The 1,008,821-nt window shown below is 42.1% G+C and overlaps 6 protein-coding genes and 1 long non-coding RNA gene across 10 annotated transcripts; 2 read left to right on the plus strand and 5 right to left on the minus strand.

Moving 5' to 3' along the window:
- Positions 1-68,001: 68,001 nt before the first annotated feature.
- On the plus strand, positions 68,002-95,799 carry rgmd (RGM domain family, member D). Its single transcript, XM_059992399.1, has 4 exons — positions 68,002-68,064; positions 70,665-70,908; positions 71,163-71,692; positions 94,890-95,799. The coding sequence occupies exons 1-4, from the start codon at positions 68,002-68,004 to the stop codon at positions 95,547-95,549; spliced, it is 1,497 nt and encodes a 498-aa protein (XP_059848382.1). The 3' UTR covers positions 95,550-95,799.
- Positions 95,800-141,285: 45,486 nt separating this feature from the next.
- Positions 141,286-709,385, minus strand: LOC132406058 (CUGBP Elav-like family member 4). The gene is made up of 13 exons (XM_059991245.1): positions 709,074-709,385; positions 665,434-665,516; positions 395,510-395,558; positions 206,909-207,037; positions 206,186-206,265; positions 193,449-193,595; positions 161,779-161,926; positions 160,796-160,945; positions 159,829-159,891; positions 156,130-156,207; positions 152,041-152,184; positions 148,209-148,374; positions 141,286-145,336 (listed from the first exon to the last, which is right to left on the minus strand). Exons 1-12 carry the CDS (start codon positions 709,348-709,350, stop codon positions 148,247-148,249), a joined length of 1,476 nt encoding a protein of 491 aa, XP_059847228.1. The 5' UTR covers positions 709,351-709,385; the 3' UTR covers positions 141,286-145,336; positions 148,209-148,246.
- A 56,763-nt stretch (positions 709,386-766,148) lies between these two features.
- On the minus strand, positions 766,149-837,567 carry haus8 (HAUS augmin like complex subunit 8). The gene is made up of 15 exons (XM_059991246.1): positions 837,460-837,567; positions 828,585-828,772; positions 818,606-818,636; positions 817,550-817,734; positions 815,128-815,158; positions 807,523-807,560; positions 806,707-806,771; positions 805,169-805,202; positions 802,979-803,077; positions 802,206-802,261; positions 795,106-795,201; positions 791,891-792,049; positions 784,018-784,159; positions 774,671-774,812; positions 766,149-767,187 (listed from the first exon to the last, which is right to left on the minus strand). The coding sequence occupies exons 1-15, from the start codon at positions 837,477-837,479 to the stop codon at positions 767,067-767,069; spliced, it is 1,407 nt and encodes a 468-aa protein (XP_059847229.1). The 5' UTR covers positions 837,480-837,567; the 3' UTR covers positions 766,149-767,066.
- A 475-nt stretch (positions 837,568-838,042) lies between these two features.
- ncln (nicalin) lies at positions 838,043-887,258 on the plus strand. Of its 2 annotated transcripts, none has more exons than XM_059991247.1 (15): positions 838,043-838,326; positions 846,695-846,885; positions 848,132-848,279; positions 856,639-856,733; positions 860,384-860,464; positions 863,077-863,180; positions 867,918-868,006; positions 870,180-870,322; positions 871,504-871,682; positions 877,464-877,551; positions 878,839-878,877; positions 880,318-880,481; positions 883,691-883,744; positions 884,999-885,077; positions 885,337-887,258. In XM_059991247.1, exons 1-15 carry the CDS (start codon positions 838,152-838,154, stop codon positions 885,394-885,396), a joined length of 1,689 nt encoding a protein of 562 aa, XP_059847230.1. In that variant the 5' UTR covers positions 838,043-838,151; the 3' UTR covers positions 885,397-887,258. The 2 variants fall into 2 exon arrangements, with proteins under 2 accessions (XP_059847230.1, XP_059847231.1); XM_059991248.1 differs by having other exon boundaries at positions 848,135-848,279.
- Positions 871,689-877,457, minus strand: LOC132406062 (general transcription factor II-I repeat domain-containing protein 2A-like). Its single transcript, XM_059991249.1, has 2 exons — positions 873,333-877,457; positions 871,689-873,247 (listed from the first exon to the last, which is right to left on the minus strand). Exon 1 carries the CDS (start codon positions 874,492-874,494, stop codon positions 873,337-873,339), a length of 1,158 nt encoding a protein of 385 aa, XP_059847232.1. The 5' UTR covers positions 874,495-877,457; the 3' UTR covers positions 871,689-873,247; positions 873,333-873,336.
- Positions 887,259-933,869: 46,611 nt separating the features above from the next.
- LOC132406064 (uncharacterized) lies at positions 933,870-947,970 on the minus strand. The gene is made up of 3 exons (XR_009516049.1): positions 947,837-947,970; positions 946,228-946,299; positions 933,870-934,112 (listed from the first exon to the last, which is right to left on the minus strand). It is a non-coding gene; the product is annotated as an uncharacterized LOC132406064 (long non-coding RNA).
- Positions 947,971-963,795: 15,825 nt separating this feature from the next.
- s1pr4 (sphingosine-1-phosphate receptor 4) lies at positions 963,796-985,832 on the minus strand. Of its 3 annotated transcripts, none has more exons than XM_059991252.1 (2): positions 985,674-985,832; positions 963,796-965,049 (listed from the first exon to the last, which is right to left on the minus strand). In XM_059991252.1, exon 2 carries the CDS (start codon positions 964,954-964,956, stop codon positions 963,808-963,810), a length of 1,149 nt encoding a protein of 382 aa, XP_059847235.1. In that variant the 5' UTR covers positions 964,957-965,049; positions 985,674-985,832; the 3' UTR covers positions 963,796-963,807. The 3 variants fall into 3 exon arrangements, with proteins under 3 accessions (XP_059847235.1, XP_059847233.1, XP_059847236.1); XM_059991250.1 differs by lacking the exon at positions 985,674-985,832 and adding an exon at positions 970,415-970,515; XM_059991253.1 differs by lacking the exon at positions 985,674-985,832 and adding an exon at positions 967,429-967,597.
- Between the last annotated feature and the right edge of the window lie 22,989 nt (positions 985,833-1,008,821).

Genomic DNA, 1,008,821 nt, shown 5'->3' on the forward strand with positions numbered 1-1,008,821 from the left:
AATTTCTTCCTCCATTTTGTTCAGTCTTGGGATTACCAGGAATCAGTGTGAATACTGAACTTTTACAGAGAGGCTTTAAGAATGTCTTAAACCTTTTCCTCGAACCCAAGTGCAAAGTAAATTTATTATCAAAGTGCATATACTGTATGTCACCATATATTACCCTAAGATTCATTGTCCTGCAGGCATTCATAGTAGAACAAAGAAATACAACAGAATCATTGAAAAACTGCACATGAAGACTGTCAAACAATCAATGTGCAAAAGAAGACAAATGGTGCAAATAGTACTACTAATAATAAATAAATAAGTAAATAAATAATACTGAGAACATGAGCCACAGTGTCCTTGAAAGTGAGTCCATAGGTTGTGGAATCAGTTCGGTGTTGAGTGAAGTCCTCCACGCTGGTTCAGGAGCCTGATGGTTGAAGGGTAATAATGGTCCTGAATCAGGTGGTGTGGGACCTAGGGCTTCTGTACCTCTTTCCTGACGGCAACCGCGAGAAGAGAGCATGGCCTGAATGGTTGGGGTCCTTGATAATGGGTGCTGGTTTCCTGTGGCAGCACTCCATGTCGACGTGATGCCAAACCCACGACTGCGATTGTTTCTTAAACACCCTCTGGAACTAGCCCGATATGCCAGTCAGTGGTTCCAAAGCATGGCAGTGACACATCTGTAAACAATCCAATTGCAATTGGTAGCATAGTGGATAGCATGGTGCTATTACAGCCAGGACGTCGAAGTTCGGAGTTTAGTTCCGGCGATCTCTGTAAAGAAGAAGAAGAATAGCCCTTAACTCGGCAGTGGAGTTATCGGGGTACCGTCATGACAGTGTTTCCGTAGCAAGCTCTTCTTGTTTTTAGCTAGCTCGACGCTCAACCCGACTTGGATTCGAACTCGGGAGCCTTTGCTCCAGAGCCCGGCGCTGATATTATTGTACCACCAAGCGGGGATCTCTGTATGTCCTCCCGTGGAACGTGTGGGTTTTTCTCTGGGACCTCCGGTTTCTTCACACAGTCTAAAGATGTACCGGGTAGGTTAATTGGTCATTGTAAATTGACCCTTGATTAGGTTAGCGCTAAATCACAGTTTTCAGGATTACTTTGTGGTGTGACTGGAAGGGCCTATTCCATGCTGTATCTCTGTAACTAAATAAATTATAACACGTCAAGAAAGTTACTCAGCTTTTCAAAATTAATCTGAAATGATCACGCCTCACATTATCTTCTGTATGAATAATTTTCTGTCTCATAGGATAAAATCCGCAATTCCATTATCCCTCTCAAGAGCTGAAAGCACCCAAGCCAGTGAGGTAATTTTTTTCCAGCTCTCTTGTTATTTTGCTATGGTAGGCCCCACATCTATTTGCATACAGCAAGCTTTTGCAAAAACCAAGGAGTTGAATAATCACAAAAGGTGAGCTTTCCCAGTAGCCACTCATTTTAACCCCACGTCCCATTCCCACCCTGACATGTCAGTCCATAATCTCCTCTACTGACATGAAGAGGCATCCTTAGGTTGGAAGACTAACACCTTATATTCCATCTGGGTAGCCTCCAGTATCGACTTCTCTAACTTCTGGTAAATTTTCGCACCTCTCTTTTTCTCATCCCCATTCTGGATCCCCTCTTCCGCCTGCCCATCCCTTTCCTCTTGCTCTCTCTCCTTCCCTTTCTCCCATGGTCCACTTCCCTCTCCTATCAAATTCCTTCTTCTTCAGCCAGGTACCTTTTCCACCTATCAGTCCCCAGCTTTTTGCTTCATTCCCTCCTCCCCCATCAACCTACTTTTCCCCCTTATCTGGCTTCACCAATCACTTGCCAGCTTTTGCTACTTCCCCTACCCACCCCCCAACCCCCACAACCTTCTTATTCTGGCTTCTTCCTTTCTCTCCAGTCCCGATGAAGGGACTCAGCCCAAAACTTCAACTCTTCATTTACCTCCATAGATGCTGCATGACCTGCTGAGTTCCTCCAGCATTTTGTGTGTGTGTGTTGCTCCTTCAGCTGAGATCTTTTCATCCAGCACAGAGCAGGAATCAGAACTCAGATCCATGCCTGACTCAGCTCCACCTGGGAAGTGAGACTAACAAATGAGCCATTGGGGAAGAATTTTGATTTAATCCAGATGGCCGGAACCCTCCAAATCCAAACCTCCTGGTTAGGAAAATCCCAATTTTAGCCCCATCAGATTCCAATTGTCTGATTTCATTCGTAACCAACAAATCCATAAGGATGTAGATAAATCCAAATGGACTGAGTTTTAGTATGGAAATAGTTTTTTTTAATTCCAAGCATGTCGAACAGGACATCTACATTCAGGACTAAGCCCTGTGAAACCTTCACCCTGGTATTTATAAGTCACTAGTGACCATGCTACAACTTGCTTACACCACCAAATGGGAGTTCCAGCTGTGGCCAACTCAAAACACATGTCAGCCTCTGCAGAACACATTCAAATTAATTCTGCCAATACTGACAGGGGAGCTTGCTTACAGTTCTTCCATTGGAGTGCAGGTTCGATGGACAACGTAAAGATCAACTGATTCCATTAAATGCGACACTGTCCTTACACCTTACAGGTATCTTCAACCCCAATTTGGCCTTCTGCCCCCAACAGCCAAACAACTTCCAAATCTTTACTCTTTAATTCAGGCCTCAAATGTAATTCCCCATCATGGACTGCTGCCAAGGCCTTAAGCTATGGAATTCCTTCTCCTTATTGTCTGCAAGAGTATTTCCCTCTTTCAAGACACCCCTTAAAGCCTGCCAACATTTTGGTCATATACTCTATTATCTCTTTATGTTGCTGATTATTTGTAATTACATGCTAATACACTCGTCTGTTTGTTTAAGTTGCTATATAATTGAGTAAACGTTATCTCACCCCAAAGATAAGACCTCCAACAATGTGGCACCCTGGCAGGGCAGTACGGCACTTAAATCCACAGTATGTAATTAAATCCACAGAGAGGAATCTGAACTCACAACATTCTGACCCTGAGACAAGCATGTCTACCCATCTACCCATGATTGGTATGGTACCTTGAGACTACCTGAAGGGTGAGTTACTGGTGGTGAAGGCATTAACAGGAGAGTTTGGCAAGGGCTGAAGGGACAGGAACCTGGGGTGATGGTGAAGGTTATGAAGGCTTGGCACAACAGCAGGATTTAAACTCAACTATTAATAAACTGAGGCACTGTGGCACTGTTTCACCAGGGACAAAAGTAGCTTGCAAAATCAGGAGGATGCACAACTAGGAAATAATGGCAAGATCTTCTTCTTCGGTTGTCCATCGGAATCCAATGACGATGTCCACTCCTTTAACGGTGAGATCTTTGATGACTATGGAGTCCTATCCTGGACCCACAAGTTCTATTGCAGGTGGGACATGTATATGTGGTAGTGGTGGCAACCATGGCTGCATTTCTCCTGGCTCTCTTCTGCTGTCTTCTGGTTGTTCTTTCCATCTCCAGAGAACGAACCCCGTCCCTACATAGCTGTCACCAAGTGTTACGGTCAGCAGCAACATCCTCCAGGTCCTCAGGTCTGATCTTGCACTTCCTTAAAACATTCTTCATCTGATCCTTATAGCGCTTCTTCAACCCTACAGCTGAGCGTCGACCAAGATGCAACTGGCCGTATAACACTCTGCGGGGTAGCCGACATGGGGGCATCCTTATCATGTGCCCCAGTCACTGCAGCTGACGCTGTGTGATTATGGCCTCAGTACTTCTGCAGTTGATCTTTACAAGTATTTCAGTGTGAGGCACCCGTTCACACCAAGTAATTCCCAGGATTAGATGATACTCAAGAGTTTTGATTCTAACTTCAGTTCATTATGGAATGCAATAAGCTGGACTTTACTGGGATAATAGTTGATGAAACAGTCTCACTTTCTATCAGCCTGCACGGTAGCATAGTGGTTAGCACAACGCTTTACAGTCCCAGTGATCCAGGTTCAATTCCCATTGCTAACTGTAAGGAGTTCGTACATTCTTCCCGTGACCACGTGGGTGTCCTCAAGCTACTCTGGTTTCCTCCCACAGTCCAAAGACATACTGGTTGATAGATTAATTGGTCATTGTAAATTATCCCGTGATTAGTCTAGGGTTAAATTGGGGGGTTGCTGGCCAGCATGGCTCGAGGAGCCAGAAGGGCCTATTCCATCTCAATAAATAAAAATGCCAAGCATAATATGGGAGCACCTCATCTTCATCATCCTAATCCTGGTGGAAAAAGAAAAGTGCCAAGTAATTCATTCCATTCAATAACATGACATATAATGTATGATGGCTTCTGTGTGTTGCAGCCTGTCTCAAAAATTCAATCCATTGAACTTGACAGAATGATTTTCAGGAGCAGTGTATTGTGTATTGATGTGACTATGCTGACCAGAGATGAATTTCTAAACAAAACCGCCAGAAAGCTGAGTCTGGATTCATTGGATTATAGAGGATTAACGAGAGATTTGGTGGAGATTACTTGACAGGAAGTGTAGGGAGAACACCCTTGCGATTCTCCCTCAAAATAAAACGGAGGATGCCAACTCAATGAATAATTCTAAAACTGAGTCACTACTAGCCAAAGGTGGATGGAGGGAGTTGGAATATGGAACCATTTCATTGAATGTTAGGATAGAATCTGGGGTTGAATAGCCTTTGTTCCAACCACTCGTTCACAAGCATTTCAAAGTTTGTTAGAAAGGCACTTGTTTACTTTCCTATAGCTCCTTAATAAAATTCCTAGTGACCTACTGATCTCCAAGCATTTGATGAGTTTAAAAAGATGGCAGGAAAGTAAGTTTTGAATGCGAGGATTAAGGAGGACCTCTTTGCAGAGGGAGCTTGAACTCTGACCTAGTTGTCATTTGTACACTGCTTGTAAACCAATCCTTATCTTATCTTTTCAAGCCCACCAATACCCAAAGGAACGCTCTGTACCTGAGCTCAGGTGCAGGTCATTGAGGTTGGCCTTCTCAGCCTTAGTAAAGCTTGGAGCAAAAGGCTTTATTTTGGCTTTGTTGAATGCAAGTCAGCTTTTGGGGCTTTAGTTACATCTGGAGAGCAAATGTAAAGCCTGTTTGTTATGCTTTGAAAAACCGGAGACTTTCTGCTGTTACAAAACTGCTGACTGACACTTCAACATAAGTTTTACATTTTTAACTGACTCTTTGAAAAGGAGAAGTAAAAATTAAGCCAAAAAGAAAATGTTTTTCAGAATTTAACAAAAAAAAATCTAAGTTTCCGGATGCTGAAACCTTTGTTGAACAATACCTTTGGTCTAAAAATTACAGACACATGCCAAGAGAAGCCAAGTGCCAGCACAGAGACGAAGAGCAGCCTGACAGATTGCAAACTCATTCAAAGTGAAGAGTGCTGCTGAGATTTAACTTACACAGAGAGACAGACTGCAGACACATCAGAATGTTGTGTTTTTTTTCATTTAGAACAAGAAAGGATTAATTTCTCTATGAATTAAGTATGCTCCACTCAGAAATCTATTCCAACACGTGCAAAGCAATCTGTGGTCCTGCCGCCAAACAGCGTGAAGATTTTTTTGGCTCCTCTTATTTTCCAGGGAAATCTGGCTTAGCCCTGACCCTTGGGAGAGAATAGTGCATTTATAGACGTTCTGCCCAGCTCCACCATCCCAGTGAGCACCTCATTTGTTGGTCTGTCACAGGCAAGCACAGTGCAAGGGTCGCAGGTCAGAGCAAGCAGCTTGAGATTTCTTGCTTTGCACTGGCTGCCATTTCCCAAATGGAGACCAGGAGTTTTCCCTCAGTGAAACTGGGGACAGAAGTATGTGTGGTGTTGAATCTTGCAGTTTAATTGCAGCCTGTGCTGCTGGTGCATGGAACGTAGCACAGCCCTGTGCCCCCAACACCCACAGCCAGACTCACTTGCAGAGGCTGCTGGTTCAAGTTTTCTGGCTCAGAAAATGCTATTTGGATGGAAGTGCTGCCTTGCCATTTCATCCCTTAAGTGCTTTCTTAAAGAATGCAAAAAGCCTTTTTTCCAAAAGAGAGCAAATCCATTCCAGACAACAAGAGTACAGTCAGCCCTCCTTATCCACAGGGGAATTGTTTCCAGAGCCCCCCCCCCCACACAGATACCAGAAAACACGGATGCTCAAGTCCCTTATTTAACCTGTTTCAGTGCAGTGGACTTTAGGACCCAGGGGGGTTCTGGACCTTATTTAACATATCTCAGTGTGGTGGACTTTAGGACTCAGGGGAGCTCTGGACCTTAATTAACCTGTCTCAGTGCAGTGGACTTTAGGACCCAGGGGAGCTCTGGACCTTAATTAACCTGTCTCAGTGCAGTGGACTTTAGGACCTGGCAGCACTTGGGACCTGCCACCCGCTGTGTTTCTGTTCCATTTTGAAAATAAAGTGGAAATAATAAAGCGATCGGAAAGAGGTGAAATGCCAGCGATGAAAAACATTAGGCTACAGTCAGTCAACGATCAGAACAATTTTAAAGGATAAAGTGAGAATAAGAGAGCATGTGAAAGGCCCAGACCCAATGAAAGCTCCAATTATTATGAAACAACACAGTGGTTTAATTACTGAAATACATACATTTCTTAAGTGTTTTATATGCATAGAAAGATAAAATAAATACTATATACTAAGACAAACTTTTGACCAACTGACGCTAAATAATACTGGATGTACCTGTTCCAACTTACTTATAATACCTACTGTACTGTTTAGGGAATAAAAACAAGAAAAAAAAGTCTGTACATGCTCAAACAACGAGTGCTGGAGGGAGAACTTCTGGGTTTTCCCGATCCGCGGTTGGTTCAATCCACGCATGTGGAACCCGCAGATAAGGAGGGCCAACTGTATAAGACCATAAGACATAGGAGCAGAATTAGGCCATTCAGCCCATTGAGTTTTCTCCACCATTCCATCATGGCTGATTTATTATCCTCCTCAACTCCATTCTGCTGTCTTCTCACTGTAACCTTTGATGCACTTACTAATCAAGAACCAATCAACCTCCACTTTAAATATAGCCAATGACTTGGCCTCCACAGCCATCTGTGGCAATGAATTCCACAGATTCACCACCCCCGGCTAGAGAAATTACTCCTCATAAAGGGATTCTGAGACTGTACCCTCTGGTCCTAGACCTCCCCACTATAGGAAACATCTCCACATCCACTTTATCTAGACCTTTCAATAGTCGGTAGGGTTCAAAAAGTTCCTAACTCAGTCTTCTAATCTCCAGCGAGTACAGGCCCAGGGCATATTTTAACCTTTTCATTCCAGGATCATTCTCCTGAAACACCCCTGGGCACACTCCTATGCTAGAACATCCTTTCCTAGACATGGATCCCAGAATTGCTAACAATATTCCAAATACAATATTTATCCTTCAACCAATATGACCAGAAATCATAGTCAAATTTGTTGCACAAGTACCTGTATGCATAGGTGAAATGAGAAGCTTATTTGCAGCAGAATCACAAGCACATGGCATCATATAAGTGGCATTCACAAGAATTAAAAACATAAATTATACACAATTTTTATAAGTAAATATGATTATCCATTTTAGTGCAAAGTGGTCAAGTGTTCACAGTGTAGCTGAACTACGATGATTGGGGTTTTGTTGGTTGTTTCGATATATTTATGGAAGCTTGTCGTGCACCATGTTACTTTGTTGTTTTCTGTGTTACATTAGTGGCTGCAGCACGACCGGAAACTCATTGGTGGTTGAAAGTTTTGGCATTGCCAGAAGTTATGGCAGGCTCTGTGGAAATGCAAGTCTTGCTTTTTGCAAAGAACAGAAGCCTAGGGAGGAAAACGGTTCCTTTTTCCTCCTTCCTAACTGTTGGGGTTGAAGGATTGTGAGACTATTTAGTAAAACAGTGCATTTCAACATGTCAGATTGGGCTGGGGCGAAGATGATAAAGTGGCAGTGTGGTTAACTCATCAGAGACTCATGCAAAGGCCCGAGCCATTGATCCAGTGACACAGATTGAATCCCAATACAGTGATGGAAAAATTTATATTCAAGCAACTTAATGAAGCTGGAGTTTCAAAGAGTTTCAGTAATAGTGACCGCAAAACAAATATAACAAACTATCTCTCCATTGTTTAGAAGGATAGAGGTCATGATTTGATTGAGGTTATTAGCATCCTCTTGGGTTCCATTCACAGAAACTTTCCTATTGAAGGAAGTCTCAGCCAGCAAGATGTAAAATTAAAATCAGGGACCGAGGTTTTCAGGAAACACTTCTTCACTCAATTGACGGAAAAAATGTGAAACTCTCTCCCACACAAAGCTGTGGATGCTAACTCAATTAATCATTTTAAATCTGAGACCGATGGAATTTTGCTGGCCCAGGGAATTAAGGCATATGAAGCAAAAGCAGGTGGATGGAATTAGGATACAAATCAGCCGTGATCTCATTTAATGGCAGAAAAGACTCAAGAGTTGATGGGGAGAGGGGGAGGAGTGGATGCAACTTAAGCCCCAAGGACAGGTGGGCTGCATGTGAGAAGATAAGGATTTTAAAATTCCCAAACCTGGCTCTAATTATCCCAGTAACAGAAGCGGGCAGGGGGCGACTTATCATTCTCACACTCATCACACTGCCACTACTCACCCTTCCCTGGTCCTTCACACTAGCACCGACCCCTCGGCCTCCCTCCACTCCTCAGAACCATCCTCTTCTGACCACCTCAACTTCATGGGCCCTCTAACCCACTGCCCACCTCTGATGCCATGCTTTTTCAGTCCCTTGTCACTTATACCTATCACCTCCCAGCATCTGATGCTGTTCCCGTTCTCTCCTTCCCACCTGTCTGTCACTTTTCACCCCTCACCTGCATCCACCTGTCACCTGCCAGCTCTCACTCCATCCCTCCCCTCCACCCTTTATGCACTGGTTATCTCCCAGTCCAGATAAGGGCCTCAACCCTCATTGACTTCCTCACACAAATGCTCCCTGACTCGCTGGGTTCCTCCAGCTGACAGCTCGTTGCTCCAGATTCCAGCATCCACAGTCTCTTGTGTTCCCACTGGAATGTGAAGGATTAGTCCAATGTCAGTCAAAAACCACTTCTGCCGTGCCAATAATCGATGGGCCCATTCGAAGGACTTTCTCATTGGTTGCCGTGTGTGCCACGGCACCGGTGTCCAGTTCCTGTCACCTCAGGACTTTCCCTTGTCTCAAGCCGCTCATCTTCACAATGATCATGGCCACTGCGGAAGAACCAATAGGAAAGTGTGCCGGAGGGCCAATGCGCACTCTTAGCTAAGTATCTGTTAAATGTTTAGTTTTGTAGTTGTGTAACATGGAGAGACTTAATGAGGCACCTGTTGAGTTTGAAATGAATATTTAGTACTATAATTTGTGTACTTAGGGTGGCTTAGAAGTTTGGTTGAGTGTTTCACTGTTTTTCTGTAAAAAAATTATTAATGTGCTTTTTGTAATCAGTGTCTTCTGTCTCAATTACCAAACCTATAAACTTGCTTCTTGAAACACCCCTTCTCCAGAGGTGTTTTGGAGCAACCGGTCACTCTCAGGAGGAGGGTCAGACCAACAATTCGCTTTAAGGATTTGGGTTAGTATCACAGTGGTTGCTGGCAGGACTAGACCCAGGTGCAGAGGAACGGCAGACTCTTTCACAATAAGCGCTGGCAATGACTCAACCCAGGAGTGGAGGAACAGCAGATGCTGTCATGGCGACCGCCAGCAATGGTTTGGACCATGAGCAGAAGAACGACAGACTCCCATGCAGAGAAGAAAACAAGACATAGGAATACCGACAGAGCACTGGAGGCACAACTGAGAAATACCACAAGACAAATCGTTCTCCACAAACACAAGGACTCCGCGCCAGTGCAGAACGAGAGTCCCCATTTAAATATTCATAGAAAGTGGAAAACCCATGCCAGTCACAGTTAACTTAGCAGATTAAGCAGACAGCACCTGGGCCTAACAGCTCTAGTTAAGCTAACATTTAATAAATACAGGTGCTTGAGAAACCCCGAAGTCCAATGCTCTACAGGTTGCCTGAGGAACTCATGGCAGTTAGAGTAATAACCTTCTCAGGATATTAGTCAGAGCAATCAACCAGCTCACTGGTAGTAGTCAACACATACAAACAAGCTGGATGAACTCAGCAGGTCGGGCAGCATCCGTTGAGTTGAGTTGTCCTGAGTTCATCCAGCTTGTTTGTATGTGTTGATTTGATCATAGCATCTGCAGTGTACTTTGTGTTCTCCAGTCGTAGACTGGAGCTCTTCAGGAGGCAGGCTACGAAGGCCAATTGCTATCAAGACAGAAAAATCAATCAACTCTTGGGATATTGGTGCAGCGAGTGACTTCTTACAGCGAAGTTGGGTGTGTCTACCTGAATCTGTTGGGGCATATGGAAATGAGAAGGGACAGATTGAAGAAGTAATCCATTGGCCAGTGAAGGCAGTGGTGTTTACTCAAGAGTGACCCTGACATGACTGAATGCCACAATATCTGTTCAATACCCATGATGGTAGGCCCAGGTCCTTTCCACTTCCCCCTCTTCCACCCCATCCTCAAAGTTTACCCCATCCTCCAATGCCATATTCAAACTCCCTACACCAGGTTATTGATATTTTTGAGCAATGTTCTGATTCCCTCCCAACTCACTGAATCTTACAGCATAGAACTTGGTCATTCAGAACAACTGCTCCATGCCAACCAAGATACCAATTTCAGGTAGTCCCATTTGTCCACATTTGGCCTATGTCCCTCTAAACCTATCCTATCTATGTACCAGTCCGTGTATTTTAAGTGTTGTCAAACACTCTGTCTGGCAGTGAATTCCATATTATGACCATTCTCTTGGGGAAAATAATTCCCCTCGGGTGCCTATTAAGTCTCCTCTCACACCAAGCCTATGTTCTCTACTTCTTAATACCCCAACCGTGGGAAAAGACTGTTCACATTCACCCCTATTTATGTCTCTCAAGATGTTATACACTTCTATAATATCACCCCACATTTTCCTAGGCTCCAATGAATATAAATCAAACCCACTCATCCTTCCTCTAACTCCTCGAATCTCGGCAACATCCTTCTAAATCTCACCTGTACTCTTTCCATCTTAATAGTATTTATCTCAGGATAAGCAAAAATGAACACAATATTCCAAATGTGGTTTCACCAACATCTAGTATGACTGCAACACAGCATCCTAACTTCTATATTCAGTGCCCTGACTGACGCAGGTCAGTGCGCCAAAAGCCTTCTTCACCAACTTCTCTACTTATGCCACTCTTTTCAAAGAGCCATGTACTTGCATTTCTAAATCCCTCTGTTCTTATACAGTCCCTAACATTCACTGTGAAAGTCTTACCCTGCTTTGTCATCCTAACTCCTCACACATCCGAATAAAACTCTATTTGCCAATCGTTGGGCCACTTGCCCAGCTGATCAAGATCTCTCTGTAATTCCAGATGTCCACCCTTACTGTCAGTGACACCAGCTCTTTCAGTCAGTGTTCCTTTCCGTGCCTTGTGGCGCATCAGGCAGCAGCCTTGCTGTTTCTTTAGCATTTGTCTGTCTTTTTTTACGAGTCCGAGTTGCTAGCTTGACGTTCAACCCAGCACCAACAGAAAGAGTACAAGGAGCCAGCCAGATTCAAACCTGGAGTCACTCGCCTCAAAGTCCAGGGCAGATGCCACTTAATGTTGTCCACCTATTTATGATTCATGATGACAAGGAAAAGTCGATGAATAGAGCAGGAGCAATGATACATGTCAATAACCACCTCTCAGTCCCAGAAGGAATTTAGAGAGATAACGGTAATCGATGACAGCCATCGACAGCCATTGCCAGCAGCATTGTGGTGCCATCACGACAGACCATTTCCCTGGATAAATACAGCACCCACTCTCCAAGAAACTCAACACTATCTAACACAGAGTTTCCCAACCTGAGGACCATGGATCCCTTGCTTAGTGGGATGAGTCCATGGCATAATAAAGGTTGAGACCTGATAAAGTAGTTTGTTTGATTGGCATTCTATCAGTATCAGCCTTCATTTCCTCCACCACCATTATACAGGAGTGTGTACCATCTACAAATTATAATGTAGTTGTTCACCTAAACCGCCCCTATGGTATTTCACTGCTGCTTGCATGTTACACAGCAGGTCTCACCATTCCATCCTGGAATTATATCACTTTTCCTTCATCGTCATTCATTCCCTACCCCGTTGCATTGTGGGAAAATCTTTGTCAGGAGGCCACCATCAACACAAGAAGGGAAATAACCCTAACCATTTCAAAGACTGTCAGGGAAGGGCAAAAAAACGCTGGCAAATACCAGCAAAGTGAACCTCACAGTTACAAAAATGCTTGAAGGTAGTGATGATCCCAGAAAAGACGATAGGAAAAGGAGGAAACCCCAAAATACAGACAAAATGCCGGAGGAACTCAGCAGGCCAGGCAGCATCCATGGAAAAGAGTACAGTCGATGTTTCAGGCTGAGACCCTTTAGCAGAATTGGAGGAAAAAAAAGATGAGGACTAGATTTAAAAGGTGGGGGAAGGGGAGGGAGAAACACAAGGTGATAGGCAAAACCAGGAGGGTGGGGTGAAGTAAGAGAGGGGAAGTTGATTGGTGAAAGAGATCCAGGGCCAGAGAAGGAGGAACCTCAATGAAGAGGCAGAAGGCCATGAAAGAAAGAAAAGGGGGAGGGGGTGATGGGCGGGCAAGTTGATAAGGTGAGAGAGGGAAAAGGGGATGGGGAACGGTGAAGGGGGGGGGGGTCATTACCAGAAGTTTGAGTAATCAACATTCATGCCATCAGGTTGGAGGCTACCCAGACAGAATATAAGGTATTGTTCTTCCAACCTGAGTGTGACCTCATTACAACAGTGGGGGAATTGAAAGTGGAATTAAAATGGGTGGCCACTGGGAGATCCCACTTCTTCTGGCGGACGGAGTGCTCAGTGAAGCTCCATTGATGACCGCTCCTTTGATTGCTGGTCCCTTATTCAAGGAAGGGTGTAGAGATAGCCCACAAAATTATAGACCAATGAGGCTTACTTCAGTGGTTGGTAAGTTGATGGAGAAGATCCTGAGAGGCAGGATTTATGAACATTTGGAGAGGTATAATATGATTAGGAATAGTCAGTATGGCTTTGTCAAAGGCAGGCTGTGCCTTACGAGCCTGATTGAATTTTTTGAGGATTTGACTAAACACATGGATGAAGGTACGGCAGTAAATGTTAGTGTATATGGATTTCAGCAAGTCTTTTGATAAGGTACTCCATGCAAGGTTTATTGAGAAAGTAAGGAGGCATGGGATCCAAGGGGACCTTCCTTTTTGGATACAGAATTGGCTTGCCCACAGAAGGCAAAGAGTGGTTGTAGATGAGTCATATTCTGCGTGGAGGTTGGTGACAAGTGGTATGCCTCAGAGATTTGTTCTGGGACTGTTTCTCTTCATGACTTTTTTATAAATAACCTGGATGAGGAAGTGGAGGGATGGGTTAGTAAATTTGCTGATGATGCAAAGTTTGGGGGTGTTGTGGATAGTGTGGAGGGCTGACAGAGGCTACAGCGGAACATCGATAGGATGCAAAACTGGGCTGAGAAGTGGCAGATGGAGTTCAACCCAGATAACTGTGAGATCGTTCATTTTGGTAGGTCAAATATGATGGAAGATCAGAGGGATCTTGGGGTCCAAGTCCATAGGACACTCAAAACTGCTGCACAGGTTGACTCTGTGGTTAAGAGGGCAACCATAGTGGAAACTATAGAAAGGGTGAAGAGGAGATTTACAAGGATGTTGTCTGGATTGGGGAGCATGCGTTATGAGAACAGGTTGAGTGAACTTGGCCTTTTCTCCTTGGAGCGATGGAGGATGAGAGGTGACCAGATAGGGGTGTATAAGATGATGAGAGGCATTGATCATGTGGATGGTCAGAGGCTTTTCCCCAGGGCTGAAATGGCTAACACGGGAGGGCACAGTTTTAAGGTGCTTGGAAGTAGGTACAGAGGGGATGTCAGGGGTAATGTTTTTACACAGAGAGTGGTGAGTGTGTGGAATGGGCTGCCAGTGACAGTAGTGGAGGCAGATACAATAGGTTTTTTTAAGAAACTCTTGAATAGGTACATGGAACTTAGGAAAATAGAGGGCTATGGGCAACCCCAGGTAATTTCTTAAGTAAGTACATGTTCAGCACAGCATCGTGGGCCGAAAGGCCTGTATTGTGCTGTAGTTTTCTATGTTTCTACGTTTCTAAGCAGTCTACCAATCCACATCGGTGGGTAGGTAACAGGAGTGAGAAAGTGAGCAAGGTTTATTGTGCAAGGTAAAAAAAAGGCTTGATTATTGTACCATTATCCTCATTTATTATGTGTTTGCAAGTTTCTGTTTTTATCTTTGAGAACTAATACAGAAAGATGAAATCTCATAGAGTTATCAGGTAATGACATAGTTTTCCTCTGAACTTATGTTTGGGCAGATGACTAAAAGTAAACAGTTTATAAAAAGTAAATGTTATCTCAGTCTAAACTATCCCCCTGCCCTATTTGCTGGTGGGAATTTTCACTCCTCTGGGGAGTTATCAGTGAGATAGATCTGCTTTATTGTACGCCCGCATGAACTTCGAGCAAAACAAGGCCCTTATCTCTGCAATATAGGTAAGCAGATACACTATACCTCAGATAAGACACAGCAGCGGAATGTCTCACTTATTAAGGTGCACCGGACAATACAATTATTGTTGTCTTAACGGTCATGAAACCCTGTCAGAATTACATCTTATTTGCTGGGCACAATACAGTATTTGATCAAGATTTAATCCTGACTGATCCCATATCTACTTATCTCATCATTTGTATATTGGCAGAAAAACAGTAGCCTCTTCTCTGTAGCAGTAGTGACTTCTTTAACCCTTAAGATTCCATCAAAATCCCTAAGGTATTCATTACTCAGAAACTGCACCAGCATCACAGAAGATTAGTATTAGTATATTCCACACTAGCCTCTGACTCCCCAAAACCATGCTAATATCCAATCCTGATGAAGGGTCTCAGCCCGAAACATTGACTGTTCATGGACGCTGCCTGACCTGCTGATCTCTCGCACATTGTGTGTTTTGCTCTAGATTTCCAGCATCTGCAGTACCCCTGGTGTCTTGCTAATATCCTTCACCTGACTGAATGTAGCTCCACAAAAAATCTTGATACCAAAGAGCACATTGGATCACGATCCAACCCACCACAGTCACGTTACGGCTGCAGTGCGCAACATGCACAAAGTGTGCTGCTGTAATTCTCCAAGGCCACTCTGACAGCATGTCCTAATAACACTTCCTATTACAAGGGAAAACAGGAGCAATGAGCATATGAAAATACCACCACCAGTAGTTTTCCCTCAAAGCATCTTGACTTAGAAATGCTTCCCAATCCCTCACTATCACCTGGTGTAAATCTTTGAGTTCCATGTCCAGTAACACTCTGGGAGGACCTGTTCCAGAGGGCTATTTATTTATTTATTGAGATTCTGCATATGATAGGCCCTTGTCAATCCCCTGATTTAACCCGAGCCTAATCACCAGACAATTTACAGTGACCAATTAACCTACCAACAGGTACATCCTTGGACTGTGGGAGGAAATCGGAGCAATCTAAGGAAACACACGCGGTGAACGTACAAACCCCTTACAGGCAATGGTGGGAATTGAACCCAGGTCACTCGTACAAACGCTACATTACCATACTGCCCCAATCACACAGTATTGCTCACCAATCCCTCACTACTGCCTGGTGTAAATCCTGCAATTCCCTTTCCAGTAGCACTCTGGGAGCACCTGTGGGGCGGCATGGTAGTGTAGTAGTTAGCACAACACTTTACAGTACTAGCAACCCACGTTCAATTCCTGCCACTGTCTATAAGGAGTTTGTATGTTCTTCCTGTGACCGCATGGGTTTCCTCCAGGTGCTCCAGTTTCCACAATCCAAGGACATACCAGTTGGTAGTTTAATTGTTCATTGCAAATTGTACTGTCGGCTGAATTGGGGGTTGCTGGGCAGCACAGCTCGAAGGACTGGATGGTCCTGTTCTGAACAATATTTCTCACCCCCTGCATGCTACCTTGACTGAACAGAGGAGCACTTTTAGTAATAGATGAGGACAACTGTACTGCTCCAAAGAGCACTTTTGAGGCCATTCTTACCATCGGCCAATGGGCTTTTCAATGAATAAAGGGAAGTGATTACCACCCCGCCTCCTGTTAGACTGTTTGAGGCAACTTATTTTTTATTCTTTCTTACTTCTCTTCTGATATTTATATATCTGTGCACTTGTAATGCTACTGTGACACTATAATTTCCTTTGGGATCAATAAAGTATCTATCTTCTGTGCTGCATCTCAATGAATAAATAAAAGGACTGCAGCAGCTTAAGAAAGGGGCTCAACACCATCTTCTCAGAAGTAATTCAGGGAAAGGCAATAAATGCTGATCTAGACACTCACTGACCTGGATCCATACTCGCAGATATGCATATGGACACACACAGTTATGCACATACTAACACACTTATGCACACGCATTCATGGTCACACTCAAACACATGTACTTGCAAACACACATACACACACGTACAATCAGGCTGAAATGCACACACACATACAGTATATAATCCCAAACACACATCCGCACTGCCAGACACACACACACACACACACACACACACACACACACACACACACACACACACACACATTCACACACATGCACAAACACAACTCAGCAATATTAACATAGTTCTTTGTCTTTAAAGTGTCAATAATTCATGAAAATAATAAAGATTAACTCTATGCTTGTAACACACAAACGTTGACGGTAGTTTTTTCCATGGACACTGCCTGGCCTTCTGAGTTCCTCCAGCATTTTGTGTGTGTTGCTCGGATTTCCAGCATCTGCAGACTTTCTCGTCTCTATGCTTGTATATGGAATAGGCATTGGTCTTGGAGTTTTCTAGCTTCAAGGTGATCAGCAGATGTTGGTGATTGCCAGAATGAGTGAGTTGTCTGAGGATTGTTGAGTAGCTGAACCCCAGTAGAATATTCTTCAGAAATTATCTAGAATCTTATAAATGAGCGGAGGAAACTGATTTCACCAGGACTTTGGAAAATTGCCAGCCAACCACAAAAATATGTACAAATGAATAAACAGAGTACAAATCTCTGTACGTTCTTAGTGTCATTTGGTCAATACATTCAGAAGTGCTCAAGGATTTTGTTCTCCATAGCATTTGTGCCCCCCCTGGAGTAGTACAGATTTGTGATGTTTGAGGGGCTTTCCCACCAGACTCAGTTCTTCCACATCCAGTAGCAAAGGAGCTTAGATGGTGATGTGTCCCACTGGGTCTTTGCATTAGCTGCACCTGGCTTCAGTGCATCCCTCAGCATGTACTCTACAGCTAGTCAGCAGTATTCCCTTGCAGAAATCTCACTGTACTTACTAGAAGATCACTAAAGTTCAGGCTGAACAAAGAGCATCTTTCATCTAGTTGATAATCTTCCTGCAGCACTTGACATCCATCTGTGCATGTATCACGAGGAACAAGCCACTGTCATGCAACACTGTCATGTGATGAGGACCCTTGCATCCTTCTCCACTGGTTCTGACAGGTCACATCATGGTTTAGTACGGCTAATAAAATGTTCAGGAATGTGGGAATCTGCAAAGAGACAGGGACTGAGCCCAATACATCACAGTATTGTAATTACTAATTACATCAGTAATACTTACAAAAGGTGCTACCTCAGGAAGGCAACAGCTATCATCAAAGAAACTCATATTTTGGGCCATGCCTTCTTGTTGCACCTATCAGCAGGCAGATAGCACAATAGCATGAAGTTGAACCTCAATGATGCGACCACAGCAAATGATGTTTGGCTTAAAGGATGCACGTTCATCACAATGAACTCTGAGCTTAGTATCTTAAAATCTTTCTAACGCTGTCTTGAAATTTTGGAGTTGTCCCTTGTCTTCCTTATTGGTAACAATGGTGTCATCCGGGTAACACTAAGTGCCTGGGTAACTTTGCAGCACCTGGTTCATAAACAATTGAGGCTGGTTCATTGGCTATATTGAAGAGGAAGTTAGATATGGCCCTTGTGGCTAAAGAGATCGGGAGGTATGGAGAGAAAGCAGGTACAGGGTTCTGAGTTGGATGATCAGCCATGATCATACTGAATGGTGGTGCAGGCTTGAAGGGCCGAATGGCCTACGCCTGCACCTATTTTCTATGTTTCTATGTTTCTATAGCTTTCTACCAGAGTGCAGGTGCAGACACTACTCAAAAAATAAGCCTGTTATAGTGATAAAGCCCTTTGTGAGTGTTGATGGTGAGAAACACTTTGGACTCTTATCCCATCTCCATCTATAGGTGAGCCTCACCATCCACTGTTAAAGTGTTTTCCTCCAGCGAGGCTTGCAAAGGTATTCTCTATTCTGCGTATTGATCTACTTTCAGCACTGGGGTTGATGGTGACCTTCAAACACCACAGACCCTGACAGGCCTATTCTTCAAGTCTACTGGAATCACTGGCATTGCCCATGGGCTGCACTCAACCTTGGAAAGAATTCCTTCGGTCTCCATGCGATCTAGCTCACTGGCTATTTTATCACAGGTGGTATAAGGAACCAGACAAGCTTAGTAAAACTTAGGTGTGGCATTTTTATTTACAATAATTTGTCCTTGATATGTTTGTGTTTTCCAATGCCATCCTTGAACACTGCTGTGGCATCTTCCTATACCATTCTTAATTCACATTCAATTGACTCTATTTCAGGGAGTGTGCCATGTATATGGTGGATAGATCTCCAATTACGCAATAGTTGTCTCAGCCAATCATGGCCCCATAATGCTGGCCCTCCTGTTTTTTTTCCACTATGTGGCTTGTTGGTTGTTATATTTCGCTGTTTCAAATATCTTTCCCACAGGAGTTATCTTTTCTCCAGTACAAGGTCTTTTTTGGATATCTGCAGGCTTCAGTTCAGTATACATGAAATGCCATTCAAACTCATTTTGTGGAATAATGAAACAGCCGAACCAGTGTCCAATTCCATTTTAATTAATTTTCCATTCACTTCTGGTGTAAGCCATATTGCTTGTCTATTGCCTGTTTTCGCATTGTAAATCTCAAGGCTACGCAGTCCTGTTTCACTCTCATCATTATCGGATTTTTCATCAACAGCATGCAGATTAGGGCTCTTTTTGAAAGTGCAGCTTGACTTTTTATGTTTACTCTTCCCTGTGCAGTCCATTTATTTTTGTCTGCCCCACATGCTCTTTGTATGTGTCCTACTTTGTTACATTTTCTGCAAGTTTCGCCTTTAAATTTGAATTGGTTAGTTGTATGTGAACCCCTGGCACAATTTGGTCAGCCATCTGCTTTCTCTTTAGACATTGCAAATTATTCCCACTCACTTCAATTTTTGACTGCAACTCAATTGTGTCTTCGTCTGCTCTTTCTATTGATACAGCAATTTCTATTCCACTTTTATATGTAAGTTGTGCTTCAGTTAGGTGCTGAATTGAATGCTTTCTGTAAGATTCCACAAACTAAACAATTTCTCAGTGCATCATTAAGCCCATTACAGAACTGACAATGCTCAGATTTTTTTTCAAATCAGCCAATAAGCTGAAACAGACTCCCCTTCTTTTTGTTTCCCCCTATGAAACCTAAAGCATTCTGCATTCAACAGTGGTTTCAATTCTAAGTGTTCCTGCATTACTTTCACAACATTAGCAAAGTTCATTTCGGCTGGTTTGTTTGGAGCTGTCAAACTTCTAAGCAAACTTCTCAGCCAATGAATTTAACAAAATCGGCACTTTCTTCTCATTGGCTACTTAATTTGCTTCAAAATACTGCTCAAACTTTTCATATACAGCAGCCAGTTATGTTTTGCACAATTTAACACATCCATCTCTCTGATGAAGCCAGCCATTTCTCTGATATTTAAATTTATTATTATCTCCTGGTACTCGCTGTTTATAAACCTGTGACTTTGACCGTCTTTTGCCTCCTTTTTTACTCAACTGTCTTCAACAAGTAGGTAGTTGTCTCAGGTTCATTTAAAACTTCCTTGTCGCCATTGTTATGTCCAAAACATAAAAACTAATTGACAGAAAAACACGGAGCCAGGATGACTCGTGCACATTTTTAGTTTTACTTTAAACAAGACACTCATTTTTGATGTAGTGGCATGATGATGTATGTCATTCACGTACTTTTACATACATCTCATAATGAATTATTTAAAAAAACAAAGAATGCTTTATCAAACAATATATTTACAATATGACTCAAATATTACTGAAATGATAAACACAACTACCTCATTATTTACAAAATGCTGGTGGAAGGCAGCAGGCCAGGCAGCATCTATAATGTTACCTATAATATTATAGATGCTGCCTGGCCTGCTGCGTTCCACCAGCATTTTGTGTGGGTTGCTTGAATTTCCAGCATCTGCATATTTCCTCGTGTTTACCTTATTATTTTTTTTCTTTTTGCACAATTCATTTATTTTTGTAATTTATATGTTTTCATGTCATATGTCAGTGATAATACATCTAACTCTTAAATCTTCAATCATATACATATATATATATATAAATTATGTGAGCTTCATGCGAGTGAGCAAGGAATTCATTACACTGATGTATATAAATTAAACTAATCTTATCAGATTTGATCTGAAGTGAGTGAGCCCGAGCCTGTGGGATTGCATATGGGCTTATGGATTGTGCCTAAACTCCATCAAGAGAAGAGGAGAGAAGAGTTTGATGGGGAGGAGGGAAGTAACAGGACTTACTGATTGGCCTGATAGAAGATTGTCATTAGCCAGAATTCAGTAGACTTTCTTCAATGGTGTCAGCTAGCAAGTTAAGCATTTATACATAGAACTGACATCCTGAGATCAATGAACAAACACGATACTCAAGTACAAACAAAGTGATTTCATCTCCGTGTAATCATGTCAAGCCATGGGGAGTTAAGCTATGAAGAGAGCAGCTTCAGGTCAGATCATTGCAGGCTGACTAACAGCCCTGCATTTGAAGGGTATTAATGTAGATAAGCAGTTGTCTGGTCAATTGAAATGAGTTTGTTACTTTTATTAGAGGGATTCCGAGAGGTAAAAAGCAGGTGGAATGATAAATAGGATACTTCAATGTCAACGACTTGCACTTGGGCTTGTCCTGTGAATGTGTTACAGTGAATAAAGTCACCCTGATGTTTGTTGACTATAATTTAGCATTTAACACCATCATTCCTACAGTCATGATTGATAAACTACGGAACCTGGGCCTCTGTACCTCCCTCTGGGATTGGATCCTCGACTTCCTAACCAGAAGATCACAATCTGTGCTGATTGTTATTGGTATCTCCTCCTCGCTGATGATCAACACTGGCGCACCTCAGGGGTGTGTGCTTAGCCCACTGCTCTACTCTCTCTATACCCATAACTTTATGGTTCAATTTCAGAAAGAGCTGATGGTGGACTTTGTGGAAAGGTAAGATGAGGGATCACAAGCCGATCCTTGTAGAAGGATCAGAAGTAAAGAGAGTGAGCAATTTCAAGTTCTTGGGTGTCAAGATCTTTGAGGATCTAACCTGGCCCCAACACATTGATGCAGCTATAAAGAAGGCAAGAGAGCAGTTATATTGCATTAGGAGTTTCAGGAGATTTGGTTTGTCACCTAAGACACTCGAAAACCTCAACAGATTCTGACAGGCTGAATCACTGTTTGCTATGGAGGGGGGACCTATTTCAGACAGACAGACAGACATACTTTATTGATCCTGAGGGAAATTGGGTTTTGTTACAGTCACACCAACCAAGAATAGTGGAGAAATGCAGCAATATAAAACCATAAATAATTAAATACTAATAGGTAAATTATGCCAAGTGGAAATAAGTCCAGGACCAGCCTATTGGCTCAGGGTGTCTGACACTCCGAGGGAGGAGTTGTAAAGTTTGATGGCCGCAGGCAGGAATGACTTCCTATGCCGCTCAGTGTTACATCTCAGTGGAATGAGTCTCTGGCTGAATGTACTCCTGTGCCTAACCAGTACATTATGGAGTGGATGGGAGTCATTGTTCAAGATGGCATGCAACCTGGACAGTATCCTCTTTTCAGACACCACCGTCAGAGAGCCCAGTTCCACCCCCACAACATCACTGGCCTTACGAATGAGTTTGTTGATTCTGTTGGTGTCTGCTACAGGATCAAAGAAGCTACAGAAAGTTGTAAAATTAGTCAGCTCCATCTTGGGTACTAGCCTCCATAGTATCCAAGACATCTGCAAGTAGTGGTGCCTCAGAAAGTCAGTGTTCATCATTAAAGACCCCCATCACCCAGGACATGCCCTCTTCTCATAGTTACCATTAGGGAGGAGATACGGAATCCCTAAGGCACACACTCAATGATTCAGGAACAGCTTCTTTCCCTCTGCCATCCGATTCCAAAATGGACTTTGAACCCATGAACACTACTTCACTTTTATTATTTCTGGTTTTGCACTATTTTTAATTTAACTATTTAATATACATATATATACTTACTGAAATTGATTTACATATTTATTTTACTCTCTGTTATCATGTATTGCATTGCACTGCCACCGCTAAGTTAATAAATTTCACAACATTTGCCAGTGATATTTAACCTGATTCTGATTCTGATTCCAGTTCCACTACCCAGAGAAGCATTTTGCTGATAGCCAAGGAATACAATGCAAGAAGATGTTAATAATGCTACTCTTAGGCTACATCCACACTAAACCGGATAATTTTGAAAATGCCGGTTTCGCGTAAAAATGGTAGGCGTCCATACTAGGCATTTTTTTTTAAATATCTCTGTCCACATTGAATTGGAGATTTCGGCAAATCTCTTCCTACTGTGCATGTGCAGGATGCATCTACCAAAAACAAGCGACGTGTTTGGTTCGAATCTTGTCGTGAAAGTGCGCGTTTGTGTAGTTACGGACTAGAAAAACTTAAAACGATGGACAGCTGTTGGCTCTCACACAGGAGAACTTAAAACTAAAAAAAAACAAATACTGGAGCGTATGAAGGCAACCAATAGGGAGTTCACGGACAGATTGACCTGGGTGATGACAAACATTGAAAAACTGACTAACTCTGTTGCATTAATAAAGCACCTTGTTAAATGTATAAAACATGTCTGCATCAGTGTTATCTTGTATTTCCATACAATGTTACATTAGGCTGTTAGACATCTATTGTCAGAGAAGTACTTGCATAAATAGGTAAACCACCTTCATACAAGCAAAAACAGAAAACAAGGCAAAGTGAGTATACTTATTTATTCAGTAAGTTATGGGTCAAAGTATTTGGTGAGTACATTTCTAACTCTTCTGGCTTCAGTCTCTTTGCCGTCTGTTCTGAAATTGTTAGGTTGCGTTCAAGAAAACAATGAAATAGCGCACTGCCATCTGACAGCGTTTTCAGATTTCTCCGGTTACCCCATCCACACTGCTCCGGCCAATCTGGTGTTTTCAAAATTACATACTTTGGAGAGTGTTTCTGAAAAGCTCCGGTTTCGGGGGGACGAAAACGCCGTTTTAGTATGGACAGAGGGTAAAAACGAGGAGAAAAAGTTTTGGTTACGGATTTATCCGGTGTAGTGTGGACGTAGCCTCAAATATAAACCACTCAATAGCCTTTCAACAGGCTATTCAAAGTTCAAAGTAAATATTTATCAAAGTACGTATATGTCACTTAACTGCTCTTTGACCTGGTGGTGTGGAACTTAACTTTCCTTTATCTCCATCTTGAAGGTCTGGATGGTGGGGGTCCTTGATGGTGGATGTTACCTTCCTGTGGCAGAGCCCCTTGTAGATGTGCTCAATGATGGGGAAGGCTTTGCCTGTGACGGACTGGGCTGTGTCCAACACTTTTTGTGTCTTTTTTCCATTCATTGGCATTGGTGTTTCCATACCAGGCCATGATACATCCAGTCACTGCATCTATAGAAATTTGACAAAATTTTAGATGACATGTGATATCTGCGCAACACTCGAAGCATTATCATACCTTTTTTGTGACGGCACTTACATGCTGGTCCCAGGACAGATCTTCTGATATGATAATGCCATGGAATTTAAGGTTACCAACCCTTTCCACTTCTCTGTCTCTGATTAATAATAATATTAATAGCAATCCTCATTTATTTAACAAAAAATTCCCAAGAAGCATTCTATGAAATATTTAATGGTGATCCATGTATAGAGATAAGATAGATGATCAAGTCTTTGGCCAAAGAGGTAGATGCTAAAAAGTTAGTAGTATCAGAAAGAAAGTTGGAGAAAGTGTCTTCAGATCATGTTGACCACTTTATACAAAATTGTATTCTTTCTTATATAATTTTGTATGATCAATGCTTAATTTACGTTTTTTCTTGTGAAAGCTGTGTCTGATTCTGTGTGCCTGTGAAGTTTCTGCAAGTAAGCTTTTCATTGTACCTATGCATACACATAAGCAATTGTGCATATGACTTCAACTTCAACCTAAAAGTCATCTGAGCACTTTGTGTTCCTCCAAATGGAATCTTTGATTATCTCCAGATATAAGCACTTCACCACTGGTGGTGGTGGATTCAGCTGTCAAACTCTGAAGAGTTAACCTTCCCTTAACCTCTTTGCATCTGTAAATATCTTTCTAAATGTCTTTCGTAGAGTCATGAAATTGTTAGTGAACAGTAAGTGACCTTTCAGCCCATTGATTCTGTCTGGCATTTTATCGACTAACCCAATCAGTCCCATTTCCCTGCTTGTTCTTCTTAGCTCTGCAACTTCTTGCCTTCATGTATTTATCCATTTCCCATTTGTCCTATTTTGTCCTATTTTATTTATTTATGACCCGCTATTATTTGCCTTTCGCCACAAGTCTACCACATTGCAATCCCACTGGCACTCCACTCAGGCTGTTGGTTATTGAATTCAGCTCAGCATTCAACACAATTGTACCCTCAGTTCTAATCGAAAACTTGGGCCTCCATACCTCCCTCTACGACTGGATCCTAGACTTTCTCACTGGGAGACCACGGTCAGAAATAACATCTCCTCTTCATTGACAATCAACACTGGCACACCTCAAGGATGCGTGCTTAGCCCACTGCTCTACTCTTCCTACATCCATGACTCTGTGGATTGGCACAGCTCAAACACCATCTATAAGTTTTTTGATGGTAAAATTATTGTTGGCGGAATCTCAGATGGTGACGATAGATAGATCAGCTATTTGAGTGGTGTCACAACAACAACCCTGCACTCAACAATTGATTGTGGGCTTCTGGAATTGGGAGTTGATGGGAACACACACCTGTCCTCAGTGAGGGATCAGAAATGGACAGGGTGAGTAGATTCAAGTTCTTGAGTGTCAATGTCTCTGGGACCTATCCTGGGCCCAACACATTGATGCATGACAGTGGCTATATTTCATTAGGAGTTTAAGGAGAAAAGACACTCACAAATTTTTACAGATGTACTGTGGTGAGCATTCTAACTGGATACATCACTATCTGGTATGAAGGGGCACAGATCGAAAAAAGCTACATAAAGTTGTAAACATAGCCAGCTCCCTCATGGGCACTAGCCTCCCCAGCATCCAGGACATCTTCAAAAGGTGATGCCTCAGAAAGGCGATATCCATCATTAAGGACCCCCATTACCCAGGATGTGCCTTCTTCTCATTGCTACCATCAAGGAGGAGGTACAAGTGCCTGAAGGCACACAATCAACAATTTAGGAACAGCTTCTTCCACTCTGCCATCAGACTTCTGAATGGATAATGAACCCATGCACATTACCTCAACATTTTTCCCTCTCTTTTTGCACTGCATATTTAATTTAATTTTCATTTTTATATGTACTTCTTATTGTAATTTATAGTTTTATTATTATTTATTGCAATGTATTGCTGCCACAAAACAATAATTTTCAAGACATATTCTTATGATATTGAACCTGATTTTGATTCTGAAAGGTACACTTTGAATGAGCATCCACCACTCTTTTGAGCACTGCAATCAAATCAAACCTGTTAAAAAGATTTTGATCACGTCATTCCCTAGATTCATTGTCGGCCATTGTAAATCAACGTCCTCTGCTTCTTGAGCCTCTACCAATTGTAATAATGTGTCTTAATTTACACCATTTTGTATAATGCTGTACACAATCAATCAAACAATCAAGCACCCTGCTGAACCATTCCTAAAAAGCTGCTTAAAATTCTTTTACAAAGCTTCTACTCATTTCCCTAATCTGTGGCTTGGTGTTAATTTTGGTTTGATAACACTTCTGTGAAGTATCTTTGAAATCTTTGTCACAGTAATGACACCATGTAAATGCAAGATGCTATCAAAAAGAATTTAATTGTCCTTGAGGTTCTTTGAGATGTCCTGAGTTCATGAATAAAGATTATTTCACCGCATGTCTTTGTTCCTTCATAAGCAGCACTGATTACTCGCTTTCTTTCATGCCTTCACCAAAGGAACTATTGTCTCCGTGGATTTCAATTCCCTTTCCTTATCTTCATAGCATCCCCACAGTTGAAGGAGGTTACAACTTTGCCTATCATGCCTCCATGCTTCTATGAACAAACTGTCCCATCAGTCCTTCTAATCTTTTCTTTCCAGAGACATGTGCATATTTCAAGCGTCCTCACCTCTAAAATTGCTGCTCAATCTATTTCGAATGCAAGGTCTAGTTTACTGTCATATGCACAAGTACATTCATGCGCTGGTGCAGTAAAAGCATGCAGCAACATCACAACATCAAATAATCAGCATTCATAAGAATAACCAAATTCATGACAAATAATTTTTACAAGATTGAAAGAGAAAAAAAATGAAAGTCTATGTTAATGTAAACTGATCATCATGGTCATAGTATTGCTTAAACTCAAGTGATTACTATTATTTAGATTTTAGGAAAGAATAAACAGGGTGTAATATTTCTAACGATGAGAGACTTCGGTATTACACATAGACTGGAGTACTTTTCTCCTTGGAATAGTTAGGAGCAGATCTAATAGAGGCATTTAAAGTCGTGAACAACCAGGATGAAGAAGAATTGTTCACAATAGAGGAGAGCTCAAAACCAGAGAACCGGAATGAAGGCTATTGGCAAATAAATCAAAACTGTTGAGAATTTTTTTAAATGCAGGGAGTGGTTTGAATCTTGAGTGTACTGTTGAAATAGTGAATTATAACGTTCTCCAGGGAACTGGAAAAGCACTTCAAAACTTTTTTTACATTGCAGGGGAATAGGCAGAGAGGTAGGATTAGCTGGGCAGCTCTGGCGGTGAAGCTGGTGTGGAGCTTGTGGGTCAAATATCGCATCCTGGGGTTGGAGGCCTGTGAGTGTGGAGGTGGGGGAGGGGGGAGAGAGGGAAAAAGGTTACTGCCTGTGTTGTTCTATATGTGGCTAATAAATCCTCGGGTCCAGATGGTCTGCATCCGAGGGTTCTAAAAGAGGTGGCTCAGGAAATTGCGGATGCATTGGTAATCATTTTCCAATGTTCCTTAGATTCAGGATCAGTTCCTGATGATTGGAGAGTGGCTAATGTTATCCCACTTTTCAAGAAGGGAGGGAAGGAGAAAACAGAGAACTATCGCCCTGTTAGCCTAACGTCAGTCGTGGGGAAGATGCCTGAGTCCATTATTAAGGACGAAATAGTGGCATATCTTGATGGCAATAATAGGATTAGGCTGAGACAGCATGGATTTACCAAGGGCAAATCATGCTTGACTAATCTGTTGGAGTTTTTTGAGGGTGTAACAAGGATGTTAGACGAGGGTAAGCCAGTGGATGTAGTGTACCTAGATTTTCAGAAGGCATTCGATAAGGTGCCACATAGGAGATTGGTGAGTAAAATCAGAGCTCATGGCATTGGGGGCAGGGTTTCAACATGGATAGAAAACCGGTTGGCAGATAGAAAGCAAAGGGTAGCAGTGAATGGGTGTTTCTCGGACTGGCTGGAGGTGACTAGTGGGGTACCACAGAGCTCTGTATTGGGACCACAGCTCTTTACGATTTATGTCAACGATTTAGATGAGGGCATTGAAAACTATATCAGCAAGTTTGCTGATGATACTAAACTGGGTGGCAGTGTGACATGCGAAGAGGACGTTAGGAGAATACAGGGAGACTTGGATAGGCTGGGTGAGTGGGCAGATACTTGGCAGATGTCATTCAATGTGAATAAATGTGAAGTTATCCACTTTGGAAGCAGGAACAAGAGGGCAGAGTATTGTCTGAACGGTGTAGAGTTAGGTAAGGGCGAAATGCAAAGAGACCTAGGAGTCCTAGTTCATCAGTCAATGAAGGTGAATGAGCAAGTGCAACAGGCAGTGAAGAGGGCAAATGGAATGTTGGCCTTTATTACAAGGGGAATTGAGTACAAGAGCAAGGATGTCCTTTTGCATTTGTACAGGGCCCTGGTGAGACCACACCTGGAATATTGTGTACAGTTTTGGTCTCCAGGTTTAAGGAAGGACATTCTGGCAATTGAGGAAGTGCAGCGTAGATTCACTAGGTTGATTCCTGGGTTGGCAGGGCTGTCTTACGCAGAGAGATTGGAGAGATTGGGCTTGTACACACTGGAATTGAGGAGATTGAGAGGGGATCTGATTGAAACGTTTAAGATAATTAAAGGATTTGATAGGATTGAGGCAGGAAATATGTTCCAGATGTTGGGAGAGTCCAGTACCAGAGGGCGTGGATTGAGAATAAGAGGTCAGTTATTTAAAACAGAGTTGAAGAAAAACCTCTTCTCCCAGAGAGTTGTGGAGGTGTGGAATGCACTGCCTCAGAAGACGGTGGAGGCCAATTCTCTGGATGCTTTCAAGAAGGAGCTAGATAGATATCTGATGGATAGGGGAATCAAGGGATATGGGGACAAGGCAGGGACTGGGTATTGATAGTGAATGATCAGCCATGATCTCAGAATGGCGGTGCAGACTCGAGGGGCCGAATGGTCTACTTCTGCACCTATTGTCTATTGTCTATGTTGTTCTGTTGTTGTTGTTGTGTTGAACACTATGGGCATCCTATGTTGATGTAGGAATGTGTGGCACCAATTGTGAGCTGCCTCCAGCAAACCCTTGGGTGTGTTGATTGCTAACTTGAATGACCCTTTTCACTGTATGTTTCAATGTCGATGTCATGACTCTGAATCGGAATCCGAAGTCGCCTTCGTCCATTTGTGACATTGCAGTGATCCTCTGATCTCGTTACCACAACCTTCAGAAAGGGTCTTCCGCAGTATCACAACTTGCTGCTTAAAATGTCTCCATCTTGTCTACACACTGCCTGTCTTCAACCTTGTCCCAGGGCTCCTGACAATCAGCTCAATCTTCAGTCAGAAAAAATCAACAGTCTGAAATTAGGTAGCCAAGGTCAAACCCCAGTGCGTGGTTCCGAAAGGATACCACTTTTCCCCTGCATTGTTCCCCCCACCCACACAACCCCCAGCTTAGGATAAATTTTCCTTTTGGGATAAACTTTTACTACTTGAAGCAAAACAGCGGCTGTATTCGATTAGGACGCTTGAAAACTTCTACAGATGTACAGTGGAGAGCATTCCGATAGGCTGCATCACTGTCCAGAATGGGGGTGGGGGGGGGCCTACTGCATAGGATCGAAAGAATCTGCAGAAAGTTGTAACATCAATCAGCTCCATCATGGATAGTATCCAGGACATCGTCAAGGAGCGGTGCCTCAGAAAGGTGATGTTCATTATTATCCAGTCACCCGGGACATGCCCTCTTCTCTCTGTTACCATCAGAAAGGAGGTATAGAAGCTTGAAGGCACACACTCATGATTCAGGACCAGCTGCTTCCCCTCTACCATCCGATTTCTAAATGATCTTGAACACTACCTCACACTATTTTCAATTGAACTATTCGATTGACATGTATTTAATTACTGTAATTCATTTACTGTATTTCATCTTTCTATATTATCATGTATTGAATTGTACTGCTGCTGCTAAGTTAACAAATTTCACAACGTGTTCAAAGATTCAAGGGTTCAAAGGTCCAATTGAATGTCAGAGAAATATATACAATAAACATCCTGAAATGCAAGAGCAGGTGATATGAAACCTGATTTTGTTTCTGATTCTGATATTGTAAGACTGTGCTGCCGTTGATTTCTTCTGCATTATACAGCAATCCTCTTGCTGCACAATATCAGGTTGCACAATGAGCAGGTATAGCAAAGCGTTTAATTAGAATGCAAGAGATGCGTGGAATGTTTTAGTCTCTCACCCGCACCTGCAGATGCTGTGTGGCCTGGCATGACGTGGATAAATGGACTGGAGCAGGGACAGAATTAGTCATCTGTCTTCAACACCATTGACAGTGGTTGTCAAGGGCTCTTATGTCCATCTTCCAAGGAGAGACCCTGCCTTCTTCTTAACCCCTGCCTCAGTCTATTTGCTACTGACCCTCATCCATGCCTTTGTTATCTCCAGATTGAAGAACTATCCTTCAACCATCGGACTCCTGATTCAGCGTCACTCACCTCAACTCTGAACTGATTCCACAACTTATTGAGTCACTTTCAAAGACTCTACAAATCACATTTGTTTTCTTTATTTACTTACTTATTATTATTATTGTATTTGCACAGTTTGTCTTCTTTTACATGTTGATTGTTTTTGCGCCATCTTTCATTGATTCTGTTGTAATTCTTTGTTCTACTGTGAATGCCTACAAGAAAATGAATCTTAGGGTAGTATACTTCGATAATAAATTTAATTTGTACTTTCTACTTTGAATATCATTAGCTTTTTCCTTGTTTTCCATTTATTCACTTGTTTTTGGGATTCAAGTTTCACTGGTAAGCACCAGAACCGATTCCCTAAGCATAAATATCCTTGAGAATGTTGTATTGGAGCTAGTTTGGTGAATACTGCAGTCCTTCTGGTGAAAACACACCAAATGTGCAGTTGGAAGCAGAGTTTCATGGCAGACCAAGAGCAATAAATATAAGGGCATAGAAAATGGGAATGGAACGAGGCCATTCAACAAAATGATGGCTACTCTTCGTCACATGCTGAAAACCAAAGAAACATGCACACAACATGCTGGAGGAACTCTGTAGGTCAGGCTAACATCCATGGAGGAACATAAACAGTCAACGAAGTGGGCCATGAACCAGCAACAGGACTTCCTTCTACCTCGTCCTTCTCTGTTCCATATCATCTGATTGTCCAAAAATCTACCAACCTCTGTTTTTGAATTAAATCAAATGACTGAACACTGAAAACTTCCATGGTAAAGAATTCAAATGATACATCGACCTCCGGAATGAGGAAAGCATCTCCACAGACCTATCTGGCTGCCCTTAAGAATTCAGCCATTAATGGTACATTGTGATGGACATTGCATTCTCCCACTCAGAGTGCATTCTGTAGCCTTGTTCTCTGCCGTTTTTTCCAAGTATTCTTCAACATCAGGGAGACCTGAGTCATCGGTCTAGTGAAGATGATAGATGCCACATGAACTCATGGGAAATGGAGTTAACACATTGACTACTCTCTCTCACTTGTATGTCACTGCTGCACTCTCTGATGGAACAGGACATGCCACCGAACTCTGGAGCAGAATACTATCTGAATGGTTAACCCTGTTAGGTTGCTTCTTGACCAGTCACTCCCTCCCACTTTAGACACCAATCTCTAGACATCTGTGAAGAGAACATTTTGTAAAGTTAGCTGAACTATAAACACTTCAGTTTTGATCCTAATTTGGTGCCAGGCAATCCATTCATTTTAATCGTTTTTCCTATCTCAGCACTGCAGTTGGCATACAACTCAGCAATCAGTCAGCCACACTGTTTCATCAGCAGTCACTCATTGACTAGATGACGTAAAGAGGGCAATTTTGTCCTTTGAACAGTGAAAACAAATGTTTTTTTTAAAAGATCTGTACTTTTCTGCTCATCTTTACTGATACCTAGCTGGGGTTTCCCTCAGAATTTTAGATTATTGACTGAATTTAAAGTCACAGGTGCCATGAAATTTTAAATCACGAGTCTATCATTGAAATGTTCTTACAGTCTGTGGACTCACTTTTAAGGACTCTTCATCTCACATTCTTGGTATTTATTAGTAATTTCTGAGGTAGGGAAATGTTTGGCACAACTTTGTGGGCCGAAGGGCCTGTTTGTGCTGTAGGTTTTCTATGTTTCTATTATTATTTTTTTTTCTTTTTTGTATTGGCACTATTTGTTGTGTTTTGCACACCGTTGATGCGGTCTTTTGATGATTTTATTGTGGATATTATTCTATTATGGATTTATTGAGCCACCCTGTAAAAAAAATTAATCTCAGGATTGTATATGGTGACATATATGTACTTTGATAATAAATTTACATTGAACTGATTACTAACCTGGTAACATCGCTGCTGAACTGCCATTAGTTCTACATTCCTCTATCTTGTTCTATTGTCTGTAAATTTTACGTAATCTCAGATATTCTACCTTTAGTTGATCTGTGTCCATCAATGCAATTTGCTTCCACACTAATTTGCCGTACAATTACTTCGAGGTAGCATTCATTTACTCAGCAAGATCCCAGAAAGTTTAGTAATCTCATCCACATTTAACATGCGCAGGACACATCTACCGAAAACAAGCGACATGTTTGGTGTCGAATCTCACCGTAAAAGTGCGCGTTTGTGTAGTTACAGACTAGAAAAACTTAAAACGACGGACAGCTGTTGACTCTCGCGCAGGAGAACTTAAAACTAAAAATACAAATACTGGAGCGTCCGACGGCAACCGACAGGGAGTTCACGGACAGATTGACCCGGCTGACGACGAACATTGAAAACTGACTAACTCTGGTACATTAATAAAGCACCCTGTTAAATGTATAAAACATGTCTGCATCAGTATTATCGTGTATTTCCATACAATGTTACATTCGGCTGTTACACATCTATTGTCAGAGAAGTACTTGCATAAATAGGTAAACCACCTTCATACGAGCAAGGACAGAAAACAGAGCAAAGTGAGTACAGTATACTTATTTATTCAGTAAGTTATGGGTCAAAGTATTTGGTGAGTACATTTCTAACTCTTCTGGCTTCAGTCTCCTTGCCGTCTGTTCTGAAATTGTTAGGTTGCGTTCAAGAAAACAATGAAATGGCGCGCTGCCGTCTGACAGCGTTTTCAAAAGTCTCCAGTTACCCCGTCCACACTGATCTGCCCGAGCAGCATTTTCAATAATACCCACCCTGGAAAGCGTTTCTGAAAAGCTCCGGTTTTGGGGGACGAAAACGTCATTTTAGTGTGGACGGAGGGTAAAAACGAAGAGAAAAAGCTTTGGTTACGGATTTATCTGGCGCAATGTGGATGTAGCCGTACTAAACTGTACACCTGGAGAACTGACCCTCGATGAATATTGCCAGAGGCACTTCAATTATCCTCTGAAATGTGTATGGGTAGAGAGAGTGTTGGTATCACGCGTCACTAAGGACAGTAGATCTGAATGTGCATCTCCTTCTCAACATGGCTAGTGGCTGAGTCAGCCGACAAGCTGACAAAAAAAGCCACACACTCCCTTCACACCAAACAGTAAGCCTATTATTTCCTTCTTATTTCCTGGACGTGTTACTATGGTCTTTACCTTAGGGCTGAGTTTATGAGCAGCTGTCTATGGGACTTAAACCCCCAGTTTTCTGTTACATAGATGATACCAGCTGAACAAAGCAAAGAACCAATAATTTGGTTCATTATGCAAAGCTAGAAAATAATGAAGAAATTCAGTAGTGCCAATTCTTTGTTTGAAAATGCTCCTGGCAAGCTTGGTTCACGTTGCTGCCATGTCAAGTTAAGTTATGAATTGTTGTTGTAACAATATGAAGGCCAAATAATCTTCTTTAGTACAGTTGGTCAAGGGACAAATTTTGGACATGGTGCTAGAGAACATCCTCTGTTCTTGATACAGTGTTTTGGGGGTTTTATTTCCTTTGCTGATCACAATTCCACAAAAATTAAATAAACATGTATGGAAATAGAAAAGAGGTCAAAGAAAAATCCTAGCAACACACACAAAATGCTGGAGGAACTCAACAGGCCAGGCAGTGTTAAGAAAACTCAGCACTGCTGGAACCAGAAATAATTTTTTTCAGTGAACTCAAATGGAGAGGAAGTTAAAATATGTCTAAGTGACATTCTCACAGAAGCCTTTTCTCTTTTCCATTTAGGCAATGAAGAGCTTGGCAAGGACCCAGAGGTTCTCACTGGTGTAAGTTCTCTTTATCTCCTTGAAGTTCTGCTTTACTCTCGGTGTCAACGTGAGATCTTCAGAGGGTTCAAGCAAATTTGATTGATTCATTTACTAGATGTAGGAGTTGCCAGGCCAACATTAATTGCCTTTGATCTTATTGTCTTATTGACTATTTCAGAGAGCAATTAGATATTAACCACATATCTGTAAGTCTGGAGTGCATGTGGGCAAGTGTGTGTGTGGACTCACTTCACCTGAAGAATCAAGGTTCAATGTTCAAGACTGCTTAATGTCATTTTCAGTAACACAAAAGAAAGGGGAACTAAATAATTGTAAATCTGGATCTGATGCAGCACAAAAAAACTACAATATATATTAATACATAAGATAGTATATGTACATTGATTGTGATGCTAGGCTTAGGAATTTCTGCAGATAAGGTGATTCTGGTATGGTGGTGCTGGCTAGAAGGGCCAAATGGCCTACTCCTGCACCTACTGTCTATTGTCTATTGATAGGAAACAATAAACGAGTGGTGGTGGGTGGGTTAGTGGGAGGAGGTGTTGGTTGGTCTTTCTGTTAAAGGAAAGCAACTGTTCTGCAGTCTGGTGGTCCTGGTGTAGGTGTGGGTCAAATAGCCCATGAGCAGGGTCAGTGGGATCTTTCATGATATTGCTGGTCTTTATCTGGCACCTTTCTGTACATACAGTACTGCAAAAAAAGTCTTAGGCACATATATAGAGCTAGAGTACCTTAGACGTTTGCACGGTGCTGTAGTAACTTTATGTATTGCGCTATACTGCTGCCACAAATAAAAACAAATTTCATGACATATCTGAGTGATGATAAACCTGATTCTGATGTGGGTCTCTATTGTGGACTGAGAGTGGGAAGAGGGGAGGGAGCAGGAAGCACCAGAGAGACATTCTGTAATGATCATTAAGCCAAGAGTTTGGAATCAAATGACCAGGATTGGATGTATCTGCACCCATACCACACACCCCTCGCCCGCCCTTGTCTGCCACCTGTCCCACACCCCTCCCGCAGCGCTCCATTCCCAACATCCTTTCCTCCCACCAGATTTACAAACAAACTCTCCATTCCATGTAGACAAATACAGTACTGTGCAAATGTTTTAGGCACCCGATATATATATGTGCCTAAGACTTTTGCACAGCACTCTATGTCCTTGATGGTGGGTAGGCTGATGCCAGTGATGCATTGGGCAGTTTTTGACTCCATGTTGTACAGCCCTCCTGTCTGCTGCACTGCACTGTCTTTACGCTGCAGTGATGCTGCACATTCGGATGCTCTCTGGCTGCGTATCTAATGATGGTGTTGAGTATTGGTGTGCATAGTCCAGCTCTCTTCATCCTCCTCGGGAATTAAAGGAAGGCACTGGTGAGCTTTCCTGATTGTGTAGGGTGTGTTCAGGCCCCCCCCCCCCCCCCCGTGAGAGGTTGTGTGAGATATGCACAGCCAGGAGTCCGACACTGCTTTGCCACCGACATAAAGAAGGATGTGAGTGGTGCGAATTCTTCCGACGTCAGTAACCATCTCCTTTGTCTTATTGACATTGAGGAAGAGGTTATTTGCTTGGCATTAAAAATATTTGGGAATCATATGGGTGTTTATCAGTTTCTTGGCATGCTTATGCTGTTGTTTAATTCCAGATTTATTTATTTCACTGAATTTAAATCCAAAGTGGAGTTTAAACGTTATCTCATTATCATTAGTCTCTGCCTTTGAACTGCTAGCACAATAACATGATTACTATGCCACCGCAATATCGAAATAACAATATATAAAATCACACCAAGCATACCTAAGTGCCCTTCCTCCACTCACATGTAATTTATATTCATGGAGTCAGATGCCATCAGAGCTTACATTATACCTACATACTCACACACCCAACACCGGTATATCATCACACATTCTTCATTCATGTACACACTCTCACAAGATACATAAACTCACACACACTCACTCCACACATATACAAAACAGTGGACCTGCTATTTCCCTCTCATTTCCTGGTCTCGGTAACGTGGACCTTCCCCTCTAAGGGCAGACTTTACAACAGCTGTCATTTACCAAAACTTCCCTCAGCAATCACTGATCTCAGGATGTGACTAAGCAGAGGTTCCCAAACGTTTTCTTTCACTGCAGCCTACTCCAGAGGGACTTGTATTTTTGTATTTCACATCCCTAATCCACCGTGCCTTTCATCACTCGAAGCACACACACTGAAATTAAACTTACTGAATCTGCATTTGCCTACCGCTTTCAGAATCACATCTGAACTCCCAGTGAGCCGCTGTTGCACAAGTGCCTCCTTGCATCTCACACACATAATTCAATTTAAACATGAATCCAACAGTCCTGGCTATGCCACACCCACAGATGTGCCTGGGAGACCAGATACCATTCTGTTCAAAGTCAAAGTAAAGGTATTGACAATGTACATATATGTCATCATATACTGCCTTGAGATTAATTTTCTTGCAGGCATTTACAGGAAAATAAAGAACTACAATAGAATTTTAGAAAACTATACATAAATAAAGACAGTCAAACAAGAAATATGCAAAAGAAGACAACTTGTGTAATTTAAAATTATTGTATATATATTATTATATTGATGTTGAAAATTATTATACTGATGTAAAATGGTGTTTGGTGATCAGCGAGAAGGGCTGATTTCTGTTCTGTATGACCCAATGACTACAATCTTTGTTTTTGATATGTATGGCAAAATAATTAAAATTTTGAAGCAGATCTCTGTCGAAGAGACAACAGAAACTAAAGGGTGAACAAGGTCCCCGAATTTCATTGTTCCATTTATTGTGCTCTAATACTTTCAGTAAGAGTGTGAACAGGAGAAATGCTTCCATTTAAAAGAGTGCACTCAGGTGATGTAAAAATGATATTCAGAGAGATAGAGAGAAAAAGAGTGAAAGGGAAAAAAGTTAGCTCTAATTAAGCAACACACAACAATTTTCACGACATATGCCGGTGATATTAAACCTGATTCTGATTCTGATGCTGGAGGAACTCAGCAGGTCAGACAGCGTCTATGGAAGGAAATAAACAGTCGACATTTTGGGACAAGAGGGGAGTATCTACTCTTAAAATGGTGAGATTGTGGAATTGATCTCAGAGGGACCTCAGTTTGTGAGCTCTGAAAGCCGGTACCTCTGAGAGGCTGATGCTCCCTCGGCTTTACACGGGTGATCTGGATGTGTCAGGAGTAGGGTCTGGCTCCTCTGTGGCTCCGAGGCAGGAGAGCCACCAACTGAGACACAGCTGGCTCACTGAATACAGGCAGCAAACCAGCAGCAAATGTGCGGGTGTCTTCAGCATGAAAAGCAGACAGAATCCAAATGACAAAAGAGGCTGTGAATAAACCAAATGTCCCACACACATGGAAAAGGAGATGGTGATAATAGGAGGAGGGAGAATGGAGGTTGCACTGCGATTAAAGAAACTATGCGCAATCTTCTCTGCACCTGTTTTTTCTTAACAATCACTTCCTTATTAAGTTTCAAAAAAGTCCGACTTCCTGTGAAGTGTTTCCATATGGCAGTATCCTGAGATCTCATTGTGAAGCCAAGGGAAGCAGCTTTATCAGTATAAATGGGCTTTTTCGTGCTGTATGCTAGGAAGTAACTGCTTAAAGGGGCCTCTCCTTCCCTTTGAAAGAGTTAGACCTCTACTTTTAATGCTGGTTATGCTGATGAGACCGCACAATCACCACCCTGCCAGTCCCTTCTCAGTTCAAGCATGTGTGTCTGAGGCCTGCTTGAATTTTGTTGAAGTAACTCTGCCATATGGACTTTTGTGACCCTCTGGTATCCAGTGCTTGGTGACTGACCATCCCCATCAATTATCTTTCAATGGAACCAATCCGGTGTGTGATCAGAAAAGAAATCTGGCTTATCTGGGTTAGTCCTTTCAGCTGTGCCCGCAGATCCCCCAGCAAGTTTACCCAAGGAGTAGCCAAACTTTAAAGACCAAATTAGAGTCTGCAAAATTTCTGCAAAAATAGAGGAAGGGAATAAAAGTCTGCGTCTGTGTGGGATGGGTTAATACTGTGTGGGAAAGTTATTCCCGCACTATCTGTCTCACCCCAGGCATCTGATCTATCTTTCTTTTTCCTTTTATCAGAATCAGAATCAGATTTATTATCACTGACATATGTCGCAAAATTAGTTCTTTCCTGGCAGAAGTACTGCGCAATATATAATTTATACTATAAATTACAACAAGAAATATAAAAAATACATACAGTGGCCACTTTATTAGATACCTCAAGCACCTAATAAAATGGCCACTGAGTGTGTGTTCATGGTCTTCTGCTGTGGTAGCCAATCTCCTTCAAGGAGATTGAGCCAATCTCCTTCAAGGAGATTGAGCGTGTTGAGCTTTCAGAAATGCTCTTCTGAACATCAATGTATGATTCTTTGAGTTATTGTTGCATTTCTGTCAGTTTGAACCAGTCTGGCCATTCTCCTCTGACCTCTCTCGTTAATAAGGTGCTTTCTCCCACAAAAACTACCACTCAATGGATTTTTTTTGTTATTGCACCATTCTCTGTAACCTTTAGAGACACAAAGTGCACTACAGATGCTGTGGTCAAATCAAGAAGTACAAAAAAGCTGGATGAACTCAGCAGGTCGGGCAGCATCTGTTGGAACGAGCAGTCAACATTTCGGGTCGAGACCCTTTGTCAGGACTAAAGAAGGAGGGGGCAGGGGCCCTATAAAGAAGGTGGGGAGAGGGTGGAAAGATCAGAGGAAAGATCAAGGGGTGGGGGAGGGGAAGCAGGGAGGGGATAGGCAGGAGAGGTGAAGAAGGAATCTAAGGGGAAAGCACTATGGGTAGTAGAAGAAGGCAGAATCATGAGAGGTGATAGGCAGCTAGAAGAGGAGACAGAGTGAATGTGGGATAGGGGAAGGGAGAGGGAAGGAATTACCGGAAGTTGGAGAATTCGATGTTCATACCAAGGGGCTGGAGACTACCCAGACGGTAGATGAGATGTTGTTCCTCCAACCGAAGTTTGGCCTCATCATGGCAGTAGAGGAGGCCATGTATGGACATATCCCAATGGGAATGAGAGGGAGAGTTGAAGTGGGTGGCAACAGGGAGATCCTATCCGACTGTGGCGGACAGAGCGTAGGTACTCAACGAAGTGGTCCCCCAATCTGCGTCGGGTCAACTTTAGAGACAGCTGTGTGTGGAAATCCCAGGAGATCAGAGGTTTCTGAGATACTCAAACCATCTCGTCTAGCACCAACAAATATTCCACAGTCAAAGTCACTTAGATCACATTTCTTCCTCATTTTGATGTTTGGTCTGAGCAACAACTAAACCTCCTAACCATACTTTTATGCATTGAGTTACTGCCACATGATTGCCTATTTGGATATTTGCATCAACATGCAAGTATACTGGTGTACCTAATAAACTGGCCACTGACTGTAAATAAGCAGTGCAGAATGTGAGAAAATAAGTGAGATAGTATTCATGGAATGTTCAGACACCTGCTGCTGGTGGGGAAGAAGCTATTCCTAAAATGTTGAGGTCTTTTTCATGTACTCATCCACCCTGGACCTGAAGATTAATTTGCAGAGAATTTAAACAGAGTAAAATGATGTTGAGGTCAATGAATACAGAAAGCAGAAGAGGAGGATAGGGTATCTGTGCCAAGAGTCCTTGATGAGGGTGAATTGGACCCAACTGCTGGGATATCTGAAGAAAGGTCTGAGACATGGTATTACACTGGATCTGAGCTCAAAGCAAGCACCAGGCGATATCACAAGTAGGCTTACAATTAAGCACCGAACCACAGTTCAGGTGTTGTTTAAATACTTGATTCCTGGCGCTCATAACATGATTAACAATTAGCGGGACCATTCTGGACCCTTAAAGGGGCCGCTTCAGCTATCCGTACTCCAGAGAGTTTGAGCGTCTAAATCCCAGAAGCTACCACAATTGGGAGGGTCTCCTAACAGGACCCTTTCCCCAACGGTCGACTCCTGACAGCCCTGGCTGCTGGGAGAGGCAGTGATGGTAATCATGGATGAGAGCTGGATCCAGGTTGTCTCTTCCGGGCACCCAGAACTCCTCCTCGGTCTGAATTCTTCCCAGTCCACAAGGTATTGCCAAACCCCTCGAACAATACATGAGTCCAAGAGTCTTTTCACCCTGAAGACCTGTTTCCCGATTGATAAACCTGGGTGGCAAGCAGGGCTGATTGTGGTGGGGCTAAGGGGGTGGTGCAGACAGGTTTTAATTTAGAGATGTAGAAGGTGGGGTTGATCTTTAGGGTCTTGAGGAGCTGCAAGGTGTAAGCCACCAGGTTACTTTCCTCAGGATCTTGAAGGGATCCAATGAACTTGGGTGCCAACTTTCTAGATTCCACTCAGAGAGGCAGATCATGAGTGGACAGCCAGTCCTGTTGCCCAGGCTGTAAAGCAGGTCCCCAACTTCTCTTTCGGTTTGCCTTGGCCTTCACTTCCTGAGTAGAGTCTAGCAAAATCTCTCCTGCCCTAATCCATCTTTGATTGTAGCTTTGGACAAGATCTATGGCCGTAGGAACTGCAACCTCGGCCTCATGTTCTGGAAAGAGAGGCAGAGGATAACCGACTGGCACTCAAATATTGACATCCTGTGCACCGAATGCTGCAAGTTGTTGTGTGCGACCTCTGCCCACGTCAAATGGTCACACCACTTGACCGATCTTTCCGAATCGGGCATCTTAGGGTGTGTTCTTAATCCCGATCGGTCCACTCCCTCTAGCTGTTGGACTGTGGGTGAAACCCAGAGGAAAGGCTTGTTATTGCCCCTATCAGTTTGCAGAATGGCCTCCAGAAATGTGGTGAGAATTGTGGACCATGATCCGCCACAATGTCTAGTGGAAATTCATAGTTCCTGAAGACCTGGTCCAGGACAATCTCAGCCATCTTCACCAGAAAGATGAAAAACCGATCAACGACTACCATGAAGATTGACTTCTCCTTGGATGGCGGGAGACCCATGGTAAGGTCTGTGGAGATGTGTGCCCAAGATCTTTCCAGAACAGGTAGGGAATAGAGGAGCCCTTGAGGTTGGGTATGGGCATTCCTTGTTCTATGCGCACACCTGAACTTCTTTCATCATTCCGGGCCACCAATATCTCCTCTTGGTACACTCGAGGGTCCTGACAATCCCAGGGTATGTGGTCATTCTTGACAAATGTCCTTGGAGTCTTCCAGGTCGAACAGCCGACCTGGAGGACTGTTCTTAGGAATCTCCCCTTGTGCTTGGGCCTTGTGAACAAGAGAGTCAATACCCCAATGAATTGGCGCTACCACCCTGGCCTGGGGCAAAATTGCTGTAGGCTGCTCTTCTCATTTCGGTTCATCAAACTGATGGGGCAGGGCTTCTGCTTCTGGTTTTTCAAACCCCGGTCAGTAGGTCAGGATGACTTCAAAGCAGTTATGAACAAAGCCGACCTGGCCTACCTGGAATACAGCCTCTTGACCTCCTGAATTTAGGCCGGGTTCTTTGGTCAGTACAAATTGCCATGGGAGATGATGAAACCCAAAAATAAAACAACTTGAAGCCCCTGGTCTAGAAGTTTCTTTTAAAAGCCCCTGCTCCTCCGTGGACCTTGAGAAGATTATGTAACCCCCTGGGTGGCCTCAGGCTCGCTCAGCTCGTTCTCGTCTAGGGGGAGCAGCCTTCGGCCCCGCCAAACTTGGTAATCAGCTTGTGTGGATGCTGTGTGATGTCCCCGCCTCGCCCAAAAACAGACAGTACACCATAAGCGATTAAATGATTACAGTTTATAAAGATTACTATAACTAAGTGATTAATAACCATACAGTATATATGAAGGAAAAGAAAATAAAGAAAAGGCGCCAGACTTATCAAAGTCCAAACCACTTTGTGCAGAACCGTTGGAGCTCAATTACTGAAGTCTTCTGGCCACCATTCGATCCCCTCCGAACTCCTCGACTCGCAGCTCAAGACCACCCGAAGTGGTCAACCAAACACATCTATCTTCGTCTCCTCTCCTCAGGGTACCTCCTGGCCTCGGACCCCCGCTTGGGGTCCGTTCCTCGCCCAGTTTACAGCATCGCTTCCTCTCTCTCTCACCCCCTCGCGCCGATCTCCCCAAAAGCCCGCCAACAATAGCTTACAGACTCAGAAGAAAGAACAACATTAATCCCAATTGGTTTACAAAGGAATACAGTTCTCGTTATCAGTAAATTTTAACCCAAACAAGCTTCCAGCACTCTCTCGCAACAAAGAAGCATTCCTACTTTTAACAAAACAAAGAAGCCATTTTGATTAACATACGCAGTAACAAAGAAAAGAAGAAACCCCCTTTACAATTAGGATACCATCCAGACAGACAAAGGCATACCTATGGAGAGTATCCCGGAGCACATCATATATAAAGTCTTGGAAAGTGGTTGGAGTGTTTGCAAGGCCAAAGGGCATAACCTGTTGATGTATTGAACTCAGTCTTCCACTCATTGCCTTCCTTAATAAGGACCTGATAATGTACACTCCATAGGTCTACTTTTATGAGTACCCTTGCTTCTTGGAGTATGTCAAAAACCATATCCAGGAGTGGAAAGGGTTAGTGATTCTTGGCTATTATGCAGTTTAATCCCTTATAACCTATGCACGGCCAGGGGCTCCCATCTTTCTTCTGTATGAAGAAGAAGCCTGCACTGGCAGGTGAGGGACAAATGAAGCCTGTGGCAAGAGTTTCCTTTAAATATTCCTCCATTGCTCTTCTTCTTTCTGGGCGTACAATCGACACCACAGGGAACACGTACCTGACAGAAGATCTATTGCACAGTTGTAGGGCCGCTGTGGTGGAAGAATCAAGGCTTTTCCTTTACTAAAGACCACTTCCAAATTCCTTTAAATGGAAGGGATTTCTACCAGCTTGGGTGCAGCAGTTACCTACGAGCCTTCCTCTGAGGATGACTTCTCAGACTCAGTCGGTAGCAGGGGCGCTTCAGCAGACCCCAGAGTTTCCCCCATAAGTTCATGAGAGTCCTTAGTGAAAACAGAAGCCAAATCGCAGTTCAAATCCTTATCAGTCTCCTCAGACATTGACTGTGAGGTTCGACAATGGTCCTTATTCTCCTGGGACTAAGTTTCAAGGATCTCCATCTTAGTGTCCTGCAGTTTGTACTGCCAGGTTGTAGGATGCACAGGCAGAATATGAGGCGCTGTTCCAACCATCACAGTCCTCCCGACACTGGATAGCCTTCACCAGGTGGCTGCAGCTTCAGACATTCGGCCCGCAGGTGACTGCTTCCTCCCAGTAAAAGCAGCAACCTTGACTCTGGCGCTGGGACCTTTCATCGGCGGAGAGTCTAATGCAACCAGTCTACACAGGTTCAGCTGGATCTTGAGCAGGTGACAGGCTGTTCCTGGTCCAAGGTTGGGGAGTGGACCAACGAGGCATTGAACCTGGGCTCGGGCTAGCCCTCCTCGACCTCATGACGTAGTCCCATTTACGCTCAGCCAGATGATTATCGAGACAGATAGAGTGGTCGATGAGAACCTCTAAATTCTCTGCTGGGTCTCCCAAGGCAAGGGCATCCTTCAGTCTGTGGTGGTATAGCATGGCCAAGGCCTCCCCATTCCCACCGCTCTCCAATTCCAACTAATTTCACTTGCCCCATCATTGAAATGTTCCCACAAGCAATGGATTCACTTTCAAAGACTCTTCATCTAATGTTCCCAATATTTATAGCTTGTTTACTTATTATTATTATTATTATTATTATGTCTTCTGTTTATATTTGCAGTTTGAACACCCTAGATAGGCGGTCTTTCATTGATTTTGTTATGGTTATTAGTGTGTAGATTTATTGAGTATGCCTGCAAGAAAACAAACCTCAGGGCTGTATATGGTGACATATATGTACTTTGAAAATAAAATTTACTTTGAACTTTGAGCTTTTGAACTTTAGTAATCATCTTTTATTCATGAGCTGTAGTTCCCATTTGCCCCTTATATGGAAAAGTTATCTCTACGTCTACCCTGTCCAATTCATTCATGATTTCAAAGACCCCTATCTCATCGTTAACAGGTTTTCTCTTTTCTAAAGTAAAAGCTCCAGTCACTTCAACCTTTTCCAGTAACCGTGTTCTATCATTTCTGGTGCCAACCACAATTCAACGGTGGAACAGAGAAATGGTTAATTATGGTACGCAACAGAATGTCTTCTGTATCTATGTGGACCACTCTTCAATTTCTAGATTCAATGCCTATCATCCATCAACTGTGTAAAACTCAGCTCACCAACAACCCATGTATCATAATGATACACATCTACATACAGAAGACCAGAAGACCATAAGACATAGAAGCACAATTGAGCCATCCGACCCTCGAGTCTGCTCCACCGTTTGATTTATTTTCCCTCTCGACTCCATTTCTTGCCTTCTACCCATAACCTTTTATGCCCTTCTAATCAAGAGCCAATCAATTTCCACTGTAAATTTATGCAATGAGTTGGCTTCAACAGCCATCTGTGGCAACAATTACACAGATTCGCCATCCTCTAGCTAAAGAAATTCCTCCTCATCTCTGTTCTAAAGGGACATCCTTCTATTCTGAGGCTCCCTCATGTCCTAGACACTCCCATTATTGTAAACATCCACTATCAAGGCTTTCTCCAACAGCAAAAAATATTTTGTATTTCATATCCAGGGTAACATATTAAATAACTGAAAGGAAGTCAGCCTGATGCCACCTTAGTTGAAGAGTGCATAAAGTTTAAAGTACAGTTATTATCAAAGTATACAACCTTGAGATTTATCTTCTTCCAGGCACCTACAAAACAAAGAAATACAACAGAATCTATGAGAAAATTCCACACAACAAAGACCATCAAACATCCAATGCGAAAAAAGAACAAATTCTGCACACAGAAGAAAGGTAAACCAACAGCTGTTTTTAAAAAGAGCTCATGTAGTATTTTTAAAACTTCATCACATTCTGGTTACGAAAGAACATAATAAATAGGACCAGGAATTTTCACTGAATTCATGGCTGATCCGATCTATGTCTCAGTTCCACTTTCCTGCCAGTTCTCCATAAACCTTGATTCCTCTGTGGAATAAATACTTTCCATCTCTACCTTAAATATTTTCAGTGATTCATCCTCTACAGCTCTCTAGGGTTGAGAAAGCCAAAGATTCTCTGTTCAGAATCAGAATCCAGTTTAATATCACTGGTATATGTCGTGAAATTTGCTGTTATGTGGCAGCAGTACATTGCAATACATGATAACAAAAACTGTACAGTAAGACGTGTGTGTATATAAAACAAAATATATAATGTTAAATTAAACAAATAGTGAAAAAAAGTATTGAGGTAGTGTTCATGAGTTCAATGTTCATTCAGAAATCGGATGGCAGTGAGGAAGAAGCCAATCCTGAATCATTGAGTGTTTGCCTTCAGGTTCCTGTACCTCCTCCCTGATGATATCAATAAGAAGAGGGCATGTCCTCAATGATGGGGGTCCTTAGTGATGGATGCTGGCTTATTGAGGTATCACTCCTTGAAGACATCCTGGACGCTGGGGACGCTATTGTCCCTGATGGAGCTGACTGAGTCTACAACTTTCTGCAGCTTATTTCGATCCTGTGCAGTGTCCCCCGCCCATACCAGATGATGATGCAGCCAGTTAGAAAACTCTCCACAGTATATCTGTAGAAATTTGCAACTGTCTTTGGTGACATCCTAAGACTCCTCAAGCTCCTAATGAAATGTAGCCACTGAGAGACGAAATTCCTCCTCATCCCTATCTTAAATATGAGGGTCCTTATCCTAAAACAATGCTCCCTAGTTCCAGATCCCCATATCTACTCAGTGTCTGTCAAGTTCCAATCACCTCTTATTCTCCTAAGCGATAGCAGATGATCAGTAGTTGGGGGTTTTCTTTATATTTGCTCTTAGGATTCAGATTCCTCAGGAAAAGCTATATTTATTGTCCATTCCCATTTCCATTAAGAATGGGTGAAACTACATTCACCAGCATCTTGCATGGCACCTCAGAAGCCCTTACTTTTATAATCCATCCAATAAATCCAATAAAGCCCAACATTCCATTTGACATCGCCGATCAACTGGACTCTGGCCACTTGCACTCGTTTCTCAATCGTACTTTATTTACTTGTGCACAAGGAGGCTGGTTCAGCCCGTCGCCAGGACAGTCTGAAACTACAGCTGAGAATTCACAATTTTTATGCAACTATTGGGTCAAACATTTTTCACTGTCTGAGTCCTCCTTTGCATATATGAGTACCAATCACAATACAATGTTCTGGTTCAGCATTCCATTCGCTTTCTTGAGTATTGGTGTACTTGTGTGCTAATATTCTATAGTCCCTTTATGAAGGCATCCAGCATATAGTACAATCTGTTGTCTCTTGTAATTTCAACAACATTGTGCTTTCTTTACTTCGTTCAACATTCTTTGATTCAATGTTTTCCACTGAAGTAGATAAATTAACATTTTTTCATAATACTTCATCTGCCAAATACATAATCCTATCACTGATTTAGGCTAAGTGTATATTCCAATGCTGGTGTGTTTTCTGCATTACTTCACATATGGTATTGACATATTTGACTACAATGCATTCAATTCCTTTACTTAAGCCATTAATGCAATTGAGGCTCGTAGCACAGATCCCTGTGGCACCACATTAGTTACAGCTTGCCAGTTGAAAATGACCCATTTATTACATCACTCTGTTTTCTGTTAGTTTGGCTATCCTCTGTTCATGCTAATATATTACCCCAATGCTATGAATTTAAATGCAGTAAACTTGCAACCAAAGCACTTTTGAATCACAGCCACTTTCGCACATACATACGGTGGCCACTTTATTAGGTACACTTGTACGCTTGCTTGTTAATGCAAATATTTAATCAGCCAATCATATTGCAGCAACTCAATGCATAAGAACATGCAGACATGGTCAAGACAAACAGACAGACAGACATACTTTATTGATCCCGAGGGAAACTGGGTTTCGTTACAGTCGCACCAACCAAGAATGGTGTAGAAATATAGCAATATAAAACCATAAATAATTAAATAATAATAAGTAAATTATGCCAAGTGGAAATAAGTCCAGGACCAGCCTATTGGCTCAGGGTGTCTGACACTCCCAGGGAGGAGTTGTAAAGTTTGATGGCCGCAGGCAGGAATGACTTCCTATGACACTCAGTGTTGCATCTCGGTGGAATGAGTCTCTGGCTGAATGTACTCCTGTGCCTAACCAGTACATTATGGAGTGGATGGGAGACATTGTCCAAGATGGCATGCAACTTGGACAGCATCCTCTTTTCAGACACCACCGTCAGAGAGTCCAGTTCCACCCTCACAACATCACTGGCCTTACGAATGAGTTTGTAGATTCTGTTGGTGTCTGCTACCCTCAGCCTGCTGCCCCAGCACACAACAGCAAATATGATACCACTGGCCACCCACAGACTCGTAGAAGATCCTCAGCATCGTCTGGCAGATGTTAAAGGATCTCAGTCTCCTCAGGAAATAGAGACGGCTCTGCCCCTTCTTGTAGACAGCATCAGTGTTCTTTGACCAGTCCAGTTTGTTGTCAAGAGGTACAGATGTTGTTGAGACTAAATATCAGAATGGGGAAGAAACATGATTTAAGTGACTTTGTATGTAGAATGATTGTTGGTGTTATATGGGGTAGTTTGATTATCTCAGAAACTACTGATCTCCTGGGATTTTCACACACAGCAGTCTCTAGTTTTTCAAGTCAAGTCAAGTCTCCTTTTATTGTCATTTCGACCATAACTGCTGGTACAGTCCACAGTAAAAATGAGACAACGTTTTTCAGGACCATGGTGTTACATGACACAGTACAAAAACTAGACTGAACTACGTAAAAAACAACACAGAAAAAAAGCTACTCTAGACTACAGACCTACCCAGGACTAAATAAAGTGCACACAACAGTGCAGGCATTACAATAAATAATAAACAAGACAATAGGGTAGTAAGGTGTCAGTCCAGGCTCTAGGTATTAAGGAGTCTGATAGCTTTGGGGAAGAAACTGTTACATAGTGTGGTCGTGGGAGCCCGAATGCTTCGGTGCCTTTTCCCAGATGGCAGGAGGGAGAAAAGTTTGTATTAGGGGTGCGTGGGGCCCTTCATAATGCGGTTTGCTTTGCAGATGCAGCATGCAGTATAGATGTCCCTAATGGTAGGAAGAGAGACCCCGATGATCTTCTCAGCCGATCTCACTATCCGCTACAGGGTCTTGTGATCCGAGATGGTGCAATTTCCGAACCAGGCAGTGCTGCAGCTGCTCAGGATGCTCTCAATTCAACCCCTGTAGAATGTGGTGCGGATGGGGGGTGGGAGATGGACTTTCCTCAACCTTTGCAGAAAGTAGAGATGCTGCTGGGCTTTCTTTGCTATGGAGCTGGTGTTGAGGGACCAGGTGAGATTCTTCGCCAGGTGAACACCAAGAAATTTGGTGCACTTAACGATCTCTACCAAGGAGCCGTCGATGTTCAGCAGAGAGTGGTCGCTCCGTGCCCTCCTGAAGTCAGCAACCATCTCTTTTGTTTTGTTCACATTCAGGGACAGGTTGTTGGCTCTGCACCAGTCCGTTAGCCGCTGCACCTCCTCTCTGTAAGCTGACTCATCGTTCTTGCTGATGAGACCCACCACGGTCGTGTCATCGGCGAACTTGACAGAGAATGCAATGAGAAACAAACAAAAACGTCCAGTGAGCAGCAGTCCTGAGGGTGAAAATGCCTTGTTAATGAGGGAGGTCGGAGAATGAGGGAGGTATTGGTTCACGCTAACCAGAAGGCAAAAGTACCTCAAATAGCTACGTGTTACAACAGTGGTGTTCAGAAGAGCATCTCTGAACACTCAACATATTGGACCTTAAAATGGATGAGATACAGCAGGTAAACACCATGAATGTACAGAAATGCACTCAGTGGCCACTTTATTAGGTACAGGAGGAACCTAATAAAGTGGCCACTGAGTGTAGGCAACATGGAAAATAATTTGTTCGCAGAAAGTTTCCGCAAACAACAAAGACCAGATATTCTGTTTCCATTATATTTATTGGAGGAGAAATGTTGGGCAGGACACAGAGTATAACTCCCTTGATCATCAGAATGATTGCCAAGGGACTTCCCAGTCCTATACTGACATGTCTGTCCATGGCCTCCTCTTCTGCCACGGGTGGAGGAGCAATGCCTCATATTCTGTTTGGGTAGTCTCCAAACTAATGCTACGAACATCGATCTGTCTAACTTCCAGTAACCACTTGCCTCTGCTCAATCCTGTCCCCTACACACCCATTTCTGGTGGCCTCACACCCATTCTCTTCTCTCCTCCTGCCTGCATGACTGACCTGCCCATCACCTCCCTCAGCTTCACCACCTCCTTCCCTTTATTCCACTGTCCCCTCCAATCAAATTCCTCCTTCTTCATCCCTTTACCTCGACCATTGATCACCTCTAGCTTCTGACATCATCCCACACTTACCCATCTTTCCCCTCACCTGGTTTCACCTACCAACTTGTACTCCACCCTCCCTCACTTTATTCTGGCCCCCCCCCCCCTTTCTAGACCTGATGAAAGGCCTCAGCCTGAAGCGTCAACTGTTTATTTCCCTCCACAGGTGCTGCCAGCAGTGAAAGCTGTGACAGGATTCCTAGATTTCTCACACCTTTTTATTCATGAGTTCCTCCAGCATTTTTATGTGTTGCTATGGGATCCTTTGTAGTAACATACCTTCAGACTGAACTGTTATTCAAAAGATTACATCTCCTGCAATCCTCCGTCAGTGCTGAGCAGGAGAAGATTCAAGATGTCATTTCCAATACACAAGTGCAAAGGAGAATGAAATAATTGTTACCCTGACTCCAATAAGATTGCAGCACAAAAGAAACACAATAAGATTAGAGCACAATAATAATTTAAAAAACACATTTAAGTACCCAAGATCGCTTATAAGCATAAATTGATTGTGTGTCCATAAAGTGACACTAGGCACAAGAATGATTATACATAAAGTGACTGACAGGAAATGATAAAGTAATGGTGGTTGGGGATGTCAATGGGTGGGTTAGTGCGTTGTGGTGTTGATTAGCCTTACAGTTTGGGGAAAGTATCTTGTTTTTGAGTCTGGTGGTCCGAGTGTAGATGCTATGTAGCCTCCTCCCTGATGGGAGAGGGACAAATAGTCCATGGCCAGGGTGGGTGAGATCTTTTGAAGGTTCAACAGTTCATTAATTATCAAGGCATGCATCCATATACAGCTCTGAAATTTGTCTTCTCTAGATAGCCATGAAACAAGAAAAAACACGAAAGTCATTCAGAAGGAAATATCAAACCCATCAACCCCCAAAACCCCTCCCTTTGCTCAAAACGGAACAGGAACATTGAATCCCCCCCAAAAAACAACCCCTCCCCGCCTAAAAAACCTTAACAGATCCCAATAGAACGTCAACCCCCAAAACCCCTCCCCTTAATAAAGCGGAAAAGGAACGGGCAATAAAAAACACAGAATATAAAAACCATGGTCTGAAAAAGTCCACAGCCCAATAGTCCAATCCATAAACAAAGAACCATGATACCATCCAACAATAATACCGACACTTCTTGAAAGACAGGGACACCACACGAGGCGGAGAGGCCTACCCGCCTGCCACAGTGTGCCACACAGTGATAGGCCACTCACAGAACCCTTCTCTGGCAATTACTGGCCCTTTTCCTGCACCTTTCTGTATATATGTCTTAGATGGTGTGTAGACTGCTGCCGGTGATGATTTGGGCACTTTCGGCTACCTATCGTAGAGGCTTCCTGTCTGACACATTGCTTTTTCCAAACCATGCAGTGATGCACCTTGTTAAGGTACTCTCTACTACACATCTGAGGAATGACTGGACTATTACATGTGCATAGTCCAGCTCTCTTCAGCCTCCTCAGAAAGTAGCGGGATTACAAGCTTTCCTGATTGTGTAGAATATGTTCTGGGACCATGCCTTGTGCTTCATTTTCTTGAGAATCAGAATTAGAATCAAAATGGACTTAATTTCACAACCATTTGACCTTGAACTAAGCATGTTACTCATCAAACCAAACACTTCTTTTCTAACTGATTCAAGAACATCTTAGCAACAACGAATGTCTGATTCAAGTGTAAGAACAAATCTATGAAATGTCGATCGGAAAAGTCTTTGAAATTTTATTATCTAAGGTGGGCACTGGTGGTGGGTCCTCGAGCACTGAAAAGGCTAGGGAGTTCTCACTATCCTGGCAAATCCTTACGCCTCACTCAGAATAATTAAGATAGATCATTTGTTTGTGATTTTTGTGACGGGGTGGTGGGGGTTGCTCAGAGAGCTTGAGTTTACTGATTGCCACATTTCCTATTCTTCCAAGTACTTAAGAATCCATAAACATAACGACTTGAGAGAATAGAAGGAGGAGGAGGAAGAGGCCACAGTGTTGAGTCCGCTTCGCACTCAGTGTCGATACAGCTGTCCTTCTTCATTCTCATCTCCACTTCCCTGTTAATTCCCTAGTGCCCCAGAAAAACTTAAGAAATAATTCATCACTGTGAAGAGATTTGGAACTTTTTCAAGTTGCTCAATTGCGGCAAGTCTTTGTTCTCTTCTATATATTGTCCTATTGCCTGTAAGTGATGCGTTGTTAACTTTCCAAGTGTGATTAATAAATCTGGTGTTTCTAACCACCTTTCAGTTACGTTTCCTCCCTCACTCTGTCAGAGGACGAGGGGTTAATACCATCCAGCGTGCTATAAATGATTAGCTTAGGGTTTGTACCGTGAAATCTAAGGTTTCATTTCCTAGAGCAGGGGAGAATTCCAAGAGGAACAGCTGGTGCTGAGGGCATCTGTTCCACTTGGGTTTCCTTCGTTCCCTGGGACCCTGTTTCTTTGGTTACATCCAGATGCAAATGAAGCTCCTGTCTTCATGAGAATCCCTTAATTCTGTTACCATCTTGTGCTGATGTGTTCGACAGTGCACCACGATATGTTCTCTGGAGAGTTGGGTGAACAAATGGCATGAAGGAATGGTACAGGTTTCTTTTATTCAATTTTATTGTACTAAGAAAGGTCAATGTGAATTCAAGGCTGGGTGTTAGAATAAAGGCATAAAAAACTGTGGGATGTGAGACAACAGAAATATCTGGGGCAGGTACAAGCTGCCTGCTTTTATATCGGTGGCCAGATCTTATGCTGGAATAGCACCATCCATAAATATTACAGATCGTCCAGGAGTTCCCTGTGGTGACACAGTGGCAAAGCTAGCAGAGTGGCAGACTCTTATCTTGGGCCACCCAGGTTCAGCCCTCACCCTCTGAAGCTTTCCATGTGGTGTTGGCATGTTTTCACTGTGACCATATGGGATTCTTCTAGATCAGAAGTTCCCAACCTGGGGTCCATGGACCCCTCAGTTAATTGGAAGGCTCCATGACATGAAAGAGGCTGGGAACCCCTGCCCTAGATTCTCCGGTTTCCTTCCACATCCCAAAGATGCACATTTTAATAAGGTAATTGGTCATTGTAAGTAGGATCTAGGAGGAGTTGAGGAGAATGTAATTCAGTTCAATTCAAGTTTAATCATCATTCACCCACAGATGAGTACTCATGAATACAGCCAAATGAGACAGCGTCACTCTGGAGTCAATGGGCACAACACAGTACCAACAGTCACACACAGCACAAGGCATACACAGAAAAGGGGACTAAAGTAAAATTAGTGTAGAAACAATCAGCTTGGTTTAAAAAGGGCAGTGATGCTTCAGTCAGAGATTACATGAACTCCTTGCATTACTTTTAAAGATTCCAGATTTCAATGAATCGCAGAATGATTTAGCACAGAAGGTGTCTATTCAGTCCACTATAGCTGGACTGGCTCTTTAAATAGGCTATCAATCAGTTCCCCACACCTCAATCGTCATAGCAGCATAAACTTTCCCACCACAAGTAATTATCCAGTTTTCTTTCGGAAGGGTTATTGCATCTGCACAGAGAACCTGAACCCACTGCTGATATTGACTGAAATCACTAGCAAAGACACAGACGCAAAGAATAAAATTCACAAATTTAATAGTTTATAAATTACATAAAGCCTGGATGTGCAATTGACATTCAGAAGAACAGCAATATCCAAGATTCAATCTTCAAGTTTATTTGTCATGCACACATAAAAAGATTACGGTGAAATGTGTCATTGGCGTTAGTAACCAACACACCTGAGGGTGTACTGGGGGCAGGATACACGTGTCGCCACGCATTCTGGTACCAAGCGCAGCACAGTAGCGTAGTGGTTAGCACAATGCTTTTCAGTACCAGCAACCTGGGTTCAAGTCCTGCCGCTGTCTGTAAGGATTTTGTACGTTCTCCCCATATTCTCCTCTAAGGGTTTCTTCAAGGTGCTCCGGTTTCCTCCTACAGTCCAAAGACTTGCCGGTTGATAGGTTAATTGGTCATTGTAAACTATTATTGGGCTAGGGTTAAATGGTGGGGGGGGGGGGGGGGAGAGGTTAAGGATTGCAGGGCCGGAAGGGCCTATTCTGAACTGTATCTCAATAAGTAAATAAATAAATTAGCATGGCCATAATGCTTGGCAGAACAACACAGAGCACAAAAAGCATCAGCAAAACAAGCTCCGTTCATCCCTCCTCATGCATACGAACAGTTCTTTAACCCCAAGATGGGCTTCCAGCCACCAGTCTCCAATAGCCCGTAGACACTGGGCTTTGATTTCCCCAGCAGACTCACTGAGATTCAGATACTTGGTTCCGGCCAACTTCTGATTTGATCCTCAGGCCTTGATCCTCAGCATTGATCCCACAACACTAGGCCTCAAACACCCGGTCTCAACGATTCATAATTCCGGGGGGTCACGGGAACTCGTTCCTCCTGCCCATACGGAAGTCTGACTCCAGAATCCATTGACAAATCACTTACCTGGAGGGAGGGGAGCCTCATCCACTCTCTGCCAGCCTGACATCCAACACTCAACCACAGTAGTAATCAACTGTAAATTGACTTAGATGGGCTAGCAGAAAATGGACAAACAAGTGGGAGATAAATTTTTAATACAAAACTGTGTGAAATTAAGGAAATTACGTACACTAAATGGCACGCTCCTGAAAGCTATGCAGAGACAGAAGGGTCTGGATACACATGCGAATAAATCCTTGAACGTGGCGGAGCACCTTGGGAGATTCATTAGTGGTCCACACAGGGTTTTAGGATTCATAAATGGAAACAAAGACTACAAGAACAAGAAGGTTATATTGAACATGTGTGTAACATTGGTGAAGCTAAAAATGCATCCATGTTCCTTCACTTTAGGAAGGATGCAAAGATCTATAGAAGAGACAGAAATGGTGGTTACTATAATGGTTGCAGGGTTTTAGCCATACTCTGAAGATGCAGGGGGTGTTCTGCCTGGACGAAAATCATTGAATACATATTTATCATTTAACTATCTATCTACCTATTGATATTTTTTAGGGATAGAGTGCTGAACACCCCTTTCCAGACCAACAAGCCACACTGCTCAGCAACCCACCTTTTGAACCCTAGCCTAATGACAGGATAATTCACAATGACCAATTAATCTACTGACCTGTACATTTTTGGAATGTGGGAGGGTGCCTGAGCACCCAGAGAAAACTCACACACTCATGAGAAGGACTTGCAAACTTCTTGCAGAGAGCATCAGAATTGAACTCTGAACGCTGACGCACTGAGCTTTTCATAAAGGCTTGCGAGATCACGATGGGTTAAGTAGAGGGAAGATGTTCCTATTAGCAATAGTTCAAAGACTGGAAGAAGAAACAAACATTTGGGGGGATAAAAAGGGGAGATGAGTCTTTATTACATGGGGAATAATGATCTGGAAAACAAAAAGAACTGCTGATGATGAAAGCCTATGAAGAGAAAAACACGGAAGCATTCAGTAGATCAGGCAGCATCTGTGGAAACAGAAACAGAAATAATATTTTGGCATGAGGTTCCTTTACCAAGACCCTTTGACCTGAGACATTAACTCTGTTTGTCTTTCCATGATTCTGGTCTGAAATTAACTGTGTAGAGCAGTGATGGAAACAAAATCAATCAGAGCCTTCCAAAGGAAATTGGAATAGTGCTTGAGTGGAAAGAACCTGCAGGGTATGGGAAAAGGAACTGACTGGATTACTGCTGAGGGCTGGCACAGATTCCATCAGACACATGGCCTCTTGCTAGGCCATAATCATTCTACAAATTCATTAGCACCCTTTAGGTTACATATCATTCTGAGAATTCCCAAGATCATGACCTTCACTATGTTCGAAATGTCCTTGATGAACTATTACTGCTTTCATTGACATCTGATATAATTCACATGATATGGTGATGTAGGGAAGAAAGTGAATGAGGAAAAGGGCAGGAGCTAAGGGAGCTGACCCAAAACACAGCCAGCAAGGAGTAGAGATAGATAGATAGTGAGAGAGAAATGTGTCCTGCCAAAAGGTTTAGCCTGAAACATCGACTGTACTCTTTTCCACAGATGCGGCCTGGCCTGTTGAGTTCCTCCAGTATTTTGTGTGTGTTGCTTGGATTTTCAGCATCTGCAGATTTTCTCTTGTTTGAGAGAGAGGTGGATGGATTGATAGAGAAAGATAGAGCAATAGATAAATACAAAAGGAGAGAAAGAGATAGAATAGTGATAGAGAAAAAGAGAGATAGAGACAGAAATGGATAGATAAAGTTAGAGAGAAATAAAGAGATAGATAGAGAGAGAGAGAGAGAGAGAGAGAGAGAGAGACAGTGAGAATAAATGAACCACAGTCAGGCAGGCAGCCAGCCAAAGGGTTAAGGAGGTGAAACTGACCACGTTTCAGAGGCCGGTGATTCTCTTGCAGTACTAGAACATCTGTGCTTTACAGCCTTCAGCAGATGGCTGTCGAGAAGTTTAAAGAGACAGTATCGCTTTTGTTTGGCCTACAGTGGCTGTTTGTTCCGTCTCATAAAAAACAATCTCTGTGACAGCCCCTCCCCTTAGCATGATCATATGCTTTATTTTATATTTTAAAGGAAAGTAATTGAATATTTAAAACTTCAATTTGAAAATCATGCCCCATTAAAAGTAACACAGTTTTATTTGTGGTGAAGGCCAGTTCTCATCAGTTAGCATTAATGTGATAAAAGTATAATGAGATTAATAGGACAATCCCAGGGATACTGTGCCTTTAATTAGAGTCCTTTCCCTGAAGGAGCAGATTTACCACAGTTACAGATTTAAACAAACTACAGGAGAGCAGGATGATATTTTTTCACGCAAAGTCTATTGAAAGGTACTTAATAAAATGGCTTCTGAGTGTATGTTCATGGTCTTCTGCTGCTGTAGCCCATCAGCGTTCAATGTGTTGTGCATTCAGGGTTGGTCTTCTATACACCACTGTTCTAACACATGATTATTTCAGTTACTATCAGCTTCCTGTAAGCTTGAACCAGCTTGGTCATTCTCCTCTGACCTCTCTTTTCAATAAGGCATTTTCACCCACAGAACTTCCACTTCACTGGATGTTCTTATCGGTTTTTCACACCATTCTCTGTAAACAGTAGAGACTGTTCCATGTGAAAATCCCAGAAGATCAGCAATTTCTGAGATACTCAAACCACCCCATCTGGCACCAACAATCGTTCCACAGTCAAAGTCACTTAGATCACATTTCTTTCCCATTCTGACATTTGGTCTGAACAACAACTGAAGCTCTTAAGCGCGTCTGCATGCTTTTATGCATTGAGCTGCTTTCATATGATTGGCTGATTAGATATTTGCATAAATGACCAGGTATGCAGGTGTAGCTAATGAAGTGGGCACTGAGTGTAGATCTGTTTATCCATCCACAATCCGTACCTAAAACTTTCAGCATCAGCCCTTCCTTTCCCACAGCCCCTCGGAATAATGAGCCAATGTAGCTGTGAATAATTTGCAGATAGTCACGCAGACTATGGATTCAGCTAGAGTGAAGATAACCACACTGTATAAAATTAAACTGATCCGCATCAGGTGCATTCCAGCTGCGCAAGAATTAGTACTTTTGTCTCCCCCCCCACCCCCTGCCGACACTTGTTGAAGAAAGTTTCACACACAAAATGCTGGAGGAACTCAGCAGGCCAGGCAGCATTCTATGAGCGTCTTCAGGGTAGGCATCACTGGACAAGACTTCGCAGTGAGGCTGAATTTGGAGTATTGTGTGCAGTTTTGGTCACTGAGTTACAGGAGGGATATTAATAAGGTTGAAATAGTGCAGAGAAGGTTTACAAGGATGTTGCCGGGACTTGAGAAACTGAGTTACAGAGAAAGGTTGAATAGGTTAGGATTTTATTCCCTGGAGCGCAGAAGAATGAGGGGAGATTTGGTAGAGGTATGTAAAATTATGATGGGTATAGATAGAGTGAATGCAAGCAGGCTTTTTCCACTGAGGCTAGCGGAGAAAAAACCAGAGGACATGGGTTAAGGGTGAAGGGGAAAAAGTTTAAAGGGAACATTGGGGGGGGGGGGGCTTGTTCGCACAGAGAGTGGTGGGAGTGTGGAATGAGCTGCCAGATTAAGTGGTGAATGCATGCTCACTTTTACCATTTAGGAAAAACTTGGACAGGTACATGGATGCAAGGAGTATGGAGTATGAGAGGGATATGGTCCAGGTGCAGGTCAGTGGAACTAGGCAGAAAAATGGTTCGGCACAGCCAAGAAGGGCCAAAAGGCCTGTTTCTGTGCTGTAATGTTCTATGGTTCTATAGACCAATCACAAACAAGAGAAAACCTGCAGATGCTGGAAATCCAAGCAGCACACACAAAATGCTGGAGGAACTCAGCCAGGTAGGCAGCATTCTATATAAAAAAAAAGTACAGTCAACGTTTCGGGCCGAGACCCTTCATCAGAATTAAGAAAGTTTCCTCCTGTTTCCCTTTTTAATGGCTCGTGATACTAGAACCCACCTGCAGAGGGCGTTTTCAAATCTGCACAATTCTTCCATGTTCTGCCCAGTGTTTGCATGCATTCCTGGGCGGAGGATGGCAGAGGAATCACCAGATCTGTGCAACCAAAAAGATGAGCTTTTACACTAGATTTGCAATACCATGCTGAAGTTAATGACCTCCTTTAAGCATTGCAAATGAATTTTATTCTTCAAGAATGTAATTGATAGGAAGTGTAAGATGCATTTACATCAATATGTTAAAGTCTTAGGCACATCTACTGTATATAGCTAGGCTGCCTAAGACTTTTGCACAGTATTCTAGTAATTTTAGTACTGCTTTGCACTGCTGCCGCAAACAAAAAACATGCGATGTGAGTGATGATAAACCTGATTCTGATTTGGGTCTGTTTTATGGACTGAGAGAGGGACAGGGACAGCATGGATTTGTGCGTGGAAGGTCATGTTTGACAAACCTTATTCAATTTTTTGAAGAAGTTACGAGGAATGTTGATGAGGGTAAGGCAGTGGATGTAGTCTATATGGACTTCAGCAAAGCCTTTGACAAAGTTCCACATGGAAGGTTAGTTAAGAAGGTTCAGTCGTTAGGTGTTAATGCTGGAGTAATAAAATGGATTCAACAGTGGCTAGATGGGAGATGGCAGAGAGTAGTGGTGGATAATTGTTTATCGGGATGGAGGCCGGCGACTAGCGGGGTGCCTCAGGGATCTGTTTTGGGCCCAATGTTGTTTGTAATATACATAAATGATCTGGATGATGGGGTGGTAAATTGGATTAGTAAGTATGCCGATGACACTAAGGTAGGAGGTGTTGTGGGTAATGAGGTGGGTTTTCAAAGCTTGCACGGAGATTTATGCCGGTTAGAAGAATGGGCTAAACGTTGGCAGATGGAGTTTAATGCTGAGAAGTGTGAGGTTCTACATTTTGGCAGGAATAATCCAAATAGAACATACAGGGTAAATGGTAGGGCATTGAGGAATGCAGTGGAACAGAGAGATCTAGGAATAACAATGCATAGTTCCCTGAAGGTGGAGTCTCATGTAGATAGGGTGGTGAAGAAGGCTTTTGGAACGCTGGCCTTTATAAATCAAAGCATTGAGTATAGAAGTTGGGATGTAATGTTAAAATTGTACAAGGCATTGGTAAGGCCAAATTTGGAATATTGTGTGCAGTTCTGGTCACCGAATTATAGGAAAGATATCAATAAATTAGAGAGAGTGCAGAGACGATTTACTAGGATGTTACCTGGGTTTCAGCACTTAAGTTACAGAGAAAGGTTGAACAAGTTAGGTCTCTATTCATTGGAGCGTAGAAGGTTGAGGGGGGATTTGATCGAGGTATTTAAAATTTTGAGAGGGATAGATAGAGTTGACGTGAATAGGCTGTTTCCATTGAGAGTAGGGGAGATTCAAATGAGAGGACATGATTTGAGAGTTAGGGGACAGAAGTTTAAGGGAAACATGAGGGGGTATTTCTTTACTCAGAGAGTGATAGCTGTGTGGAATGAGCTTCCTGTAGAAGTAGTAGAGGCCAGTTCAGTTGTGTCTTTTAAGGTAAAATTGGAAAGGTATATGGACAGGAAAGGAGTGGAGGGTTATGGGCTGAGTGCAGGTAGGTGGGACTAGGTGAGATTAAGAGTTCGGCACGGACTAGGAGGGCCAAGATGGCCTGTTTCCGTGCTGTGATTGTTATATGTTATATGTAATATGAGAGGGGAGGGAGTGGGAAGCACCAGAGAGACATTCTGTAATAATCAATAAAGCAATTGTTTGGAATTAAATGACCTTGCCTGGTGTCTCAGGGCTGGGTGCGTCTGGACTCACACCACCCACCACCATGTTGACAAATACAGTACTGTGCAAAAGTCTTAGACACCCTAGCTATATATATTTCTAAGACTTCTGTATGGTACTTAGATTAAGCTATTCCCAACAGACCAGAAAACATTACTTTCCATTAATACCTTTGGTATTTGGAAACATGGCTATCCTGAAGCCAATGTTTAACATCAAATCAACATCTCTGTAAGAAACACAATCTAGATATTAAATCACTGTTTTTTGTGAGATCTTGCTATAAAACAACAATCCTTCAAAATAGCTTAGATTGCTGTAAAATATTTTGGGAAGATTCAGAAAAAGCGTTGTGAGTGGGGTATAAGTGCAAGTCTTGTGATAAAACCGAGGCAGATAGTAGGGTTCGGCTAGCCGTAATCCAACAGAACAGCACAAGCTTGTTCTTCCTTCAGGAAATAATGTTTACAAACTCATCCAGTAAGTCACAAAGACAGTGGTTGCCTTTCAGACTGCTTTGGTTGTTAGTGGAATTTTTCACCGATCTACAGCACCTCAGTTCCAAAACGCACTTCATTTTAGGTGATATTCTTCCTCTCTCTCCCTCTCGACTGCCCTTGTATCCTGATGTTCCTTGTGTTATTTCAGAATCAGAATCAGGTTTATTATCACCGGCATGTGACGTGAAATTTGTTAACTTAGCAGAAGCAGTTCAATGCAATACACAATCTAGCAGAGAAAAAAAGAAATAAAATAATAATAATAATAATAATAAATGAACATGTAAATCAATGACGTATATTGAATAGATTTTTTTTAATGTGCAAAAACAGAATACTGTACATTAAAAAAAGTGAGGTAGTGTCCAAAGATTCAATGTCCATTTAGGAATTCGATGGCAGGGGGGAAGAAGCTGTTCTTGAATCGCTGAGTGTGCGCCTTCAGGCTTCAGTACCTCCATCCTGATGGTAACAGTGAGAAAAGGGCATGCCCTGGGTGCTGGAGGTCCTTAATATTGGATGCTGCCTTTCTGAGACACTGCTCCCTAAAGATGTCCTGGATACTTTGTAGGCTAGTGCCCAAGATTGAGCTGACTAGATTTACAACCTTCTGCAGCTTCTTTCCATCCTGTGCAGTAGCCTCTCCATACCAGACAATGATACAGCCTGTCAGAATGCTCGCAACAGTATAACTATAGAAGTTTTTGAATGTATTTGTTGACATCCCAAATCTCTTCAAATTCCTAATGAAGTGTAACCACTCTTTGCCTTCTTTATAACTGCATCAATACGTTGTGACCAGATTAGATCCTCAGCGATCTTGACACCCAGGAACTTGAAGCTGCTCACTCTCTCCACTTCTGATCCCTCTATGAGGATTGGTATGTGTTCCTTTGTCTTACCCTCCCTGAAGTCCACAATCAGTTCTTTCGTCTTACTGACGTTGAGCGCCAGGTTGTTGCTGCGGCACCACTCCACTAGTTGGCATATCTCACTCCTGTATGCCCTTTCTTTCATCACCACCTGAAATTCTACTAACAATGGTTGTATCGTCAGCAAACTTATAGATGTGTCAGTACCTCCAGTTGAACTCTGTCTTTTTGTGTGTTTCCCCCGGCTGTCAGTCTGTGGTTTTGTATTGCTATTTGATCCTATCTCCGCTCCTGCTTTACTCCGACCCCTGTATCACTGAGTACTCCGTGCCTCATCTGTTTCTCATTATTACCTGTATTGCTGCCACTTGTGTCTCATTGTGTTCCACCTATCATCTGCCTCTCTGTTTATTGCTCAGTGTATTTCAGTCCTGTGTGTTACCAGATTGTGCCAGTGAATTTTCCTGAGCATTCATATTTGTACTCTATCCATCTGAATATCAATTCTGCCTGATTCTGGTTTTTGTATTTCTCTGGATGTTTTGATCTCTGCCTGAACTTTGATGCCAACTTTGTTTGTGCTTCGGGATTATACCACTGTGTACACAGTCCTGGGTCTGCGATTGGATCCCTGCTCTAGTGCCCTGACAAGATGATATTTGAGCCATGTGTAGCCACACAGTCATGTGTATATAAGACAGGAAAGCAGAGGGATAAGCACACACCCCTGAGGTGCACCAGTGTTGATTGTCAGCAAGGAGATATGTTATCACCAATCCGCATAGATTGTGGTCTTCTGGTTAGGAAGTCGAGGATCCAATTGCAGAGGGAGGTACAGAGGTCCAGGCTCTGCAACTTCTCAATCAGGATTGTGGGAATGATAGTATTAAATACTGAGCTACAGTCGATGAACACCATCCTGACGTAGGTGTTTGTGTTGTCCAGGTGGTCTAAAGCCGTGTGGAGAGCCATTGTGATTGTGTCTGCCGTTGACCTATTGTAGCGATGGGCAAATTGCAATGGGTCCAGGTCCTCGCTGAGGCAGGAGCTCAGTCTAGTCATGACCAACCTCTCAAAGCATTTCATCACTGTCAACCTGAGTGCTACTGGGTGATAGACAAGAGGCTGGAATTCCTAAGCCATTGAAAGAGCAGAAATTTTCACTGCCACCTCAAAAGAGATAGTGCACTGGGATCTTTGATCCAGTCCTTTGTCTTCAGGATCAAGACTGCTAACTCCTACTCCTACTGGTAGTTAATAAGGGCAATGAGGTTTCCACAGACATTATCACACATCAGGTCTGAGCATGCATGATGGAGCAGTTGGCAGGGTGCCTTTCTGACACTTAAACTTACTCCCAAAAGAGAGACAGGGCTTATGTCCACCAAGTACCAGAAAACACTCCCTCAGTCTATCACTACAGTGATAGACTTCTTCCGTTGAAAGAAGCAGGGCCCCTGTCCCCTCCTTCTTTAGTCCTGACGAAGGGTCTCGACCCGAAGCATTGACTGCTTCTTTCAACGGACCTGATGAGTTCATCCAGCATTTTTGTACATCTTGATTTGACCACAGCATCTGCAGTGTACTTTGTGTTCATTGAAGTTAGGTTCAAGTCCACTCCGGAGACCTGAGCATGAAATCTATGCTGAAACAGTGGTGATACACTAAGAGGTTGCTTGAGTAGATATGAGGAATCTCTAGTCTTTCTACTGGGAGCATCTATAATAGGTAGAGAAACAGACTATTTGCCCCATTAAGCACCTTCTTTCCCACCTGTGGTACTGCATGTGGACCCCACACCTGGCCCTCACAGAAATGGAATGGAAAGAAGCCTTCTTTGACCTGAATTATTGGCTAAGAAAATCAAAAGTTCGATCCTCAGACTGAACTAATGCTTGAAATCATGAAAGAATTTGCTGTGCAGAAGTTGTCCATGTTACAACAGGGACGTTGCTTCAAAAATATTTCATTGCAGAGTTTGGATGTCCTTCAGTTGTCTCTTAATGCAGACTCTGTGATACAAACTATTTTTCCTTAATCTATTCTCTTTGGTAATCTTCTATTTTCTGTTGTAGCACGATCTTTGATTGAAATATTCCAAAGTTCAAAGTCAATTTTATTATCAGAATACATAAAGGCCATCTCTTGCAACCATGAGATTCATTTTCCTGCAGGCATACTTAGCAAAGCTATAGAATGGTAACTATAACCAGATCAATAAAAGATGCTGCCTACAATGGTCAGGATCTGGCCAGGAAAGATCAGCCCACATTGATTGCTGCTATCAATGTGAGTACCAATGAACCTGGACATCAGCCTACTGCGCAATTTCCATCTCCAATGCCAGCCTGGACCTTGACCGACAGCACCTCTAGGCCAGGACCTTCATGCTGCCACATAAACCCCCATCTCCCCTTCGCACCCCCCCCCATCACTTTACCATCTTGTTTCTCTCAGATTCCACCGCCAGCTCCAGGGTCCTCAGAGACTCCACCTCCTCTCAGCCCACCTTCCCTGAATACTCCAATCCACCCCTCTACTCAGACACTATCATCCCACTTCACCCCTCCGCTCCCCCGATCCCAGCTCTCATCCATGCTGGGTCTTCACAATTGCCTATGACCTTCCCCTCTCTGAGGTGGAATGTTCTGTCCTCAGTATCAGACTCACCTTTGTCCTCCTGCACCCACACCTCAGTGAGCTCCACGCCCATCATGACGCTGATCTCTTCTTCCACTGCCTCTGTCTCTGCGTCTTCTTCTTTGACAAGGACTCTCCACCCTGTACTGATGACCCCTTCTCCTGTCTCCAACCCTCTTTCTGGACACCCCACCCTGGTCTTCCGCCTGCTCTGGATCTTTTCATTGCAACTGCCCACAGGACATCAAAATCGTCTCGAATTTACTACTCCTCTCTCCAATCCTAACCTCACTCCTATGGAAAGGGCTGCTCTCCACTCTCTCTGCACTAATCCTAACCTGACCATCAAACCTGCAGATAATGAAGGGTGGTGTAGAGTCTGGTGGACTGACTTTTACCTTGTTGAGGCCAGGTGACAAGTCTCAGACACCTCCTCTCATTTAACCCCTTCAAAAGGACCTCACTAAGGAGCACCAGGCCATTGTCATACGACCGTCACTGACCTTATTAACTCTGGGGATCTCCCATCCATTGCAACCAAGCTCATAGATCCCTTACCCCACACCTCCCATTTTTACCTCCTTCCCAAGATCTATAATCCTGCCTGTCCAGGTAGACCCATTGTTTCGGCTTCTTTCTGCCCCACCAGACTTATGTCTGCATACTTTGACTTGTTTTAACCCCCCTGCTGACTCAGTTCCTTCCTACCTACATCTGTGACACTTCACACACTCTTTATCTTTTTCAATGACTTCAGGTACCCTGGCCCTAATCGTCTCATTTTCACTGTGGATGTCCAGTCCCTATACTCTTCCACCCCCTATCAGGAAGGACTAAAAGCTGTCTGCTTCTTTCTGAAGACCAGCACCAACCAGTTTCCCTCCACCCCCACTCTCCATCGTCTGGCAGAAATGGTCCTCATTCTCAAAATTTCTCCGTTCGCTCCACCCGCTTCCTTCAAACTCGCACAGGTCCCACCTATGCCTGCCATTTTGTCAGCTACAAAACAATCGCTCCCCAACTTTTCCTACGCTACATCGACAGCTGCACTGGTGCGGCTTCCTACATCGATGCCGAGCTTGTCGACTTCATCAACTTTGCCTCCAATCTCTACCCTGCCCTCATATTTTTCCAGGTCCATTTATGACTCCTCCCTCCCCTTTCTCAACATCTTTGTCTCTATCCCTGGAGACAGTTTATCCACTGGTATCTTTTAGCAACCCACTGATTCTCACAGCTATCTGGACTATCCCTCTTCCCACCCTGCCACTTGAAAAACTGCCATCTTCTTCTCCCAATTCCTCCAAGTCCACTGCATCTGCTCTAGGATGAGGCTTTTCATTCCAGAACTAACAAAATGTCCTCCTTCTTCAAAGAAAGGGTTTTTTTCTTCTTCCACCATCAATACTGCCCTGACCTGCATCTCTTCCATTGCACGCACATCTGCTCTCCACCCTCACCGCATCCACCCACCATCACCAAGAGGGATAAAGTTCCTCTTGTCCTACCACCCCATCAGCCTCCATGACCAGCACATAATTTTCTATAATTTCCACTGTCTCCAACGGGATCCCACCACCAAGAACATTTTTCCCTCCCCCCCCCCCACAAACTGTCTGCTTTCTGCAGGGATCACTCCTTCTGCAACTCCCTTGTCGATTCATCCCTCCCCACTGATCTCTCTCCCAGCACTTACCCTCGCAAGCACAAGTGCCACACTTGCCCCTCCACCTCCTCCCTCATTGCCAGTCAGGGCCCCAAACAGTCCTTCCAGGTGAGGCAACACTTCGCCTGTGAACCTGTTGGAGTCATACTGTTTCTTGTGCTCCCAGTTAGGTTCCTGTATGTCAGTGAGACGTGACGTAGATCGGACGCTGCCCGACCTGCTGAGTTCACCCAGCTTGTTTGTACGTGTTTATTTGACCGCAGCATCTGCAGTGTACTTTGTGTTTACATAGATTGGGAGACTGCTTTACCGAGCACCTACACCAGAAAAAGTGGGATCTCCCGGTGGCCACCTGTTTCAATTCCGACATATCAGTCCATGGCCTCTGTACTACTACGATGAGGCCACACTCAAGTTGGAGGAGCAGCACCTTCTATTCCCTTTGGGTAGCCTCCAACCTGATGACAGGAACATTGATTTCTTGAACTTCCAGTAATTGCCACCCCCCCCCAATTCTCCTTCACTATTCCCCATTCCCATTTCCCTCTGTCACCTAAATTCCTTACCTTCCTCTGGTGCTCCTCCCCTTCCATGTCCTTCTAACCTCTACGATCAACTTCCCCTGTCTCCAGCCCTTTATCTCTTACACCACTCGACTTCCCAGGTCTACATCACTCCTTCCCCTGTTTCACTTATCACCTAGTACCTTGGACTTCTTCTTCTCCTCGCCAACCTTCTTACTCTAACTTCTAATCTCTTTTTTTCCAGTCCTCATGAAAGGTGTCGGCATAAAACATCGTCTGTTTTGCTATTTTCCATAGATGCTGCCCAGCCTGCTGAGTTCCTCCAGCATTGTGTGTGTATTACTTTGATTTCCAGCATCTGCATTCCAGCAATCTTTCATCTAGTCAATGAAAGATTAACTAAGGTGCAGAAGACAAATATACATAATTAGCAATAAATAATGAGAACATGAAATAACAAGATGAAGAGTCCCTAAAGTGAGATCATTGGTTGTTGGAACATCTCAATGGATGAGCAAATGAGCATAGATTTTTCCTTTTGTTGAAGAGCCTGACGGTTGAGGGGTAGTAACGGTTCTTGAACCTGGTGGTGTGAGTCCTAAAGTTCTTGTACCTTCTACCTGATGGCAACAGCAAGTGTAAGAACAATACTTGCTATTTTACAAGTCGTAGAAGAAATTTTGGACTTCTAAATGAATAACTTCATGTGACACGTCATAGGATTAGCATGTTTGCGATGCTGGAAATCTTGAGCAATGCACACAAGATGGAGGAGCTTGGCAGGAGCTTGGAGGGAGGTGGGCAGTTGGTGATTTGGGACAAAACACTGGTGAAAGTTTTGATGAAGGATTTTGGCTCATGAAGTTGACTACTTGCTTCCCTCCGTGGATGCTGCCTGGCCTGCTGCGTCCCTCTAGCATTTTGTGTGTTGCTAAGGTCTTACTGTGTAGGCTGGTCTACTGGAAAGAGCTGCCATTATCTTGGTGGGAGTAATGCCTAGGGAACTCCTCCATTTCGTCTTCCAAGTAGATGCAGCATCAGCTTAATATCTCATCAGGTCGTTCATTAGTAAGAACATAAATGGTAACAGGGAGAAGGCAGGAGAATGGGGTTGTTAGGGAGAATAAATTAGCCACGATTGACTGGTGGAACAGACTCGATGGGCTGAATGGCTTCATTTTGCTGCTGTGTCTTCTGGTTTGGGAAGACAGGTACCTTTGGACCAGAGTTCTCCTCTAGAAATTAGCTTGCTTTACATCTGGACTTTCAGGTGGGAATACCATAATATTTGTACTATATAAACATGAGATGGTGATTGGCAAAATAGACAAGTTCATTTGGCAATTACTCTGGACAGTCTTCTGTCTTACCAGAGAAAATCCTTCATCTTCACTGTGTGAATATTTGAATCGTCTCTTGCAAATTACGACACTCTCCATAAGTCAGAATTCGAAATTCTAGAACTATAAGACATAGGAGCAGAATTCGGCCGTTCGGCTCAACTGCTCTACCGTTCCGTAATGGCTGATATACTATCCCTCTCATCACCATTCTTCAGCCTTCTCCCTGTAACCTTTGATCTCCTTACCCATCAAGAACCTGTCAAACTTCGCTTTAAGTACTCGCAATGGCTTGCCCTGCAGAGCGGAGCGGCCCATCACTGGACACCGTTAAACTTCCAAAAATGATGGTGAGGTGATTTACAACTTCAGTTTGTATAGCGCCTTTAACATAGCAAGTGCTTTCCATGGTGCCTTTTCGAAGTTTAATGAAATAAAACTGCTGCCAAGCTATATAAGGAAACACTGGGGCAGTTGCTGTATTTAAACAGAGTTCAGAGTTTTCTACAGCCCTGTCTAGAGACCTCGTTGCATTCTGATAAAGGGTGTCGGCCCGAAATGTCGACTGTTTACTCTTTTCCATAGATGCTGCTTGGCCTGCTGAGTTCCTCCAGCATCGTGTGTGTGTGTTGCTTTGGATTTCCAGCATCTGCAGATTTTCTCCTGTTTGCTGCATTCTTTCCCGCGCACATACTTCGTCGAACTGAGCTGGTCCAAAAAAAATGCCATTGCCCTAGTAACCGTTTAGCAACAGAAAATTCAACAAGATAACACCAAACAAGTATTACAGTTGCCGGATGCTAAAATAAAAGAGAACGCTGAAACTTCTTTGCAGGTCGGACTGCATATACAGAGAGAGGGGTCGCTCTGGAGATTACTCTGCATCAGAATTTATCCAAGATGCTGCACTAGTAACTACTTCTCCCGTCACAGTTGTTCTCTAACGTGCCGAGAATTCATACCATTTCCTGTTTTTATTTTCGAATGTAACTACACTTGCTGTTAATTTGTGTGTGTGTGTGTGTGTGTGTGTGTGTGAATCCCATCATCGAGCAAGTAAACAACGCAAGCAATATCCAGCCGGGAGAAAGGTCCACATTGCCAAGAATTCACACCATTGCAAAACAACGAGGGTGTGTGTGTGGGGGGGGGGAAATAGGGAGCTTTGAACCCATTGCTGACAACAGTTCTGCGACCACTATTGTACGAATACAGGGAAAATATATCTTTCCATTCAATTATGCTAACAAAAACCTCTCATTTAAAATGCGGGAAGTCTGCAACGGGAACAAAGAACAATATTTCATCGCCAAGCAAACTTTACACCTCGGAGGCCACCAATGCCTTTGAAGACAAGATTGGCTTGATGATTGCCTCTAACTAACAACCTTCCTTCACTGATCTCAACCCTGATAAAGGGGTTGCAGATTATGCGCTTGTAAATACTCGTCAGTACTGTTGATTGCACTTATTATAGGCTGCCGTGCGCCAATAGCGCCGACTGCAAGGCGGAGACTGAACGAGGCAAAGAGAAGCACCGGCTTCCCAGATCTTGCAACCTCAAACTAACATGTTGCATCCCCGCCCATTTCACATGGACAGGGCTAACCAGGCATTTAAAGGGGAGGTGGGGAATGAAACCTACGAAGACGGCAAAAAAATATTTAGAGCACCTTTCACCTCTTTTTTTTGGGGAATAACATTTTTTTGCTGCTTTCTTGACACGAAATTTACAGAAAACGCGGAGATTACGAAATCCCACAGCCAACGGCAATGGCGAGATAAATGTTCTCTTTTATTTACACTGGCCGGAACATCGACGAGAACTCCCCCACCTTTCTTCGAAATAGTGCACGCTGTTTAACATCGTCTAAGCTTTAACCGAAATTCAGGACTTCTGACGATGCAGCACAACCCCCGTAAATCCACTGGACAGTGAGACATGGCAGCAGCTCAGCGACCCACTGCCCATAGCCAACAATATTTAACACATATTTCACGTATAGCTAGGTTTTTTGTCGAATAATTAGTTTACATTTAACGTCAATTGTAATTCACACTGCTTTTATTGGCATACCATCATAGACGTTTTATGACACACTTTCAGTTCACTTTGACCATGCGAGGCGAACAAAAATGGTCAACCCCAATTCTCTGGCTTGCAGTCCACAACCTTCCGGGTCTTCACAAAGTTGTGAATTCTGTACGTTTCCACCAGTCCACACTTTCCAAGTACCCATCTTGTTTTTTTCAGCGTGGGCTCCTACCTCCACCACCCTCACGGGTACGGAATATTCCTCACCGCTTTCTGAGTGGCATTTCTCTCACCAATGAACTTAAACCTCCCTGGTTACCGATGTCTGCAATAGGAACCAGGACCTTGCTGTTCGCCCTATATAAGCTACTCGTGATTTTCTTCACCTTACCTAACTTTTCACTGAGCCTTCAAAAGAAAACACCAACCTAGACCGTCTTCCCATTTTCTGGAAGTGTTAATACATATCATCATATCTTATTGGCAATTGATTAGTTGTATTCCTCTCGGTTCTCTCTGGTTTCTGCGGAGACCACCCACCAAAGGGCGACGAACAAAATGGTTCAGGCAGCATCCGTGGAGGGGAATTGACAGTCGACGTCCCAGTGTAGAAGAAGGGTGCCGAACCGAAACGTCGACATCCTCCACGGACATTGCCTGACCTGCTGAATTCCTACAGCAGCTTGCTGCTACAGATTCCAGCATCTACAGTATCTTGTATCTCTAAGGGCATTGGGGAGTTAAATGAACGCTCTTAGTATAGACGTTTCAATACCGCAGAATAGCTAGAATTCGCAATAAGCAGTGGTTTAAGGGACAATGTGGTGGGATATGTGGCCTTTTAGTTTCCCGCTTTTTAAATCGGACGACTCACCCCTTTAATTGTAAAGGATCTAGTCGTTCGTGATTGGCCAGAGCGGCTGTCAACCAGGTTCGCCCGGCAGTTGGGTTGTCTCAGATGTTTTGAGCGACAGGCTGAGGCTGAAATTCTTGAGCTTTTCTTCCCGCAGAAGGAGGGCCGTTCACTTCGCCGAGCAGTCGACAGACTCAAGCCGCGCTGGATGGATTGGCATGGGGAAAGGCAGCCGTTACCCTTTGGCTAAAAAGCTTTACTCGTCTGTCTTTGCTATGCTTGTTCTCTCAATGTGCCTGAATTCAGGTAAAAAATCGTGTATTTATGAAAGAAACATTTAAACATTTTAAAAATAAGCAACTTTAACTTGCAATGCTTTAGGAGAATATATTCACGTATCACGGAATTTGGAAGCCCTTTTAAAAGTAGCTTGCAAAAGTATCTTGGAGAATATGTAGTTTAAGTTCGCAAAAACTTTTGGTAGTTTGGAAAAAGTATTTTTAAAGTTGTAAAACTGTTCCCTCGCTCTTTTGCTAACTCCTTGCTCTTGTTGCTCGCAGTGCATTGCCAGCAGTGTAGGATCCAGCGATGTAACGCCGAGTTTGTGGCTGCTACTTCTCCAGGGATTGGGTTGCAAGAGGAATCGGAGGGAGGAGGAGGTGGAAACGGCGGCGATTTCTGCATCGCGCTGCGAGCTTACTCGCAATGCACCAAGAAGACGGCCAAGTACTGCCGAGGGGACCTGGTCTATCACTCGGCGGTGCTGGGCATCAACGATCTCATGGCACAGCACAACTGCTCCAAAACGGGACCCACAGCCCCCGTTAAGCCGGCGGGCACGGAGCGGAGCCGGCTGCCGGAGCTGTGTAGCTACCAGGGCAGAGTCAACTCGCTAAGAGACGGTGGGCAAAAGCCCCCGAAGTTTGCACACTGTGGCTTGTTCGGCGACCCCCATCTCAGGACATTCCGGGACGAGTTCCAAACGTGCAAAGTGGAAGGGGCTTGGCCCTTGATCGACAGCGACTACCTGTCTGTTCAAGTCACCAATGTACCTGTGGTGCAGGACTCTAGCGCCACGGCCACTAGTAAGGTAAATGTGCTTTTGCAAAGTCAAGCGAAACCCCTCCACATTGCTCACACATTCAACCCCCTTTCCCTTCCTGCGCTTTTGTTTCCAAGGGACTGAAATGCGAGTGCCCTCTGCCGAATTAATTTGGGATTTAGGAGCCTATCCAAGCAACGTACTGATTTTAATTGTTGAAAGAACCCGAACGAAGGACGAGTTAGATTTTGGTTTACAGTGCACAGATTGTGTCTCGGGAATGAATTGCATTGGAAGCCGGTCATGATAACTTACAAAATGAATTCATGGTTGAGGAGGAGGGAAAAAGGAGTTTTGGGATACATCGGGGTAGTGGGATTAATTGGACTACACTTTCAAAACTTGTAAAGAGTGAACGTAAGGATGGTTGCCTCTCTTGCTTAATGTTTGGATGTGTTTTATGAGTGCTTTTTAAAAAAAATTACCTTTTAGTCTGCCACAGACTTGATTAATCACTGGCCCATAATTATTTCTTTTGTCAAACAACCTCACTCCTCCAAAAGAATCCCTCTGAGCCATAGAATGCTGCCTTTATAGTTGGCTTGTTTACGTAATTTTCCCGAATATATAGATTTAACTCGAATCAGTTATGGATGCACTTTATTGATGAAAATATTATTCTGTTTCTTAAATAAAGATTTAACTTTAAGCACTTCATTTAAATATAAGTATATATAATCCACAGTCATTTATTTCTCCTGGTCAGACATAATGGGTTAAGTGACTAAATTTCCACAATTAATTGTTTTTTACCTTTTTTCTTGTGAATGGATTAAGTTTGCTGCTAGAGCTGTATCTCCTCCATTCTCCTGCTAAGTCTGAAGCGGTAACAAAAACAGAAGTTGTATAAAGGACAGACTGCAGTGAACATTAAAAAGAACACAGCATCCTTGTCCAAAGACGGCAGTGGGCAGCCAGCACAGGCACACTTTGTGACTTTCAAATGACATCGGGTGGCTTGTATCCGACGTTGCTCGGTAGCCATGGCAATGAAACGGTGAAAAATACAACTGCTACTTATCTTCACGCACAGTGTATAGGAATGCTGAGGATCCATTGAATTAGATTTTCTTTTGAGGTTTGAAAAGCTTGAATTTTATTTACCTCCTCCCCTCCCGCCCTTCATTGAACAAATTTTACCATGGACATTGCTTAAAAAGTGTAAATCTGGTCTTGAAAAGAATAATGCATCAGTCCTGAGCATTTCAAACATAATGAGGATTATAATTCCAAGTTTAATTGATGTTGATGGATTGCTACACTTTGAAGGATGCACCCTTTATGTTATAATTGAGTTCTCCTAAGTGTGGTGACTGAAGATTTTCTTTGTATGTCAACATCTTTGTACTGGGGGGGGGGGGGAGATGCATTGAGTTGGCACAGCTCAGTTTCCTTGCCATCAAAGATCACTTGTACAGTTTTGAGAGGCGTTTGTTCCCCTTTCAATTTCCTTGCAAATGCTGAAGATCTGGTGAGATTTTGGGCTGGTGTCCTTTACTCTTTTGAGGGGCTGACTACAGCGGAATTTTCATCATTTACTCCCATTGGCATTGTGGGGCAGCCCGCTCCTGTATCATCTTCTGTTGGAAGTCTATTTGCAGAGGGAGCGTTATGATGAAGCTGAATAAATGCACCCTTTCTACGGTGACTTGTGGCCACCACGTGTTTTGGAAGGTGCTGAGATGTGGTGTATGGTAGGGCAGATATTATTTGAGTTAGGTTTTGTCATAAGAAACAGTGGGGGGGGGGGTGGGACTATAATTTAAAAAATTGCTTCAGGGAAAAATCTGTGATTAAAAATACTTCAGTGCCAATGTGACTATTCATAAACTTTTAACAATAGAGCTTTTACTTCATCTAAAATTAATATGCAGAAAAATCTTACATTCTATAACAAAAGCCTTGATTACACAAAGGGTTTTGTTTGCTTCCAGAAGGGGTTGGTAATTTAAACCTTTCCTAAAAGAATTCACATTTAATAATTTATTGTAAAAAGTCTGTAACAATTGGAACTGGTCCTCATCAGTTGTGAACCATTGTTGAACTCCAAGTAGCATTCCTAATTTTAATGGTGATTACAGTGGTTGTGGTTTGTTGTGCTTTCGCTGTCTTTTAGTCTCATAAAACAGCAATAGTCATGACAGATTGGAAGAGTGGAGTCTTGCACTGTAATCAGATCCCTCCCGCTCTACCTGGAAAGCCTTAAAGCGCTTTTCACACCAATCCTTCCGGACTTCAGAGTGTTCAGTTAGCACAGCTCTGTTAACCCTTTAGTGGCGAAGGCCTCTTTGCTAATTTCATGTGTACTTTAATGTGTATTCCCTTGTAATGAAATTTTTACAAATTTTTGAACTTAAAATGTTTGTTATTTTCCACTTTCGTCTTGAATAGAAGACTTGATTTTATCCAGTAACTTAATATCCCAAAGCTCTTCACATTAAGTCTGTGTATGTTAGATCTGTGGTTTGCAAGCTGTTATATGCACAAGTGGGAATTACATTGGTGCAACAATTAATTACCATAAAAGGTCAAAGTATTAAAGCCCCTCTGCTCCCTCTTTGGGGACTTCTTATTTTGAGAACACGCCTTTCTGGGACTTCCTAGTATATTTAACTTTTCCATATAAACTTTAAACTTTTTGTAACAATTAATTCCATTCAGAAAGTACTGCTTAGCGATTTTATTTTCGAGGTTTAGGAAAGTACAAGTAATGTATAAAAATATAAGGATTAACAAGGAGAAATTGGAGTGGAAGAGTTTATATTCAGTCAAGCTTAATTCTATTGGACAATTCAATGGTGTATAAATTGCAGTGCTGTACGTGTCACGTTAGCTTACTTGTTCAACAAAATACCCAGCAAGTTCAAAATAGCTTTTTAATTAGCAGATCTCTTTCGAAGTGCTTTCACTATTTTTGTTGTGCCTCCAAAACACTCTGTTTGTACAAAGCAAGGTTACGCGCTCAGCAATCAGATGACAGCCTAGTTGATGAGATTTTGGTGATGTCTGAAGAAGGTATTGGCTGAAAAGGTGAAGGATAGTTCCCCTGTCCCTTCCCTTCCCTTACTGATCTGACCTACATGTAACTCCACTTCTACCAATGTATCTGGGCTGCTCAGTTGAGTGGCAAGTAGAGATAGAAAATAAAATGACAACGTTGCGAGTGAATAAGGAAATTTTTTTTTAAGTCTAAAAGAGAAGAAAGGAGGTTTGGAAAAATACAGAGCTTGGACTAAATTTTATTTCCCTTAATCGTCATGGGATTTCAGAAACCACACCTTTCAGACTCTGACCCTTGAGCTTGCCTGCTGAGCCAAGCCAACACAGAGTCTGAAGAAGGGTGATCAGAAAATGCAAGGGAAATTTGTCAGGAGGCCATTCCCCCCCAGGCATTGCCATTCAAGCTATCTGGGATCTCTAGTCTGCTTGGGTGTGAAATTAGATGCAACCAATCTGAGCCCAAGGGCTTGTTATAATATTTTCCTTACTTTGTTTGACCCAGGGACACTTCTTTAATTTACTCTGTTGGAATCTCGACGTCATTGCTAGGCCAACATTAATACAAGTGACGTAGTTGGCCATTCAAGTGTCACATGTTGATTGGCCTAGTTTCATATTTAAGCCCGATGAGGGAAGGTTGGCTGATCTCTTCCACTGAAAGACAAGGAAGACACAAATACGTACCCACAGGTTTGTGGCCATTATTTGTCACGGCATCCACAGTACTAAGAAGATGTTTATTCTGATCTGAGTGTGATGCTGAACTGGCTGCCTGGCTCGGCATTAGCTTAATTGTCTATCAGAAAATGCGCTCAACCCAAACCCAGTTTTATTTTCAGAATATGTGCCAAACCCAAATCTTTTTCTGAGAAAGGAAGCACTGTCCTCAGAGACAGGCCAGAGGAAGTCCATGAAAATGAAGAGGTTAGCATATGAAGATTGGTTGATGGCTCTGGGCCTGTACGTGCTAGAGAGTGGTGAGGGGGGGGGGTGGAATTTCATTGAAGCCTATTGAATAATGAAAGGCCTAGATAGAGTGGACATGCAGAGGATGTTTCCTATGGTGGGGGAGTATAGAGCCTGAGGACACAGCCTCAGAATGGAATGACAGCCCTTTAGAACAGAGGAGGTGAAATTTCTTTAGCCTGAGGATGATGAATCTGTGGAATTCATTGCCACAGACAGCTGTGGAATCCACGTCATTGGGTATACTTAAAGTGAAGGTTGATAAATTCATGATTAGTAAGGGTGTCAAAGATTATAGGGAGAAGGCAAGAGAATAGGATGGAGAGAGAAAATAAATCAACCATGATGAAATGGTGGAGTGGGCTGAATGGCCTAATTCTGCTCCTATGCAGTTGGTCACAGTTAGAAGTGTTGTGCTTTGCCATTGACCTGTAACATTGGTGATTGACTCTGATGCAGTGATCTTCAGCACCACAAAACTTCATACTTTGAACGCACTTTTACCTAAAGCATGAAGGGAAAATATATATTCAGGGCTTGTTATTATGGGAGAACTGCTGAATTCCCCAAGTGCTTAACATAGAGAATAATCCGAGATGATAATAAGTACAAACCTGCGAGAGTGCTCTCATGGTAGAAGTATTGATTATTTTGTACTGGGCCTGTGATTCTAGCTTCAGTATTTTGCAAGCTTTGCACTGCTTTTCAGAGGGAGCAGTGATTAACAGTCTCCCCAACTCCTGGTGCAGATTTGCAGCTTTCACAGAGCGCTGCCTAGTCGATGAAACAGCTGATATTGTCAGTCCCATTTTTCAACTGAAAATGCTTGAGGCTGGGGTGGGTGGAGTTTGAAGTGAAGGGTGTAAATTTATATAAAATGGGCTGGCCATTCAGCCCATTACTATTCTTTACATGAAGCAAGTTGTCCTCCTTAGCGGAATTTACACATTTTCCCAAATCTTACAAGGGAAGATGAGTGAAAAGTTTCTAATGCAAAATCCTGAATGGAAGTTATTGCTTGTCGAGAAAGTGGAAGCGTAGTTAGTCACCTTTCAAATAGCGGTTTAGGCACTTGAAAGAGAATCATTTGCAAGGTTCTGAGGATACGGTGGAACTGATAGGTTTACAGTGCTAGAAGCTAGCATAGTCGATGGGACGAGTGGCTTCCTGAGGCAGAACAGTTCTGTGGTAGATTAGCTTGGTTGTGGCTGATCCAAATTCTTTTGGTTTAAGTCTGCACTGGAACCAAAGAACCATTTATTTAAACATTAAGGTATGCATCACTATATCCTGGCATGTTATGTGAATGTGGTTTCATTTACACTATGTATTTTGCTGAGAGTGCCAAGGATCGGTGTGTCTGTGTGCAGATTCCAGGAAACGCCAGGACTTTGTACTGCTGCAAGCCCCATTTGGTCTTGGCTTGCATTAAGTGTGTGTGCCCGGCTCTGTGGGTTCAAAGGGGGGAGCGGGCACATGCAGATCTTCCATCAGCAGCTGAAACCAAATTCGGAACAATTACTCCAGGTCCCTCAAGACAGAAGTATTGCGAGGGGCGGGGAAAGGAGTACACTTTGTAAAAGTACATTAGTGTCGCATGTGTTGTTTGAGAGTCCCAGTGCAATTGATGAGGTAGAAGTTATTTGTTTGAAGCCTAGGTCTTAAAAATAGTAGGTGTTGAACAACACTCAATGGATCAGACAGCACCTGCAGAAAGAGTGTGAGAGGTAAAGAGACAGATTTCATTAGCACAATTGAAATGCTGGAGAAACTCAGCAGGTCAGGCAGCATCTATGGAAAGGAATAAACAGTCGACATATCGGAGATCTTTCATCGGGACCTTATTGATCCAGGTTAGTCTGAAGATTCACCAGATTGAATCCTAAGGTTGCAGGCTTGTTAAGTGGGGAAAGGTCAAGAAATGTATAAAAACCTTTTGGGGCTTATGGTTGGTTTTAAGTATGTGATATCAAATGTTAATTTAGTGCATGCGTTCTCTAAAATTGTACACTTTATCACTTACTGAATGCAAGTTTACTTTCCTAAACATTAGTTGGGTAAGTTTCTGTTTACAGAGCAACATTTTACTGAGTGTGCCGCAGCAGAATTACTGAAAATGGGTGGATTTTTACCACCGGCATCATTGGTGACAGAGATGTGCTCTATCAGCCTGTGTGGTCCAGCAGTCTGTGTGCAATGGAGAAGGTCAGCCAAATGAGCTGTAACTTCAAGCACTTGAACTCTGTAGCATTGATGTATTTGACCACTAAATCAATGGAAATTCCCATTGTTTACTGTTTTTTGTTTTGAAATTTTCCTGAAATATTTTTCTTTAGGGGAATCTCAAAACCCAGAGGGGCTGAGGGAGTGCTGCACAGTCTGAGGTGAGCCCCTCAGATGAGGAGCTAAACAGAATCTCCATAGTCTCAACCTGACTGATGTGAATGGCAGCATTTTAGAGAAGAAAAGGGGAATTATCATAAGTATTTTCTTCTCACAGCATTACCCAGCAATACAAGCAGCTGAACTGCATCTTCTCAACAGACTGTGGGCTTCTGCTGGAATCACATTCTGTGTGTCGAGTTCCAAGGTCTGGGGTAGGAAATATTTGGCGTGGGAGGAGATGATGTACAAGTATTTTCCATTTACGTGAAGCAGATCAGACTGTGCCTAGGAGGACAGCACCTCTGTCATCATCTTAGTTGGTGCTTGACAAAATGAGTCAAAAGTTGTGAGTGTCGAAGGTCCAAGCTGTTTATCTCAGGAAAGCAGTCTAGGAGTGGAGTGGGTTGCAGGCTTGTGGTTGTATGGTGCAAACAAACCAAAATCACGGGAGCAATCAACGTCTAGATTGACCAAGATATCTGGTAGTTAATTGCTTCAGGTCCCGCAGGAATGGTTCGGTTCTTGCCTATTTTGTTACAAGCCTCAAGGTGTGTTAACTTCGATTATTAAACAGCAAGTGCCAAATTCATGAGATTTATTCCACAGAGTACGTGATCAGGAATAGGCCACTTGGCACTGAGTGATCTGATTGAGAAAGAAGAATGATGACTCTTACGGCATCTGTTGCAATCATCCAGGATCCCAAAGTGCTTTACGGCTCATTCTTTGAGGTGCCGTCACTGTTGGAAATGAGCTGCCAGTTTGTACTAGGCAAGCTCTCACACACAGAAGGTAATAATCAAATAATCTTTTGGTAGCGTTGGCCAGGAGATAAAGGCAAAATAGACTGCAGATATTTGGAGAACAAGTCATGGCTTACAACTGAGTTTGATATGATTCTTGATTAGTAGGGACATTAAAGGTTTTGTGGAGAAGACAGTAAAATGGGATTGAGAGGGATGATTGAATGGCAGAGCAGACTCAATGGCCTAATTCTGCTCCTGTGTCTTTCAACAGAATGTTGCAAAAGCTGAGCAGATCAAGCAGCATCTATGGAGGCAAAAGGTGTACGTTGACATTTCAGGTTGAGACCCCAATGTAGATTTTTGACCCAAGGTGTCAATGCCTCCTTTTGCCTCCACTGATATTTTTTCTTTAATTCAGGGATTGGTTGGTCTCCTTTTCCTTGAAATAGTACCATGGGATCTCTTGCAGATGGTTTAATAGCTCATCCAAGAAGCTGAAACTCCAGGGACACAGCACTCCCTATGTACTGGACCAGAGTGCTGTACTGGATTTTTTTTTGTGTGTTCTCAGCCCCCAGGAGCGAGATTCAAATCTTTCTGACTGAGGCAGCAACCATAGCTGACTCCTTAAGAATGAACTGCGTAGTGGCTTTACTCTGTGCAAAACTCTGCGTTATGTTTGGTAAATTTCGAGTTGGCCCCTTTAAGAGGCCCACAAGGAACAAACCTAAACAATAGAGGCCAGATTCTGACTGGAGGCCAATCTCCTGTGGGACTTCTATGCAAGGAGACTGGCCTCCCAGTGCAAAGAAGGTAGCCTCTCGATTGCAGGTATTTTATTAAGAATCTTAACTGTGATCCTGAATCATATACTTGATGTTGCTATAATAAAATTCTTTTTTTTTGTTGCCTTGTCAAGCTCTTTAAATTGTTGTTTGTTTTATTAGGGACATTTTACTGAATGAGGGGTTTCATTCTACCTGTCTGTAACCAGTTAGTTCCATCATATTCAGTCAATCCACAAGACAATTCAATCATTAACTGCCGCATTGATAATTAAGAGAACTGGAAAATACAGGCAAATTGTTGCAGCAGTGTTGAAAAGGGAATTTGCAGGAGAAACTCAGCAGCGTATAAAAAGTACTGTAAATTTAGTTAATTGATTAAACGTAAATGGAAAATTGGAATAATAAAAAAAAGTCTGCTTAATAGTCTGGAGTAACACAGAGGTGGGATTGGGAGATCTGCAGTTACTAAAACAAACCCCTAATCTGTTTCTGATGAGAAAACAAGAGAAAAGTGCGGTTTCTGCAGTATATTTAAACCACTCTCTTGTGCATGAACAGAAGCAGCTTTTTTTTACAGTGGTGTCCAGCCAGAAGCTGGATATTTGCCAGTTTTTTTTCTTTCTTGCCAATGGGACAGGCGTCCCTGCGGAACTAAATTGGTAACACAAACGGACTTCCAATTAGTGGTGAATAAGCAGTGTTGTGCTCTGGATTCTAATCCTCTGGGAGCTGGCCCTGCACTCATTCCACTAAGGAGTCCTTCTGTTTCATTGCCCTCAATCCTAGCTGTATTCATTTTTTTGGGGTCTCGGGTACAAAATGGCAGTGCAGTTGAACTCCCAGTCCTTCCCAGATGTTTCTGACCCTTAACAAAACTTTCATTTTAATTTTGCTTTTCATTTTTGTGGGGGGGGGGAAATTACTGCTTTTCGTCTTGTCCCTTTACAAACAAGTATCAGGCACCTTTTTTAAAGGCTTGGAAGATGCTGTCTCAGTGGGCAGTTACTACTAATACAGATTGATCCGATTGAATTCAGCAGCTCTAGCTTCACAACAAACTAGAATTAATACTGTGAGAATTGCTTGTGTTTCTGAGGTTAAGCTGAGAGGACTAAACAAGTTTTTGGCTGCTTTAAAAATAACATCAACATTGGAATCCATGAAGTGGAGGATGTGCATTTCTCTGGACGGTTCAAGTGTCTTTCCGGATACACAAAAGCCCCTTGCAGCTGGACTAGTATGTTTGAACTGTGTTCTCTGTTGTAATTTCTCTGTTGCGGAGTAGGCGCAACGGGCCAAGTGACCTATTTCTGCTCCTATATCTTACTGTAATAGTTTATGTTTGAAAACAACAAGATACCACAATGGACGGTGTAATACAGTGTTTATAAAAAGTATTCACACCCCCTCTTGACAGTTTTCATGTTTTATTGTTTTACAGCATTGACTTTACAGTGGATTTAATTTGGCTTTAATGACACTGATCAATAGAAAGAGACTCTTTCACGTCAAAGTACAAACAGATCTCCACAAAGTTGATTACAAATTTAAAGCAAAATAATTGATTGCATAAGTATCCACCCCCTTCAAGTCGGTATTTAGTAGATGCATCTTTGGCAGCAATTATAGCATTGAGTCTGGACAAGTCTCTAGCTTTGCATATCTGGACACTGTATTTTCCTCCCATTCTTCATTGCAAAACTGCTCAAGCTCTGTCAGATTGCATGGGGATCGTGAGTGAACAGCCCTTTTCAAGTCTAGTCACAAATTCTCAATTGGATTGAGGGCTGGACTCTGGGCCACTCCAGGACATAACTTTGTTATTTTTAAGCCATTCCTGTGTAGCTTTGGCTTTCTGCTTGGGATCATCATTTTGCTGGAAAATAAATCTTCTCCCAGGTTGCAGTTCTGTTGCAGACTGCATCAGCTTTTTACACCAGGATTACCCTGTATTTTGCTGCATTCATTTTACCCTCTACCTCCACAAGCCTTCCAGGGCCTGCTGCAGTGAAGCGTCCCCCCACAGCATGATGCAGCCACCACCATGCTTCATGGTAGGGATGGTGTGTTTTTGATAATGAGCTGTGTTTGGCTTACACCAAACATAGTGTTTTATGACCAAAAAGCTCAATTTCAGTTTCATCAGACCATGGGTCCTTTTTCCAGCTGACTTTGGAGCCTCCCACGTGTCCTCTGGCAAATTCTAGCTGAGATTTCATTTGAGATCAACAGTGGCTTTCTCTTTGCCACTCTTCCATAAAGCTGAGACTGGTGAAGCACCCGGGCAACAGTAGTTGCATGCACAGTCTCTCCCATCTCAGCCACTGAAGCTCGAAACTCCTCCAGAGTTGTCATGGGTCTCTTGGTGGCCTCCCTGCTAGTTTCTTTCTTGCACAGTCACTCAGTTTTTGAGGCAGCCTGCTCTAGGCAGATTTAGAGCTATGCTATATTCATTCAATTTTCTTAATGATTGACTTAACTGTACTCCAAGGGATATTTGGTGACTTAGAAATATTCTTGTATCCAGCTCCTGTCTTTTGCTTTTTAATAACCTTTTCACGGAGTTGCTTGGAGTGTTCTTTTATCTTCATGGTGTAGCTTTTGCCAGGATACTGACTTCCAGATACAGATATATTTTTACTACAATCAATTGAAACACCTTGACTGCACACGGGTCTTCAAAAACATCTCCATTTAACCAATTATATGACTTCTAAAACCAATTGGCTGCACCAGTGATGATTTGGTGTGTCATACTAAAAGGGGTGAATACTTAAGCAATCAATTATTTTGTGTTTTATAATTAATTTAGATCACTTTGTAGAGGTCAATTTTCACTTTGACATGAAATAATCTTTTTATGTTGAAGTGTCAAAAAAGCCAAATTAAATCCACTGTGATTCAATGCTGTAAACAATAAAATATGAACACTTCCAAGATTGGTGAATATCTTTTATAGGCACTGTAACAAGCAAATAATTGGGATTTGAAGTAATATTGAATCAATTTTGAATATTAGCTGAGGCACCAACAGAGTAATTCCATTAAATGCCATCCTGATAGAACTTGAGAGATCAGGAGGAGTCGACCAGTTGGTCCCTCAAACCTTCCCTACTCAATGTGAACATGGTTTGATCTCCAGGCTCCTTGGCTAGTCCCCCATAACCTTGAATCACACAAGTACAAAAATTTGTTTGCCACCTCTCTAGCTACCTCCAGTGACCCAACCTCTGAAGTGCGTAATTCCAACAATTTATCACCATCTGTAACTTGAAATTCCCATGCCTCTTCATCTTAAATGACCACCCCCTCATAAATCAATGATGTCCTCTGATGCTCTTTTGTTTAATGTCTTTACACCAGAGGTGACGTGGCTTGCACTAGATCAGAGTAAAATTTTAAATTTGGAATAGATCACATTTGATTCAGCTAACCCAAGCACATCATGTTTCTGATGCAGCAAGTAGTATTGTGCAGTGTAATCTGAAATGCTAGTTTCTACTTGGTTCGTTGTGCTCTTCTCCCCAGTACAGGTGGTTCAAGTTTCGCTCTTAAACACAAAAATTGAGACTCCTTAGAATCAGGTTTATTTAACTGATGTAGGACATGAAATATGCTTTGTGGCAGCAGTGCCGTGCAAACACACAAAAATCTATAAATTACAAAAAATAGATGTTGCAAAACAACAGGAAAAATGAGGTTGTGTTCATGGGTTCATGCACTGGTCAGAAATCTGGTGCGGAGGGGAAGAAGCTGGTCCCTCCTGTGCAGCAATGTGAGTGAGCTGCACAGTGGACAGAGACGCCTTCTGGTATGAGATGTCCATCGAGTGATCCCATATTACTATTTTCAATGAACGTAAGGAAATTCTTTCTACTGCCCTGGTCAAGGTGAATAAAAGACACTGAAGTAGATTACCTAGTCGGAAGTACTGTTTGTGGGAACTGATAGTGCGAAAAATGCCACTTATGTATAAGACTTAAGGCTGATTTATACTTGTGCATACGGGCTACACCGCAGCCTACGCCATAACCCTGATGTTCACTTCTGCGTCGCTCTACGCCATAGCGAGCATGCGTTGGTGTGCGCCAAAACGCTAGTTGACGGTGGGGTTTCTATGCCACTGTGTTGAATTTCTTCGTTAGAGACATGAAATGCATTTCAAATATTTTTGCATGTCAGCAGATAGATTTGACAATTTGGTTCATCTATTTCTCATCGGCGTATGCACAGCCTACAGACATGGCGGAGAAGAAGCAACCGGAAATGCGATGCTACCAAGTGGACCAATCACGGTTGTGGTCTGCGTCGCCACAACTTGTGAGTAACTTTTCTGCAGAGGTGCACGTCACCTTACGGCGTAGGGTACGCGGTACCTACGAAGCAGATGCAACACACAAGTATAAATCAGCCTTTACTTTGCAAGTAATGCCTCCAAACTTTACGGTGCTATGGAGTTTTCTCTTGGCGTTGGTGACTGCAGTACATTGGGTCACTGGTTTGGCTTCAGGGAAGCTGCCTTCCACCAATGATGATGCAGCAGAGGCCCCCACCCACCTCCCTGTCATTGCCATTGTCCCACCTCTGTTTGGGAATTGATTGCACATAAGCAATGCAAGCTTAGTTGAGACCAGTGAAGTGTTAGTGGATCAGGAATTCTGTTAAGCTATTGGATGAGTCATACTTCGAATTCACAAGGATTCTGTATTTGGATCCGCTGTGGTTACGTTGAGTTGAATTCAAGTGAAAATTTTTCTTAACACCCATCTCAAATTAAAAAAAAAATTTTCCTCTCCAGTCAGAGGCACAGATTTTCATGGCAGCCACGAAAGTCTTGAAATGCTGCAGAAATTTCTAAAGCAATGAACTTTGCCTTTTGGCCATCTTTGTATAGATGCTTATTGCTGGTCTAGACTGCAGTGACAATGAGCAGGAGCTGGGCCCAGTGCTCATGAGTTACACTGAGGCTGCTCACAAAATTTAACTTTGCAGGCTGGGGAAAAATGTGCACACGTGTTTGTGGTCGTGTTGTGTTTACAAACAAACCGCAGACACACACAACTTGTGCAGCAGGCCCTCAGCAACTGTCTGCAACCTCATTTATTCCTCTCTCCCTCATTTGGGACCCCTTCCCATCCAACATGACTTCTTCTGTATTTCTGTGGGGGGAAGGTGGCAGGCATCTGCCCCCAGTCCCTCCCTTGCTCTCCATGGTCTGAGATGCCATGCCAGAAGTGTTGACTGGGAATATTGGTGGAACTTCTTTCATTGTCTCCCTCCTTTCAATTACAGAATAATTGACAAAAATCAAAAGGCAAATTGCAATAGTCCATTTGTAGGCTGGTTTTTTTTTGAAAACTTTTTTAATTGCATTTTTAAGTAGTTACAAAGTAAAGTATGAAAAAAAAATGTATATAACCCTTCCCCCCTCCCCTTAACCCCTCTCCCCTATTTTGTAGATTGGTTGATGTAACTGCAGCTGGGAGTGTTGTGAGGTGGCAGTAGCAGTTTCCTTTGGGGAAAATGGAGATGCTGTAGCGGTGTGCTACACGCAGCGCTAAAATAACGACACGGAGTCGGTAAACTGCAGTTAAAGAAGATTTTATTCGAACTTTGCAGCTTTGCTTTAAAGCCTCCCTGATCCCGCCCTCCCCGGGCGCGGATGCTGTAGGGGGCACGTACTCACAGTCCCGCACAGGCTTTTCCCTTTGTTGGTGAAGCAGACCTGGCGCCCTTTTGGGACTGGCCTTTGTGCCGGCACGCTGGCTATTTGTGAGCCGGTTCGAGTGCACTAGGAAGTGGGTCACCACAATGCCTTAGTTTATATTGATTCCAGATATTCCAATCAATTTACAACTGTTAAAACATTTCCAACTACTTATGCAAAGTGAGAAACGGTTGTCCAGTTTAGATTCCACATCAGTGGGTTCTTCTCCAGAACTTCACTGGTGGTCAGTGAGGAAAGATTTATTGTCCAGCCTGTCCTTATGTGGAGACTCCAAGGGGTGTAGACTTCATACACAAAGCTAGCATTTATTGCCAACTCCTAATTGTCCTTGAACTGAGAAGATAATTTTAGGTCAACTGTTTTCTGTGCTTCTTGAGCGGAAATCTAGATGAGGAAACAGATTACCTTCCCTGAAGAAATACATCGAGTTCCACCGGCAGAGCTGGGCAACTCTGGCAAGTCATTCCAGGTTTTCCCTATGTTCTGTGTAAAGAAGTTACTCCTCAGGGCTCTTTCACACCCCTTCTCCTTTATGTTGTATCTGTGCCCTCTAGTTTTGGACTCCCAACACTGGGGAAAAGTCTGATTGGTCTTACCCATACCTCTCATGATTTTTATCAACTTCTGTGAGGTCTCCTCTCATTCTTCAATGCTATGTTGCCAAGCACTTTTCAAATTTGCAGATTCACAGGTCGTCTCGAAGGAACTTGTGTATGGTATTGCATCCACGCTTTGCTGTGAGCAAGGTGTCATTTTTTAATTCAGTTCATTCGAATCTTGTTTCTTCCTCTGCATCAGCTTTTGAAAGACACCCATCATCACACGACACTTCAATATCATTTTGCTTAGCTCTGACAGTAACTAAATGTACAGTTTAATTTTGTTCTTTCACATACCTTAATTATCTCATTTCCAAGTGTGAAATACGCTAGGTGATGTTAATGAGTAAACTCTCATGTTTAAATCAGAGTTGCATTTATTAGCATTGGCGTATGTTGTGAAGTTCGTTGTTTTGCAGCAGCAGTGCAAGACACGAAAATTACTATAACTTACAAAAACAAATAGTGCAAAAGAGAAATAATGAGATGGTGGTGTTCAGCAGTTCACAGACAATTCAGAAAACAGGTGGTGGAGAGGAAGAAGTTTCCACCAACATCCTCCAAACAGGTTATCTTGTCATTATCATATTCTTTCTTCGTGCTTGCTGGCTGTAGAAAGCTGTAGCATCATTCTAAAAACACTTTACAAGGTGTAGGGAACATCAATACAGTTTAAGATGCACTTAGTAGTCTTGTAGGACAGGAAGTTCAAAAGTAGTTGTGTGATCTTTAAGGTAGCTGATGTCAGCCAGTACTGTTAATTGCCCTGTGCTTTAGAATGGTAGGATGGTAGCTAGGTATTGATTGGGGTTGCGGTCACTTTTGAGACGGATTGGCCTGCATCCAGTTCTCAACTGCTTTTTCCTGTGAGAACCTGTCCCTGGATGAAATGCCAGGTGTTGACGCTGTCCAGAAAGAAGCAACTTAACAAAGTCCCATAACGTGTCTGGAGATTTGGAAAGGGGCATGTTTATTTCAGCACTGGTGAAATCCAAATGCCCCCAGATCTGTTGCTGCATGTAAGTTAGAGAATCTGGGTGTAATTTGCCCTGTTCAGGTCTTTGTGGGTTTAAAACATGGCATTTATGGCTCAAAGAATGGAACTCTCACCACTGAGCCAGGATTCTGTATGCTTGGAGTCAAAATGTGGCAACTTCAGCCTGTAAATCTGTTCACACTGACCATAGGAGATGCCATCTTTCCGATAAAGCACCCTATCCAGTGCATCCTTATAGGCGCACTGTGGAATCATAGAAATACTGTATACAGCACAGGAAAGGACCTTTCTGGCCCAGCTTGTCCACACTGACCACAAAGACTGCCTGCTAAATTCACTTGGGCCCCTATCCCTCTACACCTTTCCTGTCCATCTAAATACCTTTCCAACTTTGCAGTTGTATTTGTCGCCACTGCTTTCTCTGGCAGTTCATTACAAATGTTCACCACTCTCTGTGTGGGGGCGAAGATGGTGGGGGTGGGGGGGGGGGGAAAGCTCAGATCCGCTTGAAAGAGTTAGATCAGGGGTTCCCAACCTTCTTGTGCCATGGACCCCCGAGGGGTCTGTGGACTCCAGGTTGGGAACCTCTGAGTTAGATCAACTTATCGCTTAAATCTCAAAATGACGATCTCATGGAGCCATAGGGAGATACAACGCGGGGACCGATCTTTCTGCCACCATTCCACCTACCATTAAGAACCCACTTTTCATTAACCTTATGCTTATCTATATTATTTTCTTCACATTTCCATCAATGCCTCCTTGATTCTACCATTCATCAATATGCTTGTGGCAATTTACAGTAGCCATTTAACCCCCTGACCCACATGGTTTGGGGATGTGGGAGGAAGCATGAGAACCTGGAAGAAACCCATTTGGTCACAGGAAGGAAGGACATGCACGCTCCACGCGGACAACCAAAGATCAGGATCAAACCTGGGCTTCTGTCGTTGATTTGCTAGCCACCCCCTCATTACTATTAAATGCTTGACAAAGGCTATGGGAGTGAATCCAAACAGGAAATCCAGAGCGGAGCCCCTGGACGTCACTGAACATCCTTCCGGCAGCTCCTGCAACCAAGCTGGTGCTGAATTGCTTCGCTTTCCTTTGGACGACACCGGTGAGGATGAGAAGGGTGACTGGGCATCCCAGGATCTCCATAGCTTCTGCCCTGGAGGGGTCACCCTGGCGCCACTCTCCATTGTCCTTAAAGACAGGTGGATACTAGCATCATCGTCAGTGATGGAGCTTACTGTGATTGGATATTGAATTTTCTTCATTACAACAGACTCTTCTTCAAGAATACTTCATTGGCTGAAATGATCTTTGGGATACAACTCAAATATTTTTTATGCATCACTTGTGATCGCCTCTTCTCCCTGCTGTCCCACCATAAGCTTAGTGCATGTATTGTGCTGTGTGAGAAAGGGTCCCTCATTCAGTTTGCCCCTTGCGTCCCATATCATGGTGTTGTACAGATGTCAGTGAATTGAGGTTCATCGTGAAGGAGCTGCTTGGCTTCTCACCACTTGGACACTTGTTGCCTCCGATTGTCTAATCTGCAACTCTTTAACCCCAGCAGAGTGTTCTCAACCAAGGTCACTCACAAGTTTTCTCTGTCAACTCATTTCCAAGGTAAAGAGCAATTATGTTTGGAGAAGGCCTTTTCTGGTTCACAGATAAATGGGAATCAACTTGTCAAGATCGTAAATTGTGCCCAGAATTAAACTTTCACTCCCTGTGTGACGAGGCCAGTGTGTGGATCATTTGGAGTACACTGTAGTTGCTTTCAAAGTTTGCTTTGTCCAAACCTTGCAAGTCTGCAGTCTTTCTCACCAAGAAGAGTAAAGAGCTGAAGCTTCCCCTTCACCACCTCAGAAATGTCAAAGTTTCAAATTAAATGTATTATCAAAATATGTACATGTCACAATATAGTACCTTGAGATTCAATTTCTTGCAGGCATTCACAATAGAACAAAGAAATCTAGAATCAGTTTAAAAGCTACACACAAGCAATGGCTGACAAACAACCAATGTGCAAAAGACAGAAGTACGCAAACACACAGATACAGTAGATGGGTAGATGGATGGGTGAGCAGATAGTTAATACCAAGAACATGAATTGTAATTGAAAGTGAGTCCATAGGTTGTGGAATCAGTTCAGAGTTGAGGTGAGTGAAGTTGCCCATGCTCATCAGGAGCAAGATGGTGGAAGGGTAACAACTATTCCTGAATCTGGTGATGAGGGACCCAAGGCTCCTCTTGCCTCCTTCCCAATGGCAGCAACGAGAGGAGAGCATAGTCTGGATGGTCGGGGTTCTAGATGGATGTTGCTTTCTCATGGCAGTGCTCCTTGTAGATGTGGACAGTTTCTTTATCAACTCTGGGTCCAAGTCCTAGAATACCCTACCCAGTACCTCTGTAGAAGCTTCTTCATCGGAAGCACTACAGAAGTTCAAGAAGTTAACTCACCCCAAGAAGCTGCTGAAGACAATTTGGGATAAGGAATAAACTGCTAGCCTTACTACCAAAGCTAACATCTCACAAGTTATTAAAGAAGACAATACACTTGTAAATTCTTGAGTCACTGGGAGGGAGTTCGAGGGAGACTTCTTTACCCCTGAGTGTAGTGAGAAAGTGGGAAGCAATCCAATCTGGCTCTGTCCCATAGCCCATAGTGTTTACCTCAAGTTGCCATTCTAATTTCCTTTCGAAATTGCTGGCAATCTGTGCCTCCTATACTCTTGCAAGCAGTCAGCTCTGGGTCATTATCTGTGTTTGTGTGATCAGCTGTGATGGGGTGGAGGAGTCAGTTGTCTAACCCGTCATCCTCCTCGTGTTCCTCTCGATGAGGAAGAAGTAGTGTAGAGGTTAGCCCATCAATATTACAGCTGCATTGGTCCGGGCTCCTTCTGCCGCTGTTCGTAAGGTGTTTGTAAACTCTCCCCATGACCACGTGGGTTTCCTCCAGGTGCTTCGGTTTCTTCCCACATCCCCAAGACGTACAGGTTAGTAGGTTAATTGGTCACGTGCATAATTGGGCTCGTTGGGCCAGAAGGTCCTGTTACCATGCTGTATCTCTAAACAAAGTAAATTACTGAAGTCATTTACCGTATCCATCCCCAGATTTGATGAATTTGAGCTTGTCCTGTTCCATTCACTAGGTCCACATGGACCTTTCCCTTCTCTCTATCCCCTCTCCCCACACAAGCTGAAGGCATCAAAAGAACCCATTAATCCAGGCAACATGAAGGCTTCAATTGATGGCAAGATGGAGTTGCTTTCATGCTGCCTCTGTATTGAATCCTAAGGGATGAAGTCTAGGCCCACACACGCAAAAACTCAGTCATGCATACGCGCGTGGGCGCACAATTTCCCAGAGGTACTTGTAATCATAAAATAAGGTTGTTTTATCGGTCAGTAAATAGAAGTTAGGAGTGGCAGCCGCTCTTGGCAATGGTGAACTGACGTTGGTCTGAAATTAGCTTGGAAGAATGGGAGTCATTGTTAAATTAACAACATGGGCTGCTCCTGTCACCTAAAGATCTTTTAATCAAGTGGGTCTTTTTAAAGTTAGGTTATGTCATTCTTTCTGTAACCTTTTTAAAGCAAGTTAGAAAATCATCCTCTGTGCATTAAATAGGCAGTTTTAGTTCCATACAGGGGTTAGGCGACACGGTAGTGTAGCGTAATGGTTAGCACACTGCTTTACAGTGCCAGTGACCCAGGTTCAATTCCCACCACTGCCTGGAAGGAGTTTGTACCTTCTCCCTGTGATTGCGTGGATTTCCTTTGGGTGCTCCGGTTTCCTCCCACAGTCCAAGGGTGTACTGGTTGGTAGTCGTTGTAAAGTGTCCCATGATTCGGTTAGGATTAAGTCAGATTTCTGTGTGGCGCAGCTAGATTCTGCGCTGTATCTCGATAGATAAATCAATGCACACGGGTTGCCTTGTTACAGCATCGAGTTGTTACATCCTTGTTGCCTATAGCAGTATTCAGCCCCAGACGGACCTGCGGTGATTTCGATTGGAGGGAATGGAAGTGGAGTTGTTTGATCAGTTTGCACATTGAACACCACACATATAAAATGGGTTGCTGGCAGCGTCCACAGAGAGAGAAACGACCTTCGAGAATGAGGAAAGTTGGAGGTATTACTTTTAAAATGCAGGGAATATTGGGTGGGATGGAAAGACAGAAAGGCAATGTCATGGATTAGAAGATGGGAGATTAAATGTTGACGGTGCAGAGAAGTGAGAGCAGAGACGGAATTAACAAATGATTCGGGAGGGGCTGTAAATAGGTTAGATTATCTGAATGACCATGGGAATAACATTGTGAATGCTGTAAATGTGGGAATCTAAGGCATCAATTGCTGTTTTATCTAGAGTTGTTAAACTCAGCTCTAGGTCTCGGAGGGCTCAGAAAATGTGTTCTTGTTGTGTTGTTCTGGAATCCAGTGTTGAGCTTCATTGAAACAATGCAAGGGTGAACGTCAGTGATCAGGATAGGAGTGGAATGGGAAACTAAATTTATGAGCTGCTGGAAGCTCAGGGGCATCTATTAGAGACTGAATAGAGGTGTTCTGTATTTAGATCCCCCAGGGGCAAATAATTAAAGATTCAGGACTCAAAATTGTTGAATGGAATCTCCAGTATGGAATTGTAAAAAAAAGAATGACACCATTGTTATTCCGGATCTGATACAGCATAAAAAATACGCAATAAGAAAAAGAATACGATAATGAAAATAAAGAAGTACAACAAATATAAATACTTAGATTAATTACATGTACATAACAACAAGTGATAAAGTAGTGGTGATGAGGGGTGCTTGGTTAGTGGCTGGAGATATTGATCAGCCTTACTGCTTGCAGGAAGTAACTGTTTTTCAGTCTGGAGGTCCTGGCGTAGCTTCCTCCCTGATGGGAGTGGGACAAACTATGAGCTCCTCTCAGTTTACTGTGTGTACTTGTGTGGCAGGCACTCTGGGGTCAGATATATGCTCTAATTTCCAGGGGAGTGCCAGGAACGAAATTTTTTTAAAAAAGCTAGAAATCTGAAATGGGAACAAAAAAAGTTGGAAACACTCAACACTGCAAGTGGTATCTGTGGAAAATGAAATGGTTAACATTCCAGGCTGAGGTTCCTTGATCAGGGCCTGATGAGGTATCTATTACCTGAAAAGTTAACTCTGTTTTGCTTTGTACTGGAGTGTAGTGGTGGATTGTTTGTTGGTACTTTCCTTTGCAGGATCCATTTTGTCCTGCGAACATCCAGTCCAACCAGTGAAGTTTGCCAACTAAGTAGTGGAAGCCCTTGAGTAAAACAGCCTGGCATTGGAAGCCAAATGCTTTCTGGATAATGATCTGTAAGAGTTTGAGTGCTACACCGCTAGCTGGCTGATCAATGTCTTCATGTTCCGCATAAAGAGTGGGCTGGGGGCAGGAAGCTGTTTTTTTTTTAAAGAGGTCGTTTGGTTTACTGCTTGAAACGTTGGATTACAAAGAATGTTGAAGCTTTCAGCAGGTCAGGCAGCGTGTGTGGAGAGTGATGCACAATCACTGTTTCAGAGCAATGTCGTTTGAGTCATGGGCCCAATTCATTGAGCATCCATGTGAACCTATGGATTCTATTCAACAGGCATTCACTTCCACAAGCAATTTATTGTTTACCAAGCAGAGGGAGGTCTTGTACTTCAAGTTGTTACCCTTTACTTTAACCTACCTACCCACATAGCTTTTCAATGTGGTAGGAAACCAAGGATACCCACACAATCGGTGGAAAACATGCAAACTCCACACAGATAGCACCCTAGAGAGTAGAGTGCTACAGGGTTGCTGTGCCAGTAACTTCACAATGTACATTAATGATTTAGAAAAGGGGACAGAGTGTAGCATATGCAAGTTTGCTGATGACACTAATCTGAGTGTAAAGTAGTGCAGCGGATGCAGAGAGATATAGGCAAGTGTCTGGCAGATGGAGTACCATGTTGGTAAATGTGAGGTCAACCATTTTGGAAGGAAAAGATATTTAAATGGTGAAAGATAGCAGCATCGTGCTATTGTGCAGAAGGAATCGATACTGCTTGTACATGAATGGCATGAGGTTAGTTCTCAGATACAGTGGGCTATCAAGAAAGCAAATGGAGTGTTGGCCTTCATTGCTAGAAGGGTTGAATTTAAGAGCAGGGAGGTTATGCTGCAACAGTACAGGGTACTGGTGAGGCCATACCAGGAGTACTGAGTGCAGTTCTGGTCTCCTTCCTTGAGGAAAAAGATATACTAGCCTTGAGGCAGTGCAGGGGAGAGTCACCAAGTTGATTCCTGAGATGAGGGGATTAAACTACGCGGAGAGATCGAGTTGCCTAGGACTATACTTGCTGGAATTCATAAGAATGAGAGGGGATCTTATAGAAACAAAATCAAAAAAGGGATAGATAAGATGGTGGGAAGAAAGGTTTTTTCCCACCTCTAGGTGAGACTAGAACTAGGGGACATAGCCTCAAGGTTTGTGGTAGTAGATTTAGGACAGAGATGAGGAGGAACGGCATTTCTCAGAGAAAAGCGTATGTGGAATTTTCTGCCCAGAGAAGCAGTGGATGCTGCCTCATGAAATAAATATGAGACACAGAGAGAACAGCTTAGTGGTTAGCACAACGCTTTGCAGTATCAGGGACCCAGGTTCAATTCCTGTTGTTGCCTGTGAGAAACTTGTATGTTCCCCTCTCCCCCGTGACCACATGGGTTTCCTCTGGGTGCTCCGGTTTCTTTCCACAGTCTAAAGACGTGCTGGTTGATAGGTTAATTAGTCATTGCAAACTGACCCATGATTAGACTGGGGTTAAACCAGGGGTTACTGAGTGGCGCGGCTCGAGGGGCCAGAAGGACCTTTTCCAAGCTCTATCTCAATAAATAAATAAAATATAAATAGGTTATTGCATAATGGTGGGATTAAGGATCGGGGGGGGGGAGGGGGAGGTGGGGGAAGGTGGGTAGGTGGAGCCAAATCAGCTTTGGTCTTTATGGTAGAGTAGGCTCGACAGGCCAGCTGGCCTACTCCTGCTTTTATTTCTTGTCCTCATGCAATCAGGATTGAATCTGGGGAGTTGGTGGAGCTGTTGCTCAAGCCGCTTTGCTCCCTGTAGATTGCACAATTAGTTTCCGCCCTTCACCTCTCTTGTTTGGTTCCACAATCATATACCTTGTTGGGTGGGCAAGGTCTGTGCGTGACGGTCAGTCGTGTGTGTGTGTGTATATATATATCACAGAAACAGGCCTTTCAGCCTACTGAGTCTGGGCTGACCATCAAGCAACCAATTACACTAATCCTACATTAATCCCATTTCTATTTGCTTCCCTGAGATTCAGTTATTTACTACTTGCTGCCCATTACGCTGCTGGCGTTTGAGAGCAGCCTTGAAGATCCTCTGTCTCTGTCTGTCCTTCCTCTATTTCGCCCCAGGTATGGCTCAGGGTCCTCAGTTGTACACAGATACAGAAGCATTCTTCATTGCTGTATCCGTAACTTTTTAACCACTCCGAGTGGTTAGTCCCGAGCTGAACCCCCGAACCTGGAGGACCGGTAGACCACTCTTAGTCTGACGTCTAGTCTTTGACCATTTTGGCATGGGTGACTGTACCAAGAGCCAAAGCACGAGGCCCCAACTCCAACCAATGTAGCCCTTCAGGTCATTGAGGCACACAAGCCTCCATACCTTACGACAAGTTTTTGGTCCTCTTGGAGGACTGAGATTCACAACAGAGACTGTTTACAATAGCTAATGAACCTACAAACCTACCTACTAATTCAACCCCAAAGTAGACCCTTTGGTCTATAATGATATACTAGCTGTCAACTAAAAAAAAATCTAAATACTCACATTCCCTCAACATGAATGCCTTTTGTGACTGGCTTCTGGAGATGGGTGAGTTGGCATTGTGAAGGCACTAATCAAGTTTGTCTTGTGCTTCCTTTCAGATCACGATCATTTTCAAGAGCTTTCATGGCTGCACGGAGCAGAAGGTCTACCAGGCAACCACAGACGGCCTCCCGCCAGCGTTTGTGGACGGCACAAAAGTCGGCAGTGAGCGGAACGGAGGGAACAGCCTGAGGATCTTGGAGAAGGTGGGCAGCGATCAGGTGGAGATCCAAGCCAGATACATTGGGACCACCATCATTGTGCGCCAGGTGGGCAAGTACCTGACCTTCGCCATCAGGGTCCCTGAAGAGACCTTGAACTTTGCGGACGAGAGCGTGTGCCTGCAGCTGTGCGTCCACGGCTGCCCCAGGAGCGAGCTCATCCAGGAGCACACCTTGTCCGGGCAGTTGTCTGGTGCCAGGACGCAGGGCCCCAAGCAGGTCTACACGGTGGAGAGCGCCACCTCCAAGTGCCGGGAGATCCTCCAAGTGGAGGACGTCTACTTCCAGTCCTGCGTCTTCGATCTCTTGACGACTGGGGACCCGGCCTTCTCCATGGCTGCACATGGAGCCCTGGAGGACCTCAAAGCACTGCATCTCAATGTTCTCAAGCAGCACAGTTCTCCCAGGACAGGGACAGGGAAAAATGGCACTCCAACCAATCGCCCGCCATACCCCATTTACCTGGCATGTCTTGCCTTCCTCATAATCTTCATGTAGTGAATGTGTATACCTTCAGATTGCAAATTGTCTATATAATAATATATTGAGAAATGTACATATGTGAAAATGAAGTGTAAAGTGCCTGTATATATAGTTGTATTGTATGAATTATTGTATGTTGAGAGGCTTTCTGTTAGTGACTTGTGTTTTCTTTTGTGTACTCTTGATTTTAAGAACCTTGTTATTTTTGGGGATGTGGTTCCAAGCGGCATCTAAACTTTGCCTATTAAATGTCTCCAGCTATAGACCTAAAGAACCGTCTCTACAGCTTCATTTCTGAGATATGATGCTTCATTTATCTGCAAGTTCTCGCACCACCAGCAGTCCGCCCACCCCCTCCAATATGTCCCACAGAAAATCCTTCAGGAACTCAGCAGGTCAGGTGGCATCTGTGGAAAGGAATATAGAATCAGCATTTTGGGCCAAAATGTCGACTCTTTATTTCTTTCCTCAGATGCTGCCTGTCCTGCTGAGTTCCTCCAGCATTTTCTGTGTGTTACTCTGGATTTTAAATATCTGCAGAACCTCTTTGTGTATCTGAGTGTCCTCCAGGTTGGGTGGGCTTAACACTCCACTATCTGTTTAGCAGGCAGATGAGTTATGCTTTAACCTCCTAAAAATGGCCTCACAGTTAGATAGATTGGAAGTGCATTAATGGCTTGTGAGTCCAACCCTTGTGCTTTCCAGATTCAGGTACCTAAAGAAGTTGGGGTGTTAATTTGTGCAACAGGTCTTGTGAAATCCCAGGCTCTAGTTATAACGATGGGCAAAAATTGCTGTTTTAAAAACGAAGCTGCTGATGCTGGAAGCCTGAAATAAAAACAGAACATGCTGCAAAACACTCAGCTGGTCGGACAGCATCTGGTAAAACAGAGCTACTAACTCAGGCTGAAGACGTCAGTCTGCCTGCATTTGTAATTGCCAAGCAGCACAGAATCCGTGCTGACAACGAAGTCCTCATCTAATTAATTTGTCATACTTGGTCTATTGCCTTCCATGTGATGGGGAGTTAACGTTTTCTTTTCCGAGCAGGCCTCCTCTAGTTTTGTTTTGACATCGTTGGTCACCTCTAGCTGACACCATGTGCCTGCTTTTTCTCATAGTTGTCTGCTAGTCTTAATTGGCGTAACTCCTGGCCTCATCTCAGTTACCATTTACCGAAGAGTTTGAGTGCCAGTAACTGCCCTCGTGAAGACAAGAAATTCAGCAGATGCTGGAAATCCAGAACAGACACGCCCAAGATGCTGGAGGAACCCTGTCGACACGCACACCCTCCAGCATTTTGCGAGTAGTTGCCTTCGATCATTTTCTGGACCCTGCCTGTGTTATCTTGAACATAATCTGCTTTTCCCTAACAACTTGGGCAATGAATGCAGGGCCAGGTCAGAATGATTGCAGCAGAAGAGGAAATGCTGGAGCCACTCACTACATTGTGCATATCCTTGCTCAAAGATTAATCCAGTAAAACCAGACCAACTTGATGATCCCTGGTGTTTGAGGATGTTGGGCCGGCACTGGGAGATCTAACATGTAGGGCCCAGCTCCATCAGCTTTGAGAAGCTGCTGGGGAGCGGCTTTCTGAGATCTAGTGTAGTTGTGCCAGGCCAAGTGTGCCAGGGCGGTGAGGTAGGAATTAAAACCCAGCAATGACAAGCCAGGCTTGTGGTAAGAATAGAAACATAGAAAATAGGTGCAGGAGTAGGCCATTCGGCCCGTCGAGCCTGCACCGCCATTCAGTATGATCATCCAACTCAGAACCCTGTACCTGCTTTCTCTCCATACCCCCTTAGCCACAAGGGCCATATCTCACTAATACACCACATGCCGTAAATAAGCCTGGTAGTGTTATTTCCATGTGCATTTTAAGTGAGAGGGAGAGCTTTTAAAAGGGATGTGTTTGGAATGGGGCAGTGAAGGAAGCAGGTACCATGAAGGTTTTTAAGAGCATTTTAGATATGTGAATATGCAGTGAATTGGAGGCTGAAGGGATTTAGTTTAAGTAATCATTTTGCGGCATAAACTAGGGGCCCGTCCTTGTGCTGCGCTATTCTCCGTTCGGTGATTAAAACCATGAAATGTGCAGGCACTGACAGCGTCCCCAGTTCTGGGGGGGGGGGGGGGGTGGTAACATAGAACGAAAGTGACTGGCAAAGGGATCGAGCGTGAGGTGAGGAAAAGTTCTGCCAAGCAGCCAAGTGGGATGTGTGGTCACCAATGGCGACAGACAGATTTGATGGTGGTGTTGGGGGGAGGGGGTGGTTAAGTATCACAGGAACACGTGGAAGAACTGCATGGCCGGGGGAGAGTAAGCAAGGGAGTGCGACAAGTTACATTGCTCCAGTATGGAGCCGGTACTAGATAGACAAAACTGCCTAGCTTTCTTCTGTAATTCTGACAATAATTGCACTGGGGCCCCTTCCTGTGAAGCTTGGGATGCCAAGCTAACGGTTCTCCGGCGTATTTGAATGCATTCCGTTTGTTTCCAGAGTAATCGTGCCTATTGCACAGGGGATGAAGCAGAGGAACAGACTATTCGGCCCAACCATGCTATGCCGGACAGTCTTGTCTCCCTTAAATCTGCAAACAAGTGAAAATCTGCAGGTGATGGAAATCCAGGCAACACACACGGGGGATCTCAGCAGCCCCAGGCAGCATCCATGGAAAAGAGAATGGCCGAGACCTTTCATCGGGACTGGAGAAAACAGATTGCCTTGAATATATTTGCCTGGCTCTCCATAGTAACGTATAGTCATCCTACCTTTATGTGTACCCTGGTGCTAGGCATTCCCCCCGGTTTGGAGGTGAAGACATTTTGTCTGAATTCACTACTGAATTGTCTTTTGGTGACATTCCTGTCTCGATAGTCCCTGCTAAATCCCTTCTCCAGTAATGGAAACATAACGCCTCCCCTCCCCGACGACCATTATTCTATTAAGCTGCTATTCGGCTGCTCCTCAAGGAAATTCAGATGTAGTCTTGAGATCACGAAACTAAAGTTTTTTTCCCCTACGTGATGTACATCGATACAGACAGTGAAGCACGTAGGTTGCGTCAAAGGCCGAGGGCATCCCAGCCAGTGTCGCCATGCTTCCGGCCCCGATATAGTATGCCCACAATTTACCAACCCTGACCAGTTCGTCTTTGGAGTGTGTGAGAACGCACAAACTCCTTAGAGCGGCGGGAATTGAACCCCGATCTTCCGATCGCGGCGCTGTGAAGTGTTACTGTATCTGCTACGTTACCACAAAGATACGGCATCTATAACTTACACCAGCAACATTCTTCAAAAGCACCTCCCAAGCCCACGGCCCCCACTCCATCAGTAGGACACCTTCACCTCAAAACACCCGCAGTCCAGACGCTGAGTTTATCGTCTTTCCTTCATTGATCCCTGATTCAGATGCAGGAACTGCCACCCCAGCCAACACCAGTAGGAATTTCACATACGGCAGCAGAGCAACGTAGTATGTTGCATTTCTTGTGAAATAAAATAATTTTGAAAAAAAAAACTAATCACAACATCACAAACACGAGAAAATCTGCAGATGCTGGAAATTCAAGCCAACACACACAAAATGCTGGTGGAACACAGCAGGCCAGGCAGCATCTATAGGGAGAAGCACTGTCAACGTTTCGAGCCGAGACCCTTCGTCAGGACTAACTGAAAGAAGAGATAGTAAGAGATTTGAAAGTGCGAGGGGGAGGGACACAATTGCCATGACAAACACTCCCATGGCAAGTTGTGCTTGGGTTAAGTATAGAGTAAAGGCTGGTAAAAACATTGGAACAGAACAGCTCACCAAGTTGTTTGAGCCCCTTGCTAAATAGCTGCTGTACCTCGACATTCCTGCTGATGGCGCTGCTGAGGCAGAAAGGGGAAACATTCGCTCAGCAACAGCGGTATCTGCGGGCGGCTGCCGGTACTGCAGCACGGTGAGTCATACTGTATGTATATCTTTCATTAGTTTTATTATATATTTAGCACAGTTACGGGCCCGTTCGGCCCAAAGAGCCCGCGCCGTCCAATTACACCCACGTGTCCAATTAACTTACTAACTGTGCTTTAGAAGAAACCGGAACACTCAGAAGAAACCCAATCAGTCACTGAATGGGACAATAATACTAGGATTGAAATATCTCTAGTACATACTTGAAAGCGCATCCGCCCACCCCGGTTCATCTCACTGGTTACCGTTTCCAGCTATTCTTTTCTTCCCCTCACATTGGGAACAGCTACCTGCTGAGTAACACACACACACACACACACACACACACACACACACACACACACACACACACACACACACACACACACACACACACACACACACACACACACACACACACACACACACACACACACACACACACACACACACACACACACACACTGAAGTTGCTCAAACAAGAGCTGAAGAAACTCAGCCGGCCAGGCAGCATCTATGGAAAAGAGGACAGTCGACGTTTCGGGCTGGGAGCCTTCATGGGTCTTAATGAAGGGTCTTGGCCCGAAGTATAGATGCTGCCTGGCATGCTGAGTTCCTCCAGCTTTTTGTGTGTGTTGCTTGGATTTCCAGCATCTGCAGATTTCCTGGTGTCTGTGATTGAGCTACTGAGTAAAATTCCTCCGCCTGACTGATCTATGTTTAACATGGGGATGCTGATCTCCCCTTTGAAAGAAATAGTTCAGAGCTGAAGGAACAGATTGGGAGAGAGATGAGCAATCACTTAGACAGCGCACTCAGTGATACCGTTAATCATTTCCACCGCTGTTTAATTCTAATTTTCACAGCATATCCTGAGCTTTCCCACTGTTGTGTCAGGAACGGTTATGGGTGAATAACAAAACTGATGATAATTCCATTATGCTTAGTGCAGTTGTTGGAAGAGATAATTGCTGAAAGTGATCAGGAAACACGAGGGATTCTGCAGATGCTGGAAACCTTGAGTGACACGCACAAACTGCCGGAGGAATTCAGCAGGTCAGGCAGGGGAATAAACAGTTGGCAGTTTGTGCCGAGACACTTTACCAGGACTGGAAAGGAAGGGTAAAAAAAATAAGAAGGTAGTGGAAGAGAGGAGTACAAGCTGGAAAGAGATAGGTGAGATCAAGTGAGGGAGAAGGTTGATGGTGATGGGGGGAAGGGGATGAAAGGGAACGATGTGAAAAGTTGGAAGGTGATAGGTAAAAAAAGATAAAAGGCTGAAGAAAATGGAATTTGATAGGAGAGGATCAGTTTGGTGGCTCCCTAACCAAGACTGAATGGTCTTTGTCCCAGGAAAGAATCAGATGGAAAATTGCTTAGACAGTGAGATCTTTTGGCAAAATCCATTTCAGACCATACTTGGAGTATTACGTTCACATCTGGCCCTCCCCCCCCCCCCCCCCACACAATATTGGAAGGATGTGGAAGCTTTAGAGAGGGTGCGGAGGAGAGTTACCAGGATATTGTCCGGAATAAAGAGCATACCTCACAAGGAAAGATTGCGTGAGCTAGTGCTTTTCTTTTTGCAGCAATGAAGGATGAGATGTAACTTGACAGAGGTGTGTAAGGTCATGAGTGCCATAGATAGAATGGACATCCAATGTCTTTTTCCCAGAGCAGAAGTGGCCAATGCTAGAGGCCACGTGGTGTCCACAGACCCCTCGGTTAATGGTAGGGGCCCCTGGCATAAAAAAGGTGGGAACCCCTGGTTTAAGGTGAATGGAGGGAAGTTTAGAAACAAAGAAACATAGAAAACCTACAGCACAATACAGGCCCTTTTGCCCACAATGCTGTGCCGAACATGTCCCTTCCTTAGAAATTACTAGGCTTAACCATAGCCTTCTATTTTTCTAAGCTCCATGTACCCATCCAAAAGTCTCTTAAAATACCCTATCGTATCCACCTCCACCACCGTTGCTGGCAGCCCATTCCACACATTCATCACTCTCTGAGTGAAAAACCTACCCCTGACATCTCCTCCCCAGCACCTGAAACCTGTGTCCTCTTGTGGCAACCATTTCAGCCCTGGGAAAAAGCCTCTGACTATCCACATGATCAATGCCTCTCATCATCTTGTACACCTCTATCAGGTCACCTCTCATCCTCCGTCGCTCCAATGAGAAAAGGCCGAGTTCACTCAACCTAATCTCATAAAGCATGCTCCCCAATCCAGGCAATGTCCTTGTAAATCTCCTCTGCACCCTTTCTATGGCTTCCACATCCTTCCTGTAGTGAGGCAACTGGAAATGAGCACTGGTAATGGTTTTTTTTAAACAGAGAGTATCTGGAACACATTGCCCAGGGATGGTAGTGGAGGTTGATGCAATAGGGATATTTAAAAGACTCCCAGATCAAAATTCAAAGTTCAAAGTAAATTTTATTATTAAAGTACATATATGTCACCACATACAACCCTGAGATTCATTTTCCTGGGAGCATTCTCAGTTAATCTATTGACTAGTAACTATAACAGAATGAATGAAAAGTCAACCAGAGTGCAACATACTGTGCAAATGCAAATACAAATAATTAGCAATAAACAACGAGAACATGAAAGAACAAGATAAAGAGTCCTTAAAGTGAGATCACTGGTTGTGGGAACACCTCAATGAATGGGCAAGTGAGTGTAGTTCTCCCCTGTGGTTCAAGAGCCTGATGGGCGTGGGGTAGTAACTGTTCTTGAACCTGATGGTGTGGGTCCTGAGGTTCTTCTACCTTCTACCTGATGGCAACAGCAAGAACATAGCCTGGGTGGTGAGGATCTCTGATGATGGATGCTATTTTCCTACAACAGCGTTTCATGTAGATGTGCTCGATGGTTGGAAGGGCTTTACCTGTGGTGTACTGAGCCAAATCAACTCCGTGTTGTAGGGTCTTCCTTTCATTGGTGTTTCCATACCAAATCCAGTCCGTCCTGATCAAAATCATACAAGATAGCAACAAAATAAGGAATGACCAGATTCCAGAAACTCATCATAACATGACCTACTGTCTCCAGTCCACAAAGTGCATCAATTAAATCTTGTCCAAGACCCAGGATTCTGGCAGCATCAAATGAGAGCGAGAGACAGTCAAGTGCACACTGTCTTTGAATCCTAGAGCAAACATAAAGAGAAGACGCTCAACGATTGGGGTTCTTTGGGATTTAGCAGGACAGGAGGTGATCTCGTAAGAGCACAGAATATTCTGAGTGTGTATCTGACACAATGGATGCTGAGAAAATACTTCACCACATTGGGGAATCTGGAATGAGTGACCTCACTTCCAGTTTAGAGAATTAGAATCAAAGTCAGATTGATTATTGCTGACCATTAGACTACAAGAAAATTCGACCTTTCAGCCCAGCCAGGCTGCTCAATCATTCTATCATAGTTGATTTATTATCCCTCTCAACCCCTTTCTCCTATCTTCTCCCTGTAACCTTTGACGCCATTACTGATCAAGAACCTATTAATCTCCACTTTAAATACTGTATACCCAATGACTTGGTCTTCACAGCCAAATGATTCACAGATTTACCACCCTCTGGATAAAGAAATTCCTCTCCATCTCTGTTCTAAAGGGACGTCCTGGTCTTCTGAGGCTGTGCTTTCCAGTCCGATATTCCCCCACTATAGGAAATATTCTCTCCGCATCCACTTTATCTAGGCCTTTCAATAATCAATAAGTTTCAATGAAATCCGCCCCCCCCCCCCACATTCTTCTAAACTCTAGCAAATAGAAGCCCGGAGCCATCAAATGCTCTCTATATGTTAACCATTCATTCCCGGGATCGTTCTCGTGAACCTCTTCTGGACCCTCTCCAATGCCAGCATATTCTTCCTTAAATAAAGTGCCCAAAGCTGCTCACAATACTCTAAGTCATGAAATGTGTTGTTTTGTGGCACCACTTCAGCACAAAGACAAGAGTTCAATAAACTACAAAAATAAACAAGTAATACAACAAAAAGGAATGTAAATAGTGTTTATAGGTTCATGCACTATTCAGATATCTGATGACAGAGGGGAAGAAATTGCACATGATCTTTATCCTCCATTCTGATGGTAGTAATATCAGGGGGCATGACCCAGATGGTAAAGGACCTTAAGGAGGCAATAGCCCCTTGAAAATGTCCTCGATGATGGGGAAGGTTATGCCCATGATGGAGCTGGCTGAATCTATAACCTTCTCAGCATCTTATGAACCTGGGCATTGGAGCTTCCACACTAGGTAATGCAGCAACCAGTCAGAATGCTCTCCACCATCCAACTATAGAAATTTGTAAGAGCTTCGGTGACATACCAAACCTCCTCAGATTCCTAACAAATTAGAAGTAGAAGCAGAACTAGAACAAAGGCCAAGATCTCAGTGGAACAGGCTCAAACGGCCCAAAGGCCAACTATTGTTTCTTCTTGAGTAATGGTCTGGGGCTGACTTCACAACACCAATCCAGGTCTCTAGTGGTAGGGAAATACCTAATTTCAACAGACATAAAATGCTGGAGGAACTCGTGAGATCAGACCACATCTATAGAGAGGAATAAATAGTTGAGGTTTTGGGCCAAGACGGTGGGTCTTGATTTCCAGCATCTGCAGTATACCTTATGTTTGAGATAGCTCAATGGCCAGTAAATTCCAATATGGCCATGATTTCATAGTGTGCTTGTGTGGTTTGTTGGTCTAGGATCTACAGCTTCAAGGAGTGGTGCCTCAGGAAGGCAGTGTTCGTCATTAAGGACCCCCATCACCCAGGGCACACCCTCTTCTCATTGTTACCATCAGGTAGGAGATACAGAAGCCTGAAGGCACACACTCAGTGGTTCAGGAACAGCTTCGTCCCCTCTGTCATTCAGTTTCTAAATGGACATTGAACCCATGAACACTAGCTCAATGTTTTTTTTTAATACCTGTTTTTGCATTACTTACTTTAACTTAACTATTTGATATACATATAGATACTACTTGTAATTCAGATTTTTTTTCTGTATTATCACGTTGTAATGCTGCTGCAAAGTTAACAAATTTCTCGACATGTGCCAGTGATATTAAACCTGATTCTGATTCACTATGCTAAAGAGGTCAGCGTTGTGTGCACACAATAAGTCTTGAAGAGAAGAAGTAGGGACAAAATTTAAATAAAAATTTAGTAAATGAGATCAATTGCCTTGCCAAGAATACAGTAGAGGATGGAATATTATAAAAAGATGAAGGCTGTCAAATATTGCCACACAACAATCCCTCTGTAGCACATCAGTGTTGATAGCTCTGCAGTGTATAATCTGATAACTGGCTCAGAACTACCTTGCAACTTTGTCCTGATAATCCTGCTCTAACAATCTTTATGACAGGCCATAAGAACGCTCCTTGGAACAGCTCAGATCATTCAGAGCTGCCAAGTGCTGCTATTTGGATGTGTCTATCACCCATCTTGATTTAAAAGCCAGTTATGATTTAATGTACCTGTCACTTCGCTTGCAAATGAATGGTGCTGCCACACCTTGTTTCCACTCCAGCGGACGAGGTCAGCCGCAAGTCAGCATCTGTTCTTGACGTACTCGGCTCCCAGGAGTGCTCAGAGGGAATACACTGCAAAAATTGAAACACTCGCATATATATAGTGACATAATATATTTATTTTTCAAACCTGGGTAAATGCAAAAGTATTTTCCAGTCGGAGGTTATGGGGAGAAGGCAGAATGGGGTCAAGAGAGATGATAAATAAGCCTGGATCGAATGGCAGAACAGACTCGCTAAGCAGAATGGCTTAAATCTGTTCCTATGGCTTACGTTCTTAATGAATCATTAATTGAGCATAGTCACACAGCAGCCAGACTGTGCACAGCAAGCTTCCATAGACACCAATGACAAGACAATCAGCTGTTGCTGCTGAATCTTCAGAAACAGAGAAGAGGGTGAATTTCTTTAGCCAGAGGGTGAATCTGTCCTATACTTATAGCGGAGGCTGAAAAGTTCTTGATTAGTAAGGGCACAAAGGTTACTGGGAGAAGGCAGGAGAGTGGGATTGAAAGTGAAGATAAATCACCCATGATCGAATGGTGGAACAGTCTTGATGGGCTGAATGGCCTAATTCTGCTCCCATGATTTTATGGTCACCAGTGAGCTCAGGGAAACACAATTTAGACACTATTTACAAAGGAAAGGAACAGTTCCACCTCCAGACTGATCACTGCCTCTCAAATAAAAATGTAATATTTTGATATTTAAATACATCTTCAGTGAACTTGTGGCCTGGCAGGAACTTTGTCCCCTCAAGTTTTGGTCCCCTTATCTTGAAAGGATATGAACTTCTGATGGGATGTACAATGCAATAGTGTGATCATATTGTACTCTTATGTGTAATTTATGTTAATATATGTTAACTTATGTTTGTCATTTTCTTTTAATGTATCATGCTGCTGATGCAAAAGGCTAATTATCATGGCATTTATACTCTGCTTTCCCTTGAAACTTGTGATACGTATCCCGTAACTGGATAACTTACCAGCAAAGATCTGTTGAAGGTCTGTTGAAGTCTGATGTCACTATTTTCAAACGTTTTTATTTGAAAAGGGGCACAAAAGTAAGGTTAATACAAACATTCAGATAATGCACGTCGTCAATACTCAATCTAAAGCGCGGGTATAGTAATAATCATCATTAAGAAGTGAGCTCTACTGTTGTCTAGGGGATAATATATTGTCCGTTGGAACTATAAAAGTCACTCCGAAGTCTGCAGGCTTCAGCCTTTTGGGAATCGCTGGGTTTCACGTGGGGCGACAGAGAGAGAGAGATTGGGGAGAAGAGGAAAGACCTGCCGGGTCTTTATGAAGCTTCCGTTGAATCGGGGGAGTGTGGGTTCCCCCTCCCCGATGGTAGTTAAAAGCGGTTTTCCGTGATTCCAGCCACAAATTCCAATCCCGGAATCTAACACGCGTGGCTTCCTTCAGAATGGCTTCCCGCTACGACGGGATCGCTATCGTGTCTTCTTGGTGCGTCTGAAGGGGCTTCCCCCCCCCCCCGACCCTCCTTTATACTTCCTCACGGGGTCGCAGGTGTCAATCAGGTTGGGATGATGCAATCTCTCTCTCAACCAGCCCACTTTGCCCGAGGGCTTTACACGTGGTCTCCATGAGACAATAGTCACTGTTGCCTTATTTGGTATCCCGGTGGAACGTGCTATTCGGCATGTTTCTCTCTCTCCCACTTCCTGAGTCTATTCAGCACATCTCTCTCTCTCTCTCTCTCCCACTTCCTGTGTCTATTCAGCACGTCTCTCTCTCTCTCTCCCACTTCCTGTGTCTATTCAGCACCTCTCTCTCTCTCTCTCTCTCTCTCTCTCTCTCTCCCACTTCCTGTGTCTATTCAGCATGTCTCTCTCCCTCTCTCTCTCCCACTTCCTGGGTCTATTCAGCACGTCTCTCTCTCTCTCTCTCTCTCCCACTTCCTGGGTCTATTCAGCACGTCTCTCTCTCTCTCTCTCTCTCTCCCACTTCCTGGGTCTATTCAGCACGTCTCTCTCTCTCTCTCTCTCTCTCTCTCTCTCTCTCTCTCTCTCTCTCTCTCTCCCACTTCCTGTGTCTATTCAGCACGTCTCTCTCTCTCTCACTCTCTCCCACTTCCTGGGTCTATTCAGCACGTCTCTTTCTCTCTCTCTCTCTCTCTCCCACTTCCTGTGTCTATTCAGCACGTCGCTCTCTCTCTCTCTCTCTCTCTCCCACTTCCTGGGTCTATTCAGCACGTCTCTTTCTCTCTCTCTCTCTCTCCCACTTCCTGTGTCTATTCAGCACGTCTCTCTCTCTCTCTTTCTCTCTCTCTCTCTCCCACTTCCTGTGACTATTCAGCACGTCGCTCTCTCTCTCTCTCTCTCTCTCTCTCTCTCTCTCTCTCTCCCACTTCCTGGGTCTATTCAGCATGTCTCTCTCTCTCTCTCTCTCTCTCTCTCTCTCTCTCTCTCTCCCACTTCCTGTGTCTATTCAGCACGTGTCTCTCTCTCTCTCTCTCTCTCTCTCTCTCTCTCTCTCTCTCCCTCTCTCTCTCTCTCTCACTTCCTGGGTCTACTGCCCCCCCCCCCCCCAACGTGTGCTCTTGCGATTCTCACAAAGGAGGGGGCTGGGATCATAACACTTGAAACTCTTAGCTCATGTAACTGAGATCAGATTTGTACCTCTTTAGTTCATTTCCTGTCAGAGGGTTCTTGCATTGGGTGCTGTGTTTGCCCACAAGTACAAAAAGAGTTCATTACACTTCAAAAATATTGACTTGCCTGCTGAGTGTGTTGAACACCCAGAGGTAATGGATGGTGCCGGTGCAAGTTCTTTCCCTATGTGCCAAGGGTCCATGTCATGCCCCTCTCGTTGCCACAACTGATGGCAGCCATTTCTACACCTACCATTGGACTGGCATGTGGCACAGCTGGTGGAGTTGCTGCCCTACAGGTGCCACCTGCGACTTGGGTTCAATCCTAACCTCTGTGATGTCTCTCTACATTCTCCAGCTAACTGTATGTGTTTTCTCCCACATCCCAAGGACATGAGGGTGGGAGGCTGATTGGCCACTGTATGTTGTCTCTAGTGTGTAGGTGAGTGATAGAATATTGGAGGAGAGGGTGAGAATTTTGGGGAAGTAAAATGGGACTAGTTTTGGATAGCACAAGTGGGTGGTTGTGATAGGAGTTTATGTTTATGGACTAGTGCTCTAAAGGATTACTTCCTTCCTATGATACCAGGTGCTACACCTGTGCTTTTCCTGGGTCGGTTTGGCCCAGTCAATTGGAACACCAATCAAGCAGCTGATATGAAGTTTAAAGATCTCAGCATATGGGGAGAGGATTAAGGATCATAGGAGAGTCCAGGATTTGATGGCACAGCCTCAGAAGAGAAGGGTGTCCCTTCAGAACAGAGATGAGGAAGAATTTCTTGAGCCAAAAGGTGGAGAATCTGTGGAATTCATTGCCACAGGTGACTGTGGAGCCCAATCATCAAAGTGTTTTTAAAGTGGAGGTTGCTAGGTTCTTAATTAGTAAGGGCGTCAAAGGTTATGGGGAGAAGGCAGAAGAATGGGGTTGGGAAGGATAACATATCAGCCATGATTAAATGGCAGAGTCTGAATGGCCCAATTTTGCTCCCATGTCTTATGTTCTTAGAGTCTTTAGGAAACTGAAGTTATGTGGTTTTGATGCAGTGAATGAGGTTTGGCTCAAGTGTGACACTTCCCTGAGGTAGGCACTTGAGTCTACTCCCATATAATCCCTCCTCTCCCAGGAACTATTGTGGTACATACAGTCAGAACACACTAGAGTCCTTCTGAAGTCTACACTCAAACATACTGCATTTGGTCAACTGCTCATCCTGGAAGAAAGGTTAGCTGACCAAAGCACCAGATGAACAAAGAGGGGATATCAGCCCTCAAAAGACCCCACAAACAGTGTGTTCTACCAGCATCAATGTCTCCAGACAATCCTGTCTTCCTCAATCATTTTATTTGTACCAATAAGTGCTCCTCCAACTTGGATTAGATGTGTCCAAATTACAATTGTTTCTCTGTTGCTGGGCACTCCTGCAGCTGGTTAGAGCTATAGACCTGAATTCCCTCCCTAAATCTCTTCATTTTCTTTAAAACACACCTTAATACCCAGCTCTTTGTCCAAGCTTTCACACCCCTGTCCTAGTATCTACTTACATAGTGTTACACTGTTCTTTTTGCTGCTGCCATCAGACAGAAGGTACAGGAGCCTCAGGACTCACACCACCAGGTTCAGGAACAGTTATTACTCCTCAGCCATCAGGCTCTTGAACCAAAGGAGACAACTTAACTCAACTTCAATTGTTCCATCATTGAAATGCTCCCACAACCAATGGACTCACTTTCAAGGACTCTTCATCTCACATTCTCGATATTTTTTGCTTACTTATTTATTATTATCTCTTTATTTTCATACTTGAACAGTTTGTTTTGCACACTGGTTGAATGCCCAAGTTGGTGCAGCCTGTCATTGATGCTTTTAAGGTTATTACTTTCTTGCCTGCAAGGAAATTACTCTGAACTTTGAACCTTCTCATGGAGAACCTTATTACCTTTTACTGCTTTGCAAAACACTAGGTGAAAAGAACCTGAAAGATCAAAGTAAATTTATTATCAATGTCCATATATGGCACCAAATACAACCCTGAGATTTCTTGCTGGCATACTCAGTAAATCCAAGAAGCTTAATAGAGTCAATGAATGAATGCACCAAACAGAGAAGACGAACAACCCGTGTGCCACAGTCAACAAGTTGTGCAACTACAAATAAAAAAGAAATAATAACAATAAATAAATTGAGAACATGAGATGAAGAGTCCTTGAAAGTGAGCCCATTTGTTGTGGGAACATTTCAATGTTGGGACGAGTGAAGTTGAGCGAAGTTATCCCCTTTGGTTCAAGAGCCTGATGGTTGAGGAGTAATAACTGTACCTGAACCTGGTGGTGCAGGTCCTGAGGCTCTTACATCTTCTTCCTGATAGCAGTAGCATGAAGAGAGCATACCTGGGGTGGTAGGATGCCCTGCTTTCCTGTGACAACACTCTGTGTAGATATGCTCAATGGTGCGGAGGGCTTTACCCAATGTGCTGATGCCCTTCACAACGTATCCAAGCCACTGATGCGTGAGTTTGTTTTGTAAGAACGTCATGTACTTAGAAAGCACAACTAATATCAACATTACACAGGTGCACAGTGTGATCTGGTTTAAATGCAGGAATTGAGAATTTATTCTTAGGCTGATCCAGTGAATAATTAGCTCTCCTGTAGGCTGTCTTCTGCCTACCCTTTCCTCACTAGTTTTGACATAAAACTGGGTCCACCTTCACAAGGGAGCACAGAGTAAACCATTCTTTGGCTGACGGTGATGTATCCTTCTCTCTGTTTAAGGGTGAAAGCAGATAAATTAAGAAGTCACGGGGAAAGAGCGAGACAACAGGACTTGGTCACTGGGTCTCCACGTGCAGATACAATGAACTCCTTTGCAAAACAATTCCTCAGTTTCACATTACATGAAGCACAGCTGCTAAAGGAGATTTGAGAGTGTGCTATGGATGGAGAGGGTTCTCCCAAAGCTTATACCTCTGGCCCAGAGTGTTACAAATGGTACCAGTCTGAGCTTGAAGACCAACAATGGTGACGAAGGACATCAGAATATGTATAAATAGTTATATATATATATAAAAATAGTTAACTACGTAGTGCAAAAATAGAAATAAAAATGTAGTGAGGTAGTGTTTGTGGGTTCAATGTCCATATAGAAATGGGATGGCTGAGGGGAAGAGGCTGCTCCTGAATCGCTGAGTGTGTGCCTTTAGGTTTCTGTACCTCCTTCCTGATGGTGACAGTGAGAACAGAGAAAGAACTGGCTGATGGGGGTCCTTATTGATGGATGCCACCTTTTTGAGACATTGCTTCTGGAAGATGTCCTGGATACCAAGGTGATGTGCCCATGATGGAGCTGACTGATTTTACAACTCTCTGCAGCTTATTTCAATCCTGTTCTGTAGCAAACCACCCCTCACCCCATCCATATCAGACCGTCATGTAGCCAGTTAGAAAACTGCTCATGGTACATCTGTAGAAATTAGCGAGCATGCCAAATCTCCTCAAACTCCTAATGAAATATAGCCACTGTCATACTTCTTTGTAGATGTATTGATATGTTGGGTCCAGGTCAGCTCCTCTGAGATATTGACACCCAAGAATTTGAAATTGCTCACTCTTTCCACTTCTGATCCTCCTATGAGGTCTGGTGTGTGCTCCCTTGTGTTACCCTTTCTGTATCCACAATTAGTTCTTTGGTCTTACTGACACGGAGTGCAAGGTTGTTGCTGTGACACCGTTTAACTAGTTGATATATCTCGCTCCTGTATGGCCCCTCATTGCTATCTGAAAATCTGGCAACTATAGAAGTGTGTCTATGGATGTTTAAGTTTTCTTAGGCCACCGGATCCCAGGATCATGAGTCAATGAGTCGAGAATTCAGGGCCTGGAGTTTGTGGTCCCATCACCGGCCAGTCTGGTGGTTAATATTGAAGATTGAAGCTCAAGGGTCAACTGGAGGTCTGGGAGTCGAAGCCCGACAGCAAAGTCTAGAGACTGGAGGCCTGCCTTGAGAGATGGACGACAGTCTGTGTGGGTGGGTGGGCGGAAGGAAAGGGGCTTGTTTTGTTGTTGTTTTCATGCTCGTTATGTTCTGTGTTGTTCTGCTGCGCATCGTGGGGATGCCTTGTTGGCACCAGAATGTGTGGCCACACCTGCGGGTTGTCCCCAGCACACCCTCTGTATGTGTTGATCATTAACAGAAATGATGCGTTTCAATGTATGTTTCAATGTACATGTGATAAATAAATGAATCTGAATTGCAACAGAGTCTGACCCTTCGAGTGAACCAGCTCAACAGCTAGAGATAAGGAGAGGCAGGAGGATATTCAGTTGCTGAGGACTCTTCTACTTGGCAGTGAGAACATAGCTGACCTGTGACTTGACTCCATCTGCTTTTTCTGATGTTTATTGTGCATCCTTAATCCCTCCTGAACTGGACTGTTCAGAGTCAACTATTGAGTAGGGAGACACATTGCTGAACTGCTGAAGGGATTAGTGAACCACGTGGGTTTTTGTTACAGTCCAAGTATTTCATGAACACCGTTAGCCACAAAGTCTAACAACAGCAACACAGAGTCCACAGCAGCCTCATCTCGAAGCTGAACGATACAAAGAGGAACAATAAGGGAGTCACTAATATCCTTGTAAAAGAGCTTTCTAAATTATAGACTACAGTCCAGACAAACAAACTCTTTCCCCTTAATGTCACAGTAGGTCTAGCTTCAGTCCTGACCCTGAGTGGAGTCACTGTGGTGTTTGTATTCTGACAGCAGGGGTTTCTTCCAAAAATCTGGTTCTGTTACACATCCTAAAGACACCTGGGTTAGTAGGATAATTGCCCCTAGGATGGTGATGTGTGGTAGGATCTGAAGAAGGTTGATGAGAGTGTGGGGGGGAATAAAGGACAGGATTAATGTAGGATTAGTGTAGGGTGGTTGATGGTCAGCACAGATTTGGATGGGCCGATGGGCCTGTTTCAGAGCTGTGTCTCTCTGACTCTATGGCACAACCTATGAACTCACTTTCAAGGACCCTACAACTCATATTCTCAGTATTATTTATTTACTTATTTTTTAATTGGCACAGTTTGTCTTCTTTTGTACTTGGCTTGTTTGTCAGTCTTTGCTTATGTACAGATTTCCATAGATTTGATTGTATTTCTTTATTTTCCTGTGAATCCTGCAAGAAAATAAACCTCAAAGAAGTGAATAGCAACATATACATACTTTGATTATAAATTTACTTTGGACTTTGAACAGAGTACAAAATCCTGAGTCGGGTTACCAGTAGTTTAAACTTAGAGCACTAAAGCATTTGACCAACAGAATTGCTGTTCTGAAGGAGCCAGGATAACATAATCCCTCATATCTTTTTTATATGGAAGATTAGCTGCCTTGACCATAACACCTCAATAAATGACCCAGTTGCTGAAGTGGCTCTTTGCAGTTGTTTTCAGTCACGTGCAATATATCTTGACAAATCTTTTGCGGAAATTTGCATTGGTTGAATGAGTGGAGCTTATCAGACCTGGGGGAGATGGATGGGACCTTTTCCAAAGAGGCTGTCCAGACCCGGGGACCCTTGACTAACTTGCGTGCTGTTCGTGAGATCTGTATCGCAAGGTGCCAGCTCAGTCTGGCATGCGCTGGTTTCCCTGAGTGATCCCCACCTGTGCACAGGCTTCCAGCAATGTGAGAAACTGCGACGAGAGTTGTGGGCGTGGCTGCAATCACTGCAGATTATGGTGCACATGAACCTTGAAATTATTACCTGTTATTCTGCTTTAATGTGAAAAAAATTCACAATTGGTGTTACTAAAGTACATAGCTCACAGAATCTCAGAATGGTTATGTCATAGACGGAAGCCTCTCCGCTTATCAAGGCTAATCTTGATTTGAGGCACATGCATATAAAACTCAGAAGCAAACATCACCGGAACAAATGAACTCAGCTTTCTCTAAGTATCCACCTTTTAGCGTTCAAATTTCAACCATGTTGGGTCATACATTCACCAAACTGGCACCAGTCCTACAGGAAATCGTGTTTGAATTATGACTAACAAGCAGCAATCTGGACCGTTCATCCAGAGAGCAATGAGTTCAAATCCCACCATGGCAAATGAGGAACTTTAATTCCTGTCAGCAAATAAAACCTGAATTAAAAGCTGAAATTAGTAAAGATGACAACAGAATAATTATATTGTCATTAATTTATCTTTTGGTTCACCTGTGTTCTTCAGGAAGAGAATCTGCTGTCCTTACCTGGGTTGATACTGGACCCACTAATGGTTGGGTTTCAGAAGCAATTATGGGTGGGCAATGAATGTTGAAACTAACAGAGATGTCCACCTGTTAATGCAAAATAATATTAAATTATGAGGACTTGTAGCATTGATTTTTAAAATGTTGCCTCCAGTATTTGAAGGTTGTGATCTAGTTGTGAGAAGTCGGAATAAGAAGGTGAGGGGCGGGAGGAAGAAATACAAAGTGGTCGGTGATAGGTGAAATGGGAAAGGGGAGGGGTGAAGTAAAGAGCTGGGAAGCTGATTGGTGAAAGAGATAAAGGGCTGGAGAAGGGGAATCTGATAGGGGAGGACAGAAGACCATGGAAGAAAGGGAAGGGGGAGGAGCACCAGAGGGAGGTGATGGGTAGGTAAGAAGAGAAGGTGTGAGAGGGAAAGACAAATGCAGAATGGTGAAGGACAAGAGGTAGGGGGTGTAATTACCGGAAGTTCTAGAAATCAACGCTTATGCTATGAGGTTGGAGGCTGCTCTGACGGAATATAAAGTGTCATGATATGGCCACACTCAAGTTGGAGGAGCAACATCTTATATTCTGTTGGTATGTGCTATCAGGCTTTTGTATTTTTCTGTCTGATGGAAGACGGGAGAAGTGAGAATGGGTGGGGTGGCTGGGTCTTTGATCATACTGACTGTTTTACTGAAGCAGCGATGATGTTCTTGGATCATCAAGGGACCCGAAATGGAGAAGTTTAGTTAGCCTATCTATCTGGAGGATCTATTACTCAGTAACTGGAAGATTACACAGCTAGTCACAGATCTATAGCATTTAAGCTAGTGGATAATCTTTAGGTAAATAGTCAGCTAAAAATCCAGGCGATTTAGTCAATACTCCACTCAGCTAAAACAGCAATAAAATCTCTAGAATGTGTCAGCAGTTCAGGACAAAACACTTGAGCTCTAGGAAAAGTGCTGTGGTATAGTGGACCCAGCCAAGGCATTGAACCTCCAGATGTAAGAAACAGCAGCAGTAACACCACCCTCAAGACTGCTCTAGCAACCAATAAACTAGTGGCTGGTCTTGTAACTTCCCCATTCCCATCCACTCCTGATATTCCCTGTGAGAAGTGAAACTCTGGCCATTGTTTCAAGTGGTTCTTGAAAAGTTCCTCTTGAGGCCATTGCGCTCTGGATTGGGGACATGCAGAGGAATTTAAATATTTCTTAAGGACTTGCTGAAAGCCCAGGTGGAAATTTCCTTCACACCTTGGTCTTTTCCTTTCCAGCAGAGGCCAGGTAAGGAACAATAGCCTTCTGCCATTCCTGTTGGGAAAACTGACCGGAGGCTCTTCAAAGTTGAGTTATGTCATACACCCAAGTACATGTTGGCATAGTGGAAAAGAAAAAATTACTTGGAACAGCATCATATAAGCAGCATTCACATGAAAACCATAAATTAACCCTTACATACTGTTCATATCCTATACCTTCACAGTATGGTCCAGGTCAATTTTGACCCAGCCCAAGAATCCCCTCATAACAAGTGTCTATACCAAATTTTGAACCACAGATCTATTTAGAATGTATAAACAGCCTATCTGACATTAATAAATTGGTGATTAATCCTTAATTAATGTTTCAGAGATCTAAAATCCATTTCAATAGATACGGGTCAAATTTGAGCTGGAACAGCCTCAATGTACAAAAATTTGTAACACCTGTACAAAAGTGTAAAATTTTAAAATATTTTCATTTTTGCGCATTTTGGGTCACTTTAGGAAAAGTCATCAAACTTCGGCTAAAAAAAAAATAGCATTTAGGGTGTTTTTACTGCTGTCAAATGTCAAAACGGGTCATATTTGACCCAAACAGTATGTAAGGGTTAAACATACAGTAAGTTATAAGAAACAACAATTTTTTTTGAAGGTGTTGCTTCCTCTGAATTTTTATTTTGCTGACAATAGACTGCTTGAAGCTGAACACAAATATAATTTCATACTACTTATATCACGTAGGAATTTTGATAGACGAGAAATTAACTTTATTGAATATAATGCATTTAGCTGCATAACTCTAATGACACTTTGCAATAGTAGTTCAACTAAGCTAAAACATTTCGTTGATGATTTCCATTTGTACTAAGTGTCTGAGGCTTATCAATTAAGTGTCCAACAATAATCTGCCAGCATTGATGGTTTCCAGTTTCCCTGATACCATTTCTCCATGACAACAATGTCCTGATGAAGCTTTTCACTGTGCTCGTCACTGACATTGGCAAGACTTGCACAGAAGAAGTCAAAATGGGAATGCAGAAAATGAGTCTTCAGTGATATGTTGCCATTCATGGTTTTGTATGCTTGAAGCACGTTGTCAACCAGCTGCACATAGCTTGTTGCTCTGTAGTTGCCAAGAAAATTTTCAACGACATCCTTGAATACCTTCCATGCGATTTTCTCCGGTCCCACTAGAAGTTCTTCAAATTGCCTGTCATTGATGGCCTGTTTGATTTATGGACCAACAAAAATGCCTTTATTAACCTTGGCATCAATTATTCTAACTTGAATTATGAATTCACATAACAAATATAGGCAATTTTTTAAAAATGGTGCATGACAGGGAAACTTCATGGCGGTTTTCATGATCAGCCGTCCAAAATCCATAAGATACATCCAAAAGTATTCAGGAAGCAAAATTTTTGTTGTCCAGTGTTATACATGATTTTTACAAAGGACACAATCAGAACAAAAAAATCTAAAGTCTGCTATCGTGTATAATGATCAAAGTGGTCATGGTATGCTGTACTGAGGTACTAGTTGTGTACATTGGTTCAACAATTGAAATGGCCCCAGTGCAAGGTGATCTTTGGCTCTTTACATTTTGTCCACTCAGTTTTTGCTCAAGTACCACAAGTAATGCAAAATACTGGTGTGTGAGTGGAATTACAGGGTGAAATTGAATTTAACAAGCAAGGGTCTCTCTTGCCTCCAAGGACACAGATTGTGGATACAAGAGACTCAAGTGCAAAAATAAGGCTGATGCCCCTCAAGCAATGCCAAGGGCTTGTCACATTGTCGGCAGAGTATTCTTGACGAATACAAGAGATTCTGCAGATGCTGGAAATCCAGAGCAACACATAAAAAATGGTGGAGGAACTCAGCAGGTCAGGCAACATCTGTGGAAATGAATAAGCAGTCAATGTTTTTGGCCAAGACCCTTCATCAGGACTGGAGAGGAAGGGGAGAAGAAGCCAGAATAAGAAGGTGGGGGGGAGGGGAAGGAATACAAGGTAGAAGGTGATAGGTGAAGCCATGTGGGTATGAAGTTATAAGCCAGGAGGTGACAGACAGAAAAGGTAAAGAGCTGGAGAAGAAGGAATCTGATAGGAGAGGAGGGTGGACCATGGGAGAAAGGGAAGGAGGAGGGACACCAGGGGGAAGTGATTGGCAGGTGAGGAAAAGAGGAACCAAAAGATAGGAACCAAAATTGGGAATGGAAGAAGAGGGAATGGGGAGAGGAAAAATTGCTGAAAAGTTAACTTGATGAGATATGATTGAGGATTCCCTGGGATTAACAAACACGATCTTACTGAAGAGCAGAGAAGTTCTCCTCAAGTTCTGGCCATTCTTTTTGTCCCAACTAATGAGGTTTAAATCAGTAATCCAGGTAAAGTTATATAATTTTCCGTGCACAAATAGGTTGCTGTAGTTTTGCACTATGAAGCGCTTGACTGAGGCCAATCAAAGGCAAAACAATGAATGATGAACTACAAAGGGATACAACTGGTAGAGTCATAGCCTTACATCAGCTGTTACCAGGGTACAACCTGATCTCAGGTGCTGATTGTCTGGTTTATACACTCAGTGGCCACTTTATTAGGTACACCTGTACACCTCTTCATTATTGCAAATATCTAATCAACCAATCATGTGGCAGTAACTCAATGCATAAAAGCATGCAGTCATGGTCAAGAGGTTCAGTTCTTGTTCAGACCAAACATCAGAATGGGGAAGAAGTGTAATGTAAGTGATTATGATTGTTGGTGCTAGATGGGGTGGTCTGAGTATCTCAGAAACTGTTTATCTCCTGTGATTTTCACACACAACAGTCTCTAAACTTTCAGAGAATGCTGGGAAAAGCAGAAGAAAAAGCATCCAGTGAAGGGCTGTTCTGTGAGCAAAAATACTTTGTTAATGAGAGAGGTCAGAGGAGAACGGCCAGACTGTTTTAAGCTGACAGGGAGGCAAAAGTTTGTGGCGTGCAGAAGAACATACTTCAATGTACAACACGTTGAAACTTGAACTGGACGGGCTACAGCAGCAGAAGACCATGAACATCCACTCAGTGTCCACTTTACAAGGGGCAGGAGGAGGAGGTACCCAATAAAGTGGACTCTGAGTGTATGTACTCGCTGTGACTGCACGGATATCTTCCCACATCCCAAAGATATGTGGACTGGTTGGTTATTTGACAACTTATAAATTTATGTCTCTCATCATGGAATCGTAAAGTTATACTGCAGGGAAGCAGGCCCTCTGTCCAGCTTGTTCAGTGGGGAGACATGATAGAGTGCAGATGCTGGAATCTGGAGTAACAGACAATCTATTGGAGAAGCTCTGGAAGTCAGACAGCATCTGCGGGACAGAAAGGAATTGTTGCAGGTCGAAATCCTGTATCAGAACTGGTGCAAGGTTTCAACTCTCATTGTCGATAATCCCTTTTCCTCCACAGAGGCTACCTGATCTGCTTGTTCATCCAGAGTGCTGTGAGTAGTAGACTGCGGAGGAGTTGAAGCCATTGTGGACACTATAAACAATAGGATTAATGCAAGACTGGAGTAAAACATGTGTCTGTTAGTCAGTATGGACTTGGTGGGCCTCAGGCCAGTTTCTGGGCTCTGTCTCTCTGACTCTGTAATTGCAATCAGTCATGGCACAAAAACAGAGTGGAACCACACAATGATCTTGGGGAACTGTGAAGACATAAGAGATTGTTGAAACAGCGTGGGACTTGCTCTTTCTTCAATTAATTCCTCCTTTACAGCCTGACTGGTGAAATGAGCTCAGGGACCTAAACCTCCCTGCAGTATTCACTTCATCCAAGAATTTTTCTTCTTATGGTATTGGGCAACTTGAATATCACAACAGCCCCACTCCCCTCTCCTTCCCCTGCCACAGCCTTGTCCCATGACCCTGCGGGTCTGATCAATAATGATTTGGTATGGCGACTGCTCTGCGCATGACAGAAAGAAACTGCAGAGTTTCGACACAGCTCAGGAACCAGCCTACCCTCTGTAGACTCTATCTACGAATCTTGCCGCATCAGTAAAGCAGCCAGAATAATAAAAGGCCCCGGCAGCCCCAGACACTCTCTCTTCTCCACTCTCCCAATGGGCTGAAGATACAACATCCTGAAAGCACGTAGCATGAGGCTCAAGCAGAGCTTCTGTTCCACTGTTAACAGACACTTCAATGGAACGCTCATACGACAAGATTGAAGCCTGACCTCCTAATCTATCTTGCTATGATCTGGCACCTTACTGTTTACTTGAACTGCATCTTATCAGTAGCTTTTACACTTTCTTCTGCTTTATTGTTGTTGTATCTTACTTTAGCTCAATGCATTATGTAATGATTTGATCTTTATAAATAGTATGCACGACAAGCTTTTCACTGTATCTTGGTACAGGTGTCCCCTGCTTTACGAAAGTTCGCTTTACGCCACTTCGCTTTTACGAAAGACCTACATTAGTACCTGTTTTCGCTAACCTAAAGAAATCTGAAGAGGATTTTCGCTTTTACGAAGAAAGGCTAAAAGCGGAAATAGCGCTCAGCACTTGTTTTGCTCTCAGCAAAACAAACACTCAGCACCTCCGCATCAAGCTGCAATAGCTTTGAACTGCGTGAGATCTTCGCTATGATTGACAGTGCTGCATGATTGCACAAAAGTATGACTTTAATTTTGAAAGGGCACGTAGGTGTAGGGCAGGTTTGCAGGATGTTTTGAGCGCTTACAAAGAACTGCATGATAGAAAAATGCGTGAACCTTCCAGTGTGCTCGCTGTCTTCCCGATTCTGGTAAGTGAAACTACACTGTACGTACATTATTTCTACTTTATACAGGCTGTGTATTCCTGCTTTTACTATACATTAGTGTTATTTTAGGTTTTGTGTGTTATTTGATATGATTTGGTAGGCTATTTGTTGGGTCTGGGAATGCTCAAAAATTTTTCCCATATAAATTAATGGTAATTGCTTCTTTGCTTTACGCCATTTCGGCTTACACACGGTTTCATAGGAATGCTCTACTTTCGGGGAAACCTGTGAATGTGACGATAATAAACCAATTCCAATACCAGTCTGAGCCTTTGCTGCTGTAGCTGTCCCTGCAGCAAAGCTGACCACAGGCGGTCAGCAAGGCTCAGTCAGCGGATCTTGGCTCTGCCCTCAGTAAGGCTCGGTGGCCTTCTGATAGCTCACCACTATGAAAAAAAAAATGAATTATTTAAAATTGTCTCTGACAATCAGTGATCATTGGAAACAGTTGATTTGTTAAGAAGATCTCACAGTGCTGGAAGTTAATTCTAAAGTATATAAAAAAAGAAAGAAATCACTCACCTGTACTTGGACTTTCAATGGCCTTATTCAAGTGGACTCCAGTTTGGATCAGCCTGAGACTTCAACGCCATTTCTCTCTCCACAGATGCTGCCTGATACACGGGGTAGTTTGAGGATGTTCTGCCCTTCATGAGTGTGGTTGAACCATATCAGCTTAAATCTGAGGGGTCCTTGGTTCAGAAGATATGTGCTCCACCCCTGAAGCCAATGGCCCATTCTGTGTTGCAGCAGGAAGTCAGATGCACTGGTGGCTGTGGTCCTGCTTACCTCTGAGTTCCCCGTTGCAGTGTGTGGGCATGAGGCAAATTGGCCCGATGGAAAATTTGTTCTCATAAGCATCGGCCTTCTGATGAGTACAGATAAACGTGTCAAATTATGTCAGAAACAAGGAAGAAGGAAAGGCCTCTTTATTCATCATGTCTCCACCTCGAAACAGGGTATGTGCATGTTTAACTTAAAGCAGTTGAAACAAAGTCCCGAAGGAAAATATTTAACGGAAATCCGAGGAAGAACTTCTTTACTGAGAGGATGGTGCAAGTGTGGAAAGAGGTTCCAGCAGAAGTGGTAGATGCAGATTCAATTGTGACATTTAAGAGAAGTTTGGATAGGTATATGGAGGAGAGAGGTATGGACGTATGGTCCTGGTGCAGGTACAGTAGATGGGACTGGGCAGAATATTAGGCTGGCATGGATGAGATAGGCCGAAGACTCTATTTCTGTGCCGTAGAGCTCTGAGACCATGACCTTATGCTTTCCTTGCCTGAAATCAATTCTTATCATTGAGTTTTGCTCTCCTGTGCCAGGGAAGAAAGCAGGCAGGCTGTAAAATGGCAGAAATCCAGTTATCACAATATTCCTGTGCCTTTTCCACCACCATCTGCCACTCCTTTATTCCTGTTTCACTTGGGCATGATTGATGGCTGTTGTCTGCGTGCCAGGATATTGGGATATTATCTATGGGGAGCTTCCTTGGGGGAGATTCTCTGACATGGACCTCCTGCTATTTCCCACTCAACGGATCAGCACCATGAATTTGGATAGAGTCCAGACTTTAGTCTCAGTGATCTCTTCTGGGATACTCACCTGGCATCTTCCCAGCAAGATGATAGAATCACATAACACTGGAAGAGGCCATTCTGCCCATCACAGTCACACTTGACCTCTGAATACTGCCTAATTAATTCCATGATCTTGCATATTTTACATTGCTAATTGTTTTTCATTTTGAAACTGATTATTGATCTGTTGTTCCACATGCACAACTGATCATTCCAAACCAAAACAGAATTGCTCAATAAATCATTCCTTTTTTCCTCCACTCTGTTTGCTTTATTGAGTATTCCCAGTTTTGACCTTCTTGCCAATGGAATCAAGTTTTCTTTAACCTACATATAGAATGGGAATATATATATATACACACACACACATACACCTCTGAATGCACAGAAATAAATTAGACCATTCTGCCCAAATTTTGTTCATGCCCTTTTCCATTTGCCCTATCTCAATCGATCACCATGACCTGCTTTTATGACCCTCTTATACCTTTTCTATGAATGCACTCCTATTAAATGTCCCTCAGAGATACCAGATGAACTGAGGGCGTCTCTGGATGATGCTTTCCTCCCTGGCATAGGAGAGCAAAACCCCATTATACGTTTTGATAGCTGGCAAGGAAAGTGTAAGGTCTGTGTCACATGGTCATAGAACACTACAGCACAGAAACAGGCTCTTCGGCCCGTTTAGTCCATGCCAGCTTGGTCTGCTTAGTCCCATCTACCTGCACCTGGACCAAAGCCTTCCATGCATCTCTCTAGCTATCCAAACTCTAAAATGTTAAAATTGAATCTGCGTCTACTACTTCTGCTGGTAGCTCATCCCACATTTGAGCTCATCCCACATCCCACCCTCTGAGTGAAGAAGTCCCCCCCTCAGATTCACGTTAAATATTTCACCTTTCATCTAAGCCGATCATCTCTAGTTCTAGACTCACCCAACCCAAGAGGAAGAAGCCTGCAAGTATTCACCCTATCCATACCCTTCATATGAGATCCTCTCCTGTTTCCCCGACGTTGAACATGTCATGATCAAATGCAGTCCATCCTATTTACCTAGGGGAGCTTTCATCCATGATCCTCTCCAGAGTTTACATGCCACCATTGGCCAACAATAATCAAAGGCTTGAGATACAGCATGATGTCATCTCCAAACAAGAAACAGTCCATCCTGTAACATTTCAAATCATAGTCGGGGACTTCAGTTGGGCTTGTTTGAAAAAATCCCTGCCCAATTACCATTGGCATATAACCTGTAACCCCAGAGTTCCCAACACACTAGACAACTGTTATACTAAGCTAAGAAATGCCGACCGTTCCATGGCCAGACTGCATTTCGGGAAATCTGATCATTTGACTGTCTGTCTTCTAACTGCATACAGGTAGAGGCTAAAGAGCAAGGCTTCAGAGATTAGGGCAACACAGAGGTGGCCATGGGAGGCAGAAGAGCGGCTATGGGATTGCTTCAAGTTGGTGGACCGGGCTGTGTTCAAGGACTCGTGTGTGGACCTGAATGAATTCCCCACGGTTGTCAGAGACTTCCTAAGAACAGTTGTAGATGAGTGTGTCCCCACAATATCGTTCAGTGTCTTCCTCAATCAGAAGCTCTGGATGAACTTTAAGGTCTGCATTTGCTGAGGGCCAGATCAGGGGCATTCAAGTCTGGTGACCAAGAAAGTTACAAGAGGTCCAGGTACAATCTCCGGAAAGTCATCTCTCGGGCAAAGTGTCAATTCCAGACTAAACTTCAATCAACAAAGGATTCTCGACACTTATGGCAGGTCTTGAATAGTATAGAACTTTATTGTCATTGCTCAAGACAACACAATAGTGGTCACTATCCATGAATGTTATCACCTCTTATAAATCTAACTCAGGTGACATAGGTGACAACAAGGCTTCACTTCCAGATGAGATCAATGCCTTCTACGCTCACTTTGACCGTCAAAACATGGAGGAACCATCACAAACTCCCACAGCCCCCCAGTGACCATGTTATTTCAATCTCTGAGCAGTCTTCAGGAGGATGAACCCACGAAAATAAGAATAAGAGGTCAGTTATTTAAAACAGAGTTGAGGAAGAGCTTCTTCTCCCAGAGAGTTGTGGAGGTGTGGAATGCACTGCCTCGGAAGACGGTGGAGGCCAATTCTCTGGATGCTTTCAAGAAGGAGCTGGATAGATATCTGATGGATAGGGGAATCAAGGGATATGGGGACAAGGCAGGGACTGGGTATTGATAGTGAATGATCAGCCATGATCTCAGAATGGCGGTGCAGACTCGAGGGGCCGAATGGTCTACTTCTGCACCTATTGTCTATTGTCTATTGAAAAGCACCTGGCCCAAAAAGGGTACCTGGCCGAACACTGAAGACCCCTGCTGATCTACTGACTGGAGTGTTCAGAGATCTTTAACCTCTCGCTTCAGCAGTCTGACGTACCCACCTGCTTCAAGCAGGCTTCACTTGTACCATGCCTCTGAAGAACATGGTAACCTGCCTCAATGACGATCATCCAGCAGCAATTATGTTCACAGAGATTATGTGTTTTCAGAGGTTGGTGATGGAACATATCAACTCCTGCCTGAGAAGTGTCTTTGATCTGCTCCAACTTGCCTACAGCGCACAAGTTCCACAGCAGATGCCATCTCATTGGCTCTTCACTCAACCCTGGAACATCTGGAGAGCAAAGATACATATATCAGGATGTTCTTTATCGACGACAGCTCTGCATTCAATATCATCATCCTCTCAAAACTAATCAATAAGCTTCAGAGCTTGGCCTCAATACCTTCCTGTGCACTTAGATCCTCAATTTCCTCACTTGAAGACTGCAGTCAGTTTGGATTGGCAACAACATCTCCTCCACAATCTCCATCAGCACAGGTGCACCACAAGGCTGTGTGCTTAGCCCCCTCCCCTACTCGCTTTACGCTTATGACTGTGGGCTAAACACAGCTCCAAGGCCATGGTCAAGTTTGCTAATAGCAAACCAAATGTGGTGATGAATCAGCATATAGTAGGGAGGTAGGAAACTTAGCTGAGTAACGTGACAACAAGAAACTCTCCCTCAATGTCAGCAAGACCAAGGAGCTTATTGTTGACTTCAAAAGGAGAAAACCAGAGGTTCCTGAGACAATCTTCTTTGAAAGATCAGAGGTTGAGAGGGTCAGTGAATTTAAGTTCTTTGGTGTTATCATTTGAGAGGACCTGTCCTGGACCCAGCACATAAGTATAATTACAAAGAAAGCACGGCAGCACCTCTACTTCCTTCGGTGTTTGCGAAGTTTTGGCATGACAACAAAAACCTTGAAAAATTTCTGTAGATGTGTGGTGTAGAGTGTATCGACTGGCTGAATCACAGCCTGGTATGGAAACACCAATGCCGTTGAACAGAAAATCCTACAAAATGTAATGGATATGGTCCACTCCATCGCGGGTAAAGCCCTCCCCATCATTGAGCACATCTACACAAAGCATTGTCACAGGAAAGCAGCATCAATCATCAGGGAACCCCACCAGCCAAGTCACACTCTCTTCTCACTGCTGCCTTCAGGGGGAATGTAGGGAGCCTCAGGACTCACACCACCAGGTCCAAGAACAGTTACTACCCCTCAACCATCAGACTCTTGAATCAAAGTGGATAACTTCATTCAACATCACTTGCCCCATCACTGAAATGTTCCCACAGCCTGTGGACTCACTTTCAAGGACTCTTCATATCACAGTCTCATTGCTTATTGCTTATTTATTTATTTATTATTATTTATTTCATTTTGTATTTGCACAGTTTGTTGTCTTTTGCACACTGGTTGAACATTCAAGTTGCTGTGGTCTTTCATTTATTCTATTACGGATTTATTGAGTATGCCTACAAGACAATGAATCTCAGGGTTTTATATGCTAGCATATATGTACTTTGATAATAAATTTACTATGAACTTTGACCTCCCCTCACTCTTTGAATAAAGTCCTAACCTTATTCAACTTTCCCCTATAACTTAGGTCTTCAAATCCCGGCAACATCCTTTTAAATTGTCTCTGCGCTCCTTCATGGAACTTCCACCATAATGCTAGTGTCTTCCACAGTAAAGACTGGTACAGAATACTTATTCAGTTCATCCACTATGTCATTGTCTCCCATTACTGTCTCTCCAGCACTGTTTTCCAGCCGTCCAATAACCACTCTCGCTTCTCTTTTACACTTTAAGTATCTGAAGAAACTTTTTTGTATCCTCTTTAATATCATTGGCTAGCTCACTTTCATACTCTATCTTTACCTTCTGAATGACGTTTTTAGTTGCCTTCGGTTGGTTTTTAAAAGCTTCCCAATCCTCCTACTTCCTACTAATCTTTGCTCCATTATATGCCCTCTCTTTGGCTTTTATGCTGGCTTTGACTTGTTAGGTTGTGTCTCCTTTCCTTTATAATATTTCTTCCTCTTTGGAATATGTGTGTGTATGTAAATATTGATGTAATACCTGTGTAGCACCGGTCTCATCACGCGTGACTAGTTGCAACACTTTTTCAGAAAAATCAAATTACACTAGATGCTAGTAGGCCATCAGAAGATTCTAGAATTGGAAGGAGGCAGTGAATAGAAACCACACACTTCTAGAAATAGGTATTGTTTATGAGAAAAAAACAATATGTACAAGATATTTACATGAGTGAGAACAATTCAAAATTCCAACGTTCTGTTAAATCTTACATATCAAACCAAAACAAATTCCTTTGTAATTAGAATCAGTGAGATTCATTAGAACAACCTTTGTTATTCCAATTTCTCTAACTAATTAGATCTTGTGTTATTCCCTTTTTTTAAAGATAACAGACTAAACTTTCCTTTTTACTTATCCCTAGTTAGCTAGAAAGCCAACTATAATTCCAATCTTAAGTATTATTGTAAACATCAGTTTCAGTTCCAGGGAGTATATCTGCAAGTTTAAATTCAAATTCAAAAATTATATACACACAGTTTAACTCCTTTCACAATTCTCCAACATCACAACTTTTAAACCAAGTAAATCTCATTCAGTAACTTATCAAAGTCTTTGGAAAAACAATCAGTTCTTGCAGAAAATCAAATTTGGATTCTTCCAATGAAAATAAACTATACATCCAAGCATATTAAATCATCATTACACATTTCGTTCCCGCGCTGCTTCTTCATCTTGGGTGGCTGGTCATCTTGTTTCTTGGTTCGTTGGATGAAACAGTTGATCATCCATGGCAAGTCAGTTCACAAACTCGTACAAAAACTTGACCAAATGCCTTGGTCTGATTCTACAGAACGAATTCCGACTACACGGTAGGGATGTTGGGCACTCATCTCTGCGGGTATAGTCTTGTTATAACTGCTTTGTGTTATAGCCATAGCTTCAATAAATCTTTCATCATTATTGTCTCCCCTCCAGGGGGTTCAGCCTGAGGTTTTCAAGTTAGTAGGGTTAATTCCCCTCTTAACAGTTCATGTCTTTAGCTTCTAATCATTGCTGTGTTTCTCTTTGTCCACCCTCTCTTTGTCAGCCATGCGTCTTCTCACATAGTTTTTTTTCCAAGTTCTCTTTTTTGTTAAATCAGTAAACCTTGTTTTTATCCCTCCGCAGGTGGAGCTTTCTAACATTACATCTTTGGGTTTAATTAACTTGGGTTACATATATCCTGTGCCTTTCAAATTGCTTCCAGAAATTCCAGCCATTGCTGATCTGCCATTATCCCTGCCAGTGTTCTTTTCCAGTCACTTCTGGCAAACTCCTCTCTCATGCCTCTGTAACTCTCTTTACTCCACGGTAATACCGATACATCTGACTTTAGCTTCTCCTTCTCAAGTTTCAGGGTGAATTCGATCGTATTATGATCACTTTCCCCAAAGGGTTCATTTATCTTAAGCTCTCTAATCAATTCTAGTTCATTGCACAACACCCAATCCAGAATAGCTGATCCCCTAGTGGGCTCAACCATGAGCTGCTCTAAAATTTAATCTCATAGGCACTCTAGAAACTCCCCCTCCTGTAATCCAGCACCAACTTGATTTTCCCAATATACGTGCATATTGAAGGCTCCCATGACTGTTGTAACGTTGCCCTTTTGGCATGCACTTTCTATCTCCCATTGTAATTTGTAGGCCACATGCTTATTACAGTTTGGGGGTCTGTAACAACTCCCATCAGTGTCTTTTTACCCTTGCAGTTCCTTAGCTCTATGCACAATGACTCAACACTGGCAGTTCCTTCACTCTATCCACAATGATTTAACAATTACGAACCTCCTTTGGATCCTTTCCAATGCCAGCACGTATTTTCTTAGATAAGAGGCCCAAAAATTGCTTACAATATTCCTAGTACGGTCTGACCGATGCCTTATAAAACCTCAGCATTGCATCCTTGCTTTTGTATTCCAGTCCTCTCAAAATGAATGCTAACATTGCATTTGCCTTCCTTAACACCGACTCATATTGCAAGTTAAGCTTTGAGCAGTCCTGCACAAGGACTCCCAAGCCCCTTCGCACTTCTGATCTTTGAATTTGTTCCCCATTTAGAAAATAGTCTACGCTATGGTAGCATAGTGGTTAGCACAATGCTTCACAGTACCAGTGACCCAGATCCATTTTCCACCGTAAGGAGCTTGTACCTTCTCCCCATGCCCAAGTGGGCTTCCTCTGGGTGTTCCGGTTTCCTCCCACCATCCAAAGACATACCGATGTCAGGTTAATTGGCCATTGTCAATTGTCCTGTGATTCGGCTAGTGTTAAATTAGGGGTTGCTAGGCAACGTGGATCGAAGGGGAGGAAGGGCCTGTTCTGCACTGTATCTCAATAAATAAATAAATAGATTTATTTATTTATTCCTTCTACCAAAGAGCATGACCATACACCATTAACCTCGAGAATTTTCATGACTGAGATCGACAGATCAGGAAGGAGAGTGGAGATGAGGCATCTTCTCAGACAAGGCCTCACTGAGTGGCAGAAGAACAGCTGCCCCCAGGGACTGCAAGACTTTCTACGCTCTGCACCCATGACTATGTGGATAGGAACAGCTCAAATGCCACCTATAAATTTGCCGATGATACAACCATTGTCGGCAGAATGTCAGATGGTGACGAGAGGGTGTGCAGGAGTGAGATATATCAACTAGTAGAATGGTGTCACAGCAACAATCTTGCACTCAATGTCAGTAAGACCAAAGAACTGAATGTGGACTTCAGAAAGGGTATGATAAGGGAACACACACCAGTCCTCAAAGGGGGATTAGAAGTGCAATGAGTAAGCAATTGCAAATTCCTGGGTATCAAGATCTCTGAGGATCTAACCTGAACCCTCCACGTTGATGCAACTACAAAGAACGTATGGCAGTGCCTATATTTCATTAAGTGTTCGAGAAGATTTGGCATGTCTCCAAAAACACTCAAATGTCCACAGATGCACTGTGGAGAATATTTTAACCAGCTGCACCACCATCTGGTATGAATGAGCGGGGCTACTGCACAGGATCGAAGTAAGCTGCAGACACTTGTAAACTTAGTCAGTCCCATCTTGGGCACTAGCCTCTGTAGTATTCAGGACATCTTCAAGGAGCGATGCCTCAAAAGGGCGGCATCCATCATTAAGAACCCACATCACCCAGAAAGTGGATTCATTCTTAGTCCCACCTGTCATTAAGTACCCTCATCACCCAGGACATGCCCTCTTCTCATTGCTACCATCAGGGTGGAGGCACAGGAGCCTAAAGGCACACACTCAACAATCCAGGAATAACTTCTTCCCCTGTGCCGTCCGATTTCTGAATGGACATTGAACTCATGAAAACTGTCTCACTACTTTTTTTATTCCTATTACATACATACACACACACAAAGGTTCAAATGTCCATTTTGTTATCAAAGTATACATCTCAGAAATTCTTCAATTCTTTGGGTAGCCATGAAGCCAAGAAAGAAAAGATCATCAACCCCCAAATCCCTCCTCCTACACGAAAAAAACGATCAAAATGGATCAGGAACCTCAACTCCAGACCCCTCCACCCACACAAAAAACAGACAAAACAGATCAGGCACATCAACCCACAAATCCCTCTCCCACACAAAAAAACAGACAAAACAGATCAGGCACATTGACCCCCAAATCCCCTTCCCTGGACAAAATATCCAAAGAAGATCAGCCGAAAAAGAACACAGAATATAAAAACTGTAAAACTGAGAAAAGATTTTATACAGTATTTCCTTACTGTAATTCAGTCTTTCTTCTCTATCATCATGTATTGCATTGTATTGCTCTACTAAGTCAAACAAATTTCTCGACGTTTGCTAGTGATATTGAGCCTGATTCTGATTTTGCCCTTAAGTTTCAAGAAATTAAGATTCCCTTCAGCTGTACTTTCAACTTTTAACCAGGAGAGGGCTCTCATGAGCAAGATTACACTTCTGTGAGGAATCTGCTATCAATGGTGGGAGTTGGATGTAAAACAGAATTAACTGCGCACGACGTCCAGGAATTACACTCCCCAGGTGCACTGAATAATCAGCACGGTTAGTCATTAGAGTAGAATTTTGGAATTGACTAAATTCAGCACACAGTAACAGCCATATGTTGTATTCTGCCTCCAAAATTCCATTGACTTTGATGGAGTCCAATGGTGGAAGAAGGGAGGATACAACTGCCATAGATTCTTGTGCTGCACAGGGAGAATTTCTACTGCTTTTCAGTTTTAATAATACTTCTCCAAAGCTTGCTGTTGCTGTTACAGAGTTGTGAAGTACAGAAACAGATGCTTTGGCTCACCAAGTGTGCAAAGAACACTTACACTAATAATAATCCCTTGTTTTACCCCTACTCCAGCATCGCCTCTGATGTTTTTACAGCTGACTGAACCAACCATTGTTCTGAGCAGGAAATTTTTACACCGCCTGAAACTGTGCTGCACTTTATATGTTTTTTTTTTGTAATATGTATACTATGAATATTTAGAATGAAAATTGTGAAAGCACATACTTTCGATTTAATTTATTAATTTAAAATAGAGTACAACAGAGAAAATCTTTATCGTTTCATGAACTTTTTCCAGCTGCATCCAATTCCACCTGTGCGGCAACAAAGGCGATGTGCAAAGCAGCATTTCAGTTACTGCGTGGCCATGCACCCATGCAGCTTAGTGGGAGCAGAGCATCATTCCTGTCAACTCCATACAGATTCTACCACTCAACCTGCACATTAGGATCGATTTACAATGGACAATTAACTTAGAAACCAGCACACCTCTGACATGTGTCTGGAAACCAGAGAGCCCGGTAGAACTGGGGCACTACAGTAGTGTAGCGATTAAATAAAGGTCCTCCCTGCACCTTATTAGGCGTTGGGGATCTGGTTCGGAGGGGCCGAGGCATGCAACAAGAACTGGCAGGAGCGGACTGCCAAGAAACTGGGACTGTGAGAAGGGCGCTCCCTTTCGATAGCGGGCAAGAACCTGGTCATCAGGTGTGAGGTGCTCTCAGGGCTGCTGTACTTGGCGCAGGTGTGGCCAGTCGCCCGCTCCTTCAGCTCGGAAATCAACCGAGCCGTCTTCAGATTCGTCTGGGGATCCAAGATGGAGTGGGTCAGACGGACCACCATGCACAAGTCCCTAGACAACGGGGGCAAAAACGTCCCCAATGTCGCCCTCACCCTGATGGCCAGCATTGTGTGTGGCTGCATCAGGCTGTGTGTGGATCCCAAGTATGTGGGCACCAAGTACCACTACGGGCCCAGGTTCTACCTGTCGCCCTGGCTTTGAAGGATGGGTCTGGCCCCACTACCGCGCAACGCCCCAGTCAGCTGGTCGTTGCCGCCATACCTGCCCTTTGTAGAGAAGTTCTTTCAGCTCAACGCCTTTGACCACAGGGCCATCAGACAGTGATCAGCACGTAAGGTCCTGCAGGAGAAGGACGAGATGGACACGGTGGGGTGGTTCCCTGAGCAGACCGTCCAGTTCATCCGGCAAAATGCCTCATCACCAGACCTCACCAACAGGCACCAAGACCTCAGTTGGCTGGTGGAGAGAGGGGCCCTCCCAGTCCGATCCCTCCTGTATGCCCGGGATGTCATCTCCACACCTCACTGCCCATGGAGGACTGCAGAGAGGAGGAGTCGGTGACCCACCTCTTTGCACACTGTGGGTTCGCGGAGAAGGTGTGGAGGAGGATGGAAGGGGCATTGAGGTTCATCCCCAGCAGCTGCGTGACAGAGGACTCTCTGATCTACGGGCTGTTCCCGGGGACGCACACCGAGACCAACATCCGGTGCTGCTGGCAGATCATCAACTCGGTCAAAGACGCTCTTTGGTCGGCCCGAAACTTGATGGTCTACCAGCACACGGAGATGTCCGTGGGGGAATGCTGCCGACTGGCACGTTCTCGGCTGCAGGAGTTCGTGCTGAGGGACGCACTCAAACCTGGTGCAGCCACCGCAAAGGCCCGGTGGGGAAGGACCACAGTCTAGGGTTCTTCTCCCGCAGAAGTTGAATGGTAGTTGGGGAGTATATGTAAATATGAAACAACAGAGTGCCACATGGGTGGCTAAAAGTGTGGAAATGTAAAGACTGTAAGGGAAACATTTGTAAAGGATTGAGAGACATTGAATGGTTTATTGTACATAATTATATTTTTGAATAAAGTATATTTTGTTTAAAAAAATTTGGTGCATTGGGTGGTGACCTTGTCATTTCGTTACCATTTTGACTGTTTCACGAGGCCGGGTTGCTGGCTCGATGCTCAGTCTAGCGTGGATGGGAGATGTGCAAGGAGCCAGCCAAATTCGAGCCCAGGATCACTCGCTCCGGTGCGGATGCCTCTACACCACCGTCTGGTGATCAATGTGGCGCTATTTTAGCTTGAGGTGTTACAGAGTTTAGAGTTTAATCCTGCCACCACCTGCAAGAAGTTTGTACTTTCTCTCCATGACTGCCTGGGTCTCTAGTTTCCCACAGTCCCAAGGCATACAGTTGGCCCTCCTTATCCGCGGGTTCCGCATGTGCGGATTCAACCAACCGCGGATAGGGAAAACCCGGAAGTTCTCTCTCCAGCACTCGTTGTTTGAGCATAGTTCGCCTCACATCTCGCGTACAGACTTTTTGTTCTTGTCATTATTCCCTAAACAATACAATATAACAACTATTTACATAGCATTTACATTGTATTAGGTATTATAAGTAATCATGAGATGATTTAAAGTACATGGGAGGATGTGCGTAGGTTATATGCAAATACCACGCCATTTCATATAAGGGACTTGAGCATCCGCGTTTCTTGGTATCCATGGGGAGTCCCGGAACCAATCTCCCATGGATAAGGAGGGCCGACTGTATTGGTTAGTAAGCTAATTGGTCATTCTAAATTGTCCTGTGATAAGGCTCGGGTGAAATAGCTGGGTTTTGGGCTGTGCAGCTTGTTGGGCTGGAAGTGCTTGTTCTGTACTGCATCTCTAAGTAAAATAAATAAATGAAAGAATAAATATCCCAGGGAGAAAGCTGGCAAAGAAGTCATGGGGCATGCATGCCTTCATTAAGAGTACAAGAGCTGGGCTGTCTTGTTCCAGCTGTAGAAGATATTTGTGAGACTGCACCTGGAACATTGTCTGCAGTTCTGGTCACTATACTTTAGGGAAGATGAGACTAAGCTAGAAAGCGTTCAGAAAAGATTCAGATGAATATTGCCAGGGTTTAATTTATAAAGAGAGCCTGGATTAGCAGGGACTGTTTTCCCTGAGTAAAAGGATAATAAAATCATAGGGAGCATAGTCAATGCTGCCTTGATTTTTCCCCTAGGAAAGGGAAGTCTAAAGCTAGAGAGCATAGATTTGAAGAGAAACTGAGGGGCAAAATTTTCACACAGAGAGTGATGGGTATTTGGAATGAACTGCCAGAGGAAATGGGATAAATGGAGCAGAGTACAATTCCAATATTTCAATAGCATTTGGATGGGTTAATGGATAGGAAAGGTTTGAAAGGAAATGGGCTAAATGCAGGCAATGCATGGAGTCCTGTGGTGGGAGGCAAACTCCACTTGTCTCACCATTCCCCAACAGCAATGCAGCAAATGCGCAGGGCTGTACTGAGGCACTGGTTTGGACTTCCCCTCCTCCCAATCTTCATGACCCTACTGCATTACAGCTCATTCGGGACTGTCATATGTTGAAAGACTGGAGCGACTGGGCTTGAATACACTGGAATTTAGGATGAGAGGGGATCTGATTGAAACATATAAGATTATTAAGGGATTGGACACGCTAGAGGCAGAAAACATGTTCTCGATGTTGGGGGAGTCCAGAACCAGAGGCCACAATTTAAGAATAAGGGGTAGGCCATTTAGGATGGAGTTGAGGAAAAAACTTTTTCACCCAGAGAGTTGTGGATCTATGGAATGCTCTGCCCGCGAAGGCAGTGGAGGCCAATTCTCTGGATGCTTTCAAGAAAGAGTTAGATAGAGCTCTTAAAGATAGTGGAGTCAAGGGATATGGGGAGAAGGCAGGAACAGGGTACTGATTGTGGATGATCAGCCATGATCAGACTGAATCAGGCTCGAAAGGCCAAAGGGCCTACTCCTGCACCTATTGTCTATTGTGTATTCAAAGTGGCACAGTTCTCTATTCCAGTGGAAACTGATTTGCTTTCAGAATCAGAATCAGGTTTATTATCATCGGCATGTGACATCAAATTTTTTTAACTTAGCAGCAGCAGCTCAATGCAATACATAATCTAGCAGAGAGAATTTAAATAAATAAATAAATAAAAAATAAATATACAAGTAAATCAATTACATATATTGCATAGATTAAAAACGTGCAAAAACAAATATCAAAAAAGTGAGGTAGTGTCCAAAGGTTCAATGTCCATTTAGGAATCAGATGGCAGAGGGGAAGAAGCTGTTCCTGAATTGCTGAGTGTGTGTCTTCAGGCTTCTGTACCTCCTACCAGGCGGTATCTGTGAGAAAAGGACATGCCCTGGGTGCTGGAAGTCCCTAATAATGAACACTGCCTTTCTGAGACACCGCTCCCTGAAGATGTCCCGGGTACATCGTAGGCTAGTGCCCAAGATGGAGCTGACTAGATTTACAACCTTTTGCAGCTTCTTTCGGTTCTGTGTAGCCCCCCCATACCAGACAGTGATGCAGCCTGTCATAATGCTCTCCACGGTACAACTACAGATGTTTTTGAATGTCTTTGTTGACATGCCAAATCTTTTCAAATGCCTAATAAAGTATAGCCACTGTCTTGCCTTCTTTATGACTACATCAATATGTCGGGACCAGGTTAGATCCTCAGAGATCTTGACACCCAAGAACTTGAAGCTGCTCACTCTCTCCACTTCTGATCCCTCTATGAGGATTGGTATGTGTTCCTTCATCTTACCCTTCCTGAAGTCCACAGTCAGCTCTTTCATCTTATTGACGTTGAGTGCCAGGTTGTTGCTGCGGCACCACTCCACTAGTTGGAATATCTCACTCCTGTACACCCTCTCGTCACCACCTGAGATTCTACCAACAATGGTTGGTAGCAAATTTAGCAAATTTATAGGTGGTGTTTGAGCTATGCCTAGCCACACAGTCATGTGTATACAGAGAGTAGAGCAGTGGGCCAGCATTGATTGTCAGCGAGGGGGGATATGTTATCACCAATCCACACAGATTATGGTCTTCCGATTAGGAAGTCAAGGATCCAATTGCAGAGGGAAGTATAGAGGCCCAGTTTCTGCAACTTGTCAATCAGGATTGTGGGAATGATGGTATTAAATGCTGATTAAATTATAGTCGACGAACAGCATCCTGACATAGGTGTTTGTGTTGTCCAGGTGGTCTGAAGCCTCGTGAAGAGCTATTGAGATTGTGTTTGCCATTGGCCTATTCTGGCATTAGGCAAATTCCAATGGGTCCAGGCCCTTGCTGAGGGAGGAGTTCAGTCTAGTAATGACCAACCCCTCAAAGCAATTCATCACTGTCGATGTGAGTGCTGCCGGGCGATCGTCAATAAGGCAGCTCATATTCTTCTTCTTTGGCACTGGTATGATTGTTGCCTTTTTGAACCAAGTGGGAACTCCCGCCCATAGCAGTGAGAGGTTGAAAATGTCCTTGAATACTCCTGCTAGTTGGTTGGCACAAGTTTTCAGAGCCTTACCAGGTACTCCATCTGGTCCGTCTGCCTTGCGAGGGTTCACTCTCTTTAAAGACAGCCTAACATTGGCCTCTGAGACTGAGATCACAGGGTCATCAGGTGCAGCAGGGATCTTCACAGCTGTAGTTGTACTCTCCCTTTCAAAGCGGGCATAGAAGTTCATCTGGCAGTGAAACATTGCTGCCATTCATGCTATTAGGTTTTGCTTTATAGGAAGTAATGTCTTGCAAACCCTGCTGGAGTTGCCATGCATCCGATGTTGCCTCCAACCTCATTCAAAATTGTCCCTCTGCCCTTGAAATAGCCCTCTGCAAATCATACCTGGTTTTCTGGCACAGGCCTGGGTCGCCAGACTTGAATGCCACAGATCCAGGCTTCAGCAGACGACGTACCTCCTGGTTCATCTTTTATATAAAGATTAGCTTTATTTGTCACGTGCACACTGAAACATGGAAACGTACAATCAGGATTGTGACAACAACCAACACGCTCCCAGGTAACACACACCAGATGCTGGAGGAACTCAGCAGGTCACTCAGCATCTATGGGAAGGAATTAAGAATTGACATTTCAAACCAAGGCCCCTCATCAGGACCACGGATGTGCTGGGGCAGCCTGAAATTGTTGCCATGTGTCTGGTGCCAAAATAGCATGGCCACAACTTAGTAATGCTAACAAACCTGTGCTCCTTTAGAATATGGGTGGAAACGTGAGCACCTGGAGGAAACCTGTCATGGGGAGATCATGGACAAGAATTGAACCCTGATTGCTGTTGCTGTAACAGCATTACGTTAAACGTTCCACCACTAATGGAGGAGACAGCAGAGCAAGATTCTTCTGCTCTCTCCAATGGGCATGCATAACTCCCCCAGTCCCATCTGAAAGCAGATTAGGGGTATGTTCCCCAGCTCCAGGCCTGCATTCACTCCTCAATCACCACCTGCTGCCCAGTTCTCTCACTGTGAGATTTTACTGTACACTAATTGGTTGCCATGGTTCCTAAATTACAACAGCCACTGCATTTAAAACGAAACTGCTTTGAGACCCTTTGAAAGGCACCATTGAAATGCAAATCCCTCTTTTTAACTCTGATTATGATTTGAGAGGGTTACACGAGCTTTATTTGCAATACTTATGAAGGACCACTCAGTCTCCTAAATGACTAACAATGGATTTGGCTTTGGTTATTCTGATGGAAATGTTTTCTCTTCTCTATAAAAGGGCAAGGGAAGCACACAGGCTATGAATGGGGTTGAACGCAGGCAGAGAAGGGCACCTTATGGGATATCATGTTGCAGTTGTACAAGATGTCGGTGAGACTGAACCTGGAGTGTTGTGTAAATCTTTGGTCACCCGCTATGGGGAAGATGTTATTAAGCTTGGTACAGTACAGGCGACACAGATGTGTAGCAACTAGCGTAACATTTTACAGTGTCAGTGATCAGGGTTCAATTCCCGGCGCTCTCTGTAAGGAGCTTGTACCTTCTCCCCGCTCCACTGCGTGGGTTTCCTCCGTGTGCTCTGGTGTCCTCCTGCATCCTAAAGACATAGGAGTTAGTCAGTTGTGTATTGGGAAGGTGGGTGCATTTGCAGGTTGTTCCCAGCACAGCCTCGGACTGAGGGAAGGGCATATTTCCTTCCCCATGTCTCAATGTTTTGATATATATGTATCGGATAAAGCCCATCTCGCTTGAGCTGCGGAGAATGCAATGAAGGTTTGCGAGAAGTTGCCTGGATTCGAAGGACCTGAGTTACAGGGAGAGATTGGGCATGCTAAGTAGGAACGTAGGAGACCGAGGAGTGATTTTACAGAAGTGCATAAGATCATGATGGGTGAAGACAATGGAGAGAATTCTGACTGGCTGCACTGGTATGGGGGCTCCAAAGCGATAGAGCAGAAGTTCCCAACCTTTCTCATGCCATGGACCAATACTATTACACAAGGGGTCCGAGGACACCAGGTTGGGAACGCCTGCCCTGGAGCATTGTAAACTCAGCCAGCTCCATCACAGGCACAACCCTCCTCACCACTGAGGGCACTTTCAAGAAACAGTGCCTCCGGAAGGCAGCATCCATCATTGAGGGCTGTCAGGGAATATGCCCTCATCTCATTACGACCATCGAGGAAGAGGGACTGGAGCCTGTATGCCCCCACTGAATGTTTCAGGAACAGCTTCTTCCCCACTGTTAAGATTTCCGAATGATCAATGAACCCATGAACACTACTTGCTATTCCTCATTTGCACTATTTATTCATTATTGTAATTTAAAAAAATCTTGTTCTGTACTGCCGTCACAATATAAGAAATTTCCGTGATAGTAAACATGATTCTGATATGGTTACTGTACACAGTCTTCTTCCCAGGGAAAGTTAATCAAAAATAAAGAGTGCTTAGGTTTAAGGTGAGAGGAGAAAGATTTATATGGGATCTGAAGGGCAGCTTCTTCATGCAGACGATGATGTATAAATGGAACGAGCTGCCAAATGAAGGTCCAGTGGCACAGAGGGTGGCACAATGCTTTACAGTACCAACAACCAGGGCTCAATTACCACCGCTGTCTGTAAGGAGTTTGTACGTTCTCCCTGTGACCGCACGGGTTTCCTCCCCCAGTGCAAAGATGTACTGGTTGGTAGTTTAATTGGTCATTGTAAATTGTCCCGTGATTAGGCCAGGGTTAAATTGGGTTAAATTGGGTTAGGGGTGCAATAAATTTTAAAAACGGACATGGTTGAGGCAGGTACAATAACAACATTTAAAAGCCATAAGGTACTCAAATGAATCGGAAAGGTTTAGAGAGATGGGGCAAAACACAGACAAGCTGGACTAGCTTAGATGGGCACCTAGGCCAGTATGGATAAGTTAGACCAAAGGGCTGGTTTCCATGGTGTGTTATTCTACGACTCTAAGGGGAGAAGTATTAGAGCCATTCTGGGACTGCATGATAGACTCACATTACTGCCGCGAACCCTAATTAAGATTCTCACCTACAGGCTCCTCACAACAACACAGAAGACGCTCAGACTCAATACTTATTGTTATTTAAATTTCTTTAATGTATGATACAGTATTTCTTGTCCGCCTGAGTGAATAGAGCATTGTTTTGCTTATTTTTTTTATATCAGAACCTCATCTGTCATGAATATGTGACACGGAAATGATAACACATTATACAAATAATTCAAATATATTTATATATAAAAAAAGTACTGTACCATTGTCAAGGTCAGCCAAGAAGTACCAATTAAATAAAGCTCTCCAGCAACTAAAACATTACAATAAATATATAAATTATAAAGAGAAGTCAAAATATGTACAGAAATAACCAGAACCTTTCATCACTCAGGTTAAAATATCCAGATAATTACAAATTGAATGACGCAGTTTCGAGTTCGTTGATCAATGGAACAAGTGAAATCTCCACCAGTCTTCCATCTGCAGGAATGGTATTCGAGCAATTTTAAATTGTAAACAATAAACAATGTCAGAAAAGCAGAATTTTCCAGCGCTGTCTTCAGAGAGCTCCAAGTAGGTAAGAACACCAGCATCAGCCTGGCCTTGTTTAAAATACCTGGGCAGTTTCACAGAGAGTGGGCGCTGCCGTTGGGTTGACCAACGGCTGAGCGCAAACGCAGCCCAGGCAGATGGTATGAAACTCTCCACTTTCTCACTTTGCAAGATGGGAGGAGCCAATCATCAAATCAAACACAGCCTGGTTCCCCGCAGATCTTTTTTTAGCACTAGGATTGGAAATCTCACTACACGAGGCTACGTAGAATACAGTTTGGCAGGGGTGGGAGGGGGAATCGAAAATTCCACATGTAGCTTGGCTTGGCATTCACTTCTTGTGCTGCGGCATTAGGCTACACAGAGCAGAAGGGGGTCTTCACCCACGCTGTACTAGGCCTGTGTTTGCTCGACCCCTGATTATCCTTCGTTAGTGTGGCATGCTGCATTTTCAAGTTCAAACCTGGCAATGCAAGTTATGGGTCTATTCGGGAGACTGCCCTACTTCTGGCAATTATGAATGACTCAACTTGCAACTGTTGCTTTCAGCTGGGCAAAACCTTAAAAATTATTCCAGTGGCCCTCTGCATATCACCTCACACAATATTGTGTGAGCACAAATAACTAGGAGGAGTAGGCGATCAGCCCCTCTCAAGCCTGTCCCATCGTTTGATACAGCCATGCCTGATCTATGCTTGCCTCAACTACTCTCCTGTGCAAATTCCCCGTAGCCCTCAATACTTCTCCATCTCCATGCTCAATATATCTAATTCTCTGGCCTCCAAGACCCTCTGGGGCAATGAATTCCAGAGATTCACTACCTCTGAGAGAAGAGATTTCCATGCAACTCAATGTAAACGGCTTGCCCCTCATCTTGTAACAAGTCTGCTCTGACAAACATTCCTAGTTCCACCAAGATTAAGGCCGAGAAACTCGTCGTCAGTCAGGGGCACCAAGCGCGTTAAACGTCAGCTCCTGTCCTCCCAACTCTGCTTCTGAAACTTGTCTCTATTGTCTTCAACAGGACCCGTTTTCGGAAATGGATCTCAATAGACAGCTGTGAACTTATTCAGCGCCAAGTGACGTACATTCCCTCTCGCCCCTTATTCTGCCTCCAACCAAGTGGAGTTACCCTCTCACTACATCTTGAAGCTCTAACCAAGGTCAGGTATGAACTTAAAGGCAGGCCAGGCATTCCCGTTGCCAAGGATGTCACTGAGTGGCTCTACAAAGTTAATTTGAATATCAAACCTTGCTTTTAATAGTCTGACATTTCTTTTTTTTTGTCTTTTTAAAGTGGACTGCATTGTTGCAAATGTCCCGTCATTGCTCATTTGAAGGTCCTCTAAGCTGCCCCTTCCCTCAGCAGTGCTAGTTTTGGGAGAAGGAGGCGGGGACCTGTCAGGTTTCTAGGCATCCGTCTGCCAACGCAGTTGCAGAACGAAACCTCGCAGCTGCTCTTTTTTCAACAACAAGAGTGCAAGGCGATGAGTGGGTGGCATTGTGGAGCTGTGCTAACCCCCGACGTGCCCTTTACTTGTACAGGTCGTGACTGCAGCGGTAAGGGACAGTTCCAGGTCACCAAGTGCCTAATTAGAGCAGTATAATTGTGCTTAAACTCTAACAGTGTCTGTTTGACGATTCCCAATGCAGTGAGGCTGACAGATGAGATGGAAGTGGCTGTCAATGTTTCCAAGTTCCTAATTGTTCATCAGTCGGTTTCCCGAGCCTCTTAAAGTCCAACCTGAATGCCCCCATGTTGAGAGGTGGAAACGGGTAAGTCGGGCCTACAGGGCTCTGGTGAAGCTGTATAAGCCAATCCCCTGTAGAGCGGATGCAATGGATTGCAGAAGCGTTAATGAACTCCAACCATACCACTGGCTCCAGAGGGCAATGGAGGTGGGAGGTCATCGATGGCCCATGCTCCACTGGGAGCAAAGAGCCCAAGTAGGTTTCCCACCTGCTGCCCGTACACCCAAGCTCACATTCAAGCAAGCGTGGCGCAAAAACATGACGCCCGATTTGCGACATGATCAGGGAGATGGCACAAATGTCACAGTCACCCCTCCCCCCCCCCGCTATTTGCCTTCTGCAGATCAGAACACGGACACAAGCACAGAACGCCGGAGGAGCTCAGCAGGTCACGCAGCATCTGCCCTCCAGCATTCTGTGCAAGTCGCTCAAGATTCCCAGCATCTGCAGAATCTCTCGCGTCACGGGTACAAATTGTTCACACACACAAAAAAAGCATCGTCCCTTTATTTATAGAGAGGTCGGTCTGGGTCAAAGTAGTGAGGGAAATGTTTACCTTTGGGAAAGTAAGGCCCCTTCCTGGGAACAATGTCCTTCCACACTGAGAACCCAACAGTGCTTGAAGTTTCAGGTTTAATTCTCAAAGACAAGGGACCAGAACACTGCACTGCTGATGCCGTTGTTGTCAATACATCCCAACCAGTGCCAGTCCCTTTTATACACACAAATAGGTAAAACCACCAAGATGGAACTTACCCTTTCAATGCTAATTCTGTATGACTTAAGCACAAGCCTCTGGTTACAGACACACTTCTACTCAAGGATGCCCCAAACCAGATAACAGGCAATCAAAACAAAAATTGCAGATTCATTTATTAAAATTAACAATAGCCCGCTGGCATAAGATGGTCCTAGAAGCCTGTTGTAGGCCCTTGCATTTACTTAGCACCTGCAATGTAACAAAAACATCCCTAGGTGCTTTGCAGGAGCAGAATCGATGTGCGATATGGAGCTAGCAAGAAGGCTGGAAGTGTTAGAAAGGGGGACAGAGAGAGAGAGTGGGGGAGAGAGAGAGAGAGAGAGATAGAGATGGTCAGGTTTAGTCAGGAATGTCACAGCCTAGAACCCAGGTGGCTGAGTCATGGACTTCAGTGGAGCAAATAGAAGCAAGATTGTACCAGTGGCCAAATATGGGGGTATCCAAAGGTTTACAACGGGAAGATTTGTTTATTTAGCGATTCAGCAGGATAATGGGCTCCTCCCGCCCAATGAGCCCGTGCCACCCAATTACACCCATGTGACAAATTGACCTACGAACCCGTACATCTTTGGGATGTAGGAGGAAACTGGAGCCCCCAGAGGAAACCCACGCGGTCGCGGGGAGAACCTGTGAGGAGTTTTTATGTTTTTGCGACTGCGTGGGTTTCCTCTGGGTGCTCTGGCCTCCTCCCGGCGACGTACGGGTTAGCAGGTTAATTGGTGACATGGGTGTAATTGGGCAGTGTGAGCTGGTTGGTCCAGAAGGGTTTGTCACCGTGCTGTATCTCTAAATAAAATTAAGCGGAGGAGAAGGATCTGAGAGAGAGGCGTTGCCATGGGTGTATCAAAACAGAGATAAAAATTGTAAACATATTCAGTGACTGGGGTTGTTTGTGTGGAATCTGATACATTATAGGAGTACCTTTAGAACAAGGACTGGGGTGATTCTCCAAGGGCAGTTAGAGGTCAGCATGAATCGCTGTCTTTGCCAGTGATGGCGACACCATTTAGTAAGTGGACATACAAAAAGAAGGGAAAATTTAAAAATGGTGAAAACGCTGTAGTCAAGCAGAGTGGAGAAAATGGGGTGAAGTCTCCCTATGAATGAAACATTGTGATCATTCTGCAGTAGGTGACTGAGATTAACAATGCAAATACTTCATCAGTAATTACTCTCCACATGGCACTTTTCTGGAGAAATTCTGGAGAAATGAATCTCCATTCTGAAGGAGGTGGGAAGTATTTATTTGGAGAAGCTGCCGCAGTTTCTGCGAGTTTTCTGAATAAATTGGCTTTGCCAGGTGTGGTTATGTGCCCCCATCTCCTACTCACTGGCTGTGGTGTTGATCGGTACACTTTAGTTCAAAAGGAATCAGAACAACTCTCGTACCAATCTTTCTCTGAATTGTCAAACAGTGGGAACAACACACCTAAAAATCCTGAAGGAACACAGCAGGTTAGGCAGCATCTATGGAAGTTAATAAATATTCGAGTTCCTGGGCTGAGACCCTTCACTGGGACTGGAAGGGAAGGGAGAAGACGCCGGAATAAAAAGATGGGGGGAGGGGAAGCTAAAGGCGATATGTGAAGCCAGGTGGGTGGGAAAGGAAACGGCTGGAGAAGAAGGAATCTGATAGGAGAGGAGAGTGGACTATGGGAGAAGGAAAAGGAAGAGGGGCACCAGGGAGAGGAAAGTGGGGAACAGAGAAACAGGAAAGGGGGAGAGGTTAAGAAAAAAAAAAGGAAGAGAGGGAAAATAGCTTACTGGAAGGAGATATCAGCTATGGGTTTTCGGGCTGCACTCCCAACTCCAGAAGGGCTCAGGGTTGAAGTCCAGCTTTGGGGATGAGACCATAAAATGCCCAGCGCCATACTGAGAGAGTGCTCCACATGAACGACTTGTTGAACTGAAACCCGTGCGCCATTCTGAAGGAGGTGGGAAGGCAGTTCTGTTGCTCAAGCCGAAATTAGCCCCTCTGTCAACAGCTCAGGCAGATGAACTATTTCTGTGGGAGTCTGCCAAACAATCTGGCAGTTGCTTTTTGAAGGGGATTCAGTACAGTTAAGTACACAAGCAATTTGGGAATCCCAGATCTGTGAAATGTACAAAAATAACATATATCAGTCTTGTTTTCCACTAATAATTAGTTTGAAATTAAGGGTGACTTTGTGCTATTAGCTGATTAACTGGGCTGGAGTAGAGTTGTGGAGAAGGGACACAAAAGCCACAAATGAACTTATAATAGGGAACTTGGTGATGAAGGGCTGGAGGGAAAGGAATTTTCCCCAGGTCTGATGAGGGTAGAACCCTCTGCAGTGCCAAACATGGACCAGAGATTGACCTCACGAGGCTCCGCTGTCAACACTTGGGCAGCTGTGAATCCCACCTCACGCAATGAGCTCCTGGCAATGTGACACTGTGCCAATGTTCCCTGACCAAATCCTCCTCTGCCTTTTGGTAATATATAAATATCTTAACGCCTGAGGATTTATATAAAGACCCTCGCCAGTTATCAGAAACAATGTGCTGTTATTCCAGGGATTATTTACAATGTAATTTTTAAGGAAAGCTACACTACAAGGATTTTTGCTTTTTTGACACTTTTTTTTCCTTTAAAACACAGATTTCAGAGCAACATTCTTCCAGGCTTACCCGTTGAACAAAGCTGTCAGACGAGGCAACTCAATTCATCAATGCGGCAATTAAAAAGTCCTCAAATGGTCAAACAAAGCCCACCTTCACTGTGAAAAAGCAAGCAGGCTTCAATTTCTTTCTCTCCCTTTTAAAGCAACCTCTTCAGAAATATAAGGAGCAGAATATCTATATGTATAATATTTTCGGTCACATTTGCATGCAGTACTATCACATCTCCTAAGAAGGACATGAGGTGTAAGGTACATTTTAGTCTTTGTTTTCTTCTTAAAACTAACCCCTGGAAAGCTTCCACTATATTTTGCTCCTTGTTTAAATTTCCCAGTGTATAATACTATTCTAAGACCACTGAAGCATTGATTTTTTTTGTTTAAAACAGTTTAGCTCTTATTTTTCACCCATGTTTCAACTCTCAAGATTAGATAAGGAAAGCTGAACTTGTATATTACATATACAGGCCGCAATAATAAACTTTAAAAAATCTGTTTGGTCCATTTGGTCCCTGAATGTCTAAGAGCTAAAGTTTCAATACGTTCTGCGGTACCATGTCAATCATGTGGATTCACACAAGCCACACGCTCACACACACACACACACAAACATATGTTTGCTCACGCACTCTCACATGCACGCACGCACACTAACACGCACACAGAAACCCTCAGCCATGGCAACTATCACCTAGGAGATCTGGCTGTGTGCTCGATGACACAGAACTGCGCCAAAGCAGCTTCCTCTGCAACCTTTAAGACAGCTGTCCTTCCCTACGTCGTATTACGTCACATCTTCATCACATGTTGTTGCTATGTAAGATCGATTGAGCCTTCTTGAATAGCTGCAATGAATTTTCACATTTTCAGGGTTCTTTAAATGTTTTCTTGAAGTTTGTATTTCTGTTATCTCTCCCTCTCTGCACTGGTAACTCAGAAACAGCCATCTCAAAAGGTACGTGCTCATATTCCTCATCGTCTCTGCCCTGGTGAAAGAGGAAACACAACGTGTTGAATGCATAAAGATTACAGAACATCCTACTCAAAGCTCCCCTGCTGCTAAAGGTGAAGACAGCCACCACTTATTAAAATGAAGTTTTTCTAAGATAAATACAGTGCACTCAGTGGCCACTTTATTAGGTACATCTGTAACCTGCTTATTAATGCAAATATCTAATCATGTGGCAGCAACTCAATGCATAAAAAAGTATGCAGACATGGTCAAGAGGTTCAGTTGTTGTTCAGACCAAACGTCAAAATGGGGAAAAAATGTGACCTAACTGACTTTGACTGTGGAATGATTGTTGGTGCCAGACGGGGTGGTTTGAGTATCTCAGAAACTGCTGATCTCCCGGGATTTTCATGCGAACAGCCACTAGCATTTACAGCGAATAGCGCGAAAAACAGAAAACATCCAGTGACTGGCAGTTCTGTGGGTGAAAATGCCTTGTTAACAGAGGTCAGTAGAGAATGGCCAGACTGGCTCAAGCTGACAGGAAGGCAACAGTAACTCGTGTTACAACAGTGGTGTGCAGAAGAGCATCTCTGAATGCATGACATGTCAAACCTTGAAGAGGATGGGCTATAGTAGTAGAATACTACAAGCATACACTAAGTAGCCACTTTATTAGTTGCTGGAGGTACCCACTAAAGTGGCCAGTGAGTGTACATGATCAGCTTTAGACATTTGTCACAGGGTACTTACATTGATATACTGGGGCCACTGATTATTGGGGAATTTGGCAGAGGGCTCCAAGTTCTGGCTAAGTGAAGCAATTCAAACAGGAAACTTCAAATAGGATCATCAGTGGTGGATATTCCCTCCATTCGGGATCATGTCCTCATTCATGGTTGCACATGCACCTGTCCTATGGGTGTTCAGTTTAGAAATGGGATTACCAGCCATTTGTTTCTTCCAGTGCAGAAACACAGCAGCCAACAGGCTGGATCCTTCCTTTCCTAAGAGTTGGGCTCCATTCTACCTGTTTTCTGCAAAATCACCCTGGAACTTAGCTGCTCTTAATCATTCTAGTCAGCAATATAACTGACTTTGCACCCTGCTTCTCCCACACATATGTTGTGATGACAGCTGAATTTCTTCCTATAGAAGAGATACCTGCTTATCATTTCCCCTGAATCCCTCCTCCTTCCCTTTCTCCTATTGTCCACTCTCATCTCCTATCAGATTCTTTCTTCTCCAGCCCTAGACCTTTCCCATCCACTTGGCTTCACCTATCACCTTCTAGCTAACCTCCTTCCCCTCCCCCCTCCCCTGCCTTTTTATTCTGGCATCTTCCCCCTTCCTTCTCAGTCCTGAGGAAGGGTCTTGACCCAAGCCGTTGATTGGTTATTCATTTCCAGAGATGCTGCCCGACCTGCTGAGATCCCCCAGCATTCTGTGTGTGTTTGGATTTCCAGCATCTGCAGACTTTCCTGTGTCTATACAGGAGATATTTTCTCATTAAGACTGCCAATCAAAGATCTTCTAATTATCCAGCACAATAGCTACATGGCCATCAGAATCTCAAAATTCCTTCAAATGGTGATTTAGTTCATAAAGAGCTATTATGGCCTGATCATTTCTCAGGACACATGTACAGCAAGACACTTCCACTGAATCATCAGTTTACTTGACCAGTACATCGGACTGCGTATGGGAGGAGGCTGCTCAACTCCTCAGTTCATCAGGCCATGGCTGACCTTCATCTTAATCCTATAACTTGTCTTGGTTAAGCACCTCAATGAAAAAGTTCCATCCATCTTGATTTTGAAATTTGGTGGGCCTGCCCGTCCCACCGCCTCCCACTGGTGATGCCCTAAAAAAGAGGAATTCCCCGTTTCTGTGGAAACACAAATTCTTTCTTGGAAAGAATGGTCCCTTGCACCATTTCTGCTTAACATCAACGTGGGCTTGAGAAGCTCACAGTCCCAAAACTACAACAGGGCTCCGTCCCCAAGATTGGTCAGTAACCTGAACCGTTTGTAAGATGGCAATGGACGAAAGCTGTGCGTGGGAGCCGATCACGAACAGCAGCAACGAGAGGGTGGGCAAGCACGGGAGGAGCAGCCGCCAGCCAGACCCACCGGCTCGGTCGGTGAGTGAGTCTCCCCCATACACCCGGCTCCGCTCGGTGTTCCCCAGCCCCTGATTGTTGAGGCATGAGGTTGGGGAGTGGGGAGAGAAGGCACTCACAAATGCCCTTCCCCACCCAGCAGAAGATGCCTGCAGTCCCACAGCGGACAGCAAATCCATCCCCACCCTGCTGGTCTCCCAAACACTTGATCCAAGGTACAGGGCATCTAAAAGTCAGGCATTGATAACTCAAAGTTCAAAGTAAATTTGTATCAAAGTGTGTATATGTCACCATAAACTCCCCTGAAGTTCATTTTCTTGCAGGCATTCATCGTAGATACAACAAAACACAATAGAATTGATGAAAAGCTACACACAAAGACTAACAACCAAACGAAAGCAAACTGCGCAAATACAAAAAAAAACCCTAAGAATAAGTGAATAAATAATACTGAGGACATGAGTTGCAGAGTTCTTGAAAGTGAGTCCTTGTGTGTGCGATCAGTTTAGTGCTGATCTAGGTGAACATGTTCAGTAGTCTGATAGATGCGTCTGTAAAATGGCTGCTCCTGAAGCTGGTGATGTGGGAGCTGAGGCTCCTGAGAGGATCTGTGGTGGAAATAGAATTAATGAGGGCTTCCGAGGGGAAAGGGATAGGAACTTGAGGAATTGTTGTATCAGTATCCAGCATGGACTCAGTGGGATGAATGGGCAATCTCTGCACCATAACAGTTCCATGACTCCTTAAGACCCAAAAGGTCAGAATTTAGCAACTCTCGGCTTACCTAGAAAATCAGAAATTCATGCCCTGAAACACAGTCCGTCAGTATGGGCGACTGGTGTCCTTTGGCCGCTTTAGCTGGACTTTTAACCTCTTCATGCCAATCTGAAAACCGTTCATGGCCTGGATGGCAGCCTGGGCACTAGTGGGGTTATCAAAACTCACAAAACCTTCAGGGAACAGAAAGGGAGCAAGGTTGACAATTTGCACACAAGGCCACATTTCCCAACATATAGGAAGGTCCCAGTCCCATTCACTCTCCCACCCCAATTCTATCCAAAGCACCTCTGCAGCTGCAAGGACTTGTTTGCTCTCTTCCTCCATTCTCAGATACATTGGCAGGATGAAGGTAATTATCTATCAAGAGCTCCTTACAGGCAGGTACCAAGCTGGTTCCTTTCAACGCGGCTGTCTGTAGGGTTGCCCTCAGGTAAAAAATGAGAAATAGCAGATCCTTATGCACTGGGGGGGGAGGAAACTCTGCATGAAGGCAGAGTTCTACCCATTAGATACTCAGATCACTTCTGCTAGTCACCCTGTTAGCATGTTTCACAGCTGGGCCACTTGGTGGTGCTGTTGTCCACTGTATAGCAAAGCCACAGTGGGTGAGAAGATGGAGAAGGGTAGGTGTGAACACCCTGTGGTGGGCTCACCAAGATTGGGACCCCATCACAGCCTGGATACCGTCACATCAGCTTAACTGAATCACTGAAGGAGATTTTGAAAGTCCATACCTTGTAATTTGAGATTAAATGATACAATTAAATGTTTGCTCCCCATTTTAAACAATAAGTAGCACCATGTGACCTCTTGAATCTACTTCACCATTCAAAAACACGGCTGATTCTGTTTCTCAAATATACTTATTCATCCAAATGCTGTACCCCTTGGAGTCCAAAAATCCCAGTGAGTGTTGAATTCACTCAGCATTCACATCATCTGAGATAGTGAATTAGAACCTGCTGAGGGAAGGTATTTGTTCTCATTTCAGACATCAGTACCCAACTCTTTATGCTTCTGCCTGAGGAAATAACCTCTCAGCATCTTTTCCGGAGATCCCACAAAGAGCATATCTTGCATTTTCTTAACAACTTTCTTGCCATCCACTTCAAAGCAACTTTCCCTCCGTTTACAGAACAGGCAAAACAGTGCCCAGGAGTTGACTTAGCTAACAGACTGGATTCCTGGTGACTGCAGGAGGGCAGCTGAGTATATCATCAAACATGGACCAGTACAGCACAATAGAGCCAATACAGCCCATGACGTAGTGCTGACCTTTTAACCTACTCTAAGGTCAACCTGAGCTTTCCTTCCGACATAACCATTTTCCTACCAGGCATGTGCCTATCTCAGAATTTCTTAAATGCTCCTAATACACTTGTTTCTACCACCACCTCTGGCAAGGCATTCCACACACTCACAACTCTGACAACACCCCTATACTTTCCTCATTAAAATGATGACCCCTTGTATTAGCCATTTCAGTGCTGGGACAATTTCTGGCAATTCACTCTGTGTATACACCTTGTACACCGCTATCAGGTCACCTCTCATCCTCCTTCGCTAACTTAATCAATCTTCATAACACATGCTGTCTGGATCAGAAAGAAGCCTGGTATATCTCCTCTGCACGCTCTCTAAAGCTTCCACGTCCTACCAATAATGAGGTGACCAGAACCGAACACAATATTCCAAGTGCGGCCTAACCAGGGTTTTATAGAGCTACAACGTTACCTTGTGACTCTTAAACTCAATCCCCCGACTAATGAAGGTCAACATCTTATGCCTTCTTTATCAACACGTAAGGCAACGTTGATAAAACAAACTACCCGCTGGCATCAGGTCTTTCTTTGGGAAGGACCCAAGCAGGATTTTGTGGGACTGGGTTGGGTCGGGGGAGGAGGGGAGTGTTGGGTGCATTGCTAAGGGAGTCAGTGTAGCTGAGAAAATAAGCCACTCTATTTTAACCGTAAAATACTATAGTGAATAAGGAATTTTGTCCAGTTACATTGTGCAAGGTTGCTCATGCAAGCTTGTTGACTCCAGTTGGGTATATCCCTGGAGATTTTAGCATATGACTGAAAACTTCTTCCCTTTTCCCCCTCCACCAGTGGGTTTCTGAACAGACACTAAACCAACACATGAACACTACCTCACTATTTTTTGCTCTCTTTTTGCATTACTTACTTAAAATTATATATATTGTAATATATAATTTTATAATCATTGTGTTGTACTGCTGATGCAAAACAACTGATATTAAACCTGATTCTGACTCCCCTGGAGCTTCTTTGCTCGTTCAGTCCATCCACTGTCTCATTCTCCACGTCCACAAGGAAGGTGGGGGGGGGGGGAGATGGGGGAGTCTTTAACCATATAACCATGTAACAATTACAGCACAGAAACAGGCCATCTCGGCCCTTCTAGACTGTGCCGAACGCTTACTCCCACCTAGTCCCACCTACCTGCACTCAGCCCTTAACCTTCCATTCCTTTCCTGTCCATATATATCTATCCAATTTTTTTTTAAATGACAAAATCGAACCTGCCTGTACCACTTCTACTGGAAGCTCGTTCCACACAACTACCACTCTCTGAGTAAAGAAATTCCCCCTCGTGTTACCCTTAAACCTTTGCCCCTTAACTCTCAACTCATGTCCACTTGTTTGAATTTCCCCACTCTCAATGGAAAAAGCCTATCCATGTCTGTTCTATCTATCCCCCTCATAATTTTAAATACCTCTATCAAGTCCCCCCTCAACCTGCTACGCTCCAAAGAATAAAGACCTAACTTGTTCAACCTTTCTCTGTAACTTAGGTGCTGAAACCCAGGTAACATTCTAGTAAATCTCCTCTGTACTCTCTATTTTGTTGACATCTTTCCTAAAATTCGGTGACCAGAACTGTACACAATACTCCAAATTAGGCCTCACCAATGCCTTGTACAATTTTAACATTACATCCCAACTCCTATACTCAATGTTCTGATTTATAGAAGTCAGCATACCAAAAGCTTTCTTCACCACCTTATCCACATGAGATTCCGCCTTCAGGGAACTATGCACCATTATTCCTAGATCACTCTGCTCTATACTACATTCCTCAATGCCCTACCATTTACCATGTATGTCCTATTTTGATTAGTCCTACCAAAATGTAGCACCTCACACTTATCAGCATTAAACTCCATCTGCCATCTTTCAACCCAGTCTTCTAACTGCCCTAAATCTCTCTGCAAGCTTTGAAAACCTACTTCATTATCCACAACACCACCTACCTTAGTACCATCTGCATACTTACTAATCCAATTTATCACACCATCATCCAGATCATTAATGTATATGACAAACAACATTGGACCCAGTACAGATCCCTGAGGCACACGACTAGTCACCGGCCTCCAACCTGACAAACAGTTATCCACCACTACTCTCTGGCATCTCCCATCCAGCCACTGTTGAATCCATTTTACTACTTCCATATTAATACCTAAAGATTGAACCTTCCTAACTAACCTTCCATGTGGAACCTTGTCAAAGGCCTTACTGAAGTCCACTTAGGACCCCCAAAGTTCTACTGTTTTGTTAGACTCAAATCTTGATGCACAAAAAAACTTTATTGATCCCATTCTTCCAGATTTCTGCCCGCCTCCAATGCCCTCAATTTTGCATGTGAAGGTTACCCCAGTTTCCCTCCTGCCTGGTGCAGCATTAACTTGTGAAACTCAACCTTTCCAAGGCACCAAACCTTCCATGGATATATCCACCTTCCTTGCCTTAAGAAATTGAACGTAAGCTTTTGGGGAGAGGGGTGCCTTGGACGTCGGCAACACTCACCAAAACATTTACTCTGATTGGTGGCGCGGTCCATGAAAACCTTTGATGAGATGACGGACCCAAAGGGCAGGAACATCTGCATGAGCTCACTGTCTCCAAACTCCTGCGGGAGGTGGTAAATGAAAAGATTGCAGCCTTCCGGTCCTGGATTACAACAAAGCAAAAAGAAATCATCAGGGAGGGGTATCTACAGAGTAACGAAGGAGCGGAGGTGAAGGGCAAACCTGATGCCAGAGTAAAGGTCAGGAGCAGTGACGATAGCTTAAAAGAATTCTAACTCTGCAACTGCGAATGGAGAGGTTGGGGGAGGAGGTCAATGAGATTTAAAACTATATTCATTTGCGTTATCAAATAACCCAACTTACAACCTGAGAGAAATATTTGACAGCACAGATGAGATAGTATTCAAGCAAATAACAGAAAACAGTCTCATATCATGGACTTAAAGGAAAGTTAAGGGAGCAGCCTGCAAGAGGACCACAACCCTATTGTAGAGTTCGGAGGCTTGCGTGCTTCAGTGACCCCGAGAGCTATGTTGGCTTGAGTCAAAGCTCTATGCATTGGCTTCTGGGAGGGTCACCCATGCCAAACAGGTCAAAGGGTAGAGGCCAGACTAAGAGTGGTCCACTGGTCCTCCAGGTTCACGGGTTCAGCTCAGGGCTAACACTGACCGGTAAAACAAAATTGTTACAGAAATTGCGATGAATGCTCCTTCTACATTTGAGTGAGATGGTATTCCAAAGTCTCCACCTGGGCCTTGCATGACTGACAGTAGTGAAAACTGAGAGGAAGCTGCTGACATGATGAAGGAAGCCCTGAACACCGCCAGAGACGGAGGACCTTCACTGTTGCCCTAAACGCCAGTAGTGTAATGAGCACTCGGCTGGAGAGGGACTAGGCAGAGGGGCTTCAGTGGGGGAAATAGGAAGGTACAGGGTTCAGCTCGACTAGGAGAGCTGACATGCAAAGAACGAACTTCAGATACAGGATTAACGTATGGGCTTCGAAGGGGCGGCGGGGGGAGTTCTTGGTGTCACTTCAGCATGGGGTGGGGTACCAGAGAGGTGAGTGCCAGGGAGTGGGTGATGAACTGTATCAGATTAATTGTGAGAGTGTGTCAGTGAGCGTGCGGCCAATTGATCATGCAGTGTACCGATTGACGTCATACGCGTGGAGGGCTTTGTCTTCCTGCGAGGGCTTTCGAGCGCACACGTTTTCATCTCGGCAGACTTGGTTCGTAGCTCTCGCACTGTAAGCTGCCCAGCGTGTACAGTGGCCAACTTGACTTACTAAGAACATTTAATCCTACTGCACCATTGCCGTTCTTGCTCTGCGCATACATAACAAGTTAGGGTACTGGATGGAAGTTTTTCCGGTGAAGATGTTTTGGATGAGTTTCACTGAGCATTTCAGTGGGGAAGTTAGGTACCAGAGGGAGGGTTCAGTAATGGAGGGATGGGTTTCAGTGGGATGGTGAGGGATGGTTCAGTAAAGGGCTTCGGGATGGGTTTAGGCACCAGAGGGATGGGTTCAGTTATGGAGTCCTGGCTTCATTGAAGGAGTACTGATACCAGAGGGATGGGGTTCACTGAGGGAATTAGTACATTAGAGGGGCTTTCACTGGGGAGTAAGACCACTCCTGGGTTGAGCTTTACTTGGTTATTAAAATTTCTTCAACATTCACAATCATGTTATCAGGAAAAAATACTAAGCAAAGGATGCGCGTAAGATACCTGACCAAAAGCTTGGGGGAGGAATCGGTTTTCAGAAAATATCTCAGAGGGTAAGAGCAAGGCACAGGTGGAGGCATAGGGAGGTACAGAGAGATATATAAAGATCTTGAAAGGCAAAAGTATGATTGTCATTTGAGGAGCTGTTAAAACCAGGCATATGGAAGTTTGTATTTTAGTGAAATGGTTTTAAATGCATTGAATCTCGTATGTCAAAAGAACATCTCTCTCATTTCGCATTCCACCACATCCTAAACACCTCACGCACTTCGGGTTATTGTGCCAAACATTTATCACCAATTTTTCATAAAACTGAAGTTGACTGGTAGAGATAGCGTCCTCCTCTCTGAGGGAATGAGTTTGACTCTGGTTCTGACGGTGCTGGTAAATATGGCATATTGGATCGGTCCTTTACACTTTCTGTGTGATTGTGCTGAACCATCAGGACACAGAGGAATGAATTAAGTCAACTGTATTGTCTCAATCCAATTGAAGCAAAAATCCAAAGAACTCAAACTACAGTGATAACCCATCAAGGAAGTTCAAGCAAATATTGAGCAAACTCAAGACTTCAGCAGACAAGGCACCAGGTGGAACCTTGTCAAAGGCCTTACTGAAGTCCATTTAGGACCCCTAAAGTTCTACTGTTTAGTTAGACTCAAATCTTGATGCACAAAAAAACTCCATTGATCCCATTCTTCCAGATTTCTGCCCGCCTCCAATGCCCTCAATTTTGCATGTGAAGGTTACCCCAGTTTCCCTCCTGCCTGGTGCAGCATTAACTTGTGAAACTCAACCTTTCCAAGGCACCAAACCTTCCATGGATATATCCACCTTCCTTGCCTTAAGAAATTGAGCGTAAGCTTTTGGGGAGAGGGAATGCCTTACTTAAAACTTTCTGCCTTTCTTAGCCCTCTGTCCTCCTTTCCTCCCCTCCTCTTGCCCAACTATGCCTCAATGGCAGAGCAACTAAATGTGTTTGGCAGCAGTATTGTGATTCACAGTGACAGGCGACAGGAATGTTTCACCTACCCCTTCAGGAGGCCTTGTCTGATGTGAGACCAGTTGAAGGCACGTGTGGTAAGTCTTTATATTTTGAGCCCTTGGACCACATCTGCATTTTACTGTATGTTTTGATGTACATGTGATAAATACTGTAACTCTGAATCTGATTTTGGCCCAGAACACTCCCGTGAAAAGTCAAGTTGCTAAATAATTTGTAAACTAGATTTCACTGCTACAGCTCCCTCAGAGGAACTAATCTCTCCAGTTCCTGAACTTTATCACTGAATCCCATCCCTCCTGCGCTCTGAGCTTCTGTACCCAAGCCATTTGACCCACCTTCCCGTTGCTCATTCATCCCCTTTCTCAGGCCCAGATTTTATTACCCACCCAAGAGAAAATGATGACAAATCACATGTTTGGAACCATTCCAATCTCTCTGCAGATGGCCTTCCCATTGCGCTGTTGTGGAGAATGTTCTAAAGATGAGCTTTAGTTGTCAATATACATCATAGGGTGGCAGGGTGGAGATATGACTACCAAAAGAGGTGTAAGGCATTGCTTCCATCCACTAGGTTGCAGAGCACTCTTGGTTGGGCAAGGTGCAGCACCTGCTCACGTCAGGGTCACGTGAAACCATAGAAGCAGGTGGCGGACGGTCGTATGAGCAGCCGGTGCAGATCACGTCACCAGGCATACAATCTCTGAAGAGTATTGATAATGGCTGGGGTCATCTGTCTTGTAAAGACACCGCCCGGAAGAAGGCAATGGGAAACTACTGCTATAGAAAAGTTTGCCAAGGACCACCATGGTCATGGAAAGACCACAATCGCCGACGTCATCTGACTACATCGAAATACACAGTGAAGTGCGTTGTTTGTGTCAATCACCAATGCAGTCCGAGGATATGCTGGGGGCAGCCTGCACTGTTGCTATGTTTCTGGCACTGATATAGCATGCCCGCAACTATCTAACCCTAATTCTAACCATACATCTTTGGGATGTAGGAGGAAACCAAAGCACCTGGAAGAAACCCACGCGGTTACAGGGAGAACAAAGAAACTCCTTACAGCGCAAATTGAATCCCGGTTGTGATTGTTTGCATCGTAAAGCATTGTGTTAACCGCCACCATGACTCACCAGGGCTTGGGCACAGCAGTAATGAAGACACAGCGAGGTAGGTTTGAGTCAGGATGGCACGGCAATTGGAGGGCAACCTACAGTGTTGCCAGGTACCAGGGGCCCTCGCCAGACTTGGTGGCAGCGGCCACACATTTAGGAAATGCCGAGCCGGTGCCGAAGAAGGCAAGTTCCGGGGAAGGAGTTGTGACTATGGACATTTGTAGATATAACTCACCTTCTCTTTGCTGTGTTACGACAGGCGGTGGCTGAGGAAACGCTTGGCTGATCTGGGCAATCGCTGTCGGATACATGGCTGCCCATAAAATCACAAGAGAATGAAATTGTCAATTAGGTCATTAGATCTCAGACTGTGATTGGTTCATTCATGTTTATCCCCCAACAGCCATTACCTTACCATTCAGAGATATGGCCAAAAGACATTCAAAGCAGAACTTTAGAACCTTATCCCTGTGGGAAGACATACCATAAAAGCTGAAGTCCATTGTAGTCATTTCTGTATTAGACTGTGACTAACTTTGTACATTAACAGCGTCCGGTGTACTGTATAGATGGACTCAAGCCCATATGACTAGAAAGTGGCCAAAATTTAATACCTCAGCATGCAATTAGTGATTCAAGTGCTCTGTTACAAACAAGATGTAATAAAAGACAGAGAGAGAGAGACATGGAAACATTTTTGCTAGGAGTACCCGTGTGTTTTCTTCTCTGACTCCCAGTGCTAAATAAAGTTATAAGCAGTGTACCAAAATGTCTCTTCTTGAGTTCTAGAGCTTTGGAAATGTTAAAGAATCCAGGATTGTCCAGTTAAAATCTATTAAAGAGCAGAAAAATGATCTAGTGCTTTCCTGCATCTATGAAGAATAAACTCTTCTCCGGCTTTTAGCCAGGTACAGGTATTGATTTTAACCGACTTTTTGATGACAAACTCCACTCACTCTAAGTAAGAACTGGAATTCGATTGTAAACAAAATTGGACCATGGAATCCTGATCGGATGAGAACTAACCAATCAGGAGGGATGGAAGACGGAGGTATATATACCACCAGACTAGACATGCCCAGGCATCATCCCTGATAAAGGTGGCAAAGTTTTACCACCGAAATGTCAGTTTTGATACCATTTGATACCAAAATTGATACCAGTACCCAGCTGAAAGCCAGAGTAGAGTTTATTTTTTTTTAAATTAAGGAGCACTTCAACTATCCAAGTAAAGCTTCTACAATCAAAACTCCAACGTGTGTTTAATGGTAGCTTTGTTAGGGCATTAAAGGGCATTTCAGTAATGCAGTTATTTCAACAAACAACTAAGGAGATGCTGAGACACATCATTAGTGATGTAACCTGGGGTCATCAGGTGTTTTGGGTCTTTCAACATCAGACACTCTTACCCAAGTGATCCAGGCAGGGTTGATCAGGCCCTGGGTTTGTGTCCTAGTAGCTATGGTCCCCAGGTCACACCTCTTGATCCTTAGCCATCTGGAGGCACATTTAGTGGTCTCTGAGATGGTCTCGATCAGTCCCAGTGAAGTTGGGAAAGCAAGTGGTTGAGGGTTGTCTAATTTGTGTTTTCCCGCTGGAAACGTAACCCCACTTTAAATATACAGTTCTGTTGTGATAGTCTTGTCACTTAAAGTGAAGCCTCATAGTAAATGTAATCATCTTATCAATATTAAAATTGTATTTTATCAAATGTCAATTTTGTCAGAAAATACTATCTGAAAGTTGACCCAGATACCAGCCAGAAAAGAGCGGGTCCAAGCTGAAATGCTACTTTCTCCAAAAAGGATTAAGGTTGGGGGGGGGGAGATCAAAGACAAATTTGCAATTATGATATTAGCCATTGGAGTTTGACCATATAAATGACAAACCTCGGCCTTGAAGGGTTTCTGAAGTTACGGAAAGATGACCTAGTCAGTCACCAGAGGTTGTGCCTCATCACATCATCAGTAAATTATGGTGTATTTCAACTTGCAGTAGACTTTCAATTAGATACCACACAATGAAATTAGAGTACAAGGGATTGTGCATAATATTCTTTCACGGATTGAAAATGGGTTAATGGATTGAAATGAATAGAAGGATAAGTTTCCATTTGGGAGGCTATGACGAGTGGGATGCTGTTGGGATAGCTCTGGGACCTGAACCATTCACAATCTATGTCATTGAGATAAGAAAGCACAGTATATTTGAGTTTGCCAATGATACAAACTCATTGTATCACTGAGTTTCATTGGAGGAGGATGCAAGACAGTCTCAGTGATTGGGTAAGAATGTAACGAATGAAACCCAACATGGAATAATTTGAGATTATTGATTCTGGCAAATGTATGGAAAATGCTGGAAACACACAGCAGGCCAGTTACCATCTGTGGAGGGAATTGTGTTGCTCTTCTCTGTGCCTTATGGTGCATTGGACAGAAACCCTGCCATTTCTTTAGTAGTTTGTCTTTCTTTTTTTTTAATGAGGCCAAGTTGCTAGTTTGATGCTCAACCCAGCACGTATGGAAAGTGTGCAAGGAGCCGGCTGGATTCGAATCTGGGACAACTCACCTCGAAGTCTGGTGCAGATGCCACTATACCACAGGCAGGCTCATGGAAAGATTTGGGAAGGAGAAATAAGTGTGGGGAGTGTGGGAGAAGGTGGAATGTCTCTGACAGGCATGGGGATGTAGGCATGTAGGCATGGGGATATCCTACAAACAAGCTTACCTGGTTATTGAGTAAATGACAGTAGTGAAAGAATGAAAGAAAATAGGAATTTTAAAATATAGTGAAGGGAGACATGCCTAGCAGCTCAGGCTGAGCACATCCGCCACTCCCAAAGTAAAGGCTAGTTCATGAACAGGGAAGACTTAGAGGCAAATACTTGCGAAGGAGACGAGCCCAGGAAGACACCTTGACTAGCATGGATGATTTGGGCTGAAGGACCTGTTTCTGTGCCATATAACTGTATGACTATGATTTTAAAAAATGGAGAAAGAAACAAGTTGAGTCAATATCACAGATGAACGACTGACACAGACAGAAAAATCAAGAGTCCACTTCAAGAATCTGAAGGAGTGCAACCTGAGGCTCACTAAAATGTCTCCTGGGATTTGTGTGTGTGTGTGTGTGTGTGTGTGGGTGGAGAGATAGAGCAGATGGGGCCAGCACAAAATGTAAGATGATCTAATTGAAATGTATTAAATTCTTATGCAGCTTGCCATGACGGTGGTGGAGTAATCACTGGGGAGATTGGAAGTAAATGTCACCATCTCAAAAAAAAAGGAACTGGCCATTCAGGTCTAGAATAAGAAGAGATTTCTTCATCTAGAATGTAGAGGATCTTTCTGTTTAACAGACCTCAAAGCAAAAGATTGAATACTTGGTGAATTTTGTGGAGGAAAATGGTACTGAGGTAAAAGGTTAGTTGTGAACTTACTCAATGGTCAAACAGTTTTGAGGTGCCAAATGGCCAAATCTTGTCTTCGTTTCTTATGTGCTTTTCTTAAAACTGAATTTCTCAAAAAAGTCAGTGTGTGTTATTGGTGTAATTCCTACGGTAATGTCTAAGGTCCTTAGGGACCTTCCTCATTCTATCTATATTTTGTAACAAACCACCATTGTCTATTTCAAGGTACATGCACCTTTGGAAGTCAAACTTTTTTTTACAGCTAGGTTACTCTCACTTTTCCACTACATTAAATCATTCAGATCTGATGAACAGCAGTAGATTTAAAAATATCTCAGAAACAGAATTTAAATGTCAAGTATTCCTACCTGCTTTGCAATTTGGCTGTTTTCTGAATGCTCATGCATTGATTAACAGTATCTCTTGTGTATTCAAGATTCCATGTCTCTTGTAGGCAAACAACATTACAAAAGCAGAGCAGGTTTACAGAAAGGCATTGAAAAAGAAATAATTTGAAAATACCTGTGTATTGTTGCACCCCGGTGAAAGCCTGCTGCAAGGCATCAGCTGCAGAAGGGCTTTGAGCTAAAGAGAGATGGGGAGGATGGAAAGAAGTCAGGAGAAAGGAGAGATGGAGGTAAGGTGGGAAAGATTATTGATGTCAGGATGATAAGCAGAAGCGAAAGGGAGAAGGTGAAGTGTGAGAAGTTGAGAGACAGGAATAACTTACAAGGAATGAAAGACAGCAGTGTTAGAGAGACAGAAGCAATGAAGCAAGAGTGGGAGACAGAGGGGATAGAGAGTAGGTGAGAGATGAGGGCAATGCAGAGGAGACGGCAAGAGAGGAGAGAGGACAGCAAGTTAGATTGAAGAAAATGGTCATGGAAGTGTAATAAAAGGAACAAATAAAAATAAGTAAGAAATAATGAAGAAAGGATAGATATTAGAGAAAGAATATTGATATAAGTGATAGGATGAAAAGAGAAAAGGAGCAGAACAATAATTGAATTAAAAACAAGAACGACAGAGGAAGAACAATGGAGAAAGAATGAGAAGGAAATTTTAAACCAATAGAAAGCAAAATAAGTTATCAATTTTGACAGAAGACATTTGAGGAAGACAGAAACACCAGTAAAATGGTGAATATGTCAAGCAAGTGTAAGGAAGGGAAATCATTGGAAAGAAGGGGAGGGAATGAAATATAAATTGAAGAGGAAGGGAAAGAAATTGGAGGGAAAAGATAAAGAAACAAGTTAGTGTATGAACCCGACTCTAACACTGAATCACCTACCATCAATAGTGTTTTGACATACTCAATTAATGAAGACATTACAACTTTTTCATTGACATATCTGGTATTATAAATTCACTTTTAGGTTATGCTACACAGCTGCTAGATGCATTTATACCATGTGGTACCACAGAGAGGTGTTACATTACTACAAGAACGAGGTCAGAAAGGAGGGATTTGCAGTGTAGATTGCAATACCTGGGTACGGGTGAATTCCATTGGTGTAGACGGCCTCCACCGCAGGGTGTCCATTGGGCTGGGCAGATAGTCCAGTGTAGCCATTTACCCCAATCGGAGACACAATACTAGGCACAGCAGGAGCTGCAATTCCTGGAGGAGAGGACAACCCTGTAAGGTACAAAATGTGTGAAAACTCCATGGAGTTAAATCAACACTATCCTCCAACTCTCATCTCTAATTGGCAAACTCCTGAGAAATTAAGGCACATCATCTTCCATCACCAACCACTTTGCTTGTTAAAACATCCTGTCTTAGCCAACTCCCACAATCTCTAACCTAAATGCTCAAACAAAATGAGACAAGAACACATAATCCCTTTTAATTGTCCCATGTGATTTCAGTTCCCGGCTTTGTTGTACAGGTTTTTATGTCCACAGCCTTCAATCACAGAACTAGCCAACAGAAGAGAGCCAACATCCAGAGGAACTTTGCCCCACTGACCCTGCTCAAGTTGCCCTTCTTCAGTATAATTGATGTCGCTCACCATTTGGTTGGCATCCTGAAACAATCAATATGCTTGTCAGAGTATCTTCACCACAAGGATTAGGCCTGTTGGCAAAGACAGTGGTTCACCGCCATCATTAAAGTCCCCAAGGGTTGGGTAATAAATGCTAGCCTTCCCAGTGGTATCCACAACCCAAGACCATAAGGGATGGGAGCACAGTTAGGGCATTTGGCCTACCAAGTCTGCTCTGCCATTCCATCATGGTAAAACCCCACTAAGCTGCCATGATTCTTTCCAAGACCATTGGCTCGGATGTCCAGTGTCCAGTTAAAATACTTCTGTTTTGTTCCTGTGCCATGATGGAATGTCAGAATGCCACCGTGAGCCAAATGGCATATTTCTGCTCTGATACCTTACGGAAGCTGGCTGCCTTCAACTGGTTTCTCGGCTCTTCCTTCCATGTTCAACCGGAGTGGGCGAAGGAGAGAGGCCTCACCTGATGTGGGTGTCAGAGGTGCCGCTGCCAGTCCATTCAGGTTGATGGCTGCCATGTGGTGCATCTGTGCCGCTGGAAAGGCAGCGGTTGGGTTTAAGTATCCGGTGTGCGTGCTGGCCGCCATGATGGCTGCTTGTTGCTGCATCAGCTGCGCAGGCAAAAGGAATGCACAAGTTAATCAGACGTCTCCTCCAGGCTGACCTTCACTGGAATCAAACCACGTGCAGAACCACGGCACGAGACCGCCCCAGCCGCTGCAGCGGAGCTGCGGTCTGAATCAGTCCCCAGATTAGTCCCAGCACCTCGCTTCTTCACACTGGTATTTAACCTGCCTTTACACAGTTATTTTTCAGTTTGTAAAGTCCAAAAACAGTATTTATACAAGGGGTATGACGTTGCAGCTCAGCTGAAGATTTAGAAGATATTTGCCAATCTACATGCGCATGCACGCACACACACACACACACACACACACACACACACACACACACACACACACACACACACACACACACACACACACACACACACACACACACACACACACACACACACACACACACACAGTGTCCCAGAATTCAATTTAACAATAGTTCATCATCAAAACCTTTCAGGCCCAACTTTATTTCTGACCCATTGCTCGCCCTCCCACTTTGCCTGACACCATAACTCCTCCCTGTTTTCCTCCAATCTAGGCCTTCTTTTTCACTTTCTTTTCCTCAGTCCCATCGTCCCCTTATTGAATGGGAGTTCTTGATCTGAGACATGAACTCTACTCTAATACCTGTCCCCTTTCCAAACCAGAGTAATGTTCTCACTTACTGCTGCCCCTTCCTTCCAGCTCCTCTTCAGAGAGTGGTCAGAGCCGTAGAGCTCTGGAGATAATACAGCCTTGCTCCATCACTATCACCTTGTACTGAGGCTGCTGAGTATTTATTCACATAACCCTAACTCTCTCACACACCTACAGCCTTTCCAGCATCACAACAGCAGCTATTTTCCTGCTGTACAGTGGGTTAGGGAATTTGATCCTGGTTGGAAAATAAAGGACTCACAACACAATAGCAGCTATCATAAGCTCAGGACGTCCCAAGGTCTATAGTCAATACTACAGTCAATTCTGGAATTAAATCCTGCTGTAACATAGGAAACATGACAGGTAATCTGTGCACAGGAAGATCCCACAAGCAAAAACGTGCCAATGACTAGATCATCATTCCAAAGTTGCAAGCTGAGCAATAAATGCTCCCCAGAACATTGCCGATAAGCTCTCATGTACCTCCTCATCTTAACTGAATCACAACACTTTCCCCAGGAAGCAGAATTAACTTTTCAAAACCACTGACTTTTTGGCAGAGGCACATTCACATGAAGGGTCCTTGACCTGAAATGTTAACCCTAATTCCTGGTTTTGCTTTCTACAGATGCTGCCTAAACTATGAAGCTTCTAGCTTCTCCTGTTTTTATTTCAGATTTCTAGCATCTGTAAGTTTTTGATTTTCATGTGATGTAAATGCATCTTAATGACAATTACATTGGTTTTGGGCTTCAGAACTGGCCCATTGCTTCATATATCCTTACCTTTGTGATTTATGTTACACAGACATTGAATCCACCCAAATGATAGACTGAGCCTCACCTTTGAGGACCTTAAGATTTCATTAGGCAGTAACCGTCACTCTTCTTGTTGAAATTATTGGTCAGTGACATTTGAAAATCACAGTACACCCACATAAGAAAGCTGTGGATATTCATATTGATGTTGGGGTTTACGCCTATCCTTAAATGCCCATGAATAGTGTAGCTTGATTGGCAATTTGATCAACAATTCAGAGTCGACTGTTATGATTTGTAACTTCAAATCCTAAAATTAATTAAAAGCAAAAATGCAGAGCTGGGAGTGCAAGTCTAACTTTGTTTTTACTTTCAGTGAGACATAGTGGCGTGATAACGTTTGCCATTTACATACTTTTACATATAACCTGTAATGTAAAACTTAAACAAAGAATGCTTAATCAAACAATATATTTTCAATATTACTGAAATAATAAGTACATATGAACCATACTACTGTAGGTCTGGCTTCAATATGGACTGGAATGAAACACCCCAAGACAAAAGAACAGGACAACATTTTGCCTCTTGAACATGCCTTGCCTTTGAACATAAGAATGGCTGATCTTCCACCTCTACACCAATCTATTCTATCTCCATATATTTTGTTTCCTCTAAGAAACTTAATGATCTTATTTCTGAATGCATTAATTTATCATCTGCAACAGAGAATTCCAATGGTTTACCTGTCTTTGATGAAGAAATTTTTCTTGTTTCAGTTCAAAATGGCCCAGCGTTTACTATGGTAACACACACAAAGTGCTGAAGGAACTCAGCAAGCCAGGCAGCATCTACAGAAAGAGTATAGTTGACGTTTCGGGCTGAGACCCTTCAGCAGGTCTCTGGTTCTTGACTTGTCAACTGGGAGAAACATCATTGCTGATTTTATGATCCTGATTCCTCTTCAAAAATTTGCTTGTTTCATAGGGTCACTTCTCATTCTTCCGAATTCTAAGTAACTTACTCTATCCCTCCTCATGTGACCAACATGCCATCCTTCAAACCTTTTTGGTGAAGCCTTTGCTACATTCCCTCTATTATAGCTCCTCTTATAAGCAAATAAGTCAAAGTTGTACATGATAAGACCACATCTTAAAATTTACTTGACACTTCAGATGTGGTCTCACCAAGGCCCTTGTAATTGTACTGAGAGTTAATTATTCTTATACTCAAATACTCTAAAAATAAGAGTGCAAAATATTACTTGTGGTGGAGGTGGATACAATAGGAACATTTAAGAAACATTTAGACAAACATCTGAACAGCAGGGAATAGAGGAATATACTGTAGATGATGTGCTGGGAGATGGAATTATCTGAATTGGTATCACAGTTGGCACAGACATGGGTCAACTGAAAGCCTATTTTTATGCTGCACTGTTCTGTATTCTACGTCCTATATCAATGCATTCTTAGCTACTTGTTACATGTTAACTTTCAGTGACTTGTGTACAAGGACTTTCAGATCTCTTTGAACATAGACACTTCTCAACCTTCCCATCTGGTTAAAGTTGACAGATTTCTTTCACAGAAGGACATGAAAGAACTAACACTCCACTGAAGGATTGAGACAGGACTGCAGCATTGGGTGTGCCTTCTTTTAACTGAGATATAAGACCTCCAGGGACAGACAGCAAAAAAAAAATCCCACAACATTTTGACGAGGAATTGAAGAGCTACTCATGGTGACCTGATTAACATTTATCACTCAAACAACATCACGCAAACATCTGGTTGTTAACCACTATTTGGGGGAACTTGCTGTGCAAAAAAATTGATGAGCTTATTTTATCACAGCAGTGACTACTTTTGGAAAACATTGCATTGACTGTAAAGCATTTTGAAACACATTAAAAAGATCCCAAACTGTCCATGACAACTTGAACCAATTAGACTTTTAATGACAATCCGATAGCTTCAGGCCACCATTTTGAATACTAGTCATTACCAAATTTCATACTTTTTTAATTAATTGAAAGTATTTACCCCCATTGCCAAGGTAGGATTTGAACTCCCTTGGTAGGATTAAATCCAGATCACAGGAAACTTGGAAACTGACCTTAGATATTAACCAGTCTCCTGCCACACCCCACCCTCATTCCCTACACCCTCTCATCCTAAATGATACACAAGTAAGAAGGGCAGTGGAATTGGAGGAAGGAGATCAGAAATTAGAGGAAGAATCGGCCAAGGAATGAAAAAGTAAGACCACTAGGAATAAAAACAGGTGTTAGCAATTTTGGCCCGTGTATCTGCTCTACCATTCAACGAAATCACAGTTGATCTACCTCAGCCTACTTTTCTGTACTAAAGTATCTCACACAAAATGGTGGAGGAACTCAGCAGGTCAGGCAGCATCCATGGAGAAGAATAAAGAGTCTCCATTTCGGGCTGAGACCATCCAGGATCTCAGCCCTTAACGATGACTCTTGATTCCTTTCATATCTAGATAGCTATTGATTACTAACTTAATACTCAAAGACTAAACCTTTAAAGAGCATTAGGGAGCAAATTCCATAGATTCACTGCCATCCAGATGATGAAATTTCCCTCTATCTCAGTTTTGAATGGCTGATTCCTTATTTTGACTTAAGGACCCCTACCACACAGAACATGTCCTCTACTCATTGTTATCATCAGGAAGGAGGTACAGAAGCCTGAAGGCACACACTCAGCGATTCAGGAACAGCTTCTTCGCCTCTGCCATCTGATTTCTAAATGCACATTGAACCCATGAACACTACCTCACTACTTTCTTATTTGTTTTTTTTGCACTACTTATTTAACTTAACTAGTTAATAGACAAATATATACTTAATGTATTACAGATTTTTCTCTATATTTATTTATCATATATTTCATTGTATTGCTGCCATAAAGTTAACAAATTTCAATACATATGTGGGTGATATTAAATCTGATTCTGATTCTGCTCTATATGCAGGGAAGTAGCAACTTCACATTTACCCTGTCAGGCTTTTCAAACCATATACCATCTCAAGCAGTTTAAAGCAGACAAGTTAGGAAAACAGGACGCTGATTTGACAAAAAGCATTGATGTGGGAAAGGACGTAGCTGAGAGATCTGGACAGATTCAAGACCCAACATATTCAACCGCACACAGGGCTAATTAATAAAACCATTTCTACACCAGTATAGTATTCCTATTTGCTACTGCCCAATGCATAAAGCCCCTCTGTTGAACATTGTTCTTTTACCTGGGTTAGGAGCTATCTGGCCCTCTGGACAGTACGCTTCTGCGCCACTGGCAGGTATGGCCAGGGAACACAGCAGCAGGGAGAAAGGTCAGACCCACACCTTGAACTTCGGTTGCCAAGGTACAAGGGAATGAGGCTCAAGTTAACAGCCGCAGTGCTAGTGCTAATTTTCATAATTCTACAAAAGAAGTCTAAAAATAACTTTGAGTGATTAAATGTTAAGAATGTCATGGAAACATAAAAATCTTACAGAACTTGACAGGCAGGCATAGGGATGATGTGTCCTGGATTTCTTTTTGTGCAAAACTATCCCTGAGGGTAAAGGATCAACCATTGAGGATGAGATTTCTTCATGCTGAGGTGAGTGAACCTTTGAAATTCTCTGCTAAGAAGTAACTAGAGTTTCAGTTGAATAGCATGTTGATAGAGTCTTGGACACTAAGGCGAAACACGGAAGCACTGAGATCTGGCAGAGCATTCACCAGGTGCTAAGATACTGTAGCCAGTCCTCTACCTTATTTTCCTCTTTTATGGAAGGAAAATCTTTTGAGGATAATGCTAATGTCACAGAAGCATTAAAATATTGTACACAAAGGGAAATCTTTCATATCGTCATTCCTATGCTGGTTGGGAATAATCTTATTGAGACATATCAGCTATTAAAAGTGTAGGAAATAGTGAGTTGAACAACTCATAAAGAAATGATTTTAGTATGAATATTCAGAAACTTCTCTTCCTACAAGCAGCACTCAATAAGGCAACAATTTTCTAGAGCAGAGGTTCCCAACCCAGGAAACGCAGACCCCTCGGTTAATGGGAGGGGTCCATAGCATAGAAAGGGTTGAGAAGCCCTGTTCTAGAGGGACTCAGCAGGTAGGACAAAATCCACAGCATATTGTTGCTATTCCAGATTATAGCATTTGCACTCTCTTGTGTTTCAGGATTGTAAACAATATAAGCAACAAGAGACTGCTGGGTGATAGAATTGAGCAGGGTGGAGAGTGACGGGTGAAGGGTGGGGGATTAAAACTTTGCTGAATTGGTCCTTCAGGTAGTCAACATGGCATTTCTCATTCAGGGCTGATGAAATCTCCACCCAAGTTGCAGATGGGCATTGATAAAGATTGGGAACACTCCCAGAATATATCCTTTCTCTAGATATTGACGTAACAAATGAACAATATATACTACAACCTTGCATTTCTTTGTCATAAAACACACCTGTTTGTAATAATTGTTTTTCTTTGTTTTTAGTTGCCTTTTCCCACCATAAGCTATCCTAATTTTTTTGATGAAATATAGTTGATGTTTCGGACTGAGACTTTTTTCCATAGATGCTGCCTAACCTGCTGAGTTTCTCCAGCATTTTGTGTGTGTTGCTTTTGATTTCCAGAATCTGCAGGTTTCTTCATGTTTGTGCCAATTTACATCCACCTGGGAAAGGGTAAGGGACCTATCCAGAGTTGGCCTTGAACCCTTAAACTTCTGACTAAGAGCCAAAGTATACTCAAATGACCAAAATAAAATCTCACACACACCAGAGGTCATTCAGTTCATCCTGCCCGTACTAGTTCTTTGGCTGATTCATTCCCTGATCTAATCTCCAAAAAAGTCTTCACTGTATAGCAATGGTTCATTAGTTTCATTTAAGAAATCCATTGCCTCTCAGTGCATTTCATTTTGAAATACTGCTTCTTGTGACAACCTTACATTTTGAAATACCCTAGGTAAAAATTAGATTTAAATCCAATGCCCCCAGCCACATGCATCTGTTCACATCACACATAATTGATGCCAGTGCAGCTCCTACACAGATGGTTGGCAGATAGCATTATTATTGGCAGGATCCAGCCAATGTAAAGCGGGAAGCTTTGCCCAGATTCCAACAGAAACACAATCTAACTGTTTCATGGTGTTTGGCTTTTTTGTGATAGGCTGAACTTGTTCTGTTTTTTTTTTACAAAGGATCTTACTTCCAAGTGCTTTTCAAATATTTCCCACTATTATATATAACACTGGATTTGTCAAGGCTTGTTAGGTAGTGGCTGGCTGGAGTGTACACTGCTTTTGAATAATGGCTTCATGACAATGGTGAAAGGCCCTTTTTTAACTATCCACTCCATTTTCAAATCCCTTGATCTCAAAGGCACTCTGCACTCAAGCTCTGTCCCTGACTGCATGGCACCCACATAGGAATTCCCGCACACTAAATGGCACAGTTTTGAATTCACATCAGCAACAATCCCATGAGCCAGATGTCCACTTCAATGCAATATCTTCGCTTCCTTGCTGAAGGTTTAAATAGTTTTCTTTAAGTATTCAAGTAATTGCAATTGACCAATAATCTCTTGTGACGTTGTGTTCCCCATTCTAATAATGCTTTCTCTGGGAAAAAAAAACATACTTTCTAATTAGTATCTTCTGGAGCACTAATTTGGGATTTCTACAAATAGCCAATTTTTGTTTGTGCTTTGTTCTCTTTTTACTTAGTCATCAGTCAGTGGAAATAATTACGCATCGACTTTCGGGCAAATAAAGTCTGGGTGGTTTAGAGCCAGTTATACAGATGGAGCAGTCTCTATGGCCCAACTCATCCCTGCTGACTAGTGTATCTTCCTGAGCTGAGTCCCATTTGCCTGAATTTGGCTCATATCCCACTAAACATTTTCTACTATCGAATCTGACCAATTGTCTTTCAAACATTGTAATTGTACCTGCCTCTGCAACATCCTCTGGCATCTCATTCCATATATTTGCTATCCTGGTGTAAAATTCATTCCCCTCAGGTTCCCTTTAAACTTGTGCCCTCGAGTTTTGGACATCCCTACTCTAGGGGAAAAATTTGTGACCTTATCTGTGCATAGCTGGAGAAACATGTTTAAAATACCTACTTCCATCCCTCCACCATTGTGCACCTCAACATCTGTGCCACCACCTCAACCACTGAAACCCTTACACGTTCATTCTCAACTACCACAACGATTCCTACTTTAAAGCGGAGGTCGATAGGTTTTTGATTGGTAAGGATGTCAAAGGTTATGGGAAGAAGGCAGGAGAATAGGGTTCAGAGAGATGATAAACCAGCTGTGATAGAATGGCAGAGCAGATTTGAAGGGCCAAATGACCTAATTCAGTTCCTTCTGCTTATGGGTGCCCTTAGTTGGCCTCCTATCATTAAACTCTCCATAAACTTTGAGCTGGATTCTGCTGCCCAAATTCCCATCTGCACCAATACATAGCCATTTAATTTAAGTACACTCAGTTTGCTGGAGGAACTCTGCAGGCCTGGCAGCATCTATGGAAAAGAGTACAGTCAACATTTCAGGCCGAGACCTTCTCAGCCCGAAATGTTGACTGTACTCTTTTCCATAGATGCTGCCTGGCCTGCTGACTTGCTCCAGCATTTTGTGCCTGTCGCTTGGATTTCCAGCGTCTGCAGATTTTTTCTTGTACATGACTGGATAAGTACACTCAGTGGCCATTTTATTATGTACATCTACTTGTTAATGCAAATATCTAATCAGCCAATCAATGGATAAAACATGCAGGCATTGTCAACAGGCCATGTTAACTTTAAAATGTTTGGGCACGATACATACACATGCTTTAAGATTGTGTTGTGGTATAGTAAAGTCTTCCCCTCTTTCAGTGTTACTGGTTGAAATGGGATAATTACCCTTACATCTGCAGAGAGCTAAGTTGATGTTAACATACTGGATTAGCTTGAGGGGTCAAAGATCATCCTGTAAAAAGCCCTGGAGGGCTGTTGGGAACATCACAAGAAGAATGTTGGGTGGCTTATCTTTTTAGGAATATGGGTTTGTTGTGTTATGACCTACTGTAGTTTTTTTTGATACCCTCACCTTGGTTTTTGTTCCAATGACTTTAGTTGATTGTAGCTTACATGATTTAATAAGGTCCAAGGATTCTATTATGCCTGAGAGTCTGTTGGTTCATCAATGCTTTAAGGAAAATTATTATGATATGTTTACCACTTTTATGGATGGATCATATTTTAACTGGGAGTGTTGGTGTGGCTGTTTTTTTGCCTGAATTACAAGTAATGATTAAAAAAAAGTGGCTTACTACCCACTTATCAGTACAGACAGCAGAGCTGGTTGCCATCCATTTAGACCTACAGTGGGAGGAGGACATTTGATCTTACAAAATTGTAATTTGTTCAGTTTCCTTTTCAGTTTTGATCAGTCTTAAAACAGGTCATTCTAGCAGTAGGCTACTGTTGGAAGCTCATCAAACGTCTTTTCACGTACAAAGTACATGTTTTCTTCTCATGGTCCCTGCACATAGAGGTGCTGAGGGGAATGACCAGATTGATTGTTCAGCTAAAAATCTGTTAAAAGTTCTCTACCTTCGACTTAGCAAATCAGAAGCTAAGGGGGTTGGTAGGGTTAAGAATTAGAGTATTATGCCAAGTCTTCTCGGATAATGAGCATAAAGGGAGACACCTTTACTGAATACATAAAACTGTTGGGTTTATGGGAGAAGGGGTTACAATAAGAAGGGAAGGAATTATTTTGATATGATTTAGGATTGGGCATAATATGCTAAATTACTCCTGTTATCTTACTGGGGAACAACATCCTGGGTTGTGTAGGTTTTGTCATCATTTTGAAGCGATTGAGCATATACTATTACAGGGTGAAGAATATAACGTTAAAAAAAATCAAATGCAGCCTTCATTACAATCTTTGGGGATTGATAGTTATCATTTAAAAAATTAAGTTATGCAACTGACTTTAATTTAATTCATAATATCATCTTTCACTACTTACCATCTATAGATCTTTTGAGGGTAATTTAGCTTTCATTTGAAAAAAACAGTAAGGGTATTTTTCCCCAGTTCTCTACTCCAGTCCATTTGGTGGTAATGCACCATTAAGTTGGACTGCCAACCACCATTACAAGTGAAAAGAAGAAGAACAGGTTCAGTTGTTGTTCAGAGCAAACGTCAGAAAGGGGAAGAAATGTGATCTAATAGCATTTGACCGTGGAATGATTGTTGGTGCCAGATAGGGTGGTTTGAGTGTCTCAGGAATGGCTGATCTCCTGGGATTCTCATGCACAACAGTTTCTAGAGACAACAGAGAATGTTGTGAAAAACAAAAAAAAATCCAAAGAGTGGCAGTTCAGAGAGTGAAAATGTCCTTTAACTAAGAAAGATCAGAGGAGAAACCCAGAAGGTTCAAGCTGACAGGAAGGCAGCAGTAACTGTGCATCACAACAGTGGTGTGCAGAAGAGCATCTCTGAATGGACAACACATCAAGCCTTGAAGTGGGTGGGCTACAGCAGAAGACCATGAACATACACTCACTGGCCACTTTATTAGGTACAGAAGGCTACTCAGTGTATATTAAAGATAAAAGAAAAGTCAAAGAAAAGAAGAACCCATTAGGGAAAACAGGGCCAATCTGTAAGTGAAGCCCATGGCCATAGGTGAGGTCCTGATTGGTGTTTTCATTGGTGTTCACAAAGAATCAATTGGACGTTAAGGCTGGAGAACTCATTGCGAGGGAAGGTGGAATTCTAAAGCAAGTCTCCATAATTAAAGAGGGGGTACTCAATGCCTTCACAGTCTTGATTGTGGATAAGATGTCAGGTGGGATGAGATTTCTCCCAGGCAGAAGGCCAGACAGCATCTAGTGTAACCAGGTGACCATCGAGTATAATTTTTTATTGTTAAAGCGCACTTAGATACTCACCTTGGTAATGCTAAATTAGCTACCTGGGCCTTTAAGAAAAAGCAGTAATGTCATTTTGCCTGGGTGGAGTAGAACGAAGAGTTGCCACGTTCTAGAAAGGACGACGTTCAAATGCTTTTCCCAGGTGTTAGTGAGGGAAAGATTTTCGCAGGTAAAATTGATCAATGCTGGAATAGCATGATTGTGAAGCTCCTTAATCGGCCTACTAGCGTGAGTGAGAAAAACTCATTTCAAGGTCCAGCCTATATGTACTTGGAAGTTAAGCACGTGTGTGCCAAATAATTGCCACTACTGTATTGGTTTTGTATATTTTGTTTTAGTTATTTTTGTACTGCATACGTACAAGGGTGGGTCTGAAGTTAAACTGAGATTGTAATGGCAGGAACTGTTTTATAAAATTTATTTGTAGTTTTTATTTTGATAGCCTGTTTCTGCAATAAAACATCTAAAACAGATAAAGGAATTTGAGACCCAAAAAAGTATTTGTTGCCCTGCGTGTGTAATTTTCCCTAAGCTACAAAATTTGGAAAAGAGTTAACAGTCAATATTTTGGGCCGAGACTTTTTATCAGGGTCCTGATGAAGGGTCTCAGCCTGAAACGTCGACTGTTTACTCTTTTCCATGGATGCTGCCTGGCCTGCTGAGTTCCTCTCGCATTTTGTGTGTGTCGCTTGGATCTCCAGCATCTGCAGATTTTCTCCTCCAGCTGCAAGAAGTGATTGCCGATGCTTTAGCTGAGATTTTACATCTTTGTTGGCCACAACTATAGGAACAGATGACTGCAGGATGACAAATGTGGTTCAGTTTTTTTTTCAGAAGGGCAACACAGCTTGGTAATTAAAGACCAACGAGTCTAACATCGGTATTAGAGAAATTATTTGAAAAAACATTCTGAGGGTCGTGATTAATGGGATAACTGGTAAGGATTTTGTGAAGGGCAGATCTTGTCTGAATTTTTTGAGGAGGTAACAAAGTGTTTTGATGAGGACAGTGTAGATGTGATTTTCAGGTCCTATCTGGTACTGAGTAACAGAGGGACTTGGAAATCTGAATCCACACATTCTTGAAGGTGAAAGCACAAATATAGAGGACATTAAGAGGAGGCACGATTAAGGTATAAAAAATTAAGAGGGGTATAGATGGGGTAAAGTGCAAGAATGATTTTCCTCATACCATAGGTGAATAAATTTTGAATCACCTAGTCATTGAAGACATAGGGCCAGGTGCTGGAAGCTGGAATTACTATGGATGAATGCCCACAAGCCAAATAGCCTATTTCTATCTGTACGACACCATGACACTGCTCTACATTCTGTAACTTATATTTGTTCCCCAATCAGCAAATGCATCAACTTTAATATTATTTTCTATGTTCCAGTCACTTCATGGTCACACTCCTTTTCATCTTCAAAGGGCTCTGAATTCTTTCATTTTTAATCCTTTACACATCTCCAATGACCAATTTCTTTATCAGTGGCAGCTATATCATTAACTGTCCCACTCGTAAGATCTTGAATTCCCACCATAAAATTTCCTCCATCTCTCAGTCTCCACTCCTTCAACACTAAATCTCTTTGACTGAATGTTTGGAACCTTATGCAGGATTGTCAAATATTGTCTTGGGACATTTCACCCTCTCACTGGCATTATATTTGTGCAGGCTTTTGACACTCACAGTTCACAATGCACCTTCATCTCACAGCACCACCAATCTTGTGCAATTATCTATTTTGGATTTTCCAAATTAGTTACAGCAAGATCCCATGGGAACAAAACTTGCTTCCTGTGTGAGGATAATATCACATAAGAAATGAGTAGTGATCAGGTGTACCTGTATTGCGCAGAAAGGAATTCAGCTGATCTAATTTTCCACAAAGCAGCCCTCGTTTCTTTTATCATCAGTTTTTCCAGTTATTTAAAGTCCCTGTTCAATTGGTGTCAAAGTTAATGAAGTAAGAAGCTGATGCTGCGTGGAGTTAACTTCGACATTGACTTTGGCAACAGCACTATTTGGAGTATAGGCAGAATATTTCCTTATTTGGCAAGTGGAAATACTTTATCGTTTAAACTTAGCCTACAATGCTGCAGCAAGCTGAGTAGAAATGACTGAGCAATTCCTCTGTTAATTAAGCTTGGTTATCACAGTCAAGAAGTGGCTGAGGGTGATTTTATCCAAAAATGTTTTATGTAGCTGTTCTCCATGTACTGCTTTTGCAGGAAAACGTACTAGGTTAACATACTGTTGTTTCTCATTTCAGAACTCTTTGAAAAGACCGTTGCTTTTCAGGTGAACTGATGTTGTTATCCATAGAGTGCTTGAATTTGCTGCGTTGTATACTCTTCCCTCATTCCAACTCAGTGTTGCCAATAAATACAGTATTGAGGGCTTTTTATAGAGTCAGAGAGTCTACGTTCATGACTCGATGAAAAGTCTTCAATATCGCATTTATCACCTTCAGTGCAACTCGTCCATCCGGACCGAGCTGCCCACCTGCGCTCACCTCACTGGCCTGTGTTTTGCCCCTTACATCTCTAAACTTTCCTGCCCATGTATCCGTAAAAACATTGTAATTGCTACCACTTTTCCAGGTGACTCATTCCACAGACCCACCACCCTATGTGTGGAAAATCTCCCCTCACATCCCCTTTCAATTTTTCCCCTCTTACTTTAAAACTATTCCCTCTAGCTTTAAACTCCCTTATCTTTGGGAAAAATACTACCACCTATAATTTATCTTTGTTTCTAGTATAATACCAATTTTTTTCTCTAGCTGCTGAAACTTTCTTTGAGATGTTTAATAGACGCCAAGCTTTCTGCTGTGTTAGTTAACTTGTCCTCTTCACTTCTGAAAATTGACATTTACCCTTGGTGGGGAATTGGATCCTAGATTGCTTCAAAGCTAAGCTTGATCTTACCCTCACCCAGCTACTAGCAACTTCTTGCTGGCTCAGTGGATGGCTCTTTTGCCTCTGATTTGGAAGGTTCCAGATTTAATTCTTATCTGGAGGCCATGGTAGAAAACCTTAGTACAAAATATGCATGCAGATGGAGCAAGCAATTAAAAAGACAAGTGGCATTTTGGCCTTTATCAGAAGAAATATGAAAGACAGGAGCAAGCCTATCTTGCTACAACTATATAGGGAATTTAGCAAGATCATATTGGGAGTGTTGGGTGTAGACTTGGTCTCCTTATCCAAGAAAGGATATATTTGTCACCGAGGGAGTGCAGCAAATATTCACCAGACTAATTATGGGTTGACTGTTGCACAAGGCAAGATTAAGTCAAAAACACAAGAAAGTCGACAGATGCTGGAAATCCATAGCACACACACAAAATACTGGAGTAACTCAACAAGTCAGGCAGCGTCTATGGAAATGAACTAACAGTCAACATTTCAGGCCAAGACCCTTCTTCAAGAACTCTGTTTTATTCACGAGAGTTTAGAAGAATAACAGTGGATCTAACTCGAAAATTCTAACAGGCCCAGGCAAACCGGATGCAGGAAGACTGTTTCCTCTATCTGGAGCCTGTGGAATCAGCCACTATAGTCTCAGAGCAAAGGGCAAGGAATTTAGAACTGAGATGAGGAGAAATTTCTTCACTCAGTGGGTGCTGAGCCTATGGAATTCACCATCACAAAGGTAGTAAAAACAAAGTCTCTTTTTGAGAAGGAGACAGATGAACATCTAGATGCAAAAGGCATCAAAGATTCTGGGGGAGGAAGGGGAATATGGTTTGAGAAAAATGATCAGCCATGAACAGATTGGATAATGAAACTGACAAGAAGCTGAGTGGCTAACTTCTCCTCCTACTGTTGATATCCCTATGACCTTGAAAGAAGCTGAGGCTATCAACAAATTATCTGATTGCTCTTTGTGGGAGCTTGCTTGGTTTAAATTGGCTATCGTATTTAATTTAATAATTAGTTAATTGACTCTAAAGTACTTAAGTATATCCTGGGACTGTAAAAGGTCCATCTAAATGCATCTTTTCCTTTTCCAGATGTCATTGGACAGTTATTAGAAGCAGCAAACTTAAATAGTTTCTATTTATCCCAATTCAGTAGATATCAAAATCAAATGGTGCTCCTTTGAAGCCAGTTCCACTGATCTAGTTCAGCACAGTCCAATGGCGGAAACTTCCAAAGTGGTAGAGTTCAGAACCGTGCCATGTAGAATATTTTCTCCATCTAAACCACTCATGGGGAAGAGAGACTGAGTTTTAATTTGGGGGGGGGGGGTAGTTCTTTCTCACTTTTAGCAAATTATCTTTTATAATACATTAAAACGTAAGAAACAAGAACAAGTATAGGTTATGGGATCACCTTAACTCTGCTCTGCCATCAAATTTGATCACATCAGCCCCACTTTCCTGTCTGATCCCCTCCCTCAACTGTTGATTCTTCTATAGAACAAAATCTACTTCTTCTTGAATGTACATTCAACATACGTTTTGAAAAAATAAATCGGATTTGAGGAAATCCGTTGAAGAGGATCTATGCTACATGAGAAAGGTCTCTGCTGTCCCAGAGAACAAACAGCAGCTGTGAAAGGAGAGATGGAAAAACCAAAAGACCCAACCATGAAGCACAACCACCACCTACTCTTGCCCACACTACTGTGAAAAAGCCTTAGGCACATATACTGTAATCAGGATACCTAAGAGGTTTCCACAGGATAGTAAGCTGTTTTTTATATGATTTCCCACATGGGAAATTTTGATTTGATTTGAAGCCCAACTGTGGAAAGACATCCATCCTCATCCTCTCTTTATTTGCCCTTGAAACAGCAATAACTGTGAGCCTTTTTTAAAACATTGTTCAAGATTTAGCAGATACAGTGCTGTGCAAAAGTCATAAGCACCCTAGCTATATATATGTGCCCAAATCTCTTTGCACAGTACTGTATGTGGTTCTAGGATCAGCCTCTACAGCCATCTGAAGACTCACCGATAGTCAACCACTTTCGAGAACATTATATTCGACTCAGTAATCCCAGTATATTCAATGTTCAATGACTCAGCCTACAACATTTTGGAGCTAGGAAATTCCAAAGATTAACCCTCTTTTTAAATGGACACCCTTCTGATTCCAGAACCCTGCCCCCCCACCCCCAAGGGAAACATCCTCCAAGGATCTATCCTTTCATAATGTGGTATGCTTCAGATTCTGGTGCACTGCACGCATTCAGATTCCGGCAGATGCTTGAAGTTCAGATCAACACCAGGAGAGAGTAACCGGAAGAAATGAATAGCAAATTAATCCCACAACACAAAACAAAAAGCACAACAAAAAGAAGGCCAGAACAAAGGTTTAGTGAAAAAAAAGGTGATGATAGATCATACACCCGATGATGAAACAAGGCAACTACAAATAGGGAAATACTTGTGCTGGTTAATGAAGGGATTATTTCATAGCTCATAGGAATAGAAAGCATTCTTTGGTAATCACATTTCAACAGCAACAAAGGAATCATTTAGCTTCCAGAGAATGTTCACTCTTTATTGCTGTAAGCCATTTATTTCCAACTAAAACTCAACATTTACAACACAAAAACTGTTCAGTTAACTTATGCCAGTGCTCATAGTCCACAGAAGCTTCCTCCCATCTTGTATCTATCTCCTTTAATTTTACATTTCCACCTTGCATGATTATCTCATTCCTTCTAAACGAATAAAGATCTTGCTCCCTTTTCATGGTTAGGAAGGTGACATTAAACTTCTGGAATCTGGAATGGCACTTGGAATCCTGCTCCAAGATTTTTAACAAACCAGCAAAACCCTAATTAATAAAGTTTGCCAACACTGTTGCCATTCTGATCACTTTGCACTAAAATGGACTTCTTGGTTTCTTATAAAAATTGTATATAATTCATACTTAATTTAGGTTTTTCTTGTGATTAGTGCCATGATTCTTGTAATGTTGCAGGAAGTAACCTTCTCATTACTCCTATGCATATGACAATAAACTCGACTAAACATTTTCAAGGAGTGATGCCTCAAAAAGGCAGTGTCTATCATTAAGGACTCCCATCTCCCAGGGCATGCCTTGTTCTCATTACTACCATCAGGAAAGAGGTACAGAAGTGTGAAGGTACACACTCAATGATACAGGAACGGTTTCTTCCCCTCTGCCATCAGATTTCTGAATGGACATTGAACCCATGAACACTATCTCACTACTTCTTTATTTCTATTTTTGCACTACTTATTTAACTACTTAATATATATATATACACTTACTGTAATACACATTTTTCTGTTATTATGTATTGCATTCTACTGCCTCTGTAAAGTCAACAAACTTCATGACATTTATATCTGTGATATTAAACCTGATTCTGACTCTGATTCTTTGTGAAATTTTAAAGTTTAACAGATTCAGAACTATTCTGAGTGTGGATTAATAGCCATGGTCTCACCCACCATACTTACCTGATCTGGACTCATTTTGGAGTTAGGTGGAAAGGCAAAGGAAGGCCTCAGCTTCAGCTAAACCAGTAACAGCATTGTGCTTAGCACCAGGCTGCTGGAACTTTTTGACAGTCTATAACAGGAGGCAAGGTGAGGAAAGAGCAGTCCCCATTTTCATGCCTGTGAGCCTTTGTAATAGTTGTACTTGTCCTGAATAATTAACAAGGTAAACTTATTAGCATCGGAGTTGGTGTAGTGTACCGTGACAGATTGTCTTGGACATTTCATTTGCAACTGCAAGACTCTGTTGGACAATGATAATGTAAGTTATCATGGGCTTGTTGCCGTTGTCCGGTGGAGGGACAGTCGACCTGGGAGCTGAGTAGCCTCATCTATGATGGGAACTAGATTTCAATCTTCAGGCTTGCCTGCTGCTGCAGACCAGCTGAGAGACGCGGAAGTGCGACAGCGTGGTTGAGCTTGGCTGGGGCCTGGCCTCTCCCGTCAGTGCTGCCCTCCCTTGTTCAAGTGGTGGAATGACAGGCTGGATTGCGTGATCCATCCATCGCTGGATGTTGTCGCTCAGGGTCTTGGACTATATATGTTTTTTTTCTCCCGAGTGAATATGCTTCTTTGTTCATAAACGAGAAAGTCTGCAGATACTGGAAATCTGAACAACACACACAAAATGCTGGAGGAACTCAGAAGGCCAGGCAGCATTTATGGAAAACAGTACAGTCAATGTTTTGTGCTGAAACCCTTTAGCAGGACTGAAGATAAAAAAACTGAGGAGTATATTTGAAAGATGGGGGGAAGGGAGAGAGAAATGCCAGGTGATAGGTGACATGGAGGGGGAGGGATGAAGCAAAGAACTAGGAAGTTGATAGCTAGGACTATGTAGTGCAAAAAGACTGCAATAAAAGAAAACACTTGTGAGATAGTGTACGTGGGTTCACAGTCAATTCAGAAATCTAATGGTAGTGGAGAAGAAGCTGTTCCTAAAACATTGAATGTGTGTCTTTAGGCTCCTGTACCTCCTCCTTGATCATAGCAATAAGAAGAGTGCATGTCCTGGGTCATGGCAGTCCTTAATGATGGATGCCGCCTTTTTGCGACAAAATCTTTTGAAGGTGTCCTCGCTGCCAGGGAAGCTCATGCCCATGATGGAGCTAGCTGAGTTTGCAAACTTCAGCTTTCAACTTTTTTTCCGATCCTGTGCAGTGGTCCTTCCATAGCAGGTGATGATACAACCAGTTAGAATACTCTCCACGGTACATCTGTAGAAATTTGCAAGAGTTTTTGGTGACATATCAATTGTCCTCAGACTCCTAATGAAACATAGCCACTGTTGTGCCTTTTATTGTGACTGCATCAATACATTGGGCCAAGCATTGACCTTCAGAGATGTTGTCTCACAGGAACTTGAAACTACTCACCCTTTCCACTTCCGATCCCTTGATGATGACTGGTGTGTGTTTCTTTGACTTCCCCTTCCCAAAGTCCACAATCAAGTGTTTGGTCTTACTAATGTTGAGTGCAAGGTTGTTTCTGCAGCACTGCTCAACCAGACGATCTATCTCGTTCCTGTACACCACCTCATCATCATCTGAAATTCTGCCAACAATAGTTGCGTCATCGGCAAATCTATAGATGCCATTTGAGCTGGGCCTGGCCACACAGTCATGGGTGTAAAGAGAGCAGAGTAGGAAGTCAAGGACCTAGTTGCAGAGGGAGGTACAAGGGCCCAGGTTTTGAAGCTTGTTGATCGGCACTGAGGGTATGATGGTGTCGAACACTGAGCTATAATCAGTAAACGGCAGCCTTAAGAAGGGAATTTCCAGCAGGTCCAAGGCTGAGTGGAGAGCTAGTCAGAGACCCACTGTGACGATAGACAAATGGCAGTGGGTCCAGGTCCGTGCTTAGGCAGGAGTTGATTCCAGTCATGAACCAATCTCTCAAAGCACTTCATCACAGTGGACGTGAGTGAAACTGGGTGATAGTCTTTGAGGCAGCTCACCCTGCCCTTCTTGGGCACGGGTAGGATTGTTGCCCTTTTGAAGCAGGTGGGAACCTCCAACTGCAGCAATGAGAAATTGAAGATATCCTTGAACATTCATGCCAGTTGGTTGGCACAGGATTTCGGTACCCTACCATATACTATTAGGGCCTGACACCACCCAAGAATTCACCCTTATGACGGATGTTCTGACATCGGCCTCTGAGACCGAGATCACAGTATCATTGGATGCTACAGGGATTCACACAGCTGTAGTCTTATTCTCTGTTTCAAAGTGTACACAAATGGCGTTGAGCCCATCTGCGAGTGAAGCATCACAGTCATTCATGTCAGGTTTCACTTTGTAGGAAGTAATAGCCTGCAAACCCTGCCAGGGCTGACCTGCATCTGATGCCATCTCATTCTGAATTGTTTTTTCACTCCTAAGATAGCCTTCCATAGGTCGTACCTGGACCTCTTGTATAGTTCTAGATCACTGATCTTGAATGCCACAGGTCTAGCCCTCAGCAGACTATGAATTTCCTGGTTTGTCCATGGTTTTTGGTTTGGGTATGGCTGGTATGTTCTTGAAGGCACACGCTCATCCACACAGGTCTTGATGAAGTCAGTGACAACTGTGGTGTACTCATTCAGATTCGCGGATGAATGCCTGAATATTGTCCAGTCTATCCACTCAAAACAGTCCAGTAAGTGCTCCTGTGTTTCCCCCAACCATACCATCCTTGTCCTCACCACCTGTACTGCAATCTTTCGTCTCTGCCTGTACGTCAGGAGTAGAAGTAAAACCAGGTGATTGGACTTTCCAAAGTGCAGGTGTGGGATGGCATGGTAAGCATTCTGGATGGTAGAATAACAGTGGTTAAGTGTATTGGCTCCTTTGGTTCCACAGGTAGTTGCTGTTCAAAGACTTCTTCAAACTAGCCTGGTTGAAATACCCCACAATGATAGGCAAGACATCAGGGTTCGCTCTTTCTTGATTGCTGATCACGGGCTCAGCTTCTCCAGTGCCTGCCTGATGATGGCCCGGTGTGAAATTCACACTTGATGATGGAATACTCCCTTGGCAGATAAAATGGATGGTACTTGACCACGAGATATTCCACACTATCCTGCCTTCTCCCCTTAACCTTTGACACCCTTACTAATCAAGAACCTATCAACCTCCACTTTAAATCTACCCAATGACGTGGCCTCTACAGCCATTTCAGGCAACAAATTCTACAGGTTCACCACCTGCAGGCTAAAGAAATTCCTCCTCATCTCTCTTCTAAATATAATGGACCATAGTCAATAAGTTTAGATGAGTGAGGGAGGAGGTCAACATACAATTTTATTACAGAGTTTTGCAGTGCAGAAGCAGAGTTAAAATTTCACTGGATTGGGTGTGTAGAACAAAGATGAGAAAAACCAAAAAAATTGCACTTACTGAAAATTTAAATTAAAACAAAAAGTACTGAAACACCAAACAGGTCGGACAGCATCTGTGGAATGAGAAACTGAGTACTCTCAAAGGGTGTTCCTCTTTGCACAGATATTGCCTGACCGGCAAAGCGCTCCCAACATTTCTTCGCCCAGAGGAGCTGCTGAATTCCAGTGACCTTGCACAATTCTGCTCAACGTTCCATCGAAGGAACCTCAAGATGCAGGTAGTAATGGTTCTTCGTGTTGTAATCCAGAAACTGTGCACTAACAGAGCAACCTGATTAAAACCGGGCTTTTAGAAAATTTAGATTTATGATCTAGGTAAATAATTTTTAAAAATGGAAGGAGATCTCCATTGCCTTCAGGATGTCCAAAAGTATCATATGGCCAATTACTTTTCTTGGAATGTAGCCGTGGTCACCAAGGTGAGATTTGTTCACCTGTTGCCTGGATGCTACGCCCTCCTCTGTCTGTATTTATCTCTGGTTCAGATACAAAAGACCTTCCCTGCTGGGGTGAGACATGGCAGATGCAGTAGTGCTATGGGCTGAGATGAGATAGGTCTTTCAGTGATGTACTGATAAAGCTCATATCATCAAACCACCAATGAATGGAGCTCAATACCATCATGTTACTAAGTTATAATGCCTGCCTCCATACCATAACAACCCCCACTACCTGACAGGATACAGTCTGGAGAAGCACGCCCTGTTCAATGTTACAACACCTTTACCAAACAGAAACTGTGCAGAGCAGACACGAGGGTTAGGGGATTCTTCCCTCCCCCTATCGTGGTGCTTAAGTTGAGTGACAACTTTCTTCTTCTGTCCACAGCGTGCTAAAAGAAAATTATAAACACACAAAACCAATGCCCAAATTATAGAGCGTTGTCTTCAGTAAACAATTATTTCTGTTTGGTAAGACTGTCACATAAGTGAGAAAAGGAAAAAAGCTGCCTGGGTCATGCCTGACGGAATCATCGTCTGCATTGTATCATCTATTAAAATAAGACACAGCAAAGCTTTCTATAAACTCATTTATCATTTGCATAATTTTATCATCTTGATGAATGAGGGACATCCGTTGTCTATTTACCAAGATAAATTACTGTGGAAATGGAAACTGATGGATCCTTGCTGATATGCATTTTAATTGCTTATTGGGGTGAATATTCCTTGGCTTGTCTCGATGATGTCAGCACCACTCTGTGGATCATTATGAAGTATGGATATTTGTCATTTTTAATATGCATAAATAATGTTGCTTCAAGCTGACAATAGGCAGCTCTCTATTGTCCAAAAGGAACAGATTAATTAATCCTTTCTGCACTGAAATTTCACCTTGGTGTAATATGTGTGACTGCAACTTCTGCCTGCCTACCATGATAACAGAGATATTAACCTACATAAAGGGTTAAAATCAATGCTGAATTTGCTGGAATGATCATCTTGAGGTCACATAATCTGTATCCCAAGGAGGGATTTGAGGCCTCACCACCATTACATTGTATGGGTTCATGGTTTGAAATGCATGTTATGAATAAATGAACTCATTTTCTAATTCCACATTTTGGAAATTGCTTTCCCAGGCCCCACCATGGACATAAATTTGAGCACTTCTGTCAGGCATATTATATCCATGCAAGTTCCTGGGCCTTTGTGAGATACCATACATTGAGATAGCTAAGGTATGCTGAAAGCTCATTTCTCTTTACTGTACATTCAGTCTTACCTGAGTTCCCTTTCTACTGCTCAGTGCAATGTCTATTTTACTATGGTCCCTCATAAATTCACTTTGTGTGAGAAGTTATAGAGTGTTTTAGCATAGAAACAAGCCCTTTAGTCCACATCACCCATGCCAACAGCAATGCCCAGTAAGTCTGCATTTGTCCTTTAGCCTTCTTATTACTACTATCCATGCACTTATTTCGAAAGATTTAAAATTTGGCTAATGTGCCCACTCAAACATCATTCCAAGTTCACACCACCCTTTGTGAAAAGAAGTTGCCCTTGATGTCCCATATACAGGACTGTGCAAAAGTCTTAGGCACATATACGTATATAGCTACGTATATGCCTAAAGACTTTTGTACTTAAGAAATTTTATGTATTGCATTGTACTGCTACTGCTGCAAAAAAAATCTTTTATGACATATGTGAGTGATGATAAACCTGATTCTGATATGGGTCTCTATTGTGGACTGAGAGTGAGAAGGAGGAAGGGAGAGGGGGATCATGGTTGGAAACAGGGGAAGGGAGAGGCGAGGGAGCGGGAAGCACCAGAGAGACATTCTGTAATGATCAGTAAACCCATTGTTTGGAATCAAATGACCTTGCCTGCTATCTCATGGCTGGGTGTATCTGCACTCACCCGCCCCCCCCCAACCTTGGCACTCCTTTTCTGCCACCTGTCCCACTACCCTCCCTTTGTTCCCGCCAGATTTACAAACACACTCTCCGTTTCACATTGACAAATACAGTACTGTGCAAAAGTCTTAGGTACCCTACCTACATATACGCGCCTAAGACTTTTGCACAATACTGTAATTCTGTCTTTGATCTTAAGGCTATTCCTCCTTATTTTGAACACCCCTCCCTGGAAGAAAGGCTATATGCTTCACCCTGATCTCATGATCTCTGTCAGGTCACCCCCCCCCCCCCCCCCAAACTCTTACATTCCCAAGTCCTACTCTATGCAATCTCTCCTTGTAACTCAGGCTCCCAAGTCCAGGCAACATCCTGGTAAATCTTTTCCACATTCTTTCTAACATGTACTCAGGACACGGGCAGATTTTGCTAAGACTCGTAACACAGGACTGGAGCTGCACCTGGTCCAGATTAGGCTTAGGGTGACGAGGCAGATTCTGACTCTGGCCACTACTCAGCACGTTGGATTTGTACAGCACTGTGGCCACGTTCTGATCGCACAGATTCCCTTGTTACTTTTTAAGGCCACAGACTTGGTGTTTCAGGCTGCCAACTTTACCACCAGGCAGCTGGTCCAAATAAAAGGCCAGGTATTTTTATTGGCTCCTTTTGATGCCCTGCTCCAGCATCAAAAATAATTCTTCTGTACTCTGTGAATGTGGCTTGTCACTAACTGCCTCTGCTTGTTGACCCATTCCAACAGGGCAGTTAAGAATCAAGCGCACTCTTGGAGTGTGCACACTCTGCAGTCACACATAGGCAGGGACACTTGAGAATGGCAGATATCCATTCCACAAGGAAATTAACAAACCAGATGAGCTAGTTTTATGGTCACCATTTCTGATACTAACTTCTTTATTCATGATTACTTAATTAGCATTTTAAATTCCCCAAGTTTCTCTGATGACATTTGAACTAATGTCCCTAAATCGTTAATTTTGATAGCTTGATTCCCAGTCTTGTCATATTATGTTTTTAAACAACTCTTACCTGAGAGAAAGATCTAATACCACCATAATCAATATACCTTTCCAGTACCAATCTTCGCTGAACCCTCAGTTGAAGCACCAATTTTGGTGCTGATCTACATATTGCTTGAGCAAAGTTCTTTTAATCTAGATACACCATCAGTTATCGGTATTAGTAAGACTATCAGGCTAGGTAAGCATCTGATCTCACTGTACCATGCTATTTGAAGATCTCCGCCATGTTCTGATACAATGTGTTGTGAGGGTATGGTCTTACATTCTGAGCCAACAGAGTACTGATTCAAAGAGAATCATCCAAAAACCTTCTACCCATCAATTTACTGCAGACTTCACACTGGGTTTGCCAGCGGAATGGGAATACTGGGCTACGGTACGGGACTTGTATCCAGAGTTACGGAGTACCTATCCAGAGATGTGAATTCAAGTGACCACCGTAGCAGCTGAGGAATTTAAATTCAAATAAGTAAATAAAAGTTTTAACTACAATGAAAAGCTTGGCTCAGTAACCATGACCATAAAAATACCAGACACATAAAAACTCATGCAGATCATTAATCTGATCTGGCCTCTACCTGACTCCAATGCGGTGGACTCCAATGCAATGCCTCCACACAATCTCAGTGTGCTTACAGCCAGATTAACAGACACACACACACACACACACCCCACCCCACCCCACCCCACCCGTCATTCTGCTGTCGTTGCGCTGAGTGTGTGCACTCCAATGTCTTCCTCCAATATGTTCTTATAATGGGTTGGCTTTATGGTCCCTTTTCCGCCATTCACTTCAGAGTATTCCATTTCTTTAGTAGTGGGGATATGTAAATGTGTACATGTTGTTTGTATACTGTATTTAAGGTAGACACTTCTGTTTATTTTGTAGTATGACTGTAACTACATTGTGGGGCGCATCATATTTTGAGTCATGTGTAATCTTAAGTTAAATTTGAGGGTAATTAAAGATGGTCTGTCCTGGTGCCTAAAAAATAAAGTGAGGCAGGTCGCTCTCACCAGCAAGGAGAGGGAGAGTGAGCTGCCAGAAGTTCACACTGGACATAGCATATAGCTATAATTTTGTTTTCTGGTAGATATTATTTCATAAATATTGGCAGTTTTTTCACTATTTTGGTAAATTGTTGTAAGTTTGATTTTTGATGCACCTAATAAACCCCCTGACATGAAAGTGCTAAGCAACCCTAGCCATCAATTTTCTTCAGTCATAACCCACGTATCGTAACAAAACAGTACAGTGAAATGCATTGTTTTCATCAGTGACCAATGCAGTCCAAGGATCCCCTGAGTTCCCAGTACCAAGATAGCATACTCACTAACCCTAACTCTAACCGTATGGCTTTGGAATTTGGGGGGGAAATCAGAGCACCCAGAAGAAACCCAAGCAGCTACACGGAGAAAATGCAAACTTCTAACAAACAGCAGCGGGAGTTGAACCTTTCTTGGTGATTGCTGTCACTGTAAAGTGCTGCACTAACTGCTGCACCATGATGCCCAGTCAATTCTGAAGTGTAGCCCTTCTTGTAACTTAAGGAACACACTCTCATTAATAAAAATGAATCCCACGCCGTAAGGGGGGAATGCACTAATGCTTTACGGTGGCAGCAATCACTGTCCAATTCCTGCTGCTATCTGCAAGGAGTTAGTATGTTCTGCCTGTGACCTTGCGCTCCGGGTGCTCGAGTTCCCTCCTGCACCCCAAAGGTATATAGATCAGCAAGGATTAGTAAATTGTGGCTGTGCTATGTCCGCACTGGAAATACGGCAACACTTGCGGGCAGCCCGCAGCACATATTCAGACTGCGTTCGCCATTGACCAAATGACGCAATTTACTGTATATTTTGACGGACATATGACAAATAAAGCTAATCTTTATTTTAGTTTTAAGTAACCAATCAGCCTGCTTTTTATCACATTTGTTGGATAGCCAGGACATCAGGAGGAACTGCCCTGCCCTTCTTTAAATAGTAACATTGGATCCTGCAGATCAAAGGTGGGTTCATGTCTGATTCAAACGGCAGCAGTTCTGAGATCTAGCAATGAAATGCCAGTTTAGAGTTTGTGCTAAAGCCGCTGGAAGGAACCTGAAGCCCTAATTTCCAACTTAGAGACAGACCTGCCTCCATGGGCATGGTAGTGTTGTGGCTAGCACAACGCTTTGCAGTACCAGAGGTCTGGGTTCAATTCCCGCTGCTGCCTGTAAGGAGTTTGTACGTTTTCCCCGTGACCGCGCGGGTTTCCTCCAGGTGCTTCGGTTTCCTCCCACAGTCCAAAGACATACATGTTGGAAGGTTAACTGGTCATTGTAAATTGCCCCGTGATTAGGCTAGGGTTAAGTCGGGGGAGTTGCTGGGCAACATGGCTCAAAGGGCTGGAAGGCCTATTCCATGCTGTATCTCAATAAATAAATACTTCACGGAATCACCGAGCTTATACTTGTTGAGCACACAGTTTGGGCTCCATAATAGGCCACCCTCCCACCACGGAGCCCTGTGCAAAGTCACCTGTGAAAGACACTACTCTGTTCTGTGTTCTGTAGCTTCTTTCAGACAGGCTGCATTGTGTTGTTTATCAATTTTTTCCAACAGATGGGTGTCAAATGGTTGACACCGAATTAACAAATCTGACAAGATAATCTGTTACAAAAGAAAACAGTGACGCCTACTTGTTATAATATTGCTCCAAATCATAATCCATTTATCATTATTAATTACCCAGTGCCAGATTGCACATACTGAAATGCCTCAGACTGATATCTGGAGTACAGGACCCAGCACAATGCATGACCTTGGGTTTAAGATTTGAAAGTTTTCACCCTCATTTCCAATTCCTTCCATGATTTTGTCTCTACCTTTTATTTTATTTAGAGAAACAAGCATGGTAACAGGCCCTTCGAGTTCAATGAGCGCACACCACGGAACCGCACCCATGTGACCAATTAAACTACTAACCCGTATGCCTTTGGTCCCTGGGAGGAAACCCACACGGTCACATGGAGAGAAATCATTAACTCCTTACAGACAGGGGCAGGAATTGAACCAGGCTTGCTGGCACTAAACATCGTAACACTAACTGCTCTGTGTCGCCACAATGTTTGACTTTGTTAATGCTCTGACCTCCAAACCTCTAAAATGTCATTGCTCGTCTTATTCTAGCCTTTCTCTTCCTTGGAATTAATTGACATACAGTACTATTGGAAGCTGTGCATTACAGGATTATTGGCTCTGCAACCCCCTCACTAAACAGTGCCACATCTCCTCTTTTAGGAAGGACTTTAAACTTTTTTCAACGTTATGAGAGCTTCAGCTAAGACAGACAAAGTAAAGCTCCTCCTTTTAGCTGAAGTACAATGATTTGGGAACATTAGGGGATTGGAGGTGGAGACAGCCAGTTACTTTAAATTCCTTTCAGAAGATCAGTCCCGGTACCAGTAGGTGAGTGCCATTACAGCAGCAAACTTCCTTCGAAGTTTGAGCAGGTTCGGCATGACATCTAAAACTTTGACAAGCTTCTATAGATGCACAGTGGAGTGTATCCTGACTGATTGCACCTCAGCCTGGTATGGAAACATCAATACCCAAGAACGGAAAAGCCTACAAAAATTGGTGAATACACCACAAGAATGCAACATCCATCATCAAGGACGCTCACATTCCAGACCATGCTCTCTTATTGTTGCTGCCATCAGGAAGGAGGTGCAGGAGCCTTAGGTCCCTCACCACCAGATTCAGAAACAATTATTACCCCTCAACCATCAGGATCCTGAACTGACATGGATAACTTCACTCACCTCGACACTGAACTGATTCCACAACCTAAGGACTCTACAACTGATGTTCTCAGTATAAATTAATTAATTAATGATCTAGCTATCTATTTATTTATTCATTCTTTTTTTTATTTGCACAGTGCTTCTTCTTTTTCACATTGTTTGTTTGTCAGACTTCCTATGTATTTTTTCATTGGTTCGGTTGTATTTCTTTAGTCTAATGCAAGTATGTGAATGCCTGCAAGAAAATGAATGGCAGAGTATATAGTGACGTACAGTCTATGTACATTGATGATAAACTTATGTTGAACTTAGAACACAGACTTATGGTTTGTCATAAGATTTGCAGAGCTGTTGCGAGGAATAACATAGTTACACACTGTTGGTAATGACCTGGATCTCTCAGCCAACAAGAGTGGTGGAAGGAGAAATGATTAATGATAAAAAAAAAGTTGACACTACTTGAGGGAAATAAATGGCAAGGCTGCCACATTCTAGTGGGAGAATGGGACTGACTGACTACTCTACAGAAATCCAGAAAGGAACTAGATGGGTTAAATCGTTCTTACCTGTGCTTAGTGATGTAAGAGACTGGAATCTAGAGCAACAAACAATCTACTGAAGGAACTCAGCAGGTCAGGCAGCACCTGAAGGAGGACATAAATTGCCAATGGTTTGGGCCAAAATCCTGCATCAGGATTTCGACCCATAATGTCAGCCATTTCTTTCCTCCCTCAGATCCTGCCCGACCCACAGAGCTGCTCCAGCAGATTGGTGTTCCATTCCAGCTTAATTATTTTATGAAGGAACTTCACTGTCTTCCTTCAGAATGATGCCATGCCATTCTACTGCATATGACAGCAGAGAGATCTTTATGTCTGAAAGACAGCTCCTCCAGTTGAGCAGTAGTACTTAGCAACAAAGTTTTACCACAAGGGACCAGCCTAGATTTGTGTTCCTAAGTGTCTAGAGTGATTCTTGAACCCAGAACCTACTGCTTCAGAGGTGAGATGGCCAACCAGAGAGCTGACTGAAAGAGCCATAACTTGTTAATCACCATAGCTTAGCACCAAGGAGCTTTACTGCGTCACCGAGTGGTTTCTGTACTTCTCAATATTCTGCACTTGCAGTGAGTCCTGGTCCACCTCTTGGCTCAGGAGATCTCCTGATTCCAACCACCAGTGGAGCCAGGAGCAATCCCCAGTCTCCTGGCTGGCCTTTGCCCCCCAGTCAACAGCACCAAGAAACTATGACCCTACCAGCTACTCGAAGCAATGCTCTCGACGGGATCTTGCTGTGCACAATCTGTCTTAGCAGCGACTGCCCTTCGGAATTAATTCACTTCACCATATGGTGTTTAGGGATCGTTTCTGAGAAACGGACTAAATCAGCGCACATTCTGTTGCAGTGTTATGCAAGAGCTGCTTGACGTGGGCTAGATCTGCTCTGTCCCTACCCCGTGGTGCTTGTCACAGAGGTGCTATTGCACTTTCACCTCTCACCAATTATTGCAGTGGCTTGATTGGCTGTGGGGTTTTATTTTTGTAACGCTGTATTTTGGTCGTAAAGGCTACAACCTCCAGGCACGAGATTGCCGGTTCCCTACTGGCATTTGAGAAGTGGACATGATAATAAGCCGGCTTCAGATGCCCAGAGTTTAGAAACAAATGTTTGCACAGGGATTAAATGAGGGTTGCCAACAAAAACAGAACAACATCCACGAGGTTCTTAAAGCCGCAGCCCAAGACTTTAACGATAACTGAAGAGCTTTAAACAAACAACAAATGGTTTACCACTCAAAAGCAAATTTAATGATCATAATCTCAAATCTGTTTTCAGAGGGAGCAGAATACGGTTTATAACACAGTGTTCATTTCTTCAAACATCAGTCAGTGAATCCACCGGGCTCTGCAGGGTTGCTGCAGTTCCGTGTTCTCGGTACATTCTGCCACAGAGGAAACAGGGGCAATCCTAAACAATACCCAGTCTATGCAATCACATTAACTTCTTCCCATCCTTCCGCCTTAGGATATGAATTCATTCCACTGCATTTTCCCTTGTGTACATAGTGCATGCACTTTCCCTCAAATGCATTTCTGCAGTTTCTCAGGGCTCTGCTCTGTGGTAGTAAATCCCATATTCTTGACCTTCTCTTTATAATTACCTGTTTGATTTTGTGTATCAACGGCCGCTGATTCTGTTCTCGGCAAACCGGTGCAGAGCTGTGATACTGCAGGAAGTGCGACTGGACAGCAGCTTGAATGACATGGGCTTAATTCTGACTTCCAGTGCTGTCTATACGGTGTTTGCATGGCTATGTGGAGTCTGTGACGGCGGTCTAGGTTTTCTTCAAGTGCTCATGTTTCTCTGCCATCCCAAAACTTTGTTGCTAAGTCAATTAATTACTGTACATTACATTTTGGTGTAAATGGCTGCTGTCATTTGGTTACTGTAATTTACGTTAGGTGTAGGAGGTTGGTGGGAGAATTCAGGGTGTGGGCAGGGGAGTAGGTGTTATAATTTGGAAGTGTTAATGGGCATGTGAGATAGAGTAGGATAATAGGTTTCAGGGAAAAAATGTGGGGAATGGGAATGATAGGATGGCCCTGATAACCGCTGTAAACTTCATGGCCCAAAGGGCCTCCTTCAATGGTAGATGAAAACATGGACATGCCTTTCTTTCTGGTGCCCACCTTTCCCAGAGAGAGCTAGGGAGGTACTTATGACAATTCAGTGGTTTCGTTAAGAAGGTGCATGGCGTGTTGGCCTTCATTATTCGGGGGACTGAGTTCAAGAGTTGCGAGGTAATGTTGGTCTACCAAAGGTCTACCATCCCCTTGGAGTATTGTGTTCAGTTTTGGCTTCTGGGTGTAGAAGCTTTAGAAAAGGTGCAGAGGAGATTTATCAGGATTAGGGAGGATGTCATGAAGACTGGTTGAACGAGCTAGGGCTTTTCCCTTTTGAAAGATGGATGGGAGGTGTCTTGATGGAGGTGTCCAAGATAAGGGACAAAAATCAAACGGATAGCCAGAGACTTTTTCCCAGGGTGGAAATGACTAACATGACAGGGCATAATTTTAAGGTTATTCAATTAAAGTATAGGGGGAATGTCATAGTTATGTTGGTTTACACAGAGAGGGATGGATGGTGGGGGAGCTGTGTTGTCTTGGTCGTAGCAAGGACTAGGCCTCGAGCCACAGTGTCGCCTGTTTACAGCCGCCCAGGAGAGAGAGGTTGGAGAGGCAGTGTGGTGTGGCGTCCAAGCTGGAATCAGTGCTTCCCCCCAGTGTTTACTCATCAGAAGACAAGCTATATTGTGTCCGACTGAAGACTGCTGCAACATTCATGGACTAAATATTTTTTTGTGTGACTGTATTTTACCGATACTTTTTATGTGCTTTATGTGCCTTGTGCTGTGTGTGACCTTTGGTATGGTGTTTTACACCTTGGTCCCAGAGTAGTATGTTTTGTTTGGCTGTGTTCATGGGTATTCATGTACAGTTGAATGACAATTAAACTTGAACTTGAACTTGAAATAGTAGGTGTGTGAAAAGCCCTGCCAGGGTGATGGTAAAGGGCAATGCATTCAGAACCTCTAAAAAACTCTTAGGTAAGCACATGGATGATAGAAGAGTGGAAGAATATGTAGGAGGAAAGGGTTAGATTAATCTTACAGTTAAAAGGTCAGCACAATATTGTGGGGTGAAAGACCTGCACTGTGCTATAATGTTCGTTGCAATACTCTGTTTAAACTCCAGATTATTAACAGACTTTAAATCCTACAACTGGGATAGTGGGATGTAAATTCAGGTCTCTGGCTTGCCAATCTCAGCCTCAGGATTACCAGCCAACATTGCACAATAATTAGTTACCATGTTTCCCCATAGTAAAAGGTGATCACCCTTCCAAAGAACTTTAATTCCAGTGCTTGGGATGTGCTGAAAGACAAAATGGAAATGCAAACCCTTTCCTTGAAACTGTAGGAAGGGTGTGAATTGGGAACTGTGGGAATTAAAGTATACGACAGGAGAGTTTATACACTGCTGTAGGCTTGACATAAGATACGTACCGCGTGAGCGTAAGAGCTGTAGGTGTTGTTAAAGTGGAGTGGTATCGGGTTGAACATCCCGAACTGGCCCACCATGTGCTGCATGCGTCGCAATGTGCGTTCCTTGTCTGTGTCCGCAAACTTCACCACAAGGCTGGACGACGCACCCTGAAAATACACAGAGAACTGCTGACAACCATGGGGAGTAGAGCTTCACGTCCCATCGCAAAATTCAAAGTATTATCGAAGTACATATATGTAACTATATACTACCATGGGACTCGTTTTCTTACAGGCTTTCACAGTAGATACAAAGAAACACAATTGAATCAATGAAAAGCTACACACAAAGTCAAACAAGTAACGTGCAAAGGAGCCAAACTGCAAATACAAAAAGGAAAACCAATAATTAATAAATAAGTAAATGAATGACTATTGAGAAAATGAGTTGTAGAGTCCTTGAAAGTGAGTCCATAGGTTGTGAAATCAGTGCAGTGTTAAGACAAAGTTATCCACTCTGGTTCTGGAGCCCTATGGTCGAAGGGTAGTAACTCTTCCTGAGCCTGATAGTGTGGGACCTAAGACTCCTTCCTGATGACAGCAGCAAGAAGAGAGTGTGGCTTTGATGGTGTGGTGAACTACATATACCTGTCTGGACATGCCCCCCCGCTGACTGCTCCTGTGGCTCCTCCCACAGACCCCGGTATAAAGGCAATTGGGGCCTGAGCCCTGCCCTCAGTCTTCAGGATGTAGTATGGTGGTCAATTACTGCTTGTTCTTTCTTCCAGTCAATAAAAGCCTATATCTTGCCTCACGTCTCAGAGACTTATTGATGGTGCATCAGACGATGGAGGTCCTTGATGATGGATGGTGCTTTCTTATGGCAGCACTCCTTGTAGAAGTGTCCAATGGTGAGCTCACGCTTTAAATAAAAGAGCCAAAGGCTCTCAACAGGTTGAAGACAGGCAAACTTGTCAATGCCCTTTGCTCGTGAACCTTTGATAACAGGTTGCAAGCCTGTCCAGGGTAACAGGGCCATCACTCCACACCATCCAGCCTCAAAGTCCTTGATGTCAGCATGCTGGCCTCTTCACACAACAGAGCCAAAGGTGACTGGAGAGTTGTTTAAACCCAGTATCTGAGCTGGTGAAGCTCAAGGCAGTGTTGGCATTTTTGTGATAATGGGTGGCATACTGTATATCTTGGAGAGGCATAGCACACTGCTAACGTTACCAGTGAGGAGTGTGGTTGTTATGCACCTCAAGGCAGCTACACCCACCCAGGGTCAGGATTCCCACATGGAATTAAAGGTGAGGACTGCTGACTCCAAGAAATGGATGTTTATGGGCTAAGAGGAACTGGTTTCAGCCTCCATAGACTATAAAACCATATGACATAGGAGCAGAATTAGGCCATTTGGACCATCGAGTCTGCTCCACCATTCAATCATGGCTACTTCTTATTTTTCCTCTTCAGCCCTACTTCCTAGCCTTTTCCCAATAACCTTGATGCTGTGTCAAATCAAGAACCTATCAAGCTCTGCCTTAAATACACCCAACAACCTGGTCTCCACAGCTGGCTGTGGTAATAAATTCCACAAATTCACCACCCTCTGGCAATGAAATTTCTCCACATCTCTTTTTTAAATGGATGTCCCTCTATCCTAAGGCTGTGCCTTCTTGTCCTAGACTCCCCCACCATGGGAAATATCCTTTCCACAGCTATTCTGTCTAGGCCTTTCAAAATTTGAAAGGTTTCAATGAGAGCCCCCTCATCCTTCTAAATTCCAATGAGTACAGACCGAGAGCTATCAAACCGTCCTCATTTGATAACCCTTTCATTCCTGGAATCATCCTTGTGAACCTCCTTTGGACCCTCTCCAATGCCAACACATCTTTTCTTAGATGAGGAGCCTAAAACTGTTCTCAATACTCAAGGTGAGGCCTCACCAGTGCCGTATAAAGCTTCAGCATCACATCCCTGCTCTTGTATTCTAGACCTCTTGAAATAAATGCTAACATTGTATTTGCCTTCGTCACCTTTGATTCAACCTGCAATTTAACCTTCTGCACAAGGACTCGCAAGTCCCTTTGCATCTTAGATTTCTGGATTTTCTCCCCATTTAGAAAATAGTCTGCACATTTTTTTTCTTCTACCAAAGTGCATGACCACCCAAACCCTTTGCTGCTGATCCTCCATCCATTGTATCATTTTGAACAAGTGATAGGCATAAAATCAAGTAAATAAATTCTAACACTATTATTGTTAAATCCACTCTGTCTGGTTCCTCCACATGCTATCACACACTCTGACGATTTCTGGGTCACACAAAATTCATCAAGGGTTCTATACACTGGAGCAGAGCCATAGTCCATTCATAGCCCAATGATATTGAGACCAAGTAAAGGTGTCCAGTTCAACTTACTAGAGGCTAGAGGCCCTCTTCAGCATGTTTCATTGCAAGTCAGTTAACTCAGACAACCGATCAAAGAAGAGGCATCACAGAATCAGTCATTGTTATCATGGGTTTGAGGAATCATACAAAATTAATAACATAGAGGTAAGCATTCTGCTCATCTGGTCTATGTTAGTCAATAAAGAGCTGCTAGCCATCAGAATCAGAATCAGAATCAGGTTTATTATCACCGGCATGTGACGTGAAATTTGTTAACTTAGCAGCAGCAGATCAATGCAATACATAATCCAGCAGTGAGAGAGAGGAAAAATAATAAATAAAACATAATAATAAATAAACAAGTAAATCAATTACATATATTGAATAAATTTTTAAAAATGTGCCAAAACAGCAATACTCTATATTATAAAAAATGAGGTAGAGTCCAAAGCTTCAATGTCCATTTAGGAATCAGATGGCAGAGGGGAGGAAGCTGTTCCTGAATCGCTGAGTGTGTGCCTTCAGGCTTCTGTATCTCCTACCTGATGGTAACAGTGAGAAAAGGGCATGCCCTGGGTGCTGGAGGTCCTTAATAATGGACGCTGCCTTTCTGAGACACCACTCCCTAAAGATGTCCCGGGTACTTCGTAGGCTAGTGCCCAAGATGGAGCTGACTAGATTTACAACCTTTTGCAGCTTCTTTCGGTTCTGTGTAGCCCCCCCCCCCCCATACCAGACAGTGATGCAGCCTGTCAGAATGCTCTCCACGGTACAACTACAGATGTTTTTGAGTGTCTTTGTTGACATGCCAAATCTCTTCAAATGCCTAATAAAGTATAGCCACTGTCTTGCCTTCTTTATGACTACATCAATATGTCGGGACCAGGTTAGATTCTCAGAGATCTTGACACCCAAGAACTTGAAGCTGCTCACTCTCTCCACTTCTGATCCCTCTATGAGGATTGGTATGTGTTCCTTTGTGCTACCCTTCCTGAAGTCCACAATCAGCTCTTTCGTCTTACTGACGTTGTTGCTGTGGCACCACTCCACTAGTTGGCATATCTTACTCCTGTACACCCTCTCGTCACCACCTGAGATTCTACCAACAATGGTTGTATTGTCCCCAAATTTGCAGTTGGTATTTGAGCTATGCCTAACCACACAGTCATGTATATAAAGAGTAGAGCAGTGGGCAAAGCACACACCTCTGAGGTGCACCAGTGTTGATCATCAGTGAGGAGGAGATGTTTTCACCAATCCACACAGATTGTGGTCTTCCAGTTAGGAAATCGAGGATCCAATTGCAGGGGGAGATATAGAGGCCCAGGTTCTGCAACTTCTCAATCAGGATTGTGGGAATGATGGTACTAAATGCTGAGCTATAGTCGAAGAACAGCATGCTGACATAGGTGTTTGTGTTGTCTAGGTGGTCTAAAGCTGTGTGGACAGCCATTGAGATTGCGTTGACCTTTTGTGGTGATAGGCAAATTGCAATGGGTCCAGGTCCTCGCTGAGGCAGGAGTTCAGTCTAGTCATGACCAACCCTCTCAAAGCATTTCATCACTGTTGATGTGAGTGCTACCGGGTGATAGTCATCTAGGCAGCTCACCTTATGCTTCTTTGGCACTGGTATAATTGTTGCCTTTTGGAAGCATGACCCTCCTCCTAGCACTACATCAATGGCCCTGAAGGTCATGCCCCTTCCAATATACACACTGGGCCTCACTTTGACACCGAAGATTTCTGCCTTTACCATCCTTTCAGACAATAAGTTCCAAACCTCATCCAGCCTCTCTTCACACTCCCTTTAAGACGTCTACAGATTACTTTAAATCTAGGCCCTTTGGTTTTGATTTTTTCCCTCTGTCAAGGCCCTCACAAATCTCATTGAAAATCACCCACTGAGTGAAGGGAAATAATCCCAGGCCTTTTATTCCCTCATAGTTATATATTTTTTTAACCTGGACACAGTACTTCTAGAATAGGAATAGAAAGAGACCATGCAAACCAGTCAGATATTCTTCTATGCAATGAGATTCTTCTTGCATGGTGTCCTAACTCCATGCACAGTTTATCCGTCTGATGGAAAGCTCCTGACAGGGTCATCCATGGTGATAAGGTCAAGGAGAAGATTTAAGACAAAGAGTGATCCAACTAAGGCCTCAAAGGTGGAGCCGCGGAAAAAGATGACGCATCAGAGCTGCGGTGATGGCAGAGGAAGGCTCCTCAGGGTCCTCAGTTGTCTTGCCTTCCACGCCACTGGACCCTGACCCCGATCTGTCAAGGACTGTGTGGTGGCTGCCAGTGCATCATCTTACCCATGTTAAACAAAAGCAGCAAAAGCATTCGCTATTAAGGGAATCCACCCTAAGTATGCAGATCCCAGATTGGTCTTGTCCACCTGAACACCCACAAACAGACAACCCCTCTGGACAACGTCATACCCAGCTCAACTGATCACATTGCTGTTACTAACACCTTGAACATCAAAGCCATTCATGGCAACACTGGTGAATAGAACCTCAGCAATCAAGTTCTCTTAGCATCTTCTGAATGACTGGCAAATTTCCTCTTCAAATATTTACCCAGTTCCCCATTGAAGAACGCTAATGGATGCACGTAGATAAGACTAATTATTCACCCAATAATCATCTACTGAATTGGGGTGTATAGTGTGTCCAGGGAGGGGTAACACCTCTGGTGAAGGGGCTTGTCATGTCCATTCTGGTGCAGCTCACTCATCTTTCGTTCAGACCAGGTACTCAGCTCTCATCTGCGGCTCCAAGTTGCTGTTTGCATCTGATAGCGGCCACACCTCAGTACTCCGTTTCAACAGATGGGCTAACCAACCCAGGTGAGGGTAGCTAGTGGCCTCATACCCCAGTGAGAGAGGGACACGCCTGTCCTAGCATGCAACGTCAGCTCCAATGGAATGGGTGGATAAGATCTACAGTGAGATCCAATAGTCAGGAAGGCAGTACTGTAACACTCAGACGAGAGCAAAGGACAAGGCACAGAAGATGTCATGATCATTGAAGACCCCAGTTTGTGACACTTATTCGTACCACTGGACCTGATTCCTGAGGACAAGAGAGTGGAAATTTCCCAGTGCAATGGCTTTTCCACTTTAAAAACACTCCTGCGCAGGTTTCCTGCCAATGACAGACACCAGACAACCACCATCTACTGACTTACAACATCTTTCCACTTCCTGCCCTTCCTTCATTGCAATTACTTTCCAGCTGTGTCCTTCAGCCACTGGAAATAATGTCTCACCTTAAACTCCTCAAAATCTTCCAAAGCTGTTTGTGTCTCTTTGACCAGGTCATCTTCCCCAGACTCACTATCCAATAGACACACTCCGGAGAAACTGATGCTTTAATGGCTGAAGGATAGCTTCAAAGAGCCAAATTATTTTCCAGCTAACCAAGCAAGTCTTTCCTCTGGGCAGGAAGAAAATTAAAATCCCAGTGCACATCTTATTCACATTAACCTCCTCACAGATCTATCGATTACGCTGCAACAACTAGTTATCGGGTTATAAATAAGGCTGCTCTGCACATAATATCCAAGTTTATGAGTGGGTGGGTGTCTTTCAGATTAATATGATCATCTCAGTTTTCGGGGAGAAAAAAAGCATTTGTATCTAACTCAGGTGACTTATAGTTTATAGCTTAGCCTGAAGCTCCCAAACAGATTCGTTTCTATTAATGCTGTCACCACACCCATTACTCATAAGGTAAAAGACTGCATGGTACCTAAGGATTGAGACCCAATGTAAAAGAAAACAGTTGATGGGTCACCAGGATTCTTCTGGGAATATGAATCTCTTCGAACTTCAGATCTACCACAGGGGTTGAATCCAATTACACAGGTAGACTGTTTGGCAACCATAGGGCAAGGCTCCATCACTCTGGTCCACACTGAGTGGGGCTATTCCAAACAGGGTAAAAGTTAGTGGTTAAAGTGTGCCTCATTAACTTTGGAAGAAATTTAAATACACAGCTCACCTTGAAAGAGAGTGTGTGTGTTTTGTGTGTGTGTATATATACAGAGGCATGCAAAAGTTTGGGCACCCCTGGTCAAAATTTCTGTTACTGTGAATAGCTAAGTGAGTAAAAGATGACCTGATTTCCAAAAGACATAACGTTAAAGATGACACATTTCTTTAATATTTTAAGCAAGATTACTTTTTTAATTTCCATCTTTTCCAGTTTCAAAATAACAAAACTGGAAAAGGGCCCAAAGCAAAAGTTTGGTCAGTAGTTCGTAACACCCCCTTTGGCAAGTATCAGAGTTTGTAAACGCTTTCTGCACCCAGCTAAAAGTCTTTCAATTCTTGTTTGGGGGATTTTCGCCCATTCTTCCTTGCAAAAGGCTTCTAGTTCTATGAGATTCTCGGGCTGTCTTGCATGCACTGCTCTTTTGAGGTCTATCCACAGATTTTTGATGATGTTTAGGTCAGGGGACTGTGAGGGCCATGGCAAGACCTTCAGCTTGCACCTTTTGAGGAAGTCCATTGTGGATTTTGAGGTGTGTTTAGGATCATTATCCTGTTGTAGAAGCCATCCTCTTTTCATCGTCAGCTTTTTTACAGACAGTGTGATGTTTGCTTCTGGAATTTGCAGGTATTTGTTTGAATTCATTCTTTCCTTTACCAGTGAAATGTTCCACATGCCACTGGCTGCAATACAAGCCCAAAGTATGATCGATTCACCCCCGTGCTTAACAGTTGGAGAGGTGTTATTTTCATGAAATTCTGCACCCTTTTTTCTCCAAGCATACCTTTGCTCATTGCGGCCAAAACGTTCTATTTTAACTTCATCATTCCCCAGGACTTGTTTCCAAAATGCATCAAGCTTGTTTAGATGTTCCTTTGCAAACTTCTGATGCTGAATTTTGTGGTGAGGACGCAGGAAAGGTTTTCTTCTGATGACTCTTCCTTGAAGGTAATATTTGTGCAGGTGTCACTGCACAGTAGAACAGTGCACCACCACTCCAGAGTCTGCTAAATCTTCCTGAAGGTCTTTTGCAGTCAAACTGGGGTTTTGATTTAACTTTCTAGCAATCCTATGAGCAGTTCTCTTGGAAAGTTTTCTTAGTCTTCCAGACCTCAACCGTTCCTGTTAACTGCCATTTCTTAACTACATTATGAACTGAGGAAACGGCTGCCTGAAAACGCTTTGCTATCTTCTTATAGCCTTCTCCTGCTTTGTGGGCATCATTTATTTTAATTTTCAGAGTGCTAGGCAGCTGCTTAGAGGAGCCCATGTCTCCTGATTGTTGGGACAAGGTTTGAGGAGTCAGGGTATTTATGAAGCTTTGAAATCTGCATCACCTGGCCTTTCCTAACGATGACTGTGAACAAGCCATAGCCCTAACAAGCTAATTAAGGTCTGAGACCTTGGTAAAAGTTATCTGAGAGCTCAAATCTCTTGGGGTGCCCAAACTTCTGCATGGTGCTCCTTTCCTTTTTTTCACTCTAAGATTGTACAAAAATAATACACTAATCTTGCCTAAAATGTTGAAAAGAATGTTTCATCTTTAACCTTGAGACCTTTGGAGATCAGTTCATCTTCTACTCACTTAACTATTCACAGTAACAGAAATTTTGACCAGGGGTGCCCAAGCTTTTGCATGCCACTGTATGTATGTATATACATACATACCATTAAAAATATTGATGAATTTGTGTATGTGCACATGCATACACGCACCTGCATGGCTGGATTCACGCCCAACAGAACTTGGTCATTACACCTGTCAGATTTCTTTGCATGGCCAGCACTCAAATATTCCATGGGCAATAGGGTGCCAACTGAGTTGTGGGAAGGGCTTTGTTGTCATGCAAATGGTGAGAATATACTCAGTGGATGGTTGCTATTCTGGCTCAGTGGAAGAGTTCTAGCTCAGTGAGTAGTGTTTGAACTCAAGGACTGTGCTTCATCTAAGGTGGATAGTTTGAACACAGAGGATACAGGGAAGGAATGGGGCAGTTCAAAATCCGACATGCGTGACTGTTCCTTGTCCTTTGACCTCCACACATACACACTGCCACATCAAAGTTTGAAATGTGCTTGGATCAGCTCCAGCACATCCTGACTCCCCACTGGACTCACCAGAGCCTCCAGTGGTAAGTTGGGACCGTAGAGAGTTGGGGGCTGAATGTTCCTCTCATCCCGTCCTTCACCTTCACCTTCGTTGCTACAAGACTTCAGTGTAAGAGTAAAGAAGACTTACTATAATTATATACAAATCCACCCCAGTTTACAAACATCTGATGTATAAACACTGCATACATACAAATTAGCATTTGGGAGACAGGTGGAATGAATGTAGATGGATTTGCTGGCTGTTGTGGGGCTGAAGGTATTTCAGCTGGGTGGGAATGGGGCATTTCCATGTGTCTTCCCTCCCCACCCCTACCCAACCTCAGCCACAACAGTCGGGGTCTCTGATCAGACTCGCCCACTCACTGAATCAGTGAAGCCGGCTGTCAGCTGCTCTTCCCGTGCCTGCTAGTTCTCCTGTAACCACTGTCTCTGTGATCCTCTCCCACAAACAGTTCTTGTTCATTTCCAGTCTAAGAACTGTTTGAACTGCCAACAGTTCTCAAGCACATAACTCTGGAGAAGTTCTGCACTGGCATGGTGCACTGTGTATAACTTTGCTCTACTAACATAGGGAAAGGATAGACTTGCTATAACAGAATTGCAGCAAACATTCACAAAACCAGTTCCATGGAAGGCAGGTGTGTCAAATGCAGAGTTAGTTACTCCTTTAAAATTCAGAAGGATCGCGCGTTACTTCATTTAAATATACAATATTCTCAAAGGGCTAAGAAACGGGGATGATGTTTCCCTTGGCTAAAGTCTTGTATTGGACATTAGAGACAGAAACTGGGGATGGCCATTTAGGACTGAAGTGAGGAGAAATTCCTTTACTCAGAGAGTTGTGAATCCTTGAAGTCTCACTCCTGGAGCACTTTAGGTGAGTTCAGTTATTGATTTTATTCACAACTGAGTCTGAATTCTCTGGGTATTCGAGGAGTTGAAGGATATGGAAATAGGCAAGAAAATATTGCAAGGTAGAAGAACATCCAAATGTCCCATCTGTTCAAATGTCTTCATTTGTTCTTACGTTCACTCCAGGGAGGACAACCAATCGGCATTGCAAGACTGGATTAATTTTGTTTTATTTCCCTTTATGTTTTTGTAATACATTTTCAGTACTTGATGTATTTTTAATTAAATTTATTGTATTACAGTTTCCATTATTTTTTTTTTAAAAAGTTCTTCATTTCTTTTAATTGCCACAATCTCCAAAATTGCTGTCATTTATACCCAGCTAGGTCTGCCTTTGATGACAGTGAGTTGTCCAAGGTCAAAGGTGCAGTCCTGGAGATGACAGGTCCTAGGATTCTGCCACCTGAGACCTGGTTGCTGCCTGTAGCCTACCTTGCTTTATAACGGGGACGTAGAATGATGTCTCCAATACAGAGCAGTCTGCTTAGCTACCAAAGATTAATGCTACCATGGAGATCACACAGCAGCGGTGCGGAAGGTTGTTGTGGGGCAAATGTAAGAGTCAAACATGATTTCAGTGCTTTATTTTTTTTTGGCGATCATGAATACAAATCAGCTGTTTCTCTTGAGAGGCAACACTTAGAAGACAGAGAAATGCAGTCAAATCCTTCTGTTCATGGAAAATTGGATTCAGATCCCAGAGGAAATTAAAGGATTTGCAAGGAACTAATAGGGACTTCCTCAGTTTTTTTCTTGCCCTTTTACTGAGGTAATATCCTTTTCCATTACCTCAAAGTATCATTTTTCCTCATAGAACAATAAAGTACTACAGCATAGAAAGAGGCTATTCAGGCCATTGTCTCCACATTAAATCAAGAAATCTACATCCAAAATTCAGACCTGAGCACAATATTTGGTCACAGGAGGAATCAAAGTAAACTCCCTTTCTGGTTTTGCACAAAAGCTGCAGACGTGAGTGGCTAATGACTGGGAGTACAAAAGACTGATTTCCTAATTTGAGAAGGTTGAGATAAAGAAAATTTCTATCAACCACTGAAACTCCTCATGAAGGGTCTCAGCCCGAAGCATCAACTGTTCATTCATTTCCATAGACACTACCTGACCCCTAAGCTCTTCCTGCATTTTGCATGTGAAACTGCCTTCCTATGCAGGAGCACTTTCCATTGGGAGGTGGATGTCTTGAGATTGCAAGTATTTGTTGCCCTTCTCCAATCACCCTTAAATATTTGTCCTTTCCTGACAACTGATTGTTTGGAATTTTCATAGGTTTCCCCTGGGTGCTCCGGATTCCTCCCACATCCGAAAAGTGTGCAGGCTCTTAAGCTATTCACCGGTTGTAAATTGTGCCTGATGTGTCGGTGAGTTGGGGAGGGGTGAGTTAATGGGAATGTGGGAAGAACAAAATGGGAATAGTATAGGATTTGTGTAATCATGTGTTTGATGACTAGCTTAATGAGCCAAGGGCTTGCTTCTTTCCTCTAAGATGTGACAAACTGATTTCCTGAACCATTGCAATCTATGTGATGAAGAGGCTCCAACGGTACTGTACTCGAGGAAATTTCAGGGCTTAGCTCCAGCGGTGACATATTTCTGAGGCAGGCTGATGTGCTGACTGGGAGAGAGGTTGGAAGAGATGGGGCTCCCATTTCTTACTGACTCTTGTTCTTCTGGGAACAGAGTCTGTAAGGTCGGGAGGTGCTGTTGAAGAAGATTTTGCTGAGGTCTGCAGTGTGGCCACGTGGAGGATGTCTTACACTGAATTGAAACAAGACACTATTCTACTGCACAATATGGCGGGACTGCCTATCTATTGTTGACTTCACAGGTGTGAGCATTTTTTCCTCAGCCAGTGCTCTCAGAGACTCTCATAAAGAGGAGTGTCCTGACCTGAGAAACAGCAGGCTGCCCTCTATCGAAGGTACAAATCACCAACGCAGTCTGACTGAGGTCTGGGGAGCACTAAAAGCAATGATCCAGGCCAGGTAGCTAGCAGCCGACTTAATTACTTAATGGGCTGCCTGCCGGTCTGTGTCTTGGTATCTTTAACAGCCAATTGCTTCCTAATACTTGAGCCATTAAGCTGAATGCACTTATTTCAAAATATTATTCACGGTTTTGTCGATTAATGCTCATGCCTCTGTGAATGAGGACTCTGCTGAAATGCGCACCGTGTGAATAATTACAAACAAAAGGAAAGGTTTATAATTGGTTTTTGCACAGCGAGGTTCCAGGTACAACTGTGATTAGGCTGTGCAAAATGAGTTCATTACAGCTTTCAGATTATCAGTTTTCCACTCATTGTAGGCTTTATCATACCCCCAACCCCCGCCAATTATCAAGAGACATTAGCATCAGAGTCCGGAATATTTCTACTTTGGGTTCTGCACGCCATTCGCAAGCTCTGCCTGTTCCCGGTTTTCTCTCTGTAAAGTGGCTCTCGCTAACAATTAGCATCCAGGCTGCAAAATATTTTCCCGCACTGTGCTGTGCCCTAAACTTGCCATCACATCACAGCCACCAGCCAGAGCCTCTGTGTGGAAGGGTTCTCCAAGTACCTTATCAATTTATGAAAGCAGAGTAAAAGTCACTAAAAGAAAATTGTCTCTTCACCTCGCCCATTTACTTTGCATTTTAAAGTTTGTTTTTTTTTTAAAATCCCCAACTTTTCCCAGTTCTGATGGCATGTCATGACCCTGAAATGGTATCTATCTCTCCCCACAGAAGCTGACTGACCTACTGTGCATTTCCAACACATTATGCTTCTAAGGATTGAAGTTTGGATTTACTTGTTGCATGTACAGTGTGTACTGAAACATCGAAACATACAGTGCAATGTGTCGTTTGTATCAATCACCAAATATCTGAGGATATGCTGGAGGCAAGTGACACCATACTTCCAATGCCAGCATAGCAGACCCACAATTTATTAACCCTTGGTAACCCGTATATATTTGGAATGTAAGAGGAAAGTGGAGCATTTGGAGGAATCCCATGAGGTCAGGGAGAATGTTCAAACTCCTTACAGCCAGCAGTAGAACTGAACCCAGGTTGCTGATGCTGTAAAGCATTATGCCTGCTACTACTCTACCAAGCTGCTCATATTTACTCTATTTTAAATCAAAATATGATTTTGTTTCTTGTCTGTAGAACATAACACTCCCTTGTTAACTTAAGGACATTTACTATGATTTGCAGATAGCAAGAACTGTACCAGTCTTTTTTAAACCACCATCAGTCCATGTAATCCAGACACACACTGCAGCAGCTCTCAGAAACGCAGGGAGTTTACACTCTCTCCCTGACAGGACAAAACTTACCGCCATTGTCTGACTGCCATGTAGTGCGTTAATGGCCGCCTGGGCTTCAGTGTGTGTGGAGAACTTCACAAATGCGCAACCTACGCAGAAATGAAGAGGGGTGGGGAGCACAGAGAACATTAATGGTGCAGAGATAAACCCAATGGTCCAGAAGAGTCTCTTCATGCTTTACTTCACCATGGCCCTTCAGCACCTCCTGCACAAGCCAAACGTCTCGTTAAATATTCTAATTCTATTTGTCCCAGCTACCCCTTTTGGTAATTGGTCCCAGGACTCTAACAATACCTCAGAAAAGGCACTTATTCTGAGATTCCCATTGGATCTACTAGTGACCATATTATATCAATGGTCCCAAAGGATCTTCTCACCCCTTTGCAAGAAAGGAAACGCGGTGACAGGTCGTTCCAGCCCACACTGCCCAATTACACACTTGTGACCAATTAACTTCCTCACCTGTATGCCTTTAGAACGTGTGAAGAAATGGAAGCACATCCCGCGGGTCAAGGAGGGAATGTATAAACTCCTTACCGACAGTGGCGGAAAATAAACTTGTGTCACTGGCACTGTGATAGCATTACACCAGCTGCATGCCACATCCATCTTATTTTCTAAATAAGCTGCTTCCAGTTAAGACAGCCCTGGTCTGATCAAACTCTCCTGACTTCTCAGCTCCGGTATCATTTTAAACTGATGATTTCCCACACCCACAAAGAGTGGACTCACCTTTACTGTTCCCGTCTGGTCCTCGTAGAACTGTGCACTCCTCTATGACGCCAAAAGATTCAAAGAGCCTGTACACGTCGTCTTCTGTTTGCTGCTTGTTTAACATGCCTACAAATAATTTTCTGTCTTCTGAAACAAAAAGACATATTGTTTAGTAAAGCACAGGGTTCACAACTGGGGTCAGGTTGTTTGAGTGGGGCTAAGATTACAGTTTTGTTCAAGCCCTGCTTGGTAAACATTGTCTGTCAGGAGGAAGGTAGTGTGAAGTGGGGTGGAGGTTGAATATTTCTCACCTCCAGATAACACAAACACCTAGTGTTTTTATAATCGGGAAATCAGAAATACTCAAGACCTAGTTAGAGTAGAGTTCAACGCTACCTGTCTATTCAAACAAATGTCCATCCTCTCTGCAAGGCATAGCCTCCTGTTTCAGTGTTACATTTCCTGTCTGCTCCATTGATCTTATAGCAGAGTCTTAAAAAGAGGCTGTCATAGAGTCATAGAAGAGTACTGCACAGAAGCAGGCCTTTCAGCCCATTTAGTCCAAATACCTTAAAATTATCCCCCCTGGTATTAGCCATTTCCACCCTGGGAAAAAGTCTTTGGCTATCCACTAGATCTATGCCTCTTATCATCTTCTATACTTCTATCAAGTCATCTCTCATCTTCCTTCACTCCAGACAGAAAAGCCCTGGCTTGCTCAACCTGTCTTCCATTTCCTATTGAGCTTAGAAAAATAGAGGGCTATGGGTAACCCTAAGTAATTTCTAAGGTAGGGACATGTTTGGCACAGTATTGTGGGCCCAAAGGCCTGTATTGTGCTGTGGGTTTTCTATGTTTCTATCCTCCTACGGCATAAAACAGATTTGACCCGAATTTAGCACACGTGGTCACAAGTTAGGTAGCGGGCTCTACATTTGCAAGAAATTGTCCAACCCAGCTACTGCGATATTGGAGTAACTCCCTCTAATTAAACTTCTGCTTGTTTAGAGGGCAGGTCTGCAAAAATGCTCAAGGGAATTCCCAGTGCCTGGAATTTATGATGTTCTGGTGCCAACCACTGAAGGCAGATGGAAAAGGAACAAAAGGTTTTTGAGGGAAGCTTTAACTGCTCTGATCTTTTCAATTCAACCACATGCACTGTGTGGCCACTTCGTTCGCTACCTCTTGTACCTAATAAAGTGGCCACTGAGTGTATGTTCATGGTCATCTCTACTGTCCCATTATTTTCAAGGTTCGACATATTGTGCGTTCAGAGATGCTCTTCTGTACACCACCTGGTTATTTAAGTTACTGCCACCTTCCTGTCAGCTTGAAGCCAGTCTGGCCATTCTCCTCTGACCTCTCTCATTAATAAGGTGTTTTTGCCCACAGACCTGTTGTTTGCTGGATGATTTTTGTTTCCTGCACCATTCCTATAAATGCTAAAGGTTGTGCATGAAAATCCCAGGAAATCAGCAGCTTCTGAGATACGCAAACCACCCTGCCAGGCACCAAGAATCATTCCACGGTCAAAGTCACTTAGATCACATTTCTTTCCCATTCTGATGTTTGGTCTGAACAACAACTGACCCTCTTGACCATGTCTGCATGCTTTTATGCATTGAGTTGCTGCCACATGATTGGCTGATTAAATATTTGCATTAGCAAACAGGTGTACAGCAGCCCTAATAAAGTGGCCACTGAGTGTAAAATTCAGAAATTATTCTAATATGTACTGAATACATGAATTGTCTGTCACAGAGAAAAGCTAGAAATGCCTACAAGACTGTCACATTGCTTGCTCATAGTATTTCAAGGAACACAGAAATCAGACAGCTGGATGGCCAGCCAGATTTATTTGGATAGACAGCATGGTCTTTTTCATTTACTTTAACTTGTGATCTTGTGAACTGCTCAAAAAAGAGTGAATCATCAAAACAAAACACTGACAACAATAAACCTTCCTCTAATGACATCCCAATATATTCACAAATAATACGATGCGGCAAATGTGACAATATGGTTTTTCATTCCCTTTCTGTCACGCTGCATCAAGACAAGCCTGGGGCCACGGGAGTGTACACATCATAGCTCTGGGAATCTTTCTGACTGCAGCTTCTGCGATCATAATTCAACAAGCAAACTAATAGCATTGTGCATGTCAGTGGAAGGATCTGTGTCATCGGTGAAAGGAATGAAGAAAAACATCACAGAGCCCAGCTACAATGAACTAAAGCTGCTCTGATATATATATTAAAAAATCCACATTGTTTCTGGCCTAATGTCACAGAGGCATTTCACTTAATCACAGAATCTTCACCCCAAAACAGATCACACACGCTATTAATGAAGAAGCCTGTTGGAATTTCACCCAAGAGGATGACAGGTGGCACGGTCGTGTGGTGGTTAGTGTAATGCCATTACAGCACAAGTGACCTCGGGTTCACTCCCCGCCATCTGTAAGGATCTGGTATGCTCTTCCCAGGACTATGGAGGATTTCCTCCGGGTGCTCTGGTTTCTGCACACATTCCAAAGATATATAGGTTAATAGGTAAGTTGGTCACATGGGTTTAATTGGGCCATGCATGGTTGTTGGGCCAGAAGGGCCTGTTAATGTGCTGCATCTCCAGATAAGTAATAAAATAAAAATACCAACTTTGAAACCCAGGAGGAAAAATGTAAAATACGTTAAGAAGCGAAGATTAGAGAGACATAACCAGGCAACATCAACTTTACATCGAAGAAACCTGAAAGATATTAGGAAGGCTGTAACCCAAGCGGGACTGGTGATATAGAGGATGGAAATATCAAGAGGTCTCATGATCTCATCACATTAAATAGGATTGTCCTGACATGTAACAACTGGGAGTATATTGCAGACTGTTGAGGAAATGTAAAGAATTTGCCTGAGATAATTAATAAGTGTGGCAGATAGTGGAGCTAAATAGATTGGTGCTGGCAACTAATTTGGTGAGGAGTAATTCCAAGTCAAAGACAGTGGAATATGATTTAAATGCCATGCGTAGAATTGACATTGGATATGGCTGCGTGATTTTAAAGACAAGTGACACTGGATTTTGTGGGAAAACTGGCTATGAAGAAGATTTATAAATTTAACCTTCTAATTCCATCCGTAAATCTCACAGCACGTGCATGTTAAGTCCAGTTCAAACTTCAGTTGGAATAGTTCATTGCACTTCCCATGGCCGACCACAGGTAGCAAGATTCAGACATTATGTGACCTACTGTTGTACTTGTTGATAAGGCTACTATGAAGTCCCTTTGAATTATATACCAGCTAAAAGGCACTATGTGACTTACATTTGTTTATATTGTTTTGTGAAACACAGCAAAGTGCTTCATAGGACTTCAATCAAACAAGAAATAGAATTGAGAGAAAGGTGTGAAATAGGTTTTGAGTACAAACTTGGAGGAAAGGACAAAGGCAGTGAGCTCTAGGGACAGAATTCCAATCATTATGATTTTAACAGAAGAGGAATAATTATTGAGTCAAGTTGCTAACTTGTCATTGACTGAATGAGAAGTCATTGACTTGAATTGCCAACTGTGACTTTCTCTCCACATTTCTTGACCGACTGAATGTTTACAGCTTTCTCTGTTTGGCTGCCTTTGGCAGAAACTCTCCAATTAGACAGCAAAGAGATGATTGGGTAATTTCCCTCTCCATCTAACTTTAGACCCTGTACTGACTGCAATCAATTCTATTCAAGGAGTTTATGAGTAATAATTCTCTACTCACTGCATATCTCTGGAGAAATTACAGTGCTTTTACTCAAAGAAGTTGCTGTAATTTGTTTTCTCTGCTCTCCGCTAAGTATGCTTGTGGAAAATGTTAAAACCTTTAAGATGTCACTCAAGAGATAAAGTACTGGAGGACTCACTGGGCTAAAGGTAGGCAAGTCACCAGGATGCAACGGACCACACATTTGGATCGTAAAGAAAGTGGATGCAAAGGTACTGGACAAAAATTTTCATACCCTATTAAATACTGGGAGGGTATCAGAAGACAGGAAAATAACCAATGTGATTCCATTGTTCAGAGAAGGGCAAAGGCAGGAAGTAGGAAGCCACATGCCCATTAGCTTAACAGCTATTAATGGCAAGATGCTGCACTCAATAATCAAAGATGAATTAACAAATAATTTAGGAAACCTGATATATAATTAAACATAGCCAAGAAAGTTTTAATGTAAGATAAATCATGCTTGAGAAATTTGCTTAACTTCTTTAAATATATAACAGGGAATGTTGATAGAAAGGAGCCAGTCTCTGTAATGTATTTGACTTTCCAAAAGACATTGACCATTAACTCAAATAACCATGCGTTACAACAGTGGTGTGCAGAGCAGCATCCCTGAACGCACAGCATGTCAAACCTTGAAGACAATGGGCTACAGCAGCAGAAGACCAGGAGGTACCTAACAAAGTGGCCACTGAATGCAGATAAGCCATTTCATTCTGGGGCAAAGTCCACTGAAGGTTACTGAGCTTGTGAAGCCCCAAGCCAGAGGACAAATCATCCCTCCAGGGCTCACAAAATATTAGAGGTCTGGAACTCACTGACTAAAAGTGTGGCGAAACCAGAATTTTCCTCTGCACCTAGAAGATGATTTGAAGATTGCTTGAAGAGCCATTACTCGCAGGCAATGAGCAAAGTGTATTCCCTTTTGACCATCAACAACAGTAGTCTCGCTGTAGTCAACAGTCTGCACATAAAGGAATATGAAGATGCAAAAAGATGAGAAAAAGTTGGAGAGCCATCTTGATAAAGGCTATTTGTTTCAAGGGTTTTACAAAATGGACATGGAGGTGTGTTTCATTTGCATGGGAGCCCACAATAAGGGGTCATAATTTAGGATATAAACCCAGAGATGGTTAGAATATAGAACTTACTGCCACTTGGACACCCAGCAGGTCAGGCAGCATCTGTGGTGAGAAAAACAGAATTAACGCTTCAAATTGATGCTCTGATAAAAGGTCATTGACCTGAAACCTCAACTCTGTTTCTGTCTCCACTGATGCTACCTGACCTATTGAGTGTTTCCAGCAGTTTCAAATTTTATTTCAGACTTCTGGCATCTGCAGGTGTTTGATCTTATTTCACACATTGGGCCAAGCTGCTTTCCCACTATGTGCTGGAATGATATTGATAGAAAGGAGGAGCAGCCAGTGTCCAACTGTATCATGGTGTAACAGAGACCCAGGGTTCGGTGATAGTTTCCCTGCCTGCACCACAAGCTCACACTGCATAACTTGTCTGGTCCCACTTCTGCAACATCCAGTTCGGGGCTTGGCCACTGATCTGACTGGGGTTTTAGGCCAGTGATGGGCTCCTTCGCTGTACTTACTGAGGTGGGTACGTGTTTGTTTCGTGGGGAGAACACTGTTGGTGATGAATGGATGGGAGGGAGGGTGGAACAAGGGGGATTTCATGCTGACAGGAGAGGAGACTGTCTGACTGACTGGCCGTGCGGGGGGTTGAGATTGGGGAAATAGCCAGCCACGATGGGAGGGAGGATATTGAAGAAGCTGGCATTAATGCTGAACTGGCAGGAAGATGAGAGATGAAAGCTGAAGGGGGTGGAGGTATCAGTAGCACTGTGATGGGGAGCCGGAGGGCAGGGATCGGGGGTGATGTTGTGTGAGGTTGGACTGCTAAATTGGAGTATTTGGAGATGGCTTGACAGTTTAGATGAGTCTTTTGCTTACTGGGTGGCTTCCAGAGAAGTTCTGTCATTATGAGACAAGGGTTATGCAGGATAACAAACTCAAAATGCTGGAGGAACTCAGCAGGTGAGCAGAATCCACAGAGAGGAATAACCAAAGGAAGTTTCAGGCTGGGACCCTTCGTCAGGACTGATGAATTCCTGATTAAGAGTCTTGGCCTGAAACATTAACTGTGTACTCCTCTCCAAAGATGCTACCTTACCTACTGAGTTCCTCCAGAATTTTATATGTGCTACTTTGGATTTCCAGCATCTACAGAACCTCTTGTGGTTAGGCTATCTAGGGACTGCCCAGCTACATGTTCCCCAGGAAAAAGTGATCCAAGTTTCCCCACAAAGCCCAAAATCCAAGGAGTGGAGCCTTCACGTGCATTCCCGATGCAGAGTTACAACAGAATCATGAAGATGACTCACAATAAGTAGTGTTTGTCAACTTGAAACATAAAATGACTTGCTTCAGCTTAAACTGATGTTCAAGTGCATCATAGATCAATGTTCAAAGTAAATTTAATGTCAAAGTACATCCACTCAGTGGCCACATTATTAGGTACCTCCAGTACCTACTGAGTGGATGTTTGTGATCTTCTGCTGCCGTACCCATCCACTTCAAAGTTCAACATGTTATGCATTCCGATATGCTCTTCTGCACACACTGTTGTAACGGGTGGTTATTTGAGTTCTTGTCACTTTTCTGTTGCTTTTCAGCTTGAACTAGTCTGGCCAATCTCCTCTGACTTCTCTCATTCATAAGACATTTTCACCCAGATAAGTACCACTCACTGGAAGTGTTTTTGTTTGTCACACCATTCTTTGTAAACTCTAGAGACTGTTGTGCACAAAAATCCCAAGAGATCAGGGATTTCTGAGATATTCAAACCTCCCCATCTGGCACCAACAATTATTCCAGTCAAAGTCATTTAGATCACATTTTTTCCATATTCTGATGTTTGGATGGAACAACAACTCAACCTCATGCTACCCTGAGTTGCTACTACATGATTGGCTGATTGGATATTTGTATTAATGAGCAGGTGTACAAGCATACCTAATAAAGTGGCCACAGTGTACATGTCACCATATATTACCCTGCAATTTATTTTCTTGCATGCCTTCACAGTAGAACAAAGAAAGACACCTGAATCAATGTAAAACTATACACAAATAAAGCCCTACAAACAACCAATGGCAAAATAAGACAAATGGTGCAATACAAACAAAATCAAATGATGATAATAATAAATAAACTAATGATGCTGAGAATATGAGTTGTAGTGTTCTTGAAAGTGAGTCTGGAGTTTGTAGAACCAGTTCAGCGTTGAGGTAAGTGAAGCTATCCACACTGGTTCAGGGCCCTGATGGTAGAAGAATAACAGCGGTTCTTGTACCTGGTGGTGTGGGAACTAATGCTCATGTACTTCCTTCCCAAAGGCAGCAGCATGACGAGAGCGTGGCCTGGATGGTGGAGATTGTTGATGATGGATGATGCTTTCTTATGGCAGCACTCCCTGTAGACTGGCTCAATGGTGGGGAGGGGTTTTTCTGTAATGGACTGAGCTGTATCCACCAAAATGTGCAGGCAATATATGGTGACATTTACAGTATTACTAGTACTTAACACTGAGAGAAATATCACCAGGCAGCTCACTTAGTGGCAGTTGATGTTTTAATCCTCTTAAGAGAAGAACGAAGGGGTTGTCTGAAAGACAACATCTTCATCAATGTTGAAGCACAGCATCAGCCTAACTATGTGTTTGACTCTCAGAAGCACAACACAAAACCATTGCCTCCTGGGACAGAACTAGGGCTGCTTCCCATTGAGCCATGATACTGCTCAATACTGTCTCTGAACAGAATTCATTGTTGTCCTCCGTCTCTCCCTAACTGAGCTAGTTAGGGATGCTTGAAATAGCCAATTCAAGACTAGTTTGTGACAATAGTTGTAGCACTGATTCTGACTGGCTGAAGCTGTTACTGCAGTAAGATACCCATAGCTCAGAAATTTAGAAAACCAATGGTCTGTGCACGTGGCAGGGATATACTGTAAGCTATGTCCAACTGAATAAAGATGATAGGAATTTGGTGAGTGAAGTAAACATGACACACAACTTCCCACCCAGGACTGCTCAAGTCCTTTAACATCTTGTCAACCATCATAGCAGTGGCTGCTGAACAGCTCACAGGAATACACCAAGGCTTTGCTGAAAATAAGTGTTGCTAAGAGCTTCTTGAAGGTGCTAAAAAGTAAAAACAAAATTGCTTATTGTTTGTGACAGCATCCAAGTGGAAGTGTCACAATGCACGTCAGCAATGCCGGGTACTGTCACACAAGATAATCAAGTATTTATGTTATCAGCATCAGGAGCTAAGCTTGGAAACCATAGGTCACCTTACAGAATTAGACTTGGGTGGTTTTATGAATGTTTAGCAAGACAAAGCTCATCATTGTCAAAGGGGGAAGAGGAGCAGAAGGTTTTATTCTACCAAAGTGCATCTCTTTTCAATCTGCTTTTGATCTTGTCATGCTTGCTTAAAAATAATATTGCTCTGTCTGTTCAGTTCATTTCTCTTTCATCTGAAGGCATAAGTTTCTACCTCCCTATTTGTTTTGATTTTGTGGTTCTCTCCACATCTGTTTTTCTGTAATCCTTCCCACTGTACTCATCCAATTATTCCCGAATGAAATTCCTACCATTAGCAACCCTGCCATCAATTACAAAGGCCATGTACTTTGGAATTCCCTAAGCCCCTTTTCCAATTAGATGCTCTTTAAAACCAAAGGTATGTCTTGATCCAAAACATTGATGATCTCTTTGACTCTACAGATGCTGCTTGATGTGCTGAGTTTTTGCTTCAGATTCCAGCATCTAAATTTCCCGAGTCTCCTTCAAACCTCCCTCTACATCAGAAGCTTTGCTCAGCTGCTTAAATGTATCTTTGAATGGTCCAGCATAATTTTTGTTTAGTTACACTACTGTCAAAATGGTTGTTGTGATGCGGCTTGTGTGGTAGTATAGTGGGTAGTGCTTGTCGCTCTCACTTTCAGCTTCCACCGCTGGCTAACAGTCTCGCGAAAAACAGGAGAGCTGAACATCTCCCTGCCAGTACACAGCCTCTCCTACAGCAAGCCTCATGGAGCGCCTCCTTGCTGGCGACACATGAAAACGGAACTACAGAGGACGGAGAGGAGATCTGGCCCCTGCACATGTAACACACAGGCCTGCCGGTGTGCGGACATGCCCCGGTGCTCATGGACCAGGTCCGCAATTATGGGTAAATAGCCCCACTGCCTTGTGAGCAGCCTCAGGAGAGACAAAGGTTATAGGAGTAAACTCAGACAATAAATCCGGACTGGACTCCCTAAGGCGGCTGGATGTCATTGAACATCCTGCCGGCAGCTCCTGCAGCCAAACTGGTGCCAAACATATTGCTTCATAAGCTTTCCTTTGGGTTACACTGATGAGGCTGAGAAGGAGATCTTGACGGCCAGGCAACTCCAGAGCTCTGTACCTCCCACCCAGGCTTGTGATGATGATCATCATTATCCACTGTCCTTCGAGACTGATGGATGCCAACCAACACTATTGTAAAAGACGTGGGGGCAACTTTGCTACAATAAATGAATGCAAATAAGTGCAAGTCATCATCATTGCTAGAGCAACTTGAGGTTGTGAGACTCACTGTAACACAGGGTCTATTTGTCTAGTTTTGCCTCTCCACCAGAACCCACAATAGACGTAGAGTTGTACTGCACAGAAATAGACCATTTGGCCAAACATGCCTATGCTGAACTTTAGACCATCTACACCAAAACCATTTGATCCAATTAAGTCCTTTGCCTTGCCAGGCAAGTGCCTTTCTTAATGTCGCTTAAATGCAGATCTATATATGACCCCACTACCTTCTTTGGCAGCAGGAAACTGATTTCAACAACTCAGTATGTTAAAAACCTCCCCCTTATCCCTTTTAAAACTCCTTAAATTTGTGTCCTTTTGATTTTGCTACCCAAATTGCAGAAAATAGTCTTATTTACCTCATCTATGCCCCATGGTCTCACATACACCTATTAGGTCGCCCCTCAGCCTCCTGCACTCCAGGAAAACAAGCCCATCATATTAAATCTTTCCCCATTGCTAAAACCCACCAGTCCTGGCAACATCCTGGTGAATCTCCTCTGCACTCTCTCCAGTGCAGCCACCTACTTCCTATTGTGTAGAGACTAAAATTGCTCATAATACTCCAAATGCCATCTATCCAGTCTTTTGTAAAGTTGGACAACACAACCCAGCTTTAAGATTGTGAAGCATAGTATCTGCCTGCACCACTGTATCGCCCTGTGTTGCTATTTTCGAGGAACTCTGGACTTGATTCCCTAGATCTCCCTGTTTATCGACATATCTTAGTGTCCTACCATTCACTTAATATGTCTTACCTCTATTTGACTTCTCAAAATGAATCACCTCACACATGTTGAGATTAAATACCATTTTCTAATGCCTTACTGAACTTTATTCTACTGTTGCCTGAGACAACTTTCCTTACTATCCACAACTCCGCCAATCTGGAGTGGTATGGTAGTGTACTGGTTAGTACAACACTATTACAGTGCTAGCAACCTGGATTCAATTCCCACCATTGTCAATAGGTTTATATGTTCTCCCTATAACTACATGGGTTTCCTCCGGATGGTCCAGTTTCCTCCCGTATTTCAAAGAATGGGTTAGTAGGTTAATTGGTCACATGGGTGTAATTGGGTGGCACAGGAACATGGGCTGGTGAAGCCTGTTACCGTGCTGTATCTCTAAATAAATAAATAAATAAACAACATGAAATAATTTCCACGTCATTCAGCAAACTACCAAACATTCAACTCTTTGAGTGATAATGCCAAATGTTTGAAGTTAATAACTCATCTCCTTCTACTTTAGGCCACGAACTTATCAATCACCCCGTCTTTGGACACTTTCTGGAGGTCCAAGATCCGTATGCTCCACGACCGCTGGACTAAGTGTATAAATGTAGGAGGGGACTATGTTGAAAAATAAATGTGCTAGGTTTTCTAAAATTGACTCCTTCTAACGTAGGCCACGAACTTATCAATCACCCCGGTAAAGCTCAATCTGTGCAATGATAGAAATGTCATGTAGCTTTCATGGCTCCTATGTGATTTGCAGATCGGTTTGGAGGGACAGGTAACAAAACTCCTTCCACCTTCCTTCCCTTATCTGCTCACCACTGCTGGTTAAGGATCCCACCTCTCCCTCCCCCTTCCCCCCATCCCAGTCAGCATATTAGTCCAAGGCAGTGGTAAAAATGTTTCAGATGAAAAAAATAATGCAGACAAATATTTTTGGTGTCTTGATCAGGAGTCTGGGGGTCACTCTGAAGAGACCCTGAAGAATGGTGAAAAGGGCAGGAATGAGCTACAGTATGAGGACAAAAGGAAATGAACACAGCTGAGGATAAATATCGATATAAAACAAGGTCAGTATTCACTCAGCCCTTTCTCATATCTCAGAATGATTGTAAACACTTCACATTCAATAACCTGATGATGATTATTGCTTGCTGGATCATCTGGGGAGTTATGTGTGAGGCATGCTGGGCAGTCAAGAGTTAATGGTTGAATTTCAAAATCCTGAAGCAACGAGCTTTCTAAGATTACAGAATGTCTTTGAAGCATACAGAGAGAAAACAGGCTTATCTTCTGGTTTTAGTGCCTGGGTGTTATGTACAAGAACTACTTGTGCAAGGAAATAAGTGGCGATAATGACATCAAGCATGAATGAAGAAGGTGGAACGTTGGTGGCTGAGGTAATAAAACATGGCTGGAAGGATCTAATAACTCTAGCAGAGAAAGATAATGTTTAATGAAAGCAAATGATCAGGGGACAGTTAAATCAGGAAGACTTGGCTGAAAGCAGGAGCTTTGAAGAACATAATTGCAAGACATTGGTGCAGCAGTAAGCGTGATGCTATTACGACTCGGGACGTTTCGGTGTTCAATTCTAGTGCTGCTCGGAATGGAGTCTCTCTGTGTCCACTCCATGGAACGTGTGAGTTTTCCTCTGGTGCTTCAGTTTCCTCCCTCAGTCCCAAGATGTACCGGGTAAGTTAATTGGCCGTTGTAAATTGTCCCGTGATTAGGTTATGGTTAATCAGGTTTGTCGGAGGTTGCGTGGCATGGCTCAAAGGGCCAGAAGGCTCTGTGTTGTATCGGTAAATAAAATAAAATTAAATTAATATATGTGGACCAGAAACAGCATAGGCTGTGCAGCCTAATAAATCTGCCCTGCTATCCAATATCAAACGTGTTCTCTTTTTCAATTCTTCCATGTGTTTTTGCAAACAACGTTTAAGCCTGAAGGTCAACGGGCAAGTTGAGGGGGTCGCCTCCCCGAGGTCGGTGAAGTCCAGAGGAAAAAGCCGACGGTCAAAGTCCAGGGCTCAGCGAGTCTGGAGGTGGAAGCCTAAAGGTTGGAAACCAAAGTCCGGCGGCAGAGGCCCGAAGTTCAAGTCTGTGAGCCTGGCCAAGGACAGGAGGTTGAAGGCCTGAAGTCTGGAAGTCTGAGAGTCCAGGGCCAAGGACTAGAGGCCTGGAGGCAGGGGAATTTGGGAGAACACACTCAATCCTTATCGAGGATCAGCAGCGCAAAGGGTGAGCAGCTTCAAATTCCTGAGCGCCAATGTCTTAGAAGATCTATTCTGGGCCCAACATATTTATGCAATTGTAAAGAAGGCACACCAGAGGCTTCATTAGGGTATTGAGGCGATTTAGCAGGTCACTGAGGATTAGCAAATTTCCACAGATGTACCATGGAGAGCTTTCTGACTGGTTGCATCACTTTCGGATACAGAGGCGTCAATGAACAGGATCAGAAAAAGCTGCAGAGAGCTGTAGGCTCACCACTAGGCTCTGTACCATTGATGACATCATCAAAAGGCAATGCCTCAAGGAGGCAGCATCCATCATAAAGGACCCTCACCATCCACAAGACCCCTCTGTCATCACTACCATCAGCCAGGAGGTATAGGAGCCTGAAAATGTACACCTAACGTATTAGGAACTGTTTCTTCCCCTCCAAAGTCAAATTTCTGAATAGTCCATGTACCCATGAACACTATATCACTATTTTGCTCCCCTTTTACACTATTAATCTATCGATATATATTCTTATTCAAACTGGCTGCATCACCATCTAGTATTGAGGCAGGGTGGTGCTACTGCAAAGTATTGAAACAAACTGTAGAAACTTGCAAAATTAATCAGCTCCATCATGGGCACTAGCTTCCATAGTATCCAGGACATCATCTAGAAGCAATGCCTCATAAAGGCGGCATCCATTATTAAGGACCTCCATCACCAAGGTCATGCCTTGTTCTCATTGTTACCATCAGGAAGGAGGCACAGAAGCACGAAGACACACACTCAGCGATTCAGGAACAGCTTCTTCCCCTCCGTCAATGATTTCTGAATAGATATTGAACCCATGAACACTACCTCACTACTTTTTTATTTCTATTTTTGCACTACTTATTTAATTTAAGTACTTAATATATATATATATTCTTGGTTCCAAGGTTGTCAAGCCGAGGAATGGTAGTGGGGACAAGCTCCCACTACCTAAAAGTGCTCCTCACGGCATGCGCCTCAAATAGCCTCTGACAACCAAGTCCAACTCGTGGCCTTCTCGTGTGGCTTAGCCTCTAAGCCCAGCGGAACTGTTTCTACTGACAGGAGAAGGGGCGAAGGCGGGTCCTGGCACCTTAAAACCAGTGCTTCGTGTAGATGGCGCTCGTCAGCCTGGGAAGGCAGTCCATCTAAGAAAGGGAAAACTTTGATTTCAAACCCCCGCTGCCTTGCAGCCATACCCACTTATGGGAAAGGCTTCGGGAGTAAACCCTGAGGACAAATCCGGAGCTAGAGTCCCTAAGGCCGTCCGATGTTGCCTTCAACCTCACTCTGGCAACTCCTGCGACAACACCAGTGCCAAGCTGTTTCGGCCCTTGCCCTTCCCTTGGACAACATCGGTGTTGTGGAGAAGGGAGACTTGCTGCTTGGGCAACTGCCAGTTCCATACAACCTTGCCCAGGCCTACGCTCTGGAGAGGACACTCCAAGACTTTCCAGGCGCTGATCAATGGTCTCGTGAGACTAACGGATGCCATAATAATAATATATATTCTTACTGCAATTCATGTTTTCTCTCTATTATTATGTAATGCATTGTTCTGCTTCTACAAAGACAACAAATTTCATGACATATACCAGTAATATTAAACCTGATTCTGATTCTGGCACAGATTTGTGTGATTTTAAGCCCGATTCTAATTCTGGTTCTGAAGTTCTGTCACTACCTCAGCTGCCAACCTCGATAATATCATTATGAATGAAGTTCTGCAGTCCTTTGATGGAAGGGGTGCAGACAATATCTCTGATTCCCAGCTGTGAGGGGTGTGTTGCCCTCTCCTGTCACCCATACATTACCTAGAGGAAAATCTGTCCTTAATTTTTTTTACTGTATGAACCACTGCTTTAAGTACTCAAAGCATGGTAGGAGATTACCCAGAAAGATCTTGCTTTAAAGTAATGCATATTGTCTCCATATCGATATTCTCAAAAATTAGGTGAACAACTTATTATGCAACACACACAAAATGCTGGAAAACAAAGCAGGTCAGGCAGCACCTATGGAGATGAATAACCAGGTAATGTTTTGGAATGAGGCGCTCCTCCAGGACTAGAAAGGAAGGGGAAGGAAGGGGAAGACACGAGAATAAAAAGATGAGGGGAGGGGAAATGAGGATAGCCAGAAAGTGACAGGTGATGCCAGATAGGTTGGAAAGGTAAAGGGCTGGAGAGGATAGAATCTGACAGGAGAGGAGAGTGGATCATAGGAGAAAGGGAAGAAGGTGGTGATAGGAGGTGAGAAGGGGTAAGAGGCCAGATAATGGAATAGAAAAAAGGGGAAGGGAAAGAGATTTCTTTTACAGTAAGGAGAAGGGCGTCCATTCGGAACAGAGATGCAAAAAAAGTTTTTTAGCCAGAGGGTGGTGAATCTATGGAATTTTTGCCACGGGCGGCAGTGGAGGCCTAGTCATCGGGTGTATTTAAGGCAGAGATTGATAGGTATCTGAGTAGTCAGGGCATCAAAGGTTGTGGTGAGAAGGCGGGGAATGGGACTAAAGGGGAGTTTCGATCAACTCATGATGAAATGGCGGAGCAGACTCGATGGGCCGAATGACCAACTTCTGCTCCTTTGTCTTATGGTCTTATGGAAATAAATGCTTATGGAATCAGGTTGGAGGGTACCCAGACAGAACCTAAGGTGTTGCTCCTCCACCCTGATAGTGGCCTTATCATCCACAAGAGGTGGCCATGAGCTGACATGTTAGAACGGGAGTGGGGATAGGAAATAAAACAACTGGCCACTGAGAAATTCCGCTTTTAGTGGATGGAGCAGAGGTGCTTGACAAAGCAGTACCCTGATTTAGGACAGACTCACCAATGTAGAGGAGGCTGTTTCAGGAGCATCCAATAGTCCATCTCCCACCCCCCATCCTCAGCACATTCTACAGACGTTGTATCGAGAGCATCCTGAGCAGCTGTATCACTGCCTGGTTCGGGAATTGCACCGTCTTGGATTGCAAGACCCTGCAACGGATAGTGAGGTCAGCTGAGAAGATCATCGGGGTCTCTCCTCCCGCCATTACATACATTTACACCACGTGCTGCATCCACAAAGCTAACAGCATTATGAAGGACCCCATGCACCCCTCATACAAACTCTTCTCCCTCCTTTCGGCAAAAGGTACCGAAGCATTCGGGCTCTCACGACCAGACTGGGTAACAGTTTCTTACCCGACGCTATCAGACTCCTCAATACCCAGAGTCTAGACTGACATCTACATCATTTATTATTATATGGTAATTTGTTCTCTACTGTACCTATTGTCTTGTTTATTAATTATGCTACTGCCCAGCACTGTTTTGTGCTCTTTATGTAGTCCTGTGCAGGTCTGTAGTCAAGTGCAGTTTTTATGTTGTTTTATGTAGTCCAGTGTAACCTTGTGCTGTCTCACATAGTCTAGTGTCATTTTGTGTTGTTTCAAGTAGCACCAGGGTCCTGGAGGAACGTTGTTTTGTTTTTACTGTGTACTGTACCAGCAGTTTATGGTCAAAATGACAATAGACTTGACTTGACTACAATAGATGATGTCAACAGATTCATTTAACCTCTCACTCCCATTAACCAATATTCCTTTCTCATTGTCCAGCACCTCAAGTTATCAGGTTGGCTGATGCATCAGGCAGTGAACTTTACTTGATACATGCTCAATTCTGTGACACAAATGATCCATTTTACTGTATATTTTGATGTACATGTGACAAATAAAGCTAATCTTTATCTTAAAACCTAACTTGACAGTCAGTAGTAAAAGCCAATGGAAAGCAGCATCAGAGTGCAGGAATATCAAACTGAACAAATTCTGGGGGCTAGACACAGGAATCCTCAAAACTATGGAAGATCTATGTACAAACCAAGCACACACACACATCCATAAGCTCATGTTAGACATAAGAAAGCATACTAGAAATACTCAATATTTCAGACAGTACCCGTGGAGAGAGGAACACTTAATATTTCACGTCAATAATCTTCCATCAAAAAGATTAAATGACCATGGCCTATGTAGACGACACGCACCTGAATGGATTCTGAGATAAAGGGTGGATCTAATATGCCACACAGCATTTTTCTTTAGGATTACTCTTGTGGCAGGGGAATGAAGGAAAGGATGTTACCTACGTTGCTAGTAGACAATACACTCAGGACTTGGGGCTGGGTTGACAAGTTTTCTGGGCCGTTGGATGTTATTCCTAAAAACTTATTAAGTTCACTTTTTAAAAATGTTACACACTACTGTATTGTCATAAATTTTCCAGTGACCCTGGTAAAGGGAGTGAAGGAACTGGGCCCTTCAGAATTTCCATGGAGTTCAGAAAGCACTACCACTGAATCAAATGCTGAACCATCAAGTTTCCTCAATCATCAGATAATGGATAATCAGAGTTTTTACTAAGAATGATGTTTCCCATTTGCTATTAATTCTCTTTTATCATTTCTCTCTTCACTTTTAGACACTTAAAGTACAATTACTATAACATAAGTGCACTTGACCTTTAGTCTTGCAGAAACATTTGGGTGAGGTCTTAGTAAGAGACAATGTAGAATATGCCATCAAGTCACACAGAGTAGAGAAATACATTCCCCATCTACACTGAAATTCTGTACATAAAATATAGAACTGCACAATACAGTACAACATAACCCATTTGGCCCATTATAAGATGATGAGAGGCATTGATCGTGTGGATAGTCAGAGGCTTTTTCCCAGGGCTGAAATGGTTGCCACAAGAGGACACAGGTTTAAGGTGCTGGGGAGTAGGTACAGAGGAGATGTCAGGGTTAAGTTTTTTACTCAGAGAGTGGTGAGTGCGTGGAATGGGCTGCCGGCAACGGTGGTGGAGGCGGATATGATAGGATCTTTTAAGAGACTTTTGGATAAGTACATGGAGCTTAGAAAAATGGAGGACTATAGATAAGCTTAGTAATTTCTAAGGTAGGGACATGTTCGGCACAACTTTGTGGGCCGAAGGTCCTGTACTGTGCTGTAGGTTTTCTATGTTTCTATGTACAAATCTACTCCATGATCAATATAACCCTTCCCTCCTACATAGTCCAATGCCCCTATCCCCATTTTTCTTACATCATATGCCTATCTACAAGTCTCTTACATTTCCCTATTGCTTCATCAATTATCAGCAACCCTGGCAGTGCACAGACTCAGGAAATACACTCAGAGTTTAGTTGCAGAACCACTGATTCAAAGGCAAGGAGATCCAACAGCTTTAAGAGCCCCTACTGTATCAACCCCAACCACCTCCCCTGGCAATGCATTGCAGTGACCTCTCTGTATAAAAGACACAAAAAGACCGAAAAGTATTTATATACTCAGACTAGCTGCAGAACCACTGGGATAGGGGCAAAATCTTACAACAGAGGATGTCTGTCCCTGTGTCTGTAAATCTAGGGAAAAATGAGGGAGAGATGAGGTTAAGCTGTGAAGAACACAACAAATATTCTGCTAACTCATACAGGTTGTCCCTCAAGAGGACCACAACCTTGTCGTGGTTTGGAGGCTTACATGCCTCAGTGACCCAGACAGCTATGTTGGCTGGAATCAGGGCTTTATGCTCTCGCTCTTGGTTGGGTCATCCATGCCACACAGGTCAAAGGGTAGAGGACAGACTAAGAGTGGTTCACTGGTCCTCCAGGCTCAGGGGTACAGCTCAGGGCTATCAACCCTGACTGGTAAAACAAAATTGTTACCAAAACAGCAATGCAAAATCCTTCTATATCTGAGTTCGACAGTATTCTTGAGTTTCTACCCAGGACTTGCATGACTGTCAGTAGTGAAAAGCAAGAGGAGGCTACTGACACGATGAAGGAAGCCCTGAACACCGCCAGAGATCGAGGACCTTCATTGTTTCCCTAAACGCCAGTAATGTAACAGTAAGTAAGTAAGTCACACCTGCTGTGCTCAAAAGTGGAGAATGGGTAAGGCATAATTAGTTATCGCACTTTTCCAGCAGTGAAACACCAGGCAGAATTGAGCAAATTCGTATTATCTTGACCTGAGCTTGTGATGGAATTAAGACCAGTGTACGTTTAAGCCAATGTATCCATGCTAAAACTGATTTAATTCTTGTTCGGCAACACTAAATTGGTGATTCTAAGGGTTGTGCAGCCTTCATCGTCTTGGAGCCTTCAAGTGGAGTTGACACGTGAGCCAGGCCTAGGCCTCCCATTTGTCAGTGGCAGTTGCCATGGTAACTCACTACTTTGAGCCTGTCATTCACCAGGTACAATGTGCGAAATAGCATCATCCGTCTATTGCTGACTCATTGTTAAGGAAATTGATCTTTTTTTCTCTCAGACAGATACACATGTAGCAAAAGAATTACCAGCATTAATTGACATGATGAAAGATTACACAATCACATGGATTTGAGCTGCTACAGCACGTACAAAGCAATCAAGGCCCTTGGCACAAAAATGCCACAGCATTTGTGCAGCCTTCAATGAAGCTCTTTTCCTCCCACCTTTTGCATGTTGCAAGTATTTTTTTTAATATTTTTAAATTAGAAATAAGAATCAAAAGAAAGCTCCAGCATCCTAATATCAATAATCCAAGGCCTTATTGCCCCTGGGTATGGGAAAATGGGCTATATAAGAGCACATTCGGTAGCTCTGGAGTCAGATATTCAAGGACAGCAGATCTGCTCTGCCAAATGGACGTTCATGATCTGATCATCCTGCCACAGGGTTTCAAGCCAAAACTTAGAGACTTCCTTCCCCCTGCCTTGCCCTCTGTTGCTGTTTAACCCACTTGAGTCCCTCTAGCATTTTATTATTGTAGTTGGATTGTATATTGACTGGCTGCATCACAGCCTGGTTTGGACACACCAATGCCATTGAATGGAAAATCCTTCAAAGAGTAGTGGATACGGCCCAGTACATCCAACTGTTGAGTATCTACATTGTCACAGGAAAACAGCATCCATCATCAGGGGCCCCCACCACTCAGCACTGCCTTTCTTCTTATTTCTTCCATCAAGTAGAACGTAAAGGAATCTCGGGATTCAAACCACTAGATTCAGGAACAGTTATTACCCCTTAACCATCAGGCTCTTGAACCAAAGGGGATAACTTCTCTCAACTTCACTTGCCCATCACTGAAAAGTTCCTACAACCAATGGATTCACTTTCTAGGACTCTTCATCTCACTTTCTTGATATTTATTGCTTATTTATTTATTTATTTATTATTATTGTTGCTTCATTTTTTATTTGCGCAGTTTGTTGCCTTCTGCACACTGGTTGAACACCCTAGTTAGGTGGTTTTTCATTGATTCTGTTATAGTTATTATTCCAGATTTGTAGGATATGCCCAGAGAAAATGAATCTCAGGGTTGTATATAGTGACATATACATACTTTGATAATAAAATTCACTTTGAACTTTGAATTTTAATCTTTGCATTCCAGCATCTGCAATCCCTTGTGATTCTAATCTGGTGGTTTACTTTTTTATAACAATCTAGTACCCTTCATCTCAAACATAAAAACTTTTACTAATGCTTTTAGAGCTGCCATGTTGGGATTTGAATTTTGTTCTGTGGATTACTAATCCAGTACTTTAAACCTTTCATCATCAAGCACATGGCATGAATTTTTGAAATCAATTGAGTCAGGGAAGGGGAAATGAGAATTAAAAGCATTCCCACAAGGCACTGAAAAGTGAGCTCATACACTTCTTAAGATTCAGACAGTTTTTTTTACTGAATTAATGACAGGCACCTAGAAACTGAAATTCAGACATTTATGGTGTGCTCAATAGGCCACAAAGCCTTAAAACCAAAATGGAAGTTGCCAAAAAAAAAGCTAAATTAGGATATCTACTCTTAATAAATAGCTATTTTTAAATTTAAGAGCATTAGAGTTTATGCAGATTAATAGATGGTGGGAGAATGTGAAGATCAATGGAGAGATAATGGGAGCAGGGGGAAAAAGTGAGGGCATGGCATTAAGTAGCACAGTGCTTTAGAATGGATTACCATTCCACAGTGGTATAGTGTAATCAATGTTTGTCATGGCGATAAGTGAGAACAGAGTTTGGAGCATCCTGTGCAATGACTGGTGATCTTTCTCAGTGCTTCCTATTTGCAAAAGGGCAGGATATGAAAACACGAGGAAATCTGCAGATGCCAGAAATCCAAAGCATCACATACAAAATGCTGGAGGAACTCAGCAGGCCAAGCAGTATCCATGGAAAAGAGTAAACAGTGGATGTTTTGGGCTGAGAAGAAGGGTTTTGGCCCGAAACGTTGACTGTTTACTCTTTTCTGTAGATGCTGCCTGGCCTGCTGAGTTCCTCCAGCATCTTGTGTGTGTTGCTATGGAAACATGAAGCATTCAGCAGAGTACAAAATGTGTCCTCAGGGCAGCTCAAATTCTTGCTGTATGACTTGCTGTTTAATTTGCTTCTTCATTTAATTGTAAGTCAGCTATGAAGGTTACAACCCTTTTATACAATTAATGTTGATCAGTAGGAAAGTTGTGCCACTGATGATGTAATGACATGCTCAGAACGTGAAAGGAAAATAAGATCTGCATTAGGTTAAATTTTAGCTTAAAATCACAATTCAGTTTTTGTGGTGAAAGTGGAATATCTGCCATATGTTTCAAAAGATGTACAAGACACTTTTGTACACATGATATCTACTAACGTTTTATTTTCCAATGTAGTATTAAGGTTACTAAATTTGCAGGACAAAAACAAGCCATTTGGCCATCTGGTTCTTGGTGGAGTATTGCTCCACATTTCATCACCCTCCCACCTAATTTTATTTTGCCTTTATCTCCAATCATCCCTGTCCTGATGTTGACAGTGATAGACTTGGTGATGGTAATTTCATTGATTGCGTTTAGACTGACCCTTAATGGACATAGTCCTTGTCTGATGTTTGTATATTATAAACATTGCTTGTCTAACAGATGATAGGCTATTGAACCGAGAAAGATTGTAGAAAAGATAAAGATCAACTTTGTCATATGTACATTGAACTGTTGAAACATACAGTGACATTATTTGTTTGTGTTAAACAGCCAACACAGTCTAAGAATATGTGGGGGGCAGCCCGCAAGTGTCAGCTTGCTCCTTGTGCCAACATAGCATGTTCACAGCTTACAAACTCCTAAGTAAGTTTTTGGAATGTGGGAGGAAACTCATGTGGTCACAGAGAGAACGTACAAACTCCTTAAAGATAGCAGCGGAAACTGAACCCCAATTGTTGGCAATATAATAGCCTTACACTACCGTGTAATATAGAATCAGAAGTGGGCCATTCAACCTTGTGTCTGATCCAATTATATCATGACTGATCTTTACCCTCAGCACCACTTTCCTGCACTGATGACACATCCCATCATTCCTTCAAAACCGAACATCATACACTGTCTTCATATAATCCTGTAACACAACCTCTACTGCTCGCTTGATTGGTGAGCTCCAGAGCTTTGCTGCATCTGGATAATGAGATTACTTCTTGTCTGTGTCCTGATGGGTCTTCTTTTTGACACTGTAGCCTCTGGCTCTTTGGCTATGACTCCACCAGAGGAAACACTAACTGTGTCCCTTTCCACATTGTGAGAAGTGCAAAATGGGGAACTTACTTTTGGAAAGCATAATTCTCTTACCCAAGTCTCTGATAACCAAACATGACCAACTGGGGCCCAGGCACCCAACCCTGTGGCAGAGCCTCCCAATCCAAAAATGATCTGCTTACTCCCGCTCTCTATTTCCTTTTCATTCAAAAACTCTCCGTCCAGAACAGTATATTAGTTCCAGTACTGTGCGCACAAGATTTGTTTAATATTCCCTTGCATGGCATTTTGTTGAAGACCTTCTGAAAATCTAAATGCACCATATTAACTGGTTCACTGTTGAGTTATTCTGCTGTTAAACATCAATAAACTCCATAAACAGCTCTGTTAAATGTTTTCCATTCCCTTCATAACAAACTTCAGCATCTCCCTTCTACTGACAGTTGATGGTTCTTTATTTGGATGCAGGTCAGCTATCGGCCTTCAGCTCATTCATTCCCTCAGCACTAGTTCTTAATTAATGCTAATATTTCTGTGCTGCTCACTTACTCTGGAGCACACCATTTTGAGAAAACTTTAACAGAAAATATTGGTTTATTTTCTCTGCCATTTCCTTATTATTTCATAATGTCCCCATTCTGGGTAAGGAACCCATAATAACTCTTGATAATTTTTTGTTATATATCTATATATGGCACTGAAGATATTTAGCAGGAGGGCACGATTCTCAGGAAGTCCAGGAACAATGTTCTGATGCCCATATGAGTACCTCCATCTTCCTTTGTGTGAGGAAAGTCTTAAGCCAGCAGGAAGTTTGATCTCCATAGACTGAGGTTCTTTGAAGCACACGCAAGGATCAAAGCTGCAGTGAGATCTGTGGTCAAGATTTTCTGATGAAACCCAAAATGAGCAATTAATTGTGAGTAGGTGATGATGGAACCATCAGCTAAAACTTTCAAAGCAACAATGACTATACTCCAAACTGGATGTACAGGAGTTTAGGACATCCTGAAAAGCATATAGTGTAGTGCTCATAAATACGATATTTTTTTTCTATTCCTTTCTACTCATGTGTTAATTGAGTATCATCATAAATATATCTTTGTTATTTGCTTCAGCCGCACTCAGTGGCTACTACATTAGGTACACCTGTCCAGCTAATCTTAAATAAAAATATCTAATCAGCCAATCATGTGACAACAACTGAATGTATAAAAGGTCAAGTGTTTCAGTTGTTCAGGTCAAACATCAGAATGGGGAAGAGATGTGATCTAAGCGACTTTGAGCATGGAATGATGAATGATGCCAGACAGGTAGCTTGAGTATCTCAGAAACTGCTGATCTCCTGGGATTTTCACACAGAGCAGTCTCTAGAGTTTACAGAGAATGGTGTGAAAAACAAAAAAAAAGACATCCAATAAGTGGCAGTTCTGTGGGTGAAAACTTAGAGGAGAATGGCCAGACTGGTTCCAGCTGACAAGAAGGTGACAGTAACTCAAACAACCAGTGGTGTGCTGAAGATCATCTCTGAATGCCCAACATCTGAAATGTTGAAGTGGATGGGCTACAGCAGCAGAAGACCACGAACATTTTGTCCAATCAATGGGCATTTTATTAGATACAGGAGGTACCAAGTAAAGTGGCCACTGAATGTATTTCACATGCTGGTAAATTCCACATTCTAAACATTCTCTGTGTAAAAGTCTCTCTCTTTTAATAACTTGCTTGATTTATTAGTAACCATTTCTTGTTTATGGCCCTGAATCATGGAGTCTCCAGGTTCAAATATCTCTGCTTCTTTGCTCCATATTTTTAAAGGCCTTCTGGGTTATGGGTCAGACTTCTCTTTTCTGGAGAAAAGAGACTGCACGAACTTTTGTGAAACTTTATTCTGATACCATCCTTGTAAATCATTGATACCCATTCCCCATTCGTATTGAAAGGTTGATTGTAACAAAGTATTGCAGAAGCTGGAGAAAATGAAAACCAAAAATGCTAGAAATAGTCTACAAGTCAGGCAGCATCTGTGGAGAATGAAATGGACCCAATGTTTTAAATTAATAATCTTTTATTAGAGCACCACAAAGCCTTCTTTTATTCTGCTTGCAGCCCCCTAAAACTGTTCTATCTTGCTGCCTTGAAAAAACAAATACCTAAAAATTCTCTTTAAACACCATTTCTTGGCCAATTTATGGTCACCCTTCCTAATTTTGTCTTCATTGTCATTTCTTGTTTTTTGCTCTTTGTTAAATGCAATTATTGTTGATAATAAGAGAGAGAGGCTAGAGTGACACAGGAAAGAGCGGGGAGAAAAACTGACTGATGAAGCATTTCAGTCTATCACCATAAAGTAAAAACAACAGGGAAATAGAAACAATTAAATAGGCTTAAGACACTATAAGAAAGATCAAAGTAGAGGGCAAAAGAGAGGAAAGGAGTGAGAAGAAGCAAGAGTGTGAGGAGTGAGTGAGCATGACACCTCTTTCAAATTTCACTTACGAGTTCCACTGTAGATCTGACAAGATCGAAAAGCACCTGATTTTCACTTTAGTTCAACCCAGGCAAAAAAAATCAATCAATTCCCATAAGCACATCAGGCGAGTATCACAGTTTGAAACTCCATCCAACAGAGACAATGTGTTGAAAGCACTGTGCCTGTCCTGCTGAAGGGTGGAATTTGGAGCGATGCCAGAAAGTCTTAGTCAAAGAGAAGTGCATTTGATTTGGAACAGTTGAGGAAATGAAAAAACACACCATTTCAGGTAATGTTGACTGCTGTGATGACCAGGAGGGGAAGGGATGGGAGAGGGAGATAATTTTTCAGAATGTGTAGCTCATATGGTCTAGAATTGGTCAAAGTGGTTCAAATAGCCATGAGCACAATCTGAATCTTGTTGCAATCATAACCCTGTTGCCACATTTTCCTGAAACATCAACTTTTTATTCCTGTCTATCAAAGCTGCCTGACCTGCTGAAGTCCAGGCAAAAGAAGCACAGAAGCCTAAAGTCACACACTCAGCAATTCAGGAACAGCTTCTTCCCCTCTGCCATCCGATTCCTAAATGGACTTTGAACCCATGAACACCAGCTCGCTTTTATTACTTCTCTTTTGCACTATTTAATATACATATACATACTCTATGTAATTGATTTAGTAATTTTTTCTACATTATCATGTATTGCATTGCACTGCTGCTTCTAAGTTAATAAATTTCATGACACACATTGGTAATATTAAACCTGATTCTGATTCCTCCAGCATTTTGTGTGTGTTACTCTGGATTTTCCAGCATCTGCAGATTCTCCTGCGTTAACACATCTATCCGTGCCTAATATGAATTGCGGCCAGGATGCATTGTGGTTTCATCTCTGCTTTTAGCAAGCTGAGTTATTCATTGGAAGACAATTCTGTGCACAATTCTTTTCTGCAAATTTGAAGAGCAAACTAGAAGCCAGAGAAACAAAAGGAGCAGAAATTAATTGGTTTCCTCCACTCTATTTGTGTTAATTGAAAGATCAATTGATACTTAATTCCAGTACAGTTATCAAAAGATGGAGGGGAAATGGGATGGAGAGAGACAAAGAGGCATTTGGACACAAATCTTGAGCCTTCATGTGATGTAAGAGTAAACTATGTATTACCTTATTAACGGTTTGCAGCAATGCCATAATGTCACTTTGAAAGTTCATTGCAGTGCTTTATGTAACAATGCATCATTAGGATGGTTGTCAAGTTCCTCACTAAAACCACTGCTAAAAATCCATGCAATATGATTTAAAATGATAGGAACTGTGTGTCATTCAGGATATATCAAGGCATAGAATGACACAAAATTGGCCAAATTTGCCCAACCTATTCACATTGGTGTTCATGCTCCACACTACTTTCACTAACCCTGCCACTGAACCTTCTGTTACTTTCTCTGACACATTTGACTACCTAGCCCTCGAATGCAATTCTTCTGTTCACCTCACTGTTCCATGGGGTCCAAAAATAAAACACTCTAGATGCCAGGGATTTGAAAGAAAAACAGCAGGAGAGAGGAAGAGAGATAATGTTTCAGATTAGTGACCTTTCTTCAGCGCACTAGTCTGAAACATTTAGTATTTTCCTTACCACAGATGCTGCCTGACTTGCTGAGCACTCCAAATGGGTATTTAGTTCCACATTCTAATAATCAATTTATATATATCTGAGGTTTATGACTCTATGGACTCTCATACAAGTGAAAACACATCTATTGCATGTAAGTACTATAGTCTGATCTCTATCTTTTCCCTTTTCTAAAGCACCCACCTCCCACCAGCCTCTTCAATGAAGACTGTAATAACCTCTCAGTCTTGGTACATATACATGAATCTTCTCCAGTGCCTTCATTTTTCTTTGCAATGTGAAGTTTTCAGATTACGGCCTGTTCCCTTAAATGATCTGGCCATTTCTCCCACCACCATCCAGTCATGAAATATCCTGCCCAAAATAAAAATTCTGTAGCAGAGTCTTATTGCGAAATTCATTGCGTTTGAACACCATCAGCCTCTTGGAACAGGCCTGATTAATTATCAAGTACCTTACTTCAAAAGAACACATTTTAAAAAAAAACTTATCATTTCAGTTGGATCTTCATTAACAGAAATTGCACTTATCAACTACTAAACTTGTGTATTTTCTTGGCAGGTTACAAGTAGGAAACTGTTACAGCAATATGCACATGGATATATCTGAAGCAGAAGATACAATATTTCCAGCATTTTTTATATATATTGGATTTCCACAACCTGCGATACTTTGCTTTTGGAAATTGGTTTGGAAAAGTTCCTGTTTTACTCAGACAGTTGGGGTCCAGGAATGTGAGCCAACAGAGCAGGTCTTAACTCTTGGGGTAACCCAATAGGAAAATTGATTCATAGTCTTCAACAACACACTTAAGACAAAAATTCATCTTATCAAACTAAGCACAGATTGGCGAAGATGTTTGTTTAATGCAAAGGTAAAATCAATTCAAATATTGAACGCACTTTGAGCTACAGTTAGTAAACCACTGGCATTGGTTTATTGAAGGAAGCTCGACAGTGCGATAACTATTCTTTGCCTTCGATGTCAGCATTAAACATCGTTGCTTGTGGAAAACCTACTTGGAGTAAGTTCTTAATTGTGGTCAATATCTGAATAATAATGAGAGGAAAAGAGTAGAGCCGCTTTCTGGGAGAATGTGATAACAGCTATTATAAATAAGGCAGTATTTCTTCCTGAGTGCCTTTGGACACTAACGCAAGAATCATTTTGTACTTATGCAACGCCTTCAACAATATCAGGACATCCTGATGAAGTACATTTTAAGCATAGGAACTGTTGTACTGCAGGCAGCATGGTGGGTAATGGGTGCACAGCAAGATCCCACAAAGAGTGACAAGATCTTTTGACACATTTTGTTCAGCAAAGTTGGTTGTGGGTGAACCAACCTCGCTCCTCAGATCAGTGCTGTGTAATTTTACATCCACGTGAGAGTGCCGATAGGTTTAACACCTCCGACAGTGCAGCTCTCGCTCAATAATACACAACAGGCTCACGAGTGTGCAGCGAGATTTATTGGTATCAGTTTATTGTTGTCACGTGCGCCCAGATACTTGCATGCTGTTCATACAGATCAAATCAATTCACAGAGAACTTAGCTCAAATAGGGTAAAACAATAGCAATGCAGAATAAAGCGTAATATTACCAAAAAGTGCAATGCAGATAAATGATAAAGAGCAACGTCATAATAATTCTTACAGACAGAGAAATCAGATTTAAAAGAGTAGAACCATTATTGTTTAAGTAATGACTGGATCTGGAGCGAGCAGTTTGCAATGAGTCGCCACACTTCAGCGCCATCTTGGAAGCCCTTCAAACCACCATTTGATTCTGATGTGAATACAACTCATTTTAGAGGTCTCTGCACTAAAACCTCTGTCCCTTTGCTGCTGAATGTGAATTGTGGGGTCACCAATCAGTTGGGCTGAGAGGGGGCATTAGGTGAGACCCCAATAGCCAACAGACATGGCAGGCCTGGAGTCAGAACTGAAACACACAGATGGAGATTATTCCAATTTGCCACAGCAGCATGGAACCACCAACACGGCGACTTCTCCGCTGCAATGTTTGGAACATAAGTGCTAAAGCAGTAGGATGAATGGTGGGGGAGGAAGTGGGGATGGTCGGCTGGGATATCTGCTGTACTATATTTAGCCCAAACAAACCGAGAATCATTCCTGCATTCACTGGACTATTTCCTAGAGAAGAAAGAACTTTAATAAATATAGACTCCTCCTTTTATATATTGGACAGCCAACATTCAGAAAAAATGCACACTCAAATTTTAATGATTAATTGATGATGAAGGCATTATTCCATGGGTGATTAAGTAGAGTGAAGGACTTTGTGGGCTGGATTAAAAGAAATCATTACATCTTGTAATGTGAGTTCAGAAGATAAGGACAAAAACTTAGGATGAATTTCTAGAATATTCCCCTCCATACGAAAGAAGGAACTACAGGGTCAATTGAAAATTTCAAAAGCTGGATAGAGTTCTGTGAGGCAGGGACATAGGACAGTGCAGGGACAGGGAATTGCCCAGTGATTCAGTAACAGTTTCTTCCCCTCTGCCATCCAATTTCTAAATGGGCAATGGACCCTCACTATTTTTTTATTTCTGTTTTTGTTTACACTATTCATTTTAACTTAACTATTTAATATATATATATATATATATATATATATATATATATATATATACATACACACACACATACATACACGCACATACATACATACACATACACATATATACTGAATATAATTCAGTTTTTCCCCCTATATTGACTTCTCATATATTTCATTGTACTGCTGCCATAAAATTAATGAATTTTATGACATATGCCAGTGATAACACAAGATCTGATTCTGATTAACACAAGATCAGGCATGGTCTAGTTGAATGCCTGGATGGGCCCAAGGGGGAGGAAATGGACAACCCTGTTGTTTGTTGTCATAGGGTGGGATGCTGATTATACTACTACATAGGTAGCCCAAGGTTTGAGTGAGAGGCATATTCAAATTTACTTTATTTTTAATTCAAGAAACAGTGCAGAACTAGCCCTTCTGGGCCTTTGAGCTGTGCCACCAGCAAACCGGATTTAACCCGAGCCTAATCACGGGACAATTTACAGTGACCAATTAACCTACAGTGCAGAGGTGATTTACAAGGATGTTGCCTGGATTGGAGAGCATGCCTTATGGGAATAGGTTGAATGAACTCAGTCTTTTCTCCTTGGAGCGATGGAGGATGAGAGGTGGCCTCTAGAGGTGACAAACATAATGAGAGATATTGATCATGAGGATAGCCAGAGGCTTTTTCCCAGGGCTGAAATGGCTAACACAAGTGCTTGGAAGTAGGTACAGGGGAGATGTCAGGGATAAGTTTTTCACACAGAGTGGTGGGTGCGTGGAATGCACTGCCGGTGGTGGTGATGGACGCAGATGCAATAGGGTCTTTTAAGAACTTCTTAGATGTTAAAGAGGATGTTAAGTTTTTCTCATGGAGCTTAGAAAAACAGGGAGCTATGTGACAGGGAAATTCTAGGCAGTTATTAGGTAGGTTACATGGTCAGCACAACATTGTGGGCCAAAGGGCCTGTACTGTGCTGTAGATTTCTACGTTCTATGTTCTAACACGGTACGACTTATGACTGTGGGAGGAAATCAGAACACTCAGAGGAAGCTCACGCATTTCATGGGGAGGACATTCAAAATCTTTACAGATGACACCAGGATTGGACTCCAAACTCCAATGCCCTGTAATAGCTGTAATAGTGTTGCATTAACCACTACGCTATCACGGTACCCCATTCCACCCTAGCAGTAATAACATAAACCTGGAATTAAAGCTAATTTCAGTTGTGTTAGCATGAGACCACTGGGTGGCTGTAAGAAACACATCTACTGCACTAACGTCCTTCAGAGTTGGAGATATGCCATCTTCCTTAGTTTTTCTTGAGTGATTCCAGACCCACCAATGTGGCTGACTCTTAATTCCCTCCACAGTTCCGGGACAATTAGGGATGGACTATAAATACGACATTGCTAGTGACATTCACATCCCCTGAATGAATAATTTAAAATGTAATCAATCTTCTTGTCAACGTGTAATTTAACAAAAATATTAACCAAGTTAAATTTAGTTCATCAGGGTCCCCCACTACCCAGATCATGCTCTCTTCTCACTGCTGTCATCAGGAAGGAAGTACAGGAGCCTCAGGGCCCACACTATCAGTTTCATGACAGTTACTATTCCTCAATCATCAGGCTCTTGAACCAAAGGGGATAACTTTGCTCAACTTCCCTTGCCCACCATTGAATAGTTCCCACAACCTATGGACTCACTTTCAAACACTCTTCATCTCATGTTCAAGATATTTATTGCTTATCAATTTATTATTATTCTTTCTTTCTTTTTGTATTTGCACTGTTAGTTGTCTTTTGTACACTGGTTGGACACCCAAGTTGGTGCCGTCTTTCATTGATTCTATCATGGTTATTATTCTATAATGGATTTATTGACAATGCCCGCAAGAAATTGAATCTCAGTGTTGTATGTAATGACATATATGTACTTTGATAATAAATTTATTTGAACTTTGAAAACTACTGATTTAAAACAGAGTTGTGAGATGATTTCCAGGATGAATGCTTTTTGAGTAAGGCCAGGATTCCGAGCTGTTTTCATTTAATTCACAGATTTCCTGGAAAAGCTACAGTGCCAGGATGAAATATTAATGTTTTCTCTGCAGATTCAGGCTAGTTTTTGAATTTGGGGGCCTAATACTTTCATTTGCCTCTGTTTTGTTTTCCTAATTGAGCTTGTCGCTTGTCACAGTCGAAGGAACAGAGCTCCACAGAAGCTGAGCTAAAGGATTTAACTTGCACTGTGCCAACGTACCCCAAGGGACACAGAGACTGCTCTGGTGTTTAACAAAACCTGAGCTGGCAAGAATACATCATTAATTTCCTGCATGAGCATGTTAGGAGGAGACCTCATTGGAGCAGACAACCCTATGTTTAAGGACCCGGACAAAAAACAGACGGGGTAATTTATTGTGTTGAGATATAGGGCCATGAAGAGATAGGGCATGGCCAACCAATTCACACCAGTCATTAACAAGTCTCTACATTAATCCTGAATTAATCCCATCTTTTTTTTTTGTTCTCCTTACATTCTCATCAGCTCTCCCAGATTTTATCATTCACCTGCACCCGAGGCACAATTTATAGTGGTCAATGAACCCACTAAACTGTACGTCTCTGGGATGTGGAAGGAAACTGGGGCACACCAAAGAAGCCCAAGAGGTCATTCAGAGAACTTGCAAACTCCACACAGAGAGCAGCAGAGGTCAGGATTGCATCCAGGTCTATGGTGCAGTGAGGCTTAGCATTCTTGAATTATAGGAGAGGAAAGCAAGAGGCCATTCAGCCCATTGATTCTGTACCAGCAGCTGGTAGAGCAACCCTGACAAATCTGAAAGTTCAGAGTAAATTGATAATCAAAGTACATATATGTCACCACATACGTACCACCTTGAGATTCACTTTCTTGCAGGTATTTATAGTAGAACAAAGAAATACAAGAGAATCATTGAAAAACTACACACAAAGACTGGCAAACAATCAACGTTAATAAATTATTAATAAATAAGTAAAAAAATAATACTGAGAACATGAGTTGTAGAGTCCTTGAGAGTTGAGTTCACAATGTGTGGGGTCAATTCACAGTTGAGGTGAGTGAAATTATCCACATTGGTCCTCCTGCTCTTTCCCAATAAATATAAAAATTACTTGCCTCTCAACTGCCTTTCCATTCATTCATTCGTTTGTTTGTTTGTTTGTTTATTTATTTATTGAGATGCAATGCGGAATAGGCCCTTCAAGCCACACTGTTCATCAATCCCCGATTTAATCCTAGCCTAATCCCAGGACAGTTTATAACAACCAATTAACTTACCAACTGCACATCTTTGGACTGTGGGAGGAAACCCATACAGTCACAGGGAGAACACACAAACTCCTTACAGGCAGTGGTGGGATTTGAACCAGGTCACCTGTGGTGTAAAGTGTTGTGCTATACGTTATGCTACCATGCTGCCCCAATCACTGGGAGTGGCCAATTGACTCTGCTTCCACCATAGGCAGTGAGTTCCAGATCACTCTCTGTCTTTCTTCATATCCTCCTCTTTTGCCCACTGGCTTAAATCTTAGTCCCCTCATCATCAAATAATGAGAACGGCTTCCTTTTACCTACCCTATCTATTCCCACTATTGTGGTGTCCTGCCTTATATAATCATCCCTCAACTTTCTTTGCCTTCAAAAGAACTACCACAGCTTCTCCAGTATAACACTGCAGCTGAAGTTCTTCATGTCTGAACCATTCCAGTAAGCCTTTCCCACATTTTCTCAAGTATTTCTCACTCTCCTTAAAATATGGTGACTAGAATTAGTTGTAATACAGGCTGCCTAATTAGTGTTATATAACTTTTCAAAGCTTCCCTCCTTTGTCCTCCATGACAGTATATGAATCTTATTACCTCATACAGCAGAATAAAACTCTGATAATCAACCATCTTACTGTCCAGAGGTCCAAAAGGTTCAGCATTCAGACTCGGTAATTTGGTGTGAGAGCAGGGAGTGTGGCTGGAGCTAAAATCAGGAATACCCCCTTACACCCCCAGATCTGGAAGATGGAATAGTTTTTATCTGGATGCAGGGTATATTTCAGGGATAATTCGGCTGAAGCTCAGCAAGTTGTGTTTCCCACACAGGTTCACTGAGCAAATTACGATGTCGTTGTATAGCATGTAGGAAAAGTGAAACAAATGAGTGGTGAGGTATATATAAGAGCAGTTTCCAACAATCCCAAAAAATCTGCTTGCCTGGCATCGCCAGAGCCTTGGATTAGCGGGCTTTTCTTGCACTTCACTTACCACTTCGACTGCCGTTTCCAAGGTTTTATGCACTCAGGTCCCTTTGATCCTTCCCAGCCTTCAAAACAGCACCACTTGTAATGTCTACTCTTGTTCTTTCTGCCAAGCTCTAACACTTCTCTGAATTAAACTTCACCTCGTTCGTCTGCTCATCCATGTCTGCTTGCAGTGTATAACTATCTTCTCCAAATCCCCAAGCCTGGTGTCATTTGGAAATCTTGAAATATTATCCCCCATACCATTTCAAAGTCATTAATTATCATATTAGATAAAACCCAGTCCACCGGCAAGGCTAGAATTTAATTGCCCCTAAACTAAGAGGCTGGTTGGACCATTTCAGAAAGCATTTAGGAGGCAACATTTTAACTAACACCATCTTTTTATTGCAGATTTATTCTATTGAAATTCCCCTGTTGGGATTTCAACTCATACTTCTGAACCATCAGAATGAGCAGATTGATAGACCAGTGACCTAACCACAAAGCTATATGCCTTTAGCACTTAATCCCATTGTTTAGAACCCCTCTTCAATTACCATCTGTGTAGAGAAAATAGAGTACGGTACTTAAACTAATAGTTTGCAACTCCAACAGTATAACTCCACCCTTGGCAAAGCAGTGACCCTGGGAGCAGAAGTGAATCTGAAACACTTGCTCTATGAGCAAAGATATGATGGTGCAATTATGAGGGAATGCCTGGTCAGGATGGTTTAAAACTGTGAAAATTATATAATGAAAATGAAGTTCAAAGTAAAGTGGCTTTGAAAAACATCTATACCAGTGAGTCTGATTGGTTATAAATCTGTAATGCACATATAATTCATGCAAAATGCACACAGTTTTCCCTCAATCTGTGATGCACAGTGGAATCGGAGGTGTGATCTCACTAAGTCATAAACAACTTAAGAGGGACTGATAGGTTAGAGCAGAACTTCCCAACCTCGGGTCCATGGACACCCCTGGTTTAATGGCAGGGGTCCATGGACCTGTGGGATAGAGATTATTTCCTCAGGCTGGAGTTTAGGCACAGAAGCCATGGTCCCAGTATTGTTTCAGCCTCCTCATGTCCCACTGAACATTTCTTCTTATCTTGATTCAATCCTTTTTCTCCAGGTCCAGTCTCTCCTCACTGACATCTGTGACACTTCAGATGCGCTCCAATACAACATTTTCCAATTCCCTGCTGACAATCAGTTCATCTTCAACATGGATGTAGAAGTCCTCTATATGTCCATTCAACATCAGTAGGGTCTGACAGCCCCATACTCCTTCCTTGTACAGAGGCCCAACTACTTCCCCTGCATTAACACACTCATTTATTTTGGCTGAGCTGCCCTCAAGTTGGACAATCTCTCCTTCAACTACACACACTTTCTCCAGATCATAGGCACTCGTCGATGTGTGAAGCAGCACCATTCTTTTAGTGGGACAGTGAAATAGCTGTTGCCTCAACCTTACTCGTGCCCTCTCCCTCTTCTCTTTATCCGCCACATTGACAATGCATGGAAGCTGCTCCTTGCACTCATATTTGACTCAAAAATTTCATCAGTTTCCACCCAACTCTTACCAAACGGTCATCCTTTGACTCTTCCCTGCCTGATGTGACCGAGAGATTTTTAAATAACAAAGGTACCAAGTCTGTCCATCAGTAAGGAACCTCCCTCATTCCCTCCCAGCCCCAAGGACATGCTCTCTTTTCACTGCTGCCAACAGGTAGGATGCATGGGGGCCTAAGGTCCCTCACCACTAGGTTCAGGAACAGTTAGTTATCCCTCAACCATCAGGGTCCTAAACCAAAGTGGATAACTTCACTCACCCCAACACAGAACGGATAACACAACCTATGGACCCAGTTTCAAAGACTCTACAACTCATGTTCTCAATATTTATCATTTCTTTTTATTTCTTTTTATTTCTTTTTTTGTATTTGCACAATGTGTTGTCTTTTGTACATTGATTGTTCATCTGTCTTCGTGAGTGCGCAGATTTTCATTGATTCTATTGTGTCTCCCTGTACTTACTGTGAATGTCTGCAGGAAAATGAATCTCTGTTTAGAATATGGTGACACAAATGGACTTTAATAATAAATTTGCTTTTTGAACTTTTGAACCTTTTTTGAACTTTAGCTCTGTCTCACTCCTACACCAACCTCAACCGCACAGCATTGATCTATACTCACTGTGTGGAACATGTGCTTCTGAATTAGAAAGGACTGGGTTGAAGTTTCCTCTGCAGACCTGAGCACAAAAATTTAAGCTGGGACTCCAGAACAGCAAAGAGACAATGCTACCTTGCCAGGTGGTGCTGCCTTTTGAAGGAGGCAATAAATTGAATTCTTACATGGGGCAAGCATAAGCAATTAGGATTCCTTGGATTTCAAGCCAAGTTACTAGAATATACAAACAAGGATGTAATGTTGAGGCTTCATAAAGCACTGGAGAGGTCTCACTTAAGAGTATTCTGAGCAATTTTGGGTCCCTTATCAAAGAAAGAATGTTCAGACATTGGAGAGGATTCAAAGAAGGTTCACAATTCTGGGATTGAAAGGCTTTTCATAGGAAAAGGGTTTGATGACTCTGGACCTCACACAAAAGAAGGGTGAGCGAATTGAAATCTGTCGAATGTTGAAAGGTCTCAATAGAGTGGATGTGGAGGAAATGTTTTTGCTACAGTGGGGGAGTCTAAGACCAGAGGACACAGCCTCAGAATACAAGGGTGTCCTTTTAGAATGGAGATGAGGAGAAATTTTTTTAGCCAAGGAGTAGTGAATTTGTGGAATACGTTGCCACATGCAGTTGTGGAGGCCAAGTCACTGGGTATATTTAAGGCAGAGGTTGATAGATTCTTGATTGGTCAGGGCGTGAAGGGATATGAGGAGAAGTTGGGAGATTGGGGCTGAGAAAGAAAATAGATTAAGCCATGATGAAATGGTGGAGCGGGCTCCCTGAGCCAAATGGCCTAATTCTGCTCCTATGTTTTATGGTCTTATGCTCTTATAGTTATCTGATGACATTCAGTCACATAGTTATAATAAATGAATTATGGGTTTCATACAAAACTAATCCACACCACCTTCTATGGAAAAGTCATTGAGCCGAAGAATTAAACCTCTCCAATGTACACTTTCTTTCTCCGTAGATGCTACCAACCTACTGAGACTTTAGCTTCTTCCACTTTTATTTCATCTTCAAGGCGATCTTCCAGCTGAGCTGAAATTTTTGACTGTGCTGCAAGGACTGCCTGGGAAATTGTACCATTGGACTTACATTTAGCAGTCTAAAAAAATCTAGAGGCAGATCTAATGAGTTCCAAATGCAAAATGGTATTTCAACATGACATATGGGAAATAAGAGATCAGTGTAAAACAATTGGAATATAATGTAGTTTTAGTACTGTTGTAAAATCCTCACTGGCTCAGTGATGCCCTCCAGAGAAGAAAATCTGCTATTGCATTTGAAAGAGTGAATAGATCACCAGACTGCTTCATGGGATGGTTGGTTTATCATATGACAAGACACAAAAACATCTTACGTAGCTCTAGTGCTTAAGACTTTTGCACAGTGCTGTATTTTTCCAACATGGAGGGGAGAGCAAGTCTGTAACTCTGGCGGGAGCAAAGGATGTTGGCAATGTCAGAGGATGGAGCACCACAGGAGAGATGCAGGAGAGAGGCAGAGAAGGAATGCTGGGGCTGGGGGTGGGGCAGATGCAGACACACTTAGCCCTGAGACACTAGGCAAGGTCACTTGATTCCAAACAATTTGTTTATTGATCATTACAGGATGTCTCTTTGGCACTTCTCTCTCCCTCCGCTCTCCATTCCCCTTTTCCTAACCATGATTCCCTTCTTCCTGCCCTCTTCCCTCTCTCAGTCCACATTCATGACCCATATCAGAAGAAGGTTTATCGTCACACACATATAGTATGTCATGAAATTTGTTTTTTTTGTGATAGTGGTATAGTGCAATGCATAAAATTACTGCAGATTTATGCGTTCCTAAGACTTTTACACAGTATTGTATACTGTCCTTATATTGAGGAGAACAAGAGGAGAGCTCATTGAACTGTTAATGTCTTTACAGATTTTAGACAGGGATTCTGCAGAGTAAATGTATCCTTTGGCCGGAGTATCAGGAGTCATGTTTTCAAAGTAAAGGGTCATTCATTCAGGACAGTGATGAGAAGCAATATCTTCACCCAGTGGTAGTGAATCATTGGAATTCCCTTCTTGGAGGCTCAGGTGCTGAGTAAATTCAAGAGAGCGAGATCAATAGATTTTTAGATATCAAGGAAATCAAGGTATAAAGGGTTAGGGCAGGGAAGTGGCTCTGAAAGAAAAGGTCAGTCATGGCCTCTTTGAATGATGGAACAGAATGGAGGGCCAAATGGCCTTCATCTACACTTCCTGTTCTTTTGCATCCTGGTCTGTCCTTCACATCACTTCAGGCGTGGAGTCTAAACTACCCTGTTAAAACCATTAGACATAGAAGTAGAATTAGGCCATTCAGCCCATTGATTCAGCTCCACCATTCTATCATTCCATTAACTAGGAAGCCTCTCCATCAAGTGCAGAAAGGCCTAGTTAGCAACATTCTGAGTATTAATTACAGCTTTTCAAGACAAATGAGCTTAGCTTCGGGGTTTAGGACCTGAATTCAATCTATACCACCAACAATTAACTTAGATTTATAGAATAACTTTAAGGAGGGTGACCAGAACATGCAGGAAGGATTGGAGCAGTTTGCTGTGCTTTTCATGAGAATAATTGTCTCACAGCTCTTACTGTAAAGTGATCCACTACAACTGAGGTCAACTCATTCTCAGCTGTGGCCAATAATTGATGACTTTGCTTCCTGAAGTAAGCATTCCCTGTAATTTCCTACCAGCGCTCTTTGAGTTAGTTCATTACCTACTACACAACCATAGAAATTCTCCACTTAAGATCAAATTAAAAATTCATCAGTGTTACCAGACATAGTGTTAAGATGCAGATCAAGCAACTAAATATTTATGTGATAAATACTGTTCATCAATCACTGTTGCACTGTATACAGGTATATCATGTATACATACATACAAGCACTCCCTCAATCATAGCAACAGCTTACATTTATCCAGCACCCTTATGACGTAAAGCACTGCCAGGCATTAGCACTCTTGTGAATCTAAAACGCATATTTTTACGGGAAAATTTGGAAAGTTTAAGATTAAGAGTGTGATCAGGAAAAAAACTGTCACCGAAACACAAAAGGATATGCTAAGCTATTACCCAATAGCTGGATAAAAGAGATGAGATATAAAGATTATATAAGATTAATACAAGCCAGATTCATACTGATTAAACACTAAGTATAAGATATTTATAATCTATAGAATTTACATTCTATAATCCAGTCTATAAGCAAAGATTAACTTGAAGAAACTATTGGGTATCTGGGTGGAAACTAAGGATTGAAATCACATCAGCTGGATTGTTACATAGCTCGATCCCATTTGAAGTTGTCAATGCAGTTTTCCATACTTCCTTATGATAATAAAAAGAAGCCATTTATTCATTGGGTTTTTACTAGCTCATAGAAAAATCCCAGGTTCCCACTAAGCTTTCCTAATCTCCTCATGTTCCCTCATCAACTCCCTCATATATCTATTGCATGTTGAGCTGGCAGCCAATAGAGTATTTGCCAGTTCAATTGTCCTCCCAACCTCTTACCCTTCCTTGCAAAAGCAAAGAGAAAGAATTTCATTCAGGTTATCCAGCTTCCACAGAGCAGAGAAAGGACCTTATTAGGTAAATCTTTTTGTCTGATGGTCTTGTATCCCCATTTTATCCAATTTAATCTCAAATCAGCACCTATACCATGAGGTTGCCATTTTAAATTGGATGCATCATCAGAGGTTTGGTCATGTGACTTCCTGGCTTTGCTATCCCCATACCATCGGCTGGCTGACATCTCGTTGTCATGATTCAATGTTTTCCTTCATCCAATGGGAAAGCAAATGAACTTGCCACCGTCCAACTGAGTGGAGCTTCAGTCAAACTTTCTTTGCTTTTTTTTGCTTTTACATCTCTTTTTCTGGTATAAGTATAACCAATAGAAAAGAAGATGAAGAAAAATTTGCACATTTTCTCATAAATTCAGTGATAATAGCAACACGACTGTGGGCCCATCAACTCTTCCCCAGTTGTTGCTGCTCAGCTTTATCTTTCCCCTGGATCTGCCCTTGTGCATAATTTTTTAAAAATCCCTGCCTTCTGCTTGTTCTGATGAATGGGCACCACCTTTAACTTTGTCACACTTCGTGTCAGCTGTGATGCAGTGTTAGCAGTCTTGCCTTTTAGTGAGAGAACTGTGGCTGAAGGCTCATTCCACAGCACAAAATTGGGAGTGGTGCTCCAGTGCAGCGCACAAAATGAAATATTGTTGGCTAAGATGGGTGCAAAAGTACATCTGCACTATTTTGAAGAATAGAAGTGGAATTCTGCCAAATTTCTTGGCCACTTTGAATTTACATCACGTTTGGTTATTCTGGTGATTTGGGAGCTTGCTGTATGTATATTGGCTACGTGACTATGATTGCATTTCAAGAACTGCTTCATTAGCTGGAAAGTGCTTTAGGATTGTCTGAAAGGAACGTGAATGGTACTTAATAAATTCAAGTGAATGGACATAAAGATAATGGAGGTTACTATCCCAGCAGGTCCAGGGACATTGATGTGAATATCTGGAATAGGGAAAGGATGAAGAACCCAGGCACCTAACCCTTTGACAACTAAATGGGCCTATGGAGCACTATTACATACTCAACACAGCTGAATCTATTTCCATTTCAACAACTATTCATTACAGTTTATCTAATGCATTGTTAATTGTGTGAAGGGATTACCAACAACAAATGTAATTATTAAATTATCACTTTATAATTACATTGGTATACATGGAACTTCAATGTATTTTCTTTTGGGTATAATAGAGCACTCCAATACTAGATTATTAATACATTTAATGTCTTCATTAAGTCATGTATTGTTTTAATGGACTCGGCTCTGAATATTCGGTTCCATTGGTCGAGTTTCTCGGAGGCTCATGCCTCATTTCTCTACTCATTTGCAGGCGGAGACAGTGATAAAAGTGAATATTGGAAGGTCGCTTTTACAATAGGGAAGTCAAAAATATGTCCGGTGACTGTATTACTACACCCACATAAACCCAGAGTCATGGCATTATAAAAATTATGGTACAGAAAGAGGCCATTGAGCCTATCAAGTCAATTTCAGTCAATATAGTGATATCTCGTCAAATCTTATTTCTGAACACTTCTGCCATAGTCTTATATATTACAGCAGTAATAGATTAAAAATAAGATGTTTTGCTCTCTTTTATCACTACTTATTTTGTATTTCTATATACTTGTATACATAGTATTTCTTATCGTAAGTTATGTTTTATATATTGCACTGTACTGCTGCCACAAAACAACAACTTTCACGTATGTCACTGATAATAAACCTGACTCTGATTCCGATTGTACGCTCAAGTTCTTCTGTGAACGCCAGCGTTTGCCATTCTCAGATTTTCTGACAGTATCATGGTCCCGTCTGCAGTGTAATAGGTCATTTGCACCAACGACCAAAACATCTGAGGATATAGTGAGGGCAGCCCACTAGTGTCGCCCTGCTTCCCATGCCAACATACCATGTCCGTGACCTACGAACCCAGGAGTGGCCAACCTTTTACATTCCACGCATCAATTTTTTCACACACGAGTTCAGATGCGCCATACAACTCTTGTACCCCCATTCAATTCTTGTAAAAATATGTTAATATAGACATATTTAGCATTTTTACATGATATATTGATTTAATATCTAAACAAGATGAACATTACTTACCTTAATGAGACTTTTAACAAATATATTTTGTCTTCTTTTGATTTCTTCCTTTTTCTTAATCACATATTCTTTCCATAACTCAGACCCAAGCACTAGCTTCAGTTTTCCTTCTATTTCAGTCTGATGTTGTGTTTTATAGTATCTATTAAGATTATGTCTTCTATTATGTGAGAAAGTGTTTTCACAAACAATGCACAATGATTTACCTGACCCACTATAAATAAGAACTCATTTCCCCACTGCTCATTGAATTCACACTTACTATCACTTTCTGCTTTTCTTTTGCTAATTTTCTTTTGCACTGTGATGGGTAACTGAATGTAAAAACAAGGCTTAATTTTCAAAAAAGTACAAAACTGCAAATGCTCACAAAGGACGAACAAAGCACAACTCCATAGCTTGCGAGTATCGGTTGTAAACTGACTGGCAAAATCCTGCGACACGCCAGTGGTGCAGATGCCTGGCGCCTCAGTATCAAATGTTTATTGAACAGTTATGGAACAATTGCAGAACAAAAGTCCTTCTTTTCTATTTTGACTCATTGAATATTTTTTTTAAAATTGAAAACAGATTAATGTGAAAGAAGATAACATTCGCCAAAAGATGAGCATGAAATAATAAAATCACTAAAACTAATTGCTAAGTTTTAGATTTATTCTCAGTAAAACCCATTTCTAGCTCTAAGCTACTTGAATTCCTGTTAATAGATTTTTTTTCTACAAATCGGTTTTTGGTTAATACTTTTTGCATGAGTAGGCTTACTTATTTATTATTATCACTGGGGTGCAATGTGCCAGTTCTAATCATCAAATGCGCCACTTTTGGCACATGCGCCATAGGTTGGCCAACCCTGTATTAACCCATATGTTGGAGGAAACCAGAGTACCTGGAGGAAACCCACACTGTAATGGAGTTAGTGGGGGGAAATCAAACCTGGGTTGCTGGAGTCGTACACTACCATACCACCTGTACTAAGATGCTCTGCTGCCCTATATTGTAAAATTTGCCTTTGGTTGCTATGTTGGCTAATGTTTCAGGTGAAGAATGCTTCACCCGAGAGAAGTTAGAAACCAAACGTGTGCTATGCTTCAAGGAAGGGGAAGGCTGAAGGGAACAAAGAAAGTGTCTGCAGTGGGGTAGAGAGAAATGACACAGATATTCTTGGTGTCAGCTGAGACAGGGCTATGAAAGCTCAGACTATGACCAATCTGAGTGGCTAAGAGTAGCCCTTAACTAATGATGATCTGACTCAAGCAGATGTAAGTAGATAGAAACAGAGGAGAACATGGCAGATGCAAATATCTGAAATAAAATCATAAGATAGCTGGCGGTATCTGGAAACAGATGTAAATCTTCCATTAAGTTACGCCTGATACATTGAAAGTCAGTGAATACAGGCCATTCAACCCCTCATCTGATCTACCATGTGTTAAAACCAGGATGAGTTTTTGCAGTATGATAAGCAATGGAGGAGAGTATGGCTCACTAAATAATCCAGCAACTGATCAACAAACATCTCTTGGAAGCACCTGGTATGAATAACTCCAAGCTCCCTGCAACCTCATTATCTGAAGATAGGGGGGGGAAGGAGCACAAAGGGGGAATGCCCTGCAAAAGGACACCCGCTGGCCACAACATCCTGCATCAACACCTTATGCTCCAGGCCCAAGTACTGTGATCCAACCATCTTCCCTCCACATACCATGGACCTTGGTCCCAGCCTACAGAATCAGGCCTTGATCTTCAGACCGGGCAATGGGTTCTGACCACTGTCAGCTTTACCACAGGCCCAGAAACTGAACATTAGCTGATGGCGCCACTCACATCGCACCATGGATCCAGGTTCCATTCGCTGGACTTCTCTGCACCATAGACTGACTTTCCAGAAACTCACCCAAACTTCCCCCCCCCCCCCCCCACAAACCATCACTCCCCTCACCTCCTTGAGCAACTGCAGCCATTCCATCTTCAGTGACTCTGGTCAACTCTATGGTCCCAGGCTCTGAGCTTTGGAAATCTTCAAGTCTCCATCTCTGGACAGCATCCTGATCTCTGGATACTACCCCACCCTCAGCACCCAAGTGAGGCACCCAAAATCCAGTTAATTTTCTCTGTTCGCAAGTCCCCCAGATCTGATCCTTTTCCAAAACCCACTGGATTTTCCTTTGTCAGGACTTGTTCTTTGATTGAACAGTGGCACAGATGCAGTAGAAATGTTCCCATGCAGGTCCAGAGCAGGAGCTTGAAAATCCTAGTCTCCATACAAGAGAGGAACTGCTTTGTGGAGCAGTCATCATCTGAATAGTCTGAGTCAGAGTAGTAATGCTTTGACTCAACAGGCTTAAGTGAGAACAGGTGGAGATGAGGTAAGTAGGTAAGTATATTTCTTTTTTTTAGCTCATGAAATAATTGGGGGAATTTCTGCAGGGCCAGTGTTGTGTTCTGGGAGTCAGATGTGAAATTTCCAGGAGACTTCCGGCCTCTATGATGGGCCCATCTGCACCAGGTGCATTGAGATGCAGTTCCTTACAGACCATGTTAGGGAACAGGACCTGCAGCTCGATGACCTTTGGCTTGTTAGGGAAAGTGAGGAGGTGATAGACAGAAGCTACAGGGAGGTAATCACCCTAAAGCTACAGAAGACAGATAAATGGGTGACTGTCAGAAGAGGGAAGAGAAAATATCAGATAGTGACGAGCATCCCTGTGGCTATCCCCATCAACAATAAGTTCTCTATTTTGAGTATTGTTTGTTGGGGGAGCAACAGAGGCCGTGTGTCTGGCACTCAGTCTGGCCCTGTGGCTCAATAGAGGACGGCAGCAGTAATAGAGAACTCTATAGTTAGGGGCACAGATAGGTGATTCCATGGATGCAAAAAAAAAACATGGATGGTAGTTTCCCTCGTACGTACCAGAGTCCGCCATTTTTCTGAATGCATCCACATTACCTTGAAAAGGGTGGAACAGCAGACGGAAGTCACGGTACAAATTGGTACCGAAGACATAGGCAGAAAGAGGGAGGAGGTCCTGAAAACAGAATACTGGGAGTTAGGAAGGAAATTGAGAAACAGAATCCCAAGGGTAGTAATCTTAGTATTGCAGCCTGTGCCACGAACAGTAGAGATAGGAATAGAATGAGTTGGCAGATAAATGCATGGCTGAAGAATTGGAGCAAAGGGCAGGGATTCAGATTTCTGGAAAATTGGGACCTCTTCTGTGGCAAGTGTGACCTAAACAAAATGTGACAGGTTGCGCTTCAATTCGAAGGGGACCAATATTCTTGCAGGCAGGTTCGCGAGAACCATTGGGAGTGATTTAAACTAATACTGCAGGGAGATGGGACCCAGGTTGATAGAGCTGAGGATGAGCCAGTAGGTTTACAAATAGATGATGGGTGTAACATGAATATAAGGAAAGACAAGCCAAAGATTGGGTACAAATGCAGACAGAGCAAAGAGTACTACAGAGGCACAATTCAAATGGGTGAAGAATGCAGGACTGAAGGTGCTGTATTTAAATGCACACAGCATTTGGAATAAGGTCGATGAACTCGTGCCGCAGTTAGAGATTGGTCAGTATGATGTTGTGGGCATCACTGAGTCATGGCTGAGAGAAAGCCAGAGTTGGAAGTTTAACATCAAAGGACATACATTGTATCAAAATGACAGGCAGGAAGGCATAGGCGGTGGTGTGGCTCTGTTGGTAAAAGATGGAATTACATCTTTAGAAAGAGGTGACATATGGTTAGAGAATGTTGGATCTTTGTGGGTGGAGTTAAGAAAATGCAAGGGTGAATAAACCATTATGGGAAACATACATAGGCCTCCAAATAGTAGCCAAGTTGTGGGTCTGAGGTTGCAAAGGGAGCTGGAAAAGGCATGTAATAAGGGTAATGTCAGGATTGTATTGGGGGACTTCAATATGCAAGGGGATTGGGAAAATTAGATTGGTTCAGATTGGAAGAGAGGGTATTTGTTGAATACCCATGGGTTTGCTTTTTAGAGCAACATGTGCTTGAGCCTACCAGGGGAAACGGTTTCTCAGATTGGGTGTTGTGTAATAACCCAGATCTTATTACAGAACTTAGCGTAAAGGAACCCGTAGGAGGCAGTGATCATAATATGATTGAATTCATAGTGCAGTTTGCAGAAGCATAATTCACATATATCAGTATCACAGTGGAATAAAGGGAATTACAGAGGCATGAGAGAGGAGCTTGCCCAGGCGGATTGGAGGAGGATACTGGCAGGGATGATGGCAGAGCAGAGGTGGCTGAAATTTCTGGGAATAGTTCACAGGGCACAGGATAGATATACCCCACAGAAGGAAAAGTTCTCAAATGGCAGGGGTAGGCAACCATGGCTTACAAGGGAGGTTAAATACTGTATAAAAGCCAAGGATAGGGCATATAATGAAGCCAAAGTGAGTGGGAAGTTGGATGATTGGGAAGTTTTTAAAATCCAACAAAAGACAACTAAAGAGCCATAATAAGGGAAAAGATGAAAAATGAGGTCAAACTACACAATAATATAAAACAGAATACTAAAAGTTTTTTTCAATTATATAAAAAAGTAAAATGGAGGTGAGAGTTGATAATGGACCACTGGAAAATGGTGCTGATGAGGTGGTAATGAGAGACAAAGAAATGATGGATAAGCTTAATAAGTATTTTGCATTAGTCTTCTCTGTGGAAGACACTAGCAGTGTACCAGAGGTCCGTGAATATTAGGGAGCAGGAGTGAGTGCCATTACCATTACAAAGGAAAAAGTGCCAGGTAAACTAAAAGGTCTTAAGCTGGACAAGTCACCTGAGCCAGATGGACTACATCACAAAGTTCTGAAAGAGGATGCTGAAGAGATAGCAAATGCATTAGTTATGATCTTTCAAGTACTGGAATATTGCAAATGTCACTCCTCTCTTTAAGAAGGGAGGAAGGCAAAAGAAAGAAAACTATAGGCCAGTTAGCCTGACTTCAGTGGTTGGTAAAGAGTTGGAATCCATCATTAAGGATGAGTTTTTTTGGGTAATTGGAGACTAATGATAAAATAAGTCAGTCAGCATGATTTCTGTAATGGGAAATCTTTCTTGCCTGACCTGTTAGAGTTCTTTAAGGAAGTACCAAGGAAGATGAACAAAGGCGAGGCAGTGGATTTTCAGAAGGCATTTGATAAGGTGTCAAACATTAGGCTGCTTAACGAGTTATAATCTAATGGCATTACAGGAAAGATACTGGCATAGATAGAGAAATGGCTGACAGGTAAGAAGCAGTGAGTGGGAATAAAGAGGGTCTGTTCTGGTCGGCTTCCAGTGACTAGTGGTGTTCTTCAGGTGTTAGTATTGGGACCGCTGCTTTTTACATTGTCAATGATTTAGATACTGGAATTGATGGTTTTGTGACAAAGTTTGCAGATGATATGAAGATAGGCAGAGGGGTAGGTAGTGCTGAAGAAGCAATACAATTGCAGAACGTCTTAAGACATATTGGAAGGATGAGCAAAAAGTAGCAGATGGAATACAGTGTTGGGAAATGTATGATAATACACTTTGGTAAAAGGAACAGAAGTGCAGACTATTACCTAAATGGGGAGAAAATTCAAACATCAGAGATGCAAAGGGACTTAGTCCTCAAGCAAAACTCCCAGAAGGTTAATTTACTGATTGAGTTTGTGGTAAAGAAGGCAATGCAATGTTGGCATTTATTTCAAGGGGAATAGAATATAAAAACAAGGAGATGATGCTGAGGCTTTATTAGACTGTGGTCAGGCCATACTTGGAGTATTCTCAACAATTTCAGGCCCTATATCTCAGAAAGAATGTGTTGTAATTGGATGGAGTCCAGGGGAAGTTCACAAGGATGATTCTGGGAATGACGGGGTTAACATATGAGGAACATTTGGCAGCTTTGGGCCTGTACTCACTGGAATTTAGAAGAATGCGAGGGATCTCATTGAAACCTACTGAATGTGGAAAGAACCAGATAAGGTGGATGTGGAGAGGATGTTTCCTATGGTCGGGGTATTCAGAACTAGAGGGCACAGCTTCAGAATTGACGGGCAACCCTTTAGACCAAAGGTAAGAAAGAATTTTTTTTTGCCAAATAGTGGTGAATCTGTGGAATGCTCTGCCACAGACCGTGGTGGAGGCCAAGACCGTGGGTATACTTAAAGCGAAAATTGATAGTTTTCTGATTGGTCTGGACATCAAAGGTTATGTCGAGAAGGCAGGTATATGGGGTTGGGTAGGATCTGGGATCAGCCATGATGGAATGGTGGAGCAAATTCGACTGGCCAGATGGCCTAATTCTGCTCCTATGTGTTATGGTCCTAAGGACTGATTCTGGAGAACAGGAAATTGTTTCTAAGTGTTGAAGTTTGTTGGTATAGCTCTTTATGCTCATTTTAGGCTCTCTACAGAAGTGCATCTCAGCCTATGTTAAGCACTTGGGACATTCTTGGGCTTTAAAAGCTGCTTCAGAAAGGGAAGATTTCCTTCATTGTCAGGAATGACATTTGGGAAAGAGTACTGGTGGTTCCAGTGGTTCGAACCATGCAGAAACCTCGTGATCTTAACTAGTGCAACTCACATTTCAATGCAAGTACAAAATGGCTAGGGAAGAATAAAATGGTACAGTTTATACGGAATTAGAAAAAAGCCATTCAGCACAGTAGTGAATGAGCTAAAAAGACAAAGCAGAAAGCCAAATTGAAACAAAGTCTGTAAAGGGTACTTAAGCTCTTTGCATCATCCTCAGATCTTCAGTGCTGTAAAAATGCTACATTTCTTTAAAAATGGTATTTTTCTTTATTTGTTCACAGATGTTAGGGTTAGTGGCAACACTTGGATATTTTGTCCATCATATGATAATGTTCTCTGTGAAGATCTGGTGCCATGCCCAACATCCAATTCTACTCTTCAGGTTCACACCTCCTTATTGACTAAGGTCCCAATTTTCAGACCCAATCTCCAAAGTCAAGGAATATGATCATATCTATTGTAAGCTAATATGCCCCTCCTCCTGAAATATATACTTCAAGCATCCACACCTCTTTGAATTAGAGAGGGAATTCCTTCTCATCTCTTTCTTAATCAACTGACCACTTACTCTGAGACAAGAACTGGTTTGCCCACAGAAGACAAAGAGTGGCTGTAGACAGGTCATATTCTTCATGGAGGTCGGTCACCAGTGGAGTGCCTCAGTGATCTGTTCTGGGACCTTACTCCTGGTGATTTTTATAAATAACCTGGATGAGGAAGTGGAGGGATGGGTAGTAAGTTTGCTGATGACACAAAAGTTGGAGATGTTGTGGATAGAGTGGAGTGCTGTCAGAGGTTATAGCGGGACATTGATAGGATGCAAAACTGGGATAAGAAGTGGCAGATGGAGTTCAACCCAGATAAGTGTGAAGTGGTTCATTTTGGTAGGTCAAATATGATGGCAGAATATAGTATTAATGGTAAGTCTCATGGCAGTGTGGAGGATCAGAGGGATCTTGGGGTCTGAGTCCATAAGACGCTCAAAGCAGCTGCGCAGGTTGACTCTGCGGTTAAGAAGGCATATGGTGTATTGGCCTTCATCAATTGTGGAATTGAATTTAGGAGCTGAGAGGTAATGTTGCAGCTATATAGGACCCTAGTCAGACCCCACTTGGAGTACTGTGCTCAGTTCTGGTCGCCTCACTACAGGAAGGATGTGGAAACTATAGAAAAGGTGAAGAGGAGATTTACAAGGATGTTGCCTGGATTGGGGAGCATGCCTTATGAGAATAGGTTGAGTGAACTCGGCCTTTTCTCTTTGGAGCGAAGGAGGATGAGAGGTGATCTGATAGAGGTGTACAAGATGATGAGAGGCATTGATCATGTGGATAGTCAGAGGCTTTTTTCCCAGGGCTGAAATGATTGCCACAAGGGGACAGAGATTTAAGGTGCTGGGGAGTAGATACAGAGGAGATGCCAGGGGTAAGTTTTTTACTCAGAGAGTGATGAGTGTGTAGAATGGGCTGCCGGCAACGTTGGTGGAGGCGGATATGATAGGGTCTTTTAAGAGACTCCTGTACAGGTATATGGAGCTCAGAAAAATAGAGGGCTATGGATAAGCCTAGTAATTTCCAAGGTAGGGACATGTTTGGCACAACTTCGAGGGCCGAAGGGCCTGTATTGTGCTGTAGGTTTTCTATGTTTCTAATACTATCTGACTCTAGGCACTGCAACCAGTGGTAAAAGTCCATCTGTATCTACCCCATCACCCTCCTTAGATTCATTCACACTTTATTGAGATCACTATTCAATATTCTCAATCACTGATGTTAGCATTTTTAAGAAACTATAGCCACTCTGAATGTGCAATGATTTGAATCCATTCCTTCAGGTTCTTTTCTTAAATAATTAATTTTATTTTAATAATTCTTCTTTTCTCTTAAAAGAAATGTATGTTTAATATCGCAGAGCTTTCTCTAAGGACAGCAATGGATGTTTCAGGTTGGTTTTTGTCAATGAATTGATCCAGTGTTTTCATACCACAGAATCTGTAATGCAGCCCGACACCTCCAGAAACATGAAAGGAATATTCTGAAATTTTAAAATCAACACTGCACCATCCAGCATATTGGGCCAGATTGCCAAAATCTTAGTCTTAGAAGTAGTTTTAAGGAGTGATTTAGATGAAGAAAGGGTGTGGAGATCTAGAAGGGTCTTGGTAGTGGCTAATTTACTGAACTGGTAACCCAAATACCCTGAACTTAGCGTTACAGTCAATCCAAGTTTGATTAATTTTATTGAGCAATACAATGTGGCGTAGGGTGGCTGGGTGGAGGTACATAGAAACACAGAAAAACTACAGCATAATACAGGCCCTTCAGCCCACAAAGCTGTGCCGAACATATCCTTACCTGAGAAATTACCTAGGGTTACCCATAGCCCTCTATTTTTCTGAGCTCTATATACCTGTCCAGAAGTCTCTTAAAAGACCCTGTTGTATCCACCTCCACCACCATCGCCAACAGCCCATTCCATGCATTCACCACTCTCTGCATAAAAAACTTACCCCTGAAAGCTGCTTCCAAGCAGTTTAAAACTGTGCCCTCTTGTGCTAGCCATTTCAGCCCCCGGAAAAAGCCTCTGACTATCTGAATGATCTCTCATCATCTTATACACCTATACATCTCTATCAAAGGGAATATAAGACTCCACCTTCCCTCCACTAGCCTGCAGGTCACCCTTGGCCAAGGGGTAGAACCTGCTTTGCTCCCATTACCCCCTCCCCCCACCCCAATCAGGGTCACATGAAGCCATGGGAGCAGGTGGATGGTCGTATGAGCAGCTGGTGCATATCACGTCCTGGTTATGTGACCACTGACTCCAGGCGGGCAATCTCTGAAGAGTACTGATAATGGCTGGGGTCACCTGTCTTGTAAAGACACTGCCCAGAAGAGAGCAATGGCAAACCATTTCTGTAGAAAAGTTTGCCAAGAACGAGATCATAGTATGTTCGCCCACGTCACACGCACAACACATAACAACTGAGCACTGTGGAGTAGGCCCTTCTGGCCATTCAAGCCATGCCACCCCCAGCAACTCCCCAAAAAACCCAATTGACCCTAACCTAATCATGGGACAATTTACAATAACCAATAACCCTACCTAGTATGTCTTTGAACTATGGGAGGAAACCGGAGCAGCTGGGGAACATCCATGAATTCCATGGAGAGGAACTACAGACAGTTCTGGAATTGAACTCTGAACTCTGGATCACCCCAAGCTGTAACAGCGTCACACTAACTGCTACACTACTGTGGAATTTAAACATAGTTAATGACAAAATACCATACAATAGTTCAAAATCCATTGCTCTTTGTGAAAGATGTCTATCATCTTTACCCAGCATGGCCTAAATGTGACTCCATACCAACAAGAATGTGGTTGCGTCTTAAATGTCCTCTGAAGCGGATTAGCAACCCATTCTATTCTGGGCTATAAATACTCGCATTGCCAATAGAGCCACATCGCAAAAACAAAACTGAAAAATTGAAGAGGTCTAGAGTGCAAACCCTGGCAGCTGAAGGTTGAAGTGATTTTGAAGATGTATAGAAATCCAGAGAATGCACAAGGTTGAGTTTTGGAAAGGATCACAGTGAGGGGCTAGTCCACAGAAGGATTGAAAACACAGAGAGAATTTTAAAACTGCAACAATGCCTAACGTGGAGAATGTGGAAGTGATAGGAGAATGGGGCTTTCTGTAGTTGTGCTATTGAAATCTCCCTCAGAGGATTTTCCTTCTTCAGGTCGATATTAAAGGTGCCTCTGGAGTGATGCACAGAACTGAACCTAATTTTAGATTTGTCTACATTGACTAATGTGGCTTTCACCTTAAGGCAACCTTTCATTGTGTGAAGTGTTGGAAGAAAGGAGAATAAAAATCTTGTTATTGCCAATTTAAAATGATCCCCTCCCCCCAGTAATTTCCATCTGACCATGCACCAGTTATGTGTTCCTCACTGTTGACAAATGAGTGCTCAACAAGTCAGACCGCTGAGCTCAGTGGAGAAGCTCATGCACTTTGTTAATTCAAGTAGCGCTTAATTTATTCACTTTCATTCCACAGCAGGCCTGCAGACACCTGGCGGTCATGATCAGTGGCAAGTGTGATTGGTTCCCTGAAGTGGTATCCCATACCTTGTTTGAGAACAAAACAGCTTCTCAAAGGAGCACAGCAACAGGAATAGATCCTTAAGTCTTCAGTAAGATAACTATCTTCCTCACAGTCCACATTGTGTGCCCGATGAAAAATACTTCCCTCCTGTTTTCTTTAGTCCTTGTCTTCTGTGGCTCATTTACTGATCAATGTCACTCTGCTTTTCTTAACAGCTAAATATCTATCAGCATTTAAAATTAACAATTCAGTTAGTATTTCAGAGACATCTAAACATTTCATATTGCTTGATATGTTTCCTAACTTTTGAAAGGTCTGATGCCCAATTACACTCCCTATTTATTCAAGACATTCCTTAAATCCTTTCAAAGACTGATGGCTCAAATAGTTCTGGGCTTTTATTCATCTCAAGTTCAAGTTCACTGTCATCCGTCTGTACATATATACACAAACAAATCCAACAATGTTCCTCCAGACCATGGTGCACCCACAAAATATACACTGCTTATAAAAAGTATTCACCCCCTTGGAAGTTTTCAAGTTTTATTATTTTACAATATTGAATCTCAGTGGATTTTATTTGGCTTTTTTGACACTGATCAACAGAAAAGGACTCTTTCATGTCCAGTGAAAACCAATCTCTACAAAGTGATCTAATTAATTTCAAATACAAAACACAAAATAATTGATTGCATAACTATTCACCGCCCTTTAGTATGACACACCAAATCAACACTGGTGAACCCAATTGTTTTTAGAAGTCACATAATTAGTTAAATGGAGATCACCTTCACATCTCCAAATGGAGAGTCAAGGTGTTTCAATTGATTCTGGTAAAAATACATCTGTATCTGGAAGGACCAACTGCTGTTGAGTCAGTGTTCTGGCAAAAACGACATCATGAAGCCAAAAGATCACTCCAAGCAACCCTGTGAAAAGGTAACACAAAATATTAACCTCACGATAGACTGGCCCCCTATCCGGCGGTGTGTGTGTGGGGGGGGGGGGGGGGGTGGAATCTCGTCCCTCTCGATCCCTTCTGTGAAAAGGTTACTGAAAAGCACAAGTCAGGAGATGGATTCAAGAAAATGTCCAAGTCACTGAAAATCCCTTGGAGTACAGATATGTCAATCATCAAGAAATGGAAAGAAAGTGGCACATTTTGCCAAGAGCAGGCTGCCCTCAAAAACTGAGTGACCGTGCAAGAAGGGGACTAGTGAGGGAGGCTACCAAGAGACCTATGACAACTCTGAAGGAGTTACGAGCTTCAGTAGCTGAAATGGGAGAGACTGCGCATATAACAACTGTTCATGAGTCGCAGCTTTTTAGGGAGAGTGGCAAAGAGAAAGCCATTGTTGAAAAAAAACTCAGAAGAACTCTTGGCTAGAGTTTGCCAGAAGGCATATGGGAAACTCTGAAGTCAGCTGGAAGAAAGTTCTATTGTCTGATGAAACCAAAGTCGAGCTTTTTGGCCATCAGATTAAACACTATGTTTGGTGTGAAATAAACACTGCACATCATCAAAAACACACCATCCCCACTATTAAGCATGGTGGTGGCTGCATCATGCTGTGGGGATGCTTCACTCCAGCAGGCCATGGAAGCCTGTGGAGGGTAAAATAAATAGAGCAAAATACAAAAAAAAATCCTGGAGGAAAACCTGATGCAGTCTACAAAAGAACTGTGACTTAGGAGAAGATTTATTTTCCAGCAAGACAAGGACACCAAGCACAAAGCCAAAGCTACACGGGAATGGCGTAAGAACAGCAAAGTTAATGTCCTGGAGTGGCAAAGTCAGAGTCCAAACCTCAATTGAGAATTTGTTGATGGACTTGAAAAGGGGTGTTCTCTCACGATCCCCATGCAATCTGACTGAGCTTGAGCAGTTTTGTAAAGAAGAATGGGGAAAAATTGCAGTGTCCAGATGTGCAAAGCTGATAGAGACCTATCCACAACACACCTGTAATTACTGCCAAAGGTGCATCTACTAAATACTGACTTGTAGGCAATGAGCAATTATGCACTCAATTATTTTGTGTTTAATAATTGTAATAAATTTAGTTCACTTTGTAGAGATCTGTTTTTACTTTGACACAAAAGAATCTTTTTCTGTTGATCAGTGTTGAAAAAAAACCCCCAAATTAAATCCACTGCGATTCAATGGTGTATAACACCAAAACATGAAAACTTCCAAAGGGGGAGCTTGTGTGATGTGTGTTAGTGGGATCTCCAAAAGTAATTATTTTGCCTTTGGTGTAGCAGCTCTAGACTTCTGTAGCCTCATTAGCTATGCCAGCATTCAATGGCCAGAATATAATGGCTTCAGTCCACTTCAGTGAATGTTAAGGATCAACCATATTGTTGTGAGTCTGGAGTCACATATGATATCATATACAGTATATGATAGACATTCTTCCAAAGAACATTATTAAATTGAATGGATGTTACAAAAAATTTATGGTCCTGTGTCATTATTATTAAGACAGGCCACTATTTTGTTTGTAAAATTAATGGGTTAACTGCTGTTATATATTATTTCCAGTATGGGTGAGCAGTAGGAAATCAGAATGGAGTGGACAGAATCACAATTAGAATCAAAGTAGGTACCATATAGTACATTGAGATACATTTCCTTGCAGGCATTACCAGAAAATAAATACATACAATAGAATTTATGAAAATCTAAAGATAAACAAAGACAAACAAACAACCAATGTGCAAAGGAAGACAAATAGTGCAAATTAAAAAAAAAGTATGCTGAGAACATGAATTTGAGAGTCTGTAGGTTGTGTTATCAGTTCAGAGTTCAGGCGAGTGAAGTTATCCACACTGACTCAGGAGCCTTATAGTAACAGTTCCTGAACCGGGTGGTGTGGGATCGAAGGCTCCTGTACCTCCTGACCAATCATAGAAGTGAGGAGAGAGGATGGCATGGAAAGAGCGTTGTTGGGGGGGGGGGGGAAATTCTTTCATATTTGATTATCATATGTTTGTTATCACTGACCTGACATATGCCGTGAAATTTGATGTTTTCTGGCAGCAGTACAGTGCAATATATTAAAAAAATAACAATAAGTTACAGAAGGAAATATTCGAAGATGAATACGAGCAAGCCACTTGGTCCCACCAAACTCTTCTGTCATCCAATATTGATCTCAATTAAACTGACCATAAACTGAACTCTGCATTCCCATCTTACTCCAGTTCATTACGATAATGAAAGTTTAAAGACAGTTGGACAGATACATGGATAGGAAAGGTTTAGAGTAAGGGTTCTCATCCTTTTTTATGCCATGGACCCCAGGTTGGGAGCCTCTGGTTTAGAGGGATATGGCCCCAATGCAGACATATCGCACCAGCTGAAATAGGCATCTTGACAAGCATGGACAAGTTGGGCTGAAGGGCCTGCTTCTATGTCGTATGACTCAGAAACCTTTCGTTCCTCCTTGCTTTTAAAGGATCAATCTAGTTCTGCCTTAAAAATTCCCATTCCACTGCTTTTTACAGGAATTAATTTCAGAACACTCACAAGAGAAAAAATATCACCTCATCTATATTTTAAATGGTGACCCCCTAATTTTAAATAATTGAAGGATAAATATTGGCAAAGCGCTTAAATCAACCCTATATGAAAAGAAATGGAGTTCTGGCTTCCTGCATGCTTTGTTAATGTCGTCATAAGCTACTGTTCGTTTGGGCCATGATACTCTGCCAATATTATGTCAGTAACTCAAGTAATTTACTTGTTAATTGTCAGAGGGGAGCTATTTACATTGAAGCTCAAAACAGCAGCAAAAATTGGCCAGTGGCTGCTCTGTTGATTAATATTTTGTGATTACCACTTAATTCATTATTTAACAGTATCTTGACTAAAGGCTTGTTGTTTGCCATTTGGGCTGCTAGTGCCAGAGTTAAGTGCTGAAGGTTCAACTGAAGGGTTCGGCAAGCATTAAATGGATGGTCGCAATCGAATAGGATTCTCTTGGCAAAAGGGACTCTTCACCCAGGTTAAGCACTGTGACTGACTGCAGAACCTCAGTGATCCCCACCCTCCTTAAACCAGCCACCCCAGAAGCAGAATGATTAAATGTTCGTCCAGGAACAGTTTGGAAAGAAGCTCAATTAAATGTCTTCCCTGTGCACAAAATGGCTCCTGCTTTTATTTTTGCAGCTGCAGGTACTGCACTTAAATTTAACTGATAGTAGAAACAGTTCACTACCAGGGGCTTACAGACGTGCTCCTTTTTATGTTTCTTATTATTCTTAAAAGATGTGCTCAATTTCAGGGAGAGAAGTGTCTCTGTTTTTCAACGAGAAAACAGACTAGCATTCCCTGGGTACTGTACAGAACCCGAGAATGTCCCAAATTGTTTCTCAGGCAATCAGGTATTGCAGTAACATAGCATAAATTGAGGAAGTTCAAAGTTCAAAAATTTATTATCAAAGTACATATAATGTTACCATATACAGCCCTGAGATGAATTTTCTTGTAAGCATACTCAGTAAATCTATGATAGAATAATAACCGTAACAGAATCAATGAAAAACCACACCAGCTTGGGCGTTCAACCAGTGTGCAAAAGAGCATGGTTATATTTCAGTAAGCAGACGTTGAAGGCAGGCGATTAACTAAATGGAGAAAGATTATAGATAAGTGAGATGCATCGTGATCTGGGTCTAATTGTGCAAAAATAACAGGCAGGTTAGCAAGTGGTTAAGAAGGCAAAAAAGATGTGTTAGCCTTAATTAATTGGAGATTTGATATAGGGAAGTATTATTACCATTGTTGAGTCTATAGGTGAGGCTACAACCGGAGTACTGTGCACATATTTGGCTCCCTTATTTAAGAAAGAACAAAGCAACATTACAGGCAGTCCAAGAAAATTCACTAAGCAAATTCCTGCAATAAGTAACTAAAGCAATTAGACCGATGCTCTTTGGAGTTTCGGAGAATGAAGGGTTATCCTACCAAAACATACACCATCCATAAGGGGGCACAACAGAGTAAATACCATGATTTTCCACCAGGAGGAAGAATGTCAACCAAGGGGATAGAGTTACAAGATTAGGAGTCAACTAAAGTGAGATGCACAGCAACTGAACCACAAATTACACTGCAAACAAAGATTCTTTTCATACAGTCTTCCCCTCAGCACTTTCTGTCCTTCAAATGTCAACCGAGGGGCTCCAGAGACCTGATATCGAATGGAAAATCACCCTCCAGAGTCAAGTTATCTAAGCACATTCTCCAGCTCACACACCAGGACATGATGTTAACTAATTTCCTGCCTCCGCAGACTGCGACAAAGGCTAATTCCACCATTCATTCCTCTGTAATGGCTGAGATCACCTAGAGATTACAGTTAATACCAATGCATTGGACCATCTGTTTTTTAAAATTTATTCACTTATGGGATGTGGGAGTTGCCAGGTGAGCCAGCATTTATTGCCCATCCCTACTTGTCAATGCACATGTGATGTTTGGCATTAAGTAACGTTGTGGAGCGTCTGTACAACAGCACATTTGATGCTGTATAGACTGGAGAAGAATGGATAGATATAGACTGGGGAAGATTGTTCTCCTTATGCCAGAAAAGATTAAGGGGAAATTTGATTAAAAGGATCAAATTCACTAAGGGTCTAGAAAGAGTGAATTAACATTAAAAAATATTTCAAACATTAGCATTATTTGTCACATGCAGGTCAAAAAGTTTGAAACACACAGTGAAAAGAGCCATTTGTTCAAACAGCAACACAGTCTGAGGATGTGCTAGATGCACGTTGCCTTGCTTCTACTAAACAGCTTCCTCCCACAGGCAGTCAGACTGCTAAATAGCTGCTCTACCTGACTCTGCTTTGGACACTTTTAACTTGCACTGGACACTTATAACTTGTGGCTGTTGTGTTTTACTATTTATTGTTACGTTTATTATTTAGTGTTGCGTTTGTTATATTATGATTGCACTGCTCCTGGGAAACGCTGTCTCATTCTGCCCTGCAGAGCTAATGTATGGTTAGAACAACAATACAATTTTGAATCTTGAATCTTGAATCTTCTGGTGCCAACATAGCACGTCCACGACTTATGAACCCTAACCTGTAGATCAATGGAATGCAACAGGAAATTGGAGCGCCCCATGACAACATATGCGGTCACAGGGAGAACATACCCATTCCTTACAAACTGCGGGAGGAGCTGAACCCCGGTCATTGGTGCTGTCAAGCATTACGCTGAGCACTACACTTAGCTGGCCAGTGGTGCAGTGACATCCACACTGGACTTTGAAGTGAGTGGTCCCAAGTTCGAGTCGGCCAGCTCCTTGCACGCTTTCCATTCGTGCTGGGTTAAGCGTCGAGCTAGACACTCGGCCTCATAAAAAACAAAGATGCTAAAGAAACACCAAGGAAAGGAACAACATAACCGCTGCATTATCGTGCTGCCCCAGATCCAAAGCTTGCAGACTGAAGCTGATTGGCACAAGGAAGTCGAAGAAGTCATGAGGAAAATATAAAGCAAAGAATAAACTCGTGAAGGAACTCAGCAATAATAAACCATTTCCAGATCCAATAGCAAGGGTCAAGCAGCAAATAGGTGACTGATGTTCGGGATCAAGATCCTGCATCACCACTGAGTGCCTAGAGGGAAGACAGCCCGAAGGTAGAAATGAGGTGGGGCAGAGGCAGATGGGTAGTAGGTGGAATCAGCTGAAGGGACAAAGTGTCCATTAAGGACCCAGTACAGACTGGACAGGCTGAATAGCTTCCTAAGCTGAAGCTATTCTATGATTCTGTTACCTGGAGCTGTGTACCGGAAAAAGCAGTAGAACCAAGTTTGATCATGATTTTCAAAAGTGACTGAACAATTTAAGAAAATGCAGAACTGTTGGGGAAATATACAGTCTGAGGGCTAACTGGTTTTCCCTTACAGAATGCAAGTGCTGTCTTGATGGACTGAATGGCTCTCTTCTGTCCTTTAACATTCCTACGATTTGAACACAGAAAGGTTCCATGTTATCAAGAATCTGAACAATTCATGGACCAGGAAGAGGCAAATTGTCCCTTTTCAGCCACAGATGAACTCTGAGTTAATGACACTGCTTAGCTCACTGTCTGCAGGTTCTCATCCTGACACTTTTTAGATGTGATGTGTTCTGCCTCCACTATACTCCTCACTTTTTCCAGTTTTGGTGTCATCTGCAAATTTACTGATTTTTCCACTTATACTCTTTTCCAATTCATTCATATATTTGACAAACAAAAAAGGACACAGACTGATCTCTGTGACACCCCTCTGGTACAGATCTCCAATCTGAAAAGCAAAACTCCATTACTACCCTTTATCTCCTATTACCAAGTCAATTTTATATCCAGTTTACTGCTTCACTGTGGATCCCATGTACTTGAGGTTTCCAAGAATGATCCCTGGAATGAAAGAGTTAATGAATCAGGAGCATTTGATGGCTCTGGGCCTGTACTCGCTGAAGTCTAGAAGAATGAGGTGGTATCTCATTGAAGCCTGTAAAATACTAAAAGGCCCAGATAGAGTAGAAATGGAGTGATGTTTCCATCATTGGGGGACCAGAGGGCACAGCTTCAGAATAGAGGGATGTTCATTTAGAACAGAGGTGAGGAAGAGTTTCTTAAACCAGAGGCTGGTGAATCTGTGAAATTCATTGCAACAGACGGCAGTGGAGGTCAAGTTATTGGGTGGAGTTTCAAGCAGAGTTTGACAGATTCTTGATTAATAAGAGCATTAAAGGTTATGGAGGAGAAGGAAGGAGGATGGGGTTGAGGGAGATAACAAATCAGCCATGATGGAATCGCAGAGGATACTCAATTGGCTGAATGACCTTATTATGGTCTCACTTGTTGATCAAAGTGTTTTTTTATCAAATCCTGTCTACCCCTTTACCTAACTCTCTTAAATTTGGAGCCTTTATTACTGAGCTCTCGATAATGAGAAACAAATACTTTTTATTTTCATCCTGTTTGTATTATAATTTTATATTTTTCAACTAAATCTTTGCCCATTCTCTTTTGTTTCAAAGAGGGCAACTCAAGATTCTTCTTATAAGTACACGTTTGTACAACCCTCCTGTTCTGCAGACATTCTTTATCTTGCCTGCACCCTCTCCAGTGTTATCACAACATTCCTGTATGAGGCAGCCAAAACTGCACTAAATAATTAAGCTGCGAACGAACTTCATTTTATACAGTTATTACATAATGTCCCTGCTCTTGTAGTTTTAGGCTGGCGCTTGTTGATCTTTGATGGCGGAGCAGAAAAATCTGATATAATTGTTTCAGGAAAAGTTGGGATGCAGGCCTATTTGAGGTATGTGAATGGTGGGGTTTAGGTGGCAGGAAGTAACACTAGCAGTATTTATTGTTTTTAACTGTTATCTGGTAGATTTAGAAAGTATGGTTATAATGATCTTCACTGTGTTGTATGGCCTTACACATCGAGAATGACCACTTAGGTGAGCCAGTGCAGGCTCACAGTAACTTAAACAGGAGCAAGCATTAGAAAGAGAAGAGAAGCAAGACATTTTAGCAGGAAGCATTTCCCTTTTAACAGCCAGGCAGTACGGACATTGAGTAATCCATTTAGTTCTTTAGAAACGTTATGGAGTTCCATCTGAGATTTCGGACAGAGATCTATGTAATTCTGCCATACATGTAACTGCCTGGTAGCCATGCCTCAGGGATCAGTGGTATAATAGTCACGTTGCCATATCTGATTTAAGAACCTTTAATATTGTCACTAGATGTTAAAGTAGAAAATCTTCCACAGCCCATTACAATTGGTTGCCGTTCCCCGGGGACGGGGGTTTGATTCTGTACCAGACAGGGAGGATGGATGTCCCAACTTCCTGGCAGCTATTAAGATTCACAGGTGAAATGATTTGTGATGCTCTCAATCCAGTTCCAAATGGAAATCAGTGCTGGGAGTTTGCTGTTGTAAATTGTACCCAATGTGCCACTAATTCATTGGTTTCAGCCTTGGCAGGTGAAAGCTGGAAGGTGTGACAAATGTAAGTAACACACTGCCTCTCCACCAAGGCTAGATTAAGGTGATCCAGACACCCCACTTTCCTGAAATCTGCTGATAACCTTGGACGTGCGGTGGGAAAGGGAGGCACATTGAGATGAAGGTCAACGGCCAGATGCCAAGTTAGACACCCCTCTGCCCTCACCTCTGCCTCCGGAGGGAGGCTGAAGCACAACAGAAAACAAATAAGATTGCAGATATTGGAAGCCGAAGCAAAGCCAGAAATGCTGGAAGAAGTATTGTGTACGGTTTTAGCCACCCTGCCACAGGAAAGACATTATCAAAATGGAGAAGGTGCAGAAGACATTAACAAAGATATTGCCTGGACCAGAGGGCCTGAGAAATAGGGAGAGGTTGGCCACACTGGATCTTTATTTCCTGGAGCACAGAATAACCTCAGAGAAGTTTATAAAAGTTTATAGAAGTTTATGGATAAAGATGGATGATCATAGTCCTCTCCCCAGGACTGAGGAGACCAAAACTAGAGAGCACAGTTACTAGATAAGAGGGAAGAGATTTAAAGGTGACCCGAAAGGTAACTTCTTTACAAAGGGGGTAGTAAGAACTTGGAAACAGCTGCCAAGGCTGATTGTCACATTCAGAATCAGAACCAGAATGAGGTTTAATATTACTGACGTACATCGTGAACCTTTGTTTTGTGGCAGCAGTACAGTGCAATACATAAAAAATACTTTAACTTAAAATAAATATACAGAAAAAATTAAATTAAATACTGTATGTAGTGCGAAGGGAGAGCAGAAATAGTGAGGTAGTGCTCATTGTTCACTGAGGTAGTGTTCACCCTCCAAACCCCTTCCCTCAGGTAGCTATCCAATGCCTCCTAAAACAAACACACTCAATATTTCAGGAACAACTTCTTCCCTTCTGCCGTCAGATTTGGGTTTGGAGGGTCATGGTCTGAATGTGGGAAATGGAGCAGGGGTGATTTTGCGATTGGCATGGACCAATTGGGCCAAAGGGCCCGTTTCCTTGCTGAATGATTCTATGAGTCTAATTCAGCCAATATCTGATCAACGACGACTGGCTGATAGTCAAGGTTTTGAGGCAATGCTCAGAGGAGCAGCTGCTGACCTGAAATGTCGACTGGCTTCTCTTTATACAGATGCTGCTTAAGTGCTGCTTCCAACCATTTTTTTGTATTGTAAAATTGAATCTGTCAGGTTTGTTCTCTGCACCAGCCTTTCACAGGGTCCCAAACCTTTATACCAACAGTGAAATAGTTGCTGAGCTGCGCTCATGGTTGTAATGTAGAACAGGCAGCAACTAAAATGCTGCTACACTCAGCAATGTGACAATCTCTTTCCATAATGTTGATTAAGGATAAGTATTGGACAGCGGGGATAACTTAAATAAAACACTGAAAGCTGTTAGTGCTCAGCAGGTCTGACAGCATCCACAGAGAGGGGAGATCTGATGAAAGGTCATTATCCTGAAATATTAACTCTCTTTCCCCTTGTCACAAATTGCTGTCTGACCTAATGAGCATTTCCTGTTTAGTATTTTGTATCTAGTTCAAGGATATCTTCCCCCACACTTCTCTGAAACAGAATCTTGTAAGATTTCAAATCTAACTGAGGAGAAGTGGAGGCTTTTCAGTTTAACAATGTGCCACTGTTCCCTCATGACTGGATGAAAGACATAGCCCACATTTTGTGCCCGAGTTACTATACTGAGCCATGAACCCCTCTGACTTCGAAGGAGAACCTCCACCAACTCATCTGCAAGATGGCACCTCAGAGACTGTAGAACACCACGAGAAATCTAGCAACTCTGGTAAAGGTCACTGAGTAACAACCAAGAAGCTACACTTGTTGAACTTCACTTCCTTCATTTTTGAATTGTTTCAACCAATGGTAACATTCCTTGCTGCTTCCCTGCTAAGCTCAGCTCACGCAAATCCATTATTGAAGATGGGGACAAGGAAACGGCAGACAAACTGAATAAGTATTTTGCATCATAGAAGACACTAGCAGTACGGCTGAAGTTCAAGGTGTCAGGGCTCATGAAGTGTGCGAAGTTATCATTACTAGAGAGAAGGTTCTTGGAAAATTGAAAGGTCTAAAGTTATATAAGCAACCTGGACCAGATGGTGGACACCCCAGTGTTCTGAAAAAAGGTGGCTGAAGAGATTGTGGAGGCATTATTAATGATCTTTCAAGAATCACTAGATTCTGGAATGGTTACGGAAGACTGGAAAATTGCAAATATCACTCCACTCTTCAAGAAGGGAGAGAGGCAGAAGAAAGGAATCTATAAGCCAGTTAGTCTGCCCTCAGTGGTTGGGAAGATGTCGGAGTTGATTATTAAGGGTGAGGTCTCAGGGTACTTGGAGGCACCTGATAACTTGGGCCGTAGTCAGCATGTTTTCCTCAAAGGAAAATCTTGCCTGACAAATCTGTTGGGATTCTTTGAAGATATAACAAGCAGGATAGACAAAGGAGAATCAGTTGATGTTATGTACTTGGATTTTCAGAAGGCCTTTGACAAGGTGCCACAGATGAGGCTGCTTAACAAGCTGTAAGCCCATGGTATTACAGGAAAGATTCTAGCATGAATAAAGCATTGGTTGATTGGCAGGAGGCAAAGAGTGGGAATGAAGGGAACGTTTTGCACGGTTTGCAGATGATATGAAGAAAAGTGGAAGGACAGGAAGTTTTGAGGCTACAGAAAGACTTAGAGAGATTAGGAGAATGGCAAAGAAATGGCAAATGGAGTACAGTGTCGGGAAGTGTATGGTTACACATTTTGGTAGAAGAAATGAAGGGGTTGAGTATTTTCTAAATGGAGAGAAAATGCAAAAATCTGAGGCACAAAGGGAATTGGAAATCCTTGTGCAGGATTCCCTAAAGGTTAATTTGCAGGTTGACTCAGCATTGAGGAAGGCAAATGTGATGTTAACATTCATTTCAGGAGGAAATATTAAGTTGAAGCTTTATAAAGCACTGGTGAGGCCTCACATGGATTATTGTGAGCAGTTTTGGCCCTTTATCTTAGAAAGGATGTGCTGAAACTGGAGAGGGTTCAAAGGAGGTTCATGAAAATGAATTCAGAATTGAATGTCTTATCACATGAAGAGCATATGATGGCTCTGGGCCTGTATTCAGTAGAATTCAGAAGAATGAGAGGTGATCTCATTGAAACTTATCGAATGGTGAATGGTGTTGACAGAGTGGATGTGGAGAGGATGTTTCCTATGATGGGAGAGTCTAAGACCAGAGGACACAGCCTCAGAATATAAGGATGTCCTTTCAGAACAGGGATGAGGAGGAATTTATTTAGCCAGGAAATGGTGAATCTGTGGAATTCTTTGCCACAGGCAGTTGTGGAGGCCAAGGCTTTATGTATATTTAAGGCAAAGGTTGATAGATTCTTGATTGATCAGGGCATGAAGGAATATTGGAGAAGGCAGGAGAATGGGGCTGAGGAAAATTGGTTCAGTTCAGCCGTGATGAAAAGGCAGAGCAAACTCAAAGGGCCAAATGGCTTAATTCTGGTATCTTTTAGTCTTCTTGGGTTTTGAAGTACTTGGAGGCGCATGATAAAATAGGCCAAGGTCAGCATGGACTCCTTAAGGGAAAATCTTGTCTTACGAATTTGTTGGAATTCTTTGAGGAAATAACAGGCAGGGTAGACAAAGGAGAGTCAGTGTATGTTGTTTACTTGGATTTTCAGAAGGCTTTTTACAAGGTGCTGCACATGAGGCTGGTAAACAAGAGCCATTTGGCATTACAGGAAAGATACCAGCATGGATAGAAGATCAGCTGACTGGCAAGAGGCAAAGAGTGGCAATAAAGGGAACCTTCTCTGGTTGGCTGCCGGTGACCAGTGATGTTCTGTAGGGGTTAGTGTTGGGTCTGCTTCTTTTCATGTTATATGTCAATGATTTGGATGACAGAATTGATTGATCCTTTGTGGCCAAATTTCTGGACTAGAGAAAGATAGGTGGAGGGGCAGATAATGCTGAGGAAGCAGGGAGTTTGGAGAAGGACTTCGATAGATTAGGAGAATCGGTGAAGAATTTGCAGATGGAATATAGTATAGGGAAATGTATGGTCATGCACTATTGTAGAAGGAATAAAGGCATAGACTATTCTAAACAGGGAGAAAATTCTGAAATAAGTGGTAAAAAGCAACATGGAGTCTTGAGCAGGATTCCCTAAAGGTTACCTAGCAGGCTGAGGTAGTGGTAGCGAAGGCAAGTGCAATATAAGCATTCATCTCAAGAGGACTAGAATATAAAAGAAAAGATATGATGCTGAGGTGTTAAAAGGGCATTAGTCAGACTGCACTTGGAGGATTATGAGCAGTTTTGGCCCATGTGATGGCACTGGAGAGGATCCGGAGGAGGTTTATGAGAATGATCCCAGGAAGGAAAGGGTTAATGTATGAGGACCATTTGAATGCCTGGAGTCTGTACTCCCTGGAGTTTAGAAGAATGAGGGGGTATCTCATTGAAACCTATTGAATATTGAAAGGCCTAGATAGAGTAAATGTGGGGAGGATGTTTCCTGTAGTGGGGGAATCTGGGACCAAAGGGCACAGCCTCAGAATACAAGGACGTCTCCTTAGAACAGAGCTGGGGAGGAATTGCTTTAGCCAGAGGGTGGTGAATCTGTGGAATTCATTGCCAGTGACACCTGTCAGGGCCAAGTCTTAGGGTACATTTAAAGTGAAGGTTGATAAGTTCAAGATTAGTCAAGGCATCATAGATTATGGGGTGAAGATAAGAGAATGGGGTTGACAGAATAATAAATCAGCCATGATGGAATGGCAGAGCAGACTTGATGGGTTTAATAGCCTAATTCTGCTCCTATGTCTTATGGTCTAACCTAAACAACTAAAACACTAGTTGAGTCTAGTCAGTCCGCGAACCATGGTATGTGGATTTCTGAGGGCACAAAATACTTCCTTTACAGGCCGGGGTGTGTAAATAATGCTGCAGGCATGTTAAATAAAAAATTACTCCCCTTTGAAGATTCTTTCTTTATAGTTCCCTACAGTGGGAACTAAGACCATCAAATAAAAGAGAGAAAAGTTAATTTGATTCTAAAAGCATTAGTTTAGGAAGGCCAGAAGCAGGATATCTAAGGAACTTTGAAATTCCTTCAAGCTGTTCCCATATACTCTACATAGTCACCCAGCATATTAGCTCCTCAGTCAGCAGCGCCTCTGTTGGTGGAATCACTGCGTTTGAGGAAAGGAGAGAAGCAGATTGGACAGGCTGGGATTATCTATCAGATCAATATTCGAAATGAGGTTCATTTCTAATTTTCTTGTTTACAATGGGACATCTCATTAGTCTTGATAGACCACAGACTAAGTTCAAAGTATACATTTATTATCAAAGTATGTATGTGTCACCATGTACAACCCTGAGATTCATTTTCTTGTGGGCATTTACAGTAAATACAAGAAACACAATGGAAGGACTGCACCCAAACTGATGGACAAACAACCAATGTGCTAAAGACAATAAACTGTGCAAACACAAAAAGAAAAAAGAAATAATAAATAAAGTAAATAAATAAGCAATAAGTATTGAGAACATGAGATGAAGAGTCCTTGAAAATAAGTCCATAGGTTGTGGGAACAGTTCTATGATATAGTGGGTAAAGATGCGTGAAGTTATTCCCTCTAGTTTAAGAGCTTGATGTGCCTGAATCTTCAGGTGTAGGTCCTGAGGCTCCTGTACTTTCTTCCTGATGGCAGCAGTGAGAAGGAAGCTTTTGATGCTCAGCCGAATGGGCTAATACTTTTTTATCTTACCCTCTTGTCCAATGAACAGCAACATAAAATTACTTTGGTTATAGGCCTTGAACGCCTAGTTGAAGTTGGATACTTCTGTAACTGAGATGGATGGATGGATGGATGGATGCAATATTTATTATCACCGAATGTATGAATTATACAACCTTGGGATTTGTCTGCTCACAGGTAGCTACAAAGCAAGAAATCCGAAAGAACCCAATTAAGGAAAAAGAAGAATAAAAATAAAAGACCAATACTCGGTGCAGAGAGAAAGAAAAAATAGATAAAAATAATAAATCAGCCATGATGGAATCTAATGATGAACCTCATTTCAAATATGGATTTGACAAATAATCCCAGCCTGTCCAATCTGCATCTCTCCTTTCCTCAAACGCAGTGATTCCACAAATAGAGGTGCTGCTGACTGAGGAGCTAATATGCTGGGTGACTATGTAGAGAATATGGGCACAGCTTGAAGGAATTTCAGAGTTCTTCAGATATCCTCCTTCTGTCCTTCCTAAACTAATGCTTTTAGAATCATATTAACTTCTCTCTCTTTTTTATTTGATGGTCTTCGTTCCCACTGTAGGGAACTACAAAGAAAGAATCTTCAAAGGGGAGTAAGTTTTTACTTAACATCCCTGCAGAATTATTTACACGCCCCTTGCCTGTAAAGGTTTCACAGAGACCTGGCTCTCCCCTGCCACCCCCGACTGTGCCATCCGACCAGAGGGATTTTTGATCCATCGGATGGACCGCACGGCGTCTTCGGGCAAGACGAGAGGAGGTGGTGTCTGCCTACTGATCAACACTGCGTGGTGCTTGGAGACAGTGGCACTGACAAGCTCCTGCAGCCCGGACCTGGAACATGTCGGTGAAGTGTCTTCCCTATTATCTGCCACGGGAATTCACCTCGGTCATACTGACAGCGGTCTACATTCCCCCCAGGCGGACGTGGAGTGTGCTGTGAATACACTGTATGCCAATATCAGTGAACTTGAGACCAGGTATCCGGAGGCTTTGCTCATCACAGCCGGGGACTTTAACCAGGCCAACCTCAGAAAAGCGCTGTCAAAGTTATACCAACAAGTCTCCTGCTCCACTAGAGGCCCGAATATACTTAACCACTGCTACACAGCAGTCAAGGATGCCTACTGTTCCATCCAACAACCCCACTTCGGAAAATTGGACCATCAGGCCGTACTCCTCCTCCCGGCTTACAAACAGAAACTGAAGCAGGAGGTCACGGTGTCAAAAGTGGTGTCGCGTTGGACAGAGGAAACGGATGAGGTCCTCCGTGACTGCTTTGGATCGGTGGACTGGTTAGTATTCAAAGACTCGGCAGCTAACCTCAATGAGTATGCCTCAGCTGTCACGGACTTTATCTGGAAATGCACAGAGGACTGTGTGTCTCGCAAGACGATCCGGGTATTCCCTAACTGGAAACCTTGGATGAATTATGAGGTCCAGTCCCTTTTGAAGGCTAGAGCTACAGTTTTTAGGTCCAGGGATACCAATTGCTACACGGAATCCAGGCGTGAACTCCGGAAAGCCATTAAGGGGGCCAAGAGGCAATATCGAGCCAACTTGGAAGCCCAGGCTAACCAGAGGGATGCCAGTAGACTATGGCAGGGTCGAAATGAGATCACTGGGCACAAAGAAAAGGCTAGGAATATCAATAACTGTAGCGCTTCTCTTCCTGATGAACTTAACGAAGAGGAGCGTTGCAACCCCTCTGGATAAACCGGTCCTGGTGGCATCGAGATTCAGCATCACCGAGGAATACGTTAGAAGAGCCTTCCTGATGATAAATCCAAGGAAGGCGATGGGCCCAGATGGCATCCCAGGACAGGTTCTCCGGGCCCGTGCAAGCGAGCTAGCTGGAGTGTTTGCTGACATCTTCAACTGCTCCCTGCTTCAGTCTAAGATCCCCTTGTGTTTTAAGAAGGCAACGATAATCCCAGTGCCGAAGAAAAGCAAGATGGCATGCCTGAATGACTATGGACCTGTGGCTCTGACACCAATTACTATGAAGTGCTTCGAGCGATTGGTTATGGCACACATCAACCATAACCTACCGGTCAACCTCGACACTTCGCAATTCGCCTACCGGAGCAACAGCAGATGCCATCTCTCTGGCACTACATTCCTTCTTAGAACACCTGGAGAATAAAGATGCATATGTAAGGCTCCTTTTCATTGACTACAGCTCTGCCTTTAATATCATCATTCCAAATAAGCTGATTCCTAAGCTCTGGAACCTGGGTCTTAGCACTCAGATCTGCAGCTGGATCTTCAACTTCCTCACAGACAGGACCAAGGCTGTAAAAATAGGGGACAAGCTCTCCTCTACAATCACTCTGAGCACCGGTGCCCCACAAGGCTGTGTACTCAGCCCCCTGCTGTACTCACTGTACACCCATGATTGTGTAGCCAAGTTTCCATCAAACTCAATACATAAGTTTGCTGATGACACCACAATTGTAGGCCGTATCTTGGGTAATGATGAGTCTGAGTACAGAGAGGAAATTAAGAACCTGGTGGCATGGTGCGAAAACAATAACCTATCCCTCAACGTCAGCAAGACGAAGGAATCGGTTGTTGACTTCAGAAGGAGTAGCTGACCGCACGACCCCATCTACATTGGTGGTGCGCATGTGGAACAGGTCAAAAGCCTTAAGTTCCTTGGACTGAATATCACAAATGACCTGACTTTGTCTAACAAAACAGAGTCCATTCCCAAGAAGGCCCACCAGCACCTTTATTCCCTGAGAGAGCTGAAGAAATTTGACCTGTCCCCCAAAACCCTCACTAATTTTAAAAGATGCACCGGAGAAAGCGTTCTTCTAGGGTGCATCACAACCTGGTATGGAAGTTGTCCTGTCCAAGACTGGAAGAAGCTGCAGAAGATTGTGAACATAGCCCAGCACATCACACAAACCAATCTACCATCCTTGGACTCACTTTACACCGCACGCTGTCAGAGCAGTGCTGCCAGGATAATCAAGGACACGACCCACCCAGCCAACACACTTTTTGTCCCACTTCCCTCCGGGAGAAGGTTCAGGAGCATGAAGATTCGTTTGGCCAGATTTGGGAACCACTTCTTCCCAACTGTGATAAGATGGGTGAACGGATCCTGACCCGGATCTGGGCCGTACCTTCCAAATATCCGGACCTGACTTGCGCTACCTTACTTTCCCTTTTCTATTTTCTAATTATGCTTTATAATTTAAATTTTTATTATATTTACTTCGATTTGTACTTCAGAGAGTGCGAAGTGCAGAATCAAATATCGCTGTGATGATTGTATGCTCTAGTTTGGTGACAATAAAGTAAAGTAAATACAAATCATGCAAATACCTGGAAAGACTACATAAAAGGAAATATATAAACATAATAACAGACCTTTAAAATAACAATAACAATAAATACTTCAACACCTAATCAATGACGTATGTTGGGCTGAGTGCAAAGCTGATATCCCATCCATTCTTGTGGCTCTCCTGTGATAATCTTACTCAATGCCATCAACTTGAAATGCTAGCCCTGTTTCTCTCTGCACAGACACTGCCTGACTGGCGTTCTAGTATCTACTGCGTCTTGCTTTTCAATTACCCCCTGCACTGTACCCAGGACATTAATGAAGGCAATGAGTGAAGATGAAGACCAGTAAAGTTCGGGAGTAAGGACAAGGGATCAAAATCAGAATCAGGTTTAATATCACTGACATATGTAAGACTTGTTGTTTTGTGGCAGCAGTATAGAGCAACGCATAAAAATACAATCAATTACAATAATATATATAATTAAATTAAACAAGTAGTGCATGAAGAGGGCAAAAATAGTGCAGTACTGTTCATGGGTTGGTCCATTGTCCGTTCAGAAATCTGATGGTGGAGAGAAAGGAATAAGCTGTTCTTAAAGCATTGTGTGTGTGTGTGTGTGTGTGTGTGTGTGTGTGTGTGTGTGTGTGTGTGTGTGTGTGTGTGTGTGTGTGTGTGTGTGTGTGTGTGTGTGTGTGTGTGTGTGTGTGTGTGTGTCTTCAGGCTCTTGTATATCCTCTCTGATGGCGGTAATAAGACGAGAGCATGCCCTGGATGACAGGGGATGTTAATCAGAGAGGATTTCTTTGATGGTTATCAGGTCCACACATTCTGAGACCACCCTTTCACTGCACGACACCCAAGTTACTCCAAGAGAGAATTCTGACTTCATCAGCACTATGTCATTTTTGATGCAAACAAATGGTGTCTGTAAGTGCTGTGTAATACTCCGGACCTCAGCTGCCAACCCAAATGGTATGTGGCACAGATAAATGATCGTTGAATTATATATGTGATCTTATTATGTTCTAAGCAGTTGTAGAGTATTGGACTGAGCCGCAGGCATACATTGGTATTAGCTGTTCTCTCGTACCGATTATTAATTGCTCAGAATTAGACAAATGCCTGAGGTGAGGGGACAGGACAGCTTCATCTAACAAAAAAAAAGAACTGTCTTTTGCAGCAAATGTTACATGTCAGGTAGCATGACTACTTGTCTGAAACACAATCTTGCTACATCAGGCAGAAGGTGTTTCTTTCCTCACAGTTAGAATTTTCAAAGAAGTTCACCAGAGGCTGTCAAAAGTTTAAGAACTAAAGAACTCATCAAAGTTTCTATCGTCATGTGAGCTGATGCCACCTCTCTGCTGAATAGTCCAGCAAAGCACAGGCTACCACACAAAGATTGGATAAAGAGTAAGTCGTCTCAGTACTCTGCAGCAAGTGATTCAGCTCTAGATGCCCCAGAGCCTAGCTTCTATCTACAATGGCATGAGCCAGCATCGAAAGGCAGGTTCTCAAGCAGGGGTATCCATCATATGGACCCTCACCATCCGGGACATGCCCTATTCTCATCAGGGAGGAGGTACAGGAGCCTGAAGACACACACTCAACATGTTAGGAACAGCTTCTTCCCCTCTGCCATCAGGGAGGAGGTACAGAATCCTGAAGACACACTCAGCGATTCAGGAACAGCTTCTTCCCCTCTGCCATCAAATTTCTGAACGGTCCATGAATGCTTCATCACTACTCCATTTTTGCATTATGCTGTTATTTTATTTCTTACTCAATCTACTTCCCTGGATGAGAGTAGTTCCACAGACCTCAAGAAATTCAGTATCAGCCAGGACCTATGACCCCATAGCAGAGGGGTAAAATATCAAAGGGACAGAGAATTGTAGGAGCGTTAGAGGGGAGTTGAGGAAAATTTTCATTCAGAGGGTGCAAGGTGCTGGAGCTCACTGCTTGTAAAGGAATCAAAATCAGGTTTATATCACTGACTTATGTCATGAAATTTGTTGTTTTGTAGTAGCAGTACAAGACATGACATAAAAAGTTACTATAAGTTCCAATAAGAAATAAAATAAATAAATAGAGTAAAAGAGGGAAAAGGTGCATGGGTTCATGGATGCTGCCTGACTTGCTGAATTCCTCAAGGCCAGGGGAGCCTTTATTATGCCATGGACCAATCCCAGTAAGCAAGGGGTCTGCAAACACCAGGTTGAGAACCCCTGAGCCTTTGTGTGTGTTGATTTCCAGCATCTGCAGAATATTTTATGCTTATGTCCAACTATCACCTTTTCCCCAAGTCCCTTATAAGTTCACATTAGAAAATCTGTTAGCTTGAAATTTAAAATTACCTACTGCCCTGGCATCAATTGTTACTTGCAGACAGCTTCTAACATCAACCTCTCTCTTCATGAATTTGGGGCTGGTGAGGTGCTTTTAGTTGAGCCTTATAATTTCATTGACCCAGGTTCAATGCTGTCTCTGGTGATGCCCACACAGACAATACAGTTCTTTTGATCTCATGGGCTTCTTAGGGTGGTCTGGTTTCCTTCTGTACCTCAAAGGCAGGCAAGTTGGTAGGATAAGCAGCAGACAAGAGAAAGTCTGCAGATGTTTGAATATAAGCAGCACTCACAAAATGCTGGAGGATCTCAGCAGGCCAGGCAGCATCTATGGAAAATTGTACAGTCAACAATTGGGCTGAGCCCCTTCATCGGTACTGGAAAAAAATGAGGATTCAAGAGTAAAAAAGTGAGGGAAGGGAAGGAAGAACCACAAGGTGAAACTGGGAGGTGGGGTGGGAGGGAGAGAAGAGGTGAATAAAGAGCTGGGAAGTTGACTGGTGAATGAGAAACAGGGCTGGAGAAGGGGGAATCTGATAGGAGAGGACAGAAAGGTATGGAAGAAAGAAAAGGGGCAGGAGCACCAGAGGGAGGTGATCAGCAGATAAGGAGATATGGTGAGAGAGGGAAGAGTGGTAATGAACATTGTCCCTGTTGAACAGGTGAGTGAGTGAATCTTGGGGTAGTTTGAGTGGAATATGGGGAGAATAAAATATGAATAGTGTTAATGTATGCTCAGTGGTTAAATGTTTCCATATCATAAGACTATGTCTGTAAAGTGCTTGCTAACTTTACTCCACAAATACCGAACTCTCGGACTCTTCTTCTCTTCTTCCCAGCTACCTGATCAATTCTCTTTGCCATCCTATAAAAAGTCAAATCACTCCTTAACTCTCTCTATCAAAGGGAATAGAACCTTGATTTATGTGGTCTCTTTTATTCTGTTACAGGAGCCCTCAGATATTGCAGGTGTCATAGTAAGAAATAAGATATTAAGCATTAATCTAGAGCACCATCGCAAGTTAAAGGACAGCTTCAAAGCAAGAGAATACATGTAACAAAGCAACGTACCTTCAGGAAGGGATTAACACCAGGAATACTGCCAGAAAATAATACCAGACATTAAGGAGGGGTTAAGTCTGATGGGAAAATTGCAGAATTAATTCAGTGGGATCAATAACCTCCTTCAGCTCTACTTTAACGTTCTGACTGTCACAGTTGCTTCGATACAATGGTATACTATGCCAGTGTTTTGTCCTCAGACGATTCTTGGGAGGATTTTGATCCAGGAAGCATTGGACAAGGAATACAAAATATGACAAAGGCATAAAACTGTTCCAAACTTTCCAAATTTACTTTTGCTTTCCATTCAAGGGTCAAAAGGAAGAATGAAAAAAATGATCCATGAAAAGCAACAGCCCAAAGATAACTAAACCGCACACACAAAATGCTGGTGGAACACAGCAGGCCAGGCAGCATCTATAGGAAGAAGCACTGTCGACGTTTCGGGCCGAGACCCTAACTGAACTAACTGAAAGGAAAGATAGTAAGAGATTTGAAAGTAGGAGGGGGAGGGGGAAATGCAAAATGATAGGAGAAGACCGGAGGGAGTGAGGTGAAGCTGAGAGCTGGAAAGGTGATTGGCAAAAGGGACACAGAGCTGGAGAAGGGAAAGGATCATGGAACGGGAAGCCTAGGGAGAAAGAAAGGGGGAGGGGAGCACCAAAGGGAGATGGAGAATAGGCAGAGTGATGGGCAGAGAGAGAGAAAAAAAACAAACAACTAAATATGTCAGGGATGGGGTAAGAAGGGGAGGAGGGGCATTTGTTTTTTTTCTCACTCTCTGCCCATCACCCGAAACGTTGACAGCACATCTTCCTATAGATGCTGCCTGGCCTGCTATGTTCCACCAGCATTTTGTGTGTGTTGTTTGAAGTTCCAGCATCTGCAGATTTCCTCGTGTTTCCTCTTAAAATAACGAGACCGTTCTGCACTCTGAAGTATAGACGGATACTCGCGCAGTCCCAGTGAATATATCATCGTGAAAGAGTGCCCAGCGCAATATTGACTTGCCAGTGTCCTCTGACTGATAATCTGAGTAATAACACCAAAATGAAATGATGGATTTATTGGTGTGATGCATGCCCAAAAAAGTTGATAATAACAATGATGAAAAAATATACTAACTGTGCATAAAAAGAGAGGGTCCCCATAGAACCATTCATTGTGTGGATCAATACAACCTGACTACTCACCACAGCAACATTTTAATTCTGAGTAGTAGGGCTTTTTTGATTAATTTTTATACTAGATGCTTGAGTCGTAGAGTGCTATAGCAGAGAAACATGCCATTTGGCCTATCATGTCATTACGATCATCTATAACTACCCATGATCATCCCATTTACCTGCTATGCCCTCATATTTTCACATTCAAATGTTTCCTAAATGCTTGGAGTGTACATGACTTCATTGCCCAATCAAGTAGTGTATTTCAGATTCCAACCAGCCTCTAGGTGAAGAAATTCAATTTCTTACTCTTGTTCTAGCCCAGGAGTTCCCAACCTGGGGTCCACGGTCCCCTTGGTTAATAGTAGGACTCCATGGCATTAAAAAGATTGGGAGCCCCTGTTCTCAACTGTGCCGTCTAATTTTGGACACCTTTTCCATGGAAACAAATTTTCTGTTATCTATACAGCCGATGCCTCTCGTGATTTTTTAAAACTTCTATCAAATCTCCACTCAGGAGATTTGCCCCAAGGGGTATCTCCTCATTATTTCCCAGGCAACATGTAAGTCAAACTCCTCTACAATGCTTTCAGTGATATTGTAATATACCTGCAGATTTTTGCAGGAAGGAAAAAGGAAAAGCAAGTCCTAAAGAAGGGTCTTGGCCCGAATTGTCGACTATCTATTAATTTCCATAGACCGGTGATCCGGAACTATACAAGAAATCCAGGTATGAGCAACAGAAGGTTGTTTCAAGAGCAAAAAAAACAATTCTGATTATAGTTTCAGTCGGGTGTACATAGCTCCGACAGAGTTTACAGGCCTTTACCTCCTCCGAGGCAAAACCTAACATCATGAATGGCTATGATGCTTCATTCCCAAATTAACTTAATGCCTTTTATGCTCAGTTTGAAAGAGGAAAAAAAACAACACCTGTATGAATCCCTGCTGCATCTGGTAACCCTGTGATCTCTCTCTCAGAGGCGAATGTCAGAGCATCTTTCCAGAGGGTGAACGCTCGCAAGGCGTCAGGTGTAATGTACCTAGTAGAACTCCCAAAACCTGTGCCAATCAACTAGCGGGACTGTTCAAGGACATATTCAGTCTCTCACTGCTGCAGTCAGAAATTCCAAGCTGCTTCAAAAGGGCGACAACCATACCAGTGCCCAAGAAGAGCAGAGTGAGCTGCCTCAATGACCGTCGCCCAGTGGCACTCACATCTACTCTGATAAAATGCTTTTACAGATTGGTCATGGCGAGAATCAACTTCTGCTTAAGCAAGGATCTAGACCTGCTGCAATTTGTCTATTGCCACAATAGGTCCACAGCAGATGCAATCTTATTGGCTCTGCATTGGGCCTCAGATCATCTGGACAACAGTAATACTTACGTCAGTCTGCTGTCTATTGACTGCAGCACATATCTACATAATCATACTCTCAATTTTAATGAAAAAGCTCCAAAACTTGGGCCTCTGCAGCTGGATCCTTGACTTCCTAACTAGGAGACCAGAGTCTGTGCAATTGGAAATAACCTCACCTCCTTGCTGGCACTCAACGCTGGTCTACTTCAAGGATGCATGCTTAGCCCACTGCTCTGCTCTATTCTACACCCACAACTAGGCACAGCTCAAACTCTGAATCTCTGAATTTGCCAACGACACAACTATTGTTGGCAGAATTTCAGAATGTTACGAGGAGCGAGGTACTGTAGACCAGCAGGTTGAGTGGTGTTGCAACAACAACTTTGCACTCAATGCCAGTAAGACCAAGCGATTGATTATGGGCTTCAGGAAAGGGAAGTCGACAGAACACACACCCGTCCTCATTGGGGGATCAGCAGTGGTAAGGGTGAGCAGTTTTAAGTTCCTGGGTGTCAACATCTCTGAAGGTCTATCCTGGGTCCAATATATTCATACAATTCCAAAGAAGACACAACAGGGCTAACATTCAATAAGAGTTTGAGGAAACTTGGTATGCCACCAAAGACTCTTGCAAATTACTACAGATTGAGAGCTTTCTAACCGATTGCATCACTGTCTGGTATGGAGGGGCCACTGCACGGAATCAGAAAAAGCTACAGAAATTTGTAAACTCAGCTAGCTCCGTCATGGGCGCTAGCCTTTCTAGCATCAAGAACATCTTCAAAGAGCAATGCCTCAAAAAGGTGGTATCCATCATTATGACCTTCAGTCATCCAGAACATGCCCCCTTCTCATTGCTACCATCAAGAGAGAGTTACAGGAGCCTGAAGATACATATTCAATGTTTCAGGAACAGCTCCTTCTTCCCCACCATCGAATTTCTGAATGGACAATGAACCTATCAATACTACATCACTATTTCTGTTTTACTTTCTTTTTGCACTATTTACTTAATTTATATGTATATATTTCTTATTGTATTTTATTATTATGTATTGCAATCTACTGATGCCACAAAACAAATTTCACAATGTATGCCAGTGATATTAAATCAGATTATGAGTTGATTGAAGGGACCATGTGAAGAGTTCAGAGTCCTAATGAAGGGTCTTGAGCTGAAACAAAACTGTCTATTTCCCTCAATAGATGCTGTCCGATTCATTGAGTTCCTCCAGCACTTAGTGAGTTGCTCCAGATTTCAGCACGTGCAGCCACTTTAGTCTGCAGCAATGTGATGATGCTCAGCTAACCCAACTCTGTAACATTAGTTAATGGATAAATATTAGTCAGAACAACTCTCTTGTTCCCTTGCTCACTTTTGAACAGTGCACTGGGATTTCTACACCTTCCCTGGTGCGTTGGTGAGACCCTAGTTTATTTCCCTTCTGAGAACACAAGCCTTCATCAGTACTGTTCTGAAGTCTCAGTCATAGTTATTATGCTTAAGTCTCTCTGGAGTAGGACTTGAACTCTGGAAGTTTTACTTTTCTACCCATCACCATTTTGCAGGCTCTGTGCCCATCACTCTGCTAACCAAGCTCTACAATCAGTGTATAATCTAGCGGAAAGTGTGTCCATGGGCACGAGCAGATCTGCAGGAACAGTGGCACACCTGGTTGGAGTCTGACAGTGAAGCAACTTCAGAAGCAATTGCAATGTTAGTTGAGAAACCGAGACATGCCAGCAATGGTACACTTCTTCAAAAAGTTGCACAAAATCAAAAGTGTTGTCACTCCATCTTGCAGCACAAGTTATTTTAATAAGAAAATAACCAAGACTGGAAACGTGCTCAATAAGGAAATGTTGAAGTCATCATATTCTGTTTGTTTGTTGAAAATCAAAGCAATCGTTTCCCACATGCTTGCCTGAGACCTGTGGTCGGGCATAAACTAGCGAAGGGAGAGGAAGGCTGCAGCTGTGCTAGAGACAGCCCAAGATGAGGAGGCTTTGATAATGGTCTCCTCAGAATTGCAAAGCAACTCTTTTTGACGTGGCTGAGCAACAGATACAGTTCCAGAAACAAGTTATTCACCTTCAAGTTGTTGACCTTCTTTAACCATCATTTTTATCATTCTGTCTTACTGTCCTTTCCCCGATACTCTCTCTACCCTGATTCATCTCCTGCATTTTTTAATCTTCAAATGTCTCATTGAAAAATGTAATCTTAAAACATTAATTCTATTTTTTAATCTCTGTGAATGTTGCCTGACCTGTTCAGCTCTTCCAGAATTTTCTGCTTTATTTTAAGCACTCATCCTCAGCCTGATCTTACCTACCAATCTGCACTCAAACCCACCCCCCGCCCCAGATTGTTTTGTGTAGGAACTTGCTTCAGTGCATGAAGAACATACAGTAAATGCACCATTATGTACCATCTACAAGATATGCGGAAGCAACACATCTAAGTTTCTGCCATAGATTCTTCTGACCCATTAACTTTATCACCTATAAGCTTGTCTCCATGACATACAGCTTACCCAGTGTGTGTACGTACGTGTCTCTAAAATCCAAACCCACAATCTAATCATCTAGTAGCCACATACAAAATTTTCTGGTAGTTTAGTGGCTCTGTATACAGAGCTTGGCAGAGATATTGACGGCTTTAGATGTGTAGACTTAGCTGTGTGCTTATGCATTCTATCTCAAAGTATGTTATCAATCCCTGTCTAACTGGTGTGGTTAGATATTTAATCATTAATCGCCCCACTTTAGCAGTTTCTGCAGTGCGCTCCAGCAATAACGTTGATATTTGCATTCCTTGATATCGCAGGTGAAGGATTGACACTACAACATGGTAAAACAGAATTAATGTTTCTGGGTGATGCTCATTTATTCTTATTTATTGAGATACAGCACACAAGATAGGCCCTCCCAGCCCTTTGAGTTAGGCTGCCCAAAAAATCCCTGATTTAATCCTCGCCTAATCATCAGACACTTTACAATGACCAGTTAACTTCCTAATGTCTGCCATTAGAAACTATCATTGAGCCATGGAGTCATAGAGAGATACGGCACATAAACAGGCCTTTCATCCTGTCGAGGTCAAACTGATCACCAGCCATCCAATTACAGTAATCCCACATTAATCCTGTATTCAACACACATTATTAATTCCCCCGGATTCTACTATTGCCTGGCACTCTAGGAGTAATTTACAGTCTTTGGGATGTGAGAGGAAAAGGGGAGCCCAGAGGAAACCCACACAATCAGAGGAAGGACCTGCAAACTCCACAGAGAAAGCACCTGAGTTCAGAGTTGAACCCACGTCTCTGGCACTGCAAGGCAGCAGCTCTGCCAGCTGTACCACTGTGGCATCCCATAAATATCATTTCCATCTACAGTGTACATATCAGATCTCTCAAAAACTCTCTGGGCTCTTCTTTGTAACATATACCGAAAGGACGGCACTGAACAGGCCGCTGGTCTCTGCTGTGTTTATAGTAACACACAAAATGCTGGAGGAACTCAACAGGTCAGGCAGGATCGATGGAGGGGAATGAACGATCAACATTTCAGTAGCTATTCCTGATGAAGGGTTTTGCCCACCCTTTCTTGTCCTCCTTCAGCTGGTCTGGTCCCACCTATCACCCGACAGCTTGTAATCCTTCCCCTCCTCTCGCCTTATTATTTTGCCTTCTCCTTTCCAGTCCTGACGAAATGCCTTGGCCCAAAACATCAACTGTTTATTTCCCTCCACAGATACTGCCTGACCTGCTGTGTTCCACCAGTATTCTGTGTATGTTATCCAAATCCTGATGAACAACCTCAGCCTGAAACATCAATCACTTATTCCTCTCCATAGATGCTGCCTAACCTGTATTTACACTGTATTCCCTACTGCTTATAAAGATTCTATGCTTATGCTTGGTTAGCAAACTGTAGGCAAATTCTCCTCCATTTACCACTCTAGCCTCCCCCCAGGTGGTTCCATGCTGGCTGCCACATCTGCTCCATTGGATACCTGAGGCCGAAATGCTGAGGACAGTGAGAGAACGTGCAGAAGTCACTTTTGCACCAGCAACATCCACAAGAAGGCGGCCCACATTAATCCGTTTACTTTGTGTGGCTGCCTTGAGGAGACGCGTTGAGCAGTGTGCAGGAGAACCCTTGTTCTTCATGTAGGGCCCCTGGAGCTTTAGTATGTACCTGAATCATTGGGACAGGCAGACAGATGCAAGCTTTAATAGCCTTTCAGCAGAGTGGCATTTTGATTTCTCACCCTCTCTCAATGTTGGAACAGGCTGTCAGCCTGGACTGCAAACTCAGATTCTGGTGTGGAAATGGAACTCACAACCTCCTGACCCAGAAAGGAGCGAGCTAGCAACTGCGTGAAGGAAGGATAAAAAATTGCAGGGCAGATTTGCAGAAAGGCAATAAAGGCACTTGAGTGTGAATTATCTTCTGGTGCACAGAACATGCTCACAGGCATTTAGGAATTCTTCAGGGAATTCATCAAAGTCGGAATCAGTCAAAGTCAGAATGAGAGGAGAAGGCACTATTGATTTATTTCATTTTTATGATTTAGGGTTGTTTGGATACAATGCAATTTTACTTCAAAGGCTATCTGTACCAAGAGTGCTGTGTAGTGGCTTTATCATAGTTCCTGCTTATCCAGACTAAATTGTGTCCGTACACTGGTGATCATCATGACTATTTTCTCCCTTCGCCAATACTGTGATAGGCTTGCCGCTGGTGGAGTAACATCCACACTGGGCTTCGAGGTGAGTGGTCCCAGGTTCGAATCCAGCCAGCTCCTCGCACACTTTCCATCTGTGCAGGGCTGAGCACTGAGCTGGTAATTCAGCATGGTAAAGAACAGACAAATGCTAAAGAAATGGCGAGTTTGCCACCCGAAGCGCCACAAGGCACCATTTAACCCATCCATTCCTTCACAGTATTGAATGAGGTTTTCTGTGACCTAACCTAATGCCCCAGCTTTGTCCTGAAACATATGAGATTATTAAGGGATTGGACACGCTGGAGGCAGGAAGCATGTTCCCGCTGATGGGTGAGTCCAGAACTAGAGGCCACAGTTTAAGAATAAGGGGTAAGCCATTTAGAACAGAGATGCAGAAAAACTTTTTCACCCAGAGAGTGGTGGATATGTGTGTGGTGAACTGCATATACCTTTCTGGACATGCCCCCTGCTGACTGCTCCTGTGGCTCCTCCCACAGACCCCTGTATAAAGGCGATCAAGGCCTGAGCCCGGCCTCTCAGTCTCCAGGATGTAGTATGGTGGTCAACCACTGCTTGCTCCTTCTTCCAGTCAATAAAAGCCGATAAATCGCCTTATGTCTCAGAGTGAGTCATTGATGGTGCATCAATGTGGAATGCTCTGCCCCAGAAGGCAGTGGAGGCCAAGTGTCTGGATGCTTTCAAGAGGGAGTTATATAAGAGAGAGCTCTTATAAATAGCGGGGTCAAGGGATATGGGGAGAGGGCAGGAATGGGGTACTGATTATGTATGATCAGCCATGATCACAGTGAATGGTGGTGCTGATTAGAAGGGCCGAATGGCCAACTCCTGCACCCACTGTCTATTGTCTATTGTCTTACATCTCTTCACTGTTTTGGGTAGCAAATCTAGTAATCACAACTTTGACAGTAAAAAATAGCCACCCATTAAATGCTATTTTCAAAGAAATATCTTCCATCTTTTGTATGTAGATGTGATTTCTAACTTCATTCCTGATAGGCTTGGCTTTAAAATTTTGACTTTTTCTTTCAGTCTTACATGAAAAGAAATAATCTGTTGCTTCTCCTTGGTATCTCGAGAATTTCGATCAGGCCATCCCATAACCTTCTAAATTGTAGGGAATATTACTCTAGTTTCTGGTTGTTCAGACAAGAGTCCAGGGAATAGAAGTTCCTTCTCAGACACATTCACAGAACAGGCAATATGGTAAGAGACACTTTATATTCAATTCCAGTGAAGTCACAGGGTTACATGGAGGGTATAGTGCCAAAATTGGCCATTCTGCCCAGCTAAATGATTCCATATTTCATATTCAGTGCAAATGATTGATAATGAATTTCTTCTCCCTCCCTATCCACTCCTGGTGCCATTCTATTAAAACCCTTTAAGATTAAGACGAATAGGATTATCCGATGGAGCTCTAACGGAATTCTGAGCTTCCTGTCTGCACCACTCACACACACCTGGTCTAGGAGTAAAGGCCGGTGTTCCCATATCCACTCTTGATCATTTTCTGTGCCTGTCTGTGACACTTCAATGGTCGGCTTCAAGACAGCAGAGCTGAGGGAAAGTGGGAGGTGTGCAAAATTGTCCATTTGTTGGGAGGATCTGAATCTTCAGAACAAAGAATCATTATCAATGAGATGACCAATCCCATCTGTTGTGGACACAATAAATCACAGATGCCTTGGGTGAGGTGGGAAGCAGAACAATGGTGATGAAATTAAAAGAATTTTTGTGTAGATTTATGGCACAATGCAGTACCATAGGAACAGGGAGGCTTTGTACAGCTTCTCCCAGAAAATTACACTTCATATACAAGGATCTTGAGTGTCACTTGAACATGTAACTTAAGACACGTCTTCAACAAGGCATATACAGTATTGACTTTGGGACTTCCTGCAATTTCCATCAGGTGCTGCAAGGAGGTGCTCATAAATGGATGCCCCCAGGATCCAACAGACCCCAGTTCCGATTCTTGTGGCATTGCAGTCCAGGCTGTGGAATAAGTTCTTTGAACAGGAGAGGAGAGAAGAGTGTGGTGAGGAAAGAAAAACTGAATTGCACTTGACCGATCCCAATCTATCAACAGACCTGAATGGACGTTCACATTGGTAATCAGTTCGCTTATTCACTCTCCTATTCATTCACCAATGATAGGTGTTTGGAAGATATTCAGAGGTTCCTGAAAACACTTGTATATGAACCACTGAAGATTATCAAGCAAGTACAGCAAGCAATTATGAAGGCAAGTGCTATGTTGGCTGTTATTCCTGAAAGATTTGAGTACAAGAGTAAAGTCATCTTACAGCTATTACATTGAACCCTGGTGAGATGACACATGTTTCTGGTCTCCTTGCCTGAGGAACTATGCAGAAACAACAGAGGGGATGAGGGAATGTACTGTAGGGTTCACCAGAAAGCTTGTCCTCTAAGGCTCGATTGAGCAGTTTAGACCTAATGTATTGTGAGCTTAGGAGAGTGCCAGGCCATCTCATTGAAGATGTACACATTTTAGTTTGCAATTTTTCAGGGAAGATGCAGGGATGATTTTAACCTGGTTCGATATCCATAGGTCTTTATTGCAAAATAAGGAATGAACTATTCAGGGAGTTCTTACCCAAGAGTGATACGGAGGATCAGTCACTGTGTGTTTGCAAGAAAAAAAATTAATAGATTTTTAAATATTAAGGGAATGATGGGGTATGGGGATAGGATGTAAGTGGCACTGAGGTAAAGGGTCTATCACAATCTTACTGCATAGTGGAGCAGGCACAAGGGGCAAATGATTTACTCCTCAACCAAGACTAATCTTCTTTGCTTACATTCTTAAACAGTGGCTGTTCTGAGTTAACCTTTTAGTGTAAAGCAAACTTTGTTCCAGCGGTTTAGTGCCAACTGTGGCTTGGTCAGTAACCTTTTAACTTAAAGGTTAGCAATTCAAGGCACTTCAATGCACTCGAAGAATACCATAAACACTGTGTGGACGAAGTCAACCAATCCACTGGTAGGATAGGTAAATAAATATCAGCGTCTTGTCCCAGGCCACACATGAGCATTTCAAGAGAATGTGCCAGATTATCTATATGTCCAACAACAGCAAGCATTCTTTTCTGAGTTCAATAAGATTTCAATAAGATTCACACAAATAAGATTCCAAGAAAACACTTGAAGAATGTTTACAAAATTCCCTTAAAGCTGTATCATCTTTATCAATCCTCGAGTATCTTTGGCTTGTCACCATTGAACATTGAGAAGAAGTGTTCAAGACAGCACCGAGAGTACCACACGTCTCTATGATAGGATATTCACAGTTTGGACGTATGTAGCACACGATTTGAGGTCTTCCAGTTCTATGCCAGTGCATCAGTCAGATCTAAAGTAAAGTCGTTACCTTCTCAATGATCTGGTTTCCAATCCTGTAGCAAAAGTGCAAGTTCAGTCTTTCCTATCAAAGATCTGATTTGCATGTGATTCAAGATGGGTAAAGAAACAATCACTGCATCAGAATCAGCATCAGGTTTATTGTCACTAACATAATTCACTAAGTTTGTTGTTTTTGTGGCAGCAGTACAGTGCAGCCATAATAAACTACAATATAAAAAAATAAGTCATACAGACAAGGAATAGTAAGGTAATGTTCATGAGTTCATGGACTGTTCAGAAATCTGATTCCAAGGGGGAAGAAACTGTCCCTGAAACATTGAGCCATGTTTCTTCAGGCTCCTGTTTCTCCTCCCTTTTGGTAGTAATCAGAAGGGGGCATGTCCTGGTTGGTGAGGGTCCATCATGAGAGCTACCAACTTCTTGAGGTATCACCTTTTGAAGATGTCCTCAATGTCTTGTTGCTGTAATGGAGCTGGCTGAGTCAACAACCCTCTGAAGCCTCTTATGATCCTTTACATTGGCATCCCCCAAACCGGTCAGAATACTCTCCATGGCACATCTACAGAAATTCGATAAGAGTCTTTGATGACACAACAAATCTACTCAAACACCTAATGAAGTATAGTCGCTGACATGCCTTTGTCATGATGACATCAATATAGTGGACCCAGGATAGATCCTCTAAGATGTTGATGCCCAGGAACTTGAAACTTCTCCTCAGTGAAGATTGGTGTGGTGATTGCATTGATATAGAGACTTGTAAAACACATCAAAGGGTCTTGCAGGAGTATAGTCAGATGAAAAGGATTTCTGAACCAAAATAGTGAGACAGCAAGACAAGTATTGACCAAGGTGATTATATAAATACTGAATATTGAAACGGATCAAGAAATTCCAAAGCTTTAATCATAGAGTCTTAGAAAGATATAGCATTGATTCATGCCCTTTGTCCAACCGAGTCTGTGCCAGCAATCAACATCCACACTAATCCTACACAAATCCCATTTTATTTATTCTCACCATGTTCTCAATATCTTCCCAACTTCTACCTAGACACAAGTGGCAATCTAAAGTACCAAACAATCTACTACTCTGCACACCTTTGGAATCAGGGAGAAAACTGGAGCATCTGAAAGTAACACACATGGTGACAAGGTGAACATGCAAACCCCACACACAACACCCCAAATCGGGTCTCTGGCACTGTGAGGCAATGTGTTGCTATCTTTGGCAATTTACTTGCAAACGTTACATCACCACACGAGGAGGCACTCTCAGTGTGCTGTCATTCGCATGGTGACGAAACATTTGCAAGTAAATTGCTGAGATCGGAAAAACAACTCAACTCAACCATCAACCACTCAAGCTACACATCTTATGAATTATTTCCAACTTTCCAATGGCTGGAAAAGTTTTGGGGGGGGGATAAAGAGGTCTTCGGAAGAAAATGAGGAAAAGACATGATTGAGGACCGTGGTAGATAGAGAAAGACAGCAGAAGGAAGTACCTAGGGATAGGAAAGATGAACTGCTGATCCTATCTCAAGTATTGATGAACACTTCAACACTAGGATAATTAATTCCTCTAACGTTATGTCTCTAAGCAATGCAAACTAGGAGCCATCAGTAATTTGTTCATACAAAATAAATTTTCAGGTTTTAATTCCCCAAACTTTACAGGAACTTGTTAATGTTGGCTACATTGAGGAGCTTCTAGTCTGGTTCATTTGTAAAATATATGACTATGGTGATATATCTCACAACTACAATCTGTCTAAATTCCAGTTCTCTCAATTCAAATCTGGTTCAGTTCCATCCACTGGGCATGAAAATCTTACAGCATTGTGCCATTAAGAATGTTTTGTTCAAATTAGTGGATAATTTGATTTCTTTATCAGGGTAAATGACTGAATCGCTGCTCCTGTTAATAAAGTTAATTGGAGAACAGCTGTTAAACCAACATCTCTAGCAACTCCTGGAGCAGGTACATGGAAAGGCAAGTTTATACACTGGCACCATTCAGCTCTGACTAACCGAACCAGGTCACCTGAGACAAAACAGAAACTGCTGGGAGTAGTTAGCAGTCAGGCCACATCTGTGGAAAGAAAAACAAAGCTAATGTTTCAAGTTGAAGAATCTTTGGTAAAACTGGGAAAAAAGACAAAGAAGCTTGTTAAGCTGCAGTGATGGCAGGGGAGGAGGAATGTTTTTGTAGGTAAAACCATTGTGATCATGGAGATAAACTCTCAACAAGGTCATCTGCAGCTATTAGCCAGAGTTGAAGTATAATAATTAGTCTCCGGGATGAAAGAGGCTAATAATGGACTTTGACTTCTATTGAAATTGACTTCTATTTTGCTGTTCAGTTCAAGAAAGTTTACAGTAAATGTGCCTCATAATTGTTTCTTATTGGTTGGGCATAGTTTCCTACATAACAGCAGACACTGAGTAAGCTTTGTAATGATTCCATCTGAGCTGAAAGTATTTTGCACGATGCACTTTGTATTTATGTACAGGATGTTTTTTGCAAGGTCAGAAATAGGACAGCAGGATAGCTGAATAGCCCCATGGTAGCACAATGCTTTGTAGTGCAGGTGAACCCAGGTTTAGTTGCTGCCACTGCCTGTAAGGCATTTCTATGTTCTCCCCATGACCGCGCAGTTTCCTCCGGGTGCTCCGGTTTCCTTCCACGGTCCAAAGACAGACCAGTTGGTACGTTAATTGGTGATTGCAAATTGTCCCGTGATTGGGGTAGGGGGTGTTGCTGGGTGGTGTGGCTCAAAGTGCCTAAAGGGCCTAATCCGTGCTGTTTCAATAAATAAATTAATTAATACCCACCCCTAAAGAGCTGCTGGGTCACCTTCTCAAGCCACAGTAGTCCATTGATCTAGATATTCTAATACAACAGGATGGCTTACACAGTTGATGCAGAAAGGGGTTTAAGGTCAACCATATTTTTCTACACTTCAATCATATAGTGACCAGATTGGGTATTACGTCCCACAGAGATGGTGGCAATTGCCCCGGCAACTGCTACCTACTTCACTCTCCACCAAGCCTGCTGCCTCTCCTTCCCCAAGGTTTCCGTACCTACCCCCACCCCCCATCATTATCACCATCCCAGCTTTATCTCCCGCTGTTATCTTCTAATATGGGCAGGCCTTAATTCCTGACCAATAGTGTCAGTTATAAGTTGAGGTGGAGGTGTGGCTTTCTCTAAGAATTAAAGATGTCAGCCTGAACAAAGTGGGAAATCTGTTGACAGCTAGAGTTAGGAAAGACAACTTTGACTGGAACAGCAGACAGGACTGATAAGTGACCAGATCGAAGTATCTGTCAGAACGTGATGTCAGTACAGGTGTGTGCCATTCAGACAACGTCCGATCGCATATACGTCCGTAGTCCCAATCGGAGAACATGACGTAGTGGTCGTAACCAATCTCATGTATCGCGCGTCCCTTGAGCGTAGTAGTGTTATCTCTCTGTTCAATTTTGTTTCAAAAATATTACCGTAAAGTGCATCATGGTTTCCAAGTGCAGCAAAACCACTCCTAGTGATAGCAGCAGCAAGAGGCAAAGTATACAATATGGCGTTCGCATGATGTCCAAATCACATAACGTCTGATTTCACAGAACGTATCATGGACATTAAGCGATGCATATACCTGTAGAACAAGTTCTATTGCACTTTCATTCAGTGCAAGAACAGGGTGGTATCTTTGTAAATTGGAATTGTCCACACCATATTAGATTCACCTCCAACCATTTACACGTTCTGTTTCTATATATCAGCCTTCCTCGAAAGGAAAGCAATACAAGCTTTGCCCTGAAACATTAATTTTCTCATGTTAATTAACAAATGAACACAAAACCAACAGCAATGTGCTTTTGAAAAGTCCTGTTTTATTGGAAATAGTGGAAAAACGGCATCTGTCAAAGAGCTTTGATAGAAATAAATCTCATAAAGAACTTCTATTAACTATGGAGTATGCAATATTTGTGGAGAAAGATCCAACTCTAACTACAAACAATCTGGATCAGCATCCAAAGTCAGTCCCAACTAATATTACTGGGAACAGGTACTTGGCAGGAGAGCCAGACAACAACAAATACCTCAAGGATGCAGAATGTCTGCAGAGAATCCACTGCAGGGTGGGTTAGAGGTTCAAAAGTAATATAAAGCATTAAAATTGCTTTTTTGGTTTATCTATTGGCAAAATGGTAAGGGAATAATTTGTTCAAAATTGAAAAGGTTTCTACATTGAGAACATATAGAAGCTCAAAATAAAGTGCCAGAAAGGTGTATCATCACACTGACTCTCCCTCCCTCCAACACGTTCTAATTTTCTCCTGAAAAAATATTTTATTAATGGGGCTGAAAATGTTGTAGAGATTACTGCAGGATGTCACGTGATTGTAGAAATTTGTAGCACGAAAGAAGGCCATTCAACCTATCAAGCCTATCCTGGGCAAAAATAGGATATTCTCACTTCCCAGCTCTTGGTTCATGTTCCAGCAGGGCATGTCCCTTCAAGTGTGCATCTCAGTACTTCACAGACCTCATTACTGTAAGGAGTTGCACACAAAGTACATGAGCAAGTTAGGCAACAATAGCTGAAGTGCAAAGTAAAATTTGTGCTGACAAAATATTTCACTCTGAAGAGTCGGATGAAGGAGGATACGAAAACAAATTATGTTCTTCTTAGATAGTCTCTTGAGGTCAAGAACATCTTGCTTCCACTTTGCTACTATGATTATTGAGGCCAATGTGGGGCTTATTCTGCCACAGGTAGGGCAGGAGGTGATTGTGGGTATCTGTGGAAAGGGGAATAGTCTGGTTGATGACAGTTCATCCTGCCATTGATGCTGAGCTCCTGTACGCTTTCAGTGAAGAAACTTGAGATTTTCAATCACAAACCAATTACTCCTTCACCATCTCGAGCAGCCACGAATCAGAGAATCTCCAACCCATTATACACTATACACCATATTGTATTATGTGTGTAACATCACCATGGAAACATCTCCACCTCTCACGGTACAACCCGTCAAGAATAAGGTTCACTACCACTTCCTCAAGAGCAGCAATGCCTCCAAGATTGATAGCACAATAAATATAGGGCAAAACAATACAATGGCATCATTGGAGACTAATGGGGAGTGAGAGAACCTAACACTTAACTTCTTGATTTTTCATGCTGTTAATTGTACCTATGCTGGTTTTATCTCTCAGCTACAACAGCCAACATTCTCTCCCTCTGTGGCTCCTTTTGTCAATTCTCTTTCTTTCTCTTGGTGCTTCCTCATTCTCTCAACCATCTTCTTTCTCTTTCTGTCTGCATTTCTCTCAATTACTCATTCACACATCAGGATGCATCACGAGTTTCACTCGTCTCTGCACGGAACTGAGGCTGTGGCATGCAACTTCCGGGCCCCTGAAACAACTGCAAGTGAAGACTGGCTTCATGACTGTGGACTTACTTTGACGAATTTCAACTCTGAATGTTATTTGCTTACTTTTATTGTTCACACAGTTTATTACTTTTCTGCACATTAAGCATTTGACAGTCTTCTTCTTTTAACAGGTTCTATTGGGTTTCTTTGTTTTGTGGCTGCCTGTACAGAGATGAATCTCAAGGCTGTATATACCTTGCTAATTCATGTTACCCCTCAACCATCAGGCTCTTGAACCAGCGGGGATAACTTCACTCGCCCCATCACTCACAATCTATGGACTCACCTTCAAAGACTCTTCATCTCATGTTCTTGATATTTATTGCTTATTCATTTTTATCTTTTATATTTGCACAGTTTGTTGCCTTTTGCACATTGGTTGTTTGCCCTCCTGTTGGGTGCAGTCTTTAATTGATTCTATTATGTTTCTTGGATTTATTATAAACACCCACAAGAAAATGAATCTCAGGGTTGTATATGGTGATATATATGTACTTTGATAATAAATTTGCTTTGAACTTAGAACTTTCTGAGTTTAACATTCCCCCCAATCTTCACTGTTTTCCCCTTTGTCTCTCTTGCTTCCACCTTGTCTTCCTCTGCCTCCATCCACCTTCCTGTCTCCCTTCTTCAGTTTTCACTTTTTCTATTATTCCTGTCTCCTTTCTTCTTTATTCTGCCTTTCACGTCCATGTCTTCCCCCTCTACCTGTTTCAGATTTCAGTTGCTCTCTCTTTTCACTTTGCACCTTTTTCCTGACTCTTAAGAAAAGATTTGAGGGTCAGAATCACAATGCTTTCTTTCCTTTCCCAAGTTCTGTTAAACACATTATTTCAATGACAGGCACATTTCCTCTGTCATTTCCAATGCTTCGGATAAATGTAATTATGAAATGTTGCCTGTTAAGACCACTTCCAGTCTTACTACAGGGAAGAAATCTTCCTCCTTCCTTCCATTGAACGACAAAGCATTCCAGTTATTTTCCACACACTTTTCCGTAATCACGGGGATCAGCAATGTGAGGATTGAGCACAAGCTAATTTCCAGTTCAGCCATAATCATTGCTCTGTTATAATTTGTACTTAAACTCAAATCTGTCGCAGAGCCAACCTTAACATTACAATGGCAGTGCAGTTCACAAACTGAACTGATTCCAGTTGGGAAGCTTCTGAAAGCTCCCTCTCTCCTACACTTTCATATTCAGCCGAATGTGATAAAAAGCTAAGGGAGACTTAAAAAACTTCACTTACTTTTTATTTGTGGTTGTGATCATTTAGAAAACTTTATGTGGCCGCTTAAGGTGCTGGGGAGTAGGTACAGAGGAGATGTCAGGGGTAAGTTTTTTACTCAGAGAGTGGTGAGTGCGTGGAATGGACTGTCATCACAGGTGGTGGAGGCGGATACGATAGGGTCTTTTAAGAGACTTTTGGACAGGTACATGGAGCTTAGAAAAATAGAGGGCTATAGGTAAGCCTAGTAATTTCTAGGGTAGGGACATGTTCAGCACAACCTTGTGGGCTAAAAGGCCTGTATTGTGCTGAAGGCTTTCTAGGTTTCTAAAAAAGTGAATAAGGAAGGAAATGATTGAGTTATGTAAGGAGCAAGGGCAGAAGTTTTGTGAGGAATAAAATTTTCAGAATCATCAGAAGTCCAAATGATTCTGTTCGCACCCATAAATTCAATGTAACTGTGCATTCTGATGGTATCCGTTAGCTTCGTGAGACCACGGATCTGCGCCTGGAAAGTCTTGCTTCAGTCTGTGTCGCGGTGAGGCAATGCTGGAGTGTCCGCTCCAGGGCGTAGGCCTGGGCAGGGTTGTATGGAAGACCAGCAGTTGCCTAAGCAGCAAGTCTCCCCTCTCCACGCCACCGATGTTGTCCAAGGGAAGGGCAAGGGCTGATACAGCTTGGCACCGGTGACATCGCACTGAGCAAAGTTGAAGGCAATGTCGGACGGCCTTAGGGTCTCCAGCTCCAGACTTGTCCTCAGGGTTTACTCCCGAAACCTTTCCCATAAGTGGGTATGGCCGCAATGCAACAGACGTTTGAAATCAAAGTTTTCCCTCTCTTAGATGGACTGCCTTCCCAGGCTGATGAGTTCCATCTACACGAAGCACTGGTTTTAAGGTGCCAGGACCCGCCTTCGCCCCTTCTCCTGTCAGTAGAAACAGTTCCGCCGGGCTTAGAGGCTAAGCCACACGAGAAGGCCAGGAGTTGGACTTGGTTGTCAGAGGCTATTTGAGGCGCATGCCGTGAGGAGTACTTTTAGGTAGTGGGAACTTGTCCCCACTACCACTCCTCGGCTTGACAACCATGGAATTGTGCATTAGTTCACTATAATTTACTGTGTGAAATGTTATGAGCATAGTTCTTTCATGTCTTGTTCGTTTCCCTCCTTCAACACTTGAGGGACATACTGAAACGATGCAACCTTCAGATCTTGTCTCCAAAACGAAAGGACTTTTGCAGACAGGATAGGAGTGTGCAGAGAGGCATGGGAAATACATGTAAACCACCCGTAAGGGCTCAGTTCACCGCATTTTGCTGGATTTAAGCAGTGAGATGTCCTTATCATGGTTCTGCTACCATTGCATTATCTCAAATAAGATCTTGATGAACTTCCCCAGGTGACAGTGAGGAAACTCAGACTGATCAACATCTACACTATGCTATGATTATTACCCATTTATTAAAACCTTGGCCTTCCTAAAGTGATCAGAACAAATTAAGGAACCTGGAGATTAATCTGACCAGTTCTGGCATTTTACTGTTTCTCCTGAGCCACTTCTTGATTTAAATGGTGACTGAACCTTTAAGAATGAAGGTTCTTTACACTTAAAGGTGCCTACCAATGCTGACAGAAGCAAAAAAAAAGCAAGAGATTTAAAAAAGTATATTTAATTGGTTATTGTGTTAGAGTGGAGGGCTGTGAGTCAGCATTAAATACACACAGCTTTCTTCCATCTGAAATTCTAGTTAATGCTTTGATTCTCCTACACCTTGACAAACTGCTCCTCAGTTAACAACTTTGCTTCACTTACAACTTGACAAGCCCTCCCATTATCACAGCACCAGCCACCCCCAGCACTTCTGCCCCTAAATAGCCAGAATGCTTGAGTGACATCCAGTACTGTAATAGAAACCTTGTCCTACTGAATTTTGAGGACAGAGAGGCCATTGTCCTTTCTCCCTGTCAAAATCTTCATTCCTTGGCCTCTGGCTCCTTCCTCTCCCTGTCTGCAACCTTGATGTGACATTTAACCGCAAGACAGGCTATAAACCACACTTCATTGATATCCTTGAAGTTACCTTATTTCCATCTCCAAAACACTGCCCTATTCTTTTCCCTCTAAAATTCTTCTGTTGTTCAAATCCTCATCCACTCCCCTCTCACCTTCCAATTTTACTGTCTAGGCCACCCTTGTTCTAAATCCTAACTTGAACTGCTTACCATTTATCCACGGCCCCCGTGCTTGCTGGCCTATAGTAGTTCCTCGTTAACCATTGTTTCAGTCTTTGAACCCTCACCCTGTGTTCATCTCCTTGCACAGTGCTGCCTCTCCCTGTCTCCCCACCAGCTCCACCCTCCTCTGAGCTTGTGCTCAACTCAGAAGTCTGGGGGCTGGAAAGCAAGGAGTGGAGTAAAGAAATGACAGCCCTTTCGAGTGGCAGTCTAGGGCAGTGGCACTTCTGTTGGGTGGCAGTTTCAGGAGTGGACAGTGGCAGCATGAGGGAGGGGAGGCTTAAGAAATGGGAAATGGCTTATCTAGATGTTTCTTAAGAAGTGTTCAAAGTTCAAAATGTTCAAAGGAAATTTATTATATTGTCACTATATACAACCCTGAGAATCTTTTTCTTGCAGGCATGCTCAAAAATCCATAATAGAATAATAACCATAATGGAATCAATGAAAACTTGGTTGTTCAACTAGTGTGCAAAAGACATCAAACTGGGCAAATACAAAAATAAAGAAATAATAATAATAAATAAACAATAAATATCAAGAACATGAGACGAAGAGTCCTTGAAAGAGAGTCCATAGGTGGTGGAAACATTTCATTTCAGTCAAGTTGAGTGAACTTATCCGCTTTGGTTCAAGAGTCTGATGGTTGAAGGGCAATAACTGTTCCTGAACCTGGTGGTGTGAGTCTTGAGGCTCCTGTACCTTCTTCCTGATGGCAGCAGTGAGAAGGGAGCAAGGGGGTCCCAGATGATGGATGCTGCTTTCCTGCAACAACATTCCATGTAGATGCGCTCAGTGGTGGGGAGGGCTTTACCTGTGATGGACTGGGCCGTATCCACTATTTTCTGTAGGAATTTCCATTCAAGGGCATTTGTGCTTCCATACCAGGCTGTGAAGTAGCCAGTCAATATACTCTCCACCACGTCTATAGAAGTTCGTCAAAGTTTTAGATGTCATGCCAAATCTTCACAAACTCTTAAGGAAGTAGAGATGTGTTTTCTTCATAATTGCACTTAGATGATGGGCCCAGGACAGGTCCTCTGAAATGATAACACTGAGGAATTTAAAGTCACTGACTCTCTCCACCTCTGATCCTCCGATGAGGACTGGCTCTTGCAATTTTCGGTATACCAAATGAAGATGGCAATCAGCTTTCCCCTTCAATCAGACGAATGATTGCCTTTGTAACATTAATTGCCAGAAGGTCTATATTACAAAACTGGAAAGAAGTAAATCCTCCTACTACATTTCAGTGGTTCTCCCAAACTATTTCTTATCTGAGTTTGGAAAAAATCAGAAGCACTATCTTTGATTCTTCAATTAAATTTGAAGAAACCTGGGGACCATTTATTCGACACTTTCATATGAATTAATTTGGCTTATTTCAGATCCTTTTCTCTACTTATACTTGTTCAGGTATGGAGTTCTGGAGTTCTTTTCTTGACACCTTTATATATTTATAAAGTGCTATTATTGCCCATGTTAGTTTTAGTTTAGTATTTTTTTTCAATATATATTTTTTCTCATATATAATTTCAATTTTTTTTTCTTCTTTTTTCGACGATTATTTTTGTTTTTTTTTTCATATATATTTATATAGACTTGATTGATTTATGTACCTTTTGTTGATGGATGTTTTAATAGGATATTATTATCCTATTACTAATGTAATCTCAAGTTTATTGAATCTGTAATCTATTCATTATTTTGTGTTGTTTTTTTTTATATATGAAATTTAATAAAAAGATTGAAAAAGAAAGAAGAAGAAAGAGGACTGGCTCATGGACCTCTAGTTCCTTCCTCTTGAAGTCAAAAATCAGCTCCTCGGTCTTCTGATATTGAGTGAGAGCTTGTTGTTGTGGCACCATTTAACCATATAACAATTACAGCCTGGAAACAGGCCATCTCAGCCCTTCTAGTCCGTGCCGAACGCTTACTCTCACCTAGTCCCATCGACCTGCACTCAGCTCATAACCCTCCATTCCTTTCCTGTCCATATACCTATCCAATTTTTTTTTAAATGACAGTATCGAACCTGCCTCTACCACTTCTACTGGAAGCTCGTACCACACAGCTACCACTCTCTGAGTAAAGAAGTTCCCCCTCATGTTACCCCTAAACTTCTGCCCGCTAACTCTCAACTCATGTCCTCTTGTTTGAATCTCCCCTACTCTCAATGGAGTAAGCCTATCCACGTCAACTCTATCTATCCCCCTCATAATTTTAAATACCTCTATCAAGTCCCCCCTCAACCTTCTACACTCCAAAGAATAAAGACTTAACTTGTTCAATCTTTCTCTGTAACTTAGGTGCTGAAACCCAGGTAACATTCTAGTAATTCTCCTCTGTACTCTATTTTGTTGACATCTTTCCTATAATTTAGTGACCAGAACTGTACACAATACTCCAAATTCAGCCTTACCAATGCCTTGTACAATTTTAACATTACATCCCAACTCCTATACTCAATGCTCTGATTTATAAAGGCCAACATACCAAAAGCTTTCTTCACCACCCTATCCACATGAGATTTCACCTTCAGAGAACTATGCACCATTATTCCTACAATCTTGCATAACCAAAATGCTCCAGTCTAGACAACATCTTGGTGAATCCCCTCTGTGCCTTCTTCAGCACATTGAAGTCTTTCCTAATGCATGACAACCCAAACTGCACACAGTATGTTATTTGTATCTGAAACAATATTTTATGAAGTTGTAATGAGACACCTCTGCTCTCGTATTCTGTTCCACCACTGATAAAAGCAAGCACCCCATATGCCTTCTTCACTTGCGTTGCCACTCTCAGGGACTTATGGACTTGCACCACCAAGTCCCTCTGTCTTAAATCAACATCTTTTGGAAATCTTGCTTCTTTCATTTTAGTGGGCTGAAAGCCATGGGCTCCACTCCTAAAATTTGCCGAGATGGCCCGTTGTGAGTCTCTCTCTCTTTTGTGTCTGCTTCAGTGACAGTAATAGAAAAATTCCAAAAGCAGTCATTTCAGTGAAGATGTCACAGACAGTATTCTGCATTGCAGCCCTGAAGCACTGAGTGAACATCATACCATTGTAGGGCTGTCTGCCCACCACAAGGATGAAGTAAGCGAAGGCTAGATGACTCACTCCAGCGACAATCACATGCATTTAATGAACCCCACATTACAACAGAGTCCATGATTCAGAGGTACCTTGTTAAATGTAAAACACTTTCACATATAAACATCAAAGAAGACACCAGGGCCTGGAACTGCAATTCATAATACTGCTTTAATCAATATCACAGTGTTTTAAAGACTACTTGAAGTTAAATGTGAGAATATTTTTCAGCTCATTTTGCATGAATCCAGATGTTCCCAGTGATTCCCTTTTGTGCAACTAATGTAATTTTGGGACACTTATCTATGGGATGATGTCATTCACTGTTCCATGCTTCTGTGCTAGAAATGTGCTAGAAATTGTATCAAAACTGTCCCTGACTACCAGGATAATTAGGTTTTAAATGCACAACACTGGATTGGGACCTCTGAAAGTTGATTAATAAATTTCTTTAATCCATTAGGTCATACCCCACTCCCCTTTGTCACAGACTATACCATCTTCTCCACCCACCACCTTGTCCCAACAGATGCCAATCACTGGTCACATACCTATTAGTAGCTTTGATCTTTCCCACACTATCTCCATCTACCTGTCTGACACCAGACCCCGCCATTGACTACAAACTTGGCTGGCCAGCCTGACTTCAAATCTGATTCTCTAGCCAGAGTCAGCTACTCTCTTTCTCCACCCTGGAACCGCAGACCCAGCTTTAATGCTGGGAACCATATTTCCATCTACAGAACAGTGTAAAGACCTTTTGAACACACAGAACGCTTGCATAGGAATCTGGCAAACTCTGACGAGCCCATGGATGCTCTGGTCACAAGAATATAGAAAATGAGTTCAGGACTGGGCCATTTGTTTCATTCACCTGTTTCTAGTCACATACAAATACAGGGATATCTGGTTCTAACTCAACTTCCAAAGCAAGGACAGTATTAAGCCCCAACTCATGGAATAATGAACATTTCGAGGACTCATGGAGAAATAACACCATTTAAAGAATGGATTGAATTTGGGAAGATTTAGCAGTCTGAATGTAATGAATTGCTAGTCCACTCTCTTTGACCTTTTGTAAATTTGCAGAGCAGAGTGATTTCAGTGAACAGTTTAGTTCGGTGGGTTCTGACGTGAAGTAAGATGCTAATCTCACTTTGCTTGACAAAAATCAGTAAACAGCAGAAGTCACGGGGCTCGCTCCCTTTGATTCCTTTTAAAGATCTCTGCAGGAAGCCTGTGTTTATCATTTGGTGGATCTGCCGAGCTACTCATTTCCACTCAGTGCCCCCTGACTGAGCCATCAGAGTTTGCCTCTGCAGCAGAGGACCCCTGCCAGGCTGAAAATTAATCAGTGGTCGTGCCCTGGTACCTATTTTAGACTAGCGATTTCTAGCATGCATAAGCAGAACGTTTTATGGGAACTAAGCAGGAGAACATGGTCTTGGAGCGATCGAAAAAAACATAGCTGGCAGAAAGTTAGCAGAGAGCAGATAATTTTCTGCTCATTTTCCACTGAACGAAGACTGAAATGCATTAGGAATACTTAAATAATGAGTGGAGGCAGATGAAACAAGGTTATAATATTGAATATTAGCAACAGAATCCAAAGCAGAGAATTCACTGTGCAAAGGTGGGTAACATTTGCAATTTTTGGAGACAACATATACTTAGCCCATTTGAACAATGGTTCAAGATACTTCACAAAAGGTTACCAACAAAAAAATAGACTTCAAGTCCCAACACTGAAAAAGAGCAGATGACCAATTTCAGGGGAAAAGTGTGGGGGCAAGCAAATTTAGAGGGTGAATGGAACCTACACTATGACTGCTGGAGTGACTCAGTTTGAAGAAAGCTCAGTGTTGGAGGAGCACTGTATCTCAAGTCGTCACTTTTATTGTCATTTTGACCATAACTGCTGGTACAGTACATAGTAAAAATGAGACAACGTTTTTCAGGACCATGGTGTTACATGACACAGTACAAAAACTAGACTGAACTACATTAAAAAAAAAACAACACAGAGAAAGCTATACTAGACTGCAGACCTACACTGGACTGTATAAAGTGCACAAGAACAGTGCAGGCATTACAATAAATAATAAACAGGACAATAGGCCAAGGTGTCAGTCCAGGCTCTGGGTATTGAGGAGTCTGATAGCTTGGGGGAAGAAACTGTTACATAGTCTGGTCGTGAGAGCCCGAATGCTTCGGAGCCTTTTCCCAGACGGCAGGAGGGAGAAGAGATTGTATGAGGGGTGCACGGGGTCCTCAGAAGGTTGTTAAAAGGAAATTGTAAACTCATCGAAGAAGAACTAGTGGTTGACACTCCCTCGGAACCGAGTAACCCTCTCCTACTACACACATCATGCAGCGACATGGAAAACTGGGCAGCTGAGGACAATACCACAGTAGCTCATGTGCTTCAGAAGCCACATTCTCTGGAACTTTCCAGATGTATTCTCTGTTACTGCTGTTCCCTGTTGGATGCAGACTTGCTCTGTACAGTCCTCATTTTCCAATTAAAAGTATTTCTTTAATGTTCCCCCAGCTGGTATTTGATAAAATGAGATCAGTTTAGTGGTAGGATGCCTGAAAATTCCCAAGGTACAATGACACCAGAAGCAATTTTATTTCTTATGAATATCTGAAGTCTTCTGCTCTGTACCATCTCTTGTGATTTGAAGATATACTAATAATTATCGCAAATGCTAATCCTGTGTGGTTAAGCTCGGCTCTGAAAAGGTCCTGTGCTGGTGACACATGTTTTGGATGAGATGTTAAATGAGAGTCAATCTGCTGGCTCAAATGAATGTAATAAATCCTAAGATACTATAATAAAGAAGTCTGGAGTTTCCCCTGAATGTGTGACCAGTATCTATACCACAATTAATATCTTAAAACAGGGTATCTGATCTTTTCACACTATTTTTGCAGGATCTTGCCATGCACAGGTTCCCTGTCTCATTTCCTACATTACATGTGGACTGTGATTAAAAATGCATTTGTTGGATCCAAAGAGCTCTGGTGGATCTCAAAGGAATGCAAGTTTTGTTAAGATTCTCAATGGAATCATACTATCAACCAAGCAAACATCAGCTTCGAGATGTAATTTCTTTCCCCCCCAGCATCCCCACTCATTAAACTGCTCCACTCTGCTTTGCTGCTTGAAGCACCATCAGTGGAATGCAGAGACCCAGAAGAATCCAGTCACCTTTCCAGACCATCACAGGAAACCCCTCCCCGTCACTGAGCACAGCTACACGGAGTGCTGCCACGTGAAGACGGCATCCATCATTAAGGACACCTATCATCCAGGCCGTGCTCTCTCCTCACTGCTGTCATTGAGAAAGAGGTACAGAAGCCTTGGATCCCAGTCCAGGTTCAGAAACAGTACAATCCTTCAGTCAGCACGCTCCTGAACCAGTGTGGATAACTCAACACAACATGAAACTTATTCCATAAACTATGGACTCACTTTCAAGAACTCTACAACCCATGTTCTCAATATTATTTATAAGAGAATTAGGCCATTCAAACCATTGAGTTTGCTCTGTCATTCCATTGTGGCTGATCCTGGATCCCACCATTCCATCGTGGCTGATCCTGGATCCCACCATTCCATCGTGGCTGATCCTGGATCCTACTCAACCCCATACACCTACCTTCTTGCCGTATCCTTAGTTTCCTGATTGGTCAGGGCATCAGTCAACCTCCCCTTTAAATATATCCACAGATTTGGCCTCCACAGATTCATTACGCTCTGGTTAAAAAAAAAATCTTCCTTACCTCTGTTCTAAAAGGTCATCCCATCAATTTTGAGGCTGTGCCCTCTAGTTCTGGATACCCCCGTGATAGGAAACATCCTTTCCACATTGCCCTTATCTAGCCCTTTCGACATTCCGTAGGTTTTAATGTGATCCCCCCCGCCCCCAGCATTCTTCTAAATTCCAGAGAGTAGAGACCCAAAGCTGCCAAATGCTTCTCATATGTTAACCCCTTCATTCCTGGAATCAGCATTGTGAACCTCCTGTGGACTCTCCCCAATGACAGCATATCCGTTCTGAGATATGGGGTCCAAAACTGTTGACAACACTCCATGTGCGGCCTGACCAGTGTCTTATAGAGGCTTAGCATTATCTCCTTGCTTTTATATTCTATCCCCCTTGAAATAAATGCCAACATTGCATTTGCCTTCTTTACCACAGACTCAACCTGTAAATTAACCTTCTGGGGTCTTGCAAGAGGACTCCTATGTCCCTCTGCAACTCTGATGCTTGAATTTCTCCCCATTTAGACATTACTCTGCACAAATGTTCCTTTTACCAAAATGCATTATCATACATTTCCCAGCACTGTATTCCATCTACCATGTTTTTGCCCTTTCTTTCAATCTGTCTTAGTCCAGCTGCAATCGCTTTACTTTCTCAGCACTACTTACCCCTTCATCTTCTTTGTATCATCCACAAACTTTACCACAAAGCTATCAATTCCATTATCTAGACTATTGACAAACAACATGAAAGCAGCAGTCCCAATACTGACCCATGAGGAACACAACTAGTCAATGGCAGCCAACCAGAAAAGGCCCCATTATTCCCACTCATTGCCTCACGCCTGTCAACTATTCCTCTATCCATGCCAGTACCTTTCTTCTAATGCCAAAGGATTTTATCTTGCCTTATCAAATGCCTTCTGAAAATCCAGGTAAATGACATCCACTACCTCTCCTTTGTCCACTCTGCTTGGTACTTCCTCGAAGACTCTGAACAGATTTGTCACATAAGATTTCCCTTGACAGAAACAATGCTGACTTTGACTTATTTTATTTTAGTCTCCAAGTACCACAAAGCCTCATCCTTAATAATAGACTTCAACATTTTCCCAGCCACTGAGATGAGGCCTCCCTTCTTAAAGACTGGAGTGACATATGCAATTTTTCAGTCCTCCGAGACCATGTCAGAATCAAGATACTTGAAAGATCATGACCAATGCATCAGTTATCTCTTCAGCAACCTCTCTCAGGACTCTGAGATGTTGTCATCTGGTCCAGGTGACTTATCCACCTTAAAGCCTTTGAGTTTGCCTAGCACTTTATCCCTTGTAATAGGAAAGGTACTCACTTCTGCTCCCTGACACTCACAGACCTCTTTCAGCTTCCACAGTAAAGACTGATGCAAAGTACTTATTAACTTCATCTGCCATTTCTTTGTCCCTCATTACTACTTAACCAGCATCATTTTCCAGTGATCCAATATTCACTATCCTACCTCCCTTTTACTCTTAATATAACTGAAAAATCTTTTGGTATCCTGCTTTATATTATTGGCTAGTCTGCACTCATATTTCATCTTTTCCCTTATGGCTTTTTCAGTTGCCTTTTATTGGACTTTAAAAGTTTCCCAATCGTCCAACTTCCCATAGACTTTTGCCCTTTCCTTGGCTTTTATACAGACTTTGCCTTCTCTCGTCAGCCACAGTTGTCTAACACTGCCACTTGAGAACTTCTTCCCCTGTCCCCTAAGGGTTAATTTACATTAGGCTCCCTAGTAAGATCTGGGTTATTACACAACACCCAGTCTAAGAAAGCCTTTCCCCTAGCAGGCTCAAACACGAGCTGCTCTAAAGGCCATCTCATGGGCAATCAACAAATTCCCTCTCTTGCAAACCAAAACCAACCTGATTTTCCCAATCCCCTTGCATATTAAAGACCTTCATTACAATTGTGACATTACTCTTATTACATGCCTTTTCCAGCTCCTTTTGCAATTTCAACCCCACATCTGGGCTACTATTGGAGGCCAATATATGATTCCCATTATGTTTTTTTTTTACCCTTGCAATTCCTTAGTTCCACCCACAAAGTTGTAACTGCATCTTTTACCAACAGAGCCACACCACTGCCTACTCCTTCCTGCCTGTCCTTTTGTTACAAACTATATCCTTTGATGTTAAGCTCCCAACTACAGCCACGACTCTGTGATGCCCACAATGTCATACCAACCAATCTCTAATTGTGCCATAGGTTTGTCCACCTTATTCCGAATGATTAAAATGCAGCACCTACAGTCCTGCACTCTTTGCCCTTTTGAACGTTACCTCTGTGGTATAATTTAACTCTTTGCTCTGTCTGCAAATCATTGGCTTGTCCTTCCTTACATTCGTGTTACACCAACAGCTGCTTGTAGACCTGCCGGCTCATCCTCAGCTCTGCCATACTGGCTCCCATCCCCCCCCCACCATATTAGTTTTAACCACTCCCAATAGCTCTAGTGAACCTGCCCACAAGAATACTGGTCCCTCTCGGCTTCTAATGCAACCTGTCCCTTTTTTACAGGTCATACCTGCCCCAGAAGAGGTCCCAATTATCCAGAAATCTGAGTCCCTGCCCTGTGCTCCAATTCTTCAGCCACACATTTATCAGCCACCTCAGTCTATTCCTATCCTCACTGTCACATGGCAAAGGCAGCAATCCCAAGATTACTACCCTTGAGGTCCTGCTTCTCAGCTTCCTTCCTAATGCCCTGTATTCTGTTTTCAGGACCTCCTCCATTTTTCTACCTATGTCGTTGGTACCAATATGTACCACAACTTCTGGCTGCTCACCCTCCCTTTTCAGGATATTGTGGATGCGTTCAGAAACATCACGGACCCTGGCACCTGGGAGGCAAGCTACCATCCGTGTTTCTTTTTCACATCCACAGAATCACCTATTTGTCCCTCTAACTATAGAGTCCCCGATTACTGGTGCCATCCTCTTCAGTTCCCTATCTTTCTGAGCCACAGGGCCAGACTCAGTGCCAGAGGCATGGCCACTGTTGCTTCCCCCAGGTAGGTCCCCCGCCAACAGTACTCAAAATGGAGTACTTATTGTTGAAGGGGACAATGACAGGGGTGCTCTTCCCTACCTGACGGTCCCAATTTATCCGTCTTTATACAGTACTGTGCAGAAGTCTTAGGCACCCTAGCTATATATACTATATGTACCTAAAACTTTGGCATAGTACTGCATGTATTTATTTATTATTACTATTATTTTGTACTTGCACGATTTGTCTTCTGTTGCACGTTAGTTGTTTGTTGGTTTGTGTGTAGTTTTTCATTGATTCCATTATATTTTTTATTCTACTGTGAACACCTGAAAGAAAATGAATCTCAGGGTAGACTATAGTGACATATACATTTGTACTTTGCTAATAAATTTACTCTGTGCCAAGTTATCGGATATCCCTGTTGTTTAGGGAGCTGGATATAACCTTACCATTCTCAAGCTAGCACAGGAAGTAGACAATTAATCAGAAAGAATTCCCCTCCCACTTACCAACATCCCTGAAAAGCCCAGGTTACAAATATTTTCAAGTAGTGGCAGTAAGCTGCCACTACTCTCCCCCAAACCTCCAAGGGAAGAAAGACTGAGTGAACAAAATCTCAGCGACACCAAAGCCCATGAACCTGGTTGACATATTCCTTGAAAAGAGCTGGACTGTCTCAGAATAAAAAATAGAAATGTAGCATCCAGTTCCAGTGAGCACTAGAACTAGTCATTCAGCCTAACCGGTCTGCATTCATCACGCTGCGCACAAATTCTTCCCACTCTACCTTCTCTAAGCCCACAATAAAAGCCTTTCACTCTCTCTCTCGTATGCTTATCCGGCTTTCACTTAAGTGGAGAAATTTTAAAACCATTCCAGCTTAACCAAAGTTTCCCTATTGAATAAACCCAGTGATACCCTAGGAGACAGTCCAATAAGAAAGGTCAGCTATTGTTGAAATTTGAGCATTCACTAATATTTATAATGTCAACAGCAAGCTTAATTCTATAACTGAGAAATGGCTTGTACTCACATAGCACTTTAACACTTCCTGAGGATATATCAAAGATCTTCATGGGCAATGGTTTCCTTTCAAAGTGCTGTCAATATTGTGGGACAAATGATTACAAGGCATAGAAGCAAAACAAGACCACTTGACCAATCAAGTCTGCTCCATCATTCCATCATGGCTGATTTATTAACCCTCATAACCTCATTCCCCTATCTTCTCCCTGTAACCTATGAATACCTTACTGATTGAAAACCCATCAACCTCCACTTTAAATATATACAATGACTTGGCCTCCTCAGCCATCAATGGCAATGAATTTCACAAATTCACCACCCCCTGGCTAAAGAAATTAACTTTCATCTCTGTTCTAAAGGGCCTTCCTTCTATTCTGAGAACAGACTCCCCCACTCCACATCCACTCTATCTAGGCCTTTCAATATTTGATAGGTCTCAATGAGATTCCTCCCTCATTCTTCTCAATTTCAGCAATTACAGACCCATAGCCCAAAAGCTCATCATATATTAACTCTTTCATTCCCAGGATCACTTGTGAAACTCTTCTGGACTCTCTCCAATGCCAGTTATAAATAGAGTATGATAAAAAAAAAACTGTGCTCTGCAAGATCTCAGTATGGGCAAAGACGATGAATATGTAGTTAATTAGATTGGATCTTGTGCAGCACCAAGAGACCTCCATGATTTGTGGATATTTGAACGCAACCTCTCAAGTCACTCTGAACCGACATATATCTCAACAAAATTTTATGGAACTTCCAACTTCAGTTCAGAACCAATAAGGCACTGCGGATGACTGAAGAAGCTGAAATGTGTACCACCCAACCTATAACCTTCTGGCTCAGCATATCCCTACTTTACTATTGCTATCAAGCCGAGAAATAAGCCCTGATTCAATGCAGAGTGCAAACAAGGCTAGTGAAGATGCAGTGTATGGGACTACATGATTATTAATAAGCATAAACAGCCTAATACAAACAGCAACTTCACAATCAATGAATCATGTCAAGGCCCTGCTCATCAACCACATCTAGTCATGAATGGTGTTACTTATTAAACAGCTAACAGGAGCAGGTTAAGGCTCCAAGAACATTTCCTTCTTCAGTGATGGCAGGGTCCAGGGTAAGAGTGCTAAAGACAAGGCTGAAGCATTTGGAATCGCATTCAGCCAGAAGTGCTGATTAGAACCTGCCTCTCAGCTTTCTCCTGAGACAGCCACCATCTCAGAAGCCATTCTTCAGCCAATGTGATTCACTCTGCATGATATCAAGAAGTGACTTGAAAAACTGGATACAGCAAAAGGCTGCAGGACCAGACAGGAGCCCAGCTGCAGTACTGGATGATGTGCTCCAAATGCAGAAACATCTCTAGCCAAACTACTCCAGTACAGTTATTACATTGGCACCCACCCGGCAACGTGGAAAATTGCCCAGGTATGTCGAGAAAAAGCAGATCAAATCCAGTCCAACTAATTACCAACTGATCAGTGCTCGTTCAATCATCAGCAAAATAAGATTGTCAATGTACTATGAAGCAGTACTTATTCACCAGTGCTCAGTTTGAGCTTTGCCAGGAACACTCAGCTCCATAACCCATCACTCCCACAGTCTTAACAGGGACCAAAAAGCTGGAATGCTGAAATGATGCTTGAATAACATAAGTTCAAAGCAATATTTGATCAAATGTGACAGAGCTACAGGAAACGCACATGAAAGGAGACTACTGCAGTGATTGGAGTCGCACCTCACACAAGGGAAGATGGGCTTGTCTCTAAACCCATTTCGAGAAAAGTCTCAGCTTTGGTTGTGGACTCAAGACCAGGGCTGCAGCTGGAACTCTTGCCTCAGAGGTAGAACACTGTTGTGCTAACCTTGCACTAACATTCGTGTCGATAGGAAATGAAGGGGAGTTACTTCTTTACTCAATAAACAGTCAACACTCATCGTGGGAGTCCTCACTAGACATCAACAGGAAAAAATTCTGCACAAACACACAAAAAAATTTCCATCACTTTTATCTTTTTTATGCAGGATAGATCTTTAAGGTTAATGTCCTAAGAAACAGTTTCAGCTGAGAGTAAGGGGCCATGAAGAATTCTCTTGGGGCCTGAAAATTCTGTGGGACATTAAACAGATTCACTACGTTCCACTGATGAATTCTCATCCTTCACAATGCAAACTCTAAAAGTTATCAAACTTTCCTGAAGTTCCCACCTTTAGTAAGGTGTTCGATAACACTTCATGTTTCTACATTTCAGGAGATTGACTATCTTCATGAAGAAATTCCATGTAATGGTGCAGAGTCTACTCTCAGACAGCTAACCTCACAGTTAACCCCGTCATCACTTTTATTGACTACCTGCACTGCACTTTATAACTGAAACACTTTATTCTGCATTCTGTTATTGTTTGAAATTGGTTTATTATTGTCACATGTACCAAGATACAGTGAAAAGTTTGTCTTGTATGTTCTTCAAACGGATCAAATCATTATAAAATTTATTGAGGTAGAACAGGGTAAAGAATAACAGAATGCAGAATAAAGTGTAACAGCTACAGAGAAAGTGCAGTGCAGGGAAGTAATAAGGTGCAAGCTCATAACAAGGTAGAGTGTGAGGTCACAAGTCCATTTTATCCTTCTAGGGAACTATTTCATAGTCTTATAACAGCAGGGTAGAAGCTGTTCTTTAATCTGGTGGTATATGCTTTCAGGCATCTGTATTTTCTGCCCAATGGAGAAGAGGAAAAGGATGGATAGAGATGGATAGAGAGGGATGATAACATAGCCAGTGATTCAGAGATCTGGACCAAAATCTAATGACATGAACGACAGTGGAAGTGTTGGACGCGGGTTCAATTTCAACATTTGAGAGAAATTTGGGAAGGTATATGGTTGGGAGGGGTATGGAGGGCTATGGTCCAGGTACAGGTTGATGGGACTAGGCAGAATAATAGTTCGGTATGGACTAGATGGGCAGAAGGGCCTTTCAGTGCTGTAGTGCTCTTTGACTCTATTTCACTATGGTAATTTAAAAGTTCAAAATCAGTTAATTGAATAAAATTTGCATTTAGAAAATATTGAGATTATAACTATGAAAGCCATCACATCTTTGTAAGCATATTTGGTTGACAAATATGCTTTATTGAAGGAAATCATTCTTTTAATGCTATCAAATGTTATGTGACTCCAGATCCACAGCAATGTGATTGCCTCTTAGGTGTTCATGAAAGGACTCAGCAAGTGGATCAAACAAAGGACACTTCAGCACAAGCATCATGATATACACTATCCTCTGAATGAATTTTTAAAAAGGGATGGGCTTTCAAACATTGGCTTACCCAATGAGAACATTCGCTGAGCATGGAGAAAAACTGTGCACTTAGCTGAGTTTTGGAATGAATATCTATACTCCACTTCCAATCTTTTTTATTCATTATCAGAAAGTAACTGATGCTGGAACTGTCCATCTCCAATTGCCCCAGAGCTAAGAAGGTAGTTAAGATTCAACCATGTTCATGGGTCTGGTACACTACCTCATCCTGATCAGGTACATAAGGCAGATTTCCTTCTCTTAAGGTTAAGAATAAACCGGATGGGTTTTTAACAACAGTCCAGTGTTCACTTGGCTGTTATCACTGAGATTATTTTGCTAAATTTCAGACTTATTAGGTTACTAAAATTTAAATGATCTTTTTGTCATGGTGAGATTTGAAATTGGGTCTTTGAATCATTAGTCCAGAACTCAGGGTCTCTCTGAATCTCTCTAGATATTGATAATTATGGGATGCCAAATTGGCTTGGACAAATTGCTAAGGACAGGTATAATCTCTGACACAATCCCAATAGGTTTTCATCAAGATTGCACTGTGCATGTCTAGAGGGAAAGAAACTAGAAAAGAGATGAGGGGAATTCACTTTGCCAAGAGAGTTGCCATGCACTAACATATTATCTCAGTGGGTGGCAAAATCAGATTCTGTAGGAAATTTTCTAAGGCAAACAGATGGGTTTTGGAGAGAACTCTCACCATAGGCCGTTGAAGAACTGATAACATACTGAAGCCCAGCCAGTAACCAATGTGTTAGTATAGCTATTCTGATGAAGCTTCTCAGGCCTAAAAGATTGATTCTTATTTTTTGCTTTCCATGGATGCTGTTAACTAGCTGATTGTTTCGAGCATTTTCTGTTTTTAGCTTATATTTCCAGCATCTGCAGTTTTTTAAAATTCTCATTACCTTAGCAACACCTTCAAAAGAACAAGGATGAAGAGAGACAGCAAGATACAAATCTGAGCAGGTGATGGTGAAACCAGCAGGGAATCAGCAGTCGGAACACATGTTGGAATGCCAGAGGTAGAAATTTACACTTCTAATTCAAGCTCCCAGGTTATATGCCCAATGCAAAAACATATCTGCATTAAACTCCACAAACTTCAAGGGAACCACATCTCAATGCATATACATAAACATCTTGCACGCTTGGTGCAAAGAACAAACTTGCAAGCTTACTCTGGAAATTTTGATCCTCTGGATGCAATGGGCTGCCAAGCCAAAAGTGGACAATATTAAAAAGCAGAAAAATAAAATCATAAAATCATAGGATATAGGAGCAGAATCAGGCCCATTGGATCTGCTCTGCTATCTCATCATGGATAATTTATTGTTGCTCTCCACCCCATTCTCTCATAATGTTTGATATCCTTACTAATCATGAACCTTCAACCTCCACTTTAAATATACCCAATGACTTACACCCATAGCTGACTGGGGCAATGAATTCCACAGATTCACCACCCGCTGGCTAATGAAGTTTTTCCTCATCTTCGTTCTAAACTTTTGAACGTCCTTGTAGTCTGAGACTGTGCCCTCTAGTCCTAGACTACCCCACTATAGGGAATATCCTCTCTATGGCCACTCTGTTAAATGCCTTTTAAGATTTGATAGGCTGCAATGAGATAGCCCTCATTCTTTTGAACTCCAGCAGGTACAGGGCCACAGCCATCAAATGCTCCTCATACATTAACCCTTTCATTCCTGAGATCATTCTCCTGAACCTCCCCTGGACCTTCTCCTATGTCAACATATTCTTTCTTAGAAAAGGGACTCAAAACTGCTCACAATACTCCATGCGCTGTCTTAGGAATGCCTTATAAAGCCTCAGCATTACATCCTTAATTAAAGGTCACAGCATTAAATCTGCAACCAGACTATTTTTCCAGCCAGAGGAGGATTCTGAGTAAGACTTTGATCCCCCACATAGATTCACCCCTTTTGACCTGGATGAGGAAGTGGGGGGATGGGTTAGTAAGTCTGACCTGGATGAGGAAGTGTTAGTGATGCACCATCAATAACTCACACTGAGACGTAAGGCGAGATACCGGCTTTTATTGACTGCAAGAAGGAACCAGGAGTGAGTGTCCATCATACTATGTCCTGGAGACTGAGGCCGAGCGTCAGGCCTCAGATCGCCTTTATACAGGGGCCTGTGGGAGGAGCCACAGGAGCATTCAGCAAGGGGCATGTCCAGACAGGCAGTTCACCACAGTTAGTAAGCTAGTACGTTTGCTGATGACACAAATGTTGGAGGTGGTGTGGATAGTGTGGAGGGCTGTCAGAAGTTACAGCGGGACATTGATAGGATGCAACACTGGGCTGAGAAGTGGCAGAAGGAGTTCAACCCAGATAAGTGTGAAGTGGTTCATTTTGGTAGGTCAAATATGATGGTAGAATATAGTATTAATGGTAAGACTCTTGGCGGTGTGGAGGATCAGAGGGATCTTGGGGTTCGAGTCCACAGGACGCTCAAAGCAGCTACGCAGTTTGACTCTGTGGTTAAGAAGGCATATGGTGTATTGGCCTTCATCAATCGTAGAATTGAGTTTAGGAGCCGAGAGGTAATGTTGCAGCTATATAGGACCCTGGTCAGACCCCACTTGGAGCACTGTGCTCAGTTCTGGTTGCCTCACTACAGGAAGGATGTGGAAACTATAGAAAGGGTGCAGAGGAGATTTACAAGGATGTTGCCTGGATTGGGGAGCATGACTTATGAAAACAGGTTGAGTGAATTCGGCCTTTTCTCCTTGGAGTGACAGAGGATGAAAGGTGATCTGATAGAGGTGTACAAGATGATGAGAGGCACTGATCGTGTGGATAGTCAGAGGCTTTTTCCCAGGGCTGCATTGGTTACCACAAGAGGACACAGGTTTAAGGTGCTGGGGAGTAGGTACAGAGGAAATGTCAGGGGTAAATTTTTTACTCAGAGAGTGGTGAGTGCGTGGAATGGGCTGTCAGCAAAGGTGGTGGAGGCGGATACGATAGGGTCTTTTAAGAGACTTTTGGATAGGTACATGGAGCTTAGAAAAATAGAGGGCTATGGGTAAGCCTAGTAATTCCTGTGGTAGGAACGTGTTTGGCACAACTTTGAGGGCAGAAGGGCTGTAGGTTTCTATGTTTCCTTGTTTTTAATGCAACTTGCCAGCCAGATTGTTAGTTTGAATAGAATGTTTAGTCTAATACCTCAGAAGGGAGAGCTCCCTCCTCCTCCCCCCTCATTTTACTCACAAGCATTTGAAGCACAGAAGATGAATTGTGTACTGCACAAAGTTAAATGAAAGGGCAACCTAAGGTGGAAAGGCTTGTTAAAGACTTGACAAATAGAGGGCAAGTTTTAGAACAAGAAACTAGGGACTCTTTTGTAGAATACGAGCTGAGAAGTGCACCGCCAAGGCACCAACTTACCATTCCTGAGCACCTTTTTGCACATGAATTAATCTTTGATATCAACATGGTAAATGTTGCAACATTTAATTACATTGCCTTGGGAATCTGACCTGGAACAAGATTCAGGTTGAGTATTCAAAAAACTATTAACATTCTGAATTATGAAAAGAAAGACTTCATAGTGAATCATAAAATCATAGAATCGACCAAGTTAATCCCATTTGACTGCATTAGAGCTATATCTCTCTATGTCTCTCCTATCTAAGTACCTGCTCAAATGCCTTTCAACATTGTAATTGCATCTGCTCTACCATATCCTCTGGCAGCTCATTCCAGAGAACCATCAACCTCTGTGTGAAAAACTAAACTCCTGAAAATGGCAACACGGGTGGATAGGGTTGTGAGGAAGGGATTTAACTTGCTTGCTTGCTTCATAGACAGTTATTGAATGTAAGGTTAGGAACATCAGAGCATTGTGTACACTTCTGGTCATTACACTACGGAGGACTCTGGTGGCAATAGAGTGCAGACGAGATTAACAAGAGGTTGCCTGGAATGGAAATCTGTAGTTGGAAGTAGAGATTAGATAGGCTGGACTTATTACATAGGAGACTGAGGGTGGGGGATGTATCTTGCCACAGAAACTGTTGGCTATCTAAAGAAGCTGTAGGGGCAGATACTATTACAATGGTTAATGGCCATTTTATGAGCACGTATCTGCAGCATTTTCTCTTATATATCAGCAAGTGCTTACATATGTCCTGCAGTATGCTGGTGCTCCCAATAATCTCCCGCCAAATGGACCTATGGTTTGAACTTAAGGAAGAGTAACCATGAAGGCAAAAAGCAGAGTGAGCTGCAAATTAGGTTAAGGGATTGGTCAGTCATGATGCAGCAGCAAGTACATAAGGGGATCTTTCAGATGGTGTGAAATAGATACGTTCCCATGAAAAAGAAAATAAAATCCACGGGGAGGACTTACCATCTAGAGTTGACTATTAAAAAAAATTACTTATTTATTATTTATTTGGAGACCTTCCCACCCAATGAGCCCATGCTGCCAAATTACACCCATGTGACCAATCAAGCTGCTAACCAGTGCGTCTTTGGAAAGTGGGAGGAAACCAGAGCGTGTGCAGGAAACCCACACAGTCACGGGAAGGACATACAAACTGCTTACAGGGGGTGGGATCGAACCCCATTCACAGGTGCTGAAATAGCATTACATTAATCTTAATGCTACCCGTGCCACCCCAAATATATCGGACTTAATGCCAAAGTGTTTTGTTGGACATAGCTAGAGGGAGATTGGACAAAACAGAAAAAAAAATCTAAAAAGAGACAAAACGAAAACAAGGGAACAAAAAATAGAGCAGGACACAAAGCTGGCTAGGAAAGTAAAAACATATCAAGTGCTTCTACAGAAATGTGAAAAAGTTAACAGAGTGAGCACTGGTCCTATAGAAAGTAAATCTGGGGGATTAATGCAAGCTGATGTATTAAACCAGTATTTTACATCTGAGTACTATAGAGATATAAGAAAAACCACAGAAATAGCTATACATTGGGAATTGGGAATGAGGAAATCAAGAAATTTACAGGCATCAGCGAAGTGGCACTGTCACATTGCTGGAGATGTGGGCTCATAAATCCCTTGGTCTCAATGGGCTTCAGATTACATCTTAAAAGAAGTAACTAGTGAGATATTGATACATTGATTTTAATTTTTCAAAATTCCTATCTTCAGAGAAGGTTCCTTTAGATTGGAACATAGTGAATGTAATCATAAAGGCAAGATGCCAGAAAGTAGCAGACTACAGGCCAGTGAGATTAACTATTGTCATAGACAAACATTAGAAACTATTACTAAAGATGCTGCAGCAGGGTACTTTGTGAATTCAGGGAAAGTCAACAGCTTTAAAAGGGAAATAATGTTTGATTTTGAGTTCTTCAAAGCAATAAAATGCTAAGCGATAAAGGGAAGCTGGTTGATGTACAATATTTATTTTTCCATTTGCATTTATAAGGTGCCGCATCAAAGGTTACTGCAGATAGGAAAAGCTCATGGTATAGGACATAACCTATTAATTTGGACAGAAAATTGACAAGCTCGGATGGGGAGACAAGAGGGATGATGTGCCACAGGGACTGGTGCTGGGGCATCTACATTTAAGTGAACTGGATGAAGTAACTTAAGGTATTATTGTTAAATTTACTGGTGGCATAAAGAAAATAATTGCAATCAAGCAAGGACACCAGCACTTCATTCGGAGTTTGAAGAGAATTGGTACGACACTGAAGAATCTTATAAATTTCTAAAGATGTACAGTGAAGAGCATTCTATCAAGTTACGTCACAGCTTGGCATGGAGGCTCCAATACACAAGATCACAAGATGTTGTAGAGTTGCAGCTTCAGTCAGCTCCATCACGCGCACAACCCACCCCACCATTGAACACATGAGGCAATGCCTGAAGAAGATAGTATTTGTCATTAAGGACCTTCACCATCCAGGACATGACTACTTCTTGTTATTACCATCAGGCTGTCAGTGAGGAACCTGAAGACTCACATTCAATGAATCAGGAACAACTTCCTCCCCTCCACCACCAGATTTCAGAATTTTCAGTGAACCCATCATTGGGATTCATAGTTCATGTGAAACCCCTTTTTACCGGGTGTCTCTAAAGATGCGGCTCGTTAGCCCTTCGCTGACAGCCACCGGACTTACCTTTATCAGACTCCGTACGTCTAGAGTAAGTATGACTCCGGTTCTGTCAAACCCATGAGTTTGGGATGTCTCACATACCCATACCCCAGTTACTGGGGTAACTGTGCTCCTTACTGCCCCATGCAATCGCATATTGGCAAGAAATCACAGATCATACTGTTACGCCCGTGGCCCCCTCCTTTTTGAAAATCGCAAGATCGCTATTAAGTCAAGTCAGGAGACCCAGGAAATGAGAGAGAGACGTTTGGAATGTCCTGGCCCCAGCGATACAACGCCACGGAGAACAGGTCATTGTCTCTTGGAGACGGAATTGTGTGTTGAATACTGTACTTCATGGAAGCCCTCAGGCAACGTGGGCTGGTTGGGGGATGGCGTCATTCCACCCTGAGTGACATCTGAGACCCTGTGAGTCAGGATAAAAGAGGGTCTGGGGAACAGCCCCTCAGACACACGCACCAGGAGAAGCGCTAGCAGTTCCGTGACGGCGTTTAATAGCGATAGCCGGTGGAGGGTCCACGTGTGTCCTTTACCGTTGCCCCGGGATTGAGGCCCTACCACGGAAGGCGGCTTAGCTAAAGGAGAAATCAGCCCCAACGACTCTCGAAGGATCGACATCATAAAAGGAATGGGCAAGTTTTAATCCGTCTCTCTCTCTCCAACCAAAAGCTGCAGCTTGAATGAACTAAAGTGACTTTTATATTTCCATCAGACAATACATTATCCCCTAGACAATGATAGAGCTATTTCTTATTGATTATTATTATACCCATGCTTTTAGATTTAGTATTGATGACGTATATTATATGTATGTTTGCATTGATATTATTTTTGTGTATTTTTATCAATAAATACCGTTAAAAATAGTACCATCAGACTTCAACGGACCTCTCTATCTTCGCTGGTAAGTGATCCAGTTACGGGGTACGTAACAATACACTACATACAGTTATAAAGAAAGCATATTTATGAATGTTAACCAAAAAGTTATTAAAGAAAAAAAACAAAAGGCTGATTATAATTAAACAGTCAAATGTGCACATAAGTTGGAGTTCCTCTTGAAGTTGTCTTTAGCTGGACCCTCAGTCTGCATGAAAAGACACACCACCTCCCAAATATCACTTGAAATCCATACCAAACAAACGGGGTATCCCATGGGAGTATTAGTCCTGCCTGCTTGAAGGCATTCCTAGTGCAACAGGGCAGCATTCATCCGTCTTCCCTCCTGTCTACTCCCAACTCCTGCCAAAAAGACCTCGACCCCCACCAGTGTCCCTCACAAAACCCTCTCCACCGAGTGTTCTCTAGAACCTTCTCCCAGTTCCACCATCCCGACTGGCTTTCACCACATGCCTAAGTAGAAAGAACAAAATTTGAACAAAGTTCAAACCCAAACAGGCTGAAAGCGGAACAGACTGCTCTTACAGAACTGTTAAAATGAAATACCTACAGCACAGCAGTAAAAATCTTATCAGGGCATTACACATGGAAGGCAATAAACAGTCAAAGTTTGAGTCAAGACACTTCTTTTAAGTGCCTCTTAGACAGCTACATGGAGCTTAGAAAAATAGAGGGCTATGTGCTAGGGAAATTCTAGGCAGTTTCTGGAGTAGGTTACATGGTTAGCACAATATTGTGGGCCAAAGGGCCTGTAATGTGCTATAAATTTCTATGTTCTACATTCATCAGGACTGATAAAGGTTCTCAGCCTGAAAAGTCAACTGTTTATTCCCTTCCACAGATGTTGCTTGACCTGCTGAGCTCCTCCAATAGTTTGTGTGCGTTGCTCTGGATTTCCATCATCTACAGAATTACTTGTGTTTACTACTTCATGATTTCTTTGTTTTTTGCACTATTCATTTATCTTGCAATTTAGAGTAATTTTATGTCATTGCACTGAGCTGCTGCCACAAAACCACATATTTCACATTGTCCAAAACAGTGATAATAAACCCGATTCTTATTCTGAAGACGGGAAGGTAAATTATGAAACAAACATTAGGAGTCCACAAAGAGGTGGGTTAAATGTTTGGGCAAAGATCTGGCAAATGGAGTATGAAGTAGAAAATATAAAATTGTCCATTTTGAAAGGAAAATTTAAAAAGTATCAAATGATCTAAATGGCAACAAATTATAGTGCTCCGAGATGCAGAGGGATCTTTGTTTTTCTACTTTACAATGCAGAATAAGCTAGTATGTTGTGCTAACATATAATTAAGAAAGCTAACAGAAAATGATTGCTTATTGCGCAGTGAATTGAACACAAAAGTTGGGAGAATATGCTTCAGTTATATAGGGCAGTGTTGAGACCTAATCTTGCTTACAGGTCTCCTCAGTGAAGGGAGAATGGTAAAGCACTGGACACAGTTCAAAAATTTACTGGAGCAAAACCTGGAGTGAGTGAGGCGTCTTGTGAGGAGAGGCTTGACAAAGATAAGTTTATACAGTACTTGCCGGCATTTGCAAATGAGAAAAGGGAATTGATTGAAACTTGTAGGACGCTAGGGAAGGGTTTTTTTTTGTTTTTTCGCAGAATGGATGTGGAGTGTCAAAGAGAAAGTCTAGTTTCTTGTCATTTGCACAATCACCTGTAGGCTGGAGTGTAATGAAAAGCTTATTTGTAGCATTATTGCCCAGTGCATAGCATTAAAACACATTCACAAGAAAAGAACTTAATTTGAACAAGTTATGCAAGGAAGAACATGATTAAAACAAACAAACAAAAAACAAAGTCCACTATTTAAAAAAAAATTAGGGTCACCTGTTACAGACAGAGATGGGGTGAAAATATTTTTCGTATAGTGCCAGGCTGAATTGGAAAAGTTGGGTACATGCTGAGTCAAGGCAGCGCTGGTCGGGCCTGAGAGAGGATGAAAGCAGCTGGGCCCAGGTCTGAGAACAAGGAACAACTTGAGATTTGGACAATTTAAGTGCTGGCCAGAATGAAAAGATCAAGGTGTTGGGCCAAAGGCAAAGGACAGGCCAGTTCAGCTGGCGGCTCCGCGATCTGACGCTGTGGCCCACAACTACCGGGCTAACGAATCGGCTGCAGTGATGCCTGGCTACATGTCTGTGACTCCCTTTACTGAACTTCAGTTCTGAATACTATTTGCTTACTTTTATTGTTTGCACAATTTGTTTTTTCTCTCCCTGCACGTTGACTGTGTGACCGTCTGATATTGTGTTTCTTTGCTTAGCCGCTCCCTGTAAGGAGTCTTCGGAACCCTCTTTCACAAAAGGTGGAGGAAGTAGAGTCTTTGAAAAAAATGACGGCGGATATCAATAAAAGAGGGGTGAAAGGTTATCAAAGGTTGTTGAGAGTGTAGATTTGAGGTTATCTTCAATCAACTGTGATTTTAATAAGTAGCAGAGTAGCCAGAGGGCTCAAATGGCCTGCTCCTTCTTCTAATTCATATATTTGTCTTCCTGTATGTAAGCAATGGCACACTCCCAGAGACCTCGTGCAAAGTACTGACTTAATCCTAGCTCTTTTTGCAAAATACTGACACGGTCCCAAGAAATCCCTGTTCTAATTATGAAAGGACAATTGTCAGCAACCCTGAGGAAAAGCACTGACTTTGCAACTTATTTTTAATTATCATCCAGTAATGGAAATAATTAGCTAGCACTTCAAGACACAAAAGGAAGGGAATCAAAACCAAAGAATTGTCACGGAAACAGTAATGATCTTCCCCGGATTTGTCCGTGGTTGAGGTTTGGGATACAGATTTAAGGATATGGGTGATGGAAGATCAGTCTACTTTAAAATCTCATGACTAGGAATAGGATTGGAACATTTCTGATGAGCTAAAACAGCATTACATTCAGCGAAAATTTCAAATCGATTCGTCAAAATATTTGCAAATGGGCCAAGGTCAATGAGAGTGAGAAGTAGTACAGACACTGGAAATCAGAAAATGCTAGAAACACTCAGCTGGTCAGGCAGCATCTGAGAGGTGACATGAAAAGTTAATTGTGTTTCTCTTTCCAGATGCTGCCAGATGTCATAAAGTCTTGGAATAGTGCAGCATGAAAAAGGCCCTTTGGCCCATCTCTCCTCTTCCAACCTTGTTGTCTATCAAGCTAGTCCCATTTACCCAAATTTGGCCCATGCCCTTCTAAATCTTTACTATCCATCTACCAATGCTGTTATTGTACTTGCCATATGTCCTCTGGCAGCTCTTTCCATATACTCACTACCCTCAGAATGAAGCTTGCCCCTCACTTCCTTCTTAAATCTTTTTCCACTCACCTTAAACTTTTGCCCTCTAGTTTGTGATCCTCTCCCCCTTGGGAAAAAAGACTGTGTCCATTCAACTTGTCTAAGCCCCTCATGATTTTGAACACCACAGGAAGGTTGCCCCTTCGTCTATGATGCTCCAAGGAATGAAATCCTGTTTTCTTTTCTCTCAAAAATGGATTTCCCTACAGCGTTTTGCAAATTATTGCTGGAACTAAAGACAAATCAGTTTTTTATGAAGTTAACCATTGTCACCAGTACAATTTTTTTCTGTGAAGTTCACTCTGCAATTTAGTTGCAGCCATATCCAAAGTGAAGGCTGTAGTCCTGGGAAACACATGATTCCTGAGGGAGTCTCCGATGCACGGATATTTTTAGCGGTAAGCACTGCCTTAATGTACAGATTCAGGATCACGAGGAATGCAGCCTACAGCATGGCTTTGCTTCAGTTTATTTTCCCACTACAATAGTGGACATCGGGAAAGGCTTAGATCTGCAGACAGGAATTCCCCAAACAATTCTGGAGTTCCACTCAAAAAAAAAGTTTACTAACAGGATCTATAGTGGGTAAGACCGAATTTGGCTCATGTGATATTGATTATTTTTCAGTAACATTTTGCAACTTATTGTAAAATAAATTAAAAGGAAGCATTCTTTAAGGGTGACACTGTGTACCGGATCCAATTCCTAGGCATCATAGTTCAGCAGAATGTAAACCACTCACTGTGCAAACAGAAAATGTAACAGGATAAAGTATTGTTGACAAAGCCAGGTCATTAAGTCCACTCAGCTGGGACATGTGGGATCAAAATGTTTCCAAAGCATCTCCTGTTATTAGCTCCTTCAACCAACCAAGAAGATGCACTCTAGTGTGTTATGTATTAATCTGTCCCCTCATTCATCTTTCAGAATTACCAATTTTCTATTAATTTACTTGGACTGATTAGATCAGCTGCCTCCCTTACTTCTGTAGACTCGGCAGGCATTGCTCAGAAAGTTCAAGAATGAGAAAAAGCCTTTTGCTTCTTATTTTTTTGGGTCTTAACCTTCACAGTGTGGCACTGAGCAGAATTTTGAATATATTTTTGCTGCTGTTACAATGCACCTATCGATCCCACCCTGGCTTACTATTCAAAAAGAAGGGATCGACCATGCATCCACTCTTTCCCATGTTCTGTAAACCAGTTCAGCTCCTTTCAACACACCTGTTTCCCCACACCATTTACACGTAAAATAGACCATTCAATTCCTGAAGCCTGCTTCACAAAATGACAAAGATTATAGTTGATTTAATTGAACTGAACTGCCTTTTTACTTACATCCTTCATATACACGAGGAGTAAACATCTTTACATTACGTCAGTCTAAGTATGCAATGCGCAATATATAGTAGTTATAATAGATAACAGGACAGTCAATATAACAGTTATATCAGCATGAATTAATCAGTCTGATGGCCTGGTGGAAGAAGCCGACCCTTGCTCCATTCTCCTGCCTAATCTGAATAATCCTTAACCCTCTAAATTCCAAATTCTACCTAGTTAAGCCTTGAATGTATCTGATGAGTTAACCTTATTAGATTCTCTACTCCACTGGGGTAGAGAATCCCAATAATTCACTGTCTTCTGAGGGTAGAAATTCCCTCTCATCACCCTTAAATATGTGAACCCCCTAATCTAAACTGAAGCCCCCGAGTTCTAGGTTCCACCACAATTCCTCCTCTCACCCGTCAAGCCCCTCAGAATCAAAAATATTTCAGCAATATCACCTCCCATTTATCTAAGTTCCAGAGACTATTGTTCTAACCTATTAATCTCTTCTTTTGGTAGCCCCCTCATTCCAGGAGTCAACCTAGTGAATCTCTCCTCAGCTGCTGCAATCACAAGCAGATCTTTTTTTTAAGATTAGAAACCAAAATTTAGGTAGTACTCCAAGTGTGGTCTCAGCAATTATAATCGAAAAAAAAATTGCAGGTGTTGAAAACTTCAGATCTGATGAAAGATCCCATACTGGAAGCTATTTCTCCCTCCAGAGATGCTGCGTGAAAGTGTTTCTCCAGCACCCTTTTTGCATTATTATACAAGTGTCCACTCTTTACAAAGGTAGAGCGTTCCTATGAAACCTTTCTTAAACTGAAATGGCATAAAGCCAAGAAACATTAATTTACAAGGGGAAAAATTTTCGTAAAAGCGAAAATCCTCTTTGTAATGCAAAAACAGGTTACTAACCTAGGTCTTTTGTAAAAGCGAAGAGGCGTAAAGCGAGCATTTGTAAAGCGGGGGACACCTGTAGTCCTAAGCGTATAAACCTCATTAAAATCCCACCAAAATAAAAAAAGCATTGTCCCTGTTGCCTTGTCGTTAGACTTTCCTGTTGATTTTGTCCACACTTCATCCTATTTGTATTGACGATATTTGTCCGTGTTTCCCGGGAAAGCCAGGTCATGAAGCGTTGAAGGCTTGGAGATTTGATGCACATGTGATAAATAAATCTAATCTTTCTTCCTTTCTTGTTATTGTGTACCCTGCCTGCAAAGAAACTGTACAACTGGAACTGGTATACACTTTGTTGCACACTGCACAGACAGGTAATGCTGCTCCAGAGAGAGAGTGCAATCCAGCTTAGTTAAAGATCCCGGCCACCATCTTAGCCGAGGCTCCTCTCTTAGCCAACTCTACAGCAGAACAGACTCTAGCTCTTTGTGGGTTCTTCCTGTGCACACACTGGCCAGCCTCCCTTTCCAAACAGTAGATTAGGAAACTGGCTTCACTTGTATGACGCGTTTGTGAGCATTCCATCCCAGGAATGAGTGGAAAAGTGTAGCTGAATCCTTTTCCTTTTCACTTTGGCTGCATGCTCCCAGAAGCAGAGATATAATTCTGTCAAAGCAGAAACACTAACACACCTTCCCTCTCCATCGAATGATGTTGGAGTGGCTTCTCGTTTCTTACTCAACCATTTTACAACCAGGCGCATTGAGGTGTTTTTTAAATTAGGTTAACATTCTAAGGTAAAAATATTCCTGCGAAAGGATGTGGGCAATTGAAAAGACTACCACAGAATTAAGTGTTTAGTTAAATAGTAAATGGCTCATTTATTTTTCCCCTCTATTAAGAACTGCTAACATGTGGCCCATTTTACGGTGAATATGTAAGCGAGATCAGGGTAGTGGTGAGTCACTTTACAGATTTATATCACTGTCTGCACTCTGTGCTATTTTGTCATACAAATTGAAGCTAATTATGATATGAGTGTTATAAAATGCACTTTGAGCTTGTAATGGTCCTTCCCCTGTTTCTGCAGATGAAGCTTTAATGAAGGTTTCTCAATTACGTGGAGCTGCATGGTCGGCTAATGAGGGCTCATACTGTTCATCCATCTGCCAATGGTCCAGTACATTAGCTGCATGATATGTTTGGATAAGACCTTTCAGAGTGAACTCCACCAACTACCTCACTTGTTTCCTCATTCCATCATTTAACCCTTTGAGTGGTAAAATCAAACAACAGGGAGTCTGCCAGGTTGGATTTGCTGCTCCTTTAAGGGCTGTGACTCACCAGGCACAGGGTCTGCCCCCACTCCACCTCTATTCCTGCACCACACTCTGCATTTTGCTCCTAAATGAAGTGCTCAACCCTGAACAAAATCTGAAGCACGACTTACAAGAGAAAATCTGCAGATGCTGGAAATCAAAGTAATACGCACAAAATGCGGGAGGAATTCAGCAGGCCAGGCAGCATCGATGGAAAAGAGTAAACAGTCAACGTTTTGGGCCGAACCCCTTCACCAGTCCTGATGAAGGGTCTTGTCCCAAAGGGTCGAGTGTTTACTCTTTTCCATAGGTGCTGCCTGGCCTGCTGAGTTCCTCCACCATTTTGACTGAAACATGAGTTTCTCAGCTGTGAGCTACTAACTTTGTAAGAAATTGCATAGTGCCTTTTGCAACCGTAGAATATCCCTGAGCCCTTTGAAGCCAATAAAATACTTTATTGAAGATTTGTCCATTGTTGTAAAAGTAAATAGCATTTTTTGTACAGCAAGATTCCAGAAAGAGGCATTTTGGAATTATCTACTTTAGGAAGGTTAATTGAAGGATAAGTATTGGCAATGTACCAGTGATAATTCACCTGTTTTGCTTCAAACTGTATTACTGTATCCTAAGATGGCTATGGAGGAGATAGTTTAATATGACTTTACCGTGGATCGCAGGACCATTTTCATTTTCTTTCCTCACAGCCTTTTTCAAACTCCATAGCAAAGAACATAGAACATTACAGCACTACATCTGCAAAACAAACCCCTTTCCTCCCTCACACCCACCCAGTCACATACACAGACAGCCCTCCAACCCTAGGCCTCCAGGCCTCAAGTCTCCAGTCTCTTGTCTCTCCTCTTCAATGCTTGTAAAATCTACCAAAACTGAGTCCTTATTTGAGAAGAAAATGGCTTGGAACTCATCCAACTGTAATTGCAACTCCAGCCATGACAATCAAAGAAAGCCAGATGAAAACATTGGCCAATGGCACACAGCCTTTCCTAGAATGGATGGTGAGCAACGGTGAGGACAAAATGGAGTGGACTAGTGTAATGATCAGCAGTTGTGGAAAAAGTAACAGAAGAAATCAGGGAAACAGTTCTCAGCTGGGATAGTTTTAGAAGCAGCAGCATACTCCAAGCCATCTGTTAATCTCTGCGGAGTCATTTTGTTCACTGGTGTACCCAGTTCCCCCTCAGCTCTCCTGATCAAACCACTTGTTTGTGAGATCCCAGTGCTGCCATCTGTTCCTACTTCATGCTGAGGTGCTCAGACAGCTGACCAACCATTATTGGCAGGAATATGTTGTTTCTGTTTGTTTTCTTTCTGCCATTTCTACTGAATCCCAAATTCCAAAGTTATTTATTCTGCTGTGTTTTAACAAGTAAGCTCTGGTCCTATCTATAAAATATGACCATAAGACATAGGAGAAGAATTATGCTAGTTGGCCCATTGAGTTTGTGCCAACGTTCGATCGTGGCTGATTTATTTTCCCTCTCAACCCTTTTCTCCTGCCTTCCTCTTGTAATATTTGACACCCTTACTAATCAAGAAATTATCAAACTCTGCTTTAACTATACCCAGTGACTTGGTCTCCACAGCTGTCTGTTGCAAGGAGTTCCACAGATTCATCACCAGTAAGACCAGAAGATAGAGGAACAGAATTAGGCCATTTGGTCCATTGAGTCTTCTCTGACATTTCATCATGGCTGATCCATTTTCCCTCTCAGCCCCAATCTCCAGTCTTCTTCCTGTATCCCTTCAAAACCTGACCAATCAAGAATCCATTAACCTCCGCCTTAAATATCTGTAAAGACTTGGCCCCCACTGTAGCCCATTGCAACAAATTCCACAGATTCACCACAATAGAAATTACATTTAGATCGCAACTTTTATCAATGCAGAATGCACTGTTTGCTTCTCAGCCAATGGACTGCTTTTTAAAAAGAATGGTCACAATTGTCAGGCAGCAACTCGGCAGCCAGTTGTGTACAGCAGGCCACCAAATTATTCATTAACAATGTTAACTGGTTAATCTCTTGTTTTTATGATGTTGAATGAGAGATAAGTATTGGCCAAGACACTGGAACATCCCTGGTAGAGTGCCCAGAGGATGTGCAGACCAGCTAGCAGATGTTCTCACTGACATCTTCAACATCTCCCTCCCTGAGCAGCGCCACTGTTCCAACGTGCTTCAAAGCCGCCACCATCATCCCCGTACGAGAAGAAGTCTTCAGTGTTCTGCCTAGATGACTACCATCCCGTTGCACTCACATCCAACATCATGAAGTGCTTCGAGAGGCTCGTCATAAGGCATATCAAGACCCTGCTGCCCCCCCTTACTGGATCCCCTGCAGTTTGCGTACCGTCCAAACCGTTCAACAGATGACGCCATTGCCATCACCCTCCACCTGGACAAAAAAGTCACATACGTTCGGATGCTGTTCATAGACTTCAGTTCAGCAATCAACAGAATCATCCCTCAGAAACTGATTGGAAAGCTGAGCCTACCGGGCCTGAACACCTCCCTCTGCAATTGGATCCTAGACTTCCTGACTGGGAGACCTGTCAGTCAGTCTGGAATGGGAGCAGCATCTCCAAAACCATCACACTGAGCACGGGAGCCCCCCAGGGGCTCAGTCCACTGCTGTTCACTCTGCTGACCCACGACTGTGCTGCAACACACAGCTCGAACCATATCATCAAGTTCGCCGATGACATGACCGTGGTGGGTCTCATCAGCAAGAACGACAAGTCGGCTTACAGAGAGGAGGTGCAGCGGCTAACGGACTGGTGCAGAGCCAACAACCTGTCTCTTAATGTGAACAAAACAAAAGAGATGGTTGTTGACTTCAGGAGGGCACGGAGCGACCACTCTCCGTTGAACATAGACGGCTCCTCGGTAGAGATCGTTAAGAACACCAAACTTCTTGGTGTTTACCTGGCAGAGAATCTCACCTGGTCCCTCAACAGCAGCTCTATAGCAAAGAAAGCCCAGCAGCATCTCTACTTTTTGCAAAGGCTGAGGAAAGTCCATCTCCCACCCCCCATCCTCATCACATTCTACAGGGGTTGTATTGAGATTATCCTGAGCAGCTGCATCACTGCCTGGTTTGGAAATTGCACCATCTCGGATCGAAAGGCCCTGCAGCGGATAGTGAGGTCAGCTCAGAAGATCATCGGGGTCTCTCTTCCCGCCATCACGGACATTTACACTACACGCTGCATCCACAAAGCAAACAGCATTATGACGGACCCCATGAACCCCTCATACAATCTCTTCTCCCTCCTGCCGTCTGGAAAAAGGTACCGAAGCATTCGGGCTCTCACAAACAGTTTCTTCCTCCAAGCTATCAGACTCCTCAAAACCCAGCGCCTGCCCTGACACCTTGCTCTATTGTCCTGTTTATTATTTATTGTAATGCCTGCACTGTTTTGTGCACTTTATGCAGTCCTGGGCAGTGTAGTTGTGTGTGTTTTTTTTTCTCTGTGTTGTTTTTTTTTTACATAGTTCAGCTTAGTTTTTGTACTGTGTCATGTAACACCATGGTCCTGAAAAACATTTTCTCATTTTTACTATGTACTGTACCAGCAGTTATGGTTGAAATGACAATAAAAGTGACGACTTCCCAAGCGTCTGAAAGGTAATGGACTCATGATGCAGAAAGTAGTTGGCACCATCTGAATCCCCTGCCATTTCTTATATTTGTTTAATATTTACTTACCACATAGAAGACCATTCAGCCCATCCAGTCTATGCTGAATCTCAGAGCAATTCCTTCAGTCTTAATCTCTTTTCTCTCAGGAACTCCATCAGTTTTTTTCCCAATTCTCCCACCATTCAATTACACTGGGGGTAATTTAGGGTGGCTAATTAACATGTTAACCCCATGTCTTTGGGATGTGGGAGGAAACTGGACTCTCTGAAGAAAACCCATGTTGTTACAGTGAGAAGAGAAAACTCCACAGAGACAATAGTTAAGATTGAACGTAAAACTCTCTGAGCTGTGGGGCAACAGTTCTTACCTGCTGCGTTACCCACACTTGCTCTCCCTTTTATCCCAGAGTGCATTGTCTCTTGTAAGAGGGACTGTTTCTTTAGATATCAGCCTAGACTAGGAACGCCAGCTTTTGTCCATGGATGGCATTAGCCCTACCTTCATGAAATATCAGCACGCAAACACATGGCGGTCACTACAAACCATTTTGGCCTTTATATGCAGTTTGTGTTTATTGTCCAGACTCTCATGCTGACCATCATGTGACTTTAATGCTGCACTCAACTACTGGACATGCTCAAAACTGTACCAAGTCTTCAAAAGAAAACACATGCTTGTTAAAGGGGAAATTCATAACATTGACAATAACAATATTACAGTGGGTGGATAGCGATTAGACTGAATTTACTTCCCCTAAGCCAGGTTGCTTGTTGAGCCGATTGTTGCTAGCAAACAGGGCAAGTCCTGGAATTCAACCCAGAGCATCCTACTAATATGCCCCATTCACTTGGGCATAAATGCATTGACCAGACAAGTCAAACACCACATTTCAAAAAGAATGCTGACTAAAACAAGAACCTAATTCCTGGTATCTATTCTGATTGAAATACCTGAATGCCCCAATGAATACGTTTCAATAGAGGCTGAGGTTGTGGACCTCCTCTAGTTGCTCTGGGCTCTGTGTCTGTGGACTCCATGACATTTACTCTGCTATGTAGTGAACTGAGGCAGAGGCTGCGGCCTGCTCCAGCTAATCCAGGCTCCATGTCTGAGGACTCACTTTCGCTTTAAATGCTATTTGCTTCCTTTTATTGTTTGCACAATTTGTTTTTTTTCTCTTTCTCTCTCTCTCTCTCCCTTTCTCTCTCTTCCTTTCTCTCTCTCTCTCTCCCTTTCTTTCTCTCTCTCTCCCTTTCTCTCCCTTTCTTTCTCTCTCTCCCCCCTCTCCCACTCACTCTCCCTCCCTCTGTCTCCCTCCCTCCACATTGGGTGTTAGTCACTTTTTTTAAGGATTCTTTTCGGTTTCTTGTTGTGTGGCTGCCTGTACGGAGATGAATCTCAAGGTTATATAATGTAAAAACATTTTGATAATAAATATACTTTGAACATTGAACTCATTTGGATCAAAGCACATTAATATGTCATAAAGGCTTTCCCAGTGACGTGTGGTGATATTGAAGATTGGAATCAACGTATTCTTGGAATATCTAGCCAGTGAGAAGGAAAATGTTTTTGTCAGGTTTCAGATAAATTCTGCACAGAGTAGTTGACTTCCATTAGTTATTGCGCTGGAATCTTATCAAGAAGTTTAGTTAGAGTGCAGAATGCGAATTGTAGGCTGGCCCAGTTGAGGATCGAGGATAGTTTATTGCTGGAATAATGGATGGGATTATTCCATGCACTGACCAAAACTTGTACTGATCTTCAAATAGCTCATTAGCTAACAGCAAATTACCAATTGGACGATCATTAATCTTTGCATGTGATTTATCATAACAAAAAGGACAAAAAGCATAAAACGTCGACCAAACAAAATGCGAGGAAAATGGCAAAAAGAAGTATTATCCCTGAATTAGAAACGTGGCATATGGTGACTTCAGAACAGTAATCTTAACAAGGTTCATCATGGCCACACAATTTCTGAGGTCTTCTATTAGATCTCAGACCGTAACTCATTCCTAGGTAACCATATAAATGTTCTGAATCTCAAATTACTTAGTCCGGATATTCAATATTCCGCATACATGGTATTCAAACCCTGGATTCAATTCAAGCCTGCAATTCAATCATGGCCATACGTTATATAAAAATGATCTGAATCCCTGTAATTCATTCCTGAGTAGCTACAATTCTTCCTACAGCTTCACCCACTAGCTCATTCCAAGCTATACATTATTTTGGACATAAATGATCTGAATTAGATTCTAGTCTGAGACCCATTTGCAGATTTTCACTACGCAATATATGAATCATCTAACCTCTCAGTCAGACTCCAGCACATTATCACTTACAGATGTATATTCTCTGTAGCAATTGTTCAAACCCCTTGCTTAGATTTCAGTTTGTAAACACTGCTGAGCCTTCCATTATTCCATATTTAATCTATGTGCGTCTTTCAGTTAAATTCCAGATAGCAATTCATTTCTGGCCAGCTATTATACCTTCAGACAAGTCATCTAAACTCTTTAATTAAGTACCAATTGTCACCTCGTAGTTGGGAATCCAATAACCTACACATTAAGACATCCAATCTATGGTTTAGATTCTGTTCTGTATTCACACCCAAATGTTCGTTATTCTATTGGTAAAACATCCAAAGCCACACTGAAGAATTTATAGTGACACACACAAAATGCTGGAGGAACTCAGCAGGTCAGGCAGCATCCATGGAAATGAATAAATAGTTGACGTTTCAGGCTGAGAACCTTTTTCAAGACTGGAAAGGAAGGGGGGAAGATGCCAGAATGAAAAGGTGAGGGAGAGGAAGGAGGATAGGTGATAGGTGAAGCCAGGTGGATGGGGAAGATAAAGGTCTGGAGATGAAGGAATCTGGTAGGAGAGGAGAGTGGACCATAGGAGAAAGGGAAGGATAGGGGGACCTAGGGAGAGGAGACAGGCAGGAGAGAAGAGATGCTAGAGTGGGGAATAGAAAAAGAGGGGAGGGTAAAGGAATTTTTTTATATCGGAAGGAGAAATCAATATTCATGTCACCAGGTTGAAGGCTACCCAGATGGAATATAAGATGTTGCTCCTCCATCCTGTGAGTGGCCTCATCTTGGCACAAGAGGAGACCATGGACTGACATGTCAGAACAGGAATGGAAATTGGAATTAAAATTTTTTAACCAACTGGAAATTCCACTTTTGGCGGATGGAGGAGAGGTGCTCGACGAAGCAGTCTCCCAACTTACGATGGGTCTCACCACTGTAGATGAGGCCGCTTCAAGAGCACCAGATGCAATAGATGAACCCAGCAGATTTGCAGGTGAAGTGTTGCCTCACCTGCACGGACTGTTCGGGGCCCTGAATGGAGGCGAGGGAGGAGGTGAATGGGCAGGTGTAGCACTTTGGCTGCTTGCAAGGGTAAGTGCCAGGAGGGAGATTTGTGAGGAGGGACAAACGGACAAGGGAATCGCGGAGGGAACAATCCCTGGGTAAAGAACTTATACTTTAATGTTCATCCATTGTTATTGACCTGTCAAAAAGTGAATATTCTGTCACATTGCTTGCCAGTGCTGCCCTGTCTGATAACCTCAGGCATGAAGCATGTACTGTAGCGCAGTACTGCCAGGTTGCAGCTGTGTTTAACCTAACCAATTCCCTCGAGGCCACAATGTCCAACGGGGAAGCGCACGGGGAATTCTCGCGCCCATTAGATGATAATCACTGTTTCAAAAGAGAAGTTTGCAAACTGGTAAATGTTTGAGAGCTTCCCATTCCACGTCGGGGCGAAAGGCCAGCAGCCAATGGATGCCTCTCTCCAGTTTCCAGACACTTCCGAGGCTTTGATCCGTAGTTCGATGGCGGCCAATTTATATATGCAAATTAGCCCTGGGAGCCATTGATGAGATTGCAAATTGTGGTCCATCCCACCCCATGCATTTCCTCCTGTCTGAACCCCTGGAGCTTTGGATTTCACCTTTAAAATGTCTCATTCCAGCTCCCTTGCCTTATACCCTTTGACCACAACCATATGTTTCCCAGACATGAAATCCTACGGGAGCAAAACATTTTTCCAATCTCACTTCAGCGGAATGATATTAATTTTTCTCACACTGTATAAAATAGGAGGCATACAGCTTGATCACACCATTAACTTCAGATTGTAGCACTCTTGAAAAGTAATTTAACAGCTTCAGATGTGCTTTTGTTAACTAATTCTTTTGCAGTGATCTATCATGAGTACCTAGATGTTCTTTGTAATGGTGAAGTAAGCCATACAGAGAAACTCTCTGGTGTTTGACATTCACCTTCTCTTTGATCCATTCTGTAATAGTATGGCTCCAGGGAAGGGGAATCCAGCTGCAAAGTCTAGACTGGAAAAACCGGGGTTATCATCCTCTGAGAAAAAGAGACTGTCAGAAGAGGTAGAAGTTCTGGATTAGATAGAATAAGTGGAGGCAATCTCTTCCCTTTAGAGGATGCTTCAAGGACCAAAGGATAGAGACTTTTTGAAGATAGGTAGGGAGGAATGAGGTTTATTTCATTGATGTTGCTTTGTCATTTGGTATGTTGTGTTCTGCTTTGTTCTCTCGAGCTGTGTTGGCACCAGAATGTACGGCAACTCTTGCAGTCTGCCCCAGCACATCCTTGAGTGTGGTAACTGTTAGTGCAAATGACACATTTCACTGTGTGTTTTGATGTACATGCCATAAATAAGTCTGAATCTGAAGACTGAAAATAATGCGATATATGATGGGGAGAGGGGGATTAGGGGAAATTCTTTTGCTCTCACAAGAATAATAAGGATTTGAAATTTATTACAAGTACATATGGAGAAACCAAAGGTCATCAGGGCTGTCAGGAACTTAACAGATGAGCATTTAAGGAAAATAACTTCCAGGGATGTGGAGAAAGAATGAATGAATGTGAGTATCTAGCACTTGATTAAATGGATCAAATCATGCTGTGACAATTCCACGATCCTGTGGTACCCCTGTAGTTTCTCTTTCCCTTTTAATGAAAAGTAGCCCTGAAACATCCAACAGTATCCAGCTTCTTAAAAATTATTTAAATTCCACCCTCTACCCTGACATGTAAAACATTAATCTGGAGTAGATCTTCCACCTCATATAGAAGAGGAAGTGATTTTATTTCCCTCTCCCTGCAATCTACTTCTCCACAGAAAGGAAAAGGGAATCGATTGGGGAAACAGTTGGGCTTATTCATTATGTTGCTGTATTGATCACAATAACTTATTGATCAGATGGGAAGCTCATGGCTTCTCCTGAACCTCTGACCCTGCAGGAATCAAGGCATCAAGCCAGGTTGGAATCGTCACGTTGCAACCTCAGTGTTGAAGCAGCTTGCGTACTGTACCCACGCTCGATTCACTAGCCGCTCTTCTCGTGACCACGTGCTCATCAGCCATCCGGTTGACCTTTGCATTAAGACTATCTAGTTTATTGTTGCTTTCTAGTGCAAAGGAATAGCTCAGGATTCTGAAACTGGTTGGGTGAAGTATATCAGTTTCAAGTACTAGGCTACTGGAGGACAACTGGTAGGTTAAACTGACAAAGTGTTTTATTAATAAACTAAAACACAGAGAAGGAGGGAGATCACTTCTTTTCTTGCATTGACTCACAGGCAGGCAATAATTTCAAACTCATCCAATACAAACAATAAACCAATGATCACATGGCACACTCCTTAAAGGGCAAACATACTCAATATTACTACGCCACATATGGTATAGCAAAAAACAGTAGTGTGGATCTTTAAGACTGGGAACAGATTATAAAACTTAAGGAAAATATGAGGTTGGAAACCATCACCCCAATATTCCATCTATATCTTCTCCAACTCATGAAAGAAAAAGCTGATATTTATGCATTTTTTTTTACTTCCCTGAAGCACTCACAAGATTCTTCATTACAGATAAGTTACTTTTGATAGCCAAACATTGTGGTCTTGAGAGCAGAGCAAAGTAACAAATTTCTGCCCAAGTAGCAATGTGATAAATGACATTGCAGGCACTGGCTTGGGGATAAGTGGATTGGTTCAAACTCTAGGAGAATTCCTTGCACTTCTTAGATAGTGTTAAAGGATATTTTACATTTCCTTTGAACAGGAACATTGTTCTAAATTATTATCCAACAGACAAATCTGCACTTCATGAGTTCCTTCCCATATAATTATAGAAGGGCTGTTACAGGAATTATACATAAGTGAAAGCTCTTAAGTGAAACTACCAACCATCCAGGAGAGTTAAGGTATAAGAAATACAAAGGCACACAGAATCCTTGGAATGTATGTCTGCAATATTCTTGAAGTTAACAGGTCTAATCGATAAGACAATTACGATAAAGGAATATTGACAAATAAAGAAAATATAAGAACGGGAGTCAGACTAGAATATGGAAGACACTGGCTGGACCACAGCATAACACTCAGTTCAGAAAGCACATTGCAGGGAGGATATTATTGCATTAGAAACAGTGCAGAAGAAATTGACCAGGATGTTGCCAGGGTGGGAGTATTATATCTACGAGGGTTGTGGAAGTATACCTGTAACCCTTAAGTCTTTATGAATTTATAACTTTTGTAAGTTGCAATATGACAAAATGGAACCTGTATAACCCCAGAGTGCTTTGCTAATTTCCTGATGCAGCTGGACAAGAAGCTTGCAGGTGTATGTAATTTAGAGCAGGAAGTGTTTTGTCAGTGCAGGACTAAAAGCAGAAAAACGAGACACAGCTGTTGGGGGGTGGGGAGAGGCCTCAAAATGAAATGGGCTCATTCAAGACAAATGCGACAAAAGTCAGGAATGCAATGAAAGGATGGAATGACCTCAAAGGCAAGAAGTTGATGAATTACTGGACTCTATAAGCATATAAAAATGATCTGTTTTGAACTGTAAGATTGAAGCTGTCTACCAATAACAGTGTACAGAGGTAGTCTTCCCTTGCAGGTAAAAAATGTGCTTATAATTTGATCCACTCTGAGTTTTGTTGTCGTCTGTTACTGCCTACTTAGGAGAGCTAACTGAACAGTACACGACAGAATAAAATCACTAAGCTGCGATTGATTGAAACAGAGGAGACTGGATAAAGATTGAATTGGAGTTTGTAACAATATAAAAGGATGAAGAAAGGTAAACAGATAGGACCAACGTCCTTGCCGGAGAAATTCATAACACAGGTTTGAATTCATTAGTGAAGGACTAAAAAACACCTTAAAGGGTGGTAGACCTCTGCCCATGAGTAATTTTGATAGAACCCTTAAAGAGTATGGAACCATAGCCAACAGACAAAAGATACGGGAAATGAGATAAACCTAAATTGCCCAATTTCTTCTTAGCCAAATGATAATGTAGAATAAATGGCTTCTTCTTGTCCTTTAAATGTACATGATTTTATAACTCTATGATTGTCTTGGAAGCTACAGTGAGACTGGGACACCAGGGAAGGACAACAGGAGTACTACCTATTCTTTTTGAAGCAGCGTCATCCATTCGAATAGAAAGTCAAGTTCTGAGCTTAACATGGCAGCAAGTGTGGGACCTTCCAATTCCCTGAGCATCTGCACTGGGGAAGGGCAAGCCTTATTTCAGATTTCTTAATTATAACTTAGCAGTGTGCCAAACATTGATTCTGAACCTTTTAGGCTTTAAGTACTCGGACAGCCAACTGTTCCAAAGATATTTCTGTCAATCTGGGCCAACTGATTTAGTTTGATCACAGTCACTAATTCAGAAGGGAATTGAGGAGGAACTTCTGTTATCAAAGAGCAGTGAGAATGTGGAATTCAGTGCCAGAAGCAGCCAATGAGAGACTGATGAATAGAACAAGAGGAAGATGTGGTGATAGGTTTGAAAGAAGGGCAAAGAGGAGGCTAGCATAAGCCATAAACTCCAGCACTGATATTCTGGCTAGTGCTTTTGCTATAGATATTTTGGAATACTATGTATTGTGCATTAACCAGAGAATTATTATGCAACTATACTACCATAAAGTATTTTATCAAGACTGGACTATGTTTTAATATTTCAAACAATAATTTTGAATCTTTACAAGAACCTTCACAACTCCAGAACAAACTAATACACTTCACAGCTACTGAATACTGTTGTAATGAAAAATTATGCATAGAGCAAACCCTCGTGAACAACAATTGTAATCCATTTTCACTAAGAGTGATTAGGTATTAATATTGGTAAAGGAGTATAAACCTTGCCAGGAAATGTCTCTAAACAAGACATAGTCAAGAAATTCATTCATAGTTAGTAATACCAAACTAACTTAGCAGTGTTGACAGTGAAAGGTGAGTTAAAGTACACTGATGCTAAAAAGCAGAGTATGCACACAAAATACTGGAGGAACTCAGCAGGTCAGGCAGCATCTATGGAAAAGAGTGACAGTCAACATTTTGGGCTAAGACCTTTCATCAGGACTGGAAAGGAAGGGGGAAGAAGGTGGGGGAGGAGAAGGAGTATAAGCTAGGAAGTGATAGGTGAAGCCAGGTGAGGGGGAAGGTGTGTGAGTGGCGGTGGACGGATGAAGTGAAAAGTTTCCAGAACTATTTAGTCTACAACTCAGGGTAAGCATTTACAAAGCTGCCTCCAATTCTGCAGCAGCTCCTCTGTCCAATTACTGAAGAATTTGTTCCAAGAGGCACTGTGAATCCACAGCCTAAAACCGGGAGGAAGGGCCCTGTCACTAAGCCAGGAATGATGACGAAAGTGGACAGAAGAATGAACAGACAGAAGGACAATAAACCATGGGTGTCTGTGAAACTACTGGACCATCATTAAAATATATTTAGTTCACTACTATGCCTGAAGGGTAGAAAAATGCCATCTTCTCCTGTCTGGTCTTTATGTGAGCTCAGAATCACAGGAATGGCATTAACTTCTGAAATGACCTGGAAAGGCATTCACTTTATGGTGATGACTGAAGATAAAGGCTTCAGCGTTTCCATTATTTAGTTAGTGGGATTTCTAGTTGTCCAGCTCTGAAAGGCATACAGTCAGCAGTCTGGTGACACTTTTTGCCACACAGTTGTGGCGGGGAAGTGTGTGTTTGGAAGGCAGAAGTGAGGAAAACATGAGTGCTGTCAGTGCAGACATGAAAATTTAGTGAGAGGCAAGGTTTAGATGAGAAATAGGTGGAGACAAAGAAGAGATCCATCACAAAAACCAGAGATATTGGTAATGGCACGATGATGGCCTGGAACGTAGATAAAGATTCACCAGTGCATTGTGGGAGAAGCGGCATTGTGCCCTATGCTGGGATTACGGAACACGGCAAAGCATTTTGTTTCGTTAGAGATTCAAAAGCCATAAAGAAATGCTCCCTAGCAAAGTAAAATCACCATTTCTGGTCAATGACCTTTAATTAGAACTGTTCTGACAAAAGGCCATTGATCCACATTTTTCAGTCAGATTTTGTGAGTGACCGACAGCTTTTAAAAGATAACATCCGATCCTTAGCTTTACACTAGGACTGATTAACAAATTCCTAAAAGTTGTTGCTGATCCAGTGAAAAAAATGGTTAATGTAATTCATTTTAACTTAATTATTTAATTGATCATAAGTGATCAACCATCTGATTGATATTTTAAAATACTGTTAATTGCTTCCCCTTTTATTTATATTTATCTAAGTATATTGTATCAGGGATAATTACATACAGCTAAAAGACTTTTGCAAGGCAGTCTATATATTCTTGGGGTAGAGCCTCAGGATCCACCAGCTGGTGTCCAGTCCCTGATAATGGTTGCCCCACTTCTTGGGTGTGGAGTTGGCTGCTCATTGAGCTTTCCATTTCACAAACAACTGTGAGTGGCAACCGCAGGGAGTGGGGTGGATTCAGAATTATTACTCACAGTAAACCTACTCCTCTTTCCACAGATGCTGCCTGCCCTGCAGTGCATTTATGACTGTGCAAGCCCTGCAGCTCCTATGGATGTGCGGCTGAGCAATGCAATATTCAAGTTTGCTGACAACACCACTGTTGTAGGCCAAATCTAAGGTGAAGACGAATCAGCATATCAGAGGGAGATTGAAAATCTGGCTGAGTGGTGCCACAACACCAACCTCTTACTCAATGTTAGCAAGCCTATGAAGCTGATTATTGGCTTCAAGAGGAGGAAGCAGAGATTCATGAGCCAGTCTTAATTGGGGATCAGAGACGGAGAGGGTAAGCAACTTTAAATTCGTCGGAGTTATCTTTGCAGAGGACTTGTCATGGACCCAGCATGTAAGTGCAATTATGAAGTAAGCATGCTCCTATACTTCCTCCGGAGTTTGCAAAGATTTGGGCTGACATCTAAAACTTTGACAAACTTCTATAGATGTGAGGTGGAGAGTATATTGACTGGTATGGAAACACAAATGCTCTTGAATGGAAAAGCCTACAAAAAATGATGAATAGGGCCCAGTCCATCGCAGGTAAAGCCCTCCCCATCATTGAGCACAGCTAAGCAGAACATTGTCGCAGGAAAGGAGCATCCATCATCAGGGACTCCCACCACCCAGGACATGCTCTCTTCTCAGTGTTGCCATCAGGACAAAGCTACAGGAGCCTCAGGGCTCACAATACTGAGTTCAGGAACAGTTATTACTCTTCAAACATCAGGCTCTTGAACCAAATAGATAACTCCACTTGCCCCATCACTGAAATATTCCCACAACCCGTGGACTGAATTTCAAGGACTCTTCATCTCACATTCTCAATATTTATTGCTTATTTATTTACGATTATTATTTTTTTCTTTTTGGATTTACACACAGTTTGTTGTATTTCACACACTGGTTGTGTGGTTGGATGTGGCCTTTCATCGATTCTAATATAGTTATTGGATTTATTGAGTATGCCTGCAATAAAATGAAACCCCAGGGTTATCTATAGTGACATATATGTACTTAAATAATAAATATTTTGAACTTTGATATTTCCTTTTTTATTTGAGACTTACGGCATCCATAGCATTTTGCTTTTGAAGAAATGTTGCTTCAAAGTTCTGTGCTGGCATTGCTCACACTTGGGCGGGCTCCAGCTCCTCACACTGTGCAGAGATAACTCTGCCCCCTTTCATTCTGTCAAGGTTTTATTTTCCTTCAGCAGTCATTAGCACCATTTTCATCAGTGTCCCAGTGGAACAAAAGAAAAAAAATAAAAGGAGACTGAAGCTGTAGAGTGCTCGAATTCAGATCCGCCATTAAGCCAGTGCAGACAAGAATCCTTTATATCTGCACTAATCTAGCTAATGAACCCCTTCCACACAGGACCTGGGGAGAAGACAATTATCTCCTGCAAGCTCATAGATGGAAATAAGATTGACATGACAGATGGATGCATGAGAATTTACACCAATAGTTTCGCATTCATTGTCTTCTCAGTTCAACCAATGTCATTAGCACGGGGCACAGGAGAGAAAGATTTAACTTAAAGACACAGTATTCCTGCTCCCAACCTAGATAAAGTCTTTTTTTTTATGAGAAGTCCAATCAATTTGCTTCCAATCTCAGCCAAAACAGATGGAATAGCTAAATAGCCACATAACTTAGGCAAAGTGATGCATATAGGCAGTCTGAATCTCCTTCTTGACAGCTGGGACTGGGTTGCTGCCAGCAACATTTCCTTCTCTTCCAGCAAAACGAAAAACGATCAGAATTAAGGCCAATGATGGTATTGATGAAACAGCGAATGAAGCATTGGCATGTGAACACAGAGAGAGGTGAACTTTGTCAATAAGTTTGCTGCTAATTAGAGTCTGACATTCGAAATTCCCACTTGCCAACACGGCCTGGTGAAAAGATGACTTTGCTGCATTGACTGTGTGGAGGAGAAATAAATTTTGAGTAGCAGCAAAGAATTAGTTCCTCAGTCTATGATCAAAGCAGTAGCACCATGAGCACACATTTAAATGGGGTGCTTAAGGTTGAAAAGTATATTAAGGTGCTTGCAGAAGCACAATCAAACAAAATGAATTAGTCATGGTGAGTAAGCCTGGTAGAAAAAAGGACTGTTTCAAGGAGGATGTGGGAGGTAGAAGGGTTAAAATGGTGGTGGTGCATAGAGGAGATGGGTTGCACAAGAGGGCAGTTCTACGAGGTATCGTGACATGGGAGATTCATTTGAGAAGGTAAGTGAGAGAGTTTAATTTTTCATCATATTGCCATGAGCTGCCTCATACTGACAGGTATGTGCCTGGATTCTGTCGAGTAAGTTTCAACAGTCAGACTTGAACCCACAGGTAGTCTGAGTTGTAAAAAATGCTACGGAACATCACAGCTGGCACATGGATGAATATAACACTCAACACATTGCTCCAATGTGTTCTCTCCCATCGTCAAGCCCTCTTGAGTTCAATAAATAAAGTGCAGTTCATATCAAGTTCCATAATGGGAAAACTGACCCATCGCACATTGAGATAGAAAAGTGAGAATCATATCAACATCAAGAGGAGAAAATGAGCGATGACAGAGCAGATAGATCGTAAGGACAAGTGAGGAAGTAATCCAGAGAGAACAAGCAACAAGGAGGGAGGAATGAGATACACGTTTGGGGACGTGACAGCGAAAGCCATAAACAAGTAGCAGAAAAAAAGCCCATGAAAAGCAATAACCACCCAGACAGCAACTGTGTGCAAGAGAGAGGAGATAATTTTAACTATGAACAAAGATGTTGAAAATAGCTTTTACTCAATTTTACAACCAATCCAAAAGGGCTTTCTAATGAGGTCAGTGCAAGTAAAAATCAGCACTGTTGGTTTTACCCCAGTGCTGAAATTTAAAATTATCACAGAGACTCTCGACAGGTTAGGGAGAGTCCGAAAGACAGATGGAAAAAAAAGGAAAAGAAAAAGGGGAAGGAGACTGAAAAGAATTATCCTAAAGAAATTTGTAACGTGACAAAGACCGACTGAAGATTTAGGATTAAAAAAGAGGAAAATTAGGAACTTGCCCCTTTACTAGATAAATTCATCACAGAAACAATAAATGACACTCACAAAAAGCAAATAAAGACTGACACTATGAAGGTGGAGAAATGTTCTTTGGAAAAGAGCATTGAGAGAGATGATAAATAATGAATGCATAATTAACACTTCAAAATGGCCCATATTGAAACTCCAGGTCTGAAACTAAGGAGAGGACAGTTCAGGTGGAAATCAAAAAGCAAAGGAACAAAAAGAGCAAGTATATGTGGCGGTATGGTAGTAAACTGGTTAGCACAGTGCTACTATAGCACCAGCAACCAGAGGTCAATTCCTGCCACTGTCTGTAAGGAGTTTGTATCTTCTCCACATGACTGTGGGGGTTCCCACTGCTCTGGTTTCCTCCCACATTCTAAAGACGTACAGGTTAGTAGGTCACTTCATCACATGGGTGTAAATGGGCAGTGTGGGCTCATTGTGCTGGAAGGACCCTGAAACCATGCTGAACCTCTTCATTAATAAATAAAATATTGGCAACGAGCGTTCTACGCACCAAGGTTATGGGGTTACAGGGTAGACAGAGATTTGCAGAATTCTGAGATGATAAGAGATGGAAAAAGAAGAATCAAAGAAAAATAACTTCATAAGGTGTGACAGGGTGTATTGGGCAGGGAAAGGAAGAGTGTTTGAAGTGGTGCATTTCAGTTTAGGAGGAAGGAAAGTTGAGAACATTTGTGGCCCATTGCTGATGTAATATATCACAAATTTTTGGCAGTGCTTTGCCCAGGAGCATGGACTGAACAACAACATTAGTTTATACTAAGTAGCAAGGATTTGAAGTGTTTGTACTGATTTATTTGGTAGATATTTTACACACTCAGCAAACCCATGCATCAGAAGTAGTCTTTGCAAACTGTTTATGAATATCAATTTAATGTCAAACGCACTGTACAAAAAAATCCATCTCTGATTGTATTAATACCTCTTTCTGTGAGTTACAATAAGAGTCCAAATCAAAATGAGATGGGCCCAATTTGCTCAGCTGGCAGTGAACTGACAATCTCACTCACAAAGGCAAACATGAGTTGTTGGCACAGTTACAGAATGTCCTTGTGTCATCAATAGCTGACCACATACTTGGATGGAGGGTCTTCCTTGCCGATGATACAGGAATTTGTGATGATGACAATGCTGTGTAAGGCAGTCCCAATCCCCATCAGAGGCGATTCTCATCCAGGGCAACACACTTTAGTCACTTGACATCCAGTCCACTATCATCAAAAACATTTGCTCCCTTCAACGTTGGTTGTGTTACTGATGTTGGTGACTGTCGTATCTGCCATCTGCTGCTGCACTAAACAACCTATCTGCCAAGATATCTTTTACACCACCTCTCAGACCACAATCTCTCACACCAAAGAGGACAAAGGCAACAATCAAAAGGGAAAATCTCCTTCTGCAGGTTCATCTTTGTAGTAGGGAATAGTAAAATACCTCTGTAGCAATGTGATAGAGAACAGGGGGTGCTCTTAGCAAAAAAATAAAGAGGGAATCTACAGGATTGGTACCAGAAAGAGTCTGGAACTGGTTCAAACCAACCTGAACTATGAACTGCAGGCTAAAGTGAATGATAGCAAGCTCAAATAACCTGGTTATCAACCTAACAACCATCGCATCAACTCCAGGATGGAAGATTGCCATTGTATATATAAGGTAAAAACAGAACTGCACACAGTTCATGAGCATAACTTGAGTTGTTTAAGATTGATTGCTCACATAACAGCATGAGACATAGTAGCAGAATTAAGGCATTTGGCCGATTGAGTCTGCTCTGTCATTTCACCGTTTCTGATTTATAAACCCTCTCAACCATCTTCCCATAACATTTGACACCCTTAATAATCAAGAACCCATCAACTTCCTCTTTAGATGCACCCAAAGTCTAGGCATCCACAGCCATCTATGGCAATGAATTCCACAGATCCACCATCCTCCAGCTAAAGAAATTCCTCCTCATCTCTGTTCCAAATAGCATTTACACACTGAATCTTAATGCTTCAAAAGGCTTACCTCACTCTATGTATACACATCATATAAGGGATAAAGAAAAAGAAGGGAAAAATAAATTAGATATAGTATAACGTATAAGAATAATGAAAATGTTTGATCAGGGAGCAATCTTTCCAGGACAACTAACTCCTCTATTAAAATCAGCTTTTAGCAAAGTTTGTTCTCAGGGTAAAATCTTTACTCCAAATGATTGTAGTAATTATTTGTAGTAAGCACAGGGTTGTGATTGTGGGAGATTTTAATTTCCACACATAGACTGGGAAGCCCATACTGTAAAAGGGGTGGATGGTTTGGAGTTTGTAAAATGTGTGCAGGGTAGTTTTTTGCAGCAATACATACAGGTACTAACTAGAGAAGGGGCAGTGTTGGATCTTCTGTTAGGGAATGAAATAGGTCAGGTGACGGAGGTATGTGTTGGGGAGCACTTCGGGTCCAGCGATCACAATGCCATTAGTTTCAATATAACTATGGAGAAGGGTTGAGATTTTTGATTGGAGAAAGGCTAACTTTGAGGCGATGCAAAAGGATTTAAAAGGAGTGGATTGGGACAATTTGTTTTATGGGAAGGATGTAATAGAGGAATGGCAGTCATTTAAGAGTGAAATTTTGAGGGTACAGAATCTTTATGTTCCTGTTAGATTGAAAGAAAAGGTTACAAGTTTGAGAGACCCATGGTTTTCAAGGGGTATTGGAAACTTGGTTAGGAAAAAGAGAGATATCTATAATAAATATAGGCAGCATGGAGTAAATGAGGTGCTTGAGGAATATAAAGAACGTAAGAACAATTTTAAGAAAGAAATGAAAAGCTAAAAGAAGATATGAGGTTGCTTTGGAAAGTAAGGTGAAAATAAATCCAAAGGGTTTCTACAGTTATATTAATAGCAAAAGGATAGTGAGGGATAAAATTGATCCCTTAGAGAATCAGAGTGGACAGCTATGTGTGGAGCCAAAAGAAATGGGGGAGATTTTGAACAATTTCTTTTCTTCAGTATTCATTAAGGAGAAGGATATTGTATAGTGTAATGTAAGGGAAACAAATAGGGAAGTTATAGGAACTATGACGATTAAAGAGGAGGAAGTACTGGCGCTTTTAAGGAATATAGAAGTGGATAAGTCTCCGGGTCCTGACAGGATATTCCCTAGGTCCTTGAGGGAGGTTAGTGTAGAAATAGCAGGGGCTCTGACAGAAATATTTCAAATGTCATTAGAAACGGGAATGGTGTCAGAGGATTGGCATATTGCTCATGTGGTTCCATTGTTTAAAAAGGGTTCTAAGAGTAAACCGAGCAATTATAGGCCTGTCAGTTTGACGTCAGTGGCGGGTAAATTAATGGAAAGTATTCTTAGAGATGGTATATATAATTATCTGGATAGACAGGGTGTGATTAGGAACACTCAACATGGATTTGTACGTGGAAGGTCATGTTTGACAAATCTTATAAAATTTTTTGAAGAGGTTACAAGGAAAGGTGATGAGGGTAAAGCAGTGGATGTTGTCTATATGGCCTTCAGTAAGGCCGTTGACAAGGTTCCGCATGGAAGGTTAGTTAGGAAGGTTCAGTCATTAGGTATTAATATTGAAGTGGCTGGATGGGAGATGCCAGAGAGTAGTGGTGGATAACTGTTTGTCAGGTTGGAGGCCGGTGACTAGTGGTGTGCCTCAGGGATCTGTACTGGGTCCAATGTTGTTTATCATATACATTAATGATCTGGACGATGGGGTGGTAAATTGGATTAGTAAGTATGCAGGTGATACTAAGGTAGGTGGTGGTGTGGATAATGAAGTAGGTTTTCAAAATTTGCAGAGAGATTTAGGCCAGTTAGAAGAGTGGCAGATGGAGTTTAATGCTGATAAGTGTGAGGTGTTACATTTTGGTAGGAATAATCCAAATAGGACATACATGGTAAATGGTAGGGCATTGAAGAATGCAGTAGAACAGAGTGATCTAGGAATAATGGTGCATAGTTCCCTGAAGTTGGAATCTCATGTGGATAGGGTGGTAAAGAAAGCTTTTGGTATGCTGGCCTTTATAAATCAGAGCATTGAGTATAGGAGTTGGGATGTAATGTACAAGGCATTGGTAAAGCCGAATTTGGAGTATTGTGTACAGTTCTGGTCACTAAATTATAGAAAAGATGTCAACAAAATAGAGAGGGTACAGAGAAGATTTACTAGAATGTTACCTGGGTTTCAGTACCTAAGTTACAGGAAAAGATTGAACAAGTTAGGTCTTTATTCTTTGAAGCATAGAAGGTTGAGGGGGGACTTGATAGAAGTATTTAAAATTATGAGGGGATAGATAGAGTTGACGTGGATAGGCTTTTTCCATTGAGAGTAGGGGAGATTCAAACAAGAGGACATGAGTTGAGACTTAGGGGGCAAAAGTTTAAGGGTAACATGAGGGGGAATTTCTTTACTCAGAGAGTGGTAGCTGTGTGGAATGAGCTCCCAGTAGAAGTGGTAGAGGCAGGTTCGGTATTGTCATTTAAAGCAAAATTGGATAGGTATATGGACAGGAAAGGAGTGGAGGGTTATGGGCTGAGTGCAGGTCAGTGAGACTAGGTAAGAGTAAGTGTTTGGCACGAACTAGAAAGGCCGAGATGACCTGTTTCCGTGCTGTAATAGTTATATGAATTCTTCACATCTACAACCTTCAAGTTATGAACAACCTAATTTGGAAATAGATAATTATTTATTGTCAAATAAATAAAACAACTCCTGGAGCTCCTTACCCAACAACATCTGTGAGAACCACGTTCACCACATGGACTGGAGCAGCTTAAGAAGACAACACACCTTCACCTTCTCAAGAGCAATTGGAGATGGACCTTGGTGGCGAAATCCACAAAATGAGTAAAAGTACAAATCACCAAGGAGACAAAACCTAGAAACAATCATAACTTTTTCAGCTCAGTTCTGATGAAGGGTCTCCGCCCGAAACGTCAATTGTTTACTCTTTTTTCATAGATGCTGCCTGGTTTGCTGAGTTCCTCCAGCATTTTGTGTGTGTTGCTTAGATTAATGTATGAACAGTGTTTGATGACTCTAGGAGTATAGTCACTGGAGTTTAGAAGAATGAGGGGGATCTCAGTGAAAGCTATCAAATATTGAAAGGCCTAGACAGAGTGGACATGATGGGGATGTTTCCAATAGTGGGAATAAGACCAAAGGACACAGTGTCAGAATGCAAATATTTCCCTAGAGGACAGAGATGAGGAGGAATTACTTTTGCCAAGGATGGTGAATCTGTGGAATTCATTGCTATAGATGGCTGTAAAGGCCCAAGTCATTGAATATATTTAAAGCGGAGGCTGATAGGTTCTTGATTAGTAAGGGAGTCAAAGATTATGGGGAGAAGGCAGGAGAATGAGGATGAGATGAATAATAAACAGCCATGGAGGAATTGCAGAGCAGACTCGATGGGCCTAATGGCCTGATTCTACTCCTATGTCTTAAGGTCTAATGCGATTTTAATCTTGCACCAAAAGATTGACTTTTAACTTCCATCTGAAACACCTTGCAAGCCACCAGTTGTTATAACTCCTCAAGAGCAAATAAGGATTTGATAAGTGTTGGGTGTTCCTAGTACATCTATTTAACCCCAAATACAATTTTGCAGATGATACCACTGTAGCGAGTGGCACCTCAAATAACGATGCATCAGAGTAGAGGAAGGAGATTGAGAGCCTAGTGACATGATGCCATAGCAACACCCTTTCCCAAATGTCAACAAAAGAGCTGGTTATTGACTTCAGAAAGGCAGGCAGAGCCCATGCTGCTGCCTATATCAACAGTGCTGAGGTTGAGAGAGTTGATAGCTTCAAATTCCTAGGTATGAGCATCACCAATAGGCTGACCTAGATCAATCATGCAGATGCCACAGTCAAGAAAGCTCGCCAATGCCTGTACTTCTTCAGGAGGCTAAAGAAATTTGGCATGTCCTCGTTGACTCTTACCAATTGTTATCAATGCACCATAGATGACAATCTGTCTGCATGCATAACAGCTGAGTATGGCAACTGCTCTGCATGTGACTGCGAGAAACTGCAGAGAGTTATGGACACAGCTCAGCACTTCACAGGACCCAGCCTCCCCTCTATGGACTCCATCTGAACTTCTCACTGCCTTAATAATGCAGCCAGCATAATCAAAGACCCTACCCACCTTGGACATTCTCTCTCTTCCCCTCTCCCATCGGCCGGCAGATAGAAAAGCCTGAAAGCACCTACCGCCAGGATCAAGGACAGCTTCTATTCCACTGTTATAAGCCTCTTGAATAAGATGGATCTGGCCTCACAATATACCTCGCTATGACAAATTTTTTCATTTACCTGCACCTGCACATTTCCGCAGCTTCTACATTTTATTCTGCATAGTGAATGTTTTACCTTATTCTAGCTCAATGCACTGTGTAATGATTTGCTCTGTATAAACAGTATGCAAGACCAGCTTTTCATTGTGTCTTGGTACCTGTGACAATAATAAACCAATACCAGTACCGATACATACACACGCACAAATGAGTCCAAAAAAATCTATTTCAATTTTTAAAATAACACTCCCATTTTCTGATGGGCATACTCCAAACTAGAAACGAGCGCTAGAATTGGGCAAACCACACTTTCTGTATAAATGGCACATACTTCAGTGTCAATTTTGTCAGCATTTCGCTTTCCTCTGGGTGTGGGAGCTGTCTACAGCAGGGGAGCTGGCCATGGTAGAAAGTGGGAAACCATTTAATGCTGCAGGATTTTAAGTCTTGTATGGGATTAGATATTTTTTAAGCATGCTATAATTTATAAAACCATGCAAAATACATTTTCAGAAAAGTATGAAACAGTTCTGATGACAGTTTGTTTTCTCCAATCCTATCACTCCAAAAGCGAGAGTAACATGTCATCAAGGACAATGAGAATGAAAGAGGTGGCAGAGAAGGTTGAGTGATTTGACTGGGTTATTTAAGGTAAGATAACTATTAAACCGTAAGATATAGGACCAGAATTAGGCTATTTGGCCCCTCAAGCGTGCTCTGCATACTATAACATACCTTAATTACATCCTACTTAAGTATACATAACACTAAATATTACTCTCCGCTCACTATTGTACAGTGTCATGTAACTTAGGTTGTCTTTTAAATCTGTCTTCAGCTGGAGGTGTTCCTTCACTTTCATCCTTGAGTGCTTTCAGTCCAAGAGAATTCTCACATCTAATTAACAGAGTTATGCATGTACATGTTATCACACCAAGTGGAGGCTGCCTGCTAACATTTGGATGTTACGGCATGCCATCTTGACATTTGTAATCTCTCACTGCCTCAATATGGCTGCAAAAAGCAGCCCATCGCAACCGTGGCAACAACTGCAGGATGCGCACAGAGGAACATGTCGCAGTCACCCCTTTGGTAGCTGGTGAAGGGAGAACGAGGGAGAGAGAGGCTCACAGAGGCTCAAGTTTCTAATGAAGAGCGTGGTTAGAAGAGATCAATGGGCCAGTGTTTGTAATAAGGAGAGGGGTTAGGGTGGGTCAGTATTTCTAATAAAAAGAAGGATTAAAGGTTTCATAGCGAGTCAGGGTTTTGAATAAAGCTATGGAAGATCATCGAGGGTCAGTTTGAAGCATTTGAAGCATTTCGTGAAGACAGGGTGGCCACATTATAGGAAGGATGAGGAGATTCTGGAAAGGATGCAGAAGCGGTTTATCAGGATATTGCCTGGATTTACTCAAAGGGATAGAGAGGCCTACTCTGTGTTGTATCACTACCTAACTAGATAGACAGATAAAAAGCAAGAAATATCTGTGGTACTCAGAGACCTGTGCACAGTCTGGGAGCCTTCCCAGCACCTTGTGAATCTTTCCATTTATGACCCCTCAACGCTCAAAAACATTTTGGAGGTTTTCGGATTTTGGATTTCTGGAAAAGGGGTACGCAATCTATATAAAAATTATATACTTATAAATAGGTATAGATAGGGTAGATGGTCAGAATATTTTCCCCAGCAGGGAAATGCCAAGAATTAGAGTGCTTAACTTGAGGGTGAAAGGATGAAAGTTTAGAAGAAATTTATAAGCACACAGAGAATCAGAATTAGATTAAAGATCACTGATATATCTGTAAATTACAAAAATACAAATAGAGTGCTAAAGAAATAATGATTCATGGATTCATGGATCATTCAGAAATCTGATGACGGAAGGGAAAAAGACACTTCTGAACCATTGAGTGCTTGTCTCCAGGTTTCTGTACTTCTCTGATGGTAATAATGAGAAGAGGGCATATCACATTGTTTGAAGCAGTAGGTGAGAGAGTGACATCTTGCAGGGTGGGAGCCATTTGAAACCTGCAAGTCTCATTGGGAGTGAGTATTATTTGAGCCAATAAATAGAAAGGAGATGTAAGCAGAGTAGCCATTGTTGGAGTGGGGTGGAGTTTAGAGTGATCTGACTGGCTCACCAGGCTTTAGCAAGAATAGGTCTGGGCAAGCACAAATGCAGGCTCTATAAGTAAGTTTCAAGTCACTTTTTTTCTGTTAGTACAAAGCTAATGTGCTGGGAATGGGTCCAAATTTAGTGGTACGTTCCTTGTGTGAGGTGTGGGAGCTTTGGGAGACCTCCAGTCTCCTTGATAACTACATCTACATGTGTTGCACTTAACTGAAGTTCCTTAGAGACCACTTTAAGGAACTGGAGCTGCAGCTCAATGACCTTCAGCTCATATGGGAGAATAAAGAGGTGACAGATAGGAGCTTTAGGTTAACTTGCAAATTGAGTCAGTGGTAAGGAAGGCAAATGCAATATCAGTATTCATTTTTGGAGGACTAGAATGTAAAAACAAGGATGTAATGCTATTAAAAGGACTGCACTTGGAGTATTGTGAGTTTTAATCTCCTTATCTGAAAAAAAGATGTGGTACCATTTGAGCGGATCTAGAGGAGGTTCATGAGAATGTTTTCAGGAATGAAAGGGTTAATCCATGAGGAGCATTTGATGGCGCTGGGCCTGTATTCACTAAAGCTTAGAAAAATGAGGGGGATCACATTGAAAACTATTGAACATTGAAAGGTCTGGACAGAGTGGATGTGGAAAGGATGTTTCCAATAGTGGGTGTCTAGGACCAGAGGGTTCAGCGCCACAGACTAGAAGCATGTCCATTTAAATCAGAGATGAGAAGAAATTTCTTTAGCCAGAGGGTAGTGAATCTGTGGAATTCATTGCCACGGACAACTGTGGAGTACAAGTCATGGAGTATATTTAAAGCAGAGTTTGATAGGTCTTGATTAGTCAGGGCTTCAAAGGTTACTGGGAGTAGGCAGGAGAATGGGGTTGACAGGGATAATAAATCAGCCATGATGGAATGGTGGAGCAGACTCGATGGGCCGAATGGCCTAATTCCGCTCCTATGTCTTATGGTCTTACACCCTGGTTGATGAAAGTCCTTTGTGATAGATGCCATCTTCTTGAGGCAAAACCACTGGAAGATGTCCTCTAGAGGGAAGAGTTGTGCCCATGACAGAGAGGGTTGAGTCTATAACCCTCTTCAGCCTCTTGCATTTGGAGGCACAATACCAGGCTGTGGTGCAACAAATGAGAATTCTCTCTACCACGCATCTACGGAAATTTGTAAGAATCTTTGGCACCATATCACATCTCAAACCCCTAATGAGTGGTAGGTACCTGGAAGTCTGTGCATGGTGGAAGCAGATCCAATAGCAATGTTTCAAAGGCATTTAGACACCTGAACAAGCAGAGAATGGAGGGATAAAGACCACGTGCAAGCAGATGGGATTAGATAGCATTGACATCACAGACATGGTGAGCTGAAGGACCGCTCTTGTGCTCTACTGTGTTCTATGTTCTATTTTCAATGTTTAATTTTCTATGTCCTAAATTCAATGTTCTATGTCCTAGCTTCAAAGTTACATTTTCAATGTTCAATTATGTATACTCTATGCTCTATGTAGAGAGCCTGTATTGAAGCTCAAGGCAAAGAGGAATCTACATTGGGCATCAATATCAACACTCAGTAATATCAGTGCATGGGATTAACAAACTAATATTTCCCAAGATATTCAAAAGTAACCTTTGCCTTTCCTTTGGTTTTTATGAAGAATCTTGGCTTTTTAGTCCACCGTGGAACTTCTGAGAGTGGACCTGAGCAGGGAAAATTGACCATCCCTTCAACTAGCTTAAACACTGCAAAGTTTGAGATCAGCAGCTGCTGGTGAATTCACAGCAGCTTGAGCCAAGTGCCAGAACTGTCTCAGCAGAGATTAATGGGCCCTTCACCGCTCAGCTCTCAGAGCAGACAGGCGCTGCTTTCCCATCAAGCACCGGCTCGAAATACAGCTGAGGATTTCGGCCACAATCCAGACAAAATTGGATCTTGTTATAAAAAAACAGACCTGTTTCACATAGATAATTCAAAGATTTTTTTTTAGAAAAAACTCTGCTTGTCCTTCAGAAGGTTTAAAACTTCAAGTCTGTCAATCAAAAGCACAGCAGGCTGACAGCTTATAAATGCTCTGCAACTTAGTCTAGGAGCTTTAAGGAAAATCTGAGAGGTAAAACGCAACTGCATCAGATGTTGGAATGCTTCACGGTGAGAGCAACAGAGCAAATTTCCCCACACCCATATTTGTTAAAGCTGGTACTGTTTCTAACTTTCAGTTCAGGAGATGCATCATTACAAACCCATGAACTCCTGCCACTATCCTGGCCATGCTACCTCCTCACCCTGCCTCCTTGTTCATCTCTATTGTATTTGTTCCAATGAGACTTTCTACAAAGGTGCCTCTGAAATGTTCTCCTTCTCTTCGAACCTGAACTCCCCTCTGCCACTTTGGTCAGAGCCCTTGATCCCATCTCATCCTGATGAAGGGTGTCGGCCCGAAACGTTGACTGCTTATTTCTCTCCATAGCAGCTGCCTGTGTGTGGGTGTGTGTGTGTGTGTGTGTGTGTCTTCCAGCATCAGCCAAATCCTAGTATTCACATTTGATCTATTCCCCAGCTCGCTGCTCCCACCTTATCTCCCCGCAGAACAAAGTAAAGTCAGAACTCCCCGGGTCCATTCCTTTCTTCCTACCTTCCTACCGGCATCAGGATTCAATGGATCATCCTTCATAATTTCTGCCAGTACCAACTAGATTCCAGCATCAGACAACATCTATTCCTCACCTCCTCTTTCAGCTTGTTGAGTGTGTGTCTTCAGACTCCTGTACTGCCTCTCAACATCTTAGCAGCAGCTTTCCCCCCCCCACCATCAGATTTCTGAACAGACAATAAACTCATGACCAAACTCACTACTTTTGCTCTCTTTTTGCACTGTTTATTTGGTAATTTTATATATATTTCTTATTGTAGTCTGTAGTGTATTTTATATATTGCACTGTATTGCTACCTCAAAATAACACATTTCTTGACATATATCAGTAATAACAGAGCTGATTCTGAGAAATTTCAAAGGACCACTCCCTTTGTGGAGTCCAGTTTCCTATCCCCACTGACCACTCCCCATGTAACCACACAAACACTTATCTTTGTATCTCTTCCCTTCCCACCATCCAGAGACCCAACTGTCCTCCTAGGCGAAGTGGTAATTCACTTGCACTTCGTCAAATACAATGAACTCATTTTAGAATCAAAATCAGGTTTAATACCACCGGCATATGTCATGAAATTTGTTACTACATGATATTCAAATGTGCCCTCTTTAAAATATATTCTCCATTAGGTCTAATGGAAGCTTGAGAAACTGCTTCTTTTTCTGTCTGGGTAAGTTACGGCCTTTTGGACACAGTGTTAGATTCACAGACATCTGAAAATTTATTTACTCTGTCTACATCACAACTAGCCTTTGTTGTTGCTTGCTATCTATCTGTGATATTTTCTCAGTTTCCTCCTCCTCTTCATTAGCTCACCCTGACCTGCTATTGCAATACACCACACTTCTCTGTCACCTCTAACTGTTCCCATTAACAGCCCACCACACTAACGCAACATTGGCTTCAGCCTGTTGTAGATATTCACTTTGTCCTACCCATCCCTTTCCTACCCTCTCTGCAAATTAAGACTTTTTCCCCCCATCTTTCCATGGTTGACTGACCTGAAATATCAACCACGGTTATCTCTTCACAGATGCTCTCTGACTTGCTCAGTATTTTAGCATCTCTGGGGTTTTGCTACTTTTTACTCTGTTAAATCCATCTGCAAGACTATTTGTCCAGTGTGAAAATTGTTATATACACATCCCTCGGTTCCCCACACCTGACTGTGATGCTATGGGAACTGAGTACCACCAGGGGTTTCCTCTCCATTACTGGAGGCAATTCAAATCAATCTCTGAGAACAGGGGTTCCAACCTTTTTTATGCCGTGAAGCCATACCATTAACTGAGGGAACCATAGACCCCAGGTTGGGAGCCCCTGTCTTATAAGAATAATGACAATCACCTCATCATCAGTTACAAATTGATCTCCCTAAGTTTACCCTACTGAGAAAATAATTGTTTCCCGATGGATAGGTAACGGCTGTTTTTGACGTGAAGAACATCAGAAATAGGAACTGGAGTAGACCAAAAGTCATGGATGATAAAGTCAGCCTTAACCCCACATTATGGTCCAAAATTCTTTCTGCTTTAGCCTTGTGCATTTGATCTCAGCTTCCATTCCTCTCTGGGGCAGAAGAAATTCACCCTTATCACTGTCAGAAATAGGCCAGCCTTTGTTTTGCAACTGTGCTCCCTGGTTTGAGATTCTCCTCAGAGAGGAAACATCTCAGTCTCTCGGCAGTTAGTAAGGTAACTACAAACATCTGCTGCAGTCACTCAACAGTGCTCCAACACATGAGAAGAATGGTCCAATCCAAGCTTCTGATAAGTTTATTGCTTCCAACGTTGGTTTTGCAAAGACTCCAATTCTATGCAGCTTATTTTCCAACAGAAATCAATTAGATTTGTCTGTCCCACTGCACTGCTGTTAGACCTTACTCATTCTATCTCTGGGAATGTCTAAAACTCCACTCTCTCTCCTGAGTCAGAGAAAGCCCATTCACCTCTCTGCTAATCATTCAACACTGGCTCAGGAACAAGCAAGACTTCAGTCTTAGAATTATCATCCCTCACAATCTTTATAATCTGTTTCAGACCTACAGTACTGTGCAAAAGTCTTAGGCATATATATATATACTTGATTTTACATAATGCACTCTATTGCTGCCGCCAAAAAGACACAAACCTCATGACATATGTGAGTGATGATAAACCTGCTTCTGATATGGGTCTCTATTGTGGAGTGAGAATGGGAAGGGGGAAGAAAGAGGGGAATCATGGTTGGGAAAAGGGGAGGGAGCGGGAAGCACCAGGGAGACATTCTGTAATGATCAATAAACAAATTGTTTGGAATCAAATGACTTCATCTGACTTCTCAGGGCTAGGTCTGTGTGCACCCACGCCATCTCCTGCCCCTGGTATTTACTGTTCCAATGAGGTTCCTTAAGGCTGCTATAGCCAGGAGTGGTAAAGCTTCTAAAACCTAATAAAATTTCTCAGTGGTCTGTATCTCACATCCAGTCCAGCTCCTGGCCTTCACATGTGGCTTAGCTACAAAGCTAGCGAAACCATTTCTACTGCCAGGAGAAGGGGCAAAGGTGGGTTGTTGGCATCTTAAAACCAGTTGCTTCAGGCAGATGGTGTTCATCTGCCGTGCCTGGCAGCTCACTTAAAGAGGAGGAAAACTCTGATTTCAAACTCCACTGCCTTGCAGCTATACCCACACACGGGGAAAGGCTTTGGGAGTGAACCCCAAGGAAAAATCCAGAGCTGCGGTCCCTAAGGCAGTCCAATGTTAAGTTCAACGCTGACTGGCACGCTGCTGATTCTTTTGGATTCATCAGCTGCATGGTGCGGTGGAGCCTGCCGCATGGGCAACAACTTACTCTCCATATCATACTGTCCTGGCTTGCATGTAGACGTTGGCACACAACATCCAAGGTTGACCCTGACCAACTGAGGGCTTCGGAATTCCAGTGACATCTTCCAGCTTCCAAAGTTCCGAAGTTTCCTGATTAAACCTCTCTATCTCTCTCTAATTCACTTCCTAAAGTCTAGATAGCCATTTACTCTGACTGCTGTTCGTGTGGCCTCACATCTAATTTAATTTGATGACCTGCCTGTGAAGAATCTAGGGATGTTTCACTACATCAAAGGCACTATATAAATGGAAATTATTATTATCAGTGTCATCATCAACCCCCTTTGCTTAAGGTTGCTGCTGGAAAACAAGATTTCTGGCTCAACAGGTAGGATCAGACACGAGGCCGTACTTCACACAGAAGCATCCAGAGCTGCAGTAACAGGGTTGTCCTGTCCCTCTGAAAGTGACAAATAAGTCCTTCTAAAATTTGAAGTGGCTGAGCCATGAGTTTACCACAGCGTCCATCTGCTAAACTGGCCCTTTGGAAGCACTCTGACCAGGTTTATAAACTGCAGGACAAGTAAAGTGATGAGCTACAACATGCCTTGATTGTTTCCCGATGAAAAATGTGGCCTAATGCATGGCATCAGTGAGGCAAAATAAATACAAAGTAAGGCACAGAGGAACAGGAAACAGAAAATGTGCACGCAGTGGAAAGGTGCCCATTAGCAAAGGAAATAGATTTAGGTTTAATTACTGTGAAGAATATTCTGCAACATATTTGACTGTATGTAAGCTCAGAGAGTATGTTCAGTTTGGAGATAGAGTTGCTGATTAGGGAGATTATATAAAATGCAATTTTCACTCATCTTGTGGCTTTATTGTTTTTGGCTAGTGAAGAAGTTCTTTTGTGAAAAAATATTCTGTAGGATGTACATAGAATAATAATAATAAGAATAGCCCTGAACTCAGCAGTAGAGTTATCGGGGCACCATCATGTCAGTGTTTCCATAGCAAACTTTTCTTGTTTTTATGAGGCCGAGTTGCTAGTTCGATGCTCAACCCAAACCTGACACATTAACTAGAAGCGTATATTAAGAACAAGAGTTGTACTGTCAAAACTCCATTCTCTCCAACCAATATCGCAAAGGAATTCTGTATCATAATCCCATTTTATAATGATTTTGTCTGAATCGTGATTTTTATTACATTATCTAATTGACAATCCTTCTCTAACATCATCAGTGCCATAGCCTGAGTCTTTCTGCAGGAGTTCTTACTCACTTCCTTCCAACTTGGTTGATAGAACAATGGAGAGGCAGGGAAAGGATACCACACTGTGGTTTCATGGTCTTCCAATGAACGACATTCAACAGAAAGAGAGAAAAAATTTACTGGAGGACCTTAGCCAATCAGGAAGCATCTTCAGAGGGAAATGGACAGTTGACATTCCATGTCAAGATCCTTCATCGAAATCCAAATGTGGAATCTTGATTCAAAATGGTGACTGTCCATTTCCTGTTACAGATGCAGGCTGACCCATTGAGTTCCTCCAGCAAATGATTTTTTTTTCCACTTTTGCTTCTGGTATCTACAATCAACAGAATTGTTTCCAAGTTATATTCATCAATTGGGTGAATGCTGATGAGAAGTGTAATCCCACAGTTTTAATGACACAACTTCATTGTCCTCAATTCTTTCTTTCTTAAAGGTTACTACTAGATGTTGACCATGCTGATAAATACATGCTCACATACTCTCTCTGTATCTCATCTATTTCAATCATAGCAATAATAATCTTTAGACTTCCTAATATGTTTTAAGATACTGAATACTCTAGCCTTCTTGCCAAATGTTTCCATCAATTTGTACACAAAATCCCAAAACAACAAAATGAAATTATGAGTTTTCTCCATTCATTCATTCATAGATATGAACAGCATTAGCAAGGCTAGAATTAATTGACCATCCCTAATTGGCCTTGAAATGAGGGATGTGCTGGATCATTTCAAAGGGTAGTTAAGAGTCATCTACAGTCTGAACTCCACATAATATAAGCCAAGCTAAGTAAGCATGGCAGATTTCCTTCCCTAAACGACATGAATAAACCAGACAGATTTTACACAAAAGTCATTTTAAGATCACTGTTACTAATTTTTTCCATATCTATTCAATTAGCTGTATTTAAATTTGCTGGTTATTACAGTGGGATTTGAATTCACGTCATTGGTCAATGGTCTAGGTGACTCGATAACCCTGATGTAATGATGTAGAAGCAAGAACCCTCCATAGTGGCGACACTCATTGTTTGGTAACTCAGAATGGCCCAGATTTTCCTGAGTTGTCCTGTGAGATTTACATGGAATGGTTGGTATTTAGCCATGAGCGTCTGTAGGTTTGCGACTCTCCGGCATAGGTAGGGGGTTATTCTGCATGGAGTCAGTTGGTCGAGCAGAGGTTGCTGGCAATCCCCAGAGTTCATACTGGTAAATCTGGTCTCCTTCAGTTAAACCAAGCAAAAGGCCTTCCATGTTCCAGTGACGTGTGGGATCAGTGGGTTCATCAGCCGCTGTGAATTGGACATCAATGAAAATGTGTGAAGGCCAACTGTGACTCATGTGATCTCAGCATAAATGGATGCTTGATGAACAGTGCAGACTTGATGGGCCGAAGAGCCTGTTTCCATGGTGACCTCTGAACCCAGCGGTCCGAAAGAACGATGGTAGGCATACAAGGACAATTTTTAAAAATCTAAATCACATTTCTTTTGAATATTTTCACTTACTTGAATGTTTGTACTTACTTTAATCTTCTTTTTATGTGTCTTTCTTTTTAATTTAAAAATTGGTTCATTGTTTATTACAAAGGTTTTTAAGGGAACTTAATGGATTTAACTTATTTTGACTCAAATACCAATATTATTTGAGGCCTGAGCACTGCGGAGAGTTTTGCTGCTTGTGGCCTGAAGGGGTCCCACCAAAATGTTGATCACATGGCAAAGATTTGCTGGTGTACAATATTCAAACCTACTTGAACCAAACCTGACCACAGCTGGAGCCTGAGAGCTTACATTATTTTCAACAGCTAACCCAACCTGATCATTTCTATAAATGTACATAAGGTAAAGATATACAGATATACAGAGGTGCAGGAGGCTCATGAAGAGTATAAATCATCCAGGGCTCTGCTGCAGCCCAACCCTACTCTAAATGAGTAGAGAATGAGCCTACTCAACTTTCCTCATCAGACAACGTAAGTCAGCCTAATTAACCTTCTTTGAACTTCCTCTAATGCAAATATATCCCTCTGTAAATAAGAGAAAAACTGCTTGCAATATCCTAGGCCTGGCCATCTCAATACCTTGTATAGTCCTCCCAATGACAGGTATTAGGTTAACTGGCTATAATTTTTGGCATTCTGTCTTTCTTCATTTTTAAATTAGTCTTTATATGATCAGCATCATGTACCCAAGTCAGTGACCACACAGAGATGTCACTAGAGACACGGCTTCCTTGACTACTTTTTCTTCTCCCCATTCCCTTATCCTACCATGTGATCCTTTCCAGTATAAATTGCCATTCCACTGGGTAGGAGTTTATGTTCCAATGACCTGATGAAAAGAGGGTTCCGCTGAAGGATGGCCAAAGTGAGGAACTTCAGAATAACCCTGGCACTGGGCGAATTGGGAAGGTTAGTACATTTGATTGAGGAGCTGCGATGGGAAAGCTGTGATGGGAAACGTAATTTATTATCTGCTTGAGAGTCTTGGCAACTATTTAACTCATGTGGATGGAACACAAGCCCCTTAGTTTAAGGTCTGACACAAAAGATGGAAATTTAGACAATAGGATTTATGTCATTCTGTTAATATAGTGAAGTATCTCAAGGCATATTTGATACTTCTAAATATTTGAATATTTGATACTTCTAAGAGATATTAGGACAAATGATCAAATATGTGGGTTTTATGAAACATCTTTGAGGAAGAAAGAGGGAATTAAACTGTTGATGGTACAGTATTCAGTAAAATAATTCTCACGTCCCAGGCAATTGAAATCTTACCTCTAATGGTAGAGTAAACACCATTAAACAAAGCACACAAGTTCTGCCATTAAGAGTGAGGGGGCATATTAGACTATGGTAAGAGCAGGTACTCTGTTAAAGGAGCAGAACTGATGCAGGATAAAGCTGAAAGCGAGGCTTTATCATGGTGCACTTTTCTCATTTGTGCTTAGGTCGATGGAGCTAATGATATCTGTAAATTCATTCCGGATTTGATCAAGAACTCTAGAATGCAAATGTGAACGCCTTAAATTAGACAATTCCAAAGAAAGATGTCAGCTAAGGATTTTGTCAAAGGTGGTTGTACTGTGTCAAATATTGTGAATGTCAAATAGCTTGGGAAGTCAATTCAGGTAACAACAAATAAACTCCTCATAAAAATCTGTGAAAACTGATTTTCTTTTTCAACTTAATACTTAAAGTTGAACTAACCAATGCTCCCACAAACTGCATATACCAAAGCATGACAATCTAACATACAGCTTGGTTAATGGCCCTCACTAAATTGATGTCCCTTCTCTTTAATTCCAATCTGAAGTTGTCTCACATTAGGTGAGGGAGTGATGTCTAAAGCCATCATTTCAGGACTGGACATGGGCAGAAACACATACCTCATAATTGTCATAATTATCCTATAATTGTCTCTAATTTTAGATTTATTTATCATTATTTCTGATATACACACAAGATAAAATACTGCAGATGCCAGAACTCTGAAATAAAATCAGAAGTCATTGGAAGTACTCACAGACCAGACGGCATCCTAAACAATTAGGTGTCCTAAGGGAGGGTCTTGGTCTGAAACATCAACTGTTTATTCCCATCCATAGATGCCACCTGACCTGCCTAGCTCCTCCAGCACACTGTTTACATATTGTTCTTGATTTTCAGCATCTGCAGTAACTCTTGGGTCTATCCTAAACACCTGCATATTTTAACTTGCATGCTCTTCTTGTAGAAGTATTGGGTTACTGATATCTGTGAGTAGGTCGTTAGAGTTATCTTCCTATTACAGTGAGTTATTAAAAAAGTTACCGCATACTCTGAAACTTCAATGTTGGTACATTCAGGAATCCCATCCAAGCTGGATCATAAGCTCTGTGTCCTACATGATCTCATGAATTCAGGTAAATAAAATAATTTAATGTTTTTACATGCTTTATATAGTGTATTACTATACGTAAGGTAGAGTACATACTAGTGACATTTAAGAATTAGAAAAGCACAATATAAAGACTAACAAATATCAGTCTACATAATCTGAATATATTCCCACTTAGAACATTGCTTGGCCCCCTTTGAACAAGAGATTTTCTATTGTACTGGTCTGTAGATGAATTTCTTTACTAGATCATTAACTTCCTGACCTTGGATTGTGCAGCTAAAAACAATCATTTTGTGCAAATTAAACGTCTGTATGACACTAAAAGGAAAATTAAAGAACGAAGGACTGAAACAGTGAGGGGAAGTGCCAGCATCAAGGAGTTACATTTGGATGGGTCTTTCAAAAAATTATCACAGTCACAGTGAACTGCGATACATCAAGTTAGGCAGTGATCAAATGTGCTGTCTACAGTGCTATCAAGCAGCCCATGTTCACAATAACCTCACTGAAGTCCAATTTGAATTTTGTCAGCACTATTAAGCACCTGTTGTTATCACAGCCTGGTCCTAGATCTAGTGCAGCATTGAGAAGTCTTATATAATTGAAGTCAAAGGGCATCAGAGGGAAAATATACCAATACTTGGAGATGGCTTTGCATTAAGAAAGATGCAAAGGTCAATTATCCCAGTCCCAGGACATCACAAAAAGAAGTTCTTCAGGGAACTGTCCTAGATCCAATCATCTTCAGCTGCCTCATCAATGATTGTCCTTCCATTATGTTCAGTAGTGGAGGTGATCAATTCCATTCACAATCTTTCGGGAAGTGAAATGGCCTTGTGTCCACCTGCAGCAAGGACTAGAAAGAATTCAAGTTCGGGTTGAGATACAGCAAATAATATTTACACCAAAAAAATGGGAACGACTATATCCAACAGTGACAGTCTGAACACTTACCCTTGACATACATTAATATTGCCATCACCAAGTCTGCAACAACAACATCATGGGTCACCACTGACCAGAAATTCAATTGGGCCATACATATACAGTACTGTGCAAGAGTCGTAGGCACAAATATATAGCTACAGTGCTTAAGACTTTCGCACAGTACTATCATAATTTTATGTATTGCACTGTACTGTTGCCACAAAAAAGGAACAAAGAGTGATGATAAACCTGATTCTGATATGGCTCTCAAATGTGGACTGAGAGTGGGAAAGAGGCCGGGAGAGGAAAATCGTCGTTGGGAAAGGGGAAAGGGAGGAGTGAGTGGGAAGCACCAATTGTGTGGAATCAAATTACCTTGCCTGGTGTCTCAGGGCTGGGTGTGTGTGCATCCACACCATCTCCCACCCCTGGCACTCCTTCCCTGCCACCTGTCCCACACCCCTTCTGCGGCGCTCCACCCTCACCAGACTAAACACCACAGCTATAAGATCTCATAAGACACTACATATCCTACAGCTGCTGATGAACCTCTGAAGCCCCAAAGCTTTTAATCTTCTCAAGACACATGTCTGGAGAAAGATAGAATGCCTTCCACCTGTCTGGATGAGTGCAGCTCCTATAACACTCAAGAAGCTAGTTTCAAAACAATTCACTTGACGGGTAATTCAGGATTATTCTTTCCATCAGTTGTAGCAAAACCATCTAATCAAAATGTACCATGCTTCTTACTTATGCTGCACCATCATCACCTACCTAACCGGCGGTCTCTATCACCAAGAGTTTCTGACATTTAGATACACCACCAACTAGACCCCCACCCCACCTCCCAAGGCCCCTCCAGGTCCATCAGTTCCAAATCATGCTGCCTTGAAAAGGTAAGCACATTTCCTGCACTGTTGTTGAGTTATACTGTGAAGCTCCCTACACAATACTCCAGAAATGATTATCTGTTATTTGTGAAGTGGGGTGCCGTGCGCAATCATAATCGATTGAAAACGGACGTGGGAGCACGGAGGAACATCGGGAAATTCCAGGAAGACCTTCTTCGTTGCTGCTGCTGCTGTGAGGTCCGGGACTCTGCTGGGAAGAACAGGCCCCCGGTCCTCGGGGTTGCGTTGCCGATGGCCGTTGGCGGGGCCGTCTTAATACGCTCGGGAAAGGACGGTGCTCGGAGAAGCTGTGCCAGAGGGGATGGTCGTCGGCTTGGAGGTTCGACGGACTCGGAGTCCTTTCGACGGACTCAGGTCCCTTTCGGCGTGTGCTGCGTCTGCGAGGCTGAGTCGGGCAGCGCCATGGAAGTCCATAGAAGGGGTACTCCCTTCTGCTGCCAGCGTGGGATGGTGAGTCTGTCGGGACCCTGGGGACTTGTGGAAACTGTGGTGATTTCTTTTGTACTTACAGTCCTTTAACATCTTGGACTATTTTTACTGTGCCCATAGTCTGTTTTTTTTTTATCAATTATGCTATTGTTTGCACTGTTGTAAATATATGTTGTAACTATGTGGTTTTGTGCAGGTCTTGTAGCTTTAGTTTTTGGTCTTATTTTTGTCTGGCGGATTTGGAGCTCCTTTCCGGGGAACGCGCTAGACGATATTAATACACAGCAGCCTCTCCGGACTCTGGATTGGGGATTGCCAAACGTTAAGTGGATTTTCTGGTGTAGTCTGTTTTGTCATATGCTTTTGTGATATCATTCTGGAGGAACGTTGTCTCATTTTTTAACTGCATTGCATTTGTGTTTTTTAAATGACAATAAACTGAATCTGATCTGATCTGATCTGATCTGACAGTAGCACTGCAGAGCCTTCAATAAATGAGCTGCAGTTATATAACCATATAACAATACAACAACTACAGCATGGAAACAGGCCATCTCGGCCCTTCTAGTCTGTGCCAAACCTCACTCTCACCTAGTCCCACCGACCTGCACTCAGCCCATAACCCTCCATTCCTTTCCTGTCCATATACCTATCCAATTTTTTAAAAATGACAATATTGAACCTGCCTCTACCACTTCTACTTTAAGCTCGTTCCACACAGCTACCACTCTCTGAGTAAAAAAGTTCCCCCTTGTGTTACCCCTAAACTTTTGCCCCTTAACTCTCAACTCATGTCCTCTTGTTTGAATCTCCCTTACTCTCAATGAAAAAAGCCTATACACGTCAATTCTATCTATCCCCTCATAATTTTAAATACCTCTATCAAGTCCCCCCTCAACCTGCTACGCTCATGAAAGTCGCACACCAACTACCTCCTCAATGGCAATTAAGGATGTGCGATAAATTCTGCCCCTGGTAGTGAGGGCTAGTACACAAAATATAATAAATTGAAAATAAATTCCCAGTTTGGATCCAACTGAGAACCTCCATGATTTTGATGGAGTCAAGTCATCTTCTTAATAACTAGGTAATCAATCATTACAGAAATTGGTTGTGATTTTTCTGGAATACAGAAGTCCTGTTCTTCCTCAAAATAGTACCATAGGTACTTGAAACATTGGCTTAACAACTCATCTGATGACTACCTCCTCAAGAGTCCATGGCCAAGTTGCATTTCCACCATGACCACAACCAGCGATGTTACCAAACTTCACCTTGTTGCAAGCTTTGCCAATAGCCCAGAAACTTTGCCTGTCTGAGAGGGTGTCTGGATGTTGGGTGCTGTGAATGAAGAAATACACACTCCTTCTTCAGCTGTGTTGGGTTAACAGCTGCTGTTGGAGATGAGCAAAGGTTGCAAATTTGTTCTGAAAATGTTGGATCCGGGTGCATAACAGTGAAGGATTTTATTTCCTAGAACTGCTGAAGAAAAGCACTTAAGAAATAGGATCCTAAAATTCATGGACATTAATTTTGGAAAGTATGTGAGCAGAATGAAAAGATTTAAATAATTTATTCCTGCTTCACTTATATATTGTGGCTGATATTATAATCGCTCATTGAAACTCCTCCGTGGTCTTTTCTTCAGGTTGTGAGGACGATGGGCTCCATCACCCTGTGGAGTTGCAGCCACACTGACACTGCACACTGCAATTATTCTTCATTGAAGAGATCTCCAGGGAAACATTTTTCTAGGGGCTGGCCCATATGGAATTCTTTCTTTGAAGAGATTTATTTTAAATGTCACAATAGTGATTTTACAGTCCCCTCGGCAGCCTCAAATCCTATAGTTTTATTGACATTTGCTGTGATCAAATTTATCGAAAAGAGACATTACTCTTTGGAACCTTCAGTCAGTGGAGTTTAAGTTGCTAAGAATCAAAGCCATGTGTCACACCTTCTGACTGCATTTTTCTGAGGAAGTGTGTGGCAAGCATAAGGAGGAACTCACCTGATCACCACAAACATGACCAAAGGATGGAAGTCCCAGCATAGCCAATATGAGTTCACTGAGCACCTACACTCCGTCCGCCACAACAGGCAGGATCTCCACTTCAACTCTCCCTCTCATTCCCATTCGGATATGTCCATACATGGCCTCCTCTACTGCCATGATGAGGCCAAACTTCGGTTGGAGGAACAACATCTCATCTACCGTCTGGGTAGTCTCCAGCCCCTTGGTATGAACATTGAATTCTCCAACTTCCGGTAATTCCCTCCCTCTCCCTTCCCCATCCCACCTCTACTCTGTCTCCTCTTCTAGCTGCCTATCACCTCTCATGACTCTGCCTTCTTCTACTACCCATAGTGCTTTCCCCTTAGATTCCTTCTTCACCTCTCCTGCCTATCCCCTCCCCCACCTCTTGATCTTTCCTCTGATTCATTTTCCACCCTCTCCCCACCTTCTTTATAGGGCCCCTGCCCCCTCCTTCTTTAGTCCTGACAAAGGGTTTCAACCCGAAACGTTGACTGCTTCTTTCAACAGATGCTGCTTGACCTGCTGAGTTCATCCAGCTTTTTTGCACGTCTTGATTTGACCACAGCATCTGCAGTGCACTTTGTGTTTACTATGAGTTACACATTTATGTTTCGGAGGCCACCATGCACGCAAAAAAGACATTGCTGTGGTGAAAAAGTGTGCTTGCACTATACATAGCTACCTTTTCTGTTATGGACATTGGTGTCCAACAGATGAGCTGAAGTGGCCAATGGTTCAGCTTGTCTTTGAACCTCAGAGCAAACTAAGCAGCTACAAAATATCCTCTTCAATTTGCTCTTGAGACTATTTCCATTTCCAAATTGTTCTTCCTTGTTGTCAACACGGCTTTCATTTTCTCCGCTGTTCTAGTCACAATGACCCTTTGTGGAGCACAGTTTCAATGCTACTTTCAAGTGGTCATTCTGCCTCTCATTGCCAATGTACCTCCACTGCCCATTTTCTACACCTGCACTGCGCTTTCTCTGCAGTGTAACACTTTATTTTGCGATGGTATTGTTTTCCCATGAACTACCTCAATGCACCGTAGTGCTGAAATGATCTGTTTTGTTGCTATGCAAGACAAAATGTTTCACTGTACATGTGACAATAATAAACCAATTAACCAATTCTATTCTTGGTGAATGTTTCGGGTCCTGGTGGATTTTCCAAGTTGGGCCCAAAGTAGGTGCAGCATTGGCTTTGCTTTATTGAGAGATCACAAATAGGAAACAGATGGCAAACAAGGGCTCTGTTGCATTTCACTGGGTCGGGGAAGTGGTGAGTTGAGCTGGAACCTGTAAAGATGTAAAATCAAAATGATTGGAGCCTTTTAAAATCCATTGGTTAGGGTGTGCAAGCTCCAGGACTAGAGTCCTGCATGCATTCCTCTGTGAAATCAGGATTCTATAACTGGTGTAAGACCATTATACCATTATATGGTAAGACCATGCCTAAACATGTTAAAAAAGACCATGAGACCATAACACAGAAGAGCAGAATTAGGCCAAATGGACCATCATGTCTGCTCCAACATGCAATCATGGCTGGTTTATTTTCCCATTCAGCCCTATTCCCCTGCTTTCTCCCCTGACTAATCAAGAACCTATCAACCTCCACTTCAAATATACCCAATGACTTGGCCTCCAGCACCATCTGTGACAATGAATTTCACAGATTCGTCAGCCTTTTGTTAAAGACACTCTTTGTCATCTCTGTTCTGAAAAGACATCCTTCCATTCTGTCCTCAGGTCCTCTGGTCCATACTCTCTCACTATTGGAAACATCCTCCACATGGCCACTCTATCCAGGCCTTTCAATATTCGGTAGGCGTATTTCATTTTCCAGTAAGTTACATAAGTTGTTGTAAAAATGCAAAGTACTGAAGTACTGTGTTTGTTTTACTTTCAGGACCTGTGCATTGCTGGCAATGTCACTGTTTATTGGTCATACCAAACAGCCCTTGAGAAAACGGCGATTGACGTCTGCAATGTAGGTAAATGTCCTCCCATGATGGTGTATGTCAAGTTTTTGAAGATCTTGGCCTAGCAGCAACAAAGAAAGGGTGATACTCTTCCAAATTAAGAAGGTGTGTGACTGGCACAAGAACCTGCAAGGTTTGGAGTTAGCCCAAGGCCGAACTTGCACTTTGCACATTGCAGCCACACAGGCTGAGTCTCAGAGAAAGTAGATTGAAAGTTTATAGCAATGGATGACGTGCCAATCTGATTGAATACTAAAGAGGCTGCAAAACCTGCCAATCAAGGAAACTGCTCTTCTCTAATTGTCTCTGATATTCTCTCGGTTGCTGAAACAGCATCTGCCAGTGACGCAGAGGGTAAATATAACACCTAGATTGCAATCAATTGAAGTTCACAGGGAAGCCCATAATTAAATCCTCTGCTGCGCGCCACCTGGGAGGCCCATTCTCAGCAGCGTTATAGGAACACTTGGTGGAAAGTGTGCACGTGTGAGGCCAAGATTTGTGGCGTCTCTCAGGCCAACAACCCTGACTCCATATTCATATAAGAGGGACCATCAAATGCGCAAAGGGCAGGAAATTTTGCGCAGGTGTAACTGGACTCGAGTTTGCTATTGCCTCTGAGCACCATCTCAGGAGGGGGTCTTCTTTGTTAAGGGTGGGGGAGGTGAGTTCAGTGCTGACTCAGCACTTTCAGGGGACAAGAGGAACAGGAGAAATTTATCAAGCAGCAAAAAGTTTCAAGTAACAACCTTGACAATGACCTAACTGCAGGATTGAGCTGCAAAAGGCACGCGCTCTGGAAATGACTTTTCAATCCCAGTGACATGCCCTCATGTCTCAGACCATCTGCTCCACTAGCTCAGCCTGCCCTGGACGATAGACGCACAGAAGCACATCTGCATCGTGCGCTATTCCTGGGGTACTGGATACAGTCCCCTGCAGGTTTGCAACAACTTTCTTCCTCGTTCCCTGGCCTTCTTAAAGCAGCTGACAATCATTGATTCCTGGAATTGATTTTGTTCCTTCTGAAGGAGGGGGAAGATGTAACCATTCCCAAATGCAAGTACCTGTACCCTAGTTACTGAGAAGCAAGTATAACAGATCTTCTGGGCGTTTTACTATTAAAACTAGCTCTGTGCTGATCAATTGGAACATCATATCGATTTCCAGTAATTGCATTAAAAAAAAATCTTTTTGCAATTAAGTCCACTGCAGGTTGCTCTTTAGTAAGATTCCCTCACCTTGCTTCAGTGTTCATTATGGTTATTCAGTTTGCTTGAGTCTGGAACCTCATCAAATTCAGAACTGGAAGAAAGTGAAGCTGAATCCTGAGGGGTTGAACCTTGGTGGAATCCTCCTGATTCCCAGGTCCTAGGTTCAGCGGAAGGCCTAATGTAAATCTTCAATACCTTCACTTGTTCGCCTAATCCTTGGCTTTCACTGCCTCCGTAACCTTCATTTCATCCTACCACCTCACAAGTTCTCTGAGCTTCTCTTAACTCTAGACTTGTATGTATCTTTGATTTTATGCACTCCTGTATTATTATCTGTGCCTTCAAGCCTCAAGACCTTGAACTCTGAAGTTCTCTTCCTAAACCTCTCTAGCACTTCTCTCTGAAAGTTCAAAGCAAATTTAATATCAAAGTATGCATATGTCACCATATACTACCTTGAGATTAATTTGCTTGCAGGCATTTACAGGAAAATAAAGAAATACAATAGAATTTATAAAAACTATGCAGAAGGACAGACAAGCAGCCAATGTGCAAAAGAAGAGAATTCATGCAAGTAGTAAATAAATAAATAGATAAATGATAATAAATAGATAGATAGACAGAGAAATAAATAATACTAAGAACATGAGTTGTAGTCCTTAAAAAGTAAGTCCATAGGTTAGGGAATCTGTTCAGTACTGAGGTGAGTGAAGTTATCCACTCTGATAGATGTAAGGTAACAAAGGTTCCTGAACCCGGTTCTGTAGGACCAAAGGCTCCTTCACCTCCTGCCTGATGATAGTAGTGAGAAGAGAGCATGGCCTGGATGATGGGGTATCTTGATGATGAATGCTGCTTTCTGCTGGCAATGCTCCTTGCAAATTCTTTTAACTTTTAAATAGCTTAAAATCTATCTCTTTCATTGAAAATTTGGCCGAGTGGTGTCATAACAACAGCCTCTCACTCAGTGTGAGGAAGACCAACAAACTGATTGTAGACTTCAGGAGAGGGAAACCAGAGGTCTGTGAGCCAGTACTCATCAGAGGATCAGAGGTGGAGAGGGTCAGTAACTTTAAACTCCTGGGTGTCACTATCTCAGAGGACCTGTCCTGGACCCATCATATAAATGTAATTGCAAAGAAAGCAAGACAGTACTTCTTCTTCCTTAGGAGTTTGTGGAGATTTGCCATGTCATCAAAAGCCTTGACAAGCATCTATAGGTGTGTGGTGGAAAATGCATTATGGCCTGGTATAGGAACACCAATACCTTTGAAAGGAAAATCCTACAAAAAGTAATGGATTTGGCCCAGTACATCTCAGGAAAACCCCTGACAACCACTGAGCACATCTACATGAAACATTGTCATAGAAAAGCAGCGTACATCATCAAAAATTCTCAGAACACAGGCCATGCTGTTTCTCGCTGCTGCCATCAGGTAGAAGGTACAAATGCCTCAGGACTTGCATCACCAGGTTCAAGAACAGTTACCTCTCAACCATCAGGCTCTTGAACAAAAGAGGATAACAACACTCATTCTATTTTTAGTGTTCCTACAACCAATGATCTCCCTTTATGAGCTCAATGATCTCTCTTGTTGTTTCATGCTCTCACTATTTATTGTTATTTATTTGTATTTACATTTGCAGAGTTTGTTATCTATGTTCTTGCTCTTTCATTGATCCTGTTTATACCTTTAAAGAAGGGTAACTTTGAAGGTATGAGACATGAATTAGCTAAGATAGACTGGCAAATGATACTTAAAGGGTTGACAGTGGATATGCAATGGCAAGCATTTAAAGATCGCATGGATAAACTACAACAATTGTTCATCCCAGTTTGGCAAAAGAATAAACCAGGGAAGGTAGTGCACCCATGGCTGACAAAGGAAATTAGGGATAGTATCAAGTCCAAAGAAGAAACATATAAATTAGCAAAAAAAAAGCGGCACACCTGAGGACTGGGAGAAATTAGAGACCAGCAGAGGAGGACAAAGGGCTTAATTAGGAAAGGGAAAAAAGATTATGAGAGAAAGCTGGCAGGGAACATAAAAACTGACTGTAAAAGCTTTTATAGATACGTGAAAAGAAAAAGATTGGTCAAGACAAATGTAGGTCCTTTACAGTCAGAAACAGGTGTATTGATCATAGGGAACAAAGACATGGCAGACCAATTGAATAACTACTTTGGTTCTGTCTTCACTAAGGAGGACATAAATAATCTTCCGGTAATAGTAAGGGACGGAGGGTCTAGTGAGATGGAGGAACTGAGGGAAATACATGTTAGTAGGGAAGTGGTGTTAGGTAAATTGAAGGGATTAAAGGCAGATAAATCTCCAGGGCCAGATGGTCTGCATCCCAGAGTGCTTAAGGAAGTAGCCCAAGAAATAGTGGATGCATTAGTGATAATTTTTCAAAACTCCTTAGATTCTGGATTAGTTCCTGAGGATTGGAGGGTGGCTAATGTAACCCCACTTTTTAAAAAAGGAGGGAAAAAGAAACCGGGGAATTATAGACCGGTTAGTCTGACATTGGTGGTGGGGAAAATGCTAGAGTCAGTTATCAAAGATGTGATAACAGCACATTTGGAAAGAGGGGAAATCATCGGACAAAGTCAGCATGGATTTGTGAAAGGAAAATCATGTCTGACGAATCTTATAGAATTTTTTGAAGATGTAACTAGCAGAGTGGATAGGGGAGAGCCAGTGGATGTGGTATATTTAGATTTTCAAAAGGCTTTTGACAAGGTCCCATGCAGGAGATTAGTGTGCAAACTTAAAGCACACGGTATTGGGGGTATGGTATTGATGTGGATAGAGAATTGGTTGGCAGACAGGAAGCAAGGAGTGGGAGTAAACAGGACCTTTTCAGAATGGCAGGCAGTGATTAGTGGGGTACTGCAAGGCTCAGTGCTGGGACCCCAGTTGTTTACAATATATATTAATGATTTAGACGAGGGAATTAAATGCAGCATCTCCAAGTTTGCGGATGACACGAAGCTGGGCGGCGGTGTTAGCTGTGAGGAGGATACAAAGAGGATGCAGGGTGACTTGGATAGGTTAGGTGAGTGGGCAAATTCATGGCAGATGCAATTTAATGTGAATAAATGTGAGGTTATCCACTTTGGTTGCAAGAACAGGAAAACAAATTATTATCTGAATGGTGGCCGATTAGGAAAAGGGGAGATGCAACGAGACCTGGGTGTCATTGTACACCAGTCATTGAAGGTGGGCATGCAGGTACAGCAGGCGGTGAAAAAGGCAAATGGTATGTTGGCATTCATAGCAAAAGGATTTGAGTACAGGAGCAGGGAGGTTCTACTGCAGTTGTACAAGGCCTTGGTGAGACCGCACCTAGAATATTGTGTGCAGTTTTGGTCCCCTAATCTGAGGAAAGACATTCTTGCCATAGAAGGAGTACAGAGAAGGTTCACCAGATTGATTCCTGGGATGGCAGGACTTTCATATGAAGAAAGACTGGATCGACTGGGCTTGTACTCACTGGAATTTAAAAGATTGAGGGGGGATCTTATTGAAACATATAAAATTCTAAAGGGATTAGACAGCCTAGATGCAGGAAGATTGTTTCTGATGTTCAGAACGAGGGGTCACAGTTTAAGGATAAAGGGGAAGCCTTTTAGGACTGAGATGAGGAAAAATTTCTTCACACAGAGAGTGGTGAATCTGTGGAATTCTCTGACACAGGAAACAGTTGAGGCAGGTTCATTGGCTATATTTAAGAGGAAGTTAGATATGGCCCTTGTGGCTAAAGGGATCAGGGGGTATGGAGAGAAAGCAGGTACAGGGTTCTGAGTTGGATGATCAGCCATGATTATACTGAGTGCAGGCTCGAAGGGCCGAATGGCCTACTCCTTAACCTATTTTCTATGTTTCTATGTTTACGGTTACTGTTCTATAGATTTGTTGAGTATGCGTGCAGGAAAAAGAGTCTCACGGCTGTATGTGGTGACTTACATGTACTCTTGATAATTAATTTTATTTTGAACTTCTGTGTTATCTACCTCAGTGTTTTCTTGGATTCAGAAACTTGTCTGATTATGCTCCTCAAAGATCTTTTACTATATTAAATGGCAATTAAATCCAAGTTGTTGTTGAAATAGCATTCAAAATGTAAAAAGCCAACAGCTTAAAATTTATTTTTGAAACTTCATTAAAATTAACTGGGATTGACACTGACCTTTCATATCTAGAATGATAGGAAAAGTGTTTTTGATGAAGCATCTCAGTGAGATAAATAAAGGTGTCTCAATTTGCTCTCTCTTGGACCCATAGCATAGACTCAATCATAGTGAAAATGTGATGATTAATGAGTTATAAGTTCGAGCTTGGCTACCCAACACAAGCCGGTGGGATCTGGCCATGCATCCAGTTGGCTGAACTCAGGCTGGGAGCATATTCTGCTGAAACATCTGCATGTAGTTTGGGACAGGCCATTCCATACTGGGCCAGCGCTCGATCCAGGCCAGGAAGATTTGGTCATTACACTAAAACTGTGATAATATGCGATCTGACTATTCAGAAAGTCCGATGATTCAGCGTCTGGCTCACCAGGTAATGATTGCTGTACTCACTGTCCGCTCACTGTTTCATATGCTCCCTCAGAGCCCAGTTCACTTCGACCCCTGATTACCCACCAAGGCCAAGGTTTCCACGTTCCTTGTCCTCTTACCAATACTTCAGTCCCCGAACACCTGGCGCAATGCACGCAAAAGACTGGAGGAGCACAGTGGGTCAGTGGAGGGAAATGAACAATTTATTAGGACTGGTCTCTGATAAGGGAATGATGAGCAAAGGGCCTCAGTTCATAACACCGTCTCTTCATTTCCCCTTATGTTAGTCACTTTGATCCAGTCTCTATCTGTCCATTCTATCAATGCTTCTTATCACCATATACACATCTATCAAATCACCTCTCAAACTCCGTCAATCCAAAGAGAAAAGCCGTATTCACAATGAGCTTTGAGATGGAGTGAGGGTGGGGAAGGAGGTTGAAGGCTGGTGTAAACACTGGCAGCTCAGCTCACTCATACACATGTTGCTACTTGGTTATGTAGATATGTGCTACTCTTTCACTGATTTGACCTAAGCATTGCCTACCTAAAGGGAACTTGATGTTGGCTTAAAAAATAAAATAATATGACAACATAAAGTTACAACACCACAAATAGGGAAGATTAAAGTCTCTCGGATAACAAAGCAGTCTACACCCACGTGAATCTGGATCTTGTCAAGGTCTGAGATGGTAAGGGAGAGGAAACATTCATGCCTCACTACAAAGTAAGGAGCTCCAATAAGAGATAGCCTAAATATCTCCTATTGACTAACAATAGCATCAACATTATTGAATATACCACAATGAATGTCAATAATATATATCACATCGACTCACCAAGGCTTCCTTCCAAAGCCTCTACCACAATGAGGACCTGAGCATTGAAGCACCACCACCTACATTTTCCCCACTGAGTCACACACCACCGTGACTTGGAAATCTACCACATCCTTACATCATTACTGCATCAGATTCCTGGAACTGTTGTATCTTCAGTACGTTGGCTGCTGCCTTTCAAGAAAGCAGCTCAAGAGCAATAAAGGGATGGATAATAAACAAGTGCCTTGCCAGGCATGCCCACATCCCATAAAAGGATAAAAGAAAGTTGTTTGGAATCCATTCCAAAAAGCCCTTGCAGTTTCTTTTTCCTATCTTCTTCGTATGATGAGTCCAAGTTTAATTACAGCTTAGGGATGACTTAGCAGAACACACTGAGGGTTAACAACTTGGAACAATATAGTCTCTCTCGCAGCAAACATCCCCAGATGCTCCACAGCAGCACTGAAAGACAAAATCGGGTACCGAGCTGCAAAGGGGTTCATTATATAAACGGCCAAGAGTTGATGGTAGAGGAAGTTTTCAGAGCAAAAGGGTACAGATGTGGGAAAAGAGACATTGCAAGTAAGCTCAATAATTTCTGCCCTTGGCTATGACCTCATCAGTTGAGTAGTCTGTCGACACTCATGTTTCTTGTGAATAATAACTACATAATACTAAGCAGCACTTATGTAACCATAATCTTGTATGTTTGGCACACTTGGGAGAGGGGAGAAGGGAGGGATTGAAAATAGAAGAACATTCTGATTTAATGGGATCCATTTTCCTTTTACAAAAGGAAATGAGCATTTCCAGCTTCTTTTTTTTGTCTATCAGGAGCAGGTAATCTCTGAGCAATATCTTCTGGCAAAGAGCATCGGTTAGTGATCTCCCCAGAGCATTAATGTCATGTGTAAGAAAAACAGCCCATTTTAAAACTTGTTTTTCACAGAGCCGATAAGACAATGAGAGGGAATTTGTGCAAAGAATAAGATGCAGCAGCAGCAATAACACACAGGGCTACTGGGAAAGTGTGTGCAAGTATGTCTGACTAGAAACTGGCATGGACACAATGGGCCAAATGGACTCCTTCTGTGCTGTAACATTTCAATGATGTAACGATTCAATAATTCTGGTACACAAGAAAGAACAAATCGCTGTGACACAGAGCAAGGGAGTAGCGGCCCTTTATGTCTGTTAATTGAGTGGATATTCCTCTCACAAAAGTTAGGAAAAGTAGGGTCGCTATCGCAGAAGGCACTGACAACCGATTTGAGATCCATATCTACAGCAGGTTAGCCCTAGAAGAGGCAAAGAAGAGGTGGATGGATACAGAAGTGAATGCAAAGAATCCAAGTTTTTTCCAAGATCTAAATTCAAGCTACTGGCTGAGTTGGAGGTACTGAGATCCTATAATGGACAGGGGTGTGACCAAGTGGGGGGTCGTGGTACAGGCAGTGTCCCGTTGGAGTTTATGGAGGGTGCTTTCATTGGTGGATATGATGAAGCTACATATACTGGGAACATTAGTGAACAAATGCGATTTGGAGAAAGGGAAATAAAATACTTTGATAATGTAGAAGTTTATGTCTCATTTGAGTAGGAATCAGAATTCTGACAAAACAGCATAGGAGTTGACTGCTTTACTTCCCATGTTTGAGGGAATCTAATGACAACAATCCTTCACAGTGCTGAATCATAAGGTCTGAGCCATAGAACGACTTGGTGGGCCTGAACCCTCAAACCCAATGTAATAACAGGCTAGTAATTCCACCTCCGGGCCACAAGGTGGAGCATGAAGTATTTCAGAGGGGAAGGGGAAACAGCCCTGCCAAGTGAAAGCACATTTGCCTTTTATGGAGAGTTGCTGGAGGCAATACATGTTTCTTATTCTATCTGTGGCATTCCTAAAAAGTAAACAACCATGGTGCTGCCAAAGATGGCATGGACGTACTTTATTCGCCCCCCCCCCCCCCCACCCGAGACCCATCATTAAATCATCAGCCTCTGACTACAAGCTTTGATAAAATGGAGCACCAATTCAGTTGTGTTTGCATCTTCCATCCTGAGCTGACCATCAAGCACACAATGTCAAATACACAATAGTAGAAGCAGGCCAACTGACCCAACAAGTTTATATCAACATTTCTGCTCTGCCTCATCAGAAAGAACGCGTGTCTTGGATTTATGTAGTGTCTCATGCAGCTTCAGGATATCCCGGTGTTTTGACAGCCATTCAAGTACTTTTGTAGTGAGAGGTTATTTCTAATGTATGAAATAGACCAGCCAAGTTGTTTAATACCAGCTTCCACAGCACAGCGTTTCAATAAGGTTCCACCAGCAGTCACACCTTCCACTTCCCTCACCAATCACCATTTCACAGGGACCATTCCCTTCACATCTCCCTAATTCACTTGTCTGCCTTCTCATCTTCATGACTAGTCCGGACTCACCCTTTCAGAGCCATTCCTTTTGTCTTACCCACTCTCCGAATTACAAGCATCTTGTTTTAAGCTCTTCCTCAGTTCTAACAACCTGGACCTGAAAGGTTAATGCTGCATCTTTTCCCAGAGTTTCTGCCTCACCTGGTGCGTGTCTCTGCCATATTCTGTTTTTATTTCCGATTTTCAGCATCTGCAGTTTTTTTTTAAAGTTAAAAAAAAACTGGAGAGGGCACAAAGGGTGTTTACGTTGTCAAGTCTGGAGTCTTACAGTGATGAGAAGAAACTGTAAGAATTGTTTTCCTGAACCATGTCTCCAATGTTCACCTCAACCTCCCTCCATGGACTGAGTTTCATATTATCATCTCCCCTTGGAGGAAGCTTCTTTTGAATTCCCTCGGCAGCCTATATTTTTGCCCTCTCATTTCAAATTAAACATATTTTCTCTGCACCCTACGTTATCAAACCATTATATGGACAATCCTTTCCTTCTCTCTCTCTTCTGTAGTACTGAGTCCAGATCGATAAGCCTTCCCAAAGGCCCTCATTTCCGTAGGATGCACATGTTACCTATTCTGCACCTTTGCCAGACTCCAAGCCCTAATGTGAAAACAGTCAAATCAAGCATTTGAGAAAGATGTCAGAACAGGCAGCTAAAATCATGGACAATGGAGAGCCTGGAAGAGGGAATTCCAGGAATTACGATTAGGAATGTGCAGATAACAATTGTAAAGCACTGGAAATCAGGAAGAAGAGGAAATAGCAGGGTAGAGTGGTGAGGGACAGGAAGTGAAGCAAATTGAGACAATTCACAGAAAACTAAGAACCTGTTACTTGACCACCTGCTACTTGGAGAATATTTTCACCGGAATGCATCCGGGATGAGGAATTTTAGTTATGAGGATAGATTTAGTATTTGGCATTTTTCTCTGTTGGAGAAAGAAGGCTGTGAGGGAATTTGATTTTAAATAAACCGGATGTTTTGGGGATGGAGCTGTTCCCATTTAGACCCGAGGAGAGAGACTTGCAGTATGTGACAAAAGATCCAGGGGTGACATAAGGTCAACCTGTTACATGCAAGGGACAAGTATGAACTGGAATTTACTGTTTGATGGATGCAGGTAAGTCTGGCGTTGCAGCACAGTGGTGCAGCTAAGGGAGCTGTTGATTCACAGCTCCAATGAGCCTGGATCAATTCTGACCTTTGGCCTTGTGTGTGTGGAGTTTGCACATTCTTCCTCTGACTGCATGGCCTTCCTTCAGGAGCTCTTGTTTCATACTGCGTCCCAAAGATATGAGGGCTAGCGGGCTTTTTGCCCTCTGCCATTTGCCCCCAGGTGAGAAGTAACATCAGGCAGAGCTGGTGGGGATGTGAAGAGAACAAAATGGGATCAGAGCAAAATTTGCGTTGATGATCAGTTGAGACAGTGCCCTGAAGTTTTGTGCTTCTTTGCTACAAGGGAATTGGATAAATACCTGGACGGAAAAACCTCAGAATCAGATCAGGTTTAATATCACTGACATATGCCATGAAATTTGTGTTTTTCTGCAACAATATGGTGCCAATACATAAAAATTGCTACCAGTTACAATAAGGAGGTATTTTTTTAAAAGAAAAATAGTGCAGAAAGAGAGCAAAATAGTAAGGTAGTGTTCATGGGTTCATAGGTCATTCAAAATTCTAATGGTAGAGGTGAAGAAACTGTTCCATAAAGGCTGAGTGTCTGTTTTCAAGCTTTTGTACCTCCTCCCTGATGGTAGCAATGAGAAGAGGGCAAGGCCTTAGCATAGAGAATAAGACTGACAGGCTTATTCTACAAAGAGCCAGCATGGATTTGACGGCACGAATAATTGTTTACTGGTCTGTAACTATTCGATGCTTTTGTTAAATCATGATGTAAGATGAACTGCGCAGTGGGTTAGCATCCTGCTCTTTAGTCACTGGATCCAGGCTTGAATCCAGCTCGGCCTGACAGGCCGATGATATCTTCTCACTGTGCCAGCTGTTATCTGCAGCTTGTTGGGTCGGTTTCAGCCAGGTTCTACAGGGAGCGTCCAACTCTGCATATGATATTGAGTGCAGTCATGCCAAGCAGTGGCTGCCACTGTTACCCGAAATAACAAATATTTTCAAACAGGTCAGAGCCAGCACTGGGAGGGCAGAGAGGCAGGAGTGTAATACGTATCCGAGTGTGCAAGCCGGCATCTCTGATAGGAGCTTGTAACGATGGGCTGAGACTCAATCAGAGACCCAAGGTTGTTGATGAGGGAACTGGACAAAAAGTCCGATCATAAACACTAAAAATTCTGCAGATGCTGGAAATCCAAGGCAACACACATAAAATGCTAGAAGAACTCAGCAGGTTAGGCAGCACCTACTGAAATGAATAAACAGTCGATTTTTCAAGCTAAGACTCTCCTTCAGGACTGAGAAGGAAGGGGGCTGATGCCAGAATAAGAAGATGAGGTGGGTACGGAAGGAGACTAGCTGCAAGGTGATACATGAAGCCAGGTGCGTAGGATTGGTAAAGGGCTGGAGAGGAAGGAATGTGAAAGGAGAGGAGAGTGGAGTGTAGGAGAAAGAGAAGGAGGAGGGGACCCGGGGGAGGTGATAAGCAGGTGAGAAGAGGTAAAAAGCCAGAGTGAGGAAGAGGTGAAGACAGATTGTTGGCAAAGGAGGAGCTAGTGGGTGAAGGACAATTACTGAATCAGCTTCCTGGGAAGCTTAATGGTGTCATTGGGAGGATAATCCATGTACAACATCCCAGTGATGAGAACAAACTACACTCAGTGGCCATTTTATTAGGTACAGCTGTATGTCAATACAAATATCTAATCAGCCCATCATGTGGCAGCAACTCAATGCAGACATGGTCAAGAGGTTCAGTTGTTGTCCAGACCAATCATCAGAATGGGGAAGGAGTGTGATCTAAGTGACTTTGACCGTGGAATGATTGTTGGTGTCTGAAGGGGTGGTTTGAGTTCTCAGAAACTGCTGATCTAGAAACACAGAAACATAGAAAACCTACAGCACAATACAGGCCCTTTGGCCCACAAAACTGTGCTGAAAACGTCCTTACCTTAGAAATTACCTAGGGTTACCTATACCATCTATTTTTCTGAGATCCAAGTACCTGTCCAGAAGTCTCTTAAAAGATCCTATCATATCCACCTCCAGCACCATCGCTGGCAGCCATCCCACACACTCAACACTCTCTATGTAAAAAACTTACCCCTGACATCGCCTCTGTACCTCCTTCCAAGCACCTTAAAACTGTGTCCTCTCGTGTTAGCCATTTCAGCCTTAGGAAAAAGCCTCTGACGATCCACATGATCAATGCCCCTCATCATCTTATACACCTCTATCAGGTCACCTCTCATCCTACTTCTCTCCAAGGAGAAAAGGCCAGGTTCACTCAACCTATTCTCATAAGGCGTGCTCCCCAATCCAGGCAACATCCTTGTAAATCTCCTCTGCACCCTTTCTATAGTTTTCACATCCTTCCTGTAGTGAGGTGACCAGAACTGAGCACAGTACACCAAGTGGTGTCTTACCAGAGTCCAAGATAGCTTCAACATTACCTCTCGGCTCCTAAATTCAATTCCACGATTGATGAAGGCCAATGCACCGTAAGCTTTCTTAACTACAGAGTCAACCTGCGGAGCTGCTTTGAGCATCCGATGGACTTGAACACCAAGATCCCACTGATCCTCCACACTGCCAAGAGAGTCTTACCATTAATACTATATTCTGCCATCATATTTGACCTACCTAAATGAACCACCTCACACTTATCTGGGTTGAAATCCATCTGCCACTTCTCAGCCCAGTTTTGCATCCTATCAATGTCCTGCTGTAACCTCTGACAGCCCTCCACACTATCCACAACACCCCCAACCTTTGTGTCATCAGCGGATTTACTAACCCATTCCTCCACTTCCTCATCCAGGTCATTTATAAAAATCACGAAGAGTAGGGGTCCCAGAACAGATCCCTGAGGTACACCAGTGGTCACCGGCCTCCATGCAGAATATGACCCATCTACAACCACTCTTTGCCTTCTGTGGGCAAACCAGTTCTGGATCCATAAAGTAAAGATCCCTTGGATCCCGTGCCTCCTTACTTTCTCAATAAGCCTTGCATGGAGTACCTTATCAAATGCCTTGCTGAAATCCATATACACTACATCTACTGCACTACCTTCATCAATGTGTTTAATCACATCCGCAGAAAATTCAATCAGGCTTGTAATGCACGACCTGTCTTTGACAAAGCCATGCTGACTATTCCTATTCATATTATACCTCTCCAAATGTTCATCAATCCTGCCTCTCAGGATCTTCTCCATCAACTTACCAACCACTGAAGTAAGACTCACTGGTCTTTAACTTCCTGGGCTATCTCTACTCTCTTTCTTGAATAAAGGAACAACGTCCGCAACCCTCCAATCCTTTGGAACCTCTCCTGTCCCCATTGACGAAGCAAAGGTCATTGCCAGAGGCTCAGCAATCTCCTCCCTCACCTCCCACAATAGCCTGGGGTACATCTCATCCAGTCCCGGTGACTTATCCAGCTTGATGCTTTCCAAAAGCTCCAGCACATCCTCTTTCTTAATATCTGCATGCTCAAGCTTTTCAGTCATTCCTACAATCACCAAGATCCTTTTCCATAGTGAATACTGAAGGAAAGTATTCATTAAGTACCTCTGCTATCTCCTCCGGTTCCATACACACTTTTCCACTGTCACACTTGATTGGTCCCATTCTCTCACACCTTATCCTCTTGTTCTTCACATATTTGTAGAATGCCTTGGGGGTTTTTCCTTAATCCTGTTCACCAAGGCCTTCTCGTGGCCTCTTCTGGCTCTCCTAGTTTTTTTAGTAAGTTCCTTCCTGCTAGCCTTATACTTTTCTAGATCTGTCCACTACCTAGTTTTTTGAACCTTTCATAAGCCCTTTTCCTCTTGACTAGATTTACAACAGCCTTTGATCTCCTGGGATTTCTCTGAACAGTCTGTAGAATTCACAAAGAACAGTGGCCATTAATCCTATCCGAACCATGCTGGTATTTATGTTATACATGGTTCCTCCTTTGTGAGTCATCATTACTGACATGAACTTTATAAAAAAAACATATTTTAAAACTGTTAAAATCATGTTCAAATATTATAAAGTTCATGTGGGTGGTAGGGGGATGGTGGGGTCAGCTGCTCATTATCCCAAGCTTCATCTATCTCTATCCCTTCTTTTTCAGATTGTTCTGTCCAATCTCCTCAACTCTCTAGTCTGCAATTTACTATTCCTCCTTGCTCCCTATCCCTCACTCTTCCTCTCTTTCCATGCTCTCTTCACTCTACATTCCACTTCCTCTCTCCCCCAAGCACCACACTCTCTCATCTGCCCCATCCACTCTCTCATTCTCTGTCTGCACCTCTTGCCTTCTGCGTTTTTATCCCTCTCTCTGCAGCCTCGTTCCACCATTTATTTCCTACACAGTTGTCTCAAAGTTCTCTGTAATTGCATCAAGTAGAATATTGGGAATTCAGAGATTCAGCAAAAGGACATGGACAGATTAAGAGCATGGCCAAAGGATTGGCAAGTGAAACAGAGTGTAGGGAAACATATGGTCATGCACTTTGGTAGAAATGTACCAATTCGGGAGCAAATTCAGAAATCAGGAGTCAGACTTGGGAGTCCAAGTACAGGATTCCTTAAAGATTTAGTTGCAGGTTGATTAAGTAGAAAGGAAGGCATTTGCAATGACAGCATTCATTTAGAAAGGATTAAAGACATTGGTCAGACCACATATAAAGCATTGTGAGTATTCTTTGGCCCCTCATCTAAGAAAAGACGTGTAGGTATTGAAGAGGGCCCTGAGGAGGTTCAGGAGAATGATTCCAGGACTGGAAAGATTAACTTATGAGAAGCATTTGATAGCTCTGGGCCTATACTTCTTATACTTGCTGGAATGTAGAAAAGCGATGGTGGGGGTGGGGTGGGGATGGATGGATCTCATTGCATTGTATACAAGATATTGGAAGGCCTGGATAGGGTGGATGTGGAGAGGATGTTTCAAATAGTGGGAGAGCCTAGGACCAGAGGGCATACCTCAGAATAGAAGGGCATACCTTTAGGACAGAGACGAGAATGAATTAGCCAGAGGGCGATGAATCTATAGACTTCATTGCCACAGATGGCTGTGGAGGCTAAGTCACTGGGTATTTTTAATGCAGAGGTCGATAGGTTCTTGATTAGTAAGGGCAGCAAAGATACTGGGGGGGGGGGGGAAGGCAGGAGAATGGTGTTGAGAGGGAAAATAAATCAGTCATAATCGAACGGTGGAGCAGACGTGATGGTCCAAATAGTTTAATTCTGTTCCAATGACTTATGGTCTTGTGGTCTTATTCAGAAAACCACTGTCCAGCAAGCACAAAACAAAAGACCAAGGTGACTGAGCACAGCCGAGAAAAGTTCTTCATGCTGTAATTCCTGCTTTGCATGCATAAAGACTGGACTGGCTGCTTGTTTCTGTATAAGAGCAGCCTAACGTGTAGCAGAAGCCTCCCTGGAACAAGACACAAGGAAATCTCTATCAGTTTTAAGATATAAAGCCTTTGCTGTAGACCCCAAGCAGTCGCTGCTCAAGCTGCGTTTGCCTGCTTCAACCTCACAAAGGAAAATAAAACTAATTTACACTTTCCTCCTGGGGTTTCAACAACAATAAATCATCTCGCTGCTCAAAGGCGACGGGATTAGAAAGAGGTGGAGAAACAGAACCCCATAGTACCAGAGCTTGAACAAAGCTGATGTCATTGGTTCTTCCCTTTCAAACAGTAGCAAATGGGTAAAAAAAACACAAAATGCTGGCAGAGCTCAGCAGGCCAGACAGCACCTATGGGAGGAGGTAACATGGGATGTTACTTCACTCCTGATGAAGGGTTTCAGCCCGAAACATCATCACTACCTCCTCCCATAGATGCTGTCTGGCCTGCTGAGTTCTGCCAACATTTTGTGCTTTTTTATTTATTTCCAGCATCTGCAGATTCACTCGTGTTGCCAGCAAACAGGTAAGTCTTGTGAAACCAACCACTGCCTGGCATCGGAGGGTCCATTGAAAAGGTCACACCCAATTCCATCTTTTGCTGCCCTGTGTACGAGTAACAATATCTTCCTTTTACCCTTTCCTAATTTATAGCCAGTAACTGCAACCACACAACACCTGGCACAGCAACACAATCAAATATACTGCTGCTTGTCAAGGCAAGTGTAAATTGTCACCTTACCTCTACAAGAGAAAAGATCATTTTCCGTAACTGGGCTCCTCATTGCCTCTTTTATCCTTGCATTCAGTTTATAGTGCATGTGCAACCCCTGCGTTACGGCCGTTCAGGCTGTTGAAATTTACCCTTGCAGATTCACAGAAACTTAACTCAAAGAGCTTGTGTGAAGAAAAGTAAATTAATCGACACATCCTCGTAAAATCACTGTACGACTATTTCTGGGACTGGAAACCTCCTCCCCACTCATCCCCCCCGATGTAATGTTCTGGACCAGAAACTTATTGCAATGACCAATTCATCTGTGCTTCAACAACGTGAATCTGGACCGGACGGGCCTTTGGCCATGGTTGTCCAGCAAACAGTTTGAGAATATATCAGGTGTAAGAATCAGAATCAGATTTATTATCACTGACATATGTCGTGAAATTTGTTGTTTTGTGGCAGCGGTACATTGCAATACACTGAAAAAGCTATCAATTACAATATGAAATATTGTACATATATATGTTTTTAAAATTAAATTAAATATGTAGCTCAAAAAGCAAGCAAAAATAGTGAGGTAATGCCAGGGGCTGGCTCCTTGTCCGTTCAGAAATGCAGAGTGATTGCTTAGTTCCTGGACCCAGGTGCACTCAGAGGGAAGTGAGTTTGTTTTTAATACACAGTGTGCAGTAATCTGATTACTTGTCCTCATGACGCTTAGTCTCAAGTTTTTCTGATGAAGTGCCTTGGAAAGTTTGCAAATCTGATGTTGGGAGAGTTCAGAGAGGTGCTTTGGAAAACGCCTATTGGGAAAGGGTTGCAGCACTACAAGCAGTTGAAGTGGAAGCAAACCCGAATATTACAGCAACCAACCTACTTAGAAATAAAATGAAATCAGCAAGTGCTGGGAATATTCCGCAGGCCAAACTGCAACACGTGGTCTGAGAAACAGAAATGACGCTTCACGTTACTCAGGCCCAGCGAAGGGCCTTCAACCTGAAATGTTAATTTGCTCATCTTCCCACAGCTTGACCAAGCAGCTGAGTATTTCTAGGTTTTATTTATATTTTAAATTCCCAGTATCTGCTTTTTTTATTTTTACTTGGAAATACGAAGCAATTTTCTAAAGCTGTCCCTCTACCTATTTGAGTCACAGAACCAGTAATTAATGTGATATTCCTAAAATGGGACCTTTAATATAAACATACCTTACTTTTTCACTGAAATTGAACAAACAGAGATTAAGCAATTGCCCTTACACTTTCTCTGAGGTCTGATCTACTATCCCTAGCAGTATGGGAAAGGTGGTGGAGGATCATTTTTTAAGGGGTGTGTATCAGGTCAGCATAAGGAAGGTGATATCACCAAGCATCTCGGGCATCTAACAGTGGGCAAGTTTCACCCTTTATGGTCCACAAAGTCAAAGGATAACAAAGAAGGTGGAAAGGACTATCTCAATCCCGGAAAGGGACTAAGGCCTACATGTAATCCAGACTAGCATGGAAGCCTGTGACATAGTTCTCGTTTAATCAGCTTTGATGAAGATTAAAGGTCAGCTTTATTTGTCACACGTACATTGAAACATACAGTGAATGGAATCATTTGTGTTCAATTGGTGAAGATTGTGCTGGGAGGCCCACAAGAGTTGCCATGTTTCTAGTGCCTAAAGCTCACTAACCCTACCAAATGTCTTTAGAATGAGGAAGGAAACCGGAGTACATGGGGGAAACCCACGAGGGCACAGGGAAAACTTTAATACTCCCTGCAGAGAGTGGCACAAATTGAACCTCAAACTTACAGCTAGCTGCTGTAAAACATCGTCTTAACCATTAAGCTACAGTGCCTCCCCAGAAGCAGCAAAATTCCCAGCTGTCCCCAAACACTTCAAACCTTCTTGCGTTTCAACTTTCAGCAGAGGAGACCGGCATTGATTTAACTATTAATGCAGAAAATAATATTGAAGTGAGATCACTCACAAGCTGTGATTGGCAGTATTTCTGTGGCCCACAATTTCCATTTGTAATGCAACAATATGTATTCCATCCTGTGTATTAATTACTTCCTTTTTGTAACATTTCATAGGCACTAGATCCCTTTTGTAATACTCTATACTCAGTAGTTCCTCTTTCCCTCCACCTATCATATTGTCCCATCAGGAAACGGGACAACCTCAGTGAGAGAAAAAAAAGGTGATATTTGATATACTGTAAAAGCTTGCAAGGCTGTTTATTTGCTCCAATTAAATGCAACAAGTCTAAAGGTTAAAATGTTTCTTTGAAAAATAAGTCCAAAGCTTAATATGTTTCTATTGAAAATGTTGGTAGGGCTTTCCTATGAAATCCCATCATCAATGTATCGAAACTTATGCAAGAAGTCTTGGCCGTGCCTTTGCTAAAACAACTGAAATGAAATGAGGTAATTTCCTCTGTAATAAGGAAATGTTTTAGTGCCCAGATGTTAATGGGTTGCATCGAGGTGGGGTGTGGCGTTTCCTGGTTTAGAAATCTGCTCAGGTATGAAATTAAAACCATTTCAACTATGGCCAAACTAAGCTCCATCAAAGCCCAAATTCAACACAAATCCAAGTTGTGTTGGGCTTGTTTTAGTAGTCTGACTCTAGGTTATTGCAGAATGATGGCCACTTAGTTAGTTAGTATGTTACTATTGTAGGGAAACTTACAATCAAAGCAACACATTTTGTGAACGGCCTTCTAAAGACAAAATCGTTCGTTAAATTGAAAGGCACATGGTTCCTCCACTCCAAGAAATCTAACAACATTGACGGCTCTCAAGAGGAATTAATCTTCAAGCCTCCTGGTAAGCATAGCCTAACTTTTTACTAGGCAATTCCATAAATTTTCAGAAAAGAGAGATGTTTATGAAGGTTATTATTCAAATCTCCTGATAAGTCTGACTAGTCTACAAACCAATGCAAAGAAGTTTGATTGAAGCCTTAAGGATAAATCACTGGAAACTCAACCCTTCAGTGATGCTCTTTTCTTTATAATTCTCCTTTCTCCAGAGTACAATGTAGTAATGATAACTTCCATGTAGCTGTATGCCATCCCAAAAATTCAATTTTCTTTATGTCTGGAATATCATTCTCTTTGCAATGCTGTTTTTCATTGCCCACCTCGGGGACCACAAGGTCTTCCCGATTCATTGACGACTGGACCCCTTCCAGATCAGTCTTCTACTTCCCTTTAATTGACCCCACTTCACTGACTCACACCACTCATGAGTATTCCACCTGGCCAACCATTCCTCTACAATCTGTAGCATCAGAAATGCCCGTGTTCTGTTGCAACCTTAAACTAATTGCCCATCTGTTCTTTCCAGTGCTCCAGTCAATACTGAACACTCAATCACTAAACTAGATGGCTGATATTGTTGTTCGTGGGACTTGCTGTGTGCTAATTGGCTGCTATTGTTCCTCAAACTGTGACTATACTTCAACAGTACTTCATTGCCTACCTAGGCCTTTGGGGCATTATGCGACCATGAAACTATTATACAGATATACCAGTAGTGGCTAATTGTACACCTGGTTGATAATACACATAACTAATTAGCCAAACAAGTGGCCGAAGTTCAATGCAGACATGGTCAAGAGGTTCAGATCAAACATCAGAATGGGGAAGAAATGTGATCTAAGTGACCTTGACGGTGGAATGATTGTTGGCACCTGATGGGACGGTTTGAGTCTCTCAGAAACTGCTGACCTCCTGGGATTTTCGCGCACAACAGTCTCTGGAGTTTACAGACAATGGGGCGGAAAGCAAGAAAACATCCAGTGAGCAGCTTTTCTGTGGGTGAAAATGCCTCGTTAATGAGAGAGGTCAGAGCAGACTGGTTCAAGCTGACAGGAAGGCAAGAGTAGCACAAATAACCATGTGTTCCAACAGCGCTGTGCAGACGAGCATCTCTGAATGCATAGCATTTTGAACCTTAAACTGGATGGGCTATAGCAGCAGAAGACCATGAACATACTCTTAGTGGCCACTTTATTAGGTAAGGAGATACCTAATAAAGTGGCCACTGTGTGTAATCTTTCTTTCCTTGAAGATAATATTATAACACAGCATAAAAGTAGGCTATTTAGCTTGTCATGCTTGTGGAAATGCTTAAAAGTACTTTATCCTGCTCTTTTCCCATCACCCTGTAATTTGATTTTTCTACTAGTGTTCAATTTTGAAGTTATTATTGAATCTGCTTCCACTAGAACTTTAAGGAACAGCTCACTGGTTTTGAAAAAAGATGCTTCATTAAGCTATTTCTCCTAGTCTTAAATCTGTATCCTTTGTTCATCACTCCTTCAGCCATGTTAATTTTATCAAACCCATTCATCTATTCATGCATGTCCATCCAATTTCCTCTAAACCTGCTTTATTCTAAGAAAACAACAAAGATTAGCTTTATTTGTCGCTCCAATTTGTCCACCGTCACTACAGGTCAACAGCAGATGCCATTTCATTGGCCTTGGAACATCTGGATAGTGAAGGTGCATACAGCAGGATGCTCTTCATTGTCTATAGCTCAGCATTCAATTCTATCGTTCCCTCAGTCTCCACGTCCTGAGCCTCAATACCCCCTTGATCAACTGGATTCTCGATTTCCTCCCTTGCAGACCCCAGTCAGTTCAGGTTGGCAGCATCTCCTCCACAATCACATCAGCACAGGTGCACTACAAGGCACTGTGCTTACCCCTTGATTTTATTGTGTTTTTTTTTACCTACTGTGAATGTCATCAAGAAAGTGAACCTCGTGATGGCGTGGTAATATATACACTTTGATAATAAATTTACTTTGAACATGTGCATCGAAACATGTAGTGAAATGCATCATTTGCGTCAATAACCGACACAGTCTGAGAATGTAGTTGAGGCACCCCACAAATATCACCGTGCTTTCGGTACCAAGACAGCATGCCCAAAACTCACTAACCTGAACCAGCGCACCTAGAGAAAACCCACACAATCACAGGGAAAACATACAAACTTCTAACGACAGCGTAGGAATTGAACCCAGATCGCTGGGGCTGTAAAGTTTTACACTAACCACTATGCTACTGTGCCAACCTGACTTTTCCAGTCATTCCTATATGTAGTGCCTCTTCTCTTTAATTATTAGGCAGCACTTCAAAATATATGTATCTTTGTTAATATGTATGTAATGTTTTTAAGTCAATTTCCTATCATGGTGCAGCCAGTTCTCGTAACTCCCAGACTGAATCCTGAGTGGACAGGTCAAGCCAGGAGTGAAGAGGAGTTAGAAGTCTGACTGGCTGCATCTGCATCTGAATGCACTGCTGGCATTCTCCTCACAACTGAAGTGTGGGCAATATTGCAACCTTTCGCTCTGTGGGCCCCTGGCTTTTTAACACCATTCAACATCCCTGGCTAAGAACCAGCCTGAGGCTCTCTCACATGTCCCAGTCTAATCTGCTTGGCATCTGCCTGGGCACTGGGTGGTAATGCAATTGTGAGACTATTCGATGTGAAGCTCGCAACCAAAAGATCACATGATGAACTTGTGAAATAATAAGAATTTATATCAAAACCTAATCTTTTTAGTGCCCTAAGAATCATACTTGTTGGGAAGGTGGACAGGAACATCAACAAAAATCATGATAAATAAAAGAAAAACTAATAACTTGAGGAACATTAAGTACCAATTTTAACTCCAAGTAGGCATTAGGTGGATGAATGGTAAGGCAACCATCATTGAATTGAAACCCAACTGATTATAATTCCTGCTCTGATTGTGCACAAATCTGATTCTGATTAGGATAATTAACCATAAGAACTCACCTCAGTCACAAAAGTGACCATATCCTCCTCAGACTAGGTGCCAGTAAAAACTGTATTTCACGTTCCTAACACCTTCTTTCCAAGACAACATTGCTCCGTTCTCTGCCCTGGGTGTTGTCTCATTGCTCATCTCAAAGCACAGCAAGAAAACGACAGCAAGCTAACCAAAGAATTTCAACAGTGCACCTCAAGGATATGGAATTTTGAGGTGGTCATTTTATCAAAGAAATGCCATATTAGTAAAATTTTGCACATTGTTAGATCAGAAGTTTAAATCCAGCAAGATCCTAAACAAGCTTTGCATTGTCTGCAACAGTTCATAGATTCTCTTATTGATTTTCAGATCAGTTCATTACTCAAAATAAAGCACACTTAGGGAGAAATTTGTCCTTTGGTTAGCAGTACTGGACAGTGAGGAGGTACTGGCCAGGAGAGGTACTTGTCTCCCAACACTCAGTTCCATTGTCTTGAACTGAAATGGCTGCATGAGAAGAAACTTTAGCTGGGTCTGATATTCTCACATGTTTAGCTTCAACAACCAAACACCTTTCCTGTGCTTAAGTTGTTTTAACAATGTTGTTGCTCATTTAATGAGATCAAATCCATAATACAGTAACACGTACAAACAAGCTGGAGGAACTTAGCAGGTCGGGCAGCATCCGTTGAAATTAGCAGTCAAAGTTTCGGGCCGAGACCCTTCGTCAGGACTGGGTCTTGAAATGTTGACTGCTCGTTTCAATGGATGCTGCCCGACCTGCTGAGTTCCTCCAGCTTGTTTGTACGTTTTGATTTGACCACAGCATCTGCAGTGTACTTTGAGTCCACAACACAGTAATACCTCTCACCAATCAGCCCGACACTCCATAAGACAAAGCTTACTATAAGAATTTGTAGGCAGGATATTAAAACAACTGTTCAAGGACATTCTAGTCTGGTGAAGGTTCTTGTCAGACATCATATTACACAAAGAATGCCATGCCATTGACGCACATCAATATAATTAGACCTTAGAATCATCTCAAAGAAGCAACTCTCCCTTCCCTTAGGACCCAGTTCCATGCCTTCCCAATCCGATTTTGAGTGTGGGCATCTATGTGATCATTATAGGAAGGTGGGATGGGGTTTCATCAGGAAGAAGCTCAATTATATTCATACCCTAGCTCCATACTTGGGCAGTTTCAAGAGAAACTGTAGCAATCATCCCTCAGTACCATACGTTACTTGAGCTTAGTGGCAACAAGATCAGGTAGATCTTCCCAAATATCACTAATCTGAGCCAAATGTCACTATCTTTGTCATAACACTTCTGGAGTAATCACATTGTCAAGTTCGCTGATGACACAACAGTGGTGGGGCTCATCACCAACAACGATGAAACAGCCTACAAAGAGGAGTTGGAAGATCTCGAGGCCTGGTGTCAGGCAAATAACCTCTTCCGCAAAGTCAACAGGACAAAGGAGATAGTTATTGACTTCAAGAGAACTTGCACCATTCGGTGCCACAGAAGTGAAAACTGCAAGCAGTTTCGGACTCCTGAGGGTGTACATCTCATACAACGTCTCTCAGTCCCAGAACATATTCTACACAGTCAGGAATGCTCACCAGCACCTCTACTTCCTGAGGAGGCCAAAGAGAGTTGGACTATGCACATCCATACTCACATCATTCAACTGATGTGCAATGGAGAACATCCTATCAAGTTGCATCATTGCTTGATACAGAACATTGGAAGAAAAGGGCCACTAACATCATGTACGATCTCATCCACCGTGCATAGGGAATGTTTGTTGCACTCCTATCAGGAAGGAGGCTGCATCGCATCTACGCCAGGGCCACCACACTCAAAAACAGTTACTTCGCCAAGCAGTAAAGCTGATCAACATCTCCACCCACTAACCCACCCCTCCACACCCCCAACCACCACAACTTTATCATTTCCTGTCAGTCACCTTATGCACAGACATTCCTGTGCCCAGCATCACTTTATGTTCATACAATCAATCTATGTGTATAAGCAATTTTATGTATTAATATTTATTGTGGGTTTTTTTTTACTATTATTATTGTTTTCTTTCTCTTTTGTGTTTTTTTTTGCTGCATTGGATCCTGAGTAACAATTACTTTGCTATTTTTATACACTTGTATACAGGAAGACATTGAACAACCATGAATCTTGAATTCCAAACCATTTGTGATCTCAGTGAAAACCTGTGGTAAACCTGCAAAACCCTGTGTAGATCAGACTGCCACTAGCCAATAGAAGGAAGAATCAGCAGTTGCCATCAAGCAGAGAATCCCTGTACCCACAAGATGGAGTGATCTATGGAGCAACTATGCCTAAATCACATGTCCCCAAACTGATCCTTTACTCCCAATTGAAGGAAGGTCAGTGAGCCCCTGATGGGGAAAGGAAACGTTTCAAAGACATCTTCAAAATCAGCCTGAAGAAATTCAACATTATGTCTAAAAACGGGGAAGAAATTGCACTCAATAGATGAAGCTGGAGGAAATCTGTTCAAGAGGGGGCTACATTGTGTGAGGCCAACATCCACTGTGCCACAGAGAATAAGTGGCATTCTGTAAAAGGGGAGACTGAACAACGAAAAGACCCAATCACTAATCTCAGCCACCACTTCCATGTGCCCACACTGCACCTGAATACGTGAATCCTGTATCTGCCTCTACTGCCTCTATCTGAAGACCCACCAATAGCCAACTCCTTAAGAAAACATCATACTTGACTCAAGTGATCATGCCACTACTATGGGGAAAGACTGTAGGTTTGAGCAGATGATGCTACACTTTCAATAAATACACCATAAGGATAATGGGACAAATGGTCTCATCATGCAGTATGATTCTACAAGACTTCTTACTGACTAGAGTAAAATCTGTGTTCATTTTCTGAAGAGAACCATATGCCAGAACTCCCCACAGAGGCACAGGGGAAACCTAATGTAAGTTTAATACAAATTAATTATTAAATACATTTGAATATCATTTCAAGAACAGTTAAAGAACAGCATAAATGCAGTCACCATAGCTATATGCCACAAGTACACTTTGTCCCATAACCTCTGCCATCAAAAGTATTGCCCCTTACTTGGGTATTCATTAAGAGAAGTCATTCTTTCTCCATGCCTCAATAAGCTGATTCACTTCCTGTTGTGGTAATGAAATATGCCTGATGGGATGGTTTATGATCAAACTCCAGCCAGTGCTAGGTTATCCAGCTTCAATCAGGGTGAAGCCTGGCATGCAACAATTAGTCCCGGTTAATGATGCATAGCTCTCATGGAAAGAACAGACTCCAGCTGCCCTTCCCTGTTGCTAATGCTGAGCTATATGCCAAGGGTTGGATGTCAAGTAGAAAGAGGGTGGACCCAAGGGATTCTGGGAGCTGCTCAGCTGTGATACTCCCCCTGATCAATGAAGCCAAGAGGAATGACCAGTTGCCTCTGTACTCTTAATCCTCAACAAGCAGCAGTACCTCCAGAGAATGGGTAAAGGAATAGGAAGATAGAAAAGAGTTGTCAATAGGGAGAGCACTTAAATCCACTCAACCAAATGTATTCAGTCATCATTAATTAAAATATTAAGGAAGTCCCATGGCTGATATCTCTAGCTCAATAAAATATCAGTTACAACTACCTCCACGACTCTCGCTGTCCGCAGGCTTCACCTGAATGGGTCGATTCATCTGGAAGATAAAGAAGAGAAAGAGGAATTGTGGATTAGAATGTCTATTGAAAACGGTGTCTTTAGCAAGTCATAAATCACAATGTCACTTCAAGGCACTGGCTGCACATTTGAAATCTTTGACAATGTCTTACATTACAAAAGAAAAAATTAGAATTCACAGTACTTGCAGCAGAATTATTTCCCAGACATGATCACTCCTACTGGAGGGGTTAGAGGTTGGGAGAAAAAAATAGATTTGTTTTGACTTAATAAATGTTTTCTTCAGAGCCTATTATCTGGGTTCTTTTAATAAGCTGCTTCTGGAGTAGTAGGTGACTCACACAACTCTTGGTCATCTCACCAGTATTCTCACTCTGCAGCCCAGTCAACTGCTTCTCAAGGGTTAACACAATGGCTTTACAGTGCCTGCAATCAGCCTTCAGGGTTCGATTCCTGCCACTGTCTGAGAGGAGCTTGTACATTCTCCCCATGACCGTGTGGATTTCCTCTGGGTGCTCCAGTTTTCTCCCACCGTCCAAAGACATACAGAGAGGGTTAGTAAATTGTGGTCATGCTATGTTGACACTTGTGGGCTGCCTCCACCATAATTCTCAGTCTTTTGATTTGATGCAAACTATACATTTCACTGCATGTTTCGATGTACATGATGAACAAAACCAATCTCAAGAATTGGGGCTGTATAAATCCAGTATCCGTCTCATAGACACAAGAGGTACTGCAGATGCTGGACATCCACAGTAATACACACAATGCGTTGGAGGAACTCAGCAGGTCAGGCAACATCTACGGATGGGAGTAGAACAGGAATTCCCATCCATAGATGCTGCCTGACCTGCTGAGTTCCTCCAGCACATTGTGTGTATTGTTCTGTCACCTTATGTTAGACTAGCAATTGACATGAAAAGTATTGTCCCTTTGGAACACCCAGGCTGGGGCTTTCCTGTGGCAGAGTACTCTGTTTGACTGGGGAGTTGCCACTGACTCTCCCAAGTTACAGAAGCCAAAGCATTTCATCTGCGCTGACCTTCCTTAATTCAGGATATCAGAGGGGTAGATGTGGGGTGAGTGGTGACATGGGAGGGGAGGTTCGTTTCTGTGGGAAAGAGATCAAGCAAGGATCTCCCTTCCATACTGTATCTACCCAAGCAATGGTGGTGAATGAGTATGCACAGCAGGATCCCAATGACATTCGCACATTGTGGAAGAAGCTCATCAGGGCAAGACCATAGAGATTTCAACACTGCAGTATTCTGGACTCAACAGAGAGTTTAGAAATTCCAGGTAATGTTTCTGTTATTCCACTTCCCATGGCCTACAAATGATAGTTATTGTTTCCCCATCACAAACTGTACCATTTTGCCTTGAAACCATCATCATTTTATTTACTTCACCAACAGATACCTTTTACCCTGTTCTTCCCCATCACTTACTTCCTCCTCATCATAATTTCTCTGATTTAGACCTGGAACATTGTTAATTTTCAGCTCAGATACAGATTCCTGATCTTGGCCCAAGATGTCGACGGTTCATTCACACAAGAGATACTGCAGATGCTGTAAATCCTGAGGAACACACACAGTATGCTGAAGGTACTCGGCAAGTCAGGCAGCATCTATGGAGGGTAATAAAAGTTTTGGGCCAATCTTTCATCAGGACTGAAAAGGTGAAACCAGTATAAAAAGGTCAGAGGACAGGAAGGAGTATAAGCAGGAAGGCAATAGGTGAGACCGGGTGGGGAGGTAAATGAAGCAAGAAGCTAGGGGATGAAAGATTGAAGAGGTAAGGGGCTGAAGAAGGAACCTCCCCCCACAGATGCTGCCTGACCTGTTGAGTTCCTCCAAAGTTTTACATGCAGTGCTCAGCGACCTGATGTGTTAACACTCCTTTTACCCGCTAATTCAGACTGACCTGCTGAGCATTCCCAGCAGTTGCTGCTTTTATTTGAGAGCACTCTGAGCTCCAACTAGGACTGAGGCATTAATGAGTTTGGACTGGCAAGTGGGAAAACAAAGGTGGTGGGGAAGGAGCGAAGGCAAAACTCTTCTCATCCAATCAGATCATCTTAGGACTGTTTCCACCACTTCCAATTGTCCATTTGGGAATAAGAAGCATTTGTGACTTTAAATTGAACCTCAGATAGGAAATCTCTATCCATATCCATATGCTGTTCTTGGACTACAGTTCAGCATTCAACACCATAATTCCCTCCAGGCTCAACAAGAAGCTCAGAGACCTTGGCCTTATGTAGCTGGATCCTAGACTTCTTGTCAGATCGCCGGCAGGTGGCAAGAGTGGGCCCCTTCACCTCTGCCCCTCTGATTCTCAACACAGGTGCCCCTGAGGACTGTGTACTAAGCCCCCTCCTTTACTCTCTGTATACCCATGAGTGTGTTGCCAGCCATAACTCCAATCTGCTAATTAAATTTGCTGACAACACTACACTCATTGGCCTAATCTCAAATAATAATAAGGCAGCCAACAGAGAAGAAGTCATCACCCTGACACAGTGATGTCAAGAAAACAACCTCTCCCTCAATGTCGCAAAAACAGAGGAGCTGGTTGTGGACTACAGGAGGAATGGAGACAGGCTAACCCCTGTAGACATTAATGAATCTGGGGTTGAGAGGGTGAACAGCTTTAAGTTCCTCGGCATAAACATCACCGAGGATCTCACGTGGTCTGTACACACCAGCTGTGCAGTGAAAAAAGCACAGCAGCACCTCTTTCACCTCAGATGGTTGAAGAAGTTTGTAATGGCCCCCAAATCCTAAAGACTTCCTACAGGGACACAATTGAGAGCATCCTGACTGGCTGAATCACTGCCTGGTATGGGAACTGTAATTCCCTCAATTGCAGGACTCTGCAGACAGTGGTGCAGACACCCCAGTGCATCTGTAAATGTGAGCTTCCCATGATTCAGGACATTTACAAGGACAGGTGTGTAAAGGGGGCCCGAAGGATCATTAGGAACCTGAGTCACCCCATCCATAAACTGTTCCAGCTGCATCCATCCAGGAAATGGTACTGCAGCATAAAAGCCAGGACCAACAGGGTCTGGGTCAGCTTCAGACTGCTTAATTCATGCTGACACAACTGTATTTCTATGTCATATTGACTGTGTTGTTGTAAATACTATTTATTATAAATTATTATAAATTGCATATTGCACATTTAGACGGAGACATAACGTGAAGATTTTTACTCCTCGTGCGTATGAAGGATGTAAGTAATAAAGTCAATTAAATATATGGAGCCAGTAAGGAGAGAGACGTCCTGAGCAAATGAATAAACAGTGGTGGCCTTTACCCCACCGGTACTTCCCTCTATAATAGCTCTATAAAAGAGAAATTTCCATAAGCCTTCCTCTCACCCCCTCCATCAGGCTAGGCTAGTATTGAATACTTACAGCCCAACACCAACATGATGAAAACTCCCTCCCTTTTGACTGAACAACATGCCCCACTTCCATCTTTAAAGAGAGGAGCCTAAACAAGGTGCTGAAAGCTTTCTTTTCTTTTCCCTTTCTCATTCCCTGTGACATCTCTGAATGAAATTTCTATTTAGGCTTGTTGTATTTTCTTGGCAGTAGATAACAGTGTGATCAAACTCATTTTAAATTCAACCCTTAAAGGTAACCGAGAAACAGAATTTACTGGAATGATACGAGGGATATGGGACTTCATTTATATGAGGACTGTGGGGTTGTTCTCTGTAGAGCAAAGGAGGTTTAATAAAAGTGTTTGAAATCATTAAGGGTTTTGATTGAGTAAGTCGGAGAAACAGCTTCCACCAGTAGAAGGGATGGTAACTGGAGGACACATATTTGATTGGCAAAATAACTAGACACGAGGAAATATCTTTTCACATGAGTTGTTGTGATTTAGAACACACTGCTGGAGGGAACCGATTCAATATTAAGTTTTGGAAGGGAATTTGATACATAATTGAAGAAAAATAAAGGATTTACAGACTTTGGGGACAAAGCAGGGGAGTGGGATTACTCGTCTAGATTTAAAGTGGGAGCAAGGGGCTGGTGGCCACCTGTTCTTTATCATGGTTCAATGACTTTATGCGGCATTCGTCCTATTTGCTTTGATTAGGTTTGAACCCAGTTTACTCTGGGAAATCAAAGTATGGTCCAGCTCGCACTCTCTTTGTTGGGGAAGGAGGGGGTGAGCAGCTGCAAGCCTCACACATCAGAGGGAAATAACATTTTCCATTGTGCCTGTCTCTAGGAGGTCTGATAAAAACTGTGCTGAGTCTGAGGCATAGAAACGTTCTTAAAAAGATAACCCAAGCATTGCCATAAATATCTCAAACATGCTACTGCTCCAGTTTCCTCCCACAGTCCAAAGATGTAGCCAGATAGTAGGTTAATTGGTCATCGTGAATTGTTGCTATTGCTTCTTGAGGATAGAATACTAAAGATCGATCAAGAGCAGAGGACATACGCAATAATATCAGGCAATTTCTTTTTACTTGTTTACAATATGGAGCTGGGAAAGCACAACATGGCTACTGCATGACCTAACCTGACTGTTTTGGCAGAATGTACAACTGGTCTTGACTGAAGCGCAGAGAGCTTGACAGGGTCCTGTCAAGCGCAGGTTGGGTTGGAAGGGTCCAAAATTACATCAGACGGAGAAAGCTTCTTTCTGAGTAAGGGTTCAAACCCACTGCATGGTTTCAAGGCATAATCCAGGTCAAAAGAAGAATGAGAGAGTGCCGCAGTGGTGCAGAAGCTGCCTAATGATAGGATTACAAGAGCTCCTTTAACTATCAGACACAGAGGATCCATTCCTTCCCCCTCTTTCCTCAGACTACCATGTCACATCAATCCAAGTGCACAAGCTCGTCAAGCTAAAGTAAACGAATCTTCAGCAAACGTCTAACATTGGTACCATGAAACACCTTGAGGTATTTTCCTACATTAAATCACCATATAAATCCTGGATCTTGCTGTCCTTGCTGTGTGGAGGACTTTGTTGCATGTTAATTAGCTGCTGCATTTGCCAAATAACAGAAGTGACTGCAGTTCAAGAATGATTCATTGGTTGGAAACCACTTTGAAATGATCTTTGAATGTGAAAGGTGTTCTATAATTGTCCATTTTTGCATGCAATCCCATTAGTAGAAGACATTGCGTTAAATATTCACCTTCAGCGATTAGGCAACATATTTTCCCAGACTGAAAGCCCAAGTAACTTCTTCTGTGTAGCCCATTCCGTGAGCTACTTCAGACAGTTAGGATGCAAAGAGGTTCATTGAGGCTTAATATATCAATGCCCTAACTTTCCCATTATGTGTTTTTAGTGTCATTAATGATTGCTTATTGCTGCAAGCCACAAAATTACAAAAGAAATTGAAGATTGAAAAGTTACAAATCAAAAGTTTGTTTTTTTTAAATTCTCTGTCTTGTTCTTGGTTTGCATGCAACACAGAGCATTCAGGACAGAGAATGCAGCAGCTTGCCGTTCACCCTGTCACAGGGTCTCCATTATTTCCAGAGCCTATCCCTCCCTAAGCAGTGGGTGCGTACCAAAGCACAGCTTCTTCCTGCTATTCTACCTCATTCTTAAACCACTAACCCCTATCCATGGCAATTCCAATCCTGATATGCCCAAGATATCGCTCAGTTAGGAATTTCCCAGCTACCTATATCTCTTTGACCAACATAACTTCACAATGAATGTGATTTCACAGTTATATAATAGCATCCTTCAGAAGCCTCCCCTCCAAATCACCAGACGATTTCAGGAAATGTTTGGGTTCACAAACCTCACTTTGTGAATACCAGCAGCGATGATGAATGCAATAAACCTTGGACTGTTAAGCTTGCCAGACACAAGGAACTCATTCTGAACCCAAAAGCAAGGCCCCCTGGCTCACTAGCATCTAAACACATGAGTATTATGGTCAGTTTATGCAAACACAGTTAATCAAACTATCCTCTTCCGTTGAGTGAATCAATAACACCCATGATAATCACTTCACACCCATGTTCCCTCCAAGTTGTGCGCGTGTGCGCACACACACACGTTTTTCAACCAGTGCATAAAGGAAATTAACGTGCACATAAAAGGTTAGTTACCTCAAATAATGTAGTAATTAATAATTATACTTACTGAAAATAATCGTTTAGCTAAATGTTTCTGTTAACTAGTTAGTCAGTTTTTCAAATACCACAACGCATGTCACTAATTTATGTCACCTCACCTTTCCTGTTCCGGTTTGTACAGCTGCATCATGGCGGCAGCCATCTTTGGTGGACAGTGTTCATATCGTAAATTTCACATTTGGCAATGAACAAGTTACTGCCTTACGTCTAAAATATCATGATTTTCTAGCTGAAAATACTGTAATAGTTAGACAGTTTAATGATTTCAAATTTTCCATGCAAGAAAAATATTAAGTCCAAACTGATTTCAAACTTTGCTTAAATGGTGACATTTGTACTTCAAAATGAACAGTTTTGCAACCTTGCACAGTTGATGGACATTGGGGGAACCTTTCTTGCATTTACTGCGGACTGTGAGCGAGGTTTTAGCCTCATGAATTAACTCAAAAACAAGCTGAGAAACCGTTTAGGTGAATGTCATTTGGATACGTTAATGAGAATCAAAAGCTGTTAATTGGATGGAAGTTCTATTAGTCCAGATAGAGTTTACAAAGAATCGATAAATACCAAAGACAGGAGAGAGAAAAAAATAACTGAGTGACTTAAATATGTATGTTATTTTGTTGTTATTCTGTGCAGTTTTATGTCAAATATTTTGTAAACCTACATAAACTGTGCCATGTGTGCATTTAGTGCGCACATACTTTTGTCACAGGAAAAAATTGCACAACGTAAGGTTTTTGCGCACATTGACTACTAAAAATTAGAGGAAACATTGCTTCCCACCGTTCATAAATATTCCATTTTGGAAACTTTTGCTATAAATTTCCTTCCTGAATGGTCCACACAGTGGCCTTACAAGCCTTAGACACCTCTGATCCAATTATAAATGCTGCTCCAAACGTTTCCAAAAAGAAAGATTTAGCAGACTAATTGTAATACTAGTGTATTCTCCAGGAACCTGTTAGAAACACTGACATGCTTCTGGGGACCCTATGTAATACTGCCATATAAAACTAAAATACAGTACAGTACAGCACAGGAAAAAGCCTTTCTACCCACAATGTCTGTGCTAAATATTATGCCAATTACACTAAATCTCTTTCGTCTGTTCATTATCCATATCCCTCCATTTCCTGCATATTCATGGGTCTAACACCCTCTCAGACACTACGCATTTAAGGTGAAAGGGGAAAAGTTTATGGAGATATGTCAGACAGTTTTTTTTACACAGAGACCGGAAGATGTTTCGAGCAGGCAGCCAAGTGTAGTGGTGAAAGCAGATATGAAGGGAAGTGAGTTCCCAATTTCCACTATCATATCTGCTTTCACCAACAAACTTGGCTGCCTGTTCAAGAACATCTCTCACCTTCTGTGTAAGAAGTCTGTCCTGCACATCTCCGTGAACTTTTCCTCTCTCACCTTAAATGCATAGACTCTGACATTTGATATTTCTACCAGAGGAAAATGATTCAAGACCACTTACCCTATCTACGCCTCTCATAATTTTGAGGTCTCTCTTCTGTCTCTGAACCTCCCACAAAAACAACCCAAATCTGTCCAGTCTCTCCTTATAGCTCTTACCATTTAATCCAGGCAGCATCCCAGGACTTCCACACCCATTATGAAAAGTGCAGACTTGTCAAAACCCTCTGTAAACACTATAAAGTTTACTATATATATATATATATATATAAATATAAAATGTGTGTGTGTGTGTGTGTGTGTGTGTGTGTGTATGTATGTATATATATACTATATAATGTATACTATAATGCAAAACTGCCGCCAGCGTGGGATGGTGAGTCTGTCAGAACCCTGGGGACTTGTGGAAACTGTGGTGATTTCTTTTGAACTTACAGTCCTTTAACATCTTAGACTATTTTTACTGTGCCCATAGTCTTTTTTTTATCAATTATGCTATTGTTTACACTGTTGTAACTGTGTGGTTTTGTGCAGGTCTTGTAGCTTTAGTTTTTGGTCTTGTTTTTGTCTGGTGGAATTGGAGCTCCTTTCCGGGGAACGCGCTAGACGGTAACGCGATATTAATACGCAGCAGCCTCTCCGGACTCTGGATTGGGGATTGCCAAATGTTATGTTGATTTTCTATTATAGTCTGTTTTGTCATGTGCTTTTGTGATATCATTCTGGGGGAACGTTGTCTCATTTTTTAACTGCATTGCATTTGCGGTTTCTAAATGACAATAAACTGAATCTGAGTAAGACCCCTCTGATGTTTTTGCTGACAGTGATAAACGTCCAAGGACCAACCAGAAATGATGACACTCTCCAAAGCACCAATGGTAAATCTTAGAGAGTCATAGGTATTTACAACTCAAACGAAGTTGTGTACATTCCAGATAAAAATGGACCATTTTGGTTAATCATATTTCTTTCATCTTTATTTACCACAATAAAGTCTATGACCCTAAGTAAGCACATCCGGATTCTTTTCAAACTTACAGAGGGTATCCTCAATCCCCTCAGGAAATGGGTTCCCAATTTCCAACACTTGTTGGGTAAAAAGGTATTTCCTCAGCTGCCCTCCAACCTATTTACCCATTAACAAAAATTTCCACCCCTTAGATATTGCTCTCTCTACTAAGGAAAACAAATCCTTGCTAGTGAGAGGTCTTTCAGACTGATGCATTAATTCTGTTTCACTGGGAAGTGTGATTAAACATAATATATCCTGCCTGACCTGCCAATTTTTCCAATATTTTTGTTTTTCTATTTCCTTTCTGGTCATCCTGCTTAGACCTCTTATCATTTTATACCACACAATTAAATCTTTTATCAGCACTGATTCCATAAAAACGACCCCAGCCTTACCAATGTCTCTTCATGGCTGTAATTCTCCTGAAAATAATCTTTGTAAATTTCCATTTGTAGTGTTCCTGTAGCATGGTGACGATAAATGTACACTGAACTCCAGCTGTGGTTTAGTTATTGTTTGACACAGTTCACCGTGAGTTCTCTTGCACTTGCAATCTTTGCCTCAGATAATAAATTGCTTCTTGTAAAAGAAGGGATACCTATTCACTGAGATACCTATTATCCAAGCCTAGCAATGCATCCATTCTAAAGGTGTTTGAGCCATTGAAATTTCCTCTCTCCTCGTTTACCATTTCTACAATTTAATATATTTCCTTCTTAATGTCAAATTCTCTGTCAACAGAATCTTTTCCTTAAAGACAAATGCAAAACAGTCATAGAACCATAGAGCACAGAGATTGGCCCTTTGACCAACCATCAAGTATCTGTCTGAACCAATCTCCCATTTACCAGCACTTGGGCTTTCTGAGCCTCGACAATTTCATCCAGGTACTTAAACGTTGGCAGAGTCTCTGCCTCCCCACCCCACCCCCAGCAGTGCACTCGAGAATCCAACCCCCTTCTGGGCAAAAAGATTCTTCCTCCACACCTGTAATACTGACCCAAGTCTAAAGACTGTTGGTAGATACTGGCATGATCCCTGTAAATATTGAGGCATACCCAGGGGTTCGTTGTGGACACAGACGCAATCCGAGGAACTGTCTATAAATACTGTAGGCATTAAATGTAATTTCAAGGAACCTGGTAAATTTGAAGTCCATGGGCAGCAAGAAGGAAACAGTTCAGTAGCTGGAGTCAAACCTTACTTGGTTGTGGTTACTGGAGGTCGATCAGCCCAATCCCAGGAGATCACTGCAGGAGCTCCTAGAGTCAGCGTCCTCAGCCCAACTATCTTCAACAGCTTCATCAATGAACCTCATGAGGTGAGAAGTAGGGGCACTCCCTGATGATTGCATAACATTCAATTCCATTCACAACTTCTCAGCAAATCAAGCAGCCCCTATCTACACAGAGCGAGACAGCTTTCAAACACGAGCTAAAAAGTGGCAAGTAACATAAGAGCCTCAAAAGACCATGTTATGATCAAGAGGAGAGTCCAATTACTTACTTCTGACATTCAGTGTTACTACCATAATACTAATTTCCCACCATTAATGTTCCAGGCTGGACTAACCCACACAAATATCATGGCTACAAGGGTAGCTTAGAATCACTGCAGTTCGTGGGTTAGTAACCTTGCTGATGAGACAAAGCTTGGGGTTGTTGTGGATAGTCTGGAGGGTTGTCAGAGGTTACAGCAAGAAATCGATAGGATGCAGAACTGGGCTGATAAGTGGCAGATGGAGTTCAAACCAGATAAGTGTGAAGTGGTTCATTTTGGTACATTAAATTTGAAGACAGATAAAGTATTAATGGTAAGATTCTTGACAGTGTGGAGGATCAGAGAGATCTTGGGGACTGTGTCCATAGGAAATTCAAAGCTTCAGCCCAGATTGATAGTGTTGTTAAGAAGGCATATGTTGTTTTGGCCTTCATCAACCATGGGATTGAGTTCAAGAGCTGTGAGGTAATGTTACAGCTATATAAGACCTTAGTTAGACCCCACATGAAGTATTGTGTTCAATTCAGGTCTCCTCACTACCAGGAAGGATGTGGCTACAATAGAAATAGAGTGCAGAGGAGATTTACAAGGATGTTGCCTGGATTGGAGAGCATGCCTTATGAGAATACATTGAGTGAACTTAGCCTTTTCTCCTTGGAGCGACAGAGGATGAGAGGTGATCTGATAGAGGTGTATAAGATGATGACAGGCATTGATTGTGTGGATAGCTGAAGGCTTTTTCCCAGGGGTGAAATGGCTAACACAAGGGGTTATAGTTTTAAGGCACTTGGAAGTAGGTACGAGGGGGATGTTAGGGGAAATTTTTTCACACAGAGTGGTGAGTGCGTGGAATGGGCTGCCGGTGACGGTGGTGGAGGCGGATACGATAGGGTTTTTTAAGAGACTCCTGGATAGGTACATGGAGCTTCGAAAAATAGAGGGCTATGCGGTAGGGTAATCCTGGGCAGTTTCTAGAGCAAGTTACATGGTCGGCACAACATTGTGTGCCGCAGGGCTTGTAACGTGCTGTAGGTTTCTATGTTAGAAGCTGAGTATCCTGTGCTGAGTGACTCATCCTCTGACATGCCGAATTCTTCCATTTCTTTTGCGATTGAGTCACACAGCCCAGCAACCTACTTATTTAACGCTAGCCTAATCACAGGACAACTTACAACGACTAATCTACTAATGCCTTTGGATTCTAGGAGGAAACCCGAGCACCCTGGAGAAAACCCACACAGTCCACGGGGAGAACGTACACCAGGCTCTTTACAGATGGCGCTGGAATTGAACTCTGAACTCCAGAATGCCCGAGCTGTAATAGCGTCTTGCTAGCCACCTTGCCACCGTGAAACCCCATACACATTTGCCTGGTTGATGCCTTTTCCCCATCTAACAGGCATCAATCAGGAACATAATGGAATCCATCGCTCTTGCCTAAAGAAGTATAGCTCTGGCAACCATCAAGAAGCTCGACAACATCCAGGCAAAGTTTGCAGTTTGATTGGCACCCTATTCATCACCTTAAGCATTCAGTCCTTATACCATTGGCACACAGTGGCTGCAATGTGCCTAATCTTGAAAATGCACTGCAGGGTAGCCATCAAGGCTGCTCTGCTAGCACCTTCCAAACCTACAACCCCCACCACAAGGGAAGAAGAGGGCAGACACACCGCAAATTGCACTTTGTGTTTAAAGTGAATATAATCAGTCCTGTCACTCTGTGAAGGTCCCGGAACTGTCTCTCTAAATGTACCATGAGACCAACTCCACCAGAAGGAGTAAATATTGACACATTTGTGAGGACCTCTCCTGAAGAGGCACCATAGACGTTTGCGCCTTCCCAGGAATCTCCTATAATCAATGATAAATTCAGGGTAATCCTGCAAAATTAATATTCTCCTGGAAATCCTCAGGACATTAGCTGGATATTATCACATTCTGGAATCCATTTTGGGAAAACAAACCCATAAGTCCTTGAAAGTGGCATCACAGATAGATCAGGTCATAAAAAGAGCTTTTGGTGTATTAGCCTTCATACACTGCAGTACTGAGTGCAGAAGTTGAGATGATATGTATAAGATTTGAGGGCAAATTTGGAGAGCGGTGTACAGTTCTGGCCACCTACCTAATGGAAAGATGTAAATAAGATTGAAAAAGTACAGAGAAAATTTACGAGTATGTTGCTGAGTCATAGGGAATGGTTGACTAGCTTATTTGCTGTTGGTAGGAGAATGAGGAGAGATTTGATAGCGGATTAGAAAATTATGAGGGGTATAGATAGGGGTGAATGCAGGCAATGCACTGAGGTAGACTGAGACAGGAACTAGAGGTCATAAGTTAAGGGTGAAAGGTGAAATATTTAAGGGGCAGCTGAGTGGCATGGAGGGCTAGCGTGCAGGTGCATCTCAATGAGACTAGACACAACAAAAGTTTGGTACAGATTGACGGAACAAAGGGCTTGTTACACTCTATGACTCTATTGGTGAACATTTACAAACTCCTGGCGATCATCTAGAAAATTACCATTTTCTTGAGAACACATTGTAAAGGCTAGTGCATCATGGGAATGTCCTACAAATTATGAAATATTCCTGGCTATCTCTGCTAGCATGTTCCTGTGGGAATGCTCTAAATACTCACGAATTCCTAAATGTGACCTGTAAATGCTTACACTCTCTGGGGAATGCCATCTAAATACAGATATGTTCCAGGGAACATCCTATATATACATTAATACAATCCCTGAGGCACCAAGGTAGCATAGAGGTCAGCACGAAGCTGTTACAGCTCGGGTAGTCAGAGTTCAATTCCGGCATCCTCAGTAAGAAAATCTGTCCATTCTTCAAGTGTGTACATGTGGATTTCCTCCGGGTGCTCTAGCTTCCTCCCACAGACCAAAAGTGTATCAGTTAATAGGTTAATTGGTCATTGTAAATTGTCCAGTACTTAGGCGGAGGTTAATTTGGAGGGTTGCTGGGCTGTATGCCTCAGTGGCCCGAAAGGGCCTGTTCTGCACTGTATCTGAATAAACACTATCCTGAGGTCCCCTGCTACTACTGATTCACTCACAGGACTGTGCTGTAAGCACAGAAATGCTTCAGAAAATGTTACATATATGTACAGCATGTTCCACGGAGCCTTGAAAATAATCACACGTACAGGAGAAAACCTGCAGAGGCTGGAAATCAAAGCAATGCACACAAAATGCTGGAGGAACTCAGCAGAAAAGGGTAAACAGGGTAATCAGCATCTACAGAAAAGGGTAAACAGTCAAGGTTTCGGGTCAATGAAGGGTCTCAGCCCAAGACGTCAACTGTTTACTCTTTTCTATGGATGCTGCCTGGCCTGCTGAGTTCCTTCAGCGTTTTGTGTGTGTTACCCCAAATACTTACATGTAGCTAATTACAAGGGTTCATGGAACATACATATACATAACATTTCTTGAAGCATTAACACACCCCAGACCAGGATACCTGCTATAATTATTCCTTGGAACTATCTATCCATCGTAAAACATATTTTTTTGAACCCCTTTCCAAATCGTGACACATTCCTGGAGATTAGGACTGTGCTGGGAGCTTTCTGTGAATATTAATGCATTCTCAAGTTTAACAGATCCAATGGAAACTAAGCTACATACAGCAACAGAAATAACCTCCAAAAGATCAAAAGATATTGAACGACCAGTATCTTTTTGTGGGCTTTATACAGTACAGTAGGCACAATTATTCTTTTTGTTTATTATTTATTATCTATTTGTAACTGAAGAGATGGTTAGGAGTTGGTGAGATGCGGAGTCATATTTAGGCCAGACTGGGTAGCAACAGTAGAATTTCTTCCTTGAAGACCATGTGTAAATCTGAAATGAGTTTTTATAGCAACCTGATAGTTACATGGCTGGACTTTTATTTATCCCATTCCAGCAATGTAATCTCCAGCTGAGCTGATGGGATTTAGATTCTCATATCTGAACTCTGGTCCAGTAATTTCAATCTCTATCCTCCCAAACCTTAAAAGCACATGTATAGACAAACCTGTGTAAACCATTTTCTAGCAGAATTAACAAACTGGCCTATGGGGTAAGAGCAGGTGAATGGACCTGAATGGAAACTTCTTTACAGGGAATGGCACATGCATGATTCACCATATGGTTTCATTCTGCACTGTAGTTTAAGAAGATAACGATGAGGACCAAATCTTAGTGACACAGCTCATGCAATGTTTTGTTTTATCCATTAATAGCAAGAGCTTCACCTTACACCCCAGGGGAATTGAAAATCCATGTAGCCAAAGGTTTATTTATTTGTTTGTTTGTTTGTTTACTTATTTATTTAGAGACACAACAAGGAACAGGTCCAATGAGCCGCATCGCCCAGCGACCCACCTGTTTAATACTAAGCCTAATCACAGGATAACTTACAATGACCAATTAACCTACTAACTGTTATGCATTTGGACTGTGGGAGGGAGCCAGGGCACCTGGAGAAAACCCACATGGTTTACAGGGAGAACGTACAAACTGCTTACACTGGAATTGAACTCCGAACTCTGGAATGCCCCGAGCTGTCGTGGAGACACGCCACCATGGTGACGTGCTGCTGTGTGGACACAAGCTAATTGCACAAGGTATGGTGCAATGGAATGAGCAAATTAAAATAAACGACCGGTTCATCTGTTTGCTCAGCTCCGCCAGGGAGGAATGTTGACTGGTCAGGTCACTGACAGTAAACTCAGCTTTTTCTTGAGACCTTTAATAACAGGGCCTCAGTTTAAACCTTCATCAAAAATAGATCTAATTTTTCATGCAGAACTCCCTTAATAAAGAAAATTGCATATATATATATAGAATTGCTCAGAGAATACCCCAAGAAACTAGTCCATAATCAACAAAATACTACTGACTGTAGTAGCGTTTAAAAAAAAACATAGCATCCAATTTGTGCACAAACTCCCACAAACAATATGATAGTGCTATTGGTTGAGGGTAAGTACTGGCCAGGGTAACATTTTATTTCCAAATAGTGGCAATGGGATCTTTAACACTCCGCTGAGATGGCAGGCAGAACCTCAGTTTAACGTCTCATCAACAACACAGCATTGCATCAGACCATCGGCCTACATTATGCGCTCAGTTCCTGGCATGAGGCTTGAGTTCTTTGTTAGAAATAAGTGGGTTAATCGCTCCCTTAAAATAGCCGGTGCAAGAGAAGTGCGCTACAAATACATTAACCATGTGGCCACTATTATCTTCATCAATTCTCAGTCTTACCAAGGCTTATACAGTCGTTCAATTTTGTGTTGGACTCTGTAAAGAAAATAAAAACCAGGAGTGTATTTTTAATCGTATTCAGTCACTGTCAGCGGCTGAAAACATAAATTTCCACTTCAAACAGTGCTTAGATATGGATCTCAGAACTCTGAAGGGAGCATCACCTACCCTGCCTGCTGCTGTAACCTCCGAAGAGTCACAACACCGAAGAGGGAAAGATCTGTTTTACTGGCATTACAATCTCATAAACACTTCCTCAAGGAGAGCACCATAATAGGTTTTCAAAACCTCCTAATATATATCTGATATATGGGGAGCAGGCAGGAATGACTTTGTTTAATGCTGATTGTGGCCAGCCAGCCTCACCTTGAGAATGTCTAACCCCAGCGCTGGAACATTAGCCCATAAATTCAGCCGCCGTAAATACTCACTAGAACTGCCTGCGAACACGGCAGACCTGACGTTGCTGCCTAAAGATTCTGCACCTGCAGCGTAAGCCTTGGTGAGGACTCAGTCACGTCCTTCCTGATCGCACTGCTGCATCCCAGCACAGGCTGACAAGAGCTGGTCTGAATCTAGGGCTTGGCACCGTCGTTATTGGCACAGCACTGGTACTGTGAGCCCGATGACCCACATACTGGCAGAGGCAGCTACGCTCCCTGGAAGTGCTTTGTTTACACAGTCCTTTATTCTGTGTGCATTTATTGACTTTGTTTCATGGAAACACTGCACGCTGCTGTACAGAAGGAGACCCTTCAACCCATAATCCCACACGTCACGTAATTAGTCCTGCAGACCTGGCTCTCTCCCCATAGTCCTGAAAATTTATACCCTGCAGCGAAAGGCTTTGGGAAAGTTACTATTGAACGTGCTTGCACTGCTGCGTTCCAGGTATTGATGGGCACAGCTGCCTCCCGCGTTCATCAGCCGTCCATGCGGAACTCTTCCGAGGTGGAGAGCTGACCGAGATGACCCTCTGTTCCCAAGAGGGGTCTCCTGAGGCAGCAAATGTTCCAAGCAGTGACCAGGCCTTAGGCAGAGTACATTGAATAAGCCCTCAAGGCCTTTGAGAGCTTAATGGCTTTTACATACACTTTCCACAGCAGTTCAAATACTTTTAAATAAATATTAAAAACTGTAAAGTGTTAACAATTTAAAGTGCAAAAATATTAAAGTGTAAAAAAATACAATACGAAACATTCATCTGAAGTCATCTTTTTTCTACTGATTGTCAACCTATTTCAATATTTGTTGTCACCATCTATACATCAGCCTTCCCTGCCATGAAGTGAGAGGCATCCCTCGGGCCTCTCCCAACAATTCAGTGTGCTGTCCCCCGCTTCAATGAAAGTTCAGTACTCTTGAGCTAGATCCAGTACAACAGAACCTGTCTCACACACACAAGGAAGTCTACAGATGATGGAAATCCCAAAGCAACGCACACACACGATGCTGGAGGAACACAGCAGGCCAGGCAGCATCTACGGAAGAGAGTGAACAGTCGACGTTTCGGGCCGAGACCTTTCAGCACATCCAGCTGAGTTGAGCTGAGATCACACAAAGGCTGCAAATGAGTTGCACCACAAGTGGCAAAAGGCACTGTCTTCTCACGGAAGCTCAATCCAATCCAACCGCTCGCTCCATTTACAGCAAGAAATGCCTCAACTTTCCTTTAGAGTCATGGAGTCGCAGAGCACAGAAATAGACCCTTGAACTCAGTTCATCCATGCTGACCAAGATGCCTGTCTAAGCTCGGCCCATTTGCCCAGGTTTGGAACCTATCTTATATATCTAAACCTTTCCTATCCATGTACCTGCCCAAATATCTTTTAAATTTTGTGAATATATTTGTCTCAACCACTTTCTCTGGCAGCTCTTTTCATATACCGACCAGCCTCTGGCCCTGAGTTTCTTGTTAAACTTCTCCCCTTTAATCTTAAACCTATGCCTTCTAGTTCTTGACTCCTCAACCCCGGGAAAAATATTGTACATGTTCACCCAATCTATGTCCCTTACATTTATCCTTACAGTAGTGGTTTAACCATATAACAATTACAGCACGGAAACAGGCCATCTTGGCACTTCTAGTCCGTGCCGAACGCTTACTCTCACCTAGTCCCACTGACCTGCACTCAGCCCATACCCATCCAATTTTACTTTAAATGACAAAATTAAACCTGCCTCTACCACTTCTGCTGGAAGCTTGTTCCACACAGCTACCACTCTCTGAGTAAAGAAATTCCCCCTCTGGTTACCCTTAAACTTTTGCCCCCTAAGTCTCAACTCATGTCCTCTTGTTTGAATCTCCCCTACTCTCAATGGAAAAAGCCTATCCGCATCAACTCTATCTATCCCCCTCATAATTTTAAATACCTCTATCAAGTCCCCCCTCAACCTTCTACACTCCAAAGAATAAAGACCTAACTTGTTCAATCTTTCCCTGTAACTTAGGTGCTGAAACCCAGGTAACACTCTAGTAAATCTTCTCTGTAATCTCTCTATTTTGTTGACATCTTTCCTATAATTCGGTGACCAGAACTGTACACAATACTCCAAATTCGGCCTTACCAATGCCTTGTACAATTTTAACATTACATCCCAACTCCTATACTCAATGCTCTGATTTATAAAGGCCAGCATACCAAAAGCTTTCTTCACCACCTTATCCACATGAGATTCCACCTTCAGGGAACTATGCACCATTATTCCTAGATCACTCTGTTCTACTGCATTCTTCAATGCCCTACCATTTACCATGTATGTCCTGTTTTGATTATTCTGACCAAAATGTAGCACCTCACACTTGTCAGCATTAAACTCCATCTGCCATCTTTCAGCTCACTTGTCTAACTGGCCTAAATCTCTCTGCAAGCTTTGAAAACCTACTTCATTATCCACAAAGCCACCTATCTTAGTATCATCTGCATACTTCCTAATCCAATTTACCACCCCATCATCCAGATCATTGATATTAATGACAAACATACATATATTAATACATTAATACATACATACATTACTGTATATTAATGTATATGTTTAAAGGGCAAAGCCCACCAATGAGCTTAATATCCTTCCACCTGCCGAAGGCTATAATTCCACAGCTGTGACCCACTTTTGACATGTTGCTGGCCTGTTTGCACAAGACAGCTTACACTTTGAGAGCCACAATTCTGTAGATGCTGGAAATCCAGAGTAGTGCACACAAAATGCTGGAGGAACTCAGCAGGTCAGGGGGCATCTATGGAAAAGAACAAAGAGTCAGCGTCTTGGAATGACATCCTTCATCAGAACTCTGATGTCAGCAGTTTGGAACAGGAGATGTGAACAAAAAGGCCTGCTGGACGGGCTTGCTTATTCAGCCTGCTAAGCCCTCAGTGTTAAGGATGGTGGCCTTGATGAAGATGCTGACATTTGCTTGCATATCCTTCCAGAGAATTTGGAAGATTTGGCAGTTTTCCCAGCTCCTTCAGATGCCTGCTGAAGCAAGTGCTCCTTTCTGAGCTGTTGTGGAATTATATCAACAGGCAGAGAGAAAAGGATTCAGTGGAGTGCTCCAAGTTTTCTTGAAGAAATCAACCTCTCCACAGGCCAGAAACTGATTCAGGTTTAATGTCACTGCCACGTGTCGTGAAATTTATTGTTATGCGTCAGCAGTACATTGCAATACATAAAGATAAAAAAGTATAAATTACAATATAGCAGTGTTCATGGATTCATTGTCCATTCAGAAATCTGATGGTTTGACTGTGTGTCTTCAGGCTCCTGTAGCTCCTCCTTGATGGTAGCAATCCTTAATAATGGACCCCACCATTTTGAGGCATTGCCTTCTGAAGGTATCTTGGATGCTGGGGAGGCTGGTGCCCATGATTGAGTTGGCTGAGTTGCAGTGGCCCCTCCATACCAGATGGTGATACAACCAGTGAGAATGCTCTCCTTGAGTCTGGAGATTTGTGAGTGCCTTTGGTGACTTTCTAATTCTCCTCAAACTCCGAATGAAATACAGCCATTGCCTCATTTGTAATTGCATCAATATGTTGGGTCCAGGAGAGATCTTCAGAGATGTTGACACCCAGGAATTTGAAACTGCTCTCCTTTCCACTGCTGATCCCTCAATGAGAATTGGTGTGCGTACGCCCTGCCCTCCTTTTCCTGACGTCCATAATCAATTCCTTGATCTTACTGACATTGAGAGAAAGGTCGTTGCAACACCACTCAAAAGCTGGTCTATCTCACTCCTGTACGACTTCTCGTCACCATCTGAAATTCTGCCTGCAACAGTTATACCACTGGCAAATTTATAGATGGTGTTTGAGCTGTACCTAGTCACACAGTCATGGGGGTAGAGAGAGCAGAGCAGTGGGCTAAGCATGCATCCCAGAGGTGTGCCAGTGTCCTTGAGGAGGATGTTATATCCAATCCACACAGACTGTGGTCTCCCAGTGAGGAAGTCAAGGATCCAGTTGTAGAGGGAGGTACAGAGGCTCAGGTTTTGGAGCTTGATGATTAGAACTGAGGGGATGATTGGGATGAACGCTGATCTGTAATCAATAAACAGCAGCCTGATGGAGTGATCCAAGGCTGAGTGAAGATCCAGTGATATTTTATCCACTGTAGACCTATTGTGGCGATAGGCAAATTCCTTAGCCAGAAGATGATTCTAACCACAACTAACCTCTCAAATCACTTCTTTACAGGAAATGTGAGTGCCACCTGGGTGACAGTCATTGAGGTAGATCTTGGGCACTGGTATGATTGTTGCCCTTTTGAAGTGGAAGGAAAGTACCACTTCAAAAACTACCAGCCTCCTAAATTCCATCAGACACCTTCTGCTCCCTATGCAGAGTATACAGTAGCTCCCAAAGGGGCCTCATTAACCATCTCAGAACCAAAAAAAAAAATAGACTGGACGCAAGTCATCCTGAACCCTAAGAGACTGCAAGAGAAGAGGTCAGTAAGGACATGACCCACCTTAGGTGTTTCTCAGTAAGCTCCTCTCTGAATGAAATGTTTAAAACAAACTCCAGAGACTTAAATATTAAGCATTAGGCTGACTTTCCAGTGCAGTTCTGAGGGAATGTTCCAGTGTCCACAGTTGAACTTTGGATGAGAAGTTATAGTTAGATCAGGAACGGGATCTTTTAGGTTTGGACATTTGGATCTGGATTCAGTCCAGATGAACTATTTCAAAGAAGCATTGAGGACTTCTCCCCAGCACTCAAGCCTATATTTCCTCTACAATCAACATTACAAAAAGTGTCATGTATATATGTTTAGAATGCTTTAAGAACTGAACGGTACCATCTGGTGGAACGGATACATTTCAGGACTAGCTTGTAGGATGATACCTTGAATGTGTTAGTTGAGGTCTGCTTGAGCCTAAATCCGTCCTCATCATAGCAACCATGAGGAAAATCACAGACAAAACAAGAAGTACGTTGTCTGGTTGTGATCCCATAGGAGCTTTCTATGCAAACAGCAATCCTGCATCACAATACTGATTGACTACATAGTATTTCACTGGGTGTAAAATACCTTGAGAAATCTTAAAAGGAGCAAGTGGTACCATGGAAATGTAAAATTTTCTCTTAAATCTTTCCAAATCTGGTATCAACAGAGGAAAATATTCCAACTTTAGTCTATCTTCAAAAGAATGGAAGGTGATATCAAAGAAAACTAAAATTATTTTGAGGCCTAACAAGGTAGCTGTGGAGTCGATGTTTCCCCTTGCTGATGTATCTAGAATCAAAGGTTGCAGTGTCAAAGTAAGGGGTCAGACATTAAGGAAAGGTATAAGAAGATATTTCTTCACCAACAGGGTAGTGAATCTTACGAAGTGGCCATGGGGCTCAGTTGCTGAATGTGTTCAAATCAAAGATCGATAAATTTTTAAATATTAAAAGCATCAAGGTATGTGGTGTTAGTGCAGGAAATAAGTGCTTAGGTAAAATAAAAGCCAGGATTTCAGTGAATAGCAGAGCAAGCATGAGGGGCTGAATGGCTTACTCGTGGTCCATTCATCATGTTCTATGGATAGACAATAATGTAAAACAATGAAGGTTCTGTTAAAGAAATAATTAAGGTAAAGTAATCTTTAATTGTTATCATTACAAGGTCTGCCTCTGTTGCACTTTATGGAAAGTGAAAGTTTATGTATTCCTTGCATTTTTAAAAAATCAAATGCACTTTATTTTGCTGAACGACAAGAAAAGCTGGGTATCCACAGAAGAACTGAACCAAAAGTAAAAAATAAAAAGTACAAAGCTCAATCTTTTCTCACACCCCACAGAATGCCACGCACCCTACATTATCTCAGACTGGCAGTTCCTTATTTCATGTCACCCACATGTGCTTATAGTCGGACGAAAGAATAAATTAGGATTATTGCAGAAATAATGTGTGGTTGATGGTCAGTGCGGACTCGTGGAGCTGAAGGGCTTGAATCTTTATGGTAAGTGCATAAATGCTGCTTGGTTTTGCTGGATTAATCTTAACGTCCAGAGAATACAACAGGAGTCAAACCGGCAAACATTGACCCTCTGCTTTTGAGTAAGGTGCAATCAATGCGGATTGTAGATTTGGGCTCTCAAGTCAGTGAAGTGTTCCAGTTCTGGTCGCTCTGTTTTGGTACTACATTCGGGCAATTTTTGAATGGGGGGCATCCTGTAGATAACGACCACTGGCCTAAACTGTACTAAAACATGCCTTTTGATTTTCTGTATTATATTCTGTGTTTTCACTCATTTTTTTTGTTGCTGTTTGCACAATTTTTTGCAGGGAGGTTTTGATGTTTGATGTTTTTTGTTGGTTGGGTTGGTTCCTTGGTTCTTCTTGTTTCATGATTGTCTATGAGGAAGACAAATTTCAGACTTGTATACTGCATACATACTTTGATAAATAAAAGTACTTTGAACGTTGAACATGCCAGTTGAAGTTGGCATCTATAAAGACATAATTGGGCTTCTATTTAGCATATCTCCTGTGTTGAGCTCCATCCCTTGTCCCTGCCTCCAACTACTTCATGCTGACAGCACCATACTCTGCAAGTAAAACTAGGCACATACAACTCAGCTCCAAAACACCAAATTTCCTTAACAAAATACTAACAACATGCTAAAATGTACCAGTGCACTTACAGAAATTTTATCAAACGTTTAAGTCCAAGCTGCTTAATATTAAAGCAGATAGAATCTTAAGGCAGTTCAGGCACAAAAGGAGGCCACTTGGCCCATCAAGCATGGACGGCCCCCTAGCAGGAGCCTGATGCAGGATTTCAAGCCAAAAACATTGACACTTTCCTTCCACTCACAGATTGCTGCTCGATCTGCTGAGCTCTTCCAACAGACTGTTTGTTACATTGAATAAATAAACACAAAGATGGTCGGGGCCAGGCAAGAACATGGCCATCCATCAGCCTATGGATCTTTACAAGCGAGGATCATGAAGAAATGGAAATATAATAAATTCCTGTGTCTCAGGCCTCAGTGCCTGCTCTTCTTCTTGTGTAATGTACGTATCTCGACACATTCTTCTTTAAATCTGGGGTAAAATGCCCAGATGCAAAATATAAACATGGAAAGCTTTGTCAGCCCCTCAAGTTTGTGCATGTCCAAAATGAGCTCACCAGCGTAATTCCACACCCTCATGTTTCTTGTGCACGTTAAACTACTGTTTAAATCTGATGAGGCTTTCCATCATTGTCATCCTGTTGGCACTAAATTCCAGATCCTCAATTCCTCACATTATTCTTCCTTTAGTTAAGTTAAACTTATACCTTCCAGCTTAATGACATAGGTCCTTCCTATTTAATCTGCCTGCTCCACCCATTATTTTATACACATCAATAGTTTATCCACATTTTTCTCCACTCCAATGAAATTTTTGTCCATTCCAATTAAAACAAGTTTAGCCTGTCCAATCTTTCCTCATTGCCCTGGGAATATCCTATAAATATCCTTGGCACTCTCTCAGGTGTAATCACATCCTTCCCATAACGCAGTGACCAGAAATGTGAACATGGAGAAGCAGTAGTCTATCTAGTCTTGCACATAATTCTAAACTCATGCTTTAACCAGAACTCAAGTGACAATAAATCCCTTGTGTAAATAAGAACTGTCTGACATCAGTCCTGAATTTGCCTTTCACCACTCTGAACCTGCTTGTTTGTCCCTTCTGCGCTGTTGTCACAGCCTCCTTTGAATGCGTGATGAGGTTATTCTGGCTGTTGCCATGGGAACGTATTTTTCCCCCAGCGAATCTCCCTCAGGGTCCTATTGCAAAATGTCAGAGATCAGAGAGATTGGAGTGTCACGGAGACAGGAGGCACAAAGTCAGGTGACCTTCACGGGAGGGCTCTGCACATTGAACTTTCTCTTGCTTGGGGGAGTTAACATCAGCTAAGAGTTATGTTCAGAGCTCAGCTCCCTGCACCGTTCTGTGAGGATTCCATGCTTGGGTTTTGTCCAAGTGCTCCAGTTTCCTCCCACAGTCCAAAGACATACCGGTAGGTTAATTGGTCAATGTAAATCGTCCCATAATTAGGTTAGGATTAATCGAGTTTGACATGGGTTTGTTGGGGCAGTGCGTGTTGAAGGGCTGGAAGGGCCTACTCTGCGCTGTATCACTAAATAAATAAATAAAATTAGCACGTGAGTGAAAAGATTAGGAGTCAGTCACATTAGCACCTCTGTCAACAGATGAAGCATCTTTGCCTCAGCTGCACTTTCTGGTCTCCAGTACCCTTGACTTCCCAAGAGATGGACCAAACATTGATCAATTTTAGCTTTGAAGATATTTAATGGTCCAGGTGTCACAACTCTACGGAGTAAAGGATCGCACTGATTCCATACGTAACGCCCCAGGAGCTGAAGATACAGTCAACTACAAAGGAGAACTAACTTTGAGGAGCTCAGAGGGCAAAATTAGAACTTCATGAGGCTTTTGAAGAGTGGTGAGACTGCAGTTTACAGAGATAAACAGGGGCTCAAGCAGGCTGTGAACAGGAATCGAAGATAAGAATTTTGAAAATGAGCTGTCTACCAGGTACACTGTATTAAGAGATTCTCAGTTAGTTTCCCACAGGCTGACAGTGGTCAAAATTAATCATCAAAATATCCCATCCTCTATATTGTGGGTTAGGGGAAAAAAGAGACCCAGGACACAGATTCACAGGGCGTGCCTCCTAAAGGTTAGACATTAACTATTAGTTAACTCTCACTGTGTAATTCCAGTGAACAGATAGCTAGCAAAATCAGCCCAGTGCCTCTAGTCCTGCAGGAGGGTGGGAACCACGGGTATGGATCCTGCATGGGTAGCCCATTTTAATCTATACAAATGGAGTACACCAGCAGAACTGGCTCTCCACTTCCCACTGGGCCAATTAGCAGTGCAGCCCTCAGTACCTTGGGTTCCACACTGCCCACATTCAGTGACAGCACCATCCTCTCCAGCTTACCCTGGTCACCACTTTCAAGACATGCAAATATTAATTTCATCAGCAACCAATCTTCAGACAAGGACATGGATTGTAGATTGAATTTAAAATGCAGCCCTGAAGAATAGTTTTCCTGGAGCTGCAGACTGGCATTGATTGCAAACCAGACAATGCTGGCTGATGCACCATCAATAACTCTCGGAGACGGGAGGCAAAAGATAGGCTTTTATTAGCTGCAAACGTGACCACAACATCTTGGAGACTGAGGGACCGCCTTTATACAGGGGTCTGTGGGAGGAGCCACAGGAGCAGTCAGCAGAGGGGTGTGTCCATACAGGTATACACATAATTTACCACACTGGTTAACATTCATTTTGATAAAATGTCCTCACTTACCCTTGAAGGATTGGGAAAGTAGGAAATTTGAACTAGAGCAGGCCCCTGTCCAATAAACACCTAAATATAGATTTTACATGTGTGCATTTTCAGCCTCTATAATAACGTCACACAAGTGTGCCCCTCCAGAAGTCGGGTAGACAGAAATTCTGAGGAATACCCCTGAAAGTAACTTCCTCATTTGCCCAGCTAATGGTTCACAGTGTGTGGTGCTGCCTCCCATTGGGCATCTTGCGTCAGAGACATTTAGTCGTAGAAGTGCTTGCTGTGATATCTCATCAGTCAATGTGGCTTTGTTGGGTTACGACATCTCCGTTAAGGACAGGATGTGTTTCCCTTTTAAGAACACTGTATATAAGTTAGAGCATGTGCAGTAGATAGGACAAGGTAATAAAGAAGCAGCATGACGTCTCCATTTTACTGAGCAGCAATCTGTGTGTTTAATCACCTCAAGCCCCATTTATTTCCTTCTCTATGCTCTCTGCCTTGTCAACCATTAGCTTGGCTGTATTCAGCATAGGCAAGAGACCAGACTGTGGAAGTTCCTAATCCAGCTGCATGAATTGCACCCCTCTATTATTCATTCATGGGATAGAGGAAAACCAGAACTGTTGCCCAGCTCTCGCTGCTTTGCCGGGACTGGAGTCACGTGTTGGCCAGACTGAGTGTCGCTGGCAGATGAATTTACTGTATACAACCATCTGCTAGTTTCATGGCCGTCATTACTAATACTTCAACTTTTGAGTTTAGTTAATTACGTGAATTTAAATTTCCTACTACTACAATGGGATTTGAACTCCTACCCCCTAGTTCGGTAGACCAGACTCCAGTGATTTAAACACGCTGCTATTTAAATGCACTGTAAAATTTGGTTAATAAGTTGCCATTACATGATACCTCATTCTTAAGCAAACTAGATAATGTTAAAACAGTGTGCAATTTACATCTTCATATGCCAAATATTTGAAACTGCACAAATAATATGTAAACTGTGCACCATATCTTAAACCACACTTTACGTCTATTGTATCATGTATTGTATATTGTATTAATAAAACTTGCCATAATCCACTATATTGCAGTCATGACTTTATTTTAAATTGGATGAAACCAGACAATTAATTCCAGATTTTACTAACCTGCAGTCTGAAATTTGCATGGAGTTTACACAGCTTTAGCTTGATCTCAATAATTTACAAGCAGCCATAGACCTATAAAGAAATTGCCTAAGCAGTAAACCTTAAGGAATACTCCAGCTCCAAATACCACGCCCAGTCTATAACTTGAGTAATGACATGAGAGCTAACAGCGCAGGAGGTGGCTATTTGGGTCCTTACATCTGTGCCAGCTCTTTGAACGAAGCATTCAATTAGTCCCATCTCTCTTCTTCATAATTCTGTCTCCCCTCCAACTTTTCTCCTTCATAGACTTATTTATTTTTCTTTTAAAGGTATTCAGATTGCACAACTTCATCTTTTTAAAATGTTTTTTAAATAAACACTCTCCTAGGACTTCCATCGATTTTCCTGCAAATTAACTCCAACCTGCAATATCCTATCAATGGAGACTATTTCTTTCTCTCTAACAGAAGGACCTAGGTGTACAAGATTATGGTTCTCTCAAAGTGTTGCTGCAGATAGACAGGGTGGTGAAGGAGGCTTTTGGTACACTGGCCTGCATAAGTCAACGCACTGAGTATAGAAATGGGGATGTTATGTTGCAGTTAATACAAGACTTTGGTGAGGCTGCGTTTGGAATAATGTGTTTAATTTTGATTATCCACTATAGGAAGGATGCCATTAAGCAGGAATGAGCGCGAAGGAGACTTATGAGAACATTACTGGGGCTTGAGAGACAAAGGAGAATGGTTGAGCAGACTGGGATTTTCTTCACCAGAGCATAGGAGAATGAGAATTTTATGACAGACAGACAGACATACTTTATTGATCCCGAGGGAAACTGGGTTTCGTTACAGTCGCACCAACCAAGAATGGTGTAGAAATATAGCAATATAAAACCATAAATAATTAAATAATATTAAGTTAATTATGCCAAGTGGAAATAAGTCCAGGACCAGCCTATTGGCTCAGGGTGTCTGACACTCCGAGGGAGGAGTTGTATGGAGGGGTATAACTTCATGAAAGACACCCAGTCTTTTTTCCCAGGGTTGGGGAATCAAAAGATAGAGGGCATAGATTTAAGGTGAGAGGGAAAAGATTTAAAAGGAGCTCGAGGGGCAACATTTACACCTGGAGGATGGTCAGTATGAGCTGCCAGAGTAAGTAGCTGAGGCAGTGATCTCATTAATAACCTTTAAAAGGTACTTGGATAGGAAAGGTTTTGAGGGATATGAGCTTACATTGGGAAAATGGGACTTGCTTTTTGTGTAATCTTAGTTGAATCCTGCCATATGATTCTATGGCTCTATCAAAGTCCTATGCCCCCACCCATACTTTCTTTCAATCAGGTTAAAATTATGCCCCCCAGTATTAGCCATTTCTGCCTTGTTTTGTTTCACCTTTGCATGTTATTTCAGAATTTATTTGTCTTCTTCTAAATAACACATTCTCCAAACCTGGCCCGCCCCCACTTGTTATTCACTGACCTTGACCCAACACCAGTGACAGACCTTCCCTTCTGTGGCATCTGTCAACTACCTGACTTATAAGTTCTCTTCTCTCCTTAGAATCTGCCTGACCTGCTGAGCATTTCTGGCATTCTTCATTTCATTCCACGAGAAGGAGCCTAGGGAAGTGGTCTGGGTGGGGGGGGGGGGGGGGGTGGGGGGAGGTTGAGGGTTCGAGCAGGAAAGAAGCAATAAGCCACTCAGATAATGAGAAACTCTCTCCTTCTCCGTCCTCTGGTCGGGCTGTAGGGATATTGAAACACTGAACTAGAATAGAAGCTGAGAGAGAGTAGATAGATGCACTGATAAAGAGACAGAGATGGATGTGCCATTGGATGGATAGAGAGACAGATAGATAAATTGACCAACATAGTGCCAGAGAGGCAGATAGATGAATATAGATAGATAGATAGACAGACAGATAGATCAGCAATACAAAGATTACATCGAATCTGTGCCTTTATGTTACCAGCATGTCTATGAATTTTGATAGCTAAAATATATCAACCAGAAATGTTTTGTTTGTTAGGCTATGTAAGCAGCATCCCACATTCATGCACTGCTTCCTGATTTGCATTACATGTTACATAAAGGATGCAAATCTGAAAGAGCATGCATGCTGCTTTATAAGCCAAAGGCACAAATGGCCCCCGTCTGCGTCATAACACGTAAGATAAGATGTACAGCGTGCAGAGTGATTAAGTGTGAAAAACAAACAGCCAGAGAGGCTTGAGCATAAATTGTATGTCCTCTCTTTATTAATGTACATTTGTACCTGTAAACCACAGACGATTTATTAACCTCATAAGTTTTTAATCAAACTTTTGGGCTAAAATAAAACTGCCGTTCTGAAATATCCAGGGAACATCTTGGCTGAACTCAAGTATCAATTCCACTGTATCTTACTCAATGTACAGTGTGCTCCTTTAGCAGTCCATATTGAAGGACACTATTATACAGTTCTTGGTCCCAACAATCAGAAATGTCTTAAGTTTCTACACTTAAAATGAAGTGCATTAACTGTGCTATAAGCAAACATGGCTGTCACTTTGCATATGGCAAGATCCCATAAGCAGATGAATGACTAGTTAACTTCCACTAGGTTCCATTAGTTAGGGAGATATATAGGTAAAGAAAATTTCCTGATCTTTTTCTTTAACATCTACCCAAGCCACTAGAACAGCTAAACAATCTAACTAACTCAGAGTGAATTAATTGCTGCATAACTGATGTCACCCTTAACATGTTAATCACGTACTGGATGGAAGGGGGTCCTGCTAAAGAGTCTCTGCCCAAAATGTTGGCTCTTAATTCCTCTCCATAGATGCTGCCTGACCTGCTGAGTTCCTCCAGCATTTTGTGTCTTTGTTACTCTTGACCTAAACATTGGCCCTTCCTTTCCCTCATCAGATACCCGCTGACCACCGACATTCTCCAGCTGTCTGTTGGTTGCTTTATATTCTAGTATCTGTATCTTCTTGTATCCCCTTGAAGAAATGTTAGATGCCAGCTCAATTAATCGCTTTAAATTGGAGATCAATACATTTCTGCTAGCCAAAGGAATTAACGGGCATAGAACCAAAGCATGTAAATAGCATTAAGATACAGAGAGCCAAGAACTCAATAGATGGCAAAATGGCTTCCTCCTCTGCCTGGATTTACCTCAGCCTCAGGATTTTATATTGTGTGAGAATGATGCAATATTCACCTCCTTGGAAAAAAAAGACACTGTTCAGTGTCCAAAGGAGGAACAGAGAGCTCCCATTCCGACCAATCCCCAAAAGGCTATCCCCACAAAGCAACAATAGATTTTTCTGGGGGTAAAGTAAATAAGGAGTCAAGGGCATGAGACAGAGGTCAGTGTGCTCTACAGTCAAAGGCCAGTGATCCCCGAGGACAGAGGTTGAGTTGGCAGGCGCTGAGGATGAAGACCAGCGATCCGCGAACAGTTCACAAGAATCGAGGTTAGTGGGACAGTGACACATCTCCCCCCACCCCAGTCCGCAAGTCCTTTTGGTTGAAGATCTTTGTGAGTCAGGAGGTCATGGCCCCGAGGTCAAAGTCAATGATTGGTGAGTCTGGGGTTGATAGCCAGAGGTCAAAGCCCGAAGGATGAAGAACAAAGTCAGCGATTCCAGAAGTCGAGACTCAAAGATCAAAACGTCTGGGTCGACTTGTTCGAAGGTCAGAGGCCCTAAGTCTGTAAGTCCACGGCAGGGACTAAGGTCCAGGCCTAGAGGCAGCCAGTCCTGGGGCTGGAGGCCTGTCTGTGAGTGTGGGTGGGAGTGGATGGAGCTTGAGAAGGGGTTTGTTTTGCTGTTATTGTTTTGTTGTTGCTGTTGTTTGTGTTGTTTTGATGAACATTGCAGGCAGGCTATATTGCGTGGTGACACTTGCTATCTGCCACCAGCACATCCTTAGGTTGTATTGACATTTAATGACACATGTTTTGATCTACACAAGATAAATAGATAGATCTGAAATCTGAACTGTGTGCTTGAGTACTGAGTGCTGATAGTAACTTCTGCCCAACATAGAATCTAATTGGTGCCAAAATTGGTAGGCAACTGCAGGCCCTTCCTGGGTGACATCAGGGTTCCATTCCTGTAAGCTTGTTAGTAACCCAAACAGTTCACAAGGTGGAAAGGCAGCATGAACCACATTCTCTCAAGGTAGAAGAGGCCTGCAGCCCACAGCAGCCAGCAGCCCATTGCCCCGGTCTCTCAAATGCTCGTTTGTGTGCAATGCCTGTATATCAGTTGGAGGTTTAGATGCTGGTCAGGACCTTTACAACCATTGTTACTGTATCTATGTCAGCCAAACAAAAAATCTCACTCTCCCTGCTTTTCTCCCTCCCTCACACCAGCTGTAAACCCATCCCAGCAAAAAACTGCAATTAAAAGAAAAAATGTTTGGCAAAAATTGATTCCCTAACAGACTGCTTAAAGCAGCATCTGCTGCATTAGGTGACAATGTCTGGCTGGTTAAAGCAACCATCCTTATCTCCAAGGTATCGACCAGCCCTGGGCAGGGAAGAAAACAGTTTGTCATTTTCCCATCTCTGCATGCTTTGCCTTCAGCTATCCACGGAAAGGAGCTTAAGATGGCAGAAGCAAAGCACTCCAGCTAGGAGAAAGAGTAGGAGTGGGAGTGAAGGTAATATAAAAGTTTGACGATGCATTTAGCATTCTCAAAGCCAAATCTGCTTATAAGCTTTTACCTAAAGAAGACTAATTATAGAGTCGTGCCAAAAGGCTTCAATGTGGCTCTGACTTGTCTCCTGACAGCACAGAATGCCAAAGGCTCTTGAATATCTGGATGCAAACAAAAATAAAATCAACTGAAAACATTTCAGCAGAATGTTCATGTAGTGACTGCAGCCCTGTTGTGTATCACGCTGTATTTAATCCGGTAATTTATCTTTACAGAGGAATTCTGGAAGGAACACTGAACTTCCCCCAACCACCTTCCTCTCAGGAATTTAAAAAAATATTCGCTACAGCTTTAATTTTCCCTTATCCTTCCAACCAAGCCCTGCTTCGTTCTGGAAACAGCCATTTTGCAAGAGTTCCACAATTGATTTTATTAGTGATGAGAACAGGTCACACGCACAGTCACAACAAAGGTTCAATTGTGAAAGGAAGGTTTAGTTTTTGTACAGCCCTCAGTCACAGCTCTCAGAAATATCTCAAAGTCCCTTGGCAACGTGTTACTGTGGTTATGCAGCCAAATGACGCAGCCATTTTATGCTCACAGACATCAATGAGATGAATGACCAATTAACCTGCCTGAGGGACAAATATTGATCAGAATAGCCCTTATGATCTTTTAATAGTGTCATGAGATCTTTACCATCTTCCTTAAACAATAGACATGCTCTCATTTTGTTCTATCAGCTAAAGAATGACACTTCTGACAATGTAGGAATCCCTCAACACCACAGCAGGATGTCAGACTAGAAACGTAGATGCTGAAGTTCCCAGTGCAGTGCTTAAACCCAACAATTCTGAACAAAGATTAGCTGAGCCATGAAGTTGGATGGTATAGTGTGTGTACCCTTAAGAATGGAGTGGTATACACTTTCAACACATTGTTGTACCAGCCACTGCTGTTAGAGAGAATCCACCGCCTTCAATTAAGGATTGATAGCATTATCTCTGTTATTTGTCCTTAGTAAGCAGCAATAAGGAAGAGCCGACAGATGCTACACTGGAAACCAGTCTGAGGTGTTTCTATCTGAGAGAGTAGCAGAGCAATACAAAATGGTTGAGGTAGCGACAACTGCATGGTGAGAGGGAAGTAGGCATGTCAGTGAGCATGAGGAAAATGAGGAATTCATTGTCCTATGCATGAAAACAGTGGAAATATTCCTGAGTGTGATGGGCGTTGTCAAAAAGTCCCAGAGGAGGACACTGTACAGAGCATATGTGAAACGAGTTTGGCCATTAGGTTGCTGGTTGAGGGCAAACTGTATATGAAACTTCAGTGCATCTTTAGAACCACAAGCTATGGACAAGATGCTAGGGGGTGTTATAATTTGGAAGCTGGTACCTGCTATCAAGAAGCAGAGCACGCGTGGCCCTGCTAAAGACACTGGAAAAAAAGATGCAGTTACAGGACCTGTTATGTCTGCTGCTGGATCACTCAATGCAGAAGTTGACATATAAGGTGAGCCTGCTTGTCATTCTGGACCTAACATTTCAGGGAGCCTGATGAATAGCCACCGATATGGAGAAGGCTCTTCAAAATATCTACTTGTAAACCAGGATGTGTACTGGAAACAGCAGAGCAAAACCATGTTGGACCCCTATTCAGGAGGGACAGCATAAGTGATGAAGGAAATATGCTGTTGGGTTGCCAATAGGCACTATAGGTATAATTACTCCTTATTGTCATGGAGCAAGATTTCACACTAATGATAATGAGAAGAGGTGGAACTAAGTCACTTGAATGGAAAGGTCATGTGTTTGAGAGAATCGTATAATTGGGCAGTGAAGCTCTCAGGCTTCAGAGTGGGGACGCCCCAGCTAAAAAGATTCCTATTTAAATGGGCATGAGAGGATAAAACTCACAGATGCTACCAGACGAGTGTCACTTGATGTGGCTGCTGTGAAGCGGTCATGGTGATGGAGAGATCAATGACGATGATGCCTCGCTGCCTGTAAAAGGCAGCTTAACTCAGCAAGAAGGTGCAGTGAATGCAGCTTTCTCCACAAGGCCAGGGGTAGTGACCAAGGAATGGATAATGGTCCAGCAGCACCACTGGAGTTAGAATTTGAGGAGAATCTCCCTGAAGAGGAATGTGAAAGGAGAGTAGCTAAACGCAAGAATTTCCAGAGAGGAAATAAGTCCGAGGGTCAATGGATACAAGAGATGAAGACAAAGATTGAATAACATAGAGCCCTAGAGAAGTACAGCACAAAGCAGGCCCTTTGGCCCATCCAGTCCATGCTGAAAACCATTTAAACTGTCTATTCACAATGACCTGCTCCAAGACCATTGCCCTCCACTTCCCTACAATCCATGTACCTATTCAAATTTCTCTTAAATGTTGAAATCGAGCTCTCATGGAGCAGTCGTGCAGGCAGCTCATTTCACACCCTCACGACCCTCTGACTGAAGAAGTTTCCCCTCACGTTCCCCTTAAACTTCCCACCTTTCACCCTTAAGCCATAATCTCCGGTTGTAATCTCACCCAACATCAGTGGAAAAAGCCTGCTTGCACTTACCCTATCCGTACCCCTCATAATTTTGTATACCTCTATCAAATCTCCTCTCAATCTTCTACATCCTAAGGAATACAGTCCTAACCTATTCAATCTTTCCTTATTACTCAGGTCCCCAGATCTGACAAACTGTGACGAAATCGCATGGTAGTGAACGGGAACGTGATATATCCAGAGGCAGGTTTGTAATGTGAGGTGGCATTACTAACCACAAGGAATAAACCTTCAGTTTCAAAAAACAGGGGTTTGCAATGATGAACTGTTAAGTTTTGGCTGGCAAGGCTGAGCACATGACTGCTTCACTGCAGGTCAGCAGGTGACGTAAGTATCATGATGGCAGTGAGGTTCAAGGACAGATGGTGAAGAGCTACCAAGGCAGATGGCAGAGAGCTACCAGGCCAGATGGTGTCCATTACAGAACCATCTGCAAAGAGCACCATATGGTTGAGAGTCAAGTTTTCAATGAGAGGTGATAAGCAGGCCAAAGAATTCTACCAGGGTGAAGGCCAATCCATTAGGTGCAGTCTGAGCCTAGAGCATCAACTGGACAGTGATTCATCATTTTCAGAACAATGGGAGTCTTTGCAGTCCTCAATAGCAAGTACTTCAGAGTTTATATTGTACAGAATAAAAGAGCCACTTTGCTGAAATTTCAGGACAATCATATGGAAGTAAATGCTCAGGAGAGGTGAGCTGGGCAAACTAACCTCAGTTGTGCAGCACACACAAAATGCTGGATGGAAGGTCTTGGCTCGAAACATTGACTGTTTATTCCGCTCCGCGGATGCTGCCTGACCTGCTGTGTTCCTCCAGCATTTTAAGTGGTTGCTGAAGATTTCCAGCATCTGCAGAATCTCTTGTGTCTCTAACTGAGACTGGCTCAGACAATTCAGCTGTGAAACTAAAGGAAGGGAAGAGCTCCAAGTCCACAAACATTCGCTGTGTCCTGATTGAGTTGCATGAGAAGGTTTCATTGCAACTGCAGTTCAAAAACTCTGTCTCATTATGCATGGGCTTACTGATATCTGCTCAATGCAGCATCACCAGGGTGCATCAGGAGAGGCTGGAAATAGTCCTGAAAGAATTGTCAGCCTTGGAGACAATCCAGAGAGGGAAAGAAGAGAGATCTGCTGCCTACAGGGAGTCTGAATGGAAATCAAGATGCAAGACAATATGAAAACAGAGACACAAAGATGGAAAGTCTTTAGAAACAAGCAAAGTTTGTCATGATGGAGTTCATGATATCTAATGATGTATGGAACACAATATATAATTGTAGCTAGTGTAGAACTGATAAACGTGATTAGCTTTGTTCTTTGCCGTATGCTCTTGATGCCAATGGTTGATGTTTAGAAAATAAATAATGCAATATATTTTTGGCTCATTCTAGCTTTCTCCCTCTTCCATTCAATTCCTGATGAAGGGTCTCGGCCCAAAACATTAACTCTATTCCTCTTCATAGAAATTGCACGACTTGCTGAGTTCTTCCAGCATTTTGCCTGTGTTGCTCTGGATTTTCAGAATACAGAAAACTTATTGTTATGCATAATTATGAAGACAATGATGCTGAAATAACAATTATATCAAAGGATATGGAATCAGCAAACGCTACTCGGGAAGTGACCAACCGGAGTTGTCTATACCTGGAGTGGATACCATAAATGTGTTAAATAAGCAACAAGTTTAATCATCGAGAAGAGTAAGAACTGGATGAATTTTGTTTGGTTAAATGTAAAGCTATGTAAATAAATACCTAAAGACATAACTTTAGCAATGTAAATAGTTGATACTATAGTTCATTACAATTTTTAGCAGGAAGCAGTATTGTACTTACCGTGCCTTTAAGAACTGAGTGAACCATATAATAAGGTTTTTGACACACTCTTTCACCAGCCACTACTGTTATATTTATGAGTTGACTGCTTTCAATGAAGAATACTTTGTTGGTGATTCTATCTTTGCTATTTACCTAGCAATCAGTAACATCAAAGAGCATACAAATGCTGCAGAGGGACAAAGAAATATTCAAGAGCATTACTGGTGAATTTCCAATTAAATCTTAGCATGATGTATTGGAGAACTGACAGACTGGACAGAGAGAAGCAGCTTCATTCCTTTGGGAAAATCAAAAACAAGGACAGAGTCTGAAAATTAGAGACAATCTTTTCAGGACTGGAGTTAGGAGCCTTTCCAGACAAAGGGAATGATACCAATCTCTTCTAGAAACAACCACTGATGCAGGAACAGCTGTTAATCTTAAATCAGAGAGTGATAGACTACAGGCGACCCCTGCATTATGGCAGTTTGGGAAATGAAAATTCACCCTTATAGAATTCACAAATCACTGCCAAAAAAAAAAAAATCTGGGGCAGGGTATGGAATAAAAATTTGCTCATGAAATTTATATGGAAAAAATAAATAAAGCTCATTTTTCAACTTGTATTTCTTGACAAACGTGTGGGAAATTGTAATATGGACCACATACTTTGAATGTAGCTCCTCTATAATGCAGGTTCACCTTGTATTGTGAATAGAAGTTATAATGATAAGGGGAATGGATTACCTCTTATCTAGTGAGGCTAAGTTGTTTCCTCCTTTTTCTATGTTTCAATATTCCCATGGAACAGCAAAATGTATGACAAAATTAAAATGAAATACTGTAGTGAGGGGTGTGGTTAAATCAAGGTTTCTCAAAAGCATTCAAATAAACTACTATGTGACTTTCAAGTTATTTTTATTTGTGCTACCGGAGTCCAATCCTAATGTTATTAAATTGGCTGGATACTAAGGATAGCACATGGAAATGAAGACAAATTCTTCTGTCATTTCTTGAATGAACATTAGAACAGAATTAATCCCGGGTTCACAGTATCATGTCCACCACCAATGCTGTCAGACAGAACAATTTAAATTCAGTCCCACAATTTAAATGGGAATATATTGACATGGAACCTGGATATCTCACTGAAATTGTCCCAGGTTAACACTTAGAAATAAAAGCCCAGAATCAGCAATGTCAGGTTCTAGTCTGGGACTGGTCTCCTCAAGACCCTGCACAGCATTCCTCCAATTACCAACCCAATCCAACATTTTACAGATCGTAGCTCCAAATTTTTAAAGACAGACAGCCATACTTTATTGATCCCTAGGGAAATTGGGTTTTGTTACAGCTGCACCAATCAAGAATAGTGAAGAAATATAGCAATATAAAACCATAAATAATTAAATAATAAGTTAATCATGCCGTGGAAATAAGTCCAGGACCAGCCTATTGGCTCAGGGTGTCTGACACTCCGAGGGAGGAGTTGTAAAGTTTGATGGCCACAGGCAGGAATGACTTCCTATGACGTTCAGTGTTGCATCTCGGTGGAATGAGTCTCTGGCTGAATGTACTCCTGTGCCTAACCAGTACGTTATGGAGTGGATGGGAGTCATTGGCCAAGATGGCATGCAACTTGGACAGCATCCTCTCTTCAGACACCACCGTCAGAGAGTCCAGTTCCACCCCCACAACATCATTGGCCTTACGAATGAGTTTGTTGATTCTGTTGGTGTCTGCTACCCTCAGCCTACTGCCCCAGCACACAACAGCAAACATGATAGCACCGGCCACCACAGACTCGTAGAACATCCTCAGCATCGTCCGGCAGATGTTAAAGGACCTCAGTCTCCTCAGGAAATAGAGACGGCTCTGACCCTTCTTGTAGACAGCCTCAGTGTTCTTTGACTAGTCCAGTTTATTGTCAATTAGTATCCCCAGGTATTTGTAATCCTCCATTATGTCCACACTGACCCCTTGGATGGAAACAGGGGTCACTGGTGCCTTAGCCCTCCTCAGGTCCACCACCTGCTCCTTAATCTCCTTAGTCCACAGAGGACCACACTGCGTTCAGGTTGGCTACCCATTAAAGATAAAGGTGGTCTATTATTAAAGTAATTAATTCATTCTGAAGCACCTTATATCAAGGACCCAAATGGAATTATTTACATACAAAGAGTTTGAAAATTATTCCTAATAACACCAAAAAGATTTTGCAGTCAAAAATTCAATTAACCTATAGTAATTTTACACATATTTCTGCCAGACTTGGCAACTGTTGGGAAATTCAGTTCCTCGTTTCTTGGCCAGACTTTTCTCCTCCTTTACAATTTTTTTTGTAATGTAAATTTCCTCCCAAGTTATATCACTGCTTGTGCAACATTGTCTGCAGTAAGGTTTTCAATCAATGATTTGAATGTATTCACAAAACAGTAAGGTTTTCAAAGCTTGTTTACCCTAAAGCTGTGCTTCTTAAAATACCAATACTCAACCCAAGTTCTTCGTCCTCACTAAAATCTCTCACCTCCTATGACCTCAAACGCAGTCTCACATACATGCCTGGGCAGCTCTGCTCACGGATGCCATGGTCACCGTCAACTTCCTAGCTTCAGGATTCTTCCAGAGATGTAGGGTCCTGATGCTGAGTTTCTACAATTCCCTTCCTTCCAAAAATCTAGCAGATCGTTTGCTACTCGGGATTAATCCATGCAGCTTCTGCTAATCTATGCCACTGCCCACTGCTCACAGCTTGTTGCTCTCACGTGCATGAGGGGAAGTCACGAAGAGGAGACTTCATCTACTCTTCTTTCAAGTCAAAAGAGCCAGCAGCAAACGAATGTTTTTTTGTGCCTTTGGTGTAGCCTTCCGAAAGTGTCCAGGGAATCATCGTGGTCAGGATTTAGCTCAGCAGGCTCGGGTGAGAACAGACGCAGACTAGTACTTAAGTTTGAGAAGTTAGAGGCCTATCAAGTGTAGGCAGGATGGTAGTTCAAGCAGAGAGATGCACTTCCTTCAAGGTTTGGGATTTCATGATACCTAACTTTCTCCCTGATAACTACACCCAACTTCAGCTCCTGACTGGCAAGGCCAAGGAACTGGAGCTGGAACTGGATGCACTCAGCACCATCCAGGAGGCCGAGAGCTTCATAGAAGCACAGAAACAGGTCCTTGGGCCTACCTAGTCCGTGTCGAATCATTTAAACTGCCTTCTCCCATCGGTCTGTACTGGGACCATAGCCTGCCGATACCCCTACCATCCATGTACCTATCCAAACTGCTCTTAAGCATTGAAATCAAGCTTGCATGCACCACTTGTAATGGCAGTTCATTCCACACTCTCACGACCTTTTGACTGAAGTTTCCCTTCAAGCCCCCCCTTAAACATTTCACCTTTCACCCTTAACCTATGACCTCTGATTGTAGTCTCACCCAAATTCAGTGGAAAAAGTCTGCTTGCATTTACTCTATCTATACCCCTTATGATTTTGTATATCCCTATCAAATTTACTCTCAATCTTCTGTGTTCCAAGGAATAAAGCCCGAGCCTATTCAATTTTTTCCTCCAGACCCGGCAACATCCTTGTAAATTTTCTCTATATGCTTTCAATCTTATTCACATCTTTCCTGTAGGTAGATGACTAAAACTACACACAATACTCCATATTAGGCCTCACCAATATTTTATACAACTTCAACATAACATCCTGGGCCAGTGAGCCTCTTTCTGAGGTGGTCGCACCCAGAGTGCAGGCTTCAGATAGTGGTTGTAGCTTCCATGAGCAGTAAGGGGAGTAAGCAGTCAGTGTAGGGTTCCCCTGTGGCCATTCCCCTCAGCAACAAGTATACCCCTTTAGATACTGCTGGAGGTGGGGGGGGGGGGAAATGACCTATCAGGGCACAGCAGCAGCAGCCAAGTCAGTGGCACTGTGGCCGGCCCTGAGGCTCTGCAGGGAAGGGTAAAGTCAGGCAGAGCGACAGGGAAAGGAGACTCAATAGTTAGGGGGGTGGACAAGAGATTCTGTGGCCATAAAAGAGAAGCTAGGGTGGTGCATGGCCCCCCGGGTGCTAGGGTCCAGGATGTCTCAGGGCAGCTGCAGAAGATTCTAAAGAGGGATGGTGAGCAGCCAGAGATTGTGGTGAACATTGGCCCCAGTGACATATGAAGAAAGGGGAAAGACGTCCTGTGCAATGAGTTCAGGAAGTTACAGAAAAGGTTGAACAACAGGACCTCCAAGGTTGTGATCTCTGGATTACTCACAGTCAACGCAGGAATAGGATGATGATATGGATGAATGAGTGGCTGAGGAAGTGGTGCAGAGAGCAGGGTTTCAGATTTCCGGATCAATAGGATCATTAGAGTGGAGTAGAGGGAATTACAGAGGCGTGAGAGAGCATCTGACCAAAGTGATCGGAAGGGAACACGAGCAGGGATGACGGCAGAACAGTAATGGCTGGAATTTATGTAGGAAATTTGGAAGGTGCAGGATAGATACATTCCAAAAATAAAGAAGTATTCTAAAAGGAGTTTGAGGCAACCACGGGTGACAAGGAAAGTCAAAGACAGCATTAAAGCAAAAGAGAGGGCATAAAACATAGCAAAATATAATGGGAACTTAGAGGCTTGGGAAGATTTTAAACACTAACAGAGGGCAACTAAAAAAAGCATAAGCAAAGAAAAGATGAAATATGAAGATAAGCTAGCCAAAAAAATAAAGAGGATACCAAAAGATTTTTCATATATATAAAGAATGAAAGACAAGTGGCGGTGGATATTGGGCAGCAGGAAAATTACACTGGAGAGGTAGTAATGGAGGACAAACTTAATGAGTAATGTGCGGAGAGAGGCAGAAGAAAGGTAATTATATGCTAGTTAGTGTTTGGGAAGATGGTGGAGTCTATTATAAAGGATAAGGTATTGGGGTACTTGGAGGAACACAATAAATTAGGCCAGAGTCAGCATGGTTTCCTTAAGGGGAAATCTTGGCTGGCAAACCAGTTGTAGTTCTTTAAGGAAATAACAGGCAGGATAGACAAAGGAGAGTCAGCAGATTTTGTTTACATGGATTGTCAGAAGCCCTTTGACAAGTAGCCATATGTGATGCTGCTTAACAAGATAAGAGCCCATGATATTACAGGAAAGATACTAGTATGGATAGCAGATTGGCTGACTGGCAGAAGATAAAGAGTCGGAATAAAGGGGCCCTATGTTGGTTGGCTACCACTGACAAGTGGGGTTCCACAGGGGTTTGTATTGAGACTGCTTCTATTCAACGATTTGGATGATGGAATTGATGGCTTTGTGGCCAAGTTTGCAGCCAACACCAACATAGGTTTGTAGTGTTGAGGAAGCAGGAGTCTGCAGAAGGATTTAGACAAGATTAGGAGAATTGGCAAAGTTACAGATGGAATATAGTGTAGGGAAGTGTATCGTCATGCACTTTGGTAAAAGGAATAAAAGTGTAGACTATTTTTTAAACAGAGAGAAAATTCAAAAATCAGAGATGCAAGGGGACTTGGGAGTCCTTATGCAGGATTCCCTTAATATTAATTTGCAAGTTGAGTTGATGATATGAAAAGCAAATGTAATGTTAGCATTCATTTCTAGAATGTCAGAGCAATGATGTGAGGCTTACTAAGGCATTGGTCAGAGCACACTTGGAATATTGTGAGTAGTTTTGGGCCGCCTATCTAAGAAAAGATGTGCTGGCATTAGAAAGGGTACAGAGGAAGTTCACGAGAACGATTCCAGGATGAAAGGAATACTATACAATAAGTATTTGATGGCTTTAGGTCTGTACTTGCTGGAGTTTAGAAGATTGATGGGGAATCTCAGTTAATCCTATTGAATATTGAAAGGCCTACACAGAGTGGATGTGGAGAGGATGTTTCTTACAGTGGGTGAATCTAGGATCAGAGCGCACAGCCTCTGAACTGAGAGATGTCCATTTTGAACCAAGGTGAGAAGGAATTTCTTTAGCCAGAGGGTGGTGAATCTGTGGAATTCATTGTCACGGAGGATGGGAGGCCAAGCCATTAAGTATATGTTAATCAGAAGTTGATAGGTTCTTAGTTAGTCAGGGTGTCAAAGGTTACAGGGCAAAGGTAGAAGCATGGCTTTGAGAAGGATAATAAATAGCCATCAGCAGACCTATTCAATTCTGTTCCTTTGTCTTATATTGCTCATGAACCTTGCAATAGGCATTTTCCTTTACACAGGTTTCACAATGAATGATATAGACATTAGTGACCTAACAGCAAAAGAAATGTGAATCAATTTCCAGCTCAAGATCCTACTTCTTGGCTCCACCTGAATTTCAGATAAAATTTTCAGTGAAATAAGTAACCTGAAGTAATTTGAGACCAATGTACCAGGCAATGTTCTGTTCCTTTCAGAGTTTTCATGGTATCATATGATCATAGCTACATGGGATTTGGTTTATCAAGTTTGTTTCACCCTATTCCATTCTCCTTCTCATTTCCTGAAGCTCTGAATATTACTTTCCCTTAAGTGCCTACCCTGTTTCCTTTGGAAAGCTGTGAACTACTCTTTTCCCTTATTTATTCATTCACAGGCTATGGATGGCAATACAAGCATTTATTGTCCACCCTAATTTCTCCTGAATCTGAGACAGTTAAAAGTCAACCACCTGGCTGAGCCTGGGGTCAGATATAGCTGAAAATGGGCAAAGTTACTAATAATAAACATGAGAAAGTCTGCGGAGGTTGGAAATCCAAAGCAACACCACACAAAATGCTGAAGGAACTCAGCTTGTCAGGTGGTATCTACAAAAATGTATCTAGGCACTATCTACAGTTCTATCAGCTGAGACCCTTCTTCAGTACTGAGGACGGGGAAGATGGCAGAATAAAAAGGTGGGGGAGGGGAAGGAGGCTAGCTGGAAGGTGATAGGTGAGGCCAGGTGGATGAGAAAGGTCAAGAGTTGGAGAAGAACTCCCCCCTTCCTTTACTCCCCACTCTGACCATTCACCTCTTCTCATCTACCTGTTACTTTCCCATGGGTTTCCTCATCCTTCTCTTTGACCTATGATCCACGCTCTTCTCCCACCAGGTTCCCGCTTCGCCTGCACTTTACCTTTTCCACCCGCCTGGTTTCACCTATCACTTTCCAGCTATCCTCTTTCCCCTCCCTCCACCTTTTAATTCTGGCATCTTCCCACTTCTTTCTCCATCCTGAAGAAGGGTCTCGCCCCAAAAATTTAACTGTTTATTCATTTTGTTTAAAACATTAATGAGCTTTTTGTAAAAATAAAAATCCAGTAATGTGAAGGTCATTGACACTGAGAATAGCCTTCTTCAAAAGAAAAGCCAGATTTGTTTAACACTTTTGAATGCTGATATTCAAATTTGCATCACAGGTCAATGATTGATGCCTTTAGCTAGTAGTCCAGTTATTACACGACTGTACCACCAGGCAGTGTATGAAAAAGTCTCCTTCCCTATCTCTTGAAATTATTTTACAAATTTTCACTCAAACTCCACACATAAAAGCTGATTTCCTAAGCAAATCGAGACCAGTGCAGGCTCCTTAAAGCTCTGAAGCTGAAGCTCACAGAAACTATCTACTGCCAGCATCGCAGTTTAGTGGGAGGGATATCAGCTGGAGTTCTGGATCCTTGATCCAGGACGTGAGTTTGAATCCCACCATGGCAGCATTCGAATATATCTGGAAGTGAAGCTGATCACTGTCACAGTAACCATATTCATCGAGAAACCATCTGGGAGGGTATGCCTGGCATCCTTACACAATCTGGCATACATCTGACTCCAGACCACCATTGTGCTCGACTCCAACTTTACTCATTGGCTCAGGAGCAATTAGGGATAGAGAAAAGATGTTGGAATTGCCAGCAGCATCCATATCCTATGCATAAACAGAGTCAGCAATCTATAACTAAAATTTCTTTTTGAAAATAAAAAAATACTGTGTAGAGTATTTTTTTATTCTCAAAAATAAATTTTATTCATAAAAATATATAAAAAATACAAGGTTTAACAGTACATGGCTTTCTTTACAGTCTATCCAGTCTATACTTCCACAGCACTGTTAAGTCAATACATGTCACCAAGCTATTACATTTTAATGTGCAAAGTTCAAATGCCAAAGCTGTGGCCTCTTTAAGCAATGCATCCTTCAAGTGTCTGGGGTACTGTTGCATAGGATTCAGTGTTCAGTCACGTCACAAATTTAGATTTCAACCTTTCCCAGCAAAGGCTTTGCACTGGCTGCAGCAAGTTTCAGTACGTCCCTTAGCAACATACTCCTGCAACCTGAACTAGCACTCGCCAACCAGCATCTCTTTCCACTGGAACTCCAACAAGTTTTAAGCAGACCAAAGTGCACCTTTCATTTAGCTGATTATTTTCCAGTAGTTCTTGATATTCATCGCTGCATGCATTTCTGGGAACAGACCACAGATCAAAGAGTCTTCTGCTATGCAACTGTTCAGTACAAACTTGGACAAGGACCTTTGAATCCTTTCCTAGACCTTTTTGCAAACATATAGTCCACCAAGAGTTGGATGATTGCCTTATCCTTGCTGCATCTGTCTGGAGGGCAGTAGGTAATTGCAGAGAGATCCTGATAGTGCTGGAAAATTTTCAGGGCTCCTGTCACTGCCAATCAAGAAAGGTATTAGTGCTTGTCGGTGAGCTTTGGAGATGAGGCATTCTGCCAAATGGTTTTGATGGTCGTCTCGGGAATCTCCAACCAATTTCAGCTGAACTCTATGACATTCAGGTCAAATTCTCCCTTTACATGAAAAATGACACTCTCATCTGCTCAGTCTACAGACATTCTGCAGATGAATTAGTATCTGCAAACTTCGTATAGGCTCATACGAACAGATGCATATTGTTCCCTGTTCTATGGGCTGCACATAGGAATGTATACTGAGATAAACGGCAGCCTTTGCATAACGACCATCGACTGAGCGAGGGACACACTGTGATCTGCCTGAAGCTTGCTGGCTCCCTGGTGTAGGACAATGCCCAGGAATGAATACTGCCAACTGGCACATTCCAGGATGCAGGAGTACCTGCTGAGGCTCGGTGCAGCCAATGCAACACCTCTGTGGGGAAGGACTGCCCTTGACAGAGGGGCTGGGTCTTGTGTAACAGTCCCATAAACACATATTCTCCAAAGTGTGACATGAACATAGCAAGTACTAACTTGATGGCATTGCAAATGTATAAACTGGACTGAGTATGGAAAGAATTTGATGTACTGATATGTATTTCTTGGGTATATTTTTATGAAGAGAATATATTTTTGCCCTTGTGTATTTTGAACTAAGCTTGGCCTGTTGGTGTCCACTGCCTCACAGGGGCCTTCAAGCAGACTCCAATAACCTGGCAACCCACACAGTGATACATCGCCACCTGTCCACTGCCTCATAGGAAACTCAGCAAATCAGCCAAAAAGACATCTTCAAATTCAATAGGACCCCACTAACATACCTCAGCACCATTTGCAGTCATACATCCCTCATTGATGCACTTTCCAAACCTTCAGTAGTGCAACTCATCTCACAGGAAGTTTGGAAAGCCTAGTTTCAATCCAAAACGGTGACAACAGGTTTTGGCACGGTACCAGATCAGAAGATCAGAGTTCAATTCCGGCTGCTGTCGGTAAGGAGCACGAGCATTCCTCCCGTAATTGTGTGGATCTCCCCCGGCTGCTCCAGCTTCCTCCCACATTCCAAGACATAGGCTACGGTTAGCAAATTGTGGCCATATGCGATGTTGGCGCTGGAAACGTGACACCACTAGCAGGCTGCCCCCAACACATCCTTGGAGTGCACTGGTCATTGACATAAGTGGCACATTTCACTGTTATGTCTCTCTCTCTCTCTATATATATATAAAACAAATAAAATTAAATGTTAATCTTTATCTTTTCAATTCCTTTCCTCCAATGGATGCTGCTCGACCTGCTGAGTTTGCTGACCCAATTATCAGCTGTTTGTGGGAGCTTGATGATGATGTCGTTTCCCACATTTCACAACCCTTCATTAGTGAAACCCCGCTGGCTTCCTTGTCTGCATAAGTCTGGGGAACCACTCGGGCCCCACCAAACCCGTGAGACTGAGACGGCTCTCTCACCCAAACCCCGGTTTGTGTGGACGCTGGGTAACCTACAACCCTGTCACAACCCAGTGCCAAGAAACAACAGACAGCACACTGCATAGAATTAAAGAAATTATATTTATGAATCTTAACTAAAGGGTTAGAAAAGAAGGAAAAGACAAAAAGAAAATTATAATTAAACGGTCAAATGTGCCCCATTTGGATCTCAATTCACAGATCCTCAGCCGATCTTGCCTCCTGGCTCCATCGAATTACGATCACCCCACCGAGTCCTTTCCTCCAGCGTCTTCCCTCTTCATCTCCCGCTGAACAAAGGACCCAGCTCACGTTCCAAAGCACTTGTTACCTCTAACCATAACACAAGCACTGCTTCTGCAGTATGACCATTACGGTAGCAATGAAACCTTTCCCAGGGTGTTACACTAGCAATATTCCATCTGGGATAGTTCAAAGTAATTAAGAATGCTATAGAAATACAAGTTTCTCACTGCTTTTCAAGTGCCCATTATAAAACCCCACACCCACATTGCCAAAGGATCGGTAAGTTTGTACGAACAATGTCACTGGCAGCGTTGCTGCATCATCACTAGGAAAGGGTACAGTTGCCATGGAACAATTTTCTTCACAGTCAGTTTCCAGTATGAATGTGGTCACAGAATTGCAATGACATCTGGTTCCCTGTTGCCTTCAGGTGCTATATTATGTAGAGAATGCTGCAGTACACTACTGCAAATGGAAAGGTGGGAGTCCAATCAAGTTTAATTTGCATCAGTGGATAAGCCCAATCAAAAATTAATTTCTAATTGGAGTAGATATCAGATATTTGGTTTCCTTTGTGGGAAAGTCAATTAGGAACACTGCAGACGTTGTGACTCTAGGATTTACTTTTCTTGGAGAGTTTATCCAATTAATCAAATTGTCACTCACCTTGATAGAAAACAAATCATAGACTCAAGAGACACAGGAACCTGAAGGTGCTAGAATCTGCAGCAGAGAAGAAGCTAACTGCTGAAGAGGCTCAATGGCTCAGGCAGCAGATGTGCAGAGAGTGGAATGGTTGATGCTTTGGGTCGAGGCTTTGCATCAAGACTGAGAGAACAGAGAGTGTTGAGCAAGGCCTAGTAGGAAATATGGGATGCCGGATGCCGAGCAGAAGGAGATGTGGGGAGAGAGGAGAGTAAAAATGGATACTGGGGCTGGAGGGTGGTAAGTAGAGATACAGGGGGCTTTAAAGAAGGACTCTGATATGGTAAGGAAAGTGACAAGTAGAACCAGGTAAACGGGGTTGGTGGGAACTGGTACCAGATACACAAGGAGAAAGGTGTGTGGGTGCTAGATGCTGGAACGTTTTTGTGGTAGTGGGAGGACAAATGAGGATGAGGTGGGGGAGCACTGTGGGTGAGAAAGATATTTCTAAAAAGAGAGTGGGAGGAAGGAGACAGAGAGGAATACAGGGGGGTAAAGGTTTACTTGAAGTTGGAAACTTTAGTATTCACTCTACTGTACTTGGCTGTTTCTAACCAGGTGGAATATGAAGTGTTGTTGCTCAAGAATTCAGAGATATAGATAAAAGGGAAGAAGTGTAATGGCATAGTATGAGGGTTAGGAATGGTGATTCTTATAATATTAGCAATAAAATAAGTTTTAAAAAATATTTTCTAGATCAAAGAGTGAGAATTTATTGATATCAATTGAATGACAGTTAATCAGATAGGAAATTCTGATTACATGCAGTTTCGTGGTTTGAAACCAATATCTCAGCATTCAGCTGCAGAAATCCTTCACTCATAAAATCTCCTTTCTCTGTTTCAGCAAATACAATTTTCCAGTATAAGCCTTTATTCTTAATTCCTAACTGATCAAATAATGATAAAGGACGCAGACCAGTAATATTAACCCAAAATGGAACAGCAAAACATCTTAGAACATGTGCTGGGTAGTATTCTACAATTAACTCTTCCGTCCTAAGAAGACCACACATTGTCTTTAGTTACTTTATACTTCAGTTACAAAGTTACAAAGAGTAGGAAAACTCAACGTAGCAAATTGGAAATAAACGTGGCTGGCAAAGGGTATAGTTGTTGATAAACATACAACCTTTTCATACTTCACAATTTTTTTCTAAGTGACTTTGCTGTGCTCATGAACTTGGATGAAAATGCTCAATGAATTTTGCACTCATTAGGATGAAGAGTAGTGATGCTTTATAATACAGAGAACTCTGTATCCTGCCAACTGTTACCTACAGTACATACACCTGACTGTTTGAATATACTACCACCATGAGATTCATTTTCTTGTAGGCAGTTACAGGAAAACAGAAATACAATAGAATTTCATGACAAACTATATATAAACAGATAATGACTGACAATCAATGTGCAAAAGAAGATAAAATGTAAAAATAAAAATATTACCATGAACATCAGTTGTAAAGAGTACTTGAAAGCGAATCTGTAGGTTTAGAGTCAGTCCTGAGTAGTGGTGAACGAAGTTAGCCATGCTAGTTCAGGAACCTGATGTTTGCAGAGTGATAACCATTCCTGAACCTGGTGGTCTAGGACCTAAAGTTTCTATGCCTCCTGCTCCATGGTAGTAGTGAGAAGAGGGCATGGCCTGGATGGTGAGGACCTTCGATGATGGATGCTGCTTTCCTGTGGCTGTGCTCCCTGTGAATGTACTTAATGGTGGGGAGGACTTTCCCTGTGATGGTCTGGGTTGTATCCACCACTTTCTGAAGCCTTTTCTGTTCCTGCACATTGGTGCTTCCATACCAGGCTGTGATGCAAGTTAGGATACTCTCCACTTTTTGATGAGATATTGAGTCTACACAAATGTCTAAAAAAGTAGAGGGGCTATAGTACTTTCTTTGTGGTGAAACTGTCATGGTTCTAATTGGCTGCTCCCCTTTAATGCTCCTTTCTCCCTGATTATGCCCTAATTTCAGTCATTAGACTTCCAATTGCTTCTAGTTTACTTAATTACAGGACACCTGGTTTTCATCAGAGTCTGCGAAATAAGTACGATGGCGTCACTATCACAGGTTGCCAGTTTGTTGATCTATTCTCATGTAATACTTCATTCCCTTGTCTGATTAGAACCATTAGTTCTAAGTTCAGCTCTAATTTCAAGATAGTCCCTGTAAACCCCATCTCCTTGTCAAGATTCCTCCGGTTTGCTGTTCTACGTTCATGTCTACGCCAGCATCCCCAACTCAGTCGACGCGCCGATGTCATGCACTTGGGTTCTCCTCATTCGCCCCATGCAACAGATACTTAAGTTCTGATCCCAGGAGATCCTCTAATATGTTGACACCAAAGAAATTAAAAGTTATTGACCCTCTCCACCTCTAATCCCCTTATAAGTATCGGCTCATGGAGCTCCAGCTTCTTCCTCCTGTAGTCAACAATCAGCTCTTGGCCTTTGCTGACATTGTGAGAGGTTGTAGTGTGGCACCAATCAACCAGATTTTCAGTCTCCCTCCTATGTGCTGATTCATCACCACCTCTAATTTGGCCAACAATAACGATGTCCTCAGCACACTTAAAATACAGCATTGCAGCTGTATTTAACCACACTGTCGTAAGTATAAAGTGAGGAGAGTAGGTCACCTGTTCTGATGGTGACCAGTGGTTCATTGTCATATCATGGGCAATAAATGCTGACTTTGCCATCAATACCTCCAAACGAACAGGTACTGATGTAAATGCACTAAAGGAAACCTCATTGAAAATGATCACCATGACCAAATCTTTGATCACGTACCCATAATTGACTCCAGTCAAGCTTTGTCTGGTAAGGGAGATGACCCCGAGAGATGCTCCAAGGAACCAATGCAAACAACTGCATCATTTGCTCTTCACTGCAGAAATCCATTTAGACATCAAGAGTGATTAAATAAATTTAGACTGGATGTCTTTGCATTATTTACATACGTATGGATAATTATCTCAACTCTCTTACACTGATTAGACTGCAGTCAGAGTGTTGCATTGATATATTCCCAATTCTGGCCACCACATGTTCAAAAGGCCATGAAATGACCAAAAATGTTGAGAGGTTGGCTATAACAGTGACTCCCAATGAGTGAGTTACATGATAGGGGAAATAGAAGTCATTGGGGAGCGTTCAAGATTCTTAGGGAGGAGGGACAGTAAACAGCACCCTAACTTGAGGCATGAGACCTGACTGAATGTTAGTAGAGCCAGCACTTACAAAAAAAAAAGGATGAGGCTCTGGAATACAGGAAGACCCATTGCTCTACAGCAGTGAGCACTCATCGTCACAACGTGTCTGAAACTTGGTAATTCCATTTGACCTTAGCAACCAAATAGGTATCATTGGGGATGCATAAATTAGCAACAAGGGTGCTCAACTGTTCCACATGACCTGCCTCATGGAATGACTTCATGCAATTTATCAGTTGGTCAGTCAAATACACCATCTCAGTTTTCTCTACTGACCCATGGAAAACAAGTCACGTAACGATACGGCGCTGGCTGGAACCAAACGGTGAAATAGGGACAATCAGTGAACCTGCTGACCCTGAGGATTCCTCTTGAGGTGTTCAAAGTTACCTTGGCTTCATATGTGTGGTGTAGAACCATCTTTGAGGATTATGAGACCTTACGTGATTGGTCAATCGCGCTAAATGGAATAGTATAAAGGGCAGCTTGCCGAGCACCAGGTCTATCCCGAGTAATATTCATACTCCAGTCTGACCTTTTGTCAATGTAATTTTAATTTTATCTATCTTCTTTGTTGCCTTGCCATTCCTTTGTGTGCCATTACTATCGTTCCATTCATGTCAACTCTCAGTATTCATCAACATCCGATAGGCATTCCCAGTTTGTGTTAACTTTTTATTTTAATTTAGCCCCGTTAATGATGGATAAATACATACGTGCAATCTTTGAGTCTGAAGGCAGTGAAGCCTTGAATTTTAATCTTGCTAAGAAACAGAATGTACGTCAATACAATATTACATACCTGGAGTATGGTTTTATTCCATTTCTGTCAGATCAATGGTGCCCCATGCATCTTATTTTAATACTGTACTGTCTAATGAAGCCATGAAACCATCAAACTTGCAGGAGCACTCCCATAAAAGACACCCTGAAAAGGCTTCTTATGGTATTACTCAGTTCCAGAAGAAAGAAGCATTTGAAAAGCATTGCACACTTCAGTCATTTGTCAAGAAAGCTAAAAATTACCTTGATAGTGGTCTCATTGCTTCTTATAACATTTCCAAAATGATAGCAAGGTGTGGAAAATCTCATACAATTGGTGAAAGATTAATAATGCCTGCTGTGTCAGAAGTGCTCACCATTGTTCTCAAAATGGATACCTGTATTTTAAAATCAATTCCTCTGAGTAATAACTCTGTAGCTCATTGTACTGACAAAAGGAGTGAAGACATTGAATATCAACTATGCACAGAATTACAAAAAGCAGAATTTGGTTTACAACTGGATGAGTCAACTGTTTGAGACAACAAAACATTGCTGATAAGTATGGTTTTTCAAAAATGGAAAGGTTTATGAAGAAATTCCCTCTTGTAAGAAGTTAAAAACAAGTATCAATGGAGAATCAATCTATGATGAGCTCAAAATGTATATTGATATAAAAGTATTCCAACAGGAACATGATTTCTTTTGCAACAGATGAAGCACCATGTATGACAGGTCACCATGCTGGTTTAGCGGCATTTATGAAAAGCAGAAATTCTAAGACTGTTTGCAATCCATTGTGTAATTTATCATCAATATCTTGCAGCCATAAACCTCAGCCAGGGACTTTTTTCAAGCCTGATTCTTGTAATATCTGCTATCAACAAAATTAACGCTCATCCATTAAATAGCAAAATATTTCACCAGTTATGCAAAACAACAATGAAGAGTTGAATGCTTGCTTCTTCACACTGAAGTGCATTGTCTGTCAAAAGATTGCTGATTAAAACATTTCTTTGATCTTTTTGACACTGTAGTTGAATTTTTGCTCAAATTCGACAAGAGCTTGGGAAACAAGATTGAACTTCTACGTGGAGATGTGGCATACCTAGCCAATCTGTATGTCAAAATGAACATTCTAAATATGAAGCTACAGGGTGAGAATTTCAATTTAATCCACGCAAAAAGTGTAATGTCTACTTTTATCGGAAAATTGGAAATATATAAGCAAAACGTTGAGGGAAGACTGTTACCACAGTTTCCCTGCATGGAAAATATGACACTCTCTTTTTCACAGACAGTGATTTGCAAGAGTACTACTTACACTTGCAGTCACTGAAGAAGGATTTTCAGAACTGATTCAAGGATTTGAATGATCTGAAATTTCCAGACGGGGTAAAGAACCCATTTCTTTGCAAGGTGAAAAAAAAACAGGAAGAGAACTTGAAAGAAGAAATTATCAAAAGTCAGGACGATAAAGAAGCAAAAATGCTTTTCAAAAATGTCAACTTTTGTGGTATGTGGCCACACTGTCATATGAAGTTTACTGGTCTTTGGATAAGAGCAAACTGCTCTTCATTGCATTTCCATCCTCTTACCTTGTTGAAAGAGGTTTCTGTGCAGTCTTTCATACTAACAAAAAACAGAAACCACTTGGACATAGTTATGCATGGGGATTTAAGGCATTTACTGTCACATCTTGAGCCAAATATTTCAACGTGCTAAACACCATTAAGCTCAAGGATCACATTGATATTGAAGCTGCTGTACAGTACATGGGTACTGTGTAAACTAGGTTTAAAGACAAGTAAAAATTTAAATCAGAATCATTTTTCTCATATTAGCATATGGTAGCCATGTTTTTACACTATGTGGGAGCCGGAAAGTATACTGTGTTTAAGAGGGGTGTTGGCAAGTATGGAAGTGATTTAGGGGTGCATTGGGCTTAAACAAGTTGGGAAACACTGAGCTATATGGTTAAAATGGAAAAGTTGGGATATTGGAGAAAAGAAGGTTGGAAGAATAATGATGAGATGACAAGATGGGAAAAATGATGGAAAAGCTGTTCCTATTAATGGATGGTTCAAGGGACAGAGGGTACAACTTTAAAATTTTTGGCAAAAGATGTAACATAAGCAGTAGTTCTGATGTGGTTACCAGTGGCAGTAGGGGTGATGGAAACAGGATCAGTCAGGACATTCATAACGGAATTGGTCAACAACATAATGGGATAATAATTTGTGGGGTTGTGGGAAAGGAATAAGGAAATGGAACTGGTGCAATCACCCTATCAGAATCTAGCACAGACTCAACTGGCAAATGGTCTACTGTGTCCCATGATAATTGTATGATGATCCCAGGAAAGCAGCTGTAATCTGTGGACTGGAAATTTACCTCATGCGCATATGCAATCACATTTCAACGATACAGAGTGCATTAATCAAACATTACATTCCATTCTGCACTGTGCATGGAAACCTTTTAAAGGAATGATCTAACCTCAAGAATTGATGCTATCTTATTTTTCTCCAGGTTAGTACTCCCTGTATTTCACTGTATTCTTGCTTTCAGTAAGTCTATTAGTTTTAAACCAGTACACACCAGCCTGATGGTGTGTCATGGCTTCTTAGCAAGACAGAAAAACATCAATGTGATGTCTAGTGGTCAATAACATAATTAGGGGACAATTGCTTACTATGAATTAATTCTTCTCAATACCTCCTGGCTATAGTGATGGGTCCTGACTGTGGGACACTTAAGTCCAGTTGTAAAATCAATGCACATATGACAAGCAAGCTGGCTAAAAGAATGCATTGCAACAATCACCAGACACAAAATCTAATTTTTAAAAAATCAAATCTATGTTTAAATAGCATAACCTTTTCTTTCATTTGGCGGCTTTGCTTATTTTAAATCCCCAAGCAGCTTGGTCTCAATTAGAATTTGTGTTCAATTCTGTTTGCTAGGTTATTGGAAGGATATGGAATCATTAGAGCGGGTCCACAGATTATTTTTTTGGAATGGTGCTTAGGATAACAGGCAACGACTGCCAAGATAGGTTAGAGAGTCTCAGAGCTGATTTGCTCAAAGGAAAGGCTGAGGGAGAAGCCTAATAGAAGTAATAAAAACAATAAGTGGTCTGGTCAGAGTGGATAGTGGGCAGCTTTTTCCTATGGTGGAGGAGTGAAGAACTAGAAGTCTGTAATGCAAAATAAAGGGAAGCCCTCCTGCCCAACTGTCCCATGCTGAACAAGGACCTCATCTCAGCTGTCACTATTTGCCTGCATTTGGCCCATATTCCATCTAATCTTTTCTATCCATGCACTTATCCAAATGTGGTTCCCAATCCCTGGGAAAAAGAGACCTTGTACATTCATCCTAACTGATGCACCATCAATAACTGTCAGAGTCGCGAGTCGAGATAGGCTTTTATTAGCTGGAAGGAATGACTGTCAGCAGCAAGATCCCACCACACAACATCCTGGAGACTGAGGGAGGAGCAGTGCCTCCAATCGCCTTTATACAGGGGTGAGTGGGAGGAGCCACAGGAGCAGTCAGCGGGGGGGGGGGGGGGTGTCCAGACAGGTATATGTAGTTCACCACACTAACCATGCCAATCGTGATTTAATTCACCCCTTAGTCTCTGTACTCCAATGAATGAAGTCGCAGGCTGCACAACCTCTCCCTATGACTCAGACTCACTCTTCTTATCTGAAACAAACATTGTTATTCTCTTCTTCCAAAGGCAGAAACCTTGTTTCCCAACAAAATACTCCGTCCACCGGATTATTGCCTATTCAATATTGGGATATGCTGAGATTGCAAAAGGTGCTTTAAATATGTTTTTCTTTTTCCATAGTGTGACTTCAGTACAATGTCCTCATTCATTCTGGTTACAGTTCCTTTCTTTCATGAGCACAGCACCTCTGGTCCAGTGGCCATTATTTGTAAATTACAGCTATGTTCTCAAATGCGTCACATCAAAGCAATGCCCAATTATCCAACCTTGCATACCTTCCACACTAGACCAAACTAGATCTGCCAATAACAACCAGAAGTCAGAATTCAGCATGATTTTTCCCATTCCAGACAAGTTGTGTAGAAGATATTTAGTGAACTCTGGGCCTGTACTTGGTGGAGCTTAGAAGAATGATGGGGGGGGGGGGTGCGGATCACATTGAAACCTATCAGGTATTGAAAGGCTTAGATGACAGTGGACATGGAAAGGACGTTTCTGATAGTGGGGGGGGGGTCTAGAACCAGAGGGAACAGCCTCAAAATACAAGGACAACCCTTTAGAACAGAGATTAGGAAGAATTGCTCCAGAGAGCAGTGAATCAATGGAAGTTATAAGCCGCAGATGGCTGTGGAGGCCAAGTCACTTGGTTTACTTAAAGCAGGGGTTGATCAGTTCTTGATTAGTAAGGGCATCAAAGGTTATCGAGAGAAGGCAGGAGAATTGGGTTGAGAAGGATGATAAATCAGCCATGATGGAATGGCGGAGCAGACTCAATTGGCTGAAGGCCTAATTCTGCTGCTATGTCTTATGCTCTATTCTTTACCAAACCCTGACTTAATTCCCTCTATAAACTATGAGAAACTTTTTAATGTAACGATGTGATTAGAATCTAGAATAGACTACCTATGGGTGTGGTGGATGCATTGCCATTGTGATTTTCAGGAGGAAACTATAAACTTACATTTAGAAAATCTGCACGGTTGCAGGAAAAGGTCCTCAATGTTTGCACAGATATGATGGGCTGAACAGCTGAACTATGGACCAGTTCAAAGCAAGTGATTTGCCAATAGGTAACAAGGAACCGAAAACATCTGTGCTCTCAGTACTTTGGATTACCTGGTGGTTACTTGGGAATTCTGAAGTTTTAGGATTTCCACCTCAAGAACATAAAACCTAGAACAGTACAGCACAGTGTAGGCCCTTCAGCCTACAATGTTATGCCAACCTTTTAACCTACTCTACGATCAATCTAAATCTTCCCTCCCACATAGCCCTCCATGTTTCTATCATCCAAGTGCCTATCTGAGAGTCTCCTAAATGTCCCTAATGTATCTGTCTCCAACACCACCCCTCCACCCCTGGAGGCATGCTCCACTCATGCATCAATCTCTGGATATAAAGCTTACCTCTGGCACCACCCCTCCCCACCCTGCTACAATCTGAATCAACAAGTTTGAATTAACATGGCCAGATGACACAAGGTGTGGATAGATTCATTGTCAAACAGCATTTGACAGCAAGCAACACAAGGAGGTACTAGAGCAGAGGGAGAGGGAGAGGGAGAGGGAGGGGGAGGGGGAGGGGAGGGGGAGGGGAGGGGGAGAGAGAGAGAGGGAGAGAGAGGGAGAGGGGAGAGAGAGAGGGAGAGAGAGAGAGAGAGGGGGAGAGAGGGGGAGAGAGGGGGAGAGAGGGGGAGAGGGGGGGAGAGAGGGGGGGAGAGAGAGAGAGAGAGAGAGAGAGAGGGGGAGAGAGGGGGGAGAGGGGGGAGAGAGAGGGGGGGAGAGAGAGAGAGAGAGAGAGGGGGGAGAGAGGGGGAGAGAGGGGGGAGAGGGGGGAGAGAGAGGGGGGAGAGGGGGGAGAGAGAGGGGGGGAGAGAGAGAGAGAGAGAGGGGGAGAGAGGGGGGAGAGGGGGGAGAGAGAGGGGGAGAGGAGGAGAGAGAGGGGGGGGGAGAGAGAGAGAGAAAAAATTCTGTAGCTTAACTAGACATACCAACTGGATATTTATCATGAATATGTGGTCTATATACTACCGCTTTATCATCTAAAAGAATTCTTTGAGGATCACTCTTTTTTCCTTATTGGCTGTTTTTTTGGTTCTTTTTTCATCTCCTGGGTATGCCATGATTGTGTGGAGGAGATGGGATAGGGTGGTGTTTTGTGAAAATGGTGGGGAATAGGTGTGGTAAGAGTCTGAACTTCCCACAGAATCACAAGAAGACTCTTTTAAGTAAAACTCTGATACTCCCAACAGGTGTTCACTTACAGTAAAGCCCTGCACAATCAGCAGGTTTGCTGAAGATACTAAATTAGGGGTCCTGCTGATAGTGAATAAGGCTACAATGAATTACCAAGAGATGTTGATCAGTTAGGAATTGAGGGATAGCAAACAGATTTCAACTTTGCTACGTGTGAGGTTGGACACTCAATTCAGTCATTCAGATAGGCACACGGAGGGGAGGGGTTTGTGAAGTTACGAGCTGAAGGTAAGCAGCCAGGATTAGGAGGGCGAATGCTCTGGTTGGCATGGGTAAATTGGGCTGAGGAGTCTCTTTCCATGCTGCATTACACACATGGCATAGGAACAGGAAAAGATTAATCAACCCCTGGTGACCTCACCCTTCAATTATCATGGTTCCCAACAGATTTGATGATGCAGGACCTTGTTTCTAAATTCCAGAGGATCCTCGCCAGTCATAGAACCAGAGTCACAGGGTTGCACAGCACAGGAGCAGGGTCTTCGGCCCATCATCTTCATGCTCACCTTTTGATCCACCTACACTAATTCCATTTGCCTGCATGAGGACTATATCCCTCGATGACTTCCCTATTTCAATGCCTCTTATACAGTAAATAGTAATTGTATCTGATTCCCACCACCTCCACTGAAAGGGGTTTCCAGATACCAACCACTTTCTTTGTAAAAAAAACATATCCCCAAGATCCCCGTAGAGGAGTAAACCTGGGAAAACAATGAGTAGGAGATGGGTGCAAGAGAGAAGAGGAAAGGAAGAGGTTTCAGATGGCAGAACTATACTTTAAAAATAATGAGCAAGATACAGTGACATATCAGAGTGAGCATATGCATATATCAGTAGTTGATATGTTTAACATAGTTTATTAAAATGAAGGATTAATGTTTATGGAGATAGATGCAATACGACTTATAATCCTATGAGTACTGTAATAACATTTCTGTTGTATTTTAATAATAAAACAAAGCTCAGATGTTCTGGCATCCTGTTAAACTTCATTAATAAGATATATGATCACACAACAAACCTGACAAAGCCCCTACATATATTCAAGTGGATTATGTTACAACCTCAATAATACAAACATTTAGCAACAAAAGGCAGTTCTGAGATGTTGATGTTAATGGGATACATTTTTTCCGTAATTCCATTTTCTGAAGATGTTATTTATTTTTTTCGTTCTCCGCCCACACACACTCAGATACACACAAACACACGCACGCTCACACGCGCACACACGCACACACACACACACACACACTGTTCTGCTTGACTGCTACAGATAATGGACTGTGGTGGAAGAGAGAGAAAAGGAGAGTTCAAGAGCTGTAAGTACTGTACAAAAATGGGTGGCTCAAGTTCTCATTTCTTTCCTTGTTGGCACACAGTCCAGTACACATGTCCAGCCAATCATCCTCCAGCTCATGTCCAGCCAATCATCCTCCAGACCATCATCACGAATCACCCAGCATCACAGGAGGTCTTGCATTTGTTATTCTTTTATACAAAGTCGCTTCACTCCTGCGCCCAGCTACTCACAGGGTGCAAGCTCAAGTGTTTCTGGTGTATGTCTGCCACCTCCAGTTCTGGATTAATTACTTCCAACAATGCTGAAAATGCTCAGTTGTGATAGACAATCCTCCTCCTCCTTCAGAATCAGCTTTTAAGGTAATGAATCAACGCACTCAGTCCTCTTCCCACTGACTTCAAGTATCGTGTGAGTGAGGAGCCTTACAACATTTTCATTTCTAAGGCTGCAACTAATTAAATAATTGCTTCTGTCAAAGCATTTTCCCATCCCATCCTTGGCCTTGTTTCAACCTCTTCATTTGACATTGCATTATGTCCCCCTTAACCCTTCTTAGGTCAACCTTCAGTGAGACGCCTCTCCCCCTATCCAAGTCTTCATCATTTACAATGCTTCCATCTTATGGAAGTTGCATTCTGCTCTAAGTGGGGGAGGGGGGAAGAATCTTACAACATGGAACACCAAATATTGGTCTGCAGAAACAGCAAGTAATCAGCACGGCAAGTGCACCGTTCATATGTGCACAAAGGGAGTTGAGTGAAAGTGAGGAAATCATGCCACAGCTGTATACAACACACCTAAATAACAGTTTGTAATTTTAATCTCCTTACTTAATAAGGGGCATACTTGAATTGAGGACAGTTTAAGGAATGTTCATAGTCGACCAAGAAGACATATGAAGCAAGATAGAGTAGTTGAGTTTGAAGCCAAAAAGTGAAGAGAAATTTCTTTTCTTAGAGATGAATGGATCTTTATATTTCTTTCCCTGAAGAGCTGTGGTTTTACATATATTCAAATGTGAGATAGGGGGATAACGTGAGATGGAGAGGTTTCTGATCCATAAGGTCAGGGGTTATGAAGAACAGACAGCAAACTAGAGCAAAGGCCAATGGTATCACTTCATTGAATGGTGGAGCAGGTGAGAGACGCTCTATTCCCCTGCCTTGCTTCTATTCCTTTCATTGCCATGATATCACTCCCTCATCTTCAGCTAGCCTCCTTCTCAGAAAAATCACTCACAACCTCCCTACCCTGTCATGCTACCATAACCTTATTTTCATTTCCTGTCCAAGACTGCTGAACGTGTCATCAGCTCCCATATCTTTGTCAGTTTTTCCCCTCAAGTCTTATTCAACCCCCTTTAGTCCAGCTTCCTTTTCTTCCAACAGCCTGTTATGATTAAAGTACTCATAAAGGTAAGTGTGATGTGTATATACAAAATTTTTGCTGAGAATAATAGGGGTATGGATACTTACTGTTGGAATGAGAGAATAAGGCATCAGATACTAGACATACAGAGTTAAGTATAGAAAACAGATGTTCATGGTAGCTATTACTGGCTCCTGCTCAGGGTGTTGTGATTTGCAGCCTTCACCAGCATAATCTGCAGCAGTCAATGAAGTGACTTCAATGGAATAGGATTGTGTGGGGAAAGAGGAAGAGTACAAACTGGCAGCCGATGCCTTCACACATTTAGCTCCAGTGACTAAATGTGAGTTCTAACCAGCAAGCCTACAGCGGCTAATGCAATCACTCACTCCCATTTTTCAATGTTGGAGCAATTATCTTCATCACTTGTTCTAACCCAAGTATGGTCCATTGAACCACACAAAATTAAATTAAATAAATGCTTTGCCTCAAACACATTAGGAGGATTTGCCTAAAATAAAACATAACTTGTTTACCTGACCTGGCTCGTGAGTTAATTTTTTTGAGAGCTGCATCTTTACCTCTCTTGGGCAGGTCACATCTTGTTGAAAGCACTTTAATCAATGTGAGGAATCACCCACTTGGTCTTTTTTGCTGAACTACCTCATTCTCTTTCTCCATTCCTCAGCTTCCTGACTGCCCAATAGTTATTAAAGTGCATCCTGAAAATACTCAATAACTGACCGTCCTTCGGTCAAGCCTCTCAGTGCCCATCGTGAACTCTGTACTTCACATGTAAAGGACCTGTACACCATGTGACATTATCACCAAGGAGACCAATCTTGCCTGATTCGGGCCCTCACATGCTCTAACCTACCATCTCCAGACAACATTGATGACCCAAACCACACCAACACTGGAATCAGCCATCATAGCTCCTGCCTAGCATTATAGCTTTATTTATTCTTGTAATAACCGCTATCTTGCAAAGTGCACTGATATTCCAACGTAAAGCTGCTGGGCTCAGTGCCTTACGTGGAAACACCAGCAGTCTAAATGAAGGTCCACGACTTTTCCAGCAAACCACATTGAGGAACATACAACCTCCTTATAACAGGAATTGAACCCTGATTGCAACTGTTGGTGCTTTAAAGTGCTACGAAAAACCGCTACGATAAAACGCTACCCCACTGTGCAGATGCTGGAATCTGGAGCACCAAATATCCTGTTGGGGGAACGCAGCGAGCCAAGCAGCAACTGTGTTTGGAGTAACAAACCTCAACGCAGGGCTTCGTCCTGTAACCTCGACAGTTCCTTTCCTTCCACAGATGCACCTCAACCTGCCAACTTCCCCCAGCAAACTGTTCCTCACTATGCCTCTCAGCTTTGTAAATATTCAGTAATTCAGCCATCGTAGTTTCTCTGAGATGCCGAGTTCCAAAGATTCACCGTTGTCTGAGAGAAGAAAGAGTTCTTCCCGTCTCCATCGTAATGGGATGATTTTCATTCTGAAACTGCTCCCTTCGCAAAAACAACATTTTCTCAGCTTCTACCCTGTCAAACCCCCTCAGAACCTTACATATGTTTCAATAACATCACCTCTCACTCTGCTTGATGTGACTCAGGGCTATTGCGATTAACATCACATCCAAGAGATTGCACCTCTCTGACAGTTCAGCTCGAAGGCATCAGCACAGATGTTTGTGCTCAGGGGGACTTGAACCCACAACCATCTGACTCCGAGGTAAGAATGCTACCCACTGAGCCACAACTGGTGTTTACATCTTCCAGCAGAAAACAGGATCATTCCTGGCATATGCCCACGAGCCATGTAAATTCCAGGTCCCTCCTGTTTGTGAGGGAGTGCAGTTGGCATCTGCAGCTGGCATGCGTTTAACACATGTTTCATTGCAGAAATGCAAATTAATGCGTGCGCACAAAGGATGCCACAAAATCAAGGATGGAGTCAGATCTCGGCTGCAATGGCATCCGCAGTCCAAAATCCTGCTGACACTAGGAATGGGGAACTGGAGCAATAGTGGGAACCATTATTCCAACATGTAGTGGACCCTTCAAGAGCAAAGAATTGAATAAAAAGGGACTTCCAGGTCTTCAGCTAAATAAAACGGCTGCTGTACAGGCTGGATTAACCGCATTGTGTGGGCATTAGCTAGTTCTAGGTCTCTGCACGCTCACACGACGCAGTGAATAAATAGCAGCACAAAGAAGGAGCCATCAAACGCTGTCGCAGCCTGCTAATTCCCATCATTTATCTTCCAAGCTTATTGAGGAGTCCTGGTTCAGAATGACTAATAGCAGGAGAACACAAGACATTATTACAACACACCAGTGCAGTGGCTCTAATTACACTCACCATTAGTGGCATTTAGAAGTCTCCTAAGAGATGATTCCCCAAAAGGTCTGGTCCGTTGCCACTAAATTACCTTTTTTGAAATTTCCGACAGCACAGACTATTTTCTGATTTTCGGAATACGAATTAGGAGCAGCAGTAGCGCATTCAGCCCCTCGAGCTTGCTCCGCCATTCAATATGATCATTGTCGATCTGATTACAACCTCAGTTTTGTGCTTCTGTCGACTTACAGTCAACTTTTACCCATCTCATTTCATTCAGACATCCATTTACTTAAAAAATAGGCAAGGACTCAGGTACCATTGCTCCTTAAGACTTTGAGTTGTGAAGACTCATGGCCTGCTGAGAGAAAATAAAAGTAGTTTTATGTATCTTAAATGGGTGACCCTTCATTTTTCAACAGTGACTCCCCATTGTAGATTCTCCTACAGGAGGAAACATCATCCTGTTAGTCCAACATCCTTTAAAAATTTTGATTTATTTTGATGTCTTTTACTATCCTGACATCCTGGGAGACCAATATGTAATATCCTGGAGCGTCCAGAACAGAAGTAATTAGTATCTTTTCATTTGTCAATGTATGCCAAGTTTAGAGTCTTAGAACACTACAGCACAAAAACAGACCCTTTGGCCCATCTTGTCCATGCCAAACTATTATTCTGCCCAGTCCCATCGACCTGCATTCACACCATATCCTTCCATACCCCTCCGTCCATGTACCTACCTAATGTTATCTTACATGTTGAAACTGAACCCACATCCACCACTTCAATTAGCAGCTCTTTCCACCATCCTCTGAATGAAGAAGCTCCCCCTCATGATCCTCTTAAACATTTTATCTTATCCCATGACCTCTAGTTTTAGCCTCACCCGACCTCAGTAGAAAAAGCCTGCTTGCACTTACCCTTTCTGTACCCAAGTCAAGACAAGTCACTTTTTATTGTCATTTCGACCATAAACTTCCGGTACAGTACACAGTAAAAATGAAACAACATTCCTCCAGGACCCTGGTGCTACATGAAACAACACAAAACTACACTAGACTATGTGAGACACTGGACTACGAAAAACAACACAAAAACTATACTAGACTACAGACCTACATAGGACTAGATAAAGTGCACAAAACAGTGCAGGGCAGTATAATAACTAATTAATTAATAATAAACAAGACAATAGGCACAGTAGAGGACAAATTTCTATATAATAATAAATTATATAGACCCACCCTTCTTTTGAATACTCATCAGTTTGCAAGGTCTTTGAGTGCTGTTTAACTTGCTTTGGGGATTTAAGAAAAGAATATTTAATAAGAAAGCTGATGCAATTTCTCTTCCTGCTTGTTTGGGTAGGGCTGAGTGATGGGAAGGTCATGGATGAGTGATGGTGGGTTTGCTAAGTGACATGATTAAAAGGTGATCCTAATAATATCTAGTGATATCATTCACCTACCTATTTAGCTCTGGTCATCATTGAAAGAGTCCAGAGTCATTTTATAAGAATGTTGCCAGGACTTGTGCACCTGAGTTATAGGTTGAATAGGTTAGGACTTTTTTCCCTAGAGTATAAGAGAATGAGGGAAGGTTTTATAGAGGTATGGGTGAGACTGGAACTGGAGGTCATAAGTTAAGGGTGATGGATTAAATATTTAAGGGGAACCTGAGGGGGAACTTCACTCAGAAGGTGGTGCAAGTGTGGAACGAAATGTAGTAGATGAACTTAGAACAGAAGTTCAAATCCCACCAATAATTTGGGGAGGTGTGGAGAGTTTCTTGGGGTTAGGTTGAGGGATTGATTTCAAGCAGTTAGAAAATGAAATTCTTCAGAACTGAGAATCTAATGTGCAGATTCTAATGAAACAAGTGTACTGTAGTATATGAAGAGTTGGAAATACAGAGTCTGCACTTACAGTGACTCCAGACTTCATCTAAGGTGATTGACTCTGAACAACCCTGTGAAATTGCCCAGGAGGCCTCAATTCGGCGACAGTTTGGGATGGATAATAAATGCTAGCCTAGTCAATAATGCCCGTCTCTTATTTATCAAATAAATTTTACTAAAAAGAATAAAATTTACAGCTTTGCAAACAGTGTTCACTTTTTCTGAGATAAAACTTTTAAAAAAGAACATAAGGAATAATTGTATCTCTGGCTGCCTTTGGGCTCTATTGTTGAAATTTTATTCCTCAAATAACAACACTAGACTCAGCATGTGGAATAAATTCAAAGCAAAGCCTTCCTTTGACTGCAGGCGAAATTCTGCCAAGCTACATGAACATTCAGAATCAGTATCCTTATAGCATTGAGGGATACCTTTCTGTCCACTAATGCCATATGCTTCCCTGTGCACTAACATCATTCCCTCCCCCTTTCTCCTTTTCATACCTAATTGATTCTGTTCCCATAATCATCCAGGTAGTGAGATCCATATCTTAATCACACTTCTCCTCACATCTCTCCTCTATCTTTCATCCACTTCTTCAATCCTAGGCCCTTGAGCTCGGTCTACAATTGGGAATGGATTTCCTATCCCCCCCAGTTTAAACGTTCTTTTCCACCTCAGTCAAATCTCCTTGCAATTTGCTTTACTCTGAGAGCAACTCCAGCTCCTCCAGATCATCCCTCCAGCTGAAATCACTCACCCCTGGTGCCACCTGGAGGCCAAGTGAGAATCTGCAAAGACAAGGGGATGCCGGTGCTTTTCCGAGAGACCTGCCAGTGTGGCCACATCCCCTAGCAAGGAACTTCACATCATCAACTACAAACAGAGCATAACACACTACCAAGGCTGGTCACCAGCTCTGTATTAATTCTAGTTTCCAAGGGCTTTTATGAACTCTGATGTAAAAACACACTGTTGGGAAAAATATGATCAAGGTCTGAAAAAGGGCAATGATTGTTAAAGTGATCACTGACTGGAGTTCAATTCCCACTACTGTCTATAAGGAGTTTGCATGTTCTCCCTGCAGCTGCATGGGTTTCCACTGGGTGCACCAATTTCCTCCTATATTCCAAAGACATACGCTTAGTGTTAGTAAGCAAGTGACACATTTCACTGTAGGTTTTGATGTTGCAAAGTACGTGTGACAAATAAGGCTAATCTTTCTTTATTCAAACTTTGCAGTTCACTAGATGTATCAGATGTGGAACTGAAGCTGATTTACAGTCAGGCAATGGAGCTGGTGACGAAAGATGGACTTTGCTAGAAAGCACTGGGGTAGGTGCAGGAAGGGGCAGTTGGAGACAAGAGGACCTGTAATGGCAGCTCAATGAATACTAACATGCAAACTAACCAACTGGATCCAGAAACCTCAAAAGCTCAAGAAACCTTCCAGAGACCCTGTAACCGCATAGTGGCCTCACAACAAACATCCCATGATCCATTGTATAGAAACACAATTAAAACATAAGTCTGAAGAAAAGGTCTGGACAGTTTAGATCTTCAATCCTTTTCCACCATGCAGTAGGCAGCTCAGCTACCACACATCCCTCCCTGCTTCTTCCCAGTCCGTATAATGCTTTGATTATCAAAGTCTCTCAATCTTATACTTAAAATTAAAGATCCACCTGGTATCAATTGTTTTTATTGAAAAGATTCCAAAATTCTACCACACTCTGTACAATTATTTACCAATTTCACTCCTGAAACAATTAACCGCATTGCTTAATCCTAGATACCCCCCACCAACTCATTATATTTTTGTGGCCTTTTTTGAAATCATTCTGTGTAGTGGGTGTATAATGCAAGTTACAAATGTACAAACCCATAGTTAGAGCAATTTTGATGTGCAGTCTATTATTCTGGGCACCACACCTAAGAAAAGAGTGATATTGGATGGGAAAGCTGTGTGGACTTACTAGCATTATACTGGAATCTCAGTGTTATGAAGAGATATGAAGACAAGAGATATGAAAATATGAAGAGATTAAGGCTGTGTCCTCTATAATTCTGAAGATCAAATAGTGGTTTGTGGATTCACCAACACATGCATCTCAACAGAGACCCATCAACTCAAAGCAGTCCTATCTATAGGTATCATTGTTATTTATCAACTCACTGAAGTGCTTTTTTCTATTCCCTGGAGATTCCAATATTTGGACAACCCAAGGACACGAGATAATATGAGCAGGGAGTAGTACATCAGGACCATCAGGCCTGTCCCTACATTTAATATAATCATGGCTGATCCACTTTGGCTTCATTTCATCTTCTGAGACATCTCTTCATGCTCTTCTATTCCTCAATCTATCAATTATCTACCTGTCCACTTCCATTTTAAAATCTTTTAATGCTCCAGCTTCCACCATATGCCAGAGCAGAGAAATCCAGAAATTTACCACCTTCTGTGAGAAGAAATTTCTTTACACCTCAACATTAATGATCAGCTCTTTATCTTGCAGATATGGCCCCTTGTTCAAGTCTCTCCCATGAGTGAAAACATCCCATCAACACCCGATCAAGCTCCCTTAGGATCTTATACGTTTGAGTACAGTCACCCTCGTTCTGCTAAAATCCTAATCCTAAGTTATTTAATCTCTCTTATTCAGATAACCCTCTCAACCCAGGAATGAGTCTGAAGAATCTACTTTGTACTGCCACCAAAAGTACTTTATCTTTTATTTAGGTAAAGGGACCAAAAGTGTACACAGTATTCCAGATGACACTTCACCAACATTATACAATGGCAACAAGATCTTTCTCTTTTTAAACTCCAGTCCCTTTCACAATAAAGGCCAAAATGCCATTTGCTTACTTATGTACTTGTTAGGCATGCCTGCTAACCTTTTGGGATTTCTGCAGTACATTAGAACACCTAGATCCCGTCTACTTCAGTCATTCTCAGTCTTTCCATTTAGATAATAATCTGCAGTTTGATTTCTATCACTGAAGTGCAAGACCTCACACTTCCCTACATAAAACTCTGTTTGTCAGTCTCTTGCGCACTCACTCAAACTATCCATATCTTATTGCAGCATCTCAGTATCCTTATCACAACGTGCCCTTCTATCTATTTTCATCTCATAGACAAATTTGAAAACCATACATGTGTTTCCTTCCTCCAGGTCAGTAATGTGCACAGTGGACAATTGTGAGCCAAGAACTAGTGAACTCATTTCCAGTCTGAATGTAATCCATTTGTTTTAACTCTCTGTTTTATATGGGACAGCTGGGTTTTCAATCCACTCTAATACACTTACTCTGATAACATGAGCTTATAATTTATATGGCACCTTGTGAAATCTAAATACACTACATCTATATGTTCTTCTCCTTCAACACTTTATGTTACGTTCTCAAAGAAAATGAAAAAAATTGTCAAACATGATTCATTTTGCAAAAAACTACGCTGACTAGATTTAATTATATTCAGCTTTTCTAAATGATTAGCCATTTCCCCTTTGATTATTGACTCTAGCATCTTGCCAATAAAAGCTGCTAAAATAACAGGCAACTGGTTCCCTGTTTTCTGCTTTTCTCCTTTGTTGAACAGAGGAGTCACATTGGCTGCTTTCCAGTTGTCTGGTATACAACTAGAGCTTGGTAATTTTATGAACATTTTCAACCAATGAGTCCACTGTCTCTGCAGCCACTTCCTTCACAGCCCCAGTGTGCAGCCCATTGAGTTCTGGTGATTTGCCCCTGAACTTCTCCAATACCTCAAAAATCTTCAGAACCTGAGCCTCATTACCTCCCTCTGCAACTGGATCCTTGACTTCCTCATTGAGAGACCACAATCAATGCAGGTTGGTAATAACATCTCCTCCTCACTAAACTTCACAAATTTACTTGTTTTCTTATAATAGTGCCAGTAACATTATAGTCTTACATAACCATGCACCTCACACTTTATATCAACCTGTCAAAGACGTGTTAATACTTTTGTGAACATATGTGATGGATCACGAATATATGTGCTTTGTATGACTAAATGTGCTGTGTTTTGAACCATGGCCCCAGAGGAACGATATTTCATTTAGTTGTATACTTATGTATTGTTGAGGGACAATAAACTTGAACTGCCAATGCAGGCACACTTCAAGAATGCATGCTAAGCCCACTGCTTTACTTTCTCTACATTCATGACTGTGTGGCTGGGCACAGCTCAAACCCTGTCTATAAATTTGCCAGTGACTCTACAGCTGTTGGCAGAATCTCAGATGGTGGCAAGGAAGCGTAGGGGAGTTAGACTGGTTGCTTCTGTGGAGTCGCAACAAGAATCTTGCACTCAGCATCAATCATGGAAAGATGGTGGACTTCAGAAAGTGGTAGTTGGGAGAAAACTCATCAGTCCTCATTGAGGGGTCAATGATGGAAAGAGTGAGCAGATTCAAATTCCTAGGCATCAACATCTCAGACCGTCAATCCTGGGCCCAACATATTGATGCAGGCATGAAGGTATGGAAGTGCCAATTCTTCATTAGAAGCTTGAGGAAATTTGGTGTGTCACCAAAGACTCAAGCAACATTTCCACCAATGTACAGTGGAGAGCATCCTGACTGGTTGCATCTAAACCACAGGATCCAAGAGGCTGTAGAGGGTTGTAGACGTAGCCAGCCCCATCATGGGCACAAGCCCCCTCACCATCAAGAACATTTTCAAAGGGCAGTGCCTCACAAAGGCAACTTCCATCATTTGGTTCCCTTACCATCACGGAAGAGGCACAGGAGCCTGAACATACACACTCAACATTTTAGGAACAATTTCTTCCCCTCTGCCATCAAATTTCTGAATGGTCCATGGACACGACTTCATTATTCATCTATTGCACTATTTATTTATTTCTGTTATAACTTATCTTAAATCATTTATGTCTTGCACTGAACTGCTGCCCCACTACAACAAATTTTACAACATATGACAGTGATAATAAATCTGATTCTGATTCTACTCTATTCCCTGCAATTAGGACTTTTGTAAGTTCCACCACATTATTTGAAAGTAACCTATCTGTTATCCCAGGGATATTAGCAATGTCATCTGACTGTGGAATCTGTGCTAGTTCCAAACTCAAAAAAAAGCCTTTTAGCATTTATCATATGGTGTTAGTCAATTTTAAGGTGCATTTATGCCAAATAAGAGACTTTTTAAGTGAGATTGATTGATAATTCAAAAGAATAAAACTTGCAGCCCTTTGGGAAAAGTAGAATGAGTCAAATAGTTGGAAAACTGCCCCTCTGCCATCCGATTTTTAAATAGACATTGAACCCATGAACACTACTTTGCTACATTTTTAAATTTTTCTGCACAATATTTGAATATTTAACTATTTAATATACAGATATATACTTACTGTACTTCTGTATTTTTTTCTATATTTATCATATATTGCATTGTACTGCTGCTGCAAAGTTAGCAAATTTCACATCAAATACCTGTGATATTAAAGCAACACACACAAAATGCTGGTGGAGCGCAGCAGGCCGGGCAGCATCTATAGGAAGAAGTACAGTCAACGTTTCGGGTCTCGGCCTGAAACGTCGACTGTACTTCTTCCTATAGATGCTGCCTGGCCTGCTGTGTTCCACCGGCATTTTGTGTGTGTTGCTTGAATTTCCAGCATCTGCAGATTTCCTCAAGTTTGCGTCCTGTGATATTAAACCTGATTCTGAAGTGCTTCCAAAAACTGGCATAGCCATGAAGGGCCATATAGTCTTTTTTTTTCTGCAAATGAATTCAGCAATACTGCAGACACTGAAAATCTGAAATAATAGCAGGCTATGGTGGAAAAACTCAGTAGGTAGTGGAACAGAAGTAATGTTGCAGGTCCAAGGCCCTTCAACATAATTCTCTTTTGAGATATGTCAATGGCTGGCAAGACCATCACTCAAAGTCCAACTTTCATTTTATTTGAGCAGGTGGTACAGAGCCACCTTCCAGAACTATTGGAGCCAATATGGGAATAAACACTGAGTGGCCGCTTTATTAAGTACCTCCCGACCTACTTTATTAAGTACCTCCTTTCCTAGATTACAATATTTATTCCAAACACTACCAATACAATTACCGCCGAAGTTTTTTCAAGAGTTAAATAAATGTGTGAGGAAATTCCTTTGGAAAGGTAAGATGTCAAGAATATCGTTGGAAAAATTGACATGGAAATTTGACCTAGGAGGGTTACAATTACCAAATTTTAAGTATTATTACAAAGCAAATCGACTTAGATTTATTGCATCTTTTTTTGATGAAGATAAACCAGCATGGATTAGAATAAAATTAGATAAAATAGGAGAAAATATACCTGAAGATTTTATATATAAATGGAAATCTAAATGGATATGGGAAAAGAAAGAATCTCCTATACTAAAACATTTGATTGATTTATGGAATAAGATAAATGTTGATGATGAGATAAAGAAATCTTTATTAGCAAAAAGACCTTTAATTCAAAATAAACTTAGCCCTTTTACAATGGATAATCAACTTTTATGTAACTGGTTTCACAAAGGGATTAGATATATAGGAGACTGTTTTGAAGGAGGTATATTAATGTCATTTGACCAATTAAAGAATAAATATAAAATATCAAATAACACTCTTTTCTGTTACTTCCATTTAAGGGCTTATTTAAGAGATAAACTGGGTCAAACAATGTTATTGCCAAAACCTAATGAAATAGAAACTTTAATTCATAAAGGAAAAATTAAAAAAAATTATTTCTGGTATGTATAATTTGATTCAATAACAGGCAATTAAACAAGGAATTCATATGTCAAGACAAAAATGGGAAACTGATTTGAATATTAAAATTGATGAAACAAGTTGGTCAAGATTATGTCTTGACAGTATGACAAATACAATAAATGTTTGACTAAGATTAGTACAATATAACTGCAATATATTCCACCACAAAAAATAAATAGATTAAACGCAAATTTATCTGAACAATGTTTTCGATGTAATCACAAAATTGGCACTTTTTTACACTCTACTTGGTCTTGTTTTAAAATTCAACCTTTTTGGACAAATTTAAGAGTTTTACTGGAACAAATTATTGGAGTACAACTTCCACATAATCCAACATTAATTTTACTAGGTGATATATTGAAGGGAGAAAATTGAAATCCAAATTGAATAAATATCAGAAAGAATTCATAAAAATTGCTTTGGCAGTAGCCAAAAAGGCTATTGCAGTTACTTGGAAATCAGATTCACACTTAAGTATAGATCGTTGGAAGAATGAAATTTTCAGCTGCATTCCACTTGAAAAAAATTACTTATAATTTAAGAGATAAGTATGAAATATTTCTGAAAATTTGGCACCCTTATTTACAAAAAAGGATTAAATATATAGGTGCTTCAAAGGTAAAATTATTGGTTTATCTGGGGAAATAAATAAATATACATATTAAAGCTATTATGAACTCTGTGGAGCATATGGGGATCTTCCGATATCCAGGCATTCTTTCTTTCTTTCTTTTTTCTTCTCTTTTTTTAATAGGGATATGTTGGGGGGAGGGGTTAAGGGGAGGGGGGAAGGGTTGATAATTATTTTTTCCTTCTTTAACCTATTTGAAAATTCAATAAATTTTTTTTTAATTTAAAAAAAGTACCTCCTGACTTGCTGCCTTCTGCTGTTGTAGCCCATCTCACTCTAAGGTTCAATGTGCTGTGTGTTCAGAGATGCCTTTTGCACAGTAATGTAACACCGGCTATTTGAGTTACTGCTGCCTTCCTGTCAACTCGAACCAGCCTGGATATTCTCCTCTGACCTCTCTCATTAACAAGGCGTGTAAGCCCATGGAACGACCACTCGCTGGACGTTGTTTTCATTTTTTCACACCATTCTTGTAAAGTCTATAGACTTGTTCTGAATGGAAATCCCAAAAGATCAGCTGTTCCTGAGATACTCAAACCACCCCATCTGGCACCAACAATCACTGCACCGTCAAAGTCATTTAGATCACATTTTGTCCCCATTCTGATGTATGGTCTGAACAACAAATGAACCTCTTGACCATGTCTGGATGCTTTAATGAACTGAGTTGTTGCCACATGATTGCATTAATGAGCAAGTGTACCTAATACCTAATAAAGTGGCCACTGAGGGTATTCTAATAGTGGTGTTAGATAATAACACTGATGATAGATTGTGAATGCTAATATCGATGCCATTACCTGGATAAATAATGATGTTGACCTATGTGGGGTTGCAGTCCAACACAACACTAGTAAAACAGAAATGAATGTGCTGGAAATACTCTTGCAGATCATGCAGCATTCTATGGACTGAGAAACAGAGTTGGTGAATGGTTAATGAATATTATTTGATGCATACAAAATACTGGAGGATCTCAGTAAGTCAGTCAGCATCCATGGAGGACAATAATCAGTCGACGCTTGCAGAATCCCTCGCATTTCTGATCTGCTGCTCCTCGAGGTGTGCTGACCCATAAGAAGTTTAAATGTTCTCTTCAACAGGAGTTCCATGAGAGGCTGCCTTGCTGCTCCCCTCTGTGATCTCTGTTGCTCTCCAACCTTACACCTGCCAGCTTGTACTCCTTCTCTCACATCCCCCGCCACCACACTTTCTTATTCTGGCTTTTGCCCCCTTCCTTTCCAGTCCTGATGAAGAATCTCATACCGAAGAATTGATTATTCAATCCCTCCCTAGATACTGCCTGACCTGCTGAGATCCCCCAGCATTTTGTGTGTATTCCTCAAGATCTGTAGCATCTGCAGCGTCTCATGCATTATTGCTTCTGGGAGTCTCCAATGGATGGTGTGAGAACAATCTGGACCAATCTGGGATTAGCTCCTGGGCATCCAATGTGGGTATCAGACACTCAAAATGATTCAAGCCAGGAAGTGCCCAGTCAATTTCCAAAGTGATACAATGACTACAGGAAAAGTGCATTTGCAATCAAGTATCAGTGAAATTAATAATGCAATGCAATTGCAATTCTTGCCACACTTTTAGACTTCCTTAAGTACAGCTGATGTACAAAACACTCCATGCTGAGGACACTAAAACAGAGATGATGAAGAGACCAATGTTAGAGGAGATGAAACAACTTGGAAGGAGCGGAGCTGAAGGATTGAGTAAAATGGCACCAGTGAACAACACAATTACTTCCTTCACTTCTACTTCTCTCAAATATGATCCTGCAACTATTAGAGCCTGTGATCTACGTTTTGATGCTGCGTCTTCAGGCTGATTGAGTGACCTGGAGCTTTGCTGCCTGCGAGAGGGTTAGGTGAGGTTTCAAGTGAAGTGTGCGGCCTGGAGGCCAAGAAGCCTGGTCACCATAAGTGACTCCATTTCAAACTAATCTCGCCAATTAAAGCATCAAGCAAGATTAAAATCAATGAGGACAGCAAGGTTTAATCAACGCAGTCCGTAGTTCATGTTATAATGTTCTTGTGGTTTCTGATTACTCCTTTTTTTAAAAAAATTGCTATTTTGTACAATATTGATCACCCCAATCAATATCACACTGGCTCTGTGGCTTCCAGTCAACGAACGGCAGAGCGCTAAATTGAACTGGACCGAACTAAACTAAACATACCTTCACTGTTTCAATGATTCTGTGGTCTGATGTTTTATATTTTGTGTTTTTTGCTCCTTTTTGCATGATTTGTTCATTTTTTTTGCACATTGGGTGTTTGATGTTTTCTTTGAACGTGCTTCTTTGTTTCATGGATGTCTACGGGAAGATGAATCTCAGGATTGTACACTGCATACGTACTTTGATAACAAATATACTTTGAATCTTTGAAGAAGGAAGGAAAATTTGACAGTTGCTCCACAGTCAGGTTGCCCACATGTAACTGAGGTGTGAAGCGAAAAAAATTTGATAGTTGCTAGACCCGCAAAACTACGCCTATAGTGAGTGATTTTCCACGAGGGTGAAGACAGTTTAAATCCACTAGGCCAAGCATCAAGTAAAATGAGTGAAAGGAGCAACAGAAAAATGAGGACTCATTTGTGAGAGAGTGAAACTCTGCAACATAATTGTACTACTTCCAAAATGCTTCCTGCAGACTTGGTTCAATATGCAGCTGAGAGTAAAGGCGAATGAAGCTCTTCTGACGTAGGATCCCTTGCAGACTCTGGCACTCACACTGTCAGACCTTGTAAGCTCCTGCTAATGGCCATCTGATCCAGACTTAATTTAAAATATCCCCCTCTGTACTGAAATCAGTACTCGAGTCAGGAAAGATCTCTGTGGTTGCAATCAAACTGGCTCTGTGACCTATTTTACTTGTAAGTATACAAGTAATATTTTTAAGAGAACCTTTATCCATCACTAGGGTAACTCAAAGGGTCGAGTAGCATCCGAGGATGGAAGGGAGCTGTTGATATTTTGAGCTAAAACCCTATATTCGGACTGAAAGTAGAGAGAGGAGAAAGCCAGAATGAGAGACAGATGACACTGCTCATCTCCCCTATCCAATCTCAGTCCTGATAAAAGGTTTTGAACCAAGACGTCAACAGTTCCTTTCCTCACACAGGTGCTGCTTGACCTGCTGAGTTCTTACAGCAGATTGTTTGTGCTCCAGATTTCAGCATCTGCATTCTCATGTATTCCAACTTATCCATGACTATTTGGTTGCCACATCAAAGGAAGAAGAATAATGGGATGCTCCCAAAGCAGAAAAGTGCTGCTAAGGCTTAGCCTACATAACCACAGTCAGGACACTTAAGAGCATTCAATGGGTGAAGCCATTGGTAGACAGAACTCCACATTCTAAGGGGAGAAGATGGCATACTAACATTAGTACATTCATAACACAGTGTTCAGCTTGCCTTTGCAATGAAGCCTGTTAATGTGAACCAGGTTAATTAAGGTCTCTGCTGAAATAACTGAGTGTCAGACAAATAGGTCAATTCTTATCCCATTAATATGGCTACTTGCAAACAGTATATGGACACCACCATTTATATCACAGGAGAGAGCTATCCAGCCTAATTGTACTTTCTTGGCCCTCAGCCTCATAGATGCCACTTCAATCCTTTTAATTCATCTCTTCACTATCAGTACTCTAGTTACAGTAAGTTATAAGCCCACAGTGGAGATGAAGATTTAACTACATTACCATTGGTACAATGTACCCTAACCAACATCAATATCAGTGATATGGGCATTGACTCAGTGCTTTCAGCAAAAGCTTGTTCTGCACAGATTCATACTTCCAGTGTGTTTCCAGCATATCTCCTCGGGTGGAAAGAGGTTCGATGGTTCCAATTAGTATCAGAGAATGTATATCACATACAACCTCAAATTCTTACTCTTCACAGGCACCCACAAAATAGAAAACGCCCAAAGAATGAATAACAGAAAGCATTAGAACTCCCCCTCCACTTATTCTAGCAAAAACATCAAACTCCCTCAGCATCCACCATGCAAGCCCCCAGACAGTATGATCTGAGTCCATCGAAAACTACTGTCCTTCCCAACACTTCAACATCTCAGACAGGCTCTCCCTCTCTTTCTCTCTAGCAAGGGAGTGAGAACGACTGCTCCTGTAACACCGACAGGGGAGACCAACAGCTCGATGTTTCAATGTTACAGTCTGCTGCAGTCACTTGTCCAAATTCCCCAACTCGAGGACCAGCAGATTCTCAGTCACCATCAGTGGGGGGGGGGGGGGGGGAGAGAAAGAAAGAAAGAGAGAGAGCTATCACTCAAGTGCAGGGGCCATCTTTTGACAGCAGCTTGGGAATATAATGAAGCAGTAAAAGGTACACACCACTTTCTTTATCTTTCTTTGTCCAGAACTGCATGCTCAGGGGCAGATTAGAATGGGAATTTGCCATCAAAGTGATCTGACATTAAAATGAACAAAGATTCACCACTTATCATCTGGTTTGGGATATTATAGTGATGAAGATGGTCAGGACTCTTTCATACGACTTGTGCCCATTGTGTAGAGAAGAATGGAGACATGTTAGGGCTGATAGTGTTTAATCAGATATTACATTCCTGAATGACAGAACTATATTTTCAGTAGATGTAAAAAGGCCAAAATTCCTGCTGAAACTTTTACTTTAATTTGACATACAGAACTCCTGGCAATCCAAGAAGTGTCCTGCTTTTCAGATGACCATAAATCTATAGGATGAATGTGACTCTTCCGGCTTGGGACTTGAACTTCCACTGGACGATTAAGCAGTATAAACATTTGTATTGGAGATCAACCCCCATCCATTTACCCACCCCACCACCACTACTTTATCATCACCTGTCAGAGTCACCTTATGTACAGATACTCCTGTGCCTAGTGTCACTTCATGTCTATGTATATGAGCTAATCTTATGTATTTATATTTATTGTGGTTTTAAAATTGTGTTATTAATGTTTATTGCAATTTTTTGTCATATGTATGCTGCATTCGACATGGTGTAGGTCGGAGGGATTCGTGTTTGGATGCTTTTGATTTGTCTTTTAGTTGGTTTGGCACAACATTGTGGGTTGAATGGCCTGTTCTATGCACATTGCTCTAAAGATCTGGGGTAACAATCATCACATGTTTCTTTACACGTGTGTGCTTAAAGAATGACAATAAACGATCTTAAATCTTGAATTGTGACAGCCATGTTAAAATGGCAAACCACTTTTATTCAGAACTGATGGGTCTTACTGAGGTCTTAAGAAAGTCCAGCACCCATCCTCCCAGGGTATTGCCAAAACCACCTCAAGCCCAGCAACAATCACATCCGGATTTGCAGGAGTATCTTCTGGAAATGATGAAAATCTACGTAACCACAATGCTAATGCCAGCAAAATGAAGAGAGGGGAAGTCCAAGGTCATAGCGCTAAGATTCAACTGACTGATAACTAATCTAATGAGTTATAATGGTAACTAACCACAACAGAGAATCAGACCTATTGATCCAATTTGTCCCTGTCGTGGCTGGTACTCCATATGAGATACCATCCATTTCAATGCTTTCTTCCCAAATGCCATTGTCCTTTGTCCTATGTGCAGATGCATAATGTGTGCTGATAAAACATACAAGGAAGAAATCCATCGTCAGAGGCCTGCTTTAGTGCTCAATATCGTAAGACCATTAGATATAGGAGCAGGATAATTCCACTTGGGCCATCAAGCCTGCTCTGCCATTTCATCATGGCTGATCCATTTTCCCTCTCAGCCCCAATCTCCTGCCTTCTCCCCGTATCCCTTCATGCCCTGAGTAATCAAGAATCTATCAACCTCCACCTTAAATGCACCCAATGACCTGGCCTCCACAGCCGCCAGTGGCAACAAATTCCGCAGATTTACCGCTCTCCGGCTAAAGAAATTCCTCCTCATTTCCATTCTAAAACAACATCCCTTTAGTCTGAGACTGTGTCCTCTGGTCTTAGACTCTCCCACCAATACATCAGGGATTGCATTCTACAATCTATCTCTGAAACCTGATATCGATTGCTTTCAAAGATTATTGACCAGAAAAGTTTATTCTCTCCACATTTGCCTCCTAAGCAGTTAAGTATTTCCAGGAGTTTATGTTTTCCCAGCACCAGCCTTTGGTTTTTACATACATTCTCTCCATCTTCCTCCCATCCAGTTCTCTTCCTTGCATTCTTTCTCTGCCCTGACTCTGGTAATTTCTATCTCTTTGTTTCCAATCAGCCCATCTCTGTGTATCTCTTGGTTTCTGTCTATCTCTGCATCCTCTCCCTTCCACTTTCTCTGATTCTCTACTCACTTCGTAAAATCCGTCAGCGCTATCATAGTATCTTCAAGGAGCGGTGCCTTAGGAAGGTGGCAACCATCATTAAGGACCCCCACCACCCAGGACATGCCCTCTTCACACCGTTACCATTGGGAAGAAGGTACAGGAGCCTGAAGGCACATACTCAGCGATTCAGGGGCAGCTTCTTCCCCTCTGCCATCCGATTTCTAAATGGACATTGAACCCATGAACACTACCTCACTACGTTTTAATATCTGCCTATTTTAGCTATACTTAATTTAACTATTTATGAGATATACATATTTAATGCAATTCAGTTTTTTTCCCTCTATACTTATTTATCTTGTATTTCATTGTACCGCTGCTAACAAATTTCACAACATCTGCCGGTGATGTTAAACCTGATTCTGACTTGCCAGTCACTTTCTCTTCCATGTTCTCAGTTTTGCCCTACCCCCTGTAAATCTGTCCTTCCCCTTCCCTCTTACGTTCTCATGGCACTTCTTCTGTTCTATACAGTAAAAGAACCTTTGGTCTTTTCACACTAGACCCGCGTCAGTCGATAGACTTTCAGTGTTTAATTATCTCAATTTTACTTAATGTCTTGTTGAAATTGCCTCCAGAAATCCCTGTGGTTTAGTCACATGTTGTTTGCCAGTTATGGCATTTCTCTCAATTCCTTATGTCTCCTGTAACTATGCCATGAATGGTCAAGAGTATTATCAGCACTGCCACTATACCATCTGTGCTTCTGCAGAAGTCTGTTCAATAGGAACACCCTGTGGTGAAAAGAAAAGCTTCACTTAATCTATGCTCTCTTCTTAAAGTGGGCTTCCACCATGTAGAACCGTCTTTCAGAATCATACAAAGAGGCAGAGTTACGTTTATACATTCCCACTACTCGCATTCCTAAATATATAAACATCAATAGCTACTGAAAGCACACTGCATTACTAAGTCACTACAGGAAGGTTTCAAGAGAATTAGATCTGAACTTTTTAATCGATTCACCTCACATCTTCATCATGGTTAACAGCCGAGATGTGGCGAACTCATGGGATAACCCAAGAAAGAAGAGGAAGATAGCCTTGAAATAGGGAGGAGGTGTTTTAAATGGAATAGTGCCCATACATCCTTGCTGGGGGGGGTCATCAATGCATGTCAACTAATACCAAAATATTACAAGAATTAAGTTATAGTGGGCGTGGAAGTCTAGTAGTAATATTTTATTCAATTATCTGGGCTAATGACGTTTTGAGGGGTTTGGACTGATAGAAACAGATCTAAACTACAGTCAGCAAATGGAGAAAAGTCCAGAATCATAGCATTATGATTCAATTAACTTCTGGCTGTTCCATGTAGATCCAATGATTTATACAATAACTACTCCAGGGACACAGACCATTTGGCCTAAATGGGCCAGAAAATTAAAGTAAGAGTTACACGTTTGTTGTAAAAACAGTTCATTCCAGGGAAGGAACTCTGCTGTCCTTAACCAGCCCAAGCACTTCTGTAAACTTCAACAGATCTGGATTTAATCTCCCTTGATGGCTGAATCTTCCAGATGCCATGGTCCTAATCTCAGGAATTCCACTGCAAAATATCTCCAATACTTCAATTAAATATACACCCTAAACCCACACTAATTTCACACTGAATGTCAGAGGACGTGTCATCCATTTTCAGTCGGGGGTTTTATTGGGTCAGATTCAAGGAGTGAAAAGATGCAATGTGAGCACTTATTATTTAGAGTTACATAGAGTCATAGAGCACCACAGCACAGAAACAGGCCCTTTGGCCCGTCTAGTTTGTGCAAACTGTTATTCTGCTAATCCCATTGGCCATAACGCTCCATACCGCTCCCATCCATGCATTTATCTAAACTTCCCTTAATTGTTTTAATTGAACCTGCATCACCATTTCCACTGGTAGCACGTTTCACACTCTCACCACTCTCTGAGTAAAGAATTTCCCCCTCATGATCCTTTTAAATATTTCACCTTTCACCCTTAACCCAAGACCTCTAGTTCTAGTCTCACCCACCCTCAGCAGAAGAAAGCTGCTTGCATTAACTTTATCTATACCCCTCATAATTCTGTATAGCTCTTATCAAATCTCTCGTCATTTTCCTATTCTCTAGGGAATAAAGTCCTAACCTATTAAATCACAAACAAGAGAAAATCTACAGATGCTGGAAATAGGTTAGGAACACACACAAGATGCTGGAGGAACTCAGCAGGCCAGGCAGCGTCTATGGAAAAGAGTAAATAGTCGACATTTCAGGCCAAGACCCTTCAGCAGGATTTTTCTCCAGTCCTGCTGAAGGGTCTCAACCCAAAACATTGATTGTACTCTTTTCCATAGATGCTGCCTCGCCTGCTGAGTTCCTCCAGCATTTTGTGTGTGTTCCTAACCTATTCAACCTTTTCCTAAAGCCCAGCTCCTCCAGTTCTGGCAACATGCTTGTAAATTTTCTATGTACTCTTTCAATCTTATTGATTATCTTTCCCATAGGTAGGTGACCTCTGTACTGCACACAGTACTCCAAATTAGGCCTCAGTTACAGATTTTCCCGGAATGGAAACAGTCCCAGGGGTCCAGCACATCCATCCTGACCATCAAGTGACCATTTACAGTCATCCAACTCTAATCCTATTTTGTTTTCTCCATATTCTCATCAACTTCTACCAGTCAACTACATGCTGGGGGCAATTTGCATTGTGTAAAACACCAATCTGCCAATCCTTCTTACCCCTTCCCCTGTCCCAGGCAAGGCAAATGATGAAGCTACTGGAAGAGTTCTCACTGTCCAGTCAGTTAAAGAACCACAGAAATCACATGATACGTATCTGAGGTATCTATGGATTTTCGTCAATGTTGAAAAGGGTGGTTAAGAAACCTCAATTGGTGATTCACTTCCCCCATGACACAACTCAAAGGGAAGTAAAAGTTGTCAAGGTGCTCTGGTTAACATTTCCCTCATATAATCTGCATCGACCATAACTTGTTTCTGCTACAAAAATGACTTCCATTGCCACCAGCTCGCCAAAACTCATTGCCTTCCACTCTAATTCTTTCATGTCTATGAATGACATCATGTGATTTAAGTTCAAGTGTGAATAGACCATTGCTGGCCTAAGACAGATACTCCCAAACCAGACCCAGTCTGGTCACAGCTAAACCATCATATCTGATTTAAGTTCAAAGACTAATAATCTTTATTGATCCCTGATCTAACCCCTCCCCACCACCCAGAAGCACCACAGTGCTCCGGATTTCTTTCCTCCCCTAATGAAAACAAACAATAAAGCAATAAAGGCAAGTGAAGATGGACATGGGTGAAGAAGGCATGGGGCTTAGCAACGTAGAGGATCTAGAGAGACTGAATCGCCAGTAAAGAGAAGCACATCAGGGATAGTGATCTACTGCCATAATCTTACACCTTGCAAATATCTTTAGATTTAAATTAGATCTATGATTATAATGGGAGATTATTTTTTAATTATGAAGGGAATGGACAGAATATACAAGGAGAGATTAACTCAGCAGAAAGTATTCCCCCACCCCCAGCTCAGATAACAGAACAAACGCACAAGAATTAGGAGCATGATTCAGCTATACGGTCCCTCTTGCCCGCTTTGCTGTTTTACAAAGATCACAGCTGGCATGACATTTTTCACAGATCCATTTTACCAGACAATTCCCATAACTCTTCATACTTCTAAAGTACAAAATTGTTACCTCTCAGTCTTTAATATCCTTACTAACTCGGCATTCATGGTCTTTAGGGATAGCAAACTCCAAACACTTTCAACACTGTGAAAGAAGAAATTCCTTTTCATTTTAAAATTTAATCTGCCAAACTCTCATCTAAGTCCCCTATCTTCCCCATTTTGTTCCACAATCCCACCTACAGAAATACTGTTACAGCACCTACTCTGTCAAATCTCCATATAATTTTAAGTGCTTCACTTTGGTCATCTATAATTCTTCTAAATTACAGAGACTATGAACCTATTCTGCTTAATATTTCCTTATAAATCAACTCACTCAACCAAGGAATCTACTTAATCAACCAACTCTTTTCTACCTCCAAGGCAAGCATGGGTTTGCTTAAAAAAACAGTGCAGTACTCCCGTTGTGATCTCACCAGAGCCTCGTGCAGATACAGCAAGATTTCTCTGCTCTTGTATTCCATTTCTCTTGCAACTAATGTCTTACTTTCGTTCTTAATTACTCATTTCCTCTTCCTGATAACTTTCTAGGACCCATGGTAGCATAGCATTTTGTATAATGCTATTACAGCGCCAGTGACGGAGATTCAATTCTGCCAATGTCTGTAAGGAGTTTGTATGTTCTCCCTGTGACAACGTGGGTTTCCTCTGGGTGCTCTGGTTTCCTTCCGCATTCCAAAGATTTATGGGTTAGTACGTTAATTGGCCCTTCCAGACTTTGGGCCAGAAAGGTCACCTACTGTGCCATATCTCTAAATGAATAAACTAAATATGAACTTGTGTACACCAGTAATTGTGGATCATTCTACCACACAGAATGGTTGAATTGAATAAAGTAGATATATTTGAGGGGAATCTAGATCAACACACAATGGAAAGGGAAGGAGAAGATATAAAGGTAAAATGCCAGACATAACAGGAGATGAAAAACCAGTCTGGGATGTGAAGTGGATATAAAAAGACTTTTGGGGATATAGGCAAGCTATGTGAAATGGCAAGGATGTAGCAAAAGAATAAAAGATGAAAAAGTATAAGGGCATTCACAGTGGTAGGAAAAAATAGAAAAATCGTTTCAGGTAGTGAAAGATTGAAAGGTATTGATGTTCAGAGGGTCCTGGATATTTCTTCTATACATGCAGCTTTCGCAAGCAATTAGGCATGCAAATAGTACATTAACATTTACTGCAAGGGGATTTGAGTGCATGTGTAGTCACATTTTCTTCCTATTGTATAAAGCCCAATGTGACTGCATCTGGAATATTGTGCATAGATTGGTCTCCCTGCCTAAAGTAGGACATGCTTAAGATGGAAGCTATGCAGCAAAGGTTCAACAGTTTGCTTTCTGTGACAATTGTTTTTACATGAAGAGTGATTAAGCAGATTGGACAAATTCTCTGGAGTTTAAAAGAAAGAGCAACAATCTCAATGAAATGTACAGAATTGTTAAGGGTTTTGACATGATAGGTTCAGATCTAATGTTTCCCCTGATTGGGGAGTCTAGAACCAGAAGTCACAGTCTCAAAATAATGGATCAGCCATTTAGTACAGAGTAGACTGAGATACTGAATCTTCAGAATTTTTTACCCAAGAGGGTTGAGGAAACTCAGTTGCTGAACATATTCCAGACAGAGATTAATAGATTTTTGTGCAGTAAAGGAATCAAGGTATGTAGGGGCAGTGCAGGGAAGTTGTGAAGAGATATAAGATTAGCTGTAATTTTTCTGAATAAAAGAGTAGAACAAAGAACCAAAACACCTCCTCCTGTTTCAACTTCTTACATAATGCAGAGCATAAGCACCATCACAGAGCGTCTGGACCGAGTACTGTGCTGCTATTCCCATATTACATATATTATTTTCATTATTCTGTCATTATTTATACATTCCACCTTCCGCAGTGGAGGCAGGAATGCAAAGACAGTTTTGGCCTTTGAGGTCAATGATAATTTTATGAGGTTCAACGTGGACACAAGCCCGAGAACGGAATGAGGATGAATGCTCTACTAGATGTGGGGCAGAAACTTGATAGGCCACATAGCCTCCTTCTGCCTTGTATTAAGCTAATGACTCAATGAATCAGTGTAGACATTATCCCAAATTTGCATCACTACACATAACACAGCGGGTCTATTCCCAATACTTGTCAGAGAGCATTTGTCAAATGTTCACATTTCAGGCTGGAAACTTGAGTGAAACCACCTAGGCACTTAAAGATTCATCAAGAAACACAAAGGATTAGAAAAGGGCTGCATAAGATACATAATTAAATGCCAGTTGTTTGTGGCACTGGGATGATCTACACAGCATGACGGGTGATTTTTCTTGGGGCTGTGCTCAGGTCCATTTGGATCTCTGGTGCTCGGCAATGACTGGACCATCAGATCAGCCATTAGTAAGCAAAATAAAAGTGCAGGGTACCAACTTTCATAACTGCAGTGTGCCTTCATAAATATAATATTCCCGTTGCAAATCTAGCACTGCTGTTTAACAAAGGAGAATAAGAGAAATTAGTTAGCCTGACATCAGTTGCAGAGAAAATGCTTGAATTCATTATTAAGAACAAGTAACGAGGCACCTAGAGAACCATAATCTGATTAGGCAGAGCCAGTGGCTGTTTGAAAGGGAAATTATGCTTGAGAAATGCAATAAGATTCTTCTTACTAGCAGATAAAGCAGTGAAATTGGGACACCTGGATTTTTTTTAAAAAGCCATTTGACAAAGGGCCACACATTTAAGTTGTGGATAAAATTTAAAAAACTCAGTTTTGAAAATAATATGACCCCCCCCCCCCCCCCCCAGTTTCCCGGTTTCCTTGCCTACATAGGTCTAAGAAATACACACTCTGATCCCACCAAACTCATTGAGATGGCTCTCTCACCCCAAAACCCAGTTGAGAAGCATAGAAACATAGAAAACCTACGACACATTACAGGCCGTTATTAGGGTTACCCACAGCCCTTATTTTTCTAAACTCCATGTACCAATCCAAAAGTCTCTTAAAAGACCCTATTTTATCTGCCTCCACCACCATTGCAAGCAGCCCATTCCACGCACTCACCACTCTCTGAGTAAAAAAATTTACCCCTGACATCTCCTCTGTAACTACTCCCCAGCACCTTAAACCTGTGCCCTCTTGTGGCAGCCATTTCAGCCCTGGGAAAAAGCCTCTGAATATCTACATGATCAATGCCTCTCATCATCTTATACACCTCTGTCAGGTCACCTCTCATCCTCTGTCACTCCACGGAGAAAAGGCCAAGTTCACTCAACCTGCTTTCATTAGGTATGCTCCCCAATCCAGGCAACATCCCTGTAAATCTCCTCTGCACCCTTTTTATGGTTTCTACATCCTTTCTCTAGTGAAGTGACCAGAAATGAGCACAGTACTCCAAGTAGGGTCTGACCACAGTTCTATATAGCTGCAACATTACCTCTTGGCTCCTAAATTCAATTCCACGATTGATGAAGGCCAATACACCATATGCCTTCTTAACCACAGAGTCAACCTGTGCCGCTGCTTTGAGCATCCTATGGACTTGGACCCCAAGATCCCTCTGATCTTCCGCACTGCCAAGAGTCTTATCATTAGTACTATATTCTGCCATCATATTTGACCTACTAAAATGAACCACTTCACACTTACCTGGGTTGAACTCCATCTGCCACTTCTCAGTCCAGTTTTGCATCCTATCAATATCCAACTGTAACCTCTGACAGCCCTCCACACTATTCACTGCACCCCCAAACTTTGTGTCATCAGCAAACTTACTAACTCATCCCTCCACTTCCTCATCCAGGTCATTTATAAAAATCACGAAGAGTAGGGGTCCCAGAACAGATCCCTGAGGCACTCCACTGGTCACCGACCTCCATGCAGTATATGACCTGTCTACAGCCACTTGCCTTCTGTGGGCAAGCCAGTTCTGGATCCACAAAGCAATGTCCCCTTGGATCCCATGCCTCCTTACTTTCTCAATAAGCCTTGCATGGGGGACCTTATCAAATGCCTTGCTGAAATCCATATACACTACATCTACTACTCTTCCTTTTTTTGTGTGGATGCTGTGTACTTTGCTACGCTGTTACAACTTGGTGCCAAGAAATAACAGACACCACACTGTATACGACTCAAGCAGTTATATTTATGAATTTTAACTAAAGGATTAGTAGAGAAAAGAAATAAGCAAAAAGGACCCATTATAATTAAACAGTCAAATGTGCACTAGTTGGAGCTGAATTCTTCCCAAAGTAATATTCACTGATCCTCAGTAGACCTTGGCACCTTGCTCCATCAAATCACGGCCCCCCACCGGGTCGAATCCTATGACGGTTCTCTCCAGCATCTCCTCCCTTTATCTCCCGCTGAACAAAGGACCCGAGCTCACACCACACCAGTGCCAGGCACACAACACAAAAAACCCACTCCCCCTGATTGGATGGCCAAAGCACGCGTAACCTCTAACCATAACCCAAATGCTGCTTCTACAGAAAGACCATTGCGTCAGCAGTGAAACCCTTCCCAGGGGGTTACAAATATATTGGCTTGGATGACGAGTGAAAAGGCAAAAAAAAAGAGCAGAGAATAGGAAAAAAGTGGCTTATTTCAGGTTGGCAGGCTGTTAGCTTTGGGGACCCACAGAGGCCTTAGCTTTTGCAGTCTGTTTAGAAAAAAGAAGCGTGATTTGTTGAAAGGCAATTTAGTGTTTGAGACATTCAAGAGGTCAGGCAGAATCTGTGGTTACCAAAGCAGTTAATGTTTCAGGAAGATGATTTTTCAGCAGTGGTGATAAGTGTGATGTCCAATGCACAGTGAAGAAGTACGCAAACGACCTTCAAGAGATCTAGACAAGCTGGCAGACTGGGAAAAGAGGTGGCAGATGGACTAACATGCCCAGCAGAGGCCTTGACCTCTAACTAACCACTCACTACTTAACCCCATCCCACCTCTCCTGGCCACAACTGATTACCACCGACAATCCCAGGACATGATCCTCAGTCACAATGCACTCCCACATCCCAATCCAAATATTGTTCCTGACCCTTTGCCCTTCCACACCTCTGACGACACCAGGGAACCCATCAGTCCAGACTTGGGCTTCAAATACAACTGAAATCAGGACTGAGAAATGTATTTTCCTGAGCTGCCAGGGTACCAGTCCCTGGCTCCATTTGTATATTAGATTAGATTCAACTTTATTGTCATTGTGCTGAGTACAGATACAAAGCCAAATGAAATGCAGTTAGCATCTAACCAGACATGCAAAGAATAGTGTTATTTACAAAATAACTGTGAATAAAAAGTAAGTGCTACAGCACACAAATATAAAAGTACTGAGACAGTACAATATGGGTGCAATACTGCGTCGCGCTGTGATATGAGGTTCAGGAGGGTCACAGCCTCAGGGAAGAAGCTCTTCCTGTGCCTGCTGATGCGGGAGCGGAGGCTCCTGTAGCGCCTACCGGATGGGAGGAGAGTAAAAAGTCAATGGTTAGGGTGAGATGCATTCTTGATAATGCTTTTCGCCCTGCCCAGGCAGCGTTTATGGTTGATGTTCTCAATGGTGGGCAATTGAGAGCCGATAATCCGCTGGGCAGTTTTCACCGCGCGCTGGAATGCTTTGCGGTCCGATACAGGACAATTGCCAAACCACACCGAGATGCAGTTGGTGAGTATGCTCTCAATGGTACAGTGGTAAAAGTCCGTCAGTATCCTGGGACAGAGGTGAGCTTTCTTGATGCTCCGCAGGAAATAAAGGCGCTGTTACAACTTTTTGATCAGGATGGAGGAGTTCAGGGACCAGGTGGGATCCTCGGAATTGTGGACACCAAGAGATCCGAAGCTTGAAACATGCTCCACTACAGCTCCACTGATGTCGATGGGGACATGAGTGTGGCTCCTAGCATGCCTGAAGTCCACAATAATCTTTTTGGTCTTCTGAGTGTTAAGGGCCAGGTTGTTGTCGGCACACCACGTGGCCAGGTGCTGGACGTCGTCCCTGTAGGCCGTCTCGTCATCCCCTCTGATCAGGCCAACCACCGTGGTGTTGTCTGCAAACTTGATTATGAAGTTAGAACCATGTACAAGAACACAGTCATAGGTGAAAAGGGAATACAGAAGAGGGCTCAGCACACAGCCTTGAGGCATGGCGGTGTTCAGGGTGAGAGTGGAGGAGGACAGGTTGTCTAACTTAACAGATTGGTTTCTGTTGGTCAGAAAGTCCAAGGTCCAATTGACCTTGACGATTGACGATGAGCTGATACCAAGCTGGTGAAGTTTGGCGATCAGCTTGGAGGGGATCACAGTATTGAATGCCGAAATAAAGCCAATGAACAGCATTCTGACACAAGAGTTGGGGCTGTCCAGGTGGGTCAGGGCAGAGTGAAGTGCCGAGGAGATGGCGTCCTCTGTTGACCTGTTGGTGCAATAGGCAAATTGATGGGGGTCCAGAGTAGTGGGCAGATAGGATTTAAGATGTGATAGAACCAGTCTCTCAAAGCACTTTGCAATGATGGACATGAGTGCAACTGGGCATTTCGAACATCTTTTTTACATGACGAGACGCTACTAAATGCTGCTGTTCAGAAGGTCCAATAACACTGATAGTGGAAATGAAGAAAGTGAGCATGCTAGCGTAGCAATCAGAAAAGCAGACCCATTTATCGGAAAGGGGTTGGAATGTAGAAATAAGAAAGCTTGGCAGCGGTTTTATAGGCTTTGGTTAGTACTGTTTACTGCGGCTCTTAGGAAGGCCACATTTGTCTAGGATAAATATATTCACTGGATTAAATGAAGGGAAGAAAATGAAAGCGAGTGCCTGTTCACTAGGTTAAATGAAGGGAATTAAACAAAACAAGTCTAAATTGATTGGGGGTAAGAGGGATGTGGAGTGACCTTACTGAAATAAATAATGGTGTTGAGAAGGGTTGAGTGGTTGTTGAGGAGCTTTTCCATCAGACTGGAGAGTTAAAATCCAGAGGCACAACTAATCCCTCGACCAACTAAATTAAGTACAATCTCCTTTCCTTGCTTAATAAGCCCTCGAAGATAATAGAGCCTCTTTGCTTATCCTGATGAGATCTCTCATCATTTTATTCAACTCCACCACCCCCCCCCCCCCACAAAAGCTCCTGACTTCCACAGGAAACAACCATAGCTTAAAGTGGCTTCTTGCTGGTAAAATTTTCTTGCCCCGGCTATGTCCCTCGATCGGTCACATTTCCCCTGGCTAGCACATTCGTCTTGATACACAGTACCAAGCCCAAATCCAGCTGGAGTTGTACACTGATCTAGGATGTCCTCCCTGCTATGCCTCAGCAAACACAGGTCAATGTCCCACACTTCTTCTTCACAAAGTTATTTTAGGCTATGGCTACAGTAGTCTGTGTGTGTACATGGACTTACATTCTGGGGTCCTCCTGTTCCTCTATAGTTTTTAATGTCCTTGTTGACTTTCCCCATGATCTCCACTTTTTTCATGCAGAGTATGGAATGAGCTGCCAGAAGAAGTGGCTAAGTCAGATACAATAGTATAATTTAAGAAACATTTGTATAGTTATACAGAGGGGCAGGATTGAGAAGTATATGGCCTGAACACAGGACTGGGTAGGCACTGTGGTCAATATGGAATCAATGGGCCAAAGAGCCTGTATCCCTGCTGTATGAGTCTATCACTCTGTATGATATTCCTCCAGGTTAAATATTTGTCAGCTTTGTGCTTACCCAATCAGTCCTACAGCATGGAACTTCGTTCTTCTCTGACAATTCTACTGCAGTCCATGCATTTCTCACTTGTGGTTCTTGGATGGTGCACAATAAAGCCAGGCCTAGAACAGAGATGTGCCAAACCCTCTGTACACCCTTAATGCAGCCATTTCATCACTGTCACCCTTTGCTTTCTGAACAATTCTGAATCCAATCTGCTGTTTTCTCTTGGACTCTTGGAGCACAGAGACTTTTCTTGATTTGAGTTATTTTTTCTCGTGCGCGCGCGCGCACACACACACACACACACACACACACACACACACACATCACCTGGCAACTCTGAAATATTTATTTGATCAAACATCCAAGCACCAGGACCACTTCTCCCTGGGTCTCCGGCGACATTTGCCATTTACTGCAGTTTTGATGTATGCTGAGCCTGACTCTCGTGGAGATGCAGGATTGTCAATTAAGTGGAAGCGAAAATGTCAGACACGACTCCAGACAGCCCTGTGATATCACCCTCTCATTGAGTGAGTCAGCTACCTTCCACTTGCACACTGTCCCTGGCTGAGGTCTCTAACTCATCCATCAAGCATGCAGCATCACCAGCAATGTAGAGAAAGAATCACCGATATTTTACAGGATACCTGTGGTCAACCCAGAAGCTGCATAAAGAAGACAAATTCAGAGACATTTGAAAATAAAACACACATTTGATAATAATTGTACAGTCATTAAGGTTGAAGGGTAGCAGCTTGTAAATAGCTGTGTGGTTACCCAGTGGTAGTTAAAATGATGCCTGGTACACACTAAATTTATGGCTAGCTTTATTTTGAACTAGTATGTTAAGTTGTCAACTCTCTGCACATATTCAGCAGAGACGTTCCTGCCTCCAGCAGTCCTGCCCACTCAGTTTGCTCACGCACCACCCCCTACAAACATCGGCAATAATCTCCAAATGCATTTCCACATTTAGTTTTTGTTTATGCCATTTTTTGACTGTTCTCTGACTTGTTTACAGCGGAGTTTCAGTGATGCATCTCTGTTTCGTGCAGTTTCCTGTTCAGTCCTTGGCAGCCTTACCCACAGTTTGTGGGCCAACTCATTTTCAGTCATTACCTGCACTTATCTTCTGTGAATGCACAAACCGCCCTAGATTATGGAACATTTTATTTGCTGTGTGGGTGAAGAACCAAGGCACCCAGAACAAAACACCAGAGCACATTAATAAGAATATGTTGTAAAATGGCCAGACAGAAGACCATTTCTCTCTGTACTTCCTGTGAGGGTAGACATTTACTGCGGCTTTGATGTAATTAGAGCCTTAATCACTAAGCGATGCCAGAGGTACCGAGAGAAATCAGCTCAGTTTTGTACTTTCTGCTCTGGTACCTAACCAGCCTAGAAATAAAAAACCTTCTCCAGCTATCTATATTCATCCTCCAGGATGAGATGAAGTGAAGGGAAAGACTGGGTTCAAGACCAGGGGACATTAGAGGAATTAAGGGGTGTCGAGATAGGGCAGGAAAATGGTGCTGAGGCAGATTTGTCACAACCACGAACTCTACTGCAAGGTCCACAAGGCCTCATAGGTGGGCTGTGCAGTAGATTTGGCAATTGCACTCATGAAAATGTACGTTGTGGCTAATTACTATTCCTTTATGTCATTATTTAACTCCCTTCTTTTCTTTGTAGCACTTGTCCAGACTTGAGCAAAGCACAGCAACATTACGTTTCCTGCTTGCATTCAGCCTTGTCTGAGAAAATGGACTATCGAGGCAACTGGCGCTGGAGACTAGCAGTATTGATTTTATATTGAGATATCTCGTTCAGTCACGGCGTTGGCCTCTCATTTTCCATTTGAGAGTTTTAGTCAACAGCCCTGTTTGACCAAGCATTTATTGTTTCCCTTTCCCTTAAAATTCTCTTCATATTAAAGACCGTGCACTAACAACTCACTTCAGTGTGTCTCTCTCTCCGCACTTGGGCCACATCCGGCTGCCTTGACAAGATTAACCAAATGGCAGAGCAGGCTTGAAGGGTCACAAGGCCTACAATCCTCTTATTTCTTACTTTCTGATACCAAGGCTGGAGAAGGAATTAAGCAGCATCCACAGAGTCATCAGGGCAAGCAGTTCTTCATGGCAACCACGGGCAACAAATTTATCCCATCACAAACAAGAGAATATCTGCAGACGCTGGAAATCCAAGGAGCACACACAAAGTGCTGGAGGATCTCAGTAGGTCAGGCGGCAACTACTGAAAAGAGTATAGTCGATGTTTCGGGCCGAGACCCTACATCAGGAATTTATCCCATACACAATGACCAATGAACATACCTGGGATCGGGCACTTGTGTGAGTGACTCACTTCAAAAAAACATCACGCCTTTGCAACTTGGCTGCCAAAGTACTTGGAGCACTTGCAACTGGCTGATTCTAAATCACGTCCATAGAACAGCTCGGATGACCATTAAAGGAACAAAGCAGACTGTTGAGGGAGCAAAGGGAATTAACAGTGAGAGTAACTCAATGCGTCCCAGCACCTAGCAAAAGATCAACAAATTAACTAGGTACCATTGATTCATACTTAGCCATTTGTTCTTGATCTTTCAACAAAATTAGACAACTACTCATGGAAATCCCTCAGACTGATGGCACAACCCTCAAGCATTTAGCCTAAATGCTAAAGGCTTGAGGTGTATGCGTCTCTCTCTCTCTCTCTCTCTCTCTCTCTCTCTCTCTCTCTCTCTCTCTCTCCCCCCCCCCCCCACTCTCTCTCTCCCTCTCCCTCTCCCTCTCTCTCTTAATCTCTCCTAATCTCTCTCTCTCTTTCTGGGAATTCCAAAATTCACAGATGAAATTCACCAGGCCTTATATTTATCCGAATGTTTGATCGATGCTCTTTTGCATTTCTCTGTTCTGAATAATATCTTACATGCTGCATATCAAAGTGTTTCTTTGTTTTGTTTTGGCAAGGAAGGCTATGATTTTGATCTTCTCTCTTCTCCCGACCATCTGTCTATATTGTCTCCTACTAGCAAGGCTTCCTCTAGGGAGAGCTGAAGCACATGCTCACCCCTGTGTAACACTATTCCTTGTCTGATCAGGGCCCGTTCGTTCTCTCTGTAGCAACAGCAAAGGTAGGGGAAGGTGTCCAATAGACTAAGGATGGGTGCATTGCCAGTAGTGGCTCTCTGGTTCCAAGGTGTAGCCCCATGAGAGGTCTAACTGGTCGAAGTAATTTGTGCTCATCTTGCTTTTTCATGATGGAGTCCCCACGATACAAACATTGTACCTGATCAATTTTTTAGCTTTATACCCAATGATACTTAAACTTTGTGGTGGGAATCCATCCTTAGATCAAACCTGCCTCCAGTGAGAACTGAAATAACACACCATTCAGCTCCTCATTCCCACGGTAGCAAGTGTCCCATTTGTTCAACACCCTGTCTTTTCTCCCGTACAACCTTGTACATTTCCCTTTTTCAGCACACTATCTGTTATGATCTACGACACAGATTCCAAGAGAAAGGTGGTCACTGTCATTTTTCACAGGAATTACTGGGTGCCATGGTAGCATAGTGGTTAGTGCAATGCTATTACAGCTCAGGTGTCAGAGTTCAGAGTTCGAATCCAGCACCATATGTAAGGAGTTTGTATGTTCTCCCCGTGATCATGTGATCTGGTTTCTGCCCACAGTCCAAAGATGTACCAGTTGGTAGGTTAATTGATCATTGTAAATTGTGGTGTGATTGGGTTAGTGTTAAATAAGTAGATTACTAGGTGATGAGACTCATTGGGCTGAAAGAAACTGTTACTCACTGTATCTCTATATAAATAAATTAAATAAGAAAAATAATATAAAGCAAAAGGGAACAAGCAGGGTTGGGCACTTTTGGAGAGATTCTTCAAAAGCCAAGCAGAAACTCAATGGGTAATTGGCCTCTTTCTAAATGTACAGATCTTTAATTCAGTAGCCCAGATGATGCTGGACATTTTTACTTCAAAAATGAGTTGTATTTGCGATTAAAATATAAACATACACACAAAGGGAAGAAATGGTAAAAAAAAAAACCCTCAACATTCTTGGTCAGTACATTGCGTAGTGTAAGCCTTAAAGAAAGTTTAAAAAGCAACCATAGCATCGTTGGCATATTGTGAACCCCTGAGATGAACCCTGTTGTGATTATGTGGGGCTCACCACGGATCTTTCTGGACCTGGCCCTTTGAAGAGAATTGCCACTAGGGGGCTCTACACTTAACCCAGGTGGATGAAGAAGATGCTCTACTGTCTCAAGGTAGGTGACCAGCTGCTTTCAGTGGAGTTTGTAGGGTATAGAATTACAAACTAAAGTGGAAAGTAAGTTGCTTTTTACAGGTATTTAGTTTTTGTTTCAAGCTTTAATTTATTTCTATTATTCAATGCTTAAGTGGTAAAAATTTTAATAGTTGATCCTATTATTCAATGATAGCAGTTCAAAGACTCCCAGTGTCAAAGGATTTTAAACTGCTATGATCAACAACAGCTTTGACAAACGTCTGCCCAGTTTTGTGCTTCTGAGGGCATTTTAGGATTCACATAATTCTATCGGACACTAAGTCTTACAAGATTGAGTTGCTGCCTCAGCCTGCGGTCTCCAATCCCGTACCTGGTTTGACTTGGCACAGGATCCGAGTTTTGATTCTTAGTGTAATCCAGCAGCATTTCTGGGAGCTAGCGGAAAAGCTAAATGTAAGAAGTCAATTCCCACTCTCCATCTACCCCCATCACCCCAAATCAGCAGTAAGTCCTGAACCCACAGAGCACACTGAAGGAAAATGTTTCCTCTTTTGAATGACTGCACACCCTGAGACCACCCACCACATTCAGTCCTTTATATCCAATTCCATTCTGAAATGAGCTTGTTTTCTGACAGTGCATTTAAAACTCTGTGTGTGTGGTTTTTTTTTAACATTGCAACCATTCACTGCATTGAACGTTCTCATTCACTACCCTCCAGCTTCTTGGCTGAATACTTCAGGCCTGTGCCAGGATGATCTAATAAGATGCCTTTCTCCAGGGAGCCCTGGAGAAATGCGTATTCATCCCACCAAATTCCTCTTCAATTCTGTACAGAATTACAGTTGACAGTATTTTGCTGTGATTCATCTGCCCCTCAGACATCCACCACTTTCTCTCCACAATTTTGCTCTGTATTTTCCCTTATTCATTATATTTCTTCCTCCGGACTGAGTCCTCTTAGTTACTCTAGATCTTCTTTCACTTTCTCTGTCTTCGTTGCACTGTTTCGGAATGAAAGCTCATCAAACTATTCCTTGAATCTTTCTCGAGATCGCAAAATCTACAAGGTATCAACACCTAGAGTTAGCACTGGATATCGCCGGTCTATTAACTTGCCTTTTATCCTACCTTCCCGTCCTTGGTCACATTCTATTTGACCCTTCAACCTGAGGCTAAGGAAGGAGAAAAGTCTAATATAGTCCATGCTATTTAATATCCAAATACTCAAGGTAGAAGAGTAATCCTGCCTAAGGGGTGCAGAATGGTAGATGTTGACTTAATGAACTATTATTAATTAACAGATCTGAGCTAAGACCAGAGCAATTGAAGGATTTATATTTATGTAATCAAATGAATCTGGAATTAAAACATAATCAGAAGATCATTAAATGTGAAACTATAAAGCAGATCTGGTTCACTAAAGTCCTGTAGGAAAATGAATCTTCCTTCCTTATCCAGTCTGAGCCATGTGACAGCATGGTACTGTAATGCTTTACACTGTGCTTCTATGCAAGGAGTTTCTCCAGGTGCTTTGGTTTCCTCTCACTTTCCAAAAACGTACAGGTTAGTAGGTTAATTGTTCAGATGGGTGTAACTGGGTAGTGTGAGATTGTTAGTCTGGAAGAGCCTCTAACCATGTGGTATTTCTAAATAATGATTTAAAAAAATGACTTATTGTGTCCTATATGTGACCCCAGACCCACAACAATATGAATGAGCTAGACTGGAAATTATTTCACACCATTTATTTGGGTGTTAAAACATTTTTAAACAGGTTCTGTAGATACTGGAAATCCAGAGTAACACACACAAAATGCTAAAGGAACTCAGCGGGTCAGTCAGCATCAACGGAAAGGAGTGAAGAGTCAACATTTCAGGATGGGATGCTTCATCAGAACCAAGTGTTTTGTTGCAAGGACAGCAGAAGGAGACAGGACCTCAACTGCAAGCTTCATAGATCAGTACAGTGTGATTCTCCTCTGGTTTTCTGCTATGCACTACAAGTTCTTGCAATAATTACAATTAACACAACAGGTGCCATCTTTACATCCAGCTCATAAAGCGAAATGAGGATCCACTTCCAGTTACAAGGAAATGTCGCTTCTGAATGAAGAGATGTTGCAATGATGGAAAGGGTTGGGAGGTTGCTTGCAAAAGGTCAGAGGAGGAGAACAATGCCCTTGGGCGACATATTGTTATTTACAGGGGCACAGAATTGTTCATGGGACTCAGCCAGATATTCCTGGCAGAAAATTACAAATTGGGAAGGTCGGGTATGGGCTGGATCGATGAATGAGGGCCCAGGTCTGAGAGTGATGAATGACCCGACATTTGACTGATCTAAGCGCCAGGCCAGAGTGGAAAGGTTGGGTACAGGCTGAATTAAGGTGGTACAAGCGTATCGACGAGGCAAAGCCCAGGGACAAGAGCGAGCAACAACCCAACGTTTGCCCAATTTACGTGCTGGGCCAGACTGAAAAGTTCAGGGAGTTGGGGTCCGAAGCAAAGGATGGGCCAGAGTTCAGCTCCCTGCTCTTCGTGTCTGTGCTGAGCTGAGGCAGTGGTCTACAGCTGGTGGACTCCTATATCGGCTGTGACTGGCTTCATGGCTGTCAACTTATTTTAGTGAACTCCAGCGCTGAATGTTATTTGCTTACTTTTATTGCCTGCACAACTTGATTTTCCCCCCCACTTATTGCGTGTTTGACCATCTTTTTTCAGATGGGTTCTATTGGGTTTCTTTGTTTGGTGGCTGCCTATAAGGAGACAAATCTCAAGTTTGTAAATGGTAAACATACTTCAATAATAAATGTACTTTGAACATTGACTTCTACAGACAGGGAGAAGTCCAGGTACCCACAAGAGATCATACTTAAGGCTGCAGGAGGATACAGAACTTAATAAGAAGAAATAATGTGTTCGCATATTCAGTCAAAGGATTCAAAGTACATTTATTATCAAAGTATGAACGCAGTACACAACCCTGAGATTCATATTCTCCACAGACAGCCACAAAACAAAGGAAATCATAGAATCCATTCGAAGAAAAACATCAACCCTCCCCCACCACCCCATTCACAAAAAAAACAAATCATGCAAATGGCAACAAGAAATAAAAGAGTGAAAACACAGAATATAAAACACAAAATCAAAAGAATCCATTAAACCTATGGTCTCCGAAGAAATGGGTTCATAGAAGTTGGCTGTGTCATGAATAAATAACGCTACCTATACAGTCAATTGAAGAAAAGCTTACAATACAGTGTATTTTAGTAAATTTGGGCACATGAGAAGTTTAACAGAAATAGTTAAAAATGTATAAAAAGATAAACTGCCATTTAACTGAGTAATAAATTCTGTATTTAAATGAAATACAAAACGAATTAGAATACTACCGATACTACTACAGTTCTATAAAACTGTGTATTACTTTCTAATAGCTATTGACGGAAGAATTCACCGCTGTCGTGGTCTTTTCATTGACTGTAAATGAACAAAATCAGTGCAGACTCCTTCATGAATGGATTCCTTCATTGCTTCCCTGCATAAAGTCTAATTTAAAAAAAACAAAATTATCAAAAATCACTGCTTTTTGAATCAGTGTCCATCAGCCCAAACACAACATAAGTACAACTTAAAAACCGTTTGATGCTATTTAAAAACTGTTTGATGCTACTTAAAAACCGTTTGCTCTGTAATGTCTAATGGTCGTTTCTGGCATTTCCAAGCCTGACTGCTGAAACTGCAGTCAGCAAAACAGTTCTGAATTGTCTTCCTGCTTATTTCTCACCAATGATCAGTGACAAAAATCACTGCTTTTTTAACACAAACACATTTGACTGACGCTATTTAAAAACTGTTCACTCTGTAATGTCTAACGGTTGTTTCTGGCATCGCCTAGCCTGAATGGCTGAAACTGCAATGAGCAAAACAATTCTTAATTGTCTTAATGCTTATTTCTCACCAATGATCAGTGACAAAAATCACTGCTTTTTCAACACAAACACATGTAACTGATGCTAATTAAAAGCAGTTCACTTTAAGCACAATGTAGTGGAAGGCCTCACAAGTGCATGCAAATGATGCTCATTAGAATCTGGTTAACAACAGTCTTCTGTCCTAATTAAGTAGAATAGTGTCCCAAATAAACCAAGAGACTCCAGGATATTTTATCATTTAGTTTTTGCTCTTTAAGATTTGTCCCAAATAAGCGGTTGCCCTGATTAACAACCGGCCCAATTAACCAAAATCCACTGTAATAGATTGAAGAACAGCTTCTTCCACTCTGTGATCAGATTCCATTCAGGAACAGTTCTTCTCCACCATCATCAGATATCTGAATGGTCCATGAATCTTTGTACGTTCCCTCATTATTCCATTTTAAACTACTTATTTTATAATTCATAATAAATTTACATGTTTGCAATGTATTGCTGTTACAAAACAACTAATTTTAATCATGTAAAATAATGATAATAAACCTGATTTTGGAAAAAAAAGCTCAACTGTGATGACTTGCACAGTAGAACATGTTTTCATCAAATCCAGACTATTTAATTGACAATCTTTCACCACCCCTTCTTGACCAAAATTATAACACAACTGGCTATCTCTCCTGTCTTTAGTAATGTACATCGTGTAAACTATTATCTTTCTCTCTCTTTTACTTGCCACTCACCCACTGATAGCCCCTTCCGATTCCACAAGGTCCAGCTCTTCATCCCCTTCCTCCAATGATTAGCCGCCATACCCTTAATCCACCAAAGCCCTTTCTCTATGACCCCTTCCACTTTTTCAACTCATATTGGCTCTCTTTGCCTAGGTTTCCTAATGGTCTTTTTTCTTAAGTTCCATCTTTTCACTAAACAGCTCAAAGTACTTCGGGTCACTTTAATTCCACTGAAGCCACTCTGTAAATAAGGGGCTGTTGTCCCTCACCACATAGCTAATAATCTGCCTGAGAAAAGTACTGGGAGCGTGGGTTGAGGTTCAATCATATATAAAAATCAGAAGGTCATCTGTTTTATTAAAGAAAATGCCTTTATATTCTGAAACACTGACAATGATAAATATAAACAACAACACACACAAAATGCTGGTGGAACACAGCAGGCCAGGCAGCATCTATAGGGAGAAGTGTTGTCGACGTTTCCGGCCGAGACCCTAAATATAACATTGGTTGAAGAATTTCATTTATATATTGTCTTATCTGTCATCCTAATGAGTTCACAACCAATGAGCTACTTCCAAAGTCAGTGTCATCATGAGGGAAATGTAGTTCTGATTAGTGCATAGCAAGCTTCCATAAACAGTGGCATGGTAACAACCTGATCATCTATTTTGCTGATGTCAGTTCAGAAATAAAGATTTGCCCGGGCATCGCGGACGATCCCATGGCTCCCGTTGAAATTAGTGCCATTAGATGTTCATGCCAATGTCTCATCTGAAGGCTGGCAGCTTGGACAATACTCCCTCAGGATTGCGCTGGTAAGCCATGATGTTTAGCTCTGTAACAGGACTCAGATGTAGAACATGCTGACTCGGAGTGCTTCCTGCTGAACTACAGCGAGGAGTGTGCTGCTATTCTACTAAGGAATGTTGCTTTCAGTTCTGAAAATATGAAGTACTAATGACATCAGTATAATGCTGTTGGTCCAGGATTTAACCTGGAGAATTGATGATGAGGGAGTTTAAAACATAGATCACAGAACATCAAACAGTACAGTACCATATGGGCCCTTTAGTTCAATATGTTTCAATAGGTACATTTAATGTCAGAGAATATGAATCCTGAATTTCTTTTTCTTTGCAACCATCCACAAAAACAGAGGAGTGCCCCAAAGAATGAATGAGAGTTAAATGTTAGAACCTCAAAGCACCTCCCCAACTCTCCCCTTCCACACGATTAGCAGCAAACCCCCCTCCCCCACCAGCAAAAAAGTGTCTCGACCCTTCACCGAGCACGCGAGCGTGCAGCAAAGCATCAATAAAGACACAGACTTGCAGTACCCCAAAGACTACTCCTTCACCCGGCAATTCGACATACCACAAGCTCTCTCTTTCTCACTAATAAGGGTAAAAGAGGTGTCCCCGTTTCACAGTGAAACAAACTCGCCGATTTATGGTGTTAAAAGTCTGCTGCGTCGCTTTTTCCGAGCTTTGGGCCCAAAGAACAGTGCTCTCATGATGCTCTGCCAACCTATATAAACTGGCTCCAGGATCAATCTAACCCTTCCCTCCTACACAGCCTGTAAACGTCCATTATTTAACATGCATATGTAAGGAGTTTCTTCTTTTATGTTACTGCTAAGGCTAATAAAATGGCTTCTTTGTTATGTTAAAAGTAAAAATGCTTCTTTGTTATGTTAACTGGTGAGAGAGAGCTTTCTCTCAAAGCTTGTTTGGGTTATAATTACTGATAATGAGAATTGTATTCATTTGTTAACCAGTTGGGACAGCTGTTATTCTCTCTTGCCGATCTGTAAGCTAGTGTCGCGCGGGCTTTTGGGGAGTCGGCGCGAGGGGGTAAAAGGGAGAAGATGTGATGTTGTAAGCTGGGTGACGGAACGGACCCCGAGCGGGAGTCCGAGGCGCAGGGTTTTCGGTGTGGAGAGGAGACGAGGACAGATTCGTGTGGAGCGTCTAGTCGACCACTGTGGTTGGTCCCAGGCGGCGGGTCGAGGAGGTCAGAGGGGATCGAATGGTGGCCAGAAGACTTCGCTAACTGAGCTCCAACGGTTGTGCACGAAGTGGTTGGACTTTGATAAGTTTGGCACCTTTTATTTTTCCTTTTATATTGCATCTCTATTAAGTACATAGTTCCAGTAAGATCTATAAAATGTAATCATTTAATCGCATATGGTGTACTGTCTGTTATGGGCAGGGTGAGGACATCACACAGCATCCACACAAGCTGATTACCCAGTTTGGCTGCTCCCCCTAGATGGAAGCGAGCTGAGCAAGCCTGAGGCTTAGCAGGGGGCTACACATATATGAGAGTCTTTTAAACATCCCTCTTGTGTCAGCCTCTAACACCACCTCCAGCAGAGATGAGGACTCACACACAGCCCATGCCACACTCAGTTCTGTTTCAGTAAAACTATGTGTGTGCGGCCCTTGTCTGTGGATGGCCACAGCTGTAATTAAACATGGCAGTCAGTCCAATGATATCATTCAGGCCTCATGGGCAAATCTCTTTGGAGAATTGAATTCAAGACCCTGGAGTGAACCAGCTAAGGAAACTAAAAATTCTTGCCCCTTTCTTTCAGCAATTGTCTTTTCCTCACCACTCCTATATTCCTCACATCCTTTTGTTTGACATTTCCCATAAGTTCATGGATGTGAACCTTTCCAGCATTCACCTGACACCTATCTCTATAGATCATAGACATTGAGCAGGGACTCAGCCTGGTGTCTGCTGGAGAGGGGGAGACCAGTGTGACAATGCTGTCTCCAAACATCCAGCCCTCAGGAAGTTCAGAAAGGTGCATCTCAGCAAATTCTTTACATGGTGCAAGGGATAAACAGGGTGACATTAGAACATACATCAAACCAGATTAGATAAACTGAAGGTCTTGACCCTGGAAGAAATGAAGTTGCTGAAAAGATTTGTGGAATATTGTCTATACTGTTATGTGGCCTCTCCAGCTTTGAGGAGTGTGCCACGGTCAATCAGCACTTTCCATAAACAACAATATTTACCATACATAATATATGATTTTAATAATTCAAAATACTGACCTGAGAAACCACTAACAATTACTGGAGACCTTTTTAATATACATCCTTAAAGGCTGAAGGAGCCTACTGTTATTATCTCTGCACTGTTAGTGGCAGCTTGAGATAGCTGCCAACCAGAAGCCTATTTCAACTGCCCTGCACGAGGAAATCTGCAGATGCTGGAAATTCAAGCAACACCCACAAAATGCTGGTGGAACGCAGCAGGCCAGGCAGCATCTATAGGAAGAAGCACAGTCGACGTTTAGGGCCGAGACCTGTCCTGACGAAGGGTCTCGACCTGAAACATCGACCGTGCTTCTTCCTATAGATGCTGCCTGGCCTGCTGCGTTCCACCAGCATTTTGTGTGTATTGCTTAAGCTGCCCTGCAAAAGTCACAGTGTAAGATAACTGGGGGTTGGGGAGGGTTTTGGGGGGGGGGGGTTCAAAACAATGATCTAATTGAGAACTTTGATAGTGGTTATAACCTGCACACAACTCAATTTCGCAGGTTATGATTTCATTCAAACCCTCGATTAAATCCTATTCTATACCTCACTCCCAGTCTTCCACTGCACCATATAAAACCAATATAATCCTCCAACATGATTCTGCCCAGTAATTCACTCTCGTTTCTGTTATCCTATATAAAAACTATCCAAAGTCCTCAATAAGATTCCAGCCCGTAACCTACTCGCAGATATCTATTATTCCATATTTCAACAGTCTGAAACTTTTGATTTTATTTACCCCTAGCCTCCCATTCACTTGTAGATATCCTGTATTTTATACTTCAACTACACGAATCTCTTGATTTGGTTCCAGTTTGTAATGCAGTTCTGGTGTCTGTTATTCTATGCATAAATTTGTTGGATTCAGCTGAAGTACCATATATCACACTTTAGTTTGAGGAAATAACCCTCAGCACTTCGCACAAATGTTATTGGCAAAAATAGAGTGCCAATGAATACATTGGATGGGTGAGCAGGAACTTTGAGAACGAGGAAGATTAAAGGAGCTCCTTCAAGTAGGAGAGATTGCAGTGGTGAATGAAGGAGAATGAAAGAAAGCACAACTGCCAAACACACAAAACGCTGGAGGAACCTAGCAGGTCAGGCAGCATCTGTGGAAGTCCACCTTTCTGGCTGATACCCTTCTTCAGGGCGGAGAAGGAAGGGGGGAGATGCCAGAATAAAAAGGTGGGAGGAAGTGGAAGGTGGACTAGCTGGCAGGTGATAGGTCAAAGAATCAGGGAGCAGCGGAGATCACGGGGGGGGGGGGCAATAAGAGAGGGTGTACTGCACTGCCATCAAAGAAAAATTGCCTTTTGTCTTTTGCAGGGAGAAGGAAAGTGAGGAGAGGACAGAACGGGGACAGATCACAATGGAGAATGTTGCACAGATTGGTAAGTGTGAACTTATGATTGGATTTGAATAGAGAGTATTAAGCCAATAGTGGATACCAAGCACAGAGATGATGGGTGGATGGTGAAAGATAGTATAATATTTTGGATGAGTTTGTTTAAAAAGAACAAGCTAGTGGAAGCTTTTGGCCAGGGTACTTTGGAACCATTAAGTCTGGGAGACACAAAGGCATATGGATGAGAATGGACAGAATAGCCAGTTTGTAACTGACCAGCTGATCCACTATCATAGGTACATCCAAAATCTCCTCCATTAGATCTCAGCCTTCTACACACTCCCTGGTGTGCACAGATTAATAATGACTGGGTGAGAATTGCTCCAAGGAGTTACTGAGCACAGCAGTGCAAGTGAGCTGTATCAAAATCATCAACAGATTCAGCCATTAACCCTAGGTGCTTCAGCACAAATCATTCATAGTACGTGCATGCTAATTCATCTCCCCACACTGGAGTCACAGTACGTGCAAATGTAAGTATCTATAAACCTGCCCATATTTTAGCATTAATTACCAAATTCACAGAAGGTGCATTTATTATTTACTAAATAAACAGAAGGAGAGCAATATACTTGGGGTTAAAAATGAAACTAAATTTGGTTAGCACAAATCCATATTTACATCACCAACACCCCCCCCCCCATCATGCCCAAACCATGGATTTGCGTTTATGCCCCAGAACCATTGTGCTCCTTGTAACACACTGCTGAACTACAGCTGCTTACCCAAGTAAAAAGAAGCGAGTTATATGACAGCTTTCAATATTAAGCAGATTGTCAGAGAGTGAGCTAAAACCTTATACCATGCCACAAGGGGAAGCATTAGCTCCATTCTGCAGAGCAACATTTCAGAACTGAAAAGTAATTCTCATTACCAAGGGCTGGGATCTTTCAGGTCAAAGGCTAGGAATCCTGCAGCGTGTAACTCACCCCCTGACACCCCAAAGCCTGTCCACCATCTACAAGGCTCAGGTCAGGAGTGTAATGGAATACTTGCCACTCCCCTGGATGAGTGCAGCTCCATCAACACTCAAGAAGTTTAACACCATCCAGTACAAGGCAGCCTACCTGATTGGTACCCCTTCCACAATCATCCAGTCCCTCCACCACTGACGAACAGTTGTAGCAGTGCATACCATCTACAAGATGCACTGCAACAACACACCAAAGTTCCTAAGGCAGCACCTTCCAGACCCCACGACCACTACCACCTGGAAGGACGAGAACAGCAGATACCTGGGAACACCACCACTTGGAAATCCCCCTGCAAGTCACTCACCAGCCTGACTCGGAAACATTATCTCCGCTCCTTCATTGTCGCTGGGTCAAAATCATGGAATCTCCTCCCTTACAGCACTGTAGGTGTACCTACACCCCAGGGACAGTTGTGTTCAAGAAGGCAGCTCATCACCACCTTCTCAAGGGCAACTAGGGATGGGCAATAAATTAACAATTAACAACAATTACAATTACAGCCCGGAAACAGGCCATCTCGGCCCTTCTAGTCCGTGCCGAACGCTTACAGTCACCTCGTCCCACCGACCTGCACTCAGCCCATAATCCTCCATTCCCTTCCTGTCCATATACCTAACCAATTTTTTTTTTAAATGACAATATCGAACCTGCCTCTACCACTTCTACTGGAAGCTCGTTCCACACAGCTACCATTCAATGAGTAAAGAAGTTCCCCCTCATGTTACCCCTACACTTTTGCCCCCTAACTCTCAACTCATGTCCTCTTGTTTGAATCTCCCCTACTCTCAATGGAAAAAGCCTATCCAGGTCAACTCTATCTATCCCCCTCATAATTTTAAATACCTCTATCAAGTCCCCCACAACCCTCTACACTCCAAAGAATAAAGACCTAACTTGTTCAACCTTTCTCTGTAACTTAGGTGCTGAACCCAGGTAACATTCTAGTAAATCTCCTCTGTACTCTCTCTATTTTGTTGACATCTTTCCTACAATTCGGTGCCCAGAACTGTACACAATACTCCAAATTTGGCCTCACCGATGCCTGGCTGGCTGGCTTAGCTAGCAATGCCCACATTCCGTAAATACAAAAAGATAACCTGGACTAATTCCAAGAAAACACACTTGTAAAGAATTGTAGGGAGTAGAAAGCAAATATACTTGGAAAAAAACAGTAAACCAGAGAATGAGCTCTGCATTTTTTTCTCTGACGGAGAACTACTTAATGTGATGGTCTGATACAACGCACCCCTCAGTTACTGGTTCACATCCCCTTGAACTCCATAAGCAATGCGGTGATCATAACTTCAACCATCAGCCCCCATCTCTCAAAAATAAACTCAATAAAGTCAAAAGTTTATAAGATTATGAGAGGCATAGATAGAGTAGTGATACAATGTCTTTTTCCAGCCCTGAAGAAGGGTCTCAGCCCAAAATGTCAACTATCTATTCATTTCTGCAGATGCTGCCTGACCTGCTGAGTTCCTCCAGGACTTTCTGTGTGTTGGTTTGGATTTCCAGCATCTGCGGACTTTCTTGTGTTCATCTTTTTTCCCCAGGGATGGAGTATCTAATACCAAAGGGCATACTTTTAAGGTAAAATGGTGGGGGGGTGGGAAGTAAAGGAGATGTGAGGGGAAATTTTTTTTCAAAGTGTGGTGGAGGCCTTTAATGCACTGCCTGGGGTGAAGGTAGAGGTAGATACATGAGGGATTTTTAAGATTCATTAGATAGACACATGAATGTGAGGGAAATTGAAGGATATGAACATCGTGTAGGCAAAAGGGATTAATTTAGTTGGCCATTTGATTTCCATTTTAATGGTCTGGCACCACATTGAGGGCCAAAGGGCCCATTCCTGAGCTGTACCATTCTATGTTCTCAGGAGTCAATCAATTCCCATAAATTCACCCCTCTGGGTAGGGAAATGTGCCATTATAGCAATGGATGTTATATTCTGCCTGGGAAATACATTTCTTCAATTTCATGAGAGTAAATTTCTGAAGCAGAGTACAATCTGCTGACTCAGATGTATAGGACTTTTGGCAATTCCAAGCGGGGAAATGAAGTTCTCAGCCAAAGTACTTTTGAATGTAGTTACATTTGTAAGTGGTAAGCACTGCAGGCAATTTATACTCTGCAACCCTCACATGCAGCTCTATAGTCAATGTCTAAATTATTGTCTTGAAGTATTAGTTGTTCCTTCTTGAACAGTGCCCCAAGATCATTGACTTTCACCAGCAGTGTCAACCATCTCATCGGAAGAATAGCACCTGGAGAAGGTTATGATTCCTTCAGTCAGCCTGCACTCATATGCTAAATCTTCACACCAGTTCTTCATTTCACGACCACCAGACTCAAGTATCTGAGGATGACCACTCGGCCACAACCAATGGGCAAGGAATTCAAAGCAAGCTGCACATGGATTTCTTTTACACGCAGCCAACTGAATCACACTGTAACACTGATGACCAACACGATCGGGACCTGATAATGCACACAGCGCAGATAGAAATGTTGGATCACAGGCTTCACTGTGCACGGTGTGGAAGTGCTTGACACGCAACTGTGAGATCAGCTGTCAAGCAATGAAGATCGTAAGCCTCTGCTGCAAACTCACACTCTGGGCCACACTCTGGAAAGAAGGACTTGCTTAAAGGGGTTCCATAAACCAAAATTATAGTTGGGATTTCCATTAGAGCAGGGATTGATGGAGTCAGCTAACTTCAGTATTAAATCATATTCAGGTTAAGCCACAGATTGTGCCGAGCATTCTGGTCTACTATCTATGACTAATTTTGCCACCATGACTTAAAGTCACTGTCAGAGCAATAGGTGCCCGTCTCTGAGTTCACCTCGGCACCAGTCCCCACGGAAATTTCTCACTGGTCTCGGTAGTGCGTGCTATTGAACACGTACAAAAGCTGGATGAACTCAGCAGGTCGGGCAGCATCCGTTGAAATGAGCAGTCAACGTTTTGGGCCGAGACCCTTCGTCAGGACACCATTGAACACCACTCCTTTATGGTTTCCTACCTTAATGTCACGATAGTGAAGAACAATGCCAAAGATCGCAAATCAAAGGCAATGTCAGGTGAATTGATGATTTTAAGTCTGAGATGGGTAGATTTCTGTTAACTAGAAAACAAAGGGGTATAAGATGATAAAAGGCATTGATAAAGTGTAAGACCGGCATCTTCCTCCCAAGGCAGAAATGACCTGGATGTTGGGGTCAACCATCAGGTCCCTCACCATCAAGGCCATGCTCTCTTCTCACTGCTGCCGTCAAGAAGGTAGAGAAACCTTAGGTCCCACACCATCAGGTACAGAAACAATTATTACCCTTCAACTATCAGACTCCTGAAACAGCACAGATAACTTCTCTCACCTCAATTCTGAACTGACCTCACAACCTAGAGATGCAAGAAAATTAATTTCAAGGCATGGTATGGTGATATATGGTTCCTTAAGGTTGTCAAAGTGGCGGAGTTTGTGGGGATAAGTTCTCACTACCTATTAAATGTTCCCAAAAGTGTTCACCTCAAATAGCTTCTGACAATTGAACCGTTTCTGGTGACAAGAGAAGGAGAAAAGGCCTCTTACTGGCACCTTAAAACCAGTTGCTTCGAGCAGATGGGGATCATCAGCCATGGTTGGCAGCTCACCCAGGAGAAGGAAAACTCTGATTTCAAACCTCCACTGCCGTGCAGCTATACTCACTCATGCAGAAGGCTTCAGGAGTAAACCCCAAAGGGAAAATTCAGAGTTCAAGTCCCTAAGACAGACCTACGTTGAGTTCAACGCTGAGTGGCAACTCCTGGATGCCGCTGGCGCCATACTATATTGATCTCTGCTGGTCCTTTGGATTCATCAGCCGCAAGTAGGGCAGCCTGCTACATGGGCAACAACTTGCTCTCCAATTCGTACTGCCTTTACTCGAGTATCACATAGACAGCTTGAGTATTCCGCAGCAACCATGGTTGGCCCTGACCAACAAAAGGCCTAATATGGAGACATACATGTCCTTCAGTAATAAATTTACCTTGAACTTTAAGAGGGCTTAATTTTAAGGTGATTGGACAAAAGAGTGGTGGGTGAGTGGAATGGGCTGTCGGGAGTGGCAGGAGAGGCAGAGGCATTAGAGGCGTTTCAGAGACTCTTGGGTAGGTAGATAGATGAAGGAGTAATGGAAGGCTCTATGGGGGGGGGGGGGGAAGCATTAGATTGATCTTGGAGTAGGTTAAAAAGTTGGCACAACATTGTGGACTGAAGAGCCTGTGCTGTATTGTTCTATAAAAACACCAAGGAATTTAGAATAAAGAAGGTTAATGTGCATAAGGTTAACAAAGTCCTGATGAAGGGTGTTGGCCCAAATCATCACTTCTTTATACCTCTCCATACATGCTATCTGACCCACCAAGTTCCTCCAGCATTTGTGTCTGTTAATTTGCATATAGATTGTTAACTCATGGAGTAACGGTAAAAATAGGCATATTAGAATTTAAGAAATTGAAGTAAGAGTGCCTTTGCTAATCAACGAGGTCATGGCTGAACCTGTCTACACTAACCTTATCTCCCTTGATTCACTTATTACTCAAAGAGCCGAGTAAGTGGCCTCCTCCAGCTCATTTGAGACAGGGCGAATTGTAAAGAAAGCACAGAAATTAAATAAATATGCCGCGTCCGTCTTGACAGAAGATACAGTAAACCTGGAGAACAATAGGACTGGAGTGAACATGTAGCTGAAGTGAGCATCGTAATAAAATAACTGCTGGGAAATTAATGACATTGAAAACTCATAAATTCCTTAGACCTGATGATCTGCATCTCAAGGCTTTCAAAGAGATGGCAGGAGAGATAGTGAATGCAGTGGCTGTCATATTCCAGAATTCTATAGATTCTGGAACAATTCCCACAGAAAGTAGCAAATGTAACTTCATTATTTAAAAAAAAGCTAAGGGTGAACAAGGAAGACCACAACCTGACATAAATTGAAAAGAAACTGCTGGAAGCTATTGTATGGCGATAGCTACAGGTCACTTATAAAATGATAACAGAACGGGACAGAATCAACATGGAGTTATTAAAGAGAAATCATGGTTGACATCTGCTAAGGACATTGAAAGAGATTTTTAAATCGTAACTGGTAAAATAAATAAGGAGGATCCAGCAGATATGATTAATTTGGATTTTTAGAAAACCGTTCATAACCTAAAGAAGATCAACTTTATTTTATGTAATTCTTTATTCTTTATAATTGTTGAATGGTGCTGTTTTGTTTTTGTTGAACATCGTGCCAGCACACCTCAGCAAATTCCTAATAGATGTAAATGTATATAGCAAATAAAGTTGAACCTTATCCTTGATGAGACTCCGCACAAGAAGTTGTCAAACAAAATTAGAGAATAAGGAAATGAAGACACGTTAACAGACAGAAAACAGAATAAACAACTCGGGTTGATGCAGAGGCTTCACGATGGATGGGTTACGGGGCCTAGGCATTCAAAATGTACATTAATAATTTAGGTAAGAGGACAAGGTGTTATACATATATCTAAAGCAACAAACAGACAGAATGCTGGAGGAACTCAGCAGGCCCATGAGTTTCCACAGAAAATAGTAATCAGGCGACGTTTTGGGCCGAGACCCTTCCTCAGGACTGGAAAGGAAGGGGGGAATTCTGAGTAAGAAGGTGGGGACAGGGCACGAAGAAGTACAAGATGGCAGGTGATAGGTAAAAGTGGGAGAGGGGGTAGGGGTAAAATAAAGGGCTGGGAAGTTGATTGGTGAAAGAAGTAAAGGGTTTGGAGAGGACAGAAGACCGTGGAAGAATGGAAAGGGGGAGGAGCACCAGAGGGAGGTGATGGGCAGATGGGAGATAAGGTGGGAAGGTTAAACAGGAATAGGTTGGGGGGGGGGTAAGAAATTACCAGAAGTTCGAGAAATCGATGTTCATGCCATCAGGTTGGAGGCCACCCTGATGGACTGTAAGGTGTTGCTCCTCCAAACTGAGTGTGGTGTTATCGTGGCAGTACAGGAGCCATGGACTGACCTGTCAGAATGGGAATGGGAAGTAGAATTTCCACAATCCTCTGTCCTCTCCTATCTCCAGTCCTTTATCTCTTTCACCAATCAACTTCCTAGCTCTTTACTTCACACCCTCCCCCTCTCCTGGTTTCACCTAACACCTGCCACCGTGTACTCTCCTCCCCCCACTTTCTCATTCTGACTTCTCCCCTTCCTTTCCAGTCCTGAGGAAGAGTCTCAGCCTGAAATATCGACTGTTTACTCTTTTCCATAGATGCTGCCTGGTCTACTGACCTCCTCCAGCATTTTGTGTGTATTACTTTGGATTTCCAGCACCTGCAGATTTTCTCCTGTTTGTAATATATCTAAGTTTGCCAGTGCAGGTTGTGAAAAGAATGCCTTGCGACTTTGGGACAATAAAGGCAAGGTAAGTAAATTGATGAGGAAATGGCAGATGGAACATAAAATGGGAAGTGTGATGTCTTCCACTGTAGTGGAAAAAATAGAAAGATGATACTTTTTTTAAAATGGTAAAGAGATTAAAAGGTATTGGTCTTCAGAAGGATTAGGGTGTTTTATTGTCAAATTACTGAATGGTAACATAAAGCACCAAGGAATGCATGTAATATGTTGGCCTCCATTGCAAAGAGCTGAAGTGGAAAGGGAAAGATGTCTTAATGCAACTATATAGGGCCCAAATGAGACAACTCCTGAAATACGATGTAGAGGTCTCTCAGCCTGAAGAAAAAGTACATTGAAAAAGTAAAGGTCTGTCAGAATAATTCCTGGGTCGAGGGTTTCTCATATAAACAGACTGGACTTACCCTCGCTGAATTAATAAAAACGAAAAGTGATTTCATTCAAACAAAGTTTGGCAGGGTTAATGCAAGGAAAATGTTTGCATGATTGAGGTGCCTAAAATCAAGGATCATTTGTTTTTAAATAAGGGGTTGGCCACGTAGGGTGACATGAGAAGAAATGTTACCACCCAGAAGGTAGTGAATCTTAGAGAGCAATGGAGGTTCAGTCATTGGATAAGTTCAATCAATGGACTTTTCGATAAAAAGGGAATTAATGGATATGACCTTAGTGCAGAACAAAATGCTAAACTGAAGATTCCTCTATGATCTTATTGAAGCGGTTTATTTAGTCTGGGTCAACAAGTATAAAAGATTTGTCAATTTTCCACACCTTTTGCAAGTTTGTATTGACCATTAAGTCCTCCCATGGTTAGATGCACTGATGTGTACAAATCAAAAAACTCCATATCTAAATCAAATTCACATTGAAGTTCACCGACCTCGGCAGAGCAATGGGATCAATAGAGAGCAGACAAAGGAAATAAATATGAGGCTTTTTTTTTCTGACTAATGTTCTACAATTTGGCCTTAACTCAGGTGTAGACAGGACCAGGCCTCGCAGTGATGTCTTTATGGCAGAATAGCTACAATAGATCTTACTGTGGACTCTGAATATGAAGTTGTGGACTCGCCTCATTCTGGAAACAGTGCATTAGCAGTGTTCAAGACAATTACACTGGCATTAAACTCCACAAGCACTTGACATAAAAGGTCTGGTACGCTATTCTGAAGAGGGCTGAGAATACTCTTGATGTCCTTGCCAGCATTAAAATCTCACTGGTCTAAGTTAGCTAATCAGAAAATTTGTTAAATTTGCGGCAGCAGTACAATGCAATATGTAATAGTAGAGGGAAAATATGTGAATTACTGTATGAATATATATATATATATATATACAACTGTTGAATTAAATTAGTGCATGAAAATGGGAACCTGCTGTGGTAAACTACATTACAGCATTGACTACACTTGAAAGGTAACTAATCGGCTGCCTATTCACCTGAGAGTGAAAAGGCACTTGAAAAATGTGTCTTTTTTTCATTGTTTTGGTTCACTTAAACCAAAAGAGGCTCTGCAAGTGTTTAAATATATTTGATTCATTGTGCTTAAGATTTGTGGCCAAGCCATGGAGAGTTTAAGCATGTGAGCAATTGAGTATCGGCAGAAAGATCCCAGATTTTATCCTTGGGTTATATGATCCCAACTGGGGTAGAGCTCTTACACCTCCAATATTCCCAGATTGGGGAGCAGGGAAGCAATCAGCTATAATTCCGACCCTAACTACAGCTCAGTAAGGAGTACAAACAATGGCCCTGAATTGAGTTAGACAACACTATGAGGCTATTCCGGCTGATTAGACTCACAGTCAAAGGTGATGCCCAGCAAACAAATCAAAGTTCAAAGTTGAAAGTAAATTTATTATCAAGGCACATATCTGTTGCCATTTACAACCTTGAGGTTCATTTACTTGCAGGTATTTACAGCAAAACAAAGAAATACAATAGAGTCGATGAAAAACTTCACAAAAACAAAGATGACAGACAAAAGAAGATAAACTGCAAATAAAAATAAATAAATAACACTGACAACACGAGCTGTAGAGTCTTTGAAAGTTAGTCCATAGGTTGTGGAATCAGTTCACAGTTGAGGTGAGGGAAGTTATTCACGCTGGTTCATGAGGCAGAGGTGGTTGGGCAGTATCGAAAGGCTACTTAGATGCTGAAGAAACAGAAATTAATAAATTAGTGATGGTGGGTTATGGAAATCCTGAATCAATGGCTGTGCACTTCTGTCAAAGACTGAAAATGTAATAAGCAGTGGAATGTGTCGATAAAAATTCCACATAAAGCCCATGCTGCTTCAACCTTACAGTGACCCCAACCTGTTTACAGCTCCTTCCATTTCCACTTCTCCATGTCACTAATATTTACTGCATATCACACAAGATGTAACAATATATTATGAGGACTGGGCTGACCGGTAAGCATTCTCCCTGTGGGAGTTCTCACGGAGTGCAATGATTTGTCTGGACAGCACAAATCACTTCGTTCTCCCCTTTTCAATTCTTATTTAACTGTAGGATGCCAAGGTCAGGTCGTCCATGTTTCTGCACATAGTCTGCTTACCTCCGATTGTGTGAGCACCCAGTGGGGATCCTCAGTTCTATCTCAGTAATCGTCTTACAGCGGCATCTGAATCTTTTGTGCTGCCCACACTAAAGCCTCATTACTCAGCTGCTTAAGCTCCTCATAGATTGGCCAAAATGCTCAAACTGCAGGTAAGACCATCATAGACATGAATATGCTTCCTTGTCGAAACGGCTTGGGACAACCCTTACTCGCAAAGTATCATGGAAATAAACAATGAAGAGCAAGGAAGGAAGCTATTTGTAAAGTTGTCCATTCTGGCTCCTCGCAGGGTAATCCCATCAATCCCTATTCCCTGAACTCTTTCAGTAGCCTTGCAAATTATTCTTGCTCAAGTGTCCTTCCACCTTGAAGATCTATTTCTACCACCTCAATAAGCAATTAATTATCTCTTAGATAAGAAGCATTTTCTTCTCATTTCCCATGTACCTCTTTCCCAGAAATACATCAATTTGCTAATGATCACACACCTCTATCAACCTCCTATGGTTCAACATTACAACTCCAGTTCTAGGGGACAAAATAGAAATTCAGCTTACATTCACACCTCTTGACTCTTGCTTGTCTCAACCATGATCTGTTCAATCACCATTCTGATCATCACATCTCAGGTCTCTCTGCTAGAAGCTGTCTCTACTGCGTCTTTTTGGAAGGGCTGCAGCTAATATAGTTGTTACCAATCTCTTTGTCCAAACTTTGGGTCACGTGCCCCAATTGTATCAACTTTTGCTTCATTATTTTCTTATGAACAGCCTCGGCATAGTGTATCAATGGAAGTTTTTTTTTAAACCATGCAGCAAGGGTTTGGAACCTAAGGTTCACATTTAATGATAGGGGTCTATGGCATAAAAAAGGCTGGGAACACTTGCTCTAGAGTAAGGTCACTACTTCTACATTGGAATATTTCCTACTCGAACTCATCCCTGAAAACTGTTACTTTCCATTCTTTTAACAAACTCCAGATTTTTTTCTTCAATCAAGTCTTCAACATTACTACTTGATTTGCATTTCTATTTTGACTGCCATTTTCCTCCTCTGGAATTTGCTCTGTTATCTCCATTTCACAAGTAAAGATAATCGGATGGAAGTTTAAATGTGATCCCTATTATTTGCATATGCATCGGCCCGAGTTAGACCAGTTATTGCCAGGAATGTGTGACTGAGTGGAAATGAGTGTTTTGAAGTGTGTGCCTCAACCCAACTTCTCAACCATGGTATTTGTACAAAAAAGTACTGCCTTTTCAAATATATTTACCAATGTTACTACTTCATTGGTTCCTTAAGGTTGTCATAACTGGAAGGGTGGTGGTGGTCATTGGGGATGAGCTCCCACGACCTATTAAATACTCCCAACAGTGTGAGTCTCATACAGCCTCTGCCAATGGAGTCTAGCTCCTGGTCTTAATGTGTGCCTTAGCTATTAAGCCCAGTGGAACTATTTCTACTGACAGGAGAAGAAGCAATGGCAGGTTACGGGTGCCTTAAGATCAGTTGTTCTGGGCAGCTAGGGTTGGTAGCTCATCTTGGAGTAGGAAAACTCTGATCTCAAGCATCCACTGCCTTGTGTTTCAACCCACTCATCGGGAAAGCTTCAGGAATAAACCCCGAGGAAGACTCCAGAACTGGAGTCATTGAGGTGATCCTGCAACACCACTGGTGCCAAACTGTATCAGACTCTGCTGTTCCTTTGGATGCATCAGCGCAACACTTGCTCTCTATATTGCACTGCCCTGGCTTGTATTTACATGGACACCTGGAGTGCAATATCCATGGTCGACCCAACCAATGGAGGGCCTCAAATACTTCGTTTCATTTGCTGCTGTAATTAGTTGCAGCATTCATTCATTAATTGTTGAGAAATGTGCTTGAGATGTTAATGTAAGTCCTCTACACCAGGCTATGGGATTTGTTCATAATCTGAAAAGGTTATGGAAGTGTAGAGTCAGGGGGTGTGGTCTAGGCAGTGCCTAGTAACTCATGTACAAACAAAGGGAATGGTCAATGACTATAAACACACAGAGAAGAATGCAGTTCTCTCTTGGTATTACCCCTTTGACAGTGCAGCACTTCATCAAAACGATCTCCATCACAGTGTAGTTCTCTCTCAGCACAGTCAGTCTAAGTGTGTAGTTCTCACTCAACATCGTGGCCCTGATAGTGTCATACTTCTGGATTCATGCTCCTCCGACAGTGTAGCTCTCCCCAGCACAGGCCTGTATTCTTAGCTAATCTCAGTTTTGATTGCCACAGGTGAATTATAAATAGTCACATCTTAATGGGCAAGAAAGAGGGTAACTGCTCTCTATTTGCCTTGAAAACTGAGACCTCTTTGGTGCATATAACTGATATTGCCACACTACTTTGCAAAGAGGATCAGGGAAGTTCTCCTTGGTGTCCTCAGTTGAGGAATCAAGAACTACGAAGAATGGGTTTAAGGTGAGAGGGGGGAAATTTCATAGGAACCTAAGGGGCATGATTCTACGCAGAGAGCAGTCAGATTACAGAATGAGCTGCTACAGGAAGTGGTTGAGGTAGGTACTATTTATAAAATTTAAAAAGCATTTGCACATGTTATGAGAGGTTTAGAACACATAACATAGAATATTACTGCACATTAAAGTTGGCATTGGTGGTTGGAATAACTTTTAAAGATAAAGAATAAAGATCAGCTTTATTTGTTACATGCACATCGACACATATAGCGAAATGAGCCATTTGCGTCAACGACTAATTTCATCCAAAGGTGTGCTTGTGGAACCTGCAAGTGTCACCATGTGCCAACATAGCATTCCTACAACTCACTAACCCGGAAACCTTTGGGATGTGGGAGGAAAGCAGAGCGCCCAAGGAAACTCACGTGGTCACGGAGAAAACGTACAAACTCCTTACAGACATATAATATTTTGGGAGTCCTTATAATGGACATTGCTCCAGTCTACCCAGCTGAAAATGGGTACCAGCAAAACTGCTGGGGGTTAACCTCGCAGTAGGTTGGTGTCCTATCCGGGGAGGATTCCCGTACTCTCAGTCGCTTCACGCCACAGAAACCGGCATAAGCACCAGCCTGGTGAGCCTAAAGGCTCGGGACAGACTTCAGACTTTTTTATAATGGACGTTAAAGCTGGAACAATAACACAGATCTGCCTCCCTTGGCCACCATTCAGTGACTTCTTTGTCAGTTTTATCTTCTTCCTGCACCCCTATAAACTCACGGACATGCGGAAGGGGAGGTCTGAACAGGACTCTAATACTGGAGTTGCCCATTGACAGTCACTGTCCAGGCTTACACAATGGCAACAGGAATGGAGGGTTTAGCATTATCTCATTGTATAGTATTACCAGACTTGAGGGGCTGAATAGCCTACTTTTGCTCCTATGTTTCTATCTGAGAAACATTTGCACAGGAAGTGGAAGGAGAAAACTTGGATAAAACATTCTGCTAAGCAATGCTTTACATATAAACCAGGCCGCAAACAGCACAACAATCACAGCCCATTGCTTTAATGACAGAGTCAAAAATCCACTAACACAAATCAATCTCCTCAAATGAAATAAGTGAGAATTGCGTAATTTCAAAACTTCACTCAGGAAAAAGAAAAATAAGTTGAAAAGGAATGATTATACTGGAACCAAATAGGGAAAATATACTGAATTATACTGGAAAATAGGGAATTGTCGCTAACTGGTGATCTGGAAGGAGGGGGAGCAGCGTTTCTACGTTTTAGTCTCCCAGCTTCATGCACTTAGATTTCAGGTTGAGCTGAATGTAGAATAAAACTCACTTTAGTCCACCCCAATACTGTGGTGAACTACATATACCTGTCTGGACACGCCCTCTGCTGACTGCTCCTGTGGCCCCGCCCACTGACCCCGGTATAAAGGCGATTGAGGCCTGAGCCTGGCCCTCATTCTCCAGGATGTAGTATGGTGGTCAACTACTGCTTGTTCTTTCTTCCAGTCAATAAAAGCCAATATCTTAACTTCACGTCTCAGAGAGAGTTATTGATGGTGCATCAATTTTATTGACTGGAAGTTTTAAAACATGGAAAGCGTTTTACATCTGGAAAGATTGGATTTGGACCCCCAAGACCCTGAAGCAGCTCTTGCCTTTGAACTCTGGCTTGCATGCTTCCAATCATACTTGGAGGAGGTTAGTGCAACTGAACCCGCTGTTATGCACCGAATTCTCCTCTCGAGGGTCATCCCGAAAGTTTCCTCACTTATCAGAGGCCTGCCGACCTACGAAGGGGCACTGGACGCCCTCAAAAGACAGTACCTGCAGCCGGTGAACACTGTCTATGCAAGACATTGCTTAGCTACGCGACAACAGCGGCCTGTAGAGTCGAGCGCCGAGTTTCTCCGAGCCCTACAGACACTCATGCGGACTTGCGATTGCAAAACACTCACGGTGGAACAGCATGCGGAGCTCCTCGTACGAGATGCCTTTGTTACAGGAATCAGGTCAGTGTATGTGCACCAGCGGCTGCTGGAAAATGCCGATCTTACCTTACGTTCGGCGATCGAGACGGCCAACACGCAGGAGGCTGCTCTGCACAATGCTGATGCTGTCCAGCCGCGCGATCCCCCGCCGGTTCTGTAGACGCCTCAGACCCCGCCGCCGGTTCCCGCGAGCAAATTCGCCAACGCCGCTGCCAGTCGCGATTCCACAAACTCCCTGAACCCGACCACAGCTGCTGCCAGTTGCAAGCCCGCGCAGTGTTACTTCTACGGACTCGAAAACGCTGCCCGGCCCAAGAAGCGACCTGCTCCAACTGCAGGAAGAAGGGCCATTTCGCCAAGGTCTGTAAGTCTAAACCACAAGCAGGGTTCGGCAGCGCTGTGTGTGAGGCATGGGGGCCACCATCTTGCCTGCCCGCCTCGTGCGAGGCATGGGGGCCACCATCTTGCATTCCCGGATGGGGGCGGCCATCTTTGTCGGCGCCAACATGCCCCGCCCCCTACCCACCGGTGCTTACCGGGCACCAAGACGGCAGTTCAACTCTGGCCACCGTAACCCTCGACCAAAGCGCCCCACACCAGCTTGCAAGGTCAATGATGGACATCCTGGTGGAGGGGCACAGGACTAGCTGCCTGTTTGACACGGGCAGCACTGAGAGTTTTATTCACCCGGACACAGTGCAACGCTGCGGACTCGTAACATGGCCGGTAAGCCAGAGGGTCACCTTGGCTTCTGGGTCATATTCCACAGACATCCTGGTGGATTGTGTAGCGACATTGGTGGTGCAGAGCACAGAATATCAGAACTTTGTGATACTGGTCATGCCTCAACTGTGCGCGCCTGTGCTATTGGGGCTGGACTTCCAGAGCCACCTCGAAAGTGTGACTATGGCATATGACAGGCCCCTCCCACCACTCACTGTCAGGAATCCTCAGTTTTGTGGGACCTCGCCATATACCCCACTACTGACCACACACACACACCGAACCACACATCCCACCCAGCACCGTGCCGACAGCTGCACTACCGACACCACTTGCAGCCTCTCCACCCTCAAGATCTCTCCTCCACCACTGTTCGCCAACCTGACCCCCGACTGTAAACCTGTGGCAACCAAAACCAGGAGGTACAGCGCGGGGGACAGGGCCTTCATTCAGTTGGACGTGCAGCGGCTGCTCAGGGAGGGGATCATTGAGCCAAGCTCAAGCCCTTGGAGGGCCCAGGTGGTTGTTGTTCGGACTGGGCAGAAAAATAGGATGGTCGTGGACTATAGTCAAACCATCAATAGGTTCACGCAGCTTGACGAGTACCCCCTACCCCACATCGCGGATATGGTCAACCAGATAGCTCAGTACAAGGTGTACTCGACAATAGATCTGAAATCCGCTTATCACCAGCTCCCCATCCGCCCAGAGGACCGCCCCTACACTGCCTTCGAGGCAGGCGGCAGGCTCTATCACTTCCTGCGCATCCCCTTCGGTGTCACGAATGGTTTCTCTGTCTTCCAGAGGGAAATGGTCCGGATGGTGGACCAGTGCCAACTGAAGGCCACATTTCCATATCTGGAAAACATCACCATCTGTGGTCACGACTGGCCGGATGACAACGCCAACCTCCAACGATTTTTCCAAGTGGCCAAAGCCCTGAACCTTACCTAAAACAGGGACAAGTGTGTGTTCGGAACCACCCGACTCACTATCCTTGGGTATGTCGTGGAGAACGGGGTCATTGGCCCTGATCTCAACCGTATGCACCCCCATTAGAATTCCCTCTTCCCACCACCCTCAGAGCCCTCAGATGGTGCCTGGGCTTCTTTTACTATTACGCCCAATGGGTCCCTCATTACGCAGACAAGGCCCGCCCCCTGGTCAAGTCTACCAATTTTCCCCTCTCTGCTGAGGCCTGCGCGGCCTTCAGCTGCATTAAAGAGGACTTTGCCAAAGCTACGATGCATGCGGTGGACAAGACCATTCCCTTCCAAGTAGAGAGTGATGCCTCAGACTTTGCGCTGGCTGCTACCCTCAATCAGGCAGGCAGGCCAGTAGCATTCTTCTCTCGTACCCTTCAAGGCTCTGAAATTCGGCACTCCGCGGTGGAGAAAGAAGCCCAGGCCATAGTGGAAGCTATTAGGCACTGGAGGCACTATCTCGCCAGCAAAAGGTTCATCTTGCTGACCAACCAGCGCTTGGTTGCGTTCATGTTCAGCAACCAACAGCGGGGCAAAATCAAAAATGATAAAATTTTGCGGTGGAGAATAGAACTCTCCACCTACAACTATGACATCCTGTACCGGCCTGGAAGGATGCCCTATCCCGGGGAACGTGTGCCAGCGCACAGCTCGACCAGCTGTACGCCCTTCATGCACAACTTTGCCATTCAGGGGTCACCCGATTTTACCATTTTGTGAAAGCCCGGAACCTGCCGTACTCCCTTGAGGACATCAGGACGATGACCAGGGACTGTCAAATCTGCGCTGAATGCAAACCGCACTTCTACTGTCCTGAAAAGGCGCAACTTATCAAGGTCACCTGCCCCTTTGAGCGACTGAGTGTTGATTTTAAGGGCCCCCTTCCCTCCACCAATCGCAATGTCTACTTTCTCAATATTATCGACGAGTACTCGCGGTTCCACTTTGCCATCCCCTGCCCCGACACCACTACCACGTCCGTCATAAAAGCCCTGCGCCAGCTCTTTACTCTGTTCGGGTATCCCTGCTATATCCACAGTGATAGAGGGTCCTCCTTTATGAGTGACGAGCTGCGCCGGTACCTGCTGGCTAGGGGCATTGCTACTAGTCGGACCACGAGTTATAATCCCCGGGGAAATGGACAGGTGGAGAGGGAGAATGCCACAGTGTGGAAGGCCACACTTTTGGCCCTTAAGTCAAAAGGGTTGCCAGTCTCTCGATGGCAGGAGGTCCTCCCTGAGGCACTCTACTCTATCCGCTCCCTGTTATGTACGTCCACCAATGCCACCCCTCACGAGCACCTATTCTCTTTTCCCAGGAAGTCTGTCACTGGGACCACCCTACCAGCTTGGCTGACGTCCCCAGGGCCAGTGCTGCTCCGGAAACATGTGAGGAGCAATAAATACTCCCCGCTGTTCGATAGGGTTCACCTTCTACATGCGAACCCCCAGTATGCTTACGTGGTCTTACCTGATAGGCGGGAGGACACGGTCTCCGTCTGCAACCTGGCGCCCGCAGGAGTAGTGAACCACTACCCCAAACACTCCATGGTAACTATGAACCCTGTACCCGAGGTGACACCGCGCACACCGAGCCCTACACAGACTCCTCACGACACTCCTATACCGGGCGTCTCGTACGCGCATATACCAGGCGCCTCGCACACGCATGAGGGATCACTGACGCCTAGTGGGCTGACACCTTAAGTCAGGCCGGAACCAGCACAACCGCCGTCTCCTGTGCAATCACCGCCGGTGCTACATAGATTGCAGTGACAGATTCGACCACCTGATAGACTTAACTTGCAAATATACTTGTAAGAAACTTCGCCCCATGGGGACTCTCTTTTAAAACAAAGGGGGGGGGTGGTGAATGTGGTGAACTACATATACCTGTCTGGACATGCCCCCTGCTGACTGCTCCTGTGGCTCCTCCCACAGACCCCGGTATAAAGGCGATTGAGGCCCTCATTCTCCAGGATGTAGTATGGTGGTCACTCACTGCTTGTTCTTTCTTCCAGTCAATAAAAGCCGATATCTCGACCTCACATCTCAGAGAGAGTTATTGATGGTGCATCAAATACCAAACTGCAAAGCGCAGCGCACTGAACGCAGCAAGCACCAGCTTGTTTCTCCTTCCTACATCACAGTACTTCACAGTTTCAATAAGCCTGAATAAGTCAAACCTAACAGACATGCTTTCATGGCTGCTCAGGACTGGGTTAGTGCTATTGTGTGGAGACATTGCAGACAACGCTAAGGATCTCCTTGGAGCAAAGAGAGCTAAGAGAGATTTGATTGGGGCACTCAAATTTATGGGCAGAGTAGATCAGAAGAAACAGTTTCAACTAGCAGGAGGGATGATAATCAGAGGACACAGATTAAAGGTAATTGGAATAAAGCCAAGGATTTTTTTTTTAACGCAGTGAGTTTTTAACGATCTGTAAGAGTGGTGGTGCAAGCAGATAAGGACTTCTTCCAGAAGGGAACCAGCTATAAATTCAAACAAGAGGGGAGAGGAAATAATTGGTCAGGGTTTCCAAGAGACAGCATAAAGGAACGACAATGAATTCTCTTCAATAGTTAGATAGTAATTTTGCCAGAAAAATCAAGAGGCTCCCAGGTTTAAATTGCGATCTATCTCAGCTAGACAGCAGTAGAGGCATTGCAATAAACTTGAATCCCATAGTGAAATAGAAGTTGAACAAATTTCATTGCCATCCAGTCCTGGAGTGCAAGCGAATATATATTCAGTTACCAGTTTATTAGGTATCTCTTGTACCTTGCAAAGTGGCCACTGAGTGTATGTTCGTGGTCTTCTGCTGCTGTAGCCCATCCACTTCAAGCTTCAATGTGCTGTGCTTTCAGAGATGCTCATCTGCACACCACATGGCTATTTGAGTTACTGTCACCTTCCTGTCAGCTTGAAACAGTCTGGCCGTTCTCCTCTGACCTCTCTCATTTACAAGGCGTTTTCACCCACAGAAATGCCACTCACTGGATTTTTTTTTGTTATTTCCACTGTGTGTTAAAATCCCAGGAGATCAGCAGTTTCTCAGATACTCAAGCAACCTTGTCTGGCACCAACAATTATTCCAAAGTCACTTAGATTACATTTCACTTAAGTGCACCACAAAGCTGTGTGCTTAGCCCCCACTCTTCTCGCTTTGCACTTACGACAGTGTGGCTAAGCACAGCTCCAATGCCATACTTAAGTTTGTTGACAACACCACTGTCATGGGCCGAATCTAAGGTGGTGATGAATCAGCATATAGGAGGAAAAGAAAATCTGGCTGAGTGGCAGCACAACAAGAACCTCTTACTCAATGTCAGCAAGACCAAGGAGCTGATTATTGACTTTAGGAGGAGGAAAACAGAGGACAATGAACCAGTTCTCATCAGGGAATCAGAGTTGGACAGGGTCAGCAACTTTAAATTGTCCAATGTTATCAATTCGGAGGACCTATCCTGGGCCCAGCACGTAAGTACAATTACAAAGAAAGCACGACAGCACCGATACTTTCTTAGGCATTTGAAAAGACTCAGCATGACATCTAAAACTTTGACAAACTTCTACAGATGTGTGGTGGAGAGTATGTTGACTGGCTGCACCACAAACTACTATGGAAACACCAATGCCCTTGAATGGAAAATCCTACAAAAAGTAGAGGGTACAATGCACTCCATCATGGGTAAAGCCATCCCCACCACTGAGCACATCTACACAGAGCATTGTCACAGAAAAGCAGCATCCATCATCCAAGTCATGAACTCTTCCCGCTGCTGCCATCAGGAAGAAGGTGCAGAAGTCTCAGGACTCACACCACCAGCTTCAACCATCAGGCTCTTGAACTAAAGGGGATAACTTAACTCAACTTCACTCACCCCATCACCGAACTGTTCCCACAACTTATGGACTCACATTCAAGGATTCTTCATCTCATGCTCTCAATATCTATTGCTTATTTATTTATTATTATTTCTTTCTGAATTTGCACAGTTACCTTTTGCACGCTGGTTGTTCGCCCTGTCTTTCGTTGATTCTATTATGCTTGCTAGATTTATTGACTCGGGAAAATCTGACAATAAAGACAAAGCAACACCCTCAGAACGCTGGAGGAACTCAGCAGGCCGGGCAGCTTCTATGGAAAAGAGTAAACAGCCGACATTTCAGGCTGAGACCCTTCATCAAGACTGAAGGATCTTGGCCCAAAACGCCAACTGTTTGCTCTTTTCCATAGATACTGCCTAGTCTGCTGCATGGGATTTATTGAGTATGCCCACAAGAAAATGAATCTCAGGGCTGTATAATATGACATATACCTACTTTGATGATAAATTGACTTTGAAGTTTGAACTTTTCTTCCCCATTCTGATATTTGATCTTAACAACAACTGAACCTCGTGACCATGTCTGCATGCTTTTATGCACTGAGTTGCTGCTACAGAACTGGCTGATTAAATATATTCATTAACAAGCAGGTGCACAGGTGTGCCTAATAAAGTGGCCACAGAGAATGTTTAACAGAATACGTATTCATAACTTGAATGTGTATTTGACTGTCTTTATGCATGGAAAGTGGAGGCAGGTTCAACCTTGACTGCGATGCATCTTTTGCAGTCAAGCAGCCAACCAACACTCCATCACAGAACTGGCACTTGGCCAAAGATCGACATACCTGCCAAGCCAGGAACATCAAGAGGAAGGAGCATTTTTTTAATGTAAATAAAGCTGTTATTAGTTAAAGCCACCAAGCAAAATCAGTGGAAAGACTCATCCAGGGCAACAGAAAACAAAGTAAAATAAAATCCCCTGATTCTGGAACAGGGAGAGATCCATTTGCATATAGATGAAAGCTCTCTAACCTCATTCATTCTGCAGGTCAGTAGGGTTGCTGTGGTTTACAGAGACATTCAGCATTGTCTTATTAGGCAGGCATTGTGCGCAAATGCACTGTGCGTACAATGGACTTCTCCACACGGCTGTCATTCTATGATATATAATTACACTTTTCATCACCAAATTAGCTCTTTGTCCATGGAACAAGAAGATAATGTTAGCTAGCCAAAGAGAATACTCCTGTGTGCTGAGATTATTTGACAGCCAGCAATCCATTTTGTTTAGTAGTACAGCAATCACTTGAGTCGAATATGACGTTCTCCAAAAGGAGTGTCCATTGGTCGGTCTTCAGGTGGCTGTAGAGAACGATCCAGGATACGCATATTCTAGTGCAAGATTAACCTTTCTCCTCCTTCAGTTGTCCTTGGAAACCCAACACTAAGGATCCTGTGCTTGTCCAGACCTCACAGTCCTGCCTCCTTCGCCACTTACTGATCGCCACGGGACTTAATCCAGGACGTTAGGGTGGATTCCCTTAATGGAGGATGCCTGCACATGACTTTAACGTGTGGAGGCTGATAGGCAGGCAGCCACCACACAGCCCTTGACAGACCAGGATCAGGGTCCAGCTCAGTAGCATGGACCCTTACCCTGATCTGTCAACTGTCACCAGTTTACTTTATTGCTCCCCTTTACCACAGACCTATGGCCTTTTATGGACCTTCCTACTTGTGCTTTAACTGAAGTGTGGATGGAAGAGGAAAAGAGATGGCACCTTTTATTCATAGAAAGTTAATTCTGAGAAGGAGACTGTTATGTCCATGCCAGGACTACAACTTATTGCCTCACACTCAAATGATGGCCATAGCTGCGGGTGAACCTCAGAATAATTCCAATGGCAATCTCTTAGATACATATGTACATAGATCTTTCCATACATATGTACACAGAGGTGGTATAAAAGCAAAACACTTTAGTGATAGCAATCACACCACAGGTCAAATATCATTCAGAAGACCTTGTTCAAGTCCTTGCATCATTCCCAACTTCACCCAAGGAATCTCCTTTCTCATGAACCTCAAGACTATATTCTTCTAATACTTGGATCGTGTTATCCCTCATTTGATGGTTTCTCCACACAATGAGCTGTACTGTCAGATCAATTTCTCCAACTCAACCTGGCAGATATTATCTCTCTATTCAATTGTGTTACCTCCAAGAGAACGACAACCACGTTGAGGTTTGGAGACTTGTGTGCCTCAAGGACCTGGAGAAATAAGTTGGCTTGACTCAGCGCTTTATGCTTTAGCTCTTGGTAGGGTCACCCATGCCAAACAGGTCAAAGGGTAGAGGCCTAGTGGTCAATCGCTCCCTCAGGTTCAGGGGTTCAACTCAAGACTAATAACCCTGACTGGAAAAACAAAATTGTTTCGGAAACAGCAAAACAGAATCCTTCTACATCTGAATGCAACAGTATTCCACCCGAAACTTGCATGACTGACAATAGTGAAAACTGAGCAACTGACACGATGAAAGAAGTCCTGAACTCCACCAGAGATGGAGGACCTTCATTGCTGCCCTAAATGCCACCAGCTTAAGGGGTAGTAGGTCAAAAGTGAACCTACATCTATAGAGTGAAGAGTCCTCTCCTCAGCTTACTTCTATCCAAGCAAAGTACTTGAGAGGTGTTAGACTGAGACAGTCATTTGATGGCTCGTTATTCTCAATCACTCTCACATTCTTACCATCATTTTGGATTTCCCGTTAATTCTGGTTAATGGGATTAGAGGGTGAGGAGTAAGGCTGGTGTGAAGGCTCCAGATGAATCATATGGAAACACTTGCACACTGATGCTATGCATTTTGGGTTAGATGCTACTCCATATTTGAAATGAGAGCTTAATACAGACAGGATTGAAGAATCCCCGCTCAGCCTGGCTACAACAGAAGCAAGGAAAGAAGGAGGGGAAGAAGAGGAGACGGAAGTAGTCAGGAGGGAAGGGAATAAGAGGATGGAGATGGGCTGAGGGAAAACGGGAAGTAGAAAAGAAGAGAGGAAGAAAAGGAATTAAAGGAGAGAGATGAGAAGAGGGGAAGGAAGAAGAGAGAAAAATCTTCCATTTATATAGAATCAGTTACAGTTAATATTGTACAGGGCAGAAAAGGGTCTGCAAATCACCTTCTGCGCCAAACCACTATACACACAACATAAGAACACAAGAAATATGAGCAGGAACAATCATGTGGCCCGTTGAGTCTGCTCCAATATATCATTATATTTTATTCTATTATATTCTCCCCATATTACCAACGATCGCATTCAGATTCTACCACTCACTTGTACTCTATGTACAACGAACAATGGCCAATTAACCTACCGATATGCACACCTTCCTGATGTTGGAGGAGACCAGATAATTAGAGGGAAACACACTCAGAACATGCAAATGCTGCACGGACAGCACCTGAATCGGGCTTTAGACGCATCACTGGAGCTGTGATGCAGCAGTTCTACTGAATTCATCACTGTGTCACCACAAATATTAAAATATCTAAACGTGCTTCTAGAGTGATGAATTACCTTTCAGTGATTTGTGCTTTGTGGAAATGCAGAAAGAATGAATGAAAGAGATGCAAAGGACTAACAAGCAACTCAAGTTAATCTGGATTCCAATGGATGAGGCACAAAAATATCCATTTAGCATTTTCTTTCCTGCATTGTCCATACAGTTTACTAGCATTTATGGAGCAATCAACCTGGACAATCCCAAAATTTCACCGGGGCCACGATTCCAAAGTACAAGTTTTATGGAAAAATGCCATTGAATGATAATTTCTGTTTCTTTCATTCTTCCTTTCAGGCCAGGATGGCGTTTATTTGTGCTAATTTATTTATAAGGCCATATTTGATGATTTATTGATTTAATGATTTCATCTTTACATTATTTATTTAATGACTTATTCATATATTCATGGATATTGTGATCCTCTGTTTTATAATTTATTTGACAACCTTAAATTTATTAAATAATTAAGAATCCCACTACACAGTACCTTTTTAATAAATATAAAATAATGAACTCATATAGTGTCTAAGTCTTTCTTTTTGTGAATTTTGTACTCATTATGTTGAGGAATGGCAGTGCAGGTAAAAGAAAACCTCTCCCTGTTCAGACACACGAAGAAATAAGTTTCTGAAAGGCTGATCCTACTTGTCTGCTGTAACTTTGGCAGAGATCTCATTGAAGGAACAGGGAGGCTGTGTTGTCACTGCTCTCCTGCTGAATTTTCAAAAGCAGGTGAGTGAAATCCTTATTTAAATACACTGGCATCACTTAACCACAGCTTGGTCAGTCAGCCTGTCTCTCCACAACATCCCAGCAACTTGTCTCAGCATCTGCCTCAAAACAAGACACCAAGCTGACAGAGATTTGACTTTTCCAATCCATTCAACTGAACTCGTGTTAAGTTCTTTAATGCTCCTTAATTCCAGGATTGTTAAGAAAAATTTGAATCAAAATCAGGTTTAATATCATTGGCATATGTCGTGAAATTTGGTAACTTTGCAGCAGCATTACAATGCAATACATAATAGAGAAATAAACTGAATCGTAGTAAATGTATATATATAATAAATTAAATAAATAGTGCAAAAAAGTAGTGAGGTAGTGCTCATGGGTTCAGCGTCCATTTAGAAATCAGATGGTAGAGGGGAAGAAGCTGTTCCTGAATCACTGAGTGTGTGTCTTCATGTTAAAACAAGATCAAGAAGAAGAGTATGGTGCATTAACTGCAGATTATATTCTTACCCGCAGAAAACTGGGAATCGCTACCATAGGGAGAGTTGAGGCAAAAGGCATTTAAAGAAAACAGAATGCATGGTGAAGATACGAACCTCACAAGATAAAAAATGAGGGTTGGTTTTCCGTATGATTTTGTCCTTCCAGTTCTGCTAATTAGTAAAGCCGTGCCCAATTTTCAACCACATTCTACCCACTTTGATGGCCCCCATATCCCTTCATATCCAGAAAAAAATCAAAAATCAAATATTGAATGTACACGACAACCGTCCACCCACATCTCCCTGAGGTAGAGATTCCCCAGGGTTCATAATCCTTTGATTCAAAGTACATTTATTATCAAAGTAAGTATAGAAAACAATTCTGAGATTCACTCTCCTGCACACAGCTACAAAACAAAGAAGCACTATGGAACTTATTCAAGAAAACATCAAATACCCAAAGTGAAATAAAAGGAACAAATTGTGCGAACAGCAGAAAGTAAGCGAACAACATATAGGCTATCAGACATCAAACCAGTAGTATTCTGTTTATATTCAGTTTATTTCAGTTTTGGAGAATTTAGCTAGCCCTAAATTCTCCAAACCGGGGAAACATCCTCTCAGTATTTAAAGAACAAAAAGATATGCAAGTAAGTTGTTCATTTATAGGGCACCTTTCTCTGCCTCAGGCCCATCCCAAAGAATTTACAGCCAGTGAGGTACTTTTGACTTGTGACCACTGTTAAAAATAGGAAATGCCACTGCTAATTTGTACACAACAAACTCATATAAATACTGAGCAATGTGGAACAGTGTGGTGAACTACATATACCTGTCTGGACACGCCCCTCTGCTGACTGCTCAAGTGGCTCCTCCCACAGACCCCGGTATAAAGGAGGTTGGAGGCACTGCTCCTCCCTCAGTCTCCAGGATGTTGGGTGGTGGTTTCTTCCTACCTCCGAGAGTTATTGATGGTGCATCAAACAGATAATCTCTTAATGGGAGATGAGAAAGTATCCCTTACCCTACCCACTGCCCCCCATTGTTCCTTGAAGTAATGCCTCAGAATAAGTACAAAGGGCATCCTTTTAAAGGCTCACTTGGGGAAAAAACAATTCCATTGGTTAAGAACTCCCACGACAGTTTAATGGAGTGTCAACCTTGATCTTTCTACTTAAAGAATGCGACTTGAACCATTTTCTGACAGAAGAGAGAATGTACACATACAACTGATCCAGATGGGGTGCAATGAAGCTGAGTAGCAAGAGATACAAGTGGAACAAAAGACCAACCATGACCAGTGAAGTTAGCAGCTTGAATCTGTGCTATTCATCCTAAATAAGCACCTGTCAGAAACATGTCTCTGCAATGAAGCACACCTTCCAATGGAAAATGCCAGATTTTGCAAATGCATGGACAATGGGTCTGGCAAGATGAGGTTTTAGTGTTTGCAGAAACACCATCAGCTCCTTGGAGGTTAGGTTTAAGGAACATCATTGGGTGATGAAATTTTTTTCAGCACAGTGGCTTAAGGATGCTTATTAATCAACAGGTTAGTACAGAATCCCTGATGATGATGATGAATACAGACACAGAATCTTTAAAAATGGTTGGTCAAGCAAAGAGAGCGCTACATAGAATGCCAGAATTGCAATACGTGTAGCTAATGCTGGAAGCAATGGGCAAACACTGACCATGACTTAGGGAATCTATGCTTGACATCTCCAGATATTTGGGATGTAGGAGATCCACAGTACAGAAGCATTTAATTCCATGCCAGTCATGGAGAATTATCACCCTAATACACTTTCTCAACATAAGTTCATAGTCCAGAAGGTTGCAACACTCTAAGTGTATGTCCAAATACTTTTAAAAGATGGTTGCATCCACCACCTCTTCTTCACCCTTTCCTCCTTGGAAAATAAAGCATTTTCATCAAGCCTCAGTCACTTTTCTTATTATTTTATTCTATTTTTTTAAACTGCTGGCAAGGTCAGCATTTAACTCCAAGCTCAATTATCTTTGAGAAGGCAGTGGTGAGCTGCTTTTTTGAACTACTGCTAGCAAAAGTGTCTTTAAAGTACTATTCAGTAGGGAATTCCAAAACTTAGACCTAGCAACAACAAAGGTGATACATTTCTAAAACAAAATGATGATCTCTCTGTCTTTACTCCAACCCTACGCTCAGTAGCTACTTTATTAGGTATTTGTACACCTGCTCATTAAAGCAACTATTAAATCAGCCAATCATATGGCAGCAATTCAATGCATAAAAGCATGCAGACATGGTCAAGAGATTCAGTTGCTGTTCAGATCAAACATCTGAATGAGGAAGAAATGTGATCTACTAAGTGATTTTGACCTTGGAATGATCGCTGGTGCCAGATGGGGTGGTTTGAGTATCTCAGAAATTGCTGATCTCCTAGGATGCACAGAGTTTACAGAGAGATACTTAATAAAGTATTCATTGAGTGAATATCCACTGGCTATTGATCTGTTTTGTTAAGGGAAAGATCCTTCCTATCAGTACCTGTCCAGGTCTCCATAATTTTAGATTTTTACCATGGCTCTTTTATTGCATCAAAAGTCAACCTCAGCTTATCCAATTTTCCCTGGAATCAAAATAAATCCAAGATACATCAATATGCTCTTTTTGCATCCTTTATAATACAAACACATCCATGGTTGGTTTATATTTAATTGCCTTCAATAATTGCATTGGGTCCAAAACTCATGAAGAGTCTCACAGGGACAATCTGTGACATTCCTTAACATGAAGGAATAGACTGTATATTGACCAGGATGTCATGAAACATCTCGTTCTTTACAGTAACTTCCTAAGTGAAAATGTTATATCCACCAGAAGGGTTTCCATTTAACATAGCTGAATGACCACAGCTCTGGGATGCACTGGTGTATTAACCTAGATTTGGAGTCATAGAGTATTACAGCACAGAAACAGACCCTTTGGCCCATTTAGTCACTGATTGTCTGTTTAGTTCCATCTACCTACATATGGATCATATCACCCCAAACACCTCTCATCCAAACCTCTCTTAAATCTTACAATTGATCTTGCATTTACCACTTCTGTTGGCAACTGGTTGCAACCTTGCACCCCCCTCTGAGTGAAGATGCTTCCCCTTAGATTCCCCAGAAATTTTACAGCTTTCATCCTAAACCTGTGACTTCTAGTTCTAGTCTCATAAAACCTAAGAGGGAAAAGCCTGCAAGCATTCACTCTTTCAAAACCATCATAATTTTGTATACATCTACATAATAAAATCTCCCCTCATTCCCCTGCACTCCAGGGAATAAAGTCCAAACCATATTTTAACCCTTCCCTATAACTCAGATCCTCAAGTTTTGGCAACATCCTTGTAAATTTTCTCTGCACTCTTTCATGCTTATTGACACCTTTCCTGTAGGTAGGTGCCCAGAACTGCACACAATACTCTTAAAATTCTCTCTCATCAACGTCTCATACAGCTGCAGCATGACATCCCAACTCCTGTACTCTGTGCCCTGATTTATGAAGGCCAAAGTGCTAAAAGCTTTCTTTATGACCCTATACACCTGTGCTGCTTCCTTCAAAGAATTATAGATCTGTATTCCCAGGTCCCATCTCGGCATTTAATCATTTCTGTGATTTAAATTTTTGGAGTGGATGCTGATACCACAAACGTCTGATGGGGTGAGAATGCCACCTACTGAAAATGACATTTAGTGTTTAGAAATGGTGGTTACAAATTTGCACTCCCAGGATTGAAAGGAGCACATGTAAGGGAACTATGATCAAAGATCAATGGACATATTTTGAAAGGAGGAACCCTAACAAATACATTTACGACTACATCCCTGTCCTCAGCATCAGCTCCTTTATGGGAGAACACTGTATAATGAAGAGACATATCTGCCTCTTTAACTTCTGATAACCTTATGTTTAATCTCTCAGCCTTCTCCAATGTCACTTCCCATCTTCAGGATCTACTTCGATCTATCACGAATGCATTCACTCCTGACCAGTTACAGATACCTTGTTGGGCCATGGACATCTTGTGTGGAATCTTAATGCAAGATCCTGAACAGGGCTTATTGCTGATGCAATCAGCTGGGAGAAACTTCATAGCTTTTGAAGGTCTCATTCATCTTTGAAAACCAACTGGAAATTGTGCAGTGCCCACCCACGATTTTCTGGTACATTCGACAATGCAGATCAAACTCTACTTTGGAAGTTCAAATTCAGGTCATTGTTCCAATTCCCCACTGACTTCAGGAATCAGGTGGAGTTGTTGGTAACTGATTTGTTTCTCTGATCTAAAACAAATTCAGATCTAGCACCTTCTCAGGTTTTGAGATTCAATGGTTGCAGAGCATAGTCTGACTTTACTTAAATAAATGTTGGCTGCTGTCAGACAATGGCTGCCTTAGTGATAATCAAGTTACTAAGAGGCTGCCTCGTTTTCTCACCAACAGCAACTTGAATATGTATAGCATCTTAGATGTGGGAGATGCCTAAATTGACCTCGGGAAAGCAATCAGACAATAATTAAACACAAGATCAAAGGATTTTAAGGACACATGACAAAATATGTTGGTGAAAGATAAAAACCTTATGGGAGATCTCTGATGAAGTAAGATAATGCCAATGAGGTTTCAGCAGAAAGTTCCAGAACTGTAGCTGAGGTCCAATGTTCAGGCTGCAGAAAGCACATGAGGTCAGAACTGGAGCAATCTGGAGTTTTTTTTCAAAAAGATATGGCTGAAACAGTTTTAGAAACAGGGAGTATTGAGACTACAAAATCATTTTACATTAGGATTACAACTTTAAAACCAAGGCACCCCACCCATATCTAGGATTTCTGTAATAATGGGGGTGCGGGGGGGGGGGGGGAGGTGCGAGCCTGCATGCATTCACCTTATCAATATCCATCATAATTTTCTATATCTCTATAAAATCTCACTTCATTCCCCTGGACTCCAGGGAATAAAGTCAACATAATATCCCAACTCTTGTATTCAATGCTCTGATTTATGAAGGCCCACGTGCTAAAAGCTCTCTTTAGGACCCTATTTACCTGTGATGCCACTGTAACCCCCCTGGGTTGCCTCAGGCTCGCTCAGCTCATTCCCGTCTAGGGGGAGCAGCCTTCGGCCCCGCCAAACTGGGTAATCAGCTGGTGTGGATGCTGTGTGATGTCCCTGCCTCGCCCAAAAACAGACAGTACACCATAAGCGATTAAATGAGTACAATTTATAAAGGTTACTATAACTAAGTGATTAATAATGATACAGTATATATGAAGAAATAAATAAAGAAAAGGCGCCAAACTTATCAAAGTCCAAACCACTTCGTGCACAACCGTTGGAGCTCAATTACTGAAGTCTTCTGGCCACCATTCGATCCCCTCCGAACTCCTCGACTCGCAGCTTAGGACCATCCGAAGTGGTCAACCAAGCACATCTAGCTTCATCTCCTCTCCTCGGAGTACCTCCTGGCCTCGGACCCCCGTTTGGGGTCCATTCCTCGCCCAGCTTATAGCATTGCGTCCTCTCTCTCACCCCCTCGCGCCGATCTCCCCAAAAGCCCGCCAACAATAGTTTACAGACTCAGAAGAAAGAACAACATTAATCCCAATTGGTTTACAAAGGAATACAATTCTCGTTATCAGTAAATTTTAACCCAAACAAGCTTCCAGCACTCTCTCGCAACAAAGAAGCATTCCTGCTTTTAAAAAAACAAAGAAGCTATTTTGATTTCATACACAGTAACAAAGAAAAAAGAAGAAACCCCCTTTACACCACTTTCAAGGAATCATGGATCTGTATTCCCAGATCCCATTTCTGTAATTAAATTATTTCTGCAATTTAAATTTCTAGAATGGATCCCAAAACCACAACGGGACAGAAATAACAGCACAGAAACTTCCCCTCTGATCTTAAGCCATATTTTGTTTCCCCCCTGATATTATAGTAAAATCATCTATCTCAGTTTGTTCCACACACACCTCACAGAGAACAAGGTTTTCCTAAGGAGAGGATCTGCCCCAATGCACAGAAATGCTTATTCATCACCAATAGCGATCAAGCTCAAACTACATTCAATAGGAAGATCATATGACACCAAATCTTTGATACGTGCACTCATCTCCGAACTGTGTCACAACACAGTGTAACCACTTCAAGGAGATACCTAAAGATACCTTGAGAACATGCAACATCATCATTGACTCGTGGAAATCCCTGGTCAAAATGAAGAAGCAGCATTTGGGTAGGTATATCAACTCTCTTTAATGGGAGATGCAGAAATTCAGCAAGCAGAAAGTGCACACCACCTCTCTTATTCCATTCCTTCCCGCCTTTCCACTCCCCCTCCCCAAATCAAGTATCTCCTTCCTCTTCACAGACAGAGACCACATTACCTCCTTAGCCACCGAAGATGTCTCAGTATCAGAGGGAAAGCAAGTTATCCTCAACCCCAGGGAAGTGCTTCAGGGGAAAACTTCTGGATAGTGTATTTCCACCTGACTTGCTCCAGATACCCTTCTGAGCGGTGAATTCCTTCAAAACAAACATTAATTTCAACACTCCTGATTCAGGATCTCGACCTAAAACATCTCTCTGCCTCCATGGATGCTGCCTGGCCTGCTGAGTTGTTCCAGAAGATTTTTTTTTCATACGAACTCAAATATTCCAATTCCATTCTTTTGAAAAAATCTTAAAATGTGGCAAGGCCAATGGTAGAATCTCACTTTTGTGGCAGTAACTTTTGTGGTTAGAACAGACAAACTTCAAGGGTTAGAGACTTGAGTTATATTGCAAGAACAGATTGTTCTCCTTCGAACAGGAAGACCTTGTGCAGGGGTTCACTACCTATTTTTTTGTCACGGACCAATACTATGAAGCATGAGGTCCATGGATCCCAGTTTGGGAACTCCTGTCCTAGGAGAGCTGGGTACTGGATACTGAGGTGATGTTAATAAAAGTTTTTAGATAGAATAAATTGAAAAACTGTTTCATATGGCTGAAGTGATAAGTCAAAGACCTGGACTCCGGGCAGAAGACTAAGCCCTGCGTGATGTTGGAATAAATGACATGGCTTAGGAGCAACAGTCTCAGAATTCTACATGATCTGGCCCACAGAATCAACAGTAGGCTTCAATACGAATTCTGATATACAAAAAAAAAGATACAAAATATGGGAAAATAAAGCAATTTGAGATCAACAGGATTCCTCTTCAAAACTGCCAGTATGGATTCCTTGGACCAAAAGCTTTCATAATTATTACCGTACAGGAGGAAGACACTTAGGCCATCAAATCCATGCCAGCTCCCAGCAGAGCAGCTCGGTTGGTTCCACTTCCTGTTTAGCTATTCTATTTTCACTCTGCAAAGTATTTCCTCTCACATGGCCACCAACTTCATTGATTATTTTGCTACTTACCTATGCTAAAGGGCAATTTACTGCTATGAATTAAGTTACCAGAACATGTTTGGAACATGGGAAGAAACTAGAGCAACATACAAATATGGATTTGCATGGCCAAGAAGGACATGCAAATCCATATAGACAGTAACTTGAAGTCAGAATCAAAGCCAAGACCCTGGTTTATTGCATATCTGTGTTGTATTTCCACAGAATCCAAGAATTATGGTTAAAACTGAATGCATAAGAGTGTAAATATGGAATTGAGGCGATGTTTATAGATGAGGAACATCAGGGTTGAAAACAAAATATTGGGATCCAGCACCAATCATGACCAATACTTCAAAGGTTCCCAAAAGAAATATGGGCTAAATGGTCTCTTACTGCATTATATGTTTCAATGGTACTGCTGGTCTCTTGCTGCCACATTCTGCAAAACAATCTTTTCCCTATATCCAACTCTGAAATTGGGGAGACAGTTTATTTAAGGCTGAGTAATAGATTTTGAGCACTACAAGTATCAATTTGCATGGAGACTCAGCAGGAAGGTGGATTTCAGATATAGGGTCAGCCACAAGCTTATTAAATGGCGGGAATCAACAGCCTGACTGCCGTCACCTGTTCCTGTTCTTTATTTCTTAAAAATCACATCTATTCAAGGATCCTGGTGTTTTTTCACTCCCCGATATTTTTTTTCACAGCACTCTCCAGGAAATTAATTTTTAGATCCCTGACACTTCAATGCAACCTTTGAAGGCTGGACAAAGGACAAAGCCATGGACCCTTCTTGCTCCTGTGACATGCGAGGAACTCATTATACGATGCACTTAAAGCACCTTGTCCTACTGCTAATCATGCTTCTTGTGGCTACAACAGCTCACTCAGAATCCTGTGCACAGGATGCTTTTAATCCTTTGAGGTCCTAATGGAATATCTCAGCAGATAAACAAATAGAGAATGACAAAACACAATATAGATTAAAACATGTAAAGATTCCTGGACTCCTTGGAGATCTTTAATGCTAACATAATGAAATAACTGCCAACTAATAGTTGCTAAGTCTTCTATATTTTATTTTCTCTGTGTTAATACTCATTCCCCACACACAGTTCTATGAATGACAACACATCAAAAGATAATGTATGTGTGGAAGCTCATGATGACACAAAAATACCTTGCAGCCAATGAAAATCTTTGGAAATGTAGTTGCTGTTTCAGAGTAAGGAAATTCAGCAGCCAATTGCTCAAAGCAAAGAACCATAAACTATGATATTAATGCACAAGTGCAACACTCAATAAGGAGAGGAATAGTTCATTGCATGCAAATTTTAGTAAACTAACATGTTTATAATTTGGATTTTCAGAAAGTCTTTGGTAAGGCGTTGTACATGAGGCTGCTTAAGAAAATAAGAGCCCGTGGTATTATGGGAAAGGACAGAATGGACAGAAGATTGGCTAACTGGCAGGAGTCAAAGAGAAAGAGTACAGGGGCATCTTTTCTGCTTGGCTAGCAGTGTGCCGTATAGTGCTGGGACCTCTTCTTTTGATGCTGTATGTCAATGATTTGGATAAAGGAATCGATGGCTTTGTGACCAAGTTTGCGGACGATATGTAGATAAGGTGTGAGAGCAGGTGGTGCTGAGGAAGCAGTGTGTCTGCAGAAGAGCTTAGGCAGACTGGGAGAATGGCAAAGAAGAGTCAGATGGAATATAATGTAGGTAGGTGCATGGCCATGCACATTGCAGAAGGGATAAGGGCATGGACTATTTTGTAAATGGGGAGAAAATTCAGAAATCAGAGGTGCAGAGGGTCTTCAGAGTCCTCGTGCAGGATTCACTATAGGTTATCTTGCAGGTTGAGTTGGTGGCAAGGAAGACAAATGCAATGTTTGCTTTCATCTTGAGAGGACCAGAATACAAAAGCAAGGGTGTAATGCTGAGGCTTTATAAGGCAATGGTCCAGACTGCACTTGGAATATTGTGAGTAGTTTTTAGATTAGATCAGATTCAACTGTATTGACTTTGTGCCAAGTACAGATACAAAGCCAAATGAAATGCAGTTAGCATCTAACCAGAAATGCAAAGAATAGTGTTATTTACAAAATAACTGTGAATAAAAAGAAAGTGCTACAGCACACAAATATAAAAGTACTGGGACAGTACAATATGGGTGCAATACTGCTTAGCGCTGTGATGTGAGGTTCAGCAGGGTCACAGCCTCAGGGAAGAAGCTCTTCCTGTGCCTGCTGGTGGGGGAGCAGAGGCTCCTGTAGTGCCTATCAGATGGGAGGAGAGCAAAAAGTCGATGGTTAGGGTGAGATGTATCCTTGATAGTGCTTTTAGACCCCTTATCTAGGGAAGTATGGACTGGCATTAGACAGAGTCCAGCGGAGGTTCACGAGAATTATTCCAGGAATGAAAGGGTTAGCATATGAGGAATTTTTGATGGCCCTGGGACTGTACTTGCTGGGGATTACAAGAAAGAAGGGGTGGGGGATCTCATTGAAACCTATCAAATATTGAATGATCTGGATAGAGTGGATGTGGAGAGGATGTTCCTTAACATGAAGGAGTCTAGTACCAGAGGGCACAACCTAAGAATTAAGGGATATCCACTTAGAAAAGAGATGAGGAAACATTTCTCTATTCAGAGGGTGGAGAATCTGTGGAATTCTTTGCCACAGATGGTTGTGCAGGCCAAATCATTGGGTATATTTAAGGTGGAAGTTGATACATTCTTAATTAATCAGGGCATCAAAGGTTACAGGGAGAAGGCAGGAGAATGGAGTTGTAGGGGATAAATAAATCAGCCATGTGTGATGTAGAGCAGACTTGATGGGCCAAATGGTCTAATTCTGCTCCTAGGTCTTATAGTCTAGTAACAAAGTACTTCTGCAATCATAAACGGCTTTCCTGAGATCACACATTAAGTGTCCTTAGCAGGGAAAGGACGCAACAAGGGTTCAGTAGACTGAGTGCTAGAATGAGACTGAGTCAAAACAGACCTCTTATACACTAAAAATAAACTCCTGATCTCCAGATGTATCTTATTGTGGCTGGGGATAGCCACTTCAGAGCCTTTCTACATTAACAATCCCAAATTGCTTTGGGAATTTAGCAGTGAGAAGGCAGCATGATCAATAGGATAACCTATATATACTCTTTACATTTACAGCACACCTACACAGAATGCAAATTGTTCAGAAATATAACCAGAAAATAGAGTTAGCATTTTGAGTTGATGAGTTTCCATCAGATTTCCAACACGTACATACCATTGTTTTTAGAATACTCCTTTTAGAACATTGTTTGATCTCTCAGGGAAAGTAATAATAATCACTAAATCGAGATCAACAGCAGTGGCCACCAAATTCTGCACTATGAATGCATTTACATGGCTCATTGCATCATACCAGTGATGATACATGAGAAGAACAAAATAAATAGAAGAAGCCCATTCAGCCCTCTGACTTCTCCATCAGTCAGTGAAATCATGGCTAATCATAGGCTTCAGATCCACCCTTCAATTCAATCCTCATGACATGTGATTCTATCGATATCAGTCTTATATTTATTCAATGGCAGCATCCACAGCCTCTAGCATGGAGAATTCCAAAGATGTGTGACTCTCCACTGAAGGGATTTCTCTCTTCATTTCATCCCTTATCCTGGGAATATGCTCCTTAGATCTTTATCCCTCAGCTTGGGGAACCTGTGTCAGCACTTACTCAGTCACTCCATCTTGAATCTTAGTGAATTCACCTCTCATGCATCTTTAGATGTAAAAGACTTTGGGATATCCTGAGATGGAGAAAGATTTAAGAGAACTGCAATTGGTTTTTTTTTGGTTTTTTGAAGCATCTTGACAATTTGACAGGCCTCAGCACAGCTTGTTGAAGTCACAATGCATGAGGATAACAAAATATTCCAGATTCAGAGAAGGATTCACCATAATTACAAAATACACTCAAAGTCCACTTTATTAGATACAGAAGGTACCTAAAAAAAAGTGTATTTCAATATGTTTGTGGTCTTCTGCCCCCTGAGCCCATCCACTTCAAGATTCAACATGTTCTGCATTCAGAGATGCTCTTCTGCACACCACTGTTGTAACGTGTAGTTACTTGAGTTACTGTCGCCTTCCTATCAACTTGAACCAGTCGAGCCTCTTTCCTCTGGCCTCTCTCATTAACAAAGCATTTTCACCCACAGGACGGCCGCTCACTTAATGTTTTCCTTTGCTTATCTCACCATGCTTGATCGGAACTACAACCATCGCCACCAGCATGCTTTTAAGCACTGAGCTGCTGCCACATAATTCGCTGATGAAAAACTTGTGTTAATGAACAAGTGTACCTAATAAAGTGGCCACAGAGTGTAATTACTGAGGGGGAGACCATTCAGTTGATCTTTATAACCACTCAATAAAACTCTACATCCCGTCCCCTCATAACTGCATCCATACGTTCCTCACGACACCAAAACAAATGGTGCAAATTATGTACTAGACAAATCCAAAGACTACTTAATAGCCTCTGAGTGAAACCACAAAGCACTAACTTTCAGGTTTCAGTTTATAGATGAGGAGGTTAAACCGGTGAACGGAGAATTACTATACATGCACTGGAAAATTTGATTTTGCATATCAAAGATGAATGGAAATTTCAATCAAGTTAAATTCAGGAGAAACAGCAAGTATGCAGCAATTGAACGTGTAATTCTCTTCCAGGAAGACCATTATTTCACTTTAGCTCTTTAGTCTCAATATTACGGATGAGCAGTTGTTTGGATTTGACGTGCCCCTTAATAAAATACGGACACTTCCCAATATTTTCATTAAATGCTTTGAAAGATCTCATGAGGGCCATCAAAACAGTTAATGAAAACACTACAAAGTACCGCTACTTTATCAAAAACGACAATATACCCAGTCGAGATAAAAACTGCTGCTATAAAGATTTTGTTTTATTATAAAATTAACTTATCTGCTGCACCATTGCTTGCGGATACCCAGGGAGTGAACAGGGCTTGATTACCCAACCCAGGTCTGATGGGACACAACTGTACAAGTTGGATTCTAGGATTGAACTAGGTGCACATATTGTGACATACATTTGTGTTAGCGGTTAGATCAGGTGCCATATTTGAGTTTCAGTCACACTGAACGTACACTTGGGTTCAGATTGCATTGGAATTACATTCTGAGTCAGATTATTTAAGGTTTAGCTCAGCTTGGACATATACATTCTGTGACCTTGGATCAGCATGATCTGTGTTGTACACACGGCTGCACAGTTTATAGCCTGAGTTATACTTTAGGACAAAGGTCAAAGTAGGGATATATTCTGCATAATTCGCTCTGAGTTTCTGTAAATAGGCGCCTAATAGTCAGTGTGGACTTGGTATGACTCAATGGCAAAAACAAAGTGTTTGGACAAGCTCAGGTATGTACTCTACATTGTATATTTAGATTTGTGTGGGGTTCAGTGTATATCATGTTTCATTCCTGCAAGCTCAAAACTCACAGGTTAGATCTGGTGTTTACTCTGTGGCAAATATTTGGGCTTATCCCTGTTTGGGGATCCCATTCTGCGTTGGATTGGAACATAATGGATCTAAATTTCGCATCATTTATTCACTCTTAGGGTGGCTTGGATACATATGATCATGATGAAGCCTGTCAGTTCAAATTCCATGTGATATATTCAAGTTTGTCTTCAATCAGATACAGACATTAGGGTCCCATTCCGGTAGATATACCTTCCATGCCACCAAGGATGGATGAGTAGTTAATGTTGTTCCATTATTTAAAAAGGGAAATGGGGATAATCCTGGAAACTTTAGACCAGAGAGTCTCACGTCAGTTGTAGGAAAGTTACTGGAAAGGATTATTAGTGATAGGATTTGTGACCATTTGGAAAGTGATAGTCAAGTTCTGTCTTATAAACTTGATTGATTTTTTTAAGGAGGTGACAAAGCTAACAGATGAAGGTGAAGCTGTGAATTTTGCCTACATGGATTTTACTGAGGAATTTGACAACGTTTCTTATGGGAAGTCTGGGATGCATGGGATCTACAGTGAATTGGCCATTTGGATTCAGAATTGATTTGCCCATAGAAGACAGAGGCTAGTGGTCGATGGAACTTATTCTGACTGAAAGACTTTAACTAATGAGGTTCTACAGGGATCCATACTGGGATCTCTGCTGTTTGTGACATATATATAAACCTACATGAACATGTAGATGAGGGGATTAGTAAGTTTTCAAACAATACAGAGATTGGTGGTGGTGTGGATAATGTAGAACACTAGCAAATAATACAGTGGGATATAGTTGCAGATATGGGCGTAGAAATGGCAAGTATGAAGTGTTTCACTTTAGGAGGTCAATGGCAGGGCCCTTAACAGTAGTGATGTGCAGAAGAATCTTGGGGTTCAAGTCCATTGCTCCATGGAAGTTACTACACAGGTTACTAGGGTGGTAAAGAAGGCAAATGGCATACTTGCCTTTGTTAGTGAAGGAACTGAAGTTATGGTGCAGCTTTATAAAACTTGAGATAGGCAACATCTGGAGTATTGCATTCATTTCTGGGTGCCCCATTATAGGAAGGACGACAAGACTTTGGACAGGGCGCAGAAGAAGTTTACAAGGACGTTGCCTGGAATAGCGGTCACGTGCTATAAGGACAGGTTGGAGAAATGTGGGTTGTTTTTGCGGGACTGGTGAAGGAAAATCTGATAGAGGTTTGTAAGTTTATGAGAGGCATGGATAGAGTAGGTAGCTGATATCTTTGGAAAGGTCAAATACCCCTAGAGCATACATTTAAGGAGAGAGTGGGTAAGTTCATAGGAAATGAACACAAAGTGGTGGTAGCTTGGAACGCGCTGCCTGGGGAGATGACAGAAACAAATACAATAGAAGTGTTAAAGAGGCTTTTAGATGGGCACATGGATATGAAGGGAATGGAAGGATACAGACATTGCATAGGCACAAGGGATTAGCCTAGTTGGCCACTTGATTACTAATTAGTTGGGCACAATAGTGTGGCCAAAGGACCTGTTCCTGTGCTGTAGTGTTCTACGTCATGGGTTTAGTTAAAGGTCCGGTTGGGTATATTAATTAATTTAGATAGGGGTCAGATTGAGTGCTTATGTCTTGTTTGGACTGGCTCAGCTTCATTCACATTCACACTAGTTTCATGCCACCAGCAAAAATATGGAAACGTTATGTTTGCTCTGTGTCGTTCATTCTAGCTCAAGATGGGTCCATTTCCATGCGCCTACATTTTCTGATGGGTCAGGTGATTACTTGGCACCATTCATTCGCTTTGGCTCTGTGTCGGGTGTTTAAGAGTAACGGAACAGAATCAGGTGCTGCCTCCTCCCTCAGCTTGTTAATACCTTGTCTGCATCATCACCACCACTCACATTCCTAGTTAGTAACAGAACACAGAATCAGACGGTAGAGTACAAACCCTTTGACCCACATTAGTTCCCCTTGGCAGACTGGGAAATGTTACATTTGATCCAGACCCCTTCATTCTGGCTCAGTTCAGGTGTATGTTTTGTCTCACAGGGCTTAACCCATGCTTCCAGGCCAGGCTCTCCTCTTGCTGCTGCCATCAGGAAGGAGGCATTGGAGCCTCATACCACCAATTTCAGGAATAGTTATTACCCCTTAACCATCAAGCTCCTGAACCAGATGGGATAACTTCACTCACCCCCAACACCAAACTGTTCCCACAACCTATGAAGTCACTTTCTAGGACTCGTCATTTCATGTCCTCGATATTGAAGAAGAAGAAGAAGAAGAAGAAGAAAGCCCCTAACTCCGAGCGGAGTCATCAGGATGCCGTCATGACGGTGTTTTTTTTTAGCAGGCTTTCTTGCTTTTACAAGGCCGAATTGCCAGCTTGACACTCAACCCAGCACAGATGAAAAACATGCAAGGGAGCTGGCTGGATTCGAACTCGGGAGCCTTCGCTCTGAAGTCTGGCGCTGATGCCACTATGCCACCAGCTGATTATGTCCTCAATATTGCTTATTTATTTACTATTATTATTTTGGCTTATTTTTGTATTTGCACACTTTGTTGCTTTTTGCACATTGGTTATTTGTCTGTATGATTGTGTGCAGTTTTTCATTGATTCTACGGTGTTTCTTTGTACTTACTGTGAATACCTGCAAGAAAATAAATCTCAGGGTTGAACAGAGTAACATAGATGTACTTTGATAATAAATTTACTTTGAACTTTGAGCCTCATCAGTTGTACATTCATTATCATTGCCTTCAGCACAAGCCCAGTACCGGTTCTGTGACACTCACATGGATTCAGGTCAGATAAAGTGTACAGTCTATGATAAGCGGTCATTTCATTTGTACATCCTCTTTAACAAGTCCACCTTCAGGTTCGTTCAGTTTTGTGTGAGTCAGGTGGGTACTGCCTGGCCATACGTGTTCCAGTCAGGTCAATGTACTTTCTGGATCTTACATTTGGATATAGATAAGGTCCTGTATATATTCTACGCCCTTCTCCAAGGATCCTCGTCGTGGTGGAGAGACTTGTGAGTTCTCACAATCCTGAGAGCTATGCCCTCTAGAGTTTAGCCACCTGGCACTTTGCTCCTTGAAGGGTGTCCCACGGCGGTACGGTCAAGGGGGAGTTTGCAGAAGAACAGTGATTCAACCATGACCTCGCCGGTGGAGTTGGCAGAAGATGAAGACACATCACAACAACGAAGAATGGTCCTCAGTCATCTTGAATTCCATGCAAGTGGACCCTGGCTCAGATGTTACATCTGCCTGTGTATCAGCCCCCCCCCCCCAAGTTAAACAAAATCAAGCACAGGCATTCTCCATTTATGTGAACCCTGGATCGGTTCTACAACTACCTGGACAGCCACCAATAGACGACCCCTTTGGAGAACACAGAAAATAGGTGCAGGCGTAGGCCATTCGGCCCTTCGAGCCTGCACCGCCATTCAGTATGATCATGGCTGATCATCCAACTCAGAACCCTGCACCTGCCTTCTCTCCATACCCCCTGATCCCTTTACCCACAAGGGCCATATCTAACTTCCTCTTAAATATAGCCAATGAACCGGCCTCAACTGTTTCCTGTGGCAGAGAATTCCACAGATTCACCACTCTCTGTGTGAAGAAGTTTTTCCTCATCTCGGTCCTAAAAGGCTTCCCCTTTATCCTTAAACTGTTACCCCTCGTTCTGGACTTCCCCAACATCGGAAACAATCTTCCTGCATCTAGCCTGTCCAATCCATTTAGAATTTTATACATTTCAATCAGATCCCCCCCCTCAATCTTCTAATTCCAAAATCTTCTAACATCATACTCAACTGGAGTGATCATACTATAACTGCTATTATATTCTGTGCAATTCATTTGGATTTAGCTTGGGTTTGATGTATATTCAGTGCTAGATATTTACTTTCCCCTCAGATTGAATGTTTACCCTGTGTCATCCACTCTGGCCCGGGATAGACCAGCTCGTGTCTATTCCTGCATCATATAATTAAGTTTTTGGTGGGGTCAGATGAATATTCTGTCATTCGCCCAGAGAAGGTTGGGCACATATTCTTTGTTTTACACTCTGGTTTGGGTCAGGACAGGTAGTGTCATACATCCCTCTTTGAGTTAAGGTCAAATCTGATGCATTTCCTGTGTGATACCTTTGGGCTTGGGTCAGATGAGTTCAGTCCATCCTTCACTCAGGTCTGAATCTCATCACGTGCATTTACATTCAGGATGTGATGGGTCACAGATTCAGTTTTATGCCTGGACATGTGAATCTGTCCTGAAATTACCCCCAATGATGAAATCATAAATTGTGGATGAAAGACGTCTTCTGCAAAACCATGTTTGAGTACTTTATTTTTATATTGATGATCAAGTCAGGTCAGGTCGCATAGAGTAAAGAATTATAAGTTGCCAAGTACGGATTAGGATCAGATTGGCCATAGTCATGTCAGATTCAGGCTAAATTTTAATTTGACACACCAGCTGACCAGTAGAGTGAAGTGCATTTGATGTGTTCAGTTGGTTGCCTGACCTGTCATACTACAGCCACTGCACAAGCAATCCCCGCGGAGATGTGGTCTAAATAAATTCTGAGTTGAATTAGAGGCTAATTATTGCTGCTGTTGGATATTTTGTTATATTGGCAGCTCCTTGCCTCATCTTGTTATCTCAACAACCTTTCTGCAGGTTATCTCGAGGTCAGATAAAACAGCAGGAAATTGCACTGTCTCTTTCTGTGTACTTTTGAAAGATTTCAGAGTGTGATTTGTTCGGGTCTTGTGCAGTGGATTACACACTTGTAGGATTTTGGAGTTACAAATAGGACATTAAACACAGAACAGTACAGCACAGGAATAGGCCCTTCGCCCACATGTTGTGCCGAACTAATTAAATTAGCAATCAAATAGCCAACACAAAAACGTCTATAGATATACTGTGGAGAGTATTCTGACAGGCCGCATCACTGTCTGGTATGGGGGCGGGGGGGAGCTACTGCACAGGACTGAACGAAGCTGCAGAGGTTCGTAAATTTAGTTGGCTCCATCTTGGTTACTAGCCTATAAAGTTCGCAGGTCATCTTCAAGGAGCGGTGTCTCAGAAAGACAGCGTCAATTATTAAGGACCTCCAGCACCCAGGGCATGCCCTTTTCTCATTGTTATCATCAGGTAGGAGAAGGAACACACTCAGTAATTCAGGAACAGCTTCTTCCCCTCTGCCATCCGACTCCTAAATGGACATTGAATCCTTGGACACCATCTCACTTTTTTTAATACAGACTCTTTCTGTTTTTTTGCATGATTTTTAATCTATTCAATATACATATACTGTAATTGCTTTACTTACTTATTTATGTTTACTTCTTTTCTTCTATATTATGTATTGCATTGATCTGCTGCTGCTAAGTTAACAAATTTCACGTCACATGCCGGTGATAATAAACCCGATTCTGATTCTGAATAAAACTGCCTACACAATGTCCAAATCCTTCCACTTTCCTTACATTCATGTGTCTATCTAAACGTCTCTTAAAAGCCTCTAACGCTTCTGCCTCTGCCACCAACCCAAGCAGATTATTCCAGGCACCCACCATTCAGTACAAAAACAAGCCTCTCACATCTTTTTTGAAATTATCCTCTCTCACCTTAAACGCGCGCCTTCTGGTATTAGACATTTCAACCCTTGGAAAAAGATACTGTCCACCTACCCTATCTATGCCTCTCATAATCTTATAAACCTCTGTCAGATCTCTCCTCAGCCTCTGCTTTTGTCCAACTTCTCTTCAGGTCAAGTCAAGTTAAGTCACTTTTATTGTCATTTCGATCATAACTGCTGGTACAGTACATAGTAAAAATGAGACAACGTTTTTCAGGACCATGGTGTTACATGACACAGTACAAAAACTAGACTGAACTATGTTAAAACAAAACAACACAGAGAAAGCTACACTAGACTACAGACCTACACAGGACTACATAAAGTGCACAAAATCAGTGCAGGCATTACAATAAATAATAAACAGGACAATAGGGCAAAGTGTCAGTCCAGGCTCTGGGTATTGTGGAGTCTAATAGCTTGGGGGAAGAAACCGTTACATAGTCTGGCCGAGAGAGCCCAAATGCTTTGGAGCCTTTTCCCAGACGGCAGGAGGGAGAAGAGATTGTAAGGGGGGTGCACGAGGTCCTTCACAACGCAGTTTCCTTTGCGGATGCAGCGTGTAGTGTAAATAGCACATGCCCTCTAATGCAGGCAGTATCCTGGTAAACCTCTTCTGCACCCTCTCCAAAGCCTCAACATCCTTCCTATAATGGGGTGGCCTGAACTGTATGCAGTGCTCCAAGTGCAGCCTAACTACAGCTTTATAAAGTTGCAACATAACTTCCCAATTTTTGAACTCAAATGCTTCGAATAATAAAGGCAAGCATGTCATATACTTTCTTAAGCACCCTTTCAACCTGAATAGCCACTTTCAGGGAGCTATGAACTTGGACCCCAAGATCCCTCTGCTCATCAACATTGTTAAGCATCTTGCCCTTAACAGCATACTGTCTCTTTGCATTCGATCTGCCAAGGTGCATCACTTCACATTTGGCCAGGTTAAACACCATCTGCAATTCCTCTGCCATTTGTGCAACTGATCTATTCTTTACCAGACTTCTACACTATCCACAACACCACCAATCTTCAGATCAGTCTTCAAACTTACTAATCTACAATTTCTTCCAAGTCATTTAAATATATCACAAACAGCAGAGGTCTCAGTACAGAGCCCTATGGAACACCAATTATCAGACCTCCAGCTAGAATACGTCCCTTTGACCACCAACCTCTGCCTTCAGTGGGCAAGCTAGTTCTGAATCCTGCATCAATCACCTTCGTCACCCGTGTCAAAAAACTCAGTCAAGTTATTAAGACACGACTTGCCCTGCACAAAGCTAGCTCTCCCTAATTAGGCCATGAGTTTCCAAGTGCTTATAAATCCTATCCCTAAGAATTTTCTCCAGTAACTCCAGGACCTCACCTATGTCTAGAGAGGACACAAGATATTGATCAAGGCCCCAGCAATAATTTCTCTCAATAACCTGGGAATATCCCATCAGACCCTGAAGACTTATCCACCTTAATATCCTTTAAGAGACCCAACACTACCTCCTCTTTTACCTTGAAATATCCTAGCAAATCAATATACTAGCGCTGATCCTCCACATCAATACTGATGTAAAGTACTCATTAAGGACCTCATCCACGTCCTTATCATCCAAGCAAATGTTTCCCCCTTTTTCATTTGGTGGTCCTACCCTCTTCCTAGTTATCCTTTTGCTCCTGATGTATGTATAGAATGCTTTGGGATTCTCTTTAATCCTACTTGCCAATGACATTTCACGATCCTTCCTAGCTTTCCTAATATTCTCGAGTTCTTTTCTGTCTTCCTTACAATCCTCAAGGGCTCTGTTTGATTCTAGTTTCCTAAGCTTTACATATTTTTCCTTTTCCTTCCTTACTAAACTCTTGACCTGGACATCTAAGGTTTTCTTACCTTACCAGCACTGTCCTTCCTTCTGACAGGAATAACTGTCCTGTACTCTGTACAGTTGGTCTTTAAACACCTTCCACATGACAGAGGTGAACATGCCCAAAAACAGCTGTTCCCAAATAACTCTCCCTAAATCTTGCCCAATGCTCTTGTCATCTTCCCTGCTCCAATTTAATACTTTCCTGCAAGGTCTATACCAATCCTTATCTATCCTATCTTAAAACTTAAGGAGATGTGATCACTATTCCCAAATTGTTCACCTGGAGCACACTCCAGGTTTTTAGATAAAATTGCAGACTCTGGTGCTGATACTAACTTAAGGTTAGAAGTTGTCATACATGATGCTGCTAAACAAGGCAAGAGCCCATGATTTTATAAGAGTTATACCAGCATGGTCAGAAGATTACAGAAGGCAAAGAGTGAGAATAAAGGGAGCCTTTCTGATTGGCTGCCAGTAACTAGTGGTGTTCCACAGGGGTTGATGTTGAGTGCGTTACTTTTTCCTGTTATATGTTAATGATCTGGATGATGGAATTGGTGGCTTTGTAGCCAAGTTTACAGAAGAAACAAAAATAGGTGGAGGGGCAGATACCATTGAAGCAAGGAGTATGTAGAAGGACTTAGGCAGATTAGGAAAATGGGCAAAGAGGTGGCTGATGGAAGATAATGTAAGTAAGTGTGTAGCCATGACCTTTGAAGGAATAAAGGCATAACTATTTTGTAAAGGGGGAGCAAATTCAGAAATCGGAGGTGCAAAGGAACTGGGGAATCCCAGTACAGGATTCCCTGAGGGTTAACTTACAGGCTGAGTTAGTAGTAAGGAAGGCTAATGCAATGGTAGCATTCATTTCAAGAGGACTAGAATATGAAACAAGGATATAATGCTGAGACTTCAAAAGACAATGGTTGGACAGTACTTGTCTCAGCTACTAAGCCCAGCAGAACCGTTTTTACTGACAGGAGAAGGGGCAAAGTTGGGTTACCGGCACCTTAAGACGAGCCGCTTTGGGGCTCATCAGTCATGGTTGGCAGTTCTCGGGGAAGGAAAATTCTGATCTCAAACCTCTGCTGCCTTGCAGCTATACCTACTCACGAGGAAGGATTCAGGAGTAAGCCCCATGGGAAAAATCCGGAGCTGGGGTCTAAGACAGTCCTACATTGAGTTCAATGCTGACTGGCAACTCCTGCGATGCTACTGGTACCAAACTGTATCGTTCTATGCCATTCCTTTGGGTTCATCAGATGCGTGGAGAGGGGGAGCTTGCTACATGGGAAATAGCTTGCTCCCCATATCATACTGCCCAAGCTCACATATCTAGACAGCCAGGGCGCAATATCCATGGTCAACCTGACCAGTGGAGGCCCGCACCTCACCTCAATTCTAAGACTTTAAAAGAAATTGGTCAGACTGCATTTGGAGTATTGTGAGCAGTTTTGGTCCCCATATTTATAAAAGGATGTGCTGGCACTGGAGAGGCTTCAGAGGAGGTTCATGAGAATGAATCCAGCAATAAAAGAATTAATGTATGAGGAGCATATGATGGCTCTGGGCCCGTACTCACTGCAGTTTAAAAGAATAATGAATCTCATTGAAACTTACTGAACACTGAAAGGCCAAAACAGAATGGAATTGTAGAGGATGTTTCCGATAGTGAGAGAATCCAGGGCCAGGGGGCACGGCTTCAGAATAAAAGGATGTTCTTTTAGAACAAAGATAAGGAGGAATGTCCTTAGCAGGACGGTGATGAATCTATAGAATTCATTTCCACAGATGACGATGGAGGCCAAATTATTGGGTATATCTAAAGCAGAAGTTGATAGGTTTTTGATTAGCAAGGGCATCAAAGGATATGGAGAGAAGACAGAATGGGATTAAGAGAGAAAATAAATCAGCCATGATGAATTGGCAGAGCAGAATTGATGGGTCAAATGGCTAATTCTTCTCCTATGTCTTATGGTCTTAAATGATGAGCTATTTCAAAAGGAACAGAATGCATTGCCTGACTGCCAAAGACTTTTTTGAAGGACACAAACCTGTAAGCAGCTGCTTAAATGAGCATTAGTAGATAACACTCTAAAGGGCTCTGTGAACCAATGGTAAAACACAGGAGTTCTTCTCTCTAATTTCTATCTTGCCCTCTCCCCATTCTCCTGATCACCCAAAGCAGTTAAAATGCTGCAATGTGATGCAAGGAAATTCCAAGGGAATTTGGGGCTTGGAAGCTGAAAGCAAAGATAGACAGCATCCTCCAAGAACGTGTTTAGTTGCCAAGCTAGACAACCATATGTAACACTGGAAGTTGACCAGAGCAACCTTAAGTACAAGTCAGAGAGGAAATAGGCCATAATATACAGAGTGGCAGAGAAAATGTTGAACAGTTAACTTGAGCATTTCTTGATAAAATCCTTCCCACTCATCCTTAGGAGTTTGAGAGATTTGGTGTGTCACCAAAGACTCTAGCAAATCACTACAGATGTACCATGAAGAGAATTTTGGCTGGTTGCCATCACCCACTGATATCAGAAAAAGCTGCAGAGAGTTGTAAACTCAGCCAGCTCCATCATGGGCACTAGCCATCCCCACTCCTCCTCAAGGCCATCTTCAAAAGGCAATGGCTCGAGAAGGCGGCATCCATTGTGAAGGAATCTCACCACCCAGGCCATGCCCTCTTCTCATTACTACCATCAGGAAGAGGCACAGGAGCTTGAAGATGAACACTCAATGTTTTAGGAACAGCTTCTTCCCCACCACCATCGGATTTCTGAATGGTCTATGAACCCATGGACACTTTCTCACTATTTTGCTACCTTTTTCACTATTTTTATATACATTCTTAATGTAATTGACAGCATGTATTGCACCCTTCTGCTGCCACAAAACAATAAATCCCATAACCTGTCGGTGAAAATAAACCTGATTCTGATTCTGAATGCAGCACTGCATCTTGTACCCCCAATGCCTGATGTATTTCCTGAGACATCATATAGAATGATGCAACAGTGAACAACAGCAGATCTTTGGAACAGGAAAGATCTTTATACAGTCAGAGAGAGAAATAGGCCTCTTGGCCCACAAGTTATCAACCACCACCACCACCAGTCCTTATGCTGATCATACAGTGATCCCATTTTCTTAATCTCCCTACTTTCTCTTCATCCCACTCCCCACTAAATTCTACTGTTTCCATGCACCCAAGGGGCAATTTACAGTGGCCCAGTGATCTACTCACCTGCACACCTTTGGGACGTGGGAGGAAACAGAAGCACTCAGAAGAAACCCTTGCATCACAGCGACAGCGTGCAAACCCCTGACAGACAGCACCCAAGGTCAGGATTGAACCCAACAACTCTCGGACACCACGAGGCAGCAGCTTACTAGCTGCACCAATCTGCCGACCTACTGGAGCTAATTTTCTGGAACTCAGTGACAGCCACTGGGTTGAAATCAGAAGCAGGAAACGTGGCTAAACTGTATCTCAGTCCTCAACCTTAACACATTGCTGGCCAGTGGTGCAGTGGCATCAGCACTGGACTTCGAGGCGAATGGTCCCGAGTTCGAATCCAGCCAGCTCCTTGCACGCTTTCCATTCCATTCCGAGCTGGCAACTCGGCCCCGTAAAAAATAGTCAAATGCTACAGAAACGGCAAAAGTTCCACCCGATGCGCCACAAGGCATGAAAAGGAAAGAAATAACCTTTAGCACATGCTGACCAGTTAACTTCATGCCCCACCCAGCTCCGCAAGCTTCTCTCTTAAGCACCCGAACCGCCTGGGAACCTTACAGTAAATTTTAACAGCTTTCGTTCTCAACGCGCTGTTCCATATCTAAAAGTGTTTAGATCACTGTCACTTAGATCCACATAATGCTTCTCTGCGCACATGAGATCTCCCCGTTGTATTAATTAGGCAATTGCAGATGTACGCATGCATCATGTTGCTAAAGCAAGGACAGGTTCGATGACTGAAGATCAAGCAAAAAGGTCAAGGCTGTCAATCATCCAGTCTATCAGCCTGGCAATTAAGACACTTCACAAGAAGTCTATTATTGTTATTCAATTAAAACTTGAAAGATTTTTCCATTTTAATTAGTCTCTTTTTTTTTCTTTTCTCCATCAATTTTCTTCCCCAACTGTCCTGAAGGCATCAGTACCTCACTGGGGTCCAGTTCCATGGACGCTGCTTGCTGTAAGATACAGCATCAAAGGGGCCATTATTCATGAGAAGCCTCGGCAGTCAGGGTCAGCAGGCTGTTCAAACACAGCAGGGATGAGCAATTAAGTACCAAGAGCACAGTGCTTGCTTTTGTTTTAGCTGTGCATTCGGAGGAAGTTCTGCTACATGGTTCAAACACTGTGCGTTTGAGTGAACGGGTCAAGCAGAGAGGCTTGGTACCTGCCAACAGCATATCTGTAAACTGGTTAAGGTTTCTGTTGAGATTTTCTGGGAAGTTCTTTTATTTTAACTGATTGATTCACAAACTCTTGCTTCCATCTCTGCGTGCGGGTCCCTGCCACAGGCACTGAACCCCCATCCATGCAATCACACAGCCTGTCAAAAGCTTACCAGATCCGCTGTCCTCCCCGTCCAATTGAGTATTGAGTTTCAAACCCAACTGTGGAATTGACTTTCTCAACCCCTGCAATTTCATAGAATTATCACATGGAAACAGGTCCTTTACCCAGTAGAGCACATACTAAATCACACACCCATCTACATTGAGATTTCCCTGCCAGGTAGCCTCTGAGGACCTCAGTTACCGGAGAGGTGAGGCAGCAAATCTTCCAGCAGTGTAACTGTCCGACATCCAGGTCATGCTCTCTTCTTGCTGCTGGCGTCAGGAAGAAAGTACAGGAGCCTCAGGGCTCACACCACCAAGTTCAGGAACAGTTATTAACCCTCAACCATCAGGCTCTTGAACCAAAGGAGATAACTTCACTCAACTTCACTTGCTCCCATTATTGGCATGTTGCTACAACCTATGGACTCACTTTGGAGGACTCTTCATTTCATACCTTCGGTATTTATCGTTTAGTTATTTATTATTATTCCTTTCTTTTTGTATTTGCACAGTGTGTTGTCTTTTGCACTCTGGTTAAATGCCAGAGTTTGCAGGGTTTGTCATTGATTCTATTATGGTTATTACTCTATCATGGATTTGAGTATGCCTGCAAGAAAATAAATCTTAGGGTTGCATATGTACTTCGATAATTAAGTTTACTTTGAACATTGAATATCTGAGCCCTTTTCAGTTTTGTCTCTCGAGACTCCTACTCCTGCTCAAAGATCGGTTTCCAAGGATCTAAGTTCTAGAATTTCACCTTTAACCATCTCTGCCCCGTAACGCTCTCTTCTCTTCAAGCATCTACCTCTTTGACCATGCCAGTAGCATACATTCTCTGTCTATCAAGCCTGCTGCCAATAGAATTTCACATTTTGAAGGGTTCTTCTGACATCAGCCATGGCTCAATGAGTGTAGAGACTGCAGATGCTGGAACCTGAAGTAACAATCAATCTGCTAGGGGAACTCAGCAGATCAAGCAGCATTGAGTGAGCAGGGGGAGGAACTGGCAATATTTCTGGTTGAAACGGGGGGGGGGGGGGGGAAGAGGAAGGAAATGAAGTACAGGGAGAAGAAAAGGATCAGCATCTATGAGGGGGGAGGGAAGAACTGGAATGTTTGAGTTGAAACAGTCCATCAGGACTCCCTTAAGGAACTTAAGATTCCAGATTCCAGCATCTGCAGTCTCTTGTGCCTCCGCTCACCAGAAGTTAGATCATTCACTTTAGCAATGCACAATTCAAACCACTGAGAGGAATGTGTTAATGGTTACAGCTACATCATTTTACAATGTTGCAGAAATTCATCAGGGCACTTCCCAGCAGAAAACCATCAAACTACATCATTTCCAGTAATCGTGGGAGAATTTATTTGCAGTGATTACTTGCAGCATTGCGAAAGGAGTTAGATCGAGGTCCTGGGAGCCACCATCATTGCCAAATTTTCTCCCAACAATATCTGCCCCAGCTCTCTGACCACCTCCCCTGCCACAATGTTAATGTTCCCCAACTGCTTCTGTATCAGTTGCAGTTGCTGAAACTTATTACCCACAACCACCACTCAAATTACCCTGATATTGCTCGCTGATGGCACTCATGATGTTAAATCGATCCCATTTAACATCTTCCTCATTATTCCAGCAGCATTACTGCTCTCCAACGCCATTGCCCCACCCATCCCCAAAACTATACTGATCCGAGCATCTTCCCTGCCCCAGGCCCTGAGGAGGGTCATGACCGTCAGGCGCCTCCCCAAAAGAACCCCGCATCTGGAGCCACATGCCAGCTGCCTATTGACTGGCCAATGCTGAGACTATCAAATGCAACAATTGGGATATTTAAAATTTCTGGGCCATAACCTAGGCTAATGTTCCAGGGGGGAATACTGCCTTGCTGGATGTGCCACCAGATCAGGCATGGGCAAACTACGGCCCGCGGTCCATATGCGGCCCGTTAAGCTTTTTAATCCGGCCCGCAGAACTTGATGAAATTATATTAATAAACCTTGTTAACGTTTTTTCCCCGCAATTCCGGCGTTTTCCCAATAGGTGATGCACTCTATATACATTGACCTTTGTTGAGGTGCAGCATATTACTCCACATTTGCGCTTTACTTTGTGACCTTGTGGCGACCCATTTCCTGGCACATCCGAACCGGCTCACAATTAGCCAGCATTCCGGCTAAGGGAAATAGCCTGCGGGGATTTGCGAGCACAGAGCTTTGGAGCCTCTGCGCCACGGGGGGCAGTTTGAGGGATGCTTAAAAGTGAGGCTGGGGATTTTGAATAAAGTTTTTTTCCTTCGACTGCAGTTACCGACTCGGTGTCGTAATTTTAGCGCTGCATGTAGCACACCGCTACAACCTCTCACCCCTTCTGTAAAGATGAGTGGAGCTAAGAAAAGAAGATAGAGAATGTCGGGTGTTTAATAAGGAGTGGACAACTAAATATCTTTTTACCGAACACAGATCAACTGCTGTATGCCTGATATGCCAAGAGACTGTGGCGGTTTTTAAAGAATATAATATCAGCCGTCACTATGCCACAAAACATGCCAACTATGCTAGCGACCAGTCAACGAAAGAACGGGAAGCTAATGCTCAGAGGTTGGCAGCTAATTTACAGGCTCAACAAATTTTTTTTTCACCGTCAAACTGCCATTCATGACTCAAGTACCAAGGCGAGTTTTATGCTGTCATTCAAATTAGCAAAGGCCAGCAAGCCTCTGTCTGAAGGCGAGTTTTTAAAAGAATGTATGGTGGAGACAGCAGGTGTATTGTGTCCGGAGAGCAAAGACAAATTTGAAAAAATCAGTTTATCACGCAGGACAGTGACTCGCCGTGTGGAACTGATAGATGAAGATATAACCAGTGACTTAAATAAAAAGCAGAGTCGTTCACGTTATATTCATTAGCACTGGATGAAAGCAACGATGTAAAAGACACTGCTCAGCTCCTCATTTTTATCCGAGGAATTAACAATACTTTTGAAATAACGGAGGAGTTTTTGACAATGGAGTCTCTGAAAGGAAAAACACGGGGAGAGGACTTGTATGACCGGGTGTCTGCTGTCATCAAAAATATGAAGCTCCCTTGGAGTAAACTTATCAACGTCACCACAGATGGATCTCCTAATTTGACAGGGAAAAATGTCGGCCTGCTGAGGAGAATACAGAATAAAGTGAAAGATGAAAATCCTGACCAGGATGTTATTTTCCTTCACTGCATCAATCACCAGGAATCTCTATGTAAATCGGTATTACAGCTGAATCGTGTTGTGAATCCTGTCGTAAAACTTGTCAACTTTATACGTGCAAGGGGACTTCAGCACCGTCAGTTCATCACGTTCCTGGAGGAAACTGATGCGGATCAGCAGGACCTACTTTATCACTCCCGTGTCTGCTGGTTAAGTTTGGGCAAAGTGTTTCAACGAGTATGGGAGCTCAAAGAGGAGACTGGTGCATTTTTGGAGTTACTGAGGAAGGCCGGTGAATTTCCTGAGCTGAGCAACAAGAGCTGGCTTTGTGACTTTGCGTTTGCTGTGGATATATTTTCACACATGAATGAACTGAACGTGAAGCTACAGGGGAAGGATCAGTTTGTGCATGACATGTACACAAACGTGAAAGCCTTTAAATCCAAGCTGGCTTATTTCTCCAGGCAAATTTCGAATAAGTTATTCACTAATTTTCCCACACTAGCCACGCTGGAAGAGGCCGGCGCAAATGGGAAAAAATACAGCGAGTCACTGGATGCGCTGCACAGAGAATTCTGCCGTCGCTTTTCTGATTTTGAAAAAATTGACAAGTCACTTCAGTTGGTGGCCTGTCCCCTGTCACAAGATCCTGAAACAACACCAGAGGAGCTACAGCTGGAACTGATCGACCTTCAGTCTGACCCCGTCTTAAAAGAGAAGTTCAACTCTCTTAAACTGAATGACTTTTATGCTTCACTTGGTAAAGAGGTGTTTCCAAACCTCCGGAGGACGGCACAGAAGATGCTGGCGTTGTTCGGCTCGACCTATTTGTGTGAACAGGCGTTCAGCGTCATGAACATCAACAAAGCCAACGACAGATCCAAGTTAACCGACCAACGCCTCAGGTCCATCCTGAGAATCGCCACAACAAAACTAAATCCAGACTTTGATGCGCTGGCTAAAAAGGGAGACCAACAACACTGTTCCCACTGAAATTAAAAATAAGTTTCTTCGTTGTGTTATGTAAAAAATGCATTTTAAAATATTTTTTTCAATAAGCCTTACATGTTACATGTCATTTCTGTTAAGTGATGGACATGAGTAGTGCGCAGGTGCACGTACGTTCTCAAAATAAAAAATGCGCTCCAGATCAAATAACGCTCTCCGCATGACTGTTCTGTCATTGTGTTGAGTTTTGGCACAGGGGACAATTGAATAAGAAGGAGCAGGACAAGTAGACCTGCATCTCCTACCGTTTTTGAAATAAAGACAGTCGGGAGGAGAGTGATGATAATATCTTGAAGGATAACAGAATTTTCAGTACTTTAAAATAATAACTGTTACTATTAAAAAAAGCTGTATTTTATTCATTTAATTTTCAGTGTTTTAAAAGTCATTTCAATAAATAGCTAAATACCATGGGACTTCAAAGACAGATATTTTGTTGTAATGCTTTTGTTCATTTTCAATTGAAATTAAAGCACATGTTTTCTACATATCCCATGATATTTTATTTTCTCTTATGAGGTGTATGACCAAAACACTCCGTCCATCTGCTCCTGGTCCGGCCCCCCTGTCAAATTTTAGAAGCCTTTGTGGCCCTCAAGTCAAAAAGTTTGCCCACCCCTGCACCAGATCCTACCCTGAAGCTTCATCTTCCCTCTGAGGTGAGCATAAATGAGACGATTCTGTAAAACAGGAGAGATTTTCCCCATTGTCTGGTCAATATTCATCATTTAACCAGTGTCTGGTTATTACCATTTGTAAGAGCTTGCCATGTAGTAATTGCACTTCAAAATTACTTAGTTGGCTGTAGAACACTTTGGATTGTCTTGAGATGATGAAAGGCACTACATAAGTACATTTAGTAATCATTACTCTCGATCTCTCCCTCACACTTGCCTCACTGGGTGGCACTGATGCCTTGGTGCCAAAGCTTTGTGGGTTCAAGGCCCACCACTCAGATTTAAGCTCACAAGCCCACGATGTACTGGGGAGTGCAGCGCTGTCAGGAGGGCCATCATTTGAAAGAGGAGCTCAGGCTCGGGGGGGGGGGGGGGTACTTACTTTGTTAAGATGCCATGGCTGAGGCACAATGTCAAAAAGGACCAGTGTCTTTGCCAATGTTTCTCTATCAATCATTATGTCTCCTGGTCATTCTCAGATTAGAGTTCAAGGGAGCCTGCCCCGCTGAGAGTCACTTTACCCATGGAGGTGATTGCACTTAAATAAAAGCATACCCAAGCTGTAAATTACCTCGACAATAACTGTGAATGAAATAGAGGCTACTGCATGAATTCAAGATTTTTTTCTCTTAAGTCTTTTTCTCTTCTTGATTCCCTCATCTGACAAAAGTAAGAAATATTCTCCACTGAAAAGGTAAACAGGTTTAAAAACTGTGTCAAGGAGAGAGGAACAAGGGACCAGAGATATACAACAATCAGGATCTCGTTTAATAGCAGTACAGACTGTGATGGGCTGAGTGGTCTCTTCATTTTCTGTGAGTGTAGATATTTTAAAGGTCAATGCTTTTTGAGAAGGTTTTTAATGCTTCCTCTCTGTAAAGCCTGGAGCCCATGGCAGGCTGAACAAATCCCGAGTCAGGTCTCCTCCACCCCTGCTGAATCTATGGTGCATTCATGTCTCACACTTTGTGTTGCCATCAATCCTCAGGAGGAAATGAATCGTCCGGATTGCCTCTCCCCCCCTCTCAGGCTGGATTTTCTCTGTCAATATCATTCATTTGCATTTTCATATTACAGTAGTGGTAGCCTCCATTATGCTGTTAGCTTCAAAGTAGGAAGATGAAAGTGCTGACTTTGCCAAACCACTTACATCACCTTTTGCATCTCCCAACCTCCCTCCACACCCTCCCCCCCCCAACGTGCACTTAAATTAATTGAACAGCATGCTTTCACCATCATGCATATGACTTCTCTTTCTCCCCCCTCCCCATTCAGTTTTATTTCCCACCTCTGCCATAGGAAAGGTACAGTGACGATCTAATTGATGGAGTGAGTAGGAACCACCTACTTCTGTTAGCGAAGGGGTCAAAAATCAGGGGTATGGATTTATAGCGATTAGACGAGGATTAGAGAGAAGGGGGAGAAAGGCCTTAAACACACGTGATTCTGCAGATGCAGAAAATCTTGAGCAACAAGCACAAAGTGCTGGACTTTCGTCTGGAGACTGGCAGGGGCCCAGAACTTATTACCTGAGGAAGCAGAAATAGGATACTGCGTTACATTTAAAAAGGGATTATGTGTATACCTGAAAAGCTGTGATCTGCACTGTTTGTGGACTTGGTGCTGGTGGAGAGATTATACTGGGGAGCTCTTTTTTTCCCAGCTAGTTCAGTCACAATACTTGGAATGGCATCTGTGGCTTTAGGGCAGCATGGTAGTGTAATGTTGTTACAGGGCCAACAACCAAGGTACATTTCTAGCCACTGTCTGTAAGGAGTTGTTACATTCTCCCCGTGACCACCTGGCTTTTCTCCAGGTGTGCTGGTTTCCTCCCACGTTCCAAAGATGCACAGGTTAGTGGGTTAATTGGTCGTATGGGTGTAATTTGGTGGTAAAGGCCCATTGAGCCAGAAGGACCTGTTGCCTCTAAATAAGGTGAAAAGATTCCGTAAAGATGTTCTTTCTGTACAAGTGTGCAATGTCACTGATGGAAAGAGCTCTCCAGTGTTTCAGCCCTGCAACTGTTCAGAAAGGGTACTTTTGAGCCAGGAGTTCAGACATATGGAGAGATACTTCTTCTAACACGGACGAAGGCTCTCAACCCAAAAAGCCAATTTCTAAAGAAAAAAGTACAGTCGACATTTCAGGCCCCAAACATCGACTGTACTCTCTTCCATAGATGCTGCCTGGCCTGCTGAGTTCCTCCAGCATTTTGCGCGTGTTGCTTGGATTTCCAGAAAATCTGCAGATGTGCTCTTGTCCCAGAAAGTCAACTGCCCGTTTCCCTCTACAGATGCTCCCTGACCCAGAGTTCCACCAGCTGTTTGGTTTTTTTGCTCCAGGTTCCAGCATCTGTGGAGAGAGGACGACACGCGATGTTTCACGTCAAGACCCTTCACCTGGACTGGCATACGTCTAATCTATTCCCACCAAACCTTTGCTCATAAACTCCTCTCATTTAAATTAACATAGCACTATAATTGCCTTGGATTGTTAATGTCTCTTTGCACATGGGTTAGCAGGCTTTTTGACTGCTGTACATGATCCTCACTATGTGCCACCTTCACACACCAACCAGCAGAGGTCAGTGGACAGCAGGAATCCTGGCTAGTTTTATACCTGATGCATAACAGTTATTAGGAGGCTCCCCATCACAGTCTGGACCTCGTGTAAACACCTGGCAGGGAAACAATTGAAATAATGTTAACAGGTAACAAGAATATGGATTGGTATCGCTGGTGTCAACCACATACAGTGGCAACATGATCGTTGCTTATGTTAGGCACACACAAAATTAAACTTGCAATTTAGTGGTTCAGTAGGACTAGGCATTCCTTCTCTTTGTCTCTCCCCTCTCTTTTTCTTTCTTCCTTCTTTCTCTTTCTCTGCCGTCCTTATTTCTTTGTTCATCATTCCTCAGAGCACATCATGACGCATCAGTAGCTCAGGGTTACATAGCGGCAAACAGCTCTTGCCAGCTTGATCCAGGTGGGATGAATCACACTAATGGATAGGAGCTGCCGCGAGTGTCATCTGCAGTGACTCACCAAGGGTATCTCTGCTGTAATGCAGTCTTTTCACTAATCAACGCCATCATCTGCTGGACTTTACGTCAAAGCACAATGGGGATTAATGGGGACTGATATCCAATACCTTCATCTTAAAATCTATGGCAACCATGACTTCTCACTCCGTAAAATGTTAACAGAAATTTAACAACGAAAAAACTGGGTTCTGTAAATATCCTTCTTTAGCTTCAATTGTTTAATTTTCATTGATATTAATTGATGAATTTAAACTCATAAAATTATCATGAACCTTTCTTTAGGAGACTAGAGAGACTTTAGAATGCAGGATGCATTTAAGTGAGGCAGCTAAAATTATAAAGGGATGGGATGGAACTGTTCCCAGTGATTGAGGGCTCCACACAACAGGGGCATTGGCAGAAGGTGTAGCATATGCAGCTTATGTAATGTTGGTGTGTAAGGCTTCAAAAAACAACGGCATTATGATGAAATGGATGTTTCAGTGTAGAACAGAACAGAACTGATCTTCCTGCATGAGAGTAAACCACAGCAAAGATGTTTTCCCTCATGTAAGCTTATCTTTAATTCAGTAAATTCCTTCCTTAATTTGAATCAAAGAGAGATATAAAGGCATAAGATTAGGTGGAAGAGATTTAGGGTAGACAGCATGAGAAAACTTTAATTTACCTTAAGGTTAGTGACTGGGTGGCAGGTTGGAGATACAGCTCTACCAAAGGAGGTGTAAGGGACTCCTTTCTCCTGTTAGCCCGCAGGTCACCCTTGGGCAAGGTGTAGCACCTGCTTAGCCCCCTTGTCAGGGTCACGTGAAGACATGGGAGCAGTTGGTGGATGGCCTTGTGAGCAGCTGGTACATATGACAAGCCCTAGTTACGCGACAGGCAGACAATCTCTGAAGAGTATTGATAATGTCTGGTGTCACCCGTCTTGTAAAGACTCTGCCCAGAAGAAGCCAATGGCAAACCACTTCTGCAGAAAAATATGCCATGAACTATCATGGTCCTGGAAAGACCGCGATCGCTCACGTCGTACAACATGGCACATACCAAATGAACGAGTGAAGGTCAGTGAGCTGTTAACTACAATTCTAAAATAGGTGAATGGGCTGAAGCAGGGACCACAATGAAAAATGGATTATATTACATTCAGTGGCCACTTTATTAGGTACACCTGCAGGTTAATGGAAACATTTCATCAGCCAATTATGTGGCGGCAACTCAATTCATAAAAGCAGGCAGACATGGTCAAGAGGTTCAGATGTTGTTCAGACCAAACATCAGAATGGGCAAGAAAGGTGATCTAAGTAACTCTAACTGTGTAATGATCGCTGGCGTCAGGCGGGGTGGATTGAGTATCTCAGAAACTGATGACCTCCTGGCATTTTCACCCATAACAGACTCTAGAATTTACAGAAAACGGTGCGATAAACAAACAAAAAAATCCAGTGTTCAGCAGTTCTGTGGGTGAAAACACCTGTTAATGAAAGAGGTCAGTGGGGAATGGCCAGACTGGTTGAAGCTGACAGGAAGGTGACAGTAACTCAAATAACTGCACATTACGTCAGTAGTGCATGGAGGAGCATCTTTGAATGGATGAAAGGTAGAACCTTGAAGTGGATGGGCTACGGCAGCAGAAGCGCACACCAGGTTCCGTAGAATAAAGTGGCCGCTGTGTGTTTATGGATTCACCAGATTGATTCCTGGGATGGCAGGACTTTCACATGAAGAAAGACTGGATCGAGTAGTGTGGTGAACTACATATACCTGTCTGGACACGCCCCCTGCTGACTGCTCCTGTGGCTCCTCCCATAGACCCCTGTATAAAGGCGATCGAGGCCTGAGCCTGGCCTCTCAGTCTCCAGGATGTAGTATGGTGGTCACTCACTGCTTGTTCCTTCTTCCAGTCAATAAAAGCCGATATCTCGCCTTTACGTCTCAGAGTGAGTTATTGATGGTGCATCAAGTAGGATTATACTCGCTGGAATTTAGAAGATTGAGGGGGGATCTTATTGAAACGTATAAAATTCTAAAGGGATTGGACAGGCTAGATGCAGGAAGATTGTTTCCGATGTTGGGGAAGTCCAGAACGAGGGGTCACAGTTTAAGGGTAAAGGGGAAGCCTTTTAGGACCGAGATGGGGAAAAACTTCTTCACACAGAGAGTGGTGAATCTGTGGAATTCTCTGCCACAGGGAACAGTTGAGGCCGGTTCATTGGCTATATTTAAGAGGGAGTTAGATATGGCCCTTGTGGCTAAAGGGATCGGGGGTATGGAGAGAAAGCAGGTACAGGGTTCTGAGTTGGATGATCAGCCATGGTCATACTGAATGGAAGTGCAGGCTCGAAGGGCCAAATGGCCTACTCCTGCTCCTAGTTTCTATGGCTCTAGTGAGGAGTTAGGAAACAAGGAACGGTCATGTAAAGTTAGGGAAACTAGTCATCTAAAGTAACAAAAAAACCAACAGAGATCTGATAGGAACATTCAGATTGCGGTTGTGTTCACAATGAAATTCACGGGTGGGTCAACGGTGATGGGAGTTGTAGGTAAGGACTCATCTGAGAAATCAAATGGATTTCCTACTTCTAGATCTCTTAGTCAAAGGCAGACTTGCAGCAAAAAGGTACATGAAGTGTTGAGTCACTGCTGTCATCTTCAGAGCAGAAATAAGTTTCAAAGAGTATGAAATAAATTTGGATAAGCCTATTTTATGTTTTGTAGAGACTACTTGGGTCTCACGAGTTTCCATAAGAAATTAGGCAGCTGGAAATAGTCTCATTCACCCACCATACTTGTACCACAGAGATACACTCATGCAAAGAGTCATAAATGCACAAATGCCCAGAGATGAGCACACTCACACACACGGAGTTAAACAGTCACGTTTATTACTTTTTAATGTTTTCCCTGAAGCTGGTTTATTGTTGTGGAAGCCTTGATACATCTTGTAAAAAAGAGACAAATTACAGTGCCCGCGCTAAAACTTTGCTGAAAATTGCTTGCTATAAACACGCACCAGCTTTAAGGCACACTCAGGGGGAACGAGACAATTCTGAACTGGGTATCTTTGTTCATCAATTAAAAGTTGACATTTAATCACCTTGGAGGCCTGCAGCCAGTGACAAAACTAGTAAAATCTGTCAGCCCCTGGGGAGAAAAGGGACAATAAATTTTTCACTTTCCCCAACATGATTACAGCCCAAGGGGGAGAAAATGGAAGGGCCATTTTACTGCCTATCTCTCATGGGGAATGGACTCAGTGTCTGATAGATTAAAACAAAATTGAGGTACTGCCTGAAAAACACCTCTTCCAAAATACAAACACATCGGCACAAATTATTAGATGTCTGTAAATTCCAAATATGCCTCCCAAGAATCTGCAAGACTGCTACTTCCTAAATTAGGGTGATACTTTTGTGTTTTGGGGGCTGTGTTAATATCAGATAGATTACTGATTCAATGCTGAAAATTGCCTTATGCCCATACTGCAACTGCATATATATCATTATTTAATATATTAAAGAACACATTGCTTCCTACTTGATTCAGTGTGTCAAGTCCTTCCAATGTCCAGGGGTGACCCAGACTGAACTGGTTACTGTAAAGAGTAACTGCAGTAAGGCTCATCTAGAGAGAGAAAAACAAAACATTCCAATTCCTGACCAGTGATAAGAAGAATGGTCATTCCTTGTTCTTGTGTTATTAATTGGCCATGATATTGCCTCAGTGGGCCTGTGACACAATGGTGCCACCAAGAATTTTACAGCCTCCCGTGCAGAATTGGTGAGGGGCTTGTCTTCTCAAATGAGAACAGGTTTCTAATTGAGCTGGAACAAACTAACACCACAATTCTTTTGCGGGAAGCAAAGGTTTGTCAGACGGACTGAGACAGTCTAAATGATCAAGCAGTCCCTGCGTTGACCAGGGGAATTAGGAAAGGCTGACAATTGCTGACAGCAATTAAAATCGAAAAGGAGGCCTGACAAGGGCTGAAAGAAATTGGACAGTCCTTCAGTGGGTTTTCTTAGAATTGTAAAGATACAAGCAGATTCAAAAGCATATTCCTTGAAATAAAACTTCATTTCTCTTTACTTCTGTGGACACATTAATTATTAAAGATTTCAATGAATTTTCATCAGCAGCAAAGCTAACACCAGAAGTACAAGCAAAAAGAAAGATATATTAAACACAAGAGATTCTGCAGATGCTGTAAATCCAGAGTAACACATACAAAATGCTAGTGGAACTCAGCAGGTCAGGCAGCATCCATGAAAAGGAATAAGGGTCGATATTTCGGGCTGAGATCCTTCATCGGGACTGGAAAGAAAAGGGGAAGAAACTAGAGTAAGAAGGTGGGAGATGGGGAAGAAGTACAAACTGGAGGTGATAGGTGAAGCCAGGTGAGGGGAAAGGTAAGCGGATGAGGGAGTGGGGATGAAGTAAGAAGCTGGGAGGTGATAGGTGGAAAAGGCAAAAGGGGGAAGGCAGGAGATTGGGGCTGAGAGGAGAAATGGTGAAAAGATGAAATGGTGGCACAGACTCGATGGGCCAAATTCTGCTCCTTCATCTTATAGTCTCATGGGTAAAGGGCTGAAGAAGGAGGAATCTGGTAGGAGAGAAGAGTGGGAAGGAGGAGGGTGATAAGCAGGTGAGGAGAAGGGGTAAGCCATGAGCCACAATGGGGAATGGGAAAAAATAGGGTTGGGAAGGGGAAGAAATTACCAGAAGGAATATATATTTATTGCACTTGCAACATACCAAGGGCGGGAATGCTTTAAAAGCCTCAAACACAATTAATTACTTTGAAACGCAAGTGTGCAAATTTGTCCCAGACACTGCTCCACATCAACATTTGGTCTAGGAGCAATCCCAAACCTCATTCATTTCAAACCGCAACCCTTTTCCATCAGTGGTGCTAGATGTCATACTCCATTCCCAATGTTACTCATTCCTCAATCACATTTCCATCACTACTCTCACTCACTACCCCATCACAGTTCTGGTCCATCTACATTCCCAGCCTTTCCTCCTTTCCTGATCCAAGTGCCATTTAGGCTTTTTTGCTTCACCAGAGGTGACAGCCTAAGAAGCAAGTCAACAAATGCAATTGGTATCGCGAACATTTCACTCCTGAAATCAATACGACCAAGCAATCTATAACCATGATATTATCCTTTAAATTTCATGGCCTGAATTTTACTTCACAGTAACAAGCTGTGTAGCCACAAGGAGAAATTTACGTCCTGGTATATGGTATAGCAAAAAAAATGTTAACCAGAAATATGCCAACTTTTCACCTTTCTTCCACATTTGTTAACATTACTGAATAGCAGATTTTGAAATGATCTCTTAAAATTTTATCAGTGGTCTGAAGAGCTGGTTTATTTGTGTACTGGCACAACCTTCCCTCAGAAGCCAGGCTGAAGAAACCCTGATCCTGGGAATTGACAAACAATTTGACCAGCTGAATTTCGTACCAGCTTTGGGTTCTGACAGCTTCAAAACAAGAACCACATTACCTGCTGCGAAACCATTTTGTTTTCAAAGAAAACAAGGGAGCATTGAAATACCTGCTGGTGATCACATCTTAATGGAGTGATGGGCTGTCCTCTCCTTGTACTCTAAAATAAACAGGTTAGTGCCTCTATTAAGGTAGCAAAGTCTGACTGGCAGCAGTAATCATAGACTAGTCATAGCTATGGAGGCTCATCTGTCTCAATGCTTTTTTTATACTGTCCAACATCAATCATTGTCCTGATGTCTCAGTGAATAAATGCTCCATTTGGTTTGTCGCTGAGGCATACAGACTAGAAGTTCTCAGAGTGGGGTCAGGGAAATCTGCCAATGTTCACCATCTTCCACAATAAGCCAGTGGCCCTGCTATAAATTAAGTATATTTTTTTATTGGACGTAAACTTTGAAATCTTGAAAGATGAGTTATTAAACGCAAGAAATTCTGGAGATCCAAAGCAAAGCACAAGAAAAACGCTGGAGGAACTCAGCAGGTCAGGCAGCATCCATGGAGATGAACCAACAGAACCAACAAGAGACCTCTCCTCCTATGGGGAATAGAAGAAAAGGGGAGGAGGAGCAATTTTTTTTACTGGTAGGAGAAGTTAACGCAGCTATAAAGGCAGCAAGACAGTGGTAATATTTTGTTAACAGTCTGAACAGATTTGGTTAGTCACCTAAAACACTTGAAAATTGTAGATTTACCATGGAGAGCACTCTGACAGGCTGCATCACGGTCTGGTACGGGGTTGGGAGGGGCTACTGCACAGGATCGAAAGAAGCAACAGAAGTTGTACAATTAGTCCGCTCCATCTTGGGTACCAGTCTCCATAGTACCCAAGACATCTTCAAGGAGCGGTGCCTCAGAAAGGTGGTGTCCATTATTATCTACCCCCAGCACCCAGGACATGCCCTCTTCTCACTGTTACTATCAGGAGGGAGATACAGAATCCTGAAGGCACACACTCAGTGATTCAGGAACAGCTTCTTCCCCTCTGCCAAATTCCTAATTGGACACTGAACCTATGAACACTACCTCTCTTTTTTTATACATATATTACTTGTTTTGCACTATTTTCAATCTATTTAATATACATATATATACTTACTGTAATTGATTGATTTATTTTTTCCCCTATATTATCATGTATTGCATTGAACTGCTGCTGCTAAGTTAACAAATTTCACGACACATGCTAGTGATAATAAACCTGATTCTGATGTTCATGCCATGAGGTTGGAGGCTATCCAGACAAAATGCTCCTCCACCCTGAGGGTGACCTCATCGACATGCCCAAGCTGAAGAGGCTTAGACCACTGATGCTGCCCTCGCTAGCATCTCCTCCCGGACATCCATGCCCACTGCATCTTTCCGCCGCCTTAACAGTGTTAGAGTTCTTCTTATTCTTACCTACCACCCCATGAGCCCCTGCATCCAGAATCAGATTTAATATCACCGGCATATGTCCTGAAATTTGTTAACTTTATGGCAGCAGTACAATGAAGTATGTGATCAATAAATATAGAGAAAAAAACCAAGTTACATTAAGTACAGGTGTCCCCTCACCCCTTTTACAAAGGTAGAACGTTCCTATGAAAGCTTTCTTAAGCCGAAATGGTGTGAAACGAAGAACCGTTAATTTATATGGGAAAATTTTCATAAAAGCAAAAGTCCTCTTTGTAATGCGAAAACAGGTTACTAATGCAGGTATTTTGTAAAAGCAAAGTGAATATTCTTAAAGCAGGGGATGTGTGTGTGTGTGTGTGTTTGTGTGTGTGTGTATTTTTAAATAGTTCAGTTAAAATAAGTAGTGCAAAAATAACAGAGATAAAAAAAGTAGTGAGGTAGTGTTCATGGGTTCAATGTCCGATTAGAAATCGGATGGCAGAGGGGAAAAAGTTGTTCGCAAGTCTCTGAGTGTGTGCCTTCAGGCTTCTGTACCTCCTTCCCAGTATGAAGAGAGCATGTTCCAGCTGGTGGGGAACCTTAATGATGGACACTTCCTTCCTAAGACACCGCTTCTTAGATACCACAGAAGTTGGTAGCCATGACAGAGCTGACTAACAAGTTTCTGCAACTTATTTTGATCTTGTGTAGTAGCCCACTACCTCCCCACCCCATAGCAGGCGGTGAGGCAGCCAGTCAGAATGCTCTCCACAGTACATTTGTAGAAGTTTTAAGCATTTTAGTCCACAAACCAAATCTCCTCAAACTCCCTACTGAAATATAGCTGCTGTCTTGCCTTCTTTATAGCTGCATCAATATTTTGCATCCACGTTAGGTCCTCGGAGATTTTGACATCCAGGAACTTGAAATTGCTCCCTCTCTCCACTTTGGATCCCTCTTTGAGGATTGGTTTGTGTTCCCTCATCTTACCCTTCCTGAAGTCCACAATCAGTTCTTCGGTCTTGCTGACGTTGAGTGCCAGGTTGTTGCTGCAACCACCAACACATCATTCCGAATCCAACACATCGTGCTCCACAAGCTCCACCATCTCCAAAGAAATCCTACCATCAAACACATCTTTACATCCCTTCAATCGCAACTTTCTGCAGGATAGCTCCTCCATGGTTTCCCTGTCCATTCATCCCTCCCCGCTAATCTCCCTCCTGGCACCTATCCCTGAAAGCGGCCAAAGTGCTACACTTGCCCCTTCACCTCCATTCAGGGCCCCAAATAGTCCTTCCAAGTGAGGCAACATTTCACCTGTGAATCAGTTGGGGCCGTCTATTGTATCTGGTGGCCTCCTCTATATTAGTGAGACACTTCATGAAGAGGGGACTGCTTCCTCCAACCGCCAAAAAACTGAACTTCCCAGTGGTCAAACATTTTAATTCCAATTCCCAGCTGTGTTCCAACAAGTCAGTCCATGACCACCCTCAGGGTGAAGGACACCACCTTATATTCCATCTGGGTAGCCTCCAATCTGATGGCATGAATATCGATTTCTCATTCTGTTAATAAAGTTTTTCCATCCCCCTCCTGTCTTCTATTCCTCACTCCAGCTTCTTACCTCTTCTCACCCGCCTATCACCTCCCCCTCGTGCCCCTCCACCTTCCCTCTCTCCTAGGGTCCACTCTCCTCTCCTATCAGAGTCCTTCCTCTCCAGCCCTTTACCTTTCCCACCCGCCAGGCTTCACCTATCACCTTCTACCTATCCTCCTCCCCCTCCCACCACCTTTTTATTCTGACACCTTACCTTTCCTTTCCAGTCTTTACAGAGGGTCTCGGCCCAAAATGTCAACTGTTTATTCATTTCGATAGATGCTGTCAGACTTGCTGAGTTCCTCCAACATTAGATTAGAGGTCTTGCTTCATTTTTTTTCTGGTGTTGGTCATTCCCCATCGATTTGATTCTGAAGGAATATAGTGCCAGCCCAGTAATGACCAGATTTATTGAGGGTTGGCTTTGAAAGAGCTGAAGTTATGATCTTCAAAGTTCAAAGTAAATTTATTATCAAAGTACTGTCAACTCACCGATCACTTTATTAGGTACACCTGTACACCTGCTCGTTAACGAAAATATCTAATCAGCCAGTCACATGGCAGCTACTTGTGCATAAGAGCATGCAGGCGTGGTCAAGAGGTTCAGTTGTTATTCAGAGTAAACATTAGAATTGGGAAGAAATGTGATCTAAGTGACTTTGACCATGGAATGACTGTTGGTGCCAGACAGGGTGGTTGGAGTATCTCAGAAACTGCTGATCTCCTGGGATTTTCACGCACAACAGTCACTAGAGTTTACAGAGAATGGTGTAAAAAACAGAAAAACACCCAGGGAGTGGCAGCTTTGTAGGTGAAAAGGCCTAGTTGATGAGAGAACTCAGAGGGGTGTGTCCAGACTGGTTCAAGCTGACAGTAACTCAGGTACAGGAGATTACCAATAAAATAGCCACTGAGTGTACACGCACGTCACTATATACTACCTGAGATTCATTTTCTTGCAGGCATTTGCAGTAAAAAAAATAGAATCAATGAAAAAGTACACATACAAACATTGACAAGCAACCATTGTGCAAAGGTCAAACTGTGAAAATACAAAAAGATTATAATAGTAATAAGCAAACAAATAAATAGATTGTACTGAGAAGATGAGTGGCAGAGTCCTTGAAAGTAAGTCTATAAGTTGTGTTCAGTGATCAGGTGAATGAAGTGATGTTACACATCTGGTGTCATGACCAAAGCAGCACAGATCGTTGGTGATTGACCTCCCACTTCTCCACATCATCAGAGGGCATGTGCCAGCGTAAGTGAATCCAGCGTCACGCGCGAAGGAAGAGTACTTACTACAATAATGGTTTCTTGTGGATGTGCACTGGATCCTTTCTTGAGTCAGTGCTTTCACAGGAGCAGGCAGAGAGACAACAAAGGGAAATTGAACATGACACTTTGATAGAACCTCACTATTTGGCCCACCATGCTTGTGCTTGCTCTTTGATAGATCTATGCAATGATGTGCTGAACAGAAAATGGTAGACAGAAAAGTATCCCTTCTCCCCTTTTACTTCTCAGTTCTGAGGAAAGATCTCAGACTTGAAATATTAACTCTATTTCTCTTTTCATTGTTGCTGCCTGACCAGCTGAGTGGTTCCAGTTATTTTTTTCTGGTTTTTTATTTCTAAACTACATGTTGTTTCTCATCTATAACCCTTGAAAATATGGCATTAGCTTCCAAGAGTATTGATGACAGCCAGCTATACCTCACAATCACCTCTCTGATCACATTTGTTTAAGTTGTCAGACTGCTTGTTCAACATATAATGCTGGATGAGCAGGAATTTCCTCATAGTAAATAATGGTTCACATCACAAACTCTGTATCTGAGTCGCAAGTTTCTATTCTTTCCATGGCAGCTATCTAAACCTGGACAAAGCCACTATACTTTTGAAACTGACCCGAACATGAGGAATAGACCATATCTCCAAGTCATCACCAAGACTCCCAGTTTACAACCACACATCACAGTCTTAACGTCTCATTTTTTCATAATCCCTACTAGGAGATCCATCCTCCTCTAATTCAGCCTTCTCTATTATACAATAATGGAGTCATACAGCATAGAAACAAGTCCCTTTACCTAACTCATCCATGCTGACCAAGGTGCCACCAACCTGGTCCCATTGCTGACATCTGGCCCCTATCCTTCTAAACTTTTCCCCTCCATATACTTATCCAAACATCCTTTGAATTTATTATTGAACTCCTCTCAAATGTTTTCTCTGTGTGAAGAAGTTGCTTCTCAGGTCCTTTTCAAATCTTTTCACTCTCATATTAAACCTGTGCCCTCTAATTTTTGATTCTCTTTCCCAATGGGGGAAAAACCTGCATGCATTCACTTGATCTACACCCCCTTGATTCTATTTATCCTTTCACAAGGTTACCCACTGTTCTCCAATGCTAGAAATAAAGACCTATTCTTCCCAAACTCTCCATACAACTCAAACCCTCTAAGTACTGACTACATCACCCCAAATTAAATATTTCCATGTCAGGCCCTTGTGCCTTAAACTGCCAGGATTATTTACTCTGGAAATTATCCCTTCAGTGTCACAATGGAATTTCCAATTCAATACATGGAGTGGAGTTCCTTCACCAGGTTCAAGAAGGTAGTTCTCCACCACCTTGTCAAGAGTAAGCAGAGATGAGCAATAAATATGGTCCTGTCCTGAGATGCCCTCATCTTATAAATGCATAAAAAGCCTCCAAAACTTCTTTGCCTCCTTTAAAACACATTTTTAAAAGCAACCTCTTTGACCAAATTTTGATGGGCCATTCTAATATCACCACCAGATTGTTTTGTTGGGATATTTACCTGTATTAAAGGTACTTTATAAATACTATTGTTATACCACACCCCGGCTCATCACCACTATCTTGCAGAAAACTCCTTATGCAAATATGTCAATGAGGATGTCACCCTGTTTTATTAGCAGGAGTTGTTGCTGTTTCTGATTCCTTTACTAGGTACACTACTGTGCAAAAGTTTTAGGCACCCAAGCTACATCTAGTGTGACTAAGACTTTTGCACAATAGTGTATTTGTCAACGTGCAGCCGAGACCAAGTTTATAAATCTGGGGGGAGGAAAGGAAGTTGGGAGCAGTGACGGTGGAGCAACTCAGGAGAGGTGGAGGACAGCTGATAGAGAAGGAGCGCCAGGGCAAGCAGTTGTGCTGATGCAGGCACACCCAACCCTACAACACCAGACAAGTCCACTTGATTCCTAAAAATTGGTTTATTGATCATTGATCAAGGGTTACAGAATGTCTCTCTGGTGCTTCCTGTTCCCTCTCCTCTCCCTTCCCCTTTTCCCGACCATGATTCCCCTCTCCCTGCCCCCTCCCCACTCTCAGTCCACAATAGTGAACCATATCAGAATCAGGATTTTCATCACTCACGTATGTCATAATTATTTTTCTGGCAGCAGCACAGTGTACTAAATAAAATCATTACACTACTATGCATGTCTTAGGCATATATATACCTAAAACTTTTATATACTGTATATATACATATATATACACTTTTATGTACTGTAAATATATCAATTTTCCAAATATTGCATTTTGCTCTGCATTACACTTGTCACAGTCACTCATTTATATTGTGCCAATTCCAACTCATTGACTGTTGTGGCTTTGATAATAAAAACATCGTTAAAACATCATCCTTAACTCCTTCCCTTTGCCTCTGCCAGTTCTTATTGCCGATTTCATTGGCCAATTATCTTACGTTCATGCTTTGATTTTGACTCTGCTACAAGTGGAAGCAAATTTCCTTCAGGTTTATTTTTATCAAAAACCCTCTTGATTTTGAATGTCGCTATTTAATTCCACCCCACCTCCCTCCTAGTTAATCCTATTTCCTCTAGAATCTGTATAATAAGCCTGGTGGTGCACTTACCCACTGAAACTCCAAAGCAAAAGGCCAGAGAAATCAAAAATACCAGAAAAATTTGAGCTGTTCATTATTTTGCTACCTCACTATTTTGCTCTCTTTTTTTGCTACTTACTTTTCATTTATTACTTGTTGTAAATTATAGTATTCTTTTTATGTATTGCACTGCACTGCTGTTGCAAAACAAGATCCATGACATGTCAGTGATAATAAACCTGATTCTGAATTCTGATTTAGCTAAATCTGCAGACTTCAAAGGTAATAATACATTTTTAACACAAATGTTTAAAAGAACACAAAAAAACCCCCAAATTTAGATTACAGCCAACAATTTACTTTTCAATGTCACACTTTGGAGGCGAAGTCAGAGATACTCAACAAGATAGTAAGGCAGACAGACTAGTACTCTGCCTCACCCTTGCATTTTCTGGGAATGGAGGCATGCATTCAAGAATCCAGCAAATGGACCATGGAATCAGTGTGATAGACAGATGGTACTAAACAATCCTCCCACAGAACCCGCAGCTGCTATAGAAGTTTAATGCATGTGTTTACTGTGGTGACTTTAACCTGCTATATTCACTGTACCCCAGGGAGCCAATAACCAGCTGAGAAGCCATAAAAAAATTGTCACACCAACTTGTGCCAGGGTGCCCCCGGCAACCCTGTACCTTCCATGCCCCATTTCCTGGTCTAATTGGTAGGGAAAAAAATAGTATGCGGGACATAGGGATCAGCTGTGATGTTTCTTTTCTCTCACACATATTTTAATGTGACCTTTTGAACCATTTCCCTTCTGATGTATGGAATACCAGACAAGCAGACTGTTCATTCTGACAATAGGAATAAGATTGGCTTGACATCTGCGCTTCATTGACACTGCATTCTCAGGCAGATCGAAAATCCAACATATTGGTTGTGTCCTGTCTTTACCTCTATTCCTCTCTCCCGCTCCATACCTCATCCCCTACTTATCTTCTTCCTTCCTGCACTGAAAGCCCTAATTTGCTATTGAAATTGGCAGCAAGAGCCCTTGTGAGTTTCAAGTGACCACGTTTTACGGATGAATCTGGATCACCCAACTAGGAAGGGCAGCACTCTGGTGCAATGAGTAGAGGTGCTGACTTAAATGTCCAGGGACCCAAGTTCAATCCTGATCTCAGGTGCAGCTTGTATGGTGCTTGTACCTTCTCCCTGTGAATTCATGGATTCCTCCTCAAGTTTCCTTCGACCTCCCAGAGGCGTGCAGGTTGTTTGGTTAACTGGTCACTGCAAATTACCCCCATGAGTAACAGAATCTGGGTGAGGGGGGTTGATTTCAGGAGCACAAACATTAAATATCAATGTCGGATTAGTGCAAATGGATGACAGACAGTAAGCTGAAGAGCAAAGGGTCTATTTCCCTGCTCTGTGTCTCTGGAATGCTACGGATCTAGTATAGATGCATCCAGCAGCATTTCTCTGGACCTGAAATTGGCAGGAGGACTAGGGGAGGAGGTGGAGGGGAATAGCGAGTCTAATTTCATCCTCTTCTGAAGCCATTCCTGAGGTTCTTCTCTAGTTCGGTGGTCAAGAAGGCTAATTTTGGAGCAGCAAACTCACCCACATACAGGAGGTGGCAGATGGGGTGGGTGGAAAATTCATGAGGTGGCAGTCCCCTTTCTTCTTCTTACCTAGGGCACATCTGAGCATGGCCTCCAAGATTCCTGCCACCATTCCAAATCTCCCTTCTCCACTCAAGTCAGCTTTGGCGGGGGGAGGGAGTTATCCTAGCTAAACACAGTCCGGAGAGAACTTGATAGGATCAGCTTCTGGAGTCTCTTCACAGCCAGCCAACTCTTGCTCTTCACTAATCCCAGCGCCACTCCCAACCAATGTGCTTTGTCAAAGAGGCCTCAGGATTGCCTTTCTAAGGATGAACTGTGAGAAGTATTCTGCCAAAGGGTGGTCTGGTCAATTAAGCAATCCTGGTTGTTTTCCTAACTGAGGTTAGCAAACTGGGAACAGAACAGTGGTTATACCTGGACCTAGTTGTCAGGAGGCACAGTTAGCGGAACAAGAGTGCCCTTTGCTTCCAACCTGATACTTCCTACCATCAAAGACAAATCAGTGGTATTCATACAGCAGGGAAATGGGCATTCTGACCTACCTAGTCTGTGCCAATCATCAAGAACCAATCCACAGTAGATTCAGATTTATTCATCATACGTACATCGAAGAATGCGTCGTTTGGGTTAACAACGGGATGTGCTGGGGGCGGTCCACCAAGTGTTGCCAACGCAGTCCCCATGGTAGTCTGCCCACCATGTTGACAGACCAACACAATCAACAAAAGTAACAAAACAACAACAGCAAAACAAGCCCATTCCTCGCTCCACCCACACACCCATGCACACATCAACCCTATATTAAACACATTTTATTTTCCCCACACTGCCATCCTATTCTCCCTCCAGATTCTACCACTTGCCTCTATCAAAGGGCCATTTTACAATGGCTAATTCACCTACGAACCTTGCTGTGCGCAATCAGGTCAATATTTTAGCTATAATAATTTGTAGACATCTGTGAGATGTAATAAGTACTTTTGACATTCAAAATAAAGGAACAAACACTTACAGAATGAACTGACCCCGAAAGCCATGTCATTCCAGTCAAGATAATATTGTACTGCTCCCCCATTGTCATCCCCTCTGTTAACACTTTCTCCTGGCATGAATACAAAGGTTTGTCTTTGTCCTTTTTAAACAGCCACTGGGAATTCTCCAACAGGCCTCCATAACATCGGTAGAGCTTATTGTAGGGGGAGTGAGCTGAGGTGGGAAGGATTGGTAAGATCTGAAAATCTTTGACTACTGTTTAAGGTAACTAAGGAAATTTCCAAAGAGTCTGTTTCACTTGTGCCTGGCACACACTTCCCTGAATTGATTATGTTAACGGTAGGTTATTGATCATGTTTGGAGGCTCATTGTCTTGTCTCAAGGGTCATCAATATATACTAATGTAGCAGGAGTGTGCCAACTATCACACTTACCTTCATACGAGGCCTCATCAGAGTAGAAAGACCCAAAGCATTTTGTAGCATGGATTATTTTCTGTAAAGAACACTGTTAAAGTTAATGCAATGGTTATCGATGGACCAATCAAATAGATGATGTTCTGGTTTATTGTTGTACCACTTTATTCTCCTAAAGTTCGTAATTCCAGTTTAGTTGTAAGCATTTTATATCATTCAGTCACCAAAAATAAATCTTCTACAGTGAAGGTAGGAGGGAGGATGAATTTTCACAACAGCATGTTATTTTCTGACAGTGGGATGATGGACTTTTAAGCCTTGGAGGCTTTTCACATTTTCATCCCTTTATTTATTCCCTTTCTGGTCAATTCATCCACTAAACTCTGTGACATCAACTTAAATCTGCAAGAAGATGCCTCCAGGCATTTGACATGGTTGCATGCCAGAAACTACTAATTAAAGTGTCTTGGGCAAAATTTTGTCATGGATTAGAAACTAGCTTAAGGACACTGGTTGGATGGGTAATGGATGGGAAGGACGGGAAGCATGGAGGCTGGATATTGTTGAGTAGCTACTACTGCCAACGCTGAGGATTTGGATCTAGCATCTCAATGCAAACGTGATTTATTTGGAGAAGGTTGCAAACTGGCAGAGTGTAATAGACTGACTCTGCTAGTCTTTGTCTAGTTTGCAGTCATCTGTCAGCAACCCATGACAAGATCTTCATCAATAAACTACTCTTCATTATAAAGTTCAATATCTTTCTTTTTGGCTTGAGACCTTTAGGAGAAAATACTAAGGGATAAAACTGCATGGACGTTGTAAGAGGTCACCACTTCTCTTTTTGTAATTGGTGAAGAACCTCATGTGTGGGACTTCCAACTAGACAGAACTGCAGGCTTTGAACACAATGAACACATTTGAACCCTGCTAGAACAGAAGCCAGCAGGCTTGAAAAATGAAAACTGCCAAAAACAGACCCTTGAAGTGCAATCAAGTATTACAGGGGTGGGATGGGATAATGGATAACACTACTTCATGAATGTGTCAAAATAATTTAGGATCTAGGTCTCTGCAGACTCAAAACTCCCCCTAATACGGAACAGCAATCAAAAGTGCCAATAGACTATTGAACTCCATTGTCAAAAGCACTAACGTCTAGAGAAAGTAGCAATCTACACAGTATTCTAAATGAACTATACACTGAGTATTATATCTAGGCCTAGTCACCAAAATAATGAGTGGTGTGGCATGTTAGCATAACACTGGTGGCCCAGGTTCAATTCCCATCGCTGTCTGTAAGGAGTTTGGACATTCTCTATGTGACTGCCCGGGTTTCCTCTGAGTGCTCTGGTTTCCTCCCACATTCCAAAGATGTACGGGAGTTAGTAGGTTAATTAGACACTGAGGTGTAATTGGGTGTCATGGGCTCGTTGGGTCGGAAGGGGCTACCACCATGCTGTGTCACTAAATTTTTTTTTAAACTAAGTGTAGAGAAACCATTCTCTACACACAGAGATGCTGACTTTAAAATAAAAGCATAAGCAGTTATTGAATAAGACTAGTCCAGTAGCATATCCCAAGTACATGAGGAAAATACAGCATCAGACACATGGGGTACAAAACACAAAAATACAACTGCAGATGCTGTGGATCAAAGAATATGTACACAACGCTGGAAGAACTCAGCAGGTCAGGCAGCATCCGTGAGAAAAGAGTAGCCAACGTTTCGGGCCGAGACCCTTCATCAGGAATGGGGGGGAAGAGAGGGTCGAAGCCCAGTAATAGAGATAGGGGAGGGGGTAGGGCCTAGAGGCGCCAGGTGGAAAACCAATCAGAGAAAAGATAAAGGGGGAGGGGGAGGGGATAAGCATGAAAGAACTGTAGAGATAAAGAAGCAGAAAGTTGAAAGGGGAGAGAGGCAGAGAGGGACCTGGGATAGGGGGAGGGGGAGGGGGAGGGAATTACCAGAAATTGGAGAACTCAATGTTCATACCACCAGGCTGGAGGCTACCCAGACGGTAGATGAGGTGTTGCTCCTCCAACCTGAGTTTGGCCTCATCATGGCAGTAAAGGAGGCCATGTATGGACATATCTAGATGGGAATGAGAGGCAGAGTTGAAGTGGGTACATGGGGTACAACTTGCAGACTTCCCTCCTAGTTACACACTATCCCTTCGTCGAATTCCTGGAACTCCTGACCCGACAGTAGGGTAGAGTTCCTTCATTAGAAGGACTACTGTAGTTCCACACTACCTTCTCAAGTAGTCAGGGACGGGCAATAAATGATGGCATTGCTAGCAACAGCTGCGTCCTGAAAAAAAAAGTGAACCTGAAAAAAATGGTGAAAGGAATGATGTGAAGGCAAGCTTTGACAGAGGCTAAGTTTTAAAATCCTGAGACATCTGAAGTGCCAACTGTGAAAATCTAACAGTTCCTTAGCAACCAAAAGAAGTGCGTTCACAGACAGTAGCCAGAGTTGCATGGAACAGCACATTTTCAAAGAGCGGTTGGGACAAAGGAAATGAAGGCATGATCAGATCTATCTGATTAGTTTGAAAGGGAAGAAAAAACATGCCCTTAAAATTATAAACACGAGAAAGTCCGCAGAGGCTGGAAATCCGAGCAACACACACAAAATGCTGGAGGAACTCAACAGGCCAGGCAGCATCTTTGTAAGTGGAGTATAGCTGACGTTTCAGGCAAGGACCATTCTTCGGTCCTGAAGAAGGGTCTCGGCCCGAAACGTCGACTATCGATTCATTTCCATAGATGTTGCCTAACCTGCTGAGTTCCTCTAGCATTTTGTGTGTGCTGCTTATGTTTTTAAAATTATGTACCTTATATCATGGTGAAAGTTTGGTATAAATTATTAACTGAAGTACATCATTCACAGAAACAGAGGAAGATCATTGCCAGCAGGAGCTAAGCCTATCATTCTACTTCGAGAAGATGGCCCATCACCACCTTCTCAAAGGCCGTTAAGGACAGGCATTAAATACTGGCATCCACATCCCTTTAATGAATAAATCAAACAAAGTGAGGATACTTCATCCACGTCGCCTCCTTCATCACGAATTCTCTCCATCAGCACCATTGACTTCAGGAGATATCAGTCATTAGATCTCCCACTTTGGCACTTCCAGCACCAGCCAAGAAAGGCAATCACTGAACTGCATGACTCATCTGGCTAAATGTTTGCCTTCAATTTACTTCTCTGCCTCTTTGCAACAAATAATGCAGTTAATGCCACTACAACATCCAGCCTCTCTGCTCAAAAGCATGAGTCTGCCTCGATTTTAAAAGAACCGATTAACCCCAGCTCCAAGCAGTGAAATCTCCATTACACCCTTCCAATTATGCACCTTCCAGAATAGGCTCGGAACACAGACACATAAGATTGTGTAACCTGTTAATAACTATGTCCTGCAGCCTGATACAAATCAATCAGAGAGAACTAGGAACATTTAACGCAGTTTTCTAGTGCCTATGTGTTACAGTGACAAATACAGAGCCAAGAATTAGTGGCTGGCTGTAAATAAGAAAAAAAACTGCAAGTGCTATAATTCTGAATTAAAAGCAGAAAATGGTGGAAACACCCATCAAATCAGACAGTGTCTGTGAAGAGAGAAAAATCATCAACATTTCTGTTTGAAGGCATTTTGTCAGAACCCTTCTGAAAATTGGGTTTCAACCCGAGATGTAAACTCAATTTCTCTTTCTGTAGTTCTTGCTTGATCTGCTAAGCATTTCCTACTGTTTAAGATTTAGTAACTACTAACTACATGTTAATTTAGTGATTGGTGAACATTTTCTTTTCATTAAGCCTTAATGAGAAATTTAGGAATACAATGCTTGGTACTAAATCGACAGAGAACTCTTTAGAACTTAAAGGACTGGAATAGACTCTTTGTCATAATAACTTATGGCTCACATGAACCTTCATCTACCCTTATCGACTTATGGTTTGAAAAGAATGAAACTTAATTGCAAATAATTCAAGGATTAGATTGTAATTCAGACATATGCAATATCAAATTTTGGAAGCAAGGGATTATTTTTAACATCATACCCTACTAATATGCTAGAGTAGATCAGAGTCAGAATCAAAATCTGGTTTAACACCATTGATATATGTCGTGAAATTTGATTTTTGCGGTGGCGCAATACATAAAATGTAAATTACAATAAGAAATATATATTAAAAATCAAATAAAGAGTGCAAAAGGAGAGCAATAATAATGAGGTACTGTTCATGGGTTGGTTCATTGTCCATTCAGAAATCTGACAGCAGAGGGAAAGAAGCTGTTCCCAAAATGATGAGTGTTCCTTGGCAAAGAATGAGCCTGAAATTGCTCATGCATTTTATTAGAAAAAGAATTGGTTGTATTCTACAATGGACAAACAATCAGCTCCAAAAGGACAGCATCCAGATAATTATAACTTTGTACAGAACATTCCTAAATACCCTCCAGTGATCATACTGCATTAAATATCAATCCATTGTGGGAAAATAATGTAAGTTTTGCTGAATGCTAATAAACCACAACACATGCAAATTGAGCAGAAAAATTAGCATAACAAATCCAGACTTCTATTTACATTTTGAGTAGAAACATTCCAACTTTTTGCCTCCATTACCTTAATAGAAGAATTAACCAGAAAAAAATTCTTATTTTTATCAAGGTAGAGGAATTTGGTGGAAAGGTTTGTGCAATGGCTTGTGCTCACATTCAGTTTTCTTCGTTCAATCTCTGAGCCATCCCTAGCTTTCGGTCAACGGCAAACAACCACATGGAAACACGAGAAACAAGGAGAGATTTTTTCCCCTTTTCTACACCATTGCTTAAAAAAGGAGAAAACATCTATGGTTGTGCCTGGCTAAATACTTTTTCACAGAACGGAATCCACATCTTACAGCAGTGGGATCCTCTGTCTTTTTATCAGGCTAGGTTTTGCCTAAGCGTCACACACAGATCAATGAAAACAGAGCGGCTATAAGAGGAGAGGTGACATTTCAAAAAAAAAAAATCGACTCAAATGCTAAGATGAGAATTGATGATTTCTGTCTTTGAGTGAAGTCAAATATTTAACCAATCCTTGCATGCTGGTGTTTTGTAAGGTCAAAAGACATTGGTTTCTTAAGAGGATGCAAGGAGATTTGTTAAGGGAAAAAAATATAAATCAGATTGAACCTCAGTGGCACAGTAATATATAACTGAATGTGCTGAAATGCTGTGAGATGGAATAAATTACAAATATCTCACCTGGTCTATATGTTTTGCCATCATGGAAACTCATTATTGATGATGAATGCAGCTGCCTCAAACAAACGGTCTCCTTTCTTTATCATCCCCACTCCTAATTCACTTTTGTTCACTTCTTTCCTAAGGTCATACGGACAAAGAAAGTGGAACAGATTTTCCATCCCTTTGAGCTTACTCTAATATTCAAATGGATCAGTATTAGGTCATTGGCTCTAGTTATATGGCATCACCTGCACTGAGGTAACTGACCTGTACATAACATGGCAATTGCCCACATGATCTATCAGCCATTTTATAGCTGACACCCCTTTTTCATCATGGGCCAGGCGCAGAAAAGCTGGCAGGACTTGCACTTCCTTATCACAGCTTTTTGGAATGTTCTGAGCAATATCTGGATCGAGACCAGTATGGTGGACAATGGAAAGTATAATCGCCTCTTGTTGTCCCACAATTTGAATGAATATATACAATTTTTGGTGTAGCAAGACATCCAAAACACTTCACTGAAATGCTATCAAACACTTGTGACACTAAACTGCAGAATCAATGGATTGTCAAAACTCAGTTTAAGGAGTTTGCTTTAAAAACAATACTATAAAGAGGTGAAGAGATTTCTTTTCCAGAGAAAATGCTCTAGAGTAGGGGTTCCCAACCTTTTTTTATGCCATGACCCAATGTCATTAAGCAAAGGGTCTGTGGAGTCCACGTTGGGAACCCTTGCTCTAGAGTTTAAGGCATCAGTGTTTGAAGGCATGACTTTCAAAATTTGAAATGTTCAAAAGATTAGTGTTGAAGGTGGTCAGATTTCCCAAAAGACAAAAAAAGGACATACTTATAAGTCAAGACTCTCAAAAGGTATTTTTCAATTCCAGTTGTCATGCTTGATGAGCTAATGGAAATGAGCTGATTTGTCAAATGTGGGTAGTGACAAGAGTTGGCTTTCATTGAAGAACCTTTCCACATTATTGAGATATTTACTTCATTTATGAAAATCTTCCATCATTGATGCAAAACCTTGCAGTCTCTCTCATTAACCAGTGTTTGGAGACCTGACACAAATGTATCAAATACAGCACATCTTCATGGAGTTGTTTTGTTTTTATTCAGAAATTGCAAATCAGCATTCAAGCATCAAAAGTAACAACTGAAAGCATTGTTGTAGAAAATGAGACAAACCAGAGCAACCTCCAGCTTCTGTCCAGACTCAGCAACCACTCCCCACCCCAACACCTTCCTCTACCTCCCCAACCATCTCTTCTCAACACCATTCTTTTAAGCCTCCTCTCCATGCAGGCCCACCCTAATTCTCTATCCAAACCCAATCCTACTCTTCACCTCCATACACCCTTACTGTTTCCAAGAATCACCTAACACTTAGCCTCCATCTTGATGCTGAACTATTCTGAACCCCCATCCAAACCCTCCCCACCCCACTTCTGTCCTGACCAGCCATGCCCCACTCTCCATTGAGAAAGCAGTAGGATTCGGCCTTTTTGAAACACTTGATTTGATTGGATTTGCTCTCTTCGATCATGAAGAAATTAGTTAGCTGGTTGTCTCCACACCAAATTACTGATAATCAGAATCAGGTTTAATCTCACCGGCATATGTCATGAAATTTGTTAATTTAGTGTCAGCAGTACAATGCTATACATGATAATACAGAAAAAATGAATAAGTAAATCAATTACAATAAGTATATATGTATATTAAATAGTTGAATTAAAAATATTGCAAAAACAGAAATAACAAAAAGATGAGGTGGTGTTCATGGGTTCAAAGTCCAGTTAGGAACCAATGGCAAAGAGGAAGAAGCTGTTCCTGAATCGCTGAGTGTGTGCCTTTGGACTTCTGAATCTCCTTTACAATACTCCATTGTTGCTAAATTCTACCTGCTTAACATTTACAACTCCTCAAGTTACAAACTGATCAAGACATTCAGAATGAGTGCATATTTTCTTTTTCATCTTGCCGTTTTGCCAACAAGGTTAAATTGTACATACACACTCCTGGGTGAATCAATATTGAGATTGCAGCCAGAAATTGTATTATCCATTCATCATTAACTTAATTATAGTTAGCAACCAACTCAACTTAAATCTAGTTAGCCACATCTTGATTTCTTATTACTCACATAGAGCTTGTGACCATTGTGTTCAATACTGTTCAAATCCAGTGACGTTTAACCTGGAGGTTCCAAACGCTTACGCCAAGATCCTCACCTCTTGTCATGGAAGTTCTAAAAGGAGTAGTTCCTGAAGTAGAAGGATTTCTTAAACCCATGGTGTGTGGAGAGAAGCTAGTACCCATTCAATCAGATAAAGGTTAATGCTTCTTGTGACCGAACATATTACAAGGAAAGCTTATTTACTCGAAAGCAGAATGGGCTATAACACAATTTCTCAAATGACAAGTGGAGCTAATAACTGTGCTTTGTAGCAAGAAACCACTTTTCACTTCCCAACAACTCCAGGCAGATGTAAGCAACAAATTTTCTTACTCTATTGATCGCTGACAGAATTACATGTAAGTAAATGCCTGTCTGTGGTAAACCATCTCATCAAATAATAGACATCTGCACATTACAACAGATAGGAATGAAATGGAAAAACCTATTTAATCTGCATTGGTTTCCACTTTGAGGGGGTGATGTTTTCACAGAATAATCAATACTTATCCAGTTCATCAGAGCACTTATCTTTCTAATACAGCAGCTGTTCAGTTATTCTTGGTTCTGGGTAAATCTGTAGAATGAAGTACTGTCCTAACCAAGTCTTTTAAAAAGACAATATCGGGTTTTATAGGCCTGCACATCAGCCGTATCTGAAAACTATCAAGCAATCATTTTTGTGTTCCTGTGCTCAGCAACATGAGGGACGATAAAGCTTTGCAACTTCCCAAACTGTGCCAACATAGTGGCTTCAGCAAATGCATAAAGCTTAGCGTAGGAAGCAGTAACCATCTTCTCGAAAAGTTCAATAGAACAGTTTGCAAAACTGGCTGAAGGCACAGCAGAAAAGGGAGGAATCAAGGAGGAAGAAGTAACAATCGATAGTTGCCAATAAATTCTTTTACCTTGTGTGTGTATTAACAAGCAAACTTATCCTGAAACCTGATCACAAATTCTGACCAGCCATGTCTATACAATGCTAGAATTGAATACATTTTTTCTAGATTTTCAAACAGGCAATGTGGACCACTGGATGTGCACAGTCCACACTGTTGCCAATCTGCAGGCAATTCACATTTTGATGTTATCTGCAACATTTATTTGCTTGTCTGGGGCCTTGACAAGCAATTGAGGCTTGCATCCATATTATTTAAAGGAGACCAAACCTACCTATCCCAAGGTGTGAAGTCCAATGCTTCTTTTCTCAAATATTTCCTCTTGAAGATAGGTCTCTTTTCTCTCAAATAGGGACTCTTGCCCCTCCCCCTACCTTTTTTGCTCTGGCTTCTCATCTTTTATTCCAGTCCTGATGAAGGACTTTGGTCTGAAACGTCCACTGTTTATTCACTTCCATAGATGCTGCCTGACCTACTGAGTTCCTCCAGCACTTTGAGTGTTTTGCATCTTGAAGATAGTTTCCTTGCTCATTGCACGCATGGCACTTCCATCCTCCTCTCCCTCCCTGACCATGTCACCCACCTTACAAGCTTCTTCAGTGCTTCACCACTAGAATTCAGTCTGACTGCTTCTCTGGCTCTCTTTATAGAACGTTGAACAGTTACCTGCTTCCACTACTTCCCTGGCACCATATTCCAGGCATCTATCTCTTTCTGGATATAAAAATAAAACTTGCCTTAAAGATCCCCTTCAAACTTTTCAGCTCTAACCTTTAGCCTGCCATATCTGTGCTGAGCAGTACACTAATTTTAATTAATCCTGTCTGCCCGAATGAGATCTTAATCCCTCCACTCTCTGTCTGCTCAGGTTTCTGCCTACAATAGTATTAGTATTGGCTTTTTATTGTCATAAGTACCAAGATACAGGTAGTCCCCGAGTTACGAACGTCTGATTTACAGACAACTTGTACTTGCGAACTGAGGAAGGAGAACGCCGTCCGCCATTTTAAGTCGTTGCCGTTGACACTGTGTTGAGTGTTTAACTTTGTATTTGGCTTAAATTTTTCTTAGTGAGATTCACCCTAACCCTTCACCACCTCCCCATTCTGGTCGGATGGTGGCACACTGAGATCAGTGCCGGGCTCGAGAACAGAGTTTCCCAAGTTCGATCCAGCATCAGACCGCTCCCATGCCGGGTTGATGTCGATCCAGTGACTCCCGTACCATCCGTGCCCGGTTGATGTCGAGCTCACAACTCGACCTCGTAAAAAAAGCACTGCCACCTCCAGTTTAAATTCCCAAGTGGAGTACTGCAGAGGATCAAACACCCAAACCCAGCACAGCCCCCACTTGTCCCATTTAACCTTATGCACTTTCGGACCCGGGGAATTTAGTACGGTGGTCCTTAGGACCCAGCGGACCTCGGGAGCCGGCGCAGCTCGGGACTCGCCACCCTCATTGTTTCTGTTTCATTGACGGGAAGCGATCGCGATTGAAAATAAAGTGGAAATAATAAAGCGTTTCGAAAGAGGTGAAATGCCATCGGTCAATGGAAAAGCGTTAGGCCACGGTCGGTCAACAATCGGAACAATTTTAAAGGATAACAGATAAAGTGAGAATAATGGAGCATGTGAAAGGCCCCACCCCAATGAAAGCTACAATTATTACTAAGCAATGCAGTGGTTTAATTATTGGAATACATACTTTTCTTGTGTTTTATATGCATAGAAAGGTAAAATATATACTAAGACAAATGTTTGATTAAGTGACGCTAAATAATACCGGATGTACTTGTTCTGACTTACGTACAAATCCAACTTAAAAACGGACTCAGGAACAGAACTCGTTTGTAACCTGGGGACTCCCTGTACAATGAAAAGCTTGTATTGCACATGGTACAGGTCAAATCACTAACAGGGTATTGAGTTAGAATAAGGTTAAAAAGTGCTGAATGAAGTTCAAAAGCTACCAAAATAAAGTGCAGTACAGGTAAATGTTAAAGTACAAGGTAGATCATGAGGTCAAGAGTCCATTTCTTCATAGAAGAGGTCCATTCAAGAGTGACAATAGTGAGATAGAAGCTGTCCTTGGGCCTGGTGGTTCAGGCTTTTGTATCTTTTGCCCATTGGGAGAGGGGTAAAGAGGGAATGTCCAGGCTAGGTGGAGTCTTTGATTCACTAGGTGCTTTACTGAGGCAGCAAGAAGTATAGACAGAGCCGATAGAGGGGAGGCTGGTTCCTGTGGCCCGCCTGATGGCACAATAATATCAGTGCCAGACTCTGGAGCAAAGGTTCCCAAGTCGGGTTGAGCGTTGAGCTAGCAACTCGGCCTCGTTAAAACATGAATAGCTTGCTACGGAAACACTGTCATGACGGTGCCCCGATAACTCCACTGCTGACTTAAGGGCTATTCTTCCTCTGGTTCCTGTGATGTGCTGTGTCCACAACTCTCCACAGTTTATTGGGGTCACATGCAGAACAGTCGCAGTACCAAGACGTTATGCATCCATTTGTGTGCTTTTTAAATATACCTCTTAAACATTATTACTTTATTAGCTTCCACCACTTCACTGGCAGCATATTTCAGGCACCTACCATTTTCTGCACAAAAAAAATCCTGTCTTATAAATCCCCTTCCAACTTTCCCCCTTTGCCTCTAGTATTTGGCATTTCCACCCTAAGAAAAAGACGCTCACTATCTACTCAATCTATCCATTGCAAAACTTTATATAGTTCTAACAGGTCGTCCTACAGCCGCTGATACCCCCCAAAAAACAAGCCAAGATTGTCCAACTTCTTCTACAGCTTTTTCAAAGTTTCCACAGCCATCCAGTAATATTCTAGACAATGCAACCTCGCAAAGCCCCCCAAAATTTCCAAATATTCCTCCCCTCTCTCCCTCTCGCTTTGTCTCCAATTAGCCTAGTTACTTCACTCCACACTTTGGACTTCATGCATGTGCATTTAAAATCCAGGGAACGCAGAGCCAATTTACCAAACTCTGAAAATTGTTCAGGGAGCACCTGGTCATATGATGATGAGGTTTTAGTTGAGCTTATTTTGCTAAAACGTTAATACATTGCACCATGTAAAAGAATTACTTAGATGCTAAATTGTCGATCCTATTACTGAACCTAGGCAAAAGAGACATTTCAGAAGGAATATCGACAGCTAATAGAGTAACCAGTAGTGCCACTGGCTTACAGCCAAAGTCCTGGGTTCAGACTACCCCTGGGTGCTGTCTGTTCTTCTTCGAGCAGCGTGGGTTTCCTCTGGATGCTCTGATTTCCTCCCACATCCTAAAAAAGTAACTTAAACGGCTACAGTAAATTGCCCCAAGTGTACAGGTCAGTCTCAGGATCTGGGGGGCAGTGGTGAGAATGTGGGGGAAATAAATCACAAGATTAATGTAGGACGTAATGAGTAAATGAAGACTCACCCAGACTCTGCACAGTATCTCTCAAGACTCCATGAGCAAATTGTAAATTGTCCCGTGATTAGGCTAGGTTTTAAAACTCAGGGGTTATTAGGTAGTACAACTCGGAGGGCTGGAAAGGCCTATTCTGCACTGTATCTCAATAAATAAGTAAAGTAGATTTAGTGTGTAGTGACAGGTGTATGATAGGGCAAAATTTCAGTCAGTGGGATGAGTGGCAAAGAAATATGAAAAATGCTGACTGCTTTTCATAATGTGGAATAAATTAGGAACGAATAGGCTCCGCATTTGTGGACCATGCAAAAGAAAGGTCTTTGTGCAGATCTGATGTGCAGGTTCCACTGCACGCTGGAGTATTGCCACCCCTATATCACATTAACTAGGTGGAGGTCCTCAGCATATTACCAATTCAATAAACCTTCTCCGGTGCTGTAGAATTTCTAGGATGGTGAGCAATTTAAATGCAAACCACTTGCCTATTTCTTTGATTTATATTAAACTGAAATGTCAGAACCTGAAAGTGAGGGTTAGGAAGGAATTTTCTATGAAAAGGTCATTACGTTATAGAATACTTACTTGTAAGTGGCTACTGATTCAGAACCAAGCATGATACTCGGCAGAGAATTAAAAGGGGAAGGTATTAATGGAACAAAGTACTGTAGAGGAGTAGATCCATGGAACATACACTCAGGAATGGAGCCTGGTGCAGTCCTCTGCAGCTGCAGCCCAAAAATTTCAAGTTTCAATGTGTTGTGCATTCAGAGATGCTCTTCTGAACACCACTGTTGCAATGTATGATTAACCATCTAACATATAACCATATAACAATTACAGCATGGAAACAGGCCATCTCGGCCCTTCTAGTCCGTGCTGAACACTTACTCTCACCTAGTCCCACCCACCTGCACTCAGCCCATAACCCTCCATTCCTTTCCTGCCCATATACCCATCCAATTTTTTTTTTAAATAACAAAATCGAACCTGATTATTTGAGTTACTGTCACCTTCCTGTCAGCTTGAACCATTCTCCTCTGCTCACTCTCATTATCAAGACGTTTTCACCCACAGAATTGCTGCTCACTGGATGTTTTTGGGGTTTATTTTGCACCATTCTCTGTATACTCTAGGTACTCTAGTGCATAAAAATCCCAGGAGATCAGCAGTTTCTGAGATACTCAAACCACCCCGTCTGGCACCAACAAAGTCACTTGGGTCACATTTCCTCCCATTCTGATGTTTGTCTCAACAACAACTGAGCTTCTTGACCGTGATTGCATGCTCTCATGCACTGAGTTGCTGCCACATGACTGGCTGATGAAATATTTGCAGGTAGCCACTGCGTACAGAAGTCACAACACCAAAATTGAAATTCGCTTCTTAGCTCCCGTACAAAGAAAGCAATCTAACTCCATTTTCCACTTTGTTCCTTGGTGCCTAACTTCATCTGACAATCCAATCAAAACAAATCCTGACCCAGATCCTGCTGCACTGGACACAGCCTTACATCAATCTCTACAAAGCTTTTTCTCCCCCTAACATTTGAATCTATAGTGTTGGTTGCAGATCATTTGGTTAGGTTACTCCCTTTGAGCCTGGTTCCTGGGGGATCAATGTCTTTTCCAATGACTGAGCTCATGGTTTATGCTAACGGTCCAGTGCAGTACTTAGGGAGTGTTCCACTGTCTAACATTCAAACAAGATTTCAAAATTCAAATTAAATTTATTATCAAACTGCATATATGTCATCATATACAACCTTGAGATTTGTTTTCTTGTGGACACACACAGAAACTCCAAGAAGTACAATAGAATCAGTGAAAGACAAACAACTAATGCGCTAAGGGCAGCAAACTGTCCAAATACAGAAAAGAAATGTAAATAACGATAATAATAAATAAATAATATCAACAGCATGAGATGAAGAATCCTTGAAAGGGAGTCCATAGGTTGATGGAACCGTTCAGTGATGGGGCGAGTGAAGTTGAGTGAAATTACCCCCTCTGGTGCAAGAGTCTGATGGTTGAGCAGTAATAACTGTTCCTGAACTAGGTGGTGTGAGTCCTGAGGCTCCTGTACCTTCTTCCTGATGCCAGCATTGTCTGGTCAGTGGGGGTCCCTGATGCTGGATGCTGCTTTCCTGGGACAATGCTCCATGTAGATGTTATGACTGGTGGGCAGGACTTTACCTGTGATGAACTGGGCCATATCCATTCCATTTTCTAGGATTTTCTGTTCAAGAGCATTGATGCTTCCATACCAGGCTGTAATGGAACTAGTCAATATACTCTCCACCACACATCTATAGAAGTTTGTCAAAGCTTTAGATGTCATGCCGAATCTTCGCAAACTTCTAAAGCAGAGGAGGTACTGCCGTGCTTTCTTTTTAATTGCACTTGTATGCTGGGCCCCTCTGAAATGATAACAACGAGGAATTTAAAGTTGCTGACTCTCTCCACCTCTGATCCTCCGATGAGGACTGGTTCATGTACCTCTGGTTTCCTCCTCCTGACGTTAATAATCAGCTCCTTGCTCTTGCTGACACTGAGTGAGAGATTGCTGTGTGACACCACTCAGCCAAATTTTCAATCTCCCTCTTATTCATCACCACCTTTGATTTGTCCAACAGCAGCAGTGCCATCAGCAAACTTAAATAGGGCAAATTTATATTTTGAATGTAAGATCCATCTGGTCCCTTGAGTAGAAGTGAATGACCTCAAGGTACAATTGCAAAGAGCAGCAGAAACTCTCTTTAGCGACTCTCCCAATATTTAGCCTTCAATTAAAATCACTAAAGCAGCTAATCTATTACATTGCAGTAGAAAGAGCCTTAAATGCACAGATTGGCTGGTGTGATACGTATGTTATAATACTGTTAATATTTTATGGCGTTCCATCGGAGGTGAAGCACTTTGGGACATCCTAAAATGGCGGTGAAAGGTTTTGTTAAGAATCTAAGATTTCTTTTCCCTTTTAACCTTGGTCTATAATCCTTCCTTCTGGGTCTCTGAATCACCCAAAACAATTCACTTCTTCCTAGCTGTCCCCATTCACTTATTTTCTTTTAAATCATTATGTCACACCATCTGTATAGTTTTATTTAGGAAAAAAAATAGTATTTTAAGTCTTTGAGTATATTAGTATTTCATCTGACTGGATGACATCCTTATGAGTCAATGGTCTACACCACAGCTGGACCAAGTTAGGTTATTATTTGTGAATACACTAGACATTTGAGACCCCACAGGATGTAATGCTGAGGCTTTATAAGGCATTAGTCAGACTGCACTTGGAGTATTCTGAGCGGTTTGGGGCTCCTTATCTAAGGAAAGGATGTGCTGGTATTGGAGATGGCCTACACAAAACAACATTGAAATAGCTGGGAATCTTTTTCCACGATCTCTTCTGTTTACTGTGCGAGTGATGAACTTATCAGTGTCTCAGTGGGAATGCCTTGAACTTGGAAGCTGACAGAACAGCTAATTTCCTTGTTTATTGTAAAGAGTTTGGAGATGAACATTTCTTTTCTAAGAAAATATATCCATCCCTACAGCATGGGTTGGGTTGGGGTGGGGGGGAGATGCTGGAAGCATAATGGTTGTCAATTGCAATATTCTAGCCCAATGACACACCTTGTGAAGGGTGTGAACTATAAAAGTGGAAGCAGAATGTTATTGCTGTGTAAGCCCCTGGTTCAACATTCATTAAAAAACCTACTCCTTTCTGAGGAAGACAACAGAGCCCAAAGAAAGGAGGATGACTTAAAGTGCTTTCAAAGAAGACGAAAGAGAACCTCAAGGTTGTAAACCGTATACGTACTTTAATAGTAGATGTACTTTAAACTTTGAAATAAAGGTAACAGAAGCCTGACTAGTGTTTTAGCAATGGATGCACTTACTTACTTATTTATTTAGATACAGTGTGGAATAGGCCCCCCTGGCCCTTCAAGCCATACTGGCCAGAAATCCCCCGATCTAATCCCAGCTTAATCATGGAATAATTTGCAATGACTAAATTACCTACCAACCAACCAGCACATCTTTGGACTGTGGGAGCTCACAGGAAGAATGTGGGAATTGAACCTGGATCACCTACATTCTAACCTGTTGTGCTAACCACTATCCTACCATGCTGCATTGAGACAGGATAGAAATTTTACAAATTTGGACATCGACTGTCTTAATGATAACATGTGCATGAAGTAGAAGACTCTTTTGAATATCTAATATAGTACCAAGACTGTAAACTTACAGGTCTAATTTCAACCATATGTCAAGGTTAGGGTGTGTGAGATATATCCAAACAAACTTCACAAAATTGGAAATGAGTTTTCTTTGCTAAGGCAGAGGCCACTTTATAATGAATAAACTCGAGGTCAGCCTCCATCCCACTGTTATCAAACTCTTGGACAGACCTCTTGTGCAAAATGATAGACTCTTGGCCTCACAACCTGCACATTTTCAGTTATTTTTACACTTTATTCTATTGTTCTATAATAATGCCCTGTGTAATGACTTAACCTGTGTGAACAGAATGCAAGATAAGCTTTTCACTGTGTCTTGATACATGTGACAATATTAAAGCGATAACAATACCAGATTATAAAATTCTTTATTTTTGCCTGGCTCTACTCATTAGCATAACAGCAAGCCAACAAATCCCTTGGAAATAACTTGGAAAATGGGTCGCTTGGGTGGTTGATGGTTGTGTTGAGCTGTTCGTCTATCTGGGGAATCTATTTGCAAACATTTCATCGCCATATCTCTTCCTTTCTTTACGCTCAAGGTATTTTCTCCCAGGAATATCATTATAAGTTATAGTCCTTAACTGAAGACTGGGAAGGATTTTACGTGATGGCTTCCATGTGCCATTTTGAAAGGGAATTGATAACATCGACCCTTCCAGTTTTACACACATCAATTACCAGAGGATTCAAATTATAATTAATAGTGATTAGGAAGAACATTCAAGCAGAGTGGTTTTCACAAACACTACTATCACTATTTGGGATAACTTATCAAGACCAAATGAAGAGCCCATGTGTGGAAATGAAAGAGAATAGAAATAAAGTGGGAAATTAGAGTTGAGGGGAAAAATGAACTAACATATTGCATAGTGGAGCAGGCTCAAGGGGCCTTTTGACCTACATATGCTCTTACTTCTTATGTAAATGGGTTGGAGAAACAGTTAGTGGTCTATAAATTTAGCAGCTCTGTGTCTGTGCACTTGATGCTCATAGTGCCATATTGGCAAAGAAATGAAAAAGAAGCATCCAAGGCCCATGCGGAAAAAATATATCCTGTGCGCGTGTAAATAAAGGACCTAAAATCTACATGATACAGACAGCACTGGGAAGGTAAAATTAGTAGACTGTCTTGAAATTCACTTCACAAGAGCAGAACGTCTCACATTATTTGGATCTGTAATCTAACCAGAAATAAAATGAAGTCATGGTATTGTCAGGGTTCAGAAGGAGACAACCGAGCCATTGCTAAATCCTTGTGAAGTAATCCATTCATTCCAAACCACAATCATATATATGATGTGAATTTTTTATGGCAGTGATGCAGTGCAAATGCACAATATTACTGTAAATCATAAAATTAAGTAAATAATGAAAATAAAAGAAATAATGAACCTTCAAGGGCTGCGCAGAAATCTGATGGTGAAAGGAAAGAAGCTGTTTCTGAATCGTTCGGTGTGGGTCTTCAGGCTCCTGTACCTCCTCTCTGATGGCATTTGCAAGAAAAGGGCGTATCCCAGTTGGTGAGAGTCTGTCACATTTCAGTATCTGCTTTACTCTACAAATTATTTTCCCTTAAGTGTCTAATCAACTTCCGGTCTAAGATGGTGCTGCTGAAGGTGAGTGACAACGTACCAGCGGTTAACAGAACAAGAAATACAACTAAATACTTTATTAATATCACCTTTTCAGTAAAAAAAATTATGGCAAACGGTTATTGCAAATGATGAAGTGGCAAGTGCATTCGAGGCTGAGTCAAGGGTCAAAGTGTGCGGGTGTGAGGTGAAATCAGGACAAGGTCAAAGCACGTTCGGGGAGAAGTTGAGGTGAGATCGAGGCATATTCAAGGTGAATTTGGGGTGAGTGGAGCAGTGCAAACTCGGAGCAGAGGTGAGGCAGATTTGGGCCTGTTCACCTAAGCTGAGAGCAAGGTTTGATCAATTGAAGTGCTGGGCCAATTTGGAAAGCCCGGGTAGCGGCTGAAATGTGGTGGGAGGGTCCAGGCCCAGAGTATATCGATGCAACAAGACCCAAGTTCTTAGTGCAAGGTATGACCTGATGTTTGGATGATTTAAATGCTGGGCAAGATGGTGTTAGGAAAGGGTGTTGGGACCAGAGGCGAGGGCCAGGCCGGTTCTGCTCGCTGCTCTGCGATTTTTATTCCATTCTTCGCTGCAGTGAAGCTGCTCTGGGCTCCACTACATTTACTCCACTGTGTGATAAACTGAGCCTGAGGCTGTGGGCCTGCACCAGGCTCTGGGCCTGCTCCAGGCTCTGCGACGTTTACTCCACAATGTGCTGCACTGATGCTGGGGCTGGTGCTTGCCTCATCTGCTCTGGGCTTCATGTCTGAAAACTCATTTGTTCTCTCTCTCTTTCTGCACATTGGGTGCTTGATGGTCTTTTTTTATTTTATGAGCTCTTTTGGGTTTCTTGTTTTGTGGCAGCCTGTAAGGAGCCGAATCTCGGAGTTGTATAAAGTATACATACTTTAATAAAAAATATACTTTGAACTTTAAAGTAGAAAACCCTGACTGACTCAATTTCCATCATGGCTGGGGGGTGGGGGGTGGGATCTATTGTATAACTGCTACTGGTTTTTTAGTTTTTTTTTATATAACTGCTACTTTAAAAGGGTTTTTCCTCAGATTTCCACACATTTTAAGTCTGTGCCTCTGGTCACTGAATTATCCTACCAGTGGAGATAACTTATCACTATTTGCCCTCCTTAAATCAGTTATAATTCTGTTCACCTTACCTAAATCTCCTCTGAAGCTTCTCTGCTCCAAAGAAAACAAACCCAGTTCTCCACCCTCAGCCCTTTGAGGACATGTCTTAATCCAGCTAATCTTTCCCATGCCCTCTTTAAGACTTTCACACCCTTCCTATAGTGAAGTGATCAGAAAAGAATGCCGTCTTCCATATGCGGCACAATGTTTTACATAGATTCTACACAAACCCCCATATTTTATATCTACTTACAAAGCCCAGAACCCACGTGCTTTACTAACCACTTTCTCAATGTGCTACGCCACATTCAAAATAAGCATTTATACTGACATACCTCAGAATCACCGGCATATGTCGTAAAATGTGCTGTTTTGCAGCAACAGTACAATACCCACAAAAAAACCATAAATTACAAAATTAAATAGGTAGTGCAAAAAAAAGGGCCAGAATAGTGAGGGGGTGTTCATGGGTTGGTTCATTGTCCGTTTAGAAATCTGATGGCATAAGGGAAGAAGCAGTTCCTAAAACACTGAGTGTATATATTCAGGCTCCTGTACCTCATCCCTGATGGGAAGAGGGCAAGTCCTGGGTGATGGGAGTCATAAATGACAGATGCCACCTGTTTGAGGCCCTGCGGTGAACTACATATACCTGTCTGGACACGCTCCCCCCTCTCCCCCCGGCTGACTGCTCCTGTGGCTCCTCCCACTGACCGTGGCTCCTCCCACAGACCCTGGTATAAAGGTGATTGGGGCCTGAGCCCTGCCCTCAGTCACCAGGATGTAGCATGGTAGTCAATTGCTGCTTGTTCTTTCTTCCAGTCAATAAAAGTCTATATCTCACCTCACGTCTCAGAGAGTTATTGATGGTGCATCAGGCCCAAAGCTGGGGACATTTCTTCCATGATGGATATGATTTCACTCCAGAACCTTACAGTGACTATAAGTAATTGGCTGAATGGTGCAGCATGGATTCCACCCAAAAATCTCTGATCTTCAAACTACATTGCCCAGTCTCCTGAATTCCAGATCTATTCACAAGCCCTGAATGCAAATTCAGTATTTATTTAATTAAACCACACACTCAATCCTAAGCAATGATTTAACAATTGTGCGTAGACTTGAACATAAAAGACCTAAGAAAGATATTGGCTGCTATTTATTCATTTCAGCAGTTCTTTGATCTGCAAATATAGTAAATTATTTTCAAAAAACTCAAGTTTTATCTTAATATGCTTTCAAGTCAGAAAATTAGAAGGGGGACCAATGGGCTATAATACCCCCACTGAGATTCCTGAAAGTGCACAATTATGCAAAAGAATATATTAAAGCTTTTGTGACCTATATAAGCAACCTGTGTAGATAGGAATTTTCTGTGCTACAATAAAATCAGAGTGGTTAAAGTCAGCAAATTTTACTTTTCACAAAACTTTTTTTGGGCATTATCATTATTTCTATTTTTGCACTACTTATTTTAATTTAACTTCTCTATATATTTTTAGATATATACTCACCGTAATTTACAATTCTTTTCATTATTATGTATTTCATTGTACTGATGCCACAAAGACAACAAATTTCATGACATATGCAGGTGATATTAAACCTGATTCTGATTCTGATATTCACTGAATCTCTTCTAATTTAGAATTAATTGTGTTAAGATCACACGACACTGACAAGCCAGCAGAGAGTAGAGCACAACAGTGCCTGCTCAGTGCTTGACCAGTGAGTGTAAACTGAGGACAAGTGTTGAAATGGACCCTGGGGACAGATCCATGAAGCTCCCACCAGGTATCAACAGTGGGGCCTCACTTAAGGTTGATACCGATTGATGGTTACGGCTAGATTCAAATAATCGGTTACATCAAGAGTCCTACAGGTACTGAGGTCACAAAGAGAGATGGCGTTGTCTTGAGTTTTTGGCACAAAACATGATGATATTGAACAGCCTAGCCTTCATTCACAGAATTCACTACTGCCATTTGCACTACTTTCCACAATCCACTTCACCACAAGCTTCGCTGAGAACAATCATTAAAACCAGAAGAGAGCCACTCTACAATATAAAATCATGGAGCACCAAAGGTAACCATTGGGTTCATAAGCATATATAAAAAATAAGAACGGGGTTGGCCATGTGACCTAAAGCCAACTCTGCCATTCGCTGAGATCATGAATCCAATGTAGGCCGCATCTCACTTTCCTGTTCCTCACAACCTTTGAATTCCATAAATCAAAAATCCTTCTCAGCTTTGAATATTTCGATGGAGTAGTCTCCAGAGCTCTCCAACAAAGGGAATTCCAAACATTTACAACCTTTCCCCATATGAAATCTTCTTCAAACCACCAATGCCTCAGAACCATAGTTATTGCAAGCACATTCTTCCTAAGATGATTTAATCTTACATAGTATTTCAGGTGTGGTCTCACCATCATCCAGCACAGTTGTAGTGAGCTCCTCTGCTTCTATACACAATCCCTGTTCCATTCATATAATCTGCTCAGGTCACCATAACCTCTCCTTCCCACCATTACAGAGATCAGGAGACATACTCGTAACATTCGATCCCAGTAGACTGCATTTCTGAGTGTTTGTTTAGAATAAGAATATGGAGTAAAAGTAGGCAATGTGCTGACTTCATGGCTGATCTCATCTTTGGTCTCAGCTCTTCTTTGCAACCCAGTCCAATAACCCTCAGTTCCTCTAAAATCTTCCAATTTATGTCAATTCCAGCCCTGGCTATAATATATGATTCAACATCCACATCTTTTTGAAATTTAGAATTCATCTCAGTCATAAGTGATTGAGGCCTCTAACTTTGTTTTCCTTTCCTAGCATAGGACACATCCTCATCATATCTCCCGTCTGTCACCCTCAGAATCTGTTTTTGTTTCACTGTGATCCCCTCCGATTCTGAATTTCAGAGAGTTTACACATACTCAGCTGAACATTTTTTTTCTTGTCAAGGTCATCCTAGGAACCAAGCTTTCCTGTACCATCTCCAAAGCCAATGGATCCATCAATAAGGAGACTGAGACTCTATGTGTGCTCCAGGTGTGGTCTTTCGAAAGCTCTGTAGAGTCACACTATCACATTCATTACTTTGGCATTTTATCCCTTTTACAATGAAGGCCAACTTTACCATTTGCTGCAGCAGCATGTTAAAATTCTGTGACTTATACAAGGGTACCCCGGATGCCCCCATACAAATTACTGTGCATGCCTTAAACACAAGAGATTCTGCAGATGTTGGAAATCTTGAGCAACACACACAAAATGTCAGAAGGACAAATGTCAGCTATGGAGGGAAATAAACAGTCAACGTTGTGGGCCAAGACTCTTCACCAGGTGCAACTATCGTCCACATTGCACTTTTCTGGGGAAATTACCAACTTCTTACTTGGAAAAGCTGCTTTAGTTTCTATTTGTACTGCTCTTCATAAATTGAATTTGCCAGGTGTGGTTATGTCCTTACCCCACCTCCAACTCCCTGGCTATGGTGTTGATCGGTATACTTTAGTTTAAAACTCCTTTACTGAACTGTCTCTGAATTGCCAAACCAGCAACAGTAGGAACAACACACACGAAATAGGGTACAATAGCATATTGCGGATACAATAGGGTCTTTTAAGAGACTCTTGGATAGGTACACGGAGCTTAGAAAAACAGAGGGCTATGGGTAACCCTAGGTAATTTCTGAAGTAGGTACCTGTTCAGCACAGCACTGTGGGCCGAATTGTGCTGTAGGTTTTCTGTGTTCTATGTTCTAAAATGTTGGAGGAGCTCAGCAGGCAAGGCTGCATCTATGGAGAGGAATAATCAAAGCTGCAGGCCAAGGCCCTTCATCAGGACTGTAAAGGAAGGGGCAGAAGCCGGAATAAGAAGGTGAAGGAGGGAAGGAGCACAAGCTGGCAGGTGGTAGGTGAGATCAGGTGAGGGTGAAGTAGTTGGGTAGGGGAGGGAGGATGAATAAGACGCTCAGAGGGGGTAGGTGAAAGAGCCAAAGAGCTGAAGAAGAAAGCATCCAATACAGTGGACCGTAAACCATGGAAGAAAGGGAAGAAGAGGGTCAAGTATCTATTCCCCTCCATTGATGCTGTTTGATTTGCTGAGTTCCTCCAGAAAATTATGTACCATGTTTCATCCACTTCAACACCAGCCATACTTCAAAAGAAGTTCATTGACTATAAACACTGGGACATTCCAAGATTTTGAAGGTGTTGGAGATTTGCATTTTTTCATTCTTTCACTGAGCAGCATTGAAGACTAAGATATGTGAAGAGTTAGTCTCCATCTGTCATTCTTTCCCCCATGACCCTGCAAACAGAGTGAAACATAGATTCACAGTGAAAAAAGATAGGAATTTTGGACAAAGTGTCTGGATTAAAACCACTATCTTTACAGCAGTATCCCAAATAATTAAAAGTCACTAGTATTTGGTGCAGTTTAATGAAAAGTTCATCATCAACATTACCAAAAATAGAACATATGATCAAGAGCTTTTATTTTGGACATAGACCATCTACGTTTGGGTACCAATGCTCGAAACATCCAGACATGAAAAACCATGAAAGTGCCCAAAGCAAACTCTACATTTTTTAAAAAAAAATCATATATTTGATTACAGAGCTAGAATGTGATCATACAAAATGAATTATAAATACTTCCTTGAATATTTCAAAAATTGAGAGATGCCACTGTGGGGAATCCAGTTCCAGTTGGACCAATATAGCAACTTACTCTTTATCATTTTTCTTATATCTTTCCATGATATAAACTTATTCAGTAAAAGCTCAACGAAAAAAAATCTTTCCTTATTGTAAACGTAATCCATACAGAACATAGAACAGTACAAGCCCTTCAGCCCATAATGCTAGGCCAATCTTTGAACCTACTCCAAGATTAATCTAACTCTTCCTTCCTTCTTTGACCTCCATTTTTCTTTCATCCATGTGCCTATCTAAGAGACTTTAAAATGTCCCTAAAGTATCTGTCTCTACCACTATCCTAGCTGTGCGTTCTAACCACTCTCTATGTAAAAAACCTACCTCTGACATCCTCCTATACCTCTCAGTGTGGTATGGCAATTGTCCCGTATCAGACCGCAAAGCACTCCAGCGTGTGGTGAAAACTGCCCAGCGGATTATCGGCACCCAATTGCCCACCATTGAGAACATCTACCATTAACGCTGCCTGGGCAGGGCAAAAAGCATTATCAAGGATGCATCTCACTCTAACCATGGACTTTTTACTCTCTTCCCATCCGGTAGGCGCTACAGGAGCCTCCGCTCCCGCACCAGCAGGCACAGGAAGAGCATCTTCCCTGAGGCTGTGACCCTGCTGAATCTATATTTGTGTGCTGTAGCACTTACTTTTTATTCACAGTTATTTTGTAAATAACACTATTCTTTGCATTTCTGGTTAGATGCTAACTGCGTTTAATTTGGCTTGGTATCCGTACTCAGCACAAAGTTGAATCTAATCTAAATCTGCCACCTTAAAATTATGCCCCCTCATATTAACCATCCCTGCCCTAGGAAGAAGGCACTGGCAGTCCACAATATGGATGCGATTTTGCTATAATGTGTGTTTGGTCTGCCTGCTGAACATAGTGATGTCTGGAAACCACATCACTCCAGTATCTCCTGACCTTTGGCATCGTTGTCAGTGCAGGAGCCTTTGGACATACCTACAGCCTGTTAATCAAGCTGCAGACAGCAAGGAGTGTAGAACTGCAGGAAATGAAGAAAACCACTCAGGCCCTAAAGCTAATTTCACTATTCAGCTCCATTTATCCGTCCTTGTCCTATTTGATTTGTATCCTGTCAACCCCAGTCTGGAAAGATTTGACTGACCCCAAACATCAGAGGTAAGGAAGCGGGTTCCGTGTTTCACGGGTTCACTCAAGCACCTAGCTCTACTTTTAAAATCATCTTAAAAGATCTCAAGCACCTTCACTCCGTCCACCACAAAAGGCGGGATTCCTGGTGATCACACTTTGCAATCCTACTTCCCATTCCATGGCCTTCTCCACTACCATGATGAGGTCACACTCAGGTTGGAAGAGTAACACTTCATATCCCATCTCTGTAGCTTCCAACCTGAAAGCATGGACATCGATTTCTCTAACTTGCAGTTATTCCTCCCCTCTCTCCCTTCTCTCCTTTTGCATTCCCTTTCTGGTTCCTCCTCACCTCTTGTCCTCATGTGCCTATCACCTCCCACTGGCACGCCTCCTTCTTCCCTTTCTTCCATGATCCACTGTCCTCTCCTATCAGACTTCCTTTTCGTCAGCCCTTTCATCTCTTCCACCTATCATTACCCCCACTCTCCAGACTGGGCCATGCTTATATGAACAGACATGGCACTTACAAAGCCACTCCACACCCTCAGCTGACCACATCTGCATAAAGTTCATTTTAATCAGTTTGTTCCCCCTTACGCACTTGTACTGAAGAATAACAATAAACAATCTTGAATGTCCTCCACTCACCCACCTTCCCCCTCACCTCAACTCACCTATTACATAAAACAGGGGGTCACTAACCTTCTTACACCGCGGACCGGTTTAATATTGACAATATTCTTGTGGACCGGCTGACGGGGGAGGGGAGGTGTTAATCACGACCGGAATATAGGTGATACGTCAACAATAAGTCACTTATAAATGGCTAATACACTCAATTTTGTTTCTAAAAGGGTTTATCTAACGAATTTAATATTAAACACATAGCACATATTTGCCTCGCATGAACATAGTGATAAGTCAATTATAACTCACTTAGAAGTCAATAGCATCATAACATTTAAAATAACATTTGGATATTAAACACACGGCACATCTTTTCCTCGTATGAACATATAAAATCACTGCAACGCACCGGTGAGAGTACAAGGTAAGGGTCAGAGTTCCCCGTGTTGGGGCCGCGGCGCTCGCAGTCCGGAGAGAGCGACCGAGCGAGTGAGAAGTGCGACAGAGCATGTGCCTGCCCCCCTTGTAGGTAGGTAGGATCTATCGGCCGACAGAAGTGTGGCTCAAGGGACAACTTTCAGTAGATCGCAGCGAGGTAGCTGCTCTGCTACTTCCGAAACCCTGAGCCCGAATTAGGTTGCCTGCGATATTTTAGCACCGGGTTCCCCACGAACATTCGGTGTGCTAAACAGGCTTAGAGGCAGCGCCCACCTGTCCGCGCTCCAGGCCAGTATCAACGGCACTTCTCGTGCAAGCCCGTGCAAGGCAGCCGGTTACCCGAGGCCAACCAGTGATCCCTGGCGCTAGGGTATCACTGCGTTTAGGCGACTGATGACCTCACGTGGGTAATGACTTTGTGTGCATAATGACCCCACATGCGTTCAAGTTCAACAGTGGGTGTGACAGGGAATGAGGAAAGGTGCAGCTGACTCATATCGTTTCCTCGCGGCCTGATAGCACATGCTTTGCAGTCCGGTGTTTGGGGACCACTGACATAAAACCATAAGACATAGGAGCAGAATTAGGCCATCTGGCTATTCAAATCTGCTCCACCATTCAATCATGGCTGATCCTTTCTTTTAACTCCTCCTCAATCCTAATTCCCTGCCTTCCCCCCGTAACCTCTGATGCTATGTCCAATCATTCTCTGCCTTAAATACGTCCAATGACCTGGCCTCCACAGCTGCATGTGGCAACAGATTCTTCTAAATTCACCACCCTTTGGCTAAAGAAATTTCTCCGCATCTCTGTTTTGAAAGGGCGCCCCCTCTATCCTGAGGCTGTGCCCTCTTGTCGAAGACTTTCCCACCGTGGGAAACATCCTTTCTACATTTACGCTGTCTAGGCCTTTCAACATTCGAAAGGTTTCACTGAGATCTCCCCTCATCCTTCTGAATTCCAGTGAGTACAGACCTACAGGCATCAAACGTTCCTCGTATGATAACCCTTTCAATCCTGGAATCATCCTTGTAAACCTCCTCTGGACCGTCTCCAATGGCAGCACTTCTTTTCTAAGATGAAAGGCCCAAAACCGTTCACAATACTCAAGGTGAAGCCTCACCAGTGCCTTATCAAGCCTGACCATCACATCCTTGCTCTTGTATCCTGAACCTCTTGAACTGAATGCCAACATGGCATTTGCCTTCCTCACCACCGACTCAACCTGCAAAATAACCTTCAGGATGTTCTGCACAAGGACTCCCAAGTCCCTCTGCATCTCAGATTCCTGGATTTCCTCCCCATTGGGAAAACAGTCTGTACACTTATTTCTACTACCAAAGTGCATGACCATGCATTTTCCAACACTATGTTTCATTTGCCACTTTCTTGGCCATCCTCCTCATCTGTCTAAGTCATCCAATCTGTTTTTCAACACTTCCTGCCCCTCCACCAATCTTCGTTTCATCTGCAAACTTGGCAACAAAGCCATCAATTCTATCATCTAAATCATTTATATACAGCATAAAAAGAACCAGCCCCAACACTGACCCCTGCGGTACACCACTAGTCACTGGTAGACAACAAGAAAAGGATTCTTTTATTCCCACTCGCTGCCTCCCACCAATCAGCCAATGCTCTAACCATGTAAGTAACTTTCCTGTAATACCTGCCCCACCTTCTTATTTTGGCTTCTTCCCCTTCCTTCCAGTCCTGATGAAGAGTCCCAGCCCAAAATGTTGACTTCTTATTCCCCTCCACAGAAGCTTCCTGACCTGGTGTGTTCCTCCAGTATTTTGAATACGCTGCTATAGGTATCCTGCATCTATAGAATCGCTTGTGTTTAAGATTGTCTTCTTTGTATTCCCCTTCCATAAGAGAGAGATTGCTTTACATTCAGTCCATTGAACCTCTGTTTCCCTTACCTCCTTTCGCTACGGTGTTCTACAAGAAGCAATGCAAGAACTCACCAACGGCTCATAAGTTAGAAGCATGAAAATAGCAGACGCCCAGGAATGCTGCCATCTTGAACTGTCCCTTCCGAATCATATCCCATGATGACTTGCATTCACACGGCCATTCCTTCGCTTGTCACTAGGGTAAAATCTGGAAATCTTTAACTTAGAAATACTTGGATCACAGTAGTCCAAGACGGCAGCAAAACCACCAACTTCTCAGGGGCAAATAAAAGTAGGCAGTAATTGGTGCCCATACCAGTAACATCCATATTCCATATTTGAATTTTTTTAAATGCAAAACACAGCAAATTATCTCCATTATGTACCAGAGTTATCTCTGTAAATACACTAATGACATTATTAAAATTAAAGCCATTGAGTAGAACTATTTGTCCTTTAGATTCTTTTTCTTCTTATGAAGAGCCACTAATATCAATTAATTTCACTAAAGTGAGTCTGCAGTGTGACCTCATGTTTCATAGTGCAGTATGTTGGATGTGGAATTCCAGATGGACTTGTTAGACCAAATGGACTAGTTCTTGCTCTTATGTCTAATGGGAAATAATTGGGACTGCAGGACTCACCGAAAGTCCAATGATTAATGCTAAAAAACCTATCACAGGTCTAACTCACATAGAACTGCTCAATATAATATATTTAAATTATTAGGAGATGAGAAAACCAAGTCACTGCCATCAAAATCATTGCTAGACTGTTTATAAAATAACAACAAAAGAGTTCATTTGTGGTCACAGCTTGGCTGGTCAATCTCCAAGTTATTAAAGACTAATCACTGAACAAGCAAAACTGAAGTAAAAACAATGTCTGAATGCGGTAGAAGGAGGAATCTCTGAGGGGGAGCCAAGAATCTTCCTGTTGTTTGCAGGATTCTGTTAAGGGAGGGGGGCAGGGGTACCATGAATTGAGTGGTGACCAGTAGTAAGAGACTGGAGCCGGTTTGATTGGAAACACTAGGACATGTGCTGCCACCACCAGGAACATGTTCAACCCTACTTATAGCTGCATTTAAGGGTGGAAGAGTTTACAATCAGTGACCCATTTAATGTCTGTATAATGACTGGAGACATGTTGAGCTTTCAGCCAAATCCGAATGTTGATATTATGGCTTACACAATATTAGGTCAGTTTAATCAGCAAGTTAATCCAATCAAATCTCTATTTCCATTAACAGGCAGGCACTTGAGCTGCTACAGGCCGTATTATAATCCTGTGTTTTATCTTCATCTGTCCCCTTTCTCTCCCTCTCTTTTTTACACACACACACACACACACACACACACACACAATTTAAGGCCTGTTTATACCTAACCACTGTCCTTTCATTGGACTTAAACTACAGTAAGGAAATGAACAATTCTAAGAACACCCGCTGAGCTGCAAATGGCAGTCAAGATGAAATAAAAACTAACCTTTTATGTAGTGCATTAGCACAGCCTGTGGAGAGTTGCTGCCTGCCTCCTCGTCCCTAACAACTGGATCTGCTCCTCCTTTAAATTCAAAGCATGCTTGTGACTCAGATCCACACACAGTCAGCAACACCTCAGCCTAGCAATGTACAGCCACAGTTTTAGATAGGATGCAGCCAGTTAGACATTTGGATCCTTTTCTCAGACAATCCAGTTAGATATTCCATTGTAATGAACTAGCGTCAAGACCAGCTATACACTGGCTTTAAACATGGGCCTTTACATTTTAAGAACAGGAGCCGGCCCATCGGATAAAAGATGGCTCTCTCTGTTGGCTGGACTGGTCGTAGATAGAGGCTAGAGTGAATGCGAGTTTTTTATTGCCCTCTTTAGAATCGGCACTCTATCCCTTTCTTCATGAAGATATTAACAATGGCTTGTATTTTTTATAATGTAATGTTAAATGATTCAAGATCCTGTTTAAAGGCTATAGATCTATTCTTTTTATCATAATTCATTGCAATATTGTGCTTGCAATATTTGGATAATTCTTCCAGATTTCAATTTTTTTTTGACTTGTGTTAATAATGCCTCCTAGTAACCTTTATGCAGATCTGATGAAATCATATATGGCAGATGATTACTGTTTGACCAGTAATTAACAAAATAATCTTCCCACAGTCTAACCTGCAACATTCATCTAATTTTCTCCCTCTTGGTTATATTCACCAACCTAACCATCCTAGCAAGGGACTGCATGCTTGAAGTTCAGTTCAAAGTAAATTTATTATCAAAGTACTGTATGTATACAGTACATCACCATATACAATGCTAAGATTCATTTTCTTGCAGGCACTTGCAGGAAAATCAAGAAATACACCAGAACTTATGAAAAACTGTACATAATAGAGCTCTGAATTAGAGAGTCAGACTGCTCCAGCACCAGTTCTTTGATCCTTTTGGTACATATCCTCACTGGGATTTAAAGGTTACACAATCAGTGATTTTTTGGGCCTCGATTCCCAAGATTACCCACAGCATGCTGGTAGGAAATTTGAGATACTGCTCTGTCTCCTGGTCCTGCCATTGACCTACAGCGATTTTAGATGCTCAGCCACACAGTGCCACACAAATGGTGATGGGGACCCTTAAATCAACTCCAACCTGCCCCCAGCCAACCGCAGTTCCAATGTCCTCAGCGAGAGATGATCAGCACCAAACTGCCTACTCGCAAAGACTTGGCAGAAAAACCAGGAAAAAAGTTTTAAAGCATGCTGGCTATTCTGGGAAATAGTAAATAACATCTGTTCTGCTGTCATATACAAATTATTATACAAATGGAAAGAACTACAGGACTCATGTAATGTATGGCATTAGTACCTTATCTCTGATACCGCACGGAAGTCCTGGGCAAAGTCCTTTGACAAAGTTGACATCGAGTCACAATGTAGTTGTGTCATGCTCTAAAGATGTAAGACGCTCACTGGCCCAAATTGTCATTGAGGTCATAATTTCAAACCTTGGAACATTACTTCAACTTGATGCATGAGGTACTCCAAATTTGGTTGGACTGGGAGACGTTCAAAAGTGAGGTCTTTGAAATGAAACAAGTGCAGAGCTGGGGCCCCCCAAAAAAATTCAACCCTTAAACTCTTTTCCAGTTCTAGCCTCTTGTACTTCCCCGACTTCAATTGATGTCATTGAGTTTTCAAGCACATGAGTCTAGGGATGGGTGTGGAAGTTTAAACTTAACCAGCTTTTTTTTTGAGTAGATGTCATATCATGTACATACACACAGGTACTTAACCTGAATAGTAATGATTAAAGGTGGATGGTCTCTGCTCACCCTCCTCATGCATGACCTCTCATTTGACTTAGATACTTCAGTTCCACCCCTAAACCCCTGCACTCCCTCATCTGTCTCTATAGCTCAGTTAATCAGTTCTCTCGGGGCCCTAAAAATCTCCCTATTGAGATCGGAGGCAATTTCTGTTTGCTAACCTTCCCCTGAAGTAACATTCTACATTAAAGGCACTGTATAAACACTAACATTAGACAACCTCCTTCTATGATTGTTTACTCTGCACTTCTGCAGTGAGATAAGAGGTGGGAGGAGTGAGGAGAGGCAGAGATCAGCCTCCCACACGTGGTAATGTTTTAAAGTCAGCTGGAGATGAATTTATTCTGCTCAGTGTGCAATGCAAACGAAAAAAACCTCCAAAATATCCACATGATCCTGAGGGAAAAAGTACCGAGGCTACCAACAAATCACAGGTATTTATAAATGAAAATACTCATTGTAAACTGCAAACAGTTAAGGAATAATCTTTCTCGTTCATTAAGTAGCTTCTCTCCCACTGAACAGCAGGCGCAGTTTAAAACTCAGTTGTAATTGGATAACTTACATCTATGCAAAATAAATTAGGCATATGTCAAGATCTATACATATTCATGTCATAAGACAAGCCACGTTAATGGATATAGGGGGCAGGACGGTAGTGTACTGGTTAGCACAACACTTTGCAGTACAGGCGATCCGGGTTCAATTCCCTCCACTGCCTGTGAGGAGTTTGTACATTCTCCCCATGACCTCGTGGATTTCCTCTCAGTGCTCCAGTTTCCTTCCACAGTCCAATGACATACCGATTGGTAGGTTAATTGGTCATTGTAAATTGTCCCATGATTAGGCTAGGATTAGATTGGGGGATTGCTGGGTGGCCCGGCTCAAAGGGCCAGAAGGGCCTATTCTGCACTCTGTCTCAGTAAATAAATAAACAAACTATGCTATAAGCCTTTTTTACCAGCACAGGTCATCTTGCTGGTATCGAAGAGAAGATTTATCCAAAGACACAAAGGAAAAGATATGATTCAGAAGACATCTGGTGGTGGTAAGCTGGCGTGGTGCTGCTTTTGAAGATGATTGAGCAGTGGACTACTTCTCCTTGGCCTGAGTACTTCCGAAACATAAACCCAGCATATCCCCAGGGAAGCAGTCAAACAGAGAGGAAGAAATGCAAGCATGACAGTAAACAGGCTTCAGAACAATTGGCATGCCTCATACTCTCTTCTCCTTCCTCAACTCCTCTTAATGTGTATCTCATATTCAGGGCTTCAACATGGAGGTAACTCCTAAACTTCCAGAGTTCCATATGTCAGCACCCTGGAACCTTATGGCCACTAACAGGTGATGATGTTGATCCCATCCAAACTTTGAGAATAAGACCAAGGTGAGTATCAGAAACACATTGGAGAACTGCTGTGAAGAAATGGTCTTCCAGCAGTACAGCACCCTGCCATGCCAACAGACCCTGAATGAGGTGAAACACAAACTGAGAACACACTTGCAATATGCCTAACCTTCTACAATCCTATGCACTTCACGGACAATGAAAACATTGCAGCTATGCTCACTACTGTAGGAAACTTAGCAGCTAATTGGAATACCCTAACCCTACCTAAAAGCAACACCTGCTATAATGACTAAGTGATATATTTTGTGACATTGACTGAAGGATTAAAATTGGCCTGAAAACTGCTTCAAAATAGTGCTACAGGATCTTTACAGTGAGAGCAGATGAAATTACTAAATAATTCCAAGAAGAAGGACTTTAGTTATGTGATTGTTCTTCATCTCATGGTCTTGATATTTATTCCTTATTTAGTTATTATTATCATTTCTCCTTTTTGTATTTGCATAGTTTGTTGTCTTCTGCAATTTGTTTGAACACCCTGGTCGTGTAGTTAGTTGGTTTTGCTATAGCTATAGATTTGTTGAGTATGCCCTCAAGAAAATGAATCTCAGGGTTATATGAGGTTATGGCGACCCACTTTCTGCGCAGGTGAACCGGCTCACAAATAGCCAGTGCGTGGAGAGAGACTTTGGTAATGCACCTCTGATGTCATTTCCGCCCGGAGAGGGCGGGCGCTAGGGATTAAATGCCAGCGCCGCGAAGTTTGAATAAACTGGTCTCAAAACGGCTTACCGACTGCGTGTCGTCTCTAGCTCTGTATTTAGTACATCGCTACATTGGTGACCCCGACAGTCCAAACGGGATTTGGACCAAAGATGACCGACTCTTCATCTGTTCACACAGTTTCACTAAAATTGCCAACTTTCTGGATGCTGCGACCATGCGTGTGGTTTAGCCAAGCAGAAGCCCAGTTCCAGATTTGGCAGATATCCTCTGATTCCACGTGTTACTACCACGTGGTGAGCGCCACTGACCAGGAGACGGCCGCCCAGGTTGCGGATTTCATACAGTCACCCCCGGAAGAAGGCAAATATGAAGCATTCAAGGCGCTGCTCATTGGGACCTTTGGCCTCTCACGGCATGAGCGGGGTGCCCGCCTGCTTCACCTGGACGGTTTGGGAGACAGGCTGCCATCAGCATTGATGAACAAGATGCTGGCCCTGGCTGACAGACACAAGCCCTGCCTCATGTTCGAGCAAGCGTTCCTAGAGCGACTGCCCGAGGACATACATCTGCTGCTGGCCGACGCAGATTTCAGCGACCCCCGGAAGGTGGCGGCCCGGGCAGACATGCTGTGGAAAGCCAAGAGGGAGAGCGTGGCGTCCGTCGGTCAGATTACCAGGCCACGCGCCCAACAGCGGACCAGACCAGGCCAGGTAGGGGGGCGCACACAATACAGGGGCAGGAGTGAGGAGGCCAGTGAACAGTGGTGTTTCGACCACCAGCGGTGGGGCACAGAAGCCCGCCGTTGTCGCCCGCCCTGCAAGGGCCAGGGCCAGGGCCTGCAGCCGCTAATGACTATGGCGGCTGGCCACCAGGACAGCCTCTTGTACGTGTTGGATGAACAGTCGGGACTCCGCTTCTTGGTCAACACCGAAGCGGAAATCAGAGTCTTGCCCCCGACAGGATACGACACCCTCAACAGGAAGCCAGGACCCACCCTGAGGGCTGCAAACGGCAGCACGATACGGACCTATGGCACCCACACAGTGCAGCTGCAGTTCGGCGCCAGCCGAATCACGTGGGACTTCACACTGGCCGTGGTGGCCCAACCACTCCTGGGGGCAGACTTCTTGTGAGCTCACAGCCTGCTGGTCGACTTGCAAGGTAAAAGACTGGTACATGCCGAGACTTTCCAGACGTTCTCCCTGGGTGAAGCCAAGTTGCCGGCCCCACACCTGGACTCCATCACGCTGTCGGACAACAAATTCACCAGAATCCTGGCAGACTTTCCATCGATTCTGGCACCGCAGTTCACGGCAGCCATGCCCAGACACGGGGTACAGCACCACATTCCGACCCAGGGAGCACCCCTCCATGCCCGCGCACGAAGGCTCCCCCCAGAAAAGCTCCACCTGGCGAAGGAGGAGTTCAAGAGGATGGAGGAATTGGGGATCGTACGGAGGTCCGACAGCCCATGGGCCTCCCCCCTGCACATGGTGCCCAAAGCAGTCAGGGGTTGGAGACCATACGGCGACTACCACAGACTGAACGAGGCTACCACTCCAGACCGCTACCCCGTGCCGCACATACAGGACTTTGCAAACCTGCACGGGGCAAGAATATTTTCCAAAGTAGACCTCGTCCGGGGATACCATCAAATCCCGGTGCACCCTGAAGACATTCCCAAAACAGCACTCATCACCCCATTCGGCCTGTTTGAGTTCCTCCGAATGCCGTTCCACAGACGTTCCAGCAGCTAATGGATGCGGTGGGACGCGACCTGGACTTTGCATTCATCTACTTGGACAACATCCTTACAGCCAGCAGTAGTCGCCAGGAGCATCTGTCCCACCTTCGTCAACTCTACTCCCGCCTGAGTGATTTCGGCCTCACGATCAACCCGGCCAAATGCCAGTTCGGTCTCAATACCATTGACTTCCTGGGCCACAGGATTACTAAAGACGGGGCAACACCTCTGCCCGCCAAGGTAGACGCGATCTGCCACTTTGCCCGGCCCAACACGGTCAAAGGCCTGCAGGAGTTCGTTAGTATGGTGAACTTCTACCACCGTTTCCTCCCCTCAGCAGCCCGCGTCATGCACCCTTTGTACACCCTGATGTCGGATAAAGGCAAGGACATTACTTGGGACGAGGAGGCAGTGGCCGCTGGAAGCCTTGGCAGATGCCGTGATGCTGGTGCACCCCAGAACGGACGTTCTGACCGCCCTCATGGTGGATGCATCCGACACAGCAGTCGGTGGGGTGCTGGAGCAGCTCATCGAGGGGCGCTGGCAACCCCTGGTGTTCTTCAGCAAGCACCTACAACCACCCGAACTCAAGTACAATGCTTTCGACCGGGAGTTGTTGGCACTGTATTTGGCAATCCGGCATTTCAGGTACTTCCTAGAAGGCAGGCCGTTCACCGCGTTCACAGACCACAAACCATTGACCTTCGCTTTCATGAAGGCGTCCGATCCCTGGTCGGCTCACCAGCAGCGACATCTGTCCTACATATCCGAGTACACGACAGACATCCAGCATGTCTCGGGAAAGGACAACGTCGTGGCACTCTCCAGATCAGCTGTCCAGGCCCTGTCCCTGGGGGTGAACTATGCAGCACTGGCGGAGGTGCAGCAGGCAGACGACGAGATGCCCAGCTACAGGACTGCAGTCTCGGCTTTGCAGCTGCAGGACTTTCTCGTAGGCCCAGGTGAGAGGACCCTCCTGTGCAACGTGGCTACTGGCCAACCTCGCCCCATAGTCCCGGCTGCCTGGAGGCGGCGAGTTTTTGACTCCATACACGGTTTGGCGCACCCATTAATCAGGACAACCGTCAGGCTGGTCTCCAGCAAGTTCGCGTGGCTCGGACTTCGCAAGCAGGTCAGTGCATGGGCCAGAATATGCACGCAGTGCCAAACAGCCAAGGTGCAGCGGCACACTAAAGCCCCGCTGCAGCAGTTCGAACCCACCCACCGGAGGTTCGACCACATTCATGTGAATATCGTGGGCCCCCTACCAGTGTCCTGAGGAGCGCGGTACCTCCTAAATATGGTAGACCGGTTCACGAGGTAGCCAGAGGCGGTCCTGCTCACCAACACATCTGCCGATTCCTGCGCCCGAGCACTGATTGTAACCTGGGTAACACGTTTCGGGGTACCGGCCCACATTACCTCCGACAGAGGCGCCCAGTTCACCTCCAGCCTGTGGTCAGCTGTGGCCAGCCTGTTGGGAACGCAGCTACACCACACAACTGCCTACCACCCACAGTTGAACAGACTAGTGGAACGCTTCCACCGTCACTTGAAGTCGGCTCTCATGGCCCGCCTGAGAGGACCTAACTGGGTGGACGAGTTTCTTTGGGTCCTGCTTGGAATTCATACAGCGCCCAAAGAGGATCTGCACGCCTCATAGGCCGAGTTGGTGTATGGCGCACCCCTGGCCGTCCCAGGAGAGTTCATAACAGCCCCAAGGGGACAAGAGGAAGAACCCACAACAATCCTGGACAGACTACGCGAAAGGCTCGGCAACCTGGCCCCCATTGCGGACTTCACGGCACGGACGGACCCTGACCCATGTACCCAAAGACCTGCAGGACTGTAAGTTTGTGTTTGTACAAAGGGGTGGACACCGGGCACCGCTACAGCAGCCGTACGAGGGGCCATTCAAGGTGATCAACAACAACAGGTCCACGTACATTCTGGACATTGGGGGGAGAGAGGAGGTTTTCACGGAGGACCGACTCAGACCAGCCCATGTGGACTTGGCGCAGCCAGTCGAGGTTCAGGCACCGCGGCGCAGAGGCAGATCTCCAAAACAGAGTCCGAACCAGACTGTGGACATTGAGGGGTGTATCGCCGGTTCTGGGGGGGGGGGGGGGGGGGGTTATGTGGCGACCCACTTTCTGCGCAGGCGAACCGGCTCACAAATAGCCAGCTCGCGGGGAGAGACTTTGGTAATGCACCCCTGATGTCATTTCCGCCCGGAGAGGGCGGGCGCTAGAGATTAAATGCCAGCGCCGTGAAGTTTGAATAAACTAGTCTCGAAACGACTTACCGACTGCGTGTCATCTCTAGCTCTGTATGTACTACATTGCTACATGGTGACATATATGTACTTGGATAGTAAATTTACTTTGAACTTTGACTGGAGAATCTGGTGTTGTTCCTGGAACAGAGCAGGCTTGAGAGGATCTGACAGTGACTGGGAGAGGGTGAATGATAGCACCCACTTGCAGAGGGGTCAAGCAGACCCTTCACAAAGGTGAACTATTTTGACACCCAGTGTTTAAGTGTGGAATACACAACCAAGAGTAGAAGTGGTGTTCAGAAGGGAGCTAGGGAAGTATCCAAAAGATAAAGATTAGCTTTATTTGTCACATGTGCATCAAAACATTTAAAAATACGTCATTTACGTCAATGACCGATACAATCTGCAGATGTGTGGGGAAACCTGCACAACTCGCCGTGCTCCCAGCACCAACATAGTATGCCCACAACTTACTAACCGTAACTTGTACATCTTTGGAATGTGGGAGGAAACAACAGCAACTAGAGGAAACCCATGTGGTCATGGCCAGAAGATGCAAACTCCTTACAGACAGCAGCAGGAATTGAACCTGGGTGGCTGGTGCTATAATAGCATTACATTAACCGCGATGCTACTGTACCATGCTAATTTTCCTAAATCAGAGGCATTTTATGTAAAAGCAAGATTTTTTTGTTGGTTAATTTCAATAATTAACTTAAAAAAAACAAAATGGTCAATAAGAAAGGAGAGATCTTCCTCACAAAATAATGCTGTGGGACGGCCGTTTCAGGATCACACGTTGCTCTCATTCAGGAACCCTTTGTTTCATCTCCAGTCTGATAGGAGTGGCAATAATACCCTACCAAACGTCAAGGGAAACAACAAAATCAGGGCCAACCGGCAGATCTAGAGAAATCACTGAGCCTCAGCAGTATGTGGCTCAGCTCATCTCAAGAGAGTCAGACAGGCAGGAGATCAAATCGCATCACTTTTTTACAAAAAAGAAGCTCTATAAAACTCTGGTTAGGTCACACTTGGAGTACTGCGTCCAGTTCTGGTCACCTCACTATAGGAAGGATGTGGAAGCATTGGAAAGGGTACAGAGGAGATTTACCAGGATGCTGCCTGATTTAGAGAGTATGCATTATGATCAGAGATTAAGGGAGCTAGGGCTTTAATCTCTGGAGAGAAGGAGGATGAGAGGAGACATGATAGAGGTATATAAGATATTAAGAGGAATAGTTAGAGTGGACAGCCAGTCACCTCTTCCCCAGGGCACCACTGCCCAATACTAGAAGACATGGCTTTAAGGTAAGGGGATGGAAAGTTCAAGGGGAATATTAGAGGAAGGTTTCTCACTCAGAGAGTGGTTGGTGCGTGGAATGCACTGCCTGAGTCAGTGGTGGAGGCAGATACACCAGTGAAATTTAAGAGACTACTAGACAGGTACATGGAGGAATCTAAGTGGCAGGTTATAAGGGAGGCAGGATTTAAGGGTCGGCACAACATTGTGGGCCGAAGAGCCTGTACTGTGCAGTACTATTCTATGCTCTATAAAATAAACTTTATTCACATACAAGAATAAGCCATTCAATGCCTTTTCATTCATTACATGGTCAATGCTTTCAGTACTATTCTATTACATTCCTACACATCAATAGCATTGTTGCCACTCTGTGGTGGTATACTGGTACAATAATTGAGAGAATTCCTCCCCAACCTGGCCCCAGTAGGAGAAGAACACTACACTATGGTCCTCCCCACTGAGCCCTTCTGGTGGCTACACCAAACATCACTGCATCCCTCAGCACCTACTCCTGCAGCCTGGAAGCCGCTTGGCAGCATTCCTCCGCTAATATCTCAACGTGCTGGCAGACCAACAAAACAGGGTCTTTCGCCGAGACGATGATCTACTCGCAGCACTTGAGGTTTGCCTCTGCATGTAGATCAGAGGGTCCTCTGTCACACAGCTGCTCGGGACAAAACACGACGCAGGCCCGTTCAACCTTCTCCACACCCTCTTCGCAAAACCCACAGTCCTCAAAGAGGTGGGCTTCTGTCTTTTCCCCACTACAATCGCCCTGTGAGAGTGATGCTCCGGGCATGCCAGAAGGATCTGACAGGAGGGCCCCTCTCTCACCACCAGCCAGGCAAGGCATTACTGCCTGAAGGTGAGGCCTGGCAATGAGGCCTGGAGAGTTTACTCAGGAAGCTATCCTACTGTGTCTATTGAGTCCTTCTACACTGTCTGTAGGACATTCCATGACCACTGCCTGATGGATTTGTGGTTAAATGCATTGGTCAGGAAGAACTTTTGCAAGAAGGATACGAACATCCATCTAACTGGGAAGTTGCATGGCAATGGGGCCAGACCCACCCTTCGCAACACTGGGAATAGATAGAACATTGGCACATAGTGGCACTTGGTGCCCACGTATTTAGGATTCGCACACAGCCTGACACTGCCACACATGAAGGTGATCATCGGGGTGAAGGTGACACTGGGTACATTTTTGCCCCCATTGTCCAGGAACTTGTGCATTGTGACCCATCAGATCATATCCTATTTTGTCCAAATTCCTACTTTGTCATCGTCCTTCCTCTTTACACAGGGGAGGTCCACAGGAGGGCAGAGTCTTCCTCACTCAGGAGGTGTGTAACTCTGTGGGGTTTGTTCATTCATTATGTGTCGTGTCATATGACATAGGTGATCATGGTCTTTCTGTGACCACGATTGTTCTTGGCAAATTTTTTCCACAGAAATGGTTTGCCATTGCCTTCTTCTGGGCTGTGCCTTGTAAATGGCTTGGGTGACCCCAGCCTTTATCAATATTCCTCAAAGATCGTCTCTCTGGTGTCAGTAATCGCATAGCCAGGACTTGCGATATGCACCTGCTGCTCATACGACCATTCACTACCTGCTCCCATAGCTTCATGTGACCCTGATCAGGGGTCGAAGCAGGTGCTACACCTTGCCCAAGGGTGACCTGCAGGATAGCAGAGGGAAGGAACACCTTACACCTCCTTTGGTAGAGACGTATCTCCACCCCACCACCTGTTGGGTAATGAGTGCAATTTGAATCACTTTCCTTTACTTAAGTTTATTTAATGTGATTATTTGTTAAAATGCTTTTTAAGATTATTAAAAAATATTCAAAATAGCTTTGACAGCTGTCAGCTGGGGCAGGGCCTTGGGATATTTCACCCGAAATACCTCACCACTTCAGCCTTTCTCCATCTCCCAGGATGCTTGTTGGGGTGGGAGAGTCAGCCAAGTTGACCCTCCACATCCAGAAAAGGTCAGGATGGGCCCCCTGGCTGGTGATAGTTAGGTTCAACAGAATCAGACATATAGTAAGACAAAGTGTCTCTCAGGAGCATCAAGAAACAAAATTTAACACTGAGCTACACAAAGAGACAAAATAGACAAAAGCAGATCTCCATTTAAGGCGCTCCAATGAAGATTGAATCTATGCTGCTCAGCCATTGAATTCTTACAATGGGACAGAGAATAATTACATTACTAATAACAAGAACAATTAGGAAGGCTCACAATTTCCTACCAGAAGTGTTAAAAAGCCAGTCTTTGTGATGAATTCCTTTCATTGCATGAATTTAATGCAGTTTTTTATATAATATGGCCAAATCTCTTTATTTACTGGATCATAGAATTTTACAGCGCAGGAAGAATTCATTCAGTCTCACCTGCTCAGCCTCATTCATCTGACTACAGTCTATTAAACTGTTTATTTTTCAGATACTCATTCAGTCCTTTTTAAGGAAAATTCTAATTTTATGTTTTAATGACTCCCAGTGTAGAACATGTATTAGCCTAAGATCTCCCTTCATTTGTTAGTGTGGACATTAAATTTATGGAATTTAGCTGCTATCTCACTGATGAATGGAAATTATTCATTTCTTATCTTTGCTCCATTATTTCAAATACTCTATTAGGTTTTCTTTTAATATTTGTTCCATAAAAGCCCCATTGTCTAATTTTTCACATCCAAATTAAATCCTTTCTATCCTTACAAGGGAAAATCTGCAGATGCTAGAAATCCGAGTAACACAGAAGATGCTGGAGGATATCAGCAGGCCAGGCAGCATCTATGGAAAAAAAGTACAGTTGATGTTTCAGGCTGAAACTCTTTGGCAGGACGTTACATCCTTTTTTTTAATTGTAATTTCATCAAGGGGTCTACTTCCTCACTCAATGGAGTGAGCCCCTCCTATGCTAAAAGCATGTACCCTGCATTTGCATATCTCTCTCCAAATTGGAAGCCTTGTGCAACATTACTTAGCACTCCTTCAGTAAGGCGTTTAGTAAAATCTCAAATCCCATTGCTCACTAAATGATTTGGTGCCACTATCGATTTTTATCCTAGACTCCAGAATTTTTAAAACTTTTTAAATCTTAAGACTTTGAACTTTTGATGAACTGCCCCCCTTTCTCTCTTCCCCTGCACTTTAAGACGGTTCTTAACACGACCCATGGAGACACAATCTGCATATGCTGGAATCTAGAGCAACACACAAGTTGCTGCTGGAGGAACTCAGAGAGTCAGGCAGTATCTATGCAGGGAAATGGACAGTCAAGTTTCAGGTCAAGATACTTCACCTGGGCTCTCCAAATGCAGGAGCTTGACCTAAACCATCCACTGTCCATTTCCATCTACAGGTGCTGGCCGATCTGCTGAATTCCTTCAGTTTCTGCGTGTTGCCTAACACTTCCAGGTTTAGTGACACTTCTGATAACCTAACCTCACTATGTATTTCAGTGTTAAATTTTGTTTGACAACACCCCTGTGAAATGCCTTGTGACATTTTAGTGAATGGTGCTATGTTGTTGTAGCCTCTCATCTGAAACTGCTACATACCTTAAAAATCCAAAGCAAATATTTTGAAAAAGTTATGAATAAAAATCCAGTTAGCATGGAAGGAGCCACAGAGCTGCAAAACCACTGTAAAACTCCACAAGGCTCACTAAATACCCTTTAAGATAAGAAACCCGGCACTTACCCAGGCTGGATTGCTTGTGTGTTTGTTTGTTTGTTTATTTATTGATTGATTGACATATAGCACGGAGTAGGCCCTTTAGGCCTTCGAGCCTTATGGCCCAGCAATCATCTGATTTAATCCCAACCTAATCTCAGGACAATGTACACTGGACCGATTAACCTACCAGCCAGTACAGCTTTAGATGTAGGGAGGAAATGGTAGCACCCGGAGGAAACCCACGTGGTCACGGGGAGAACATACAAACTCCTTAAGGCAGCAGTGGGAATTGAACCCGGTTTACTGGTACTGTAAAGCATTGCGCTAACCACTTTGCTACCACACTGAACTCCTGACCCACGTACCAAAGTTCCTTATGTTAATTTAGGGAACGTGGACATGGCTGACAATGCCAGCATTTATTGTCCATTTCTAATTGCTGTGAATGAAAAGGCACTTCACAGCCAGTCACATTGGTGGGACTAGGTATCGACTGTCTCCCTAAAGGACATTAGAGGAGGATGGCATGGAAGCATAGTGATAAGCGTAATGCTTTACACCTAGATATGGATGTTCAACCTAATCCATTTATAGCAATTTTTGGGATTACTCCAGAGGAAGCAAGCAAAGTGTCTGCTTCCGCCCAACATGTGATAGCTTTTTCAACTTTACTGGCTAGGAGAGCTATTTTGCTACACTGGAGAGAATCTAACCCACCTAGTGTTTTCTATTGGCTCTCCTCCATTATGTCATGTCTAAGCTTGGAGAAAATTCGAAGCCGGACATTTGATACATCCTTTAACTTTGAACAAGTCTGGTGACCCTTTATTCAATATTTTCACGATTTAATTTATTTTTATTTATTTATTTTTATTTATCCTCTTTGGGGAAAATCCTTATCCGTGAAGGTTCAGAGATGACTGGAAGGGTGTGTTTTTTTTCTCTCTTTCTTTTTATTCTAATTTTATCCTCAATTGGACTGCCCAATCTTTCTTTTTCTTTTCTTTTTTTTCTCTTTCTCTTTTTTTTTGTTTCAGTTTAGTTAGTGGGGGTTTTTTTCCTGATCAATAAAACTTCCAATCTTCTTTTTTATGATTGCTATGAGGAGTTGTAGGTTTTTTTTTGACCATTGTATATATAACAGCATAATATTTTATCTATTTGATTTTGACATTATATACTTTCTGTTTTTACTATTGCTGTTTATATGTCTTTTCTATTATCTACTTGTTAAACTCCTCTTCCGATTTGCATATTCTTTATTTGGAAATCAATAAAAAAGATTGAAAAATGAACGCTTTACACCGCCAGCAAATGGGGTTCAATTCCCTCCGCCGCTTTTAAGAAGTTTATACATTCTCCCGTGACTGCGTGGATTCTCTCCAAATGCACCGGTTTCCTTCCATGTTCCAATGACATGCACACAGTAAGGTTTAGTAAGTTGTGGGCATGCTAGGTTGGCACCAGAAGCATGGCAATACTTGCCCCCAATTCACAATCCTTGGACCGTGTTGGTCAATGATGAAAACGACGCGTTTCACTGTATGTTTCAATGCGCACGAGACAAATAAAGCTAACCTTTAAGATCTTTATCTTTGAATGGATTTTTATAATAGTAAAATTGTTTTGTGGTGCCAGGTAGAATAAATTCCATAATTATTTAATTTCTTGAACAAATTCCACCTCTGGTATGGTGAGATCAAACTCATTCAACCTTGGATTAATGGGCTGGAACTCTGGCTGCTAGTCCAGTAACTTGATCACTAGGCATCATGACCGATCACTGATTGCCCTCTGAAATGGCCACTCAGTTGTATGAAAGGCAGCACATCACTTAGAATGGGTAACAGATAAACTGTCCCTGTTCCCCAGGAATAAACAGGAACAAGTATTTAGTTCAGAAACGTTTACAGAGACCAGGGTGGAGATACAAGCTACGAACCACCAGCAGAATATATATTAGAAATACATACAAGTAAGGGAGGATGGATCAATAATAACACTTCCTCCTCACTGATAATCAACACAGGCACACCACAAGGATGCATGTTCAGTCCAATGCTCTACTCTCTTGAAGAGATGGCATGTAGGCCTCCGTTAGTCTCGATAGACCATGGATTTGCACCTTGGAAAGTTTCCAGAGCGCAAGCCTGGGCAGGGTTTTTTTTGTGGAAGACCAGCAGTTGCCCAAGCTGCAAGTTTCCCCTCTCCACGCCACCGATGTTGTCCAAGGGAAGGGCATTAGGACCCATACAGCTTGGCACTGGTGTCGTCGCAGAGCAATGTGTGGTTAAGTGCCTTGCTCAAGGACACACACGCAGCCTCAGCCAAGGCTCGAACTAGCAACCTACAGATCACTAGACAAACACCTTAACCACTTGGCCACGTGCTAACACTTGAGGAGATAAGGCATGTCACCAATGACTCCTGCAAATTACTATAGATATACCATGGAGAGCATTCTAAGTGGTTGCATCATCACCAGGTATGGAGGCTCCATTATACAAGATCAAAAGAGGCCAGGTTGCAGACTTAACCAGTTCCATCATGAGCACAACCCTCCCCACCATCGAGGACATCTTTAAAAGGTGGTGCCTGAAGAAGACAGCTTCCATCATTAAGTATTCTCTGCATGCCCTTTTCTTGCATCTACCTGAAGAACCACAGTCAACATTTTCAGAACAGCTTCTTCCCTTCCACCAGCAGATCTCTAAATGGCCCATAAACTAATGAACACTACCTCACTATTCTGCTTTTGCACCATTTACTTATGATTTATAGTGATTTTTTTAATGTCTTGCTCTGTACCACTGCAACAAAACAACAAGTTTCATGACATATGTCAGCGACAATAAACCTGATTCTGAAGGGTAAGTTAGATAGTCAGTCATTTTCTCAGGGTGGAAATGCCAAATGCTGAAAGATATACTGTATGTACCCTAGACTTCTGCACAATGCTGTAGGTCTAAAGTGAGAGGGGCAAGCTTAAAGGCGAAATGCAACCAAGTAGGTACTGTACATAGATCGTCCTGCCAAGGGAGATGCTATTGTTTACGAGGTATTTAGACTGGCACATGAACAGGCAGGAAACAGGGGCACAAATCATGTGCAGGCAGATAAAATTATATTTTGCTTTGCACAGACCCAGTGGGCTGAAGGACATGTGCTTTTGTTGCAATGTTCTTCCTTCTGTGTACATGGGACTCTTAGGAGATGCTCTTTGGCTCTTAAAAGAAATAACTGCCGTCTTGCAGATCATTCCTTCCTGTAGAATTAAGTTCCATATTTCTCATAAATCTATTCAGGGAGCTATTCATAAATGCATTCCCATTAAAATTTAACTGCTGTATTTTTAAAAAACTTTCTTTTATGAAAATTGGAGAACACTGATGGTACAGAAATGTCGTGGGTAATGATAACATGATCTTCCATCAGGGAAAGAAGTTGCTAATTATTTGTTTCCATTGTTGCAGCTCACGAAAGCGCTCACAATCATTATGGTACTTGATGTAGGTCTTAATTAATTTTCTGTTGCCAAGGAAACAATGTCGTGATGCAACAGTTGCCTTGACATAAACATTTCCTACTGCTTTCTACCTCCCTTTTATATTGTGTGGAAAGGAACACATTTTAAAAACAGTGAATGCAAATTGCTGCATATTTAATGGCTTGAAGATGTTCCAAGCCTTGACAGAATCATTGCCCTACTACATTCTGACAGCCTCATGCAAAAAAAAAGCCCACACAGGGAATTGTAAGTACAAGTACGTGGATGGGAATTAACAGAACTTGTATCCCTGTCAATCCTAAACCAACCTGGAAGGAATTTTCCATGACTCACCATTTAAAAATCACTTACATTTTGGACAATAATACCTTGTGTGAGGTCTGTCTTCACCATGCTGAACTAAACAGAGGTTGTTAACCACCACAATAGTCTTATTGTACCAATCTTTCATTACAAAGTGAAATCTCCATTGTCCAGACTCCAATTATTGACAATGTTCCTCAGGGAATCTCACATTTCAAATTCATAACCTCGTGGCACATTTAAAAACAGTATTAAGCTAACGTGCTGTTGCTGTAATGTTTTGTTGTGGAAGGCGGGTGCTTGGGAGTTGATGCTCTGTTAGTTTTTTTTGTATGGGAGAGGGGTTGTTTTTTGGGAGGGCAGTTGACGTTCTTGTTCCATTTTTGTGCAGGGGAAAGGGGTATTGGGGCATGATGGTTGGGATACCATTCCTTTTTAGTTGGGGGTGTTTGATGTTTCTCTCTGAATGACCTTCCTGTTCTTTCTTTGTTTCGTGGCTATCTGGAGAAGACAAATTTCAGGGTTGTATATGGATACATGCTTTGATAATAACACAAACCTTTGAAACTTTGAACAAACAGCAATTAAAAAGCAGAGAAGCTTTTGTATTTGGTACCTGTTACTTAGGATGAGCTTACACAAAAAAAAAAATACAGAAAAATATTTTTTTTAATGCCTGGAAACTCAAGGCTGAGTTCTGAGAAGTCAGAAATAAGCCTCCAATTCAAGTTTATTTTCATCTACACAATACCATTTGTTTGAGTTGTACTTGGGAATTTCTAGGTCACAACACTTTTATATAATAAAGATACAGTATAGATTACATATTTCTAAGCATTTCTCATTGATTACCAGAATTTATGCAGGACAGAACCTTGTTTCATAGTTTCTTTCCTTCTTATAAGATTATTAGTTATTATCTTCCCAGATTGGTCAGCGAAGACTCATTTGATCTCAGCCTTAAAGAATATCAACCTGGCTATTACATCATTTAACATCTACAGGAAATTAAGACCAATGATGCAACAGTATCCTCTGGATCCTCTGGAATTAATAGAATCAAGAATTCACTTTTATCTGATGCAATTCTATTCCAAAATATATATTGTACAAAGTAATTCAATTTCATGCTAACTATATTTGTTTTCATTCATAGGTAATTTCCAATATTCAATTAAAATCATCTCCTCTGTCCAAGGTACTTTGTACCTTGTGGGAAAGTGAAATGAAGAGACACGTCAAAAAGAGGTGCTTGGAATAAATGGGAGAACATAGGAGAGAAAGATGTGTCTTAACATGTGGGGGAGGAAGTTGAAAATAAAGTACTGACTTCTTGCCAAAGACCCTTGGACTCAGAAGAAATGGAACATGAACTTCCCAGAGCTTCGAGATCCAACAGTGAAATGGAAAATGGCTTCCTGAAAATTTAAGGAGGGGGTAGAATATGAAAGGAGCTTATCAAGCAGTGATGAACAAACTATCAATTTAATAAAGAATGAAAGTGGCTGTAATGAAGAGAGGATGTGCAATGAGAAAAGAATCACCCATGGAATGCAAAGGCCTTACTTGTTTCCTGAACTTCATTGCGTGTATACCAGACAGAGGATGAATATTTAAAATCGAAACAGAGTTGAAATTTAGATAGAGAATTAAGTGAGAGAGAAGCAGCATTTTCTTAACTTTATTCACCATTTACAACTTAGCATAAAGTTATTCATGGTGGAAGGACAGGCATTTCAAATCATATTAGAAAACTATACAAAACCTTGAGAGGAGAGGCAATGATGTTCGAAGTATTTGGTATAGCTGTGGGAGAAGATGTTGCATGCAAGTTATTGCTGAGTAAAGGTTGGAACAACTCTTCTTTCCATGTTGAATGCAACCTTTCATCCAGGCTATCTGCTAGCTCTCAGCACCAGCCATGACCTATCCTAGAACCATAGTCATACAGAATAGAAACACCATGGCCCATTATTTCTAGGTCAACAATCAAGAATCATCTATACAAATCCCATTTAACACCACTTGGTCCATTGCCTTCTGTGTTTTGGTGATTCAAGTGCTTGGCAAGGTATTTCTTAAATTTTGTGGGAGTACTTGTTTCCTGGGAGACAAGGTGGAGATACATCTCTACCAAAGGAGGGGTAAGGTGCTCCTTCCCTCCGTTAGCCTACAGGTCTCCCTTGGGCAAGGTGTAGCACCTGCTTATACTGTTGATCAAAGGCCTATGAAGCCATGAGAGCAAGTGGTGGGTGGTCTTATGAACAGCTGGAGCATATCACAAGTCCTGGTTATGTGACCGCTGATGCCAGGCAGACAATCTCTGGGGAATATTGATAATGGCTTGGGTTACCTGTCTTGTAAAGACACTGCCCAGAAGAAAGCAATGGCAAACCACTTCTGTGGAAAAATTAGCCAAAATTAATCATGGTCATGGATCGACCATGATTGCCGTCGTCATACGAATTGGCACATAAAGATGATGATAACTTGTCTCCACTACTTTCTCTGGCAAGAGCTTCCACAATGCAACCACCCTCTGCATGAAATATTTTTCCCTCTGATCCCTTCCGACCCTCTTATTCCCTACTTTAAAACCTTGCCCTCCGGATGTGGTCATATCCAAATAACTAACCTACCTATAGTATCCTCCTTAATAAATCAGTTTCCAACCAGAATGTTAGTTACCCATTCAATTATCAAGTAACTAAAACAAGCAGAAACTGCAGAGGCTGAAAGTGTAAAGTAAAACCGAAAATGCTAAGAATTCACTGCTAGTCAGGCCTCTCGAGTGACAAAGAGAATTAATTTTTCAGATTTTTAATCTTCCATCCTTTCACTTGGTCGTTAACCATTTCCCAAAGAATCATGGTCTTAAAGAGACTATGAGGAACTGTCCCCTAGACCAATGGCCCATGGTGATCATCAGGGGCCCAATTACAACAATGCATTCTATTCTTCCCTTATTCCCATCAATTCCTTTCACATTCTGTCACTCACCTACGTATTATATTGGGGATGTGGAATGAAAAAGGAGCACCAGGAGGAAATCCATTTTGCAAACACAATGTATGGACCCCACAAAAACAGCATCAAAAGTCAGGATTGAACCGGAATCACTGGAGCTGAGGGGCAGCTGCACCACTGTCACTCCCAGGTAGGGGTGAAGAGTTGAGAAAGGGTAGAGTCAGAGCTGGAACACTAATTTTAAATAAAGTTTTGTTTTACTTTGTCACATGTACACCAAAATATTGAAAGATACAGTGAAGTATCTCATTTGGGTCTATGACTGACACAGCCCAAGGATGTGTCACCATGCTTTCAGTATCAATATAGGATGCCCTCAATTTACTGACCCATACATCTTTCAAATGTGGTGCACCCAGAGGAAACCCAGGTGGTTATGGGGAGAACGTGCAAATTCCTTGCAGGCAGGAAATTGAACACTGATTGTTGACACTGTTGTCCTAGCCATCATGCCCTTATGGTGGGTTTGGCACAACATTGCTTTTGACAGCCTTGGGAATGTTTAAGGGCTTACATAAATGCAAATTCATTGTGTTGTAATAATGCCTAGAGTTTGGTTTGCAAATCTTTAGAGATGACAGCACAGTTGAGAAGGCTGCTAAAAAGCCAGCTGTAAACTGATGCATAATCATGGAAAAAGGTTAGATAATGTATATAAAATATTATTCCCAATACTAAGCTTTAGGATGGATATCAAGGCCCTGGGGAGAAGATATACTGAAATACTAGCAAGGACATGGAATCTCAGTAACACGAAGAGACAATGAAAAATGGGATTGTTCTCCTTGCAAAAATAAAGTTTTAGGAAAAATTAATAATGCATTTAATATTATGAAGGGTTTGATAGAATAAATGTGCTGAAATAGTTTCTAGTGGCAAAAGGTTTGGTAACCAGAGGATATATATTTAAAATGCTTTATCTGGATAATGAAGCAATGTGAGAGAAAATAAAAATCCAATAGTTATTATTTCCATCTTGGTTATTTTCAAATTGCCCCACGTAATCTACCTTGCACCTTCTCATATCTCAGACCAAAATGAATCTCTTCAGATTTTGCTGTCCAAGTTTTGTCTGCCTTTTGTCTGCCCATTTCACCATGCCTAATGCTGTAAGCATTGTCTCTGAAGACTCAGGGTCAGATACTTATAGATATTAAAGAGAGCAGGAATCTTTGCACTCCCCACGGAAGAACAATACCATACCTGGATCTGCAAAATAACCTATCAACAATGGTCTCTGTATTCTGTCCTCAACGTACTTCCTCCCCATGCGGGCACTGCCCTTCCGACCCGGTGTGCTTCAATTTTTCAAACAGGTTTATTCCTCTGTTACTTCCCCGAACAGTTTTTGAAAGATCATACAGTCTTATGAATATAGACATTTCATTAAAGAAATCAAAGAAATTAGTCAAACATGAAGGTGCATTAATGAACCCACACTGATTCATTTCTGACCCAGATCTCAGAATGTTGTCTCTAAAGGTCTCTGCAGCAAGTAACACTGGACAACAAAGATTTCATTTCCAGAATACTTTTGGGTGTATCTTGCGGATTTTGGGCTGCTGATCATGAAAATTGCCATGATACTTCCCTATCACACACCATTTTTTTTAATCACCTATATTTGTTATTTAGAACCATAGAACATGACAGCACAGTACAGGCCCTTCAGCCCTCCATGCTGTGCTGACCCATATAATCCTTAAAAAAAGTACTAAACCCACACAACCCCATAACCCTGTATTTTTCATTCATCCATGTGCCTGTCCAAGAGGCTCTTAAATAACCCTAATGTTTTAGCCTCCACCACCATCCCTGGCAAGTCATTCCAGGCACTCACAACCCTCTGCGTAAAAAATTTACCCCTGATGTCTCCCCTAAACTTCCCTCCCTTAATTTTGTACATATGCCCTCTGGTGTTTGCTATTGGTGCACTGGGAAACAGGTACTGACTATTCACCCTATCTATGCCTCTCATAATCTTGTAGACCTCTATCAAGTCCCCTCTCATTTCAATTCATAATTCATGTCAACATTATGGAAGGCGTTCAAGGATGCTGTTGAGTATTTTCTTGGCAACTACAGAGCACCAAACTTCATGCAGCTGATTGACAACATACTTCAAGCATACAAAGCCATGAGGTGCAACATGTCACTAAAGATTCCTTTTCTACATTCCTGGTTAGATTTCTTCCCTACAAGCCTTGGCGAGTATAGTTAAAGGTTTCACCAGGACATTGCTGTTATGGTGAAACAGTATCAGCGCAACTGGAATCCATCAATGCTGGATGATTATTGTTGGACACTTAAGCAAGAAGCCTTAGACACTGAATACAAATACATTTTTAGCTTAGTTCTACTATTGTGAAGTGTCAACACCATTATGCAGTTAAATGCATTATATTCAAATTCCAAATTCCTATGTGATACAAGTAGTCTGAAATTATATTTGTGTTCAGCTTCAAGGTGTCTATCATAAACAAAAATGTTCTGAGGAAGCAACACTTCTGAAAAAAATTGTTGTCCAGAGTGATTACTCTTTTGTGTTTTTCTATTTTCTTTGAACCTGAGATGAAACATTTGCTCTTCTCCAATCTTCCATCACTAGCACCGTATCTTGACCAGAATCTTTACCATTTCTTCCCTTGGACCAAGTGAATTATTCTTAATCTGGTTTTCTCCTATCGAGTTTCTCCATTCTGTTTTCTGGTGAGATTGCCACAATTCTCCAATAAAAGAAGCAAAATAAGTGTTTGGACCTCAGCCAATTTCTTTCTTGCTTCATGATGGGCACCCATAATTTGAAAACCATTTTATTATTTATACATTCAGTGATTACTTTACTAAGTAGACCTGTATACCTGCTCATTAATACAAACCATATAATCTGCCAATCATGTGGCAGCAACTCAATGCATAAAAGCATGCAGACAAGAGATTCAGGTGCTGTTCAGAGCAAACATCATAATGGGAGAGAAATGCAATCTAAGTGATTCTGACTGTGGAATGATTGTTGGTGCCAGACAGGGTGGTTTGAGTATCTCAGAAACTGTTGATCTCCTGGGATTTTCACACACAAGTCTCTTGAGTTTACAGAGAATAGTGTGAGAAATAGAAAACAGCCAGTAATTAGCAATTCTGTGAGGACAGAGGAGAATGGCCCGACTAGTTCAAGCTGACAGAAAGGCAACAGTCAACTCAAATAACCATGCGTTTCAACAGCAGTGTGCAGAAGAGCATTTCTGAACGCACAACACGCTGAATCTTGCAGTGGTTGGGTTACAGCAGCACAAGATCAAGACCATAAACATACACTGAGTGGCCATTTTGTTAGCTATAGGAGGTGCTTAAGAAAGTGGCTACTGAGTGTGTATTAAAGTTTTATTTCAGAATCTATTCTCCATTACCTCTTGTTCTGTCCCAACTCTCTCTTTGCCCCTTTTATTTCCATTAACAGTTTCCCTGTGCCCTTTTATCATTCAGAGTGGATATGTTCTAGCTATTAAATTAAGCAAGTGCAAACACCATATTTGAGGACAGGCTTACTTTTAAAGATATCAATTCATGAAATACATTAGACTTTACTCTCTGTATGGTTTTACTTTCAGGGAAATATTCAATGAACTTGAGAGTCCTCTTCAAGCAACTTATCCATTATGAAGGGTTTGTGATATATAGAGAAATCAATCCAATAAATCTGTTTTTCTGCACAAGGTATTGCATCTGAGTTGACGTAGATAGACTACTGCAATCAGTATCTCACATTAGGACAAGTTTTGTATTGTTTTTAGACTGTAGCTGTCCTAACCTCAAACTCAGCAACTGTTCCACATTTTACTGAGGGATTTTTATTCCTGCAAGAGACTATCACAGAGGGGAGTAGTGAGAGAGGGTTTCACTGAACTCTTGGTGAAGGGAAGATTTAAACTTCTTCAGAGTAGGCATCCCTGGAGGAGACTATCCCTACCACCTCTACTTGAGGGCATTCAGAAATTCAACCTCAGTCATTTGCACTAAATGACCAGCATGAATTGTACTGTGGTTCAGAAACCCAATTCCATTAACGTAGCACTGCTGACTGAGGACAAATTTCTACCCCATTTACTTTTATTGGGGTACAATTCAACCAATACTCAAACGCAAGTGTCAAGCTTTGGAATCAGAGAGTTAGTGGGCAGTTATGCAAAGGAAGCTGCAAACCCTCAAGAAACGACACAAAATCAGAATCATAGAAACTTATGGCGTAGAACGTGCAAATCAGCCAATCGTGCAGAACAAAAATGGGATTTAGGTCAATCCTACATCACAGCTCTTGGTCCATAGTGCTACAGATTTTAGCTCTTCAAGTGCTTATCTAGGTATTTAAACGTGGTGAGGGTTTTTGACTACTCCATACTTTCAAACAGCAAGTTCCAAACCACACCACAGAAATGTTCATTTAACGCCCCCACACACACACACACACACACACCAACCTTCCATCTCTGAGCATTGTCACCTTGTCATGGTGGAGAGGTTTGTGAGTTCCTGAGATCCTGAGGGTGATGCTGTCTGGAGCCTGGCACCTGGTAGGATCACCCACGGCAGAAAGGTTAAGGGCAAGGTTACAGACAAAGAGTGGTCCAACCAAGGCCTCGATAGTGGAAGATGAATACATATCGCCACGGCAGTGATAGCAGTGAAGGTTCCCCAGACAGCTTGCATTCCAGGCCACTGGGCTCTGATCCCAATCTGTCAAGGGCCGGGTAATGGCTGCCCATACAACAGCCTCCCTATGTCACACACAGACTTTCTCCATTGAGGGGATAACGCCTTCGGAAAATATAATACTCGACTCGAGTGATCCCAATACTAAACCTTCCACCAATTATCTTAAATCTTTGTCCCACCGTTATTAACCTTCTGACAAGGGTAACAGTTCCTTCTTGTTCTTTCATTCTCTCATGTTATACATCTCCCCATTGTCTCTTTCATTCCAAGTCTCAGTTTAGTCAGCCTCTCCTCATAACTGTAATTCTCCACTCTTGGCCACATCACCCTCAAAATCTCCTCTGCATGTTCCCCCAAAGTTATCACATCCTCCCAGAATCACGTGCAGCACTGCCACCATCCAGGTAAAGTCCCTCCGCCCGAAAGGTCAACTGTCCATCTCTCTGGATAGAAACAAAAGATTCTGCAGATGCTGTAAATCCAGAGCAACACACACAAAATGCGGGCCTTTACAGAGAGAAATCTCTGCAGAATGGGGGGAAATGGACAGCTGACCTTGCAGGTTGAGAACCTTTACCTGCGTAAAGGCATTACACATGTTTCTGGGAGGATGTGATCAGGGAGACCTTTCGTCCAAGAAGGGTCTCAACCCAAAACCTTGATTGTTTATTTTTTTCTCCCCAGACTGTCCCTGAACTGTGAGTACCGACAGCATTTTGTGTGTGACCTTCTATAGATGCTGCCTGGCTCACTGAGTTCTTTCAGCTTTTTGTGTGATGTTATAGAACAGTAGCTAATGTTTTATACTGTCTTCACATAATCGCCCCACTCTTCTGAGCATTAAACAAAAGAGGCAAGTGTATCTGTGCCTTCTTAATCATCTTGTCAGCCTGCTGATGTAACTTCAGCAATCTGCAGGAATGCACTCCAAGATCACACTGTTACCCTGCCTTGTGCAAAGATGCTGTACAGTACTCATAAACCCCTCTGAGGTATAAGCCAGGGTTCTGTGGCAACAGCCTCTACTCCTGATTCAGATAACAATAGACCTGAGCCCTACTCTATGCACCAAACCCATAAGTAATGATGATACAAAATAACTACAAATAGCTAGCAAATTAAAGTAAAAGCAGAAAATACTGCATATATTTGACAGGTCAGGCAGCCTCCGAGGAGAAAGAAAATGAAGTAACTTTCTGATTAATGACTTTTCAAAATTCTGATGGGAAGTTATTGACTTGAAATTATAAATCATTTTCAAGTCAGCTGAGAATTTCCTACCCAACTGAGAATTTCCAGTCACCTGCTTACTTGAGCCCAGAATGCAGGTTGGGAAACAACTACCTGCACGTCGGTGTGGCGGTTAGCGTAATGCTATTGGGGCGCCCAGCGACCCGCTGTACGCGAGAAGTTTGAGCGTTCTGCCCGCGATCGTGTGGATCTTCTTCAGCTGCTCTGGTTTCTTCCCTCATTCCGAAAATATTCGGGTTAGTAGGTTAATTGGTCACATGGGTGTAATTGGACCACGCGTGCTCATTGGGCTGGAAGGACGTGTTACCATGCTGTATCTCTAAATAAAAAGAAATAAATAAATCTGCTGAAGGATGAAAACATTGACTGTTTATTCCCCTGCTGAGTTCCTCCAGCATTTTGTATGTGTTGCTCATATTTACATATAAAGGAGTTAACTGTCGACATAATGGCTGTCCATCATTTTACCCTATTAGAAACATTCTCTTTGTTCCACCTGTGGCTCTCTTCCAGCTTCGCTGTTACTTAGACTCACCTGCTTCCCTCTACTTTCATTTCCCTCCACAGATGCTGCCTGACATGCTGAGTTCCTCCAGTATTTTTTGTGTTGTTTCCCCGGCTTCTCAGTTCTGATGGGTCTTTGACCTGAAACGCTAACCAGTTTTCCTTTCCACAGATGCTCCTTGTTCTTCCAGGATTTCTGCTTTTATTTTATTGATCAATTGATTGATTGACATATAGAACAGAATAGGCCCTTTGGACCCTTCAAGCCACGCTGTCTAGCAATCCCCCGATTTAACCCTAGTCTAATTACGGGATAATTTAGAATGACCAATTAAGCTACCAACCAGTATGTCTTCGGACTGTGGGAGAAAACTGGAGCACCTGAAGGAAATCCAAGCAGTCAAGAGGAGAATGTACAAACTCCTTACAGGCAGCGGAGGGGGTTTCATATAAGCTAGGCAAATGTGAAATTACTAAATCATTGAATTATGTGGCACAGGCAATAATTTCCTCTGTCACAAGAAGGCAAAATTAAAGGTTAGCAGCTGAGTCACAGCTGTGGTAATCCTATAAAAATTGATCAGTGCATTTCAGAAATAAATTTTCCATTTTTCAATTTCTTTACTTATTTCTTTTTGTTCTAAAAACATTGGCTATGGTGAAGGTTAAAAAAAAATTAGACAGACAAGTGGTCACAGAGTCAAAGGACCTGAGAAAATACAACATGAAACAGGCCCTTCAGCCCACTGAGTCTATGCTGGTCAATGAACCCCCATTTAATCCTGCATTAATTCCATGTTCTTATCACTCTCCCAAATTCTATCACTCACTAGGGCAATTTACTGTGGCCAATCAACCTCATATTCCATGTTCCTTTGGGACACAGGAGGAAACTTGAACATCTGGGGGGGAAATCATAGGTTAACAGGGAGAATGTGCAAACTCCACACGAACAGCACAAGAAGTAAGGTCCGTGGCCAAGCATTACCAACTCAAGTAGTCGACATTAAGGCTACAGTGCCGTCCACTGGGTTTAGCTGCAGAATCATGCAATTGATTCAGGGGTGGATGCTTGGATGCTGTTCCAAGAATTACAACATAAATCCCACTACACAAGTTATCATGGGAGTCAATCAAAGAGCAGGAGCTACCATGTTTTAACCAGGGCTTCGTCAACTTGCCACCCTGCTGAAAGTTAGGTAGTGCTCCTCCACGCGGGCATTCAGCCTCAGACTTTTCACCACAGTCACCACGGGGATAGTAAGAGCTTATAATCTCCTCTCTTCAACTCTGTGACAATGGTCCTTGGCTGCCATCACAACGAAGGTGTTCAGAGAGCACTGCTAAACTGGAACTAGCCCCGAAAACAAATGGAACTTATACAACACTTTCTATCTTAGGGCGTGGCAAAGCACTTCAGCAATAATTGTAAAGCACATTCTCATCAGGCAGGTTCCTGGCAGCCAATCCCACAAAGTGCTGATGGATGAATATTAGGTGGGACAGTACAGTGCAGCTCTTCAAATGCTCGACGGGGAGGGTAGGTGACAACTCAGTTTAAGGTTGCTTCCAAGCAGTATGTCTTCTAATAGGGGTGTTGCCTCAGAGGGCCAGAGACTGAGCAGGCAACACACTAACACGGGAGCAACGCCGTTACCAACTGAGCCCGGACCTGCACCTAAATCTGTGCATCCCATCGCAATCATCAATCATAATGTGGTTCACCCCTCTAGCGACGTTCTCCTGCCCCTTTGGCAAGGGGCCGTGCTCAGCGCGCGGGCAGATCGAGCCCAATCTAATAGCTCGCAATCAAAGTAGCTGCCAAATCTGTGGTGAGATGGAAAACACCCCAAGCCTGCACTTAAAATACACCCTGCGATGTTCATAAAAGGAAGGCATCATCTCTTACATGGTGGATTCTATTTAGGGATATGCATAAATTCAAATCCAATCAGAATATTAAAAAGTTCATGTTAACAGAGCTGATGATTTGATTGACTGCATCCTCACCACAATGTTCCTTTGTATGTTCCTAGTATCCAGCTTTAGTTAATGAGTAATCAGTGGGTGAATTCACAGCAGTCTAATTATTCATGCATCAGAACCTAGGAACACAATACATTTATTAAACTAACCCATCTGCCAGCCCAGCTATCCAGGCAAAGGTCTAGCTGCTGGGGTTAAAGCCCTCACCCGTAATAATGCTAATTATCTTCAGTCTCTCCTGCTGTGATTATCTGGCAATTCAATGCAATCCTCTCTGAAGCAGATGTCATCATTTTTTCCACAGAGACTCAATCTCACCAGGACTCTGCAACAAAGACTAATCTTAGCTTCTCTCTTTTTTTAAAGCAAAGAGACTGTGAATCAGGGCTCGCACTGACTGAACCAGTGAAGTGGCAGAGAAAGAGACAAGAGATTGCAAAGATGGTGCTTTCGCATTAATGTATTTAATTCAAACATAGTCGCATGCAATATAAAGGGGTGGGAAGCAGTGGGGTTTGGAAATACTATATTCTCAATCCCCATATGTCTAATTTGCTATCTGGCATTTGTAGCAATTCTTTTAAAGTTATTTTCACTACATTGTGGAGATTATTGACCTGTGAACCATCTCATGTTAGTCCCTAAGTCCTAACTTGTTCAATTTTCATATTTCAGTATAGATCATTATTCAGCCAGGCTTGAATTTTGAATACTACTGTGTATAATTTAGCCTGCGATCCTTGCGTAATGTCTCAAATGCATTTTTAAGAAATCTGCTCATGTCTGAGGAGTTTTTACAACCGATAATATTAAATTTAATAAGACCATATGATATAGGAGCAGAATGAGGCCACTCCGCCTATTCAGTTTGCTGCACCATTCCATCATAACTAATTTATTATCAGTCTCAACCCCATTCTCCTGCCATTTCCCTGTAACTTTTGATCCCCTGACTAATCAAGGATCTATCTGCTTCTGCTTTAAATGTATTCAATGACTTGGCCTCCACAGCCATGTGCAGTGAATTCCACAGATTCACCACCCCTGCCTAAAGAAATTCCACCTCACCTCTGTTCTAAATGGACGTCCCTCTATTCTGAGACTGTGCCCACTGGTTCAAGACTCCCCCACAATAGGAAATATCCTCTCCACATCCACTCCATTGAGGTCTTTTAATATTCAATAGGTATCAACAAAATCCCCCTTCATTCTTCTAAAATGCTAGCATCCTCTTGCAAGGAGCTCATCTGATTTCAAACTTGATTCTATTCTTTCCCCCTGCTTTCACTTCTCTGAGTGAGTGGACATTTTCCAAGCTTCTGTGCAGGAGAAGGGAGCTGCAAGCTAATGCCCCACCCGAAGGGTAAATCCCTCACTGGGAAGCTTCTTATAATAGTTGTTCATGGCAAGTGGATGTCGCTGTCAATTCATCGCTAAAGGCCTCTGAACTGAGAAGACAGATAGAGATTAACCACAGAAATGGAGGATGGTGTTATACATGAGCCGGACCAGCTCAGATTTGGGGATTCTCTTCCCTGATGAACATAAGGCCAGGTACGATTTACTGATAAACCAGGTGGTTTATGGATACCATAAATAATGCTAGCTTGAATTAATTCTAGATATTTAATTAATTACTCGAAGCTGAATTCCCCATGTTGGGATCCAGTCATGAATCTGGAACAACATCCAACATATGGTTATTTTACCATATGGAAAATGATGGCAGATAGTCAACATAACAATCTCTCCAGAGGAAGCACTGAATTGTGGTCTAGGTTTGAGATTCTAGGTGTTTTTCTCAGCTACTCCCCCAGACTCCTTCCAACATCCTCCAGCCCAGGGCCAGTGGAATCAAACACCTAGACCGAAACTGCAGTTGAAAAATGGTGTCTTGATGCTGCATCACAACTTAAGTTCTCTGCGTTGGCTAGTTTATCTGATCCATGTGACTTAAACCACTCAGTAGATGAAATGGTTGATTCTTTCAACAATAACTTGACAAATATATTAAACACAGTGGTCCCACTTAGGGTTAAACAAAAATCACAGTAAAATGTTGCCATGGTTAAACAAATCAGTCTGCGAACTCAGTAGATCATGAGAGAAAATGTAGGAAAACTGGACTAGAAGTCCACCATAATAATCTCAAGAAAAAACTAGGCACCCTTTATGCTGCCAAACGCCCTGTAAGAAGAGCCCATTTTCCAAGATTATTAAAGAGAACAGCAGACTGAAGAATATTAATCTCAACTATAAACTAACCCAACCTATAATGTCCTCAGTCAAGCATCTGCCACGAAAGGTGAAGGATTTGCAATATATTTTATCAACAAAATTACATCCTTTAAGGAAAGTATAGCTACAGATACCAGTGACCTCAACAGCCAACCTCTTAAAAAGACATGACAAAATTTACAAGTATTTCTGATTCAGAATTCTGTAAGATTGTGACCAAGAGTTAACCATTTGCTTGCTGTCTGGACCCTATCCTTACATATATTTAAGTATACTTTTCATAGTGTTCTCAATTCTGTAAAGAAAACTATTAATACATCCCTTGAAACTGGAATTTTTCTCGTACTTAAAAAGCCAAACCTTGAAAGTGAGGTACTAGCTAACTACAGATCAGTATCAAATCTTCCCTTCCTCGGCAAGGATCTTGAATGATCTTGAACTTTCTGAATGAGAACAATATTCTAGAAAATTTTCAATCAGATTTTAGAGCAAATCACAGCAAGGAGACAGCTCTTACCAAAACCGTCAGCAACCTTAGGCTCAGCACTAATGCCAACAGAGTCTCAGTTCTAATTCTCTGACTTAAGTGCTGTCTTTGACACAATTGACTACAACATTCTCCTTTATCGCCTTGAGAACTGGGTTGGCCTCTTTGGTCGTGCCCTTAATTGATTTTGTTCATATACGTATCTTAGAGAGAACATTTTTTTTGTCTGTCTTGGAGACCAATTTTATAAGAGATACAATGTGCCTTTTGGTGTGGCTCAGGAAAGCTGTCTTGGTCCCCTGCTCTTCTCCTTATACATAATCCCCTTAGGAGACATCATTAGAGGACATAAACTTGATTTCCACAGTTATGCAGATGATACACAATTCTATGTCTCAGTTGAGGCTAACAATGACATCACCCTGTCTTCTCTGACTTCTGGTTTGGCTGCAATAAACAAGTGGATGAGGAATAATTTCCTAAAACTAAATGAAGATAAAAATGAAATATTTTTAGTTGGTCCCAAAGCCAAAAGAGATAAACTTCTTGATAAACTTGGGAACCTGATTTCCCTGGTAAAATCAGAAGTAACCAGACTGGGTGTTATCCTTGATTCAGATTTGAATTTTAAATTCCACATAACGAAAGTGACCAGAGCAGCATTTCTACACTTAAGAAATATTACATTTGTTTCTGTCAATGATGTTGAAAAGCTAATTTACACATTTATATCTAATAGACTAGATTACTGCAATGCGCTTTTTACTGGCCTTCCAAAGTAATCTATTGACAAACTTCAACTCATTCAGAATGCTGCTCTTAAGACTTTTAATCAAAACCAGTGTAAGGCTACGTATCACTCCCATACTTGCTACCCTACATTGCCTTCCTCTATCTTTTAGAATTGACTTCAAGGTTCTCTAACTTGTTTTTAAGTTCTTGATGGTCTAGGACTCAGGTACAACACAGAATCGTTTTTGTTTTATAATCCAGCTTGAACTCTTAGGTCCTCTTCCACCAGTCTATTAAATTTAAACCATCTCCCTCAAAGGATAATTGGCAGGCCAGCTGGTATAAACTATGCTCCTAAACTGCAGAATTCAATACCTATAACTATAAGGGATTCAGACTTAGTTGACACTTTTGTACACCAGCTGAAAACCTAGTTATTTAACTCTGATTTAACTAACAATGCTTTGTCTTTTATTTTCATGTTTATTTTCATTAATTTTATCTTATCTTCATGTTTGTACTTTTATCCCATTGTAAAGCACTTTGAGCTACAAACATCATCTGTATCAAAGGTGCTCTATAAATTAAGTTATTATTATTATTATTATTATTATTACATCACCTGCTGCCTTCCAGCTGAGGTCAGTTCACTCATTATTGCCGAGGGTTCAGACCCCTTTAGGCTTCCACTGTACCACACCTACTCCTTATCCTCATGGAACTGCACCCGTTAGGTGGAGCAACTCCGCGGATCAGGCGGCAATAGTTTACATCTCGGGTCTACACCGTGCATTCTTACTTACTTCCTCTCACAGTTTCTGCTCAAACCACTGAGATTCTTCAGTTGCTCCAGATTCCAGCTTCCGCAATCTCTTGTGCACCTATTGTCCTTTCGAGGTGCTGGATTTGTGGGAGAAATTTGCATTTATTTCTTCCATTCAGTTTGGTTCACTGACAAAATTAAAGTGATGCTGGCAATTCAAAATGTCATTGGCCACCAAGTAAACATGAATAATGTGCTGGCCTTCAACAACAAGCGCAGGCATTTATCAGGCATACACCTCAGACAAAAACAGGCACTAAAGTAAGGGACAGGGAACTATTTATATTGATATGGTAACATTTTAATTTAAGAGCCAGAAACCTAATTATTGATTTTTAATTCACAGCTCTACAAGTTACAGGCTGGAGTGTGAACAGTGTGGAGTATGAGTTCACCTCCCTTAACTGAGATTTGGTTTCCTCCGATAAGCAGGACGCAAGCTCAAAACCCTTTCTCGGACAGAGCACCTGTATGCTTCACAACACCAGTGAAAAGAGGAGAAATGGGCACAGTTATCATCCTCCCAGCACTGGTATAACAGTACCTAATAACAAGACTTGCACACACAAAACACTGGAGGAACTCTGCAGATCAGGCAGCAGCTATGGAGCGGAATAAACAGTCGACATTTCAGGCAAGTCCCTTTATTAGGACTGGAATGGAAGGGGGATGAAGCCAAATTATAAAGGGAGGGGAAAGAGTACGAGCTGGCAGGAGATAGGTGAGGCCAGGTGAGGTGGATGAAGTGAGAAGCTGACAGGTGAAAGGTGGAAAATGTAAAGAGCTGAAGAGGAGGGAATCTGATAGGGCAGGAGCGTGGACCATGAGAAAAAGGGAGGAGGGAGAAGCACCAGAGGGAATAGATAGGCAGGCATGGACAAGAGAAGGGATAAGAGGGTATCTTATATCAAGGGTCACATACAAGATCTGGGCACTCACAACAAAAGACTGATGCACTGGAACTGAAGTTATACTGCCCCTTCCTCAAAAGTGACAATCGATCATGAAACGTATTGGTGACCTGGGGTCAGATATTAAGCAATAGCAAAATGATTAATTGTTAGCATCCAAGAGGGATAAAGCAAAATATAGGGAATAAGGGAATCCCAGGAAGGAAGGAATGTAATGATAGAAAAAATATAGTCCCTGATACACTGTAGGAACCCTTGCAGACAAAATTCAGCAGGAAGCTGGTGGGAGGTTTTGTATATCGAATGGCACAATTTGTCCCAGGAGGCTACCACAAGAAAGACAGTCTGCAATACATCACGTCTAATTATCTCCTGCACAACTCCAATTCAGCATTAGATTTGCCCTTAAGAACAGTGAAACTTTCCACAAAACTGTTTACAAATCTGTTCTCTCCTAACATTACATGAAATTGGGGTTCAGAATGAAGGCCTGAACCATAGGTTCAAGATTGAACACACACTGAAGCTTTATAGTTGACCTTATCAGAATAATTGAAACTTTACTGTAGGCTGTACATTACACTTCATAAATAGTGGTAACTACTATGTAACAGCAGACTAGAAGTATTCACTGCAAGTGTTACAATTTATTTGCACTGACTTCTACTCTTGTGAAGAGAATATCTTGCCGTGCTTGCTGACCTACATTGGCTCTCGGTTGAGCTTTGCCTCATTTAAAAAATTACCATTCTTGCTGTCAAATCTGTCCATGGACTCGCCCCTTCTTGTCACCAAAATTCCCTTCAACGCCACTCAAACTACACACTCCTTAAATTCTGACCACTTCAGCTTCATCCATTTTCAGCTTCACCTTTGGCAGTCTAATCACCACCTTCCAAAGCTCGAAGTTCTGAGAATTACTCCCAATGTTCAAAGTTCACAGTAAGTTAATTATCAAAGAACATATATGTCACCATATCCAACCCTGAGATTCATTTTCTTGTGGGTATAGTCAGAAAGTCCAAGAAACATAATAAAATCAATGAACGACTGCGCCCAACAGGATGGACAAACAACCAATGTGCAGAAGACTGCAAACTGCACAAACACAAAGGAAAAAAAAGAAATAACAATAAAAAATAAGCAATAAATATTGAGAACATGAGATGAAGAGTCTTCAAAATGAGTCTATAAGTTATAGGAACAGTTCTGTGATGGGACAGGTGAAGTTGAGGGAAGTTATCTCCATTGGTTCTCAAGTGCCTGATGGTTGAGGGGTGACAACTGTTCATGAACTTGGTAATATAGGTTCTGAGGCCTCTGTACCTTCTTCTTGGTGGCAGCAATGACAGGAGTGCATGGCCAGGATGGCGGGTGCATTTGATGCTGGGTACAGCTTTCCTGCAATAGCGCTCCATGTAGATGTGCTCAATGGTGGGGAGGGTTTTACCCATGATGAACTGGGACGTATCCACTAATTTTTGTAGCATTCTCTATTCAGTGGTATTGGTTTTTCCATACTAGGCTATAAAACCAGTGAATATACTCTCTACCACACATCTATATAAGCTTGTCAACATTTCAGATATCTCTCCACCTTTAGAATTCCATTTTCCTTAACACTCATTAACATCTAACTGCCTAGTGATTGGATCTATTTGTGCTCATAAAGTCATTTAGACGTTTTTGATGCAACTGCAATCATCTTGGACCATTGGGAAATTAGAGCGGGAACCATTCACCTGGGCTTACCTCAGTTTACTCTGGAATCATTGGTGTACATGATCAATGATCATGCGTTTGATAATATCATTGGTGAATCAAGATGGGCTAAGGTCATTCCTCCTTTTCTCCCATATAAGGTGAAGCCTGCAACTTTCATTTATAATTCCCAATAAAGCAAGTTCCAGAGCCCGTGACGAATTGTGAATCAATGTGTTGCTGTCCACATGTGCCCATATCTGTTCTATTTGGTATACATATGTATACAAAGTCTTTTAATCACACACAGCATTAGGGTTAGGGTACATTGTGACCAGCCTGAATGGAGCACACAACTTAGATCCACTCATAGCGATGGACACAATATACGAGGGCAATCGTGGAGGGCAGTTTAAAGGAGTCAGAGAGTTATACAGCATAGAAAAAGGTCCTTCAGTCTAACATCCATACAGATCAGGATGCTCATTTAAGCTAGTCCGATTGGCCTGCATTTAGCACTTACCCCTCCAAACGTTTCTTACCCGTCAATCCATTCAAATCTCTTTTAAGTTTCATTATTGTACCTGCCTCAACCACATCATCTGGCAACACTTTCTGTGTGAAGAGGTTTTCTCTTACAATCTCTTTTAAATCTTTTCACTTGCACCGTAAACCTCTGCCCTCTAGAATTTGGTTTCCTTTACCTCAGGATGCTCCTGTGAAACTCTTTCTGCTTTGCGCTGGTGAAAGAGATACACAAATAAAGGTTGTTGCAACTGTAGGTTCTTTTGCCACATAAACTTTTCATCACTTTTCCAGCCAAAGCTATTTTAAACCGTGACCTGTTGGGATCCCTGGTTTAGTCTTATGACTTTCAATCAATATTCATGTGGAAATTTTACTAAGTTCAAATGCTAGACTTCTGAACCAATACCTGACACTAAAGTCATACTAAATCCCAGTTTTAGGCTTCATACCCTCCACAGTAACAATCCTGACTCAATCCTCTATTTTCAGGCTTTGCTGCTCCAAAAACCTTCTGGCCATCTTCCTCGTACTACCTTCTGAAAAAAAAATCCATCCTACTGCACTGTCTTTATCCTAACTGCAGCAAGACCCATTTACCCATCACTTATACGCTCACTTCACTGACTCACATAGAGCTTGGTTAAGGAACGCCTTGATTTCAATTTCCTCAAGAGCTTGTCTCGTCCAGCATTATGATTTTCACTAATCTCCTGATTCTTTAATTCTGCCCCCTTGATCAATAACAAATTTAACCACTCCAACACTGGCAGCTGAGTTTCCAGCTAATAAGTCCTAAGGCAGTGAAAGTCAACTTTCTCAACTTCATTGCCCCTCTCTAATCATACTCCCTAAAATTTTCCTCCCTGCCATCTTTTGATCAAATACCCCAACAAATCCTTACAAAGCCTGGAATTTTTGTTTTTAATGATAACACTCTGCATTATAAAGATAAAGCTTGGCTTTATTAAATTTATTTGTCATTGGTACATCAAAACATTGAAGCATACAGTGAAATGCATCATTTGCATCAAACCAAATCAGTGAGGAACGTGCTGCGGCAGCCTGCAAGTGCCGCCACATTTCTGGCACCAACATAGCATGCTTGTAACAGACTAACGCTAACCATACTGTTACACATGTTGTACAGCTTTGGAATGTGGGAGAAAAACACACAGATAACCCACATAGTCCCAGGGAGGAGGTGCAAACTCCTTACAACAGTGGCAGGAACTGAACCTAATTTGGTGATCGCTGACGCTGTACGGTGATTGCACTATCTACAACACTACTGACCCACAACTTTTACATTATAGGTCAGTGGAAGATGTTGTGGCTGGCGTTGAACCTTCCAACAGTTGTCTTTTTTTCTCTCAGAATCAGATGGCGATGTTTCCCTTATCACATCACTACTGGACGTTTGCAGCAAAAAGAAAACTTCCTTGTTTGTTTCTGATCATTTGTACCTACAGCACTTTGTGTTGCTATTTCCAGCTTTCGGTTCACAGCTTCCCTCTTTTTGTTTTTCCTGAACCAGAGTTACATACCCAAATACAGTGACCAAGCATCTTGTTCGTATACTGTTAGGTAGAATAACTGTTAGATGTTCTTTCCTTTTATTACTTCTCCACTAATTGTAACATATAACTCTCTTAAATTTAACTTACACCTTGCATATTAAAATGCTCAGACTGGAAAATGCTCACTGAGGAATCAGAAGAGGAGAGAGTGAGGAATTTCAAGTTCCTGGGTGTCAGTATCTCTGAGGACTGAACCTGGGTCCAATATACTGATGCAGCCACAAGAAGGCATGACTGCAGTGATAACTCATCAGGAGTTTGAAGAGATTTGCTATATCATCTAAGCACTCGCAAATTTCTACAGATGTACCATGGTGAGCATTTTGACTGGCTACATCACTCTCTGGTATGGGGGTGGGGCGCTACTGCACAGGATCAAAATAAGCAGCAGAGGGTTGTAAAATTAGTCAGCTCTATCATGGGCCCTAGTCTCCATAGCATCCAGGATGTTTTCAGGGAGCAATGCCCCAAAAAGGAAGCATCCACCATCGAGGACCCCCATCACCCAGGACATGCCCTCTTCTCATTGCTACCATCAGGTAGGAGGTACAGAAGCCTGAAGGCACACACTCGATCATTCAGGAACAGCTTCTTCCCCTCTGTCGTCCAGTTTCAGAATAGACACTGAAACCATGAACAATCCCTCACTACTTATAATATTTCTATATATGCACTACTTATTTAACTATTTTGTGTGTATGGATGCTGTATGTATGTATACATACATACTTACTGTAACTTACAGATTGTTTTTCTATTATTATGTCTGCTGCCACGATGTTAACAAATTTCATGACACATGCTGGTGATATTAAACCTGATTCTGATTCTGATGCATTTACTAATTAAAAAAAATAAACCCTTTTTCAGCCTTGCTGGCTCACTAATCCGAGCATCCAGCTCCTTCACTAAATGGTCAACAAGTGCTGCTGACTCACCTCCCTGCTCATCTAAGTTCCTGCCACTAAGTTAGCAAATTTCATGATATATGCTGGTGATATTAAACCCGATTCTGATTCTATCTGAACAGCTAGGAGAGATAACTGCATGAAAATACTACAGCTTGGTCCTTCATTAACGATAGAAGCTAGGCTCTAAGTGCTATATTAAGTTAAGGTGTAAGCAAAGGAATGTGTGTGGTTTTTCAGCAGGGTCCATCCAGCAGATTGGGAAAACTGAACTAGAAGAGGTAGAGTTGAACAATGCAAAGGAAGTCATACCTCACATTCCCCAGTTTGTTACACTCTTCCTACCTCTGAATGTGAGTACCACTCCCCATCAATATAAAAACCTCTGCCCTATTACTCAAAATACAGGGTCATTCCTTTAGTATTAAGAAAAGGAAGACAGCTTAACAGTCAGATTACTAATATCAAGACACAAGCTTTCAGATAAAAGGTCTGAATAGATTAATAGGCAGTTACAGAAAAGAGCACAGATCCATAAATTGGTACCCTATCATTACAAATATTCATGAACATAAAAGGATAACATTATACTTGAAAATACGCACTGCAGCAAAATGTACCCTTCCTTTGTGCCTGGCTTATGAAACATTTCCTAGCAAATTTAACCCTCACCCTACTTATGTAAATCAGCACCAAGGTCAGCTCCTTCTAATGTCACTGCTTGAGGATGCCTCCATCATCGATAGGGAAAATGATTATAGGCTGTGCTTAGCAATCACTTCATCAGAAAAAAAAACCCAATCAGTGCCTGGCAAGGAACTCCTGTTCTTTAGTCTCCTGTGGGCTGGAAATTGATCAAATGCAATTCCTATCATTTACACAAGAAATATTTCCAAAAAAAATCCCTGATAGATCTGAAAATTATTGCTGCAAATATGCTTCTGCATCTTCTATTGGTGGGATATGCAGGGTTGGAGATCATCATCTAACTTACAGCAGAACGCTGGCATTCTGAAGCATGATTCTTGGCTGCCCACAGGCTGGAGAATCTAGTGGAGTGTGCAAGATCCAGGGTGGAAAGTGCCATGCCCCACCTTAGTAAAACTATCAGATTTGAGCAAACAGTTATCTTCAATTTTCTTTTCTTTTTTCTCCTTGCAGCTCAGGTCATGATTCTGGTCTGAACCCCAACATTTCCTCTCCAGGTTGCTGGTGATGGGGTGCAAATGGTAGCTAGGGAGTCACCATTGTGCCTTTATTGTTTGTTTTATAACGTGTGCTGGTCTCCATTGAGTTTTCAATACAAGTCTTAGACTTTCCAAAGCCAATATGTCTAATTGTCTTTTCTGATCTCCTTAATAAATGAGGTGAAAGCTGAAGCCAAAGTTCTAGGCTTTTTCTGCATTTGTTTAAGCTGAAGGGAATTCTGTTCTGAACTGTGCATACTAACAATGGTCCATTGCCACTGACTGGCAGATTTTGCAAGTACCAATCCAACATTATTTCATAGCCTAGTTAGTTAATTCCACAGCAATAACAGCTTGCATTTATTCAGTGCCCATAATATGGAAAAGCATCCCAAGGTGCTGCACAGCAGCATATTCACGCGTATTTTTTACCGAAAGCCACATCAGGAGTAGTATACAGTATCAGCAAAAAGGAGAGATCAGAAAATAGAAATGAAAAGCTCAAACAGCTTCAAACAAAAATAAATCGTTCACTTTATTTTGCTAAAATTGCTGGTTACCCGACAAAATTCCTCTATCCTGACCTTTTAAGCAATCGTGATCCCATGATATCAAACAAGAGTTATACTGACACCGAGCTGTGGTCTCCATTATGACATAGCGGGTAACAAAAGATACCCACAGATGTCAGGCACCAGGACCCCAGAATCGGATGTCTGTGTGAACAGGAGGCATGAGGGTTGGACAGTCAGCACGCCCCCATTTTGAGAATGAATTCGGGGCCCCACTTTTGGCTAGCCTAGGGGTTGATACCAAGGATCTGAGTCGATCAAATCCGGAAGTTGAAGTCCGATAGCTAAAGCCTGGAGGTCCAGGGGCCTGTCCTGGAACTGGGGGACTGTCCATGTGTGTGGGTGGATGGGAGGGAGGAAAGGAACTTGCTTTGCTGTTGCTGTTTTGTGGCTTGCTGTGATCTGTGTAGTTCCGACGAGCATTGTGAACATGCGACGTTGGCGCCAAAATGTGTGGCAACACTTTCGAGCTGCCCTCAGCACATCCCTAGGAAAGTTATTTGTTAATGCAAATATCGCATTTCATCGCATCATTCAATGTAGGTGTAATAAATAAATCTGAATGTGAAGATGCTTTGCACTGTACGAGGGGTCGTGGCCTAGGTTAGAAGGAGATGGGTTATACAGCTCTCGTTACGTGCACGTGCAGTTCAACTCTTTGAGTGAAAAAGCAGGAAGTTTGAAGTTAGTAACTCATCTCCGTCTACCTTAGGCCACGAACTTATCAATCACCCTATGCTGTGGACCATGCTGTGGTCCAAGATGCCAATTTCTACAAAGAAGGGATCCGTACGCTCCACGACCGCTGGACTAAGTGTGTAAACGTCGCGAAAATAAATGCGCTAGGTTTTCTAAAATTGACTCCTTCTACCTTAGGTCACAAACTTATCAATCACCCCTCATATTTCAGACTCTCTTTCAGGCTTCAATGTGCTATAGATGAGATTTATTGAGAATGGTCATTGCTTTAGTTCCCAAACAATGCTGAGCTGCTTTCATTTGATTTGCAGTTTGTGTTGTACTACCTGGCATTTGATTCCCAGTGATTTTTAAGTAATTTATTATTAATTAACAAAAAGGAAAAAGATTGAGAGAAGATTCCTGTCTAATAGCAGTTCGTGGACACAGACTGTAAATTGATTCTCTTACTTACCATTATAACTCTCTAGAATTCAGAAGAATGAGTGGGAATCTCTTTGAAACTTATCGAATGGTGAAAAGCCTCGTTAGAGTGGACGTAGAGAAGATGCCTCCTGTGGTGGGAGAGCCTAAAACCAGCGGACAACCTCAGAATAGAGGGACATCCACTTAGAATGGAATTGAGGAGGAATTTCTTTAGCCAGAGAGTGGTGAATCTGTGGAATTCTTTGCCACAGGCAGCTGTGGAGGCCAAGCTATTGGGTATAGTTAAGGCAGAGTTTGATAGATTCTTGATTGGTCAGGGCATGGAAGGATATGGAGAGAAGGCAGGATGTTGGGGCTGCGAGGAAAATGGATCATGATGAAATGGCACAGCAGACTTGATGGGCCAAATGGCTTAATTCTGCTACTATATCTTATGGTCTTATAATGGGGGAAATAAAGCCTGAGAGGACCTGGAAGAAAGTGATATCATTTACATAAAATGTCAGAGAACGTTCCTGGAGATAATAAATATCAACAGCACAACAAGGTGTTTACATTCATTCATGCTTGTTTTATTCTGCACATTTAGTACAACCCCCTTTGCAGAGCCAACACCAAACCACCACTTTCCATGCCACTCAATTTGCTTAGATTTAGATTTACTGTCAAAATCTTAACCTCTTCTTTGCTTTTCTCATCATGCAAAGAGCAAGACACAATCAGCATTCCTTTCATGTGCCGCACTGCCAGCCCTCACTCCCCTAAGCAGCTTTTCTGATTCTTCGACCTTGGCATCCACCCGTTGTTAAACTAAACCACAAGATCCAAGAATAAATCCACTCTCTATCTGATGTGAGCTGATCTCAGTTGGGCCAGCGATAATACTATGACAACATTACATCAGGCCAAGGGTGACGAATATCAGCCAGAGATCCAGCGGTTGCATATCATGTGGAAAGTGCGCTTGAGACAATGAATGGGTATTGGCCATTTGGCTCCTCAGACCTGGTCAGCACATAGACCGAATAACTTCAGCAACTGCCTTCAGTCACCAGTTTTCAGATGTGAATATGAACTGGAGATTAAATCAAAAATGCACCTCTGAACAATGGGTTCCAAAGAACCGTGAACACCACTTATTTTTGGAAGACCGGACAATGCTGATTAAAATTCATTCAGATGTCTGTAGTGTGGGTGCCAAGTAGGAGGTGTCGCGATTGTGTGTAGTTCAAAGAAATTGTTGTGGATGCATTGTAAATATGGAATTATCCTGGGACATCTGGCACATAAAATGTGGAGTAATGTTGGGTCAGTCAGGCCTTCTTCCTCTGGAAGGGGGTCTCAAAATGATGACGGCTCTGTCTCATTTTGTCAAATTAAGAGATTGTTTCATATCCACCATTTTTTCTTTTCAGAGACTTTGTTCACACAACACCCTCCGCAGAAGCTGCCTGACTTGCTGAGTCCCTAAATCATTTTGTGTGCATTCTTCTCAGTTAATTGATCAGCACCTTGTCTTTAGACTGCACACTTCAGTTCTCTAGTTCTCTTTCTAGTGTGGTTGCGAGACTAGGGTTCAGCTGTGATATCACCAATGTCCTGTCAAAACACAGAGCCTGACAGTATAATAAACACCCTCTAATCTGTGGCCAATGGGAAAACGTTGAAAGCTGTAGCTCGGGAAGAGAACAGGGAAAAGGAGAAGGTTAGTCCTCAAAAATGAAATTACTACACTGACACTTTACAACAGGATTTTTGTGTAGTGACACTTTATTCACAGTATGCCTTGTTTGAAATTCAAATTCCTCGTCGCTCAAGCAAGAGACTCTGGTCAGCAAAATCAGAACCTGGAGGTTTAAAAGCTCTTCATTGGGAATCAATTTACAAAGGGTTGTGAGTGAATTAAGGTCACTGCTAACTGACTTCAAGGTGTGCTCTAAACCATTCTCAGCTGGGAGTTGTCCTAAGCTGACAGCTACTCCATTTACTGGGGTATGAACATTCGGTATGGTGTCCCACTGCTCTGCTGCCTGAGTTCACCTACCCCCAGCTACATACTAGCAAATGAAGGTGACAGAAAGGAGCAAACCAGCTGGTCCAACTATCCTGACCAATATGACGACAAAGTCCCAAGCATTGTAACAAAGACATTCCCTATCCACCTGGAGTCTTGCGTCCCCTGGGAGAGGTGAAAGAACCGATTGGAAAACCATCTCTAATATCAGGACTACATCCCTTTTCAATGAATAAAAAACGTTCGCATCCTTCAAAAAGTTCGACGTTCAAAGTGAAATTTATTATCAGAATGCATACATGTCCCAACATAAAACCTTGAGATTCTTTCCTGCAGGCATAGTTAGCAAATATGTAGAACAGTAACTGTAGACAGGATGTGTAAACATCAGGAACTGTAAACTGTAAACAAACTGTGCAAATGCAGATATAAATAAGTAGCAATAAATAATGAGCATGAAATAACAAGATAAAAGAGTCCTTAAACGAATGTAGTGATCCCCTTTTGTTCAAGAGCCTGATGGTTAAGGGGTGGTAACTGTTCTTCATCCTGGTAATGCGAAGGTATATTTGTTCAGCATTTTATTCCCATGCAAGATAATCACGATGTAACTTAAGTGGAAAGAATTGGTACTGGCCAGAATGTAGAAGAAAACCTTAGAAAGAGATCACTGAAAAGAGATCAGGGAGCAGTGCATGGGGATGCCTTTTGGGAGGGGAAGAAAGAACTGCAATCTTGGGACAGATCTCTATTTTCCATCAGATATTATCCGTTTATCGTGTTGATATTAGCAATACATAATATTTCTTCCTGGCATTTATTTCCTTACTTCTTACTTCTCAGAATATAGAATCACACAATAACAATAGGGTGGCTATTTGGCTGACTATGGCGAAAGAGTTATTCAGTTAATCCCCATTCCCCTCACATCTAGCTTTTAGTTCTGTCTCCGTATTTTTTTTCCTTTTGAACATTTATCTCATTTCCTCTCACAGATTCATAGTCTAATCTTCTTCCAGGGTATCCTGGATCATAACAACGCAGGGTATTCAAACAAGCTCTCCCCTCATCTCGCCTTTCTTTAATCACAACTTATCTGTGCCACCTGGTTACTGACACTTTACCAATGGACAGAGTATGAAAAACCCCTGTAACTTTGATCAGCTCTCCCCTTAACCCTTTCTGTTCCAATGATGACAATTTCTCCAATGATTGCAGAACAAAAGCAAAGTAGAGCTTTGCATTTACCCAGCAGCCCAGCAGTGTCTGAACTTCACACTTAGGAATCAATTAAGTTTAAGTATTTATAGGACATTAAATAGGATTTATGAAAAATATGCATAAACTCTCTGTTTTAAGTAAAACATTTAATATATTTATGAGAACTATCTTTTTAAGTATAAACTGTGTTTATGTATAGTTTTCATAAATTCTGTTGTATTCCTTTATTTTCCTGTAAATGCCTGCAAGAAAATGAATCTCGAAGTAGTATATGGTGGTTCGGATAATAAGTTTACTTTGAATTTGGCCTTGAATTCAAAGTCAAAGCTCCGCAACGTTTGGCTCAGCTGTGTGATGAACTGAGGTTGAGGCTGTGGGCCTGCTCCAGGGCTTCGTTTCTGTGGACACTTTTGATCTGAATGCTGGGTTGTTTGCTCTTATTGCTTGTATGTTTTGTGTTCTCCCTCTCCCTCTCCCTCTCCCGCCCTCCCCATTGGATTTTTTTTTAATGGGTTCTTCTGGGTTTCTGGCTTTGTGGCTGCCTGTAAGGAGACGGATCTCAAGGCTGTATAATGTATACATATTTTGATAATCGATGTCCTTTGAACCTTGAAAGTACTTTTGAAGTGTAGTCACCGACATTATTGAAGGTAAAGTAACAGTCAGTCTTTGCAAAACAAGCTGTAAGAAGCAGTAATATAATGATTGGATAATCATTTTTATTGATGTTGGCTGTGGGAAATTTTGATGAAAGCGTAAAAATTAAAAAAGCAATGCTGAAAACCTGAATTAAAACTAAACTCTCAAGAGACCAGGCAGCATGTTCAAATGCTCATTTATTCAAAGGTTTGTTTATTATCAGAGCATACAACTCTGAGATTCTTCTTCTCCAGATAGTCATGAAACCAAGAAAGGAAAGAACAGAAACATGATCATCAACTCCCAAATCCCCCCCTCCCTGCACAAAATAACAAACAAAAATGGAACAGGAACGTCAACCACCAAATCACACTCCCCAACACAAAAAAAACAAGAAAGATCGGGTGTATGGAAAGAGAAACTGTTACTATTACCGGTCAGTGTCTCTTTGCACAGATGTTACCTGACCAGCAGAGTGGTTTTTAGTATTTGCTGTTTTCATTTATTGCCAGAGAGGCCACTGTCTATTATTTTACAAACCCTGTTACATCCACTTGAACTGTACTCAAAACATTGATTCAATCAAGAAGATGGCAAGCCAGCGGCTTTACTTTTCTAGGAGTTTGAGGAGATTTACTATGTCACCAAAAACTTGCAGATTTCTGCAGATGTGCCCTGGGGAGCATTCTGACTGGTTGCATCACATTCTGGCACGGAGCCTCCAATTCTCAGGATCGCAAGAGGCTGCAGAGGATTGTAGACTTGGGCAGCTTTATCATGGGCACAACCCTCCCGCACCTTTCAGGACATCTTCAAAAGGAGGTGCTTCAAGAAGTCAGCATCCATCATTAAGGACCCACCACTAGCCGGGACATGCGTTATCGTCAGGCAAATTGGCCTATAATTTCCTGTCTTTTGACTTCCTCTCTTCTTAAAGAGCAGAGTTGACACTTGATAATTTCCGGTCCTCTGGAACCATTCCAGAACCTTGTGATTCTTCAAAGATTGCTACTAATGCCCCCGCATTCTCTTCAGCTACCTCTTTCAGAACCCTGGGGTGCAGTCCATCTGGTCCATGTGACTTATTTACCTTCAGACCATTCAGCTTCACAAGCACCTTCCCCTTGGTAATGGCGACTATACTCACTTCTGCCCCCTGACGCTCTCGAATTTCTGGCATACTGCTGGTGTCTTCCACAGCGAAGACCGATGCAAAATACTTACTGAGTTTGCCCACCATGTCTTTGTCTCCCATTACTACCTCCCCAACAGTCCAAGATCTACTCTCACCTCTCCTTTACTCTTTATATATCTGAAAACACTTTGAGAGTGCCAGTGATCAGATGACTGTAGTTGCTATTACTAAGGAGAAGGTGCTTGGGGACCTTGAAGGTCTGAAAGTAGATAAATCACCAGGACCAGATGGACTGCACCCCAGGGTCCTGAAAAAACTTTTGGTATCCTCTTTTATATTATTGGCTTGCTTGTCTCTTTCCCCTCTTTACTGCTTTTTTTCTTACTGTTCTATCCACCTTCCTTTGCCTCCAGCTCAAATCAACCTCTGCTTCCTTTTTCCACACTCACCACCCTGTCAACCATGTCTTTCCTACATTTTAATCCAAATAGCCGCATAAACTTCATTTACAGATCCTTTCAACCAACACGGGTTATGGGAGATATGATAGACAAGCTCCGACGCGGGAGGGGTTTTGATAAAATATAGAAAGGCGGCTTGCAAGGCGAAGTAACAGCAAACAGGGGAATAGGATGCTTACCATGCAATGTGAAAGTGTGTTAAAACCTCAGTGACAGAACAACAGGAAACAAACAGCATCATCCGCAGGGCTGCTTTCTTCTGATGTTAGTAATTTCCATGAATTTGAGCAACATTTCTATTTATTTCCATCCACTGAATTTTTGAAGGAAATATTCTTATTTAAACAGTCAGTGAAGATGACCTCCCTGAGGGCTTAACAAGGAGTTGCCAGGTCCAGCACATCGAAGAAAATTAATCATCAGCAAAGATGGTCATTAACCCCCTGAGTGTCAGCAATTGCATCATGCATATTAACCTATTAAATCATATCTGTTAAACAGCCCACAATCACTAAGTCTCCCGGGCCTGCTGCTCCCAGTGCAGTCACCAACATGCGTTTTTAAAGAGTAGTATCTCATTTTTAAGTTATAAAAGATGTTAAATGAAATCAATCCTGTAATTGCTTTCTCTGTTTCGCTTCCTCCGGGAACACAATTGTTTGGCTTAGAATGAAACTGGAACTGAAAACTTGGTTCTTAGGTTGAACCTCTATTATGCCCCATAATGAAGTGGACTCTCTGACAGATCAAGAGCTAGCCAAAAAACTGGGGAAGAAACAGCACATAGTAGCATTGGAACCAGCAAGAAAGAGACCAGTTGCTTTATGTTACCATACATTTTTTTCAGGTCATTTCAAAGTCCCTCATAGTAATGAATTGCTTTGGAGTGTTTTTATTATGAAAGTGAACATGGCAATAATCTGGCACACCGCCACATAATGATTAACAGTGACCACTTTTGCTCAGTTTCTAGTGAAAGGTCTGCAAATTGGGATGTTAACTTTTTCTCTCTCCGCATGCGCTGCCTGACCTCCGGAGCGCTCCCAGCATTTTAAGTTGTTAATTCACTTCAGCACATCCAATCTGGTCAAATATCTCAATGTGATTCACAAGGATGTTATCAGACAAAATTTGCCAAGTAACGGCATATCTCCTCAGCTAACCCTGTTTGCCTTGTAAGGAGAGACAGGAAGAAGTGTATGCTGAGAGGTTTAGAGGAAACAGAACTAAGGGTCGAGGCTGTTGAACACATAATTGGTGGAGCAGTTGTAGTGCTGGAAGAGGTAACAGTGAAGGAGGGACCAAAACTTTGAAAGATTTAGAGTAATAGAACACTATAGCACAGAAGCTGGTCCTTCTGCCCATCTAATGCATGCTAAACTATTAATCTGCCTAGTCCCATCAATCTGCAGCAGGACCATAGCCCTCCATACCTCTCCCATACATGTACCCATCCAAATTTCTCTTAATTGTTTGAATCAAATTTGAATCCATCACTTCCAGTGGCAGCTCATACCACACTCTCACTACCCTCTGAATGAAGAAATATCCCCTCATACTCCCCTTAAATAGTCCACCCTTAACCCATGACTTCTAGTTCTAATAGTCTTTTCTGGTGGTTTTAGTTCTACTTATTAACAAGAACAAGAATTTTAAAACTAAGGGTTTCCCAGCTGAGAAGCCAATGTGCATCAAGGAATGGGGATTTCCTTGCAGGTGATACTAAGGTAGGTGGCATTGTGGATAATGAAGTAGGTTTTCAAAGCTTGCAGAGAGATTTAGGCCAGTTAGAAGAGTGGGCTGAACGATGGCAGATGGAGTTTAATGCTGATAAGTGTGAGGTGCTAAATTTTGGTAGGAATAATCCAAATAGGACATACATGGTAAATGGTAGGGCATTGAAGAATGCAGTAGAACAGAGTGATCTAGGAATAATGGTACATAGTATCCTGAAGGTGGAATCTCATGTGGATAGGGTGGTGAAGAAAGCTTTTGGTATGTTGGCCTTTATAAATCAGAGCATTGAGTATAGGAGTTGGGGTGTAATGTTAAAATTGTACAAGGCATTGGTGAGGCCTAATTTGGAGTATTGTGTACAGTTCTGGTCACCGAATTATAGGAAAACCTGTCTGAGATACTGAAGTGCTGGGTATATGCTGTAGATTTTGATGGACTCTGGATCAAAACCCTCTTTGGGGGCTTTTGCTCTTGCTTGCATGTGGGAGATGGGGGGGGGGGGTTCGCTGCTTCTTCTGGTGCAAGTGTACATTCATTGTGTACAGTTCTGGTCACCGAAGTATAGGAAAGATGTCAACAAAATAGAGAGAGTACAGAGAAGATTTACTAGAATGTTACCTGGGTTTCAGCACCTAAGTTACAGAGAATGTTTGAACAAGTTAGGTCTTTATTCTTTGGAGCGTAGAAGGTTGAGGGGGGACTTGATAGGGGTATTTAAAATTATGAGGGGGATAGATAGAGTTGACGTGGATAGGCTTTTTCCATTGAGAGTAGGGGAGATTCAAACAAGAGGACATGAGTTGAGACTTAGGGGGCAAAAGTTTAAGGGTAACACGAGGGGGAATTTCATTACTCAGAGAGTGGTAGCTGTGTGGAATGAGCTTCCAGTAGAAGTGGTAGAGGCAGATTCGGTACTGTCATTTAAAATAAAATTGGATACGTATATGGACAGGAAAGGAATGGAGGGATATGGGCTGAGTGCGGGTCAGTGGGACTAGGTGAGAGTAAGCGTTCGGCATGGCCTGTTTCCGTGCCGTAATTGCTATATGGTTGATTTTCTAAACTATTTTTGATGCTATTCATTGAAACAAATATACTGGTAGAACATCCTGTTCTTTAAAGAGTGTTGTGGGATATCCAGTACCCAATGGGATATCCAGTACTCACTGGGACTTGCTATATTGTCCCAGTGAAAAGCCTCCATTAGTGCAACTTCCTAGCAGTAGCTTAGATTTTGCACTCTGGACAATTCCAAGAGGACCATAACCTTGCCATAGGTTTTGGAGGCTTGCATACCTCAATGACCCAGAGAGCTACGTTGGCCGGATTCAGCACCTTGTGCTTAGGCTCTTGGTAGGGTCGCCCACGCCAAACAGGTCAATGGATGGAGGCCAGACTAAGAGTGATCCACCAGCCCTTCAGGTTCGGGGGTTCAGCTCAGGGCTAACAACCGACTGATCAAAAAAATGTTACGGAAACAGTCATGAAAAATCCTTCTATACCTGTGTGGGCCAAAGAATTGGCCAAAGAACAGAGAGAGAGAGAGATTGTTGTCCTAAATGCCAGTGGTGTAACGTACAGTAAATTTGCACTCTTGAATAAGGGCAACTGTTAAATGTATGACTTTTTGATGATAGAGCTAGCAACTGAGAAAAGCATCACATAGAAGATGGCAAGAGCACCAACAGAAAGCGCAGATTGGAGTGAAAGGTTGTTACGAGTTAAGAAAAAAACAGAAAGCATTAATTAGCTTTTGAGCGTAATAATGGTTGGGCTTCTTAAAAGTGGCACTTCACCCATCCCACTTTTTTGTTTCAAATCTTATTCTCCCTCAGATAAAATCAAAAAAGACAAGATCACACTGCAGTGTTAAAAAAACAAACAAAAACTATCTGCAAACGCTGGAAATCTGAAATAAAAGTGGAAAACACTGGAGATACCTGCCATGCCACACATGATCTGGAGAAGGAGAAAACGAGTTAATGTTTCAGATTGATGACCTTGCCTCAGAACAGAAAAAATGTTTGAAGCTACAGAAAGGGGAAGAGATGTGGAGAACAAAGGGAATACCAGTGGAGACTAGGATTGTCCAGCTGGCTCCAATATAATTAGTGCCACTCCAAAGTTTCAAAGAATATTATCAAAGTATGTATGTAGCATACAGCCCTGAGATTCATCTTGCCATAGACAGCCGTGATACAAAGAAAACCAAGGAACCCATTCAAAGATAAACATCAAACCCCACCCACCCTACAACATGCAAAAGAAAACCCAACAAATTGTGCAAACGGCAAAATAATATGAATGAAAAACGCAGAATATACTGCAATACGCAATCAAAGGAGTCCAGGCACATTCAGTTCAGCTTAATGGTGGAAGATAATGATTGTTACTAACAGCAGATCTGCTGGAGATGTGCAGATACAGGGAGATGAAGGAGTGCCATACGGTAGTTGTATACGAGTAAGTGAGGCACCATAGTGTGGCAGTTAGCATAATCACTTTGCAGTGTCAGCAATCATTGATCAGGGTTCAATTCCTGCCATTACCTGTAAGGAGTTGGCACACTCTCCCCATGACCACAAGGGTCTCCTCTGAGTGCTCTGGTTTCCTCCCCCATTTCAAAGACATACAGGTTCCGGTTAGTGAGTTGTGGGCAGTGTATGTTGGCGCCATAAACGTAGTGACACGTGGGCTGCCCCCAGCACAATCCTCACTGATCTGATTTGATGCAAACAACACATCTCACCGCATGTTTCAATGTTTCGAGGTACATGTAATAAATAATGCTAATCGATATTCAGAAGAAAGCATAATGCTCAGACTGTGAGATGTGCAACCTGGCAGCTGCTGGAAACCCAAAATAAAAGGGAATGTTAGAAATACTCATCAGATCAGGTGGCAGCTGTAGTGAGAGACGGATGTTACGTGTCCCGTGGAGGCACGAAAGCAGCACCTTGCCTTTCACCTTAGGTGTCTGGCAGCCACAGTATTTAATTATTGAGTTCAAGAATTTTGAATAGCAAACTTCTCCTGCTGGTGCCGGAACTGGCCAAAATCCATCACCCTCTCCTAGCGTCACAGCACTTGAGTCACCTGGACCGCACAGACCTCAAACTATCATGGAGATTCTTATTATTCTCCCCTTCCCTACCTCTCTTTGCAACGTAAAGCACTCTTCATTTCCACTCTTCATGGTCTGATGAAAAACCATCGAATTACAACATCAGGTCGGTTTCTCTCTACGTAAGTGTTGCCTGACTTGTGGAATATCACAAGCATAGTCTGCTTTTATTTCAGCCTCTTCCTGAGAGGCTTCCACATCGAGCAGTGCATTCGGGTGAGATAATAAAGGGATTGCCAATGCCTTTGGAAATGAGGGAGGAAGAGAGGAAAACAACAGAGTTGTAACTCCATGAGCTTTACACTTTGACAAGGGTGGAACGGTATTGTAGTGATTAACAGCGATCACCAATTAGGGTTTATTTCCCGCCACTGTCCGTAAGGAGTCTGCATGTTCTCCTCGTGACCATGTGGCCTTTCTCCAGGTGCTACGGTTTCCTCCCACAATCTAAAGACGTACGGCTTTGGTTTGGTAAATTTTGCGCATGCAATAATGGCACCGGAAGCACGACAACACTTGCAGGCTGCCGCCAGCACATCTCTCAGAGGCAAAATGAAGCATTTCACTGTATGTTTCAAAGTTTCAATGTACTTGTGACAAATAAAGCTAATCTATATGGTAATGCTATTAAACAGGTCTCTGTTGTTAAACAACAATCTTAATACATCATCGATTGACTTATCTGCTTGGAAGTTATTACAGTCAAGCTTGAAAAAATGCTCACTGAGTAATAGTCTGTAACTCTGAATTTTTTACAAGTAAATAGACTTCTGCTTGCACAGCAAACACTGATGACATCATCGGTTAAGAAGGACACATAAAGAGGAAATGGGCAAACTAGGGAAACAGAAATCACAGCTGGTGAAGTACATCTCAGTTGGAAGACTGAGGACAGGCAGGATTACACCACACGGTGTGATTTCTGAAGGAACCTGGAAGCATTTGAAGGTGGCAGGAGATCTGAGGTGACTTCAAAACGAAGATCAGAATCGTTGACATCTTGTGATCAATTGTGGGCATCTCATCCAAGAGAAAAGTGAAAACTGAGTGTTGGGCGAGGACGCAAAATATTTTTACTAGAATTGTGTCAAGGATAGATGCCTCAGTTACTTGGCAAGGCTGGACTTAAAAGCAGCATTTCTCAAAAAGAGGTTCAACAGAGATGTCTAAACTCTTGAATCATTTTGATACAACAAATAAGCAGAAAACAGTAAGCAGTGCACACAGATTTTAGGTGATTGGCACAGTCTCCAGATCGACATGAGGGAAATTGCAGTCCTTGTGGCTTAGAATGCACTGCCAAAGGCAACAGACTCAATTGTAATTCTCAAAAGAAAATTGAATAGACAGCCAAAGGGAATAATTCAGGGTCTGTAGGAGCAGAAGAGGGAAGTTGGCCAGCAATACCAAAAAGGTGATGTGCTTGCACAATGGGTCAAATAGCCTTCTTCAATGTTGTATCACAATTCAATGGAACGACTGGATGTGTACAGCAGAAAGAAACAATCGCCCCAGCCTCATGCACCGAACAGACAATATGGTGGCAGCTCTGTGTTCTTTTCTGCTTTCGTTAATTTATAATGCCTTACAAGGCTGAGGCTTTATAAAGCATTGGTCAGGCTGCACTTGGAGTATTGTGAGCAGTACGGGCCCTTTATCGAAGAAAGGTTGCGCTGGCATTGAAGAGATTCACAAGAGTGATCCAGGGAGTGAAAGGGTTAACATATAAGGAAATTTTGATGCCTCTGGGTCTGTACTCAAAAAGGTTTAGAAGAAGGGGCGGGCACAGCCGCAGAATAGAAGGACATCTTTTTAGAACGGATGAGGTGGAATTTCTTTAGCCAGAGGGTGGTGAATCTGTGGAATTCATTGCCACAGGTAGCAGTGGAGGACAATCCTTTGGATATATTTAAAGTGGAGATAGTTAGGTTCTTGAGTAATAAATGCATCAAAGATAATGGGAGAAGGCAGGATAATGCGATTGAGAGGGACATCCTATAGAAAGTTCACAGACTGACCTCTATAGTTCATGTTATGATGTGCTTCTTGTTCCTGGGTACTCCTTTCTTTGTTACAATTTTGGCACTGCAGCCTGCAGTCAGTTGACAACACAGACTGAACTGAACTGAGCTGAAACTGAACATGCCTAGGCTGTTTCATTGAGCTTGTGGTTTGACGCTTTATACTCTATGTTTTTTTGCTCTTTTTTTGCACATTGGGAGTTTGATGCCTTTCTTTGAACAGGTTCCATGGTATTTTTGGTTTCATAGTTGTTTATGGAAAGACAAATCTCAGGGTTATATATTGTATACATACTTTGATGATAACGTACTCTGAATCTTTAATAAATCCACCATGATGGAATAGCAGAGCAGACTCAATGGGCCAAATGGCCTAATTCTGCACCTATGCCTTATGGCTTTCAAGAAGGAGCTAGACAGGTATCTTATGGATAGGAGAATCAAGGGATATGGGGACAAGGCAGGAACCAGGTATTGATAGTAGATGATCAGCCATGATCTCAAAATGGCGGTGCAGGCTCAAAGGGCTGAATGGTCTACTTCTGCACCTATTGTCTATTGTCTTCAAATTTCAGTTTGATCCTTTTAATGTTAATGGAACAAAATTTCAGGCCATTATCATTTAAAATCCAAGGATAAATGTTACCTTGCCATTTATTATCGTTCGGTTACTTGAGTGTTTAGAATTATTCTCTTACTAGAAAAAGACAGAAAAATTGTTTATAAGTTTGATACCTACCATGGCACAAGCCCTTAATTTGTGTAACTCTAAGAATACCAATAGCTACTACATCAGTTGTAATTAGGCATCTGTTTAATCCATACTTAACACAATCAGCCGCCAAAATGGGAATTGTAAGCATCTCTATTACGCCATGATTCTGTAAATACCACCATAATGTAATTAGGAAATGCAGCTTAGCTCTGAACTATAGTCAGAACCAGAGGAAATAAGCTGCATTCATAAGGTGCAGGTAGGCTAGTTGTTTTTCATTTATTACCCCATTGATGAGAACCTTATAAACAATATGAGAACATTATTTAGTTGGGTTTAATGAAAATATCATTAATGATTATTGAGCTGCTCATGCTGCTGGGCTCAACAATTCCTTAGAATCATTTAAAGGTCTCAGTGCTTGTACAGGAAGAAAAAAAAATGAGGAAAGCATATTATTAAGGTTAAAATCTTCCGATTATTTCATTGCTTAAAGGGAAATGGTACTCAGACCTGACTCAAAATAGCACCTACTTTAAAAAGGAAATCAGCTTTCAATTCCGCTGGGATAAAGGGATGTAAAGGTTCCTGTACTTGTTTATCTGTGAATAATAAGTCATCCACGTGAGTATGACTCATGGGCACCACAATCTGTCAACAGCCTGCAGGCTCAGTCATGCCCATATAGTCTAGTGACAGCTGTTTGGGCACAGTGGGCGCCAGCTAAGCATAGTTACCTGATCCCGGCAGAACAGTGAAGTGTCAAAACCCACTCCCACCCCACACCCTTTCCAATTCCCTCCCGCCGAATTCTGGTGAAAAACCAGTCCCGATTCTAAACAGCCAGATCTGTAACAAGGCCAGTTAAATGCTCAGTTTCACCCAGGCAACCACACCTTCGAGACATGTCATCGTCCGCCGGGCAAGATATATTTTCATCAAGAGTCTTCTGCTGGCGATGAGACTCAGCTGCTCGACGACTGATTAAATGTGCTGGCTTAGCAATCAACTGCCTCGATCTCTATTATTTGGAAATGCCGATTCTATCAGAATGCTAATCTAAAAAGTCATTCCTTTCTTAAAAGCAGTAAATTTGCAGTTTTCAGAGTTTGATTCCTTTCTCAACAATTTGTTAAGACAATTGAGGGTTACTTGAATCAAGAGGCATGACATTGCCAAAATTAAAAATAAAATCACAGATAGTGGAAATCTGAAACAAAAACAGAAAATGGTGCAAGTTCTCAGTGAGCAAGGCCACATCCATGGGAAGAGAAAGGGAGATACAGTTTCAGGTGAAAGACTTTTTCCAATTGGGTGCGTCATTCATAAACTAATAGGAGGCTTCCCACATCTGACTGCACAAAGATACTGACCCAGAAATTCTGCAGCACCCTACACCATGTCCTTCGATAGGCACTGCAGCAGGGCACCGGCAATCGTCTTGCTCATTCACCTTCTTATCCTCCTCCATGTTTTGGTTCTGCCCTAGACCATGAGAACACTGCACCAGTCTTGCCCATTTTCCTCACTGATGTTGTACCGACTGTGTGTTGGCTCAGGGGCTGGTTTGGGTGCCACTGTATGGATATGATTGGGACAGTCCACAGCCTGATCAGCTGTGGTTGAGGCAGTAGTAGAGAGCCAACATGCCCTATATACAGTGCCTGATGGAGGGGGCATCAATGCCCTGTGCTTTGACAGCACCGGTGGTGACATCAGGGGCTTTGGCTCTGATGGTTGATTGGGAGGGGGAGGCAAGCCAAGTGCCTACAGACACGATGATCTGGTGGGGGTGGTGAAAGAAGGGCTGGGCTGCACTAAGGACAGAGATAGAATGGAGAGGGGGTAACTAATTGCATAACAAAGCCTCTTTGGGGCCTCAGGAAGAACGAAAGTCACAGGAATGCTCGATGGGGTCCGGGACTTTGGAAGGAAACACAGGAGCAGCAGCAACACTGAAGGGCATTGGAGGTATTAGTAGAGTCGTGAGGCTGGGTTGACAGGGGATACTCAAGGAAAGCAAAGTAACATCCAGCAATGCACTGGAAAGAGCAGATTATCCAAGAAATGCCCAACATGTTTGTGATGGAGAGCACTCAGTAATTGCAACACACACACACACACACACACACACACACACACACACACACACACACACACACACACACACACACACACACACACACACACACACACACACACACACACACACACACACACACACACACTGCCTTGTCATTCTGCTGCCATTGCACCAAGTGCAAGTTCTTCAACATTTTCCCTGGTATATTCTCATAATGGGTCCTAAACTGAGCTGATACACTCGGGTTGGCTTTATGGTGCCTCTCCCGTCATACACGGTAGAATATTCCTTTTCTTTAGTAATTGGGGTATGTAAATATGTTTCTGCTATTTGTATTCTGTATTTTATGTGGATACGTCTGTTTATTTTGTAATATGATTGTAACTACATTATGGGGTGCATCTTATTCTAATTCAGGTGCAGTCTTAAGTTAACTTTGTTGGTAATTCAAGATGGCATGTCCTCGTGTAAAACAGAGGGGCTGATCGCCTGCAGTAGGGGAGATAGATCAGGGCTATCCAGAGTTCACACTGGACAAATGTAAGTACAGAGATATTATTGTGTTTTCTGGTAGATTATCTTCTTGCAAATATTGGCAGTTTTCTCTATTTTTGCTAATTTTTGTAAGTTTGATTTTTGACACACCTAATAAACAGCCTTGCACTAAAGTGTTAAACGACTGCAGCCATTTTTTTTCTTTGGTCATAACCCAGGTATCTAACAATGTGTTCACTGAGTCATAGAGAGATATGGCATGAAAAAAAGGCCCTTCTGCCCACTGTGCCTGTGCTACTCATCTAGCACCGAATTTTACACTAATCTTACACATCTTGCAGATGTCACACCTTAAGCACCTGAGATCAGGATTGAGTCTGGGTCTCTGTGAAAGACGGCTCGATTAGTTGCACCACTGTGCCACCTCTAGAATACTCTACGATACCTCAACAGGAGCATGGCAATGGAGAATGATGTCACCAGCACTTTTATGCGGGTAATATCATTCCCTGTTCTAAGGCCGACTCACGGCCAGAAGCACCTGCCAAATTTCTGGAATGATTTAATTAATTGGAAATGGAAATTATCCTGTTTCACTCTGATGTCATTTTCCATTCAGAAGAAGCTGAAAGAAACAGCATTACGCAAGTGAAAACCCATAGGGACTTTTCTAAAATGGGTGGTAGTCGAGGAAGAGAGCCAACTCCACCAATAATTGTGAACAGTTTGGGAGCTTTCTCGCTCATCTGATGCTTATTCATTGTACAGGCTAAGGACAGGAGTAAAGGCCTCACTTTGCTGACGCAAGTAACAATTGCATCAATAACGCAATACCTACATCAGCTACTGATTATTGATTACAGTTTAGAGTTCAACACCCATCATCTCCTCAGTACCAATCAACAAGCTTCAAATACTGGGCCTTTGTGCCTCCCTCTGTAGCTAGGTCCCTGACTTCACCGGGAGACCATAGTCAGTGCAGATCGGAAATAACATTAGGAGGATGATGGCACTTAATGGCAATTCCTTTGCTTGCATCTTCGGAAGCACCTCTATTTCTATCTTTGATATCTCTTTTGTTTTTCCTTTTCCGGGTTCTTTTGAAGACCCGACCTGGAGTTACACTCTGACTTCAGTTCTTTGCGGAAATGGGACCCATTCTCGGGGCCTCACGACCAGCTGCCTTTTGATGTGCCAAGGATGTGGCCTGGAAGACTAGCACACCTTCAGGATGCCAGATTTTTGTGGCTCTGGAGGCAGGTGGATTCAAGGCTGGCACCGCTGGCACCTGATGCAGCGTGGGAGATGGAAGATCGCAAGCAGTGAGCTGGCTGCTGGCCGCGTGCCCAGAGACCCGAGTTCTTTGGGCACAGAGCTCGAAAGAAGTGATGCAACAGACTTTTAACACCATAAATCAGCGAGGTGCTTTGTTATTTCTTCCCTCTCGCTGTGAAACGGGGACATCTCTTTATCCCTTATTAGGGAGAGAGAGAGCCTGTGATATGTCAAATTACCAGGTGAACAAGTAGTCTTTAGGGTACTGCAAGTCTGTGCCCTTATTGATGCTTTGCTGCACGCAAGTGTGGAGACATTTCATGATGGGGCAAGTGAAGTTGAGTGAAGTTACCCCCTTTGGTTCAAAGAGCCTGATGGTTGGGGGGATGTGGGTTCCTGAAGCTCTTGTACATTCCTCCTAAAGGCAACAGTGAGAAGAGAGCATGACCTGGGTGGTGAGGGTCCCTGATGATGGATGGTGCTTTCCTGCGACAATGCTCCTTGTAGATGTGCTCGATGGTGGGGAGGATTTTACTAAGATGGACTGGGCCACAACCGTTACTTTTTGTAGTTTCTGTTCAAGTGCTTTGCTGTTCCCATTCCAAACTGTGATGCAGCTAGCCATTATACTCTCCACCACACATCTATAGAAGTTTGTCAAAGTTTTAAATGTCATGCTAAGTCTTCGCAAACTCCTAAGGAAGTAGAGGAGCTGCCGTGGTTTCTTCATAATTGCACTTATGTGCTGGGCCCAGAGCAGGTCCTCTAAAATAATAACATTGATAAATTTAAAGTTGCTGACACTCTCAACTTCTGATTCTCTGATGAAGATTAGCTTATGGACCATCAGTTTCCTCTGCCCAAAGTCAATAATCAGCTCCTTGGTCTTGCTGACATCGAGTGAGGGGGTATTGTTGTGGCACCATTAAGCCAGATATTCTCCCTCTTATATGCTGATTTGTCACCACTATTACACATTTTTGCTCTATTTTAATATTTCTTATTGTAACTTACAGAAAATTGTATATATATTGCACAGTACTGATGCCACAAAACAACAAGTTTCACAACACACGTCAGTGATTATTAGCCTGATTCTGATTCTGAATTGGGTCTAGAGCAGGTTATGCCAATCTGATCCTTTACCGCAAGCCATTAATGTGAGTTAAATGGCTGTGAATATGAAGCATATATCGCATTCTACACTCACAACAACCAGTCGGTTCACCTTAATGATTAGAGGAAAACTGACTTCTAATACCTGAAATACTGAGGCAACGTGGAAGATATTTCCTGATTTTGAAGCCATTAACATCGCTTTTAACCCTTTCCATTGCCTGCTCATTCCCTACAGCAGAATTATACCCCACACAGAGCCTCTGAGATGTTGTGGGCCTAGAGTCCCAGCAACTTGCATGCTTTCAGCTCTTTGCTGCTGACAGCCATCACTTCTTCTCCCCCTGCCTCCCCACTTCCATAACTGTCTTTCCTCAATACAGACCTATCTTAAGTCCTACCTCTTTGACAAGCCTTTTCGCCATCTGTCCTGTTAGCTAATTGTGTTGCTCAATGGTGAACATTGTTGACCACGTTGTGAATGCCATTGCATAGTTTTGCCTTATGAAGGCCACAATTTTCTGACATCTTTAACAGAAACCCATATTACTTTCTGGAAACAGTGTCCAATTCATAAATACAGGGAATGGTAGTCTAAAGCCATCACTTTTGGGTGGATGAACTTTTGTGCTCTTGCATGTTAGATTTTGTGTGAAATTGACTTGGATCAAAAGTTTTTGTGAACAGAACAAGTATGTGAAATAACTTGAGTTTTTTTCTAGCCCAGCAAAGAAGATGATAGATTTTGCGTCAGCATTAAAGACACAATCCCAGCGGGCAAATCTGAGGATGCTAATTCTTTCTTAGAATTGCTCCCTGTGTGATCCTTATCTCCAGATTTCGGCTGCAGTTCACTTCTTGCTTTATTGTAAGTGTGCAGAGTACTTGTGTGCCATGAAACTTTTGATTCTGCTTCCAGACTTTGAGAGGCTCTTCCGACATTCTACTTCGACTCCAAAAGAAAACCAAAAGATATTCAATTCTTTGATGAACAGCCATCATCCAAGAAGTGAAAACGTTTCACTTTTCATAGATGCTGCAGAGCCTGCTCTGTGTTATTCAGATTTCCATCATCTACAACTTTTAGCCTTTGAATGCTCAATCCTCGGTAGGTGACACACTTCCCTCTGAGTGGAGGTTTGCAAGTTCCTGTCCCACTGGTAGATCAATCGCTTGCGTCGAGTATGATGTTCTCCTGAGGGGTTGTCTATTTTTACTGGTGGGTCTTTAGGTGGCTGCAGAGGCTGATCCAGGATCCACATAATTTGAGAGGCTTCCAGATCTCATAAATCTGTCCACTTTGCCACTTGCTGATCATCAGGGGACTTAATCCGGGATGTTAGGGTGGATTCCTTTAATGGAGAATGCCTGTGCGTGACTTTGTTTATTATGGGTAAACTGATGCATGAGCAGCCACCACATGGTCCTAGATAGATCAGGGTCAGAGTCTAGTGGCTTGGAGCTCAAGATCGCTAGGGATTCTTCACTGTTGCTGCCTTCCTCCAGCAAGAGTTATCATCTTTGCCCAGCTCCACCACTGAAACCTGGCTTAGATGTGATGCCAGCACTGTGTGGGTGCTGCAGTGCCAACTGACTATCTTTAAAATGAGCTGTTAAAGTCCCTGTTCTCACTTGAGAAGGTAATCTGATGAACAACAGGGAGACTTATTTATTTATTTATTGAGTGATACATCACAGAGTAGGCCCTTCTGGCCCTTTGAACTGTGCCACCCCAGCAAGCCCTGACAACCCTGATTAATTCTAACCTGATAACGGGACAATTTACAATGACCAATTAACCCATCCACTAGTCTTTGGACCATGGGAGGAAACTAAAAGCACCTGGGGAAAACCCACACATTCCATGGTGAGGACATACAGAGACTCCTTATTGAACTCCGAACTCTTTAACGTCCCGTGCTGTAATAGCGTCACGGTTACCGCTATGCTACTGTGGTGTCTTATTGGTAACTTGGCCAATACTGATTCTTCAATCACCATCAGTAGCTTTTCTGGCCATTACTTAATTAGCAGTTAGTGCTAACTTCCTGTGTGCAAATTGCCTGTTGTGATCCAAGGGTACAAGAGTAATTAAAATTATTTAATTGGCTGTAAAACATTCAAGGACATTATGAATGGACAGTTAATGGTCATCCAAAAATTTAAGGGTTTAATAAATAAATTTGTCTCAGGCTTCCAGCCAGGTACAGGTATCTATTTTAACTGACATTTTGATGACAAACTCTGTCATCTTCATCAGGGATGATGCCTGAGCATGTCTTGTACAGTGGTATTTATACCCTTGTAGTCTGTCCTCTGATTGGTTAATCCTCATCCAATCAGGATTCTGCTGTCCTACCTTGTTTACAATCAAATACCAGTTCTGTGCTCTACTTTTATTTCAATGGCTTCCTTCACCGAGGAATCCCAAATGTTAATGGTACAGCACAGCAGTTTTATGCCATAGAAGTCAATCCTATGGCCATTGTGACTGCGATGTTCTGCTACCACCAATCTCTCCAGTAAGGGAGTTGCCTTCCATGATGTAAAGATGGGAATGAGTGCAAAGTGCCTACAGAACCCCTCCAATTGGGAACTAGAAGTTGTTGCCTGAAGTCATTTCAGACTTCTGAAATGACTCCTGCCTTTGGCCAAGCATTTGTAGAAGTCTGGAAAGAGCTCAGCCTTGAATGACAAACAGCCAATTCTTATGGAACCGCTTGATCTTCGTCAGCTCAATTCAGCCCATTATTGGCAATGCAAATGTTTTCAACTATTTTTTTCCTGGAGGTGAGACAATACTGGGAAGATACACTTGATTCCCATCTTTTGTCATCATGATAAAGTATTAGAAGGTATCAACTACCTCTAAATTTTCCACAATGGCTTTTATTAGACAGGAATTGTACCCAGTACCATTGAAAGTAAAGCAAGTTATGCCCAACTTGGAGATGATAATGTTCCTATGACACCTGAAATTTCCCATTAAATGCAACACTATAAAATCAGACATCAACTCATTGTTAGCGGAGAACAGGTGTAGATTTTGAAACTCTGCAAAGGGCATTTTATTTAAATCTACCAGTATCCTAGAATACTTGCAAGAGATAATTAAAGGACAATTTGAAGATTCCTTCAAACATCTAAAATGATCCTTCCACGTAGAAGAAAGTTGTACAACTTAAAATCAATCACTAACTAGTTTCAAAATATCATTAATGGTTAAAGTTAAACTTTAGGAAATATGCTTAGAGAATGTCAATGCTTTCCTCAGAGGTGGGATCAATACCCTATTTTAAAGTCAGGAGGCAGGTGGCAGCTTAATTTTCCAGAACTCAGGGGCGCAGTAGCCTGGTAGCTTCAGTTCTAATGAGCCTGTCTACTCTCCACAAGCTTACTTCTAAGGGATAGGATATTACAGGCTTAAGACCACAGATTTTCCATTTTTATTTCAGCTTCCAAAATCTGAGGTATTTCTTTTTATGTACCTAAACAGGTCTCATTTGACTAAAGAACAGAAGAAAGCCAGAACTATTTTAACCTATTGAACTTGCTCCTTCCATTGATCACATGACACCTCTGTCATTTTCTCCAAAATTATACCAAGCAAGGTTCTGAATATCTAGCCAGCCTTCACTGATCAGATATAATTGATCTTGGGCCTGACAATTCAAGGTCCATCCCCTGACCCATGTGTGTCCAAAATCAGGTTATAGATTGGCTAAGGAACGATGCATTTTAAATAATCTAGAGCAAGGTTTTTGAGCCTTTTTTATGCCATGAACCAACACCATTAAGCAAGGGGTCCATGGACTCCAGGTAGGGGACCCCTGATCTAGAGGTTCCCAGAAGTCTGGGTAGACCATAATGCCAGCAGCAGTCAATATTTGGGACCTGGTAGGCAAGAGAAAGAGGATGGGATGATATGGGATAGCCCAGGCCAGCACCTATCCCGTGTCAGGAGTGGTATTTCTACTCCTTCTGGTTCCACATAAAGGTAAGATTTTAAAAAAGAAACTTAACTTTCTAACTCTTCATCTACCAACAGACTACAAGCACAACTTGCAATAAGAGATCTATTTTTTTCCACCTGTGAAGCTGTTTAAGAGTAGCTGAGAAATGGAAAAGAATCACAAAGCAAGCCTATCAATAACTGTCAACCAAGATTACCAACGATAACTTGCATCCAATACTGTAACATCCTTAACTTGGTCTAAAATGCCAGGTCACTTTACAGCTGTACTCCAGAAAAAAATCTGAACCCAGGTTGCATATTTGGAAAGGTGAACAGTGCAGTGTCAACCAGATAGGTTTTAATGAGTGGCTCAGTAAAGTATTTAAGGAGGGAATTCTAATACTTACAGTCAAGACAGCAGAAAAAATACAAACGCTCATATCTGATGGCAGAATATAGTATTAATGGTAAGACTCTTGGCAGTGTGGAGGATCAGAGGGAGCTTGGGGTCTGAGTCCATAGGACACTCAAAGTTGCTGCACAGGTTGACTCTGTGGTCAAGAAGGCGTACGGTGTATTGGCCTTCACCAATCGTGGAATTGAACTTAGGAGCCGAGAGGTAATGTTGCAGCTATATAGGACCCTGGTCAGACCCCACTTTGGAGTACTGTGCTCAGTTCTGATCACCTCACTACAGGAAGGATGTGGAAACCATAGAGAGGGTGCAGGGAGATTTACAAGGATTTTGCCTGTTTGGGGAGCATGCCTTATGAGAATAGGTTGAGTGAACTTGGCCTTTTCTCCTAGGAGCAAAGGAGGATGAGAGGTGACCAGATAGAGGTGTATAAGATGATGAGAGGCATTGATCGTGTGGATAGTCAAAGGCTTTTTCCCAGGGGTGAAATGGTTGCCACAAGAGGACACAGGTTTAAGGTGCTGGGGGGTAGGTACAGAGGAGATGCCAGGGGTAAGTTTTTTACTCAGAGAGTGATGAGTGCGTGGAATGGGCTGCCGGCAACGGTGGTGGAGGCAGATATGATAGGGTCTTTTAAGAGGCTTTTAGATAGGTACATGGAGCTTAGTAAAATAGAGGGCTATGGGTAAACCTAGTAATTTCTAAGGTAGGGACATGTTCAGCACAACTTTGTGGGTGGAAGGGCTGGTACTGTGCTGTAGGTTTTCTATGTTTCTAGAATTTCCAATTCCTGTGCTGCATTTTCAACAGACAACTGATATCTGGGGCTAGACATGAACAATGGCACAAAGTTTCTATGTGGATAGAATGTATTTGTCTCCCTGTTATTACACTGTGTCTAGTCCCAGTACACCAATAACCAATCCAGTCATACACAGATCGACTTCTTGAATGCCAGGATGGTTAAACCTGATACAACTGTCCAATAGATAACTTATAAAGGCAGACAGTACCTTATTACAACACAGTAGTTCACAAGTAATCATCTATTCTGAAAGACTGAGGCCTAGCCAATGGTATATAAATGTTATTTTCATACATAGTGGAAGTCCACAACAGTAAGTGAACAGGCGCAAAACCGATTTACCTGTTCAATTGTTAACTCAAAGTTCATAAAGTTCTAAGTAACTTTATTATCAAAATACATATATGTCACCATATACTATCCTGAGATGCATTTTCTTGCGGGCGTGCACAGTAAATACAAAGGAACACAATGGAATCCATGAAAATCCACACACAGTAGAGATGGACCAACTAATGTGCAAAAGACAACAAACTGAACAAATACAAAAAGAAAGAAAACATAATAATAAATAAATAAGCAATAAATATCGAGAACATCAGTTGTAGAGTTCTTAAACGTGAGTCCAAAGGTTATGGGTGCAGTTCAGTGTTGGAGTGAGTGAAGTTACCCACTCTGGTTTAAGAGCCTGATGGTTGAGGAGCCATAAATGCTCCTAAACCTGGTGTTGTACCTCCTTCCAGAGAGCATGCTTGGAGGGTGGTAATTGGTTTATTATTATCACATGTACTGGAGATACAGTGAAAAACATCTGTTTGCATGCCATTCAGACATTTTAATTTGTTTGGTCGGTATCCAGAAGTGGGAAGGAATGAGTTATTGTCTTGAACACCAGGAATGTTACCTGCAATGATTCTTTCAGGAAAGACAGTTCCCTGGTTTAATATTTTATCCAAGATCATTTTCCTTTTTTTAAGATACAAAAAAAACCTCACAAACTTTTGAAGCATTTCAAGACATAATGGATTATTTTTGGATAAGTATGTCAAGGCAAGTGTCGATTGTAAGGTGCAATTGTAATTTGCTTGTTTGCTGTGTGCAAAGTCGTGCAAGAGCACATAGAGGCAGATCAGTGAACCACGGACCGAGGGCTGCAGTTCTAAAGGAACCATAAACCAATGGAAAAGCCAATCCCTACAGTTTTGCAAGCATTGCCTAAATTGATCCCAAATTGGTCACGTTGAAAACCTGCAACATTAATAGAAAGCAAAAGTAGTTGGCATCAAAGCAGCCCTGTAATCATAATCTCCTGCAGTTACCCAGACAAAAATTATCCCTGAGGGGCCCCTATTTTACATTAATTACAACAAAGGCGCCACAAAAATACATATCCGAGCCACACTCAGCTGTAAACAAGCACTGCTTTGCTTAAGGTTTGTCAAGGCTCTTGCAGATTAACAAAAGGCATCAGAATCCAGTTCTAACTGGAAAAACAAACAACAAAATAAAAGCCTTTCTTACCCCAGGTAGCGTCTTCTGTTCATGTAATGCATTCTGTGCCTTGATAGCAGATTCTCTTGCACAGTATGTAAGGAAAGCACAGCCTGGAGGGAAAGAGATGTACAGTGTGAAAAGAAATAATATCCCACTAAAAAAAACTTTATTACAAGTAATGATTTAAATATAAGGGGAATGAGGTGAGAACACGTAACCAAGCTAATTGATTAGGTAGTGAAAACCTCATAAAATTGCAATAATCAGAATCAGATTTAACATCAACAGCATATACCATGAAATTCGTTGTTTTACGGCAGCCAGTATAAGGTAATACATAATAATAACTATAAATTACAATAGAATTTTTTTTAAAAGATAAATTAAATTCATAGTGCAAAAAGAGAGGGAAAAAATACTAAGGAAGAGTTCATGGGTTCATTGTCCATTCGGAAATCTGATAGCAGTGGGGAAGAAACTGTTCCCGAAACACAGAGTGCACGTCTTAGGCTCCTGGACCTCTTCATAGATGAGGGTCCGTAAGGCATTGTCTTTTGAGGGCACCCTGAATGCTAGGAAAGATGGCGCCTGATGGAGCTGGCTAAACTGAAAACTTTCTGCAGCTCTTTCCAATCTTGGCCCCTCCATACCAGACAGATGCTATTAGTTAGAATGCTCTCCACCGAATATCTGCAAAAATTTGCAAGTGCCCTTGGTGGCATACCAATTCTGCTCAAACTCCCAATGAAATGCAGCCATTGTCATGCCTTCTTTGTAATTGTACCACTATGTTGAACCCAGGAGAAATCCACACAAATGTTGACACCCACATGGTGATGTTGATAGGATACCCCTATCCTGCTACACAACCTTGAATACCTTCATTCCCAACTTCTACAAAAGTTAAAAGCAATCTCTGGGGAATTTCAAAAAACTTATCTTTTATCTCTAACTTTTTAAAAGATTCAACAAGCACAACAGCTTATATTTCTATACTGTCCAGGAATATAGAGAGAAGACAGGAAAGTGGTGTTGAAGCCAGGATTGGATCAGTCATTATATTATTGAATGGTAGAGCTGGTTTAAGAACTCCTACTCCTGGTTTTGTTTTTTACATTAGTATCTACAATACAGCAAGACAGCCCAAAGCACATCACAAGTATTTTTCTTAAAAAATTGTCCCAAAGTTATAAAGCTGGAGGTTACAGGAGACCATAATATCCTTGATGCATCATTTTGCATCACAGACTGGTATGGAAACTTCAATACACAAAAATGCAAGAGGCCGCACAGAAAGATGGCCTCAGCCAATTCCATCATGGCTTCGGCTCTCCCCACATCAAGGACATCCCATTATTTAGGACCTCTACCAATCGAGTTCTGCACTCTTCTTGTTACTGCCAACACACGGGAGGTACAGGCGACTGAAGAGACACACCTCTAGATTCAACAGCAGCTTCCTCCTCATTGCCATCAAGTTCGTGGATGCAACTGAAAGCCCCTTATTCTACCTCAGGCTATATTTCCCTCAACTTGCACTATTGCCATTATGTTTATGTTGTTCATTTTGCCATATAAGTTATGTATAATTTATATTAATTTACTTGTTTGTAAGTTATGTTTGTCATGTGTGCCAAATACTGCGCTCTGGCTGCTAAAGCTCATTTTCATGATTTTTTACTTTGGATATGTATACTCATGACTATAAACTTCATCGTGAATCTTGGCAAGCTTCAAACTAATCCAGCATCCTCTCCCACTCCCTCTCCCTTTCTCATGCAGAACAGTTTGATATGCAGAATCAGAAACAATTGTCTCCGTGTATTCAAACCTTGATTAAGGCAGGAATAACACAAAAGAATTGCAAAGAATGGACATTTTATTCACTTGAAGAATTAAACATGTGTTTAAGCAGATAGTTCTGCTCTGATCTTTTATAATTACAACTACAGGTGGCCCCCGTTTTTTGAACGTTCGCTTTACGACAGCTCGCTGTTACGAAAGACTTACATTAGTACCTGATTTCACTAACCAAAGAGGATTTTCGCTTTTACGAAAAAAAGACGCCCGCTTTATACTTGTGTTTACCCCGAGAAAGACTACCCTGACCCTGAAGCCTTGTGTGGGCAGTTGTGTGTGCATGCGTGTATGTGCGTATCTGTGTATGTGCGCATGCATGTATGTGCCTATTTTTTTCTCCAAATTGATTTTGGCTCGCTGTCTTCCTGATTTTGATAAGTGAAACTACACCATACATACAATATTTCTACTTTATATAGGCTGTATATTTATCATATCTATATGTTCATGTTACTTTAGGTTTTATGTGTTATTTGGTATGATTTGGTAGGTTATTTTTTGGGTCTGGAATGCTCAAAAATTTTTCCCATATAAATTAATGGTAATTGCTTCTTCGCTTTACGACATTTTGGCTTACAAACTATTTCATAGGAACGCTCTACCTTTGGATAGCGGGGGAAACCTGTATTTCAGACCCTTATCACATTTTGCATCATCTGGAATGTTGCATCTTCTTGGATTTTAAAGCAGTCTGTTCAACCATCCTTCATTTCCCAGATAGTTTAATTCATTCCTATGCCTATTAGGTAACAGTCTTGGCCCGAAGGTGGTATTCTCATCTCTGTATCAGCAGGTATGATTTTAAGTTTATCTAATCACAATTGGCACTTTGTGAAATACTGAGGGAAGTTCTCCCTGTAGGGTGGCACCTTGTTGATGAAGAGTTCACTGTAGTCAAAGAAGTGTCTCAGCCAATATCTATCAATTGGCAACTAAAGCAGATAATCCAGCTAATTTATTGTTGGTTGTGATATCTTATTGCGCATAAATTGGCTCCTACCTTAATTTACAAGCATGATTACATTTTCTTAATTTATTTATGGGACGCCCATTTGCAATTGATCTAGAGAAAGCAGTCATGAGCCAATTTTAGAACTGCAACAGTCCCACAGTATGTAACAATTTTATCACAGTTGAGTGATGTGTGGTCCATTTCAGAGGCTGGTTAATAGTTAGTCCTTGGAGGCAAATCTGACTAACCAGGTAAGGACAACAATTTTCCTTCTTTGTAAATGATAGTGAGTCAGATAAGGTTTTGCAGTAACTTAGCAGCTTCATGGTCACCATCACTGTTAACAACAATTCACTCCAGATTAATGTAATTTATTCCCATGACCACAGTGGGATTTGCATTGCTGCCTCCAGACTGCGAGGTAAAGTGTTATTAATCCAGAAATGGTACCACCGTGTTACCATACCTGCAATGCTTTTGGTATGGGTGGTGGAGGGAGTAGAATGACTGAGATTATAAACGATAATAATTAAATGCAGTTGATAACTCTACCTCAGAATTTTCCTCAAGATGCAAAGTCATTTAGGGAGTCAAATCTGAATAAATGGATCTATAGGTGGAAGTGGAGAAAATATATTATTTGTGCTCTGTTTCCTACAGCCTTCTCTCATTCTATGGCTTTCAGTTTAATTTAGTTATTTTTAAATTGATAATGTATGTTTACTCATTTATTCAACAATACAGCACAGAGAAGGCCCTTCTGTCCCTTTGAGCCATGCAGCCCCAGCAACCAACAACAAACCCAACTAACCCTAAACTAATAGCAGAACAATTTACAATGACTAATTAACTCAGCCGATAATCCTTTGGACTGGGGTGGGGGACCAGCATACCCATTCCACGGGGAGAACGTACAGAGACTCCTTACAGAACAGCACTGGAATTGAGCTCTGGACTCTGGGACACCAAGATGTAAGGGCGTCGTGCTAATCACTACGCTACTGTGGCATCCACATTATGTTCTGTTTCTTGATGTCCAGGCAGCATGCATTAGAGTCTACCCAACCACAAAAGGTGGCATTGCAAAGTCTAACCTAGTTCCAACATGATTTCCACTAATATATTATTTATAAGCAGGCCATATTGAGAAGCAGTAATCTATCTGAGTTTCCCCTTCAAGCACTGGGTCCCTCAATCCAACAAATATCCCTAAGATGTTGAAAGGTCTTGACAGAGTGGCTGCGGAGAGGATGTTTCCTTTAGTAGGGTAGTCTAAGACCAGGGGACACAGCCTCAGAACACAGGGGTGTCCTTTTAGAATGGAGATGAGCAGAAATTTCTTTAAACAGAGAGTGGCGAATCTGTGGAATTCGTTGCCACAGATGACCATGGAGGATAAGTCATTGAGTATGTTTAAGGCAGAGGTTGATAGATTCTTGATTAGTCAGGGGATGAAGAGATATGGGGAGAAGGCAGGAGATTGGATCAGCCATGACGAAATGGCGGAGCAGACTCGATTAGTCAAATAGCCTAATTCTGCTGGTATATTTTATGGTCTTATACTGGCCAGGGATCTTTCTCTTTGCTGTAGATTGGTTCCACTGTATTCATGGGGAAATTGTTTTGTGGTAACTCCAAAACTACTACCTTTAATTCAGATTAATAGAGAACGCACTGAGGATTATACAAGATGGTCACAGACCAACTGTCACGATGTAAGGGAAGCTCATCGATTGATTGAAAGCACTGCATCTCTGATAGTGAGCTATCTGCACAGCATGGCATGAGAGAGCTGGCAAATGGTGTACGCTGGGCATTAGAGAACTGGCAAGGAACTATAAGCAGGGTATTAGAGAATAAGAAATGATTTATGCAAGGCAGTCAGTTCCAAGGGCACTAGATGACTGGTAGGGTATCATACATGGAACAACAGATGGTTGGCAGAGTTAAACAGAGGGCATCGGATGGTTGGCAATGACTTATACAAGGCAATTCAGTTATACACAAGACGCCAGATGGCTACTGGTGAATTACACACAAGGCACCAGCTGCTGCCACTAACTGGAATGCAGTACTTTAGATATTTGGTGGACCGTTATACAAAGTTTCCTACAGTCAGGTAATGAGTTACACCAGGTCAGCTGAGCAAAAGGGAAAAGCAACAATGGAGAGATGACCACGTCATGAGCACTTAATGCAACACTGAAAGCTGAAGGTCATCATTGCAGGCCGAATGGAGATGATCAGAAAAGGCAAGCTCTTCTCCACACTGGCAAAACTGAATACTGAGTGTTAGCTTTGTAGAACTTTGTTCAGTCCTCAGTCCACTCAAAACCCTGTCATTGACTCTCTATGTTGCTGCAATGATGGTTCTGAGGAGCTGCACCCATCTTCACCTGGGAACCTGCAGCTCTTGTACATCAATATTGCAACGAACAATTTCAGTTAAATACTATTGGCTTACTATCTCCCTTCACAGTTCTGGCTGTAGATCTCTGTACAATTTTTTTTTTAGTCTCCAATAACTTACTTTCAAAGTAACTGTGGAAATCTCAGAGAGGGAGCAGTGAGAGAGGAACTCAGAGATCTGTCTGAGTGAGGAAGAAAAACTCTTCAAGTCGGTACAGTGTATCTTGAAGAGACTGCAGTGGAGAAATACAAGGGAGATATAAGAGGGACAGATGCTGCAATCTGGATAAATAAACAATCTTGTGGAGGAACTCTGCAGATTCAGGGTGCATCTGTGAGAGGAAGTGAATTGTCAATGTTTGCAGTTAAAATCCTGCATCAGGATTCAATGCATGTTTGAGGCAGGGTTTTGGTCCCAAACATCATCAATTCATTTCCTCTCACAGATGCTATTTGACCCACTGGGTTCCTCCATCAGATGGTTCAGTGCTTCAGATCCCAGCATCTGCATTCTCTTTTTTTTACCACAAAAAAGTTTGGTCTGCAACCTTTCACAGATGCCCCCCTCTATTCAGCCCACCCACCATTCCCCTTTTCTGAGTTTGATTTCTCACTTTTGGATCCTGATGAAGGGTACTTGAGATTAAACATCAACTCTTTCTCTTTCTCCATTGAAGATGCCTGACTTGCTGTATATCCCACTTCTATGTTGAATTTCTGTTCACTTAATCAAAATTTGTACACTCACCTACAGAGGAAAACATCATCCCAAACCATTGGTATTAACTTATTATTGTCACATGTACCAAGAAACAGGGAGAAGCTGCCTACTGTTTATACAGATCAAATCATCGCACAGTGCATTGAGTTAGAATAAAACAATAAAAATGCAGAATAAAGTGTAAAAGCTACCAAAAAAATGCAGTGTGGGTAAACGATAAAGTGCAAGATCATAACAGGTAGATTCTGAGGCCAAGAATCTACTTTGTCGTACAAGAGGTCCAATCAAGAGTATGACAACTGTATGACAGAAGCTGTTCTTGAGTTTGGTTGTACATGCTTTTAGTCTGGGGTGGGTGGGCCTCTAATTATGCTGGAAGCAGCAGGAAGTATACTGTAGATGGAGTCCATGGGGGCGGGGGGGGGGGGGGGGGAGTTTGGTTCTTGTAATTTTCTGTGCTGCATCCACACTCTCTGCAATTTCTTGCGGTCACATGCAGAGCAGTTACCATATCAAGCCATTAAGCAACCACACAGATGGCGCATTGATAAAATGGGAGTGAACAGGCAAGATTTAGAAGAAGCATTGCAAACTATACCCAACTGAAACAATATGGGCCAGGCCAACTCTTCTAGCTAGGACTCAATGGGTAACTCACTAGCCACTGACTCACAATATTGTGGGTTTAAATCCAACACCAGAGAAGTGGCCATAAAAATCTAGTCTAACTCTTCCGTGCATCTACTGGCAAGGTGATGTGGTGTTGAAGTTAAGATTTTTCAAATGAACAGTTAAACCAAGGCCCTCCTCCACCCTCTAAGCTTTCTGTTACAGAAAATAATAAGTACATTGGCACAGCTGGTAGGGATGCTGGCTCTCAGTTCTAGCGACTGAGGTTTTATTCTGACCTTTAGTGCTGTCTGTGTGGACTATGCATGTTCTCTCTGTGATGCACTATCAATAGCTCTCTGAGATGTGAGGCAAGATATCGGCTTTTATTGACTGGAAGAAAGAACAAGCAGCAATTGACCACCATACTACATCCTGGAGACAGAGACAGGGCTCAGGCCCCAATCGCCTTTATACAGGGGTCTGTGGGAGGAGCCACAGGAGCAGTCAGCAGGGGGGGCCATGTCCAGACAGGTATATGTAGTTCACCACACTCTGTAACCAGGTGTATTCCCTGTTTAGTTTTTGGTAGTTGGTGAGAAGAGGCCATGCTCTCTTCTTGCTGCTACCAATCCATCAGGTTCAGGAACTAACCTGGTTAGTCACTGACTTCACACACCACAAAGCTGAACTGATCACATCTTATGGACTCACTTTCAATGGCTCTGCAACTCATGTCCACAATATTATTATTTATTCACTTATTTATTATTATTAATGTATTTTTACAATGTATACCCTGTTCATGTTCCACAGTCTCTCAAGTTCCTTCTTTAATTCAGCATATTTCTGGCATTTTTCACTCACTGATTTCTGTATGTTCTGTGTGTTTGGAATGGCGATATCTTTTAAGTAAGTTATTTGTGCTTGTTTATCCTGTATCTGGATGGATATTATGGATTGTCCTATCTCTAATAATGGATTGGTCATAATTTGGAGGATTCTGACTCTAAAACTGGACCAAGCTTGCATTTATACTAACTTACGGTGTTTGTTATGAGTTTGTACCTTAAAGCAAAATTTTGGTGAATGATGTTTGCCACGACTGTGCCTGTATCAGTCAGTTTGAGTTAAACTGTGCAGGATCCTATAATGTGTTGGATTGTTTTTGGATTCTCTTGATATTTTCTGCGTTTATTATCTTGAAGTTGTTGGTCTTTTATTAATATTTTTGATATTTTTTGTGTTAATCACCTTGTCCTACATTGCCACAAGGAACCCTTGTTTTTTCTGGGAAGAGGTCTCCAACTCTGAGCCAACATCCAGCCTGCTCAGATTATGGGAATGTCTTCCATGGAGGGCCATGCTCTTCCATTGGGTAACTTTTCCTTCTATAGTGATAATTTCTTTATTTTTCTGGGTTGTACTTTCACTTGAGTTTAGTGGTGTGGACTTTTATCAGTTTGCTTACGCTCACTCGGAATGCTGAATCCTGTTTTCATTGATGAAAGCATATCCTTAGAAGTTTTATCTGACTGTTATGTAAATATTTTATGTCTGTTATTCCTCTTCTTCCTTCTGTCCTAGGTAGTGTTAATCTAAGTACATTTAAGCATACATCGTATTTTCTAACATTTGTCTTTTCAGCTCTTATTTTTCTTTGTAAATTTTCCAAATCGGTTTCAGACGAAGATATTATGCCAAATAAATACATTAATATAGGTATAGTTAAAGTGTTTATCACCGTTATTATATTTTTACTATTGAGTTCTGTTTAGCAGATTTTCTTAAGCCTTGAAGTAAATTCTGTCAAACATTTTCCCTTTATCGCAGTATGATCTATTTTCCTTGCTTGTTGACATCCCAAATACTTAAACGTATCACATTCTTGCATCGGTTGTATTATATCTAGCTGCTCTGTTTTATATTCTACCCTGACACAACGGTGTCAAGAAAACAACCTCTCCCTGAATGTCGCAAAAACAAAAGAGATGGTTGTGGACTACAGGAGGAATGGAGTCAGGATAGCCCCTATTGACATCAATGGATCCAGGGTTGATAGGGTGAATAGGTTTAAGTTTCTCAGCATAAACATCACCGAGGACCTCACGTGGTCTGTACACACCGGCTGTGTGGTGAAAAGGGCACAACAATGCTTCTTTCACCTAAGAAAATTGAAGAAGTTTGGCGTGGGCCCTCAAATCTAAGAACTTACTACAGGGACACAATTGAGAGCATCCTGACTGGCTGCATCACTGCCTGGTACAGGAACTGTACTTCTCTCAATCACAGGGCTCTGCAGAGAGTGGTGCAGACAGCCCAGCAAATCTGTAGATGTGAACTTCCCAACCATTTAGGAAATTTACAAAGACAGGTGCGCAAAAAGGCCCCAAAGGATCATTGGGGACCCGAGTCACTGCAAACACAAACTGTTCCAGCGGCTACCATCCGGGAACGATATCACAGCATAAAAGCCAGGACCAATAGGCTCTGGGTCAGCTTCTTCCAGCAGGCCATCAGACTGCTTAATTCATGTTGACACAACTGTATTTCTATGCTATATTGACTGTTCTGTTGTAGATACTATTTATTATAAATTAATATAAATTGCACAGTTAGACGGAGATGTAGTGTAAAGGTTTTTACTCCTCATGTATATGAAGGATGTTACTAAAAAAGTCAATTCAATTCAATATTGCATCTTTCTTTATGTTTAATGTTCTGCACTTATTTTGTCTGAAGTTTATGTTTTTAACTTTAGAAAATAGTTATACTATTTGAGTGAATTGTTGTAGCTTTACTGATGAATTTCCAGTTGTCCATGTATAGAAAGTGTGTCAAGGTACAATTCATTTGGTTTGGTACCCTGTTTTCATCCAATTCAGTAGAGAGTGGGTTTAAAGCTAGACAAAACTACAGTGGGCTTAGATAGTCATCCCAGAAAATTTTGATAACAGTGGTTGTCATTTTCTGGTTGCTTATAGATAAAGTGATTAGAGCATGCTTCATCAGATGTTGCAGGAGTTTCACAAGAATTGGATGTAGCTCAGATATATTAAGAACTTCTATTAACCATGAGTGTGGGACAGAATCAAACGCTTTTTGGTAGTCAATAGAGCAACATGAAAGATTTCTGCTTATTCTCCGGGCTTGATTTAGAATTACAAAATCTATTACCTTATTATTATTATTTGTTGGTCTTATTTTGCACATTGGTTCCTTGTCAGTCTTTGTGTATAGTTTTTCATTGATTCTGTAACGTATAGATCTATTTCTTTTAGAGCAATACCCCCCACTTAGCGCTACGTATTGATCTGTTGTCTACCCATGCGCATCGCTGTCTCTCTCTCTCTCCCTCTCACTACAATGTGAATACACCAGTTAAAGCCATCTCCGGCGCACATGCTTTTAACTAATTGGTTAAGTAGGTGTGCCACGAGTACAAACCCGACTGTTGGAAAATAGCATGAACAGCACCAACAGTTATGGGACAAAACAACAAGAGTTAAAGAGAATGAGGAAGCCGTCACAGACGCTAATGAACGGGTGAGTACAGTGCATAGTAGCAGTGAAAGACATGCTGAATTTAAAGTGAACAAAACGTGGCGATGGTTTCAGTCCAGAAAGTTGACAAATTTTATAGCACTATTGAAGACTGGCAGTTGTATATTGAGATGGTGGAACTGTTTCGTAAAGCAAACAATGTGGAAGAGCAAAAGAAAGCCCCTGTATTTCTTAAGTTAATGGGCCCGAGAACGAACAGTCTCTTATGCAACATAGTAGCCCCCTACAAAGGCAGCAAGCAAGACATTCGATGCGGCACGTACAACACGCTGGAGGAACTCAGCAGGTCGGGCAGCATCCGTGGAAACGAGCAGTCAATGTTTCCACGGATGCTGCCCGACCAGCTCAGTTCCTCCAGCATGTTGTACATGTTGCTTTGACCCCAGCATCTGCAGTGCACTTTGTGTTTAAGACATTCGATGGATTGTTACGACTTTATAAAATCACTTGAGCCCTAAACTACTGGTAATAGCTGAGAGATTTAGATATTACAAAAGGAACCAGTCAAAAGATAAAAGCATTACTGAATACATTGCAGAACTGTGCAAACTTTCCCAGTACTGTGACTTCAGAGATAGACTTTCTGATCCACTAAGGGACAAGCTTGTATGTGGCATGCATAATCAAAGCCCTCAAACAAAGCTACTTACAGAAAGAGACCTAACCTTAGAACAGGCATTAACCATTGCAATACTGTTAGAGGCTGCAGCAGTCCACAGAAAAGGAGGTTCAGATACGAAATGCGCAAAATGTCACTGAATGGTGCAAAAAGCCAAAGATGTTATAGATATGGCAAATATCCCATGATGCAAATAACTGTTGGCTCAAAGAAAAGTCTGTAGAATGTGTTACAGACAAGGTCACACAGGAAGAATGTGCAATGAGAAAAAAAGCCCCACTGGGTGAAAAGTCCCAAACACAAACTAAGCAAATGCATAAACTTACTCAATGTAAAACATAATCAGACAACAGAGAGTCAGACAAAGGTGACCTGTCATGCCTAAAACTGCATAGTATTTAGTGGTGCAAGAAAGTTTGTGAACCCTGTAGAATTTTCTCTGTTTCTGCATAAATATGACCTAAAATGTAATTAGGTCTTCACATAAATCCTAAAACTAGATAAAGGGAACCCAATTAAATAAATAACACAAAAAAACATTATACTTATGTGAAGATCTGAATAGAAAAAATTCTACAGGGTTCAGAAACTTTCTAGCATCGGTGTAGCTGTCAAATTTCATTTTATTTTTGGAATCGGTTTCCATGATCTGGTTAAGTGTTCCCGATGGCATCAGCAACAACATGTAAAATTTCTACTCATCTCCTTTCGAGAATTTTTGCGATAGATTTTAATTTGTAGCTTCTGGTTACTGAATCAATCATAGAGGAAATAGTTTCTTTCTATCAATGTTTCAGATCATATTTAGTAACATTTTTTCCAGCTTTTCTTTTCCACAAAGAAGCATTTTAATGCACTTTCAGCAATTACTCAAGAGCTATTTATGCTGTGATAAAATGTCTTTGACCTGAAACGTTAACTGTATTTCTCTTCCCACAAGTGCTGTCTGATTGATATTTTCAGCACTTTCTGATTTTACTTCAGATTTCCAGCAGATGCAGTTTTTGATTTTCAAATTATATATGAGAAAGAATGGGGAAAAGCAAACAGTTCTCAAAGAGACAGATTCAGAACATAGTACGTTGGAAATTTGCAATATAAGAGGATGCTAATGTAGGTTTTCACAAATAAAACGTGAGGCATTTTATGTTTAAGAAAATCCTTAACAACTCATTTATTGTACTCCAAACGCTGAACGCAAAGAGTGCAGTAACAGATCTTAATGTAATAGATTATCACATCTGACTAGCCTCTTCAAGTGAACTCCAACACAATGCTGGTGGTTGTGAATTATGTATGTTTCCACCTATTACATTACCCTACACAATAATCTGCAGAGTGAACAAAAATGAGTTGATACTACAAAATGTTGAACTGTTCTGACAAGAAAATAGACCATGCCCTAGTATCGTTTCAGGAGAAAGAGCGATTCATTTGCACTTGGGTCCCTGCTCCATTTCCCAAAGTTCTGTTCTCATTCCCTTTCCTCCCACCTATGGAAAAGGTAGGGTTCTGACTATTCATGAAGAAAAATGGCATGGACATTTCAATCAGTTCTTCACCACCCAGCAATGAATGGATTAGCTGAAAGGTTTATCCCAACCTTCAAGAAGTCCATGAAAGCGAAAGGCAAAGAGGACAGCTCTCTACAACACAAAGTGGACAACTTCCTTTTTGCGTATTGGAACTCTGTTCATGCGACGAGAAATCAAACACCTGCAATGCTGTTCATGAACAGGAATCTGAGATCTCTCATAAACCTCCTGAAACTAGATGTACAGAGGGAAGTGCAGAATAAACAGTTCAGCCAGTTGCCACGTGAAGCAGCAAGGAGCTTTGAGATTGGACAGGAAGTCCTAGTGCATGATTACCGAGAAGACAAGTGGACACCCACCCATAGGACAGCTACAAGGACTGGACCGCTGATGTACACAGTGGATGTTGGAGATCTGCTATGGAGACGTCATGTGGACCAGATACTGGATGCTCAATCGAAGAACACACCTGAGTTGAATTCATCCAACAAGACGGACACATTACAGTCACCAGACTTACCTCTCAGTTATGATGCCACTGACAACAACGTGACACCGGAAACTTAGAACGTTGTCTTAGACAAGACACCTGCCAAACCTGATGCCACTCCATAGGTCCAGAGGTGCTATCCTGAAAGAAACAGAGCGCCACCCAAAAGACTGAACGTTTAGAACTGTGAAGTCAGTTACGGACCATTATTGTGAAAGCATGTTTATTTGGGATATGGGTTTACGAAAGGGAAATTGAATGTTTTGTACATATACAGTTTTATGTTGTATTAATATAAAGGGGGAGGAAGTGTAATGTATGGATTTATTTCTTTCAGAGCAATGACCCCCCCACCAGCACTACATATTGATCTGTTGTCTGTGTATACACATTCCTCTTTCTCTCTCTCGCTGCAACGTGAATACAGCTGTTAAACCCATCTCCCATGTGCGCGCTTTTATTTATTTGGTATGTTGTTGTGCACAAACACAGCAGATTCTATTGTATTTCTTTGTTCTGCTGTGAATGCCTGCAAGATTAATGAATCTCAGTGTATTGTATAGTGATACTATATTCTTTGATAATAAATTTACCTTGAACTTTGAATTGCCACTAGTGTAGATGGTTGATAGAATCTGGGTGGAGTTAAAGGGAACATTGGAAGGATGGAGTGGGAATAGTATAGGAGTAGTTTAAAAGATGCTTAACGGTCAACATGGATTCAATGGGCCAAAGGGTCTGATTCTGCACTGTTTGCCTCTATGGCTCTAAAATGAGCAGGTGACATACCCTGATGTCCGGCAACTATTTATCACTCATTTAAATGACCAGATCATTATCGTACCGCTGTCAGCGTTATCTTGCTACGCTAAAATTGGCTGCCACATTTCTCTTGTTAAGACGGTGACTACACTTCAAACGCACTTCAGTGTACGCAATCTCCTTTGCATAATACTGAAATGGTGATGAGAGTATATCGGTGCAAGTACTTTCACCAACTGAGCCTTTGACCTGCAGAGTTATCTGAAGTTGCAGGAATAAACTCCTCCCTTGCACACATCCGGCCTCGAAGCCCAGCAGCCAGCTAAGCCATTGGTATCAGCACCCTGAAGCACCGTGGGGCCGTCGGGTTCTTGTGCCTTATGACTGCAGTACAGCAAGAGCTGTATTTCTCTCCCAGCTATAGACTATCTGACAGGATCCACGCATAATCGTCTACATTAATATAAGCACAAGCAAATCAAACCTATTCAATGGATTTCTTTAAAGCAAACCTGCAAAGGACCATTCTTATCCTTAAGCACATTTTAAGGATTTACAACAAATAGTGACATACACTACTGTGCAGTGTGTTCTCCAAGCAATTTCCATTATTGATAAATTACAGCTACATTGATTATCTTTATGGGGGGAGTTGCTGGAGTATTAACAACTGTTATCAACCGAGAAATGTGCTGTTGTACTGACCTTTGAACCCTATTCCTCATTATGGCAGACAGGTAATGACGATTGGCTAGAAAATGGAACACTAATAAAGATAGGCTATTAGAAAAAGGTAACTGACATTTAAACATTGTCAAATGCATTCAGTGGTAATTCAAGATCTGGTTTATCTAACGCAGGGCATACACAAGTCTTAATCTGGGACGCAATTCTCCATTCATTTTCTCCTCAGTTTGCTTTACTCTGATGATGGGAAAGCCGTACCATGGAGACCGGTAACCCTCAAATCAAGAATACAGCCCATTGGCCAGCCTTCACACTGAAGCCTAGGGGATAAGCAAGAAGTTACTTGGCTATAAGCAAATCCTTATCCAACATTCGCCCAAGCAGACTTTGCAGTAGAGAATTGACATTGTGCATGAAATTTGGATAGATAGCCACCAGAATTCTCGGATCGTGGGTGAAATTTGGGGCAATCATGTTGGTACCCCGAATGAGAACAGGGAGGTACAACAGCCAATTGCCAAAATGGTATATGTATACGCCAGGCTGAAGGACAGCTTCTACAGCCCCACCCCATCCCTATTTATCAAACTCTTGAATGGACCTCTCATACAGTATGTGAAAATTGAACTCTGATCTCCTAATCTACCTCAACATGCAGAAAACACTGTTTGCTGGAAATCTAGAGCAACATACACAAAAAGCATGTTGTGTGTGCGTTGCTCTAGATTTCCAGCATCCGCAGAATTTTGTAGTCCTAAGCTACTTTGGTGAGGCCATTTTACTTTGGCTGCCTACCCATACTGCACTTTATCCTTTATTTTGAACTTCGAACTTTGAACTCTCTAACTATTAACTCTCTAACTCTCTAACTCTCACACTATTCACATGGGGAGAAGCGCTGTCGATGTTTCAGGCCAAGACCCTTCGTCAGAACTAACCGAAAGGAAAGACTTGATTAGATTCTGACGAAGGGTCTCGGCCCGAAACACCGACAGCGCTTCTCCCTATAGATGCTGCCTGGCCTGCTGTGTTCCAACAGCATTTTGTGTGTATTGTTTGAATTTCCAGCATCTGCAGATTCCTCGTGTTTACACTATTCACATTCTGGTTTTTTCCTTTTTACTACCTCAATGTTTTTAAAAATGTTATGGGCTACCTGGATGGTGTACAAATAAAAGCATTTCACTGTATCTCAGTATAGGTGACAATAATAAACCATTCCAGACATATTTTCCCAACTGTATCCTATCTTAGGTGCACCTTAGAACAGGGAACACTACAGCACAGTACAGGCACTTCAGTCCACGATGTTATGCCGACCTTTGAACCTACTCTAAGCTCAATCTAACCCTTCCCTCCTACATAGCCCTCCATCACCCATGTGCCCATCTAACAGTTTCTTAAATACTCCAAGTTTATTTGCCTCTCCAACCACCCCTGGCAGGACGTTCCATGCATTCACACCTCTCTGTGTAAAGAACCCTTATGCATTCCTCCAATCACCTTAAAGTTATGCCCCCTGGTATTTGCCATTTCTACCCTGGGGGAAAAAAAGACTCTGGAAATCCACTTGATTTATGCCTCTTACCGTGTTATACAGCTCTATCGAGTCACTTTTCATCCTCCTTCAGTCCACAGAGAAAAGCCATAGCTCGCTCAAACTATCCTCATAAGATATGCTCTTTTTACTTGGTAAATCTCCGCTGCACCCTCTCAAAACTTCTACAACCTTCCTATAATTCTTTACCAAGATCGTAGTAACCAGTATTCCAGTTTCCAGAACACTGCTTGCCAATCCTGTTCTACAGAATTGCTTTTCTCAAATTTCATCATCAAGCAGTTTCCCTTTCCACCTTTAAAACCCTTCTTAAAACTGTCTCACTGTTCTGTTAAATTCCCAAATTCTTCTCCTCCACTTGCCCTCACCTAGTGAGATTGTACAATAAGGCACAGGTTAAGTGCGACATGCTGCTCTTCCATGTTAGGCCACAGCTGAGACTTCGTTAGAATTTAGAAATTAATTAGTTCTCAACAGATCTCACCTTTCCCCTCAATTCAATCGGCAGGGGCAAGTCTATACCAGATGAAGACAGTGTAAGACGGACGCATCCACACAGGAATATCGTCAAAGATCCAGTACTCCTAGCCAAGATATACACATTATCTTCAAGCCAAAATAGTTACACTGCATAAACTGCTCACAAGAGAATGCAAAACTCTTGCACCCCACCTCATCCAAGGGAAAATCCTACCATGGAAACAAGGGAACTTAAGTTCAGGTAATCAAGTATATCTGGAATTAAAAAGTGGAGTAACATAATAAAAAAGCAACTGATTCATAAATTGTACATTATTAGGGAAAGAAATGGGTCCTCTTATCCATCCTGTTGTATTTGGATCTCTAGACCCATCAAATGGTTGGCTTAAGATTGCAGTTTAAGGCAAACGAGGATGATAAAATACGCTGGCCTTATCGGCAACACCCACCTCCCATGAAAGAACAAGGAGTATCTTTCAGGAGGAATTGACCTTTTCACTGTTAATTCATTGCGCCACAAGAGAAAGAAAACGATGAGCAGATTTGAGCCACTCCAGATTCCAGAGGACTCCAGGGTGTTCAAAATGTATTTTAGGTCCTGGAAGTATAGAGTATAGTCGATGCAATAGCTTTTCCTGGACTGGTTTGTCATGAAGTTCTTCCAACACACTGATCAGTCACCACAGAACGGGTTTTTTCAAGTCAGTCATAAATTGTTTTTAAAGTGAAAGTAACAATGTTCACAGTAGGTCCCTGGGGAACGTTGGAGAACAGAAGGACTTTGGAGTATGAGTGTGAGAGAAATTGGTGCAGGAGGCCGTTGGCATGCTGGCCTTCAGTCAGGGTACTCTGTAAACGTTGGGAGGTCGCGGTGCAGTTGCACTGGACGCTGGTGAGACCGCACTGAGTATTGTGTTCAGCTTTGGTCAACCTACTAGTAAACTGGAAAGGCTGGAGAAAGGATTTACAAGGATGCTGCCAGGATTGAGGCACTAAGCTATAGGAGGAGATTGCACAGACTAGGACTTCAGTCTGTAGAACGGAGCAGACGAAGTTGTCTCATGGAAGTGTGTAAAATCGTAATGGTTAGGGTGAATGCACACAGTCTTTTCCCAGAGTTGAGGAATCAGCATAGGTTTAGGGAGAGAGGGGAGGGATTTAAGAGGAACCTGAGGAGCAACATTTTCACCTGAGGGGGGTCTATGTATGGAACGAGCTGCCAGACGAAGTGGTTGAGGCAGATACAACAATATTTAATAGGCACATTGACAGGTACATGGTATAAGGGTCAAACTGGGTAAATGGAACAAGCTTAGATGGCAAATCTTGTTCAGCATGGACCTGTGGGCCAAAATGCCCTGTTTTCATACGTATAGATGACCCTCCTACTTAGAACTGATACACTGGGTTCAGATTTTTTTTGTTCTGTTGTATATTTCTTTCATAATTGTAATTGTCAATTGTTTCTATAAAGCAAAAACAAGTGGTTCCTTGTAAATCAGTGCAATGGACTCAATGGACTCCTAGCATTTCTGCCTAAGCCTGCACCATCTCTCTACAGAGGCAGGACTGGACACAGTACTATAAGCATTGAAAATTCAAATGAAAAAATGTAAATGAAGACAATAATAGGAGTTTAAGAACATGTGGATTACCAAAGGCTGAAGGAAAATCACACAGTGTAATACCATCCTTAAGAAGTTCCGCAGCAGAACGAAGGTTAAGCTGTAAACTAATAGAAACAGACAAAATGGCTACAGGCGAATGTAAAATTGTTTTTACAGTAAGGTGCTAAAAGCTTTTTACAAGACAAGGCAATCTGAAATGATTTTACAATCTATTGCAAAATACCTAAACAATTGCTAAATGACTAAGTGGCTTTTACTAAAAAAAGATCAAGTCATTTAACTGATAGGGATAGCACAATATCAACCTTTTAACCTATGGTGCTGTAAGAGAAACCCATAAAATTTAAAATATATTTAGAGAAATCTCAGGAGAGGGCTATGGGAGTTGAGAGAGGAGATGAGCCAGTGCTTGGAGTTAGTTGGCTCACACATCACCCCAGGGAGGGACAGGTTAAACAGACGACTGAGAAAGGCAATTTCATGCTGTATGATCCCACAGATTGTAATTTTTTTCCCAAAGACTAAAGGTAATGAAGCTTGGGAGCAGCTTCCAAATGACAACACGAAGAAAATGGCAGTGGACCAGACCTTGCAGTCATAATGGCAGAGAAACTGTGACAGAGCTTGCTTCCACGATGACACGAAACTTCTGGAACATGGAGGTGATCTCTGCTCCTCCACACAGGGTGACCTGCTTTCATTGTCTCTGCTGAAAGAGCTCCAAATATCAGGGAACTGACGCCAATCAAATGCAAGTCACGGGGGGGGGGGGGGGGGGGCATTCAGCCCACTGTGCCTGTGCCTGTGCTAGTCATAAAAAAAATGCCCAGATAATGCTCACCATTCAACACTCAACTCATAAGCCGCGCAAGTCACAGGCCTTTGAGCGCACATCAAAGTAATTTATACAAGGGTTTCTTCCTCTACTCATTTCAGGCTATAGTTTCCAGACCCCACTTTAGTTTTATATTATTGTTTCTGTAAAATACACTGAAAATATAAAACTTTTTAAAATAAGTGTAAGCAGGTGACCGTTGAATATAATTTTTTATTGTTAAAGTGCACTTATGTATTCGGCCTGGTAATGCTAAAATAGCTGCCTGTGCCTTCAGCTATAAACCTGATATTCAACAGACACTTGGTTACATAAGTCCTTTGAATTTTTAATGGTTAAATTATAATTATGACAGAAAACTCTCCAAAAGGGAAAACTAATTTTGTTTATTTAGATTACAACTCCTGTCAAGCAGATATTTCAAAATAATTAAAATATATTTCACCTTCTAGCTTAATCTCACGAGAATGTTTCAATCATTACTTTGTAATCTCTAAAGTAAAATCCAAGTTGAAAATCCTACTCCCAGGTTTGCTCTATGAGAATTCTTCAATGTGACTGACTGTTCAATCTACCAAAAGACACTATAACTGCTGCACATCATTGATCTCCTTGAACTGATGCCTGGAAGCAATGGACAAAGTTGGTCTGGGACACTAGGTGTGCATGGTCTTTGCAGGCAGCTTGCTTCAAGGTCAGGGACAATTGCTACTGGCTTGTCACTGACTACAAAATACGAGCAATTAACTCAGTGGCTCCTGCATACCCAGTCAGGTGATCGAGCTTCGATGTGTTCAACAATATGTACCAGGTCCCTTTTCCAGTACGTCCTTTATCAATATATTGAAGAAGTGCCGATTCTATTTAAGTACAACTCTTTCTACACCCTCTAAATCTGATGCTTTAAACCTGTTAATGTTTATTAGTTCTTCCCTACTCTCCCACCTACACCCCCCCCCCCAACCCCATCCTCTTTCGGCTGCAAAATCACCAGTATCCGAGGAAACAGAGGGAAAACTCGTTGGTGGGTGTAATCAGATGGCAAAAATGCTGCAGGCTGCTTATAGAGTTAGGCAGGGCAAAGAGGAGGGACTGAGATCAAAGAAAGGTCATCTACAGTAAATTCCTCAGGGATACTGATCTCTCCCTCTCAGAGGAACATCAGGTCAAAGTATGGCAACACATTACCATTTTACTACCAACACAGATGTCTTCGCTTGGTCACTGCTGTCATTTTTGCCATGTTTTTGTTTCAGATTGGCTCCATTCATGCTTCTATGTCTTCAAAGTTTTCTGTTTTGAGCAGATTTTCAAAAAGTATTCACGGCAAGACCAGTTTTAACAATCAGCCATATCTCTGTGGTCTGGAACCACATGGAGAGCAAGTGGGTTTTAACAGCAGATTGCAGATCAACTGTTCTGATAAGGGGTCTCAGCCCAAAACAAGAAATGTTTATTCCCCTCCATAGATGCTGCCTGATCTACTGAGTTCCTCCGGTATTTTGTGTATGTGATGCACCATCAATAACTCACTCTGAGACGTAAGGCGAGATATCGGCTTTATTGACTGAAGAAGGAACCAGCAGTGAGTGACCATCACATTACATCCTGGAGAATGAGGCAGAGGATCAGACCTCGATTGCCTTTATACAGGGGCCTGTGGGAGGAGCCACAGGAGCAGTCAGAAGGGGGCGTGTCCAGACAGGCGCATAGTTCACCACAGTATGTTACCAGAAACAGCTAATTTCCTTCCCTCGGAACGGGATGAATTTTTAAAACAATCCAGTAATTTCAATTCTCCAGGCCTTTGGACCAGGAGATCCTTTAGTTTCTCCACCTGCTCTAATGCTATAACTTTGGCCAGAAGTTCCTCAGAGAGGAAGGACTCAGCATCTTCTAAGAACCTATGGCTGGTGACATTTATTTGTTTCCACCCATCCTCTTAGACTGGTCTAACCCCATAAACAGCCTCCTGCAATGTACTTCCTGGATACTGGATAACATTTCAGTTGAAGAAATAAGGGGGAAAGAGAACAACAACACACACAAAATGCTGGTGGAACACAGCAGGCCAGGCAGCATCTATAGGGAGAAGCGCTGTCGATGTTTCAGGCCAAGACCCTTCATCAGGACTAACCGAAAGGAAAGATAGTAAGAGATTTGAAAGTAGTGGGGGGAGGGAGAATGCGAAATGATAGAAGACCGGAGGGGGTGGGATGAAGCTAAGAGCTGGAAAGGTGATTGGCGAAAGTGATACCGAGCTGGAGAAGGGAAAGGATCATGGGATGGGAGGCCTCGGGAGAAAGAAAGGGGGGGGAGCACCAGAGGGAGATGGAGAACAGGCAAACAACTAAATATGTCAGGGATGGGGTAAGAAGGGGAGGAGGGGCATTAATGGGAGTTAGAGAAGTCAATGTTCATGCCATCAGGTTGGAGGCTACCCAGCCAGTATATAAGGTGAAAGAGAACTAATTTCATCAAAAACATTAGCATTTCTAACGTCACAGTTCATCTTCTCTAGGGCCATGATATGCATTTTAGTTGTTTTCTGTTTTCCTGTCATATTCCCTCAGTTCTAACTTCCGTAAGTACTAAAGATATGTATCAACCATTAGTATTTATTGTTTTGAAATCAGTCCTTCAATTTCTTTTGACACAGGTTTACTATTGTAATGAATATTTCAGTCATAAAATATAATCAGGGAGCCCTTTGCCAATTAAGCAAATGCTTTCAAGATACTGAAACTCAAATTGATAATTCATTTTTTATCCAACAGTATTTTTGTTTGGTTCAAAATGGATTGCTTAAAAGTACAGTGTAGTTCATAAAAATTCCAGAGCCCCTCAGAAGGAATTGCCGCAGCTCAATGGTTCTCCATTTCCATCACTAGATGGAATTAGCTGGATTTCCATCACTAGACCGCTATACTAAAGACTAGGCTGGGATAATATATGTAACAATTCTCCATAAAAGATGCTTCAACAGTGGTAGAGATCATTAGCTCATCCTGCACCATCTGACAGATCAGATCAGATGTGTTTACCAACTTCCAGACACCTCCTGTTACATTTTTCATCTTCTTTGAACAGGTGCCTCTTCGAACCACCCAACAAAAAAAAAAATGCCTAGTTCCTTGCTGAGGCACATCCGTTGCAAAAAAAAAGTATTTTTCAATATTTGGCTCCAGTTTCAAGAAACAGTGGTGCTCCTTACAAGAACAAAGTAATAATGAAGCTGTGTTATGTATTGAATGGGCCACTGTTTCAACACTGCATTCTCTTTTTGGCACCTATATGGAGAGGGAGTTAAAACTATATAGAGGGTAGAGTGTAGATTCAGCAAGATGATACCAGGAGTAGGAAGCTACACTTCTAAGGACAAACTCAATCTATCAGAACAATTTGTACTGAGATGACTAAAAGGAGATTTAATGAGATTTTAAAAATTATGAACATTTTAATAAAGTATCGAATAAGGTACTTTTTAAATGGCAAAGAAGATGGTGATGATGAGTCATCGAGTTAAAACGATCACTATGCTTGAAGAAAGAGGTAATGAAAATCCGCTTTAGCAGGGTATTGTTTGAGCATGACATGCCTATCAAAGGGTGCAGTTAGACCAGACGCCATTGTATCATTCAATGTAAAATTGGATAAGTGGCTCAAGCACTGAAAGTTGCTGATCGGGGGATAAAGCAATGCATTTGGAGTAGTTCAGAGAAACACGGGCAAAATCCTGGAGCAGGTCAGGCAGCATCTATGGAGAGGAGCAAACTGTCGGAGTTTCAGACTGAGACCCTTCTTGAGACCTGGTGAAGGGGCTCAGCCCTAAACATCAACTGTTTATTCCCCTCCCTGGATGTTGCCTGACCTGCTGAGTTCCTCCAGTGTTTTGTGTGTGCTGCTCTGAGTTTCCAGCATCAGCAGAAACTCTTGAGTTTTGGATTAGGTCTGAATTGTATGAACAGAAAAAGGTACGACTAACATGAAACAATAGTGCCTCCTTCACCCATGCCACACATTCCAATGGTTCTATCATAGAATGTTTGGTAGATCTACTTCATACAATGTCTATCTCCCACTGCATCCGTTGAGAAAGACCACTGCCCCAGCACTGTACAGCTCCCTCTTCGATTCACATTCAAGGTGCCCATTGCATTCAACTCTCACTGTAGAAAATATGAACCTAATTGTCATCTTCAATGCAAATACAGCAAATTTAATGCTTTAACCTGAAGGTGCATTCATGGAAATCAATTACTCATGATCTACACGTTGACACCTACCATGCTGCCTGCACATTTTACATCGGCTACAGCTTCAGAAATAGAGATAATCATCAGTGCAAACTTAATGGGCCAAAAATATTGCAACTTTCTCGAATTCCATGAGCTACCTAAGCAATCCTGATTTTATGCTGAATATCTACGGAAAATGCATTATTCAGCCATAGCTCCTCTCTATTCTTTATTCACTCCTTTCTCGTTGTGGATGCGGTTACAGAATATCAAATATGATGTTACATTCGGGTGGGCGATCCTGACAACTGGATCACGAACAACAGTTTGTCGCTATGATACCCACTTCATATTCGTGCACCAGACATTGGTACGTACCCCATGTTTGATTTGGGTGCTGGCATTCACAGACAGGAGGTGGTTTATTTTCTGTTTGTGTATCCAGGAGTCAGCGCTTTTTCCTTGCACTAACCTCATACACATCCCCATTTCCCTTAATATCTAAAACCATATTAATTTATGCCTTGAAAATACCCCTCAACTTTGAGCTTCCACAGTCCAATTGCATAAATAATTCCAAATATTCATTACCCCCTCGCTGAAGAAATTTCTTCTCCTGAATCATGAGGACCTTATTTGGGGACTATCATTCCTAATCAGGGGACCATCAGCTCCATATCCACCTGACCAAGCTCTTAAGAATTATCTACATTTATCATTCTTCTAAACTCTAAAGAGTACAAGCTTAATCTCTTGTTCAGGGACCCCTTTCCACCTAGGTCTTGCTTTCTTTTCACTGCTCCCATCAGGAAGGTGGTACAGGAGCCTCAGAGCTCAAACCACCAGGTCCAGGAACAGCTTTACCCCTCATCTCTCAGTCCCTTGAACCAAAGGGGATAACTTCACTGAACTTCATTGAAATGAAATGTTCCCACAACCTAAGGACTCACTTTCAAAGACTCATCATCTCATGTCCTCAATAATTACTGATTATTATTGTTACTTTTTTTCTATATTTGGGCAGCTTGTTATCACTTGCACACTGGCTGAACGCCCAAGTTGCTGCGATCGCTCATTGATTCTGTCATGATTATTATTCTACAGATTTATTGAGTATGCCCACAAGAAAATGAATCTCAGGATTGCATATGGTCTACTTTGGTAATAAATTTACTTTGAACATTGAAATGATCGTCAGAATCAGACTTATTACCTATGTTGTGAACTTTGGTAAGCCCAAGAATCAATCAGGCAAACCTTCATTTCATTTCATCTGTTGCAAGAATGGCTCTTCTCAGGCGGGGAAAGCCAGAGCTGTACACGATATCCCAAATGCAGTCTTTCCAGAGCTCCACATAATTGGGAAAATACATCTCAACTCTTATACTCAAATCCTCTTGCAGTAAAGGCCAACGTACCATTTGCCTTTCTAATTGCTTCATATTAACTCAAGTGATTCTCATTAGTGTGACCCATTACAAAGCAAGTCTGATTATTTACAACTACTGATCGTCATGGAAACAACAGGCAACTGGCCCATCACTGTGCGTTTTATCCCACCAACAGCAATCATTACATTTACCACCATCTCTAACATCACAGAATTCCCTCAGAGCAGTACTAAAGCATGAACCTGGTGTGGTACTCTAACCTAGAAGGTTCAAGTGTAACGAGCAAGGGCACAATTTACCTCTAGACCTCTAGTCCACTCGCTTGAGTCACAGGAGGGCAACAAATAATAGGTGAGGAATTTATACCCTCCATCTAAGGTGCAAACTGGAGAAAATCTGGAGGGCAAAGTTGAATTTGGAGCACTGTTGACCAAGTACAGCAGCTTGTAGAGGTCATGATACTACAGTTAAGATTCTAAAGAGTGTATGTTCAATAGCAGCACAGGAAATTTTGACGCGATAAAGATGATCATTTGTGAATTTGCAACATTAAGCTGGCAGTTAAGGGAAGCTGCTGGATAGTCAGACATTTCATTTTGTTCACGTTCTTCAAAAGAAGTGAGCCGGCTGTCCTATTCTGGCTGATATAAAAGTCTGGTTCCAAACAGGACTCTACTCCCTTTGAAGTGTCACTCAGTCAGTAATGAGCAATCAATATAGCAGTGTACATATGCTGCAAAATAACATGAATAAAATACAACCAAGTTCCTGAATTCACACCTCTCCTGTTCACATCCCACATCCTACGTGAATTACTTTCCTGGGGCTCAGGAAAGGTTGTACTGCAAAAAGAATATCACATTAGCAGCAGTACATTAAAGACGTTTTTCACACAAGACAGATTCCTAATTAATGCAACCCACGGTGCTTCTGATTGGCAAGATTTTCACACCTCTGAAAAATTTCCTGCATTCACACAAAGAAATCAGAAACTATAATTTTTACTCACTATACATGGGAAATTTCCAAGTTCCAACAGCCAATGCGAATCTTATCAGATGAGGTCATCTCTTTAGCCAGAGGCTGGTGAAACTGTGGAATTCATTGCTACAGACAGCTTCGGAAGCCTAGCCATTGGGTATACTTAAAACGGAGATTGGTAGGTTCTTGATTAGCCAGGGTGTCAAACATTACAGGGAGAAGGCAGGAGTCTGGGGTTGAGAAAGACAATTAATCAGCCATGAAGGAATGGCAGAGAGGATTTGATAGGCCGAATGGCCTGACTCTGCTCCTTTGTCTTACAAACGGGAAGGTAGTGTAGAAGTTAGCAAAATGCTTTACACCATCAGCAACCTGGCTTCATTTCCCAACACTGTCTGTAAGGAGTTTTTATATTCTCCCCGTGACCGAGTTGGTTTCCTCTCACAGCCCAAATGCGTACTACTTAGTAGGTTAATTGGTCATTGCAAAGTGTCCCATGATTAGGCTAGGGGGACTGCTGGGCAGCCTGGCTCGAAGGGTCGAAAGGAGCTATTCTTATGGTCTTATGGTGTGTCCAGGATTGCCTTGGAATCTCACAGTATTAACGCTTAATTTTGAGGCTAATGATACTAATAGTTGCAATGACGTGTTCTTTGCGTACTAGATTGTGTGAATTTTGGGCCCATGGTGACACAGCAGTAAAATTACCAGATGTGTAATCCAGAGGCGTGGACTGACCATTCATAGACAGGAGATTAATGTCACCACAGCAGCTGTGAGGTTTATGTTCAGTTAGTAATCCTGGAGTTCAAAACAAAAACTATTCATTAGTAATAATGAATGCAAAATCTGTGAAATCCCACGTATTGATGCCCTCACCCGCATCTCCTCCATTTCCTGGACATCCGCGTTCACTCCAATTTCCTGCTGCCTTCACAGGGATAGAGTCCCTCTTGTCCTCACTGACCACCCCATGAGCCTCTGCAACCAACTGATCTTTCTCCACAGCTTGCGCCATCTTCAACAGGATCCTACCACCAAACACGTCTTTACCTCTCCCTCCCACTCTCTGCTTTCCACAAGAATCACTCCCTCCGTGATTCTATTGTCCATCTGTCCTTCCCTATTAATTTCTCTCCAGGGACATATCCCTGCAAGAATCAGAAATGATACACCTGCCCATTCACCTCCTTCCTCACCTCCATTTAGAGCTCCAAATAGTCTTTACAGGTGAGACAACACTTCATCTGCTACCTGTTCAGGCTACCTATAGTATCCAATGCTCCCGATGTGGCCTCATCTACATTGGTGAGACCTGACATAAATTGGGGGACCGCTTTATCAAGCACCTCTGCTCCAACTGCCAAAAGTGGTGGCCAACTATTTTAATTGCTATCTCCATTCCCTTTTGGACATGTCAGTCTATAGCCTCTTTTGCCAGATGAGGCCACTCTCAGGGTTAACGAGCAACATCTCCTATTCTAAGTAGCCTCCAAGGTGATGGCGTGACCATCGATTTCTCCTTCCAGTATTTTGTTTGCTTCTCCTCTCCCACTTCCCTCTACTTCTATTCCCCACTCTAGCCCCTTACCACTTCGCCTCACCTGCCTATCACCTCCCCCTGGTGCCCCTCCATCTTCCCTTTGTCTCGTGGTCCAGCTCTTTACCTTTCCCACCCAGCCAGCTTAATCTGTCTCTTTCTAACTTGTTCTCCTTCTCCATCCCACCCCCTTTTTATTCTGGCATCTTCCCCTTTCCTTTCCAGTCCTTATGAAGGGCCTCAGTCCAAACATCAACCACTTATTCACTGACAAGTAAAAATCTGCAGGTGCTGGAAATCTGAGCAATGCCCACAAAATGCTGGAGGAACTCAGCAGGCCAGGCAGCATCTAGGAAAAGAGTTCAGTCGACATTTCCGGCTGAAACCCTTCGGCAGGACTCATTTATTCACTGTCTGACCTGCTGAGTTGCTCCAGCATTTTAGAAACATAGAAATCTACAGCACATTACAGGCCCTTTGGCCCACAATGTTGTGCAGAACCATGTAACCTACTCTAGAAACTGCCTAGAATTTCCCTACCGCATAGTCCTCTATTTTGTGTGTGTTGAACCCATCTGGTTCATTGATGTCCTTCAGAAGAAGCAGCCTGCCATTCTTACTTGGTGTGGCCTCAGGCCTACCAATGAGAGACTGCAAGTAAGTCAACCATACTTTAAAGAGATAGAGGGTAATAGAGTGGGTCAGCAGGAACTTGGCCAATGCAATATATTGTGTGAAGATGTGACATTAGCAACTTTGGTGCACCAGTCGTCAGAAAATCAGTGTTTTTAGATGGTGAAAGACTGGGTAATGTTGATGATCAAAGGGATCTAGGAGTTCTTGCATGTTGAAAGGTAACATGCCAGTCCAGAAAATGATGAGAAAGGCAAGTAATATGTGCTCTGTATTTGAGTTCAAGAGCCCTTTACTGAAATCATAAAAGGGCCTTGGTGAGGTGGCTCCCTGGGTGCTGCACATACAGCAGTTTTGGTTACTTACCCAAAAATGGACATACCATTTTTACACAGAGGGAGTTCACAAGACTAATTCCTGGTGCATTTGGCATGTAATGAGAGATTGTGTAGAATGGACCTATATTCTCTAGAGCTTAAATAAAAATATCCACAATTTTTTTTCCCAAGACAGGCTAGATGTAGGATGTTTCCCCAGGGTGAGAAGTCTAGAAATAGAGGTCACAGTCAGAGAATAAAAGGAGACAATGAGAAAGTTCCTCACACTGACGGCGCTGAACGCTCAGCATTATCTACCCCTGAGAGCTGTGGAGGATGGCTCACTAAGTCCATTCAAGAATGAGGTAAAGAGATTTCTAGATATCAAGGGAATCAAGCAATATGGGGTCAGAGCAGGGAAATACATTGAGGGTAAAGACCAGCCTTGATTTTGATGAATGATAGAACAAGCATAAAGGGCAAACTAGCCTACTACCAGCCTCTGTTCCTAATGTTGGTATGTTCTGATGTCTCGTAATAGGCTCCTAAACATTTACTATATGAATAAGCTAGCAAGTTCAAGAGTAAGTGCCATTGACGCCCGGATCCTGAAAGGTTAATAGCTTTTTTTCTAAAATAAAACTGATGATAAGAGTGGGTGTGGGCTTGGAAGAGGTGAGAGGCCGTGGGATGTGAATCTCCGGGAGATACATGCCATCAAAGCTGGCAATCCTACACAATGACAGGAAACTGCACATGGTGCCCTTGATTTTCTATTAACTTACAAATTTGGCCCTTAAAAGGTCCAAATATTGAAAAGCAATCTTAGGAATTGGAATTGGTTTATTATTGTCCACTCCAACAGGTTTATCTGATGACTGCATGATCTGAATTAGAATTTGACAACACAGCGAATTATTTGGATCATCATTTTGTTAGGAAGAATTTCCCATGATAAAGACCAAAAACACTGACGTTCACTGCCATTTTGTCAACATACTCTAGTTAATCAACAAAATTGGCCTAAACCTGCCTATCACTTAAAATTCAAAAGAGTATGGTAAATACGATAGAGGAATGGAAACCAGGCCAGTTTCCTTATTCCAGTCTCAGACACAAAAGCTGATTGTATCTCACCGACTACTGCCCAAGGTCAAGGTTGTAGGCATCAAATCTTAGTTTATTTTTCTCTACAGCTTTATTGCACAACACACAATGTTACCACACAAAATAAAATTCCGAGGGAAATCACTGAACAATTATTTTTGAATTCTATTGCAACTTGACAGTGAATTCAGTTGAATGGAACCCTTTGCCACACCACAAACATACACATGTAAATACCCTCTAAGGAGTCAATATTGAATTCAACCACTTCAGAATTGCCAATATCCATCTGATCTAACTAATCTGCTGGAAGGTCAGCAACCCGTTACATCATCACAAGTTTTTTTTCTCCCTCCACAGATGCTGCCTGAGCTGCTGGATATTTCTAACATTTTAATTTCGAGCAGCTACATATTTTTATCTCATTAATTCCAGCATGTTTTCCCCACTTCTGTTCTTATTCATTTTTTACACCTCCTCCAGACAGATGAGCTGTAATTAAGATGCCTTCAACACATCTCCCAACTGCTATCATCACCAGCTGCATCACCGTCTCCACCCTATCTAGAGGCATCCTACTCGTTCTTGCCACCCCTCCCAGTTTTCTCCAAATTAAGGATTACAAGTTTCCCCATTTATCAAATCCCGATGAAAGATCATCTACTGGGGTGATAACTCTGTTCCATTCTCCACAGATACCGTGCGTATTGAGGATGTTTGGCATTTTCCAAGGTTCCCTTCAAATCTTGTGCCATTTCTTTTTTCTTTTGCTTTTCAACATAAGTATGCTATTTCCCATGCAAACACACTTTAGTGGTCTACAGCACGAACCCTGTATAAAGCACATCACTGTTTCTATTACCAAGCTTATCTAACTCAGCATAGATCTGTGTAGACAGAAGAAAGACTGGAATCTGAAGCAAGAAACAAAATGCTGGAGAAACTCAGCAGGAACAAGAACAATCTGTGGGGGAAGGAATGGTCGATGTTTTGGGTTGAAACCCTGCATCGGGCACAAATCAGACCCTCAAACTGCCATCTCCTACTTGAAGTTATTCATGGAAGAGTTTTAAAAATTAATTTGAACATCTGCTTGTCTTTCTGCTTTGCATTGGTTTACCTCAGGAGTAAGGAAGCCTTTTCTATTTGTTGATTGCTCAGTTACCTAATTAGCATCGAGCCAAGTGGCAAACTGAGCTATTTCAAAGGGCAACTATGAATCAATATGTTTATCTATATCTGGAAACATAGGCCAGACCAGAAGAGGTTCTCAGAATTGCTTCCATCAAAAACATCCGTGAGGCAAATAACAATAAGGTCAGCATCATTAATCCTATTTTTTTTAAATTCCAGAATATTTAATTAACTGAATTTAAATTCTGTAATTGCCGTGGTAGGATTTGAAACCGTGTCTCGAAATCACCCAGGCCAGCCCAGTCGCAGAACCTTCATGCTGCTATACTCAGGAAATGTCAAAGCAAATTTAATCCCTACTTTTGTTTACATATTTTGCAGTCGCTAATTCGGCACTGCATAGTAGCAACTTTCAAAATGTCAGCCGTCTGACCCTTGACTCTCACAACATTAACTCTTTGTATTCAAAATAGAAATATTCATCTGCAAAGTACAAAAAGAAACATGAATTTTCAGTAAAATATTCCTATAATTCCTTAAACCATGCTCTCCTCAGGGACTCCTGTACACAATATGGGTGGGGGCAGTGGCCCAGACATTCTCTCAAGTTATTAAGCCAGGCACAGCTGCTTGGTGAGTCAGTGGTGTACAGACTCAATAAAGGAATATTTTTCAAAATTACTGGTCTGATGTTAGCTGGCAGTTATTTGCCTGTATTTAGTTCTGGAATGATGGCTTAAAATGTTAAACCATCTCAATACATGCAGCTTCCAGTTTGCAAGGATGGAGGGGTGTGTTTCCAGATCTGAGTACTGGTCCAGGCTAGGCTTGCTGAACTCTGCCAGGCTGATATGCTTCAGGGTTATCAGTAGAGAGTACATACATTGGGTGGAAAGAGTGTACACCTTAATCGCAATGATCCACAAAGATGAACAACTTCATGACAACTACTGTCCGGGCTTGTACATTAAATCAGAGCATTCTACAGCATTATAGAGAACAACTGAATCTTTCTGACCTTGTGCGAACCATTCTCCCCTGCTCTTTGCTCACAATCTTTTCTTATAAATAGGTTTCTTTTAGAATGTGTTCTGGAGTTAGGGGATATTAATTTCAGCCGCATCCAATCTTCAGATTTGAATCTGGGTTGTAGATTGGATTTTAAATACAGATCCGAACAAAAGCCTCCCTGGAGCCGCAGATTGGGGTTGGTTACAAACCAGAAAACACCCATTCACTGGATACACGCATACGCGTGAATCCAAAGAGCTAAGATTAACATTCATTTTGGGTGTCTGGACTGTTGGAATGAAGAAGGACGTGTTTGAAAACTATATGCAATTCAAAGGAAGCACTGTAGATACATTGTAACTATAGAATTGTCTTGCTGTTACTTTTGAAGTTTAGCATATAAAAATGTCATGTTATACTGGGCCAAGGAGGCTTCTTCTTACAAGAGTATCTCAATATGATGCCTGTTACTCATTTTTGCTGAAGAAACCACTGCTATATTCACTAGCTTCAGCCTGTCTCCAGTGATTTTAATGAAAGATACAAGAGTTTCTCTTATTTTGATTATCTTAAAATTGTGTGATCAAATTAGCAACTCAATGAACAAAGGAAACACAATTTGCCCTGTTTACAGTCCAAGCATGGAAAGTGGCTGCTCAGATCGTTAAACAACTGCATAGGCCAACGTGCTGCACCTCAGTTTTCTTCAGACCAATCTACTTGGGAAGGGGAAACATTTCAACAAAGCACAGAATTAAACACACAGTAGAAAGCGCATCCCTATGCAATCTGCATGGTGAAACACTGGATAAGGCCAGCCAAAGGGAATTGAAATGGCCAACTGCAACAACATAGGCACTAAGTCGCAGTTCTTTAATATAAATGGGGGCTTCCACCGTGTTCGCTAACTCTGACGTACAGACATATAAAAAATAATGCTTGTTGCTAATCTGCAACAATTGTAGCACCGACTCAAAGTAATCCAGCCGGCTCTTTGCACACTTTCCACCCGTGCTGGGTTGAGCATCGAGCTAGCAACCTGGCCTCATTAAAAAAAAAGTCAAAATGCTATGGAAATGGCAAAAACAAGGCACGAGAAGAAACAGCAATGCAGGTGCCCATGGCTACCCCCCCCCCCACCGAGTCTGGAAAAAGTGGGAGGAGCCGAGGAAAAATTGTTGAGGGTGAGAACGAGTTCCACCAGACGGAGAAGGGGAACAGGTTGGCTCTTTTATTGAGAAGGAAGCAGAGAGCTTTAAAGCCTTCTTGACGTGGGATAGAAGTCTACAGGGACTGTACATCCATGCTGAAAATCAGACACACGGCTGGGGAACTGAAAGTTCGTGAGGAGATGGAGAGCATGAGAAGTGTTGTGGATGTAGTTGGGAAGGGACTGAATGGGGATGGAATGCAGTCATGAGTTCAGTGGGGCAGGAACAAGCAGAAACAATGAGTCTACCCGGACGGTCAGGTTTGTGGATCTTGGGTGGGAAGTAGAAGTGAGCAATGCAGGCTAAGAGAACCATGAGTTTGGTGGCAGTGGATGGGAGTTCTCCAGAGTGAATGAGTTCAGTGATGGTGTTGAAGACAGTTTTCTGATGGTCCGGACTGGGGTCCTCTTCAAGGGGTAATTATGATGAGGTGTCTGAGAGTTGCCACCTGGCCAGCAGCACTCCCTTTGTCTGCGGGTTTGATGGTAAGGTTGGGAATGGTGCAGACAAAATGGAGGTCAGTGCATTCAAAGGGGAAAGTTTCAAGGAGTAAGGACTGCTAAAGTCAAGCTGGTTTAAGTCTATTGTGTTTCTTTGTATTTCTGTGAATGCCTGCAAGAAAATAATCTCAAGGTCATATGATGGTGACGTGTACAATATGTACTTTTATAATAAACTTACTCTGAGTTTAATTATGAGTAATTTATTTCCTCACCCGGATGCTGTTATCATCCTATTATACAGGCTCCAAAGACAATCAGTGGGTCAGTGTGGCCCGATCAACAGCGTAGCACATTACAAATATGACTAACATGAATTATATAAATTAAATTAAGTAACGTGCACTTGAACCATCTAAATGCTCAATATTTATTGTTTATTTTTTTATTTCTCTTTTTGTATTTCTACAATTTGTTGGCTTTTACAGATTGGTTGTTTGTGGGTCTTTGTTGTGTGCGGTTTCTCAATGATTTTGTTGTGTTTCTTAGTACTTACTGTGAATGCCTGCAAGAAAATGATTCTCAAGGTAGTATATGGTGATGTATATGTACTTTGATATTAAGCTTCCTTTGGTGTCCCTGCTCCCAAATACAATGCAATAACCTCTACAGGTGTAGTCAGCAAACAAGGTGAATGAGACCAGATCTGGCTATTGTGTTCCCACCTCCCACATTAAAGCTACTTGATAACTGCCTCTGTTGGAGGAACTGTGCTGAATAACCCAGAGTCAGAGCTTACAGATGTGAAGGAAGAATATATTGGGCGAGAATTTACAGAATGTGTAGTGACAACACTGCTTCACCCTGATAAATAGAAATGGGTGGCGGCGGGGAGTATGCTACACACAGAAAGCAGTCAACGGTACACCATTTCATCTAGAACATAAAATCTAAATACAACAAACAAGAGAAAATCTGCAGATGTTGGAAATCTGAGCAACTGCCTAAGGGTTTCAGCCCAAAACATCGACTGTACTTTTTTCCATAGATGCTGCCCGGCCTGCTGAGTTCCTCCAGTATTTTGTGTGCATTGCTCTAAATGCGGCAACTTCTGATAAATGCCAAATACTTTCTCTGGATAAAGTGCAGCAATTGAACGGTACTTAAATAAAGTTAGTAAAATTAATCTTACAATTAAGTGTTTACTAATCTTGATTGGCGGAGAAATTGTCCAAATATTTCCAGTCTGATTGATTACAGTGTTGTCATTAAGCGCAGCCTTAAATTTAATCGTGCACCAGTTTGGTGAAATAACCAGTCTTTATCTTTTTTTGAAAAAGTAGAAAAGTTAAATGCACTCTTCAGCAAATGGACCAGTCCAGCGTTCAGGCAAAATAAAACATCAACATACAACATTCAGACAGAAAACCGAGACAACATTCAGACAGAAAACCCAGACAACATTTAGGCAGAAAACCTAGGCAACATTCAGGCATGGGCTGCTGAGTGAAAAATAACATTTGCACCACAAATGACCATCACAATAAAAAGACAATTTAACCAACTACCCTTCACACACAGTGGTAGGGTGCAGAACTCAGCTGAGAAGTGGCAGATGGAGTTCAATCCAGAAAGTGTGAAGGTCAAGCTTAAAGGCACAGTACAATGTTAATGGCATGATTCTTACCAGTGGGACCTTGGGGTCCATGCCCACAGATACCTTAAGTTGCTGCACACATTGATAGGCTGTTAAAGAAGGTGAATGGCCTTCATTGCCAAGTGGTTAAGGCGTTGGACTAGCAATCTGAAGGTCGTGAGTTTGAGCCCCAGCCAAGGCAGCGTGTTGTACTCTTGAGGCACTTAAGGATACAACTGAAAATGGATACCGGCAAAATGCTGGAGGTTAATCTCACAATAGACCAGCGTCCTAATGGGGGTGGGGGGTGGGGGGTGTCTCCTACTCTCAGTCGCTTCACACCACAGAAACCAGCATAAGCACCAGCCTGATGAGCCTACAAGGCTCGGGACAGACTTCAACTTTTTTTAACTATGGCCTTCATTAGTTAGGGGTCTCAGTACACGAGGTAATGTAAAAGCAGCTCCATAAAACTCTGGTTACAGCCTACTTGGAGTGTTATGTTCAGTTCTGGTCACTTCATTCTAGGACGGATGTGGGAGCTCCAGAGCGAGTGCAGAGGAGACTTACCAGGATACTGCCTGGATTAGAGAGCACGTCTTATGAGGATACGTTAAGCAAGCTATGGCTTTTCTCTTTGGAGCGAAAGAAGATTAAAGGTGACTAGACAGAGATACAGTATATAAGAAGATGAGAGACATAAATAGAGTGGATGGCAAGTGCATTTTTCCCCAGGGCGGAATCAACTAAATCAAAGGGGCATGATTTTGAAACGATTGGAGGAAAGCAGAGGGTGAATGACAGAGGTAGCTTTTTTTATAAACAAAGAGTGTAAGTGTGTGGAAGATGCTGTCAGGAATGGCAGCTTTATTAGAGACATTTAAGAGACTTCTAGGTAGGGACAAGAAAAGTGGAAAGGTATGTAGGAGGGAAAGGTAGATTGATCTTAGAGTAGTTTAAAAGGTCAGCACAACATTGTGGACTGAAAGGCCTGTACTATGCTGTACTGTTCTTTGTTCTATGTAAATGTCCCAACATCAACAATATGGAGTCACCATTGACTAGAAACTCTGACCAGCCATACAAATATGACAGCCACAATAGCAGGTCAGAGGTTGGATGTCTTGTGGTAAGTGACCCACTTTCTGACACCCCAATACCTTTCCGCCTTCTACAAGGCACAAGTCAGGAGTTGATAGATTACTGGCCACTTGCCCAGATCAGTGGAGTGCCAATGACTCCCAAGAGGCTTGACACCATCTGGAACAAAGCAATGCATTTGAGTGGTACCTGCCCACCATCCTCAGCAGTTGAAAAGTGCACCATCTACAAAATGCACCGCAGTTACTTGCCTAGATTACTCTAACAGAGCCTCCCACACCACCAAAGGCAAAGGTTTCAGGCACCTGGGAACACCACCACCTGCAGATTCCCCTCCAAGCTGCATAGAGATAATTGGAAATTGCACTGTTCCTGCGTTGTCCCTAGATCTAAATCCTGGAACTCCTTCCCCAGCACTCTATGGGAGTACCTTCATGAGACAGACCGCAAAAATTCAAGAAGATTCCTCACCACTTTGTTCTTAAAGGGTGGTTAAGGATTGGTAAAGATACCTGGCCTTGCCAGTGATGCTCAAACAAAAGAAAAAGGATCAATTAAAAAAAGCTCAGCAAATGAATTCTCATTGCATTTCTGAAACACCATGATTTTAATTCAATTGTAAAGGACTTCATGCTGTTCTGTAAGGTTCTATATTAATGCAAATCTTCCTTCAACTTGCTTGAGGAGCTCAGTTGGTCAAGGGACTCGGCCTGAAACGTCGATTATTTACTCCTATCCATAGATGCTGCCTGACCTGCTGAGCTCCTCCAGCACATTGTGTGTACTGTTCTATATTACTAGCATCTACAGTATCTCTTGTGTGTGCAAATCTTCCTTCTTTTCTTTGCACTTACCAATACACATCTTTATCAAGCATTTTTAAGACTGCAGTAAACATCTTAGACCTAGAGAGCTGTTTGCAACTCTTTCTGTTGGTTGCACAGGTCGGGCCGCCTTTTGAAAATTTGCATTTCACAACCACCTACTCCAACATTCAGCAAAATGAGGAGCCAGCATTATTATTCAAAGAAGAGGAATGAGTTTTCCCAACATCCTAACCAACATCTTCCCAGCAAGACACGGCAGTAAATTCAGCACATTGCTCATTGTGGAGTCTTGTTATGCACAAAGTGTTTGCACATGCAACAAAATCATCTACGCTACAAAGTAATCTGCTCTGTGTGAAGCTAATTGGGTTGCATGGTTTTATAATGACATACAATGTGACTGCATTCCATTGTTCTGTTTATGTTGTGTCATATAGGGGGTAATGTTAATCTGATTTGCCGTGTGGCAAACCCATGAGATGAAGTGGAATGTTCATTTCAGTCCATTGACTGCAGTATAGGGTGGCATGGTAGCAAAGCCATTACAACATCAGTGACCCAAGTTCAATTCCCACCACTGTCTGTAAGGATGTTCTCCCTATAACCGTGTGCATTTTCTCCAGATTTCCACGGATCTGGAGGAGGCATCCTCCGGATGCTCCAGTTTCCTCCCACATTCCAAAGACCTGCGCGTTAAGTAGATTAATTGTCGCATGCATGTAATTGGGCAGCGTGGGCTCACTGGGCCTTGCTGTATCTCTAATTAATAAAAATTAAAAAGAAAACAGGAAAGACAGATGTGATGGAAAAGCATTTTCCCAAAGGCTGAGTTAAAGTTGGAATTGCTCTACACGCCAAGATCATCCACTTACTGGAGCAGATTTAATGAATTGGTGCTCTGGGCTCCTACTACGAGTATGTATTATGAATCCAGGGAGTGGAAGTCCTTGCATCACACAAGTTAATGGACAAAATTTTTCTATGTAGTTTGTTAACCTCTGTACCTATATTCCCGTCCGATGCTCCCATCATCACGAGCAATGCATCAGCAGCATAAACTTGGAATGTGTACCTTCTCTGATATTTTAGCGACACACCTATGATTTGGTCTTGATAAAGGAAAAAGGTCTTGCATTTATACAGCCTTCAATAAAGTGCCTTTGAACTGTAGACCTTACAGAATCCGATCAACAGCAACAGACTAAATGGCAAACTTTAGTGATTATGGTTTACTGATAAATCCCAGCCGCCGAGAGAGCTGCCTTTCCACCCCACTTTCCTTTCTGTTGAAATCAGAGTCATATCGGGCAGGGGTAAAAATTCGATGCCATCTTTGAATAATCCACTCAGGACAATGCATATCCACTTGGAGGGGCAGATTTAGTTCGACATTTCAGGTATTAAAAATATGGCATCTCTGTTTCTGTTCGGCTCTCTCAGCATGGCAGTAAGTGCCAGGCTTATTAGATATCTTTGACTTCTGACTCAGAGGCACAATGCCGCTGCTGAACCATGGCTAACCCCTGTCCTCGGCTTCAGGGGAAGTATTAAGTCATTTCATTGAGAGTCTTCTCCACCCCATTAATTAATTAGGCAACGTTATTCACCAGAGCTTTAAAGAGTGCTTTCTTCGGAAGTACTTTGATGCAAAACCAATCTTCTACCCAATGCAGGGTTAGGTTAGAGCTACACCCCTTCTTCTCCAAGAATTCTGCCATTTCAGTATAATATTTACTGGGATAGATTCAATGAATTAAGGCAGTTCACACTGAACTTTGCCCTACTATCAATCTGGTAAGTGCATATCCCTGCATCTCACATGCTAATCGGCAAATAGTTATGTACAATTCACTAACCCTACAAGTTGGTCAGGCAGAGTTCTACATTGAGATGAGTTTTTAATTTGTTTCACCTTTTTGATAATCAGTATACACAGCATTTCTCAGATACTGGCAGCTCATTTCAGAGAGCAAGGACGACTCCAACCTACCACTGGCATTAATGATTGGTCTGGTGGCATTTTCTTTTATACATACCACGCGTATCAAACAGTGGGACCAGCAATATCTGAATGGTACTAAACCCTGGCCTCACCTAAGCCAGCAACTACAACCTAAGACAAGAAAACCTGCAGATGCTGGGAATCCAAGCAATACACACAAAATGCTGGAGGAACTCAGCAGGCCAGGCAGTAACTATGGAAAAGAGTAAACAGTTGACGTTTCGGGCCAAGGCCCTTCGTCAGGACTGAAAAAACAGATGAGACGTCAGAGCAAGAAATTGGGGAGTAGGGGAGGAAGAAGTACAAGGTGATGGGTGAAACCGGGAGAAGGGGAGGGGTGAAGTAAAGAGCTGGGAAGGTGATAGGTGAAAGAGATAAAGGGCTAGAGAAGAGGGAATCTGATAGGAGAGGGTAGAAGATCATGGAACAAAGGGAAGGAGCAGCACCAGAGGGAGGTGATGGGCAGGTAAGGAGATAAGGTGAGAAAGAGAAACAGGAATGGAATGGGAAGGGGGGGGAATCAATTACTAGAAGTTCAAGAAATTGATGTTCATGCCATCAGGTTGGAGGCTATCCAGACAGAATATAAGGTGTTGCTCCTCCAACCTGAGTGTGGCCTCATCACAGCAGTCAAGGAGGCCAAGGACTGACATGTCGGAATGGAAATGGGAAGTAGAATTGAAATGGATGCGCACCGGGAGATCCCGCTTTTTCTGCAGATGTTCTGTGAAGTGGTCTCCAAATCTACATCAGATCTCACTGATCTACAGGAGCCACACCGGAAGCACCAGATACAATAGATGACCCCAACAGATTCACGTGTTACCTCACCTGGAAGGACTGCTTGGGGCACCGAATAGGAGTGAGGAGAAAGGCATAGGGCAGGTATGGCACTTATTCTGCTTGCAAGTACAAGTACCAGGAGAGAGAGATCAATGGTGAGGGATGAATGGACAGGGGAGTCGCATAGTGAGTGATCCCTGCAGAAAACGGGAAGTAAGGGGGAGTGGGAAAGATGTGCTTGGTGGAGGGATCCCACTGGAGATGGCAGAAGTTACAGAGAAATATGTGCCTGCGCAGAAGCTACTGGGATGGTAGGTGAGGACAAGAGGAACCCTATCCCCAGTGGGGTGGTGGCAGGATGGGGTGAGGGCAGACGTGTGTGAAATGTAAGAGATTATGGTGAGGGCACCGTTGATGGTGGAGGAAGGAAAGTCCCTTCCTTTGAAGGAGGAGGACATCTTATGAATTCTGAAACCCAAGTTCCTTATATTCCTAAAGAGGGAGAATGAACATGCAGTTAAACACTCATTCTCCAAGTATGGGTTTCTCAACACTTCTTACTGATAATGGATTTTCCACTAAACTGGCTACCTTCTTATATAAAAATATACATGAAGACAGTGACAATCTCCTGAACTCAAAAGCCCCGTTTCAGACAAGTGAATACTTTTTGATCTCCAGCACAGTTTCTCCAGTTAAGTGTCTAGCATTATGATGCACCACATTAAATACACAGAAATGAAGTAAGTGATTACCTATTTTCAGAAAGGAGGGTTCAGAATATGCTGCCAAATTTAAGACCTATTCATTTACCAAACCAGACAACAGTGTGGAACCAGGAGTGAACAATCAATATAAAATCTCACTACGTAGACTTCAGTCCATCAAAAGACTGGCAACTAGAAACCTGATCAATTAATCTGTGAGACTGATCCTATGTTTAAATCCAATAAAATAGGTTAAAGACTCTAAAACATGCATTTAATATTAAAATATAACTGAATCTAATTCTCCATATTGATAGCTATAGAAATCAAACACACTTTAATAAATGACATTCATTTTTTATTGAATCAATAGTTTATACATATTGAATAGATTTTGTGTGCTATGTTGGCCTCCTAATCACAGTGAGGGCAAAATGGGTGAAATTGGACGTATTTGATAGCACAAAATAGGCAATAACAAAATCTAACATTTTTATACCATGTTTCATGTTACTGATGTCACTGGGGGGATAAAAAAAACCAGCTATGGAGCAAGAAGGGTCACCCATGTCTTGTTTCACATTTACAATCAAAGACCAATTTCAGTGGCTATCCTTTTGAGGAGGCTGGGTAACTACGACAACTCCAGGTTAAGATTGCTCTCTTTGGAGGAAGGAATTGGAGGTAATGCAATGGAGTCTTCACAATTCCTAATGGAGTTGACTCCAGTAAATGGTTTACAGAGCTGGGGCTTGCAGGGAGAAGGACAATACATTAAAAAAACGTAAACTGGGTTTATGAAGAGCATTCAACATAACTTTTCACCCGGTGAGGAACAAGCTTGAGGAATACATTTTGACAAGTATGCAATTGTTTTGTCCTTCGTGCATTTTTGCGACTAAACTTTAAAAATATTTTATTGGCTTTTAAATACTTCAGGACATCCTGAAAGGGACATGAAAGGTGCGATAAAAAAGGCTGCTGATCTGTGTTTTTAATACAGAGGATTGAAGGATGTAAGGAGAGAACTTATTGTGACCCCTGCTATCAAAATGCAATGTAACAGCTCTCCCTGCTCCTCTCCTGAATTGTAATAACCGATGTATTTTTAAAGTTTAGTCACAAAAATGTACGAAGGCCAAACCAATTGTACATTTGTTAAGATATATTCCTCAAGCTTGTTACTCTTTGGGTGGAAAGTTCTGTTGAATGCTTATGTTGTTAGTCTTTTTAAAATGTGATGTCCTTCTCTCTGAATCCTTCAGCACTGTAAACCACTTACTGGAGTCAATTCCATTAGGAACTGGAAAGACTCTATTGTATTACCTCCAATTCCTTCCTCAAACCACAGCAACCTTACCTGGAACTATAATAAATTACTGATGCAATGCTACATCTGTTGTCACTACCACAGTAAGCTACTTCATGTTTTTAACAAAATGGTTCACAATGAAAATAACAATGAAATAACGAAGGAAGGTAGCAGACCTGTGGGTTAGAGTGGTGGAACAAGACCTTTAATCATAGTCATTCATTGTTAAGGCATTGTTTTGCTATCAATTTTACACTGATCCAATTCTGCATTTGTACTTTAGAAAATGAAAGCAAAGGGCCATGCCTGATAATATAGACCAGCACTGGGAGTGAAAGGGATAAAGAAGCAGACATTAGACCACACTGATCTTAAAGCTGAGAATATACCAGTGTGTATGGTGCATTCACAGCAATTTACTTGTTGCAATTAAAACTTTTCTAAAGGCAAAGAAAATTATTGTTGACTAAATCTTAAACCCAAGGAGGGCACTGACAAGGACGTAATCCCCACTGCGTGAAAATGCAAAATAGATACAAATGAGTATATCAAAAGTAAGGAACTGGTTCATTCAGGCATGCAGAAACCAGAAAAGTCAGATCAAATACATAGACTCAAACTGTGGGGGGGGGGGGGGGAAGAGATTTTTTTCCAAATGTTTGGAGTATGTGAAGAAATTTGGCAGAAGTTCGTCACCCAAAGGGGCTTTGTCTAGAAATGAAATCCCAAGTCTGAAATCCTTCGAGATATTTAGGAAAGGATGTATCATTGCAAAACAATCCATTCTTGGAGTTGTACACATCAACAACACATTGCAAGACAGGAATGAATATATAGATTTGACTGGCTGGTCCTTGTTCTGTCAGATTAACTGGCAGGCCGTTGCTTGAGCCAAGAATGCCAATCACCCCAATGCTGACATACAATACAAACATTATTTCTCTGTTTAATATAAATTTGATACAAAAGCATTGAACCACTTGCTTCTTGACTAAAGACCACATAGAGAAAAAAAATAGCCCTATCAAACATCTGGCAGGTGCTGCTCCTAAAATGGTACCTGCCATTATATAAAGCAAATAATGAGAGAAACAGTTGGGATAGTATTTGTGCAAGTGTTTTCATGCAGGGAACTCATTACTACATATTGTACCATTTGGTAAACAAGGCTTTTAAGCAGTAAAGCAGAAAATTGGTTTAAAAATTACACCGCCATGGATCACACTATAAATGTTAACTGTAAAATATCTCAACTGTAAATATTCTATCTCAACGCAGAACACTTCACCAGGATTCTGTGCTAACATCACTCATACGCAGAGAATTTATTCCAAAATGCCCTGTGATGAACTACAACCTTGGAAGCAGTGCTTTGTTTATAATCAGCCATTAATACAGGAACCAGCGAACGCATCTCGCCGTAGCACACCCCTTGCCATAATACTCACAAACCACAACCTTACATTCTTAGTGGCATTCGCATTTGTAGAGAAAAATCTATCTAGCACACATTTCAGGTTGCACTTGGCCCGCTTACGTGATACGCAATGAATGGTTCAGCTTTGCCTATTGAGCGAGAGTCGAAGTAAGAACAGAAAATAAATATTTGTGACATATCCCTCATCATAGACGGGCTTCTGGCACGGGTCGACTTTAAAATAGGGTTTCCTGGTTATCCCACCGGCTTTTACTGTAATAAGTTTAAAATGGAAAATCTCCTAAAGTCCAAAGCAGTAGTCTGTCATTAAAGAGATATGGAAAGTGGAGAACAATACAAAAAAAACAATGTGGCTCGACATTCATTTAAAGGGTTTCGTCTCTTTGTAGTAAAAGTGAACAGTAAATCTGCAGAGCCAGCAAGTAAATTGCAGCAAATCTTGGGATTGATTTGTAAAAGAAATTATCTTTCGATGTTGGGTTACTTTCATGGGATGTTACAGTGAAAGAGAGGGATAATGTACGGCGGTTCTCGCTAAACACGATGCCTCTTTAAACTCGGCTGCAAACGTGAACGACGATTCTGGAATCAATGTAACTTGCAAACCTTAAAATTGTGTAAGGTTAATTTAACTGTTAACCTGCAACATTTGCATTAATACATAGAATGTATTTAGTTCATTCACTTAGAATTTTTAGTAAATTGCAAATAAATTATCAGTTTTAAATTAAGTCTTTAACACTTACACCTCTTTTGGAAAAAAAGAGAAATTGTGCTTCTTGATAACTTGACGAAACCCCGAAATATTATTTAGATAAGAGTAGATATAAATGACAATTCCCTATGTTACTAATTAGTCTAAAGAGGAAAAAAAACGTTGAGTGGCGACATTTTAAATGTAATTTTAATCAAATACTTTTATGCCTTGATTAATTCGTGTCTTTTAATTTCATCATTATTATGTTCAAGAAATAAATTTATTCTGATTAGTATTGCCATTTTAATAAAAAAACTAAAAAGAACTGAATTGAAATATCTTATAATACTAAAGAATTAATGCTTAAAATTCTATTAATATCACTCTCTTTATGATTTCCCATTAACTGCTATGCTGCCCTATGCTGTAGGTGGTGCTGATGCTGTTCAAACCTTTGTGCATGCCTGTGAATCGGTCCTTCAACACAGTTAACTCGTATATCTTCCCAAATTCCTCAAAGAGGGGCTTCAGATCATTCTCCTCCAGGTTCCGTGGGATCTGGCCAATGAACAGCTTAATGGCGTCGTGGTCCTTCATCTGGCTGTGGTTGTGCTGGAGATCAGCTCCGTTCATGGGCTTTAGCTGGTGCTGGGGCGGCTGCTGCTGCTGCTGTTGTTGCTGCTGCTGCTGTTGTTGCTGAGCTCCGTCTGCCTCTCTCAGTCTGGCCATCGCTAACCCACAGAATGAAGAGCACAGGAGGCACCACTCAGCTGTAGAGAAAAGAAAGACTTCCTGTTTCAGCCTGCGCACCCAGTGGTGACACCCCTTGAGGACTGGCTGTCTGGAAAGGCAGCTTGTATGTTCCCGTTCAGTTTAGCAACAAGCGGGCTTTAAAGAGATCGCTTTTAATTAATCCAGGGAAGATGGAATATTTTTTGAGCCTCCATTAGAAACTTTTGCGCAGCGCATGTGGGAAGCAAGTACATAATATCAGACATGAAATGCAAAGGAGAAATTAAGACTGCGAGAGAGTGATCAAAATAAAATCTATCACATGCATCTTGTGACATACAAGAGGGCTTGTGTGTACATCAGTTAGCTAGTCAAGCTGCGTTGCTTAAATCCTGCCCATTTTAGTCATTTGGCGTACACCCCACTGACCATGGAATATGGAAGTGTAAAATCCGGTTCACTGCAAACCTTATGGACGCCACTGAACGCTCGGGTGATCCAAATTTCAAATTTGCCATTTAAAATTAGTTTCCGGTCACCGACTTCTGATTTGGATGAGCTGTTCTTTCCAGGGTCGGTGGACCGGGGGGGGGGTGGGGTGTTGTTGCTGAGAGGGGCTACTGTGGTTGTTCGGGTGGCACGCGGCTTCATGCGCTGTCACTGCTTTACAGTCTGTACAAAATAGAACACTGACGCGCAGATCTTCAGATGTCTGCTCGAGCTGAGCCCTTTTTAAACCCAGCAGCAATTATTATTTGGGCTCACCTTTGAACCGCACAACCTAATCACTACCCCCTCCCCACCTCCAAATCCCCCACAGAGTAAGGGAGAGGGAAGAAGAAGATAATTTTTTTAAAAAATGTTCTCATCCGAACATCAAGATAATGACAATCCATTGAGACAAGCACGGGACACAGGATTATTCACCCCCACAGGAAGAAACAGTGAATTTTGGCTTTAAAAATATATACATTAACCAATTAACACTTGCTAATAGTTTCTTCCAAGAGAAAAAGTAATATAATTTATCATTCGTAATAATTGAATAATTTCCTTCGTCCTTTAGTTTAAACTCACAGGGTTGAGGGATCATAAAGCTTGGCAGTAACACACTTTCCATTTCAGTTTCCCAGCAGCAGCAGATAATCCCTGAGGCAGGGACGAGTGCTTCCACTCGCTGCTCCAACCACATCCCTCTAGATCATTTTCTTAAGGATTATTTCCTGCGCCACAATGATTGCCCCATTCCAAAACCCTTGCAATCTCTATGGGAGATTACCAATTTAATACCAACACCCACCCCTACCGGCTTCTGAATTGAGATTGTACAAATTTATTTCACACAAGACCTTTAAAGACAGCAGACTTTTATCAGTTTTTACCAGATTTGAACCCTAGCCCCAGGGATAAAAAGACAGTATCTAACCTTTTGAAGCAGTAAATCCTTCTACTCTAGTCCATGCATTATTGGAGCTGGGACAGACTAATCCAGTTTGGTAGTCTACTAGTAATAGATATGCATCACTTTTTTTCAATTTTTAAAGAAGGTAGCATCTTTACTCAGTGCCACAGCTAAAATGGATCAAACTGGAATGAATCTGCAGCCATAAAAACCTGTCTCCAATGAATGATATTTCATAGGAAAGTCTGTGTATAATTTAGCCTACTCTAATCAAGTGGTGCCTTTATGGAAGGGGAATTCTGCACCTCTGCAGTGTCTGCTAAGATCGTAGAACAAAGGTGAGGGTATTCAACACAATAAGGCACAGCCAAAGGCCATTTGGCCTACTGAATCCATGACAGTTCTCTGCAGAGTGGATAGTTGGTGAGGTCATCTGCTCTCTCTACTGTTTACAACGGGTTTCTGTGTGCTTCCCAACACTCCAGGCTTGAGGTTGTCAAATGTTCCTTCTCCACTTTGAGCAGCCATGAGTTGGGTTTGCCATGAGTCAATAGGGATGTTGTCTCTTTCAAGGAAATACTTTAAAGAAAATTCTTGAAACTTTTAGTCTGTTGACTTGTTAATGTCTTCCCATAACTAAGTTCAGAATTGGGTGTCTGATGCAGAAAATTGTTTCCTATTCTGGTTCCCCTTTCAACTCTTCCCTTCACCTCACCTACCCATCACCTCCCTCTGGTGCCCCTCTCCTTTCCTTTCTTCTATCGTAAACTATCCTCTCCTGAGAAATTCTTTCTTCTTCAGCTCTTTACCTCTTCCATCTATCACTTTCGAACTTTTTATTTCGTACCCCCTCCCCGAACCAGTGACCTTCCCCCTCACCTGGTTTCACCTATCACCTGCCAGCCTGTAGTCCTCCCCTCCCCCCAACTTTCTTATTATGGCATTTTTCCCCTTCCTTTCTAATCCTGATGAAAGGTCTTGACCCAACATCGACTGTTTATTCCCCTCCATAGACGTTACCTGACTTTGCTGAGTTGCTCTGACATATTGTGTGTGTTGCTCAAGATTTCCAACAACTGAAAAACCTCCTGCGTTCAGAAAACTGGTATTGGGTGTGCAACCATTGTGGCTTTCCAACTGGAAGCAAATGCATAAACAAACTCTTTAATGCTGGGGATGTTGGTCTGTGGGAAGACACTGATATTCGTACTCTTATCCTGCCAGTGGTTTTGGATAGTTTTGTGGAACCAGTATTAGCAGAGTGTCTCCAATACTTTGAAATGCCTGCCAGTTGTAGCCCAAGTGTATACCCGTTAAACTATATGGAATCCTGATCTTCAGAACCCTTTTCCCTCTAATCACTGCACTGGAATATTGAAAATAGTTGGTAAATTTTATCATTGATGTCTGTGAGGAGAGGTTGTTACCAAGTTATGGGATAGTCCATGCTTCTCACCCTCTGATCTTAGAAATTTATGGTTAAAGGGGGTAGGTTGGTTAAATAGCTTTGCTTTGTGGATATTGAGTGTCAGACCTGTCATCTAGGTGAACGACAATTTGCTCACAAACGTGAGGTCGCCTGCATATTGTATCTCAACCACTGAGGTCAGAGCCGTCTTGGATCTGGAGGGGGGATGGCAGCATCTGAACTGCGTCTCCTTCACCCAGTGGAGGGATTAGTGCCACTCCTGAGGGGAAATGGCAGTTTTCAATATACTGAAAGGGTTAATTTCACAGGTTGGCACTTAAGCATTGTTTTCTCTATACACTGCAGCTGCTTTCAGTGTTGATGCTGTTTAATAGCTGCCATTCCTTACTAAACATAGACTATTCAGAGAGATAAGCAGGTGTTGGCAGGGTAAGTAACTGACTTGAAGCTCAATCCCCAAGTGCAATCAAGATACTGGTCCTGACCTCAAACAAGCAAAGGCAACAATATTAATTTCTTTTTGCTGACAACAAAGTGAATGTAGCAGCTAAAATGGAACCAACACTCCTCCCAGCAAGACACCTAGCCCCAAATGGGACCCTTGTTCATGAAACTGATATCATGTTGACAGAGCCAGAGTATATACTAGCAATCAACGTAACATTTTAGCAAATTATATGCATGAATCTGACTGTCAACACATGAATACAGGAAAATGGGAGCAGGAGTAGAACACTTGGTCCCTTGAGCATGCCCTGCCATCCAATATGATCATGACTGATTTGCCTCAGCACCACTTCTGTGACATCTCCCCATTGTTTTTAATTCCCTGATCTTTTAAAAATTTATATACCTCCTCTTTAAACACCTCTTATGATTTTGCACTCCAAGCCCTCCAAAGAAGAGGAGAACCCCAGAGATTCTCCATCCTCCATCCCTTTCTCCTGTAGTTACATCCATCCCCCTCTCAGAAACATTTAGCCATTTATCTTATCATGGCCATTTATGATGATACATGTTTCAATAATATCAGCTCTCATTTTTTCTATGAACAGAGAACTTACTTTCTGAGCCATTCATGTTAGGACATCCCTCCACCTCAGGAATTAGCCTGGTGAATAACCTCTCAAACAGACTGATACAATAGGTTCAGGACTCATTTGCTTCACTTGCATTCCTCGTCTAAAATAATGCATATTATGCAAATGTGTTCGATTGCCCCTTCTCTTCACAGCTGCTAACTGGCCCACTGAATCTCCTACCATTGTTTCAGTAAGTCAAGGCTTGGGTTGGAACTAAGCCTAGAAGTCACTCTGGGTTTCAAAGGTGAATGAGAATGACTTCTTTTGCCAGGATCCAAGTAACATGATCTAAACACTGAATGATCGCATTTAAATGCAATCCACGTCCAGCTTAGACCAATAGCCTGAGCATCCCCTTTCTTCATCATAATATTCCATAACTCCCAAGATTCTGTCTAGCCAATCAAAAGAGGAAAACAGTCGGCTGTAAGTAGGAGACTTCAGCAGGATGATAGGTCCGTTTTAGTTGAGCCAGTAGTGCAGAGGATCCTGGGAAGAATAGATAGAAGTAAGTCCCATGTATAATTGCTGCCAAAGGGCTGTGATTGTGGGAAGGGTGAAGGAATGCCAGCTGACCAGCCAAGCAGAGCAAGCCTTCAAGTAGAGTAAGATAAAGAATCCTCTTGCTTTACAGTCTCTCCTTCCAAAATTGCTTTGTACAGCAGATAGACACCACAGACCTGGATATTGACAACTCTCGGTTCTTGTATCCATCTGACAAAAAAAAAGAGAGATGGATCGCCAAAGGTTTTATCCAACTAAACGCTGGGAAAAACGGAAGTCAATGCCGTTGTTCTGTCACAAACTCTGTTTCCTCATCATTGATTTCTTCTGTCTCCCTGGCAACCAGCTGAAGCAGAACCAGACTGTGTGAAACCTTACTGACATTATGAGGCACTGACTCAAGAATATAACACCATACCAATGATAGTCAATTATATTATTTGAGGCATAAGAGTACTGTGTATGCTTCTCTTCTCCAAATTAGTGCCATAGTTTAGTATAGCAAATCAAATGCCCAGGAACATAATAAGCCGCAGAGAGTAGCAGACTTTGCCCGATACATCCATCCCCACCATCAGTAGAATCTACAGGAGATGCTGCCTCCGGAAGGCAATATCTATTATCGATGGTCCTTACCACCCAGGCCATGCCGCAATCTCACAGCTACTGTCAGGTATGAAATACAGAAGTCCCACACCACCTGGTTCAAGAACAGCTACTTACTTCACTTCAGTCATTTGGTTCTTCATCAACCCAGACAACCTTAGTCGCTACACACACAAAATGCTGGTGGAACACAGCAGGCCAGGCAGCATCTATAGGAAGAAGTACAGTCAACGTTTCAGGCCGAGACCCTTCATCAGGACTCCTTAGTCACTACCTCAGTGGAGCAATGTCATGGCCACTTTGCACTACAATAGATTTTATTTTCTTACAGTTTTCTCCAATTGAATCCTTTTTTGCATCATTTATGTTAAGTTGCTTTTCTTGTGAATATTGATGCTTTTCTAGTTGAATTGCTGCTGCGACTAAGATTTTCATTGCGCCTGTGGATTAGTGCACTTGTGCATATGACAGTAAACTCGACTTTGACTCCAGACTAAGCAGCTATTTGCCATCCTTTTCAGCCTTGGTGCTTTTGCCTCAGGTCACTGACTGCAGAAACATTTTGTCTCCAGTATTCATTGTTCCATTGTATCTGGCCAGTATTCCACCACCCCCCCCCCCCCACCCACTTTCTGTAATCCTGAGATCATAAGATGTTCTGCTGCCCATGTCTTAGCTCACACCTAGTCACACTCAGCGGTGCTCACTGGCTTAGTATTAAGCAACATCTCTATTTTAAAATTCTTGTCGTTCTTCTCAAATCGCTCTACTGGTTCAACATTACCTGTGGCTGCAAACTCCTCCAGCTCCTCCAAGTTTGGATTTCTGCACTTCCCAGACTTTGATTGCTTCACCACTGAATTCTGTGCCTTTAATATCCAAGACACAAATTCTCCCTAATCCTTTCCACCTGTGCTTAGATGCTGAAACTTTAACCGGAAAAGTTATAGAAGACACATATATCGGTCCTTGTTATGAGAAAAAAAATGCTCATGTTCAAATACTCACTTTCTGAAATGTTTTGGTCAATGGAGGGGCTAGTGAACTTTAGTTGCTGTTGTGCATGCTCCCATGTCCACCTCTCTGATTGTATTTAAAATCTCTTGTTAACCAGCACACAGAATGCTGGAGGAAATGAGCAGATCAGGCAGCATCTATGGAAGTGAATAAACAGTCAGCATTTTGGGCCGAGACCCTTCATCAAGACTGAAAAGGAAGGGGGAGGATACCAGAATAAGATGATGGGTGGGAAGGGACGGGGTACAAGCTAAAAGGTGATGTGAAGAAGTGAAACCAGGTGGCTGGGACGGGGTGGGGTGGGGGGGGTAATGAAATATGAATCTGGGAGGTGATAGGTGGAAAAGCTGAAGGGCTGGAGAAGAAAGAATCTGATAGAAGAGGAGAGTGGACCATAGGAGAAAGGGAAGGAGGATGGGCACCGGGGGGAGGCGATAAGCAGGTGAGGAGAAGAGGTAAGCCGGGAGCCAGAGTGGGGAATTGGTGAAGAGAGAAGGGGGAGGGGGAAAATATTACTGAAAGCTGGAGAAATGGATGAGCCAACAGGTTGGAACCTACCTAGTTGGAATATGAGGTGGTGCTCCTTCAACCTGAGTGGCCTCATTGAGGCATAGAGGAGGCCATAGACCGACATGTTGGATTGGGAATGAGGATTGGAAATAAAATGCTTGGCCACCAGGAGTCCTGCTATTTTGTGGAAGGGTCCACCAGCGTGGAGGAAGTCACATCAGGAGCTCTGGATGCAACAGATGACCCCCACAAATTTGTAGGTGAAGTATTACCTCACCTAGACGGACTGTTTAGGGTCTTGAATGGAGGAGAGGAAGATTAGTGGAGAGGGACAAATGTACTAGGGAATTATGGAGGGAGCAATCCTGGTGGAAAGGGAAGTAATAATGTGTTTAGTGGTAGGATCCCATTGAAGATGGTGGAACCTCCACCACCTTCAACAGGACGCTACCACCAAACACATCTGTACCTTCCCCACCCCCCCCCCCCCCCACTGCTTTCTGTAGGGATTGCTCCCTCTGCAATTCCATTGACATTCATTCACTCCCACCAATCTCTCTCCTGGCACTCATTCCTCCAAGCAGTATAAGTGCTGTACCTGCCCATTCACTTCCTCTCTCATCTCCATTCAGGGACACAAGCTCTCACCTCTGCTCCAGGTGAGGCAACACTTCATCTGCAAATCTGCTGAGATCACCAACTGTATCCAGTGCTCCCAATGCAGTGACTGGGGGACCGCCTTGTCGAACACCTTCCCTCCATCTACAAAAAAAAATTTCCCAGTGGGGTTAATTTCAATCCCTATTCCCAATCCAACATGTTGGTTAATAGCCTCCTCTACTGCCAATATGAGACCATTCTCAAGCTGGAGGTGCAAATACCTCATACTCTGTCCAGCTACCCTCCAACTTGATGGCACAAACATCGATTTCTTCAGCTTCTGGTAATGTCTCCTCCTTCCCTCTTTTCCAATTCCCTATTCCAGCACACCCCTCCTTTACCTCTTCTCCTCACCTACCTATCAACTCCCTCTAGTGCCTCTCCTTCGTCCTCTTCTCCTGTGGTCCTCTCTTCTCTCTTAGCAGATTCTTTCTTTTCCAGCCTTTTTACACCTTTCACCTCGCAGATTCGTATTTCATCTGTTCCCCCCTCCCCCAACCACCCAGTTTTACCTATCACCTTCTCCTTCCCCTCCCCCCCATTTTCTTCCCCCTTCCTTTCCAGTCCTGAGGAAGGGTCTCAGGCTGAAACACCAACTGTGTATTTATCTCCTTAGATGCTGCCTGACCTGCTGAGTTCCTTCAGCATTTTGTGTGTGTTGCTCCGGATTTCTAGCATCTGCAGAATCTCCTGAGCTTATTAAACCAACATATTGTTCATCTGCCCTCATATCACAGCGTGATTGATAATACTGCAATAAAATGCTTTGGGATATTTTTCTACATTAAAGAGGCTATATATCATAATTGTTTTTGTGGGTGCTATATGAGAGATTTTTTTCAGTTTTTCCCCTTGTTTATGATCATTGAAAATGGACCAGTTAGACCATATTCACCATATCAGGTGGTTACAGTTCATGAATGCCATCCTGTGCATCCCTCAGGATTATCAAGGTGTGCAGTCCTCAAATACTGCTAAACATCATCAAAGTTTTAGTCCCCCAATAAAGTATTTGTCATTATGATGCATCTATAAGCAACTAGATTGGGTTACAGTGCCAATGTTTCCAGACTGAAGCATAAATATTCAAGTCTACAGAGCCTTCTGGATTTGCACAAGATTTGTAGAGTTTCCTTGGGAAAGAATATATATCTTAGTCAATCTATTAAAATTTGGCCTCCTGATGCATGGCTTTTCCATCTCCACGTAGTTATTTCTGGAATGTACACCAACTATGGACCAACAGAAATGGAAATGAGAAATACATCTTGGTGTCATCTTGCAAGTCTGCCAGAACTTCCCTGCTAAACATATTCAGCCAATTTGTTTACCTGGAGGCACCAGTGCTTCTCATTCCTGCAGCTAAACCCTCAACAATAATGAGGTGGCCTACAGGGAAGAAGTCATCTCTCTGACAGAGTGGTGTCAAGAAAACAACCTCTCCCTCAATGTCGCAAAAACAAAGGAGCTGGTAATGGATTGCAGGAGGAATGGAGATGGGCTAACCCCTATTGGCATCAATGGATCTGGGGTTGAGAGGGTAAACAGCTTTAGTTCCTCGGCAACCACATCACCGAGGACCTCACGTGGTCTGTACACACCAGCTGTGTGGTGGAAAGGGCACAACAGCACCTCTTTCACCTCAGACGGTTGAGGAAGTTTGGTATGGGCCCCCAAATCATAAGAATTTTCTACAGGGGCACAATTGAGAGCATCCTGACTGGCTGCATCACTGCCTGGTATGGGAACTGTACTTAATCGCAGGACTCTGCAGAGAATGGTGCGGACAGCCCAGTGCCTCTGTAGTTGTGAACTTCCCATGATTCAGAACATTTCCAAGGACAGGTGTGTAAAAAGGGCCCGTAGGATCATTGGGGACCCGACTCACCCCAATCACAATCTATTCCAGCTGCTACCATACGGGAAACAGTCCCGCAGCATAAAAGCCAGGACCAACAGGCTCTGGGACAGCTTCTTCCACCAGGCCATCAGACTGATGAACTCACACTGATTTGAGTGTACTCCATATTACACTGACTATTTATTATAAATTACTATGATTGCACATTGCACATTTAGACAGAGACGTAATGTAAAGATTTTTACTCCTCATGTATGTGAAGGATGTAAGAAATAAAGTCAATTCATTCAACTGTTTCATCACTTTAGTGATTCTCTGTCAGAATCTGTTACACTCTATATTTTCTCCAGTACTTTCTGTGACCCAGCCTGACCTTTTGAACCCACACCATCCAATTTCCCTACAACACCCACATAAATAGTGCCATTATCAATAATAAATTCTAAGTCCTTTCAAATCTGCCAAATTCACCAGAACTGAAAAATGTCTATTTTGAACTTCCCTGCCCTTGCAAACCATCATCCCAACTTCAAATTCCATTTATTTAACATAAACCTTAAAATGTAATTCTGTTAATCCAAGTTGACTCTCAAACAATCCTTCTCTTGTTCTTTTTGAAATATATTGACTCTCAGTCACACAACAACTCCTAATTAAAGTTTCAGCATCGTGTGCAGATCTGTTTATTGGTTTGGCTCTCTTTGACCTCTTCCAGGCCCAAAACATCCTCAAACTCTTTATTCCCTTGAACGGCTAGTGCTTCCTTGCCTCTTTCTCCCTTCTCTTTACAGTTATGCCTACAATTGTTTATACCCATTGGCCCAATACCTTCAATCTTTTTATATATAAAAAATCTTAACCACTCTACCTTTCTTCATTCAAGATTACCTAAAAAAATCAATTTTTAAGCCAACATTTGTCAGTTTTCATGTCCCCCTTATTTTGTTTTCATGTCTTCTTTTTACCCCCTCTGCCTCTCTGACTCTATTTTGGAATTTTTCAATGAATGAAGATGGTATGCAAGTTAAGGCACATGGATATTAGGAAATGGAGGGTTAGACTGATCTTAGAGTAGATTAGGAAGTTGGCGCAATGCAAGGCAAAGAATCTGTACTGGGCTGCAATGTTCTATGTTCATCATTATTATATTATAAGTTCAGATTCAGGGATTCAGGAAAATGGCCCTTTTAGAAGTCATATCCTTGGAACTATCTGAAAGATAATTCATCCCAAAATATACCAAAATTATTAACTTATATTTAGATAACGCATGATTTTGAACTTCAATGCACAGAAGTCTCTAGTCCTGATTAAAGGAATTGTTTTTCAAACACAGACGAGACACAATAAACTGTTGCTTCAGCTCCCAGCAGCTCAGGCAGCATCTGTAGAAGAAAGAAGTCATTGACATTTCAGGTTGAAGCTCTTCACTGAGAGTTTGATGACTCCTTTAATGGTGCCCTGATGCACAGTTCCAACCTGAAGCACTGATAATTCCTTTCTTCCTACAGATGCTGCTCGACCCACTGATTCTTTATTGCATTTCTATAGCAACTTTTGCAGCTTCTCAACCTCCCAAAGAATTTTATCGAGTTAATTCTGCTCACAATTTGTAAGCCACCCTTACCCAAGGTACGACGATTCTTAGTAATGTTAGTGATCTTGACTGATAGCACACCAGAGTACTCTTCTTTGAAATAACACAACAGGATAGATCTTTAGTGTTTACCTGGAGGTGTACAGGTGGTATCAAATAGCTCTGTTTACCAATATCAAAGGATCAGTGTCTGGGCAGAATGAGCACTATGTAGTTACTAGGAACTATTGCAACATTAAGTCTTTAAGCTGCCAATAATCTCCAGGGTATGGACCGTGGATTTGTTGTATTTATTGAGTGAGAATGTTAACAGGCAGTGCTTCTATTAGCATTAAGGTCCCCAGGATAGTATTGAGAAATATCGACCAAGTTGTCATCTTGCTATCAGGGTCAGCTTTGCCGCCACTGTAACTGAGATACATTCATTGTCCTGATGAGGCTCATGAACCAGAACAAGATTGGCAACAAGTCAAGAGAATAAACAGAGCTATTCTTATGAGATTTAATGTTGCGTGTGTTTGGTCGGGACTAATATGAAAAAATAGGATTATCGGACTTGGGTTTAATGATGGCTATGGGGTCGGGGGCATTGAGAGCAAGGGAAGGGAAAAGGAAGATTATGAATAAATTATTGTTTGTTAAGGTCCTGCTGGATTGGAGGACTAAAAATTAACTTTTCTTCCCAAAAATATTTATTTTATTTACCTGACTGATAAAGGAAAACAGCCTCATGCCAACTAATGCATGTAAGCACATCTCCTACCCTCTACTTTCTGAACTTTCAAAGTTGAGTTTCTTGTCATGTACACTAAGTTTTTATTTTATTTACAGATACAGCACAAAACAGGCCCTTTCTGCCCTTCAAACCACGTGGCTAGCAACCCCGATTTTAACCCCAGCCTATTCACGGGCCAATTTACAATGACCTACTAACCGGTACATCTTCAGAATGTGGGAGGAACCCGGAGAAAGCATTCACGTTCCGCGAGGAGGATGTACAAATTCCTTACAGAGGACACCAGGATTTAACTCCAAACTCAGACCCTCCCAGCTGCAATTGTGTCATTCTAACCGCTACGCTATTGTGGCAGCATGTACTCACAGATGCAAAGAGAAATTGTCTTCTGGGTTATTCTGCTGAGTGTTCTGGGCATGCTGTGCTGGCGCCAGAATGTGTGGTGACATTTGCAGGCTGTTCCCAGCACTTCCATAGGTTGTGTTAGCCGTTAATACGTTTCACTGTATGTTTTGATGTGCATGTGGTAAGTAAATCTGAATTTGAATCTGAAATTTACTCGCAGCAGCATAACTTAGAGAACTGTTACAGTTTCACCTAAACCTAATGAGTGGAAGGCAAAGAAAATTACATTGAGCAAACTCAATGCTTAGAGTTCACTTTCTTTTGATATCCCCGGTTAATGTACCTTGCTGAGCCATGAAGTGCCTCAATGGCTTAATAGATGGTACAGCGGAGAACAGAGTCCAGGCTAAGTGAAATGCGACATTCATGTGCTGAGTGAGCTGATTGTGACTGGGGCAACATTGCAAAAGAAAAACTGCATTTAGACGATGTGTCAGCTTCCAAGGGACATTTTCCCTCTTTAGGTAAACACTGGCCCCTACTGGATAGGGCACGCAATTAGCATGAGCAATTATGCCAACATAAAATCATACATCGTTTCTTAATAAAATATGCAATAATTTTCAAGACTTCTGGCATAGGGAAAATTTCTCCCAACCAAGCAGAGAGTACACAGTAACTTTCCATTGTACAGAACAAAATAAAAATTATTCCCAATTGTCATGTTTCATAACTCTAAAACATAAAACTAATTGAAAGCAAAACATGGAACCGGGTATTGCATGTCATAGTTTTGTTTTACTTTAGCGAGGCACACACAAATGAGGTGGTGACGTAATAATGCATGCCATTCACGTACTTTTACATATAACCTGCAATGAATTATGTAAACAAAGAATGCTTAATCAAACAATATATTTACAATATTACTCAAATATTACTGAACTATTAAATACACAACACTCTTCCTTGCTTAGCTATAAACTCCAGCTCAATATAAAATGCATCTCAACTTATATACATATGTATAAAGCTTTACAAATGTTCGCTTTACGCCACTTTGCTTTTACAAAAGACCTACATTAGAAACCTGTTTTCACATTACAAAGAGGATTTTCACTTTAAAGAAAAATTTTCCCATATAATTTAATGGTTCTTCGCTTTACACCATTTTGGCTTAAGAAAGGTTTCGTAGGAACGCTGTACCTTTGTAAAGGGAGGGAAGCCTATATGTAGTATTTTATATAATACAACTATGATATAGACATCCAGAGCATAGTAAATTTTAAATTGTCTTATTCAGGCAAGAAGATGCAATCACTGTAGAGGATTTCTTACTCTTGTGGGATAACATCTTTCATGATAAGGGGTCACTCTGTCAATTGAGACTTGTGACTGTGAAACAAACTTAAGTTCTGGGGCCTCCTCTGTGGTGGTTGGAGAGGTTGATTCTAGGACTGCAATAAGTGTTCTGACAGCTCCGGACTCCTTTCTTCTGGACGTGCTGGCAGCCCAAACAGTGCGTGGCAAGCTGCTCAATCTGCTGATCTATCCCAGGCCACTTGACCAGGCATCAAGCCAACACTTTTATTTTGACCACGCCTAAATACCCAGCACATGGCTTCTCCCTCAGCTCAGATGGTACAACAGCTCTCTATCCCCACATAAAGCAACTTCCGTCAAGGGTAAGTTAATCACAGCACTGGTATAAATAGGGGAATTGGAGATTCCACTACATATTCTAGCCAATTTGGGTGGCCATGCAGATACAAAACATTGTGGTGTCTTTTCTGGTTTCCCTTTGGATTACCTCTGCCGTAATAGGGAGACTTTCGATTTGCATTAGGAAGAATATGTCAAGAGGAAAGTCCTCTTTTATAAATTTTTCAGGAATTTCCTTTTCCAAAACGAGACAATCCAGCAAGAGGGTGGTGAATCTGTGGAATTTGTTGGCGGCTGTTGAGGTCAGGTCACTGAGTGTATTTAAGCCAGAGGTTGATAGATTCCTTCTAAGCCAGGAGAATGGAGTTGAGAGGGAAATGGATCAGTCATGATCAAATGGCAGAGCAGACTCAGTGGGGTGAATGGCCTAATTCTGTTCCAATGTCTTATGGTGTTATTATCAGATTCTTTATCAACAACATGCAGATCAGTGCACTTTTTGAAACTGTCACTTCACTTCTTATCATTCTCTCTTCTCTGTGCAGACCACTTATGTTTGTCTGTCCAACATGGTCCTACTTTACTGCATTTTCTGGAAGTTTTGTCTTTAAAGCTGGTGCCTGTGAACTCCTTCCACAACAGTAAAGAAATTTATTCATCCAGCTCAGTTTGTTCAGACCTTGCAATTTTGTTCTTGCTCACTTTCATTCCTGACTGCAACTCAGTTGTACCCCTGTCTGCCTTTTCCATTGATACAGTGATTTCAACTGCTCTTTATAAATGTGAACTGTGTTGCAGGTAGGAGTCATTTTTGAATGCTTTCTTGTAATATTCCACAAACTAAATGATCTCTCAGTGCATCATTAAGCCCATGATTGAACTAATAATGCTCAATTCAACCATGTAAGCAAAAATAGACTCTCTTCCTTTTGATTCAACTTATGAAATCCAAAACATTCTGCAATCAACAATGGATTTGGTTCTAAATGTTCCTGCATTACTTTCAGAATATCAACAAACCTCATTTCGGCTGGTTTGATTGGACTAGTCAAACTTCTAAACAAACTGTATACTCTTCCACCCAATGCACTCAGCAAATCTGCACTTGCTTCTCATTGGTTATTTCATTTGCTTCAAAATAATGCTCACTTCCCTCAGCATACAATATTCAGTTTTCTCTTGTGCAATTGAACACGTCTATCTTTCTGATGTAGCCAGCCACTTCTGCTCTTTTTAATTCATGATGCATTATCAGCTAGTACTCACTGTGAATTCATCCATTTCATACCATTTTTAAAATCTCGATAATCTTTCCTTTTCAGAAGAAACTATGTGCTGTGCTCTTTTTATTAACTCAAATGTCTCTTTTTCCTTTGTGAAGAAAAATTCATGCTGTGCTTCAACAGGTAGGTAGTCGTGGTGGGTTTGCTTTAAATCTTACTTGTGACATCATTGTGTTTTGTAATTCCAAAGCATAAAACTAATTGAAATAAAAAGACAGAACCAGGGAATGCGTGTCTTAATCTTGTTTTAATTTAGCATGGCGCACACATGTGATATGGTAGCATAATAACCTGTGCCATTCACGTAATTTTACATACAACCCTTAATGAAATATGTAAACAAAGATTATTTAATAAAACAGTATATTTACAATATTGCTGAAATAATAAATACACAATACCAATATTTTCTTATTGTGCATAACCTCAAATACAAACTCAACTTTTCTACTCCAAAAGAAAGTTATATGAATTGTAAATAAGACAAGTTATTAGGAGTCAACCAATCCACTACTTATTCAACTAAACACTTTAAAATTCAGAGATTTTGTAGATTTTAAAATAATACAAATTATGTATAAAGTAAAAAATGGAGAACGACCATAAAGTATCCAAAGGTTGTTTAAAATGAGAGAAAGTCAACATGATTTGAGAGGAACATGTATATTTCAAAAGCAAAGGATAAGAACAAATGTAAAAAATCATTGTATTTCAGTCAGAGGGGTGAACCTATGGAACAGTTGTAGTAAGAATTTAAAAACATGCACCACACTTAATTTTAAAAATTATTTAATGAACAAATGTAAAATACATTATTTAAAATGAATGGGAGTAATGTAAATAAATGATATTTGGAATTGGATTTTGTGTGAAAAGATTGTGTAATTTTTTGTTTTTGATGCGATGATTGAGGTCAAATACGTTGTTGTATAAGTAAGAGGGGTAGGCGTAATAAGCTGTAGCTTCAGCCTACACCTTTTCGGTCTGTTTTAAAGAATATCTATGTTTTTTGCTGTAATTTTGTCCTATAAAATCATCGTTGTAAATGATGTTTATTGTTAAGTTTGTACTGACCAAAATAAATTAATTTCATTCATTCATTCATTCATTCACCTCCATTTGTAGAGGAAAATAAGTGAGAGAGAGAAGAGAATTTGACCAAAGGAAAATCTAGGAAACACCTCTTCAACTCCCTGAAATAATCAAACAAGGCCCAGAATATAACTATTACCCTCAATTTACAACTGGCTATATTTAGTGTAGTACTTGAAATGGAGCAGTGTTCTTGGGAATAAATGGGACATTTGGTACACAGCTGGAAATTGCACTCTGCCCTTGTGAACTTCTGCTCATTAATGTCTTTTATTGCACTAGAGAAGCACAGTTTTCTCTGCATTTGACCACTTATAACAGGATCAGACTGCCATCCATGTTTAGAGACTGTTAATGCTGGAAATCCAGAGTTACATACACAAAAAGGTAGAGGAACTGCGCAAGTCAGGCAGCATCTATGAAAAGGAATATGGAGTTGACAATTTGGGCTGAGACCTTTCATCAGGACTGGAATAGGAAGGCAGAAGACGCCAGAATAAGGTGGTGGGGTTTAGGGGAAGGAATACAAACTAGAAGATAATAAATGAGGGAGAAGCTAGAAGGTGAGAGGTGGAAAAGATGATAGGCTAAAGGAGGAGGGATCTGTTGGGAGTGTAGAGTGATATGCAGGTGAGGAGAAGAGGAGTTAAAAGGGAACCAGAATTGGGAATAAAAAAGAGAAAGGAGGGAGAATGTGGAGAAATTACTGAAAGTTAGTGAAATTGATGTTTGTGTCGTCAGGCTGGAGGCTATTGAGATGGAATATGATGTTTTGTTCCTCCAGCTTTAGAGTGGTCTCATTGTGGCAGTAAAGGAGACCATGGGCTGACATGTCAGAATGGAAATGGGCAGTGGAATTAAAATAATTGGCCATCTGGTAATCCTGCTTGTTGTGGTTGGAGCAGAGGTGCTTAACAAAGCAATGCCACAATCTACTCTATCCAGTATATCTCTCCTCATTCAAAATCCCTTCCAATCTAATTACTCCATGGCTCAGCCCACTTTTTCAAAATGGCAGCAGCACAGATTGCTGCTGGTCCCATGAGTGAACATGCTTTTTAAAAAGGGAAAAGAAATACAAAGGTTAAACCCTCAACAAGGCATCTGTATATGAATGTATATAGCTTTACTTCTGCTTTATTGTAGCTTTAAAAAGACATCATTTTTAAAACATTCCTGAAACTTCTTATTTCCTAGACTTTCTAAAAATACTATTGGTAGAACTTTAAAAAGGCTGATTAGAAAAAGATAAATATGATTACCATAACTACACATTCTGGAATATCTCCCGAAAATATAACCTGTACCTATTGGAAAATTTGATTTACTGTTTTCCAGACAGGTTGCTATGACTTAGTTTTTTTTTATCTGTTTCAATTACCCCATCTCCCTCCTCCCCAACATGTGAATAAAGTCACTAACATATTAGTTAGTCAACTAATGGTCCTGTGTAGCCATCAAAACTGACTCAGTTAATCCTCAAAGCACCAGCAGCTCATTAGTATTACAATTATTTGTTCATTGGTTTGTCCTTTTCGATTTTAATGAGCCTATCGGTTTGGAGATAACTGGTTCTAGCATACAATACTGAGCAAAAGTCTTAGGTACCCAAGATTATTTATAAATTTTTTAAGATTTTTTTTTGTCTTCTGCATTAGCATGTCAGTAGAAAAGAGCAAATTTTATATTTTCAAGCATTCATTTTTCAAAAAATTAAATGTCACAGAGATCTTTTTTTTATTTCATTTAAGAAAATAACACAGTAAGTAATAGCAACATGCACAAAATGTTGGAGAAATTCAGCAGGTCAGGCAGCATCCATGGAATTAAGTAGTCAACTTTTCGGGCCACAACCCTTCTTTAGGACTGGAGAAGAACGGGGAAGATGCCAGAATAAAAGATGGTGAGAAGAGAAGGAGGAAAGCCAGAAGGTGGTAGGAAAGGTAAAGGGCTGGAGAGGAAGGAATCTGACAGGAGAGAAGAGTGAACCATCAGAGAAAGTGAAAGAGAAGAGGACCCGGGGGAAGTGATAGACAGGTGAGAAGAGGAAAGAGGCCAGAGTCCGGAATACAAGAAGAGGGGAGGAGGTGGGATGAAATTATTTTTTTTACCAGAAGGTGAAATAAATATTTATACCATCAGGTTGGAGGCAACCCAGACAGAATATAAGGTGTTGCTCCTCCACCCTGAGTGTGGTCTCATTGTGTCCCAAGAGGCGGCCATGGACCGACATGTTGGAACAGAAATGGGAATCGGATTTAAAATGTTTGGCTACTGAGAAGTTCTGCTTTTGGCGGATGGAGTGGAAGTGCTTGACAAAGTGGTCCTCCAACTTACAATGAGTCTCACCAATATAAAGCAGGCTGCATCGGGAACACAGGACACAATAGATGAACCCAGCAGATTTACAGGTGAAGCGTTGCCCCACCTGGAAGGACTGATTGGGGCCCTGAATGGAGGTGAAGGAGAAGGTGAATGGGCGGGTATAGCACTTTAGCCACTTGCAGGGATAAGAGCCAGGAGGGAGATTAGTGGGGAGGGACGAATGGACAAGAAAATCATGGAGGGAGTGATCCTTGTGGAAACTGGAGGGGGAGGGAGGTAAAGATATGTTTGGGGGTAGGATTCCTTTACAGATGGTGGAAGATGCGGAGAATGATGTGTTGGTTGTAGAGGCTTATGGGGCGGTAGGTAAGGACAATGGAAACTCTATCACTGTTAAGGTGACGGGAAGATTGGGTAAAGATGGGGTCAAATTAAAACCTAAAAACTTGATTATTTTATAGATATATAGCCTACTAAACAAAGAATAGAAATTAAATAAACTGATTAACTGAAACAGAAATGGGTGTAAAAGGAAACAAACTGGGTGAAGGACAACCAAATTAAAAGGGTGAGGGTGTGACAGATGAGACAGTTTAACCTTCAAATCATCAATTCTTACACCATGCCAAGATTGAGCACAGTAACAAGTCATAAGCTGGTCATCCCGCATCATTAAGGTCTCTCCCAAGCAGAACTTACAAGGCAGACAGGAGTTCCAATATGTGGGCTGACCAAGCTCTTCTGAAGAGGCACAAAGAAATGCAGCAGACAAGGGATACATCAACCTGGCATCACTTTTAAATCAGAAGTCCAGCATTTCCATCAGCTCTGAACTCACAGAGACCATTGGAATCCAACTATACCCCTCTACAGTCCAGAGAGGTCTTGTCAGAAGTGGTCTTCATCAAAGAGTTGCTGCCAAAAAGCCATTCCTCTGGTGGAAAGAAAGCCATGAGACTCACCTGTGCACAAGAACGGGGGTGCTGAACAACGCCAAGAAGTGCTCTGGACTGACATGTCAAAAGTTGAAATTTTTGGCTCACGCAGGAGGTAGCTTGGTCATAGAAGAGCTGGAGAGCACTACATGGATGAGTGTCTGCAGCCAACGATGAAGCTCGGTGGAGCTTCGCTGCAGCTCTGGGGTTACCTTTCTGCAAAGAGGCTTGGTGATCTGATCATAATTAATGGAATCCTCAATGCTAAGAAGCAGATTCTCACCCATCACACAGCACCATCAGGGAGGCATCTGGTTGGTCCCAATCTCATTCCGCAGCAGGACAATAACCCCAAACACACAGCCATAAAGCTTTTTCAGTGAAAAGGAGTTTTGCAACAGATGGTATGACCTCCACAGAGCCCTGATCTTAGCATCATCGAGGCTGTCTGGGATTAACTGGAGAGACAGCCAAGGTCTGCAGAAGAACCGTGGTAAGTTCTCTAAGATGCTTGTAACAACCTACTAGACGACTTTCTTATAAAACTGCATGCCAGTGTATCTGAGAGAACTGATACAGTTTTAAAGGTAGTCACACCAAATATTGATTTGATTTAGATTTTTTTAACTGTTTACTGCCCTTTATAGTAAACTTCTTGATATTTGGAAACTTTTAATGTTATTATTTTGAAAGCATCTTCGCTTTACAAATTTTTTTTACATGTGCCCAAGACTTTTGCACAGTACTGTACTTACTTTATAGAACTTACTATACAGCTCAAGAACTAAATTAGTAATAAATTAGTCAACTAAATTAGTAATCAAATGGCTAACAAAATTAATCTCTCCTGCCTAAACTATGTCCATATCCTTCCATTTTCTTTCATGTGGTTATCTAAATGTCCCCTAAAAATCCCTAATGTTTCCGCCTCTAGCACCACCACAGGCAGCAGATTCCAGGTACATACCACTCTCTGTAAAAAAAAACTTCTCCCTTACATTGTCCTTGAAGTGACCCCTTCTCATACTAAATGCATGCCCTCTAGTATTACACCTTTCAACCCTGAGAACAAGATACTGTCTGTCTACGCCTCCCATAATCTTATAAACCTCTATCGGATCTCTCCTCAGCCTCCGCCACTCCAGAGAAAACAACCCAGGTTTATCCAGCCTCTCACTATAGCACATGCCTTCTGGTGGGGCAACATCCTGGTGATTGTCTTCTGCATCCTCTCCAAAGCCTCGCCGACCTTCTCATAATGGTGCGACCAGAACTGTATGCAATATTCCAGCGGCAGCCTAATTGTACTTTTAAAACACTGCAACATAGCTGCCTGACTTTTAAACACAATGTCTTGACTTATAAAGGCAAGCATGTCATAGACCCTCCTAACCCCCCTATCAACCTGTGTAGCCACTTTCAAGGAGCTTCCAACTTGAACCCCAAGATCTCTCTGCTCAACACTGTTAAGGATCTTGCTCTTAAAAGTGTACCTACCAGCATTTGACCTACCAACACTTTACATTTCACTGGGTTAAGCGCAATCTGCCATTTCTCTGCCCATATCTGCAACTGATATATATCCCATTGTATTCCATGCCAATCCTCTATGCTATCCACAACACCACAAATCTTTGTATCATCTGCAAACTTATTAACCCACCCATCTACATTTTCACCCAGGTCATTTATATACATCACAAACTGCAAAGGTCCCAGTACAGATCCCAGTGGAACACCACTAATCACAGGCCTCCAGCTAGAAGAAGTCCCTTTGACCACCACCCTCTGTCTTCGATGGGCAAATGGCCATTTCACCATGGATCCCATGCATCTTAATCTTCCATGATCTTGATCTTAATCTTAATCTTAATGCCCCCCATGAGGGACCTTATCAAAGGTCTTACTAAAATACATGTAAACAACATCCACAGCTCAACCTTCATCAATCGTCTTCATCACCTCATCAAAAAAACTCAGTCAAGTTAGTAAGATATAACTTGCCCCATACAAATCCATACTGGCTCTCCCTAATGAAGCCATGGTTTTCCAGATACACAAATCCTATCCTTAAGAATTTTCTCCAATAACCACCCTACCGCTGGCATGATATTCACTGGTCTACAGTTTCCAGGAGTATCCCTGGTTCTCTTCTTGAATAATGGAATATTAGCTTCTCACCAGTTCTCCAAGACTTTACCTGCGGCTAGAGAGAATTCAAAGATATTATCAAGGCACAGCGTTCTCTTCTCTTGCCTCGCTCAATAAGTTTGGGTATATCCTAACAGGTCCTGGGGACATATCCACCTTAATGCTCTTTAAGAGACCCAACACTACCTCCTCCTTCACCTCAAAATGCCCTAGCACATCAATACATTCACACTAATCTCCCCATCCTCCAAGTCCTTCTCCTTGGTAAAAACTGATGCAAAATTCTCATTAAGGACCTCACCAGCATCTTCCACATCCAAGCAAGTGTTCTCCTCTTATCCTTGCATGGTCCTACCTTCTTCCTCATTATCCTCTTGCTGTTGATGTATATTGAATGCCTTGAGATTTTTTTTAATCCTACTTGCCAATGACTTTTCATGGCTCCTCCTGGCTTTAAGAATTCCTTTCTTGAGTTCTTTTCTGACTTCTTTACAATCCTCAAGGACTCTGTTTGATTTTAGCTTCCTAATCTTTGCATAATTTTCCATTTTCTTGTTGACTAAATTCACCACCTCTTTTCACATCTTTGGTTCTCTTACGTTACCATCCTCGTCCTTTCTTCTGACCAGCACATACCTATCCTGTACTCTCTGCATTTGGTGTTTGAACACATTCCACATGACAGATGGGGACGTGCCCAAAACAGCTGCCCCCAATGAACTCTCCCAAGATCCTGCCTAATGCTCTCATAAGTTGCCCTGCTCCAATTTAATGCTCTCCTTCAAGGTCCATAATTATCCTTATCTACAGCTATCTTAAAAGTTAAGGAGCTCTGGTCACTGTATCTCAACTACGCACTCACAGGTTTGGCCACCTGGCCAGGCTCATTACCCAACATCAGGTCCAGTACAGCCCCTCCTCCTATTGGACTATCTCCATATTGATTTTAAAAACCCTCCTAGATGCCCCTAATAAACTCTGCCCTGTCTAAACCTCTTGCACTCAGAAGATTCCAGTTTACAGGAGGGAAGTTGAAGTACCATATGACAACAGCTCTATTGTTTTTACACCTTTCCTTAATCTGCTTGCTTATCTGTTCCTCAACATCCCGGTGGTTATTGGTGGGGAAGAGGTGACCTGTAGTACAATCCCATTAGTGATTGTACCCTTCCTATTTTTGAGTTCTACCCATATAGATTCAGTGGACGAATCCTTCATTATGCCCCCTGACTGCCTCTCTGATATTGTCCCTTATTAGTATAACAATTCCTCCACCTCTTTTACCTTGTCCCCCTCTCCCTTCTAGAGCATCGAAACCCTGGGACATTAAGCACTCATTCCTGTCCCTCTTTCAACCAAGTCTCTGTAATGGCCACAACATCATAGTTCCATGAACTGATTCATGCTCTATGCTCTTGGACACGCTAGAGGCAGGAAATATGTTCCTGATGTTGGGGGAGTCCAGAACCAGAGGCCACAGTTTAAAAATAAGGGGTAGGCCATTTAGAAGAAAGTTGAGGAAAAACTTTTTCACCCAGAGAGTTGTGGATCTATGGAATGCTCTGCCTCAGCAGGCAGTGGAGGCCAATTCACTGGATGCTTTCAAGAAAGAGTTAGATAGAGCTCTTAAAGATAGTGGAGTCAAGGGATATGGGAAGAAGGCAGGAACGGGGTACTGATTACGAATGAGCAGCCATGATCACATTGAATGGTGGTGCTGGCTCGAAGGCCCAAATGGCCTACTCCTGCACCTATTGTCTAGCATTAAGTTACACATACATTAAACTATCTGTCCCATCATATCTATTATTTTGATCCTGCTTGGTTTTACTGGCTCTGACATCCACCTTTCTCTCTATCCCTCCACTTTCTGACCTGGTGCTCTGGTTCCCTGCCAAACTATATTAAGTCCTCCCAAGTAGCTTCAGTAAACCTCCCGGCCAGGATATTGCTTCCCTTCCATTCAGATGCAACCCATTCCTCTTGTGCAGGCCAACCGCCCCCCAGAAAAGTTGCAATGATCCAAGAACCTGAAACCCTGGCCCCTGCACCAGGTCCTGAGTCACTCATTCATCTGTACTATCATCCTCTTCCTGTCCTGACTAGCACATGGCACTGGGAGTAATCTAGAGATTACTACTTTGGATGTCCTTCTCTTCGGCCTGTTTCCTAACTCCCTATACTCGCTACGCAGGACCTCTTCCTTCTTCCTGCCCATGTCAAATTGCACCACAACTTCAGGCTTCTCACCCTCCCCCTTCTGCAGCCACTCAGAGACATCCTAAACCGGAGTACCCAGGAGGCAACACACCGCCCTGGCATCCCTGTTGCGATCACAGTCTGTTCCCCCTAACAATCGAGTCTCTTATCACTATCGCTCTGACTGACTTTGCCCTTCCCTGCTGAGCCTCAGAGCCAGACACGCTGCCACTGGCCCGGCCAAGCCCCCTCCCCAACAGTATTCAAAGGGGCATACTTGTTGCTGAGGGGAATGATCACAGGGAATCCCTTCACTGATTGTTTACTCCCCTTACATCTACTGGTGGGTAGCCATCTACTGTCTGAAACCTGTACACTGGGTATGACCGGCTGAGTAAAAGTTACAGCTATGAGTTTTTCAGCCTCCCGCACGGTCCCACATGCATCCAGTTTCAGCTCCAGTTCCTTGCGTTGTCAGCCAGATATAGATACACATGTGCATATGTACCAGTTTATGCTCCTTGAGGTACATAGAAATTAATGAGAAAATGGGTCTTATCCTCAAAACTAAAGGCAGTGGAACCAAAAGGCTGGAAAATTAACTAAGTAACAGGGAACAGAGATAGAGATGGATTATCATTTTGAGGCTGGAGGGAGGAGTAGAGTAAAATTTCCTAGTGGAACACATTAACCCCACTACTTCTACTGAAACATATTCAAGACTCAAACTTGGGTGTAGAGAATGCACATTTCAAACTTGGAGGATATAAAGTTTGGCAATGTGGTGAACTGCGAGGATTGCAATGGACTTCACGAAGATATAGACAAGCTGGTGGAATGAGCAGATGAATCTTAATGCTGAGAATGGTAAAATTGATGAGTTTGGCAGGAAGAGCAATATAAATGGGAGATCACGATTCTAAGAGTAACTGGAGTTTGTTGAAAGTTGCAGGGCAGGTTAGGAAAGGGATTTAAAATGAAGCAAAGGGAACCTGTATTAGTTTTTTTTTAATGAATAGAAGTAGTATGGAAAGAATGTACTTTCCAAAATCTAAGGAGATTTTGCCATAACTTGTGTAAACTGATCTCAGCTAAGCATTCAATTGGCATGTTAGTTTCCTTCAGGTGCCATTAAAAGTAGCAAGGTACTTGTTTCTAACTTCCATGCCCAAAGACCCAGATTCACAGTAGTCTCCATTGGCACAGTAGATCCAAGAAAATCTTGCGTTCTAAACATGCTTTTCAATTCCCTCAACTGCCTATCTTCCCATCTCGAGTCAACCTTCCATAATAATGGCATTTCTCAAACTGGTATCTGTAACTTTTCCAATTGATATTTTCAACCACTTGTCCTTAATATCTAGTGAATATATACCTCAGTGGCTCAGATTTTGTTTGTGTTTGAATAACCTATAGGAAGCTTAGTATTAAGTTTTCTATGGCACTACTCTGGTGATGTAAACAAGCATGGTTTGCTACATTAACACACACAAAATGCTGGAGGGCTTCAGATTTTTGGATCATTTTGCCCTCTTCCAGGGAAGGTGGGACCTGTACAGGCAGGATGGTTTGCACTTGAGGACTAATAGCCTTGCGGGAATGTTTGCTCACACTCCTCCGGAGTGAGAGGGGTGGGTTTATCTCGATCTGCAAGGGGATGGATACCAGAGCGCCAGAGCAGATAGTGGAGTGGTTGGGGAGAAAGATGTCATTAAACCTACAAAGTCAGGGATCAAAATGTTGAGTATGGTGGGACTAAGTTCTGAGTTCAAAGTGAATTTATTATCAAAGTACATGTATGACACTATACAGAACCCCAAGGTTCATTTTGTTGTGGGCACGCTCAATAAATCTATAGAATAATATTCATAATAGAATCAATTAAAGACCTCACCTATGCGGGTATCCAACCACAGAAGACAACAAACTGTACAAATACAAACAGAAACAAATAATAATAAAGGAGGAGCTTAGGAGGATTAATGGCGCCTAACAGCAACTCCTTTGCTTGCATCTTTGGAAACATCTCTACTTCCATCTTTAATATCTCTATTTTTCCCTTTCAGGGTTCTTTTGAAGACCCTGACCTGGAGTTACACGCTGACTACGTTTTTTTGCGGGAATGGGACCCACTGTCAGGGTTTCATGACTGGCGATTATTCGGCACACCAAGGGCTCAGCTCACCTTCGGATGGCTGAGATCTCCTGGCTCTGGAGAAGGGAGATCAAAGGTTGGTGTCCAGGCAGATCGGTATGCTGTGGGAGATGGAAGATCTAAGGCTGTGTGCCCAGAGATCTTTGGGAACAGAGCTTGGAAACAGTGGTGCAATGGACTTTTAACATTGTAAACCAGCGAGTTGTTTGTTATGTCTCCCCTCTCGCTGTGAAACGGAGACGCCTCTTTCTCCCTTATTAGGGAGAGAGAGAGAGACTGTGTTATGTCAAATACTGGGTGAACAAGTAGTCTTTGGAGTACTGCAAGTCTGTGTCTTTGCTGTTGCTTTGCTCACATTTGAGCGCTTGGTGGCGGGTGCCGATGCTTTTTTTTGCCAGTGGGGGGAGGGCGATCGTTCCTTGCTGCCGCTTATGCGCAGGAGGGAGGGGAGCTGGGGGGGGTGACTTTGGGGTTCTAACAATTAACTGTCATTCACTTGGGGGCACTCCTCTGTTTTTGTGGATGGTTGCAACGAAAAAGCATTCCAGGATATACGTTGTATACCTTTCTCTGACATTAAATGTACCTTTGAAACCTTGAAATAAACAAACAATAAATATCAAGAACATGAGGTAAAAAGTCTTTAAAATTGAGTCCATTGGTTATGGGAACACTTCAATGATGGGGCAGGTGAAGTTGAGTGAAGTTATCCTGTCTGGTTCAAGAACTGGATGGCTGAGGGGTAAATAACTTTCATTAACCTGGTGGTATGAGTCCTAAGAATCTTCTGAGGACTCACACAGCAATGGGAAGGGAGCAGGTCCTGCATGGTGAGGGTCCCCGATGATGGAAGATGATTTCCTGTGACAGCATTTCATATAGACATGCTCAATAGTTGGTAAAACTTTACCCGTGATGGACTGGGCCATATCCACTACTTTTTGTAGGAACTCCCATGCAAGTGCATTGGTGTTCCCGTACTACGTTGTGATGCAGCCAGTCAATACACTCTCCACTACACATCTGTAGAGTTTGACAGAGCATTAGACAACATTCCAAATCTGTGTGCAGATTTGGGCCCCCTATCTTAGAAAGGATGTGCTGATGTTGGAGAGAGTTCAGAGAAGATTCACTAGGATGATTCCTGGAATGCAGGGACTAACATATGAGGAGTGCTTGTCGGCTCTTGGACTGTATTCATTAGAGTATAGAAGAATAAGAGGGGATCTCATAGAAACATTTTGAATGTTGAAAGGGTTGGGCACAGTAGATGTGGAAAGGCTGTTTCCCTTGGTGGGTGAGTCCAGGACAAGAGGCCACAGTCTTAGAATTAGAGGGTACCCATTTCAAACAGAGATAAGGAGAATTTTTTTTAGCCAGAGGGTGGTGGATTTATGGAATTCATTGTCACATACAGCTGTGGAGGCCCAATCATTGAGGGTGTTTAAGGAGGAGATTGATAGGTATCTAATTAGTCAGGGTATCAAGGGATATGGGGAAAAAGCCGGGAATTGGAATTAGATAGGAGAATAGTTTAGCTCATGGTGGAGTGGCAGAGCAGACTTGATGGGCCGAATGGCCTACTTCTGCTACTTTGTCTTGTGATCTTTGCAAACGCCCAAGGAAGTAGAGGCACTAGCATGTTTTCTTCGTAATTATGTACATTTCAATGCAAGTATTGTAGGATGGGCAGATGAGCTTTGGGCATGGATCAGCATGTGGAATTATGACATTGCAGCCATTACTGAGACTTGCGTGCAGGAGGGGCAGGATTGTCACCTCAGTATTCCAGGTTTCCACTGTTTCAAATGTCATAGAGCAGGAGGGATGGCATTACAGGTCAGGGAAACATTATGGCAGTGCTCAGACAGAATAGGCTGGAGATTTTCCTAACGAGGCTATATGGGTGGAATTGAAGAATAAGAAAGGGATACCCAAGTTAATGGGATTATAGTATAGACCACCCAATAGTTAGAGGAGCAAATTTGTAGAGAAATCTCAGACTGTTGTAAGAAACACAAGGTTGGAATAGTAGGTGATTTTAAACTTTTCATATATTGACTAGGTCTCCCATACAGTAAAAGGGCTGGAAGGGATAGAATTTGTCAAATGTGTTCAGGAAAGTTTCCCTAATCAGTACATAGAGGTTCCAACGATAGAGAGAGTGCAATACTTGATCTCTTATTAGAGAAATGAGAAATCAGGAATTAGTGTAGGGGAACACTAGTGATCATAATACCATTATTTTCAAGACAGCTATGGGGAAGGATAGGTCTGGTGCCCAGGTTTAGATTCTAAATTGGAGAAAGGCCAATTTTGATGGTATCAGAATGGATCTGGCAACTGTGGATTGGGGCAGGCTGATTTCTGACGTATGTGTCCTTAGTAAATAGGAGGCCTTCAAAAGTGAAATTTTGAGCGTTTATATGCTCCTGTCCTTGTAAGTTTGCATGCAAAAATAACAGGTATAGGGAACTTTGGCTTTTTCATGATTTCTACTGAGTTTATTTGTTTTGTGAGTGCCTGCAAGGCACTGAATCTCAAGGCTGTAGATGGTAAAGATACTTCCACAAATTTGATCTTTAAACTTCAAGTTATAGGGGAAGATTGAACAGATTAGTACTTTAATCCTTAAGAGTGTAGGAGAATGAGGGGAGATTTGATAGAGGTATACAAAATGATGAGGGGTATAGATAAAGTAAATGCAAGCAGCCTTTTCCCACTGAGGTTGGGTAAGACTAGAACTAGAGGTCATGGGTTAAGAGTGAAAGGTCAAATATTTATGGGGAATATGACGGGGAGCTTCTTCACCCAGAGGGTGGTGAGAATGTGGAATGAGCTGCTAATGGAAGTAACACACACGCAGAATACTGAAGGAACTCAGCAGGCAAGGCAGGATCTATGGAAATGAGTAAACAGTCAACATTTTGAACTAAGACCCTTCATCAGGGCTGATGAGTTCTCCAACATTTTGCGTGTGTATCTTGGATTTTCAGCATCTGCAGATTTTCTCATCTTTATGCAAATGGAAGTGGTAAATGTGAGTTCAATTTCAGCATGCAAGAAAAATGTGGATAGGCACAACATGGATAGGAAAGATATGGAGAGTTGTGGTCCAGCCGCAAGTCAATGGGACCAGATAGATTAATGGTTCAATATAGATCAAATGGCCTGTAGTGCTCAATGATTCTATTTACTCAGCAGGTCAAGCAGCATCCATGGAGGAGAATAAACAGTCAGTATTTTAAGCCAAGAAACTTCATCAGGAAGAAAGAAAGGAGGAAAAGCCAAAACTGCTGCCCGATTTGCTGAGTTCCTCCAGCCTTTAGAGTGTGTTACTCTGGATTTCCAGCTTCTGCAGAATCTCATGTTTATCCTTTACAACATTGTAGCAAGTTGTTGACTATCATGAGAAGGTAGGATTAATCTTAACTGACAGGAACACTTCAATCAAGTATTATAACTGCAACTAAGTGCTTGTGCATAATTCAAGGAAATAATTACCACCATGATATAACTAGCAGTACTTGGTCACATCAAAATAATTACAAAATGGTCTTTGTCCAACAGAAGACCTTGAAGTATTTAATGAATATATAGTATAATATTCCACCATGCTCTCCTGCATGTGCTATAAACTTCAGGCTATCGATTACTCAAAAACAAATCTAACTTTTTCTTAAGATTAGCTCTAACTGTCACATGTACATTGAAACTTACAATTAAATTTGTTATTCGTGTCAATGGCCAACAACGTCTGAGGACATGCTGGGGGCAGGCTGTAAATGTTGCTATGCTTCCAGCACCAACATAGAATGAACAGAACTTACTAACCCTAATCTGTATGTCCTTGGATTGTGAGAGGAAACCCGCGTGGTTATGAGGAGAACATGTAAACTCCTTATAGGCAGCAGCAGAATTCAACACAGGCTACTGGAAATCTAACCCAAGGATACTTGGTGTTCCCAGGTGGACTCCCAGACAAGGCAGGACAGAGGCTGCTTATCTTCTGAGATCAAATGCGATCAGGCACTTTCACATCCCATTCTCCCAATGGCCTAAACGTAATGCACTGGAGACTTGCCAATTGCAATTGTTGAGATACATTTTACCCACAAAGACTTGCTCTACCCAAAAATTTTATTTGTAAGGTTGCTTGCTTGTAGGGCTCAGTACATTTACCCTTAAGCAGGAAGAGGCTTTAACAAGTCATGATAACCAGATTACCATGGGTGGTGGAAATCTGAGATTCATAACCGATAAATATGGATTAGTGACATGTTTTTGGCACTGACATTCTATGGACAGCTACAATAAAAAGCTTTGAATTGATGTTCCTTGAAAATATACTTCTATCAGCTCACTGCCACTCAATGAATTCATTATATACTGCAAATAAATATAAATTGGATGCTGGGTATACAATTTCAATAACGTGTAGCTTGATCCATTTTATGGATATGTACCAGGCCACTGTGCATAGCAAATATTTCTTTTTAAGGTGCTCCAATCAGTGATCAGACCGGTAGGCTTGAATTTACAGAAAGGACCGAACTGCTAGTTCAGAAAAGACAGAAGGTGGAGGAGTATGTTTCATGATAAACTCTTGGTGGTGCTCTACTGTGGTGGCTTGGTTGGACTCGTGTTCCCCTGATCTTGAACGCCTATTGGTAAAATGGTCAAACAGTATTTACCTAGGGAATTCTCCTCCATAATCCTGACTGCAGTTTACATATCACCAGCGGCCGACTATTATCAAGCATTTGAAATACTGCATATTGTTATCTCCAGACAACAAACAGTCCATCCCAACACATTTCAAATCATAGTCAGGGACTTCAGCCAGGCTTCTTTGAAGGAAACCCTGCCAATTACCATATAACCTACAGCACTAGAGGTCCCACTGCTGTGTCCATTGTTGTTTGTCATTTGTCTCAATGACCTGGATGATAATGTGGATAACTGGATCTGAAAATTTGCAGATTGGAGGTGGAGTGGACACCGAGGAAGACCATCATGGCTTGCAGAGGGATCTGCATCAGCTGGAAAAATGGGCTGAAAAGTAGCAGATGGACCTTAACACACACAAGTGCAAAGGGTTGCACTTGGTAGAACCAAGGAGGGTAGGTCTTACAGTTACATACCTTGTGGGTATCTTGTGACTGTCTTATTTCCATGATGTAACTGAGTATCTGGTGAGCATGATATAATGGTCTTGTGATGGTGGAGTGATGTAGTTTCCCACCAGCTTGAGGTCACGTGATGACCTGTTTCAACAGGTATAAAAGGGGAAAACCTTGCTGTGGCGCAGGTCAGTTCGTTGTTTAATTCATCAGTTACTCCGTTATGCTGCGTATTCATCTCATGGCGCAGTTTTTGTTTTAAAGTGGAGTTTTAGTTTCTATCTTAAGTCTCAAAAGGGTACTGCCGGCAGTTTCGCTACAACATTGCCAGTTTTAGTCCAGTCAGACAGTGAAGAATTATCGAAGTTCGGGAAACCGAAGGATCGAGTAAAGTTGGTGTCGTCGGCGGTAATACAGGATCAGACTTATTGAATCTTCATTCAGAAGATAGTAACCTGCTGTAGGAGCAGAAAAAGCTGGGGCAGTGTGTTATTCGCCAAAGGACAAAGGTCAGTTCCTTTCAGCCGCTTTTATCTCCTTTGTCATAAATCCTCTGGGCAAGGCATATTTTGGCTGGGATCAGCAGTAACATCACGTTGTCAAGGAGTTTGTTACTTCAGGAAAGTCTCTCCTAATTGACTATATAAATCACTTGGACTTTTGCATTTATTGCTTTAAGAACTGTGTTCGCATTCATCGCTTTGAGAACTGTTCGAGTTGCCAATATAGCAGTTAACTTCCATTTAAGTTAGTTGTTTGTTTACTTTTCATTTTTATAGAGCAGTTTTTAAATAAATGTTTTATTTGTTAATAAAAACCTGTCTCAATTCTATATTCATTGTGGCCGGGTCATAACATTACACAGTGAATGGTAGGACATTGAGGAGTGTGGTAGAACAAAGGGATCTGGGAATACAGGTCCGTAATTCATTGAAAGTGGCATCACCAGTAGTTAGGGTTGTAAAGAAAGCTCTTGGTACATTGGCCTTCGTAAATCAAAGTACTGAGTACAGGAGATATAATGTTATGTTGAAGTTGTATAAGGCATTGGTGAGGCCCAGTTTGGAGTATTGTGTAGTTTTGGTTGCCTACCTACAAGAAAGATGTAAATAAGGTTGAAAGAGTACAGAGTACAGAGGATGGTGAGAGTGTGAAATGAGCTGCCAGTACAAGTGCTGCATTTGAGTGTGATTTCAATGTTTGGATAGATACATGGATAGTAGGGGTATGGAGGGCTATGGTCCCAGTGCAGATCAATGGGAGTATGTTTAAATGGTTTCAGCATGGACTGGATCAGACAAAGGGTCTGATTCTGTGCTGCACTTCTCAATGACTCTATAATCACTGTTATACAAAGTTAAGGAATGCTCATCATTCCATGCTCAGACCACATTTCAGTAAATCTGATTATGTGGTTGTCCTTTTCCTACCTGCCTTCTGGCCGAAGCTAAAGAGCAAAGCTCCAGCATTTAGGATGATGAAGAATTGGCCGCTAGAGGCAGAGGAGCAGCTACGGGATTGCTTCCAGTCAAGGACTCTATGGATTGGAATGAATGCACCATGGTTATCACTGACTTTATTGAAACAGTGTACTTTGCAAGTGTGTCCCACAAAATCGTTCAGAGTATTCCTCCAACAGAAGCCCTAGTTGAATCGCGAGATCCACAGTCTGCTGAGGACCAGATCAGAGGCATTCAAGTCTGGTGATTAAGGAAGTTCCAGGTACGATCTCCGAAAAGCCATCTCATGGGTGAAGTGGCAATTCTAGACTAAACCTGAATCAACAAAGGACGCCTGGTAGTTGTGGCAGGACTTGAATACTATCATCTCTTACGCAGGTGACAACAGGGCTTTGCTTCCAGATGAGCTCAATGCTCATTTTGAATGTCAAAACATGGAGGAACCATCATGAACTCCCACAGCCTTCCAATGATCCTGTGATTTCAGTTTCTGAGGCCAATGTGTGAGCAGCCTTCAGGAGGGTGAATCCACAAAAACCATCTGACCCAGATGGGGTACCTGGCCAAGTACTAAAGGCCTGTGCTGATCAACTGACTGAGTGTTCGCTGAGTTCTTAAACCTCACTTTGGCAGGCTACAATTATACCAGTGCCCAAGAAGAATGTAGCAATCTGCCTTAATGACCATCACCCAGTAGCACTTACATCCGCAGTGATCGAGTATTTTGAGAGGTTGGTGATAAAACCTATCAACTCCTACCAAAGAAGTGACAGATGTACTCCAATTTGCTTACAGGAGCAACAGATCGCAGCAGATACTTCTCATTGACTCTTCACTCAACTCTGGAACATCTGAACAGCAGATACATACATCAGGATGCTCTTTACAAATTACAGCTCAACATTCAAAACCATCTTCCCCTCAAAACTAATCAATCTCCAAAATCTTAACCCTAATACCTCCTTGTGCAATTGGTGCTATGTTTGTTCTTTAACCAAGGCAAACTTGTGTGGGTAAAACAATGAGAACTATTTGATTACAGATTTACAGAAAGGCTCCAGTTCAGCCACATTTTACTTCGGACCTTCAGCCTACCAAGAGCGCATGTGTGTCCCTCGACCTACAACACTTCCTGCTCTGGGTGAACTGACCACATTGCATATTGGGAACTGAAATTCCTTATTATGTACAGACATAATAACACATAGTACATCCACATAAATCTTTAAGCCAGAATAATGCTTTCCAACAAAGACATTTTCATTAGCTTCAATTGTAACAAGCAAATACAGTCCCATATTCATTCATCAAATCTGAGGTGGGTTTGATGATCCTTTTTGGTCTGCTATTTGTCTCTACAGATGTATTGCGATCTCAGATTCGCACTATCTCCAATTTTCAGGACTGGTAGGCTTGTCATGATCTCTTTGATTTTCTTTCCCTTTCTCCTTAGCCAATTTGACCTTGGGTGTCTACAGGCTTTCCTGCACAGGATGTTAAAGCATATACATCATACCATCAGCATTTGGGCCGGCAAAAGTCCATTCTGCAATGGCACACTTCTGTAAACTGCCAGGCTTTTGTGGGAATCCTCTCATCCACCTTGCGCCTTCTTCATGAGGCCCTTCATTACCTTGACTAAACTCTCTGCTAGGCCATTAGATTTTGGGTGATGTGGGCTTGAAGTTCATGTTGAAGCCCCCAATCATTGACAAAGGACTCAAATTCACAGCTCGAAAATTGTGGACCATTGTCTGCTACCTTTTCACATGGAACTCCATGCCTCGCAAACGCAGCTTTCAGGAAGGTGATGGCTGCTTTGCTGGATGTTGATTGCAGTGTTGCAACCTCTGGGTAACTGGAAAAGTAGTCTGTTACAACAATGTGACCCTTCCCATTACATTCAAACAAATCCACTACAACTTTGAAGTACGGCCTGTCTGGTACAGAGTGTGGTGTAAGCAGCTCTGCTTGCTGCCTTGGTCTGTAGGTAAGACACATCACACATGAAGCAGTGATCTGGTGATGTCTCCGTTCATTCTTAGCCAGTACATCCCTTCACAAGCTCTTCGCTTTTCATTTCTCCTCACCAAGATACCCTTCATGTATCTTCTAGAGCACTTCCTTGCAATAGCAACACTGGAATCACAAATCTGTACCCTTTGAAGACCATATCTTCCTCTACTGACGTTTCAGCTCTGCAAGCCCAATCATCCTGAATACACATTGGACAGTTGTTCTTAGTTGTTGGGTATCCTTTCTGTATTGTTTCTTTGAATACTTGGTTTCATCTGTCTCTACTGCTGTCTGAATCTTCCATTCTATTGAGAGATACTGGAATGGAGGTGACAATCATGTCCACAAAGCCCTGAATGTCCGCATTAATCTCTTGGTCACTCTTTTCATTCTTGTTGGCTGCTCTAGACAACACCTCAGCAGCAAACATATTTTCCCAGTGTATAGGTCATCTTCATACCATATTTCTTCAGCCTTATCAACATGCGCTGAATCCTCATGGGACAGTCATTCAGTGGTTTGTGGTCTGTCTCCACTTCAAAAATTTGTTCATGGATATACTGATAAAACCTTTCACATGCATGTGTGCTGACAAGAAACTCTTCCTCTGTCTATGCATAGTTGGCTTCCACACTTGTTAAAGCCCATGATGCATAAGCCGGAGGTTGCCTTGTGTCATCATGCTGCTGTAGTAGTACAGCTGCAAGGCCATACCAGAACGCATCAGCCAAGATCATAGTACACCTCTCCAGATCATAAAACTTCAGCATAGGCTCTTCAGTTAGGATTCTTTCCAGCCTCTGGAAACACTCTTCTTCCCCATGAGACCAAATCCACTTAGTTTGCTGTTCCAGGTGTAACCTAAGTGGTGCTGATGCAGCAGACAGTCAAGGGATGAATGTAATCAAGTAAGTTACCATCCATAGAAAACATCTCACCGGCACTTTGTTTTGGGCCCTCTCTATATTCTCAATGGCTGACGTCTTTCTTGGATCAGGCTTCACTTCCTCTTGTGATATGACATCTATGACAATCAGTATTTTAACACCGAACTCACATTTTTCCAAATTTCAAATTGACATTCTGTGTCACATCTAGCACTTGTCTCAGTCCTGCTTCATGTTCTTCCTTGGTGGACCCCCAGCTGATGATGTCCTCCATCACGGTCTTTTCACCAGGTATGCCCTCAGAGATCATGTGGATGGTTTTATGGTAGATTTCTGGTGCGGACAGGATCCTATACGGTAACCAAAGAAAGCGACATCTTCCCTGGGTTTATTAAAAGTACACATTCTTGAACTTGCCTCATCTAGCTTCATCTACCAAAACCCACATGATGCATCAAGTTTGCTAAACCACTTGGCACCTGCAAACCAGAATATGATCTCCTCCCCTATTGCCAATTTAAAATGTTCTCTCTTGATGGGTTTACTGAGATATCTTAGGTCCAGACATATCCACAATGCTCCATTTTTCTTTTGCACAATGACCAGTGAGCTCACCCAATCTGGCGGTTCTTCAGTTTTCTGTACGACATTGATCCATTCCAAGCGTGCTAGTTCTTGTTTGAGTTTGTCTCGAAGAGCAAACTGACTTTCCTGCATGCATGGACAACATGAACAACTGTCTCACCTACATGAATTTTGTGTACACCAGATAAGCATCTGAGCCCCTCAAAAACATCTGCATACTCTTCCATATGGTCATCTTTGATCTGTGAAGCCACTACAAAAACACTTTTTCCCATGTTGAGCTTTTCACATGCACTCAGACCTAATATTGGCTGTGCTTGCTTTTCAACAATCAGTAGCTTCTAGGTGCTACCTCTTATGCTTGAAGGTCACATACAGCTCCGTTTATTGGAATGTTCTCTTCAGTACAACCTGCCACTTTCAACTTCACTGGGTAAATCTTACTCTTTATTTTGAGTCTTGTGATCATCCATAGACAACAGATTCACCTGAGCTCCAGTGTCATAGTTGAATGGAATTACTATCTCATTCACAGGCAGTGGAATAATCCATTCTGTCTTACCAGTACCAGCAGTTTGCAAAAAATCTACAAAAACTAGCTCAGTTTCCTTCTCAATAGTGTGCACTTTCTTGGTAGCTTTGCAGTACTTAACAAAATAATTCCTCTTCCCAAATTAATGGAGGACTTGTCATGAGCAAGACATTTCATTGGGATGTACCTACCTCCACATTTGCTGTTTAAACCTTCCTTTTTGCTTTGCAGTGGCTTTGGGAGACATTGTGTGCTTTGTCCCTGTTTTCACAGCATGCGCTGTTGTTTCTGCCCTGTGCAGCTCTTTAGTTTATGCTTGTGTGGTCTCCACTGCCCTACACATATCTACCCATAGCATCAAATCTTTTCCTGGAAAAAGCTTTCTCCGAGTCCATCATCTAGGGGTCCACAAACTATTTTGTCTCTGACTTGGGAGTCTGTCAAGTCTCCAAACTCACGGGACTGATTCAGTGTGTGAAGCTCAGTAATGGTCAAAGCTAACACCTTGTTTCTGTTCACAGGAAAATAATTTATATCTTTCAAACATGATGTTTTTACTTGGAACAAAATACTCCTCAAATTTTGTCATCAGTGTCCAATGTAAAGCCTGTCATATCAATTTGAAAGTTTTTATAGACATCCAAAGCATTTTCGCCAAGTACATGTAGAAAGATAGACGCTTTCAATATTTCCTCCGTGCCTCCAGCTCTGCTCACCGCTAAATATATATTGAAACACTGTATGAAGCGTTTCCAATCATCAGCTAAATTGCCAGTAAACTGCGTAGCTGCGGATGGAACTAAGACCATAAGATACAGGAGCAAAACTAGGAAATTTGACCCCTTCAAGTCTACCCACCATTTCATCACAGCTGATCCAATTTTCCTCTGTGCCCCAATCTCTTGTCTTCTCCCCGTATCCCTTCATGCCCTGACAAATCAAGAATCTGTCAATCTCTGCCTTAAACATACATAAAGTCTTGGCCTCCAAGCTGCCTGTGGCAGAGAGTTCCATGGACTCACTACTCTCTGGCTAAAGAAGTTCCTCATCTCCATTCGAGATCAACACTCCTCTATTCTAAGGCCTGCCTCTGGTCTCAGACTCTCCCACCATAGGAAACATCCTTCCCACATCCACTCTGTCAAGTCCTTTCACCATTTGATAGGTTTCAATGAGGTCACTCCTCATTCTTCTGAATTGTAGTGAATTCAGGCCAAGAGCCATCAGATGCTCTTCATATGATGAGCCATTCAATCCTGGAATTATTTTTGTGAACCTCCTTTAAATCTTCTCCAGTTTCAGCTCATCTTTTCTAAGATAAGGGGCCAAAACATGCTCACAATGCTGCAATGAGGTCTTACTAGTGCTTTATAAAGTCTCAGCATTACATCCTTGCTTTTATATTCTAGTCCTCCTGGAATGAATACTAACATCACACCACAGACAGAACCTGTAAATTAAGCTTCAGGGAATCCTGCACAAGAACTCCCAAGTCTCTTTGCATCTCATGTTTTTTGTATTTTCTCTCCATTTAGAAAATATTCAATCCTTTCATTCCTTCTACCAAAATGCAGGACCATACACTTCCCAACACTTTATTCCATCTGCCACTTTTTGCCCATTATCCTAATCTAAGTCCTTCTGTAGCCTCTCTGCTTCCTCAAAACTACCTGCCCTTCCACCTACCTTCATATCATCTGCAAACTTTGCAACAAAGCCATGAACTCCATCACCCAAATCATTGACATATAATGTAAAAAGAATCAGTCCCAACTCAGACCCCTGTGGCACACCACTAGTCACTCGCAGCCAGTCAGAAAAGGCTAGCTTTATTCCCACTCTTTGCCTCCTGCCAATCCGCCACCGCTTTATCCATGCTAGAATCTTTCCTGTAATACCATGGGCTCATAGCTTGTTAAGCAGCCTCATGTGTGGCTCCTTGTCAAAGGCCTTTTGAAAATCCATATACGCAACATCAACCGATTCTTCTTTGTCTAGCCTGCTTGCTACTTCTTCAAAGAATTCCAAAAGGTTTGTCAGGCAGGATATTACCTTGAGGAAACCATGCTGACTACTGTCTATTTTATCATATGCCTCCAAGTACCCTGTGACCTCATCCATAATAATGGACTACAACATCTTCCCAACTACTAGCCTACAGATTCCTTTCTTCTGCCTCTCTCCCTTCTTGAAGAGTGGAGTGACATTTGCAATTTTCCAGAATCACTTTAAGAACCCTGGGGTGTACACCGTCTGGTCTAAGTGACTTATCTACCTTCCAACCTGTCAGTTTCCCCAAGAACCTTCTCTCTAGTAATGGTAACTTCACATATTTCATGCCCCGACACCTGGGACTTCCACCATACTATTATTGTCTTCAACAGTGAAGACCGATATAAAATACTTGCTCAGTTCAAATGCCATTTTGTTGTGCCCCATTATTCCCTCTCCAGCATAGTTTTCCAGCAGTCCATTATCCACTCTAACCTCTCTTTTACATTTTATACATCTGAAGAAAATTTTGGAATCCTCTTTAATATTAATAGCTAGCTTACTTTCGAATTCCAATTCGCAGATGATGCTCTGCTGTCATCCCTGCCAGTGTTCTTTCCCAATCAATTCTGGCCAACTCCTCTCTCATGCCTCTGTAATTCCCTTTACTCCCCGGTAATGCTGATACATCTGACTTTAGCTTCTCCTTCTCAAGTTTCAGGGCGGATTCGATCATATTATGATCTCTTTCCACTAAGGGTTCATTTACCTTAAGCTCTCTAATCAATTCTGGTTCATTGCACAACACCCAATCCAGAATAGCTGATCCTCTAGTTTGCTCAACCTTGAGTTGCTCTAAAACCCAACTCGTAGGCACTCTAGAAACTCCTCCTCCTGGAATCCAGCACCAACCTGATTTTCCCCAATCTACCTGCATATTTGAAGTCCCCCATAACTATTGTAACATTGCCCTTTTAGCATGCATTTTCTATCTCCCATTATAATTTGTAGGCAATATCCTGACTACTGTTTGGGGGGTGGGGGGCTCTATATACAACTCCCATCAGGATCTTTTTACCCTTGCAGTTCCTTAGCTCTATACACATTATTCAACATCTTCTGGTCCTATGTTACCTCTTTCTAATTATTTGATTTCATTTTTTACCATCAGAGCAATCCCCCCCACCTTCCTGCTCATCCTTTCAATAGAGTGTATATCCTTGTTCACTAAGCTCCCAGCTATAATCTTTCAGCCATGATTCCGTGATATCTACAACATCACATCTGCCAATCTGTAGCTGTGCTGCAAGTTCATCTACCTTATTCTGTATACTGCGCGCAGATACAACACCTTCAGTCCTGTATACACCTTTCTCCATTTTGTAGCACCATGCTCAGCCTTTTGATTCCTGACTTTGTCTGAAGTCTTACCAACATCTGCCTCCACAACCTCTCCACTAATTGTTCTGACACTCTGGTTCCCATCCCCTTGCAACTCTAGTTTAAACCCCACCATGAAGCATTACAAACCTTCCCGATAGGATATTAGTCCCCCTCCAGTTCTAATGTGAACTGTCCCTTCTGTACAGGTCCCACCATTAGAGGAAGAAATACCAATGATCCAAAAATCTTATGCTCTTCCTCCTAGCCAACTCCTTAGCCACATATTAATCTGTATAATCACAAGAGCAATTACAAAGCACTGCAGCGCCTCTACTTTATTCAGAGTTTGCGAGGATTCAGTATGACATCTAAAACCTTGACAATATTCCTATAGGCGTGTAGTAGTGAATGTATAGACTGGCTGCTTCACAGACTAGTATGAAAACAACAATGCCCTTGAATAGAAAATCTCACAAAAGGTAGTGGATACAGCCCAGTCCATCACAGGTAAAGCTACCCTCACTGTTGAGTACATCAACATGAAAGCCTTGCAGGAAAGCGTCATCAATTATCTTGGACTTTCCTCAACACCCAGGACACGCTCTCTTCTTGCTGCTGCCATCAGGAAGGTGGTAGAGGAGCCTCAGGACTCACCACCTGGTTCAGGAACAATTATTACCTCTCAACAAACAGGCTCTTGAACCAAAATGGAGTAACCACTAAGCTTAACTTGCCCCATCATTGAAATGTTCCCACAGCTTATGAACTCATTTTCAAGGACTTTTCAATTCATGTTCTCGATATATATTGCTTATTTATTTATTATTATTATTTCTTTTTGTAATTGCAGTGTTATCTTTTGCAGACTGTTTGAACAAGACAAATGATTTTTCATCAATTCTATGATGGTTGTTACTTTATTATGGATATATTGAGTATGCCCACAAGAAAATGAATTTCAGGATTTAAACTGTGACATATGTATTTTGATAGTAAATTTACATGGAAAAATGGACAATGAACACAGAAGGAATTCCCACATTGCATGACACTTACCAGTAGCAAGATATCACCAATATGGTAAAATAGAAGCAATACATGCAGTTAGGTCATTTCAGTTCCCTTGAAGCAAGATGCTTAACACTTATTAAATCAATATTTTTTCAAGGAAGGTTATCAAAGTTTGCACTGGGATCTGGACCAGCTGGAAAAATGGCCTGTAAAATGGCAGATAGAATTTAATGCAGGCAAGTATGAACTGTTACACTTTGGGAGGACCAAGCAGGATAGTCTTGCCTGGTAAGCACTAGGGCACAGAGGAGTGTGGTAGAACAAAGGGATCTGGGAATACAGGTGCATAATTCATAAAAAGTGGTATCACAGGTAGATAAGGTCATAAAGAAAGCTTTGACCAATTGGCCTTCATAGATCAATGTATTGAGTACAGGAGTTGGGATGTTATGTTGAATTTGTATAGCGCGTTGGTAAAGTCTAATTAGGAGTATTGTGTGCAGTTTTGGTCACCTTCCTACAAGAAAAATGTAAATAAGATTGAAAGAGTGCAGAGGAAATTAACAAAGATGCAGCCAGGACTTGAGGCCCTGTGTTATTGGAAAAGATTGAATAGGTTAGGGGTTTATTCCCTAGAATGTAGAAGATGAAGGGGAGATTTCACAGAGGTATAGAAAACAGGAGGGATCTAAATAGGGTAAATGAAAGCAGGCTTTTTCCACCGAGTTTGGGTGAGACTACAACTAGAACTCATGGTTTAAGGGTGAAAGGAAAAATATTTAAGGGCAACACAAGAGGGGACTTCTTCACTCAGAGGCTGATAGGCGGGTGGAAAGAACTGACTGTGGTAGTGGTGAATGCAGGATCAATTTCAACATTGAAGATAAATTTGGATAGGTACATGGATGGGAGGGGTCTGGAAGCTATAATCTGGATGCAGGTCCATGGGACTAGGCAGTTAAGTAGTGGAGCAGAGACTTTCGAAGACAAAGGGCCTGTTTATGGGCTGTAGTGTTCTATGACTGTATTAAATATACACATCTGATGCAAGATAGTTCCAAAAGGTCCACAAATACTTGTTGGATCTTAGGAGTGCAAATGCATAGATATCAATCCTCCCAAAATCTGTATTTAATTTCATGATCTTCATGTGTTTCTTAGTAAATAAACTTAAATGCGAGCAAAAAAAAACCTATTGAATTTGGTAATGAGTGAAAGAATTAGGAAGTTTTCACTCCATTATTGTAACTTGCATCTTTTCCTATTTCAGGTTCTTGGGTCAAATATAGCCTGTTAATTTTTACCATCATACATAATGGGCAATATTGAAATGTACCACTGAAACACACCTGTGTTATTCCTCTATGTGCCTTGTGGTGCCTCGGGCGGCAACTTGCCGTTTCTTTAGCATTTTGTCTGTTTATTTTTTTTTAATAAGACCAAATTGCTAGATTGATGCTCAACCCAGCAAAGTAGGCTGGATTCGAACCCGGGACCACTTGCCTCAAAGTCCCCCACTACACCACCGGCCAGCATAATTGAAACACACTACCATTTTATACATTTATCCCAAGTTGAAGGAACTGAAGTTGAACGTGGATTAGCAAGACCATATTCCTAATAGAACTGTAGTTACTTAGATAAACACTGATAAATGAGATGCACTCGATTTATAGTTATTGACTCTTTCAAGACATATGCATGCTGACAGCTCGGCAACACTACCTCTGATATGGAAATTAATCAAACATATTAAAATTGATACTATTCCACAAGATGCCCTAAATTTTCAATATGCCTGGACCTCTGCAGGGCAGGAGGCTGGTCTGTGTGGGTTGTTCACTCAGTGCTTTTCCTATTGACCATTCTACATTTTCCTGTTTGAAGTCAAGTACCTTCTTCCCTTGTAAATGTTATTTTGAGACCAAGTCTTGATAAACCACTCCATATGCCAACACTCAAAACTAAAGGAACATACATTAAGAGTTGCTGTAGATACAAGATTCAGGAAGCTGCACTCTCTGAAGCTTAGAAGGCTTGCCTCATGTACAGAGGGAGCTATGACAACAGCAATCAGAACAAATAGCAGTTGGCTCCATACCCTTCAAGCTTGCTTCATTTAATGAAGTCATGGGTGAACTACTTCACCTAACTTGCATATCACGACCCCTTTGTGTCCACATTTAAATATGGCGAAGGAACAAAAATACTGTTATAGAAAAGCAGAATGCCGCAGCGGGTGAAGTATTTGAAGCAAGACCAGGAAGTGCTGGAGATACTCAGCAGGCCAGGCAGCTTCAGGTCAAAGACCTCTCATCAGAACCAGATAAACCATCTCTGTTCCTTTACAAAACAGCTCAGAATGAATAAAATGTTCCACAGAAGTCTATCCGTCCTCTGAGGCTAAAGTCAGCACCTTCAAAATATTGTAAAGGAACTCCAGATGCTGACGCAATTTCAGAACATGGAAGAGTACAGCACAGGCACAGGCCCTTCGACTGCAGTGTTGTGTTGAACCATTTAAAAAGTAGATCAAAAAATCCAAAACAACTAATCCCTCTTACTATATCCATCCATCTTCTTCACATTCATGTGCCTATCTAAATGTTTCTTAAAAACCACTGATGTACTCGCCTCTACCACCATACCAGGCAGCGCATATCAGGCATCCACGACTCTGAGTAAAATGAAAACTTATCCCTCACACCTTCAATACATGCCCTCTGGTACAAGACATTTTTACCCTGGTGGAAAAAAAAAGATACTCCCTGTCCACTCATAATCTTATAAACCTCTATTAGATCTCCCCTTAGCCTCCACCACTCCAAAGAAAGCAACACAAGTTTGTCCACTCTCTCGTGGTAGCTCAAGCCCTCTAAACCAGGCAGTATCCTGGTTAACCCATTCTGCACCCTTACCAAAGCCTCAACATCCTTCTTAAAGTGGGGCAACAAGACTACATGCAATACTCCAGATATGGTCTAAGCAGTGTTTTATTAAATTGTAACATAACCTCTTGACTTTTGAACTCAATGCCTTGACTAATAAAAGGAAGCATTCCATAAGCCTTTTTAATCACCCTATAAACCTGTGTAACCACTTTCATGGAGCTATGAACTTGGAACCCAAAACCTTTCTGCTTAGCAACGCTGTTAAGGCTCTTGCCCTTAACAGTGTAATGTCTCCTTGCATCTGCTCTAACAAGGTGCAACACTTCACATTTATGATACGGGTTTGGTTCGGGATAGCTCCACAAAAGGAAGATCACAGATCAACCAGATAAGGAAGTGAATGCCTCCTCATACTTAAATTCATTCTGATCTTATGACAGATTAAGTGCTAAATTCACAGGAGTGAGGTTTAAACTCAATCTCATGATCTGAGGACAACACTGAGCCAGGACTCATACATTATCTACATCATTGCCATAATGGAGTTTTGCTAAGGGATACATGGGAAGAATTGAAGATTTAACACAAGAGAGTGTGAAAAAACCTCCCCATACAAAAGTTATTCAGTCTATATAATATTAAAAAGTCTTGCTTGATATGGTTGTTTTAAAACTTTTATTTGCAATGACAGTCCTTGAAGGTTGTAAAACCCCAGGCACTGTTTATGTCTAGAAGGCAGCCATCAAGAGAATAAAAAAGTAGGCAAAAAATAAATTTATTTTGGAAAATTGTTACAGGGACAAGAAAAATAATTGAATTAAAATAACACAGAAATTCCAAGAGTGAAGATATCAAAACAGACTTATTCTTTATGGTTCTAATGAACTCACCCTTGGCAATGATAAAACTTAATGTAACGAGTTTTCTTTCAACAAATTTACTATCATTCTTTAATTTTGTCATAATTGCCATAATATAGATCTGTAAAAGGGAGCAATGTGGCCATCACCTGCAGTTGCAACTAGATTTTGCAGACCAACCTCCAAAAAGCAAGTTATCGACCCAGAGTCTGAAATTTACCAACATTTACAACTGTTCAGATTTTTAAAGAAACATTAAAATTCATCTCTGCAGTTTAGAGGTAATTATGATTTGCTCATTTATAGGAATGACTTTAAAGGGCCGGGTCAGCTAACCATCTTAGTTAGATTTCTAATAAACAAAACCGCAGATAACCCATGATTAAAAATTAAGATAAAGTACTGAAAAAATAAAGTAGAACTTTTTAATGGTGTGTTACTTAAGGTAAATTCGTACAAGGTATGCCCAAGTAAATTACACAATGAAGAAGCTGTAAGTTCTATTTTGATGGCAGAACAATAGGGAGCATAAACAAGCAGTTGGTCTTTCAATACCAAACTTCCTGCATCATTCACCAAGATCTCTGATTTCTCCCTATCTCACCTACTTTAGATTGCATGGACTTAGTGCATCTGATCTCAAAGCTTACATACTCTGCTCTGTAGTCCAGAGTATTAGAGCCCTCCTCTCAGATTGTCAATGGCACAGCCTTAAATTCTCCAGTCCTTTTCGCCTTGTTGCAATTTTCAATCTTTCAAAGAGCCTCTTCACATCTTTTCAATCTAGATAAACTTCAATTTCTTATGTCCATTGGCATATTTTAAGCTAACCAGTGTATGGAGGCTTCATTATAAAAATTAAGGTTACCTTTCAAAAATACATTTTAAAACCCATTGAATCCAAAATAATTATTTAATGGAGTAATTACCTCAGCAGATAAGTCTATCATTTAAGAATAGGATGTGACAACTACATACTTTCACCTATTTTACAATAAAGCCAACACACTGTTTGTATGGCAAAAAAGACAGACACTTGGGTGGGAAAAAAGATGAAAAAGTGTAATAAAACAACATTAAATACCTAACTAGAGCAATTCAGTTTTATTTTATTGTACATTTATGCAAAGAAAATATAGAAGGCACCTTTTAAGCTTCCCTAAATTGTGGTAGTTAATTTAGTTTATGAACAGGCATTAACAATGTAACACAATTTAACTCTGCGTCTATTTTATTATGAGTCTCTGCACTGCACGTAAATTTAACAAGTAATGACATAGAGAGATTAATACATTAGATTGATAATAAATCAATGTGTAAATAGTACCTTGTTGGCAACTTAACAAGGCAATATGGCACGTTGCATTTCTTTATGAAACTGGAATCTATAATGTGCCATTTCTTCATTTACAAACACAATCAAACTGCAAGACAATATTGATAATGCAAGATGCATTCAAATTGCCCTGAAATGGAGCATCTGAGACTTCCGTGCCTCATACTTTAACTCACAACAAAACTGCTAAAAAAAGAGCAAGTGCCCTTTGTGGCTTGTTTTGGGATCTCCCAAAACAAATCAAACACGCAACTTTCAGCAGATCCGAAGGCAATCAAACATAGATCTAGGATAATAGGGATGAAAGGGCAAGGATTCAAAGACGTGCGAATTGTTATTTCATCTTCTGTAACTCCATTCCATTTTCAATTTCACACTAAACAGCTCATCTTTACTTTCCCTTTAATGCACAGCAACACCTAAGGTTGCACAAGGGTAAATTTTAGTATCCTGGGGTCTAATTGTATTGTGGTTGACGGAAATCTAGAAATATTCTTACAAGTAGAAAGCAGCAGAAATCCTCAACATCAGCTGTTCTTGTTGTGCCTCCCCATTTGGTATCCAGCATTGACCAAATCCATCATATTTGATTGGTTTGGCTGCAGGGTCTCCATCAACATCATAACATGGAGAACAGTTAACACACTCAAAAATTCAGCTTTACCACGCTGAACTTCTGCATTCTACATAAAAGGTATGGAAGGTGCTAGAAGTCAAAGATCAACATATCTGAATCACAAGATTGACCGCAGCGCGCACAAAATGCTGGAAGAACTCAACAGGGCAGGCAGCATCAATGTTTTGGGCAATTGGTCTTGGCCCAAAACATTAACTGTTCAATTCCCTCCATTAAAACCACCTGAACCACTGAGTTCCTCTAGCATTTTGTGACGGTCAACATACACGAATTTCCACCATCTCCATGGACATCACCCAGTTCATGGGCCACATTAACTTTATACGTCACCCCTCAGCATTATATCAATCATAATTGGGTTTTCTGGTGCAGCACAATACATTTGAAAAGGGCCAGCAACATTTGAAGAGTTTTGATTTGTTTTTCATAACTAGAAACATACACAGTGAAATGTTTTAAAGTAAATTCTTCTTAAATTTGAATGAAATAAACCACACTGAGTATCTAAAATCGGTTGAAATTGAATAACATTTTTTAAATAAGTCCAGAGCTGTCAAAGGTCATGAGAGAGCATGGATAAACACAAAAAGAGCAGAACTCTTTCCTTCCAAAGTGTTCACTTAGGAATAATAGGTAGCATGGAAAATTCTATCTGCAAAACTTACCACTTACACGTACATCTAGTTTAATGCAAGTTAAGCTATCGTCAGCATCCTAATTTTAATGATATCTGCTTAAAAGGAGCAAGAAGTGAAGCTCAACGACAATTTGGTCAAGAGCGCACAACCAGGCAATCTATAAATGAAAACAAACAACCATGCATTGCCTGGCTGGAAATAGCTTCAGTTTGAGGCATTGTCTGCCCTTAAGCCAATTTAGAGCCATGTCATGAAGAACAGGTCTTCCAAGTTCGATTTGCCTGAAGTAATAATTTGCTCAATATTTCAACATTGAATGGGGAACATACAAATAATAGGAGGGTGGATAATGACTATATGCAAAGCATGTTTGCTCTTGAAGATAAGCACATTAAGTTTTGCACTGATCACAAGTTTGGTCTACAAACTAGTTCTGCCAGTGAAATAGGACTGTATAGCTTATTGCAAGATATTTTTTCATTCATTAAAAGGGAACACTAATATTTAAACTAATATGAATATACTGGAAATTTAATTAAATAAAAATAACTCAGGAAATGTACCAAAAAATTCAGTGAAGCTCTATTCAGCATCTAAATTTGTTGAAGATGCAAGTAAACTTATCAGATAGTAGCATCATGCAACCCTCATTTTCTCTTCGTCTTGCCGCAGTAGTATTAAGTTTATGAGCTGGAATTGATTAGGCGCAAGGTGTCCTATTTCCACATCCAAGAAAAAACTTGGATAACAATAACTAGGTTTTCCACATTGATCTATTTATGACTACTCACAATGCCCCCAGAGGAAAAAGAACACCCTAGAATAGAGTCTGATTATCATTTCCTGCTCAAGCGACTGCTTCTTCACAAATTAGTTAACCCAGTACAGGCAACCCCCTTTCTATGCTAAACTGAATTCTTAGAAAACTGTCTGTATTTACAATTCATAATGTGAAGCCACATCGCCATGAAATGCAAGTTTTTTTTTAAAAAAAAGATATGGATTTGTTTACTTTTAGCTTTCCATGCAAATTGCATGAAACAAATTTTATTCCGTACCTCAATTTTTTGGGTAGAGATTTGCAGGAGCAAGTTTTACTAACCCATCAGTCATATACAAGGGCTGCCTGTACAGACTGAGTAACCAAACTTGGCATATCCTCACCTCTTTTTACTCAACTACACACTGCTCTATCCAGCTGAACCATAAAAGCAAGCCACATACACTATTTTTCCTTAAGATTTTGGCTACAACTCTTAAAAGTTGCTTGATTTACAGCAGTTTACTGGTAGATAATTTGAGCTCTGTACTACAGCATTAAGATAGGCCAAGCATTCCAGCAAACTTCAGGGTTTAAATAAAACTACAGATTAACATGCAACATTTTTGAACAGGAATACTCCAGTCTTCAGTGAATTGTAAATACATTAAAAAGCTTGGAAGTGCAGTCTTGCTGCTTTAAAATTCTGTTTTATAATTAAATGTTCAATAGTACTATAATAACCATTTCTTTAATATTTCCAAAAGCAACTAATCAGCTAGTTACTGACTGTACAGTAATACTAAATTCAAGCATCGTTGCCAAATTAAAATAGTGATATTTACATATGAAAATAGAGGAAATGAAACAGCAAAGAAAAGCAAATGAAAGGAGAACTTAACAAGTTGGGAAACACTACATTAGAAAAGGGTGAAGTTAAGCAATCTTAAACATAGTAAATAAGTTTATTTCAACTTTTATATCAACATTTGGTGCAGGACATTATTTCTTTTTCTAAAAAATGACACTAGAATATCTTTTAAGTTTTAGAATTAAAGCTACTTTAACTTTTATGAATTACTTAAGCTCACATGCGAGGAACTGGACGTTTGGAGAGGGTGGTCTACGCCACAAGGTGGGAGAAGACGGGAATGAGTTTAAGGGGGAAAAACACGCAGTCTCATTCAGCAAAATGGCTGGTGCCATATGAATTACCTGCACTCAAGAAGCAGACACAACATATGGCCTGACACAATGACAAGAACATCAGATCTAAATGCACGATAGCGAGTGGCTTTCACCATTTAACATACAAACAGCTCCCTCAAGAGGTTCCTGAGAGGAATGGCTCCCCAAAAGTTATGTCCACTTGCAGAAGTACACGTACACTCAAATTTAATTTGAACTGATATATAATTAAGATAATCAGTTCTGCTTCATCTGCATTAATTGGGGAAAAATGGAAACCGCTTTGCTCATCAGAAAGGAACCAGTAGCCTACCAGAAATCAATCTGCTCTGTTCTACTAACTCATTACAAATCGAGTAACCCTTGCTTTCTTGGTATCATTCAGATATTCTGAGAACTCTGTGGAACTGTAATTTTTCTGTTTACTGTGCCAGAACAACCATTAATAGGTTTTGTAATGGCTACATTTCATTGCCTGTTCACTCCAGACACACGCCCCTAGAATTTTGCCTGATATTAAGATACATTTGGATGGGCATATGGAGGGAAGGGGCTTAGAAGGTTATGTGCCAAACCTGAGCAACTGTGACTAAGAAGGAGGATGCTGTAATTAGCATTAAGTAGTTGGGCAGAAAGGCCCATTTCCATGCTGTATTACTCTTAGCTTCTGTTCTCATTCCTGAGACAATTTAGAGACCCCTAGTACTGCCTTTAGCAATCGGTCAGCCATCAATTCTGTCATTGGTAAAGCCAATGTGGGAGCCTGGGACTTTCACTAAAGGAAGAGGAGCAATTTCTACAGCGCTGATGTCAAAAGTGATAAAAACTGAGGAATAAACTATTGCAACGCTGTTAAATAAAATGACCACAAGAATAAAAAGGCCAAACTCTGCAGAAGCAGAATTGAGCTTTCTTCCAAAAAAACTTCTTGCATATCTGGAATTCAGGTTCCTTTTATAATTCAGGCACTTATCTCACATGTATTATAATGTTTCTAATTCATTCACACACAGCTTACATAAACATCCCTATATTTAAGCCTCTGAATAAGGCAGTAAATACAGAACATCATGAAATGTAATAGAACAGCTAGACTTGCACATTATAAGTTCCATTATGAGGCTATTAGCTCATGGTATTAAAGCCATATTTTGAAAGACTAAATGAATCTAAAGGCCCTCAAAGAGCATTACAAGAAACTTTTGTTTAAAGGTAAGAATGTGCCTCTGAAATTTTCACATGGCCAAGTTTCAACTGAAACTGGATTAACTGTGAACTAAAGGTTCCCAGTTTGATGTTAATTGCAGTTGGTTGAACACAACTTCGGAGAAATATTGTGATAACTTGGCATGCCAGCACAAAATTAGGATGAAACAATATGAAGAATACCATTTACTCATTATACCAGTGCCAACTCTTTAAATAAGCAATTCCATTAATTTTACTTTCTCATTATGACAGGTCATATTATTACTATTGCAGATATTTATCCAATTTCCTTTTTGTAAGTTAACTTTGAAATTCCTGCCATTCGCTAGGCAAATGCAAGATCATCACCTTTGTAAATAAAAACAATAAAATGAAGTGTTTACTAAATGGTGAAAAGGTAGCAGTGGAGATGCAGGAGATTCGACACTTGTCATTAAAGTGGTACAGGAACAGAAAAATAATCATGTAGACTAAAGGGAGGTTGGCCTTTATACCTAGAGGTCTGGGTCCAAATGGGACATAAAATACTACAAAAAAATAGAAGACTCCTATTGGACAGCAATTAAAATACTATGTAGTTCTGGAAACCACACATTACGAAGGATACACTGGTCACATGTTTAATAACCAGAGTTATTAAAATACCAGTAGGGCAACATCCAATTGACCAGCATAGATGAAATTCTACCCAACATGTTGCTTTTTTAAAAAAGGAAAAAAAACCCTTTTCAACTCACCATTTCAAAGGTTCATTTATTATCGAGAAATGTATCCATATACAAATTTCAGAGTTGTATATGGATATATGCTTTGATAATAAATGAACCTTTGAAATGGAGAGTTGAGAAAGGCTGAGAGGAAAGAGTCCTTTACTGCAAGGAAAACATCCAAAGAAAATTGTGTCATTGTGATTACATGATCCATTTTCTCCACAAAGATTCTGCTAACAGGCTGTATATGGTAAGCTTTTTAGATTGTGAATAACTTCTCCAAACGTGGCTAAACTCAGAGCTAGCCTTGGAAAGGAGTAAAAAAAAATCAATGATTGATTTGCATCAATCACCTTAAATGTGATTTTTTTTTGTTTTGTTAAAAAGGGGAGTCTAGAAGCAACTCGAGACAGCTTTGCAAAAAACAAAACAACCAACCTATACAGATGGGGGTTAACACCAGAGTGATAAAATTTGTGGAAGTTAGCTTAAAAAATAAATGCTATTGGGATATTTCATACTTTGTACTGTTACATGATACAGGATAATATGACAAGCCTTTTGCAATTTCTTCTCATGTTATACTATTGTAGACATATTGTGGACTTACTGTAAACTTACATTGGTTCAAACAACTTTTTAAAAGTTTTGGAGGTGGGCTGCTCAGAATGTTGGAATGCTTTCACCCAATGGGACAATTTCAAAACTAGAGACACATCTGGAAAAAAAAGTATTGAGCATTCCCATTGCAAGGATGAAGTCTCAGAGTACTTGGAGGCACATGATAAAACAAGTCAAAGTCAGCATGGTTTCCTTAAGGGAAAATCTTGCCTGACATATCTGTTGCAATTCTTTGAGGAAGTAACAAGCAGGATAGACAATGGAGTCAGTGGACATTGCTTACTTAGATTTTCAGAAGGCCTATGACAATGTGCCACATAAGGCTGCTTAACAAGAACTCATGGCATTACAGGAAAGTTAGCATTGTTATGTACCCCTAGGGTTCATATTTTCGGTGGACTGTCACTTTAAAATGCCAAGAAAATCATACTGACTTTTGGACACTGTTTGGGGGGAGAGGGGTATGGAGTTATTTGATGGACAATCAATGTTACGGTTTCTCTGCAGCTTGTTTACTTTTTACAAGGACAGTCACAGACCTACAGACACACATGCTCAGAGTCAAGATAGATTCGGTCAATGGAAGACACCAGTGAGTCAGTCAATAGACAATAGGTGCAGAAGTAGACCATTCGGCCCCTCAAGTCTGCACCGCCATTCTGAGATCATGGCTGATCATTCACTATCAATACCCAGTCCCTGCCTTGTCCCCATATCCCTTGATTCCCCTATCCATCAGATATCTATCTAGCTCCTTCTTGAAAGCATCCAGAGAATTGGCCTCCACCGACTTCTGAGGCAGTGCATTCCACACCTCCACAACTCTCTGGGAGAAGAAGTTCTTCCTCAACTCTGTTTTAAATAACTGACCTCTTATTCTCAATCCATGCCCTCTGGTACTGGACTTTCCCAACATCTGGAACATATTTCCTGCCTCAATCCTATCAAATCCTTTAATTATCTTAGTTTCAATCAGATCCCCTCTCAATCTCCTCACTTCCAGTGTGTACAAACCCAATCTCTCCAATCTCTCTGCGTAAGACAGCCCTGCCATCCCAGGAATCAACCTAGTGAATCTACGCTGCACTTCCTCAATTGCCAGAATGTCCTTCCTCAAACCTGGAGACCAAAACTGTACACAATATTCCAGGTGTGGTCTCACCAGGGCCCTGTACAAATGCAAAAGGACATCCTTGCTCTTGTACTCAATTCCCCTTGTAATAAAGGCCAACATTCCATTTGCCCTCTTCACTGCCTGTTGCACTTGCTCATTCACCTTCATTGACTGATGAACTAGGACTCCTAGGTCTCTTTGCATTTCTCCCTTACCTAACTCTACACCGTTCAGACAATACTCTGCCCTCTTGTTCCTGCTTCCAAAGTGGATGACTTCACATTTATTCACATTGAATGACATCTGCCAAGTATCTGCCCACTCACCCAGCCTATCCAAGTCTCCCTGTATTCTCCTAACGTCCTCTTCGCAGTCATTGGTTTAAACTTTCAGTAGCCCAAAAGGGGTGAGTTGACATCGATCCAGAGTATTGATAAATGACTCTCACAAGTTTGCTGCAAATGGAAGTTTGCAGAGAAGAAAGAAGATGAGAGAGGAATGGAAGGTTTGAAACAGAAGAAACTTAATGACAAAGAGATCACTGTTTGGACTCTCTAAGTAGCCCGTGAGGGTGAGTTTGTTTTCTATCGACTACAAAAGTGTGATTGTCACTTAGTTAATCCACAGGAATGAGTTCTCTGGTGGGGGGGGGGGGGGGGGAACTCTGTGAATACCATGCGTGTGTTTACCCTTTGTCTGGGTGTGGTAGTTCACTGAAGAAAGGCACCCCTGTGGCAAATCACTGCTGGAGTTATTTTCGTATGCCATGGAACTGGATTAGTGGCTATCACATTGTGTGATTGGGGTAACCTTGTGGAATCTAACGGTGTATCAAACCTTGCCTGAGAGGTCGTTTCCTTGAAGACGGTCCCCTTTGTGATAAGCTACTGTTGGTGATAATCCATACTTGGATTCCATTTGAGTATCCTGTGGCCACCACTGTGAGATATCCCGTAGCTGGATTCACGTGTGGTACCACTTGCTTTGAAAGGATATTCGTTGAAGATTACTGTTGGTGATATTTTGTGTGTGGAGTGGAACAACTTCGGAGATAAAACCTACTGCTATTGTTATTTTGTACTGCTGTCATGGAATCTGGGGAATATCGGCATAATTGCCTTCTCACATCATTTGCCTGTGGATTACAAACATCTCACATTAACTAACCTGTGCATATGAACTGAATTTTCTTATATACCATCATAAGACTGTATCGCGCACCTAAGCTTGAAAAAGTTTGGGGATTTATATATTTACACCTATATATGCATAACACCGTTAACTCTTGCTTTTACTGGTTTAAGTTACTGTATGATGTCGTTACTAATAAGATAGTGTTTTGTTAACAGCAAAACCAGACTCTAGGTGTGTTCTATTGTTGCTGATACATTTACAGGGTTGCATGTACGTAACAAGCATGAATAGAGGATTGGCTGATTTGCAGGTTAAAAAGTGGGAAATAGGAGAGCCTTTTCTGGTTGGCTGCTGGTGACAAGGAATGTTCCACAGAGGTTGGTGTTGGGACTGCTTCTTTTTAATTTTTTGTCAACAATTTGGATGATGGAATTGATGAGTTTGTGGATGATATGTCGATAGACGGAGGACAGATAAGGTTGAGGCAGGGGACCTCATAAGGACTAAGATTAGGAAAATTGGCAAAGTAGCAAATGGAATACAGTGTCTGGAAGTGTTCAGTAGAAGACAAAGTTGTGGACTATTTTCTAAACTGGCAGAAAATACAAAAATTCAGAGTGCAAAAGGACTTGGGGAGTCCTCGTGCAGAATTCCCTAAACATTAACTTACAGATTGAGCCAACTTACAGTGAGAAAGGCAAGAACAATGCTAGCATTCATTTCAAGGGGCTAGAATACAAAAGCAAGGATGTAATGCTGAAACTTTATAAGGCACTAGTGAAGCCTCATTTGGAGTATTATGAGCAGTTTTTGGCCCCTTATCTAAGAAAGGATGTGCTGAAACTGGAGAGGGTTTAAAGGAGGTTCATGAAAATTATTCTAGGAATGAAAGGGTTATTGTATGAGAAGTATTTGATGGCTCTGGGTCAGTACTCACTGTAATTTAGAAGAATGAGTGGGGTTCTCAATGAACCTAACAAATATTGAAAGGCCTAGACAGAGTTGATGTAGAGTGGATGTTTCCTATAATGGAGGAAGTCAAGGACCAGAGGGCAGAGCCTTAATAGAGGGACATCCATTTGGAAGTTTAAATTGTCACCATATAAACCCTGAGATTCATTTTCTTATGGGCATACACAATAGACCCATAAAGAATAATAACCATAATAGATTAATGAAAGACTGCACCAACAAGACCATCAAATCAGTGTGCAAAGCACAAATTGTGAAATCAACAAAGAAAATAATAATAATAATAAACAAATAAGCAATAAATATCAAAAACATGAGATGGATTCCCTTGGAAGTAAGGCCATAGCTTATGAGAATACTTCAATGATGGGGCAAGTGAAGTTAAGTGAAGATATTCCTTCTGGTTCAAAAACCTGCTGGTTGAGGGGTAATAACTGTTCCTGAATCTGGAGGCTCCCATACCTTCTCCCTGGGTGGTTGCAGTGAGATGAGCATGTCCTAAGTGGTGGGGGTCTCTTGATGATGGATGCTGCTTTCCTGCAACAATGCTTTGTGAAGATGTTCTTAATGGTAGACAAAGCTTTACACATGATAAACTGGGCCATACACACTAAAACAGGATGACAATGAATTTCTTTAGCCAGAGGGTGGTGAATCTGTGGAATTTGTTGCCACAGGTGGCTGTAAAGACCAGGTCATTGGGTGTATTTAAGGCAGAGTTTAATAGGTTCTTGATCAGTCAGAGCATGAAAGGTTACCGGAAGAAGGCAGGAGAATGGCATTGAGAGGGAAAGAGGTGCCATGATCAAATGATGGAGCAGTGTCAATGGGCCAAATGGCCTAATTATGCTCCCATTTCTAATGGAGAAGTGTCTCTGCCCCACCCCAATTATCATTAAAACAATACTTAAAATTGTTTTAGTCATATACATACTGAAAACCATGACCTACAATGTGCAAATCACCACCTTGTTAGTTTTATAATCTGCCTGGACGAGTGCAATTTTAACTTGGCACATTCCAGGACAAAGCAAGTTACTTGAAAAGCATCCCATACACCACCCTAAAAATCTTACTTCCCCACAGCTTTGGCACAACACGACCGTAATTACTTACCTTGAGGAATCTAACAGCACCCTCCCATGCAAATACTACTACTTTGAAGAGCAGTAGAGATATGGGTACATCTCCACTCAGCGATTCTTCTCCAAATCACATTCCATCTAGATTTGGAACAATATCATTGTTCTTTATTCATTGTCTAGTCTAAATCCTAGAAGTCACTACTCAACAACATTGCCTGAATACCTTCACTAGAATGACTGCAAAGGCTTGGGGCAGGAATTCCCAATCTGGGGTCCACAGACCCCTCAATTAATGGTAGGGATCCATGGCATGAGAAAAGTTGGGAGCCCCTGGATTAGAGTATCCTGCTTCTTAAAGTCACTTAGGGATGGACTGTCCTTGCCAGTGATGCTCACATCCCAAAAAGTGAATAAACAAAGATTTGGAACCAATATGAAAAATGACGGGACATCCTCAAATGACTAATTAGCATACTGCACTTCCAACGTACAGTACTAGAAATCTCAAGTTGAGAAGATTAGTAAGTATAAAATTAAAGGATTCTGCTGACAATTTATTGACATTTGTTGGAAATGGAATGGAAGTGAACAAATAGGTTTGGCAGTAGATCATCTTTCATTTCAATCTTCTGCAGAAGACCCTGACAATGCGCACTATGTAGTTTGTGAGAAGATAACCAATTGCAATGCAATTTTCTATATGCAATAAGCTCACAAAACAACCTTTACTTTAGTGCTGCTTTTGCCCATGATGGCACACCAGAGACCAGGCATGATGCCAAAAGCAAGAAGACAAAGTAAAAGTATAAATTACACCTAGTCAAACAGCCTGTTCCTGGAAGCAGAATCAGAGGTTAAGACAATTGACTTCTGCCAATGTTCTCTTTATGTCTGATTCAAGAAAAGTCAACCTGGGAAAATTGGACAACTATTTTTACATCCTTTATGAATTTCAGGATTCATACCAATTCACAAAACTGTACTTAAGTGTAAACAAAGATGTAATTACTATTAGTAATCTTTAATGATACACAACACAGGAATAAAACTACTTTATTGCAAGTTCGGGAACTGGCTTTAATGGACAACAGCGATTTCTTCTAAAATCCTTACAGCACTCTACTGCTGGGATTCATTATTCTGTCTGGGCCCAATTGAATTGCAAAACAGATGTTTATGGCTTAGTCAGAAAAGCCTATGGAGATTTAGCATTGCAGTATAATTTTTTTTTTAAATATCCAAAACAGGATTTACCTTAAAAATACAACTTCAAAACATTATTTTGCACAAAACCCAAATACAAAAAAATAACAAGCCTACCAAACAGAATCTCTTGTTAAAATATTTAGTTGAAAACCATCTCAAACTGGAGCTTATTACCAATGAACTTTTCACCTGATTGAATGTATAAATATTAAGAGAAAACAGCTCATAGAACCAACTGCAGTCAAATGCTGTATCAAGAAAACTTCAAGTGGCAACATGTCTCGGAAGTGTGAATTCCCATTAAATTAAAAAGGAAGACATTTGCATTCAGTGTTGGCTTTCTGGTAATTGCCAGTTCTTTAAAAAGGAATTACTAGATATAGGCAGCTTTGGAGATTATTTACCTAATGATTTCCTAACTGTGGGCATCCTGAAGTTTAGTTTAAGTTAACTGGTGACAATTTCAAAATATTCATTAGATGACAAAATAAAGATCAACAGAATGGCTTTTTACAAATTAACAAATGTAATCATTGTCCCATACTTGATTGGCCCCATGACAGCTACCCTAAAATCAAAAGTAAGGAACTGCCTACAACACCTTTTCAAAAGAAAAAGGCTGCCCATCAACTGCCTGTACCTGAGATTTGCCCTGCTCACCATGGAGAAGCATCTACTCTTCGTCAATAACAAATACAAACTATGATATGCAAAGCTACATTTTATTCATGTTATTTACAAAGCAAATGTTGTGCACAATAAAATCTAGAATGCAGCATGTGTGCAATTAAATTAATACAAGAAGGAATGGGCTATTTGAAAATTCCTTTCATCGATACATCCATCCCCAAAACATCTTCGTCTAGTTCTTGGTGAATCAGAGCAGTCTCTCTACTAATGAAAGAGGCCATTTCTTCAATATTCCGGAAAAAACTGCAAGATAAAAGAAGATTTTTTTCCACAAAATGTAATGAGATAGCCTAGTCAATGGATCAGAAATACATTTTTCTAAAAACTGACATTTTCACACCAAGCAAACAATTGAGATGACAACCCAGAAGTCTTTACTGCAGAACTATGCATTGCCCAAAGGAGAACAAACATGAGAGTCTAGTTTAACACAGAAAGAAACAAAATAGCATCATTTTAATATCATTGGAATTTATATCCATTATCATCAAGATACGTATATGGATACAACCAGAGAGAACTTTGTGGGAATTTGCTATTGTAGTCTCTCAGTCTCAGAAGCTCTCCATTTGTTCCTGAACACACCAATCCAAGCAATATTGTTTCACAAATACTGACCATTTTTCATCAATTTATCCAAGCATTTAGTTTCTATGTGGAAATTCAAGATAACAAACATCATCAAGCCAGTCAGCTGTGAGCATGACGATAGTGACAATTGCCACTTGTACATTATGTACAGTACAGGTTATTTAGACACAGAGCAAAACTCACACTATCCCACAGGGGTAAGTTATTAAGAGATTTGATGTGCAGTTTGGTCAAAAGGTATTGAAAACAAAAATGTTCAAGGTAAAGAGTGAAAAATAGTGGTGTACAATGTTAGGAAGAAATTCCAGAGAGTGGGCTCAAATGTTTGAAGACAAGGCCTCTTGTGATGGGACAAGGGGAATGGAGATGCATAGTTGTCCAGACTTAGAAGGTCTCAGAAACTTGTAGGTTGCGTAAATATTTCAGAGAGGGCAATAACAGTTATATTGAATAAAAATTCTAAATGTGCTATATTGGTGAGCAGTATAGAATAAAGGCAATCAGCTCTGAGACAGCTGTAGTTTATGAATCATGGAGGATAGGAGGCTGGCCAAGACAATGCTGGACTAGACAAGCTTGAAGGGAATTACCATGTCTGAGGGTGTAGCAGAAAAGCAATGTAATATACAGAGAGGCAATTTGCTAGTTTTTTTCAATGATGGTTTGTTCACAGCTCAGCAGGGACAAAAGAAGGCATTGATAAATAAATCTGAGAAAAACAAACAAATCATTGGCCAGGAGGGAGATCATAGTTAATGAGATTGTGAAGTCAAATATAATGTCATCAGTCTACCCAGTGCTTAAACGGAGGAAGTGCAGCTAATCTAGGCCTGAATGTCAAACTAGCACTACAGCCCACTCCTGCACGTGGCACACATACTTTTCCAGGTGACAGATTTGAGAAAAGGTTGTCCATTTCTCAGTTCACTGTAAGCAAATCACAGCAGAAGGTATGTATCAGAATAAGAGAAAAAAAATCAAGATCAAACAGCAATTGACAGATAAAGAAAAAACAGCTACATTTAAGATTGATGATTTTTCAAGTTCTTTGAGGAGCAAATCAGTATTCACTCGATGCCATTAGATTTGCAGTTATCTTGATTAAACCTCCTTGAACCTGCATCCTCTTAGGATTCCATCCCATTCTTTCAATTCCTCCTGCATCAGAACTATTTCAGAGTGGCCATCCCTTTTTCTTAGTTGTGAGATCTCCTCTACCATAACTGAAAGAGCTTTCAACCAGATCTGCTCTACTTCCCATACTTTTGCCTATAACCTCTTTTCTTGCTCCCAGCATAATATTCCCACTGACTTCACCTTTTACCTCATCTTCAACAGATGCTCATCTGCAAATTACACTACAAGACAATTCCACTCTTCTTTCAGCATTGAGGAACTATTTCTCTACAACTTTTTGTGCACTCACCCATCTCCATCAACTTTTTCCATGCAGCCACAGGTACAGCAACACCAGTCTTTTCACTCTGTCTTCCCATCCATGTACCAAAACGCTACTTCCCACCCATGGAACAAACTAAAGGTACTTAGCTAGATATAATGGTCCACACATGGTGCCTAAACAGATTAGCCAACTGCTTTGTAAAATATCACAGTGCAGTGTGATACAATTCCAAGCTTATAGTTGCCTGTCATTAATCCTTTGTCCTACTCTAAACTACCTTTGCTTTCCTCCAATGAAGCCCAAGCTTGGGAATTTTCCTATCAGTCCACTGCACAGAGATCTGAACTTACTGAATTCAATAGATTAATATAAATTTGCCGTTCCAGTTTATCTAATTGTGTAAACACAAGAGATTCTGCAGATGCTGGAAAATAAGAGAAACTCACAAAATGCTGGAGGAACTCAGCAAGTCAGGCAGCATCCATGGAGAGGAATAATGAGCCTATGTTTGTTGTGGGACAAGACCCTTCATCAGACAACTTCTCTCCGGAAATGCTCGCTGTGCTGCTGAATTCCTTCAGCAGTTCATTCAGAATTACCTGTTTCAATGAAAGCAGTATCTTCAGGCATGTTACTGAACCTCCTGTTCATTGTACTATTTCAAACTTTTATTATCTGAAGTCTTTTATATCAGACCTCCAGCAGTGTTGTTTTTCTATCTCCTGTTTACATTTCTCCACTCTTCTTCAGGCAGATTATAAACAAATATCCCATTTCTTCCCTCAACCAGCACCATTACTTTAACCAGTCTCTTGGTCTGAACCCCACAGATATTTCATTTTTTCAACTTCTCTGCAACTTAAAACATGGTTGATTTTTAACTTCTCAATTGTAGTGCAAAATATTAACTCTAACCCTTTCCCCAGAGGAATGGGGAATTGAAAAACTTGATACTGGAAATTCTGTAATAAGAGAAATTGCATAAAATGCTTGACAAGCTAGGCTACATCTATGGATAACGAAATAAGAGTTAATATTTCAGGTCAAACAACTTTAATCAGATCCAAAATATCAACTTCTGTCTTCTCCATCCACCTGTTGCCTTACCAATCAAGTAGTTATACTTTCTGTTTCTAATCTTTGTCCCCAGGTGCTGCCTCAATTACTGAGTACTCCCAGGACAAGTTTTATTTTTTTCCTTCACTTAGGGTGAGCAGCATCTATAAAGTTACTTACTAAAGGAAAATTATTTAATTCACAGTGTGGATGCATTCATTGCATCACCATGCTATCTCTCTCTGTCATGAAACTGCAAGAGTTAGATTGATAATCAATTGCTTCTTTGGCCACAGTGAAAGAAACTCATTGTTTTTAGATCAGATGCAGTTTTCAACAAACTTAATTTGGAAAGACTGCAGATATTGCAGGCTTAAATCAGGCTTATTTTGGACACAAGTTTGTCAAAACTTACTTTATATTTATCAATAAATAAAATTACTTCCATAAGTTAGTGCATCTCTAGGGCAGTTAGTGTGCATTTGAGAATAAACTCAGATATTCCATTTTTATATCAGAACAATTTCAGATCTCAGCACTGAATGTGACTATAGGTATAACTGCTCATAGAATAAAAAGAGAAAGTGTTGGAAATAGCAATCTAGTCAATGCCTATGGAAACAAAGCGCAAACTGCTGGAGGAAAACAACATCAGGCAGCATCAGTAGCAGGAAATGCAGACCTTCAGTCTGACCTGATGAAAAGCTCCATCTGAAACGTCAACTTTCCATTTCACTCTATAGATGCTGCCAGAGGTTTACTTCTAGCATTTAAATGTTTCATTTGATTACCTTGCATCAGAAATGGGAAACGCTGAGGGAAAAAGTTTTAAGTTACACCATACATGTGGTGATTGTACAAGCCAAGAGGGTGGTAAAGGCAAGCGAATTGCAGAAGGTATGTCTGCCAAATGATGTAAATAGAAGACCATGTGAAATCCAAAATTACAAGACAGGGGCAGAAAACAACACAAATGTGATACAAGGCAGAATGGGTGCTACGAAATTAAGGGGTTCTTTCCCTCAAGCTTACGTTGGGACTCAACTGAGCAATGCAAGAGAGATAACAAAGGTCAAACTGGGAATGGCATGGAGAATTAAGGTGTTTTCTAAAGGAAGTGGAACTAAAATATAAATCGCTCAATCTCGGTTTGATTTCCAAGCCACACAATAAGCACCAAATACTAAATTGTTAAATAGTACAGGGAAAATCTCTGCATCAACTGGAATGTGTGTTTGGCGCCCTGCAGCAGGCAAAGGGAAGATGCTACATTTCTTGTAGTTGTACAGGAAGGTATTGCTAAAAGAGCTACATGGAACAGCCCACACTGGCGTCTATCCCCACTTTTCTTACATCACATCAACAACTACATTGGTGCTGCTTCCTACACCCACACAGAGCTCATCAACATCATCAGCTTTGCCTCTAACTTTCACCCTGCCCTCAAATTTACCTGGTCCATTTCAGACACCTCCCTCCCAATTCTTAATCTCACTGTCTCTATCTCCGGAGACAGTTTATCCACTGATGTCTATTATAAACCCACAGACTCTCACAGCTACCTGGACTATACCTCTTTCTACCCTGTTACTTGTTAAAACGCCATCCCCTTCTCTCAATTCCTTAGTCTCCGCTGCATCTGCTCTCAGGATGAGGATTTTCATTCAAGAACTCCTATTTCAAAGGGGCTTTCCTTCCTCCATCAACTCTGCCCTGAAGCTTATCCCTTCCACTTCACGCACGTCTGCTCTTACCCCATCTTCCCAACACCCTACCAAGGCTAGAGTTCCCCTTATCCTCATTTACCATCCCACCGGCCTCCGCATGAGCACATGATTCTATGAAACTTCCGCCACGCTCCCTACGCAACTCCCTTATCCATTCATCCCACCACACTGATCTCACTCCTGACACTCATCCTTGCAAGCAGAACAAGTGCCAAACCTGCCCCAATACCTCCTCCCTTACTATCATTCAGGGCTCCAAACAGTCCTTCCTGGTGAGGCAACACTTCATATGTGAGTCTGTTGGGATCATATACCGCATCCAGTGCTTGCAGTGTGGCCTCCTTTGTATCGGTGAGACCCAATGTAGATTGGGAGACCATTTCACCGAGCACCTACACTCCATCTGTCAGAAAAAGCAGGATCTCCCAGCGGCCACACTTTTTAATTACATTTCCCATTCTGATATGTCAATTCATGGCCTCGTCTACTGTCACAATGAAGCCACACCCGGGGTTGGAGGAACAACACCTTGTATGCCGTTAGGGTAGCCTCCAAACTGATGGCACGAACATTGATTTCTCGAACATCCAGTAATGTCCCCCCACCAACTTCACCATTCCCTCTCTCTGGTGTCCTCCCCCCTTTTCTTTCTTCCATGGCCTTCGGTCCTTTCCTATCAGACTCCCCCTTCTCCAGTCTTGTATCTCTTTCATCAATCAACTTCCCAGCTCTTTACTTCAGGTGGCGATGAGAGGGCGTACAGGAGTGAGATATGTCAACTAGTGGAGTGGTGCCACAGCAACAACCTGGCACTCGATGTCAGTAAGACGAAAGAACTGATTGTGAACTTCCGGAAGGGTAAGAGGAAGGAACACATACCAATCCTCAGAGGGATCAGAAATGGAGAGAGTGGGCAGCTTCAAATTCCTGGGTGTCACGATCTCAGAGGATCTAACCTGATCCCAACATATCGATGTAGTTATAAAGAAAGCAAGACAGTGGCTACACTTCATTAGGAGCTTGAACAGATTTGGAATGTCAACAAATACGCTCAAAAACTTCTACAGATGTACCATGGAGAGTATTCTGACAGGCTGCATCACAGTTTGGTATGGGTGGGGGGGGGGGGGGGGAGGCTGCTGCACAGGACTGAAAGCAGCTACAGAGGGTTGTAAATCTAGTCAGCTCCATCTTGGGTACTAGCCTACAAAGTACCCAGGATTTCTTCAGGGAGCGGCGTCTCAGAAAGGCAGCGTCCATTATTAAGAACCTCTAGCACCCGGGACATGCCCTATTCTCACTGTTACCATCAGGAAGGAGGTACAGAAGCCTGAAGGCAAACACTCAGCAATTCAGGAACAGCTTCTTTCCCTCTGCCATCCGACTCCTAAATGGACATTGAACCCTTAGATACTACCTCACTTTTTTAAATATAGAGTACTTCTGTGTTTTGCACGTTTTTTAATCTATTTAATACACGCATACTGTAATTATTATTTTTTTTCCTCTTCTAGATTATGTATTGCATTGGACTGCTACTGCTAAGTTAACAAATTTCACGTCACATGCCGATGATAATAAAACTGATTCTGATTCTTCCCCCAACCAGTCCTACCCAAGGGTCGCCTGTACTCTTTTCCATAGATGCTACTTGGCCTGCTGAGATCCTCCAGCATTTTGTTGTGTTGATTGCTAAAGGAGAAGTAGGCATTGGAGATAGAACCAGAGCACTCCAGTTTAATTGTTCCTTTGTGGTCTAGATCACTCAAGTTAACTATGCTGTAGTGGAGAAACATGACCTTCTGTTCATTACTTACTGAGTCCAGCACATTCAGGATTTTGCTTTCACTCCAGTTCACTACTTTAAAAAGGTAGCACAAATAGCTTTGACTCAGCTTCTGATATAACCACTTAAACAAAAAAAAGGTTGTAATCGTTAACATTCCCTGTCAAAATTGAAAAGTGAGTTTCAATTTTATGGTCTTTGCTTTCTGTAAACAAGAAGTATAGTGATCAAGAGAAATACCTACTTAGACTGCCAGCCAGAAAGGAGAATTTCTGTATGGAGGTCATTTAACAATAATCACTGACAATAATTTAGAGCTTTTAACAACTCCATAAATAATCTTCACTTCCCTGTGGTCATGTTCATTATGTCAATTTTCCTGGATGTTTCAACCCATTAATGTTATTCTATACTTACAAGATGTTTGAGACTGAAATCCAACTTTTCTCCTAAATATAACTCCTCTGTTCTACCGTCCACTTAGGTAAAGTACCATCATGTATAATCACTCATCATAAAATAACATTTAAATTTCTGCCAGTCCCAATGAATGGTCTCAGCCCAAAATGTTGACTACTTATTCATTTCCAAAATGCTGCCTGAATTGCCGAGTTCCTCCATCATTTTGTGTGCTGCACTTAACTTTCCTATCGTATATTGCCATCTTAGTCTTTAACTGTGAACATCTTAAATGTGGGAGATAATTTAAACAGAAAACACAAAAGCATGTTGACCATGATGCGAAGTGTCAGATGCCTGTTGGAGTAACCATTTTGCAATTCCTATCACTCCTCAAAAACAAATGTGGGCAAAAGTGTTACAATTAAAGTTACCCCATTTTATGTATTACCATAACTGAAACTTGGCTGACTTAACTGGACTGTGCTAATCCATTAGCAATATTACCCGGAGCTGAACTTTTCCAATTAATTAGATCAGTAGGTATATTCCCTCTGTTGTCTTGTTACAGATAAAACTAGATGAAACACTGAAGAGGCAGAGTAATTTGAAAGAGAAAAGGAAACAAACAACTATAATTTTGAAGTTTTGATATTCATCAGTTAAATTTAACAGCTTTACAATTAGCAAATTGAGTTAAGATTACAGCAAAATAGATCAGTCAATGATACAGAATAACTCAAAACAAATTTCAGAAACCAGTACCTTCTCATCTCTTTAACTGTATTTTCAACAGTCACCCCAAGCTCCTTAAATACAGCCAAAGCATTGGAATTTCCTTTGTCCACTCCCAGTCTAAGTCCATTTAGAAGCTGTTGTGTTGTTTCCAGGTCAATTTTCAACTTTGCTACAAAAGGAGAACAACATTACCAATCTCTACAACAATACAACTACCACAGGACAATTAGAAAATATCATTTTTTTTCTTCTAAAGGGAAATTAGATGAATGCAAGCCACACTCGGCCAGCCTGTGCAAACTACACACATATAACCAAAAAGTACAATGCACAGCACAGCCATTCCCATAAGCTACTGATTCAGCCTGCCCAGACAGCCTCAAATCAATTCCATATTAAAATAACAGAATTGCATATGCTATGGTTTTACAGTATGGTTTGTAATATACATTTCTTGTACAGGCAGTCCCTGAGTTACGAACGTCCAACTTACGGACAACTCGTACTTACGAACCGAGGAAGGAGAATGCCATCCACCATTTTAAGTCGTTGCCATTGACACTGTGTTGAGCATGTAACTTTGTATTTGGCTTAAAATTTTCTTAGTAAGATTCACCCTGACCCCGCCCCCCCCCCCCCCCCCGCCATTCTGGTCGGCTGGTGGCGCAGTGAGATCAGCGCCAGGCTGGAGAACGGTTCCAGTGACAGACTCTAACCGTACCGGGTTGATATCGATCCAGTGACTCCCGTACCATCCGTGCCGGGTTGATATTGAGCTCGCAACTCAACCTCGTAAAAAAAAACACTGCCACCTCCAGTTTAAACTCCCACACGGAACATTTTGGATGATCAAATACCCAAACCCAGCACAGCCCCCACTTGTCCCATTCAGCCTGTCTCAGTACAGTGGTCATTAGGACCCAGCGGACCTCAAGAGCCGGTGGAGATCGGGACCCGACGCCCACAGTGTTTCTGTTCCACTGACGGGTGTGAGGTGGTCCTTAAGATCCAGCGGACCTCAGGAGCAGGTGGAGGTCGGGACCTGATGCCAGCAGTGTTTCTGTTCCGTTGATGGTGTGTGGTGGTCCTTAAGATCCAGCGGACCTTGGGAGCCGGTGGAGGTCAGGACCCGACGCCCGCAGTGTTTCTGTTCCATTGATGGGAAGCGATCGCAATTGAATATAAAGTGGAAATAATAAAGCATTTGGAAAGAGGTGAAACACCATCGGTCATTAGAAAAGCGCTAGGCTACAGTCGGTCAATGATCGTCAATGGGTGGAACAATTTTAAAGGATAACAGATAAAGTGAGAATAATGGAGCATGTGAAAAGCCCTGCCCCAATGAAAGCTACAATTATTACTAAGCAACGCAGTGGTTTAATTATCAGAATACATACATTTCTTAAGTGTTTTATATGCATAGAAAGGTAAAATATATACTAAGACAAACATTTGACTAACTGACGCTAAATAATACTGGATGTACTTGTTCCGACTTACATACAAATCTGACTTAAAGACAGACTCAGGAACGGAACTCGTACGTAACCCAGGGACTGCCTGTATTTAAATCATAATAAGGTTACACAAAAAAGGCCTCTAAATGCAAAGATCCTACATAAGAGTTTGGGCAGTTGTGATCTAGGCAGTACTGGAAACCAGCCCACAGCTCAAAGCAATCCCCACTGAGCACTTAATTAGCAATCTTAGCAATGTATAACTCCAGAGCAGTATTAAGTGTTTTGCTACAACACATGGTTGACACTGTAAATCAGCTATTAATGCATGCTATATTGCTACAGAAGCCAGCACCTAAAGGAGGATGAAAGGAAGTGTAGATTTCCCAAAACACAAGTCATCAACCATAATGAAGAGAAAGCCTTAGAAAGTGAGCCTTCATGTGCTTGTCCTTCAGCATCACTATCAAGGGCTCATAACTAGCTCAAGATTTTCAGTTTGGCACTGAAGTATAATAAACACCTTATAAAATGAAATAAACACTTAATAAAACTGGTTATGATGAAATGCCCAAGGTCAATAGTTAAAACAGTTGGACAATAAAAGACAGCAAAGAAGATCTTGCAGGAATGGAATATTGCTTTGCAAAATAAATTTTGACCGGTATGAGATTAAGTCAGTGTTTCCCCAAGCCAAAACCATTCATGACAACCACATTAATTTGTTGAAATGGCAGAAGTATGGAACTACATTTAATGGAAAATTTGCAAGTTACAAGACTCTTTCAATGAGGTGATTAAATAAAATACCCATACAGCGATTCACTGGGCAGCATCTTTCGCTAGATCATTGCCCAGCTGCTCGGATCACTGTCTTAACTCGCCATGCTGGATGAGAAGAGAGGAAAAAAAAAATCCACAGTCTCTAGGACATGTATAATATACTCATTTAGGGTGTAATGCCATCAGTTGAATAATTTCTCGGCATAGCACATTAGTCAGGTAGCTTTTGCAAATTCTAGTAAGTATGTGACTATTATCCATCTATCATATATTGGATCGCCATGATGAATACAATGCACAACAAATATTGAGAGACATGGGTGCAATAGAGTTTAAGGAAACCAAGAATAAAATGCAGATGAGTTAATGCTATCAACATACAATGATATAAATTGCAAAGGTTTAATATTAACTCTTTCTAGTGTCATGATGCACTCAAGAGTACCAAATACAGCAAAAGCATTGAGACTAAACAAGATCCCTCATTATTGCTCTAGAACTAGCCAAGTTATGCCAGTACAATTACATCATCCACTAAAAAAATGTTGAAAACTGCTCGGACATGTTCTATTTGAAAAAAAATCATGACAATTCCATCATGATACACAGCAAGTCTACTTTCAATCAACCATAATGTGATGGAAGGTGATAGCAACACTGCCATCAACCATTATTCATTCATTGACCAATAACTTGCTCACTAATACCCAGGTTTGTGATTTTCCAAGACCAGTTTACTCCACATCTCATCACTGCCTTGTGCTAGACTTAAATTCTAGAGGTAACAGAAGCATGATTGCTTTTGATATCATTTAACTAACATTTGACAACATGTGGTATCAAAGAGCCCTGGTAATAAATGAAGTCGATGTCATCCACAAAATTGATTTAAGGTATTCTTTGCACAAAAGATATGGTTGGTAAAGGTGAATCATTCAACCAAAGTATAATCACTGCATAAGTTCCTCAAAGCAGTGTGAGGCCAACACATTTTCAGCTGCTCCATCAATGACCCTTCTTTCATCTTAATGTCAGAAAAAGGCATGTTCCTCGATTATGCATAATGCTCAATCTCCGTTACAACTTAACGCAATATACAAAATAGTTGATGCCTACAAGTACTAAGATCTCAACATACTCTGGAATGGGCTGATAAGTGGGAAGTAACATGGACTCCACTAAACTGTCAGGCAATAATAACTTTCAACAAGGGAGATTAACCACCTACCCTTGAATTCAATGGCATTACCCTTGCCAGGTACCTTGGTATCAGCATCACAGGGTTTTACCAAATCACCAGAAAATGGACCAGTCACAAATACTATGGCTAGAAGAGCAGGTCAGAGGCTGGCTCACCTGCATTCAGTGACATAACCCTAGTTACCACTCCTACAAGGTATAAATCCGGAATGTAAAGAGATACTCTCCATTTACATGGATGACCAGAACTCCAACAAGTCAAGCAGCTCAGTACTATCAAGAAAACAGAAGCCAAACTGAATGGTACCTCTTAACTTTTCTATACCACCAACACAGTCAGGCACTGCTGACAATATCTACTGTAATCATTCACCCAGGCAAGCCCAACTGAACCTCATAAATATATGATCTCCACCACCAAGACAACAAAAAGCAGTAGCACTATACTTACAGGTCTGCCTTCATGCTGTACATCATTCTGATTTGGAAACCTATTGTTCATCTTTCAATATTGTGTCTAAACCCTTGAATTGTCTATCCCAAAGTATTGTCAAAGAAGCTTCACTAAAACTGCTTCAGCTAGTTCAGGGTGATAGCTCATCTCAATGGCTATTAAGGAAGGGCAATAAATGTTTGCCTTGACAATGATTCCCATTTTCCAAATAATAATCATGGTGCATGACATTTTCCAGATAATGCATTTATATGAAGATATCAAGGGATCTTAAACACAAAGTACACTGCAGATGCTGTGGTCAAATCAAGACATACAAAAAAGCTGGATGAACTCAGTAAGTCGGGCAGCATCCGTTGAAGGAAGCAGTCAACGTTTCGGGTCAAGACCCTTCATCAGGACTAAAGAAGGAGGGGGCAGGGGCCCTATAAAGAAGGTGGGGAGAGGGTGGAAAACCAATCAGAGGAAAGATCAAGGGATGGGGGAGGGGAAGCAGGGAGGGGATAGGCAGGAGAGGTGAAGAAGGAATCTAAGGGGAAAGCACTATGGGTAGTAGAAGAAGGCAGAGTCATGAGAGGTGATAGGCAGCTAGAACAGGAGACAGAGTAGAGATGGGATGGGGAAGAGAGAGAGAAGGAATTACCAGAAGTTGGAGAATTCTATGTTCATACCAAGGGGCTGGAGACTACCCAGACTCTCCCTTCCCCATCCCACCTCTACTCTGTCTCCTCTTCTAGCTGCCTATCACCTCTCATGACTCTGCCTTCTTCTACTACCCATAGTGCTTTCCCCTTAGATTCCTTCTTCACCTCTCCTGCCTATCCCCCCCGCTTCCCCTCCCCCACCCCTTGATCTTTCCTCTGATTGGTTTTCCACGCTCTCCCCACCTTCTTTATAGGACCCCTGCCCCTCCTTCTTTAGTCCTGATGAAGGGTCTCGACCCGAAACAGTGACTGCTTCTTTCAAGGGATGCTGCCCGACCTGCTGAATACGTCCAGCTTTTTTGTATGTCAGGGGATCTTATTTTCCATTTCCATAAAATATTCTCTTACTTTTTCCTAATGATGCATTCTTTTGCTAGGATATATAGCCCCATTAATGTCAGAAGCTAGGTAACTCAGACAAATTACTTAGATCTTGGAGTCCAGACCAGCAAATCTCACACCATGGGTTACAACTCACAAGTGAATCAAGAACCAACTTTTGACATTGGCACAATCATAATTTACACTCAGATCCCCCCCCCCTTTTATATTTCATGGGTAATCATGAGAATTCGACTGACAGTTTTCTACAGGCCATCAATGGCAAGCCATTGATCTTTTTGAAATTTGGGTTTGTGTTTTTTTAAAAAAGGGGAAGTAATAAATACGCAAACACGAAAAAATCTGCAGATGCTGGTAATTCAAGCAACACACACAAAACGCTGGTGGAACGCAGCAGACCAGGCAGCATCTATAGGAAGAAGTACAGTCGACGTTTCGGGCTGAGACCCTTCATCAGGACTAACTGAAAGAAGAGATGGCAAGAGATTTGAAAGTGGGAGGGGGAGGGGGATTCTGAAATGATAGGAGAAGACAGGAGGGGGAGGGATGAGGCTAAGAGCTGGTAAGTTGATTGGCAAAAAGGGATACAGAGCTGAAGAAGGGGGGAGGATCATGGGATGGGAGGCCTAGGGAGAAAGAAAGGGGGAAGGCAGCACCAGAGAAAGATGGGGAGCAGGCAAGGAGTGATTGTGAGAGGGACAAAGAGAGAAAAAAAAGGGAGGAAATAATAAATAAATAAGGGATGGAGTAAGAAGGGGAGGAGGGGCATTAACAGAATTCAGAGAAATCAGTGTTCATGCCATCAGGTTGGAGGCTACCCAGACAGAATACAAGGTGTTGTTCCTCCAAACTGAGTGTGGCTTCATCTTGACAGCAGAGGAGGCCATGGATTGACATATCAGAATGGGAATAGGATGTGGAATTAAAATGTGTGGCCACTGGGAGATCCTGCTTTCTCTGGCGGACAGAGCGTACGTGTTCAGCGAAGTGGTCTCCTAGTCTGCATCTGGTCTCACCAATCTATAGAAGGCCACACCGGGAGCACCAGACGCAGTATACCACACCAGCTGATTCACAGGTAAAGTGTCGCCTCACCTGGAAGGACTGTCTGGGGCCCTGAATGGTGGTGAGGGAGGAAGTATAAGGGCAGGTGTAGCACTTGTTCTGCTTACAAGGATAAATGCCGGGAGGGAGATTGGTGGTACCAGATGGAGGGAGGGGAAACGAATGGACAAGGGAGTTGCGTAGAGAGTGATCCCTACGGAAAGCAGCAAGGCGGGGAGGGAAAGATGTGCTTGGTGGTGGGATCCCGTTGCAGGTGGCGGAAGTTACGGAGAATTATATGTTGGACCCGGAGGCTGGTGGGGTGGTAGGTGAGGACAAGGGGAACCCTATCCCAAGTGGGGTGGCAGGAGGATGGGGTGAGAGCAGATGTGCGTGAAATGGGAGAGATGCATTTGAGAGCAGAGTTGATGGTGGAGGAAGGGAAGCCCCTTTCTTTAAAAAACGAAGCCATCTCCTCTGTCCTGGAATGAAAAACCTCATCCTGAGAGCAGATGCGGCAGAGACGGAAGAATTGCGAGAAGGGGATGGCATTTTTGCAAGAGATAGGGTGGGAAGAGGAATAGTCCAGGTAGCTGTAAGAGTAGGCTTGTAGTAGACATCAGTAGATTAGCTGTCTCCAGAGATAGAGACAGAAAGATCAAGAAAGGGAGGGAGATGTCAGAAATGGATGAGGTAAATTTGAGGCAGGGTGAAAGTTGGAGGCAAAGTTAATGAAGTCAACAAGCTCAGCATGCATGCAGGAAGCAGCGCCAATGCAGTCGTCGATGTAGCAAAGGAAAAGTGGGGGATGGATACCAGTATCAGCTTGGAACATGGACTGTCCCACAAAGCCAACAAAAAAGACAGGCATAGCTGGGACCCATATGGCTACACCTTTAGTTTGGAGGAAATGGGAGGAGCCAAAGGAGAAATTATTAAGAGTAAGGACTAATTCTGCTAGACAGAGGAGAGTGGTGGCAGAAGGGAACTGGTTAGGTCTGGAATCCAAAAAGAAGCGGAGAGCTTTGAGACCTTTCTGGAAGGGGATGGAGGTATATATGGACTGGATATCCATGGTGAAAATAAGGCAGTGGGAGCCAGAGAACTTAAAATCATTGAAAAAATTCAGAGCGAGAAGTGTCACGAACATAGGTGGGAAGGGATTGAACAAGGGGGGATAAATCAGTGTCAACGTATGCAGAAATGAGTAAGGTGAGGCAGTTGCAAGCTGAGACAATGGGTCTACCTGGACAGGCAGGTTTGTGGATCTTGGGTAGGAGGTAGAAACGGGAAGTGCGGGGTGTGGGAACTATGAGGTTGGTCGCAGTGGATGGGAGATCCCCAGAGCTGATGAGGTTATTGATGGTTTGGAGACAATGGCCTAGTGCTCCTAGTGGGGTCTGGGTAGCCTCCAACCTGATGGCATGAATATTGATTTCTCTAACTTCCGTTAATACTCCTCCTCCCTTTCTTACTCCACCTCTTATTTATTTCCCCACCTCCATTTCTCCCTCTCTCGCTCTTTTTTCTCTCCTTCCCTCTCACAATCACTCCTTGCCTGCTCTCCATCTCCCTCTGGTGCTCTCATCCCCCTTTCTTTCTCACTAGGCCTCCTGTCCCATGATCCTTTCCCTTCTCCAGCTCTGTATCCCTTTTGCCAATCACCTTTCCAGCTCTTAGCCTCATCCCCCCCCCCCCCGTCTCCTATCATTTCGGACCTCCCCCTCCCCCTCCCACTTTCAAATCTCTTACTATCTCTTCTTTCAGTTAATCCTGATGAAGGGTCTCGGCCCAAAACGTCGACTGTACTTCTTCCCATAGATGCTGCCTGGCCCGCTGCGTTCCACCAGCATTTTTTGTGTGTTGGAATAATAAATAGATCATTTGGGGATTTTATGACGACTAGGATGCCAAATTGATGTGCTGGGGACCCACCTGTTCCAAATGTGCATTGAAGATTTGAATAAAAATAATCAAGTGTAATATCCAAATGTGCTATGACAACAAAGAGAGCCAAAGTGAGAGTTGTGAGAATGAGATGGAGAGACTTCACAGGGACACAATGAAGCTAAGTGAATTACCAAAGAAAAGCCAAATGAAATATTATGCTGAAAAATGAAAGGACATCCACATTATGAAGCCAGTCTATGTCTCTAACATTTTATGCTCATGCCTGACTTAGTTTTCCTTTCTGTGAAATGCAATGATGTGACTGCAGCAAAGGTCATATCAGCCAAGTAGAACAGAGCCATGATTATTTTTTATTAATTTACAGAAGATAGGCTTTGAAAAATCCAAATTAAACTTCATTTCAGAACAGGGAACTTACATGTTTTCTATTTAAACAACTTCCTGATTCATCATTGATCACTGGTATTCACAGGTACTTTAGTTTAAAGACAAATGTTGAGACCCAATGGCCAGTAAGATTTTACTACAGAAGATATCAATTCTAAATCTCAATTCCTTTCTGTGTGTACCCATTTTCCATTAAAGATTATCGAATAGTGATTAGCTTAAGAGTTTGGGGAAAGTGAGAGCAAGATGCAAATGTTCTACAATCAACTTGTTATACTTCCGGTAAGATGGCAGCATGCTCAGTCACAGCGGCCTCACTGCACTAACAAATAATGCAAATATTTGTCTTAAATGTTTTTCTTTTGACCACAAGACCCTGTTTGACATTGATAATAAAAACATACTATAAATCTGTTTCATTATTTCATCAGTGTAACTGATGACAGAGGAACTCAAGTCCGCCTCAAGTCGTTGCATGGACCAGGCTCTCATGCGACAGCGTCGCCTGTCGCAGCCACCAAAAGGAGGCCACGTGGGAGAGGACAGGTGCAGTGGCGCTCTGGAATCTGTGCTGTGTTGGAGGCTGGCCCTGAAGGCCAGCTCTCCTGTCAGCACCGCTCTCTAGTGTTCACTCCCTGGAAGACAAGCTGGATTGCCTTTGTCTGCAGCTGAACCAGCACGAGATGGGAAACTGCTGCATATTTGTTCCTGCAGAAACGTGGCTCTAAGTCAACATCCCATGCACCAACAATCTACAGGCCATGGCACTCAGGGATGCACTAAATATTATTTTGTGACTGTATATATCATAATTACATGTGCCATCTAACTGTATGCACTGTTTTGCACCTTGGCCCCAGAGGCACGATGCTTCACTTAGCTAAATAACATGTGTATGGTTGAATGATAAACTTGAACTGCCAACCAAAGGTCAGCCCTTTTAGCACAAGCTGGAAATGATACTGACATTTTCAGCTTTGCACTCTATTAATGCTCTTTGTCCTGATCAGCTTGGCCGTCAGAAAATCAAAATATAAAACTATTGAATATTCCACATCATCCAGCTGAATGTGGCCAATTATGTTAACTTACTCAAGTCCTCTCTTGGTTCTTCTGAAATATATATGTTCTGCACTGGAAGGCTGTGCCTTGTAGCATCAAGAGCTTGACCCAAAGATTTGTACTGAACTTTGAATTGTTTGAGACATGGCACCACTTGTTTTAAAAGTTCCATCTGCAAGTAAAATGAATTCAGTCATTACAAAAACATTGACTACAATAAGATCAAATACAGTAAGTGAAAATGTGGTTATGAAATGAAAAATATTAAAAATTAAAATTAGTACAATTGTTCTCCATAATTCACCTTCCTAAAAAAAAATGGATATTCAGCACAGCTGAACAATACAGGTGCCACAGGTTTTTTTTAAGAATTCATTTTGACTATGGACAGTAATGCCAAAGTCATGATCTTCAATCTCAGCTCACAGATACAGTCAAAACAGGACCCTTGTTTAAATGGGACCAATAAATGTCAATTCTGTTAAAATAGACAACACACTGGAGGAACGCAGCAGATTAGGTAGCATCTACAGAAAGTCACTGGTTCAAGTCGAACCCCTTCATCTGGATTGAAAGCTATGAAGTAGATAACCAGTATTAAAAAAAAGCGGAGGGAAGGGGTGGAACAAGAGCGAGCAAGCAATGGTGAATCCATGTGAGGAAAGCAGAGATGCAGATGGAGGAGAGAATGGGACTATTCATTAGAAGTAGGAGGATGATAGGTGGAAACAAGTAAGAGCTGACAATGAAGTAATCAGTGCAGTTCCAGCCAGCATAGAACATTGATGTTTAATAAATAGGTAATCATTAAATTTAAATGCTTATTGGGTTTCCCTACAGCAAAGGAACCCAGATGTTACATTTTAAAAGTTGGCACAACATCGTAGGCTGATGGGCCTGCACTGTACTATGTTCTATGTTCACATGTAGCACACAATGACCATTCACAAATCCAATTAAAATGTAAGTCCCTTATGATAAATATTTACACACTTATGATCTATGGTTCAGGAATTCTGTTTATCATTACTGACAGAATCACAAATTGAATGTTTTACTATGTTGGCATGGATGCAAAATCATTAGAAATTTAAAATCGACAAAAGGAACAAAAACAGAAATTTGTGAAGTACACTGAAATGGTAATATGATTTATCTTTACAAGTTCCTTTTCAATTACATTGCAGAACAAATCCTTTGCCAGGTGACAAGTGTGTCATAAATAAGATTTGACATCCTGTTTACAGTGTTGCATTGAAGATGTGGGGATGGTCTGAAAAGGTCTTGCACGCTGGTAAATTCTAATCATAATAATCTCCAGGAGACAGCAGAAAATTTTAAATCAAGGGCGAGTACTTTATTGCAGACCAGCAGCATTGTATACATGACAACAACATACATGACATTATCTGCACAACTTGTATTTGGACAGCTTTTCCATAAAGTGTTTCAATCAGGCTTAGTAATTATACCTTCAGCCTATTAACTAGCTTTTTCAAACACTTATATCTTACTGAGTGCTTGGAACTCTGGGATTGTAATTATATCTTGATCTGAAGAACATGTGACATCCTGACTCAGCTCACAGTTGACTTGTGCCTCTTCTTCAACAACAGCTTCCCTGAAAACTAGCCAAATATGAAAATTAACTTCATATTTCTTGTCCATGTTTTGGTATTTTCATTAATACAGTGATGGATACTTTTCACTTTACCTGCAATGCTCATAAGAAATTGGCTATCATTGCAGAAGTACACTCACCAATATCTCACTTCTGCATGTCACACCTGTTCAGCCTTCATACTTTCTCCCATTCATTGTCTGAATGGCTTCTCTTTGTGTATTTCCAAAGTAAGGTTATGAGTTGAGATTTTGACTTCATTTCAACTGCTGTAAATTCAAATCCCTCTGGCTAGGCCGTATAAAACTTCAGCACCTTCAGAGCGTCAACAAATTACCAGGTGAAACTTGTGGCAGAACGTGGCACAATAATTTAGTAAATTTAACAAATGATTCGTGGGAAACTCACACATCTTCAAGGTTACCACAAGAAAACAAACAACCTTCTTGGCCTCATCATTAGAAGCTAGATGGTATGGGGGAAAATGGAACGTATAACACTTGTATGTCAAAGTTTTCATAAACTAACTTTTCAGCCACACTATGGCAAAAGTCAATCTCTGCTCCTCAGCTGCATGCTCTGCTGCAGTGTGATCTTGCATGCTTAACCTCAATCTGGCTGAAATGAAAAATCACTAAAGACCATAAAATTCTTGTCAACTTGAGAAAAATCAACACAAAATTGTTGCATCAGGCACCTTCACGTCAGTGGTGATGTCATCAGCATTTTCATTTTTTGTTTTCAACAAACTAAATATTGAAACCAAATTGTCCAGATTTCTCATAATTGGCCAGTGTGCAAAATTTCTGAAAGTAGCATAATTCATCTAAAATCCAGTCTTGAAGACATCGTGATTGATTGTTCTATGTCTCCACCGCAGACAATCTTGATCAATGCAAAATTCAAATGGTTTACTGTAAAATGATTGCATATGCACATTCTGAAAAAGTCCAAACTGAGTCTGCACACCCATTTCAGAATTATATCCTGCCATGTTGTCTCAGCTATTTCTGCATAAATGAGTAGTAAAGCATCCAACAGCTAGATAACGATGATACCAACAAGCCTCATGTGACAGACTGGATAAAACAACAGCAATTCTGTTGTTTGGCTGACGGATATTCAAATTCTATAGTTGTACTCTGATAGTAGAATAACCCATATCTGCATTCAAAAGGTTGCACAAATGGAATGAATGATTTTGGATATAGAATGGCCAGTAGTTTTAAATAGAATTAAAATGAAAGATTCCCTTGACAGAAATTGGTGAAACTTCATAGTCAAAATTATTGCTGTATCTCTCTATAGTCACACAATTAAAAGAGAATAGGTACTTTAAGGTTTTAACTAAAGTACATGACAAAATGGTGTTGGCTTCAGAATTAGATTCATCACATGTACATCTAAACATACAGCAAATTGAGTCATTTGCATTAACAACCAACACACCTAAAGATGTGCTGGGGTAGCCTGCAAGTACTAAGGACATGTGGTCAATGTTTAGGGATCTCTTGCAGGATGTTAGAGATAAATTTGTCCCGGTGAGGAAGATAAAGAATGGTAGGGTGAAGGAGGGTGAAGTAGGGTGACAAGTGAGGTGGAAAATCCAGTCAGGTGGAAGAAGGCAGCATACATGAGGTTTAGGAAGCAAGGATCAGATGAGGCTATTGACGAATATAGGGTGGCAAGAAAGGAGCTTAAGAAGGGGCTGAGGAAAGCAAGAAGGGGGCATGAAAAGGCCTTGGCAAGTAGGGTAAAGGAAAACCCCAAGGCATTGTTCAATTATGTGAAAAACAAAAGGATGACAGGAGTGAAGGTAGGACCAATTAGAGATAAAGGTGGGAAGATGTGCCTGGAAGCTGTGGAAGTGAGCAAGGACCTCAATCAATACTTCTCTTCGGTATTCACCAATGTGAGGGAACTTGATGACGGTGAGGACAATATAAGTGAGGTTGAAGTTCTGGATCATGTTGATAATAAGGGAGAGGAGGTGTTGGAGCTCTTAAAATACATTAGGATGAATAAGTCCCTGGGGCCTGACGGAATATTCCCCAGGCTGCTCCACGAGGCAAAGGAAGAGATTGCTGAGCCTCTGGCTAGGATCTTTATGTCCTTGTTGTCCACGGGAATGGTATCGGAGGATAGGAGGAAGGCGAATGTTGTCCCCTTATTCAAAAAAGGTAGTAGGGATAGTCCAGGTAATTATAGACCAGTGAGCCTTACAACTGTGGTGGGAAAGCTGTTGGAAAAGATTCTTAGAGATAGGATCTATGGGCATTTAGAGAATCATGGTCTGATCAAGGACAGTCAGCATGGCTTCGTGAAGGAGAGATCATGTCTAACAAGCCTGATAGAGTTCTTTGAGGAGGTGACCAGGCATACAGATGAGGGTAGTGCAGTGGATGTGATCTACATGGATTTTAGTAAGGCATTTGATAAGGTTCCACACAATAGGTTTATTCAGAAAGTTAGAAGGCATGGGATCCAGGGAAGTTTGGCCAGGTGGATTCAGAACTGGCTTGCCTGCAGAAAGCAGAGGATCATGGTGGAGGGAGTACATTTGGATTGGACAGTTGTGACTAGTGGTGCCCCATAAGGATCGGTTCTGGGACCCCTACTTTTCATGATTTTTATTAACGACCTGGAAGTGGGGGTAGAAGAGTGGATTGGCAAGTTTGCAGACGACACAAAGGTTGGGGGTGTTGTGGATGGTGCAGAGGATTGTCGAAGATTGCAGAGAGACATTGATAGGATGCAGAAGTGGGCTGAGAAGTGGAAGATGGAGTTCAACCCAGTGAGGTGGTACGCTTTGGAAGGACAAACTCCAAGGCAGAGTACAAAGTAAATGGCAGGATACTTGGTAGTGTGGAGGAGCAGAGGGATCAGAGGGTACATGTCTACAGATCCCTGAAAGTTGCCTCACAGGTAGATAGGGTAGTTAACAAAGCTTATGGGATGTTAGCTTTGATAAGTCAAGGGACAGAGTTTAAGAGTCTCAAGGTAACGATGCAATGCTGTAAAACTCTGGTTAGGCCACATTTGGAGTACTCTGTCCAGTTCTGGTCGCCTCACTATAGGAAGGATTTGGAAGCATTGGAAAGGGTACAGAGGAGATTTACCAGGATGCTTCCTGGTTTAGAGAGTATGCATTATGATCACAGATTAAGGGAGCTAGGGCTTTACTCTTTGGATAGGAAGAGGATGAGAGGAGACATGATAGAAGTATACAAGATATTAAGAGGAATAGATAGAGTGGACAGCCAGCACCTCTTCCCCAGGTGGAGGCAGATACACCAGTGAAATTTAAGAAACTACTAGACAGGTATATGGAGGAATTTAAGGTGGGGAAATATACGGGAGGCAGGGTTTAAGGGTTGGCACAACATTGTGGGCCAAAGGGCCTGTACTGTGCTGTACTATTCTATGTTCTATGTTCATCACATTCCAATGCCAACATTAACATGTAATCAAAAAGATATTGTATTGTCATAAAACCTCACCTGGCTTGTGGTTTGTCTGTTTAATTGCCCTGTCTGGACTATATTTAGCTCTAAACCCACTGTAGTTCTTCCCAAACTGCTTCTTTGGTTTAGGAGCCATTAGGGATGGACAAAAATTGCAGAGACATCCACACCCCATTCATAAATTTAAAAACAAATAAATAATAGAAAATTAAGGAAAAACTCAGATCAGACACCAAAGAAAAACCATTAATGTTTCAGGATGGTGACCCTTTATCAGATTTTAAAAAATGAAGATAATTAAACTACAGAGAAGAGAGCAAAATGGGAAACAGAAAAAGTTTCAGATAGGGTGGAAGTAATGAAGTCAGTGAGAAACAGAATGTTTGTTAATTGTAGCTATTCTACCTGTTTAAATGGATAAAGGAGCAGAGGGAAAGATGAGGCTGAATTTGTAAGTTGCAGAACACAGCAGCTGCTGAAGACTAGGCAACCTATTATAGTGCAGCTGTCTCACAACTCCAGAGACCTGGGCTCAGCTCCAAAGCCATCTGTATTAAAGTTGCACATCTTCCCTATGACTGTATAGATCTCCCCTGGGTGCTCTGCTTTCTTCCTACATCACAAAGACCTGCTATTTGGTAAATTAACCACCTACCTTAAATTACCTCTAATGCAAATGGCTTCCTTCAACTTTATAATGGAAATTTAAAAAAAAACAAAATATAGCCCACTAGAAACACTTAGCAGTTTCTCCACAGATGCTACCTGGCCTGAGTTAGTGCTACAAATGGAGGGCCTTGACTCAGAACTGGCAAGGTGTGACATACAGGAAAAGCCATTTATCTGAAATAGTTCAATTCAAGTAAAAAGCAACTGGAATATCGTCACCCATGCAGACTGAAAATGTGTTCTACTGACTAGCAAAACAACATAGTTTTGTTGCCTCATATATAGATATTACATCCTGGGCACTAAATGCAGTTCATTAAACTGACTACTGCTCCTTCCTACGTTACCCTAAAAGACTGTTTGGGTCCTTGGACAGTAGAAATGGAAGAGGCTTGAAGCATAATGGCCTTTGGAACCCTGAAATGGGAGGGGAAATTATTTGTCTGTTGGTAACATGTTGCTGAAGATAGCAGAAATTAGAGTGGATAATTGGGTAGAAAGCAAGGATAAAAGGAACATAATCCTTCTCTGGGTAGAAGGAGAGGGTGACAGCAGAAGTGCAAGAAATGAAGCAAAAGCATGAGAGCACTGCCAAATGTGGAGGAAAACCAATGATTAAGGAAGAATTCAACTAGTTGGAAAAGTAACATCACCAGATCAAAATACAATGGATTTACAGAAACTAAATGGAATAATACTCTTACAAGAACAGGTGGGAGAGGATATAATCGAATAGTAATGAGAGTCAGAGGGCATATAATTGATATTAGAATATCAAGATAGTTTATCCACATTTGCACTTAGAACAAGTCAGTTCGTTAGGATTATAAAAGACAGCCCATATACCCAAAGCAGTTTTGGGAGACAGAAGTGAGGTGGTGGATAGATAAAGATACATTTCAAAGAATGGCAAATGATACCACCCGAAAGTAGAATGCTGCATGCACTCTCCAGAAGTTATGCCATCTACAGCCAAAGAAGCTAACATTTTAAGTCAATGACCCTATACTAGAAATTTAAAAATAAACAAATTCTTCATTTGCACATAGACAAAATTAAACGTAGGGTGATAGGAGTGAAATCAGGAATCTTGACGACAAAACTGCTGGCAAAACTATCTAAAAGGAGATGTTTAGGGAATGGCTAATTACAGTAGAGAGAAGGTTGTAATGTGTCTCAAAGATTGTAGTCAAAGTTGAATTTATTGCATAAGCTCACGTATGCACAGAGATACTACATTAGCATCAGTCACATACCATCATAAGTAGCATCCACAAGAAAAACAAATTAAATTACACAATCTTTACAAAAAGGAACAATTAGAACAAAAAGTCAATTTTAGTCCAAAATGATCAAAGTACTTGCTCTTTCAGTTTACACTGAGAACGTCCCTCCCCATCTACATGAGACACTGTCTCAATATCCACCAAAAATCTCCATCATGCAGGCTATGCAATATTCTCTTCACTACCATCAGTCAAGAGGCTCAGGCACAGTCAAAATCCCACACCACTAGGTTGAAGAATAGCTTTTCAACCATCTGGTTCTTGAACCAACAACTTGAACAAATGTTTTTTAACCACAATCACTTTATGACCACTGATCCCTTTGCACTAAAATAGACAGTTTGTTCTAATTTCTTGTAAAAATGATATATCATTTATGTTTAATCCATGTTTTTCTTGTAAATGTTGCTATATGCCTGTGTAAAATTTGCATTGTCCATGTACTTGTGCAGATGACAATGAACTCTACTTTTGAGCTTCACTGGTATAGAATAGGAGGACAAACTAGAGTAAGGATGGAGTAGAAAATTTAAGTAAAAAGCAACTGAAAGCTTGAGTTCACCTTCAAGGACTGAACAAAACAATCTGCCAATTAGTCACTGTTTGGTTTCAAACTAACTTCTCCCCAGTTCTAAACAAAGTCTAGAATGCTAACAATTACGCTCTCCAAGGTCACTGATTGATCTGCTGAATGTCTCGATTCTAGCTTCTGCTGTATTTAAGGTTATCAATCTGCTGCAAATTATTTATAAGCAGAACTGAAGACATCAGTCTATCGTGGCAGAATAGTGAAGATATTACACAATGGATAGGATCTCTAAAACCTATCATGCTCTTACTGCAGCCAGTTAATGTTAACTCACCTGCTGTTCTATTATCAAACTCAACTGCTTTTTCTTTTCCCACATAATGTACTCTTGTTTGTATTCAAATATCTCTCTGCGCAAACGCTGGTTTTGTTCATCAAGCAGCAGCAAGTTCCGTTCTGCATCATCTTGATATTTTTCCAAAGAGTTTTCCCTCTAGGAAATGGAGAAAGAAAAAAAGAGTTCATTACTGAGACCTTCATCATACTAATGTGCACTACAATAAATATTCAGGAGCTTTAGATTAAAAAAAATAACATCAACAAAGAGCATTGTCAGTTATTCACTGACAACGATACAAGGTGAACAGAGGAAAATACGCCAATAAAGTTACTGGATTATTAGCTCCTAGCTCCAAGTAGCTACTTCTGATTGATATAAGCCTTCAAATATTTTTAGAATATTTTTGAGAAAGGGAACAACCAGATCAGCCTTGGACTTAATCAGTAACCACAGGCCAGAAGATCCCAAGCTCAAAACCATGACTTATTGTTGAGTACTACAATTGGTGTCACTTCCTTTGGGCTACATAATAGAATATCCTGCTCCAAATCACTGGACAAGGACAATGGTCAGGTTTAGATGTAATTTTCCTCAGTATGAACAGCAGATCCACAATTAAGATAAAATGCTGGTAAAATGAAAAAAAAATCAGTAGGCTGCCAGTTGGCATCCCTCCTAAAAATGATTCATTTTGATTTAACTTTGAGTAGACTATACACTACATACAGAAAAAAAATATTGGAGTAAAACAACAAATGAGGTTCTATGTAGGGAAGTTCTTAGGAATACAGTGCTATCATTCACTACCTTGGAGTTCACTACCAAGGTACTACAATAGAGTTCACTACCATTTTGAAATGTCTCGAATTGAAACAGAAGCAAGACAGGGAAATGAAATTTGGTAAGGGATATGAATAAAATTTCAAGCTAACTTTTCCACTCAGGAAGTTGAGAACTCAATAATTGCTTCACCCAAAAAAGCCATCAAATCTTGCAATATTAATTATTTATTCAAATTAACATTCTACAGAAAACAAAGCTAACTGAGTGTAGGGACAAATTAATTTAACCTTGTTATTCTTTTCCATTTCCCAACAGAATTCTCAGACACTGAACATTAGAATCTCTACATCTAATCACCTGCTTCCTCCACTACAGTTTCAAAGATCGCAACAAAATTGAGCTTCTAAAACTGATAAGATGTCAAGTCTAAAGAATGGAACATTTTTATTTCCAGATCTAATATCGGGGAAGACTCTACATTTGGCTTCAAAATAAATATTTTTATACATTCAGCTCAAACTGTGGATATTGCATCAGAACAGCAATTTCTCTTTTTTGATGCAATCATCCTCTAATATCCTGGTGGGAATATCAAAGCAGCAACAGACTAGAGTTGGTGGAATGCTTTGGATAGATTTCTCTCAGGACATCAATCTATAGGGAATCATTTTACTACAACTCACATTGTTAAGACTAGCAGTAGTTATGTATATAATACCCAGTATACTTAAATAGTGCAGATTCACTTCACCATACAAACCTAAATCAGTCTTTTTCCAGTCACTATGGGCCAACACATTTCTTGTGAAATGCCATTAGTAATAGATTATGAAGTAAATAATACAAACCATATTTAACACAGTAGTTGCTTGAAATGCATTCAATAAATTACCAATTCATAAACTGGCCTAAATTTTCAGTGGCATTTCAGCCTTGCCTTGATTGAACTGCTGATTTTTGGAAACAATTTTAGAAGCCACTGAACTAGACTTAGCCAAGTCATTAGACTTTAAAACATCAGATATCCAGCACGAATCCACTCCTTTCATGTCTTAAGTGGACCAACTAGGGCAGACATCCAATGTGCTCCCATATGGTAATTGAGAGTTGAATAATTTGGCAAGGCTTGAAGTCTCTGACTTAAGCTATTCAGTTTTAACAGCTGCTTGTTTGATAGCGGATCTTTGGGAAACCCAGTAGCTGAAGACAAGCTGGGGGAATATCATGGTAGAGAGCAAGTGCTTTTATAGCAGTATTTGCATCCAGATGTTTGCTACCCCAGGGTCCATTAATCTGCTTCCCTTCCACAAAGTAGTAACTGTACATAGAGGTTGGAAACATTATCTCCCCACTAGTCACACACAATGCCCAACACTTCACAAACTGGCACTGAGGAATGACCAACATTCACTCTACTAATCACACTGACCAAGACGACAAGTGGAATATTTTAGATTGTAGGAACCTACAGCTATCATTCAAAACAAAATATTGAAACCAAAAGTTCCAAGAAAACCCGAGGGGTGAGTGTTAAAGATAAATTAGTAGCTAAAGAGAGGACATGAGTAAACAATGAAAACTAGAAATGCTCAGTTCAGATAAAGAGGAAGCTAGGGCTTTTCATTTGAAGTCTATGCTAATTAATCAGAATTGGGAAAAATACATATCAGTAGCTTAAAAGTTAATGCAAGATCATGAAAATAGGGAAGGGGAGAGTAAAGAAAGGATTCCCAATTACAGCATAGTTAATAACTAAATAATGAAAGTAATAAGGTTTGAAAATATCTTATATCTTGGTTTGAAAATATGCCAGGTATGGCCTCAAGCACCACAACTGAAGTAATAGCAGAAAATGCTGGAAGTAGCCTGAGGTCACAATACATCCTCGGAAGAGAATCGGATGTAACATTTTGGGCTGAAGACCTTTCATCAGAACTGGTAAGGGGACAAAAAAGTTTGAAAGTTGCAGGGAGGGTGGGACTGGAGAAAGGATTTTCATTCCTAAAAAAATTAAATAAATCAAAGACTCCTCTGTGCAGTGAGGTGGAAAGACAACCAAGGCATCAGTTAGGAAGATGAAGAATAGCTCTAAGCTAATTCAGCTGCAGTTGCACAGAAATTAATGTAAGGTCTTTGTTGAAGACAATATATGAAGTCAGAAGGAAATGGAGAGGATGAATCATAGTCATGGTCTCCCATGTTTAAAAAAAAAAGTTTTTTTTTAAATTATAAATTCTGAATAAGGCATGTGCTAAAGGGTTCAAAGCATGCAAGAAAAAGCTACATTGGGTTTCCTGATGTGGCTTGTTTTCAAACACTCAACAGTCTTTATCAAACAGGTATACCTACACATTTCTAATCATCTTCTTTTGCAAGAGTATGGGACATCTGAGAAAACAAACATTAGATCAAGCATTTTATCTCACCTTAATGGTCATATAGGAGAACAGCAATTCATCAAAATCCATTTGTTCAATGTTGTCTTCTTCAGACAAGATAGGAGCCATCTGAGAAGTGACGCTCTTTGGGAGGGGGTGGGGTGAAATAAGGACAATTAACACAAAAATTTTCTTGAATAAAGCATTATTCAAAAATGTGATCATTGAAGCTTCAGATTTTAAAACGTTTCAACACAAGTTTAAATCAGTAAATCTGCAAGACAATCCTCCACATTTCATGACCAACACGTTCCTGCTAGAGCAAAGGGTAAGACTGGCAGAACCAGGGAAACCTGGGATACTGAAGCTCTAGTCAGAGAAAGTGAGGCATACGTCAGGTATAAAAGCTGAGATCAAGTGAATTTCTTGAGCATTACAAGGAATTTAGAAATATACTTTGAGAAATCGAAGGACAAAAAGAGGACACGAGATAACTTTGGCAGCAAGATAAAGATAAATCCTAAAAAATTCTCTATATTAAGAGAAAAAGGTGAGTGGGAGAGAATAAATTTCCTTAGGGATCAAAATTGTCATCTACATGTGGAGCAACAGGAGACAGGCGAGGTCTGAAATGAATACATTTTATCTATATTTACCATGGAGATGGCCATGAAGGTTACACAGAGAATAATGTTGCCCTGAAATATACTTGCAGAGTACATTTCAGAATATCAGTATTCTCTTCCCTAAAATCAGAAGTGCCGACACATGAGGTGGTTCAAGCCACGGATTTGACAAGTGTATCCAAGAACATTGTGGAGGTCAAGGGAAGAAAAGGCAGGAGCCCTGGCAAACCTATTCATATCATCATTATAAACAAATGCTTTCCCCTCCTCCTTCCTCCCCCACCCAAAAGGACTGGAGGGTGGCTAATATCGTGCCTTTGTTTACAAAGGCTGCATGGACAAGTTAAAAAAAACAAGTCAATGAACCTAAAATTTATGATGAAAGGTTACTGAAGGTGATTCTGAGAGACGGATCTACCTACATTTCTAAAAACAAGAACTAATAAGTGATAGTCAGCATGACTTTACACGTGGGATATCATGCCTCACAGACAGATTTTTAAAGACATGACCAAGAGGACTTACAAGGGCAGGTAGGGTAAATGCTGTCTAAATGGACTTTAACAAGACCTTTGACAATATTCATCATTGTGGCAGGTCTTGGAGGTTAGATCAGGTCAATCTAGCCAATTGGATATAAAGTTGGCATGATGGTAGGAGTCAGAAGGTCATAGAGGAGGTTTATTTTCCAGATTGGAGGCCTGTGACCAATGATGTGCCAGAATGATCTGTGTTGGACCCTCTGTTTGTCAGCTATATTAATGATTTAGGTGAGAAGGCAGATGATATGATTAGAAAGTTTGATGATACCAAAATTGATGGCATATTGAACAGTGAAGGTGGTGACCCAAGATCAGTGCAGAATCTAGATCAACTGAGCAAATGGGCCAAGGAATGGCAGATGGGATTCAGCTCAGACAAATGCAAAACGTTGCACTTGGGAAAATACACTTAGAGCTGACTTGTACAGTAAATGACAGGGTCCTTCCTGCAAAGTTTTGTCAAACAGAGAGATATAGGGGAACAACCACATAGTTAACTAAATGTGGTACAGGCAGACAGTGGAAAAGGCAGCATTTGGTACACATGGTCAGGAAATTGAGTACAAGTTGTAATATCATGTTACAGCTGTACAAGACAGTTCAAGTATAGTGTACAGCTCTGGTTGCCTAAATAAAGGAAGAATGTCATCAAACTGGAAAGGGTACCTAAAAGTCTCCTACGTTTCCAAGATTGCTTGGCTTGAGTTACAAGTAAATCCTGGGTAGGTTGGAACATAGGAAGCCAAGAGGTGGCTTTAGAGCTATACAAAAATCACACAGAGCCTAGATAAGGTAATGATTAATTTTTTTTTTTCTAAGGTAGCAAAGTCTAAAACTAGAGAACATAGGTTCAAGGTGAGAAGGAAATATTTAAAGGGGACCTGAGGGACATGAGTTGGCAACATTACATGACGAACATCGAGCTCTATGTCGACCTACCGATGCTCACTATCAAGGCTAGAAGACTGCAACTAGCGGGGCACTGTCTACGCCACCCTGAGCTATCTGCCACCTAGTGGTGGTGGTGGTAGTAGTAAGGGGTAAGTTTTTAACCTTTGAGGTGGGTACCAAATACAGATTATGCTGTCAAAGGAATTGGTATTGGGAGTACAATTACAATGTTTTATAGACATTGATACAGGGACATGAGCCAGAAAGGTAGAGAGATATGAGCCAAATGCAGATAAATGAGAATAGCTCAGGTGGATCCCTTGGTTAGCATGAATAAATTAGGACAAAAGACCAGTTTCCAAGCTGTACAACTTTGTTACTCCATGATCAAATAAGAGACTTGACTTTAAACAATTTTAGCAACTTTAAACAACTGAATTAAAGAGAGCTAATGAATTACTTTTTAAAGTGTAGTCATTGCTATAGTATTGGATAGCATGGCAGCCAATCCATACACAGTAGTTCTAAACAATAACAAGATGACAACTTGATAAGATTTTATTTCCCCCCAGCACCATCCTCACCTCCCACATCACCAAATCCAGTAATTTAGGTGAAAGATTTGTTAGTCAAAAACATATATATGTACTTGAAACAATCCCTTGGCATTGCTATTTCTACCCAACACTCATTTTCACTAATGTTTCATATAAATGAGTGTTAGCCTGAATTCCACACAAGTATGATGAACTCAAAGCCTACTTCTCCTAGAAGGGTGTGCACAGATGACAACCAAATGCAAGATCAATTAAGATAGACATTCAAGATATGTATCACAACTCAAGTTTGACAATATTTTGGATGTTTGTTTCATTGGCTAATCAGCAAATGACTGCAGCAGGCTGTCCAGATGTTGCTGCATTTAGGTTCTAAGCAGCAATTAAAATTCACACTGAAGTGCCAAGCAGTGATCACACCAAACACAAAGTACACTGCAGATGCTGTGGTCAAATAAACACGTACAAACAAGCTGGATGAACTCAGCAGGTTGGACAGCATCCGTTGAAAGGAGCAGTCAACGTTTCGGCTGAGACCCTTTGTCAGGACTGAAGGAGGGGGGGGGCAGGGGCCCTATAAAGAAGGTGGGGGGGAGGGTGGAATGTGCCAGGTGAAAAAACAATCAGAGGAAAGATCAAGGGGTGGGGGAGGGGAAGCCGGGAAGGGATGGGCAGGAGAGGTGAAGAAGGAATGTAAGGGGAAAGCACTATGGGTAGTAGAAGAAGGCAGAATCATGAGAGAGGTGATAGGCAGCTGGAAGAGGAGGCAGAGTGAAAGTGGGATGGGGGAAGGGAGAGGGTGGGAATTACCGGAAGATGGAGAATTCGATGTTCATACCAAGGGGCTGGAGACTACTCAGACAGTATATGAGGTGTTGCTCCTCCAACTGGAGTTTGGCCTCATCATGGCAGTAGAGGAGGCCATGTATGGACATATCCGAATGGGAATGTGATCACACCAAGAGAGTCTAACCACCACACTTAACACTCAGTGGTATAAACTTCAGAGGTAACAAATAAGCACTTCTCTGGCTTCCATCTGGGTACAGTTATAATCGATTATAACCAACATTTCGATGACAAACTCTGCCATCTTCATCAGGGATGATGTCTGGACATGGCTTTTTGGACTGCCCGGTGAAGGAAGCCTTTGAAATAAGACTAGAGAATAAGAATTTCAACAAAGACAAAGGTCTCACTCTAAAAAAGAACTGGAATTTAATTGTAAACAAGATGAGAGAGTGGAAACTTGATTGGGTGAGGACTAACCAATCAGAAATGACTGAGTATGGGGGTATACCACTGGTCTAGACATGACCTGGCATCATCCCTGATGAATATGGCAGAATTTGTCATCAAAACACCAATTATAATCAATCCCTGTACCTGCATGGAAGCCCAAGAAGGGTTTATTCATCATATACGCCGGGAAAGCACTATATCCTTTATCACTGAGCTACCCACTATCAATGGCATGGAGAATCACTGGAGAACAAAACCTCAACTGGGCTTTCCACATGAATAATATGACAACAACTCCAGATGAGAGATTTGGTAACCTGTAGCAAGTGACTCATACTGACAGCCCAAACCCTTCCCAGTATCTGCAAGAAGTCAGGAGAATGATTTTGTATTTACTTTGAATGTAGTTCCAACACCTTTATAAAGCTGACATGATCCAAGACAAAAGATAAACTCTCCATCCACCACATATGCATTTCCTCCTCCACTGACACACAAGGGTAGCAGTGTTCACCATCCACAAAATGCACTGAAATTATGCATTAGCTATTCTGATAGCATCTCCCATCTTGCAAACCATGACCTGCATGTTCCCCTTCAAGCTGCCCACTCTCCTGACTTGGAAATATATTGCCAATCATTTACTTCCTCCCCAGTAGCACTGCTAGGGGTATCTTTAACAAAAGACTGCCACAATTCACAATGTGGTTCACTACTTCCTTCTCAAGGGCAATTAAGTATGGACAGTTATACATGCTGACCTAGCCAGCAATACCAAGATCTTAAAAAGGGAATAAAGGAAAATGTTCAATTCACTTCTACATCCTTTTGAGGGATCAGGTAAATTGAGACAGAACTTAATTTTCTCATGACAGAACTGCAAGGAGGCTTACTGGCACTTGTTCAAGTTCCAGCATCTTCAAGTGTAAGAGCAAACAAAAAAGTGCACAGCCCAACAAAATTTATTTCTACCATTCCTACATCATGCAAATTAAGATTAATTGTTTAATGGGACTTACCGTCAACCATAATCTCATCAAGGTCACCAGAATGAAAAGCAGAATTGCTAAACAATTTAAACAGGCAGATGTTGCACTTTAACTATTATGATTTAAAAGGTACACATTAACATCTAAGAGGTTAGTAGATAGCAATCCTAAACTAATACAAGGATACAAGAAATAGCATGACAAGGACATCCAACTCTTTGAGCCTGTTCTGCCATTAAGATGATAGCTGATCTTCTATCTCAGCATCATAACTTACTGCCTCATCCCTATATTCCCAGACTTTGTTATTACACTAAAGTCTGCTTCAAATAAATTAAATGATCTATCTTCCACAAAATTCAATTCATCACAGTTTTCCACATCTCAGTCCCAAACATAAAACGTACAGAAAGGTGCAGGGCCAGATTGACACTGCAAGCTCCCATGTCTAAATTAGCAATAAATTCCCCAAACAATTGCTCCATTATCAGTTTTATACACAAATGAACTGACCCTGCCCATCTCTACTGCCACCTCAAGCCCACTTTCCACAGAAGAAAGGAGTTGCTGGCATGGACAATTGATTGCTGAAGCTGACTGACAAGGACAAAAGAAAAACAGGAAAGGTTTGCTTGCTTAGGCATAAATCTTTGAAAAATGACATGCAAATATTAGATCAGTTTTATGCAAATCTTTTCTACCATTGCAGGTTGGTTTTACTGGCATCTGCATCATGTTCACACAGATGAAATATCTGACCACCCAAGGAAATGCATCCCTGTCACTCAACCAACCACCTGATCATTGTATTTCAACAGCAGGCCTATTGTCAGCATCTTGTCTTGTCCATAGCAAAGCTCAACCACTATATTTTCCTATATAAAAAAATAGCCCAAGAACTAATCATATAGCTCTAGGAAGGGAAGAAAAATAAAATCAGTGGTGGGAGAATATTCATAAAAGATCCATATTTTAACCAATGCTGGAAATGTAATGTTTACATTTACTTTACAACTTAGCTATGAAATTAAAGTTTGATCAGCAACTTGCAATTATACAATTGAGCTGCTCAGATTGCTCATCACTACCGCCAGACACATTTTTAATCAAGGTCTCTTGAAGAAGGCCCATTGATACATAACTGCTATAGCTCTTCCCACAACTACTGGGCAGGAGGCATGAAGCCAAAGGCCCCACACCACCAAGCTCAGGAACAGTTATTACCCTAAAACCATCAAGCTCCTGAACTGGTGTCGATAACTTAATTCACCACCAACTCAACTGATTCTACAACCAATAGACTCACTTTCAAGGACACTTTACAACTCATCTTCTCAGTATTCATATTTTGAAAAATTTGTCTTCCTTTGCACAATGGGTGAGTGTGACCTGATAGATGGCATAAACAAGGTGAAATCACATACATTCTGTTCTCCAAGGAAAGGGAGCTTGAACACCTTTTCCTTGGGCGCATGGAAAGGGACCCAAAACCAAAACATTGCTGTAGAATCAGAGTTGAGAGACTTAAGAAGAGACATCATCCGAAGCTTCCTCAAGCAAAGGATGGTATTTATAATGAGCTGCCAGAAATAGTGGTTGATTATCAACATTTAAAGGCCACCTAAGTAGAAGAGGTTTAGAGGTTTATGGGTCAAACACAAGCTGACAGGACTATCTTGCTGGGCAACACAGCTGGCATACACAAGGTGGGCTGATGGGTTTGCTTCCATGGTCTTTAACTACGACTCTATATACTGCCATGTTAATGAGGGTTATTGTAAATCAGAGAACTAAAATATTCTCATTGTAATCCAATCATTAAATTTAAGAATTTATGCAATAAGTTTTCCACTCCGATGGATCACACACCTCATCAAACCCAGAAATATACTGTACTGAAATATCTATAAACAGAAGATTCTTCAGATGCTGGTCCTCACAAAAAGTCTTGTTCATAGATGAGTCCTGATGAAGAGTCTAGGCCTGAAATGTCAACATTTTTCTCCCCTCCATAGATGCTATGTGACGTCAAATTTTTCCAGCATTTTGTGTGCTACTAAAATATCCATAATGTATTTCATAGAACTTTGGCCAATAACAAAATTCTGCTCAATGAGAATGGAAGCTCACATAAATAGGGAAAAGTTGGGAGCTTGCAATAGAAATCAAAGTCTTAAATCTTCCAAGTTCTTCACCTAAGGAGGCACGAAGGAGCCCAGTCCAGGTGAAATATAGATAATAATAGCCTAAACAAGTCCAAGACAGAACTGTTCCTGTTACATAAGATAAGGAGATCCTTACCAGAACAGATTCCATATTGCCTGTACATTCTGGGACTTCAACTGGAGAAATTTCAGCTGAAATACACAGTAGGTAATTATTTTCATCATCTTCTCCTTTACTAGCAGCAATCATAAAACATAAATTTTCAAAATTGTTTTATTTACATTTCAATAAACAGTAAAAGCCCACAGGTCATATTGGCACACCAAAAACACATGTACATACAACACAACTTCATATTAGCTCCCTTTCCTTGATGAGAAAGCTATTATGTACACTAGCTATTATTTCATTGAATGACAGGCTCATCTGGTCTTTTGTCTCAACTGTTTTTTTTACCTGAAGTCCATAATTCTGCATACCCTTCCAGTCCAAAACCTTCTCTCAGACCTCAACATACTCAGCATCATCAGCTCTGGTATAGTGAATTCTAAGTATCTACAACTTTTAAGAGAAAAATTTCTTTCCATTTTTAGTCTAATGCATGCATCTCCTCCATCTCAATACTACAACGCCTGGCTCTAGTTTCTCTTATAAAGTAGGATCTGCTCAGCATCTACTCTACAAGCGTCACTGAATTTTATAGTTCAATCATATTACCTCTCCTTAATTGTAAACTACTTTAAAAAGCTTATTTCCATTCTGCTCAAACTTTCAAACACACCCTCATCCCACAAAGCACTTCCACCCCAATTCCTAACATCTTAAAAGGTTATTATATCATTTGTTGTTAATGAAACTCAGCTCGAAGATGCATTAAGAAAAAGGAATGTACTGCAGGCAGTACTTACGTTTCATTACTGATAAATCCCAGTCTAGAGAAGGCATAAGCATGCTTTCTTCAATACCTGTAGAGTGCAGGGCTATGTTCTTTTTTACTGTATTTAGTCCTGTTAAAATAAATTACAAACACCCCATTGTTAATTTTATTCAACACACCTCACATCCAGCAAAACTCTGATAGCTCACTAAGTGACCATTCAGAACCTCCAAAAGGACCACAATGTTGTTGTTGGGTTTGGAGGCATGTGCTGCCTCAATGACCCTATGTTGGCTGAAGTCAGAGGTTTACGCTTTGGGACTTGGTAGGGCCACTCATGCCAAACAGGTTAAAGGGTAGCAGCCAAACCAAGAGTCCTCCACTGGTCCTCCAGGCTTGCGGGTTCAACTCAGGGCCAACAACTGATCAGCAAGATAAAATTGTTACAGAAACAGCAGTGAAGAATCCTTCTACACCTGAATGCAACAGTATTCCTGAGTATCTATGCTGAACTTGCATGACTGACAAGAGTGAAAACTGAGAGGAAGCTACTGACACGAAGAAAGAAACACTGAACAATGCAGGAGAAGGAGGACCTTCATTGCTGCCCTAAACGTCAGCGGTATAATGGGCAGTAAGTAATCATTCAGAAACCCGAATGATTCAGTAACTGGGTCATCAGGCAATGTTGCCATAGTCAGGGTCTGTATTCCTGTGTTCACTTTAAACTGCACTGGAGTTCTGAAATGTTACACAGTAACATTTTTAAACACAAAATTAATATGTTCACATCAACAAACAACATAGACAGCAAATTTGTCAATGAAGCATCAGAGTTCCAAGCACACTGGATTAACAGAATTTTACTGTAGTTCTCTTACGGAAAGGTACAAAGTTTCTAATGTTTTATGGAAAATAAAGCTGAAGTCGTGTGTTGAAACATAGTCAATTAAACCATTTATTCCCCCAAACCAAATTACACAAAACGTAGTATTTTCTCCTCGCAAATCATGTTTGCATATTGCCATCATTACAACATGCTCCTTTTAAAAATATTGGCTTTGCTCCTTTAAGATTACATAGGATGGGAGTTAGTTGGGAAGCAATTATCAAAGGTACTATATCAAATTGTCAATAACTAAACATTTGAACCAAATCATCATTAAGAGGTTTGTACGACATCTAATGATCAGTAATTATTTACTGGTGTTCAATATACTGTATGATAGGCTGAGAGTCCTAGATTAGATGTCAATGTAATGGTTATATTTAGAAAGAATTCTGGAACACTACCCTCCCATGTCAACTGAGGTCTGATGGGTAGACTTCATGGATACTATCTGGTCCTCCTCTTACAGCGGGGGTTCCCAACCTTTGTGTCATGGACCAATACCATTAAGCAAGGGGTCCATAGACTCAAGTTGGGAACCCCTGATTTAAAGGGAATTTTTAATGGAGAAAAGAGACTCCACCCCTCCTCCACCTTTTTCTGAGGAGCTGATAATGGAGAATGCAAGGTTAGTTTGTTTAAATGCAATGTTTATAAACATTTAAATAGACAGAACACAGCTGATGGCATGTTAAAATGTTAGTTTGGGAAAATTGCAATAATTGTTATAAATTTTTCTTTAAATGAAAAATGTCAGGCAAGTAGTATTGCAGTGACATTAGGAATTAGCTACATTTACCATAAACCTCAGAAGAGATAAATAACAGGAGATCCATGAATTGGTATTACTGAAATAAATCATGAATTAAGGCAACAAGTACTCGAGCCATAGATCTGGGATTCACAGCCAACATATCTTGGTTACAGTTGTAATAAAAATCCATCAAGGGCATTAAAGCTTCTCATCCCTACCCATCAACTCAGTTGAACACTAGACTGAAGTAAAGCAATACCCATGAACAAAGCCTTGGCAAAGCCTCTCCTCAGGAAAGGAAAAGAGAAAGACTGTAGAATAACTGACCTCAAATTGAAGGCAGGAGAGTAATCACATTAAAAGCTACTTTAAAAGAATGAAGTCACTGTACAAGTGAAAAGGCTTCAGCCAATTTTTATTATTAAGATCAAGCATTGTTCATCTCTTATGGAAACCATACCCTAAATATTATTCACTACAAGTTAAACAGGAAAACCTAGTTCTGAGCAACATCACTGACTTGCAAAAGCTTTTGGCTGTAGTACTGATCAAATTATCCAATGGTTATAGCTACTTACGTTTCAATTCAGGTCCAGAACTTTTCTCATGACCCTATTAAATACACACAACAAAATCAGATTTACAACAGGAAAACAATCAGGTCTTTAGCATTCTAATATGACAGATTTGAAATCAATTTTAACCCCTTTTTAATAATCCTCTTTACCAAATTTTTCACTCAATGCTGAGGCTTTTTCTTTAGGCAGTCCCTCAAGCTTGAAAGTTACATGCTTTGACTCCAGCTCTGTAAGTTCCGAGGAAAATGTAGGACTTGCAGAGGTGGAAGATATGCTTGATAGGATGAGTGGATTGATATTTTCAGGTAACATACTTCTTCTGCCATTTCACCTGGACTTCTTTCTGTGTGCTCCCAACCAATATTTGATGGTTATCACTGCCATCCCAAATGCTCCCTTTCTGCCATAGTTATGGGCCATGGATTCCCAAGAGTCATAAGAGGAGGAATAAACCATTCATCCCTTTGAATCTGTTCCACAATTAAGATCATAGCTGATCATCCACCTCAGCACCAATCCTGATCATCTTGATTATCTAAATGTCCTGAAATTCATCAATTGAGTACAGTGGCCAAGACATCAAGGCAGAGAATTTCAAATGTTCACTGAGTGATGACATTTCTCCCCAATCCAGTTCTAAACAACTTATCCATCTTAAGTATATGTCAATACATTTTGGCTAAACATTGACATATCCAGTCATATTTAATTTGAGCTTTACTCAAATTCCATTTATACAACTGTGAAGTTAAGATGTAGGAATTGTTAAGTAACATATCTATTTGCTTCCAAATTAATTTCTGGTACATTTGCAACCCTTGGAAATCACTTTGGTGGCTGCATATTAACCTCTGCATTAACAAAGAGTTCAGGATGCCTTAATTTATTTCTGCACAGCACTATTGACACAATGCCCAGCAAAATTCAAATTCAATGAGGAAAACTTTATCATAAATTCTAAATAATGAATCTGAAATAGCTATTGTCTACTTCAAAGAAAGTACATCTTGGTCTGCTGTTGATCCAAACAAATTCTTACTACCAATCATTACGTATAGAGGCCACAGTTAAGATGCAAAATCTCCAAGGATGAGATCTTACCCAAAATATACTTTGCTTAAGATTCTTTTTTATCTCTAGACCTTGCAACAAATTAACTTTAGAAATAATCTGACAAATACATAATATTAATAGAAATATCAAGGATAGGGAAAAACATGGGATCCTTTGTGCCGAGTCTCATGGAAAAAATACAAAAGAAAAATCTGTTGAGCATTCTTAAGCTCAGCAAAATTAACACTGAAAGGAGCATCTGCTGAATCATCACATCATGAAGAAAGTAAAATTATGAAAATGCTTTTATAAACCTGTTATTCATTCGTTATCCCAGGGTTTCCCAACCTTTTTTTATGCCATGGAGCCTTACCATTAACTGAGGGGTCCATGGAGCTTGGGTTGGGAACCTTTTCTTTATCCAGTTTAATACAAATACTTAGATTTAATCTGGGAAACAATGTAAATCTATGTTCACCTCTCACCTTGTTGACCACTTTCTTCCTCGTGGCTGCAGCTTCTCGAAAGCGAGATGATACAACTCGGGCCCCTATAAGGAAATGTGAGGGGAAATGATTCAAAAATTAAGATGCAGGAAAAGATATATTTTAATTTTTTTCTCAAAAGAAATACGAATGTTTCAGCAGATGAAGATCATAACTATATAGCCTGAATGGGTGGAACACAATTGAGTACCAATAAGTAACTTCCAACTAAATCTTACACACAAGAAAATCGCAGTAGGCCACCAAGCCCCTCAAGCCTGCTCCACTTTTCAATATGATCATGCTTGATCTCTATCAGCCTCAAGTTCTCTATGCCAGCTCCTACAACCCTCAATTCCTCAAGTGTTCTAGTATTTCTCCACTGTGATTTTCAAAGCATCTAATGATCTGTTCTCCAACTCCCCTTGAAGTAGAGATTTCTAAAGATTCAATATTCTCCAAGAAATTGCTCCAGAACTCAATTTTAAATGACCAGCACCTTATTTTGTAACCATATACTATTGTTTGCAATTTGCCCATTAGTTAAAAACAAACTTTTACACTGGCTTCCAAATAAGATCAAGTATATTTGAACATATCACCCCTCACTATTCTAAACTTCAAGGAATATAGACCCAAGCTGTGTAGCCTTCATTTCTTTGTCTTCCAATAAAAAGTAGCTAACTTTACCCAACTAACCTATGTAATTTAAACACATTGCCTCAAACATAGATAATAGGTGATGTTATTAATAACCATTTTTTATTAATGATCACTGAAAATTGTCCTTGGAATATAATTACAACTAACGCTCACCTTTTAATTTTTTATTATACACCTCCATTGAGGATGCTCTGGAAAAGAAAATAAGATAAGGCATTAAAGCATTAACCTGATGACTGAAAAAATTCATTCATGGTTCAAATAGTAATAAAACCTAGTGAAGAAATGCAATACTGTACAATAAAATTAATGCCACAGTGTACATGATAAATCATATTATCCCAACTACAGCTATAAAAACAACCAGCCATAAAATTACATACTTTCCTCTTCTCAACTTTAGATTTGTCTCTTGAATATATGCAATGGCATCACACCAAGTTAGAGTGTAAATACAATAGTTGTTACATTATTAGCAGCAATCCAAGCAGCAAATTTTTAGAAACCTTATACATGTCATACCTATAGTTACAATAAAAAGTTTCAGAACCCTTTGCAGTTACCTGGTTTTCTGCATTAGTTACTCATGGTCTGTGGTCTGATCTTCATCCAATTCACAACAATAGACGAGCACAATCTGCCTAAACTAATAACGCACAAACAATTGTACTTCTCATCAATACTGAGTACACCCTATCCCCGTTCTATGCATCTTCAGACTATGCAGATTCGCAGTTATGCGAGGAACATATTTCTACCAACGTCTCCTTATATGTGTCCAAAACTCACATTTATGCGAGAAGCCCAGCTTTCCCACCAATACAAGTCAGGTGTGCACAACTCAGTCTCCCTCCCATCAGTCTCGCAGCATTGGTTTTGGCAAGGTGTCGATGTGTGATCTTGCGCTCTTAAACTTTTGTTGGTTTTACCTACGGTGCAGTAATTTTGTGCTTGAAGTATTTAAACGTGCCTCCTAATAGCATCCGATGTCGTGTCCTGGGCCATCAGCCAAGCGACAGAGCACCGCTTTAACATTTGAAAGAAAGTTGGAAATTATAAACAGCGACATCTGGTAAAGGTAACACAGCTCTGGGACGCTACTGCCGGGACAGAAACTTGCCTTTAAAATTCTCTTGTTGCTTGACAATGCGCCAGCCCATCCTAAACACTTATACAGCATTCATCATAACATAACAGTGCGTTTCCTGCCACCTAATACAACATCGCTGATTCAACCACTCGACCAAGGTATGATCCACATTCAAGGCATTTTTTTTTACAGCGTACTATCTCTCAGATGCTGCAAGCATCAGACAATTTTGAAAAACCCTGGAGTTTACCAACAGCGAGGGAATGGTGGAAGTTGGAACACTTGGCACAAATGGCAATGGACACAGACCCAAGTTTAGAACGGAGTCAGCATTTCAGTCATTCCTTGCCATCAACCCTTCTTCCCTACAAGCAAATTTATGCTGAAAAACAAAATACTGCCAAGCAAACAACCCTCAGCACTTCCTTCAAAGCGGTGTCATCTCCTGCTGCCGGCAGTTCTAAGAGTTCTGTGAGTCTTCCTTCACCCCTTGCTGAGCTTGATATGATCCTGACGACCTACAACCATCCACCTTATCCAATGTAAAGCTGCCAGACACCACAACCACCACTCATCTCCTGGAGCGAACACACCTGCCACTGTTGGTGAGTACTGTACACCCTAGTACGTTAACTTTCTATGATTTATTACATTGAATATTACCTTAAATTTATTAAATATAATATGAATGTTGCCTTGTGGTACTGCTTTTGTGGCATATTGGTATGAAAATGTGAATAATTTAGATAAAACATATTCAGGAAGCCCTCTGGAACACATCCCTATTTTTTCCATTTAAATAATTACTTATATCATGCGATTTCACATTGAGTCGACTACGAGGAACATATCCCCCGCATATAATGTGGATAGGGTGTACAAAATTTAAAAAATTACAGTCAAGGTTCATTAAAAAAATGTGAACCTCTGAGGCAAATCCTTCTATAAAATGTATTTGGAGTCCAGTGTTCCAATCAATGAGATGAGATTGGAGGTGTGGGTTGTAGAGGTGCCCTGCCCTATAAAGAAAGGCACACACAGTCAGGTTACAGACAGTCTTCTCTTCTCAAGAAAGATCTGTTTATGTGCACCATGTCTCGATCAAATCAACTTTTAGAGAACCTTTGAAGAATTGTAGATATGCATGAAGCTGGAAAAGACTATAAAAATATCTCAAGAGAGCTGAGTTCATCAGTCCACAGTAAGAGAAATTGTCTCCAAATGGAGGAAATTAAGTACTATTGCTCCTCTCCCCAAGTGAGGGCATCCTGCAAAGATCACAACAGAAGCACAGAGTGCAATGCTGAAGGAGGTGAAGCAGAACTAAAGGGTAACAGTAAAAGACCTGCAGAAATCTCTAAAGCTTGAAGTTTCTGTTCATGTGTCCACTACAAGAAAAACACTGAACAAGAATGATTTTCATGGTAGGACACCATGGCAGAAACCACTGCTCTCAAAAAAAAATCACACAAACAAATAAACATTGCTACACATTCCAAGTTTGCATCACCTGGATATTCCACAACACTTGTGGGACAATATTCTGCAGACAGATGAGACAAAAGTTGAACTTTTTGGCAGAAATACATACAACTATGCTTGAAGGAAAAAGGCCACTGTACACCAACACCTCATAACAACCATGAAGCATGTGGAAGGAGCATCATGGTTTGGGTTATCTAGTTTTAGGACTCACATGAAGATCTGATCACATTTTAGGTCATATTTTTGCAGATACAGAGAAAATACTAAAGGGTTCACGAATTTTTTAATACCACTGTACAAGGAACTTTGCATTAAAATAAATGCAGTTAAACTTAGTGGCTCTTTCATGTTTCCTGCCCTATCTCTATCTGCTCTTCTCACCAGACTTGCCTTTTCTTTTTAAAAAAAACATTCAAGTCAGCCTCTCCAAATGTTGGATGATGTGAATTAAGGATGATGCAATGTAAAAGAATAAGTAAAATTTTCAATGCAGGGCAATTAAAAATGATGGGACATAACTTTAAAATCCAAGTTAGGCCATTTAGGAACACAGAGAACTGTCCACCCCCCATCAAACAAATAAAAAGTGAAAATCTAAAACTATCTAGCATAGCTGAACAGGTAAATGAAGAAAATCTGATTTTTTAAAAAATTTGAATTCTATTTATCAGCTCAACCTGTCAAAAATTAGAGTTAAATAGTAAACATTAAAAACAGAAGAGATTAAGTGCAAATACTGACAGCAAATAAGATTGCTTATGAACCTTAATCAATAACAAAGTAAGCCACGGATGGAAGGATACACAGATACACTGAGGGTGGGGTGGGAAGATAGCTACCAAAATATCGGGACATTGCATCATAGCAGTTGAATACAAAACCTTTGTCAGGGATACTGTTTATTGTCTACACAATCATTCCTACAGTTCTGATCAACAAGCTCCAGAACCTGGGCCTCTGTACCTCCCTCTGCGCTGGATCCTTGCCTACCTAACCAGCAGACTTCAATCTATGTGGATCAGAAACATCTCCACCTTGCTGACAATCAACACTGGGAGATCTCAGAGATACGTGCTTAGCCCACTGCATTACTCTCTCCCTCATGATTGTGTGGCTAGGCACAGCACAAATGCAGTCTATACCTTTGCTGACGGCATTGTTGGCAGAATTTCATATGGTGATGAGAGGGCGTACAGAGGCAAAATGCATCAGCTAGTTGAGTGGCATCATAGCAACAATATTGCACTCAGCATTCGTAAGACCAAAAAACTGATTGTGGACTTCAAAACGGGCAGTCCTCAGAGGGATCAGAAGTAGAGAAAGTGAGCAATTCCAAGTTCCAGGGTGTCAATATCTCTGAGGCTCTAACCTGGACCTCACATATCAATGCAGCTATAAAGACACAACAAGTACTACATTTCATTCGGAGTTTGAGATTTGGTATGTCACCAAAAGCACTTGAAAATTTCTACAAATGAGCCATGGAGAGCATTCCAAGTAGCTGCATCACTGTTAGGCATTGGGAGGGGGGCACTACTGCACAGGATTGATGTAAGCTGCAGAGGGTTGTAAACTTAGTCATTTCCATCATGAGCACTAACCTCTGTAGTATCCAGGACATCTTCACGGAGCCATGACGCCAAAAGACAGCCCCCATCACTAAGGACCCCGAATACCCATGTCATTCCTGGCCCTCTTTGCTCCCATCAGGGTGGAAATACTGAAGCGTGAAGGCACACTAAACCTTCACACTGTTCAAGAACAGCTTCTTCCCCTCTGCTATCCAATTTCTAAATGAACATTAAACCCATGACACCACCTCATTACTTTTCATTTCTATTTTTACACTATTTAATATATACATACTTACTGTAACTTTTTTCTATAATGCATTGTAATGCAGTGCTGCCACAAAAATCAACAAATTTCGCAACATATGCCAATGATATTAAACCCGATTCTGAATATTCAGTGGTCGTACTGGATTAAACAACAGATGGGAAGTTCTATTCGCAATAACACTAACTCTGCTTAAAAGGGATAACATTTACATTTGAAATTTATCATAGAAAAGAATGATTTATGAATTGTTTGTCTTACTTAGAGGTCTCAAAATATCAGTTAAGACTGTCTGGTGTGTATTCAGAGGGCTGTAGAGGTACCAAAATACAAAGCCAAGTGGAAATTTCAAAAAAAAAAGTTGTACAAGAGGAACCCATGTTGATTAAACTGTTTATAGTTAATGTAAAAATAAAGTCAAGAGCTCCAAATTTCCAGCCTGTATGTATACCCATGTGTGAAATTAATGGGCCAGTTGCAAATTTTATTGTACACATCAGCAAGCTGTCTTTGCAATACTTAAAGCCAATTACAGCACTTATGAGTTGATAGAATCATTGAATGAGTAAGCAATGCATATGCAGAGCCCTTAGCAATGTCAATAATCCACATCATCCATCCCACAATCTTTGAACCCCTACCATCAGGCAGAAGGAGCCACGGCATTAGGATAAGAACAGTTAGGATGGGAAACAGCTTCTTCTCCCAGGCAGAAAGACAAAAGAACTCCCAGCCATCACCCAGCTCTCACCACAGATGACGTGCCAGTAGCATTGTACTGTTTACTTTTTAAACTTGCGACACAAATGTACCTTATTTGTTAATTTGTGACAATATTTCTTTACGTTGTGTGTGAGAACATGTATCGTGCTGTGCACATTGGTCCAGAAAAACGTTGCTTTGTGTGGTTGAAGTGACAATATACTTGAACTTGTAAAGCCCATCATTCAGTCCATCCTGTTAATGCTGACTCTCTAGCAGTGCAACAAATTCGTCCCACCCTCCAGCTCTCTCTAGCCCTCATCTAACTCCACCAAATCTGCAGATACAGTGTTTTTCATATTCTAAACAAAGTTCAAGAAGACTTCTAAATTTTGCTATCACTTCTCTTTATAATATTTCATTTCCCAAAAGTTTATCCTGTTCTATTCACAAATTAATTTACACCCTCAAATTCAATTTCAAACACCAAATTCATGGGGAAAACTGAAGGAGGAACCTTCCTCATTTAGTAGTTCCTCAGAATAAATTATCTAATTTTGTGGCTACCAAGATAGCCAATGAGACCAAATGTGGAAGTAGACTCTCCCACAGGTGGAACTAGAGATGGCAAACTAAGTCCTTGCTTTTCCAGTTGGGAAAGTGCAATGGCTTCTGCCGCTTAAGCACGGCTTTGGTATGTTCCAGATGCATGGATGCAAGGTTCTCAATACCATCCTGAAGATAGCTTCTCACGAGTATATGGGGATGTGGGATGTCTTTGAGGCTTTAGGAACATACTTGAATCTTTTATTGTCCATTTGGTAATATCTTCCCATGACAGAGCTCCAAACAAACTGCCTGTTTCAGGAATCAAGTGTTAGAGCAATGCAAGCTACCAAACAAAGCCAACCATATGCAACTGGAGCCTCCATTTGGAGGCCGTTGGTCTGGGAGAGGACAAGCCAAAATAAAAAAAAAATTGGAGAGCTTTACAGAAACAGCATTAGCAGCATTTTTCCAGTGCTTTGTGATGCTTACTATAGAGTGTCAAAGTCAGAAAAGCAGGAATCTCTGCTGTCAAGTAGACAAGAGTTTTTTTTCCCGCCAGGTCTGAGAAACTGATCACTCACACAATCCATCCTTAAGCCAAGCACAAATACCCTTATTTTCTCTGATGCTGCACCTGCAAGGAGATAGGCCCATTCATCTTACAAAGTATGTACCACACATTTTGATTCACAACATTCTAAAATACATTATGTCGAGTGATGGCATCTCCATCCAATGCAGTTATCCTCTTATCAGCACTGAGCCAATCAGGTTAAAGTAATTTTCAACATCGTTAACCTCAATGTGGTCTCTTCTCCAAGGCTAAACCAACTAGGCATTTGGAGGCTGCCTAGATCTGTCTCCTACTACCCTTGAACCTTGCCCATATTTGTTAAGAGGATATTTAGTCTGGCAATTCCTGCTTGTGATCCTCAGACAATATTACATGATGTGTTATCACTTAGGATCACATCATGGGATACATTTGCCTTTTGCCCTTTTTCAGCAAGTATGTTGTCTAATTCCATAAAAATGTAACTGCTATATAATAAAAATCTACTACATCTGATAACTGAAAATATCTCCTGCTGACTTGATATGCATTGATCAGTGTGGTTGCAGCCAATTTTTTATAGTCCAAATTCTTATTGCAACTGCATTCACCTGTAAATGCCTTGGTTAAAATTTCCACTGCTATGCTGTGAGGCATTTTATTTTGGCAGCTTTCTGTAAAAGCAGTGTGCCCTGCTGGTAACAGCGCTTTGGCTTCAGCTAAAGACAAGGAGCAATGTTGTCCAACTTCGGAATGTTGTGTCAGGAATTTGGGATGTAGAGAAGTTTCTAGAGAGCTGGGCAAGAAGAGATTTCTGAAGGACGGCAGTCTAGTTTGGAGTCCTTTTGGCAGGAGTTATGGAGTGGTGCACAAGGAAAGATGCTGCAAAAGGCTGTTAAGAGAGTCCCCAGTGCAAGGAGTGCTTTGTGAAAATGAATGGCTCTAGGGAGGAAGGGCCAATACTCCTGAGGGAGCCAGTTTGCTCAAGTTCGTCTTCAAGGGAAATTCAGACTATGGCAGGTGCTTTCACACAGGCCATGGGTCCAGTGCATGAGTAAAGTGATACGCCCCAACTACTCCAGATATAAGCTCTGATGTTTATGTGCACCGTGTACTGGTTGAGGTCCTTTTTTTCCTGTAACTGTAAATTTGACAAATACACTTTATAATTTTATGCTGGTGTATGATCTGTCACTTCTGGGCTAGCAATAACTGTATCGGCAGTATTTACACAGCATTCATTCAATAGAGGTTCACATCATTCCCTTCTGGTTGAACCCCAAATCACACTGACCCTAGACGTATATTGTTTATGAAAGGCGACCTTCTCACTGCTAAATCACGTGACTGTTACGAGTTAGCCAATGAGCCAAGTTGGTATACAAGACCTGCTGAGACAAATACACACCCTTACTATCTAATATAAAATATTGATGCAGTAGTTTCATAAAGTAAAACACTCATTAAGCAGTCAAGGAGCATTCTTAACATCCCACTTCAAAAGCAGCAAAGAATCCATATAAGCATTTTTAACACTTACAAGTCCGACACTTCATTTTCTTCTTTAGTTGCTGCAAAATACAAAAATCATAGTAACAGATTCTAACTACAAAGATTGCATCAGTATATCCGAAATATGACATGCAGACCACTCCAATAAAATTGTCACATTTATATACGGTAATCATTTGTGCTTCAATTACATGGAGTTTAATCTGCTGTCCACTAACTAAATTGTAAAATTCTGACAAACGTTCAATAAAATTCAGGCAGTAATTTCTGTATTACAAAACAACTACTTTGAAATGCTGAAGAGGGCAAATTACTTTGCCAAGCATAATTACATAATGGCTGAAGAACTATACTTCCTTTGACTTTAAAGACCCTGAATCCCCTTGCCCACATTTTTAAAATATTTATTCATAATACATAAACATTACCAGACTTAGTGTTATCACCAGAATCTTTGGAGATGATTAAGCATATTATTAACAAATATTTCAAAAATAACAAGTTATTCATTAGTTAAGCATTTTGATGCAGTTTTAAAATATTAGTAGTTAACTTGAACCAGAGAATTTTCTTTTTTTAAAAAAAAAAGAATTTAGTGTTTAGGATTTTTTTGGCAGTTACCCATAAATGTATTGAATTCAATTTCATAACTTCCCATGATTGGTTTTGAAGGCAATTGCTACAATGCTAGTTAGTTCTATAAATCAATACTGCATTAATACAAGGCTACCAAGCACCAGCAAAACATTTTAGAAATTCTGAGTATATTCGAAGTTTCTCATTACTTATCCAGCAGTTGCAACAGCAGGAACATTACTCAAATCTTTACCATCAGTGTAAAGAGGAAACAATACAATAAATCAAGAGAAAAATGGAAAACAGGGCATCAGGAGAAATGAAACTCAGGAGCAATGATGATTCTAGGATTGCCTGATAGTTATAACTAGATTCATGAGATGCAAGAACATTTTTTTAATTCATTACATTCTACTGCTATATTTGAATTTATTTTACTGCAAGAGGAACAAAAAGATCAGCATCTTGACTCCTTGCCATTGTACTAGTTCAAGTTTTGTTCATGTGTCAGCATCTTTTCTGATGAAGAAATAAAGACAAGGCCCAGTGATGAAAAGACAAAATGAAAAATCAAAACTTCCTTATCTTGAGAAAGATATGAGGATTAAAAGATCAAACCCATGAACTTTGATGCCATCCATAGCAAACCTCAAAGCTAAAGCACTTAAAATATTGCTTTATTGCAGGAAACTATAGTAATCCTGTTATGTACAGCAATAATAAGAAACAAACAAATACAGGTAGTCCCCGAGTTACGAACGTCCGACTTACGGACAACTCATACTTACGAACCAAGGAAGGAGAACGCTGTCCGCCATTTAAGTCATTGCCGTCGACACTGTGTTGAGTATGTAACTTTGTATCTGGCTTAAATTTTTCTTAGCAAGATTCCCCCTGACCCCGCCCCCCCCCCCCCCCCCCCCATTCTGGTCGGCTGGTGGCGCAGTGAGATCAGTGCCAGGCTCGAGATCAGAGGTTCCTGAGTTTGATCCAGTGACAGACCGCTCCCGTGCCAGGTTGATGTCGATCCAATGACTCCCGTACCATCCGTGCCAGGTTGATGTCGAGCTCGCACTTGACCTCGTAAAAAATACACTGCCACCTTCCAGTTTAAACTCCCACGCAGAATATTGTGGAGGATGAAATACCCAAACCCAGCACAGCCCGCACTTGTCCCATTTAACCTGTCTCAGTGCAGTGGACCTCAGGACCCAGGGAATTCAGTGCAGTGGTCCTTAGGACCCGGGGAATTCATTGCGGTGGTTCTTAGGACCTGGTGGATCTGGGGAGCCGATGGAGGTCAGGACCTGCCGCCCACAGTGTTTCTATTCCATTGATGGGAAGTGATCACGATTGAATATAAAGTGGAAATACGCCATTGGTCATTGGAAAAGCATTAGGCTACAGCCGGTCAATGATCGGAACAATTTTAAAGGATAAAGTGGGAATAATGGAGCATGTGAAAGGCCCTGCCCCGATGAAAGCCACAATTACTAAGCAACGCAATGGTTTAATTATTGGAATACATACATTTCTTAAGTGTTTTATATGCATAGAAAGGTAAAATATATACTATATACTAAGACAAACGGTTGACTAACTGACGCTAAATAATACCAGATTTACTTGTTCCAACGTACATACAAATCCAACTTAAAGACGGACTCAGGATCGGAACTCATTCATAACCCGGGGACTGCCTGTATGCTATTTCATTAGCATTCCAAAAAACACTTACATCTCCTGGTAAAGCTTAAACTTGCAACTAAGGAGGGGAATTATACACAAACTCAGCATTCACAGCAAAATCCACTGATATGTCCACAGAAGCACTATGAGAAAAGATTAGATTAGAGCAGAACTACAACACTTACATTTTTTGATTGCTTTGTTTTGAGAAGTGCCATACTTTTTTTGTGTAGAACTACACCGACTCAAGCTTAGCCTTGTTGGAGTTGGTATCGTAGTTGGCCTCATTGCTGTCGAGGATGATTTTTGTGCAGTGGGCAAGTTCTTTGATTCACTTAAATCTGGCACACTTAATGAAGTTCTAATCTTTCTAGGAGAGAATAAAAAAAGATGAATGTCAGTGAGTGTGTACCATAAAACTTACTTCTACCAAATACTGCAAATGTTCAGCACACTTAATAGTTAGCAAAATAGAAATCGGTCAAACTGAAGCAACAAGTATCGTTTTCCTCCCACACTATCCTCCAGTTGGCACTATTCTTGCATTTCTGTTGCACAATATTAGTGACCCTCAAGAACCCTAGAGTACATTCACCTAATGTGTGAGATGCAAGATCTAGCAAGTTAAATCTAGAGATTTTAAATAATATCATAAAAGAAAACTCCTAGATGATTTTCCCCTCACTATGTTTGGTTTTAATGTCTTTGAAATGGTGCCCTACTATAGAACTGTTTCTACTACAAACAGATTAGAATTAATTCTCAAGTAATTAAACAGGGTATCTCTTTGCAACACATTGGTAGACACTGTTTGGCTTACGGAAAGTTCTGTAAAAAAACACAATGGGGCCCATGTTGCAGAGAATATCCATGGAAAACCTGCACATTTCAATCTATCACAATACTCACACTAACTACCATCAATGTAGAGCTTAAATGCTTGCTCCAGAATAACCAAAGTCCTTATTTGCACAAGAGAACATAATTGCACATATGGTCGTTGTCAAATATGATATATTCACAGTGGTCTGAAATCCAAATACTGAAAAATTACCTCAATCTGTCAAATATTTTACAAGACAATACATGGAAGAGAGTTAATAAATAAACTTCAGTGATTTTTCATTTATTCCTCAGCAATGACACTTTACATTATGCCACCATTATCTTTTTAATAGAAACACACATTTTTTTGCAAGCTCATGCATATATCCATTCAAAGAAAACAACTGTATACTCACCTGCCAGATCCACTTAATTCATCCTTTAAAGCTGCAAATCAAAGATAACCACAATTACACTGGCACGTGCATTTTTGGCCAACTATGAACAGAAACAGTTCGATAAAAACAAATTTAAGAAGGACACAAAACTAGACATTTCACCAATACAGAATTAAAGCTATTTCTGCATTACTAGAAAATTGCCATTGTTGGTACACTGATGAATAAGCAACCAGTTAATGCCAGTTTACAATTTAATCATTTAAACTAAGTTATCAAACATTTCATAAAATACAGACTAAATGAGTTAGAATAGCAAACAAAAAAAAATTAACATCAGTGACCGAGCCTCAAGCTTCCTGATGCTTTACATGTGTGGCTGTGAGGCTAAGCACGGCTCCAATGTCATATTCAAGTTTGCTAATGACACCACTGTCATTAGCAGAATCAAAGGTAGTGATGAATCATCATGTAGGAGGGAGATTGAAAATCTGACTAAGTGATGCCACTACGACGACAACCTTTCACTCAATTTCAGCGAGACCAAGCAGCTCATAAATGACTTCAGGAGCCAGTCCTCATCGTGGCAACAGAGGTGGAGAGGATCAGCAACTTTAAATTCTTCAGTGTTATCATTTCAGAGGACCTGTCCTGGGCACAGCACACAATCACAAAAAAAACAAAAGCGGCACAGCAACATCGCTACTTCCTTAGGAGCTTGCAAAGATTTGGTCTGACTGTTACAAACTTCGAAAGATGTGTGGTAGAGAGTATATTGACTGGCTGTATCACAGCCTGGTTTGGAAACACCAATGCCCTGAAATGGAAGATCCTCCAAAAAGTGGATACAGCCTAGTACTTCACAAGCAAAGCCCTCCCCACCATTGAGCACATCTACACGGAATGCTGTCACAGGAAAGCAGCATTAATCATGCTGCCCCCACCACTCAGGAAAATAGCCCCCACCACCCAGGTCATGCTCGCTTCTTGTTGTTGCCATCAGGAAGATATAGGAGCCTGAGGACTCACACCACCAAGCTCAAGAACAGTTATTACCCTTCAACCATCAAGCTCTTGAACCAAAAGGGATAACTTCCCTCAACCTCACTTGCCACATCAGAGAACTGTTCCCACAAACAATGGACTCTCTTTCGAGGATTCTTCATCTCATGTTCTCAACATTTATTATTATTACTTTCTTTGTATTGGCAGTTTGTTGTCTTTTGCACATTGGTTGAACACCCAAGTTTGTGCAGTCTTTCATTGATTCAGTTATGGTTGTTATTCTATTATGGACCTATTGAGTATACCCACAAGAAAATGAATCTCAGGGTTTTATATAGTAACATATGTACTTTGATTATACATTCTCTTTGATGACAACAGTGATAAAATGAGTTAACTGCAAACTGATACTGGTCAAATAAATGCAGAGATGCTCACTTACTGTTTCATAATCCCACAAAATCTGATCAAAACTAACCCAATTTCTTTCAGATGCCAACTGCCCACCTGCATCAACCCAAGCAGTGACTTTTCATTTTGCTTTACAGGTGTCCCCCGCTTTACAAATGTTCGCTTTATGCCACTTAAAAGCAAAGACCTACATTAGTAACCTGTTCTTGCATTACAAAGAGGATTTTTGCTTTTAGGAAAATTTTCCCCAAATAAATTAATGGTTCTTTGCTTTACGCCATTTTGGCTTAAGAAAGGTTTCATAGGAACGCTCTACCTTTGTAAAGGGGGGGGGCACCTCTATCACTATTCATTTACTTAATTGAAAGAAACAGGTTACAAGAGCAGCCTCAAGAGAGGGAGTGAGATAGCTAGTGATCTATAAAATGCAGATTTTTGTGTTTAAAAGATTTCAAGGGATTGCCAGCAGTAACTAAAACTAAAGTTTTATATCCTGCCAACCTCTGTTTTGTTAATCAACATGCCAGGGGAATTATATTGACCACATGCTCAGGAGCTCCTTTCCAGGTCACTATCTATATCCTCAAGAATGTAAAAAGGCACAATATGCTACATTCTTTTAAAAATCAAAAAGGTCTAAAGACCAGGGACTCAACCAACATAAATCCAGCCTTGGTTTTATCAAAATATCTGCTTACAGGCTCACTTAGCTCTATAACCAGTAAACTCTAAACGAGACTCAAGTACCAAAAGGACATGCTTGCAAATGACAAAGTTATTAGACAGATCTTCCTTTGAAACCTTAAAATAAAACGGAATCTAGGACCCCCACCCACTTGCTAAGAATTCCCAACATTTACTGTCTTGATACAAGAAAATGAACTGGTTCGAAGTATTATTGTACAAGTTACTGAAGAGACCAGGTTTGATTAAAAAAAACAAAAAGTCATTTTAGATTAAATCACCACTGAATACCACAGCAGAGTTTTACACTGCTGCAATTTTTCCAAATTATGAAGTCTATCACTTAAATCCTAAGAGACATTTAAAAAGGTCATGAAAAGCCTTGGGGAGTTTAAACAATGCAGCCAGACAAGTAATCATGTCCAATGGTTACTTCATATCAAGTTTCAGATAATTCCCCTACCAATTTCCAAAACAGTCTGCAATATCGCTCAACATAGGGGCACTTCCACTGATTGCAGTCACAGGTCAGGCAGCAGCAGGCTGGGATTGGTTTGCAGGACAGTTCAAATTTGCAGCTCAGCAGATAATCAAACGGATACTTAACAGGATTAATAGCCCAGCATCTAGAATTCATCTTTTTGATGTAAAAATCTCACGTGCTCAATTATTCCATTGACAGAAAGTAAACTATCAGCCTAAAATAAAATGTCATTTTCCAAAGACAGTCAACATGTTTTAATTGTTTTAAATGCAAGATAAATATATTTTCAAACTACGTAATTTGCAAAGTAAACAGTGGTGCTCATCTCCCCAACTGATGCTCTCCAGCCTCAAGTCAGCTGGAGTGTAACATACAGGGAGAATGTGATTTTATTTTGTTTTTTAAAAAAGATACAGCATTGTAAAAGGTCCCTTGGTCCAATGAGCCCATGCTGCCTAATTACATCCATGTGACCAATTAGCCTGTACAGCTTTGGAATGTGGGAGGGAACCAGAGCACCAAGAGGAAACCCACATAGTCAAAGGGAGAACATACAAACTCCTTACATTACAAACACCATTTCCATGAAGTCAGCAACTTTCTTCTTCTGTGCTGAGTTACCAGCTGAATAATCTATTGAAGCTGGTATCGACAGCTTGTTGTAATTATAAATTAGAAATGTGTTGCAGATTTACTATGTCACTATCGATCGCAGTTGCCAGGAGCAAATGAACTACATCCATTGGTCTGATTACTTAAAACATAGCCAGTGCCAACACAGAAGAAAATAAGAATACATTTAAAAAATACCATAGTAACTCTCAGCTCACAACTTTAGATACAGCATAGTAAATTTATGATCAAAGTACATATATGCTACCCTGAGATTCACTTCCTCTCCACCCCAATGACCCAGACTCTAGTGCTGTCCATGTGCAGTTCGCATTTGCTTCCTGTGACCACATGGATATCCTGCAAGCTCTGCAGTTTCATCCCACATTCAGTGACATGCTGAGTGGCAGTTTGATTGGTCATTACAAGTTACTCAATACATAGACAAGTATTAAGATCTGAGGGCAGCTGATTGGCACGTGAAGAAATTAAAATAAGATTACATAGGAAGGTTCTTAATGATCAGTGAGGACTCAGTTGGTCAAACGGCTGCATCCATGATGTGTGATTTTAATTTGACATCACATTTCTAACTATTCTTCACTAAAGATTATAGCGGTCAACTAATTGCATTACAGGGAGTACACCGGTGACTTGCCAATGTAGCTGATCTTCTCATGCAAGACAAGCTACAACTACCAAGCAAATCAGCCATCTTTCCTAACCCAAGAAGACCACCAAAATCCAATTACTACCCTGGCAAAATATAACCCACAAAATGCTTTTCAAATAGCACTGGAGCAAAGGAAAAGCTTGAATGGATGGTAGTCAGCCACATTGCCGTTACCAAGATGAAGCATCTTTCATAAACAAATCCACCAAAACTCTCACAATTTACCTTGCACATCTTTTAGGATTGAAGCAATGATGATTAGTCACAATGCAGCCTGCTGCTTAAAGATTAAATTTTCAATTTTGGCATCAAGTTAGCAGACCAGGCAGCCACACAGATTGCATTCCAAGCTTAAAATTTTAAAACACCACTCACTAATCTTTATTGCACAAATTCTGAGAATTAAATCCACTAACCCATCAGGCTGACAGCAGCCATTTAACACACCCAGCTATGACATGACAAATAACTGATACTAGAGGAGCAGACAAGGCAAACAGGTATTAGAGGAGCAAAGAAAACACTAAACAGGTAGATGGAAACCAATGAGCAAGTGCACCAACGGCATAAAGCAGCATTCTATAGACAAAAAATTTAGTTAGACTGAGCATAGCTAAACATAGACAAATATGATATTACACAACTATAGCACTTAAAGCATTATGCTCGGTTTTATGAAATTAACAGAGCTGTAGAGTCATACACAACAGAAATGAGCCCTTCAGCCAACCAAGTTCATGCTGACCTTTTATTTTTTAAATTTTATTTTAGCAATACATTGCGAGGTAGGCTCTTGCAGCCTTTTGAGCTACAGCATCCCAGCAAACCCGAAACCTGAGCAACCTTAACCTAATCACTTACAACGACCAATTAGCCTACCCAGCAGGCTTTTGGACAGTGGGAGGAAACCTGACCTGAGCACCCGGGGAAAACCCAAGCATTCCACAGGGAAGACATACTTACAGTTTATCAGAATTGAACTCCAAAACACCCCAAGCGGTAATAGCATTGTGTTAACAACTGTGCAGCCCTGCCCATCTACACTAATACCATTTGCCTGCATTCTTCTATGCCTTACCCATGTGTTTGTTTAAATACATCTTAATGGTAATTTATCTAATTCCACCTCCTTTTCTGTTATATTAGAATTTATGAAAAATTTTACCTATTTTCTTATTGTCCTGTAAATGCCTGCAAGTAAATGAATCTCAGGATAGCATATGGTGATATATACATACTTTGATAACAAATTTACTTTGAACAGAGAATTCTCCAATCCAAGCAACATCCTTGTGAGTCTCCTTCATGGGAGAGAATTTAACTTTAAATGCAAGGGGAGATACAGAGATGCATTAAAAAAAATACAAAATATTATTTTCTAGGAAAGGAAAACATTGTCTCAAGATATTTCACACTTCCACTGTAATGCTGAGGTGTTCCATTGGTCAGGGATGTCCCAGCTGTCTACATGATAAGCAAGCCAAGGCAGTATGATAAGAGTTGCCCATGTAGCAGGCTCTCCCTCTCCACAATGCTGATGAATCCAAAGAAACGTTAAAGACTGATACAGTTTGGCAAAAATAGCATCACTGGAGTTGCCAGTTAGTGTTGAACTCAACATAGGACAGCCTTAAGAATTCCAGCTCTGGATTCCATCTCCCATTCCCCCCCCCCCCCCCCCACCCCCACAGGGCTTACATCCAAAGCTTTCGCCACAAGTGGGTATAGCTACAAGACAGCTGAGGTTTGAGATCATAGTTTTCCTTCTAGATAAGCTGCCAACTACAGCTGAGGAGCCCCATCTCTCCAAAGTGACTTGCTTTAAGGCACCAGTAACCTGCCTTTACCCCTTCTATCAGCAGAAATTGTTCTGTTGGGTTTCAAGCTGAGCCACACATGAAGGCCCTGAGCTCAATTTAGTTTTCAGACGCATGCCATTGAATGCATTTAATTAGGTAGTGGGAGCTAATCCCCGGCTATAACAACCCTAATTAATCCAATACTAATGTACTCCACAAAAAGCCAGATATTACTCTCTCTATAATTTACACATATATAATACTTACTTCGGGTTCCAAACAGTTGTCATAGCCAGGGTAGTAGTGGGGATAAGTTCCCACTACCTATAAAGTGCTCCCAAAGGCATGCATCTCAAATTAACCTCTGATAACCAAGTCGAGTTCCTGGCCATCACGTGGCAAAACTGCTTACACTGACAGGAGAAGGGCCAAAGGCAGGTCACTGGCACCTTAAAAACTGCTTTGGGCAGGTAGGGCTCATTAACCTGGGAAGGCAGTACACCTAGAAGAAAACTCTTGATTTAAAACTTACACTGCCTTGCGGCTATACCCACTTATGGGAAAGACTTCAGGAGTAAACTCCGAGGAAGAAATCTGGAGTCGGAGCCTCTAAGACAGTCTGATGTTTATTCAACATCATTCTGGCAGCTCCTGAAGTTCAGCTGTCATCAAAACATTATGCCTGGCATCCCTTTTGTCATCAGCGTATGGACCGATAGGGGGTTTGTGACGCTTGAGCAACTCATGGTCTTCATACATCCCCTGCCCAGGGTTTGGTGACGCCAATTTCCACAACCATCTCAAGACCTGGGGCGATGGACAAGTGGCAACAGTGGCAGGCACAAGATAGTGTTGGGAGCCATTAGTCAAGGACCTGCACTCAGGCAGCCAAGGTAGGATGGTCACTCTCTTCTCATGAGGCAAGAACAGTGTTTGGCTGCCACTTTAGTGATGGAGCAGCCCTCTTCAGGGACTGCACTCTCACCCCTCATGGGAAAGGGTCTGGGAAAATTAACCTAAAGAAAGCTTGCCTTACCCTAGCCTGTAGGCATACCGCAGCTGACTGGACATCTATATGCAGTCGAACTATCTCAAAAGCCACGAAAGAATGAACCACCGGAAAGATGAACACATTCTGTTGTGGAGCCAGGAATATCGGGACACTCACCAGCAACGTGAACGGTAGCAGATCAGAGGTGAACTGAACTTATAGGGCGTGCTTCAGAAGTACAATGCTGACATTGCAGTACTCAGTGAGACTGCTGAAATCACAGAAGTAGAGGTTAGCTACATGTTTTTCTGGAGTGGCATGGGCAGGGACAAGGCTAGAGAAGCTGGAGTTGGCTTTGCCATCCAGACCACAATAGTCAGGAACCTGGAGTCCCTCCCTAGAGGCACCTACAATCGCCTCATGATAATGAGGCTGCCTCTGAAAGCCAAGACTCATCTGACTCTGATAAGTGCCTATGCACCTACTATGACTTACACCTCTGAACAATAAGGAACTGTTCTACAGGGAACTGAGCCAGCTACTACACTCTGTCCCCAAAGAAAAGATCCTGCTCCTTGGCGACTTTAATGCCCGAGTAGGCACTGACCGCCAGTCTTGGCCAAAAGTCATTGGCAAGCATGGTCTTGGAAGGGAGAATTCAAATTGGCAGCTACTACTCACCTTCTGTGCAGAAAATGGGCTGACAATCACCAACACCCTCCTTCAGTTTTCAGACACCCACTAGGCAACCTGGATGCACCCGCACTCCAAGAACTGGCACCTGATTGATTACGTGATCACGAGGCGCCAGGAAAACAGGAATGTCATCATCACCAGAACGATGAGGGGTGCAGACAACTGGACTGACCACATCTTGCTGAGAAGCAAGCTGTCATTTCAGATCGCCAGAGTGCACAGGTGCCAGCAGGGTGACACTAAGCAGAAGCTCATCACTCAACGGCTCGTTGACCCCAGCGTCGTTGACTCCAGCAAACGTAAGCAACTGCCTGAGGAAACAGACCCAAAAACAGCATGAGCCATCCTCAGGACACCTTGCACAACACTGCAAGTGCAGTTCTTGGGCACCCCAAGAGGAAGCATCAGGATTGTTTTGATGAGAACAGCTCTGATATTGTAAGCCTTCTCACGCAGAAATGGGAAGCCTTTGCAAGCTGGCTCAGTGATAAGCAGTCAACCGTCAAACATGACCACTTGAAGCACCTCCATTGTAAGGTCCAGGCTTAGCTGCGGAAGGTGAAAAGTCAGTGGCAGGAGGCCAAAGCGGCAGAGCTTCAGCACTACACTGACCAGAACAACACAAAGAAGCTTTTTCTGGTCTAAAAGCAGTGTACGGACCTTCCTCCAACATCATAATACCAGTCAGCTCCTTGAATGCAGCACTCCTCACTGACAAAGGTGACATTGTCCAACGCCGGCCAGACCATTTCAACCAGCTGCTGAACAGGCCATCCAGAGAGACAACCAGGTCATAAAAGACTTGTCTCAGTGCCAGTGTTGGAGGCCCTTTATGATCCCCCACGTTGGTAGAAGCTAGGAAGGCAGTTAACCAGCTGCTGTCGGGCAAGGCCTCTGGCCCAGATGGGATCCCACCAAGGAGGGTGGCAAAACCCTGCTTCAGAGGCTGACAGAGTTCATGCAGCAATCCTGTGTACCACAGGACTTTAGGGATGCAAACATCATCAACTGTACAAGAACAAGGGGGATAGGGCATCCTGTGACAACCACAGAGGCACATCTCTCCCGAATATAGCCAAGAAGATCATGGCCTGTATCATACTCAACAGGACTACCCCTCAGCACCTGATGACATTGTCTCAGAGTCAATGTGGTTTCAGAACTAACAGAGGGACAGTGGACATGATCTTTGGTGTCAGACAGATCCTGGAGAAGTGCCAGGAACGAAACCAGAATCTCTACATCCTCTTTGTGGACCTGACAAAAGCATCTGATACCATCAGTTGCACAGGTCCGTGGCGCGTCCTTACCATGTTAAACTACACCCTTAAAGGCTGGTCAGTATGGTCAGGTTATTCCACGACAACATGAAGGCCAGGGTCATCAAAACTAGCTGCACCTCTGACCCCTTCCTACAAACTAAATGTGCCAAACAGGGCTGTGTCTTTGCACCTACTCTGTTCAGCGGCTGTTTGCCACAATGCTGTTCTCTGCTCTCAGACGGATGTGGGAATAACAATTCACTGCAGGACTGATGGACACTTTGATTTGTGACACCTCAAGGCCAAGGTCAAAGCACTGGAAGCAACAGTACGAGACTTCCTTTTTGCAGATGATTGCGCTCTGGCAGCGCACAGTGAGGGGGACCTACAAGAGTTCACTGAGTGTCTTGCAAGAAAATTCAGCTTAACCATCAGCCTGCAGAAAACATAAGTTTTCAGCCCGCACCCCATATCAACCCTGTGGAACCACGAATAAGATTGAAGGCACACAGCTCAATGTTGATGCCTTCACCCACCTGGGAAGCTGCCTCACCTACTCCTGCAGTCTAGATTAGGAGGTCCCAAACAGACTTGCAAAAGCTGGGGCATCTTTTGGCAGGTGATGGACACATGTGGGGAGAAAGTGGCATCCAGCTGAAGACCAAGATGACAGTCTACAGAGCAGTCGCCCTGACTTCTCTGCTGTATGGCTGTAGAATGTGGACCCCATACCGCAGGCACGTGAAGATGCTTGACCAGTTCCACCTGCGATGCCCTCGCAAGATCATGGGCATCTTATGGCAAGACAGAGTCCCCACCACAGAAATGCTATGAAAGGCCAAGAGCTCTGGCACAGAAACACCAATCATGAAGGCTCATCTTCAATAGATTGTACGTGTGGTCCAGAGGGAAGACAATCACCTTCCAAAGATGGTATTCTTTTTGAGCAGGCACATGGCACCAGGAAACAGAGAGGTCTATGTGAAAGTGTCCTTGAAGGCATGCAAAATCCCCGTGTCTGGCTGGGAGTCCTTGGCCAAAGACTGCCACACCTGGCGCCTGGCAGTCTACAAAGGCACCAGCACATCTGAAGAGCAGCGGCTGAAGAACCTCAATCAAAAACCAGGACCGCAAGAGAAATTACCCAACCCTTCAATGGTCATACGTAACATGCCCGACCTGCGGGCACACCTGTGCTTCCCAGTTCAGCTTCGCTGTCAGAGGCGTCACCGACATAATCGTCGTTCCTGACGGACTTCCAGGATGACCTATTTTGGTTGCACAACAAAAAACTACAGGAACTCAATCATTTGCTTCAAAGCAGAAATCAATGACTCAAAAGGCGAAAAAGATACCTGGAAGGAATATTTTATTACTTACTTTTGTCTTGTCCCAAAGAGTCTTTCTGCCTTGGATTTGGTGTGCTAGGCTTGTTGGTCAACTGCTTTGAAGCAGCCTGCGTGGCCATTTTTTGGGAAGATTGTTTTGAAGATCTATGGTCTGTTTTTGGCTCATTCTCAGCCTTCAGCTGTTTATTTGCAGTCAGGTTTGCAGATCTGCTCGTTCTCCTTAAAATAAAGTCACAAAATTCAAACATGTTTGATTTCACAGTTTTGCATGCAGTGTATAAATTTATACAAGAACCCCAACTGCTCTCATCTTAAAAACACTTGTTTTACTTTTGCGGAGCGGTACAGAAGATAATCTGTGCAAGATCTGATCAGAGTACTGAAAAGGATTGCAATTACATAGCATACTGCAAGACTGGTAGAGGCTATTCTTAAGCTAATAACTCATTAGTTAGCAGTTGACACTACATGGTGATATAAGACTTTAAATTTTAAATTTCACATTCAATTAGTGGGCAATCATATTTATAGTGAACAACCATCAGTTTGAGAGATTCCCAGGCAAAGATGATGAAAATATATTGAGTTTTAATATCATGTTTATTGAAAAGCTTGCCAGTTGATCAAATGAACACTGTTGAACAGGGTTTTAGACATGTTCTGTAGCAGTTGTGCCTTATTTGGCCACATGATACATGTCACCAGGCATTAAAAAAAATTAACAATCCTACAGCAAAGAAAATAATTTCTATATTAAATTACCAAAAAATTTCCAAAGCTTAAGCCATGTGTCAATTTATTAAGTATACTCAGTGATAGAAATTTTAAATTCTATAGCAAAACCAAAAGAATTCGACCAAAGAGATGTTAAAGGACAAATAGCAAACAAGAGAAAATCTGCAAATGCTGTAAATTCAAACAACACACAAAATGCTGGTGGAACACAGCAGGCCAGGCAGCATCTATAGAAGCACTGTCGAAGTTTCGGTCCGAGACCCTTCATCAGGACTAACGAAGGGTCTCGGGCCGAAACGTCAACAGTGCTTCTCCTGTAGATGCTGCCTGGCCTGCTGTGTTCCACCAGCATTTTGTGTGTGTTGTTTAAAGGACAAATACTTTACTTCAATACCTTTGTTGCCACTAGTAATCCACCATAAACTAAATAAACTATAAAAGGGCACTGCTATTTACACCACAAATTTACAAACTGCAGCATCGTAACGTACACAACTGAATAACTTACATGCCCAAAGCATGATTGGCATTGAACATACAAACAAGGAGCAGGACACTCATACCCACAACCATGCTCCACCACTGAATATAATCATAGTTTATCAGATTAAATGCTCAGCTTCACCTTCTAACACAGTTAGCTTTCCTATTTGCTTTCCTATCTGCATACTAACCTGTGCTAATCATGCACTTGAACACTTGAACAGTTTAAAAAAAAAGAAACATAGAAAATAGGTGCAGGAGTACGCCATTCAGCCCTTTGAGCCTGCACCGCCATTCAGTATGATCATGGCTGATCATCCAGCTCAGAACCCTGTACCTGCTTTCTCTCCATACCCCGATCCCTTTAGCCACAAGGGCCATATCTAACTTCCTCTTCAATATAGCCAATGAACTGGCCTCAACTGTTTCCTGTGGCAGAGAATTCCACAGATTCACCACTCTGTGTGAAGAAGTTTTTCCTCATCTCGGTCCTAAAAGGCTTCCCCTTTATCCTTAAACTGTGTCCCCCTCGTTCTGGACTTCCCCAACATCAGAAACAATCTTCCTGCATCTAGCCTGGCCAATCCCTTTAGAATTTTATACGTTTCAATAAGATCCCCCCCTCAATCTTCTAAATTCCAGTGAGTATAAGCCTAGTCGATCCAGTCTTTCTTCATATGAAAGTCCTGCCATCCCAGGAATCAATCTGGTGAACCTTCTCTGTACTCCCTCTATGGCAAGAATGTCATAAGCGTCATAATGTCAAGAAGTTTCCTCTGCATTTCAGTTCTATCACCTCTCATTTTAGATAAAAGGTGCAATACTGTCATTTCAACAGATAGCAGCAACAAAGTTCAGTGACGTAAACTGTTTATACCCTTCCATAGATGTTGCCCAACTTGCAGAATATCTCTAGTATTTTGTGTGTGTTGCTCAAGATATCTGGCATCCGCTGAATCTCATGTTCACAGTTGCCATCACACTTACTGTACATCTGTCATGATCACATTAGCAGATGATATGCCTACTTAAAATAGTAAAAAGCAGTAACATTTTTTACAGCCCACAAAGTTGAGCTTACTCAAAACTCCTCAGGCAATATTTTAATTGGAACTAAATCTCATTCGTCATCACCTTTAACAGTCGACATTTCAGGCCAAAACCCTTCTACAGTTGAAGGGGCTTGGATCAAAACGTCAACTATCTAATCACTTCCATAGAGGCTGCCTTACATGCTGAGTTCCTCCATTATTTTGTGCAAAATGTTTGTGTGTTCATCACCACCTTTGCTTCCTTACTCATTTTTGCTCCTTGTTCAGCATAGCCTTATTTGAAAAGTATCAGCCTCCAGGCCCCCATTCCCCCCAGTCTGTAATTTACTCCTGACTTGTCATTGAGATATCTTGATTTCTCCAATCCAGACTAGTTGGAGAGTACAGACTTTCATCACTTTCACAAGAGCAGTTATGCCTTTGGCCAGAACAACAAAATCTGTTGGAGGAACTTAAGTATCAAGCAACATCTGTAGGAGAAAGGAAATTGTCAACGTTTTCGGTCAAAACCTGCATCAGGACATGCCCTCAACTCCTCACTAATCCTTTCTATTTCTCAACCTCCTCCCATAAAGATACATATTTAAACCAATATTTTTGGGCAAACTAAGGTCACCTTCTAATACATGAAGCATTAACGGTTGAGTTTGATTATTGCACTGTGAAGCACAATGTAACACTTGACTACTGACAAAAAAACAGTGGCCTAGGCATCAGTGCATAACTGGATATTTACCTCCAGTGTCACAGTACTCAATTTCAAGTTTTTACATTTATCAAGCAAGAAATATCCATACATATTCCATGACCATTCTTGAATCAACTCTACCATTAATACTGCAATCCGTAACAATACAGGCCTTCCCTGGCTTACAGACACATCCTAGATACAGATTAACTCCCATTAAACTGGCAAATTCAAAAGTCCGATATACACATGCTCATTTAGTTCTACTAAAAAAGAAACATCTACATATCCAAATTTTATCCTTCAATTTTACACAATGAAATTTAAGTGCACTTATCAGTTTAATTATAATGCTAAATTTTTTAATGAGATAAGGATCACCCATGCTTGTTTTCCAGATTTCATCCTACCCTTTTTTGAATGTTTTAAGATTTTCCTTGCAATCTAGCCACACCTCTTCCCAGAAACTCTCAAGTTATTCATCTGATCTCCCTCGCCCCCATGCCCATTCTTTATATGACAATTGGCAGATTTATTTCCCATACTATGGTCAATGAAATACACTGAAAGGTGTGGAATACTTTGAGACTGAATATACTAACAAAAACCACTCCTTTCTTTAATTCAACACCTAGACTTACTGACTGAACCAGTGAAAATAATTTCTCCTTCAAAACAGAATTTGGAATGAACTCAAGGGAAAATAATTCACACAAGACAGCAAAACAGGGCAGAATGAATTACTCTTGTCTAGAGGAAATAGGCATAGATTAATGGCATCTTCTATTCTGCAGTAATTATTATAGTTACACATGAATTACATAATATATTGTACAGTTATAACAACATAAATTAACTAATTAAGCCTTCAAATTAATTTGACAAACAAGACAAACATAGGAAACTTTGATTAGGTTTGAAATTAATTCAGTTTTGGAGTCTTGAAATATCAAAAGTACAAAATTCATCTTCCTGTCTCATGATACTTCATACGTTATGAATACAGAAATAAATGCCTTGTTAGGAGATATGGATTAGAACAATTGTCACTATGGCAGAGGTCACTTTTGATTTGTCTTGAATATTTCAATGCAAACTTTTGCCAGAAAAAGGAGTCATCCATTATTTACCTTAATGTGATCACGACAGTTCTATTACCTTTACACCTTTTCTTCATTTCCCCCAAAATACAAAAATCTATTGATGTCAGCTTTGAATGCAAATAATAACTAAGACCCGGCAGTCCAAAATGACAAATTCTAAAGATTTTGCACGTTATAGTCCTAAGTGGCACACACTTAGTTTCAAATTCAAGTTTATTGTCATCTGACTGGAAGTACATACAACTAAATGAAAGTGTTCCTCAGACTGCAAAACATATCACACATAGAACATAAAAACATTCCCACAAGCTAATAAAAAGCATCTAGTGTGCAATACTGTTAAACAGCTCACTGTCCTAGAGACGACCTCGGTGGGGGGCAGAGTATTCACTAGTCTCACAGTCTGGGGGAAGAAGCTGTTACACAGTCTGGCAGTCCTAGTCCTGAAGCTCTTACACCTCCTTCCTGATGGTAGCAGGTCAAAGAGATTGTGGGATAGGTGGTAAGGATTCTCAACAACACTTCAAGCCCTTCATCTACAATGCTCCAAGTAACTGTCACAAATAGTGGGATGGAGATGTTGGTTGTCCTCTCAGTGGTTTTTACTGTCCTCTGCATTTGGATACCTGGCAGCTTCTGTATTGCACAATGATGCAGCCAGAAAAGACATCCTCAGTGGTGCTCCTGCAGGTTTGTTAGAATTGGGGCAGGGAGCCTTGCATGCCTTAATCTCCTCAGAAGGTATAGACACTGTTGTGCCCTCTTGACTAATGACATGGTCTTGTGGGCCCAGATTAGACTGCCTGTTATGTACACACCAAGGAACTGTGTTCTTTATTCTTTCTATGGCAGAGATTTTGATGTGAAACAGAGAGTGACCAACCTGTGCCTTCATGAAGTCCACAATCATCTCTTTTGCCTTGTCCATGTTGAGTCTCAAGTCATTGTTCTCAGATTTGACAATCCTCTGTATGCCGATTCATCACAGTCGCTGATGAGGCCAAGCACCATAATACTATCAGCGAACCTAATGATGCAGTTTGAGTTAAACCTGTTAGTGTAGTTGTGAGTCAGCAGCAGGGTGAGCACACAGCATCAGGGGTGGGGCACCCATGCTCAGCTTATTGGAGCCTGAGATGTTGCTGCCAGCTGGGGTCTTTCTGTCAAGAAGTCCAATATACAATTTCAGAGAGGGGTGTTGAGTCCCAACAAGGCCAGTTTACCCACCAGCGTCTGAGGATTGATCGCATGAAACAGTGAGCTAAAGTCGATGAACAACATCCTGGCATATGAGGAATCATTTTCTAGGTAGGATAGGACGAGGTGGAGGTGGCATCATCAATGGATCAGTTTGAGTGGTATGAAAACCATAAAGGGTCCACTGCAGCCAGAAGGTGGAACTTTAAGCAATCCATTACAAGCCATTCAAAGTACTTCATCATTGTTGAAGTCAGTGCCATTGGGTCGTAATTGTTGAGGCCAGTTACTGTCACTTTCTGAGCACGGGAATGATGATGGCTGCCTTGAAGACAGCAGGGGCAGTGGACTATTTCAAAGAGATATTAAAGATGTCCATTAAGACCTCTGCTAGCTGGGCCACACAATCCCTCAGCACCTGACTAGGTATGTTGTCTAGCCCTGCAGCTTTGCATGAGTTTACTCCAGCGAGGATTCTCCTCACCTCAGCTGTGGCCAGAGAGGGTACCTGTTTCCCAGGGGGTGACAGGGTTTTCCTTGATGTCACATCATTCATTGTGTCAAATCATGCATAGAAAACATTTGGCTTATCTGGATTTGAGGCACCACTGTCATTGACGCAGAGGTTGGACTTGTAATTTTAAGACACAGCCTCTTAACTTCACACTGCTCAGCCAGAGGAGGGCTCAAAATGTCAAAATAAACCTTTTCTTCAATTGAATTACTGCATATGCTTCTAACTGCCAAAGAAGAGAGGCCTGAACTACTCAAATGACAGACCTTCCATTATAAGAAAGAGTGGTTAATCTTTTTGGTTCCTTAAGGTTGTCATAACCGTCAGAGGTAATGGGGATAAGCTCCCACTGCCTATTAAATGCTCCCAATGGTGTGTGTCTCAAATGGCCTCTGACAATCAAGTTCAGTTCCTGGTCTTTATGTGTGGCTTAGCTACTAAGCCTGGCAGAATGGGCAAAGGTGGGTTACTGGCACTTCAAAACAAGTTGCTTCAGGCAAATGGGGCTCATCAACCATGAACATGAGAAAGTCTACAGATGCTAGAAATCCAAAGCAACACACAAACTGCTGGAGGACCTCAGCAGGTCAAGCAGCATCTATGGAAATGAACAGATAGTCATCATTTCAGACCAAAAACCCTTCTTCAAGGTTAGCCATGGGTGGCGGCTCATCTAGAAGAGAAACTTGCTTCTCAAACCTCCATTGCCTTGTGGCTATATCCACTCGTGGGGAAAATCTTCAAAATTAAACCCCGAGGAAAAATCTGGAGTTGGAGACCCAAGTTGAGTTCAATGTTGACTGGCAACTCCAGCAATGCCACTGCTACCACACTGCTGTTCCTTTGGATTCATCAGCTGCAAAGAGAAGGGGAATCTTCTCCATGGGTAACAACTTGCTCTCCATGTCATACTGCCCTGGCTTGCACATCATATAAGACAGCTGCACACAATACCCATCTTCAACCCCAAACAACGGAGAGCCTAATAGATGAATCTTTGAACACAAGTAAATATATCTTTTCTGGACAAGGAGACCAAAATTTTATACAACATTCCAGGTATGTTCTCATTGAAAACATATACAAGGATATATCTTTATTCTTGTACCAGAAGATTCCAACACATCAGTCACTTACTGCTGCATCTGCATGTTAGCTTTAAATATTTGAATTAACATCACACTTAAATTAAATTTTCCATTGTTTCTTTTTAAAAATACTCAGTATTTCTAACTTTTAATACTGTACTTCATCTGCAACATACACAAAATGCTGGAGGAAATCAAGTGAGGCAGCATCATTGGAAATGAATAAACAGTCAACATTTTGGGCTGAAATCCTTCATCAGAACTGGAAAGAAAGGGTGAAGATATCAGAATAAGGTTACATGGTCGGCACAACATTGTGGGCCGAAAGGCCTGTAATGTGCTGTAGATTTCGATGTTCTATGTTCTAAGGTGTGAGGAGGGGAAGGAGGACAAGTTAGAAAGTGTTAAGTCAACCCAGGTGGATGGGGGGGGGGAGGGGAGAGTAAAGTAGGAAGCTGGGAGTTGATGGGTAGAAAAGTTAAAGAACTTAAGAAGTGGGGGGTCGAATAGGAGAGTGGATATTGGAGAAAGGGAAGGAGTAGCACCAGGGGTTAGGTGATAGGCAGGTGAGGAAGAGCCAAGAGACCTGAGTGGGCAATAGAATGCAGAAAGAGGGGGAAGATTATCGGAAGTTAAAGAAACCAATGAAGTATGAGGTGTTCCTCCAACCTGCAGCAGAAGAGAAGGCTATAGAACGGGTATTGGGATAGGATTGAAATGGTTGGGCGTCAGAAAATCCCATTTTTTGTGGATGGAACGGAAGTGCTCGACCAAGCAGTCCCCCAATCTATGTAGGCTCTCTCCAATGTAGAGACCACATTGGAAATACCTGATACTGTACTCCATCTGACAGGTTGTTGCCCAGACTACTTTATACCCTTAGAACCATTTTTCAATCTGTATTGCTCCTTACATTTCATGACTGCAAATGTTGTGGCCATTCTTAGCAAAACCAATGACAGCTTACGAATCTCTGGAGTCCAAGTACAGATCTCTGAGGCACGATACTAATCAAAGTCTTACTACTCCAAAAAAGGACTGGTCATTTATGTTATCTATAACTATATAACAATTACAGCACGGAAACAGGCCATCTCGGCCCTTCTGGTCCTTGCCGAACGCTTACTCTCACCTAGTCCCACTGGCCTGCACTCAGCCCATAACCCTCCATTCCTTTCCTGTCCATATACCTATCCAATTTTGCTTTAAATGACAATACCGAACCTGCCTCTACCACTTCTACTGGAAGCTCATTCCACACAGCTACCTCTCTGAGTAAAGAAATTCCCCCTCATGTTACCCTTATACTTTTGCCCCCAAGTCTCAGTTCATGTCCCCTTGTTTGAATCTCCCCTACTCTCAATGGAAAAAGCCCATCTATCCGCGTCAACTCTATCTATTCTCCTCATAATTTTAAACACCTCTATCAAGTCTCCCCCCCCCCCCCCCGCAACCTTCTACACTTCAAAGAATAAAGACCTAACTTGTTCAATCTTTCCCTGTAACTTAGGTGCTGAAACCCAGATAACATTCTAGTAAATCTTCTCTGTACTCTATTTTGTTGACATCTTTCCCATAATTCGGTGGCCAGAACTGTACACAATACTCCAAATTCGGCCTTCCCAATGCCTTGTACAATTTTAACATTACATCCCAACTCCTATATTCGACGCTCTGATTTATAAAGGCCAACATACCAAAAGCTTTCTTCACTACCTTCATCTACTCCCAACTTATTTCGCCAAAAAAAATCCTATCCCCTTTCTAACTTTATTCACTAAGCTCCCGCTTAGAACTTCGTCGAATGCCATAATACAATACTGGGACTGACAAACACAAGAAATTCTGTAAATGCTAGCAATCCTGTGTAGCACATACAAAATACTTGAGGGACAGAGAAGATCAGGCAGGAATAGAGTCGCGTTTCGGACTGAGAAACTTCCTCATCAACTTTACGACATACAAAGAATGCACCCCCTAATTTCTACAGCAAGGCCCTGCGAATTATTGGGTATGTGGTGACAGACATGGACCAATTCCACTCACAGATTAGGCCGATCCGCCATTTTTACTTCAAAAACTGCCGCGTTTCCCTTCACGCCAGGAAATCCCGCCTCCCGCTGGTCGCGAGCGCCGGATTCCGCCGCGCTTTCGCTGACGATTCACCCCCCCCCCCCCCCCCGCATACTCCCTTAGATTCGGGGCCGCCCCTTCAAGGTTTGAATTTTTAATTGGACAGGGGAGACGTCAATCTTTGTAAAGGCGAATCTTAGCACGCATGCGAGTCTGCTGCTGCAAATCTCTGTCATCAAACGTATTCCGAGCGCTTATAAAGCTATATTTTGTTTCTCAGTCAAAACAGGGCTGTTATTGCGTTAAAAACGCAGAACAAATAAAACAAGATTGTTTAAGGTAAAGCGACGTCGGGCAGGGTTGTGTGGGATTGGCACTTAATCAGCCAACTGGAAGCATGTATGCCGTAGTCCTGTTATGCTAATATTATCCAGACCAGCCTATCAAACCGCAGGGGGTGGGGATAGTGTTCGATCCGCCCCCTTCCAAGTGGGTTGTCCGTGTCACGCCTGTAAGTCCTCTGACGCTGGGGTAGTGTGGCAACGTGTGTGTGTGAAGGGGTGGGTTAGGACTGGGGGGGGGTACGTTTCTGTGTAAATGATAGTATTTGAAATATTATATAAATAATTAGATACAGTAGTGATTAGTTAGAGGAAGGACCGAGAATGTTCGAGGAAGCAAGTGAAGTGTTTGACAACATGTTCAAGGGTTCATTCCCGTTGACTTTCATCGTCTTCATCCCTGCCGTGTTGATCCTGGTCTCACCGCTGCCCATAGAGGCGGCCCACGAGTTTACAGTGTACAGAATGCAGCAGTACGATCTCCAGGGCCAGGCTTACGGTGAGTACCTCACCCGTTTTAAAATTCCGAGCAAAAGCGCAAGCCCCGCGGCGCACACAGAAAATGCTCCGCGCCTCTTGATCACCGGACTGAAAGGTTACTTATTTCCCTTCCCAGAAGTGCATTGTGTAGGTGCGGAGAAGTGGGAGGTGTAGAGGTGTCTTGGGATGCGTGAGGAAGAACTTGTCACGTAGCGAGTGGTGCGATCTCAAACTCATTGCCGACATGAGTGGTGGAATAGAATCAGTCGAGAGTCTGAAATAGGCATTGGGTACGCACGAGAGAGAGAGCGAATTCTTTCCTGGACGGTGGAGAATGTGTTGGGTTTTAGGTTGGAGGAGTAGGAGCTGCATGAGAGACAGTAATTGAAGATGTAACAGAATTTTAAGTTTGTTGACTGACCTTGGTCATAGAGATCAGGGGACGTAAAGCAGTAAAGGGATCTGAGCCCATGGTAACAATTAATTGCAAGTCATTGCTAGACCAGGGCCAGTATTGGTCAGCAGCACGAGAAATTGGTGAATGGGATTTGGGGTGAGGGTATGTCTAGCAAAAGTATGTGTCGTCTCACTTTAAACGCTGTTAAGTGGAAAGTTAGTATTGGAATAGTTTAGGGCATAACTGAAGCATAGATTAAATTTGAAGTCAGGCATAGATAGTGTGACGGGGAAATATAATATGACATTAACATGGTCAATGGACTTTGCTGACAATTTGCTTCTTATGAAGTAGAGCTGTTATTTTGTGAGGTTGGAAATGGGTAACCAGTTTGTCATAACAATTAATGTGAAAATAGATGAAGCAATTTTATGAAACAATTGTTCTGAAATGAGTTAATGTTCTATTATTTTAATGTTATAAGCATTGAAAATAAACTTTCATCTAAGATCTCCATATTTCCTCTTTTAATGAGTACCCTTTAATAATATGAGTCACATTAATGGTGTAGGTCATATTAAATATTGAGACACTTTTCTGATTGCAATTTCTCAAACGTGCTGTACCTGAATGTGCATGAATAATGGTTAAGAAACTTTAATTTTGGTTTACAAAGAACTATGGAGTGAATTTGGCACTTGCTTGGTCAGCAATCGTTTATATTCATTTCATATTCCATCTTTTCTCATGGGATTTGCAGGAAATTTGAATATAATACTGGTGAAATGCATTTGAATTTCAGGTTCTCACCATGAGAACTCCAAGCCAAGATGTAAACTGAATTTTGATTTCTTATTTGGTCTGGTTGTATATTTAAAAACTGTCACTATCTGATAAAGAGTAGGAGGTAGGTTACAGAATCTGAACCAGTATCACCACATCTATGGGAATACATCTCATTGTTTTTTCATAGGTCAGTTCTAGCACAGGATGGCTGCTGCATCTGATTGCATAACAATCACTGCAGTGCATCAGCAATTTATCTTGTACAGCCTTGCAATATTGTAAGCTAATAAATAACACAAAAATTAAGCGTTATTAATTTTTTGGTTTCCTCAATAAATATTATGACAAGAGTCCTGATTTGTGTATTACTCAGGTGAAATATTGTCTCGTCATCTGTTACTAGTATTCTACTAGTTGTAACTGTGAATCTGATACAGGTCTCCATCTGTTACTGGTAGAGTAAGCAATTGAGATGACAGATTTGAGTATTCATTAAAAATGTCTTGGTGCAAGTTTCTTTCTGTTCCTTTGTGCTGAATAGGCACTGTGATAAGTGGATGGTCAATGTCCGTTTTGACCAAGTTCAGAGGGCAACCATGCTGAAAATAAATGTATTTATGGTGCCAACAGCTATACTAATTGATGCCATCAAATCCTATGACATGTAAGTAAACATAAAAGGGTTGGTTTTAAAAATCACATTATTGGTTTACAGTATAGTAAAACTTCACTTTTCCTACCTGGAAGAAGTAGAAATGACAGTGGTGATATTTTCTATGTACATTGGTTGATCAAACCAAATACAGTGATTCAATCTAAAGAAACTTTGGGTCATTTGAGTGTAAATTCAGCTATTCTGTCTGTACAGTTATATCAGTGGTTGTTGGGGTTGGGAAGATGAGTATTTTGCTGCTTTGAGAAGACTGTCAAATAGTAGGTAAGGAGATTCATGTGTGAATGATTAGAGATTTTAAAAAGTAAGTTGTCAGGATTTTGTTAATAGATTGGGGAACGCAAGGTATTTCATAACTTAATGCCTTGGCAAGTAAAGGCCTTGACTCTAAATAGTAGAATACTAGTACTATGTGTCAGGTAGCCACACTAAACATCTAATGGGTAATCCACAATCTAAGAAATCAAGCCTAAGTGGATAGGCCAGTCTAGATTATTAGACTCCGAGCCAAGCGATGTGAAACTTTGTCCGTTTTAATACTTTTTTTCCAGGTTTCCATGTAAACTATATTGAAGGGAGAGAATAAGCAACCACAGCTCAAACACTTGACTGAGCAGCGACACTTGTGGGAGTGGGTTGGTTTTTCTTCGAATACAAATATTGAACTGGGATGGGTGAAGAGTAACTTGCTGACTATATAATGCTGGCTAATGATTTTTAAAATAAAACTTTTGTTTAAACTTTGATAATTTAATAGCAGTAGCATTTTTCCCCAAATTTAAATCTATCTTTAGATACTTAAGAAAGGCTATTAACAAAAATTTTATTCAGAGAACAACTAAAAGGAAATTTAATTAAATTTGAAAAGCTGGAAGTTCCAAGAATGGCAGAAACAGTGCATCTGTAAAACTAGTAATAGTAAATTTGGATTACCACAAAAGGCCTTGCGGGAAGAGGCATTTAGAATTGGTGCCATTTTCACTGTCATTTCTATGCTGTCTGCCTCGTGGTCTCCATCCACAGCCTGCTGATTTGTGGGAAGTTAGCTGAGCTTGGAATTAAAAATACCCAGAATTTGCTGTGTCAGCACAGCAAGATGTTACACCTGGCATTAATGATATTTAGAATTCCATTTTCAGGTTTTACTTGATCTTGCTAGTGCAAATGAATGGATATTGCTGGCGTCATCTTATGGCAAGCCTGCAAGAGTTTCAGTACTCCTGACGTGTGTGGGTTGGGCCCTAACAGGGAGAAAAGTGAAATTTTGCACAACCATTTTAATATCATCAGGTTGTGGCTGACTGATAAAACTGCATTTGTTGTCAACCAATAGATACCCAAAGTGGATTGACTTTCTTAAGCACAAGTTTTTTGCTTAATATTTTTGAGAAGATTATAGCACCGATGGCCAGTTTTTTTTCTCATCCAATAGGGGGTGTCAGATGAGAGATTTTTTAAAATAATGTGACAACTTTGATCTTTTTTTTCATTTAATGATGACTTTGTTGTTTTTTTAAGGCAGACCCTTGCAGTTGACAACATCTTGCTTCCACTTATAGTTTGTGGATTCTGGGGTGGCTAATGAGGCAATTTAAGAGCTACAGACACTGCTGTAGATGGAACAGGTGGTTGCTGTCAAAGCATTAAATGGATAATATATGGTGAAGTCTCCTTTCGCAAAGCCCTCTGTGTGCTCCCAATGCATGGCCATAAGTTTTTCAATAGCGCTCTAACTGTTGCTGCCTCTCCTTGCTTGATTTTGGGCCAAAGATTCACAGGAGTCAGTGAGGATGTTAGATTTCTTCTCATTGGCTTTGAACACATCTTTAATGTTTTTTTTCCTCTGTGCACCTGGTAGTCTCTTCCCTGGCAGAGCTTAAGATGGAGTTTTTGGAATCTAGTCTTTGGCAGACATGTTCCTGACTTAGAGACTTCAAAGTACATTTATTATCAATAAATGTATAAATTAAACAACTTTGAGATTTGTTTGCTTACAGGCAGTTGCAAATCAAGAAACCCGAAAGAACCTAATTTTTTTTTAATGTACAAAAACCAAACCCACTCCCCTAATGTTCACAGAGAAAATGCGGGGGGATGGGGGGAGCAAATCATGTGAACAATTGAAGCGAACAACAACAACAGCGTTCTGAACCAAATTGAATCCTTAGATCCAAATCCCTGGAGTAGGCTCAAAGCCTAAGTATTCAGTTCATGACATTAGTGGGGCAAATCTCCAGAGTTGTCAGCCATGAAGCACAGCAGCCACAGGCAGTCGCACAGCCTTAGCTTTGCAGAGAGAGGAATCCCCAGTGTATTTGGACTGAAGTTTAAATTGCCCAAACAGCAGATCACACTTTGCACTAGGACCTGGACCCAGCTGCAGCAAATCGCTCTAGATATAGATTTCACTGCCAAAGAAACCGTTCTTGGCCTCTCCAACTCAGCTCGGTGGCCAAAGTGATCCAACCTTGCCCAACTCTCGACGCCCTGCCCTTCCAGTCTATACAGACTGGTGTTCAGATTGTACCTCGCATTAGGACCCTGGCCTCTCTGTGGCAAAACGCTCCAGGCCCAGAACACACCGCCAAGCAGTTCGCTTTGGAGCTGGATTTCACTGCCAAAGAAGCCGAGAGCATCATTACTTGGGGTGTTGTCCTGGAGCGAGACATTAATGTTGATTCTCTTGGTCTTCCAGTGTTTTGGAGGATTTTGACGAAATGGTATTACTCCTAGCCCTTTGAGATGCCTGCTGTGGATAGGGATCAATGCTGCCTGGTAGACCATGACATTTGTGCCAGGTCTAAGTTGTGGATCCTCAAGGACCTTCTAACTTCACTGGCTAAAGGCTGTCCTGGCAAGTTTGCATACAGCATTAAAAGTCACTGTCTCTGTCTGCCTTTGTAAGATTGTGATGGCTCTTGAGATTTCGGAATGGCTTGGCATTTCCGAGGGTCTCACTGTGAATCTGCATTGAAGGATAATATTATACAGCAGGGACAGTTTGGTAGAAGAACTTTGTCTTGTAAATGTTGAATGTGAGACCCATTCTGTCATGCTTCAGGGAAAGCAAGAAATTTGGTCTAGGTAAAATAAATCTGTTTGCCATTCCACTTTACATATCTCTGTTCTATTAAATCCCACTTGAATGAAAATCATTTTCCAAAAGTTACCCTGCTTTTGCAGTGTCTGACTTTGTTGGATTTGGCATCAAGCACCATGGGTTCTGTATTATAAATGGAATATTACTGAAGTTCTTCTGTTCATTCTGTGCTCTCTTTTGTAAATGAAGTGACATGCTCCACTTCATTCTGCTCTGTAATTATAAGACCTATAGTTAAATTTCTGTCTGTTGAAAATGTCGTGCATCCTTTTAACAGATACCTTCAGTTATATAATTAGAACCGACAAAAAAAAAGATGGTTGACTTGTGGGTAAATGCAACAGAACACTTTCTGTGATGCCCATTTATATCTTAAAAGTAATTTAGTTATCTTCAGTACTGCTTTCTTTAAATCCAGCCATAATTTCAAATAATTCATTCTTTTTCTAGGATCCAAACATTAATATTAGGGAAGCATTGCTCATCCATAATCCCCTTGAAAAGAGAGTGATGAGCAACCTTTTTGAATCATTGTTGTTTTCTGATGAAAGTACTCCTGCAGTGCTATTGGGTAGGGAATCCCAGGATTTAGGCCAGTGACAATGAAGGAATTATATATTTACAAATTGGGGTCAGTACATTTTGGAAGAAAACTTGCAGGCAGTTCCCTTCCAATATGTGCCCACCCTGATTTGAAAATATATTATCATACTTCTGTACTGCATCATACAGCTCTCAGTAATCCAGACAAGATTTTGCAACGTATTATAGATGCACACCATGATAGGCAAAGAGAATTAAGGTTTGGCAATGGTGAGTTGCCAGTCAAGTGTATAAGCAGTGGTTTATACACTTTACATGTGGTTTCATGTCACACTCCTTAGGTGATATCACCAGTAATACATTACTGGCTCAGATACAAGTTCTCTGGAGTAAGGATATCTGACATAAAAGCTGGAATGCTACTGTTAGCTTATACTAATACCTGAATGGTCATAGTTGTGAAGCATGTTGCAGTAATGGGTTGGTTGGATTGTAATTGAATCTTGAACTTACAAGTTTTATTCAATTGAACCTTTGTTGGGGACACTAAGTGTTCAACGGATATTAAAATGCATTTATTTAGTGCCTTTCATTTAATATCCTTTTTTGTTATAATTACGTGGCTGAAGGTGTCAGTTAAAGAGATGTTAGATATTTCTATCAGACAGTAATATAACTATAGGCCCTATAATTAGAGAGTGGAATGAAATGCAGCATGTCATTTAATCTACAAAAGATAGCACAGAATGTGTTACCGCAAATGATGTTCATTGTTTGGATGTATGTAGGTTCTGTGTGTGCTGAAAAATCTGAATGTCCACAATTCAGGTTTAGGAATACAGATCCATATGATCTTCAGAGCTTTGCTGGAGTTGGCATTTCATTGTTCCATTTGTGTTTATGGGATAGATGTAAAGTTACAATCAGCGTGGTTTGCAGTGAGGTTGCAGTCTAATCAATTGTTATCTTAATAAATGGTGCAGCAGGCTGCTACTCCTAATGGCAGCCATAGCTATCTTTTTTATTATTGCTTAGAGACTCCAATAATATTATGATAATATCATTAGTAATAGCCACAGAAATAACTTCCTTTACATATATTACTTCAAATTATCATCTATGCAACAAAACCATTACTAAATTAAGTCAGAGGGAAGTAGGCATATGTGAACAATCTGATCCAAACTTAAATTGTATTGCAACAGACCACTCACTGTTGTTGACATAGGCATCAGTTTGAAATGTAGTACTTAGTATCAATATATTAAGTGATATTACTTTCCTCACTTGAGTGTCAATGCAAATATCTAAACAGACGCCATACAATACTGCACGATGCTATTGTTCTATTTTCCTGAATTCAGCTACGCAATTGACTATTGTTTGCAAGTGAGCAAGCGTATAGACAGTCTTAATGATATCCTGAAACACATTAATCCTGGAAATGTAATCACGGGCGACTGAGTGAAAAGATCCCATTATGAGCTACTTGATTTGTATTTCTGCTAATTCATCATTGTTATCATAATTATAGATCACTCAATCATGATGTGAAGGAAATTTAAAAATGAATGACTGGACGCCTGAAACAAATACAATAAAGTCGTTGACTTTTTAACTTTAAGCTAAATTTTATATGAGAGTACCCATAATGGGCTGTAAAGAGTATCAAAGAAGTTGATTAAGTCATCAAGAAGATAATGCCGACCATTAATTCAAAGTTGTGGAAATTAGTAGGTAGGAGATCCCATGACAGGTACAGCTTCATTCTCTTGAGATCCTGAAAATTAATAAATTGCCATAGAAGGCAATGGAAGAGGATTTGCTCTAATATCCAGTTCTAATCAAGGATCTTTGACATGAAATATCTGTTTCTCTTCCCACAGATGTGGCCTGACCTACTGAGTGGTTCCAATATTTTCTGTTTTATTTCAGATTTGCAGCATCTAGAGTGTATTTTTAATTTCAATGCCAAAGGCTTGCTGGATGTATGATGAAAAGGATAAAGGCACAGAACAGAGAGTGGAGCTTGTGAGAAAGAGGAAGTTACAGAAAAGTAAAACTAACTTAAAGTGCAGTAAATGTTGCAACCCAACTCCAGTCTGTGCTAGTTATTTTTTTTCCTGTCCTTGGGTTATCTATAACTTGCATATACTTCACACTATTTATTTATTAACTCACTGAGTGTGGATATTATTGATAATACCAGTGTTTATTGCCCATTGCCCATGAAACGATTCAAAGTCCGCCACAGTGATGGATCTGTACTTTTGTACAGGCTGGACTGGGAAAAGAATGGCTGATTTGCTTCTTTCCTTAAAGGACATAATCTAGTGCTGTTACGCAGTGAAGTTTCATAGTCATTGTGGGGGAGCTTTTTTAAAATTCTGAACTTGATTTTGTTGTTTGAAATTAACATCAACAGTTGCCCTGGTTAGTGCCTCTGGATCGATGCTTCAGAATTCCAACTGCCACTATCATAACATAACCACTCTGCTACTATTCCATAATCATTGGTTACTAACACTTCCCAACCATTACTGATGATAAATTTGATGCCCTGAACAGTGCATAACTGCAGTCGCAGAAGTTAGAAGGTCTAATCTACTGCCTAAAAGGCCCTTAATTTACTTACTGTTGTTTGCAGCAAATGACCTTACCATAAGTGCACACAATTGCCGTAGAGCAAAGAACAAGGTGCATCAAGATGCACTACTACCCTCTTGCTGGGAGATCATTTTGAGTACAGAGTATTTTTTGTCTGCTGTTTAAAGGAATTGGGTGATTGACCCCACATCCAATTTGTTCTAATTACTTTCACATTGCCAGGTGGACAACTGCAGACATGATGTTTGTTGATGGCTACTTAAAAAGCTGTTCATTTTCAGGTACAAGGAATGCTGTGCTGAACACAGAAGCGCGAACAATTGAAGCTGACGTGCTGAGCCGCAGGTGTGTGCTCATGAGATTAGCAGAATTTTCATTTGACAAATTTCAGGAAGCCATACGACAAAGTGCTGGGGCAGTGGTGATTATTCTGCCCCAGAACATGTCAATGATGCCTCAGGATATTATTCAGGTAATGCAGCTTTCTTTAATTTTATCATTTGTTTTATAGAAAACTATGACATAGAAGCACAAAAGGATTAAGAGATACCTTGAAGTAATTACAAGTCTTACAGTTTTTGTTGATTTGCTTGGTGAGCATTACAGCAGTAAATTTTCCAAAATTTATTTGTGTTTTATATACACATAAGTAGATGGTGTGTAGCACAGTGAATTTGTTTTGTTAATGGGATTTATCTTCTTGGCCTCGTAGCTCCCAGTGAACCAAACGCCATTGATGACCTCCTATTTCCATGTCTAAAGTTGATGGTGTGGATAGAGTTCATCAATGTTTCTAGAATCCATAATATCTACTATACAGGAGATTGGCCTATACAGCTTCACCAGAGTACTGTTGGCTAGCCTTACCCATTTCCAATTCTCACAACGGGGACACAGAGTTAGAATTTTGAGAGGCAATGGGACATGTATCATGTCCATGTCCATGTATCAGTCAATGTCCATCTACTGTCAGCTTCCAATCAATATAAAATGGGTCCAACAGCATAAAATGGTCCTTGGCATTTTACTTAGACAAGTAAATATATGAATTGGACAAATATTATGCTGGTTCTTCTGAAGTTGGAGATGAGTAAGTTTCTGTGGCAGGAAAAGAAGTTATTTTAATCTGTGTCTAATGAAACAATGTTGAGAGTGTCTGCTAGGCATGAATCTAGTAGTGAACATCTAAAATAAGTGTTTACTGTTCTCACCTGTACTGACATTCCCCACTTTTGGACTTAAAGTTCTTTTTTTTAAACTGTAAAATGAAGCTTAAGGAATAACAGTAAATGAAACTAAATGCATGTCATACTTCCCACAATGAAATATTTTAAAATATATAGAAAGATTTGAGCCTTGAATATTTGTAATGTCAAATCTTACTTGGCCTAAGTTTTTAATTCAAAATCTTTGACATCTGGGCCCTCTGGCTCAGTAGGTAAATAATAGAATTTATATGGTAACAAGTAGTAGACATCATCTTCTATAATAGTTCCTCTTCTGAGTTGTACAACATAATGTTACCTTTGGCTTTGGCTTTGAGTTGAATGGAGTTAAAAATAAAGACATTTTACTAAAGCTTGTTACTATTGAGTGATTCACTACATATTCCTTATTTAGTGATAATCTTCAGGAAAGATTTGGGTAATTTTAAATTGATGGAATTTGGCGCTTTCCTAATTTAATAGTGATTACTAGACTGACGTTTTTTAAATTAGCAGCAGTTTATGGAAATCGAGCCAGAACTTTTGGCGACAGAGACAATTGTACCAGTGTACTTTGCCTTGGAGGATGATGAGCTCTTATCTATACATGAACAAACACGTTCGGCTTCTGTCTCACAGGGCACTGCTTCAGCTGCAGAAGGTAAGTTGAACCTATTTCATTTGAGTTTCAAGTAAGACAAGGCAGGCAGAGTTTCAACAACCTGTGTTCGATTACCTGATTGCTTTCCCTCTGCAAGTGGATCCTGCTTTGACAATGCCGTTTAAAGGTTCAAATTTTGCTTCATTGAGTGGATTCTGTTGAAATCTTTGTTTGGTCTTACTGTTAGAGAATGGACAGCAAATGAGTTGCCTCCATTCTGGAACTGGCTGCCATGAACATGTATTGATTGTATCACAGTTCAAAGTGAATTTTATTGTCAAAATGCATATAAGTCATATGCAACTATGAGATTAATTTTCTTGTGGGCATACTCAGCAAGTCTATAGAATAGTAACTATAACAGGATTAAACAAAGATCAACCAGAGGGCAGAAGACAAACTGTGCTGTAAAAAGTCCTTAATAGTGAGATCATTGGTTGAAGGGGTAGTAACTGTTTTTGAACCTGGTGGTGTGAGTCTTGAGGCTCTTGTACCTTCTGCCTAATGGCAGCAGCAAGAAGAGAGCATGGCCTGGGTGGTGGGGATCTCTGATGATGGATGCTTGCTTTTCTACAACAGTTTTTCATGTAGATATGGTCAGTGGTTGGGAGGGCTTTACCTGTGACATACTGGGCCAAATTCACTACCTTTCGTAGGATCTTCCCTATCAAAAGTTTTGGTGTTTCCATACCAGGCTGTGATGCAACCAGTCAATACACTCTACTGTATATCACTTGCTTGTTGGGTCCCGGACAGGTCCACTGAAATAGTGACACATAGGAGTTTAAAGCTGCTAGCCCTCTCCACCTCTGATCCTCTGATGAGTACTGGCTCATGGACCTCTGGTTTCCCTTTCCTGAAGTCTATAATCAGTTCCTTGGTCTTACTGACGTTGAGTGTTGTTATGACACTACACAGCCAGTTTTCAATCTCCCTCCTGTGTGGTTGTTCATCACTACCTTTGATTCAGCCCACAACAGTGGTGTCATCAGCAAACTTGAATATGGCATTGGAGCTGTGCTTAGCCATACCGTTGGGTGTAAAGTGAGTAGAGCAATAAGCTAAGCACACAACCCTGTAATGCACCTGTGCTGATAGAGATCATGGAGGAGGTGTTGTTTTCAATGTAATCTCACTGGGGTCCAAGATCCAGTTGCACAAAAAGGTATTGAGGTAAAAGAGAGTGAGAGGGAACCCAATGGAGCAGATTTAGATTTGTGATGTGCCAAATACATCAGTTGTCCTGGTCTCTATTGTATGAATGCTCTTCTATTACTAGCTGTAGGACCATCATTCACAGGGCTGTCATTTAATAAAAATATCTCGTCATGCCCTAACATCATTAGATTCCTTATGTAAAGTTCAAAATTTAACTCTAGAAAATAAGACATTTATCTCTATTTGACCAACACTTTTCAGTCTTAAAAGTGGACAACCATGTATTGTTTCAACATTATGTTCCATTATCTGTGCCTTTGCTCATTCACTTAGCCCGTGTATATCCCATTAAAACCTCTCCTTTGATATCCTTCCTCAGACGTATACTGATTAGTGAAGGTTCAGCAGACTGTTGGGGCTGTTGTTTGAAGAGAGATGGAATTGCTCAGTATTGGGTTCAGAAAAAGTTTGGAAAAACTTGAGTTCTGAAAAATATAAGAGATTCACCTCAGTGAAATGAAACAACAATCTGACTTGGCTAGATGTAGGAGAAATCTTTCTGCTGGCTGGAAAATCTAGAATCAGGCACCACAGTCTCAAGGTGAAGTGAATGGAACTGAGATGAGAAATTTCATCACTGAGAAGGTGATGAATTTAAATAATTCTGTACCATAGAAAACTTGGAAACGAAGTCACTGAATATTTCTCAAATATCTTTTTCTATTTGTGTTCTCTTTCACTTTGTTTTATCTTTATCTGTTCTAAATTTTCCCTTATCAGAAGCTGTTACCCACCACCTCACCCCATTTGGTTTAATGCTTTGCTTTGTAATACAAAGCCACCTACTCCAGCTCAGTTCAAGCTCTATCTTATGTATGATATTGAAATGGATAATGATAACTGAAGTCTGTCAAGAAAGGACAGTGCACACAAATATAACTCTAATTAGATTCATGGTTTTGAAAAAAAGTACAGAGACAAAATTGAATGTTCCTTTTTCTGAATGCATGCAATGTATCGGTCATAAGATGGGTGAATTTCCCCTGAGTTAGTATATTAGTGCCATAAAATAAAACCCTTTTCTCCTGGTCCAACCTTTAAGCCATATTATCTGATCGTATTCATGCAGTACTAATTTGCATGTGACTGGTTTGTATTTGTATTCTTGCAGCAGACTTTCCTTTGTCTGATGTAATTGTCAGGTGGTCTCTCTGGGAACTGACAAATGGCTATTTCCCCTCCCACTCCAGGATCACCCTGAGGCAACATTCTTAACTGTGGAACTGGCAATGGGTCTTAAGGCCTGAATCATTAATTCTGTTTCTTTTTCCACAAGTGCTGCTTGACCTTGAGTGTTTCCAGCATTTTCTATTTTAATGTATTGGAAGCAATCCAGACATTTATTACACCAGCATCTGGAATGGGCAGGTTGTCTTATTAGGAAGGATAGACAGGTTAAGCTTGTATCTGGTATTTAGAAAGGTGCAGCAGGACTAGATTGAAATGTGTCTTGACAGGCTGTGTGAAGAGAAGAAATGTCCTCTTAAAGGGGAGTTCATAAATGGAATTCACTGTTTCAAAAAGACGCTGCTGTTTAAGATGGATGAAACAATCTTTTTTTTCTCTGACAATCCAATCTCTGGAGCTGCCTTCCTCATTGGAAATGAAAATTCTCTTTGGATATGTTTAAAATAAAGGTGCTTGATAAGGGAGAGGTTAAAAGGTTACTGGGGTAGACTGGAATGTGGAGTTGTGGTTACAGTCAGATTAACTGGGATCGTAACAGCAGAGCAAATTGTACTCCTGCTCTGAGTTTATATTCGGAGCCGAGCCAATCATGCTTTCATGAATTATGTGAATTATTGAGAAGCACAGTGGCATACTTTTCACTTCTTCAAAGTTCAAAGTAAATTTGTTATCAAAGTGTGGGTGTGTGTGTGTGTGTGTGTGTATGTATGTATGTGTGTATATATATGTATCACCACATGCATTTTCTTGTGGGCATATTCAACAAATCTATAGAATAGTAACCATGACAAAATCAATGTCAGACTGCCCAACTAGGCCATTCAACCTGAGTGCAGAAGACAACAAACTGGGCAAATACAAAAAGAAGAAATAATAAATAAATAAACAAGCAAACAAACAAATGAGCAATAAGTATCAAGAAATGAGTGAATCCATTGATTGTGGGAACATTTCAGTGATGGGTCAATTGAAGTTTAGGGAATTTTTCCCATTTGGTTCAAGACCCTGATGGGTGAGGAGTTGTAACTGTTCCTGAACACAGTGTGAGTCCTGAGGCTCCTGTACCTTCTGCCTGATGGCAGCGGTGAGAAGAAAGCATGTCCTGGGTGGTGGAGGTCTCTCTCGATGGATGCTGCTTTCCTCCAAACACATTTCATATAGATGTGCTCAGTGGTTGGTTGGGCTTTACCCGTGATGGACTAGGCCATATCCATTACTCTTTGTTGGATTTTCTTTGCAAGGGCATTGGTGATTCCATACCTGGCTGTGAGGCACTCAGTCAATTTACTCTCCACAGTGCATCTATAGAACACTGAAGATTTTAAAATTGCTAACCATCTCTACCTCTGATCCTCTGTTGAGGACTGGCTCATGGACCTCAGGTTTCCTTCTCCTGAAGTTTATGATTGGCTACTTGGTCTTACTGATACTGAGTAAGACGTTGTTGAGTAAGATGTTATTGAGTAGACGTTGTTGTTATGGCACCACTCAGCTAGGTTTTCAATCTCCCTCCCTCCTGACTCAACACCTTGGCCTATGACAGTGGTATCATCAGCAAACTTGAGTATGGCATTGGTGCTGTGCATAGCCCCACAGTCATAAGTTTAAAGTGAATAAAATAAGGGACTAAGCACCTGTGCTGATGGCGATTGTGGAGGAGATTTTGTTGCCAATCTGAACTGACTGTGGTCTGCAACAGAGGAAATCAAGAATCCAATTGCACAAGGAGGTATTGAGGCCAAGGTCTTGGAACTTACTGATGAGTCTTGAGGGGATGATGGTCTTGAATGCTGAGCTGTAGTCAATAAAGAGCATCTTGATGCTCTTGGCTGTCCAGGTGGTCCATGGTTGAGAGAAGAGCCAATGAGATGGTGCCTGCTGTGGACCTGTTGCTGTGGTAGGCCAATTAGAGTGGATCCAAGTTGCTTCTCAGGCAGAAGTTTCATCACTAACCTCTCAAAGCACTTCATCATTGTGGATGTAACTGTTACTGGGCAATAGTCATTGAGACAGGTCACTATGTTCCTCTTGGGTATAATCAAAACCTCCTTCAAGAGGTGGGTACCACACACTGCCAAAGCAAGGGGTTAAAGATCTCCATGAACAGTCCAGCATTATCCATGCACTTAAGGATGCTTGCTTCCAGTTAATACTAAAGTGCTGCTATATCCCTTATTCTAGCCTTCTGAAAGTGGGAAAACTGTAATGTTATGGCCTAAAGTATAAACTTCAACAAAAAAACGCCCAACAACACTGTTAAGATAGGAGTAAAATTTGGTGATTGGCAGAATTTTCACTTTCCAACCAATTACGTCCTTCACTTTGCAAGAGGTAGTAAGAGGAATGAGTGATCCGGGTTGTGATTGTACTGTTCTTTTGCTATTTGTGTAATTCTGGTTCAAGCAAATGTATTTGGCTGCTCATGTGACAGCTGTAGGGCTCCTGAATAGAACAAAAAACGTGTAGAACTTAACAGTCGCTGCCATTTCGATAGCATCTCTTCTGAAACCCCAGCAGCAAAGGACAGTAGATGGTGTTGGAAATGTGATGAAAGTGCAACTGTTTGAGATTGGGATTAATGTGATACAATGGGAGGGGGATAGTGTATTATATATAAATAAAATATGTGGCACTATTGCAGGGAAAAGAACACAACAGGAAATGTATCATTTAAAGGCTGACAGTAAAAGATACTTTGAAGTGTATGCCAAATGATTACTTTGTTCATGTTACTACTTTTAATTGTTGTATAAATCAGTGAAAATGTGCTGCAGTACAACTGGAAAATGTTATGTTAATATTTAACACACAATGATTGTACAGTTGACTACCAGGTTAGATCTTCTTTCATTACTGGTAACCATTTTAGATATAATTCTGCCAGAGACATGAATTTCTATGTAAAATAGTTTTTGGCAAATCATTGTATGTCCTCATGGGTGTGACTCTGTCAACTTGCCAAAAGGTACAGCAGAATATGAATGAGTTGCAGATATAGACAGTGAGATCGCAGATGGAGTCTAATCTGTTGCACTTTAGGAGATCAAATGTAATGGGAAAGTGCACGGTTAATGGCAGGACCTTTAGTAACATTGATGCACAGAGGGTTCTTGAAGTTCAAGTTCATAGCTTGATGAAAGTGGCTGTTTAATTCAATGGGATAATAGAGGAGGCACATAGCATGCTTGCCTTTATTAGTCAAAGCATTGAGTTCAAGAATCAAGGAGTTGTGTTGTAGCTGTATAGAGCTCCGGTTAGTCTGTATTCTGATCTCCCCATTGTAAGAAGGATGTGGTGGCAGTGGACAGAGTTCAGAAGAGGTTTACCAAGATAATGCCTGTAATAGAGGGTGTGTGCTGTAAGGAGTAGGTCAGATTAAACTATGGTTTAAGCGGCAGAGACTGAGGGGCAGATCTGATATTCTTAAGAGAAACATAGAGTGGACAGCCAGCACCTTTTTTTTTTCATGGTTAAAATCTCTTATACCAGAAGACATGCATTTTAGGTGAAGTGATGGAGCTCAAAAGAGTATACAGGCAAGATTTTTATTAACATAGAGTAAAATCATTCCTGGTATGTACTGCCAGGAGTGGTGGTGGTCGAGGTAGGTGGTAGGGGGCTTCTAGATAGGAACATGAATACGCCTAAGATGGAGGGGTTTGGACCGCGTGCATAGAGCAAGTATGATTTAATTAGTTCAACACAACATTGTGAGTTGTGTATAGTAATATCAAAAGAGAATTTAAGGGGAACCTGAGAGGAACTTCTTCACTCAGGGTGATGCAAGTGTGGAATGAGTTGCCAGTGGAAGTAGTGGCTGTGGGTTCGAGTGCAACATTTAAGAGAAGTTTGAATAAGTACATGGATTGGAGGGGTCTGGTGGACTTCAGTCCAAGTGCAAGTCGATAATATTAGGCAGAAAACAGTTCAGCGCTGTCTAGATGGGCCAAAAGATCTATTTCTGTGCTGTAGTGGTCCATGACTCTAAAAGGGGCAAACATGTATTATATATAATATACTTATAAAAGTGTATTTATCTAGTGAAAATGCTACGCTGTCTTTCTCCTTTTCTCCTAGGAGCTTTGTATCTTGGTACAATTCACAGATAATGAGTTCTGGTATCTCGCATTTGACTGTGGAATGCCCATAGCTGATTCTAATCTTTTCTGTGTCCACTGTCCACATAACCATAGCAGGGTTCATTGGATGTCAATCAGTCACAAGGACTGAACATCTTTTGTTTCACACTTTTTTACACCCAAAGTAAATTCCTTTCTTTTTTCCTGCCAAGGTTTCTGAAAATGGCAAAAAAGGCAGGAATTGAACATGATGTTCTTATCTTAATCAATAAAATACAACACAGAGCCATGTCTTTACCAGCTTTTCACATCAAGCTGTTCATCTAAGGCTGCAGAAGATACTAAGCCTGAATTGAAAACAGAAGCTTCCAACAATAGTCAACCAATTCTGGCAGTGAATGAAAGTAGTTGCAAATCTGGACTGATTTCTACTTGAAACATTAACCTGTACCACCTTTTAGGTGCTCATAAGATTGCTGAATACTTGGAAGTCCTAAACTATTACACCTTTCCCTATAACTCAGATCCTCGAGTCTCAGCACATCCCAGTAAATTTTCTCCGTACTCTTTCAATCTTGTTGAGATCTTTCCTGTAGGTAGGTGACCAGAACTGTACACAATACTCCAAATTCAGCCTCACCAACGTCTCAACAACCTCAACATAGCATCTCAACCCCTGCACTCAATACTTTTATATTTGAAGGCCATGTGCCAAAAACTCTCTTCACTAGCCTGTCTACCTGTTAAGTTGCTTTCAAGAGATTATGGATCTGTATTCCCTTTGTTGTACCATACTCCTCAGTTCCCTGTCATTCACTGTGTAAACCTTACCATGGTTTGTCCTTATGAAGAGCAACACCTCACACTTGTCTGCATTGAATTCCATCTGCCAATTTTTCAGCATGTTGTTTCCAACTAGTCCAGATTTCACTGCAAGCTTTGATAGCCTTCCTTGCTGTCCACTATGCCCCCAGTCTTGGTGTCATCTGCAAATTTGTTGATCCAGTTTATTACATTGTCATCCACATCCGTAATATAGATAACAACCTCAGACCAGCATTGATCCCTGCGATGCACCACTAGCCACAGGCTTCTAGTCAGATAATCAACCATCTACAACCACCCTTTGGCTTCTCCCACGGAGACAATATTGAATCCAATTTACTACTTCATCCAGAATGCCAAGTGACTGACCCTTTTGGACCAGCCACCCATGCAGGATTTCGTCAGAGGCCTTACTAAAGTTCCTTTCGTTCATCGATTTTCCTGGTAACCTCCTAGAAAAACTGTAAGATTGGTTCACACACAAAACAGTGTTGACTATCCCTTATCAGGCCCTCGTATACAAATACTTTTATGTCCTGTCCCCTGGAATAAACTGTTTCCAAAATTGCCATAACTTGTCCATTTAATTAAAATAAAGCACTGTATTGGCAGACTTGATTCCTGTCTGGGGCATTCTGAGCTGTGTTCATCATTCTGCAGGTGCTAGTGGTGGCACAGTTTGAAGTGTTTGAGTAATTTTATGCCCATAATGTATTAATACTAATAGATTAATTTGGCGTGATCGGGATTCACAGATTTTCTAGACTATTGGATATTATTCTTATTAATATCCCAATGCACTTTGTTTTACATAGTATGATAAACATTTCAGTCACCCCAGTGAATTTCTGTGGAGTGCAGGAGCTAGGCCGCCAGCAAGTTTTGGGGAATACAGGAAGCATCACATGGTGAGCAGATGCTGAATCATTGAAATTTTTGAATAGTCAGAAAGTGAAATATTGAAGGTTTACTGTTCTGTGTATTTTGTGTTTCTTGACTCTACCAGTACCGTGATACAATGAATAAAATGCAATTTGTTTCTCCCTCAGTTCTCTTGCATACAGCCACAGCTAATGGCTTTCAGATGGTCACGAGTGGAGCCCAGAGCAAAGCCATTAATGACTGGTCAATAACCAGCCTTGAGGTAAACTGGAATTACTCTACTCATTGCATTTCTGAATAATTGGTGATGATGCTACGCGAAATATATACTGCCAGATAGTACCATCACCAAACACTTGGCTGGTCTGAAGTTATTTAAAATAAAACAGATCAAAGGCTAGGTGTGAAATCTAATCCCATAGCGTGTTTTTCTTATGGCTTAAATTGTATAATTTTCCTCATCACAGACTTCAGCTGGTGTTCAAAGATGCTTTCCCTCACTGAACATGTGGCACTTTCCATAATTATTAGGCACAAGAATATGGAGATTGAACTGCATTCTTCCAGCCATTGAAATTGGGTTATGACTGATTTCTTCAGCTCCATTTTACTTAACATGTTTCCTTAATCCTTTCATATACTTACCCAACAAGAATCTAATGATAGATAAGCAAAATACCAAAGATGGTGGAAAATCTTAATTAAAAACAAATGTTGGAAGTAATCAGGCAGCGTCTATGGAGAAGCAGTTAATATTTCAGACCAATAACATTCCATCATAACAGACATCAAAGTTCAAAGATCCAATTTAATGTCAGAGAAATGTATACAATGTACATCCTGAAACGCTTTTTCTTTGCAAACATCCACAAAAAACAGAGGAGAGTCCCAAAGAGTGAACGACGGTTAAATATAAGAACCCCAAAGTCCCTCCCCCAGCTCCCCTCCCTCCTGCACATAAGCAGCAGCAAACAACGATCCCCCCCCCTTTCCCCACCAGCAAAAGAAATGTATCGGCACCCTCCACCAAGCACTCAAGCATGAGCAAAGCAATAGCAAAGACACAGACTTGCATTACCGCAAAGACTACATTGTTCACTCGGCATTCAACATACCACAGGCGCTCCCTCTCCCTCTCCCTCTCCCTCTCCCTCTCCCTCTCCCTCTCCCTCTCCCTCTCCCTCTCCCTCTCCCTCTCCCTCTCCCTCTCCCTCTCCCTCTCCCTCTCCCTCTCCCTCTCCCTCTCCCTCTCCCTCTCCCTCTCCCTCTCCCTCTCCCTCTCCCTCTCCCTCTCCCTCTCCCTCTCCCTCTCCCTCTCCCTCTCCCTCTCCCTCTCCCTCTCCCTCTCCCTCTCCCTCTCCCTCTCCCTCTCCCTCTCCCTCTCCCTCTCCCTCTCCCTCTCCCTCTCCCTCTCCCTCTCCCTCTCCCTCTCCCTCTCCCTCTCCCTCTCCCTCTCCCTCTCCCTCTCCCTCTCCCTCTCCCTCTCCCTCTCCCTCTCCCTCTCCCTCTCCCTCTCCCTCTCCCTCTCCCTCTCCCTCTCCCTCTCCCTCTCCCTCTCCCTCTCCCTCTCCCTCTCCCTCTCCCTCTCCCTCTCCCTCTCCCTCTCCCTCTCCCTCTCCCTCCTCCCCCCACCCCCACACCCCTCTCATAAGGGAGAAGGGGCTGTCTCTGTTTTTCCTAGCAAGTGGGGAGACATAATAACCAATTCACTGGTTTGCGATGAAAGAAGTCCATTACGTCGCTTTTTCCAAGCTCTGTTCTCAAAGATCCAGGGTCTTTGGGCACACAGCAGTAGATTTTCCAACTCCCCTGACAAAACACAGGTCTCCTACCATGTCACCGATCCTCGATTCACCTGTCTCCAGAGCCCCAAGATCTTAGGCTTCCAAATCTGAGCTGGACTCTTAGGCCGAGCCCTTGGTGTGCGAACAACGGCGGGTCCTGAATCCCCAAGAACGGGTCCCATTCCTGCAAAGAACTGAAGTCGACATGTAACTCCAGATCAGGGTCTTCAAAAGAACCCTGAAAGGGAAAAAATAAAGATATTAAAGATGGCAATAGAGCTGTTTCTGAAGATGCAAGCAAAGGAATCGCTGTTTAGCACCATCTTAACTTCACTCCGCCTCCAGCAGTTCTGCTGCAAAGTAATTGACTCTGTCTTTCTCACCATTGCTGAAACTTGATTGAATTGAGTTGACTTTATTACTTACATCCTTCATATACTTGAGTAAAAATATTGTGCAATTTATAGTAATTTATAATAAATAGTATGTACAACAGAACAGTCAGTATAACACAAAAATACAATTGTATCAGCATGAAATAATCAGTCTGATGGCCTGGTGGAAGAAGCTGTCCCAGAGCCTGTTGGTCCTGGCTTTTATGCTGTGGTACCATTTCCCAGATGGTAGCAACTGGAACAGTTTGTGATTGGGGTGACTCAGGTCCCCAATGATCCTTCGAGCCCTTTATACACATCTGTCTTTGTAAATGTCCTGAATAGTGGGAAGTTCACATCTACAGATGTGTTGGGCTGTCCACACCACTCTCTGCAGAATCCTGCAATTGAGGGAAGTACAGTTCCTATACCAGGCAGTGATGCAGCCAGTCAGGATGCTCTCATTTTTGCCCCTGTAGGAAGTCCTTAGGATTTGGGGGCCCATACCAAGCTTCTTCAACCGTCTGAGGTGAAGGAGATGCTGCTGTGCTTTTTTCACCGCACAGCCGGTATGTACAGAGCACATGAGATCTTCGGTGATGTGTATGCCAAGGAACTTAAAGCTGCTCACCCTCTTAATCCCAGGTCCATTTATGTCTATAGGGGTTAGCCTGTCTCCATTCCTCCTGTAGTCCATAACCAGCTGTTTTGTTTTTGCAACATTGAGGGAGAGGTTGTTTTCTTGACATCACAGTGTCAGGGTGTAGACTGCCTCATTATTATTTGTGATTAGGCCAATCAATGTTGTATCGGCAGCAAACTTAATTAGCAGATTGGAGCTGTGGGTGCAACACAGTTATGGGTATACAGAGAGTAAAGGAGGGTGCTTAGGACACAGCCCCGTAGGGCACCTATGTTGAGGGGCAGAGGTGAGGGAGCCCACTGTTACCACCTGCCAGCAGACAGGAAGATCTGACAGGTGGACAATATCAGAAATTTTACCTTGAAATCTAAATCAGCATCATGAAGGTTTCATTCTCTACAACCCTTCCATGTCCAATAATCAGAATGCAAATGTTTAGTTCTTTTTATTTATTGATTGATTGGGATAAATAAATGTCAGAGAGATTGGCTGTGTAGTGAAGGGACATTTGTTTCAGTGAGATTAAGTGCTTCTTGTAGAATATCTTGAGAGTCAGAATCAAACATAGTTAATTTTCTTGCAACATTGCACAGCTTTTGTTATAATTCTGTTGATACAAAGAAAATCCTGATGAGTACAGAGGGAGTAGGAGGAGTGGCTAAATGTGGTTGAAGAACTAGATATTGAGCAGCTTTTAAAGTAGCACCAGCTGAAAGAGTAACATTATTGATTGAACTTGGGATCTATAAATGTGACAGTAAGAGTGGGCTACCATAGCATGAACAGGGTCTGAATGATTTTAAAACCGTAGCATGAAATTGTCTCACATTTCTGCTATTGGTTCTCTTTACTTTCTTCTTTTGGCTTCCACTTGACTAATGCTGTAGGCATTTGTACTTCACTTGTATATCTTCATGTTGACTTCTACAGTTACAGAATTATGTTCTCATTTACAATATATTCACAGAAATACAGATGTTTCAGTTATTAATTTAGCATCCCTTATTTTAGTCTTTTTGCTCTACCCTTTTTAAACAAGTTAAATAAATGTAACTCCTAAAACTATGAGCAGTGTATGTCATGATAATCTATACCTCTGTTCTTCATGTAGGGCAGATTGACTGGTCTGGGTGGAGAGGACCTTCCCACTATTGTAATTGTAGCACACTATGACTCCTTTGGAGTGGCTCCTGTAAGTACCACTCTTTATCACTTCAGTGGATAATTATTGCTGTTAATAGTGTATTTTAAATCTGAAGCTTTTCACTGACAAAAAGGTTTCTGTGAAGTCTAGAGTTTATTGTATGTGGACTTTATCCTGTATTCAAAAGCTAACCTTTACTCTGAGTACTTGGGTTATCAGACAACACTGTGGCAGATAATGGAACTAAATGTTGTATTGAGTCGTGTCATTTGGATTGTGAACTAAACTGTTGCAGTCTGAAGCAATATGACTAAACTGGCATCAATTATCTTGGGTTGAGGGATTAAGGTTTGTTTCAGTCCCAAATTTTGTACTGTTGGCTGAAAAATAAATGAATGTGATTGCATTTGCACTTAATTATATGTTTTCCTATACTCAAATACTATGTTGACAGTTAGTCTAGATTTGTATGTGAAAACTTCCAGACATTTGCTACAGAACCATTACCCAACAAGGTATAATAGCTCTGCAGAGCATGTGGAGAGCTTTAAAAAAAAATTAGCTTTTTATCTCTCATAACTTGGACATTACTATGTTGCTTGTTATTTTAAGCTTTTGCTTCTATAATAAGTATATTGCTTAATCAGTTGAGCTTCTCGGTCATGGGAAGGATGAGCATTTCTACTGTTTAAACTGTATTGTGTATAATCATGTCTAATTGTGGATCACTTCAAACAATGGGTAGCATTTTAGCATGGTGGCTAGCACAACGCTTTACAGTACCAGCGACCTGGGTACAGTTCCCATCGTTGCCTGTAAGGAGACTGTATGTTCTCTCCATGACCGCATGGGTTTCTTCCGGGTTCCTCCCATACTCCAGAGATGTATCGGTTGGTAGGTTATTTGGTCATTGTAAATTGTCCATGATTAGACCAAGGATTAAATCAGGAGATTACTGGGCTGTGCGGCTCAAAGGATTGGAAGGGCCTACTCCATGCAGTATGTAAATGAATAAATAGTTCCTAAAACTGAAAAACAATGGACAATGGGTGCTAAAATTTTGAAATAAAAAAAGAAAAATGTTGAAATTCACAACAGGTTTATGCATCTTTTGAAGAGAGATAAACAATATATCAGATCAATGGCTTTTTATCAGAATTGAGAAAAGTTAGAAATTAAACATTTCATGTTGCATAGAACAGTAGAAAGAAAGAAAGCACCGGCAGTTTCTATGAGAAGGTAGAGAAAGTGAGACCCAGGCAGTGGTGATGACTAAGACAGCTAAGAAACTTTAAGAATTAAAGATTAGTTTGGCACACGCACAGTGAAATGTCATTAGTGTAAATGACCAGCACAGTCTGGAGATGTGCTGTTGGGTGGGGGAGCAGCCTGCAAGTGTTGCCATGCTTACAGTGCCAACAACCACAACTTACTAACGCTAATCCGTACACCTTTGAATTTGGGAGGAGACCTGAGCATCTGGGGGAAACCCACAATGTTACAAACAATTTCCTTACAGGCAGTGGCAGGAGCTGAACCCTAATCGCTGGTGATGTAAAGCATTATGCTAACTGCTGTGCCACAGTGTTGCTTGCGAACTTTGCTATCTCAATCACAACCACCAAAGCTGATCTGTCTGCAGGGAATTTAAACAGAATGCAGATGAAAACAGAGAAGGGAAACAAAATCTGAAATTAAATAGAATGCTAGAACTGTTAGCGGGTCAGGTAGTATCTATAGAGTGATTCAAGATGGTTAATGGTACAGGTGGATGAACTTTCATGAAAACTACCCCTTTCTGATGCAGAATGGAATGTCCAATTATCTGACATAAGTTCCATGTTTTACTGAGAACTGAAACGTGCCCAGTCAGGAAGTGAGATGCTGTACCTTAATCTGATCGCGGGCTTCGTTAGAGCATTGGAAAAGGACGGAGTGGAAATAGGAATGAGAATTGGTGACATGTCACTTCTGCACACTGCATCTAAGATTACCTGCATAAACTGTTAAATAAAACTAGTCAGGAATTCTAAGTAAACACAAGAGTTTCTGCAGATGCTGTGAATCCAGTGTAACACACACAAAATGCTTGAGTGACTTGGCAGATCTGGAGTATCTATGGAAATGAATAAACGGTTGATTTTTCAGCCCAAGGCTCTTCAGCAGGAATATTGACTACCTTCCCACACATGCCAATTGCATTAGTGTAACTGTAGTAACAGAATATTCTCAAGGTCAGAGTTGGGGGGGGGGGGGCCTTCATTAAGTTGATCACTTAATGAATCTGTTCAATCATCAAGGCTGACAATGACGAAATACTGAATCAGATGTACCAGACAATTGTATATTGAAAAGAGGTACTGCATTTCGCTGTGCATCCCAGCCTTGATCAACTCTATTCCATGTGGACAGCCTGAGCAAATTGTTACTCAGACAAAAATTAACAACACATAGGAACAATCTATCACTCAGGATATTTAAATCATTAGCATTGAGGCGTTCTAAGGGTAAGTTAACACCTAGACTGGATAAGTTGGGTCATTGGGTAGATAAGGTTGGGATTTGTTGTTCTTGCTTTTTACAGTATATCTTAAAACTAGGATATGGAATTTATTTTTTGCATTCTTTTCCATCCCTTGCCCCTTGCTCTAACCTAACAGTGGTTGTCTTATGGTGCTGATTCCAACGGTAGTGGTGTTGCAGCTTTACTGGAACTGGCTAGGCTATTTTCCAAACTCTATACTTACAAGAGGACACATGCTGGGTAAGTGCAAAAATGTCAACAGAACTAATTTTAAATTTTTGGCTCATTTATGTTCTCAATTTTTATTGATTTGTCTTGTTCAGCAGAATGGAAATCAAATCCTGGGAGAGATTTTTTTACTTCTACTCCACCTAAGTACAATTTATTTAAATAAATTACTTGTATAGACCATAAAACATAGGAGCAGGATTAGGCCATTTGGCCCATCAAGACTGCTCGGCCATTCCATCATGGCTGATTTATTATCCATCTCAATACCTTTTGTCCTGCCTTTTCCCTGTATCCTTTAACATTCTGACTAATCAAGAACCTGTCAATGTCTGTTTTAAATATACTCAGTGACTTGGCCTCCACAGCCGCCTGTGGCAATGAATACCACAGATTCACTATTCTTTAACTAAAGAAATTCCTCATCTCCGTCCTAACTGGATGCCTCTCTAATCTGAGGCTGTGCCCTCTAATCGTAGACTCACCCACTTTATGAAACATATTCCCTACATCCCCCTATCCAGACATTTCAATATTTGATAGTTTTCAGTGCGATTTCCACCCCCACCCCCATTCTTCCAAACTCCAGCAAGTACAGGCCCAGAGCCATCTAAAACTCCTGATGTGTTAACACTTGCATTCCCGGAATCTTCCTCATGAACCTCCAGACCATCTCCAATACCAGCACGTCTTTTCTAAGATAAGGGGCCTAAAACTGCTTCCAATACTCCCAAGTGTGGTCTGACCAATGCCTTGTAAAGCTTCAGCATTACATCCTTGCTCGTGTATTCTAGTTGTCTCAGAATGAATGCTAACATTTCATTTGCCTTCCTTACAACCCACTCAACTTGCAAGTTAACCTATATAGAATCTTGCACAAAGACTCCCAAATCCCTTTGCACCTCTGATTTTTGAATTTTCTCCGTTTAGAAAATAATATACACCTTTATTCCTTCTACCAAAGTGCATGACTTTACACTTCCCTGCACCTTATTCTGTCTGCCACTTCTTTGTCCATTTTCCAAATCTGTCTAAGTCCTTCTGCACAACTCCTGCTTCCTTAGCACTAATTTCCCCTCCACCTATTTTCATAGCATCTGCAAACTCAACCACAAAGTTGTCGATTCCGCCATCCAAATCATTCACGTACAACATAAAAAGAAACAGTCCCAACATCAACGCTTGCGGAACACCACTATTCACTCGCAGCCAACCAGAAAAGGCCTCCTTTATTCCCACTCTTTGCCTCCTGCCAGCAGCCAATCTTCTGTCTATGCTGTAATACCATGGGCTCTAAGGGCTCTGATCTTGTTAAGCAGCCTCCTTTGCAGCACCTTTCAGAGGCCTTCTGAAAATCCAAGTAAATAACATCCACTGATTCTCCTTTGTCTATCCTACCTGTTGTTTCCTCAAAGAATTCCAACGGATTTTTTTTGGGATTGATTTCTCCCTAAGGAAACTATATTGATTTTTGCCTATTATGTCCTTCCAAAGTACCCTGAAATTTCATCCTTAATAATGGACTCTAACATCTTCCCAATCACTGATGTCAGGCTAACTGGCCTATAAGTTCCTCTCTTCTGCCTCCCTCCCTTCTTAGAGTGGAGTGACATTGCAATTTTCCAATCCTCCAGAACCATCCTAGAATTTAGTGATTCTTGAAAGATCATTACAAACTCCTCCACAATCTCTTCAGCTATCTCTTTCAGAACCCTGGGGTGTAGTTCAGCTGGTCCATGTGATTTATCTATCTTCAGACCTTTCATCTTCCCAAGCACCTTCACCGGAGTAATAACAAAAACACTCATTTCTGCTCCCTGACACATTCAAATTTCTGACATACTGCTAGTGTCTTCCATAGTGAAAACCGACAAAATATTTATTAAGTTCCTCCACCATTTCTTTGTTCTCCATTATTAACTCTCCGTTATCAATTTCCAGCAATCCGATAATCTGCGCTCGCCTCTTTTTTTTCCACTGTATATATATTTGATAAAATCTTTTGGTGTCTTCTTTTATATTATTGGCACGCTTCCATTTTTTTATTTCATTTTTTTGTCTCCTTATGTTTTTCCTTGCTGCCGCCTGTTGATTTTTAAACGTTTCCCAATCCACTAACTTCCCAAAAATTTTTGCTATATTGTAATACCCTCTCCTTTGGTTTTATGCTGTCTTTAACTTCCTTGTCAGCCACGGTTGCCTTATCCTATGCTTTCTGAATTGTCCCCAGAAATTGCAGCCATTGTTGTTCTGCCGTCATCCTTGCTAGTGTTCCCTTCCAATCAATTGTGGCCAGCTCCTCTCTCGTGTTACTGTAATTCCCTTTACTCCACTGCAATACTGATACATCTGACTTTCCCCCTCCAACTGCACGGTGAATTCTATTTATTATAATCACTGCTACCTAAGGGTCCTTTACCTTAAGCTCCATAATCAAATTTATTTCATTACACAACACCCAACCCAGAATTGCATTTCCACTAGTAGGCTTAACTAAAAACTGCTTTAAAAAGCCATCTCATAAGCATTCTACAAATTCCCTCTTTTGGAATCGCAATACCAACCTGATTTTCCTAATCTACCTGCATATTGAAATATTCCATGACTATCATATTATTGCCCTTTTCACATGCCTTGTTTCCTGTTGTACCCCACATCCTGGCTACTGTTCAGAGGTCCGTATAAGACTCCAGTTGGGGTATCGTTACCTTTGCACTTTCTTAACTCTACCCACAAGGATTCTACATCTTTCGATCCTATTTCTCCTCTTTCTAAGGATTTGATTTCATTTTTTACCAGCAGAACCACCCCAGCTCCTCTGCATAATTGCTGGTCCTTTCAATACAAGGTGTATCCTTGGATGTTAAGCTCCTGTTACAAGTAACTTTTATTGTTTCAACTAAAAAGTGTGTAAGTTCATAAACTATCTCCCTGTGTGCACCCTACTAGAATTCCCTGACAGTCAATGAAGAGAAGAAGTATTACTCTGGAAAGGAGTCTACACTGGCCAGGCGTCCCTCATGGTCCCAATCTCCACCCACGATGGTTGGTCTCTGGCTGCTGAAGAGTTATTGCCCCTGCATATTTGAAGCTCCTGAGTCTTGTACTGTTTCTCATCAATTGAACCATTGGATCTCCATCCCATTGACTCAGGGTCACCTGACCTACCTGGGTCACCTACTTACTGGTCATTGTACTGGTCTTCAACCAACATTGTTTCAAGATTCTGCCCAACTCCGCTTGATATTTGTGTCTTTACATTCAGATTGGTCCAAACCGGTTAAATGAGGCAATGAGATTAGATTGCTTCTTTGGTAGGTCTGGCATTTTACATAACAAGTAGCTACTCCTCCGAGGATGGTCTCGGATTTATTGCTCTGATTACATTGTTCAAGAATCAGTCCAGAGTCCACGCCCTTTATGTAACAAATAACTACTTGTTTGAGAATGGTCTCAGGTTTAGAAGATCTTTACCTGAAGCTTCCATTCTCCACTTTCAGTTGCTCTGATTAGATTAACCAAGAGCAAGAATCAGTTCAGAGCCCACAAAATGGGGGGAAACAAAGAGACTGGCTTATCTGTTCCCCACTGTCCTTGATTAGACTGTAATTTCTTTTGGCCGACACTCCCAACTATGATCTTCTTTCAGCCATGTCTGAGTGATGTCCACAATGTCATACCTGCCAATCTCTTCCTTCCCTCCATTCAGGGCAGCAAACAGGCCTTCTAGGTGAGGCAACACTTCACCTGCAAATGTGTTGGGATCATCTGTTATATCCGATGCTCTTGATGTGGTCTCCTCTTCATTGGTGAGACCAGGTTTAAATTGGGGGGGACCTCTGATCTTTCTGCCAAAAGCAGAATTTCCCAGTGACCAAACATTTTAATGCCTATCCCCATTCCTGTTCAGCATGTCAGTTCATTTGCCTCCTCTCTTAACACATTAAGGCCACTTTCAGAGTGAAAGAGCAACCCTTCGTATTCCAACTTGATGGCTTGTACATCAATTCCCAGTCCCCTCGCCTGCTTCTATTCCCCACACTGGATTCTTACCTCTTCTCTTCATCAACTTATTACCTCCCCATGGTGCCCCTCCTTCCCATTCTCCCATGGTCCCCTCTCTCCTATCAGATTCTTTCTTCTTGTGCTCTTTACCTTTCCCATCCATCTGGTTTCACCTATCACCTTCCAACTAGTCCTTATTCCCCTTCCCACACCTTTTTATTCCTTTGTCTTCCCCCTTCCTTTCCGGTCCTGAAGAAGGGTCTCGGCCCAAAATGTCAGCTGCTTATCTATTTCCATAGATGCTGCTTGGCATGCTAGGTTCCTCCAGGATTTTGTGTGTTTTGCTTTCCATTCAGAGCTGATCTTATCCATCACAGCAGTAGGGCTATATGAGCACTTGGGTCTAGCAGTTACCAAGTTACTGAGTAGGATAACGGTTTTGCGATTCATTTATGTTAAAAAAAATATCTAATTGGAATCATGTTCTCTTTGTACATGCATGGTTATAGAGAATGTCATGTTATTGGCCCACGTGTGAAAGGGCACACAAATGTTGTTTGCTGTTTCCATTGAGGGGTGGGAATGAAGATAGAGCTGAATTTCACTCCGTCAGCAAAACATTAGAGAACGTTTGGACTTCTGGAAATAGAATTTATAAAATCTTGTTCAAACATTTGGGTATTTATAAATGTGATTTGGTAAAATATTTGCTAAAATATTACTTTCTCTTCAATAATTCTTTAGGTATAATATTATGTTCTTTGTATCGGGTGGTGGAAAATTCAATTATCAGGGCACAAAACGCTGGCTGGAGGATAATCTAGATCATACAGGTAAAGTGTAAGGTTGTATGTCTGTGAATTGGGAAGGGTATCAAGATTCTTCAGAAAAGCTGCAAATCCCACTGAAAATGGAGTTTGTATTACAGAAGTGAAATTACAATCCTCCTCGTATTAGCTATCCACACCTAAATGCAACAAATACGACAAGCAGTTTTCAATCAACACTATTGCTGCTTATAACGTGGGCTGTTTGGCCATAAACTGATGTTCAACCAGAAGCTTGCACATCACTAAAATAAGGAAATATAATCATCCATACTTGTATTATATAACTTGATGCTACATTATCTTTCTATAAATGACCCTGGGGCATTCAGCTGCAGTAAATAAACTATAGGACTACGAAGTGTTGTTAAGTTTCTTTTGGTTAATTGTGTTCTCATATCAAACTGAGAATTACTTGGATTGAATTTTTAAAAATAAAGCCATCAGTACTTTCCTGCATTGATAAGGATATGGGAGGTTTGTATACTGTAAATCAACAAATTCCATTGCTTATAACGGAACCCTGTTAATTCTGCTAGTGATGCAGGCTGTTGTTTACATAATGCAAATAGTTGCGCCTTTTATGATGTGGATTTGCAATAAAGCCCCGTATTTTTTAAAAAAAAGAACATTTTTTGAGTAACTTTTCAGATGTACTGAAAAAGTAAGGTTCAGTCCTCATGGGGAGTTTGAGGCAGGCAGCATGGGTGTATTGAAGAAGTTAAAAACACACGAGTAAGATGTAAAATGGGGTTAGATGAAAGATAATTACATAAACCCATTGAACTGACTTTATTATTTACATCCTTCATACACACAAGGTGTAAAAATCTTTACATTATGTCTCCGTCCAAATGTGCATTGTGCAATTTATAGTCATTTATAATCAATGTATGTATGACAGGATAGTCAGTAAAACATAGAAATACAGTTGTGTCAGCATGAGTTAAGCAGTCTGATGGCCTGGTGGAAGAAGCTGTCCCAGAACCTGTTGATCCTGGCTTTTATGCTGCGGTTCCATTTCCTGGATGGTAGCAGCTGGAACAGCTTGTGGTTAGGGTGATTTGGTTCCCCAATGATCCTTTGGGCCCTTTTTGCATACCTATCTTTGTAAATGTCCTGAATAGTTGGGAAGTTCACATCTACAGATGCACTGGGCTGTCCGCATCACTCTCTGCAGAACCTTGTGATTGAGGAAGGTGATGTTTATGCCAAGGAACTTAAAGTTGTTCACCCTCTCAACCCCAGATCCATTGATGTCAATAGGACCTAGTCTGTTTCCATTCCTCCTATAACCCACAACCAGCTCCTGTATTTTTGCAACGTTGAGGGAGAGGTTGTTTTCTTGACACCATTGTGTCAGGATGATGACTTCCTCTCTGCAGGCTGCCTCATTATCATTTGAGATTGGGCCTATCAGTGTAGTTTCGTCAGCAAATTTAATTAGGATATTGGACCTGTGGGTGGCAACACAGTCATGGGTATACAGAGAGTAAAGGAGGGGGCTTTGTACAGAGCCCTGAGGGTCTCCTGTATTGAGGGTTAGGGGGCAGAAGTGAGGGAGCCCACTCTTACCACCTGCCGGCGATCTGACAGGAAGTCCAGGATCCAGCTACACAAGGCAGGGTGAAAGCCAAGATCTCTGAACTTCTTAATGAGCCTGGAGGGAATTAAGGTGTTGAATGCTGAACTGTAGTCCAAGAGCAGCATTCTCATATAAGCATCCCTCTTCTCCAGATATGTAAGGACATTGTTTAGAGCTGTGGCTATTGCGTCATCTGTTGATCAATTGTGTTGGTAGACAAATTGTGGTGGGTCCAGTGTGGGCGGTAGCATGCTGCAGATGTAGTCCTTGACCAGCCTCTCAAAGCATTTGCTTAATATTGAGATGAGTGCGACAGGACACCAGTTGTTCAGATATGTTACCTTAGTCTTTTTAGGTACAGGAACAATGGTGGATGTTTTGAAGCAGGAGGGCACTCTACACTGGGAGAGGGAGAGATTTAAAAATGTCTGTAAGCACACCTTGGGACCTAACTCCATGTTTTATGCATTGTACAATTATATGATCCCATGTACCAGTTAAAATGACTTGTATTTGCCTCTTGGGAGACGATAAAGGTGTTTATCGGTGTGTAAATTTGGCTGTAAACTTGTGATTGGGCACCATGTTTTCCAGATTCGAGCCTTCTTCAGGATAATGTTGCTTTTGTCTTGTGCCTTGACACATTGGGTGGCAGTGATGATAGCCTCTATCTCCATGTTTCAAAGCCGCCTAAAGAAGCCACGCCCCAACATGCATTCTTGAAGGAGCTAGAAACAGTAAGTGCATTAAGTAACCTCATTGTCAAGGTTCCCAGAGAATTTGAAGTTCTAACAAATTGTAACATGTAGCAGTAGATCAAATTAAAAATGCTGGAAACACTTGACAGATCTATCAAAAGAGAGTGGAGCTAACATTTCAGATTGAGCATTCTTTGCTAGAACTAGAAAAGTGATAAAGTGAGTTGATTATAGGTTAGAGAGGGATGGATGGGACAAAGAGAGTATCTGCCAGAATTGTCATGGTGATGCACTATTTATAATGCCATCTGGTTGATAGATTAATGAAAAAGTTAGCAAGAGTGACAACAGAAGTCAAATGTAGGTAAAACTGTTTCAGATATCAATCCTAAAAAGAAAATATTTAAAATGCCCAGCAGATTAAGTATTATCGGCAGATAGAGGAAACCTGAGATAATATTACAAAGGGATAACTTTGTAGGAAAACTGGCTAGTTCTGAAACAACAAAGGCAGTTAACTGAAATAGGTTAATTTGATATTGAGTCACAAAGTGAACCAGAAAGTAGGTGAGGTGCTCTTAATCATGCTTGTGTTGGAATTTGTTGAAACAGTTCAGAAGACCTTAAAAGGATGGATCAGAGTGAGAATAGGATGAAGAATTAAAGTGAAGGGGGACTAGAAGCTCAGGGTTTTACTAGTAGTCTGTACAAAGGAATTCTGCAAAACACTTGTCTAGATTATGTTTGGTATTTACAGTGAGGAGACCACATAAGATATTATGCAGTGTTCTGAAAAAAGTGCAAGTGAATTGCTGGGTCACAAGTTGCAGCATTTTCTCTTTGAACTCATCCTTCACACCATCCTGGAATCCAAATACACCTTTTGGGTGAAGCGACAATTAATGCCCACAATTAAAAGGAAAAAAATCTGCATCTATTAAAACTCAGACTGAGGAGCACTGCGGTGTGGCATGGACCAGTTGAATCAATCTCTATAGTTTTGGGTTACAGCACCCTAAATTAATGTTCTCGATTACCATTTATTAGTTCTTCACCTCCACCTAACCACAAGGTTGGGTTGGTGTGTATGGAGCACGTGAGTTAACATGGAAGTTGGAGCTAGTCCTTGCGTGTCAAGGAAAGATTGCATAGTTAAGTATCGGAACTATAAGATTAAGTACATGTTGAAAATCTGAACCATTTTGAATCTTAAAATGCAGGTGACCTCCAACAGGTTTCCAGAAGTCAAATTCTCTATGATCCATAAAAAAATCAACTTGGCAGAGGACATGTTGGCCTGGGAGCATGAGCGATTTGGGATTCGCCGATTACCAGCATTCACAGTATCCCGCTTAGAAAGCCATAGAAACAGCTTGCGAACCAGTATTATGGACATGAGGTAAGATTCATAACTGCTGCTTCGGTTATTTTGCTTAGTGTGTTTTATTAGAATGCTTGAGGATCCATTGTATGTTTCCAAAACAACCAGAAAAACAACAAAAGTCGTAACTTTTTGCACTTATTGCCTGTAAAGTAATAGGTAGATTAATTTTTCCCACATCCAGCTTCTTTCAACAACTTTCATTTATTTGAAAAAATTAAATTAGCCAAATTGTCAAAGAAGTTTTACTAGAGCGTCCTTGTGCTGAATTTGTCCCAAGCCACTTCAATAGATCTCAATACTACGTTGACTTCCAATTTATCATCAATCAAAATTATCTCAAATCCCATAAACTTCAAGCCAGCAAATAAATGGGGCAGAAGCAAATTACTGTGGATGCTGGAAATCTGAACTAAAAATAATTAAGAAGCAAAGGTCAACCACTAATATATATATCTAGTGTGACTAAGACTTTTGCATAGTTCTGTATTTGTCAACATGGAATGGGAGCGAGTTTGTAAATCTGGCAGGAGCAAAGGATGTTGGAAATGGCGAAGGTGGAGTATTGGACATGTGGCAGAGAAGGAGTGCCAGGAACGGGGGGGGGGGGGTGGTTAGCGCAGGTGCGGACACACACCCAACCCTGAGATACTGGGCAAGGTCATTTGATTCCAAACAGTTGGTTTATTGATTATTACAGACTGTCTCTCTGGTGCTTCCTGCACCCTGCCCTCTTCCTTCCCCTTTTCCTAACCGTGATTCCTCTCTCCCTAGCCCCTTCCCATTCTCAGTCCACAACAGAGACCCATATCAGAATCAGGTTTATCATCATTCACTTAAGTCATGAAACCTATTCTTTTTTACTGCAGCAGTACAGTGCAATACATAAAACATAAAAGTCTTCAGCACCCTCACTATATATATGTCCACTTAAGGCTTTTGCACATTACTGTAATGTGAATCAGCACCCACATGGAATATTGAGTTTTCAGTCCTTCCCTCCCCCACCCCACCTGGTCTTAGTGATACAACAGTATCAATCCCTGCATTTATTGAAGCATTAAGTTAATCAATCATAAGAATCCATTTAAAAGGTACTTGAGCAGGTACATGGATAGCAAGGGTTCAGAAAATTAAGGGTCAATTGCAAGCAAATGGGACCAGCTTAGATGGGAATTGTTGTTGGCTTGGACCACTTAGACCAGGGGTCAGCAACCTTTACCACTGAAAGAGCCACTTGGACCCGTTTCCCACAGAAAAGAAAACACTGGGAGCCGCAAAACCCGTTTGACATTTAAAATGAAATAACACTGCATACAACGTTTTTTTTGCCTTTATGCTATGTATAAACAAACTATAATGTGTTGCATTTATGAAATTGATGAACTCCTGCAGAGAAAACGAAATTACATTTCTGCATGCATCAAAAACATTTTGAACTCCGAAAAAAAGACGTTGGGTTGAAAGTTACTTTTAAGTAAAATACTCAATGTCTATTTGAGTCCTTCTTGTATTTATGAAAAACGCCGAACTTAAATTTTCCACCAGCAGCAAACCAAAAATAACATCAGCCAGCTGTCAGCCTGAAAAATAAAAGGACTATTTCACTGAACAATGAAAAAATATGAATATACATAAAATAATAGGCAATTAAAATATTTATCATACTTGGTTAATGGGATTTCTGCTCCTGGACCTCAGCGCACAGCGTCTGCACATCAGGGCTGTATGACGTCACCTTCATCTTTACACAGGATCGCAAGCTGTCATCTGTGAGGCGTGCGCGATGTTTGTTTTTAATAAAGTTCATGTTGGAGAACACCTGCTCACATACATATGTGGATCCAAAGATCGACAGGACTCCAAGCGCATACTTTTTCATGTTTACATAAATGTCGGGCATAGCATTCCATGTTTCGAACACAAGTTTGTCCGGTTTTGGAAGGTTTTCAATATCACTCCATTTGTGATTCTGAGCAAGAACGGCCTTCTGACGGGCAACATCTTCAAGGTCTGCTGTCAAGCGTCTAAACTTGGACACCCATATGTCTTTGTCGGCTATGTCGGCCAGTTCCATCTCAAGATCAGGTTGACTCACACCTGCCAATGCAGTCGTATTCAGTAGGGAAGGATCGATGCTTAAGGGAGTGACCGGGAAGGATAATGTGTTTTTTTCCTCTCTGAACTCACAGAAGCGTTTCCCAAACGATGTTTGCATTGCGATGATTGCAGAATGTAAATACTCCGAAATTATCATGTGTTGACCTTGTTTGAACTCTCTCAAATTGGGGAAGTGAGACAAAGTGCCTTTCTGTAAATCTCTGGCAAGCACTGTCAACTTGCGCTCGAATGCCAAGACATCCTCCAACATGTGTAGGGCTGTGCGTCCTTTCCCCTGAAGAGCTGTGTTCAGCGTGTTCAGGTGCGCTGTCATGTCTACCATGAAGTGTAGCTTTTCCAGCCACTCTGGCTGTTCCAGCTCAGGAAAGGTGAGCCCTTTGCTGCCCAGGAAAGTTTTCACTTCTTCCAGACACGCGACAAAGCGTTTCAGCACCTCCCCTTTGGACAGCCACCGGACTTTGTTGTGCAGCAGGAGATCAGAATATGCGCTTTCCAGCTCGTCCAGTAACAAACGGAATTGACGGTGATTTAAACTTTTTGCCATTATTTTATTGACAATCTGAATGACAACATCCATTACTTCTGTGCATTCCGGAGGAAATGTTTGAGCGCACAGTGCCTCTTGGTGCAAGATGCAGTGAAAAGTCAGCAGCTTTCTGTCCAGCGACTTCTGCAGTAAAGCCACAAATCCCTTGTGCGTTCCCGTCATATTCGGTGCCCCATCAGTAGCTACTGACACCAGATGGGTGGTCTTTATTCCTTTGGCTCTTAAACAATTCAAGACAGCCTCACAGATGTCCTCCCCCCCGTGTTTGGTCTTTTAGAGGTATCAACTCAATCAGTTCTTCCTGTGGCCCAGCAGAGTTTACATACCGGCAGAACAACGCTATTTGTTCAATATCACCTTTGTCTTTAGACTCGTCACAGGCAATCGAGTAGGCCACAGCTGAATTGATGTCTTTAATTTGCTGTCTTGTGATGTCTTCTGCCATTTTTATGGTTCTGTCTTTGACAGTCTTTGCAGAGAGGGGCATATCCCTGATTTTCTGCACAATTTCACTCTTGTTTTTAAAGTCCGTGAATAGATGTTCTGAAATCTTAATGAAAGATTCTTTTATATATTCACCATCTGTAAACTGCTTCCCGTGCCTGACTATTTCCTGAGCGTCAATATAACTGGCGTATGTCGTTGATTTTCCAGACTTCATCCATTTCTGGAAATGATTTTTGCTCAGATCAACCTTCCGCATCAGTTCCGAAACGGCTTTTTTTCCTCTCATCTCCATCCGGATATTTTTGAGCAAAGGCTGCGTGTTTATTCTGGAAATGCTTTGTGACATTTGACTTTTTGTTGTTTGCTAGTTTCTCATTGCATATTAAGCATACCGGTAAACCAGTCTCGTCAACAGTGAAAGCAAATGAATCTGTCCACATATCATTAAACGTTCTGTTTTCTTCAGTCACTTTTCTTTTTTTAGAATTCTCCATAGTTGGCTTACCTTGGATCGAAAAATTAAAGAAATCGCGCACTGGCGGGTGTCAGGTATTGGCAGTGGTGACGTATATTAATAGCGATAAAAACACGTTGTAGCGGTGTGCTCACGCAGTCAGTAAACTGCAGTCGAATAACTTTATTCGAACTAAACAGCCTTGCTTTTAAGCCTCCCTCAACCCAGCCCCCATGGACGCAGATGCTGCAAAAGACGCGTACTCACAAACCCCCGTAGGCTATCTCCCTTAGCCGGAATGCTGGCTAATTGTGAGCCGTTTCGGATGTGCCAGGAAATGTGTCGCCACACTTAGATTGTACAAGATCACCATAATCTTCAAATTTAGAATTACATTTCAAAAGCTAACAAACTAACATAAAATACATTTTAATTAAATACTGACCAATTATTTCCCAAAGCCACAGGGAGCCGCAGCACAGAGGTGAAAGAGCCACAAATGGCTCGGGAGCCGCAGGTTGCTGACCCCCGACTTAGACCAAAGAGCCTAGTTCCATGTTGTATGACTCTATAACTGGTTAGAGTCCTTGCATTGAAGTTGATGTAACTTAGCTTGGAATTCCCTTGTTGTGCATTTGCCTGCTGACAACTGAGCTTAAAGCTGTTTCACTTCTAGGTGATTCTATTTCTCCAGCCAAGCATTTGCTCTGAGCCTTACACCCTGCCAACTTAGATTAATAGTGCTTGTAAACCACCCTGCAAAAATATTGCAACATTAAGGTTAAGGTGTAACCCATCTCTCATGTTTAGGTCCCATCTTTCCCAGAAATGGTCCCAGTAATCCAGGAACCAGAAGCCTGTTCTCTTGCACCATCCCTTCATCCACACATTCATTTCACCAATCCTATTCCTATTCTCATGAGTTCCACGCACTGGAGGCAATCCAGGAATTCCAATCTTTAAACTCTTTAAACAAAACCAGAATTAGCTTTATTATTCTTGACGTATGTCATGAGATTAGTTTTGTGGCAGCAGTGCAGTGCCTGACATCAAAAATTATTAAAAATTACAAAAAGAAAGAAATTAATTAGTGCAAAGAGAATTTATGAGATGGTGTTCATGGATTGTTCAGAAATCTGATGACAGAAGGGAAGAAACTTCCTAAAATGATTGCTTAGCTTCCTGAACTCTTGTTGTAAGATATCATCCCTTACCTTTGTCATTAGTACTTACATGCAGCACTTTCTTCCTTCAGAAAGGCCTGCAGTTGCTTCAAACATCCTTGACCCTAGCACCAGAGTAGCCACAAAAGCAACTACCTCTCCTACGCATCACAGCATCCCCTCTTCCAGTTCTGTTCCCACCTTTCTGTGCAGCAGTGCACTCTGTGGCCACACCACAAGTTTGGCCATTAAGTTAATATTTTGATTTCTCTGCAATTTGTTAAATTGTGCTTGAATTTTGTTTTAATTTAAATTAAAGAGACCCTGCTTCTCTGGTTGTCCGAGTAAATTAGGGGAACGCTGTGCAGTGTGACTCGCTGATTAGTCCAATAGCAAACGTGCAGGCAGCAGGAAAAGGTCATAGAGGGTTAATCACTGACAAATTGTTTGAATATCCAACTGAATATGCAAATTTCCCATTCTAAACTCATGGAACTTCCTTTTTGGAACTGGTTGCTGGTTTAATAAAGATATCCATGCAAAATCCTGAAGACCCTACTAACCAAAAGCTTATATAATTGTTTGAGAGCAGTCGGTGCATAGATTCCCTAAATAAGGAAACCTGTTCTTATCTAGAAAGGTTGCCCTTTCCTCTATATTATGGCAATGTTGCAATGGGGGAGAAGCCTGAGAGGAGACTGGGTTATGAAACTGAAACTTATAAGATTGCAATGGGGGAAAGAAATGAAAATAAATTGCTGAGTGGAAGTGAATGATTCAACTCATACCTTGTATGAATAGTCAATTTATGTGCACTTTTGTGGATATTTGCTCCTAAATGTTAAGTGTGGTACTGGAGGGAAGGAAAAATGAAAAATTCGAGGAAGATTATTGAAACATATCTTAATGAATTTGAGACGGATGAAAGAGAGGACTAAAGAAAAGACATTAGAACACAGTGCTGACCTATCCAAAAATAAATAGGGATTTGCCCCTCAAATGCTGGCAGCAGGCATTCTCTGTGTCTTGTAACGAATGTAAAGTGTTCTTTGTCCTCTCGAATTTAGGTCACAAATCAATATTCAGAAGCTGTGTCGCAATACCAAAGTAATTGCTGAGGCACTGGCACGAGTAATTTACAACTTAACAGAGAAGGTACAGGTGTTTTAATTTCTTTAATTTTTACTTTTTGCAGTTTATTGCAGAAAAATGTATTTCTTTTAATGAAATGACATAACATTCTACTTAGTTGGGAGAATCTGTTTTTCCGTTGGGTTATGCACCCGTTCATGGATGCCTGAAATAAAAGGTGTCCCTTGATAGGAAACTCCCCTGTATTCTGCAGTGAAATACTAGAATACAACCTCCTACCTATAATTTTATCCCATTGTGTAACCTACTTCAAACATTAGGGAAATGCATTTGCTTAAAGGGAAAAGGGAGTGTCAGAAATGCTTTGCTACTACTCTGGGTTTCCTTCCAAACCCTCTTATAAAGCTACTTACTGGACCTCCTACCCACCCCCCCCCCCCTTCTTTGTTCCTTTTAATAATGGTGTACTTTAATCTTTTGATTAATGCCTGTTTCACCTCTCTTGGATGAATATCCATGATTTAAATTAGTCAAGTTGCTGCTGTTGCTTCTGTTTCTCCACTTAATGGCTTGATGCATGTGCTCAGAATTGGAATAATTTCCAGGCCCATCTCTGGGATGTTTCTGAACACTGCAAAGAGCATATAAGCATGGAGATGGTATGGGCACAAGTGGAAGCTTTTTTAGTGAAAAGGAGGCAAAATTCAACCAGTACCTATTCATTTAAAAGTTATTCTGATGCTGTACTGTAAGAATTTTGGGGCCTTCCCTGGGTGCTCAGGTTCTCTCCCACAGTCCAAAGACATAATGGGTAGGTTAATTGGTCACTGTAAATTGTCCTGCGATGAAATTAAGGTTACTCAGGGTTGTGGGATTGCTGGGGCAATGTGGCTTAAAAGTCTGGTAGAGCTTACTATGTACTTTATCACTAAATAAATAAATAGATTGGAAAAAGCATGAAGTGTTCCAACTGAATTTTACCCTGTCTTTTCCTTTGGGAAGCAATGGAGGGATTGGATAGATTTTTGGATGTTTGAGGAATCGATGTAGATGAGGATAAAGTGTGAAAGTGTTGGTTTTAAAAATCAGCCATCGAGCAGGGTCAAGGGTCCAAAAAGCCTGTTCCTGCTGCTATTAACTTCTTTCTTAAATACATTCTCTCTGAAATGCAATAAACTTGTACCGGTTTTCAGCCCCAGATACATATCGCAGCTTGAGTGATTAAGCCACTAAAGACACAAGTTGAATGAGGAGGTAGTCTTTAGTGAAGAGTACAGGCTTGTGTAGTTCCAGAGGTGTCTTGTTTTCCTGATTAATTTTTAGATTTTTCTGTTTGTTTCCATTTTGTAGGGTGCCCCAGAGGACCTGCAAATCTTCACAGAACAAATGGTAAGCAGAAAGCATTTCTGTAACATTCGTATTTATCGCTCTTCAAAAAGGAAATCCCAGTTACTGCTTCTCACTTTTGAATTGCTTGGTAGCTACAGTGACTCTATATCAAGAGAATAGAAATAATGTTCTATATTAGTGTACGAGAAGAGAATGAAGTTGGTGTTGATGTCCCAAACCATTAGTGTTAGCTTTTGTGAAAACTAACCAACCATGGATATTATTTGAAACTTTCTCCCATTGTCTTTTAGCTTTTACTGAGTCATAGAGCACATAAACAGGCCTCTTGGTCCACTGATCTTGTGGTGACCATCGAGCTTCCATCTACACTAATCCAACTTTTATTTTTTGCAAATCCGCTTCTATTGGAGTTCTGCCCCACCCCCTATAGATCCTATCACTTGCCTGCATTCTAAGAGCATTTTAACAGTGGCCATTTAATCTGCCAATCTGTGTGCATTGGAGATGTGGGTAGAAACTGGAGCACCTAGGCAACATGGAGAATATGCAAGCTCCAGGATTGAACCTGGCACTCTGGTGCCAAGGCAGCTGCTCTCTAAACTCTCTCTCACTGAACTGCCCTAAATTATTCTTTAATCCATCAGGGCTTTTTATCCTAAGATATAATGCTTCATACTTCTCACTATTAAATTTTATTTGCCTCTAATTTGACCGTGGTATGTTATCTAAAGGTATTGACACTGAAGTATGTAACCTAGATCAATTTGATAACCTTGGTTCAGCGGGATTAAGGCCTGGCTGCCTCTAGATTCAATGGAGCCCACCACATTTGTTGGATTCATGTAAAGTCAGGCGTGAAAAGTGATCAGTTCTCAAGTTCTGATCTGGTTCAAAATGGCTGACGTCGGGTTTTAATCAGCTGCCCAAGCAGCCTCCTTGAAAGGGGATCATTTTTTAGGAGCAATCTAAAAGAAAAAAGAGTGGAAACATCTCTGAAACCTCTGTCTCTCTACCAGAGCTCTGAGCTGGAGGAACCAAAGCAGTGAATGACATTGCTGAAGTTAGTCACTTCAGATCAGTCAAATGCCAAAACTAGAGAAGCATGAGGAACAATTGTAGTGCTGGAAGGGATTTTGGAAGGAGAGGTGGCAAGGCCAGAACTGATTCTAAAAAGAGTGATCGTTTTAAAATGGAGGCTTTGTCTAAACAGTGCAGGACAAAAGTGTGAATATTGTTTTGTGAGGGTTAGAATTAGCTCATCTTTGGAAGTTAAAATGAAGGGATTGAGTTGAATCTGCTTTCCAGCTCTTTTCCTGGTGTTTGTGAGCCTTGACCTGTTAAAAGTATCACTCTTAACCAGCAGTAATTCACTATTCAAATTCTAGCATGCTTGACAACTTAAAATCAAACACAAAAAAGAAAGGACATACTCCAAAAGTGTGTGCAACTCATTGTTGGTTTCTTTTTTTCCTAATTCAGCAACTACAAGAGGACCAGCTGTCATCAGTACTTGACTGGCTAACAGCACAGCCAAGAGCAGCACAGCTCATCGATAAGGATAGCACCCTGATCTCCACATTGGAGTATTACATGAATCGATACTTGAAAGATGTCAAGCGTCATTATGTGAAGGCAGACAAAAGGTACTCTCTAGTTTTTATTAAGTTTCCATATCAGTAGGACAGGTTCCAAGTAGTCGGAGATGTCGAGCACCTCTGCACCATCCACCACAAGCAGGACTTCCCAGTGACCAAACCTTTTAATTCTGATTCCCATTCCCATTCCAACATGTTGGTCCATGACCTCCTTTTGTGCCAGGATGTGGCCACCTTGAGGGTGGAGGAACAACACCTCATATTCCACCAACCTGATGGCATAAATATCGATTTCTCCTTCCAGCCAGCAATTACCCTGCCCTCCCCCCTCCCATTCCTTCCCCACTCTGACCTTGTACTGCTTCTCACCTGACTATTACTTCCCCCTGTCCCTTCCTTTTCCCTTTCACCTATGGTGCACTCTCCTCTCCTATCAGATTCTTTCTTCTCCAGTCCTTGACCTTTCCCACCCACCTGTCTTCACCCATCACCTTTCAGCTAGCCTCCTTACCATTCCCCCCCCCCCCGCACACCTTTTTATTATGGCGTCTTTCCCCCTTTCCTTTTCAGCCCAAAACATCGACCATCTGTTCATTTCCGTAGATGCTGCCTGATCTGCTAGGTTCCTCCAACATTTTGTGTGTGTGTGGGTGTGTTGCTTTGGTTTCCAGTAACTGCAGACTCTCTCTTGTCCAAGTACTGTCAATGTCCTCCACAATCCTTGACCTAAGTGTATCACCAAAGTTGGCACAATAGTGCCTTGCTTAGTGACCACACTTTCTTGATACATCAAGGTCTTAACTGCCAGATGAAGTTCTGTTTACTCTCAGTTGTGGATGAATTTTAATCTTCTGTTGCATAACCCCTGTTGCTCTGGGATTGAGTGGTTTATTATGCCGGTATAAAGGACACTTCTCCAGTATTGCTCCCTGGCTCTAAGATTAACAACAATCTGATTAAGGACAACAGTTTGCCTTTTTAAAGGGCATTGGATAATCAGATGACTGTTTGCAACAATTCACTAGCTTTGTTTCTGATGAGCATTACTTCTGCAATTCCAGGTATATTTCATTTGCAGTTTAGATTCTCAAGCAGTTGTGCAATTTGAACTACTACTTCTGAATCATTACACGGCGACATGAGAGAATAGAGTAGACTGCCTCAAACTCTTCAAAGCTGCCCCACCAGTCAATATGATCACAAATCTTATGTGCCTGTTCCCCAAAACCCTCAATTCCTCGATCTTTCAAAGATTTATCTCTCTCCACCTTAACAGACTACATGACATGACAGTTTAAGGTGGCCCTGGTGAAACACAGCGACGCCTTACTGGCAGCATACAAAACTACAAATTACTCTTAATCATACTTTTTCTTAACAATGATCACTGCAATCAATAGCCTGTAACTTCCCTTTCAGAGTTAAGCTTTTGAACCGCCGGCATGACCTGGCATTTTTGCAGTGTGAACTGAAGTCTTGAAGCTGCAGGCTGATTGTGGTATGACATGCGGGGTGAATCGAGGCGGTGGTGCCCGGGCCCAAAAGCAAGGAACAAGCTGATGTTTGCCCATTGCTGGAGTGGACTTGGAACCAATTTGAAGCAGCAGATCAGAGAGGTGGCAGGTCCCAGGCCCAATAGCAAGGGAGGAACTGATGTTTGGCCAATTTAAGTGCTGGGCCAGAGCAGAAAGGTCAGGGTGTCAGAACTGGAAGCGATTGACAAGCCAGTGTCCTTGCTGACTGAGACCGTAGCCTGCAATATGGGTTCTTGGACCTGCTGCAGTGGTGATTGGCTTTGTAGCAGTGAACTCACTTTCGTGAACGGAAGGTTATTTGCTTACTTTTTTATTGTTTGCACAATGAATTCTGTTCTTTTTTTGTACATTGGGTGTTTGACAATCCTTATTTAGTGGATTCTATTGAGTTTCTTTGTTTTATGGTTGCCGGTAAGGAGTTGTATATTATATACATAATTTAATAATAAATGTACTTTGAATTATGTCTAATAATCTGGCATCTACCCTCTGAAGAGCATCATTTGCTCTTGCATTGCTGAAAATATCTTAACATCTACTCTGTCAATTCCTCTTAGGATCTTGTATGTTTGAATAAAATCTCCTCTCATTCTTAACTCCCAAGAAATACTGATCCAAATGGTTTAGCTTATCTTAACAGGACAGCTCTTTCATCACCGGAATTAGCATGTGAATTTCCTTTGGACTTGTCACTAGTCCAGGTTACTAAAGTCTGGACCATCTACAAAATGTACTACTGATTCTCACCTTGGCTACTTTGGCAGTGCTTCCCAACCTTGTGATCCCTATCACTGGGAAGGGGAAAGGCTTCAGATGAGATTCATACACAAAATGCTGGAAGACCTCAGTATCTATGGAGGGAAGAAACAGTCACCGTTTCAGGAGGAGACCCTTCCTCAGGACACAAGAGAATGCTAGCGCTTGCGGACTCCTCTAATTCACGCACCATTGTGACTTAGAAATGTACCACACTCCTTCACTGGTGCAGGATCTACAGTAAATCCTGGAATTGGCTACCCAGCAGCACGGTGCATTTACCTTCACGAAAAGGGCTATAAATATTCAAAAAATGATTCACTGTCGGTTTCTCAAAGCCTATTAAGAATGAGTAATAAATTTTGGTTTTAGCAAAAAACTGCCAAGATTCTGAAAACATGGATATTTTTTTTTTTCATTGGTGCAGTAGTTATGTGCTCCCTCAACATGAGTGCTAAAGATTTCTCGGCACTACTAAAGCTGTTAGAAACATAGAAAATCTACAACACAATACAGGCCCTTTGGCCCACAGTGCTGTGCCAAACATGTACTTAGTTTAGAAATTAGCTAGGGTTACCAATAGCCCTCTATTTTTCTAAGCTCCATGTCTCTTAAAACACCCTATTGTTCTGTGTCCTGGATGCTATTGATTAATACTTAAGATGGTTGAAAGAAGTTGCCACATAAATTGAGCTACTTTCTTTAAAAGGTGCCTTCAAGCAAATGGGGTAACCATGGCAGCAGATTGAATTTACTTACACCTACCTCCATCTCAAAATTAAATTGTTCCACAAAATTCAGCTAAATACAGGTAACAGTATATGTAGATGCTCGGGATCAATCCTAACGGGTCTAAAAATCTGTGTTTTTTTTTCCTTTTGAAGCTGGATGTTAACTTGCAAGTCAGCCAAGTTTTTTAAAGTTCAATTGGAAAGGTTGATTAAATCATTTTATGTTGATTTGCAGAGATCCAGAATTTCTCTTCTACGATCAACTGAAACAAACCATGAACGCATACAGGTACAGAACACAGTCCAGAAGTCATTACTACTTTGGTCCAGTGCATGACCATACTGAAAACATGGTACCCAGGTTTAGAAACTCCCATAATAGCAGGTTGGGATGACTCGTGGAAAGAAGTGGATTTGTGTGTTTGGGTTGGAAAAGTCTGTATGAATTATTAGTGTTGATTATTAGGTCAGAACTAATAATTACTACTAAAGACATCTGTGTGGATATCACATGAATACTGGATCAGGTTCAGCTGTGACGTTATCCATGGTTGAATAATTTCCAAAACTAGAAATTGGTGAGTTACCGGAAAATGGGGCATGTTATTATCTTGGAAGTGTGCCACCAGCTGACCGATTAGAGGGACATGGCATATTGTGACACATCCACAAAAAAACAGGCTGTTTACCAGTAGTACTTGATTGATGGTCACAGATGCCAGAAATTGTTTTCATATTTTCTGATCTTACACCCTCTCTCTCCCAGTACCATTTCCTTGTGTAGTTTTTATTTTGCAGTATAATCAGAACAAGATTGGACATTCAAACCAGGGTAATAATGCCAACATCCCTGTACTCATTTCAAGGAAAGGAAAAATATGGTGATGTATCTGTTGAGATCAATAGAATGGCTTCAGTACACACCTGTTAGGCATAGTACAATGAAAAGGTTGTAGAATTTTAAATATTCATTAAATGCACCCAGACACTTGACCAATTACAACAGGTGTATGGTTTTCACTATGGATGAAATATACAGACTCCTCCACATACTGTCCTATAAAGAAAGTATATATGGTTATTAAGTTCCCTAATCTCAAAAACCTCTGTTTTACTCCTGGGTTCCATTTCCCTCATTTTTATTAGTATAACCATAGATTATGCACTTTTCACTTTAATTTTTGCGGTAATTGTGGCAAAGTTTGCAATCTTTCTCAAGTTATGTCATCTTACTCCATACTAGTCTTTGCATTTATAGAGCATCAGGATACTATATTTTTTAAGAAGATGACCAGTCACCTTCATGACTGGTTTTTCATTTATTTTGTCCTCAAAGCTCTTTCCAAATCCTGCCCTCCTCTAGCCACAGTGTCAGTTATTTTATTACATTGAAGAGTCCATATAAGATCTTTGTTCTGAATACTGGCCTGGTGGTTGTTTTGTGGTGCACCTCAAACACTGAAAATGAGCACCACAAAACAATTTTGTCTCCTTTTATCTTAGATTTTCCAATATGTTACCACTAATTTTCTTTCTTTTACAGGGTTAAACCTGCCATCTTCGATCTGCTGTTGGCATTATGTATAGCAGCATATCTTGGACTTACTTATTTAGTTGCTCAGGTAAGAAATATCTGCAAGTAGACAATAAATGGGGAGTATAGTGCTCAACTTCAGTGAGGTGAAGCTGCCCAACATAAGAACGGGGTAGGAAAAGTATTGTTAATTATTGACATATTTATCCACATAATTAAAAGATTGCTATGCACCTCTCAAAAATCAAGAAAGTGGGAATCCGTCAAGGGCTGAATTTGGTTTAATTCAGATGCTCCCACTGACTGGAGGTATCACTCACAGTGTCTGATATGTACTTCTTTTGCAGAATTTTGGCTTTATTTACAATACGGTTCGAAGGATCACTCTGAAGCAGAAGCAGCATTAACAACATTACCCTGTATTAGCACCTTCACGCAGTGGTTGGATTCTTCCTGTGCAACATCGTTTTGTTGATGTGTGTGGATCTGACCTACAGCACTGAGCCAAAACTCTGATTATGCAGCATCAGCAACTTAAGTGTTGGACGATGTTCCGTAAATAACAGCACTGTTACTGTTTGATGTACCACAAAATTCTCTTCTATGTTAATCCAAATACAATCCACATTAAGCACTACTCAAACTGGGCCACTTGCCCTCTGATATAATACATAGATTTAAAGGTTTCCTGTAGAATGAAAGCAGTCATGTCTTGAATGCATGAAGGTATGTTTGGTTATAATCTGTTCGGCTGCCACTTTAAAGCTCCCGAGTAAATTAAACTGTGAGCACAAAGCTACCCAACGTTTGGTACACTTGTTAATTTTAAAAAAACTTGTGTAGAAGTTTGTACTGCACAAGTTCTGTACAGAGAAGTTGTCTCTACAGAACATTCAGAGAGGTGACTTCAGTACAAGTGGAGAGATGCTTGTACAGAAGTTGTCTCATTATACGGAAGTCTTTTTTTCATCTTGAACTGTATAAATTTGCATTGCCATGTGCACTTGGATGAAGAGCTTTGAGTGTCATGGAATTCCATAATAGATAAATTCACACTCATTAATTTTTGTTTTCTAAGTTTATAGTGTGAGCCTATTTGAGGAAGTTTTCTTACAGAATATGCAAGACCAAAAGCTTGCAATGGGAAAAAGTCTGATTACTGAAGTTGTTTGGATTTGAAGAGAGCCAGTTTTCCTTTTCTCTGTGTGCAATCCTTGCATGCATATTACACTCTTTGCACAGGGGGGTGCATTATAGCTTACTGCTGTGTACAGAAGTGGAAATTATTCTATGATGGGTGAAGCTGACCCTAATCTAAATGTGCCTGGTAAAGATTGCTGCCCAAAGGGTAGATAGCTCCATTTCCAGGTTTCATCTTTTTTATGAGCACACCAAAAACCTCAGGATTTAATCTATTGGCATTATTTTTCTTCTAACTTCTTGATAAAGATCATTGAAATTAGTTAATTGCAATAATAAATTTGTTTAAAAGCCCTTCTATGCTCAGATTGCATCCGCTTGGGGTGCAATATAAAGTTTTATTCTGCAGTGAATCACAATGCAAAGCTGTTCAAAGGTTTAAATTGGCCCGGGTACGTTGGTAACACATGTCTGAACAGTTGAGAATCAGGTGGAAAATCTAGCTGACTTCTTTAGCCTCGCCCACGACATATAATGGCCATATTACCCAAAATCTTGTGGATGTTAGAAACTCAAGTTAAAAATCAATGGGACAGGTGTCATGTGGGCGAAATGAAGTAGCTAGCATTATCTGTACATGTTAGTTCTGCACTGACCAGGTTTTGAATCTGAATCTGCATTCATCTGCCTGGCCATTGACAACTAGGTCAATTGACATGTCCTGATCATCCTCATACAGACCCAGTTTCTGTGAAGAGATATGGAATGATAACTGTACTATTAAGAACAAAACCTCTAAAGTATCCACCCACCTTTTTTAACCTGTAAGAAATGGCAGCTTTTAACCTAAATGTCCAGTATATTATTTCATTCTCAGTCATATATTGCAGTCAGTGCAGTCATATTTTGTAGGAACTTGATGGGCCTTTTCTTTCCATATGAATTGCTGCATCTTTGAAACTGTTATTTATGTCTGCATTGGTTATTTGTTGAAAATTATTGGCATTGATGTTTTTTTCTAATTTGTAATGAAAAGAATTATGGGATAACAGTGGAGTTGTATTGAACACCGACATTCATCATGACTTCTATGCATAGAAGGGAAACAATAAATTGATTGGAAAATGGACTCAGCAGTTGATGTGTGATAATTTTTATTGAATTCTGTTCCCCCCCCCCCCCCCAGTTCCAGTTCTACCACCTGTCTTTGCCATCTACAGTCAATAAGGATGTCTGTGCTCATTGAATTCTTCTCTGACATCCCTACGTTCTCTCTAAACCTCTCACTCACCTCTTCCATTCCTGCGCACTCATTGCTAACTTGCCTTGAATCAACTTTACTAACTGCCTTCATGCAGTAATGCATAAGCTAACTTGTGTATTTATATCTAATGTGTTTTTTAACTATTGTCTTTTGTGCGATATTGCATCCAGAATAACAATTATTTTTTGTTTTTCTTTACACTTGTGCAGCAGATATGACCTTAAACAATCTTGAATATTACGATCTTTATAAGATATAGGAGTAGAATTAGGCCATTCCATCATAGCTGATCCAATTTTCCTGCTAGGTACTTTTATTTGAACATGAAAATAAACTGTAAGGATAAATATAAGCACATCACTTGGGATAACTTCACTTCCAGTCTTCAATGTAGTTCTTAGTCTTTGATGACTTGAGCCAGCTGGCATAACTGACCCAAAGAAAAAAATATCCTCTCCTGATCATATCAAGTGGACCTTTACTCAATGGCATGTTTGTGTGATTCTGCTCTAATTTGTAGAGCCATCACTGCCATAAGAGTGGATGTCTTTAAGACTTGGCAAGAGAGGAAAAGCAAGACATATCATGGGGCTACAAAAATGTGCGTGCATAGAGAATCAGTCTATATGATGATTGTTGAGTAAAATGCCAATAATCCATTATTCCACCATCTGGAATTCCTGACAGTTTACATCTGGCTCAGTGGGTAATATATGCCATACTCTCTTCTAAATCAACTGGGCCCTTATTTTTTTTAAATTTTATTTAGAGATGCAGCAGGGTTACAGGCCTTTCTGGCCGAACAAGCATGTGCCACCCAATTACACCTCTGTGACCAATTAACCTGCAAAGTGAACATCTGGAATGTAGGAGAAAACCAGAGCATCCAGAGGAAATCCTTGCATTAACAGGACGAACGTATGAACTTCCAGACAGTGGTGGGAATTGAACATGGGTCACTGGTGCTGTAAAACATGTCAACCTTTACTCTATCGTACCTCCCTTCTTCCTACTCTGCCCTTAAAGTTTAACAGGTTCACAAGGAAATTTTATCAAACTGTGCAACATCTTAAAAGTAAATTTTTAAAACATTGGGTATTAATAGCATCCAGTGTGACCGAAGTCCTGACACATGATCGGAGTTTTGCTGTGGAATGGGCGGCTGACAAGTCAGTGCAGGGCTGCTGTGTGCTTGCAGAAGTCTAAAGTTGGGGGCTGGCGAGAAATAAAAAGCACAATGTGAATGAGTTTTGATCATTTCTGACTCAGCTTGTAAACTTAAAGTACCACAGTACAGCCAGGAGAGGGTGCAGTATTCCCATCCATTGACCTATGTACTATGTGGCAATAACTACATAAGACTTGTGCCGAATTATCTGCTTTCATGTTTTTCACAAATTGTGTGTAGGATTATATTTTCCTTTGAAGTTTTTTAGAGTAAGTGGTAAATTGGAACTTTTTCTGGAATTCACTGATTAATTAGTCACTAATATGATTAGATAAGAAGGTAATCAGACACAGGATTAAACCTTTCACCTACTTTACCATTCAATAAAATCATGGCTAATCATCAGTCTCAATGCCATTAACTTGTACAAACCCCACGTGGCCCTGATTCCCTTGAATGTCCAAAAGTCAATGGATTTTTTTTTGAACATTCTTTCTCGTCACAGTGGATATAGTTAGTAATACCAAATCAAAACCTGCACTGTTCATCCATGTCAGTCCATGGTTGCCTCTACTGCTGCAATGAGGCCACACTCAGGTTGGAGGAGCATCACCTTATATTCCATCTGGGTAGCCTCCAACCTGATGGCATGAATATCCAATTTCTCAAACTTCCAGCAACTGCACTCCCCCTTCAACATTCCCATTCCTATTTCTTCCCCTCTCACCTCATCTCCTTACCTGCCCCTCGCCTCTCTCTGGTGCTCCTCCCCTTCCCTTTCTACCATGGTCTTCTACCCTCTCCTGTCAGATTCCTCCCTTCTCTAGCCCTTTATCTCTTTCACATCTGCTCCCAGCTCTTTACCTCACCCCTCCCCCTCTCCCCACCACCTTGTACTTCTTCCTCCCCTCCCCACTACCTTGCTCTAACTTCTCATCCATTTATTTCCAGTCCTGGTGAAGGGTCTCGGCCTAAAACATCAACTGCTTAGTCTTTTCCATAGATGCTGCATGACCTGCTGTGTTTGATTGAATTTCCAGCATCTGCATATTTTCTCATCTTCCCGCACTGTTCCTATTTGCCTTCCCCATCTCCTTCACTTGATTTAATGCTCCACTGTCCTCTCTTCTCAGATTCAACATCTTTAACCCTGTGTCATTTCCACCTATTACTTCCCAGCTTCTGTTGCTATTTCAACTCTCCCCTTCTCCATTTGCTCATTACCCCTTCTTACCTGAATCTGCCTATTGCTCACTAGCTCGTTTCACCTCTTCAACTTTTCATATTGACCATCTCCCCTCTATCTCGGGTCCCGATGAAGGGTCTTGACCCAAAATATCAACTATTTGTTTCTCTCCATAATAGATCAATTCTTCGATAGACAAAGTATCTTAATATGGTTGCCACAGTAGCATATCAGTTAGAGCAACGCTTGCACCTTGGGGCATTAGTGTTCTGATTTCACTTTTGACATCCTCTGAAAGCAAACTTGTACATTTCTTCATGTATGCATATGAATTTCTTCTGGGTGCTCTGGTTTCCTCCTACAGTCCAAAGATGAGCTGTTCAATAAGTTAATTGGTCATTAAGTCATTGTCCATGATTAGGATTAAATCTGTCAGTTGCTGGGTGGTGTAACTCAAAGGGCCAGGGATGGCTTGTTCTGCACTATATTTCTAAATAAATATAAATACATAGGTTTAGAAAAAATAATCGTTTATTATGGAACCAGCCTGTTGCACATCCAGCGGGTGAACAGAATCCTCCCTGGTATTATCAACATAATGTGGTTCCACATTTTTGGGTCTCATATCAGAGAAAGCATGAGCTGGTACTGGAGAGGGCACAGAGGAAGTTTGCCAGAATGATCCCTGGAATAAAAGGGTTAACATCTGAGGAGCATTAGATGGATGTGGGCCTGTACTCACTGCAGTTTTGAAGAATGAAGGGGGGGGGGGAGAAATTTCATTGAGACCTATCAAGTGTTGAAAATCCTAGCTAAAGAGTGGATGTGGAGAGTATGTTTCTTTTGTGGGTAGTCTAGGACCAGAGGATACCGCGTCAGAATAGCAGGATGTCACTTTTCCTGCCAAAAGGATGGCGAATCTGTGGAATTCATTGCCATTGGCAGCAATGGAGGCCAAGCCACTGAGTACATTTAAACAGAAGTTAATAGCTTCTTCATTAATAAGGATACCAAAGTTTATGAAGAGGGAAAATAATTCAGCCATGATTGAATGGCCCAGTTCTGTTCCTATATCTTATGGTCTTGTACGTCAATTTTATATGCAGTGTTAGTCATGGTAAGCTCAGTTATGAACTGAATTAGAACCATTTCAAGGATATGCCACACCAGCAATTCTCTTATGTATTGACATCAATCGGATAATGCTGTGTAAAGCACAGGGCACACCAGGTAAGTCAGATGGATAGCCTTAAGATCCTTTGAAGGCCTTCATTTGCAGATAATCTTGTGCTCCTATTTCAAATCAAACACCACAATCTGCCTCAATACACTTAGGATACAGCCAGAGCAACAGGCTGAAAATTAACTGTAACAAAGCAAATAATTTGTCTCCATTGCCAATACAGATATAGAATTACATTCCCACTAAAACAGAAACAATCACATACTTGAGCTGCACCAAAGTTCAAAGTAAATTTATTAACCAAATACACTCAGAGGCCATTTTATTGGGTACACCTGCTCATTACTGCAAATATCTAATCAGCCAATCATGTGGCAGCTACTCAATGCATAAAAGCATGCAGACATGGTCAAGAGGTTCAGTCGTTGTTCAGAACAAACATCAGAATGGGGAAGAAATATGATCTAAGTGACTTTGATCGTGAAATGATTGTTTAATGTTCAAAGCAAATATATGCACTTTGGTAATACATCTCACAAACTCTGAGATATGTTTTCTTGTGGACATACAGTAAGTCCAAGAAACAATAGAATCAATGAAAGACTGCACACAACAGGATGGACAAACAACCAATGTGCAAAGGATGGCAAAACTGCAAATACAATAGAGAAAAAATAATAGTAATAAATAAATAGAAAACATGAGATGAAGTGTCCTTGAAAGTGAGTCCAGAGGTTGTGGAAAGTTATCCCCAATTATTCAAGAACTTGATGGCTGAGGGTTAATAACTTCCTGAACCTGGTGCTGTGGGTCCTGAGGCTCCTGTACTGTCTTGCTGATGGTAACAGTGAGAAGAAAACAGTGCCTAGGTGGTGGGTCCTTGATGACAGATGCTGCTTTCCTATGGCAGCGCTCCTTGAAGATGTGCTCATTGGTGGGGTGGCTTTACCCATGATCGACTCACCCATATCCACTATTTGTAGGGTTTCCCATTCCAGAGTATTGATGCTCCCAGACCAGGCAGTGTTGCAACCAGTCCATAAACTCTCCACCGCACATCTATAGAAGTTTGTTGAAGTTTTATATGTCATGCTAAATTTTCACAAACTAAGGAAGCTGTGCTTCCTCTGTAATTGCACTTATGTATTGACCCCAGGACAGGTCCTCTGAAATGAGAAACCGAGAAATTTAAAATTGCTGCCCTTCTCCATCTCTGATCCCCTGATGAAGACTGGTTCAGGGACTTCTCATTTCCTCCTCCTGAAGACAATAATCATCTCTTTATTCCTGCTGACATTGAGTGAGGCGTTATTGTAGCACCACTCAGCCAGATTTCATTCTCCCTCCAAAATGCTGACTCATCATCACCTCTTAATTCAGCCTGTGACACTGGTGTCATCAGCAAACTTAGAGGTGACAATGGAACTGAGCTTTGCCTCATAGTCATTAGTATAAAGCGAGCAGAGCAGGGAATAAGCATAGATCCTTGTGGCATGGTGGTGCACCTGTGCTGATGGAGATTATGGAGGAGACGTTGTTGCCAATCCAAACTGACTGGGGTCTGCAAGTGAGGAAATCAAGGATCCAATTGCACAAGGAAGTATTGAGACCAACATCCCGAAGCTGTTAGTACTAGTTGGGGGGGTTTGATCTCCTTGGATTTTTACACACAACAGTCTCTAGAGTTTCTAGACGATGGTGTGAAAGACAAAAAAAAAATCTAGTAAGCAGCAGTTCTGTGGGTGAAAATACCTGTTAATGAGTCAGGTCAGATGAGAATGGCCAGACTGGTTCGAGCTGACAGGAAGGCGACAATATCCAAATAACTATGCATCACAACAGTGGTGTGCAGAAAATCACCTCTAAATATCAACTTTTTGAACCTCGAAGTGGATGGGTACAGTCGTGGAATACCACACATGTACTCTCAGTGGGAGTACGTGTACGTTACCATATATGACCTAGAGATCCATTTTCTTGTTGGCATTTACAGGAGAAATTCAATAGAATCCATGAAAAATACATAGACAAAGACTGACAAAAAAAACGTGCAAAATATGAAAAACCATGGAAATAATTTTTAAAATACTGAGAACATGAGTTGTAAAAGAGTCCTTGAAAGTGAGTCTGCAGGTTGGAGAATGAGTTTGATTAATTTTTGTACCTCTATCTTAATAGCGGCAGTGAGAAGAGAGTATGACCTGGATGATGGGGGTCTTTGATAATGGATGCTGCTTTTTTGTGGCAATGCTCCGTGTAAATATACTCAGTGGTGGAGCAGACTAGCCTGTGATGGATGAGACTATATCTACCACTTTCTGTAGTTTCTTTTTCTGTTCCCTTCCAGGCCATGATGCAACCAGTTAGGATACTCTCCACCCTGTATCTATAGTTTGGCGTCTTGCCAAATCTATGCAATTTTCGAAGTAGAGGCACATACTGCATTCTTTGTGATGGCATTTACATGCAGGACAGATCTTCTGATATGGTCATTCTAAGGGGTTTGAAGCTACTCACCCTCTCCACCTCTGATCCCCTGACGACATCAGGCTCATGGACCTTCACCTTCTTCCTCCTGCAGTCGATAATTATCTCTTTGGTTTTGCTGACATTGAGTAAGAGATTGTAGTGGCACCACTCAACCAGATTTTCAATCTCCCTCCTATATGCAGATTCTTCACCACCTTTGATCTGGCCTACAGCAGTGGTGTCATCAGCAAACTTAAGTGCTGTATTGGAGAGGTACTTGGCCACACCATCACATGTATAAGCCAAGTGAAGCAGGGGGCTAAGTAAACAGCCTTGTAGCACACCTGGGCTGATGATGAGTGTGGAGGAGATGTTGCTAATCCGGACTAACTAGGTCTGCCAGTTAGCAACTCAAGGATGCAGTTGCGCAGACAGGTACTGAGGCCCTGGTCTTGGTGTTTAGTGATAAGTTTCAAAGAGATGATAGTATTGAATACTGTGCTGTAGTGAATAAATATCATCTTCATTGCTCTTCCATCTGGAACAATCAACATCATTGGGAACCTCCGCAGAAGCTGGAAATCAAAATACAACACTAAACTTTGCAAGATGTATCCAGGCTGCCTATTCTCAATACTGTAGTGCAAAGTGCTGGGGAGTGTCAGAGTTACATATCCAAACTCTTCATATAACCTGCCTCAGAAAGTTTTATGAATCGTTTGTCCCATGATAATTTCAAGCCATAACCAACAATGCAATCTGGAAGATATAATCATGGCTGGCCTTACCCGGGCCTCCTCTCTCTTTTGTCAGGGGATTGTTCTGAAAGCTTGAGATGGAGTAGGCTGGACAGAGTCTTGGCTCTTCAGTGGGTTAAATGACCCACTTTTGAGCTGTAAAGTCCTTATTTGGGCATTTGGATAAGTTCATCAATAGGAAAGGTTTACGGAAAAATGGGTCTAATGAGGCAAATAGGACTTCCTTTGTGGGCACCACGGTTGGGATGGGTGTATTGGACTAAAGGACCTTTTTCCATACTGTATTTCTCTACGACTGCTGATGTTTAATAAGCCAAGTGTTAACCCAAGTAGTTTCAGCTCTGTTAGTTTAGACAAAGCTAATGCTTCTGGTAGAAAATGACCCTTTGATCATTAGGAATCGAATGTATGGAATGTCGACTCTGTTTCCCACTCCACAAATTCTGCCTGACCTTCTGAATATTTCCAGCATCTGTAGTGTTATGCATTTCTATCTTAATGTTAACATGGTAATTCACTACAAATGTATTTTACAAAGCAGATAAAATCATGGTAATCAGGTTATCCTAGCAGTTATATCAGAGCAGTGATTAATCTTACATTTATATAATGCCTTATATCACCTCAGTATGTCTCAAAGCACTTTACACCAATTAAGTTTGAAAATGTAGTCTCTGAACAGAAATATCATTAAACTGTCATGGCGCAAGGGAGGCCATTTGGCCCGTTGAACCTGTGCCATCTTCAAATAAAGCAATCCCATCAGTTACATTTTCCTGCTTCTGTTCTGCAAGTGAATCAAAAGCTGTTCAGTCAGCACCAGGGAAAGAACCACAAGAGAGGCGGCTATCAGGGAAAAAAAAAATCCCTGGGATAAATGTATCAGATGTGACTGATCATTGAAGTAATAATTCAGCGGTTATAAAGTTTCGTAGGCTGTGCAATGCTTAGTAGTACACGACCCAATAGTATTCCCTTCAGAGTGAAAGCAAATCACACCGGAGAACTCAGGCAGCTCAGCGACGCAGTCAGCATGGCTACTATCTCTCAGCTCTCCACCCAGATTCAATCCTGACCTCGTGGAATGTCTGTGTAGGGTTTGCACGTTTTCCCTATTGGTGTTCGGCTTTCCTCCCACATCCCAAAGACATGTGGGTTAAACGTAGGTTAATTGGCCCTGTAATTGTTCCTCGTGTGTAGGTGACTGGTAGGATTGAGGGAAGTTAAGGGGATTGTGATGAGGAATAAATTAGTGTGGCAAGGTTGGAGTGGATTTGATGGATGTAAGACTATAAACAAAGGCTTTTCCATTTCATTTTTCAAGGCTTCAAGATATCCCAGACCAATCTGGGTAACACAGTCAATGTTGCAATGCAACAAACACCACCATTACCTTAAGCACAACGGGCAACAAAAAGATAGGCAATCAAGTTCACTTTGCGTCACATTTTGGTAAGAAATGCGAAATTGAAAAACCGACTGGAAATTTGAAAAATAAACAGAAAATCCGGAAACTCTCAGCAGTCCAGGTAGTATGTGTGGACAAAGAAACAGTGTTAATCACTCAAGTTGTAGACCGCTCGTCTGAAGCGTTGATGAGGAAGAAATATTGTGGGGTCTTTTGTGACTGAGAGGGAATTCATTGCAATTCATTTAGATGGGGGTGGAACTGACATCTCTGAGGAAGCATCTGGGATTAGAGAAGGGATGGTGAAAGCATGATATGGTAGAACAAGGGGGGGGGTGGAATAAGAGGAACATCAAGGGGCAAAGAAGATCTGGAGGGGTACTGGAATTCAAGAGCTGCCAATGTTTGTGATTGGCTGGGAATAGTTATCAAGAAATGGTGCCATAAGTAAGGTAAGTTCAATTATCAGTCAACTATACATGAATACCTGCAAATATAGCCAAACAAAACAGCATGGGTGTGGCATTATCAGCAATCCACAGATGAACATATGCACACACACACGCACGCAATCCAGCTTGTCATTCCACTGATAGAGCACCGGAGGGCAGCACTGATAGGAGGGGCCAGCCCCCAACCCAACATGGGCGCCTCACTACACTGCCTTTGGCATCTCCTCTCCTGGATTGCTGCAACAGGTAAGCCCACGGCTTGAGGCCTAGTCTTTGCTACCACCGAAGCCACGCAGCTCCCTCGCCATCTGTCTTGTCAATAAACAAGGGAAACAGACTTGCAGCATTTTACATTAGCAATGTACAACAATTGCAAGAGAAACATACAAGAAAATCACTGGCAGTTAGACTGCACACCACCTTCAACCACATTTGACTTTATAAATCACAGGGGTCACAGTTAATGTCTTAACTGAAAAACATCAGATATACTGAACTTCTTCAGAACAATGGTCAAGTGTGACAGACTATCATTTGTGCTCAAGTCTCTAGAATGGCTTGTAATTTCAATCTTCAGACAAAGAGATAAGAATAATACCAGCTAAGCCTCAGCTGGCACCCAAGGCTTCAAAAGCTGTTGCATAAAATAAGCTCAAAGTTCAAATTTCAAAGTAAGTTTATTATCTAAGTACACACACATTTAGTTATTTATTTATTTATTTATACATCAATCACCATAAATTGCTCTGAGATTCATTTTCTTATGGGCATTTGCAGTAAGTACAAGAAACGCAATTAAATCAATGAAAAACCACACAACAGAGATAGACAAACAACTAGTGTGCAAAAGAGATCAAACTGTGCAAATACAAAAAAGAAAATAATAACAATAAATAAATAAACAATAAATATTAATTTCAATTACTATCAATTTCTGATATCAATTGCTACCAACAAATGTAAGTGAAGTAGTTTCAAAAGATATCTGAAGTGTCCTTTCTTCCTCTATCACAAACGTGCAAAGGGACATAGAACAACTGTGAGTGTGGGACTCTTCAGTTTATTTTTGATATTTAAGATAAATGTTGACACAAAAATGAGAAACACAGTCCATGATTATTTTGTTTCTCCTGCAGATTATCCATAGCTAGAAATTTCCTTCAATTCTTAGAGACTCCATACTGTTCTTTGGAGCGTTGCATCCACCAATATACTCCTCAATAAAACCATGGCCAATCCAGTTATGGCTCCAACATCATCTTTCCACTCCCTTTACAGTTCAAATGTCTGTTAATCTCTGTCTCAAGTATATTCAGTGACTCATCCTCCACAGCTTCCTGAGCTAGTGGATTTCGAAGGCACACAATCCTCGGAGAGAAGAAATTCCTCCACATCTGTTTCTGAGATGTAAAGCCCCTTATTCTGAAATCATTCTTGATATCCCCGCCAGGGATAACATCCTCTCAGCATCATAAATGTCAATCCCTTCAGATATAGTATTTAAATTTTTTAATAGATTCTCTTCCTCCTCTTCTTCTGTATGCCAATGAATACAGGCCAAAACTGCTCAACTTTTCAGATGTAAAGTTGTTATAAAATACCTGGTCATGTGCTGAGGATCTGTGCAGCCCAGCTAACGAGAGTTCTTAATGGACATCTTTAATATCTTTTCGAAACATCCACTCTCCCTACGGGCATCAACACAACCACCATCATCCTGGTGCCCAAGAGAGTGATGGGAACTGGCCTAAACAATTACCACCCAGTGGCATTGACTTCAGCAATGAAGTGCTTTGAGCGGCTGGTAATGGATCATATAAAATGCCAGCTTCCAACATTGGACACTGAAGATGCCATTGTCTTGGCCCTCCTCTCTATCCTATATCACCTAGGAAACAATGTCTCATACTCCAGACGTACAAAAAAGCTGGATGAACTCAGCAGGTCGGGCAGCATCCGTTGAAAGGAGCAGTCAACGTTTCAGGCCGAGACCCTTCGTCAGGGCTTGGCCACAGCATCTGCAGTGTACTTTGTGTTTGCCTCATACTCCAGGAGGTTGTTCATCGACTTCATTGATACTTACCATGATCATCCCTCAGAGGCTGATGGGTAAACTATCCTCATTGGGACTCAACACTCCTATCAGTAAACCCATCTTTGTCTTCTTGATGAAAAGATCCAGTCAGCCTGAGTTGGCAGCAGTATCTCAAGCTCCTTCACACTGAGCACTGGTTCCACCCCCAGGGCTGTCTGCTCAGCCTCACTGTTCATGCTGCTGACTCACAACTGCACTGCCAGATCCAGCTCAAACCGCATCATTAGGTTCGCTGGTGATACAACAGCGGTTGGCCTCATCAGCAAAATGATGAGTCGGCACACAGAGAGGAGCTGGAGAGGCTTGTCAAATGGTGGGAGAACAACAACCTGAGTCTCCAAGTGGACAAGACGAAAGAGGTGACTGTGAACTTCAAGAAGTTGCAGGTCGACCACTCGGCACGGAAGAGTGCAAAGTACCTCGACGTCCACATTATTGACAATCTAACCTACACCCACACCTCCATACTAGTCAAGAAGGCACAACAGCATCTACATGTTATGAAGAGATTGAGGCATGCAAGGCCCCATTCTAACAACTTTCTACAGGAGCACCATCAAGTGTCCTGGCTGGCTACATCATTGTGTGTTACAGGAGCTGCAAGGCACTGGACCAACAAGACCCTATAGAAGATAATAAATACCGCTGAGAGTTTCACCGGGGTGTCCCTCCAACTCTTTGTGACATTGGAGATGAAGGGCAAGAAGCATTGTTGAGAATCCTTACAACCTATCCCACAATCTCTTTGAGCCACTACCATCAGAAAGGACGTGCAGGAGCATCAGGACTGGGAAAGCAGCCTGGTTAACAGCTTTTTTCCTCAAGCTGTGAGACTAACAAACAGCCTGCCACCAGCAAGGTCTCGTCACTAGGACAGCAAGCTGTTTACTGTTCATCTGTGCTGCACTCTACACACATTTTGAATAATACCATACTAACTTATTTATAGTAATATTTTGCTTTATGTGCTGTGTGCAATATATGTTTTGTGGGTGCACCATGGTCAGGAGGAGCGTTGTTTTATTTGTTTGTGTATATACATACAGTCAGATGGCAATAAACTTGAACTTGAACCCAGGAGTCAACCTGTTGAACCTTCTACAAAAGCAAGTACATCTTTCCAAATGAGGTTACACCAGCAGCCTTTAAAGTTGCATCAAAATGTCTCTATTTTAACCCCACCCTTGTAATAAATGTCAACATTCTGTTCGCCTTCCTAATTACTTGCCGTACCTGTGTGCTAACCCTTCGTGTGAATCATGTACTCAGACAATGGTGTTACAACATGGTGTAATCTCTCTTCATTTAAGTAACACGTTTCTTTCTCAAGCTTCCTTCCAAAAGTGGATATGCTTCATTGGTCAACTTGCCACCCACTCGGTTAGCCTATCTGTATCCCTGCTTACTAGTTCTCCTGTCCTTGTATCTGGTGGAATTACATTTCATCCTTTCATCCAAGCCATTAATGTAGGTTTTGAATAGTAGCAGCAGAATATGCACTAATGGCCAATATGAATGTGGCCCATTTATTCTGACTTTATTTTAGTTAGGCAATCTGTTATCCATTCAAATATATTACCCCAATCTGTATGCTCTTAGTCTGTGCTGTAACTTTTCATGTTGCATCTTGCCAAATTCCTTCTAGAAAGCCAAATATGTAGCATCTACTGGTCCCCCTTTATCCACCCTCTTTAGTTTCATCTTCAAAGATATTTGTCAAACAGGATCTTACTTTCTTGTCACCACGTCGATTCTGCTGGAGTGTCTCTTGATCTTCTAATTATCTAATTATCCTTAATAATAAACTGCAGCACTTTCTCAATGACAGATATTAGGTTAAGAGACCTATAAATTTCCCACTTTCTGTGACCCTTCTTCATCCAAGTCACCAGTACTTCATTGCACAAATCAGATCTTACAAATGAGCTCCTTCCTAACATCACACACAATATACACGTTCGCAGTGCAAAAAGAAAAGCCTGAATTTAAAAACAGCCTTTGATATAGCAAAACATTTAAAGATACTTTGCAAAATGCATACTAAACAAAATTTGACATTAAATCTCACATGGTGGTAAAACATTTGGCCAAAGTGGTTAGTTATGGGAAGTGTTTTAAGGAAAGAGAGATGAGTAGAGTGGATTGGAGAGGATTTTTAAACCTTGGGTCATAAAAAAAGAAATGCTGGAAATGATCAGCAGAACAGGTAGTGTCTATGAAGAGACAAACATAACATTTCATGTCAGTTTCAGGTAGAAAGTTCTTTGCTCCTCAGATGCTGCCTGGCTGTGGAAAATCTTGCTTTTTTTTTGAACTGCTAATATCTATGGTATTTTCTTTTCCAGTGCTTATGGCCTTGGCAGCGGAAAGAGATCCCTGGATTACATCAACAGTCACTGTAATTGGCCTTACAATTATAATGACTGCCATAGTTAAAATTAATTAACTCACAAATCATCCAGAAAAGGTAACATTTGGGAAGGAAGCACCAATGCAAACCGAGGGTCTGTTCTCTAGCAAGCTCCCAGAGACCAGAAAATGTCAGCAGATCAAACAACATCTCTGAAGAGAAAAACAGAACTAACATTTTAGATAAATGAACTAGACAGCTCCTGCATCAATCAGCTGAATGCTAAAGCAAGATGTTGTTTGAAATTTAAAAAAACAAAGGTTTTGCAAATTTATGCGTCAGTCCATGCCAACTAACACCAATCAAACCTAAAGACTGAGGTTTTCACATTAAAGCATCTCCTAAGTCAGTGTGGATAACTTCATTCAACACCCTACAAACTCACTTTCAAGGACTCTATGACTCATTTTCTCAGTATTATTCATTTATGTATTTGTTTGTTTTATTTTGTATTTCCACAAATTATCTTCTTTTGCATATTAATTGTTTGCCCGTCTACGTGTGTAGTTTTTCACTGACTTTGTTGTATTTTTTAATTCTACACTGATAGCCTGCAAAAATCAGTCTCAGGATAGTATAGGGTGACATCTCCATAATAAAGTTACTTTGAACTTTGAACTTTAAATGACAGATTATGTGATTCCATAATATTCAACAAAAGCTGGCTATCAAATTGCGCTTCATCTTCTCAAAGACAAGAGGAAGCAGGTTACAGAAGATTAGCTACATCCGTTCAGAGGTTAAAATTCCACTCAGTGCAGTTTCTTTCTGTAGATTTTTTTTAATTCAGTAGAAAACAGTAGATTCCTTCCCATAACTCTGCCAGTACACAGACAGCTGCTCAATTCAAAGATCAATTTCCTTCTTTTGCTCGCTTGTCCTGTACAAATGCCAAGTCAAATTGGATGAAGGAGACCTTATTTTCCAAAAGCTAAAGCTCTCCACCAGTCACGCAATACACCTACAGGGAATTAATGTGCTTAAAAGGGCTTTCTGGCTGTAAAAACACAATAAGAGCCTCTTTGACTGGCTTGCTGGAATGAAAGGGCTGTGATACTGAAAGAAAAATAATGAACTGTTTATAATGATATAAATGGATGAATAATGGATGGGTGATGTTGGATATTCTGAGTTAATGGAACTTGGCTTCAATTGTTTCCATGCTTTGTCTTGTCTTGTGCATAAAAAAAGAATTCACTTGATGGAAAACATTAAAAAGTGAACTCTATTTCAAACATAAGCTGAGAAGAAGATTCGTGCTTATCAGAGCCTCTATGCAAATTTGTTTAAAAATTCCCTCAGCCCCTCTTTTCTCCTTTCTCCTCTTCGGTCCTCCCAGAAAATTGCCCCAAGCAAGAAATGTTTCTTCACCCGTGCACCTCCACAGCCTTAGCTGAAAGGCAGTTCCACTCTGATGGGAATTACGATATAGATTCATTCTGCTGTGCACAATGTCTAGAGATTCACTGTCTGTCATCTGGAAAAGGGGTGAGAATCAGTAACTGATTTCCTCCCAACGCCACTATCTGCTGAAGTAATAGCGAACCTTTTGAAGACAGGCCACTAAACTGTGACATGAGTCACCTCATCATGGGACATACACCTTATATCATCTGGGTCTGTGATGTCAGCCAAACTTTAAAGCGCAAGAAAAGCATTTTAAAGCATAAATCTCCATTTATATCCATCTTGATGATATGTGTATTCCAGCAAAGAAAGACTTCTATTTCTTCAGCATCTTTCAGAACCTCAGCATGTTCTGATGCACTTCACAATGAATGAAACACTTCTTGAAGTTGTAATGCAAGAGATGTGGCAGATAGTTTTTTTATGTGTTGGGTTAAGGTGTAGAATGGTTATCTATCTAGTATTTTCTTGCAGCCTAACTTTCCTATGCTTGCTTATATTTTTACGTTATTATCTGTGTACGTGTAATTGTTCAGTGAATTTTCTACCAATTGTGGAATGGCTCCTTCTGTATTTTTTTCTAGAAGCTGCTCAGATTTTCTGTAGTAGGTTTCACACCACTTGAATCTATAGATTAATTCTTACCACTAGAATGTTGTAATCTTTTGTGGAAGCTAATTTTTGTCGAAGATGACCACAGTTTCTGCACTCTGTTGGCTTTTCCCCTTTGTCCATTTATGTGTTCTTGTAACACTTAATAAAACGGCCCTAAGCAGCAGGTTTTATCCCTCATTCTCGTCCTCCAAAGAACTTCAAATAACACCAGGATCCAAAATATGTAAGGACCCACAAACAGCACCACAGTAATGACTAGATGATCCATTTTACTGTTTTGGGGGTTCAGTTAGCACCATTGCCATCCGCCCGAGAGAGTGAACGAGTCCTCAGTTTATCCTTTTACTGAAAGCCTGCACCTCCTTGTACAACATTAGGGCAGCACAGTAGCATTCCGCTTTTGCAGTGCCGGCTACCCGGGTTCAATTCCCGCCACTGTCTGCGTGGAGTTTGTACATCCTCCCCGTGACCGTATAAGTGTCCTCTGGGTGCTCTGGTTTCCTCCCACATTACAAAGGGAATTAGTCGGTTAATTGTTCGCGCTGGTGTAAATGGGCAGCAGTGGGCTCATTAGGCCAGAAGGGCCTGTTACCTTGCTGTATTTCTAAATAATGCATAAAAATCTAAACAACCAAGTGTCAGTCTGGGTTCGTGCTGGATCAAAACCCTCAATTTGTCACTTCTAAGCAAAGGTAATATCCTCTGAGCCACACTTGTCAGTAAATGGAGAGAGGAGGATAACAGGGCAGAGATTGGAAATGTAGAGTGCAGGCTGATACCAAGAAAGTACTGAGGGAAGACCAGCCATCACTTTCTTTCAAAACACTGAAGCAGCCCAGAGAGCCACGTAGTCTAATCCTTTCCTATCCTTAATGATATTCCATCTTGGGTCCTACAATTCAGAGGATAATTGCAGAATCTCTCTAACTCTAAAGTTAACTTAGTGAACATACTCAGTCCTTGAATCAGTTCTGTTCTGGCTGAGAGGAACTTGCAAGGTTGCCAGGTTGCTCAAGGATCATTTCACTTGCTATTTTCCTATTAATATCCCAATCACACTGCAGAGCAATTAGTAAGAAAATGAAAGTTGTGCTTCTTTCACAATGTCCCCAGGCGCATTACAGACAATGATGTACTGTACTTTTAACATGCAATAAAGCAGGAAGTGCATTAACTAATTTTAAACAGCAATGTGAAAATGCCCACTTGTGTTTGAAGGAGAGAGATATTTTGGCCAGGACATGGTAGAGAACACTTTTTCCCTCACAGCCACGGATTGAGTATTTCCACTGCAGAGGATTAAACCCTCATTCCAAAACTCATCTCCAACCAGCTCCACAGGTTAGCGAATTATGCACGTCCGTTCTTTCTAAGTCTGTAGGTGTGACTTTCAGGAAATGCATTTGGAAACAGAGCTGCATTGTAATTTTGTTGATTAGGTCACCAAGTTTCAGCAGACCTTCATTCAACTCCTATCTTGCCAAATCCAATGAGGCAGTGGTGATTGACACTATTCACAGTGGCCATTAATGACAGCTGTATTACAAGACCCTTCAGAAGCATAAATTCATTCACAGGCAGTCTTCATGTCCTCTAAGGCACAGATTTCAATCGACTTATGGTTTAAGATAGTGCTGGTGAAACACAGTGACGACATACTGGTAGCGAACAAAACTCCTGACTGCTTTATTCCTCTCACTTTTTCTCAAAAGCAATTACTGCAATCAATAGCTTTTAACTTTGTTTTCGAAGTTGAGCTTTTGAACTGCCTATACGACCTGGCATTTTTGCGATGAGCTGAAGTCTCGAAGGCACAGGGCAGTTGTGGTGTGGTGTGTACGGGCTGAATCGAGGCGGCAGGGCTGTGTCCTGCAAGTGAGGAATGAGCCAAGGTACAGCCATTGCTGGAATGGACCTAAAGCCGATTCAAAGAGGCAGATCCGAGGGGAGGCAGATTCGAGGTGGCAGGGCCCGGGGTCTGAGAGTGAGGGACGATCCAATGCTTGACTGAATTAAGTGCCAGGCCAGATTGGAAAGGTCGGGTATGAGCCAAATCAGGCAGTGGATCCCAGGCCCGAGAGCATATCAAAGAGGCAGGGCCCAGGTCCGAGACTGAGGAACAACCTGCTCTTCGGCCATTTTAAGTGCCAAGCTAGATTAAAAAGATCAGGGTGTTGGGACCGGAGGCGAGGGACAGTCTGTTGTTCAGTTCACCGCTCGGCAAGGTTTACTCAGCTCTGTGCTGAACTGAGCCTGTAACCAGCAAGTAATTGGCTCCTGGATCGATTGTGATTGGCTTCATGGCCGTGGACTCACTTTGGTGAATTTCAGCTACGAATGTTATCTGCTTACATGTGTTGTTTGCATGATTTGTTTTTCTGCACATTGGATGTTTGACTGTCTTTTTTTTTAATGGGTTCTACTGGGTTGTTTTGTTTTGTGACTGCCTGTAAGGAGATGAATCTCAAAGTTGTATATCGCAAACATGCTTTGATAATAAGTGTACTTTGAACTTTGAACTACTTAGAAGTAGCATTGTTACATAGATTAATATAACACAAAGAAGTCCTTAAATCTTTTAAAAACACAAAATGCTGACAGAACTCAGCAGGCCAGACAGCATCTATGGGAGGAGGCAGTGATGACGTTTCGGGCCAAAACCCTTCAGCAGAACCCCTTTACCTGATGAAGGGTTTCAGCCCGAAACATCATCACTACCTCCTCCCATAGATGCTGTCTGGCCTGCTGAGTTCTGCCAACATTTTGTGTTTTTATTTATTTCTAGCATCTGCAGATTCACTCATGTTGCATTTAATCTTTTGCTTCTTTCTACAAGAGATCCCAAATCACTTTACAGCCAACAAAGTGGGTTGGGCATTGTCACTGCTACAATGTAGAAAACACTGCTGCTGGTGTTCATTTAGAATGATGTCATAAAGATCTTTATGATAAAAGCTAGATTATTTGCTTCAGTGATATTGGTTTAGGATTAAATATTGTCATTCCAATGATGCTTAATGTTGTTTCTATCTAAAAGAATTCAAGATCGAAGATAGTTTATTATCGTTTTTCAGCACACAAGTGTAAAGACAAACAAATTGTTACTCCGGATCCGATGCAGCATAAAAAATTGTTCAGAAGGTCAAAGTGTATTTATTGTCTGAGTACATATATGTTACCATGTACAACCCTGAAATTCATTTCTTTGCGAGCATGCTCAATAATTCTATAGAATAATAATCATAATAGAGTCAATGAAAGGCCGCACCAACCTGGGCATTCAACCTGTGTGGAAAAGACAACCAGTTGTGCAAATACAAAGGGAAAGAAATAATAATAATAATATAGATAAATAGATAAATAAATAAATTGATAGATAGATAAATCAATCAATCAATCAATAAGCAGTATATATCGAGAACATGAGATGAAGAGTCCTTGAAAGGGAGTCCATAGGTTATGGGAACATTTCAGTGATGGGACGAGTGAAGTTGAGTGAAGTTATCCCCTTTGGTTCAAGAGCCTGATGGTTGAGAGGTAGTTGCTGCTCTTGAACCTGGTGGTGTGAGACCTGAGGCTCCTGTATCTTCTTCCTGGTGGCAGCAGCGTGTCCTGAGTGGTTGGGGTCCTTGATGATGGATGCAGGTCTCCTGAGAGCCAGAGAGTTCAAAAGCCTGATGGTTAAGGGCTCAAAAAAATAAGCATAAAGAACACAATAAAAAGCCTATAATCTCACAATACCCTATCGGAAATATAATTATTCCACAAATTGAGACATAGTACACGGCAGATGCTGAAATCCAGAGCACAAAACAAACTGCTGGAGGAAAGCAATGGGTCAGGAGGTAGCATCTATGGAAAGAAATGAACACAAAATGTCACCTATTGATTTGCGTCCACTGATGCTGCCTAAGTAATTCTGGAATTTGATATTTATTCCACATTTATCCCTATTGCTTTTCAGAACAAATGATGTAAGTTTTGAAATCAGTTACCAGATGAAACCAGCCACAATGTGCTGATGAAAGCTACTGGCAGCAGTGAAAGAGAGTTATGTTAACACTAGTGGAGATGCAGGGAGCATTTCAGTATTTTTGTTTTCTTATATTGGGAGCATCAGCTCACGAATCATGATACTACAGCCCCCTCCTTCTCCTTACCCATCCTTTGTTCTTTAATTTTCTTACCGTCACTTTCAGTTGAAGTAAGAAGCGATTTGGTCACACTTAAGAAAGTCTCAAGTGATAATGACACTGAAGAGTGCCCATCATGTGAAATATTCTCTCTGGGCCTCTGGATTCACAATCAACCATCTAAGGTTGGAAGTGAGCTTTGCTCAGTTGTACAGTTTTGATTTGTCTTTCGTTCACACCACTATCACTCATGTTATCGGTAACAGGCACCCCACATTCTACATCCGCTCACCATGTGAAAAGGTACAGTACCACATAGAAGCTGAGAAAATTTCTGACCCAAAAAGAGGATATCTGCCTTATCTGTGCGATGTTGGTCAAAGAGAAGCTGTCCAACTCACCCAAGCTTCTGGTCCTTTGCCCTGTCGATCATGGCTTCTCAAGTACACATTTAAGTTCTGTTTAAAGATGGGATAGTTTCTGCCAAAAAAAGTCTTTTAGGAAGTGAACCTCCAATGCCTTCCACCCTCATGATTAAAAAAACATTCCTTATCTCCACCCTCACCTTCCCAACAATTACTTTTTGACTCACGATGAGGTAAAACTTTATTTATCCAGAAGGAAGTTATTGCTGCAAGGTTGCTCAGTCAGAAATATGTACTTTAAAAAAAATATAAGCATTGAGGTACAAAAATAAATACAAAATGTGCATTAAAAAGTTATCATGCAAGATACAGATGTGCAGTGAAACCATATATTCATGTACTTAAGGAGGAGGAGTTGTAGAGTCTTATAGCCACAGGGAGGAAGGATCTCCTGTAGCATTTGGCGGTGCTTCCTAAATCTTTACGAAGCTTACACACCTCCGGTAAGTCTTCCATTGTTCCAAGACATGCAAGCCTAGGCGATCCAATGTTTTCTCAATAATTGTCAATTTTGTGTTTCCAAACTCGAGTATTTCTGGGGAGTAACAGCTGAGAGTATAGATAAATATGAGAATGAAAATCCACATCGTGGAATCACGAAACGCTGAGGCACTGAAACAGGCACTTTGGCCCATCTAATCCATGCTGAACTCTGCCTTGTACAATGGGGACCAGGCCAAGTAGGCAGCACTGAGGCGAAGAATTAGTGCTTTTCTTATTGAAAACTGAGGTAGACACTGTGGGATTGGACTTTTTAATTGCTCATTTCCATGTAATTTAGCTAGTTTGTATTTTTATATAATTACCTACAGTATATACTCCTAATTGTTCAGTGTGTTTGCAGTTCTCTTTGTATCTATTTGGAAACTTCACAGTCTCAGTGGCGGGTATTGCATTACATGAATAGGGGCCATTTTATTGGTTAATTTAAGCAGTGGAATTTGAATGAACTGTGTGTTATCAAGTAGCCTGGTATACGAAAGCCAAACCACCTTGATTTGTTCTCCTCATCTCTTCTTCTCTCTTTTGTCTCTGTTCTCTATGCTTTGCTTTTGATCTTCACTGTCTTCATTCTTGCGGAGCTTAATAAAATGATCATAAGCAACAAATTTTATGCATCATTTTTGAATTCCGAAGAACCTTGGATCGCAAGAACATCTGGATCCAACACACCAGAGGCTGAATGAATCTAGCCCTCCTTCAGGTCTCAGTGAGAGGACCACAGTATAAAGTTCTTCTGCTACTGAAAAGGGAGGGATGAGGTTGAGTGAGGAAGCCCCTCAGTTATAGTAGTAGTGTACCACCCCAGAGAGCCACATGAGAGGCAGCAGTCCTATTGGTTTTAAGGAATGTAGTAGAACATTGAGTATGAATGTAAGAATGAAAGATATTGCACAGGTTATTCATGTAAATACTTTTTATTATGGATAAAATTTAAGTTCAAAGTCCAAAATAAATTTTCTTATCTAAGTGTATGTATGTCACCAAATACAACCCTGAGATTCATTTCCTTCTGAGCATACTCAAAAATCTAGAGAGTAATAATTATAACAGAATCAATAAAAGACTGCCCAACTAGGGCATTGAACCAGAGTGCAGAAGACAACAAACTGTGCAAATACAAAAAGAAGAAACCATGATATAAATAAATAAGTAAGCAATGAGAAGATGAGATGAAGAGTCTTGAAAATGAGTCCATTAGTTGTGGGAACATTTCAATGAGGGGGCGAGTGAAGTTGAGAAAGGCTATCCCTTTTGGTTGAACAGCTTGATGTTTGAGAGGTAGTAACTGTTCCTGAACCTGGTGGTACAAGTTCTAAGGCTCCTGTAGCTTCTTCATGAAGTCAGCAGCAAAAAGGAAGAAGGTTATTTTGACATAAAGGAATAGAAATAGAAGTAATTTCTTAGGTTTATAAGACAAAAGATACGTTTTGAGACGGAAAATTACGTGGCAGCGAGGAAGTCCACCCCTCCTACAAATGACCAGGTGCTGTGTCTCACCATGGCCGATATGAGAAGAACCCTGTGCAGGGTCAACCCACGGAAGGCTGCTGGACCAGAGAACATCCCTGGTAGAGTGCTCAGAGGATGTGCAGACCAGCTAGCAGATGTTCTCACTGACATCTTCAACATCTCCCTGAGCAGCGCCACCGTTCCAAAGTGCTTCAAGGCCGCCACCATCATCCCCGTACGAGAAGAAGTCTTCAGAGTTCTGCCTAGATGACTACCGTCCCGTTGCACTCACATCCATCATGAAGTGCTTCGAGAGGCTCGTCATAAGGCATATCAAGACCCTGCTGTCCCCATCACTGGATCCCCTGCAGTTTGCGTACCGTCCAAACCGTTCAACAGATGACGCCATGGCCACCACCCTCCACCTGGGCAAAAAAGACACATACGTTCAGATGCTGTTCATAGACTTCAGTTCAGCATTCAACACAATCATCCCTCAGAAACTGATTGGAAAGCTGAGCCTACTGGGCATGAACACCTCCCTCTGCAACAGGATCCTAGACTTCCTGACTGGGAGACCTCAGTCAGTCCAGATTGGGAGCAGCATCTCCAACACCATCACACTGAGCACGGAGGTTCCCCAGGGCTGCGTGCTCAGTCCACTGCTGTTCACTCTGCTGACCCACGACTGTGCTGCAACACACAGCTCGAACCACATCATCAAGTTCACTGATGACACGACCATGGTGGGTCTCATCAGCAAAAACGATGAGTCAGCTTACAGAGAGGAGGTGCAGCGGGTAACAGACTGGTGCAGAGCCAACAACCTGTCTCTTAATGTGAACAAAACAAAAGAGATGGTTGTTGGCTTCAGGAGGGCACAGAGCAACCACTCCCCGCTGAATATCGACGGCTCCTCAGTTGAGATAATAAAGAGCACCAAATTTCTTGGTGTTCACCTGGCGCAGAATCTCACCTGGTCCCTCAACATCAGCTCCATAGCAAAGAAAGCCCAGCAGCGTCTCTACATTCTGTGAAGGCTGAGGAAAGTCCATCTCTCACCCCCCTTCCTCATCATATTCTACAGGGGTTGAATTGAGAGCATCTTGAGCAGCTGCATCACTTCCTGGTTCGGAAATTGCACCATCTCGGAACACAAGACCCTGCAGCAGATAGTGAGGTTAGCTGAGAAGATCACTGGGGTCTCTCTTCCTGCCATCACGGACATTTACACTACACGCTGCATCCGCAAAGCAAACAGCATTATGAAGGACCCCGTGCACCCCTCATACAATCTCTTCTCCCTCTTGCCGTCTGGGAAAAGGCACCGAAGCATTCGGGCTCTCATGACCAGATTATGTAACAGTTTCTTCCCCCAAGCTATCAGACTCCTCAATACCCAGAGCCTGGACTGACACCTTGCCCTATTGTCCTGTTTATTACTTATTGTAATGGCTGCACTGTTTTGTGCACTTTATGCAGTCCAGTGTAGGTCTGTAGTCTAGTGCAGTTATTGTGAGTTTTTTTTCTCTGTGTTGTGTTTTGCGTAGTTCAGTCTAGTTTTTGTATTATGTCATATAACACTTTGGTCCTGAAAAACATTGTCTCATTTTTACTATATACTGTACTAGCAGTTGTGGTTGAATTGGCAATAAAAGTGACTTGACTTGATAGAATTTGCATTTATATAGTGACTTCTCCACTATTCACTATCAGTAATTAATGTTTCAAGTGCAGTCGTTGTTGGTCTATTCACGGTAAGGGTCCAAACCAATGAACTGAATTCTAATCAACATTTAAATCTAAAAGCAGAGATTGAGTTGTATTTGCAGAGAGGAGTCATGCCCCCCAGGAACGTAGTGGCTCTGAGAACAGATATTGATTTGTAAAGTGGGGCTGGGTGTGGCAATATAGTTTTGAAGGGATTCTTGACTATGTCAGAATATCTTGCTAGAATGCAGTTGCAAGAAAAGGACAGGGCATATCTGATCGCAGTCGCACAGTTGCCTCACTAAACAGATTAGTAGAAATCATATGCTCTAGATTTACTTATTTTATTTATTTAATTAATTCCTGTGAGAGCCACTGGCAAACATCATACTTAAGTTTGTCTGCTAACGATAAACCGCAACAACCTCATCAAAACATTTGTCATCTTTTACTGTAAATGACTCACTGGAGTATTTGGCTCTCCAACCATTCAGAAAATCTGTTTCAGCTGTTAATCACAGTCCTGATATCAGTCAGCCCAAAGTATTCTCTACTTCTCTCTCCACAGATGCTGCATGTCCTGCTAAGAAGTTCCAGCCTTTGTTGCTTTAATATCTGTTTTGGTCCTATCTGGGATTGAAAAATCCTCAAGTTTCAGAAACCTTCTGAGCTATTCAGGAGTGAATGGCACTTGTCTTGCTTTGAACCTATGTCCTCAATCACTAATGATATGAAGTAATATTCCAGGGTTTGCTTTGTATTTTAACAGAATTAACCCCATTATATTCCAAGGCTGACACATTCTATTGCGCATTCACTTTGTAAACCTGCAAAATTCCTCTTTGATTCCTTTAGTATAACCCCAACTTCCATTAAGGTGTTTAATGTTCAGTAAATAAATGTGCATATTGCCAATATTTGTCTCTTGTCAGTTTTATTAATGCAAGAGATACTGGAAGTCCAGAAGAACACACGCAAGATAATGCAGGAAACTCGGCAGGTCAGTCAGCATCTGAGGAGAGGAATAAACATTTTGGTGCAGATGAAGCGTCTTGGCCCAAAACATCGACTGTGTATTCCTCTCCCTAGATACCACTTGGCCTGCTGAGTTCTTCCAGTATTTTGTGTTTATTTTCCGCTTTCCATTGTCCCATTTACATCTATTTCATGCCTTTTCCTCTCCCTACTTTTGGATTGGTTTGGCACTGGGAACCATTAAATGGCTGCGAAGTTTGCGATCTAATTCTCAATTCTTTGATCATGTTCAACCAGAAACAAGTATGGAATCTCAGATAACCGTAGAACCACACAGCAGGGAGGAAGACACCTGGCCCATCATGTCTGTGCCAGTTCTCTGAAAGAGTTGGCAGATGATTGCTCCTTCTATCAAGCCCTGAAAAAATGCTTTTCTCTTTCATGCATTATCCATTTCTCCTTAGAACCTTCTGTTGTGAGTGGTACAGTCAACTTTGATTTAACTTATTCTCTTCATGGTGCCTGTAGTTATTTTACCTTAAACCCTTTATATTATTCCTCCTAATGAAGAATCTCAGCCTGAAATGCCCGTTTATTGTCCTCCAAAGGTGCCTTCTGACTTACTGAGTTTCTCCATCATTGTGAGTGTGTTGCTCAAGATTTCCGACATCTGCAGAAGCTCGTGTGTTTCTTATTGCCGTGTGTTGTTACACCTCAGGATGCATCCCACTTGGGAAAGTAATAGAGCAATTCCCATACAAATGCAATCAGACATTCTTCGACGGTACAAACCATCTTTGACAGCAGTCACCAGGGTGGATTTTCCTATTCAGTAATATGATGATGTAATAAGATGACGGTCATCATTTGAAAGGGTGGCATTTATAATTGGTTTAACGAGCAATTTTAGAGGGTAGTTTGGAGTCCAACACAAATGCCAGATCAGGTAATGGCCTGAATATTTCCAAAAAGATTACTGAACTAGAGGGGTTTTAAAGATGGGTATAATATCATAATCATCATTGATGATATTCAACCTTTATTTCAGATCTGTTTACTTAAGTATTCACCCTTCATGCTGCTATGCTGAGATCTGAAGCTCATCTTTCTCGATCGATTGTGAGAACTTCTACTGCTGGTCACTAACAACCAGGATGTCACCTATGCCACCATACAGATGGGGGCACAGTCTATGACCATAATACCCAAAGGATATTGGGGGGGCACTGTTGTTACCCACAGGTATAGTCCTGTGGTTCATTTCCTATCTTTGCAACATGATTTCTAGCCCGAACTACAAAACATTATTACTTTAGTGCTGGGTGACATTCTGTGTAAGTCATTTAGTTCAGCTATCGAGTTCGCGTGAAACTTGTTCACCCATATTTCCATCAGGAGTAAGACAATTAACTTCAAACCTTAAGGTGATTGGAGCAAAGTATGGGGGGAGGTGTCAGAAGTAGATCTTTTACTCAGAGTGTGGTAGGTGCATGGAATGCACTGCCAGGGGTAACACATTAGGGACATTTAAGAGACTCTTAAATGTGCACATGGATGAAAGAAAAATGGAGCACTTTGCGGGAGTGAAGGATTAGATTGATCATAGAGTAGATTAAAGGGTCAGCACAACATTGTGGGCTGAATGGCCTGTACTGTACTATGTTCAATATCTCAAGGCAAAAATATATATTCAGCTAGGGTTCATTATCCAGTAAGCATTACGGGGAAAAATTGGCTTCATGTTGCCAAAAGCTGGAGCAGGATGAACTCCGATGCTCCACTCTGTCCAACAGTGAGCTCTCTTTTTCAATAAAATATAAAACCTGTACTGCAAATAAATGTTGTAAATACTCAACAATTCAAACAGCAAGAAATGGAGTTAACAGTTCAGCAATTACTTTAATTCCTGTGTTTTTAAATTTGTTATTTCATATTTCCAGCAAATACAAAACTATGCTTTCACAAGCTCATATGTAGTTCTTTGTCCATACATAGACTCAGAGTCAATTCTGGCTCCATGTAATATTCACCAGAACTATTCTTCCCACAGTTACAGAAACTCCTCACAAATTCCAGCACACGCCAACACACCAGGGACAATTTACAGTAACCAATTACCTCACCAATCAGCTGTGGGATATGGGAAAAGACCGGAGCTTTTAAAGGACACCAACATAATTATGGGAAGAATGTGCAATGTTTACACAAAGAGCACCTGGAGGTGAGGATTGAACCTGGGTTACTGAAATTGTGAGGCAGCAATTCCAGTAGTTCTGCTACTGTGCTCTCTGATTTTTTTTCAATCATTTCTACACAGGGCATGAATATTGCTACCAAGGGCAACACTTGTGGGTGGCACAGTCGCGTAATGGTTGGCGTGTCTAGCACCAACAACCCAGATTCAGTCCAATTGCTGGAGGACCTCAATAGGTCAAGCAGCATCTATGGAAAGGAATAAAGGGTAGATGCTGCTTGACCTGCTGAGTTCCTCCTGAATTTTGTGTGTGTTACTCTGTGTTTCCACTATGTGCAGAATTTCTTGTGTTTATGTCTCAGGGTCAGTTCTGCTGCTATCGGTAAGGAGTTCGTGCATTCGCCTCATGATCACATGGATTTTCTCTGGGTGCTGCAGCTCCCTCCCAACGAGTGCGGGCTCGTTGGTCTGGAGCTCTACATAAAAAAATAACTAAATTTACTGCCCCCCTCCAGTTCCCCACTCAATATAATGGCTCATTGAGCAGTTTCAGGCCATTAAAAATCCTCAAGAATCAGATACGGATCAACGATGTTGCTAAATCTGGGATCACACTTGGACTACGGCAGGTAAGAGTGTCAGGCCACCTTTCCAAAAGGGCATTCATGAATCAGGCATGTCTTTATGAAAATTTGGTATGTTCACAATCATTATTTTTGAACATCAAACTGTAATTTATTCCCTGGTCACTCTGAGAGAATCTCCAGATCAGTAGACCCACTCTTCAGATACTGGACCAATAAGTTCACCACTGTGCTAATACGTCGCCTGCACCTGAATGAGGCGTGACAGTCTGTCAACATCATGGCACAGAATATGTCAGCAAACTCCGTGGAAGGAACTGGAATAAATATGTGAAAAGCACTGAGAATCCACTGTTGGTGAAGATGCATATTCTCCACAGGTCCCAGAGAAACTAAGCAGGCACGGCATTGTTCTAAATGTTGTCCTCTGTTCCAACACACAAGCCAACCAGAGCAGGATGCTTAATGGGACAAGCAAGGTTCTGATAATGGGCAGCAGCTGACCTCCCACCAGTAGCTCTTGGTCGGAAAGACAACATGAATGGATTCATTTACTCAGCCAGATGAAGAGTAAGAAATTTGAGTCATTCGTTCCAGATTAATTGCGGTGGGCACAGTGCGGTGTATGTCAACTGGCAATGCTCGTTCTGATGGGAACAACAATAAGTTAGTGTCTTGTTTATGTCGCTCATTGGAAATGCTGTTTTATCGCTCAGTGCTGTGAAATGATGAACCTATTTAGGCTGGTACTTGAGCTAGCTGTAAAAGCAATGAGATTTTTGTCAAAGAAGTAGCTCTCATTGGGATAGCCTTGCAAAGACGGAGACAACAAACTGAACACTAAAACACCATTCAGCCCAATAGTTCCACTCTCTGCACTTAAAGATATAATAGTATGATCCATCACCGAGATTACCACACTCACTTAACCTTGCCACTTTACATCAGTGACTGCACTTCAAAAGTACCTCACAGGCTGTGAAGCACTTAGGAATGAATAAAAGTTACTACAGAAGAATAAACCTATCTTAATTTTCTTTCTATTGAGGAGAAGATTCCACAAAGTTTTGCTTTCTTCCTTGAAAAGTAATTTAAACAAAACTCCTGGGGTGGAGAAAAACTTCTGTAGAAATAATGGGAAGAGTCTAATAACATTTATGAAGATGGAAAATAAGATTAAAGATCTGGCTTATCAGTTCCTCAGAATGGACATCTCTTCTGATAAGTTTTTAGACCTGCCTTGTCTGTTCAGAATTCAAGCCAGAACTTTGCCCTGCCGCCCCAACTAATTGCTAATGCTTGATTTTCATTGTTCTCATGGTCTTTTGATGCTCCCACATCTGATGGCTGACATTCTGGACTTGCAGCCATCTGGAAGTAACTACTTGTCACAGAGGTTGGTGGTTAAGTATCTACTGAAGAAAACTCACATCTGCATTGGGTCCATATTGCTAAATTGCAGGTTTCTTTTCAACTGCAATTCTGTAACTACAGAACACTTTGAAAAGGGTAGTAGGGTTGAGCAGAGTCAGCACAGATCTATGGAAAGGAAAATCGTGTTGGATTAATCAACTCAAGTGTTCTGTTGACGTGACTGGTAAAGTGGAACCTGTGGATATGATGTGCTGTATCTGGGTTTGCAAAAGCTACAGATGAAATCCAGTGGAGGTTGGTCAGAAAAAATACATGTGCTCATCAGTCAAAAAGCAAAGAGTGGAAAGAAACGGATTTTCTTAATTTCACATGGGGTACCGCAGGGATCAGTGCTTGAAGCTCACTTCTGTTTCATTCATTAAATAGAAGTGGACTTTACAGGCTGGTCTGGCATTTAATTTCCCACCCTTAATTGCTCTTGAGAAGGTGATAGTGAGCTTTCTTCGATCATTAAGTCTTTGAGCTGTAAATACAGTATGCCCATAATGCGGCTAGGGAGAGTGTTTCAGGATTTTGACCCAGTAGTGGTGAAGGAACAACAATATGCAATATTTCCAAGTCAGCATGATGAGTGGTTTAGACCCCAACTTTGAGCTGGAGGTGTTCCTATGTGTTGCTGCCATTGTCCTTCCAGCTGGCAGAGGTCATGGGTTTGGAAGGAGCTGTCTAAGAGCTTGGCAAGTTGCTGCAGATGGCATAAACCATGTCATTGTCAGAGTGAGTGAATGGTTATGGATGGGTTGCCTACGAAGAGGGCTGCTATGACATCAAGCTTCTTGAGTGCTGTTGAACCCCATGCAAGTGAAGAGTATTCTCCTGACTGGAGCTTTGTAGATGGTGGGCAGATTTTGGTGAGTTGAATATTCACCACAATGTTCCTAATCTCATTGAAGCCAAATTGTTAGTTTCTAGTCCTGATTAATGATTTCCTTGGAAGACCAGATGTAGTATTTCCAAGGTTGCTGGTGATACAAAACTATCTGGGATCATATGTAGGTAGGAGGACGTAGTCAAGCTGAGTAAATGGCCAAGAACTTGGCAGATGCGGTAAATGTGATGAATTACAATGGCCAATGTGAACATGATGGGCTAAAGGACTGGGCTGTCTGATTCTGGGACACTGTAACGTCTCCACTTTGGTGCATGAAACGGAAATGCGAAGTATATTTTATATGGTGGGAGATTAGGTAATGTCATCCAACTGAACTAGGCTGGATCTCCTAACAGATTCCTTCTTCTCCAGCCCTTGACTTTTCCCATCCATCTGGCTTCATCTATCACCTTCCTCCCACCCCCCTTATTATTTCAGCATCTTCCTCCTTCCTTCTCAGTCCTGAAGAAGGGTCTTGGCCCAAAACGTCGACCATCGATTAATTTCCATAGATGCTGTTTGATCTGCTGAGTTCCACCAGCATTTTGTATGTGCTACTTTCAACTTACAGCATCTGCAGACTTTCGTGTGTTTACAACCAACTTGATGTCCTTGCACATAGGTCATTAAACCAATGGCCAATGAGGAGAGCAAACACAATATTAGCCTTTATTACAAGGGCATTAAAGTACAGGAATAAATATGTTTCAATGCAATTGCACAGGGCTCTGGTGAGCCTGTATTTGTAATATTGGCCTTCAAAGAATGTGTTGCTTTAGAGGAAATGTGGTAGAGTTCCACTACACTGTTTTCAGGTTTGCTACAGGAGCAATGATTGAGCAGCCTGGGCCTGTGGTAGAGATTATAGTTCAGTTTTATTTGTCACAGGTATATTGAAACATCCAGTGAAATGCGTCGTTTGTGTCAACTACCAACACAGTCCAAGAATGCGCTGGGGGCAGCCTGCAAGTTTCGCCACTCTTCCGGCGCCAATATAGCATGTCCATAATGTACATCTTTGGGATGCGAGAGGGAACGGTTGCTTCCAGAGGAAACCCTCACGGTCTCGGGGAGAACGTGCGCACACCCCTCCTTCTTCAATGAGTTCCATACGCTATGTAACAGCGCAATACTCTTACAGCGACAGCATCAGGATCGAACCCGGGTCTCTAATCGCCCCGCTTACGGTGCCGCACTAGACTTTGGAAAAATGAGAGGAGATCCCATTGAAACTCTGACTGGGAATCAGGATTGACCAACCCCTCTCCTGATTGACCAACCCCGATGTACCGCTCATCATATCAGAATACGGGGATGGCCATTTAGGGCAGAAATGAGGGAAAATTTCCTCACTTAAAGGGTGGTGAATCGTTGGGCACTCGATGACCAAGGGATTGGCAACGGCAGTATATTCTATTAAATGTGCCAACAGCCTTCAAGAGGGTAGGTCAGGAACTGTATTAAGCAGAAATGGGAAAAGCGGGATTGGTTTCATCTTTTCGTTCATTCTTTGGGATATTTTATCACGTTCAAGATGCTGTATAAATATAAATATTTGCTGCATCTGTGACCCATTCCCTGAAAGAAATTCGAATGGTTCTTCGAAGAGAGAGAACACAATGATTCAGCGTCCCGGGTGCATCATATAACCGTGCTGGGCTCCTCTGTCTCTCAAATTGCAAGCTAATTTGATTGCAGCGAACCACGAGATCGCGAGTCTCTGAGGAGCCGAGCGCTGCGCCGCTAAATGGGCTGAGAGAGGGGTCGATCGAACGCACCGGACCGCGGGGCTTGGAGCCTTTGTTCTCCCGCGGGGATCGACAACCTTTAACAAGTTGCATTAACGAGACGGAGTCGTCGGTAAGTGGCGTGTCACGGTTCCGACGAAATTTGCACTAATTTGCGTAAAAATGAACGATTTAAAAAGCCACGGTGTGTCAGCTCCGTGGGAACGGAAGATTTACCTAGCAGAGGTTGTCGGTAATTGACTGCAATTTTGATCGAAAACGGCCGTTCCTCTGCACTTTGGTTGTTTTTGATTTCGGATCTGTGCAGGTAAATAGATTTCGGATTAAATCTATCGACTGCAGGAGGAATGTTGAGTTGGTTCTTAAAGTTGCACTATGTATGTGAGAGTTATTTTAGTGAACGGGAGAATTAGGGCGTAGATAATTGTAAACGTTCCCTGACTCTTCTCCTCCCCAAAAGAGGCCTCGTTGTAATGTAAATGCGTTCTGGTGATAAAGCTGGCGATATAAACGGACATAATTGCCTGTAACGTGCGCCTGCATTTTATGGGTCAAGCTGAAACTGTGTCATAAAACTTGTCCGACTACTGCCTTACTAAACAGGTCTTGCGTTCTCAAGAAAGCAAGTCAACTTTGCAAAGCTTGCGTTTGTTGGACGCGCATATTTTGTCTCTGGCTTCCAATTAATTTATTCCCGGCATCGTCCTCCCTCTACTTCTCGAGAATATCTTAATTTCACTGGCTTCTTCAAATGGCTCAAATTCAGATGCCTGGAAGTGCTGTTTAAATGACTAAATGGATGCAGGGTTCTCCCTCCGGGGAACTCCTACCAATCACAGGGTGCTCCTTAAAGCGGGCGAATCGTGCCCTCGTTTCTCTCACCCCAACACCGCTCTTTTTTCCCGTTACCGCTGCTGTGCCTGACGGTGAGTCCAATAACAGAACCACTCTGCGGATTTTGAAAAGAAAATGTATTCCTCAACGCCCCCTTCGTATCTGGCCCCAAACTTTAAATCTGTGTCGTTCAATCTTTGCGCTTTTAACTGTGACCGACACTCCCATCTCTCGCATCTCCTTGCTCATAATGTCGATTCCAAAATTTAACTTGGTAGTAATTGTAAACTGGTTATTTGACCAAGTAAGGATTTGCTAAAGATGCTTCTGCTTCAGTCTGTATTAAGTAGTCGGATTCATTATAAGTAGGGATGAGGTAATTTGCTCCATTATAATAAAAGGCTAGCCAACCGGTTTACACTGCCCACTTCAAATCATTCATCTTGGGAGAGACAGCAAGCAGAAACGGGATGTACGGCAAGGTGGACAACAGAGTTAACATAACTAATCTCAGTCGAGCCCTGCTGGAACTTGGGGAAGGTGTACACACGGATGGTAAAGTTCATGGCACTGTTCAAAACAGAGTAAATTCTATCATCCTATTATCTTTTAGCCTATGCATTAACAACCTGCGTTTATATGGCAGCCTTTAAAGAAGTTTTAAGATATCTTGGATGTGAACGTCAGATTAAAGTGCTTGCAGAATAATGTGTTTGCAGGAGACACAAAACAATGGCGGAGTTGTGGATAATGAGGAAGATCAACCAAGTCTGCAGCAAGACCTCCATCAGATGCAAGGTTAGGCAGAGCATTGGGGTTATGTTCCACCTGCTGACAAGTGTAAGGTGATGCTTTTGGGGAAGTCAGATAGGAGTAGGACATGTATAGTAAAAGGTGGGGTGATAAGCAATGAACAGGCATAAGGTTTTTGTGTTATTTTGTGTTATGAACAAAGATACTTTGCTTTCAAGTCTATAGTTCTCTGAAAGCAGTAACACTGATACACTGGTGTTGGAAAGTTTGTGAACCCTGTAGAATTTTCTCATAAATATGACCTAAAATGTGCTCAGATCTTCATGTAAATCCTAAAACAAGATCAAGAGAACCCAATTAAATAAATAACACAAAAACCTTATGCTTGTTCATTTATTTATTAAGAAAAACGATCAAGTATTACATGTATTTGTTGGGAAAAGTATGTGAAGGTCTGCCTTCTAAAAAAGCTATTTGGGGTCAGCTGTTCCAATCAGTAAAATGAGATTAGAGGTGTGAGTTGTAGAGGAGCCCTGCCCTGTAAAAAAGACACACAAAGTTAGGTTACTGACAGAGCCTGCTCTTCTCAAGAAAGATTTGTTTAAGTGCACCATGTCTCGACCAAACCAGCTTTCAGAGGACCTTAGAAGAACAATTGTAGAGATGAATGAAGCTGGAAAAAGCTACAAAAGCATTTCTGAAGACCCAAGTGTTCATCAGTCCACTAGGTGAAATCGTTTACAAATGAAGAAAACTCAGTACTGTTGCTGCTGTCCCTAGGAATGGGCGTCCTGCAAAGATCACACCAAGAGCACAACGTGCAATGCTGGAGGAGGTGAAAAAGAACCCAAGGGTAACAGCAAAAGATCTGCAGAAATCTCTAGAACTTGCTAAAGTCTCTGTTCATGTGTCCTCTATAAGAAAAACTCTAAATAAGAATGGTGTTCATAGCAGGACATCAAGGAAGAAACCACAGCTCTCCCAAAAAAAAACCCATTACTGCTCATCTCAAGTTTCCAAAAGACCACCTGGATGTTCCACAATGTTTCTGGGACAACATTCTGTGGACAGATGAGACAAAAGCTGAACTTCTTGGCAGAAATGCTAATTGCTCCATTTGAAGGAAAAAGGGCACTGCACACCAATGCCAAAACCTCGTCCCAACTATGAAGCTTCTTTGAAGGAGCATCGTGGTTTGGGGCTGCTTTGCTGCCTCTGGGCCTGGACAGCTTGCAATCATTGAGGGAACAATGAGTTCAAAATTGTATCAAGACAATTTATGGGAGAACGTCAGGGTAGCAGCCCGTCACTTGAAGCTTAATAGAAGTTGGATAATACAACAGACAATGATCCAAAAGGCAAGGGTAAATTGTGTTTTGGAATGGTTGAGTCAGGATTCTGACCTTAATCCTATAGAATGTTGCAGAAGGACCTGAAGTAAGCAGTTCATGCAAGGAAGCCCACCAATATCCCAGAGTTCAAGCAGCTTTGTAAAGAGAAATGAGCTAAAATTCTTCCAATCTGATGTGCAGGATGATCAACAGTTACCAGGAACTTTTGGTTGAAGTTATTGCTGTACATTGGGGTCATACCAGTCATTGAAAGCAAAGGTTTGCATACTTTTTCCAACAAATACATGTAATATTGGATCATTTCTCTCAATAAATAAATGAACAAGTATAATATTTTGTGCTTATTTAATTGGGTTCTCTTTATCTAGTTTTAGGACTCGTGTGATAACCTGATCACATTTTAGGCCATATTTATGCAGAAATAGAGAAAATTCAACAGGGTTCACAAACTTTCCAGCAGCATGGTAGATAGGATGTGGTGTGTTACGATCAGAGGTCTGGGAATAGAATATAAAAGCTGGAACATTACGTTGCAACTTACCACTGAAGAATTATGTATATTTTGAGTCACCACACAATACAAAGTGTATGATTGCTCTGAAAGGAGGGTGGAGGAGATGTACCAGGATGTTGCGTGGACTGGGGAACTATATTTTTGGGGAAAGACTGGGTAGATTGTGGTTTCCCTGGAGTGAAAGAAGCTGAGGGGTGACCTGATGGAGGCATATAAAATTATAAGATTGATAGATAGAGTAGATGGTTAGAATCTTTTTTTTCCCATGAAATGAGTATCAAAGACAAGAAGCATAGATTTAAGATGAGTTTTAAAGAAGATATGAGGGAAAGTTTATATCTGGAACATGGTGCTGGAGAAGATAGCAGAATCAGATACAACTATAATGTTTAAGAAACATCTAGACCAGCAGCTCCCAGTCTGGGGTCCACAGACCCCTTGGTTAATTGTAGGGTGTCCATGATAAAAAACAGATTGGGAACTGCTGATCCAGACAGGCACTTCAGGCAAAACAAGGACAAATACTTTCCTAAAACATGCAAATGGATTGCTGTAGATGGGCTAAAGGACTGGCATTAATGTGAAGGGCTGAAGGGCCCATTTGTATCCTGAACAATTCTATGACTTTGACTCTGAGGCCCTCCGACTGGAAATGTGTACAAAGGATCAGTAGATCCTTGTTATTATAATATATGTAAATAACTTGACTGAGAATGTCGGTGATCTGTTTGCAGATATGGAGTTGTGAATGGTGAAGTAGATAGAGTGGGACATAGATTCCCTGGAAAATTGGGTGGAGTGGTTGCTGGTGGAATTTAAATACAGAAAAGAATGACTAATGCACTGTGGTAAGCTAATTTCTGGAAGGACCTATAGAGTAAATGTCAGGGACCGCAGGAATGTTGAGATACTTTGGGGAGCAAGAGGCGAACACCCTGAAGGTGGTGGCACGGGCAAATGAGGTAATGGAAGAGGCATTTGATATTTTTTGATACAAAAGAGGCTGCAGATGCTAAAATCAGGGGCAAATCTAAACTAAACAGGGCAAGCAGCATCTGTGGCGAAAGGATGGCTGATGTTTTGGGGGCCGAGACCCTGCATCCAGACTGAGTGTAGAAGGATGATGGTCAGTAGATAAAAGAGAGAGGGGTGGTGAGACAGAGGACAATAAGTAGAACCAGATACATGAGGAGTGATGTGCTGATGGACTGAGGTGTGAGAGGGGAGAGGAAAGGTGAGTCAAGGGAAAAGAAACATAGCTAGATGGGTATGTGAATGATGGACAGATGGAGGCAGAAGGGGGAAGATGATGCTCAGGTAACAAGGGTGGAGCCGTAGAAATGTTGAACAAAGGCAGACGTACCCCGGGTGGACTGATGTGAGTGGGAAACACAACACAGCGTAAGATTGGAAAATTCATACCATTGGGCTGTAGGCTACCCACGCAGTATAGCTTAGATTTGGTATGCGTGCCCTCATAGACCAAATCACTGTGTATAAGAGTTGGGGTGTCGTGTTGCATCTGCCCAAAACATTGCTTAGATAGCATTTTTGAGCATAATGTGGAATTGTGGTTGCCACATTACAGGAAGGATGTGGTGGAATAGGGACAGTGCAAGATATGGCTCGGAATGGAGAGCTGTAGTTGTAAGGGGAGATTGGATAGGCTGGGATTTTTCAAACTCAAACATAGGAAGATGAAGTGTGGCCCATTTGATGTTTATAGAATTCCTGAGGACATCGATAGGATAAATAATCAGAATCCTTTTATCCTCGGGTAAGAGAATCTAGAACTAAACGGCACAGTGTTAAGATGAGAGGGTAGATCTGAGGAGTAGGCTTTGCACACACAGGGTGGTGAATATCTGGAACAAGCTGTGTAGGATGTGCTGGAGGCAGATAAAATTGCAATGTTTAAAATGCATTTGGATAGATGCCAATGGGAAGGCATCCAGGGCCTAATGTGGGCAAATGGGATTAGTGCAGATAGGTTTCACATTCAGCATGGATGAGAAGGGCTGAAAGAGGCTGTTCCTGTCCTGTGAAAAACATTATGATTCATCTAAACAAAACCTGACACGACGTCTCATCAGCAGTTGTTTTTACAGGAGTTTGGTCCAAAAATGTTTTCTAGGAAGAGTCTGAGAGGAAAAGCGAGAAGTTTTCTGGCAGGATTCCAGAGATTTACAGATATACTGTATGAACTGAGAGCAGAAATCTCTGGAGAGGAGTGGGACTGGAGGACGATACAGAGATAGGAAGGACAAGGTCATGAGGAGATCTGAACTGGAGGATGAGAATTTTTAAATTATGATGTTGCTAGATAGTTGACCCTGAGATCAGTGAGTGCAGGGCAAAAGTGCAGTTTATAGCTGTAGATAGTGGAAAATAGAAAACAGACATCAAACACTGAATAACAGCTCACTTATTTCACTGTTGTTAGTGAGATTTTGCCCTATGTGCCTTCATAAGAAATGCCTTTATATCTGCATACCAGATCCATTTTAATCTTGCTAGAAGAAGTGAGAATTTAATTATTAACTTTGCATTTGACAAAAACAGTCGTCACACCAGACGCTTTGACACAGTTAATTTAAGATCTTCAGTGCCAATACCGAAGTTCAAAGTAAAATTTATTATCAGAGTACTACATGTCTCCACATACAACCTCAAGATACTTTTTCTGCAGGAATGCTTTGCAAATCTATAGAACAGTAACTGTAAACAGGATCAATGGTCAACAAACTGTGCAAATGTAAGTATAATTAAACAACAATAAATAATATGAAATAACAGGTTATAGATTCCATAAAATGAGACCATCGTTTGTGGGAGCACCAAAAGTAGAATGAGTGTAGATATTCCCTTTTGTTCAAGAGCCTGAGGATTGAGGGGTAGTAGCTGTTCCTGAGCCTGGTGGTATGAGTCCTGAGGCACTTGCACATTCTGCCTGAAGGCAGAAGTGAGAAAAGAGCATGGCCTGAGTGGTGAGGTTCTTTGATGATGAATGCTGCTTTTCTATAGCAACATTTTATGTTACTGTGTTCAGTGGTTGGGAGGGTTTTACCCCTGATGTACTGGCCGAATCCACTACCTTTTGTATGATTTTTCACTCAAAGGCATTAGTGTTCCCATACCAGGCCGTAATGCAGCCAGTCAGCACCCTTTCCACCATACGTTTATAAAATGTTGCCAAGGTTTTTGATGACATGCTGAATCTCCACAGTCTCCTGAGAAATGTAGAGGCGCTGTCGTGCTTTCTTACAATAATATTTATATGATGGGTCCAGGACAGGTCCTCTGAGATAGTGACACCCAAGAATTTAAAGTTACTGACCCTCTCCACCTCTGATCCTCAGATGATTACTGGCTCATGGACCTCTGGTTTCCTTCTCCTGAAATCTACAATCAGTTCCTTGGTCGTATTGACGTTGTGTGAGAGGTGGTTGTTACTATACACCACTCAGCCGACTTTTCAGTCTCCCTCCTGTATGCTGATTCATCACCCCAACTGATACAGCCCACAACAGTGGTGTCATCAGCAAACTTGTATATGGTGTTGGAGCTGTACAGTCCAACACCATATACAAGCTGTAAAGCAGTACTTTACAGTCATAAGTGTAAAGCGAGTAGAGCAGGGGGCTAAGCACACAGCCTTGTTATGCACCTGTGCTGACGGAGATTGTGGAGGAGATGTTTTTGCCAATCCGAACTGTCTGGTCGTGTTCCCAAAAGCTGATCACAACCTGATGCTCCCATTATGTCTCTACAGAGCTAAGGTGTTGTGGGTGAGAGGATTAGCAAGAGTGGTAGTGCCTGTTTGGTGTACAATGCTTTCATTCAGCCAGGGGTGATTCAAGAACAGTTTATAAACAGAAAATTTTGGAAATGCTCAGAAGATCAGGCAGCATCTGTGGAAAAAGGGACAGTATTAATTTTCAATTATCTTGGTTCCTATTTCCACGTTTGTTCCTCGATGTGCTGAGTGTTTGCAGCATTTTTTTGGTTTTTACTCTGGATTTCTAGCGTTGGTAACAAACACAAAAAGCTGGAGGAACTCAGCAAGTCGGGCGGCATCTGTGGAGAGGAATAAAGAGTTGATGTTTCAATCCAAGAACCTTCACCAGAACTTGAAAGGAAGAGGGAGGAGCCCAGAATAAGAAAGTGGGGAGGGGAAAGGAGTACAATCTGGCAGGTGATGGGTGAACCCAGGTGGGGGGAAGATTGGTGAGTGGGGAGAGGGGATGCAGTGGAAGTCGGGAGGTGATGGCAGAAAAGGCAAAAGAGTGACGAAGAAGGGATCCGATAGTGGTGGAGAGTAGTTAGAGAGCACCGTAGTTTTGCATTTTAATTTGGGAATGGTACCCTGAGCATAAAGTGATGTAGGCTTATAACTTGCAAGGCATCAAAAGGAAACAAGATGCTTAGACCACCGGGAGAAGGAGCTGGGTGAAGACAGCAGAAAAATCTACGGTGGAAGCTTGAGAAATAAATCAGCACCATATATTGCTTCCTTCACTTCAACCTTTCAATCCCTTTCATTCCTCAGACTGAAGGAAGATTACGCTTTATATCAACTGCATTCCTATCCCACTACATTTTTGGTATAATTATTTGTTTCTGAGACTTTGTTGAAAAGGAGAGTCAGATGAGGTGGGAGTTACGACAAACAGCTGACCCAATTTTACTTATTTGGCTCCTTCCCAATTTAATAGCTCGCAGTTTCTACAATGAAAATAATGGAAATGTGGCGAGAAAGTTTTCTATTGACATTGATACTGTAAACACACAGAGATGTTCTCATTTGCTGATGTCTACTAATTATGATACTTATGAAAACTTGGGGAACCTATTCATGACTACACAGCCTGCTGGAATTCCTGCTGTAAAATATCCTAAATAATACACCCAAATATTACTGAGAACAGTAGTTTCTGAGACTTCAGATCATAATCTAATGATTCACTACAGAGAAGTCGTTGTATCTGGGTGACATTTGAATTTATTTTGGAGTGATGCTTTCTGCTTTCAAATATTTCACTAAGGTTTGTTGTCTTAAATTCATAATTTAGGAAACAATACTGGACAATATCTAATGTTGAAATCGTAAGTAATTCAACTAACAGAAATAGTCCACTGAACCAATTATAAGGATTTAGTATCATTTGTAAAATGTACATTGAAACATACAGTGAAATGTGTAATTTGTGTCAACAACCCACACAGTCGGAGGACGTGCTGGAGGCTGCCTGTAAGTATCACCATGCTTCCGATGCCATCCAAACCTGCCCAGAATTCACGAGCCTGTATGTCTTTGGAATATGGGAGGAAACCAGAGCACCCAGAGCAAACCTACACACTCAGGGGCAGAACGTGCAGACTCCTTACAGAGAGCAACAGGAATTGAACCCCAGTCGCTGGTGCTGTAATGTGTTGTAAGGTGTTACACCAGCTGCTAAGCCTTTATGCCCTTCAATTATGTTGAAGTCAGCTATAACATTGGTTCCACTTTCCAGTTCCTGCAGTCCTGATTGACTCTTCTATTGCCTGGCCAGATCATTTGGAAGTCATTACCCTTTAAATGTGACCAACACCTCTGCCTCCACAACTCATTAGGCGATAATTTACAGATTCCCACCACTCACTGAATGAATATCTGTCCTACACTTTTATGTCCCCTGGTAACTGATCTGTCTACTAAGGTAAATACATCCCTTCTGTTTACCTCTGTTACTCTTCTTATCATTTAATACATTTCAGTTAAATATTCACTCAGTTTCCATTGTTCCAAATTAAACTTCTTCAGTTTGAACAATCACTCCTCATAACTATAACTCTCCAGCTCTCAAATCATTCTTGGAAGTTTCATCTGCAGCCTCTCCAAATATATCATGGTACAAAAGGATGATATTTACCCATTAAATTTGTTCCAGCTCATCAATATGGGGTCAAAAGAAGCTTGAGTGGGTGCCATGGCAATACAGTGATTAGCACAATGCTATTACTGATCAGATTGTTTGTTCAATCTGGACGTCGTTCTGTAAGGCGTGTGTGTACATTCTCCCCATAGAATGCATGGGTTTTCCCCAGGTGCCCCAGTTTACCCCCACAGTCCAAAGACATACCGGTTTGTAGGTTAATTGGGCATGGTGAGGGTTAATTGGGTTTGCAGGGGATTGCTGGGGCAGCCTGGCTTCAAGAGCCAGAAGGGCCTACTCCACACTGTATTGTTAAATAAATAAATTGGTTAATTGATCATTACAGAAGGTCTCTCTGGTGCTTCCTGCTCCCTTCCCTCTCTCTCTTCCCCCTTTCCCTAACATAATCCCCCCCTCCCTGTCCCCCTCCCACTTTCAATCCACATGGAGACCCTTATCAGAATCAGGTTTATCGCCACTCACATATGTCATGTAATTTTTACTGTGGCAGCAATACAGTGCAATACATAAAATGACTAGAGTACAGTGCAAAGCTCTTGGGCTGCACACACAAAACGCTGGAGGAACTCAGCAGGTCAGGCAGCATCTGTGGAAATTGATAAACTGGTGACGTTTTAGGCTGAGAGCCTTCATCAGGACTCCTGGACAGTCCTGATGAAGGGTCTCAGCCTGAAACATTAAGTGTTTATTGATTCCATTGATGCTGCCTGATCTGCTGAGTTGCTCCAGGGTTTTCTGTGTGCTACCTTGGATTTCCAGCATCTGCAGATTTTCTTGTGTTTAAAAGTCCTAGGCACACCTGGTGTGTGTGTGTGTGTCTAAGACTATTGCACAACACTATAAACATGTACATGCTCATATGTTAACCTTTCCATTTTAAACATATCATGGATCTTACTCCTGTCCACGTATGGGATTAGGCATTTTTGCTGTTGTCACAGTCACGGAGCTCGTCATAAACAAAACATCTCCTCTGACCTTTCTCGGTAGAATGTATTGCCATTCCGCTGACCAACCAGACCTTATCAATGCCTCCGACAATTTGAACACTTGCAGGTTCACGTGCCAGACTGAGACCAAAGAGATAAAATAAGGAGCAGTGGGAGGATAAGGACATTTTTTTTCAACTTGGATCTAGCACCACAAAATGGAAGAGGTTGATTATCTTAAGTAACACGTATGAAATGCTGGAGGAACTCAGCAGGTCAGGTAGCATTTAACTTTCTCTAACGTCCATTAGTTTCAGCTCGCCCCCCCCCCCCCCGCCTTCTCTCTTCTTCCATCTTCCATTTCCCATTGTGGCTCTCCTCTTTCCTCTCCTCACCTGCCTATCACCTCACTCTTATGCCCGTCCTCCCACCCTTTCTCCCATGGTCCACTCTCCTCCCCTATCAGATTCCTTCTTCTTCAGCCCTTTAACTTTTCCACACATCACCTCCCAGCTTCTCACTTCACCCCCCCTCCCCTGCTCACTTACCTTCCCCCTCACATGGCTTCACCTATCACCCTCTAGCTTGTACTTCCTCCCCTCCCCTCACTTTTTTATTCTGGCTTCTTCCCCCTTCCTTTCTAGTCCTGATGAAGAGTCTCGGCCAAAAATGTCAATTCCTGTTTCCTTGCCATAGATGCTGCCTGACCTGCTGAGTTCCTCCAGCATTTTGTAAACGTTGCACCTACAGAATCTCTTGTGTTTATGAGGCTGATTATCTTTCCTATTCTAAATAATATCCATTTGGTACTTCTTGGCATTGACAATATCTTGGAGGATTTAAATGTTTAAATAAAACAGGAAGGAATTTTTTTTTGTAAATAATGCCTGGAAGGGTTTGGGTTTAATGGATTTCTGAATCAGAAATTTGAGTTCCTGTTTGGATTACGGTGCAAAAAAACAACATTGATTCTTATTCCGGATGTTTCCTCCTGGAACACTGGCAAGCTTTCTGTTTGTTTTTGAAGAAGGAATAAGGATTTTTTTTTAACTTAAAGAAACAAAGTCCTGTCCCAGATCTTTAGTATTTTTTTTTTAATTTTTCTATTATTTTCAAAACCTGATTCCTTGTTGTTTGAAGAGATTGTGCTGCAATTAGTTCTGAGCAGGTTTCTGTACCAAATTGTGAAGGACACATCTCGGCCATTCATTTACACAGTCTAATTTGTGTGCACTTCCATGATGCAGTTTCAATCATGCTCTCTTGAAATATAGTCAGGTTAAAATGTAAGAGATACAGAAACCACCTTGTACATAGCAAGTTCCCACAAATAGTGGTCTGAGAGACTATGTAAGAGAGCCACTGCATGTGACTGGTTAAAGGTGCAGCAGGTTGCAAACCCATCGAGCTCCATCATGGGCACTAGCCTCCCAAGCAACGAGAACATCTTCCAATGGCGATGCCTCAAAAAGGCGACATCCATCATAGAACATAGAACAGTACATGAACAGGCCATTCGGCCCACAGTGTCGTGCTGAACCAGCTAAGAAATCAAAAACACCCAAACACTAATCCCTCCTACCTACGCCATGTCCATAATCCCTCCATCTTCCTCACATCACTTAAAAGCCTCTAATGTATTTGCCTCTATCACCATACCAGGCAGCGCATTCCAGACATCCACCACTCTCTAGGTAAAAAAAAACTTGCCCCTCACATTCCCTTTGAACCTACTGTCTCTCACCTTAAAGCCCTCTGGTATTAAACATTCCAGTTCTGGGAAACAGATATTCTTTGTCTACTCGATCTATGCCTCTCATAATCTTGTAAACGTCTATCAGATCTCCCTTCAGCCCCCAGCACTCCAGAGAAAACAACCCACATTTATCAGGCCTCTCATGATAGCACACACCCTCTAATCCAGGCAGCATCCTGGTGAACCTCTTCTGCACCCTCTCCAAAGCCTCAACATCCTTCCTATAGTGGGGCAACCAGAACTGTACACAATAGACATCATCAAGGACCCCCATCACACAGGACAAGTTCTCTTCTTATTACTGCTATCAGGGAGGAGGTACAGGAGGCTGAGGAGAGGACACACGCACAGCTTTAAATGAATGACATCTTGCCCGCACCTGGTGATAATGAAATTCTGGATAGGAAATACCAAAATCATCTGTTACTGTTTTTGGTATTCAATTTCCACCCCCCTCCCATCCAACTGCTGTTCAGCAGCTCCTGTTAAAAAAGACCACAGCACCATAAGACATTGACCGTACGAATTTGACCATTTAGCCATCAAGTCTGCTCTGCCAATCGATCGTCTGATTTACTTCCCCTCTCAACCTCATTCTGCTGCCATCTCCCCATGATATTTGACATCCTTACCAGTCAAGAATCTAGTGACATCCACTTTAAATATACCCAGTGACCTCACCTCCACAGCCGGTTGCAGCAATGAGCTCTCCATTACTGTCAGCCCCGTCAATGGGGCTTCGCCTAATAGTTTGAATATTTCAATAAAATTCCTGTTCGTAATATTTTCAGGGCATTTCAAATTCCTTTCACATTCGTACTCATTGAAGTCTTTTGGGAGTGGGAGGTGTCTGTATTCAGAGCATTGAGACCCAGTGCATGTCATTTTGTTTTATATTTAATCTGCCATTTGCATGCTCAGTTCTTTGTGATCTCGAGGTGATTTTTCAGCTAGAAGCTGCCCATGTGTCAGTCTCTCGCTTCTCACTGAAGAACTTTTACAGGATTAGTGAAGTAATATGTATCACTGTTTATTTATACAGCCCAGCAGTCACCACAGACATTGACTATACAAGGCAATAGATGTTAAGTGCTGTTGAGGTGTTTTTTTCCATCAATGTCTCAGCACTAAGCATTAGACTGCCAGCCATTACCCATTGGCCTATTAGTATTCACACAGCTTGGTAAGTGGCCTCCCAATTAAAAATTATGAATTATATATGAATAAGCAAACTTGCTGACAGTGAAAGTCTTGGTGGGATTTGTCCATAGATATATCTTGTTAATGGAGTCACATGTTACATTTACTACCTGGCAATATTGGTAGATGACTTATTCTAGAATGCTAATTTCCTAATGTTATAATTTTTATTGCTCTCTGACCCCCTTGAAAACAAAGTGGGCAAAATCTACACTCAGTGGCTACTTTATTGAATGATCTGTACACCTGCTTGTTAATGCAAATATCTAAACAGCCAATCATGTGGCAGCAACTCAATGCATAAAAGCATGCAGACATGGTCAAGAGGTTCAATCGTTGTTCAGAGCAAACATCAGAATAGGGAAGAAATGTGATCTAAATGACTTTGACCGTGGAATAATTGTTGGTGCCAGATGGGGTGGTTTGATTATCTCAGAAATGGCTGATCTCTTTGGGATTTTCATGCACAACAGCCTCTAGAGTTTACAGAGGGTGATGCAATAAACAAAAAGCATCTAGTGCATGGCAGTTCTGTAGTCGAGAACACCTTGTTAATGAGAGAGGTCAGAGGAGAATGACCAGACTGCTTCAAGGTGACATAAACTCAAATAACCATGCGTTACAACAGTAGCGTACAGAAGAGCATCTCTGAACGCACAACTTGTCGAACCTTGGAGTGGGTGGGTGACCTCGAACGTACACTCAATGGCCTTTTTGTACAGAATGGACAGAATAAAGTGGCTACTGAGTGTATTCCACTTCATTATCTGCGCATTCCGATTAGCTCTTCCTACCTAACCCATTGCTAACAATTTCAAGTTCCTGGGCATCAGTACTTCTGAGGATCTAACCTAGACCCAACATATCAATACAGCTACAACAGTGGCTATATTTCATCTTAGTTTGAGGAGATTTGATATGTCACCAAAGACACTCGCAAGTTTCTACAATTGTACCGTGGAGAGTATTCTACCTGGCTGCATCACCATCTGGTATGGTGGGGGGGGGGGGGGTAGGTGGCTCCTGCTACTGTACAGGATCGAAATAAGCTGCAAGGGTCGTAAACTTTGCTCCATCATGGGCACCAGCCTCCAGGATATCTTCAAGGAGCAATGCTTCAAAAAAGGCGACATCCATCATTAAGGACACCCAGCACTCAGTTCATGCCTTGTTCTCTTGCTACCATCAAAGAGAAGGTGCTGACAGTTAAAGCCACACACTCAGCCATTCAGAAACAGCTTCTTCCTCTCTGCCATCCAATTTCTGAATGGACATTGAACCCCTGAACACTACCTCACTACTTTTTTTCCCCTCTATTTTTGCACTAGCTAAATGGAATAGTTATATTTGCTGTAATTTACAGATTTGTTTCCTGCAGTATTGTCATGTATTGCAATGTACTGCTGCCACAAAGACAATAACATCTGCTGGTGATATTAAACCTGATTGTGATTCTGATGTCTTTGGGATGTGGGAGGAAGCCAGAGCTTGTGGGCACAAGGAGAATGTGTAAACAAACAGCACCTGAGGTCCGAATTGAACCTGGGATGCTGGAACTGTGAGGCAGTGGCTTTGTCACTGTGCCACCCTAGGGTCTTGCTTCACGTAGCCTATTATGTTTAGGTGGGATTCTGACTTAGAGGCATTCAATCATTATCCACTTGATGATAATTTGAGGATGTACAGTATTATGTTTCACATTGGTCTTTGGGCAGAAAGGCTTTGGTGCATTCAGGTGTCCCTCCCTTGGGATTAGTCCAAGAAGAGAAGGGTGTTCTGTTGTCTAGGGTTAGTATTCCTACAGTAGACAACTAAAAGCACTGGAACAATACCACCAAAGAATCTTGGGGAAGATTTTGAGGATCAGCTGAAAGGACAGGCCCACTGACACCGGTATGCTGGAGGAGAGGTCAACAAGAACAGCATCTCCACTACAATAAAGCAACATCAACTCCAGTGGATAGGTCATGTCGTTCGGATGCTGAATCACCGTCAATAACTCTCGGAGGCGTGAGGCGAGAGATGGGCTTTTATTAGCTGGAAGAAAGCACTGTCAGCAGCAATAGACCATCACACAACATCCTGGAGACTGAGGGAGGAGCAGTGCCTCCAATCGCCTTTATACAGGGGTGAGTGGGAGGAGCCACAGGAGCAGTCAGCAGGGGGGCGTGTCCAGACAGGTAGATGTAGTTCACCACAGATGCCGAGCTTGTATCTCCCCAAACAGATCCTTTACTCCTAATTGAAGGAAGTTCAGCAAGCCCCTGTAGGCCAAAGGAAATGCTTCAAGGATAACATCAAAATCAGTCCGGAGAAACTGAACACAACAGCATAAAAACCGGGAAGACGTTGCACAAAATGGATGCACCTGGAGAGAATCTGTTCACGTGAGAGCGGCAGCATAGGAGGGCAGCCTGTTCCGAGCCTCAGAACAAGTGGCAGCTGCAAAAGGAAAGACTGAGCAATCAAAAAACCCAGCCACTGACCACAGCCACCACTTAGACGTGCCCACACTGCTTCAGGATATTTGACATCCCGGTTGGCCTCTACTCCACCTGACGACCCACCAATGGGCAACCCCTGAGGTGGACATCATACTTTGCTCAAATGATCGCACCATTACTATTAACATTCCTCTGTTACCCACCACTGTCAAACTGTGCATTGTCTATTGCGAAAGCCTACTTTTTAAAAAAAAAACCGAATGTTTATTTTGGCTGTTTTTCTACCCATTTCTCAATCTTTGCCGATGTGTTATCCCCAATTCCACATGGTCTAATTCTCTTTACTAAATTCTTGCTTAATTTGTAACTAAGTGCTCTCTGTTAGTCTAAATAGATCATCAGCTCCATCTTCTGCTCATTATCATCTAAAAAAAACACTTAATTGATATGTCAAACATTATTTCCCATTTTATAAATCCATGCTGAATCTATCTGATGATAATGTTTTCTAATTACACTACTACCACTTCCTAAGTAATAGATGCCAGCATTTTCCTTCCTGTTGATGTTGGGTTAACAAATAAGCATTGCCCCATAGGTCAGGTGCGGATGGAAGATACCTCTTCCTGAAAGACATTAGTCAACCAAATTTTCACAACAGTTCTGTAGTGTCCGGTCAGCATTACGGATGGCATTTTGTTTTTATTTATGATTTATTTTCTCAGGAATATAAACCCATAACCATAAATCATTTGTCTATGTTACCATGAAAGTAACATGCTGCCATTAGGTACCAGGAAACACTGTATAGCCCACCAAATCTGACAGTAGCAGTGGCTTAAAAGATTGCAGTTTATGGGATCTTGCAATGTAATAAATGGGTATTGCATTTCCTGCATTACAGCTAATGAAGTGCAGTCATTTTGTCAAGTATTTTGACATGTTATGCAAAGGACAAAGCAAATTTCTTAACAAATATCCCCCCAGTCTAGTGTTGTATCTATCATCTATCTCCCAGCCTAGTGGTTTATCCATCATATAATTTTTCACCTACAGCCATAGAAGGATTTACTAAAAACAGGCAACCAAAAAGATATTCTGAAATAGACCTTAGGGAGAGTTTTAAAGGAGGACAGAGGAAGTTGCAGAGCTTGTGACCCAGACACCTGAAGACACAACACCTTTACTCGCCTGCCACAATAGGCTTAGTTTCCTGGCCACCCATTTCAATTCGACTTCCATTCCCATTGCGATATGCTGGTCCATGACCTCCTCCAATGCCACAATGAGGCCACATTCATGTTGGAGGGGCAACACCTCATTTTCCATCTGGGTAACCTCCAATCTGATGGCGTGAACATTGATTTCTCTAAATTATGGTGAATTTCTCCCCCTCCCCTTCTCTCTTTTTCCATTCCCAATTTGGTCCCTCCTTCACCTCTTCTCCTCACCAACCCATCACAAACCGTCTGGTACACCTTCTCCTTCACTTTCTTCTGTGGTTTCTGTCCCTCCTGTGAGATTACTTATGCAGTCCATTACCTCTTCCACCTGTCACATCCCAGCTCCTTAGTTCAACTCCTCCCCCCCCCCCCTTCCCCCAGCCACCCACCTGGCTTCCCCTCACCTGGTTTCAATCATCACTTGCCAGATTGTACTTCCTACCCTCCTCCCACCTTTTTATTCTAGCTTCTTCCCTCTTCCTTTCCAGGCCCGATGAAGGGTCTCAGCCTGAATTGTCAGCCGTTTACCCCTCTTTGTGCATGCCGCTTGCCCTGCTGATTTCCTCCTGCACTTCCTCATGGTTTCCAGCCACTGCAGAACCTCTTGTGATTCGTTATGGATGTTAAAATGCTTTAAGAATTTGGGAAAGAGGCAGGAGCTAAATTGGGAGCAGCTCAAATTCTGGACGATTGCAAGAGTGAAGGCCAATACAGAAATTGGGGGGGGGGGGGGGGGAGGAGGGCTGCGAATAATTGTGGAGCGGGGTGGTGGATGGTAAATCCAGACTGAGCGGTGTAGATGACTGAGACTTTGTGTTGACACCAAGCCCATTGCAACAACAAAAAAAGGCTCACAGCGTCGCAGCCTAGGGATAAAAGCCAAAAAAGGAGTGAAGATTGTAAAGGGCAACTGAGTCTGTTATCTAAGCCAGGATACCTGCAGGCCAGCACCATTGTTTCAGGGGAAATCAAATAGCTCAAAGAACCTCCTACTCCTTGTCTTATCTTTCGGCATGGCATTTATTATTTGTACCAGCTAAGATTATTTTGTTCTGTGAATCTCTTGGAAACGGGGTGATCATATTGTGATGTGTAAAGGGGATGAATGATTTGGATTTCTAAAGCTTTGAGTTCTCAAAGCTCCTTTCAGCCAATGAAGTAATGTAGACGTGTACTCATTGTTGTCTTGTACAGAACTTGGCAGCCAATTTGTACATGGCAAGGTTTAACAAACTCTATTGTGACAATGGCCAAATAATCTATTTTAATCTCGCTGCTTGGAGGATAATTATTGGATACGCTAGCTGGTGCTTCAGAATCAGTGCAATGGGATATTCTGCGTCCATTCACCAGAAAGAAACAAGGCAGGGCCTCAGTTTAACATCTTCTCCGAAAGATGGCACGCAGCACTCTCTTAATACAGCCTCTGTCCTGAAGCTTGGTCCAACAATCTTCTCACTCAGAGTCAAGAATGCATTGAGTTAAGTTACATTTCAGACTTTTACAGAACACTACAGAACAGTGGACGCCCTTCAGACCACGATGTCGAGCTGACTCTTTAGCCTACTAGAAGATCAATCTACCCCCTTTCCCTCCTACATAACCCTCCATTTTCCTATCATCCATGTGCCTTAAGTGCCATAATGTATTTGCCTCTACCACCACCTTTTGAACAGAGACGAGGAGGAATTTCTTTAGCCAGAGGGTGGTGAATCTGTGGAACTCATTGCCACAGGCAGCTGTGGAAGCCATGTCATTGGATACATTTAAAGCGGAGGTTGATAGGTTCTTAATTAATAAGGGTGTCAAAGATTACTGGTGAAGGCAGGAGACTGGAGCTGAGAGGGTTAATAAATCAGCCATGATGGAATGGTGGACCACACTCGATGGGTTGAATGGCCTAAATTTGTTCCTATGTCTTATGGCCTAATGGTCACCCTTGACAGGGTATTCCACACACTCACTACTCTCCATGTAAAAGAGTTTAACTTTAACATGCCCCCTATTCTTTCCACCAATTACCTTAAAATTATACCCACACAATGAGCACTAGTATGAAAGTCCATGAATACACAAGGCAGTCCCTTTCAGTAACCACAGGAGATTCTGCAGATGCTGGTAACCCAGACAAAATGCTGTAGGGACTCAACACATCAAGCAGCATCTAGAGAAAGGAATAAACAGTTGACATTTTGGGCTGAGACCTTACATCAGCACTTTGTGTGTGTTCAGTCTCTTTGAGTGTTTGTTATATCTAAATACGGGAGAAGTTCTATAAAGAGATTTTGTCTGTGGTTTGCAGAACTGCTTGATTTCCCATCCACTGTCCCTATTGAATTTCCCTCCATTTCTTCCTCTCTAGTGAGTTGTGATGGATATCAAGGCAATCGTTCCCATTGCGGGAGTGTATAGCACACCTCAATGAGATTGTGTGTTTTTGTTTGCTGTACTGGAAAGCTTGACGCTCAACCCAGCACGGATGGAAAGCGTGCAGGGAGCTGGCTGGATTGGATGAAGAGTCTTGGCCCAAACCATAGATACTGCCAGACTCTGTGTGTGTGTGTGTGTGTGTGTGTGTGTGTGTGTGTGTGTGTACCTTGCGTTTGGATAGAGGTGAAGATAGGTTGACTGGTCCAAACAATACAGGAGACTTGCAGTACTTCTACTGAAGAATTGACGTTTGGTAAAGATAAGCCCTTTCATCTACTAGGCCATTTCAGAAACAAGGGAGCAAATTCTTTCATGGATGATGTCAAGAGCACTGCTTCAGATCAAAAGAGCAGAAACTAGGAACTAATTTCTCCATGAAACCTTGATGCTAGCAGTCAACAAAACAATTTTCAAAACTGCAAATGATAGCATAGCCACTACCGTCTGTCCATCCATCAAAATTATAGTACATTGTCCCAATGGCAAGCCAACTGCAAGCTTTGATTTGGCATCTCTGTAACCCTAAACCCTGTTCATGCAGTGAACAGATGAAAGGTATTGCATGGGTAATAGAGATGATTGAACCAAGGCAGATAGATAGATTTCAAATGATGTTAGCCTTTGATCCAATGGTCCAATCAAATGGTATCAACACTGAATGACTGAATTCTGTTTCCATAATCCCAATTTAATGGGAATGTTGGAATGGAAAGTGACAAATCAATAAAATTGTCCTTGTTTCTAATCCAGTGTCCTGTGATGAAATATGGATGTGTCGGTGGGAACTTAGTGAAATCAAAGTGAGAAATGGACCACACGTGCATATCTGGATGACCAGATACCTTTCAAAAATCCATTGACATCTGCCAGCACCTTCCGATTGCAGGAGAAAGAAAACATTGGAGGGAAACATGAAATCCACTCTATTATACAGTAGAGAAAATCAGCCTCATGGCAATTCCTGTTGATTATTTGTGGTTCTTTCATTTTTTTGCTTTTATGTAAGGAAATGGATTGTAAATGCAATCTGGTTTTGTTTCCAATCCATCAATACAGTCTTCACAATATTCATATAAATGATGCCTCTCAGCCAGAGAATCTCATTAAATATGAAACTATGGCTCAGCAAATCGACCCAAGTACTCAGACCAGCTTCCCAGTAATTGAATTGGAGTCCATAAATGCATTATTTTGCTTCCTGTCTGCTTGTGTCATACAAGATTTCTTTTTGCATTGGTGTCGCATGGAGTGTAAAGATAACACAGCTCTATTTTTCTGTACCTGTGCATCAACCGGGGCGCAGTTAGTAATGTACCCATTTTGGAACCAGAATCATGAATTCAGAGACATCAATGCAAAAAAACTCCTGGCTGTAACTCGTACTCAGGCAGTGCTGTGTTGTTGGCATCAGAGCCTTTTGAATGGGGTGTTAATCTGCCGTCTTGAATTCAATGCTCAGGATCCCAAGACTCTTCGTTGAAGAGTAGAGGAGTTCTTCTTGTGTCTTGCTCAATACTTCAGATGAGGTAAGGTGAGCTTTACTTTTTCATCGCATGTACATCAAAACATATAGTGAAAAACGTCAACACGAGGACATCTGTACTTCTCCCTGTAGATGCTTGCTGCGTTCCACCAGCATTTTGTGCGTGTTGTAGTGAAAGATGTTGCTTGCACCAAGCCAGCGAGGATTGTGCTGGGCATCCCGCAAGTGTCACTGTGCTTCCAGCACCAGGATGGCATGGCCACAGTTCACTGGCACTAACCATTTGCCTTTGGACTATGGGATGAAACTAGAACACCCGGAGGAAATCCACCACATGGTCATGTGGGGAATGTGCAAACGGTGGGAATTGAACCAGGGTCTTAAAGCTGGTGCAGTAATGGTGTCACTTTTTTTAACCCTCAGTCGTCAACTCTAAAAACAATTTTATCACATTGTTGGTTTTACTGCATGTATTGATTACTGCAGCCCCCACTCTTCAGTTGTGGCCACGTTTTTAAAAACCTCAGTGGATAGGGAGGATTAGAGAGAATATTGGGAACTGTAGGCACACTGAATTGGTGTGTAAACAGTGGAAGAAACAGCAACACATAAACTCCCCATCTGATGATCGGTCGCTTTATAACTCACAAAAATGGAATGGAAGTAAACAGTTCCCTATCCTGATGCACTATACGAGAGAGGAGACACTATCCCAGCCCGTCTTTCTCCCCACTATCCTCCTGCCATCTCACTTTTCACGCCATCTTGCCCGGTAATAGAGTTCCTTGTTCCTCACCTTTCATCCACCAGCTTCTGAATCCACCATCAACCATTCCTGTCAGCTCCAACATGATCCCACCTTCAGTCACATCTTTCCCCTTTGCCCTCTTTCAGGAGTCTTTGTGACTCCTTGGTCTGCTCATCCTTCCCCACCTACTCCTCCCTTTCCACTGGTACGCTCTTTTGCACCTTTCGAATGTGCAACACTTGTTCCTTTATCTCTTTCCTCACTTCCATAGAAGAGCCAAATGGTCCTTCTAGACAGGGCACAAATTCACTTGTGCCTCTTCCATCCTTATCTACTGCATTCCTTGGTCATAATGTGGCTTCCTCTTCAATAGTGAAACACTTGAAACCAACCATCACTGCGGCCTAGTCTGCAAAGGCCTTCTCGAGCTTCTAGTTGTATCTCAGTGTAACTCTCCTTCCCACTCCCACACCAACCCAGGGTGACAAGCAATTTGCTGAAGGAATTCAGCAGGTCTAGCAGCATCTCTGGGAAGAAAGGAGTTGGGTCAAAACCCTGCAGCCAAACTGACAGTGTTGAGGTGAGGTGGCCAGGATAGAGAGAAGAAGGTGAGGGGTAAGAAACAAAATGGATGAAGTGTGGTGAACTACATATACCTGTCTGGACACGCCCCCTGCTGACTGCTCCTGTGGCTCCTCCCACAGACCCCGGTATAAAGGCAATTGAGGTCTGAGCCCGGCCTCTCAGTCTCCAGGATGTAGTATGGTGGTCAACCACTGCTTGTTCCTTCTTCCAGTCAATAAAAGCCGATATCTCACCTTTATATCTCAGAGAAAGTTATTGATGATGCATCATGAAGCAAGATTTGTTCTTGTGTACTTTTTCCATTTTCCTCTTTGCTCTCCCTCTTTCTCTTTAATCATCTATCAGAGAACTTTTGAACTTTGATACTTCACCGGATATTATTTGCTTTATTAAAAAAGAATATGCTGGCTTTCACTTCATACTTTGATAATAAACGTACTTTGAACTTTGAATTTTATTCACCCGACACTGTATCCTAACTCTACCTCTGCTTCCACTCCCTACCTGATACACCCTTCTTGTCATTCCCCCTCCCCCACCACCCAGCAGTCCACCAATCACCTCGGACTCTGCTTTCACCACTCCTCTTCTTCGGTATACCAGTAAAATTCTGCATGCTCCCTACTGAGTTGGCACAGTTGCACCTGTAACATCGGCAAGATGGCAGTCAAAGATTTGGCTCATTGCAGTCGAAGTCTGGCTCATTATCTCCTCTAGAAGACATCACTTCTGATAGTGCAGAACTCCCTCACCACTGCAATGGAAGGTCAGCCTAAATTTTGGTGTTAAGTTCTTTCTAATGCTGACAAGTGTAGCCATAGCTAACACCAAAAAAATGTCATATTAAACCCAGGAGGATGTGCAAAGCTCTGTACTTTATAACTGAATGATCTGTTGACTTTTCTCACTGTGATTCACAAGTTACTAACTTTTCAAAAAACTAAACTGTGTTGATTTAAGCTGGATGAGAGATATTTTGAGTGTTTGTTTGCAGTCTGTGAAAGTGCGTGCAAGGAACAATCAAATATCTCATAGACATTTTACTTTTCTTTCAGGTAAGCGGAGAAACTGTACAGAGAGGGGCTGAATTTCTACTTGCAGAAATTGCAGCAAGTCCTGGAGACTGAAGTTGGGGAACAAATTTCACAGCTATTCAACTTCATGGACAATTTGCTTATGATTAGTTGCCTGCTCCGTGAGGTTGGGTAAGATGCAACTTTGAGCTGACTTCTGGAGTAAATAGATTTATTGGTTTGTGGAGCCTTTTGTGTATTTTATATTATCTACCTCGTGTGTGTCAGCTTGTCCCAGCTGGAAGTACTGTCACTTCAGCAGGTGTGGTTTCCAAGCCTTGGCTGTAACCTGAATATTAATCGTTGCCAATCATTCTGTACAGAATCAAAGTCAGGTTTAATATCGCTGACATATGTCATGAAATGTGTTGTTTTGAGAACATTAGAAAGCCTTTGACAAGAACAAACCATTTGGCCCAACAAAGCTTGTCAAATTCCTATTCACATAGTGTGTTGAAATAACTATTGAGTTTAGATTTGAAAGCCTCTAAGGTAATACTCTCAACACCCTATGTAGTTTGTTTCATGTGTCCACAACTTGCTGTGTAAAGAAATGTTAGTCTGAAATCTTCCTTTAACTAGTCTCCACCCATGGCCCTGTGTCCTTGAATGGTAGATTAATTTTGAATTAGTAGCTGGCATCCACCTTACTTATACCCTTCATGATTTTGAACACTTCCATCAAGTCTCCTCTCATTCTATGCCTACTTAGACTAAAATGATTTAATTCTTTCAATCTGTCTTCATAGTTCATACCCTGCAGACCAGGAATGAGTCTCGTTGTCCTTCCCTGAACTCTCCAGTGCCTTCACATTCCTCACACAATACAGACCAAAACTGCACACGGTACTCAAGGTGTGGCCTCACAAGTGCATTATGCAGCTTAAGGAGAACATCTGTTGATTTGAACTCCATGGAGCGCATTACATAGCCCAGCATTCTACTGGCCTTCCGAATCGCTTCTGTACATTGTCTAGATGTTGATAGTGATGGGTCTGCCAGGACGCCCAAATCCTTCTCATACCGTGCACTTTCTAACTCAATGTATATTTATATCTAATATTTCTACTTCCTATATGTAATATTTTACATTTACTTGCATTAAGTTATATCTGCCATTTATCTGCCCACATCTGGACTTTGTTAGATCTAACTGTATTGATTCTGTTGCCTGAACGTTATCAGCCCATCTCCCTAATTTTGTGTCATCAGCAAACTTTAATAGTTTATTTGTTATGTGCTTATCCCAATAATTAGTGTAAATTACAAACAGCAGCAGCCCCAAAACCGATCCCTGCGGAACCCCACTTTTAACATCTCTAGGTGTGAAAATGATCCTCTCACTGTAACTCATCGTTTTCTGTTTTTGAGCCAATTCTGCACCCGTTCGTACACCTGACCCTGAATCCCTACCTCCTGTAACCTCTGATGGGGGTACTCTGTCAAAGGCTTTCTGAAAGTCCAAGTAAATGGTATCAACCACTCTGTTGTTATTATAAATTTTAGTTGCCTCTTCATAGAGCTCCAGCATATTAGTAAAGCATGATTTCCCCTTTCTGAACTCATGCTGGCTTTCTGCTAACATGCCTGTTCTTATCAGCTGCTTTTCCAACTCATTCTTTATTGATGTTTCCATTATCTTATCTACGATACACGTTAAACTACCACCAGATTTACAAACTCGCTCTTTGCTCCACAGCACTGTACAAAAGTCTTAAACACTCTAGCAACATATATGTGCCTAAAACTTTTGCACAGTACTGTATGTCATGAAATATGTTTTGTGGTATCAGTACCTTGCAATATATAATAATAAAAACTATAAATTACAATAGGAAGGATATATAAAAATTAGGTAACTAGTGCAAAAAGGGAGAAGTAATACTAAGGTTCATTGTCCATTCAGAAATCTGATGGCAGAAGGGAAGAAACTATTCTTGAAAGGTTGAGTGATCATCAATTAATACAGCCAGCCAAGAAAGATAATTGACCCATTAGGAGCAAGCACGAGGAAATCTGCAGATGCTGGAAGTTCAAGCAACACACACAAATTGCTGGTGGGACACAGCAGGCCAGGCAGCATCTATAGGGAGAAGCACTGCCGACATTTCGGGCTGAGACCCTTCGTCAGGACTTCTCCTTATAGATGCTTCCTGGCCTGCTGTGTTCCACCAGCATTTTGTGTGTGTTGCTTGACCCATTAGGACTTTGTCTTTTAGAAGTGTTATTCCCATAGTTCTACAAATTTCCCTTTAAGTAGATATCCAGTTCCTTGAGAAACTTGACTTGTTAGAACTTCTGGGGGAAAGGTAGCGGTTCCACTGGGCACTGGCAGAAATTTCCAGCCTAAGATTCTCTTCCAAATGTCTTGTCATTTTCCTGACTGTGCCCCATCATGGCACAAAGCATGAACTTAATTGCTTATTTTAGAGAATCTATCTACTGAACCCATGCAAGGTTAGATGTGTGCACTCTAATGAACACTACTTACTTAATTTGTGTGTACTAAGAAATAAGTATTTCTTATTGTACTTTATAGTTTTTTAAATTATGTATTGCAATGCAGTGCTGCCACAAAATATATTTCATGGCATACAGTACTGTGCAAAAGTTGTCGGCACATGTATGCAGCTATGGTGTTTAAGACATGCGCAGTTCTGTATTTGTCAACGTGGACTGGAGAACGAGTTTGTAAATCTGATGGGAGCAAAGTATGTTGGGAATGGCAAAGGTGGAGCGCCACAGGAAGGGTGTGGGGCAGGTAGCAGAGAAGGAGTGTAAAGGTGGGGGAGGTGTGGTGGTGGTGGGGAACGGTTGCAGACACACACAGCCTTGAGGCACCAGGCAAGGTCATTTGATTCCAAACAATTGGTGTATTGATCATTACAGAATTTCTCTCTGGTGCTTCCCACTCCTTCCCCTCTCCCTTCCCTTTTACAGTGAAATATGTAAAATACTACAGCACTGTGCAAAATTCTTAGGCACCCTGGGTGGTGGGTGGGGTGTGTGTGTGTGTGTGTGTGTGTGTGTGTGTGTGTGTGTGTGTGTGTGTGTGTGTGTGTGTGTGTGTGTGTGTGTGTATCTTACAATTTTGCTCTGTACCATATGCCAGTGATATTAAATCTGATTCTGAGATGAGGCTGTGCAGTACAGGTGGAAACATACTGTAACTTACTTCTTTGAATCAGTGAATTTGCTTTATTATTTTTAAAAGCCAAATATTAATTTGAACACATTTTAGTTGTGTATATGCTTAATAATAATTTTTGAATGCTTTTTAGAAATCTTCAGAGCTTACTTCGTTAGAAACTGACAAAGACTAGTGTTCCATAAAAGGCTCAAAACGTTTTCTTTCATTGAAGGGCTGGAAGTGTCGTATTGTCATCCACATGACATCGTGTTTTTGTATTCATTTTTGGGATCTGGACATGTTACTAGCTTTTTATTACTGCTCCTAATTGCCCTTGAAAAAGTAATGGTGAACCAGAAGATTAATGACTGGAATCTTTCCAATGAAAGGAGCCTCACGGTGTTGCTAAGATTTAGGCCCAGTGGCTGTGAAGGATCAGTAATATATTTCCTAGTATGGGTGATGTGTGACCTGTAGGCAGTGGCTTTCCCAGGCACGTGCTGCTCTATTCCTTCCTGGTGGTAAGAGTCATGAATTTGGGATGAATCGTTCAAATGTCCTGAACAACCACAATGCATTTTACGGAGCATTGACACGGCAACCATTATTTGCTAATAGGCAAGAGAAGAAGCAGTTGAGATGGTTGGTGGAGTACCACTGGAGAGTGGACAGTAATCTGTCATGACTTGTGCCTTGCAGATGACAGAAAGGCCCTGAGATGTCCCCATATTAAAGGAAGGATTGCCAGCACTGGAGAGGGTCCAGGGGAGGTTTACAAGAATGATCCTGGCAATGAAAGGGTAAACATATGAGGAGCATTTGATGGCTCCAGGCCTATACTCTCTAGTGTTTAAAAGAATGGGGGGGGGGGGATCTCTTGAAACCTACTGAATATTGGAAGGCCTGGATAGAGTTGATATGGAAAGGATGTTTCCAATAATGGAAGAGTCTAGGCATGAGGGCACAGCCTCAAGACACAAGGATGTCCCTTTAGAACAGAGATGCGGAGGAATTTATTTAGCCAGAAGATAGGGAATCTGTAGAATTAATTGCCACAGATGTCAGTGGAGGCCAAGCCATTGGGTATATTTAAAGCAGAGGTTGATCGGTTCTTGATTAGTAAAGCATCAAGGGTTACAGAGAGAAGGCAGGAGAATGGGGTTGAGAGGGGAAAAAAATCAGCCATGGAGGAAAAGTGGAGTAGATTTGATGGGCTGAATGGCCTATGTTTTATGGTCTTATGTCAGGAGGTTACTCACTTACCACAGGGCAACCAGCCACTGACCCACTCTTGTTGCCATTGGTTGGTCCAACTGAGCTTCTGGCCATTGGACGCTACAAGATATTAATGGATAAGGACCCAATAATGGTAATACATTGAATAGTAAAGACAGGCAGATACACTCTCTCTTGCTGGAGATAACTATTGCCTGACACCTCTGTAGTGCAAATGTTGCTTGCCACTTACCCCATGCCTGAATGTTGCCTCAGTCTTACTGCAAGCGTGCACACATGGCTACCATACCTTGTGAATGCCATTGAAAATTGTGCAATCAGTGGCAAACACCCCACTACTGACCACTTGTTGGATGGCAGGGAAGTGACTGAAGACCTGGGACACTGGAACTCCTGCAGAGATTCCCTTTGTACCCCAGGAAAACCTGACACAGTGCAGGACCTCATTATTTAGAAATGGATTGGCTTTCAGGGTTCCAAACAATATTAGTGAACTTGGGAAAAACAGACCCATTGTAATTGAATTTGTATCCATAATCCTCTCAGGTAATACATTTGATGCCCACAAATTAAAGTCACTTCATTTATCTTCCTCTGATGTCTCTTTTGTCAATTATTTTAACTCGCTGTGCTGGAGATGAGGAAGTAGGTCCAAAAGGTTTCTGTTCCTGATCTCTGGGTTGAATGATGCTGCTGGAACATGTGCAGGTGTGCATCGTTCTCTTGTGGTTCTGCAGCTTGGACTGACAGACTTGGCGCTTCCCTGTAGAGCAGGGGTTCCCAAACTGGGGGGCAACAGACCCCTCAGTTAATGGTAGGGGTCCATGACATAGAGAAGGTTGGGATCTGCTGGTCTAGAAACACACTGTAGTGCAAAATGACTGCTCTCGAAAGCAGGTAGTGATAAACGCAGAAGTGAAACTCCATGTGAAATGAGACACTTTAGGTAACAAGAATTCTATTGAATCGTAAACAGAATAAATTAAAGCAGTTATGTTCTCAAAGTCCGATAGAATCATTATGTAACAAAGGCCGCTCAGCCAATTGATTCTGGGTTAGCTATCCAGTCAATCCTGTTCCCTATAGCCCTACAAATTATTTTCTCTCAAACACTTCTCCAATTCCTCTTCAGAGCCCCAAATGATTCTGTTTTCCCAAACCCAATAGGCAGTGAATTTCAGATCGTAACGATCTGCATTTAAGGGAAGATCCTCTCCAATTTGGTATTATTTGCTCCATATTCTGAGTCTGTGTTCCCTGGTGCTTGGGAACAGCTTTTAGCCATTCCATCTTAAGTAGTCTTGAGGCTGTAACCTGTGTCAAATCTCTTTTCAACCTTCTTTGCTTCAAGAACAGATCGATCCAGCTTCTCCAGTCACACCCTGTGTCTGAAATCCATCATTTCACCACAGTGAACGTTTGTTTCACTCCCTTTTTAGTGTCTGCACGCTTCACGCAGAGTGAGGACTGAAACGCTGCAGAACAGTGCATGATTGGGTAAGAGGTACACATAATGAAATTGTTTGTTATACTACTGTTTCCTGTGTTATGATTATTTAAAGTGATCTGTGATTATCTGTATTAAGATGTGTTTTGCTCTCCCTTTCTCAACCTCACAAAGATCAAGTTTGCCTACCTGCTCATCTTGGATGGAAGCTTAAAAGCTCTCGCTGCTCAGCGTGGAAGATGTGTCTACTCACTCACTGTGATTGTGGGGGTTCCTGGCATCGTGATTTAGTAATTAAAGGAATATGGGAAATCACATTGCCAGGGATTACCACACAGTTGCAGACTTGGCCAGCTGTAGCAAAACAGACCTAGCAGCAAAACTTAAAGCTTGCAAAGTAATGTTTTCCTGTTAAAGTGAGTCACAGGGTGTGAGGTCATTGGCTTGTTTTTTAAGTCCAACTCCCAATGACTTTTTTTAGAAGAAACAAGATAAATAATGTGACTGTGATGAAAGTTTTGCCCTTAGACTGGAAGCAGGAGATCTCTATCCTTCATGTCAATTTCATCCTAGGTTCATGAAGAAGGAGGTTTTGAATTGGAAAAGATTTTATTTAAATTTGTTCTTAAATGTGTGTGCACAACTGTATTGCTCTGCAGAGAGTATTAAGTGTTCATCAGCTCAGAACAGAAACAGTTCCTTTAGCCGTGGAGTCCTTCTAACAGCCCACACATCTGGTCAGGCCTGAGATCTGTGCTTAAATGGGTAGCTCAATAGCGCACACGACTGGAGCAGAATCTGTTTGGAGTTGGAGTTAATTTCCTGGCTATGGATGAGGTCTGTCATCACTGAACGAATAGAAATGCTTGCAGAGTAACACACACAAAATGCTGGAGGAACTCGGCATATCAGGCAGCATGTATGGAGAGGAATAAAGAGTTGACATTTCGGGCCAAGACCCTTTTGTGTATGTACCTGCAGAATCTCTTGTGTTTAAGAAATGCCCACATTTCTTTAGTTCCTTGGCTCCCAAAGGGCCTCACTGTCAAAAATGTCCCTTGGAAGTGTACTCACTGCCATATTGTGCAAAATAGAATGGTGGATTATACACAGAAAACTGAGACAATGGCCAAATAAATTGGTTCACTAACAACCACTCCCAATAACACCATCAAACCATCAGTGACAGTGCAGTTATGGTTTGGCAAGCTATCACACAGGACAAACGTCAACCCTCTGTATGAGTGTGTGGCTACAAGATAGTTTCCTCCTCCTTCAACCATCATCACTGACAGTGCCCTTGACTGCATCTCATCCATTTCCCACCCACTGTTCTTGCCCTCTTTCCTGGATAGAGCAAAGGCAGAGATCTCTTGTCATCACCTTCCTTCGTACCAGCTTTTGAAATCAACTGATCATTCTTCACAACGTCACACACCTTCTATGACATTCCACCACCAAATGGACTTCCCTCTCTTCTCCCCCTTCTACAGTGTGAAGAAAACGTTCCCTATGTTACTTCCTTCTCCGCCAACCTCTTCCCTTCTTGTAGCAGTTTTCTTGCAAGAGATCACTAGCATAACACTTTACAGCGGGGTTCAATTTCCGCCACTGTCTGTAAGGAGTTTGTGCATTCTCTCCATGACCACATAGGTTTCATCCAGGTGCCCTAGATTCCTCCTACCCTCTAAAGACCTACGAGTTAGGATTACTAAGTTCAGAGCATTCAGAATTGGCGCCAAAAGCACAGTGACATTTGTGGGCTGCCAAGCACATCTTAGACTAATGTCAGTCAATGCTTTTCACCGTATGTTTCGATGCTTCAATGTACACTTGACAAATGAAGCTAATCTTACTTGCATCTGTCTTTTCACCTACTCCCATTTCGCCATCCAGGCACTTAATAGTCCTTCCTGCTGAAGCAATGATTCACTGGCACTTCCTCCACTCACGAAGTGTCTCTACAGAGGCAAACCCAAATGCAGGTTAACCGACCATTTAATGGAGCATCTGGGTCCAGTCTGTAGTAAGCAATGCTGAGTTTCCTATTGTCTGTCACTTTAATTCACTATCCTATCATGTTATTTATTGAGATACAGTGCAGTACGCTGGTCCTTCGAGCTATGCTGCCCAGCAACCCCTGATTTAACCTCAGCCGAATCATGGGACAGTTTACAATGACCAATTAAACTACCAACTGGTACACCTTTGGACTGTGGAAGGAAACCCACGCAGTCATGGGGAGATTGTACAAACTCCTTACAGGCAGCAACGGGAATTGAACCCCGGTTACTGGTACCATAGAGCATTGTGCTAACTACTACGCAACCGTACCACCCTGTAACCTCTTGCATTGTTATAAAGAGGCCCAACATGAACTTGAACGGCCCTCATCTTCAATCCGGGCAAGTTTCAGCCTCTCCGGACTCAGTCGACCATCAGCTTTATTTAACGTACCTCCTCTATCTATATCCAGTCCTTCGCTGATAACTGCTCTGCGTTTTCTGTCCCTGCTGGTGCAGCAGCATTTGTGTCCTTGCTCTTCCACTTGTATTGTCCTTTGTGCAAGTCTCTAACTAACTCCATTCACCCATTAACCGGATGATGTAGTTTGAAGGGTACCCTTCATTCTCCGAGGATTGCCACCTTATCGTGGTGGAGATGCTTGTGAGATCCAGAGGGTGAGGCCATCTGGCATTTAGCTCCTGGTAGAGTCACCCATCGCAGTAAAGGTCAAGGGAGAGGTTCCAGGCCAAGAGCGGTCCAACCAAGACCTCAGTGGTGAAGCTGGCAGAAGGTGATAACACATCCCAAAGCAGTGCAGGGTCCCCAGTCTTTTTGCATTCCATCCCACTGGACCCTGACCCCGATCTGTCAAAGACAGTGTGGCGACTGCCTGTTCATCAGCTTCTCCATGTTAAACCAAGGAATGCAGTGGCCTACTCCATTTAGAGAATCCACCCTAACAGCCTGGATTAAATACTGTGGCAATCAACAAGTAGCAAAAGAGGCAGCATAGTGAGGTCTAGAAGCCCTTCAATTCAGAATATGTAGATCCTGGATCAGCCTGTACAGCCCCCTGAAGATCCACCATTAGATAACCCCTTGGGTGAATATCATGCTCGACTCAAATGGTCGCACTCTGCCATTGTTACCCCACACCCACATCGCTGGCCTTCTTTGTCCTCTCCATCCTTCCCCAAGCTCCCTGCAACTTCAAGACAACTATTTTTCTCCTTTTGCCATATCTGTGCAGGTGTGATAAGGCATCTTCAGCCCAAAACATTAACTGTTTCTCTTTCCACGGATGCTTTCTGGGATACTAAAACTTCCAGTATTTTCTGATTTTTGCTTCAGATGTCCAGCCTGTGTAGATGTTTGTCTTTGACTTCAAATTTTTTTTCACTGATAGTGGGTGAGATGGAAACACTGGCCTGGATACTGGGACAAAGACTTCTAAATTAATGCCCAATGTCCACTGTAGAGATCAGGTAGGTCTCAGTTTAACATTTCAGTTGAATGTAAAGAACATTTGGTGAAAGAAGGATTGAACAGTAACTTTACCCCAAATTTATTTATTTATTCATTCATTGGGATACAGCACAGAATAGGCCCTTCTAGCTTTTCGAACTGCGCTGCTCAGTAAACCCTGATGTAACACAGTAGCATAGTGGTTAGCACAATGCTTTACAGCACCAGCGACCGAGGTTCAATTCCTGCCACTGCCTGTAACGCTCTCCCCGTAACCGCATGTGGTTCGTCCGGGTGCTCTGGTTTCCTCCCGCAGTCCAAAGATGTACCAGTTGGTTAATTGGACACTGCAGATTGTCCCGTGATTAGGCTAGGATTACATTGGGTGATAGCTGGGTGGCGCGATTCGAAGGGCTTATTCCACTTTTGTATCTCAATAAATTTAAAGAATCACCCTGGCCTAATCATGGGACAATTTACAACCACTAATTAACCTATCAACAGGTACATCATTGGACTGGAGAGGAATCTAGAGCACCTGGAGGAAACCCACACAGTCACAGGGAGAACGTAGAAACTCCTTACAGACGGCAGGGGGAATTGAACCCAGGTCGCTAGCACGGTAAGGTTACTATGCTAGTTGTGTTGTTTGGACCCAGTACATGAGAAATGTTCACACAGAGTCTGGGGTTTTGATTATTCATATATTATTTCTTATCTACCTCCATCCCCACTATCTCTACCCTGCATGTGCTATGTATACACACAGTGAGGTAGTGTCAAGTTTCAGTGCCCATCTTCTATGTGAGCTGTGAGCAGTTCTACTTTTGCCTTACGGTATATGTACAATGGCAAGCTCCCATCTTGGAGTCTTATAAAGCTCTTGCTAGGCTACTAACCAAGCAGGAGTTCACTCAGACTACAGTCTGTAGCTCAGGCCTGTTGAGCCTGTTACAGAGTTTCATTGCCTAGTACTAACCTTTTTATCTTTCTGCAACATGCTTATCCCCTCCCATCTCTCTGTGCTGTGCCACAGAACCAAAAATTCACTGTGACTTCATTGTGAACCCTACTGTAGAACCTGTTTGAGTGTGTTCTAGAGCACATTCCCTTGGACCATGGACTCCGCTGGACGATAACGCACAGTGGCAGAAGGTCTCCTTGGCCAGAGGAATTCAGGGTCCAGCTGGACCTCAAGACCCTTTCTCAGAGCTGATGATCAGCAGTAATTAATATCTGTCCTGGGAGCAGTCAACGCAATTCCGTGCTATCAAGCTTCCAGTGACGGAATACACATACCAGTAGAATGTAATACCTTCCATGCATGGGTGCACTCCAACAGGAGATGGTCTTAAGGCTGCTACCTACTTAGCCATAGCTGATGTAATGAGTAAGTGAGGCTCAGATGTGAATGACTCTGAGGCGTGTAGTAGTTCTACGTGATAAAAGGTGTGGGCTTAAGACCTGAGTCCTGATGAAGGGCCTTGGCCCAAAACATTTACTCTTTATTCCTGAGTTCCTCTAGCATTTTGTGTGTGTGTGTGTGTTATTCTGGATTTACAGCATCTGCAGAATCTCTTGTATTATGGATATGTCAGAATATAGACTCATCCTACATATCTTAATTGTGCCCACTTCTGGATAGTTGATCACCATGGCTGTCTAGTTGCACAGAAACATAGAAAGCCTACAGCTGTTCCGAACATGTCCTTACTTTTGAACTACCTGGGCTTACCCATAGCCCTCTATTTTACTAAGCTCCATGTACCTAACTAGGAGTCTCCTAAAAGATCCTATCGTTTCTGCCTCCACCGCTACCACTGGTAGCCCATTTCACACACTCACCACACACTGCGTAAAAAAACTTACCCCTGACATCTCCTCTGTACCTACTTTCAAGCACCTTAAAACTATGCCCTCTCATGCTAGCCATTTCAGCTCTGGGACAAAGCCTCTGACTATCCACACGATCGATGTCTCTCATTATCTTGTACACCTCTGTCAGGTCACCTCTCATCCTCTGTCACTCCAAGGAGAAAAGGCTGAGTTCACTCAACCTACTCTCATAAGGTGAGCTCCCCAGTCCAGGCAACATCCTTGCAGATCTCCTCCACACCCTATCTACGGTTTCCACATCCTTCCTGTAGTGAGGCGACCAGAACTGAGCACAGTACTCCAAGTGGGGCCTGACCAGGGTCCTATATAGCTGCAACATTACCTCTCGGCTCTTGAACTTAATTCTACGGTTAATGAAGGCCAATGCACCACATACCTTCTTAATCACAGAGTCAACTTCATAGCAGCTTTATGTGTCCTATCAACTTGAAGCCCAAGATCCCTCTGATCCTCCACACTGCCAAGAGTCTTGCCATTAATGCAGAATACTGCATTAATGGTATTAATGCTGTATTCTGTATTAATGGTTAGAAAGATTGGGGCAAGCCTTGGGATAATGAGATTTGAATCTCGTCCATTAGAAGGCTGTAAACCATAGTTTTGTTCTATTGAGTCACTGGACAAATGCATTGAGACCTGGGGATAGCAAAATGGTGTTGTGTACCATGACGGACATGCAGCTGGCCTTCTGCTTTTTGGGCAGAATTGAATAGATATATTTGCATCTGATTCTACTTGACATGTGTGGTCTTCTGGTGCAACAATTGTTGCTGACTCCCAATTACTTCCTGAGGCAGAGATTCCTCTCTCTGTTCCTCCATCTTCTGATGTCCAAAGAATGTGTTCTTCAGACTGGCACAGAACTGAGCTATTTGGAGAGCAGAGCCTCGTCTAAAATCCTGTTCACAGTGGCTAAGTTCAGTTCCATCGAAGAAAAAGCCTTTCCCTTTCCGTTAACTGTTCCCACACCAGAGTTTGCAGAAGTTGGGAAACAGCATCGGTAAATGCAGCAAAAATTTCCCAAAGTTCTTTGCAGGAACATTTAAAAACATGACAATAAGCCATATAAGAGTCGTAGAGAACAACTGGAACTTTCAGAAAGAATATTTAGGAGGACATTTGGACTTTCAAAGGACATTTAACTAATTTGCAGGACTATGAAGAAGGAATAAAGGGAACTAAGACTGAATGTATTTTTCCGTAGAAGCTTCACATTGACTTGGTTTGACAACTACTCTTTCTTCTCATTATATTTCTAAGATATAACCAAATGAAGGCGGGAACAGTATACGTTTGGTGATGCTCCTAGGGCTCGCCTCTAGACATTTATGGAGTACTAAAGACTATATTCAAATTGGATTTCGGCTTGCTGACCCCTCAGGATTATCTTGCAGATTTAAGGAACTGGAAATTCAACCCTTGGGTATGACAGAGATCCATGCAAGGGAAATGTCCCAAGTTGAGTCCAATACCTGTTCTTTAAACTGCATTTCAACACTTTAGTTTGAGAAACCCTAGAAGCTAATTGGGATTGATGTTAGTTGACTGAACCCAGTTGAAATAGAAGGAATCTTGCACTTTCTGATATATTCTTTGGAACTAGATTGATGTGTTGAACACTAATGATGGAGAGGGTGCCATTTATAGGCTTTCAAGTAAGGCTGTTTTAGACTAGAGGGGCTGAATGGCCTCATTTTGAAGAACTCCAAGGATACTTTCCAGATATTGCAAACTCTTCGTGGAGGCCTGCAGACTGAACCAGGCCCCAGTGGTAGCAGCGGGTGATGTCCCCGAAACAGACCATGATCTCCTGTGCCTACTGAGCTGATAACAGTGAGTCTGTGAAGTGCTGGCTCAGTTCAGCAGGAACTGGAGTCGGGCCTAACAATATCCATGGAGGTAAGCAGGTGAACAAAAAGACCTATGTTTCAATAAGAAACCTGTTCCAGCCAATTAACTGTTTTGACACCTGTGAAGTGGAATCAACAGTTATAACAAATGCAGCAGTGTTTTTTATGATAAGCAAGGGCTTGAAAATGACAAAGAAGCTAAAATGGTCAGATATTTTGGTGCCTGCAGTGTTGATTGAGAAAGTTCCTTGCCAGGACCATCCTCCTCCTGGCTCGGTAAACCTTCCTTAACCAAGACAATGGAAGGAGATCCCTTGCAGTGCCACTGGGACATTTCCATTGTCCCAGTCACCAATAAATTCCTGTGTCAGGATGTGCACAGCACATACAAAGGAATTATGCCTTTCTTTGATGGAAAAAAACATTGCTAAGATATTTAGGGGAGAAATCGGGAGTCCAGCCCGTCTTGCACAAATGATGATCAATATCTGAAGCTTCTCTAAAAGGCGGCACGAGGCTGCAATATGGCAGCCAGTTAAATACCTTGTATCTCCCAGTCTGTTTAACTGTGATTTTTGTCTCTGTGTTGAATATTCTTTTAGAAGATGCAGCCATCATTTCATGCCCATCCCTTTTTTTACTGTATGTGTGTGTCATTCCTGGGCATCCGTTTAATATTTCCCTAGATTTTTCAGAGCATACAATTCAAGCAATGTACTACTTCAAAATACTTGCTATCACTGGAACACCAACTTGCCCGAATGACTTTTTGGAGTTGCTGAGATGACAGAAAAAGTGAAGTATAAAGAATAAAAATTAATACAACTGAATATAAAGTTTTTAAACACAAATCCTTAAACAGTATACTGCCTAATTCAGAATTTGGATTACAGAAATTAAATTTTCCTGTTGTTGTGGTGGGATTTGACCTCATCTTAATACCAAGCCTCCGGTTATCAGGCTATGTGGCCTCCACAACACCGTACCTGAGTAGTTGAGCCTTTGTATACAGATGGTGTGTGTGCTTGCTCATGTTCACAGACTGAGGTCCGAGACATCTCTGGCACATTCACTGAGGCATAAGAGAGGATACACTCAGCAACTGGCAGACAAACATCCTCTACTGGTACCATGATGTACTTTGACAGTAAAGCTTCGCAGACAGATCCTGAAAAACTCAGACCACTTCCCATGTGGTAAGATCGAGCCAAGGGAAAGGTAAATGTTAATACTACAGTCTTCAATGTGGCCCGCTGAGGGGGAAAAAAAGCATTTGAAAATCCAAACCTCACACTTGGCACAAAGCTCTGCTGGGTTCAGAACTTGCTCTCCCATAGCAGACACCTCAAGGTGCTGGAAAAATATCAGTAATGTTGTTGATGCAAAATCCTCTCAGCTCTCTGGAAGGATAAGCAGACCAGCATCAATATTCTCTCATGAATACCAGAGAAGCTGCAGGTACTGGAAATCCTCAGCAACACGCTGGAGGAACTGAACAAGTCAGGCAGCATCTGTGGAGGGGGAATAAACCCTTCTCACTCCTTCTTTCTCACCACCTGTTCATCACCTCCCTCTGGTTCACATCCTTCCCTTCTTCCATGATCCACTGTCCTCTCCTATTAGATTCTTTACTTCAGATTTTACCTCTTCCACCTATCCCATTCACCCAGCCTCCCCTTCACCTGGTCTCAGTTTTCATCTGCCAGGTTTCTCTCCTCCCACCCCTCTTCTGGCCTTTTTTTTCCAGGGCCCGGTGAAGCTGTGTAATTGATGCACCATCAATAACTCTCCGAGACGTGAGGCGAGATATCGGCTTTTATTGGCTGGAAGAAAGAACAAGCAGCAATTGACCACCACACTACATCCTGGAGACTGAGGGCAGGGCCTAGGCTCCAATTGCCTTTATACCGGGGTCTGTGGGAGGAGCCACGGTCAGTGGGAGGAGCCACAGGAGCAGTCAGCAGTGGGGGGGCGTGTCCAGACAGGTATATGTAGTTCACCACAGTAATGTTGACTGTTTATTCCTTTCCATAGATGTTGCCTGACCTGTTGAGTTCCTTCAGCATTATTGTGTGTGTGTTAACCAGTACCTCTCCCAACTCATCCCCAGTATTAAGTTCCTGGTTACACCTACTTGCCTAAACTGGAAGGCCACACTCCTTTGCAGACCCAACAGCAGACTTCTAAAACAGGCACCCTATCCCAAGCTCATTCAGAGGGTGAGATAAACAGGTAGTCAGAGGAAGAGCTCCCAAGATGTCTCAAAGCCTCCGTTAGGGAATGCCCCAGCCCATGTCAACTCCCAGTGGATAGTTGTTGAGAAAGTGAGGCCAGGCTTCAAGAGTATAAACAGTACTGTGGGGAAATCTTGGTCACACCAGATTTTTATATGGCTTCAAATAGTATGGCCTCCACAGATCCCTGATCTCAACATCATCGATTACCTGGAGAGACAGAAGCAAGCGAGGCAGCCAAAGTCTGCAGAACTACGGTAAGTTCTCCAAGATGCTTGGAACAACCTACCAGCCAATTTTCTTAATAAAACTGCACGACCATGTACCTGAGAGAATTGATGGAGTTTTAAAGTCAAAGGGTGGTCACACCAAATATTGACTTGATTTAGTTTTTTACTATTTACTGCTCTTCATAGTATTGTTTTGATATTTAGAAACTTTGCAATATTTTTAAAGCATCCTCGCTTCGAAGCATTTCTTACAGGTGCCTAAGACTTTCGCACAATATTGTAGAAGCCCTATGTTAATATAAAATCACAACCTATCTACCTACCTACCCCATCAGCTACAGCAGCCTCAACAGTGGAAAAGCCCATCATTTCCACTTTGGCTTCACTAGCCACCTCATTACCCACATGACTGGAATGATAGTAGGTCATGTTCCATCCTGATACCCACACAACGATCCAGGAACAGCTTCTTCCCTTCCATCATCAGATTTCGAAACAGTTCATGAAACCATGAAGACTACCTTGTTATTCCTTCTCTCATAATATTTATTTTGTAATTTATGTCTTTGCACTGTCCCGCTGCTACCAAACAGTAAACTTCACGTGATAATTTCAGTGATGATAATCCCGATTTTCATTCAGATCCCAAGGGATTACCTGAGATGTAATTTTGAAGTTTCTGTTAAATCTTGGTTGTGAAGAACCATGTGGATAAAATGGTAACCATCCTCCAACATAATCAAGAAAGTAAGTCAGATGAAGATATTCTTCTGAGCAATAAAAGGGCATTAAATGGAATTAAGTCCCACTGCTGTGATTTGGACCCTCTGCTGGTGATCCTTGGATATTTCAGTGAACTGAAGGGGAAAATCTTGAAGTAAAACAGATGACTATTTTTTGATGGAGATTTATGTAAAAGCTGTCACAAGGGTTTAGGGGCATATGTCCAAAGGTTTGGATGAAATTCTGCCTTTGAAAGGTGAGTTCTGTGGAACCTGTGATCTAGAGTTCTAAATCTGTTTGGGGTCATCAAAATCTTTCATTACTTGACCATCTACCTCTCACCCTCTCCTGTCACTGGTTCCTAGGCACAACCATTCATAAGATCCAGCAGCAAATGGAGAACAGACTCTTCACTGATAATCGGACAATTTGATGCTTCAATATTTTCATAATGAATGGAGTCGAAAACTTAGTTCCTGAACTCTCCAGCACAAATAAAATACTGTACACTTTCAGACATTAATGAGAAAAAGACTTGCACCTATATATCGTCTATCACAGCCCCAGGTTGTTTTGAAGTGTTTTTGCAACATACCCATTGTGGTGGTGTTAGAAACAATACAGCCTATGTATTCGCAGCAATTTCCCACAAAAGAGCAATATGATAATCTAATCTGTTTCTCAAATGTTAATTTTAATGATAACTATTGCTTAAGATGCTAGAAATGATTTTTCTGCTCTGCTTTGTAATAGTGCTGCAAGATCTTTTGTGCCCAGAAGATAGTAAGATGATCCTTCTATTTAACATCTCACCTGAAAGGTCACCCCTACAATGGTACAATGCTCTCTGCGTCAGAATGCAAAGTCGGTGTAGATTTTTTATGCCGAGTTCTTTGGAATATCTTTACTTTAGAATTAGTTCCTGATTAACAATGACTGGCAGGAGAACAGTGAAATGTAGTTCCTGCTGACCAATGATTTGATAACATCTCTTTTCCTGCTCAGGTAAGACTCGGGATCGAAGATGGCAGCATCCACCATACAGCTCTCCTTAGTGCACTACCTTTCCCACTGAGACCCAACACATGTTCCGATCATCTGTGAATCTCAACAATTAGAATTATACAGAGTATGTCTGCAGTGACTCACACAAGGCAAGGTTAAATACACCTGTGGCCACACACTTCAATTCCACAGACCACTCCCACTACTCTACCATCAAGATGAGGCCACACGCAGGTTGATGGAGCAATACCTTATCTCCCACCTAGGTAGCCTCCTACCTGCCAGCATGAACGTTCAACTCCGTTGATACCCCTACCCCCCCCCCCTTACACCATCCCTATCTATAATTTTAGTCTGGTTCTCTTTCTCTCTCTTTTCCCCCCTCACTATAATCTCCCCCAGTCCTACCTTTCTTTCTCTTTTATTTCCCATAATTCTCCACCTCCCCCCAGCCCATTTCCCTTCAGCCTATCACTTCCCAGCTCTCTACTTCATCCCCCTCCTCACTTCTTATCCCCCCTCGACCATCCCATACTTCACTCCTGATGAAGGGTTTCGGACCGAAACGTCGTCACTACCTCCTCCCATAGATGCTGTCTGGCCTGCTGAGTTCTGCCAGCATTTTGTGTTTTTATTAAATACACAATAGTGTTTTTTATTAAGTTCAAAAATATTTATTCACAGTTTACAAAGTAGATAACAATTGTGACAAAAATGAGATGTTTTAATACAATATGATGGCATTTAATGGAGAAAATACAGAAATGCCATAATTCTTTAATACTGTACCGCTGCACATAAGCCATAAACAATGCATCCATCTTGTTAGTATCACAAGTGATCACTGTGGCACTTGAAGGAAGCTCTCCGTACGAAGGAGATGTTTGCACATGAGTGTCAAGTGATATCAAACTGCATTGTTGCATATAATAAATGAACCCTTGAACAGCATTTGACTGCTCCACTGTATTTGCATACATTATAATATTGGCACATCCTGAGGTAAATGGATCAATGTAGAAATTATGAAATCTTAAGTCAGAGTCTCTTTAAAAATGATTCGCACTTTGGGCATAGAAAGCTGAAATTTTGCAGTCCGACCACAGTTGCCAATGTTGATGATATGGTGGTGACTTGCCCTCGTGAACAGTTATGTGCGCTGATGCTTGTTGTTAAACTAAATTTTAAACAGGCAAAATAAAGGAACTATAGGTAACACCAATATAATTGACCTCTCAAACTCTTAACATAAAGGCAAAACAAATTTAAATTTGTATGTCCAAAATTAGGAAAATGATTGTTAATGCAAAATAAATTTATAGACTCAATACGTAACTCAATTTATCATATGCAATTTGCTCTTAGCCTGTCTGCTCTTCATGCTCCACACTATCAATACCCACCCACCTTGGCTCACCCTCTTTGGCTTTCTATTCCTCCCATTTTGGTTCACCAGTTTTCCCCATGGATGTTAAATCTTTATGCCGTGGGGAACATGGAACTCAAGTTTCCAGCCTGGTATTTCAGAGAGCCACAACGCTGAAACTACCAAGGGTTGTTTAGCTTTCACATAAATACAACCCAGGCTCCTATATGACCAATATATCATTTATTGTTAAGACCACCTGTGTAAAGAGCCTAAAGGTGGTTCAGGCATTCCAGCATCCCATCTATAAAGCAAGAGCTTGACAAAATGTCTTTGGGTAAGTGCAAAGTATATGTTCCAGCAGCAGCCGTCAGTTGTGTTCACCTCCCACATGTTTAATCTGGTGTGGATTCAATGTGGGAAGTGATACAACCACCCACACATTATATTACACCTGCTTTGCAGTCATGACCGAAGACTGATTTTCCCCTTTAGATGTTACATAGTAAAGGGGCAGTCACATCTAAGAAGATACTTAGCCTTCAACGTTAACCATTTTGAATAAGCCCTCCAGTAATTCCCCCTACTTCCCACCTAGGCAAATTTCTTCCATTTAGCTTCTTAACCAATTCCCCTTTGAAAGTGCTTCTCAACTCTCTCTCTACCAAGTGGCCATGTGGAGCCATACATTTCATGTCAAAACACATTTTGAAATGAGCGGAGTTGCAACATCCACAGCAGTGATGATGAAAAGTCCAGAGATGCTGCTCAACAGCTCAGGCTTCTGAAACACCAGTCGGTCAGCTAGTGAGAGTCATCATGCAAAGACAGGGAAAAGGTTCAGCTGTAGGTGGTAGAAGGGGCTTGAGGGCTGAACAGCCTCTTGTATTGCTCCATCCCAATGAATATGTCTACTATGCACCTCTCATCTCCGAGAGCAATTGCTATTATATACAAATGAGATTTCTGTTTACAATAACAAGAGTTTGCTCAATATCTACAGCCAATCTTTTTTAATGCTGCTGTAATGTATCCTAATACAATTATTTGCAATGTCCAGTAAAGATATTCTCATGTGGCTATGTTGGTTTACAGAACCTTCCAATAATCTTTTTAGATACAATCAGCTTAAAATTTATTCCCATCATTTGGTTTTAATAATTGGAGAATATTGGCTGTAAAATCTTATCAAAACATTTTAAAAAGTCATAATAGCAGTGCATTCTGAGGTACCAAGAGTTTGCAGCACCAGTCAGATCTTCAGTCTCTCCACTAAAGTAAAATTGTTGCTGTCATGCTGGGAAAAAAGTCGGTTAATTGATAATGCAGCAGAATTCTGCAAAGCAATGAGATTAACCGATTTAAGCCTCAGCATGGGATCTGAGGAAGGGTACTGGACTGAAACATTAATGGGTTTCTAAACACTACAGATTCTGCAGAAACAAGCCTGCAAAATGCTGGAGAAATTCAACAAGCCAAGTAGCACCTGTGCAGAGGAATAAACAGTTGACATTTTGGAACGAGTCACTTCGTCAGGACTAGAAAGGAAGAGGGCAGAAGCCAGAATAATATGCGGGGATGACGGGAGGGGAAGAAGTACAAGCTGGCAGGTGAGGTGGAGGAAGAATGGATGAGGAAGAGGAGTGAAGCAAGGTACTGGGAGGTGATAGGTCTAGGGGGATAAAGGGCTGAAGAAGAAGGAATCCATTATAAGAGGATAGTGGGACATGGAAGAAAGGGAAGAATCACACAAAGGTGGTGATGGGACGGGTGTGATGTAAGAGGGAAGCCAGAATGAGGAATGGGAAAAGACAGAATGTGGAGGGGAGAGAAATTACTGCAAGTTAGAGAAGTCGATGTTCATGTGATCAGGTTGGAGTTTACCCAGATGGTATATGAGGTGTTGCTGCTCCATCCTGAGTGTGGCCTCATCATGCCAGTAAAGGGGCTATGAGCTGACGTGTCAGAATGAGAATGAGATGTCGATTTGAAATGGGTGGCCACCGTGGGATCCTGCCTTTTGTGGCAAGTGAAGAAGCAGATCCCCCAGACTACGTCAGGTCTCATCGGAGGCCGCGCTGGGAGAACTGGATACAGCAGACCCCAACAATCCCGCAGGTGAAGTGTCACCGCACCTGGAAGGACTGGGGCCCTGGATAGTGGTGAGAGATGAGGCGTGGGGCAGGTGTAGCACTGCTTCCAAGTGCTAGGAGGGAGATCAGTGGGGAGGGACAAGGGGATCATAGAGAGAGTAATTGCCACAGAAAGTGAAGAGTGCGACAGGGGAGGTAAAGAAGCATTTGGAGGTAGGATCTTATTAAAGATGGCGGACGTAGTGGAAGATGACGTGCTGGATACGGAAAAAGTAATGGAGAGCGTGGCGGGGGAAGGGGATATGCTTTGTGGTAAGATTCCATTGTAGATGATGGAAGTTGCATCGAATGATGTGCTGGATATAGAGGATAGTGGGTTGGTAGGCAAGGTCAAGTAGAACTCTCTCCCCATTATGTTTGGGTAATGGAGGTGAGGGCAGCATTGATGTGGTGGAAGGGAATCCCTATTCTTTGAAAAAGTTTATCTCAGATCTTCTAGGATGCAAAGCCTCATCCTAAGAACAGGTACAGTGGAGATGGAGGAGCTGAGAAAAGGCAGTAAAATCTTCACAGCTGACAGGGCGAGAAGAAATATGGTCAAGAGAACTGTGAGAGTCAGTAAAAGTTATCACTAGATAGTCTGTCACCAGAGAAGGATACAGAGAGATTGAGAAAGGGGAGAGAGGTGCAAGAAATAAACCAAGTAAATTTGAGGGCAGGGCAGAAATTTGGAGACAAAGCTGATGAAACTGATGAGATCAGCTTGGCTGCAGGAAGTGGCACAAATGCATTCTCCAGTGTAGGGAGAATCGAGGAACGCTACCAGAGTCGATCTGGAGCACGAACTGTTCCACGTAGCCAACAAAAAGGCGGACATAGCTTCCCTGATGCCACTTCAGTAGCTGAGTTCTTCCAGCATTACCCGTTTTTGTTTCTGCCTTTTTATTTGTTTACAGAGAGAACTGTCCCATTCTTCACAGCATTACTCCAACAACAAAACTGGAGTCATGAAAAGAAATTCTCGAAACTCTTCACAGGAGTATTAACAGATGAAGTTCAGTATCTGTTACCTGAAAGAGCAGCCAACCTTTCAGTCAACATCTGATTCGAAAAGCAGTTCCTCCCTTCAGGCACTGCTCCTTCAATAATGTCACCAGGAACACATGCCAAAAATTCTGGAGTGAGGCTTGAACCTAACAGTCTGTGGCTCAGTAGAGAGCCAGGAATACACAGCCATTAGGTAGGCTGAGAAAATTCTCTCACTGGCTTGGGCTGCCATGATGTCACTAATTCTAGTGGAGAGGTTCATGCGGGGGAGCGTCGTTTGGAATCATTTGCTTCTCTTCTGGATTGGGCAAGGTCTTCTTTGGGCTCATCATTTTTGAATTTCGGAAGCTCTCCCTCAGTCTGTAGGAACTGTCGGTGGAGGCCCCGAGCATCGACTCGCTGCGGCTCAGGAAGTTGGGTAAGGGAGTGCCGGCCTTGATGAAGCAGAAGCACAGAAGCCTGAGGATGGCCCGTCTCACGTCCTTGCTGCCAAAGGAGTAAATGATGGGGTTGATGGCCGAGTTGACCACCGCCAAGGTAATAGTCCACTCCATGGTGTGCAGCTTAATGCAAAGCGGTGAGTTGCAGAAGACGTCCAGAAGGAGGAGCACAAACAGAGGGCTCCAACAGACCACGAAGGCAGCCACTATCATGAAGACGGTCTTGAGCAGCCGCACTGACTTCTGCCTGCTCTTGCTACTGCACGCGGACTTGGCGCTGTTGCGGACCAGGTGGTAGATGCCACTGTACAGGAGCACAATCCCAATGATGATGATGATGAACATCGCAATACAGAAGAGGATGTAGCTCTTGGAGTACAGAGGCAGCAAGGTGGAGCATTCTTCAAAATTGCACACGCAGTTCCAGCCCAGCAGCGGCAGGAGACCGATGAGGGAAGCCAGCAGCCAGCACAAGCCAATCAGACAGTAGACACGGTACGTTTTGTTTGCCGAAGCGTATGGTACAGGTCTGATCATGGTCGCATATCTCTCGATGGCTGTGATAAGCAGACTGAACGTCGAGGCAGCCAGGGCAAAGAACAGGACCCCTTCCCTGAGGAACCAGAGCGTAGGCGAGAGTTGAAAGGTCTTTTCGCCGGATAGGCACAAGTTCACGATGTAGGCGGTGCCGGTCAACAGGTCGCAGAGGGTAATGTTGGCAATACAGTAGTAAACCCAGCTCCGGAAGCGTCGGTTATTCAGGATGGCGAAGAAGACCAGCAGGTTCTCTATGACAACGAAGCAACTGACGATCACGAAAATGATTCTGATGACGTCCACGCCCTCGCCAGGAAGCCGCCTTTTCTCCAGCTTCCCAGTGTGGTTATAGTGCTGGAGAATGATGCTTGCTTCCTGCCTGGCAAACAATGCCATGCATTCACTGAAGTTCTTCATTTTGTTGAAAGGCGATGGTGCAGAGGAACAGTGAATGCACGTGGCCAACGGAGCCTGCAGACCTTTGACCCGGGGCGTCAAACTTCAAAGAACCTACAAGCAAAGTGAGGGACATTATCACCAGCTTCATTGATAACATTATCTCATATCTGTATAGATAAAGTCAGTGCAATTGTTGTCAAGTGCTGGTACCAGAAACTAAAGTGTTCACATGATTGTGGTCTAATGTTGAATTTTTGTTCTGGTATGTTGGTTGTATTATTCATTGTTCAGCTGTTGATACTCTCACCATCCAGAATGTTGACATTCTGTCTCAGGGTACACAGCACCTAGTAGATTTTTTCATATATATGATTGATCGGTTACCCAACGATAACAGAGGAAACCTATGGCTGGAGAGCTCCTAAAGTGCAAACACTGATGCAGTGAGGCAGCTTTTTATGTATGAAATTTAATGGTGTTTAATGGTATTTCCTAAGATGAAATTCCAAATCAGTCCAATAAGGAGGCATCAGAGGCCAAACATTGGGTTAAAGATGCAAGTTTTAAGAATCTCTTAAAAGGAAGTAGAGGGGGGGATTTAGGGTTGGGATTCTACAGCCTGGGGCATGGGGAGTGAAGCTACAAGTGGCAACAGTAGAACAATTCAATTTTGTCCTGCCTATGTTGTTGGAATTGTAAAGGCATCAAGTTGGTGAAGGATGGTTGGGTCAGGGGAGGCTGGGAGAGGGACGAGGGTCAGTTGATAAAGCTGAGGCTTTATAAGCCATTGGTCAGGCAACATTTTGGAGTATTATGAGCAGTTTTGGACCCTTTATCTAAGAAAGGGCGTGTTGGCATTGGAGAGGGTCCAGAGGAAATTTACAAGCATGGTCCTGGGAATGAAAGGGTTATATGTGAGTAATGGTTGATGGCTCTGGGCCTGTACTCACAGAAGTTTAGAAGAATGGTGGGGGGGGGGAGGGAGGAAGGTTTAGGAAGTGCTTCCAGAGTAGCCAGGATGAGCAACTGTTTTGCATACGTGGAGTTGGTCTACACCACAGTCTTGTATGCCGGTGATGGAGAGGACGGGTGCCAATCAAGCAGCCTACTTTGTCCTGGCTTACTCTAACATTCATGAGCGTTCCAGGAAACCTAACTTAGTTTATTTTAACAAAAACTCTCTGAGATATAAATGGAAAATTTTCTCTCCTCCCTTTTGTTTTATATTTTAGAGCTACAGCACAGTAAAAGGCCTTCCTGGCCCAACGAGCTCATGCTGCACAATTACACCCATGCATGCGTCTTTGGAATATGGGAGGAAACCAGAGTTCCCTGAGGAAACCCACACAATCATGAGGAGAATGTTGGAGCAAAATAAACCCGTAATCTGTAACTGTAATGGTGTGGTGCTACTATGCCACTCTCAACCTCCCTGCTACCATGTATCATTTCATTTCTTATCATTATCATCACTCCAGTACCTCACCCATTTACTTCACAGCACTCCACCCTTTTCAACCCCACAATTTCCTGTCGCTACACCTGACGCGAAACAGCTGATCTTTCAGAGCGATTTTTGGGTTTAGCACTTTTAAATTTAGCAATTGATTTCAGCTTCCAACCTTCACATCTGAATATGGACTGTGGATTTGATTTTAATGCCGCTCTGAATAGGTTCACAGACCAAGCAGACGAGGAAACGGCCACTTAGCTGATCACCTACATATGCACACGTCCAATCAGCATTCCGCTTGCATGGATGTGACAGTGATCAACTCTTGTTGTGGGTGTGGCGGTGGGAAGATCGTAAATACGGATTTGTTTGAATTGTCCTGAATTTTCTTCATTCCTTAGCACATATGATTTGTGTTGTGCTGGGCACAGGCCGACCTTTCTATTGGAAGCGTCTCCATATGATACCTGCTGTATCTTGTTTTGTCGAGTAAAGAGGCTGTTTCATGTCTACCAGTACTTTTCTTTGGTGACTTCGTCCACGCAACGACGCCTGGTATAAGTTAATTGAAGCGAAACAATAAATTGGCCTCTCTCTCCACAGCCGCTGCCTGACCTGCTGAGCGCTAATGACGACGATAAGGAAGCACCAGGGCAGCCCCGAGGGAACCGTGCACAAAGCGTTAACGCAAGGCCTTTCTGCCCGCTCATCAGAACTATCGCACTGTTAAAGAGCTTTCCCCAGAGCCTTGGCCAATATTTCCCCCCCTCCCCCACTCAACATCACAGATAATGTAATCGTTATAATGATGCTGTTTGTGGAAACTCGCTGTACACGAACTGCCTGCCTACCTTCCTGCATTACAGCAGTTATGATGTTTCAGCAGTACATCTCTGGCTGCAAACTGCTTTGGAATATTAGAAAAGGGGCTATAGAAACACAGAATCTTTCCTACGTAGGCAGTCAATACCAATTCCTTAGTGGCACCATTGTTGGAGTGACCCTATTATGTTTGAAGCACTCAAAATATCACTTACTGCTCTTGTAAACAAAGCCTCTTTGGTCTTTTTGTTGACGATATCATCCATACTTTTGAACACAGACTTACTGCAAGAAAACTAAATTTGCTTTCAAGCCCTGTTATACATTGAGCTGCGTATAAACCACGAAAGCATCAAGAACATGAAGAAACAGGCGCATGTGTGTTTTAAGATGTTGTAAATATAGTTTACCGCATGGCACTCAAGGGAATCATTTTGACCCAGTGAAGGGGTGTCATGAAGCTGCTTCTTGTAGCAGAGAAAGATAAATAAAATGCATGGGAGACATACAAACTTAAAGAAAGAAATTGTTTGAATTTATACAATATGTTCCCCAGCCTTGGTTCTAATGTGTAATACACCCAATATAATAAAGTAGGAGCAGTAGTTACTCTGCCTCTCAAAATCACCCCATTATTCAAAGTCAAAGTTAATTTATTAACAAAGTGGTTTTTTTGCCCGCATTTAGAGGAAAGTAAAGAAATATTTCTGAAAATTTTCAAACATCCAGTTCGATTATGTTTGCCTTTTGACTTAGATACCACTCGCCTCCCTGTTCCCCTTATCTCTCATTCCTTCTGTGTGCAAAATATCACGTCCCTTAACAGTATCCGAGCGTCTACAGCTCTCTCCATCTCTGTCAGTGTAGATCTGCGCTCTTGTCCCTGGAGTGGGATTTGAACCCACTACCTTCGGATTAGTGAGTCTCCCAGTGAGGCATCTAGGAATAATCCTGATATTATTCCATCTGAAAACGGCCAGAATAAAAATGTTGCAATGACTGGGTGACTGAGTAGCAATGCTTTAAGAGAACACGCACAAAATGCTTTGACAGTTCTATTTCTGCACTTTTCAACTATAAGCTCTGACAAAACAAGAGACCGGCACTCCGTTGTGCACGCTGCTGTCATGACTGGCAGGTTGGAAGCACAAGCAGTCAGGTTTCATTGCACAGTTCAACTTCCTCTTTAACAATAGCTGTAACTTGGCGAAACTGTTTGGTCACTTCATTTGTACGCTTTAACTTCTTGCATCAGAATTTCTGCTGTGTGCCGGGTGTCAGAGGAACACATTCCTCCCCCAGATATGCATCATTTCTAGGTCTACACAAAACAGGCAAGGGAAGGGAGGCCCTCCCTCAGCTTTCTCTCTTTCTCCCTTTCATTTGTCTTACATTTCAGCGCAAGAATTTTCATTGTTCACTCGCTGGCCCTGTACTAACGCAGCACTGATCATCATCCTGGCACGCTCCCAAGCTCTCACAGCTTTGTGACCCACCAGCGTTTGTGGTACTGTACGGAAATCTGTCAGCAGAGTGAGCAGGTAGAGTGGATCCCTACGTTTACAGAGGTAGCGGTGGATCAATCTGATCTCACTAACAACGGCGACAGCAAATTAAAGTAGGGATTAGGATTGGAGAGTAGTTGAGGGAAAATGGTCCATTCAAGAGCTGGTGGGATTTGAGCTCACGGTCTGAAAGGATGGTGGAGACAGGAGCTTGCACCATAGTTGAAAATAGTGGGATGGGCACATGAAATGCCAGAAACCCCACACACCCATTTTATTTTGGCTTTATTTTAGATCATGGCAATGGAATAAAATATATCTAGCTGACGTCGCAAAAAAAACAAATAGCCTACAGTTCAGCAAACTGATTAAACTAGATGACTCTCAGATTATCTGTGCTCTTGGGTGTGAACGGTTTTATATTCACCTCTGACTCACTTACTTAACCTCTGCATTTACCACTTATCACACCTCTACTTATTGACAAGTTCATTCTCCCTCCTTCATTTTGCACTACGCCCTTTAGCTCAGTAACAAATATCGAAATGCCCTGTTCAGAGAGGTTGCCCTAGACATTATGCAGAGAATAGAAAGATACATACATTCATACATGTGTCTGTGTGTGGGTGTGTGTGAGAGAGAGAAAGAGAGAGACATGAAGAGAATGGGTAGGAAGAAGGGACAGTGTGTGGGGTGGGTTGATGATGTGGGGAGGGGAGGTAGAAGGAGATCAGAGAAACAAGAAAAGCAGGGAGATGGACTGGAGAAATGAAAGGGATAGGACAGAATCAGAGAAAGGAAAGGAGAGGCACAAAAAGGAAAGAGAGGAAAACAGAGGTTGAAGAAATGAGGAAGGAATCAAGTTGGGATGATAGTGAATCCAGAGAGTGAAAAGTAAAGGAGGTAGAGTACAAGATGCTGGGGAAAATGGAAGGACACCTACACAGGACCCATACCTTTGAATTATATTGTCATACACGGAAATCCCACTCCAGCATCTTACGTTAGTGTTTCAGCCCAATGATAAAAATTCCCACCGTGGCCAAAAGAACTTGCCCTAAGCTAAGACCATGCCTGCACTCTCAGCTGGATGGGTCAGATCCACGACAATATTTTAAAAGCAGACCAGGGAAGCCATCCCCATTGCCCTGGGCATTAAATGACTCTCAACCTAATCTCTGAAACAGATGACATGGCATTTGCTGCACCAGGGTTCACTGGGGGCTCGGTGTGCACTAATCACCTGGAGTCATTCCAACTCTCTGTATACATGCAAAGAACTTCATTGGCTGTAAAGTGCTTTGAGCTGTCTCAAGTCTGTAAAAGATTCTTTGCATCTGCAAGTCCTTTCCTTTTTTTGCACTATTTCTCCATTCTGACATATTTCCACATAACAAAACCACGTTTTTACAACTCATATATTCATGATGGTAACATGGATTTTTTTGTTTCAGTATGTGCAAAGAAAGTCTAAAATTTTTTTAAAAAATTTAAACTATACATAATTTTTTTCTTAAAACTTGGATATAGACTTAATTATGTCACTGGTGCCTATCAGTGCAAAGAGGTTGAATTCACAGGTAACAGAGCTTAAATCAATTTAAGTTCTTTCTGACAAGTGAAATGCTGTAAAGTCAAAGCAACAATAATTTTACTTGTAGTTATTTAGTACAATCATAGGGAAAGTTGAACTTACCACAGTAATACTGACAACTCTTTGTTTCATGATCTGAGCTGCTACACACTCTGTGCTGACATTTCAGCAGCCTCCACTCACCACAGCTGCTCTGACTGCACACATGGTCTCTTCAAATTACAGAAGTTGCAAGCAGACTTGTTGTGAACAGTCTACTCCACCCAGGATGACAAGACAGACCGAAAGGACTGATAAGACTCGTAGTCCTTGCACATGAACTTCATGCAGCTGCACCGTTCAGGATAGAAACAACCCCCTGTCCAGCTTAACCTGTTCGCTGCTGACTTTCTCTGGAAAGATATTTCTTTCCTGTAGGGATTTTTCCAAGATGCCATTAAGTATACAGTGTAGTGATCCACTTTATTAGAGGTACATAGAACATAGAATAGTACAGCACAATACAGGCTCTTCAGCCCACAATGTTGTGCCGACCCTTAAACCCTGCCTCCCATATAACCGCCCCACCTTAAATTCCTCCATATATCTGTCTAGTAGTCTCTTAAATTTCACAAGTGTATCTGCCTCCACCACTGGCTCAGGCAGTGCATTCCATGCACCAACCACTCTCTGAATAAAAAACCCTCCTCTAATATCCCCCTTGAACTTCCCTCCCCTTACCTTAAAGCCATGTTGTCTTGTATCGAGCAGTGGTGCCCTGGGAAGAGGCACTGGCTGTCCACTCTATCTATTCCTCTTAATATCTTGTATACCTCTATCGAGTCTCCTCTCACCCTCCTTCTCTCCAAACAGTAAAGCCCTAGCTCCCCTAATCTCTGATCATAATGCATACTCTCTAAACCAGGCAGCATCCTGGTAAATCTCCTCTGTACCCTTTCCAATGCTTCCACATCCTTCCTATAGTGAAGTGACCAGAACTGGACACAGTACTCCAAGTGTGGCCTAACCAAAGTTTTATAGAGCTGTATCATTACCTTGCGACTCTTAAACTCTATCCCTTGACTTATGAAAGCTAACACCCCGTAAGCTTTCTTAACTACCCTGTCTACCTGTGAGACAACTTTCAGGGACCTGTGGACATGTACCCCCAGATCCCTCTGCTCCTCCACACTTCCAAGTATCCTGCCATTTACTTTGTACTCTGCCTTGGAGTTTGTCCTTCCAAAGTGTACCATCTCACACTTCTCCGGGTTGAACTCCATCTGCCACTTCTCAGCCCACTTCTGCATCCTATCAATGTCTCTCTGCAACCTTTGACAATCCTCTACACTATTCACAACACCACCAACCTTTGTGTCATCTGCAAACTTGCCAACCTACCCATCTACCCCCACATCCAGGTCGTTAATAAAAATCACAAAAAGTAGAGGTTCCAGAACCGATCCTTGTGGGACACCACTAGTCACAACCCTCCAATCCAAATGTACTCCCTCCATCATGACCTTCTGCTTTCTACAGGCAAGCCAATTCTGAATCCACCTGGCCAAACTTCCCTGGATCCCATGCCTTCTGACTTTCTGAATAAGCCTACCGTGTGGAACCTTGTCAAATGCCTTACTAAAATCCATGCAGCTGCACTTTGAGGCTCGATGTTAGCACTCCTACCTGAGTTGGAAATGAATTCAAATGGAAGATAAAAACTAACTGCTGGAGGAGCTCAGCAGGTCAGACAGTATCTGCTGAAGGAACCCAAGAATCGCCGAGAACTGAAATGACAGCTGTCCATTTCCCTTCACAGATGTTGCCTGACTCGTGATATTCTTCCAGCAGTTTGCCTTTTGCACCAGATGCCAGGCTCATCACTCTATTGACTGCCCAGAATGAGTTCAAATCCCACGCCCGGGGCTTGGCAGAAAAGCAGACCCGGTGCTTCAGGGCAATACTGTGAAAAGACATTACTGCCAGCTGCACTACCTTTCAGAGCAATATCAAATTGAAACCTTCGACAGCGCTCTCAGATGAATGTAAAAGATCAGGTGCAACTATCTGGAAGGAAATTGTTGATCATCTTCTGGTCAATGTGTATTCCTCAATTGCAAAACTAGTTCATCCAGACTTTATCACATTCCTGTAAATGGGTTCTTGCTGCACAGGTATTAACATCTTTGCTCCTTATACTAGAACCTAACTGTAAACACAATATGCAGATGCTGAAAATGTTGAGCAACACACACAAAGTGCTTGAGGAAGTCAACAGGTCAGGCAGAATCTATAGAGAGGAATAAACAGTCAAAGCTCTTCCAGGCCAAAATGTTGACTTTTTATTCCTCTCCCTAGATGTTGCCTGACCCGGTAGAAACATAGAAACATAGAAAATCTACAGCATAATACAGGCCCTTCTGCCCACAATGCTGTGCTGAACCTGTACATACTTTAGAAATTACCTAGACTTACCCATAGCCCTCTATTCTTCTAAGTTCCATGCACCTATTCAGGAGTCTCTTCGTATTCGCCTCCACCACTGTCGCTGGCAGCCTATTCCAGGCACTCACCACTCTCTGCATAAAAACTTACCCCTGATGTATGCTCTATACTTACTTTCAAGGACCTTCTCATGCTAGCTATTTCAGCCCTGGGAAGAAGCCTCTAACTATCCACACAATCAATGTTTCTCATCATCTTATACACCTCTATCAGGTCACCTCTCATCCTCCGTCACTCCAAACAGAAAAGGCCAAGTTCACTCAACCTATTCTCATAAGGCATGCTTCCCAATCCAGGCAATATCCTTGTAAATCTCCTCTGCACCCTTTCTATGGTTTCCACATCCTTCCTATAGTGAGGCGACCAGAACTGAGCACAGTACTCCAAGTGGGGTCTGACCAGGGTCCTATATCAGACAGACAGACATACTTTATTGGTTCCGAGGGAAATTGGGTTTCATTACAGCTGCACCAAGAATAGTGTAGAAATATAGCAATATAAAACCATAAATAATTAAATAATATGTGAACCATGCCAAGTGGAAATAAGTCCAGGACCAGCCTATTGGGTCAGGGTGTCTGACACTCCGAGGGAGGAGTTGTAAAGTTTGATGGCCACAGGTAGGAATGACTTCCTATGACGCTCAGTGTTACATCTCGGTGGAATGAGTCTCTGGCTGAATGTACTCCTGTGCCTAACCAGTACATTATGGAGTGGATGGGAGTCATTGTCCAAGATGGCATTCAACTTGGACAGCATCCTCTTTTCAGACACCACTGTCAGAGAGTCCAGTACCACCCTCACAACATCACTGGCCTTACGAATGAGTTTGTAGATTCTGTTGGTGTCTGCTACCCTCAGCCTGCTGCCCCAGCACACAACAGCAAATATGATAGCACTGGCCACCACAGCCTCATAGAACATCCTCAGCATCGTCCGGCAGATGTTAAAGGACCTCAGTCTCCTCAGGAAATAGAGACGGCTCTGCCCCTTCTTGTAGACAACCTCAGTGTACTTTGACCAGTCCAGTTTATTGTCAATTCATAACCCCAGGTATTTGTAATCCTCCACCATGTCCACACTGACCTCTTGGATGGAAACAGGGGTCACCAGTGCCTTAGCCCTCCTCAGGTCCACCACCAGCTCCTTAGTCTTTTTCACATTAAGCTGCAGATGATTCTGCTCGCACCATGTGACAAAGAAGATCCTGAGAGGCAGGATTTACGAACACTTGGAGAGGCATAACGTGATTAGGAATAGTCAGCATGGCTTTGTCAAAGGCAAGTCGTGAATTACAAGCCTGATTGAATTTTTTGCAGGATGTGGCTAAACACATTGATGAAGGTAGAGCAATAGATGTAGTGTATATGGATTTCAGCAAGGCATTTGATAAGGTACCCCATGCAAAGCTTATTGAGAAAGTAAGGAGGCACGGGATTCATGGGGACATTGCTTTGTGGATCCAGAATTGGCTTGCCACGGAAGGCAAAGAGTGGTTTTAGATGGGTCATATTCTGCTTGGAGGCTGGTGACCGGTGGTGTGCCTCAGAAATCTGTTCTAGGATCCCTTCTCTTCGTGATTTTTATAAATGACCTGGATGAGGAAGTGGAGGGATGGGTTAGTAAATTTGTGATGACACAAAAGTTGGGGGTGTTGTGGATTGTGTGGAGGGCTGTCAGAGGTTACAGAAGGACATTGATAGGATGCAAAACTGGGCTGAGAAGTGGCAGATGGAGTTCAACCCAGATAAGTGAGAGGTGGTCCATTTTGATAGGTCAAATATGATGGCAGAATATATTATTAATGGTAAAATTCTTGGTAGTGTGGAGGATTGGAGGGACCTTGGGGTCCAAGTCCACAGGACGCTCAAAGCAGCTGTGCAGGTTGACTCTGTGGTTAAGAAGGCGTATAGTGTATTGGCCTTCATCAATCGTGGAATTGAATTTAGGAGCCAAGAGGTAATGTTGCATCAATCAGTACAAGCCGGCGAGCACTGTGAGGGTCATGTTTTTTGACTTCTCCAGTGCGTTCAACACTATCTGCCCTGCTCTGCTGGGTGAGAAGCTGACAGTGATGCAGGTGGGTGCTTCCCTGGTGTCATGGATTATTGATTACCTGACAGGCAGACCATAGTACATGCGCTTGCAACACTGTGTGTCAGAGAATGGTCAGCAGCACTGGGGCTCCACGGGGGACTGTCCTGTCTCCCTTTCTCTTCACCATCTACACCTTGGACTTCAACTACTGCACAGAGTCTTGCCATCTTCAGAAGTTTTCTGATGACTCTGCCAAAGTTGGATGCATCAGCAAGGGAGATGAAGCTCAGTACAGGGCGACAGTGGGAAACTTTGACACATGGTGTGAGCAGAATCATCTGCAGCTTAATGTGAAAAAGACTAAGGAGCTGGTGGTAGACCTGAAGAGGACTAAGGCACTGTTGACCCCTGTTTCCGGGGGATGAACTGATTTTGCACCTTGTGCATTATTCCCAAGAATACCTGCCATTGCTGTTCCACTGTCTTTTCTGCTAGGATATCTGTCCAGTTAACTTTGGCCAGCTCCTCCCTCATGGCTCCATAGTCTCCCCTGTTCAACTGCAACACTGACACCTCCGAGCTGCCCTTATCCTTCTCAAATTGCAGATAAAAACTTATCATATTATGATCACTACCTCCTAATGGCTCCTTTACTTCAAGATCGCTTATCAAATCCTGTTCATTACATAACACTAAATCCAGAATAGCCTTGTCCCTGGTCGGCTCTCGTACAAGCTGTTCCAAGAATGTATCCCTTAGGCACTCCACTAACTCCCTATCCTGGGGTCCAGCACCGACCTGATTTTCCAAGTTCACCTGCATGTTGAAATCCCCCATAACTACTGCGACATTACCTTTGCTCCATGCCAATGTTAACTCCCTATTCAACTTGCACCCAATATCCATGCTACTGTTTGGTGGCCTATAGACAACACCCATTAGGGTCCTTTTGCCCTTACTGTTCCTCAATTCTATCCACACAGACTCCACTTCTCCTGATCCTATGTCCCCCCTTGCAAAGGACTGAATCTCATTCCTCACCAACAGGGCCACCCCGCCCCACATTTCTGTCCCTATGATAGCACGTATACCCTTGTACTTTCATTTCCCAGGTCTGATCCCCCTGCAGCCATGTCTCCATTATCCCAACAACATCATAGTTACCCATTCGCACCTGAGCTTCAAGCTCATCCACCTTATTTCTGACACTTCGTGCATTCAGATATAGAATGTTTAGCCCATTTCTCCTCTCTCTCTTTATTCCTTTCCACAGATGCTGCCTGATCTGCTGTGCTCTTCCATTTTGTGTTTGTTGCTCCAGAACACAAGTACATTTACTGAAGGAGGAGGAGCGCCAGAGGGAGATGATGTTTATGTCATCAGGTTGGAAGCTACCCAGACAGAATATAAGGTATTGCTCCTCCAACCTGACTGTGGACTCAGCAGAGGAGGCCATGGACTAATGGCATGAACATTGATTTCTCGAACTTCCATTAATGGTCCACTCTGTTCACTGTTGCCCATTCCTATTTCCCTCTCTCACCTTATCTCCTTATCTGCCCATCACCTCCCTCTGGTACTCCTCCTCTTTTTCTTTTCTCCATGGCCTTGTCCTCCCTTATCAGATTCCCCCTTCTCCAGCCTTGTATCTCTTTCACCAATCAACTTCCCAGCTCTTTCCTTCACCAGTTCGCCCCTTCCAGTTTCACCTATCACCGTGTGTTTTCCTCCCTCCTACCATCTTATTACTCTGACCCCTCGTCTTTTTTTCTCCAGTTCTGGTGAAGGGTCTCAGCCCAAACCGTCGACTATACTCTTTTCCAAAAATACTGCCTAGCCTGCTGAGTTCCTCCAGCATTTTGTGTGTGTTGCTTGGATTTCTTGCATCTGCAGATTTTCTCTTGTTTGTGAATGGAGAAGAAAGACTTTTCTCTTTGGTAAGGGAGATGCAGGTCCGTCATGGGTCGTTGTAGGACGGTGATGTGCAGAACAAGAGATGCTGGCCCAGGAAACTCCAGCACCAGTCATAGGGATTTGGTGTGGACTATTTGTAAATGCTGGTCTGTTCTGTTTCAGGGACCCAAACCTGAGGCAGAACTTCTGGCCATCATAGTCTTGTATTTATCTGTTCATTCAATATGCTGAAAACGTTGGCATTTATTTTCCGCCCCTAATTGCCCCTGAAATTGAGGGACTGTCATGGGGGTGAATCTAGAGTCTGCACAGAACATATCTGGTGAGGATGGCAGATTTCAGGTGGGTTTTAACAGCAGCTCAGAAGTTTCATGGATTCCTGAGACATTATGAATTTCATTGAACTTGTGTCCATGGATCAACATGGATGGTGTGTCTTGAGCCCTGCAAGGCTTGTGCACCTATATACGTTAATTATTACCTTCTCTAGAGTCATTAGTCCGGCTTGGTGGCGCAGTAATATCAGCGCCGGACTCCGGGGCGAAGGTTCCTGAGTTCGAATTCAAGTCCGGTTGAGCGTCAAGCTAGCAAATCAGCCTCGTAAAAACAAGAATAGCTTGCTACGAAAACACCATCATGGTGGTGCCCCAATGACTCCACTGCTGAGTTAAGAGCTATCCTTCTTCTTCTTCCAGAGCCATTAAGCCCTTGTGCTTTCTTTGTAATCTTGTCAAGTGCACAGGTCTTCCATGTATTATCATTATTTAAAGAGGACTCCCAACTAGTGCTTATCATGGGGTCATTGTGTTTCTAGAATAATTTGTCTTGCAGTGTTGCTCAGGTGAGCCACTGATGTTCTGGATTGGAATGTTCCACCGATGTTGAAATTCCTATGAGAAAGCTCTTGTTTCTGTTTCTAAGTGGGAGCCTGTCATTCCTCCGCACCTGGGTCCAGTCATTGCCAGCGTATACCGTGACACTACATGTGATTCTGTCGTTCCTTCGCCCCTGGGTTCAGCTGTTGCCAGCACACATCATGAAATGCTAGCGTGGTAGCACAGCAGTTAGCAAAATGCTTCACAGCGCCAGCCATTGCGGTTCAACTCACACTGCAGTCTGTAAGGAGTGTTGTACATTCTCCTTGTGATCGCGCGGATTTCCTCCAGATGCTCAGAGTTCCTCCCATATTCGAATGACAAATGGGTAGTAAGCTGTAGGCATGCTATGTTGGCACCAGAGGCACGGCAAAACTTGCAGGCTGCCCCCCCAGAACGTCCTCGGACCGTGTTGGTCGCTGACACAAATGACGCATTTCGCTGTACGCTTCAATGTGGCAAATAATACTAATCATTAATCTCGGAACAACCTAGGCTTCTGGTGTAAGTGCGGCAGCCCAAACCCATGATAGACAGCAGTGAAAGTGGATGCAATGAACTATATGTGGGAAATGCAAATGTTTGGGTGCGTGGGATGAGAATCTACATTATAGTCCGTGTATGATACTACATTTTGTGTATAATGTGCTCAAGGCACATGTAACCTGTCTATGCGAAGAGTGTTCACTGAGTTAAAGGTCAAATCAAGCTGAGTTCATTGTCAAGTACATGCAACGGAAATCTTTCTTGCCGCGGCATCGCAGGCATAAAAGTCCAGTGAGCTGGGTTCAGTCTGATCTCTGGTGCTGCATACATGCTGCTCGCACATTCTCCCTGTGACTATGTAAGTTTTTTTTTTCTGAGTGCTCCAATTTCCCTGAGCATGCCAAAGACATATGAGGATTTAGGTTAACTGGCTGCTGTAAATTGTCCTTGGTGGCTGGCAGAATCCGAGGGGAATGTAGGGAGAGTAAAGTGGGATTAGTGTAGGATCAATGTAAGTGGCTGTTTGAAGGTCAGTGTGGGCTTGATGGGCTGAAGGGCCTGGACCATGTTGTGCTCCCTATCATTCTATTACCTGGGTTGGTTTTTGTTTTCATCAGCAAGTCATAGAGAAAGTGCAACCAGACCAGTGTTCAGTCTGCACCTCAGCCCTGTGCAAAGGTTAACTTAACTGACATGGGGAACCGAAGAAAATGAAGGGTGTTAAAGAATAGTATTGAATGGTGAGCGTGAGGAGCCGCTGACGTTCTGAGAAAGCTTCTAGCAAACAACGCCCTTATTGCACCAACTCCCAACGTCATTCGTCTTGTGTAAAAATAAAAAAACATACAAGGTCTTCCTGTTTACTCTCTTCATAGTCTCTCTGTGATGAAGTACGGGATATTGATCCATAATGTCGAGGGAACTGCCCTACTCCCTCGCTCTGCCTTTCCCCCTCGTGCACCCCTCCTCCAATGCATCTCCCTTCAGGAAACAATAATCAAAAAACATATATACTCTGTGCCACAAACAACATTAGATGTCAGCTCAATTAATAACTGCAAGGTTGCCAATGATGATACTATTCTCAGTCAGAGAGGAATGATTACATAATTCCTTGTTGGTCAAGGTCACTGGACACTTTGGTAGAAATACTAGACATAACCATGCTTCATTCATTGCATTTTTCTGTAGAAGTTGCAACACTTCCAATGAAAGAAGGTTGTGTAGTTTCAAAATTTAATATCAAGATCAAGATTCAAGTTTATCACGCATACAGTGAAATGCATCAATTGCCTTGACATGCAACATGCTCGAAGGTGCACTTGGGATAGCCTAAAGATGTCACCATACATTCGATGGCCAGCAAAGCGTGGCCCAAATGTCTGGCAGAGCAACACAGAACACAACCGAGCAGAACAACAACCAGCAAAAATAAAAAACCATCAACAGCAAAGCGTGTACATACACGATCCTCTAACCCCAAGGCAAGCCAACTTCTTCAGCCTCCAGCAGACTTGGATTTGGTCATGCAGGCACTGGCTATGAGACGTCTTCTTAACTTTAGCTTCCACCACCGCAACAAACTGATCTAGAAGTTCTAGTATAAAGTAAGGGTTTTGGATGCCACTAACCAGAAACTGCACAACTTTGAGTTTGAAGTTATGGTGCCTGATACCCCAAAGCTGGGTTCAGAAAGGTTGACGTTCACAGGTCTGTGTACAGGTGGAATCAGGACGGCAATGTTAATTGATAGCGTAGGGATTACAAACTTGTTTTTATGCAATGGACCAAAGCCATTGAGCAAGGGGTCCATGGACCCCAGGTTGAGAACCCTTAGCTTAGAGAGAGGTGTGCTGATAGTAGATCAAAGAGTTAGGACATCAGATCAAATGAGTACTGGGAGACTATGGCTCAGACAATTGGTTTTTTTTAAAGGCTTGTTGGGACGTTTTTGGGGACAGAGGAGTGTTAAAGGTCAGATTAGGATTTAGGGGCAGGTTGGCATCGATGCCTCTGCCCCGCATTTGAAGGCCAGTGATGTAGGCGTGATCAGATGTCAGGCCAGCAGATCAGCATGAATGAGGGTTGGTACCCCCACCTCATTCCTCCACCCCCGCAGGGGCAGTAAAATGCTGGCGGGTTCCAGGATCAGAGTTCCTTGCGGGCAAGAGGCATGAGCGATTCTGAGCCTCTGGGTATGCAAATCAGTGAAACCAGAGTTTGAGGCCTAGTGTTTGGGATCCCTTCACTGGTAAGTGTGGTGCTTGAGGCCTGGAGTTCGGGTCTGCATCCAGGGCCCTCATTCATCGTCATCAGCGAATCCCAGGTCGATACCAAAGACTGAAGCCTGAAGGTCAATCGAAAGTCCAGAAGTGAAGGCCTGATCGCCGGACACCAAGCCCGCAAATCTCCGCGTCCAAAGCCATGAATCTACTGGAGCCTGGAGGCCTAACACAGCCCATCCTGGGGAGGAACAGGGCCTACTTTGCTGTTGTTACTGCTTTGTTGCTTGTTGTGTTCTGTGTTGTTCTGCTGAGAATTGTGGGCAAGCTGTGTTGGCGCAGGAATGGGTGGCAACACTTACGGGCTGCCCCCAGCACATTCTTGGGTGTGTTGGTTGTTAATGCAAACAACACATTTCACTGTTTGCTTCAATGTACATGTGATAAATACAGTAAATCTAAATCTGAATCTGAGCTGGATGTCAGAAGGATGGAAGCTAAGATCTCCACTAATTTCAGAAGTTGCACCTGGTAAAACCAGAGTATTGCATAGGGAACAAAACCCTGCTGTAAAAATTCTGTTAGGATAATATGTGGTTCTTGTTGAATTTTTACAATGAAAGAAGATGCCCGAAAAAGTGGTCATTGTCATGCTTCACTCTAGAAAAATAAAGAGCTTCTCATTTACATGGCACAGGAAATTGCATTTCAATCAATTTTTTAGACAATACCTTTTTCTAAGTAAATTAACTTTGGAGTATAATTGACAGTATGCTCTAAACCCAGTAGTATGTCAGGAATGAAACAAAGATAAGCTTATTTTGTCACATGTCCATTGAAACATCAAATCACACAGCAGAATGCAGTGTTTGCGTCAAGGATGCACTGGGGACAGCCCGCGAGCACTGTCACACTTCTGGCACTAACATAGGATGCTCGCAACTGATTAACCTGCATGTCTTTGAAATTTTGGGGTGGAAACCAGAGCATTCGGAGGAAACCCACATGGTCACATACAAACAGCGGTGGGAATTGTATCGCAATCTTACAGCTGGTGCTGTAAAGCATTACGATAACTCCTACACTACTGTGTCACCAAGTTACTTGCTATTAAACAGCCATGGCACTATTGGTCATGAACAAAATGCCTGGAATTACTTTTGTATATCTAAATGTCAGCAGGCACTCTGCAATTCCAAATGAGACAGTAATAGACTTTTGATTGCTAAGAATCTATGGGGTCTGAATTCATTAGCATTCACCCTCAAGGATAAGTTACATAAACTGAAATATCCCCTGCAGTTTAAATTTTCTTGAGATATTAAGGGGAGCTGTTTGCAAAGATAAAGAGGAAAAACCTGTTGGACAGGGAGTCTACCATTTCAAAAGATCATGGTTGATCTTTTACCTTGGCTCCATTTTTCTGAATTAACTCCATATCCCTTAATTTTCTTAATATACAAAACTCCATCCATCTTTGCCTTGAATGTACTCAGCAAATGAACCTCCCCAGAATTCCAAAAAGCCACTAGCTTCTTTGTAAGGAAATGTCTTCATGGTCCTGAGTGGCTGTCATTTTGAGACCTTCACAGAAGAAAGCACATGAGGCACAATTTTAATGTGCTTGGAGGGAAGTATAGAGGAAATGCCAGAGGTATGATTTTTTTAAACACAGAGGTACCTGAAACGCAGGTACCTGAAACATGCTACTAGGGTGGTGGTCAAGGAAGATACAATAGGGGCAATAAGAGACTCCTAGCAAGGCACATGGATAAAAGAAAAATGGAGGGCTATGTGGTAAAGAAGGGTTAGATTGGTCTTGGAGTAGGTTAATGTGTCAGGACATTGAGAGCTGAAGGGTTTCTATCATGCTACACTATTCTATGAAACCAGTGGATCTGAAATCTTTATTCATCATGACAAGCAAACATCCTCTTGGAGATCCTGTCAGTAGAGTCTCACAAACTCAGTACATCAAAACATTACACTCTTAAGGACAATAGTAACAGAAGGTGACTCAATACACTTTCAACAGGTACAATGGTGTTGAACTTTGTGTCAGCAGTTTGTGTCCCAACTCCTGGTAGAATATGTATGCCTATGTCTATGTTTAATATGCTAAGCTACAACATTTAGTCTTGTCCGGCATCCCCACTTCATCTCTAGAAGAAGGGTGCAAAGTAACTTATGTTGTAAGTGCTTTGTTTGATATAGGTCAATTAACATAGATCTGACACTGATGTCAGTCAGGAATGTCTTGTGTTTTTGTACGTTTAAAAACCATATCTTGAACAGCCAGCAGCCAGTGCTCTGTAAACATCTTTTGATTTCAAAACTGATTACTGCTCTTACGTTTCGAAAAGTTTATGATTAACATTGGTGGTTTCTTGTTTTGTTATCCCTTTTCTGTAACTGCTAAGAGATGTCTCATATCTGACAATTCCCAAACAAAGAAGCACAAAACTGGATGCAGTGGTCTCACTAAAACCTATATTTCTTTAATCTTGTATTCAAACCTTCTTATAATAAAGACTAAAATGACACTTGAATGTTTGTCTTTAGTGACATGTGCACAAGTACACCTGGGTCTCTTTGAACTTTACACCTCCAATCTCTCACTAATTAACAAATGCTCTACTTTGTTATATACACCAAGAAGAATAGCTTTACATTTGTTTAGATTAGGTTTCACTGAGCATGTTCTCACCCCATCACTCAGTGCCTATAATCCATGAAAGCCTCCTAACAACCTCTGTCCTACTCACATTACCACCTAGCTTTGTATCATTGCTAAACTTGAGAATCTGATATATTCTGCCTGAGCCAAACCATTGATCTTTGGTGGCCAAAGATCAGAGAAATATTCAACTGCTCAAAGCATACCAAATCTCCAGGTGACTACTCACTACAAGTTGACTTTTCATTCCCATTCTGATGTGGCCTCCTCTACTGCCATGAAGTGGCCAAACATAGGTTGAAGGAGAAACACCTTATTTTCCATCTGGGGAGCCTCCAATCTGATGGCATGACCATCAGTTTCTCTCATTTCCAGTAATTTCTTCCTCTTCTCTCTTTTGCCATTCCTCATTCTGGTTGCCCCTTCTCTTCTCCTCACCTGTCCATCACCTCCCTCTGGTTCCCCTTCCTTTTCTTCCATGGTCTACTATCCTCGCTTATTAGATTCCTTCCTCTATGGCCCTTAACTTCTTCCACCTGTCACTGCCCGCATTCTTACTTCAAGCCTCCCTCCCCCATCCACCCATCTTCCCCCCTCACCTGGCCTTAACTATTACCTGCCAGTTTGAACTCTTTCTTCCCCCCCCCCCACCCATCTTCTAATTCTGGCTTCCTCCCCCTCCCTTTCCAGTCCTGATGAAAGGACTTGCCCAAAAATGTCAATTGTTTATTCCCTCTGTAGATGTTGCCTGACTTGTTGAGTTCCTCCAGCATTTTGTGCGCATTGCTTATAGCTGGCCAAACCCATTGCCTTCTGTTTGATTAATTATTCTAAGTCTTTGCTAATATGTTATCTCCATTTGCAGGTCCTTTAACATTGCTGATACCTCCATATGCAGGATGTTGTACAACACCTTCCAAAACTACCACGTTCACTGGTTCCTTTTCATGTCTATTCTGGACCTGCAGAATAGTCAAACAGGATTTCGCTTTCATGAATACTTGTAGGATTTGCTCAGTCCAATTGTTTTTTTATCTTATTTTTTATTGAGGTACAGCCAGCACTTGGAGCTACACAACCCAGCAATCACCAATTCAATCCTCACCTAATCATGGGACAACTTACAATGACCAATTAGCCTACCAAACAGTATATCTTTGGACAGTAGGAGGAAACCGCAGCACCCGGAGAAAACACACATTGTTATGGAGAGAACATACAAACTCCTTTCAGGTAGTGGCGGAATTGAACCCGGGTTGCTGGGACTGTAAAGCGTTGTGCTGGCCACTATTTTTCCAAACATTGAAGTTATGCCCCCTTGTATTAACATTTGACCAATGTAGACTAGTGGATTGGCCGTGTGAGGACAGATTGAGTAGGTTACTACAGCAGTCTCTTAAGTTTGAAGTGAGGAGCAAAGATCCTGTTGAAACATACAAATTACTTAATGAGCTTAGTGGTCGATGGAAGAAAGACATGTCCCTCATCTGAGTTCCAGGATCAGAACACGGTTTCAGATTAAGGACTAAGGACTAACGTTCAGGACTGAGATGACAAGTTTCTTCTCTAAGTGGCTGCTGAGTCTTTGGAAGTTTCTGGTCCAGGTGGCTGTGGAGACTCAGCCACAGAGCTTATCAAAGCACAAATCCATAGATTTCTGGACATTAAGAGGATCAGGTGGTGTGAGGATTGTGCTGGGAAAATGAAGTAGAAAATCACCCATGACAGTTTTATCTTTTTTTAAATTTATAGATACAGGATGGTAACAGGCCCTTTCAGCTATGCCACCCAATTACACCTAGGTGACCATTTTAACCTACTAGCCCATACAAGTTTGGAACTTAGAGGAAACTAGAGCACCCAGAGGACACCCATGTGGTCATGAGGAGAATAGATAAACTCTTTATACATAGTGGTTGAATTGAACCCAGGTCGCTGCAAGAGTGTTACACTAAGCTGTCACTGTGCACGCTGGCAATGTCGGAGCCCAAGTGCAGAGGAAAGACAGATTCCCAATGTAGAGATGGTGACCAGAGCTTATTCATCAGAATTCCAACAGAACATCAGTGACATCATGAGACGTAACATTTTTAAAACTAGGACCCTGTGGTTAGCACTACTCAGGCATCCACTTAAATAATATGGAGTCCCCAAACCTATCAAAATAAACTGAATAGGTTTAAACAGAAAGCACCAGGAAACTGCATTACAAAGAGCAATTTGTTTGAGAAAAAACACAAGGAACTCTAAACAATTAATAACTGTCATTAAATAACAATTAACCAATTCAGGTGCTCTTAAAAACCTCAGAGTATTAACACTCTCTTGCTCCCCACACAAAACTGAAAAGCTCATTACACTGCGCTCTCGTCCCCATGAATGGAGGAACAGGCTCGAAGGACCTGATGTCCCAATTCATTGCTTATGTTCTTAAACACCCCAGGTAGGAGTGTGGGAGGTAAATGATTTCTTCCTGTGCCTTTTTTTTAATTGATTGGGAGAATAGGTTTGAGAGTCTGAATGCATTAAATTGCTTCCTATGTTTCTATTACCTCACTGCACATGTCTGTTGATACTCCCTGGTCATGATGCATTTTTTGTTTATAGGTAAGGTCTGACTGTAAGTTCTAACGGTTATGTATGTGTATCATTGTGGTGGAACTTACCTGCTATCTATAGAACTTAATGCACAGACAATTCTCTTTCTTCTTCCTAACTTCTGACTAGTGAAGCTAATTTCTGGAAGGCCAGTTGTTACCATGGAGATCAGCCCACTCAGCATAGCCTCCAGATGCTCTCGGTCCTCTCCATGTCCTTGCTGCTTTCTGGGTAAAAGGTTAATAGGTTGTTAGCTGTAATAGAACACTAATCAATGAGCAATTACACATTACACCATTTTAGTTATCTCTGATCTAACTCTTCATATATAGCTTTACCCTGTATTAACCAACATTCACATTGAGGAATGGGCAGTATGGTAGTGTAATGGTTAGTGTAATTGCTTTACAGTGCCACCAATCACCAATTTGTGTTTGTTTCCCACCGCTGTCTCTCAGGGGTTTGTACCTTCTCCCCGTGACCATGTGGGTTTCCTCCAGGAGCTCCAGTTTCCTCCCACATTCCAAAGGTGTGTAGTTCAGGTTAGTGAACTGTGGGCACGTTGCATTGGTACTGGAATTGAGGTGACACTTGATCGGCTGCTCAACAGAATCCTTGCTGATTTGACTTGATGCAAATGCACCTTTCACTGTATGTTTCAATGTACATGTGACAAATAAAGTTGATCTTTAAATCTTTAAAAATCTTCAAAAATTAGCCACGCACCAATGGCTGTTTGCAGAAGAGAATTTTGGAAGTTCCACCACATTCTAGTCATAGGAATGATACCCAATTTTCTCTTGCCTTTGAGTTTTAGATCTTGTTCCTTCTCTCTAGACTTCCCAGCACCAGTAATAATTCATCCTTATCTTCACAACTCCATATCATAAAATCATTATCAAACCACTAGGTTACCTTATAACAACAATGGTTTGGCGAGTTTTTCCATACAATGTAATCTTTGAAGGCTATGGCTCATGTGCATCCAAACAACATTAACCAACCTTGTCCATACCCATTATGCTTCAGAAAATAATGGAGACTTAATTATTGAATACTTTGAAGGCTGAGCTAGATTGATTTTTAATTAATAAGGGAGTCAAGGGATAGGGACCTGAGGAAAGGTGTGTCAACCATTGATTGGTGGGCAAGCTTGAGGGGCTGAATGTTCTATTCCTGTTTCTGGTTCTTATCATTTTACCCTCAGATGACAAAAACATAATCTTAGATTACTTCAAAAGTTGTTTCCTGAACTTTTTTCCATTTAGTGCAGGTATTATATAATTGCAATCATCATGCTTTATTTAGTCTGCATGAATCTTAATAGAAAACAGGACCCTCTTTGCATAAATTGTCACTGATTATGAATGTGCTTGTCCTCATCAATTACTGTCAATGCAGAAGAAATGTTTTATGGCAAACAGCTCATCCAACATGGAAGAGGAAATAAAATTGGAAAAGCAAGAGTACTATGGGTGCGAATAAAACTTCATGTTCTATCTTTTCATGAACTTGCCCAGAACTTTTCACAATAACTCCATGGGTGAAATTGCATTTCTAGTCGGTAAATAGTATTGCTGACTTGGCTGAAACATTTCAACATAAATTTCCCTTTAACAGATTGCACACAGTTCTACATGTATCGCAACAACTAGCTACCTTCTTGCAAGCATTTATCTGCTAAGGTTCTCGATAGAACTATTGATTTATTCTGGACGTGCTTCCAAGAGTTATTGTTTGTTGTCAATACTCCAAGTTGATCCATTTGACATGCAGCAGGGAAACGGGGACACCTTAGTTTCCCTCTACTCCCATGCACAGAAGTACCTGAATGGGCAGGATCCACCCAGCTTCTGAGTGGAGTTTTAAGCGTTAGTTAGTGTCTATGTGTATGAGTGAAATGATAGTGGGTTTGAATCCTATCTCCAGGAAATTAAACACTTTCAAATTCTGAGAGAACACTGCACTATCTGCTGCGCTATTTTTAGATAAGGCATATTTAGATAATATTTTACTATTTTTTAGAATGCCAAAACCACTGCCCAAAGATTATTTCAAATGCATTTTTTGCAGGGGAGCTTTCTATACACAAAGCAGCTGCTAGCTTTCCTTCATGACTTGGGCTATAAAATGTATCGGATATTGAGTAGTTCACATACTGCAGATTTTCATTACTTGAACCAAAACTTTTGGAGCAGACGAACAGGTTATATTAAAAATGGGAAGGCAGAAATGTGTACCTAAGTGATTACTGCTAATCAGGTTTCAGGATATTGGGCATCTTTTGGAATCCTCACTTGACATCAGATGCTCAGTTTGGGTTTCACCAGGGCTACATCAAAGGGAAGGTCCAAACATTGGCCTAAAAGCTGAATTTCAATGATGTGATGAGTGACTCCCCTCAATATTAGGATAACATTTCACTGAGAAGCTTTTCTCTCTTTCCTCCGTTTATTCCATCTTTGATCAAAAACCTACCAAATGTTAAAAGGACTAGATCGGGTGGATGTGGAGAGAACGTTTCTTATGGTGGGAGTATCCATGTCTAGAAGGCACAGCTTCAAAATTGAGGAGTGACCTTTTAAAACAGAGGAAAGGAGAAATTTTTAGCCAGAGAGTAGTGAATCTGTGTGGAATGCTCTGTCACAGACTGCGGTGAAGGCCAAGTCCATGCATATAGTTAAGGTGGAATTTTATAGTTTCCTGATTTCCTGAAAGAATGTGGTGAGAAGGCAGGTGTATGGGGTTGAGTGGGATCCAGGATCAGCCATGATAGAATGGTAGAGCAGGCCTGATGGGCTGAACGGTCTAATTCGGCTCCTGTGTCTTATGCTGTCATGGTCTAGTACGTTTGACACCTATACCTGTTGGCATGTAAGACAATCCTGTAACTCAATATGAAGAGTGGAAGGTACCGCCTCAGAGTAGAAGGATGTCTCTTTAGAACGGGGATGAGGATGGATTTCTTTAGCCAGAGAGTAATGAATCTATAGAATTCATTGACGCAGGTGGCTGTGCAGGCCAAGTCCTTGGATGTATTTAAAGTTGATAGGTTCTTAATTAGTAAGGGTGTCAAAGGTTACAGGGAGAAAGCAGGAAAATGGGGTTGAGAGGGAATATAAATCAAACATGATTGAATGGTGGAGCAGACAATGGACTGAATGGCCTAATTCTGTTCCTATGTCTTATGGACTCATGGATAAGTGAGAAGCAGGCATGCTATCTCCAATAAACTGACTGAATCTCTCCCTAAACTAATAATTTAAAATCAGATGACCTGCAGTGTCAAAATTGACACTGCCGGGGCCGCTGTGAAACTGGTGGTGGAAAAGCCATATTTTCCTTTTTTACAAAAGTGACTTTGCTCCTGATGATACTTCTGTGGTTGTTCATCATCTGGAGATTCACTGCCCTAATGTCCTCATAGGGCTTGATGTTAAAGCTGTTGAACTGTAAGCCTGCATCTCATTTTGAACTCGAGCACTCTGTTTTACTGCATTAGCATTGTGCAACAGAGAAGTTAAACAGATAACCTTTTTGGTGTGTTACACAAATAAATAAAAGTAGGCTTTTCATTTTTCTTAGAATTGGTCACTTTAACAAATAATTTGGAGCATTTAATCTTGATGTCAAATGTTTCTTGGTAACAAGTTAAAATTCTAAGAATAAGGAAAGTGAACTCCTCATGTACGGCCCTATCAGTACTTTGTGATAAACAGGTATTTCCTCTTTTGTAAGAATGGAAGGCAACAACAGAAAGCTGACTGCAAGGCTGTGGGAATGGGAGATGGACAGTGGTTCAGGACTACAGGCTGTGGGAATGGGAGATGGACAGTGGAACTGGTTCAGGACACCAGGCTGTGGGAATGGGAGATGGACAGTGGAACTGGTTCAGGACACCAGGCTGTTGGAATGGGAGATGGACAGTGGAACTGGTTCAGGACACCAGGCTGTGGGAATGGGAGATGGACAGTGGAACTGGTTCAGGACACCAGGCTGTGGGAATGGGAGATGGACAGTGGAACTGGTTCAGGACACCAGGCTGTTGGAATGGGAGATGGACAGTGGAACTGGTTCAGGACACCAGGCTGTGGGAATGGGAGATGGACAGTGGAACTGGTTCAGGACACCAGGCTGTGGGAATGGGAGATGGACAGTGGAACTGGTTCAGGACACCAGGCTGTGGGAATGGGAGATGGACAGTGGAACTGGTTCAGGACACCAGGCTGTGGGAATGGGAGATGGACAGTGGAACTGGTTCAGGACACCAGGCTGTGGGAATGGGAGATGGACAGTGGAACTGGTTCAGGACACCAGGCTGTGGGAATGGGAGATGGACAGTGGAACTGGTTCAGGCCACCAGGCTGTGGGAATGGGAGATGGACAGTGGTTCAGGACACCAGGCTGTTGGAATGGGAGATGGACAGTGGAACTGGTTCAGGACACCAGGCTGTGGGAATGGGAGATGGACAGTGGAACTGGTTCAGGACACCAGGCTGTTGGAATGGGAGATGGACAGTGGAACTGGTTCAGGACACCAGGCTGTGGGAATGGGAGATGGACAGTGGAACTGGTTCAGGACACCAGGCTGTGGGAATGGGAGATGGACAGTGGAACTGGTTCAGGACACCAGGCTGTGGGAATGGGAGATGGACAGTGGAACTGGTTCAGGACACCAGGCTGTTGGAATGGGAGATGGACAGTGGAACTGGTTCAGGACACCAGGCTGTGGGAATGGGAGATGGACAGTGGAACTGGTTCAGGACACCAGGCTGTGGGAATGGGAGATGGACAGTGGAACTGGTTCAGGACACCAGGCTGTGGGAATGGGAGATGGACAGTGGTTCAGGACACCAGGCTGTGGGAATGGGAGATGGACAGTGGAACTGGTTCAGGACACCAGGCTGTGGGAATGGGAGATGGACAGTGGAACTGGTTCAGGACACCAGGCTGTGGGAATGGGAGATGGACAGTGGAACTGGTTCAGGCCACCAGGCTGTGGGAATGGGAGATGGACAGTGGTTCAGGACACCAGGCTGTTGGAATGGGAGATGGACAGTGGAACTGGTTCAGGACACCAGGCTGTGGGAATGGGAGATGGACAGTGGAACTGGTTCAGGACACCAGGCTGTTGGAATGGGAGATGGACAGTGGAACTGGTTCAGGACACCAGGCTGTGGGAATGGGAGATGGACAGTGGAACTGGTTCAGGACACCAGGCTGTGGGAATGGGAGATGGACAGTGGAACTGGTTCAGGACACCAGGCTGTGGGAATGGGAGATGGACAGTGGAACTGGTTCAGGACACCAGGCTGTGGGAATGGGAGATGGACAGTGGAACTGGTTCAGGACACCAGGCTGTGGGAATGGGAGATGGACAGTGGAACTGGTTCAGGACACCAGGCTGTGGGAATGGGAGATGGACAGTGGTTCAGGACACCAGGCTGTGGGAATGGGAGATGGACAGTGGAACTGGTTCAGGACACCAGGCTGTGGGAATGGGAGATGGACAGTGGAACTGGTTCAGGACACCAGGCTGTGGGAATGGGAGATGGACAGTGGAACTGGTTCAGGCCACCAGGCTGTGGGAATGGGAGATGGACAGTGGTTCAGGACACCAGGCTGTTGGAATGGGAGATGGACAGTGGAACTGGTTCAGGACACCAGGCTGTGGGAATGGGAGATGGACAGTGGAACTGGTTCAGGACACCAGGCTGTTGGAATGGGAGATGGACAGTGGAACTGGTTCAGGACACCAGGCTGTGGGAATGGGAGATGGACAGTGGAACTGGTTCAGGACACCAGGCTGTGGGAATGGGAGATGGACAGTGGAACTGGTTCAGGACACCAGGCTGTGGGAATGGGAGATGGACAGTGGAACTGGTTCAGGACACCAGGCTGTGGGAATGGGAGATGGACAGTGGAACTGGTTCAGGACACCAGGCTGTGGGAATGGGAGATGGACAGTGGAACTGGTTCAGGACACCAGGCTGTGGGAATGGGAGATGGACAGTGGAACTGGTTCAGGACACCAGGCTGTGGGAATGGGAGATGGACAGTGGAACTGGTTCAGGACACCAGGCTGTGGGAATGGGAGATGGACAGTGGAACTGGTTCAGGACACCAGGCTGTGGGAATGGGAGATGGACAGTGGTTCAGGACACCAGGCTGCGGGAATGGGAGATGGACAGTGGAACTGGTTCAGGATTGGTCAGGCAATATTACTGTATGCTCCATCAGCATCACGTATCAATTATCAATATCTGATAGACTGCCTCATGTTGTTTTGATGGAGGATTTTCAACCAGAAATGTTCAAGTGTCTGGCTGAATATCTCCTAAATGCAGCTATTATATCTGCTTCTACCACTTCCCTGGCAATGGTGTTTCATTTCAGGTGCCTACTTGTTCTCTCACAAATCACCTTGAAATTGTCCTCTTCTCACCTTAAAAGTATGCCCTCTAGTGTTGGACATTTCTACTCTCTGACCATCTACTCTTCTCCTTCTGGTATTTTTTTTCTCTTTCTTTTCCTCCCTCTTCCTCTTCTTCTATTCCCCACTTTGGCCTCTTACCTCTTCTCCTCACCCCCCTCGTGTCCTCCTTCCCTTTCTCCCTTGGTCCACTCTCCTCTCATATCAGCTTCCTTCCACTTCAGCCCTTTACATTTTCCACCTATCACCTAACTTGTCCTCCTTCCCCTCCCTGCACCTTTTTATTCTGGTGTTTTCCCCTCTCAGAATGAAACTGTTTATTCATTTTCATAGATGCTGTTTGACCTGTAATTCCTCCAGCATTTTGTGTATGTTACGCTTCATTAACTTGCTCCTCAACCACACTAGAGAAAGCAATACAATTTTGTACAGTCTTTTTTTTATGGATGATACTCTCTAGTCCAGACAACATCCTGCTGAACCTTCTCTATACTCTCTCCCAAAGCCTCTAGATCCTCCTGTTGTGTGGCGATCAGAACTTCGTAGAATACTCCAGATGTAGTTTAACTAAACTTTTACACAGAGGTTATGAAATGTTGAATTGAATTCGGCCTCTTTTCTCCAAGAAAGAGAAGACGAGGAGATTGTTTTAGACAATAGATTTTGGTAGGGTAGTTAAAGGTATGTGTGGAAATGCTTCTATTTGCTGGCAAGGACAGAATTGAACAAATACTTTGTCTGTCTTCATAGAAGATACAAAAAAAACTCCCAGAAATAATGGAGGCTTGGGGTTAATGAAGAGCTCAAATAAATTAGCAATGAGAAATTACAGAGACCAAAAGTTAATCAGCAGCTGCAACAACATCTGGGGAGAGTTAAAGTTTCAGGACAATGTTCTTTCATATCAGATTTGGGAAAGGTTAAAAACAAGTTAATTATGCTTAAGCTAACTTACCATAAGACCATGTGACATAGAGCAAAATTAGGCCATTTGGCTCATCAAGTCTGCTGTGCCACTCACTTAATTTCCCACTCGTACCCTATTCTCCTGCCTCCTCCCTGTAACTTTTGAAGCCCTTACTAATCAAGAACCTACTTCAATTATACCCAATGATTTGGCCTCTACAACTGAATTCCACAGATTCACCATCTACTGGCTAAAGAAATTCCACTCACCTCGGTTCTAAATGGATGCTCTCTTTTCACAGGTACCAACCCGCAACAATAATGATCAGTTAGACACAGAGAGAATTTATACTAACTGGAAAATAGCTTCATCGGTTCAATTAACAAACGTGTGTTTACACAACTGCATACCAATGCACACACCCACTAGTTTTCCCTGACTACCCATAAGCAGTCAAAGAATAATTTATTTAGCTTAGATTAAGAGGTGATGTCATTGAAGCATACTAAGTGAATTTGGAGATGAGACCATAATTTAACTGGCTGGTTATCTGGAACCAGGTCCAGAGAGAAAATGAACAATAATGTCTTTCTCCAGAAAATGGTGGACCTTTGACATTCTTGATCCAGGAAGGCTGTGGAGACTAAGCTATCTGTGGTAATGAATATTTCATCATCATCATGGCTTGGCTACACGAATGAAGATTTAGGAAGGGGGCTGCCCACGTCCACTGCAGGCTCGCTGGTGGCTGACAAGGCCAATACGGGACAGGCAGACCCGGCCGCAGATGCTGCAAGGATGGTCGTAGACATGGACATGTGTCCACTTTGGCCTGCGCAATGGTTTTTTTTAAGTGGAGTGTCGTGTGTGCAGTACTGGCCCCACTCCTTACACTCTTTATGGTTCATCTGTCATAGCCTAGCAAACTGGGATGGTGACAGCAAGGTCCTTGGGTCGTAGGAGTTACGTCGAAGTGTCCTTCTCCTTGGTGGATGGCCTGACAAGGCTGATGAGGCCCACCTGCCCGGGTTTGGAGTCAGAGTTGTCCTTCTCGGGCTGGCTGCCAACCAAGGCTAACGAGCCCAGCCTACGCATCCAGTTATACCGCCAGACACTCAGCCGCGCCATGACGTAGCAAACTCGGTGGAAATGGGGGGCACCAATGAGAAGGTGTTGCTATGGACACAGTAGTGTAGGAGAGGCCATTTGCAGTGGCCTCCTGCCTAGCAAGCCAGACAATGACCATGTGGTGATCACTACACCGGGAAAGGAGAGGTGATGTGTTGCACGTGCACTTTCCCTGAGTGAGCGGGACATCAGGCGTAGATATGGTTTCATGTGGATATTCCTGAGGTGAAAGATTAAACATGGTGGGACAACAGGAATGAGGGACCAAATGGCCTACACCTTCCCCTATACCTTTTGCTCACTGCTCAAAACCAAACTTCCAGAACAAATACTCTTCTGAGCTCCATCAGATTCACGGATTACACTGGTAGCTAATTTTTTCAGAAGAGCTGTTTCTTCAGGATTATTTTTTGTTTATGATAAATTACTTGAAGTTGAACACAAATATAATTTCAGACTATTTGTATCATGTAGGAATTTGGAGAAACAAACTAACTTTTATTGAATATAATGTACTTAATTGTATTTACAGTGCTGATGCTTTGCAACAGTTCAACAAAATTAAAAATGTTCTGTTGATGATTTTTGTTCCTATTCAGTGCCCGAGGCTTCTCGCCTAAGTGTCCAACAGTAATCAGCCAGCATTGATAGATTCCAGTTTCCCTGATACCATTTCTTCATTACTGCAATGTCCTGGTAAAAGCTTTCACCATACTCATCACTGACAGCGCCAGGATTTGCAGGGGGGGGGGGGGGGAACGCAGAAAATGAATCTTTAGTGACTTGTTGCATTTCCTGGTTTTGTATGCTTGAAGCATGTTGTCAACCAGCTGCACATAGTTTGGTGCTCTGTAGTTGCCAAGAAAATTTTCAACGACATCCTTGAATACCTTCCATGTGATTTTCTCAAGTTCTACTTAAAGTTCTTCAAATTGCCTGTCATTGATGACCTGATTGATTTGTGGACCAAGAAAAATGTCTTCCTTAATCCTAACATCAGTTATTTTGGGGAAACATCTATACAAAATATTGAAATCCTTCACTTTCCTTATTAATCACTTTCACAAAATTTGACATAAGCCCCGATTTTTTTTTTATGAAGAGGAGTAAAAATATCTTTGGGTCTACAAGTGGCTTATGTGCCACAGTTTTCTGCCCTGGGACCAGCTGCTCATGGAGTGAAGTGGCCAATCCTCTTTGTAATGGGATTCTTTAGCATGGCTGTCCCATTCACAAATGAAAAAGTACTTGGTGTACCCAAACAAGATTCCTAGTAGCAGCCTTTCTAAAACCTGCTGTACAGCATCTGCTCTGCCTAAGTATACCTAGATAGAACACCTCTCAGCTTACAGTTTAATTGACTTGAATTATGATTTGAAATAACAAATATAGGCAATTTCAAAACAATGTTATGTAACAGGGAAATATCATACTGAGTTTCATGACCAGCAGTCCCAAATCCTTAAGCTACACCCAAAAGTATTCAGGAAGCAAAATCTTTGTTGTCCAGCATTATTGGGGACAACGGCAATAATTTAAGGATGTTTTCAGAGTCTCCTTCAAAAAAAAAAAATAGTAGCATCTCTACTGATTATTGAGAAGTCATGGCTCAGGACCACTCAAGAGAGAGAAGCAACAACCAGGATAGCCCTGAGAATCTTAAGGTTCTTCATGAGGGCTTTGAGAAGTGCAGGCAGAACAGGGAGAAACACACAAGCTCTCATGTTATTCACCCCTTTAAGGACCCACTGCCCCAACTGTCTGAAGATCCCACCTAAGGTTTCAGCCACATCAGACCCCATGGAACCGAGTAGGATCAAATCATCCTTGATCTCAAGGAATTGTCTAAGAAGGAGCAAATATTCCAGAAGCTTCATCACAGGTCTTTTTGACTTTAACATGTCAAGCTTCATTGTTTATGCCGGCAGCTGGCCAATGAGAGTTGTACATGGTATATCATCTACTAACTCCCAATCAGAAAACAGAATCTCACTGTCCTATCTGATTGGACAACCATTGATTTTTGGTCAAATTTCCTTTTATCTTTTCCACATTTTCAATGTTAAGACAGGTAAGGAAAACAGAAAGATAGGATCATGAGTCACAGGTAGATAAGGTTGTAAAAGAGCTTTTTGTATATTGACTTTCATAAATCAGAGCAGCTGTGATGTTGCACTGAAGTTGTATAAGACATTGGTGAGGCCAAATTTGGAGTATTGTGTGCATTTCTGATCACCTACCTTCAGAAAAGATATCAATAAGATTGATAGAGTTCAGAGAAAATTTACAAGGTTGTTGTTGGGATCTGACGACTTTAGTTATAGGCAAAGGCTGAATTGGTTAGGACTTTATTCTCTGAAGTGTAGCAATAGGAAGGGGAATTTGATAAAGGTATACAAATTGATGAGGGGAGGTATAGATATGATAAACACAAGCAGAAGCCGGGTGAGACTAGGACAGAGGTCATAGGTTAAAGCTGAAAGGTGAGATTTAAGGGAAACCTGAGGGGAAACTTCTTTACTCAGAGGGAAGTGCGAGTTGAGCTGCCAGAGGAAGTGGTGTATCCAAGTTTGATTGCATTATTTAAGAGAAGTTTGGATACGTATATGAGGATAGGAAGGGTATGGAGGGCTATGGTCCAGGTGCGGTTTGATTGGTCTAGGCAGGTTAACAGTTGGGCAGGGACTGGAGGGGTTGAAGGGCCTTTTTCTGTTCTGTAGTGTTCTATGATTATACAACTCTTTGACAACATTAAATGAAAAATATGTTGTTAATGTTCCTGGGTTTTGTCCTTGTAGAAGTGCCTGTACTGTGTACTGTACTGTGCCTGTGCTGTTCTATGTTCTAAATGTGGAAAATAATGTTTCATTTCGAGAGAGCCCAGGCAGTCGGGGGATTTTGCAACCCCAGCTGCAGCCTTCTAATTGGCCAGTTGTTTGTGGCCAGTGGGTGCTTGTAGACTAAATTCCTTTAAGGAGCAAAGGGCATAGAAAGCACTTAGCAAAAACATTTGGACATTCCTCCACTTTCAGTGGCTTAGATAGAGTAGAATTCTCAAAATAGGACTAGTAAATGAAATATTCTCTAGGTATAAATAGCTCACTCTGAACAGAAACACAGCTACCCACACAGGAAGAGGCGGTTAGGGTGGAGTTGGGAAGCAAAGCTAGGCATGGGTAGTTTTTCTCTGTGATGTTGACTAAACATAAGAGTGTAAGAATTGCAAGCAGTTCTGGCCATTTGGCCTCTGCCTTGAGAAGGTGGATTTGGAAGGTATGTTCCCTCTTATGTATGGACCCAGAATGCACACACAAAATGCTGGTGGAAGGGAAAGGATCATGGGACGGGAGGCCTAGGGAGAAAGAAAGGGGGAGGGGAGCACCAGAGGGAGATGGAAAGCAGGCAAGGAATGATTGTGAGTCCCATGATCCTTTCCCTTCTCCAGCTGTGTATCCCTTTTGCCAATCACCTTTCCAGCTGTTAGCTTCATCCCCACCCCCATCTTCTCTTATCATTTTGGATCTCCCCCTCCCCCTCCCACTTTCAAGTCTCTTACTATCTCTTCTTTCAGTTAGTCCTGATGAAGGGTCTCAGCCCGAAATGTCGACAGTACTTCTCCCTATAGATGCTGCCTGGTCTGCTGTGTTCCACCAGCAATTTGTGTGTGTACGGCTTGAACTTCCAGCATCTGCAGATTTCCTCGTGTTTGCGGAAAAAATATAAGAGGTTGTCATTTAAGACACTTATTAGGTGATTTTCTTTTTCTTTCAGAAGTCTTAAATCTTTGGATATCTCTTTCTCAAAGGGAAGTGGAAGCAAGATCCTTCGATAATTTTAAAGCAGAAGTAGTTAAGTATTTTTGAAAGCTTACCGTAGGTACATAGGTATAGTTGAAGATCATGTTAGCACATCCTTACAAAATATAGAACAGTCAAAATATCAAGTGGCCTACTCCTGCTCATTATTCATTGTTTCTCATGATGTTCCTACCCTTGTGAAGTCACTACTCCTCTGGAACCTTGGTGTGCTTCCAGTTCTACCTCTTGCACATCCATAGATTTAAATGTTCCACCACAGGCCACTGTGGCCACAGCTGCCATCATTCCAAGGTCTGGAATTTCTTCCCTAAATTTTATGTTATTAAATTTGGAACTTCTTTAGACAGAAGGTGATGAACCTGTGGAGATCATTACCACAGATGACTAGATTAGGGAGAGAGGAGGATGCAGAAGATAGATATCTACATAAGAATGAGGGGGGGCAGTGTAATCTCATTGAAACCAATTGAATATTGAAAGGCCCAGATAGAGTGGAAACGGAGAGGATGTTTTCTATAGTGGGAAAGTCTAGGACTAGAGGTCACAGCTTCAGAATGCAATTTTTACCTCTCCACCTTTCCTTTCCCTTCTAATAACCTACCAATTGGACCACCACTTTTGTACACGTCCCAGCGCCTCTCTTTCTGGCCCAGCATCAAATTTGGTTTGTGAAATAAAAGAATCCATAAATACTCAGCTATGTTAAAGGTTCCACCTAAATGCAATAACTTATTGACCTTGTTTTAATGCTGAGAAGATGATTTGGAGAGTCCTTGATAGTGAGTCTACAGGTTGAAGAGTCAGTTTAGTATGGCATGCTGGTCTAGGAGTCTGATGGTTGTGGAGTAATATTTGTTCCTGCATCTGCTAGTGTTGGACCTCAGGACCCTGTACCTTCTGTACACAATTTATTTTATGTCGTAGTTAGGCATTTTTAGGAATTATTACAGTAGAATGGTTCAACTGATCTGGGTGTTTATACTCTGCTCAAGTTTACTGCCACCCATCTTCATTGAGTAATATACTATAATAACATAAGTAATGGGAAGAAGAGACTACTTGTGCTTATTGATAATTATTTGTCATTCCACAACTCAGTCCTCAGTGAATTAGAATTTACCTATCATTTGGAGACTGTGCCTTCTAATTCTAGACTCTCCACCCTAAACAGTAATTTAGTATCCAAATTCTGTGCTATTCATTTCTCCCTTGTGTATTTGTCTTAATTCCCCTTGAGTGCATCAGCAGTCATTGCCTCAACTACACCACGCTATAGTGACGTCCGTATTTTAACCACTCTTATATGTTTTCCTTGTTTTTATTTGCGCTTATCTTATCACTGGAAGTTATCTTTGCCACATCTACTCTGTTGAAATCTTTCATCATAATAAAAATTTCAATGAGATTGGACTGTCCTACTGAAGGATCTTAGCCGTAAACATCATCTCCTTATTCCTTTCTGTAGATGCTGCCTGACCTGTTGAGTCCCTGCAGAATTTTGTGTGTGTTACGCTGAATTTCCAGCATCTGAAATTCTCTTGTGTTTGCTTATCTATCTCACCATCCCTTACCTGGCCTAAAATTTCATGCCCTTTTGCTTTTATCTTGTAAAATCCAAACGGTATCACCCAGCTTTTCACAGTACCTACATTTTACTGCTCATGCTGTCAAAATGGTTGTTGTGATACATCTTGTGTGGTAATGTAGTGGGGAGTGCTTGTCACTCTCACTTTCAGCTTCCACCACTGGCCAGCAGCCTTGTGAAAAGGAGAGCTTAATGTGGAAGTCTCTCCCTGCCAGTACACAGCCTCTCCAAAGGCAAGCCTCATACAGTGACTCCTCACAGAAACGGAACTCCTTTCGGACTCAGGCTGAGCTACAGAGGACAGGGAGGAGGTCTGGCCCCTGCACACGTAGCACGCAGGCCCACTGGTGTGTGGACACGCCCTGCTGCTCGTGAACCAGATCTCCTGCTAAGGGTAAATAGCCCCACTGCCCTGTGGGCAGCCTCAGGAGAGATGAAAGCTACAGGAGTAAACCCAGACAGGAAAGCGGCCAGTGAGTGAGTGGGCCAGTGAAGGAGTGGAGATTTGAGGCCTTGACTCAAGAGGCTTCGATGGGAAGAGGCTGAGGACGAGCTTCACTCCAAGTGAGGTAAGGCCGGGTAAGTTCCTTTTAAAGGAGAAAGTTTCAAAAGTTGAGGCAAATATTGGGTAGGTCATGGCAGCTGAGATCGGCCCCGTGGTTTGTTCATCCTGCAGCATGTGGGAAATCAGGGATACTTCCAGTGTCCCTGACGACTACGTGTGCCCAACTGCAGCTTTTGGCAGATTGCATTGAGCGTCTGGAGCTGTGATTGGATTCATACTGGAGCATCCGCAATGCTGAGAAAGTCATGAATAGCACGTTCAGTGAGTTGGCCACACTGCAGGTAAAGGCTACACAGGCAGAAAGGGAAGGGGTGGCCATTAGACAGCGTAGCAGTAGGCAGGTAGTGCAGGAATCCCCTGAGGTCATCTCCCTCCTAAACAGATATACTGTTTTGGATACTGTTGGGGGAGATGTCTCATCAGGGGAAGGCAGCAGCAGCCAAGTTTATTGCACCATGGGTGGCTCTGCGGCACAGGAGGGAAGGAAAAGGAGTGGGAGAGCTATAGTGATAGGGGATTCAATTGTAAGGGGAATAGTTGGCGTTTCTGTGGCCGCTAACGAGACTCCAGGATGGTATGTTGCCTCCCTGGTGCAAGGGTCAAGGATGTCTCTGAGTGGCTGCAGGACATTCTGGAATGGGAGGGTGAACAGCCAGTGGTCGTGGTGCACATAGGTACCAATGATATAGGTAAAAAATGGGATGAGGTCCTACAAGATGAATTTAGGGAGTTAGGAGATAAACTAAAAAGTAGGACAACATAGGTAATAATCTCTGGATTACTACCAGTGCCACGTGCTAGTCAGAGTAGAAATAGGAGGATATTTCAGTTGAATACGTGGAAAAATGGTGCAAGGGGGAGGGATTCAAATTTCTGGAGCATTGGAACCAGTTCTGGGGGAGGTGGGACCGGTATAAACAGGACGGTCTGCACCTGGGCTGGACTGGAACCAATGTCCTAGGGGGAGCGTTTGCTACTGCTGTTCAGGAGGTTTTAAACTAATGTGGCAGGGGGATGGGAACAAGTGCAGAGAAACAGAGGGGTGTAAAATGAGGGTACAAGCAAAAAATAGTAAGGTGAAAAGTAAAAGTGGCAGGCAGGCAAAAAGCAAAAAGAGCCACTTTTCAACATAATTGTATGAGGGCTAAGAGTGTTGTAAAAACAAGCCTGAAGGCTTTGTGTGTCAATGTGAGGAGCATTCGTAACAAGGTGGATGAATTGAAGGTGCAGATAGTTATTAATGAATATGATATAGTTGGGATCACAGAGACATGGCTCCAGGGTGACCAAGGATGGGAGCTCCACATCCAGGGATATTCAATATTCAGGAGGGATTGACAGGAAAGAAAAGGAGGTGGGGTAGCGTTGCTGGTTAGAGAGGAGATTAATGCAATAGAAAGGAAGGACATTAGCCTGGAGGATGGGTAGAACTGCATAACACTAAGGGGCAGAAAACGCTGGTGGGAGTTGTGTACAGGCCACCTAACAGTAGTAGTGAGGTTGGGGATGGCATTAAACAGGAAATTAGAAATGTGTGCAAAAGAGGAACAGTTAATGGGTGACTTCAATCTACATATAGATTGGGTGAACCAATTGGTAAAGGTGCTGAGGAAGAGGATTTCTTGAAATGTATGCGGGATGGTTTTCTGAACCAACATGTCGAGGAACCAGCTAGAGAGCAGGCCATTCTAGATTGGGTATTGAGCAATGAGGAAGGGTTAGTTAGCAATGTTGACGTGCGAGGCCCCTTGGGTAAGAGTGACCATAATATGGTGGAATTCTTCATTAAGATGGAGAGTGACATAGTTAATTCAGAAACAAAGGTTCTGAACTTGAAGGGTAACTTTGAAGGTATGAGACGTGAATTAGCTAAGATAGACTGGCAAATGATACTTAAAGGGTTGACGGTGGATATGCAATGGCAAGCATTTAAAGATCGCATGGATGAACTACAACAATTGTTCATCCCAGTTTGGCAAAAGAATAAACCAGGGAAGGTAGTGCACCCGTGACTGACAAGGGAAATTAGGGATAGTATCAAATCCAAAGAAGAAACATATAATTTAGCAAAAAAAAAAGCGGCACACCTGGGGACTGGGAGAAATTAGAGACCAGCAGAGGAGGACAAAAGGGCTTAATTAGGAAAGGGAAAAAAGATGATGAGAGAAAGCTGGCAGGGAACATAAAAACTGGCTGTAAAAGCTTTTATAGATACGTGGAAAAGAAAAAGATTGGTCAAGACAAATGTAGGTCCTTTACAGTCAGAAACAGGTGTATTGATCATAGGGAACAAAGACATGGCAGACCAATTGAATAACTACTTTGGTTCTGTCTTCACTAAGGAGGACATAAATAATCTTCCGGAAATAGTAAGGGACCAAGGGTCTAGTGAAATGGAGGAACTGAGGGAAATACATGTTAGTAGGGAAGTAGTGTTGGGTAAATTGAAGGGATTAAAGGCAGATAAATCCCCAGGGCCAGATGGTCAGCATCCCAGAGTGCTTAAGGAAGTAGCCCAAGAAATAGTGGATGCATTAGTGATAATTTTTCAAAACTCTTTAGATTCTGGATTAGTTCCTGAGGATTGGAGGGTGGCTAATGTAACCCCACTTTTTAAAAAAGGAGGGAGAGAGAAACCGGGGAATTATAGACCGGTTAGTCTGACATCGGTGGTGGGGGAAATGCTAGAGTCAGTTATCAAAGATGTGATAACAGCACATTTGGAAAGAGGTGAAATCATCGGACAAAGTCAGCATGGATTTGTGAAAGGAAAATCATGTCTGACGAATCTTACAGAATTTTTTTGAAGATGTAACTAGTAGGGTGGATGGGGAGAGCCAGTGGATGTGGTATATTCAGATTTTCAAAAGGGTTTTGACAAGGTCCCACACAGGAGATTAGTGTGCAAACTTAAAGCACACAGTATTGGGGGTATGGTATTAATGTGGATAGAGAATTGGTTGGCAGACAGGAAGCAATGAGTGGGAATAAACGGGACCTTTTCAGAATGGCAGGCAGTGACTAGGGGGATACCGCAAGGCTCAGTGCTGGAACCCCAGTTGTTTACAATATATATTAATGATTTAGACGAGGGAATTAAATGCAGCTTCTCCAAGTTTGCGGATGACACGAAGCTGGGCAGCGGTGTTAGCTGTGAGGAGGATGCTAAGAGGATGCAGGGTGACTTGGATAGGTTAGGTGAGGGGGCAAATACATGGCAGATGCAATTTAATGTGGATAAATGTGAGGTTATCCACTTCGGTTGCAAGAACAGGAAAACAGATTATTATCTGAATGGTGGCCGATTAGGAAAAGGGGAGGTGCAACGAGACCTGGGTGTCATCGTACACCAGTCATTGAAGGTGGGCATGCAGGTACAGCAGGCGGTGAAAAAGGCAAATGGTATGTTGGCATTCATAGCAAAAGGACGAGTACAGGAGCAGGGAGGTTCTACTGCAGATGTACAAGGCCTTGGTGAGACCACATCTGGAGTATTGTGTGCAGATTTGGGTCCCTAATCTGAGGAAAGACATTCTTGCCAGAGAGGGAGTACAAAGAAGGTTCACCAGATTGATTCCTGGGATGGCAGGACTTTCATATGAAGAAAGACAGGATCGACTAGGCTTGTACTCACTGGAATTTAGAAGATTGAGGGGGGATCTTATTGAAACGTATAAATTTCTAAAGGGATTGGACAGCCTAGATGCAGGAAGATTGTTTCTGATGTTGGGGAAGTCCAGAACGAGGGGTCACAGTTTAAGGATAAAGGGGAAGCCTTTTAGGACCGAGATGAGGAAAAACTTCTTCACACAGAGTGGTGAATCTGTGGAATTCTCTGCCACAGGAAACAGTTGAGGCCGGTTCATTGGCTATATTTAAGAGGAAGTTAGATATGGCCCTTGTGGCTAAAGGGATCAGGGGGTATGGAGAGAAAGCAGGTACAGGGTTCTGAGTTGGATGATCAGCCATGATCATACTGAATGGCAGTGCAGGCTCAAAGGGCTGAATGGCCTACTCCTGCACCTATTTTCTATGTTTCTAAATCCAGAGTGGACTAGATGTCTTTGAACATTATTCCAGCAGCTCCTGCAGCCAAGCTGATACCAAACATTGCTTCACAAGCTTTCCTTTGGACAACACTGGTGGGTCCAAGAGGGGGATCTTGATGACTGGGCATCTCAGGATCTCCATACCTTCTGCCCAGGCTTGTGGTGATGACGATCATCACCCTTGTTCTTTGAGAGAGACAGATGCCAACCACTGCTCACGACTCCGGATAACAGAACTTTAATTTATAATCCTGATGGCACAGGAGCAGTTCTCACACTGCCTGTCCAGTAAACCAAAGGGCTGGTCCAACAATCCTCAGAAATAACTTTTAATATGTATGGCACAGTAGCCTAGTGTTTAGCCTGTTGTTATCATGGAGCTAGTTGCCCAGGTTTCAGTACTGCCGTTGTTTGCAAGGATCTTGTATGTTCTCCCCATGACCGCGTGCCTTTCCTCTGGGTGTTCCAGTTTCCTACCACATTCCAAAGCCATAAGGGTTAGCAGGTTACACACACAAAATGCTGATGGTACGCAGCAGGCCAGGCAGCATCTGTAGGGAGAAGCACCTGATGAAGGGTCTCGGCCCGAAACGTCAACAGTGCTTCTCCCTACAGATGCTGTCTGGCCTGCTGCGTTCCACCAGCATTTTGTGGGTGTTGCTTGAATTTCCAGCATCTGCAGATTCCCTTGTGTTTGAGGGTTAGCAGGTTAATTGGTTACAGAGAAGTGCAGGCACTTTGGGCCAGAATGGCCTGTTACTGTGCTGTGTCTCTTAAAAGCACACACACTAAGGGCTTTAGAATTGAAATATAATTAAATAATCTGTCTTTTTTTAAAGAAACAAACATTGGAGTCAATAAACACCTGGATTTTTGTCATTACTCATTTGTGAATTAAATGTTTGTCATGTTACAGCTGAATCACTCTTCTCTACATGTAATGTTCCCCACTAGCCAGCAGCAAAGCTTCGCAACCACCCTCCACCCCCACCCCACCCTCCCCAGTTCTGCCTCTCTTGAACCGGCAGTGTTAACTACTTTCTGAATATCACGGTGGTGATCACTGATACGGACAGTTACATCATACTACTGTCTGGTCATGAAGCTCCCTCTCTTTAGGTGGAGGGCGTCTGAGAAGCCAAATTTGTTTATTCGCTCACTTCAGACACAAGTTATCTATCTATTGCAGGGAGATGATAACATGTGATCAATGATGATCTTACGCAGAAGGCTTGTGAGATTCAGTAAGCTTCTCAGCTCCACTGCTAATTAGTAATGCCAAGTCTTTCTTTTCTGTCTATCTGCACCCCACTTCCTCTGTAACTGTAACACTATATTCTGCTAAATTTTGTGTGTGTTATTTTGCATTCTTTCCTTTTGATACTACCTCAGTGTGCTTACGTATGGAATGATGTGTCTGGATGGCACACAAACAGAAGTTTTTCACTATATCTCGATATGTGCCAAGAACACTAATTCTGGAAATTAGATTCACGAGCCACCTTACCCACCCAGAACCAGAAGTTTCCACCTGCAAAACATACTGCAAATAAACAAAAATGAACCAAAGGAAATGAAAAGGAGGGGAGGGGGAATTTTTTTTTAAAAAAAAGCATCCAGTTTGCTAAATGCATTTTCCATTCTATCTTGGAGACCAATTCCAAGAGTGGAGAGTGCTGGATGGTTGGCAACGGTGCTGAAGGAGCCATGCATCTGCTCTCTACCTGCATTGAGCATTCATTGTAGGAACTCGTCTCATGAGCAGGGGTGTACTGAAAACGGAGGGAATATGTTGCACCTTCATGCTTTGTTCATCAGAGTTTGTTGTCATATCTTTGACTGACGCTTAGCTTACACGTGGGTGCACTTTATGTTTCATCGCTCCACGATCGTATGTTTGCTGATGAGTAATAACAGATTCGACTTTTGAAGCGATCATTGTTGGAGCTGGGGGCACGTCCTGCAAATATATCAAATCTGTAGGGTCGCCCGCAGCAGCAATTGGATCGCTACAAACACAATACAGATCAGATTTGTAGCTTTTGGAAGGGGTAAGAACAGGCATGAAGGATTCGGCTGAACACTTAAAATGCCCAGATCATGGCATGCTGAGGACTAGTGATACTTTATCCAGACATAAATGTAATTGGTTTATTATGTTGCATGTTGTGAGATTCAGTAAAATGTTTTTGCTTGTGTGCCATCCAGATAGATACTTCCTTACACAAGGACATCGAGGTAATATAATAAATTGCAGAATATAGCATTACGGTTACAGAGAAAGTACCATGAAGATGGAAGAAAAATGCAAAGGCCACAACAAAGTAGACCGAGATCAAGAGTTCATTTTTCGTGCAAAGCAGCTCAGGCAAAATGCTGGAGGAACTCAGCAGGCCAGGCAGCATCTATGGTAAAGAGAACAGTTGACGTTTTGGGCCGAGACCCTTTTAGTGTAAAGGTGATCTGTTCCAGAGTCTAATAACAGTAGGATAAAGCGAGGTCCATGTTCATCCCTAATTATCACTGATCACAGGAGGCCATTAAGAATCAGCTACACTACGCTCCATCCGCCACAACAGACAGGATCTCCTGGTTGCCACCCACTTCAACTCTGCTTCACATTCCCATTCAGATATGTCCATACATGGCCTCCTCGCCTGCCATGATGAGGCCAAACTCAGGTTGGAGGAGCAACAGCTCGTATACCATCTGGGTAGTCTCCAGCCCCTTGGTATAAAAATCGAATTCTCCAACTTCTGGTAATTCCCTCCCTCTCCCTTCCCCATCCCACTTTCACTCTGCCTCCTCTTCTAGCTGCCTATCACCTCGCTCATGATTCTGCCCTCTTCTACTACCCATAGTGCTTTCCCCTTACATTCCTTCTCCTAGCCCCTCCCTGCTTCCCCTCCCCCACCCCTTGATCTTTCCTCCGATTGGTTTTTCACCTGGCACCTCCCCTCTCCCCCCACCTTCTTTATAGGGCCCCTGCCCCCCCTCCTTCAGTACTGACAAAGGGTCTCAGCCCGAAACATTGACTGCTCATTTCAACAGATGCTACCTGACCTGCTGAGTTCATCCAGCGTGTTTGTACATGTTGATTTGACCACATCTGCAGTGTACTTTGTGAAGAATATTCTCTAAAAGGTATTAGTGCACTAGTGATTTTTAAATCTGTTTCATGGCTACAGTTGCTGGGACTAGTTTTTTTTTAATTTCTGTTTACTTAAGTTTTGAATCCATGATGAAATTCAAACTTCTGTTCAAGGTTTTGGATGATAACTTGCAAACTTAATTAGTGTTTTATTTCTCCTTTTTTTTAAAAGAAAAGGACATTTGTCTCTTTGCTGAGTTCCTCCAGGATTCTGAATGCATTCCTGTCAAATTAAGTCTATGAGGCGACAATCGGCGACACTTGCAGTGATTGCCTTGCTGACAAAGAAGAGGCCGAATCCACAGATTAGGGACTGCTTCATTTGGATAAAGACTTAGTGACCTGGGGAAATCCACGCTGTGCAAAGGGGGAAAGAGATAGGACTTAATATGTCCTCTTTCCCCCTTCCTCCTCTGTCTGCTACAAAAAGAGTGGTGAGATGCTGAAATCAGTGCTGACAGCTTGAACTATTTCTCAGCCTGGGGCTTTGATCGGAGTTGATAATGGTTTACAGAGAGCTTCAAGGACCTGGAGAAGTCATTCCATATTATTTAGAGCAATAGAAATGGGCCATTGAGTCCAGAAGGTCCACGTTGGCATGTATGTCTCACATAAGCCTCTGCCTGCACTTCCTCCAAGTCAATTTTCTGTGATGGACTTCAGTTACATGAGGGAATGGGGAGAGTGGGAATATTCCTTAGTGCAGGAAAAAAATGTCAAGGTAATTATGATAAAGGTATTCAAAATGATGAAGGGTTAAATATAATAAAACTTTAACCATGGGCAGAAGGGAATTACACCTGATGGCACAAAGTGGTTGTCAACAAATATTCAAAAAAAACACCTTCTGACAAATGGGTAGTTGTGATACAGAACTGATTACCTTAAGGCAGGTGGAGGTAGGTGTAATCATAACTTCCAAAAATAATTCAGTAAAGTTCTTGAAAATTAATGAAAATGCAGAACTACAAAGAGGTTACTGAGGTTATACCCCTGGATAAAGCAGTCACAGCTTCACTGGGTGCAAGAGCTTCCCTCAACACAAACAATTCTATAATTTCAATGGATTACAAAGGTTGAAAGGTCAACTGGTAATTCAATGACTTTCAGAGGAACATCAGAGATTTTGAAAAAAATGCTGAGATGGACAGAAAGATCACTCAACATGGACCTTGACTGGCTCACTCAGTAGTCAGAATCAGGTTTATTAACACCGGCATGTGGCGTGAAATTTGTTACATTAGCAGCAGCAGTTCAATGCAATACATAATCTAGCAGAGAAAATAATAATTCCTTCATTACTGCATTCTATTTGTGGGGCAGGAGAATAATGAATTTTGGATACTGCGAGATTTGTTAACAATGGGAAGCCTGGTTTTCCAATGCAGGCACATTCCAAACTCAAAATGGAAAATGCCAGATATACTCGAGATGGTAGACAACATTGAAGAACAGGGAAAGTTCAGACTGATAATCTTACTTGAGGAAGACAACTTGCATTAAGAAAGTTGTAATCATAGGTGGATCCAAAACATAAAAATGGAATTTCTGTTGGAATCCACATGAAGGAAACTTAGTTA

Source organism: Hypanus sabinus, chromosome 16, assembly GCF_030144855.1.
Source record: "Hypanus sabinus isolate sHypSab1 chromosome 16, sHypSab1.hap1, whole genome shotgun sequence".
In the NCBI taxonomy this organism is placed as follows: domain Eukaryota; kingdom Metazoa; phylum Chordata; class Chondrichthyes; order Myliobatiformes; family Dasyatidae; genus Hypanus; species Hypanus sabinus.

Excerpts from the sequence above, each read along its gene's own strand:
- LOC132406058 (XM_059991245.1), bottom strand. The coding sequence starts at position 709,350 with ATGGCCAGACTGAGAGAGGCAGACGGAGCTCAGCAACAACAGCAGCAG. Across the intron at positions 207,038-395,509 it reads GGACAGCGAGAGTCGTGGAG|AAGACAGAAAATTATTTGTA; the intron begins GTAGTTGTAACT and ends TTTTTGTTTCAG. Across the intron at positions 152,185-156,129 it reads CGTAACACAGCAAAGAGAAG|GACCGGAAGGCTGCAATCTT; the intron begins GTGAGTTATATC and ends GTTGTAATCCAG.
- LOC132406062 (XM_059991249.1), bottom strand. The coding sequence starts at position 874,494 with ATGACGGGAACGCACAAGGGATTTGTGGCTTTACTGCAGAAGTCGCTG.
- haus8 (XM_059991246.1), bottom strand. The coding sequence starts at position 837,479 with ATGGCGGATCGGCCTAATCT. Across the intron at positions 818,637-828,584 it reads CTCTTTGGGACAAGACAAAA|CTTTAAAGGATGAATTAAGT; the intron begins GTAAGTAATAAA and ends TTTGATTTGCAG. Across the intron at positions 802,262-802,978 it reads GGATTTATCAGTAATGAAAC|CTGAAATTTCTCCAGTTGAA; the intron begins GTAAGTACTGCC and ends TGTGTATTTCAG.
- rgmd (XM_059992399.1), top strand. The coding sequence starts at position 68,002 with ATGGCTTGCCCTGCAGAGCGGAGCGGCCCATCACTGGACACCGTTAAA. Across the intron at positions 70,909-71,162 it reads CTCAATGTGCCTGAATTCAG|TGCATTGCCAGCAGTGTAGG; the intron begins GTAAAAAATCGT and ends TGTTGCTCGCAG. Across the intron at positions 71,693-94,889 it reads GCGCCACGGCCACTAGTAAG|ATCACGATCATTTTCAAGAG; the intron begins GTAAATGTGCTT and ends GCTTCCTTTCAG.
- ncln (XM_059991247.1), top strand. The coding sequence starts at position 838,152 with ATGTTCGAGGAAGCAAGTGAAGTGTTTGACAACATGTTCAAGGGTTCA. Across the intron at positions 848,280-856,638 it reads CACTGCTTCAGCTGCAGAAG|TTCTCTTGCATACAGCCACA; the intron begins GTAAGTTGAACC and ends TTTCTCCCTCAG. Across the intron at positions 856,734-860,383 it reads GGTCAATAACCAGCCTTGAG|GGCAGATTGACTGGTCTGGG; the intron begins GTAAACTGGAAT and ends TTCTTCATGTAG.
- s1pr4 (XM_059991252.1), bottom strand. The coding sequence starts at position 964,956 with ATGAAGAACTTCAGTGAATGCATGGCATTGTTTGCCAGGCAGGAAGCA.